Source organism: Phacochoerus africanus, chromosome 1 (assembly GCF_016906955.1).
Source record: "Phacochoerus africanus isolate WHEZ1 chromosome 1, ROS_Pafr_v1, whole genome shotgun sequence".
Classification (NCBI taxonomy): domain Eukaryota; kingdom Metazoa; phylum Chordata; class Mammalia; order Artiodactyla; family Suidae; genus Phacochoerus; species Phacochoerus africanus.
In genome coordinates this window covers 187,345,425-188,498,857 of record NC_062544.1, presented here as the reverse complement: position 1 = coordinate 188,498,857, position 1,153,433 = coordinate 187,345,425, and the positions used below count along the sequence as shown (strand labels likewise).

General features: G+C 37.3%; 2 protein-coding genes across 12 annotated transcripts in view; one reads left to right on the top strand and one right to left on the bottom strand.

The window, feature by feature from the left end:
- Positions 1-377,909, top strand: part of MECOM (MDS1 and EVI1 complex locus) — a 583,264-nt gene extending 205,355 nt beyond the window's left edge. Inside the window, exons 2-17 of one of the 11 annotated variants that reach the window (XM_047786022.1) lie at positions 82,828-83,165; positions 316,706-316,840; positions 328,701-328,803; positions 332,222-332,438; positions 338,036-338,183; positions 339,476-339,629; positions 343,983-345,339; positions 348,297-348,384; positions 354,149-354,175; positions 360,169-360,335; positions 361,418-361,495; positions 365,781-365,950; positions 368,207-368,351; positions 371,670-371,906; positions 372,733-372,916; positions 376,319-377,909. In XM_047786022.1, the coding sequence (XP_047641978.1) occupies positions 82,828-83,165; positions 316,706-316,840; positions 328,701-328,803; positions 332,222-332,438; positions 338,036-338,183; positions 339,476-339,629; positions 343,983-345,339; positions 348,297-348,384; positions 354,149-354,175; positions 360,169-360,335; positions 361,418-361,495; positions 365,781-365,950; positions 368,207-368,351; positions 371,670-371,906; positions 372,733-372,916; positions 376,319-376,453 (3,683 nt within the window). In that variant the 3' untranslated portion in view covers positions 376,454-377,909. Of the gene's footprint in view, positions 1-82,827; positions 83,166-312,872; positions 313,802-313,945; positions 314,045-316,705; positions 316,841-328,700; positions 328,804-332,221; positions 332,439-338,035; positions 338,184-339,472; positions 339,630-343,982; positions 345,340-348,296; positions 348,385-354,148; positions 354,176-360,168; positions 360,336-361,417; positions 361,496-365,780; positions 365,951-368,206; positions 368,352-371,669; positions 371,907-372,732; positions 372,917-376,318 lie in introns of those variants that run through there. The other 10 variants (XM_047786012.1, XM_047786090.1, XM_047786054.1 and 7 more) reach the window with 10 other exon arrangements.
- Positions 377,910-533,574: 155,665 nt separating this feature from the next.
- LOC125110881 (multiple epidermal growth factor-like domains protein 6) lies at positions 533,575-1,121,241 on the bottom strand. Its single transcript, XM_047752542.1, has 25 exons — positions 1,121,089-1,121,241; positions 1,120,330-1,120,973; positions 1,057,112-1,057,246; positions 1,054,482-1,054,591; positions 1,052,971-1,053,075; positions 740,517-740,639; positions 685,747-685,869; positions 644,335-644,454; positions 642,536-642,658; positions 639,096-639,233; positions 634,642-634,764; positions 632,007-632,129; positions 631,453-631,644; positions 625,192-625,320; positions 623,607-623,735; positions 619,281-619,415; positions 615,262-615,393; positions 563,081-563,212; positions 557,651-557,779; positions 555,160-555,285; positions 546,654-546,782; positions 543,124-543,252; positions 540,239-540,367; positions 538,763-538,891; positions 533,575-534,022 (listed from the first exon to the last, which is right to left on the bottom strand). The coding sequence occupies exons 1-25, from the start codon at positions 1,121,239-1,121,241 to the stop codon at positions 533,871-533,873; spliced, it is 3,792 nt and encodes a 1,263-aa protein (XP_047608498.1). The 3' UTR covers positions 533,575-533,870.
- Between the last annotated feature and the right edge of the window lie 32,192 nt (positions 1,121,242-1,153,433).

Here is a 1,153,433-nt window from a genome sequence, read left to right as displayed (position 1 = left end):
TCTTCCATCATGGTCTACCACAAGAGACTGGATATAGTTCCCTCTGCTGTACATCAGGATCTCATTGCTTATCCATTCTAAATGTAAGTTTGCATCTACTAACCCCAAACTCCCTAACCATCCCACTTCCCTGCCCTTGGCAACCACAAGTCTGTTCTCCATGTATGTGAGTCTTTCTGTTTGGTAGATAGGTTCACTTGTGTCATATTTTAGATTCTGCATATAAGTAATATTATATGGTAATTGTCTCTCTTTCTGACTTACTTCACTTAGTATAAGAATCTCTAGTTGCATCCATGTTGCTACTAATGGCATTATTATGTTCTTTTTATGGCTGAGTATGGTTTGGTTTTTTTTTTAGGGCCACACCTGAGGCATATGAAAGTTCCCAGGCTAGGGGTCAAATCAGAGCTGTAGCCACGGGCCTCGCCACAGCCACAGCAATGCCAGATCTAAGCCACATCTGCAGCCTACACCATAGCTCACAGCAATGCCAGATCCTTAACCCACTGAACCAGGCCAGGGATTGAACTGGCATCCTCATGGATACTAGTTGGGTTTGTTATCACTGAGCACAATGGAACTCCATGTACCACATCTTCTTAATCCATTCCTCTGTTGATGAACATTTAGGTTGTTTCCATGTTTTGGCTACTGTGAATAGTGCTGCTATGAATACATAGGTACATGTATATTTTTGAATTATAGTTTTGTCTGAGGATAGCTCCAGAAGTGGGATTGCTGGATCATATGGTAATTCTCCATTCAGTTTTCTGAGGACCTCCATGCTGCCAAAATATTTTTTTTTTAATTCAAAAAGATGAGGATTAAAATGGAATTATGAAGTTCTGAAATCAGATTCCTAGGTGGTAGTTTGCTTAGCAGGGAGGCATGGAGGTAGATGAGAGAGTCTGTGGGACTATTCCCAGGCTGGTGGCTGGTTGTTTTTGCTTGAAGAAAGACCAGAGAGTAGTCTTCATTTGACAACTTCCATCAGGAAATTGCTTTCATATGTCAGGAATAGATACAACAACAACTGCTACCACTATGTATTAACAATAATGCCTGTAACATTGATTACATATAACATGTTTTTCAGATATTTATTAAGTTATTTTATCCTAAGAACAACATTAAGAAACAAGGATTCCTTTTTATTCCATTTTGCAGGTGAGGTAACTGATCCTTGATTGTATTCATTCATTCAACAAAATTTTAAGTGTATACCATGAACTAGGCCATGGAGCATAGAAAAGTGAATGAGACAGCTGCTGTTCTTGACTACACAGAGGTTTACATCCTAATGAGAAAGACAGGCATTAAAAAGTTAATTACATCATTCCATCATTACTTGTTTAATTACAATCTTGTTCAATGCTAAGAATCAAATAGGTAGTTGTATGCGTGAGAGAGTGAATATGGGACCAGTGGACCAGACTTGATGTGGCGAATTAGCAAAGATGACTCTGTTGAGATAAAGGGATAAGGACGAGTTAGCTGGTGAAGAGAAAAGAGAACCCATGGGAAGGAACATGGTTCAGAGCCTTGCACCTTTAAACAGCTAAAAGGAGAAGTGTAGCCAGACTTGGAGAACAGACTTGTGGTTGCCAAGGAGAAGGGAAGTGGGAGGGAGTGGGATGGATGGGGAGTTTGGGGTTAGTAGATGCAAACTATCACATTTAGAATGGATAAGAAATGAGCTTCTACTGTATAGCACAGGGAATTCTATCCAGTCTCCTGGGATAGACCATGATGGAAAAAAATGTAAATAAAAGAAGGTAGGTATATATATATGACCAAGTCATTTTGCTGTACAGCAGAAGTTGGCACAACATTATAAATCAACTATACTTTTAATTAAATAAATAAATAGAAGGAGAAGTGTAGGGACACCCAGTGAGGGGAGATAGAGCATGTGCTTGGGGAAGTCCATTCCTTCTGATGGTCATTAGCCATAGGTAGATGCAAAAAAAAATCTAGGGATTTTGGTGGTAAAAAGCATGGAGGCCATTGGATTTGCCCTTTATAATTTCAAGCAAGGGCTTTCAGGGAAAATAACTTGAAATTAAATGCAGAGAAGTGAATTGGCCAGAGAAAGCAGCCTCAGAGTTCGACATAATGCAAAGCATCATTTTCGGATTTCAGATGCCTGAACACATTTAAAGATGTTTATTTGCATCCCTGCTCTGGATGTTAAAGCTGACCCTGAGCTGTGTCATCTAAATTCTCTTTCCCACTGAGTTTCTTTGTGGGGTGTTCATTCCAAGTTCTCCCAGTCCGGTTGTAGCTGGCAGAAAACTGTGAATGTTCCCAGCCTCATTTTAACTAAATTAACTAGACTTACAACCTCAGTGTCAGCGCATGATGAAAGCTTACCACCAAACATATGAAACAAAAATGAAATTAGCCAGCGGTAGGAAACTACAAACAGCTGAGGCATTCAATTGTTAGCCATTTGAAGGATTAACTTCTAAATCATGTAGAGCTCCCTTGATAGTTGAACTAGTTGGGCACTCAAGGGTATATAAAAACACACTTTAAAGTAGAAACGTATTTCTTCACCTATAAAGTAGAGATTTACTGGCAGGTTGTGATATTATTAATACTGGATTTCCTTGCCTTGGCCCATGAGCTTAATCAGATTTTCTTTCGCTTTCCTCACTTGCAGTCTTGCATTGGGTTTCAAAACTGATATCATAGATTCGACTATGTCAAAAGTCAGGTAGGACATCACTGTCTTGGATGGCTGCTACAGACTTCTCTAAAAACCCCTGCTTTTTCCTCCGGAATTCTACTCTTGCCTTGTGCTATTGTTTCATGCACTCCAGATTTACACAGCTCATTGAATATTCAGCCAGGCTTAAAGATTTTATTTGATGGTTATTTCAATAATAATTATGGAGGCTGCCAAACTCTCTTTACCCTGTTAAAAAAAACAAACAAAAAATAAACCCGCTGTCATAACACAGTAAAATCATGACAGCAAGATGTTTTCATGATATCCTAAAACTCAGTTTAGTGTTTCTTGAAGGATTTGTAGATCTATTCAGAATGTATAGTCAAAGAAACTTAATTAATGGTCATTACCATCAATTATTTTTGTACATTTCAACAGCATTTATTAAGAATCCACAATCTTTTTGTAAAAGAATGATGTCAATTTGGATTTTAATATTTCATTGAAACAAGATCACCAAGTTCACCTTTATAAGTGTTTATTCAATTAGGGGGGCTAATTGAATAATTAGGATTGATTAATTTTATGGGTTTTTCTTTTTTAAACCAAAGTTTAAAGACAGATTGCAGAGAATTTTGTGAGCTTTAAAACATTTCCCATTATCCAAGTCTCTTCTCTATATATCTACATCTATAATTTTCCCCATCCCGAAGTCAGTCTCAGGAAAGATCCACAAACGGGCATATCTTTTTTTCCCCACTTTATTTAATGGGGCTGAAGTGAAAAGCAAAAAAAAAAAAAAAAAAAAAGTGAAATCACCAAGAAAACCCTAAACAAATAAAGTGCAAACACAGAGTGACAAGCACACTCAGACCCTGGATTGGTTATGGATGAGACGACAAGTATATGATGAAATTAATGACCCTCTGTCAACTTTTTAGATCTCACTTTTAAAGAGAATGGACCAAAAATCAATAGCCCCCAAACCACCAGTACTCCAGTGAACCAGTCTTTCATTTATCTTGCTGTTGGCACTCAGATAGAAATGCAGCCAAGCACAGCACAGAGCCTTCACTGGGAGTCATCATCACAGGCAATGTTTGAGCACCCCAGTTAAGGGTCAAAGGTGTGCACCAAGGCTTCTATGAGAGGGGCTCGCTTGGAAATGCCAATATTGGTATTCACGTTATTGAGCTGGAAGCCCATTTGGCATATGCATATCAAGTGTTTGGGTTTTTGAAAGTTACCTGTCAGACTGATGGGTTCCCAGCCCACCAGTAACAATGACAGCTAGGGATTTTATTCTATTCTTGTTTTATACTTTGATCTTTCATTGTTATCTCTCCAGGGTTCAGATGGCAACAAAATACAACTCAGGATCAAAGCAAAGTGGACACAAGTTTTAAAAATGCAATTTTGTATGGACATGTGGTTTTATATCATGACTGCATCCTGGTTCCTAAGTGATATAGTTTTGAAGAACTTTACCTAGAACAGGATCAGATAAAATGTAAAGATTATATTCCTACTATTATGAGCACAAACCCAGATCAAGATAGATTCCATAATTAAGCAAGAGAAAAAAACATCGAAAATGTTAGATGAGTTGTAATTGAGCTTGTAATTTTTATGGGGATTCTTAGAAGTCATAACTTATCTCCAAGGCTGAATTTTCTAGATATAAAACTGGTTAGTACATCATGAGGACTTTCCTACAGTGAGAGAGCCGTATTAAAATGTGAAAGATAAATTAATCCCAACCAAGTGTTCAATAGCACTGTTAGCAGCTGAGGCCAAAGTGAAATGAAATGATGTCATTATGTTAAAATGGATGTCAACACACAGAGGACAAATCAGTGTAAAATGAGAGAGATCACATTTTGATGATAATCTAAGACAAGCAAAGTGCTGGCCATTTATCTGGCATTGTCCAAATGGAATCTAATCAATGATTGTCTTTAAGCTTTTTATTTTATTTATACAACAAACACCTATAGAGAGAGCTTACTATGTACAGCCATTGTTCTGAGAACTTTACATATAATGATTCATTTAATCTTTACAACAATACTAGAAAATATGTATTATTACTGTCCTAGTTTTACAGATGTGGAAACTAAGACACAGAGAGGTTAACTAACTTTCCCAGGGGCACACAGCTAACTAGTGGCAGATGTGAGATCAAAACCCATGTAGTTTGGCTGCAAAATTCAAGCTCTGAATCTTTAAGTAAGGGTGCCTCAAAAAAATGAAAGAACTTAAAACACCAGAGAAAGCTTAAATAAATACGAATAGATCAATGAGAGCTTAAGCCAAGATATTCATAAGCAATGTGCTTATTTTTTCTTCTAGTATATTTAATTTCTTTGTTGTAAGATTTTTTTTAAGGGAAAAATTCTTCCATGTGCAAAAGGTAAATATCAAATATACTTGATATTGTTATCTGGAACCTGATGTAGTGATAGTAAGGCAAAAGAAATCTATGAGGACCGCTTCAATGTTTTACTATTTAATTTCTTACTGGGAGAAAGAAAACTTGAATATTATATTCTCAACATAGACAAAAATTTGATGATTATGACTTTGAACAGTGGTAGAGCCACTCTGTTTCTCACTTACCTGAAATGAGATAGCTGTGAACAGAGGGAAATTATTGGGTGTAATAAATTGATATAGAAGTAGAGATACCATTTAAGGTGATGCATGTGACCATAAAACCTAATAGATTTAAATGAATAGTACGGTAATCCCTCAGTTTCCTGGAGAATTTCCCCCATATGTTCTCACCTAATACCCTTCTAATTTGTAGCTTCTAATCCAGTGAGAGCTATAAAAAGCAGAAAGAACAAGGGTAAATGAGTTACATGGTAATAAGAACAAGGGTAAATAAAGTAGTGATCATTGCATGAGGGCCCACAGTGCTTTCTGATAAGCAGATTATATGAAATATACATGGTGAGACATCCTTATGGACAACCAGGATGAATTTTGAGAGTGGCTTAAGATTTTCTTTTGTTTCAAATCTAACAAAGAGTATTGGTATTATGAAGACTCTTTTAAAGATGTGCTTCAAGTGCATATGCTAAATATAATACATTTTCTTACAGAAATGTAACAGAAAATCTAACAGAAAATTTCTTTGAAACGACTTCAAATCAAAATTTTCCAGTGTCCCAATTATTTGTTTTAGATATATTAGGAAAACCCCCAAGGGGAACCTCTAGCATGCACATGTGTAAGAATACTTGTATAGGAGTTCCCCTCGTGGCTCAGTGGTCACTGAACTGGACTAGTATCCATGAGGACGCTGGTTCAATCCCTGGCCTCGCTCAGTGGGTTAAGGATCTGGTGTTATCATGGGCTGTGGTGTAGGTCCCAGACACGGCTCTGATCTGGTGGTGTTGTGGTTTAGGATGGCAGCTGCAACTCTGATTTGACACTTAGCCTGGGAACCTCCACATGCCATGGGTGTGGCCCTAAAAAAAAAAAGAATACTTGTACAAATATGATCTCATCTGATGGTTGCAATCCCATACTTATCTTGAGTGTGCCGGCTCTGACTTCTCCTGGGCCGTTGCCCTGTAGGCCACTCTGGCTGGTCTTCTCTTGGCCCTTTCTCCTCCGTGGGTGTCTCTCAAGCAAGTTTCATGGAAACTTCTCAGATTGAGTAGGAGCCTTCTTTGGTCAAGGGTGTATAGAAACTATAGCCACTTGCAGAAAGACAGGAGAATGAAGAAAACATTTCATATTATGTATTTTCAATTATCTTAATGAAATTATACTTCATAAAAATATGTTTAGTCTGTATATAATGTCTGACACCACGATGAGGACACAAATTGCCCTTTAAGAGGAAATGGAGGCCAGCTTCTTGCACTCTTCCCACCTCCAACTCCAATGACAACTGAAGAAATTAGAAAATTTAAATGCATAATTTGATAGGCAGAAATAGGTAAGGTTTCACTCTCATAGCAGATCAAGTTAAAGAAAAGTTTTCTGGTCAAGTTAAATCATCTCAGTAAAAAAGTCTAAGTGTATTTGGGGAGGACCTTAGGGTTTAAAAAAGAGTCATTGTCTTTTTGTTTCCACTCATGTGCTGATGGAGGCTCATCTATCTGGAGGCAGAAACTAACTGCTGTTCATTTTATCCTTTAAGTAGGGATGACACTCAACTGCTTACATATCTCTTAACACTTTTAGCAAAACCAGATGCCAAGGCCCATTTTGTGCACTTTTTCAGTTGAAACAACTAACCTAACCATTACAAATTAATCTTTAAAACAAACCATCTGAACAACAAACTAAGTATGCCTAGGGAACAGATGGAGTTTTTATGTTTTCACATGAGCACCAAGCAAGATGAATGATGCCGCGCAGGAATCTGTGCTTAATCCTTCCATTTCCCAGCGGGATGGCTTCCTTTTTAATGCCCTGGGCCTGGGAATGGGAGTCCATTTCCTTACACTTAAATTGCATTGTAAAATTACATGTGTGTGTTATTTTGTATGCTCATAGGCATATAAATGTGTGCTCACACTTTCCATGAAATATTTGAACTATTTGTCCAAGTGCACCAATGACTTAAATGATGAACGTGAGCTATTATACCCACTATCAGAAAACTTTTTGTCCTATGAACTGGGCTTTAAAAACTAGTTCCTAATATCCCAGTTTCTGATTTATTAAGAATCAGTGTATATATTTTACATATGAACATGTTAAAAATTGCTTTTTTGGGGGGGTTTGAGATTGCATAAAAATAATTTAGACACTAGAAAAGTCTGTATTTAAGACATTCTCAAAATGAATTTCTGCTAAGTTCTAGAATGAAAAACTAGATTTGCATTTGGCATATGCACTTACAAATAAAAAAAAATACCTTCACAACATTTTTACAGCAGCAAGATTATTTGTTGCATTTGAAAGGAAAAGTATTTGAAAGTGTTATGCAAGACTAGTCTCAGCTGTTCGTAAGAATGTCTTCCCAGTGTAATATAGATAAATAGAATTCACAGAGCATAAACACTTCAATAGTCTACAGTTTTTTCCTTCAGCAAACGAAATAGGAAAATTAACTGATTTGAGAACCACCATATGAATACAAGAAACACAGAGCATCTACTAGTACCAGGCACTGTAATAGATGCTAAAGATATAATGACGTAAAATTGACAGCCTCCCACTCCCTGCTTGCAAGAAACTCCTAGAAAAACGCTACTGCCTTCTTTTTTTTTTTTCCTCCCACCTGCTGGCAGAGGTGGGAAGAGCCCTAAGTGAAAACATCTGGCTGTCTGACATTAAGCCCATCATTCAGCATGTGTGCAATTTTCTCATCAACAGCTTTGCATTTTAGTGTAAGAATAAAATCATATCTGTATCATGCTTGAAATCTGGCACGTTAAGCTGCTATCTATTGATTGAAAGTCTGTCCAAATGAAGGCTCTCGCTGTTGCCCACCATTTCCTCCACTGGGTAGAGGATTTAGTTTTTGGAAGAACGTGTTTCTCACTCGATCTTCGGGTTCATGGCAAATCTACTCAAAGATGTCTAAGATTTGCTCTTTGCTCTCTAGAATGCCACCAGGGTTTGGTGATTGAGAGCCAAATTACATGCTCTGAGAGTGAATTTGGAGAGGGAAAACAAAGTTTTGTAACATAGATAAAGTGTTCTGTTACAGAAATACCCATTCACAATTTTTGTGAGCGTATATGAGGTAAAAGTCTGGCATGAAATCAGCTCACCAGACTTCCCACTGCTCCCACTAGTCTGTAAGGTCTTTGAAATTAGTTGAAGTCTTTGACTTCCCATAGGATGCCTTAAATCTTGCCTTCTGTCGGGAGTTAGAGCTTCCTATCAGCTATTTGTTCTTAGCTACTGTTAAATTTGTACTGACAGAGAGCTGTGATTAAGTTGTATACTGTCACTTCCAAAAACTGATTTTTATCTTTTTTAAAAATAGAAAGCAATATTTCGTTGTTGTTCTGCTGTTGTCTTTTTATACCTTTGTGACATTATTCAGGATTGCTGGCAAAAGCACTACAGAGGGAACTCAGAATCCTGGGTCTTTTGCTGCTATTGGCTGATTAATGACCTTGGCCAAATCTCTGAAAACCTGAAGCTCAGTTTTCTCATTTGTAAAATAAAAATTCTGGATAAATAAGAAGATCCACAAATTTCTTTGCAGTTCTAAAATTCTGGGACTCTCCAAAACATAGCCACAGGCATCAGCTTCCTCTAGGCAACAACATGAAGCTTTGTGTTTGTTGACATATATTTCATGTAAAAATGTCTTTCTAAATACATCTATTTGAATACTCATCCCTGTCATTTTTTCTCTCCCAGATGATGAGTCAGATGAGACCACAGTTTGAGTCATTTTTAAAACCACTTTTTTTTACAGTCTTTCCATTAATTTCCATGGTAGACAACATTGGAAAACAAGGGAGGTGGGGTGGGGGCCAGTATAAGTTCCCAAACCTGGCAGAACTAAATAGTTGTTTGTGTGCAGCCTCAATATGCCATGTCCTTGGCAGATGGTCTTTTTCGTGCAACTGCTTGTCTATTTCAGAAAGAGCTTTAATTTTTTTTTTTTCCCTTTGGGAACCAGCTTCTAAGGCTGCAAGCTTACTAGCTGAAAGGGGGCAAGAAGGCAAGGAGGGCAACCCAATAAAAGACACAGATTATTTTCCAAAAGGCCTGACCAGTTGATACCTGAACCTGGAACATGATCTTTCATACATCCCAGACTTTCCCTTGGGTTATCTGATTCCCCTCCATGGATGTTTTTGACCCTCTTCTTCTTTAATCCCTGTGTTGTATTAAGCTTTGCTGTCATGCTAACTCTCTTTCAGTTCTTCTTCAGCTATTGACAAAAGCCGGATCTATGGAATGTGTCGTGGTCTTAGAGGGAAGCATCCATTGATATTAATTCAATTTCTTGTAGTGCAGCTGAAGGCACCGTCAGTGAGACCTGCTCTAAGTCTTTGAGAGGGCAGATGTCGTCTTACCGTGTAAAATAATAAATGTGTTTCAGATGACACATCCTTGTACTTTTTCCCCTAGAATAATTGGAACGTTCATGCAAATAGATATAGTCTCCTTGTCATTTATTTAATGGCCTCGGTTATGAATGGCTTGTAAACATGTCCATGCCGTCTAATCTTTCTGATTCTTCGTTTGTAAAATGAGGGTGTTGAACACCACGATCTCCAAGGTCTTTTCCAACTCCGAAATGCTACGATCTGATACTTCTATTGTTTAGGCAAAAAATAGGTCTGTTCTGAAATGTTCGGTGTTAGGCAGCAATCCAAATGGGCTTTTTACAAATTCACATAAGAAAAAAAAAAAAAACATTCTCACATAGAACTCTATAGGATGAAGAGAGGGCCCATTCATTATTTGTTTGTTCTCTGTGGGAAAGCTATTCTTTTTTTTCTTCCTTAAACAATATGAGGAAACAACTTATCTTTTACAATTTTTGGATTCAGTTCATGGAGGGTGTCCGTATTGTCTAGTGTTCCCAAAGGGGACGTGGGAGTCAGAGAGCCCAGGACTCGTTCCCAGCTTTTCTGCTCCTTATGTGACCTTTGGAAGCCACAGAACAACTCTTCAGACTCAGTTTATCTGCCTGAGAAATTGGGTTCTTTTATCCTTACCACAGTGAAAATCTGTTCTTAAAATTTTGGGCTAAGGACTACAGCCTAAAGGGTTAAAATGATCATCTTTAATCTTTCAGAGCATTTATGGATCCCAGTCTCAGATGTTTCTTCCCTGCCCAGCATCGGGAGCTTTTTACACAAATAATATAGGACGGACCCTCCTAGACCTAATTCAGAAACTGTAAGAATTCAACCAAAATGGGTGGCCTGAACTGGAGGTGACCCTAAGTAGACCCAAGAACATGTTTTCTGTGTGAAACGTTAATGAATAAAGTTATAAGATAAGGGAATGCAGAATTTATCAAGGGTGGGGTGGGTGGGGTGGGCGGAGCAGGGCAGAGGATCGGCAGGGGAAGGCCAAGCCTGCAGAGTTTGTTAGAATCCTCCACTGGGACATAAATAGTTATCATCTTAGTTCAAATGAAAGCTATTGATTAGGCTGAGCAAATTTTTCTGCATTACTGCAGATATTTTCACTAATCATAGAAAACCATAAACAGCCTTCCTGTCATATATGGTCACTTTTCCAGAGAAAAGTACTTAGTAAAATATCAACTAGTATGACAAACTTAATATGACTTTACTGGCTTCTTCAAATTAACATGAACTGGGAAAGTTTTACTAGTGTCGGAAACGTGAAAAACCATGTCTCTAAAATCTCATGTATAGAGTAGAGCAATAATATTGCCTGTTGTTTCACAGTGACGCTGCTTGGTTCAGAAATCACCAGGTGGTGAGCTTCAGATCAATCCTTTGAACGTTGCTCCACAAAATACCAGGTCAGGAAAATAATCATGGTTTGATTAGGAATCACTCAATTATGTGTTATGATCTAACTATAGGGTTGAATCACCTCCTAGGAAGAAGAGTCCAGTTTGGTTGGCATCATGTCAGGAAACATGAAATGAGCAAGTGTGAGATGGTCTAAAGCATCCTTCCCAATACAGGTAGAAATAGCCATTTTGGATACATGTTCCTTTGACGTGTGTGTAAGGGAATCAAGTCACCCTTCAGACATGTTTAAAGGCAGCGCTTGGGCTGCCTTTCGCAAGGCAAAGACGTGCTGGAGTTGCTTTCTGATTCATCGTATTAAACTTCATTTGGTGGAAACATTACAAGGGAATAGGTTCTCAGTCTCCCAGGAAGTACCTCGCTCCACATTACCTCCCAATCGCTCTGCTCACCACTGCCCTTTATTTCTCTGTAGCCTGAACCCTCAGCACAGTGTGTGGCTACATGTGGACCAGAGGCCCCCATCCTGTGAAAAATTCAGATGGCTATAGCAGTAATCAAAAATACCAATAAAGTGTCACCGGTCCTCGCTGGTGATGTGGGATGGCGGGTGAGTGAGATATAAAAATGAATCATGAGGCGAGACGTGATTGCTGTTCAGGCAACCATTTCCAAATGTGAGTGCACCCAGGTTGCATAAATGGTTCAGAATATTCTCCATGAGGCCAAAAGGCTTGCAGATAACGGCATCAACTCATCAGGCTCTGAGACCCTCCGGGGACCCTCGAGGCAGAAGAGTCGTTGCCCAAGTGGTTGAGCCAAAGCCATTTCTGTCCAGGCAAGCTTGGGTAAGAGGCATATACTGACAGGAACTGCTTGGAGTAAAGTTGGTTTTAAAAAATAAGCACCACAGCCCTCTACGTTTAATATAGGAAGCTGTCTGAGGTGTAAAGAATGGTTAAGAAAATGAGTGGGATACCATTAATCTTGGTTTGTTTCAGCACTACATCTTCAGCAGTTGAGGAGGGGGGTATGTGGATGGAGAAAAAGACTTGCTCCTACCTCATAACCTGAGTGTTAAAACTGATGTCCTTCCCATTAGGGCCTGTAAACTCATTAGCACATGGCAATTTATCCTCTTTTATTTCTTCTCAATTATCCTATCATCCATTGTATCTGGGTCTGATTACCCTTTCTCAGAGTCAAACATTATCTTGTAAATCATTTGCTTTAAGTCCAAGCCTGCCATTGCACTGCCTGGGATTTGCTTAGGCAGGTAATAAATCAATTAGTATTAAACTTGTGGTGTCATCTATTTTCTTTCCTCGTGCTTGGAAAAAGGAACACCTGAAAACCTAGCTTAGGTTCCATCACATTTCTATGCATGCTTGTGAACAATGCAGAGACATTTGCTCTCATTCAAGGGGGAGGAAAGATAAAGGCAAACAAAACAAGGAATCCAAATCCTCAGTGTGTGCCTGGGAGGCTGATGGCCTCACAGGTATGTGGCCCTCATATTTCAGAGGTGACACTTTTAGTATTAATTGGGAACATCTATTATTCAAACGTGGACATCAGAGATTCTGTTTAAGGGGATAGTCTCATTTTTATGTCTGAAACACAATTATGGAGCCAAAAGAAAGACTGTGGTTCATTTTTTCTTCTATTATTCTTTTATGTATATTCTGCTTCTCTGCACACATACAAATTGGCCTTGATATAACCAGACAGGAGGAGCTGAGTATGTTTAGATCTTTGTCCTTTTCCCCCCTCTTATATTCCAAAGGGCATCTCTTCTTTCTTTAGGTGCTGTGCTGATTTATTTATTCATTTTATCTTCATTCTCTGGATCTGGCTTTCAATCCTTTGGCTAAGATTCTGCACTGAGAGACCAACAAACAATTGTAGTTCCTAAGGAAGCCCTGTGAGTTTCTAAATTAAAGAAAAAACATCCTCTTGGGTATATGAACAACCAGTACTCTCTCCTAAGTGATGCCCTGGGTCTAGGCTATAAATTAGTGAGGATCCTTGCTCTCCTGGTCAGGGAAGAGGTGTGTGGGAAGGACTGTTAGACCTGTGGCAGGGCCCCATCTGGGAGCTGCTTCCAGCTGTGGAGAACAGCAGTAGCGCCGTGAACCAGGCTGTAGCACGATGTGATTGGAGGGATTGAGAGGCAATTAATAACCTTTGGTTCTGGGTCTGGCTGCTTGGACAGCAGACAGCCCGGTTTCCTGGATGTATTTTTGTCTCCGACATCTGGCCAGCGATCTGCCCCCATGTGAAGCCCTCCTGTCCACTTCTTGTGTGGGTCCTCTGGTTTCAGTCTTTAGCTTTTCAGGCTGCAAAATATACCCAGTGAGAACATCCATGGATGGACTCTTCTTCCTATGGGTCCAAGGAAAAATTCCAATGTTGAATCCTACTTTATTATTACTAAAGCGGGTTATACTTTCAGGCCATGGTGTTCTTATGGGCACAGGGTCCAAGAGAACCATGTAACCATGTGGTTTCATCCTCATCTAGTGGCTGATGGAAATGCTCAGGGATGGGTGTGAAGCCTTTCCCCCAGAGCTGAGAATTTGAATCATGCATGGGGCTTGTTAAAATTCAGACTCTGATTTGGTAGGTCTGCTGTGGTGGACCTGAAATTTTACATTTCCAAAAAGCTCCCAGTGGTGAAGAAGCTAGAAGTCCACGGTACTTTCTATTTTCTTTTCCTGTGGCAGGAGTAACTTTTCATCCTATTACAGCCATTTATAAATATATCCTCTATGCCCTGCTGGGTACCAAGATTCTGGAAAACAGGCCACGACTGCCTTGGTAAATACATAATGATTAATTGTCTTGGTTTGGCAACCAGGAGGCCTGGGATCTAAACCCACTTCATCAGCAAACGAGTTTTGGGACATTGATCACTTCCACTGAAATCCCCTGGACCTCTATTTTGTGTAATGAGGAAGTTTGGATTATATTTGGGATATTGTTTAAAAATAAGAGCAGGAATGAGGTGAGAAATGTGAATGAAAGAAAGAGGTAGGGATTGTGGAAGATCCAAGCACAGTGGTGACCCTTGAAGGGTGCCCCCTCCCATGGCTCTCTCTAGTGTGTGGCTCTCATGTTGCTGGAGCTTGCAGATTCTCAAAGAGCTGGAAATTTGATTTTTCACTGACGTAAAATCTTCTCACTATTAAACATGGATGAGTAAAAAAAAAAAAATTTTTTTTGTCTTTTTCTCCTTTTAGGGCCACACCCACGGCATATGGAGGTTCCCAGGCTAAGGGTCGAATCAGAGCTGTAGCCGCCGGCCTGTGCCACAGCCACAGCAACACCAGATCTGAGCCACGTTTGCGACCCACACCACAGCACACAGCAATTCTGTATCCTTAACCCACTGAGTGAGGCCAAGGATTGAACCTGCAACCTTATGGTTCCTAGTCAGATTTGTTTTCACTGTGCCATGATGGGAACTCCAAAAAAATTTTTTTTAAAGGGAAGGACATAAAACAGTTCTGTAGGCCAAAGACTTTCTACAGGCCACCTGTTTGCAGCTTCTGGCCTGGACCAGGCTCAAAAGCTTTTTTCCAGCAAATACATGAGGATTAGGTTCACAAACATTGGTCAGGTCAAGCCCACGAGAGCAATATTCAGGATGGACAAACCACACCAGCTAAAATGGTGGAGTGGGTGTGGCTGGGGGCTCAGCGCTTTGGGGCTTCCAGAGTTTCATACTCAAGATGGATGGACACAGGGGCTGGACGCCAAGCACCGTTGAGTGACATGAGCTCTCCCAAGGGTATCTGGCTCACCTGGGACCTGTCGTTGGCTTTGGTTGTGTGTTTACTGTTCTGGGAGTAGCCAGGCGTAATTCTGGTTTTTGAGGTGATGATACTCACCTGTGAGATGCTCAGGAACCATGAGAGCCCTTCTCATAGAGATACTTGTGGTTTTAGGATAGTGCAGGGTCAGTGACACAGGTGTGCTCATCAGTCACAGAGAGATAGTCTTTACCTTTGACTTCTTCTGAGACTCCTTTAGCAGGAACCACTGGTTGAGTTGTCCAGATTTTTTCTAATGACCCAAGATCATTACCAGGCCTGATTAGACACTATCACACTTCCCCCCAGAAGTGCCTCGGCATTTTAGGAGAAACATTCTATTAAATGGATCTGAGCATCCCTAAGTTGGGGGTGGGGACTGTTGTTTGTATGACTTTATTTGGTTGTGGAAGGGAATTCAAGGTCACACGAAGAGTCTTGTAAGAGCTGTCTCTTTGGCAATTGTTGACAATACCAGTCATTAATACTAGTCATTATTTTATGACTTGAGTTCTCTGGAACTAACCTTATAATGACACTTGGCCCATTTAAAGTTCTTTTTTTTCCCCACCCCTCTTTATTGTGTAATTGTTCCATTCACATTATGAAGATGTGTCATGTCCTGAATTTTACATCCTGGAAATCATGTAGTAAGTCAAGCTTGTTCAGACATGATGACACTATGTAGACATGGCTGATTGTAAAAGGAGACAAATGGTTTAGGCTTAGATGTGAGAGAAAAACTGGGGTTACTGGCAAGCATTAAATATGTATAAAACAGCCAATCCTTGGTACTCATTGGGGAGTGTTTCTGCATGAAGCATGTCAGGCTTTATAATCAGTTATGGGACTTACTATTATTTGAGTTTTTGCCATGCTATTTTTTGCCTATGAAGGACCATTATTTTAAATGTATAAGAAGAAGAGAGAATTATTGTTTGGGAAAGTGGTAGCTTTTCATTTTTTGCACTTTTGAATAATAATTTATGTTAGCAGACTCTGCCTACTAGTGACTTTGAATTTTTTTATCATTGCATTTTTCAGGGTTCATGTTACCATCAGATAAAGATTGTGAGATAAAAAAATTCTAAATTCAGGTACCTTCGTAATATCTCTCTTAAAGCTTCTTTCTCCATTAGGCATAACAGAAGCAAAAATAAAAACACACAAAAAAACAAAACAAGCCTCTTGTTTCCTTCTGGCAGATCACTGTATTTTGATTATTAGCAGAAACAGCCTGCTAATACTTAATGGCATTTGTAAATATATTTAAGAAAGGGCTTCGTTCTCTGAAAGAAAGTTGCTGCATTACAACCATAAGTTGCTATAAACTCTTGAGGGAGAGAAGGAAAAAAACCCAAAGCCTCAAGCCTTAATAAAAGTTCCCAGCAAAACCATTAGGGATTTCAATTATGAAGCTGTTCTCGAGACTCTTGTAAAGGTTATTTGTTGAACAATTTCTCTCTAACAGTGTATGACAAATTACTCGCTTGGCACCGTAAATGATGCACAAGCCCTTTAATTAGAATATAGCACTCGATATCTTTAAGACCTTCTAACATTTCTTAGTTAATATTATTCTTCATATGCCTTCCCAGGGAGATGTGGACTTGTTTGCAGACTCAAAATGGATGATGGAGTGGGGTGGACAGGGACCTTGCACTGGGTTGGGAATATCCAGGAGCCACACAAAGAAAGGAAGGCTCTGACCCCAACAAGTTTTGATTGCAAAGGCGACTCTGATAACAGAGTTTTTTATTATCCATTGCTTTTAGCCTTATTTACCATCAGGCTCTCTTGCCACAAGCATGCTTTTTAGTTCTGACAGCCCTGAATTATGGCCATTGTGGGATCCTATCTCATTAACTGAAATGGGAGAATAAAACATCAAACAATCATAAAAATAATTTGGCACTGTGAAACCACTTAGGAGCAGCTGTCAAACAGGTTGGAAGATAAACTTCTAAATAAAAAGAATAGAGAGAGCTGCAGTGTCTTGCCATATGCTTCCTCGGCATTATAGACTCCTTAATAATATGAAGTGCCTGTGTTTATGCAGAATAGTCCAGACACTCCATATATGATATTGATTATGCCTTAACCCCAATTTAGTAAAGACCTACTCCTCCTTTTCCTAATCAGATATTGCAGAAGCAGTTTTCTGAAAGAGAAAAAAAATGTCCCTAATGCCAAGTCATATTTTATCTGCGAAGGCTGTGGTGGGAGATAGGGCTTTGTCTTGCCTGTCACTGTGGCTTGGAGCCCAGTTTTAGGACAGCAAGGCCCCTCTGGGGCTCTTCTCCAGCAGTTTCCATCCAGCGATTCAAAAACATACATCTTTATCAAGCTGTTGTTGTCAGACAACATTAGATAATTAATAGGCCATTTGTCAGCCTGCACAAAACATGTTAAAATCCCAAACACAATCAGGATAAATATAGTTGCTTGCTCTCTGAAGGCTTTTTGTTCTGTCATGCAGCCATTGCAGGCAGATATTTGCTATTAAACGAGACTCATTATTAATCACATCTAATGTTAATTAATTAGCCACCTCTGTGTATTGAGGGCTCTCTGTGACTTTCAATTGTTTTAAGAAGCTAATTGGTAACTTAGCAGTTTACATCTAAGCTACTATTTTTCATTCCATTCATGGTGGGATTTTACTCAGTGAAATACATTTATTTGCATTTGAGAATTTTCCCATAAAAGACCAGCATTTAAGAATCTGTATAACTATGCAAACAATGACTAGAGCAATGAAAGCCATAGAAAAGTATGTATCTGCTTTTACTTTTTCTTCGGCCAAGCTTATTAAAAGTAATTTGATGTTTATATTGCTTTTCTTTTTTTTTTCTTTTCTTTTTAGGGCCACAGTCACCACATATGGAGGTTCCCAGGGTAGGGGTCAAATTGGAGCGGCAGCTGCTGGCCTGCACCACAGCCACAGCAATGCTGGATCCTTAACCCACTGATCGAACCTGAGTCTTCATGGATACTAGTCAGGTTCATTTCCGCTGAGCCATGATGGGAACTCCTATACCATTTTTCAATTCTTAGAAAAATAGGAAATTCAAATCTAATTTTTAATAGTGAAAATAAGGATGGTAACTGGGCTTAGCAAGCAAATGAGGTATCTTGGTACTCACTCATTCATTCATTTAACTAAATATGGTAAGTATGTGTGGTCAGTTATTGGTCATTTCTATGTCTTGTGGGAACTCTGGCCCCTATGAAGCCGCAGAGAACTGAATTTTAGTTGTTTCAAAGCGTGAGCTTCTGGAAAGCAGGGACTTGACCTCCATAATACATGACCCCTTTCTGTATAGCACTGTGTTCCTTCTGTGGAATCAACCAAATTCAAATACAATGTAAGTGGCTTTAAAATTTGGATCCAGGAGTTCCCGTCATGGCACAGTGGTTAACGAATCCGACTAGGAACCATGAAGTTGCAGGTTCGATCCCTGGTCTTGCTCAGTGGGTTAAGGATCCAGCGTTGCCGTGAGCTGTGGTGTAAGTTGCAGACACGGCTCGGATCCTGTGTTGCTGTGGCTCTGGTGTAGGCTGGTGACTACAGCTCCAATTCGACCCCTAGCCTGGGAACCTCCATATGCTGTGGGAGCGGCCCTGGAAAAGGCAAAAAGACAAAAATAAATAAATAAAATAAAATAAAATAAAATTTGGATCCACTCATGAAGGAAGAGGAGTGATGCGATTAAAGAAAAATAATAATAATAGCAACACTAATCCATCACATGTTCATGTTGCACATTTCAGTTTATCAGGGGCTTTTCCATACACTCATTTTTTAAGTTGTTGTATCACTGCTATTCCCCAAATAAGGAACAGGTCTGTGTTTCTTAAGCAGACTCCCACTTTACCTCTAGCACCTGGCCTTCGAGGAAGGCAGCTTTGCTCTGGCAGCCTACCAGACTATAGTGTGTGATTGGGCATACGTGTGTGCGTTGTTAGTTGTGGTGAAGTGGATTACCAAAACCTCTGATCAGATTCCTCCTGGAAGCTTTGATCCATTCAAAGATTGTATTGCTGGTAACTCTTATTGGGAATTCCACCCTGAGAGACTGCGTATGTAAAAAAATCATTACTAGACACTTTAGAACTTTGAGAGGAGAAATTATCTGAGAATTTCACCACATAAATAGAGAAGCAGATGGAAAGGAAAAAAGGTAGCTTTTCATGTCTGTCCTTCAAAATTTTCACTTGACAGTGGTGCTTTATGCCCTACCATAAAGGGAATGATTTTTATGTTTAAACATGTTTATGGGGACTTTTTTTTCGTATTAAAACATTTTCGATGTCTTCTATAACTCTTATTTGTATGTGTTTCACTAATGAGTATTTTGTGCCAACTTGTATTTAACCTAGAAATAAAAATCAAAATAATAATCAATGATAACGCACACTAAAGACATATGCATAAAGTGCAGCATACAAAATATAATTGACTGTAATTTGGTTCACCTAGACCTGGAATATTTCCCTTCACCATCAGGAACCTTGTAGAACTAGGCATGAGAAAGAACTGGGAAATTTGCCACTGTTTATGAAATGGATGGTGGAGTACCCAGAGGTATACATGGTATTAAACAAATAAACAAACATGTAACTAACAAAGCAAAGACCCAGTAGTCAAATCAAAGTCTTCTACCTGCTTTCTTTTCTCTCTATAACCATTGGAAGCCTATTCATAGCTAAGATGGGTAGTATTTTTATAGTGGATAGCCTTATTTACTTTTACAAGCAGAGTTCCTTATATGTGAAGCCAAGGCATATATTTATTTTAGTACCTTTTAAGTTGAAAATAAGATGCTGTGCATTTGTGAAATGTTATATTTTGCATTTTAATTTTTTTTAAAAAAACCCATCTCGACTCTAAGGTCCAAATTAGAGAGAGTGAATCATTTTCTGTCCAAATACATAGCATATGAAAAGCACATGCACACATGCACTGAACAACTTCAGAGCTTAAATTGTTTTATCCCTGTTGAAGTGCTGTTGTTGAATTGTATGTAGGGTGGGGAAAGATGACTGGATTGAAAAATGTCCCTTTAGCTAACAAAGATCTAGATTGGAATTTAACTTAAACCAGTCTGAGTGATATTCCAGAGGCTTTTATTGCTGGAAATAATATTGAATGGAAAACAGTTACGCTAAGTGGAAATATTTTATATCATAGGTTGCCACACTCTAGATTACAATTCTATGACTTTTGCATTCAGTTCCCATTATGAGCTTGTGAAAGATTCTTTTCTTCTCGTACAGATTCTTGGCTTAATTTGTAATAACACCTCCTGGCACAGAGCTTTTGTGAAGGTCTCAGCTTTTACTCCTTTAAGGTAAATTCAGTGGTACATGTGTTAAGGAAGTGGGGAGATTGGTCACATTGACCAAAGCCATTATCAGTGTTTTCCACACTCTCTCTGAAATAAAAAATGAAGGGTCCTTCAGGAGAACACAGCACGACTTCAACTGTCTTCTCTGGCTCCCTCTTTTGTCATCATTTCTTTTTTTTCTCTTGTGTCCTGAAGATGTAAGCTGCTGTTGTCTAGAGGGGGAGGAAGAGGTTTTTTTTTTTTTTTTTTTTTTTTCCTGGGGATGTTAATTTCAAGGCTGAGTAGTTTCCAGTCACCAGGCCTTGCTGGAAGTATCCTTCAAGATTTGCCTGGAGGCAGCTGGGGCCCATCTGTCTCACCTGCAAGGAACGTGGTCTTAGGAAAATGGCAAGAACTTTTGGAAGGTTTTTTTATTAGCACCTTAGTATCTTTGGCTTAGACTGCTTATTAGTTAAGTCTTGTGGTGATTTTCTTCCCGGTGGTATGTGTTTCAAGCATTAAATTGTGAGCTTCCTGTACAGTCTTCAAAGCTTTTTACTCAAGTGGTCAAATAGGTTTATGTTAGTGTTTTGAGCATGACACATAATTTAGGAATAATATTTGTTTTGGCATAGCCTAATAACTATAAAATCAAGATACAAACCAGAAAAAAATTTAAGATCATAATGCAATTTTAGTGGGAAATACTCTTTATTCTCTAGACACAGCAAGAAGCTGCTCTTGTCCAAATTATGAGTTGCAAAACTCTGTTTCAGACATAAGATAAAGCAAAATTTTTGAAATGTTATTGAGGCATAACTTTTCTCCCTAGAGTAAGTTCTTTGTTTTAGAGAGGATAAGGCAAAGTAAAGCAGCAGTATTCTTACAGAGAAAGCAGAAAATTGGAGAGAATAGGATACTTAAGTTGATACCAGCTTTGCAAACTCTTTGGCCTCCAATTTATCAGACACCATTAAGAAAAATAAGAATTTCAGTCCATCACAGCTGGTAGTTTCATTTTATTTCCTTTTTCCTAGTAGTATCTCTTCCTATATTTATTTACATACTGCTTCAAACACACATGCATGTTGTTGGATAATGAGATATTCAACATGGCTTCAAATCCTCCCTCCCCCCCAAAAAATTATTAAGCTATTTCAAAACAAGAAATAATGCTGAGAGAAAATTTGTATTAGCTTGATTGATTATCTTATTTTAATCCATATTAAAGCTTTAAGTCTCTAGGCGTGGCTCTTTACTTCTAACACCTCATAAATTATAGCTATAATGAAGCAGTCATTTATCCTGAGCTGATGATAAATGGCTTGCCCTAGGAGGAACTAAAGAATAGGCAAGTAGATCATTTTCATATTTGGTGAAAACAATATTAAGTACCCGGACCTCAGTGATTGCCCTAATAAATGAATAATCTGAGGTGAGGGGCTTGGCAGTCAGTGTAAAAAATAACCTGAGCTTTCTCTGTCATTTGTCAGGCTTTGCTATGACAGCATGCATTATGGGTAAATGAGCAATCAGCAAGAACTATGTTATGGCTGGGATGTTTTTGAGAAATTTATCATATGCATTGCTTGGTACCTTAAGACCTTAAGGCTTAATGGCTATAGTGCATGACTGCAAGCGAGCACAGTTCCTATTTACCATGGTATGCTTCATTTGTGCTCCATCTCTCACCTTAAAGAAAGAAAAGACCTTTCCTAAGTGAGCTTCATTTGGCTTTGTTTTTAAAACTTAAAAGGCTAGGTGGATGCTGTTCTATCTCTCTGTTGACAGGCATTATTCCTGGTAGATTGGCTTAAGGAGATTTTGGAGATCTGAATTCAAATAAAACTTCAGGGTCAGAAATGTATCCATGTATGGGGATGTTAGAAGCCTGGATTTCCAAGGTACCTAGAGCCACATGTGTGACGGAAAGTGGCATTACCTCCTGATAATACTATTAAATATTTAATCGTATTTAAGTGTTAAATGAGTTTTCCATGCTCCCCCAGCCCACCAAACAGTTGATCTCTTTGATTTATTCCTGAATTGAAAATAGCCAAGAGTAGTTGAGATGTGAATGCCTCATTGGAGTTATGCAATGTGTTATGACAAGATCTGACTCATTATGGTTTGCTGCCATATGTAGGAAAAAATGGAACCAACATCTGAATTTCTCTTCCCAGGGCTGGAGATCCCTCATCCACACCCTTGTCTCATTCCTGTGAATCCTATTCTGTAATATTTGATCAAGGAGAATGTGGCTTTACCAGTGACCTTTGCTGCCACAGTATCCAGAATTTACAGGTGATTTTAAAGTTAGGTACCCATCAAATTCAAATTCTGGATTAACCCTACTTGGGTGAATTTGTTCACCAATTATTCACATTATCATTTTCCTCCTGTGTAAAATGGTGAAAATACTATCTTGAAGGGCCGTGGTGTGGAGTAAATGAGAAAATGTATACATATTGCTTAACATATGATAAATGATCTATAAATATTAAGTTAGTTTCAAGTCATCTTAACCCTGTTCAGGCACCTAAACATTTTCCACATTCCCAGTGTAGATGGCATTTTAAAAGATGCTGTACTAAGGCCAGTTTCTCTCTATGCTTGAGCAAGATGTTACTGAGACAGATTCAATCAAGAACATTTGTTGAGTATCAACTGTGAGTCAGATTCCAATGATGACCTAAATATCACCTCGTAATTGGTTACCAGGACCATTGTATAACCTCTGTTTTCTCTCCTCTTTCCACTCTCATCCAAGAACTTTCCAGTTATCTTTCCAAAATACAAATCTGATCATGTCATAACTCCTACTCCACAAAGAAGGGTTTCCATAATATGCCTCAGACCTACCATTTTAACCTCATATCTTGCACCCTTTTTTATTTTATTTTTAATTTTTTAATTTTTTTTTCTCTTTTTAGGGCTGCACCTGCAGCATGTGGAGGTTCCCAGGCCAGGGGTCTAATCAGAGCTACAGCTGTTGGCCTATGCCAGAGCCACTGCAACGCTGGATCTGAGCCTTGTCTGTGACCTACACCACAGCTCATGGCAATGCCAGATCCTTAACCCACAGAGCGAGGCAGGGATGGAACCCGCAACCTCATGGTTCCTAGTTGGGTTTGTTTCCTCTGGGCCATGACGGGAACTCTGCATTTTTTAAAATTCTAGCTCTGGTGTGTGGCCTTCCCCAGCTCTCCAGGTTGAGTTGGTTTCTCCCTCTTAGCTGTTCCCTGAGTGCTTTATAAGTGCCAACTCCTCATTTCGTGCAGTAACCATCTGTTTGAGTGCTCTGTTTCCAATTGCGAGTTTCCTGAGGACAGGGACAATGTCTGTTTAATTGTTTTACTTCCAGAATTAACATGGTGTCCAGGATGTAGCAGGTGCTTTATAAAGGTGGTTGTAGAATCAATAAGAGAGATATTGATTTGGCTATCAATAGATATCAAAAGATAGCTTTCTTTGACTATCTCAAACTATCCTTGTTATGATCCTTTGTTCCAATTTGATTAATTAATTAATTTTTTTAAAAGGGGAAGATCTGCATTATTTATGTGGAGCAGAGCCTATCTGTCAGGAAGGTTCTTTTTTAAATTAATTAATAGTTTTTTTCCACTTTTTTAATTGATGTCTAGAGTGGAGTTGCAATATTTGTGTAGATCCACTTCATCGTGATCTTAACCTATTCCTTTCTCCAATCAAATAAAACTCATGAAATGCCTGATTTGACTGGCCCTTTTCTGGAAACTGAATGAGAGGGTGAGTTTTACAGGAGGGCAACATGGAGGAGGACAGGGGGTGGGTCAGGAGAAGTCTAGAGTATGGGGGAGGTGGGGCAGAGGGTGATGAGAAGACTTAATCTTACCCCCCATGCCAAGAATTGGTAGACATCTCTGTGAGGGCTCTGTTCTGTCACAGGTCAAGAAACTGGGTGGTTCAAGGCAATTTCATCTAAATCTCAAGGGCTGAGGAGGCTTTCAACCAAATTCGAGATTCTAGGTAAAATGAGGGAGTTGGATTCTAATCTTTTAAAAGATGATGGTCTCTTCTCATAACATGAAACGCTGATAGACCTTTAAGTATTTACTGATTGACATAATCATACTAAAAAAAATCTGGAGAATTCAAGAACACTTTCAATTAATTTTGCACCCAGTGGACCATGACAACACAGTGAATGCACCCAGCACCAGCCGTCCTGATGGGCAAGGGGACAGTGGTACTGGGTGGTACCTAAGAGCATGCGCTTTTGAGGCAGCCACACTTGGGTTCAAATCCTGGTTCTGACACTAGGTGTATGATCTTGGGCAACTGTCTCAGCCCTAATTCCCTCATCCGCAAAACAGAGATGGTGAAACCGGAACAGTAGTTGCATCACAGATGGTGATGATGTAGGATTTAAGATAAAATAAGACAAAGATAAAGCACAGTATGGAGTTCCTGTCATGGCTCAGTGGTTAACGAATCTGACTAGGAACCATGAGGTTTTGGGTTCAATCCCTGGCCTTGCTCAGTGGCTTGAGGATACGGCACTGCCATGAGCTGTGGTGTAGGTTGCAGCCATGGCTCAGATCCTGCGTTGCTGTGGCTCTGTCTTAGGCCAGCGGCTTCAGCTTTGATTGGACCCCTAGCCTGGGAACCTCCATGTGCCGAGGGAGCAGACCTAGAAAAGACAAAAAAGAAAAAAAAAGATAAAGCACAGCACCCAGAATCATTGCCCACTTCATAATCATCAGGGACAGGGAGCATAGTTTAGCAAGTTCTGGGATATGAACTCAGAGCAAGGTGGCTTTAGAAGGAAGATCACAATATTTATGAATAGTGGAGCATGTTGGTCAGGAAGTTTGGTGGGATGTGTATTGGGGTCTGTGAGAGGAAAGATAGGTTGTGATGTGAAGCTTCTGGCAGAGGTTTACGTGTCTTCCTGGATGTGGCAACTAAGAGTCCTCATAGGATTTGAGAGTGAGGGTAACTGGATCAAAATGATGCTCCAGGAAATCTTAAAAGGATTTGAAAGTAGACTGGGCAGGAGATCTGGGGCAGGGAGCAATTAAACACGTTTCCTAAGTCATTACCTATCAGCATAAGACTCCTGAGGTACATGCATGGGAAGCCTGTACAAGGGTGAGTTTGGAAATGAAAATTTGGAGATTATAAGGTGTTTTCTACTTTTTAAAAATTCACTTCTTCCAGTGTAGTATTTGTGCACATATATGAGCTCTTTGGTGATATTTACTATGCATGTTTTTGGGGAGCATGCGGACATAGTTTGATTAGTAAAACTAATTAAAGTAGTACAACAGATCTTCACAAAACATATGATCAGTTGTTTACAAAAGTAAAACAGATCTGGGTATGAATTCTGCCTCGGCCACTTACTGGCTGTGTGCATTTATATAAGATCCTTAACCTCTCTGTGCCTTGTTTTTGTCATTTGAAAAATGAGGGAAAAGTATTTAGTTTTGCTGAGGATTCAGTGAGAGAATTATAAAGAACACATCATTAGTTAGAATGGATTATCTGCTATAACATCAAATGCAGAGGTTTAGCTAAAAAGATTATCCCTGCCAGAGATCAGTCTCTCTCTCTTTTTTTCTGATTGCCTTTGGTTTTATTTTTGTTTTCTATTTCATACATTTATACTCTCTTTACACATATTCTCCCACCCCTCACACCCTCACCAATCTGTTCTCTGCTTCTATGAGCTTGTTTTTGTTTTTGAAGATTCCATCTGTAAGAGAGCTCTTTCTATTTCTGAATGGAAAGGGCTCATGGACAAGAGAGGGGAGAAGTTGGGCTAAATGTATAAAATCGAAAGTCCTTGTCTGTCTTAGAAAGAATGGAATTCTTCTGAACAGGTGGACTCCCTCACTCTGCCTTCTGATGAGAAAGGCTGATGGAGAAGCCAAAGTGGAGGCCTGCTGGGTTTTGGGATGAGCAGAATAAGCAGCAGACCCAACCCACAGGTGGGGAAATGATGGTCAGGGAAAAACATTCATTTTCTTCCCAAAGCTTATAGACAGGAGATGAGCCAAGTCAACCAGGAGAATGAGGATGAAAGTTATTGGGTTAGATGGGATGGAAGCTCTTGGCAAAGTCAGAGAAGAGCTTTTAGTGGGATCCTGGGAACAGAAATCATGTTTGACCTTAACTATTTGAGGGCAGACAAAGGAGGTGTTTTTTTTGTTCTCATTTTGTTTATTTCCCTGGGTCCTAACACTGTGCTGAGCAGCTGAGTGGCAAAGATATTACAATATTATTAAGACGACCATTTAAGGCAAATCTGTTGCTCAGATTACAATATTAATTTGGGGGACAGATTGGAGCTGCACTGCTTTCCCTTTTGCTTCCTGCCATAGAAAGTAATGCAATGCCTTGCATGTAGTAGGTCCTCAATAAATATTTGACAACAGGGGAATGTAAGAAAAGACCTAATGTGAGCAGCGTGAATGGAGCCTTGGAAGCTGGCTCTTTGGAAAAGTCAAGGAGCTTTCTCATGGGGAAGAGAGCCTGATGGAATTTCCATTAGCAATTTGTTCTTTTCTATGGGACACTAAGAAATTTCAAAGCAGATAGGGAGGAGAGAAACCCCAGTTCTGGTAAATACTTGAAAATATTATGAATAGAAAAATGATCTTTACAAAGTTCTTGTGAATAGTTGTTTTTGAGTGCTCTTTCAAGAGGTTCACTCATTTAAATTCAACAGGTAGTTCCCGAGTACCTATTGAATGCAAGGCACTGGACTAAGTTCTGTGAGGGTGTTGAAAAGAATACAGACCTGCATTTAAATAGCTGAAATATGAAGACATCTGCAAGGGCCATAAAGACACTGGTCTATTTGACTAATTTTATATTCGGGTTCAAAAACTGCAGGTGGAAAAACTGGTTTTTCTGAAGCTATGGGACCCCTTAAATTTGGAAGTGGGCTTTGTACCTTTGTCTGCAATAATTTCACTTTGAGGAAACTCTTGTTATTTATTTGTTTTGACTGATTTTCTTTCTTTTTTCATGAAATGTCAGTGGTTATTGTCTTTATAATCTCCTAAATATATGATTCCTCAACATGAAACATCTGAAACATCCTTTGCTGGCAGAGAAGTTACATCAGCACCCTCACCTCACTGGGATGCTTACGTTCCCTTGCACTGTAGATTTTTATATCTCATTACTCGCTGTTTCTTAAATCCTTTGTGCTTGGTGGAAAACAAAAGCCGAAGATTTAAACTTTCAGATTCATGCTTTAATGGCATGTGGAAGTTACTCCTAGGGAAAACTTCAAGTCTTAAGGATAACTTTAATGGCATATAGAAATTACTCAAGTGTAACTGAGATGAAAACCCTTAAAAGCATCTTTTATTCCTATATTTCCATCTACCAAAAATCTTAATGTATATTTGATATAAATTCAGGCAAATCCATTGGAACAATTTATTTTAAGTAAAATTATTTCTCTATGGAAATAATACCATGATGTATCTGCATTAGAAACATCTCAATTTGCTAAGGATACACAGAATGGACCCTGGTCTGTCTCCCCATGGCCTCTTCTGTTTAAAAAAATGTTTTATTTTTTAATTAAAGTGTAGTTGACATGCAATGTTGTGCCAATTTCTGCTGTACAGCAAAGTGACCCTGTCATACATATATATACACATTTTCTCATATTATCTTCCATCATGTTCTATCCCAGGCGATTGAATATACTTCCCTGTGCTATCCGGCAGGACCTCACTGCTTATCCATTCTAAATGTAAGAGTTTGCTTCTACCAACCCCAAACTCCCAGTCTATCCCACTCCCTCTCCCTTCCTGCTGGCAACCACAAATCCATCTGCTTCTGTTCTACAGATAAGTTCATTCTTGGGTTTGGTGAAATGGGCATATCCTTGCTAATATATGTCAGTAAATGTGATAGCAAGTTTGTATTCATTCAAAGTTTTTAAAATGAGGATGAATGAAAACATTTTACTGTAAGCACTGGAAGTATTGCTTGGTAATAGATTTCATTATTATTATGTAATTTTCCTTAGTTACAAAATCTTTGTCAAATGCTATAGAGACATGAACATATTAGTTACGTTCCTTCAGAGATGAAGGTTCTGTCCAGAGCTTTCCTCCATAGCTGTGGATCCTATCTGTTTGCCCTTTATGCCAGGCTAACCCATGATGCCAGTCAGTGTGTGTTGTGGCCGCTCCACCCCCCAGGCTGTACAGGGCAGGCTCCAGCATGATTAGCCCCATTGTTGTCTGGATTCCTCTCTACTCCTCCAAGTTATTTGAACTATTTGGGAAATTACTTATGCATGGGAAGCATAGTCAGGTCCACAAATAGAGGGATCTTCTGGCCTCTGGGCCTCTAATGGGATGAAATTTTCTCAAGGATCTTGGCATTTAACCCTTAGTAGACCACCCAACCTGACTGTCTACAAATCCAGAGGCAATTACTTGACCCCTAGGTCTGAGGTGAGCAACCGGCAAAAAGAAGGAGCCAGAAGGGTTTAATTTCCCATCTCCCTCTCCCATTACCACTGGTCTAAAGTGGGAGACAGAAGTGGTTTTTCCTTCAGAAGATTTAGAGAGCTTGGGGTTCATCCCTAAAAAAGATGAGCAACGGAAACAAGTCCCCTTGAAAGTGTGAGAGTTGAGTCTTGTAAATCACTCAAATCCTGTCATTCATACAGTAATAAACTATTTGGAGCATCATCTTCCATCACTCCCTGCCCACCCCACCCATCTCTGCATCCTGAACGCCAGCAGCACTGCCTCCTTCTGTCCTTTGCTCATTCAGTTTCCCCTGCCTGCAATGCTTTTGCTAACCTCCACTTGGCAGCTCATAGTCATCCATCAAGCCTTCTTCCATGAAACCTTCCTACCCTCATTGCAGACTCCTCTTTTCCTGTTATGGTTCACCTATTACAGCACTTAGCATTTTCCACAAGAAGACTTCCCCATAGGATGGTGAGCTTTGTAAGGTCAAGGATCATTTTCTTAACTAGTTATCCTTTATCATGCAATACTCAATATATTGAAAAGAATATATACAGCACAATACAGACATGCCTCTGAGGTATTGAGGGTTAAGTTCTGACCACTGCAATAAAACTAGTATGGAAATAAAATGAGTCATACAGATTTTTCAGTTCTCCCATGTAGATATGGTTTATTTTATACCATCTTATAGTCTATTAAGAGTGCAATGGATTATGTCTTTTTTAAAAGTACATGCTTTAATTTAAAAAATGCTGTCTTGCTAAAAAATGCACCATCATCTGAGCTTTCAGTGAGTAGTAGCAGTAATATCAAAGGTTACCGATCACAAGTCACTATAACATATAATAATAGTGAAAATGTTTGAAATATTGAGAGAATTATAAAAATGTGATGCAGAGACACAAAGTGAACAATTGCTCTTGGAAAAATGATGACAATAGACTTGCTCAATGAGGGTTGCCACAAAGTTTCAATTTGTAAAAAAAAATGTAGGATCTACAAAGAGAAATAAAACAAAGCACAAAAAAATGAGGTATGCCTGTATATGTAACGTATGTACAAGAAATAGAATATAAAAATAGAATGAACACCTGTGAACTCACCACCTAATTTAAGAAGTGGAACGTGACTATGTTATCTTATCTCTGGATGTGCATCTTACTTATCCTATTTCTCTGCCTCTTTATCATTCTCCCACTTAAAATGTGGGGTTTGTTAGTTTTTGTATGCATCTATTTCCAAACAATATATTGTTGGGCTTTGCTTATTTTGAGTTAAAAAATAATCTGTCTTGCTTTTCTTCATGCAATGTTTTGTTTTGAAGTTCATCCATATTGCTCATTTTTCATGTGATACACTATTTTATGATAGGTCTGTACCACAACTTATTTATTTACTTCTCTTGTGATGGGCCTTTGGATTTGCTGTTTTTGGGTATAAGCAGTGTTGAAGTGAATAGCCTCAAACATGTCTTCCATGATGTGCATACAGGAAGTTCTCTAAAGCAATGTTTAGGAGTGCAATTGCTATGTCAAAGAAGAGAGCATAAGATAGAACGAGATTGTTTTTGAAGGTCCCTGTGCCAATTTATACACACACCAGCAATGTGCAAGATCCCCTGCATTCTTTATGTAATCAGACCACTTGCTATTATCCTATTTGCTAACCTAGGAGGTGTAAAATACTATTATATTATCGCCTTACTTTGTATTTTCCCAATAACTAAAGGGACTGAATATATTTTCATATATTTCTGAGCCTTTTATATTTCCTATTTAGTGAAATTCTCTTTATGTCTATAGTCTATCTTTCCATTGGGTTTTTGTTTAGTCTTATTTATATTAGAAGTTTTTATATTCTGGATACTAATCTTTGGTTAATTACTTATTTTTCAAATATCTTCCCTCAGTTTGTAGCTTTTTTTTCCCCCTTCTTTCTTTATGCTATCTCTAAATGAACAGAAGGCCTTACTTTTAATGCAGTCAGTTTTATCAGTCTTTGCTCTTATGGCTAGTAATTTGTATGTCTTGTTTGACAGTGTTTTTAATTTATGTTTTTATGCATCCAACCTAGTTTCAAGATCATAGTAAATTTTTGTTGGGAAAAAAATGAATTAGAAAATCATGGACAGAGGAGTGATAAAAATTTATTTTATTTGCCAAGCACATGTGGTTTTTAATTATTAGATCAAACTCTGCCTGTCAGAACAAGAAAACCAGAAGAAAAGCATGAAGTACCTCTTCTTGTGTTGACTGTGGCTAGCACTACAGATGGCCAGTGCCCCAGCCAAATCTCCTCCCCATTTCTGTGCAGGCTAACCGTGACTTTCAAATGGTTTGCCTGAGTGCCGGGTCTGTGCATGAGCAGGTCAGAAGTTCAAGGAATTACATCCCCTGGGATCAGCTCTCAACAAATGACTGATGGGAATTGGTGGATAAAACCCCCAGCTTCCTCACCTCAGCCAAGCTGATATACACATTTCCTCAGGTCTCAGTGGTTACTCACTTGATAACAAACCCTTTATTTACTTCTGGCTTCTCTTGCTGTCTTCCTACTTCTCTACCTGTGTTTCCTGAGACCATCCCTGCTATAAACTACTTGCTCTCCAATCCTGACTTATCTCAGGATCCGCCATTGCAATTAAAAATGTTTGAATGTCAATTTTTAACTCAGGAACTTGAATACTTGAGATTTAAGATTGTATGAACGTATCTTTTAAAAATACTATTCTTATTATTATCCTATATTTGGGAAGCTATTACAGGGTGAAGTGCAGAGTGAGAAGGTATACAGTTCAGAGATTAGGTGTGTGGGCTCTGGAGCTAGACCATTTGGGTTAGAATCATGGCTTTTGTATCACATATTAATTTGCCTAACATCTCTGGCTCAGTTTCCTCATGTGTAAAATAGGGATAATAATAATATCTACCTTATGGGCTATTATGAGGATTACATGGGTTAAGGTAAGCAGAGTGCTAAAACTAGTGTTTGGCTTGTGGTAAATGTCAATAAATATTAGAAATTAGTTGTGTCCAACACCTGCCTGGAGCCACTGAATGAAGAACACATCCTCTGATACATTTTAGGACTAAACGGTGAGATGTTCTTGGGTTTCTTGTCCCTCTATATGTGACATTGCAATTAGGCTCTGCTGAAATCTTAAGAAGCCTAGTCCAACAATACAAAAATAACTTTTCAATTGTTTTTGGAAAAAAGTTCCAATCTCATGAGTGTTGAACTCTACTCTGAGATTATAATGGATCTCCATTTAGTGCCTGGAGAGAAGGAAAAATGCCAAATGAAAACAGATTTCTCTGTAAATCTATACTTTTCATTTTTCTTTAACTCAAGAATACTTTTACTCTTATTTGCTGGGGGTTGCAGAGGGAGAAGAGGGAATTACATAAAGAAGGTTTTTGTCCCCAGGAATAACACTCCAGAAAGCTTGATTCTGTTAAATGGATAGAGTTGTAATTTGAATCTGTGCAGTTACCAAAGAAGGTGCTTCCATGAATGTTTTGTTCACCAATTTTTGGTATTTTATCAGTGAATCTGACATGAGTTTCCTCAACTTTTCTCTTTTTATGACTAATAATTGCAAAGAAGTTAGAGTTGGATGTCACCTATAACCTTTAATAGTATGACTTCCTGTATAGAAAGGAGGCTTTCTCAGAGACCCAGTTTCAAAGATTGATTCTGTGTTAACCTAGATATTTTCCTTGCATTTGAAACTATTTGAGACACAGCTTAATTTAATGGCCAGAGAACTAGATTTGAAGCCAGAAGACCTGGCATGGCATTCTCTGTCCCTTAATTAGATTTGTGACACTGGGGAAAGTGACTTTAATATTTTAAGCTTTGGTTTCCTCATCTGGGAGATGGGGGAAAAATAATGAAATCTGGTTCATAGGGTTGTGTAAATGGTAAAATGGAATACAAAAACTGATTGCTTCTTAAGGAGGTTTTATTTTGCACATGCAATTTTTAAATTGTTCTAAAACTTTTTTTTTTTGGCAGAGCAAAATAATTTTATATAATTTTCTCCTTTATCTTCTCTGTGGTTCCAAAAAGATAATTATGTTTAAAAATGTTGTTTGTAATAAATAAGAAAATAATCATATGTAATTCAAACTCAAGCATTTCATTTGAAAAGATTTGGGCTTTTTAGTCAAAATATAAAATACAAGCTTCTTTGATAATAAATAAATAAAAATAAAATTTCTGAAAATTCCTGATAGTCCTTACCCCAAATACTATTTGTTTTTCAATGTTATTTGTTTATCTGTTTCAGTCAGTCAAAACATAGTTATTGAGTCCCAATTATGTGTTAGTCACTGCACTTGGCACTGAAAATGGAATGTGAATTTTTATGTGTGGCCATTAAGTATTAATATCAACAGAGAAAATTGTAATTTCAGCAATACTTTTTGCTAATTCACATTGCATCAAAGAAACTGACGTACAAAAGCAATTTAGGTAGAATTTCCTATTTTTTTTTTATCGTAGAAGCAGAACCAATTACAAAATAAGAGCACGATGCAATATTTTTTCCTCAGCTATGTAAACAAAGACATGCATACAAATAAGGGGCCATGGATCTTCTTACCATATTCAGAAATAGCCAGTTGTAGTCTGTTCCTTATGTCAACATATTGCAAAAGATAATTGAAATTCCAGCAAGTGCCTATGTTATTAACAGTGGAGTTGATGCCATTATAATCTTGTAAACATCCAGACAAATATAGCCAGATATATTGAAGAATGATTAAGTGTTGCAACCTACTGTAGTACTTAATAATGTTACAGTTTTGGTCCATTATTGGAATATTGTATCTGCTTGAATTAATGTTTATAATGGTGTTCTACTGCTATTGTCTGCTTGTTTTTATCCTGATTTATGTGGTTAGTAGACTGAATACAATTTTCCTTGAATTTTTTCAAGGAAGGCAGTTTAGCTGAAGCCCAAGTCCTTCTGAATAACCTTTAAATAGAGATATTAAAAATACAAAAGACAATAGTTTGGGATCTTTAATTGTCTGTAACAAGAAAACATATATTTTTAAAGGAAACATGGGTTCACAAGAAGATAAATAGACACATAATCCAGAGGCCAGTTGCTGGCAGAATTTCTTAGTTTGATGTGACTCTCTCTTTGACAGTTCTCCTAAGGTAGGTTATTTTGGAGAAAACATATGTTTCCATTTTCTCTCCCTCTGCTTCCCTTTGAGTCCCCAGGCTCCACTAGGGTCACAGAAACATTAAGGCTTTTGTCACTGTGATTAATAGCTCTTAAGATCATCTTTAATTCACTCACTAATGACTGAGGGTCTTTCTGCTCTCCAAGTAATCGGGTGATGTATGAGCCGATAGCACACCTTGTGCCAGAGGTGAAAATCATTCAGGCAATGCAAATATTGTCACGGGAACAAATGTTTTCCCTGTTAATAAAAATTAATGAATTCTACCCAGGAGCTAGTGAAAGAAGCTGTGGCACAGGAGATCCAAGCACAAAATAACTTCTTACTGCTAAGAATCACTGATGTCTCTTTTCTAGATATAGAAAAAGACAATGATTGCTGCATCTTTCTACATTTCCATCAACGATGAAACAACAAACTACTATAACTACAGAAATACATTATGCTGTTCCTAAATGAGTTTTTCAGATCCTCACGTCTATTTAGAATTGTGAATGTTGGCATCTTATTTGTTTTAACCTTGGTTAAACGACAGGCTTCTAGCACTGGACTAGCCTAATGACTACATTCCTCTCTTCATAGCCTAGTTAAAACCAAGAATTATAGTGGTCAGGGCTTATAACTATAAAATGATGTAATGAAGTTTAAATTTGAAAAACTCCTTGTAACACATCATAAAAGATTGATGAAACAGACTGGAGATTAATAAGTGGCTTAAATAGTTTTGAGAGCAAAAACAAGAAAAACACATTTGTTAACTCTATCGTTATATTTATTGAATTCTTAAAAAAAAAATCTCCTCTCTTAAAAATTTGCCTCACATCATTAAAGCTTTTCCCATAACATGCCTACCTGCACCTTCAGTTCATTCTCTAAGATAATAATGTACAATATCATGAGACGGTGTGCCTACTCTTTATGTACTAAAACTTGCTGTAGAGTGAAATCTGCTGTCTTTTTGCTTCATTTTGATAGTCCACAATTCTTTCTTCTAGTGACCAGAATCCATTGTCTCAATGGAATAAATATTTCTGAAATAGCTCCCAGTCTTTCCCCTATCATTTACATCTTAGAACAAGAAAACAGTAAACTTTTAAAAGACATTATTTTACCTCTCCACAGTGCTTATCTACAAAGGAACATATTACTGAAGGGGAAAAAAAGCTCGACTTGTTACTATTATTTCTGGTAGGCACCCAAGGAGAGTAGCTAATTTGTTCTTCATCAATGCCAAGGACAAATAATAATAAAAAAAAAAAAACAGAACTGAATCATGTATTTACATTTGCTTCCTTCTAAAGTGTGCTTATTTTCCTAAGAATGTTTGCAAATATCAAAACTTTGACTGTATATTTTGTACATTATCTCAGAATCTATTTGTATAATTTTTAAAATGATTTTTATTTTTTTATAGCTGGTTTTCAGTGTTCTGTCAGTTTTCTATATTTGTATAATTTTTAAATGAAATGAATTTTAAAAATATTAAAGGAAATATAAAATTATTGTTAATTAGTTTGAAACTGAACAATGTGTATGACTGAAGATGCTACTTCTGCTAGCCTGAATTATTAAGAATAAACCCATTATTTTCCCCCCATTCTGATAATAACACTTCTATGTTTGACTTGGAAGCAGGATTTTTCTCTAGATTGGTGCTTCTCCAAATGTGGTCATTGGATCATCAGCATTCAAATCACTTTTTGGGGAGGTCTCACCCACTGTAAACCTCTGGGGACAGGCCTGGGTTTTTGTATTTTTAACAAGCACTCCAGATGTTTCTTATACCAAGGCCAAGAACGACTGCTCTCAGTGTTATTGGGAGAAATTTCATCATGACAACATCACCTGTAATTACATACTATTTTTTTTTATTCACATTGAAATGAATTTTCCTCAATGGAGTTTCACTGTTTCTATAAACTTTTATGTCTTACCCTTGACTCCAAAAGAAAAATGTTGAGTTTACACAGCTTCAGTACATACCTGGTGGGTAAAGGGTTTAGGCAAGTGCAGACAACAAGAAAATCAAATATAAGCTTTTTTTTTTTTTTCCCAGAGAACTTCTAATCACATAGTAAACAGTTAGAATTTACACGGGTCTTTATTTGATTAAGTCTGAGAACCACTATTTAGTTGCAGCTGGAGCAGACTCTTGGCACAGAATAGAACAATCTAGTGTAGCATTTAACCGTTCCCCTTTTAACTGTGCGTATAAGAATGTGTGTTTCTTTAAGAAGGTGCTGCATATCTTTAAGCACTGTTTGTAGTCTTTGGTATAAGGGTCCCCTCACTGTGCACACATTTTAAAATCCAATAGTAACAAAAATGGATGAAATGGATGCATAGCTTACTTGAACTTTTCATAATCTGCAAGGTTGAAGTAATTCATCCATATGATAAACTTTCATATTTTTCAGTTTTTCTGGTAGTTTTTAATGAAGAGTGTGTGTGTATGACTTTGACACCTGCTTTGGTGTTTCATAGACCTTTTTCGTTCCCACACTTCCTTGTTGTTGAATATTCTTAAGTAACTTTTTGACATCAGTAAAGGCTGAATAAAATAATGAAGACAAAAGAATGACAGTGAAACTTTCACCATCCTTCATGCCAAAGTGGCAGAGTCAAACAGGCTCCACGTCAAGTCTCAAACTCTAGGGTCCCAGACTGCATGTTAGTTGCAGATATATATAAGGTAGGTTAACCCAGTGTGAAAAACAAAGAAATAAACCAGGAAGTTTCTCACAAAAATGCAAACTTTTGGCTTCTCTCAAGGTATCAGACTCTCTGGCCACACCAGGCCAGTTTTCTACATGGCAATGGTCAGCCATCGTTAAATAGAAGCATCTTCCTTGGATGAAGCATGGCCTCTCTAGTTCTCCTATCTTTACCATCCACTATTGCCTTTATACCTCATTTATCTTTTATGCTTGACCCTTGTAGGGATTTACATATACAGGCACTAATCCATGTGAATGAACAGAGACCCCATCTGAGATAATCTGAAAATCTTAAAACATGGGTATTTGACTTTAGGATTTATGGCAGGCCAGTCTACTTAATTGCATGCACCTTGGCAAATATTGAAATTAGTTTGTGAGATTTTGAGTCTAATTAGGTGAGTAAATCAGGAAATCTGATTGGGAGTTAAAATTACAGAAGTCAACTTGAGCTCAACATTTAAGATATGGACTCCCTCACTGCCCCCACCACCACCCCGCAACTATATTTGTTGGAAGAGACCTTTATTTCTCCTGAATGGCTCTTAGAATCCCATAATTCTAGAAGATGCTGGTCTCAATAATGTTCTACTAAGAACAGTAAGTCAGCGGGCAATGCCAACTTCAGAAAATAATTGTCAAGACATCTATGCAAGTTATTGTAGCCTCTTAGTAACCACAGGAAGTTGCCAGCATTTGCACCACAAGCTTGAGTTTTCAAGACTGACAGATCCCCGCTACTCCCTTCCTACCCCTCCCACTTCAAGAAAGGCCACAAGTTCAGATTCCCCTACGAGCTAACAACTTTGGATTTCTCTAACTGTGCTCTAAGCCTTTTGTCATAGTCCAACCCTGTGTCTTTCAGAGGACAAATCTTATCTCTTTATTAGCAAACAGGATGACTTAGATATGGCTTTATAAGACATTTGTTGGAGCATAATTTAATATGACTCATTTCTCCTTATATGTAAAGACAGTGACTAAAGCAGACAAAGGGAAAAGCAAACCCCAAAATGTTACTGGAAACTTGCACTTGAAAATGTGTAAAATTCTATTGGAACCAGGGGATTTATTTAGAATGACTTGGCATTCTTTGCTTGGATGTCTAAATAGGCCTTGTGATACCATTTTTGGCCTCACTTTGAACCTAGTGTAATAAAGAAGGAAATGAAAGCAAAGGTAAACTTAAAGTATTGTTTTACTCTAAATGCTTTCAGTAAAGGGTCTTGTTATCTAATGATTGGTACTAGATGGCTGGCATAAATCGTACAGTCTGTTCTTTGCACTCATGGCTAAAGGAGGTAAAGGCAAAGGAAATCAATTGGAACTAGCAGGTAACAAATGACCAGTCTTAGGCAAACATAGCAGGTGGGGAAAATAGACTTGTGGACAAAGATTACTAGGAAACAGTGAGTGAAGACTTTTTCTTCTTTTTCAAAATCCAGTATGGTTACATAAAGTGACTAATTGCACAATTATGAAAGACAGAGCTATTTTATCTGTTTCACTATGGGTCGAGAGCTTAGGTGCTACTAGTTTAGGAGTCCGTTCAAAACATATGAGACTTGCAAAAAAAATACTGGCTTCAAAATATGAATGAAAATGGTAAAAAAAATTATTCAACACTTATCAGCAAAGTACTAGGTTAGCCAGCCACATATAATTCAATTCACCTAGGATTATGTTTGAATTATATTCAATATGGGATGTGGGTACCTTTTAATTTTTGATATACTGTAAGATTCAGCTTCCAAAATTAAGTAGCTAGGACAGGCAAGAGTCTTAAAATGACCCTGATGAAGGGTCACATTTTATAGCTATGGAACATTTTCTGCCAGAGGCCATCCAGAATAATGGAAATGAAGATTTATTGAAAAACAAATTGCTTTTAGATAGTTCTGTGAATGGGATGGACTTCACTGTTCAAAGTCAGATCTCGATGAGGTAGGCATCAATGGACTTTGTCCTCTGAGTTGTCTAAACTCTCGCCTTCCTTATTTATTTCTCAATGTTTATTTTTTTCTTTTATATTAAATGTCCCCTTAGAGTCTCCAAAATACAAGTCAATACTAATCTCTGAACTCTGAGGTGCAAGAGAGACAATGGGGCTCTTTGCAACCTACAGACCACCTAATTGTGCATTTGAACCATTCCTCTCACCTTGTGTTCAAGGAATTGTCATGCATATTATCTTATTTAATTTTCACAACCATTGATATATAGAGGTTTTGATATCACTGAACCCATCTGACCAATGAGGTATTGTGACAGTGTAGATTATGCAACTATTTAGTATGGAGAGTCCAACATTCTTCCAGCTGCTGGACATGTATAAATTAGAATGTTTCTGGAGTTGCATTTTGAAGATGTTTTCTCCCCATAAATTTTACATATGATCTGATAGAATATTTGTTGAATATAAGTTGCATGCTGGATACTATGCTAGGTTCTAGGATGGAGAATAAAATAGAGCTTATTGGATTTTTGGTGCTTAATTTGAGGTTGCCGTCACTGCTTAAGGCTAAATCTCAATCAATGTGAGGTATTACTTTTACCATAAAATTATTTTAATCATGAAAATGAAATCTTTTCCACATTACTCCTGAGGTGGATAGACACACACACACACACACACACACACACAGTGGTTTGAGAGGATGCTTGATTGACTTGTCTAGCAATTTTGGGATCTTATAGCTGGAATATCACAAAAAGTTTATAGATAGCATATCTGATCAAGTATCTTGCCTTCTCATTCTGACTGTTAATAATAGCTAGTCATATACAGTAAAGGGATTTCAGAGTCATAGACTTTTTTTTTTTTTCCTGGGCCCACACACACAGCAGAGAGTCATAGACTTTTGTGCTTACAAAAGACTTTAGAAGTGACTCCAGTCTCTCATTTTACAAATTGTGATACCTTTCAGACATCTTTAGTTGAAATTACTTACACTCTGCCTACTGTTCCCATGACTCTTTATTTGTACCACATATTTTAGTTTTTGGCTTTGTTTTATAGTTATCCCGTCTACCTCTTCCCCTAGACTACGATCTTCTTGAGTTGAAGATATCTCTTCATTTTCCTTGCTTCTTCTTTTTAACTTTATCACCTCCCAGTACCTAGAACCTTGCAGGAGATGGAAGAGTAAAAACTCAGATCCAGGGCTTCAGCCTTTGATTCCAATGTCTTTTCTCCCCCATTCTCTCATTGCTTTGGTTTATTAGTCCAAAAAAAGTAGATGAAAGCCTTAAGAGTTTTGTTTGTAAGGAATAGTTCAAGATAAAAAATATTTCGCAGGTACAAAAAGGTACAATATAGCTACTATCACTTCATTGTCATATTCTCCAACAAATTTTCAAGAGTTGTTTATTAACTTGTGAGGCCTGCCATAATAAAATACCACATATTGGGAGGCTTAAACAACAGAAATTAATTTTCTCACAGATCTGGAAGCTGGAGGTTCAAGATCCAAGTGCTTGCAGGTTTAGTTTCTCTTGAAGACTCTGTCCTGGCTTGCAGATAGATGGTTGCCTTCTTGCTGTGTCTTCATGTGGTCTCTCCACAGTGCATGCCTACTGTTTGTATCCTAATCTCTTCTTATAAGGAAGTAATGGATTAAGGCCCACTTTAGTGACCTCATTTTTAATTTAATTATCTATTTTACAACTCTGTTCTCTAAATACAGTCACACTCTGGGGCCCTGGAGGTTGAGACTTCAACATATATATTTGTGGGGGACATAATCCAGCACACAACAATTTGATTCACTTCTTCATTGATTTTCTTGTCTTTTGTTGCCATGTCAGGTACCATTCAAACACATATTTTTCCATGGAAAGGAGTTATGATGGTAAAAACAGATAGTAATAATCCCCCAAATCCTTTCTATGGTAATGATGCTTTTTATTTTAATAAATATTCTCTCCCTGGCTATCCCATCTTCTGTTCAAGATGTGCTGCAAATGACATAAAATGTGATATACTCACACCAGAATTTGAGGTGTCTATTAGCTTAACCATGTCAAGGTCACTACAACTCATTGGTTAACACAAGGTTATCTTCCTTTTTAAAAAAAATTGAAGTGTAGTTGATTTACAATATTATATTAGTTTCAAGTGTACAGCATAGTGGTTCAATATTTTTATAGATCACACTCCATCTAAAGTTATTACAAAATATCATTATTTTGCTGTTCTGTACAATATATCCCTGTTGCTTACTATTTTATACATAGTAGTGTGTATCTCTTAATCCCATACCTCTATCTTGCCACTCACTCCTCCCCTCTCCCTACTGATGACCATAAGTTTGCCTTCTTTCTAACATCCAAATTGATAGGATTCTGCTCTATCATTTTTTGGGACTTTTGAATAGCTGAAGAGGTTTCCTTTTCTTTTGGACTGTGAATGAATATGTTAAAATATGTGTCTGTAGTATACATGAAGCCCCTTTCTTTGACATAATTAGCTACCCAGACCCTAACTAAATGAAGTGAAAATCTTTTACCCAACAAATTACAAGGCTATTATACTGCATTAAGAGCTAAAAAGAATACCATTTGATAAAGAAAGCAGAGATTAGCATAGCTCTGTGATTTTAAATAATAGTTTGCATTTAAGTATCATGATTTTGATTGAAAAAAGAAAAGCTTAAAAATATATATGTATTAGCATTTCTGTAACATCTGAGGAAAAGCGAGTAATGAAAAATGATAAAGTTTTAAGAAAGAGACTCAAAAAGAGGTTCACACTTCGAGAAGCTCTCTCTTATGTATGCATACTTGTTATTGAAGAAATGTGGCCCAGTGAAAACAATGTAGGCACTGGGTATAGATCTCCCTGGCTTTTAATATCCTCGTACATTAATTAGGGGTTGATTAATTTCTACCTAATAAGGGTTGTTATGAAAATTTAATTTATATACCTGTATAATATGTCTGGCACATAGTAGGTGTTGATTAAATGCCAGTTTCTTTCTCCCACATTCTGCACTTGCCTTATGTCACTAACTTGAAAGTTGCATGATGTCAGCATTTTTTGGTTTCACGTTTGGAAGAGGGATTCTCAAGACTGCATTACGCAATTTTCTCTGTTCCATGTACAGCTCAATTAATCTCATATTAACTGTAATTACTCTTCTAGCCCTCTTACTTCAGTAATTACTAAACTTGTGACTGCTGTAAACTAGCTCTCATATATGTGTCATGCTGTTAGTGCAGAAAACTATTCATTTACTTCAAATTAGATGGATTTTAAAAGGTGAAAAACACTTTTCAACATGAGTGAACTGAGAAGGAAGGAGGTTGACCATTAATTTATCACCATGTTTGGAAGCTTTAGGCATCCACTGAGAACACAATGATGTCTTTTACCAGTCTCCCAGTGATGTGTCTGGGCATCAAAGTTTCCTTCTCGCTGTTGAGATGTCTTTCATCTTGAAGTTGTGCTATGTTTGAATTTCAGCTGTACCTTAAGACCTTAAAATGACGTTCACATAGGACTGTGTCCCCAAGATCTCCCCTAGGAGAGGCATCAGAAAAATACTGATAACTTTCTTATAAGATTATCTTTTTTTTTTCTTTTTAGAGCCGCACCTGTGGTATATGGAAGTTTCCAGGCCAAGGGTTGAATCAGAGCTGTAGCTGCCGGCCTACACCACAGCCACAGCAACACCAGATCAGAGCCATGTCTGTGACCTACATCACAGCTCATGGCAACGCCAGATCTGTAACCACTGAGCGAGACCAGGGATTGAACCTGTGTATTCATGGTTACTAGTCAGATTTGTTTCCACTGAGCCATAATGGGAATTCCCAAGATTATCAAAATTTGTTAGCTAATGTTTTCATATAGACTTTCAGAAAGTCTATGTTATAATAGATGGAAGAGACAATCAGACAATTATATTTTTGTGTTCGCAGAGCTATTTTAAGGGGGTTTATTAGGTAATGGGTGCCATTTTATTAATTAATTTTTCAAGTAAAAAATACTCCTGCAATATTTATTATAGAATATTGCTGAAACACAAAAAAAAATAGCAGAGAAAAACATCACACATAAATTTACTCAGAGATAATCACTTTTGTGTCTGTATCTTTTCATTGTTTTTCTTTTTGTATAGCTCTTAAGTGACCAAAAGGGCATTACTTCATGCTATCTCTTTTGAAAACCTGCTTTATTTTGTTACTCATTATGTTATGTACATTTTCTCAAATTGTATAATACTGTTGTTCTTCAATATATGGCCACTTCAAATTCCAATGAGTTTATTTCCCCAAAGATTCTGCTGTTGGACATTTGACTGTGAAGATTTTTCTTTATTATAAATAGTGCTGTAACACCCACATATAGCACAGTGGAGTAGTGCTATATATATATGCTCATTGATTACTGTTTGACCAAGGGATCTATTCAAAACTCCATGTCTACATGGAAATAGTGTTAAGACCTGCCTCTTAAGGTTATGCTTAAACACTGGATGTAAAGTCTTGGGACAATGCCTGCTTCATAGCAAACGCTCAACAAATGTTGTATATGATTGTGTCTTTATTAGATATATTTACATGCACAGTCTTATTTCTAGTAATGGAATTTCTGGATCAAAGACAATAATAATTTTTAAAATTTTGATTTTTATGAACAACCATGGGTCTTACTGAACAGACTTAGAATACATATATGTTAAACACAGGTTATGTGCAAGGGCAACCTGAGTTTGTGATTCATGGATCTGTTTTATACTAGAACAAAGCATGGAAATGCACATTTCTTCTCTCTTAATTGATGAGTTATTCTGGTGCCACTGAAATTATCTGTGTAGGACATAAAAAATTTAAAGTGCTACAAGGTCCTCTGAGACAGGAGAATTAGATTTTTATTCTGTAAGCTTATAAATTTTCATTGATTCCAACGGGTTATCTGGGGTATATGCAAGTAGGGAGCTTCTGCAAATGAACATTAAATTTTAACTTTCCTCCTTTTCTTCTATTTAACTTGGGACATCTGGGTATGGCTTTTCTTATTGTAGCTAAGCTGAATATATGGTATTGGGTCTTTCTGTAGTATATAACAGAGCCTTTCCTTCAACTGAATCTGAAACTCTTCCAAAGTCAGAGGGAGAAAAAAAAAACCTAACCCTGAAAGAAATCACTTGTTTGACTGCAATAATCTACTGAAACTGGTTAAAGCATTAAACAAAAAATAAATGAATCAGATAGTTAGAACTAGTATGTCAGGAAAATAGACAGAACATAAAATGTCTCTGGAATCTGTAGGATATTTTCTGGTACAAGGGGGTTTCTGAGTCATGGTTCATTTACAATGTCTGTTTCCTCACTCAGGGAAGGGTTTCTAATAGATTCAAGGAGACGCTAAGCTTTGCAAATGTCTTGCTCAAATAAAGGCAGCTCTGTGAGGTATAGATTTGTTCTGTTTATGGAGAAAACTTGCCAGTCATGTTTCACATTGTGTACCCTTCAGAAGAACAACCATCTTCTTTCACATCATGGTGAAGATGGAGGTCCATATAACTGTGACTTCAAGATCTCTGATCAGAGGGGTCATGAGCCGTGACTTTTTTAGACTAACTGGAGATTGACCGCTAACTTGTTCCGGAAATTATGGTAGACTTAGAGAAATGTACCACTGGTCAGATCAGAAAGACTTTGAAAGCCATCCTGAAGTTTTGCTACCATGAAATCTGATGGAGGATTTAGCTGTGCCACTGAATGGATGCTGTTTTCAGCTTTTAAACCAGAGCATCCTGGTCTTTGCATGGTAGGGATTTGACTAGACCTCAGTAGTCTTGAAGATGCTTGTCTCAGTTTTCAAAGTCAGACTAAGAAATTGAGCTCTTGAGCCAGTCCTACAAGAGATGGTATCCCAGAACAGTGAGTTTTTCTTTATTTCAATTGGAAGAGCTACAGGACTGTTGGGAAGATGATGAAATGTCATGGACTTAATGGAAGCTTTAAGCATTTGACTATAAATTCTGGCAGAGGGAGGAAGGTACATTTTTTGGCTTGCTTGCATCTTAGACTAAATCTCTGGGACCATTGGAAACCACGTAAATATCATCTGACTATGTCAGGGCACATCTGTCTTCTACACATATCACAACCTGGTTTTGGTTCGTGGTTAAATATTACCTTTCTGGTAACTGAGGATTTCATATCAGAAAAGAAGTATTCAGAACCTATGAGGCACTTTGAATGGGATTTAGCAGAACTGTGTCTTTGTTTTTCTTGTATGATACCAGTGAGCTGGAACAAGTCATGAGCCTCTTCTGGGCCTCAGCTTTCTCATCAGAAACACAATGGAGTTGTATTTGGTGACTCCCTCATACCCCTTATACTGCTAATGCTTCTTATTAGGAGCCATGTTCAGAAAATCCTCATTGATGTCAAAGATCTTTAAAAAGAATTCCCATCAAAGATAAGTCTGTATGATTAGTTTCAACAAGCCTTTCTATAGAATCCTCACTGTATTAGTCAAGTTTGGGTTGCTATAACAAAATGCCATAGACTAGGGGGCTTAATCAATAGACATTTATCATAGTTCTGGGAACTGGGAAGGCAGGTATTAGGGTGCCAACATAGTCAGGTCCTGGTGAAGGCTCTTTTTCTGGATTGCAGATGATTCCCTTGTCATATCCTCATATACAATAGAGAGAGAGAGAGAAAGAGAGAATGCTCTCATATCTCTTTCTTTTCTTATAAGTACACTAATTTTATCATGAGGGCATCACCCTTAACTTCATCTAAACCTAATTATTTCCCAAAGGTCACATCTCTAAACACCATCAAATTGGGGGTTAGGGCTTCAACACATGATTTTTTTGGGGGGACAGGTCAGTCTGCAACACTCATCTTCCAAAACAGGGTACGATTTCCTATTCACTACTTCTAAATGTCTTCAAGTGATCCCATATGGTTTCTTCCTTACAGATACTAAGAAAATTTGAAGTTGAGTAAAGTATTGTTACAAGATCTAAGGAAACACAACTTTTTTTTTTTTTTCTTTAGGGCCAAGCCTGTGATTTATGGAATGTTCCTCGGCTAGGAGTCAAATTGGAGCTGCAGCTGCTAGACTACACCACAGCCACAGCCACTCAAGATCTGAGCCACATCTGTAACATATACCACAACTCACGGCAATGCTGGATCCTTAACCCACTGAGCAAGGCCAGGAATCAAACCCACATCTTTATGGATACTAGTTGGGTTCTTAGCCTGCTGAGCCACAATGGGAACTCTGGAAACACAAACTTTTTTAATGGAAAGGAACTTTAGGCAAACGCTTTCTTCCCTGAAACTTAAAGAGGTTAATTGTCTTATGGAAGTGACTTTCTTTTTTCTTCTTCATCTTGGTGCCTCCATGTATGGGGTCTTTATTTAAAACACTTCTGCATTTTGTGAATCAGTGACATTGTAATGATTCATAACATCCAGATTCATAGTGAGCCTTGCTACACAAAGTGTGGCCCAATAGCCAGCAGAATTAGAATTCCCTAGGAGCTTGTTAGAAATTCAGAATCTCAGGACCTTCTCAGATCTACTGAGTCAGAATTTTCATTTTCCCAAGAACTTAGGTGACTTTTCTGTGCATTACCGTTTGAGAGGCACTCGTAGAGCATGTAAATCAGACTTGTTACCCCAATTTAGTAACCTCTTCTGCTTACCAGAGCGCTCTTTTGAAAATTATAAAAATAATTATAATTTATTATGTACTTTCACTGTACTGTGCCAAGTTTATTTTTAAGCTCCACAACACTAATAGTGGTATTTAATTTTATGTAACAAATACAGAGATTCAGGGAGTTAAAGTACCTTGTCCAAGGTTGTATACTTGTGAATGACAGAACTTGGCTTTAAAGTGATGATTTTTCTTATAGTAAATTCCATATATTTTTCACTAGGCCATATTGTTTAGGCTTTATTTAATACACATTGATGTATTAGAGGGTCTGGGTAGGTGAATCTCAGCTAAACGTCAAATTTAATTCTTAAGGTTGATTTAGGGAAGATTTTAGTCTTAAGTCTTAAAAATAATTGTCTTTTTGGACTCCATTCATTGGAGTCAAATTTCTTAGATGAATATGATCTAGAATATCAGGCAAAGGCTTTTGGGTTCTAGGTCAAGGAAATTAGTCACAAATATGAAATTTCAAACTTGTGAAGAGAAAATTCACTTTCTCTGTGATTTACTTTACTTTGGGAATAATACTGTGTCTCTGGTGTAAATTCAGCTACATTATTTGTATTTTTTTCCATACTTGACACTTGGCTTGGACTTTGATTATATTAGACATCATTCAGGCATGTAAATGATCATGGTGTCCGTTTGCTGTTATCAAAACACGTCAGGTTTTTCTTTGTTATTACATTAATTCCTAGTAAGTTCTGACATCACACACAGCAACTTGGGCAACAGATCAAATAACAAAGGGCTATAACTCTGACCTTCAAATATATTATTGGAATTATTTGTTGATACAAACAAGCTTGCTTTCTTTCTTTTTATGGATGCATCGGCAGTGTATGGAGGGTCCCAGGCTAGGGGGTCCAATTGGAGCTACAGCTGCTGGCCTACACCACAGCCATGGCAACATCTGATCCGAGCCACATCTTTGACCTACACCACAGCTCACGGCAATGCTGGATCCTTAATCCACTGAGCGAGGCCAGGGATCAAACCCTCAACCTCACGGTTCCTAGTCGGAATCATTTCTGCCACAGTGGGAACTCCCAAACAAGCTTTCTACTGGTAGCTATTAAAAACATGGTAACCAATGTAAAAAGCAAAACAAAATATTTATAACTTTTATTTGTTTGTACAACATAGAATGTTATTTTATAAGGCATACATTCTCTTCCTCTTAAGGCCATGTTCTTTACAAAAATTTGATTGCCTAGTTCTTTACTGCAAACTTATTCTTTTTAGGAAGGCTAGATACTTGCTTGGATTACTGTAGATAATCTGATTTCGAGAAAACAGAATTTTAACCATAACCACCTATTTTTAGCTCAGGTCACTTTCTTACCCTCTTGAGAAGCTGTTAACTTAGAAACGCCTGAGAATTTCTGAGTCTGAGCAGTGACAGTTTCCAACCTTAATACAGAGAGAAATTGTAAGAATTGTAAGCACAAAAAAGAAAGAAGTGAAATGTTTTGCTTTTTTTTTTTAGAAGATATGCTATAATTGTTTGGTTTACTAACCAGAAGAGAGGAGTGTTCTCATTGGTTGGCCTAGGCTATAAACAGCAGTGCCAGCAGGCAGCTGGGAAAAAGGATGGGATCAAAGGAAAACAAGAAGGAAGATAGGATTTAAGCAATCATGGTACCAGCTGGAACATGCTAGAGAGATGTCAAGAATTAGACCTGTTGACAACGGACCACTGAGAAGCCAGCAGAGGAGATTGGCAATAGACATAGGGGAAGAAACCGAAATGCCATCTAAAGCAGCACAGCGATCTGAAAATACTCATTGTAAGACCAACAACTACTTCTTTTTTTTTTTTTGTCTTTTTAGGGATGCACCCACGGCACATGGAAGTTTCCAAACTAGGGGTCAAATTGGAGCTGTACCTGCTGGCCTACACCACAGCCACAGCAATGCCACATCTGAGCTGTGTCTATGATCTACACCACAGCTCACAGCAATGCCAGATCTTTAACCCACTGAGTGAGACCAGGGATTGAACTTTGAACTTGATTCCTTATGGATACTAGTCAGATTCATTACTGCTGGACCACAACGGCAAATCCTCAACAACTCTATTTCTTAATGGCATCCAGAAGCAGCCATTATCTAGCATGGTGCAATACTTGTGCTCATCAACATTAGTAGAGAAGAAGATAATGCACTCTAAGAAGATTGTTCATAGTAAATGATCAAAATTTAAAAGCCATCCAAAACTAATAATTTATCCCTGAAGAATCTAGAAACCTTATCATGTCTCCTGGTTGTGACAGATTATAGAACTCTTCTTGTTAGACCATGTATCACCTTTCAGTGAGTTCTCTGAACCTCATTCCAGCAGGACTGGCATTTGTCAACTTCGTTGACCCCATAGGAAATGTAGCTACAAGAAGAAAACTGTGTACTACCACCATTGCCAGATTTGCCTACTATATTATTCTATGTAATGTCAAGATCCTTTATAGGAGATGAAAACACATCCTGCATAAAATTGTGTTCATTTAAAAAATTGTCTATTTTAGCTGTCTTCAAAAATCTTTTATACATAACTATTTATCTCAAAGTGCAAGTTTTTCTCCAGGTAAAGCATCTTCAAGTAACTTTTCGGTGACCACCTTATGTTAAAATGTCATGTTCTTAGAAATTATAGCCTTGGTTTACATGGCTGCAAATTCTTCATATTTGAGAGAAATTAGAACTGAAAATGGAATTGTGTGGCAAGGCTGTTCCTTGAAAATGATTCATAGTTGAATTAAAGAAGTAGGGCTCTTATCCCCCTTTTCACTACCTGTAATTGCTTCCTTGGAGGAAACTGCCTTGCCCTGGTCCTACAGACCAGTGTTCTGTGAGGAAATGTGTTTGATAGTCTCTTAATTGCTCAGATATGAGGAAGCCACTGCCACAGTTTCTTCTCTTTCTTCGTTTTCAATGTTTTCCTCATAATTCAAATTTAAGACTTGTGGATTCTTGGAATTGAAAGAGGACTATCCAGCCCACTTACCACAAGAGGTTAAAGATGTGGCCTTTGTTGTTTTCGTGCGGGGGCCAGAGCTAGAGCCCGGGTCTCATACTTCCTCAGCCAGAGCTCTTTCTAGGACATCCTTCTCACTATGCCTGGGATAGCTGTTGAACTTTCCAAAGAGTAGCTGATTAGTGGAGAGAACCATGAACTTGGTAGATGGAAAGTCGGGTTTGATACCTGACTTTGCACTATCATTTTAGACTTCAGTTTTTGAGAGGAGGATTAAATTTGATGACTGGAAAGGTCACTTCCGGTTCTTGGTTTTGTTTCCTTAAGCATAGGTTGTGACTGAAAGAGAGGGGGCCAATTCCCACGTGGCTTAAGAAGGAAAAGGGTGTGATTATAAAGATGTTTCTGATCCTGAATTTAATGGGTGAGGTGCAAGGTGGCCTCTGTGGTTGAATGAACTCTTCTTGGGTACTATGGTGACACTTTGAATTACTCACATTCACTTGGTGGTGCTTTAGGTTTAAACTCAGAATCCTCACACCTACCCTCAGGTATTGGTAACTTAAAACACCCTGAAAATATGCGCTATCCATCCACTTGTGCCTTTCTCCTGCCCTAGTAATATTGTAACTCTTTACTGAGAAAATAGCCTGCAATGGTTAGCTTCTGCCTTCTGCTTACAAGTGGTAGGGTTAAAAAGAAATACTAGAACTGGGAAGTGTTCACACACAAATGAAATGATTTTGGCAGTTATCTAAACACCTGTTTAGGAAAGCCTATTTCGTTTTTCGTACTGATGAATTGCCGCAGGATTTCTCAAGTTATTCTGTCATTGTCTCTTTTCACCTGTTTAAAGAATGCAGATGTTAATGGCTTCTAGCAGCATCTCTGCCTGGATTGATGAACACAAGTTCCTGTTAGCCTCTCAGCTCTGTGGGGTTTCTGGTCTGCTTCCTAGAATCCACCACCTTTGGCATGTTCCCTTTTGAGCTCAGGACCAACTTTTCCCAGAGTTGTCACTAATTTTTCCGTGGTTGCAATTGTTCCTATTACTTCATGGTAGCTCTGCATTCTTTTACATACAATCTGGTTTTATTTCTTTTCTAAAGTGATTTTGATAAAACATAGAGGTTTTAAAGTCACTGGTGTTTTCTTGAATAAAACATAAAAATACGTGTTCAATGGTGGATAGTATTTCTGGAGCAGAAGTTCAATGGCCACTGAATAGAACAGTTGAGACTTTTTGAAGAGAAAAATCCTTACCCAAACCGAGAGATTGTTCCAGTTCTTTGAAAAGTCAGTGGTCAGTTTGCTGTCAGATGAAGATTAGTGACATTCTTGTAGATTTCGATTACATCACATTGTTGAGATCATAATGTTCCCAATGTTCTTCACACCTGACTCCAACTTTTCCTTTTTGCCTTTCTTTTAAAGTCAAACATTACCATAATTAATATCTAAAAAGGGATTTTTACTGGGAATCGATGAGACACTTGGCATTTGCCTTCATTTTCTTTGGAAGATGTTTATTTTTCTTGTCAGCTGCAGGGGAAGAAACCTGCTGTGAAAACTGATAGACCCCAGCTGTCAGGAGCATTTTGGCTGGTATTGTTTTGATGGTAAACCCATGGCATTGCCAAAGGAGTGTCGCAGAAGCTAAGTGAAAATTGTGGGGAACATCATCTTATTTTTCATGGAAAACAGCATGGGTTTCTCGAGAGTAAGATCATTGTAACAAAAAGAACCCAAAGCAATTCTTTAGCATAAATATTTATGTAAAGTATGGAGGAAACATCTAGTCCTTGAAACTTTGGGGGTACTTTAGTACTTTAGCAGAAGGCATTGTTCTCATATTAGAGATGCCATCTGCAGTGACGACATGTAACGTGGAGCAGTGTAGCCCTGTCACAGTGGAGATGTCAGGAAACCAGGCACATGCCTCCATAGCTTCATACGGTCAGGAGGGAAATTCACAGAGCAGTGCTGTCCTTGGGTTTTAACCTGCACACTGAATGCATTTGAGATTAAGTGGTGTTCTTTACAGAAGTGTCTTTCTATAGCATGAAATATCTAACAAGGATACATGCAAGAAAGTCAGTTTTATAAACATCCCTGCTTGTGGTTAGTTTGAGATCTGGATTCTTTGGAGAGCAATATCTTTCCTTTTGGTTTTATGACCATCTTTTTCTTAATGCTTAGAAAGAAAAGAGCTTTGCCAAACATTTTTTTTTTCTGGCATTAGTATCTTTTGGACAATGAAAATGGAAATGGCCCAGTTTCTCTTACTAAAGTCTTCAGTTATTTATATATAGTTTAATAGTTTCATCCCGAAAAAAGTAAAGCATCTTCTCTCATTTTTTAAAAGGATAGAAATGAAGATTTATCACATTACTATCAAGGGAAGGTAGAACTTCGATGGTGACACACACAGGCAGAGAAACACATGTATGGACATGCATATATTCACATAGAGACAGACAAGATCACTGAAACGAGGAGAGGACAGGTGGAAGCTATGCCTGCAATTCATTCCTATCACCGATTCAAGCCAAAGGAAAGACTAAGCATTTCATGGTTTTGTTGATGGCAGGGAAGTCCTTTTAATTGTTGCTGATAATCAGACACTTCTGCAGAAGATAAAATAATGACGAAGTTTTGCTTTGTCAGTTATTTTGTCCTGAAATAACTATTCTGCAAATTCATGGAAAACATTTAAAGGCCCCTAAGAAAATCCACATGTAATCAAAGGAAAGAGGGGGTGCAGTGGATGGGACTGGTTCAGTTTGGTTTGTGAGGAGATATTTATTCATTCCCAGGCACAATTCCATGACTTACTTAACTTCTTAAATGTGGAAGAGAAGTGTCAAGGGATGTTTCTTATTTATCTGGCACTTTTCTTGTCTGATAACAAATATTACTCATGCTCTCTGTTACAGAAACCATGGGGTCCCCATCTCTGGGGGAAAATTGCGACATTGTCACGGGCCTCCCTTATTGCCCTTCCTTATACATAGGCCTCAGGGTACAAAGGACACAAGAAATGAGAACAGGTCTCATAAGCTGTCAAAGGCCACGTCAGTGAGATCCCAAAACAAAAGTTGCCCTTTATTCTGTCACACCGGCACGTCCAAGAAGGGGTCGCTGATGGACGAAAACATTTGATATTTTAAAAAACGACCTGACAAAAGCCCAGTCTTCTCTCCACAAAGTTCTCCAAAAGTATTAGGAAACAAATTAATGCAAATACAATTCAAGGGAAAGTACTATTTTAGCATAGTTGCTTTGTCACATCTCTTTTACTGATGGCCATTCTCTGGGTAATTTTTGTGCTAAGCCATTTTGGATTTCATCTGACACACTGATGGCAGGCTGGTGTGTCTTATGTGCATGGAAAATAAACGTGGAAAATGACTTATTGTTGCTGTCTGAAAGCGCCTCAGTTTCTGAATTCTAAAGCAAATTAGGCCTCAGATTTCATTTTTGTAGCTGTAGTATCAGGGAGTGATAAGAACAAGAATGTCTGAGTTTCCTATATCCACACATAGACGAGAAGAGAATTTTCTTTTCACAAGAACAAGGTAAAGCAGCTGTTTAGAAAACCTTAAAATAGTTCTACTTCTACAATTTTCAGTTGCTTTCCTACATGTGGCTTTAAAATTATTATCATCAGCCCAGCTGCAATGGGATGGGTGGTCTTCTATCTTAGGGCCCCCAGGAGAAATTCTCAGTGAATTCGAATGGTGTTTGCCATGGTCAGTGAAGACCAGAAAAATGTTGCTAACATCATGAGAGTGCAGTTATGAGGGTTAAAACTGTGTAGCTGAAAAGTCATTCTTACAATGCATCTATTTGGAAAGCAAATATATTTAAGACGACATAAGTGAAAAATAAAATATTGCATCACACAAAGCTATTCAATTTAAAGCAGGTGGGATCTTGAACTATAGGTAGCACAAGTGCGAGGTATTACAAAATATACTCACCTGTGGTTTGGAGCTAGAAAGTTTAGGGCTGATTTTTTAAAAAAAACAGGTACTACCCACCACCATGCCAACAACACTGTGAAAGTGCTGCAGTCTTGCTTTGTGTTTTTATGTGGAGAAACCAAGTGATTCTTCTCTGGAAAAATGGAAAACACAAGCAAAATGAAACAGAAGAATCATGTCTGACTTCCTGAAGGGATCTCGATTTGGGAATTGAGATGCTTTCTTTTTAGTTTGGTCGAGCTGGTACCTGAGATAAGTTAAACCAGCAACAAGACAATTTGAAGTTATTGAGGCAAAAGCGGATGGCAACGTGGTTCTTCTTCTCAGCCTCAGCCCCACAGGTGGGTGAGAGACTATTTCTTCAACTTTACAAAGGCATTGACTGTGACCGAGAGAGACTGGGTGATTCTTCTGTGATCCCAAAGTAATTCTTCTGTGATTCCGTGGTAGAGAGGGAATTCAGACTTGGGTTATCTGTCCCCTCTTACGCATACTTGAAACTATGCTATTCTGTTTTAGCCTCTGAGATTATCACTTAATATACAAGGATGTCACCACATTTCTTAAGTGCTCACTGGAGTCAACTCACCACATTACAAGGAGACTGGGATTGCTAACCGTGCCTTTGCCGAATATGGCTATTTACCCATTTGAGTTTTCACTGAGGCATTTGATCTATTTCTTTTAATTGTTCTAAAATCCCCTTAAAAATTTTATTCTTCTGGGAGTTCCCTTCATGGTTCAGCGGTTAATGAACCTGACTAGAATCCATGAGGATGTGGATGCTATCCCTGGCCTCACTCAGTTAAGGATCCAATGTTCCCTTGTGGCATAGGTCGTAGATGTGGCTCAGATCCTGTGTTGCTGTGGCCATGGTGTAGGCCAGCAGCTGTAGCTCTGATTCGACCTCTAGCCTGGGAACTTCCACATACCCCGGTGAGGGCCTAAAAAAAAAGCAAAAAAAAAAATTATTCTTCTGTTTTTACAGATGAATACAGCCCTGTGGCCCAACATAGCTAAAGTACTTGCCTAAGGTCAGTGTTAGCACACAGCCAACCAGGATTAAAAGCTCACCTTATTTATGTCTGTAGCTCCTGCTGCATTTATTATCTCTGAAGTCTTCATGAGAAGGGAAAGTAAAGAATAGCGCTGTGGTTGATAATTTAAAATTATTTATTATCTGACTAGAGAAAGACTCTTAGAAGACAACTGAGAAAGAGAAACACATCAAGAGCCTCAGTTTGAGGAATCCCTGGTCACTTAGTTAGGACTCTGCAGCCTTGCTCTGTTGTTTTACTTGTTAGGGGTTTTCCTTTATTGCATATTAATTCCTCATCCCTGTGGTATGAGAAATTTAAGGAGCAGGAAAGGGCTGTCTGGCTCAGTGGGACTGGGCTGCTATTTAGTCTGGCTGTTTCCTACCCTGCATGTCGATTGATTATCCTGCCTATCATGTGTTGACATATTTTGCTTGCTGTACTGATTATACATTGGGAGTGCTAATTCTTTTATTGGGTTAGAGTTCAAAGGTGCTCATCTGTCAGCAAAAAGTCTCTCATTTCATGGCGTGCACGGCCTCCTCTTATATCTGTCATTTTTATACTGTTCTCAGAGGCTTTCCTCTGATTTCTGGTCCTAGTTCAATAGCAAAGATCTTGAAGGAGTTTCCTTTGTAGTGAGCTATTTTGTACGGTTTTTGGAGACAGATTGTGTTCTTTGAAGATATGCAGAATATTGGCATTTCACAGACTCTGACTGAAGCAATGGAAATCACACTACATCCTGCTCTTTGATTTTAACAATTCTGTTGGTACAGATCTCCAAATCTTGGACTTTTCTTAAACATGGTAAATTTCTGAGACCAATAGTTGAAGAGATCCGAACTTGGATTTTGCCTTTCAATGTCACAGCGTTCTGGCTAATCATCAGGAAATAGATTCCCATGAAGAAGAGTCTGGGGAATGGAGATTCAGTTATATAGAACAGTATAAAAGCTCACCTGATGTCCAAATGTTTTTTTCCTCACATCCGTAGAAATTATAATATAGGTATTTAAAAGATTGCATATATATATATTCTTAATTTTGTTTTTTGTTTTGGGGGATTTTTTTGGCTTTCAGGAAATTGAATTTTATTTTTTCAAATGATTTTTTTCTGTTATAGTTGGTTTACAGTGTTCTGTCAATTTTCTACTGTACAGCAAAGTAACTCAGTCATTCATACATGTATACATTCTTTTTCTCACATTATCCTCCATCATGCTCCATCATAAGTGACTAGATATAGTTCCCAGGGCTATATAGCAAGATCTCATTGATTATCCATTCCAAAGGCAATAGTTTTCATCTATTAACCCCAGACTCCCTATCCATCCCACTCCTTTGCCCTCCCCCTTATATTCATAATTTTGAACTGTGATCATAAATAGAAATATCCTCCAAAGTCCTTATTTGATTACATATGATGGGATATTTTGTAATTAGTTTGAGGTATTTGAGATAGTAAATAGCTTGCCTTTCTTAACAAGATTGCTAATATGTCAAGAAATGTTTTTTAGAGCTTGTTTCAATTTCTATTTTCCTTATGTGTTGCATTTAGAAGTTGGTCAGATGGAGTTCCTGTCATGGCTCAGTGGTTAACGAACCCAACTAATATCCATGAGGACACGGGTTCAATCGTTGGCTTTGTTCAGTGGGTCAAGGATCCAGCGTTGCCGTGAGCTGTGGTGTAGGCTGGCAGCCACAGCTGCGATTGGACACCTAGCCTGGGAACCTCCATATGCCGTAGATGCAGCCCTGAAAAAGACAAAAAGACAAAAAAAAAGTTGGTCAGACTAATAAAAATAAGTGTTATAGTAATCATAGATTATAAAAATTGTCTTTGTGAGTTGGTAAGAAACTCAGTGATGACTAGCTTATGAAGATAAGTGATGCTTATGATGTTTGGACAAGTTAGCCTTCAATTTTCATATAAAACATGGATTAACTCTGATTTAGATAAGTAGCTAGAGTTGGCTTTTAAGCAACTGGGCCATGTGTCCCTTGTGAGTGAAGCAAAGCCGTAGTAGTCCCTTGTTAGAAAAGAAAGGAACATGGGAGTTATTGTCACATTTTAATGACTTTGTCTCTTATTAGTTTGAATACTACAAATGAGAGGAGGTAATGGAACTATTAGAATAAATGGAAATAGACTCGTATGGGAACATTATGTCTGGGTCCAAGAAGAGTAGATTAACTGTACGACCATGAGGTAGACACAGAAACTCTGAGTCTTAGTTTTTTAATCTGTCCAATGGAATTATTACCTACTTATTCCTATTTATAATTTTTTGATAGTGATTAAATGAGATAATGATATAAAAATGCATAACATCGTGTCAGTCTGGTACACAGTAGGTATTCAGTAAAAATGAAAAATTTATTGCTTTTCATCTCTCATTGACTTTTTCTAAAAAAACTTCATAATATCAATTTCAAAACATCTTCACCAGCCTTCAGTTATGTCTTTTGCACTTATAGGCACATGGTGCTATGCTGATTATGGCACAAAGCAAGCTATATAGATGTGGCTCTTTCTAGGAATTTACTTCCCCAATCACACAGAGATTGATGGATTCATAGGATACGAGGGACCCTGGGGGCTCTCTGCATTCAGTCATTTTACAGAAGAGGAAATAGATTCCCCGAGAGATGAAAAGACTTGCTCAGGATTTCCCAGTTAATTAGTGGCAGTGCCAGGAATAGGATCTGGGTTTCTAGAAGCCTACTCAATGTGTTATTTATCTACCCTTCTTGTTTAGGAAATAAAGGTTATGGTTGTATATTCTGAGTTGTTTGTCTAGAAGGATTATTTCAAAATATTATAGTCTTTAAAGATGCACAGCTAATCAGAAAAAAAAACCCAGCATCTAAGTGTATGTAGTAAGTGAGTAAACATGATTCCAGTGTAAAAGCATGGGTAGTGTGCCAGACCATAGCTTGAAAAGTCTTCCTTAGCTAGCCCATAACCTGCACCATTTTCCACACACTTCTCCCAGTTATTTGATAGAGTTAACTGACATTTTATTCTTATGCAAAATACTCCGCGAACACAACTTCAATCCATTCTCCCTACCCTTGTCCAGCCAGAGTCATTTCCATAAACTCCTCTGATGTAGAAATTTTCAACAGAGTTCTTGTCGTGGCTCAGTGGTTAATGAACCCGACTAGTATCCTTGAGGACACAGGTTTGATCCCTCGCCTTGCTCAGTGGGTTAAAGGATCCAGCGTTGCCGTGAGCTGTAGTGTAGGTCACAGACATGGCTTGGATCCAGAGTTGCTGTGGCTGAGGCTGTGGCTGACAGCTACAGTTCTGATTCAACCCCTAGCCTGGGAACCTCCATATGCTGTGGGTGCAGCCCTAAAAAGACAAAAAAAAAAAAAAAAGAGAGAGAGAGAGAGAAAGAGAGAAATATGACTAACCTCTTCCTAATTTATTTATGTAGATTTTGAGAGTTTTTAAGAACTCAAAAGGTAGAATATTTGTGGGGTAGAGGACAGTTAGATACCTAAGCATAGAAAATTGGACCATACTAAGCATTAAAAAGGACCCAAAGGTTATAGTCTTTGCTATGGCTGGCTTATGGAGTTTTATAGACATATGTGGTGCTCTTCATTCTGTCTATGTTGACCTGGAACATTCCAAGAGGCCAATAACAGTCACTGAACCTCTTGTTCTGCAAGACTCAGTTTCTTCCCATTGCACAAGCTGTAACCTTACCTGGAAAAAAAAAATGATCTAAGTCAAAAGCCCCCAACATACTTAAATTTAATTGTACTATATTTTTCTTTTGTGTAGCCTTCATTATTACTATATACAGTTTAGTTATGCATGTCAAGGTCTAGTCATGATATTATTAATGTGCTATGAATGAATTCTGTAATTGTGGCCTCTACCTTATAGAATAATATCTCTCAGAGATCTTTGTGATTTAAGAAAGATCTAAAGAGATGCCAAGACAGAGACAGAGAGAGATGAGAGAGAGAGACAGAGAGAGAGAGGTGGGGAGTCTAGGCAATAAGGAAGGAAACCTTCTGACCATATTGTCTAGCAGAGCAAGAGAACGTTGGAAAAGCTGTGACCTGAAAGCATTCGTAAACTGTTATCTCCCCCTGGGAGAAGCTGGAGTGGCCATTCCTCTGTGCTATAACTCTGGGTGTTCATTAAAAATTCATTCAAGGCTAAATCATATCACTGAACAATGAGCATGGAGGCCCAGATCTGTGTGTCAGAGACAGGAGGCCGTAGCAGGGCCAGGTCTTTATGTAGTGGGGTCTGTGTCAGGCAGACAAGGGGAATGGGAGGTTTCCTTGGAGGCTTTTGTAAAGCTCTGTGCTTCTGGGGGCTCGATTAGAATAATCAGCGGCCTTGGGAAATTCACACGGTTTTGGTGAAGCTGTGATCCATCATCATCCATCATACTTGTGCACTGGGTGACTGAGGAGCCAAATACCAGGCCGGCGGGGTGGCCAGAGCCTGGCTCTGCGTGGAGCTCTCGGTCTGGGGCAGGGCTCCAGGAAGCCGGGCAGTGGGAGGGGAGGAGGGGGCTGCAGGGAAGCCAGTCCCTCAGGAGGCCTGTGCTTGGGGGGCTTCCCCCTCCAGCATTGCCCCCCCACTCCCACCCCAGGAGGCAGTCTAGGAACAGGAAGGAATGATACAGAGCTTTGGAAGATTTGTGGATTATTTGCTTTGGATTTCTTCAGCTTAATTTGTGTTTGGCCGGGTTTGTTTGGAGTTTATTTCTAATTTATTTTGAGTTTGTGTTTGTTTGCAGGCTTTAACAATTTTGAAAAAACTCCCTGGAGTGTTCGTTGTTTGACCTTCCTTCTGTGTGCATTGGCATTGTGGGAAGGATTGGGTTTTGTCATGTCAAAGGAAAGTGGTGATGGGTGTGTGTGTGTGTGTGTGTGTGTGTGTGTGTGTGTGTGTATTTTGGGGGAGACAACCAATAAAACCCTCACTATACGTTCCTTGTTTTAGCAACATTTTTTTTCAGGCTCTCTTAACTTAGGAGGAAACATGGTTTTTGATCATTTTCACAAAGTGTTTCTAAATTCCATAATTAGGAGAATTCTGTTTAGTTCTATAGAAAAGCATTTATTGCCACATGATCTCAGAGTCAGTCTTCTCAGAGTCCTGTGTAAAATTGGGTTGCTCAGTAATGACTAATTTGGTTTCTCAGTTCCCAAGCAAAGTACTTTCGCAGCCAAGAATGTAAATTTTTACCCATTTTCCATTTTGGTTTTTCTTAGGAAACCAGGGAAAGAGTCAAATCTAGGTATATGTACATATTAGTACTAATTATATACAACGAAACCATAAATCCCAACATTATGATGTTTATTAGTTAAGAAAATGTACTTAAAATGCGCTCTCTGGTTCAGAGGGTTAATGGAATTATTGACTCTCAAAAACAAACAAACAAAAAGCCCTTTTTTGGATCTGTGTCTTAACACTTAGGCTTATGTAAATCAATATAGAATCCCTGCTATCTTGTTTTTGTTTCACTTTACATTATTTTACTCCCTTTTAATGGCCACCAAATGGTAAACAGTTGTCCTCTCGAAAAGGAGTTTATTGCTTTTCCCTTTTGGACAGTGCAAATAAAACAAATAGGTGTCTTCTGGTTCATTCTCCCCCCTATTATACTTAGTAAGATGAAAATCAAAAGAAGAATGCATGTAAGTATATTGCAATTTTCCAAGATTTGCTTTGTGTACCTATGAGAAAATATGGCTAGTAAAAAAGAAAGAAGTAGACAGATATGCATATGTGCACATGATGCTATCTTATTGGTTTCTGTTGCACCCATTGCTGTGAGACACCCCCGGGAATTGTTGGACCTAAAGTGAAATAATCATAGATAATGTCGAACAATAATAACTGGAAATCAACTCCCACCCTCTCCCTGTTTTCCCTTTTCTCTTTCTTTCACTAAGAAAATACACAAGTAAATAATATCAAACAGATTAGTCACTTTGGGGCATGGGGGCACCTGGGCTAATGGGTATATGGACTGGGGACCCCTCCCCCATAGGCCTGGGGTTTTGGAGATTTGGGTGGAGGGCTAGCAGGGAAGGGCACTGGGTGAAGAATGTTGATTTGCATAATTTCCTGTATATTCATTTATGGGTTTAAAAAATTATCTTAATAAGGTTTATTGACTTTTGACTATCTTGTCTCAAAAGTCAAAATTGTGGGGGCACTTTTGTAGGGGCAAAAATTACATCTAAGTTTGAATTTTGCCTAATAAATTTCTCTCATGACCACTGAGATGAGGAGTTGTTCTGGAGCCTTTCTTGTGGATTCCATCTCAAGCAACATTGAGCAAGGAAGGGGTTGTGTATCTTGCAAGCACCTTGTGAAGCCCAGTGTCTGAGCTGTGATTTCCAGGATATATGGGACAACTTAAAGTTTAGGAACTTAAAGAGTGATCAGCATTTAAAAGTATAGTTCCTCATTTAAAGGAATGAGGCTTGTTACAATATTCATATTCCTTAAGAGTCTGCCAGACCTAGTGAAGGTGTCTTCAAATGCCTTACCTGACATTTTCTCTATTTGCACCTGCAAGAATGACAGTTTTCCTTCTGTTCCTATGTTGATCGTGTGATTTCTGTGGAATCTTCATCAAGGGAAAAGCCCCTGGTTCTACAGTGCCCTCATGCCCTAGGTGCCTGGGCTTCTCTTGTTGCCTCCTAACTGCCCAACACTCCTACTACGATGTTTGGTCTCTCAGCCTTTGTTATCTCATCCCCCATATGTGTCTCATCCCGCAGAGTGGCAGACTCTACTGACCACTGATAAAATAACTCATGATGTAGTATATTGGTTCATCAGGGTTATTTTATGCCCCCTTTCCCTACTCCCTCACCAGATTCTCTCAATTTTACTTCCCAGATCTCTCTCTCTCTCTCTCTCTCACTCCCTCTCCCTCTGTTTGTCTCTCTCTTATTTTTCATCCTCCACCATCATGGTCATTTTAAAAAAGCCTTTGTTGTCTCTTGCTTGGATTACTGAAATGGTTTCTGACCAATTCATCTGCCTTCTATGTCATTCCTCTCAAATGTCTCTTGTTCTTTGAGTCAAAGTGCTCATCCTAAAACACATCTCTGATCTTTCCATTCTTCTCCCCGAGACTCTTCACTATCACCATATTCATAAAAGGAGAAAGGTCCAACTCTAGAACCTGGCATAGGGATGTCTTTGACCTACCGGCTGCTCATTGCTTCTTCCTTCCCGTCTCTATCTACCTTCTTTCTCACTATAAATCTGGTGGTATTGAGAAACCCTTAGTCCCATGCCCTTAGAAAGCAGTGGAAACAAATCCGACTAGGAACCATGAGGTTGTGAGTTCGATCCCTGGCCTTGCCCAATGGGTTAAGGATCCGGCATTGCCATGAGCTGTGGTGTAGGTCACAGACGTGGCTTGGATCTGACATTGCTGTGGCTCTGGCGTAGGCTGGCAGCTGTAGCTCCGATTAGACCCCTAGCCTGGGAATTTCCATATGCCGCGGGCGCAACCCTGAAAAGACAAAAAAATAAGTTAAATAAAATACAGTCCTCTTTCTTCCTGGAATGATCTTTCTTCCTTTGTCTTTTCTCTGGGAGGCTTCCTTGAAACCATCTTTATTCTTTCACATCCTTCTTAGGTGTCACCATCCCTGGACAGCCTATCCTAACCTTCCTTATCCTCAGAATGAAATCCTTTCTCATCTGCACCTCACATGTAGGTTGTTGATCACGGGTCCTATGTTTTATTTGTACAGCTTTTTTCTCTACTGGACGGTGGCTCTTTGAGGCCAGGAATGAAGTCAGTCATTTGGGCTCCTAGAATTTAAGCTGTGTCTGTGTAGCTCATAGGCAATTTTTAAAAGCATTTAGAAAGGAACAAGCTATCAATGGTCAAGAGGACTCTTGAAGACGGTTTTGCCTTAACCCAAAGGAATGATGCTTCATGGGGGGAGTTGATTTCAGACATGAGAGCAGGTTGGGTCAGGAATGTCATTTTTTGGGTGGGTTAGCTTAAGACAGGCCTTGGTCTACACATCCACTGGAGCTGAGGGGAGGGAGAGCATGCATATCATGTGTTGTCTGGGGTTTGGCGGAGTGGAGACATCAGTGCTGATGGTGCCCAGACTCCCATACTTAACAGCAGACCCCATAGGTTATTAAAGCTGAGAGCCTATCTAGGAAGATTAGCTGGAGGAAGTGCTTTAGCCACAGAGCAAAGGCAGTCGCTTGATTAGTGCCTCAGACATGGTATGTCACTGTGGTATTGGATTTCTATGTGAACCATTACTCGGATATTTGAGATCTGGAGCTTCAGTTCTAAACTGACCTTGCACTTGATTTCTGAATCCAGGCATCAGAAATGGGCCCTGATCACATCTCTTAGACTGCATTTCCCAGTAGTAAGTTTTTTATCCTTTGTTTTCAGACATTTGAAAGAGATGTTGAGAATTAACCCATATGGTGTTTGTTTAGGTGGGGAATCCTAAATAGCTTCTTGTCCTGGGAGAACACGGTAGCAAATATATCTTTACAGTAATGTGTTTTAAATCAAAAGGGCTCCATATTTTCCCTTGTGTTTGAATGTGACATTCTTGATCATTCCAGACCCACCTGTCTGAAAACACAGGAATCAAAAACAGGAGTCACTCTCAAATTTCACCTCTATTTAATCCATCACAGGAACATACTGGCTTTTCACTGTATATATATAAAAAACCACACTAGGACATTTAAACAAAGTGACACAGATCATCAGCAGATCAACTGGGAATGACGGCTCAATCAAACAAATGTATGTTGAGAATTTCCACAGGGCAGCTCTTGCAGCAGCCAAGCCAAATTTGTTTAGTATACATGAGTTAGCTGCTTAGGAACATTCGCTATGCTGCATGCCAGATGATGACTTTTCTACGTAAACATCCATTTAGCAGCATATACCCATCCATGAAAGTGTTGGCGTGTTTTTGATCTATTCTCCTGGACTCCTGAAATTATGACTTCATTCCACTGGCAGCCAAGTACCAAACCCACACATGCACCATTTAGGATTTAAAAAAAAGGGGGGATGGGTAAGCTATACACATTTCAAAATGTAATATAACCATCCAAAAGGTAGGAGAAACTCCATAAAAGTGACAGGTCATTTCACTTTCCTGACAAGCAATAAAGCAAGCATCATTAAAATGGATGTCAAATTACAGGGCAGGGAAGCAGCAGGGAAAATACTTACCTTGTTCTTGGTATTTGAAATAGAATGTGGTGTATTTATCCTACCTCAGCCTAAATTTGGAGGCATTCCTTTTTGGGGGTGGGAGTTAAGGCCTCATTTATTAAGTTGGAATTTCAGAATCAGATCCCATAAGTAAGAACATTTGGATTCTTCAGAAAAAGGCATTTTAAAATTTGTTTTATTAATTCTGTACTTGAACAATTTACTTATTTTTTAAAAAGAAATCACTTAAAGAATAGAAGACTCCATTGATCACATTCTTTAAGCCCAGACCAAGAGAGCCAAGTGCTTATTAAGAAATCCCCCACAGAAACAAACCCCCAGACTTTCTGGTAGAATTTTCAAACTCTGTGTTTACTCTCACTGGCTGTTGTGAAGTCCACCTTGCGTTGTGCAAGGTTCAGCTCGATGCTCTAGTTTATTAATCAAAAGTCTCTCTGATTTTTTTCAACTGGGGAAGTCTCAATTTGGGAGGATGTTTTCAAAGAGAAAGCTTGAGAATTCCCTTTTTGGACCAAGGGGTAATTGAAATTTGTTGGAAGGGATCTTTGTTTCCAAATTTTAACCTCCTCTAGAAGAGCACTTGGCAATTATCACTTGCTTGAGCAAATATTCTGAGTGGTCAATAGATTAGACCACTCTCTTAAAAAATACCTCCTCTCCAGTGGTGGCAATAACTTTTTGTGGATAATAGCTTCCTTTAAAATCTGCTTAAGATTCACAGCTGGCTGACCTACAAAGTACAGCTTTTAAAAATGAAATTTCTCATAATTAGCATTTTGTAAAGTTGGTTCAATTTGAATTTGAACATTTACTGTATTCAGGGCATTGGAGCAGAAGTATAAGGATAATTGAGACACTGCCACTGCTCTCAAGCAGCTGAAAATCAAAATGAGGAAATAGACATGAAAACAACTAACATCAGGGTAAATGACAGAAGAATATGTTTTGAAGTGCATTTTACATACTCTGGGATCCAAAAAGGAAGGTGCTTACTATGGCTGGGGAGGTGGTGGACATGTAGATTGGGAATCCTTTGCAAGTGAGATGACATCTAAATTGGATCTGAAAGAGTTTCAGTGCATAAACTCTTCACTGCTGCCTCTTCCCTGAGGCCTTCCCTGACTACGTAATCACTCACTTCCACAATTCTGTTTCATTTTCTCCTCAACACTAGCACTCTCTCAGATTCTCCATCTATGTGTTGGTTCCTTTTTCTCTCTACCCACCAGGCTATAAGGTTCTTGAAATCAGGGGCATCGCTGGTTTTGCTCACTGCTCCATTCCTAGCTGTCAGAACAAGAGTGGACCTTCACTAGGGAGGAGTGTGTTGGGGAGTGAGGGAAGGACATTTGAGATCAGAAGGTTGACAAGGAAAACAACAGAGAAACTACATTTCGCAGGCTATTCATGGACACAAAATAGATTATTGTGGCTAGATTATAGGATGCATTAAAAGCATAAGACGGGGGAGTTCCCATCGTGGCGCAGTGGTTAACGAATCCAACTAGGAACCATGAGGTGGTGGGTTCGGTCCCTGCCCTTGCTCAGTGGGTTAACGATCCGGCGTTGCCGTGAGCTGTGGTGTAGGTTGTAGACGCGGCTCGGATCCCGCGTTGCTGTGGCTCTGGCGTAGGCCGGTGGCTACAGCTCCGATTCAACTCCTAGCCTGGGAACCTCCATATGCCACGGGAGCGGCCCAAAGAAATAGCAAAAAGACAAAAAAAAAAAAAAAGCATAAGACGGGCAAATTAGTTAGTTATGACCAAAGACAAACAAACTTTCCAAGGTGTCCAAAAGCTGTGACCAGTTTTTGAGAAAAAAATTGGTGAGCTCTAACCCTTAATGAGGGTCAGTCTTGATGATCCATGATAAAACTTTCTTGGGAGTCGGATATGCCTTTAGCAGCATTCACACATCCATGAAAGCAACTGTGTTATATGTTCTTCAGCCCCTTTATTCAGGTTTTAACATGGGATATAGGCAATTTTTATATTTTCATTACTATTAATGTGCCCCCAAATGTGGATAAATAGGAGGCCATGGTTAAATCCATAGAGAAAACACTGATACTGATGTAAGTGTACATAGAGTTTAATGACTTGAGTTGGGGGCAAAATAATATTAGATTGAGTGGGGATTTGTAGTAAACAAAAGATTTTGTTTAAATATAAATATAAATAAGAACAATAACCTACCACATTGCCACACATACATTTTACATAGTCCCAAGAATACTGTTTATCAAAGCAGCTCCCAGGTATTGGGATAAACCTGAAGCTTTCAAAGTGTTGATTGATCGCTCACTGTTAGTGGTTCATTAGGATTCCATAGCTGCTCCCCAATCAACAGCCTGGAAGGAAATGATACTAGGCTTGGAACAAAGGCTGGACTGTTACGTTAACAACTGCCTTACACTGCAGTTAAATATATAAATTAATAGTCATAAATTTCTAGAGGCATGATCTGGTAAGAAACAGAATAAACTGCATGTGACAATTTTTTACCCCCACAGGAGCACAGGCTACTCCTCACTTTTGCATAACAGAACTTTGAGAGAACTCTGGGTGGGTTTGCCTGTCTTCTACTACTGAGCTTCTTGGAAGTGTTGGGAGTGTTATCAGGGTAGTGGGATGTATGTATAGCCTGGATGTACCTGTCCCCATCTTCATCCATCAGCCAAGAATTAGAAGTGTTTTGGGGTGTTCACCATTTACACCATAGTACTGGAGGAACAGCAAGAAAGTTCTTCATGTAGTTCCCACTGTGGTGCAGTGGGTTAAGGATCCGGTGCTACAGCAGCTGTGGCATAAATTGCAGCTGCAACTCAGATTCGATCCCTGGTCCAAGAACTTCTATATGCCCTGGGTGTGGCCAAAAAGAAAGAAAGTTCTTGGAGTTATTCATGTTCTTTTATCATATTCTTTTACTTTAAAAGGCACACGTTCTTTCTGAAGTGTTAAAATGGGATATTTGTGGTAGGAATTGAACTGCCCTATCCAAGAGATAGGGAAAGAGATAAACTAATCCCATGACTTTTTCTTCTCTGCATTTTGGGCTAAAATCATGGGAAGTTTATCCCATTATCAAAAATTCTTATTTTGCATGGCCAATAACGTCTCTTTCAAATATAAACCTTCTAACCTTATTCAGGCCAGGCTCATCACAGAGATGAGGAGAACTCATCTTTTTATTCCATATCACTGACTGGTCTTTCTTTCTTTTCTTTTTCTTTTTTTGTCTTTTTTAGGGCTGCACCTGAGGCACATGGAGGTTCTCGGGCTAGGGGAATTGGAGCTGTAGCCCCTGGCCTACACCATAGCCACAGCGATGTCAGATCCGAGCCACATCTGCAACCTACACCATAGCTTACAGCAATGCCAGATCCACTGAGTAAGGTCAGGGATCGAAACTGAGTCCTCATAAATACTAGTCAGATTTGTTTCTGCTAAGCCATGCCAGGAACTCCCACACAGTGATCTTTCTTTACATTTGGATTCAACAAGTGTCTATTGATAGGGGAGTGATAAAGAATGAATTGTTCATGAACTATTTCATTACCTTTGTTTCCTGAATGCAGGTAGATCTGAAAGATAACTGATCATTAAGGGCTGTCACTTAAGACCTAGAGATAAGAGAAACTTTCCTAATAAAAATGATAATGACTTTTGGCATTCAGAGTTTCCTCTAAAGTTTACAAAAGATGCTCAAATGCATTATTTCTTCTGATTCTTACTACACGTTTGTGTTACAAGCATTTTACAAACCAGCGTTGTCTAGAAGTTCCTACTATGGTGCAACAGGATGGGCATTGCACCTGCACAGTGGGTTAAGGATCTGGTGTTACTACAGCTGCAGTGTAGGTGACAACTGACACTGGAATCTGATCCCTGACCTGGGAACTCCATATGCTGTGGGGTGGCCAAGAAAGAAAAGAAAACAAAACAAACAAACAAACAAAAAACCAGCATTGTCTAATAGAAATATAAATGAGAGGTGTATATTTAAAATTTTCTGGTAGCCACATTAAAACAAGTAAAAAGAAACAGGGAGAATATATTTTACTAATATATTCTACCTAGCCACTATATTCTAAATTGTATCATTTCAGTATATAGTCAACATACAAAAATTATTAGCTAGATTTTTTACAATTTTTGTACCAAGTTTTAAAAACCTGGTGTGTGTTTTTAGGCTTATAGCACATCTTAATTTGGAGTAGCTACATTTCAAACACTTTATTGCCACATGTGTCTGATGGGTACCATATTGGGCAAATATCAGATATGGATAAATAAATTGAGGTTCAGCTAGGTCAAGAGACTTTCCCAGGGTCACATAACTAGTTAGGCGGCTTGAACCCCATGTGATCTTCTGGTTTAAGCAAGAATTGTCTTGGGATTGTGGTTTACAGTTTATCTGAATTTACTTGTGATATTGTGGGTTGAAGCTATAGAGTAGGAAGCTGGAGAGGTTATGGAGAATGATTCTATCATATAAATTATGCTTCTTTATTGCTAGCTCTAGAAATGTCATAGAGTTTGTAGTTTTAAAAACAAGCTCCAAATGAAATTTGGATGCACAGCCTGGTTTGGGATAGCTGCTGGTCTCTGAACTCTTTGAACTCCTTTGAATTTATTCATTTCTATATTTATACATTCATTTAAGTATTTATTGAACATTTACTATGTGCCAGACACTATGCTTGGTGCTGCAGATACCTCAGTGAACAAAGTAGACAGGTTCCCTACCGTTGTGAAGATTATGTTCTACAACCTACAAAGAATCGCAGGTTCATAGCAGATGCTGCAATAAATGCTGGTGAAATCAAATTGAGTTGGCAATATTTGATACTGGTTTACCAATCTTACTTCCCAGAGGACTCAGTAAAAATCTTGAGAAAAGGGACTTCCCATCATGGCTCAGTGGAAACAAATCTGACTAGCATCCATGAGGATGCAGGTTCGATCCCTGGCCTCACTGAATGGGTTAAGGATCCGGCATTGCCGTAAGCTGTGGTGTAGTTTGCAGACGCGGCTCGGATCTGGCATTGCTGTGGCTGTGGTGTGGGCCGGCAGCTGTAGCTCTGATTCAACCCCTAGCCTGGGAACCTCCATATGCCTCAGGTGTGGTCCCCAAAAGACAAGAAAGAAAAAAAAATATTGAGAAAAGGATAAACATATGATTTACCCATATAAGGACCTTTTTGTCTGTTTTTATACTTTTCACAACAAATGTATTTGAAGAGGACACGAGACAAACTCTGCATTGATTCCATTTGCTTATATTTATCTATTAGCATCTGAAGCATTTGGAGCGTGTGTGTCTGTGTGTCTGTGTGTCTGTGTGTGTGAGCGCTGCACAAAAGCACAGTAGATTCAGCATGCATCTTCCCTTCCTTCAACGGGACATTTTTACTGTATTCTTAAACAGACCTAGGGCACAATTTGTGTGATGTCTTTTGCACATTTCTGTTAGATTTTTTAATTTAGAGAAAGAAAAAGAAGTACTGCTCACTGCTTCTAGCACAGTTGGTTTGCTTTGTCTAACGTTGAGTCATTAAATACACATTAAATTATCATGACACAGAAACTTTGGTAGGGGGATTTCTTCAGTAAATCAGGCACCATGCTCCCCACCCTCATCACCTTATGGTCCGGAAGAATTTAGATGGAGGTGTGATTTAATAACTTTCCCTACTTGAGCTCTCTTGAATTTGGGCTATGCCAATTGCCTAACTCTCTTCTGACTCACCACATATTTACATAAGGTTTTTGTTTGTTTGTTATTTGTATGTGTTTTGACTTGTTGCAAACAATGCTGTTTCTTGGAAAGAATTTATAATGCACTTCTTTTCCACCTAGAAGAAAGAAAGTCTGCTCAGCTTGTTTTTCTTTAGCCAAGTATTTTCATTTGGCCTTTTTAAGCTGACTAAACTTTGAAGAAAAATGCAGATATACTCTACTGTTTGAAATGGTGCAGAGATTTAGGAGGGTTAATTTAGAAATTCATAAATCCTTTGCACTATGCAAATTAATGACCTATAACTTTTTTTCCCCCAGATGACTTATTTTGACTTAACTATGCCCAAATAAATGTGTTTATTTAGGAGAGCTCAATGCTACCAAAAACTGACATGCTAAGCATCTCCTATGGCTCACAATATGTATGAGAGACGTGGACCACCCTCTGTTTTCTCATTATGCCAAATAATGGAAAGTGGAAATCACGCTAATCCTTCCTTCTGTGTCTGCTGTACCTCTGCAAATATGATAAACTCAATCCAATTAAAAGTCATTACCTCTCCAAGGCTCAGCCGCAGTCTATAACCTCTTGTTTCACAATCCTCTTGATTATCTGTCTTCATCACAGGTAGAATTTTTAGCCATCTTCCACTGAAGTTTTCTCTTAAAAGAGAGGAAAATCATTTTTAGTGTTGATTACTGTAGTTCTTGTTTTCTGTACCATTCACTCGACTCTTTTCAGTGCAGCTTTATATTATACAAGTTAATTCTTCCTGGGCATTTGTCTTATCTCCCTCACTAGAGTGTAAGTCCTTTGAAAGCAGCAATTTCACTTTATTCTTTTTTGTGACCCCCTCCACGGTGCTTTGCATATAAAAGTCTTGTTGACTAAATGATTAACCGTTTGCAGCATGTGTTGGATCATAGTCGATAACATTTATTAGTGGTGATGAGTATTAAAAAGTTGTACAGTAATACAACAATGATAGCAACAAAAACAATAAAAATAAAAAGAGCACAAAGCTTGCTAAGTTACTGCATAATTATTTTATGTGTTTCAGGTATCTCTCCTGCCCCTAGTGGATTTTCTTGATATCATATACTTTTGATAGAATTATAACATTTCCAATTTTTCCTCTTAAGCGGTCATAGTTTATATATACTTACATGGATTGATCCACAGTATATTTTAAGCAACAAGCATTTTAGATGTCGAGATGAGCAAACTGATAATTTTCCGGCTTCTTTAGCTCTGAGATTCTACAATGCTGTGAAAAATGGATATTTCAATCAATTATTCAATTAAGCAATATGATGCCAAAAGATTTTATTTAACTTAACCAAATGTAATAACTCAACTACTTGATATATTTAATAGCTATAACCTATTTAAAAAGAAATTTGCTAAAGAAGATATATTGGAATAAATCTGTAAAATGATCTGCAAAAAAAGAATAGATTTTGCTTATTCTGGACGGTAATACCAGCATCTAAGTAAGTCATTTTATACAATGTCAACATAAACAGGCAGTACAATATGTTTTGTCTACACTAGGAAATAACAATAAAAAATAACAATAATAATTTTTTTTTTTTTTTTTTTGCTTTTTAAGACCACACCTGCAACATATGGAAGCTTCCAGGCTAGGGGTCAAATCAGAGCTGCAGCTGCTGGCTTTTGTCACAGCCACAGCAATGTGGGATCCTAGCCATGTCTGCAACCTACATTGTAGCTCACAGCAATACTGGATCCTTAACCCACTGAGCAAGGCCAGGGATTGAACCCATGTCCTTGTGGATACTAGTAGGGTTCATTACCACTGAGCCATGATGGGAACTCCAGTATTCCTTTTTTACAAAGCACCTTGATCAATAAATAGATTTTTTTTTGAGATTTTTTTTTTCACCTTGTAAACACAGCTTTTAAAATTTATTTTGCTACTTTTGCTTTTGGTTATTTGACCATCATAGCATATGTGAATATTATTTGGGAAAGGCCCATCATCTGTTGAGCTGTGTGGGACACCAGAAAATTGTAGTACTGCCATTTTCTCTGACAACACTTGCTTTAGATTGGAGGCTCCATGATGATCTGACAGTCTTCCCTCTGAATACAGCACTGTTCTGAGGTCACCCAGAACTATCTCTGGTCTGTCTGGCACAACTTCCAATTCAAACTGGAAGATAAATGTTGTGGTTTCAGCCATTTATAGGCTGGTGGGAGTTTCAGTGGCGTCACAGCAGTCCCACCTGGTTCATAGTAAAATGCTCAGTCTTCTTTTTCATTGAAGTAGACCAAGTAGAAATACATTTTAACTAGTTACATGACCGGGAAACCATCCACTTCTCCGTGTGGTTTTCTCTTGGCTTATTTTGTAATGGAAATGTGGGCAATGCTGTTTTAGAACCTGTAGGTTTCATCATTTTATGAGTTATTTAGAAGCAGTGAGAGTAAATCATTCCTATTTTGATCCTTACATTATTGTGAAGAGTTTGGTGACACTCAGAAAGAAATGTGAATGACAACTGCCTTTCCACCAAGAATTGAAATGAGATTTATCCATGTTTTTTTTTCCATTCTTTAAATTGAGGTATAATTGACATATAACATTATGTCAGTTTCAGTTAATTTGCTGTTTGCATATTTGCATATTGCAAAATGATTACCACAATAAGTTTAGTTAACATTTTCACCATACATAGTTACATATTTTTTGTGTGTGATGAGAAATTTTGAGATTTCCTCTCAGCAACTTTCAGATATGCAGACAGTATTGTTAACTGTGGTCATCATGATGTACATTACAGTGTCATGACATTTATTTTATAGCTGGAAGTTTGTAACTCTTGACCCCCTTCATCCATTTCACCTACTTCTGGAAGACTGCCATGGCCAATTGCAGTTACTTATATTCAACTCTTAACAGTCATCATTTTTCCTAACCTCCTCTTAGATCTTATTTTATTTCATTGTCATATACCGGTTGCCATCTCTGTCTTCACTACTTAAGCTTCCTGAGGGCAGAAATTTGATCTTACTCAAGTCCATACCTAGCCATAGCAATGTGCACAGTTCCCAGTACTACATGGTGCCAAATCAGTGTTTTGAAATGGGGAAATGAGTAAGTCTGCAAAGTCACATCTTGGGCAAAGACTACCGCCCCAACACTTCAGTCGTCTAATTCCTCTTTTAATGCTTGGAAAGAACTTAAAGCTAGGCACTTTGGTAGTCTGTCTATCCACCAAATTTCAATTGGAGTGTGCAACTGAAGCAGGCACACAAAACTGGTAAAGTCTGAGACATCTGTTTAATCCTTCACTTTCATCATAAGGAGCTCACCAAAGATTTTGAAAGTCAAATGTATATTTATTCCACAGAGGAAACTTTATCAACCAGTGCAAAAGTTTACTGGCACTAGCTGGTGGTATAATGGGTAGTTTAAATCCTGCTAACTGCAAATAATTTTTCAACGGTGTTTATGATTGTGGTAGAGTTTAGTGAGGCAGAAGTACAGATAACATAAATATTTCGACAAAAGCCGATTGTACTGGAGCCATAAATAAATTAGACCCAGTTTGTAAATAAATTTAATTTTTGCCAGCAAACATTTATAATCCTCTCTTGCTGCAAACGATAGTAATTTATATAGAAGAGGTCCTGAATGCCTTTCTTTAAAAGTCACTTCTCATTAGGAGGCAGCGCCTGGGGCCCGTCAAGTGTCTTAGACTGTGTGACTCAATTAGACATGAAGGATACTGTACAGACCACCTAATGCTACTAGTTATTGTACATGTTGATAATGACAATTTCCAGAGACCATACATAGTTTGGTAGTCTATGAAGTTGTCATATTATAGCATTCCCTTAAATACCTAGCTTGTGTTACCACTTAGCAATGTTGAAATTACCCCCTCTCAGATCATAAGTGCTATTTAGTGTATGTATACACATATGCATGGCACATCTGTTCATATTTTTTGGAAAACATTTTTTTATCAAAGTGTATAATGTCTTCTCAAATTAAAAAAACCTTTCCTTTATGTTTTTCAATGACATTCCATCCCTCCCCATGGTTTTGAATGATTTTACGTTTAATATGATGTAGTGTTGGGAAACTCAATATGGGGGCCTTCAGAGCTGGAAATGGGGGCAGAAAATTGCACTCCTTGGAACCATCTAAACTTATTTTACACTGAAGATACTATATTTGCAATGGGGCCAGAGTCCAGGCTGAAATCAGTCAAATCAAAGAAATTTCCCCACAGAATCACTTTAAGATCAGAAGTCATTGTTGTCTTTGTTACCAAGCTTTGTGAGAACAAGAACCAGTGTTCATTTTCAAATAAAACCTAATTTTGAGACTAACAACATTTCATTGTTCTGGCCACTCTCTGTTCCTTATCAAACTAAGAGTGTGGTTAGGTTAGTGTTCTCTTGCTTGTTCACATTCCTTTTTATCAGCAAGCCATTGCTACAACTCCCTCTTCTGCCAGATATGCATAATTATTTTCTTTTCTTTAAGTAGGACTCCTGGCTATAAGAAAGTTCTTCTGTTTTGTAGCTGTAGAGAAGGGTCTGCATCAAGTCAGCCATGAGAATGAATTAGAACTTACATTTACACTGTTTATTCCATTCTCCTGTGTACCTATCTTTGTTTATTATGTGGGAGAAAGTGGAGGACAATCTCATTTACTTTTTGATCTTCATCTTTGGGGGGGTTGTTCTGAATATTTTTATCCAGTTTATATTATAATTCAGTTTCCTTGCTATAAAACACACTTTCCTCCTCCTTGCTTTAACTTGTAGCTCCTGAGTTTTGCTCTCTGCTTTGGAGGCAAAAGGATCTCTGGCAAAAGTCACCAAGCCACACTTAGGTCATTATAATAAACAAGTTGGGGCTTTCATTTCACATGCAGAGCTGAATGAAGCAGAGCTGTGGTCCAAGGGATCCCAGTTGCTCCTTCATTAGCAATGGCACATTAATACACTCTCATGTTCCCCTCTCCACCTTTAAGACTTTTTTTTTTTTTTTTAAAGGCAGCAAATCAGGTCACTCTTTAGCATGCGAAGGGCTGCAGCTTTCCTCTGAAACCACCATCAACAACATAAACAAATTAGAGGTAGTAAACCACACGTTCTGCCCACACGTAAACCACAGTCCTCACCAGAGGGCAGTCTACTTAATGTGAGAATAACAGCCCAGTTTTATAAGCCTCTACTGGGAATAAATTCCAGTTTCACTGGTTAAAACAAAGTTAGGCAGCTCAGAGTACAGCCTCTCCTAGCTTACATTGGGAGAGACCAAACCAATTTTCAAAGTGCCTTTCCAGGAAATATATTTTATAAGCTTCTGGTACACCAAACTTTGACCATCCATTGGTGTTCCTTATGTAGAACTGAGATTGCTTGAGTGGCACAGACCTGGAGCTGAACTTGTCCCATGTGTTTGTTTTATGGACAGGGAAACAGAGATCCCCAAAAGCTGTGACTCTCAAGCTCTAGCTCTCAAGGTTACTCTGGGCAGTGGAGACATATTGCTGAATCCAGACCTCCATGTCAGGGTAGTGCCACTCCTGCTTTTCCTGAGTGCAAATGGCATGGTTTACAGTCCCCCAACTTGACCCATATGGGAGTTATAAAATATTCCCTATACCTTCCTGATGCTGATATGCTTCCTTTCCTGACAATGGTTAGTCCTCAACTAATGTGTCCAGCCCTAAACTAATGTGTTCCGTCATCAGTAAATTCCTGCCTGTGATAGTCTTTTCTTAAATACCTGTTTAAACAGTAATTTAGATAAGAGTGTCCCATTTGTGTGCAACAGGAAATGCCTGCCTTCTTTTAGATACGCTGGCAAATAATTACTGTAGATATGGCTTGAATACTGAAAGGCTGTACTCTGGTCATTTCAGACTGCCTGAGGAGTAACCACCCAGTCTGCTGCGACCTAATTTCAGGGCATTTCTATTTTACTCTAAATGAAAATGAAGGAAAATCACTTTGGGGATATAAAAAGCTTATGAGAAAAGCCATCAGGTCAAAGGTTGCCAAAAGTCTCTTGAAAATTTGTCTTGCTAAAAGAGTCGAGGCACATAGTTATAATGTAAAAGAAACAGTATCTGATATGTGATAAGTCTGTTCTTAGCTGGTCATTCCAGTGGGTATTGGCGATCGCGTCTCCCTTAACAACAGAATAAGCCAAACATTAACCAGGTCATGTTTTTCCTTGGACTAGTACTCATGGAGCTTTAATGTCTTTATTTTAGCTGTTATAGATTCCGTAAGTAGATACCAAAGGGCTTTACTGGTACTTCAACTATGAATTTTCTGGCAGTTTCTTTCCATAACCCCTTTTAAAAAGCTTAGTTCCACCTCTGAAGAGGAACTTTTGGAAATGGCCAAACCCATTTCATAAGAGCTTAGAAGCTACCAGTGTAATTCACAAACCATACTTGTTTAGTGAAAGGTCTGTGAAATTCCTAGGAGAATGGAGAAACTCTTAACCAGACTTAAAAGTCCCAGAACAAGCAAGAGGTATGCCACCATCCTACAAGAAAGATAAATGTTTGCTCAGTGATTTGGTCTTTTACTTCCAGCTCATGTGGTATTTTTTGCCATCTTCTTCACTTGCCTCCCAACACTTCCGCACTTTTAGGTCTTTTTGACAGTCCATAAATAAAGTATTTTTAGGAAACACTGGGGGGGGGGGGAGTTCCATAAGGAAGAAATGGAATGCTCTGGTACAAGGAAGTAGCAAATACTAGAGGTGCAAGGAAGCTTAGAAGGTCATTAAAAAAATTCCATCTACGAAGACCTGTTGATAGATTATTTCACAAAAATAATCGTCTCTAGAGACATGCATTCTACAAAAGCAGTCCAGTGTCAACATATTCTATGGTGGTCTATTTTCTTCTCATCCCTACCCAGAGGCAGCACTTTCTGAAGACCATATCCATCAGCAGCTTCCATTCTGTTAGATGCCTCTATTTTCTCAGCCTGTACCTGTGGACCCTGACTACCGTCCTTTGAAGCTAGTTTAAGTCAATTTTCTGGAAATTCATTTTCCTTACGTTTACTAGCTTCCTTTCTTCCTTTTCGTTGGGATCTGAAATTTCACTGTCTTGGGGCCATTCTCACAGAATATTCTACTGGCCCGTTCGCAGCCGCCTTCTTTGTTCTTTTTGTGCATCTGGCCTTACTCGGGCTCCACCCTTTCCCCCAGCCTGGCGCGCCTGGATTGGCTGTGCTGCTGGTGCAGAAGAGCTGGCTGGAGAGGTCCTCGCTTTCTGGCAAGCAGGCGAGCGGTCACAGCTCTGGAATTGTCCTAACAAGGGAAGAAGAGCATGTCCGGTTTGAATTTTGGAAGGAAATTGATGTGTGTTCCCCCCCCGCCCCCCCCGCCCCCCCCGTTAGCAGGCATAGACTCACAGACTCATGTTCCTGTGCTCATGTCCTACCAGGAGGTCCCTGGTGGGGCTGAGGTTTGGCAGCACCTCCCCTGCTCGCGGAGCTGGGCACGCATCCCCGCTCTCAGCCACGTGTAATCCTTCCTGTCTGCTCGCAAGTTGGGCACAAAGTACCCGCGCTTGGGCCCACCCTCTTCTTTAGTAGCAATTAACCTTTACTACAGTGTTTCCTTTGAAGTTTGCTCATGTTTTTATTACAAAACTGCAATGAGGAACATAATGGGGGGAAATGTCTAAATTTCTGAGTTACCTAATCTGTTCAATTCCCTTGCTGGTCTCCTCCTGGCAGTTGTTTCATGTAGTTATGATCTCAACCGGTCTGCCTGAGATTTCAAACCATGTTTCTGTCTCAGCCTATTTTTAAGATTAGTAAGCTATTACACACACGCGCACACACTTCAAATGCACACGGATGTGTCTATTATATGCGTCTGTGTGTACAGCTGAGTATATAGAACGGATTTCTTTAATGTCTATGGAAATTTGTCTTAGAGTCAAACTGTGTATGTATGCTTTTAATGTTAACATTAAACTCTAGTTGCTAAATATTTTCTATCAATGAACTCATGTGAAGAAGAGTAGAGAGGAAAATTATTTCTGTTAGTATCACTAATGATAATGCTGAGTGATAAGTATTATGACCGGTACTGAATGCCATTAGTGGTGAAACTCAGAATTTTGAATGGCATCTGCCCAGAAGATTTGCAGTTAAACTAGGCAGAGAGGCCAAGTGAAACAAATGGTGAGTTATATAAAACCCACAAAAAGAGAAGGCATTTTAGGCCAGCCTTGCAAATAAGAACCAAAGAATTATGAGTGAAATGGCATTTTTTTTTCTAGCCTGCCGTTCACAGGCGCTCAAATAAATGAAATCATTTTTCTCTGCTTTTCACTCAGCAGTAAATCATTGGTAATCCAAGGTTGGTAGAAAAGCAACTATGAAACTCAAAGAAAATACAAAAGAATTTTTTTTTTTTCCTCTTTAGGATGGGTAAGGACTCTAAGAAAAATGTAAAAATCACAAAGGAAAAATAGACTTGATTCCATACAAGTTAAAAATTTTATAGAACAAAAACCCCATTAAGAAACCAAATGATAAATGTTCTACTGGGGTGAGTAGCAAAAAACTGTATCAAAGGGCTCATGTCTTTATGATTAATAAGATAGACCAATAAAAGCCCAATTAAAATTGGACAAAAAAATGAATAATTTGCAAAAGGAGAAGGAGGAATGACAAAAATATTTAGTCCAAGTAGTCACTGTGTGAATTAAAGCAACAATAAATATGCAGTCTTTTCCATTGTATTACTAAATTAAAACACATAATAATAAATGCCAGTCTGGTTGCTAGGATTATAAATTGGTATATAGCACTGAGAAGCAATCTGTCAATACTCACAAAGCTTTCTTACAAGAATCTAACCTAAGCAAATTAAATGAATGAACATAAATATTTATATGAAAGAATGTTCATTCAGTGGTATTTATGGTATCAGAAAATTAGAAGCAACAAATAAATACTATGAAAATAGTTTACGTTTCATGGATTTACATTATGGAATATTATGCAGCAATTGAATATTGTTTAGTATTTTAAAAACATAAGGAAATGTTCTTGAAGTAAAAAAAAAAAATCACACTACCCACATAGTAGGGTCACAATTTTGAAACAACAACAACAACTTTGAAACATATCTTTAAAGAAAAAAAAAAAAAAGCAAATTGCCTAAGAGTTAAAGGGAGGATTGACTTTAAACACCTGTATTCTAGTTTCAGCTGATTTTGGATATACTGGTTAGCATCCTTGAGTATCAGGTTACACATCTGCAAAATGGAAGGTTATTTTTTTCACCATAGTTTTCTCACTGGATTGTGAGAAAATATAGATACATCTGTGGAAGTTATTATTATCAGTATCATTTCCGCAATTTCCTCTTTGCAGATTCTGATATGTTTTCAAAATACATCTCTCCTCAAGTGGAAACCGTTTGTTAGTTATTCAGAGTCATAGAAAATAAATATAAACTGTGTGGCCTTTTGCTTGGTCTCTGGAGATATTGCACTGAAGAGGCTGGTTTCCAAGAGCATTTCCCAAGTCATTTGCCTCAAATCCAACAATAAGCCTGCCTTTCTGTCCTCATTCAGTTAATGACACACCTAAAGGATACATGAAGCAAATTCCAGTAGCAGGCAGCTCAGCTCCCAGAAGTTACAAGGGTTATTTATCTTTATGGGAGCACTGATATACTTCTTACCTGATACTTACCTATTGTAAACGTGCCCCATCTGTCAATATGATATCTGAGCAATGGTTTAATTAACTATAGTTATAACTCAGGAAAAAGATCTACCAATTTCCTCCCAATAACAGAGATTTAATGGAGATGTGATAATTGAGGTAGTTTGTCATTTAGATGAAATGTTTTAGCGGCTTTTTGGATAGTTCTTGAGTAATGTACATGGAAACATTAGTTTACTTTGGTTTATGCAAATACTCAATACAGCATGATAAATTGCATTTGCTGTTGAAAATTTTATAATGCTAGATTACACTGAAATATTGTTGCATGTTTTGATATGTAAAACTCAGCAGTTTTGTATTTCCACAAAATATATATTTAACTCAGATAATAGTATATTAACAGTGGCTTAGAAACAAATTGCCTGGGTTTGCATATATACTTAATGCCTGCACATGGATGAATAGGACCATAAGTCTTTCTTCTGGATTTGCTTGTCTGTATAAGCTGTTCTTCAGTTTTAATTGGAATGTTTTTGCTATTGTAACCAGAATTGCATTCAGGTTTAAAATCTAAATTCTTCTGTGCATGAGCCTGGGCATGCGTGTATTTTGTCTTCACAGGAATTGAAATCCAAACTCACTCGTTTAAAAATTATGCATTGGGAAAGTTTGTGGGTAACTCAAAGGTCATGGGGTTAGCTATGCTAGTGGGAGGGCCCAGATGGGTTTGTATCTATCCTTTTTTAAGGTTGAGATCACTTTGATGAAACTGACAATATGACAGATTTAACCCTTTGAGGAAATAGGGGAGATTTTACTGACCTTTAATGGCTAATTACTGGAGGAAATAGTTCTAGTCATTTTGATGCATTTTGTTTTCTGCTGCTTAAATGAATAAGCCTATAGATTACATAATATCTTCCAATTTTTAGTATTTCTCAAAAAACCCCAAAATCTTTGCAATGAGTGATAAATCCCTTTAGAAATCTGCAGAGTAAGTCTACATTTGCAGTAGTTAAATGTTGCATTTCTAGAAAGATGTTTTTATCTGTTTTTAGCTATATCAAAAGTGCTAGTGAATTTTTGGCTCTTAGGTAGCAGTGCAAAATCTTCCTGAATCAAGAGTGTTTGGATCCTTAAGTGTATTTCTCTGATAATGTTTCTTTGGGGCATTATTAAAATTGTTTCTTTTGGTGTTGGGTTTGGAGAAAAATTTATAATCCATGGCATTCCATTTCTATGGGTTTAAAAGTGCTTTTTAGGATCAAAATAATTTCCTATAGTTGGTAGAAAAATATTGATTTGGCTTAATAGTTGAATAAAATTATATATCTTACAAGTATTTTTTTAAGCACCTTTATTCAGATCATTTGGAGAATTTCTAAGATATGTGAATCCCGAGTCTCCCCTTTAAGGGCTTATTTCTTAGTTTGAAATAAAAGGAACATTCATATTAAACTCTAAGTAGTAATTTGGAGAAGTATTTAATCAGACTGAAGGGGGAAGTTATGTAAGAGTTGAAAGAAGGGAGATACTTAGATTAAATGGGATGATGGGGAGGTAAGTTGGAAGTTGACATGGAGAATGACTAGAAGTTGGATGGTCAAAGGGGCAGAGATAGGGTGACTGGGTGAGAAGAACCACAGAAGAAATGCTTTCTGAACTCGGAAGACCAGAGTAAATTTATTCTGGCCTGGGGGCTCCTACTGAGGAGTGTTGAGATTAAGAGGAAAGGGAAAATGGTTTCAAAATGGGGAAGATTTCATTCACAAGTTACCTGTGAACACTAGGAATTATTGGAGACTACTGCATAGGAAAGCTGATATGCTCGGAAGATAGGTTGAAGAGCACCGTACAGGCTCAGAGTTGAGGGATACTGGAAGGAGGCTGGAGGTCTGGAGACCCATTTAGAGGACTGTTAAAAAATTCAGGAATAAAAACACGGATCGAAAGAATAAGATGAAGTTAAAATCTTGCAAGAAGAATGGACAGCATTTAATGACAATAGATTGAAGTTGAAGGAGAGAAAATATCCATGTTATTTTTGAAACTCGATTTTTGAAACTCGAACATGGATAATTAGGGGAAAATATTATTTTTAGTGGAAATGGAGAAGTGGGTAGGGGATTCAATTTGAGAATGGATGACGCTGTGCAAGATTTTGGACATGCTAAACTGGAATGATAATGAGCTTGTTGAGTTGAGATCACATGTCTCATAGGAATAAGGTTGTGTCCTGAGTTTGGTTCTGTGCTTCATTTAAATGGCATTATATTATTATTTGAATTAAGAACCAAGCACTTCATTAGAAAGATACTTTTGTATGAACAATTACTTTGTACTTCACAGAAATTTAAGAGGAGTCAGTACCTGATGGACAGTTGTTAATAAGTATTATACTTAATTATGCCAAAATGAATCAGAGAAGGAGTTAGGAGTAGAACTCAGGTTTTTTATGCTCTAGCCTGATAAACTATCTTGGAAGATTTTAATAATTTGTAGAACTATAGAGTTGGTAAGATCTTAAAAGTCCTCTAGTCTAGTCATGAACCTAAAGTTACAATTCTTCTGTATCATCCTTAATTCATGGCTTTCTAGGTTATATTAGAGCCCCTGTGCTAGGAAACATAAGGTAGCTCATTTACCTTTGGATGGCTCTGATTGAAATCTGTCTTATAATTTTAATCTGTTTTTCTTAGTTCTCCCCTTTGAAGGTCTACAATTTGAGCAAATTAGGTATGTCCCTCAGTCCATAATCCTAGTGGAGAAATGTGTTTATTTGCTTTAAGATAACTGAAATCCCCTTCAACGGGTGGGAAATTTAAGCTCAGTCATTATTCTTTGTGCTTTTCCCCACCCTTGAGTTGCATAAAGATCTTAAGGCTGATATGGTACTGTCAATTACTTCAGGCATGGGGGCTGTGTTGCTCTGGGGAGCCCCTTGAGCTCCAGTGTTGAGTGTCCAGAATCCTAGTTACTCTAGGATCTCCCCCTGGGGACTGCATCTCCCCCAGGGCACTGCTCCAGGCAAGGCTCTCTGATCTCTACCATTTCTCAGTCTGGAGGACATTCACTCTCTTTTTGGTGCACCCCAAGACACTGTCTTCTCTTTTTTCCCTTTGGGAAAACTAACCTAATTTCTTCAGTGATTTTAGTTTTTACAAGTTTCCAGAGGAATCACCAGCAACAACTAACTTTAACTCTGCTCTGCATAAGTTACTGAGGCATGGAAATACCAAGGGTTTGACCAATGTGTTTGAAATGAGAAAGGAAAAATAGAGAAAGAACAAACATCAATTAATATTCCAATAAATAATCCTGCCATAAGAATTTAAGCCTTGTTGCACATGGCAGACTTTGGAATCTTTGATGACTCTCCTACAATTTAGTCCAAGATACCATTGCATGATATAACTTTCCAAGACATTATATAATGCTATCAGCTCCATTTGGGATGGCTTGCGGGGTTGTAGAAGTACCCTAGATTTACTTATCTTTACTTTATTCAAAATAATAATTAAAAGGCTGATTGTTTCCCAGCTGGGTAATAGATTGAGCTGGCGCATGGGTGTACTGACAGTTACAGATTATCTCATTTGATTTATGGATTCACCACAGATAAACCGAAGAGGCAATAATCCCTCCCTCCTCCTTCATCTGTGACTGACAAGAGATTTTAATGCAGGCATATGTCAACAAGGGTCTTTCCTATTTTTGTCTTAGAAGAGCAACAGCATTATAAGGTGACTATTGAACTGTGGAATTTTCTTTTCTATATTAGTAGGAATTTACGAAGTTATTATTTATTCACAGGTAATGAGTGTGTATATGGCAGCTACCCTGAAATTCCTGTGGAAGAAATGCCAGATGCAGATGGAGTAGCCAGCACTCTCTCCCTCAACATTCAAGAGCCATGCTCTCCAGCCACATCCAGCGAAGCATTCACTCCGAAGGAGGGCTCTCCTTACAAAGCCCCCATCTACATCCCTGATGATATCCCCATCCCTGCTGAGTTTGAACTTCGAGAGTCAAATATGCCTGGAGCAGGGCTTGGAATATGGACCAAAAGGAAAATTGAAGCAGGTGAAAAATTTGGGCCTTATGTGGGAGAGCAGAGGTCAAACCTGAAAGACCCCAGCTATGGATGGGAGGTAAGAATATATTTTGAGTTAACACATTTATCTATATTAAGCTGTCTAAAAAAGCGATTACTTTTTTAAGATATCCCTAAAACAAGCAAATTCCATTTGCTGCAAAATGTTTTCAAATAGATTTTAAGGATGAACCTCCCTTACAATTTCACTGCTTATTAAGACCAAAGACTTGCTTAAATGTGTGGCATTATAAAAAGAATGGTCAAAGAATGGTATCTTGAAAACATACTAAAGAAAATAAATATTTTTTGAATTAATATTTGGAAACATTGTATATGACCACCCCTACGATATGTGGCCGAATCAAACAAAAGTTGCCATATGACATGTTTATGGTATTTTATCTTTTTTTTCTTTTTTTTTCTTTTTTTGGTCTATTGTGTTTTTAGGGCCTCACCTGTGGCATATGGAGGTTCCCAGGCTAAGGGTCAAATCAGAGCTGTAGCCGCCAGCCTATACCACAGCTCACAGCAACTTTGGATCCTTAACCCACTGAGTGAGGCCGGGGATTGAACCCATATCCTCATGGATGCTAGTCCGGTTCATTAACCACTGAGCCACGACGGCAACTCCGGTATTTTGTCTTTTCTTTTGGAGGGGAGCTTGGAAGGTAGGAGGAAATGTTTGTTTTCTCCATTTTGTGGCTTTGGATTAATTTGATTTTACTTTCATTCTACATGTTTATTTGCTCTGTGTCCTATTTTGCCCCTCTTGCGATATTCCTGATTCTACGTGTTTCCAGAATTTGTGTTCTGTACTGAATCCTGTGATGATTCTTTACATTCAGATTGATTTAATGAGTAGTTCATGCATAAAAAATGGCAGCAAAAAGCTATAGAAAATCAGCTGCTAGTTTCAGCTCTTCTTTTCATGGAACCTACCTGGAAATATGTCAGAGTGGGAAGTTATAGTGTCATTACAAAATCCAAATAAACATTATTTCAGTAAGGACAGATAACTATGTTATTCTTTTGAGGATGTAATTTTTGTACAAATTTAGTATATGTGTATATATCCCATTTACTTTTATAACTTCAAAACTTTGTTGCTAAATCACGGCATCATTATTTCTGGAATATTGGAATATCTGGTCTATATCTGAAAAACCTTTAAGCAATTTCTATACGGGCAGGAAAGTGTTTTTTGGAGATGTGATTGACCTTTGGTTTCACAGTATTTCAGTTAGACAGAAATTGGATAAACTAGATTTATTTTGGTATGTCCTCTTAATATTTATGATCATTAATAGAATATCTGGTTAGCTTTTTACAAAGAAATAAATATGCAGTGCCTTCAGGACTTAATTTCAAATTTTTGTCCTTTTACTTTACATGTATCCTCTTATGAAATCTGCTCAAAATGCCATAATAAAAGTAACTCCTGTTCAAATTCTGAAATGCTAGAAGTTAAGATCTGGATTTGATATTAATTACAAGTGAGAAATCCTTCCTTAGTTTTTGTTCTTAGCCACAGCTCTGGTAAAGCTGTGGTTTAGCTACATTGCCTCCAGACATGTATATTGATAAGAGATTTTTAAAAAATCACTGTAGCATTAACTGATATGTGAGTTGAATACGTTTTAAACCAAATGCGTACAAACTTTACGTCATTATTGTTCACCTTAAAATAATGGCCACAAACATTCTACTAATAAGTAACTCATTAAACTTTTATTACAAAATCTCTAGAGTTAAACAACAAGTGCAGTGCTGCTCGAGATTATCCAGAAGGCTTGGAATAAACCAAGACTTAATAATGAAATCATTTTGCAATTACAGGGTTGGTAAAAGCAGGTCTGTGCCTCTTTAAACAGGATACCTGTGGATTTGGGGATGAACCTGGGGATAGTTCTGCATTTAGAGGAAATTTAAAAATAATTATTATTTTTTTCTCCTTGGAGTAAAATGTCTTCCATATATACATGGGCAAATACTTACTCTGAGAGATGTAAAACGATTCTTTTTGTTATGTCAAAAGTGAATTGTTTTAGTCCTGGAAGTTCAAGGTAACTTTGTAAATAGTTCATGACTCTTTGGCTAGAGATCACTCATCCTCTCTTTATCCTTTGAGACTTCAGTTGATGGTCAAATCAGTGGTTTTCTTCACCCTTTTAATGTTAGCCCTTGCTTTCGAGAGTGTGGATCGCCTACTCTAGATATATTATGAATGAAACTACAGAAAGGGCTTTTTTTAGGGTATGATTTTGGCAAAATTGTTATCCACGGAGAAACAGTTGAGCTTTTGACTTCAGTATATATTTTTAAAAAAGTCTTAAGCTAGTTAACACAAAATCTGATCATGTTCAACAAAGGCACTTTCACAAAGGCATCTCACCTACTCCCATATGCTCTTTTAAATTGTTCTTGTGTCATATTTGCTCTCAACCATAGCTGATTTCCATCCTGTTTGGTTGGACAAATAGTTGCGATTGACTAGCGTGGCTTTCTTTGATATTCATTTTTAAAGATGATCATTGGGAGTTCTCATTGTAGCTTAGTGGGTTAAGAACCCAACATAGTGTCCATGAGGATGTGGGTTCCATCTCTGGCCTTGCTCAGTGGGTTAAGGATCCTGCACTGCCAAGAACTGCAGGGTAGGTTGCAGATGTAGCTGGGATCCAACGTTGCCATGGTTGTGGTATAGTCTGGCAGCTGCAGCTCTGATTTGGCCCCTAGCCTGGGAACTTCCATATGCCCCAGGTGTGGTTGTAAAAAGAAAAAAAAGTGATGATTTGAAGGAGGAAAAAAACCTCTTAAGCCAAAGAAAATAAACATGAACAGAGGAACTCCAGATTCAGCAAACAATTTTTGAATGCCTACTATGCATCAGATTCTGTACTAAATGTTTCCTTGGCAGAAGCCCAGTCCATCATAATTGAACAAGTCACTCCCATCTCTAGTACCATCCTTGCTCTTTTCTTCCTACAAAGTTCCCTTCCTTGTGTATTTCCTGTATAATGAATTGCATTACCATCTGTCCAGTTGCTCAAGCCAAAACATGGATCATCTTTGACTCTACTCTCTCCCACACCAACCATGTCTGATTTATAGATCCTATATTCTATCAAGCCTCTGGTTTTTGCACACAATGGTCTCCCTACCTGGGAAATCTCCCTTTCCTTTTCATCCTTATCAAGCTTCTGTTAACTTCTCAAGTTCTCTTCTTCCATGACATTATCCCTGCCTGAATTTTCTAGTCACAATTTAGCACTGCTTCAGTTTTGTCCCTCCATAGCATCAGGCAAATACATACCAAAGAACTCAAAGCATTGTGCAGCACCTGAATCATTTGCCTAGTTTCCATGATAGAACGAACGACACTTTCTAAGAGCTGGCATAGCTGTACCCTCAAAGTGCAATGTCTTGATTGTGTTATATCTGTGGTGGCTGTGATGTTATCTAATGCTAAGCATATTGCCTGAAATAATCAGACTGGATTAGTCAGCTCAGGCTGCTATAACAATATACTGGGTGGCTTAAATAGAAGAAATCAATTTTCTCACAATTCTAGAGGCTAGAAGTATGAGATCAAAGTTTCAGCTGATTTTGTTTCTGATGAGGATTCTCTTCCTGGCTTGCAGATGCTGCCATCTTACTATGTCTTCACATGACCATTTCTAGGTGCATGCACACACAACTACATACCTGGGGTGGGGAGAGGGAGAGAGAGAAGAAGAAAGAGAGAGAGAAAGAGGGGAGGGAGAGGAGAGGAGAGGAAGAAGCAAAAGGGTGGTGTTTAGCTGCTCTGGCGTCCTGTCTTCTTATAAGAACACTAATCCTATTGGATCAAGGCCGTACCCTTATAAACTCATTGAACCTTAATCACCCCTTAAAGGCCCTATCTCCAAATATAGTCACACTGGAGCTAGGGGTTCAACAAAAGGATTTGGGGGTAACTCATAGATTCAGTTCATAGAACAGATATTTAATAATTGTTCAGTAATAGAATGAGTGAAAAAATAAAAGAATAAATGAAAGAATGAATGTATATAGGATTATGTTACTCTGAAAGAGATTATAAGGGATGAGGGCTGAGGTAGGTCCATGGAAAAACCTAGAATCTGGATTTTATTTATTCAGTTTTCAACTTTTTTTTTTTTTTTTGGCTTTTTAGGGCCGCACCCAGCATATGGAGGTTCCCAGGCTAGGAGTGGGATTGGAGCTATAGCTACTGGCTTACGCCACAGCAACGTGGAATCCAAGCCGTGTCTGCGACTTACCCCACAGCTCACAGCAATGCCAGATTCCTGACCCCACTGAGCAAGGCCAGGGATCGAACACACATCCTCACAGATACTAGTCAGATTTGTTTCTGCAGTCCCAAAACAGAAACTCCCTTTTTTAAAATTTTTTGAATTAAAATGTTGATTTACAATGTTCTGTCAATTTCTGCTATACAGCAAAGTGATCTATCTTTCTCTCCCTATATATATATATATATAAAATCTTCCATCATGTTCTGTCACAAGTGACTGGATATAGTCCCCTGTGCTGTTCAGCAGAATCTCATTGCTTATCCACTCTAAATGTAATAGTTTGCATCTACTAACCTGAAACTCCCAGTCTATCCCACTCCCTCCCCTTCCCCTTGGCAACCACAAGTCCTTTCTCCATGCTCCTGGGTCTGTTTATGTTTTGCAGATAGGTTCATTTGTGCCATATTTTATAAGTGATATCATATGATGTCACTTCCTCTTTCCAACTTAATTCACTTAGTATAAGAATCTCTAATTGCATCCATGTTGCTGCAAATGGCATTCCTTCATTCATTTTTATGGCTGAGTCATATTCCATTGTGTATATATACCACACCTTTTTTGTTGTTATTGTTTTTTAGGGTCGTATTTGTGGCTTATGAAAGTTCCCAGGCTAAGAATTGAATTGGAGTTGTAGCTGCTGACCTATACCAGAGCCACAGTGATGCCAGATCCGAGCTACATCTTTAACCTATACTACAGCTCATGACAATGCCAGATCCTTAACCCACTGAGCGAGGTCAGGGATCAAACCTGCATCCTCATGGATACTAGTCGGGTTCATTACTGCTGAGCCACAAAGGGAACTCTGCACATATCTTTTTGAATGAATGTTTTGGTCAGGATATATGCTCAGGAGTGGGATTGCTGGATCATATGGTAGTTTGGTATTTCACTTTCTGAGAAACCTCCATATTGTTTTCCATAGTGGTTGTACCAATTTACATTCCTACCAACAGTGTAGGAGGGTTCCCTTTCCTCTGCGCCCTCTCCAACATTTGTTATTTGTGGACTTATCAATGATAGCCATAGAATCTGGATTTTAGACATGTGGAATAAAGTCTTAACTCTGCCACTACTGTGAGATTCCAGGCAAACTACTGAAAATCAATTGGTTCTTTCATTTTTATTTGACTAATGGGCTGATAATAACTTCCACATATCATTAGTTGTTATGTAGTTGAAATTAAGTAAACAGATATGGTAGACTTTTTTTTTTTTTCTTTTTAGGGCCACACCCATGGCACTTGGAAGTTCCCAGGCTAGCTTCAAATCAGAGCTACAGCTGCCAGTCTATACCACAACCACAGTAAGTTGGGATCTGAGTCCTGTCTGTGACCTACACCACAGCTCATGGCAACCCCGGATCCCCGACCTACTGAGCGAGGCCGGGGATCAAACCCACATCCTCATGGATACTGGTCATATTTGTTTCCACTGTGCCACAATGGGAACTCCTGGTAGACATTTTAAAGAAAGTTTTTAAAAGAGAAAAACTCAAAGATAGTATTGTAATCAGGACCCACCTTTCTGAACTCTATTTAAATAATTTTAAGGTAAATCTATTTCCCAAAAAGGGTACTTTTGGAGAATCATTTCAGTTCACATTTTAGAGAAGTAAGATATTTTTGAGAATATGGTTTGCAGAACAAAATAGACAGTTAAGTTAAACCGTATACATCAAAAACATCAATTGTATGATTTCCCCCAAACCAGTATTGATTCAACAAAGAAAAACTTTAAAGATTATATTAGAGTTTGGCAGTAACTTCCACCTTGCAAGGCATGTGACTTGTGTCTAATGAAAAGACTTTCAAAGACCGGGGAGTGCTTGATTGTCTGTAGGACCTGAAAGTAATTAGTGATAGAACATTTTTTTCTTAGGTTTATAACTTTAGAGTTACAGATTGAGTGAAGAATAATTTAAAAAAATTCTGTTGGTTTGAGATGAGGTTTTCTTTTATGTTTCCCTCTGAAGATGACCATTCTGTGATAACAACCAGAACAGAAGGGAGCAGGCTTCTGGCGGGAGATTTCCCAGGCTCAAATCCTCCCCAGGGTTCTGTGTGCTAGTTGACTGATTCAGGAAACATGACTAAATTCACTGCTTCTCAGTTTATTTATGTGTAACAGGGTGATAATAATAACCTATCCAATTAGGGCTGTTGTGAGAGTAAAACATGACACTGTGTGTTAAAAGCTTTCTGAAGAGCCTTCCATCTGGTAGAAGAACTTAATAATAGTGAAAAGTAACAACAAAAGCTTGGCTAAAACACAGATTTAGCCCAGGGTCATTAGATAGGGCAAAAGCCAATTATATTTTCTTTATTGAATTTTACAAATTATTGCTCTGTCTCCCACTTCTTGTTTCCTAGAAGTTTAGTTATCTCTAGGATGGTCTAATTATATGACTGTGTTTATTTGAAAAGGAGGCACTGATGGCTTCCCAATTAACTATTAAAACAAGGAATTAGGAGAGATTCAGACATTTTTTTAAAGCCAAAGAGTAATTTGAATGTCATATGAATAGTCTTTAAATGCGTCATTGGAAAAAGAGAGTGAAGTTTTGTTTCTTTGATTGCCATTAACACATTTTCTTTGCCTGTGTTTTCATCATTGGCTATCCTAAAACTCTGGAAGTGGATGTAAGTCAGTTGATGGTACACCTCTTAGGTACCTGGTACACTTAATAGGTGCCAAACCCTCTGTCGGACCTATCTTACCCAGAATTTCTCCAGATTACTTCAGTCAGTGAAAATACCGGGTATGAACTTGGCTTTTCTTTTTCTTCCCTCAAGCACACACGTATTGAGACATAGAAAAATAATGACATGAGTGGACAGTAAATTTCTCTTATGTTCCGTTAAATAGATGGGAAGGAATAGAAGAAAGAGATTTTGCTGGAGTCGGAAATTCATTAAATAATTTTGATGCAGTGCTTTGACAATACATTATACTCTAGCAATGTAATCCTGAAATGTGATATTGCAATGAATGTGTGCCTCCCTATATCATTTTAAAAGAAATAGTTCTCACATTTGTAAGTTTGATTTTGAGTTCTGCAGTGATGCCTTACCCATTGAAGCATGCAATCTATATGTTAACTAAAACATGAATATCCACTAAAACAACAACTACCACAACATCATACTTTCAAGATACGGAACAACTGAGTTCAGAGTTAGGAGGCTGACAATCAAATAAAGTATGTTTGGTAATATATAAAAATGGGGTAATTTGGGAATTTAGAGATAGGTACCCAGTACCTTTGAGTGGCAGTATTTCTCACCTATTTCTCTCTAGGTTTGCTTGGGCCAAAAATGAATTTTATTTGGTTTGACATTGATTTCAGAGAAAATGTTTATTCGCTGATGAAAAAGCAAGTTTGCTTGACAAGTTATGTATCTTAAAGCTAGATAACTAGGAAGTAAGACATTTGCCTTAATAATTCTGAAATGAATTGATTCCCATAGAATTATTATTCTACCAATTATCCAAAAGGGTGTCTTTAATAGGCCATTAGAAAAGAAAACATGTAATCTAATAGTAAATGTATAATATCATAATGCCTTATATTATGAAGTATTTATTATGTTTTTGCAATATTACTAAAGGCTGGCAAATATAGTTTGGATATTCAGCTTTCTTACGTGAGGAATTAAGAGGTGAGAAAATGCCAAGAGAAAAAGTGAGCCTTAGTTAATAGGACCCGGCACATGATTGTCATTAGGCCTAAGAAGATGTTATGGATTCTCTTAGAACTATGTAATGAAATCAAGAAAAGAATATGCAGTTTATGTTATCTTGTGCTTCCAGAGTACGTAGCAGAAATGAAATATATGGTTGTTAAAAAAAAAATAGTATTCTGAAATACCATGAACGATTCCTCATTTTGACCTGGGCTCAAGAGGGATTCTTCTTTTTTTGTGAAGAGGTCAGAATCCCACTGCCCTCACCCACGTCTGCTCTGTCACCTTATACTTTCTTCCATGAAAGATATTGATGAAGTTCAGCCTATTCACGCATCTTGTTGCTGATTACTAGAGGTTATTCTAATATTTCCAAAATGTTGTTGAAGATATGTGCAAGTCTGATATCAAACATTTTTAAAGTTTCCCCAAATATCGAGTCTTTTGTTTTACTCCACCTGCCTTGGTGATCACCTAGAATTTGCATGTGAGCCACTCATTATTTGAGAGTATATTGGGTGATTTTCTTCCAGTCCCGCCAAATGGACCACAATGAGTTTCTTTCGTATTTATTCACCCCTGAACCTGCATGATTATTTCTTCCCTCTTTCGTTGCTAAATCAATAGTAAAACTTGTGGGTTCAAAACATGAGATGTTCAAGAAAGACAGCCCTTTTTTTGAAGATGTGACAGCTGGCTCCGGATTTGGTCAGTCAGGGCAGAGATTCTTTACAAGGCTTTGTTATCCTAGAACACTTAGTTGGGACCACTGTATTGGGATATTCTGTTCTCTAAGCCTTGTCCTTGAGATAAGTTTGAAGCAGTGAGCAGTAGTAAGAAGCAGCTAGTTCAAATCTATCTTAGGAGAGAAGAGTTGGTTCAGCTTCCTTGTTCCCTAGTTCATTCAGTGTCATGATATGGAGAGAATTTGTTAAAATATTGGTTTGGTAGGTAGTATGGAAAAGTGGGGACACTGAGAGCATTTGTACACAATTTCATTTGAATAATAAATAAAAATTTTATTAATGTAGCATCTTCTCAAAGTTTTTTATATCAATAGAATCGTTCAATAATTTTGACCAAGTAATTCTCTTTATACATAATTCCATCCAGGAATTTAAAAAATGAATTCGTATTTCAGCCAATTACTGAAAATTTAGTAAATAAGCACTTTCCTCATTTTTGCTTTGGTACCTCTTTTGGCCTTTCATGATATAGCTGAAGCTGAAGTTAGGTTAATTTCTGTACGCTTTTAAAGAATATTTTCTACACGATAAATAGTAGGATCGTTAAGCCAGAAAAATTACAAAGAACAAAAAGCCGTCAGTTATCATTATGACAAAGCATGATATAAGAGGATTTGGGTGTGTATTTGGAGCAAATTAATATCAGAAGCTACCTGTTAGGTTGTCATTTCTTTCAAGTTTATATTTGATATAACAAGATTTTAGTACAGCATGAGATGTTTCACAGTACCTTTGTTATAAAGGGGCTTTTGCTTACACTTATAGAAGGTGAGCAAACATTACAGAGAAATAGTTTCCTTCACAGAGCAGCTCTACACCATAATGTGAGCTGAGTCCTTATGACCAAAGGAGAAGATCTCAGAGATACCTTCTCAGAGGAACATTCATGGCCAGGAACAGGACATGTAGGCTTAAGAACAATTGAAACTTTCATCTGTGATTGTTGCTCATGCCTCCTCCCAATAGTGACTCCTTCTAGATCCAAACCCTATCACACTATTAAGCATTATCTAGTCACCTTTCAGACCACACTTTATTCCATCAGTTAAATGTCACTCAAGACACAGACAATAATTTATACCTCTCAACCTGATCCTAAGAAGTCAGTTGAAGAATGTCACCTGACACAGAAACAATGTCTCTAGAACTCACACTGCACAACCTTACACACACACACACACACACTTTCTTATATTTTCTTTAGATGGTCATTTGGAATCTTAATTTTGGATCTAAGCATTTTGGATGTTTGGCCTTGATGTTTTCTTTGGGTAACCCATATAAAGCCTGGTGCCTTTGGTTCCACTTTGGCAGTCACTATAAAAAAAGGCACAATAACCCCCTCCCCCAAGACAGTATAAAACAGAATAAATCTTTTTCATAAACACCAAAGGGAATTCCATTTATATTGTCCTTTCTTCCTATATACACTCCCTTAATTCTTTCAATATCTCATACACCCAGCAGGTGCTGCTCTTAAAGATTTTCCTCTCTTAAACACTATCCTCATAATCCAGTCCCCTTCCTCTTTTCTATGAAATCATGTAGATGAGCTTACTCAATATGAACTTTTTTCATTCTAGTATTACCTAGTAAAAGTTACCCAGCATCTGAATTTGGCTGACAAACAAGGACCCAGCTTTTTTTTTTAAGTTTTATTGAAGTGTAGTTGATTTACAAAGTTGTGATAATTTCTGCTGTACAACAGTGATTCAATCATGCACATACACACATCCATTCCCTTTCAGATTCCTTTCCCACATAGATTATCACAGAATATTGGGTAGAGTTCTCTGTGCAGGACCCAGCTGTTGATCCAGGAAAAAGCCTCCTTCCTCCCTGGGGACAGGAGAGGCAGAGGATGCTGATTATAGATACCTCCACTTTGCACTGTGTCTTGTTCCTGCCACATCCTTACCTAGAGTTTTCCTCACGCAGAGGAAATATGCATGTTTTCTGTGGCGATTTTTATATTTTCTATGACTTGCATTTCCTGTTACTTTTGGCCAGTCAGCTCCTGTCCCAGGTCCATGGGAGGCAGGCATTTGTGTCTTCCTCCAAGCAGCTGGCTGGCAGTGGTATTTTCCTCTGACACCACAGCTGACCGCCCAGACTTCCCAGGTGTGCACAGCATAGGAACCTCAATTGCTTGGCATCCACAGGTGTGGATGATTTGTTTTTCTTTTTCTTTTTTTTTCTTTCATTTTTTTAGATTCTTGTGGGAGGAATTCAGCAGATGCATGAAAGCAGCATAGAATCTCCTCCCTGGCACAGAGGCCAGCTGCCCTCAAAAAAAGATGTTCTCATTGGTCTCGCAACACTGCCAGCTTGAATCCCTGTTTTCTTGGAAACTTCATCCAAGGGCAGGACTCCGCCTAACCAATGATTTAGGATGAGTTCCTCTCAATAGATGACAAGAAGAATCTCCTTATATGAACCTAAGCTACAAGTCAGAGCAGGTAGCCTGGCTCTGCCCTCCTGGATCTTTTTCTTCTTTTTCTTTCTAACTTGAGCTGGCATCATTCCAATTACAGGAATATAGGAAACCCTGGACTTGGTTTCCAAAGAGATCCAAACCATGTCAGGCTGCTGTTGATATAATCATTTCTGCACCTTTGACTGAGAGTGGACCTAGGAGCACAGATGGAAAGTGGTTCTGAGCCAAGTTCTCATCTTGCCCCCGTCTCCTCAGGGAGTCACTAGTCCTGGGGCCCAATCAGGTCTTCTTAGGGCAAGGTTAACTTGGAGATTATTCCAGATCATGTTTGGCTTTGGTGAAGGGGTGGTAGAGGCTAGCGACAGTAACACGAAGGAACCAGAGAGTCAGAGAAAGAGATGACCAAGAGCCATTGCAGTCAGTCTGATGGCATAGGGGCCTGAGTCATCCAACCTGTTCCTCTCCTACCCTCTGTGACCTCTTAAAATTTGCACCGTGACTTCCCTTGGCTAGGTCATGATATCTGCAGAAATAGGTACATATATCTTAGATTCCTCAGCTTCCCTTTGTCATAGACCGTTCCCTAGTTTTTCTGTAAGGATCAAGCTTGGAGTTTATTTGATGATGTTTTTACTTGTGTGCACATAGTATAGGTGGGAATTTCCAGAGCCAGGGAGGCCATGCTCTTATTTGCCTTCTGAACCCTGTATACCTCTCTAAATGTAGACACTGGTCATCTATTCCCTTGAGCTGACACAAGGGAACACAATGCAGTGGTGACACATGTCAGAGGAGCATTTATCTCAAAGGACAGCAGATGGGATCTGTAAATCATACTTGGGGAAAAGGGGCGTCACATGTGAGTATCAGATAGTCAGTAGACCAGGGTTTCATCCTGCATCTTAACCTTTTACAATGCAGGTATTTATGTTAACGTTTGCTGTAACAGTACTTGCTCAAGAGAACTGGTTGTCATAATCTAAAGGAGTAAGAATTAACCATTAAAATCAGTTTTACAGCTGTTATCCTTTTGTAGTGTCATTTCGTATGGTTGTTTTTAGCTATTGCTAATATATTATTTTAATCATGGCATCTCGTGATAATTTAGTTCTTCTGTAATAACAAATGAGTGAGATTAACATCCTTATACTGAACTTAGGGATTGAGAGTGGCCAGCCATATGTCCAGCATTTGATGAGAATTTACTTTATATCCAAATCAATGTCCTTTTAAGAGATGAGAAGAGATTAAGAGTAGGGCTGTTGCCCAATGGATGATACTTAAAAAGAAAAAGAATTATCATTGTGTTTAATAAGAGAACTGACAAGCAATCATAATTCTTTCCATTAAGTAAATATGTTAGAAAAAAATTTATTATGAAATGACACATTATGCAAGCCAGGAATCAAAGATGACATCCTTGCATTAAATACGGTAGATGCCATTAAGGAAAACAGTCAATATGTCACCAAGCCATGGCCTGTAAAAATTAAATTGATTTGGTAAATGTAAGTAAGATAGATCTGTTTGCTTTCATCATCAATTTTGAGTGGGTGAACAGGTGATGTCACCAACCTGGGAGCGATAAAGATGCAGGACCATCTGGAAAGGCAGGTGATGAATGGGCAACTGCTTTTGGATAGTGACAGTGCTGTGGTACTTTGTCACTTGGGATGCAGTACTTAATAACTTTTCAATACCATCATAATAAATTTCACTGCCTTATTAATATAGAAATGGTGAGTTATTACCATGATGGCGAGTGTAAATAACTGGAGATGCAGCCGTCAAAAGCTGATTGTTTGGGCATGTTTCTTTAAGCAACACAGTTGACTTGTGATAATCAACCTATGTCTATACCAGGAGAGTTTATTGCACTTGTCAGAGGAAAAAGTAGTATTATTCAAAATTATATGAAGTCGTAATAAACAAGTTTAATATATTATCAGACTTTTCCTGTAAGTTTCCAAACACAGGGCAGTAAATCATTTCTAATAATGTCTTTTCATGTAAAAAAATGTTCTTATACAGTAATAATGTCCTTTCTTAACTATTAACAAAACAGTCGACTTCTTTGTATGTGTTTTAAAGGGTATTTTTATTTGTACTTTTCAATCATTTTCTTTTGCAAATAAAGAGCTCAAGCAGGAACCTTAGAACGTTTCATTAACAAGCTCCAAAGTTGCTGAGTACAGGCCATGTCACACGTTTCCATTTTAATTGAACAGATGTACTTAAGAGTAAACCACAGCAAACGAACTACAGACAAAATTATAAACACGTGTCACTAAGAAGTAGGCAAGAAAGAGCCTCTGATGAGCATCTGTGTGTATTTTATGAAGCCAAAGACTGCCACTTCATAAGTTTGTCGGTGATGTCTGCAGTTTAATGAGGAGAAACAAAATATGTAGATAGGTGTAAGTTGAAGGTGAATTACTAGATCAATCACTTAGCACCATTCAGGGCATCTACCATTGTGTGGCGGGAAAATAATTAGATCGGGGATGCTGTTCTTATTGACATACCTTCCGGGTGTCCAATCTGGGAGGGAATATGGAAAACTTCCTCTTTCATGTCACTGTGGTCTTTATATTGTTTCTTGGCCAGGCCGACTTTTAATTCTGACATTGTCTTTCAGGCTGCAGTCTGCCAGCCTCTTAAATGAAATGCCTCTCCACCATTTCTATTACTGCTGAAAAGAGAGCCAGCAGTCTATTAACAGGCAATAAAGTTCAGGAAGCCCAGGACTCATTTCTTGGGTCAGAGGTGAAAATTGCATACGAAATGAAACAAAGGTGGGCCTTGATCGCTCAAGAAGCAGCACCAGAAAGAACACACGTGCTGTTTGCCAGAAGTCTTCCACTTAAAGGGAAAGGAATAATCGTAATAATGTTGGCCGATGGAGTTAAGTACTCAGTTGAGAGAAATTATATCAATCTGACAAATACAGCCTTCACAGGAGATAAAGTCTCTAATGACCTTAAATGCATATATTTATCATTTAATTCAACAAGCCAATTCCCATGGGCTTTTGACCAATGACATTTCCCTTAAAGTTTAGAAATTTTTTACTAGCCCGGAGAATAATGGCCATTTGTCAGAAGGTTCCAAAGCTCAACACAGTTGGAAGCAAAGAACAGGAGGTGGGGGGAAGGCTAATCGAGTCTTTCCACCTCAGAGAATAGTTAATACGAAGTTTTATTGATGCAGGGGCTGCAGTATTTTGTGGCTGAACAGTAGGTGGCAGACATTGTAGTGAAGAAATGGGGAAATTTTAATCTAGGTAATTTTCATCCGATTTCATTAACTTCCAAATATGTCACCTGTGTGCACAGCACATTACTTTGCAAAAAAAATAGGTACACTAAATAGTTACGAAATGTGCTAGTTGAATGGGGAAAAATCAGAAGGAGGCTGCAGAAATAGAAGCAAAAAGTCTAACATTTCATCAGGTAAAGTGTGTGTGAAACAGGAAAGCCCAAAGAATAAAGGGACCCTTGTGTACGGTGGGCTTTTCCTCACTGTTATTCTTGGTCTCAACTTGATGAAGTGTATTAGTGATATGCACGAAGCACTGCTACTCCTGTATCTCCCTTTGTGAGATTGTCCTCGCCTTTGTTTGTGCTGTCAGTCAGTTGTTCTTTCTCTTGGGCAGCCACTTTGGTAACCACAGGATCTACTTGCAAAGAGATTTCTGTAAAACCATATTATCCTTCAGCCCTTGACTCCTTCTCCCCACCCCCTTTCCCTCAACAATCTGGCTATTCATGTGGCCTGGCTCCCTGGCTTGCTGCTTTGTTGTCTGTCTAGTGGTTTGTGTTTTAGCAAGGCCAGGCGTGATAGTGGAAGGAACACTGGCCTGGGTGCCAGGGACCTTGAACTCCTGCCCCAACTCGGACTTGGGCCCTTGGAAAAGTCATCTGACTTTCTCCTGTGACATGTCACTGAGGTCTAGTCTAGCTCTGATTTTGAGTGTTTGAATGCTTTCTCATACACTTGGTTCTTACTTCTTTTTTATCCTCATGGACCTCTTCTATGCTAGCATGGTTTCAGAGATTTTATTTCTGTTGGGGCCTATGAACCCTGACAAATTAAGTTAAATTAAGCAGGAAATAGATGCTTCTTTTACAATTTCTCTTGTACCAAACTCAAATAATTGTGTTTTGTAAACCTGAAATCAAAGCATGTTTGATATGTGTGTCTCTTTCTGGAATTTATATTTTAGTATAGAAGGCAGCTTAAGACCTAAGCCTTGTTTTGAGAGGAAAGTAAGTTGGTTAGAGAGAATTCTGACTCTAGTCCTCGCCGTCTTTGAAAAGATACAGATATAAATTTTGTGTTTTCCCTGGGGTATGACTTGCTTCAGCCTCAACTGTCTACTAAGGCAATATTAAAAATACCCTTTGGTCCTCTCAAATGTAACACAGGTGTCATGGGCTTGTCTCTAAAAAAAAAAAAAAAAAAAGTTGCCAAGGACACTCACTCTAGAGACAAATGGAGTTGGTTCAAATTCTCTACCACTTAACTCGTTTTGTGACCTTGAACGAGTACTAAACCACCTTTGGTCTCAGTTTCCTCATCTGTAAAATGATAGTAGCAATAGGATCTGCCCAGTAGGACTTTTGTGATGATTACATTATGAAGCATTGTAAAGGCTTAGAATAGGGCTCAGTATGCCATAGTAAGCACTTCAAAGCAAAGTGATTTTAACAATCTTCATCACCATCACCATCATCATCATTCTGAAATTGAGGCTGCCCCTTGCTTTTTTTTTTTTTTTTTTTTTTTTTTTTTGGTGAGAGAAGTATTGGGCAATTTAGTCTTTGGTGTTGCAGAAAGGTATCTCCTTTCTGAGTAAAGTGGGCAAGTGACTTTCCTAGTCCAGACATATTCAAAACACTAATGGATGATTACATGGTCCTAACTAAAGACTATAGTGAGCCTTACTAAAGAGCACAGAGGATAATGTTTTGAATCTGATGAACTTCCACTCTCAAAGCATGGTAGGGTGGGGCTGAGAGAGATAAGAGCTCACTATTTAACCCCCTCCCCCAACCCCCTGCAAACATAACTCTCTCAATGTGGTCTTCCTTTGAAGGGCCCTTTCTCTTTACTCTGTCCAATCTTCCTTGGTTCTCTACATGCCTGTGTTTTGCAGACTCTATCCCCTTTAGTTTCAGCTAGAGTAAAGGGGTCGGTTTTCTCTTGTGGGAAGTTTGACCTCATCTATGGATTAGGGGAGATAGGTGAGCTTTTATTCCAGTGTATTCTTCAATGTGTTGTATCCTTTCGAAATAACCTAAGAACAAACACAGCACATGACAGCAGGTATCTTGCTAAGGTAGCCATGTCTAATCGTAAATAAGGAAAGCATACTCTGTCTATTCACATGACTTTAACTTTTTCCATGGAAATAACAACCCTGACCATCTTGTGAATTTTCTTTCTTCCTGGTCCCTACTCCGTCAGTGAAAGTAAGTAGAATGGCTCTGAATCTCTGAGAATAGTGTCGTAACTAAATATATTGTGTTTAAGTGTGTGTCAGTTGAGTGGAAATACATACCCTAAACTTTGTATGTATTGTCATTTACTTATTCTTATTTTTTTCTTAAACTGTGGTAACCAATGGTTCAGTGGGGTTCTGAGACTTTCTGGGCATAAATTTGGGGATTCAAGGATCAGACTCTGCAGAAGATTCTTTATGACTTCTCAAACTTCCCTTTATGTTCCCCATTACCTTTGAGCAATCTGAATGCCAGAAGCATCAAAAGTTTGTTTTTTCTCACAAAGAAATACCAAAATATGTGCAATTAGAAACTGAGGGTAAACTCTCTGATTCATAGGATATTTGAAGGGATACTTGAATTATTTGGATTTATGGCTGAAGGTAACAAGAGTCCAAGGTTGAGTTTGCCTGAGTATGGTTAGGAGCTTCCTGAAGGAAGGCTTGTAGGGTGGACCAGAGGTAGGGGGCCTCTTCTTCCCTGGTGCACAGTTATATTCTTCTGTCAATTCTCCTGACTATTATAGCATAACATTAACATGTTTTACCTTCCACAGCATGAACTAAATTGTCACCAAACTGCCGTATTCAATGATTCTTTACTTACACAAACTCTGCTATATCCTAAGATCTCTCTTGATGTAGAGGCCTCTGTTGAGAACAGTCTGGATTCAGTAATAGACTTAATTGGAAGGTTTAACAAAGTTAATAGGACTTTATTTTCTTTTTTAACTTAGAAAAGGCAGTAATCTCAAGAAAAACAGATGTTAATATGATTTTAACAAGAGAGATTTCACTTACCTTCCAAAGCATGGGAATTGTCCTTTGAAGGTGTTAATTCTATTAGAATATTGTCAGAAATAGAAAGGTTGAAGAATAGTTGAGTTTGGGAAGTGCCCTTGTGGCCTAGTGGCTAAGGACTCAGTGTTGTCACTGCTGTGGCTTGGGTCATTGCTGTGGCTCTGGTTCAGTCCAATCCCTAGCCTGGGAACTTCCACATGCCACAGGAGAGGCCAAAAAAAGAAAGAAAAAGAAAAAAAAGAAATAGTTTAGTTTGCTAATAGATGAGCCAGGGTGGAAAAATATGGAAAATAGTGCCTGATGAAATCATGAATTGTTATGATTGGAATTACAGAGTTCCATATGGACCCCTGAAGACTGGTTTGTCCAGAACATTATAAAGGGTATTATGGTGAGAACATTATAAAGGGTATATAATGTCACTTGGTGAGCTTGCCTCAAAAATTGTTCATTTGAAGTTTGATTCCTTACTCAACCACCATAACTGATCGATAGAGACACGGATCTCCAATTGGCTTTAGTTTCTGCTCTGAAAATCTCCCATGAACCTCACTGAGAGTCTAAGACACAGTATTATGATTGAAGAGTTTGAATTCCCATGTATAGGCCTGCTAAGCACCTCCGAGCACAGATTTCTGATTGCAGTTGTCCAAGAAGGCTTGAGGTGGGGAAAAAGGTCATTTTGCTCTAGGTTTCTATGGGATAGATTGGAAAGTGCTGTGACTAGGTAAGGTAACATTTAAAATATTAGGACTTTTAAGTAAAGAAAGTCAAAATTGTTATGTGATGTCATTTGGACATAGATAAACATGACCTTCTTTAACTGAATTCTGGTAGACTAGATTTAGTGGATGGGTTGGGGCTGAAGGATTAGTTCATTCTACTAGAGCAAGAAAGTTTAAAAGGAAGTGCTGATTGCCACAATGGGATGTTAGAATTCATTACACAAGGTGGAAAAGATTGAAAATATAGCATGCATCAGATGCTATTTCCATCATCAGTGGCCCCTCACCAAAGCGCTGTCAGTTATGAATTTATTCATCATCATTTGAAAATCACTTTTGTTTTCAGCCTCCTTATAATTTTTGTAGGTTTATTCTAGTCTCGTGGAAAACTTTATCTGTGTTTACTCTCTCATGCATTAAATGGTTTCTATTCATTTTAGTCTACAGCCGAAATACTTCCTCCCTATGAGCTTAGGAGTCTAGGAAGGGCAGAAAGACTATGATCTTTTTATCTTCTTGTCCACTGTCTTGATCTTCTGTTTAATACAAAGAAAAGGTGATTTTCTGTGGCTCTAGACAAAGGATACCCTTCTTGAAGTAATAATACAATGTAGGAAACAGGGCCACTCACAGGCAGATTACAAAAATGTTGGAAAGAAATACGTAGTAATGAAAACTAGTCTAAGTTTTTCAAAATGAGTGACCCTGTATTTTCAGGAAGAATGAAAACATCTATTTAATACAAGTCCTTTGGTCATTGAGATGTGTCAGAAACCTTGCCCTTTATTCTGAAGTGCCATTGTGTTAGCGCTGAAATGTAAAAATAATAAACAGCTGACATTTTAGGCACAGACTAAACATCAAGCAAATGACATTACATAGGAGCTCTTGAGAGAGTTACAAGAGACGAGATGCCAAAGGAAGTGAGAAGTGGTCATAGAATCTTCTATTTGCAGTAGAGGAATTGTCAGCATAAAGTGCCCTTTACACAGTTTGTCCATTAGGGGGGTTTTATTTCAATGGAAAGTTGTTTTTCATTTTGAATTTATATAATAGCATTATGAAGGTCCGAAGATAAAATATGGTTCCCAACTTCATTCTTATTTTTTTGCTCATCATTAATTAATTGAATATAATTCCACAAGCATGTTTTGTGTGTCTACCTCATGTTCTTTCGTCTAGCCATGGAGGACAGCAGCGACTAATGCCAGTCTTCTTCCCCCCCCTACCCCTTCCTTTTCTTTCTTCCTCTTTCCCTCTTTATTTTCTCATTTCCTTTTTGCTTACTTTATATTTTCTTGCCCTTGGCCAAATGTAATCCCATTCTTTCTACCTAATAGTTTTGGTTACATTAATTGTGTATCCATCTAATATGTGTCACTTTCCTTTGCAGCAAATAGGTACAGGATTTGACCATCTGGGGGACAGTTAGTCATTTTGAGGATGCAGGTGGGAAACACACCTGTAGTTAGTCACTTACAGGGCATTTGTCTATACCGAAATTATTTGCAGGTGTTAAGCATGTGCTTATGAAAAAGGGAAATAGGTATTTGAGGTCCAGGGGATAATTTGCCTCTTAATTTAATATTATTTTCTCTCTTCCCTGTCTCTTGATTACTTGGAGAACAAATGCATATAGTTTTAGCTTAATGTCCTGAATGACTGCAAAGAGGAGATAGAAATGCAGCTTTCGATGTTTTATGTGGTTCATAAAAGCATTCTCTCTGGCTCCAAGGATCCATGTATATATAAGCTTTACAGAAACAATGCTCTAAAGTTTTCTAGTTTTGAAGGCAAAATTGCTCATTAAAATCTGTGATATGTAGCATTTTAATGAAATTTAGCCACATTTTAAAGGCTATTGTTATATAGCTGTTAGCTTTCCCAGCGTTCCTAAAAAAGAACAAAATAATCTAAACTATTTGATGATTACTAGTGAGTGTTGGTAAACTTTTTAATGAGCTTTAGTGAAAGCATATTAACCACATGTCATGTACCATGGTATTAAAAAATAGAAAGAGTAGGATATTCAGCAACCAGCATCTCAATGCTCTGTTGACATCAAATTTGGCAGATTTTGAAAATTCTGTGATCATTTTTCTCCTTCTGTGACACTACGCTTGTTCATTCTTCAAAAACATTTGCCTTAGCATGGGGAATTATAGATAATTTGATGCAACAGGTTTAAGTTACCATTTTCATAGTGAAAAGAATAGCTTAGCATGATCCCGATTTTCCTTGGTTTCCTCCCATTCTCGAAAGAAGCAGAGGTATTCACGTTTCTTTGTCTAACAGTTTTATAATGTCTTAAGAGATTAACAGTGAGCATGAATGAGGGCCTACGGATTAGACAACAAAAAGCCTGGGACGTCCACTACCTTACTTGCAAATTTTACATTTTCCAGCATTGCTGAGAGAGTATAGAAACTAAGGAAAGATAATAAGTACCAGAGTCTCAAAAGTGTTTAGTGATTCAAAAAATTCAGATGACATGTCAGAACTGACAGACTCATGGAACGGTCTGTGGCAGGGCCCACTTTTTTGTCTTATGTTAAGCTCTCATACTGAGTGAATGCAGATGTTATCACGGTACCCCAGACAGACAGTCAGTGAAATGTGACAAGCTGTCAGCAAAGTTACACTACGTTGATTTTGTTAAAATATCCACAAGCTTTATAGTTTCTCTTTATATAAAAAACCCTTACCTCATTTAGTCGAGAGAATGGAAGCTGTTGGGGAGATCAGTTGTGCTTTCATCATCCTCAGACTACCTTGGGCTTTTCCTCCAGGGAAATTTCACTTAGCAAATTAAGCAGTAATGCACCCCAAATAGCGAATCCCAAAGTATCTCAGAGTAAATTTTTTTTCTCTTTCAACTTGTGCTTTTATTCTTTGTTCAATTTCCACTGCACCTCAACACTTTGGCAAAGGATGTTTCACGAGCAGAAAGAGTGAATTTTCTTCATGTAGATTGGGAGCCAGGATGAGAGGTTAAAAAGCTGAAGGGCCACTTTAACCAAAAAGCCTTCCTTTACGGAAGTTTAGGCATGGAAAATGAAAATGTGAGCTTAATCAAAAACTACGATCTTTGCTTCCACTCTTTTTATTTTTAAACACTGGAAATTAACACTGGCAAGAGAAAAAAATCTCCGTTGAAAACAAACATTTGAGGAGTTCATGAAAATCAATTCTGTTCTCTATATACGGTTAGACATTCAGATTTTTCTTATAAGCTGGGAAAAATTTAAAAAAATAGGACTGAGGAATTCTAGAGAATTTTCAATGCTGTAACATATTTATATCTTAAGATAAGTCTTGCTTATTAAGTGATCATTTTTGACATCAACTTCAGATTCAATTTAACTCAAGAATTTAGAAGTCAGAACAAGCAAAACAATAATTAATTGAGCAAAATAAAATAAAGAACATACATTTGGAAACTGCAGTCTTAACTGTTTTGCTTTTAGTGATATTAATGATATCTTTTAAACTAAGGAAGACATAAGTTTTGACAGTTGAGTTTAACATGGTGGAGCTTATTTGTAGCCTCTGGCTTCAATAATTGCTTGCCTTTTACCCTATGTGGAAGGGCTCCTGTTGCATATAATTTATTTAACTTCAAATTGCAAATTATTTGGTAGAAGATTAGTTTGCAATCCTGGTTTCTACAAATTAACCTCTGTTTATATATTCACTTTTGGAAATTAAAGGTGAAAGGAAAACACAAGCCACACTTGTTTTGTTCGATTTATATTGTCACCGAGGACATTAACATACAATGAGAAACTGTTCTGTGATTTTGAAAAATGAAATGTCAAGACATTTTGAAGATAGCATCTAGCCCAGTGTTTTTGTAAAACTCAGAACTAAATAATCAAACGAAATTATGCATATGGAGGAAATGATTTAGAATATGTTTCGCTGCTAATCGCACTCATGCTGAAGTTTTAAATTTCATCTGTCTGCTCAGATCTATTGTGAGCCATTAAGTGGCTTCCTTTTTTCCCGACAAATTGAATGCTGCAACTGCAAGGAGCTCTTTTGTTCTTTTAATTCAGTCAGCATGGAAATGATTTTCTCATTTCAGGCCCTTTTCTGTCCTCTCTTCATTGTGTCAATAAAATAGAGTTGTGCAGAGCTGCTCTAATCAGCTTAGAGTGCTAATTCATTGCTCTGGGATGCTATCTGTGTTTGGCTACAGGTGGGCACTCTAAGGGGTCAGTCTCCAGGGGAGTGTAATTGTGTGTCTCCTGGGGCTTGTTTGCAGAATGACCTAAAGCTGAAGCCCCAGCTCGGGAAGGGGGGAAAAAACTGAACAAACATATGCCCACGCAAACATATACAGCTGTATTTTCATGGCGACTATTCACTTAGTCTGACATCCTGAGATTCTAGCGACATTCTTGGCATTCTACCTCTTCTCAGTCTGCTAGGATTTAGCCATAAAAATGAATTCTTTGCTATTTTGCACACATTTCCTAAGGGTATGGCTATATAGTATTTCCAAGATACAAGTAAAAGGCTAGGCTAGGATTTAATATGTGGATAGTATGACCAAACTAAAATTAAAAAAAGAGAAACAGAAACTGCCAATTTTGGAAAATATATTCTTTTGTGTCTTGTGAAAGTAGCATAATACATAAATATGAAAATATTATGAATTAGTAAATTAAGCTTTATGGGCAGGGAGGAATTTCTGGCAGCTTTGGAGGAGAAATAATGATCAGTTGTTTGGAATAAGGGGAAAAATTGCTAGGCATGAGATTTTTGAGAATTAACGTGTCCTTGGGCAGTCTGGGGGGGATGGCAAATCTTCCTGGGATTATTGTCAGTGTGAGTATCAAAAACATGTTGTGAATATGATCTTATTTACTAGGTTTGATATTTTTGGTGTTAGGATTAAAAATGTCATAACACCTTCTTTTAATTTTTTCCTAAACTATTTTTTGATTTTTTTCAAAAAACCCTACTACATTGGGGTTAAATCCACTCTCAATGGAAAATCTTCAGGACTTACTCAGGTCATTATTTAATAACCTTAAGTCGGTTTACAGAGTAGAAGGAAAGAAGTGATAAAAGATTTCAGCTCTATGAAATCTACCAGTTAGCTATAGAAGAACTGAGCAAATATTCTGTTGTTTGTTTAAGAAACTTAATACTTGTACAATATATTTTTTAAAAATGTGTCCTGCTTATTAATAAAAGAATTAGGGTTGAATGCTATATCACTTGAATATTTTGAGAAGAAATTGTATAGTCTTATTGTGATAAATTTTAACTGGTTCTAGCAATGTCCATTTACAGAATTTACATTGCTCTATATGAAGTTTGGTGTCAGGACAATAATTGGTTTGTAGAAATACAAAATCTTAATATATATATATATTAATATATATATTATATTATTGGTTTGTAGAAATACAAAATCTTAATATATATATACACACACACACACATAATATATATATGTATTAATTGGAAGGAAATAAGGTTTCTTTCATGTGTTTAGAAGACATTATTTGGTTTTAATTCTTCTTCTTTTCCTCTCCAATTAATATTTCAGCTATAAACATAGCTGGTTTTCATGATCTTGTAATACTGCTGCTTCCTGGAAAAGACTGAACTTCACTTACCTATTTACATTTACTTAGGATTAATTCAGAGTAGTATCAGGAGATGAAGGAGAAAATGAAAATGTGACAACTTGTAAAAAATGATCACTTCTTTGTTTGTTTTTATTTATTCCATCTAAAAATCTTTTTACATTGGGCTCCAAGTCAGAATTATAAGTCTTTGGTCTTCATGAGAGCAAGATTTCCTTTTAAATTGTTGGTTAACTATTAATACTTTTCTGATATAAACAGCTATATTTTCAGGCAAAAGTAATTTCAATGTTATTTTCTAAAATTGATGAAGCAGTTTATTCATTTAATTTTGTCTTTTAAAGATGCTTTTGTTCTTACTTCCTATTTTATCTTCCTGGAATTTTTTTTTTCTTTCCAGATAGCTGAATTTGAGGGTCTTTTTTTTAGCAATGGCTCTTATAAATAGTTAAATCCTTTGTACATGCTTTAGGCTTATGTAGTATGAATCATTCAATGGGGAGGAAAATAAGCAATGTTTCAATAACTTCTTTGGTAATTTTTATCACCGTAAGAATAAATTTTGACTTCTTAGAAAGAAGCAAAATCAACGGTATAACTTCCCTTTTGCCAGGAGAGTGTAAATCATCTTAGCTCAGTTTGGGTTCAGATAGCAAAGCTCTAACCCTCATTCAGTTCAAATGACCTACCAAAGAAAGCAGAAAGCAATGAGACTGTATGCTTGAAAGGGACTTTTTTTCTTTCCTTAAAGAAATTACATTCCCTCCTTAAGTCGTCTATTCCACTAATTCTCTTCTTCATTGAGTATATTTGTCATAAGATAAATCTTGGTGAAATGATTTGTCCTGAGGCCCTGTGGCAGAATGTGCTGGGTAGGGCTCTAATTCCTATTGGATAAGATGAAGCTGGCTTATCTTTGCTATTTATTAAGATGGTCAGTTCCAAGGTTTAAAATGAGGTTGATGATGATCTTTTCATTCCTTGAATGAGTAGGACCTGAAATTAGATATTAAAAATATGAGTGAGTAGTAGAATAACATTGTTAGATTGTTTTTTCTTTTACCACCAACTTTTAAAGTCATAGGTAAGATGCTTTGGAGAAAAAAAATACAAGGGGTATTTTCAAGTGTGTGCTTTGAGTTGTTAAGTAGAAAACTCTACAGTTAAACTATCACCATCATAGTCAAGAAGATAATCTCAATAAAGTTAGCTAATTACCTAGATAGTCACTTTAACATGTGATTCCTACTCAGTTGTAAACATCTAGCCCACATGTGTCATTTCTGGTATAAAAAATGCTTTGTATAATTTTGCCAAAAATAACCAGCTTTAAGGAATTATTAGCTTAACCTTCTGAGATATCTCTTTAAATGCTGTCTGGTAATCTTTTAGTAGAACTCAATTATTTGCCACCTTACAGGACAATCTACTTGTTTTTAGTATAAGTAATTATAACTATGTCAAATGAAACATAAAATAAATGTAAAATTTATCAGATTTGAATGGTTCTCCTCTACCCATTTTTGTGTAAAAACTAAATGCAAAGAGCACCTCTTTTGCTTAGTTCTGTGGTTGGAAATATATATTCTTTGGAAAAACTTGGCCTCCAGAAAAGTTTCTAGAATAAATGTTTAGCATTCCTAAATAGGAGGTCATCAATGCAATCTTCTGTGATTCAGAGATGAATGGGATCTGTCCATTATCAATTCCTCAATCAGGGAAAAAAGGAAATGAAGTTCCTAATTAGGTGAATTTGGACTAAAGAGGTGGGGCATTGAAGGGATGAGGAAAATTGAGAGGTAGTTGATGCCATTTCAGACTAATGATAGGAGAGGAAATGAAGAAGGGGGTGGGCCAGAGTTGAGTCTGAAAGGTCAGTGACCTTATTAGGACAAGAGCAGTAGTAGCTCTTCAAAAGCTTTTACCTGAGATAGGTTGTCAAGGTATCAGGTTCTGGGGATGGACAGAGATGCAAATAATTGAAAAAGAGGATGGTCAAAATAACTGCATGTTTTTATAAGGAAAACATTTGAATCTTGGAAAGAGCAAATGACATTTATCAGCTTTGTAAATATAATTTCTTGCTAATTTTTCTATGTGCCACGGATTATACCTTTCTGATAATAACCGGATTTAGTTTAGTGTAGGCTAGTTAGTGCTTCTTTTAAAGGTTAGGTTTCACTGTTCATATGATGAGCATTTATTCTGTATCTGTACTTATTAGAAAGATATGTGATTTTATAAATTCACTATGACCTGCATTTATCATTCTAAACACAGAATGATAACTGTTTACCAAAATATCTACATACACATGTGCATACATTTTTATGTGACTGAAACTTTAGTTTTTCCTTAATAATCTAAATTTATCTAGATGTTTACAACTGACAAAAATATATAAAAATTTGGTCTTTAGCCACAGTGTTTGAGAAATTCCTAAACAAAGAGCTTCTCAAGATAAAGTGGAACCATCTATCTAAAGAAACAAAAGACAATTGATAATCTTTTAGTTAGCTATAATCTTTCACTAACGTTTGTCTAATTTTTTACTAATGTTGTAGAGGGAATAATGAGTAAATAATTCAGGTGTTTGGGAATGTTAATCAGATTAGTTATATGAGAAAACTGAGTTCAGGCTGTTTTGACTAAGTTATTTATGCTGATCACTAGTACTTTAATCTTAAGAAACATGCCTTTTAACACTTAATATTCTTTATCGAGTAGCACGGCTGCTTCCAGTGTGTGCGGCTTTGACCTATATATTTTTATCTAGAGAATAAACGATTACTCCTTTATTACTACAAACACCCAATAAATGAAATAGTTCAGATATTTTCCATTTTAATCCTCAGATGTGGGGAACACATGGTCACAGACTTCTTCTTCTTTTTTTTTTTTTTGTCTTTTTAGGGCTGCACCCGCAGCATATGGACGTTCCCAGGCTAGGGGTTAAATCAGAGCTGTAGCTGCTGGCCTACACCACAGCCACAGCAATGCTAGATCTGAGCTGTGTCTGTGACCTACACCACAACTCACTGGCAACGCTGGATCCTTAACCCACTGAGCGAGGACAGGGATCGAACCTGCGTCCTCATGGATACTGGTCAGATCTGTTTCCACTGAGCCACGATGGGAACTCCTGGTTAAAGACTTCTTATTCCATTATTGTCCAATGGAAATATGAGCCTCATACGTAATTTAAAATGTCCTCATAGTTGCATCTATAAAAATTAAAAAAGAAACATATAATTCATTTTAATAATACAGTTTATTTAACCAAATATCCAAAATATTATCATTTCAAAATGTAAAACAATGTAAAAATTAGTACTGAACTATTTCACCTTTTTTGGCACTGACGCCTTTGAAATCTGGTGTGTATACTTACAATACATATTAATTTGGACTAGCCGCATTTCAAGTGTTAGTGGTCACATGTAACCCGCAGCCACTGTATTCAACACAGTCTTAGAAACTCTTGAGGGCTCAGTCTTTCACAGTGTGACTCGGGTCAATGTTAGTGATCACAGAGTGTGAACACGAATGCCACTGTGAAGGTCATCTGGCCCAGCCAACTCATCTTATAAATGAGGACACTGAGGGTCAGAGAGGGTCAACTACTTGCCCAAGGTCACCTAACTACTTTGGAGAGTAGGCCTTAGACCAGATTCCCAGTCTCCTCTTAAATCTTAGTTTATTTTGAATTCTATTAAAATATGCTGCTTTTCTATTTATGTGAAGGCACCAATATGTGGTGAAGCATTAAGAGAACAATTAAGCAAAATCAAGCAACCAACCAACCAAACAGACAAATAACATGGCAGTTGTTAGGAAGATAGTCTTAAAGCTTTGAATGTTTGAAGGATTACCACTTAGGTAAAGGATTATTTGTTAAGATTTCTTGCATGAACTGCATACCCATCTATTATATTTTTTATCAATATTCATGTTGTAAATACAGTAATTTAATTTTAGTCATTATAGATCATTTATTTTTCTCATCCCTAAAAAAGGAAATAAAGGCAGGTCTTTCACTTATTTTATACTGAGTTTCTAACATTTTTGCTTTGTTGCAATTGAAGACATGATAGAAAAATGACTGAGGACCAATCTCTTATTTGTTGGCCGGGGACTCCAAAAGAGAACTTGATTGTTCAGATTTCTGCATTTTTCTCTTCTTAGACAATATCTGAAAATAAGCCCCTCATGGCAGGGTCAATAAAATGCTAAAGATTACAATTTATCTGGAAAGCATAAATGGGAATGATACAGGTCTTCTTTTACGGAATTGGCAGCCGATGCTTATTGAACCTGAGCTAACATTTCCAAATGAAATGAGGTGGGGTAGTTTGAGTCATATGATAACAATGTTGTCATCCTGGGGACCAGTCTCAGTATGAATCAGCACAATGTGAAAATCAAACATGCCACTGCCAAGGGGATGTCAGGGAGCCTCCCTCAAATGCAGGCCTGCATACCTGGAATGTAGGAAGGCTCCCCACTAAAGTATGAGGTGGCCAGATGTCCCCAAAGAAAGAGAAGGGCTGCTGTCACTGACTAGATGGCGTTTGTAATCGTATCGTCCTGTTTTCACTCTCCACAGTAGAAAATGTCTCCTAGGCTAACAAGGCAGAGGGTAATGAAAAACATGCCAAGTTTTTTTTTTCTTTTTTCTTTTTTTTTTTTTTAAGAGCAAGAGTGAGGAGTCTAACCTAAGAACAGGAAACAAATGTGATCAATTACTCCAAGTGTGGAGCTCACAGATACCTTATCTTGGGGCTCCTTAAAATAAAAGCCTGATTGTTACCAAATGCGTCTAAGAAGTGAGGGAGAAAAACACATTCATGGGGGAAAGGGGGGAAGGTATCGAAGGAGGGGGGAGGAGGGGGGGCGAACATGACTTTATATTGATGTAAAAAATGCAATTCTGCTGTTTTTCAGCCTCCTGAAGTATTTAGAGAAGTGGTTAACAACCAATCGTAGCCTTAACCGAGCAAGCAGTAAAACGGTTCAATGTTTAAAGAATAAAAATACTCTGAATATGGCAGAGTTTCTTTGCCTGCCCACTTGTATCTCTCAGAAGCATCCCATCTCAATAAATCTATTTCTCGCCTAAAAAATACTCTGACACAGAGGGGAGGAGAGGTCGTTTAAAAAGCACCATATAGCATGGGCAATGGCTCAGTTTGAAACATTTGTTCTGTTCTACACAATTATTGACTAAAAGCTCTTAAAGAAGAAATGTTATTTTTGAAATGACTGCAAAGAAAAGGTCTTAGCCATAAATATAACAATGGTATTAGACTTTGAATTGAAATATTCGTTTCTAACTTTTGGATGTCTTGCAAGGAGGGATCTACGTATAAATGTTTGCTCATTTCATGAAATAAATAATACTAGCGATTATAATGTTAATAACATTCATCTTCAAAGGACTGCTTTGTTTTCTTAGTCCACAAAGATGAACCGGGCAGAATCTAATGAAAAGATGGGTATGTTCTACTCATCCTCAAACATGGAAGGAAAGATTGTGGTTAAGGCTTTGAGTGAGAACCTCAAGGCTGGCGGATCTTGGCTCCGTATTCCCCCAATTTCCCATAAGTGCAATAGAATTAACACAATCCCTTTCTTGGAGATCCTGGGTCAGTAGGTGTTACAGGATTATGTTATGAGGTGTGACTATAAAGTAGTGAGACTGTTTTTCACACTCCACACCCAGAAACAGCCTCTTTTTACTTCAGTGGATAAAACATCATCATATTTCTGAGAGCATTCACCTCATCTGGTCCTCATGCACACGTGTGTGTATGTAGACAGGCCCTGCAGTATCCCCGTCTTTCTTCATTCTCACATCAACTATCACTGCTTTCCCAGGGAACTCTGGCAAAACTTATGAAATAGAATTCTTTCTGTTGGCAGAAAGGATTTTTTTAAAGCTCAGTGTCTTGCAGGGAAGATGCCCTGTAAGTAAGCAGAGGGAAGTAGTTGTCCATTTTTAGAGGACTCTGTTAGAATGGTCTTGCCATCCTGGCCTTCCCATATTTTTCCAATTAAGTTCTAGCCTGTTGGAATCAAATGTCTTCATGGGATGGCAGACTGCTCCAGTAGGCTATTTTGCACATATTCTGTAGCATGCTTAGCAATTGGGCCTGTCAGTCAGTCAACACGTATTTATTGGGCGTTTATGTGGTGAACCAGGCAAATCCATTCCCTCAGTTCTTGCTCTTGAGTTTTCAGACGCCTATCATCCACACAGAATTTCTAATTGAAATTTCCTTTTTCAGAGTGGACTTATCTACACTTGAGTTACAAGAAGGAAGATAGGACTTTAGCAGTAATAGAATTCTTTTATTAAGGGCCACTTCAACCAATTTAAGGATAGATAACTTACCTTGTGGATATCTTTCAGTTAATTCAACCCCTTCCCTCTTCTGTTTTGTTTGTTTGTTTGGTTTTTGTTTTTTAGGGCCTCACCCACAGCAGAAGGAGGTTCCCAGACTAGGGGTCGAATTGGAGCTATAGCTGCCCGCCTACACCACAGCCACAGCAGCTCGGGATCCGAGCCACATCTGTGAACTACACCACAGCTCATGGAAATGCTGGATCCTTAACCCACTGAGCAAGGCCAGGGATTGAACCTGCAACCTCATGGTTCCTAGTCGGATTTGTTTCTGCTGTGCCACGATTGGGACTTCCCCTTCCCTGTTTTTGTCTTTTATTTGTGGTTAATATGATTATAAATGAAACACATGCACACAGTAAAATTCAAGCAGTGTGTAAGTATACTTCCTTTCTCCTGGTAGATACTCTGTGTCTTTCCTTAGTTTTACCAATTTCTTGTATATCATTCCAAAAATTTACATGAAAACCTATGTGTACACACACACACATGCATTTTATGTTTGTGGAAAGAAATCTTTTTTTTAATACAAAGTGCACCTATGCATTCACTTATCTGCTTTATTTTTGTAGTAGTATTTTGGAGATCTTTCTCTACAGCTATGTATCTATCTAGCTATACCTATACCAGTGTATAAATATCTACTTAATTCTTTAAAATATTTAACCAAGCACATCCATCTCCCATCATCTTACCTCCATCCCAGAGGCACAGCAAATGTTTTTCTTGTGTATCTTTCTACATGTTTGATATGCATATAGAAGCGAATGAATATTCTTTGGTTTTCTCTTTTATTACAAGTATATTATACTACATACACCATTCTGCAGTTTGCTTTTTTCTTACTCCACTATTTATCCTCTAGATCATCTTATATCGATATGTAAAGAAACTGTTCATTTCAATTTGTTGTATTCTATAGAATGTGTGTACCATAATTTATTATTATTATTATGTGCTATTTCAAGCAATGCTAAATGAGTAACTTTGCACATGGAGCATTTGGGAGCTGTGTGAGCATATTGATAGAATAAATTCCTAGAAGTGAACTAGATGAGTCAAAGGGCATATGCATTTATACCTATTTCAAGTTCTTGGCAATTTTCCATAGCTGTGGTAACCAACCCTCCCAACAGCGGTGTACGAACGTGTCTGTTTGCCCACTCTTACATACCAACATGGTCTATAACCAAATTAGTTGGCCTTTTCCAATTACAGGTAAAAGGTGACATTTCAGTATATTTTTAATTTACATTTCTCTTATTCTGAGAGTGAGATTAAACATTTTTTTCCCCAAGTACTTAGGGGCCATTTGTAATTTCTTACTCCTTAAACTATCATCTAAGTGAACATTTTTTTCTTTGCTTGTTCAGTTAAAATGACTTTTTCATGGTCACACTTCTAGTTACTAACAGAGGTAAGAGTAAGAATCAGATCCTCTGGTTATTAATTTACTAATCTAATGTATTTCCCACTGTTGTATCCAGGGTAGTATTTCCTATCAAATCCTCCCCTACTCGGGTTATTGTGAGGATCTCCTGGAATAAGCTAGAATGTGAAAGCATTTTCAAAATGAAGTAGAGCTCTCCAAAACACAAGATAATGGTTCATTTAATTTTACAAAGAAATTGCAGCATTTATCACTCTCGAAAATATGCAGTCAATAATGAAAATAGAAGAGGAATGGAATGACCCGGCTGCAGTCTGAGAGAGGTAAGGCAATTAGGTTGTTATGAGGCCTTCTGGACAAGCAGAGTCCTGATTTTACTAGCTTCGTGCTGACATGTACGCATGTTTTTTTTTTTTTTTTTTCCTCCCCTAAAGAATGGAAAACATTGTACCTTCACAGAGTGATGGCAGTCTTGCTTCACTTAAAACTTCATCCCCTTCCACAGGAGCAATTTGCCTTGCTTTTTCAACTTGGGGGGGATGGGTGGGTGGAGGAAGATAATTTTTGAAGTTTCAAAGATATTCAGGTTGACAAAATAGCATTTCTTCCTCTGGGTATTATGGTTTATTAGGGGAAAATTCAGCATTTGGGCAATTGATTTTCATTGCTTCCCCCCATGTTGGCTCTAGAGAGACTAGAGGTAATGTGTGCATATGTTTCCTTAGTTACTGTATCGTGCAATGTCATTACCTAAATTCACTTCAAGGCATTTCTTTGTATTTATATTTCATATTGCTGGGCATGCTATTTATTAATTTTGCATGCATGTAGCTTGAAGACGTTAGCTGGTACGCAGTAACGGCTGACCTAACATCCATGTGCAAAAGTGGAATTCAGGAGATTAACTTGCATTTGACCTACTTCAGCTCTCCTGGTAATGAGGGGTTCAGGGGCACAGAATTAATCTCTCTCAATTTGTGGCTCTCAGGGGTGCTGCTAAGTTTAGAGTGCTTGAATTTTAAAAGTCTCCTGTCATGCCCAGGAGTTTTTGTTACCCAGAAGAACTCTGTTCACTGTTGTAACTGAAGTGCTGGTTTTATCTATTGCAATATTTGTGACAAATATTATGAAGCTGTGTAAAGTGAGTTAATTGCATGGTTTGGCTGCGAAAGTAAAATGGGAAAAACTTGTGTCAAACTTATTGAGCCATGATGCTTATTTTCTTCCTTAGTTTAGCCAAAAATGCAAAAATCTTTCAAACTGCTTTGCAAATACCTAAGAAGCTGTCTTTTATCATCTACTTGTTATTCAGTACTAAAGTACTGCTGCTGGGAAGGTATAAGTCAAATGGATATAATTTGGATTGATTTGCTTTTAAAAGCTTTGAAATGACAGTGCAATTATTGCTATGATTCAGGTCCCTTACAACTGGATTCATGCATTTAATGAACAATTTGACCACATAATTTATTTCTGTGGAGTTAATATTAGCTGTTCAATGCATTTATTCCCTAACAGCCGTATTAACACTGTGGTAACGTCAGCAGTAGGCACAGGATAAACTCTGGAAGAACCCCTCAATCTGATTTCAGTTCCAAATTCTCACTTCATTCCCTCCAGATTTTATCGCATAGCAGATCAGCAGCAAAGTCTGCGATATGTTTCACCTCTCTTGCTTTTCTTCCCATCGATCCTTTAATACAGGTGAAGAGGCCAAGAGTTGATAGGAAGAATGTCCATTAGAAATCAAAGAGCTGGGTGACCCTGAATCTGCATAATTGCTCCTCAGATTTTGGAAAGCAGCTTGGCCATTCACGTATGCAATGGTTTTTGTCTCTGAGAGACCTCATTCTGGTTAAACTCATCAATGATGTTGAGTGGACCATGCAGAGTCAGTAGTTTCAAACGATATAATGATCCTATAACTTTAGATCTCTTGAAAGGGTCCTTTGAGAGATCATCCTGATTAACCCCGTGTTTTACTGATGAGGAAAGTGGGCCCAGAGAGGCTCAAGGTCATTTGCGAGTCGGTGTCAAAACAAAGTCTAAAATTCAGACTTCTTTACTCTCAGGGCTTTTGCTGGAACTCTTCACTGCAGAATATGTAAGATCACCCTATTTGCACCTCCCATTATTTGTCTAACTTGGGCACTTCATACTTTTTTGTCAGAAATATGAGAAACACTCAGTGGCTGATGTAGATTTCTTCAAAATATAGAGAAGTTTTACGTTTAGCTCTGTGTTTATCTGGGAAACATTCTCGAAGATTAAATGCCTGGCAAAACTTCTTGCTATGTTACAGATTCTAGGATACTGAGTCTAAAGTGATAATTTTACGCAAAAACACCCATGTATAATTAACATGCCGTAGACATACACACATTCACACAGACACAGAGTATTCCAAATTACACAACTTTAAAAGTAAATTGTTACAAGGCTACCAAAATATAATATTTTGCTTTTATGCATTACAAAGATCAATCCTTTGATGTCTTTTCATGTCAGTGGGGAAATACTAGTATTTATGACATTTACCAAAATGTAATGAGATTCTGTATTACTTTCAAAGTTTCCAAGAAACTGTCAATTTTATGTCTTCAAATTAGAAAAGTTAGGTTATTGATATTAGCAAAGCAGCACTTTGAGCCTCTCATTTGGTAATTTTAGGGCAAAGGTTTCAGACACTAAATCTAAATGTTAATAATGTTTAATAATTTCACGGATGATACTGCAAAGTGCTTGACTAATTTAGTATGTTCAGACCAGAGTGTTTTATCTCTTTAACATATGTCGAGTTGGTCCCTTAAAAAGATTTATTGAAATTAATATGTTCTAAAGAGTCAAGTGCCAAGCAGCGTATGTTTTTACATATGGAAAAGTAAATTTGAAGTTGTGCAGTACATAAAAGGGTTTTGAAAATGGTTATAGAGATTTATTTAGGCACTGATTTAAATTTAAACAAACAGCAATCCTAAGATTTAATTTTCTGTTTGTTTAAGCTATTAAAGAAGATATTTAACAAAAGGTTTTGCAGAATGCAGCCCTTAGATTTTTTTATTCTTTTAAAATACAACATCTCCTTTAATTCTGGTGAGTCAGGAAAAATTCCCAGCTCTGAGGACAGAGCCAGAGTATAGAGGTAACATGCAGCGTCTTTCCTCCTTGGACCCGAAGATGCTGGAGCTGCTTGCTGCACTTTTCAAGCAGCTGCCAACATTGTCAGCACTGATCTGTCAGTAAGGATTTTTCCTGGCAAAACTCTGAATCTCCTTCCTGACATCTTCTACAAACTAATTGTTGTCTCCTGCCTCTGTGAGCCCTCTGAAGTCCCAACGAGTTAGTGTCTTCTCAAGAGATGAGAAAAAGGACTCACAAAATCAATTTATCAGGCTATTACGCATTGTCATCAGCCAAAACAAAAACCTGCTAAAGACAGGAGAAAAAGTAGAAGAAATGGGTCTCTGAGAAAAGGTTACAGAACATCCATCTTCTCTCCTCTTCTGATTGTTCCCTTTCTTTGCCCGTTTTCATACCCATTTCCCTCCGCTAAAAGACACTTTATGACAAGCATTGTAATCTCTTTAGAACGGAGGGGAACCTCTTCTTTAGGACACAATCTTTGCAAGTTGTGAGTGACAGTGGGAAAGGGTCCAATTGCCACTGAGGACACCAGGCAATAAATCATCCTCCCTTGGCATCAGCTGGCTGGACGAATCCCCACTTCCTCAGTAAGTACCAGGGCCTAGATGTGACAAAACAGCTATTGTCAGCTCCTAGTGGCCACATTCCCACTTTCTCTCTATTGAGATTTTCAGTTTCCTTAAGATTTTTCGCAGTGCAAAGCATATTGGGAAGGAATATTTAAATAACTACCATTAGAAAGGGAAATAGCCTGGCGTTAAATAATTATCACATTATTCATATGAGGGCAACACTTTTTGGAGGGGAACCCTCTGTTTTCATTTTCTATATCATCAAGCAATTGCTTTATTACCATTAAAAGGCATGTCTTTCTGTTTTAAATATACATGTTTAAATAATACAGTAGTCTTTAAAACAACTTCATAAGAGCAATGTGCAGTTGACCAAGTGAAAATTCTAGAAATAATTTGGAGAGATGGATTGATTATAGTAATAATTTCATAATTTGTAGAGTTTGGGCATTTTCAAATAAGTGATTAATTTTCTTTGTAATGATTAAATTTAGATATATTCTTACTATTCAAATATTTGCAAAATGTTGTAAGGGACAAACTGATTCCCAGTTATTTTTTAATACAGATTAAAAATGATTAAAAATGCCAAATATACCAGTTATTTTATGTATAATTAAAAACCATACAAAACAATCCAAAATTTAGTTGGAAAGTTTTGCCATAACAGATGTTTAAATATTGTCCATACTTCATTATAAGCTTGGTTAACTGATGAATTGTAAGATATAACAGGATAAATATTGAAATATGAGATTTTAAAACAGTCTTATAACAATTGAATTTACTTTTAAATTTATCTTGAAAAACACAAAAGACTGTAGCTATGGGGTATTCACCACACACTGTTTTGGATGGTGAAAACCTTCCTTTTTTTTTCCTATGTTTTTTGAGAATTTACATTTTTAGCACAATTTTCTCAGTGAGAAAGAATGACTCAAAATCGAGGAGATTTGGAGTTCCCTGGTGGCCCTAGTTGTTAAGGATTAGCATTATCACTGCTGTGACACGGGTTCAATGGCTGGCCTGCATGCTTTGGAAACAGACCTCCTCTCCCCCCAAAAAGTAGAAGAGATTTGAAAAGTGAATTAGCCAAATCCTAACAAAAGTGGCAATTCAGAAGAAAAATCCTTTATTTACATAATTATAAAAAAACTGAAAAGTAAAAGTATGATCCATCACTCTGAACTAGTTCATAAACATTTTTGACAGCTTACTGTGTCTAATATCCGGAATGATTCAAGTGTTTTATTTGTTATTATATTTACAAAATATCTGGATAATTGACAGATTTTTTGTTGTTGTTGTTTTACCTCCCTGTTTCATGTAGACATGGCTCATATCTATTTCTCGCTGCAAAAATGTATTCTTGCTCAAGTTACCTGTCAGTCTCTTTTATGATGAAGAATACCTTGCACGAGAGGTGATGGATTTCCTTTTACCTCCTAAATCATCTCTAGTTGTCACATTCAAGTTGCAACACTTTCATTATTATAAAATGCACACAATGCAGATGATACACCTCTTCACAATTTAGTAACAAAAGGCTAACTGCATTTTAAAAACATTTTAATTGCATAGAAAGGTGCATCTGGTGCTTCCCCGCACAACCCTTTTTCGTGTTGTAACAGCCAATGATTAACTGCTATCTTTTAATATTTTTCGGTTGACAATGATACTACTGAAAGCATTCTGGTACTGTGAATTCCAAGTCAAATGGTGACACCAACCAGACGAGATGATGGTGTACCCGGCTCGATGACAGTTCCATCTCAGTTCATCATCTTAACTAAAAAATAATCCTATCTAACTTGAAATCCACAGCAGCTATAAGTAGAAAATAAATCCAAACCACAGCTCAGACTTGTAACCTAACAGCTATCATAAATAATCAGAGCCTATTTGAAGGTGGAAGATGGGACATTAGAAGCTATTTACACCACTAGAGTGATGCCATCGATCAGTAGCGGCAACCCGTAGATAAGGCTCCTATGATGTCATGGTTATTTATGATGGGCATTGACAGTAAAGCTACTATGGAATTTTCTCCTCAGACAGCTTCATTCATTTTTGTTTGTGATGCATTTTGTTGTTAAAGAAGCAATCAATAGCAAAATCGAGGTGATAAAAGTATTACTTGTTAAATATGTGAAAAATGTGTGTGTATGTAGGAGTGTGGGACAGAAGATGAAGAATTTAAAAATTCTCTTGCAGTGTTTATGTTTCCCAGCTACAAATGCATGGTCAATTCATTTCACATGTCTCGGGCTTTAAAATGGCCTGCTTGTTCTGATGCTTCCATTGTTGGAAAGTGCAGCTCAGATGCTATGAGGTCCCCCCAACCCCACACCAGATATCTGATTGACACTGGATAACATAAAATTTAGAGACATTGCTTGTGGTAAAACAAAGGCCCTTTATTTTTTAAACAACCAGTCTGTATGAGAGACATTGGAGGTTTTAGTTAAATTTTTTTTTTCTTTTTATGGCCATACTTGCAGCATATGGAAGTTCCCAGGCCAGGGGTCGAATCAGAGCTGCAGCTGCTGGCCTACATCACAGCCAAGGCAACACCACATCCGAGCTGCATCTGTAATCTATACCACAGCTTAAGGCAATGCCGGATCCTTAACCCACTGAGTGAGACCAGGAATCAAACCCACATCCTCATGGATACTAGTTGGGTTCATTACCAGAGAGCCACAACGGGAAATTCAAATTTAATTTTTTAATGTAATTTTCACTCATGATTTATTTCTCCCTCGTACAGTTCATCTTCTGCTACACAAAATATTCATTAGAGCAGTACTTCACCTGTTTTAATGTACATGCAAATCACCTGGGGACCTTGTTATAATGCAGTTTCCGATTCGGTACGTCTGGAATGGGGCCTGCTGTCCAGCATTTCTAATAAGCTCCCAGGTGATATGATGATGCTGGTCCAGGAGTCACACTTTTAGCAGCAAGAAATTTTAGGTAAGGTGGGTTATTTCCATACTGTTCACACTCCCCTCCAGATTACTTGCCTCTATTTTTCAATGAGTGTTTCCCCCACTAGTGTAGGGCAGTGGTTCTCCAACTTAAGCTGTATAGAGTCTCACTGAGAACTTGCTTAAACACAGATGATTGGGCCCCACTTGGAAAGTTTCTGATTTAGTAGATTTGGGGTGGATCCAAGAATTTGCCTTGCCAAAAAATTCCAAGTGACCACTTTTTTTTTTTTTTTTTTGGCCACATGAACAGCATATGGAAGTTCCCAGGGCAGGGGCTGGATCTGAGCTGCAACTGGCACCTATGCCACAGCTTCAGCAGTGCTGGATCCTTAACCCTCTGTGCCACAGCAGGAACTCCCTTTTGAAAACTCTTGGTGTAGATCCCTAATTTAGCACTGGATTCATATGACACTTGGAGCCCGTACATAATATGTCCAAGGCAGTAGGCTAATCACACAAATCATTAAACAGGGGAGAGGAATGAACATTTGTTGAGTGTCCACCATGTTTTTGGTAGTTTTTGGAGTTCACAATCTTCATTATCTCATTTATGTCACTAAATTAACCGAATTCATCTAATATTTATCTTGGAGTTACTCTATTTATATAATATTTTCTAGGAATCATATTGTATGGGGAGCTTGTATTGTTGTAATTGCCATGAAAACAGAGCTCTCCTCCCAGTTTCTTCCTCCGTGATGCCAAGCTTCTACTCTGAGACTGTGAAAATGTAGCTCCTCCTCCAACTCCTTTTCTCCTATTGCCCCCACCCTGATCTGCTACTAGACCATGGACAATGATCAGGAAAGCATAATTCCTACCTTCTAGGTCTTTGCAATCTAGTGAGGGAGGCAGGGATTCTACAAAATTTAGTTGGTGGTGTGACAGCAGAATGAAATGCTGTGTGGGAATACAGCCCCATAAAGAGGACAGAGATCCATCTCACACTCTCTCCCTTTCCTCTCCTTTTTCTTGAAGCTCCCATCTTCCCAACACCCCACCACACACACACACACACACACACAACCGTAGACACACTTCTCAAATATCCATAATAATTCAGGAAAAAAGGTGTTATCTCTGAAAAGTCTTCTTTGGTATAAAACTACTCTACTTGTCTCATAGCCCAACTTATATTTCAATTCAGTAGTTTACTTTGTTGAAGTGCCTACATCCCAGGCACGTGGCACAGTCGGTGGGGTTTGAGATAACCCAGCTCTAGGAGGAATTGACAGTCTCAGGCCAGGAGACCTAGCCAGCAGGCAGTTAGGGCACAGGATTATGGTGCTGTGTAAGGAGGAGGGGCTGTGGGATGTAGCTTCATTTATTAGGCATCGGGAAAACTTTTTTGGAGGAAGTGAAATTTCAGCTAGTGCCTGAAGAATGAGTAGAAGTTCAAGGGTGAGGGGGTGATAGGAACTGGGAAGGCCAGTTGGAACAGCTTGTCCAAGAGCCCTGGATGCTGGGAGACTATGAGGCACGGTGAAGATGTTTCAGTGTGTTCAGTGTGTCTGAGCCCAAACACCCTCCGATGACATCACTGCCAAATAAATGCTTTGTTTTAAACATATGCATCTTGTGAATCTACAGCATCTATGAATTCTCTTATATTCCTAACAAAGGGAATAGATTTTTAAAAACGTTCCTGTGGTAAATAGTATTAAAAATAGTCGCAAAGGACAGATGGGCTCTCATGCAGGGTTGGCTGCTGATATCAGCTTTACTTTGGTGTAATGGCTGAGTATAGATTATATTAAGCATTAGTCACCATGTGAAAAATCAACTTGGACACACAGCTACATCTTTTCACATCTATTCGTGTAGAAGGCTGGAGGTCAAGCAAGGGGCAATGTCCTGTTTTAACAGCAACCTCTTCTAAGGATTCCCTTCCAAGAGCACATCAGGGCACCTTCTGAGTACATGGCCCTTGACTAGGACTTAAGAGGGGGAGGGGTTCAAAAGACAGGGATTTTGTCCACAGAGAGTGTGCATTCCTAGTTATAAGACAAGGCATACACAGATATGGCAATAAGAAATCATTCCAGGCAAACATGACCCCTTTGGGGCTTTTGTATCAGAGCCATCAAAAAAAAATTTTTTTTTCTTGTGGTAGTGGCATTTAAGCTAAAAAGATGGAGGTTAATATTAAGATCAGTAAATATGTTCTTGAAACTAGCAAAATGATGTGTGTGTGTGTGTGTGTGTGTGTGTGTGAGAGAGAGAGAGAGAGAGAGAGAGAGAGAGAGAGAGAGAGATGGATAAATAAATTGAAATCTCTTCCAAGCCTAAGCTATTGAGCTGTATTTCTGAGGGGTCTCATTCGGGTGTGAATCACAGAGAGGTATCAGAAGCACCAATGGAGAAATGTCTTCCAATAGCAAGGAAATCAAATTTGTTTTTCTTACTGAATTTTCATTTTCTTCTTGCTTTAAAAAAACATTTCTATATTTATTGTATCAGAGATTAAACATTAACAGTGGTGGGAAGTTTATCTCCCCCTATGCTACCATTAGGCATATAATTTAATTTATAGGCTGATTAAATAATTAAACAATGATTCTACCTGTGTATTTTTTTCCCTAAAGATGATAAATCTTGTCCATGGAATCAATTATTTATGAAGACCGGATCACTTCCTATTTCACTAAAATGTACAAATGAGACTCAACTATTTATTTTTTCTCCTTGGGATGGTCTTTCTAGTTATTTTTAGAGTACCTTGCATTGAATTTCTCTAGGTAAAATTATTAAAAGTTACTGAGATTTTTTTTAGATCAAATTTTACTCTGTTGTACTGTATGGCCAACCTTTTATGGGTTCCTGATTTCAAAATAATGGTGGTTTCTCTTAAATAGAATGTTGTATTCCTTTTTAGTCCTTTTTATTAAACTCATTTGTTCTAGAGGTCATGCTTAATCATTTTCAAGAGCATTGTCAAGCTTGTAACAATAAATATTGGAGTTAATTTAAATGAGTCAAAGTTCATTCTCATTTAGCAGCCATCTATTTAAGTAAATCACCTGCCCAGACATTCTCTTCTGTGTAGCAATAAACGGAAATGGCTAGAAACCTATCACAAAACTTTTAGGGAAGAAATACAGTGTTTTAATGGAGAATCTTTTAAAAGCAAAAGATAAATGGTCAGCAGCTGATGTATCTTGAACACGTATTTTATTTTAAATGCTGATAAGTGAGTTATATTGAGTTTCTCCAGACCTAACCTTACCCTCAGTATAAAAATAGTGTAACTTTTTACATTTTCATTGAATTGCTTTAAGATATTAAATACTTTCTCTCTAGGTTGTGAGGTAGTCCTTTGTGGTGAGCTTTTATTTGATGAGAGAGAAATGTTGTATTTATTAATATTTCTCACTTTTTATAGGAGGCTCTGCTTCTAGGACTTCATATGGTCCCCCTGAAAGCTCCCTAGATTGTACTCAGGAAATGTTATTACAAGTCTTTCTGTCATATTTCTTGAAAAGATGGCTTCCTGTGACTTACATAGAACAGTATGTGATTTCATTGGAATTTTAACATCTCTGTGGAAAGGGTAAAGAGGTCAGGTGGGTTACAATTACTATTTTATATAAAATGATCGTTAGAAACAGTAATGCCCAAGAGGGATTCAGGAAAGCTATTTTGAATTCTAACAAGACAAAATGCTAGAAAATAAGAAATTCTCCAAGACGTATCTTGCATAAATTCTGCCAATGCCTTATTTCTCAAAATATTATTAAGTAATAAATACCTTATAAGGACACCAAAATTAAATTTATTCTTGTTATAAAAGGATGGAAGTCACATAGCATCATAGTTTCATAGAAGTAGATTATTTTTTATAATAGATGCATTATACATGCACATATAATATACAATATTACAGTAAGGAATCAATGCCAGCATGAATTATCAATCCAACTGACTGTTACACTCCTCTTCTTCAAGTCATCTCACATTGCTTTGGATTAAATCAAATGAAAGAAACATAAGTAGTGAACGGATCCTAACACTTCATAATAACAATTAAGGTACTTCAAAAATGTCCTGTTAACATCAGCTGTGGGAAATTATGTTCTTTTACTGTATGAATTTAGACTACTTCTATAGAATGTTTACTTATAGGATATGCAAATGTAGCCTCCGCTTTCACTGGAACAAACTTTTCTCATTTTATAAAAATGTCTTCCCCAAGCTTCCAGCCCATGCTGAGCTCACTTCAAGATTTGGCATGCTGCAGGAGCAGTGAGGGCCGACAAGAGAGGACAGAGTTGTATTCTGTTTCAGAAAAAGGACTGAGGAAGATTATCGTGAGGAAAAGTAGCTGGGGAAATACGGAAAACATCAACTTTCCCAATTCCAAGTGAAGTTACTTTACGTCCTCCCAAATGCTAAGTCCTGGCAAATAGTTCTGAGCTTCCTACTAGCACAGTTTCTTCAGTGCCCATTTTCTTTCTTATGTTCTCGTGACTTCTCTGGTATGTATGAGTGGTTCTGTCCCGTGGCCAATTTCAGCCTCCTTGTTCAATCCGCTGGTGGGCAGAATTCAACATTCGTAGTGAAGCATGAAATAAATAACACCTAAATGTAGGGAAAGACAAATCCCTGAAAAAAAAAAAGAGACTATATTTTGTATAAACCAGTGGGGCCATTCCTTTCTTATTTGCCACAGGCCAGCAGAACCATTCCCTCTTAGAAGTGCAATACTGTTTTTCCCCTTTTGAATTCTCTCTTACCTCTACTGAGGGAGTGCAGATTAAGGAAGGGAAGTAAAAATAGATTTGGTTAATTATGTAATTAAATTCCAAAGATAAATCCTGATGATGGCTTCACCAGCCTTAGCTGAAGAGCTGCATATTCTTCATTAGGTGGATCATTTGGTCCTCTGAGTCCACCTTCAGATGGGTCATTGGCTCCAAGGGAATACTTATCATTATTTATTTTCCTTTCATTTCCTTCCACTGACACCCCTATCCAAATTAATTCAACAAACAATTTTCGAAAGTCATAAATGAGTTGTAAATGTTTGGTTCTCTTCCCAGTGAACTCCTACAGGATCTGCATCCTCTTTGGCTTCAACCTTTTCTCTCTTGCAATGAATGGCTTCCTCCTTCTCATCAACCAGTGTTCTCCATCAGTGGTCCCTGGCTGCACATTGGAGTCACCTGGGAAGTTTTAAAGAACTTCAAGTCCATCCTGATCAATCAAATCAGTCTTTGGGAGGGAGGGGTCCAAGCATCAGTATTTTTTAAAGCTTCCTAGATGATTCCAACTTCAAGAACCACTCTTGTACATGAAATGGCCAAATTGTATCAATTGTTTTATTTTGCCTATTGGCTAATGTTAACCCAGTCAGTTCAACAGAGATGAAATTCTTAATTATACTGCCTTTTTATGTATAATTTCCCTTTGAGCAGCAGGATTCCAGAGCAATGACATTGGTGTCTCAAGGAAGAAAATCCACATGAATTACTATAAATAGTTATGCAAATTTACTCAATAAATTAGAATTAAATAAAATCAGTACACTAATTCTTTATATTTTAATCCTATGAGATTAAATTCTAGATTCCTTTCTAGAAAGTTTTTTTTTAAAGAAAGTTTTATTAAAAAAAAACATTCAGAAGTAAGATTTAGAGAGTGTAAAAGAGTAAATGAAATTGCTACTGCTTGAATTTACTTTTAGACTTTAAAAACAAAAAAAGGTAGGAAGAAAGGAAGGGAGAGAAGGAGGGAAATAAAAAAAGAAAGTAGTGAAAAGAAAAACAATGGGACTCCACAACCATTCTGTAGAACTTCTTTTTCCCACATAGTACCAATAAAAATGATTTGTTTGTATATTTGTTTTCTTTTGACTTTATTTTTTTCTACCTGCAACAATTATTTCTAAAATATATTATCATAATACCAAACAAGATAAAAAATTAAAATTTTGTATCTATCTGTAGTATGGGAAAATAACATTCCTTAACTTTTATTTCATAAGTGAATTACTGTTCATTGCTTGGGGTAGTGGAGGTGATGCTAGATCTGTTTATTTGGAGGGATCCTGCCTTTAAATAAGAAGAAATCAAGTTAAGGGAGGGGCTTTCAGCCAAGCGACTGATCACATGAAAGTTCCCCTTTCTCTCTAATGTCTATGGTGTGTAGTTACTATGTTGCTGTCTTGTTACTTATCCTATACTTCATTTAATTCCTAAAATATAAGGGCAGCTTTCCTAGTTGGCTTGGCATGTCCCAGCTGTTTGTAACTTTGACAGGGTGCAGTCCCTGTGGTTGATATATTACCTCTTTGTGTCTCTTGTCCCTCCATCCCCTCCCCAGCCTGCCTAACTTTCTCCAGGCTTTTTTTTTTTCTGCTTCAACAGAGCCTGATGAACAGTTGATGTTAGACTTGTGCTTCATAAACATGTAATTTGTGAGCAGGTCCTTATGTTCTTCTGAATATTTTCCATGGTCAGACATAAAGAAAATGTTGTTAATTAAAATTTCATAAAATAGAATGCTATGCTTTCATTAGAACATTAGAATTTTCCCGAATGCTTTTTCTTTTGTTAAGAAAAGGGATTTTATTTCCGTTAATGCCAAACATTTTTTTCTTCCCTTGTTTAGGTTTTAATGGCATTTCTTACTAAATATATCCTCTGTGATTGCATGCAGGGGTTACCATAGATTTGGTTACTTTCCTTTGCCAGTGAAATTAACTCACCACGAGGTACAGAATCTGAATTACTTAAAATGAAGTAAATACACTATAGGTAACTGATAAATACATTCACTAATAGGCATTGTTTACTCTGTGTGTGTGTGTATGTGTGTGTGTGATTTCACAAATGTGTAGGTCAATTAAAAATTTTTTAGCATTTTTTGAAATGCTAAATATGAATGAAAATTCACATGAAATGTCCCATATGATACAGATACTCTATATAAAATGTGTATCTCTGTATATATGAAAATGTAGAAGAGTTGATTGTGTTTTGCCCTGATACTGTGTAAGCCATGCACATACCAAGAAAATCTTAAACTTGTTATATCCCTTCCTTTTGCCTGCTCATTAATCACTGAGCACTAATAACACAGTTTTTGTCATGGTACAACAAAAATTCTGGCTCTGACTCTTGTTCTGGCTCATTTACATTGGCCTGCCTGTCAGTTCAAAGCTTCAGGGAATTAATATTGTGAAATTAAAAAAGTGAAGTCCCTTAAACATCCCATCTTATAAACTTGTGGTTACCCTTTTGCAGGGAGAAAAAGAAGTCTTCGAAGGGCAAGGGGCATAAAAGTTTCTTGACCAAGATTTCTCTTTTCCTTTCCCTGATTAGTAAGAGCCCAGACACTCCAGGAGGGTCCCAGGCCCTGGTGAAACATTACTTTCTAAGGTGTTGCCCCGTGGGATATGAGGCTGAACTGTGATGAGCTGCCTGATTATTTTGGATGCCATTTTCCTGTAGTTCACCTTTGATATACTCTTTTCATCCATTTGAGAATAAGAGTCCATAGAAACACCTCAGTAATCCATTGATTTTTTTTTGAATAAAAAAGAAACTTTTCCCGCAACCATCTGGTTTCTATGTAAATGTGCACAGTGACTCTGGAGCCATCCAAATCCCAGTACGCATTGCACTTCCTCACTGACTCCTTTTTGGTGAATCAGAAGAAGAATCAAAAGCCTCTTTGAGGATTACAGAAAAGGAATTCCACATGTGTGAGTGTGTGCATGTATAGGCAATTTATTTTAGAGAAAAGCTTCACTAAAATCAAATGAATATAATCTAAACATGCTTTTAAAAGATTTAAATGAAAAAAGATGAATCTGGAAAGCCCTTTGAATTTTTATAGTAGGGTCAGCTTATGTGGTCCATCCTATGTATTGTGAGATCAATCTTAAGTGAAACTTAAGATAAATGATGTTTTTAAGGTCTCTATCATCTTCCAGTGTGTTATGATACTTGTAAAACTCTAAGAAACACTTGCAAATGAACTATCCCTGCCTTCTATTATCATTTATTCTAAGTTATTTTTGTAACTATATTCTGTCTTCAAGCTTTTATTGTATAAATCCTTTTATCACCTTTTCATGAGGATGATAGTTAATACTTTCATGGCTGTGTTTGTTTTACAAGTGTTTTTACATACAATATTAGATTCCATATTCAAAGCCACCCTCTTAGGTAAGTATGGTGTCTGGTCCCAATTTTTAGATGAGAGGACCAAGGTTCAGAGAAGTCCAAAACCATGCAGTTCACAGTTCAAGCTGGGAGCTTGAAGTCATAAGTATGTTTAGATGGTCTTGCCTCTTCATTAGCTGTGTGGCTAATGACAATTTGCTTAACCTTTGTAAGCCTTGTTTTTCTCATTGCAAATGGGATTAATATCTTTGTCTTGATGATAAATATTATATATATATATAACATCATTATCTAAAATTTACCTACACTTGAGCTGTAAATATATAGATAATTGAATACCACCATTGGCCATACTACTTATATATGTAGGCATAGGTATATGTATTAATAGAAATTTAGAGTCTATGTATGTAAGTAAAAGCTTTATTATCCAAGTTCTGTAAGATGTTATTTATAATGGAAGATATTACTTAAATAGAAATGTTACTTATTTGGGTATTATAAAATTTTTGAAAAATAAAAAAGTATTTTTTCCCTGAGACTTCATAGAAATAAGACAGACAATTTATTTTTGCTCAACCATTTCAGATGTCAATGTGTATCTTCATGGGATCAGTCATAAGTATCAATTATCATCTTTTTGGTTAAGATCATTATTTACTTTGGTCTTTTAGACCCAGAATTGTGAAAATATTTATTTTTTCTAGGAGTTCTACTGTGAAAGGTGTTCACTTTTTTTTTTTAATTATTTAACTTGGTCATAGGCTTGTACTAGGTGCAATTGTGTTGTTTTCAAGTACTAAGTTCAGTCATCTCCAAGCAGATTCTTTCCTCTACTTGCAGTGCCTTTCACTCTTCTTTGCTCAGCTCATTTCTAATCACTCTTAAATATTCCACCTCCCTATCCTCTCTAAAGAAGTTATGACATCTAAAATACATTTAGATATTCCTTTTTCTGTTACACTTAAAGCTTTGCGAATACTTTCTATCCTAGAACTTGCCATGCTGTTTTAGTAATTTTTTGCTTACTCATCTACCTCTCTGATTTTTGGGGGCGGATATGTTTTACTTTCTCAGCTTCAAACACCATTGTCTGGCAGATAGAAGATATACAGAATGCTTTTGGAATGAGTAAGTGGTAATCACACTTTAACAGTTGTCTTTGCATTCAAAATTGTATACAATTCTAACTCAAAATTTTCAATTCAACTTTCTCCTTAAAATATTGCAATAGAGCACCTCTTAGTCACCTACTTACAAAAGTCAGGACCGGCTATAAAATCCAACTTCACTATAGACAAGAACTGGCTTGTGGAGGCCAAATATAAACTGGAGAGAGACAAGTTAGATGGCTTAATTAAATGAAATTCCAAGAGCTCTCCAGAATTCAGGTATCCTCTTAGGGCCCTAGAAAGGGATGTGTAAATATTCCCTCCTGCTCATAGCCAAAAAAAGATTTTATCCATACTTTCCACAAGGTTTTGAAAGTAAAAATATTCCAGGTATCTTGAGATACAATCTTGAGTTAATCGACACTGTATAAGTTTGGAATTGCATTTGGAACACATTCGAAAGGTTTTTTTCCCCACATACATAATATGACATCTACAGGATGAGTAGAATGTATTAAAACATAAGTACTGTCATATTTTAGCTATTGAAACCTGTACTTACTTCTTCTGCACTGTCTTAAAAGAACAATTTTTTTGTTTTTAGTTTTTTTTTTTCCTAAGTAAAATTTTTTTGTTTTTAGTTTTTTTTTTCCTAAGTAAAATTGGAGATAAAAGTTATCAGAGGCAAAGCATAACATTTGCATGTGTTTTTAGTTTTTTTTGTTTTTAGTTTTTTTTTCCTAAGTAAAATTGGAGATAAAAGTTATCAGAGGCAAAGCATAACATTTGCATGTGCAAAAATTGATGGATATGCTATGTTAAAACCTTGTTCATTGGAATTTTATACACTACATTGAACTATAAATTGATAATTGAACTTAGCATAATGAAATAGGGCATACCATGTGTCACAATATATCATTAATAAATGGTTTCTTAGTCATGTTTGCCCATATTCACAGTCTTTATGACTACCCAGTGGAGGTAGGTAGTTCTGGGCTGGTGTAATAATCCCATGAAGCCATCAGTGACCCATGTTCTTTCAATCTTTCTTCCTCATCATCCTTTGTTGGTGACATTTATCCTCAAAGTTTTCTTAGAGTCACAATATGGCCACCAGATCTCCAGCTATCACATCTAGGTTGCAGATAGGAAAAAGAAGGAGGACAGAGCAAAAGGCTAACACAACCATTTTTGCTTGCATTTCATTAACCAGATTTTAATTTCACATGGCCAACATAATCTCAGAAATGTCATTTTTTAGTTGGGTATATTGTTGCTCTCCTTAAAGCAAGGGCAGAAAAAAGGATATTAGTTAGAAAACTATCAGTCTATGTGAGAAGACACTGAGGAAGATTAAAATGGGTTCATTAATAGAATGACGCATTCCCTCATATCATGCTAAGTTCATGTCTCTACCAGAATCCTACCAGAGTTCTTCCTCAGCGGATGAATAAAACAAATGCTGTGAATGACAGACAATTTTCCTAGCTCTCTCGTTATGAAACTGTGATGAGTATAAAGTATAAGTAGACATGGAAGAAAGTAAGAAATGGATTTCCTTTGTTTCCTGACGTTCTCTAAGACAGGAAATCACTCAGTGAATGCTAGGATTGTAAATGAGTTTGAGTTTAACTGTAAATTACATGAAGCTCAGTATTGAGTCTTTCTTCTTTATCACCATGTCTTCAGATTCCAGCAAAAACTTGGCACTTGGCATACTGTTGGTTGTTGTTGATGTTTTGGTATGAGGGCAAGGATGGAAACTTGGGTCTAAGGTGGTTCTGAATTTTTCAGCTAACTGAATTCTTTTTTCAATACGTAGTTCTCATGGTTGTTTTCTGAATGGCAGCATTCATTATTTGTAACCAAATCTGTATTGAAAGTCCATATCATGCCTCACTGAAACTTCTATCAAAGGTGACAAACATGAAGTCATAGAAATGTTTCATTTTGTATCAGTAGTATTGAGTTCATGGCCAATGCTTAGTAATTGAGACATCTTACATAGAGAGTCTAGATTCTTCTAGACTTGAAATGTTAAAAGATGCTGGTCATATTGGGCACACGTTATAGCCAGGCAATAGTCAGGCCTCTCACTTTACCAGTCCCCATGAAGCCAGTGTCAATTACCACCCAAACCTGCCTGATCCCTTAGGACACCTGTTTTTTGGTCCTTGCTCTAGGCCCCAGATACCACCTATATGTGTATGCAGATGCTTTGTTAGTTAGGGTATAAGTTGTTCATCTAGTTTTTATTCTGTATGATTCAACTTCTTATCAGGTCTGGACTTGTTTGCTTCATGTAACAGACTAAAACAGCTTGCAAAATAGAAGTATCATAGGAAAAGTCCAATGTTATTCTAGCCCCACAGCTGTGTATAGCATATGGCATAACTTCTGGGCTGCCTGACTGACTAACTTAAGTACTTTTGAAATCATTAGAAGATAATATCTTTTTTTCACAAAATGATTTCCAATAAGATGAAAATCCAATTTTAAAAAATGCTTGCATTTCTCAAACCTAAACAATTTTTAAAAATTTCTGTGCTATACCTATGTGTATACTCATGGATATGTTTCCATATTGATATCAAATAACATTTCCTCATCTGGGGATGCATAGAGTCACCAAAAGGGGATTGGGTGAAAACCTTGAGATGTTAGTTTAGGAACCAACAATATCTACTAGTAGCTTCAGTTTCAACAATAAAGGGTCTTGTTCTAAAGTCAGACACTCAGATGAAATGACCTTAAGTCCAATATTTTATATTAACAGGGTTAGAGGGTGTATTCCATGACGTATTTTAAAAACTCAGGTGATTATGGTCCCAGACAGGAGATACAACAGTCTTCTATCCTACGGATAGAGGACAGGAGACTGACCCTATTTTCTGCTACATTGAACTTGGAAGCCAGGCCTCTTTATCATAGTATTTTTCATTTCGCAAGCGGGTACCTCCTTGTAGAAGCCACATCTGCTTTCTCTTCTACACTGAATTCATGTTGCCCTCAGCTCCCTAATAATTTTCATTCCAACATACTCTACTTTCATAGACATTGGTTAAATGCCTATCAAATTTAAGTATATTTTAACAAACTAATAACTTCCTTTTCTGTAATAGAATGTTTTAAAACACTTATATGGTGCTGAATAATTTAGTTCAGTTATATGATGACAAGACTAAACAAACTTTCTCCAGAGTTCTGAGTTTTTAATTTCGTTACTTTGCTCTGAGCAAGCAAATAGAGATGAGCTATGAAATCTTAGGACTTTGCCTTGAAACACGACCTAGTTGACTTATAAAATTTGAGATGTTGACAAAATGTGCAGTCAATAATCAAATAAATGCAGTTACTTCACTTTATGTCAACAGAGAAGGTGAAAAGTGCAACTTAACTGGCTTGGTAAGATTGGAAGGAGGGGCTGGGAACGTGCAAGAGACAACAAAGAGATAGTTGGTAAGATTTAGTGGCTTGCTTCAGCAGGGGTGGTGAGAAGGCAGTGTGACAAAGTTCAGCCGGGTCAAATAAAGTGCAGAAACTTCCTCATAGACCCTGAAGGGAGGCTTGTAGCGTGGACGTAAAATGTTCAAATGTTGTAATCTGGAGACAGCAAATATGATAGTCGATGTGCTGTTTCTGTCTAATCCTGCTGTTCCTTTTGATCCAGGAAATGGAGAAATCACCTTATCTCTCATGTACCAGGATGATATAATTAAAATAGGACATGTTTTTGAAGTGAGGTATTTAAGGGCTTCAAAGAAGGTGTAGAGTGTTAGACGATCAGCACATGTCTACTTCTCAAAGGCAGTTATGAAGACACATAGATATAACAAAGACATCCTTTTGAAAGAAGGACTGCCTCAATAATGATAAAGTGTGTATGTAAGGTCGATTGGATGATATACATTGCCTGAGATATATGCAGTTTACTCCCTAACCTAGGCAAAAATACGGGTCAAAGTTTTGACGTTATTCTTTTCCTTCTGTGAGAAGATAACATCCCACTGTTAAAAAAGCCCCACAGTTTTTATTATGTCTTCAAATCAGTCTCTATCCGCACATTACCATAAATGCAAACAACTAAATAATTTTTCTTTTGCAAGGTGGAGCATTTGTTTCAGATGGGCTGATGTCTATGATTTTGCGTATGTGGCTATTTGGCACGCTTTTTGTTTCTGACCCTATAGTTGACCTTGGAAGTGGCTTGCTTTAACTGTGATGGATGTACCCAAAGATTTATTTTTGTCATCTATGAGTTGAATCTTAGGCTATAGTGAGCATAAAAACTGCTTATTGAAAGTAGGCTTGGCAAACCTTTGCTTTCAAGTAATCTTCCAGAAGCTCATCTAATTTTCCTAATTAGCAGGAGATAAAATATACCCACATTGTCCTTTACAATGACTTGAACCCATTGCCCTTCCTTGATGATAATAGAATTAAAAACATGTGTAGTTACTGCATTGAATATTAATTAACATGAACTGAAAAGAGAAGATTTCGTTACACACCAGTAACACTTTCATGAAATTAATATTTGAACTTCACATCAGTACTTTAATATCCCTTCTGAACTGGTAGAAACAACAAAGGTAACATGATTTTAATTTGCTGATCTACAAAAAAAAAGTTTAAATAAACTCTAATTAATTGAAGCCTGATTTTAATAAATAATTCAGGAACGAAAAGAACCGTTGTTTCTGTGGGAAGCAAAAAGAGACCATTCAACTGGTAGTGACCTTGTCACTGAAAATTAAGCTCTTTCTCCGAATCTAAAATCAAAGCTTAAAAGGCCACTCTCTCCATAATATTTCATTAACTTTTCGAAATGAAATACCTATTGATTAGATTTTCTTTCAGATAATAAATTCTACATGTCTACTCTGTCACTTCAATTAAAGTATTTACTCGTACACAAGGAAAATGTTTTTACATCTGAAATTAATATACTTTCTCCAAACAACACACTGTGAAGGGTCAGGTGGTATAATTTTTTTTCTCTGAATAGAATATTGCTCCACATGCTCAAGAGCATCTGTTCTTTCTCTTCTGTTATTTTGCTGGTGCTGCTTTCTGCCTTAAGTGCTCTTTTTTCCATAGAGCCTCTACAAAACCTTATTCATCTTTCAAAGCCTGGTTCAAGTGTTACCTCTACTGTGAACCTCCTTGAGCTCTTTTTCCAATGTAGAACAACCCCTCCTCCTCCTCAGGGCTCCGGCAGCACTGCTGGCACATGCTGCTGCTATGGCTCTGACTGTACCATGTTGTCCCAGTCCTTTGCTGGCCTCTAAGCCACTTATGGCTCATCATCTTCATATTTTTACCTCTAGTGTCACAGACTGTGGCAGGCCTATGGGATTGTTGAATTGAATTTAGTGGTACACATTCTGGAAGCACAGGGGCTGTTCTTACCCTTTGATTTCTATTTCTGCTTTGTAGAAATCAACACAAGTTCGGAGATCTTTAGTCTTTAATAGTTTACATAATGTATCTCACATCTGGCAACTATCACTCCCAAACCAATCATAAATAACATTCAAAGTAGTTACTTGCCTTCCTTTTTTAAAGGGAAGCTGAAAGGAGCAGCAGACATTGTCAGCCAACTTCTAGAAAGGAAATACAGGCTGCTCAGACGTCAGAAGATTGTATATATTAGTTGATACAGTGAGTTCAGTGTTCTTGAAGGATCAAAAACCAAATTGAACACAATTTTCCATCTTTTCCAACAGCATCTCAGTTTAGATTCAAGGTTGCTGGGAAAGCAGGGGGTCTTGGGGCTTTACATGCCCATCAAACACTTTTCTCCTAAATTATCCAACAGCGTTAAATTTACTCCTTTGTTTTTGGCCTTGCCTATGGCTTGCAGAAGTTCCTGGGCCAGGAATCAAGACCTTGCCACAGCAGTGACCAGAGCCACAGCAGTGACCAGAGCCACAGCAGTGACAACACTGGATCCTTAACTGCTAAGCCACCAGGGAACTCTCTAAATTTGCTCTTTTAAAGAGGATATATTGAATTATTAAATACACATTAAAAAGTGGTAGTGATGGGGTAGATTTTATTGTTTAGTCATATGTCATAGCTCTTTTCCTGTATTTCTAAATTCTCTTGTAAGAGCAAACTTTAGAAACATTCACTGTGAATTTGGCTAGCAGAGCAGTAACCCACTGGTCCAAAACCCATCCCACTCAGAATCCAGTGGTTGCTGGAAAGATAGTCCAAGGTTTGCCTCTGCAAGTGAAACAAGCTGGACCCTTAGTTGTGTCCTGTTTTGTGAATGGCCTGCACTGTCACTTTGCGGTGCTTTTATTCTCCTCCTGCCAGGCTCAGTGAAGACTTCTCGCTATTCAGATAGGAATTCTCAAAACTGTGCTAGGTTAGATTCCATACTCTGGTATTGGTCCTTATGCATTAGGCACTCTGTTGCCTAGAAACATAAGCCGTGTGTGGTGAGAAAGGCTGTTCCTGTAGGAGCCACAGTGTGCAAGGCAGCTGTGATCCTTACCAAGAGTGGACTGATTTTCCTGGGATGACAGAGTTGGCAGTGAAGGAAGGAGAGTGGTGGGGAAGAGGTTATGGAAATACCCTCCGTAAAAAGTCCCCACAGTTGAATCTTTCAGTTGTTTGAACAAGTTCTTCCTGGCAAATTGCATTAGTGGTGTCCATTGTCATTACCCTCTTCCTGCACTGGTGGTGGGAAAGTTCTGGTTTTGGGTCTCTATCATGCTCAGTAGTAAGGAAGAAGCAGAATGAAGTAGAAGATGTTGCACCAGGGAAGAAGAATCAGAAGATTGGCACTGAGTCCTTTTTCTTCTGCTCATTAGCTATAACTTTGGCACTTTGCCTAAACTCTTAGAAGGTCAGTTTTCTTATTTGTCATATAATGATTAAGTCTACCTCCTACCCAGAGGGTTCCTACATGAACTCTTGAGTGATGTTAACTATAAAATAGCTCAAAAAAAATGCCTAACTTTTCTTTGGACAAAACAAATATTAAATGTATATAGCAGAGCATGTGCTTGAAATTCTCTAACCCCAAAGATAACTTTTTTTTCCTAAGGTTAAATGGGTATCCCCTTTCTCACACTTTGACTATCCCTCTCCTTCTGACTACTTCTAGGCTGGGTTGCTGTGGTCAGAGTGTGTCTACACCAGAGTGTGTCTGTAAATTGGGAACAATGATACCCACCTCCCAGGGTTATTGTCAGGATGAAACAAAACAATTTCAGTAAGCACAGAACATGGTGGGGGTTCTCAGAACATTAGTTTCCGCACTCCTTCCCTCCTCGCTCCCAGGCCTCTACTCTAGTGAAATCAAACCCTCCTTGTATAACTCAGGAAGCCCCAGGAACACATTCCTGCAAGCCATGAAGGAAAGAAATACTTCCCTGTGTCCTTATTGGGGGGGGGGGGGGGGAGCAGGGCTTTGGGCTGGGCTGATGTCATAGCTATGCTGCTGGCTGCCTTTTGGTCAAAAGAAATTTCAGCATGCTGAAAAATAGCCAAGGGGGCCTTTTTCTTATGCTTGGGAAAGAAGACATTTTTTGTCCATCCTCCAAGTCCTCCCCGCACAGATTACTGTCAAGACCAAGCACTTTATTTATAAAAATGCCAACATACTCTGATTATTTGGCGACTAACCATGCTGCTGTCAGTGAAGAAACAGCACATAGAGTATAAAAACAATCTCCATTTTTATCGTGCCTGTCACAGCTGGGAGGTGGTGGAACAAGGATGCATTGTTTGAAGGAAGGGCTGCAGAGGCAATGCTCAGGTCCTTCAGTGAGCCCCTGGGCAGTGGGACTGTAGTCCTGTTTGGTAAAGAGTGTTACATGTTCTTTTGCTGAAAGACATCGGTTGGCTATAAATTAATTTCTGGGCTCATTGTTGAGATCTTCACATCCTGTTACTTTTAGATAAGCTTTCCCTGCTCTGTCTGTCTATCCTCCAGTCCATGGGTCCTCCAAATGTCTGTGCACGTCCATGATACAGAAACATAGATTCAATGGCTATGTGACAAAAGGCAATCCAACACTCACTGGTGAATTTCTAATGACTTTACATTTCACTACCAAATGCAACTCCTAAACAAATTCTCTAGAAGGGCAACATGGTATTGAGGGAAGTATGACGAAAGAGTCGATGACCCTTTACTGAGCATTGGTTTCTGAACTCTGCAAACCAGTTATTTCTGAGGTTTCGATAACCTTAGGGGTAGTAGCTCTTCCTATCTTGGCTGCGAATGCACAGGTGAGAATAGGTATGATGACTCTGCCCGTCCTGAGCCTCATAGGTTAGATCCAGAGTATTATATACCTTTCTCCTGGAGAATGTTTTCCTTTCTTTCTCTTTCTTCCTTCCTTTCTTTCTCTCTCTCTCTCTTTCTTTTCTTTCTTTCTTTCTGTCTTTTCTTTCTTTCTTTCTTTCTTTCTTTCCTTCCTTCCTTCCTTCCTTCCTTCCTTCCTTCCTTCCTTTCCTTCCTTCCTTCCTTTCTTTCCTTCCTTCCTTCTTTCCTTCTTTCCTTCCTTCCTCCCTCCCTCCCTCCTTCCTCCTTCCTTCCTTCCCTCCCTCCCTCTTTCTTTCTTTCTTTCTTTCTTTCTTTCTTTCTTTCTTTCTTTCTTTCTTCTTTCTTTCTTTCTTTCTTTCTTTCTTTCTTTCTTTCTTTCTTTCTTCTCTCTCTCTCTCTCCTTCCTTCCTTCCTTCCTTCCTTCTTTCCTTCCTTCCTTCCTTCCTTCTCTTTCTTTTTGTCTTTTTAGGGCTGCAACCATGGCGTAAGGAGTTTCCCTGGCTAAGGGTCGAATTGGAGCTATAGCCGCTGGCCTACGCCACAGCTGCAGCAACACCAGATCTGATCTATGTCTGCAACCTACACCACAACTCATGGCAACACTGGATCCTTAATCCACTAAGTGAGGCCAGGGATCAAACCTGCGTTTTCATGGATACTAGTCAGATTCATTTCCACTGAGCCAAGATGGGAACTCCTCATTTTTTTTCTTAAAACATGCTCCATCTTTGTATGAGCCTATTGGTCAATGAATCCCGTATCATCTACAGTTAGGAGCCATTCATTGGCATTCGTTGTCTCTAAGATATTTTTTTCCTAGGATGGTGAAATATTCTTGTAGAAAGAATTAACCATATGATACTTTGCTTCTCAAAGAGGGAACTTAAGCTATTCTGTTGATTCCACCCTGGTCAGTTGAGTTCAGGCTTGGGAGAGACTTTCAAGTGATTTTTAATGAAGAAATGCTTTTTACCTAGAGCTTGTTGAGAGATTAGTGTCATGAGCTGCCAGGGGAACTCATGGACATGGGAATAAAGCAGTATACAAAAGACAAAGCCCTAGATCCTCCTCGTGAATGTAAGATAAGATTGGGTGTTAGCCTTTGCTGCTAATCTCTGGTCCAGTCAGATAGGTATTATCTTTATACCTCTACTGGCAAGTTTCATCACATCTCAGTAGAGAGTCAGAAGAAAAATATTTGAGTCCAGATAACACAGTAAGGTTAGACGTATTCTCAGCACCACCTAAGAGGAAGCCCCAGTAGACCCAGCTAATCCTCCTGTAAAGTCAAAGTGTCATATCATGCCAGAAAGTCAAGTATCTTCCAATAGCTGAGAAATAAATGGCTGTGCTGACAGGGGGTGCCACATGTGGAGAGATCAAGATTATTTTGCAAGATCATATAAACAAAGTTGAAGTTATTTGGAGAAACTGTCTGGTCCTCAACAATCCTAGCTTGGGAAGGGCAGTCTTGGAAATTGGAAAAAAATCTCCAGTGACTCCTTGTTTTCTTCCAAAAGAGTTCCAATTTCATTAGTTTGGTATTGTATTAAGAAAGCAACCACTGGGAGTGTATTTCCTCTTTCCTTCCAATTCTATCTCCTCTGCTGTCTCCTCCTCTAGCTCCCCACTTGGTGTTCTAGTAGCACTCAGCTCCTCCTTGTATCTGGCCTCAAGCGGTCCCCAAGCCTTCCCTCGACCACCTTCTACCAATCCTCACAGGGACCCATTCCACCTCCCTGAAGAATCATCTCCCCATTCTACAGGATCTGCTTAGCTGCTTTCTCTTCTGTGACACATTTTCTGATTGAACCAGTTAAACCAGATTTAAGCTCTTCTTTTGTATTCTAACAGAACTCTCTTCTTTACCCCATTTAGCAGTTCACAGTTTACTCTTAATTGAGAAGTGTTTTACTTTTAAACTTTTCAAAGCCTTACTTTTTGAGCATAGAACCCAAAGACTGTACATCACCACCCCCACTGCTCCAGGGATAAAGGGGCTCAGCACATGTTAGCAGTGTCTGCAGATTTCTCATCAAATTGCTTGTCAGGTTCTTTATGAAGTTGGTAAAAATATTTAAATATATGTTTATATCCTATATTCTCTCTATAAATTATTATATAATCTTATATATATAATTTACAACTGTTACATATATACACATTTATCTCATATTACATATACAATTTCTGATTTTTGACTTCTTATTAAATTACCAGGTTGTTTATAAATTAATAAAAATATTTAAATATATTTATATACTCTATATAGAATACATACAGATATATATTATATTATATCTATATCTATATACATATATATATATAATAGAGAGAGATCTATGTGGCATAGAGAGGCTAAAATAATTTACCAGAAAATCACTCACGTTCGTAAGGGTCCTTATGAAGGGATTTGACAATGGGTCTGTGTTTCAAAGTTGGCATGATTCCTGTTAAACTGTACAGCCATGCCAAGGTAGGAAGGCAGTCATTCTAATGTAATTCCACAGACATTTGCTGAAACCTGGCATCCCTGAGCTATTGTGGGGATGTACAGTTTACACACACACACACACACACACACACACACACACATGCACAAAACATGGAAAGTGTACTCACTAAAGTACAGCTAGTTCCCTGTCACTCAGTCAGAAGTTCTGAACCAGTTTTAGTCTGTCTTGTGATAACAAAGCAAAAGCAAATACTACAGATAACTCCATGGTTTGATGTTCAAAATTTCAACATGTGTGGCCAACTAAAAAAGAACAAAAATACACTGGATTAAACTATGACTATGCTTTTCAAACTACAGCTTCCCCCAAAAGAAACTCTAGGACATTTTCTGAAAATCAGATGTCTCAGGTTCTTCTCCTTATGGACAACCCCATGTCCTTCCTCCCCTCTTCTTACACCTAATAATCCATGCACCAACCTGTAAATTCTCCGAGAACAGGGGTGCAGATGGCTTTCAGTCTGTGTCTGGCACATTAACTTCTCTTCTTTTACCCCTACCAACTGTGCCTCTACCACATCCGGCTCTCTCTGTCTCTCCTCCCTTCTCAGGGATCTTGATCCATCAATTTTCTTTCCTTTTGTATATCTTCAACATTTCCTTCTTTAGAGTCAGCAGACTCTGGTTGGCCTGGGACACCTCCAGTTTACTCCTGTTGTCCAACCGTAATTATTAATAGCATCCACTTTCACTCTCAAATAACGTCTACTTTGGGTGATAAATTATCTGGTACTCCTATTTCTATCTGAACTTGATCTTCAGCCATGCAAATACTCAAATTCTTTTACCTTAAAGATGCCCAAGAGAGAAGAACATTCCAAATTCAATGACCAGTCCCTATTTCTCTCTTTCGCCTCATAGCCACACTTCTTGAAAGTGTTGTTCACATCTATTTTCTCAATTTCCTTCCCTACCATAGTCCTCTAAATAATTATTCTTGTCTCTACCACTCTTCTGAAACCACTCTGGTGGAATGATCTACTACTTGCTAAATCTTTTGTATGTGTGAAGGGCTCTGGCTAGGTGATTTACAAGCTCCTTCTCCTGTTCTAATAAGATGAGATTATATATATACACACACACACACATATACATATATATACACATATATATTTACATATATAAAACTATTTTAAAGCATTTTATTTTTAAATTAAATTAAATTTTTTTATTAAAGTATAGTTAATTTACAATGTTTCTTCAGTTTCTGTTGTACAGCAAAGTGACAGCACAGAGAACTGTCAGATGGTCTATTTAGAAATATTTCCTGACTCTCATCTTGTTAACCAAGATAGTTAACTTGTCAAAGTTCTATCATCCATGTTCCCATTGGCATTTTATCTCTTTTAATCTACATGGCAGTCCTGTGAGGTAGGTATCATTTTCTCACTTCACACGCAGGGTGATGCCTATCTTTCCTACTCTCTCACACCTAGTAAAAGATACGGCTGAGATGCTAATTTCCAAAATAAATTCTGTTATTTTTCTATGACACTGTTCTATCTCCCTTACTCTGAAGAAGGGTTTTTTTTTTTAAACTCCTGAAATATTACAATGTTTCTTTAATTACTGTTGTACTGCAAAGTGATCTAGTCATACACGGTTCCCTGTGCTGTGCAGTAGGGCTTCGTTGCCCATCCATTCCAAATGTAACGATTTGCATCCCAAAACCCCCAACTCCCTGTCCATCCTACTTCCTCCCCCCCCCCCCCCCCCCCCCCCCCCCCGCTCTGGCAACCACAGGTCTGCTCTTTCAGCCAAATGTTAATATCTGCTTCCATATGACTAATTCATTGTAGGCACTAAAGACTGGTGAGCTGATAGTTTAACAATATACAGATTCTGAAAATTAGACCCACCAAAGGTTAGGCATTGTCCTGTGGAATATACCTGGGAGTGGTGACAGTTACGGATATTTAAACCAGGGATAAGGGAAGTGGTTGTTGCAACATAAGCAGAGAGTTTCTGGATTTCAGTAAAATAAACCAGGATTTTGTTTCTTGAAGTAATTATACTCTAGAGAGAGGAAAGAAAGATGGAGACAATTATGAATGACCTTGCATCTCTGAGCTGTTGAGAACTTCTGGATCAGTGGCTGATGTTTTCATAGCCTTTTCAAGTGAAACCTTTCAGTGAAGTCTCAAGCCACAGACCACCAGTTGACAAAAGAAATTTTTTCTTTTTGAATACTAACCTTAATTTGAGTTTCATGTAATGATTGTCATATTAACAGAAAAATCTCCAACCACTTTTTCTAATGCTGTTTAATCTTTCTGAAAACTTTGAGTTTTGAATTTTTTTAGGATCATTCGATTTTTTTTTCAGTGCTATCTTTTTGAATGGTATGATTCCAGTGACTTAATTTTAAAGTGAGAATGAGCAGGAGTTTTTATAAAGCAAATAAAGCTTTTCTAATAGTTTAAGTCTATAATACTGTTGATAGATAGCACTCAGACCTTCATCTCTGGGCCTTGTTGCTCTGAGGACCTTTGTAAATGAAGAGAACTGTTTAATAAACCCTTTATAGATCCTGATGCTGGGAAAAAGTTAACTCCATTTTTTTAATCTCTGGGATCATGTTCTTTTGGATCTAATTTGTTTAATATTGTGACTGCCAGTGTCAGGAGACTTCTAAAATAGACCAATATAATTGAGGAATGAGAGGCAGAATTTTTTTTTTTGCTACCATAACACGTTATAGTGAAGACTTGATGCAATCATATTTCTTCTAAGTGGAAAACATTTAATGCACTGTATGTGAATACACATGCAACCTCCTGTCTGTGTGACATTGATGCCCTTTGCCTCATTTTGCAGACCTGGAGGCATAAAGAAAGTAAAATCATCAAACTTTGTTGAGGTGATTTGTATCAGCCACAAACACATTGTGCTCATGGAATCAAAAGATTTTTAGGTCCTTGAGGACTCTTAAGAAACTTGAAAAAATTTGTGTTGTAAGACTGTTTAATATCTGGGTGGTTTTGGCAGGCGGTTTGTACATATTGTCTTCCTGTTTAGGGCCACCGCCTTTTTGCAAGATGTGAGGGGTGGGTTAGCTCTTCTGTGTTGTTTTTGAGCTGTATATTTACTTAGCAACTTCATTCTCTGAGTAGTTGTTGAAAGAACAGAAGTTTGTAAATTATACAACATTAAACAGTGGATGCCATCCATGGCTTTTAGCCCAGACCCTGTCAAATAGTTTTCTATTTCCTGGTCAGGCCTTAAAAATTACTATGAATTACAGAAGCATTAGCATTTCTCAATTTAAGTATATTGTTTCTTAATTAGATTCTACAACTATCATCATGACACACAAGCTTTTGTTGAGTATGTTGGGGATATAATTATTGACCAAAGAACAAATGGCTTTAGTCTTAAACATTTGGGTTCATGTTTGACCTTACCTGTGTTAGGCAGTTTATTGATGTTACTGGGCTATGTCTAGTGCTGACGTATGTCTCTACCAGGATTTACAAATTAATTTCAATCTTGACTCATTATCATCAATTGTTAAAAGCTGCCTGGAGTACTGTGTTGTGAAGGATTCTGAGGCTCTATTCTGGCTCATTGAGAATGTGTAAGGGTCAGATATTAACGATGGCTGTTGATGCTAGAGAGACCTGTGGTAGTATATGGCTGTAAATTTGTTGTTCCTGATAGGTACACACCTAGAAAATTTTGTCCAAAGACCCTAAGATGCAAAGATCCAAAATTCTTAACTTTTTGATAACTTTTCTTCTGGCTATCAGTAGGATGGCTGAATTCTTCTTTTTCCCATCCTCTCAGACAGAGGCAGAACATCTCCAGAGAGGGTTTCTGTCTGTGTACTTTGGTTCCCAACTCATGAGCACAACTGTATTTTAAAAGGAATAAACAGATATATCCAAATGAAGTGTCAAAAGAGTAGAACGGGACAGTGTGAGTCTTGGATGAGTGTTTGGGTCCCATCTGCCTCACATTGAGGTCCTTTGGGTCAGGGAGCACAGGGCTATTCCTGGCGGCACCTCCTGTCTCCCTTCTCAGTAATCCTTTGGACTTGGCCTGGGAAAGATGGGAGATGTGAGGAAGCCTTGTCAGCTGGCTCGGAATCTACCCTAGTCTGCACATCCTGATTGCAAAAACAGCATGGCAGAGAGGAGATGAGTCACAGTGGGTAAGAGCTTCGGCTGGTCTGGATTTGAGGCTCAGCAATCCCATTCACTCTGTGTTTTGGTAAGTTACTCGGGGTCTCAGTTACCCTTTCTGTAAAATGAAGGTAATAGTAGAGAGGAATTGAGGGATGCTCATAACTGTGGAATGCTCTACTGTGTGTTTTTCTGTAAGAGGTATTCAGTACCACTGTTGTTACCATGAATAAATATTCATCAGTATTTAGAGGAATATGAACTTCCCGTCGTGGCGCAGTGGAAATGAATCCAACTAGGAACAATGGGGTTGCAGGTTCAATCCCTGGCCTCGCTCAGTGGGTTAAGGATCCTGCGTTGCTGTGAGCTGTGGTGTAGGTCACAGAGATGGCTTGGATCCCGCATTGCTGTGGCTGTGGCTGTGGCCAGCACCTGTACCTCTGATTCAACCCCTAGCCTGGGAACCTCCATGTGCCACAGGTGCAACTGTAAAAAGCAAAAACAAACAAACAAACAAAACAAAACAAATTTAGAGGAATAAGGATTATTATAAACAGTCCAGGAATTTACAGCTTCTTTCCAGAATTTCCAACACCCTCCCAGTACTTTTTAAGCAATTTATTTAAATATCCCTGCCTGGTGATCTTCTTCACCTCCCCCCTCTTTTTCTGCCATTAATGCTTTTTTCTTTCTCTCCATTTACTCTTACCTGTTTTCCCCTCTCTCTCTGTTTCATTCCTTTTCCTTTCCTTTTCTTCTATCTCCCTTCCCCCACAATTTTCTTTGTGGACGTCTTTTATTGTTCTTTCTCTTTTTGCTTCTTAGTTCTTTTACTCATGCTTTCCTATCAAAAGGTAGTTGTAAGAATTATTAAGAGAGTAAAATGAATGTAAAATGAAACTAAAAAATCAGTAAATTTAACTGATGAAATAGTAATTTTAATTAACTGGTTATATTGATTGTGTCATATTGGAGCAGAGTAGAGATGGAGGCAAAAACCTATGAACTATGCATGTTATATAAACTCTGTTTTCTCTTGACACATTTTTCTACCTGCAGAGAAAAATGATTGTTGATGAACTCATGGTTGAGTGTTCATTCATTCATTCATCTATAAATAAGGGTTAAGTATGTACCAGTCACTGTGCAGAACTTTATGGAGATGATACTTATTGTGCAGTTCATGCTTGGCCCACTTGAGGAGGTGATCAATAAAATAATTGTGGAATGAATGACTAGAGAATAGAAGTAACCCTGTGGGGTTGACCAGTTGAAGAGGATAGGAAGGGGAAAGCTGGGATATTCTAGGAAACCATAGCTGATTTTGTATGGTAGATCACCAGGAATAAAATGTCAGAAATAAGAGACTGGGTCATAAGGAACATTATATTCTGAATTAGTTATGTTAGCTTAGGATGCAGTGGCAAATAGACCCCAAAAGACTGTGGCTTAACCAAACAGCAGTTTGTTTCTTGATCAGTGACTGTCCTGGCTCAGCGGTCTTAACTGGTTTAACCCATCATTTATGAACACTCTTGCATCTGCCTTCAACTCCCTTACTTCTCACTTGGTCTATCCCCAGCCTTAGTTAAATTCAATTCTCTGTCTTTCCTACCTCTATATCATTCCTAAAGAACCACCATATAGTCCATTTAGGCTGCTATAACAAAATATCATAAACTGGGTAACAGAAACTTAGTCCTTGCAGTTCTGGAGGTTGGAAAGTCAAAGATCAAAGTAGGTTCAGTGTCTGGTGAAGGCCCACTTCCTGGTTTATAGATGTCTCTGTTTCTGCTGTGTCCTCACATGGAGGGAAGGGAGGAGGAAGCCCTCTGGGGACTCTTTTATAAAAGCATCAAATCCATTCCTGAAGTCTCTATCCTCATGACCTAACTGATCATGTCCCATAAGCAGTACCTCCAAATATATTGCATTGGGTATTAGGTATCAACATATGAATTCAGGGCAACATAAACATTCAGTCTATAGCAACTATTTCATGCCACCTTCTGTTCCCCTTAATCCCCTTAATCCCTATACCTCTTCTCTTTTTCACTATCAGCCAAAATCCATATTTGTTATTTCGTTCGGAAACTAGATTAAGACAAGAATGTGCACGTGCCACATCACTAAATTGAGGAAGCCCCCTGCATTTGTGCCCTCTCATTCTGCTTTATCTTCTGTTACTCTGCTCCCTGACGGCCTTCCTCAATCCAAGTTGAACTTCCCTTTTGCAGAAGATTTTATTCTTTCTTCCCTACCTACAGACATACTCCAGCAATTCTCCCCTCTGTCTACAGCATTACCAGATTTTCTCTCCAGCTGGATCATTTCCATCAGTGATAAACACACTGTAAATCTTCCATCTTTAGAAATAAACTTCTTTTCTTTTTCTTTTTAAAATTAAAATACAGTTGATTTACAATGTTGTGCCAATTTCTGCTGTACAGCAAAGTGACCCTTCATATATATATATATATATATATATATATGTATACACACACACACACACACACACACACACACACAATTTCATTTAGAATGGATAAGCAGTGAGGTCCCGCTATATAGCACAGGGAACTACACACACACACACACACACACACACACACACACACACATACACACACACACATTCCCTTTGTTGTATTATCTTCCATCATAGTCCATCTCAAGAGACAGGATATAGTTCCCTGTGCTATATAGCAGGACCTCACTGCTTATCCATTCTAAATGTAATAGTTTGTATCTACTAACCCCAAAATCCCTGTCCATCCCACTTCCTCCCACTACCCCCTTGGTAACCACAAGTTTGTTCTCTAGGTCTGTGAGTGTGAGAAACAAACTTCTTTTGACTTCACCCACCACACTAGTTATTGCATTATTTCTCTGCTCCTCCTTAGAGCATAACACTGTCACCTACAGTTTCTTTTCTATCTCATTCTTATCTCATGTCACCAAAGAGATTCTTTTGTTAAGTCCATCAGTGACTGCCATATTGGCCAAATCCTCAGGTCTCATTTTAGTCAATTCGCTTTTAGAACTTGACTCAGTTAATCATTTCCTTCTTTTTCGAAAAACTCCAGTCACTTGAAGTCCTTCAAGCTATTCGGTCCTCCTTCTACTCTTATTGATTCTATTCTTATCAATCATTGGTTGATTCTAAATCTCTTTTGCTGGTTCCTGTCCTCTTCCTCCCCTTTTAAGTATTAGAGCACCCAGATCTCTTCTCATCTTTTTCCACAGTCCTCCTCTCCTACAGTGATCTTCCATTCTCACAGCTTCAAGTACCATCCCCATACAGATGACTCCCAAGTTTATATCTCCATCCTGGACTTCTTGCTTTAACTCCAGCTTTGAAGATCCAACTTCCAATGGGCATTTCCACGTGGGTGTCTAATAAACATCTCACTATTAACATGTTAAATACTGAACTCTCGGTTTTCTTCCCTCCCTCCCCAAATCTGCTCCTTCTATACTCTTCCCCATTCCATCAGGTGTTCAGGTCCAAAAAGCCTGGAATCATCCTTGCTTTTTTTCATTCTCTAACACCTGCATCCAAGTAATCAGTCACATCAGTTCATTTGCTCAAAGTACATCTAGAATCCATTCACTGTTCACCCCTTCTGCCATCCTGGTCCAAAACACTACTATTTCTGGCCCGATGAAGGTAATATCTACATAATTGGTCTTCTTGCTTCCACCTTTGTGGTATATAATCTGTTCTCCATGTTGCAGCCAACATGACTGATGAAAAACCCAAGTCACTTCACTCTGCTGCTCAAAACTCCCAATGGTTTCTCTGTTCACCCAGAGCAAAATGCAAAGTTCCTGTGACACTCATAAGTCCCCAAAGGTCTCACATGCTGTTGCTCAGCTCCTATTTGACATTACCTCTTTCCATCTCCTCCTCTGTCTAATCAGCCCCAGTAGCCACCTTGCTTCTCCAGTATTCAAGTACTTCTTACCTTGAGGCTTTTGTATTTATTTATCCTTTTAAAGTGGATATTGTATCTTAAACTGTGGAATCAACCTGGTTTGCATCACAAGCTTTTTTCTTTGTTTTTTTCCACCTGTAGAACTCATGAAAAAGTCCCAAGCTTGCTTCTCAGTCAAGTATTTCTTGACTGAGAGGACATTGCTCTCCATTTCTGCCTAGTTCCCATATTCAATTTAGGGAAATATAATTTGTGAAAAACAAAGCACACAAAAAAAGAGGAAAATGTAGAAGAAACACTTTTTCCTTTAAGGCTTTTGACTTGATCGAAAAGACCAGGAACCAGATGAAGCCGTTTCCTGTATTATATAAACTGTGTCTCAAGAAGAAATATGTTTGCACTGTACAGGAAAGCATGGCATTGTCTCTCTGCCATGTGACATTTCTTGCACTATGGAGCAATTGATACGTGCACTACATGTTAATCATTTGGGGAAGTGTTTTCAATTTTGCTTAGATAGGTATAGTCAAATTTTAAGATGGTTATTCAAAAGGGATATTCTCGGCTATTTGTTTATTTTGAGAAAAAGCTCCATTTAAAGAAAGTCTAACTGTAGTTGGATATTTTGAACTGTCCATGGTCATTGTATAAATTTACCAAACTTTTCCCTTATTATATCACAAGGCAAAGTTTATTATTCATTTTCCTGACATATATTTTCCTTTCCAAAGGCTAAGCTGGAAAGGTACTTATATTAATTGACATAGCTAGGAGTACTTACTGTCTGATGCACGAGGCTCTCTAATGTGCTAGGCATACCTCATTTCTGTGATACTGGGCTTTCTCTATTTTAGAGTCATAGCCCAGAAAAACTTTAGAACATGATGTGACTGCTGTTGCTATAGCATATGACATATAGTAGCATGGTTGGCAAGAAACGTAATATCTGTTTTTACATAGTTTTCATGTTTGAATATTACTGTATCTTTCCAATCATACACTCCTTTTATAATTTAATTTATCATTCAGCTAATTTTGTTGTGTCTACTGCCTGTTGGACCCTGAGATATAGGCTGTAGGTCATATAAAGAGCATAGGCTCAGTTCCTATGCTCAAACAATCCAACAAGCTTTGAGAAAAAGAATGTAGTTATGTGTTTTAGAAGAAAAGGAAGATTACTTTAAGATTAGAAAAGGAAAAAGGCATCTTGCATGTGTATGTGTGTGCGTGCACTCATGACAGGTAACTGTTGATGAGAAGATTGTAGAACAGTCAGTCATTAACTGGTTATGGTAAAGGCATTGAAACAAATGCAAAAGAACTGAATAATTATTAACGGATGTTTCCAAATAACAATGACAACAGACACACCCACCCCAAAACAAAATAAATAACAAAAATCCCTGTTAAGAAATTCTTTAGGAAATCGTCTAATGACATCACAATGACTTTCCAGAATTAATGGGACTTTCCAAAATGTCTATGGTAATTTTAAAGTTTAATCTGTTTGATGACATAATTTGCTATAAAACTATTAGGTTGAGTTACATGGAATTGCCATTTTGTGAGCCATGAAGGCCTGAGTATCAGCAGTTTCCTATGTTCAACCTGACGTGAGTGACTAGGTGTTTTCTTTTGTACAGGTAGTGCCTAGCACACGACTTAGCACACTGGGTGCTCAGCCAGTGTTTATGGAATGAATGCTGACTCTGCATTAATACATGACATGTGCAAAAATTATGGAAATTCCTCTAATAGAGACAAAAAATTTCCTTAATCTCATAAAGATAGGACGTCATCATTGAGAAATTAATTGCAAAATTAACCAAGTAAATCTTATGAGAGTTTTTGGCTTTTTTTTTTTTTTTAGAAGCTACAAAAAATTACAGAGTACTCCAGGTGTTATTAACTTTTCAATAAATGTAAAAAGGAAAAAGGTTTGAGGCTCCTGGCTGTCCTTTGTTTAGAATCGCCTCTTGTACTGACTCTCATATATAGGTTCTGGGATGTTGGGTTTTGTTTTAGGTGACCACTTAAAACACTTAAGCACTTCATAGAATCACATGGTATGACAGGACTGCAGACATCATTAAGCTCCCATCCTTACTTTGTAGGTAAGGAAACTGAGGTTCCAGGTGGTTAAATGACTTGGCCTCAGTGAGGTCATGTGCTAGCACGTTGGGAACAGACTCAAGTTCCAGACTCTTAGCTTGGTGCTTTATCCTTTACGTAATAATGCTCTGACAGAAATTCAAGGTGGCTATTCTAAATTGCAGTAGAAGTGGTTACTTGTGCCCAGAGTAAGATTTGAGACAGATATAAAAACAAGATCGATTCTAACATTTGTAATAAATAGCCATTAGAAAATCCTGATAATAGAGAGAAGGTTGATTTCTTTTTCATCCTATATCCTACAGCTTTCTGTTCATCTATATATGTAATTGTCATTGATTCCCAGATGAAATTAATTCTTAGAAGAAAGGGTTGAAAAAGAAATGTATGATGATATCAGTAGTTTTATGCCTCACCATTAATACTATTTAATGCATTTTGAATGTTTTATCAAGTCCTCTGTTATTTTGGGGAGGGCTAAAATATACATGCACTACATACAATATTTTTATATTGAATTGCAGGATTACTTTAACATTTTTGTAATTTAAACTTTCATGTCATCCAAACTATTTAGTACTCAATCAAAAGAATGTGCCGCTGCCTTGTTTAAGGTACTGTTAGGCAGAATTCCTTTTATATTATTATTAATTTTTTTTTTAGGTCTTGCATGTTTGTAGAGTACAGTTTCAGGGGAATTCCTTTGGTAGTCTTCATTGAGCGTCAGCAAAAAATATTATTCTTGGCTGCTGTCCTGATTAACCCAGACGTTTTAATGTGTGTTATGATGGGTTATTTGATGGATAGTCACCTGTACCCTGTGATCAACTAAAACTTGGCCACTTGAGTTAAACCTTGTGGCTGAATGTCATAATTTCCCATCTTTTGTTTGATTAATACTTCCTTTTGAGATCTGAAAGGGAAATGTCTGGAGTGTCCTTCGATGTGCAGCCACACTCAGGATGAGAAAGAAGACATGTCTTTTATGGGGAGAGAATTCTTGATCATAACAAGCTCATTCAGGACAAAGCATTAGACACCTCCCTTTTTAAAAAGGAAATAAGAGATAAACACTTCACTCACCCTTTAAAGTGTTTTTTCCTAAAATGTTATTGACTTAATTTCTTTATTTAGATTAAAAAATAATAGCCTGTGCAAAAGTTTAAGAAAATTCGTAAGACACACGTGACAAAGGACTTGAGTTGCAATGCATGAGGTTATATGCAGTAGCTTTAGATTTATAAATATGTTGTTGTAAGATGTCATGGGAAAATATACAATTGTTATTTGCCCTTTATTTTTGAAGAGCAGGTAGGATAAAAGTTGTGCCTAGAGCAGCCCTTGTGTAGAAAACCATGACATTTTTCAATTCAAAGAATTTTTTTTTTTTGAGAACTCTACCTCCTCACTTTTTTTGGAGGGGGGATTTTTCTTTTTAGGTCTCAATTGGTGTAATGTGATTCACTGCATCTGTAAATATAAATATTCAGGAAATGTCTAATTAAAGTCTCAATGTTTACAGACAGAAATTATCAATTAATTCACTTTATTTAATATTAAGTCTCTAAGATTGAGCCCTTCTTCCAAGTGACTAGGGTACCAGCTGCAGAAGGTAAAATAAATAGATCCAGCGCTTCTTCTCTTGGAGTATAACAACTAGGGAAAGAGAGAGTCTGGAGACGAGTAATTACGTTGACATATAATTACAACTTGTGATCAGTTTGCTAAATAAGCAGCAGAGGAGACTAACTTGCTCATAATATGGCATTTGAGGTGAAATGGAGAGAATATACTAGAAGCAAGGAAGGCGTGGTCTAGCTAAGGTAAAACAGTGTGGGCAAATACCTGAGGCAGGAAAGAATTTGGTTAATTCATGAAATTTAAGAGGGTCAAAGGAGTTGAGCATGGAAGGGCAAGAGGAGCATGCCACAAGATGAGAGAGAAGGAGAGTCTGCCTCAGCTGGGCTCAGAAACCAGGGCAAAATGTTTGCGTCTTATTAAAATTGCAGCGGGGGATAAGAACCTAAAAGCAGTGTTAATATGGGCAGGAAGTGGTGGGGGGAGGGTCTAGGTAGATGGGAAACAAGGATGGTAGGGGGCTTTATGCTGTTTATCTTTTTATACACTTTATTTAATTAGAAATATTGAATGTGTACCTATTAATAGTTAAACATGTAAACCATTCTATTGGGAAGCCTTTTACAGTTTTAGGTAAGGATGTATCTTAACATGATCTTGCTTTTAAAAGATATTTTGGCATCTGTGCAGACAGTAGATTGGATGCGGCAAAATTAGGAGGGAAAGATTGGAGCATATTGTCGGGAAGTGGTGAGGTGGCTGGGAATAGAGCAATGGCAGTGGATTAGAGAAGAGAGGAGGATCTAAGATTTATTTGTGAGGGAGAAAGAAAAGCTAGAAATTATGGATGTTATGTTAAGGTACAGGAGGGGGAGGGAACCTAAGGTAATGTTTTACCTGTGGAGCCATATCCCATGATATAGAATATTGAGAGAGAAACCATTTTGGGGGTAAATCAGGAATTTTGTTTTACACATGCTAAGTGGGATATGGCTGTGAAATCTTAGAGAGAGATGCTGTTAAGCAGGCAGCTGGATACATGAGTCCATACCTATGGCAGAAGTCTGGGTTGGAGATATGCGTTTGGGAGTCATCAATTCACATTGATATTTGAAACTTCCATAGTATATGGGACCTGCCAGAGGGTGAAAGGGAAGAAAGTGGTGAAGGAGTGAGCCCTTGGTCTTGACCACACTTGAGGCTGAAAAAGAAGGAGGAAACCTTGAGGGAGTTGGGGATGCAGAGCGAGAGCAGCAGGAAGAAAAGCAGGCCAGCAGACCGCTCTGAGAAGCTGAGTGTTTCAAAGAATGGTGAAAGTCCAGAAGACTCCTGTTGTCATCTGGATTCTGCTGCTTCTTGTTTCTATTTTGGATATCATCTAATTTCTTGGAATTTTTAATTTTTCATCTGTGAGATTTGCCTTGTCTGTCATATAAGCTTGAGATGGGGTCAGTGTTGAAAACATCACTTGAATTAATATGTTTAAGATATTCATCTATAGGAGTTCCTGTCATGGCTTAGCAGAAGCAAATCTGACTAGCATCCATGAGGAGGCAGGCTTGATCCCTGGCCTCACTCAGTGGGTTAAGGATCTGGCATTGCCATGAGCTGTGGTGTAGGTTGCAGGTGCAGCTTGGATCTGGCATTGCTGTGGCTATGGCATAGGCTGGCAGCTACAGCTCCAAAAAGATACGAGTCTATATATGGTACATATTAATATAATAAAATATATTGTACTTATATATAATATTCTACTATGATTATAAGAATGTGATAGCCTGGATTTATTACCTTGACACTGCTTCCCTTAAAACACTTGGTAACCTATTTCTGACTTAAATTTCTTTCATGTCACCAAAGCACAACTGTTTCAAGTAATTTCGAATTAATATATTTACTTGAAAGGGAAGGAGGGATAGTAATTTAACTAGATATATTTATAAAAGAAAAATCTTAAACCAAACGGAGTATATTGTTTGAAAGCAAAATACACTGTTCTGGGAGTTCCTGTTGTGGCTCAGTGGGTTAAGAACCTGACTAGTATCTGTAAGTTTTTTCATTTCTCATCTGTGAGATTTGTCTTGTCTGTCATATAAGCTTGAGATGGGGTCAGTGTTGAAAACATCACTTGAATTAATATGTTTAAGATATTCATCTATAGGAGTTCCTGTCATGGCTTAGCAGAAGCAAATCTGACTAGCATCCATGAGGAGGCAGGCTTGATCCCTGGCCTCACTCAGTGGGTTAAACGATCCAGCATTGCTGCAAGCTGTGATATAGGTCACAAATGCGGCTCAGATCCAGTGTTGCCATGGCTGTGGTGTAGGCCAGCAGCTATGGCTCTGATTCAGCTCCTAGCCTGGGAGCTTCTATATGCCATGGACAAAAAAAAAAAAAAAAAAAAAAAAGAAAGAAAGAAAGAAAAAAGAAAAATACAAAAAAGATACACTATTCCGTTTATCTTTATTTACAGCTAATGTGCATCTAAGTAGAGGCACATCCCCAGCAACTGTGGTTTTTCTAGGGTTAAAATGCTGAGTTAAAGCAAGTCATTGGGAAGGGAAAAAGAAAGAAAAAAAAACAACCTTTACACAGTTTGTTAAAACAAGAACAAAGAGCCCATGGAAAGCACCAGGTGTGACATGGAAAAGATAAGGAACAAACTCTTCTGTGTACATATCACACTAAGATTATTTAATGACTCGAAAGATGACCTCCACCGAAAGGTGTGGCATGAAAGTGAGCATGAAACAGAACACTAATCATATATTTCAGCAACTCTGATTTCCAGTGGGTTGGGCCTTGGCGCTGACAGTCAACATGTCCATTGTAAGACAACTTCATTTCTTGCATAAGTTTACCATTATCCTGGAAGCCCTGCTTACCGGCAAGGCCCTCTCTGCCTGCTGCCCTCCATGGTTTTTCTTTCTTTCTCCTCTCACCTCCCCTCCCTTGTACAACTCAGAAATCTGGTCTCAGACTTCTGAAGTGCTTTGGGCTTTCTTGTATTGCGATTTTTTTTTTTCCAGCCTCCACAATTAGGTAATCATTTATTAGTCCTTGCCTTGTAATTGAGATGCAAGCTATAATTCCCCTTGGCTCTCGAGATGACTTGCTGCACCCACCTTTTCCACCTCCTTATATCATGAGATTAAAGCATTTAGTGAGCTCAAGTAATGTAATAAAATCTGGGATTAATTAACTGCACTGAAGATGATTATATTATGAATTAAGTAGCTCCTTTTTAGAGCGCACCGTAACTACCCCAATAAATAAACGTATAAAAATGCAGTTTTCAGGGGGTTTAATTTTCAAAAGAGCCTTCTCTAATTCTATTAATATTTATTGAGTTCTATATGTACCTATTGTATCTAACCTCATTCATTCTGATTAGAAATGTCTTTCCTTTCACCGAAATGTAAATTTACTGGTAACAGAATTAAAAATCTTAAGTGCCACCCCCACCCCCGCCATAGGATCTCATTGTAATAGATGTTTATTGAGATGTTATGTACCAGGAGCCCTTAGCACAGTGCCAGGCACAAAGGAAGGACTTGAACAATCTTCAGGACAACATTTGGCTAGGAAGAGAGATAACTACTTCTGAAGACTAACTTAAAGATAATATTTTAAGAGCCCCAATAGAGGAAAGTACAAAGAGATATAGGAGCAGGAAAAAAGGACAATAGGGCTTGTTTGTAATCAGCCAAATAGCTAAGGACTTTCTTAATTATTTTAAATTTTACATCATGGTAGCAAATGCTTTCAGGGTTGTCTGACTTTTTAGAAGATTGAGTAAGGCAATAAGAAATATTCTACATAGTATTGCTTCAGGTAGCCTGACACTATCCTCTGTGTAGCTCAGTAATACTTATGTTTAGAATATAAGGAGATTACTTTTGACTTCTGAATAGCCTAGCAATTCTCACCATCATGAATTCACATTAGATCATTTATGTTTCGTTTATATTTTCATACATTTCATTACTTGTCAGTTGGCTCCAACTAGAAGAATAAGGTTGGAGAAACAGAAGCTAAGAATACATAATTTTCTTTAAAGATGTGTTGATTTGGCTGTCTTATTCTTATGGGAACAAAAGACAAAGTAAGTCAACACTAAGATTAATTTTTTTATATTTAAGCCCCAACTGAACAGGTGATGTATAGAGTTATATGGAAACAACTTAGACAAGTTATTTTAAAATATCAAGGCTGTCACTAAATACACAACTGGATTGACCATTACAAATATTTGCTGAGCCAAATATTGTACTGATTATTTGATTCATTTGATTCATTGAGGGTGGGAGGACTGGAAAATTCCTCCAAAACGTATCTCTCTTGCATGAAGGGTGATGAAATTACTTCCATTGAGCAAACATAAAAGTAACTTCATTGCTTTGTAGTCATGTGGGCTTAACATTCATATTTTTTGAAGGCAACTACATTTCTCATAGCTCTTCACTGGAATCCTGGCGACCCTCTCTAGACAGGCAGCAGTGTCTGATCACATTGCGTATTCACTGAGATCCTTTTCTATCTGAGAAGGGACTGTTCATTTGACATTTGGTCAATAGAGCAAAAAGCAGAGAGAAGAAAAACCAAAAACCACACCAAACCAGTAAACAACATCATTTAGTGGATTGAGGACGGTGAGCTAAAACTGCGTGAAAGCGAAGGGCAAAGCTTCCCATTCACTGGATTTTAGATATTAGAAGCAGAACCTGATTATTTGATTATTTGAGAAAATAAGGGGTTAGACCGTCAAAATTGCAGGCTCACAGCAAAAGAGAAAAAGAGAAATTGAGTTTAAATGTCTTAAGAGGGCCATATGTTTTCAGTCTCACACAGACCTCACCAGTCCCTATTATCTTACACTTGACTCCTCACTTTTTCATGCAACCTGCCCTGCACTCAGGTCCCAGAGATTGTAACACTTGGTGTGAATGTCCTTGAATGTGTCTTCCACCTCTAGTGTTTCCTGGCTCTCTAGGCCAGGCAGAGAGTTAGCTGTAGTAAATGTATGTTGAACAAACGAGTGAAGAGTAGTGAAGATATAGGTATATCCTCTTTAAGTTGGTTCAGCTACACCAACTTCCATAAGTGCGATATTCTGTAAGTGATCTCAGTATGTCATTGTATGAAGAGGAAGGAACATCAAGGAACCTTCCTGTCCTGAGGGAAGGGAGAACGTTAAAATTTTGGTGACACTACAGATTATTGGTTTGGAATTTGTAGAGTATATGGAAAACAGGTTTTTTTTAAAAAAATCTTTTGACCAGAAATCCTAAGACCTCTCTTACCCGTACTTATAATTATCCTGTTATCCATGTGTTCAATTCAGCTTTCTATTTAACCTTTTCCTCTCCATCATCCTCATTCTCATCAGCACAAGTTGTTCATCAAGCTAATTAGTGATATGAATAAGTCAAACAGTATTGTTTTTCACATGACTTTTTAAGGTGATCATTGTCTTGAAAAGGAATGATATGTATAAGAGTATTTGCTCATGTGCCACTTCTCTTCAAATAAGAAGTATTAAAGACGGGAACATAATCTGAAAGAGCCCCCAACCTCATTGTGCCCAGGTTTTCGTTTTGTTTAAAATAACAACAAAAAAAGGCTTTTAGACCAGTTCGATAGAATCTTGGTTGATTCTAAAGTATTACAGTTTAAAATTTCATGTTCTTACACTGTTTCCCATTTGCTCAAAAATTTATTTATTTCAATGAATATTTACCAAGTATAAAAAATAGGCTAATCATATGAATTCACCAAATTTCTTTTTCCTTTAGTTTAATAAACATGACAAAAGAAAACATTCAAGCAAACAGGATAGGGCACGTGAAACAAACACCACCATTTTCACACAGTAGGTGTGGCCACCAGGGTATTTCTGGCCCCTGAGCTTGGCTTTGAGTGAGAAGGGCAGGGGGTGTGTGAAGACACAACCTTGGGCACTGATAGTCTTCTGCTATCTAACTTATGTAACCTTTCAAACAGAGTTTGGTTTATGGATTTCTTTCTTCCTTTTCTTTTACCTGCTTTGAAGTCACAGCTAGAGATTCTACATGTTCAAGTTCAGCAAGTATTACCGGAGTGCCTAGTCCCTGCCCAGCCCTGAGCTTGTTTAAAAAGGCAAAGTAGTGTAACTCTCTCCATACTCCACATCCTAAAGAGAACATTTTACAGCCTTCTCTGACATTTAGACAGGCATGTATTCACTGAGAAACCCTTGTCCAACATCTCCTAGAATAACCACATTCTTCTAAACATCATCTGGGTATTTAAACAAGCTGCACTGATGTCGGTTCCAAGCCCTCTCTCCTTTGTGTTACTCCCATCATATTGATTTATACTTGAAGGAAACTGACATAAAAGGATCCTGTGTTTGGGGTTTATAAATTTCACGGAATAGTTGGGCTATAAATGAAGGATTAGTTCATAAGTTTCACCTTGGTATTATTCTGAATAATATAAATCCTGTACACATACTCTGTTTGATCAATAGGAGTGAAAACTGTCACCAAAATTAGCATATCTTTTGACTAGCAGAAGCCCCTTACCTCTTGGTAATTATGTTACATTGATTTTCCTAGAGTAATGGGGAAGAATTTAATTTTGTTTAAAATATGAATAATGTTCACACCTGCAAGCCATTATTCTGCCTCCTTAAATTTCAGGGTCTCATTCACATCATCTTACATTTCACTGCTTTGTTTGGGGATGGTGCTGAAAAAGTAAAATCACAGGACGTGCCACTATTGTTGATTCTAAGTGAAAAGCCATAGGCTATCAACACTGCTAATGCTTATTTTCTGTATTATGATGGGAAAAATAAAAGACATATTTTCTCCCAACTTTCCCTTGGGTGGATTGGGTGGCATCTTACTTCACGTGATGTGAACTGTACATTTTTCTTCTTTTCAGAACTTTGTATTCCTGAAGTCACTTTGTCAGCTTTAAGAGGGAAAGGAAAATGTTTTGATTTGAGGAAAATAATTCTGTTCAGGTCGGACAGAATCTAGTCAGATACTCACCTTGTGCAGCTGTTTCAGTTTCAAAGAATAATCACAACACTGTGGAATGATGATGAGATGTGTTATATCTAACGGAATCATACAGATGTTTAATTCCATGTTAGCCAGAATGACAACATGTGAAGCAGGTAGAGGTATGGTCAAGGTTGGAACATTGAACCCACAGAACAGTTCAAGAAATGGAATTTAGAAAGATTGCTTCAGGTTAATTCATGAACTGGTAGCAGCATACAAAGCAAAAGTAAAAGTTCATGAGTTAGTTTGGGCCATGTCCTGAGTGAGGCCTTGTCAAATCATAATATAATTCAACAAGGTGTTGGAGTGGCTATAAAAGCTAACAGAACCCCAGGCTCCCATATAGAAGTACAGTGACCTTATTTAATGGGGGTAACAGTTAGCTGTGTTGTACTCTCCTCTGGTGAGATCCTATTTGGGTTATTGTTTTCATTTAGGGGTAGCATGTGTTAAGAGATATTCATGGACTAGAGAGCTTCCAAAGAAAGGGCATACAGATAGCAAGAAGTGAGGATATTTTGAGACGAGAAATCTTAGAAGAAACATGAGCACTAGCTTCAAATATTTAAAGGGTTATCATGAGGTAGGTGGCATGGTTAGATTTATTCATTACTGCACAAGTGGGTATAGAATTAGTTAAAACTGAATCTACAGTGTTAAGGGGGAAGTTCCCATTTTGGCTCAGCAGTAATGAACCCAACCAGTATCCGTGAGGATGCAGGTTCTATCCCTGGCCCCGCTCAGTGGGTTGGGATCCAGTGTTGCCATGAGCTGTGGTGTAGGTCATAGACACTGCTCTGATCTGGCATTGCTGTGGTTGTGGTGTAAGCCAGCCCTAAAAAGATTAAGAAAAAAAAAAAAAAGTCAACGAGGCATAGAACACCTTAACAGTTAGAACTATTTTCACTGAACTGAGCTAACTCGAAAAGTTGCAAGATAGCATAACCATAGGTATTTAAACAGATGCTGCAAGACCATTTGTTTTACAAATCATATTTCTATTTGAATGATTTATATCACCTAAGAGCTCTTTGATCTAAGATTTTACAGTTTCATCTAACTTAGCATGAACATTTGGACTGTTTGATATAAATTACAGTCCATTTTCTTATTATGAGAGCAGAAATGCCATGTCTGGTGGTTTGCATTTTCTTTATTGACAGAGTCAAATCTGTAATTATGACAGTGGACTGGACTTCCCTTGAACAAAGGTTATGGCTTCATGGCAGTAGGCTGAGGGCCAAGAGATAATGAACTTATGGAGACATAAATCTGAAACACTCTAGGGAAATGTTGAAAAATATTGTCAGAGTGCATTCAGTTAGGGCTCCCATCTTACACAGAGCACAAACAATGGGTCTCTTAATCTTCAGAAGACTTTTGTGAGGGACGAAAGGCTTTGTTGAGCATGGGGGTGGGGGGTGGAGAGGAAAGAAAGGTGAAATGAAGTTGAGGGAATCAAGAATAGACAGATTTTTGGGAGTTCCCATTGTGGCTCAGTGGGTTAAGAATCTAACTCGTATCCATGAGAACATGGGTTTGATCCCTGGCCTTACTCAGTGGGTTAAGGATCTGGTGTTGCCATGAGCTGTGGTGTAGGTCACAGATGTGGCTTGAATCCTGCATTGCTGTGACTGTGGCTGTGGCCAGCAGCTGCAGCTCTGATTCGACCCCTAGCCTAGGAACTTCCATATGGTGTGGGTGTGGCCCTAAAAAGACAAAAAGATGAAAAAAAAAAAAAGAATCAACAGGTTTGTGACATTTGAAATACACATCATAGTCATACTGAAAGCTTTTTCCAGTCCATATTTTAAGAAGAAAATTATATGATTTAATTTATTTTTCCATAGAATTTTTGGGTGAGGATGGAGTAGGAGACCAAATACATTAGCATCAGAACTCAAGGTGCATTACCCAGAAAAAAATGTGTAGCTACACTAATGAATACCCAAGTTGAGTGAAAATATAGGCATCACAATTTCCATACTGGCTAAGCAGTATGCTGGTATACTGGAATGGGAGTGTTGCTTTAGCTGGTTCTTAAAGCCTCTGTGGATCAGATTCTGGTTCATGGGGACTTTGAGATGAGCTCTTGCCTTTACTTTGAAAACCCTTAAATGATTGGCCCAAGGTCACACTGCTATTAAAAGATGCAGTGGCCACTCAGACCCAATCCAGTGACCTAATCCTATACTCCACACCTAATCCTCCACTTAATTTTATCTTAAGAACATTTTGATCTTGATGGAATCAGATGAGGAAGAGAAAGCCACCACAGCCTGGGTGGGGAGAGAAATCATGAAAAGCCCCAGTGTGGGTGTGTGCTGGGTGGAGAGCCATGGCCCCACCTCTTTGCCTCAATTTGGGTGCAAGTTTATAGACTCTCTTCACACTGGGAGAGCTGCTTTTTGAACCATTACCCATCTGTCTGCAATAAACAAGCCTCTTGAGTGTGATGTCTTGGGTCCTAATCCTTGAGTAATGATTATAGGTGGAAAGTGTCTCCGAGGCAATTCCTACTGAGAACTGGGAGTCCTAGAAAGGATCTATTTATTAAAAAGCAGCCAACAGCAATTTTCCCTTCAACTGTCTTCTTTGAGTCTTTGCTTCTTAAATATTCATGAAACCTGCAGTGATTTCAGATTAAAGATCTCCGTGAGATGAGTTGTTCCTGGAATCTTACATCGATGGTGATATTTGGTTTTGTTACTAAATTTCCCCCGTAATAGTTTAAAATCCCTTTGCAAAGCTTGTATTGCTTTCATTTACTGAAAATGAACAATGCTGAGCCGGGCCCAGAGGACATTAAAACCCCATTATAGTTCACTTCCTAAAACCATGGATTTGGTTATCCTACAGGTAAAATCACTTCCCCGTGTGTACAGGGAAGTGTAATGTTTCTTTCTCAGCACAGCTGCAATGTCTCTAATGTAGTGCCTTTTACCAAGTGTTTGTTGACTGAATAAATAAATTCAGATAATTCCATACCCCAAGTCTTCTTGTTCTGATTGAATCTTGTTCTTAGAAGAGAAATGGAATCTCTGTGAAATATTCTCTGAGACCTATCTTTAAATCATTACGTTACCCTAGGACCAAATTAAAATTTGATTTTAATTAAATACTAACATAATTGAATTAAGTAATAAAATAATAGTTGAGACATATACAGAGAGAAACATTTTGTATTGGTTTTCATACTGGTAACCTTTTAAATGATATGTACTTGAGAAGCATTTTGATCTCTCTTTCCATCCCATTGTACTCTGTAAAGTAGATGACATATAAATACAGATACAGTGAGGTTAATCCACTCCTTAAATAAAAGACGTTTTTATAACACACAGATTTTTTCAAGACGGAAATTGCTTCTTCTCCCACCCTCTAAATTGCTCTTTATTAAAAAGAAAAGTGTTTGTTCAGTTTTATTTCTCTCAATGCTGGATGACAATATAGCTATGGATGATGTATAATCAGTTTTTATGGGTGATGTTCCCACAAAAGGAGTGGTTTAGAAGTGAAGGAGTTACCCTCTGGTATTCAAGGTTCTCACTTTGTCATTTCAGACACTCATCTTACTCTGTTTCTGTTTGTGGTTTCAAATCATAAGGAATTTATGTAAATTTGTTTCAAGCATTTGAGATGATAATGAGCCTTTCACACTTTAAGCTGAAACTCTCCTGAGGGTTTGTGCATTTGCCATAAGGAAGAATTCCAATGGCACCCCAGCAGCACTGTAGCTCTCCTCTTTGTTTTTCTGAGGTATTCCTTCGTCTTAAGCCAGTCAGTCAAGCTTGCCATAAAAATTAACACTGAGATGTCAAAAGCTGATTTTTTTTTTTTTAAGTATGAGTATCAACGGCATTTAAGTCATAAAAGAGACACCTCAAGTTGAACTATGGGGTAGGTTCTCAACCCATCTTAGTGCCATTGCTTCCATTTAAAAAAAAAAATCAGTTGCAACAAAGCAAGGCAAAACAACTTTAGATGTTCAATAGGGGTTTTAATTGCAAAGATTTCCTCTGACGTGAGTGTTAATGAATGTCAAAGCAATAGCATAAAAAGACATTACTAGTTTAATGATTGATAGAATAAGAAAAACACAAGGCCTTTTGTCAGATAAATGACTACTGTTTGGTGTTCCTTTACCTTAGGGATATCAAAAGTGATCTCAAGATAGGTAATAATGGCCCAGGAACAAGGCAGCAAGTCATAATGTAGCCTGTTATAAAATAACCAAAGTGGGGAGGCTAATTAGTGTGTATTAGTGTACTTATTTTCTCACTTGGCAAACTTTGCCATTATTTCAGCTTTTCGGGTTTGTTTGGATTCTTTGTGGAAACTTTCTATTTCTGAAGACTTTAAATAAACATATAAAATTTTATGCGACTGCCTTTGTACATCTTCAGTCTAAGCGTATCACCAAAGAAAACTTAAATATTGCTTCAACTCTTTGAAAGAGCACAGCTGGTAGTGTTTGGTTTTATAAGATGATGCTGTGACACAAATCCAGAAGATGAAAGGACAGCAGTAACATCCAACAATCCCAGAGTAATGGTCATCAATGAGTTTTGTCTTAAGCAGTAGTTTAAAGCCTTGGGGTAGCCAATGCTTGCTATGCCCTGCTCTTAGAATGCTGAAAGAATCAGTAGTGGTACATACTCTACCTGATTCAAATAAACTTTTGCTCCACATGTTGTTAAATATGAGAAACTTAGTAGGTTAGTTCTCAGGTTTCTTACAGGAAAACAGCCGAAATTTCTAAAGTGCCCAGTTGATTTTTGTTACTTCCTTTTCCTCACTCCTCTATTCCTGTCATTTCATTTCTTGTCTGCAAATCAAGTCATTTTTTACTCCTTGTAATTGACACTACGAAAAGCTGGTCGATGATACTAGAGTGAGTTTCAGGGAAACGGGGCATACATTTCAGTGGAAAACTCTGCCAGTTTGGCTAATTGCTGTTTGCTCAGAATATCATGTGCCTACTGATGGTCTATGAAGAACTTGCATAGATGTAATCTTGCTGGCAGATCCACATCTGATACCAAGTAATCTTGGCATCTGAAGGAGCAAATTTACTGCAGCTGTTGAGGGGCCGTGAGAAACCTTTCTTCTGTGTCCTCCAGCCTGTCACCAAAAGGATCTCTTTGGCGTTGTTACTCTCACTCCCACTCACTGTTCTCCAAAGACGAAGGAGTGTTACAGGCCGCCCCTGGTCTCTCCTGTTGATTCTCACATGTCCAACCAGCAAACTTACCTTAAGATCATTGCTATGAGAAAGGAAACAATAACTTCCGGGTCGCATAGCCAGAGGAGAGGGGCAAGGGATACCACCCCATGCTGGGAAGGGGTCTCTGAGGGTCTGGCCAAGAAGCAACTGAGCCTGAAAGGGCTCAGGTTTCATTTCCCCTTCACTCTCTAGGTGTTTCACTTACTGGAACAGATTCCTGAAGCTAAAGGTATTTTACCAACCAGGGTATTGTCAAATCAGGCCAAAGCAAGGTTAGGGTGGTTAGAGTGGACAAAACCACTGAAGCTTCACCTCACTGAGCTTAGCTGACATAGTACTATTATGTGAGAGCTGAAAGGCTTGAAAAGGAAGTCTCACTTTCTTCCTCCACTCCTCCACAAATGTGCTTGTAGTTGGAGTAGCTTTTTTTCTATTCTCTTTGTGTAGTCATTTATAAAGGTCTGAGAGAAGGTATCTTTACTTTTTTTGCTTTGTTTTATTTCTGTGGAAGTGGAGAGTAGACTGGACGGAATGTCCCAGATAGAATTTATCCAGGAACTGAGTATTTATATTACCTCTAAGAAGAAGAAATGAAACTTTTTCCCAGGTTTTTGAGGAAAAATAAGATGGATGTTCAAACATTAAAACAGAATTCTCAGTTTACTTTTGAAATTTTATTTGGCCTTGCCCTCAGCATACAGAAGTTCTGGGGCCAGAAGTCGAACCTCTGCCACAACAGCAACCCAAGCCACAGCAGAGACAACATCTCCTTAACATGCCGAGCCACCAGGAAACTCCTCTCCTTGTTTATTTTACCTTATTGCAATGTTGTTTTTAAGGCACGGTGAAAACATTTTCTATAAGTAGTATGAGATCCATACAACAAAGTAATTCTTTTGTGGAATCTTAACTTTCAAGGACTATCACATTGCATTTTGACAGTGATACTGTACTTTTTAGTGCATATTTTCATAATTATACTTAATCCTCTGACACATTCCTGATACTGCTTTATAATTTTAGGACAGCAGATACAACTTAATCCTCTGCTAAACACTTAAGTATGTTGAAATTTGGGTATGCTGCCACCAGGTGGTGGCAAATCCTTTGAGTCATGTGTTAACTATAATTTAGAAGGTTTTCTTTTTTTTTTTTTTTTTAGCCTTTTTAAATAAAAGCAATTAAGAATCTTTCTTTAAGGAATACCTTACTCAAAAGTCCAAATAAAAGATGGATAAATAAGTTACTACAGCAAGAATGGGGTAGGAATTTCAAGACCCAATGTCTGTGCCCACCTTTTTTTCTTTGATGATCTCTGAAGAACTATAGGAGCACAGTTTGAAAGTTACCACTCTTAATTATAATGTGTGCTTTTTACCTGGCATTAAGGTATTTTTTAATTAAAAAATAACAATTTAAACTATTAAAATGATGATCATCTAGAACAGGAAGAGTCTAGGAAAGCACTTTTTAAAGCTGGGAGGAGAGGAAAGATCCTTAGGATTCAGTGTGGTCAGGTGAGGGAAATAGACATGAGCAAGAGCGTAAACAGAAGCCCAGACTGCTGAGAGCCATGTCCAAACAAAGCAAGTTCTATCTGGGCAAAGTTAGGACATACAGGAGATTCTGGAAGAAGAAGAGGGGCAGGTGTGTGTGTGTGTGTGTGTGTGTGTGTGTGTGTGTGATTCTCCTGAGAGACAATGATTGGTTGAACTTCTTTACATTTTTAGATTCATTATTGTCCAATTAATTAATTAGTCCAAAAGCTGGAGCCTGGGATCCTAAGTAAGAGGTCACCATCTTCCAGACTGCCAAGTCCTAGGCACTCTTCTGTTTTTCTAGTGCCTTCTGTCACAGGTGACTAGAGAAGACAGCTAGAGTACAAACTACGTGTTTGCCTGTTTACCCGCTCCATGCGATGGGTCTCTCCAGGCTATTGCAGCCACTTGTCTTGGGCCATGTATTGACCATCCTTTTTACTTTGTTGGTGACTACACACCAGCTCCCTCCCAAACAATCAATGTCTTAGTTAAAAGCTGTGTTTTTATCTGCCTTTGTCTATCTTTTCCCAGGAAATACATGCCTGTAGATATCGCAAACTCTCCCAGATGCTATTTTTCTAAAAGCATTCTTTTCTCTCAAACTATCTTTATTTATTTATTTATTTGTCTATTTATGGCCACACCTGAGGCATATGGAGGTTCCTGAGCTAGGGGTCAAATCGGAGCTGCAACTGCCAGATTATGCCACAGCCACAACAGTGCAAGACCTGAGCCATGTCTACATGTTGCCACCTATACCACAGCTCACAGCAACACTGGATCCTTAACCCACTTAGCGAGGCCAGGGATCAAACCTGCCTCCTCATGGATACTAGTCAGATTCCTTTCTACTGAGCCATGATGGGAACTCCAGAAAACATCTTTAAATGCAGAGTCTAATTCATCCTTTGAACAGAGAAGTAGATAAGGTAAATATAATAATATAACTATCCTACAATACAGGAAACCAAGATTGTGGGATCATTGAATGGGAAAAAATCACCAACCAACCAAACAAAACCCCCAAGAAACAGTTAATGATAAACCAGTGAAACAACTAGGGCATCTTACTAGAGTTATTCTAAGTTACATAGTTGCTCTAAGAAATATATGTATGCATATGTATGTATGTATAGATAGGTTGACTTGTAGTTCATAAGACTGTCAATTCATTGATTTAACAAATATAAACTGAGTACCTACTATGTTCCAGGCCCTATTGTGGAGTGTAGACAAATTACATGCCCTCCTGAAGTTTTTTAGTGGGAGAAAAGACCAAATTGACCAAATTTGACCAAACTGACCAAATTGACCAAAAATGGGCCAATAGATAAACCTTGGTAAGGAAACTGCTCTCAAGATAATGAAGATGAGCAAGGGGACAGAGGGTAAAGGCAGAAGGCTAGCAGGCAGAGGAGCTGGTACTCCAGAGAAGGGGCAAGAATAATCCCTCCCAGAGGGGACATTTGAGCAGAGACCTGAAGGCAACAATAGAGTGAGCCATGTGATAGATGTTGGAAAAGACTTTCAGGCTAAAAGAACAGCAAGGGCAAAGAGCCCAAAGAAGGAACAAGGTTGTTGTTCAAAGGCCCAGTGTCCAACCCCTCCAGGCTAGAGTGAATGAATGAGGGAAGAGTGGTGAGATAGGAGGTATCATCTCTAAGGCCATGGTGAGGAGTCTAGATGGAGTGTGATGTAAGAACAGGACAAAACTCCCACTGCTGTGTGGAGGTAGACGGTAGGGAAGTGTGGAAGCCCAAGATTGGGTTAGGAGCCTCCTCTGAAATTCCAGAAGAGTGCTGATGGTGGCTTGGATTGGCAAGTACTGCTCATGCCAGCCTACTCTTCTTTCTGAATCTGTGTGCTCTGTTGATTCCTTTCAGCAAACTCCTCATGGGACAGGTATTCTCAAGTCAAGGAGTAGCCATCTATGTGATAGTCATGAAAATATCTGCTGTTGGTTATAAGATGCCCTGGAACTGAGGTCTTGGCCAAGTCCCTTCACCTCACTGAGCTTAGGTGGTCTACATAGCATCTTTCTGTCAGACCTTTCTCATGTCTGACAGCCTCTGAGTCCTAATTTCTGTGATTGAACCTTAATGAACTCCACCACCCATAATGACCACAAGTGTAATGGAAGCCATTAGAATGCCCCACATGCCTCTGAATTGAATATAATTTGATCCAGATCTTTTCCACTCCTTGAGAGTCCACAGATATTCTTCAATGCCCCATATCTCCAATATCCTATCAGACTTATTTGGGGAACTCTGATGACAAGAATGGTCTCTGGGTAGAGAAGGTCTCACCAGAAGTCCCCTCCCCTTTCTAGACCCTATTGTCATACAGCCTGTGGCTCGCTTAGATGTTCATTTGAATTTTTAAAGGCCCTCTTAGATGTTCATTTGAATCTGACTTTGAGGGTCTGGGAGGTACATTGGGACTTGCTTGTATCTTCGAGAATTAGCAGAGAAATCACAGTAAAATTCTGGCATCTTCTTCAGCAAACAGAAAGTAAGGGGATATCAACAAATTTTAATCATGAGTTTCAGGAAGGGTGACTGTAGCAGCATTTCATCCTTCCTCATTAAATAGATGCTTCCTCATCCTCTCTTAGTTCAGTCTCTTTAAAATGTAAAATACTGAATCAGTTGTCTAAGCATTTGCAGTCTAGTATCAGGGTCAGGTTTCATGTCCTGGACACAAAAGTTAAGCAGTAAATTCAACAATATAAAACTATTGACATAAATATCAGCTCTTGAATTTTGCCTGAAGTACACAACTCTCTCTGACATTAGTCATGTGATGCAAATCTGTAGCTTGGGATACCTGATGGTCAAGGTGACACTATCATTTGGACATAGACTTTACTACCTTATGTGGAACTTGCAGGACAGCCATCTCCACCCCAAACAAAGCAGACAAACTTATTGGGTCGGTGTGTATGCACTGCTTACAAAAAAGCCTTTCAGGAAATTTTGTACATTGGAAGCATGAAATAGAGCCCATGAATAGATGCTCTGATGAGGACTCTATGAAATGGGCTAATGAACTTACCTTTTAGTTTTGGAGATCTTGGCTTAGGTTACAAGGAAACAGATTTCTCAGGTTTTAATATGTTCCATACCAGACATTTGCCTCCTTCTATATATAAACTGGTCTCCCTCACTACTGATACAGAGGATTGAGCATTTCTGAAGCAGGCTGAGGTATCCAAGGAGAAATCTGAGAATTTCCTGAGGAACTTAGAGGAAGGCATAAGCCAGGTTTTATGGCGATTGTATTTACTATTGAAAAAATTAATAATCATTACAGTCTTATATAGTATATAATATTATAATTATAGTATATAATATTATAATAATAGTATATAATATTATAATATTATAATTATAGTAATTATACTATAATATTATAGTAGATAATATTATAATTGGTCATATTATATATGACCAATTCTCCCAGGAACTCCATTATTCCTTGATAGTGAGTTGGAGATTGAGTATTATAGAAAAGCCCTGGGGAGTTGGGCTTACTCAAGTGGGGGAAATGAAGGATAAAGAGTGATTTACTGACCATATTCAGATAATGGGTTTTTCCCATAAAGAGATGATGTTGGACTACTGTTCAGAGAAGTTTGAGTAATATGAAATGAGCTTAAACTGAAGGATGCAGGATTTAGGTAAAGTATATACAGAAGGATTTCCTATTAATAAACGGAATTTAGCAGAGATGGATTCCTAGACACAAAAGTGGTAGTGGTGGTAGGAAGGTGGCTAGTAACTGTTGACAACATGAGAAAATCACCAAAAGTAAATGAAAGTATGGAGTGTAAATCATGATTCTGTTTGTTCTGGTACATTCCAAAAATTGAAACATTTTCATCAGGATAGAACCAAAAACCCACCACCATAGCCAAGTATATCTCATGCCCCATGGAAAGGGACTCAAAATATAGAGTGATAACAGATGTTGCTCAGACAGAAACTAAAAAAAAAATGATTTTTACTATTATTGAAGAATGTTTACAGTATTTATGAATCTAGAAATATTGCTTTATTTGACTTTCATGGCAGAGCCTATTCAAAATTAAAATATACATCATCAGCCTTATTAAAGTTTGTTGAGTCACCCAAGAGTTTTCAAGAGTGTATTTCTTTACTTGCCTCCACAGTATCTGAGACAGATCACTTTTAAAATTTGTGTATGTGGCTGTCAATAGGAGGTTCATCTCAGGCCCAAGTACCCAGTTTTATAAATTCAGAATTATTTTTAATGTGTCCTGTGGGTACATAATTGTGGACTCCACAAACTATTTTTTTTCTCTATACTTTTAAAGATTATTTTAAATATTTGCAATTATGAGATTATATTCAAAGGGAAAGCTAGTAAATCTGGGTGAAATGCATTGCCTCTTCTTAAAAATAATTCCATTATGAGACATCTATAACCATCCAAATCAACTTTTGATTTCAGTTTTTTTCCAGCAAATGTGTTTTCCCCAAAGTTCCTTGAGAGTGTTCCCGGTAATATAAAGAGGCTTTGTTAACATCTGAATATAGTATACTTTAATCCAGGTTGATATGCTTAAGATTAGTGATGTTGGCTTCTCAAGATGTAGTCTATGCACAGAACCTTACATTAGAGGGCAAAGCAATCTCAAACAGAGCTCCTGAAGCCTTCGCTGCGGTGGAATCATGTCCTGGAGGATGGCTCATAAAGTTGCTTTTAAATTATATCGCAATCTGATGGCTCCAATAGATTTTAGCCTCATTCAGAAGCAGGGTTTATTTTCACATTTCCATAGATAAGACACATAGAAATGACTAGCTGAATAAAAGTTGCTTCCCAACATTTCATGGAACGTTGGAATTCCTCCTTTCATTTCCTAAGTCCTCCTGTGCCCCTACCCAAGCACTACAAAACTCATCAGACATCTGATCATTTGATTTTAGTCAACTCCAACTGGCCACTTAAATGCCTGGAGAAATGAAGGTTGCATAGCCTTTCAGGAGTAGCTCAAATGGCTGTTTGTTCAAAGTACTTGCTGAAGCAGAAACAACTCTTTTTGTTTTGAAAGCATGTTAATGTGATAATGAAATGCACAAAGCAAAGAGGTTCATCCATATAAATGGGTCATTTAAATAATGAGCAAGGAGGAAGGATGTGGTTTGGTGTCAGTACTGATTAATTAGGACATAAAAATAAATAACCATCCCCACACTGGCTGCCTCCCTTGAAACTTACTCTATTAGTGGGCAATGAAGTTAATGCAATTGACAGTATAATTACAGTTAGTTAACAGAACAATCCATGAAGAGGCTCTTGCTTCTTTTACAGCTTTAATTAGCTAGATAGCATCTCTGTTAATTTTCTTATCTCTACCTTGCTAATCTCTGGTCTTCATAGAGAATGCTCGTGTTTCCTACTAATCTCTCAGATTGCATTGGATGTTAGATATAAATATATACTTTGTTCTAGGTCTTCAAGTCAACCAACTTTTATTAAATGTCTTTCATGTAACATTCTCTGAGCACACATGTGGTGGTGAGTTTATAGGCATACACTTCAGAAAAATGCAACAGTGTTAACCAGTGACTTTCTTCTACTCTAACCCTTTTCTCTGGAATCTTTGCACCTTTCACAGACATATTTTCAGAATTTATTCCCTCACCGAAGAGGTAAACCTCAAGGGAAGTTAATTCAGGCTATTTTACACAATCATGATTGAGGATAATGTAAGGTAGTTGAAAGTTAATAATCAACTCAGCTTCAGATACTCAAGAGATCTATTAGCATCACTAGAGGTCACAGAGACTACTGGAAGGGCATTTAGAGCCCCCCCCCCCAAGACACACACATACACACACCAGATTACATAAGACAACAAAACCTCCCATAGAACCACTAGGAATGTCTCCCCATTCCCATAGTATATCAGTAAGAGTGAATGTGATTTGGTTAATATTTTCTTTTTACTGTTAAATGATGAATCTGAGGCTGGTTTTCATGTAGAACAAGTCAGCTGTAAGTTGGTGAATATTCTCAAAGAACTAATTTCATTCTGATAGAGAGAACCTTTTCAGTGTTATTTTCAAGAGCCTATTTCACCCTTCCAGTGTAGACATAACTTTCTTATATTGTGCAAGGAAAGAAAAAATCAAAATTGAATTGTGTTTTGGAGAATAAACAAGAAAAATGCTCTTCGTATTGCAGCAATGATTGATGTCTTCAGATCCCTTCTCTAAGATTTATATTTTATTTATTTATTTATTTTCCCTGCATATTCCCCAGGTTTTCAGTTCAAAGTAAATTTTCAAGATTTTCTTGACCAAAACTTGCCCCTTTTCTCTTTCCCTCTCCTCTCTCTCTCTGTTTCACTCTCTCAGTGTAAAACACAGAGAAAGCAGAATGTTCTGTTTTTTTCACAATGGTTCATTTGTATTCTCTGAACCCAAGACTAAGGCAAGTTGTAATGTCTAACTGTTTTATGTCACCACTGAGGTAGCAGTGACATGCTGACTGCTGATGAATAAATATATTTATCTGGCTTCTAAACCTGCATACACTGTTGAATAATGAGCAGATGTTAACAATTACTCTAAATGTCCTGGATATTTTGTAAAACTTTTATCAAACTTAGGATGGTTTATTGATTTTGTCAGAATCATGCCTTGGGCACAAAACATATTGTCATTTGGGATTCAACATGGGCAAAATGGATGTCCATTAACATTTTAAACTCAGACACCAGGGTCTTGCTTCTGGAACCTTCTGAACAATAGGTCTCTCTAATACATTCTCACTCGACCTGCATAAAACAAAGCATGTCCATTGGCAAGTTTTCTATAGCCTCACCTTTTAGGATATGGCACAAAAAAACTAGGACTGAGAAGTAATGGGTATGAAATTCTAACACCAGCTCCATGCATTTCAGGTAAACATTACATCCCATCTCAGTGAAAACTACCCAGGTTTGTTTTTAAAATAAATGAACAGAAATCTATATTCCTATTTCTCTGGAGTTATGTTTTGTAACATCAAGCCATTTTAGTTGAATGATACAAAAAGTCACTTTGAATTCAAATATAAAATAAGGCCATCCATCATGTTAACAATTTAATTACCTGAGTATATATTTTTCCAGCAAAAAACCCCATTATTTGTTGTGTATCTTATTACTGAGCCGTTGCCCCGGGACAACTTGGCTGTCATGGAGCAGGCCTTGTGGTAAGAAAAGGCGAGATAGGGAGCAGATAGGCAAGCCGTCCTCAGCCGCCCTGCCAGGCCCACTCGAGCCTGTATTTGCTTGAGGCCTCACCTGTTAGAGTCCCTGTAAGCTCTGACAGGGAAATGGTGACTTGTAAAGGCAGCCAAGCATGACGGAGAGAGTGAAAGGGTCGAATGGAATAGAAATGTGATATTTTCTATCTTCTGAGGGCCCAGGAAATAGGACTCCAGCTGCCCGGCTGGGGTTTGGCATTCGCCATCACACTGAATGTGAGGAGAGCGGGAGATTTACTGTCTAGGACTCATGAAAGAGGCCAAATAAACAAGGCCCGGGCTTTCTCTGATCGTTCAAGTATCTGCCTTCCCAGTACTGGATTGAGGACTAAGGAATAATTTCATCATAGAGGAAATGAGGAGATTAGAATAAAGGGAGGCAAAGTGGAAAAGAACAGCTTCTGGGCCTGCTCAGGGCACTGAGATTTCAGGGACACCCCCACCCCCCAGCTCTCACCAGGTGGTGGGCAAATGTCTGTGATGCCAGCCTGTTTGCTTTTTTTCCTTAATCACACGCTCTGCTACAAATACCTATAACAACACACTCTAGTCAAATGACAGTATAGCAACAATCCTGTTTTGGGGATTTCATGGGCACAGGGTGGGTGGCAAGGACATTTTTTCCTGCTTTTACTGTTTGGTACAACATTGTGGTGGGCAGTTTGATTTTGGCCTGCCCCCTTGCAGCGAGCATTGTCAACTAAGGAAGACAGAAAACAAAGACCAGACTTCAACCAACCATTTATTCACGCTGCCTGTTTCCTGGCTGGATAATGTTACAAGAAAGGAAGGTGTTCTATCCTTACTAAGGCTCTGAATGGAGGATAATTCTTGCATTTCAGAGCTGGGGCCTGATGAATGAGACAGACAATAGCGCTTGCTGGAAAACTGTGGGTATGAATCTTCCAGGTAGCAGGGGGCGAGCTGCCCAGTGGAAAACCTTTGCTTCTGAACCTTATCCAGGTGGCCCTCCTGGGCCTGCCCCCGCCCCTCCTTTGTCTTTTAATTTCAGGACACAAAATTTGAGTAATAATCCTCACTCCAGTTTTTGCCTGAAGAGCTGCTGATCATTTTATGGTTAAACAAAGGCATGGCAGTTTCTTCCCAGGAGATTTCACCAGAGACAAATCAGCAATCACCAGAGATGACAAGGAGAGGGTAGTAGTTCTCCTGAGTTCCTTGATAACTTTACAAATGCCTCTGAGTTTCACAGCAAATGCATGTTTTCATAAATGGAAACAAATAAAACAGTAGGCAAGGGCTTTCTCAAAAAGCTTGCCAAGTACATTAAACACACAAAAGTACATTCACAGTGAAAGTTGGTTGAAAACAGCTGTTTTAAAGGATTTGGGGTGGATGCAGTTAACAGCATCATCATTATAAGGCTTGAAGCGAACGTGTTACTGATTACACCCCATTAAGAAGTTGGAATGTGTTCCCCATAGCACATGCTGTCTGAAAAGAACAACCAGCTCCAAAACACTTTCTGAGAGGTTGTGCAGACCTATCTATAAAGATAAAATTCTCTGGAAAATGAAAGTACACCTTATCTTAACCAATCAGAATATTTTTAACAGCGTTGTTTGAGTGGCACTTTCCTTAATGTCCCTTACCTTTCCCCCAGGCCTTCCCTGCCTTCTCCAGTCACTCTATTGAAGTTGTAGGAGAAACCAGAGATGAAGGAAGTGCGGGGCGTCAATTGGTTACAGCATGCAAACCCAGCTGGCCGGTTTGTTTGGATGTAAAACATGAGGCAGTACTGGCTCAGCCCCTTATAGAACGTGTTTGCCCTGGGAGCCAGAGCGCTCTTCAGGGTGGGTCGGAAGGCTGCGGTGGGGTGTGTGAAATATGGAAAATTTAATAAGGACTGTGGGATTATGGCTCTGAGGAGTCGTGTTCATGTGTTGAAAGGGCACTGTCAGAGCGCCGTGGAAGCCGGGCTGCCGCATGTCTGCAGCTCGGCTCTTATTGTTCGGTCCATGTGCATACTGCCTGTCCACCATGGCACTGGAGGGGCTCCGCAGACACTTTTTCTAATGGCTCTGAAGCCTCCCAAGGGCCCTTGGGGTTAGTTGGGAAGGAATTTAAGTCCAAGACTCTGTAAGGAAAAAAATGGGGAGGGGGGTGTTTTTCACCTTTCCACACATCTTTAGGAAGGGTCAGGTTTCTCCTTGTGATGAAAGAGACACCGCTGGGGACTAACCTCTTTTCACTCCGTGGGGGCCACTCTGTGGGTCACCTTAGGAAGGGCAACCTCTCCTCTCCCACTTCCAGAGCTGGGAGTCACTGTCTGAAATGAGGGGAAGCACCCCAATGGCGGGGGAAGTAGGGGTGTCCTACATGTGCATGAAACAGATTCAACTGCAACAACGCTAATATCTAATGCTATATGATTATAGAATAAGAATTTTGTATTATTTCACGTCTGTGAAGCATGTTCAAGTCCCGTCGATGGGACTTTAATAAGCTCTAGAAACTTTGTGAGCCCCTGTGTCCTTAAAGAGAAGAACAAGACCTACCATATATAATTTTTGTGAGCAGCACATAGTAAGTATACATGCAGATGTGGAAATGTACATATTTGTGTGTCTAGCTTATCTATCTATATATATACACTTATACAAGCATATGTATGTATGAACGCGCGTGTGTGTGTGTTTTGTGTGCACATACGCTTTAGAAAAATAGATGGCATTTTTGCTGCAATGATCCCTTGGGGACTTAGGGACCCTTTGAGATTTCAGATTGTGAGAGAGGTCTCATTGTCTGCTGAAAAGAGGAGAAGGGTTCCTGGGAAAATCCTTCTCCCCCAACCAATTTGGGACTTTGGAGACCCTCAGGGTTAAGCTGAGGCAAAAATAGACTTTTTCGACTAGAGCACAGCCCTGCCCAGAGTGAGCAGTGATCCTAATCTAAACACTCAGGCTTCCCAAGGCTGCTAGAATGTGACCTAGGGATTCCTGAAAGGCTGCTGCACACCAGACTATAATATCTACCGGCGTTGGGGTATCACAATGCAGTTCCCTGTGTGGTAACCTCAAGTGCATCTTCCTTTAGGGCAAGGTTCTCAGAGTGTGAAGGGTTCTAGTCCAGCAGAATATTGATGGGAGTGTTCTGAACTCAACAGAGAAATCTGGTGGCAGAGCCTGGTGCGGGTCTGTGCACCTGAAGGAACTGTTTCTAATGGCGACACACTTTACAAAGCACCTTTTGTCCCAGCCGACAGTGAGTGTGGGGGAAACTAGTGGAAATGGCGATAAGTTTATTACACCAAAACTTTGATGTCACAGATAAACACATTATTGATAACAGTGCACCATGACTCTTAGTAAATGTTTTTGATAACGTGACACAAATATTAGTATTACCAACTATCAGTAGAAGTCGTTTGCCACACACAAAAAAATACAGTTGATTCTGAACAAAGGGAATGGTTATGGGTGTCAGCTCCGAGGCCATGTAACTATGTAACTATGTCTATCGCCATTTCCTTTTGCAGTGACTTATGGGGAAGGTAAATCATTTTAAGATGATCTTAAACTTGAGCTACATGGGAATGCATTTCAAAAATCATTTGGTTTTTATAGTAAAATTAATTGATTACTCATTAAAAAGGAGAGGGAACCTAGGAAGATTGGACCCAGAAATTCTGAAGATGAGATTTATGATGAAATATTTCAGCTTGCCAAATGGTATTGAGCTAAAGATGGGTTCTTTCACATGTGAACTTTATTCTGTTTTATTATTAGTATTACTGTAATTTTAATAATTGAAATAATTTGTTTTATCCTGGTGAGCAAGCTGTTTCTTCTGTTATTGTACAAATCATTCTTTATGTAATAATATGCTCATTCTCTCCCCAACCTCTCATTCTTCCCTTTTCCCCTCAATTCTATAATCACTTATTGAACATCTACGCTCTATTTGCAGTTTAAGTAACTAGACATATGAAAAGAAAGTAGATTGAGTTCCTGATTCTGAGCAATTCATATGATTTCTTTTGTCCATATTCTGGAGGTGATTGAAGTAATCATATCCTCTGGAAAACATTGCCCCCATGGACAATATTTTCTCATAGAAATTACACTCCAAGATGGATTCCCTGACTGGGTTGGTCACATGCCAGGGGCTCCAGAAGATGATTTTTCAAGGTCATCTTTTTTTTTTCTTTTTTCTTTTTTTTTCCATTTCTTGGGCCACTCCAGCGGCATATGGAGGTTCCCAGGCCAGGGGTCCAATTGGAGCTGTAGCTGCCGGCCTACACCAGAGCCACAGCAACTCGGGATCCGAGCCGCGTCTGCGACCTACATCACAGCTCATGGCAATGCTGGACCCTTAACCCACTGAGCAAGGCCAGGGATCAAACCTGCAACCTCATGGTTCCTAGTTGGCTTCATTAACCACTGAGCCACGACAGGAACTCCTCAGTGGGTTAAGGATCTGGCATTGCCATGAGCTGTGGTGTAGGTCACAGATGCAGCTCCAGTCCTGTGTTGCTGTTGCTGTGGCTGTGGCCGGTGGCTGTAGCTCCGATTTGACCCCTAGCCTGGGAACCTCCATATGCTGTGGGTGTGGCCCTAAAAAGACAACAAACAAACAAACAAAAACTACTCACTCTAATAAACCATTAACATGTGGCAATGTGCTAGTCACCATATATTTTTTTAAAACGACTCTGATGGTAATATTATCTTTCCCCTGTATTTGAGTCTGTGGGTCTGTGCAGCACAATATTAGAGGGAGATCTTCTGGAAGGAATAGAGACTTGGGATCCCTGAAACCACACCTTAGGGGCTACTGTGTGTGCTGCTTACTTGCTTGGGCTCGAAAAGAGCCTGTTGAGATCTAACACTGGATAGGAAGGAACCCAAAATGAACCCAAAGAAGGTCATCTAGTCTATCGTCCCTTCCTTTCTAGGCTGGACAATACAGACAGATAGGTTGCACTCTAAATGATCTCTACATCCTACCCCAGGCACCTCTAAGTGATGGAATTTGGGTGTAATTTTAAAGATAATGGTTATTTGACCATGAAAAAACATGGTTAAGGACAAGCTCCTTGGGCTTGTTGAATGAGCAGCACTTAACAGGTTCTTTTTCCTCTTCTTTGTTTCAGAAGAGTGGAGGAGGGAGGGTTGTGAATTCGTGGAAAGCTTGGAAGTACAGGAATACAGTCCAAAGGAAATAATATGCAAAAAAATCCAAAACAAACCCAACAACCCTGGTGACTAATGTTCTGATGTTTTCTCTGCAAATTTGTCCCTTTGACCATTTCTACATTTCGAGTTCAAAGAACTCTTTTTATAGACAAAGCATATGAATTTGTTATGAGACAAGATGATCCCAATGATAAAATGACCTCATGTCTATCTGGTATGTGTTTCAGAATTCATGAAGCATTTTTACACTTGTTATCACATCTAACTCTTTTAGCTAATCACGACTTGTATCCTAAGTTTATGGAGGAAAAAGTGGAAATTCCAAGAACTAAGTGACAGAACTAAGGACCTTGCTCTTTTTAAGCCTATAGATATTTCGTTGATCTCAGTACTTCTCTAACTGTAATGTGAATGCATTTCCCTTGGGGGCCTTTTTAAAAGAAGATTCTGTTTTGGCAGTTCTGGGATGGGGCTGAGATTCTGCATTTCTAACAGGTTCCCAGTTGATGCTGATGCTTTTATCCACAGATCATTCTTGGAGTAGCAAGATTTTGCAGCAAAACTGGTTCCTATGCAATGTGGTTAAAGACAGGTTTGCTGAACACCTTGGTGTAGTAGATTTCGGATGATCAGAGCAAAAGTTTCAAAAGAGGCTATCTCTGTTTTTCAGCTGGGCCACCACAACAGTCCCTAACTCTCTTAGCACCTGTTCCCTGTCCTCAACTTCCTCCGCTGCCATCAGTCTTTTCTGTCTAAAACACTCTCATCACTTCATTCCCAGCTGAAAGGCCCACAATGATACTCCATTTCCAATAGGAGGAATTGGAACTTTTGAGCACAGCATATTAGGGCCTTCACTCTGCCCTTTCACCTTCATCTCCTGCTGCATCCTGCATCCACCCCCAGTACAGTTTGTCTGCTCTTTTGTCCCATGGAATTTCATTTCTAAATCTCTTCTAGTTCTTCACCCAATTATTTGTTTATACACGTCTCTCATTAGGTTGAGAAAAGTCATAAACAATTATGTTTGTAAACTTCTTACAAGGTAGTAGCAGAGTCTTAAATTTTGTGTGTGTCTGATGTCTGGCATTGTTCTTTACATAATGAACACAATAAATATTCATAGAATGGGTGCAGTAGATGCTTATAGAACCACAGGCATGTTGGATTAGCAGGTGAGATTGGTGAATAGTTATAAAACTTGAAAGAAAGTGAATAAATCAGGCTTTGAGGCTTGCCTGGATTTTGCAACAAATTGCTTGAGATAATCATTTTATGGTTAAAGAAATGCTTGAAAATTACAGACCTCACAGAGTAGTTTATTTGGCTGGTCTTGACCAATGAATGGCATGTTCAGAATAAAAGAGAAAGATAGCTCTAGCTCTAGATTGCGCCTCATCTTGTGGCCTGTTCCAGAGATTTTTTTCCCCCCTTCCTGCCAACTTTATTTCATTCAGAAGAGTTATAGTTTGGATGACTTATGACCGATTATGATAGCTGGCCCATTTGTCTTTCTCCCCTTTGCCCCTCTGTTCTGTAATTTCTATCTGTGGGACTACTGTTCATTTCAAAGAGATCTCTTTGGAAGAACTTCAAGGGATGGTGCATTTAAAAATCTTGACTCTTTCCTAACAACAATAAAACACTAGTTGTTGGTTTTGCAGGCAAAATAGCAGAGACTTTGCCTTTGGGAAAGCAACAGAAATGTCAATAATCAGAGTGGTAAGACTGTTCTTTTAGAACAGCAGTATTGTGTTTTGGTTAAGAAAAGAAACAAAACAGAAAGTCACCAGGCAACCTTACTGCTAATTAAAATGTAGACTGAATATTGGATAGGACTTATAAGATGTGCTCAAGTAAGTAGATATTAACTAAATAGCATTATCTTTGATTTTGTTATCACAATACAAAAATGATATGTGTCTACAGTTATATTCTCACACCCACAAACACATATCCACATACATATACAAACATGTAAAATATCTTTAATTTCCTGGAATGGAGTTCTCCAGCATTTCTACTATTGGAAATCCAGAATGTCATCCTTTTTTTCTTTTTTTCTTTTCTGCTTCCCAAATTTCTTTGTGCTTCTCCCACCACCCACTTAGCCACTCTCTCTCCTCTTCTCTCCCTTCATCTGTAGCACACATTGCCCACTCAGCAACTATTTAACAGATGACTTGCTCTGATCTTCTGTGTGCAGTAGGAGGAGGGAGGGGAGAATGATACTGAAGAAATTTACCCAATAAATTCCAATGTTATAGCCAGGGAACAAGACCTTTGATCCTAAATACAAGGCCAAAGCCTGATTCAAACCACAAGAAACGTTAGGATTTGTGGAGAGACCCTAGTCTGACTCTGAGTTGCTGAGGTCCTGGTTATTATAATGGTGGATGAGGTGTAGGGAAGCAGAGCTCCTGACCAATTTGGAGGAAATGCTTAGAATTTCAAAGTAAAAGAGTTCCCGTCATGGCTCAGTATCCATGAGGACGCAGGTTCCATCCCTGGCCTCAGTCAGTGGGTTAAGGATCTGGTGTAAGGATCATGAGCTGTGGTGTAGGTTGCAGACACGGCTCGGATTTGGCTTAGCTGTGGCTGTGGTGTAGGCTGCCAGCTGTAGCTCAGATTTGACTCCTAGCCTGGGAACCTCCATATGCCTTTGGTGAGGCCCTAAAAAGACCAAAAAAAAAAAAAAGAAAAAAAGAAAAAGAAAAAGAAATTCAAAGTAAAGATCAAGTTAGAAAGACACTTGGGTGAACTAAACCAACCCTAAATGGATGGCTTAATTTAATTTAATTAAACTCTTGTCAGATAGAGAGGGTAAAGACTGTTCAACTTTTCCATTCAGAACCAACTTAGATAAGTACACCTGAGCCTGCCCTGGACAGCACATAGAGGGCCCTCTACTGAGAGGTGTTGGGTGTGGCCAGCAGTGCAACATTGTTCATGGTTGGAATGTTCGAGTTTTCAAAAGACTGAGTGTTTTCTGAATGTTTTGACACCTCTGGAAAGACTCAGACAGTTTCCAATATTTGATCTTTCAGGGTCAGATAAATGCTCAGTGGCTGAGGCAAGGAACTGACTGGAAGCAGAGTGAGTGGGTCGCTTGTCAGAGACCTTGTTGCTCCCTCTGGACCATGCTAGCTGAGGCTTCTCTAGAGCAGCTCCGTCTGCCCACTCAGCTTCCCCCTTTTCCTTATTTCGTTGTCTGTCATTCTAGCATATTGGTTATCAAAGTATTAGAGAATTCATATGAATAACCTTGTAGTTGTGTAAGTGAAACTACTGAAAATTTCCATTCATCCTTTGGAAACAACCCTTAGGTTAGTGTCTCTGAGATTATACAAAAGTGTTTATTTTCTATGTCGAGTTTTATATTACTACTCTCAAAATATATTTGGAGGCCCACTATGTACTTACTGCATTAATTTGGCACACTGTGGTGTAAAATTACATTGAAGCACTAAAAATAAATTGGACCCCATTGTAGGCATTTAAGATTGGATTTGTGGAACTGGACTTGTCTAATAAGCAAACTGACTACATTACCAGATATTTTGGCAAAATCAAGACTAGCCTTGGGGTGAGCACAAAACTCTGATGACAGCCTTGTGAATGTCAGGAGGCTTACAGCTAATATAGCCCTTTAAAGAGAGAGCAAGAAATAATGGAGTATTAGAGTTCCTGCTGTGGCACAGTGGATTAAGAATCTGACTGCAGTGGCTCAGGTCATCACGGAGGTGTGGGTTTGACCCCCTGCCCAGCACACCATGTTAAAGGATCCAGCATCGCTGCAGCTGAGGCATAGATCACAACCATGGCTCAGATTCAATCCCTGGCCCAGGAACTTCCATATGCCATGGGTGTGGCCATATAAAAGTAGTTGAATTATTGGCAAACATATTGGTACAGAACCTGGAGGAAAATGTAAATATAATGCACGAATGAAATCCCCTTACATCCTCCTTGTAAAAATGTGCTATCACTCATTCAACAAATCCTTCCTGAGAGTTTGCTTTGTTGCAGGAACTATGATTGGTAATGTGTTTAGAAGTGTAGCATCTATGATGCTTCTCCACTAAGAGAATCTTGAGTTTGTCCACATAGAAACACTTTGAATCAGAAGGATAATTAAGATTGCTTAGGGTTAGGAAAGGAAACTTGAAGACTGATATGATTAATGGAATGGATCTAAATCTTGCTGGAGCAGATGGCACAGGGGCATCTGTCTGGGAGAAACCCTGGTTGGAAGTCAGGAAGACTGGTTTGTGGTATGAGTTCCCTTGCTGCAGTCTTATTTCATAGCTGGAGCAGAGTTCATGTCTGGGGCCCCTCTGAGAATTAGCCATCATGGAGAACAGAGAACCAAGAGGAAGCAGAAGTAATATATATTGAAAGGCTTAATCTGATCCCTTGCCTGTCTTCAAAGGAAGCTTCATTTGTAAAGGACATGCATGATTGTAAGAAAGGACCCCCATTAGGCACTGTAGAATTAATGAAAGACTCTGTGTCCAGTGCCTCTGGTGCAGGGAGGTTAAGGGACCTGCTCTGTGTTCGGTTGGGATACACTGATGGAGCGGGACTAAAATTCATCTCTTGGATCCTTTGCTCAGTAGAGCACAATTCCTTTCTTTTCCTATAAATTAAGATTTATCTGACAAGATGCTTCCACATGGAAACAGAAGAGTTAGAACCTGGCATAACAGGGTTCACGCTCAGTCAATTTTGTTGGCTTCTTGTCTCTTATTCACTTCTTTGTTTAGGGGAAGGGGTGATGTTTGAATTCTCCGAGTGCTTATAGAGTCAAGGACAAAATGAACTATTCTGGAAAGCTACTAAGGGTGAGGATCAGAGAGACACCATTGAGGCAGATAAAACTGATATACCTGCTTCCTCTCTCACTCTACTGTGTTTGAGAATTACCCTCATAACCTAAAAGAGTAGAGGAAGCTTCATGGAATGAAAGAAATCCTGGAACTCCCAGAAAATATGTGATGTCAGTGTGTGTGTGTGTGTGTGTGTGTGTGCGTGCACGCACGAGTGCACGTTTAACATGAATTGGCTCTTACGGTATCTTTATGCAGTGTGTATCTCTCCCTCTCTCTCTCCCTCCCTCTCTCTATATACAAACACACACACACATACCCACAATCTAAGGGTCATAGCAAAAATTTTATATGTAGATCATTCTGTGTCATGTACTTTCTAAGTATTTTAGACACTACAAATTATTTAAAGCAGACTTAAAACATTCTTTTAAATCACAGTTAGTTTGATTGTTCCCTAAATGTTGTATATTTAGGATGCTTCCAATTTTTGTTGTTGTTGATATGAAGAGCGTTTCGCAAAATCTCCTTATGCATGCCCTTTTGGATATGTGTGAGCAGTTGCAAAAGAATAAAAAAGACCTAAAACACATCATCTGATGACAGTGGTTGTCTCTGAGGAGGGAGAGAGGACATGAACAGAGTTGTGGTTAGAGGGGCTTTAACCTTATATATAATGTTGTACACAATTTTCCAAGCAAAATGCATTGCATATATTTCTTGTGCAATTAAACTTTTTAGAAATGAATTCTTGGCTAGGTATCCTTAGGCATATAATCTAATGAATCTGATCTTTTTCTTCTCACTTTTAAGATACCACCTGCCATAAAATCCTGGATGTGAGGCCATGGCAGACAAATGCAATGTTAAATGTTATAGTGCTTTGTAAAATGCTAAATGCATACGTTCAAAAGACTCTTATTCTAACATACCTGGATTTCAGTCAAAGTACCAAGGTATCTGCAAGAAGTAAATATTCCAGTGAGTGTTCCCTAGCTTTGACGAAGATGTCACCTAGATTGAAAAAAAAAAAGAATTTTAATTGTATTGCAAAACTGTAAATAATCAATTCAATATGATAATGAACATATAATTTGAAATTTCACAATCACTGAAATTTGATTTTATTACCATTGTACTACTTAGAATAGCTATACTTTTACAATTTGCATTGCAAATCAGTTTAATCTCTAACTCACCCTGGATATTACAGTTTCTGGAGTCTTAGTTCTGTACAGCTGTCATAACCATGTGACCACTCCATATATGTGAGCATATGGACCCACACATTATCAAATGGTAGCAGTAAAACAGAAAGAAAAGGAAGGGAGTGAAATCAAATAGTGTATTTCAAATGGATATTTGTGTATCATTGGAAAAATAAGATATTTACCAGGATATCCATTTTCCGACATAGAGAATGACCTTGGGACGTTATCAAGCCCTCCTGCTCACAAGATATAGCATACTTTAAATACTCCAGGCAGGAAGCTTTCCAAAAACAAACTCAGTGTGAACACCTGGCCAACCATTTTCATCCTGAGCAAATGTCAGTAGTAAAAACTTTAGCACATCTTACCCCATAAAGAAAGAAAATGCTGGAATTCCCATTGTGACACAGCAGAAACAAATCTGACTAGGAACCACGGGGTTGTGGGTTCGATCCCTGGCCTTGCTCAGGGGGTTAAGGATCCAGAGTTGCCATGAGCTGTGGTGTAGTTCACAGACATGGCTCAGATCTGGCCTTGCTGTGGCTGTGGCATAGGCTGGCGGCTATGGCTCCAATTGGACCCCTAGCCTGGGAACCTCCATATGCCTCGAGTGCGGCTCTACAAAGCAAAACAAACAAAAAAACAAAAAGAAAAAGAAAAAGAAAAAAAAAGAAGAAAAAAAAAGAAAATGCCTACTTGCTCTATTCTGTTTAAGAATGACACTTTCTGTGGCAATCTGTTTTGAGGCCAGATCAAATCATGCCAGGTAGTTTTGACTTTGTGTTATTTATTTATTTATTTATTTATTTATTTATTTATTTGTCTTTTGTTGTTGTTGCTATTTCTTGGGCCGCTCCCGTGGCATATGGAGGTTCCCAGGCTAGGGGTTGAATCGGAGCTGTAGCCACCGGCCTACGCCAGAGCCACAGCAACTCAGGATCCGAGCCGCGTCTGCAACCTACACCACAGCTCACGGCAACGCCAGATCGTTAACCCACTGAGCAAGGGCAGGGACCGAACCCGCAACCTCATGGTTCCTAGTCGGATTCGTTAACCACTGCGCCACGATGGGAACTCCACTTTGTTTTATTTAAAGTCCTTGCCTTAATGTCATTACTCTGGGCCATCCACACCCTCCTGGTAGGTCCTAGGGTGAATATTTCTCTGTGTAATGTCATGCTTTAGCTACTCCAGAGGATATTCGTGCACACGCACACACACACAGACACTCACACTCATACTTACACATGTACCTTTCCAGGTTGAAGGACTTCAGTGTGAACTCTCCCTGAAACTTGGCTACTTAGCCTAAGTATTGTCCTGACTGTTTTCTGATTTTTTTTTTCTCTAAATAAGGATTAAGCCAAAGCAAGAATAAATGTTTTTATAGTTTGAATATGCCACTCCCTATTGTGCACTTTTATGGGGCATGGCTTTTTATTTCAGTTTATATTGTGTATCAATGCTCACTTTAAAGTCCATTATGAGCTCTGGAATCTGACCTGTCCAATAGGCTCTTCTGCAGTGATGAAATGTTCTATAGTCTGTGCTGTCCAGTATGGCAGCCGTCAGTCCTGTGTAGGTATTGAGCACTGGAATGTGACCGTGCAAATGAGAAACTAATTTTTTTTAGGGTTGCACCCTTAGCATAAGGAAGGTCCCAGGCTAGGGGTTGAATCAGAGTTGGAGCTGCCAGCCTACACTATAACCACAGCAACACCAGATCCAAGCCTCATCTGTGATCTACACCATAGCTCACGGCAACACCAGATCCTTAACCCACCTAGTGGAGGCCAGAGATCAAAGTGGCATCCTCATGGACACTGGTCAGGTTCGTTACCACTGAGCTACAATGGGAACTCTGAGAAACTAATTTTTTTATTGAAGTATAATTGATTTAAAATATTGTGTTAATATGAAGTTTTAAATTTTTTATTTTTTAATACTTTTCAGTGTAAGTAGTCACATATGGTATATACATATATGACAGTATAGTTATAGAGCATTTTGCACATTCATACAGAGCTAGAGAAACATAAACACTTATACATTTATAGTGTAGCCTTTTCATGTGACAACTACCCTGTTGGCTCTTAACATTATTTAGTTTGCCTCTGCAAATTTTTTTTTTTTTTTTGGCCACACCTGCTGCATGTGGAATTTCTGGTCCAGGGATTGAACCTGCACTGCGGTTGCAACCTGTGCCACAGCAGCAGCATCCCAGGACCTTTAACCTGCTGCACCACAAAGGAACTTCCTGGAATTTGGATTCTAATCTCCAGGGTTCATTTTGCCCCAGTCTTTTGATTTTTCTCTACTCAACCCACAGACCACCTTTAGCTAGTAGGTATTTTTTCTTGAGGTTCGTGAGGTATACAATACAAGTTTACAGAATGGCTTCCTTAGACTTCTAGTTTTTTTTTTTTTTATAGTGATTTTTATTTTTTCCATTATAGCTGATTACAGTGTTCTGTCAATTTTCTGCTGCACAGCAAGGTGACCCACTCACACATACATGTATACATTCTTTTTTCTCACATTATCATGCTCCATCACAAGTGACCAGACATGGCTCCCAGTGCTACACAGCAAGATCCCATTGCTTATACATTCCAAAAGCCTTAGACTTCTAGTTTTTATGATCAAATTTATTTGGATTTAAACAAATAATGTTTCTTAAACATGTATCTTCCCTTTCTTGAAAATCAGACATTCAAAAATGAGTATGGATCCTCACTCATCTTTGAGGAACTTAGGAGAGGTGTGACTCATCCCTTCCTGCCCGGCCAGCTTTGGGAATGGGGCTTAGTGGCCTCCACACAGCCATGACTTAGCACACCTGGGACAAAGCCTTTCTTCCTCCCAGGGTTTCCAAGAACTAACTTGCCAGTAAGTAGGCACTTCCGGTTTCCCTGTGGGGGTTTAGGATGAGCAATAATTCTCCAGAAGTGGGTAGAATGTTGAAGCAGTAAACACGCAGATTGCATGCTGTCCCCACCCTGTTCTTCACACATGCCGCCTGAGATAATAGTCCTATAGAGAAACCGCAGCGTTCCCAAGACCTGCTCTCAAGCACCTTCTCTTTACTTAGAGACCAACCAGGATGCCCAGAAAACATAACTGATACCGCCTAGATAATTATTGACTAGTTTTAGTATTAATGGTGGGGGCTGCATTCGTTGTCTCTTCCTGGTTGTGCTTCACTGATGTAGTTTGCTTCTTTCTATGTAGAAGCACGATGGTTTTCACCCTTTGCGATGAGAACTTCAGCGACCCAGACAAAGGTAATTTGCTCAAGCGCCCCCACAGCATGGATGGTTTGGGCATGTCCAAACATTCCCTTTAACATTCAGCTCTGTGATTTTGAATGTGCAGGTGGGGGCCGAAGGACAGAATCATAGAGTATATTTTGTATACCTTCGCTTTTTAACAGATGTCCTGCATTGTAAAATGCCTTAGGGGTGGCAGAGGGGTGCTGTGGAAATGTCTTTATAAATATCTAATGTTCACATAAAAAGTCACGTGGGCAGCAGAAGCACAGCTTAATCAATGCTGTTTGTTTGGAAGCTCTCTTCTGTAGCTTTCTATCTCTTTTCATCTTTCCGTGTCTTGAGGAGGTTGATGTTTCTTGCAGAAGTTAATGGGCTAAGGTGTCTCTCTCTGTCCACCTTGCTCCCTTCTGCCCCAGTGCCTGCTCTTCCCCATCCTTTCTGCCTGCCCCCTCCTGCCCTCACCAGATATGAGGGAGGTAGCACTGATCTCCTGGACGCGGTGCCCACCCCAGCACCCTTTTCTCTCTCTTGGAAAAGCGTGATGGATGGGGTGTGGGGAATTACATTGCCAGACAAAGAGAAGTAGCTCAAAATTTACGTTGAAGTAAATGTGTAGCCACTGACTTTCAAAGGTCATGGGGGGCCAGCCAGATGTGTAAATGATTTGCTTTCCCTTTCTTCACACTCTTAACTGTGAAGTTGGCATCCACCTCCCGTTTCTGAGATGGTCTCCTCAGTATGCAGATATAATTTTAAAATTATACCAGGACCTTATCGGAATATATCTTAGGGATTATCTTGGTACAGAATAGTTTATCCTCATTTAGCATTGTTTCTTTAACCATAAGATATAATATTTCCTGTCTCTATAACCAGGTTCCTTGTGTCCCTATTTCTCTCACCTTAGAGTATTTTGGGGGCAGTGAAAAGAGTGATAAGCTGGGTTTCTGTCACTAACAAGCTATTGGTGGCTCGAAAGAGCTGTGCTAGGTGATCACCATGGTTTCTTCATCTCCAGTCAGTAATTCTCTTCTTTCCAGAGCCTATGACACCCTGATTCCCATCTCAGCCACTTCTTCTCTGTCTCTCATGAACCACGTGAGACCTCCGGGAGTCCCTGAGCCTTGCTATGGGAATTAACACAATTTCATATGCCTCAGGAAGGACTCTCTTTGCATTTGCAATGTGAATTCACACTACCCAGGGGTTACTCTTCCGAGAGTATGTGCAGGTTGGGTAGAACAAGAGAAGCGCAATGATTATACCCCGCCATGAGTGGGTGATCAATCGTGCAGGTTTCCAGCCAGATTTTGAGAAGTCTACATCACAAAAGTCACCTTGGTGTCACACCCCGAGGAACTCTGGGTTAATGTGTGGTGAACAGAAATATCAAGTTTATGCCTATAGGGTAGTTTTCATTGGCATGGGTTTAAGCACAGAAAAAAAAAAATGGCCTTGGTAGTGTTAATTTTTTTATGGGCAGTTGCACGATAGCTGGTCTTGGAATGTTAGCAGCACTGTTGCAGAACTAAAAGTGTTACCCTGAGACGTTTTAAAAGGGCAATAAATATCTGCTTTTAAAACACAGACATTAAAAAAATTATAAACTTGGAAAGTCTTTTTTTTTTTTTTTTGGTTTTGTTTTAACTTTGGAGGGTTAAAGCCGCCTTTTCCTTCCCTGACTTCTCAATATCAATGAGCAATTGTTTGGCTTGGTAAGTTAAATGATTCTTTGATGATTTGACATTGAAATGTTTATGCTTTGACAACAACAACAACAACAAAAATTGCCTGTGATGAGACCCTGTCCCCTTATCAGGACAATTTGACTTCACTGGCTATGCCCAGGGCTGGGTCCGTATCTCTGTGCTGTGCCAAGGACAGTCCTTTGATGTGGAAGGAGTGGCTCTCAAGGAGGGAGGTGGTCATTTTAGACCCAGATTAGCTTGAGTTTGACACATGTGCAGAAAGCCAACTGCCACACCAAGGAGCACACTGGGATAGCCATCTTGTTGGATTGGCTCCTATTGCACTGAGTTTAATATTTAAAATATATTTAAATATATAAAATTTAAAATTACAATTATGTAACACATTGCATAATTGGAACCTTATAATATATAATATGGAACCTTAAAATTTCTTTGTAATGAACCTCATTTATCTGTGAAAATGAGTAATTTGTTTAGGTTCTTAGGATTTTTCTTTTATTTGAATATCTATTCCTCTTCTCTCTCTATTAAAAATAAATTTGACTTAGCAAGCTAGCTAGATGCTGACCCTTTGGTATAATTCATCCTTTTAAAACTTTATCTTTCATTATCCAGATTCTGATGCCAGACCTTAGGCTAGAACATTGTGCCTTTCTGATTGGTGGTCAGTGAATTTGCAGCTATTTTCTGTTGTTCATTTTGATTGTGGGCGCTTGAATGTTCGCAGTGAAATGATTCTGTTTTAAATGACTGCTAGTAAAAATTGGCAAAAAAAAAAAAAGACAAAAAAAAAGGACTGCTAGTAAAAGGCACACAGCAACTATGCTTTGGGCCAAGTGAGTGTGAATAAAAACTATGTGTATATAAACATGAAGGGAAGATTTAGACAACAATGTTTCTGAATCCACTTAATGGTAAGCTGTGTCCTAAGAAAACCTACTCTCTTTTTAAAGTCCAAATAAAATTGAAGAAACCGAAGGTTTCGCATAACTAAAAAGAGCACCAAAGAACTAGAATAATTAGCTTTAGTTGTCAGAAAAATCCTTAAAAATTTGAGAACCTTCTCAAGATGTAGTTGAATGCCAGAGGCCAAGGATACTTTCAATTTCCTGGCATTAATTGGGGTTAGATTAAGAACTTCTGTTAAAGGGGGCATGACCAGGACTTTTATTGAGCAGGATGCCAAAAAGATAGGGAACCTGTTCTCATTTGGTAAGAGATTACCTGAAATCCAGTTGTGCTTTCTGCCACAACTAACCTGTAGAACATGGTGACGGTTTTCATTTTCCAGTCACACCTTGAGTGTGTTTTGAGTTCATCATAACTGAACTAAGTGCATTTGAACTAAAGCATATTGTCCACCTACTATTCTGACATTGTTAGCAAGGGGATTTTTTTAAAAGGTGACTTCTATGACAATGAGCCTATCCACTGATATGTTTCTTTTTTGAGCTGGATACAAAGATATAGGATAGAGAAACAAGCAATCTTTTCCAGAGTTAGAAACTTGGCCCCATGATTCCAACACTCACTTAATCATTAACTTAACATGCTACCTTGGGTAGATAAAGCATTCAACAAACTCTCCATGCCTAAGTGTATTAATCTGGGAAAACAAGGGCAGCCACATAATGGCAGCCTAACCACCAAGGAGAGTAGCATTGGAACACACCAGTAAGCATGTGGAAAATGGGTTCTGTGTGGTCCTGAGAGTAATCCCACTCCAGTTTTATAGTAATTTTATATATTATATATCTATATTACAGCAATTTGAATGTAATAATGCAAAGTATTATTCAAAAACTCGATACGGGGTGCTAATTCCCTTTTTTCCTTACAGAACTCCTTGACAATGCAGCCCCTTGGTCTAACAATTCCAGGCTTGACTTACTGCTGTTTCCTAATTAAATCTACTTAGTAATTGGAAAGAACTTGTGTGTCTCCCTTGTCCCCATCCCTCTCCCTACCTGAAATTCTTAAACAAGCATTGGGTGTGTGGTAAATGGTGCGTTTTAATAAATGTTTTGTAAAGGCCAATTATTCAGTCAATATTGAATCGGGTGATAGGAAATACGGCTGCTTAGCTACAGGGAAGATGTCTACATACTATTGGCATCTGTTGGCTAGGTAATGTTCTTAAACGGCCTGGCCTTCCTCCAAACTTTGATTATTCATAAATCTGTTGAGTGTGGTAAATTGCACTATTAGCGTTTAATCTTTTATTGAAGCAAACTCAGGAGACTGAAATCTATTTGCTTTAGCAAGCTTGTTCACTGATAAATGTATGATTTAAAATTTTCCTTTTGTGAATTCCTCAGTGCAAGAAAAACACAGCTGGGCACAGCACAGATCATATTTATCTTTTCATTAACTAAAGTACAAGAAGATAGTATCATTGGAGGCTTATAAGGAGGGATTGCTAAAGAACAGTCCTCCTTCTGTTTGCACACCCACTTGAGAAAAGCTTTCCAAACAAGCATTTGAGATACTTGTGAGAAAAGCTAGTTGAATCGTCAAAAGAAGACCAAGGGAATGTATATAAAGTGGTTGGATTTCAGATAACATTTTTCCCCTGAGTGTTCAGATTGGTTAAATATTAGAGGAAGGGAGATAATGACACTGTTTGTCGCCATAAACCTAGACATACATCTTTTTTCACAAGGTTGGTATGAAAGGCATATCAAAGATTTTCCATCCCAGATGCGTTATTTTCAATGTGGTAAAGGGCATTGTAGGTAGACAAAGATTTCTGGGATCTGCCAGACTGGAGCACAGAAACTTTGTATAGACTTAATAATAGATATAATTGTTTGCTTCTTGTGAATAACGTAATAAACTAAGTGCCTGTCATTGTGGAGATTTTTTTTTTTTTCTGTACCCATGGTATATAGAAGTCCCTGGGCCAGGAAAATCAGATCCAAGCTTCAGCTATAACCTATGCCACAGCTACAGCATCTTCAGATCCTCAACCCACTGCACCCAGATTGAACCCATGCCTCAGCAGTGACCCAAAACACCACAGAGACAATGTCAGATCCCCAAGCCACTTTACCACAGTAGGAACTCCTAGGATTTTTAAATATACGTATTTAAATTTTTCAGCATTTATTTCTTTTGCTGGAGGAAAGGTTATGAAAAATTCTGTGAGATTATGGGGGTATGTATATGAAATGTGCACTAAACCAGGCTGATAGGGGAAATCTCCCAGAATGGAGTAAGTGACTTCTAGCTTTTATGGGTTAAGAAATTCTTCAAGTGGGAGAGTAAGATGAAATTATAGGAATCTTTCCCTCCTTTCCCTGCATCCCTGGATCATGAGGGATGACACTGTGTTTCTGTAGTACCTCCAATCCCTGGCAAAATGGCATAAACACCAATCCAATATCAAGTTTTTTTGTTTTTTACCTGGGCATTTAAGAATGCTGTTGGAAAAGTAAAGATGGGCAGTTAAAAATCACAGCTAGTAAAATGAAAGGTATTCCTTAAGCTCATCTAGCCCAGCTTATTTAGTCTATAAAGAAGAGAACTGAGGTCATGAGATGCAAAGAGAGCTTTCCAAAGGCCACAGGGAAGGGCAAGGACTAGAAGCTAGGCCTCGAGCCAATACTTTTTCAACTTCCTTGTTTTTATCTGTATGAGTGACAAAAACAACAAAATAGTGGCTTAAAATTGAAAAGAAATGTGGAGACCGGCAGCCAGTCACTGATCTGGCAGTTCTATGATGTCATTAGGAACCCCCATCTTTCTAGCTTCCTACCTTACTATTATTAGTTATGGCCTGCATCCTCGTGTTCTCAAGATGGTTGCCAAGTGCCAGCTATCTTGTGCACGTTCTAAGCAAGAAAAAGGTCAAGAATAACAGGGAAGAATGGTGCATGCCAGTAAGTCAATTCCCTTTGAAGGGCATTTCTGGAAGCCCCCACCCATTGTTAACTGTCTATAACCTAATTGACCAGAACCAGCACAGCTGCAAGGAAAATTGGGAAATGTAGTCTTTCTTTCTTTCCTTCTTTCCTCCTTTTTTGGCCTCCTTCTCTCTCTCTCTCTATCCCCATCTCCCCTTATTTCATGCCCTAAATAATATTGGATCTATTATTAATTGAGGTCAAAAAGAAGAACTTATTGGGCAGGTAACTTTTTGTCTCTACACCCCTATATTTTATATTAAGTAATTATTTTAGGGTTTGGAAGCATAATATTTGACAACATTTTTTTCTTTAATTATTTCCTCAAACTCCCAGTATGAAAAGACCAGATATAATATGGGATCAGAAATTCAGGTTGCTTAATGTGAGTGAAACAATGGGAGGTAACTTAGGAACTATGGTCTCTGAATTGTGTGTTGGCTTTCCCTGTTCAGTGAGACGTTGTTTCCACTGGCTTGAAAGCAGCCTGGCAATGAATACCATGCTGACTTCACTGAGACATGCTTTATAGATAACTAATAAAAACCATTTAAATATTTAGAAGTAAATAGCAAATAATTTGCTTACTTCACCCTGCATGTTTAATGGGTACATAATTTTCAAATGCCTGAAATTACAATCCCTATTAAGTAATTTAGGACCATGACTAGCAATGATAGACTCTCCCAGGTCCTACTGAGGAGAAGAAAGTGTACTGACACATAACTTTACTAGCAGATGCATTTGTGGACCACACTGAGGAGAATTTATTTGCCAGTATCTCATTGGTCCTGAGATTTCCAGAGCTGTCTGGCTATGAATTTGTCTGTAACTAAGGTTACTTTCGTTTGTTAATTCCTTTTATTTATGTTGATTTATGTTTAAGATAGTCATTTAGGGTAAGAAATTACCAAAGCGAAAACTCTTCGGAATGTCAGGCTGGCTGCTGTGTTCCTCATAACTGGCACACTCCATGTGTAGTGTTTGTTCTTGGCAGGATACAGATAGGAGACCTCTGAAGACATCAAGGAGGTTTTGAGAAGCAATAATGCTGAAAGACTCCCACACCCGGAAATCCATTCATGTCACTGTGTGCCCTTAATGAAGGATGGCTTTACTGCCCAGTGCTACTGACTTCTTAGCCACTGACTAGCCCAGGGCCATAAGGAAGTACAAGAATTGTGGAGAACTGGAGTCTGATATATTGCCTGGAATACATGGGAAAATGTAGGCAGGAATAGGGTAGAACCCATCCTCCCCCATGAGACCTTTCCTAAAGTATTTGACACCAAAGGCATTAACTTACCACTTTATTCTCTTTCTGGTGCTCTCAGATGTCACCCACTCCTTCATTTCAGTTTCTAACCCAAAAAGAACCTAATGGCAAGGCTTGTGAGCCTGACTCCTCTGATTACTGCTGTGTCAAATTCCAAACCCACCATTCTGAATATCAGGACCTTTAGAACTCCACGGTAGAGACATTCATATCGGTATCTACACAACAGTAGAGCACTTCTTAAGTGCACTTTGCCAGATAGTTGTCACACATGCCTGCTATTCCTGCATTATATTGTGAATATAGTGACTTTTCAAATAATAGACTTTTTCTGGAGCCCACATCTGTCTATAGGCACAGCATGTGCAGCCGTCTGTCTGGATTCCATCATGCCGGCTGCCGTATCTTATCAGTGCAGAGCCCTCTGAAGAGGATCCTGTATATTAGTCACAACATGACCTGTATGACCAGGATCAGCCCCCACCAATTACCCCACTGATGTGCAGTGATTTAGAATGAACAAATCAAAGATGCCATTATTTATCACATATGGTAGCCCAGGATAAAGTTGACAAAATCTTTCCCCCAATTGGGCTTGATTTATACATCAAGAATATTGGCAGCTGAGCCTTCTCTAATGTCTTTCTGTTTTGCTGCTGCTTAAGCAGATCCTAATTGGCAGAGATGCTGGCAGGTCTAGGTCCTGACGAATGTAACTGCTCAGAGCAACAGTTAGCCCTGCGCACAGTCCCCAGCCAGGCTCCTGGCAGAAGTCCATGGGAATAATCTTCCTTTGGCAGTGGCCTGAACAACTGTGGAAAGGACTGCTGTCCATTGGCAGGATGAGAATGTGTCTCTATTTAACACATTAGGTTTAAATACTCACTCTTTCTGTAGAAAGCTACAAAAGCTTCTACAAAATAAATAGATTAACCTAATATCATATGTGATGATTTGGACACTGTATTTGAGGCAGAGGTACGTCTCATAGTGAAAGGGAATGAGATGCTTCAGGAGAAATAGCCCCTGATGATCTGCATTTCTTAGGCAAGTTACTTAACTTCTATGGATCTGCTTCCTTATCTACCTAACAAATGTTTTGGATTAGATAGCTTCTAAACCCCCTCATAACATTCTGTGGTTCCATTTAGAGTAGATAGTTTCAGAAATGGACTCACATTTGTACCTGATACTTTGCTATTTTTAAATTCATTTTTTTAAATTTATTGCACCATTAGTTCCACATAGCACCTGAGGCAGCTTGCAACAAAAATACAAGTACAAAAACAAACAAACAAATAAAACTCACAGACTACTAGCATAAGATAGATACTGAGGAATAGGGAGAAGGCAATATCTTTAATAACCAGTTCTGAAAAGAACTGTAAGAAAGCACTGGCTTTTTATCTCTGAGCTCCCCAGCAGCCAAGGCAAAAAGCAACAGCACTAATTTATGGAAGAGAAAATGGCACGTGGTGTTTATTTTCCCTTGTTGCATGTTAGATTCCCCAAGGATTTGGAAGTATATCATAACATTTGTCAGAGTTTACTTAGATTTCAGGTTATGATTCTAAGGCTATCAGTCCTGGACTAGAAAACCTACCATCTGAATCTATCCTGTGTGGAAGTGATCATATCCCTATTCAATCTGTTAATTAATACCACTGTTTGTTTTCCTATCTCTGCATTTACTTTACCTATCGTCCTGGGGAAGAGTTTTTTCCCCACATAAAATAAAAACTAATTTTTGTTTTTTATCTTTCTATCACATAGTATGAAATTTTACATATTAAAAAGAAGAAAGAATAATTTTATTTAAAAATAAAGTTTTCATTAAGAGTGTAGGATTTATACCCATGTTCCCCTACTTCCCCAATTCCTTCATGCTAGATCAGATATAGGGACATTATTAGGCAAGCAATGGGTCCCTATTTTTAGCTACTATAAGCAATCTTAATGACTCTTTGATAACCTAACTTCCACTTACTTTAAGAAAGCAAACATAATTTTCTTTAATATTTCAGTGGTGAAACGAATTGGAATCTAGAATTAACATTTCTCCTTTCTTTCAACCATGCTATTCATGAGTAAAAGAATGTTTAAAAGTAGGCTGTGTGTGTGTGTCTATGTGTTTGTGTGTGTGTAAACTGCTTTGTGTATGACATAAAGAGAGATTTACACAAGCAGCTCCTGCTCTTTGAATTTTCAGTGACAGGACTCAAATACTTTTATCTTGAAAAAGAAGTAACAAATAGCTAAGGTATACTCAGCTCATTGTTTAAGGGCAATTTATGGGTTTTCCTGTTTTGGATCAAGAGAAAAGACGGGAGAAAGTATTTGATAAAGAGGCAGGCAAACTGGGGAAGGGAGTGCTTGTTCTCTGTCCTACATCAGCCCCCACAGAGGTGGCAGCAGCCTGGTGCATCTTTTTTTTTTTTTTTTGTCTTTTTGTCTTTTGTTGTTGTAGTTGTTGCTGTTGCTGTTGCTATTTCTTGGGCCGCTCCCGCGGCATATGGAGGTTCCCAGGCTAGGGGTCGAATCGGAGCTGTGGCCACCGGCCTATGCCAGAGCCACAGCAACTCGGGATCCGAGCCACGTCTGCAACCTACACCACAGCTCACGGCAACGCCGGATCGTTAACCCACTGAGCAAGGGCAGGGACCGAACCCACAACCTCATGGTTCCTAGTTGGATTCGTTAACCACTGCACCACGACGGGAACTCCATGGTGCATCTTTAATGTCACTCATTGTCCCCTATACAGGAGATATGCCTCTCTGGGGCAAAAAGAAAACATGTTATTTTTTCTGTCACTGTATTAGTCACAGTCATAAATGTCAGTTGCCTCAACAGGTAAATCCCACCATCTCGTGGTTTAACACAAAAATTGTAGCTCTCTTGCTTAATCAGTGTTCAGTGCTGGTTGGTGAAGGTTTCCCCCAAAATGGGCTTGAAGACACAGGTTTTTTTGTGATGCTGCACTTGCAACACAAAGCTTGTAATTTCACCCTGGGAGAGGAAGAGAGCAATGGAAAAGAACCAATGACTCTAAAGTGCCTGGACTGAAGTGACCTATCACCTTGGTTTGCATCTCATTTGTCAAGCTTAGTCACATGGCTCTAGCTCGGTGCAAGAGAAGCTAGAAAATGAGTATGAAATAAGGAATTGACATGACACGGAAAATGGAGACATCATTTCCTAGCTATCTGAGAAATACATTGTGTAACCTAAAATTGACTTCCAAGATGAATCAGAGAAGGCTTTCTGGAGGAAGCATTTGAAATGAGCTTTTTCATTTGAATAGCAATTTGGTCAAGAAGGACACTTCAGGCACAAAGGCTTATTCTCCTGTTGTGACAAATACCAAAATATTTTCCAGTGTACTGTAAGATAAAGGTGTATTGTGATCACTAAAGTGTCTTTGATCAGCAGTAGTTTTTGGCCAGGAGTGGGAAATTCTTATTATTTTTAAAATTTAAGATGTTGCTATTAGAAGTTACAGTAGAAGCTCCTAGAAGGCAGCGTGTCTTTCTTCTGATTTGTCCATTGACTTATCCCAGGCTGAATTAGAGCCTGGCTCAATGTAGACAGTACATAAAGTATTTGATGAGCAAATAACAGAATTTGCAAAGGACTCAGCCCAGTGTGTCTCTTTCCTTTTTTCTGAAAACAAAACAAAACAACCAATGGGTAATCAATTCTATTAACATAATCTCTTCCGGAGTTCCCATCGTGCCACAGCAGAAACAGCTCAGATCCGGCATTGCTATGGCTATGGCATAGGCTGGCAGCTGTAGCTCTCTTTGGACCCTAGCCTGGGAATCTCCATATACCATGAGTGTGGCCTAAACAGCAAAACAAACAAACAAACAAACAAAAACAAAACATCATCTTTTTCCAGTCAAAGATGGAATATTGAACCAGTATTTTGAAAGGAGTGTGGGTTTTTTTTGTGCAGGTAAAATCAGGAAGGTAGGCATTGCCCACCAAGTGGTTAGAACCACGGACACTGCACCACCAATACACACTCCTTTTTAAGTTCCTTAATTTGTAACGTGCATTTAGGAGGAACTATGGCTGGTCTATACAGAACTTTGAATGTCTTACATCAATAATTTGATATGTTGTACATTAGTCAATAAACACAGTGCTCCATGCATGTAAAAATCTGTTATTGAATAAGAGCCAAAGAAAAATAATTCAGATCTTTCAGTAAAACAAAAATAGATTTTTGTCTTCTAGAATACAAAAAAACTTTGTTTTTTGTAACACTATAAAATTACATTAATTTAACTTTTATTTAGGATCTAATAGATCCTAAATCTGTTAAGATCTAACAGACAGAGACTGTTAATGTTTATACTATTCGTAAAGAAACAACTTGAGAAGAAAATTTATTGTGCAACTAGGATCCCAAAGAGAATTAACAGATTACTTAGGGAAAAAGTAGTCTAAAAAAAAAAAGTAGTCTATAATCATGGAATGTTTTTCATTGTTTACTTCCCATCTTTGGAATCATTATAACCAATCTCTAATCTATACACTGAATTCTGACACACAATAGTGTCATCTTTTTATTAGTGATTTATTAACCATCAGTCCTAAGTATGACTAAGTAGTTTAAAATGTTCAGTGACAAAACTTAATAACAAGTACAACCAAACTTGTTTCTCCTGCCTGCAAGGAAATTTAAGAATAAATATTTTCATGTCTTGTTTCTCTCAGAAGCTCCTGTATTGACCAATGAATAGAAAAATATAGATTGTGTTTCAACACATATTATCATCCTTGACAAGTGTAGAAGCTGAAAAGGGGGAAAACAAAGCTCAGTGTATAGCTATTTTAGGAGACTTTGATCATGTTGGAATATGGGCAGTGGGAATAAAGACTGATAAACTCATAGAGTTCTTTGCCATGAAGGCTACTTAGCATGAAGCCAAAATAGAGAAGGATAGGCTTACTTTTCGCAGATTTAACCAAGAACAATGACACCATTTGCAACCACGGTACAGAGCCAAAAAAAAAAAAAAAAAATCACTGCCAGCATGCCAATGTATGCTCCCTAGAGGATAACTGGAAAATGAGAAACGCCTGTCAGAGATTAAGTTCTATTTCTAATGGAAGCACAAAGCAGACTGATGTCTTTTTAATGAAAATGAACATATCACAACAGATAAGTTATTTGTTAGCTTCAGTGGGGACTCTTTAGAACTCCAGTCGCTGGGTATATGCTTCTTAAAAGGCAAATTTCAGAATGCTACGAGTAAATTTAGTGAATTTTGGAACCAGTGTAAATGAAGCACTTAGAGGACCATATGTCAAAGAATCCAGTGTTATCTAAAAATAAAGGGGCACAAATCTATTAATACCATCAGTGTTGCCACAGCGGTGGCAAAGAATGCAGCTGGGGCTCTGTGGCGTGTGTTCGATCCCTGGCCCAGGAACTTCCACATGCCATAGGTGTGGGCAAAAAAAAAAAAAAAAAAATTAGAAATTAATGACCATTTTCTCCATTTTTATACCTGCTTTCCTCTTAATAGGTAACACTGAAATAGTTACTTTGTGTCAGTCACTATTCCAAACACGTTATAAGCATTCATTCATTAAACTCTCGTAAGAACCCATTTTACAGGGAAGGACAATGAGGCACAAAGAGACTAAATAACTTGACAAAGGTCACACAACTACTGGACTGTGAAGTTGAGATTTCAGTCCGTACAGTTGGGTTCCAGAGGCTGGGCACTTACCCCAGTACATCACCCTGTGTTTAGTGAATATATTCTTTATTGAATGCTTTTGGTCATATATTCCTGGACTCAGTAGACCCTTTATTGAAAAATACAAGATATTTTGAGAGAGAGAAGAAAAAGCATGGTCAATACATTAATGGTAGAGTGGAGAGTGTTTGAGGGCTGGGATTCCAAACCTCAGGCACCACATTGTCAGTGTTCAGTATATGACCTCAGTCTTATGTATAAAACAGGAATGCTAAAATGGGAACTTGCTTGGGCACTTAAAAGTGTTAAATGAGATGAAACATGTGAATACATTATGAAGGCACTTTTAACTGAATACAGATAATAGTGGATGTTATTCATCTTAACGCCTCATATGACCTGATAGGTCTTAGAATTCTATAGCACACTGAAGGTGCTTCAGTTCTCCATGTAAAATTTTGATTTTATGGCTTTGAGTGATACAGCTCTATTGGTCATTCCTCATTCACAGAACATTGGGAAGGGTGTACTCAGATTTGCTAGATAAAAATCCTTGGAGTAAGCATCATCTAAAAGATGACCTAGGGAGTTCCCCTTGTAGCTCAGTGGGTTATGAACTCAACTAGCATCTATAAGGGTGCGGGTTCTATCCCTGGCCTCGCTCAGTGAGTTAAGGATCAGCATTGCGGTGAACTGGGATATAGGTCGAAGACACAGCTCGGATCCGGCATAGGCTATAGCTCTGATTCACCCCTAAAAGCAAAAAAAAAAGTGAGCTAGTACGACCTAACCAAAACAACAACAACAAACACAAATCCCCCCCCACACACACACCCAAAAGCAATAACTACAACAGACTCAGAAGCCCAAAGGTCAGAGAAAGTATCCAAGAAGGATTTGATGAAGAGGTTGGAGCAGGGGAGGTTAATCCATTGTTTAATATGGCCATCAACCCAGCAGAATTCAGAAGAACTGCAATGGAGATACAGGTGGATTTATCTTTTTCTAATGAGCAACAGGAAATAACCTAAGACTTGGGCAAGTTGCCTTACTTCCCTAGGCTTCTATTTCAAAATTGTGAGGAAAAGGTGATCATGAGTCAGTCAACTCTAACGTCCCTCCTAGCTTTACACTCTGGTTTCTAAGCTCCTTCTATGATTCTCTCCGAATGCATGTGTCATGAGTTTCTAAAATCTACTTTTTCTTTTAAGGTATCCATTACCTCTGCTTGCACAGGGTAGTTGCCTTCTTGTGAAATAATGTATCAAGATAAGTGTGTGTCAAAATACAATGTATATGTTACATATCTAGAGAGTAGAAGTGATCATCAGCACAATTCAGGCAGCTTTTCCCCAGCTCACTGGTCTTACTTGATGACAGAGAAAAGGCCAAATTATTTTGTGACAGAAGGAAAAACGGGAAGGGAGAAGAAAATAAACTTAATTATCAAGGTCTTTCCTTAGAGAAGTAATCATTTTTACCCTCCTTGGCTGAGTTACCATGGTCCCCAATTTGGAAGATTCGTATCTAAAAATTGGGCAAAAATTGGTCTGCACAGAGTTTGTTAATTTTCTTCAATGAGGCCTTGAATAAAAACCTGAGGATTAAATAGCTGACTAGCCTTTGTCTAATACTGCATTGAATAAACTATTAGACTAACATAAATATAGAGTGGTAACAGGAGATTGATCAACTTTGGTAGAGAATTTCAGCTTTGATGCCAGAAATTCAAAATTCTCCTGGCAGAAGAGAAGGATACACTTAATGTTTTCTGGAAGAAACATGCAAATTACCTCATTCTTAAACACTCCCTAGTGGCCATTATTATTTTCTTATCCCATTCCCAAGTATTACTCACAAAGTGGTGGGAAGGGATGACCAATTTCTTAAAATGCTCTTGACAGTGTTTGGTGTTTATAATGTACATTGTAGCCTTAGCTGAAGGCCAGGTACATTTACACCAGGCTATTCATACTTCTCTGGCTTTGCTCTTTTCTTCTCTTTTCTTGTTACTTCTTTTCTTTTCTTTTCTCTTCATTTCTCTTCTTTCCTTTCCCTTTCCTTTCCCTTTCCTTTCCTTTTGCTTCCCTTTACTCTTTATTTCTTTCCTTTTTCCTTCCTTCCCTCCCACCTTCCTGCCTTCCTGTCTCCCTTTCATCATAGATATTTTAATTCACTTTTTAAAAACCAGCTCTACATTGTATGAGTCATTCGTCTTACATCCATTATCACTGTGCTGGCCGTCTCCCTGGAAGGCGGCCATGAAGCTGTCTCTGCCCAGCTCTTGCTGCCCTAGGACTTATTTCAGGAGACTCAGCATCTTGGCATCTTGGAAGTTAGATGGCTCTAAGCCTGCTCTGCTAGGACTGGGACCCTGGGAAATCACAGCTCTTGGCCTCCCTTTTCACATTTGTAAAATCATGGAAATGAGGGCATGAGAAGGTAAGAGCAGACAGCACTCTCTCCCATCTCCCCTGTCCTGCGGTTCAGAGCTTCCTTTGCTGAACATCCTGCTGATGCCCGAGCATATCTGCTTGAAAAAAAAAAAAAAAAAACCACTTTGATATCAACATCCAACATTTTCCTGAGTGGAAACATGTCACCTCTTAGACAAGCTCCATCTTCTGCCAACTTGTGATCTGTGCTATTGAATCCACTTATTTTCCTCTTACATTTTCTCAGTAAGTATCATGGCCTGCATAGCACTTATTTCCTTGAAATGACTGTTAGAAATAATGGATCAAAAAGCAAAATCATATGTTGCTGCTGAAATGTGTGTGCCGCTGAAGTATTTTTTATTTCAGGATAACATATATAACCTTGAATTTTAAGTTCAGTAGAACAGGCAATGTATTTGTTTGGAGGGCAGGACCATTAAAGTCAACTTTTTTTTTTTTCTTGTTTGAATTGGATAAAATTGTAATATATCCTTGACGTCACAGTAGCACCCTAGTGGTTATCATATTGCATTAGTTACATGAGTTTTCAGGGAACATTATACAGTATATACTGCCTCCAGTAAATACACTAGTCATGCTTATGGTTACATAGTCAGCACCAGGAAATTTAGGATGACATTCCCTGCAGGTTGGTAATTCTACCCATTATTTACATTGGTTTGATTTGAAACTAGATGAGTTTCAAATATTTTTGAAGAGTTTTCTAACAGAATTCTAGAAAAATTAGAGAAAGAATACTTAAAATGGATTAAACATCTTTAGGCTTTTTTTTTTTTTTTGATGTCACCTAAATTTTGTCATCAAGTCACGTCATTGAGAAAGTCAGGGGAGATCTTAAGCTGAACATAAGGTACAAACACATCCCATCTATAAATTGAAACCATCCATAAATAAAAGTCTATCTTGGGTGTGTACTTACAGCCTGCTCCAGGGAAACAAAATTATTCCAATTCTTAAAAAATGGAGAAAAAAAATAGTAACAAGGCTGTGATAGAAGAGTTGAAGCAGATGTGGAAATTGTGGAACATCATCTTGGCAGTTGAAGTAGCCTTACCAGCTGGATGTCTTCTGAAAGTGGGAATTTATCATGTTTAAGCCAAAATACAGAAGTCAGGACTTGAAAATGGTTGTCATAACAGCACAAGACTTTGATGCAAACACTAGATGATTGCAATGAACTTGACTGATAAAGTCTGTGTTGCCATAATGAATTAGGACTAGATTTGTCTGAGCTTCTAAATTAACTTCTTGCTCCCAAGGAGGACAAAGTATTTCATTTCCTTTAGCCTATTTGCCTCATGAGAAAACAGAAAAAAAAAGAGGCTGGTCATTGAACATTCCCCTGAGTGATGACATTTTGTTTTTTTGTTTAATAATCTGCAATTACCTATGTCTCCCCAGAAGAAGGTCCCCATACCTAGTGTCCAAGGGAGGCAGTGCAAGCACAGGAAAAAAAAAAAAAAAAAAAAAGTCTGTGGGTTTATTTGCTTGTTTGTTTGTTTTTGCTAGTTTAGAAATGGTATCTGACCAGGAATGGTTGCACGGCCTTCTAATTTATAAAATGGATGCTTCTTTGTTCACTAGATTGTTGTGTTAGTTAAGTGAGATATTGCGTTGGTTTTGTGTCCCCGGGCACTTGGTGGATAACAGCTTTTCTTTCTCTTCCAACCCAAGCTGCTTGCTTCTCTGTCAATCATGAAAACCATTGTAAGCAGTATGAAGAACTAGTCACTGTGTGACTGGGGGCAAGTTATCTAGACATGAAGGAGTTGGGTTATTAGGAGAGGCAAATAGGTTTCAACTCTCATGCATCCTTTCCTTTAGTAGATCTCTGATCCTTTGGATTATTTTAGAAGCTGCGGTCTGGCTCCACGGTCTGCTAGCAGCAATGCCAGCCATGCATTGTGAGGAGAGAAGGACACACGTGGGTCTTGGTTTTGCCATTGCTGGACTAGATGAAGACCAAGACCACATCTAGAGCTATCATTCTGCTCTCCTGTTTGCACCATTTATCAATCTTCTTTGTCTACTTCCAACTGTTTCCACTGCCCTAGAACATTCTAAATCTTCTGGAATGTTTTCCAAAGGTTTTTTTTTTTTTTTCCCCTCATTTTCCTTATGATACTCAATAGATATCTTTTTCCTTTTTCATGCCTTATGTGAGGATTTATCTGAAAGTAATAATATCATGTCACTATTAGAATATAAGCTTCAAAGGGGCAAGAACTCCGGTTGTGAATGTTTGGAGCAAAGTAGGTGCTTTGATGAATGAGTATCTGCTGAATCAGGTAAGGAAGGACCCTGGAAGATCTCTTGGCTTGAGAATCTCAGACAGTGACCTCACCAGTTTAACAGCACATTGTCTCAGAAACAAAAATTTTTTATGCATTTCATTTTTTTTTATATTAAGAAACCTCACTGAGTGATACTTTCCACACTCTGTGGTGACAGTGAATTATCCTGAGTTTTCCTGTTCCTGAGTTTTCATGTTCTTGACAAACATAATAATATTACTTTGAGATAAACCCTCATATAAGGTATGAAAAACAGACAAAGCTATCTATTGAGATATCTATTGAGTATCATAAGTAAAATGAGAAAAAAAATTCTGGGCTGGAGTAAATGCTAAAAGTCAGTTCCTAGGTTTAGAGGCCAAGTCCTTTGATGATGCGTCCCTGGGATTGCCTTCCCGGAAAGGTATTTGGAATATGCTAGATGATTCATTACACCATAGACCTCAGCCTTTATTTTGCTTCCCAAAGACAGTTTCTGGTCGATTACAGATGTTCACTCCAAGATTTTCACTTTCCCCTCCCTGAGACTTAGTGCTGAAACATTGTTGTACCCTAATGGCGGTGGGAATTCAGAAGAAAGAATTCAAAATGATACAAAAAAAAATGGCATATAATGGTGATGAGGACTAACTTATACATATGGTTTTGACAAGAAATTATTAAATATAGGAATTACAGTGTCATTATTCTTTGGATGATCATAATATGACTCATCATTTATGCCATTGGATTCAATTCAGCTTAATCTAATAAGAATGTAATGAGTGTCTGCCATAAGCCTGGCTGCGTTAAGTATCACTGGGGTACAAAGAAGTAGAAAATGTGATGAGGATAGGCTGTTTGATTACTCTTTTGTTAGGGTTCATTTTCTTAATATGTTTTTGTTGAGCTTATATGGAGGCATTAAGTTGTGTTGAGCCACTATAAGAATTATCATTGCCTTTTTTTTTCTGGGAAAATTGTCCTGAAAATATATAAATTTAGAAAATAATAAAGTATATATGTATTTCATAAGCAATAAAATTTTCTAAATAAATATGCAATGCATAAATCCATATTTTTCTACCATGAAATACATAACTTTAAGGTCCTAATAATTAATATATTTTCTACTGGTGTATGTTCCAAACAATCTTTAGAAAATAAAATCAAATAGCTCAAGAAAAAAAAGTAACAGCGGTTGCTTGTTTTGCAAATGGACTTGATGAGAATTCCTTTTTTGACAAGCCAAAGAGATATTTCTTGTGCCTTTCATTGGTCAGCTTTAGTAAAGTTCATTTTTTTAAATTTAAATTGTCAGTCATTGTCTAGATGCAGCCAAATTCGCAAAGGCATATGTTTTTAAAAAGATAGCAGGCACTTTTGTGAAGTTGAAATTTCCAACCCAATTCAAAGCTTTTGGCATTGGATTAGCATATTGTGCTCATGTTCACATTCATTTATTCTTGGCAGGTTGCAACTTCCTGTTTTTTTTGGGGGGGGGGTGCTAAAAACCTTTAGTTTAAAAAAAAGCTAAAAAAACTTCTAGTTTTAAAAGAGACTCACAAGGCTTTTGAATGTCAAATGGCTCTTACATAAAAAATATCTGATGAGTTAAGTGTAAAAAAATAAGAAACATATGGATTAAATTTCATTGAAAAGGCACATGGGCTTAAAAATTAAGGAAGAAAGTGCTTGGCAAAATGTGGTTTTGGTTTTGCCAAATCCAGAGTTTGAGAATAGATTAAGACATTGAACAAACCCAAAACATCCCTGGCTTTAGCCATCTGCTAGCCTGCCATCTACAAAAGGCCTTCTAAACCTGTTGATGACACCCAAATTTGCAGTGTGGTGTATCCTAGTGCCTCTGTGGGCCAGCTACCTGGACTGTGTAAGTTCACAGCCCCAACCTTTTAACAGATTTGTTATGACAATACTTCTAAGCATAAACTTTTAATAAGAAAGGAATTAGTCTGAGACATGACTATTATTAATTCAGTATCTGTTATATTTAAATACACAAAGTAAGCATTTATCAAACTATGCATTATAGTTGTAAATGTTAAACTCGATTTATATAAAATTTAATGTATATGAAATTTAATATTTATTTCAATGTTACTGTATTTAAATATTTTACCATATTATAGTACAGGTTATTTATGTTCTTATGTACTTGGGCATATCTCATATAACTTCACTCTCTGATCTATTGAAACACCTTTGCTATTCTCTTCTGATGCCTAACATTTATAACATTATCATGGCTAGCTACATCTCTCAGACTTCAAATTCCTTTTGTGAGAATTTTTGTCTGATTTGAATTCTTATGTGTCAAAGACACCTAGGCTAGTATATCTAACATTAGATGAAATTTATTATATCTAGGGATAAATATCTTACAAAGTACTTTGTTTATTTATTTATTTATTTATTTATTTATAGGGCAGCACCCATGGCATAGGGAAGTTCCCAGGCTAGGGGTCAAATCGGAGCTATAGCTGTTGGCCTATGTCACAGCTATGACACAGCCATAGCAACGCCAGATCTGAGCTGTGTCTGCGACCTACACCACAGCTCAGGGCAATGCTGGATCCTTAACCCACTGAGCGAGGCCAGGGATCAAACCCTAATCCTCTGGATCCTAGTTGGATTCATTACTGCTGAGCTAGGATGGGAACTCCCAAAAGTATTTTAATACAGTCTTTAAAAATGAATTATTATAACCATCCTATCCAGAGCTATCTCTTCTGGGTTTCTTATATCTTTAGAAATAGTATAATTTCATATTTGATTAAAATTAACCTATACCCACTTCTGATCAAGAACAGGTTTATAATTAATTTCCAATATCAAAATCTGTATTTAATAAATGTGTATCAAAGACTATGCAACAGATATACAGTACATGATATATAGGGTTTGAGTTGTCTTTTTTCCTCTGTTTCTTCAAAGACAATGTAGCAATAAGTTCATATTCTGAGTAATTAGAACTACCCTGAAAACATACATGCTCCCACAGTCAACAAGGCTTTTAACAAATGAGCACAGCTTCACTTTGCAAGCAGTAGTAGAATGTGCTTACATTTTAATTACACACATATTCAAAAGTTCCAGGCCTCTCTGTAATGCTGTCCACATTTCATGCTGGAGACACTTGGCCAAGACTCGATTCATATGTCCTACAGGGTTACATATGATGTGGCTCCTCTCCCACTGGGTTACACAGGATATGAGCTGGATCCTGGCGGCTTCTGAAACAAGAATGAGAGAAGCTCTTGTGGAGTGAATTTAAAGAAAGAGAAAACCTTTCGCTGGCATTGAAGTCACTGAAGTTTGGCATGTGGAGCAGGGAGTAGACCTTGGCTCACAGAACTGAGAGATAGCTAAACAAAGATTTGTTCAATTTGATAAACTCCCTGGCTGAGACTGCCTTGCCAACTTTCTTTCTAAAGCAACTTTTCACAGTGAATTATAAACCCTTGAAAATCAAGGGTTTGTAATGGAAATGCTGACAGATGCAGCTAACATGAGGTTGTACCAACCAAGCATTGCTATCATATTTTATAACTGTCTGAGAAGCCTATAGAAAGGAATGGTACATTTGCTTTATGGGATCCATTTCCTTTGCTAAAAACTACCAAATGGCCTCATGATAGGCTCCTTCACACGTTAGAACTCTTGAGATAAATATATATATATAGATATAGATCTATCTCTCTCTATATATAGATGTATGTATTTTATAAAGAGAAATGTTGAAACTACCAACTTCCTACAAAGCTTAAAAGCAACTATTGCCTCTTCCCATATTCTGGTTTCAAACTTGATAAAGAAAACTCAGACCCTGCCCTTGGTGCCTCAGTATTCATTATCTCTGTGTCCTAGGAAAACTGTTCAACTTTTTAGCAATTTTACAAAAAAAGATATTCAGAGAGATGAACCTTCTTTGCAACTTTTGAGCAAAGAGAAAAATTTACTTGAATATCAAAGTGTCCATTGTGGGCCAGTAAGTGAGAGAAGATTTTAATACAAAGTGTTCCGATCATCTTAAAGGTGGTATAATCTTTGTACAGGTATGTGAGTACTAGTTTACATTTACACATCTTTTTGAATTCTTACTGCTTTTTGGTCAATCCTTAAATTTGATTTAAGACCAAATATTGACCATATTTCATGTGTACGCAAATTAGGTTTCATAAGCAATTGTTGGTTAAAGGTATAATTAGGAATTAATTACTCACAGAAATAACAAGCTACGATGTTGCTAATCCTTCTACAATAGCTGTGAGTGGACACTTGGATTTCCGAGAAAAATGAAGAAGGTTTAAACATAGTTTAAGTTCTAGAAAAATCTGATGGATATCCATTACTCTAATAGTCATGAAGGAGAAATGATTTCTCTGAAGGCAAAAGAAGGGCTGGTTGGTGAAACATTTGCCTTTTGTTCTTTCATTTTGCATAAAGGCCTTTACTTGGTTTGTGGGTTCCTCAACAGAAAGGAGAAGTTACAGTTAACAAATTAATGAAAACCAAGTGATGCCTTTGAAGAATTCTTAAGTGAACCTTAACCAATGCCTTGGGCTACATGTTCAATGTGAACAAAAAAATTAAGGTGAACTGGCCACTGCTACTAAGAGTCAATTGACAGAATGCATGGGTCATTAATTCTGTGTCCTTTGTTTTGTCAGTGTGTTTTTGTGAGGCCTGGTAAAGAAAGTAAAACCACTGAAGCTGAAAATTGTCTGCTCTGTAGCTCATTTCCCCTCCCAGCATGCACTGACCCAAGGGAGTGGGCTTCAGGTCAGCCGCCCCCCATTTCCCTTCGAAACACTCCTGGCTCCTGCAAGTTTGATAACAGACCCAGTGGGTTGGTGGAGTGGTTAATTCTTGGCAAGTTTGTGCTTAATCATATGCAGAATCTAAGTACCAATAAAAACAAGATGTCCGCTCACACAGTTTTATTGTATTTTTTTTTTTTTTTTTGAAGCAGGGTCTGTAACCTCGGTTCCATTCAATTACAGAAGGGGAGAGAGGGAAACTTAAATTGGTTGGTTCACCTTAATTCCCTGTCATGTCATTACCAATAATCCCTGAGGGCCTCCTTCTGGTTTTTTGTGCTATGAATGAGTGATATAAAATTCCCATAATATTGGAGTGGCATCCTAGGGTTCTGCTGAGCTTTAAACCATGTTTGAAGTCACTGTAACCAAAATGTGATTACTTATCAACAATTCCATAATTCTAATTCAATCAATACAATCCAGACTTGCACATTTTATTACTGCATACCTTTATTTAAAAACAGATTCTTAAGGATCAAAGTTTTTAAAAGCTCATTGCTATATCAGGCCACATTTTCAAATCCCAGCAATGCTTTTACAGTCCTTAAAGTAGAAGGCTATAGATTGGCCTGAATTAGAGTGAACATACTTCTGCCCTGGGCAAGGAGCCAGGCAAGCTTTGCAGATCTTAAGCAAGGAATATTTGTAGGTCTTGTTGATTGAATTGTTCATAGTAGTCCAGAGATCATAGAATTGTGTGTTGTTCTGTCCTTTTCTTCGGCTATTTATATCTGTGTACTTTGCTTATCAGTAGCACTAGTGGGTGGCACTACACATCAGCCAGAGAAATACAGTCAGAGAAAGTTCTGTTATGAGAGTTTCTTTCCCATTTCTATAAGCACTCATTCTTCATTTATTTGACTTGGTAATCATTTTGGTTTTCATTCATTCATTCATTCACTCACTCATACAATCAGCAACGATGCCAGGTCCATGGGTGGTGTTAGGTAGACAAGGATAAATTAGATAGTCTGTAATTTAAGAAATTTAAATTTGTGAGCTTTTAGATATATAAATAAATATGACACGTGGTAGAATATATTGGGAGGTAGAGCCTTTTGGGTAGGGGGAGCCTGGAACCAAACCTATTGGATTGGTCAATGAATTGACTACAGGAAGATGAATTGACTCGTATTAGTTTTCTAAGGTTACCAATCACACACACAAAAAAAACCCCCACAGACTCATGACTTAAACAAAAGAAATTTATTTTCTCATAGTTTCTGAAAACTCCAAATCCAAGAACAAGGTGATGGCAGATCTGTTTTCTTCCAAGGCATATCTCCTTGGCTTGTCGATGGCCGCCCTCTCTCTGTGAACTCATATGGCCTTTCTTCTGTGTGTGAGTCCCTGTTGCCTCTTTGTGTGTTCACATTTACTCTTCACTTGAGGATATCAGTCATGTTGGTTTAGCACCACCCAACCCCCATGATCATTTAACTTACTCAGTTTTACTGGCCCTAGCTCCAAATTCAGCCACATTCTGAGGTACTGGGTGGGAGTTAGGGCTTAAACATATGAAATTATGGGATGATACAATTCAACCGATAACAGTACTGAGAGAAGAGGTGAATGGAGAGATGTCAAATAGACATGAAATAAAAGGGTATTCCCTAACAATGTTTAGAAATGCATTCTTGGGAGTACCCCTTGTGGCTCACATAAGGATGCAGGTTCAATCCCTGGCTTTACTCAGTGGGTTAAGGATTGGCAAATTGCCATAAACTGTGGTGTAGATTGCAAAAGAGGCTCAGATCCAGCATTGCTGTGGCTGTGGCTGTGGCTGGCAGCTACAGCTCCAATCAGACCGCTAGCCTGGGAACTTCCATATGCATGGGTGCATGCCCCCCCTCCAAAAGAAAGGAAGAAAGAAAGAAATGCATTCTTGAACATGTTATATACCATGTGTAGAAACAATTCTAAGATCAAGCATTCGTGCCATGTAAATGTAGACAGCGGTTTTAGATAATTGCACATCTACTACATACAAATCACTGAGCTAGGCTTTGCTTTAGGAAGACACAAGAAAGTAGCCAAAGCAAATCATTTGGGGATCACCTAACTGTTGAATTTCAAAATCTTCATCAGAGGGTCTCAGTTCTAAGTATGCATTATAATTATCCTCATAGATTTGGATTAATTAGTTTGGAGTAATTTTCACAAACAGTTTTACGTGGTTCTAATGATGTTAAACAGTTTAAAATTTGTTTAAATTCTGAATTCACAAGTAGTAAAAATAGTAGTAGCTAATATACTGTTTTTCTTCTACGGCAGGTGCAATCCTAAGCTCTTACATGTATTGTCTTATTTAATCTTCGTAATGATTCCACTGTAGGTATCATTGTAATAATTCTCATTTTAGAGAGTAGGAAATTGAGCAGCTTGGTAGAGCAACTGGCAAAAGTCACCTCGCTAGTACTGTGTTGACCCAAATTTTGGTTTAATGTATTTCCACCACATTTTTAACAAAGTAATTTAGAGAGAAGTGTATTTTGTATAGTCAGCTTTAGTGTCCAGAAATTTAGTTTAAAATTGCCAGTAATTTTTTTTTTAATTTCTCAGTGTCTAAAGTACTATAGCATATCCATCACTTCTTTGTCTGCATTTTGTGGATTGTGAGTTAAGTACATAGTGTTTAATAAATGTTTATTGTCTAAATCACTAATAAATTTTAGAAATTCTTTTAAGGAATAAATTTAAAACATATTACATTGTTACAGTAGAGTCCTTTGTTAATCCTGGAATACAAGAATTAGGTAGATAGTTACCTTTTCTGCTGTACAAGGATCCTTTTAAATGGTAGGTAATTGCCAGAGCAATGGGTGTGTGTTTCCTATTATTACTCATAGGATCTGGAGCTAGCAGCAGAATACATAAAGAACTGGTCTTATATCTTTCATATAATGAGATAGCTTATTGCAAAGAACAACAGAAGTAAGAAGCAAACATATTGGAGGAGAGGTAAAACGCAGAAAGTTAGTAGATGGTATTATTTCCTTGAGTTTTACAGGGAAGTGATAGGATTTAACATATCTCTAAGAGTGGTAGTAGGCTTGTGTGCTGCATCTTAGTAAAGAGTTGCTGTAACAGCTGTGGCTTGGGACGCTTACCTGTCCAGGGAGCCTCTAGTTTCCACATCAGGCATCATCTGCCAGATAAAGGGCTTAGGAAGGTTGTCCAAATATAGTCTGAGCCTGAGACTTCCAGCTTCTCCCCTGCCCAGTATTGTATTTATGTAGCTTACAATGTGTTTTTCTAGGGAATGGGATAACTTGTTCAATGGCCTTCTTTATTTACCAAAGCAAAAAATTGTTTTGTTCATTTGATAATGCTTTTAGATAAGTAATTGTTTTAATTTTTTTTTCTCAGCTAGTTTCAAAACCTTCCTCTACACTATGGATTATTTTTGAAAATCTCCTATTTTAATTGTATGGTTGCTTATTATCTTTAAATCAGACTCAGGGTCGGTATCTAAGAAAGTTCCATTAACTCCAAAGAGAAATGTTCACTTTTATTTGGGAAAAAAGCCTTGGCAGACAAGTGGGGAACTACCAGATGGTGAAGGCTGTGCCACATGGATTATAAGTTTTTCCCTCTCTTCTTATTGATGTCTTAAGTTGAACATGTTCCATCTGTCCACTCTCAATAATGAATAGCGACTTTTTTATTGTAAAGGTAACAAATTCCATATAGGATAAATTAATTCAAGCATATAATGAAATGTGCAAGACTCAATGCTCTGTACTGTGTAGATTTTGAGGATTATGTAGGGAAGTATGGAAATCCAATACGATTTCTAGAGCAAAGCATATTTCTACTTGGGGAAGGCATTTAAAAAATTCTCTTCCTAGGCCTCAATTTTTATTCTCCGAGGGATTAAAAATCTGAGTGATGGGATGTAGGCATTGTTCGAATCCGATTTATCTTTTAACTTATTAGTTTTAGGAAAATGATCATTTAAAACTAATTACTATCCTATCACCCACAGTAAATTATTTTCCTATCACACAACTAAATAAAGAGCTCTAAGTCACCTTTCTTATGTGTTGCCTACTACCTAAATCCAGCTTGTCATATGGAGTATGTAGATAACATTTTAAAATTTCTTTAGTCCTAGTTTTGGTCTTTTTGAGGCTAACTCTTCTGATTTGAATTTTTTCTTATATTTTGTGGCAAGGATGATGGTTTTTCTATATCCAAACACTAGAATGACTGTTCTGTTGCTTTTTATGTATTTCATTATCAATGCTATTGTGATAACTAATGCCTACACTTTATAATAAGAACAGCAGATATTAAATTTTGCATATTTTAAATTATTTTGGCAACACTGAATCTTTCTTCTGTCTCTTGTTAAATCGGTACCCCAAACACTTCCAATGGAAAACCAATAAAGAAGTCATACCATTCTTTTATTGTTTAAGCAGGATTAAAATTTAAGCAGCTGTTTGGCTTGGTTACTACATATATTTTTAAAGCCTTGTTTCTTAGGGGGAAGGAGGTTGTATATATCAAGTGTTTGTGGCAATATGCTTTGAAATACTGACTCCTTAAATAGCTCAAGACCCTTGGTTTTAATTTCTGTTGTGACAATCTTTATTTTCTGTGACTATTTTCTTTGGTCCCCCTTAAATCTGGAATTGGAAGTTACTCTTTTTTTTTTTTTTGCTTACAGATAATTGAAACTGACCAAACTTGTTAAAGTCAAAACCAACAACGCCAGGCTTTATTACATGCTCCCGTGTTTGGTCCAAGACTCTGGGAGATTCTGCAAATGGCACAATTTATGCAGTGGCATGTCAGAAACTTAATGCTGTGATTTTCCTCTTCCTAATGGAGAATTAAGAATCTAAAGGACCTGAGCTGTTCACGTGGACTGAATCCCCACGGCTTGGGTGCAGAGGTCTCGCAAAAATTTAGTAAGTGAGAAGGAGAACAAAGATTCTTAGTTGGAGGGGAAAAAAATTGGATCGCCTGTGGCTGAGAAGCTGAGGGGGACAGGTAGGCACAGTGGGGTGCAGGATAATGAGGCACATGGCAAATGTGATGCACAGATGTTAAGCCAACTGTAGCTCCGGCTCCCAAAGTTGTGCATGCCACAGCCCCGTGCCTTGGGGCTATGTCTACACCAGAACATTTGGAGCAGTAAACGACGGCAACATTAGGTTCAAATTAATCTATTACTCCAGAGCTGTGAAATGTTGGTTGCTTGTTTCAGAATTACATTGCCTGTGGGTGAAATGTTTTAGGTAGATTTTAATGCAAGCTCATGGCTTGCTGAGGAGATTAAGAGGAGAAAGGGAAATTAGAACAGTTAGGAGAATTGCGGAGGGGCACATTTCTGGTTAAAGTATATGAAAAAGTATTACATATTTCACGGGCAGGTCTGGTCTCCTGTTGGCCACCTGCTGGGACCGAAATATCCCACATCATAATGAAGGCAGGTTTGCAGAAGCCTTGTAAATACTTGAGCCCTGCAATTGAAGAAGGCAGACAAAGGGGGCTTTGGGGTCTCCTGGAGAATTTTGAGGGTTAGACCTGTCAGGCGGGTGCTCCAAATGAATTCGGTAATTTATTTTTTTGCACTTGTTAAGTGGAACATGTAAAATTTTGCATTCAGGTTTTTACCTTCATGAGTTGAAACTCCCGAGTAACAGGTAGCCTTGCGACTTTCCAGAGTATGTTACTGAGTAATCTTGTCCCCCTCCCTCCACCCTTGGTCCTTCCCTGATATTGGCAGGTCCATTTTCACAGATCTGTGTGGAATTCAAACCCTATATTTTCCCAAAGTGGAAAAACTAAACCTCGAATTAACCTGGAATTTTTCTGTCAATTAAATAGAGTTTATTCAATCAGAATGGGGAAAACTGCTTGGAAGTATCTATAAAGAATTTTTTTTTTACAATATTGTAGTTTTTCTTATAAAAACACTTAATTGAAATGCCTAAGAGCTGCCCAGCACAAAAGTCAATAAAAACCCTAGAATAGAGTTTATAGGGGTTGTCTATGTACATAATTAAATCCTTCAGGCACTTTAAAACTCTGCAAAATAAATGGTTATGCAAGAATAGCCTGCTGAGAGAAGAAATGCTTGTATCAGCTTTAACCAGCTGCCCTGTGTTCCATGTTCCTGGGTTGGAATGAGAAAGCTATTAGGACACTGGAAGACTGCAAGCCACATACAAATCATCTTTGTTACTGACACTTGGGGGAGTACTTTATGGTGGCTGTCAAGACCAATACAAAACATGGTCTGTGCCTGAAAAAGTCAAGTGCCATTATTTAAGAAGAAGATGTTAGTAATCCGAATAACTGAACAACATCCAGGATCTTCATTGAGTTTAGCTGCTACAGAAGCAGATTTATTACTGGGTCTGACTTAAGTAAATTAACATGTAGGTTTGCATTCTACATTTGATGGAATAACAAAGGTTAATTACTTGCAATGATCTATGCTGGAAAAGGAGTAAAACAGGGAGAACTGTATTTAGATTTAATTTCACTGTTCTTTGGGGAATACTTTTGAGGGGATGGGATTATTATGGGGGGGAGGGCAGAGGAAGGACTGCTAAGGGAAAAAAAGCAGTCTAATGAATGTAACCAATAGAAAAATTGTAGGTTTGTTTCTCTCCCTGGCCCTCAAAGTTATGATAAATGATAGCACAAGGAAAAGATAACCTACCATGAGAGTAGGATCACCAAGGCCAAATACTAAAACTCCCAGCTGACTGGCCTATACACTGCAGCCTCTGTTCATGTTTATTTTTTCTGCTCACTCTTGGTTTCGTCAATCAGTATGATAGACGATAAGTCCTGACTAGAGCAGCCCGCGTCCTGCTCTCTCACGGTGGGTAGCATGTTGTGGTTGGCGCCAAGCAGTCGGAGGATCGCCCGCATCAGGAGCACCAAGGGGATGAGGTTCCGAGCAGTCTTCCAGCAGCCGGCTCCTTGGAGAATAGCAGGCAGCGGCGTTATCAGCCCAGACTGGAGTTGCCAAGAAACTGACCACACATTAGTAGCTTTGTTTGGGTAGAGTCTAAAGGGGCCGTAGCTCACCGACTTGAGACGCTTTCTGTTAAATCATCCCTGGCTTTAAGTGTTAAAAGAAAGCTTGTTCAAAAAGAAACCATGGGCTGATTGCCTCAGGCACTCCTATGACAAGGAGCCTGAGTTAGGGATTTGTGCTGTGCGCTGCAGACGGACATCAATTTCAAAAGCAAAATAGGAAGAAGACTCCTTCCTTAGGTCTGCCCCTTAACTTCTAAAGAAACTATCTCCTAACGTGCAAAACGATGTTAAAACGCCTTTAAAGGAAATCTGTACACACAATGGGGAGCTTTAGCTAGCTGGTGACATATGAAACACTGCTCAGTGAGCCAACAGCTCATCAGATAAATGGAATTTCCTGAATGCTATTCACAGATCACTAATGTTGTTTATCTACTCTCTCAGCACTAATACTTTTTTACGTTTCATCCTAGAAGAAGATTTTTACTTTTTTTCCACCCATCGGAAACTTTCAGAAAAATTTTAGGATTGTTAATTTTTTAAAAAAATTCATTTTGTAGACACTTGGAGACTATGAAAAAATCAAGAATGTCCCGTCCTGACTTGATTCACTGAAGTAGCCAAAGTGAAATTCTTTTGAAATCTTGTGATGCAACATTGGTCAAACATTTCCTGTTCAACATTTTTTTTCCCTAGGTATTAGGGGTTCTTTTCTCAAGAACAAATGCTTCGGAAATCTGGAGCTCTCCATTTTTGTAGGAAATTTCAAATAAGTGATTAGCCCACCTTCCCCCAACAGTAATGCTGCTTGATAGAAAGAGTAAGGTAAACTTGACAGTTTTCTTTGTGAAGATAATTTTTCTCCATTTTAGAAATTACATTAATGTGCTGAAGAAGTTCCCCCTTACTTTAAGGTCCATTCCATAAACAAAATGAATACTTTGTGATGATAACTCTTTATACCTGGTGTTATTACTTATAGCTGCTCGATGTACGCTAAGATGAAACTTAACACTGGAATATTAGTTTTATTTCACTTAATTATGTTACCAAGAGCTCATGAACCCAAAGATTTAGGGTTGGTCTGTTTCTAGTTATCCTGCCAAGTCTTTTACTTGATGGAGGGGGTCTGTTTCATTCTACTTGGCCTCTCCACCTTTGTAACCCCTGGTTTCCTCTTTTCCTGAATCACAAGTTTACGTTCTCCCCTTCTGTGAGAAGATTGAACGCTTATTCAACTCCAAAATGACTACGGTCACAAAATATCAACAGTAATTTTAATAGATCTTTGCCTATCAAAATATTGTTCCTGAATAATAGGGTAAAGGTAGTTGTGGCTGCTGATAGGAAGGAATCTGACTATTAATAAAAAGCAGACAAGGGTCTTGAAACAGTACTTCCACTGTTACAATTTAGACACTTTATATTACTTTATTTAGTGCAACACCTGCAGCTACTCACATTGCTGGTGGCTGAAATAATCCAGGTCCACGCTGAGAGAGTATTACAATTTCATTGTGCTATTTGTGCTTACTGTTTAAGCCTTTCTCACAGGAGAAAGCATTAGCTAAGTGTACAATAGATAATAAAAAAGGGGATTTGGACTCATCTGTTCCCTTTAAATCTGTCTAATAAAATCTCCCTTTGTAATTAGTACTTGACTCCTTTTCTACCACTGGCTGGCACCTGGAGGTGGGTAGTGGCACAAACTGGAATTTGCAGAAGTTTTATCAAATGTCTCCATATTTCATGGTTTTATGGATTATGCCCTATTCTGAGCCTTGGCAACAGTACACAATTCCTAAGACCCACTTCTGCAGATGCTATGGTAGATTTCTCATGGAAGATGTTTGCAGTCCCAACAGGAGACAGAGGATGCCTCATTTTAAAGCAATAATAAGTCATTCTTCATCTTTAATTGAAAACTTAACTTAGGTTTCACTGGGGTGCCTTTGAGGGATGCACTAGTTTCTTTTTGACCAAAAATGCTGGTAACTGTGGATCCAAGGACATAGTCTATGAAAACTTCAAGTTTTTAAGAAACTTAAGCAAGTTTCTACTTTAGGCAAAAAGATGGAGTGGGGAGTGTGTATGTTGTGGTGCTGGTGGTGGGGGTGGCATATGCTGTAGGCTGAAACCAAGCCAGAGGTAATTTCTTCCTCATCTTTGTTGGAACAGCTCAGAGTTCAGGGGGATTCATACCCTTTTGACTTTAATTGCTCTGGGCCCACTGAGGCAAAGCCATGGTGCTCTATTTGTTTTGGGGTCAAAGAGGCAATCACAAAGGCCTTCAGAATATTTTCAAACATTTGGGGGAGATAAACAGTTTTCAGACATTTTATAATCATAAAACTAGTTTCTAGATAGTTGTCAAATTTCCTAAACCATGCTTGCTGAAGTTTATTTGGCTATTGAAACATTAAGCTTAACCAGTCATGTTCTTTCTACTTTATGAAAATGTAGACAGGAAATTATCAGCAAATTGCTTGTTTAGAATTAAAGACAGGAAATGAACTTCAGCAGTTGAATTCTTGTAGTAAAAAGCTTCTACCTAAAGCATAAGTAAAGCCAGCAAACCTTGCTTTTATTTTTAAGTCTGGGCTTTGTTATATCAACACAATAGATTTAGATTCTCTGTCCTTTTTTGCCTCAAAATTTCCATGTTGCTTTTTATAATATCCACAACTGTTTCTACTAATTTCCTTGTAATTTTTAAAATGTAACTGGTGTTTCCATTCTTTACGTATTTGGAAAAGTATCATTTCTTGGGTTAATCTATTAATGTAGGCTATGACTCAGAATTAGTAACTTTGTTAATTTATTTATTAAGACATAGAACAATCTGAATATCTCCTGAAGTTCCCACATTAGTTTTTTTTTAATCTGAAGTTCTAGAACTTTTTATTGAAATCTTGATTATAATTTAATATATAGTCCTAAATAGTTAATAGTGGTCCCTTGAGGTGAACTTTTGGAGTTATTTCTTTTGATAGTTATTACTTAGATTTTATTCTTAATATATTATACTGTTAGTATGACCAATATATCAGTGGTATCTACAAAGTAATTCCTGTACTTAATTTTCTTTTATATTTTTGCTTTGCCATTTTTATTTCTCTATATATTTCAAATACTCTAATATTCTTTAAAGTTTCCCTTATTGGTATTACATTATTTAAATAAACCACAGACATAATTTTCCTCCAACAAAATGATTTGTACCATGTCTGACTATTTTGATTACCTTTAAGGAAAAATGAACTGCTTTGGATTAAACAAGAAAGAACCTCAAACTTTAGCCAAACTTTGAACATTCATTCAACTTAGCTTAAGGAAGTCAGAAAATTCTGTTTTTGTGATTAGTTTAAATTTCACTTTAACAACAATTCAAATTTCTTAACACTTCTTTCAGTATTTCGGAACTTATGAAAGGTGATAATTACCCTACATTCCAAATATATATATATATTATTCATCTATTATTATAGATTCTTATTATATATCTGTTTTTCTGAAGATGTGATATATTCAAATAAGATTTAAATAAGTATAAGACCTTCTTTGTATTTATTTGAAGTTAAAATTTTAAAGGATCAATCATATTAAATTTTATCATATGTCAGTTTATAATCTTTGTAGATTTGTAGATATTATTCTGTCACCATTTGGAAAGTAAACACTCACTTTTTTCTTTCTAAATACTCAAACTGAAATTTCTTTAATTGGATTCTATGGAAGATCTTATTTAAGAGAAAGGTGACTTTTAATCAGATTTATTTCTCTGGAAGGGGTTTAATATCTTATGCAAATCTTTATAACAAAGTCTAGCTAAACCTTTGGAAAAGATTGTCTTTAAATTATTTTTAGTAATTACTTTGTTCAGTGATATATTTGTGGATTTTTTTATTTGTTTATTTTGTGATTTCTGTTTGAGTTTACCACAGTAATCTGAGGTGAATCGTAAGTTTTAGCTAGAACATGCCTAAGTATAACATTTTGTGGTCCTTTCAGGTTACAAAATATTAAATTAGGTATCCTTAGTGTTTCATAGCTCTCTTCATATCACTGTGAATCTAAAGTAGTTTCCTAATATATGAATCTAGAAATCTAATGAAAGGAACGTGACTATATTCTAACTAGTAAGATGTGTGACTTAAATCTCAGATTTGAACTAGTGCTGGCATCTGAGGATAATAATCGACATTTATTAATTTTGAGGGATGGGGGGTCTTTGTTTTTGTAGGAGAAAAATATCTTAATGGTAAAAGTAATACAGGTAAAATAAGATGCCAATACTGAAAATCTCAGTATAAATTTTAAAGGATGTTGGACTTAAAAAAAAAAGAAAAGAAAAGAAGGAGTTCCCATTATGGCTCAGTGGTTAATGAATCTGACTAGCATCCATGAGGATGCAGATTCGATCCCTGGCCTCGCTCAGTGGATTAAGGATCTGACGTTGCCTGTGAGCTGTGGCATAGGTCACAGACAAGGCTTGGATCCTGCGTTGTGGTGGCTGTGGCATAGTCATACTTGAGCCATAGCCTGGGAAGCTTTATAGGCTGCGGTTGCAGCCCTAAAAAAAAAAAAAAAAAAAGATGAACTGTAATTAAAACTTTAAAACTAGCTAGAAAGACTTACTTTAGACTTTTGTTCTGGTGTGCAATTATGTGAAACGATGTTTGGAGAGGACACTTGCATTTATGATAGACATTGTTTTGTTTATGTGACATTCAACAACTAGAAAGGGCCAGGTGGTCTTTTTGGTGATGAAGACTCAGCAATTACCATGCCAGACAAATTTCTTGCCCTCATGCAGCTTGTACACTATTGGGGAAAGATAGCATATTGATAAAGATAGTTTCAGATAGTAACTACTACTACCAAGATAATAAAACAGTGTTATGGAGAATGAGGGATTAAGGGTGATCAGATAGCATTTAAAATATACCAATTTTATATTGAATACTATATAGTAAGTTATACAATCATTATCTAGGTAAAATCTTTTGGTACCTCTTTCACAATAATTTTTTTTTGTCTTTTTTTGCTATTTCTTGGGCATATGGAGGTTCCCAGGCTAGGGGTTGAATCGGAGCTGCAGCCACCAGCCTACACCAGAGCCACAGCAACGCGGGATCGGAACCGAGTCTGTAACCTACACCACAGCTCACGGCAATGCCGGATCCTTAACCCACTGAGCAAGGGCAGGGACCGAACCCACAACCTCATGGTTCCTAGTTGGATTCGTTAACCACTGAGCCATGACGGGAACTCCTCTTTCACAATAATTCTTATTCCCATATTTGAGCAATAAGATAGTAAAATTCAGTATTGTTTACACTAAAAGTGTTTCACTTTTAACTGGAGAAATTTAGTTTTTTAATGTCATCAGACCAGAGAAATATTCTCATGGAAGCTAATTCTGAGTCTTTTGCTTGTAGTCTAACTGTTATGAACTATTTTTATAGTAATGTGATGTATCATAGTCATTTCTTAAAAAGTTGTTTTCTACCATTCCCATATCGTCCTAGTGGCTATCCAGTTATTTACAGAAGTCTTGAAATGTTGTATTCTATGTTTCATTTACTCAGACTTAATTCAGGAGGAGCTTCATCCAGATGTTTTGTTTATTTGTTCCCCAATTACATGTATGAGATTTCAGAATTTATGAGATCACAGATCAAGTGAAAGGTCACAGTGGAGAGGTCAAGTGAGAAGCTAGAATTTGCAAAACCAAAGAAATGACAGGACAGTACCAAATGAAAGGTCGAAAGTCAAGTGACAGACTCAGAGCAGATGAAAGCGAGTGGTATGTTTGTTGAACGTCTGAGCATAGTGAAGTGTCTCAATATTCATGTGCACAAAGTCAAAGTTTCCTGACCTAGGAATTCACAATTAATAATCACGTGCCACTTGTTATTATACAAGTGTATCTTATTTATTCACAGAGAAAAGCACCGTTATATAAAGTAAAAAGTAAAAAGCATTCTCATTCATTGATCTTCATCAGTCAGGGTTACCCGTTTCCCATGAGAGCTCTTTACGACACAGAACCTCTGATTGGGGAAATTCTGAATAGCTTTTTCTTTTTTGTCAGGGTAGGAAATATGCACACAGCAGATCATCTGAGATGTGAAAAAGTTTACTTAAAATCAGCCTGAGAGTGGATTTCTTTTCTTATAGACTTCCAACTGATACTCCCATGTGGATTTACTTCTTTACTTATCATTCATTTCTCTGTTCACTCATTTGTTTAACACATATTAATTGAAAGCCAAGTCATCTTGGTTACTTACATTGCAAAACTCTAAGATAAAGTTTACTTGTGAGGAAGTTTCTATTTGAACATGGCTGGGCCAGCATTTCCAAATTGTATGTACCCACTCAAACTTTCTTGATAGTACTTGTTTTTTGTTTTTTTTTTTAAGCAAAATGACTTGATTCTAGGACCTATGAGTGAGAGAGTAAATTTTTGTTATTTTGGGGAACTAAGAATGAAGGTGTAAAAGACCTCTGTTTTACATGGCTATGACACATATTATTTATGACTACTATATTAATTTATTTGTTCTTTCTGTAAACAAAATTATATATTTTCCTCTGTCCTGGTAACAGAAACATAGCAGTCTGTAGTTCTACTTTAGATATGTTGTCATTTATCCATAGAACCTGTCACTTTATTTTTGAAGAATAGTAAACACTATTAATATACTTGGGAGTTGTGTGTGGTGTGTTTGTATGTGTGTGTTTGTGTGTGTGAGTGCATTTGTCATTAACAATAAATGGTTCTTTGGGGTTTAAGGGTATTTTGTCAGTGATTTGTTTTATGGGTCATACAAAGTGACCATTCTTCAAAAGCTAAGTATTTAAGGGGAGTTTCTTTCCATACTCTAGAAAGAAAAAGCAACATTTTATGACAAACTAAAAAAATAAATTAATATATTAGGGATCTCTAACTCTGAGAGAGAAAAATCCACCATAAGAGATCTTGGTTTATATAGAGCCCTATGTTTTCTGATGTTAGAGCACATGATCTTATTTACAGGTAAAAATCACATTGATGATAATAGAAGTTTGTGGAAAGTGAACAGGAGTTTAGTTTCTACCAAACTATAAAAATCAGCCTTTAAATCATAGAATAAGTACTATCATTGTCCAAAAGCAGTGTTTATTTTTCCTAAGTTTTGCCTTTCATATCACTCTCATAAATTTTTTTTAATATATACTTTGAAAAGTTAAGGGCAAGCCCTGAAGGGTGAAATATTGCAAACCAATTAAATACAACTGAAGTGAGATTCTAAAATACAGGAGTTTTCCAACTCATGAACAATATTTAGAGAGCTGGTTAATTTTAATTCCTCTGGGAACCATAAGTCTGGGCATTAATAGGCTTAGAGTGATAAAAACGGCCATATACTATGCACATATAGATGGTATTGTCAAAAAAGAAGCAATTAGTGGCAAAGAAAGCATAAGTATGTACACATATGGTGAGCAGGTTGAAATGTGAAATATGGCCAGGAATAAGAGCCAATGACAAAAAAGAAGTGGAAGTTGGGCTACTGTTTTAACTTACACAATGGCAAATCAATGATTTGCACACAAACAGATCAACTTAGTGACTGTAAGTAACTAAAGGATTTTTAGTACATTTCTTAGAATTTTCTTTAACCAGCATAGACTCTACAGTATGTAGCTTCTTTCATTTCCTTCTCTTTCCTTTCTCTTTTTGGCCTTTCTTTGTTTTACTTTTCTTTTCTTTCTCCTTTTCTTCTAGTTTTCCTCCTAAATCGCTTTCCTATCTCTTACCTCTAGCCTTCCTTCTTTCTCTTCCCATCATTTTCTCAATGACATAATTGGCTAAATTGATAGTTTAATTCAACTGGCTTAACTTCAAGATATGGAAGCCTCTTGATGGAATCCAAAAGGCTAATTTTTCCCAACCAAAAGAAGGCAGCAGACAAAGGGGACAGATGACTCTTGACATCTTTCTCAGGGTTTAGCATTAGGATGGCACGGAGTACCTCTTGGGGGATGTGAATGCACACCTTCATGAGCTCCTTATTTTAGGGCCTGTGTGTCCACCTCCAAAATCTGTCTCTTCTTCTTTGTAGAAAATTGTACCACAAGCACGTTTCTATAGAAAATTGACCCGAAGGGACACATTTACATTTCAGTTTTTTAAAGTTTTACAGCTGTCACTATAAAATGTAACAGGCAGTTGGTAACCTTATCTACTCTGTTATAGATTTTGTGTCACTTTCAAGAAAAATAAGTGGATGTGAAAGGGAAGTGTATTTTAAAAATCTGATAACCAGCAACACATATTTTACTCCTCCAATGTTAGGAAATTGGGGGACATGCCCAGGTTCATTTCCAGCATGAAAATCACATTACTGTGACTAATTTAGGTGCAGAATGCATTTTTTTTTCTTTTCTCTCTCTCTCTCTCTTTTTTTTTTTTTTTTACAATAGAAAGCACTGTAGTATGGAATAAACAGGAATCATTTTTAGTATTACTCTCCATCTTAACCCTGTTTATTTTGGCTATGATTCTTTGGGAGCATGTCATCTTTCCCAAAACCCAATTGCTAAAAGCTGGTTTCACTGGCAGAGAAATAAAAAGACAGTTGAGGGAGGTTGAGGGAGCACTGCGATTAGTGTTGCGTGTATGGAACTGCTTATCTGCCCACAACTGGGTCTGAGGAAACTCTGCTTAGTATTTATTAGGAGTTGAATTTATATGAGAAAAAAACAGATGCTCATTTTTTGCTACCTTTCCTTTTAAAGTTTAATGTGCTGTAAAACACAAGGATCTGTACAATTAAGAAGAGGGTGCTTTACCCTTTAACATGTGCCAAATGCCTCTCACCTCCCTTTTCTGCAGATGCCCTTCTCTTTCTACAAAGCATCCAATAATAAGTCCATCTCCAGATGAGATCCCCAGTTCCATATGACCTAAGTTGCCATAATGTAGGTGACATGACTGGAGGAGTTCTCAAATGTGAGAGCAGGAATCATTTTCTGTATTCTTTGGTGTTGGTCTAGGATTGCGTGCTATGTTGGGGATCCAGGTACTAAACAGAGAATCCTTCAAAGGCAGCTCCAGGGTGCCCCATGATAATTGAAATGTGGGAGAACCAGTATCAGACGTCAGTATCTTTCGTTTGGATTTGAAAACAGGAAATGACTTGGCATTTCTAATCTTGACTGGGAGACAGACCCTGACTCCACAATTACAGAGCATAATTACTCCAAGCTCAGTCTATGAAGAACCCCCAACTGCTTGCTGAGGACCTGCCAGGAAACTGACCTGGGTGAATGGTCTGGAAGAGAACATGAGGTGACAAGAGGCTGAGATGCCATTTTCAAGTAAATCTACATGAAAGGGCTGCTTAGAAAGGTAGAGGTTGTTAAAATCAGCTTGGCACAGGGACATGCGAGAGTTTAAGCTCAGAAAAACTGGCAACAGGCAGTGTTTGGGGCCTGAATCAAATATTCATTGAAGTTTTGAATAGTGTGGTTAATACAAAAATCTTTTACTTTTATTTTTTATAAATTCTCATTTCCAAACCACACCACAAACATAGTTAAGAACGATGTATATACATATGTATGTTTTTCAAATGGTTACTGGATTTCCTTGTAAAATGGGGTTGTGGTCCCTTATTCTCCCTCCTGGACCCACTTCCTCCTGTAAATGCATTACTCTCTATTGATGTGCCTGATGTTACTCTCTCCAAATTCAGAGCTCACTGTGTGATTCTTATGCCAGTTGCAATACATAAGTTCTTTGAAGATTCCACCCCCCCTCCCTTTTTTTAAAGATCAAACTTTCAGCTATTAAATTGGCTCCTAACAAAAGCTTTTATTGTGGTTTGCTTATATCATGCTTGGAAGGACAGCAAATAATAGGTTACAGTAATGGAGCTGGAAAATTTCAAAAGACATGATTCTTGTGTCCAAGTCATTTTTCACTTTGTTGTAGAATGGCCTCAAAATGGCAGTTTGGGTATGGTCTTTCAGAAAGCCCACCAGAATTTGGAATAATTCAAAAAGGTGAATTCAAGAGAAAAATGGGAAATTCACAGAACCTCTGGAACTGAATTTCTTCTCACATGATCAGAGAAGAGGAAAAAGCTTTGAATCTCTTATGGGATCTAGCTACATGGCCTGTCTTCTTGACCTGTATGCACTGGGTTAGGGGTAATGTTGCCTGATGTACGAGGGTACCAGGTATGGTGGGCTTGGGCCCCCCAGAACTTGAGCACGAATGGCTTTAAAGTAGCATCAGGAGTTCCCGTCATGGCGCAGTGATTAATGAATCCGACTAGAAACCATGAGGTTGCTGGTTGGGTCCCTGCCCTTGCTCAGTGGGTTAACGATCCGGCATTGCCATGAGCTGTGGTGTAGGTTACAGACACGGCTTGGATCCCGCGTTGCTGTGGCTCTGGCGTAGGCTGGTGGCTACAGCTCCGATTGGACCCCTAGCCTGGGAACCTCCATATGCCACGGGAGCGGCCCAAGAAATGGCAAAAAAGACAAAAATAAATAAATAAATAAAAATAAAGTAGCATCATTGGGTATCACATTTTGAATCCTAGAAAGACCTGGGATTAACCACTTAGACTGAAAAAGCCTCTTATTACTGAACTTTGAGATACTGTCCAAACTAGACCAAATCAGTAGGATAAATACCTACATTTGCATATCATTTCATTAAGCAAACAAAAAAATATGGTGAGTACTCACTCTAAGGAATAATATCCCAATTCCCTGCCTGGCCATGGGGCCATACATGATTTGTCTTTCTATCTCTTCACTCACTTCCAGTGCTCTAGCCACACTGGCTTCCTTTTGGCTCCTTAAAGGTTTTTCTTTCTGGGGCACTTGTTCCAGCTTCAGGTCTTGGCTCATGTATCCCTTCCTCAGTAGAGACTTCTATGACCACAGCTGTCTAAACTTTCCTCCTATTTCTCCTAATCTTATCATCCTATTTGTTTTATTTTCTTCATGGCACTCACCAAGGGCTACAAGTATCTTGCCAGTTTACTTGCATATGTCCTTGTTATGGTGTGTTCTTCAGCCCATGAATATAATCTCCTGAAAGGCAGGGAATTAGAGAGTCTTGTGTATTTTCTCATCTCCAAAGCTTAGCCTGGGGCCTGGTGCAAGGAGGTGTTCAATAAAGTTTTTTTAAATCAATGAATAGATGAATGAAAAAATTGTATAAATAAAAGAATGAAAATATATACAGTAGTGCATGAATTGTGTTTCTTTTGAGAAGCTTTCAATCAGCATCAACAGATACAACAAAAGGAAAATAGGAGACTATAATTGAGAAAAATCAAGACTGTAGATATAATAACATATAGAACTGTAAGAGATGTCATTTCAGCCAAGAATATTTTGGGAATCCTTTAGAGAGGAAATACTGCTAATGATGGAATGAATGATAAAGGGGAAAAAAAGCTATTTAAAGAACAATGTTTTTGAATGGAGATAAGATAACAGATAAAAGTTCCAAGGGCAAGTTAAATAATTATATTACTTATGCTATTATGTTCATACTAAGAACAAATTTAGTCTCATTGTCACTGCAGCTCCTGTGGGGTGAGGTGGGGCAGTGGTCAGTGAAGAGAAATAACCTTGTATGTGGCAACAACTGTTCTTGTCTACTGTGGAAGTGAGCCAAGGATTGGCCATCACAATGACCAAGTAGAAAATAAACTTGAATTATCCTAGTGTGAGAGTTAGATTATGGACTCTAGAAGGTAAAAGCTCCACTTTCTTTTTTCAGCAAAAACCTTGAGGCCAAACCAGTCAGTCCCATTACTGTGGGTTCTTTCAGACCAGGATATAACCCTTCTAGAAAAGAGCTCAAAGTGTGATTTGGAGTTCTGAGGAGCAAACTTAATTTTAGAGCCTGATGCTTAATAGATGTTCATTAAACATCTTTGGAGATTGAACTTAAAAAAAAATGAGGAATTAAGTAGTAATGAATTGGTATCTTGAAAATCCATCCAAACTTCCTTTAGGAAGACTGGTCTATTTATAATATCCCCCATGAAGGCAACCTTTGACCTAGTTTCCCAAAGAAAAGCAAATGGTCCTCTGTGTAAAGTGCGATCACTTCATCATCATGTTACTAAGGAGGCAAGACGCTTCCTACCCCCAAATTTCTCAAGAAAGGAAAAACTGGTATACGTGATAAAGGGAGCCCACCAGATGGACTTTTTTTTTTCTTTTTGGAACTAACAGAGAACATTTAGAGAAGGGCCAAGATGGCAGATTTGAGTAACAAAGGTTTGGCCTAGAGGGAAATGAGGTGAGTATGTGAGTTAATGGCTTCTGAAAAGAGGTACCTGCCTCAAGATATCCAAAAGATTTTCTGTAAGATGAGAGGTAAATGCAAAGAGAATATTTGTATATTCAAGTATAACCTATAAGGAGCCCCGTGAAGTAATTCTTCCTTGGCAGAAAATGCTGTGGCACGGAAAGCAACTCAAAAATGTAATTAAGGAGGTCTCTGGTGGCTCCGCGGGTTAAGCAATTATCACTGCTGTGGCTCTGGTCACTGCTGTGGTGCTGGTTCGATCCCCTGCCTGGGAACTTCCTCATGCCTACCGGTGCAGCCAAAAAGATGTTATTGATTTGAGTTCTTCGGCAGTTTTTAATCTTCTTTTATTTTGGATTCTTCTTTGTTTAGTTCTATTGTATTTAATCAATTCCATGTTTCATAAGTATTTTTGACCAACATTAGATGATGACATGAAAAGAATTCATAGCTGAAGGAATAGAGAATTAATTCAATTAATTAGAAAATAGTCTTATATTAATGTGATTTAAAGCACAACAGTGGCTGGTTGTAGAGGCTTATGAGAGAGATACACAGACTCTCATACTCATGGTGAGGGGGGCATGAGCAGAGCAGCTGCCTTAGCCAGGCCACTCAGAGGCCCAGATTTTAATGATGACCTGCATGAAGGGACCAGAAGCTATGAGAGTGGCAGAAATAGAATCCACACCTAGGCCCTCATCAGTTCAGTGGGCCTGTCTTACCTCTAAGGACCCTCACCTGATTCTGTCTGTGGAGACCAGGGGGGTAGTATTTGCAGTCTCTCTGTGGATTCAGCCCATCACTGGAAGCTCTGAAGGCCGAAAAAGAGAGGCCATGGCCAATTGAAGAACATAATTTCTGGGCCTTTGGTTTCGGAGCGTTTGTTAGGATACTGTTGTGGCTTCTTTTGTGCTGTTGACTGCCTCTTCACTGGCCTGTTTGCATGACCACCAGCCAGCTCACAATCAGAGTTGGCACTTTCTAGCCAGGCATGTCATATTTTCAGGTGGCCTAAGGAAGCTCTTCATATAAGGGGTTGGCAAGGTTGGCAGCTTCCTTCACAAGCAGAGCAGATTTTTATGGACCCCTTCTGGAAGATTTTACTAGAAGTAAATGGACGGTTGACCAGAAAGCCAGAACTAGTGTTTTCAAGCTAATGCCATAATGCTTATTTATATGTGAGTGTGAAAAGCCTGGATCATATATAATCAGCATGTGTTTTATCGAGTGATTTTGCATTTTCTTTGAAAAACACTGACTAGCATCTTCACTGTGTCCAATATTGTCATATCCAGTGAGCTAAAATAGTAATGCCTGGTGTGAGCCTTAAGAGTGGTTTGGGATTTAAAAGGTGCATTTGAGTCAAGAGCATAAAAAAAAACTTAAACTTTTAAAACTGCGGACTATTGTATCCCTCTAACTCCAGAACAGCTCTGTCTAATACTGTCCAACTTGGCAATAAAAACAAAATGAAGAAAGCCGAAACACTTTTAGACTCACACCAAGTATGCAGTATTTCAGCCTGACAGGATTATTCCTTGGCTGGAGTGACTTATGTTGGAAAGGGAAGTTTGCATGGAAATGCCTTTGAGGTTAATTGTAATGTCATTAGTGTGATGCTATAATCACATCTCTGAATTTCCTTCATAAATTTCTTTTCTATTTTTATCCTGTTTTTATTTTTAATATACTACTTTCTTGAAAAAGTCTACTGTAGTCTTGCAAAAATACACCCCCTTTTTTTTTTGAGCCTCTTGAAAAACTGGTCTCTGCATAAATTTTAGTTGATAAGAGCATAGTAATCTGTCCTCTCCTACTTTTCAGCTCCTTTTTATTCCTTCATCAGAACATCCTCCTGCATAATGAGTGACTTTAAATGATCAGATTCAAGTGGGGGCAGGTATTGCTCTGAGGTTAGGAAAAATAAGTCATGTGCTGGTATTTCCATGATGACTTCCTACTACAGTATCATCCGAAATAAGGCTTAACCACCACAGATAATTCTTTTTAAGAAAATCATCTATTCAGCCAAATCTGTGGTAGATTTGTGGCACAGACTACAGTAGAGGAGGAACTCGGTGGAAACCACAGAAATTGCTCAGGAACGCTGCAAGATTGTTCTAATCAGATTTCTTCAAGCTACTTGGGCTGTTGTCAGTTCTCTCTGTAGTAACACGGAAGCACAGGCGAGGGGGTGGGGGGACTTGCCACTGGGTTCCCTGGAGTTCCCAGCATTGTCTGTTCTGTTGACCTTTGAATGCATTTGTCTCAATTGTTCTTGAGCTCTGGGAGAAAGACTCTCAGATGAGAAAACAATTATTCCCACGGGGGACACAGCTCCAAGCCCACCCTTTGTTTGGGGCTCACTTTCACAGTGATAAAAAGTCCCCTTTTTGTCTCAAGCCTGCTGATTCCCACTTCTGGAGATGGATCTTGAATGGGCCTCATCATGAAATATTGTCATGTTTCTAATCTTGCTTCCTTTTCAAGACAGGCCATTTTTATTCCAAGGCTTGGCAGTTCTGCATCTGTATCAATGACTCTTGGAGCTGATGTCCCCCCCTCCCATCACATTTTCTGAGCAAAATGCTACTTTGGCTCAGCTTGCTGAGAGTAGATCTTAAAGGGCTCACCACTCAGGTGTGTTATGTTGTGGTCCTAGTGGGAGTTACAATGTATTTATGGCATCCAGGTCCCCAGAGCCAGAAAACAGTCACACTGAGATGCCTATCAGTTTCTGCTGTCTGCTATAAAGAAAGGGAAACCTGTACAGAATTTCTCCATTAGAAACAGTTACCCAATAGGGCATTGGGCGAATACATTCTTGGTGGAGGAAAGATAGGATATCGTATCCAAATCACAGCAAGATAGGAGGCAGAATTTTAAAAATAAGAATAGTGAAATTCAGAATTCATACCTATGTGCACTCTCTCCTTTCTCTCTACACATATCTTATAATCGAAATATTACAGAGAACTTGATTTTGCCTTTTCCAGATTATAAGAACTGAAACTTTTTTTGGTTCAATAAAAACTGTCTAGGCCTTTTCTCTCTGGTAAACCATTGTCAATGTTACTACTCTATGGGGAATCCCCGTTGTGGCTCAGCGGTAATGAACCCGACTAGTATCTGTGAGGATGCAAGTCTGATCCCTGGCCCTGCCCAGTGGGTTAAGGATCCGGTGCTGCCATGAGCTGTGGTGTAGGTCGCAGACATGGCTCAGATCTGGCCTTGCTGTGTCTGTGGCATAGGCCAGCAGCTGCAACTCTGATTTGACCCCTAGCCTGGAAACCTCTATATGCCCCATGGGATTGGCCCTAAAAAGACAGAAAAAAGAGGAAGAACAAGAAAATATTAGTACTCTATGCAGTTTTAACCTACTTATCTCTTCCTCTAGCAACCCATAATCATGGGATATTCTGTACGATGAAATAGTGAGTTTGATCAAATAGCCCCGTTCTTTTTCAAAGAAGGAAGATTCAGTGTCCAGCCAGTGACTTGCCTAAGGCCACACAGTGAAGAGACTGAAGACTGATAGAGGTTAAGCCCCTCCTATGGGGGGGAGGAGCCTTTTCATAGTGTATGAACATCTTTCTCAGACCAAAAGATGTCAAAGACTCTCCTGCCCAGCAAAACAAAACTTTTCTTCCGAAAATGGGGGAAATAGAAGTGCTTTTAGTACAGTTCCGAGATACAGCACAAGTCAGTTAAGTTCCTTGCAGGCTATGTAAGATCTCTGTATGTGAACGACCCAGAGAACTATGCTCACTTCCCTTTCCATTACTGATCATCGTATATAATCTCTTGAATGAAAAGAATACATTCACATTGCATGGAGATATCTAAAGGGGAAAATGTAGTTTCAACCTTATGTTACAGTGTTAGTTTTATGACCTTGGGCAAGTTACCTAAATTCTCTATTACTTCATTTCCTCATGTATAAAACAGGGGGAATAACTGCTCCTCCTTGGCCCATAGTAGATGCTTGATAAATATTAGCTCCAGGCATAGAATGAGTATGAAGAATTTACAGAAAGGTTTAGGAAATAAATCTATGTGATTCACGAAGTTTAAATAGATAAAATGCTTTATGTGTACTCCTCACAAATGTCTGTATTTGTCTTCATGATAGATCTAGAAAAAGAACTGCTCTTTGAAGCTGCAGGCCCTGTGGAATATCACATTCTGCTTCTGTCCCTTAGTCTTTTTCCTCCAGGTGAAATTAGGTATAATGATTCCCTTAATGGGTTCATGCTTACCCACAATGTTCATTTCTTTCTCTTTGCACTTAGATTAAAACAGAAGTGTAGAACACTCCTCGAAGAGAACAAGGAGATAACTGGCCATGTAGGGCAGTGCATAATAGGCTTGATGAGAGAAGCTTACACCCTGGAACCAGGAGCCCTTTGCCAGTTTTCCTTCTTCTATGTCCCAGACATTTTTGGAACCATTCCCGTTGTTTGTTCCTTATTTCCCTTACCAGTCTGTTGCCCTTCGAGCAAGGATCTTAGCATATGCCATCTAATATTTCATTTCCATCTGCAAGACCAGATGATGGGAGAAGGTGCCCTTGGTATGGTTTCTGTTTTTGTTTGGTGTTGCCTATCTGCAAGAAGATACAGCCAAGACTACTAACCCTTGATGAGGCAGAGATGTTTCTGTCCTAGGTACTTCAGAAACACAAGCGATCCTTCTTTCTCTTACTGACCACTTCAGCTTACTGTGTCTTCATTGGTTTGGAGATGGTAAAGGCCAGGCCTGTTCCTCTAAGTGGCCGAGGTGGCAGAATCCTCACTTAGCTGACATTAGTTCTTAACATACAAGTTATGGGATGTTAAAAGTGGAATCCACATATCTCTCCGCTTAAGATATATTTAATTTTTTCCCACAGCTTAGATATTCTTAATACTGTATAATTGTGTGTCTCTCATGCTAAAATTCACCTGTGGATACTGAATGATACTACTGCTCTATAAAATTCATTTTTAGAGTTTTAAATCCCAAATCAATTGATTCATTAGGATTGTCATGATTATCTCTGTCTTGATTTACTTGAAAAGTGTGTTCACATTAAACAAATATTTAAGTATGAGAAATACTTCAATGTACTTTACAGTCTTTTTTTTTTTTTTTATAAAACTTAGTTTTGGAAAATACACACATACATTTTGCCAAGAACTTGCCCCTTAATGTTTAATCTTGTGGCTTTCAGGGGAAATCTAATTTGTATCCTTCGTTTATGCTCAACTCAACAGATTGTTGCAGTGTCAGCCAAGTGCTGGACAGCCTTACCATCCTGTGGGGCTTTTCAGGTTTCTTAATTCTCTGTGGGCCCCGTTGCCATGCTTTTCAATCTCTGGTAGATCACAAATACTGTAGGTTTAAAACTCAATCTAGCTATTTTAAAATTAAGAGATACTGTAAACAATCACCTATCTCAGCATTTAACAAGACCTGGGAAATGATTTTTCTCCCTTCTTTTGACCCCCAGTGGCCTCCCTATTTTTCCCCTGTGGTTTGCTGGGACAGATCTAAATATGGTGACTGAGGTGTAGGGTTTCCACCAAAGAGAAATGATTGACTCAGGATAGAACTATGTGTTTCTGTGTATGGATGACAATGACCTGCTAAATGTCTTGAGGCTGGGCTTTGAGAGCACTAAGGTTTTATGGCTTCTCCCTTGAGCCATTCAAACATAGAAAGCCCTCCCTTGGGTGTGTGTTATTGAATGACCTGCAAAGATCCACCTCACTCCTTGCCATTGCTTTGAATTTCTGGTCACTTGACTCTTGTTCACATGCTTCATCACAGCTGGGTCTTTGCTTTTGCGCAGACACTCTTTGGTTGGTCTAGAACATAAGCTTAAGGAGCAGTATTATTGGTGATGAGAGGGAGAGGGGAATGAAGACTTGAATTGGGCCCTACAGGAGACGATATTCTCCATCACCTCTCAGCTTATTCTCCCCCTAAATTCTAAGCTACTTTCCATCGTGCTCTTAGTACAGCGTCCCACCGCATCCTAGATTGAAGGCCAAAGTCAGTGTGTGTAGTTTGGCTTTTTATGTTTTAGAGCAAAGACTGGGTACTCTTTACCCTGAAGTGGTCTTTGCCTTTTTTTTTTTTTTTTTTTTTTTACAAAGTATATATGTTTTTAAAAAAGAAAAACTAGGAAGAACCCTAGGACATAGCAATCAAACAGAGCATTCAAAAGAATGCTTAAAAGTGGCTCAAAAGAAAATTCTAGAGTCACTATTTTTCTTTTCTCTTATTTTTCCTGACCAAAGCTTCTGTGTTTTATACCTGTCAGGAGCTACAGGTCGCCCTCAGTGCTTTCCCTCCCATGCCCAGAAGCTCCCTTCCCTATCTCCCCTAACACATCCATCATTTCTATGGCTTTGCCTCTGGTTGGGCCTCTATCCTTTGCCTTGGTTGAACCTCTATCCTACTGGAGGCCTACCTGAGGTCCTAGGAGTCACTATTAGTGGGTTAGAATTTGAAGGATGATAGAGAGGCTTGTGGAGTCTTACACAAAGGGGATACAGTTTCTGATACCCAGAGTAAAGCATGAACAATTTTCCTATGTACATATTGTTGAATCAAGTGATTGTTGCTACCGGTTATAGGGTTCTTGTTGTCTTCTGGTACAACTGTATTTCCTTGTAACATCGAATGTAACTCTAATATACTGTGTCACATTATTTCTAAGGGTAAAGGTATCTAATTTCCAAGCAACACACACACACACACACACACAACACATATACATATTTGAATTTATACAACCTACCAAAGTTTTAATTGGAAGCTATTTTATTCCCAAATGTCATTTAACAATAGAGGACTTTGAACATGAAATTTGCACAGCATAGAAGAATGGATCCTTCTAGCCATTCTTATACCATAGAAACAGGATTACCATATTCAGTCCTATTACTTCATTGATGGAGAAACTGAGGCCCAGAAGGATGAAGTCATGTTTTCTCCGAGTCCTTAATATTCCCTGACTTTGCATTTTCTTTAAAAAAAAAATGTAAAAAAAAAATCTAATTGTCTTATGGAAGAAGGCACCATTCATTCTTAATGGAATTTCTTTTTATTCAATTTTACAGTGTCCGCAACGAGATTATAAAAACAATAATTTGATTTAGAAATCTTTCCAGCTTCAGCAAGGTTACTTTGTGGAGTTGTAGATAAATGACCAGAAGAAAACTTCACAAAATTAGCGTTTACACTTAATCTGGCAACGAGCTATAATTTGATTGGTAAAAAATTCACTTGGTTTACCTCTGGCCCTTTGCTGCTGGATAATGAAAATTTATATCTGCGTTTCAGACATCTGGGGAGGGCCTGACAGCTTTGGGGCCGAATGAAAGATGATGTCACACTGACCCCTGTCAGCATTTCCTCACAGACTGGTTACCCAAAACCCAACAGCAGTCACACTTTTTTTTCCCCTGCCAGAGCAGACCCTCATTTTATTTTGGAAGGTTAATGACACTGTAAATCTAATAGGCCATTTTAGTGCCATCATGTGGATATTAAAAAATCATATGACCAGTCAGGGCACCATATGTGGGGTTTGTTGTTGTCTAATGGCAGGAATGAGAGGCTGTAACAAGGCACTGAGGGCAGCCGAGGTTTGGAATTAATTTCAAAACCATAGGTACCTTTAAACTAATTTGGAATCTCTGCTAATGATTATTGCTCGCCATTTCAATTAAGTTTGCTTTAATAAGCTAGCGAATATTGGGTAATAGGGTACCCCAGAAAATTCTTTATTACTTTTAAATTTATCAGTAACTCCTCTTCTATGGAGCAGTACTGACCAATGGAACTTTCTGTGATGATGAAAATATGCTCTCTCTGTGTTGTCCAGTGTGGTAGTCTCTAGTCACATGTGGCCGCTGAGCACTTTAAATATGGCTCATGATCTGAGGAAATGAATTTTTAAATTTAATTAATCGAAATTTCAATAGTGATATGTACCTAGTGCTTACCATCTTGGCTAGAACATCTGTGGAACAACTATGAGAATAGACCTGGAGTATCAGAAAACAACAACAAAATTACCATTTCACCCAGGCCTCTGGTCTGCCTCTCACTGGTGCCAAGCTACTTGGTGACATAGATGAAGTCTGGTTTATCTTTGTATCTTCCACCACACCTTCAAACAGAGTCAAAACATGTAGAACAAAGGCATGGATAAGTGAATGAATGCAGTGAACACATGGGTAATGAAAAAAATGAAAGCAAGAAATTTAAGTGATTGTTCCTATTTTACATTTCTTGCTGCCTCTGAAAGGCAAGTTAGGCAGAAATCATAAAAGTTGAAACCCAGATGAATTGTTACCAATTACTTGGCCCAACCCATTCAAAATCAGACCAAGCGACTTCCAAAAGCTGCCCGATGACCCTCCTTGAAACATGTCTTTCAGCTCCATAGGCCCAAGCAATGCATGGACAGTTTCCGGAGCCATGATTCAGATTCTTGCACAGAAAGAAGTTGGGAAGGGAGGGAACGATTCTCCTTGGATAGTGGGATCTTTGATTGTGTGGCCAGACAAAAGCATGTAAAGAGACACTGGAAGAATCGTTAATTGAAGTATTTTTGAGTAATCATTTATGACTCTTATCTAATGCTACCCTCATAAAATTATGATCAGGGTGATGGTTTAGTGATGATGATAATAATGGTAGCACTATTACTTAACATATATTTACTGCATACTCTTTCAGAAATGGTGCTAAATTATAGGCAAGGATTATCTTTGTAATCCTTATAATACTATGAGATAGTTCTGGAATTTCCCTATTTTAATGATGAGGAAAAGGAGAGAGTGTAAATAGCTTGCTAAAGGTTATGCAACTAGTAAAAGGATTTTGAATCCAAACAGCCAGAAACCAGTATCTATGCCCCTGAGCATTATTCTATACACTCTGTCCTTAATCTCTCACCTTGGTTTTATTGATTCATTTATTCATCAGTAAATACTTTTTGAGCCTCAACTTTGGGTCAGGTACTGTTCTAGTCTCAGGAAATATACTAGTCAACAAAACAGACAAATCGTCCTGCTCTGTTGTCTCTTCCTGCTACTGTTAAGAACTGTCAATAAATGAGCGAATAAAAATACATAGCTCATTATAGAGAAATAGTGTTAAGAAAAAAAAGAAAGCCAGAAAGAGAAATATAAAATGTCAGCAGGTGGCGGGCAGATAGAAACTCTTGGGTAGATCTCACTGAGAAAAGAAGCAAATATGTTTTATTTTTTAAATAAATATTAAGCCTCCTAATATTTTTTCTTTTTTTTTTTTTGTGCCTCAAAGAAACTTATAGCTAACGCTATAAGTTTACCTTGTAATATGGGAATGGTTTTAGGAAGACTTGATATAGAGTGATATTCAGGGGAAGCAGAACAATAGAAAACTCAGTACCTCTACCCATAAAATTCTTTTCAAGTGACTCCTTTGATTCTGTGACACTTCATGTGTGCTTGTATAGCAAGTGAGGATAATGTGCCGAATTTTATGGTTGTTGCAAAAAAGGCCACAACAGTGACACTAGAAAGTACTGGTGTGCTACAGACCTGGCAGGTCCGACATACTCAAGAGCACAAACACAGGAGCAGCTATCAAGTGGGGTTGGGTGGGTGGGTGGGTAGGTGTTATGGAAGAATTAGAGTGTTCATTGATGAATCTCCAAGCCCACCTAAACCCATTGTAGTGATAAATTTAAATTCAGTAGGGTACAGCATTCCCTGTGGAAATAAAACTAAAATTACATAAAGAGAGGAAATTTAAATTCCCAGAATGAAGGTGGGCAAGATAAAGCAGGATTTTTGCATACCTTGTACAGGATGATTAAGAAATAAAAGTTAACAGTGATACAGACCTCATTGGGTAGCATTTGAACACAAAATAGAAACTTTTCCCAATCTGGCCCGATTTTCCACAGGTTTTGAAGTCAGTGTGTGAGACCACAGGTTATGGGCTTTATCTGAGAGACACTCTGCCTCCCCCTGCCTCCGCATGGGTGCATAGCACTCCTTGGGTCATTATTCATTCCAATCAGAAAGGAAGTGTCCTTTTGTGATCCCTGGCATCACTTCCTGTTTTTCTTTATAAACTTCCCACCCAAGTGTGGCATTAATGGGATCATTGCCCGAAGTAACTTTCCATTACATTGGCACGTCACTAAGGTTTTTAGTGCCCGCATACACCTGATTTTAGAGCCCTCCATTAAGGATTTAAAAAATGTTGCTCCAAATTAAAGAGCAGCCCTGCTCTTTTGATTACTCTGCTGAAAGTTTTATTTTCTTTATTTAAATATTTTTTCAGAATGTCACAAACTGTCACACAGCTTTGATTCAATGGATCACTTTTACTGTATCTTTTCAGAATTCATGGATTTTAAAAACTTTATTTTATATCCTTTTTTTTTTTTTTTTTTTTGCCACACTAGTGGCTGCTATGGCTCATGGACTGAACCTGAGCCACAGCAGTAACCCAAGCCAGAGCAGTGACAATGCCAGGTCCTTAACCCACTGAGTCATCAGGGAACTCCTTACAAACTTTATTTTAAAAGCACAAAGCAAGACTCCTCTTTCCTCCAACATAAAAATGTAATTTTTTTTCTAGATCCTCAACCTACAAGCTATATTATGAAAGTTTTATCCTGACATGATTTAAGTGGTGAAATTATTACTGTTATAAGTATTAACTTCACTATACAGTTATTAAAAAATATTTAATCAGAAGCACTGAGAATTTAGAATGCATAATGAAATTGTTGTCAATGCTTTAGCCAGGCTCTAAATATCTGTTATATTTGAGGTTGAGATAAACTAGTCTATCTTGGTATTTTTATAATTTTTAAATTAGACACCATCTTAGGTATTTCTTGTGAATAGTTTATATTAATTGTGGACAATTTACCAAAACTGAAGAATTTGCTACTTTGTCTTTCTGAACTTGAGCAGTATGAAGTACAATGTTCTAGCTTATTGCAAACCCCCAATGGAACCCTGTGTCTAAATTTTTCCTCTTTTTGTGTTATGCCTTCTTGCATCCACAAAAGCATTTTATCAAAAATCAAAGGAAGCCCCCGGGAAAATAAATCCAAGTCTACCTTTAGATCACTTGAATAGGCAAGAGGTAAGAAATAGGATCTGTGGAGGTCAGACCACGTGGTCTGTGCTTACTCTGGCATCATTTTGTCACCAGTTCATCCTCTAAGTCTGTGGAGCCCATTATCTCCATTGTGGATGATTTGCCCTCCTGTTATCTAGCTATGCAAGAAAGTCAAGTCAACCCATCGGGATGGAGTGTCAGTTGTTCCATATGGTACCACTCCTGTTTGTGTGGCTCTTAGTGACTAAACTAGCTATGGTGGATTTTTGTGATTTTTAAATTACAGGGCAATATATTTATTCTCTTTTAAGTAATCCATGTAAATAGTGCATGTGGAGAGGAACTTAATGTCCTTTTTTTTTTATTAAGAGAGAAGTTTGCTTAAATAAGTAGTGCATTTATTTCTCCTCATTTTAGAAATATTAAAAAAAACCCAATAAATTAAATGAAGGACCTGGGAGAAAACCACGCCATCTCACAACCTGGTGGCCAGTGATCCAATGTCACTTCAGAGATCTGGGAATGTTTCAATGTTTAACCTTTAAGATACACCTATACCTAAGCACTGCTAGAAACGACACAATTGATTTCTATCTAGGGTCAGTAGGATACAAAGAGATGATTTTTACTTGCTAGAGTGGTTCAGGTAAGTCTTCCATACCCACAAGTTCTGAATCTGGTTAAAATAGTAAATTCTTTGGGGAAAAATAGTTGAAGTGGTGGTCATTTTGACATCAAACAATGGCAACCAAATGCTATTTTCCCCATCCTCCCATTAGAAAGATTTGGAACTTAAGAATCAGTGATAGCAGCCAGCAAACTTTCTTATTGTGCAACAAACAAGAGGTGGAAACACTGTTGAGTTGACTCCACTCAGAGGTCCAGAAAAATTAAGGTTGACACTAAAATAACTTTGGCTTACACACGACTCACAGCAACTGCTAAATAATGAAAAAATATGTCTTTTAGGTCTAAAATTTTCTGGGTTGTGAGAAAATATGGAGCATAAATCATATCAAACTATTCCTGGCATTAGGCCTTCAAGGATGCATTTGTTTGAGATCAGGGGCCAAATTGCCTGGAAGAGCGAAAACTGCTAGATGCCAGTTGAGGCTGAATGCCAGCCTTGGAACTGACACATCATTTCTGGAGCGATCCATATGCAGAACCTGAGTTTGCCTTCAAAGTGGTTCCCTTGAATTGATTTTGTAAATTAACAATATTAGGCCTTCTGTAGGCTAGAAAGTACATTAGTCACAAGGCTCTTACTTTACCCAGCAAGAAAATCTATTGTTCTTTTTCAGGAAAATGGTCCTGGGGAAGGGTGAGGGTGATTTTGCCACATCAGGTAAATGGAATCACAATCAGTTTCCAGGCAGGTTTAATGAGGAATTTTAAGATAGAGAGTGAAAATCAAAGTGCATAACTGCACTAACCGACTCTTAAAGGGACAGTGCACCGGCTTCAGTTTTTGCAAGTGTCTGTGACCATCTTGAATGAATGCCAAGCATCAATTGTTCTGAGTGAGTAAGGACATAGGATATGGCAAAAACTCACAGCAATTTATTACCAGAATGGTTTAGAAGAAATGGAGGATTTTAGAAAAGGAGAATTTCCACGGATTCATGTTTAAATTTACCATAAGTGATTAATCTTTGTGTTCTATTTTTTCTCCAAGGTCTGTTTTACACACCATGTAAAATTGCTTCTTTAGAAGAAAGTCTCCTTTTTTCAAAATAGGAAAGGGGGGTGGGGAAGACAAGAAGCCTCCTGGAAAATACTTCATAAGGCTTCTTCACACTTGTTTTTTGTTCTTTATTTATGGAAGAGTTTAATCCAAAGGATATTGCACAAGAAATAAATAAATAGCATAAAATATGATATAAACTTAAACAATCATGGCTACTTTCAGTAAATGGTACTGGTTTTCTAAAAGTTGCCCTTCTGTTTTCAAACTTCTATAGGAGAAGCTGGTGCATTTGGCTTTCTGAATCTTCTTGTGCTCTGAGTTTTGCAGAGGGATTCTACCTGGATTTTAAAAACATATAAAATATAATATAATATACTATATATATCATATATTAAAGAATATTTTCCTTTATAAACTTTCAGATTTATTTATTTAGATGGTAGAAAATAATAATGATATTGGCACCTATAATTAAAGGAAATGTATTTATTATTAAATCCAGGTAAAAATAGATGTTTTCAGAATCATCCACTACAACATTTCTTAAAATTCCTTTTAAATTGTTTATCTCATAGGTTACTCAATGACTTGAAATAATGGTTAAAAAGAGAGAGTTAAAAATAAACAAACAAAAATCTTTTTCTCCTCATTGAAGTGTAACCAAGAGCTTATGAAAGCTATCCCTGAAAAATGATTTAAGAATTTGTTTTTAATCAAAATGGAGTTTCCTAGCATTAATTTTCTTTCTTTTTTTTTTTTTTGTTTTGTTCAAGTTAAGAATAAATGTAGTGCTCTTGGGCTCCATTCTTCTTGTTTACAAACATCACTATGTCCCTCCAAATGTGTTTTTTTTTCCATTATTTAATTAAATCAAATTGGACAAATATATACTGGGCACCCCCTGTGTGTTTAGGTTTTGCTGCTGGCACTGCAAGCTGAGTAAGGCTTGCTTAATCCCACTGATACCCATACATGCTACTTTTCTTAAATGTTGGCTTTTACAAAGCCACAAAGGGGAACAAATATAGCTGTATTGCCTGCCTTCAACCAAAATGCTCTAGCAATTGAAAGATTGAGGCAGTGTAGACACGCAAAAATGCTTTGAGATCTTTAGATGAATGGTATCATACAGATGTGTATTATTGCTAATTCTTTGTTCTCAATCACTTGTTTTCAAGGACACTAAAATCCATGTAGCCCCTAAGAAAGATAAATAAGGGCAAGTCACTTTTCTTCCTCCAGTCACAGACTAAAGAAATTATTTCAGATAATATATGGCCCTTCAGCCATGGGAGCAGGAAGTGTTTACTGCTGAAGTCGGGGTCCCAGTTGGTAAAATAAACGGAAACTTCTGGTTTAGTTTTAGGACCCTCTTTCAAATAAAAACTTCATTTTCTCTAGGCAAATAAATTGATTTAATCTTGTAGTATTGGCAAAATGTTAATAAAGTTAGGCAGTTTTTAGAGTACAAAAATATAACTTTGCTCTCTCTCTCTCTTTTTGCATTAAGGGCCAGCTAAGTTTGTTTAAAAAGAATCTAAAGAGCCTATGGCATTTCCTTCTCCAGCGATCTTTAAAACTGGTTCAGGCTCATCAGTTGGGAGTTAATCAAGTGTGTCCCTGTTTGAAAATGGTCTCCCGTATCACTCTCTCAATAAGGAGAAAGTTGAGAATGTAGAGTCAAAGTGGAACAAAAATGTGGTTATTTCATATGGAATAAACATTTTTTAAAAAAGGTGAAATAAAAGATAATTTCAAAACAGAAATCATGATAAAATTAATTAAGCTCTCATGTATTTCTTTTTTTTGTTTGTTTGTTTTTTGATCTAAAATACTTATAAACCTGAAACTTGACCTAGCTCTACTTTTTATTGGCATATTTCTCATGTTTTCATTACTTTAAAGACCAATTACTCAAATAGCTATATTTTGAGCACTTAAAACATGTCTAAAAGCTACAGGCCAAGCATAAAGTAGATAGACATTATCTCTGCCCTCATGGAGCTTCCATTCCAGTGGTGAAAACTGACATTCTATCAGTAAATAAATAAGTAAATTCCAAACATTAAAAAATAAGGAAACAAAATGATGTAATGTGGAGTTCCCGTCGTGGCGCAGTGGTTAACGAATCCAACTAGGAACCATGAAGTTGCGGGTTCGGTCCCTGCCCTTGCTCAGTGGGTTAAGGATCCGGTGTTGCCGTGAGCTGTGGTGTAGGTTGCAGACGTGGCTCGGATCCCGAGTTGCTGTGGCTCTGGCGTAGGCCGTGGCTGCAGCTCCGATTCAACCCCTAGCCTGGGAACCTCCATATGCCGAGGGAGCGGCCCTAGAAATGGCAAGAAGACAAAAAAAAAAAAATGATGTAATGTGACAGTGCCTGGGGTTAGACATTGTGATGGAGAGAGGCTACTTTAAAGGAGGAGGTGAGGGAAGTTTCCCTGAAGATAAGTTGAGTGAGACCTGAAGGATAGAAGGATCTGGTGATATGAAAATCTGGCAGGAGAGCATTTCAGGCAAAGGCAACAGCACATTCAAAGGCCCTGAGGAAAGGAGGTGGCCATGTTTCTGGAACATCAGAAAGGCCAGGAGCTTAGTAAACAAGGGGAGAGTGGAATAAAAGAGGCTACTTGGGGGCTAGAATTTGTCACAATGTGGAGGTAGCTATGAACTTTGTTTCCCTGTGTTGTTTTGTATTCACACTGTTTTAGGAGACAATGCAAATGGTCACTTACTAAGTTTGGTCCCCTTACAAGCAGTTAGGCACACGTGTTTCACCCTGTCTTTTATTCATTGACATTATAGTTAACCACACCCCCTGTCCTGCAAACAAGGGGGAATGGTAGGACTATATATAGGTCATGGTATGAGTCCGGATTTTACTCTAGATGCAGCAGAAAGCCATCAGAACATTTTAACAGGGGTGGCATGATCTGATTATGTTGTCTGAAGATCTCACTGGTTGCTATGAGGAGTACCAAGTATAAGGATGTTAGTGGAGAGACTGCTGCATTGAATGGTGGTAGCTTTGAGGAGGTGGAAGGGGCAGGGGGTGGGGGGGAAGGGACATGTGGACATTTTCTAGATATATTTTAAAGAAAGCCTTTCTGATAGATTGGGTGTAGATAGAAAAAAAAGAAATTGAGTGTAACTCCCATATGTTTGGCTTGAAAAAATGGACAACAGGGGGAGCCATTTTGGGGGGTAGAGATGACTGAGAAAAGAGAGGCTTAGTGAGGAGGGGGTGAGGAGGGAGGTATGGCAGGAGTTCCATATGGAGGGAACTCAGCTGGAGCTATTCTATGCAGCACTAGATGGAGATGGCCAGTAGGCAAGTGGGTAGAAAGGTCTGGAACTCGAAAGTGAGGTCAGGGCTAATGATATAAATTTGAGAATCATGAGCATAGAAGGTCTTTGGAGTCCTGGAACTGGATGACACATCTTTAGAAAAGAGCACAGAGAAGGAAGAAAGTCTAAATTTAAACTCTTAGGTCCTGCAACATCTAAAGAAGGAATCAGTAAAGAGACAAAGTCAGAGTACTCTGTGAAGTAGGAGAACAATCAGGAATGCTATGTCATGCAAGTCCCTGAGAGAGCCTATTTTAAGAAAAAGGTGGTAGTCAGTGGTGCTACCAAGGAAAATGAGATCAGAGAGCCCTGATTGGTTAGCTTGTCAGAAACACAGACATGCAGGGCCCCCTGCCTTCCCTGCCAGTAGAAGACAAACAATTGGGATGGCCGATGTGTAGTGTGGTATTTTGTTTGTTTACTTTTTTTTTCATTTTGTCACTAATCTGTCTGACCACTGAGATAATGTCTCAAGCCTCCAGGGCCAATATTAGGCCCTTGAAAGTAGAACAATGCATCTCAAAAGAGAAGGATCTCATGCACTGCTGGTGGAAATGTAAAATAGTGCTTCCACTTTGAAAAACAGTGTTGAAGTTTCTTACTGTGTAGCCTAGCAATTCAGTCTTAGACGTTTACCCAAGAAAAATGAAAACATATGTTCACAAAAAGACAGGCAGACACATGCACTGTACTGTTAATCATAGCATCAGAGAACTGGAAACAACCCAAATATCCACTAATAGTTGAATGAATAAACAAATCTGGTGTTTCCTGCACTGGAATACTACTCACCAATAAATAGGAAAGGTCGATACACATGCAGTGGCTGAATCACTCCGACCTTGTGCTGGGCAAAAGACACTAGACACTAAAGAGTACATACTCTCTAATTCATTTATATAAAATTCTAGAACATGGAAACTAATCTATACTAATCAATAATTGCCTGGGGTGGGTCGTGGAGAAGGGGGGATTGACTGCAAAGAGACATGAGGGAGCTCTCTGGGGAAATGGAACTGTTCTGCATCTCGATTGTGGAGTTGTTGCATGGTTTATACATTTATTAAGAGTCATTGACCTGCTCACTTAAAATGAATGAATTATATCTCAATAATATTGATTGCTTGGTAGAGAGAGAGATGGACTGAGATCACTGTTTCTCCTGATTAGTTTCTTTAGCCCTAAGTCATTTTCTTATCACATTGGTAAGATATTCTCCTTCTTAATTACTTTGAGATCTATTTTTGTTTACTGTTTAAAATCTATCAATATGTCACTCGATTACTGATGTCTTTTGTATATTGATATCTGTTGAATATTCCCATAGAATTCTTGACTGTAATGCTTCTGTGCCTTTAGAAATAGGTTTCTTCATCTTTACATGGCTCTTTTATCCTTTAACATGTAAGGTGATTTATATAAGATATATCTAAATATGTTCTAAGTGCTGACATCATTAGTTTGGGATATCTATAGCAATGTTATTGACTTGACATCAACTATGTCTCAAATTCCACTCTACCTTTCTTTTTCTAATAACTTATGTCTTCAGTCAAAAATAGAGGCTGTTATGAGCTTTTTTTAATAGAAAACTGGAGAGAGGGCATTTTATGCAAGCAACACCACAAATTTCAATAAAAGTACTCAACTCTTTTGCTCAAAAAATTATAGTGTATATAATTTTTAGCAGATTGCATTATAGTAGAAAGATGATGGGCTCTGGAATAGAATTGGACTTGAATCTCAGACTTGCGTGCTACCTACCAGCCAGCCATGTGAGCATGTGCAAGTTCTTTATGCCCACTGAGTTTTAATTTCCTTATCTGCTGAGAGGTAAAGTAGTAATTACTTTTCTATCTTGTTATAAGGTGTAAAGATAACATATGTAAACTTGCCAGCATAGTGTCTGACTTGTTATAGGGGCTCAAATGTGAGGGTTGAAATTCTATATGTTACTCCTGTTATCATGCACATTGTCAGTGTGGTGGGGGTGGTGAGGGAACAGGGAAGAACTGCTTCTGAATATTAAAAAGAATGCAGGTACTGGTTAAAATATCTCTGAATACTAAACTATAAGCTTTTCAATGCAGATGAATTGTTAATTTGATGAACTGCTAATTTGATGATTTGATGAATTTTAACAGAAGACACGAGCAATTAGATGTTAATTACCAAAATCTTTTGTGAAGTTCATAAATTTTTAGCTTTTGAAATGGTATCAAGAAAGATCATCGATATCATCTAGGAAGCATTCTCGTGTTCTTAGAAACAGATATAACAATCTGCATATAACACACACACAGACAAACCATGCACTCACATATACACATTATATGTATATATGTAGGGGCTTTTTTGTTTGCATAAGAAAATTATATCTTTGGACCTTATGCAAGTAGGATTCTGAAAGCTAATAAAATTTCCTGTTACCTTGTAAAATTTTGTAGAGTCTTTCCGTTAACATAATATCTACATTAAAAAAAATAGTTTCCTATGTGAGTAATTGCTGCTTTTCTGATTTTACCAGATATTAATTATAGTTTATTCTCTGCTTAAGCTCAGCTCTTACTGTAAATGTGACTTCCGTCCTCTGTGTATCCAGATGGGATATTCTGAGATAGTCTCTTCTTCCTGAGGATATGGAACTCCTCTCCAGGAAACATTGAGAACTATTCTTAACCTGGACCTCCTATACATCTTGTGTCATCCTTCAGAGATACTGCACCTTTTTCTGCTGCCTGACCTGTCATTTATATGCTCACTGTTTATTTCCCAGCTATTTTAGGAAGACCTTTCTTCCTCAATGATGAAAGCACATTACCATGAAGTGAATAGCTACAGATAATCTTTTAACTCCTTTGTTTAGGAAAGAGGTCACTATGTTTCAAGATCTTTTTGTTCTTTACCTTCTATCATCATTTTGTTTGTCTAGAAACAATTTAAAACTGCTCCTCAAGCCATTTTCTATTATACATCATTTTCCTACCCCCAAATATGTTTAATATTTCCATTTGAATATACTCAAATCACCAATTACCTTCTGGACCAGTGTTTTTAACCCTGGCCATTTACTAGAATCGTTCAGGGAATTGTTTTTCCAATACTATGCCTGGGTCTCACACTTAGAAATTCTGACTTAATAAATCTGTTGTGGGGATCAGGCTTAATAATTTTAAACATTCTGCAGGTGATTTTTGAGTGAAGCCAAGGTCTGAGAACCAGTGTTTAATATGCACAAAAGTTTTGCAAGTTTTAAAACGCCCTACCCTTCGGATAGAGGTTTTCTTGTACCTCTGAAGAGTCACTGCAGTGCAGAACTAAGCACTCTTTAAATCAGATGACCAGGGGTAAAGAAAGCCATAGTTGCTGATGACCCTGATTTTTTGAGTTTTGCATTTATTTTTCACTGGGGTCATCTTCCACTCGGCAGGGAATCGACCAAGTAAGGGCACTATGTTGGAGGAAAATGTGCTGATACTACAGAGAGGGAAATGTGTACGATCTGACCTTACTTCATCCCAGCCTTGCCACAAACAAGCTTGGATTCCTGGGCAAGATAATCTCCAGACAGGATTCACAAACATGATGCATTGGGGCCAGGACGATAACATGAATGTGTGAAACAGGAAGAGTGGACATGGGCACAGCACAGGACTCACTCCCATTTTAAAGGGAACAGCTGATGCTCCGCCCCAGCCAGTGTTACAATGGGAGAATGCAAGTTACGTGTGTTCAAATCTTTCCATTTTTTAAAGAGATATAGAAATTCTCCTTTTGGGATGATATTTTCCAGTTACTTATTGACATCATTAGATTCCAAATTTTGGTGTGCCTTACTTATACTGGGGGGCTTAATTTGGCCCTCTGGCTACCAGTTTGCAATGTCTAGGTTAGATGATTTCTAAAATCCTTTCAATTGTATCATTCTAAGATTCTAAGAGGTCTAATTTGGATCCAACAAGAAAACACCCTCTTAAGATGGGAAGTTCCTATTTGCATATGTGCTTCTATTAATTTTTCTCTTCTTAAACCTTTCCATTTCCCCCCCTTATTCCACGGGTCCTGGCAGCTCACCCTTTCTATTTGGATTCATCCTAGAGTTGACATCTCAAGAATTTATGCAACTACTGCTATAATACACTGTATTTACAGTGTATAGAGGATCCTGGTGTGGTGTCAGAGGAAAACCTTGTCTTAACTTTTCAGAAGGGAATGGAATGTACAGTATGGTGTGGCCTATAAATCATTTTCAAATTAGTATTCTGTACATCTGGAGAAGAGTACATTTCTACTCATGCATAAATTGCCTATGAACACATTTCAAAAACCTACGCTTAATCTTAGCAATGAACATTTCAAAAAGTAAATTAATATCTTCAAGGGGAAGAAATACAGTATATTAAACAGGAACCCACTAGAAACTCGATAGTTAAGAGTCTGTCAGCGTTTCCATTATAAACTCTGTTTTTTGAGGGGTTTATAACTCACTTATAAAAATTCATCGTAGGCTGGGACTTGGCATGTGAGGTCTCAGCCCGGCCGCTTGACGTGATATTAGGTCTGAAGGACCTCAGACTCTTGTCAACGGGATACTATTTTAAAGCTCCAAGATGAGGTCTAAATAAAGAGAGGGAGTGATTTAAACCCACAGAATTCAGGAACTGCAGAGTAAAACTAAAATAACCTGCTCAAAGATCAGCAGGTTGTGGCTTGGTTTTGCAGAGCCCACTCCGTTGTCTACTCTGAACTGTACATCTTATACTGTGTAGGGCAGAGCTGCCTTCATTTTCTGGTCTGGGTCACACTCAAAGTAGCTTTAATTCTCCTTTCAACAGCTTAATATATTGTTTGCTGAGGTTACAGGTTGGGATGAACGTTTATAAATGAGGCTAATTAACATTGAACTTGTAACTCTTTTTTTTTTTTTTCCTTTCCATTTGAAAAAAGGTATTCCTAGGAATGGAATATAAAAATGTCTTAAGCCATTGTAAATTTCTTGTGTAGATAGCTCTGTGATATGTTGCAGAGTTTAAATTAGCACAATATGTATTCATTTAAATATTGATCTTTAAGGAAGTAATGTAATAAATCCGAATACTTTTTTGCATTACTGTTTATATTAGGCCTACTGTAGATTAAGAGAGACAGTTGCCTTGTAAATTTGCTTGAAGAGTAAGCAGGGGCATATAAATAATTCTGTTTCTAATTATATAAAACAATGATGATAAACTATTGGGAGCTCAGATGATTGTGCAGAGCTTGGCTGAATCATGGACCCACACCAGGCCTGTGAATAACTGATGTGCAGCTGGCAATTGGGACTATTGTTTAGACCAGGAAACCAGTGAAAAAGTGGCACAGAACAAAATTCTATAAATGTAGCTCCTTCAAAATGTAGTTCCTTTCCAGCTGTAACGTTTCTAAAGAGTTACCAAAACTATTTAAAAACATAAAAACACAATTGTTGGGCTTGGTAATGGTAGCAATTTGTCTGTAACAATGTTAAATATGTTGTGGTAACCTTCACAGGGAAAAACCCTATGGATGGACTTGGTTGTGGTTTGGGGTTTCCACCTTCTCCCAGTAGTGGTTCCTGGGCTGTGGCATGAACTGGCCTTTGAACAATTTGATAGCTCAACCAAATTTTAGCTAAGAATGTTAAAACATAATGGCTGAAGATTAAGAATAAATTTACACCTAGGCCATATAATTCCATGGCCAAGATCAACCCATTCCCCTTAACATTCCCATCATCTATTCAGGAGTGTAAATATTCACATGGAAGTGAGGTTGGTCGAAATGTTTAGCTTATATTGGAAAACATATCTGCTAAGCAGCTGAGAAATGTATTCATTTCAGTCTTTCCATTTGACAAGGCTCATTCTCCCAAGTAAAATACTAAGAATGCAATGACAGCAACTGAAGCCGTTCCATTTCCTCTCCTGACTTTAATCTCTCTGTAGGAAAAATATTTCTTGAAATGCTATAATGTGTGCATATTGACACTCTTACTTAGATTTTTAAATAGTTTTGACCTTCCATTTATTCACTACGTCCAGCAGAGTTCTTTTAATGGTTATTTAAAAGGGTGTTTATTATTTTCATGATTAATAATGATTATTACAATCATACAGTGCTTTTCAGTTTATAGTGTTGCATTATTATATCATTACATCATTGCCATCATTATAAGAACTTCAAGAAATGAGTTGGATCAATGTTATTATTTTTTATCCCAATTTTTTAAAAGATGAAAAGAAGTTCAATGAGGTTAAGTGATTTGTCTATGTTTACATATCTACGATGTGTCAAGCCTAGACTCCAGTCCAGCTATTTGAACTCTAAATGCCATGTTCTTTCCACTGTGGTTTTAAAATGACCCATCTTTTAAAAGGGCTGCATTTAGCATGGGAAGTCCCGTGGAAGATGTGTGTAGATCAACTGGCATAATGCACATCAAGGATTCTTATTCATCTCTGTGCTGTTTTCTGTCAAGTTGAAGTGGGTGGAGTGAACCACAGACAGTTCTGGATTTGTTTTTAATCAAAGGTTCCAGCAAAGTTCGTGGGTTCACCTTGACCATGCTTACCTTTGACACAACATGGAAACCTTTAGTAATACAGTCAACAGGTGGGAAAGAAGAGGAAGGTGGGGAGAAAGGCAGGATGATGGCTATGGTTAGTCCCCAGGGCTTTTTCAGTTTACTGTTTTAGAATTTTACTACTTCATTCTTTGCAGTCCCCTGTTTAATACATTTCAAGAAAATATGCCTAATAAATCCATCTGCTTGCCTGGCAGAGCTGGTTTTTTAAAAATGATTTTTATTTCTTCCATTATAATTGGTTTTTTTTTTATGGCTGAGTAGTATTCTAGCAGAGCTAATTTTGATTCTCAGAATGTTGGACTTAATTGTTAACTAAATTTTTACTAGTGGCATGATATTTGGCCAGATGCTCTTACTGTTGGAAGAGCTTTGGGGAGTGAAGATTAGGGGGGATTTCTTGAGCTGTGTGGAAACTGAAGCAGTCCATTGTGTACTATCTCCTTGGACAGCCATGCTTTGCTACACCATGGCTGGTTAGGGAGGACTGTACCATAGAAATGATAACCCTCTTAAAGGGTGTAAAGGCCTCTCTATGCATATCTTGGGGAATCAAGGGTATTATGTATTGGAATAAAACTTTGGATGTTGGACTCTTGATATAAAAGTGCTTCAAACTTTAGCACATAATATGGAGTTTAGTCTGTTTTGTTTCAAGGCTTTGATTTAGTTAAAGATTTTCTGGCCATGCTCTAGGAAGGAAAACATTGTATAGTAAAATAAAACACTAATGACTCAAGAATACTATTTGACACCTAATTTGATGATTGCCACCCAAAATTATTTTCACCAGTTATAAATCAATTATGGGGCGTAGTTATAATTACATTAATAACACTGGTTTGCTTTTCCAAATCCAAATATTTTATGATGAGGAAATGTTCTGACTCTAAATGGTTTTAATTAAAAAACCAACCCTTTTTTTTAAGGTGGTAAGGGAGCATATTTTTTGTCTTCACTTTTTGTTTTTTATGAACATGGTTTTCAAGAAAAAAGTAATGATTATAGTAAATTACGGGAGTCAGGCAGTGGGGTAATTAACAGGTAATTATCAATAAACAATTTAACCACAAAAGCTTGGATCCCACCTACCACTTGTCAACAATAAAAGCTTAGTAACTCCACATGCCATTGGAAACAGTGTCTACAGGGAGCCCCAGAAGGACTGCTAATATAAATAAACAATTCTTTCTTGGGAGAATACACAAAGGGCAGGCTGTGAGTGACCACATGGAAGAAGGAAAGAAAAATCCAGTAGACAGGAAAAATATTAGGAAACCAAACATTTGGTTTCAGATTTCGGAGAAAAATATGAATGTGCTTGGTACTGAAGCCAGAAAAATTATCTATGAATGTCTTTCTCATCCCATACATAAATTTTATATTTCTTTAAGCATGGTTAGAAACATAAGATTATTTAGCCAACCTGGCATTTTGACACAAGGAAAAAGTGGACCTTATCCAGGTTTAAATATAGTCAGCATGCTTTGAAGATTGAATGATTGGTGAATAATCCACCATAAAATATATTATTATAGAATTCTACAGCTAGGTTTCGAAAGCACCTCTAAACTCTATACAAACCTTGATTTGAAAACACTTTTTCAAAATGGGCCAGGTCTCTAGTACTATTGCTTGAGGGGACAAAGTTTTCTAATAGTTAATGAAAAAAGAATCATTTGATTCAGATAAAAAGGCCTTCATAAAATGGATAATATAACCCTGTATTTCCATTTCATTTTGGTTCTGTTAATGTGGTGTTGGAATACAATTTGAAATTTGCTAAATCAGGGATCGAATTTTATTCTAGAAGATATTTTTCTCTTTCTGAATTTATTTTGTCTAAAATATAGACACACATACTTCCTGTGTGTCTCAAGTGACATTTGAATATGTCATAATCAAATGAACTTGTTGAATATCATCAACACCTGGTGGTGTGCTAGGAATAAGGCAAAATGCATTAAGTATATACGTTCTCTGTCATCTAAGGTGTGAGAGATAAAACTGTCATAGAACACATTTGAAAGATGTACCTGCAACTGAATAAACATTGAGCAGATGTACATATTCAATAAAGACTTCATTATCTACAGGTCAAGGGCTATGTGTAGATTGTGGAGTGATGAGAGTAAGCCAGCTTGTGGGAGTTGTAAGATTTGATAAGGGAACCTTGAGGAGAAATCACCATCTGACTGCTGGTTGGTCAGGAAATTTGGGGGGAAGGTAGATTCCATGCACCATTTGAACGATAGTCTGCAACAAGCCTGGCACAGAAGGGCAAGGGAGACCATTCCTGGAGAGAGACAGCAAAGCTAGGATGAAACTGTGGCCTCAACAAAAGGTGCAAGTCTGGGTAAGCAGTTGCTGCTGAATGATCTGGGGCAGACCTAACTCTAAGGCAACAATTTCAATGTTTAGTGTAATATTTAAAGTCTCACAAGACTTAATTTTGCAAGTACCTGACTTTACCGTGCCCTGCATTTTGCCTGAACTTCACCTAAGATCGTTTTCATTTCTCTCTTGCTTGGCATTATGTCTGCCTAAATTTTTTCCCTCAGATTGCCCACATCCAATTGCATTCATTAGAACTTAGCTAAATGCCCAGTTTCCCATGGTTTTCTTAATTCCCTTTTGAATTTTTTTTTTTGAGACAAACCTAGATCTTGTTAAAAAACCCTCCCACTGTGTCTTCTGTTTCTAAAAAGTAATTAAATAAAAAGCGAGGTTTGGATCCATCTATCATTTAATTTGAAATTACATATGAATATAGAGAGGAAAAGTGACTTTGAAAGATCAATTCTTAAATTTTGATTTAAGAACTGTGTTATTAGCTGAAATAATATGAACTGAGTCCATTCTTTTGACCTTTGTAAAGTCTAACCTAGTCAATTATTGCAGCAGAGCAGGGAACCAAAGAATGGCTTTGAATCGGTCAGACCCAAACTGATTTAAGTTTGCATGTGGTTAAATAGACATTAGTTAAAAATAATTAATTCTGTCTTTGACCTTTGAAATGAGGAAGGACATTCACAGTCCTCCTCTGCACATGTGAATCTACTTAACTCATTTCATTACTTAAAATAGAGGACATTTTAGTATGCCTTAATATTAAATATCTTAACATAAGCAAAGTTGTATTCTTCCTAAATGGATGCTGTCAACAACTTTCCCTTAGATATTTAGAGTCTACATTTTTCACAGCTCACCAAGCTGACTTTTGAAAACATGTGTATATTGAGAGTGTGTTTTATGAAATGACCACTAGTCAAATCTCTTTAGCACAGTTTGGCAAGATTCCTCTTGGGGACTTATGAGATAATTGATTGTTCCCCTCTAGGTTTTAGGAAGACCCAGAAGTGGGTGTGGTTATACTGTGGTATATGTAAAATATACAGTGTTTTGAGGAGAAACTTCTAAAGTGCACCAAAAATGCTTGCTGTCAAAAGAGTGGTTCTCTTTTCCCCTTTCCTCCCATCATTTTTCCTTCTCCATAGTTATCGCTGGAGTCTACTCAGCTATTGCTGGGGTAGAAACAGAACGGAAAGAAGTACCTCGAAGTAGACTTTAAACTAACAGTAACTCATAATGTAGCCTTCATTTCATTCTCCACTCTTTCCAAAATTAATTTCTAGTTCAGGTGTATTTGGAGGGTTTAAAAAGTATGCTCCATATTTCCCCAAACATCAGTTTTCAATCAACAAATGAGAGACCAGGACAGATGTCATAGGAGACACAGAAGAAACAGGCACCTAGGAGCCTGTCAATAAATATTTGGTGAACAAATTAATAAATGCACTTCATCTGGGCCCTTCTACATCCCACCCCTGGTTCCCTCTTCTTTATCTAGAAAAGTCTTATTTGTCTTTTGGGTTTCCATTTAATTGGTGCTCACAGGAAAAACTCTCCTGACTGCTCTTCACAGACTAAATTATCTTCCAATACTGAATTTCTGCCATATCTTTTATCAAATTTTATTGGAATTTGGTGTTCAGTGCCTACCTCCTCTACTGACCAAACCTACTATGTGTAGTGTTTTGTCCCCACTTCCTAATAGAGTAATTGGCAAAAAGGCCCTTGAACATGGAAAGGTCAGAAGGAAGAGTGGCCAGGAAGGAGTTCCTGTTGTGGTGCAGCGGCAACGAATCCGACTAGGAACCATGAGGTTGCAGGTTTGATCCCTGGCCTCACTCAGTGGGTTGAAGATCTGGCATTGCTATGAGCTGTGGTGTAGGGTAGACACAGCTCGGATCTGGCATGGCTGTGGCTGTGGCATAGGCCTGCAGCTGTAGCTCCAATTTGACCCCTAGCCTGGGAAACTCCACATGCTGTGGGTGTGGCCCTAAAAAGACCAAAAAAAAAAAAAAAAAAAACAGGGAAGAGTGGCCAGAAAGTAGATTTCTACTGAAAGAGAAAAAAAAATGAATGTTGGAAAATATCTGCAAAAGAAATGAATCCATGGTGAAGGAAGTAGTTAGATAAAGGAAGAGATGCTTGGAATAAAATGAGGGGAAGAGAAACAAAGACTTCGCAATGGAACCTTCATATCTAAGCCGTGGATGAAGTTACGGCACCAGAATAGGAAAAAGAAGTAAGTAAACAAAAAAGAGACTAAAGAAAAATTTATAGCAACAGTAACCATAATTTAAAATAAAAAACTTATTGTAACAGTGATGATTTCATCCATTTTTTTTTTTAATCTGACCTTACCACCACCCCCAGGCAAGGAGAAAGCAAAGCAGAGTGAGGGTTTGATTTAAGTTATGTATCCCCCACAGAGTAAAAATCCTATTTTATAATAGGTAAGTATAAAACATTTAAACCTTTTAAATAAAGATGACGTCTATTGTTATAAATTGGTCCCACCGATTTGATATCATCTTTTATTGTCTTAAGAATCATAAATAGTGTACATATTTTTAAAATCCTTTTTTTTTTAACATTCACACACACACCTTTTTTTTGGGGGGGGGGCGAGCCTGGGGCATGTGGAAGTTCCCAGGCCAGGGATTAAAACTGCACCACAGCAGCGACCTGCGCCACTGCAGTGATAATGCTGGACCCTTAACCTGATGCAGCACAAAAGAATACCCCCACACATATTTTTTTTTAAATACCCCCACACATATTTTTTTTAATCTAATTTAATGTTGGTAAATGAAATATATATTTTAAGATTTCTATGAAAACAAACATGCTTTTTATAACATTTTGCACAAAGGCATATAACTTGGTATTTGTTTTATTAAATCTACCATCCTCAGAGATGAGTTTAGCATGGACTTTTTACTCTGCCTCCAATTAGATAGCTATAGCACAATAGCTCATTAAAAATGTCACAGAGAGATCAATGATAAATCAAATTCATGTCATAATATTACATTGATACTCTCCTCAGGGTGGGGGGAAAAGTGATGTCTGCTATGGCATAGTAGCAAACCACAGTTTTTACTTTTTTTTTTTTTTAGGGCCGCCCCCAAGGCATATGGAAGTTCCCAGGCTAGGGGTCAAATCGGAGCTACAGCTGCCAGCCTATGCCACAGCCACAGCAATGCAGGATCCGGATCTGCGACCTACCACACAGCTCACAGCATCGCTGGATCCTTAACCCACTGAGTGAGGCCAGGAATTGAACCAGCAACCTCATGGTTCTTAGATTCTTTTCAGCTGTGCCACGAGGGGAACTCCGCAAACCACAGTTTTTAAAAAGGGACAGTCGGGAGTTCTCTGATGGCCTAGTGGCTGAGGCTCCTGAATTCTCACCTCTGTGGCTCTGGTTGCTGCTGTGCAGCATAGGTTCAATCCCTGGCCCAGGAATTCCCACATACTGCCTGTGTGGCAAAAAAGAAAAAAAAAAACAAAAAAAACAAAACAACAACAACAGGAGAGAACCTGAAATAAACATTGCAGTTCTCATTTAAAAAAAATTAAAAATAGGGAGTTCCTGTTGTGGCTCAGTGGTTAATGGATCCCGCATTGCTATGGCTGTGGTGTAGGCCAGAGGCTACAGCTCCGATTAGACCCCTAGCCTGGGAACCTCCATATGCCACGGGAGCGGTCCTAGAAAAGGCAAAAAGACAAAAATAAATAAAATAAAATATAAAAAAATAAAAAGGGACAGTCATTTTCAGAACTCGTTAACTCTGAGCATCTATTTAGATCATCACTTCTCAAACTTAAATTGTCTTCTTCATAGTTTGCACACATGAAATGAGCACGCATGCCCTGATTACTCTACAAGTTCACTTGCCCTCTGTAGGTAATTCTAAGGAGCACCTATATGAATAGATAATTTTATGATGCAAATCCCAGTTTCTTGTGACTCTAATGTGGACCTTCTGGCTTTAAAATTATATAGTCTATAGTGGTCACTAACATTCTGATTGGGATACCTGTGCTCACAGAAGCATGACTGCAGTCCAAAGCTGCTAGGAAATGTTTCCTAAAACCTATGAAGCCACAGGATGAGCAAATACCATCTGAAGTGGGACAGGGACATACTGGCAACTCTAATTATTTATTATAGGTCATACATTGCATATTATTTTTATTTAAAGTGTGAACATGCCTCATTTTTGTTTTTTCCCTCATTACCGCTAAAGCATGATCCTTGTTATCAAGACTTCTCAACAATTAATTCCAAAATTAGAAAAATGGTCAATACATGTACTCAGTAAAAATAAAAACAAGACCATATTCATATTAAAGCTTTATGAAAATTTGAAGCATTCTTAAGAGTGAGCAGGGGGCGGTGTGTGTGTGTGTTTACGTATTTATCACAAAACATTTGTATCTAAAAACTCTATTTTTCAAATTAAGGCTTTATTATTGTTGTTTTTAAATTTTTCTTTCCTCTTACTTAGAAAATGATGTCTCAGGACATATGATAGCTGGAAATTGGGAAGGAAACAGAACTTATGAGCATCCAGTGAGATAGAGCTATAAAATGCCATCTCATGTAGGTCAGTCATATTTAAAATTATGTTTCCTTTAGTGAAGAATGTACACACTGATAAGCTATCTCAGATAATCAATGGGCATAACTTCCTCTGAGTTCTGCTCATGCTGGATCCCTATAATTAGTTAATAGTAATAGGCGAGAAGGAACTTGAAATACTCACTTCTATTTGATAACTATAGAATCCTGGCTAAGTACGAGGTTTAGCCAGAGAGCATATTGGTTTCAGCAGACTATGGTAAAGTTAATTAAGGATGATTAATGGAGCATTTTCCTTCCAATGATATCTGTGACAGAACAAAGCTGTCTGAGGCTTGTCAAGCAGAATTTGAGTTGAATGAGTATTTATGTGATCAAATCTGAAGGCTGCCTCTTGACAGAGCGAGGTTTCATCAATCAATTGCTCTGGCTCGCAGTGGTGGGAAATTGGTCTTTCCAGTAGGTTCTGCTCCCATCCCCCATTTTTTTTCATTCAATCATCCCTCAGGCTACAATGCATCTTTAGCTTTTACCTCTGACCACCTTAAGGGCTATCAGAGAAAAGTAACGGCAAGAGGGAAAACATCTATTATGATGGTTATTTCTCAGCTGAACTCATGCAATTGATTTCTTTTAAGCAGAGGGTTATAAAGTGACATGGGGCTGTGCAAGGAATTAATTGACATTAATAAAAGTTATTTTACAGCCTGACGAGAAGTGATTGTGGGCTTAGTCAAAAGCTATCTATCACATACCTGTACCCTCCTTTTGGGGCTTGTACCTTTCCTTATGAAATTGTAAGGTGTTTCCTATGCTTCTGAACGTCGGTTAATTCTGAGAACAGACTGAAGAACAAACACAGCTTATACTTCAGGTATATTCTACAACCTGAAGTAGTCAGATTTGGATTCTCCATGCAATGGCCACTCTCCTCGCAAGGAAAGACACAGCTGGCCAGATCTCCCTGGACAGCAGGTTCATTTCGCACTGAGGATATGCAGAATCTTGTCCAATTACAATGGAACAGTGACAGTGGAGAGATATGAGCAAGGATTAACTGAAAGAGAAATATTTATTTTGCAAGGTTTATTTATGCAAGTGATTTCCCATGAATTATCTGATTTGATGCTCACAAAAGTTTATGCAAACAGGGGAGCTGGAAGGTTTCCTATAAAATGGATGTGGAAATTGAGGTCAAAAGAGGTTTTAAAACTTGCTAGAATGATAGGGTGGTACGTGGCTGAGTTGGGATGTGTGTTTAATTCCAGGCACTCTCACCATACGTTTCTATCTCTTTGGTGGACTGTGGTCTTTTTTGTGTCATGGCCCACTGCCTATTTTGGTCTCTTTCATGATGGCATAGAATTTGCACCCAGAATCTAAGTGTAATCATGTGAGTTTGTCATGGTCAAAGCCACTTGAGCAAATTCAAGTCTGCTATTATGCGAGCTGATGCTATATTTAATTTTGAAGTTGAATAACTGCAACTGGGAGCAGAATATTCCTGGCACAGATAAGCTAGGACTGTTGGTGCTTTCAGGAATAACACCCAAAGTGCATATAATCTCTTCACAGTGTCAGCATGAGATATACCAACAAATGCAGCTTCCCAAGAGTAGCCCAAAGCAATTCCTGAGGCATGTTGTTTAGAAGAAAAAATATATGCATGCATGCCCCATTATTGTTGTTGTTATTTATTGAGATGTTTATAAAGAGGCATTTTGAGGATTTGGTTTTTATATAGCAGAGAAGATTCTTTTTTGGTTAATTATTTGAAAATTTCACTTGTTTTGCAGATCATGCTTACTCATCTTGAAATATCCATTGATTTTTAAAATCTCCATTCTCCCCACAATTGGAAAGCGCATCTGAACAACCAGGCAATAAAATTCACATTTAGTTTTATATAAAAATGTTGTAACCATTAACCAATACTGTATTAGTATTTGTGGGGAAGGGAAGTTTTGTTATCTTTGTATTTTCAGAGGGCAAAGTTAAATACAAAAAAGGAAAGTAATTTACTAAAAGGATTGTCATTGGATTAGATCAATTCCACTTATAAGTTACACAAACACAAAAGGTGATTAGTTTTTTGTGTCTGAACTGTGAGTTGAGACTTGTAAAATCTTCTTTAAACGAATAATTAATTCAAAAATTCAAGGTAAGCTTTAGCTTTTCAACCCTATTATTCTTAAATATTTCATGAAAAATGTTATTAGTATTTTTCTTCAAATCTTTTCCTGTGAAAATATTGAAGAGTCTTGCTTTCATTGGTTTTCCTTGTCCACTTTTTTTTTTCTTTCTAGGCCCACACCTTGGCATATGGAAGTTCCTAGGGTCAAATTGGAGCTGGCCTACACCCAAGCCACAGCAATGCCAGATCTGAGTCATGTCTGTGACCTACACCACAGCTCAGGCAATGCTGGTTCCTTAAGCCACTGAGCGGGGCCAGGGATTGAACCTGAATCCTCATGGATACAAGTCATGTTCATTTCCACTGAGCTGCAATGGGAACTACTTTTTCCACCTATTTTTGTGTAATAATATCAAAGACCTCTTTCGTGTTTCTAAACATTCTTTAAACTAGTAATTCTTCACTCTATAAAATCTTTTAAGATATGAAAACTTATTTATTTTAGCTTTAGAGGAAAAATACAAAGCAGAGAGTGTTGATCCAAAGACAGCAACACAAAGAACTGACCTCTTCAGTCCTTAGTTTATTCATGCTGCCCATTTGATTATGCCAGCAAAGCCAGGGATGTCCAGCAAATGCACAGGAGAGAACTATTTATCCCCTTGTTATGTGCACTGTATTTCTAAGAATACTCTTGGATTATAGTGGCTTTATGAGTAATCATACCACGGTCTGACCTATAGAATTTGCAGTGTGACAAAACCCCTAAGTCTGTGTTGTGTGAACTGTGTCAGGTCTTTCTCCATTCAGTATTTAGACAATTAATTTTTAAGATGCATGTGCAGGATATTCAGGTCTATTACATTGTAAAAGTGAATTTAGACATATAGCTTTGACCTGGTGAAATAATCTAGTATCTAGGTTCTGTATTTCATGGTCTTTCTATGTTTAACCCAGGCCTACTCCCTTTCTTGGATTTCTATCACTTTGATAGCATCTCCTCCCCACTTCATCCAAGTCACTGATAAAATGACTGAATGGGATCAGGCAATTTCCAGGTTGCTATTGAACTATTGATTGTCCCTATTTGCATATTTTTGAGCTCCAATATCCAACAGACTCCAGTGATAAAAATGAACAAAACTAGGTACCACATTCATATCTTGCATGAACGCATTTGTCATTTTCTGAATTAGAGTAGCAGTATAGGCAGTAGTAATTCAGGGTGGGTCTTTCTGCAGGTTTGGTGACAAGCACTGCAGTTGAAAATGGATGTTCACACTATCTGCGATGGTATGAAAGCACTTCCAATTAGAGGAGGAAATTTGGTTATTCAGTGGACATCTTTAATTTGGCAAGCTGGACCAGTTTAAACTCTCTTGATTAATTCTACATGATCCAAAGCAAATATGGCAAAATACTGGTTTGGCAGTTGACAGTTTAAAAATGAAAAGGAATGTCTGTGCACATTTTTTGTATATTCTTTTACAACAATATCCATATTCTTTTATAATATTTTCAACTGGGTTAATTACAGGATAATAGAACAGAGCAAACTGGTCATAATTTTCTTCACGTGGAAGAGGGCACAGGAGTATAGGTTAAAAAAAAAAACATTTTTTTGGCACATGGAAATTCCCTGGCCAGGGATCAAAACCACACCACAGCTATAACCAGAGCTATAGCAGTGAAACATAGGATCCTTAACCTGCTGAGCCACGAGGTAACTCTGAAAAAAATGATGAAATTTTGGAAAATGCTGAGAAAATTTTCTCAGAGAGGAAAAAATGATATATAATATATGAATATAAAGAGAAATACATAAATAAGATATGATATATTCCTTTAAATTACTGGTAGTTATATCTGAATAGTGTTATGTCTAAAATTTTCTGCATCACTGCCTTGAATTATTAAATCCATTTTAAGTATGGGCTCTGTAGTCCCAATTCAATATTTCTAAAAAAACTTTGAACTAGAAACAAACAGACAAACATTAAAACGTGGATTCTCAGTGAAAAAGTCAAGACTTTATTCCAGACCTACAATGAATCTTTGGCTTTGATCTCAAAATTTGTGCCCTCAGTTTTGCATTTTTAAGTTTACTTAGTGCCTGAACAGTTTAGTAAGTAAAACTTTTTCTTCTAAGGCCAGACAGAACCAGCAAAGAAGACAGCTATTTTCTGCCTTTGAAATGGCACTTCTGTCCACCCTAGTCTTTAACCTCAATGCACATGCATTTTTCCCAATTTTTCTGAGCAATCCAATGTATTTACAGTGTAAAAAATCCCACTAAATGAGATTTTGATGCTTTTGATGGTTTTGCCTAACATTCCTCCTTTTCACGATGTGACAGAGATTTTTTTTTCTTTCTCATTTATCCCTTTCTCTCTTTTACCCCTTTCACTGCCTATTTCCCTACCTTCTTCTTTTTTTTTTAAATAACAATCCAAAAATTTATATGGAACCACAAAAGACCCAGAAATGCCAAAGCAATCCTGAATCCCTACCTTCTTCTGCCACCCCAAACAAAACCACCTCAACATGTTATTCTTCATCTCATCACCAGCCTCTAAGACAGAACACTGCACTCTTCCATTTCATCTGGTCAACTCTATTTTCCTTTAGGTTTTAACTTAGACCTGACTTCATCTGAGAAATCTTATATATGCCCTCCTGGACCCTTTGCCTTCCACCCTCACCCCTGGTGCAGGGAGGTACTCTTCTTATGTGCTTCCTTATTATTTTTTGGTTTCTCGGTCCAGGGATCAAACCCATGCCACAGCAGCAGCTCAAGCTGCTGCAGTGACAATGCTGATCCTTAGCCTGCTGCACCACAAGGGAACCCTGTACTCCCTTAGACCTGACAGTGCCTCCTTATGTGTATCCACCAGCATACTAGACATTCCCTGAAGCCCATGTCCACAGCTACCTTGTTCATGGTCATGTAGCTTTGCATAAAATAGGAGCTCAGTAAATAATAAGGAATGAGAAGAAGCAAGGAAAAAGGGGAGAGAGGCACAATCCCATTTTATAAAGAAGAATTTTAAGAATTCTCTCAAATGCAACTTTAGATGGAGCACAGCTACCTACCAGGAATCTGCAGCAGAGCTGGATAAGGAATTAGCACTCCAGATGGCACCAGGCTCTCCTATTTAGTGGCAGAAGCAGTACACCAGATCACAGACTTCTTATGTGTAAAATCAACCATTTTCACACATGGGAAAGTCTGAGAGTAAATTTTTCTCCTTGGTAAGGTGGATTTATATTGACACACAACATAATTGGCTCCAGGGCCCCCTTTTCTACCAGGCTGGTCATTTGTAGTGGCTTGGCTCCTGAACATCTTTATCACTGGCCATCTTCAGCCTATGAGCTGAGGACCTGGGCTGCTTTTATGGATCATAAAATCTATTCCAAATGTTTCTGAGTTGCCATTTTTACCCTGCTTTCTAAATTGGCTGAAGTATGATTAAGAGAACTAGCACCTGTTTAAGTATCGAAAACCTCTGTTGAAATCTTGGCTCCATCATGTATTAACAGGTGACCTTGGACAAGTCATTCCTCGGAACTTATTTTCCACATCTGTGCAATTGTTCAGGTTTTTGAGATGATTAGACTCATATGAAAATATGTTGTAAACACTCATCACTACTGAGGTCACAAATTGGTACAAATTGACAATAAGATCATGGATACTAAGTTGTCCATCAAGAGGGATATTGAGTTTCTTATGTTGTGAAAAATAAATCATAGTTTAAGAGGCTTTACTTAATTCTGGAATTATAAAATGGGATTCAGAATGGGTGGGTGTCTATGTAAAGAGACATTCTTAAGTGCTCCCTCTTGTTTTGAGGACCTCTGGAAAAGGCCTCCGACTTTATTGTTTGCTACTCTAAAAATTTACCCAGATTTTTAAAATACCTTGAGTCCTGAATGTTTAGATTTAGATTATATTTATATTATGGTTGAGCACCATTGCCTAGATATGTGAATACTATTTTTGTGTGCAAGTAAGCTTAAAAATTGACTGTCTAAATATTTAACCAGAGTTATTTTAAAAGAATTTCATTATTTATCTTCTTTATGATTTATATTATCACATTCTGTGTCTGTAGTTATGGTTTATCATAAGCAGCCCATCTGCTGCAACAGCCAAATTGGAACATTCATATAAGATGAGTTCAGATATCATAAACATGACAAGAGATGGATTACATTTAGTCTTTCTCCATGTTTAACCAATTTAATTTGTTTCCTATGCAGAAGAGGCTCTAAATTTACTTAATATATGTTAGCACTTAGGAACATAGTTAGAAACAAGGTGAAGGTCTTAACCTATTCGTAAATAAATGAGAAGATTCCTGTCGGAGTGAAAGAGAGAGAGAGAATTTATGTCAAACAATCAGGAATTTAATACATAGTGGTCTTTTAGGATGTCCAGTTTGTGTACATACTCTTAAGGCGTGATTACGAATAACTTCACTTCCTATAAACAATGTGACTAGAGAAATTACTCACAGATACAAAAAAAAGGGGAAGAAAGGTAAGACGTTTTAACTAAAGCCAATAAGTGAATTACTTTCCCTGAAAAGGTTAAAAATGGCAGATTTATTTTTCGTTGCCATAATATTTGTCTTTGTTGGGCCAGCTATCTGAGGTATTCTCCAGAAGATTCAGGGCTCATTGAGACATCACCACATGACCCCAGGTTCAAAGTTACAGCAGAGTCCCGAAGGATTTTTCCCTTCTGCAGTTTGGGGACTCGAGGAGCCCTCACTGAAGGCTAAGTCTGTTGGCTGAATGAAAGTATTGATAGCGCTGTAGGGAAAGCTTTCAGTGATTATACTGGATTTCCTTCTGCCCTTGGTAAAGGTCAAGTAAAGGACTTTTTAGTGCAAGCAAAAGAGTCATTCATTTTTCACTCTTTAGGTAAAGGACTTGTGTCATATTATTAGTGAAAATGTGATTAACTGTTAGAGCAACATAGGTCTTAATGATCTATAAAGCCATTTCTCTCCAAGTTATGGATTCATTGCTCTGCAGTACTAAATATATGTTGTTCTAGGATCAAGCAAGTCATGAATACTAAAAATAAAAATAAACATATTTCTTTGATGATGATTTATGACCAAACAATTTGGAGCTAATACATTCACATTATAGGATGCAAATACAAATGTGACACAACTGAGTGGGCCTTTAAGATGAAGTGTCATTACTTTAGGAAATATGAGCAGTGCTTCAACTTCATCACAGCTTTTGCAACATAATGTTTTGAGAGCCTGTGACTGATGTTTCAACTTGCAGCAGTTTGGTTCTTAAGTTCCGTACTTAGGAAGAGAATGGTTTCATTCAGCCTCGTTGATGACCTAAAAACCCATATGTGGGGATATTATATGCCATTGTGAATTAAAATTTGAAGTTGGTGAATGGGATTGGGTCACTCTTTTCTGGTTCATAATGAGCACAAAGCAGAGCCATGGCAGTGGCAGATTCAGCCACCAGAGCATCACAAACCTCTGTCCATGAGAGCAGGCACCCATATTCCCTTTACAGGCATCACGAATACTCCTGTACCGGTGTTGCTATCTTGGTGATCCAGGACAGTTATTTTCCCATAACAGGGCAAAACTGTACAGTTACCCCCAAATTACTCAGCACAGTAAAAAGCTATACAGAAACTGAGCATGTGTATGTCAAGTTTGACTTTGTTTTCTTTTTTCAGGCTCTGCCTCTTCTTCTTCCAGGTCCACAATTTCCTATTTATCTCATCATTCCTCTCATTCTTTCTTCTGTTTATTTTCTTCATCCCCTCTCCTTTCCTTTCTTGGATTTTTCTCTCCCTTCCTCTTTCTCCATTTTGACCTGTTTCTTGCTTTCTGAATCAGGGTGGGAGACAAGCTAACATTAAGTATATTGATAGTTATAGTCTTGGCTCTGTCAAGAACTTGCTTCAAGGAAAGAGGTTTTCTGGTGTCCAGAGAGAACCACATTCCTGAAAACTGATTACGTGACTCTCTGAATTCTTGTTTTGGTATCGCTAATTTTACTACTGGAATCTAAATGGATCCATTATTTTCTCAGCAATTCTTTTCCATTGGCACAAGGTGAATAATAAGGTGGCTAAAACGGTATTTGCGCAGAGGTCTTGAAAAAAATAGCTTAGCAAGTCAGAAGGAGGACAAAAGGAAGCAAATGATGGAGCAGAGTATGCGTTCTCTGAGCCCTGCAGACGGCTGTACAGGTTAGACTGCCCCAGTGTGCATCTAATTTATGTAGCTGATAACCCAAGTTAACAGAGACCCTGGCACTATTATGGAGGTAATATTTTCTCAAGGATGTACAGTCTTAAACAACTTCTTCCTGTATTAGGTTTATACATGCTTTTCTTTAACATAAAGCAGGTATGTCTGTTCTCTTGTTCCATTTCATTTTCTTGGAAAAATAAATTTATTGCAGGCCAGCTGACTAGAAATTCTGCTTACTGTTTACGACTGAAGTTGCTCTCCCCCCCTCCTGTATTACCCAGGGAATTAGTTCAATATAGAGTCTTATTCCACACCCATTTCTTTATTTTTCCCCTCTCCATCCTTCTTTTCGGGGTTTTGTTTCAAAACCTATATTGCCACAGAGCAGCTGGTAGCATTTAGCAACCACCTGCACAAGTAGTTCTGTTTCCAATGGAAGAAAATTTAGCTTACATAAGGCAAAAAAAACTGTAAGGTGTCGGCTTTTCCATTTTTATTTGTATTTGTGTACACTCTCTTACTCATTGATGAATGTTCTGCTAAGTGAAACTTAACTCCTTGGTAAAGAAGGAGAAACAGTGTGGTGTGGCAGTCATTTGTTTCAGTAAGGGTTGGTTAAATTGAAACTCTGTCAGTAAGGCGAGAGGTTGATCATAGCCAGGAAGAGACTCTTAAAGTCTATAACTTCTTTGAAGGGTGAGAAGGCACCCTTTTGCATTGGAAACTTCTACCATGATTTTCCAGGCCATAGTCCCTCTACAAGACCATGATGAGCATCACAACATGTGCTGGGTTCCCATGAAAGGGATTGTACAGTCAGACCTTTAATACCTAACAGGAAATAAATTACCTTCCTATTGCTTGGGAATAGGTTTAAATCTCTAAGTTTTTATTAAATTCTTCGCATAACTATACAGTGAATATTGATCGTAACTGCACTAGCTATGACTAATGTGTCAAGTAGTGACTTTTCTTAAATCAAGGTAGCTATTCTGTTAATGAAACTCCAACCTATGGCTAGCCATCTACAAGTAATATCAGATGACTAACTTATGTAAAGCCTACTGCAGCTCATAAGTCATTCATTTTTGCTGCTTACCCCTCTCATTTAATCCTCAGTTGCCTTTTTTTTTTTTCTCTAGGTAGAGGAACTGAATTGGGGAAAGGCTATGTCACTTGGTCAAGGTCACTTAACTAACTAGTAAGTGTAAACTCATCCAGAATTCTGGCATTGTCATCTTTTAAGGAGAAAAGTTAGCAGGTAATATTGATTCACTGAGGCTTAAAAGTTTTGGGGAGCCCCAGAATATAGATATGAATTAGTCTATTCAGGAATATGAACCATGCATAAATGCTAGATTTCATTTTAGGGAGTTCCGGTCCTGGTGCAGTGGTTAACGAATCCCACTAGGACCCATGAGGTTGCGGGTTCTATCCCTGGCCTTGCTCAGTGGGTTAAGGATCTGGCATTGCCACAAGCTGTGGTGTAGGTTGCAGACACGGCTCAGATCCCACATTGCTGTGGCTCTGGAGTAGGCTGGTAGCTACAGCTCCAATTCAACCCCTAGCCTGGGAATCTCCATATGTTGCGGGAGTGGCCCTAGAAAAGGCAAAAAGACAAAAAAAAAAATATATATATATATATATATATATATATATATATATATATATATATTTCTATTTTAAATCCCTTTGTGAGAAGGACAGGATCCTAGAAGAAATTTAGTATGATATCATGGTTTTACAGATTCACCAAAATGTATGACCAAGACAACCTACTAGTTAATGACAGTGCTGAGATTAGAACCAAATTAATTCATTTTCTTCTTTCTTCTTTCATTCTTTCTCTCTTTCTTTCTTTTTTTTTTTTTTTTTTTGTCTTTTGTCTTTTTAGGGCTACACCAGTAGCATATGAAAATTCCCAGACTAGGGGTCGAATTGGAGCTACAGACGCCAGCCTATGCCACAGCCACAGCAACTCTGAATCCAAGCCTCATCTAAGACCTACACCACAGCTCATGGCAATGCCAGATCCTCAACCCACTGAGTGAGGCCAGGGATCAAAGCCGCATCCTCATGGATACTAGTCGGGTTCGTTAACTGCTGAACCATGATGGGAACTTCCTTCCTTCCTTCCTTCCTGCCTACCTTTCTTTCTTGCTTGCTTTTTTTCCTTTCTTTTTTCTTTCCCTCTCCCTTCCTTCCTTCTTTCCTTCCGTCCTTCCTCTTTTCTTCATTCCTCTTCTTTTATTCACTCCTCTCTCCCTTCTTTCCTCCCTTCTTCCTTAAATATTTGAGCCATATTCTGAGCCAGTTACTACTCATCTAATCTAGGTATTGGAGATAAACCATAACTGAGTCATACTCCTTCCTTGCCCTCAGGAGTCCTGGTCCCTCAGGAGGAACTGCTACCATGCTGTCATGGCAAAAGTATAAGATATTAGGTTTGGGCAATGATTGGGAGGGACATGCACCAAGTCTAGAGGGAGTCAGAAAATGTTTCCTTGAGGGAGGATATCTAAACTAACACTTGAAGGGTAGTTGACTTTGTTCCAATGAGGGGGAGTTACACAGTGGTGGAAAAGAATGTCCAGGTCTCATCCCAGAGGCAAAAGAAAGTATAGTGGAATCCATGAACTAATAGAAGTTCAGCGTGAATGTGGGAAGACAGGCATGATAGTGAGGGATGAGACTGAGTTGAACCCCCTTTAATAATAAATTTAATTCAACTGGCATTTGATGCTTATAAGATACCATTAGGAGATATGAAGTTTATAAAATAATACTCTTTAATTAAAATACAATAGTCTAGGTTAGTGAGTGGTAAAATGAAAAGTCCCCAAACAAAGGATACAGATTATGAACTTCCCTTGAGGGGGAACAGAGGAGAAAAGGGTTATGATGGACCATGGTAAGCAAAGAGGGCTTTAAGGAAGATTTTGAAAGGTAGGTAGCATATCTCTAGATTATTACCTTTGTGCATTCCTTTTCTCCACCCAAGTCTATTTCCTCAAGTTCCATTCTGTCTTCATTTACGGCGCCCTGTTTTACCTGTGTTACTTGAAAAAGTCAGTAATGATCCCAAAAGACAAATTTAGGGTATTTTTCAGTCCTTGGTCCATTCTAATGTTCTTTCTCAGGACAATTCTCTATTTCTTTGACACTGTTCCTCCTCTGGCTTCTGGATAACCACTTCCTTCTGGGCTGCCTTCTAATTTTGTCTCCTTATCTTCCCCTTCACAGACCTCAAATGGTCCCCAGGGTCCAGACCTTAGCCTTCCTTTCTTCCTGTGGTCTTTGATTTTCCTGGGTGATAGTCACCTAAAAATGTCATTGATTTATCAATTGAGGACACTTAAATTGTCTTCTTATGCTCCACACCTACAAGTCCAACCTCTTGCTGAAGATCTCAACATGAGTGTCTTGCCCCACTTCAGATGAAGTGAGGCCTACCCATCCTAATGGTTAATGGTTTCATCATCTGTCTTGTTTTTCAAGATAGAACTTGGAAGTCTGTTTTGCCTTCTTGAATTTCATTTTCTCTTTACCCACGTTCACTGACTTGCTAAATTTAATATTCTACACCCCAGAGCTTTTTTGAGTCTGCCTAATCTTCTCAAATTATACCGTCTTTCCCTTAATTCAGAGCTTCACCACCTATTGCTAAAATTCGTCTCCCTTCCATGCCAGACGAGACCATCCTTTCCAAACATCAAATCTCAAAATTAAGATAGTCTTTTATTTGCTTAAGGGACTACTCTTAAGACTTTGCTTGGGGAAAAAAGTGTTCTGCATCTAAAATGTGTTGCCTTATGTTATAGCAATACTACTCCTAGGCCTATATTTGGAGAAAACCATATTTCAAAAAGATACATGTCTTCCAGTGTTCATTGCAGCACTGTTTACAGTAGCCAAGACATGGAAACAAACTAAATGTCCATCAGCAGAGGAATGAATAAAGCGGATGTGGTACAGGAGTTCCCATTGTGTCTTAGCAGAAACGAACCCAACTAGCATCCGTGAGGATGCAGGTTCAATTCCTGGCCTTGCTTAGTGGGTTAAAGTATCCAGCATTGCCATGAGCTGCAGTGTAGGTCACAGACAGAGCTCAGATCTGGCATTGCTGTGGCTGCTGGGGTGTAGGCCAGCAGCTGTAGCTCCAATTCGACCACTAGCCTGGAAACTTCCACATGCTGTGGGTGCAGCCCTAAAAAGAAAAATAATGTGATATATATATAATGGACTATTAGCCATAAAAAAGAATGAAATAATGCCATTTGCAGCCATGTGGATGGACCTATAAACTATCATGCTAAATGAAATGTTAGACATAGAAAGACAAATATATGATATAACTTATATGTGGAATGTAAAAAATGATGCAAATGAACTTATTTACCAAACGGAAACAGACTCACAGACAGAAAACAAAGGGGAAATGTGGGGACGAGGGATAATTAGGATTTGGGATTAACATGTAATCAACAAGGACCTACTGTATAGCACAGGGAACTCTACTCAATCTTCTGTAATAAGCTATATGGGAAAATAATCCAAAAAAGAATATATGTATATGTGCATATATAACTGAATGACTTTGCTGTACACCTGAAACTAACAAAACATTTAAAATTAACTATATTCCAATAGAAAACAAAAATTAAAAAAAAACTTTCAAAAATTAGGAAGCCAAACTCTGCAGCCTGATATACATGGCCTTTGGTGGGCCCTAACTCTGTCCCCTCTCTCTGGCCCTCACTCTAATTTCATTCACTCAGAGTCCTTCTGACAGCACTGTGCTCCACCACTCCATGCCTTTGATGATGCTGATATCCCCCATTGGAGGTCCTCTGTGTTTGCTCTCCATTTTCTCCACCTTCTCTATCTGGCAAATTCCTGATAATTTAACTCAAATATTGATCTCCTGGCTATCCCTGAGAGAGGAACCTGCAAAAAGACATTCTTCACAAATCTCTTCTACAGTCCTTAACATATAAGTTGCCTCTACCTCCAGACGGCTTTTCCCGTGGCAGAGAGTGAGTCTTACTCATATTTGTACCCTAGCTGGTGGGCGGGCATCTATGATGCAGGAAGTGCTGCTCAGTTCGTGCAAGCTCTGGCTGCAACTCAACCTGCTACTGTTGCTATAATCACAAAGCCAAAAGATATTTTTTGGCCAAAAGAGTGAAATGTCAAGAATGGTACTTTAGGAGTCCCTGTTGTGGCTCAGCATGTTAAGAACCTGACATAGTCTGTGTGAGGATGCAGGTTTGATCTCTGGCCTTGCTCAGTAGATTAAGGATCTGGTATTGCTGCAAGCTGCAGCATAGGTCACAGATGCTGCTTGGGTCTGATATTGCCTTAGCTGTGGCATAGACCTCAACTGAAACTCTGACTTGACCCCTGGCCCAGGAACTTCCATACCCTACAGGTATAGCCCTAAAAATTTAAAAAAAAAAAAAAAAAGAGAAAGAACAGTATTTTAGGCATTTAGGATGATTTATATTAAAGTGTAGAATGAGTAAAAAGGGAAAAGTCTGGAGCAGAGTGATGGAGTTGCACAGAGATTCTCAATCTGGAGTTCCCACTATGGTGCAGTAGGTTAATGATCTTGCTTATCTCTGTGAGAGCACTGCTTCGATCCCTGGCCTGGCACAGTGGATTAAGGATCTGGCATTGCTGTGCCTATGGCGTAGGTCACAGCTGTGGCTCAGATTTGATTCCTGGCCTGGGAATTTCCATATGCCATGGGTGTGGCTGAAAAAGGAAAAAAAAAAGAAGAAGAACAACAAAAACCTATGGCAGATTCACTGCTGAATTGATGACATGAGAGAATATATCTCAGAAGAGAAAGTTGGAAGACCAAAGTGTATTCATTTTCTTTGGTTATCCCAGCTATGGCAATGAGTGCTTTTGTCCATTGCTCTCATTGTGTATTCACTCCATGGATTAGCTATTGGTTACACCAGCCCTCTCCATCCCCATCACATTACTGGAGAGATAATAGCAATGGCAACAACCTGCCCTAGCCTAGTGTACACTGTGCTGGACACTTCACTCCCATCCCCGTGTGAGATAGTGAGATAAGTACTATGACCTTCACTTTAGAGATGAGGACCATGGGCCTCAGAGACATTAATTAGCTCAAACAAATCCTCTTAGTTAGGAAGTTATAGACCTAAGGTAGGAACTCAAATCTGTCTAATTCCAGAAACTTACCTCTATTGCTCTCACTCCTCCATCTCAACAAGCTCTGTTTAGCCAAATATTTTTTGGATCGAATATCTGAATACTCACAGGGGTTCAGGTAGCATTTCCTTTGTTAATGCAAATCAGGGAAGTTAGAGTTCCAGAGAAAAGAGTTCTCTAGATATCTGAAGCTCACGTCTTTGAGCTCTATAGCTTCTATAATGGTACCCTAAATCATAAAAGTTTTCTAAAAACTGTTCATCCAACAAGCTAGATAGTCAATCTTGTTGGATTTTTGTCCCAAATCAAAGTAAACTGGCACTAAAAAAGACTCTCTTTTTAAAAAAAAAAGTGTACATTTTGTCACAGGTGCTTAATTTCTGTGCTGCCTAAATTAAAGGCAACTTTTCCTGCATTTTGTCAGGGTTCACGTAGCTGATGTTGTTAGACAGAATTCCTGCAACTGTAGACTCACATTTGCTTCACTGCTTTAAACAAGTTGAATCTGTTAAAATTTTCAGTGTGGTCCATAGACCCTGTGCATTAAAAGTCAAGATATTGTTTTAAAAATGCAGATTTCTGGACTCAACCTCAGATCTATTGATTTAGAACCTTTGGGGATGAGGCCCGAGAATCTGCTTATTTTTATGAAATAACAGTCACCATGAACAGGAGTAGAGTGATGGCCGCTTGAATCAAGTGAGACTAAAAGTGCTAAGCATGGTCGTTAAAGTATGCAGACATTTAATAATAGCTGTTAGCCTTGGCAGCTCTATTTTATAGTATGGCCTGCCAAATGCCTTTCAGCTAGTGACCTTCTGTGGTAATTAATCTCAAGCATATCAGCTCTGTAAATGTTTAGATTCAGTTCAAGCAGCTCTAGCACCTGCCTAAGTAATCCTTCTTATGCGTCTCTATTTTGTTTCTTAGCTTTGATTTGCATTTCTCATCTTAAAATATATAGAAGTCATTTTCTAAGAGCCTCCTCTGAGCCAGAGTTGTCTCTATATATCTCATTTAATTCTCCTAAGAACCCCCAAAAGAGACATTATCAGTCCCATTGCCCAGATGGGAAAGCTGAAATTTTCTTTGCTCAAGGTCACAGAAGCAGGGAGTTGAGACTAAAGTTTAAATCCAGGTCACCTGACTCCATAATCCATAATCAGCTTTTTCCAAGTACTCCAGGTTGCTTCATCTCAGTTGGCTTCTTTCCTGATGTTTCCAAAAGGGGGATCCAGATGCTTGCCATTCAAAAGCCCATACTCAAGAGGCTAGGTTGGTGAAAAAGAAAGTCTGCTTTATTTCAGAGACTGGCAACTGGGGGAGAGGGTGGACTCGTGTCCAAAGGCTACCTCCTTCCTGACAATCAGTGGGCAAGAGCTGACATTTATTTATTTATTTATTTATTTATGTATTTATTATTTTTATTTTTTAAAATTTTATAATGATTTTTATTTTTTCCATGATAGCTGGTTTACAATGTTCTGTCAATTTTCTACCATATGGCAAGTTGACCAGTTACACATAAATGTATACATTCTTTTTTCTCACTTTATCATGCTCCATCATAAGTGACTAAATATAGCTCCCAGTGCTATACAGCAGGATCTCCTTGCTTACCCATTCCGAAGGCAGTAGCTTGCATTTACTAACCCCAAATCCCCAGTCCATCCCATTTCCTTCTCCTCCCTCTTGGCAACCACAAGTCTGTTCTCCATGTCTATGATTTTCTTTTCTATGGAAAGGTTCATTTGTGCCATATATTAGATTCCATATGTAAGTGATATATGGTATCTGTCCTTCTCTTTCTGACTTACTTCACTTAGTATGAGATTCTTTAGTTCCATCCATGTTGCTGCAAATGGCATTATTTTGTTCTTTTTATGGCTGAGTAGTATTCCATTGTGTATATATACCTCATCTTCCTAATCCAATCATCTGTAGATGGAAATTTAGTTTGCTTCCATGTCTTGGCTACTGTGAATAGTGCTTCAATGAACATGTGGGTGCATGTGTCTTTTTCAAGGAAAGTTTTGTCTGAATATATGCCCAAGAGTGGGATTGCTGGGTCTTATGGTAGTTCTATGTATGTTTTCTAAGGTACCTCCGTACTATTCTCCATAGTGGTTGTACCAGCTTACATTCCCACCCATAGTGCAGGAGGGCTCCCTTTTCTCCATACCCTCTCCAGCATTTGTTATTTGTGGACTTATTAATGATGGCCATTCTGATTGGTGTGAAGTGGTACCTCATGGTAGTTTTGATTTGCATTTCTCTAATAATCAGTGATGTTGAACATTTTTTCATGTGCTTGTTGGCCATCTGTATATCTTCTTTGGAGAAATGTCTATTCAGGTCTTTGGGCAAGAGCTTTTAAAGGGAAGTTCCAGGTGTGTATAGGTGGAAGGAAGGGACTACATGCAGAAATAGCACAGTCAGCTCTGACAGTCATCTTAAAATTGGTCATGCAGTTGTCTGATCAATGTCACCTTGAATGTTTTAAGTACAGTTAGTCTTAAATTCCAGAGTTGATTTGTTCCCATTTCTTTGAGGCATGTTCTCAGAAGTGTGGCAGTTTATGCCATGACTATAGTCTAGTCATCATGTAGTTAACTTCATTCATCTAATGGGGGTCTCGGTATCTATAAGACAGTTCAAAGGATATGGCTCAGAATATTATCTATAGCCTGTGAGGAGGAGGAACTAAAGTTCCTTGACTTTGCTTAATGGCTAGAGTATTATTATTTGGTCTTGTTTGACTATTTTCCTTTGCCTCTGCATTTTCTCACTTCTCTGATTAAATTTATTCTTTGACTAAAGTTTTTCTACAGACAAAAGATAGGCAGAGGACATGGTGGGGGAATGATCATAGGGTCCTGCTCCATTTCACTGATAGATATAGCTTCAGTTTAAGCATCCTGTCTAGGACCTCTGGGATACCACTGTCATCAAGACTATTTCTGTGACACATATGTATGTGGTAGTTTTCAGATCCTCACCTTACTCACAAAGTTACATCCTAGGGAAGAGCAAGTAATTGGTATCACTTAAACATGGAGGCATAATTGGAGTTCCCATTGTGGCTTAGTAGTAATGAACCCGACTAGTAACCATGAGGACTCAGGTTCAATTCCTGGCCTTGCTCAGTGGGTTAAGGATATGGTGTTGTTGTGAGCTGTGGTGTAGTTTGCAGACTCAGCTCAGATCCCACATTGCTATTGCTGTGGTGTAGGCCGGCAGCTGTAGCTCTGATTCAACCCCTGGATTGGGAACTTCCATATGCTGCAGGTGAGGCCCTAAAAAAAAAAAAAAAAGAAAGAAAGAAAGAAAAAAAACTTGGAGGCATAATTAAAATCTGGATTTATTTTTAATAGAAGGTTTTTTTTTTAATATATATATATATTTCTTTTTACCAGTTTCACTAACCTAATGTGCATGAAGAGATGACCTTTCTCCCCCGGCATCTTTGCTGATTTTTTAGTCAACGCTGACTAATAGGGTTTTCTGCAAAGACAGAAGTGTTTATATCTGCATTGTTTACTACATTTAGCATGAGCCACATGTGGTTATTGAAGTAAATGGTTGATGTGACTGAGGAACTGAGTTTTTGTGAAATCATATTGTTATGATCATTATACAACTACAGATGTGATAAATTCATTTAAGTAATAAAAAAATGGAAAATAAAATAAAAACATTTGAAACTTAATAATTTATATTTAAGTTTAAATAGCTGCATGGGGCTAGTGGACACCATGTTGGACAGCATAGGCCTAGATAGGTCTACAGGAAGACAATGATATCTCATAGCTAAGGATTCAAATCTAAAGCCAAACTGGCTCGTTAGCCTGTGTGACTTTGTTCAAGCTCCTTGATATCCTTGTTTTTCATTACCTTGAATATAAAATAACAATAATAATAGTACGCGCCTCACAGGTTAGTTATGAGGATTACGTGAGCAGCTTTATGTCAAGATAAGCACAATGTTGAGCACATAGTAAGGGCTTTATCAGTGTTAGCAACTATTATTTTACTATTACTGTTATTAGTTTGACTTCCTAAATAATTCAAAGTTTTCTGCCTTTTTTTGTGATGTGAAATCCATTTAGAAATGCTGACAACATGGTAGCTGCTTAGTAAATACGTACTAAATCAAAGTTTTAAGTTGGCCAGATTTAGGACTTTTGACGCAGTCTTGGAAAATGCCTTCTCTTCTTCAGTGATGCAATAAGAAAGTACAGGTCTTTTTGCTGGTCAAGATGCCTGAGAAGAAAAAGAAGTTAAGAGGATCTAATTCTTATTAAGAAAAAATAAAATTCTCTCATCTCTTGTCCCATGTGACTCAAATACCCATGATGTTAAAAAGTTCCTTTCAAGTTTGATATGTGTGAGGAGGTGATCAAGGAAAGGGGCATGTTAATAGGACACATGATAAGGAACAGGCAATCATTTCTCATCAGGCATTATAAATTGATCTTGGTAATTTTTGTTAGCTAGTCAATATGTAAGTACCTTGTGTATTGAAATAATCACACACACCTAATGATACTTGTGCACCACATATAGTGTGTGTATGTGTGTACAGATATTAATTTTGACATTAAAATTAGATAGTAAAACCTTTTGATGTAGTGCCAACTAAGTCTGGCCACAATAAATTGAATATTTGAACTACCTTGGCATGCCTTAGTTCTATAAGGCCTTGTAAATGGCTATACAAATATTTTCTAAATGGAAATCGTATTAGACCTGAGGTTTAGAGTACAGCAGATAGGAAAGAGAGGTGAATAATCGCCTTTTTATTTTGTGATCATATTAGAAATGCCAGACAATGGAAAAACTAGTAAAATTAAAAAGGAATTCCTAAAGTAAAACAACATCCTGGCTCACAAATTGTCTTTCTTCTTAGTCTGCATTGCAGATCGATGTTGACTACACTCCTAAGGGCTCAGTTGCATAGAGAATGACTCAGGCTGCTAAGCTTAGGCTGGGCTGTAGGTCTGGGACAGAGATGGAGCAGGGGGTGGGATTCAGGAGATGCGGTGCTGTCAGTGAGAACTCATGCCTGCTTGGCTGGCAGCTTAGAAAGAGAAACCAAAAAAAAAAAAAAAAGAAAGAAATATTATATGTCCTTTTAACAAGCTGAATTGAAGAACTTTTTCAGGAAAAAGAAACAGAGGCCCTTCTGAAGAGTTTTACTGGTCATAGTTGCCAGCTCGTACCTTTAATAGCTGGCAAAAGGTGCCCTGCATAGATGTTTTCCAGTTTACTATAAAGTGATTCTCTCCTTTGAAAAAAGTTTCGGTGGCATGCTCTTAGATGGCCCTATTGGTACAGTCTAGTTTAACTGTTGACTTTGTGGTGATTTTATTATTCAAGTAGGCCCCACCTATTGTTGCAGAGGTCAACGAGCTTTTTCACTGCATTTCTTCTGAACTGTAGCCCCTGGTCAACCACACTCTTTCTTCTTAGGCAAACATTCTGTAGCAGCTGGGTTGGAAACTATCATTCCACACATCACAGCAGATCTCAGACAACTTGAGTTTAATTATTCCCTGTTGACTGGCTTTGCCATTACTAAAATCTCTTTTAACACACTGACATTGAGAGTGGAAGTGTAGGGTTTCTGAACGCTCAGCACAAGAGCTTTTGCATTAATATCTCATGGTTTATTTCATACAGCGAAGGCCTGTTTGTGGTGTCTAAAATTTGTTTAAACATAAATTGCAAAGAAAAGCATGGCTGACATGTTATAGCCGTATATAGTTAAGAGAAAGGTTGTGAATAGACTTAGATGCTTTTTAAAAAGTCCATTGCTTTTACAAAAAATTTTTTTTCTGCCTTTCAAGTGCCTGTCAAAGAGATTTTAATCACCTTTTTTTTTCATTTTTAAGAATACATTTATGTTTTATTACTCTGTTAAATAAATAATGTAGGCCCAGTGCATCTCAAACTGAACTTTTCATGATGTTTAATACACTGTAATTTTGCGATTAATAGTGCCTAATCTGAATGTCCCGTGAAAGCTTTGTGAGTGTGAGGTGTTCAGTGTTATTAAAGGTTAGCAACCTCACAAAAGGGACAGTTTGGTGATTGTTTCCAAGGAGCTTTATAGGCTCACAAGTTATAAGAAAAACAATAAAACTTTGGCATTGGATAGCTAGCATAACATATCCTAGGATTTATCACTACCTAGAAATTAAGTAATACAGAGAGAAAGAACCAAACAATTTATGTTTCAAGAATTTATTTTGAAATATTAAGCATGGAAGAACTTAACATGTGGGCACTATTGTTGTAAAGACAGCGTATGTTTAGTGAATTTTATTTTAGCTGGCAAACACTTCCCGATCCACTAACTACCTGGCCGGAATCTTCTGCTTCTTTCCTGGCCATACACTATTTTCCCCACCCCAGCTCCAAGCTTCTACCTTGTGCTATAGACCCTCTGAAATGTGGTAGGATTGACTCTGAGGAACCAGGGTCCTCCTTGACAGTGACATCTTGACTTTGTTCTATTTGCAGGTGAAGGCACATCATCAATTTCACATGTAATGTTAGATATGATTATGTCTCTCTTCTGTCAAACCCTCCAAAGGTTCTCCATTGCATTCATGATAAAGTTCAAAGTTCACATCATCACTTATGAGCCCCTCCATCATTTGGCTCCTGCCAACTTCCCAGCCTCCCATCTCTCTCCATTCTCCAGCCACTGTTCCTCTCTTAGTTCCTTAAACTGCCCACAGTCTCTTAATAATTTTGTATATAGCCATTCATTCATTCATTCATTCATTCATTTATCTATCCCATATATATTGAGTACTGATTGCCGAGTACCACGCTGATTGTTAAGGGCTATGATAGATGGTAAAACAGACATAGTCTGTAACCTCCTGGAGTTTGTAGACCAGTCAGGAAGCAGAAATAGAACAAATAACCACAAACGCTGTTCTCTCAGATTCTTTTCCTTGCACGTGGCTATCTCATTCTTATATTTCTTGTCTCATCCTTTCTTGGGCAAGGCTTTCCTGATCCTTCCTCTAGGTTAGAGCCTATTGATATATGTTAAAGCAATAAACAGAATCAAATTAATCAAAATTAGACTTGCAGACTTAATAAAAGCCCAACTTGATTCTGTGGCTTGTGGGTTCCTCTTTAGTCTTCACTAGTCATCTTTAATCCCTGGGTAGTGTTTAGCTCCTCTGGTATAAGGCCATGCCTAGATCTTTGGGTGAGAGTCTGGCCTACAAGACAGAAACGAATGTCTGAAAAAGTTAGAGGGAATCATTTGTTGAGTACCTATTTGCCATAAATATTTTACTCCAAATAAAATAAAGATGACTCTTGAAACCATGGGCTTGAACTGTGTGGGTTCACTTATATATGGATTTTTTAAATAAGTATGAACTCTAGTATTACATGATCCAGATCCATAAATGGCTGAATTGCAGATGCGGAACCACAGATAGGGAGGGCTGACTCTAAAGTTATATGTGGATTCTTGACTGTGCAGAGGGTGGGTCCCCCAACCCCCCCATGTTGTTCAAGGTTCAAGGGCCGACTATATTTGATCTTTATGCAAACATTGTGAAATGCGTACAGAGAGGGGAGAATATTACAGACCAAAACTCTAGAGACAGACCATGTAAATCTGCCACTGGGACCTCCCTGTTTCCCCAACCGTAAACTGAAAATAATAATACCTCTTTCTTAGGATTGTTGGGAAAATTTTCATTGTATAAGATAATATTCACAAAATCATCAGAATATGCCTGGCCCATTTTGAGTGTTGGCTCTCAACGCTATTCCTACATTATAGATAAGGAGAAGGCTTGGGTAATTTTTGAAGATCATAAAGCTAGAAATAGAAGGTAACAGAGGCAAGACTGAAACACAAGTCTGTCCAGTTTCAGATTATTAGTATCTACTCTCTACACCAAAGCAGGTAAATATCTGCCCAGTAAATGAAGGTGACAGAAAGAGCAGTCAATAGTTACCAGAAGAGAAAGTGTCTGCATTTAACTGAGTTTAAGGAAATGGTCTTCATGCTTGGTTTCTGTGAATAAAGTTGTGCTTGATTTCTTAAGTAATGGCAGCAGTGGTCATGTGAGTTATATACCAGATAGTGGCTTAAATCCCGGGGAAGCAGCATATTCTTCTATTTAATTTAAAAATACTATGTGTCAGGTTGAAAAGGGAAGATAAGAAAGGAATGACCTTGTCTTGTGCTGATAAATTACTTTCTCCATATATACCTTCAGGTGGACACCACTCTACAGAACCTTGGATCTGGTGCCTTTTCTTAGGAGGCACAAGGAGTCATGGTTTGACTTGATACAGATAAAATGTCTTTTAAAAATTGTCCGTAATTAACATATTCTTGATGTGACTGATAATTTACATGTAAAATTATCGAGTATATATTTTTCTTTATGTAAAGATGTTTTTACTCGGCTTTTTTTTTGCATTATGTCCTTTACAATTATTATTTGTTTTCTATCTATCCTCTGTAAGAATCCAGAGTATTAGAAAGGAAGCCTCTATAATTTTGATGTCATCCATCCACTCACATTCCTTACATTAATATATAACTGTATAATGTGTAACAGTGCTTACTGGTATGATTATTACCAATTTGTTCAAAATTTAGTTCAACCTTAATTGAACAAAAGTATAAGACTTTTTTTTTTTTCTGGCCTGGGAAATCTTAGAGTTTACTGGTAAATATATATAAATAGATATTAAGAAAACAGAGGTGTGGATATGAGGCTGTGAAAACACAGAGAAATGCCAACGGCTGGGAGTTTGGGAGTTTGCCCTACATTTCTGGAGATGAAGACTTTAAAATGATGCGTATGAGTTTAGCCAGGTTAATAGAGGGTAGAAAGGAGGTGCTGAGAAAATAGAATCTGCCTAAGCAAAGGCTCAGAACATGAATGTGAGGACTTAAAGACTGGTCTGTACTTATTTATAGACTGCAAAGCATGAGGTAGAGAGTAAGATCATAGTTTGACACAATTGGTGAGGGATGCATGAAGTGTTCTGAGTACCATGTTAAGTTCCTTGGCCTTCAGTCTGTCAGTAATGGACAGTCATTGAAGGATTTTTGTCTTATTATAGTTGATTTACAATGTCAATTTCTGCTGTAGAGCAAAGTGACCCATATATATACACATGCTTTTTCTCACATTATTCTCCATCATGTTCCATCACAAGTGATTAGATATAGTTCCCGATGCTATACAGCAGGATCTCATTGCTTATCCACTCCAAATACTAGAGTTTGCATCTATTAACCAAACTCCCAGTCCATCCCACTCCTTCCCCTTCCCCCTTGGCAACCACAAGTCTGTTCTCCATGTCCATGAGTTTGTTTCTTTTTATTGAAGGAATTTAAATAGTGAATCAACATGGTTCAATTTGTACACAAACTAAATCACTGGCTGTGTTTGGCAGAATGGGTCTAGTGTAGGCAAGAGCCTGGATGCAAGGAATAGAGTGTGATAATTAAAGATAGAGAAGGCAAGCAATAATAAGAAGCACTAGATATGAGAAATCTTAGGAAATACTGTTGATGAGGCTTGGGGATTGGCTGGATTTGGGATGTAAGAGAAGTATGCAGTCTAAGATGGTGCACACCGGAGAAAAGATGTGAATGCAAGATGTTCTCAGAGCTGGCCACTCTGAATTTAAGGTGCTTCTAGGAGTTCCTGTCGTGGCGCAGCGGTTAACGAATCCGACTAGGAACCACGAGGTTGTGGGTTTGGTCCCTGGCCTTCCTCAGTGGGTTAAGGATCCGGCGTTGCTGTGAGCTGTGGTGTATGTTGCAGACTCGGCTCGGACCCTGCATTGCTGTGGCTCTGGCATAGGCCATGGCTACAGCTCCAATTAGACCCCTAGCCTGGGAACCTCCATGTGCTGCGGGAGAGGCCCTAGAAAAGGCAAAAAGGCAAAAAGGAAAAAAAAAAAAAAAAAAAGCTTCCAGAACAACTGGATATACCTTTCTGGAGTCCAGAGGAGAGCTTGTGATAAGAAACATTGTCAGCAAATTATCAGCTTAGGGAGAGAGGGAGGATGAAAGCTTTGAGAAAGGGTAGAAGAGAACCTAGGGGGTATATTAAAGGGAAAATGGGCTGAAGACAAAACCCTGGGAGAAACCTAGCATTTACTCAGCAGGGAGAGAAAATAACCCCAATGGAGGATCCAGAAAAGGAATCAAGAGTAGAAGGTGAGTCATGAATGCCAAAGAAGTAGACCATTTCAAGGAGGAAGTAGCTATTAGTGTCAAATGCTATCATGTTCCTATGCTAATTTTTTTTTTTTTACTCCATTTCTAACAATGAAAATAAGTATGGTTACAAATAGGGCCAAATGTAAAAATATGGTCTCTCCTTAGGGTAAGCTGTGGAAATACAACATTTTCATGTAAATGAAATAATTATAATAACTATTCTTTTATTTTTTTAATTTTTTAATTTTTATTTATTTTTTATTTTTTATTTTATTTTCCCACTGTACAGCAAGGGGATCAAGTTATCCTTACATGTATACATTACAACTACATTTTTTCCCCCCACCCTTTCTTCTGTTGCAACATGAGTATCTAGACAAAATTCTCAATGCTACTCAGCAGGATCGCCTTGTAAATCTATTCTAAGTTGTGTCTGATAAGCCCAAGCTCCCGATCCCTCCCACTCCCTCCCCCTCCCATCAGGCAGCCACAAGTCTTTTCTCCAAGTCCATGATTTTCTTTTCTGAGGAGATGTTCATTTGTGCTGGATATTAGATTCCAGTTATAAGTGATATCATATGGTATTTGTCTTTGTCTTTCTGACTCATTTCGCTCAGTATGAGATTCTCTGGTTCCATCCATGTTGCTGCAAATGGCATTATGTCATTCTTTTTTATGGCTGAGTAGTATTCCATTGTGTATATATACCACCTCTTCCGAATCCAATCCTCTGTCGATGGACATTTGGGTTGTTTCCATGTCCTGGCTATTGTGAATAGTGCTGCAATGAACATGCGGGTGCACGTGTCTCTTTTAAGTAGAGTTTTGTCCGGATAGATGCCCAAGAGTGGGATTGCGGGGTCATATGGAAGTTCTATGGATAGATTTCTAAGGTATCTCCAAACTGTTCTCCATAGTGGCTGTACCAGTTTACATTCCCACCAACAGTGCAGGAGGGTTCCCTTTTCTCCACAGCCCCTCCAGCACTTGTTATTTATGGATTTACTAATGATGGCCATTCTGACTGGTGTGAGGTGGTATCTCATGGTAGTTTTGATTTGCATTTCTCTTATAACCAGCGATGCTGAGCATTTTTTCATGTGCTTATTGGCCATCTGTATGTCTTCCTTGGAGAACAATCTATTCAGGTCTTTTGCCCATTTTTCCATTGATTGATTGGCTTTTTTGCTGTTGGGTTGTATAAGTTGTTTATATATTCTTGAGATTAAGCCCTTGTCAGTTGCATCATTTGAAACTAATTTCTCCCATTCTGTAAGTTGTCTTTTTGTTTTCTTTTGGGTTTCCTTTGCTGTGCAAAAGCTTTTCAGTTAGATTAGGTCCCATGGATTTATTTTTGCTCTAATTTCTATTGCTTTGGGAGACTGACCTGAGAAAATATTCATGATGGGATGTCAGAGAGTGTTTTGCCTATGTTTTCTTCTAGGAGTTTGATGGTGTCCTGTCATATATTTAAGTCTTTCAGCCATTTTGAGTTTATTTTTGTGCATGGTGTGAGGGTGTGTTCTAGTCTCATTGCTTTGCATGCAGCTGTCCAGGTTTCCCAGCAATGCTTGCTGAATAGACTTTCTTTGTCCCATTTGATGTTCTTGCCTCCCTTGTCAAAGATTAATTGACCCTAGGTGTCAGGGTTTATTTCCGGATTCTCTATTCTGTTCCATTGGTCTGTCTGTCTGTTTTGATACCAGTACCACACTGTTTTGATGACTGTGGCTTTGTAGTATTTCTTGAAGTCTGGGAGAGTGATGCCTCCTGCTTGGTTTTTGTTTCTCAGGATTGCTTTGGCGATTCTGGGTCTTTTGTTGTTCCATATAAATGTTTGGATTGTTTGTTCTAGTTCTGTGAAAAATGTCCTGGGTCATTTGATAGGGATTGCATTGAATCTGTAGATTGCTTTGGGTAGTATGGCTATTTTTACAATATTGATTTTCCCAATCCAGGAACATGGAATATCTTTCCATTTCTTTACATCTTCTTTGATTTCTTTGATTAAAGTTTTATACTCCTCGGCATATAGATCCTTTACCTCCTTGGTCAGGTGTATTCCGAGGTTTTGATTTTGGGAGGTGCAATTTTAAAAGGTATGGTATTTTTGTATTCCTTTTCTAATATTTCATTGCTGGTATACAGAAATGCAACTGACTTCTGAATGTTAATCTTATATCCTGCTACTTTGCTGAATTTATGAATCAGTTCAAGTAGTTTTGGGGTTGAGTCCTTAGGGTTTTCTATGTATAGTATCATGTCATCTGCATACAGTGACAGTTTGATCTCTTCTCTTCCTATATGGATGCCTTTTCTTTCTTTGGTTTGTCTAATTGCTGTGGCTAGGACTTCCAAAATGATGTTGAAGAGCAGTGGTGAGAGTGGGCATCCCTGTCTTGTTCCAGATTTGAGTGAGAAGGCTTTCAGTTTTTCCGCATTGAGTATTATATTTGCTGTGGGTTTATCATAAATGGCTTTGATTATATTCAGGAATGTTCCTTCTATACCCACTTTGGCGAGGGTCTTGATCATGAATGGATGTTGGACTTTGTCAAATGCTTTTTCTGCATCTATTGAGATGATCATATGATTTTTGACTTTTTTTTTTTGTTAATGTGGTGTATGATGCTGATTGACTTGCGTTTGTTGAACCATCCTTGGGAACCTGGGATGAACCCTACCTGGTCATGGTGTATAATAACTATTCTTTAATTGATAATTATGCAATTCTTAGAGTTTATAAAGTGCTCTGGTAACCCATATCACTTTTTTTTCCTCATGAATCCAATAAGACAAGCACTGAGCCCTCAAATTTCTCCCCTTTTTCCCACCTTAGAAGCTGATGCCCAGTGAGGTTCAGAGACTGGTCACAGCTAGCTGCTGGTGAGCTCCAGAGCTTGGACAATACTGTGTATGTCCTCAGCCTCCTGACCTACTGGGCCTCCATGAGGAATCCAAACATGACGGATTGTATGTATTCCTTTACATATTCCATGGATACAAAATCTTCACATCCACTCTTCAGGTTTATTGCTTTCCTCCTAATCATGAGCACTCAAAATCTTCAATTTCATAAAATTGCAATCATTAACATGTCAAAAACCATTTTATATAATATCTTTTCTGTTCTTCTTTCTATATCCATAGGAAAAAAAATACAGTCACAATTTGTGTCTTTTGAGATTCAATTTATTTGGGGGATAATGTCTGAACGCTTAAGGCCTTTATATACAAGGATATCTGCAGAAGAGAATAAAGCAAAATCCCATAATACAATGGAAAGAAGAAAAGAAACTGTCATTTGTCCCTGTTTTGCAGAATACTGGGAAATTTTATATTGAACAAAATAGATAATAATCTGTATAAATCAACTCAAAAAATTAATTCCAGTCTTTAGAGGTGGCATGACTACATTACCTGGTACAAGGTATCTGCCATACTAGCTCTTAAACAAGAATAGCATTTCTGTGTCAGGTCAAATTGTGGGCAGACATTTAAAGGTCTTTTTTGCATGTATCCTTCCTAGTAAAAATTTATAACATCTAGGACAAATAGAGAGTTCCTCTGGTTTCTCATTCCTTGATTCTTTCTTTGTCAGTGTTTCCTATTAGATTTCATTTGAGTTTCCTGTCTTGTATTCCACTCTGGATGGAGCCCATTGAATGTTGGTTTAATTTCCTATTGCTCATTCTGAAGTGACCTGGTGCTCCTTTAGTATTAATGTTTTTTCTCTTGGGAACTTTCTATTTTGCTGGAATCAGTTTTCTGGCTTCCCTTGAGAAAACTAAGGCCAATAGTTCTTCCTCGCACCACCCTTTCACCTATGTTCTTAATAGTTTTCTCTAGTACTTCTTCCAGGCAAGTTTCCTTGTTTCTCTTAATGGACTTTTCCATTTTACAATAGTTGAGGAATAACTTCTTATCCTTGTTATTATGCATTTTTATCATTTCCTTCCTCTGCCTCAGAGTAACATGGTATAAGTGCTTGACAAATGAATATCAAATTATTTATTGTAATGATCATTTATTTCATTTCTAATTATTTTCTTCTGAATCCATTTCTAAATAGATATTTAAGATTATTTTTATACTTTTCTTTTTTAAAAGGAATACAGTAGCTGTGCTACAAACATTAAAGAGCTTAATAATGGTGTTCTAACACAATGTTTCAAACTTGTATTCATCAAACATGTATTGGGTACTTGCTACATACGAACCATGGAACTAGGCATTAAAAGAGATATAAAAATGACATGGACCATGTCTCCAAGAAGAATGAAATCTAACTGGGAATTTAGGATTAATAAAAATCTAACATTCTACCTTGAATTTTTGTTGGTTATTAATAGATTTCTTCATGAAAACCAAAGTAATTGAATTCATTCTTAATAATCTCAGCAAATATTTCTAACAGAAAAATACAGTAGCACTTTACTTGCAAAATTTTCTTCCTCTGGCTCTTCACTATTGCTTCTCTTTTGCTAAATAAAGAAACGAACACATAAATAGATAAGGTATTTTTCTGGTAGAAAATTGGCATGTTTAAAATTAAATTATGTATGTCTGTACTTAGAAAAGAGAAACATTCTTAAAATAACACAAGAAATTTGTAAGCTTACAATGATATCAAAATGAAAAATTCTAGGAGTACATTTTGAAATTTCCAATTAATTTAACAACAGGGTAAGCCAAATATCTACTTCAGAGTTTTATTATATGTGTATAGAAGATAGTTCTTATTTTACAAATGGAAAACATTGCCCACCAGCTTTAGAATTTGTAGTCTCAGTCTCAGAATGGAAAATCAAAAAATCTATAGTGTTGGCCATTTCTTGGTGGAAAATGACATTATGGATAGAATCTCAAAAGCACCAGTAAGTTTATTTAAAATGAGTTAGTACAATTAGTTTGATTTTCCTATTAAGCTGCCGAGTTCAACAGTGTACCCTTCTTCAATAATATGAGGGGGAAATGACTCCCCAGCTGCCACTTTTATTTGAAGAGACATGGAGTTCTCCCAATCCTAGGTAAAGTATTGGGGGAATTCCCTTTGGAGCTTTGTGCAATATTTCCAGAATTAGAAAAGCTGGCTCATAACACAGAGTATAGAAATCACCATAGCATTAGCCACTTTGTGCAGAATGGAAAAAAAAAAAAAATTGGCCAAGTTCACATTTTTGGCACTCACAAAAAAAATGTATATACCTTTGAGTTGTGCCTTCATTTGGCTTGGTATAATTAAGTGCCATGGGAAACAATATAATTTCAGGGTTACTTCTGAGAGAATGGGGAGGCTCTGTGTTGACTTTTAAGGTCTCAGAGAAACAGACAATTTTAATGATTAATTTTAATGTTATCGCTAAATCAACAGAGGTAAAAATAGAATGATTCGATCAGAAGGGGAGTTTGCAGCATTAGGCATGTATATGAAATAGCTTTTGTGACAGTCTAGGGATTTGATTTCCAGTATGAACTACATAAATGGCTAAATATAATTTTCCTAAAATATTACTTCATTGGGCCAGTCGTAAGATATCATCTTGGCCTTTGTATTTTGACTGGCTGACATTTTCTTCTTTCCCATGAAAAAAAAAAAGGAGAACAGCCCTCATAGAGAATTGAACAGAACAGACTATGGTGCTGCCCCTGTCTGTTTAGTAAGATAAACTTCTGATAAGATGGTTAAGCAGGAAGTTGAAATAGTTCAGGGAAACTAAAGGCTACCTCTTGCTCTCACTATCGGGGACATACTATTTTACAGTTTGAAATTCTATTTTGAAGGTTTCTTTTTTTCTAAGTACAAGATGTACTGAGGTTTCAATGATACTTTAGGTTTCTTTTCAGTGGGTATTGAGTAAGTGTGTGAAAAATGTCAATATTTTTATGTGTATTAACACTCTGAGGTCAGAATAAACATTTAGTAATATGAGAGAAAGTATGCCACTTGGGTTCTGGAATGTTTGGAAAGAACATAGCAGAACATACTTGAAAGTATAATTACCATAATTTCCACCAATAAATAGTTTTTAAAGTATATTGATTTTTTCAGCCCAAATTAATAACATTAACTTCTTGATAACCCCAGATGTTGGTTTTCTTATCATAGTTTCACATCTTTCTTCTTTGTAATATGTCTGAATTAGGGAAAGATTTCACCTGTGACCCAGGATAAGATACTAAGAATCATATTTCTGCTAAAGATCATGTGTAATTATTTTCCCTACATCAAGAAATAAAATAGAAAACAAGTTCTCCTTGATAGCTATTTTCTCAGCTAAAGCACATTATCAAATTTAATTTAATCTATGCTTATGGATTGAACTTGCGCTGGATAAAGGAGAAATATTGCCAACAGCTTTTTAAAGTATAGAAACCAAAATCTGAGCAAGCATTATTTTCTTTGTTCTTTCCCACATGGCAATTTTTCTATTAATAATATGTCTGAATTTAACTTGGATGAATTTTATCTGTTATGTATTCTAATTCATAAATATTTTGCCCTTACTATAGCCTTTGAATTTTTATAAATGTTAAAAAAAAGTTAATTCTTTGTATGGAAATTTGACTTTTTTCCTTGTATTGCAACTCTTCTATGTGACTTGCTAATCGTCTGGCTTTAGTCATAAGAGCCCCCTCAATGAAAACCAATGTATTGTTTTGTTATTTCTAGCCCAGTCTGACTATAAGATTTAAGTACCAAGAATCTCACAAAGTGGACTAATGAGGTCTCCAAGAGTTTTGACACTGGAAAAAAAAAAAAAAAAAAAAGATTATAGATGTAGGGTCAGCATAGAAACTTTAAGTCAATATATGAAATGAATTTAGAAACTTTTTGGTTTGCCCATAACCAATTACACTGCAGTTGATGTTAACAAATCTGACCTAGCAGGATTTTAATCTAGAAACTGATGGCACTTACCGATTACACAGCTACAATTCTTTAATATCTCTCAGTCAAACCAAAATAAAACAATACCATAATTTAATAAAGAACAAAGTAGCTTAATTTGAAGTAGCATGAAAGAAAAAAAAACAGATAGCACTCTAAGATGGGAAATTACCAGCATTAGCTCTGGAATCTAGGCATTTTCAACAAAAACTCATTATGAAAAGTCTGAAAGTGATTTTAAAAATTCTTCTAAAAATGATCAAATTATTTAACAATAGACTTGCAGTTATTTTGAAAGTATCTTTTTTCCCTACCAATGTTTTCACATGAGAAGCTGCTATTCTCTTTCATTTCTCAGGGATTTTATTTATTTCATTTATTTCACTTATTTCATTTCACAGAGAATATTTTAAAGACATGTTCTCTTAGGGGATCAGAGTCAGTAGCCAAGTGGGTAATAACACTGTTGATTGAAATATGGAACCTGGAAGGACAAGTACTCAAAAGCCATTTGAATGTGTACATTCTGGTATGTTTTATTAAAAACAATTTTAAAGTTGTGGTGGGGCGTATGTGTGTGAGACACAGAATTAATTTTCCTTACATTAGGGTTGCATGTCTATTCATAGATATATAGGTCTTATATTTATATATATATATATATTTTTTTTTTTTTTTTGTCTTTTTGCTATTTCTTAGGCCGCTCCCGCGGCATATGGAGGTTCCCAGGCTAGGGGTTGAATCGGAGCTGTGGCCACTGGCCTGCACCAGAGCCACAGCAACGCGGGATCCGAGCCGCGTCTGCAACCTACACCACAACTCACGGCAACGCCTCATCGTTAACCCACTGAGCAAGGGCAGGGATCGAACCCGCAACCTCTTGGTTCCTAGTCGGATTCGTTAACCACTGCGCCACGACGGGAACTCCAGGTCTTATATTTATAAAGTTAACTTTCAATTATCTAAGAACAAGTTAACTTTTCTTGGAGTGCATAGATTAACTACAGTGAAAAGCAATCATCGATGATTTGTGAAAGCCATTTACATGACTGTTGGTTAGCTACTGTATTCAAAGTTATTTATTATTTAGAACTTCACAATAGGTGATAAATACCAAGCATCTTTTCTTCTACCATGTGGGATTTTGTGTTTCTTGGACCCTCCAGTGTGTCACATCATGGATTCATGCTATCTTCCTCCACTCTCTACCCATCCTCAGCACTCTGCAATGGCCCTTAGAAAGGCTAGAAGCTCCCATCGCTTGGAATAGAACTGGAGGAGGTAGGTGAGGAAGGGAAGGTACAGGGAATGAAAGATACATTTCTATTCAATTCAACCCCTAAAATCAACACAAACAGAGAAAGACAAAAGTGAAATTTTCTAGGAAACAAAAATAAATAACAGATTATAAAAGCAGACGGTGACATTTTTGCCGTTTCTTGCCAAGCAGTTTACATAATTTATGTACGTTTATGAACATAGTTTGTTTACATGGTTCGTACAGAGAGTCTGCAAACTTTTGAACCATTGTTTTTATTCTTTGGGTAGTAAAATAGTAAACCTGCTGTTAAGTGTATGATGCACTTTAGCTCAGTACACTCACATTAAATAACTATTCTACAATATTTTGGCTTTTTTTTTTTTACAGTGATTACTTTTGTTTTCACATTGAATTGACATGTGTGGTTGCCATCCTCACACTCCTTGTTACCTTACTTATTACAGTTACATTAATAAGTACTGACACATAAATACACTTATATACAACCCCTTGTCTGGGAAGGGGTTTCAAAAGAATTGTGAAATATTTAGTTCTGAAAAAACTCCACTTGAACATTCATTTGGAGGGATGTTGAGAGAGTGACAAAAATTTAGGCACTTCAGATAATATGCACTGTGATGTTCATTTGCACTTTTGAGAAAGTTATAAGAGATTCTGAAAATAAGAATGCAATCCCCTCTCACTGTCACACTGTTATTATTATTCCAATGTACACTAACCTGTTGTTTTCTACAACCGCCATACATTAAATTAAAATATTATATTTTTCAAAGAAAAATTTTATGTTTTGTTCAAGGATAAGTTCTTTCAGCAATCACTGTTGTAAGCGTGACCTATGAGAAAGCTGGAATAATAATGGAAAGCTATTAATACGAACAGGCGGCAAGAACAGGAAGAAAAAGGGGAACCTCTCTGTGCAGGGAGAGATGGGATCCTTCAGTGAGAGTGGAGTTCATGATACACATAGTATGGCCCAGCTGTTTGGGAACATTAAAAATCCCTTCACTTAAGCTGTTGAAAGCTGCAAAAAAGACCAAATGTTTTCCATCTCAAAACACATTTTACTTAGCTGTGTTTTGAAAGCTGTTATCTAAACACTAAAAAAAAAAAGAAAGAAAAGAAAAAATATATTTTAACATGATTTCTTCCTTGGGTGCAAATCAGCAGTTATAATTTAATTTAGGGAAGAGAGTGAAAAAGGTAGAAGGAAAAGGCACATTTCATTCTCTTACCTTCTTGTTTATCTTTCCTTAAAGTACTTGAAGGACATAAAACTGGGGAATAAAAAAGTCACCAGCATACAGTTTTGTTAACTTATCTTGTGAACATTAAACATTATGCCTCAAATTTCGTATGGTACATAAAGTGTTGCGCCTGCAAGATCGTGTATACAGCACTTCAAAAAAGCCAGGAGGACAGCTCACTAAATGTAATGGATGTGTAACGGCAGATCTTTAGATCTCTTGTATTTAGCATGACAACTCCGGGTTCTTTAGGTGCTTTAAACATGATATCTGAAACCATATATTTTTTTTCCTAGTGATGAAAAACGTGGACTAATTACAAGCTTCTCTTATGCTATATAGATGGCTTGACCATCCCGTGCGATTGGAACATTTTGATTAGACTGTATCTCCTTTGGTTGCCAGCACTAATCAGTTTTACAACTTCATTGTCTTCATACCTTTTCATGTTAATTCTCCCTAAAGGGAATACTCACTGAGCATAGTCACAGTGGAAGTGTGTTGTCTGATGGTGCCATAAACAATTTATTTCTGTTAACTAACAGTTTTAAAACACGAAGTCTTAGAAGCTTTCCTATTACATCCATCCTCACCAAAACTTCAAGATCTCTCATTTAGCAGTTTCCAAAATATATCTTGAAACAAAGGAACCTATTCCCACTTGAAGACTTATTTTCACAAACCGCTTTCTTTCCTGTCAAAACTTAATGCTGGCTATTATGTTGACAAAACTTTTGTCGGGAAACTTCACCACGGACGTAGCATAGACAAGGAGTATGACGTGAGGTCAGTGCCTTGCACCCAGGATGCAGATCACAAGTGGTTTTTGATGATAAAAGCACACGGAAGTTTCAAACGGTGTAGATAATCAGATAAGGAAGCAGATAGCGTGGGCAGACATGCTAGATTTAGGAGAAAACCACCACTAATGACCTTCTTTGGGCTATGAGACGTAATTATTGTTTAATGACATCATGTTAAAAATCAAGTTTTATTGTTTTTATTAGCAACACTATTATGAAATTTACAGTTGAGGACAGAAAAGTAAGATTTTTTTTTCTTTTATTTTTATGTTTTTACACAAATCTAATTGGAGAATGTAGGATACACTTTCTAGGGTCATTTTTGAAAACCTTAGTGGATTAGAATTTTACTTCTAAGAAGTGCCCCTCTTCTCTATTTCCAGTTCTGAATTCCCTTTTTGTGTGTATTTTCCTAACAGACTATAACTAAAATAATTTAATCAATGAAAGGATAATTGAAAAATTGTAAGATGCCACAAACCAGGGATTGGTACACATTTGTTCTTACTCCTGTTATGATTGATGCTTGGGAAAATCATGTTGCTTCTCTGGCCTTTGTTTTCACATCTACAAAATGACTGTGTTAATTATACATGTGCAGTATAAATGCACTTGTGTCCCAGGAGTCTAACTGGAAAATATCCCTAGTGAATATTTCCTTTATTTATCTGAGATTTATTATTAAACTGAGGTTAGTCTTCCTTAGGATCCCTATCATCCAGTGGTTGGCTCAGACTGATGTTCATTGTCATCTCCCAATTTCAGACAGATGATATCTTTGGCAAATTATCAGGCCAATCTTTTAGGTCTTAATGTCTGAGGTGGTATAGCCTTGAGAAAAGGTCATAGCAGACTATGCAGTCAGATTAATCAAGATTTGAATCTCATCTCTAATACCTACCAATTGTGTAACTTTGGCCAAGTTATCTATTCCATCTTACAGGGTTCATTTTTGTCATCAGTAAAACAAGGATAATAATCACTTATGGATATTGAGTTATTAAAGGAAATGATACATAATAATCAGTTGACATAGACTAGACAATATTTTACCATCTCGCCATCATCTTTTGTTTTCAATAGCTTGCTAATTGGTCACCAGTGTCCACTTGCTCCACTCCAATATGTTTGCCACATTGTCGCCACTGTGGTTTTTATTTGTTTTATTTTTCAAATAATTTTTATTTTTTCCATTATAGATGGTCTACAGTGTTCTGTAAATTTTCTACTATACAGCAAAGCGATCCAGTCACACGTACATATATACATTCTTTTTCTCACATTATCCTCCACAATGCTTCATCACAAGTGGCTAGATATAGTTCTCAGTGCTATACAGCAGGATCTCATTGCTTATCCATTCCAAAGGCAATAGTTCATTGTGGTTTTTAAAGATGAGAATTTGGCAAGGACCATGTCTTGTTTCTTTTAAGAATGAATGACTAAACAAGTGAAATTAACAAGACTGACTAATGTTAGAAGTAAACTTTTTTTTAGGGCCACAGCCACAGCATATGGAAGTTCCCAGGCTAGAGGTCCAATAGGAGCTGTAGCTGCCATCCTATGCCACAGCCACAGAAACTTCAAATCCAAGCCATGTTTGCGATGTACACCACAGCTCATGGCATAGACAGACCTTTTAACTTACTGAGTGAGGCCAGAGATCGAACCTGTGTCCTCATGGATACTAGTTAGGTTCATTATCACTGAGCCAGATGGAAACTCCAGAAGTAAACTATTTAAATACATTTTATTTTTTTCTAAGCTAATGGATCTATTTTACCTATATTTCCAATCAAAACCAAATAATTTACAAAAAAAGTGATTACAACACAGAAAACAGCAGTGGGTAATATGTATTTAGACATTATGCTTATGATTTAAAAATGTTTTCTGATTTTTGTTATGGTTTTTATTGTTGTTTCTATAGAAAATCAGTTGACTATGCCTGTAGTTGTTTAAAAAAATAGGAAGACTTTATCTGAAACAAAATGTTTCTAGTTTATCTGTACAGCATTACCTAGAGATGTACCTTCAGTATGTTAGAAGTTATTCTTAGATTAAAAAAATAATTATTCCAGAAATTTCTTCAGCTTACTTACTGTTTTTAGATTTTACAGAACAATAATTTTTCACTATTTCTTTAATTTATGCTGGAAAATTCACCCAGCATAGAGCATAAATCTGTTTGATACATTAGGATACACCAGAAAAATTTATCTCTTTGTTTAGTATACACACATGAATAGACTATACCTAAACTACTACAGTCTGTACTTTAAAAACATATGAGGATGATATGGGGATGACAAGGACTGATAGGATGCTGAATTTTATCAAATATATTGAATAAACATTAGAAATACATTTAACCTAATTCTGGCACATGGAGCGCTCCTTAGGAATATTCCATTCCACTCTGCCCAGCCACTGAATGAGCAAAAGTCTCACTTCTTCCATAAAGCTTCCCCCACCACACCAGCCTTTGTGCACCTCTTTCCTCCCTGATCTCTGTAGCGCTTAACTCGAGCCACATAACATAATAATTAATGACTTACACTTGTGTACTATTTGATATTTCTTCAAGTATCTTAGTTTTTTATCTCTCTAAATAGATCGTCTGGTCCTTAATAGCAAGAATGATGGTTTATAGTAATGTTTCATTTCTTCTGACTTCTAAACTTTAAACAGCAACGTATTTAGTAGGTCATTTTCAACCTGTGAATCAAGAGCCAAGGAATTGAAGAGAGTGGTGTGGGATTTGGGAGATATTCTAGAGTTATTGTGAAACCCCAGAGTCCATGTAAAATGGTCTGTGTGTGCGTGTATGTACATGTGGCTATATGTACACAAAAGGAAATTAGAAAAAGAATTTCAAATTTGATATAAACTTTTTAACTTGTAATAAGTTCATGATATATTGTCACATGCAGAGAAAGGAAGTTATAGAGTAATACATACAGTATAACTGTTTAGGTGAAAACAAAGCATATATATATATACATATATATATGTGTATATATATATGTATAGATTTATATAATAGATTTATTTTGTGTGAACAAAGAATATGACAAGAAAAAAGCCACAAAGGACTGAATATCAACTACCTCAGCATGGTGAAATGCCTTTGTATTGTGTTATCTATTTGGTAAAACAAGCATGCATTGCTTTTACAATTAGAAAGACCACAAAGAAAATGTTTAAAAATGAAAACCGCAAAGGAAAGATTAAAGTGAAGTAGAAAAATAAATAAAATTAAATTTAAATCCTGCCTCTTTGCCTGGATGGATGGAGAAGCACTAGTACAGGAGAAAAAGCAGTAGCTAAGAAGTTCTGTCTTCTGACCATTAGACTACTACTTACCAGCACTGGAACTTTAAACAAGATCTCTAATGTCTGCATCTCTTTTATAATTTCTATTGTGATAATATTACTAAGATACTTGAAGAAATATCAAATAGTACAAGTATGTCACACCTATCTCATGGATTTACATCATTCGTGACTTAACTAATTTAAGTGAAAGCCCCTTGCAAAAGATAATGTGTTATCCCTACTATACTCTCTGTCACATTTGATATGGTTTGTTTGTTATGAAAATCTGGCAATCTTTCGGGGAGTCTGTAGAAATGGCAGCCAATAGTCACTCTACAGAAGTGGTTGTAGCTCCCAGGAAAGCTTCTGCTACAAAGGAAAAGGGGCAAGGTCCTAATCTATGGCAGTGATTGGAAGGGAGAGAAACATTGACTGCTAATATCATTTTTCATTGTTGCCTTTGACACTGATATTGTTGTATTGCCTTTTTTCTAAGTTTGGGCTAAAATTAGGGAAACTCTTGCTAAACAATTTTCTAGAGTACTTTTATGTTCAAAGATCAACATCATAGTCATTTTATACATAATAACAGAAAATCAGTCTGAATCTACAAAGCAACTTAACCCTAATTTGGTCCATGCTCCAAAACCAGTTGAAATCTACTAAGTGATGGCTCTGTAAACAGGAAACAAATCTTTCTAAAATTCTGTTGCCATACTGTCAGCATTCTGAAACTTATGATCACTTGTTGTATTTGTTGGTTTGTTTTCTTCTTTCAATCTAAGATAGCCTGAATTCCAACAGGCTTTGGAACTCTTTCCATTTGGCCTTCTCAAGTTTTATTCACTTGCTTCTCAACTTTATGGCTCTTGGGATATTCTAATAAGTTTATTGGGCAATAGTTCACAAAAGGAACAAGAGGCAAGCATTTGTTAGATGGGGGTGTGAAACCACCCCTTTCTAGCTGCAAAAGGGAGAGGGAAGCTGAGGCTTAGGGCAGGCTCCAGGTGGTGCTCATCCATGGGCCTGATCCTCTGATAATCAGGGGAGACTAGGCGACTGAATTCTCCATATCCACCAAAGATCTTTGGATGGTGTTTTCAGTATTGTTACATAACAAATTACCCCAAAACTTAGTGGCTGAAACCAATAATGAAAATGTATTGTCCTAAGAGTCTATTGCTTAGAATTCAGGAGCTGCTTAGCCAGCTGGGTAGTTCTGATCAGGGATCATCAGGTTGTGATGAAGACAGCAGCTATAGTCATCCAAAGAATTGACTGGCACTGGAAGATCCAACTCCAGTAACCACCCACTTCTGTTTCTAGCTGCAAGCCAAGAGAACAAATTCGTATACTCCAAACTGAACAACTGCTGAAATCCTGTAGATTCACACTAACATCTTACTCTGTATGTATGTGTGTGTGTGTGTGTATATATATATATATATATATATATATATATACTTACCTTTTCATTGACTGCTTTAGCGTCCATTTCTCCTGTTTTCTTCACATTTTGAAGAATTGTATCTTTTAATGACCTACTTCAAGTACTGACCAAAATGTACTTCAGTCTTAATTTGTTGAAGATTTGTTTTAAAAACATATATTACTTCCAATAGAATCCTGATGATTCCTAGTTCTCTTCATGTGCTTCCTTTTACCTATGTCCAGAATATTCCTTTCTTAGGAAATATTTCTCCCCCACTAGGATGGGGATTCCTAGCGTAATTGCTAAATGCCATAATGAATTTGCATTTCCACCAATTATTTTGGTTATTTTTCTCTGGTTCTATATGTTTCCATTTTGTTTCTCAAAAAACAAACTTCTGCCTGAGTGACAGCAAATAAATTAGGATAAAAAAGTGCTTGTTCCTCTTCTGATGTAAAGATGTCTATAGAAAAAACATAGAGGGTGTTTATATAGGTGACAACTATTTCATAGAGTTCATTTAATATTCAAAATGCTAATTTTTATTAAGTGCTTGTAGATTATATTCTAAGCACTGAGCTAAATTCTGTGCATGGATTAGCCTGTTTAATACTCTCAACAGCCCTATAAGACACTATCATTATCCTCATTTACAGATGATGAAACAGTGGTGATAAGTGATTTGGCACATGTCACTCACCTAGCATGTAGTGAGGCTGTGATTTAAATCCAGGCTGTCCTGAGTTCCCATCGTGGCGCAGTGGTTAACGAATCTGACTAGGAACCATGAGGTTGCGGGTTCAATCCCTGGCCTTGCTCAGTGGGTTAAGGATCTGACGTTGCCGTGAGCTGTGGTGTAGGTCGCAGACGCGGCTCGGAACCTGCGTTGCTGTGGTTCTGGCATAGGCTGGTGGATACAGCTCCAATTCGACCCCTAGCTTGGGAACCTCCATATGCCGTGGGAGCGGCCCAAGAAATGCCAAAAAAAAAAAAAAAGATAAATTCAGGCTGTCCTAGTCTAGTGTATATGCTTATTATACTGTTTTCCCTCCTTGTGAACTTCTACTGGGTTCTGTCAATTTTTGTTGTACAGCAAAGTGACCCAGTCATACACACACACACACACACACACACACACACACACACGCACATACATTCTTTATAGATATGATATCTATATTATATATGGATATATAATATCCATTGTTTAGTTCTAATAACTTCCTATGACATAGGAAGCATTACCACAATTTAAAAGAGATTGAAAGAGAAATTCAAGTTTAAGCACCTGTCTAAGTACCACATAACCAGAAGCAGACTCTATCCAGGGCTCTAACATCAGAGGGCTATGACTTAGCAGGAGGGGATAAGACTGATCGTCCACGAGCCCAAGTGATTTCATATTTGCAGAGAGGAAACCTGTGGCCTACAGAGCCCTGGGCAGATCTTGCTTCATTATGGTAGCTAACCACATTCAGCCCATCAGCTTCCCTGCTAAAGGCCATAAGAGGTGGGACATTTGTGAAAACAGACGACTGCATTGCCACCACATCCTAGTTGTGAATGATTTGACAGCTGGGTCATGTGAGTTATAAGCCACTGGGATCACCTGGACCACATTAAACAAAATTATCTGGAACAGGGGAGTATTTGAAAAGAAATATTCATTTGTCTTCCACAGGTTCTTTGACTGGAGGACATTTTATTTGTCTTAATATTTATCTTGTCACTTGAATAGAATACTTTTCAAAACCTAAACCAAGTTTAACAAATATACATTTTACTGAGGGCTTGGATTCTACAGTGAACAAGTAATCGAAAATTAAGTATAATCAAAATTTCTCTTGCTCAGCCCTTAAGTCATCTGATGTTGATATAGGTCGCCTTGGCTTTGGTTGAGCATCAGAGAAAGTGGTGTATTGGCATTTAGGTGCTACATGGTGTGAAAAATACATATCTCTAAACCTAGGAGTCACACTCAAGGCAACAAGATACCCAGTACAAAAGGCATTGAAACACTTATTCCTACTGAGTAAACGAATGATTCATGTCTACATCTCATGCTCTTTGCTGGATAAAGGATCATTTTTTTTGGCCTTTATCTTGCACTCTCTCCTCTATCTTCTCCATCTCCATCTCTCTCTCTTTCTATTGGTTCATAATGGTTGAATATTAGTAACTTGAATGTGTATATGTTATGTTACAATGCCACTGGGTTTTCCAAGATGGAAATTTAGCAAAATATATTTTATAAAGGCTTTTAATGACTTTAAAAAAATATTCCAGCTTTGGTTATTAAGGAAATATGTATAGGAAATGTTAGACATTTATTATGATAATTTCTACAGAGACAACAAAAATGACAAAATTAATATGAATGGACATGTTACTTAGCTAAAGGACTTAGTGAATTATTTAAATTTGATTCATCCAGCTTTTTTTAATTTTTCTTCAAAAATGAAGAAATTTGCTAGCACTTATAAGAGTGGGGAATAGGGAGGAAGAATATGAAACTGAATAAGATACAAAGTAGTATTACACAAAGCATTAATTTAAAAATTAAAATCTCTAGTCATTTTGGTATTACCTTACTAGGCTCATAATTTTGATTTTCTCCATCTCAGAACTGGGTTCCATGGTTTATTTGTAAATTGATATTCCAGATCGCATGGGGAGAGAAATTATGTGTGAATCAAAGTGTGTTTTCTCTTTTCTTTTTAAGTTTTCATGTCTCTTCTGGCATGTTCCTTTCTAGTAGGCACTTCATTAGCAAGTGTAGATTTTTTTTCCAGTCAAGAACTACACACCAAAACACAAATACCTTTGAGAATCTGCATCTTGAAAACTGACCAGTACTTAATTCTGGAGCTTATAGACAGCCTATATCAGGATTTTATTTGAAGTTGAAGAATCGACTCAACAAAATTTATGGAAAGTTTATTTTAAAGTCACACCTGAAATCATGTCTATGTTTTCCTAATAATACTGAGATTATTGGTACTTTAACCACTACTGGGATGTTTTGACATTTTACCATTTACTATGTATCAAAAGTTGTGACACTCACTAAATGGATTATAAACCTCACACTTTTCTGGCTCTATAGAGGTTTTAGTTTTTAGTTACAAAGTGTCTGGCTATGGTCATTGACATAATAAAATGGAATTTTAGAATTTCCAATGTAGAGAAAATATAAATGTTTCACTAAATCATTGGTAAGAACTTAGTATATTGATTGTTTTTTGGTAATCCTGCAACAGGGACATCATAACTAGGGCCCACTATCAAACGTGGAAGTAGAGCAGTAATTCCAGGCCAGAATTGCCTCACCATCCTCTGCCTTTGTTAAGCATTTGCCTCTTTAGCTATAAGCGCACCCTTTCAATAGATCACCAGTTAATTCCAACCATTAGTGCTCTTTACAGGGGAAATTGCGTGGTTGCTCCTGTGAAACGTCCTGTTCCACAGGATGATGAGTTAATTCATCTGGAACAACATTGGTTCATCAAAGTTTGTGGTTTATCTAAAGATCCAATTCCTATAATTTTGTATCCCACCTGATTTAATGTCCACTTAGTTTAGCAGTTAGACAGCCATTGGCAGGCATGACACATGAATCCAGTATCAAAAAACTGGGGACAAGGCCAATTCTTAAATGTTTAATTCAGGAATTCATAGACTAAGATTAAATGACTACTTTCCTTTCTCCTGGGTAAATGCATATCTAGATAATGCCAAATCTTGTTAAGAAAATCCTGAATAATATAAAACACTGTGGTGTAAATAGGCCCATGGTAAAAAAAAAAAAAAAAATCTATGCTTTAGAAGGGCTTATATTGGAACAGGACGGGGAGGGCTTGTAATGGAAGACGATGGTTGATTCTCAAATGAAATTATATACATTCCTCTGGAATATTCTCAGACCATATACTCAAGTAAAATTGTAACAGTTCACAGGCAAAGGATCAATTGGCTGGAGTTTACTGATAACCAACTTTCTTTGTGTGTTTGATAGACCTTCCAAATTCAAGTTGAATGAAAAGTTGAGGCTTGATTTTTGTCTCTCTTTATCCATTATTATTATTTTTTTTAGTAACATTTTTTATCAAGAGTGAAAACTGTAGGTTAATAGAAAAAAAATAGGGGGATGCTTATTAGTTTTTTTTAGTTTCAGCTTTGCTGAAACAGATGAACATAATATAAAACTTTATTTCCAAAATTGTTCCCCTTGGGTGTTCTGGTAGAAGGGGGAAGAGGCTTTCCTATGTGGTTAAATATCTTTATTGATGCTCCTTTAAACAAGCCTGAATAGGTTTCTTTGCTGAAGGATTTCTTAGATTTCTAGAGTCTTAGAGCATTTACGAAGTTGATGGAGTTGATGTTCATTGTGAAGCTCTAAGAGGGAGCCATCTCTTCCTCATATGACCATAGAACACATGTTCAGGGAATACCTGGTAACAAGTTACTTATGAGAAAATGCTGATGCCAAGTGTCTTTCTTGCCACCAAGCAGCTTATAGGTAGGTTGGCAGATGACAGAAATATGCCAAATGACCCTAAATATGATAGCTGACTAGTGAGTGATTTTAATAATGAGTACTGAAGAATTTCAAAGAAGGGAGCCTGGAAGGCTGTGTGTGAGCTTGATAAATAGAACTTTGACTTCTTTATCTATTGTTTCATCTCTTGAATGCTCTGATAAGTAAAATGAAGGGCCCGAATGAACACAGTTAAAGGGCCCAGGTCTTCTACTCACAGCTTGAATTGTTAACTGGTGCTAAAAATTTGTTTAGTGGGAAGAAGCAGACAGTGGGGCCTGGAATGATAAAGTTGACATCCAGTTATAGAGGAGATTGTATTTTGAATTAGGAGGATTATTTTCTAGCAAATCAGGAACAATTTGTGCTTTTATTAGTATGGTTTTACTTTTTCTTCTCTCTCTCTTTTAACCTTTTGTCTTTAGGTAAGACACAGCATTGTTATAACTTTGTTACTCAGGAAGACTAAATTTTGGTATAAAGATGCCACAGAATTCAGGTCTAAAATGACAAGGGCCTCCATCAGTTCAGTGCCAGTGTGAAAGTGAAGGTCCTGGAGAAACAATTTAATAGATTGACCAAGCCAATGACTGCTCAGTCAGGATCAGGAAAAGGGAAGCGTCCCAGATGTTGTCCAGGGTTGGTACCCAGGTAAAGGGCCAACTCAGATGGTTGTTACAGACACATAAATATGAGTGTATAAGGGGTAAGGGGAGCAATGAAGTGCTACTCCTAGGAAGCGGCAGTGATGGAAATTTCTATCTCTACATTTCCTAAAAGAGAGTTACTGGTGCATCAATTGATTCCTATGGGGGAACAATAGTAAATCATCCAGTTTCCTTGGATATTAAATATATCAATTCCTCATATATTTGGCCATAATTAATTCATCTTGCCATGCAGTTCAAAGGTAGTTTTGCCTATTATGGAAAGATTCTACTCAGGATATGAATATGAATAAAACTTGAGTCCATCCTTAAGAATCTTACAATGGGGAGTGCCCATCACGACTCAGCGGAAAGGAGTCTGACTAGTATCCATGAGGATACCAGGTCCAATCCCTGGCCTTGCTCAGTGGGTTAAGGATCCGGCATTGCCATGAGCTGTGGTGTAGATCGCAGATGTGGCTCTGATGTGGCATTGCTATGGCTGTGGTGTAGGCTGGCAGCTACATCTCTGATTTGAACCCTAGCCTGGGAACCTCCATAAGCTGCAGGTGCAGCCCTAAAGAGATCAAAAAATAAAGGATTTTTTAAAGACCCTTTAACGAGCACCACTCATGATTTTAATAATGGATACTGAAGAACATTACAGATGCAACTGTAAAGTAAAGTAGGACTGGCTATTAACTAGGAAAGAAGTATGGATGATTTGGGATAGAAGATAAAAAGGTCAGACCCAGTTTATAGGGATCAGTGTACATAAAAAAGTGGTGGCTTTGAAGGGTAGATAAGACTTCATCTGAGATAATCAAGGCAAAATAAATTATAGTCTGAAGAACAATAATGATTATAATTACATTAATAATACCAATAATAATAATAATAGCTATTTTTAATTGATCGTATGTTATGTGCCATGCATGATTCTGAGTGATTCACATACATTGCCTCATTTCATTTTCAAAAAATAGTTGAAAATCATTAGGCAACTGGAACCCATTGAAGAATTTTGTGCTGGGGAGTAACAGCTGATGCTTGGGAAGATTAACAGTGTCGAGCAGGAACTGGTGGGTAGGTGAGTGATGGTCAGAATAGCAGGTCATTGTAACATTCTGACTAGAGGTGACAAGCAGCCAAGCTAAGCATCCAAACTAAGCAGGAATGAAAACCAGGGAAGGACCTGATACATTTTTTTCAACAAATGCCTGTTGAATTCCTACTACATGTCTGACATTATATTAGGCTCTGGGCAATAGAGACAAATAAGTTGAACCCAATTCCCACTCTCCTGGCACCAAAAGTCCACCAGAGGACATAGTAGAAAATAAATTTCTGGGCCTTGATAACAAAGACTGAGATAAAACTACTCTTTGTCTGTGTGTGTCCATGGCCTCCTACCCCAGTTTTTAGGGCTCTTGGATCGCAATGATATTTCACCCCTGTCTCAGAATCCTCCCTCTTCCTGATTGGCAGAGAACACAGTGGGTGGGTCAGAGCAAACTCAGCTGCAAGCCAGACAGAGACTGACATCTTCGAGGGTAGCACAGCTTGAGAGAAAAAAAACATTTTTCTTAAAATTCTTCTCTTCCATAGGTCATGGTAAGGATTAGGGCAACTGACTCTGGAATGGAAGGAAGAGGATAGAAAGAAAATTACTTATACTTTGCCTTTCCCCCAAGTATAAACCAGACTATCTTCCTCATTGTGTGTATATGTAAGCCTATTCTAACCCATTAGACAAACACAAAAACTGTGAAACTTATAGTGCTTTGACCTGTTCCCATGAACTCAGAGTAGTTCACACTCATATTACTCAATTCATTTTCCCAACCTCCTATTTAGGCTGATATTATGAAACTTTCATAGAAACCAACCCAAAGGTTAAGTGACTTACCCAAAGGCACACAGCTAGGAGAAGAGAAAGGTCTTCCAATTCACTTTTTCCACAAGATTGCAAGTCTAAAAGAACATTGATTTCACACTGGTGGTGTTCCTAAAACCTCAGGAAAAAAGCTGATCCTGGATTTCTTACATAATGTGCTGTCTTGAAAGATTGAATTAATTTAAATTGATAAAATAATAAAAAATTAATTCCTAACAGTTGAAGTTAATTCCCAAAGCCTTAATTTAGTACCTTAATTCTTTGGCCTTAAAGTTAGGAAGAAGGAGGCATTTGTTTTTTGAGACTAATTATAGTCAAGATCCAAGTTGTCCTCCATAAAATAAAAAAGATAATAGTAATTTTTGCTTGATGATCTAAAAACGCTTATTGTCTGAACAACCAGATTGATGCATTACATGTTTTTTGTGAATATTCATTTCTCAGTTTTACGAAAGTTTGTTTGCTCATCATTTTTTTTCCTGAATATATCTTTTCATGCCTATGCATCATCACATTGAACATCTCTACTTTCTGGGAATAAGAAAGAGAAAAGTAGTATTTTGTCTTCTTTTCTCTACCAAAATTTTACAATATATTTTTTTAAAGTTTTTATTTTATCGAAGTATTTTTATTCAAACTTGGTATAAATTTTTTGTTGTTGTTGTGCTTTCGCCACAAAATAACTACTCAGCGTAATAGCTTAGGACTGAAATACATCAAAATAGACCAACAAAAAATGTTTTAAATATGGCGGCCTTAATTGGAGTTTAGGAAATAAATCTTCGGTATAATAATTTATTCACTAGAGCTGTTGTCTCAGCAAAGTATTTCATCTTAGTTTCCATAGCACTGCTAGGCATTACTAAATATATTTAAAGTCAAAGCAAAAAAAAAAAAAATCGCTTTCATTCTGGTCAAAGATATTATATGTTAAGAGAATGGTCTGCATTTTTAAAGAAAGATCAGATAGGTGATTATGTTTGCGTAGTTAATTAATAAAAAGGGAGGTAAGTAATGATTCACTGAGGAAACTTCTGTCACAGTATCTATTATGAGGGATCCATGCTGGAGGGACAATAACGGGGTGCTAATTCTGAATGCACACAGGGCCATCCAACCAGGACATCAAGATTTGTAGGAAATCAACCCTCCAGCAGTCCTGGCAAGCCAGACTGACCCCAGCAAATGAAAATAATCAGAAGTAATTAGAAGCGTGCTGGACTGCTCCTCGGAGAGCCGGGCGGGAGAGTAAACATGCCTGAATCCTCGAGCCACTGCAAAGGCCCATGTCTGAGCTGTTAGGTGCCCTGACCTTGTCCACATAAAGATGTGATTTATGAAGTGCAGGGCACAGCAGCAGGGCTTCTGTCTTCTCCTGGAGAACCAAATTACCGAGGTGGAGATTAACATGCTTTCAGTCGGGCCCATTTCCAAACCAAGGGAAATTTTTTATTTACATTTTTTTTACCTTTAATTTCCTCTTTTCTTTTCTTTCTTTCTTTCTTTTTTTTTAAACAGCTCCCCTACCCCCACCGATTTAAAAAACAACAAACAAACAAACAAAAAAAACAACAAAGTCCATCAAGAGAGGCCAGAAATATCTCTCCTGGGCAGTTGTAATGTGTGTTGGTGACAGGACATTCAGCGCTCTTTTTGTTTGTAAACTCTTATTTCGTGTGACTGTTTGGCTGGGTCTACCTACCCAATATCACAAAATTCACCTCCAAGTTTAGGGAGGCCAGCTTGTGGATTACTCCCCTGATTAAAACATATACATTAAAATTAAACAAAATGTTACTTTTGATTGCATGGCTTTCTGATCTAGTTTCTCTTGCCTAAATGTGATGCTTCATTACAAGCCTTACTCTAGTAATAAAGAAGATTTGATAGAAGAAATTGTAGATGGTCAAGAATTTGGTAGGAAAGAAAAGGAGAGATAAGTTGGAGTTTCTGAACTAGGAGAAGTATTTATATGTGAATTAGTGGGAAGTCTCCTGAGTCCTAAAGATACATTAATTTTTTTTCCTTATCTTAGTCTCAGTTAAGCTAGGTAAGGTTTTACAAAATCCAGTTCTGACATGGAAAAGGAAGCATTGATTTTCTTAAACGCACATCAATATCCATACATGAAGCTAATTTAATTAGCAAGCAGTTATTGTTCAGCCAAATGTCAATTTCTCAGATTATTTCATGCTTCTTGACATGAACTGTATGCAACAGGATTTAACAGGATCTCCATGAATGGAACTGCACTTGAGAAATGTAAAAATGCACTTGTACATTCTTGAAAAGCTACAAAAAAACAGTGTTAAAAATGTCAGGCTTGGAGTTCAGTGCATATTTAGCCTCCTCTAGAAACCCAAAGCTGCAGAATTAAGGGAACTCTACTTAGGCTGAGGTTATAAAGTGCCTTCCTCTATAAACTAAAAACGTAATGTTAGGGTGAATGGGAACATACTTTATTAACTTTATGGTATTGAAAACTGCCAGCAAGTTGTCTTGTTTTTAAATATTGTCCTCTGCAGAGTGTTACAGGGCTGTTTGTCCACAGGAAGCCTATTAAAAGTGGACAGTGCAGTCATTTCATCTGGCTTTGGCTGGACTGCTTTTCTTTCCTTTAATGATGTGCTGGAATGTACCATGCCCATAGGGTCTCCATTAGCAGAACTTTTACTTCTGGGACAACCATGAAGTTTAAGGCTTAAAAGAGGCATCAGCTTACAGTCTTGTGGGAATCACTTGAATACTGGAGCACTAACTTCTTACTGCTTTAACTAATATATTGACTTATTTTAAATAAACAGTTACACAATGAAGGCAGAGCCAGTGGCCTTATTGGAAATCTTTGAGCCTTTTAAAGATTCTGCAATCCATGCAGATGGGAGAGGAAAGAAGGGGGTCTGAGGAGGGTTTATGCCCTTTTCAAACCAGGAAGAAAACACATTAACCTCTCCCACCCCAACCCTGCCATCAGCCAAAGGGGGATCTTTACAGCTCCCAGAAAATCTATCAACTCACACTCAAACCTCATATTTTCCAATGCCTTTTTCCTGGTAAACAACAATTAACAGAACAGGGCGGAAAAAATAATCATTCCTTCTGGAAAAATGTTTTTAAAATATGATTTTTTTTTAAACACTGCTGATGGATCACAGTATGTTCTGCTTTTAAGGCTATACATTTGTTATTGTATGTTCTCCTTTCTGCCCCTTAATATTTAGATCATCTGTGCTGATACACGTTTGCAAATTAAAACTGGTTTGAGATTATAGTAAAACCATTATTTTTAATAGCCCATTTGGAGGGCAGCGCTAAACACTGCAGAACACGCATGTTACTGATTACTGCTGAGCAGACAGCGGCTTTTGCAGATTAATTTGTAACTGGGAACTACTGTAAACAGATTTCACCAGAAATCCCAAGGAATAAAGGGAATTGGTGGTGGTATTTGTCTCCTTGTATTTATTTATTGTTTTAGAAACCTCCTGATGGAAAGCGAGTTAAGCGGGGAGAAAAGCAAGACCCCCTGCAAAAACCTTTTCCTCCAGCCTTGTCTCCTCTTCCTTGTCACTTTTAATCAGGGGAGGTAGTCAGGGTCTTCTCTTAAAGGGTTATTATTGAAATAGCCAGAGGCTCCTTTCCTGAAAATCAAGGCCTTTCCAACTACTCTGGAATTTCAGACCCTATCTTTAAACTTCCAGTTGTGTCGTCAGAAAAAGGGAGGTGATTTGCCTTTCCGTGAAGTTATTACAATACAATCAAAGAGGAGAGGGGGCAGGGTGGGGGAAGGAGAGGGAGAGGAGAGAGAGAGAAGAAATATTGAGATTTGATGCAGGTCCTTTAATCTTTCTCACAAGTTATTCAGTAGAGAACAAGACATGATGATGATGATAATGATAAAATAATGATGATATTAATAAAATAATGATGATGAGGCTAAATAACCCCTTATCTCTCTAGATCAATCTTCCAAGGACTCAGAGAGAAAGTGTTAACTCTCTTGGCTCTATTTGGGGAAGAGTTTCATATGTAGAAATAGCCTTAGCTCATGCGTGTGTCTGAGGGTCTGGACTGTAGGGTGTGCACGCGACCGGGCTTGAGGCTCCGGAAGGCTCGGGATCTTGCGCGAAGCAGAGGGCAAAGCCCCGCTGCCCGCCCCGGGAGGGCGGCGGCGGGTTCACCTGGGTGGCTGGAGCCGCAGGCGCTGCGACTTAATTCGGGGCGCAACGCCATCTACCGTCCTCCTGACGCACATGCAAGTACCCAGACCTTGAAAGTCGCCCCGCCTTCCCGACCCAAACCCAATATAAGGGAAAAAACTCAGAGGCCCTTTCCACGAAATCTTAATTTAGCCAGGACCTGCCACTGATTCCACATGACCTTTTGTTTATACGCCGACGTTTCCTCCTTTTCAGAAAAGCTTTGTGAAGGGCAGGGAGGTGGGGGCCAGGGACTAGGGCGGGGGATTGGGGTGTTGAGCTCTCAGACCCCCTGATCAGGCCGCACTGTCTGAAGCAATCGGTTCCCCAGATTACTTGTATTTAATACACAATGCATCATAAAACAAATCCCTCATCCTGACAGGAAGAAAATAGAACAGCTCATAGCTCGAGCCGGTCCAATTTATAGCTAAATTAAAAAAAAAAAAAAAAAAAAGGCTCCTACAATGGGCAAGTTGAGGAAGGGCAGGAAATCAATGGCAGCAAACCCGGAGCTCTTAAAGGTTCTCAAGCGCCGAACTCTATGGGAATATCTGACTGGGTTTTAGGTTATTTACAAAGGATTTTTCCTGTCCTACCTACCACTGCTGTGCGACTTTCCCTCAAACAATGGCCATTATCTGAAATAACAGTTCAATGTCACAGATAACAGGCCACCGAAATGAATTAGTCACCACCTCTTGTCATTTTCTACCCGCCCCCCAACATCCCTCCTTTTTGTTACTATTTTCGTTTTTAAATCAGCATTTTGGGGAAATACAGATCTACTAGGTTTATGCGTCTGTTTGCACTTGGAGAAAACAAAAGGGACTTGTACTGTCTCCTTTTGCAGAAGTTTAACATAAACGTGCTTTCCATTCCCTCTGTCTTCCCTCCTCCCCCTCAAGTGTCCCTTGACTGGCTTACTTTGCTTAACTTTCCATTGTTGAGCTGAGAAGTTGGATTTTGTCCATTTGTTTTTATGAATGGGGTTCTGTGATAAAAAGTGTTTATTTCCATTTAACCAATGGATTTTAACTAAAATTTCCAAGGATGGCTAAAGTAAATCCTAGACCCTTTTTATTTTTTCACCCATTCCCTATATTCTTTCTCCTACTGTTGTTTCTGAAATGTGTTGATAAAAACTCACTATATGTCTTAGAAAGTTATTCATCACCATGTAGTCTCCCTCACCCCGACAACATTTATGATGTTAAAAGTTAAAAAATAATCTGTTATCAAATTGCTTAATTCCTCTTTGGGGCGTTCATGATGTTTTATTTAATGTATCAAAGAATATGGCAAAAACTCACCAGACATTTGCCAACCTCTCTAAGCCCCATAATACACTCTATTTGGTCAGGTTATATGCGAATAATGTTTCAGATTTTTAAAATCCTTCTTCTAAGAAATATGATTTAAAAAATAGCATGCTCTTCTGTTGACCTAACTATATGATAATGGAGGGAATAGAGTAAGAAATTTCAATGATAATAAGTACTTAGCAGGAAACTGGAAATGTCTTTTTCAACTTTTTAGATTACTGTTTTCTGAGAATTTCCTGGCTAATTATGTTTAGCAGAAGCCAGCCTCTCAACCTTAAATCTCATCCTCGCCCCCTCCAGCGCCCCCCCATTGCACACACCCTCACACCCCGAAAGCACTTCTCCACCCATCACTCCCATCCCCCAACACACACACACACACACACACTCACGCACGCACGCACACACTTATGCTCTCGGACACCCGAAACAGAGGATATTTCCCTGGGGAAAGAAATCCTGCCTGGCGAGATCTCCCCATTGGTTGTTTACCCGGAGAAATCTACATGTTTAAGGGGGATGGTGCATCCATAATCAGTCTGTCCCTATAGGTCTGGGTCTTGGCGACCTTTTTGTGACCTCTCCCGCCGGAGGAGGCTGCTGTCACTTTAAAAATTTACCGAAGAGGATCTTTCTGGGCGGCGGGAGATAGCTCCCTTTCTCCCTCGCCCCGGGTTCTTTCTGGATGGCCGAGCAGATCCTCTTTAAAGAGACAGTTCATGAAATAGAAACCCGGCGGCAGAGCTAGGAGTTGCGAAAGGGGACGATCCCGTGAGGGCTAGGACCGGGGAAGGCGCAGCGGAGGATCAGAAAGGGGGCTAGAGCTTCCCTCGCCTTCCCAGGCCCCCCACCTTTTCAAACTCTCCTCCTCCTGCCTGTATCTCCCCCTCAACTCCCCTTGGAACTGGGAGAGAGAAGTGGAAGAAGTTTTAGTGGGTTTCAGATAACTTTCATTACACATCGTGCTGATAAGAGCAAGAGAAAGTGAGAAAAGAGGGAGGTGATGTGAACCAGAAGGAATAGCTCGGAGCTCATTTAGGAGGGGGGGGGGGGGGGGAGCCAAAACACACCAAACCCAGGTCACCCAGACGAAAGGAGACTTCATTTCTGGTCTTAAAAATACACTGTTGGCGGACAATAAATCTGAAACGCGTGGTCCTGGCGAGCAGATCCCAGAGACGGACAAAGTTATCAGAGACCGTTCGGAAACCGAGACGCGAGGCTTTTTTTTTTTTTTTTTTTTTTAAACATCTCGAAATGTGGCTCAGGATCTTATGAAAGGATTTTCATGCAGGAAAGCTGGGGCTGCTGATTATTTTATTTTGTTTAATTCTTCTGTGATTGCCTTTTATTGCTGAGTTGAGGCCATAGAAATCTTAAGGTAAGAGAACTCACTTAAAAAAAAAAAAGTCTTGGCGATGTGCATAGTTTGTTACTTCGGACAGTTTCCTGCCTTGGCACCCCTTCTCCGGGGCGCCCCCCGCCCCCAGCCTCCTTTTCCTACTTGCCCGCAGTCTCGCGGAGCCCTGTGCTTATCTACGTTGCCGGGACTGGCGATTTCCTTGTTCCTCCTGTGCAACGGTGCGGTCTGGACGCGTCTCCGGGGTGGGTCGTCTGGCCTTCGGTGGGTCTCTCTGAGGGCTGTCGGCCTCCTTTCCTCGCGCTCTTCTCCTACTTCCCCTCCCTCCGTGTGTCTGTCGGTCGGTATCAGGGACGCAGAAGGTGGGGTTGCCAAAATCTGAATTCCTGGCACCGGCCACGCGACTTTGGAGCCGCTTTCGGCCGAGTTCCACCTTGCCAAGTAACAGCTTTGCTGTCCAACATCGTGTGCTGCTTCGCGAGAAAGTCACATTCGGACCCTTTGGCTAGGTTGTGGGGATTTTTTTTTTTTTTTTCTTTTGCCGTTGGTGTTTTGAAAGGGCCTTTCTCTAAGGTCCACCTAAAGGGAATTCTTTTTTTTTTTTTTTTTTTAAGCTATCTTTGGAACTCGACAGCTTTTAAAAACACAGGAGTGTGTTAGATGAAATGACAGAAGATGTGTTACTTTATTTTATTCGAGATTTCCGAGACGATTAAGACATTTGGGAGACAAATGCAGTTCTGTTAGCAAATCAAAAGCGAATATTCACGGGGGGGGGGGGGGGACGTTACTGGGTAAAGTTAAGCTTTTGTCTTGGGGCAAAAATACGGAGAGTAGGAAAGTTAATATGTTGGTGAAATATTTGAATAATCATGTAATGTATATGTAAAAAGACATTCTTTGGAAATGAACCTGTTTTTAAATTAATTTCACTGTTGACAGTGGCAATGGCAATAATGTTAACACGGAGTAAAATTACACCTAGAAATTTTATGTGCAGTATATGCAGTACCTAACTCCCTGCCCGGCAAAAAGGGAATGCTGGAAAGCTAAGAAGATAGATGATTTTTTACTTTGAAATTAGCAAGTTTTCCATGTCTTTCTGCAAATATGAAATGGAACTAGTGTTGCATTTCACTAACTTCACCCTGTTTCCTTCATTAAATATTTCTCTAGTGTGTCAGTAGAACTGCCTTTCTCTTTTTTTTGCTAGTCAAGAAAACAAACAACAAAGATCAACAAGAAATCAAACAAACCAAAAACAACAACAACAAAAAACAGAACAAAAATCCCAGCCTCTTATTATTTTTAAGTGTGTATTGCTGTTGTTATTTATGCTCCTTTTAGACATCTGAGGAGGGGGCAGATCTCAAGTTGCCATTTGAGTTGCTCATCATTGAGTGTTGAAGAAAACAACTTAAAGTTTGTAATTTTATAAATGAGAAATTGTTAAAATCTTTTTCTCACTAGAGAGCATATTTTAACGTAGACTTTTTGTTATTGTTAGTGTGAAGAGGTGTCCTTGAAAAAGACTTGATGTGTGTGTGTGTATGTGTGTGTGTAGCAATTATTATCCCTATCTTCTGTTTCAATTTTTCTTTTTGAAATTGTGGGACTACTTATTGCCCTTAATTGCCTCATGGCCAAAGGCTTATTCATAATGCCTCTTGACTAGAGCCCTCAGAGCACTGGGCTTCTTGAAGTTTGTGGTGAGTTAATAACTTGAATCTGCAGCTGGGTGATTGCCTGAATTCTGTGCAAAATTGCTTTTGATTCTGTATACCCATGAGTTTAGTTTTAACTTTTATAAGTATAGATACAGCAGAATTCTGGGGGGGGGGAGGTTAATTCATTAATTTCTGTTCTAGACTATATTGTTTAGTCTTTGATAGGAAACTTCCTCAAGTTCTCATTAACTGATTGACATGAACATTCCCAGCCTTCCTAGTTATTCACCATCAGGTCAACTACTCTGCAGCTTTTATTTAATATTGATGTTTAAAACATTATTGCTGCTAGTGAATCCGAATAGCCTCATTTAAGTACACAAAAAAAACCCCTTAAAAATGGACATTTCCTATTTCAGTTTTTGTTTAATAGGTCTTGTAAGCAGTGATTAATATTTAAGGTAGGCCAAATGTAAAATCTTGTGAAAATAAAAATATACAACCATAAATAATGATGACAATTTACCACAATATTTTTATATATTTCTTACTTATTCACAAGCCAGGTTTGGTCTTTTACTTACAAAACGTGAAACTGAAATATGCATTGGCATGTGTTAACTAAAACTTTAGGTTGACATATTTTGCATAAGTGTTTACCAGTTATTTTCATTTGTTTTTCTTTAGTTTGGTCAGAAGCATCAATGAGACAAATATTATTATTTCCTTCAATTAAGGTTGTGATTTAATTGTTTCATGGTAGTGCGATGAAGACTGAAAAGGAATTTAACAATATTTAGATTAAAGATTTTTCACTGAATTAATTTCAAGTGCAAAAATGTGCAAAGTATACACTTAAAAGAGAAGATTGTCAGGATCTAAAATATTGACTTACTTGGTTTAGAATTATTATGTTAATATATATTGTTAAATATTATTTTTTGTAAAAATCACATTGGATAAAATTCAAGCAGTAGCACTCATTCATGCACAACAAGAAATTGAGCATTTTTTGAAACCAAGTAATCATTTTTTGTAATAATCTACAATTGCTTTTCTCCTTTAAAAGCAGTACCTTGACACTTCTAAGATAACTTACTATTATTCCTTCTCTACTAATATGCATGGTGTCTGACTTTTTTTCTTTTAAGGATTCAAAGGAGGAAATATACATTTGAATAAAATAGTTTCAAGCAGTTAACTATCCTAATGAAAGAACTGATATGGAAATTGATTGTTCTCATCTTCTTCCTTCTAGATCTTAGATGAGTTTTGCAATGTGAAGTTCTGCATAGATGCTAGTCAACCAGATGTAGGAAGCTGGCTCAAGTACATCAGGTTCGCTGGCTGTTATGATCAGCACAACCTCGTTGCATGCCAGATAAATGATCAGGTATGTTGTTAAGATTTTCTTGTCTTTCTTTGAGAGCACTAAAGCATCAGTGAAGCCTGAAGAATAAAAATAACAGTGAATTGCAGTAGACCTTTGTGGCCTGTTTGTTGATTTGGTGAAAGGTAATGCCCAAATATAAGATGCATAATAAAGTCATTTTCAGTACTACTTTCTTTCAGTACTTCTTTTGTAAAGTGGTTTATTCACCTTGTGCTAGTAAATTTCATAAATACTGGGTTTTTTTTAGTGTGATTGAATGATTTAAAAACTGAGTACTACTTATTACTAGCTGTTCTTTACCTTTTTTTTCTTTGCCATCATAATAGAGAGACATTCATAGAAAGAATTGAGCTAATCAAGAGCACTGAATTTATGCAGAAATTGGAAGTGGTACACTTAAAAGATTATATAGTATTTTATTTTAACTAGTAGGTAGATATACATGTATGATCTATGTGTGAACTTTGTTGATTATGCATTTGATTTGCCAGGTTTTAAATGAGAGACACTTTTACTTTTAGATGAATCAAATACATTTTTTTGTTGTTGTTTATGTGAAAAGTTTAAAAATATCACTGCTGAAAATTGCTTTATGGAGGCCCTGCAGTGAGGTTAATGTCAATAACAATAACTATGAAACAAGATCATGAAAATATCATGAAACATATTTTGCACTCAATAAAGTGAGGTTATGAATCTTGTAACTTGGTATGACAATCCCTAAAACAACAAAAAGTTCACTCTGTCAATTTTTGTTTTATAAACATCATTGGGTTAGAATATAATTATATTATCATCATTTATTTCTTTTAAACTGATGGTCACCTAAATCAAATATGTTTTCAAGACCATATTAAAATGGTTGCTTGGCAATTCTACTATGAAAGTCACCATCAAGAGAAAGAAAACTTTAAATTAGATGTTTCCAATTGAAAGCTGGTAAGTACTGCTAGTGTCATATGGTCTAAGACTCTATTTCAATCAATGCTATGAAATTATTCTTTGACATTTAACCAGCTACCAGATAATTTTTACTGACTAAACTGTAGAAGAGGTAGTAAATTATAAAATTAGGTTTAAATGGGAATCATTTAAAAATCTTCAACATCTATCAAAAATAATCAACCAATCAATTGTTTTTTTCCCTGTGCCGTAAGAAAACAAGAGGCATTATTGACAAAGGGAAACATTATTAAATTAGCTATTGATTATGAGCAGAAAATAACCCAAGTCCATCATAGGAGTTACTGTCACCATCAACAACCTTTTTTTTTGAGCACTGACTATTTAAAGATGCGAGAAACACAAAGGTGTTGTACATAGGTGTTGTAAATGGGTGAATTGTGCGTGTGATGTTTCCCAAAAATGGAACTGGAGGACCTCAAAAGGTAGCCTTAAGATGAAATAATGTAATTCTATCATAAACATTATTTGCTATCCATATTTATTGATAATAGGAGCTATTTCCTTAGATAAAACTGTTGTAGGATCCGAGGAAAGATGGTTTAAGAAGGGGAATTGTGGCCAGTGTATTTTTTTCATTTAATATTTATGTGTCTAATATTTTATCATAAACATACTCTTGTCCTTGGGAAATATGATTGCATTAAAAAGGGAAACTATTTTGTTGTTCCTAAGTATGAATTAGATTGCTTATTAGAGTAGGCATTTATAATTTTCACATAGTTACTTTTGACGTACATGTTGTAAAATGCATTGCTTTGGAAAGAACATACACTGGCTTTGTATCTTAATGAATAGCATGTTAACCTATTTTAACTGAAGAATCGGGGAACATAGTTAATCAGGAAAAACATAAAATGCCAATACTAGATGTATACTATTATTTCTGCAAGTTCTCATTTTAAACTTATGTGTTTTGCTGGCAGAAATCTAAGATGGTTACAGAGTGCATATCAAATAACGTAATTGTGAAATTGACATTACATGGTCAAGTAAGTTCACCCATAAACAACAGAGAGAGAAAAGTCAAAGTCAGATTTGTGTGATAAACATATATGCATATGCTCACACTTAACCCAGTTGACAAGACAAAAGAGAGCAGTCACCCAAATAGTGTATGCATATGTTATAAACATACTCATCTATAAGCATGTATGCACATTTCTAAAAGCCAATTAAGACTAGCAATTCCAGGCAGCTTTGAAATGTGAATGTTGGACTAGGTACAAGGATAAAAGAGCTGACTAAAGAGATTCTCTAGGTCTATTTTTTCACTCTCTTTTCCATGAGGAATAGGAGCTACCAAATGGTGAATAAGCACAACTCATCATATAATGAACTGTCTCCTTATGTAAGATATTATTTAATATCCAGATATAAAGAGAGACCCTGGATCAGGAGTAATTATTAAACAATAACAACATCCACTCACCTGCACAACACAAAAGCAAATGAAGCAGTCAACAAGAAACTGTAAAGTCTTCCTCTTTGCCCTGATTCTTAGATAGAGCTCAAGTTTATGAAATGAAATTTAAGATCCAGGCTATATATGAAAGAAGAAGAATTTCAGAGGAGTCTTTCAACTGCAAACTAGTCATTGTAAGAATTAGGGCATCTAACAAAGAAGGGAAAGGATGACCTAAAACAAAAAAGAGCGTTTAAGTTATAGTTTACTTTTACAAAGGTATGTATTTTTTAAAATTCTAACATTAAAAGATCAAGGTTGGTAATTTTAGATCAGCCTTATAATGACGTGAAGGGATCCTATAAAAGAGAATAAATGTGTCTGCTAAAGATGATAATGCAGTTTGATAATAGTGGGACAGTCAAAACACGTAACTGGATAAAACTCATGTTTAATTTGTTGGGGTGAAGAAATACTTAGAAACGGCCTGGGTTTTGATTTTCAGGTCAAGCTGATAAAGTATGTAATCTGTTTTGTATCATAAAAACAAAGGCTATTCAATTAATATTTTCCTAATACCTCTCTACAAACATTTTATTTGAGAAGATTTTCCTGAGTTTAAATCTTCCACGAGATTTCTGTGAGTTATTTTATTGCAGCCTTTTTTTTTTTTTTTTTTTCAGGCCAGAGCTCTGTGGCAGCTTGCTTTCTTGCAGTGCTGCCTAGAAGACTTGAGTTTATCGTTTTTAGATGTCTTTCTCATTTCATATTTTCAAAATTATTGCAGTGATGTTTTTGGAGGTAGACATTCTGCAAACACTGGCGTACCTGCTAAACCATAATTTCTAAGTAGCTGTAGCTTCTGACTGATATTCCTATTCCCTCCTGAAAATATTGTATTAACTAGAGTAATTTATCTTTGTAAAAGAAGGCCTCACCAAAGACACTAGTAAATTAAGACCACGGTCACACTCCAGTCATAAAATAGTAGATCCCTTAAAAACACTCAAAGCTCTTTATCCTTGAAGTTCTAATTATTTTTTCCCTTTATTCCTTAAGATTCCTGTTCAGTGTTACGTAGCTATACTGCTAGGGCCCAGCTTTTAGCTGGGAATCTTACTAAGACAGACAATGCTTCACCATTTTTACATTTTAAGGGTCTGAATTTGCCCCTGGTTGAAAATTCAGAACTGGCACTGAGAGGCACATCAGGGAAGGAGCAAAAGCAGTGAGTTGAATGATGAAAGTTCTTCCCAAAACAGGTCCTCAAGAGAACCGAATATGCAGAGGAAGCATGAAAATGGTTTATTAATTATTTAGAGGTTTCATTTACATCTACGAGTACCCAGGCGCTTAATGTCAAGTAGGCCAAACACCTAAATGATTTGCTGTTGTTGTTAACCTAGATGTTTTGATGTCCTCTCCTTTGACATCTTGAAAGTATCTCACTTTTACACACCGTTTTGTTGGTTGCATGGAACATGTTGCTTAAGTTTGGTCTCACCCTGCTCCTGCCTTTCCTCCATCATTTGGTACATTTCCTCACACCTCTGCTGTGCCCTTCACCTAGATCTAAGGCAGAGGAACTCATGGAGCCCCTAGGGACCTCAAATCAGGCAGGTTCTTTTCTATAATATGTTCACAAGTTTTGTGTGCTTAGGCACACTTGTGTCTCTGGACACAAGTGTTCCTCTGATACTTCTTCCTGGTAAAACCATATTGGTGATAATCAGACAGGTCACTATGGCCCAATATGTGTAAGTGGACTTTTTAGATTCACCCAAGACCTGCTTTTCCACTCATGATAATTAGAAGGATCTGGGTGTGTGCTTTGGGGTAGCATTTTCTAGGTGTGTGTGAATTCTGTACCTTAGGAGGGAACACAGATTCGTTCAGACTCCTGGCCTGCCCTAACATGGTCTCCAAGTGGAATAAAGTTCTCAGAAACCCAAGACATTATTAATCTTGTCATTTACACAAGGTGATAAGTCCTTTCATTTTTAAACAGGCCCTTGACAGCTGGTATTTAGTAAGTAGAATAAGAGACGTCTGCTGTTCGCTCTGAAGAAAACGAAATGTGTCGATAAGAGATTATCTAATTCCTGATGTATATTTTGAAGAAATAAGATCTAGAAGGAGTGCCTCTAAGAGAATACAAGGTCAGAATTCTCTTAGGGGATTCTGCCAGCTCCTTTGTGGTTGAGGAACAGCAGCAAGATTCTACAGTGTTTTCAGTTGGAACAGGCATTGTTCTCGTTTGTACTTTACCTTATAAAGTTTTAACTGCTTCCAGGACCATCACGGCCGAGTTGGCACACCCACTTTCCCTCCTTAGGTCCACATCAATGGTTCTATCAGGCTGCAGTGACACTAGGGTAGTATTATTAGTGCAGGCTTATTATGGGCTCAATTATCACGTTATTTTCTTTGGCTTTTTCTGAGAAAAAAAGGTATGCTTGCATCATTCAATTAATGCAGTTTGTGCAAAAAAGCAGGGAAGATCAGCCATGTAAAAGCAAAAGGTAATATCTTAGGCTCTTTCTGCTTTTTAAAACTGTTGGCGTCAACTGTCAGGTAATTTGTTAATTTGCTCTTCCTTTACAAGGATTTCTGTCCACATTTTCTATGACCTCTTTTGATGTTAGAATTATTATTGGCTTTGGCCATTTTCTTTGCTTTGCTTTTAAGTCAAGTTCCACTTTTATACCAAAGTTATGCTCTGCTGTTTTAAGATGAATGCCAGCTGGCTGTGCCCAGAGATTGGCTTTGTGAGTGGTGCCTAAGCTGACTTTGGGGGATGTTGTCTGGCTGATAAGTTACTTCCTTCACCCCAAGATGAAACTGTCTCAGACATAGTTTGTCATTTGATGTTTACATGATAAATCGAATACCTCCCCCTCCAAAAAAAAAAGTTTCCCTCATGTAATAATGCCCAGCACACAACATAGTACTACACAGAATAGGAATTTGCATTAAGATTCACATACCACATAAGGTGAAAAAAGATGATCTGAGGTATTCTGTACACATTTTAAGTAATTAATGTTCACATGTACACAACAATTCAGGAAGATCCCAAAGCTTTACAGCTATACTAGACTTTAGCTATTTCTAGCATGGCATCAAAAAGACAGTCATAAGAATGCATTATAAACCATTAAGGAGTAAGATGTGTTGGTTAAGAACATAAGAAAGCCTCCAGCCTAGTAAAAAAACCAAGGTGGTCTTTAGCTTCCTCATTGCATAATGATGGAACTCTTCCCAACCATTCTGAAACTGCCCAGAGTGATCAACTGTCAGAGTCAGATGGAATGGCCACATTAAAGACAGGTGGCTAATAGTATTTCTTGTGGGGTCTATAGAGAGATCCTTAGAGGTTATTAAACAAGACAACTTGCAGAGCTTCTGGACTGGGTACACCATAGTTTCCAGGTATAATAAATAATTATTGGATCCTTATCGCTTGTCCTATTTTTGCAAACTAGAACAACAGTCAATTCTCACTGTTTTGCTTCATCCAATAAATTATACTTGCTTTCTCTTCATGTTATTAACAAAGGGATAAAAATGCATACGAGTGGGAACTTCTCCTCTATTAATAATTTTGTTCTGAAAATAACCAGCGGATACCTGTTTATTTTGTTTTAGAAGCAGATATAGTGAGACACTATACTATTTTCTAGTCTTTAGATTTTTCCTTAAAAATAAATACAGGATACTGTATCTTTGGAGAAACTAAGGAAACTAAGGATGGTTTGCTTTGGCGATGCTTAGCCATGATAATGCTTCCATTCTGTTGGACAAATATCTTTACATTCTGTCATAAATCTCTCTGTCTGCTGGATATTTTTTGTTATCTCTTACTAATCAGGATCAGAATGTGTAATAGGGTCCTTCTTCCAGGGGTTAAAAACTTGATATCACTCCTACTTTTCCGAATTGGGATGCCCCACGTTTCTGTGGAGAGATCAGGGGTCCAGAGGTACAGACTGTGTTTCCTAAGGCCAGATCTTTTCTCTGTGGACTAGATGTTACCTCGGCGGCACCAAGACTGACAGATGTGTTCATATCAAATGTTGACTTTGTTCAGATATGCAAACTGTCATCTACCTCCCCTCCCACTTGCCCTCCAGACGTTAAAGTTCCATTCAGCTTTTCCTAGTCTTCAGACTGATAAATGGAATGAAGCTATGGAAAATAAAGCATTCAGGCAGAATGTTGGGAGCTGGCAGGGGAAGGAATCAACTGTCAACTTCAAAGTGAAAAGGCAGCAATAGTCTGAAAAAGTTGTCTCTCAGTACAGATTTTGCAGGGAGTATATTTCTCTATTATTTCAATTATTACAACTTCCTGGATAGGTTGAAGGTCACACTTCTACCATTTTCAGACATGCCAAATGCAGTCTATTAAGCATAAATAAAACTTCCAGTGCTTGACCAGGAAAAATAAATGGGGATTCATAACAATAAGTCCTTATTCATCTATTTAAAAGTAAATGATGTTTTCTTTCTTTCTTGTTTTCCCTCTTGTGCACTGAATTTTTCTTCTGTCTCAATAGTGCAAGTGTAATACTTTAAATTGATTCAAGCGCAGAAAACTAGATACCAAGTCTGGTCTGATAGATTCTAGATTTTTCTGTTTTATAGGATAATAAACAAGAACTCACATTATTTTACCATTTATAAATTCGAATGGTAGCATCATCAATTTGATGGAGGAATAGGGTGAACAAGGCTCTGACAGTATACAACAGAATTAATCTGAAAGTATTTTATAGACTATTACCTTTCCTATCAGAATGTTTCTAAGTGTCCATACTCTCTTCAGTAGCTGTCCTCTTGGGCTTAAATAACAAAAGAAACTGACTGTTTAATGAGATGTGATTATTATATAGCATATGGTTATATATAATATATATTACATATAATATGCAATTTATAAAACATACAATTATATATAACATATGATATATAATTATAACTAATCATATACCATTAAACATTAATTTATATTTGTATGTAAAAATAGATTACCACTACCTTGTATAGATTTTTAAATTTCCCCAAAACATAAACTTTACCACATTTATAAGCCGTATATAAAATATAGAACATATCCAAGCACATACATACTTATATGTAACATTGTGTGAAAATATACCTTTTGGCAGTCTAAAATTTGCTAAATCAAATCCACATCACCACTGCCTTTTACTTCTAGCTTAGCTTTGTGACTATCAAATGACATCTTTTTGACTTTTGGAACTGATTTCAAGGTTTGATTAAAATAAATTAATAATAATAATTTTTAGAGTAATTCTTCATACATGTATAATATTATATTCATGCCTTAAATTTGAATTTTACCAGTAGTAAAAATGAAGAGTTTGAGGGATTTCTAGTTATTGTTAAATATCTGAATGATTTAGCCTTTAAAAAGCACACTAAGAAATTTCACTCAGGTGGTATTTTAGCAAATTTGAAAAATGAGAGTACAGAAAGATCCATTAAAGCATTTACTATAATATTTATTATTATATACTGAAGTATTCAGAGATTCAGATATAATATCCACACTTACAAGGATAGAGATACAGCTTTCTGGAAAAATTTTGAAGAGTTCAGCAAAATATTTGGAAAATTAAATTTTTTTCTATGGTAAAATGAAGAGCACCTCAACTTTCAAAAGTTTCCAATGCAGGGAGAATTAGGCCATGTTCATAACATGTTGTGTTTCTGGAATTTGGTGTATTAGCCACCAAATAGAAAACTCTAAAGGAGTTAACACAGTTTTAAAATATTTATCATGACTTTTAAACAATGGAACTCTCATATAATCCCATTTTTTTATACTATAAGGCCCTGTTCCTCTAATTTCTCACCTTATATTGGGAGAGATTGAGTTTTTCTGTTCCAATAGAGCATTCTGAGAGAGACACAGCAAAATAATAAATCAACAACCCTTTTGTATCCATTCCAACTTTTTTGAAGTGTTCGAGACTTTTGAGCCCCTCTTTAAATACTTGAATTGAATTCATCCCAAACTCGCAGATCCAGGACATTTTGGTTCCAGATAACTTTTTCCATAAAACCCCCGATGGAAGAGACAAGTTAACTCTTTTATGGAATTTAACAAAATAATTGAGTCCCTTCTATTTTCCTCCAGCACAAAACCCAGCAGTTACATTAGTAGTGTCTCTGCTTTTGGCATATAACTCAGATGACATATAACTCGTAGGACTGCAAAATTTTGAGAATACAACAGTTTTAAAGACATTTAGATGATATTTTTATAAGCATAGCCAAGGGTATTTAATAGACAAATCTGCGGGAGACGCTACATAAATCACTTCTGTACTTTATTATATCTTTATTTGCCAAAAGACCGACTTTATAATATAAACGCATAGATGTGGTATCTTATTTTCTGAAAGACTTGATTCCTCCAAGATTACATTCCATCTCCCCCCCCACATAATTGTTTTGAGGTGACAAATTGTCATTATGTGTTCATTTAAACTACTCCTCACACTTCTCAGACGCCTGCTGGTGTATTATTATCTCTGTTAACGTAAACCCTCTTTATATGTGGACATCTCTGTATTCGAGTATTCGAATTATACTTTGGGGCCGTTGTGATCATAGGAGGAAAAATGTAATTTTACTTAAGTCTCTCTAGGACCCGAAGGGATGGAATGTTGTGAAGATGGTAAGGGGTAGCAACACCTTGAGAAAAACACTGGGTTCGTAAGGGTGGTAGATGGGACTTGGAGGCACTTTCTTCCTGTGATATGAGGAAGCATGCCCAGAATTTGCCCTCATTACGCCGGGCGCTTGCCAGTTCTTTTCAAACCTCAGTTTCATGAGCACCATAAAAACTCATTTAAAATCGAAAAGAACACCCTGAAGTTAAAAACCCACTCTGCCTTGCCTTGCCTCTCGTGGCCTGGAATGTCACCTTTTACCTCCAGTGAAAAAAGCCAACATCAACACTCTTCTGTGTCTTTTATTTTTTATGTACTCAATACGGTTCACATGACAATCTGGACACTTAAAGGGAAATTACAATAGTGATCTATGTCCCGGCAGAGAGAATTGTCTTTCTATTATATAGTTGCAATGTATCCATCATTTTCTTTTGTTTCTTGCACTGCTCCTTGGATTGAGTAAGTCTAAAATGGAATTAAAAGAGACATGATTAATTGTGGACTCCAAAGCAATCATGATATCCTCGCACTTTCTCCCAGTGATCTGGCATGTGTGTCTGGGCAGCCTTCCCCTGCAGAGACAGTTGTACTCATTTACAGTCTTGCGGGATATTGTCTCTTTAACCTCACTATTTCCGAGAAGCCACCGAAAAGTTCTAATATGTCACAATTCAAATGTCAACATGTTGTTGGAAAGGAAGCTAATAAGTTAAACCTTTGAGAGATGCCAAAAGAAGAGGTGATTCAAACTGTTGAGAGAAGTCTATTGTTTTCAAAGGGGAAATAGAACTCTAGAATGAAACAGGGTACTTATGAGCATTTAACTGGAAGGTTTAGGGGAGAAAAAGCAAACGCACACTCATTTTTTTTTTTTAAACCTGCTATCTTTTGAGAGGAACTATTCCTCTCCGTGTACTTCCAAAGAAGGGAAAATGTGAAGGTTAGGATTAATAAGGCACAAACTGCAAATTTTCAAGTTTTTGATAGAACCAGCACATAACAAAAAGTGGTTTTCCTAAGATAGTCTGGATTCTATCTGTGGATAGCGATAAAGAATCTAAGGTTATATTATAAAATATTAGAGCAACATTTTATGTTTGGCATTATTGTCTATAGACCAACCTTACGGTAAAATTACTGTTGCATGAAAAAAAGTGATTTTATTTTGACAGGAAAGAAACTAAGCAGAAAATGCTCCTCATTGAGTTATTTTTTGAATTTAGCACAATTTCGTGCTCTGGTCCTTTTAAAGAAAAATAAACAATTGGACTTTAGAGCCACCTACTGGAATGAACAGGCACGTACTTATGTTTAATGTCCTCTGTTTGCAAAAGAAAAACAGATAAATATAATTAAAGTTATGCACTATCTCTTGATCTTATGACATTCAATTACTCAACTTTTCTCAGTTTGAAATGTCAAGTGGTCCTGCAAGAAACCACAGAACAATGTTTTCTGAAACAGATGCCTCCCATTTGTTAGTATGGTGTACCAATTGTGTTATGTGACTTTTCTCCTCATTGGATCAAGATTGAGTAGAATTGAATCCCTACTTTTGTGGTTGTCGTTGCTTTTGGTGGTGGTGGTGGTGGGGTGTGTGAATGTAAATGCTTTCATTTTCACCAGTTAACTGTGTAACTTTATTCTTCATAACGTCTATCTGGTTGCAGAATTGTTGCTTGATAAATAATCTTAGAATAGAATTAAAGACTAAGAACATTTTATGTTAAAATGGAAAAGCACCTTAAATATTTTCATGATTAAATCCTTTTTATTTTGACAAATAATTGACATATAACATAACATTAGTTTCAGGTGTACAACATAATGATTCAATGTTTGTATATGCTGCAAATTAGAATTAAGTGCTTTTATGAATGAAAAAACTCTAAAGCCTGGACAAGTAAATTGGGCAATGACTTAGCTAAGGTCACAGAGCTGGTCAGGGGAAAGGTGGGCAGTGCTTGGAAAATATAGGTCAGGGTTTTTTCCACACTTGCCCCACTGCTTTTCAGTAAGTCATTAATGGATTTATTAAATACTTCCTCTCATCAGCAATTTGCTAGAAAGTAAGGGAAATAAGCACCACCCCCAAACTCTGGTAAATGAATCAATTGAAGGCATAATGCCTGCTTTCAAAGAGTGGAATCAAGAGCTGGGTTATGAAACCAGGTCCTGGATGTGCAAGTACCACATCTGAGTGGTGAAAGAGGGATTAAGTTTTCAAAAAAATAAAATACTCTCCTTTGACTATGTTCTCTACAGAGCTTACTGTCATGGTTCTTTATGATGTGTCCCTCCAACCTAGTACCTTAAAAGCACTTTGTTGAGAAGGTGCTACTTTGGAGAACATACTCAAGGAGGGTACTTGTGCCCCTGTCAGCCTTGGTTGGACCACTGTTGAATAACAAGAGACACATTCAACTCTCTGAGTACATGTGTGGTTCACTAGCAGAAAGAATTCAGAGAAGGGATAGTTCTTTGTTAAACATTACACAGGGTGTATGTAACACAGCAAGCCTTGCCTTAAGGAAATTTGACTTGTGAAGTGGGAGTTGGAAAAGATTTGTGAGCTGGCATGAGAGTCACAGCTTTCCATGTATCATCAGGGGGCTAATTTTCAGTATATAAAACAGGATGTCATAGTTCTTTTGATGACAATAAAAAGGAGTATTTCTGTTAAGGTGTGGGAAAATGTACAGTTATCTGAGTGGATATCTTGCCCTTTCTTAATATTCACTTCTCTTACTCTCTTTCCCACCCCACCCGTTCATTGTCTCTTGAAGATATTTTACAGAGTAGTTGCAGACATCGCACCGGGAGAGGAGCTCCTGCTGTTCATGAAGAGTGAAGACTATCCCCATGAAACTATGGCACCAGATATCCACGGTTAGTACCACTCATGCTTCCATCCTACCCACACTCATTTGGAGCTTGTGATGGGGCACTCAGAAGGATCCATCACACTTGGTGTTGGTTAGTTTCCCTGGCTCGTCAGTGTCAGTTTTAAGGAATTCCTTCTCATAGAGTGGTTATTTTCTTGGTTTGTCATCTGGCTGCTATTGCTGTGAAGCTAAAGTAAGCAGAGGTCTCCTTTGAAATGGAGGGCAAAGGAATTTTGAGTATTTGGACTGAAGCATCACATAGTTAAACCTCCTGTCTATGCTTTAGGTTGTGGTGAGAAGGCTCTCACTGTCTAAAAGTTCGTCCAGGGAGCTTGGTTTTGGGCTTTTGTAAACCTAGCAGTTGTTCCTCCTGTCTAATATTCTATTACTGGGAAGCATGTTTCTAACGTGAGTAAAGTCCTATCATGGCCATGTGGCAGGGGGCTGGGGGTGATGAGGGTTGGGAGAAAAGTACAGATGAGGAAATTTTAGAGCCAGAGGGATTTGTGTTTGTTGGAGATCTGTTCTAAATCAAAGAAAGAGGGATCGAAAAAGAATTATAATCACTAGTGATATATAATCAGGTCAGAATAAAAGGAAATTTTATTTGTATTGATTTGTATCACTGAGATGAGAATTTAATACTTTTTTCTTTCTTTTTCCCATTTGTCTCTCTTAATATGATTCAATTCAACATAATCTAGTGGTGTCTTTAGAGTGTTTTATAGTTGGAAGGACAACTGGGATGGGTTCCCCATCCCAACTTACCAGAGAGGTGGGGATCGCTCCACTTCTCAAATGGGAGAACCTCAGCCTCTGCTCCTGCAGCTCCTGTGAAGGAAGCGACCACTGTTGGCTAGCTCTTTGCTTGAAGACTTTTTCCTTTGGCTGAGCTGCATTCTGCCTCTATATAGACCACACTGGTTGTATTCTGGGGAGACTTTTGGAAACTGTTTTCTTCTTAGAAACTGTGACAAGTAAATGACATTAGAAACCCAGAGTTGTCAGCTAGCCTGGTAAAGTTTGAGCCTGAATGGGGAATCTGACCCAACACAAAAGCACTCTTTGTCAGCAAAGTGTGCTTAGATGATTAAAAAAAATGTAGTTTGAGCTTGAGACATCTTTCATCAGTGAATGTTAGCTCTAAAAAGGTTTTCAAACACTTTTTTTTTAAATATAAATGGTTAGTTTATTATTCTAAAAAGCCCAAGTAGAGGTGACTATTTTTCTTTTAGGGTTACCCTTTTATAAATTACTTGTCTTTACAACACACTTGAACACATCAGTTGCTTATACCACGTATGTTATACATAATGTTTAGATGATTTGTATTTCATACTTCTAGGATTTCATGTTTCTTAGGAAAGAGAAAATAAAACACATGCATTTTAACCTACTGTATGCTAGATATTGTATGCTTACCATTTAGTGTCTTATTTAATCTTTTATACATGGATGAAACCTGTAAGAAAGAGATTGTTTCCATTATGCAGGTAGGGAAACTGAGGCTACATAAGCCTAAGTAAATTGGCCGAGACCACATGACTAGAAAGTGGTATAGAGTCAGCAGTCAAACCAAAGTCTTGCTCTCTCTCAAGTCCATGCTTTTCATGTGTTATGTGACCTGGAGGCTCTGTTTGTGTTCACATGACTAGCCAAGATCCTAAATTTAGATCTTAAATATGTGAATGGTGTCACGGACTGTAGGAAATGTTTCCATTACCTAGTTTAGGCCATTGAGAAACCTGTCTTTAGAGCTGAGGTGATTTATTTTAGAACACCTTCCTCCTCTTTAACCCTCTGAGTCCAAAATGGACAAACCCTACAGAATCTGCATACTGATTTCTTTACTCTTCTGCCCCCTCATTATTGGTTTAGTTTAAACTAAGCTAGTGTGGTATGTGGATTACAGCAACAACATCCCATTTGACCTCTCCGCTTGGCTTCTCACACTGAAGGGGGCAGGCCCACTTTCAGTGGCTTTCTGCTCCCTACTTAGCATGAACCAAAAAAGCCCCCAGTGACCTGCTACCCTTGCTAACTTCATTTCCCACTCCTCCCCTACATGCACCCTATAAACCTGTCATACTCCACTCCAGTTTCGCCTCTCCACCAGCCTGCCCTGCTCTTACTTGCCTTCATCATGGGCCTATGCCAGTCCCTCTGCCTGAATTGTCCTCCCTTAGCCTGCGTCACCTGGCTGATTCTGCCACATTACAAAGCCTTTTCTGAACCTCTCTCCCTCAAGATAGATGGATTTGGCACATTCTTCTGGATGTGCTTTAGGTCCTCTGCATGCATCTGTCATAAAATCTATCACACTGTTTATTCACATGTATATCCCCTTAGGTTTCTTATGTATTCATTCCCTAGCAAAATTTTGCCTTACCTTCAGTAGGTAACTAAAATATCCCCTCAAAAACATTCGGTCAACAAATGAGTGGCTGTAGGTCCCGGCTGCAGGTCTGTAACACAGGGATTATGTACTGTGCTGTTGTCCTCCATGGCTGTCTGCACTATGAGCTATTTGCAAGACTTCTGTAATTGTGTCTGTGTGGTCAGTGCAGAATATGGCCTTATGTGTGGGCCCAAAGCTATTCCAATGGAAAGAATAGAAACAATGCCCTCACTACCTGACTCTGTAACTTTGTTATCTCTGGTCTCCACTATTACCATTTCTTTATCTTACTGATTTAAAGTGCAAATTCATGGTATGTTGGCTATTTGACAAAGCCATGCCAATTAGCACTGATCCTGGGGGAACATAAATGAGCTTAGAAAAGTGCTAAAAACATGCTGTGTCCCACTCTAAGTAATGATGAATGTTAAGGCATTTCCAAGTGGATTGGTATTAACCAGGCTTAAAGATGCTCAGATAGGGACTCTGCGTCCCATGTACCCTACTGGTAATGAGCCACAATGAGAAGAATATGGGACAGAGATGGCTTCAAATTCTGACAAAATCACTTATATCTATAATCCCTGACTAGTTACTGAACTTCTCTGAGCTTCAAAACCCTCACCTGAAAATTGGGATAAACATCTGACCGTATAATTCCTCTCAGTCGGGTTTTAAGTACTATCAGTAATCCATGTACAGGGTTGAGGAAGTAGATAATGCCCAGTAAGTGGTCATTATTACTTTTACTCTCCTGTGCATATTAAACCCTGGAAGGGTTTCATCATAAAGTTTTATTTGATAATAAGGCTACACAGTAACCATAGCCATCATTTATGTTATTGCGTTAGGCTCTGTCCTGGCTTCTTTCTGTATATGATTTCTTATCTGTGTTAACATGGAAGTAGTGGAAAGGACAACCAAATACTTTCTATTGTGTCTTCCACAATTCAGTAAGGACTGCTGGTTTGTGGTCATGCTTCCTGATTGCTCCATCCTGGTAACACCTGAGTTATTTTTGCAGAAGAACGGCAATACCGCTGTGAGGACTGTGACCAGCTCTTCGAGTCCAAGGCTGAACTAGCAGATCACCAGAAGTTCCCGTGCAGCACCCCTCACTCAGCATTCTCAATGGTGGAAGAAGACTTTCAACAGAAACTCGAGAGTGAAAATGATCTCCGAGAGATACATGCAATTCAGGAGTGTAAGGAATGTGACCAAGCTTTTCCTGATTTGCAAAGGTTAGACATGGCGTGTTGCACTATAGAACGTCTTTATTTACTCCACAATAAAATGCCATTATGCTGAATTTTCAGAATTTATGCAGATGAGAATTTTGGAACAGCAATGAGTCAGACAAATGTGTTAGTGACAAGTTTAGAAATCATTTTTCTCTAGAAATTCTTACCTGCGATATATTTGCAGGGAAGTTTGAACTAGTTATTTTGATGTCAGATAGAAAAAAAATAAGTTTATTACTATTTAAATAGTGTTATTGGCAACCAAACATTTAACATCACAGTAAACATAAATTAGGAGAGGAATTAAGAGTGCTGGAGCAACAACAATGCTAATTAATCTAATTATATACCAAGCAGTCAAGCTACCCCCCTCTAGAAACATTTAGATGATAAAAAAAGAGACAATTCTGGTACCTACTTAAGGAAAGATAGATGGTCTTTTGATTGATCAATGTAACCTGTGGATTTAACTTCTACTAATTATCTAACCCGCACCTACATAAAAGAATAAAAGAAGCATGCTCAGGGCAGAATAAGTTGAATTTTCTAAAAGGGAAAAAATAAGCATTATCTAAATGAAATAATTCTTTAATACTTTTTTTTTTTTTAATGTTGCACCCATAGCATATGGAAATTCCTGGGCTAGGGATTGAATCCAAGCTATATCACAGCTTCAGCAATACCAGATCCTTTAAGCTATTGTGCAGGGCCAGGGATCGAACCCATACCTCCACAGAGACCTGAGCAGCTGCAGTCAGATTCTTAACCCACTGTGCCATGATGGGTTACTCCCTTAATACTTGTTTTTTTAAAAAATAAAAATCATATTTCAGTGATGTATTAGCTTTTTATATAGCCTTTTGAATTTAATGAAGAATACTTTTTATTTCTGGTAAATAAAACAACAACCCTAGAACCTATGTTTTGAAAGCTGTATTGATAATTATGCTACAAAATGGGCTTTCAGATTATAGAGGTGTTTCACCAGCTAATAAGTTTTTTTGTTTGTTTCTCCCTATTAGTTTTTACCTTGGTCCACAAGCAAATTTAATAATTGTATTCATTACTTTGCTTTTAAATCTGGAATCCATAATTAGAATTTCAACTGAACATAACATCATTGTATTTAAATGGGTCTGAGGGTGTATCAACTGGCCTGACTCAAAGGTGTAATTACTCACACTCCACTTCTTTCAATTTACCTTTTTGTTTCCTTTCTTTCCTTACTTCTTCCTCTTCCTCTGTCTCCTTCTCACTTCTGTTGATTGCTTTGTATCTCTCTTCTCATAGGAAAGGATTTCATGTGGCAGTCTTTCATTTTAATGCATAGATGACCAAAACGGCATCAACTACATAACCCATTCCTTAAGGAGACTGAATCAAAGGAATGATTCTCCCAAGCTTTGAAAACCTGGTCTTAATTTAGTTGTTAGAGAGAAAACATTAGGCGGCCTAGGAGGGCTTTCCTAGGACCCTTTAAATTCATCTTTACTACTTAATATAAATCCACATAGAGAATAAATCTGTTAGGTAATACATGGATTTGTAATAAAAAAAATGTCACAGCCTGTCTCCTAAATGTATTATGTCCAAATTAAAAACTAAAATGAGGTTAATAAGTATCAGTAGGTAAGAAATGTATTGATACTGTGAAGCAGTATCTCTAATGCCAGAGAGTAAATATATTTCCTTCTATTTTGTTATCAAAAATAATGGACAGTATTATAAAACAAAAATTGACAGACTGAAAACTAAAATACTTCTTAGGCAGAGAAAGCTTCTTATTCTGACTCCGTGTAAGAGTAAGCCTTGAGTCAACGCTACTTAATGCCAAAACCAACTGTCAGTTTAGTTCCTTCAGTCAAACATTCAGTAGAAAACAGTAAGGAAACCTAATTATCCAGCATTGGATGAACCCTCAAAACTCACTTTTCAGTAGCTTAGCCAGCTGTATATATCACGTCCATTATGCAGCTTGCTGTCGATCATCCAAGTGGTATTTTGGGTTCTATAATTCAGCTAGTGTAGAACATACATGCCCTGAATATTTCCCACTTTATGGAATCAGATATTGTTGCTTTATATGTTAAACAAATGAGAAATCCTTTTTCAACATGATACATGATTAGGTTTTGTTATGATTTGGTTTTGTATCTTTTGCATAAAATATTGAGAAACAAATAACAAAAAAGGGGGAAGAAATACAGGTTGGTTTGTAAAAGATGGAAAGAACCCAGAAGGCTAAATAAAACCATACATTGGGATAAAATTCTACAAAAAGTGAAATTTCGCTAATGACCAAATGGGTACTTCTACTTATGAAAGCAAGGTACTTTTGCTTTTGTGAGAACTGCTTGCCTTTTTATTTTCTGTCACTGATTAGCTGATAGCTGATCATTCTACAGAGGATTATGGGTTTTATGGTAGATTAGAAAAAGCAAAGAAAAGAAAATTTCCCTTGTTTTGCTGTCTTTTCCCCCCTTTTGTGCTATGTATTATACCCTTAAAATAAGGGTATAATATGGTTGGAGTTTGGAGACAAAAATAAAACTCAGTGCAGAGGACAGTCTTTTTCCACTAGGTTTCAGAGTTTATGATTTGAGATACATATTGGAATAAAATATATGCCATAAAATGCCATGCCTTGATGGTTTGCTAAAGACAATAGTTAGAATGGCAGTCTGTACAATGATTTTGGAAGATGTCCCTGACTCAGCTCAATGTTAACTGCTGTTGTTGATATCTTTCTCTTAACTCTCTTATTAACATTTCAACTTGTGTAACAAACAGAGGATTACATATTGTAGATAAAGATAGGGCCGTTCTTGTGACTTCACACACCTGTACTCTCCTGGTACCTTTTGTTCGCAGAGATATCGCCATTGGTGCTTAAATAGAATAACCTTACCAAGTCGACTGACTCATAGGGCAGGAAAATTAAGTTCATGTGCCAGTATGAATAGAATTGGAAGGAGGAAGCTGAGGAGGAGAAAAATACAGAAAGGTATTTCCGATTTATCAAGATGTGAGAAAGGGCATTTCATTTTTTCATACACACTCCCACACACACAGTGTTTGCAATCACTGGATAATACATTCTAGGCGCACAGAGGTCTTAATTGATTCTCAAATGTATAGTGTTAGCTCACAGAAAGGTAAAACATGGAAAAGAAAGAATGCTCACAGGTTTTTTAAATACCTTTTTATTATAGAAGATCTCAAATACATACAAAACTAGGGAAGATAGTGTAATAATCCCCATATACTCAGGTTGTTCAATAATTATCACATAAGGCCAGTCTTGTCTCAGCTACACTCATTTTGAATTATTTGAAACAAATCCTGGACCTTTTGCCGTTTTACTCATAAATAGCTGAGGATGTGTCTTGGAGAAAGTAAGGACTATAAAAATAAATTCACTTTAAAAACAATGGTTCCTTAATGCTATTAAACATTCAGTCAGTGTTCAAATTCCCCTAGTTATTTCATTATTTTTAGAGGTTTTTTGTTTTTGGTTCGAATTAATATCAAAATAAAGTCTACCTTTGCAGTTGATTGGTCCGCCTCTTCTATTTCTCAAGTTACAGGTTTCCCCAAGTCAAAATCAGTAAGTATTATAGTCTTGCATTACAGTTTATATATAGAAGAAATGGAGTGTTTTTTACTATAGCATTTCCTCTGGTGTGTATTTTACTGATTACATCCCCTTGATATTGTTTAACATCTTTCTCCATCCCCTCTATTTCCTGTATACTCATAGTCACATCCCAAGCCTTGATCAGACTTAGGCCTAGTATATTAGGAAGAATACCTCATTGATGACATCATTTATTTTCTTCAGGGGGCACAAAATGGATTGCCTAGTTTCATTAATTCTTTAGGGGCTGCAAAAAGAATGTGTTCTACTTCCCTCATTCTTTCATTATTTATTATCTGGATTAATTCTATGCAGAGAAACTTCCCCTCATTGTTTATTTGCTCACCCTGAAGTACAGTTCGTCTAGGAAAGGCAGGATATGAGCACGAGTTTTTTCCTTTATTTACTAATTTTCAGAATAATGATTTGGCTTCTCGGCTTCTTCCAGGGGTAACTGGTGAGGTTGCATTTGTGTGTTTTTGACTATCATTACTGTTAAAAGACAAGTTTATTATTTTTATTAATCCTTAAATTTCCCCATGTTTTGTCAGTGGATGTCTTCCTCAGGCTGGCACCCTAATTATTTGACATGATCTATGACTTTCTTGTTTTTGGCCTTCATAAGATGTTCTAGGCCCATCTTGTGTATTTCATGCCTCAAGTTTGAAATCAGCTCTTTCTCTAAGGGCTTTGGTTACTTCATTTGGGAGTAGTATCCTAGCATGTTATATGTGTATATTCAATTATCAAAAATGTTGCATATGTCTTCTGACTATCACATTAGTACATTATCTATAATATTTGCTTTTTATTATATTCATGCAGATTCCATATTCAAATCTTAGAGGAGGGAAACATTTTGAAAAGGTCAAAAATTCTAAGCTTTAAAACAGGAGGAAAAGAAAATAGTGAGTTCACATCATGACTCAATGGGTTAAGAACCCAACTAATATCCCTGAGGATGTGAGTTCAGTCCCTGGCCTTGCTCTGTGGGTCAAGGATCCAGCATTGCTGCAAGCTGCAGCATAGGTCACAGATGCAGCTCAGATCTGGCATTGTGATGGCCATAGCATAGTCTGGCAGTTGCAGCTTGGATTTGACCCCTAGCCTGAGAATTTCCATATGCTGCAGGTGTGGCGCTAAAAAGAAAAAAAAAAAAAGAAAGAAAAGAAAGAAAGAAAAAACATAGAAAACTGTGTGTGTGTGTGAGAAACTTCTAACCATGTTTTTCTTTTGAGGGGCTTTCTAGTACATTCACTAAGAATATCGTATGTTTTCTTTCCTCCCTAATTCATATGTTGTATATATATTAAAAACCTTAGGTTATTATATATATATTTCTAGATAATGGTTCTATTTATATCTACTTCTATATCTACATATGTATATATTCATTCCTTGGTCCATCTGTCCAACCATCTGTTATATTGGTTACACTGGGGAAGTTGCCTGTTGAAAGTGAGCTCACAGCTCACTTTCCCATATGGTGAGATGGGTAGGAATAAAAGTACTTTTTTGAATGTAGGGGTTTTATCCATTAGGTAGACTACCTTCCTGCATGTCCTTAAGCGCTTTCCTAATGTTTTATGTTTGAGTGTTTGTGTTTGAATTAAGTGAATTACAGCAATACGTGTTGCAGTTAGAATTGTGTAGTGAATCCAGAACTGGACAAACAGCTAGTTGTTTATCATGCCTCTACACTGGCAACTAATCTCTGCTAACTGAATCATATTTATTTCCTAACCACAGGGGTACGTCTCTGGATTGCTGAGAGACACAGCCTTGGGAACATAAAATGTACTTATGTCTGTTGCAAGCCTGTTTCCTCTTTCCTCCCTGCCTTGACTCCTTTCCCTTCTTCTTTCTTTAATTGCCAGTTGGATTAGTAATAAAATGACGTTCTGTTTATGAATGTGTTCTCAGTCACCATGTCCTATTAAATCAATTGTTCTCTTAACAGCCTGGAGAAACACATGTTGTCACATACTGAAGAGAGGGAATACAAGTGTGATCAGTGTCCCAAGGCGTTTAACTGGAAGTCCAATTTAATTCGCCACCAGATGTCACATGACAGTGGAAAGCACTATGAATGCGAAAACTGTGCCAAGGTACAGTGAATTTGTAGACTACTTGGCCTCTCCTTGTCATCCTGCTCTCTCTTAATCCATCATTTGCTACGATATATAAAAACAAGCCTTGAGAAGGGAAACTATAAATATCTTGAGAAAAGTAGACTGAGTGTTGTATGCTAAAAGGCATTAGTACAGTGTATAAAAACACTTAGTGGGTATCCTTTTATTTTTGTAAGGGAGGAAGTAAGGCTTAATGGTGAGTTCCAGAACTAGGTGTCAGACATCCTTGGTAAATTCCTGGTTCCGCTACTGGCTTTCCAGCGTGGGGTTGTTTTATAGCCTTATGGAGAATGAAAATTTTATCCAATGCACATTACTGATTTCTTTTAATAGCAGTTTGTGAGGAAGTCACATAAAGTTTCTGAATGCCTATTCAGAAAGAATGGAAGACTCTTACATTTGCAGAGTTTTTTCCACCCAAGTCCCCACCGTAAATTATGACTTGGTTCTAATTAAAAGTGTAGTGCCTTAGTGGCCAGGGCTGAACAACGTTAAGAGTGAAAGGAAAGCACTCCACCTTGACCGTTTCTCTGAACTACGGGAACAGCAATTCACATCATTGAATTTTCATGTTTCTCAACTAACTAAAAGATGTCCTGGTGTTATGAAAATTGATTTCTATTTCCTAAACGTTTTTATCGCATTTGAATATCTTTTTTTTCCTGCCAGTGGAAATGGTGACACTTGACATTATATCTAGGGACGTTTTGCACCCTGTGTGGGTGGCTTTTTCCTTTTTCTTTTTTGTTTGTTTGGTTTTTTTAATGCAATGTCCAAAGGAATGATTTTAGCTTAATGGTAACTTAATGAAACACAGTGTTAGAATTTAACCCCTAGGGGAACTCCTTGACTAGGTTTGCGACGCTTTGCTCAAAATCCTCCTAGTTTTATACCTAGCGGGTCTTTGTTTAAAGGATGAAAATACCACATCATTTTTAAGAATGTCATAGCTGGCATTTTTAAATTCGATTCCATTTACTCTAAATATTATCAAAAAGCCCTTGAATGCGCTCTAATAATGCCATTAATTATTTTGTTCAACTGATACCAAGGAATCCTTTGTGCTAAGGATACAGAGCTGAATAATTTACAGCCCTGACCCTAGAGAGGCTCACACTTTGGAAATAGGCATTTTGTTTGGTCTTTGGCGAAAACCAACATACAAGAACAAAACAATTGCACAAAATTCCTTTTTGAGTCATTCCCGGTCTTCTTTCTTGCATCCTTGAGTTAAGTTTCTTGATTAATCAGTACTCATTTCCTAGCAGGTTTTCACGGACCCTAGCAACCTTCAGCGGCACATCCGCTCTCAGCATGTTGGCGCCCGGGCCCACGCGTGCCCGGAGTGTGGCAAAACATTTGCCACTTCGTCGGGCCTCAAACAACACAAGCACATCCACAGCAGTGTGAAGCCCTTTATCTGTAAGTTTTTAAACACTCCAGCCCTCCTTCCTGCATCTGTCTCTCATCCAAAAGGCACTGTGATCAGGAGAGTGGCCACGCATGGCCGTGAGGGGGACCTCCGCATTAGCGGTTTATGATCTCATCCAGTCGGGCTATTTTCTGTTACAAGAAAATCTTTTATAACTAGATCTGTGGAATTTTGTCTGTGATCCCTGGGGTGTTTTCTTTTAGATGAAATCAATAACAGGTAGAGAAAAGAGACGTCGTTAAATAATGTAAAGGAAGCGTCCCCAGGATGTGGGATTTAATAGAGACGACCAGATTTGTCTCACAATGAAAATGTGCGTGGCTTTGTAAAACAGCAAATAGCCAACACCACTAAATAAGATGAAGGGATTAAAAACCTCTTCTGGATCAGAAAGAGCTAGAAGAACCCCACCCGGCAAGTAGGCTTAGGAATCTGTGTGGATGTGTATGACCGTATGTGTGTGGAGGGTGGGAGGATGAAATACCCTTTAATCTGCCCTGTGCTGCTGAACACAAGTTGTGGAGGGGTAGTTCTCAGTTACTTAAAAAGCAGAACATTTTCGCTTTGATGCGGGACATGCTGCTTCTGTGAGCCACTGCACTAAAGCCAGCGTACAGGCAGTGGGCTTCCAGGGGACATCCATGCTGGCCATGTACTTAGAATTTTCCTGTACGGAGCCCTTTTGTAGCACACTTCCGAGTAAAGTACAGCTCGGCCCTCCTTTGCTTCTTCTCCAGCCCACCCACCTCTGTTCTCTGTATGGTCCTGAAATATTTCACATGGAAAATCAGTTGTTCTCAGTCCACTGGGCAGAGGCTCTGGACTTCTTTTGATCCACTACTTAGCTGGGCATAGAAACACAGTGACTCATTGAGTTGTGTTACAAACTCGAAGACAGATTTTGGATCCCGATAAGCATAGAACTGGATGAGGCATACAAAGTAGTTGGCCAGTCCTCCAACTTGGGAACCCTGGCAAAACAGTTTTTAAGACAAAGACTTGATGGTTTGTAGCAGGTAGAGGAGGCACTATGACAGGACCTGGTGGAAAAAACCTAAACTTCAGTGCCAACATGGAGATGCTAGAGACTAACTCTCCTCCTTTTTGCCTTGACACAGCTCTCTTTTGTGCTTCCAAGCACCAGGAGGGCTTTTCCTTCCTTTCCAGCTCAACTTCGTCCCATTTTGCTCATATATTCTTCTGTTCCCTGGGTAGAGTGAAGAGGACTAACAGAGAAATAAAAGTGTGTTCCAGTCTCCCTTGCGGAAGCTCTGTTGAAAGTCGTGGGAAATAAAGTATACAATGGAAATTTTAGACTTCTTGTCTCAAAAAGACATTCCTGACATTACATTCACAGTGCCCTAAAAATGCACTTGCAAGTGCTACAGGCATACGTAATTCATTTATTTCTGAAAAACTTTTGATAAATATATTAGGTTTTGGTGGAAAATAGAGAGGGATAGACCACAATGAATCCCGATCACCTATTGAATGCCTTCTTTATTATTTAAAATAAAAGTCAGAAAATATAGATTCCAATCATCTACAATTCTGGAATCTGGAATTTTAATTGTGTTGAGATCAAGTGTTTCACTTTCAAGCACTATAGGGTGTTCCTTTCCAATCAGATTGGGCAGACTCTTTCCCATGAATGTATTTTCAGTAATTATTGGTAAATTTAAATAGCAGATGGCATTCTTCAAATATAAAATCTGACAGAGGACCATGGGGTAATTATGAATAATAGCCGTGTAATTTCAGAACAAAAGAGAAGTTGGTGTGGAGACTTTGGAGTGGAGGAGGTTCACCTAGAGTTGATATCTGTTTCTCACCAGAAGGCCACACACCACGATTTACCCCCACTGGTGTGTTTATGGCAACTGTCTCTTATTACAGTGTACCGCCAAGCTTGAGCCCAGAGTCACCAGTGCTAAGGTAATTACTCACTGCCTTTACAGAAACCTCCAGCCTTCCCAAATAGAAACCACATGCTCTAATAGGCTGAATATATTCAAAATACCTCTTAATTTGTTTAATAAGTAGAAAAATGCAATGTTAACTGCTGGCTAATTCCTTATTACTGAGAAAATTACAGTAGAGTATAGACTTCAACATCAATTGATCCACTTACCTGGAGGCCTGGTGGTTTGTGGTGGGCCAGGCCAGGCCTTCAAGTGAGAAAAACAAAGCCTTTGCCCTAAGGAGACATCCTAGATGCTGTGTTCCTGAGACCTGACACAAGCACTGTTCATAACAGAACATACAATCAGCAAAGTCAAATGCACCTTTGGTTACTCCCAGATAGAGGAACTCTCGATTTTCTTAAATCTATCCAGCTGTAAGAGAAGCTATAAGGCAGAAGTTTAGAGAGCAACATTTCTTTGCCAAAAAAATTGCAAACCTTCCAAAAACTTACACTTTGAATGCCCATCAAGGTATTTTCTCAACGCCTTCTAATGCCCAGAGGAGAGGTGTCATTTTCTTAATGAGCACACATTTATAATTCCATCTACATTTTATTTACTATTTCTTATTATTGCTCATAGCTGAATTAGTATAACTAGTGTAAGTCTCAGGTTTCTACCCTCTACTTCATATGGTTTTAATTAGTGTTTCAAAGAATTTAAATAGTGTATATATTTATTGTATATGGTTAACTGGTATATACTTTTAGAGCATACTCTGGTCAGTATATTCCAATAGAATAATTTGAAATCACTCACATTTCTTCCCGTTAAAACACTTGTTAAGTCTCTACAATGTCATGAATCATTCCCCAGCTGAAAGCGCCTTTAATATTACTAAGCACGTTGATATGTGTAGCAATGCATTTTAATTGTTAGTAGTAAAAGAAATAGATATGGAATCATTTGCTACTTCCTGTTTGGTGGTATGTGGGGAAATCCAGGTTCTGGATGAGTTTTGCGTGACTGAAGGTCTATGAAATCTTCTTTGAATGTTTTTTTATTTTTAAATTGTCATCGTTTTGACTTAGAAGCTTAAAGGCAGTCATCACATGAAAGAAATAAATGTTGCGTTTTGTCTTCAATTTCATTTCTTACAAAACTTTGTTTTAACAATTACCAACAAGGCATATCATGTTTCTGCATGTGTGAAACGTGCACAGAAGCATTAAAGTACGTTCACACAGAAAGTGGATTCATCTTTACTAAGGTAACACAAAAGACATGATGGTTAGGAAATGGATACTGTTATCCTGAAGGACTGTGAAATGAGTGGGATTCTTACCTAGCAAAGGAGTTCATAAGGTTTATGGGGCTGGGTCTTAAAATGTACTTAGATCTGTTTGCACATATGTGAGGAAGAAGCTGTTCTACTTTTGGGGGCAGATTCTAGGGGAAGAGGGTTATTTCCCAGCCACACCCACTGTTGTGCTTTTACTGAGCTAGTGCATTCAGAGCACTTTCCCCTGCTTACCGCAGCTGGCTGCACCACAGAGAAGTCAAGCCCCCAGATAACCAGTGAAGATATGACAGCGAGTGGACATGTTTCCCAAGGACGGGGGTTTCATAAGTGCAGGAAGGTTAGCACAACCACTGGTGTGAGGGGAAGTCAGAGGACGTGCTCATAGTTCATGGGAACCAGCAATGCAGGATGGGCTACATTCAACTCAGTTTCCTTTGCCGGCTTAAAATAGAGCCATTGTAAATTATGTCAGTCTTTCTCAAATCTTGAAAATGATTGTTAAAAATGTCTCAGAATACACAATGTGCATTGTTGTGTGGCTTTGATGTGTGAATGATGAGAGCATATGATATAATACAAATTAAATAATGGTAGAGCAGTCACAAGTTTTTTTTTTTTCTTTTCCCCCACAAGGGGAGAGGGAATAAAAGTGAAGTTTCTGGTCAAGGGAAAGGCTATTTTATTTTGTTTTGGTTCTACGATATAGAATTCTTTAAACGGTCTGAAACTATAAAAGGGTTCCTGTTCTGTTTCATGTTTAGTGTATCTTATGAATTTAATTTTAAAGATTGTGTTAGTGTAGTAATTGGGTGGGAGATCGACGCATGCTGGAATTTGACTTTGGAAATAAATATTTAAATACGCAAAATATGTGCAAAATATTATGCAGTGGGGGTGACAGAATATTTATATATATATGAAATATTTGTGCTGTCTCAAGACATTTGTCAGGTTGGATGCCTTGCTTTGGAATCTAGTGAAATGGGGTTTTCTGTGTTGGGAGCACCCAGATTGGTGCCTCCAACGTCTTTTCCTGGCTTCCTAATTGAAATTTTGGGTAAACCAATTGTGATACTTGCTAAATTCAGAAGCAATTGCCATAAAGCCTGAGATTCTTTTTTGTTGTTTGCACACAGGTGAGGTCTGCCATAAATCCTATACTCAGTTTTCAAACCTTTGTCGTCATAAGCGCATGCATGCTGATTGCAGAACCCAAATCAAGTGCAAAGACTGTGGACAAATGTTCAGCACTACGTCTTCCTTAAATAAACACAGGAGGTTTTGTGAGGGCAAGAACCATTTTGCGGCAGGTGGATTTTTTGGCCAAGGCATTTCACTTCCTGGAACCCCAGCTATGGATAAAACGTCCATGGTTAATATGAGTCATGCCAACCCGGGCCTTGCTGACTATTTTGGCGCCAATAGGCATCCTGCTGGTCTTACCTTTCCAACAGCTCCTGGATTTTCTTTTAGCTTCCCTGGTCTGTTTCCTTCCGGCTTGTACCACAGGCCTCCTTTGATACCTGCTAGTTCTCCTGTTAAAGGACTATCAAGTACTGAACAGACAAACAAAAGTCAAAGTCCCCTCATGACACATCCTCAGATACTGCCAGCTACACAGGATATTTTGAAGGCACTATCTAAACACCCACCTGTAGGGGACAATAAGCCAGTGGAGCTCCAGCCCGAGAGGTCCTCTGAAGAGAGGCCCCTTGAGAAAATCAGTGACCAGTCAGAGAGTAGTGACCTTGATGATGTCAGTACGCCAAGTGGCAGTGACCTGGAAACAACCTCGGGCTCTGATCTGGAAAGTGACATTGAAAGTGATAAAGAGAAATTTAAAGAAAATGGTAAAATGTTCAAAGACAAAGTAAGCCCTCTTCAGAATCTGGCTTCAATACATAATAAGAAAGAATACAGCAATCATTCCATTTTCTCACCATCTTTAGAGGAGCAGACTGCGGTGTCAGGAGCTGTGAATGATTCTATAAAGGCTATTGCTTCTATTGCTGAAAAATACTTTGGTTCAACAGGACTGGTGGGGCTGCAAGACAAAAAAGTTGGAGCTTTACCTTACCCTTCCATGTTTCCCCTCCCATTTTTTCCAGCATTCTCTCAATCAATGTACCCATTTCCTGATAGAGACTTGAGATCGTTACCTTTGAAAATGGAACCCCAATCACCAAGTGAAGTAAAGAAACTGCAGAAGGGAAACTCTGAGTCTCCCTTTGATCTCACCACTAAGCGCAAGGACGAGAAGCCCTTGACCCCTGTACCCTCCAAGCCTCCAGCGACGCCGGCCACAAGCCAAGACCAGCCCCTGGATCTAAGTATGGGCAGTAGGAGTAGAGCCAGTGGGACCAAGCCCACCGAGCCTCGTAAAAACCACGTGTTTGGGGAAAAGAAAGGAGGCAACGTGGAACCAAGGCCAGCGTCTGATGGTTCCTTACAGCATGCTAGACCCACTCCTTTCTTTATGGACCCTATTTACAGGTAAGGGTGGATGGGAGACCACTCCATGTGGACAGACCGACAAAAGGTTGTTCTTACATGCTGCATAGTTATGGCTTTTAACAAACCGTTTTTATTATTGTTATAAAGCAGAGAGTGAAGTTGTTTGATCTAGTGAATGCATTTTTTATTCAGAAAGTCAACTCATTAGGTTTGGACTTATTTTTGGATGTCTCTGAATTTGGGGTTTTGGAATAGGCCCATGGAGTTCTTTCCCTTGACAATAAATTTATTTTTAAACACATTTTTTAAAGTGGAAAATATGGGAAAGCCGTATTTAAAGCAAGTTGTCAAATGGCGGCAGAATGAGGCTCCTGAAGGATTAATGCAAATATGTGTGGGTACTTAAATGGGTCAGGAAGGAGATAGGGCATAGAACAGCAAGAGTTTACTCTTTGTTAACCTACCAACACATCCTTAAGAAGTACTGGTGCTATTTTGTTCCCCAGTAAATCTCTGAGGAGCCCCATGTAAATGAAATATTAATCACAAAAAATGCCTTGTACATAACGTGAGTGGTCAGCTTAAAAGACACATCTCTGTTTAATGCCTTCATTATTCAGTTTCGTTTCATGCATCCAAAGTTTCTTTTTTGGGGGTGGGGAATAATGTGTTTAACAAAAAGTCTCTTTGGCAGTACTCTGTAACACTTACTTGACCATTTAAAATAATTTCATTTTCAAGTACTGGTTTTCTTCAAAATGTATGAATAACAATAATTATGCTTATTAGTACATCTTAAATATTACCAAGCATTTTCACATTTACTTTCGCATTCAGATCTTGAACATTGTCAAGATTTAATGGAAAAATGTGGATAGTTTTTTATTTACCTTACTTAAGCTGGCAGTATTTGATATTTTTGCCTGATTCTTTTTTATAAAGAGATAATTTTGTTCAACTCCCTCATTTAACAGTATTTATTGAGTTCCTATTAGTTAATAGGTACCAGAGCTGCAAACTCTTTTCCCTTAAAACTCTTTTCTGCCCTTATTATTTATAGTACATTCACCAAGAAACACTGACAGTCTGTTAAGGATCACCCCTACTTGAACGTGACAAGGAGGCTAGGAAGGGACAATACAAAAATGTCTCAGAGCCATCCTTACCATGCCTAGGCACTATTTCCAATTATTATGTTTTAATGTCTGTGACAGTCCCTTTATAGAGAAAGAAATAGAAGAAAAATAAGGGCTTTCATACTTTGTGTGTAGTTTGTATGTTACACATGTCTCAGCCCTTTGTGAAGATATGCCTCAGCTTTTCTTTCTTAGACCCTCCCAATGGCAATGGACTTCCAGTTCCTCCACATACCCATTCCACTCTTCTCCATCACCTCCTCACCTTCCTCTTGTTTACTCCAATCTCAATCTGCTCTCTGGTATGTCAGTCTCAGTTAAGGTCTTGGACATGTCATTTTATGAAACTCATGAAAGGCCATAACAGTTTTATTGTGAGACTTGGGTTGAAATCCCATGTCTTAAACTTTTTTTATTCATCCATGAAATGGGTATAAGAGTACCTATTTCATTAAGTGAAACAGTGTAGACAAAACATAGCATCTAGGAGTTCCAGTCATGGCTCAGTAGTTGGTGAATCCAACTAGGAACCATGGGATTGCAGGCTTGATTCCTGGCCTCAGTGGGTTAAGGATTCCTCTTTGCCGTGAGCTGTGGTGTAGGTTGCTGATGCAGCTCGGATCCTGCGTTGCTGTGGCTCTGGCGTAGGCTGGTGGCTGCAGCTCCGATTAGACCCCTAGCCTGAGAACCTCCATATGCCGTGGGAGCGGCCCTAGAAAAGGCAAAAAAAAAAAAAGACAAAAAAACAACAAAAAAAAATAGCATCTATACAATTTTAAGAAGTAGGAGCTGGTTTTTTAAATTCATTTTTTTATTTTAATGATCTTAATTTTTTCCATTATAGTTGGTTTACAGTGTTCTGTCAGTTTCCTACTGTACAGCAAAATGACCCAGTCACACACACATATACATTTTTTTCTCACATTATCCTCCATCATGTTCCATCACAAGTGACTAGATATACCCTGTGCTATACAGCAGGATGTCATTGCTTAGCCATTCCAAATGCAATATTTTGCATGTTAACCCCAGACTCCCAGTCCATCCTACTCCCTCCCCCTCCCCCATGGCAATCACAAGTCTGTTCGCCAAGTCCGTTTTGATTCTATTTTCAAAATACACCTGTTTAATGTTTTTTTTAAAGGAAATTACCAATAGTTGGTGAAAGAAATTAATTCAGTCTCCAATGTCATTTCCTATATGCCTAACAGAAAATAGAATGACAAGCATTTCTAAAGCAGAAGGGATATATAGATATGTTTTATAATGTCTCTCCCTATTTTCAAAACTCCCTCGTCCTCTTCCTACCACCCCCTTTTACCACCTCTGTGCATCAGCAGAAGCAGTGTCCAAAAAAGACGCTTGAGTCTCAGAGTAGCTAGCAGGGTGTAGAGGATGCTTAGAAAGTCTCCTGCTGTCATTCACAAATGGAAAAGAAATGTTGTGACTATTTGAGAAGCACCTTCTTGATAGAAAATGACTTTAATTTTTAAAATGAACTCTATTCTGATGCTTTTGAAATTACCGAGCATTTTTGTCTACGTTTGAGATGGAAAGGTACGAATTTGTGACCAAGGCCTCTGATTTCATGACTTCATCTTTTACATTTCCTCGTTATTATTATTATTACTAGTCATTCAGTAAGATTTTTCCATTATAAAAAGGACCTTCTTTCTTTGAGTGCCTAGAAGTGCCATGAGTATTCTTCAAGAACTGAACAGATGTCTTTATATTTTTTATTAGTGTGCTTCCCAGCAGCCTACCATTTGCTTTATTGTTAACTGTTCTGAATGTCAGTGATTATGCAGTGATTGATATATGAGACCGATTCATCTCCAAAATCTAATTTTAACCTTTCAGAGTAGAGAAAAGAAAACTAACTGACCCACTTGAAGCTTTAAAAGAGAAATACTTGAGACCTTCTCCAGGATTCTTATTTCACCCACAAGTAAGTATTTTGAATTTGAGCCTTCAAGCTTGTAAACTAACTTGTTGATCCTGAAAAGCAGGTGCAACAAAATGAAAGAAATCTTGAGAACATTAGGATTTCCTATGACGCTGGTGTGGAAGAACACAGGAAATTCTAGCAGAATTAAAACCCAAACTCTTTAAAGAAAAACTAATTAATATAAGTGTAAAAATAACATGGTTTGGGTGTTAAATTATTCTCTATTAACTACATACTGAGCCAAAATGTATTTTGGAGTGAGTAGAATTCAGTTAAGTAATTAAATATCGATGTTGTCTTTCAGGTTTAAAAAATTGTGATAAAAAGAAATGGATCATACTGTGTCTTGTCCCAAACTCATGAAGGTCGTTTGAGTTCTTTTAGGGTTTAGATAAAAACAGGAAATGAGTCTACCTGACAAGTTGTTACCATAGAGGGTGAAGGAATTTATCTAGAGACCACTGGGCATTCCAGCAAAGTTCTGTAATTGTACAAGAATTCACCACAATACACAGAGCTATTTGCTGGATGGAGTTGTGTCCATTTATCAAAATGTATATAGTTTCTCATTGCAAGGAAAATAGAAAGCAGTGTTATCTAATTGGTTCCTCTTTATGTCACTATGTATTTGGTCATTTTTTAAATGACCAAATCAAAATATCAATCAAAATATGGAGAATTGTATTGAAAGAAGAAAGATACCTTGAACCTGGTTTCTTAATGATACTTTATTTTTTATTTACTTATGATTAAGGATACAAGTTCCCATCTTTGTAGATAGTAAACAATATTTTTATGAAAATGCTTGGGAAAAGAGTTAACTAATCTATTTCATTATATTCAAATCCAAAAATTATGCTTCTCTAATAAAAATGGTAGACCTACGCAAGCTGTCCTATAAAAAGTTATGTGGTGATTAAATTAAATCATCTTAGAATATGATTCTCCCCCCCACACACAGCCCCCACTTTCTCTGTTACCTCTTCTTTTTTCATTTTTTCAAGTCCCTTCCCAAATTCTGGACAACAGAGTATGATAGCTGAAATACCATATTCTGGGTTAGTTAGAGAAATCTATCAGAGATCAAAAATTCTATTTCAAACTGAAAATATATGATTTAGTATAAAAAGTGTTAAAATATTCCAGTTAGTATTCATTTTATATAGAAAGAATAAGGAATGGTATCTTTTATTAAATTACTTTATGGAAAGAAGCACATTCTAAAATAGTAAGTGTTGGAGTTCCCGCTGTGGCACAGTGGTTAAGGATCTGACTGCAGTGGCTCCTGTCACTGCAGAAGTGTGGGTTTGATCCCCAGCCCCACGTGGTGGATTAAAGGAGCTGGCATTACCGCAATTGCAGAGTAGATCACAGCTGCTGCTTGGATTCGATCCTTGGCCCTGGAACTTCCATATGCCATAGGTACAACCATAAAAAATATAAACAAACAAATAAATAAATAAATAAATAAAATAGTAAATGTTTATCAGGTACTTATATTTAGGTTGATCTAAATTGCACTTGTTGTTCTCATAGGCTAATAAACCTGAACATAATATTCATTTTGTGTTAGATATTAGACAAAAGTATGTCCCTCTTGAGAACTTTCTAACTGAATGCTTATAAGGTTATTATAGTTATCTACGTTTAATTACAATAAATTGTTTTCTTATCCTAATTATCTTTAAAATCTAGTGACTAATTTCAAAATTAAGTGCTGTGGATATATGCTATAAGGGAGAAAAAAAAAATTGGGATTCAGTGTCTTTGAGAGATTCAGTCTACTAGGCTCTTGGGTTCCTTACCTGTAAGATAAGGGATTTGGGCTTAAGGTCCATATCCTCTCTGAAATTCAAAGCTAGCGCAGGTAAATTTACTGGTTCATCAGATGGGCAGTTTTGCCTACCAATAACTTTATGTGGCCACACAGCTATTATGAATATCATATATGCATATTTTAATCAAATAATATAAGAAAATCTGCTATGTTTTTGTTTGTTTTCGTTTTGTCTTTTTAGGGCCTCACCCACGGCATATGAAGGTTCCCAGGCTAGGGGTCTAATCAGAGCTGTAGACACCGGCCTACACCACAGCCACAGCAACTCGGGATCTGAGCTGCGTCTGTGACCTACACCATAGCTCAGGGCAACGCCGGATCCTTAACCCACTAAGCGAGGCCAGGGTCGAACATGTGTCCTCATGGATACTAGTCAGATTCCTTTCCGCTGAGCCATAGCGGGAACTCCAAGACCTGCTATGTTTTAATATTCCCAAAGTTCGTGAAGGATCACAAAAGATGCGGAACATGTACAGTGCTGGGAGCACAGCACTCACTCGCTCAGATGGTTGTAAATACGCCTGTGGGAGCACAGTGCAGAGCATTTCCTCCCTCCCTAGAATGTTGTGTCTCGATGTAAGGGACTGCCTACTGCTGCATGTTGCTATCAGAACAGGCCCCAACAGTGATCATCACAACATTTAACACATCCTATGTCACGAGTGCTGACCAGTCAGAATGATTCTCCTGCCATTCTGGAGCGGGGTCCTGGAAGCCCCTGCGGCACTAACCGTTAAGGCTTTAGCTGCTGGCCAGTGGGCTGTCTGAAGGGTCCTTTGGGAGGAGACCCGCTCAGCAGGAGAACGTTCAGGGTGCCAGGGGCAGAGGCTGTTTACCAACAACTTCAGAAGCATTTTGCTATGTTGATAACCATCACAGCCGTTTTCATGTATAACGACTGTAACACAGAGACACCAGTGACATAAAGAGTGTCACCTGGGAGAAGCTCAGGTCTCTCTGTTTTCATCAAGCCTTCAGACCAGTCTGTTCTTTAAGAAAATCTTTTGCAAATGTTCCGAAGTTTCAGCTGAACTTTTTTGTTCTTTCTAGTACTCTAATAATTCCACCCAGCCTCAAGATCCACCTTCCGACAAACAAACAAAAACAAAAACAAAAACTACCCAGGGTTTGGGGCCAGAAATAACTGCTTTCAAACGATTTTACTACTGATTAGCAAACATGCTTCCATCTAAAGCAATGCAGTTCATCTCTCTGAACCTTCTCTGTCAGTATAGGGAACACCCTCTCCAGCCTTACTCAGGGAACTGTAAGGATCAGTGTTTGTGTAATAACATGTTTAGCATTGTGCTTGGCCTGTGGAAGGACCTAGATGAGGAAGAGCTGCTATTTTTATTGGATGCAGATATTCTACTTTGAATATAAAGGAGTGTCAGTAAAGTGTCCTCCTGCCATCCCCTGAGCCCAGTTTCTTTGGTGGGGCTACCAAGTATCTAGAAGTACTTGGAAAGATGCTTACTGTATTCATGGTGCTGCCTTGTTAGGTGGCACGTAAGGGTGGCACAGAGCAAGAAGCCACAATGCAAGGACTTGCCTCTGCTCCCAGGGCTTGCCATGATAGTATAGCTAGATAAGTGCTTGGTCAAGGCCATTTATTACTTCATTTTTCATTTAAAGTGTATTGGACCAAATCACTTGTTCCCTCTAGGCCCTCCTTCTGTATCTTCATTTTCAGAATGAGAATAATACCTACGCTATCTATTTCTCAGGGTTTTTATAATAATAAAAAGGAGACTGCATGTTCTCAACACCTTAGGGAAAACATAAATAAATAGATATGTAATTACTTGGTAGTGGTGTTCTCTAGGCAAGCCTGATCTTACGATTTTGGATGTCTGTATTCTGACCCTGTCCCCACCCCACCCCTTGTCAGTGCACAATTCCTAAGTAATGAAAGGCGAACACCTCAATGGATATATATTTTTTATGTCTTTTATTTTAGGTCTGCACCTGCAGCATATGAGGTTCACAGGCTGGGCCACAGCCACAGCAACACCAGATCCAAGCTGCATCTGTGACCTATACCACAGCTCACGGCAACGCCAGATCCTTAACCCACTGAGCAAGGCCAGAGATTGAACCTGCGTCCTCATGGATGCTGGTCAGATTCATTTCTGCTGAGCCATGATGGGAACTCCATCAATGGATATTTATTAAATTTTATTGAAAGATTACTAGGCCATCTTACTGCCTTTTGGAATAATATATATTTTTTAAAAAATTCTTGTCAAAAAGGGTCTAAATTCCTCTCATTTCAATTCTTTTTTTTTTTAGTCTTTTGTTTTTTTAGGGCTACACAATGGCATATGGAGATTCCCAGGCTGGGGGTCAAATCAGAGCTGTAGCCAGCGGCCCAACAGCCACAGCAACACACAGATCCAAACTGCGTCTGCCACCTACACCACAGCTCGCAGCAATGCCGGATCCTTAACCCACTGAGGGAGGCCAGGAATCGAACCTGCATCCTCATGCTAGTCAGATTCATTTCCACTGAGCCACCATGGGAACTCCTCATTTCACTTCTTAAAGAAGTATGTTTGCTCTGCCAAGCCGCTAGAGGACATTTAGCCCTCATTTTTTTTTCTTACAAATAAATTGTTTTGATATAGGAGTGAAATAAATACTGTAGACCTTCTCCTTGATATGTGGTTGAAAATTACTTGTGGAATCTTAAATTATAATTTTGGAAAGAAGATGACAGCCACAGGAGGTGAAATGGAGGGAATGGTTATTACCCTATGGTCTTTGGAATGTCCATTTCACTGGGTACTTTGCACTTCAAGTACTTTGCATTCACATTGCTGGCTCATTTGAATTGCCATAGAAATCACTTAGCAAGTACACTGTTACATAACTGGCCATTATTCCTTTATTTGATTTCCCTATACTTTAAATACTACTTATGGTTATTTATCTATTTTATTTTCAGATATTTGGCTATTTGTAGATTTGCAACAAAGACTTTGTTTCAGTTCCACTTGTCATTTATTCATTCATTTTTTTTATTGTCTTCCTTTTAAAGTGTCTACTTGTTACTACATCCCAAAGAAACTTAGTCTTTTCCCCAGTTATCATTTATATATTGATGTGAAAATCACTTGTCTTCTGCCCTTCATCTTCTATTTTGCTTTAAACAAGTGTTTCTTGTGTTAGTTTTCTTCTGTCATAAAACTTTGATCCTTAAAATCTGTGTATCTTCTTTATTAAAGATGCCATAACTTAGGAAAGCAAAATATACTCCCTTTAACTAAGCAAAATGATATTTTTAATGATATAACTTTGTGTTTCCTGGAAAAGCTTTTGACTCACTGAAGTTTTCTCCAATGATTCTTGTCATAAATAACTAGACATTCATGGTTCTTTTAATTAATATCTTTTGATGTTTGGACTACTGTTGATCCAGTCCCAGGCTAATAGAAGTCAGGTAGCCTATTTCCAAGTGTGTTGCCTTTTTATTACTCAATGAGTTACATTTGAGTAAATATCTTATTTTCCTTGTTAACATTGTAAGAATGCAAGAGACTAGATTTTTTTTTTTTGCAAGGAATTGCTTGTCTTAGTTATAAGTAAAATTTAGGAATCTCGTTCTGCAGTGAATAGAAACAAATAAAAAAGGAAGTATCTACTTTGCTACTTAAGATTTGGTAGTAAGTAGTATTTAGCTTACTGTATTACCACTAAAGAACATTCTGTTTATAACCTTGATTCAAAAATGTAATTGAGGTAAATAGAGGAAACTCAGCAGTGTTATAAAAATATTTAAATTTCATTTCCAAAGCTTTTACTCAAGATATAGTTACATGATAAGCAAAATTACTTAGTATAAATGTCAATTTCTCAAAGGATAGATTGCAATAAAGATACCGATACAGAAGTAATTTTTTGTTTTTGTTTCAATTTTGCTCCCAGTTCCAACTGCCTGATCAGAGAACTTGGGTAAGTTTCCTACTTATATTTTTGACTAAAATAATATAGCATTAAAAGGAAAATGACTAATATTATAAATTGCTGTATAAAGACTTCAGAGCCCCTTTCCATTAAATGATATGGCTTTAGCAAACATATTTCCAGCTTTGTCAAGCTGCAAAATACTTTCTGTTATAGTTGGACATTTGGTGTGCTATAAATTGTTTACAGAAAGGAATTTACTCTATAAATCTGATCCATTCCATGATGTAGAACTCTTTCAGGGCACTTGGGAGCATGATGTTAAAAGAGGCTTTGAGATGGGGCACCAGGTGGAAACAACCATTATTTGGGGGAGCCTGTATCAGCATGTTAAAGATGCTTTTGATAAAGGCTTCAAAGGATAAAACCTGAACTTATGTGTAGACACAAGCCAACACTGGAATTCATATCCATGTAACCCAGGGCAGAACTTGGTACTGGCTGTTTGGAGCAATAAGACCAAATGTTTACATTCTTATCTAACTAGTGAATGTTTCCGTAGCGGTGAATCCTACTTCCATAACTTTCAATTAATATGTGCAGACACAGTCAATTGTCAGTTGATATTACTCAGGGGCAGCTTTATTTTTTATTTAAGATACAAAAAAATATGATTTATTCAGTTTTCACTCCCAAGTTAAGTCAGTGGAAATATACATAAATAATATATATGACAAAATTTCCTCTAAGTGCATGTGATTTTACTCCTTCATTCTCTTCTTCACTCAATATTATGCTTATTCTGAAATATGGGTAAAGTCTTGGAATATAGTTCAATTTTCCTTTAGTCACCATATCATTATATATAAATTAAGTTAGAGCACTTTGGCACTTACCTATTTCCTCTATCTGATGTTAGTTTTCCTTTACCAGAAATTCTTCCATTTTATTTCTTCTGTGGAATATGTGGTGAATGGTGATTTTTCTCATCCTATTGACTTTTAAGGATTAAGCTAATTTATTTCAAAAGTGTACAAGTAGTGCGAGACAGAGACTTCCTTATTAGGCAACGTTATGCTGTAGACGATGTTGTTCTTTGATTATCCTGGCCTATATTTCCAGTGTTCCTTGTCTGCCTTTCTTGGCAAAGGTCTGCCCTGAGTGTCATGCCTCATTGTCCTCATTCTTTCTAATGTAGAGTAGTACTTGCTCATAGCTTTGCTGTTAGTGCCTTCAGGCAGGGATGCTTTCTCCTACATGAATGGCCAGTGTTTCTACCAACTTACAAAACCAGCTCTGATACTAAGTTAGACACCCTTTCCTAACAATACAATGGTATAGCAACTGCCATTGCAGTGCTTTGGAATAACTCCCATTCTTTGAATCAGTTTTTTCAGAGCAATAGTTTATATTTGTATTATAAAACCTAGATATTAGTGGAAACTATTAAAATATTAAGGTTTATAAGTTTTAGTGGTTAAAAAGCCTATAATTTTATAACCATGACTGCAGAATGTGATGCATGGAACGAGACAACCCTAAAACATGAATATTTATTTTTCGCCCCCAAATGGCTGGGTTTTTAAGATTTCTCAAGATTATCGCGTGAATAAATATAGAAACCTACCAAATCTACAAACTTTCCCATCATACGTTATTTACGAAAAGTTAGTTATTTTGTGATAAAGGCATGTATAATCTAATTTGTGCAACTTTAGGTCTCATAATTCATGGTGCCATTGGTCATATCATTTTGTATAATCAGGTTGTCACTTTAATAGTTTTAATGAGAAACTTCTTTATGTCATCAATTATTGGCTGCCAGATTAAAAAAAATGTTAAGCTAAGTGCTTCAGACCCAGCTGATGATATCTTGCCTGCTGAAATGGCTTTAAAAATACTTTATTTGACTGGAGAGATAGCTACATTTTTTGGTAGGAGCTAGGGAATTGTGTCTAAATATTAGTTTGCGTCAGTATAAAGTTAATAGCCTCTTGGGGACTGGAAGGGGGTGAAATGACTTCCTCTTCCAGACATCTGGCTGCAGATACCATCAACAACTATTATATATGTAAATAAAAGTCACCGTTCCATAGGGAAAAAACCTTTCATTTACTGATCAGAGGTTAGCCTATGACATTAATAGGACATAGGGCAATACGTTTCAAAGATATATGATCTGACTTTTTCCTCCCCCCCCTTCTCAGCAAATTTCGTATTGATAATAGTACATATTGTCCCTTTCATTGTTTTTTTCCTTATTGAAAAGTCTGTCTAGCTAGATTGTGTATCCCAATTAACCTTGATTTTTAAAACACCAAGTCAGACTTTAAAATGAATATCACGGAGTTCCTGTTGTGGCAAAGTGGAAACAAATCCAACTAGTAATCACGAGGATGCCGGTTTGATCCCTGGCCTTGCTCAGTGGGTGGAGGATCTGGTGTTGCCGTGAGCTGTGGTATAGGTCACAGATGCGGCTCGGATCCCACGTTGCTGTGGCTGTGGTGTAGGCCAGCAGCTGTAGCTTCAATTCGACCCCTAGCTTGGGAACTTCCATGTGCCATGGGTGTGGCCCTCAAAGCAAGGGGAAAAAAAAAAAGCAAATAAATAAATAAATAAATAAAAGAAATAAAATGAGTGTCACAACTTGCTACTTCTACCAAAATGCATGTATCCCAGGAGGAGTATCATATGAGTCAGCCCAGACAGCTAGAGAAAGTTGGAGTTTTGACCTACACACTGGATAAAGCTTGTCTTAATCCAACACCTTAATCCAAGATACAGACTATGATTGATTTTTGGTTGCAAAATTGCTAAACTACACCAACTAGCAAATATCTGAGTCACTTCTATCTGTCCTAATGGGGAAAACTTATTCCTTTCAGCTGAGGTCAAGTGCTATGAGAACAGATCTTAGAAAGATGAAAGAAAGGATTTAGTTATGGCTTTTATGTTGCTTTGGTGTTGCTAGCTAGAAAGAAGGTGGTGTGTGTGTGTGTGTGTCTGTGTGTGTGTGTCTGTGTGTCTGTGTGTGTGTGTCTGTGTGTATGTGGTGTTAATAGCTCCCCTCAGCTCACGGCCCAACTTCCTTCTCTCTCTCTTCCCCATTCCAATTTAATCCTCTTTTCATTTGACACCAAGAGCTGAAGGTGGGGGTGGCTTATAAGAGAGACAGTTGGGTAACCCATATTCTTTTTCTTATCATCATTAAGAATGCTGTTATTTAGTCATCAAGCCCATAATATATTTTCTTGTTTCTTGATGCTTTTCCCAAAATGAAACCGTTTGAGGTAAAGTAATCACAGTGATCATTCTTCAAAAGGAGCTATTAGCAGCTACTAAAGCAAGACACATTTCTCAACAGCCAATTGCTCTTAAATAACTTGAAGGACTTGTAGTTTATATGTGCTGGAGATGAAAGCCGAGAATAATAATAGTCATGAGTAAGCTATTTTCCATATAAAAGGAAAAGTGTTTCTATAAGATGTATTGCCCCAGGAATCTGAGTGTGTCAGCAGGGCGGACACTCAAATGATTTAAAACCACTAGATAATGAAACTTTACTCAAATATTAAATGTACATAAATAAAACATTTATAATCATCACCCATGCACTTACTATTCTTCCCAACAAATATATGCGATCATGACCCTTACCCCTGCTTGTTACTGCTAATCAGCTTGAAGGCCAGAGGTCATTTTTCACTCAGACAGTTTATTCCATGGAGGGTGGAATATCAAAGTGATTTTCTGCAAGGAACAATTAGAAAGAATAAATGCAAATAAAATAGTATCATAAAATATTTCTGGATTGATTTTTAATAAATAAAATCCAAAGTCATATGAAAATGCTAATGCTCTGGCTAGAGGGGGATAATAACCATATTCTGTAGGGACAGAGTTCCCGCCAACCTCTCTGAGCGGCATCATCATTCCATATCTCTGCCCTGTGATCAGTATGTGTCAAAATCCTTCATAGTGACAAATGTGCTGTCCACTTGCATCTGTGGAGAATGTTTTAGCAGCCGAGTGATTATGAATCAAACCCCTGAGCTTATAGCCCCTACCACCTCCCAATGCATTCACATTTGTCGTCTGACAAGTAAATGTATCTTGACTTTCCTCTGAGATTTTTTTTGCACTGTGTTTGATGAAAGACATTTGGCAAATTGGCAGTGGTACCCTGTACGTTGCAATTTGTAGCTAGCATTAGGAGTCCGGGCATGAAATGAGAGGGCAGGCTCCAGGATAAGGGAAAAGAAAGAGAGCTAACTACGACATGAATAGTCATTTGAGGAATCAAGCATACAATATTCCCTTTGTAAGAAGAGAATCATGTTGAGGCCATTTCTGTTAATATTTTGCTCTAGCTTAAGAAGTCCTAGGTATTCTCTTCAGCCTTGTGTCCATTTAATATATATTTTGTTAATTTTCCTTTTGAGTATAGAGCATTGCCTTTTATTTTTAACCTGAGAGCATAATAAATTAGGCCTCCAACTCTGTCTTACTATCTTATCAGCAAAAGAATCATTTTCTTTGGTTGAAGAGCTGCTTGAATGTGCAGTTTTTACCATTTTTAACCCTTGTGTGGAGTCTTCTGGTCTACCACCCCAGTCCTTTGAGAAACATACAGAGTGCCTATAGAATGTAAACACCCTTTTAAAAACAGCTTTCTAAGTTCTCCAGTGGCAGAGTGCCCTGAGAACCAAATAAAAAAATGGGTGAGTCGATTTAACAAGATGGCCTGAGAGTTTGCTTTTTCTACTTAAAAATTCAATAGTAAGCAGCTTCTAAATAAAATGTGAGCATGGAGGAAACAAAATTTTTGGAGGGTTGAAGGAAGGGGAACAGTGGTCTAACTATAGGCAATAAAGATCAAGCTACCTTTAAAAGTAGTTGCCATCCTTAGATTATGACTCTGTCAAATAAGTGTGCACGTGGAGAAAAGCTTGAAGATTATAAGCAAAATAAATGAGGTTGTTCAAGCAGAAGCTCTAGGCAGGATAGTTTTTCTAAAAGAATACTTCTCTAGGAGTTCCCATCATGGTTTAGGAGTAATGAATTGGACTAGTATCTATGAGGATGTGGGTTTGAACCCTGGCCTTACTCAGTGAATTAAGAATCTGGCATTGCCGTGAGCTGTGGTGTAGGTCGCAGACATGGCTCTGATCTGATGTTGCTGTGGCTGTGGTGTAGGCCGGCAGCTGCAGCTCTGATTGGACCCCTAGCCTGGGAACCTCCATATGCTGTAGGTGTGGCCCTAAAAAGACACGCGCGCGCGCACACACACACACACACACACACAAGAATACGAGTGTGGTTACACTAACAGTTTCACTTATAATGGCCATGCCAAGTTATATGAAGTTATGATAATATATAAACTGTCATTTCAAGTCAATCTTTGTACAGAACAAATTAATATTTTACCAAAACTCTTTGTTTAAGATCCCACTTAAAAATCCAGTATATCCCGGTATTAATTTAATATAGTCTCAGGCGAAGGACCTCTTACACATTTAATTTTTTCTTTCTTCATTACATACCTTTGGCTTAAGCTGTAACTTTGGAACATTGGATGTTTTTCATGCTGTGAGTTCTTTTCATGGGACTCCCTACTTCCTATGGTTTTTAACACCTAGGGAAGGCATACAGGATCTTTTCCTATAATTTCTAGTTCACTCTCGATGTCCATAGAGTGATATTAAAGCTGTCTCTTAATTTAATGAAAATCTAACCTGGCTTTATTATGTCTTATGTATTTCATGGCTCAGTTGTATAGCAAATGATTACAAAACAGTCTAACCAAAGTCTTATGAAAAAGTTCACTTAGCATTTTATAACCTTGGTTCTACTTTGTTATCTTCAAAATCAGTGAATTCTCTGATTTGTTTAATGTTGGGACACTCCAGTCTCTTTCTACAACCCCTTGCATTCAGAAGATTTGATGCTTCCATTTTTATTAAGGATTTCTCAGTTTGCTGTAGATGGGAAAAAAGATGTCTGACTTGTTCTTCATGTTCTTGTGCTTTGCCTTTCAGATGTCAGCTATTGAAAATATGGCCGAGAAGCTGGAAAGCTTCAGCGCCCTGAAACCTGAGGCCAGCGAACTTTTGCAGTCAGTTCCCTCCATGTTCAACTTTAGAGCTCCTCCCAACACCCTGCCAGAGAACCTCCTGCGGAAAGGAAAGGAACGCTATACCTGCAGGTAACTGCAAAGTTAATCATGGCCGGCTTTCCAAAAATCTCCTCCCCTGATTTCAAAAGGCCCTGCTGTTTGTTTTGGAAATTATTCTTGATCGGATGATTAATAGCAACCATGATAGATCTCAAGCACTTCAAAGTATTCTTTATGTAGAGATATAAAAATAGTGGCTTAAAAAATTATTATTAAATGAGAATTTTAACACAGGCCATTTGGTTGTGATAAATGAGCTTGGAAGCAGTCCAAATGCTATCTACTTGTTTCACTTTGATATTTATTAATTTTCTTTCACAGTTAATTATTTTCATCCAAAGGTATAATACTACTGTCCTCAAGCATGCATTTATTAATTGTCATGGCATTGAAGAATAAGGCTATAAATGAAGGACGAATAAGGTCGATAAGTGAAGAAAGCTAGTTAATAAGTTTCTTGTTACTCATCAGTAGTACAGTAAAGCTTTTTTTGTTGTTTCTGCTTTCTTTTTTAAAAAAATAAACTGCGCTTATAACTTTCGAATTGTCTTCAGAAATCTGTGGCATCTGACACAGGCATATCAATTTATCTGCTCTTTGGAAAATGTGTCACTTTCTTTCCAGAAAAGCTTCTATAGGAACATACCTTGATGGATGAGGTCTTAGAATCTTGTCTGATCTGATACCACTCAATGTACAGAGAGTTGTCACTGTGACTAACATGTAAAATGAGTTCAAACATTTGAAATCTGTTTACATCAACCTAGAATCACAGGCTCTTGTCATTTTTATCCCCTTGTCTGGTTCAGTTTTGCGAATGTGAAGATACAGAGTTAATAAAAGAGGTGCATGGGGGTCATCAAAACTCAAGTCTATTGTCATAAACTGCTTGCTTATGCACAAGCAAATTCACCCGAACCTCGTAAGGCAGCCTGTAGTTGTAGAGTTATTTATATCTGTAGAATGGCTTTGTTGCAAATTTTAAATACCAAGGACATGTGAGTTCCGTGCAAGATTAATTAAGTCAGGAATAAGCATCTGGCTTCTATGCAGTCTGAGTAAAATATAGTCGATTGTGCTGACTTTCTCTTGCAAACATCTTTTCGTAACAGATACTGTGGCAAGATTTTTCCAAGATCTGCGAACCTGACACGGCACTTGAGAACCCACACAGGAGAGCAGCCTTACAGGTTTGACAATGATTTTTGCTAAATATCTTGATAAATATTATAAAATTAAAGTGGACTCACTGCTGCAATTTTAAAAGAGCTACTTTGGTGCAGGTCTGAATGAATGTCTGTTCAATGTTGAGTCAGAGAAGAATTAACTAATGGCTAGGATAAAAATCTAAAAAAGTCCTAATTTCTTGGATCAAGTCTTCTTACATCTCAGTTTACAAGTTCTGGCAGTGTTTAATACAGAATAAGCATCTAAAAACTGTTAGCCATTTTTAAAATGAAGTGCTCTCTCTTCTAAATAATTCATGCTATTTTTATGCATTGTGCATAAATTGGGCATCATCTAAATTCATGCTATTTTAATTGACAATAATCCATGTCTTAAATCTCTCTTAGGAATTAACAACCTGTATATGTCCCAGTACAGCTAAGTCAGTGTCTGCGGGTCCCATTAGCAGGGTTTAAAGAATAAATTTTAAACCTGGAGAAGAGTAAGAAACTGTGGCGCTATGGATAGAAAAGATAAAACAGAATATGTTACAGAAAGGGAGCAATTCCATCAACAACTTCGCAAGTGCTTCTTTTTTTTTTTTTTTTTTTTGTCTTTCTGTTATTTCTTGGGCCGCTCCCGCAGCATGTGGAGGTTCCCAGGCTAGGGGTCGAATCGGAGCTGTAGCCACCGGCCTACGCCAGAGCCACAGCAACGCGGGATCCGAGCCGCATCTGCAATCTACACCACAGCTCAGGGCAACGCCAGATCGTTAACCCACTGAGCAAAGGCAGGGATCGAACCCGAAACCTCATGGTTCGTAGTGGGATTCGTTAACCACTGCGCCACGACGGGAACTCCTCAAGTGCTTCTTAACTTATTCTGTTGAATGTCAAGATCAGCCATATGACACAGGACACGTGTTTAATATTTTTTGTTTTCTAAGAAATGAAAATAATCACTAGTCTCACTTCTGGTTTTAAAATGTCACCTACATTGTTTAATGTGCAGTGCCTTGCACACAGTATTAGGGCCTCATGAATATTTCTTCAAAGAATGAATGTTATTTATCTTAAGTAATAGTGTACTTTTATTCTTTATTTTTATTGCAATTCTTAGGTATTGCATATATGTAAAATTATTTTTATCTGAATGTGTACTTTTTTCATTAAAATAAATTGGTTATCAGCTTTCAAAGACTTTTTTATATGCAAGAATAAGAAAATGGGCAGGCCAATGTTCCTTTGAAGATAATTGAAAATTTAGGAGAAAACTAGAGGTACTTGAACTCTGAAAATCACAAAATGTTTTCTTACAAGTTCGTGTTTTGTACGTCACTAATCATAAGTGATATATTTAATTTGTATGTGATAGAATGCACTTGCTATAATAGGTCTCAGAGAGATAATAAAAATGGGAAGTGATTGCCCTTTTTGAGAAAATGTCATGTCCAAGGATTTCTGCTTAAGTGGAGTAAAGATTTCCACTTACATTTTGTTATGGCCCAGGGTCTGGTATGCAATTATGATATCATGCTCATTTTACTCTTTTTTTTTTTTGGTACCTGAACTCAGTGGTTTTATTCTATTCCATAAATGGTGCTATTATTGTAAGTGTATTTTTAAAAACTCAAACCAGAATTTTGCATAGCTGAAGATCTTAAACAATTATTTGTCCAGCTCCTCTGTTTTACCAGTGAGGAAATTCAGAGCCACAGGTGCTAATTGCCTTCTGTAAAGCCTAGTGTTAATAGATGTAGAGTTGGAGAGTTTCCACCATGGCTCAGTGGAAATGAATCTATCTAGTATCCATGAGGATGCAGATTTCATCCCTAGCCTGGCTCAGTGGGTTACCAATACATCATTGCTGGGAACTATGGTGTAGGTCACAGACACAGCTCTGATTCTAGCCTGGAAACCTCCATATGCTGCGGGTGCAGCCCTAAAAAGACACACACACACACACACACACACACACACAAATTGAATCTAGAATAAAGAGCCAGGCCTGGAGCTCTCAAGTCAGGGTTTTTAATCTCAGACCATGATCTCAAAGGCTCCCTTGACCCTGGCAGGAAGGCTTAATAGTTATAGCTCATGAGAGTGTTATATACTCCTTTGTAGAATTTCTGAAACTTAAGGTCTGATTTGAGTTGTTTTTTAACCATCTACTAATTTACTGGAGTAGAATGGAATAATTTTTTATTTAGGAGCACTCAACCTTTTGGCCAAGATATATATATATATGTATTTTTTTTTTTTTTTTGCAGAGGAAAGATACAAAATAACAGTTAATTTTTGATCAGAACTTCTTAACAGATTTTGCTAATATTAGCGTAGATGATATTTATTAGATTTAGAGCTCACTGTTGTGGTGCAGATTCAATACCTGACCTGGGAAGTTCCACCTGCCTTGGGCACTCCCCCCCAAAAAAAAAAAATTAAAAACAAAGCATCTGTGCATTTAAGGGGTCAGTTGGAAGCATGTCAAAGACAAAATCTCTCTTCATAATTTGTGTAGAAAGTATTTTGAGTGAAAATAGTCCTAAAGAGTTTGATGGGAGTTTATATTTTCTTCATTAGTATTTCCTAGGTTGTTCTAGATAGGATAATGCAATTGTGCTAATTGTACTGTGGTTCTCATTGCAGTGGGCAGTTCACAGAGTTATTGAAGAGGAGGCTAATACTCCATGTATATATTTATGTTTTCCAAAAGCAGAGGCTTAAATATTACAACTACTATCAATGTGGGGTTTTACCTATTTAAAAAAATTAATATTATATTTAGGAAAGTTGAGGAAACTTATGATGCCAGAACGGTTTTTTAGGGGGGAAATTAAATCAGCCCTTCAGTTGGTTTACTTATACTGTGCCAAAATAACTAGCTCAACATATTTATTTTCCCCACTGAACTAACTATACTTCTGGCATCATGTAGAGACAGCCGTAGCGGCCCAAACACTTCAGGCGGCTCAGGGTGGTTTCTAATATAGAGCATTCGGAAGTGGGAGAAAGGAGGGCCCTTCACACATGGAAGAATGAGTTGAGTTTTTTGGCTGCTAAGTTGGGAATTTTCACTTAAAAGTCATCTGGGGAAAGTGTTTTGTTTTTTGTTTTTGTTTGTTTTTTGTTTTTCTTTTAAGCAGCATACACATACAAAAAAAAATCATAGAAACAAATAATGAAATTTTACTTTAAAATGCCAGAGAAGAAAGTCTCATCAAGAACTACTTTTTTTCCTCACCGTGTGAACTGGTAGGGAAGGGAAATGGGGGTTACATTTTTATTTTATGTCTAAAGGAGAACTTGAATAATTTATTTTTTACCATAAATATCATGTAAGGAAGAAACAATTTAGCCAGCCAATAGCAAGTGCTTTCCTGAAAAAACATACCTGGTTCAGAACTGCCATAGAATCTAAGAAAAATAGAAATGGGAAACGAGGGGAGGAGATGGGGAAGCCTGGAAAGAGGAGGTTACCAAAGACCGTTGTTTTTATTTGAAAGGAGAATTTAGCAGCCCTCTTACTTTCTTTTGTAGCAGTTTAAAGGGTAATAGAATAAAGGTTTTGGAGCTCCTATCGCTGCAGATTATGAACACCAGTATCGTTGGTATCAGACTAAACTATTCACATTACTCTGGTTTTAAAAGTTTGGAATATTGATTGTTATTTTGGGAACCATAACAGAATTTCCTTTAGGATTAGCAATCGTGAAAGTGAATTTGCTAAGTGAATTTATTTAATCAGGCTCTGAGAAATTAAAAAATGATCTTTTGTACTTTTTTTTGAAGAACATGTAAATCTGTTTCATGGTTGTAACAAAGTAATTAATTGTATTGTCCTAAACAGAAGATAAAACTGTTACTGTTTCTTAATGTCTTTAATTTCATGAGCTTTATTTAAAATATTAGAGCTGATTTCTCTCATAAACTTGTGAGTAATCGAATCATCAATATCTTATAATGGTTTTTCACAATGTCATGAACACATTTAATGCCACTGAAGTCTATTTATTGGGACTGAAATCTTGGCTGTGTGAATAGTACCCTTGCTATGCCTTTTCTCAGCTCTGTTCTTTCATAAGTGTTAGTTTTTTTGGGTTTTTTTCCCCCTTTGGCCATGCCCTCGGCCTTTGGAAGTTAACGAGCCAGAGATCAAACCCATGACACATGCAGTGGCAATGCCAGATCCTTAACCTGATGTGTCATAGGAGAACTCTCATGGGTGATAATTTTATAGATCCGGTTTACCAGTCTTGAGAAATGACTTTTGATTTGCTTGCAAATATTTTCTGTGTTTGTTTTTCAGATGCAAATACTGTGACAGGTCATTCAGCATTTCTTCTAACCTGCAGCGGCACGTCCGCAACATCCACAATAAGGAGAAGCCCTTTAAGTGTCATTTATGTGATAGGTGTTTTGGTCAACAAACCAACTTAGACAGACACCTAAAGAAACATGAGAATGGGAACATGTCTGGTAGGTAATCAGTTGTGTTAAGAGGAGGAGATGGTGGTTTATTTCTCTTATTTTCAAAGACAGTTGTGATCTTTCTTCTCTCATTCCATTTTGACAGGAGAATCAGATCCTGTCTCCTGTTGTGAAAATTTGCAGCATGTTCCTCTTGGGATATTTTTTTGCTTTGTTTGTTTGTTTGTTTTTTAGGGCCACATCTACAGCATGTAGAGGTTCCTAGGCGAGGGGTCTAGTCAGAGCTACAGCTGCCAGCCTATGCCACAGACACAGCAACGCCAGATCCAAGCCTCATCTGTGACTTACACCACAGCTCACAGCAACGCCAGATCCTTAACCACTAAGCAAGGCCAGGGATTGAACCCACAACCTCATGGTTCCTACTCGGATTTGTTTCCACTGTGCCATGATGGGAATGTCCCTTGGGATTTTTGAATGATGTGGATGATGTGATCGTTGAATAACATCCAATTCAGAGCCTTTTGGGGATGATTTTATATTCTCCTGGATTCATCTCAGTGGGCAATTTCAAGCAAAGAGAACCGTGACCCGAACTCAAGAGGGACTGATGACTCAAGATTTCCTAAGTTGCAGGAAGCAGACTTTCCACCTTTTTGTACAGAATGTGACCCCCAGCCTGGCAGGATGTCCACCACAGAGCCCCAGAATATCACACTCTGAGTGTTAACCTAGAGACCAGGGCTGCTTTTGCAGAAGTCCTGCAGTTTAGAGAACCTCTCCAAGGGAACTTCATTTGAGATTAGTAAGAGAAGATTATCGACAGGATCAGAGTAACCCATTGCAAATGGCAGTGCTGGGTAGTTTTGGTCACAAATTCTGATGTAGAATTAAGTTAGGATTGGCAAAACAAAAAACCAGAACAAACAAACAAACAAACAAAAACTACCTTCCCTTTAATCCAGACATAACCAGTGCATAGTTAGCAGAAGACATGGTAGGTTTTCTTGCCTTCAGCTTCTAATACTTAGATAATAAGCCATTAACTAATATTAACCAGCTGGCATATGTGTGTGACACCAGCCTCTGTAGCCACAATTTGTTTCTGGAGAATTAAGAAAATGACTTGGCGGTAAGGGGAGGAGGCGTGCATGGTGTTCAGGAAAAAAATTTTAAGAACAGAGAAAAGTTGGATTTATACAAAGTAGTAATCTTTACTAAAGGAAATTATTTTATTATTAATCCTTCTTCTACTGTACAGGCACGTTGCTTATGATTTTGGATGAACTATATACTCTTTGTTTCCCTTAAAGCCAAAAACCTAACGATCTTGGTTTAAAAATAACAGATTTTTAAAGACAGTGGTCTAACCACACACAAAAACGGCCATGCTTTCTAGTTGTGTACACCCTTACATTATACTACTAACATTTTTCTATCGTTTCACAAAAAATTAAGTTAAAGGTATAGTATATCAACGTTGAATATTTACTTTTTGGCCCAGATTATAACCTCCTTAAGCTGAGGGGTGTCCAGACCTCTCATTTTTGTCATCTAGACTATTGGGATGCACTATTAAACTGTAGGTAGTTTGTAGGCAAGATAAACAACGTGAAGCAAATGTTGGTATAAAGCTTGGCCACATATTATAAAGTGTTTATAATTTGTAAATTTATGCAAATTTTAGAACAGTCTTGGGATACAAGTATTTTGATTCCAGTTTTATAAGTGAGGAAGCTGATGATCATTCTGTAACCAACAGACCCAGTATTATCTTCTTAATACTATATACCAAACCTATGTTGGGACTGTTACGGTCTGCATCTCCTCACGACTTAGCCCACCAAGTCAGAATGCAGCATTTCCAGCATGTTTTCAGTCTTTTTTGGTAACATACTTAAGCACAGGGTAATAAATACATATTCACTGCAACCACAGAGGCATCTCCTCTGGCATAATGTATTTAAGATCTCTCTATAATTTGCCTTACCCTATATTCTCACGCTATGAATAAAACTGTCCCCATGTCATGGTGGGAAGTGAATGAAGCTACTAGGAGAAACAGCATCTTGGGGAGACTGTACTTCATGGTTTCAGTGGTTCAGAATATTCCCAAGGGACTCTCATGTGCATAGGTACTGTGATAAAAATGGGAAGACCTTGACCTTCTAAAGTTGTCATTATTAATATTCAAAAGAGCTTGTTTTAGGAAACAACACTGACTAAATGAAGAAGGTATGAGATTCAAAAGAAGTTGCCACATAAATAATAGTCTTTTTCACACAGGGTCCTCTCTCCCCACAGGTACCGCAACATCATCGCCTCATTCAGAACTGGAAAGTACAGGTGCGATTCTCGATGACAAGGAAGATGCTTACTTCACAGAAATCCGAAATTTCATTGGGAATAGCAATCACAGTGGCCAGTCTCCCAGGAACACAGAGGAGAGGTAAAGTCAATGATTTCTGAAATGGGCATTTTCAAATGCATTTGCCATGCTCACTTTTGTGAAGCTGCTGTTACTCCTGCCACCAATGGCTGGTATTTACTTAGTGCAGATTCAATGCCAAATATTCTTTTAACCACTTTATGTGTATTAATTAACTTAATTATTCTAATAATCCTATGAGATAGGACTGCTATTATGTAATTTTATCAGTGAAGGATGGAGACATCAAAGGTTAAATAAGTTGCCATAGGTCACAGAAGTAATAAATGGGATTCAGCCTGGGCTATCTGGTTCCAAAGCCCATGCTTTTTACCTTTCTGTTTCTCTTGCTAGCAAATTAGAATATTTTATCAAAACTTGCCAAGTAGAAGGGAAAGCCAGTGCACAGGTTGAGGTGACTCACTGATGAATAGTTGTTGCTATTATATATCATATGACGCATAATGGATACAGATAGTATGTGGCCATATATATTAAATAACTATATATATATAATCTGTATGTACAGGTATATATATATAATATGTAGATATTTAGATATAAAATATTAATTGTCATCCAAATATATTTTTAGAATCCATTTGTAACTTCTTAATAAGATTCTGTCACTCCCTTATATGCTTTCAAGTGGATCCTCATTTAATTCTGACATGTTTGTTTCAGTGGATATGATCGTCCTTGTTTTTAATGACCCAGTATACTGGCTTACCCTTGTCATTATCATCATTGAGCATGTATAGCTTAATTCATAAATAAAAACCGTTAATGCTGCTGATAATAATAATTGACACTTATCTAGGTATGTTACATTTTATGTGATATAAGCAAAACATTATTTTACCCAAACTACTGGATTTAATTTTTCTTATCTATAATTAAATATCTGATATTAAGAACTATGTTTTTCTGAACATAACTATACAATGACCTGTTAAGACGCTCCAATGTAAATTTTAATATAACATGAAGTTCATTAGTGAAAGTCCCTTACTTTTTATCACGCAGGTGTTGTTGTTAGTGTCCTCCATTTTTAATGCTCCTAAAAGTCAAAGTTAATTCTTTTAGGGAGTTTTTCCATTAAGGCAAGTATCAAATAAACATCACTTTCCAAGATTACATAAAAATTATATGAATACTTCTGTTCCTTACCTTGTATAACAGTGTCTTTAGGGGAACAAGAAGAGGGTAGCTGTTATTACGTGACCTTTCCCAGACTCTAAGAAGTCTGATAAAAGCTACAACGGTGTGCAGTTGGATGTATCTTTCCATCTGCTCAGCCGTTTGTGTGCTTGTGTGCATGTGTGCATCTGTGTGTATGTGTGTGTGTGTGTGTATGTGTATGCGTGAGAGAGAGAGAGAAGTGAGGCAGAAAATCAGAAATACAAAGTAGTAAGGACAAGTAAGAAAAACAGTCATGCTCTTACATTTTGATAATGCTATTTACATGATACAAATAAGAACTATCGAACACAAAGCACCATTTGTGTTCCGAGATGCCTGTTTAGATTTTGAGCCCTTAGTGGGAGATTCGTGAACCATATAGCTCAACATCTGGCTTCAACATGTCTAAACAGCATGGAAGTAAGAAGACTGAGTCATCTAACTTTTCTCCCCTCAACTCCTATCAGGCTATTTTTGATGAATAATTTATCCCCCATAAATTGCCGCATTTGAAAGCATAATTAACAAATAGATTTTCTTAATCGTGTTGCCTTTGTTACTTTTGGTTTTCATCCATGCACGCTTTTGTTCTTTTACTTTTTCTTTCATTTTTTTTTAAAATAACAATTTTGATCCATTCAAGCTAGCAAGTTGGCAGTGTAACTGGAAACTAATAATTTATGTCTGTGCAAAACATGTTTTCATCATTCTTTGATAAAAGAAGTCAAGAGACTGGTTGTATTGAAAAAAAACTTGATGATATGGCTTTTCTGGTCAAATGAATTTATATTATGTGCATCTGTCACACCCAGGATTGTTTTATTTGTATGTTTTTTGCCCTGGGAAATCTAAATATTAAATTATACTCATTTTTTTTAAATGTGGGAAAGTGATAGGGGTCCATTGCTGATACCTAATTTTCCATAATCTGAAAAATAGTTACATTAAATATGAAAACTGTACATGACTATATCAGCAATTTAGCAGTCTCAGCAAGTTTTCTACATTGGTAATAGGTAAAGGAGCAAGACAAAATGGAAAGGTTACGAATGGCCCGGGAATGAACATACCTGGATGCCTGTGATGGTGTAATTTCTAACAAGCTTTTTGTACTTGGGCAAGTGCCTTAACTTCCCTGATCATGGATCTTTAAAAGGAGGAAGTTAGGAGGAGATATTCAAAACATTTATAATGTTTTATAACTTCATTTCAACTTTGAAAATCTTACAATGAAATGTAAATTCAATTTACACATATTTCAGTGTTTACTTGAAAGCCCCCAAAGTTTATCTTAGTTTCGTAAATACTCTCAAACATATTAAAAGAAGACTATTATGTTATTAAACTCTTTTTTTATGATTAAACTTTTGAGATCACATATTTCAATCCCTGCAACTACAGACTAACATATTACAAATGACTTTTTAAATATAATCTTCTTTTGCATCATCATATTATACATACTTGCTAAGTAAGCTTGAAAAGATATTTGTACAATTACATTTTTCTGTAATGGTACATACCAATCTCAGTATTACCCTGGGAAACACGGAATATTTTTGCATTCAGACATTTTACATTTATTTGAACAAAGTGCAAATAAATGAGCTCTCAGTCACTTCCAAGTGCCTTATACCACCAATGTCACCTAGAAGTAGCAAATGCTGATTGGTCCTTGGCAGCTACTTTAACATTTTTTTTTTAAACTCTTAGATTCACTTTAAGCATATGTGTTGAAGTTTTGGCAGTGTTGCTCAAGGATATGGGTTTTCCAGAAATCTATTCTTTTAAATGCTGCATACTTATATGGTAATTAGGTAACATTTTGTAGAGAAAACATTTGTGTGCTTTTTATATCATATATAGCAATATAATTTTATCAACTAAAGGCTGATAAGAAATAGGAGGCTGAGATTGTTTTCCTAGTTCTGCCAGAGGCTCCATTTATAATATGAATAATCATGCGATTATTTTTTCCTTCAGTTTCTCATTTATGAGGTTACATTGTGTTCCCACGGTTGCCGTAATCATAAACAACAAAATTTACTCTAGAAGTGTTGAAAATCTAAATTGCTGTCAGGAAGACAAGATAATAGACCTAACTGCATGTTTTAAAAAGACACCAATTAAACCTCTTTCTTTTTATGCTTTCGAAAGAATGAATGGCAGTCACTTTAAAGATGAAAAGGCTTTGGTGACCAGTCAAAATTCAGACTTATTGGATGATGAAGAAGTAGAAGATGAGGTGTTGTTAGATGAGGAGGATGAAGACAATGATGTTACTGGGAAAATGGGAAAGGAACCAGTGACAAGTAATTTACATGAAGGAAACCCCGAGGATGACTATGAAGAAACCAGCGGCCTGGAGATGAGTTGCAAGACATCCCCAGTGAGGTGAGAAGCAAGAGTAGGTCCACATAGGGTCATAATTCCTGCCACTCTATTCTCCCGTTAAAGTAATATTCCAGGTGATAAGCAGTTGGTGAGCAATAAATCATAAAAAGTAAATTTGAATTAGCAGGGCATACACAGTGGATTAATTTTTAAAAAACGCAAATAAGGTGGCCATCAGCAAATCTGCAAGCATATAAATACATTGGCATTTGTGGAACTCTGCTTCGTCTGAAGAAGGAAGTGTAAATGAAAGTTATGAAAGTACACAATCCTTTACTGAGGCACTACCTCTAAAACTCAAAAATAGAGATTTCAACATTATCTAATTTATCCATTTTATCTGATGTGTTATTAGTAGGATATTATCGAGATAAATTTCACTTTGATAGTTATGGAATCTGTGTAGATGAATAGATGTTTAAATGGAAAAAATTACCCCAATAATTAAAGTGATAAGAGTATTATATTTTCATATGGATAATTGGTGCCAAATGAATATCATCATAACTGGCTTTATTTTAAATGGGAGCGATAAACGTATGAGTTCTGTCTCCACTGCATTGCTAACTTCGCATGTCATTAACTTTAATTCTTTATTGAAAATATATGCTTGCTTTAGTTAGGAAAAATCTTAAAAGAAATATTCTTATAAGATAGAATATTTGTAAGCTTTTCAAAGAACCCAGGAATTGATGCAGGTGACTTTATACTGCAAATATAATAAGTTTGACAAGTATATAGACTCCAATGAAAAGTGGTTTGGTTGGATAACAAACTGCAAAAGAAAAAAAAAAACCCTCTGTGCTTTCCCATTGGTTCATTTTAGGTATAAAGAGGAAGAATATAAAACTGGACTTTCTGCTCTAGATCATATAAGGCACTTCACAGATAGCCTCAAAATGAGGAAAATGGAAGATAATCAATATACTGAAGCTGAGGTGTCTTCTTTCAGTGCTTCCCATGTGCCCGAGGAACTTAAACAGCCGTTACACAGAAAGTCCAAATCACAGGTACATACTTTCCTGCAGTATAGCATCATGGTGACACTGTGCCTTTGATTCCCAAAGGCGGATACTCTTTGCAATGTTCTCAAATCTGAGCAGGTTCAGATGCTTTGTATGTGACCAAATCCAAGATAGTTAACCACCACAGCAATTAATATGACTGCATTCTGCACAGAAACTTCTGTGACAAACTCTGACTTCCAGTAATCCTCCTTTTACTTTGCAATTACCTTACTTCTATAGATGCTCCATAATGTTTACTTGCACCTATTCGTATATGACTTCAGAATTATTTTCTAGTTGCTTTTGTGTCTATAATTTTTGTCACCCTAATTGTATATGGAGATTTTTGGAAAGTGAGTTCTGCCCTCTATTTTTATTTCTGGTTATATATAGTTAATTAACAAGTCATCTAATGATAGAATTTAGCAGTCAACAGAAAATCAGGGATGAAAATGAACTGCCAAAAGTCTGTAGCAACTTAATGGCAAACTTGGAAATACACCCTATCAGTTTTTGTTGAATGAGTGAATGAAGAGAACAAGTTCACTGGGGTCTACAGCATTCTATCAGCACTATGGTAACTAAAATAAATCCACTTAAGGATCTATAAATACCGTCGAAAAGGGCCTCAGTTCTTTTTTCACAAAAAAGGGAGGTCAGTCCTTTCTACTTGACAACCGCACTCAACCAGGTTGTTTATTCAGGTCAGTTTTCAAAAAGAAAAAAAGAAACTTTCCGTTGTGACGTATCTCTTGGTCACTTTGGTCTAATTGTTTGATCCAGAATTCATTTTGGAAATTCCCTGACATATTAAATCATGTGACCATAGTAACTTCTACATTTGGAAATTTCCTATTTGGCTTAGAAATTTGGGGCTGGTCCTAACAGCAAATGTCATATCTCAACTAAAATGGGGAAAACAGTATTCCAGTGGGATAGTTCTTATTGTGGTTCAACAGGATAAGAACCTGACTAGTATCCGTGAGGATGCAGGTTTGTTCCCTGGCCTCCCTCAATCAGGGGATCAGTGTCATGACTTAGATCCCATGTTGCTGTGGCCGTGGTACAGGCTAGCAGCTGCAGCTCTGATTGGACCTCTCATTCACCTGGGAACTTCTATATGCCACAGATGTGGCCCTAAAAAAAATCTTTTATAATTATTGCACCCCAAATTATGAGACATTATAAGACACAATACTTGAAAATTCTGGGATTGTTATAAGTGATAGAAAGCAAAGGGTCTTGGGAACCCTGAGATAAGGGAAATGATGGATTTCAGTACCAGCATGTTGATGAATAAAGTAGGGGTTTGATATAGCTCAGCTGGGCTAACAATTATTATCACAAGAAATACTAGCATTTTGCAATTTTAGCTCATCTTTTTTTGTTACTTGATAATGTCATAGATATATAATCAGTTTGAAAATAGTCAGGCCTTTTTTGCAAACTGACTTTATCTCAGGAAACTATTCATTCATTCATTCAGTCATCATAAACTGTCAGTTATGTGCTTGGCCTTGATCCTTGTGCATGAAAATGTTTATTTCCTTTGATTACCAAAAGGCTGACATTCCATATTTACCATTTTCTACAACTTGAATGGAGTTATATGCTTTACTCAAAACTCATATATTTACTCCATGATTTGTATAGTGATTGAATCCAAAATAGTTGACCAATGTAATAGTGGCTGCCTTCTGCATGGAGTTTTCCCTTAAAAGCCCTCTCCTACAAAAAATTAGTTTCATAATAGCAGGTTCTGTCAGTACATAGGTGCTGATAAAGAGCTAAGCACTTAATATAAGTTAGTGTTTGTGGTTCCTCCCTAACTATTGGAGGTAAGTCTTTGTTTTTAGTCACATTTCATCTGAGGAAAGTGACCTCGAAAGGTTATCAACTTTCTCAAGGCAGGTTGAACAGAGGCAGATTAGAAAACAGTATTAAAACTCGGGATTTCACAATTTTCTCTGTGCTCTCTTTTTTCTTTCCACGTATCAGAATGAGTTTTATTAAAATCATTTTGGAATATTCTTTATCTTGATCTCTGAATGTGGGTACATAATTAGAACAAATAAAGTTCCATGCTTACTTCACCCATACTTTAAATTCTGCAAAGGACAAGGACTCTATGTTATTTATCCTTGATTCCCTGGGACCTAGTACAGTGCCTGGCATGGAGTAGATGCTTAAGAAAGATATGTCTGCTGATGAGATTTTGTAGAGGTCCCGAAGGCAACTTTTTGCCTACATAAAAGTCAAATGTATACATTTAGAGCAATGACCCAGCAAATCAAAATCAGCCTGTGAGGGCAGATTTTCTAACTGAATGCCATGATTACAGAAGAAACCACAGACCGGCCACATGTCTCAGCATGACTCCCAGAGATGAAATTCTGCTTAACAACAGAGGCATTTTGTCTTTGTTTACCGACAGAGGAATGTCTTTGGCAGGACTTTAGTGATTCCACTTCAGCAGCATTTTGACAAGCAAGTTTAGCAGTGGATGAGACCAACAATAGCAAATCAACAGTGAAAAGTTCACCCACAAGTCAAGACCAAACATTTCATTTGAATATTTGACTTGGCAGCACATGGGGGGATTCTCTGAACAGTCATGTAGGATTTGACATGATAATAGGGGAGAAAGAGAACTTCCTCACAGAGCACCACTGTGCACCTCCTGCTCCGCAGGGATTGGAGCACAGGGGTTAGAACTTTGCTGGGTCTTGCGCTTTGTTCTGTTTTTTTGGTAGAACCGACTAGATCGATCTCAGCTTTCAAGGTCTTTGGGTGTCAGCATTGTATATTTCAAGCATGGAGAGAAAGTGGAGAGAGGACACCGGGTTGAAGGTTGGGCAGAAATGTTTCACTTATTCCTCCTCCACTGTCTAGCTGAGTGGCTTTGGACAGGTTGTTTCACCTTTTGTGCTCTCAGTTATCAAGTGCAGGAGTCGGCTGGACTATTTCCTCCATAGACCTCAGTGCTATCAAGGCAGGCCTGTCTCTTATTTGTATTTGTAGTTACAGTCGTAAGTATGCAGTAATGTTTTTGGTGAGTTGCACATGTGCATGAACAGTGGATGGATGGTTATTGTATTTATGGTTGGGGAGGGGGTGATTCCTGTTTCTTAATAGAGGCAATCTTGACACTTTAGGTAGGATCATTATTTTTTTTTGTTCTGCAGATTGCATCACTTTGTGGCCCCAAGGCGCTGAAGGCCAGCACTAACTCCATATCATTATAACCACAAAAAAATGCCCCGCACTTTTCCAAACACACCCACAAGAGATGCTCTTGCTCGGGGTCCCTTCTTTTCCTAACATTCACCCATGGTAGCCTTCAAATTTATAAAGTGATGCTTTTCAAATAAATGCCATTTACCGAGTCTCTCCTTTTCACCCCAGGCATACGCTATGATGTTGTCATTGTCCGACAAGGAGTCCCTCCATCCTTCATCCCACAGTTCTTCCAACATGTGGCACAGTATGGCCAGGGCTGCGGCGGAATCCAGTGCCATCCAGTCCATAAGCCACGTATGACATTCCCAAGGTCGACCAGAGTGGGACCAAGTCCAACAGTAGCATGGCTCTTTCATGTAGGACTATTTAAAAGACTGCTGAGCAGAATGCCTTAGAAACCTGAAGGGTCACTCATGTAAAGTCTGGGGACCTTAAACTGAATGATTGAAAAAAAAAAAAAAGAAAGAGAAAGAAAGAATGAAAGAGAAAGAAAGAAAGAAAGAAAAAGAAACTATTTATTCTCGATATTTTGTTTTGCACAGCAAAGGCAGCTGCTGACTTCTGGTGGATCAATGCGACTTAAAGTGATTCCGTAAAAGTGAAAAACTTGCTGGGCAGAAGGCATCTTCCAATTCATCTTGCCCTTGGGAGTGGGGGGGTGAGAGGGTGGTGGAGATGGCAGCATTGATAGGAATGAACACTCCATAGAAACTGAATTCTTTTTTTATACAAGATCACCTGACACATGATTGGGAACAGTTGCTTTTAATTACAGATTTAATTTTTTTTTTTTTTGCTTTGTTAAAGTTTTATGTAATTTAACCCTTCAAAGACAGAAGTAGTTGGATGAAATGCACACTTGATTATTATAGAAACTGATAACAGGGAGTATTTGTTTCCTATTAACTTTTGCCTTCTTAAGTACATTGTTTAAAACTAGGGGAAAAGGGTATGTGTATATTGTAAACTATGGATGTTCAATGCTCAAAGAGGTTACGTCAGTGAAGTAGCCTGTTCATCACCAGTACCGCTGTACCACTACACGAATAGGTTTGCCAAATCCTTGTAATAACATCTTAATTTTAGACAATCATGTCACTGTTTTTTAATGTTTAATTTTGTGTGTGTGTTGCGTGTATCATGTATTTATTTGTTGGCAAACTATTGTTTGTTGATTAAAATAGCACTGTTCCAGTCAGCCACTACTTTCTGACATCCGAGGCACACCCCTTTCTGAATTTCAAGGACCAAGGTGACTCGACCTGTGTATGGGAGTGCCAAATGGTGTTTGGCTTTTCGTAACATTCCTTTTTGTTGTTGTTTTGTTTTCCTTCTTAATGAGCTAACTACGAATAGATGCAACTTAGTTTTTGTAATACTGAAATTGATTCAGTTGTATAAATGATTATAATTTCTTTCATGAAAGCATGATTCTCCTGATTAAAAACTGTACCCCATATTTTATGCTGGTTGTCTGCAAGCTTGTGCGATGTTATGTTCATGTTAATCCTATTTGTAAAATGAAGTGTTCCAGACCTTATGTTAAAAGAGAGACGTAAATAACAGACTGTATTCAGTTATTTTGCCCTTTATTGAGGAACCGGATTTGTTTTCTCTTTGTTTGTAATCTCATTTTGAAATAATCAGCAAGTTGAGGTACTTTCTTCAAATGCTTTGTACAATATAAACTGTTATGCCTTTCAGTGCATTACTATGGGAGGAGCAACTAAAAAATAAAGACTTATAAAAATGGTTATTTTTTTTCCAGTCTGGTAGTTTCCCTTCCCATGCAATTTTGGTTTCCCTTTGGGACCCAGTGATTTAAAGATATGCTGCCTGGGACCTTGATGCCCTAGTAGATATGTGGAATGTAGAGCATGTGTGTATAGTTTTGAGATGACATGAAAGATAGCCCTTGCCCCAGAGGGAGTTGGACTGTCTCCTGCTCATTGTTCTGGACTTTCTCCATGTGGTGCAGAGCCAAGGCTCAGGTGCTACATGGTCCCTGGGATCAGTCCACATCTTTGGCACCCATTCTGGTTAGGACAGAGCAACGTACAGTTTTTCTTCTCGATTTTATGTAACGTGTGCCAAAAGGTGTTCTGTTTCTTATCTTTGTTTTTAATTACCCAAGTTCTGTTAACTCCTTCACAAGGGGGTGGGACCCTTTAACTTTCCTATGATCCTTTCAAGTCTGTGTCCACATGCAAAATATCATGTTTTTATGGCTATAATCAAAGAGTAGATGTGATTTTTAAGTTTTTCTTTTACAAAAAAAAATCCACTGCATATTGCTGTAACTTCTTCAAAGTAATCATTTTGCAGTTGCTCTAATAATATTCCATCAGGTTTGATCTACTATGAGTTCTTCAACTATTTCATTTTTGTTGAAAATTTGTTTTTTGCTTCTCCCTAATGTATGCAATTTTAATTTTCATGCACCTAATTGTTTCTGAGTGTTCATATATGTACACGCAGGGTTGGACTGTGAAGCGTGGTGTTTCCGTGTTATAAATTCTCTCATGGGGGAGCCATTTTGAATATTTTTTTGTACATTCAATACGATGCCAGTGGTTTTAGAATATGGTTATTTCAATGTGGCTGGCTGTAGAGGTTTTAACTAGGCCTGCAGATTCAATAAGTATGGAACATAGAAGTAGATCTAATTGATTTGTTTGTTTATTCATTCTTTGCCACAATGCCAGATACAGAGAGAAACTTCCTCACATCCTTTTTAAATGTCAGTAGTATAGGAATTAAATATATGGGGTAAAAGTGTTGATTTTTTAAATAGAATGTAGGTGGAGGAAGTACTCAGAAAATACGCTAAAGCTGTAAATCTGGTCCATACTGGGGAGAAGAAGAATCTAGTACTTGAGATGTAAGAACACCGCATTTGACAAAGTGGAGACTGGGAGCCCATTGTGCATTTTCCTTTGTTTTAAACAAAATACCTATAAGTTCTGAAGCAATTTGAATACTCCCCACTACTGTATTCTTGTTAGACTGCGAGCATGACATTTCAGTTGTTTGCTAATGCTAGTCCTCCAAATTCCAAAGAGGCTTTTGAGCCTTACATTTCTGTTTTCTTTCGCATTCATCTCGCCAGCATTCCTCCCCCTGCATGGCCCTGTGGGGAGGCCATGAGATGCAGCGGAGAAAACATTGGATTTGGAAGCTGAAGGCCTGGGTTTGAGTTCTGGCCGCTCCATTATTTTAGTGGCTTTGAGGTCTCAGGCAAGTCACATACCTTTCAAAATCTCATCTGTGAAACCAGGGTAATAATATCTGCTTTTCCTGCTACTTTACTGGGTTTCTGTGAATGTTGAAAATCAAAATACTTTTTTTTTGAAATATTTAATAAAAGTTCTACACATGTAGGCACTCTGATTTTTATAGCCAAAGTTAATAGAGAGAGAGAGAGTGTGTGTGTGTGTGTGTGTGTGTACAGGTATGTGTACACACACATACATATACAAACACTATGCTAAGGAGAAATTTTTAGATTATAACAAATCTATTCCAGGGTATACAAAAATGGATATGAACTGTTTTGGGGGGAAAGAAAATGTTACAGATGTTTCTTGAATAAATACATCACTTTGAAAGACAAATTCAGCCTCTTGAAAATGGGAGCCATCTTGTCTAGTTGTTCAGAGCCCTCAAAAAATTCAGACAATTAAGAACACACATTCAAAGAATAACACGCTCATATTCTTATTTTCGGATAATGACCAGCAATCTTTTTTTTTTCTGTACAGAATAAATAAAATGAGTTATTCATTTTTTTATATCACTTGCTATGCCAATGTCATGCTGGGAATGTGTTTCTCCATTACCTCAATCAATCATCACAGCCAGCCTGCATGCAGGAAGCACTATTCCTGTTTCACAGATGAGGAAACCGGAACTCAGAGAGCTTAAGAACCTAGTTCAAAGTCACCCCACTGGGAACTGGCTGGCAGAGAATCCAGGGGTGCCTGGCTCCTTAGTCCACACCCACTTAAGTGTCTCAGACCTCCTGGTTTGGGCACAGCTAACTAATTCCAGGAAGGAATGTTCCAAGCCAAGGCTATGTGCCCACAGAGTAAGGCTGTTGGAGATGTACATATGCCCCAGAGACAGTTAGGCGTCTGAGTCTTGGCTGTGAAGAGTTTGGAAGGTGAGCGCCAAGCACTGGTTCTGAAGCTTTTTCTATTCAGGTTATCTCAAGTCAGAACCAACAACACTAGTCCTTTTAAGAGATCCTAAATACTTCCTTAATAAGAGAAGGGCCTGAGTAATCTTGCTTATAATTTTTAGCAGGTATCTTGAGTTTCCTCCTCATGCTTTTTGAAAAAAAGAAAAAAGATTTACTCCAAACTACATTTTGAAGTTATTAATATGGCATGAGTTAAGCCCTTTCTAAGATGGTTAGCCCACTCATCGTGAGAGAAAGCAATTGTGAAAGAAAGCATCGTGAGGGAAAGCAAAAAGAAAAAGCAAACATTAAAAAGCATGTTTATGTTGTTTTATTCAAGTCTCAAGAGTTCTTAATGGAAGGATTGTGGGGAGAAGTGGGAAGAGTAAAAGAAGAAAACTAATCGGCTGGGTCCAGGAGCCCCTAAGAGAGTTTAGAGAGCCAGCCAGCTCTTCCTCCAGAGACTTAGGTCAGTATTTAACTGTTCATTATATTCTGCATAACTCATTTCTGAATACAAGAAATTGTCTTTGGTACAACATTTAGAAAATGTATGTAGGATGGTAACTATCAGAAAAATCCAGAAAATAGCAAGTGCTGACAAGAGTATAGCAAGTTGGAAAACTTGAGCACCATTGGTGGGACTATGCAATGGTGCAGCCAGTATGGAAAAATAGTAAGGCATTTCCTGAAAATATTAAAAAAGTAATTATCATATGATCCAGCAATTCCACTTCTGGGTATACATCCAAAAGGAAGCAGGGTCTCAAAGAGATTTTGTACACTTGTGTTCATAGCAGCATTATTCACAATAGCCAAGAAGTGGAAGCAGCCCAGATGACCACCAGTAAATGAATTACATAAACAAAATGTGTAGTATACAATTAGTGGAGTATTCTTCAGTCTTAAAAAGGAATAAAATTCTGACACATGCTACAACATGGATAAACACACTAAGTGAAATATGCTAGTCACAAAAAGACAAATACTGAGATTCCTCTCACATGAGGCACCTGGAATAGTCAAATTTATGGAGCTGTGATGGAATGGTGGTTGCCAGTTGCAGGAGGCAGGGAGGAATTGGGAGTGGTTTTTTAACGGGTATGGAGTTTCCATTCTGCAAGATGAAAAGAGTTCTTGGAGACTGGTTGCACAACGTGAATGCACTACTGAATTGTACACTTAATACAGTTAAGATGATACATTTTATGTTATGTATATTTTTTACCCCACCTAAAAGGAAGAGAAAGAATATAATCTCTCCCTCTTCTTAAATGTGAAAGAACCTAATTCAGTTCAACTCAGAGAAGCAAATTACCTGGTAGACATAAAAGAGCTCATAACAATTGAAGGGAAACCTGGAGAGCCATGCCTAAAACATAACCCAGAACCTAACCCAGAACCAGCAGGTAGACAAAGCCAGAACCCACAGGCAGCCTCTTAGGCTGTTATCATCAGGATGAATCAACTACCATTATGTTCAGCTTTTTTATTGTCACTCTATGTCAAGATTAAAATTCTATAGATAGAGCAGGAATTTGGCTCTACTTGAAACCCTACCTGATCAAGAGCACCATTAAACTCATCTAAAGGTGAGGGGCAGGAAAGGCCAGTTCTCATACAGTCAAACTGACAGCATCCTCCCAGATAAGTGGGAATAATTTTTGGATGTCAAAAACAGCATATAAATATCCACACCATCTGCATGATAGGGAAACCAGCAGATACATAAGGGGCAATATTGTCAGGGCAGGACATAGGAGTTGGTAATGTCAAGGGTAATCAGAGGGATAGCATGATAGCACATGCAAAAGTAGAACTGTTCCAGAAAACATGGGACTTATCCTCATAGGAACAATTGTTTCAAAGAATTCTTAAAGTCAGGATTGTGGTTATATTTTTTGAAGTGCTTCAACTATGATTCCTACTGATGACTGTACCAAGACTCACAACAAAACTATAGCCAAGCAGTCACGTGCTACCCACAATTCAAGCAAATTGATTCATAAAAAAGATTTTGCAAACCATGCAATAATCATGGTGAGTAAGAAACTAAGGCATTTCTTTGAGTCAAAAGCATTCAGTAAGCCAAAGTCTGGAAAGGAAACCAGAAAGGACTCTACATTATTTTAGGCAAAGAGGGATTGATTGCAAAGCATTCCATAAAAAGCATCAAAAGGGCTGGAAGAGCAGAAGGAAGAAAAAGATTTAAGTCAGAAACTAGGAAGTGGCCTGTGACCCTCACCATGGAGTCACTCTTCATACTGCCTTCTCACCTCCCACCACTGCCTTCCATTGCATCTCACTGGAAACAGCTGGCAGGGGAGTTTGGGAATGAGGTTTTTAAGCATCTAGGCCCCTGTGATACAGAGGAATTCTGGGAAAGGTGCTGAGTGCCAACAGACCCTACCTGGCATAGGACAACCTAAACTAGATGTACATACTTGTTTACTGGGGGAATCCTCCAAAAACTTCACATTTTTTTTTTAATTTTTTACTTTTTATTTATTTATTTATTTTTGCTCTTTAAGGCTGCACCCATGGCATATGGAAGTTCCCATGCTAGGGGATGAATCAGAGCTGTAGCTGCTGGTGTATGTCACGGTCACTGCAATGCAGGATCCGAAACACATTTGTGATCTACACCGCAGCTCACGGCAATGCCAGATTCTTAACCCACTGAGCATGGCCAAGGATCAAACCCTTATGGATACTAGTTGGATGCATTTCCACTGAGCAATGATGGGACTGCCCACATTGTTTTTAGAACAGATGTCAACACATCATCACGGCCTCCAGGGCCCTCTGTGATCTAGTCTTTGCCTACCTCTCTAGTCTTTCCCACCTGCCTATCTGACTCACATGTATTCTATTACTTTCAGTCATCAAGTTCAATTCCACTTCCAGGGACTTTACACCTTGTACTCTGAACTTGGAACACTTTCTTCTGTCTCCTTCTCAGTTCAGACTGCCATCTCCCACCCCCAACCCCCACTCCCACTGCCCTATTCTTGGCTGGCTAAATTTACCCTTCAGGTTTTAACTTACCTTTTACTTTTTCAGAGAAACTTTCCTTGACAACATCTCACTTTTCTCCATCAATTAATGTAAATTAAGTAGCCCTACTGTTGTCTCTCATCAAATCATTTATCACATGTTCAACGCACCCATTACAATTTGTAATAGATAGATAGATAATTTAAGATTTCTGCTCCTAAATTCTTAAGCTCCCTGAATGCACTGACTACATCTACTTGACCAATGTTGTGTCCCCAGTGACTAGTACAGAATGTGGCATGTTGTGGCTATTCTCTAAATTTTATTAAATCAATGGATAAACTCCAAACCATTCTCTGTGGTTACCTCCAGGATTAGAGGAGAGAAAGTAACTTTTTATAATGTATACTTTTATTGAAATTCTTTCAACAAGAATGGTTTACAACCATGTTTAAAAAAAACAAAACCATGTATTTCTTTTAATGAGCATACCTCATGACCAAGAGACTCTCAATTCTAAGAATTCATCCAGAGACATTGATTAGCATTACACACTAATATCTTTATGCATGGATATTTAAGAAACATTAATAACAAGAAAACATTGTATCAACATAGAAGTCAAAAAAAAAAAGAAACTCAATGAAGTAAACTGGGCTATGTGTTCACTACCATAGTTAAGCACATGCACAGATAATCTCAACCAATTTTTTTTTTCTTTTGGCCACACCTGTGGCATATGCAAGTTCACTGGCTGGGGATCAAACCTGAGCCGCAGAAATGACCAGAGCCACTACAGTCACAACACTGGATCCTTAACCCATGGCACAGGAGAACTTCAACCTATTAATAACTGAACAATCAGGTTAAAAATACCTGGAGACTATATACTCTAACATTGGTTAGTAAGATTATGAGTGAATTTCATTTGTTTTTCTTTTTGCTTATCTACATTTTTACATTATCTAAAAATAAATATGTGCTGCTTTTTAAATAAGAAAAACATTATAAAAACCAACAAAAAGTTTTCTCCCAAACTAGTAAACAGTACAAAAGAGGATAAAAAGGCATTTTGTCTGAGACAGTGACATATATACTTTCAGATCATCAATTTTGAGAGTTGGATGAGGCCAAACTCCTCACTATATAAGTGGCAAGTGTGAGATCTAGAAAGAATGATAATGATTTTTACAAGGTCACAGAGCCCATGTGGAGCCTAAACTCAAGTTTCTGCCTTCTAGGCTACTTCCTTGTAAACCATTCTCAGGGTGAGAGTGGGGTGGAATGGTGTGGGGTGCAATTCTAGTGTTCCTCAAGGCAGCTGGGGTCAAGGGTTTCTATACTGAGTTCAGGGGTTGGAGTTCCTCTGGATAAGCCTAAATCAACACCAATGCCTTAAGTGCCAGACCCTACTTGAAATTGTTCTTATGTTCAACATAAATAAAAGTATATGCATCTATCAGGCAACACACTTTTGCATCCTATAAAAATAGAGTTATGGTACCCATTTCAAGCATGTTGATTCATGTTGATTTCATTTCGTTTGGAGTTCTAACTACTCATCAGAAATGGGACTGGTACCAAGCTCATATGAGCAAGAAAGAAGTGGTCAGAGGCATCTTGTGTAAAAACCCTGCCCCAACATGTCATCTCAGAAGACAAAGCTGACCATTAATATGTTCTCTACATTATCTCCCTGCAGAGTAAGATTTTGGCTTCTTCCAACCACCTCTCATAGGCAGAAGCATTGCTAAATCAGGATAAATAAATGGTGAGAACGAGGAATCAGAGACCCCCTCAAAGAAGCAGAGTTAGGAGTTTCCGTCGTGGCACAGTGGTTAACGAATCTGACTAGGAACCATGAGGTTGTGGGTTAAATCCCTGGTCTTGCTCAGTGGGTTGAGGGTCCGGCATTGGCATGAGCTGTGGTGTAGGTCGAAGATGCGGCTCGAATCTGGCGTTGCTGTGGCTCTGGTGTATGCTGGTGGCTACGGCTCCGATTAGACCCCTGGCTTGGGAACCTCTGTATGCCACAGGAAGCAGCCCTAGAAAAGGCAAAAAGACAAAAAAAAAAAGAGAGAGAGAGAAAAAAAAAGAAAGAAGCAGAGTTAACAGGGCTGGCAGGGGCCCAGCTAGTGTCATGACCTTGTCAAAAAATATCTGTTCGCTACTACCGTTGAAGTCACCCCGGCCTGTGACAGTCACATGCTCCTCACTTAAAATAATAATGGAGTATTCTAGAAGGCGTAACATAGTAAGTGATTTCAGTCAGCATTATTTTGATTATATTATATCAGTGAATCTGATCCTTTTCTCTGTGGTTAGCAAGGGGGAGGCCATATGCTTTTGAAGAGGGCAGAGTAGGGTGAAAATGGAACGCAGGGGACAGATTTGAAACTCTCTCTGAATGGGCAAAACCGGGGCTGGTAAACCAGGAGATGTTGGCAGCAATCTGAGTGGGCTTCTGCTGACTGGGATGGGAGAAGGTGTTTTAAGATGCAGAAATGAGTGAATGAAGATTGTGTTTTATTTTGTTTTGCTTTGTTTTTGTCAAGGTCAAATTCCTCCATCAAAATTCACTTGCCAAAGGCAAAAGTAAGGATTAAGGTCTTCAATTAACAGATTGAAAAAAAAAAAAAATAACAGAACAATAAGTTGGAAATCTCAGAGAAGAATTTCTGATAAGCAGATCCATGTGACAGTGTACATAGGATGTTTCAATTAGCTCTGTGGCTTTGTAAACCTCTTTTGAGCTAAATTGATAAAGATAAAAGATAAAGATCCAAATTATTTCATTCTGAATTTCTTCAGGTTGGTCTTTACAAATAGTATTCTTGTGTGAGTGTTAGTGATTCAGTGTCTACTGTTATTTAAACTAGTAAAGGGTTGGTATTTTCTTTACTGTTCTTTCATGTTCTTAAAATCAAGTTCAGGAGTTCTTGTCATGGCTCAGTGGTTGGTGAACCCAACTAGCATCCATGAGGACTTGGGTTCGATCCCTGGCCTCAGTCAGTGGGTTAAGGATCTGGCGTTGCCATGAGCTGTGGTGTAGGTCACAGAGGTGGCTCGGATCCCACGTTGCTGTGGCTGTGATGTAGGCTGCCAATTGCAGGTCCAATTTGACCCCTAGCTTGGGAACCTCCTTATGCTGCTGGTGCAGCCCTAAAAGACAAAAAGATAAAAAGACAAAAACTAAAAAATTAAATAAAATCAAGTTCAAAAAACATTGTAAATATGACTAAAACGTAGTTGCCAGGTCATTTCATCTGTTTTCTTAAAATGACATCCAAAGATATTTTTTTAAAAAAGAATAACTAGAGAAAGTAGAATTTCTCTCATGAATCTGCTCACTTGTAGAAGAGATTTAGGATTAGCTCGAAGGCTTCATTTGCAACCACAGTTCTCAGAAAAGCAACTGCAATATGGGAAGGGCATGGAGGTGGTATCATTTTTGTCACAGACTGGTGTGTGACCTCATCCAAGAACAGCTATTCCCAATTTTAATAATTTAGATATCACCACAATTTTTGCTCCATTTGCATACCACCATCATTGTTTACTTAACATGTCTTACTCTTGATTTACTTTTTTATACTTTGATAATTTTGTCTTTTTTTTTTTTTTTTTTTTTTTTTTTTTGGAAGCATATGGAAGTTCCTGAGCCAGGAATTGAATCCAAGCCACAGGTGGGACCTAAGCCACAGCTGCAGTGATGCCAGATCCTTAATCCACTGCACCATGTAGGGAATCAAACCTGCATCTCGGCAGCAACCTGAGCCCCTGAAGAGGCAATGCAGAATTCTTTACCTTCTATGCCACAGTAAGAACTCCAAGAATTTTATAAGTAGAAACACTTTTTTTCATAAATACCACTTAATCGTAAAAATAAATACAATGAAAAACTATGGCAATATTCTTAGATTCTAGGGAGATGTTTGTCATCAAAGTTACTACTTTCTGGGTATATGGAAAAGAACATGTTCCTGTTGGGAGGGTCATATGACTATCTGTCTAACAGACTGTAAGGCAAAGTGACATACAGCAGTCTTGTGCCAAATAATTTCGTTGAAAATACACAGTTCTTTCATCCCCCTCCTCTGATGTGGCAAAGAAGAAAGCTGCAGGTTCCTGACAATGCAGCTATAAGATGGTAAAAGCTCAGCCTTGGTCTCTCCATTCCAAACAGCAACCCATAAGACTATGAACTGTGACTAAGAAATATACTTTTGTTCAGTTCAGGCACTGAGACTTTGAGTGTGTTTTACCCACATAAAACCTGACCAATCCTGATTAACTCAACACTGTTGCCCATTTATGACTGTGGTCTACTTATGCTTAATTGGAAAAGGGGGATATGAGGAAGTGTTAGGAGGATGTTAGAGAAGTATTAGCTCTAATTTGAGACTTCTTGATTATGATGAACAAGTTAAGAATCATTAAAAAAAGGAACAATTTCAAAACATACTGGGCAAAATATGAAAACTCTTTGATCTTTTGCTACTTTTTCAAGAAAATGACAGAAAATAATTGGCTCCAGGATGATGAAATAAAAATATATGAGGATGGCTATTGCTGAGAGTACAATCAGAACATTTTAGTGGGTATTATTTTTAAGCTGTATATTACACAATGTAGCACAAAGATATACTGAAGGGCAAAGATGCATCTAATACTGCTCTAGGCTCTAGAAGATAGATGAAACAAAATGGTACTTGATGGGGCAAGTCTCTTTGAACTTATGACATTCCTGTAGAGACCCGAATGTTGGAAAGTACTTCTCCATGAAAAATTTGGCTGGACTGTGTAGAAGGCAGAGAGGAAAGTGTATAAAGACCCTCAGATACCCTGAGAGGTGTGGTGAAAGAACAGAATTGGGGATATCAGATAACCCAGGTAATAAGTCACAGTTTTTCAAGGGAGAGCCAATAAGGACCTACTGATGATTTGGCCTGTGGGGTATTCAAACAGTACTTAAATGATAATTATTATTTGTTGAATCTTTAGTATGTATCTAGCACTAAGGATAATGCTTTTATTTCTTTTTTTGTTTGTTTTGTTTTTGCTTTTTAGGGCAGCACTCATGGCATACAGAGATTCGCGGGCTAGGGGTCGAATCGGAACTACAGCCTCTAGCCTGCACCACAGCCACAGCAGTGCAGGTTCCAAGCCGTATCTGTGACCTACACCACAGCCCACAGCAATGCCAGATCCTTAACCACTGACCAAGGCCAGGGATCAAACCTGCAACCTCATGATTCCTAGTCAGACTATTTTCTGCTGTGCCACAATGTGAACTCCAGCTTTTATTTCTTTTAACTGTCAGGACAATCATACCCATGAGTTAATATTACTCTTCTCATTTTATCATCTGGAAAACTGAAGGTAAAGAAGTTAAGAAACTTACACAAGATTACATAGCAGGTTAATAAAAGAGCCGGGAACCCATCCAGTTGTATCTGTCTCCAAAGACTATGAACTCAACCTTTTATCCTGGTGATAGGGGATGCTATTTTGCCTTCCCATTGATTAATCAGCAATTACATTTTTCTACATCCACTGTATTCTGCTTCTTGTCTTTTGAATATTTGGAATCTGATCATGAAGACAACATAAGATATATATCCTTGTGCTCAGAATTTTGCCTGTGTAAACAGAATAGCTTGCTAGAAGAATGCAAAGCTTGAGGGTTGCATGAACAGTCCAGCTATGCAGAGTAGGATGGATGCCACTTAACTTTGACCAATTACTCACATATGTCTTGAGCATGAAAACTATTTGTTGGTTTCCTACAATTATCCATGGAACAGTGCAAGGTTCTGGGTCACTTCAGGGTAGGTGGTTGCTTTCCAAACAAAGTCATTTCTGTATGTACATGAATTTGTGTGAGTGTGAGGGGGTGGAGAGGGAATGCAGAGGGCCAAGTGAAAAGATGGGTGGATTAGAAGTTGACTAGTGGGATGTGTCACCATCCAGTTAGCTTTAAAGAGGATCTCAGTAAATACATGATAGCAAGAGAAAGCACAATGCAAAAAGTTCATGATTTGAACCAGACACACCCGTATAAGGATTGCAGCTTTGTTATTAACTAATGTAGGGCAATGGGGGAATAGTAAGAATAACAGTAACTACAACACAGTGGGGAATAAGATTGCAAATATTTTTGCATATGAAGCTTTTGGTGTATAACTCATGGGTTACTATAATCTCTCTCTCTCTTTTTTTTTTGTCTTTTTTAGGGCCCCACTGGTGGCATATGGAGGTTCCCAGACTAGGGGTCGAATCGCAAATGCAGCCACCAGGCTACACCACAGCCACAGCAGCACAGGGTCCAAGCTGCGTCTGCGACTTACACCATAGCTCACAGCAATGTTGGATCCTTAACACACTGAACAAGGCCAGGGATTGAAACTGCATCCTCATGGATACTAGTCAGGTTCATTAACAGCTGAGCCACAATGGGAAATCCCCCCCCCCTTTTTTTTTAATTTCATTAAGTTATCTCATTCATTTTGGTGTATAGGTAATACCTGCTTTTGGTAAAAATTTTAAAAATTGTAGGAGTTCCCATAGTGGCACAGTGGTTAACGAATCCGACTAGGAACCACGAGGTTGTAGGTTCGATCCCTGGCTTCGCTCAGTGGGTTAAGGACCCGGCGTTGCCCTGAGCTGTGGTGTAGCTCACAGATGTGGCTTGGATGCGGATCCTGAGTTTCTGTGGCTCTGGTGTAGGCCGGCGGCAACGGCTCCGATTCAACCCCAAGCCTGGGAACCTCCATATGCTGCGGGAGTGGCCCTAGAAAAGGCACAAAGAAAAAAAAATTTTTAATTATAAAAGGTAACACAGTAAAATATAAATTGTCTTTCTCCCTTGTATCTCAGCAACCTGGTTACCTTTCATAAATGTAAATTCTGTTGTATAATTCTTATATATCTTTCCAGAAGACATGCATATTACTTTTTTACTTTTTTTATTTCTCCCACAGATGGTAGCATAGGATATTGGTTTTTTAAAACTTAATTTTTCTTAGAAATTATTACATGCAAATTCAAACAGTTATCTTACTTTCCTCCTTCTCCCCTCCTGACTTCTCTTCTCCTTTTTTCAAGTACAAAATATTTTGCTGTACAAAATTTGATTGACCAATCCCCTACCAATGAACATTTAGAGGCGTTTCCAATATCTTGCTATTGGAAACAATATTTTGTTTGTTTGTTTTTGTTTTGCTTTTGTTTTTGCCTTTTCTAGGGCCGCTTCCACGGCATATGGAGGTTCCCAGACTAGGGGTCTAATCGGAGCTTAGCCACCAGCCTATGCCACAGTCACAGCAATGCCAGATCCAAACTGCATCTGCGACCTACACCACAGCTCACGGCAACGCCAGATCCTTAACCCATTGAGCAAGGCCAGGGATGGAACCTGCAACCGCATGGTTCCTAGTCAGATTTGTTAACCACTGCGCCATGACAGGACCTCCTGGAAACAATATTTTAATGAATATCCTGGTAAAGAGTCATAGACTTGCAAGGTCAATAAGTACAGGTAGGAATTCCATTGTAGCACATTGGAAACAAATCTGACTAGTATCCATGAGGATGCAGGTTCGATCCTTGGCCTCAGTCAGTGGGTTGGGGAACTGGTGTTGCTATGAGCTATGGTGTTGGTCTCAGATGCAGCTCCCGCACGGCTGTGGCTGTAGCATAGGTGGTTAATGATGTGGCTAGCCTAAAAAGGAACTTCTGGATGCTAACGTGTTCTTGTTCTTAACTGGGATGATGGTTACACCTGGATTTTGGGAGTATTCACGTTATGATCATTCATTGAGGTAGGGCTTACAATTTGTGCCTTTTCTATTTCTGCATTATAATACATATATATGTGGGGTTCCCACTGTGGCTCAGCAGTAACGAACCCAACTAGTAACCATGAGGATGCAGGTTTGATCCCTGGCCTCACTCAGTGGGTTAAGGATCTGGCATTGCTGTGAGCTGTGGTGTAGGTCTCAAACACAGCTGAGATCTGGCCTTGCTGTGGCTGTGGCATAAGACAGCCCCTCTGACTGGACCCCCTAGCCCAGGAACCTCCATATGCCGTGGGTGCAGCCTTAAAAAGCAAACAAACAAATAAGCAAACATATATATGTATACCTATGTAAACATATAGATACAGGCTTTTACCTTAATCAGCTTATTATTTAATTATTAAGTTTAAAAAAATCAAATCATCACATATCTTAATAAATATTTTTTAAAAAAATCCATTGGCCTCTTGTCTGAGTCCCTTTTCCTGCTTTTATATGCACATAATTTGGTTTTCAGTGTTCAAATATTCATCTATAAATAACATTCTTACATTGTTATAAGAATTTATTATGTTCTGTTCTTATATATATTCTATATTTATATACTTATATGCTATAAGTTATATTTATGAATTGGTTTCAGTTTTAGATACTATCCTCAGATTCCTGCTATGGAAAATAACAATTTAACTCCTACATAATCCTTCCATAGTACCTCCACCTATCTTCCCAGCATAGTTATATAACAAGTACTAGATAGCTCAAAATTAAATGTTTTAGGAGTTCCCAACATGGCGCAGCAGAAACTAATCCAACTAGGAACCACGAGGTTGCGAGTTCAATCCTTGGCTTTGCTCAGTGGCTTAAGGATCCGGTGTTGCCGTGAGCTGTGATGTAGGTCACAGACACAGCTTGCATCTGGCATTGCTGTGGCTCTGGCATAGTCTGGCGGCTACAGCCCAGACCCCTAGCCTGGGAACTTCCATATGCCACAGGTAGGGCCCTAAAAAAGACAAAAAAAAGTTTTAAAATTATAATAATGAGTATATTTTATATATTATTATATAAATATTATGCTGATGAATATATTTTATATAAGATTATGTAAATATTATTCATAGCTGAATCATGCATAACATTTTATTTTATATTAACTATTTCCTTGCTGGGAAAACTTGTCCTAAAATCTCTAAATTATATCTAAACTTTTGAAATCTGTTCTGATACATCTTACCATTGAAATTTTATTCTAATTTAATATACTCATTTTATATATTTCCTCCAACTTGTTTCCCATAATTTGTTAAACTCTGAATCCTTCACCTATTGTCTGCATGTTGAAGCCTCCTCATATGGTTCTACTAGTGCCAGCTTAATGCTGTTCTTGGCAAAACTTCCCTCCAGGATGTTTCCTCTGTGTTTGGGTTCACAGCATCACCTCATTGAAACACCTGCCTCTACCTGGAATCTTTGACCGAGGCCTTTCATTTCCTCCTCACTAAGTTCTCTATCTGTTCCATGTCTCCTTGCTCCTTTTTTTCCTCACCGTCTCTACCTTATTTTAGCCCTCTTTGTCTCTTGTCTCTTGCCTGGCTGATCAAGTAGACCTCTGCCTGATTTCTCTGGTTCCAGCATGTTCATATTCCCACCAGCTCTGCCTACTACCAGCTGCTTTATTTTTCAGATCAGAAACCTGATCATACATTTTAAAGACATGTAAAATGCTATGCTAAAACAAGAATGAGATAACCTGGAAAAATTCTCATGGTCCATGATCAAGTAAAAGGCCCCAAACAGAAATGTGTATAATGTGATTAAAATTTTGTAAAAGTTAGCATATACCTGGAAGAAAGACATCAAAATGTTCATTATGTATGTGGCGCATGAGAGGATGTGTGGGTCTCCCTGCCCCAAAGTGAGGAAAAACTGGAAATTTTGCTGACTACTATGCAATAGACCATGGGCACAGGCACAAAAGTCTAATCAAGGACATCTCAGAATGCTCCACGGACCCCAGTAACATAAAGCATACATGCTGTGGAGTTTAGTCAGGCAGATTATGGAGGGAAGCACATTTTGAACAAAACAAATGGCAGTATAAGAGGTCAGAGCCCCAGAAAGAATGCTGGGTTCAAGGAATTGCAGAGAACCTGTTTTGATTGGGAACTGTCTGCGTATGCTTACAGGGTAGCAGATGAGGCTGGAGAATCCACATGGCTACATATATCTAGAGCTATGTGAACATCTGGGATTTCTACTATAGGTGACCAGGAGGAGCCACGGGAAGAATTTAGCCATGCCAGAATGTGATCAAATTGAGACTCTGGAAATCTTACCTTAGGAGAAAAGTCTGCAGTGAGCAAGACCGGAAACAGAACAATTCATTTGATAATTATCAAAATTTGCAACAGCTATTCATAGCAAAACAATAATTTTTAATTTGCAACCTATGTGTGGTACTGGGATTTATAATAAGAAATATATATTTGGTTTTCATCCCCAATTCTGGCTCAGAGCTTTAAAAAAAAAACTCTTGAAATTTCCTAAGTGATGAGAGTCAATAAATGTATCTTGTTATGTTAATGAGGTAACTATAGATCACACCTAACAATGGAGGCTGGTTGCCAATGGATCCGACCAAGTGACTAAAGGGTTGAAAAGATTAGTAACTCCCCTGTCTTCTAAGGATGGCAGAAGGGCTGAAAGTCAAGGCAATCAGCAGTGGTTAACGATTGAATCTATCATGTCTCAGTAATGAAGACTCTATAAAATTCCCAAAGGACAGGGTTTGGAGAGCTGGTGAACACATGGAGATTCCAGAAGAGTAACTAGTGCCAAGAGGGCATGGATGCTGTGTGCCCTTTCACTACTTTGCCCTCTGTGTCTCTTCCATCTGGTTCTTCCCGAGTTCTATCCTTTTATAATAAACAGATGATCTAGGAAGTAAAATATTTATCTGAATTCTGTGGATTGCTCTAGCAAATTAATGAAACCTAAGGAGGGGATGATTGGAATCTCTGATCTATAGCCAGCTGATCAGAAGCACCGGTAATAACCTGGACTTGTGATTGACATCTGAAGTTGGGGTAGGGAGCACCCTTGCTTTCAATCTGTGGAACATGATACTAACTCTGGGAAGACTATGTCAGAATTGAGTTGAACTGTAGCCCATACAGCTGATGCTGGGTTGGTGTTTGTCGCTTGGATGTGTAGGGAAACCTTGCCCCAAACACATGCACTGGAATCCATGTCAGAATCCTTACTAGGCAATAAATACAATCTATATATCTGTACATATGACCATGTTTGTACAGAAATACAAATGAATCAAAAGTTTCAATAAATAGCACTTGCTTTTAACTCATGCATTTCACTCTGATATTTTCTGCCCGATTCTATTTCAGTTTTTAAAAAGTGTTGGTCTTGGGAATTCCCATGGTGGCTCAGTGGGTTAAGAATCCAACATAGTGTCTGTGAGGATGTGGTTTCAATCTCTGGCCCTGCTCAGTGGGAGAAGGATCCAGCATTGCTACAAGCTGCAGTGTAGATTGCAGATGCAGCTTGGATCTGGTGTTGCCTTGGCTGTGAGGTAGGCTGGCAGCTGCCTCTCCAATTTGACCCCTAGCCTGGGAAATTCCACATGCAAATACAGTTGCCAAAAAAAAAAAAAAAAAAAAAAAGAAAAAAGAAAGAAAGAAAGAAAAGAAAAGAAAAGAAAAAAGGTGGTCATGATCCACTACATGAATTTTATAACCACTAATGGATCTCATTCTAGAGCATGATCAAGACTGAATTGAGGAGTGTTATAATAATCCATGGGAGAAATGGTGGCTATGTATTAAAAACTCAATGTCTTAAGAACTGTCTGAAAGAGAGTAAGGGAGAGATGACGGTCAATTGGGATTTAAGAAGTACTGTCAATAGGAGTTGGTGAAAGACTAGATATGAGACAGAAAGAAAATCATACTCAAGAATAAGTTCCAGATTTTTGTTTCAGGAACGAGGTAGAAAGTAGGGCCATTTGTCAAAGTGAAGAAAACAATGGGAGGAATGTGTGTGAAGGCAGGTGGAGTGAATAACTAGCTCAACATTGCCCATTTTGAGCCTAAGGGGCGTGTGAGACATTAAGACGGTATTGTACAATGGAAAGAATTGTCTGGATACAGGAAAATGGGTCTAGGCTGAGACCCTTTGAGGTAAACTATAGAATTGAAAGTGAAAAATCTATAAATGATCGAGGAGAATTAGACTGAGAAGAAAATAAGCTCAAGGACAGAATTCTAGGAAATGTTACCATTCAGATGATGGACAATAGACTAAGCACTCATGAAAGACAAGAAAGGGCAGAGAGGAAGAAGGAAAACCGAGAGACAGCTGTGGGATGCTGAGGGAGGACAGTCTAGAGGAGAAATCGGCCAATAGCGTCAAATATAAAGACCTGGAAAAGGATCTTTGGTGACTTTAATGGTAAGTATTGCAAGAGAATGGTAACGATGGGAAGCTAGCTTCCCATAGTTCGAGGCAGGACACCCTTGATATTAACGGGTCCAGGCAGGAGTATTAATAAGGGCAAACATACCCTATGTCTAATATCTAAAAGCTGTGAACCAATAGCACAGATTGTTAATGATGTTCTTCCTTTTTTTCTTTTTGTCTTTTTAGGGCTGCACCTGGGGCCTATGGACGTTCCCAGGCTAGGGGTAGAATCAAAGCTGCAGCTGCCAGCCTACACCACAGCAAGGCGGGATCTGAGCCACGTCTGTGACCTACACCACAGCTCACAGCAACACCGGATCCTTAACCCACTGAGCGAGGCCAGGGCTCAAACCCACAATCCTCATGGACACTTGTCAGGTTCATTACCCCCGAGCCACAATGGAACTCCATTGTTCTACATTTCTAAGTTGACAAATATACCCATACCACCAAAGCCAGGCTTGAATTTTTAGCTCTTGGATTCCACAGAGTTCTGCTCTGGATTGTGTTAGCTTGGAGAGGTCAACCCCAGCCTACAGGAGCCCCCACCACCTTTTTTTTCCTCCCACCCTGTAACCTGCGTACAATGAGGAACTTCGCAAACATAACACAACTACAGCCACCCAGCCCTCAAGTCCAAATTCCCTCCACATCTCTTTCCCTGGCAATTTTCCCCCTTCAGCTACCCCTTAGCCCTTGGGGTACTCCCACCAACAGTGCAGTCTGCTTTCTAGAGAGCAGATGGGAGAAGCAAACCCCAAGTCCACCCTCCCCCAAGAAATAATGGGGGAACAAAAGCTTACTTACCTTGAGGGACTAGTTGAGAGCTTGAAAAGAGTGATTAACTGACCTAGCAAGTCACTGTTGGAGATAACAGGGGTCAATATGTAGCACACAGTGGGGACAGGAAGGGAAGGAAATTATGGATCCAGGGTAATTTGTAGGTGGAGAGGGATTTTGATAGGGCACAAAGCTTATGTTTTTGTTTTCTCTGTGAACTGGGAACCGGTCTCTGTGGAGAGAAAAGGGTTGAGCTTGAGGGGGCCTGAGAAGAGAAACCCTGGTAAATACAGTTGCTTTTCTGAAAAAAATCTCCATTGCAGTAGCAGGGAGAAGTGCTCAGAGAGGCATGAAAGCCCACCAAGTGGCCTTCAGGACCAAGTGAAGTTTGGAATAAAAAAATCCCAGGTTGCTACAAATTGCACGACTGAGAGATTTTTCTTGGCTGTGAAGGAACCAGAGATGTAATGTTCACTACAAGGTAAATGCAGGATCTTTCGCTCAAAGGTGCTTTGGTGAACATTTAATGGGTAATTACATGATTATGTCTGAGATTTTTTCCTTAACATCAAGTCACAGAAAATGGAAATGGAAAGGCTCTCCTTCCTCTCTCCAAAGCGAAATGGCTTGTTATAAGGGACTCCAAGAATGCATGCCTCATTTCCAATGTCCAGCATAAGGAAAAAGTCTCCCCTTCCCTTAGGAATTATTTCATAGCCTAACAGTTATTGTAGCCAGGAAGCTTATTTTTTCTCCTCTCCTCTTGATATTTAGTCCAAATTATATTCTTCTTGATTTCAACATATTATTGTTAGTCATTTCCTCATGGTTAACTTAGGAATCTCTATCCCTTCCTGGTATTTGCACCTTCCAAATATTATGTCGACTTATCACCTGACCCGGTGATAACTGTTCAAAAATATACATTTTTGGTTTATATATAGGATGAGGGTTTTACATCCTATAAACACACTATACATGGATGTCTAGGGACTCAAGAAAATACACTTTTGTATGAGTGAAAATATGTAGGCCATATATACCTGATATATGTAATTACAATCTTCATAATCATTCATTTCAGATTTGCCAACTCGCACATGTGGAAATGTTCAATTTGTAATGTGATTATAACACAAAAACAAAGCATGTTTGATACCTGTGGCTTGGTCGTTTCATGGTAAGTGCAGAAATTTCAAAAAACCGTGTTACGTTTCATATTCCTGGCCAAGTCAAACTCTGAAAGTAGCTCTATAATTCTTGGGGAATCTCTTTAAGCAGACTTGTGTCAAGGCCAATTAGAATCCAAACAGCCTTTTTCTAATTGGGGTGAGGTATGCAGCTGAATAATTCTGTCATTAAGCAAACCCCTTATAAAGGTTACAACTCCAAGGCAAACCTCAGCCCCAGGGCTGAATAAACACAGGAGGGTAAGGAATGCAACATTCCATGCCTGGCACCTTCGCCCCAGAAACCCTGGAGAGGGGGGTTGGGGATTTCTCTTTATGCTATCACCATCCACTTCTCCCCATGCTCCCTGCCTTTTTTCATACCTGGCAAAGATATAACAGAATTAAGGGGGAAAATTTAAAATTTTCATTAGCTTTCACCTTATCAAGAAGCCATATTGTTTTTTTCTTTGTGGAGGAAAAGGGTATCATTTGAGTGTTTTACAAAACTGTTTCAATTTTGGGGTAAGCCCCTCTCTTCCAATAGCATTCTTGGTTCATCCCAATTTGAACTCTTGTTTTTCAGACCTAATTCCTTCTACTTCTATGTCTCCAGCAGAGAGAGGTGCTCAGAGAGGCATGAACTAGGATACTCTGTACAGTTCCTCTCTCTCTCTCTCTCTCTCTCTTTATCTATCATCTATCTAATTTATCATCTACCTATGTCTTTGTTCATGCAATTGCCTCTCTTGGAAATACTCAGCCATTAATAAAACTTTGCACAGGCTTGAGAAGTTTGCTAACCTGGTTCAGATCTTGACTTCACCAGCTATAGATGATGTGATATTGGGTAAGGTATTTAACTTCTCTAAGTCTCACTTTCATCCACTGTGATGAGTTGACTTTCACATTAACCTTACAGGTTTTTGGGGGTATAAATTAGATTAATATAGGCTAAGCATTTAATAATAATAACATTTCATCCCATGGTGTAGGTTGTGATCTCTGAGAAAAACTTTGAAATGGAGACTTGTATTCAGGGGTTTTATTAGGGAGTGTTCTTGGAATCAATACTGTTGGGAGTAGAAGAAAGAAGGACTGGAGAGGGGAGAGAAAAGTAGAACTGTGATGGAGCTACAATGAAGATCTCAGCCCATTTTGTGGAGTGCTTTGGAGCTAAGCTGACCTTTCCAGTTGTCCCAAATTGGGGCAAGGGGCAGGTCCTTTATATCCAGCATCAACCGGTCATTGGATGAGGGCAGGTCCTAGGAAGGGAATGTGGTCTTGGGTAAGGTGATTCCTTTCATCTGAGGGCAATTTCCAGTAGCTTATGGACTGGGTGATTAATACTGAAGTGGGAAAATATGCATACCACATCATAACATGTATGGAGATCACTCTTGGCATTGCTTAAATCCACCTTCTGGGAGTAGCTCCTTCGTGGTTCTGATACCCATATTTTCCTGGAGAAACCTAAAAGAAGAATGTTAGCAAGATGAACTCCAACTGCTACTGTTATAGCTGGTATTGAGGCTAAAACATAGATTATTCTCCCAACTCTATCAGCAATTTAAAAAAAATACCTTCGAAATCTATACATAGAACTTCCATATGACCCCGCAATCCCACTCTTGGGCATCTATCTGGACAAAACTCTACTTAAAAGAGACACGTGCACCCGCATGTTCATTGCAGCACTATTCACAATAGCCAGGACATGGAAACAACCCAAATGTCCATCGACAGATGATTGGATTCAGAAGAGGTGGTATATATACACAATGGAATACTACTCAGCCATAAAAAAGAATGACATAATGCCATTTGCAGCAACATGGATGGAACTAGAGAATCTCATACTGAGTGAAATGAGCCAGAAAGACAAGGACAAATACCATATGATATCACTTATAACTGGAATCTAATATCCAGCACAAATGAACATCTCCTTAGAAAAGAAAATCATGGACTTGGAGAAAAGACTTGTGGCTGCCTGATGGGAGGGGGAGGGAGTGGGAGGGATCGGGAGCTTGGGCTTATCAGACACAACTTCGAATAGATGTACAAGGAGATCCTGCTGAATAGCGTTGAGAACTTTGTCTAGATACTCATGTTGCAACAGAAGAAAGGGTGGGGGAAAAAATGTAGTTGTAATGTATACATGTAAGGATAACCTGACCCCCTTGCTGTACAGTGGGAAAATAAAAAAAAAATTATAAAAAAAATAAAATAAATAAATAAAAAGCACCAAAAAAAAAAATAAATTAAATAAAATAAAATTCCCTTGTCTAGTGCATATGCTGGTCTAGGCAACTTACCTTGTGCAGATGACCCAGACTCATATCTCTCAGAGATCTGATCTCATAGTCACCATGCCTTTCTTGGTCTGTGTTGCATTTCTCCATTTATGATCAAAATTGGTGAAAAAGTATCAAGAGACAGCCAGGTAGATCACATGAGTTCCAAGCATATTCTTCCCTGCCCCCTTCGTGTGATGGCAACTCTCCCTCACCTGGTGATCAGGCTCAATTCTCCCTGTTAGCATAGTCACCTCTTTCCTTGATGCTGGTCTTTTGACATGATAAGCCCAAAGTGACTAGGCAGCAGCTGTGGCTTCAAGTTAAATATAATGTTGACTAATGAAAGCATTTTCTTCTGGGAATCAGGGCTTCTAAACCTGCAGGTGTGGAAAATACAAATTCCCCCAGTCTCTGGGAATCATGGTAGTGGGACCATTCCTATTTCTACTCCTTGGATCGTGAGTAGATTCTTTAGGTATTCTATGTACTGAATGTGTCATTTCCAAGCTGGTCCCTTAACTACACTCTTCCATTATTCTATTAGGCCAGGTAGGTGGTGCAGCACAAGAAATGCCCTGTGGATTCCATGGTCTTCTGTCCACTGCCATACTTCCTTTGCTATAGAATACCCTTTAGTCCAATGCAGCATTGTGTAGGATCCCGTTTTAGTAATGAAACCCTGCAACACCCTCAGCTAACAGTGCTAGTTTAGGTCCTCAAGCAAAAAAGACAAATCCATACTTAGAATTTCCTACCACCAATTTCCTTTTTCAGTACGACCCATGAGTGAGGCAGAAGCACAGTTGTCACTCATTTTTGGCCTATGGAAACAGTTTAAGTCAATCCATCCATGAATCTACCTCATGGGAAGTTTTGACATGTCTCAGATCACTGCAGCCCAAAGATCTGCATTGCTTGGCAGATCTAATCTTCACTGGGTTTATGTCTAACCTGGAATGAATATGTCTTACAAAGATCTCTAATATACTTGCTGCTTCTTGATCATTCTAATTAACATGACATCACCAATATGTAGGACCAACATGATTTTCTGCATAATCAGTAGAGTGCAGATTTCTTGATGATCCTCTGACAGGGGGTAAGAGTTAAAATAATCACAAGGACAAGATAATACATATACACTATTGTCTGTCCCAAGATAATGTGAACTATTCCTGATCTCCCATTCTGGTAAGATCAGAAAAGAATGCACTTTACCAGATCAGTGGCCATATTCAATGTACTTGAGGCCTTATTATCTATTCTAGCAAAGATACCGTATCAGGCATATCAGCTGCTAGTGGGGCTACTACTTGGCTGAGATTTAATAGTCCATCGCAATCCTCCAGAAGCCATGTTTTGCCCAGTTTCTAGACCCGAGCTTCTACCATTTACTTGCAAAAGGCGAAAAGCAAGCATTTCAATAACTATTAAATGCCCTCTTACCAGCCTCACTGACCTTGGTGCTCACTATAACAACTGCCCCACCTGGCTTCTGTTATTATTTTTGCTCCTATCATCCCTGTTGTTATCAGGGAGCACAGTTCCAAGGTCACTACCAGTGAACATTTTAACAACTGCACTAGTGCACAAGTGGAATTTTTTTTTTTTTTGCTTTTTTTGGGGCCCACCTGCAGCATATGGAGGTTCCCAAGCTAGGGGTCCAATCGGAGCTGAAGCTGCCTGGCCTACACCACAGCCATAGCAATGCAGGAATCCAAGTCGCGTCTGCAACCTACACCACAGCTCATGGCAACACCAGATCCTTAGCCCACTGAGCAAGGTCAGAGATCAAACCTGAAACCTCATGATTCCTAGTTGGATTAGTTTCTGCTACGCCATGACAGGAACTCCCACCAGTCAAATACTATTGGTGCTCTCTTATCATTCTTGATGAAGTCTTCAATGCTGAGTGTACAGGGGTTATTCAGCACCAAAATTCCACTTGTGAGGCTGTCTGGATAGATAGATAGATAGATAGATACATAGATACATAGATACATAGATACATAGATACATAGATGGTAGATAGATGATAGATAGAGAGACAGACCAGTAGATAGATAGATAATGTCTTCTCTCTCTTCAGAATTTGACTTTTTTTTCGGGTCATACCTGTAGCATATGGAGGTTCCCAGACTAGGGGTTAAATCGGAGCTACAGCCTCCAGCCCACATCACAGCCACAGCGACTTAGGTTCTGAGCTGGGTTTGCAACCTACACCACAGCTCATGGAAACGCTGGATCCTTAACCTACTGAGCAAGGCCAGGGACTGAACCTGCATCTTCATGGGTCCTAGTTGTGTTTGTTAACTGCTGAGGCACAAAGGAAACTCCCAGAATTTGACTATTTTTAACACCTTCTATTACTTTTATCCAAGCCATCCCAATATCCTGTCTTGGTCCATAGTGCTCTCTTTATCTGAACCCCAACTCTCTCTCTGCACTCCTCTCTGAACTTTCTTCTCCTAGCTCACTCTATTCTAGCATAAATGTTACCTTAAGAGACAAGGCATATGTGGAGTTCCCATCATGGCTCAGCAGTTAGCAAACCTGACTAGCATCCATGGGTACATGGGTTCGATCCCTGACCTCGATCAGTGGGTTAAAGATCTGTCGTTGCTGTGAGCTGTGGTGTAGTTCGCAGATGCGGCTTGGATTCCGTGTTGCTGTGGCTCTGGTATAGGCTTGAGGCTACAGCTCTGATTGGAACCCTAGCCTGGGAACCTCCATATGCCATGGGTGCATGTAAAAGACAAAAGGACAAAAAAAAAAATAAGTCATATCTGCTCTGCTTATCCTAAAGCCACCTCCCAGTATTCTCTATGTCCTTATAAGCTTATATTTTCTTTCACAGCATTGTCATTAACATTATACTATACATGTATTGGGTTTTTTAATATTTTATTTTATTTTATTTTATTTTATTTTATTTTATTTTATTTTATTTTACTTTATTTTATTTTAATGGCTGCACAGGTGGCATATGGAAGTTCCCAAGCTAGGGGTCTAATCAGAGCAACTGCCAGCCTACACTACAGCCACAGCAATGCTGGATTTGAACCACATCTGCAATCTATGCCACAGTTTGTAGCAACACCAGATCCTTAACCCACTGAGCGAGGCCAGGGATCGAACATGTATCCTCAAGGACACCATGTTTGATGCTTAACCCTGTAAGCCAGAATGGGAATTCCAACATGTTTATTTTCCATATGCTTATCTTCCACACTAGATTGTACTCTGTGTGAGGTCAGAGTTTGTTTTATTCCATTCTTAACCTCAGGTACTAAAACAGTACCTGATATACCATAGGCATCAATACATATTTGTCAAACGAATGAATGAATTATTGACTTCTTAGTGTTATTTCACATTGATGATCTCTGTTAGGCATATTTATAGGTTCTGACTGAACCAATGTGGGAAGCCGCAGACCTCTATTAAGTTCAGAATTGTCTTCTCTCAGTTAAATTTGGCTTGAATTTTAAGACAAAAAGCAACATTCTATTTTCTAAGTGGCCCAATTTCCTTTTGCATCGACATCCATTTTGAAGCATCTATTGTGCTGTGAACTTTGTTCTCACAGAGTCTATTGTTTGCCTTGCACCAACATAGAATCCCTTGGAATTAAAACAAAAGGGATGAAAAGAGATATCGTATCACCCCTTTTGCCAAGGTTTCTTTTCAGCTCTTGGCATCTAGATTCTCACGTATTCCCATGGCCAGTCTGATCTGTTAGGCATCTTGTTCTCTCCATAATCTTTCTGCTACCCAGCTGGGTGTTAGAGAAAACAAAGAGGGGTGGGGGTCACTAAAATTAACTTATTCTTGTAAATCTCTTCAATCAAATTATTTAGTGTGTGATGGATGAGAATCTTAGCCTTTTAGTTGCTTTGAATGTTTAAGTCATCCAAGTTTAAATAATATTTACCTATTTAGATATCCACCTCTGAACTGGCAAATCTACAAAGAAGTTACATCTATCTGTGCTTCAGATATTTATTCAAAGTCTTTTCCTTGTGTTTCTAGTCAATACCTAGTGGATTCTCAAGGAGATTAATGCATAGGAAAGAAAACACTAATGTTTTATAGGTCAACTTCAGAAATATTTAAGTTTTAAAATTTTGGCCAAGCTGGGTGAACAGCTCATTGTTTCCATTTTATTTTCTATTTTTGTATATTTGATTAACAATGCTATTATACTATAATATAAACTCCCAGAGGGCAAGGACTATTTTCTATTTTTTTACCCTGTATCCAAAATATCTAGAATAATTCCTGTCATATATTAGGTACTTGATGTATAAATTTCTTGAAAGAATTAAGATCTGTAATTTTTCCTGCTTGTCTGACATGTTTTTGTACAAATGTTTAGTTATACCAAACATAAAATTTTTATTGCTTTTTCATCTCCATGGAGAAATAATCTAACATTTTTTTTAAAGTATGCTTTTGATTTTAGAAGTTTTCACAAAGTATCTAGCTTTCCCTAATTATGTTTACGGGTTTTTAAGATGTGTGAAATTTCCATCATCTCTGAAAATATAAGGGAATTAGAAAGTCACATCTTCAGCATGCCTGGCATTGGATTCTAGATATCCCCAATACTTTGTTTTCTTCACAATATTTTTTGAGTTATATTTTAGATCAAGCACTGTCCTCATTGGACATTAGCAGGTATCCACATTGAGTTTATACTCTGGAGGAAAAGACAGACATTGAACTAGTGAATTCAACTGAGTTGAAAGTTGCAAGAATGATGACTGTGTGCCATGGGTGCAAACATTCAACAAGTGTGACCTCCCTGAAGACACAATACTTAATTTGAAATATAAAGGCTGAGGTAAAGTTATCCAACTAAGGAACAAGCATGTTCAAAGATCTTAAGGGGATAGAAAATTTGAGAAATTTCCTTTTTTTTTCTTTTTTTTTTTTTTTTTTGATATTTTTAGGGCCATACCAGTCGCATATAGCTCCTAGGCTAATGGTCGAATTGGAGTTACAGCTGTCAGCCTACACCACAGCCATAGCAACACAGGATCCGATATCCGTCTGCAACCTACAGCACAGCTCACGGCAGTGGCAACGCTGGATCCTTAAACCCATGGATTGAATTGGCCTCTTCATGAATACTAGTCAGGTTTGTTACCACTGAACCATGACGGGAATTCAGTAAATTTCCATTTTTCAAAGTAATCTGTATGGCTAGACCACTGAAAACAAGGAGCAAAATGGTATATGGTGAAGTCAGAGAAAATGGCAAGACCCATACTGTGTGGATTCTTGAAGGATATTTGATTTTGACCTTAGAGACAGATAAGTCTTATTTTAAACATGACAACAAGACTGGAACTGATTGGAAAAGTGGCTCTACGTGCAGTGTGGAAAATGGAGTTCAAATGACCTTGGAATGCAACTTAGGAGATATTTGAAATATTTCAGGTGAGAGATAATGGTAACTTGGACTAAGGAGACATTAAGAGTGGACATAATAATGGACTAAGGTGACCTTAATGCCAAGGGATGATTATTCAGTCTCTGCTCTACTTCCAGCAGTAGGGCATCACTTTCATGTTCTAGAGATGCTAGTCATCATCTCCCTCATACTCTCTTTTAAAAGGATCTGCCCCTTGTTCCAGCACTTGGCTAAAGGTCTTGGTAACTGGAACAAACCCACTTTGCACAACAAATTGACTCAGGTGTGGTAAACTGGACTCAAAGAAGAACCAATAAAATCCTGTTGAAAGAATTTGAACCATAAAACCTAGAAATGAAGGCGAGATCCTACTGGGTCTTAGAATGCTAAGGGAATATTGAGATGGTCATGGGGTTGTTGCTGTGGCAAACCGAAGCCACATGCAAGTTGAAATTGTGGAGGCAGAGAAATCAGAAATTTCTGAGGATCAAAATCATTCTGCAGAGAGAAAAATGTAGTGGATTTAAAGAGAGGGACAGGAGTCCCCGTCGTGGTCTAGTGGAAACAAATCCGACTAGGAAACATGAGGTTGCAGGTTCGATCTCTGGCCTCGCTCAGTGGGTTGAGGATCCAGCATTGCCATGAGCTGTGGTGTAGGTCGTAGATGCGGCTCGGATCTGGTGTTGCTGTGGCTCTGGCGTAGGCTGGCAGCTACAGCTCTGATTAGATCCCTAGCCTGGGAACCTCCAAATGCTGAGGGTGCTGCCTTAAAAAAAAAAAAAAAAAGTAAAGATAGAGACCAAAAAAAAAAAAAAAAAGATGAGACTGTTTGTTTCCCAACAGAAAGAGAGAGTAAGAGGAGTCCATGTCAGGTCAAAATTGTGTCAAATTTTGGTTTCTAGGAAGCCCAACTGCACTGCTTACAGCTGAATTATGTGTCTCCTTATTCTTTTTGCCCTCAAAAATCTACTGAAGAAATTATTCCAGAATAAGAATTTGTTAATTGCAGACTTTTGATAACTGTCAGAAGTATTTTCATAAAGAAGATTCTCATTTTTAACAGATCCATTGGTTACAGTTTTCCTCTATACACAGAGTTGCATCTTCTTGTAACTTATGTGGTTCTTGGGAACCATGCCTTCTAATTCCTCTATCGTATCACTGTCCATTGAAGATCTTATCTCCATTTTCTCCTCTCTACACAAAATATCCATTAATACTTTAATTGTTAACATGATTTAATTTTCAGATCGCTCCCCTATTTTGTCATACTTATTTGAATACCTTATGACTTGTCAATCCTTTTGGAATAAGTGGTCCAGAATTAAATGAAACACTTCGCATATGATCTGACAAGCTCAAAGTATCATAAGGCTCTCACTATTCAAGGTAACTTTGCAGTTAAATAATTGTTTTTCAGAAGATTTCTTTTTTTCTCTTTCTTTTGCTTTTTTTGTCTTTTTGTCTTTTAGGGCTGCACCCACGGCATATGGAAGTTCCCAGGCTAGGGGTCCAATCGGAGCTGCAGCCCCCAGCCTGCCAGAGTCACAGCTACATGGGGCTCTAAGCTGCGTCTGCAACCTATACCACAGCTCACGGCAACGCCGGATCCTTAACTCACTGTGCGAGGCCAGGGATGGAACCTGCATCCTCATGGATGCTAGTTGGGTTCGTTAACTGCTGAGCCACAACAGGAACTTCCAGAAGATTTCAGAATTTGCAGCTTTTGCTAACATGAATGTTTCTAGGAAAAAAGAAAAAAAACCTTGAAAAAATAATTCCTTTGGATTAAGACACTGTCAACCAGCAACATGAAAATGCTCTTCTACAACATTGTTACCATCTATGCAGACCTTAGCTTCTTGCCTGTGGGTCATCTGAAATCTCCTTATCAAAATGAATTGTAAAACATACATTTGGAGAGAGGAAAGGGGAGTCCTGAGCTAGAACCTAGGCAGCAGTTCATGAAAGTTGGGTGGGGACTAAGCTTCTAAGTCAACAAGAATACTGGGTGGATTGGATGGATTTAGAAGAGGGTTCAACATAAGTAAGGACAATAAGTGAGAAGCAGAAAGATTTAAAAATCCATTAGTTCCCATCTACAAGGCACTGTCTAATGCTCTTTTGAGATATAGCTGCCTTCTTAAGAGTCTGGGGAGAGGAGAGTAAAGATCATGCAATTTTTTGTACTTCCAGTCAGAGGGATTGCCCATAACCAAGGAGAAGGATAAAAATGTAACAAAAATCTTTGCAGTGCCAGTGACTGGATGTAGACTTATTGGTTTCTGCAGCCAGGCCTCACGAACTGGTATACCACTCTCAATATATCAGATCAGGTGATTTGTTAATATCGGATCCCCTCAAATCCTTATAGAGGACAGTCAATGATCAATTGTTAATTTCACTTTCTTTGTGTGTGTGTGGGAAACTGAAAGACAAGTGTAAGAAAGCTTTTTCCAAAGTTGCAGATGACTCCAGAGGCAGAGCCAGGAATAGACAACCGTTTTTCATACAAACTTCAACTTCCATTCAGGCCTAGTCCTGCCAGTTGCGAAGTGATCTGGAGCATGGTCAGTCCGTGTGCACTAAGTGAGCATGCTCAGCACTTTCTGCAGGCATTAGCATCGCCTGTGACAAAGATTGCCTCTGCGGATAGAAGGGCTGTCAGACTGAGGCTGAAGCTAAAGAGGTAAGAGTTTCTCCCTGTCCTTCTGAATCAGATAGGCTTAGGGAGAGAAGTGCCGCATCAAAATAAGAAATGAAAGTAAGACTCCTTCTACCCTCTCAAGTCTGTTTTGGAGACACTTTCTGGGACTGAAGGCTTCATTTAGCTTTCATAAGGTTACAATGCTTAATCTCAGTAGGGTTATCAGTTCTGTCATGTATTATAAGCCTTCCAATCAAGGCAGTGGGAAACAGTGTTTCTATTTAATACCGGGAGAAATGGTGGAAGTCAGCGATTGATACTAACACAATGATGGGAAAAAGTGTCCAGAGGTGCTACTCACATAATCTCATTTTACAACATCTTGAAAATTCAATAGAAAGGACTCCACTAACAATACCATTACACACCACTGATTATTGTTCTCAAATGTTCCTAAAGCTCTAAAAGCATAACCCAACAATAAAAATGCTCTATAAATACATCCCAACAATGTACGTAACTCTATTTTTTCTTTTGAAAAACAAAAGCACACAGTGTTAGTCACAAGTTGTATAATTTCACTTAAGTAATTTCTTGACTAAAAGTGCATTATGATCTCTTAAACACTATGTAAACATAAATAAATCAGCTATTCCTTGACTTTGGAAAGTATTTCTAAATAATTTAGAAAAGGTGGGGAATATCACACCTTGGGTTAACTAGCTACTAAATACGTGATCTTTATTAGGAGATACATTTTGTTTATCATGCGCTCCATGTTATTTGCATAGGCATTTGGGGGGGGGACGGAAAATTTCCTTGTAAAAAAGCATAAGAAATATAAGTTTTCACATTTCCTGCTATAAATGTGTCAGTGAGTCTTGGTTTTATCTTTTGCCATTAAGACTTTTTGAATACATATATTTTTCAAATGGGTTAAAATTGTAGGAAGTTACTGCTACATCCTGTTTAAAAAACAAACAAACAGCTGAGAGCCATACATGTGAAGTGTGTTCAGTTCTTGAAAAAATATTTCAAACTAGTTTAGAAAAATGTGTTTTGTGCTTGCTATTTGTGCTCACACCATGGAGGGGAGTGAATGAGGAATGAGGGGAAAGTACATACCTGCCTACATTATGGAGAATAAGAGGTCAATATTATTTCCCTAAGAATATGATTTCATTCTGTAATAGAAAGAAGATTATTTCATTATGTAATGGAAATAAATAATTGTTTTAACAAATAAATAATTTTTGATTTAATAACATAACACTAAAATACCTAAAAGTGTTAATTTTTTAGTTTAACAAGTTTCAAAGTTTTTATTAAATTATTTTAATACTATTGGAAAAACAGAAATATAAAGTTAGGAATATTCTTAAGATGATTTTCAAAACCATTGGAGAAGTGTGTGTCCTTTTAAAAAATTCACATTTATAACAACACTTCTTTTCAAAGTGTCATATGGAATTCCTTAAAATTTGTTGACTTAAAAATGTCATGCAAATTAAAATTTAATAGTGATTTTAAAACAAAATCTACATATTTTACTTTAAATAACATCCTAAAATAGTTTATATGATTACATTATGTTAATTTCTCTCATCGAGGAAATCGGGTGTGTTATTAAAATGTGTATCTAGAATATCTTTTTCATAGTTTGACTATTTCCAAAACGTGTTTTTTACTAAGCTTCTGCAATACTACCACCTTAAAATACTTTTGAAAATGATTATTTTAGGCTATATTCTTAGACGGTAATTTTCTATATTAAGTCAGATTTGTTTACAGTTTTTATAAACAACATTTATTGGAGAACACAAGAAGCACTAGAAGAGAAAGTTTTAGCTCTCTCAAACATAGTAAAAGGATCAAACGTTTGGAGTAGAAGCAAATTGTAAAAATGTGTCTTAACTGAGACGCTTTGCCCTAAGGAACCAAGCCTTTGTGTTTGATGATTCTTCCATAAACCTGAGTTTATTTTTAAAAATTGATCCTTTTAATGTAAGAAAGTTGATGGAGAAAGAATTCCACTTACGAGTTTTTCCACTAGACACTATAAAACTCCGTCATAGCACCTTTGCATTTTTGGCATCTGCAGTTGAACCCCACAGTTGAATGTTGCCAGATCTTATTTTGAAAAATGGTGTGTCTATAGGATGCAATCATCTGGATGAAAATTCAAGTCAAAGAGAAAAACCTGCTTGGTCCTAGATGCTCCATTTGAGTTGAGAAGTGAGAAGGCCAAAACTTCAATGGGACATGAAAAGAAAGGGAAAAGGCAAAAGGCAAAAGTGAAAAGCGAAAGCAAAGAAAGCTAGGTTTGATTTGGAAAGACAGATTCCATTACAGGTTTCTTAGTACTGCTCCACCCAAACGATGTTGCCTTTTCCCCAAATACAGGGATGGCTGGTCTATAATGTAGCCTCTACGTCGTGATCACCCTTGTTGGAAATATTTGACAGTTAGTTGATTAATTTTTAATTTTTTCCTTTAGATAGCTAGTGTCTTAATGACCTTTTCTTTGCTGAAGAAGTAAGACTCACATATCAATAAAGAATACTTTTCTGAACTAGGTGTTTGGATTTTTTAAATACTAGAACAAAACTTTTATTCATTTGAAAAATATGGGTAGGAAAACTTTAGAAAGCTTGATCATCATTGATGACTCATAATTTGATAAAAGCTGGAGACTCTTCTGCTTCCAGATAGAACTCTTAAAATGGAAAATTAGTCTTTACTGTTTTCCATTATATTGTAGAGTGCATATCTACTTAAATTCTCATTTTACATTGAGAACTTTTATGCATAACTATAAGCTTATGGAGAACTATTTTTGCATAAGTAGGAGGCTTATGTGGAATTCAGTCTTATATGAGCTTTAATCCTTCTAAGGACAGCAGTTCAAAACTGGTGTTAAAATCAGCAGAAGGAAAGAGTTACAAAATAAGAAACTCTAAATAATTCATGGATGTGCATGGAAATAATGTTTCACAACTGGAGTCAGAAGCAACTGCTGGGGGAAAATGTTTTTTTTTTTTTTAAAGAGTCAACAACAGTCATATTATTTCAGGTTAGCTCACACCATTGTGTGCATTTACAATGCAACATTTGTATGCTTTCATTGGTTTAGGAAGAAAATTTAGAAGACTTAACACACATAAACAGCAAATATAAAGAATCTTTTCTAGTTTTCACAAGACTGTATGACTCAGTAGTAAGAAATACAGTTATGCTTGCAGAATTTACTCTAAAACATGAGTCTATACTTTTAAAAGTAAATCCAAACCCTGAATCTTAGGCCAGAGAGTTCTCCATTCACATAAGAACAGAAATAAAACAAGTTATTGTTTTCTGTTTTCTCCCTTTGTTTATTTCACAAATGTTCCTTACTCTGACATAGGTTTAGGGTAAAGTTCACTGGAGACTTGACTAATGAGAAACCACTGATTATCCAGGTAGGTCATTCACAGTTCTAAAAATGAATAATGACCTAGAAGCAAATTATTTATTTTTCATAATCTCTAAATTAGAAGTGTGAATGTAATAATGGAAAAAGTAAAGTAATCAAAACTGTTTGAGGAGGGATAGTCAAGTAGAACAGGATATTCTTCAAGGTCACATTTGAAAAAATGATTAACTGATAATTATTTAGGTGAGACCATTCCTCGTCAATTCATTTAAATTGGTTTTACTCCATTCCTCTTTTCATGGTAAGAACTGTTGATCTAGCTCCCTGGACTGTCATAAAGGTAATACTTAAAAATATAGTAATTGGATTTGGGTATTAGATGAATCTAAATTTCTCTAACATCTTAAATAAAATGATGAGTCATGGTGAGTGCAACGCTTAGTGGAAATAGTATCTTAAAAATACATTCTGGAAAGTAACTTTTATATTGATATTTTAAGGTTATTTATACTAAATATCTTCCTTGAGTGATGGTGAGGTTAACCCTGAAATTAATTGGGGAAAAACTTACTTTTTATCTTTTAGATTCAGGAAATAACTAGCTTCTTATCTCACATAACTCAGTGAAAATTTCCAAATTTATAAGTCAATCTCTCTTCCTACCAGAATATATATTTGACCTTGTTAAACCATGAGCTTTAAATAGTATATTTTGAGATTTTTCAAGGATATTGAATACACTGAAGCCATTTCTATTGTTGATTGCCAAATGCAATGATTATATTTTACATATTAATTATTTCTAGTCAAGCTTTAGATTTCTTAATTCACACCACTAGTTAATACTCAAATATTGATTTTATTTTATCCTAGATCTATGATCATGTTGTGATTGAGTCAGAAGTAACTATTTAAATGAACACCTGAAGCTGCAATTTTCTTTCTTTTCTTTTCAATTATTTAAGATGTTTCCTGTTTTACTTGTTATTAGTTCTGATACTCCCAAAAAATCCTCTGTGCAATGGGTTCAAATCAAAGTCAAACATTTCATCTGGCCTGTGACTTCCTTTAATCATCTGTCCCGTAAAATTACAATTTTTTATGGCTACACCCACAGCATATGGACATCCCTACTCTGCCCTGCACCTCCTCTGCCACCCAAACTAGTGCTGCAGATTCTTAACCTACTGTGCCAGAGTGGGAACTCCACTGTTTGAAATAACACCACACACCCCCACAAGTTGTAGTTTGAAAAACAAAAAACATCATATACCCTGTGACTTGGTGGCAGATGAAATAGGGTAAATTGGGGGATGTGGATTTGATCCTGACTTCATGGAAACTTCCCATTTTCATTTGACTATCGTTGTGTTATTGACTTACTGTGCATCCATTAGCTTAATTTGGATAAAGTGTGAAGGACAAAAATGAGCTACTTTTCCTTCTCTCTCTCTTTTTTTCTCTTTGTACCATGTCTAGCTTCCCTGATCCTCTGTGTTTTTCAGTCCTGGAGATTTTCCCTCCGCTCTCTCTTTGGCAGTTTATTGAGAACTTGCGACATGAATGGGATGCAGAGATGCTATTTCTCATTTGTTTACTCTCATATGAGAAAACTCACTTCCATTTGCACACAGGTAAGGAAGAGCAAGAAGTTTCACCTCCTTACTGGTGCCCTCTGTGGTGAGGTTTCAGGCAGGCTTAGAGAGTATGCTGTGATGGAGGGGTGGGGGGTGCCAACTCTTGATTTCAAAAGTGAAGAGCCTGCCATCCAGATATATGTGCAAAGTTCACAAATGACCAGCCATGCTCTGCCCAAAATCAGAAAATGATTTTTGAGTTGTTTATACGCTTTTCTCTGGCTTGGTCTAGGAAAAAGAAATACGTAAGAATAAACAGTGTAATAATACATATATAAATTTTAAAAAGGCGTGTGGATTTTTCTATTAACACTTTCAAAGAATTGGTTGATAATGGGCGATGACTTTAGCTTAGAGTCAGCTCTGCAGTGAGCTTGTTCTGAGGCTGTAGGTTTCTATAGAAGAGTGGGGGGTGAGGCAGCATCCAAAAAAAAAAGGTTACTCAAACATTTGGCTTCAAAAAGAACCCTCTGTTGGTCTAAAACAAATGTGAATGCATTTCAAGGAAACATCTAAATATTCTAAAAGTTAATTATGATCGGATGCTTTATTCTGTGAGATTGAAGACTTCTTCAACTTTTTCTTTCTGGTTAGGCTTCAAATGGGGGCACTATCAATTGTTTCCATCTTACAAGTAGACCTACCTACTTTTTTCCCCTTAGATAAGTCTTAAGAAATAATTCAAATATTCTGATTATATTTAACGGTTAGAAAGAGTTCTGTAACAGGTCTGATTAGTCTTGTTGTATTTCTTTTTCCTTGGAGGCATAGCTAATGAATAGTCATTAGGAGGTTTTAAAATTATTATTATTATTATTTCTGTTTTCTAGTTGTGTTCATGAAGCAAAGAAGAGAAACCTCCTTCTTTCCTATAAAAGATTGGAAATTTCAAAGTATGTTTTTGTAAGTTTTCTCACAAGTACACAGTCACTATTTCTCATCAATAGCATATGTACAGATACAACAGCCCACAAATGTGTCTGATTATTGGGCCATCAATTTCACTCTTACCAAATAAAGTAGTTTGACTTTATTATTTACATGAGTCTTAAAATATGCAGGCCACTGACCACACAAATAAACATGTGCCTTTGGATCAGTAGAAAGCCTGGTGTTTATGAACAGAGTTCTTTGTATTTTTAACAATATCTGGCACATTGAAGCAAAACTCTTTACTGAAACATGGAGCCTGGATAATTGTGTGCTTCGTGATCTATGCTGGGCAGGGGCCCCAACCTCTGCTCTTTCGGCAGACAGGAGTACAAAATCTGTTATTGCAGTTTGACATTTTCTTTGCGTGATTAGGTCAGTTGGTAACTCTCCACTTTGCAATTCTTAGAAGCCCAGATTTCCTGTTACAAAGCAATGTGGTTCTGATTACAGCCGTATTGAAATCCAGACTTAGGACCTACGTTCTGCTAGCAGCGATACTTCTCATTTTTCATGTTAACATGAGCAGCTTATTGATCCTACCTTCCTCTTCTTTGCCTACAATGGCTGGGGAGCTTGAGCATCCAAAGGGTCATAGCGAGGGGGTGAAGGCAGGATACGTATTATCCATGTAACCAGTGCTGGTACAAATATTGTCAAGTTGGAGAGAAGAAGCGTAATGAATTGAACTCAAAGAGAAAGTGATTTTCTAGTGAGCTGTGGTTCGTCTGTTTTCTGCTTTAATTCTGTCACCAGCAAATCATTTGATAAAGCAATTATCATCATCTTTTAAAGGATCATTGCCAAAGACTTCTATATGTATCGTAAAAAGCCCCAGTCCTACCCAATATTAAGTGATGAATCTGGTCCATGGCATCATCTTTGCTTACCTGACTTACATAGCTTCTTACATAAATTTATATAAACTTCTTACATAAACTTATATAAATCTACAAGCTCACTGATAAAGTTTCTTAACTCGTCTCCTACCTTTCATTTGGGCTTCCCTCCAATCCATTCCTTACAGAGGAGCCTGAATTTTCTTTCCAAAATGAGTATAAATAAGATTTCTTCTTTCTCCTGTGAGAATCCTCCATGACTTTTCATTGGACACTGATCAACATTCAAACTCCTTTTTGTGACATCAAAAACCTTATGTAAATCTCGACTGTACCATTTTCCCGACCTCAGTTCCTACCACTTTTCCTCTTTGCACACTCTTATTTCATGCACAAGGGCTTTCTTCCTGACTCTGCCTTGAAGACTTTCAACTGGTTCTTCCTTCCTTCAGAAAGACTCTTTTTCTGCCTCATCACACTGCTGACTTCTCATCCATCCTTCAAGTTTCAGCTGACGCATAATGTCCCCCACTCAAACAGCGCTTTCCGGGGCTACCTTATCTAAAGAATCCTCTGAGGGTTTCTCCTTCGACTACCTCATTTTATTTCCTTCACAGTACTTGTTACTCTAGTATTTCTAGTTACTTCATTGACTTACTTGTTTATTTTTTGGCTTCCTGTCCTGTACAGGAATGTGTGCTTCCTGAGGAAGAGGATTTTATCTTATTTTCAGTGGGCTATTGCTTGGCCTGGTAAAGCCACTGCATGCTTTTTTTTTTTTTTTTTTTGTGGCTGGATGGATGAAAGCCCAAATCATTGAATTTATTTAAGCCCACTAGTCAGAAAAAGCTTAGGACTGGTCTTTATATCTATGACAACCAACCCAGGGCCCATTAATTTTCATTCCCTTGTTTCTACAGTTACCTTAATTCTTGCCAGAGCCTTACATTCATTTAATTTCTATTACCATACATTCATTTAGTTTCTATTAGTGCCTAGAGAGAGAACCCAATACAGGCTAGGTACTTTGTGAATGTTAGTGGAATTGGAATTGGATACTTTATTTTAATTCAGTTGAGCAACCTCATACTTGCTGTAGAACGTATTAACTCTACTTAAAAAGCCAAGTGCATCAGCAAGGTACATCACCATGATTTCTGGAATGTAAAGGCTAAGCAAGGTGAGAGATAAAGATAATAGTTGGGGTTTTTATGGGAACATTTTTCAGAGGTTTTATATGTTATTGTATCTGCTCACATAGAATTTCTTTAAGGAAGTGTTCTTACATCCCCTTTTTCAGGGGAGATGATGTTAGGTGACTCACCCAAGCCTGGTGAGCTGGTAGAAAAGGAAGTACCCATGCTTCTAATGCCCCACCTCACTCACAGCCCTTCCCCCGCCCCCCACCCCCAATCTCCTATGTCTCTGCTTTCCTGCCCATTCGCTGTTTGAATGTCTTTGCTCTGTTTGGTTACCTTTGGATTTTTTTTTTTTAAGTTCAAACTTATTTTCTTGTTTTCAACATATGGTTTTAAAGCATGCATGGACAAAAAGCCTGGGGTTGGGAGGAGAGCAGACTTTAGGGAATAGGAAAGAAAGGGGATAGGAAGAGACTATGGATAAGAATCAAGAGATCCTCTTAAGTTCAAGAAACCTTTTTACCAAAGAAGGTAAAGCTCAGGGCATGGTGAAGTCATTCCTTTTCAAAGGTAGCCAGAAAAGAAGGCTGGAAATGACCAGTGCATTTACTCATCATTGATGGCAATGCTGTCTGCTTTGTGTGGCTGTCTTCCCCATCCTGCTTCTCAGCCATCCTAAGAGCCACACAGTTGAGGATATTTAAAAGCACTGATATTCAAACACAATTTGGTTGGCAGCTAAAAACTTATTTTTAGATGTGATGGATAAAATAGAGAACTTACTTCCTTTTTTGCCTTTGTCTCCATGACACAATTTTTTTTTTTAATTTTTCTAGGAAGGATAAAATACATTTTTAAGGGAGCTACAGTTGTAACTGACCAAAAAGGTGGCAACAACACCTCTTCCAATTTCCAAAATAGGGAACCATAAAGTACAACAAATGAGCAGTTACTTCAGGGTGATTCAGGCCATTGGTGGTAAACTGGGGAGGGTCTCTGAACTGGCACCCTGGGCTGCTTTACCTTGTACCCACCCCCACAGCCCAACTCTCAGTTTTTGCAAGTACAGGCAGATGTTGCTCTTCAAAAGCATCTCATAGACTCCTTTCTTTCTTTCTTTTCTTCCCTTTTTTCTTCCTTTCTTTCTTTCTTTCTTTCTTTCTTTCTTTCTTTCTTTCTTTCTTTCTTTCTTTTTTCTTTCTTTTTCTCTCTTTCTCTCTCTCTTTCTTTCTCATTTTATTTTATTTTTTATTTTTTGCATCTGGAAAGGTTCAGTGGTAGGATTCAGTGGTAGAAGGAAGAAAATGGGCCTCGAAAGGCTGAGAAAATACTATACACTGTGAAGAAAAGAATAAACAGGAGTTCCCATTGTGGCTCAGTGGGTTAAGAACCTGGCTAGTATCCATGAAGATACCAGTTCGATCCCTGGCTTCAGTCAGTGGGTTAAGGAACCTGCATTGCTATGAGCAGCCGTGTATTTCACAGAAGCAGCTCGGATCTGGCATTTTTGTAGCCGTGTTGTAGGCCAGCAGCTGCAGCTCTGATTTGACCCCTAGCTTGGGAACTTCCAAGTGCCTAAGGTATGGCCCTAAAAAGACAGAAAAAAAAAAAAAGAGTAAACAATTGGAAAAAGGACCCCTTCCATGTCAAACAAACAAAAAAAATTGCAAAGTTAGGGGCCCCAAAAGTGCAAAGGTTACCCTCCTACTTCCACTATGCCATTCACCCATTCACAGTATGGAGCCTCTCTGAGCCTGCTCACCATCTTAAATTGAAGATATTTATCTTGCAGTTTGTTCTGAGGTCTAATCCAGTACTAGGGTCATAAGAGATATTCGACAGTTTTTAATTTTGAAGTCATAATTTGAACTTGGTTGAAAAATGAAGAACTGTTAATATAGTAGGAAACATAGTATTCTTTTCCGATCTGCAGTAATTGAAAAGTTATCCTTACAGAGGAATTCTTTAGCTACTCAGAAGCCGAATTCAGTAAAAGCCCCTTTGAAACATATATTATTATTTTAATTGTAGTTTGAATATGGGCCTGAAAATCAATGAAAATATGATCATTTAGAACACCTAGAAATAATGAAATAGGTTGGATGTCAGGTCACTGGTAGCTCATGGGTGCAAAGAGGTGAGGATAATTTGTTTTCCTCTTAAAAAGCAATGCTGGAGTTCCCTTCGTGTTGCAGTGGTTAAGGAATCTGACTAGGAACCATGAGGTTGCAGGTTCGGTCCCTGGACTCACTCAGTGGGTTAAGGATCCGGTGTTGCCGTGAGCTGTGGTGTAGGTTGCAGACGCGGCTCGGATCCCGCGTTGCTGTTGCTGTGGTGTAGGCCGGTGTAGGCCACAGCTCCGATTAGACCCCTAGCCTGGGAACCTCCGTATGCCGCGGGAGCGGCCCAAGAAATAGCAAAAAAAAAAAAAGACAAAAGTAAAAAATTAAAAAAAAGCAATGCTATTTACAATAAGTTAATCAACCATTTGAATGTTTGTTTTTAAATTTTTATGTAGTTATATTAGCATATAGCTATATATAACCTTATGGCTTATTGTGTAGTTTTCTTTCACATTACTGTATTAAGAAAATGTAGATAACCACAGATCATATTTTATTAATCTGTGTTCTCATAGAAGCTTGCTAGGTGAAAACTAAACTTCAAACTTCTTATAAATTCACCAAATCAACTTTTAAGGTTTTTCTAAGGACTTTTTTTTTTTTTTCAGGTATAGAAGTAGCTTTTTGTGTGTGTTTACAAATTTTATAAGTAAGTTGTATCATTGATGAAAAATGCAAATGTAGAGGCTACAATAAGTTCTATAGAAGAAAGGAAAAAAAATCATCTGTGCAACCATTACCCACAGATAATTATTATTTGGTGTATATCATCCAGCCATTTTTCTCTGTAGTCACTTACGATTTCTTCCTATGTGAAATCATACAATGCTGTTTGTTTCCAATCTTATTTTAACTTAAAATATATCATTGGCTTTCAATGCCAGTAAATACATATTTGTAGTAGTTTTAATGATTTGAATAATAATCTATTTGTATGGCTATGTCCTGATTTAATTAACCGATTCTCCTTTCGAAATAATTTATTTTTGTTTTCCCAATTCTTTTCACTATTGGAAACTGTACTTGTAATTGATTCTTTTTATAGGAAGAATAATAAGTTTCTAACAGCAAAATTGCTAGGTCAGAGAAAATTTATAATTTTCAAGTTTTTGATATATATTTCCAAACAGCCCTCAGGAAAGTTTTTCCAACAAATGCCTCAGTGTTTATGAGTGGCTGTCCTCTCTTGCTAACATTGGACATTATAATTCTTTTAAATCTTGCTTATCTAGTAATATAAAAGTATCCCAATTTAGTTTACATTCTTTTGTTTCCTGTCCAGCGTGAATAATTTTTTCGTATATTTATTAACTAGCTGAGATTCTACCTTTGCAAATTGCCTGTTTACATCCTTTGTCTATTCTTCTACTCATCATTAATATTTTTCTCAGACTGATTCCTAAGAGTGTGCCGTATACTGGAGCTAGCTCTGATCATTTTGCAAATACAGAATTTTTAAATTCATTTTTAAAATTCATGGTATCCAAAACTCCAAGTAAAAAGTTGCAATGTTTGTATGGGCAGAGAAGGGCAGGGCATCTAAAGAAAGAAATGGGCCTCGGGGGAAAGACCCAAGGTCTCCCTAGGTATTATTTAAAATAGTAGCTAAATTACAACACAAGGGGATAAAATTACACATAAAAATATATTTCCTCATACTTAACATTTTAAAGTGTTGGCCATGTTCTAGAACAGGATGCTGGGTTCTTCTTCTGAGGGCCTTTGTAAATGAGTTACATACCTTTCTGTCAGACTTGAATAATCCGAAGGGATGGGCCGGATGACTGCTCAAGATGTCCCTTTGCCCAGAGGAGGTACTTTTTTCTATTTTCACACCTGAACTTGAGGTTTGTAAAAGTCTTAACTTAAGGTTTTTTTTCAGCAATTCCAGCTAATGCTATCAATATTGCCCTTCCTAAAGCCCTTTTAAAAATTAAGAAATTCTAAACTATATTTCTAAATTCAAGAACAAATAGAAATGCCTGTCTTTCAACTCTTCCTAATAGCAGAACACATACATATAGTGTGACTATGAGTCATCTTCCTAAGCTTTAATTTCTTACTGCTCTCTTGTGGCCATTCAAATGAACTGTCCAGACGCCTTTTTTTTTTTTTTTTTAAACATCTCATAATATTAATAGGAAAGAATTTTTTTCAAGCAGAGTCATCTGATTTTGTTTGTGTAGAAAATTTAGTGTCTCTGACAACATCAAGGCCATAAAATAATTCTTTACTTTTTTAAATGAAGTACTTACTGCAAAGGGGTGGAAGAATAGGAAAAGCCTGTTTCTTGTTCTTCTTCTTCCTTTTCGTCTTCTTCTTTTTTGTTGTTGTTTTTTAGTAAAACCTACCACATTGTTATTCATCTGTGAAGTCATCAAAAGGCTGAAGCTTGAATTGATTCTGGTCATTCTGAAGGTAAAATAATCCAGTTTCCAGTTTGTTCCTTTATTGGGGTTTTGGGAATATCAGATGGCCTAAGTTTAATCATCCTAATATAAAACAGTTGTTTTTTTTAAGGAAACATAATTCAAAGGCTGGTTATATATTAGAGCGCAAATAAGATAAAGCTAAGGAATAAAATCATTCTGTTACTTTTTGGCCATGTAAAACTGACCAGGAGTAGACAGGACTCAGGAATTGCAGTCTCAGCAATCTTAAGAAGTCAAAATAAATTGAAATGCTTTATCCTTCTAGGCCTGAGTGTCAGTCATGCCAATTTTGATGTTTTCTAATAAACCTCTAATTCCTAAGACATCGATTCTTATGACATCTATTCAAACATGGCAAGTTTTAAGCAGAATTAGTAGTTACTCTGCCATAATTAGCACATATATATATTCATTCAAGTGGCTAATTCTGGTAAAATGAGGTCTGTGCGCTCCAGGCATTATGCTATAGAGATAGAATTGAGTTAAGTTACTGTAAGTTAAGTTACTGTATATATTGGAGCAGCACCTCTACTCAGTCCTGGGGATACAATAGTAACCACCCTTCCCCAAACACATCGCCTCATAGAGTTTACAGTCTGCTCTATGAGACAGATAAAAGCCGTGAAGGAATGTGAAACTACAACCATGATAAATCCTAGAAAGAAAAGAAATATGAGGAATTTATCTGGTCAGCAGGGTTAGATGGCTTTCTTGATTATGTAATGCTTAAGCCAAGTGGTCAAAGTGAATAGAAGCTGGTGGGATAAAGAAGAGAGAAAGAGCAGAAGGTCCAGCATGTACAAAGGCCCTGCAGGGAGAGGGAGTAGGGAATTTTTTTTTTTTTTTTTTTTGTGGTTTTTAGGCTGTACCCATGGCATAAGGAATTACCCAGGCCAGGTGTCAAATCAGAGTGCAGCTGCTGGCCTATACCACAGCTCACGGCAACACTGGATCCTTAACCCACTGAGCGAGGCCAGGGATCAAACCTGCATCGTCATGAACCTCATTATCAGTCAGGTTCATTACTGTTGAGCCACAACGGGAAATCCTTTTTTTTTTTTTTAAAGGAACTTAATGAACTAAAACAGTGGTCAGTGATTTGATAGTATGAAAGCAAGAGGAGGTGTGAGATGATTTAAAGCTGCTGAGATACAGTTTTGTGAGCTCAGTTAAGGAGTTAGTTTGTCTTTATTATAAAAGTACAAGAAAGATATCAAGGTGTTCTAAACAGATAATAATAGGACCTCTTTCTGTTTAAAAAGATTGTTCTGCTTGATGTACAGGGTCAGAGTGACAAGAAGAGGGTACTTTGACAGCTTTTGCCTTCTTCCAGGTGAAATATAGTAGTAGCGTTGATGGGGGTTGAGGAATATCTTAAAAAAGGACATGGGAAGTATAATCTTCAGGGCTTAGTGATGGATTGAATACTGGAGGTAAGTGTGACAGAAGTATCCTGGTTGATACTTTGGTTTCTAGCATCAATAACACATTGCCTGGTAGTTGTATTTGCTAAGAGGAATACCAGAAAGTGACCAGTTTGAGGATGAAAGATTGGGTTTAAGTCATATGTGAGATATGCAAGTGGAGAGATTAAAAAGGAAGGTAGATATGTACATCAAGAATTCTAGGGAAGAGTCTGTCATGAAAACATATATTTACATGAACTTGGTGTCCTAATGTGTGACTTTTATGAGATTGCCCAGGGAATGAAAAATGATGCAAATAATCTACTATGTAAATGAAATGGGAAGAAATTAAACATTTATTTGTTAAGTGGGAAAAAAAAAAGAATGAGCATCTACCAAGGGGAATGAGAAAATTCTTGGAGAGGATAGGGCAAATTAGTGAAAACATGGTACCATGTAGATCAACGGAAGGAAGACTGAAATTAAAGACCAAAAAATGGTTAACATGCTGAGCAGCTCAGGTAATAATAAATAATAACCAACACCTACTATGCATCAGACACTTTTTCAGGGTTTTACTTATATTAAATCCTTGAATCCTCCCACCTCTGCTATGATGCAGATGTTATTATCATCCTCATTTTGTGGATGAAGGAAGTGAAACAGAGAGAGGTTAAGTCCTTTGCTTGAGATCACACAAGGAGTAAATAGAGGAGTTAGGGTTCAAAACAAGGCAGTCTGACTTCAGAGTTCTAGGCTTTGTTTACCACTCTACTCTTCTGCCTCTTGACAAGTCAAAGATAGAGAAAAAGAATGTCTTTGACTTAGGTGACATGAAGGTCAATTGTAACCTTACCTCAGACTGTTTGAATGGAAGGAAAGGGCCAGGCCAACAACCACACTGGGGTGAAATGCAGGGTGGTGGGAGAAGAGGAGGAGAAGAAACAGACGCTGAACTAGACACAGCTAGAAAAACATCTGTCCAGAATCATGGCACTGAGAAATGTTTTTTGAATCAGTATTAAGAGAGAGTCACGCAAGTAGGACTTTTTGAGGCCTGGCAACCATGGACGACTCCAGAGATTCTAATCATCTTGAGTCGGATATGAAGGAAGGGAAGGATTATGAAATGTATCAGGCTCATGGTTCTGTTTTAGACTGAGACAAAATCATTGGGTTACTTCTGATATTAAACTTCTGAGGTGAAAAGCTATTTTATTTATCTGATTCTCACTCCTATTCCCAAACTCAAATATTTATTCCAGTGTTTTACAGGGAGTAGGGAGAAATGGGGACCTGGGGAAAGTCACTCTGGGGTTGAAGACTTGAGGGTTTACATGTACCTTGCTCTCTACTGGCTGTGACCTCAGACAAATCCAAGTCTCCTGGTTCCTCAGCTGTCTGAGAAAGAAATAGTCCCCCTCTGTATTGCTGGCAGGGTTAAGATTAAAAACACTTGGTTAACTACATAATTCTATACACTCATTAGGTGCTAATAAACTGTTCTTGGAAGAGGAAAGGAAGGAGAGGAGGGACCTTGGTCTGAGTGTTTCATCAGATGAGAGGAAATATGTCTACTAAAACTGTGGGTGCAATTTAGATGTTCAATAACTATTTTGGGGGGGATTTGTTGATTTTTTTCCCATTTGGAAAGGGCTAGAAACAATAGCATGAATCCAGGGGGATCAGGCAAAGATCACCCTAACTTTTGCCTGAACACAATTCACACAAGCACACTGGTCAACAGAGCTGGGGTTTCTTGTTAGCAGTAGTGATAGAACAGGCCTTTAACATATATTTTTGTTGATTGATTGATTGAACTGGGCACATCATCAACACTGCAGCACAAAATTTTTCGACAAGTGATCTTGGGAGATTTGAGAGGAATAATCCTGCCAGCCCTTCAGCAGGCAGACATTTCCTGAATAGTCACACTGTAACACCCCTGATGAACTGCCCACCATTGCCAATTAAATGTAGCTGTAGTTAAACTTTCAGGGTGGTAGAAAATGATCTTTAGGACAGCTTCACTGGGGAGCAGCAAGTTCTACAATGCTATAGTTTCACTCATAATTTGAACAAGAAGTGGAGGAAGATGAAAGAGCTGATTGATGTCTGCACAGACTATAGATTCTCCCTTCAGAGAAAGCCCTGAATGTTTAAATGTTTTAGAAAGATTCAGACTTCTGGCTCTTTTAGTCATTACACAACATCCTCTAAAATTTTTTCTTCAAGTTTTTAAAAATACCATCTTTTTGGAGTTCCCTCTGTGGCTCAACAGAAACAAAATCGACCAGTATCCATGAAGATGTGGGTTCAATCCCTGGCCCCACTCAGCATTGTTGTGAGCTTCAGTGTAGGCACAGATGAGTCTCAGATCTGGTGTTGCTGCGGCTATAGCTTAGGCTGACAGCTATAGCTCCAGTTTGGTCCCTATCCTGGGAACTTCCATATGCCACAGATGTAGACCTAAAAAAAAAAAAAAAAAAAATCTTTTTTAGAATATTGACTTTTCAAATGAAAAAGACAAACAAATGAGCGCAATAAGAACCACAAACACAGCAAACAAACCAAAGAGAAGAATAATGCAATTAAGTAAGAATACCTGTCTGTGTTTGGGTCTGAAGGACCTGAGATTTTTAAAGTGAGACATGCAAAACTCTCAAGAATTTTCTTCATTATATCTCTGTGGACGCTTTGTTCTGGAACATACCAAGCATTTCCTGTCCATGATCTAGGCATCTCCAAGTACAAAAACACAGGAATGCCAGGTAGGATCAGGCACTGGACAGGTTAAAGTAAACATGTTTTTTTTTTTTTTATGAGGTTGCTGAAAGAAGTAGCCCAAAGGAGGGCTATTTCTTTTTTCTTTCTCTTAGATACACATATGCTATGCTGGCAGGGGCTCCTGAGATAGTTGCATTTCAGGGCCTAGTGTTTTACTCCATGAAAATTCCACTTTGCAATGGGACTTTCACTATTTGGACATAAAGTGTCCACTAAGTTAATTTAAGTCTGGAGGTCTGAAATTAAAAGCTGGCTACTGCAATGTAGCACCAGTTGAATGTAGGACTTAATATTATATTTGAAACATAACAATGTGATTAATTTTAGTAATAACTTTTTTTAAATAAAGAGGCCTTTTATTTTAATTATTTTTTTCACCATGCTGGACCGGGGATCAAACCTGTGCCACAGCAGCCTGAACTGCAGCAGTGAGAACATAGGATCCTTAACTGACTAGGCCACCAGGGAATTCCCATCAAAATCATTTTAAAAGACTGGTATGGGAGCCCCCGTCATGGCTCTGTGGAAACGAATCTGACTAGTATCCATGAGGATACAGGTTCAATCTTGGCCTCACTCAGTGGGTTAAGGATCCTGCTTTGCTGTGAACTGTGGTGAGGTCACAGATGTGGCTCAGATCTGGTATTGCTGTGGTGTAGGCCAACAGCTACAGCTCCAATTCAACACCGAGCCTGGAAACCTCCATATGCCATGGGCAAGGCCAAAAAAAAAGACAAAAAGATAAGACAAAAAAAAAAAAGAAAGAAAGACTGGTATATTACTAGCATATATATGGGCGGTCAGGCCCCTAAATGTCCTTGCAAAAAATTCATGATTACACTCAGCCCTATGATGATATCACCCATATCCCTTCTTATAGGTAACAGACACTTACCTGGAATTTATATCTACTAGAACCCACTGGGAAAATTGCTGCTTCTCCTTAACTGGAGAAGTTAAATGCAGTTCCTTTGGGCCCACAGGTCTTCAAAAGACAACTCCATTCTTCTCTTGTAGCAATACAACCCTGCCTAGCTCAATCCTGAGACTTTTCCTTAGCCTGCAGAGTTTTCCCTTTGCCCGCTTCTAGTGGGTCAGTGTTAAATTTAGCTTGCTCTGGTTTGACTAATACCTGTCAATTCCGTATTCTCTGTATAAGATTGCATTAATTTATATGAAAAGGAAAACCACACTTACCTCCATTCTTAAAACCAGACAACTAGGTGATCTGTCAGTTCTGACACAGATGGCATCATTTTTTTCCCATTCCAGAAAACATCAGAATGAAAAATGGTAAGAAAGTGGTAAGGATGATGTTGTAATAGAGATGACACTGAGTCTGCTCTAACAAAAGCGAAGACAGCTGAAGTTCCCTTGTGGTTCAATGGGTTAAGGATCCGGGGTTGTCACTGCTGTGGTTCTGGTTACAGCTGTGGCGTGGGTTGGATCCCTGGCCCAGGAACTTCCACCTGCCGCAGGTGCAGCCAAAAAAAGAAGGGCAGCTAATAAGCATTGGTGGTTACTTATTAGTAGTCACTGGTGATTGATTGCCCCCATGGCTGAGACTGTTTCCTAGAACAAGTGCCCCAGAGAGAGGTATGGCTCAGAATGAAGAGTCAGACCAGCTGATGGGTTAATGTCTGTGCTCATCACCACCTCAAACTCTTACCTAGTAAATCTCCAGAAACCAGACCGAGCAGCTAAGGCAAGAGCTCTGTCCCTTGACTGTACGAGAAGACAGGCAAGGGAAGGAGACCAAAGCCCAGGTAGACTTTGACGATTCCATATCTGTCCTGACATCAGTCATTTTAGCTCATGACTCAGTACTCATTTTGTAGTACTTTTCCTCACACTTCAAACTACTCACATATCCAAGTATTAAATGAATATTTAATAAATGTTTATTAAGCATTTGTTACATTCTGAACTCTATGCAATCTCTGCAGGTTCAACAATGAGCAGAATAATTTATGTCTTCACAGAGTTTACATTCTTAATGGGGAAATAGATGAAAGAAAGCAATTATAACAAAGTTTTCTAGTGTTACAGGGAGTAAGTGCCAGGTGCTGTTGGGACAAATAGCAAAAGGCACATAATCTCATCTGCAACTAAGAGTACCCTGACTTCCTAGAAGACATGATAATTCAACTGCTGTCTGAGGGATGGCTGGAGTGAGTCAGGAAAAAGGATCAAGGTTAAGGAAGTGAGTTCTAGTCAAATGGATTGTCATATGCAAAGGCCTTAAAGATGAGGGAGAGATGAAACATGCAAGATACCAAAAGAGATTATCTGTGTCTGGAATCAAAAGCTCAGGATGAGAAGGGGAAGCATTAAGTAGAAACCAGAAAATGGAAGACCTCTCAGCCATGCTAAGAATTTGGACTTTATTATACAGGCAGTAGGAAGCCATTGAAAAGTTTCATATGTGGTAAGATTAGATTTATATTTTAAGAGGACTGGGTGGTCATTACTGCAGAGGATAAGGAATCCCTTGATACCCACATTATCCTTTGTGCAGCTTATAGTGTCTCAGTTCAGGAGTGAGGGTACTCAGATAAATATTTTTTTATCTTTTTATTTATTTATTTATTTTGCCTTTTCTAGGGCCACACCTGCGGCATATGAAGGTTCCCCGGCTAGGGGTCTAATCGGATTTGTAGCTGCCAAGGTTTTTGTCAGAGCCACGGCAACGTGGGATATGAGCCACATCTGCAACCTACACCACAGCTCATGGCAACGCTGGATCCTTAACCCACTGAGCAAGGTCAAGGATCAAACCTACAACCTCATGGTTCTTAGTCGGATTCATTAACCACTGAGCCATGATGGAAACTCCCCAGATAAATATTTATATTAATCTCCCACTCTCCAAACTTTTGCTAGTCAATATGCCAAATATATTTAGAACTTAATGTCCTGCTCTATCTGAATTCTTGTCAAAACCAAGAAATCAAATTGGTGCAGAAAGTGAATATTCATAAATTTAACTGAGATAACAATGGAAGGTAGAGACATAATCAAAGTAATAAATTGGCAGTGATCTGAAGATTTGAGAGGTGTTTAGAACAGAGCATCAATAGGCCACTGTGATAGGTTTGATATAGAGGGGAGTTCAAGCAAGATGGAGGCAGAGAGTGAAGAATGATGTGAAATCGTCTCTTTGGGAGAAGTCTGTGGTGTTTCTACTGCTGTAATAGGAAAAAGGGAAAAGGACTCATTTTTGGTTAAATGGCGTATGGGGATCACGGGCTGTAAAGGATTATAAAATCTATTTGAGAAACATTGAACTTAAGGTGTAAGTGGGAGATTGAGGTGGAACTGTTTAGTAAGCAGGTAGATGTTTGAGTCTGAAGCTGAGGAAAAGGCTCTGGACTGAGGATACAGCATTTCTAGCCTTTGTATTATAGATGGTATGGCAGAGACTGCTAGTTGTCCACTGAAACCCTCTCCCTCTTCTCTCTGAGGATGTGCCCAACCAAAGTCCACATTTCCCAGCTTTCACTGTGGAGCCATCTCATCATTTGGCGACAACTTCCAAGATGCAACTTCCATGTCATTGGTTTAAAGAATAGTCCCTACTCCTGAACATCCTTGTTTCTTTCCTCCTTCCTCAGATACCTGAACTAAACAGAAAGCCAGCTTCAAACAGCAGGCAACAATGATGCAGAAGAGTCAAGGATGCAGAGCAGCAAGGCGAAAGAACCTGAGTCACTGGGTTGACAGTGTGGAACAAGGTTGCTGCCATCTTGGACCATGTGCACCTTCACTCTTGGAAGGGGATACACCTCATTCTTTAGGCCACTCTTCTTTTCATAGTAGCTTAGCCGTCACCCTAAAGAATAGAAATGATAATCCTATGAGAGTATATTAGATACACCAGGGAAAAGTACATAGAGTGAAAACAGAAAGACTCTAAGATAGGATCTTGAAGAACATCATTGAAAAGGTAGGTAGACAAGAATTCCAAAGAAGGAGGTAAGAAGGTGTAACTTGAAATATAGGAGGAATCAAGGTTTGTGTCTCTGTATATAAGCTGAAGAGAGATTGTTTCAGGAAGAAGACAGTGGTTGCTAGTGTCAGATGATGGCTAAATATATCAACAAAATAAGGAACAGGGGGAAAGTGTTGGGAATTTAATGTCAAGTGAGCTACTGGTGACCACTGTAAGAGCAGGTTTGGAGGAATGGTGATGTGAAGAGATGGAAGAGGGGCAAGAACATGGAGGTCACATGGGCAGCATTTTAAAGAAATTTGGTGTGGCAGAGTGGACAGAGATGGTGTCAGAATTATAGATGGAAATAGGATCAGCATCTAATAGCTAACATTTTCTCAGTGCTTATGAGAGCCCAGGAAGTGTTTCAAACATTTTACACATGTTTTCCCACCCAATCCTTACAATAGCCCTATTAAGTTTGTTCTACTGTGTATATTTTATGGACAACTAAGGCACAAAGATGTCAAATAACTAAGCTTGGGGACACCATTAATCACCTTGTATGACAGCAGCTGGTCAGATAGCTTAGGGAGGTTATGTATGTTTGTTCCTTCTAAATAGGTAACACTTGGAGACTTCTTACTATAACTATTTTTGCTGAATATAAGCTGAAATTTAAAGTTAGACTCAAGAAAATGTTTAACTCTGAAACAAAGCAAATCAGTTGCTCCACCCCAACCAAGGATTGGGACCTCTCCTATTTGCCTCAGTCTCCGAGCCCTGATTAGTTAAGGAAGGATGCTTCCAGATGTTCTGCACTGATAATAATCACCATTATCTTTTAGTCACCACATGAATTACAGAGTTGATTTGTGGGTCCATTTGGAACTGCTTGCCCTGAATGCCAACATTATGAAGCTTGTTGTTTGAAATAAGTACCAAAGAATCTAGGAAAACATAGGAGAAAGGATTTCTGGGGAGTGGTGAGGGCCCCACTGTTATTGTGAAGACTATTAATTTATTGTGGCATTTATCTGCACGGTTACGTGATTTCCTCCAAATTACATTCAGTCACTGAGATAAATATGCTGAAAGGGAGATGGTTGGAGTTCTCTAGGCTTGGGCTTCTGCCAGTAGATAATGGAAGAATAATAAGAAAAGTAGTAAGGATGTTAACAGAGTTGTTGAAATGATGGACCGTGAAACTTAAACTGTGTAGAAAAGGAAGATACAGTAGGTTCATAAAAGCAAGCTTCTTTAATTTCCGTGTTAACTCTAGGAAATCCAGTGTCTAAAACAATGCAGGCTGTCAAGAGTGTTCTCTTGATAAGTGTTTGCTAAGTGGCATAAAAATGAGATGAAAAACTGAAGTATTGGAAATAATTAAGCAACAGTCAGAGAATAAGGGTTTTGGGTCAAATCACTGTAGAGTCTGCATTTACAATTTAAGAGCTAGACTGGTTTTAGGAAAAGAGTAAGGTCCCAGATTTATAACTCAGTGGTGAATGCATTGCACAGGAAAGGAAGTCACTGGAGATATGGTCAGCACTCTGAGAGTGAAGATTTTTTTGAGTTGAACACATATCTTCCCAGGCACTCAAAATGATAGCAGAACCTGTGGAAGAGGGGGGAATTGTAAACCCAGGTGCTGAGGGCATCGGTAAGTGAAAGGCAATGAGTAGATCTGTAGACAGCACCCTGTGAATGACAGAGAATGGTATACAAATCAAAGACAAAAATTCCAGCTAGCATCACTCAATAAAATAATAGTTAATGTGTTCCATTCACCTGGCTAAAGAGAGTAACAATGGATACTTTATAACCCGATTTACCCATTTTCATGGTCTAAAATGAAATATTGATTGCCTGTCAGGAAAATTATTACACTCTGTGCCATATGACATGAATCTTCCTTCCTTTTTTCATATGCCAAAATTGGATGAATCTATAATGGTATATTTAGTTGGTAGTAATGATCAATCAAAAAAAATCCAAGCCAGTTTATGAACGTGGGTATTGTCTAGCTTTGAGTTTCTTATATTTGTCTAATAATGTGTTCAGAAAATCTTATTATTTACTGTTCTTTCAGATAATAATTTTCCATTTCTTCTTCTTTTTTTTTTGCACCATAATGCATAATTTGGGACTATCTGAGTTACCCCGTCTTTCATTTTTAGTTGTATATTGTTTACTTGTTGATATAGTTTGAAATTAATCAAATTTAACAATACAAATATTTCCTTTTTAAGTGATCAATTATTTTGTGATGATATTATGTATAATGCTAATTATGTTGTGGCATGTCTTACAACTAAAATTTATCCCAACTTTTTAATAATGTCTAGAAATAAATAAAGGTCACAGCCTCCTTCATTTGGACACCTGGAAGAGAAAATGGAAAATGGAGTCAATCATACCAATAATTTAAGTATATAAGTGACTTGGCTATTTTTTTCAAAAGTACTTCTACATCTGTGTTATCTACATATTTTTTTAATTTTTCTCATCTTCTCTTTCCATAGAGAGGAAGTGTCTGAATCAGAAACCAAAGAAAAAGTTTCTAATGCTTCAGTGAAGACAAAAGTTCCAATGTCTGTGCTATAAATGTCACAGCCAAAAAAATATTAGCAAAAGATCCTTTACCTTGATTCTCATCAGCTAGAATTTAGGGCTAGAATCCCACCAGTGAGTAGACCATTTCAGAAAGCGTGTTTTCATGCTAAACTCTTGATTCCTTTGCTTTTGTGAAGCTGAAAGTCACCAGACACTGATAGCTTGTGCCACCATTCTCTACCCCTTTTCTTTTCACTATTTCAACTATGTTAGTCAAATGAGTTTCCATGGTCCCATCGTCAAAAGTTGTACAGGGCATGATGGCTTGTTTTGCTTGGCAAAATTCTCTAGAATGTGATTCATTGTCTGCAGGTGATTCATGGTTAGGAAATTAATTCTGAACCTGCCAGTGATTGCGGTTGATTAAAGTCCAGAAGTCCCTGCCGTCTATTCACTAGCACTCCTTGTCAACTGGAATATTTCTGTAATAAAAAAGAGCAGAAAGTAGACGTGCTTGATGCATGACATTTACATGTGTGTTTGCATCTTCTGAAAGAGCTACTCAAGACTACACAGTTTTAACACTTGGCATGAAAATCATTCTAAAAGTGTCTGACTGAATGAATCACATTTTACAAATAAATATCTGTCAAATGGTGCAATTACTTCAGATCCAGTCATTAAGCAATAAAATAAAGCAGTAAATAGGATACATCTGCTGCAAAGTGCTATAGAAATATGAGTTTCCTTCTCAAGTTACTTGTCTTTTAATATTTTAGCCTAATTGGTGGAATGATTCACTAGAAACATCAACCATTCAATCTAATCATGGTACCAAAAAAGGAGGGAAAAGAACTTCCTAAACCAGTCAATAGGACAAAAAACAAACAAACAAACAAACAAAAAAAAAAACAAAAAAACACCAACTTGCACAAGAAAAGAAAGTAAAAAATAAGGATGGGACAGAAAACCTTGCTTTTATGTGCCACTAAGAGGCATGCTTTGAGATAAAGGTTAACATATCCTTTGAAAAGCAATAATAGCATCTCAAGGTGTTATCTAGTTTCCTACCATTACAAAGCATCTGGTTGTGCACATGGACAGAAAAGTAAATTTAAGGAGATTGTTAACTTTTTGTCAACCAACTGAAATTCCTTTAAGTGTTTGTTTTTTAAAATATAAAGTAAATACATAAACATAGATGATATTAACCTCATCATTCTCTATCAATTTAAGTTTACTAGTTGCACAAAGTTTTTACCGAAAGGCCAGGCCAGGCAACATGCTTTGTAATTATGATCTTTTAACATATGAATAGACATAAAATATTGTCTTTTTTCCTCCAGTTGGCCTCCCTGCTATATGAGTAATTATAAAAAGGAACACAAGAAATAGGGAATGTATATCAGTTTGATATATATATATATGTATATGTGTGTGTGTGTATATATATATATTTTGTTGTTGTTGTTGCTATTTTAGGACCTCAGCCACATCTGCAACCTACACCGCAGCTCATGGCAACACAGGATCCTTAACCCACCGAGCAAGGCCAGGGATTGAACCTGCATCCTCATGGATCCTAGTCAGGTTCATTAACCATTAAGCCACGAAGGGAACTCCCAGTTTGATAAAATATTTAAAAGAAGTTTTTGTTGGCATTTGATTATAAAAATACACTTTTGTTGTTGAAAGTTTCAGAAAAAATGAACAGAAGAAATTGAAATTATGTAATCCTTTCATTCAGGTAACTAATGTTGGTGCCCAGGTGTCTTACAATTTTTCTACATTTTTCACTGTATATTCCTAAGCTTTGACCTAAAGAAACCTCCTTGGTTTGTGTTTTTTCCTTTGTACCTCTGTTACTACCATAAAAGGGTCATGCTCAGACTAGCACACTGTTCTAAGGAGGATGAAAAACATGTGGGGCAGAGCTGTTCCAGCCAATTCACATACCAGTAGTGAGGTGAAAATGCATGAGTGATAATAAATTATTGTTATTTTGGATGGTTTATTATGCAGCAATAGCTAACAGGTGCAATGTGTGTGTATATTTGTGTGTGTATGTGAGGATATACATATGCATGTGTGTGTGTGTGTGTGTGTGTGTGTGTGTGTGTATATATTTAATAAAATAAAAAGCATAATGTCCTCTAGCCTATTTTTTTCAATTAATATATATTAAATGAATTAACATAGAATAACCACACTTGTCTAAGTATAAATAAGTAATTATTTCCATTTTTGTCTTACTGCTAGAGTGTGAGGTGTTTGAAAGCAGATATTACTATGTCAGTGCCCAGCCAGCATCCATCTAACAGTAAGAACTAAAGATATTATAAGAAAAATAATGTATATAGATGTATAACTAGGTCACTTTGCTGTCTAACAGAAATTGACAGAACATTGTAAATCAACTACAATAAAAATTTTAAAAAAAGAACTAAACAAGTATGTATGGACTGAGTTAAAATTTTCAAGGACACTATTTTAATGGGTGCAGTTTTTTCATTGTATACATGCATGTGTTGTGATATTTCTAACCAGTCTCCTATTTTTATTTTTGTTGAAGTTCTTTTGTCACATATATGATTATTTCCTTAGAAAAACATTCTTAGAAGTAGAATTTGGGGGCAAAAGTGTATAGAAAATACAGCTTATTTAAATAAAATCCTCTTTTTATCAGCATCTTTATAATCATAGTTTTGTAAACTTTTTTTCCTTCTGAATTATTTGATTCATAATGTGGCCTTTCTAGATTAAGATAAGAAAAAAAATGGTCTCAGATCATGCTTTGTGCAAGGGAAGGTTAAAAGTATTTTTCCCCCTTTAAAAAATAAGCCGTAACCACTCCCTATTCTATTACTTTCTGTTTTCTGATTTTTAGACTTTCTTTCATGTCCAGTCAATAAAGGTCTATTGAGGTTCTACTGTGTGTAGGGCTCTTCTCTCATCAAACTTTAAAGGCTCTGCCCCTCCTCCACTTCACACTCAAGGGTATGACTACCTGGAGTGGCAGAGTACAGAGACTATTAAAAACAGGTTGAAATTTCCAAAGATAGGACTTAACAAACCCAGGAAAGTGGTGATCTTATCTGCTTGGGGCACACTCCTGTTGCCTCATTTGAGGAGATCTTTTTTTGCCTTTCAGTTTGGACAGGCTTTAGAGCAAAGACCTGGATGCTGACCAGAGGGGCAGAGGACTTACTGGTGACCATAATGAGGGTGGGCACGCTATTGCAGAGGAACTTACTCCTGCATAATTATACTGAGCATCGCCTTTCAAATGGTCCCTAATTGCATCTGAACCTCTTCCTTCTTCATCTGTAGGGGTCATTCTACAAGGCAGACTTCATGGTGAACAAAGACACTTGCTTTCTCACAGTACCTGTTCAAATACAATAGGCTTGTCAATCCATGGTAATGTTATTCCCCCCATTCTGCTAAGCACTATATTTATTATAAAACAATAAAAAATGGTAGACTGACAGTTTTTTTGAGGACAGTCACTAGATGTTAACTATGCCCAATATATTTTAATTGATGTGTATTTCTATAGGTAAAAAACCCTTTTGTTAGCTATTTTCTGAACTACACTGACTTCTATTTTAATGCTGATATTATGTTCACTTCAGGGCTGTAGCTAAGGAAATATAAGCAGAGAACTTAATCTTACCTTGAAATAGGTATATGTTTTTTAAAGATCAGAAAAAAGAAGAAAGGCGGATTTCTTTTAGTGTCAAATCACTGTAATTTTGGCCCACTCCTAGTATCAGAATTGTCTTGGACCAATATGAATGTAATCCCTTTTAATGGAATTGAAACATTTTCTCCAAGATCAGAATTTGATTCTGTACTTAGAATAAAAGCTAAAAGGATTTTGAACTATGCCCCACCCCCAATATGCACCCACAAAGGCCATGGCTTGTCACTCCTATATGAAGTGTTTTTAAGCAGCCTATTTCAAACCAAAATTACAGTTGGAAGTACCATATTTCAGTAAAGATTTTCCCATTTATCCACAAACTTCAATTTAATTTTTTAAAAAAGCCACTAGATTTTGAAACAAATTAGAAGGGGAAAATGAAAACTAATACTCTCTATTTATGTTGGAAAGATTGGAGACATGATTCAAAGCTTGTCCCCATCCCCTCCCCCACAAAAGACCAGATTTGTACATATATTCGAAATATGAATAATTGGGCAATTATTCAGATATTTGGCCTGAAATATTCAGACATACTACATAAAAGCATTTTGGTACCATTGGGCTTGAATTATTGAGGTAATTGGACCAATTCACTATATCATTTTGCCCCTGTAAGTATGGCAGTACCTTAATTATAGTCTAATTTACAGGGTTTCTATTCCTCTACAGACACTTTAAGAATACTGGATTTCAAACCAGGAGACCTGAATTTGATTCTCTTTCATCCTTATTAGCCACATGACCTTGGACAGGCCACTTTCCTTCAAGAGGTCTGTTTCTTAATCTAGAACAAAGCTATGATCCATACCCTACACATTGCATAAAATGTTAAATAACATGACAGGAAGAGCTGCTATTTATCAGCCATACACCATTTCATTTAATTTTCTCAATAATTGCAATTGTGTAGAAGAATTGATGTTTAGAGAAATTAAGAACATTGCCAACGTCATACAACTGGAACTGTACAGAGCACAGACTCAAACCTTAGACTTGGATTCTAATGTACATGTTATATAGTTTCTCTAATGAGACAAACTTCTATACATACATAAATGATTATTTTTTCATATGATTCCAGTAAGTACAATGAACTAGGCAACCTACAATGAGTTGAACCAACTTCCACATTGGTGGGTACTTACAATTCATGGATTTTTCACCTTTATTTTCAGAAATGATTCTAGGACACTTGAACAAATGGCTCTTAACGATGTCGCTGTTGGGGCTGTAACCATATGTTCATGAAGGACATGTGAAACCTGTTAGCTTTGGCACCATCATCAATAATAACTTTGCCATTTCCCTCAGCTTGGGAATCAATCCCTGAGGTTGGATTTGCTAACACCAGCATGAGGTCCCTTATCTAATCAGAGCTAGACCTAGCCATATTTCAGTGCATTTGACAAGGCATGATGTAATGGTCTTAGTTGAAAATGAGATATGCATTTGACATTTGAATATCACACAGTAATATGATTGTCAACTGAATTGCCGATAATAGGTTTAGTAAAAGCATAGTTTAAAATAGGGTAATGGTTTTATTCTAGAACTATTCTCCCCACCGGTCACCATGTTACTTACCCACGCGCATGAATATATGTGTTGATACACTTATATATTCACTTATCTGTGAAATAATAATGATATGCCTGTGAAAACAACCAGATTGTGTTGCTTTTAAATATGGAGAAGTCACTATTTTTCCACACTCAAGATTTTCCCACATACTGATGAAAAAATAAGAAATATTCTTGTTTGGATTCCAGTGGTGAGAATTTCTCCATATGTTCACCATCTCTTTACCCTTCAGATAGTTTGAAGGTAACAAAATAGTCCATTTCATCCTCAGTAAATTTCCACCAAACTTTCCTATCACGGATAAAGATTTTAGGTTAACAAACCAGAATCTGACACAAAATGTATGCAGAGGAGGCTAATTACCATTTGCATAGCTTAAAAAGAAGGAGTGTTTGCAATGAGTAAAGGGGATATTTGACCTTTTGAAAAATAATAGATAAAGTATAACACATAGCTTAAACTCCATGAAATGTAGAAATGCTACATATAGGCTAATTTTACATTAAACTATTGCTAGAAAAACTGCAAACGGAGGTCAGTCTTTGACAGATCTAAAAATACAACCATGTGGATCAAATTTTCCAGTCACAGCTTCATCTCTGTAGATTTTCTTTCATTTGTAAAAATCTTGCTGTTTCTGCAGAGGAACTGATTAGACTGTCCACTTTAGTGCTGAGCAATGTATTTTTGAAAATGAGCTTCAGCCTACAACAATGCAGTCTATTTGCTGTGTGTTTTTTTAATCTGTCCAAGACCAGCTTTTGGGCCTTACAGCTCAGATTTGACAATTTGCCTTCGGCATAAACTCTCTCTTAGTGGCAGCTCCTTGAATTTTCACATAAATAGTTTTCCAGTTGAGAACTGTATCTATATAGCCATGTCATTGGAGCATACATTTTAAGTCTCTTCTGATGATTAACGTACATTGCCATGTATTACTCTTACCAAGTTTTGCCTTCTACCTCAGTATTACAATAATATTACCCACGTCTACTTCAACTTATAAACGAATGCTTCAGAACAATTGAGCTAGGAGAGGAAACAGTCACTGGAATATTTTACAAAAATGCCATTTTATCAAGGACTCAGTTTTTCCCTAGGATCTTATTCACATCTGAAAGGGCTTTGTTTTTCTAGGCCACTTGATTGGTTTAGCAACATAATGCTCTGATAATTCTAAGACACTATTGGCAAAAGGCTTCAACTAAAATATCTTTTGTCCCAAATCATTAAACAATGAAATGCCCCAAATAAGTACAGTTTTCTAGATAATTGAAGCTTATTCCATTAAGTACCCAGCATTTAATGTTTAATATTTAAGTTTTGGTAGAAACTTTTCTCTAAAAATTCCTAACTCATCTAAAGGTCAAATGTAATAGATGCTAATTGTGATGTCTCACTGGCTTATAATTTCCTTTCCCTATAGCCAAGGGCCCTAATATACAGGTTGGTCCCTTAGGGACCATTTTAATTTATATGAACCCTTTCTCTTATACACAACTGACTGACACATTGTTAGACACCTGACCTAAACTAAGTAACTAAAGTATTTATCCATGCTTTTCAAATAAAACTAAAGTATGTAGTTCCATTGTGGTGTAGAGGGTTAAGGATCCAACATTGCAGCGTGGGTTCTATCCCTGGCCTGGGAACTTTTGCATGCCATGGGCCCAGCCAAGCAAACAAAAACCAAAAAAAAAAAAAAAAAAACCGCTCAAAACCAAGGATGGCAGTTACAGGAGGTGATGCTAAGGTATTACTGGCAACTGTTTCATACACTATAGAGGAAGCCAGTCTGTAGTAGAAGATGACACTGGGGGAGGCCAAGGAAAACAGAAAGACAAGATAAGAAGAGGGGCTCCTGGGACCAGCATCTGCTTTGTTTACTTATCTCTGAAGCTTAATTGTACCTTTGTCTTTCCTGAGGTTAGAAAAGTAGCCTTCTGATAAGTTTCCCTTATTGTGGGAACTGGTTACATTTGAATTTCTGGCACTTGAAACCAACCATGATATTACATGTTAATAGGTTAATATGTTAATAAATAATATCATGATAATAATAATATCATGTTAACATGATAATACATGTTAGTATTATCTACATCTGATTCAGGCAAACCTCTGAACTCCATTGCAGACTAGATTAGGTGATTTTTATGTGAACCTCAGTCAGTGTAATTTTACAAAGCAATGGAATATTTTTTTTTGCATTTTTTTTTAATTTCTTTTTTCATATTTTTTATTACTCAAATGAATTTATCACATCTGTAGTTGTATAATGATCATAACAATCTAATTTCACAGGATTTCCATCCCACAGCCCAGGCACATCCCCCCACCCCCCAAACTGTCTCCTCCAGAGACCATAAGTTTTTCAATGTCTGTGAGTCAGCATCTGTTCTGCAAAGAGGTTCCGTCTGTCCTTTTTTCAGATTCCACATGTCACTGAAAGCAGTGGATGTTGGTGTCTCATTGTATGGCTGACTTCACTTAGCATGATAGTTTCTAGGTCCATCAATGTTGCTAAAAATGCTGGTATTTTGTTCTTTTTGATGGCTTAGTAATATTCCATTGTGTATATGTACCACCTCTTCTGGATCCACTCCTCTGTCGATGGACATTTAGGTTGTTTCCATGTCTTGGCTATTGTAAATAGTGCTGCAGTGAACACTGGAGTCCATGTGTCTTTGCGAGTCGTGGTTTTCTCTGGATAGGTGCCCAGGAGTGGGATTGCTGGATCAAATGGTAGTTCTATGTTTAGTTTTCTGAGGCATCTCCATACTGCTTTCCACAGTGGTTGCACCAATTGACAATCCCACCAACAGTGTACTAGGGTTCCTTTTTTTCCACACCCTCTCCAGCACTTATTGTTTGTAGACTTTTGGATGATGGCCATTCTGGCTGGTGTAAGGTGGTACCTCAGAGTGGTTTTGATTTGCATTTCTCTAATAATGAGTGATGCTGAACATCTTTTCATGTGTTTCTTGGCCATCTGTATGTCTTCTTTAGAGAATTGTCTGTTTAGATCTTCTGCCCATTTTTGGATGGGGTTGTTTGTTTTTTTGGTATGGAGCTGCAGGTGTTTATAAACCTTGGAGATTAATCCCTTGTCAGTCGATTCACTTGCAAAGATTTCCTCCCATTCTGTGGGTTGTCTTTTCAATTTGTTTAGGGTTTCCTTTGCTGTGCAGAAACTTTTAAGTTTGATTAGGTCCCATTTGTTTATTTTTGTTTTTATTGTTAATACTCTGATAGGTGGATCTGAGAAGATGTTGCTGTCGTTTATGACAGAGAGTGTTTGGCCTATGTTTTCCTCTAGGAGTTTGATAGTGTCTGGTCTTATATCTAGGTCTTTAATCCATTGTGAGTTTATTTTTGTGTATGGTGTTAGGGAGTGTTCTGATTTCATTCTTTTCCATGTGGCTGTCCAGTTTTCCCAGCACCACTTATTGAACAAGCTGTCCTTTCTCCATTGTAGTCTTGCCTCCTTTGTCATAGATGAGTTGACTGTAGGTGCATGGCTTTCTATCCTGTTCCACTGATCTATATTTCTGTCTTTGTGCCAGTACCATGCAGTTTTGACGACTGTTGCTTTGTAGTATAGTCTGAAGTCCAGGAGCCTCATTCCTCCAGCTCCATTTTTCTTTTTCAGGATGTCTTTGACTATTCTGGGTCTTTTGTATTTCCAAACAAACTTTAAAATATTTTGTTTGAGTTCTGTGAAAAATGTCCTTGGTAATTTGATAGGGATTGCATTGAATCTGTAGATTGCCTTGGGTGGTATAGTCATTTTGATAACATTAACTCTTCCAATCAACGAGCATGGTATATCTTTCCATCTCTTTGTGTCATCTTTGATTTCTTTCATCAGTGGCCTGTAGTTTTCAGAGTACAGGTCTTTTGTTTCTTTAGGTAGGTTTACTCCTAGGTATTTTATTCTTTTGGATGTGATGGTAAACGGGATTGCTTCCCTAATTTCCCTTTCTGCTTTTTCATTGTTAGTATATAGAAATGCTATCGATTTCTGTGTATTGATTTTGTATCCTGCAACTTTGCCAAATTTTTGGATAAGCTCTAACAGTTTTCTGGTAGAGTCTTTAGGATTCTCTAGGTATAGTATCATGTCATCTACAAATAGTGATAGTTTTACTTCTTCCTTTCCAATTTGAATTCCTTTTGTTTCTTTTACTTCTCTGATTGCTGTGGCTAGGACTTCCAGAACTATGTTGAAGAGTAGTGGTGAGAGCAGACGTCCTTGTCTTGTTCCTGATCTCAGCGGGACTTCTTTCAGCTTTTCACCATTGAGAATGATGTTTGCTGTGGGTTTGTCATATATGGCCTTTATCATGCTGAGGTAGGTTCTCGTTATGCCCACTTTCTGAAGGATTTTTATCAGAAATGGGTGTTGGATTTTGTCAAAGGCTTTTTCTGAGTCTATTGAGAGGATCATATGGTTTTTATTCTTCAGTTTGTTAATGTGGTGTATCACACTGATGGACTTGTGGATATTGAAGAACCCTTGCATCCCTGGGATAAATCCCACTTGATCATGATGAACAATCCTTTTAATGTATTGTTGGATGCGGTTTGCTAGTATTTTGTTGAGGATTTTTGTATTGATGTTCATCAGTGATATTGGCCTGTGGTTTTCTTTTCTTGTGGTATCTCTGTCTGGTTTTGGTACCAGGGTGATGGTGGCCTCATAGAATGTGTTTGGGAGTATCCCCTCCTCTGCAATTTTTTGAAATAGTTTCAGAAGGAGAGGTGTTAGCTCTTCTCTAAATGTTTGATAGAATTCGCCTGTGAAGCCATCTGGTCCTGGACTTTTTTTTTGAAGTTTTTTAATCACAGTTTCAATTTCAGTTCTTGTGATGAGTCCATTCATCTTTTCTATTTCATCTTGGTTTAGTCTTAGAAGATTGTATTTTTCTAAGAATTTGTCCATTTCTTCTAGGTTTTCCATTTTATTGGCATATAGTTGCATATAGTAGTCTCTTATGATCCTTTGTATTTCTGTGATGTCCTTTGTTACTTCTCCTTTTTCATTTCTAATTTTATTGATTTGTGTCCTCTCTCTTTTTTACTTGATAAGTCTGGCTAGGGGTTTATCAATTTTGTTGATCTTTTCAAAGAACCACCTTTTCGTTTCATTGATCTTTTCTTGGTTTTCTTTGTTTCTATTTCATTGATTTCTGATCTTTATGATTTCTTTCCTTCTACTAACTTTATGTCTTGTCTGTTCTTCTCTCTCAAGCTGATTTAGATGTAAAGTTAGCTTGTTTATTTGGGCTTTTTCTTGTTTCCTGAGGTGGGCTTGTATTGCTATAAACTTTCCTCTTAGAACAGCTTTGGCTGCATCCCATAGGTTTTGGAGTGTCGTATCTTCATTGTCATTTGCTGCTAGGTATTTTTTAATTTCCTCTTTGATTTCTTCAGTGATCCATTGGTTGTTTAGTAGCATGTTGTTGAGTCTCCATTTGTTTGTGTTTTTTGCAGTTTTTTTCTTGTTGTTGATTTCCAGTCGTATAGCGTTGTGGTCGGAAAAGATGCTTGATATGATTTCAGTCTTCTTAAAGTTACTGAGGTTGGATTTGTATCCCAGGATGTGATCAATCTTTGAGAATGTTCCATGTGCACTTGAGAAGAATGTGTATTCTGTTGCTTTTGGATGAAATGTCCTATAAATATCTATTAAGTCCATCTGGTTTAATGCTTCATTCAGGGCCTGTGTTTCCTTATTGATTTTCTGTCTGGTTGATCTGTCCATTGCTGTAAGTGGGGTGTTATTGTCGATTTCTCCTTTTAAGGTTGTTAGAAGTAGCCTTATATATTGTGGTGAACCTACGTTGGGTGCGTAGATATTTAAAATTGTTATATCATCTTCTTGGATTGATCCTTTGATCATTACATAATGTCCTTCTTTGTCCCTTAAACTATTCTTCATTATAAGGTCTATTTTGTCTGATAAGAGTATTGCTACTCCAGTTTTCTTTTGATCCCCTTTTGCATGAAATATTTTCTTCCATCCTCTCACTTTCAATTTGGATGTGTCCCTAGAAGTGAAGTGGGTCTTTTGAAGAGAGCATATATATGGGTTTTTTTTTTTTTTGTATCCATTCACCCTGTCTATGTCTTTTGGTGGGGGCATTTAGTCCATTAACATTTAAGGTAATTATTGATATGTGTGTTCTTATTGCCATTTTATTAATTGCTTTGGATTTGTTTTTGCTGCTCTTTTTCCTTTCCTTCTTCTCTTGTTCTTTTCTGCCTAGAGAAGTTCCTTTAGTATTTGTTGTAAGGCTGGTTTAGTGTTGCTGAATTCTCTCAGCTTTTGCTTATCTGAGAAGGTTTTGATTTCTCCTTCAAATCTGAACAAGAGCCTTACTGGTTAGAGTAATCTTGGTTGGAGGGTTTTTCCTTTCATCACGTTGAGTATATCATGCCACTCCCTTCTGGCCTGCTGAGTTTCTGTTGAAAAATCTGCCAATAGCCTCATTGGGGTTCCCTTGTATGTTATTTGTTTCTTTTCCCTAGCTGCTTTCAAGATTTTCTCTTTGTCTTTAATTTTGGTCAGTTTGATTAATATGTGTCTCAGGGTGTTCCTCCTTGGGTTTATTTTGTTGGTACTCATTGTGCTTCCTGGATTTGAGTGAGTCGTTCCTTTCCATGTTAGGGAAGTTTTCAGCTATTGTCTCTTGGAATGTTTTTTCTGTCTCCTTCTCTCTCTCTTCTCCTTCCGGCACCCCTATAATACGGATGTTGGTGCATTTCACGTTGTCCCAGAGTTCTCTGAGACTCTCTTCATTTGTTTTCAGTCTTTTTTCTCTATTCTGTTCCTCATCTGTAATTTCCACTAATCTGTCCTCCACCTCGCTTATTCGTTCTTCTGCCTCCTGTATTCTGCTGTTGGCTGCTTCTAATGAATTTTTTATTTCAGTTATTGTATTTTGCATCTCTTCTTGTTTAAGTTTGATATCTTGTATCTCTTTGGTCAGTGTTGCCTGTAAGTTATCCATCTTTGCCTCCAGTTTATTTCCAATGTCTTGCATCATCTTCAGCATCAACAGTCTAAAGTCTTTTTCCTGGAGGCTGAGAATCTCCTCCATGCTTACCTGATTTTCTGGGGTTTTTCCTTTCTCCCTCATCTGAGTTATAGTTCTCTGTCTTTTCATTTTGATAGGTTTTTGGTGTGGTGACCTTCTTACAGGTAATAGAGTTGTAGCCTCTCTTACTTCTGATGTCTGCCCCCCTGTGGCTGAAGTCAGTATGGGGGCTTGGTGTAGGCTTCCTGATGGGAGGGGCTGATGCCTGCCCCCTGGTAGGAGGAGCCGATTCTAATCCCTCTGGTGGGTGGGGCTTAGTCTCTGGATGGGATTAGAGGCAGCTGTGTGCCTGAGGGGTCTTTAGGTAGCCTGTTTACTGAGGGGTGGGGCTGTGATCCCACCTGGGTTGTTGTTTGCCCTGGGGCTTCTCAGTGGCTGGCTGACAGGTGGGGCCAGATTTTCCCAAAATGGCCACCTCCAGAGAAAGGCACTGCTGCTGAATATTCCCGAGAGCTTTGCTTTCAATGTCCTTCCCTCACAACAAGCCACATTCACCCCCATTTTCCCAGGATATCCTCCAAGAACTGTGGTCAGGTTTGACCCAGATTCCCTTGGAGACTTTGCTTTGCCCTGGGAGTCAGTGCAGGTGAATGTCTGTGTGCGCCTTTTAAGAATGGGTCTCTGTTTCCCTCTTTCGTGTGGAGCTCTTGAGCACAAGCCCCACTGGCCTTCAATGCCAGATGCTCCAGGGCTCTTTCTTCCTGTGCCAGATCCCCACACGTGAGAGTTTGATGTGGGTCTCAGAACTCTCACTCCTGTGGGTGAGTCTCTGTGAACCAGTTACTTTCCAGTCTGTGGAGCTTCCCACCCAGGAGGTATGGGATTGTTTATATCGTGAAATCGCCCCTCCTACCTCTTGATGTGGCCTCCTCTTTTTCTTCTGGAGTAGATATCTTTTTTAAGATTTCCGGTCCATTTTGGTGAAGTGTGCTCAGTCTTTAGTTGTGAATTTTGTTGTTTTTAGGAGAGAAGTTGAGCTCCAGTCCTTCTATTCTGCCATCTTAATCCCATCACAATGGAATATTTTATAAGAAATTTTTTCTTCAAAATAGCAATGGCATTGATCTTCCTAGATATAGTATACTGAACACACCCTCTTATTTTCTTAATGATGTAGAGTTTGCATACTAAAATAAATTTATCTCGGTGCTCTTGTATTTCAGTAACACATTCAAGAGTATTGAAATAAGAGAGGCTGTTTATACCCACACTCAATGGCCCTGGACAGCTGTGCTTTGTAAGATATTGGATCTGATTTATAAGAAATCTCTGTCATTCCTTCATTAAATTTTTTTCGGTTCTCATCTCCTACCACTGGAAAGAAGTGGTTTGAGAAATAGCATGGCCATTAGAAGTAGAGAGATCTGGGTTGGACAGAGTGTGTACTCTTTTACTTACTAGTTGTTTGACCTTGGGTAGGTTATTTCAGTGACTGATCTTATCTTTCCTCTTACAAAATTGGCTTATAGTAGACTTTTTAAAATTAGATAATACGTATAAAACATATGCTAGGAATTCGATATATGTTAGGTCATTTCTAGTAACCACTTTCCCCTAATTTACTACTCCTAAGTTGTTCATGGGCTAGGAAAACTAATCGGAAGATAGAAAATCTGAAGTTTTGATGGTGAAAATCTGACGTTTTAAAGGTGACTCAGTTTAAGAAAATCACTTTAAAGATGATTTAAAAGGTTACTTAATTAAAAATCACTTGACCGTAGTAAATGCTCCCTGAAAAGTCTCCAACATATGCTTAGAAAAATGCTTCCTCACTCTACCCCAAAGGATGCCTATTTGCTCATTCCACTCTTGGAATGCCATGATTATTAGCGAGTTCTAGTAATGCTGAGCTCATCATACATTGGAATTGTTTCCACCCATCACTGCCATGTAGGTGGAAGTGTTTCTGTATAATGACTATTCAAGTATTTGAAGGATACTTTATTGTCCCCCAAACTTTTTTCATTCATGTTAAAAATGCCTACTCATTTTACTTCATCTTCTTTAACTAACTTCTCAATGTTACCCAGTTTATCATTTTGGACTACAACGGAGAAGTATTATCTGAGTCATTTCAGAGCAGCCCCAGATTTCATTTTTTAATAACTAAGCAGATAGTGCTCAGAGAGATATTTGTACTCTGAATTAGACTATCATTAGTGAACCTAGATTACAGCCTAATATTATTCCCAAAAATCAGTTAGGAAAATTTGTTCACCATCAATCAAAACTAAATCTGGTCTCTTTTTACTTTTCCATAGGTATATATACATGTACCAATTATAAAGTCCTTTACCTTACCCATTTTTGAAACTAGATATTTGCATCTTTCTGTGACTTTTTCCAAAATTACCACATGGTTCTGTCATCTCAGTTACAAATGATTTTAGTACATTGAACTGGATTTATTTAGGACATATAGAATACCAGGAGGTAGTCTTATAATCATGATTGTCATTTTGACCTAACTCTAATCAATTCAATCCTTTTCTATATATTTCACTGTGTAAAATTTTCTATCTTCAGAGAATTGTTTCCTCTATGTCATTTACAAAAACTTCTTCAAGTAGGGATCCAATTTTTTTATTGCTTTTCTCTCAATATCAATGAAAATTGAAAAACTCTATTTGATATATCTTCTGTGTATGAGTATTAAAGAGTTAAATGACCAGTGTGAGAGTTTAAGCCAGTTGCAAAAGTTTAGAGGAAAAGGTCCCCACAAGAGACCACCCTCAAGTCTGAAAATTTTTAAGAAGTGTCTCAGAACACACTGAAAATGATGATAATCATGGTTACAATTTGTCTAGGGAAAGGATACCAATTTAAAACCAACCAAGGAAAGAAAGGCATAAGGCAGAATCCAGAAGTACCAAATGTGGAATTTCCATTGTCCTCTTCCTATGGAGTCATAGGTCTCTTGCTTTCTTGACACTGATTTGTTGTTGTTGTTGTTATTATTTTTTAATAGTTATTTCCCCAATACAATTTTTGTTCTACTGTACAGCATGATGACCCAGTTACATTCTATTTTTGCACGTTATCATGCTCCATCATAAGTGACTAGACATAGTTCCAAGTGCTACACAGCAGGATCTCATTGCTAATCCATTCCAAAGGCAATAGTTTGTATGACACTGATGTTTGACAATGGATTGCACATGAATTGATAACACGTGGGGTACTGTCAACCAAGGAAGCTCACTAGATACCACAGTGTCTTGATTTTGGATCTTCCAGACTCCAAAACTGTGTGAAAAAAAAATATTTCTCTAGTGTATGGTATCTGTTATATCAGCTCAAGCTGCTTAATACACTTATCATTTTTCTCCACAAAACATGTAATACATGCTCAGTAAATATTTTTGGAGTAAATAAATTAACATATGCACAAAACTTCTTATTTTTACTAGGATCTTGCTACTTTCTTACATTTAACTTTCCTTATATGTGCTTATCATTTATCATATGTTCTTAGAAATGCAGAGCCTATTTTTTACATAAAACCAGATCTCTATCTTCTCTTGTGAAATCAGAAGCCCAGGCTGAGTCCTAAATAACAACAGCTTTTGAAGCTGAACGACACCCCCACGTTCATCCATTGAATTTTCTGCTATCTCTTCATTTTGTGATAGTCATCCCTTCCTAATAAGAATGTGTTCACCTTGGAGTTCCTGCTATGGCACAGTGGGTTAAGAACCCAGGTTGCTGCAGAAGCACAGGTTCTATCCCTGCCCAGCACAGTGAGTTAAAGGAGCTGGCATTACTGCAGCTATGGTATAGGTCACACCAGCAGCTTGGATTCAGTCCCTGGCTGGGGAATTTCCATATGCCACACATGCGGTCTTAAAAAAAAAGAAAAGGTTCACCTCATATCACAGGGATTCTGACCTATTTTGAAGTTTCAGAGATAGCTTCATTGGGGCAATTACCAACAATAATCCGTTTAGAATAATAAAATTGGGAAAGAAAGTGCACTTGAAAAAGACAAAAAATTATACCTGAGAATAAACTCAATGATATAATAATATCTATATGAGTTTAAAATTTTATCAAGAAGCTACAATTAGGTTTGATTATATGGAGATATATGTCATGTTCTTGAATGCAAACATTATAATGATGTAAGTTGCCCCAAATAAATATACAAATTCAAAGAAATTCCAATAAAATAGATTCTAATGGCCTTAGAGAAGAGTAAATATGTGAAAGCAAGCAAAAGAAAGTTATGAAAGAATTATGAAAGTAACTTTAAAAATTAGACACTGTTATTAAAGGTCTGTGAAGCATTAGCTCTGGTGTGGTACTAGTGTAAGGACAGATGAATTAATGGAAAGGAATAGGAAAGTGAGAAAATAATCCGAGACACATTCATCACTTTAACTCAATCAGTTTGTTGCTATTTAGAAAATATCATATGAAAATATGAAATGCATGCTATATTTGAATAAATACAAATGTATTTCTTTGCATATATAAGTAAGAGAGGTGAACAAGTAGCCCTGGATAATGAGGAAAAATATGTATTTACTAATATAAGAAAGAATCCATTTTGATTAATGAGAAAGAATGGCTTAATCAATGGAGGGGATGGTATAATTTGTTGATTAATTAGAAAATATGAAGGATTATTTTTACTTTATAATATTTTTGAAAACTGTAGATGGATTAAAATGTTAAAGAGGACATGATTTTAAAGTCATAAAATAAATAATAGTGCATAGATGAAAATAAATCTGATTCTTGATAGAAACACAAATAAGCAAAAATATAAATGTTAGCAAATTCAAGTACATAAAAATCAAAAATTATTTTCATAAAACATCATAAATAAAATAATGGTAAACTATTAAAAATAATTGGAAAATATAATAAAAATAAAGAGCAATTGTTCCTATTTACAAAGAATTTTATAAATTAATAAGGTACATTAATAGGAGGGCATTGTTAAAAGAATACAACTAGCAACTCACCATACAAGTTATGAAGAATAGAAGAGAACTACATTCCAGAAGTCAAGAAATGCATATCAAAATATTAATAAGATATGATTTTTCACATGTAACATCAGCAAAGATTGAAAATAATCCTTTTCAGTTGGCAAAGGTGGTGGTAAATGAGGACAGTCATACATTATTTTTAGAAATGTGTAAGATAACAGTTTTAGAAAGCAATATGAGTATGATGTAACAGAGCCTTAAAAATATTCACACATTTGAGCCATCAAGTTCACTCTGATATATTAAAAAAAATTATGCTCTTTTTTGTTCTTTGTAATATTGCTTATGCTGCTATACAGATTACTCAGCAATAGAAGTATGGTTAAGCAAATTATGGTCAGTGAATGAATTCAGTATAACCATGAAAAAGTAAATTGAACAAGTAGAATATAAGCAAAGTTTTATAAATATATATATAATTACATATTTATAAAAAATGGGAGTTACTAGAATAACACAGAAAATCTTAACAGTTATATGTAGAATTTGTTTTTTCTACTATATAATATTTTTTGTTTTAAATTTCCATTTTATTTATATATTTTAAAATTAAAAGTGATACACAAATACATTCTTATATAAAAAACAAAAACAAAAATAACAACGAGATGAAATTAACCTATAGCCTCACCTAACTAGATCCATTTCCCCAGAAATACCTGTATTTGTATGTATGTATGTATATATCTCCATGGACTAATCAAATATCAAATATGTATTATTATTGTGATCGGAGGTGAAGGCTGCTTTAATGAGTGTTGATCCAGACAGCAGAAAGTATTCCTTCTCTTAAACTCATAGGTGTAAATGTTAAAGGTAGTAACTATGACAAACCATGTAATAATATAGTGAAAACATATAATGGGCTGAAACCATATACTGATATTAGAGCAAAAACATCATTTTGCATTATACTCAGATAAATTGCTAACCTCGACTATCCCCATCTCACCACTCCTTCAAATAGACTTTGAGTGTCATAAACATTCTCAGAACCTAATGTTGATTTACTGTGGATTTTTTCGGATTCCACATATAAGTGAAGTCATACAGTATTTGTCTTTCTGTCTGACTTATTTCACTTGCATAATACTCTCTAGGTCTATCCATGTTGTTGAAAATGGCAAATTTCATTCTTTTTAATGGCTGAGTAATACTCTATTCTATATGTATATGTGTGTGTACATACATATACATCACTTAGACATCACAGCCTCAGGGCACCGTTTGACCCTTGTGTTTCCATGGCTCTCAGAATCCCTTTCATAACATTTACCATGGTTAAACTTATATCCTCATCAAGACCCACAGCTCCACAAGGACAAAGAACTTTCCATCTCCTTTACAAGACCTCCAGAATGTAATATAGGGCATTTTATGTAAAAAATTAAATTAATAAGGGTTAAACAAAAAAAAAAGATTCTGCTTTTTCCCCTCACTGTCAAAAAATATATATACACATTTTCTTTACCCATTTATCTATTGATGGGCCCTTTGCTTTCATAGCTTTGCCATTGTAACCAACACTGCAGTGAACAAAGGGGTACACTTGTCTTTTCTAAATTAATGCTTTTATTTTCCTCAGATAAATACTCAGGAGTAGAATTTCTGGATCATACGGTATTCATTTTTATTTTATTTTATTTATTTAATTTTTGTCTTTTTGCCATTCCTTGGGCCGTTCCTGCGGCATATGGAGGTTCCCAGGCTAGGGGTCTCATCAGAGCTGTAGCCGCTGGCCTACACCAGAGCCACAGCAACTCGGAATCGGAGCTGCATCTGTGACCTACAACACAGCTCCCGGCAACGCTGGATGCTTAACCCACTGAGCCAGGCCAGGGATCGAACCTGCAAACTTACGGTTCCTAGTCGGATTCATTAACACTGAGACATCATGGGAACTCTGGTACTCATTTTTAAAAGAAGAAACACATTGCATGTAGACTAAGACCTCACTCTCACCTTATAAGGAAAAACAAGCAATGGACAGGCAGGTGAGTATCAATGATGACCCGTCCTGTATCATTGTCTGATGCAACCGCACTAAGTCACTTATTAATACCAAATTTCCGCATGATTTTTGTAAATTAAAGAATGAGTACGAAAAGAGAGGATTGCTATAATGAAATACGTAATTTGGTAGCCAGTGATACTTTTAAATTTATCCTTAAAATGGCTAGCTTGACACAGGGAGCATGTACTCAGCAGTTAAGACCATGGCTTAGCATTTCATTTTAAAAGATGATGTTATTAAGCTGAGAATTTTGACAGTGAGGGGATAAAGCAGAATCATTTTCTTGTTTAACCCTTATTCATTGAATTTTTTTATGTAAAATGCCCTATGTTATGTTCTGGAGGTCTAGTGAAGGAGATGGAAAGTTCTTTGCCCTTCTGGAGCTCTGGGTCTTGATGAGGATATAAGTTTAAAGATTTTCATTAAGGTAAATGTTATGAAAGGGGTTCTGAGTGCCATAGAAACACAAGAAGAGTCAGACGGTGCCCAGAGGAAATGATGTCTAAGGTAAGAACTGCAGGATGCGTAAGCAATGGGTGAATGCGTGAGGTTGGGATAAAGAGGCATATTGATTGCTAAGAGAACATTTCAGAGAAAGAGAACATGATCCTCTGTGAGAACTGAAGATAGTTTTCTAGGGCAGCAGAGACCAGAGCTGAGAGTGTAGAGGTAAGCAGGGCAGATGGTGAGTGGCCTTACAAACCCATGAAAAGCAATTAGAACGTAATCCTGTGGGCAGTGTGGTGCCACTGCAGAGCAAATGACAGCTCTGCTTGGGAATTAGATCACTGAGGCAGGAAGAGAGAGGCCAGCTCTGAAACTGCTGCTGTCCTCTAAAAAAATAAGGTCACATGATCTAAGTAAGCAGAGGCATGTGGATGGAGAGGAGCAGAAAGATTTCAAAGGTGGAAAAAACAGGACTGAGTTGACTACGGATTGTTGAGGAAATGCTATACTCAAGGCTTTGGTGTGTAGTACTGAGATAGAAAAAAACAGTGTGGGGGAAAATTATGATGAATTTGAAGAACTTCTGAGACATTCAACTGGATGTACAGAAGGCAAATTTATATAGAGAGATGGAGAAAGAGGCATTACAAAAGAGAAGGAAGAAATACAGAGTCAGATAATTTTGTTAAAAAGACAATATTTTTGGAGGTCCCGTCGTGGCGCAGTGGTTAACGAATCCGACTAGGAACCATGAGGTTGAGGGTTTGGTCCCTGCCCTTGCTCACTGGGTTAACGATCCGGTGTTGCCGTGAGTTGTGGTGTAGTTTGCAGACGTGGCTCGGATCCCGTGTTGCTGTGGCTTTGGCGTAGGCCGGTGGCTACAGCTCCGATTCGACCCCTAGCCTGGGAACCTCCATATGCCGCGGGAGCGGACCAAGAAATGGCAAAAAGACAAAAAAAAAAAAAGACAATATTTTCTTCTTCAATTCCCACTGTGCTTGTTGCCAATAAGAGACTAAAGAAAGATTTTCTATTTATTTATTTATTTAGTCTTTTTAGGGCCACAAGTTCAGCATATGGAAGTTCCTGGGCTAGAGGTCGAATCAGAGCTGCAGCTGCTGGCTTACACCACAGCCACAGCAACACTAGATCCAAGCCGTGTCTGCAACCTGCACCGGCAGCTCATGGTAACGCTGGATCCTTCACCCACTGAATAAGGCCAGGGATTGAACCCACATCCTCATGAATACTAGTTGGGTGCATTACCACTGAGCCATGACGGGAACCCAAACTTTCATAATTAGCTTTGTCGAGGTATAATTTACATGCAATAAAATTCATCAAATTTGGGTGTACAACTTGATGATTTTGATATACACATGGTTGTGTAATCATCAGCACAGTCCTCATAGCAGTCTTTTCCATAGCTCCCAAACATCCCCTGTGGCCCTTTGATTTCATATTTTCCCCCATTCCTAGCCACTGACTACTACTGATCTGTTTCATGTAACTATAATTTTGCCTTTTATAGAATTTCATGTGAATCGCACCATATACTCTATCTCTCACTTCTTTCGATTCACTTTTAAGATTTGTCCATGTTATGTGTCAAAAGTTTATTCCTGAGTATTAGTCCTTTACATGCACATACCACAATTTGTTTATCCGTTCACCAGGGGATGGCTATTTGAATAGGTTCCAGTTTGCTATGATGATGCATAAGTTTGCTATGAACTTCTTTTTCAATTTCTAGACTGTTTATTTATTTAGTGAATACTTCTTAAACAAAAAATTCTTCATTAAACAGACATTTATGGGGGCAAAATAGGTGCAGGGTATCAAAAGGTATAAACTTCTAGATATAAAATAAGTCAGTCATGGAGATGTAAATGTATAGCATGATGATTATGTTTTCCCATTTCTAAAAATTTTATTTTTGTTAGTGTATAGTTAATTACAGTGTTGTGTCAACTTCTGCTCCACAGCACAGTGACCCAATGATACATATATACATGATTTTTCCCATATTATCTTCCATCATATTCTATCCCAAGAGAATAAATACAGTTCCTTGTGCTACACAGTAGGACCTTATTGCTAAACCATTCTAAGTGTAATAGTTTGCATCTACCAACCCCAAACTCCCCCTTCAACCCATTTCTCCCTACTCCTTGTTGCTGAGAACTTTTGAGAACAAGCCTTTAAGTGAACATATATTTTCATCTCTTTTGAGTCAATATGTAGGATTGATGGGTTGTACGGAAAATGTATTTAACTTTATAAAAAACTACCAAGCTGTTTCCTATTATGAGTATATACATAGCATTCCCACCAATAATGTATGAATGTTTTAGCTTTTCCACATCCTTCCCAATATATACCTTTAAATTTCAGCCATTCTAGTGTGTGATATTTCACTATGTTTTTATTTTTTATTTTCCTAATGACTAAAACATTCTAAGCAAACTTATGTGTGTTTTTGTGCAATTTGTAAGTCCTCTATGGTAAAGCTTCTACTTTAAACATTTTGCTTATTCTCTTTTGTCTTATTGAGCTGCAAGAATTCTTTATATATTTTAAATATAGAGCCTTTATAAAATAATTCTGCAGAGATTTGCTTCCATTATGTGGCTTACCTTTTCATTTTCTTTCTCTTTTTTTGTCTTTTTGCCTTTTCTAGGGCCGTTTTCCGCGGATACGGAGGTTCCCAGGCTAGGGGTAGAATCGAAGCTGTAGCCACCGGCCTACGCCAGAGCCACAGCAACGCAGGATCCAAGCCGTGTCTGCAACCTACACCACAGCTCACAGCAATGCTGGATCCTTAACCGGATCCTTAACCCACTGAGCACGGTCAGGGACCGAACCTGCAACCTCATGGTTCCTAGTCAGATTCGTTAACCACTGCGCCACGACAGAAACTCCCCCATTTTCATTTTCTTAATGACTTTCGAAGGCAAGTATTTTTTTATTTTGAACAAATCAAATTTATTCATTTACATTTAAAAGTTTATGCTTGGTGTGTTCCATCCAAGAAATGCTTACCTGGTACAGGTCACAAATATTTTCTCTCTTGATTTCTGTTAATTTTTATAGTTTTACCTTTTAAAATTTAAGTCTATTATCCATTTCAAGCAAATATTTCTGCATGGTGTAAAGCTCTAGGTTTATTTTTTTCCTCATGTAAATATCAAATTTTTATAGTAAAATTTGTTTAAAACACTATGCTTTTTACAATTGAATTATCTTAGTGCCTTCGTCAAAAATCATTTGACATGTATTGCACCAATATGTGATTACTGTACCTTCTTAATAAAACTTGATATCAGGTTGTGTAAGTCCTCAAACCTCACAAATTATTTTGGTTGTTCTACACCCTTTGATTTTCAATATTTCTTTTAAAATCTATTTATAAATTACTAGAAAAGAAGAAAGTTCTGCTGGTCTCTTAATTGGATTTTTGTTGTATCTATAGTTCAATTTGGTAATAATGATACCCTAAAAATGTTCAGTTTGGGAGTTCCCATCATGGTGCAGTGGAAACAAATCCGAATAGGAACCATGAGGTTGCAGGTTTGATCCCTGGCCTTGCTCAGTGGGTTAAGGATCTGGTGTTACCGTGAGCAGTGGTGTAGGTCGCAGATGCGGCTGGGATCTGGCATTGCTGTGGCTGTGGTGTAGGCCAGCAGCAACAGCTCCACTTAGACCCCTAACCTGGGAACTTCCATATGCCACGGGTGCAGCCCTCAAAAGACAAAAAGACAAAAAAATATATTGAATCTTTTGATCCATAAACATGAAACATATCTCCACTTCCTAAGCTCTTCCTTAATTTCTCTCAGAAATTTTTTATAGATTTCAGTGTACAGATTTTTTGATCAACTTATCCCTAAATTTTCATATTATGCAATAATACCGTAAATAATATGCTTTTTAAATTTTTAATTTTTAAATGTTTATTCTTAGTATAAAGAAATGTGATGTGTTTCTGTATATCGACCTGATTCTTGCAAACTTGCTAAACTCACTTTTTAGTTTAGCAGCATTTTCATAGATTCCTTAGGGTTTTCTATGTAGACTATTTACTTCTTCATTTGAAAACAATGTGTTTTTATTCTTCTATGGCCTTACTATGCAGGCTAGAGTTAATACAACACTGAATAAAAGGAAAAGTGAAGAAATATTTACCTTGTTTTCAGTGTTTGTGTGATGATAGCTGTAGGGTTTTTGTTGATTCCTTTTAGGAAGTTGAGGAAGTTTTCTTTTATTCCCAGTTTCCTGAGAGTTTTAATCATGACTATCTTTTGAATTTTATCAAACATAAAATATTTTTCTTTATTAATTGTGTTAATGATATGTAGTTATTTTGGTAGTCTCTAAATATGAATTACCTTGATTTAAAAAAATTAAATCAACCTTGCATCCTTTAGTTAAAATCTACATTGTATTACCTTTTGTATATATTGCTGGATTTGATTTGCTAAAATTTTGTGAGGATGTTCATGAAGTTTAATGGCCTCTAGTTTTCTTATATTGTCTACCTGTTTTGACCTCAGGATAATATTGGTCTAATAGAGTTGACACTTGAGCAACCTGAGTTTAACCTTCATGTGTTCACTTATTCATTGATATTTTTTAGGATTAAATACTACAGTATTACACGGTCCATGGTTGGTGGAATCAAGGAATTTGGAGAAACCACATGTTATATATGGTTATATACATGGTCTTATATATATACATATATTATATATGTAATATATATTGAATATATTTATATATTATATACAGATCAACCATCCCTGTGTTCAGTTGTAAAATGAGGTGAGAAATATCTTCTCCTCTTCAACTTTCTGGAAGAGTTTCTGCAGAATTGGTAGTCTTTCTTCTTTTTTTGTTTTCTTTTTTCAGCTGCCCTGCCACATGAGTTCCCAGGCAAGGGATCAGATCCAAGCCGCAGTTATGATCTAAGTCACAGTTGTGGCAATGCCAGATCCTTGACCCACTGTGCCAGACCGGGATTTAACCTACATCCCAGCAGTCCTAAGATGCCTTTGATCCCATTGTGCCACAGCAGGAACTCTGGCAGTCTTTCTTCATTAATATTTTGGTAGAATTTGCCAGTTAAGCCACCTGATGTTGGAGTTTTGTTTTAATTTCGTTTTTGTTTTTGCTTTTGGAGGGAAGGTTTTATGTTTTATTTATTATTATTATTATTATTATTTTATCTTTTTAGGGCTGCATGCACGGCATATGGAGGTTCCCAGGCCAGCGGTCTAATAGGAGCTGTAGCCACCGGCCTACGCCAGAGCCACAGCAACGCAGGGTCTGAGCCGCATCTTTGACCTACACCACAGCTTATGGCAACAGGCAATGCCGGATCCTTAACCCATTGAGTGAGGCCAGAGATCGAACCTGCAACCTCATGGTTCCTAGTCAAATTTGTTAACCACTGAGCCACGACGGGAACTCCTGAAAGAAGGTTTTAAAGTATCCATTCAACCTCTTTAACAAATGTCAGGCTATTCAGATTATCTGTTTCTTCTTGAATGAGTTTTTGTAATTTGTAGTTTAAAGGAATTTGTTCACTACATCAAAGTTCTCAAATTTATTGGTGTAAAGTTTTTCGTATTTTTTCATTACTTTTAAAGTATCAGTAGAATTTGTCATGTTGTCCTCCATTTCGTTTCTGATATTGATAATTTGTGTTTTTTGTCTGTTGTTCTGATCAGTATGGCCAGAGCTTTTCCAATTTTATTATTCTCTTCAAGGACATAAATTTTAGCTTTATTGACTTTATTTTTTTTCTGTTCTCTCGGTGATTTCTGCTCTTATCTTTATCATCCCTCTCTTCTGGTTATTTAGTCCTTAATTTCCTTTTCCATATTTAGTTCTTAAGGTACAAGCTCAAATCATTTTTTATAGATCTTTATTTCTATAAACATTTAAAATTGTAAATTTTCCTCTAAGCACTGCTTTAGCTACATCCCACAAATTTTTTATGTTGTATTTTAATTTTCATCTAATCAAAATATTTTCTAATTTTCCTTGTGATTTTTCATACACCCATGTGTATTGTTTAACTCCCTATTATTTTGAGATTTTTCTTATTGTCTTTTTGGTTTTGATTTCTCTTATTTTTATAGTCAGAAAACATGCTTTGTATTATTTGGAACCCTTAAGTTTATTGAAACTTGTTCTGTGGCTCAGGATATTTGTATTCTCCTGTTTTATAGCTGTGTCCTATAAGTATTAAATGAGCCACATGTTGATAGTGGTATTCAAGTCTTTAACGCTACTATATTTTTGTTCACTTCTATGAATTATTTAGTAAAGAGTGGTAAAATTCTCAACCATAACAATAAATTTACTACCTATCCTGTCAAGGTTTTTTTGTTTTGTTTTTAGTTATTGCTTCATGTATGTTGAAGCTTTGCTATTAGATTCATTCACATTTAGAATTTTTTTTGTCCTTTTGATGATTTTATCAGTTTTTCCCTGAAACTCTCTGCTCTCGTAGCCCATTTCTAAATTGCAGTTGCCTTGGCCTCCCTAAACTTTTTTCTCTGTTTTCTCAACTTAAAGAGACTGTAAGGCTCTTTTGGATTTTTCTTCCTGAGTCACAGCCTAGAAACTGCCTCCAGGCATTAGGCTGGTAAGACTGTATGGTTCCCCTGGTTTGTTTCCTTTCTCTCTGAAATTACAGTCCTGTGGTTATGTGTGTGTGTGTGTGTGTGTGTGTGTGTGTGTGTGTCCATATTCACATACACAGTTGACCTTTGAACTTGTGTTTGAATTGTGGGGGTCCCATTATACATGGATATTTTTTTCAATCAATAGTACAGTATTAGTGCACAATCCATGGATGATTAAATATGCAGATGCACACTGAACCATAGATTTGGAGGGCTTATTGTAAAGTTATACAGGAATTTTTGACTGGGTAGGGAGTTGAAACCACTAATCCCCAGGTTGTTCAGGGTCAACTATGTATCTTTCCCACCACATCCCAGTTTTCCAGTTATTTAACATGAGAAGGTAAATCTTGGTCTTTTACTTCATCTTGTGCGCTAGAGTAAGTCAATACATATTTACCTTTATTATGGAAAACTAAGATTTTGAAAAGGTTTTCATCTACTAAATGAATTAACCTAGGCAACTTAATTGATCAAAGCATTAATGTCCTTGCACATAAAGTATTAATGTTTCCCTACTTGATGATTGGATTGTAATTAGGATCCAATGTGATATAAGAAATTCTTTGTATACTCTAAAGCTCTAATGAGAATGAGAATGTTGAGGATCATGGTGGGAAATCTATTCAGAGACTATGTTTTAGAAAGATTTACTTACAAAAAAAATCCTGTGAATATTAATAATAACATATACTCTCGGTCTTATGTGTGAGCAAACAGCATTCTTAACCAAGCTGGTTTTAAACAAAGAGAGTGTATTTGCTCCTTAATTGGGAAGGCCAAGTAGTGGGCCCAGCCCAGCCAAGCCTAGAATTTCAATGTTGTCAGTGTTCTCCATCTCTCTTTATGTCTTTAGCTCTCTTGCCTCTGCTCTGCTTCCCTCTCAAACTTTCTCCAGGTGGCAGCAAGATGGTTGTTGGCAACTCCATCTCATATTCCAACAGCTTGGCAAAATGAGTAGACAGAATGAATCTTTCAACAATTGTTCTGGCAGAAAATTTCTGAGTCTTATTTAGGAGATTTTTACTTTTTCTGAACTAATCACTGTGACCAGGAGAAAGTGATATTCTAACAGACCAGGTCTCTGAAACCAGGGACATTTTGTTAGATACTGAGGATTCAAAACCAAGATGTGATCTTTGATATTTCAGATTTAATATTTATAGGGCACAATGAGTCATGAAGGAGGGTACAGTCAATTCTACTTAATTAGTTATCAGGGAGAAAGCTATAATATGTTTTCTATGTTTTGGTATTTTCTTTAGCATCCTTTCTTGCTACCATAATACCCTGTGTAACTTTGCTACGTGGATAAATAGGAAAACAGGCAACATGAAGCAAGGAAGCTTTGATGAAAGAATCTATACAGGAAAAAAAAAGCCAAATCAAGATACTACATACATTACATGAATATAAGGTAAAAACAATACCAACATTGGCCTGCCTCTTTCTTCTCTCCTCTTCATATATAATATATTAAGTGATTTTTTAATGCCATCTGATGTTGTTATTTTTGTTTGTGCCCTATCTTCCATACTAGACGGCTAACTACTTGAAAGCAGAAAAAAGCTGCTTTTTTACCTTTGTGTTCTCACAAGTCCAGAGATGGTGCTTTGTCTGTATTAGGTTCTCAGTGAATTATTTGTTGAATGCATGGATGAATAGCTAATTATTTATGGAGTTTGAGGTGTCATTCTAATTTCTTTACATATATTTGCTCATGATATCCTTCCAGCAATCCTATGAGATAGATTCTAAGTATTCCTTATTTAACAACTGAGGAAATTAATGCACAGAGAGATTGTTACTTGCCCAAGAGCTTGTACCTAAGAACCAGGTTTCAAACTGAGGCAACCTGACTCCAGACTGACCTATTTGCTCCCTTAAAAAAAAAGTTATTGAAATACTTTATTAAAGAATAGGAGACAAAGAGAAACATGAATGTTGTACATTTTAATAGTCAACAACAGCTGGCCATCTACAAAGGAAGCAGAAAGCATATTCTTAGCTTAAAAACTCTCATACCACAAGGGTGTTATCCATTAATTGGATGAGTCAAATGATGATGAAAGGAAAATCTCCAAAGGTGAGCTAAGGCAATCACCTGAGAGGTTGTTGGTGCTATATGAAGGCTGAGAAATGATTCTTTCTTTGTTCCTAGGTAACCATGCAGAAATAAACAAAATTAAGTAACAGGCTGCTTCAACTCTTGGTGATGCAAAGAAACCACATTCTGAATTCATTGGACAACAAATTACTTGATTCATGCAATAAAGTTTAATAAACTTCATATATTGTAGAGGAAACCCAAGGTTTTAACAATAGAAATAATAGCAGCAACAGTAGGTTAAAACACAGGACCACCACCAGAGCAACCTAGGACTCTTGCTTGCAACTATATCTGGAGTTGTTTTTATTGTTTGTTTTTTTGATCTGTGATTACTGCTTTTATCTTAACTCCTATCTAGATAACTTGGGTCAAATCCAGTCATAATCATGAAAGACTTCAGAAAAACTGTAATTTGAATAGCTTCTCTGTGTTACTTCTGTAGTCTCCATTCTTTGAGTATCGTCTTAATTTACTCTTGTCTCTAAGTCACTGAAACCCAAACTTAAGCTGAAATAATAATAAAATTGTTTTATGTTAAAGAAAGTTTAGAGGTAGGGCAATCAGGTCTTTGCTCTGATGCTACAGTGTCAGTTAACTTCTCAGGCTGATTCTCCTACTGGTCACAGGATGGCTGCCAGGAGCAAATGCCATCTTTATTCATGGAAAATGGGTGAAAGAGTCTGGCTATGTGCAACAACATCTTGAAAAATGGAAAAAACATATTATGTGGAAACAAATTACTACAGGCCACAAAATCCTCAATTCAATAATGAATACAATCGTAGTTAAATTCACGGACCATAAATTGCAAAGCTACCTAATTAAAAGCTTTAATGAAAAAGCTGCTAACACAGGATTTTAGAAAATATGAAGCACTGTATTAGGTATTAATCTTTTTGAGGGGAAAAAAGAGGAAAATGTTAGAAAAAAATGGCATACTCTTGCCATAAAATTTAAGTTCTATCTATAGTTAATCTTTAACAGTCATCATAAGTTTCAGTCTATTTTGAGTGAAAAAGTTATGAGGTTTCCTATGATACTCAGTTTACTTGAATAGTTATCTTCCCACAATGACTGACTTGAGTCATCCAGACATAGTTAGAATATTGTTCAATCTGTTGTGGAGAATTGTGTTTGTTCCCTAGGCATCGTAAACACTTTGTTCTTTGAAGTTAATTTTGCTTACCAACCTTATGACGCATAAATGATGACCACGCTGTTCCTAATGCCAAATCAGTAGGTAAGAATTGAACATTTTCTTATTGAGTCAGGAACATATTTTGAAAGCATTTCTTTTCATGTAAGAGAATGCACAACTAACAATTAAAGTAATGACTAATTGATTCATTTAAAAACACAATGCAAAATCTTATTTTTCTGTACCTAGAAGTCTTCGGCATGCCTCCTCTCACGGTATCAGTAGTTATTCACACACACCAATACCACACAAGGTTAACTTGATTTTATTAGTAGGATGTAAAGATCGTTACGTTGTATCAATCCGCTGTACTCTGGTTTGTGAAATCTTATACTAAATGAGATTGTTTTCAACTTTTATAGTTTTATTAAATGCTATAGAACATGAAAGAGCTACATTCAGGGACTTTATCATCTATTTTAGAAGACAAGCACATTCGTGAGCAATAGGCAACAATGCAAAACTGTGAGTAGTTAGTCCCAATCTATGTGCTGGAAATTTAGGCGCCACAGGGTATGTCCCAATAAACCAGTTAGGCTCAGTGCAATGTAGAACTTCCTTAAGTCTGAACTCTCCTCCAGCCTAGGGGTTTCAATAAGTGGAAATAATTAGTCAAGTGTATTTGGTCTTAGGACTTAGGGTCACAAACGAATAAAAGAACTTTGAAAATTGTTTGTTTAACCAGAGTAAATACAAAATAGCCATGACTAGATTAAAGTCTATAAAGTCGAGGGGAAGATTCTGTCAATTAATTCTAAAGACACTCATTGTGTAACTGTTAGGATTCTGAACTTTTATGAACTTTATAAAATAAATATTATAAAATATATAAAATATAGGTACAAATGAAATATTTAATGTTCTAGATTCTTCATAATTTGGATTATAAAATGTAAATATATAAATCAGTTTGTGTTGTAATGTTATTTTTTTTAAGAAAAAAAGGAAATTGTCTTATTTCCAAGAGGGACAAATCCTTTAAATTAGACAGTCAAATACTTCAGACTATCAATCAACAGTGTCCAAAGCTATGGGAAATCAATAAAAAATAAAACATCAAAACTTTATAATCTAATGAGGTAGAAAATAGAGTGGTATTTAAACTCACAGAAAAGGAGTAAAAAAGTAAATCATGTCTTCTTGTGAAGACATTTACTAATTCCAACATGGTTTTTAAAATTTAAAGTGATTCTTCCATGACGTTTTACTTGCCTAATTTTATTTATTTACTTATTTTATTTTATTTTTTTCAAGTAGTGTTAATTGTAATCAATTGTTATTTCACCAATATATTTTATTTCTACTGTACAGCATGGTGACCCAGTTACACACACACATATACATTCTTTTTTCTCACATTATCATGCTCCATCATAAGTGACCAGATATAGTTCCCAGGGCTACACAGCAGGATCTAGTTGCTAATCCATTCCAAAGGAAATAGTCTGCATCTATTAACCCCAAGCTCCCCATCCATCCCACTTTTTCCCCCGCCCACTTGGCAACCACAGGTCTATTCTCCAAGTCCATGATTTTCTTTTCTGTGGAAAGGTTCATTTGTGCCGAACATTAGATTACAGGTATAAGTGATATCATTTGGTATTTGTCTTTCTCTTTCTGACTTACTTCACTCAGTATGAGAGTCTCTAGTTCCATCCATGCTGCTGCAAATGGCAAATGTTTTCTCAGGTCAGTGTCCCAAAGCAACAGAAATAAAAGCAAAAATATATCAATGGGAAGTAATCAAACTGACAAACTTTTGCACAGCAAAGAAAACCAAAAAGAAAACAAAAAGACAACTTACAGAATGGGAGAAAATAGTCTCAAATGATGCAATGGACAAGGGCTTAATCTCTAAAATATAAAACAAATTGTACAACTCAACAGCAAAAAAGCCAACAACCCAATTAAAAAATGGGCAAAAGACTTGAATAGACTGTTCTCCAAGGAAGATATACAGATGGCCAACAAGCACATGAAAAAATGCTCAACATCACAGATTATTAGAGAAATACTTGCCTAATTTTAGACATGGGCTATACCAGGATACTCTTGAGCCTGAGGAGTATTTTATTTAATAGTTATTTTCTAATATTAATTTCCTCTTCTGTGTTTAAGAATTAATCCCACACCTAGGGTTAGGGAAACCTCAGAAGGTTTTCTACTGAGTCTTCAGAGGAAATTCTTTAGAATATTGTATATATACTTGGCTCTCAAGAACTTGTTCACTTAATCTTGTTTCTATTCTAGTGAAGGTCAAATCACTTTTCTTTAGGGTTTACCCTTTCTTTGATATTTTCTTTTAAGGGTGAAGACGTATGAAAAGATCTGCAGGGAATATCTATCTATTTTATACCTTGCCATAGTCCCCTCAAAATTTTGAGTTGAGAGTCCCATCATGGTACAGCGGAAACGAATCTGACTAGAAATCAAATCAAAGGAAAATAAGAGAAGGAAGCAAGCATGAGTGACTAGGATAAGTGCTTTGAAACGATGCAAAAGTCTGTGTTTTTGTTATTGTTTTTGCTTTACTTTGTTTTTCAGGTAAGAGAAAGAGAAGAAAAATCACTTGCTCTCCTGAGCAGACGAAGAAAAATCACTTGCTCTCCTGAGCAGACCACATTAAGTCCTGAGCTTGCAGTGAAAGTGAAAATAACATAAAAAAACTCCTGGGTCTCCATCCTGTGCTCTAATCACTAGACTGCCATTTCCTGCTTAGTTTCCAGAAATATATTTTATCAATCCTGAACCTATTTGATATGTAAAATGAATAGTAAACTTAAGAGTCATAAATATAAAATATGATTTATCAGTTCAAAGAATTTCCTGGCCGAAGGCGCACTGCATTACCTTAGGAACATATCCTCAAACCATATCATTTCTCTAATGGTGACTTTTAAAAATTCCTGGCCTCCCATCACTGCTGCTCTCACACATTTCCCCTGTTTTAGTAGGAATCTTGTATCCCATCAAATGGCTTTCAGTGGCATTCTTTATTTGGGTAAAAACAACAGAAGTGTAGATGAGGGACTCATCAATTACAACTCAGACAGAAAAATGACTAGAATTATCTGGTTCTGGAGTTACTTTCTTTTTCACTTCATAAAACATCCCAAACATTCATCCCATGTCAACTTCTTGATTGCATTTCAACCTGACTGTTGTGTCTCTCAGTTCAAATAACTTTTGCAGCCCTGTTGCTGTTTGTCTGCAGCTGCTGTTTGTCTGAAGCTGCTGCTTATACCTTGGTTTTCTGCTCTCAGTCTTCAAACCTCAGCATGAGAACGGAGCTTCACCACCAGCTCCTACCGCTATCTCTGGCTGCCACCTTACCCTGTTCCCTCGAGTCAGAGCCCTGTGATAGGAGCTGCTCTTAGGAGGACCAACTGGGGCCTCAGGGCTAAGTGGTACATTTGGGGTGAGCAGGAAATGTGCTTCTAAACTGATCCGAACGCCTTAATCGAGGGAATTTTGCCAAAGCAGGCAACAGCACTGGTCTGGGAGTGGCCTCAGTAATCTGAGCAGTTACCAAGTGTCTCTGACCCTCAATCCTCTCCTTTCATTAAACACAACAGCAATGAGTTTGGTGTGAATAGATACAAACTATTGCATTTGGAGTGGATAAGCAATGGGATTCTGCTGTATAGCACAGGGAACTGTATCTAGTCACTTGTGATGGAGCATGATGGAGGAAAATGTGAAAGAAAAGAATATATATATATATATATATATATATATATACATACATATATATATATATGTATATATATATATAGAACCCTTAGGCACTTCACAAATTATCAGCTTTCCTGAACATAGATTCCCTGAACACTCTTTAGCAGTTTGTCCCAGGACGGTGGCTGTGGAGTTAGCTTCCTTGAGTCTAGTTACACGGCCCCTTCTCTCTCCCACCTGACCCAACACCAGTCACCACAAAGGTAGCTGACACCCAATATTTCTGGAAATCTGTGATAAGAAGGATATTGTCTACTGCCCCACACCACACTTCCTGATGAAAACAGAAACTCCCTCGTTAACATTTCCCTCTACAATTCTTCAACCTGTGAATGTTTGGTGATAGTTTGGATGCTGGTGATGTTAAAGAGTTATCCCAAGGTGTTTCTCTTACAGGAAAAGATTTAAGACATCTGTGGCTGACGTGCTAAGGTGGTCATTGGCAACCTCTCTTCCATTTCCGGGTTGGCTCATTGTTTACCTAATTGCCAGTAATAATATTTCATTGTGTAAAGAATGTTGGCACCAGGGGCCCAGGTTCCAGTTTATTGATGGCTCAGAGTTTATGAATTGATGCCCTCAGCAGGTTGCTGCCCTGATGAATGGCAATTACTGTGACTCCCACAGAGGCAATTGTAGCCAGAGCATTTACTCCTTTCAAATAATTGCCCCTGAGAAGCTGAACAGGTAATTGTAACATCTGAAAACCATGCTTTTGGCTCAGAATCAAAGAGTATTAATCTCCATAACAGAGGTGTTTTGGAATGACCCAAAAGAGTTGTTAAAGAATGGTCCCCAGAGTGTTTAATTTTAAGATGAATTGGAGAAACCTTAGCAAGACTCCCCTCCCTCCCTGATGAAAATTAAGATGCTGTAGAGACACCCAGGTAATAGTTAGAGGTGCCCACCTTTTTGAAGTTGTAATACCTTCTGCTGACTGGTTGATTTTAGACTTTATACCTAAATTACTCCTCCTTAAAATACCTTAAGCACTCTATTCCAACGAGGCTAACTGGCCCATTAACCCCTGAAATGTTATGTGTTCATTCTAGCCACTGAACATTTGTTCAGGCCATTCTTTAATACTATTTGACAAATGCATGCTATGAAAAAGTGACAAAAAGGGTAAAATTATTTGAGGAGTTCATGGATGCTAGTCAGAAATGAATCTGACTAGCATCCATGAACATAGGTTCAATCTCTGGCCTTGCTCAGTGGGTTAAGGATCTCGCATTGCCATGAGCTGTGTTGTAGGTCACAGACATGGCTCGGATCTGGTGTTGTGGCTGTGGCGTAGGCCACAGCTATAGCTCCTATTCGACCCCTAGCCTGGGAACCTCCATATGCTGTGGGTGCAGCCCTAAAAAGACAAAACCAAGAGTGAAATTATTTGAAATAAAATTTAATTTTTCTCTGTGATTTAGGTGAATTCAATTAATTACTAAAAGCCCTTCAGTACAGAGAGAGCTATAATCTTGGAGCCATGCATGTACAGAATCAAAATGCTAACAAAATTCGACCTTCTTCTCTATTTATTTTGGTGCCAGGGGAGAAATGAGAAATGGCCACATACTATAGCTTCTTTGCTTAAACTTGATTTTGAGGAAAATATTACACATAATGGGGAAGAGATATAAAGAGAATAATCCATAATGTCTTTAGGAAAAAAAGTAAAGAAAAGAGTAACAAAAAAAGAATTTAAGCACACCTACAACTTTGAGGTCTTTTATGCAGAAGGGAGAGTCAGAAAAAACAAAAACAAAAATAGAAAAAAAATGGAGTTCCTGTCATGATGCAAAGGAAAAGAATCCAACTAGGAACCATGAGATTGCGGGTTCGATCCCTGGCCTCTCTCAGTGGGTTAAGGATCTGGTGTTGCCATGAGCTGTGGTGTGGGTCGCAGACACGGCTCGGATCCCGTGTTGCTGTGGCTGTGGTGTAGGCTAGCAGCTGTACCTCCCATTCAACCCCTAGCCTGGAAACCTCCACATGCCACTAGTGTGGCCCGAAAAAGAAAAAAAAAAAAAAAGGAAAGAAAAGAAATATTTGAGAGATTTTACTGAGGAAAGGAAAGAAATTATACAAAGAAGGAAAAATCTTTCAAAATACGTAAGGATGTGGAAAGATCATAAACTAGTTTTGAATTCCAGAATACTTCATGTTTAAATATTTCTTCTCAAATTGTTGGCAATAAGTTCTGTGTGCTGAAGCGAGAAGTACCAGGGATGTTCTCCTTGAAGGCAATCCGAGCCTCATCATTCAAAGTGCCAGGGGGTTAAGAAGTTTTAGTATCACCATATTTCAGACTGATTAGTAATGCCAGGAGGGCTAAGAAGACTTCAGATTGAGTGATGGGTTAGTGCAGAAACATTCAATGATTAGAATAAAAAATTTAAAAAAGCAATTTTGAAAGTAAATATGGGATAAAATTATGAACATGGGTAAAATTAAATATGAAGTAATTCTATAAACACACACAAGCATGTGTGCACAACTAGAAGGACCTAAAGGATACTCAAAGTTCCAGTTATCCATGCAACCATAGATATAAATTAAGGAATCTTGATTTACTTTAAGGATTCAAGACTCAAGAGTTTCCTTTGTATATAATTATGACCTTGTTCTGCTAATTAAATGATTGGAACTGAGAGTTTTATAGGCCCATAGAAAGAGACATGAATTTTAGAGAGCATGTGTTCCAGACGCCTGCCTGAAGGCAGATAAATATTCAAACTGAGGATGACAAATAGGTTTTAACTTGGAGGTTAGCTAGTTCAATCCATTTATAATTGACTGGTTAGAGGTATATGTTGAGGTGGATTCTGAGGTTGAGTTCAAGTCCAACAGGAAGAGGGACTGAGTCTGATTGGTAATGTAGGACCTACCTTGCTCAGGGCCAGGAAATAAGGACCTAGACACATACAAGGGTGCAGGCTGGCTCCAATGCCATGCGTTAGTTAGTCCTTCTCAATCTAAACCCTTTAGGTATGACAAAGGTGGCATACAATACAGGTACTCAGTCAATAGGTATTCTGGGATACAACATCATGGCAGATATAACAGATATATTCAACCTACATTTTCTTTTACCAAAATTGTCTTTTGAATCCTGAGAAAATCTAAAAGGTTGCATGCCACAACTCCTTGCCCTTCATTCTTTTAAGATTTAGGGGTTTTAAGGGGAAAAACAGTGCAGAAACAAGAGACATGTTCTTTAAGGGAATGGCATGTCATGTCAGTGGCTATTCTTTACCTCTTGCTCTTGTTATTCCCAGGGTTACATAGCTTGAGCCCTCCCCCCGCTTCATCATTTTTTTTCCATAATTAATTTGACCAAGTGCTCAGTTAAGCCATGCAACCATACATGGTAGTTAGAGTCAATGATCTTAACTGCAAACTATTTATACTTAAAAACAAACTACTTAGACCTATTGAACCAACAAGAATTGCTCATATTCAAGATGTGTCTGATTCATTTTGTGGCATGCTTTATGTATCACAAAAATGAACCCTATTGGTTCTAACTCCTTTTTCACAGAGGTTCACCTCTTTGGAATTGTCATCTGCCACCATTTAAAGCAATCAGAGGACACTGAAATCTTCCATAGATACTCTTGACCCTGAACTATTCTTGCTCTCTTCCAATGGCTTGTGGGCTCCTCCTGTGTGTCTTTTCTTTGCTCTTTACCTTCTTCTTCCACTCTAATGTATTTATTTTTAAATTCAGCAAACATTAATTGATAATTACATTTAACCAGTTGAATAATACATATTAATACATATTAGAGTAGGCACTTTTTTTGTACTTTTTCTTCTTCACAGCATTCAAAAGAACTCAACATTACTATTCTCACTGTATGGTTGAGTAAAATTGAGGTTCAGAGATGTCAAGTGACTTTTTCAATATCACATAGCTAAGAGCCCAGATTGGGAATGGTGTGTAGCAATCCTCTTTCCAGTGATCCACTTTCACTTACAAATAGTGCTTAACATTATGGTATCTACATGACACAGAAGACATTATTCAAACTTCTATGGAGCTTAAAAATTAGAAACATATCTAATTCATTATCTACCTGTTTTATATCCTATATCTACCCAATCATATGGTTTCATCCTGTCTCCCAACACCACTGCCAATTGCCTGGTCCAGCCCTGTGACTTTAGAGCTGGGACAAAATCATTTTCACTAACACCCTGGACTGTCTCATATCCTTTCTTGTACTCATATGCATGCAGATTTCTTCTTCTGCTCAAAGACCTGGAGTGTTATTTCAACTCATTTGTCAAGCATCACTTAAGTTGGTAAAAAGCCAAATATGTAATTTATAGTTTACTCCACATATGTTGATTAGTTTCTATCATATCCATTCATTCAATAAGTAATATTAAATGTATAGCCTTTATTAGACTCTGTTGAAGCTGTAAAGAAGAGTCACTTTTGGACAAGATGCTTTTGGAGAAAAGTGAGAACCCAAGGCCCAGATGCCAAGTTCTATGACAGAAAGTAAAAAATAGTCCTGCAATATGAAAGGTGCAGACTCAATAGGCAAGAAATGGAAGCAACCTAAATGTCCATTGACAGATGAATGTATTAAGACAATGTGGCACATGCACACAGTGGAATACTACTCAGCCATAAAAAAGAAGGAAATGATGCCATTTGCAGTAACATGGATGCAACCTAGAGAGTCTCATACTAAGTGAAATTAGTCAGAAAGAGAAAGAGAAATACCATATGATATCATTTGTATGTAGAATCTAAAATAATGCTCAAATGAACCTATCTACAAAACAGAAACAGACTCACAGGCATGGAGAGCAGGCTTCTGGTTGCCCAGGAGGTCAGGGGAGGGGGAATTGGGATGTATGGGGAGTTTAGCATTAGTAGATCCAAACTGTTACATTTAAAATGGATAAGCAGGAGTTCCTGTCATGGCTCAGTGGTTAATTAACCTGACTAGTATCCATGGGGATGCAGGTTCGATCCCTGGCCTTGCTCAGTGGGCTCAGGATCTGTGTTACCATGGGCTGTGGTTTAGGTCACAGATATGGCTCAGATCCAGCACTGCTGTGGCTATGGCATAGGCTGGCAGCTGTAGCTCCAATTCAACCCCTAGCCTGGGAACTTCCATATGTCATGGGTGTGGCTCTAAAAAAAGACAAATGACAAAATTAAAAAAAATGAATAAGCAATGAGGTCTTACTGTATAGCACAGGGAAACTATATCCAATCTCTTGGGACCATGATGGAAGACAATGTAAGAAGGGGGATGTATGTCATATGTATGACTGGATCATTTTGCTATAGCAGAAATTGGCACAACTGTAAATAAACTCCACTTAAATAAAAAATAAATAAAAAAGAGAAAGCTGCAGACTAAGAGTTCACAAAAAAAAACAAAACAAAAAAAAACAGCTGGATCAGTCAGGAATCATGATATAAGAGGCATCATCTGAGGCAGACCTTGAGGAGATACATTTTGGGTGTATGGAAATGAGAGAAGTGGCTAAGAAGACTTTGTAAAGATGTGGCCAGTGGAGCTGTGTGCAGGACAGAGTTGCCATGGAAAGTGGTGCCCATAGTTGCTGGGCCTGGAGCACTGTCTGTTTTGATGGTGCTTGCACTGTGCCTCTGCTCTGGGACATGATGGGAGTTGTGGGGAGGGGCGGAGGTCAGAGCTGCTCTTTGGTTTTGTAACGCTCTTCATTTCCTGAGCTCTGCTTGTTTAATTTCTGGGGTTCCCTCAGAATGAAATTTTTTTCTCATTTTTTTTAAACCACATGTTAGATATTTTCCACACTCCAAAAACTTGATTCTATTTGGTCCAGCCAAGGCTGCTATCATTTCCATGTGCCAATTGTCTTCCCAATTGGAAGATAGTCTCTTCATGGCCACAAATGCATTTTTTTTCCAACTCTCACATAAAACAGAGCCTAGAGCTGAGCACACAGCAGGCATTCAATAAACACTGGATGATTTATTGGGTCTTTAGTTATGAAGGAATGAAACTGTCCACAGAGTATGTGGTTTAAAACTGTTAAATGAATATTTCAAAATTATCCCAAAATGTTAGCTATGGAAAAAACTAAACATCTACTTAAGACATGACCAATAAATTCCTGGTACATCCTATTTCTATTAAAGATGTTTCTTCAATCAAAAACACTTATGTTGGATGATTACTGTGGTATGTATCTAGCTTTGAAGATCTATCTTAGGAAGACAGGAAATACGAAAAAAAATTTAGTCATTTCGGTTTGAAAGCAACATTCTCAAGGTTATGTTGAAATGATTCATACCTCATTACCTACTAAGATTGGGTCATATGCTTTTTGACCAGAATTATTTCCACAAATATAAAGAAGTCTATTTCATATTTCCCCACTGAAATTCAACTTCAATTATTTGTGACGAATCATCACCAGATTAAAATTTTGAATCTAAAACTTCTGGGAAATTTGTACAAATTCTATTGTTGAAATCTGCCTATGGGATCACTTTGGCAGAATTAAACTCAATCAGTTAAAACAATAACTTACAGGAGAACTGTCAGAAAAGATAAGAACCCAAATCTTGAGCACGCACCATGAACACACAGTGTCTAAGCTGACACCGGAACTGCTAAGTTTTACAAGTCTATCATCCAAGAAAATTAAATGAAGAACTTTGCATTCTTTCTTTGACGTACACTTGCTCTGACGTTGATTGTTGCTGCATCTTGACTAGGAATGTGTGCTATTCCCCCAGAGAATGATTACCTCTTCCTTCCCATCCTAGCAATCTGCTAAATCTCTTCTCATGTCAGAGAACGTTTCACAAACTACATACTTAGTTTTTGGTATTTCCTATCGTTATTTATAGTTTCATGCATATTTTCTGTCTTCCCAACTCAACTGCGACTTTTCTTACTGCAAAGCTGGCATTTTTCTTTGTCTTCCAATTCACACTGTCTCAGTGTTTTATACAAGGTTTATGAGTTTTGGAAGAAAGCCGGTAGGAGATGAGATGTAACAACTCAACTTATCTTTTAAAATAGGTTTCTAATGAAAGTGACAATTCCTTTTTTTTTTCTTTAAGCTACCAATTTAGTAAAATACCTCAAACTATTGTCTCTCTAGATATGTGACCCCAGACAAGGTTAAACTACAATATAGGGGCACAAATTCTAGATGATCTTAAAGTGCCTGCTACAGAACATACAGTGTTTAGCTGCTCATACATACCTGGCTTGTAGATGTGGGCCTGGATCAAAAATCTCAGTGAGTTAGGATTTTTCTTTCATTGAAGAATATTGCCTTTGGTTGAATAGGTTGAGTTTCAATGCATGAAAAATCTACGTATATGATCAAAATTTTTGGTGGAATATTGTTCCCATGCCATCAGTACATAGATCAAATTTGAGCTCCTTCCCAAACAGTTACCTGTAGCCAAAGCAATCTTGTTGAAACATTGATTGAAGTTCCTGGCACCATTCTTTTACACTTTCCCTGTGATTTTTCAATTTTGTGGCAACAACTTTGCCCTCAAACTCTTAATTCTAGAAGATGCATATTGGTGGCAATATATATATTTTTTCTTACACAATCTGTTTGCCACAATTAGTCAAAATTACTTAAATATTGAAAAGAATTGCAAGTAGTCAAAGGTGATTAAAAATATGTTTCAAGATGATAATAAACATACATACATACAATTCAGCTCTCACATCACAAATTTAGTGCCAAATAATGCATATCTTTGTGAGAAATACTTTTTAGACATTCTAACAAAAAAGTATATTTTACATATGAAATTTGGAAAATGGTTCTGTATGGTGATGGGGGAAAATTCATTAAGGAAACAACATTGAGTGCTGGATATTAAAGAATAAACAGTATTTTTCCAGGGGAAGAGGAAGAGCTTAGGTATAGGGATATGCATGAGCAAAATGAATATTTAGAGAGAAAATTCAAAAATCAAAAGGATTCCATTAATTACATTGTATAAACTATGGATGAAGGGTTGAAGGAAAGCGATAATGAATAAAAGGCGGTCCCCAGCATTGTAATCTGGTAGAAAAAACAATTTAAATAATTTAGTTATTAAAAATATAAAGAGGTTGAGTGAGTACTCATCTAGCAAAGGTGTATATTATTTTGGGGCTACAGACAAGGGAGAGAACAGGGTGACTGATACAGAAATTTTCTTAGATAAAGTGGAATTTTAGCTAGCCCCTGAGAGATGAGGAAGGAAGCGAGAGGTGGATCAAGGGGCAAAGGGCATTTCTGGGAGAGAAGAGTGTATGAGAGTATATAGAAGTGGGCAAAGGATGTTTGCACACTGGTGCAGGTGTCACTGAGACAGGAAAGTGTCAGACAGGTTGCCAGGCGGGGAAGGAGGGAAAAATAACAGTAAGTTGGAGTTGAGGGGCAGAATTGTTTGAGTCATGGATCAAAGACCTTCAGCGATGAGGAGTTAGCTCTTTGTTGAAGAGGAGTGTCATGATTTGATCTCTGTTTTGAGTTCATTGAAGAAGCCAGGCTTAGAGGTTTGGGGGAGTGGTCCATAAAGATAGTTATTTGGGGGTGTGTTTAATATGAGGAGACCAGGCTGAAGATAGAACTTGGGAAAGTCTTCCATGGACACAGAGAGGGAAGTAACAGAGAATCCAGGAAAGACTCAGAAAGGCACTGCGGGAAGATAGAATATCTTGTGCAATAAATATTCATTCTTTTTCTTTGAAAACATTCGGACAAATCATCCATGAACCTGTGGTACTTTAGCCTGCAGGACCTCAGCATAGAACAGATAAGCAATAAGGACCTACTGTACAGCATAGGGAACTATATCCAATCTCTTGGGATAGAACTTGATGGAAGATAGCATGAGAAAGAGAATGTATACATATATATATATATATATATATATATATATATATATATATATATGGCTGGGTCACTACACTGTGCAACAGAAGTTGGTACAACACTATAAATCAATTATATTTTAATAAAAATTAATAAAAAATTTAAAAAAACTGACATGTATACCAAGCAACTCTCTGAAGTATTGGGATGATGTAGGACCCTCAACTCTCTGCTTTTATTTTCTTCTTCACCATGTCATCCAACCCAAAATTCATTTATTCTATGAATCTATGTTGTCACCCTCTAAAACATCCCCATACATAACTTTGTAATTAAAATCCTAAGGGGTAATTCTGTACCTTAGCTCTTCAAGGATTTCTTAATAGCCTCTACTTAAAATGAGAGGCAAAAAAATGACTGGAATGGAATTCTGAATAATCTTAAAAGAGATTATTTAGACCTGCACAAAGTACTAATCTAAAACCTATTTCTTAGGGTAGTTTAATATGAAGCAAATAATAAGTCTAGCACACCATCATGTAAATAAAATCTTTTCTTGACACATGGCCACTTTATTAGCATGAAATTTCTCATAATATTCTTTTATTTTTCTTTTTAATTACTGTATGATTTATCATTTTTCTTTCTTTTTTTTTTCCCCCCAGGTCCTCACCGTGGCATATGGAGGGGTCCCAGGCTAGGGGTCTAATCGGAGCTGTAATCGCCAGCCTACGCCACAGCCACAGCAATGCCAGATCCGAGCTGTGTCTGCAACCTACACCACAGCTCATGGTAACACCAGATCCTTAACTCACTGAACGAGGCCAGGGATCAAACCTGCAAACTCCTGTTTCTTAGTTGGATTCGTTAACCACTGAGCCATGATGGAAACTCCTACCATTTTTATTTCTGATGCTGGTAACTAATGCCTCTCTCTCACTCTCTCCAGTTGATTAGTGTTGCTTTGTTAATTCTATTAGCATTTTTTAAAATAATTAAATTTTCTTTTTATTGAATTTCTCCATTGCATATCTGTTTTCTATTTCATTATTTCCTGCTGTCATATTATGATTTCTTTTCCTCTACTTTTTTGGGGTTTCATTTTTTGCTCTTCTTAAAAAAACTTTTGAGATATTTTGATAATTCTTCAAGCTTTCTTTTTTTTAATAGAATAACTCTAAAAATAAATTTAGCTGATATATTTTATAAGGTTTGATAGTTACATTTATTAACATTCAGTTAAACTTTTTTTCTAGTTTTCATTGTGATTTCTTTAACCTACAGGTTATGTAGAAGTGTGTTATTCTACTTTTCAAATTTTGGGGGACTTGAAAATATTTTTAATTATTGATTTGTAGCTTCATGCTACTGTGGTCAGATAACATTTCAGTTTTTAACATTGGCTAATATTCGCTTTAAAGTTCATCATATGCTCAATTTTGGTGTTTCAAAGGGCATTTGTAAAGAATATACATTCAACTAGTGTGTGGCACTTTACAGATGTTATTTAAGTTAAATCTGTTAATCATGTTAATTTTTCTGTATCTTTACTGCTTTTTGTTTGTTTTTATCAGTTTCTGAAGTATATTAACTATATATATTTTAATATTTCCTTCTAGTTCTATCAATTTTGCTTTTACTAAATAGAAAGAAATTCAGAATTCTAAACATTAAGAAATTCTTATTTTAGATATAGCAATGATTCCAATTTTAAAGTCTACTTTAATATTAACATAGCTATTCCAGATTTCTTTCATTTATGATTTGCAAGATGTAACTTTCCCCACATTTAACCTTTGAACATTTTTTATATTTAAAGTATGCCTCTTGTAAATAACTTAATGATTTTGTTGTTGCTTTCCTTAAAACTACAACTTGATAATATTTGTATTTTATTAGAACATTTACTCCACTGAACTTTAATGTCATTACTCATATTTTTGGTGTTAAATCTACCATCTAAGTATTGTTTTCTATTTGTTTCAACATGTCTACATTCTTTTTCCTTTTTTCCTTGCTTTAACTTCTCCTTTATTAGCTTATTAACTACATCTTTTTATTATTTTATTGATTACCCTAGATAGTAAAAAGTATTCTTGATTTTTATACTTTAATATTATCACCTTTCCTAAACATTGCAAGGACCTTAGAATACTTTTACTTAATTTATCACCCTCATGCCTTTGTTGTTATATATTTTAATTTTACATGTTTTAAATTCAAAGGGTCATTGCCTTTATTGCTTTAATCAGCCAATATTTATTTAGATTTAGCCTCATATCTATTATATCTGTGACTCAATCATTATTCCTTCCCATTTTTCCATGCTTTCCTCTGGGATCATTTTCCTTCTGCCAAAGGAACTTCTCTAATATTTCCATCAGTGTGCATCTGTTGATAATACACTATCTTAGGTTATGGTTGTCATAAAAGGCATTATTTAACAAATAACTGTTTTTTAAAATATTTTCATAAGGTATAGAACTTCAATTGGTAGTTATTGTCTTTAGCACTTTTAAAATGTAATTCCTTTGATTTTTGACTTTCATTACTGGCTCCCCGTCTTACAGTCAGTAATTTATAGGAAATGTACCTATTTTCTTTGGACTACTTTTAAGATGTTTTCTTTATTTGGGTTTGAAGTTTCACTGTGAAAGGCCTCAGTGGTGTTTTCTATATGTATAGTCCATTTGGAGTTCACATTGACTCTGCTTAATGATATTTTTGTTTACATTTAGAACATTTGCTCCTTTCCTTCTAGGACTCCAATTACAAGTACAGTAACCCGTTTCCCACCTCCGCCCCATGTCTTTTTTGTTGTTTTCCGGGTTTGTTTTGTTTTTTTCACCTTTTTTTCTCCCCAAGTTTCAGTCTAGAGATACCTTTTTTTTTCCTGATCTGTCTTCAAATTTAATAATGCCCTCCTTAGCTATATCTAGGTTAATACTAACCTAATCTATTGTTTCTAATTTCAATTTTTTTATTTTTCATTTTTATAGTATATGTTTTATTATTTTTGACTTTCAAGTCTATGCTGTAATCCTCTTATTTAATTTCTTAAATATACTAATTATGGTTATTTTATAAGTCTGTCTGATAACTACTGTATCTGGATTTCTCTGAAGGTTTTTCCTCTTGTCTTTTTTTATTTTCGTTTGTATGTTTGGGGGCTATATAATCTTATAGACAGTTAAAGTAGGGACAGATAATTTAAAACTATCAAATGAATTTAGTTTTTGTTAAGTTCAGTCTAATTCCAATTTACTCCTACACTTAAAGTGTAGGACATCCTTTGGGATGTCCCTGTTGAAAGCCTGGGTCTTTTTGAGAATTCCTTGTTGGTAAGGCCTAAACTTTACTACCCAGTTCTTCCAGGTGATCTGTTCACACTCTCAGCCTCTTAGCTTCTGCTTGCACATCAGTGTAAAGTGAGAAGAAATGGTCCAGGACATTGGTCCCAGTTTTCTGCCTCTCTACACTTTTTTATCTTGGAAATTTTGACTTTTGTTATCCTCACGGCCTTGATAGCTCCCAATTCCTGAGCACAAAAATTATCTATCTATTTATTTATCTATCTATTCATCCAGAGAGGAAGAGGGAAAGACTATGTGTATTTGTATGTCTGGGTGTTGTCCACTTTTTCTTATTTTTGGTGGGATGGTTCATCAGCAATAAGCCAGTTTACCATTACAAAAAGATATAAATACCTGTTATTAACACTTAAATATTCACTGTTTGTTCAGTTAAAAAAAATTCTCTAAAAATAGTTTGTAAGAAACCCTGATGTATATTCCGGAACTTGAAATTGTGTTCATTGAATTGGTTGCTATAAACAGAAATTAGGAAAGAAAAGTGAAGGGATGAGGGATACAACAGTTTTGCCAGAGAAATGGGAGAAAGAGAAAGAGGAGATACCAAGGCAGAACTGGGACAACAGAGCTGCAGATAGTTTTTATCCTGAGGCTGCATTCTGTCTTTTTTGGATTTTTTACATCATGTATCTTTCTCATGTCTGTCATGTCTTGCCTCCTCAGTCAACCCATCTGGGAAATTTGTGGCCAACCCAGTCACTGGATGCAACCCACTGTCCTTTATTCAGACTCTTTTTTGGACTGTAGATCTAAGGCATAACTGCCAGCACTTCTTGTATGTACTCCAGCTGGGAATGGGACTGCCTGAGCTCTCCTTTTTTTTTCCTCCTCCACTTCTGACCCTCTTTCAGGCTTGTCTTGGTGTTCCTGGCCATCTGCCTGACATCCAGAGTTGCCTGCATTCTGACAAGACAGAGTGGCTCACCTAGCTTCGGAACAACATCAGAGGTGCCAACACCAAGTAGACCAGATACACCATCCAAAATACCCCTCCATCATTATTCCAAACGCTGCACTAAGCCAAGAGTTGTTCCAAAAATATATCACTATATTTTGGCTTGAGTGTCACTTCCCCACTTGGCAAGCTTGGGCTAGAGAAATTGGAACAGAGATTTCTTGTTAGCCTCTCTTATATTTTCTCCATTGGGATATACATCTTTTACTTGTTCCATCTCTAAAATGACACAGTTGCTCCAGCTTTTACCATGATTTATAGTATATCAGGAAGAAGTGAAAACTTCATCTTTTGTTTCCCATCTTCTCCAAAAGAGTTTCAGCTAAATTGTTCTCTTTGTATAAATAAATATTTATGAGTGAATAAATGATCAACTAAGTGAATATTGGATTATATTTGTACTTTTGTATTATGGTTTAGAGAATTCTCCAACTACATATGTTTTCTCTTGTTCAAGAACAGTTGTAACCATCTTTTGAGGTCCTCTCAAATCTTGAAGCCTCTACTCACTATCCTCTTGATATCTTTTGTATATATAATAATTAAAGCAATTTACCACTCATTGTGATTTATCAAAAACTTCCTTTATTGGTACCTACGCCATTTGATGTAAAGATATTTGCTTCCAGAAATGGATGGAAAGCTCCTTTGGAGCAGGAAAAAGTCCTTATAATGCCTATGTTGGCCCCATACTTATAATTTACAAAAGATTGTCATCTATTTAGTATTTTCTCTCTTAATCCTCAAGATCAGAGTAGAGTAGGGTAGTGGTCTTATTTCAACTTTTATTTTTATTTTTATTTTTTTATTTTTATTTATTTATTTATTTATTTATTTATTTTTTTTTTTTTGGTCTTTTTGCTATTTCTTGGGCCGCTCCCACAGCATATGGAGGTTCCCAGGCTAGGGGTCCAATCAGAGCTGTAGCCACCAGCCTACGCCAGAGCCACAGCAACATGGGATCCGAGCCGCGTTTGCAACCTACACCACAGCTCGCGGCAACGCCAGATCCTTAACCCACTGAGCAAGGGCAGGCGAACCCGCAACCTCATGGTTCCTAGTTGGATTCGTTAACCACTGCGCCACGACGGGAACTCCCATTATTTCAATTTTTAAAATGACGAAACTGAAATACAGAGAGAATAAGTGATTTCTTCAAGGTCATATCCTTGCTGAATGAAGAAGCCAGGATTAATTTAAACATTCTTATTCTAAGTCTGTGACCTTTCTACTGTAACATACTGTTTTCTACTTTTTAAAATTCTTTTCAGCCTCCAACTTTGTCTTTCACAAGTTATAGGGGCTCAACAAAGGATGAATGGATAAATGAACAGATGTGTACTTTTTTCAACTAGGTATATATCTATTTAGAAATAGATCTAGTTAATATTTGCTTCAAGTAAAAGAAGAATTCCATTAAAAGAATGGAATACATACATAAAGATATGACCATTAATCTATGTAAGAAGTGACTAGCAACAACTGAAAACCCCAGTGCAAAGGATGGATTCCATGCTGTTATGTCATTGTTTCTAAATTTTGAATCAAGCTGTTTCCAGACCTATATAAATGGGCTCGTTTACAAACAGGCCACTTTCTGATCTTGTGCCTTAACTTACTCTTATACTTTCCACTAATAGGCCTTGCCTTGTGCATGGGTACACATGTAGGGACCCAGAACACAGGTGGATAACACAGTCACACTGATAGTATCATCATCTTTCCTGATCTAGCTCTCTTGGTGATGCTGTGAGGCATTGTGAGCAAGTTAATACTGCAGTGGGGGTGAAAAGAAGTTTTTTTGCAGGCTGAGACCAGATCTTCCAGGAACTGGAGAGGCCAGTTCCTGGAAAGTTTTGAAAATGTTAGACTATCTGTGCATTGCTTTTCTGACCTGTCAATAGAGATTGCAAGGTATTATCACCACCACTAATTTACTATTCTGACCAAGAAAAAAGTATACTTAAAAAAAATGAGAAAAGAGAGACAAATCGTAATGATAGGTTTTTGAACGTTATCAGCATTACCATATATTAGCTTTTGTGCTCAAACAGCCTGTTTGGTGCCAGGAACAATTCAAAAGCTTTATAATACAAAATGGTGAGGTTTTAACACAATGTAGTCTAGACAGAAATTGTGTGACACTACAGTCAAATCATTATTGGGAAGTTAAAAAACAAAATAAAATAAAGGATGCAAGATTACTTTTAATTATTTCTTGGTGCCAGATTTTGCCCGCCTAAACTAAGCTACTTTTAACTGTTATTTTTTTTCTGTCCCAGAAGTTTTACTTTTTCAAGTAACTACATCGGCCACAGGCAGTGATTAAAATACTAGGGTTGAGGCTGCAGTTTTACTTGTGCCCAAATTCAAATTGGCCATCCGCTCTTCAGCTCAGGTCTGCATTGCCAGCTCTTCAATATACCTGCGCTGGGGAATTTAGGGCCATCACCCTGCCAAGACCAGAGCCAACTGTTTCCTAAGACGGCAGGCCAGAGAGCTGCTGCGAGTCAGGACAGTGTCCTAGCAACCAAGTGACTCACCTCTTAAATTATCTCATTATTCTCTTACCCTCAATTGGGAGAAAGCTCATAATTTCCTTCCAATATATTTTCCTGCCACAATTTGGTTTCTCTTTTAATTACATGCAGAAAAAGAGGTTTTCATTGTGGTCATGGCTTTCTTTTCTTACCATTTAGAGACTTTTAAATTAGAATCCATTCTTCATGAATATATACATATATATATATACACATGCACACACATACACGTATAAATTAAAACTTCATCTGTTGCTTCCTTTAATCTCTATATTTTAAAAATATACATTTTTTTCTGTTAGTTTAGGACTGGTTCCAACTTGCAATCCCCAATTTAGATTACATGCTCCGAATCTAACTCCAAACATTTACTGAGTTTGAAGGTCACAGTGCTATTGATTGATTTCTAGTTTTAATGTATGTTGTCCTAACATGAGTTGTGCTTTTTTTTCTATAACTTTGGGCCCAATCCAAAAATGCAAGGATCAAAGCATCTGGACTTGTTGCTTTCATGTTTGGCATATAAAGGGGCTGGCAGTCACCAATGTGGTCTTGGCTGGGCCCTACTTGTTTTCATTCTCTGATGTGAAACAGTTGGGAATCACAGACCCTCCAACAGCTAGAGTGGACTCAATAAAAATTGGCTTAATAATCTGCCAAGCATTTGGAAGTGCCAGTCTCCACAGTTTTTCAGCAGTTATTGGCCATGACATGTTTCTTTCTTTCTTTTTTTTTTTTACGGAAAGAATTTGCTGTGAAATTAGTTTTGAGATCAACATTTGCAGTAGGTAAACTATTCCTCTTAGTAAACTGACTTTATCATCTTTGATCTTATTTAATTCATTATTTTACATATTTCATTTTTCTTATTTGGTGGTTCTTTTTATCCATTTATTTGTTTCTGATGAAAATCAAATGTGAAATATAACAAAGAATGAAGAGGGCTTAAATGTTTGACAATTCTATCTAATATGCACACTAATTTTAAAAAGTTATCTAGTCATCTTAAAGTTTCCAGTTACTTGGATAGAAAGTGTTTCATATTAAATAACTGAAATTTGACTCCAGTAAAAAATATTGAACATACTTATAAAGCTCTATCATATACGTGAATATCTGTCTTGATTAAAGTGAGGAATTTTCCAAATAGGTTTTTTTTTTTTTAAACACTAAACTCCAGGGAAATGTTTTTCTTTATATTGGATTTTATTGCTGTGAATACTATTTTAAAAGGTGGAAATGTTTGCTAAAGCTTGTAAATATTTTCATTATTTAGGAATTTCATTGGCTTTCATATAGTTTTTAAATTTATCACCATTTTTACCTTTTTCCACTACCTTGTTTTCCACCAAAAATTAGTTGTAGCTAATATATATTCTCTATGGATAGTTATGCTCCTCCGAGAGCAAGCTGTACCAGGATAAATTTAATAGCGCTGAGAATGGGGGTGGGGAGGTATGGAGTAAAGTTGGGAGTGTATATTAATGTTTTTTAGTTAAAATAGAGCCCTCATTTGAATTTGAATTTCTACTTCTACCCATTGCAGTTGGAAATAAGGAAGCAATAGCAAGCTTAAAAATTGGAAAAGGAGAAAATTATCACTATTTGCTAATGATACTTTTATTTATCTAGAAAATTCTAGAAAATGAATTAAAAAACTTCACAAGTGAGCAATGCATTTGGTAAGTTAAAATTCTGAAATCATGTATAAAAACAATGGTAAGTTAAAAGAGCAAATAGAAATCCCTTTTACAATAGTGATAACGACCAAAAGTGAAAATAGGATAAATTAACAGAAGATGTATAAGATTGTAAGAATAAAAGCATAAGATGCTACTGAGGAAATAAGTATTTGATGAAGATGTACATAATATTTTTGAATAGGAATACATGTCAGAGATTTTTTCCTTACTTTACATTTAATATTAAATTTATAATAAAAGAATATTTTTCAGGAGCAGATATACTGTTTTTAAAGTTCATGTAGAAAAATAAACAAGGAAGAACAAAAACAATTCTGAGAAATGAAATAATGAGGGACCAAACCCAAAGACGAGCCATCTTATAATGCTACAATAATTAAAATAATGTGATGCTAGACCATGACTAAACAGATTAAAGGAATAGATCAAAATGGCCAAAAATAAACTCCAATATGGATAAGCGTATAGTATATGATAAAAGTGGCATTACAAACTAGTAAGGGGAAAGGGTTTATTTAATAACTCTGTTGGAACAACTGAGTAAACATCTGGAAGAAAATGATGTTGAATCCCTACCTCACATGCCACACCAAACGAACTCCAAAATGGATCATTCAAATCCATAGGAGAAAGTTTTTATAATCTGAGTGGAGAAGGCCTTTTCAATTTCATAAATTGAATTGAGTTGCGTACATAAATTTAATTAAATGTAAAAGAATTTGCATGAATTAAAAAAAACACAAAACCGGAGTTCCCGTCATGGCGCAGTGGCTAACGAATCTGACTAGGAACCATGAGGTTGCAGGTTCGGTCCCTGCCCTTGCTCAGTGGGTTAAGGATCCAGCGTTGCCGTGAGCTGTGGTGTAGGTTGCAGACGTGGCTCGGATCCCATGTTGCTGTGGCTCTGGCGTAGGCTGGTGGCTACAGCTCTGATTCGACCCCTAGCCTGGGAACCTCCATATGCTGTGGGAGCGGCCCAAAGAAATAGCAAAAAGACAAAAAAAAAACCCCACAAAACCTTAACTACGAATTCAAAGATTGGAATATATAAATTACATAAGAATAAAGGAATCTCCTAATACTTGAAAATTTAATTTGAATCCTTAGGTAAAAATGAATACAATGAAATTTGGAAAAAGAATATCAAGTATAGAAAAAGGAAACTAAATGAATGTATCACAAATGAAAGATTTTCATCCTTATTATTTATAATGAAAGAAATTAAATAAGTATGAAAATCTTTCATTTAGAAATTTAAATTAAAAGTACACTTGGATCTACCTTGTGCTTTTCAGTTTGGAAAACAAAATCTAAAATTTTTTGTGTTTCATTTATAAGAATGTGGAGAAACCTCCTTTTTCATGAGTCGATGTCAATAAACTGGAACAATTTCTATGGCAAGCAATTGGGCAGCACCTAAACTTTCTCAGTGTGTGTTCCCTTTGCCTGAGCAGTTCTGATTCTAGGACTTCGTTGCACAGATACATGTGTTCATGCACAGATTAACATGAACATAGATAACATTGCAAAATTGTCTCTAATGGGACCATTAATACAACATAACTGTAATTTAATGGGAGATGAGAAATAAATTATACTACATCCACAAAGTAGAATATTATGCTGTTGTTAAAAGGATGAAACATAAATTAGGAATTTTATTTTTCTAACAGAAGCAGTCTGGTGCTACCACAGCCTTACCACTTTAATGGCAAAAATCCAGGCTATTTCTTTCTTTCACAAATTTTCCTGATGTGACTTACCACCTCCTTAACACAGATGGTTGTCCCAGCTCCACTATTTTAGTGACATTTCAGGCAGAAAGAAGTGAAACTGTACATTCTGCAGCCTTCCAAAGAATATTCCCTAAAACCCTAAGTGTCAATTTCTGTTTCCCTCTCATTGGCCAGAACCGTATTGAATAACTGCTCAAATGGCAAGGTATCTTGGAAATACTGTATTTTAGCAAGGCACATTTTCCCAAGAACAGAATGAGTTTCCATTATAAAAAAGGAATGATTGTCAGGGTTGTGTAAGGAAGAATGTTGGGGGGGCCCACATGCACAGGTGCTCGCCCACATGCTGGTGCTTATAATCATGGTGGGTATTTATGAGGAGGAACAGGTGCTTATAGTTTCCTTTTCGGAGGAAAACCAAGGTGTATAGGTGAGAGTGAAGATATATTTTTTACTGTATAATCTTTTCTAACTTGAATTTTATACCTCATGTATATATTGTTTACTGCAAAAATATTGATTCCTGTTGTGCTCAGTGGTAAGGAACTTGCTAGTAACCATGACGATGGGGGTTCGATCCCTGGCCTCACTCAATGGGTTAAGGATCAGGTGTTGCCATGAGCTATGGTGTAGGTTGCAGACGTTGCACAGATCTGACATTGCTGTGGCTGTAGCGTAGGCCAGCACCTGCAACTCCGATTCAACCCCTAACCTGGGAACTTCATATGCTAAAAAGACAAAATATGTGTGTATATATATACACACACACACACACATATATATCTCCTTTAAAAACATTTTTAGTGAAATTCTTCAAAATTTCTAGTTCACATAATTTTCTTAATCAAATTCGCTGATATTAAAAGGTTAATTTCTAACATTAAATTGCACCACTATAAAATTCTGTTAACTGTTTCATAGAGAAGGATTTGGGCTAAACTTCAGTTTTGTCCCTTCTGGGTAGTATGGCTTACAGCAAATTACCTGTAATTTCTAAAAGTTTCCATTTTCCTCATGTACAACATGGGAGATAAAGTTATTGTTGGAGCATTAAACTAGATAATGTATTAATGCATTAATATAGTACCAAGCACAGAGTCGATGCTTCATAAATGGTACCTACTATTTCTATTACCATTAAAATAATCACCATTCCTGAGAACATTCATATGACACGCTGAACTTTTCCTCTAAATAGCATTAAAGGGACTAATAATAAAAAGATGGGCCAGTTTAGAAATAATATAGGAAATCTGCAATAAGGAACAACAACCCTACATGATGTTTTAACCACAGTCTGAGAGCATCGTAGTTTCTATAACCTTCATATCATGTGATACGAGCAGTTAAGACCCAGACTCAATTTAGAAAACAGATATATATTCTCTCGGTTAAATACTATTAATGTTAGGTTCTGCACACTGCAAATGAAAAATCAGTCTTGAATACATTTCCACCAGATTTAAAGGAAAAGGAAATTTCCAACTCAACTATAAATTTATAACATTCTAACATTCATTGGCAATTAGTTACAAAAACTGACTTTTCAGAGTCAAAATGAGTCAAACTATAGACAGTGGTAGTTAATATAAGTGAGAGACACATTTGAAAAGTGAACCTAAGGCGGGAAAACATCCTTGCACTTTGACATGGTATACCCAAATTCTAAGTAGCACTATCAGTATACATCATACAACTCAAATTCACTATATTATAACTGGAAAAAAAAAAAAAAAACCTAGATGTCTTCTTTTGGTAAGCAGTTGGCTTACTTTGGTGATCTATTTTTGGCGAAGAAACAAAGATTTCCTATCATCTAAAAAGACATTTTTGCCTATAGAGGTGAGAGAAGAAAATCAGCTGCCCGAGTAGATACAGACTGGTTTGTGAAGCTCAAACACTTTCCATCATATCAGCTGTAAAGTATACCCATCAAATTTGTTCCTCAGGAGAAAAGAGGCAAGGGTTCATGTCCTGGTTCCTAAGGTTTTGCCAGCAAATAGCTTTTAATGTTAACCTTTGAAAGCCAGGGGTTTGATCTACTGGTATGGCAAGTCTAGTACAACATTTAACACAATTGGCTATTTCTAGGTCTTACTGCTTTTCTTCTTCACTTACATATACACTGGACTTGAAGAGTGTCTAGTACTGATGTAATACTATGGGTATATAAAGTTTCAGAAATCTTTGTTATTCAACCATATATTCAAAATCCCCATTTTCTTTGGAAACTGGATATAGCATTTTCAATATATAGGCAAGGTAACTGAAATTTATTTGATTTAACCCTAGGGTCTCAAAGTTCTCGAGTAACAACCTCAAAAAGTAACCAAGTTTTAGTTGTTAAGAAAGGTTGTCTTTAACTCTTGGCCAAAATATGCGAGTCTTGCAGTTTTCCAAGCCATTAACTGTATCAGTAACATAGATACATAGAGCGAAATGTTGAAACCAAAAGGTGCTGAATATGTTTCTTTGTGTTCCTTTATCCTGTGTCCTTTACCCGCATGGTTGTGTCTTATAGATTTTCGTCTTTAAGATGTTCGCTTTCCCCCTTCCTTCATTCCAAAGCTGCTGAGGAAGGTTCTGAAGAGGGAAGGGACTATAGTAACAGCATGGTATCAGGCATAAGAAGGAAGCAGCTAGAAATCATGCCTTAGATATTTGCATACTAATACTTCGCTTCTATAGTAAACATTTTGGCATTTATTTTAGGTTTTTTTTTTTTTTTTTTAGGTAAAAACTTTAGGGGTAGAGGCATTTCTTTCATCATTTCTTCAAAGCACCAGCAAACTTTCAGGTTTTCACAATTTGCACGTATAATCTTTAAAACCACAAAAGGTACCTCTATGAGGGCGCATATGTGAAAAATAGGGAGGGGGCTGGGAGAGAGGAGGAGAGAAAACAATGTTAGGTTATACAACTCTTGTATCCTTAAAGGCAGCTTAGAGACATGGAAACCATATGTGAACTTTTAGCTAATAAAATAAAATGCCAAAATGTGGTGGCTAAAGCTATTGCACCCAAAATGTAATTGGACATATGCTCATTTACTTGCTTATAATCAAAACATTAAAAATAATGTTTTGAACTCATGCTAGGTGTAAGTATTGGACGAACTTAATTCATATAATTATCTCACATGGAAAAAATGCATTTATGCCATGATGTTATTATTACATTAAGAAAAGTAAACAATGTATAAGCTGGAATAGATAATACTTAAGCAAAACCAAAAAGTTCCTATTGCCCATGTTGAAAAAAAAAGGGAAAGAATTATTAATTTTACAGTAAGTTGAAGCTATTTTCCAATGAACAGCTAATTGGCTAGTGTGCTTATTGTAGATTGATCATATTCTCACAAATGAATGTCAATCTGTTTATGTTATCAATGCAAATTTCATTTCTTCAGTCAAAAATACCAGTTTTTACAAGTTTGGTGAAATTGCCAGTATGTCAGCCTTTGGTTGCTAAACTCAATTTGTGTACCACATGGGTCTAGATTTCTCTTGTGAATTCATTCAAGGATATTAAAATGGGCCTGGGATTCCCCTACCCAAAGGCCCCTTTTAGTTCATTGATCTGATCTATTTCTCTTTATTTACTTGTTGGTTGGCTGGTTGGTTTGTGGAACACTTAGAATGAAGCACAGTTATTAAAAAAGTAAGATCCTGAAATAGGTCATATATATAGACATTACTTAAGGATTAAATATAAAAGAAAGGGCAAAAGTAAATCAGAATTTTTTAATGATTTTAATTTTTTCCATTATAGTTGACTTACAGTGTTCTTTCAATTTCTACTGTACAGCACAGTGATCCAGTCATACACACACGCACACACACATACATATATATATATTCTTTTTCTCACATTATCCTTTATGTTCCATCACAAGTGACTAGATATAGTTCCCTGTGCTATACAGCAGGATCTCAGTGCTTATTCACTCCTAATACAATAGTTTGCTTCTCTTAACCCCAAACTCCCAGTCCATCCCACTCCCTCCCCTTCCCCCTTGGCAACCGCAAGTCTAATTTAAGCAATTATGAGGGATGATAAGAAATTTGATTTAATTAGGAATAAAGAACTATTCACATATTTTTATTATCTCAGAAAACATTTGAGTAGAAACATTACAGGAGACCAGATGACAGAATTAAGTGTAATAAATTAAAAATCAAGTTTTCTCTACTTAAAAGAGACACATGCACCCGCATGTTCATAGCAGCACTATTCACAATAGCCAGGACATGGAAACAACCCAAATGTCCATCGACAGAGGATTGGATTCAGAAGAGGTGGTATATATACACAATGGAATACTACTCAGCCATAAAAAAGAATGACATAATGCCATTTGCAGCAACATGGATGGAACTAGAGAATCTCATACTGAGTGAAATGAGCCAGAAAGACAAAGACAAATACCATAGGATATCACTTATAACTGGAATCTAATATCCAGCACAAATGAACATCTCCACAGAAAAGAAAATCATGGACTTGGAGAAAAGACTTGTGGCTGCCTGATGGGAGAGGGAGGGAGTGGGAGGGATCGGGAACTTGGGCTTATCAGACACAACTTAGAATAGATGTTCAAGGAGATCCTGCTGAATAGCGTTGAGAACTTTGTCTAGATACTCATGTTGCAACAGAAGAAAGGGTGGGGAAAAAAATGTAATTGTAATGTATACATGTAAGGACAACTTGATCCCCTTGCTGTACAGTGGGAAAATAAAAAAAAAAATCAAGTTTTCTTCCTCAAAACAAAGTAGCAGAAGATACTAAACAACCACATATGAAATATGTCAGTAACATTTGTAAGGCAACTTTTCAACCCATGGAAAAATGTGATAACAAAATGAGTAAAAATGACAGGGCATACCTTAAATGTAGAAGAAAGGGTAGAAATAAATTAATTTTTTTAATTTAAGCAATTATGAGGGATGATAGTAAATTTGACTTAATTAGGAATAAAGAACCATTGAACACAGTTTACTGATTCTTGTTTAAATTTCCAAAAACAAACCTTGACTATATGACATATATTGAAATATAAGAACAATATATAAGTATATATTAGATTCTCCTATTCATTAAATGCTGATATGCCAGGCAATATATCAAGTGACTTAATTATACCATAGTGGTTAAAAACATTGGCTTTGGACAAAAATAAATCAATAAATAAATGATTGGAGTTCCCATTGTGGCACAGCAGAAACTAATCTGACTGGGAACCATGAGGTTTCAGGTTCGATCCCTGGCCTTCCTCAGTGGGTTAGGGGTCTGGCATTGCCTTGAGCTGTGGTGTAGCTCACAGACACGGCTCGGATCCTGCATTGCTGTGGCTGTGGTGTAGGCTGGCAGATACAGCTCTGATTTGACTCCTAGACTGGGAACCTCCATATGCTGCAGGTGTGGCCCTAAAAAAGACAAAAGACAGAAATAAATAAATAAATATAAACATAGGCTTTGGAGTCCAACTGCCTAGGTTAAAATTCTGACATTATCATTACTTACTGTGTTACCTTCAGTGAGGTGTTCTTTCTCTTATTTTTCTTATCTTTACAACCCAAATCACTTTTGTTTCATACCTCATAGGATTATTATGAAAATTAAATAGAATATTACAAGCCAAGTGCTTAGAGCAGCTGCCAGCATATGATAAGCACTCAATACCTGTTAATTCTCATAAGGTTGCAAAGGGTGTGAAAATTGAAGTCATGGATTTTAAGAACTATGTCCAAGTTCATCCATCTAATTCGCAGTGGAGGTGGAATTTTAACCCAGGTATGTCTGGCTAGTTGGTCTTCATAGAGCTTTGTTACTTAATACAACTTCGCCCTTGGCCTCCCTCTTCAACTTATTGGCTAGCTAGGGCTTGGTGCAGGTACACAGAAATGGGTCAGCCCCACGGAGCTCCGTTTCCCTCCTGCTCAAGGACTATCTTACATTCCTTACTCTCCCCTGACCTCTGCAGAATTCAGTGAACCTAATCTACACCTCCAAAAACTTAACTCATTAAAAAAGAAAAAAAAAAGTTCAAATGCCTCCAGAAGAACTAGCATGGCTCTTCACTTTGTTTGTTTGCTTAGGATCATGTAACCTTCCAAGGAAAACATTTCAGATTTTGGAGAGGCATTGATTTTCAGTGTTGAAAAAAAAGGACATGATAACTGGACAGCGCTGGCTCCGGAGGGGGCAACAGCATATAAAATCATGAGACACTTCAACCATCCTGTTAAAGTTAGAAAAATCCATTACCAAGTTGCAGAAGGAAAACAACTTGCGGAAATATCATCGAGGGCCGACCGTTTCCAATCACTGGTACTCCATTCATTATACGCTCGAGTGGTTCCAGGAACAACAGAAGACTGTGCACTGTTACAATGCCAAGGACAAGAAAGGCAACTCAGCCTGTCGGGCTGACTTCCCCTCACAGCAATCCCAACATTTCAGCCTTCGGTTCCCTTGCCCAGATGAGTTAGTCACTGGGGAGGTGAAACCCCGGCCAAGGACTGGTTTCTCAGAGAAGACTCACTGCTCTCTTGTGGACCATCAGAAGCTCACACAGCCCTCAGGCCTGGTACACACCAGCTGAATTTGGAAGGGACAGGAACAGCTTTTCATTCATCTTCTTCTAGCTTCCCTTAATTCCTTACGTGAAGAGCTTCCATCAAGTTGAACACTATCTTTGCACAGTACCTGTCATTCATATAACTACCTCTATAAAATGGTTTCACTGTCTAGGTGAGGAAACTGATACTTAGAATACTAAGTTTAAAAGAACATGTAGGAGTTCCCGTTGTGGCGCAGTGGTTAACGAATCCAACTAGGAACCATGAGGTTGCGGGTTCAATCCCTGCCCTTGCTCAGTGGGTTGATGATCCAACGTTGCCGTGAGCTGTGGTGTAGGTTGCAGACACGGCTCGGATCCTGTGTTGCTGTGGCTCTGGCATAGGCTGGTGGCTACAGCTCCGATCAGACCCCTAGCCTGGGAACCTCCATATGCTTCGGGAGCAGCCCAAGAAATGGCAAAAAGACAAAGAAAAAAAATTTTTTAAATAAAAATAAAGTAAAAGAACATGTAAAAGTGCTAGAAAATAGGCTTGGACCCAGGTCTGCTGAGTTCCAAGATCATGATTCTTGATACGGCAGAGATAATGAGGGTGGTTTGGAAGGATGGAAAAATCCAGGCAACAGTATAGAACCTATATTAGAGTGTAGGGGAAAAGACAAGTTTTGTTTGGGCAAATCCAAAAAATTGGTGCCATTGAAAGAAATGGAAAATTTCTGTGAAGAGATCAATCTGGATAAGACAGAAAAAACAAGACTGTATAATGAATATTTTCTGAAAAAAGAATGGGTGGGTCGAGGGAAATTAGGATTCTAGCTTGCCTAGAGGTCCCGGATATCAGCTTTAAGAAGATACATTGTCACTGACCAAAAGTGAATAAACTATGCAGCCATACTGAAGCATGATGTTAAAATCACCATTTGATCTGCTTTTTCATTTGTATTTCACTCACATTGTTGTACTAACATAGTTAGATTCTTGCTGAGCTTAAGCACCCACATCCTAAACCTGCTAAGTTTAGTTAGCAATATGTTTTGTTTTGGTTTTACTTTTTTAAGGCTGCACCTGCGGCAGATGAAAGTTCCAGGCTAGGGGTCAAATCGGAGCTACAGCTGCCAGCCACAGCCATAGCCACAGCCATAGCCACAGCTATGCAGAATCCGAGCCATGTCTGCGACCTACACCACAATTCACTGCAACACCAGATCCTTAACCCACTGAGCGAGGCCAGGGATCGAACCCACAACCTCATGGTTACTAGTTGGATTCGTTTCCACTGAGCCACAATGGGAACTCCCAAGTTAGCAATATGTTTATAAGTTAAATCTTTCTCATGAGATCTTAAACATGGTGAAGAATCTAAATGCCAAGTAAAGATATTTTGATACTCTGCTGTTAAGACTATGTTACGGCTAGATGTTAAAGCCACAATTATCCCCAAATAAAAGTTGCTCAGTCTTGAGATGGCAGTATTTGATTCACATATCTGGTAATAACTGCTTAAATATGTTGGAGACCCTTATGAAAAGAATTAGCAACTGAGGTTTATCACGCAGGGATGCCTTGAAAGCTCTCCCACTATATGATAGCCCAGAGCCTTTATTAGAAACCTATGTTCTTACCACAGGTGCTGTATTGAACTGTGGTTAACTCATCCCTTAGCATTCTTGTTCTCTAAAAAATTTGAAACTTAGAATAATAAAAGTGGCTTCATTGAGTCACCTTCCATTTTCCCTTCTCTTTAGGTTTTTTATCTCCAGCTCAAGAAAGAATCAATTTCTGCAGGGCTCTAGTTAAGGAACAGCTGGTATTGAGAATGTTTCTCTTCTTTAAGCCCTCTCCCTTCCTTATCCAAACAGAGAAAAGACAGATCTGTTTTCTCCTACTCAAAAAGAGTGGAGTGAAATCCAAATCCTCCAAAAAAGAGACAGAATGCTGTTCTACCTCACCATTCACTCCTGCCTCAAACTTTAAATTTTGGACTCACATCATTTTTGGAAAGTTAAACCATTTTTCAGAGACATTAGCTTCCCAAGAGGTAGGTGAAGATTGGTTCCAGTTGAAGCAATGTTTAAACACACAATTTAAAAAAAAAAAAAAAGCAAAACAACAGGCTGGACCCCTTTTCCTCTTCCTTTTAGACAATGAAATTATGCCATTGAAAACAACCCCGTTTGCAGCATCTCAAGTTGTACTCCCCTGACCCTCTGATCCTCCAGAGAAGTCTGGGAAGACATGAGCTATTGAGTAGTTGCCAGTTAAGAAGTCAGTTTGGAAGCCACTTTAAACCAAAATTGTGAAATCAGAACTGTTAGTCTTAAGTATGTGTTTGAGTAATGCATTAAATGGCATTAATATGGACAGTAAAACTCTTGCATTATTTTCTTCCCTGGGGGCTTATAATGCAAAACTTCATTGACTAGAGCCAGTTTGGTAAATGGGGCAGAAAATGCCTGTAGAACTGATGTAATGTTATGCAGAGAGTGGAGCATAAGATGGCATATAAACTCTTAATGGCATTGTTTCCTAGGTTCTCCATGTGCAACAAAGTGGAGATTGTTGCTGCTTTTAAGAGAACAGCTGATTACAATTAAAGCACCACCGTGTACCTTTCCTGGCACACATAGGACTATGGGGCACAGATTAGAATTTATTTCATCGAGCTTTAATTTCATGTTCAGCCCCTTAAAAGTTCCATATCTCTTAAATATGCTGCCAGCAACCTGTTATCTGGTATAATGAAAAGCAGTGTAACCACTCACCAAATAAAATCCCATATAAAACCTAGACCTCAGTTTCACTTTTCAGGCACTGATTTCATTGCTTCTTCTACCTACTCTTTCTCTCTGCTAGAGCCTCTAATGAGCAGCAACTCAGGCCAAGCCCTGCCAAGTGTGAGCAGGTGGGGTTGATGGGATGTGAAATGTAGTTTGCTTATAACCAGACTACCATTTGCTGGCAAGACCACATGGGCATTAGGGAGAGAGCGAGATCATTTAAGCAGGATATTTACAAACACGACTGAAAATAAATCATCCTGTTTAATAATACTACATTATTCATTGAGTAATACTCATTATGTTTAATATTTAAAGAAATATTTCCGGAAAGGTTTCCTTTGTAGTTGGTTAACTGTAAAATAAGTAGACTTCTAGGAGGAGGAGATTTCTCTCTTCCCCAAGCCCAGAAAAGCAGAAGCTGTTTGGATGATAGGACCATTCAGTCCTTCTTTCATTCATGCGTTTAATTTAAAAAAAAAAAAAAAAGAAAGAAAGAAATTCCAAAACAATTAACCTTATTTCTTAGACAAATCAGTGAATACCACTGTAGGGTTTATGAAACAAAAAAAAACAAGATTATTTTACTGTTACTCTGATTTGATTATCTAGTAAATTTTTTAACAGAGAGATCTTATATTTTCATGGCTAATACTATGTTTGGTTTAAATTATGCTCTATGTATGTTATGAGAAGGAAGAAATATGCTAAGGAAATTCAAGGGTGAATGTGAGAATCAAAACAGATGATGTGATGTGGAAGGCATTTTCAGAGTGGTGGTGAAACATTTCACAGACTTACAAACTTATTATCTTTTGAGGTAAGATGGTGAAAGGAAAAAGTAGACAAAAAGTGAAAAGTCAGGCATAATCTATGCAACTAGCCAGTGTGTGGACCTGTATGGGTCATTTACCTTCTTAAAAACTTAGTTTCTGTTTAGTTAAAACAGTCCCTCTACTAACTGCCTTATCCATCTGCCACTCAAGTTTCCTATAAGAGTCATATATATTTAAAAGTACTTTTTTGAACTGTAAAGCGTTATAATTGACTTGATTATAGCCAATATTTAGGAGAACTAAAAGCACAACTAAATTTCAGAAATTGGGAAATTTCAGAAGCCTATTTTCATCAAATGCAGGAATTCAGGTGCTTCAAAAACTTTCGTGTATAATCGTGATTAGTATAAATAAAAACCTCTATTTAATTGGGATGGCTTTGAACTAGTATAAACACAAATACAATTTACAGATTTCTTGACTTGTTATATTAATAAATTATTTTAAATTTACATTTTCCTTTTAATACATGTAAAAATATGTGTAATATATGTATTATAAAATGATATACAATAATAGATATGTTATAAAGTAGAAGAATACGTATACCCAACAAACATGAGCCTAAGAACTGTGATATAAGTAAGAATGTATGTATTAGTCCAAGTAGGAAATAGATGAGATACAAGGGTGTAACTGAAAAGAATTAATATTACACCAGCAATGACTAAGCATTTCAGTCTCTTCTCCAATTACTGTGTTGTCAAATTCTCTTTCTACCAATCTAGTGGGTAAATGGTGGCCATCTCCTTGAATCTTAATTTTTATTTCTCTTATTATGAATGAGATTGAATTTCTTTTTATAATTTTACAATTATAATTATAATTTTATAATTTGAAAAAATGTTTCCTCTCTTGTGAAAACCCTGTTCATAACTTTTGCCCAGTTTTCTACAGAGTAATTGTGTTACCAACTTACAAGTTTGTTTTGTTTTGTTTTTGTCTTTGTTTTTGTACCTGAGGCGTGTGGAGGGTCCCAGGCTAGGGGTTGAATCAGAACTGTAGCTGCTGGCCTACACCGCAGCCACAGCAGTGTCAGAACTGAGCTGTGTCTGCGACCTACACCACAGCTCATGGCAAAACTGGATCCTTAACCCACTGAGCGAGCCCAGGGATTGAACCTGCGTCCTCATGGATGCTAGTCAGATTCCTTCCACTGAGCCACAATGGGAACTCCAACTTACAAGTTTTTTTAAAAAAAATTAGAGACAATAATTTTTTGGCAGATATATGTGTGTGTGTATATATATATATATATACATAGTGCAAATATCATCCCAGAGTTTGTGACTTTATTTTCATTTTCTTTTAAGACACAGCTGTTAATGTAATCAATCATCAGTCTTTTGTGGCTAATGCTTCTTATACATTATTTATGAAAGTCTTCTTTACCCTAATTTCAGAGTAATTTCTCTTAAATTTTCTCCAAAATTTTTAGTTTTATGTTTCATATAGACATCTTTATACCATTAGTGACTATATTTAATATAGCATGAGGAAGGGGTCAATTTAATTTTTAATACAAATTTAATATTCTTTAAGCTTCATTTATTGAATATTCTTTCATTTCCCTAGTGATCTGACATGTCACCTCTGTATTTATCCAAGTTTCTTCTCTGCCTAAATCTGTATTCTGTCACATGGGTCAATCTGTGCCAATACCACACTTTCTTATTTACTATGGTTGTGTCTTAAATCTTAATATCTGGTAGGACATATCATCCCTCCTTATTCTTCTCTCTCATGAATGTCTTAACTAAGCTTGGCTCTTTTCTATGTAAAAATTAGAATCTGACTTTAAAATCCTATATAGGAGTTCCCGTCGTGGCGCAGCGGTTAACGAATCCAACTACGAACCATGAAGTTGCGGGTTTGATCCCTGCCCCTGCTCAGTGGGTTAACGATCCGGCGTTGCCCTGAGCTGTGGTGTAGGTCGCAGACTCGGCTCGGATCCTGAGTTGCTGTGGCTCTGGCGTAGGCCAGGGGCTACAGCTCCGATTCGACCCCTAGCCTGGGAACCTCCATATGCCACGGGAGTGGCCCAAAGAAACAGCAAAAAAAAAAAAAAAAAAGACAAAAAATAAAAAAATAAAATAAAATCCTATATAAAACTGTTAGAAATTTAATTAGAATATCATTAAAACTATCTATAAATTTGGGGATATTTGATATCTTTTTAACAATGACTATATCTACATAGAAAACATCTCTTCATTGATTTAGGTCTTGGTTAAATTATTTGCATAAAGTCAAAATATTATTAAGTCCTACAAGTCATTTTTATTATTTCTCCATAATAGATTATATATTTTATTGCTATTACAAATGCCATTTGTAAAAATACATATTTTCTGATCTTGTTACTGTTTTTTAATGATGCCAGTGATTTTATTTTATTTTATTTTGTCTTTTTAGGGCTGTACCCATGGCATATGGAAGTTCCCATGCTAGGGGTCAAATCGGAACTTGTAACTTCCAGCCTATGCTACAGCTACAGCAACATGGGTTCCAAGCTGTGTTTGCAACCCAAACCACAGTTCATGGCAACGCCGGATCCTTAACCCACTGAGCAAAGCCAGGGACCAAACCCAAGTCCTCATGGATAATAGTCAGGTTTGTTACCGCTGAACCACCGTGGGAACACCGATTATTGCATTTTAATTTAGTTTTCTGCTACCTTGCTCTATATACTCAGATTATCCTTAACCACTCAGTTGGTTTTATTTACTCCTTTCTGATATCTTTAGTTTCTTTTTACTTTCTTACTGAGTACCATCTAGGATGGTTGAGGCTTGCCAAAAAAATGCAAACAATTTTGTAAATATTATAAATGTACTTGAATAGAATGTATATGCTACAATTTAGGATACAGTGTAATACATAGTTCCACCACATCAAGCTTATGAAAACTTTCTGTCTATATTAATTTTTTTCTGCTTTGAGCTATCAATCATTAAAAGTCTGTTGAAATTTCCATCATGGAAATGGATTTATCAATTTTACCTGGATGCAAATTCATTTTTTCTTTATATATTTTGAAGTCATTTTATTAGGTTCATGCAAATGGTATCTTTCTATATGAATTGAATGTTTAGTATTAGATAATGATCCCCTCTAGACCTATTAGAGCTATAAGAAAAAAGTTCAAAAAACCATTTAAATCATTTTTAAGAGTACAATTCATTGGCATTAATATATTCATAATGTTTTGCTTCTATCACAACTATCCATTTCCAGAAGATTTTTCATCAATCCAAACAGAAGCCATGTAGCCATCAAATAATAACTCCCCATCCCCTCATATGTCTAGCCCCCAGGAACCTCTATTTTACTCTCTGTTTCTGTGAATGCATCTATTCTATGATTTTACCTATTCCCCATCCAAGTAAAATCATATACTATTTGTTCTTTTTGTCTGGATTATTTAACTTAGCATAATGTTTTCAAGGTTCATCCATGTTGCAGCATGTAACCTAATATAACTTTTTGTCTTAAAGTCCACTTTTACTGCTATTACATTACTTGCCAGCATTCTTTTAGCTAGTGTTTGCCTGATATATCATTTCAAATCTTCTACTATAAGCCTTTTCAGTCTTTGTGCATTAGGCGTGTTTCTTATTCTCTTCACGTGGCTTTATTTCCTTACTTCAATCTGAAAAATCTGACTTTTACCTGACAAATCAAAATTATTATTATTGACATTTATTATTTGATATAAATTTTTATTTTTACATTATGGTTTTTATATCCCTTTTTTCCTCCTTTCTTAAAGATTTTTTAAAAATCTAATTGAGGTTGAGATTTCTATTATTGTTTTTATTTTCCTTTATTGAGTTTTATTTGTGCACAGCATTGGACTTTGCAACCCTTATTTTATCATATTTAACCTAAACAAATCTAAAGCTGAACAATGTATTAATCCCTACTTTATAAGCAGAAATGTCTTAAAGAATATGTCTTGTAGTCCATATTATTCCTTTAGAGACATTTGTCTAAGTCTCTAATATAAGTGAATAGCACACATTATATCATTTATTTTAGAGAATAAACGAGAAGTATTTACAGACTGAATATCTGTCCCCCCCCCCAAAAAAAAATTTCAACTGTTGAAATCCTAAGCCCTAATATGATGGCAATTGGAAGTGGGGCCTTTGGGAAGGTAAAGGTGGGGCCCTTATGAATGGGATCAGGACCCTGTAAAAAGGATCCCAGATTGCTCTCTTTCCGTCTTCTGCCCTGTGAAGACAAAGCAAGAAGATGGCCATCTATAAACCAGGAAGCGGGCCCTCATCAGACACCAAATTTGCCAGCATACTAATCTTAGGCTTCCCATTCTCCGCACTGCAAAAATGAATTTTTATTGTTGAAACATCCAGTCTATGGTAGTTTATTAGGCTTTCCGAATGGATTAAGCCAAGAAGTAAAAACATTGTGAACTAGAGACTGTAGCATATAATAGCATGGATTGACTTTTGAAAGTATGGGCTCAAGTTCCAGCTCCATGTTTATTTGACCTTGGGCAAGTCCTTTATAGCCTCTAGGTCTAGGTCTAAGTTATTTCTATAAATAAGATGGGTGCAGGGAGTTCCCATAGTGGCTCAGTGGTTAACGAATCCTACTAGTAACCATGAGGTTGCAGGTTTGATCCCTGGACTAACTCAATGGTGTTGCTGTGAGCTGTGGTATAGAGCACAGATGCGGCTCGGATCCCACGTTGCTGTGGCTGTGGTGAAGGCCGCGGGCTGTAGCTCCAATTGGATCCCTAGCCTGGGAACTTCCATATGCTGAGGGTGCGGCCCTAAAAAGACAAAAGACAAAAAAAAAAAGATGGGTACAGTAAATATCTACTATGAAGCATTATTTTTTGTGCATTTATTTATTGATAAATATATGTTTGAAATACTATGTGACTGTTCTGTATCAATTGCTGGACATGTAGTGATAAATAGAATGTATTTATTTCCTGCCACATAAAATTTAGTCTTGGCCATACAAAATTTTTTAAAAATCATACACATAACTGAGATGAATCCTCAGGAAAAACTGATATGCACTAAGAGGCTATTATAATGATACTGCATATGACGTACAATATTTTTGCGGCATGGAAGATTGGAAGCCCAAGATCAGTATGTTGGCAGACTTGGTGTCTAATGAGGGATATAGTCAGCACTCAATAAATGATGATATTATTATGAAGTATAATAATTTTCCATAACTCAGAGTGACTATCATAAATAAATAAGTGAATAATATGTTATATAATGAAATATTAAATTATGTGTTAAAAGTATTATTTTCCTTAATGATGTCAAAAAAAATTGAGATTCAAATAATAGTCTATATGATTTTCAAAATCAGATCTCAATGCATCATAAAATTGGTTAAATAAGCTTTTACCAATTTTTTTATCATTTTTGTCTGTGTAGAATTCCATTTATACAACAGTCATCCTGCCTTTTCCAAAGGAGCAATTCAATATCTAAACTCTATTTACAAATTTTCATAAGTTTTTATGCTGTTCTTTTTAATTGATCATCATCATTTGCTCATTGAATTATTCAGTAAATGAATATCATTAAGCACTTACTACATACAAACGTGTGTTATACTAGGAGTCATGACATTTTGCATTGGAATTTGAGTATTGGGCAGTTAGGGGGTGGAAGTAGCACAGAAAAAAAGGAATGTGAGATACCTAATGCAAGTTATCAGATTATGAGTCATGTCACTTGAGTTTTTTTAAAAAAAAAGAATAGAAATCAATTAATTCATTTATTTATTATACATTTATCAAGCATCTATATGTGTTAAATATTGTCCAAGCTCTAGAAATGCAAAAATTAAGATTCTCTCCCTGCTCTGAAATTTTCAACAATTAATTGGGAATTATGGATGGGTATAATCCAGTATGATATTTGGAAGATGAGTACAATGGAGTATGATATTTAGAATACTTTATTATAAGGATTCTAAAATAATTCTTAGACCAGGAGAAGCAAGTCTGATTGCATGCCACACTGCTTTATTCCAACTGTTTTTATCCATTCTAAAACCCATTTACTCTAAAATGATCTCTTAAAAATTATCAAGATGAAACTATTGAAACCATGTCATAGAAACCTGTTTTTGCAAGAGATTTGAGAAATACTCATAATGCTTATAATTTGAAGAAAAAACAAAAGATATTTTGAAATTTGATATTTCTTGGCGCATTCAGTATTTGTATCCAACTCAACCAGTGTAACCTCAAACTTATCTATGGTTTAGGTATATCAACAATTTTGCAGCCCCAATGAAAGAATTCCCTATGAATGTCCAACAAGAGTTAGAATTTTAAACTATTAGATTCTGGATCTAGTTCAGCCATGAATTTATTTTTCAGGAATTAAAATCCACTAGACTATTTGACACTCAGAATTTATCAAATTCATCCTTAATGAAAATGACTGGATAATCAAATAATAATTGGATGAGCCTTACAGTATAAATGATTACTGGGAATATTGAATAGGCTAATCGCAGAGAGCTGACATTTGTCAACATACAGTTATTTCTTGAATATTCTGCTCTGGATATGTGGCAGCAGTTTTTGCTACACTGGGTTTGCTTTGGGTGTAATCATATATAAACTGTGGTTCTTTGTGGAATCAGAAAGATTAACATGAAAGCGGCAAAATTTTTTAAATTAGGAAGAAGTGGTGGGATTGATGTTACGACTATAAAATATTTTCATCTTTTAATTTCTGTCTTCATTGTCTACACTTTCATTTGTTTATTCTATTTTTCACTAAAAATGGATTTTATGGAATCATGGAGAGCTAAATTTTCACAGCAGTTTTATATTTATCTAAATGAACTACTTGCCATGGATGGAATTAGTGTCTATATAAATATAATATTTTTATTTCTTACCCAATAAGGTACATCAGGGGAAAAAAACTCTGCAAATAGAATGACTTTTGTTTACTTTTCCTCAAATGTTATTTGAAAACTCTAGTATAGTCAGAATCTAGATAAACAGAGATAGTGAACTATATTTTAAATGGTGCTCCAAATAATTTTCTTGCAATTATAGGCACACTCTCCCTTATACCAAAACAATAATAATAACAAAAAAATAGCTTTTAATTAATGTGTTCATAGCTTACATGGGTGTATACACTTAAATGGGTGAATTTATTGCATATAAATCGTACTTCAATGAGTTGATTTTTAAAACTCTCAGCTTAATGGAAGGATATATGCATAAATAATATAATAAGATATATTATACTATATATATATATTATATTATACTATATATATTATACTATATATATTATACTAAGATATATATATATGCATAAATAATATACTAAGATATATGCATAAATAATATACAATATAATATACTGTATCACAATAGCTTTTAAGATCATAGGAGAGTTACTCATTGTACATTTCAGCAGCTAAGCCATTTAATTCTCTAGTTTTCTAATTTTTTTTTTCAAAATTTCCAACAAAATTTAGACTTAAAAAGGCACTGAACCTCATGGACTCAGGCACCAGGTCCATCCCAGTGACAGGTTGGCCCCCAGAAAACCAGGAATGCAAGAGTCATTCACATGCTAATCAACTAAATAATACACCACATTAATAGAATGATGAAAATATATGATCACCTCAAAAGATACAGAAAAGTAAACATTTGACAAAATTTATCATCCTTTCTTGATTAAAAACTCTCAATAAACTAGGTATAGAAGGAGGGTACCTCACTGTAATCAAGGCCATATAATGTCAACCCCACAGCTAACATCACTGTCATTGGTGAAAGCTAAAATGTGTTCCTATAAGATCAGGAGCAAGACAAGGATGCTTACTCTTGCCACTCTATTCAACATAGTACTGAAAATTGGAGCCTGAACAATTAAGACAAGAAAAAGAAATAAAAGGCATACAAGTTGGAGAGAGGAATTAAAATTATTTTTTTGCAGCTGTCATAGTCTTTTATAAAGAAAACCCTAAAGACTCATTAAACATCTATTAGAACTAATAAACAAATTCAGTAAAGTTATAGGATATAAAATCCACATATAAAAATCAGTTGTGCCACTACGTATTAACAACAAAGAAATGAAGACAACAACCATATTTATAATAGTATCATAATAATAAAATACTTATGGATAAATTTAAGCAAGATGGTAAAAGATCTCTGAAAATGATAAGGTAGATGAAAGAAATTGGAAAAGACACAAATAAATAGAAAGATACCCTGTGTTCATAGATCAGAAAGCATATTATTGTTAAAATGTCCATACTACCCAAAGCCACCTATAGATTCAATGTAATCCCTGGGAAAATTTCAATGGCACTTTTCACAGAAATAGAAAAAAACAATCATAAAATATGTATGAAATCGCAGCAGACCCTGAATAGTCAAAACAACTTTTTACCAACTAGAATAAAGCTAGAGGCATCACACTTTCTGATTTTATATTGCAAAGCTAAAGTGATTTAAAAAATACTATTCATATATAAACAGACACATAGACCAATGGAAAAGAATTGAAAGCCCAGTAATAAACTCGTATACATACATCAATTAATCTTCAATGAAAGCACCAAGGATATAAATTGGAGAAAGGATAGTCTCCTTAATAAATGATGTTGGGAAAAACTCAATATCCATATGCAAAAGAATGAAATTGAACCCATGTCATACACACCTGAACTCTAAATGGATTATTGATATAAACTTAAGACATGATACCATAATAATATTGGTGAATAAAAATTTTCTTCCCAAAGAAGATATAAACATGGCCACCAAGTACATAAAAGATGTTCAATATTACGATCATCAGGAAAATGCAAATCAAAGCCACAGTGAAATATCACCTATTAGAAGGGCTATTATTAAAAAACAAAAGATAACAAGTGCTGGAGAAAATATGGAGAAAAGGGAACTCTGGTACACTGCTGGTAGGAATTTAAAATGGTACAGACATTACGGAAAAGAATTTCAAGAAGAAATTAAAAATAGAATGAACATATGACCTGGCAATCCCATATCTGGGTATTTATCCAAAGGAATTGAAATCATTATCGAGAAAATATACCTGTGCTCCCATATTAATTGCAGCATTATTCATAATAGCCAAGTTATGAAAACAACCTAAATGTCCATTGATGAATGAATGGATTTAAAAAATATGCAATATAGGAGTTCCCATTGTGGCTCAGCTGGTTAAGAACCCAAGTAGTATCCATAACCATGCAGGTTCAATCCCTGGCCTTGGTCAGCAGGTTAAGGATCTGGCAAGGCTGCAAGCTGCAGTATTGTTTGCAGATAAGGCTTGTATCTGGCATTGCCGTGGCTGTGGTGTAGGGTGGCAGCTGCAGCTCCAATTCATTTCTTAGCCTGGGAATTTTCATATGCTGCAGGTGTGGCCCTAAAAAAAAATGTGCAGTATATATAGAGTGGAATATTATTCAGCCTTACAAAAGTAGGACATCTGCTGTTTGCAACAATATGGATGAAACTGGAGGATATTATGCTAAGTGAAGTAAATCAGACTCAGAAAGACAAATACTGTATAACTTCATTTGTGTATAGAACGTAAAATAGCCAAGCTCATAGAAGCAGAGAATAGAATTTGGGTTGCAGGGGCTATTGGAGGGGAAGGGAGTAGAAATTTTCAAAGGGTACAAAGTTTCAGTTATATAAGATAAATAAGTTCTGGAGATTGATTATACAGTGCCTATAGCTACTGTACCGTATATCTCTTAGTCTGCTTATGCTATAACAAGTGACCACAGATTGGGTAACTTTGTGTGTGTGTGTGTGTGTGTGTGTGTGTGTGTATTTAACCACTTTATTGAGGTATAACTGACATATAAAAGTTGAACATATTTAATGTATACAACTCAATGAATTTAGGTTTAAGTATAAACCATCAGCATCGTCAAGCACATAAGTATATCAAAGTTGCCGTCTTAGTGCATCAGAAACGAATCCAACTAGGAACCATGAGGTTGCGGGTTCCATCCCTGGCTCAGTGGGTTAAGGATTACAATTTATTTTAATGTATAAATTTTATTTTATATTTATTTTATTTATCAACAAAATTTATTTCTCTCAGTTCCAGATGCTTTGGGAAGTCCAAGATCAAGTCAACTGCATGGCTGCACTTTTTTGAGGACTCTCTTCTTGGTTCCTAACCAGTGCCTTTTCACTGTGTCTTCACATGGTGAAAGGGGCTAAGAAGCTCAGTGGGCTCTTTTCTTATGAGCATTAATCCCATTAATGAGATCTCCACCCTCATGACCAAAGCACTTCCTAAAGGCCCCACCTCTTAAAACAATCACATTGGACATGAGGATTTTAATATGAACTTCAGGGAGACTTAGACATTTAGACCTTAGAGATACTTAAAATTGTCTGAGAAAATGGAATTTATGTTGTATTCTTAGCACACCATACAAAAGAATAATAATAATGATAATAATACAGAGCAAGAGGAAACTTTAGGAGTGATTGATGAATATATCTATGATCTTTTTTCGGGGTGGGGGCACGCCCATGGCATATGGAGGTTCCCAGGCTCGGGGTCCAATTGGAGTTATGGCTACTGGCCTACGCCACAGTCACAGCAACATCAGATCCAAGCCACATCTGCTACCTACACCACAGCTCACAGCAACGCCAGATCCTTAACCCACTGAGCCAGGGATGGAACCCGCAACCTCATGGTTCCTAGTTGGATTCGTTTCTGATGCACTAAGACGGCAACTTTGATATACTTATGTGCTTGACGATGCTGATGGTTTATACTTAAACCTAAATTCATTGAGTTGTATACATTAAATATGTTCAACTTTTATATGTCAGTTATACCTCAATAAAGTGGTTAAACGCACACACACATACACACACGCACAAGAATTTTTTTTAACACTTTCTCAGGTCTATTTGCCCTATTGATGATATAGTCTTCTTTACTTAACTAACAATGCCTTGGCTTCTGATTTAATCAAGTTTTAAAAGTCATTTTATATTAAAGTCAAGTAATGAAGGGAATGGCAAAAGCAGTTTATGGAGGATGATCTGCCTTCTTTGAAGCTGTGCTCTTTATATCACTTGTGAGAAGATGAGATATTTTTCTTCCACAAGACTAAAGGCAGAAATCTGCTTGATGCAGCAAACCTGTAAATAATTGCTTGTAGATCTGAAATCATATCCAGGAAGGGAAAAGGACTCATTGGAATGGATTAAATGAAAAGTAAAAAATATAATGATAGACAGTTGTTTTGACAAGATTCAAAGTGACAGAAAGTACTAGTCTTTACCTCACTTGGGATGGATCTTCCATTCCACATAAGGTCTATTGACATGTGAAAGGAAGTACATAACATCAACGTGAGAAGTAGCCTTTAGACTTAGACAGTCTTCTGTCTATTCTTACATCATGATTTTATGTACTTGCTCTGCATTCTTTCGAGTGGGGAGCAGAATAGAGAACAAAAGTCTCCACTTACTCAGGAAGCATATGTCCATTGACTCATCCTCTAAACTGGTTCTTGTGGCCTTGCTTTTTCCCTCTCAATAAGTGGGTGGCATCACCAGATTCTTGTCTTAGTAAGTAACATGCACTGTCACCTCTATTTCTCCCATAGTCATATTTATAGGAATTCAGGAAAACAAAAGATACATATTCATCAGGAGAAAGTCAGAAATGTTATTTCCAATGTTAGAATCCATGCATTAGCCTGCAGTCCAGAAGCATGGGCAAGGCGGGGCGGGGGTGGTGATGCTCCACAGCACAGTGACAACACCAGCAATTGGTGAATTACACAGGTTTAGCTTTGTGCTCTGATCTCCTGAAGCCTGCTCCTTTGTATTTCCAATGGGGATTCTAACATCTTCCTTAGAGTGTATTGTGAGGATTCAAAGAGGTAAAGAATATAAATTACTGACTTCAATTGCTTGTACCTATAGACTTCGAATGCCCATGGAACTACCCCAGCAATGAACGATTATTAATGCTTGTCTCCTTCTCTCTAAATTGGAGAATTATACCTTTCTCATCTATCTGATGAAATCATTAAAAGGATTCCATGTAATGGTACTTTGATAACTGCAATGGGCTGATCAAACGTATGCCCATTTACTTTGTGCTTGTGCTAGGACAAAGAATGAGAATCACGAAAAAGTGAAATTTTAAAATAATCTTGTTTTCTATTTGGATGAGAAGACATTTTGTGAAGAGAAATTTACAATTACATATTCAGTTGAAAAGTTAGTTGTGATTAGGAAGGTGAGAAACATGATCTTAATAAAGTCAGAATTGAAAATCATAGATTATGGAGCTCCCTGGTGGTGCAATGGGTTAAGGAGCCAGTGTTGTCTCCACTTGGGTTCAATCTCTGGATCCCAAACTTCTGTTTGCCATGGGTATGACCAAAAAAAGAAAAAAAAAAGAAAGAAAATCATGGATTATCATGAATGTGTAAACAAATGAGGAGAATATTGGACTCCAAGAAATTATTGCTCAAGACTACTACGAAGTGAAACTCATCTTGGTTCTTTTTTTGACCTACTCAAACACACACACACACACACACACACACACACACACACACACACACACACACACACACACACACACACTTGAGTCCATGTAATTAAGCAGCTTTGTTTCTGTCATTTTCAACAGGCTATTGCTCCCCAGAACTCGGGGAGGTTTTGCAGAACAGCGCTCCCTGGTTCTCAAGTGTCCCTTCTTGCATAACTCTGGTTTTTGAAGAGGTGCACCAGATGCAAAGTGCACATTGTGTCATTACCAGGATTTACAGGGAACCAAATGCTTAAGTCAGGAGTTGCCAAAAACACATTTCATTTTGATTTAAAAGACAGTTAATATCTAAAATTAAAAAGAACACAAGTGATTATTAATAAAATAGGTAACAGGATCCAACAATTGAGAAGCACATCTTCTACATGCAGAAGATGATGCTGATTGGCAATTAGGTTGCAAAAGCAAGCTCCCAATAAAATGAGAGTCGGGTTTCTGAATTATGGTATTTTGTGACTGAGTGCTGGATCTTCTTTGATGATGAAGAGGCAAATGGGGCATTTTGATCTGTTGCTGGAAAGATCATTTTCTCTAGCTATACTGTAAAGCTCTGTTCATTCCCCTAACTTCAATGCCACAATAACTTGGCAAGAAGCTACAATGGCTCACAAATGGATGCCTATAGAGGCATTTAAATTGTGCAGACTTAGCTGCAGCCTGGAGAAAATGAAGGGGCGCATGGTTACTGTAAATGTGGACCTTTCTATTGAATGGTGATATATAAGACTGATGACTAATAAACATACCCTGCATGGGAAACATTTGAGTGATGACATCTTTCTTCTTTCACCCTTTTAACTAGCCACAATGGCTGGGATTTTACTTAAGGAATATATGGGAAACAGACTAAGCCCCAAGGCAGGTCACCCTGGCAGCTGTAGAAAGAGAAGGCTATACTTTCCCACGTATGTTATCTGCATTTTTCTATCATTCTAACATCTGCCAGTGAGATCAGCATGGTCCCCTGCAAGCTTTACACTGAATGCCCAAGTCTAGTGGACAACTGTGGCTTCCTGCCTGAAGAGAAAAAAGGGACAGGCTATCAGATTGTGACCTTCAAGCCCCCTGACACCAGCCTGATCCATGCTGCTTAGCTTTGTGGATAAATGTACTCACAAAGGTTCCCTGTAATCTTGGGCACAATTCATTGTTCAGTTATCTTTTATCATGTGTCCCCAACAAGGAAGATGCTGGTATTTCCTTGATCCTGATGAGATTCATCATGATTCCAGTGACAAGATGATTGTAATTTTGCAAAGCATAAAGCAAAATGTGAAATGTCGTATTATTGGCTAATGCCACTTTGAAACAAAGTAAGGCGTTTATTTTACCTCTCCATGTGATTTATTATGTTCAGTGACCTAATTTTGCCTGCAGATATACATTTTTGCAGGTTGTGAAACTAGCCTGGCTTGCCATTAGACTCTCTCATATCACTGAGCATATTCCTATTCTTTAATCTACTTTTTCTCCTGTGTTGCTGAGATTTTTCAAGATTTTCCTTAATTAGTACATGAAAGCCTTCCTCATTCTTTTTTAATTGAGATATAATTGATATATAACATTGTATTTGTTGAAGATGTATAACACAATGATTTGATATTTGTATACATTGTGAAATGCTTACCCTAATGTCTAGTTAACATTCATCAGCTCATGTAGTTAGAAATTTATTTTTTCTTGTGATGAGAACTTTTAAGATCTACTGTATTAGCAACTTTTAAATATATACTACAATATCATTAACTATAGTCATCATGCTTAAATTATATGCTTAGGACTTATTAATCTCATAGTTAGAAATTTATACCTTTTAACCACCTTCATCCATTCCCCCCACCTGTTATCCCCTGCCTCTGACAACTACCATTCTGTTCTGGTGCGATGAGTTTGGTTTTTATTTAAGACTACACATATACATGAGATCATACCATATTTGTCCTTCTCTGACTTATTTCACTTAGCGTAATACCATCCAATCCATCCATGTGTGTTGAAAAATGCCAGTATTTCCTTTTATGGCTGAATAATATTCCATTGTGTGTTTGGATTTTTTTCCCATGTCTTGGCTATTATAAATAATGCTGCAATGAATATGAGGATGCAGCTATCTCTTTAAGATAGTGATTTTGTTTCCTTTAAATATATTTAGAAGTAAAAGCTGAATCATACAGTAGTATTATTTAATTTTTTTGAGGATTCTTCATACTATTTTCCATAGTGGCTGCACCAATCTATATCCCCCACCGACAGTAAGGGTTCCCTTTCCTCCCATCCTTCCTGACTTATCTCTTGTTTCTTTTGATGATAGTCATTCTAATAGGAGTGGCGTGATATCTTACTGTGGTTTTGATGTGCATTTTAGGATTAGGGATGTTGAGCATATTTTATGTTCCTTTAGGCCATTTATAAGTCTTCTTTGGAAAAAAATATCTGTTCAGTTCCTCTGCCCACTTTTTAATTGAATTGTTTGGGTTTTTGTTTTAGTTTTTTTTTTTTTTCCCCTGCAAAGTTGTGCGAGATCTTTATATATTTTGGATATTAACCGTTTATCAGATAAATTATTTTCAAATATTTTCATCCATTCTGTAGGTTCTCTTTTCATTTTATTGATGGCTTTTGTTTGCTATGCAAGAGTTTTTTAGTTTGATGTAGTCGAAAATCTTTATTCTTGCTTTTATTGCCTTTGCTTTTGGTGCTAAATACAAAAAATCTTTTTCTTCTATAAATGGTATGGTTTCAGGTCTTTCATTAAAGTTTTTAATCCACTTTGAGTGGATTTTTGTCTATGGGACAGGATAGGGTCTAGTTTCATTCTTTTGCCTACGGCTGTCCAGTTTTCCCAACACCATTTATCAGAGACCATTCTTTCCTTTTTGTATATTCTTGCTCCTTTGTCATAAGTGCATTTATCATAAACATGAAGGCTCTTTTCCCAGGCTCTCTATGCTGTTCTGTTGATCTGGGTATCTGGATTTATAACAATACCATACTATTTTATTACTATAGCGTTGTAACATGTTTGAAATCAGTAAGTGTGCTGCCTCCAGCTTCATTTTTCTCTCTCAAGATTGCTTTGGCTATTCAAGATCTTTTGTGGTCCTTTTCACATTTTAGAATTATTTGTTGTATTTCTGTGAAAAGTGCCACTGGAATTTTAATAGGGAATGAATTGAATCTGTGGATTATTTGGGGTAGTATAGATATTTGAACAATATTAATTCTTCTAGTACATGTGTACAGAATATATTCCCATTTTTTTGTGCCTTCTTCAATTTATTTTATCAATGTCTTATAGTTTTCAGTGTATATTTTTAATTCCATAGTTAAATTTAGTCCTAGGTATTTTATTCTCTTTGATGTAACTGTAAATGGATTATTTTAATTTCTATTTCTGATAGTTCATTGTTGGGGTGTACAGTCATGACTTATTTTTTAAATAGTGATTGCAACATTACTGAATTCATTTACTTGTTCTATTAGATTTTGGTGGTCATTTTTCTATTAAAAAATAATTAACTTGCTTCGTCCTATTTCTACTCTTGAACCCAAGTTAGATGAATTTAAGCACAAAGCAATTTACTCCCATTTTCTGGTTTCCTTCCACATTTTGCTTTTATGCTACTAGAATTAGTTTCTTTAGAATGAAGAAAAGCAGGAGTTCCCGTCGTGGCGCAGTGGTTAACGAATCCGACTAGGAACCATGAGGTTGCGGGTACGGTCCCTGCCCTTGCTCAGTGGGTTAACAATCCGGCGTTGCCGTGAGCTGTGGTGTAGGTTGCAGACGCGGCTCGGATCCCGCGTTGCTGTGGCTCTGGCGTAGGCCGGGGGTTACAGCTCCGATTGGACCCCTAGCCTGGGAATCTCCATATGCCGCAGGAGAGGCCCAAGAAATAGCAAAAAGACAAAAAAAAAAAAAGAAGAATGAAGAAAAGCATATACCTGCATATGGAGCCAGTCATTCTAAGATCACATTATTTTTAGGGAATGGAAAGTGGTAAGTCCTTGCTTAGATACATAGAATGTTAACATGAATATAAACCATACTTAGATGTCTAGAGTATCTCAAACACTGCAAGCCTTCTTATTTGACATTTTATGATATACCACTCAAGGCAGAGCGTAGAATTCAGCCTCCTGAGAATTGAATAGAAGATGTGGAGGTCAACATAACCTAACATACTAGCAGGTCAACATGACCATATTCAGGACAAAATACTAGTCCTGTGGTCAGCAAAAAAGAATAGTGCTATCCCCTCAGCCCTTCCTTTTACACTTGTTGCTAAGACAAGCAGACATTTAGAATCAAGATGGTATGTCAAAGCTGATTTGGAAAAAGAGATTATGAAGTTACAGAGTTAAAAGTTCTTGCTCCTTCCACTCTACTCCCACCCCCACCCTGCCCAACTACATAAACATTAAAATACTATCTAGACATACTTCACTGTGAGCCCTAGGAAGGTATGTTTCGATTGGCAACCAAGCTCCTAAACATCACTGCACACTGACTAGGAAAGAATCAGGACTGACGAAAGCACAAAGGTAAGATTTGTTCTAGATGATTTATTCTTCTGTAATTTCTTCCAAGAGCCCCCCACCCCAACACATACACAGACACACACACACTCAGATACACACCCACACACACACCCTTTTTTCTCTTAAATAAATAATAAGCTTTGGAAACCCTTTAACCTTTTTTTCTTATAGACATTGTTCTAAAGGAAAATAGAGCCCATGTATTTTGGAAGTTTATATAAGTTCCCAAAAAGGAGCCACTCTGGTGCAGTCTCAGCCTTTACTACAGCAGGTTTCTTTATGGTGAATATGACAAAGGGCAGGCTGTGCTGCAAAAATGCCAGCCATCTCTGTGTTCGCAAACCTTCTATCACTCTTCTTGATTTGACATGAAATATTAAACACCAGTTACCAGCAAAAAGTTATTGAACACAGATGTCCACTATCACTTTCAAATTGCTAAAGTCATTTTAGGTTTATATATTTTCTTTGCTTAAGCATTCGCATGCAACGCAAATGTTCTGTGACAGTAATGATTTCACAATATACCCTTTCAATTAAGAAAGCATATCGTATATGTGTTTTCATTTTTAAAATGCCTTTTTTTTTTTATATATTCAAAAGTTCTGTGTCCCTCACTAAAAATTGGACCTGGGATTGAAAAAGAAAGAAAGAAAGAAAGAAAGAGCTCCACCTACTGATTCATTTTAAAAACTTTTTTTCCCGCTCTCTTTTTGAATGGAAAATGCTCTTTAGCACCACAGGGATCTGGTGAGCACTATGTTCAAACTGTTTGGTTTAAAAAAAAAAAAAAAAAGATACAGGAGTTGCCCCCATGGACAGGAGCAGATTAGAATGGAGCTCTGTCTCTGTAACTAAAAAAGCTCCTCCATCCCCACCTCTGCCATACCCCTCAGAAGCCCTAATTAATAAGTCTGCTTCAGGGTTAGTGCTCCCCAGGGAAATGGGTTAACTGTAGCATTCACTTTGGCTGGATTTAACAGAATCCCCGAGAGTCACACATTTTGCTCCATTACAATAATCGTATTCATGTCACTGGCTGCCTCTTCTTTCTGAAGGACTTGGTGGGCCTTCTTTGATGGATTTACGGGGGCATTTCTCCTGCTGGTGAAACTGGGAATGTTCAACACCTACCATATTACTCCCCTGCCCCCACCACAGCCCAGACTCCAGTGATTTCAGAGGGAGAATGAAGAAGAACATCCACCGGGAACCTGGGGGATTTTAAGGAGGCCAAGAGTAGTTCCTCAAGGAGGAACTGCTGTGCCAGCCTCCTGGGGGCAAGACTAGTGAGAAGCAGCTGAAATGGTGGCTCTCTGTGACTTCTACCAGCTCTCACTCTGCTACCTCTGTTATTGAGTAGCTTCCAGAACCATTTTTAATTTCTTCCTTGGAGCCTCTTTTGAGAAGGGTGTGTTCCCATGAGTCCCCCATTGTGTGCCAACCCAGGCAGCCTCCTTGGGACATGGCAAATGTAACTATTGGGGGAATTTCCTGGCTGCTTTGAAGGGTCATGATGTTCTGGATCTTAGGTACCCACCACGTCCAGCTTGGACTATGTTTCCTGTATTATAGAATTTCTCTTAAAATGAACAAAGAGCAGACTCTATTCACCTCATATATCTGAGCAGTAGGTATAGAAAATATTACCACAAGGCGACAAGATGATATCTGGAAACACACAATAGGGTAATTGAGATTAAAGACTCCTACCTTTGAATCTGTCTGCTCAGTCATGCATTCCTATAGACATGATTAACTAACCATAAGACCCAGGAATTCAAAGTCTGAATAGAAAATGTCTGTTCTTCCCCAGATGAATCACACATCACCTATCACTGCAGAGTTGCCAAACTCTATGGTTTTCTTGTCAAACATAAATTCAATAGCTGACCACAGTCAGGGACAGAAATTTCTTATAAATCAAATAACTACATACATTATAGGGAGATGCAGGGACCTACTGCCACATTTCAGTCAATCAAACATGTAGGTAATGAACATCTACCATGTTCAAGGTGCTGTGCTTGGTGCTATGGGGGTATTTAATAAAATATGGCATAGCCCTAACCTTCAAGCAAGGAAATACCTATTTCCATTTGCTGCTGGAAGATTATACACAATTACCTAGCACAGTGCCTGGCACATAGTCAGCGATAGGTTAATGACCACTGTTATCATTACTAGTAATAATAAAATATTTAGGTAATACTAAAGACCAAAATGGAAGAGATACCACATGATGGATGGGTTACCAAATGGTTGACCCAGACGCTAATTGTTCTGAGGTCAGAAGAAAAGGGAATTCCTAGAGCCCGAAGTAAGTGAGAGAGTTTCATACATACAGTTTCAGCCCTCATTACAATTTAGCATTTTGGGAAAGCTCATTAAAGCCTAGACACTAGATTGAGTAACGGACATTTTGGTCTTTTTTTAACTTTAACAGTCAAATTTCTCATCTGATAGATGAGAAAATGAGGCTCAGTTCTAAGATACTTTGTATCACAAAGGCCTGATGCTATATGCTCATGGTTTTTTCACTTAATCAAATGGCCTCTATCAAAGAAGTATAGGTTATTAGAGCTGAAAGGAAATGCAGAGACCAGGTTGTCCTAATTGCACACTTGACAGGTAAAGAAGCAGAGGTCCAGAGAACAAAAGTAATTTACACAAGTTCACACACCTAACTAATGACATAACTGAAATTAGAAACCAAGGCTCTGGTTTCAAGTTGGTATACTTTCCAATATTTTTTCCAAGTATTTTCCAATATTTGCCCTAAGTCAATAGCACTTTCTAAATACAAAGAGGTTATACTAAGAGAAATCTCTGTCCTCCAAGTCAATTTTATATAAATTCTCTTCTCTGCTGAGAAGGTACTTAATGATTTCCTATTAGTGGGAAATCATTCTTCTCCTCACATCCTACCTGACTCCATTCCTTACACACACACACACACACACACACACACACACACACACACTCAAACTGCAAGTATATATACCCTTTTTTTACTCAGAAGGTAAAATGCAGGCTAAACTTATATTTACAATATTGAATCCAAGTTTAATGGAACCATTACCTCCCCCAATTCATCTTTTAGCAGGATTTGGAGCTAATTTTTTTTTCTTGGGAATTAGGTAGTTTTGAAAAAATATGGCAAATATCAACTAAAAGTACATGCTAGGGCCTGAAAATGTGTGTCCCTCCCAATTTATATGTTAAAATGCTAATGCCCAATGTAATGGTATTAGAAGGTGGGATCTTTGGGAGGTAATTAGGTCATGCAGATGGAGCCCCCATGGTAGGATCAGTGCCTTATGAAATGGACCCCACAGAGCTTCCTAGCCCCTTCTACCATATGAGGATACAGGGAGATGGCACTGGTTATGAACCAGGAAGAGGGTCCTTCTCAGAAGGCTCGTTCCCTAATCTTGGACTTTAGTCTCCAAAACCGTGAAAAATAAATTTCTGTTGTTATCAGCTACCAGTCTGTGGTGTTTTGGAGTTTTTTTGTTTGTTTGTTTGTTTGTTTTGTTTTGTTTTATAGCAATGGACTAAGAGAGTAGATATTAATAATTAATTACAAAATAATTTCTTCTTTGGCTCATGAGTGGTTCCAAGATCAGTCTGAGTACCTATTCATCAGATTGTCGGGTGAGAAAACTTTTGTTCTCCCTGATCACAGGGTCTTCTTCTTGGTTTGACAGAATCGTTCTGCTCTCTATCTCTCTTGTTTTCTTTTACAATGCAGTACCAATTTCTAGAGTTGATCCAAGCAGAAAATCAAAAGAAACATATAATAGGATACTACAGTAAGCAGGCTTTTTAAACAAGGGAACTACAGCAAAGCAAAATTTAGTTGCTTTTTGAGTTTACTAATTCAATCACTTTTTTCTTTTCTGAGAATGCAATTACTATTTATCACAAAGCAAGTACTGTTGTAACTATCATTACAACCATGAAATAAAATATTGTCAGCGCCCAGGAGGCCCTTTGTGCCTTGTCTCAGTTACTCCCTCCCCCTTAAAATTACTGATAGTTGAATGTTAGGGTAATGATTTCCTTGTTTTTCTTAATACCATCATAGTCTGTATTGTTAAATATTCTAGTTTTTCCTGTTTTTAAACTTTATTTAAATTTAGTCATACAGCCATATATATATATATATATATATAAAATCCTGGCCTCGTTCACTCAACATTACATCCATCCATTCACGAATATGCCGTAAGTTATTTAGCCATACTGTTAAAGGACATTTTTCTCGTTTTGACTATGGTAAGTAAAACTGCTATGAACATTTTTGTGCATGTCTCCTAGTACAAATGTGCCACATTATCTTGCATATATAATGAAGAGTAAAATTATGGAGTCATAAAATGTGGTCAGCTTCAGTAGAAACATTTTTCCAAAGTCGTTATAGTACTATACCATCCAATACTAGTGTGTGAGAATTCCCATTGCTCCCTAATACATACTATTTTAAAATTTAGACGTTCTTTAGGTGATTTTAATTTGCATTTTCCTGATAACTAATGAGTTTGAATATCTTTTCGTATATTCCATATGTTACTGCATATTTGCTACCACAGTGTGTGTATGTTTGTGTGTGTGTGTGTGTGTGTGTGTAGTGCCTTTTCACTTTTCTTGTTCTTTTTGTTTTTACCTGTTGGGTTATCTGCCTCTCTCTTACTCTCCTAGATGAGAGTTCTTTATATAATGTGTAAAAAACTCTTTACAAGTAATATGTGTTAAAAGCATGTTTCTCCTCTTGGTGGTTTGTTTTTACCCATCTTAAAGGTATATTTTGATGAACAGAAATGTTCACTTTTAGTATACATCCTCATTTATCAATACTTTCCTTATGGTTAGTTAATACAATTATGAATATATTCTCCTATATTATCTTCTAGATACTTTATTGTTTTACCTTTCACATTTAAGTCTACAATACATGCGGAACTGATGTTTGTATATGACGTGAAAAAAGGTTAAATTTCTTTTATTTTTTTCTATGTACAATTTTCCCAGTATCATTTATTTTAAAAAGACCATATTTCCTCACTATTATGGCGCCACTATAGTTGTAAATCACATGTCCATTTATGCACCTGTCTGTTGATGGGGATCTTGATTCTATTCATTCGATCTACTTATATCTTTAACCAATACCATGCTCTTTTAACTACTCTACTGTAGCTTTCTAAGTTGGACATCTATTAGAGCAATGCCAACTCTTCATGATTATTTATAAAGCAGATCAGTTCACAGAAAATACACAAGAGGAACATCAAAGGAAGAGTGAAAATGAAGAGATGCTGGGATAGCCTAGGTTTACTTTTCTTTTCTTTACACACTCATTGCCTAGGTCACTTCATCTAGTATCCTGCTTTGAAATACCATCTATATGCTAATGGCTCAAAACTCTATGTTTCTCTCCTATACTTTTCTTCTAAATCTTGGATTCAACTCTCAAAGAGCCTACTTGACATTTCCACTGGAAAATCTAACAAGTATCTCAGACTTGACTGACCTGATATTTGCCCCTCCCCAGTAAAGTTCTAGCTCTTTCTGTAGTCATTCCCATTTCAGGTTAATAGTAATTCAGTAACTCTTTCATAAATCTTGCTGTTGTCTTTTTGTCTCTTCTCTTTCTCACTCTCCACATCCACTGCATCAGTAAAATCTCTTTGTTCTGCATGAAATTATATCAAAGAGTAACAACTTCTTCTCACTCTATCCCACATTCTGGGTACCAGCTTCTCTTGCCTGGATTAATGCAATAATCTCCCTGCTTCACCCCTTAGTTCTCCACAATTTATTCTCTACCCAGAAAACATAATTATTTTCCTATTCCTTCCCTTTTCAAAAACAGTTTAATGGATTTCCACTTCACTCAGAGTAAAATCCAAAATTCTATGTCAAGTAACCTCCTAAATGACCTAGTTCCCTGATAGCTCTTTGATTTACTCTCTTAATATTCTTCCCTTCATTCTCTCTGTTCCAGCTACCTTGTCCTTAAATATGCCAGGTATACTCCCTCCTTAGCACTTTCACATCAGCTGTTCCCCCTGCCTGGGACATTATTAGCATCTCCTTGCAGATGTCTACATGTCTAAATGTCTCATTTCTTTTACTTCTTTTCTTTATAGTTAATTTTTCAGTGAGACCATCACTGGACACTTTGTCTAAAATTTCAAAGTCTCACATTTCATATTACCTTTCCATGCTTTATTTTTCTCCTTAACAATAGCTAAAATACATATTTTATTTATTTATATAGTTTATTTGGTGCCCTTTTGAAGTGATGTGATTTGAAGCCCAAATGGAGAAATTACCTTTAAAAGAAGTAACAGCAGTGTATGCACTGCAACGTGTCAGAAAGAGGGTTGGATAAATGCCCACATAAGTGGATTTATAAGCCTGGTTGGTTGACGAGACAGACAGTGCTCCTGATCACCTACCTATCATCCCCAAAGGCTTGGCTGGGCTGAGCATATTTCTTGGAACTAAGTTTTGAAAAACACTTTATAACTGATCAGTTTCTGTGCTTTATCATCCTACACTTTGACTATTGAACATGGCTGGAAGTTGGGAAGGAGAGGTGGTTTGGGGACAAGAAGAGAGAGTGAATCTTGGATCACTTTCAGTAAGTAGTAGTTGTAGGCTTACCAGAAAATTTTAGTACTGTCCTTACAATACCATTCCCATTTGGTCACCCGAGGAGTGAAGTCACTTCCTAGATGAGCAGATATTTAGAATTAAAGGCAGTGTTTGTTATGGGTTGAACTGTATTCCTCCAAGAGGTACTGAAATCATAACCTCCTGTACATATGAATGTAACCTTATTTTAGACTAGGGTCTTTGAAGATGATTAAGGTGAAGTCATCAGGGAAGAACCTAATCCAATATGACTAATGTCCTTGTAAAATAAACATTTGAGGAGAAACAGACACACACACAGGGAGAATGCCATGCAAATATGTTAACAGATCAAGGCAATGCATCCTAAGCTAAGGAATGATAAAGATTGCCAGAAAACCCTCAGAAGGGAGGCAAGGGGTATCAAACAGATTTTTCTCCTTAGCCTCAAAAAGACCTACCCCTGCTGCCATCTTTATCTTTTCTTTTTTTTTTTAATTTTATGGCCACACCTGCAGCATATGGAAGTTCCTAGGCTGGCAATTTAATTTGAGTTGCAGCCACAGGCCTACTCCTCAGCTGTGTCAATGTCAGCTCATTTAACCCACTGCCCCAGGCCAGGGATTAAATCCAGGCCTCTGTAATGACCTGAGCCCTTGTAGTTGGATTCTTAACCCACCGCACTACTGTGGGAACTCCTTGATTTCAGATTTCTATCTATAAGAACTATGAGACAGCTTTGTTGTTTAAGCCACACAGTTTGTGTTACAGCAGCCCTTGAAAACTAATACAGTCCCTATTCTTTTAGAAAAACTAAAGCAAATAGAATCCAACTTACTAGAATTTTAATCTAGTAAAATTTCAAAGGTTGAAGAGTCATGTAAAAAAATAAGCTTTCTAATTTAGAACAATTTTAGATGTAAGGAAAAATTATAAATATAACTACAGAGAATTCCTCCATGTTTTCCTCTATTGACATCTTACATTAGGAGGATATATTGTTGTATCCTAACTAATGAAGTAATATTGATGCATTATTATTATTATTAACTAAAGCATGCACTTAACTCCGATTTCTAAGTTTTTATCAAGGGTCCTATCCCATCCAGGATATCATGTTACATTTGTTGCCATTTTTCTTTATGCTCCTCTTGGCTGTCACAATTTCTGACTTTCCTTGTTTTTGATGACCTTGATCATTTGAAGAGTACTGGTCACATATGCTGTGGGGTTTGACTTATGTTTTCCTCATAATGAGCTGTGATGATGAGTTTTAGGGAGAACATCATAGAAGTAAGGTATCATTTTCATCACATCAGATCAAGAGTACAGACTACCAATGACTTATCACTGTGGATGTTCACCTAGATCACCTACCTGAGGGAGTGTTTGTCAGATTTCTCCACTATAAAGTGACTCCTCACTCTGCCCCCGCCTTTCACACTATATTCTTTGAGAAAAAAATCACTATGCACAGCTCATGCTTAAATTATGGACAGTTAGAGTAACTACCTAATTTTTTTGAAATTCTTTGGCATGGGAGATTTGCCTCCTCTCCTCATTCTGGATTATCATTACCTGGAATAACTATTTCAATACTTACTCTGAAAATAAAGGGACTCTACAAAAAGGATATCAGAACACAATAACATTTTTAAACCTCTTTTATCATCACATGGAGGGTTTCACATCTTTATGACCCAATACTTCCCTTTCTTCATGTTTACTCTCCTTTTGAGGTAGAACAGAGAATAGAGTAAGAAGGAGAAAACCCTGAGTCTCCACAAGATAGCAAACTGTGTCACTAACCATGGGCATGCCTCAGTTCAGATGTACTAGAGTTTGTCTTCCAAAGTATGATGTTGTCCTTTTTATATAAAACAAGCAACATGGTATTATGGAAAACTCATGCTTCAAAAACTCTGAGTATATTTAATGCCTCAATTTATTCATCCAACAAACATTTATGGAGGGCCAGCCATGTTCAAGGCACTATGTTTTGCTCCAAGGAAATAGCTGAGGAAGTATAGATAAGGTATCTGTTTTGACATGGTTTTCAATTTAGTGGAGAAGACAGGCACTAAGCAAGGGTTATAAGAAATTTAGGGTACTATGGGGGTATAAAATGTGATCGGGTAGTGAGGTAGTGGGTTGGTTAATTTAGTGCTTTGAAATAGATGGTTTCTTTAAGAAAAGTGTGTTTAAACTAAGTTCTGTAGGATGCACAGGAGTCAGGTAGGCATAGGAAGTCATGTTGGGAAGTTAATTAACTGATATAGTCCTATTAACTGATATAGTCCTGCTTTGAATAAGGGTTAAATTTCTCCTTGCTTCACAAGACGGAAAGAAACTTCAGAAAAGATCTCAAATAAGGCTAAAACTAGAGTTTATAATACTTTTGAAAGACAGTTGAAAACTCCTAACCCTGGAAGTTTATTATAAATTAATAAGGACAATTCATACCATATCAGTACCCTCTCTTCAAAAACCCCATGGAAATAGCAACACTACAATACTTCTACAATCAATGTAGTGGTTTACAATAGCCGACTTCTCACGCAAATGATAGAACTGTGTGGTTTTCAGGATGTTTGCTGCAAAGGGAGGAAAAAAATACCCAAGGAAGCAATTTCCCCAAATGTGGTGACAGCCTAGTCATTAAAGAACATTCTACTTCTTTGTTATGAATAAATGAATCATTCTAGTGGTTTACTGTGAATATTTTTTTTACCATTTACCAGAAAACATCTGCTACAATTAAATGAATGATTAGCTGCAAAGTATATAACAATTTTTTTTAAGGATGACTTTCCAAAGTGCCACCATTTTACCCTTTATTTCATTCAGGTGCATGTAGGATGATATAGGGGTTCACTTCTAGAATTTTCTGGTTTGGTAGAAGCAAGTTCTTGAAGAGCTCATAAAATAAATTCTCTCAGAATTTGAGCACTTCTTTGTGATTGCTCCATCCCATCTTCAAAGAGTTCTATCCCCCCTCTCCAGGCCTCCCAGGATATAGATTCAAGGTTAATGTTTAAGTGTGAATTAAGCCTAGCCAACCCTTAAGAGATTCATAAGTAAACAGGCTCACCATGATAACAAGGTTTCTAAGACTGGACATCAAGGAATGTTAATGCATCTTTATGGAAACAATATGCTTAAATCTTAGACTTAAAGTAACTATGGTTACAAAGCTTTGTACTGCTTTACCTTCACTTGTTTCCTTTCACTGGGGATCCACCTCTGTCATCAGGAGAGAGTCTCCTTGGCTAATGGCCCTCAGTGTGTCATCATGAAAATACAAAGATTAAACACCTTATGAATAGAGAGTGTAAATTTCTTTATCTGCTTCAGAAGAGTCTTTTCAATAAGGAAGACTTGGTCAACAAAGAAGAGAGAAGTGTTCTCAGTTTCAATCAACTTTCTTACTAAAAAACACTGGCTTTCTATTGTACCTTAAGTGTTTTTTTTGTTATCGGTGATTACCTGGCAAATGCTTTAAGTCTTTATAGCCATAGTCCTGATGTTGACTGAGTGCTTCAAAAAGAATTTCTGCAGATACTTAGGGTGAAGGGGTCAAGAAGAAGATATTATCAAGATAGAATTGAGAATACCAGATTTAGGATGAATTACTGCAGACATCTTCTTCCAGAATGTTGAGGAAATAGGAAGTTGCTCAAACACAATATTAGAAACAATGCAGAGCTCAAAATTATATATATAATCTATTCTATTAAAATGATATAGGCAGTTCGTGTTGTGGCTCAGCTGGTTATGAACCCAACTAGTATTCATGAGGATATGGGCTCAATTCCTGGCCTTTCTCAGTGGGTTAAGGATCTGGCATTGCCATGAGCTGTGGTGTAAGTTGCAGGTGCACTTCAGATCCTGCATTGCTGTGGCTGTGGCATAGGCCTGGCAGCTGCAGCTCAGATTGGATCTCTAACCTGGGAACTTCCGTATGACGCAGGTGTGGCCCTAAAAAGCAAAAACACTAAAACAAAATAAAAATAAATAAAATTACATAAAGTTTATAAAAATGAAAAGAAGCACATGGAAATGTAAGCAGTGGTTATCTTAGGGATTAGATTATGGGTGGTTTGACACAAGAAACATTACTACTTAAATATACAGGATAAAACAAAGTTTTATCTAACAATCTATTTTAAACAACAGCTACGCTTTGGCAGTTAGGAAAGGACTCACTGTTAATCTGGGACACTTTCAGAAGAGGTTAGCAAATAAGATCAGAAGCAGATAAAGCACCAATGCTTTCTCACCTGGAGAAAATAAAAGAGTATCAGAACATGAAAGCTGGCTACAATAATTTGAAAGACTGTCAGGCACAGGAGTAACAAAACTTATTTTCCAAAGAATAGAAGTTCTGCAGAGCTTAGCACCTGTCTTAATTTAAGAAGGACATTTCTAATAACAAGGGAACAGACTGAGTGTCAATAATTACTGAAGGCATTCAAGAAGAGGTTGATGGATATTAGACCAATGGTTATAAAAGATTGCTTCACTGAGTGAGAACTAAGACTATGCTGTTTTTAAGGTCTTTTCAACCGTTGGATTCTATTATTTTAAACATTGCTAACATATTTGCCCAACACTCTAGAGGTCAAAAGTCTTGGCTTTTCTTTTCCTCTCTTTTCTTTCCCCCACCCCACTCCCACTTCCCTCCCATATTGACAGAAAATGCTGACTTGTGCTAGGAGTCACAGGGGCAGATCGCTGTTGAGAAGAATGCTAAAAGAGCAGTAAATTCCTCTTGATAAAGCCTCTGATTTAAAGAACAGAGGTGACAGAATATAGTGGCTTGTCTAATTTATCACAATGTGTTTTGTACCACAATGATAGGGTTCCCTTGGCTTGGGATTTGCAGGGGCTTAAGACAAATCAGAAAGTAAAAGATGGGCCCAGATTTCTGTCACTTATCTGACCACACATTTAGACCTGACCCATTCTACCCATCCTTTTCTTTATACTATCAATTTCCACAGCATCTTACTCAAAAATGGACAAAGGCATTCTCTGATCAACTTTTCCAGACTCCCAGCACCCCAGTTCAGAATGCCCTTTGTGTCAAGTTCACGCAGAGTTTTTCATGCCATAAAGTATTAAGGAAAGTAACACATCTCAACAGTGACAACCCCCAGTTACCTCTGATTTTCTGTAATGTCTTTGCCTTTATAGGGTATATATTGAAATTTATTTTTATTAACATATAGAATTTTTCTTTGCTAACTATTAAAATCCCGTGAATGAGTTATATTTCAAATGATCCTATTGGCACATAATGGGGAAAAGCATTCATCAAAATTGAAGTCTGAAAATGGAGACAGACAACATTGGCCAAGAAAGAAGAAAGAACAGGTGTTTGATCTTATTTCACACTCCTTCAGAATGGAATATGAAAGAGCAACACTCTTGTTTTTGTGGACATGTTCTAAAGAAAACGGAGAAAGCCAGCCAAATTGTGCAGTGAGTTTCATGAATACATGGAGAAATGTTTACTTGTCTTGAGCTGAGGATGGAATTCTAGTCCCCTTAGACAATGAGCCAGATTTTAGAAGGCCAAGCAAAAACCCACTTGTATTGTCTAATCATTCTGTCTTCTGGGAACATTCTAATTCAGCTAAAACCAGGATTTGGATTTGGCCTAGCTATAAATTAAAAGAATACTACATGACTATGCAGCTCTGCTCGAGAGTTTATTTGCTCTTACATTAAAAAATAACTCAAGTTATTCTCGATGGATTCATTAAAAACCCGATTTCTTCACTTTATAGCTATTTTGCCTGGCAGATGGGATCTGGTTTTTTCCTTATGCTGCATTTTTCGAACTAAATATATATGGTGGGCTAGCAGTATACTCTCCCGCCAACATAAAAGCCACATGAATATTTCAATAAAATTGCATTATTTGGCATCTACTGTCCACATATGTTCGTTTGGCTATTGCTAGTCCAAGCCAATTATAGCCACAAGGGGAATGAGTGTTTGAAATTTAAACAAAGAGCTCTAAATTTTGTAAGAGAGAAGAGGCCTCCTGACAGGTAGATCAGTCTCTAATTCATTTTTAATGCAGTTGACAATTCTATAAATCATTGTTTCCCTCCCATTATGTGTCAGCTTCTGTGCTATAGAAGCCTGAAAAGAAAACTTTATACTTTTAGCTGTGGGGGTGGACGGAGGACTAGGTCACACTCTTTGAATGAGCTTTTAAGGATGAATAGCCTCACCATGCAGAGAATAAAGAGTTTTTCAAGGAGAGAGAATGGCATGAAGGTGTGATGAGTTCAAGAGCAGAGCAAGGATGTAGAAATATAAGTTGGAAGGGGATGGTAGAGATGATGGCTTTCTTGGTGCAGTCAAAGAGCCATCACCAAAAGTTTTAAAATGGGAATGATAAGCTGTATCCTTATGAATCCTGAGAAATGGAGTATTACATTCCCAAAAATTTGAAAAGAAAACCTGATTCCTTTTCCCAGCAAAGAATGTCTGTAAGATCTGAAGTTAAGAGGACAGATAAGTAGGGGAAAGAAATATTTGGAAATACTGTTGTCAGCTAAAAACCAAAGAAGGCAATACCTTAGTTAGATTACCCCAGGATTTTTTTTTTCCCATTCTGATTTTTAAGAATCTGGTTGGGAATTGGAAGAGAACAAGGTGCAGATGGAAACAGTATGAATATTCTTTGTCTAAAGTTAAGGTCACTTAGAGCTACTATTTGTTTAATCATTGCTTGTATACATGTCAAATAAAAGCACACACACGCATTTTTCTTATGTGCCAAATAAGGTTAGTGGTTGAAAATGTGACTAAATCCACGTGTCTTGATCAAAATCTGGAGTATGAACCCACTCATTTAGATTTACCAAAATTTTCTTACTTTTCCAAATTTTCAGCTATAGATTTTTATTCTATATGGTAGTGTTTTAGAATTGCATGCATAGTCAGTCAAGAGCTGGGCCTCCAGAATCAAGCAAACTGAGCTCTGTCCATTTAGGAGTCATATGGCCTCAGAAAGTAATTACATTTGGATCTCAACTTTCTCAACTGTTAAAAAGAAAAATCAGATGCAAACTCTTATCTACCAAATAATTATTGTGAAGATTAGGTAAAATGTTTGAAAATGCTTATGATGGTGTCTGGTGTATATTCAGAACTTGATAAATGTAATTAGCCAATTATATAATTATTATTATTACCCAAAGATAAACACACATAATCGGTTTGAGAAGAAACATCTGCAAAAACCACTTTATCTATACACTGAGCCAGTTGATTCACTGCATTTTGCTTGATTAAACACTAATGAAAAGGGTAAAAATAACATACAACTAATACATTAGTGTTTAAGAATATTCCCTCATGAACAAATAATTTGGCACCAACTCTGTGAGTTAGAAAAGATAAAATATTCTTATTGTTTACAAAGAGGAAGGAAAAAAATCAGGATATGACATCCAAGAGAAAAAAAAAATCATAAATGTCAGAATGGACCAAGGGGATTCAGGAGAAAGGAAAACCTCCCCAAAAGATTAATTTGTCACAACAAACATTTTCAAATAATCAGAGCGGGGAAATCACCATGTCAGTCAGTAAACTGACATTGTCAAATCGGCTGATGGGGGATCTAGTAAATGTCAGACTTATTTAACCTTTCCTTTATTGCTAGCAATTGATTTCTCAAGTTTAAATAATTCATTCCAAAATTAATATTTCAGTTATCCTTGTGCCTCTTAACACATTACAGAGAAAATATATCATAAAAACATTTACTTAAAATAAGCACCATTTTTACAATACACAGGTTTATTTTTTAAAAGTACATTATTAAGTAAAATGTTATGTTTCTATTTTTAAAAATCACATACTTATAGTTTGAAATACAGTCCACATTTAACTATTATTTACATTATTGATCAACAAGGCATAATATAGACTTTGGAGCCAAAGTTCTCAAACTATACAATGGTGGGCTGAAAACTTGGGTAACCGTTCCACTTAGTTCCACTTAATTGAATATGGCCAATCATTCTTCAAGTTCATATCTGATTAGATTTTGTTTAACATTTTGACCAATAAAACAACTGATGCCCGATAATTGCTGACAAGGTGAATGTCCAAGTATCATAAATTATATTTTGAAAGAATTTTTTAGAAAGGTGACTATGCCTAGTTGATATATGCCTAGTAAATATCATGTCTATGATATTTTTGTACCATGTGCCTATACTAGAATTACAGTTTCTCTAAGAAGCACTGATTCCAGCTCATGCAGTATGAGCAAATATGCTAGTAATTCTTATTCCGCCTTGAGCGCCATGATATTCACATGCTTTCTGATCGAGTCTGAGAATCACTGGTTTAGAAGTATACACATATGCAGATCATTCATTTTTATTTAATTATGCTAAATTTCCTTGAATATGTCTTTGTCCAGTAAGTAAAACATAAGGCGGTACACTTGGTTCAATTTCTGTGGAATAGATTCATTGTTATCGCTGAGGTTTCCATTTCAAGTGCTCTCAAACTAATGGAGGAGGAGCTACAAGAGGAGCTACAGGAGGAGGTATTTCTAATGATGTTTCTCAGGGGGTTCTTTGGCACTTGTATAATAAACTTAAATAGAGAATTCATGCACGTATGGTTTGAAATGAGGAATTGTGCTTATCCTTCATTACAGAAATTGATAGCTATGGCAAATTAAGATATTGTTAAAACATGTAAGCTAAACTGTCTTTTAAACATGTAAAATATAAGGTTTGAATATATGCCAAAGAAGATATAAAAATATTTAAAATTTAGATTATTTTTCTTGGAAGGCAGTGAAATCATTACAAGAACAAGACCTCTCCTTGGCTTCAATTCCTTACATACTGTGTAAAACTACTGCTCCCAGATAGAGCATCAATGTCTAATAAATGATGACACAGCAAGTTCGGAAGATCTATGACACTAAAGCTAGAATTCAAAGGGGTTTCTGTAGAGCAAAGTTCACTGCTCCTCCTGACCCAGAAGAATTGTTCATATGTCTTGGAAAAGGAAGACTCGAAAGGCAAAAGGTGAAAGAAAGGATGGGAGATGAGAGATGAAAAAGTTTTTGTTCTACGATTCTCAGTTTACTTGCCTATAAAAAAGAGCAGAGGATCTTTTTACAGTCTTTCCTGTTTCTGCACTTTTATGATTCCAAGTACACAAAATTATCTATTCCATAATTGTTGCTTCCTTGTTGTGTTTCTCTAACACATAACAGAGATGGGTTGTAATATCTCAAATTATGAATGGAGGGTGTATATTAGCCTGATCCAGTATGAATTGTGATTCAAATGGGATTGCAATTTACTAATTTTTAAACTTATGCATAAAAGTCATGTAGAACTGGAGGTGTTTACAAGTAAGGAGGATGATTTTTCTGAATACTACAGTCTACACATTTATTTGTAATAATTTGGAATTTTTAATGGAGTTTATCAGAAAATGTCTAAAATATATAATCCAAAAGGAAATTCTGCACATTTCACCACCTTCAACATATATAGGTCTGTGTATGTATGTATGTGTGTGTAAAACTGGAGATAATCTATGTTAAACATTTAATAAATGATATGATCATTAGTGAATAAAAGATAATGACTTTAGAATCACTAGAATCCACACACTTCAATCATGAAATGACAACAACTTATGTAACCATTTAGCGATTCTCAGAAAGAAATTATGTTCATTCCAGTGTGCTATTAAACATTCTTGCTTTGGAATTTTTAAGGCATTTAAATAATCCCCACGGGTTGTTCAAAGTATGGTACGTAAAACTACTATAAAAAAGCCCAGATGTTAGAAAAACTTTAGTTTTTTTATTTTCTAACACACATTGCTTTATAATTTTCATAATGTTCCATTTAAAAAGAGTACAATTTATTTTACATCTTCATAATTGTCCTTAATGTTTAAAAAAGTATTTACTCAACTTTTCATATTAATTAGATAAACAAAAAAAGCAGATCTCTTTAAAGAGTTTCATTAACATTTTATTTTGTATTTCAAAGCTCCATTTTGAGAAATACTTAGTGGCTCATAGCAGATCTGTGGGAAACTATAAAGTAATATAGGCCTTGCTTAGAATTCTCTCAGGCAATTACTAGAAGCACCATAAAAAATGTGTGTTCAAGGTATTCAGACCCAGCTTGTTTCCAAGGACTCACGCAAGTATACATACATTCACACTTTTCAAAAAAGGTGTGTTTTGGTACACAAGTTTTTCAAAATGCTCTTCAAAAAAGAAACTGTCTAGTGGACCAATGTGGAACTCTTTGAGTATGTGCCTTTCTGTTTGAAATTCACAATCCATATTCGCACTCCACACAGGTATTGCAGTGACGTATACCATTTACCCATATTTAACCCAGAATTTTCTTGTTGGTATTGTTTTGACTATAAGACCCATGCAACTTTCCTCCCATTCCCCTTTTTCTCCTTCTTAAATATTATTAATTTGTAATTCCATAGCATACTCATTGCTTGATGTCTCAAGGCCTTGGGACATGCATCACCTTGATACTGGGACTGCCTCAAGGCTAGAGTGGAATTCAGGGAGCAGGTACTGAGGAAAAGGGTACAAATTTGGGAAATTCATGAGGGCCATGATAAACAGCACTATAAGTTCGATTAATATATCATAGCTCGCCGATTGTTAGACATTTTCTGATTGTGTTTAGAAACATAGGAAGGAGGTAAGCTGCAACTGTGATATGTGTAGTTAGGGATGACTGTTTTTCAGGTTGCACGATCTGTAAGAAATTGTAATTCCTTAAGGATGAGAAATGTCTGTTTCAGAAATGCCTAGCAAATAGGAAGAAACTTAAAGTATATTTTCAAACAAAGTATTTAGAGAATATGAAAAATTTCACAAATGCAGGCAGTATATGAGTTAAGTTATTCAATAGGCCAACAATGTGCACTGAGGACTCTACATGTTACTCAACTGGCGTCAGGAAGTTCTTCCTACATTAAAAGAAATACTCCTTGGTAACTGTAGCACAGCAATGTGAATGGTCTTAATACCACTGAATTAGACATGTAAATTGGTTAAGATGGTAAATTTTATGTTGTGTGTATTTTACTACAATTTTTCAATAAAAGATAATCTAATCTTGTTTTAAAACACCATTAAAATAGTAAGTTTTTTTTTTTCTTAATGCTTGAGGGAATTACTTGCCTTGTTATGAAATCAGATTCTTAAAAAAAGTCTAAAAACTCCTCTTTCACCAGGAAACACTGATAACAGTAGTGGATGCTGAAGGAACATGACAGTTTTCAGAATAAGAGAAATCTTTTTTTCTCTACTTTCCTACCTAAATCTCTATGCCATTAGAGCTACAATAACAGATTTGAAGTGGACTTCCCTTTTACATTCCAAAAATAATAGAGTTTTTTATAAATGTAAAATGCTATTTCATGAGTTTTTTAAAAAAATATTTCATTTCCTGTAGTGGCATTAAGAATAACACCTGGTATGTGGATTTTTTAAGGTTAGGTAGAATACATTTGATTTATCAAAGTATGTATTAATATAGGAGAATTAACAAATTTGTGAGAAATAGACTTAGGAAAGGATTAAAGAACTATAAAAGGATTGATGACCTAGAAAAGGATTGATGAATTATATAATTCACTGCAAAGCTAAAAGTGTTTTAAAAACATTGTTCTCCTTGGCTAATATCATATACTAGACTGTAGGTTTATGAGGGCAGGGGATACATCCATCTTGCTCACCACTGTTTTTTTTTCATGCCTCCAATAGTATCTAGTGTTGTAGAAAATAAATATTTGTAAATGAATTAATAAATTCAGGAGAGAGGTAAAATATAGAAAATTGATTCTTAAGTAATGGTTAAAAAGCGACATTAACAAAGGCCATTTTTCAATCAATAAAATGATTTGAAATATTACCAATGGACTATTTATATATCTAATCAGTTACAGGTTCCATTATTCATCAAATACATGTTAAAAACTAGCTACCAAATTCATCCAGATCTTACATATGGAATTTTATTCACCAACCAAAACTCTACATTTCAAAAGACCAGTATTATCAACACTTAAGCACTTAATATCCAATTCTTCACTTGAATATTTTTGTTTGATGGACTACTGTTGAACTTTTCTCATGGAGTCTCAGCAACAAAACTATATTTCATAGATATTCTTAGATTATTTTGAAGTAGAGGTATTATTATGAAATTTTCTATGTATTTTCAAGATATCCAGTGGAGGAATATTACTAAAATGTTAATGTTCATCATGTGCATTAATTTGTTCAAAATGAGCCATTTGCACATAAACATTAAAATGAGGGATGGTTAAATGGTGTTCCACTTAATCCTGAGAAAAGATTTAGAGATGAAAGAGCATGTCAGTATTTGAAAGAGTATAGAAAAGAGATATCTGCTGCTTTTAAATGTATTTCCCAGACCTTAATGATTGGTTTTTGTGTTTTTTTGATTTAGAAAAACTAAAATATAAGCAGAAAAAGTAGAACATAGTTTCTGCATGATAAGCAAAAAAAGAGTCAAAATTTTGGAATCGCTTTGAAATCTATTTTAAAAGCTCAGCTACTTTGATTTTTTTTTTCTTATAGAACCATGAAAAGTTATTTCAACTGAATTGCACACATAACTCCTAGAGTGTAGACAGTTGCTATTATTTGTTCACTTCATCAAAATGCTTTTTTAAATTCTTGCTACATCTGTATTACCAGGTCCTGGAGAAACCAAGGTGAAAGAGGCCCAGGAGAAGCCAAACCCTCTTTGCTATTTCTAACAAAGGAAATGCCATTCTTGCCACTAACTCTTGGAATGATTTCCAAGTTCTCTAAAAATAATTTAACCTGTGTCAAATAGCTGTCTCATCTGGAAAACTCAATAAATGAAAGTAAAAGTTAGAAAGAATAAGGGGAAAGTTAGGTGTTAAACTGAAATGGTATATCCCAGGCCCTTTAGATTGGAACTCCAAATTAGCTAGCACACTTCCATACATCTGCTCAGTTTTCTTTAAACTTGAGCTATAGTATTGCAGAAAAGCATAATCCCCACTCTGATCTTGTGTTTCGAATGAAAGAAACTGAAATGTCACAGCACAGACACCTTTGTAAAAGGGTATTAGGGGTGGGTAAATTTCTTTGGGGGTCAGCATTTCTACATTCGAAGGGCAGATTATATAGGGCAGGAAAGTAGAAGGAGCAGTATAAAATATTTCCACCCAAAGACAATGATTTTAATCTGACATTAGACTTGAGTTTCCAAAGGACATGCCTATTAAATCACACTTCACTTTAAATAATAGTCGAAGTTTTAAAAATTTTGTGTAGATTATTTCTTGGTAGCCAAATTACACTTCACTGTACCTGATTAGCTGTTGGCATATAGAAAGTTCAGGTAATCCCTCATAGAGATAAAAAGTATGCTGTATTTATTCGTTCGGGAATGTGGGTCATCGTTTACTATTTTCTTAAAGCATTTTTAACATTCATTAAAAATGAATTTAAAAATTCTGTTATGTGATTTTGCAAGAAATTTCAATTTTATAATTTTCCATCTGTTAAATTATTTAAGATTAATATTTATTATATGCTGGTCCATAAATGAAATGTAATTGCCTACAATGATTTTTAGACATCTGCTAGTGTCCTCAAAGAGAAGAACTGGAATATTTTTAGAAAGGATGACTTACCACATGACTATTAACTTTTGCAGGGTCCCACTTAAGATTTTTCAAGGTGACCAAAAGTAAAATGGAAACCTTCTGGATTTTAAATATTTTTCTATTTTCTTTTGAGATATGAAAGTGAAAGCTATAAAAATTTTGTAAAGAACAGGGGCTATAGTAACTTGTATTAGTTCCTGTTGACTGGCATAACAATGAAAGTGAAACTCAATTTGTCTAATGGGTAACAAAGTCATGAAAATACAGGTTCATACTATGAATCTGCTTCCCAACTCTCTTAATTTGTTTTAGAGCCTGGGGTGGAAAAGAGAATAAAAGGAGGTAATGTATGGACCATCTGCTATTTGCCAAGAACTGTGCTTAATGTCTTACATACAGCGTCTCATTTATAAAGAGTTAAACAATACATTAGAAAAAAAAATCAACCTAAAGAAATCTCTTACTTTTTTTCCACTGCCAAATTCTTTTCTGTCTTACTAGGGTAACATCTCTAATAAGGAAGAGAAACCTGGTGCCCTTGCTTTTTGTCCCTGTTTGCGGTCACTGTTTTTTTGTCTTGAAATGAAGGGAGTTCAGTGGTGGATGGGAGCCCGAGAAAGAATGTTGTTTTTCTATATCTTATTCTCTTTACAGGTCAGATGAAGATAGTTGAGAGAAGCTTGAAAAATAAAAGGTAAGGAAGAAGAATAAATTCAGAGTAAATAAATTCATAGTTTTCAATTGATAAAATAATTAAAATGAACTTTAAATACAAAATTTTTATTTCGAATAATATAGAGAATAAAAATATAAGTTGCTCTTTAATTTTTATTTTTTTTATTTTTTGTCTCTTTTTTTTTTTTTAGGGCTGCACCCGTGGCATGTGGAAGTTCCCAGGCTAGGGGTTGGAACGGAGCTATAGCTGCCAGCCTACACTGCAGCCACAGAAGCAACACCAGTTCTGAGCTGCATCTGTGACCTATACCGTAGTTCACATAGCTTACAGCAATGCCATATCCTTAACCCTCTTCATATTATTTAATAACATTAAACTTGACACGATTGCCTATTATAGGTATGCTATATTTCTGTTAAATGTGCTGAGATATAGGAAGATAAATGTTAGGTAAAGATCAGAGACTACACTAAATTGATAACACCAAGCATTTTCATAAATTCTTCAGTCAATTGTATCTTAGATACATTTTGATTTAAAAGCTACTATAGACATAACATATTAGGTAAAATATCTAGTCATATAATTTCCGTATCCTCTATCTTTATCCCAGGAAAGCATGGATGTCATGAGGAACAACATTTCCAATGAAGAAAATAATTATTATTCTTTACTGTGAATTAACCAGTCATCTGAAATTTTAAGTACTTATAAACCAGTTGGGAGCAAAAGCACAGTCATATTTATCATTGTATCTTTCTTGGGCTTACCACAGGGCTTATGCTTACAAATGCTGTAGAGCTGACCTAAACATTGAGTACTTTGGGTCTCCAAGTAATTACAAACTGATTACAGTGTGAATTCTCAAACTAATTACAATGTGAATTAAAAGCCTCATTCCAGTGAGGTCCTACTTTCTGGCTAAATCTGTGACACAGATTTCCCCTAGAACAGGTTAAGCATTTGCCTTGATCACTTTTTCTTCCTGTCTGCTGACCAATGATAGGGAGAACACCACTAAACATTCTGATGATTCATTGTAAGTGTGCACATCATACTTTTACCCCAATCTTTATGTGGCTAAAGTCTTAGTAGTCTCCCACACCAAAAGTCATGTTTGAAATACAATACATTAACAATCTGAAGCTGACTTAGCTGTGAAGCAGGATACCGAGAATAAAGAGATGAAATTCTAGACATTTCTAAAGAGGATCCAGCTACTTAATGGCCACTGAGGTCTTCAGTGAATAGGTGTGAATATTTCAGTGCAGTCCAACCTGAACTGAAAAGCAGTTCTTACTTTCCAAATTTAAATACCGCCTGTGCATATAAAAAAAAAGTTTCATTTATTAGTCCAAAATGTTACTACGATTGGGATCTTGAAAAAACATTCTCTTTTTCTTGGGCATGTTCTTCAGCAAAAGGAAGTTGGGAAGGGTAGGCTGGAGGATGGAACTTATGCTTAGAGGCCATAAAGTTGAGACGTCCTGTTTTCACCTCACAACAGGAGAGGTTGGGCTGAAGATGGTTGAGTTAAGTACATTTCTCTGCCAAAGTTAAGATGATGGTCCATGGGTGAACCTCAGCAAAGTCTATTCATCCACTGAAAAGCTATTTGTCTTTGGTTACTGAGGATTGTCCAAACTGTTTTCCTCACAGGTTGGACCTATTCTCCTCGCCGGGCAAGAGCAGCTCCCATTGAGAGGGTTACAGTGGGCTGTGTGGACACACTGACACTTCAGGGAACAGTTAGGTCCGTACTGGCCTGACCTGCATTCTGTGAGGGAGAAAATAAAAATAAAATAGTCTCAAATACCCTTTTCTAACTTACAGTCTTTTTACTACTATGTCTTGGAATTCAATAAGATAATGATAGGCTTGTAAAGAATTCTGGTTAACCATGTGGTATCTTTTTCCCATACTAGAATGTTATATAAGAAAAGTAAGGTCTTTAATGGAAAACAGGAGGAAGCTGGGGAGTATCAAGGAAGTTAGTGACAAAACTGAAAAGAGAAGATAGGACAGCAAGTTATATTTTTAAAGTGCCTCCTCAGAATTCAATTATTCAATAGAGTTATAACAATGCATTATGAAGGGCACTGAGAAAATGGATTAGTTATCTTGAGGTCAGAAAAAGGCAATGCTCTCCAGAATACAAAATACATGGAAACTGTCTTTAGGTTAAAACATAATTATTTGTGCTTATGTTGTTAAAAATGAAATGACTTCAACTCTTTCATCTCTTAAAATATTTCAAAAAGGCCTTAGACCGCTTGTGTAAAATCCTGCCATAGGAACTGAAGGGATATGATTATCCTTAGGTTGAACTGCACTGCAATCACAATCAGTAGAGAGATGAAGAAAGGGCATGAACAGTGTTAGCATTATCAAAATAATAAAATACGGACTAAGAAGGGTCCCCCAAACATCGCACGCGAGCCTGTGTATTTGGTCTTAGCCTGATATCCAGCAGAGAATTAGCACAGAATTAACAGATTCTGTTTCTGAAGGATTGTGAGGTTGGGAAGAAAGCCAAGCCCAGCCCATGGTTACAGAAAACGGTTTCATATTTCCTAGGCAGTCAGGCAAGACTGGGAAGTAACTCAATTTACCAATGTTTAAGGACGAGAGAAAAGTTATAGTAATAACAGTCACCTAGTGCTGTCTGTTATTAGCATTTTCCAAAATGGGTTTCTAATACATTATCCTAATTGGTTCCAACAACACCTGTGAGGTGGGAGAGGCAGTGAGATAAGCTCTCTCATTCTAGAAAGAGATAAACTCGTATGTCTTATGGGATCTCCTCAAATATTAGATTCCTGGTAAATGACCGAGCTGGATTCCTAAATTCTTAACTAGTGCTCATTCTTCATTCTGCACTGCTCTGTGGAAAGACAAAAGATAGCAAGCATATGTAGGAGAAAGCCCAAATCAGGAAATGCAAAGCTGGAAAGCAGAAAATTTAGAGATATCAATATCAAGGTATGGGTACTAGCACAAATTCTGAGTCTGTGAGCAAAACTTCATCAAATGTTTCTTTATTGCCTCAAAATTCTTTTTGCTGGGTTGGAGATTCACCCTAAATAGTCCATGAGCAGTTGGATGTTTATTTGATTTTATTTTTCCTTTCTTGGACTATGAAGATAGGTTAAGGTGGGGTCTAGCTCTTGTCTTAACTAGTTAGATTTTTTTTTTGCCTTTTCTAGGGCTACCCCTTGGGGCATATGAGCCACAGCAACGCCAAATCCAAGCCACGTCTGCGACCTACACCACAGCTCACGGCAATGCTGGATCGTTAACCCACTGAGCGAGGCCAGGGATTGAACCGGCAACCTCATTGGTTCCTAGTCGGATTCATTAGCTACTGCGCCACGACGTGAACTCCTAACTAGTTGGATTTTAGGTAAGAGATAAACAGAAACATATTATCAATTTTGCAATTAATTCTTTTTACAGAAGTTGGACATGAGCAAACAGTAATTCAATCCCTTCCTAAATCAAGAGACAAGAGATAAAAAGGGCTTTGGAGGGGGGTGCAAATACTGCTCTGAAATGAATCTTTTCTTTAAACCATCAAACTTTATGAAAATGAAAAAACAATTCTGCATCATTTCACATTTAACCTAATACCCACACCTCTGCCCAGTGTGTGGGATGATTACTTAGTTTGGTGGTAAGACGTAGTTTTCTTGTTTGAAAAAGAGTTATGAGTCAGGATCTCTCCTGAGCAGTTCAGAATCTGATTTTAATTTATAAAAATACCACATTTTCATGTTAATAATGATGTGTATTTAAGACATCTGTTTGAATGTCTGCAAACGTTAATTTACCAAGGGGGTGGGGAAGTAATCCAATAAAAAGCTGCTACATTCTTTTATGAATTAATATTATGGCTGTTTAATAGGTCCTTTACCAGAGTTCAAATTAAAATGAGGTCTTTTATCTTTATAGTGCTTGCATAGACACAGCTGTTCACAGTTAATATCACAGATGAACTGTGCCTAATTGAAAATAAAAATGCAAATAAAAGAGCCTGCAGTATGTCTGTGTAGGCCATGGGTACCCCAAAAGCTCACCATAAGAGAGGCCTTAAGTTAGGTGCCACCAAGAATGAAAAGTAGACAAGTTAATACATAGAATCCACGGTCATGTGGTGAAATACTTGTGAATGAAATTGAGTCTATGTGATAGGGAATTTAGTCTATTGAAATTCCGTGGAGTGAGGCTTTAATTTCCACCCTGTCCATAAGCTCTCCTGGTTTGGTGGCAAATTTTAAGCTCAAAACTTCCCGTTAGAACTTTCTGGAATGATGAAATGTTCCACACTGACCAATAGCTACTAACAGCATGTGGCCACTGGGCACCTGAAATAGCATGTGTGACTAAGGAGGCGAAATTTAATTCAAATTAAATAGCACCTGTGGCTAATGGACAATGCAGTTAGACAAATGAAATCAATTCCTATTCCTCTCTTTTTCTTGAGAGGCAGTAGAGTGAGGTTATTAAAGAGTCTAGCTCTGGACCCAGACTGCTTGTTTCAAATCCCTAACCTCCCAGTTGCTAGTTGTGAAACCTTGGGCAAGTTACTTAACCTTTTTGTCCCTCAGCTCCCAGCTTCCTCATCTATAAAATGGGTATGGTGATGATAATAAAGGTGCCTGGTATAAATGAAAATGCCTGGCATAGAATATGCATTCAGCAAACATTAGCTGGTTTTCTTCAGGATTCAGATAAACCACAAATGCTATATGGACTCTGCCTTTAGTGAGCCTTGCATCGGTGATGTCAGTACTATGGCTTCACCAAGATGACACGTGGATGTTTATTCCAGCAGACTTACTTTAGATTTGACAAACTTGAGGTACTTCTGTCTACCATGACTCCATGAAGAAATCAGACAAGGGAAGCAAGAATTCCTTCAACAAAAATTGGCTGAAGGCTCTCACATGCCAGACCTTGTTCTAGACATTTTTGGTAAGAGATAGGTAAACATGAATCTGACTTTTTTTTTTCCTTTCAGGGCTGCATCTTGCAGAATATGGAAGTTACCAGGGTAGGGGTCAGATCGGAGCTGCAGCTTCTGGCCTATGCCACAGCCACAACAGCACAGGATCTGGGCTGCATCTGTGACTTATACCACAGCTCACAGCAATGCTGAATCCCCAACCCACTGAACGAGGCCAGGGATTGAACCCACATCCTCACGGATACTAGTTGGAGTCGTTTCTGCTGCGACAATGGGAACTCCCTGGATCTGACTCTCAAGAAGCTTGTAGTGTGGTGAAACACAAGAATTAGAGATTTAAATTAAGCAGCTTTGCAGAAAAGTCAGTATCAGTAAGCTGCTTATTTGGGAGAGCTGAAGGATTCTGAGACAATACTCACAAGCCTTTGGCCATATTCTATACATCTACAAAAAAAAGGGAAGAAGGAAGGGTAGGAAGGAACACAAAACTCTTAATGAACCACCAGAGTTTCCTTATACTAGAATACCTACTGATATTTACGCAAACAGCATTGTCCATTAGCACCATGACCCAAAGTCTGAAGGCAGACTGCTTGGGTTCAAATCTTGGCTCTGCTTCCTCATCTGTGCCTCAGCTTCCTCATTTGTCAAACAGAAATAAGAATAGTATCAATCTCATAGGGTTGTGGTAAAGATTAAATGGATACATGCAAAGTGTTTAGTGGTGATAAGGAGTGAATGAATACAGGCCAAGTATTTCTGGCAGTCAAAGAAAGTAGTTTTATTGCTATTTCTCAGCAGCAAGGTAGAGTGGGAGATGATGCAAGGTGGCCAGAACTCTCCTGTAGCCTGGAAGGTTACTGTGGCTTTCTCAGCATTATTGAAATCCCAGGTTACATAATCATTGATTAGTGCTGAAAATGATCTTAGAAATACTTAACCTCAACCCTGTTCTTTGGCAAGTGAGGAAAGTAAATTCTGAGATTCAGTGCTTTCCTTTGGGTCATATCTGTGGCAGGGTCAGTCCTTCAGGGGTATTGTGAATTTAATATAAAACCTTTTCATCTCATAAGCCTCCATTAAGTTGAAGAGTCAATGATAAGTTAATGATTCACACTTTCTACATTCTCCTTTTTTAAAGATAATCCCTGAAGAATTAGAACTTTACATTCAAGGCTATTCTTCCTGTGAGTAGAAAGAAAAAGTATAAATCTCAATTCCCAAAGAATAGCCGAAAACTTGGTCCTTAGGAATTCCACCTGGACTGTACCTTAATTGCCTTAATTCTAGTTAATTCTCTGAATCACCTTTGTGATCATAATGTTTAACTGAATCATTTTGAGGTACTTACAAGGTGTTTTCTGTCAGCTGTGGTGCTGGTTTGGGGTACCTCTGATGTAGCAACTACATACCCTGATTAATCATATGAAGGAGAGTTGACAAGCAGTTTTAGGGTGCTGTTCTTTGAGTATCATACTCAGGATGAAAATGCTATATATTTCCAAAGAACCCATGAATCAGGGAGAGATCCTAAGGTGCTTTGGTTCATACCAGCATCACATCTGGCTCCGGTTCTCCCAGGGGGGCACAGGCACTTTCCAGTCACTGGGTGGCAGAGGCTTGCTTTTTCACAGTCACAAAGTTGACGGCAATTGTCTCCAAACATTCCAGGTGAACACTCTACCCAGGGAAGAGAAATCCTGAGAAATTAACTCCTTGAGTTTCACTGATGCACCAAAATTGAGATTAAAGTTACTATTGCCACAAGAGCAAAGTGGGATGATAAAGTGAGACTGGTTGGTTAGAAGAAGAGAGGAAAATTTTGGAATTCTCAGAAAGAAGTTTCATTTTATACACAGTTTCACACTCAGGCCTTAAAGCTGATTAACTTCAACATGGTTTGTACCTATTAGAATGTATATAAACTTTTTGAGGACAGGAATTTAAGGTATGAGACTGAGTCTCCTAGCCAAGTATATTACTTCCAATATTTTTCCTTAAAATGTTACTTACTTATTTACTGTCTATTTCTCCAGAAGAGGATAAGCTTCATATGGTCTCAGAATTTAACACAGGAAGAGGCAGATAATGAGAGCACATTGCATCAAATCATTAAATAATGACTTCCTTGGTGGCTTAGTGGTTAAGGATCTAGCATTGTCACCCTGTGGTGCAGGTTTGATCCTCGGCCCAGGAACTTCCACATGCCTCGGGCATAGCCAAAAAAAAAAAAAAAAAAAAATCGCTAAGTAGTAATTATATTAAATGAATAAGTGAATAAAAGATGAACAATACATACTATATGTAAAGTTCTAGTGACATATGAGAACATGGTATGGGGCTAATATAGAGTTCCTTTTTAAAGGCAAGAATTTTCAATCACATGAAGTCAAAATACTACTATCGTTATATTATCATTATCATTACTGTGGTGGTTGTAACCATATGCACAAGAACAAACCTAATAAAGACTAAAATGGGACTTGTAGTTGTTTACTGAGTACTGCGTGGTTTAGAGTCGCTTTGAATGGACCAGAGCTACAGAATATCTCATTTCAAACTGAGTGGTCCAAATTCTCACTTCTATATCTTAATCCACACATATGGCTGCTATTATTTACAGTGACAAATACCTAATTCACATCCTCAAGTATTTTTCATAGAGCCTTTGAATTGGTTTCAATAGCACTAAACCCAAAAGATGGCATTCTTTTTAAAGCATTTAATGAAATATTTCTCATTTAGAGTAGAATCTTGGTCTGTTGAAGATTAACTGCTTTAGCGGTGTTTTTAGACATTAAATAGTTTATCTAGAGCAGAATACAAATTGTGACCAATCAGTAATAAAATCAGGACTCATTATGTTGGCTATAGAGTGAATTTATGTTACTTTAAGGTCCAAAGTCAGAAGCTCAGGTGATTATTCCATGTTTTAGATTTGGGTTTACACGTTTGCCCTCAGATGGAAAGATCTCATGGTCACACAGAATTCTCATGTTCACATGCTGAAAAATGCCCTGGCTATACCTTTTTCACATTGGCTGCCATGGACACCTGCTGGGCAAATGCACTGTCCACTCTCTGCATCACAATTCGCTCCATTTTTGCAATCACAGATATGAGCACAATTCAAACCATAAAATCCAGGAAGGCATGCTGGAAAAGAGCAATGTCAAAATGCTATTCTGGCTTAAAGAATAAAGAAGGGGAAAATTAAAAGATATGCTCTAGGTTATTTGTTTTCTAGGACCAAAGAAGTAGAGGAGGGCAAAGAGTTGGAAAGTAAAGAAAAACTGCATGGAGAAGCATACTGACAATATTTTAGTCATTAAGATATGTGCCTATATCACACCATTCTCTCCACCTAGTCTAGAAAAGTCCATCAGAAAATTTAAAATACCTTCAAGTAGATAAAATTTATTTGCTGTAATGTGCTATAGTTTGACAAGGACTTTTACCCTCTAATAACCTAGACACCTAAACTAGCAATGTTTTCAAACTTTAGACCTAGGCTAAATTTAGTGAGAATTTTAAACTCTTTAAATAAATAAGAGAGTATCTGTGGAAGGTGATTCACACAGCTCTTTATATTTGAAGTCCTTGGAATGGATGGCAGAAGTGGGCCTAAGAGAAGAGGGTGAGGAAAAGAAGGAAGGAGGAAGGGACTAGAAGACAGAGAATGTGGTGCATGTAGAGTAGGTTCTGTTTTAAAGTCAGTGAAATTCAAGCTTCAAAAAATTTCCCTAGAGAACCCATAGGATATAATATAGAATTGTTTTTTAGTTAAGTCCAAAATAACCTGTTTCTCCTCCACAGTTGGAGAAGATCAATAGTTTTGTGGCTGATCCTCAGAAGTAATTGGTTTAGATTTAGAGAACAGGTAGTCCAAGCAAATGCACTGAATGCTAAACTTGGCCTCTGCCCAGGAAGATGCTCACCTGAGGAAGGGATGTGAAAGCTCAATTTGACTCAAAGAATTCTCACTTCCTACCTTGAGTTTTCTGTGGGGGTGTGCTCACCAGTGGGACTAGAAAGAGGATGCAATTTCCTCACCCTTCAATTATTCACTCTCTTTCTCTCTCTTGCTCTCCCTCTCACTCTTATTCTCTCCTTGCTCTTTCTCTCTCTGTGGTCCCTGGCCCCATTCCCAGGCCCCTAGAGGTGGATTTGCCAAGACTTCATGTGTGTGAATGGAGTTGCTCAGGACAAATTCAAAATTAGGAAAAACTCACATTCAGAGAAAAAGGAAGTAAAACCAAAATGAGATAAAGAATGAATTATTTTATATAATATATACTCTTCATTTTCAAATATCATTTTAACTCTTAAAAAATGAATAATAAAGGAAGAGCCAGCAAAAGTTCTCTTCTGCTTGTTCTTATACAATCATTGTTGACAATACATAAAAAAAATCTCCTTTATCTCTCTTATTTTAATTACATGTGAAACTGAGCTCATAAAGGTTGGCTTGCTCAGTGTTTCCATTTGTCTAAATAATACTATAATTCTTTCAGGTTCCCTGGCTTAGAACTTTAAAATTATCTTTGATTCCTACATCTTCCATATCTCTATGTCCAAATCAATTGCCAAATGCATTTAATTGTTCTTCCAAAATATTTTTCTGTTCATTCATTTCTATTTTAATCCCAGTATACATGTTTGAAATCCTAGACTATAGCTTTCTACATGGACACTACCAATGACTCCTATTTCCTATTAATCAATAATGTATTCACTTTACAGATGTCTTTTGCCAGAGTGATGTCCCTTGTCCGCTCAAAATGTTCCTTGATACCCTACTACATGTAGGATGAAATCTATGGGCCTTGAATAGATATTTTTCCCTCTTTCATATCTTATTCCAAATTTGAAAATAAAACAAACAAAAATTATAAGATGTTTGCTTCCATGCTCCCTGTTCCAAGAAACTTCAGAGTAGTTGGCAAGAGTTCTAAACCTCGAAGGGCTTAGTGGGATTTGTTCCTATGAAATATGTATTCTAAAACCTAAAGACAGATTGAAGAAAGTGGGACTAATTTAAATATTGTTACTATCATTACAGAGGCTTTAAAAATTCTTTACTTCTAAATAATGTTCATCACGCTTTTGCGACACACCTCAGTAATAAATGCTTACATGTAGCTTCTTATTTAATCCTCACGATAAACTTTTAAAGTAGATGTTATTATTACCCCCCTTCTCTAGACAATGAAACTGAAACTTATAGAAGTTTTGTTTATACATATTTTATACAACAGAACGAGGCCATACACAGCTAATTCTAGAGACTAGTTCTAGAAGCTATCACATCTTAATCTCTCAATTGTGTTGTACATCAGGGCTCTCTGATGTCAAGGACAAATTATTGAAAAATTCTCCCTTTTCCTAATTCTAGTTGAAAATATTGAGTCCAAATGAAGAAGTGATATAAATATATTCCAAGTAAGACTTAAGGGCAGATCTTTTAGAGTTAACCCGAGGTTAACATGAAATAAACAAGCAGTTCCTATGTCTATATTTTGTCTAAAGGCAGCCAGAGGAGAGAATGATTTTATTCAAAAAGACCAGCACCTGACTCCTTTGAGTGCATCTGCCTGTATCTACTGATGTGTCTGCCTGTGTCTACTTGTGTGTCTATCTGTGTCTACTCTAGATAATCATAGAACCTTAGAATTTTTTTTGAACAACTATTCCAAAAAGAATAAAGAAGTCCAATTACTTCATTGTGATAGTTGTCAACATTCAGAATTTAAATTAGAGCTATGAAATACATTGTAAAAATATACATTAAAATATTAAGATTATCTAATTTGACATAGTGTGAATATATGGCTTTTATGATTTAAAAACCGTTTTTAAAGCTTAAAACTTATAAACACCATGATATGCCCACTCTCATTTTCTTGGTTTACCATGTTCACAGTCTCTTCCATAGTAACCTGGGAGGCACTCGCAGCTTCCAGAAAACCTATTGCAAACTCCATTGTTCTGACACGTGCAATTAAAATGGCAGCCTGGACCATAATAACCAGGAAAACATTCTGAAAAAGAAACCACCCAGTAATAATTCTACTTAAGACAACTGAATTTGTAATAAGTTTGATGACAGAAATAAACAGAATTAATGAAAAAATAAAGGCAGACAAATCATTAGTTAACATAATCATGATAAAAGAGAGAAAGCATATAGTTTTTTAAAAATGTATAATGACCATAAATAAATGTAGAATAAGTAAAAAAATAATGCAAATAAGTATACAAATATAAATGAAATGGAAAAGTTATGGAAGACAACTTACCGAATTTGTCCTAATCTGAGACAGAAAACCTAGACAGTCTAATTATAGTAGAAAAACTATAGAGGAAATAGTAAAATAACTCCAATCAAAAAAAAAAAAAATCCCACCAGTCTTAGGCTTCATGGGGAAATTCTATAAACCTTTCCTGTTCAGATCATCAACTTACTACTTTACTATTCCAGAGCATTGAAAAGGAAGAAACATTTTAAATACATTTCATTGAGTAGAACCCCAATTTCAAAACCTAAAAAAAGTATAAAAAACTATAGCTCAATTTTACTTATAAATATTGATGCCAAATTCATAAAAAAATAATCACACAAAAACCAACAGCATATTATAAAGTAATGTATAATAACTAAGTTGTATTTATCTCAAGAATGTAAGGTCTGGCAATATTATAAAACTTACTGATAAGTTCTATCACATATATTGGCCTAAGGAAAAAAATCGTATTATTAACTTCATGAACAAATTTGAGAGACATTTGAAGAAAAAAGCCATTTAAAAGTTCAGTAAAAACATTTGAATACATTTAAAAATGAATAGCTATCATAATATGAATATTGAAATCAGCATTTTACTTATTGGGGAACAAAAACTTGAACAAATGGAAAAGTAGACCATGTTTACTTTTGAATGAATTCATATGTTAACATGTCATAAATACATTAATTTTCCTTAAAAGAATAAACATATAGGACAACAAAACAGTGAAAAATTTGATTTTTTTTACATCTAGACAATTTGATTATAAATTTCATTTGGAAGGACAAATAAACAAAAACAGTACCAAGAAACTCCTGAAAAAGAGGTGCAATGAAGTGTGGCTAGCCCTGTTAGTATCAAACATATACAGTGAAGATCTCATAACACAAATAGTATTGTATTTTCACATAAATAGGCAGATGAATAGAACAGAGCATCCAGAACTATATTTAATTGCTTTTAAATGCTTAGTATTCGATGAACCCTGCATCTCCCATCAGTGGGGAAGACAGACCTGTAAAAGCTGGATTATGATAATTGAAAAGCCACATATGGGAAAAATGGATCTATTCCTCACACTGTACAACAGGAAAAATATTTAAAATTGATCAGAGAACTGAAGGTCAAAAATGGTATCATACGAATATTAAAATAAAACATGTTGAATTCCTCTAAAACCTGAGAATGGGAAACCCATCCCTAATTATGATAAAAATTTAAAAACAAATAGAAGAAAGATATATTTTGTTACAAAAAAGGGAAATAAAACCTTTTGAATCATGCAGAATCTATAATCCAAAGATACTCTTCATGAACCATATCCCCTAGGATTCACACCCTTGCGTCATCAATTCCCCTATGGAATGTGGACTAGATCCATAACTGACTGTATCCAAGAGAATGTGGGCAAGGTGATGTTATATCATTTCCAACCCTCAGGAAGACCTGACAACTTCTGCTTTAAGAAGTCAGCCCTCATATAAGAAATCCAATTATCCTGTTGAAGAAAAAAGCCATGTAGGGATGATGGAGTAGAAAGACCCTGAACTCAGCTCCTCCTGTGGGCATACCAAAATTACAACTATTTACAGTGTAAATAGTCAATATATAGAAAAAGAAATGCAAAAGATCCTTACCTACTAGAGAAGATGATAAACATAATAATAAAAATTAAAATCAAAACTCCACTAATATAACATTTCTCGTCAAAATTTTGATAACCCCATGCGGAAACAGGTATTCTATATATTGCTTCTGAAGATGCAATATGGTGCAGCCCCACATGGAAGAGAATTTGTCAATATGTTGCAAAATTACCATTGTATTCATCCCATGACTCAGTAACTCTTGTATTTGTTTGGAATGTTCCATAATAAAAAGTTTAAATGATAGAATCAAAAGTTAAAATATCCTACACCCCCAAATGCTAGAGAATTATACAATTTAGAATTAAAAACAAAAGCAATGTGAATGCACATATTCTAAATGGATTATTACTCTGACTTAGTAGTCCCACATATCACAAAATTGATAAGCGCTATCTCTCATGAAATAGAGAGGATATCCATGTTTTTACAAATTCCATGAAAAATGGTCTTGGATGTTAGATTTAGAAGTGCTGTCATTTCAAAGTGTCATCATTCTCACTCTCAGATCAGAAACTCAGGGACAAGTCATGAATTTCCCTGAGGTACAGAGCATGGTATCAACTGAGTGGGGATTGGCATACTGGGCCTGTCCACTCCCACTGCAAGGTGCTTTCCTCTGTGCCATGCTGCCAAGTTTTGTGAGAGTCAAGTTAGTGGCAAAAGATTGTGGGTAATCACATCCATCATGATAGTATGTCAGGGTTGCAGATCTAAAGAGCTACAGCCCTCATAGTTGAAATTATCTCGGTAAGAGTTCACTGTGGATGATATTTCACTCAAGGCACCCCAAGTTCAGGCCCCAAGCACAGAATTCTCACCCACGCTCTGCCTCGTTGACCTTTCTTTCTATTCCGTCAATACATAACAATATTTCCTACAACAGTGTGCTCTAATGAGGGTGCATGCTCCCCAGTGTTGTACAAAATAATCAACTGCAGTTTGAAAAGAAAGCATTAGAACAACTACCAACATTTATCTTTTATCTATGCCTTATCAAGTTAAACCTCTATAATGCACATATTAGTGGAGAAACACAGGAATGTCCCTTCTAAATAAAAATATATTTATGGTGGTACATGATTAATATTTTCCTAATGAGGTAGAGTTTGGAGACCTCTGCCCCAGAGTCCTCATCTTTACCCCATTGCAGCTGGGCCCGCTCAATGTGAACTGGCTCTGTCCAGGGCCTGCATACTCCACCCTGCCTGCCTCAAGAACTGGCTGGCGGGGAATGGGATTTAGGTCTCAAAGGAGCTCCTTCACATTAATACTACTTCAATTACTTAAGCATTTTAAGAGTTTTCATGTGGTATTCCGGTAACAAGGTAACAAAATCAATCAATATTAACATAACACTATTTTTATTGGAAATGCAGTCATAATTATAAACAACTTTCATAAATGTCTTGGAAAATAGCCCCTTCACAGACTTCTACTATATTTTATCAACCAATGGCAGTATGCTGCAGATATTTATTAAATGAAAGAAGGTAGTAATCAACTTACCTTTTTCACAATCATTTCCTGTCCATCCAAGGGTACAGGTACAGCTCCCATCCACAGGATCGCAAAGACCACCATTTTTACAGGTACATTTTAGCTCACAATTTGGCCCATACCTTGTCTGGGGACATCCTGCAGTAAAAATAAAAAATATCAAACAGAATAAAAATGTCACATAAGCAAATATTTTTCTCTGCTTTCAGATGGAGTAATCAAACCTATACAGGAAAAACATTTTTTTAGATGTTCAAATTAAAAAAACACAACTATTCAGATGTATCCTTAGGATGGTAAATACATTACTGTCACCCATTCATATTTTCTTTATCTCTGTTAGTGTTTTTTTTTTTTCTTTTTTTATAGCCACACCTGAAGTATATGGAAAGTCCCAGGCCAGGGGTTGAAACTGATCTGCAGCTATGGTCTATGCTGTGGCCATGGCAACACAGGATCCAAGCCATATCTGTGACCTATGCCACAGCTTATAGCAATGCCAGATCCCAAACCCACTGAGTGAGGCCAGGGATCGAACCCCACATCCTCACAGAGACAATGTTGGGTCCTCAACCTGCTGAGCTACAATGGGAACTCCCATTCATTTATATTTTCATTCACTCCATAAATATTTATTGAGCTCATTGCTATATACCTGGCAGACTTTGGGAACTGGACATGCCCTGTGAGCAAACAGAGGTCAGTCTCAGACTAGCCATGGGGGACTATGTAATTAATCTCATAATCAATAAAGAAGGTGGGTCAGTCATTTGCTCCTTACTGTCTCCATGCTGAAATCTGAAAAGCATTTCAGCACAAAGTGGTGGGTAACACAAACAAAAATGCACTGGCAAGAGGAGTTAAGAAACAAGTAAGTGAAGATGACCAGACATAAGGGAAATTTACTCTTCATTGTCAGGGGGATATAACTGATGGCAAGTGCCACTAATGGGAAATAACCACTACTCACATCTCCTTGGTTTTGCCATGAAGAATATGGTTTTGCCATGAAGAATATAGTTTTGCCATTGTAGCTAGCTCATATGATTTTTTCAGAAAAACTCAAAATCCATATTTTATGTGAAATCATCCAATATTTGAAAGTTGGCAACTAATTAAAATTGTTTTATAGCACTGAGGAAGCCAAAACTATGTCAGCCAATTCAAACACATTTGTGGCTAGATTTGGCCAAAGGCCTGCCATTTATACCCTCTAGTTTATAGTATTTTTACATAATGATATTTTCCACATGAATTATCTCATTTAATGCTTACATATATTTCTCTGATGTGGGTAACAGAATTCTTACTTTACACTTGAGAAAACTGAAACAGAAATTTAAGTCTTGCTCAGGCTTAAGCAGCCAGTAAAGATAAGAACCAAGATTCAAATCTAGAACTTCTGACTTCTCTTTCTATTTTAACTCACAAGAAAGACATTAGAGACATTTTTTATAACTTGCCCAAAAGCATTTGGTTAATATACAACAAAGCACATACTTGAATTTCATTTGCATTAACAATTTCTTTCTTGCCTTTATTTAACTAAATAACTTAACAGTTTAACTGAATAAACTGCATTTAACTTTAGTATCAAATGAAAGAAGCATTTAAATTTTGTTATTTAAAAAAACAGGTACAGGAGTTCTCTTGTAGTTAAATTTTGTTATTTAAAAAAACAGGTACAGGAGTTCTCTTGTGGTCTCTTTAGGTTAAAGATCTGGTGGTGTTACTCCAGCAGCTCAGGTCCCTGCTGTGGTGCAGATTCAATGGTTCAATCCTTCGCCACATGCTGCAGGCACGGCCAAAAAAAATTTTTTTTAAATAAAAAAATAAAAACAAGACCAAAAAACAGGTACAGTTGTACAATTAATGGTGCAATCATTATCATATGTGTTTTTGCCTTTAAGACAATTAAGCAGGAGTTCCCGTCGTGGCGCAGTGGTTAACGAATCCGACTAGGAACCATGAGGTTGTGGGTTCGGTCCCTGCCCTTGCTCAGTGGGTTAACGATCCGGTGTTGCCGTGAGCTGTGGTGTAGGTTGCAGACGTGGCTCGGATCCCGCGTTGCTGTGGCTCTGGTGTAGGCCGGTGGCTACAGCTCCGATTCAACCCCTAGCCTGGGAACCTCCATATGCCGCGGGAGCGGCCCAAGAAATAGCAACAACAACAACAAAAAGACAAAAGACAAAAAACAAACAAACAAACAAACAAAAAGACAATTAAGCAGAGTCAATGATATCAGGTCTTACACCATTAAAATAAACTTTCATCTGTGTCCCTTTCACCCTTCCAAAATAATCTCATAGCCAGGCTGCCCATTCATCTTCCAACCTAAATGTTTAAATTGATTGATGAAACTAGTGAGTCTGTGAAAATATGGGATGCCAAGATAAGACTTTGGGCAAAAAACACAATTGGAAAAGTGAGGAGTGTTTAGAAATGTTTCTTCCCACAGGCTTAAGTCTTAGAACAGTATTCACACAGAATTGTGTAAATAACTTCATTATTTTCTAAAAGTTATGGTAATCACATGATAAATATTTCAAACAGCATATAAAAGTAGATGATGGAAAAAATATTCCATCCCTGTGCTCTAGGTTTCCAGAATCCCTTCTAAAAAATATCACCTTGTTGTATACCTAAAAATGACACAACATTGTAAGTCAACTATACTCCAATAAAATTTTAAAATAAATAAATTAAAAAATAAAACACATCATTGCTACCAGCTTTTTTATGTATCATAGGTTTCATTTCTTTCAAAAAGACTTACCCCTGACCACTCAACCTGAAATTTCAACGCACCTAGCACTCTTAAGCCCCAGTGCATCCTCTTTTTTTCTCTGTTACCATGGATTTTATTCTGTTAACTTATAATTCATTTATTAATTATAAAAATTAACTTTTTTTATATTAACGTCATGACCACTGCTTTATTTTCACTTACATGTGTTTGGTATGTCTGTACCCACTTATTTACATTCATTTTATTCTGAAATCTTTTTTTGTCTTTTTAGGGCTGCACCTGTGGTATATGGAAGTTCCCAGGCTAGGGTCAAATCAGAGCTGCCACTGCTGGCCTATGCCACAACCACAGCAATGCCAGATCTGAGCTGCATTAACAACCTACACTGCAGCTTGTGCAATGCCAGATCCTTAACCCACTGAGTGAGGCGAGGGACGGAACCAGCATTCTCATGGAGTCTACGTCCAGTTCTTTTTTTATTATTATTATTATAGTTGATTTACAGTGTTCTGTCAATTTCTACTGTACAGAAAAGTGACACAGTTTATATATATATATATTCTTTTTCTCATATTATTTTCTATCATGTTCTATCACGAGAGATTGACTATAGTTCTCTGTGCTATACAACAGGACATCATTACTTATCTATTCTAAATGTAACAGTTTGCATTGACAAACCCCAAACTCCCATTCCATTCCACACCCTCTCCCTCTCCTTTTCCCTACAATGGGTTCTTAACCTGCTGAGCCACAATGGGAACCCCCCCTAATTTTTTTTCTTTTTCTTTCTTTTTTTTTCTTTTCTTTTTTTTTTTTTTTTTTGCTGCACCCATGGCATGTGGAAGTTCCCAGGCCGGGGATCAAACCAGAGCCACAGCAGTGATGAGGCTGAATCCTTAACCACTAAGCCACCAAGGAACTTCTGGAGACTTTTTCTTTCCAAGCTAAGGTGGGCGTTATTTCTCTCTTGCTGTTTTCAAGATTTTTTTTCTTTTTCTATTTTCAGAAGTTTGGTGTTGATATGTCTTTTGCAGATTTATTCCAGTTTATCTTGCTTGTCATTCACACAGAGTTTTCAATCTGTAGATTTGCATTTTTTTGTTCATATTTAGGACATTTTAGTCATTATTCCTTTGACTCCTTTTTTAGTCCTGCCTTCTTTCTCCTCTCCTCTGGGACTCTGATGACATAAATATTCAAGCTTTTTTTAGTTCTGCAGATCCCCAAGGCTCTGTTATTGTTATTTTGTGGGAGAGGATTGTTTTCATTTTCCTCACTGTTGTTTAGATTGGGTAATTTCTATTGATTCATCTTTGAGTCCCTGATATGTTCTTCTGTTCTCTCCATTCTGCTAGTAAGCCCAAACATTGAGGTGTTTTGTTTGTTTGTTTGTTTGTTTTTAGTCTTTTTGCTATTTCTTGGGCCGCTCCCTCGGCTAATGGAGGTTCCCAGGCTAGGGGTTGAATCGGAGCTGTAGCCACCGGCCTACGCCAGAGCCACAGCAACGCGGGATCCGAGCCGCATCTGCAACCTACACCACAGCTCACAGCAATGCGGGATCCTTAATCCACTGAGCAAGGTCAGGGACTGGACCCTCAACCTCATGGTTCCTAGTTGGATTCGTTAACCACTGCTCCACGACAGGAACTCCGAGATGTGTGTGTGTTTTTTTTTTTTAATTTCTTTTTTTTTTTTTTTAGCTCTAAAATATCCATTTGGTTCTTATGTCCCTTAGTTATTGCTGAATTTTCTATTAAAAAAAATTGTCTTAGGCACATCCATAGTCGCTCACTGAATCATTATCATGATGGCTTCTTTAAAATTCTTACCAAATAATTTTAACATGAGTGACATCTGAGTGGTGGTGTCTGCTGATGTATTTTTTTTCTTATATAAGTTGAAATTTTCCTGGTTGTCGGTATAATGAATAATTTTTTATTGAAACATGACATTTTGAATACTATAGCATGAAACTCTGGATATCATTTAAATAATCTGTTTTAGGAGTTTACGTTGTGGCTTAGGGGAAACAAATGAGACCAGCATCCATGAGAATGCCGTTTCAATTTCTGGTCTCACTCAGTGGGTTAAGGATTGGCATTGCCGTGAGCTGTGGTGTAGGTTGCAGACGTAGTTTGGGTCTTGTGTTGCTGTGGCTGTGGTGAAGGCCAACAGCTGCAGCTGTGATTCCACCCCTGGCCTGGGAACTTCCATATGCCATGGTGAGGCCTTAAAAAAGCAAATAAATTAATAACAAATCCTCTGCTTTAGTAAGTTTTCAATGATCCTGCATTGGCAAGGAAAAGAGGTTCATCAGTTAGATGTTGAGGTCAAAGTGCCCACACAGACTCTAAGGGAGCACAAGGGGTTCATGCTCACTGGGTTGGGCAAGAATCCCAGCTCCCCACAATACCTCTGCTGATACCTCCTGACAGACGGCTAGGAGCGCCTTCCATGGCTCCCCACTCACCCTCAACCAACACTGCATGGGGTGGTCTTATTTCTGCTTGGTGGTTGTGAAAGGCAGTCCTGACTGCCTACTAGACCCCTCCGACACCACCCTAGCACAGAGGGATGTGGTCTTCTTACATCTGGTAGGGGTGGAAGTTCATGCTTACATCATGTTTTCCACTCTCACTGGCAGGAATGAAAGTCCCAGTCACATAGGCTTTCTCTCACCCCATCCTGGTGCAGGGTGAAGGGGGCTCATATAATCCAGAGGAGATTGAAGGGTGGACTCCTCACTTGGCCTTTGCTAAAGGGGTCAGGATTAAGGAAACCATTTATTCTGTTGGATGGAAATAGACCCTTATTGCCTAAGAGTCTCTGTCTCTCTTGGCTGTCCTTTTCCTGATCTTTCAGTTAGAGAAAGCAAGCTTATCTTAGATCTTTTATGGTCTTCACCCATTGGCCATTCTGGGTTTCTGGCTCTCCAGACCCCAGTTCAGGGTATGTGAAAGGAAAAATAAAACCCAGGATACTCACTGTCGTGGTGACCACAGTTGTAGCAGGTCTGCCATCCTCTCCACACGTCAGAGAGGCTTATGTTTTCTCTCTAGTGTCTAGAATTTTTACTGTGTTTAGAAGGAGGAAGAGGAAAAAGTGTGTGTATTCCAGCTATTCTAAGTGAAAATTTTATATAATCTAGATTATATAATCTTATAAAATATAAAAATATAAGATTATATAAAAAATATGATTATAAAATATAAGATTGTATAATCTAGAGAATCTTCTTTAGACACTGCACATAATATATTGAATAATACATATATTGTTCAATAAAATATAATGAATTTATTTAGTATATATTAACTCTCTAGGATGACTGGTGGTGGAATTAATGTAATTTTGCTTATTTATTTATTTATTTATTTGGGCTACACCTGCAGCATGTGGAAGTTCTCAGTCCAGGGATCAAAACCACACTACAGTTATGACCTGCACCATAGCTGAGACAATGCCAGATCCTTAACCCATAACTTCCTCTCTGAATTTTTCTCATTCCTTTTTTCACCTGATTTTGCTTGCTGTATTTTTCTTCTTAAATTCTCAATTATAGCATTCTAAATTCAAGCATTTATGTTTATACACTTAAGCATACTTATTGAGCTCTCATATTTAAACACTGTTTTGACACAATTTGTCCCTCCCATTCCACAAACTTTAATGAAGACATAAGATCAAAATACTTATACTCCTCCACCTTCTCGTCCCTTTCAGCTTATGCTTCTGATGCTAAAATCTCAACATTTTTAATCATGCAAAATATTTATATATCTTACACAATGTAACCATAATTCTCACATTTGTTTTAAACTTAGCCTTAATTAAAATAGATTTAATACTCAATTTAACACTCAATAAATGACTTTTTACCAGAGATTTTTCCATGTATTACTTGGTTGATGAATTTATCTTCTAAGTTCTTCAAAATACTTTATGGCTACTCTATTCCAGGTAACTTTTGATTATTAAAGTTTGTTGTTTATTTTTCATCATGTTATACTTGAATAACAGTGTAACTGTAAAAAAAAAAATACTTGAGATATATTTTTCTCTTGAACTTTGTAGGCTCTGATAGCCATATACTAGCAATAAACACTGCTGTGAGGGATCGGGCCAGAATGATTTCCACATCTCTTCATATGAGATCTCATGTTTTTTCTTATATCCCAGTAGGGTTTTCCCTCCCTTATGATCAGTCCTAACTGGTATTTCTAGGGATAGAATGAATTCATGTAATGTGTAGTATCAGATCTTTCATTTTAGAGAAAAAAATCTTGATTATATTTGAATATTTTCTTTTCCATTTATACATTTGCCTGATTCTTTTTTCATTCCATGTTGTCACTTTCTTCAAGTATATTCTCCATGCATGTGGCTGTCGCATCAATGGATTCCATTCTCCCATTACTTGCATTCAATGTGGTCTACATTTAATATGATGCGAGGTTTAATTTTAATTTTCATTTCTACTTCTTTCTGAGCTCTGCCAGCTTACTTTTTCATTTCCCTTTGTTGTCTTTTCATTTATTCCATGAACGCTTGTATATCTGCACTGCACTCACAATTTATAGAGAACATTTTTTCATTATGTCCTTCACATACTTGGAAGAAATTCCAGTTAATATTTCTGCTATGGGCTCCATAACAAAACGCTTCTGCTCCATGTCTTTCTGCTTTTTGTTTTCCTATTCCTTTTCTCCTTTCTCCTTCTTACAGAATTTGCATTAAAAATCCTTCAAATGGTTTCATATTTTGTTTCTAAGATGAGGGAAGGATCTTTTCATACACCAGTTTTTGGGGGGTTTTGTATGTGTATCAGATTTGATTTTTGTGTACCTGCAATTTTTAGGAGGTAGTATGGATCTGGGACTAGAAAAAAATGATTTTACCTATTAGGATGCCTCTTTGGTCCAGAGTAATACTCCATATGACACAAAGTCATGAGATGTGTGTATGTGTGTGTTGGCTTAGCCTCTCTTTAGCTGCAAGGCTGCTGCTGACAGTCCACAGAGCCCCCTATATCCTAGTGAAGAGTTGAAAGATAATATGTCTGCACTTCTTGGTTTTATCCCACTTTCCTACCACTCTGTGATGCCTTGTGGAGTTTAGGAAATCTCCTGCAGCCTGCCCATGCATCCAACTCTTTTTTTTCAACAAGGGGTCGTTAACTTTGCCCTTCCGTGTGTGCCATGGAGAATCGGCTGGTCCACTCAAGAGCTGGAGGGACTCAGGGTCCTCTCTGCATGTCTTTTCATGGAACCTGATAGTTCTTGTGTTATTATGACTACTATTATGATAATAAATAATAGGAGTTGGGACAAGAGAAGTCTTGCAGTTTTAAACAAAGATCATGTGTTTTTTATTTCTTTTTCTTTTGTCTCTCATTTTCCTTACAGTTTTCAGTGGGCTTCTGAAAGTTGAGGAGGACCTAAAACTCCAGTTCTTGAAACTAGACCCCTCTGACACACAATTTGAGGTTGTTTTACAAAAGTTAGCCAAAGTTAGTTTAAAATTTGCTTCTAGTCAAGAGTATGCATAAATTATTCTTTGTTTTTGTTTATAATTTTCATTTATCCCAGTAGACTGTTTCCTATATATTTCTACAGGAGCATGTACTTTCATGTTATTAAAGTGACATTTAAGAAGAAAAGGTTGTGAGAAATACCCATTTAATTATATGCCCTGGCAACGCATCTGCCTTCAGAGTTTAGCTTAGTGCCTTGACAAACATGGTGACCCTGCCATCATTGTTACCTTGCTGACACCTGGCTCCCATTTGGCCAGGGGGACACTGGCACCCTCCAGTCACAGGGTCACATTGTCCTGAGCCACAGGAACACCGTTGGACACAATCCTGCCCATAATGATCTTTAGGACAAGCTGCAGGAAGAAGCAAAACAAAGCAGAGCAAAAGGAAACCAGATTTTTCTTATTAAAACTTTTCACCAGTCAAGATTTTTAAAAATGTGTAAATATGTGACCTTTTCTTTTAATCAAATGGATTCCTCTGACTTGCCTTCAGTTTGTTTTTCAATTTAAAAGTTTACTTAAAAAAAAAAAACAGAAGAAAAAAAAGCACCTGTTCAAATTGTTGCTTAGTGCAATTTTAGTTACATTAGGAATTCCATCCAAATATCTAGTGTCAGACACTTATGTATGTACATGATATAAATGACACTTACAGACTCAGTCTTGCTTTGCTGCACGGCTGTCTTAGCCTGTGTGTGTGTGTAATAATCTTGAATATGTTTCTTCTTTTATGTTTTTTTTTCTTTTTATGGCCACGCTTGTGGCATATGGAAGTTCCTGGGCTAGGGGTTGAATCAGAGCTGCAACTGTGGCCCATGCCACAGCCATGGCAACATGAGATCTGAACTGCATCTGCGACCTACGCCGAAGTTTGTGGCAATGCTGGATCTTTAACCCACTGAGCAAGGCCAGAGATCGAACCTGAAAGTTCAGAGAGCCAGCACTGGGTTCTTAACCTGCTGAGCCACAAAGAGAATTCCCATTGAATATGTTTCCTCTTTAAGTCCCTTCTGAAATTATAACTTATTCTTCTGTGCATTGACAAAGGCTCCATTATGCTCACATCTCCAAATATTTATTTATGTATTTATTAATTTGTAAATATATCGTGTATTTATTAAAAATCAACAAATTTGTAGATTATATCAATTAAATTAGTTATATTAATGAAGCAAATGAAAAATCAATTTTTCATAAATTTCATAAATTTCATTTATTAATTTGCTTGCATTTTTTTTTTGGCTGAAACCTCATTCCATAAGTTCATTGAGATGCTTACCAAAATACAGATAAAACAAAGATAAAATATCTGTGAGAATTAAGGGAAGGGAAAATATAGTAACAGTGTTTACATAAATGAGTATCGTAATTCTTTGACCTTATGAGAGGTAGACTGCAAATATGGCTCTGACCTCCTCAGCCATCAAAGCAAAGAAGGAAAAGTGCTCAGGTACAGGATTATAGCTTTCTGAAGACAAAACTACCTTCACTATTCAGGGAAATTATAACTTTTGAAGATGCTTTGGCCTAAGGAAATCAGAAAATTTCCCCAATGATTCTCTTTGAAGAACAAACACAAAAAAAGCCATCAGAACCTTCTTTGGGAGATATTTATGGGTTGGCTTTCACTCAAAGATAACTTGGCCACTGAGACCTTAGAGGCAGTAACCATTAGGTTTCAATTTTCTGCTACTGGAGCCAAGGCTTTGTCTTATTCATCTCTTACAGAAAAACAGGGTACTAAAGCAGGGTAATTAAAATTACCCTTCTACCAAGAAGAAAGAGCAACTACCTGTGTGAGGAAGATAAGAATTCTGGATATCTTTAGTACATAACTATTTATACCCTGCTGGATCACAAACTTCATTATCGTTCTTCCAAATAAAGGAATCTCAAGTTCACGATCACAGCCCTTCTATCTTTAAGATCACTTGATGGTTCTTTCCCTCTTTTAATGTGAAGTACAAGATACAGAATAGTGCACAAAATCATAAACTCACAGATCAACAAAGGGTCACAAACTGAACATTCTCATCAATAGCATCGAGGTTAAAGAACACACACTGCCAGAACCATCTCCCCAATACATACTCTCCTCCATCCAACTCCTCCATCCTCCCTAAAGATCATTGCCATCTGCAAACTGTCCAAAAATTTAGAAGATGGCAGATCTGATGAAAGTAAAATATCTTTGCTAAGGATATCCCCATAATACCTAAGCCAGTGCATTTATAAGGAATCTCTAATTTACATCCGGTCCCTTGATTTTTATGTCAATAGTTCTTTTATGATCGGTAGTTAAGGTCTTCAGATTTTCGGGAACTGTTTACTTTTTGGTAAGTAGGGGAATTACTTAATTTTGAGCTGGAAAATTGCTGAGGATAAATGAAATTGTGGAACTTTGGACACTGAGTTGTATACATAGGAATCTGTGCTGATCTTGCCAAAGATATTTTTCTCCTGCTGTCTTGAATCTAGCATTGCCGGGGAAAGAGAGGTTGTAACCAAAGGGCTCTCTTGACTGCCTTCACTGACTTCAGCTCTCAATCAAACTCCTATTGTAAGTATTCTGCAACCTAAAATTTAGGTTAGTTGGTGTTTGCTGCTACTGCACAAAATCATTAGGTAAATTAAATGCAACAACCTTTATTCTCTAAGTTCCATTCTTAAAAACTCTGCCTTAGTATATTGACTTCATAGTAGGTAAGTGACTTACGTTGACTGCAGTCTGCCCCGATGAAGCCAGGAGGGCAGTCACAGGTGCCAATCATGGTGTCACAGCTGCCACTGTTCAGGCACTTACACTTCTTTTGGCAATAAGGGCCATAAGTGCCTTTTGGGCATCCTGTGAGGGAGAACAAAACCATAGATGATACTGTAACTTGAAGCAATCAGTGTTTAAAGTCATGCCCATAGATCTGTGGTTAACTCAACATTCTCATTATTGTTCTTCTACTATTTTTATTCAATTTCAAGCTATTGATTCAAGGTACAAATGTATCTGAGGATACAAGTTGATACAGATAGATGCTTTAGAAATAGAGAGGGGGACAGTAAGTTCATGAGGCAATCCACTAATAAGATATAGGAAATTTAACTATGGGCTTCCTTGGAAATCAACCCACATTTAGAGAATGCTCACAATAAAAGACAATTCACCAAATAAGGGATACTTCATTCCAGCCTAGAAAAATTTATTATTTCGATTAATGTTTAAGTATTATAGTTTGTCTTATCTGAAAGGAGCTGCGTTTAATACAAGTAAGAATTCAACATGACACCAAACGCGCAGAAGAAGCATCTTCATTTTCTGTTAGTTTCTCAATTTTCTACTGTCATATCCATGAATGCATGGCATACCATGATGATTACTTGTGTAAGAGGCAGATAAATGACCAGACTTCAAGATTAAAAGTGATTGAAGAGGACAAAAATGGACCTGAAGACCACATTATCCATGCAATGATTGAAAGATTGGGAGTGTTTAGCCAGGAGAAAATAGACCTAAGAAGACAGAGCTGTCTTCAAGCATGAAAAGGAAGTCTTACAGAAAAGGAGGAAGACATCTTATCTCAAAAAGGAAATACTTTCTGAAACAGCTGTCCGGGACTGAAATAAGCTTTTTGCAGGAGGTAATGAGTTACTCATCTCTGTAGAAGCTCAAGCAGATATGGGATAAATACCTAGCAGAGAAAATGTAGCAGGCATTTAAGTAGTTGATTAACTTTGAAGCACTTCCAAACATGATATTCTGCTTTATTAAATGCCTGGGACTTCAAAGTCTTATATCATAGACATTTAAATTTCGAGACCTCATGTCCATATGGTTCAACTCTTATTTTAAGATTAGGAAGTTGAGGCTTACGGAGCAAAATGACTTGAAATATTTACGCACAAAATTTTGTCACCTGTTAAAGATAACTTTCTTTTTTTCCTGTTTTATAATTAAAATAGAAGACTGAAGGAAATTCTGAATAAACTGTGATTCAAACCCTATATCTTCTACTTGCTAGTGTTATGGTCTTGAGTAATCCTGTCTTTGAGCTTCTGGTTCTTCATTCCCAAAGGAGGTGATAACAAAATCACAGGCCCGTTGTGTGAACCAGCCAAACTCATATGGCTCCCAAGTCCACGGTCACCATTCTTTATTGATGATGTCAGGATCATTGGCGGACACATGGCAAAACCTTTCCCAGCCAGCTTTGCCTGAGTCCAAAGGTTTGGTATTTGCCTTAGGTCCTTCCTCTTGGAAACTCTTCACTTGGAAGCACAGCTCTAAAAATGATTAGAGACTGAAAGATGCTTCCTTCCCTTTTATACTGTATTTTTATATAGGAATCAGATGGTAAAGAATATTTTTGAGTATTGCACACATAGCAGGTTTCAGAGGTAGAAGCCAAAGAATGGCTTTTATTGAGATTCAGATCGCCTATAATCCCTATTTATATATATATACTGTTTGAAAACTCACTGCCTCACCTTGAGTCTCAGCCTCAGAGAATGGCTTCTGCTTCCCTCCCTTCTCTTTATTTTAAAATAAAATCCTCCATGATGGAGATGGAAAGCAAAACACCTGCCAAAGATTATTTCCCTGTTGTAGCTGCTGTATTTCTTTATTCCTTCCTATGAAAAGTAATGGATGCACTTCATAGTCTCTTCTGTCATTCTCTCCTTCCAATGAAGGTTAGTTCTCATAGCTAATGGACACTTCCTTGGTATATAGCATTCTTTAGTCCTCCTAAGAAGTTATTTTTCTCCCTCACAAAAATTCAGTAGACTGTACCTAAAAACAGAACTAGTGATTAATAAAGAGTCTCTCCTCTTCTTTTATTCACCCAAAATAAAATGATTTCATGTCTATCTGGGCCAATCTCTTAGAGTGTAATTTTTCAATAGTTTTTATCACTAAAGTGTGTGCTGCTTAAAAAGAAATTTTAGTTGCTTAATAAGAAAGAAAAAATACACACAAAGCAAGCTAAAAGTACACGGTTGGAAACAGTGAAGTCTGGTGTACATGGCTGTCATGTTGCATCAAAACAGAGGTTAAATTAATAAGAAAGAGATGATTGGTCTGGGAAATTCTGTAGTCACATGACTGGGAAGTAAAAGGTGACATGGATTTTTGTGACAATAGGGAAAAAGGAAATACCTGAAAAAAAGTGAAACACACATTAATGAGGAAAATGTTAAGTGGCTATAATCATAGGTATAAAATAATCAGCCCCTCAGTTAAGTGGAAAAAAAAGAGTTTATATATAATTATTTGATGAATTTATATAACTGATATGTGTAAAAATCTACATCTTTGAGATTACTTTCGCTTGAGTTGAAGCTTACTTGGAAAACAGAATTTCTCTCTGACATACTCATTTTTCAAACTATCTGATTGGTGGTTTTGCATTTGATAAAGTTATTCCTTTCTCTTCCTTCTTGGCATATAGAAAATAAAAGGCACCAGATTTTTAACCTTCAATTTAATTATCCTTTTGAAATCAGGACACTGAACTTGATGAAATTAATCTCCTAATGAGTATAACATCTGCTGAAAGATAGTACATGTGCTAACCTCTTAGTCCCGGAACTCATTAAATTTATATCAAGAGAATATATGTTTACAAAAGTGCCCATAACTTTTTTCCCCAAGAATAAGTTAATTTACTGACAGTTTCACTTTCTCATATAACCCTGTATCTATGTGAAAGTTTGAATTCTGGAATCATGCACACATCCTTTGCTCAGATGTCCACTAAATTTAACACGGAAACTTGCGCCCAGGACATAACAATTTCCTTTGGCTTGTGTGAGTCTTTGGTCTCCCCTCCCTCATTTCCTAAAGTTCTATTTTGATCATTACTTGGCCTTTGCTCTATTCTCTACAATTATTTCTCCCAGGAAATTTCATTCCTTTCGCAAGGGATACTTAAGGTTTTTTCCCATTAGATGACTATTTTCTCCCATCCTTGCACCATTTCCTCTACATGAAGGAGATAAAACTAGGAAGAAGCTTGGAAATGAATTCACAGTTTTGATTTGTTTAAATATTCAAATCTACTGTATACCATGATGATGTAAGTGATATTTGGGAGTTTTGTTAGAAACTTAGAACAAGCAAGGTTGTGACTGTATCTTAAGACACTTAGCTCTGAAGCAAACGAAAACCAAGAATCTGTTTTTCAGCGTTTTCCTAGTAGCATTTGATCAGGTTACTGAACACACATACACAAGCCATTGTTATACAGGTTCATTTTATTCTTAAAGAGAGATACTAAGATTTGGTCTGTCTGAATTTTTATTGCTATGAGCAACAGCATTAAAGCCAAGCTTCTATTAACATCTTGACACCTTCCTCCCAGCACAGGTGAGCTATTGTGTGTCCCATGTTTCTCAAAGCATCCTAAACCAAGTATAAGGGTGTTCTTATGGATATTGTCAATAGAACCGCTTATGGTTTTAGAGGGCTCCCATGCCTTAAATTCTCTCAAAGAGAGCTCTAATAAATGCTATTGCATGTTGGAGAAACAAAAGATTTCTAGGGTCTGTAGTCACTTTTCAATTTCATTGGTCATAAAATACACAACATGATGAGTTTACACTCCAGCTTGTTTGCTTTTCCTTGCATGCTTTATGTAGATGGGGACTGACAAATTGTGGACAAGCAGTGAGATTCCTACTGCAAACCTGCTTCCTCTGACCTCTGCCGAGAGAAAAGTTTGATTCTCCACTCTGACCTTGAGAACATGAAAGTCCAGTTGTTTTTGGCTGCGGAAACTTCTGCTTTTGAGCCAGCTACACCTTTTATGGATATTTTCTTGAACCTTTTTCATCGTCCTGTAATTACACTGGCTGTTGCCAAGGAAACTTTGCAGCAACTTCCAACCACGTGTTCCCTGGAACTAAGCCAATTTGACTAGTCAGGGAGTGGCTCCCTGCCCCAGCCTTGCTTTTACAAGGTGAAGCTCCCCCTCCTTTGACCCAAGGTGGCTGGCCTTCTGAAATGGAAGTACTAGCAGCTTTATGTAACTTACTTGTATCTTATTCAGGTGAAATATCCTTGATATCAAGAAGAAATTCTTCCTGAGAAATGTGACAGCATCAAATGTGAGGAAATAACTCCTTATTTCCAAAACATGCTTGAAATTTGCCATGACCAAAAATAATAATAACTGAAACTTTACTAATTTTGTATTTTAGTTCTTCATTTGCAGTTGGAATATGCAATGGTTATGGGTTCTATGAGTGTATGGAACCATTTTCATACACTCTTAATTGTGTTTTTAGCTGCTAATGTTCAAAATTAGGACAAATGTGAGAAGGGGTATTCAAAAGATATATTCTATGGCTTGTGGAAAATGAAAGCCAATAGCTTGACCACGAGTCTGTGTTTTATGGGTGGGCTTTTTTTCTGGGGAGATTCCCCAAATCATCCATATACTTGCAGAATTAGGAAAGGCGAGTAGGGAAAAAAAAAACTGCTACAGGAATGAAGAGGGGAAAGACTAGCAACAGCCAAGTTGGGGGAAAAATGAAACTGAGGCCAAATCATTTGATTCCTAAACCTATAAAAAGTACATTATAAATAATTACGAGCTTAAAAATTAAGTAGCTGACTGAACATTTTAACATGCTCCTTGGGACTTTTTATCATGTGTTCTCCTATAATCATTTCGATGTTAAAATGTCCTAACAAATCAATAGAAGGTGTTTGGTCTAGGGACTGTTCTTTTTTATTACATGACAATAAGCCAACTGGCATTTTGTCATCTAAACCAGTCACTACTTTCATTCCAGAATAACAATTTCTTTAATTTAATTGTTCCTAAGCAGATCCTGGAACTAACTTACTTTATGAATCACTTTAGGTATGTTGTCATTGCTGTCTAGTGATTTCTAATAATTGGTTCATCTTTGCTTATTTCTTTCTATTTATTTATTTTTTTTGGGGGGGAGATTATATTGAATAGAAAAAGCAAAGTAGGAGAGCAAGTTGTACAAGAACGTACATTTTCAACCATTCCAATAAAAATTCCCACAGGATTTGCTATGAATTAGAAGCCTGAATTAACATTTGCCCTTTACGATCTGAGCGATGACCTATCCTATCAGTGTCTCCTCAGTAAATTACAACTAAAGCATAGAACACACTTACGGAGATGACAGCGGTTTCCATGGTAGCCAGGCAGACAGGTACATCTCCCTGTGACTGGGTGACACTCTTCATTCTCAGCTGAACACTGACAGACCTGTTTACAGTCCTTCCCATATGTGCCTGGTGGACAAACTAAAGGAAAGAGGAAATGTAAACCCAATGAATTAAATTTGTCTGTGTAAATATAGCTCTAAAAGTGAAAGCAGGGAAAAATTTATTAAATAAGACCATTGCCTACAGAAGTGTGCTGCCCTTTGGGATTTAGGTTTCATTAAATTTACTTGGGGATTACTTCACTGTTTGATTTTGTTTTCTTCAGTCAATTTGTGACCGACTGTCAAGGGCCGGCTGCAATTTTCTTGTCATTGAAGAAAATCATAGGGTGATGTCAGGTAAAATCAACTAAAATAATAGTATAATTCAGGAGGGACCACATATCTGGATAAAGATATTTTTTTTTCTGGTGCAGCCGGTTTAAATTCTCAAGGTTGTTTCTCTCTGTGCATTAGCATGTACTGTATTTGTGTCACTTGTCAGCTACTCTGCTGGTTGTTCTGTTTTCTTTTTACAGGCCGAGCACTAAAAGCTCTCCCTCTGACTTCTAAATAATATCACGCCATTTTGCTAGGGAAAACAGAAAGGTTTTCTGGGTATTTCTCAGCTTACAAAACAGAGTCAAGGAGACATTTTGAGTTTCATGGTTGTGTCTGATGACAATTCAGACAAGTTCAGAAAAAAAAAAAAAATCAGACAATTTAGATTGTTGCAGACCTAAAGTTGAATAATGATTTCTGGATCAACCTTTTAATTTATCACCTCAGGGGATTTGGCATCATGAAAGACCAAACCTTTTAAAAAGACCTCACACTAGAGAAGCTGACGGTCTTGTGTGCTGCATTCATGTGTTTTGTTGGCTGCCCTGTGTGACTGTGGCATTACTTGTTTTATTAGCATCCACTAGCCCTAAAAACATTTCATCTTCCAGTTTTCTTGAGGTAAAAATGACAACAATGGTAGAAATTATAACTTTAAAGCCATTGGTTACTTGCTTAGTATTAAAAACAAAGACCAAGGAAACAGGGTTATTACTGCCCCCATAAAAATGAGGATTTTTTTCTTCCTTTCTTAGCTGGGATATGTACAAATAAGAGTTTTAGGTGGAATCTGATTCAGCATCTGAACAGCTGTTTATGTAGTCTGCTGTGGGTCTAGATATTCTTTTATCTAAGAATCATGGATGGTTCAAATACATATCAGTAAAGCACTTACCCTGAGCTTGCCAGGTATGCCAAAAAGCACATCTGGTTTTACTGCCTAAAATGCTTATTAACTTTGTTTGTTAAAAAGTGGTTAAGCCAAAAGAACTGATCATAGCACTTCAGAGGTGGCCAGGGATGGATGTTTGTGAGAGTCTTCCTTCCTTCACATCATCTGTCAGTACACACATGAGAGCATCACGTACATTTCACTGTAACACGATGAAAGGTGCTCACTAATGAAAGACTCACAAACAAGAAAAAGAATCAAAGTACATGTCATCAAAGCCTTCTGGTAACTTCAGAAACCAAGAACAGCAGTTACCACACATCCTTCCCATCACTGGGAAGAATATTTTTTGCCACCTGAGCATAAAGCTTGATCTTCCCACAGCAAATATGGCCACAAAACCCTGTGCTCTGAGGAGAGTAATAACAGCAAGGAGTCAGAGTGGCCATGCTGAACACAGTAGAGTTTGTGTAATAAGTTCTAGTATCCCCACCTACTTAGCCATCTCCCATCCTGAGGTATGGGGCCCATTGACATAGGCTTTGAGGGAAGTGATATTCCAAGTGATCTGCACTGAGAGAGAGAGAGAGAGCGCGTGCTCATGAATAACATTCTGGTCTGCAAGGTCCACTGAAGGTTGTCTGGTCTAGAAGACCTTTGGGTCAGGTGGGCTCAGCATAGCTGTAGACCTTGTCTCTAGCTTCAAACAGTTATTTAAGCTCTCAGACCCTCAATTTCCTCTTCTTACAATGGGACTGATAAAAGACTATCTCACAGAGTGTTATGAGCAGTAACCTAGCAGTAACATAAGGAAATCTTATAAAACCTCAGTAAAACTTGTACTAATTGAAACCTTTGTATGCAGAAGCAGAATCAACTATTTCAACTGTATGTGGGCAAAAACCATATACACATTCAGAATAATATGGGGAAAATATCTAATACTTAAAGATCATCTTTATATATATCTGCTTTTAGGAAAAATATTTTCTAAAAATAAGCATAGCAATCACATGGCATGAAATTACTAAAACATATATATTTATCCATATTCTTATTAACTGGGTCATGTTTTGATGCTTCACAAAAACATTCACAAATGTTGATCACTTCTCCATCCCAAGAAGAGCTCAGGCATGTCCTTAGCTTTGATTCTTGAACTTCAGTGGAATCAAAATTGCAGAAGATATAAATAATTATGAGGAAAAATTGATCTCTTGAAGTTCTCAAAGTCAGTTATTAAAAGGATGTTTACATGTCTTTGAAGTAATTTGCAATTTACATTGAAAAACAGTAAAGTGAAAATGGAAATAAAAGCAAGAAAAACCATTCTTAATGTTATTAAAGAGAATTTTTGAGAAATACTATAGTACTTCTTAGATTATATACAGATCATGAAAAATATCCATCAATTTTCATCTGGCTAAATAATGATGACTTTGACTAAGACTTCAGAGGGAAGCAAAGTTAATACAAAACCCTCCTCATGGTCCCAGATGGACTGCATTATAGGGAGTGCTTTCAATCCATCTTATAAAATGTGCAGAATTTTGGAATGTTCTCATTCATCCAAGAAATATTTCCCAGATACCTACTATGTGTCAGGTTTACAACAGTGAGCAAAACCAAACACGGTTCTTGAACCCATCAAGACTGCAACAGTAGAAAGATGAACATAATAAAGTAAACATTTATATAAATATCTAATTTTGAAGTTCCCATTGTGGCTCAGCAGTAACAAATCTGACTAGTATCCATGAGGATGGGGGTTCAATCCCTGGCCACGCTCAGTAGGTTAAGGATCTAGTGTTGTCATGTAAGTCAAAGACCAACTTGGACCCAGCGTTGCTGTGGCTGTGGTGCAGGCCAGCAGCTGAAGCTCCAATTGGATCCCTGGCCCGGGAACTTCCATATGCTCCCAAGCAGCCCTAAAAAAGGAAAATGCAAAAAATAAATAAACAAATATCTAGTTTAAAAATGTAATAAGAGAGTAGAGTGCTATGAGAGAGAATAACATCAGGAACCCAATTCGGATTGGCAGTCACGTGATGGGATGTGTTTTATTCTGCATCTTCTCTTTGAGGAGATCATCATTTAACAGATCTGTATAAGTAGTGCAAAAGGGAAAAAAGATTAGGGAGGAGACAACATTTAAGAGGGGAAGACTCAGGTACATATGCGTTACTGATACAATTGCTAAATAGCATGTTGGTAATGGTAGGTATGTATATATGTTAGACAGAGGTAAGGCTTACACTAATATAAATACTTCTGTGTTAGTTTCCTACAGCTGCTGTAACACATTACCACAAATTTAATGGCTTTAAAAAACATAAATATACTATCTCACAGTAGCCGGTTAGCTCAGTTGGTTAGAGCATGGTGCTAATATCATAAAATCAGAGTTTGGCAGGGCTGTGCTCCTTCTGGAGACCTGAGGAGAGGATCTATTTCCTTAACTCTTCTAGCTCCTAGAACCCATCTGTATTCCTTGGCTTGCAGCCACTTTCTCCATCTTCTAAGCCAGAAGTTTAGCTGCTTCTTTCTACTCTTATCCACTGTCTCACTCTTATAGGAACTTTTTTTGTTTGTTTTTTTTAGTGCTGCACCCACAGCATATGGAGGTTCCCAGGCTAGGGATTCAATTGGAGCTGTGGTCACAGGCCTACACCACAGCCATGACAATGCGGGATCCGAGCCACATCTGTGACCTACACCACAGCCACAGCTATGTCTGATCCTTAACCCACTGAGCAAGGCCAGGGGTCAAACCCGCATCCTCATGAATACTAGTAGGATTTGTTTCCACTGCGCCGTAACAGGAATTCCTATAAGAATATTTTTGTTAGCAGGTAATCCAGAGAAAGCTCTACATCTCAAAATCCTTAACTAAATCACACCTACAAAGTTCCATTTGCCAAGTAAAATAACATATTAACAAATTCCAAAAATTAGGACGTGCACATCTTTGAGGGTCTATTATTCAGCCTGCCACAATCTTTGTATTTCCAAATATTTTAAGTAGCTTCTGATTTATCCTTAGAGACCATGTTATTATATAGTTATGTTCTTAATAGCCTGAAGCACAAGTCTTTATAGAAATCAATACAAATAATTTAAAACCATATAATATAAAAAATATTAAAACTATCATCAATTTTTTTTAATTTTTTTTTTTTTTTTTACTTAATGGAACCATGGACAGGTTCTAATATACTCATCTGAGAATGACTTGGGATTCTTGGGAGGAGGTCAGAACTCCGAAAGAACCTGGGGTATGGCCTGAATGCACAGATACAACTACACTAAGATTCAGAAAAAGAGAGCTCTCAAGTGCTTAACCTGAGAGAAATAAAAGGCTAAATGCAGATCACAGTGGAATTTTCTATATTGTGTTCTGCCTGCTTTCCTTAGTGCTCCATGCAATGACATTATTTTTCTATATTAAGAGATCAACTTTAGGGTCTCCCCGTCTATATAACAGTGTTTTTTATTAATGATTTTTATTTTTTCCATTGTGGCTGGTTTACAGTGTTCTGTCAATTTTCTACTGTACAGCAAAGTGACCCAGTCACACATACATATACACAGTCTTTTTCTCACATTATCCTCCATCTTTTTTTTATGTATAAGGTCACCTTTAAGCAGGTGTTACTGTGCACATAATAAGATAAACAGATATTAAACCATTTGCCCAAATGGCATGGTTACAAAGTGGAAAAAGGAACAACACCAAGATGGCCTTAGAATGAGCCCTGAACTTTTCCCAACTCTCTCATGGATTCTTCTCAGATAGTGAGAAGGGCGCTCATTCTATGTAATATTGAAGAGATTATAAAGTTGGACAATAAGCCAAGTTGTAGTTTAACCTAGTGGGTAGGAAAACCTGGGAGTTTTATATTGAAAATTTCTGTTCATCTTGTTTACTAATTAGCCACCTGGGCCCCTGGAAGAACTGGTCAAACCAGTTTGAAGTAATATAGTTGATGCCTCTTTCTCGTTGAAGTATTCCAGGCAACCAGAAGACCACAAACCTTCTATGGGTGGCTTCTGTGTAGATTTAAGCTGTTTCTCCATATTACAGCTAGATTTCACCCTTTATATTAACCAAATAAGAATGAAGTGACAGTGGCTATTTTTACTTTAGGTAGAAGTTACATCACTTTGACCACAAAGATATAACCTGAATAGAAGTAAATGCCCAAAAGATTATGGAAGGGGAAATGCTGTATTTTTGATTTGTTGGCTTCCCAGCCATTTGAATGATTTTTATTAAAAACTGAGGTGTCAGATTTGCTAAATTCAAGTCAAGACAGACAATTAGAGACAAGTTGACTAACCTTGAAAACCCCATAAACACTACCTCTCACTTATATCTTTACTATAGGGTAACTTTCTAATAGTACTTTTGCTTCTAAGAAATAAGAATTATCTTCTTCAAAGTGACTTCTGAGAGGTCATTCATATCTTTACTTTTCCCACTAAAAGTTAAAGATAAATGAGATATCAACTAGGAGAATGCCATGAATTTGTCTCTATTTGTCTTGTCGACTGCCTTATTTTCCATGAGCGATCTATCTGGCTGACAAACATTTTCTGAGATGGCATATAGAATTCAAACCGTACATATAAGAAAATGCAATGAACTGACTTTCTGTTTGGAAATCCATGACTGTCTTACTATTTGATATTGCAGAGTGTAACTTCTTGTGAGAAGACCATATAGCCTGGCAAGAAGAAACATTGTATGTTCCCAGGATCGCTGTGACAGTTACAAACTCCAAGGCCATCTGCAATAGCACAGTGTCCCTGACAAGCTAAATAAGCATGAGCAGACAAGTGTTTTAGACTGTCAAAACCATCTCATCAGTTTTTTTTAAAAAAGCCTCTATAGCCTTCATGATGGGCAGAGAGGTGTATTCAAATTTCATCTAATACTTTACTTCTCACAAATTGAGATTGACCTTAGGTGGTTTATGACAGCATATTTTGCTCAAGTCTTTATCAAAGGCTTGGTGATAGATCAGCTGTCATCTACCCGTTCTTTAGAATGTCTTTGTATTAAACTAATGGTCCAGCAGAGCAGCCAGCCTGACAGGTAGGTTATTTATTTGCAATCTAGTAAAAGAACTGACAACTTCATTGTTTTAATTGTTCATTTTTCATAGGTTGATGCATTAGCTCACTCGGATCTTTGTGCCTCAGTCAGAGAACAAATATATGGGAGTGAGGGCATCAGGTTGACTAGGTCCATCTTAAAGTTCAAGAAGCTGCAGATAACTGTAGCACCAGCTGTGATTACCAGCATCCCACAAGTATCTGGGGATTTTTTTGGTCTTATCTCTGTTCTGCATCTCTTTCCTCTCTTTCAGGAAGACCTATGATGTCAGCTACAGATCTGATTGTTTCTTGAAACAATGTTCCTAGTTCTCATAGCCTATTAAGGTAGAAAGACTGGAGTGGGCCTAGAGTCTCCATGTCCCAGTCAGGGTGGGGAACTGCCAGAGGCCCAGAGACTTCAGATATTCAGATATCATCAAGAGCAGATATAGCTCAGTCAGAGCCTCTCAGAGTCATAGGTGGTTTTTGTTTGCTTGTTTGTTTGTTTTTCCTGAATACACATGGTCTGACCTTAGCTTCGGAGATTTAATTTTAATTCAATGACTATCTGGTAGGGTCTGAATATATATACATATTTTTAAAACCCTATGATAAGGAGTTCCTAATGTGGTGCAGTAGGTTAAGAATCTGATTGCAGTGGCTCGGGTGACTGCAGAAGAAAGAATTCTAAGGATAACTTGATCCCCTTGCTGTACAGTGGGAAAAAATAAATAAAAAATAAGTAAAATAAATAAAATAATAAAAAAAGAAGAAAGAATTTGATCCCCAGTCAGCCCAGCAGGTGAAAGGACCCAGCTGTAGTGTTACAGCTGTGGCTTGGATTCAATCTCTGGCCTAGAAACTTCCATATACTGTGGATGTGGCCATTAAAAAAAAAAAAATCCTGTGATAAGCTCCTGATTAAAATCCATACATCTAGAGTGTGTACCAACACCCCCAATGTACAGATAAGGTATCCAATAGATTGAATCATTTGCCCAAGGTCACAGATAATTTGTAGCAAAGCTAAAACTAGTCCAGAGGTCCTAACTCCAGGGGTCCTGACTCTTAGATCAATGAACTTTTCTTTCTCCCAGCAGACACCATTCTCCAGAAACTATTGAGACACTTAGAGGAAGTTATACCTAGACTTTTTGCACATGCTAAGGTGTCAGGGCACAATACAGGGGTGTCCACATGCACTCAAGTTTCATCTCAAATGTTGGCCCTGAGAGGGTAGAAGATATTTCCACAGTCCAGTTACAAACATGAAGGGGGTCCTTTTATGTAACTGATACCCAAATCATATTATTACCTTACTGTTTCTCCTTCATATTAAAACTGAGAGTACCTCTAGTGAAGAGGGAATGTTTTACTATTTTTAACATGCCTGTGTGCCTGACACTTCACATAGACCCTAGAACACAGAAGTAGCTCGATAAATATTTGGTGAAGGAAAGCAAAAAGAAGGAAAGAATGCTTCTCCAGTCCAGTATGCATTACTGTGTGCAAGGCTGATCCTACACAAAGACAGAACACTGGCTCCCTGTCTGGCATGTTTATACATTCATTTGCTTATCAAACCATTATTCAACATCTACATGATTCACAGGGTCCTGTGCTTGGTACTGAAAATATGAAATTGAGTAAGACTATTATCTGTTTTTAAGAATCCAGGAGACTGATTCAGGAAGATGTTTGAAAAATTGATACAGAACATTCTGACAAGTGCTATGAATAGAGACACATTTAAAAAAAAAAAGGCTAAGGACTCTAAAAGAAAAGAATAGTTAACCTGATCATGAGGGAATCATGGTGTCCTCAGAGAGGTAGCATTAAAAATGCATCTGGAAGAGTAGAAATGCATCAGTCAGAAAGGAAGAGAATGAATGAGTAAAGTCTTTTTTTTTTTTTTTTTTTTTTTTTGCTGGCCTCCCCTATAGAATGTGGAAGTTCCTACACCAGGGATTGAACTCACACCACAGCAATGACCTGAGCCACAGCAATGACAATGCCAGACCTTTAACCCACTGCATCACCAGGGAACTTCAGTAAAGTCTTTTATTGAAAGTGATAGATACAGTTGCTTCATGACTAGAGAACAAAGTTTAGGGACAAGAATGATGTTGAAGAGTTGCGTTGGTTCTTAAAAGTGAAGCATTATAATATCACACTGAAGCCTTAATCTGGTGCTCACGAGTTGCCATAGAAACATCATGATCAGACTGATGGAAGGGTGTGTATTGGATTGGAGGATGGGAGCCCAGTTGGGACCATTTCAGGCATCTTAGCAAGGGACAAGAACCTGAATTGGAGATCTGGAAAAGGATGGATACAGGGTTGTACCAAGAGATTTTCTTTGAGATGGAATGGATAGAACCAGATGACAGATTGTACAAGTGATCAGAGGGAATGCTCTCTCTGTTCCTAAATATTTCTTTCATTGTTTATTGGTTTATTTATTTATTTATTTTGCTTGTTATTTGCCATATGGCATCTCCCAAAATGGCCCAATATACTCATACTCCAGTAACAAATGGGCTAAAATATATTAAGACAATGGCTTCAGAAGGCCACAGCCAATAAGTAAATCTAAATCAGCATGCAGTCATCCTTATGTTTTCTATAACAGGCCTTTTCAGTTTACCCTGGAGACTAGAGCATTGGCTGGACAGGGGAGGCTGACAGGGAAGGCGCATTACAAGAGCTACAGAGTGTGGGTAGCACAGTGTCTCGGGACTGGAAAGCAGCATGTGCATCAGAAAAAGGAAATGAACCTAAGACAATGGGGCTGGGATAGGTCCAGAAAGCAAGTTCTGCCTGGTTCCTTTCTTTTAGGCTTGTTTTCTGAGTATATGCGTATATACAGTACAATCCCAAAGAAAACATTTGGAGTGTTTCAGTGTTGAAGTCAAAGTGATAATGTTTCTTTTGCAATGGATACCTTATATGCCATTGTCATCAAGCTATCTCACCAGGGCATTGATGTTGGCTGTTGCCCCTTTTGTGGAACCTGGTAGGGGCCATCCTCCAGATGTGCGGACGGTACTAATAAATATCTAGCAACAACATTTCCTCTTCATCAGTGCTCCAGATAAAAGTCAAACAATATATAAAAATTCTAGATCTTTAACATTTCAATTTAATAGCAATGGATTATAGTAATACCCACAGAAGAAATATATCTACTCTGAAAACCAAGGGTTAATTAATCATGACTATTTTTCAAACTTCTTTTATGTTTTACTCAGCTACTAAAAGAAATGTAAGCAGCATGGTTAAAATTGTGCTTAGGAGACTTTAACCTCCAGTTAGATACTCTGAATGCAGGAGTTTAAATGGAGGGAGGAAAAAGGTTTGCATAAATCAGAGAAGGTAAGAATGAGCAGATAGCAGGTTATAAGAAATGAGTGACTTGGAGACCTGGGCAAAGGCTCATGATTAAAGAGCTGACATTTTCTGAATACCCACTATGTGCCAGATTGTTCTAAGCCCTGTATTATCTTATTTGATAACCAAAACAATCTCATGAGGGAACATCTATTATTACGTTCACTTTATAGAAGAAACTAAAGTGATGTCAATATTGATGACTATCATTTTCTCAGGCATGATATTATACTTCTTCCCAGGAGGTACTGCACTAATAGGAGGACTGGAACATAGCCTATTGGTTTGTGGGCCCTTAAGACAGGACCTAAGATCTATGTTTTTTTCTCTCATTTCACAGAACCAGGTAGTACAGTGAGAGGAGACCTGGACTAAGCATTGGGAGTTATCAGTTCTGACCAGTGTTACTCTAAGAAAGTCACCTCTCTGAAGCCTATATTGTTTTTTGTCATTTTCATAGCTCTACTTAATTTTGTATTTTAAGTAATTTTTATTATGAAAACGGTCAGTAAAACACCTACAATTATGGAACTCTGGTGCGTTCTACTTTGGCATGAGTGTATATATAATAAGTCGACTATGCTACATTAAAAACCATAGCAACTGATAAGTAAGATTAGATCCTATAACTTTTTGCTTCTCTATGAAACAATTAGATACTAAGTTTGAGCTTCTGTGTCACCAATCATTGCTTTCATCAAAATCTAGAGAATTTGACAGATAGGAGGAGTATAGAGAAAGGATACCCATATTCAATCCACTGAGTTAGTGGGTAGCACCAATCATACTGGATGCAAGAATTCTACTTCGAAAGAGTAATGGAAGCTTTCCATATTATCTGCTCAAAACTCACAGACTGGATGATGAGCAATATGGTGATTAGAGAAAAAAGGCAGACCAGGTACAGGTTAGGCAAGCAACCTTGGAATCCCAAAAACTCCAATATTTCTGCTTCAGCTCAAGTGTGTTAGTACTCCCTTCAATGCATACCCAAGATAAATTTATGGAATCCAGGAGAAGCACAATTAATAGCAATTGTTTTCTTTTTTCAGATTTGCTACCTGAAGAGAAGCAATTGTTCCTCACTATTATCCTAGAGTGTTAATATTTGCTATTCATATAACATGAGTCCTTAATGAAAATTTTCTTCGTGTCAGTATTAAGGTCAATGAAAGTCAACAAATGATATTCTCATATACTAATGAAACTTCCATATTAGTGATCAGCTTGAAACCTAACTTGGCAAAGAGACATCTATCCTCAATATTATTATCCTTTTATCACTATTGAAAAATGAAGCATTAAAAAAATACAAAGAAAGCTGTTAATGTTATTTTGCATAATGCAATAAAATCAAATAACCGTAGTAGAGTAAGCAGATTGTCAGTTCAAATCATAAAAATCATTGCTTTTAGGCCATGGCTTGTGAAAACAAATGCCCTTTTTTTTTTTTTCCCACTGTACAGCAAGGGGGTCAGGTTATCCTTACATGTATAGATTACAATTATATTTTTTCCCCCACCCTTTCTTCTGTTGCAACATGAGTATCTAGACAAAGTTCTCAATGCTACTCAGCAGGATCTCCTTGTACATCTATTCTAAGTTGTGTCTGATAAGCCCAAGCTCCCGATCCCTCCCACTCCCTCCCCCTCCCATCAGGCAGCCACAAGTCTCTTCTCCAAGTCCTTGATTTTCTTTTCTGAGGAGATGTTCATTTGTGCTGGATATTAGATTCCAGTTATAAGTGATATCATATGGTATTTGTCTTTGTCTTTCTGGCTCATTTCACTCAGTATGAGGTTCTCTAGTTCCATCCATGTTGCTGCAAATGGCATTATGTCATTCTTTTTTATCAAATGCCCTTTCTTAATGCCAAGATTTTGAAGACAGATACATTCACTCATAAACATTCACTGTGGCTTCATTCATTCAATTTGCAAGTATTAATTCAATGTGTACTATGCAGCAGGCACTGAATTTATTTCAAAAAAAACCCTCAAAATTGACTAGATCTTAGCGTTTTCTTTATTTCAAAGCCACCACTTTGTGTGAATTCCTTAAAAATAAGAACAACAAGATACTTGAAAGAAATTGGCCCCTAACTTTTATGAATTGTTCATCTCAACTTCAGCTACTTTACCTGCCACCTCTCCAAAACAAACTCTGATTCAATTAGTAATAAAATACTGCAATTCTTCATGAAGCTCTTTCCCTTTCTAATGGTAGTTTATTTGGTTCAAAGTAAGGGACTGAGAGGAACTACTTCATGTTATCACTCTTTCCTTAAATACTATCCTGAATAAGTCACATTCTTCCTTAATAATTTTGAAAGCATTTTCATTTGTGTCCTGGGAATGACTAGAAGAGCTTTTAATATTATTAAGTCTAGATCAAATCAATCCAGCCTAAACAGGGCATGGGACTAATGCTTCTTTAACCACTTCTCCTTCTTACCAATTATTCACAACTACATTGGTGGCCTTGTTAGGAAATCCTTGACATCTACGATCAGAAGTCCCAGATGCAGGCCACTTTCATACATTTTGCTGACAACCTTTGAACTGAGCTGCCAAGTCAAAGCTTACCATGGTCTTAAAATCCAAATGGTGATTCATTGTTTGCTTACCGAGAGACAGATTACCATTGTTAACTTGACCTTAGCCTCTAACTCCAAGTCAAAAATGCTTGAAGACATGGGCATCTTAACTACAGCAAGGCATAAATCAAATTACCTTCAGCCCCACGAAGAAATGAAAGGTTGGCATCTCATGAACTGTAAGTGCAATGGGTTTTCCATGGAAGATGAAGTTAAGACTGATGACAAAGGAGCCCATTACTTAATTGAGTTTAATAAAATATGGAGGAACAAACTTTGCCATGATTTCAAATACTTTGATGAATAAATAGGGTCATTCTGAGTGCTTGCTAACAGCACCATTCTTGGGAGTGAAGTTTTCCTAAGAGCATGAGGGAGACAAAGGGAGAAGCATTCAGAGACAAGGATAATGTTGTCTTAATTTCTTTGCTACAATAAAATCAATTTTGGTTATATTATTTTAACCAGGTTACTTAGAGAATTCAGCGCAAGATCAAAAGGCTGCTACAGGGGAACAGGAGAAAATATTTGTTTCAGAGAAGACAAATTTTGGTAAGTGAAGGAGCTGTAGGGAGGTTAGCGGGGAGCTAAGGCCAGGCCAAGCATGATCATCAAGTAAGAATTTTATGAGCATGTTAAATCTCACCACGTCAGGAGTTAAACTGCAATTTTATTAAATGTTGGTTGAACTGAATTGAGGCAGTGTGGACCCACAATTGAGGAAAAGAAAGACTTGGAGGTTTAAATAACAGATCATTATTGTTTTTGGTATATGACACCAGCTCTATTTTTTCCAGTAAGTTCTAACTAGAAACTAGAGGTAAAAACTAAAATGCGTAGATGAGTTTTCAAAATACTGATGAAATACAGTTTTTAAAACCAAACTAAATTAAGACTGAATCTTGAATGAAGTCCTAATATTGGTAAGAGATAACACTGATCCTAATATTTTAGAAGACTGTAGCTCTTATTGACCTTCTGCTTCAGATCTGGGAGGAGCAGAGAACTCTCTCTACCAGTCCAGAAATATGTGACAATTCAGTATTATTGCTCTTGATAGCTCCATAAAAGTACTGATTTTGGAAGACAAAATCTTTTTGAAAATTGGTCTAGGGAAAAAAAGCACTTTTCCACACAAACAGCAAATAAGGGCTTCAGAGGTTCTTCCCTGAATGCTCTGTAATTCATCCTTTCCAACAGAAGATGATAGATCACAGAAACACAGAGACATTTCTCCTTTTAATAGTTTGCCAAAGTGTAAGCGCTTATGAAATCTGAAGGTTTTAAACATTGGCACAAGCTCATTATTCAGAAACATATGAGCATTTCCTTGGGTCTCTGGAGAATGCAACTTAATAGAAAGTGACACACACATGCACCTGAGGACGTTAACAGTGTGTGCACCTAAGGATACCAGCAAGACATGTGCACACCTAAGGACAGTAATGCAGTTGTGTCCCTCTTACTGTGTGACCTTATCAACCTGCTGCCAAAAGTTCTGGTTGAAACATGAAGAGTTCGGTTTTTTTCACCTGGTTATTTTACCTATATTCACTGGTCTGATTTTTTTTTTTTCTTCTGAATTAACTGCACTGATCAGCTGTGTTCATGTTATGGAATAGGGCTTACATCATCTTCAAGGATTGGAAATACACAGCTTCTTTCCCCTGGTAGCAATTTACCCATGACGTTTTGAAAGGAGTTCCAAGTCAACACTAAAACAGAGTGTAAGAACCACCCATATTTGGGTGTATGTTCATTACATTACAGAATTTTATTCATTTTCAACTATAAGAATCTATTAGACCAAAAATGGTGCATGTGTGATGCCCCCATGAACAAGGCATGGGGTAGAACTGCCCATTCTGCCTCCATTGTTACTTTGGCCCCAAACTAGCCAGGGAGAGGTGAGCTATCTCAGAGATGGAGTGACACTTGACTTACATGATAACAATACAAACCCCAAAAGTCCATCTGGAAAGACTGAAAATGGAAAATAACAATCAACATTTCCCTTCTTTCCTTCCTTCCTTCCTTCCTTCCTTCCTTCCATGTAACCTTTTCTTCCTTCTCTTCCCTTTTAAAAATATAGTTCCTGTTTCTATGTCCTACTCTAGTGAGTGACAAATGAACCAACCAACCCTGTTTCTAGGATTCTGGACATAAACTTTTCAACCACTGGGAAACTTTTTAATATTTTAAAAACAGTTTTCCCAATCATATTGAAAAATATTTGACCCCCTGTCACATTATTCATTACCTTCCTAACACAGAGCATGGAGAATTTTATGCACCATATCTGGTATAGAGAATATACAACAATTTAAAAATATTCAGTCCAAAGGTTATTTTATACAACTGATAAGAAATTACTGCATAGCTGGAGCTTTATAATCTAAAATCACATTTTCAATACAGAAAGTTACAGCATGAGGCAGAAATAAATTTAAGTTTATCTACATAAATCTCTTTCCTTTCTGGTTTGTATAAATGAATTTTTATTAAATTATTATTTTTTACAATAACATTCACACTCAGGAATTCACCCCATATACATAACTCATTTCTCACAAACAAAAACCATATCCATGTATGTAACTAACTCATTTTCCTTATTCAAATGTATTTTCCTTTTCTAGCTATGTCATATTTTTCAAGTTCATAAATTGGCAACAAATAATTACAATTCTGCCTCATTTCATATCCTTTATTTCAAATATATTAGTTAATTACTGAAAATGGAACTTACATAGAACAACTGAAAAATTTAGAGACTTCGAAATAAGAAACTATTGAGATACTTAAGTCATGTTGATTCTTATCTAGTAGGAGAAGGGGGCAGGAAGGAGGGGGCTATTTCCTCAATTAGCACCAGTCAGAGTTTGGCAATATTCCCATACCCAGCAAGGCTGGAATGTGGTTTAAAACTTTCTATTCTAAAGCTGGAAGTATGGATGAGAAAAACAAAACCAAACACACACTCACACACAAGCAAACTATTAAACTGAAAGAAATATTGACACCCTCCCCCAGGACATCTAGTGGTTCCTTACCATTCTACTATATCTGGAATTTCATATTTATACACACCCAGAGATGCTCCATATGAGTAGGCATAGGAAGCACCTAGGATATATACTATGTCTGAAAATACATCTCCTGCTCTGTATTCTAAATTATCCCCTTTAGGGAAGCTCTTCTTTGAGTCTCTGAATGTTCTTCATTTATATGTACTCTCCACACCCTGGAAGACATAGGGAACTAAGACAAGTTCGCATCTCTCCCTTCCAGTGTAGATTACTGGGATAAAGCTAAGCACCGCTAGGTGGAGGGTGGAAGGAGGAAAGAGGTACAACGTGAGGTCAATATGGTAGGGAAGGGGGTTGGGGAGGGAAGTGGACAACCCTTGCCTGCTTTGCAATTTGCCAAGGTAGGCTTGTCCCTTGATGGGATAGTTCAGGGTCAGGTAGGATATATATGGCTGGGTTTCTGTCAGAGGAGAATGAACAAAATTGGTACAACAAACTAGCCAACCTTTGTTGTAATTATTTTTAACTTGCTACTTGAGAGTATATTTAACATAGTAACAAAAATATTTGTTAGGAAAAAATTACTTGACATTTCAATTCTGGGCATTTTGTTCTTTGCTGAAAACTGAAAGGAAAGGGTGGGTGCTGTAGTTTAGAATGGAGAGAAAAGAATGGGCAAATTGTGTCTCTTAGGAGAAAGGGAAAAACAGGCTTAGAAGGTGAAGTAAAACTCACTTTGAGATTCAAGATTCATTACTGAAGTTTTTTATACTGGAGATCATAATAATGACAAAGTAAAAAGAACACTGTTCAAAGATTCATTTTATCTGGATGTTAAAAATAATATCCACCCACCCTCCTTTACAGAATTTTTATAATGATTTTCAAATGACACAGTGTTGTTGGAAATTTTTTTTCTGTTCATGTTGCATTTTATTTTATTTTATTTTTATTTTTTAAAATATTTTAGTTTTTATTTCTCCAATACATTATTTTTTTTTCTACCATACAGCATGGTGACCCAGCTACACATACATGTATACATTCTTTTTTTCTCACATTTTTAGTATTTATTTAGATCTAGCATTGATTTTATCATCACTAGTTTATGGAAGCCAGGTTAGCTTGATTAATGATTTTTTTTTTTCTGGAACAATTAACTGGTTAACTTACCTCCATCTTCTGATAAAACCTATAAAGCAAATTTTCACAACTTTTTTTTAAATTTTAAATTTAATCTGTTAGTTGAAGTTAGCTATCATAGATCTAGACATTTTTAAAAGTACTGCCAGGATGTTATTTTTCCTTTAATAGAGTGGCGAAGATTATAAGATTTGACATACCCAGTGTTTGCCAGAGTCAGGGCTAAAAGGCAATTTCACATATAGTGTGAGTTTAAATCACTGAATCACAGGGGTTTTTTTTGGGGGGGGTGAGGTAGACACACTTCACAATATCTTATAAATTTTAAATAAATAAGTCTTGCTGTTAGGTAGCTAGGACATTTACTTTACAGATAAACTCACATCCATGCAAAGAAATAAATGAAAGAATGTTCGCCACAACATTGTTTTAATGGCAAAATACTGAAAACAATCTAATCCATCTGCAGGGGATCTATTAAATATATCATTTTAGGGGCATACAGAAGAATATTCTTAAACTATATGGAAGTAAAGGTAGATCTGTGTGAACTGACAAATGGTGCCTACAACACATAGTTTAGTGAATAAAACATATAAGCAAGACATAAAATTAATGTTTGGTTCAATCACATTTATGTTAAAAAAAATGTGGAGTGCATTGGAAAGGGAAAATTTTAAACTAGCAGGAAAGCTTTCCAGTCTACATACTTCTAGACCATTATTTTTTAAATATATTTTACTTATCATATATATTAATATATATACATTTGAGGGGAAATAATAAAATATTTACCTTTTTTGGGGGGGGAGCCCTGGCCCAGATGCACAAGGAAGGAGGGAGCCACTGCCCTCTAGTGGATAATTTTAGCAATGCACTTCTCTTAACTGCTTAATCCCACATTCTAAAGAAACCTCAACATCTGAATTTATTTATGGGTAGAATCAAGTAGAATTTTATATCAAGTGGCATAAAAAATACATAAAATTCAATGCCCTTGAATTTATTTCTAACTTTAAAAATTTTGGAAACATCCTAAAAAATTTGTATTGATGCACTTTCTATATGCAACAGTACCCACATACTCACTTGCATTTCATGGAAAGGTCTGAGCCCTTCTGTTTATTGTACAAGTATATTTGCTAGCATAGATATTTCGACTACCGGAAAGGCTATTAATAGTTACAAAGGCTTGTTGCTAATTAAAAAACAGTCACTATTGGAGTTCCCCTCATGGCTCAGTGGTTAACTAATCCGACTAGGAACCATGAGGTTTCGGGTTCAATCCCTGGCATTGCTTAGTGGCTTAAGGATCTGGCGTTGCCGTGAGCTGTGGTGTAGGTTGCAAAAGTGGCTCGGATCCCGCGTTGCTGTGGCTCTGGCATAGGCTTGGCAGCTACAGCTCCGATTAGACCCCTAGCCTGGGAAACTCTATATGCTGCAGAAGCGGCCCTAGAAAAGGCAAAAAGACAGGGGAAAAAAAAAAAAACAAAAAAACAGTCATTATTTATGCCAATCTCTAAAATAGGATCTATGTAGGCAGCTGTCACCTCAAAACTGAATCACTGTATGTGAATAATGAAAGTGCTTATTTTTATGGGTTAATCTAAAACATTTCTAACAAGAGAAACCATTTCAAAACTATGTATGGCTACGTCAACCGCCAAATTCCCTCGGTCCAGTTGAAGGCGTGCAGAGTTTCCTGTCAACTTGTGCTCTGAAGCAGAACAGTCTCCAACCCAACCACTGGGCTTGCTCCATATTAAGTATTGGCTACCTTGGAAATGTACCGTCTCTCAGTGTAAAACTCCCCAAAGGGCAATTCAAATCACATTTAGAATTTCCTATTTACATTGCAACGGCCATGACAGAAGTTTGAATGTCACAGTGCAAATCTGGTACCAAATGCTGAGTGTATTCAGTAGATTCAGTTTCAGAATTCTCTTCACATGAGCATGTTTTCACCAAGTGCAAGGGGGAGGGAGGGACATGGGATAAGTTCGTGTTATAAACTCTAGTCTTAACTCTTTATCATTTTGAACAAGTAAACCAGCATTTTTGCCCTTGCAAGGAAAATCTTTATCAGACTACTTCACATAGGAACTTTGCCTTTTAAATGCTAATGCAGAAATGTTGTCAAGCAAGAATAGGCCACTAATATTTGTGGTTAAATTTCCTGTGCAAGAAAGGGAAGTTTGGTTAGAAGAGTCTAACAAATAGAGGTAACCTTCCTGAAGAGGCAACCTTTTTTTCTAGACAAGTAACGAAGTTTGCTAATTGTTTTTCTTTCTCAAGCTGTGTCTGTCCTGAGAAGAAATGTATTGGGACATCTTTTTTTTTTTTTTCATATGTGAACTTATAGGGGTATATTTTTCTAAAGTAGATAATCTGATATAATTTTAAACAAACTTTGTCTTGTGTGCCTTGTTTTGCCTTTTTTTGTTACAGAAAATGATCTGCAAGAAGAAAATGTTATTCCAACTGGACACAGTCACACACATGCATACCATCTTAATCTCCTGATTCCAAGTCCACCCAGCTGAGGTGAACTTGAAAGAACTCTTCCAGACAAAGCTGGAAGGTAAACCTGGTAGTGAGCAGTACTGTTTCATGTCACTTTTAATGACTGGGTAGTTGAGTTCACATCCATCCAGCGTTCCCTATTCTAGACATGAACATTTATTTGCAGTAAATGATGATACGCCTAGCCATTTATTACAATCTAGCACTGAAAATATTTATTCTGCCTTGTCTCTTCTGAAGTTTGTTTAAAAATAAACTGTACCTAAAGGCAATGTGTATTACCATAGACTTCGAGGCTCAGAAAAAAATACTCTTATTTGGATTTTGCATGGTTATGGAAAAAATAACATAAGCTTCCTTGGCTAAGGTTGCCTTTGAACAATCCTGAATTGAAGACATAAACTGTTTCCTTGATTTGTAAATGGATACAACCCATCTGGGGCTGGGACTATGTGTGTTCCATCACACAAAGCACAAAAATTCACAAATATATTGAGGAGAAGAGATCTGTCAGTCTGTGGAGTATTCTCACTCAGGTAGAAGAAAACAAGACATTGTTTTTCATGATCCACTGGGGTAGAAACTATTTTTCTTTGAAAATTTTAAATCTGTTAGAAAACTTTGAACTAGTCACTTATGCTGGGTTTTGATAATATATTAGCATAGCACATTAGCATATTAGATTGAAACTTCTACTGTCTCAAAGAACTAGGATTCATGTTGAATATCAAAACAAATAGGAAAAGAGAAAACTATGTCTTGTTATATACCAGCTTCAAAGAAGACAGAGGAGTTCCCGTCGTGGCGCAGTGGTTAACGAATCCGACTAGGAACCATGAGGTTGCGGGTTCGGTCCCTGCCCTTGCTCAGTGGGTTAACGATCTGGCGTTGCCGTGAGCTGTGGTGTAGGTTGCAGATGCGGCTCGGATCCAGCGTTGCTGTGTCTCTGGCATAGGCTGGTGACTACAGCTCCGATTCGACCCCTAGCCTGGGAACCTCCATATGCCGCGGGAGCGGCCTAAAGAAATAGCAAAAAGACGAAAAAAAAAAAAAAAAAACAAAGAAGACAGAAACTGAACATTTCAGAAATTTCATACATTAAAATTATTATTTTTAAAAAAGGCTTAATGTGGCCTTGTGCATTATTCAGAGCCATCTTGTTTTAATTCTCATTGCCATCTAGTTAAGAGAAATCCTATAACTGCCCTGCCACACACAGTGGGCACCATATAATGGACTCGGAGTTTGACAGATTTGGCTTCTAGCCTAGCTCTGCAAAGGTGACGGTGAAGATGACAACACTTAGCACACATTGTCCTGCCTGGTATTAGAGATAATGCTTAACAACAGCTGGTTCGTGGCCTGGCATAGGGTTACTAATGACAGCAATGAGTAGCTTTACTCCTGAGTGATAAATGGGTTAGCTAAGGATCAGAGGTCAAAGGCAGCAGCCCAGAGCGTCCAGGGAAAAAAAAGTGTAAAGTCACAGAACTCACCCACTACACATCCAAGTCCTAAACCTTAGTTGTTCATCCAAGCACAAGGAGTAACCCATTTCGACCTTCCCCATTCTTAGTTGAATTCAATCAAATTGTTCCCAGAGGAAGGAAAGATTTAGCCAAGTTCCTCATTATGTAGAAACTATAAAATGTAAGCATTTGAGAATTTAATGTCAGTGCTCCTTTTATAGCAAGCCAGGTCATGTCACTTCTCTGTGCAAATCCTTTCAGTGGATCCTCCATGTTATTCAACCAAAACCAAAATCTTACTCTTACAATGGTCCACAAGGACCTAGATAATAATACTTTCCCTCTACTTTCTGATATCATCTTTACAGCTTTTCCCATTTCTCCCTCCATTCCTGATACCCTGGCCTCTTCTTCTTCCTTAATTCTATCAGCTGGCTCAAACCTTGCCATCTCCAGAAGGTCTGCTTTCACCACTTTTTACATTCTAAACTGTTTTACCTACCCTGCACTCCTGATTCTCTACCTGTTTGACTTTGTCTTTTTGCAGTAGCACTTATCACCTTATCCTGCAACAAAATGCACTTGTTTTTATGTTTATTGTTTATTATCTGATTTCTCCTTGCTAGATTGTAAGCACTAAGGGAACAATGCTCTTTGTTTTACTCACAGAGCCGAGTTCATTCTTGGCCCATAGAAACATGGGCATAGGACATAAACCAACAATTCATGGAAGAGTGCACTTGAAGAGACTATGGGGGAAAGGTAGCGAACCTCACCGGTGATCAGAAAAAGGCAAATAATATACTATTTCCTTCAAAAGTCTGACCCAAATGAAACAACGAAGTAACACAACTGTAGCTCAAGTGAGACAGCAAAGTAACACAACGGTAGCTGTCAGGTAACTGGCACTCCTGCTCTGGAGAGTAGCTTGGCATTATTAAACAAAGTTGCAGATGGAATATCCTGTGACTCAGTAAACCCACACTTATACAAACCCTAAAGAAACCCTGACACATGCGCACAAGAAGACAGGCACAGAGGCATTCCTGAAACTCTGTGAAAAATCAGAAACAACCTATATGCCTCCCTTTAGGAGAAGGGACAACAAATGTGTGGCACACTCATCCAACAGTAGCCCTTGAAGCATTTAAAATAAATGGACTCAGTCAACACATATCAATACAAATCAACTTCCAAAATAATGTTGCGTGAAAAAACAAGTTGCAGTTTGAGAAGCACAGAATGATGTTCTTTGTTATTCAAAGATTAAAGGCTTACAAAATAATGTTATATGCTGTTAACTGAGTACATGAACTCAACTCTGTATGATGCCCCACACTTTATAAAGTACTTCCGCACCCCATTTCCCAACCCCTAGACCCGTTTTTCTGACTCTGCTCCAAGTTTGGATGAAGTTCAGTGATTCTGCTCCAGGTAAAAAGAATAGCAAGTTGTGCCTCTGAACTGCTTCCATGTTAGTTTTACATAAACAGGCTTGTTTTAGTTGACTATAGGGAGGGCTGCCCTAATTCTCCAAAACTGCACACAATGTTTGCATTAAATAATCTAGGTCATTAGAGTTCAGCCATGACTTTTCTAAAGGGCTGTTTTCATAGACTTTATCTTTTTCCATGTGACATATCTCCAGTAATAGACCATTTTAGTTGTTATTTGCAGATATAGCTCTCAATTTTGGAGGAAATACAACTGTACTACAGTTCCCAAATGCTGGATTATCAGAAAGAGAGCAAGATTTTTAGATATGATCTAAATATGTGAAGCTTTAAGTATATAAACAGTTAGCTCATAGACTTTCTAGAATGCCAACAACTACATTTATTATTTGAAAGAGGGCAAAACAACATATCACTTTCTAAATTCTTAATAGAGACCTCCCCCCCACCTCCCTTTTAAAACATTCCAATTTTTCCTTAAATGCTTTACTTAGGATGGAAATGAACAAGAAGCTTCCTGGCTCCCAGCATAAATTCTTCTAATTTTAAATGTGAACATGCCTCTTTTATAGTAAACATGGACAGAAGTAAATCAGGTTGGTCTTAGACAAAATTGTTAAGAAACAGTTTGTCTGTATTCTTCAACTTAATCTAAAAGCCCTCCCTCACTGTAACTCTTAGTAACAATGATTCTCATCTGACTTTCCCTAAGTTAGTTGTTAGTTAACTGGTTTCAGGGGTTATTAACTTGGTCCATGAGCATTAGCTCAGGAGTTTCATAATCCCTCTGGAATTATTAGTAAAAATAAAAGTGCATATATAGTTTTCTAAGGAGAATTTCAATAGCTTTTGACAGATTCTCTTAAGATGTAGAGCAATCAAAAAAACCTAAAAGTAATGTTTTAAGAATTGGACATTGCTTCCAGAAGATCATGACACAAGTGGATCTTGACACAAGAAAGAAATGTCAGTAATCTGAAGAATAAAATTTAGTTTCTTTTGTGTTGCCTTCATGATCTCTATCCCTAAGCTATCTTTCTAGTCTTATTTCTTCCACTACTCACACTGCCCTGCAAATATACAAATCATGCTTCTGCTCATTTATTCTTGCATGCAAAGAGTAACTATTTATAGTTACTATAAATTATAGGGGCCCTCTGCTATGCTTTAAAGATCCAGTGATTGATAAACACTCTAGGCACAGGAAACAACCAGCATTTCTTCACATTGTATCTCCTCCTTCTTTACCGGGTACATGCCTATTAATCTTGTGAAACCTAGTTCAAATATTAACTACTTTTTTGGGTGGTGGGCATGCCCAAGGCATATGGAAATTCCTGGGCCAGGAATCAAACTCATGCCATAGCAGTGACAACACCAGATCCTTAACCCACTGTGCCAACAGGAGAACTCCCAAATATTAACTACTTGTGCTACCATTCTAGATTGTTTGGGGCCAATTTTCTGGGGGTTTTTTGGTTTTTTTCTCAGTGAATCCCAACCTTTCTTTTTTTTTTTTTTTTAACACCTTAATTATACTGTTGTGCAATTGTTTGTTTTGGTTCCTGGTTTCTGTGCTTCTTCTGGTGAGAAATCATGTAGAAGTCTTTGCCATATCCATCTGGCTCCCTCCAATTCCAATGGAAAATTCCCAATAATATATATATATATTTTTTTGTCTTTTTGCTATTTCTTGGGCCGCTCCCGCGGCATATGGAGGTTCCCAGGCTAGAGGTCGAATCGGAGCTGTAGCCACCGGCCTATGCCAGGGACACAGCAACGCTGGATCCGAGCCGCATCTGCAACCTACACCACAGCTCACGGCAACACCGGATCGTTAACCCACTGAGCAAGGGCAGGGACCGAACCCGCAACCTCATGGTTCCTAGTCAGATTCGTTAACCACTGCGCCACGACGGGAACTCCCCAATAATATTTAATGAGTGGATGAGGAAGACATCATGTTTTCATCTCTCCCAAGAGTATATGCATTTTAGGGAGATACTCTTTTCTCGTGTGTCTTTTTTTTTTTTTTTTTTTTGTCTTTTGAGGGCCACACCCATGGCATATGGAGGTTCCGAGGCTACGGGTCTAATCAGAGCTATAGCTGCCAGCCTACACCACAGCTCACGGCAACACCGGATCCTTAACCCACTGAGAGAAGCCAAGGATCGAACCCACAACCTCATGGTTCCTAGTCGGATTCGTTTCTGCTGCACCACAACAGGAACTCCCTAGGGAGATTCTCTTAAACCCCCAGAATCTATGAGGAGAAAAAGTAAAGGATTCCCATGCTCGGAATCCTGAGCACAATGGTACGCTATGGGGCCAGAGGCTTCTGTTAGGGTATCGTCATTAAATCTGGCAACACATCTGAAGAACTAGCTCCCCAGGAGAGTCTGTTGTATAGAAAAGGGTAGGAATATATCCAGACATTGGTCTCCAGTGACTGAAATGACTTTTGGCTCAGAGTGAATATTGTAACCTACCCCAGAACCAATTCTCCTATCAGAAAACTTTAAAGATACTGTCAGCAGTTGAGCTACTGGAATGTTATTAGATTTGGAAAGAAACTATAGAAAAAAACAGAATCTATCTAAAGTTGGTTATATTCCTAAAGTTTTTCAGAAAATCTACAAGTTGTAGTGAAATAAGTAAGGCAGCATTCTCTGAGTCTTGGATACAGTGACCACAGTGAGGGTCAGGCCAGAGAGAGCATGCCTGGTAAAGAGATTAACTTGGTAACACCTGAGCCAGTACTTAGGCTTCTATTAATTCAGCAGTTATTTCTTAAGCATTTCTTTCAGAGCCGGGGATATGTGTGTGTGTGTGTGCGTGCATGTGTGTGTGCACACATAATTAAAACATGATTTTTGCTCCAATTGAGTACCTAAATTTATTCATGAGCTGGATATTTTTGAAGTACTTTATATGTCCTTAAGAATAAGTCACACTGCAAGGGATCTGTATATCCTCATCACTTTTATTGTATGTATACTGGGAAATTTATAAAATTTTTAAATGTGAAAGCATACTTCACATTTGTAGAAAAACTATTATTTTCTTCTCAAAGCATATACATTATTTGTTTTCCCTTTCAGCCGCACCTAAGGCATGTGGAAGTTCCATATATGAGCCGTAGCTGCAACCTACACCACAGCTGCAGCAATGCCCAATCCTTTACCCACTGTATCGGGCTAGGAATTGAACCAGTGCCTTCACAGAGATGAGCCAGATTATTAACACGCAGCATTATTCAGTCTGAAGCGTCTTCATGGCTGAATACAGTATTTCCCTCATGTGCTGAGACACTGGATTTCCATGCTTAGTATGTATAAATTTCACAGAGATGAAAACACACACATGCAAATCATTTGCGCACAAGATACGAACATGGTCCTAAATGTGTGTTGAGGTGGACAGCCACAATTTTCCCCAACTGTGCAGCCCAGAGCACATTTGGGAGGTGAGTAGACTGAACAAACAGCTCTCATTTTTTTAATCAGACAGGCACTTAAAATGGAGCTCACACGTAAAACAGGGAATATGGCACATAAAAAAATCTGATTTCTGGCCCTTCTTAAAGCAGTCAGAAGTCCTGGCAGCCCAGGGCCAACCTTCCTGCTTGGCCAGTCAGAGGCATTGGGAAGTTGCTGTGACAGGGCAGGACATCACCATGCCATTCAAATAGTCTTTAGCACTTTTTACAGCCTGGGGCGCTTTCACATTTTTTGATTCCCTTCTTACAACTGCATTTTTTTTTTTTTTTGGCTGTACCCTCAGCATGTGGAAGTTCCCAGGCCAGGGATGGAACCTGTGCCACAGCAGTGACAACATCAGATCCTTAACCACTAGTCCACCAGGGAACTCTTTAAAACTGTATTTTTAATGTCTGAAAAAGTGGTCTTATATATAACATATACTCACATCAAATTGCTGCTTCCATAGGTGCCAATAATCCCCAAAGACTGAAAGATTTGTTCCTGATTGGCCATAGTATCTTATTTAGGTGGGATTAAAGATAAGAGCTGATATATCAGCTGATGAGAATGCGGACTCCACAGATGTTCTGTTTCTTCCTCCCCAGGGGGACACCCAGGTGCTGGGCAACCATATTCAAAGGAAGTGTGGGTGCCCTTCTCTTCCGTCTCCTTTGGCATTTTTGGTGGGCCAGGAGCAGTTACTGACTTTAGTTCTGTCTAGGGAAATGTGTTCATACACCCCAGGACAGGTGCAATTGTCTACAGCAGTGATTCTCAAACCTTAGCAAGCATCAGAATTACCTGGAAAGTCTGTTAAAAACACAGATTTCTGGAGTTCCCCTTGCGGCTCAGCAGTAATGAACCTGATTAGTATCCACAAGGATGTGGGTTTGATCCCTGACCTCACTCAGTGGGTTAAGGATCTGGCATTGCCGTGAGTTGTGGTGTAGGTCACAGATGCGGCTTGGATCAGGTGTTGCTGTGGCTGTGGCGTAGGCCAGCAGCTGAGGGTCCAATCAGACCCCTAGCCTGGGAATCCCCACATGCCACGGGTGCAGCCCTAAAAAAGACAAAAAAACCCACAAAAACAAAAAACAGATTTCTGGGTCCCATCACTGGAGTCTCTCTCTGGTTTGGTACAGGATGGAGCTGAAGAATTAGAATTTCTACCTAGTTCTCCAGGGATGCTGATTCTGCTGTTTCAGGGACTCCATTGTGAGACCCACTTACATAAGGCTATCTATAGGGAATTTTTCAGATTTTTCTGGATATTGCAAATGCCAGATTCATGCGGAAAAGGTCAGTAAAAGTGGCATATCCTAGCAAGCGTCTTGATGGCATTCACTGGGCAGAAGCTAAATCCCTGGAAACTTTTGCACAATTATAAGAAGCATGCCTATACCTCTGTTCAACTACCAGTGGTCATCCCTGGACTATGTGTGGTATTGTGACTGAGGACAAACAAACAAAAACAGAGACAATACTTGGATTATTACAATTTCCTTTTTGTAAGTCAGAGGCCATTTATTTGGATTTTTTTTTTTTTCCAATTGAAGGGGATCTTTAAAACCACACGATGGCAGTGTAATCACATGAGTGACAGTTTCAAGATGCCTGAATCGGTCTCTGAACAGTCTACATTAAGAAATGATTCTGTGATTTTGGCTTAACAATTATTGGCCTGTAAAGTGTAAATGACAAGTTCTAGTCAGATACCTCTACAAAAAACCTCAGACAGAGCCTTCAATATTTTTACAATGCCTCAGACAGAATACATTTTTTTCCCCCTCTGCTGTTTCCGAGTGTGAAAACAACATCACAAGAACAAGCAACAGATCATTTCATGCATGAGCTATGTAACAAATTCAATCCAAAATAACTCCTGCTTCAGTTTAGCAAATTACTGTGTGATAACAAACTCACTTCTAGACTTGAATCATCTTTTGAAAAGTGAATTAGTTTTTCTCTAGTATTGCTTAATTTTAGACATTTCCATGCCTATAAAACTTTTTACAAGCAAGTAAAATTGAACTTTTCTAGATTTGTTTACAGAAGTATCTACACAGAACTTTTCTTTCTATGGTGAGGTTTCAAGATATCGTTGTCTTTGATGCATTTTAATATGACTGGTTGGCTATTAATCCGTACTTTATATTCTGTATAACCCCAATATCATATAAGGTGTGCAGAATTCTTAGAACAGGGTCCTGTGAAGTGAAGAACATAATCTGCTATTTCACTCCCTGGCCTATAGCAAAAGATTCTGTATGGTCAGTAGGAATGGTAGGTTCCTGGTGGGGGGAGGGAGAAGGAGTAAAGTTACCTTAATATTAAATATAAAAAATGTTCCCTTATTTGCATCTTGATATGATGCTTATCACCTGAGCAATAGAAAAAGACCATTGCAAGTGCCAATAGATACAGGTGTCAACAGAAGGGAAAAAAGGTCCTAGAAACTTCCCATGTGACACATGGTTTAGTTCCTATTTGATGACAAAAATCTGTCTTTGGCAGAGGTGACTGACCTAAAAAACATCAGCCACCAGACTAAAGGGGGAAAGAGGGAAACATCGCCTTTTCCACAAATTATCCTTACCCATCCTCCTGAAATGTGTAGACTTTTCCCATGGCAGACACCCTAATTCTGGTTTTGGCTGCTGACCTTATATTTTGGATCAAAGGTTCCCTCTGGGCATTAAGAATCACATAAAACACTCTCTGGGAAGTACACTGTGAAAGAGATTTCTTCAAATGCAGAGATCTGAGGGGGAAGGTATATTAAACTAGAAAAAGACAAAACTCCAGGTCTGAAATGATCCCCCCAAATGCAGGCTAGAGAAGTCATTAAAATATTATTTTGAATCTGTAGCGATTGCTCTGATGTGGGTAATACGTGCTGCACTTTATTGCCACGTGTGTTGGGTGGAATGAGAGCTCAGAGGGCCCGCCAGTGCTGTAGTGCTTCACACTACAGCAACAGCGTCTACACTTTCAGAGGTTACAACTCCCCAGGCCCTCATTGCAACTGATGGGCTGCACAAAGTGTTCAGATTTCCTTATCTGCCTCACATCCTCTGGGTTTTGAACCCACTCTCCTAGTTGAGCTATTCTATATACAGCTAGTTTCTTTCATATGGGTGTTCAAGTTTTATCTCTTCTAGAATCACAAAATCAAGATCTTCCATCTAAATTAGGATGGAAGGGAGTTCCCTGGTGACCTAGTGGTTAGGACTCGGCACTCTCACAGCTGCAGCCTAGGTTCAGTCCCTGCATTGGTAACTAAGGTCCCACATCAAAGCCCTATGTGCAGAGGCCAACAATTGAGAAATAAATAAACTGGAATGGATAGTAAGATTTAGAAAATTACACTCTGCAAAACAATCAGTCTCCAACATATATTCAGGCTTACACAAAGACAAGCTTGTATGAGGTAGGTGTTTTGTTTTGTTTTGTTTTGTTTTAGGGCCACACCCGAAGCATATGGAGGTTCCCATGCTAGGGGTCCAATCGGAGCTACAGCTGCTGGCCTACACCACAGCCACAGCAACGCCCAATCCGTAGGTATTCTTATTCCTGCCCTGGATATAAAGAAATTGAGGCTTAAGAAAAGTCAAGTAACCTGTCCATTGATTACACAGTCACTAAGCGGTAGTGCCGAGATTCCTACGCAGGTTGGTTTGGTATCTCTAAATCCTGTGACCTTCATCATTAACAGGGGTGGAAAGACTTACCAATCATTACACTTCCTACCTTCAAAAGAATTATTCCTTCTCCCCTCCTTTCTTGTCCATTATGATGACTAAAGAGGAACAAATGATGTATTTTTTGGTTCAAGCATATATTATAGGCAGTTTATAAAAAGCAGATTCTTTTTCCATGTGAATGCTACTTATTTTTAATACTGACACATATGTTAACATTTAAAGAACATTTCATGTAATATTTATATGCATAATATGTATTGGCAATATGATGTTGGATGGTTATAATTTTATCAAAGTGCAATTACAAGGAGTACTATATGAGCTATCATTCTTTTTGACAATTCAATCAGGCTTCAAAATTTCAAAAGAAGTTTAACTTCCCTCACTGATTGACTTATTCATTATTTTACCCTGTCTATTTTTTAAAAAAAGGATTCAAAATAACTTGCACAAAAAGGATTAGTAAAACAGAATCATTAAAGCAAGGATGAGAGAATAAGAACCCTGCAATAAAAGAGATAAAAACATTAGATTAAAGAAAATTACTGTAATCATACATATTTTATCCTTGAGTTTCTAGATAGCTAAAGCAAAACCAAATGAATAAATAAAAATATAGTTCTATAATTAAAAAATACCTTTTTTTGGAAAGACATATCTTTGTTACTCAAAATATTTTGGCCTGTATATGTGGTGTGAGGTAGGAGTGAAGATTCTTTTTTTTTAATTTCTATATGAATATTCAAGGAACCTAATGTCATTTATTGAAAAGACTAGTGTATGCCCAGTGCTCTATAGGGTGATTTATTTATTTATTTATTTATTTATTTTTATTTTTTAATTTTTTTTTGTCTTAGGTCAATTGGCTTTGTATGAGAAGGTCATTTTTCTGAACTTTTTATTATGTTCCATTAGGTCTATTCATCTGTAGCTGAACCAATAGTACATTACTTTACTGACCAAAGCTTTATGTAGTAATGGAAAGTTCTCTAGCTTCATTCCTATTCTTCAAGATTGTCTTGGCCCTTCTTACTTTATTTTATTTTTTTGGTTGCATCCATGGCATATGGATGTTCATGGACCAGGGATTGAACCAGAGCCTCAACGGTGACAACACCAGATTCTTAACCAATAGGTCACCAAGGAACTCCTCTTGGCTCTTCTTAGATCTTTACTTTTCCAAATACATTTTAGAGCCAGCTTCCCAATTACAAAAAGCAAAGCAAAACAACAAATCAAAAAACCTGCAGGAATTTTGATTCTGATTGAGTTAGCACTATCACTTCTTTGGGTTGAATCTTCTAATCCATGGCCATGGTATACACTTCCATTACTTAGCTCTTTTAAACTTTCTCTCACTAGGAGTTCCCCATCATGCCTCAGCAGAAATGAATCTGACTAGTATCCAAAAGGATGCAGGTTCAATCCCTGGCCTTGCTCAGTGGGTTAAAGAGCCCGCGTTGCCTTGAACTGTGGTGTAGGTTGCAGATGCAGCTCGGATCTGGCCTTGCTCTGGCTGTGGCTGTGGCTCAGGCCGGCAGCTACAACTCTGATTTGATGCTAGCCTGGGAACCTCCACAGGCCACAAGTGAGGCCCTAAAAAAGAAAAAAAAAAAAAAACTTCTCTCAATAATATTTTGTAGTTTTAACTCAGAGGCATTATACACCCTAGCCTTAAATTATTTTTTACATTTGATATTCTCTAATGCAATTATAAATTTAATCTTTAAAAAAATTCATTTTCTATGTGTTTGTTTCTTGATACAGAAATACAATTAGTCTGTTCATTGATATAGAACCCAGATGACCTTGCTAAAAACACTTATTGGTTCTAATAGCATGTAGTTTCTTTGAGATTTCCTAGACACATTATCATGTCATCCAGGCATAATGGCAATTTTAAGTCTTTCTTTCCAATAAGTTTTTTTCTTGGCTTATTACTCTTGACTTATTATAAGTGCAATACTGTAAAGAAGTGGTGATGGCAGCATCTATGTCTTGTATTTCTAATCTTAAGGGGTAGTTATAGTATTTTAACACAAAGTATGATGTTTGCTTTATAGATTTTTTTAAAAAATCTGACTTAGTAAGCTCTTTTCGTCATTTGCTAACAATATGTGTGCAAATATATATATGTATATAGGTGTGTGTTCTATTGTAATGAGTATTGAATTTTTCACATATTTTTACTTTTATGCATCTATTAACATATATAATTTTGCTCTATTTTTTCCCTAATACAATGGTGCACTACACTGATTGATTTTCAATTGCAAAACTGCCTTTGAATTCCTGTTACAAACCCACTTGGGCAAGGCATATTATCTTTTATATATTGCTAGATGTATTGTAGATTTAAATTTGAAAGATAAGGAGTTCCCTTCGTGGCGCAGTGGTTAACAAATCCGACTAGGAACCATGAGGTTGCAGGTTCGATCCCTGCCCTTGCTCAGTGGGTTAACGATCCGGCGTTGCCATGAGCTGTGGTGTAGGTCGCAGACGCGGCTCGGATCCCATGTTGCTGTGGCTCTGGTTTAGGCCGGTGGCTACAGCTCCAATTCCACCCCTAGCCTGAACCTCCATATGCCCTGGGAGCGGCCCAAGAAATGACAAAAAAAGCAAAAAGACAAAAAAAATAAATAAATAAAATAAAAATAAATTTGAAAGATAAGACAACAAAGCTTTTAGGAAAAAACAAGCAAATATATACATGAGCTTGACTAGGCAAAGAATTATTAAATAGGGCTCAAAAAGTTAAACACAAAGAAAAAATAATGAAAAATCCAATCATATTAAAATCAACAACCTCTGCTCATTGAAGGATATTAGTATTACCAGAGTGCCACTGGATGCCACCACAATGTGGAGGAAGATATTTACAATACGGACAGGTGACAAAGGACTGTACAAGCCTTAGAAAGAACTCTTACAGACCAGTAATAAAATGCATGCAACCCACTTAAAAATCAGGCATGATACCAAATAGGGATCCACAAAAGAGAAAATTCAAATCACAATAAGCATATGAGAAAGGAATAAATGTCATTAACTACTGGGGGGAGGTCAAATTAAAATCCACTGAGATACCACTGATCACACCCCTAGAATGGCTAAAATGAAAAATACACCCAATATCAAGTGACATCAAGGATGAAGCAACTTATAAGTATTACTTATGAGTATTACTTACAAAAGTATACAATTTTACAAGCACTTTGAAAAACTCTTTGTTGGTACCTGTCTGATGCAGAAATTCCATTACTGGGTATATACCTAACAGAAATGCATAATATACAAATATAGTAAAGGGATGTTCAAATCTGTACTATTCCTTTTAGCCAAAAATTGAAAACTACTCCAGCAACCATTGTGATAGCCAGCCTCTGAGATGATCTGCAATGTTCCTGGCTCCTGGTGTTCACCTTCTTCTGTAGTCCACTCTCACACTGAAACTGTTAGTCTGTGTGACCAACAGCGCATGGTAGAAGTAATGGCATGTCACTCCTGAGATTCAGTTATCAAAGACTGTAGCTTCTCTCCTGGATTTTCCCCTCCCCTCCCTGCCCTCCTCTCTCCCGCCCCTACCTTCTCTCATCATTCTCTTGGGGAAGCCAAAAGAAATGCTATGAAGATACCTATGCAGTGAGAAACTGAAGCCTTTTGCCAATAAGCGAACTTGGAAGCCGTTCACCTTGGTCAATTCTTCAAAGGCTGAGCCTGGCAGGCAGCTTAAACACAATCTCCTAAGAGACTATGCATCAGAGTCCCTCGTGGCATTGCTCCCAGGTTCCTGATCCTCAGAAACAGTGTAAGATAATGTTTGTTCTTGTAAGGTGCAAGTGTGTTGCAAGTTAGGGGTAATTTGTTATGTAGAAATAGATAACGAATATATCCATCGTCAAGAGTAAAAATGAAAATTGTGGAATACTCATAAAATGAAATACAGAGCAGCAATAAGAATGAGCAAACTCCAACCTTATCCAACATTTCAGATGAAGCTTACAAGTATGTTTAGTAAAAGGAACCAGATACTCAAGACTACATACATCATGATTTTATTTGCATAAAGATCAAAAGCCAGCTGGCAAAATGAATCTATAGTGATACAAGTCAGGAGAGTGACTCTTCCATGAGACATAAGGAGGCTTCTAGGAATAATGACAATGTTTTATTCCGTAATCTGAGTTTTGGTGACATGGATGTGTTCGCTTTGAAAAACCTATCACCCTGAACTCTTATGAATCTTTCACTTTTTGTATGTATAATACACAGTTTAGTTAGGTTAAAGGGGGCTGTGTCATACGGATTTCTGGATGACGGTCTCTGAACAACACAATGAACTATTGTTTGATGAATTTCTTAAAGGTACAGAATCACTTTCCATGTCATTTCTTATACTGATTCTTGATGAAAATCAAACACAAAATAGTGGATCATTGTACCATGAAGGAAATTCCCTAGGGAATTAAATTAATAAGGTCCTGGTATACAGTTTTCTAATAATTAAATTTAATTCCAGGATAAGCTGAGCAGTGTTTCTCAAACTTTCACATGCATAAGAAACATCTAGGGGATTGACTTAAAAACGGAAATACACTATCTCTATTCCCAGAGAGTCTGATTCAGCAGGACTGACAAAGAGCCATTAATTTATATTTTTAACAGATATTCCAGTGAAACACTTTGTAAAATATGAAATAAAATTGTACAGGTGTTTTAGGTAAACCTTGGTACATACTCACATTTCTGAATCCCAAATAGAAACCACAGTTTTAACTACAAACACATGGTATTTGAGGGTAGACAAAAATAAAGCTTGAATATAGAAGCTTATGTTTTAAATGGCTTTGGAGAATAAAAATGCTATGAACTAAAAAGAATGACACATACGCTGCTGATTCTAATATATAACATCTGTTACATGCAGAGAAGCCACATCTATAAAATATATGCACCTGACATAAAATAAAATGTCACTCTAATATGGACACCCCCTACATACACACACAGACACACTCTTAAATTGTGGTTCAAATAGCCAACACAAATAACAACTCAAATAAAACTCACTACAAAAAAGTTAAAAAAAAAACAATTTTCAGTGGTTTCTTTGAAGAAACAGTGGTTTCTTCGAAGTTAATCTGTTCCTATATTGTGTCCCTCACTACAGTTCACAAATCTGCACTTGGCTAAGGAAATGACTATAGCCTGGAAAACGTGATTCTGACTTGGAGGGAAGAATGCACAATAGCTCTCAAAGGGCAAATATCCAAATAACCTGTCTTCATGCAAATGCATGCCTAATAAACAAAGCAAGGCAAAAGGAATCCTGAAGATATAAGATATGTAAGCAGAATTATTTACAAACTGTATTATTCCGAAGCTGCCCAAGAGGCATCAGCAAGTCTTTAAAGGTCCCTTATGATCTCTGCTGCAAGTACTACTGGAAATAACATACAGCAGTCATAAACCATGGGTAGCTACAGAAGCAGGCATACCATTTACTTCACCAAATGGGGTTTATTTTTCCTCTGTAGTCTCCTCTTAATAATATGAGCCCCAAAGTGGGGTCTGTGTCTAAATTTATGAAGTAAGTGAAAACAGGGAGGTCCCAGGTCCAGCAACTCTGTAATCAAGCAACAGCTTGCTGGGCAGGGGGGATGTGGCTACCTCTGTGTTCTGTACATTAGCTAGGCCTGTTGGTGCTCATTAAATTCTTAATGGGGACGATGACACTGCAACCAATAAAAGATTATAAATGCAGCTACCCAGGTGCAAAATTATGGGCCAGATTTTAAGACCCCTATTGCTGAGCCCTACAGAATTTTTTATTAGAACTATCACATGAAGGGACGTATAAACACGCTTATTAGTATATTAACTCTCTATAGAGTAACTATTTGAATTCAGCCAGGCAGGTAACATCTCCCCTTCTGGGCAGTGAGGTCTAGAATAATCAGTAGTCAAAGTGGTGCTTCAAAGTGCCAAAGAATAACAAGGATGGTGGCACACTGGCAGAAGTGGGATAGGAAATGTGTATGTGTCTGCATGCGCATGTGTGTACATACATATAAACACATATATGCACACACAATATGTAAACATATACCCACACACACACACACACACATATATATATACAAAGAAAAAACACTTTTTTAAAAAAATATTTTTAGGGCCACACCTGTGGCATATATAGGTTCTCAGGCTAGGGGTCAAATCAGCTGTAGCTGCAGGCCTACAACACAGCCACAGCAACACAGGATCTCAGCCCCATCTGTGAGCTACACCACAGCTCATGGCAACACTGGATCTTTAACTCACTGAGCAAGGCCAGGGATCAAAGCTGCGTCCTTGTGGATGCTAGACAGATTTGTTTCTGCTGAGCCACAACAGGAACTCTGAAACACTTTCAGAATAAACTATCAAAATCAAAACCCCATTCAATAGAGAAATTATCTGTATTACATCAAATGTTGTAGAAACACATTAACCAGTACAAAACAATGACATAGAGCTAGCTAGTTATTTCTCTCAAATGCTACCTTCACTGAGGGCTAGAGATAATCTAAGACTTCACATTTCACTTTTGACCTATGGAGACCATGATGAGTGAAAGAGTTGGCGAGATGTAGTATATGAGAGGATCTCAATACTGCCCCTCATAATCTGAGAAAGTGATGCTGGTGGACTGATTTTTCAAAAGTCCCCAGTTCTCCTCCCAGCCCTGAATCCCTGCCTCTTGCAATGTGACTTTCAGCTGCTCCCTCCCAGGATCCAAGGGGTGATGGATCCTGACTGGCCTTGTGACCTGCTTTGTCCAGCTGACTGCCACAAAAGTGATGCTGTGCAGGTTCTGAGATTAGGTCTAAGGGACCATATTGGGCCAGCCAGACACAGCTGACCTGTCGGCTGTGCACAGACATGTGAGAGAGTCCAACTGAGTCTGGCCTGGACACCACTGCCTAGGCTACCCATAGACTTTTGAGAAATAATAGTTATTATTTTGCGTCATTAAATTTTAAAGCAATGTGTTACCCGATATTATAGTGGAGAAATTCCCTCCCTAAAGAAAAGGTATTTTTTCCATTCCTTTTTTTTGTTTTGATCCTAGATCATAGTCACTATTATCATTTTTGCCATCTCATGTGAGGTGCAGTTCAAAGTGCCTCTTATGATTACTAAAATTAATGGCTTTAAAAAACCAGATTTCTGGTAAAGTGCATTACCTAAATGGGAGGTCTGGTTCTAACCACAGAGACACTGGTCTCTTGTCATTGCCCTTCTGCATTAGAAAAAGTAGTTCAAAGCAGCAGCAGATGGTCCAGGAAGGCAGGGGGAAGATTAAACGTGATCCGGGCGTGGGGTGACTGGGGACCCAGATGAAAAGTGAGTTGCATCATGAATAGGCAAACTCTCTAGAACCTTTTCATCCTCAATTGGCACTTTGAACTGAAATCAACCTCAAAGGCTCAAGATGAAATGTATTCAGAAAAATGACTAGTATCTTTAAACCATCACAGACAGGTACCAACTGGGACATTGGTCCTAGGCTTCTCCTCTGTAAGTGAGCAAAGACAAACATCCTAATATCCTTTCTTCCTAAAAACTAAACTTCGATTGCTGAGCAGACTGTTCCCAGGCAAAGAAATCTGAAAATAACCCCAGTATCCAACCTATTACATATTTGAATTCAAATGAGAAAAGAAATCATAGAATTTTAAACAGGGGCTTTCTAAAAACACTGGTGATCACAACATACTGAAAAATCTACAACTTGGAAGAGATTGTAAAATATCATCAAGACCAAAAAAAAAAAAATCAAAAAACATTTGTCTTCTTTTGACTCCTGCAGGTTTCCTGTCTTGGCTCAGAAATAGCTGCTGCATGAAACCCTCTTCATGAGGACAGAGGCAACCATGGGAGAGGTCACAGTTATTACTACTTTTAACCACTGCCACATGTGTTTCATGGCACAGTCTGCAAAGACCAGCATCACTAGTTGCAAAGAAACACAAAATTTAAATGAGAGTGAATTTCACACTTGAGGCAACAGGCAGCTTTACATTTGGATATGACATTCAGAGCTATGTAAAAATACTACTTTGCATACAGATTATTGAATGCTTTGCCTTGGAAACCAATTCGCATTCTGTATGCCAGGACCAAGGGAAAACTGGTGGTGTTGATTGGCAGAGTCTTTCATTTAAATTACAGAAGTCTAAGAAGAATATCATTTCCCCCAAAGCAGTTTTTATAAAGAAAGGAAATCAGAAGGACTTGGGAATGGACTTACAAGCACCTACAAATGAGAGAAACACACCCTTTAAAAGTCAGAGACACTATCGTTTCCTCCAAATTGTTAGTGAAAATGACTATGGAAATTCAAATATTGGGCTAAATAACATAGCACAATTCACCAGATTATCTTTTTTAAAAAATTTAAAGTTCTTGGAAAGCAATATCTGAATATTTAAAAAATCAATTGTCATATTAAGAGTTACTAATTATTCAGGATCTACACGTAAAGACCATGTAGCTATTATTATATAGTAACCCCAGCCTCACAGCAATCCCCCAAACACAGGCATTATTGTTATTCCAATTTGAAAAATGGGAAAAATGAAAAGAAAGTTATATGTAATTCACCAGAAGTCATATTTGAAATACATTAATGATTTAAATAGTTTTTTGGAACAATTTTAATGCTTTTTTTGCTGCCTTCTAAATTTGCCATTATTCATTTTCTGCCCACTCTATGAAGACATCAATGTCAGAATTATTGAAGAACCAAAATAGACTCCTCTAAGACCTTTCTTCTCTTCCCCATTTCCCTTTTCTATTACCTCATGTCTCAAAATTTTTCTATTCTCCATTCAGATATCTAGTTTTCATTGATTGCCTTATTTTCAAACTTTTGCTCAACTAATACTATGGTTATGCTGCATGAAAACAAGATGCAGATTTTAGACCACGAGGAAGACTTCATGATAACTGGCATATCTCCAACTGATCCTTCAGTTAGCAAACTAAGTTACACAAGTTTCTGGAAGAGACCTGTCTTCCTCTGAGGATGTCTCTGTTACCAAATTTCTTGATTAGTAGGCAAATGGCCATCATTTTCTCATTTAGCTGTTGTCAAAGACCCTTGAGTTAATGTCTATGTGTATGTGTTTTAATAAACAAGAACTCTAGGTTTGCGAAGAAGGTAGAGATTCTTATACTATGTGTCCTTTTCAGAGCATATGCATTTTAATTCAGATAACTTAAAATCACTCGAACTCTTTGACCTCAAAGCTGACACATAATTAATCTTTAATGAGTTATTAATATTCTTTGCAAAGTTTTAAAAGGCCTTGCCAGGGACTAATGAAATTATTAAAATTTGAAAAATTAGCCCTGAACAGATGAGTAGGATATTTTACTATCTTGTCAGGTGGGTAATGTACTTGAATACTAAGTGTGTGGAATGTGCCACTTTACATACGCTGCCTTTTGCAAACATTTGCAGGGCACTCTTAAAACTATTTGTCATCTAGTCTTTTCATATATTTTCAACCAGAATTGTCTTACTTTTCATTTTCAAAACTCTAGCAGTTTTGAAGAGAAAAAAGATATAAGATCCAAGATAGTGCAACATTAAGACTTCATATTAGATACCATAAAGAACACATAATTCAAGGTTGATAGTAATATTGGAGACTAAATATAATTGGAATTGGTATCTTCACCATTTCGGTAGTACTGTAATATTAGATACCATTGTTTCCCCTTAGATAATTTTTCAATTTTGAACAAGATAATAAAGGTGAAAACTGCTCTGTAAAGCATAAAGTGTTAAACAATTTTTATCATGATATGATTATTAGAGTACATCAGACTGCTGGATCACAGAGTTTAAGTTATAGACACTCTCTACAGAAATGGACACTTGTACGTATACAATACATGGGCATTGTAGTGTTATCATTTTGTACTCTTACATTTAAATGAAAATTTAGCAACATACAGTTGAAATGTACAATGGAGATATTTCAGATTCTATAATATAATGAATTTCCCAGTAATAGCTAACTTACATTACCCTTGTGGGGATACATAGGCAATTTCAGTGATATTACAGAACTACTTCCTCAAGATCTGCAAAGTTTCAGATTGAGCTTCCGGAAAATGTATGAATTATGTGGAGATGCTCACAAAGGTAGGCATCCAGGACGTCTGAGCTCCTTTGCTGCTGTGCTAAAGTGAAACACATTAAATGGTCTGCAGGCTTCCCTCCCTTTCTCTCTACATTCAGACAATTGATTAATGACGGCGCAAAAACAGTTAGTGAGATCGACAATGTCTTAAAATAGCAGAAGGATAGTCTCTCCCATTCTTGGGCCTGTCATTTTTATTATATAAAAAAAAGCAAATACAGATATTTCCACCTGAGCGTCGCTATTGTCTCTGAAGCCAATAGGCAGTTATTTATTCCAACTTGGAAATAACTACTATGATCCATCAGGCATTTAAAACTGAGCCACTTCAAACTGCTTGAAAATTAATACTCATATTTTACTTGATTTTCCCCTTCATATTCTATTTCTTTTGGGGCTCAATAGATGGAAATTATTCGTGATGTAGTAACAGACAGTTTTCTTCATTGTATTCCTAGAAAATAGACTGTGTTAGAAAGTTACAATATAATTATCTATTGCTGTGCTATCAGTTTTTAAGACACTCCTTAATTTTAGAGACGTTAAAATGTCAAAAAATTGTCTCAGGATACATGACATAAATATTGTATATGTGTGTATGAGAGGGAAAGGGAGGAAGAAGGAGAAGTTAAAACTTGACAACAGAAAAATTCAATGATGAGTTTAAAAAGTTACATATTTCTCCAAGTCTCTATCAGCACAACTATTTAAATATATTCTTGGAAAAATTCACCTGAGAGCAGATTTCCCAGTATTTGATTTCATGTCAATGTTTATATCTCACGGGGAATCTGAATCCTTTCTGTCATGACTACATTAGACCTGACCTTCAGGAGTGAAAAGGCTGGAGAAGGAATAAGATTCATCAACAGGAAAAGGATGTAGGTTGATGACTGGGAGGGATAACATATCTTGAAGAGGCAAGATTATTCTCAACATTCTGTTGACAGAGAAAAACATGGGTTAAGCATTCTGTTTTCCTTCACTGTTGAGCTTTCTGGGAAAGTAGTCTATAGGTGCTATTTTAATTCTTCATTTACCATTCACTTTTAATCCCAAAATTAATGTCATATTTTTTTCAAAAATTAAGTCCTAAGTCACAAATCCTGCACTTGCCCTCCATTTTTTTCTCATCCTTTTAAAGCAGCATATGAGACAATGATTATACTTTTCTTTGTGAAAGTCATCTTTCTATGGAATTATATCTGAGTTGTTCTATTTCTTTTCCACCTTTCTCCCGCTAAAGCAGGAGTCACAGATGCAGGTCCCTGAGAGCCAAGCAGGTAACCCCCAGGAGAAAGCAGGTGGAGTGAAAGCAGGTGACTCTCCACAGAGTGATGGGTCTATGACCAATGGGAAAAGGCTGCCCCGCAAAGATGTGTGAGCTAATTAAACGGAGCCATTTGTTCCCACACAGGAATATGGGTCCAGAGTGCCTCTACCTTCTGATTTTTAAGATGTTGAATCACATATTTTAAAACGAATATGCCTGTCATTCAAAATACATCTGCAAGTCAAATTCAGCTCCGAGGCTGCCAGTTTATAACATCTGCTGCTCTAAGTAAATCTTCATCTTGTTCGCTGGTTTCCTTTTCTCTGGATCCCTCTAAATGTAGGGAATTTAGCGAGTTTCTGCTCACAGTCTTCTTGGCTTTCCCCCTTAGCATCTTCTCCTTAGTCATCTCTTCCAACTCATCTCTGTTGATGTTTCTCACCTCTGTACTACTAGCTCTGATCTTTCTTTTGAGTTCTCAGGATATGCTTTTCAAAAAATTGTTGTTCACGTTTGTTCCACTCAGGGTATATAACAAGTACTACAGATTAATTTTTAAAGATTGGTAGAGATTTTCTTTAAGGAGACAGGTTTTTTAGCTTGTGATTTACTCAGTATAATTATGTGTCAAATGCCCTTCCAAAGGTATAATGCATATTAACCTATTTAATCCTCATAGCAATGGAATGAGATAAATCTTTATTAGTCCCATTTTACAGATGAGAAAACTAAAGCTATTAGGTATTTACCTAAAGTAACAGGGATCCCAAGTGGAGAAGCCAGGATAGGAGGTCAGGCAGTGTGGTCCCAGGTTGCAGATGTTCATTTCTATCTTAGATGGCATCTTTGTTGAAGGACTGCTGCCTTCCTCCTCCTCTCTGCATGAAAAGCTTTCCCTTCCCCTTAAGCCTAGTTTACAGGGTATTGAGAAGATGATATGCACCTTCTGGATATAGAAAGATTCATAAGCTGGTGGCAGACTCATGTTTAAAGAGAAGCTAGAGAGGGGTACTTCCAACAAGGATGACGCACAGGAGCACCTGGCCCAGGGGCCCTGTGTCAGCCCCATAGAGGTCATGCTGGAAGGGAATCCACAAGGAAAGAGGCAGGGGATAAGATCAGGATGAGTTGGAGTGAAGAGGCCACTGTCTCTCTCTCTTCCCCACTTCTGAGCTTGAGTTAGGCCTGCGCAAAGTAAGCAAAAAGTATTTGGTTTTTGCATTTTTTTAGGGCCACACCCACAGCATATATAAATTCCCAGGCTAGGGGTCAACTCAGAGCTGCAGCTGTCGGCCTGCACCACAGCACACACTGGATCCAAGGTGCATCTGTAGCCTACACCACATCTTGCAGCAACGCCAGATCCTTAACCAACTGAGTGAGACCAGGGATCAAACCCACATCTTCACAGACACCATGTTGGCTTTTTAACCCACTGAGCCACAACAGGAACTCCAGAAAAAAAAAAGTTGTTTTGTTTTGTTTGTCTTTTTAGGGCCATTACTGTGGCATATGGAAGTTCCCAGGCTAGGGATCAAATCAGAGCTGCAGCTGCTGGTCTATGCCACAGCAACAGCAACTCAAGATCCAAACCGTGTCTGTAACCTACACCACAGCTCACAGAAACACCAGTTCCTTCATCCACTGAGTGAGGCCAGGGATCAAACCTGCAACCTCATGGATACTAGTTGAGTTCATTACCACTGAGCCACAACAGGAACTCCTGGTAACAAGTTTTAAATAGGATTGAAAATTGAAGGTTTGAGAAGATAAAACTATACTTTTTAATTGGATAATACAGTAAAGATTGAGCATGACTAGAAAAGTTCTGAGATCTCTCTGGGACTTCCCTCAGAGACAGGGAAAAATTGGTCCACAGGAAGGTTGAGCAGAGCAGAGACTTGATGGTGCACGTCTGCACATCCTGGCTGAGATCACAAGCACTTATTCCTCAAAAACTTCTAGAACCTCCTTATTACCTCCAAAAGAAGAGCAAAATTCTCCAATGTGGCATTCAGGGCTTCTGGCCCTTTGATTCTTATTCTGTCCCTGTTACTTTCATCTCCTGACACATGCAAACCACAATCTAGTAACAGTGCAATGAAACATGTCTGTTGTTTCACACCCTGAGACCATTGCATATGCTAATCACCCCACCTGGCATGAACTTCATACAAGCTCACCCTTCAAATTTTTAACCAACTTTTAAGGTTCAGCCAATATCTCACCTTTACAATGAAGTCTTCAGGGATTCCTCCAAAAGATTAGTCACAACTTCCTATCACACATCTATTATTTCACCCCCTTTTAAAATATAATTGAAACTATAAGACACTGATGAAAGAAATCAAAGATGACATAAATAGATGGAAAGACATACCATGCTCTTGGATTGGAAGAGTTAATATTATCAAAATGACTATACTACCCAAGGCAATCTACAGATTCAATGCAATTCCTATCAAATTACAAAGGACATTTTTCACAGAACTCAAAACAAAATATTTTAAAGTTTGTTTGGAAGCACAAAAGACCCACAATAGCCAAAGATATCCTGAAAAAGAAAAATGGAGCTCGAGGAATCAGGCTCCCGGACTTCAGACTATACTACAAAGCAAAAATCATCAAAACCGTATGGTACTGGCACAAAGACAAAAATATAAATTAAACCCACACACCTAAAGCCAACTAACCTATGACATAGGAGGCAAGAATATACAATGGAGAAAGGACAGCCTGCTCAATAAGTAGTGCTGGGAAAACTGGACAGCCACATGGAAAAGAATGAAATTAGAACACTCCCTAACACCATACACAAAAATAAATTCAAAATGGATTAAAGACCTAGATATAAGATGAGACACTATAAAACTCTTAGAGGAAAACATAGGCCAAACACTCTCTGACATAAACCACAGCAACATTTTCTCAGATCCACCTATCAGAGTATTAACAATAAAAACAAAAATAAACAAATGGGACCTAATCAAACTTAAAAGTTTCTGCACAGCAAAGGAAACCCTAAACAAAACGAAAAGGCAACCCACAGAATGGGAGAAAATCTTTGCAAGTGACTTGACTGACAAGGGATTAATCTCCAAAATTTATAAACACCTTCTGCAGCTCCATACCAAAAAAACAAACAACCCCATCCAAAAATGGGTAGAAGATCTAAACATACAGTTCTCCAAAGAAGACAATATGGATGGCCAAAAAACACATGAAAAGATATTCAACATCACTCTTTATTAGAGAAATGCAAATCAAAACCACTATGAGGTGCCACCTTACACCAGCCAGAATGGCCATCATCAATCAAGAAGTCTATAAACAATAAGTGCTGGAGAGGGTGTGGAGAAAAAGGAACCCTAGTACACTGTTGGTGGGATTGTAAATTGGTGCAACCACACTGGAAAAGAGTATGGAGATTCCTCAGAAAACTAAACATAGAACTACCATTCGATCCAGCAATCCCACTTCTGGGAATCTATCCAGAGAAAACCACGACTCAAAAAGACACAAGTACTCTGATGTTCATTGCAGCACCATCTGCAACAGCCAAGACATGGAAACAACCTAAATGTCCACTGACAGAGAAGTGGATCAAGAAGATGTGGTACATATACACAATGGAATATCACTCAGCCATTAAAAGGAACGAAATACCAGCATTTTTAGCAACATGGACGGACCTAGAAATTATCATGCTAAGTGAAGTCAGACAATGAGACACCAACATCATATGCTATCACTTACATGTGAAATCTTTAAAAAAAGGACACAATGAACTTCTTTGCAGAATAGATACTCACAGATTTTGAAAAACTTACGGTTTCCAAAGGAGACAGTTCAGGGGATGGGGGGATGTGCTGGGGGTGTGGGATGGAAATCCTATAAAATTGGAATGTGATGATCATTGTACAACTATAAATGTCATAAATTCATTGAGTAATAAGAAAATAAAATATAATTAAAATCAGTGATTTATTTTTTATTTTTTATTTTTTTTGTTTTTTGTCTTTTGTCTTTTCTGTTATTGTTGTTGTTGTTGCTATTTCTTGGGCCGCTCCCGCAGCATATGGAGTTTCCCAGGCTAGGGGTCTGATCGGAGCTGTAGCCACCGGCCTACACCAGAGCCACAGCAACGCGGGATCCGAGCCGCGTCTGCAACCTACACCACAGCTCACGGCAAAGCCGGATCGTTAACCCACTGAGCAAGGGCAGGGACCAAACCCGCAACCTCATGGTTCCTAGTCGGATTCGTTAACCAATGCGCCACGACGGGAACTCCTTCTCATCCACTAAATTTGAATGAATTCCGTGAGGATAGGAAGATATCTTTTTTAGTACCCCATGCAGCACTTAGTAAATGATAAGTGCACAGAATCCTCAATAAACAAAAACAAGATTAAAATTTAATGAGTATTATGACCTGAGAACTTTCTCACCTTCAAAGCACTGGGCAAAATTCTTAAAATAATCTACAAAGGTATAATAGGTATAAACCCATTTAAATCTCATAAGAATCTAGCAAGCTGGGTCCTTTGTAAGTCCCATTTTGCAGATGAATAAACTAAGGCAAAGTACAGTCTTATCACATGTAGACAAAAATAGAAGGTCAGGATTCAAGAGATCTTTTCCTGTGAAAGAAGCAAGGACACCTGGAGACAGTTATATCAAAAATAAATTACAAAATAAATTTCTCTGCATGTCATGCTGGCCCTTATATTTAGATATTAAGAAATTACAGTATTGGAATGAATACATGTCTAATAACTAAAAATAAATATCCACTCATAGGGGATAAAAATTCCAGAACACAGTGGACCATGAAACAAACTAATGACATACAAAGGGTCTGGGTGTATATGTATATATGAAAGGTGTGTGCAGTGGAAAGTAGAATGTCTGGATGACTCACTGTATAGAAATAAGAATTTATTCTGTGCTCTGCCAGATATTCAATCTAGGGCCCTGGAAGCAAGCAACAAGAGTAATAAAGGATCATGGTAGGCAGCTAGCCAGCTATATTTACCAACGCACCAAGAGAATTTTAAACATGGTTAAGATTGGGCAGCTCTATTTTAAAAAAAAAATCACTTAGCAAGTACAAAATGCATAGAAAATTCTTTGGGTCATTATTTACGCATTATTTATATTAGACGATGAACAGGACTTACATTCAGCCTCTGATTGACAGCATCTGTCAGTAGGCTCAGTCTAGCTGGACTGGCAGATATACTGGCTGGTATCAAAATCCCACTGAGAAGTATCATGACTGAGAGGGTGCAGCCTAGGCTGTGGAAATAGGCTGGTCAAGCTGCACACAGACAAACAAAAAACATCCTCCCTCCATCATTAAACTGAGCATAGGCTGTTATGACACTTGACATTTCATCAATGCTCTTGGCTATGTCAGTCATTCTTTTTGCAACCTACAAATGTGAGGCCAAAAAAGAACAACCTTAATGACACTTCTTGACTACTTAGGTTTTTCCATGGAATCAAATTTCCTCTATTTTCTTTAAATTTTTACAAGCAGTCAGCTATACCACTCAATATTGATAGCTAGAGTCTCATTTTATAGATAAACAGTGTTTGTATGAACTGTGCTGATTATCTAGTCCTCAGTTACTAACTACATGACCTCTGACAAGATACTCAATTCTGCCTAGATTCAGCTTCTTCATTCATAAAATGGAGGTGATAATAGCACAAAACTCAACTAGTTGTTCTGAGGATTAGGTGAGCAAATTGATGAAAAACACAGTGAACACAGTGGGCATTCAATTAACATGAGGTTTGAGTAATTATTATCATTGCACAGCTTACCACAGTTACCATATGGTGTTACTACACATTAAATTATATATATATTATTATATAAATATTATATATTGTACACTATGTAGTTGAATCCCTTCCTTTTATTTACAAAAACTAAAAGCCAGAGACAATGTATTCACTATTCACTATTCTAGGGTGGTTCTGTTACATTCAGAAGAAAAGGTTAAGTATATTGGAGGTGAGTACATAAAGAAAGAAATCTAGAATCTTGAGAAGAAACTAAAGAATCATTAAAAAACAAAAAACAAAAAAAACCTTCATTTGCTGTTTGCTGTGGTTAGTCATTAAAACCTTTGACAAAGCTTCTTCTGAAAAGCGCTTTCAGAAACGGAGCAAGGAGGAAGCTGTGGTGTTGGTCTATAGCCAAAGCTTCCCTTCTCCTTTTACCACTGCTGTCATCTTAAAAGTCCCAGTGATTCAATCCAGTTTAGCGCAGGCTACTGAATATTTTTCAGGACCATAAACTCTGTTTCTTAGGCCTTTTTTTACTTGGTGGATTATTTCTATGAAACTTTAATCCCAAACTGCTTTACTAAGTTGTCAAGAATGTTCTTTAATTGAATCTAGCAAATTTTTAATGAGCACCCCTTGTAAATCAAGACTGGGGAATCAAAAAATGAATGATAGTTTTAATTATGTATAAACAGACAATTATAATACACTATTATGGGTGACGCAAAGGAAGGAAGGAATTTAGTGTTTGTGTGTGATTGTTTACATGTACTGGAAATAAAAATCCCTTCAGAATTTTAACAGGCAACCAAAACGAAGGAGGAAACATTTACTTAAGGGAGGAACAAGGAACAATAGCACCATGTTTTAAAAGCACGTGGTGCTTGGGAGAATGACTAAGGTACATGAGGTACAGTGAGAGTAGTAAAAAGGATGGGCTTTTAGGGCTTGAAACTCTTTATGAATATCGTAAGGTATCTGGAGGTTGTTGAAAGTTATGAAGTAATCAACAGGATTAACTGTGATTTAAAAGGTCTGAGAGAGTATGGAAGGTGATTATAATTGGGGAAAGAGCAGCGCGTGGACCCACCACTCCTCAACGTAAAGTGCTTGTATCACTGCGCCGTCACTCCCTCCCATTGCCTCAGACGATGGGGAGATGAACCCATTGGTAATGACATACCCATCAGTCCTCAGCCACATCCCTATTTTAAAACTGAATTTGCACAATAGCTTTTTGAAAGGCCTGTCACTGCTTTAGTGTCGCCTCTCTGTCTCACTTCTCTGTGGGAGCTGACATTTTGCTGATACTTCATCAGGCTGGACCGCCTGCGGAGAACCAGATTGGTAAAGGATATGCATCTCACTGCTGGGAAGGATAGGAGATGTATTATTTAAACACGATTTATTTTACAGCAACTTTAAAAAATCAAATTGAAGATTTCTTCAGAGGGGTTAGAAGCATATTATGACACCTCACCTCTTTGTGCTTGGTAATGTTTATTTTAACACTCAAAATTGTCCTTCTAATAGTTTTTCATGTTTTTGTTTTATTTTGTTTTACAAGTACTCTTTTTTTCTGTCTTCGATAATTGTATTATTTTTTACAACCATGTGTCATAAAGGAATTACCAGCATAAGTTCACGGTAGGTGTTTTACAGGAAGTTGGAAAACAATTTAGGGGTTGTTGGAGAGACTAAATCATTCCTCGAGATCTAAGACAAAACTCCAGCTACATGAATCATAGAGAAAAAGACTGAGTAAGCTGAGTCCACACATAAAGCAACACATTTTTTGTTTACTTTTTGAATCTTCAACCAATTAATAGAAACAATTGATTTTTGCTTCAAAAATAAAATAGACTAACTGGATAGTGAATTTTTGTTGGTTGAAACCACTGGTTAATTTAATTCAATCAAAAAGGTCAAATTAGCTACCGATTTAGAAATAGCAAAGTAAAATCAACACCTGGAAAGTAATAATTTCTTAATATCGAAACAGAAAGTAAAGGTTAGGAAGTCATCAGAGTGTTCAGAGACAATTATCTGCCAGCCAGCAGTATACTAGCTTATCAGCCTGGAAAGGCAATTGCTAAATTGCAACCTGTGAAATTTTCATAAATTTTGTGAGTCAGTTGACATCTCATTGGTTGCTTGAAATCACCATATTGGGCATATTATGGGAAATCATCAAAGGGCAGAAGCCAGGTGTTTTATATCTCAAAGAACCAGTCGTTAAGCATTTACCAGCTTATGGCTACAGAATGTTCATACCTGTGTTCAATATTGTCTTCATGATTTTTGATGAAGTTTGACCATCATCCCCTCATTTTGAGTCATTATTCCATGACATTTGATCATATAATGTTTAAAGCATAAGTTATATTTGGAATCTGTATCTCCCTTCCAGCCTCATCTCCCCCTCTAATTTTCTTGCCTTCAGTAGTGAAGGGGCTTATTTTGTAAATGCTCATAAAAAAATATGGCAGAATTCAGAGAACTATTAACAATGACTGAAGGATAGAAAATGGGATTTCCCAAAAAAAGGGAAATGAAGTGTTCAGAGGAAATATTACTGTGTTCTTTCATTTATTAATTTTTAAAGCATTTTAGTGGTGCTGCCAAGCTATGCTCAATAACCACATCATCTGAAACAGGAGAAAACAGTCTTAAATTAGACAAGCAATAAGATCAATTAGGCTGAAGAAAAAACATCTTTGCTATATAGGAACAGTTAGGACTACCAGACAATACTTTAAGAATAGACAGCTATCTTACTTTGATATTTAGTAAATGATTGATCTGAAGATGATATATTTTTACCCTTGATTGTAAAGGGGGAAAATAGAAAAGTAGTACATATGAGAAAGACAGAAGATTAAAAGGAGAAAAATATTCACTGTCAGTCCCACCATCCAGAGATGTTAACAGTTGCTGTCACTTCTACTACAATTTTCCATATACATACATGGGTACAGGTTTTTACAAATTTGGGACAGTCTCTATATACAACATTTAATGTCAATTTAATGTCAATTCTCTTGACATTACACTTGCTTCCAAAACATGAATCTTAATGGCCTCAGAATAGCCCACTGATGTGTTATATGATTTGTTTACCTGTTCTACTTCTGGTGGGTAGATTATTTCTATTTTGTATTTTTACTATTGCAAATAATTCTGGGATAAAGAAAAAGCTGGGATCACTTCTGCGATTATTTTGTGAAAGGCCTGATTTGTGATGCTAAGGCCTCAGACAAACAGAGATGGTACATTCTCATTAAGGATGTGAGTGTCTACGCAGCCACAGCTGCCCCCAATCCCAATACTGTTCAGCGGAAAGAAAAAAAAATGCAATATACCATAATCAAGAGAGTTTTCTTACATAGTGAAATAAAAGCCTTTTTAAAAAAGAATGATTTTCCCAGGTATTTGTATTTATAACTTCCAAAACTTGAAATATACATAAAGCCAATATTTTTCAAACTATCTTTTTGGTCTCTGCTGCCTCTAAAACATATTACCTTATACAGTTCATAAGTATTTTTACAGTTCATTATGCAGAGTAACTAGGTTTTAAAAATTGTGTAAGCACCATTATAAGGTACTTAGAGAACTGTTATATGCCTTTCTTAAAATGTAAGGCCCTTTTTAAATGCCACATACACTCCTTGTGGAGTATACATTAAGTTTTTTTTTTTTTTTTTTGGTCTTTTTGCTTTTAGGGCTCCACCCACGATTCCTGGGCTAGGAGTCCAAATGGAACTGTAGCTGCAGGCCTACACCAGAGCCATAGCAACGAGGGATCCAAGCTGCATCTGCAACCTACACCACAACTCACGGCAATGCCAGATCCTTAACCCACTGAGTGAGGCCAGGCATCAAACCTGTGTCCTCACGGATGCTAGTCAGGTTCACTAACTGCTGAGCCATGACAGGAACTACTACATTAAGCATTTTTAATGAATCCTATTCTTTGGTTTCCTTCATTTTCCTAAATATTCTATTATGATGATTATATATGTTTGCAAATGTTGTGTATAATTGGATAACAGCATATACACTAAAACTGGACTATGTGTCAGAGAATATTTTTGCCTGTAAGTTCAATATATTATCTCATGAGGTTGCCAATAAAATTAGACTTGTCATCCCTAATCTCTCAGGATTATCATGATATATTTCTCTTGGGGTTTGGAATCCTAGAAGGGAGTTGAAATACAATAATTAAAATTAATATTTTAAATAATGAGCAGTTTATCTCTCTCTCCACTTGTTTTAAAGTAGTCTATTTATATCACCTGACAATTGGACCAGATATATCACTATTTCTTAATAATTATTCCATTAAAGTTAAGTTAGACAAGAGAAAATGTCACTTCACTGCGGAAATAGCAAGTAACTACCTTTTGAATATGTAAATTCTTACCTTTAAGCTTTTTTTTTCTTAAGCAAACAAGTAGGTTAGGGATAGCCAACTGCCGCACTAGCAAACTTTATTCTGTTTGAAAGGGTTGTCAGCAGTGCCAGAATGACAGTCCTAAAGTAGAACCTATCTAGTTATATCCGGAAAAATCATCAGGCAATGACCTTGTTCTTTCCCTCTAGCTTGAGGGTTATCCTTTGAAGCAGCGATGCATTTCCCAAATGATCAGATGATTAGCTGAGTACTAAATACTATCCTGGTGTTACCTTTTATATTTATCTTGAAGTTACTGGTTTTATTTGCTTGCTGGTTCATAGAAGTTCTAAGAACTGAAAGCTAATTCAGATCACTCCTAATATCATAGACAATCCAAACAGCAGACTTTGGCTAACCTTTGTCAGACACATTTGAAATAGTAATGTAAAAAATACCATCATTACTATCCAGCCCACAGCTTTCTAAGATTTCCAGTCACTCTGTTTTACCACAGCTGGAACTGACAAGGCAATACAGGCAGGGTTAACAGGTTATGTGGAAATCACAAGCAGAAAAGGAGATAGCAAGGTAATAACCTCCTGGCTCTTTGAAGCAGATTCAGTTTAACTGATCACTTTTTATTAGTCTGTAATTGTTCGTACTCTGACAAGAATGAAAAATACAGTCTAGCAGAATCTTAAAGTGCCATTCAGTGTACCTTTAAATAGTATGCTATGATAGATTGGTTCCAAAGATGTCTACAACCATATATCCCAGCTTGTAGGCCTTTTGCAAGAAGACTTTGCTACTCCTCTCATCAGGTGGAATCTCTTTCTCCTCCCCTTGAATTTAGCTGTCTTTAGGATTTACGTTAACCAATAGAACGTGGCAGAAGTAATTATGTGTGGCTTCCAAAGGTGGCTTTTGGACACGCCGTAACTTCTGCTTTCCCACTTTGGGGACACTCTTAGATTGCTGTCTTGAGGCTGCCATGCTATGAGGAAACCTAAGCTAACCTCGTGGAAATGCTATGTACTAAAAAGGCTAGATTCTCCTGGTGAAGTCAAGTCAAGCCCAGTCCCCAGGTTATCTACTAGCTGGAAGCAGTCACTAGTGACTCTAGGTGAGCTCAGAAGGAGAACCACCTTATCAATCCACAGAACCAAAAGAAATAATAAATCATTGTTGGCATGATTTGTTACAAAGTATTGGAGTGGTTTTTTTACACAGCAATAGATAATTAAACATGTACCCTAACATCATAGCCCTTAGAGCAGTTTAAAAAAAAAGCGTTTATAAAGCTCACAACTTTAATAACTTCATAAGTCTTCTCGTCTAGGTTAATGACTTACCTTTGGTACAGGCTTTTCCCATGTAACCAGGAAGACAATCACAGTTTCCAGTTTTTTTGTTGCACCGTCCTCCGTTCTTGCAGGGTCCACAGGAGAACTGGCACTCTGGTCCCCAGAGGCCATCAGGGCAGGCTTGTAAAATAAAAAGAGAAAGAAAGGAGCTAAGACTTGTAATAAATCTCAAGGCAGTCCCAGATTTCTGCTGTTGCCTAAGTGAGTTGGTAAAGTGCATGTGTATGTACGGATGTGAGTGTGGGTGTGTGTGTGTCTGACTGAGCTGCAAAGAAAGAGGCATTCAGAGTTGCCTCTAAGGATTTATAGCACTTCCAAAAATATTCCCTGAAGAAATCAGCATGATGCCGTATCTTGTCACTTTGGAAACACAGATACAGAGGTTGGCTTTTTGCTGAAAATGTGGTTTTTCAGACAGTAACAATGGAAGCAATTTTGATATGTATCTTTGGAGGCAGTTGCACAGAAAAAAAATCTGAAATGAGATGTAATTTGTAAAGGAAGCTTAGGAGGCTCAGTGCTTGGGAAGTTGTCCCCAAATGGTTACCTGAATCCTGTTCTCCCAGTCTTTGCTTATTTTGTAAGCTAGAATAATCACCCTAGTGGTTTGCAATTTGTGTATTTTATGAGTGTGTGATGTATAAAGGGGAGAGAGAGGGACTTGTGCTGCTTTGTGGAAGGCCCTTTGAAGGAGAAAAGGATGGCTGATGCTGCAGGGACCACTGAGTGCTCAGTTAGAGGTTTCAGCCTCCACTGAAACCTCTGGAATTAGCAACCTGCTGGAAAGCATGCTTTCCATCCAGAGAAAACTATGAAACATTCCTAAACATGTGACAATTATAAAGTCACATTAAACCAAGTAGGGCTGTAATATGTCTTCTTCTCCCGAGCAGAGTTTCTGAATAACGGAATTATTACACTTCCTGTGATCTCCACACCACCATACCTGGCTACTATCTGTGGATCACTTCCTCTCTGCCAAATATTTTACATAAATTAGCTCACATTTCCATAAAAATCACTTTATGACAGAAGTAACCTTGTCTCCTTTTATATAAGAAACTGAAGCTTGGAGGGGTTGAGTGACTTATTCTGGGTCACACAGCTAATAAGCGGCGAAGTCAGTGTCTGAATCCAAATTTTATGGCCTCGGAAACTGCTGCTCTCAGCCACTCCACTCAGGTTATGCTAGGACACTAGGTACTCAGCACATTTTATTTTATTTTATTTTATTTCCTCTTTTTATGGCCACACTCGCAGCATATGGAAGTTCCCAGGCTAAGGGTCGAATGGGACCTTTAGCCACTGGCCTACACCACAGTCCCAGCAACCTGAGGTCTGAGCCAAGTCTGCAACCTATAGCATAGCTCACAGCAATGCCAGATTCTCGATCCACTGAGTAAGCACAGAGATCAAACCCACGTCCTCATGGATACTAGTTGGATTCCTTTTCTGCTGCACCAATATGTTCAAGATTTGAGGTTCATCAATGTGCAACTACTGTAACAAAAATATGTCTTGTTTCTGATGACACAAAGGTTTCGAATAGGCCTCCTAATATGGACTCAAGAGGCTTGCAGGGCCAGAGCCCTCCAAGTTCATGTCAGCCTGCACCTGAAGTCCAAAACAAAACACCCTAGGCTGCAAACTAATCAAAACAAGGCAAAGACACTGGTTACCTCTCTCTCCCTTTTTTCTTTTTTCTTTCTTTTTTTTTCTCTTTCTTTCTTTCTTTCTTTCTTTCTTTCTTTTTCTTTCTTTCTTTCTTTTTTTCCTATTTCACAGATTAGTTTAGAAACCAGCTCTTCTACTCTTAAAAGTCGTCTGTGATGGGCTAAATAAGGACTGGTACTGATTGTGGAGAGCACTGTTGATTAGTGCCATTGAAACAATTTGCAGTCTTTAATTAACTATTCATCGGCAATCTAGACACAGGTCTGGAGTCAAGATTTTTAAAGATACGTCTGACTCTAGGAGCACTTGGGCTACTTCCCTCTCTTAAAAAAGAGAAGCCAGAACAACAGGCCTGATTTTCATCATGCACAACTCTTGGAGAGCTCTTTTTGCCTTGATTTCAGCTGCCAATCATGGCGATCCCATTCACCTGCTCCAGTCTGATTCATAATTTCATTTTGTGGTTAGACAAAAATATCAGAATTGGACAAAGTTATCTGATTGAAAAATAATATGTTTTCCTGAGATTATGGTGACCTCTCTATTTTGCTGATTTACATATACTTTCAACTCATTTTCCTTCACAGTGGGAATCACAGAAGCATTTTCCAATAGAGTATATTCAGCAGCTGCTTTAAGAAAATGTTATCAGAATAAATTAAATTTACCCAGGGGTGTGTATATGGTATTGTCTCCTCATGTGATGACTTCAGGGGCACGGCTTCTCAAGTGGGGGAATGACTAAGGGGCTGACTCTAGGCTTAAAAATCCACTGAAGCAGAAGTATGTGTAGCTATTAGAATGGGACCTACTCTCATATTAAACACATTTGTGCAATGTTTCTCCAAGTTCTCTTCCCCATTGCCTAGGAAGTCACAATCCAGCTATAGACATAGGCCAAGTATCTACAGATTCTTGATGGACATTGCTGCTCATAGACTCCACTTTCACGGAAAATTTCATGGCCACAGGACAACCTGGAAGACTTTTACTTCCTTTCAGGCAGCTTGAACAAGCCCTGCAAACCCTCTGAGGATGACAATGCAGGGAGCAAAGTGTAACAACGAGAGCCAAGGACAACCTTCCATCCCAGTCCCTGCCTTTGGGAGTGGACCAAATAGTATGAGTATAAAGGCTTCCTTTCAAACCTGTTATCTCCTCCTGATATTAAACATTGCTTTGGATCTCTTCAAAGGCAAAAACTTCACTTGCCATTTTGCTATGATAATTTTATTTGTTATATGCTCAATCTTACTATGTGTTGAGGAAAATAACTGCTGTGATAATTTTTCCTAATAGTAACAAATGTGTAATTCAGAGTGGATGATAACATGGGAAAAATGAGTAAAGAATAAAAATCGGTACATGTGTATATTCATTTAAGAAAATACATATTGAGCTACTTCTGTATGTCCTGATTGTTCTAGGAGTTTGAGGATACTGCAGTGAAAAAAAAATGAATAGCTATCCTTCCCTTGTTGGGACTTAGCTTTGTTGGGGCTTAGCCTTGTTGGGGCTTAGCTCCTAGCAGGAAGGGAATAAATGTTAGACATTATAAGAATTAGGGTATATTGTAGGTTAGAAGATGATAAGCACTTTGGAAAAAAAGTGTTCAAGGAGATTTGCAGGGTGCAGTTTTAAGTAGGACAATGCTGATAAGATTGGGTGAAAAAGTAACATAAGATCTGCTGAGAAAATGAAAGAGCCATAGAGAAGCATTCCATGAGTCCACAAACCAGAGCCATTACTAATATCTTGGAGCATTTTTTCCAAATATTATATGCACCTCCCACATACATATCTGTACATGTTACCTATTCTTAGAACTATGCTGCACATAAACTTTTATATTTATAGATTCATAAATTATTTTTGTAATACTTAGAAATTTGAGAAAGAATTACACTGATAATCACAGTTAAATTTTCCACAACTTTCTGTGGTTTCTATCGCGTTTGTTTGAATAATCTATCTTTAGATATAAAGAAAACTATATATTCTTTAACTCTGGAAGGTAGCAGCCCCTAGATGATCAGTTCAGCTCAAAGAAGTGATTGGCCAGCTCTCCTCTGTCAAGAATAAGACTCTAAAATGTGATCTTTCTTCCCTTGCTCAAGCCAGCAAGGGGACAGATAACAGCAAAGGCTGAGAAGACAAGGCTAAATGACTTTATTGCCCTGTGTCTCGGTTTCCTCACCTGCAAACAGGGGATTAATAAAGCTTACTGATCTCCTGAGGACACTTGTGGATTAACTAATTAATGATCATATGGTGCTAAACAAAAGCTGAGCATTGTTATTAGAGAAGAAAGAAAATTTATCATCAGATTTTACCTTTCTGGCATCTGTTGCCTTGGTAACCAGATTTGCAGGTGCAACTGCCATTTTTGGCATTGCATTCCAGGGTGTTCTCCTCCACACACTGACATTCTGAAGAGCAGCCAGCTCCGTAGGACCCCTTGGGACAGTCTGCAAGCAGATTGAGGCAAACCGGTCACTTGAAAAGCATGCTTTGTTTCTTTTACATTGTTAGTGCACAAGCATGTAGTTCTGTGGGGCCTGATTATGGGGAAAACAAGGAGATCATCCTGACTGCCAACAAAAAAATAGGGAAACAAATGGCTTTCAAATCAGGCAATTCATTTGCTTTTTGGCAACTGGATGTGAATAGTGAAGACTAAACTACTTAAAAGGCTTTGGTGCTTCCAGGAGAGAAATTGCTTCTCAATGTGCTCCGTTGGTGCCTGTAGTTAATATCCTCCAAGGACCTCTAAGACCTGCCATCGCAGCACAGCGATGATGGACAAGCATTGATGGGACGGCTCACCATGGTTTTCATTCCCTTTCATTACATGGTAATCCAAAATAATTTTACATCGTGTCAATGACACAAAACTTTCATCCTGACAGCAGCATTATCTTGGCCACATCTTTGGCAAATGGTGCTTGTCTTCCCCTCAATATTTTTCCCATGGCTTTGAGTTTTAGGGATGGTAGTCAGCACAGGAATTCTAATTTGAAAAAGCCCCACCTTTGCATTCAGGAAAACATGCCTTTAGTTCTCTCTTTGGGGAGTTACTTAGGGTAATTCAATTCCCTTTACAAAATATGACAATTTTTTTCTCTCCTACAGATGTCTTAGGGACTCAAATAAAAGATCCTCCAAGTGCCTTTCAGACACAAAGTAATTGTATTATATACCTGTATAGGCTTTGCTGTGGAAAGCTGCTTGGAGAGAACAAAATAAGCCCCTTGACTTTCTCATGGATGGAAATTATTAGGATCTGCTAATATTTGCCATTATTAGCAAAGATAATTTAAAGTGGTCATTACGATGCCAGCATGGAGGGTTATCCTTATCTCAGTTGTCACTGACAGATAGAGTTACTCCTAAGGCAGAATAGAATTATTATTATTATTATTATTATTATTATTATTATTATTATTATTATTATTATTTGCTTTTTAGGGCTCTACCCATGGCACATGGAGGTTCCCAGGCTTTGGGTCAAATCAGAGCTGTAGCTGCTGGCCCATGCCACAGCCACAGCAACACAGGATCCAAGCCACGTCTGCAACTTACACCATAGCTCTCAGCAATGCCAGATCCTTAACCCACTGAGCAACCTTCATCCTCATGGAAAAGCAGAGCAGAATTACTAACAGGGCCTCTTTTCACTGTTAGCAGTACCCTGTCTGGATGATAAATTTTACAATACCTCTGTCATCTTTCCTGCATCTTCTAAGTGTTGAGTCCTTTTCCAGACCCACCAAGCCCCAGGGTCTCTCAGAGCTACCATCTTCCTTGATGTGGTCCTCTTCTTGCTCATTCTAGAGAACATGCTTCCCTAGGTTGGCTTCCATGCCCTACTTGTCCCGGTTTAGTATGCAGATCAGTGGTTTGGGGACAACTCAGACACCATGTAATACTTAAATGTGACAACTGGGTGTGTTGAGAACATATAACTAGGGAAATAGTCTTAGAAAAAAAAGAAAAAGTGAAAGCAGTAACTTTTTTGGAAATCTAGGGTATATTCCAGGTTTGCCATACATTGAAATGTGTCTTCCAAAAATGCATGTATTGAAATACTTACCTCCAATTCCTCAGAATCTGACCTCATTTTGAAATTGTGTCATTGATGATGTTACTAGTTGAGACGAAGTCATACTGAAGTGGGCAGGCCAATACTCTGACATGACTGGGGTCCTTATAAAGAGGAGAACTTTGGACACAGAGGTACTCACACAGGGAAAACACCATGAGAATACCAGAGTTATGCTGTTACAAGCCAAGGAACTACAGGAAGCTAGAAGAAAGGCCTGGTATAGATCCTTCCCTAGAGGGAGCATAGCCTGCCCACACCTTGATCCCAGACTTCTGCCTCCAGAACTGTTTCTGTTGTTTAAGGAACTCAACCAGAGGTACTTTATTATGCCAGCTCTACAAAATTTACATAGGATTGCAAATTCGGGCTTCTTAGAGCCCAGCAAGTGGCATTAATACAGGAAGGTTCAAGTCTGAGTGATAAGAGTTCTGAAGACCGGGAATGTGTATGTTCTTTCTAAAGATGGTCAAATTCCAAATGCTAACCACCATCACCACCAACACTATCTGCTTTTGACATTTTTTGCACAGGTAAATTATGACTGAAATTTTTTTATCAAAACCTCTGATATTACCTTATAAATTATGCAAAAGTTATTACTAAAACGGCATGTGTCTTGTTACCCCAAAGGAACAATAACAGCAACAATGCTAGGTTTCTTCCCTTGGCATGCTCTTGGGGGGAACCTGATGCTCTGGAACATACTACCAGCACCTGCATGGTCCTCATATACCACGGCTTCTCCCCTTCTCTTTGCTTTGCTTGTTCAAACCTTTCCCTATGACCCAGAATCAGTTTCCTATAACACAATCGCCGGCTCTCTTATTGGAGAATTCGCAGTTTACTGTGTGTTTTTAAGGTACCTGTCTTTTCTGAAATAGATAAAATCCATGAATATTCAACTAAAAATATGGTATAAGACTCTAAAAGGTCTGTGTTCTTAAAAATGGGTCGTGGTGTTATTGCAGTTCACTCAGAAAGGCTTTTCAGAGAGGGCATATGGAATAGGTGGGGAAGCAAAGTGCATATTGTTTCAGGCTGGCCAGCAATGCACACAGTTGCAAAATGGGATGCGTGGTAGGCATCCCGAGCTGTCTCACTGGAAGACATCTTGAAGTCACTGATGGGCTGAAACATCTATTGGTGACTGTGTTTTCGCAAATGTTTTGCAGGATGTGATTGCTGGTCAAAATGCAAAATGAATAGCATGTTTAATAAATTTTAGAGAATGATATCTTCCTGCACTAGAAGCCAGAAATAAAGGACACTTGTTCTGGGCCTTTGATATAACTTTTGTAAAGTGTGGGATGTTCAACTTCAAAGAACTATTAACAATCCTCTCTCAATAATCAAGGTAGATACTAACTAGGAAAAAATGTAAAGACTCCAGAAGTATTTTTCTTTCATTCATCAAAATGTAGATTCTATAATGTAAGGGGGATTAAATAAAGACTAGAACATAAATTACTATGATACGACCATATAAAATATGTCATGCTGTCTTCCTTTGTCTAATGTGAACAAAGAACAGAGATGTGTTGCTCACCACCCATTTCCACAAGGGTTAAGTCCAGTTAGTGAAGTTGCTCACTAACAGTGCACCGTGAGGGGAATTTGGGATGAAAAACAGGATGAGGCACTCTGTGCTTTAGATAAACAGAATCTTAGATGGTTAGATAGATGCATATCTAAGGAAGAATTTACCCCAGATTCTTTATCCAACATGTATTCAAATATATGCATATATATATATATATATATGTGTGTATGTGTGTGTATAAACACACATGCTTTCTTATTAAACAGTGTTTATTTTTCAGTATAACTTTTAAAAGGTATTTTATAGAGATACAGACTCACATAACTTGCAAACATTTTAAAAATGTATAAGTAATTTCATATTATTACACCTTTTGTAATATATAAGGCATTTTATTTTACATAAATAAAGAATAATGTATGATACCATACAACAGGTGTGGGGACAATTAAGTCAAATCTAAAATTAAGTGAGATGTGTATAAGAAGTGAGAAATAGATACTAGTACACCAGCTTCTCAGAGTTCCCGTTGTGGCTCAGCAGAAATGAATCTAACTAGTATCCATGAGGATGCAGGTTTGATCCCCAGCCTTGATTAGTGGGTTAAGGATCTGGCATTGCTGTGAGCTGTGGAGTAAGGCGCAGATATGGCCAGATCTGGCATTGATGTGCCTGTGTTGTAGGCCAGCAGCTACAGCTCCGATTTGACCCCTAGCCTGGGAACCTCAACATGCTGCAGGTATAGCCCTAAAATGACAAAAAACAAAACATAACAAAACAAAACAAAAAACACTGGCTTCTCCCCTACTTCTTGGAACAGTTTCATTAGAGCTATCTGAGTGACTGTTTTCTGGACTAGAGTTCCCAGCAAGAACCACAACTAAACTAAAACTCACAACTCTAAAACTCACAACTCATGATAGGTGTCTTTCTTTAAGTTGACACTAAGATATTTCAGTATTTTTCTGAGCTTCCTTGCTTCACCAGAGAGAAAATTTAGTGCCTGTGACTTACTCAGATGACAAAACCTCCCATAGCGTCCTGGCTCACACATGCAGGCACCATACACCCTGTGGCAGTGGCCATTGTTGGCACAGTTACATTTCCTTTTGCAGTTGTTCCCAAAGAATCCTTTTGGGCATCCTGGAGGGTAAAAAGACAAATAAAGCAAGGATTAACCAGCATGGAAGCCTTGCTAGAGCTGTTATTTCAAAAAAGCAAAACCTTGCAAAAGGCAGGATGTTTCCAACCTGATTGGACTGAGCCTAGAGAAATCTTTTAAAAACCACACCTATGATTTTATATCCTCTGCCAAAGATTTCGGCAATGACCTGCCATTGCTGTCAAGTTAAATACTCCCAACTTTACATGACCAACGAGCCTCCTCTGCACTGGCTGATCTCGTGTTGCACTAATATCTCCCTGACTGACTTTCACTCCACCGGCTGACCCTCCTCAGGTGCTTCCAATGCACTTCACTCTTTCCCACTTCAGGGTCAGGCAACACATGGCCCCCTCAGTGTGGAGTGCTCTTCCCTCTCTCTTTTGCTACCTCACATCTTCTCATTTTGCAGGCTTTGACTTAAGCCTCACTTCTCTAGAAGTCGCTCCCTGGCTCACACATTCTGTGTTGTCCTTATGGTCTGAGCTCCCAACACACATTAATATTTAATTTGTGATACCTACCAACATTTGTAACCTATGTCTGCTTTGAACAAGACTGTAAGTTCCATGTGAAAGGACCAGGAGCTTTTTTATTTTTGTTTTGTTACCATATCATAAAGCTCGGCACAGTGCCTTGCAAACACTTAATACATATATTTTGAATACATGAATAAATATTGTGCAGGGGGATAAATAAGTAGGATGGCACCAGGAGCCTTTCTGTACCTCTCAGAGAGAGAAAGAAAACTTTGTTTCCATCTCCCCAGTTCCATGATCTGTGAGAATCTAATAAACTCCTCATAATTTCTGGTGGTCCCTAAAGACTTATGTCTTCATTGACTCTCTGCCTTCAGATTCTGGGCCTGTTTAAGCAGTGTTTTTTGTTTGTATGTTTGTTTGTTTTATCTAGCCTTGTAGAAAACATCATCTCTTTATTGGTTTCCCTGAAAAATCCACACTTAGCACTCATTGGATTGGTATTTTGTGAGTGTTTCATCCATCTTTTCTCCTCTTTTTCCTTTCTCTTTCCTCTCCATTTCTTCTCTGATTTTAATCTTACTTCCTTCCTGATTGGCCCAAAACGCTTTATTTCTTCTTTCTTTTATTATGCAGAGCAAATCAATTCAGCCCAGCCCCTAAGCCAAACCCTGCACACACAAAAGCAACATTTTGCTCGGTGGATAAAAAAGGCTCTCTCTGTATCAGAATTCATCTTCTTAGATCACAGGTGGAGATTTAAAATCACTTATTTTGTTCTGTTATACACGTCATTAGTCAAGGAAATTATACTCTTGTACAGACAGACACAGCCTTTTTCTTCTTCAGAAAAGACCACCTTGAAAATACAGATGTACCTTCCATTTCATTCATTTACCATTAGAAATTTCAAGAAGTTAAAGAGTGGTCTCATATAACCAGCACCAGCCATTCCTACCGTTTCCACAGGTTTTTCCATGAACCCCCAGGGGGCACTGGCACTGCCCAGTCAGAGGATCACAGGTGCCTCCATTCTGACAGTCACAGATGCTGTTACACTCTGTCCCACTGGTCTCTGGGGAACAAGCTACCAAGAAAATGGAGAAGGTGAACACGCAGTCTAACATACTCATTGTGATATAAATGGAGAGAAAAGAGAAAAGCTCATCTTTCTATTAGAATGGATTCTGAATAATTAGAATTGCTGCAACTAGCGGTCCCAGGAAGAGTCTCTAGTGTGTTTCAAGTTTGAATGACATCATCATTCCTGGGGGAATTACTGATGCACCTAGTTAAAATGATGCTGACTGAGGAACTGCTAACAAGGTTTGCCTGCAAAATTTTACCTTGTTTCTTTAACTCTAATCCTCACATTTTCATAACTACCTAAACATTTTTGCTGTATAGCTGTCACTAACCACAATGAGAAACAAACAGCATTTTCTATTTTGAAAAATGGGAAGAAAATATAGAAAAATATCTGTAACCAGAAATGAATGTAACTAAGACTGACTTGCAGGTCCCAAGATATTCTTCAATGTCAAAGACTGATGAAGTCCAGCAAACAACTATTTTCTTTGGTTTGTTGTTTTCAGGAAGGAATGCTTATTATTCTATTAAAAAAATAAATTGGGGAAAATGTCTATGACTTTAAGCTTAACTTGTGTAACTATAGCTCTTGAGATAGTTTTTGAAACCATTTAAATTGACATTTTACCATAATCAGCTAAATACTATAAAACTACATTTAGGTCACCTCCTGTATACACCCCCACCATTCCAGATGCTGATATGGAAACTTGGCTTCTTATTCACTTTTTTCCTTTGCTTTCAAGCCTGAAGTTACTATGAAAAGGAAAAGAAAAGGAAAGCAAAAGGGATAAGAGAGAAAGAAATTGGCAAAGAGGTTGAGGCCTATGTTGTTAATTTACATGTAGCAAGTCTTTGAATTCTTATAGTAACTATGGGTGGCACAAATGAAGAATATATACCTGGAAAATGAAGCTAAGGAAGTTTAAATGGCTTGCACAGTATCTGGGTTACAGGAAGGCATCAACATTGGTAGACCAACACTATCATTGGGTACTCTCCCACGAAAAGAAGAATATGCTATCACAGAGAAATGGGATTTTCTGAATACTTCATTGACATCAAACAGAGCAATTATCTAGGAGAAAAAAGTTTTAAACAAACATGCCCTAAACCATAGCTGGATAACATGGAAGAAGTCACAAATCCTTCCTTCCATATAATACACAGTCCATTCTTTTGTCATATGAAAATATCTATCTTCTCTTTCTACTGAATAGAGTCTCACATAACAAATGAGATAGGTATGAAGTCTCTTCAAAAGAAATGGAGTTCTAAAATGTGCTATTATGTGGCAATTTTTAAATCATTTCATTATAACTACTTGGACAAATTCCTAAGACAGCAAGGTAGAGGTTTTCATTATAGACCAATAAAGACAATGGAAACACTAACTCTCCAGATCCCTGCAGAATGTTCTTTTTTTTGAAGAGCTGGTACTCTCAGAAATACTAGTGATGAGTGATTGGTGACTTCCACTTAGTACAGTTTATAGGGATCATTAAGAAAATGTTCTCACTCTCCTCTTTGTTAAAGAAGTACTGAGCACTTTTTTTTTCCCACAATTTGGATTGTTCTTTTTTCATTTTTGTAAAAAAAAAAAATGAAAGATAGAGGAAACACAAGGAAGATATAAGCTTCTGCTTTCAGGGACAGACTCCCCTTTATAGGACTATGTGAACACTTAGAAGAATGTCAGGTTTTTCCAAAGTCATAGAAGGGGTTATGTCATTTTCATTTTGTCAGGAGGTTCATTTTCAATATTTTATATTAATTTTGTGTCAGACTTTTATTCTGATGCCATTCATGATAGATTGTTAGTTTCATTTCTTATGCTGACATGTTAAGGATCAAGGGTTTGGAAGATGCACCTTTACCAACAAAATTCACAAAATGTAAGGCAAACATTCACAAAATATAAGGCAAATATTTACTTCCTTAATTCCTAATACTCATGCAATAATATTTACTCGATCCCAGTTTGATACAGTTGACTATGTCAAGTGGCAGGTCAATATAGCTGAGTGTCTCAATATAAACTTTGATTCATTCATGCCCTGGCTGCCTCTAATTTGGAGAAATGTGAATAGGACCTTGCCAACAGGCTCCTAGGCTAGTAAGGGAAATAGAACAGGGGCATAACTAACTAACTCTAAATAAATAGAGAGAGAGAGAGACGGTAAGTGCACCAAATTATAAGTGGTTGTGGTTAGACTGGGGCCATCAAATAAAGATTCATGCGGTAAATGGTGACAAAGACGGCAGTTTAGCAAAAGACACAAAGCTGCAAAGTATTAAGTAGTGAGTGATTTGGTTTGCTTGAAATGATAAGCTGGTCAAAAAGTTATAGATAAAAAGAAAAAAGCATTTATGAGGGCCCCATATTAGATGGTTGCCAGTGACTAAGTTAGTCACATGTCTAGGTTAGTTTCTGTATCAGGAAATGAGACACTCCTGAGGCTTTCTGAGCAGCAAGAAAACTGGTCAGAGCTATACTTGAGGAAAATCCTCAACACTAACTAGTAATTCTGGGCAAACCACTTCACGTTATAAGCCAACTTTTGCATTTATCTCATAATAGAAACAGTATTTGTGCCCTTCCTTCCCCTATGCAGAGGGTTAAAAAGAAAATCTGCTTACATCATCTTCCAAGTCATTCACAGAGACCAAGAAAACTCTTTTATAAAAAAAATTTATGAGGGAAATTTTAAAAGAGAAAGAGGAAATAAGGATAGTCAATATATTATGTTTTTATTACTTGGCAGTTTTAGTACCTGCAAGTAAACCTCCATTTAAACTATAAAGGAAAAATTTATTAGGGGTAGTATTTCTCAAATCTTTGACATTTTCTCATAGGAGATGTATTAAAAAATCTAAAGTGTCACTGGCTGTACTTACATATTGTTTAAAAGAAAAAGAAAGGCAAACACAAACAAAACATTAGGCAGCAAAGAGTCAAGTAGTTCCATCAATTGCACTTTGCAACACAAATCTTTTCATTTTTTTCTTCATTGGGAATAGTCTGCCAGAGCCTAATGATTTATTTAAATGGAGGGATTGTTACAGGCCTCGAATATCAGGATCTTTTATTAACTTTTATGTTCCATGGATAAACAAGAGAAAGAACACAAAATCCCCCATTTTCATCACATGTTCACTTTGAAACCTCAGTGCTTCATAGATGTTCTTTGTGCAAATGAATAAATTGACTTCTCACCCATCTCAGTTGCTAATTTTGTTAAAACATTTTAGGGAGAATGCATGTAAACTCATCACCAGTAGTTTACCAGTAGTAAAGGAGAATTCATCACCCTCTTACCACCTCTTCAAGGTATCACTTATTTCATTACAAAGAATGTCTCCCCAGCCAACTGGGCAGGAGCACCTACTATTTCCTTCCTGGCACCTGCCTCCATTCATGCAGTCCTCACAGCTCAAACTGCAATTGTGTGCGCAGGTCTGATCTAAACAGACTGCAATGTGAGACCACCTTAGTGGATCCGCACTGTTTACATCACTGAAAAGGAAGATGAAACCCTTCATTTCCCAAAAAACAAGCACACATGATCCTTGGGCATATTTCTTAGAGTCCCAGAAAAAGTCAATAGTAAAGAAATGCCTTTGAAAATAGAACTTGGGAAATAGTCCCAAAAGAGTATTTAGGATATTTAAGAAAGTTTTTTTAAAAAAAGAAAAGAAATTAGCATGGATTTCTGAACATAAAAATAATCAATGTTCCTGACACTTTAGTGTTTTTCCTTCCAGGCTTTTTTTAGGCAAAGTTTGTTTTTTTTTCCCAAGTAAGCCTTTTTATTGAGATTTAGTATACTTTCAGAGAAGTGCACAAAACTCAAGTGCACACTTCATATTTTTTTCTCGGTAGTGTAAACAACCCCAAGCAAAGGCCTCCCAGATCAAGATATAGATTAATATCAGCACTACAAAAACTCAAATGCTGATTCTCAATCGTTAGCCTGCCAAATTAAGCAGGCTAATCCTGATTTTTATCACAATAAATGATTTTTCTCTTATTTTTGAACTGTGAACTGAAGTTTGGCACTTGCCATCAGCCTCTCCATGGAGTAAAACATGAGCCACTGCAGCTGCAAACCCTCAGCAGCCCCTGAGTGGAGCTCAGGGTGGAGACCAGGAGTGAGGCACTCTGCGCTCTGGGAAAACTGGAAGAACAGGCCTTCAGATAGTCAAGATATTTTTAGGAGAAGATATTATGTGCCCAATTCTTGCATCTCCTCATATCTAGAAAAACGCTGAACTCCTTCATGGTGATGTCTGGTCCTTTTGACTGATAGTAACCTTCAAGAGATCAGCAACAAACTTTTGTAAAATGTGTGTGTACAGCAGGCACCTCCCCCTCACCTTTATCATAGCCTGATATTCCCCCTTTTCCTCCTTGGGTGGTATTTCAGCCCAGTCTGTAGTTAAGGGTAAAGAATGTCTCTAAGGGTGAGAGGCAGTGAATCTTGCCCTGCTGTGAAAACTCAGGATACTGGCCCGGATAGCAGAGGTACATATCAAAGGGATGATTTCAGTGAGTCCCTGCCTCTTTTGTTCCTGCTCCCTGCCCTTTGTTGCAAAAACTCCTGTATATCCTAGCTCCTCCCCCACTGCCTCAGAGCTGTTTCTCAGGGCTACCTGAAATACTGCCTCCCAGGCTTAAGTCCTAATTTTGCCCCAAATAAAATTTAACTCTCAACTTTCAGGTTGTATATTTTTTTAGTCAACAGAACAATATATAAATGGAATCATAAAGTAGGTACTGATTAACATTAAGCTTCTTTCACTTGCAATAATGTTTGTGAGACCCACCCACATTGTATGTACACTATTTTTTATGGATGTGTCATATTGTATCATATAAATGTACCCTAATGTGTTTTTCCATTCTGTTTTTGAGGGAAATTATTTTAATCTGAATAAGGATGGAGGGACTTGATTGCAGTTGTTTTAAGGCTCTTTTCAAGCTCTGCCCCTAGTTCTAGGTGGGGGTCTTTCAGACATCCCAGTTGAAAGCTTGTCATGTTCAGCCAGGCTGCTCCACTTTGGCAGATTCTGAATTCTGACTCCCACCTCCTCAGCACCTGTGGAGTGCTTAGCTCCTCACTCTCTTAGCAGCTGTCTGTAGACTTCCTGGCTTCTCTGCCTGTACAGCCCATACAGGAGCAACCGGCTCAAGGAGAAAAGTAGCCCAGATTGCCCATCTCACTTGTCTGAATTTCTCTCTAGATCTTGGCCATTCAAGTTCTGATTGCCTTGGTCAGAACTATTTCTATCCTGACTTTGAGCAGCAAATTATCTAATTGAGAAACATTAAAGCATTTCTATTTTTATGCAGATGCATTAATTGATATGATTATGATTGACTATAGCATATAAACAAATCTGCCATTTTACAGATGCTTCTAAAGCAATTATTAAGCTTTGATATTCTTAAAATACAACGAATAGAGGGAGAACAAAAAGAGCAGCTCTATCTTACAAAGAAAAGAAAAAGCAGCAGCAGACTGGCTGCAAACTGTTACTTTTGAAAGAGGTTATGCTAATTTATTTTGATCAGAAGTGATTTGATGCTTGAGTTCTGTTGCGTGGATATATAAGAAAAACAGCTCACATTTGTAAAGATATTTTTTCTTGGTCCACTTGAGCATATTGAACCATTGGTTCTCAGCATTTTAAAATCTAAAAGGAGACTAGATTTTAAGGCTATTTATGGTAAATTTTAACTATACAAAAATGACTTCTGGTGGAGTTTAAACTGTTAGAAGTAAAAGGTCCCAATCCTTCTCTCCATTGTGCTAATTCAAAGATACTTTTCAGCTCCATTTCACTGTATCACATTTTCAATAGCCCCCACCACCCCAACACCCCCACCCCAGTCCACACATACCTGCATAGCACCCCTTTATTGTGTAAAGGGAAGAAATGAAAAAGATGACTAATTTGACAGGAAGCTTTGAAGAAGCAATTTGGGTTCTACTTTTCTTGCTAATATCACCTTAAAACAATTGATAGCATTAAATATTGATAATGAAATTGCCTATAAGAAATGTATGTGAATTATCTAAAAATAGAGGAAAGAGGTGATTATAATGAGATACATTCTTTTACGCACCAACTCTGTGCAAAGCAGTCGATTCTCCTCGAATATCCTCTCCCTCTTCCTCTTCATCATCTTCCTCTTCCTGGGTGAGAGGCAAAGAGGTAGCCCCATAATGAAGCAGTTGAGGTGCGCTCTTGAATAGAAGACCTGGAAACCTCACAATGTCTAATTCTTCTTCTTCCTCTAGCTCATCATCGTCTAAAGCTAAGACCAAACAGGGAAATGCATGGATTCCACATGCTGGTTACAAGAAGGAAACGCTGAGCCAGGGTTGATGAGAGAAATGAGAGTTTGAACTAGACAGCCAAGGCAGGGAGGCGGCTGAAAGGTAAAAGTCTTTGCGAAGGCCATTTCAAACAGTTCACAGTAAATGAGGTGAGATGCAGCAAGCACAGCGTTGAAACTGCCACAGAGAACAAAAGAAAAAAGAAAGATCTCAGTCTATGAAGAGAGAAAGGGGAGGAGAGGTTGAGTTAAAGAATATCTGGTCTCCGTGTTCCTGAAGAACAAGATGAGGGTCAAAGTCGTTTAGAAAAGATTTGACAAAATTCTTCTCGGCCACTTACGGATGCAAGTTTTTCCATCGCTTCCAATTCTGTAGCCTTCCTCACAAGTACACTCATAGGTTCCCACAGAGTTAATACATAGTTGGTCACAGACAATATTGACCTCCAGACACTCATCCACATCTAGGAAAAGTTAAACAATGTCTGCTCTTAGGTATTGAGAGAGAAAATAGACATTATGAACTCATAGGTATATCTATCACCTTTATTAACCAATGACAATATATTGCCATATAGAAAGCATAGCCCTGAATTCTTCCTCAAGTGCACCCTGCCAATTATTTTGCTCTCACTCATTTTTCAAGTTCACCATAGTTTATCTACATAGACAAGTTCTTCCCAAAAGCTCGTTTATGAGTTTGTTTTTTATTTTTTATTTTTCTTCTTCTTATTATTTTTTTGTCCTTTTGCCTTTTCTAGGGCCACTCCTGCAGCATATGAAGATTCCCAGGCTACGGGTCTAATCGGAGCCGTAGCCGCCAGCCTATGCCAAAGCTAGGCCAGAGCCATGCCAGAGCCACAGCAATGTGGAATTGGAGCCGCGTCTGCAACCTACACCACAGCTCATGGCAACGCCGAATCCTTAACATACTGAGCAAAGCCAGGGATTGAACCCGCAACCTCATTGCTCCTAGTCGGATTGGTTAACCACTGCACCACAACGGGAACTCCAAGAGTTTGTTTTCGTTAATGGTCGAACCTGTGGCATATGGATGTTCCAGGCCAGGGACTGAATCTGTGTAGCAGGTGTGACCTACGCTGTAGCTGCAATGATGCCAGATCCTTTAACACAATACACCAGGCCTGGGGTTAGAACGTCCACTTTCCCAGTGACCCAAGCCACTGCAGTCAGATTCTTAACCCTCTGTGCCACAGTGGGAACTCCATTCATGAGATTTTGATGAAAAATTTTAAATTTAAATGATCTCAGGCTGGGCACCATTTTGCATAATGTTCAATCACTCTTGAATTATTCAACATCTATGGTGAACCATTTATTCCATACATAATTCTGTACAAGGTTTGTACAAGAATTTTAGAGATGGGAGAATCCTAGGCTTTGATCTCATATGACTTACTGGTGTTATGTCCACGTCTGAGCCCAGACTTTGGTCAATGTGATCATGATACTCAAAGTTCATTTATGAAGTAGAGTTTCTAGGCCTGGCCTCAGATTGTAGATACCTTTTCCATTTGGATGTGTGTACCCAAGTATGTACATTCATGCCATACAATCATCTCTTGGCTCACTCTGCTTAAGAGCAGATGGAACATGAAATTCAATTTTTTTTTTTTTTTGGCCCTGTTAATTGGATAGGAGGTATAAGTGGTAATATGCTCTACTGTGTTTGGAATATATAGATATCATAATTGTATGTTCTTTGCTGTTAACACTGCAAGGCTGGGGAGCTTGCCATCTATATGAAGAAACACACCTACATCCTCAACAGAATTCAAGAATTCATTTCTTTAATCCAGGAAACACTATTTTTCTCTGAGGCATTAAAGTCTTCTTATATAATTTGACTGTTAGTGAAATAGATATGTCTTCCAATTTTTTATTTCATTTCAAGAAAAATACAGTTCAAAGTAATGGCAATAATGATCACAAATGAAAATTTAAAGATGAGATATTTAAGGTAAACTCCTTAAAGTAATTTACAGCAATGAGTTACAGGAGTCCTTTTTAATGATATAAAAAAATGTATTGACTTTAGTCACTAGATTCAAACTCTCCTAGATTTTTTTTTTTCTTTTTAGGGCTATACCTGCAGCACACGGGAGTTCCCAGGCTAGGGGTTAAATCGGAGCTGTAGCTGCCAGCTTACACTACAGCCACAGCAACTTGAGATCCAAGCCACATCTGTGACCTACACCACAGCTCACAGCACTGCTGCATCCTTAACCCAATGAGCAAAGCCAGGGATCAAACCCATGTCCTCATGGATACTAGTCAGGTTTGTTACCACTGAGCCACAGCAGGAACTCCCAAAGATCTTATAAAAATATATCTATCAGCTGAAAATCATCTAAAGGTAAGTGAACCAGTTTCAACAAATAAGTTGGAAAATTATAAAATGACTGATCTTAAAACTTGCATTAGCTAGATTAACAACAAATATATGAAGGATTCTGAAACCTATTGGACTGTGGTTCATGAACCAGCAATCCTCTTGCTATTGCCCTCTAATTAAAATGATTTTCAGTAATCACATCTCTGATTTTGGTCAAACTTGCCATGAATGATTCCTATGGCAATGTGCTATGGCTTGCTGGAATCTCTCAGTTGCCCATATACATTAAATTTGGCAAAAGGGATTATGGGCCAATGAATATTGTAATAGTAATAGCTACTTTGAGTTGAGTGATTTACATGTCAATCACGGCAGAAGGCACTTTACATTTATGACTTTTTTTAATTTACCCACTAACCCCTAATTGTCTTCGCTTTACTGAAAAGGATTGGAGGCCCAGAGCACTGTCACTCAAGTTCACACAACAGTAAGTGGTAGATCCAGAGCCTCTTTGGTGTCAAAGGGTTCCTTTCCCCACCACAACCCTCTGCCTAAGATAGTCCTCCTCCACTGACTGCCCCACCACATCAGTGATTTCATGTTAGGGCTCAGGAATTTACCATCACATGTACAACCATCAGAACTGATCCGAAAGCCTTCCCGACAACTGCATTCATAGCCTCCTAAATAGTTGATGCAGAGCTGGGCACAGCAGGCCTCTCCACTCTCACATTCATCAAGGTCTGAAGGGGAAAGGACATTTCTGTTATGGAAGAGACAGGAATTCAACCAACTTATAGAAGTACTCGGAAGCCTTGTGTCTAAATTAAAACTGTTTGACTACTTATTTCCTATTTCTCCAGCTACACAGTACAGACAGTGAAGAAACTATAACACAAAACAAGTGAGGCCTGCATTTTGGTTTATGTTCCTTGTGTGCTTCTCCTATGCCTGGTGTTTATTTTGAAAGTATGTAAATAATCTCCAAATATATTTATAAGCACAGGGAAAGAGATCTATTTCGTCAGTTTAAACAGCAATCTGACTGAATAAACAGAGAACCTGAAGAACAAAAAAAAAAAAAACCAACCAAACAAACAAACAAACAAAAAAGCTGGAGAAGAAGAGCCAAAAAATTCCTTTCATTTAGTGAATATTTGATAGCTGCAAAGAGGAGGCAGTCTTGAGTCCCATAACGTGTTTGTTCTTCTAGAACTTCAGGTTCCCAAGCAAAAGAAATTCACAGGACTGGGAAGAGAAGTGGTTAACTGCAGTTCAGAGAGACTAGAGATAATCATTTTAACATTACGTGTTCAATGACAGAATGTTTCAGGGCATTTGCTTGAACTTTTCGATGATGTTTTGACCGGGACGAGTTTTTATTATAATCGGTGACACCATTACCCTGAAATGTCCTATCAGATAAACAGCTTTCTAAATGATGATCTTTAGGTCTCCTTCAGCACTGTTATTCTAGAATTCTACAATCCTGCATGTGTCTTCCTAAGATATAATTGCCCTAGGGAAAATAAAGCTGCACCAGAGGATGTCAAATTGAAACCTTTTGGCCAAAGGATAATTCTATTTATTGCAAGTATTGAAGTGATCACTTATAATATAATTGGCTAAGGAGTAGCAACGGATTCTTCACCCACTGCTTTACCTAGGGGAAATTGCGGGAATTGTGTGGTAAGGGATTTTGGCTACAGGTCTTTGGTTCAATTTTACCCTCTTTGTTTGTTGAGCTGTTAAGTTGGGTGGCTTATAAGTGCAGAGTTTACAAAATCCCATTGTTCCATAACTACATGAACAGCCACAGATATAAAAGGTCAGTGTCTCAATTAACCTTGGAAAGGGTACCAATGTAAGAAAATGCAGACAAGAGAAAGGAAGGAAAGAAAATGCAATCAATCAACCAAGGTTAAGGGTCACCATAAAACATCTAAATGAAGGTCATTTGGACACAAAACATTTTTTCTCCTGCAAAATGTCACAAGCAATGGTACTCACAAAACTCTAGATGACATTTTTTTTTCCTTTCCTATATTAATCCTTCCTTTCTCCTATGGATTAAATGGTATGAATACAGAGGACAAACAAACAAAAAACCTTCAAAAATCAGTTTTATTCTACCTAAAACATTATCTTTTATGTTTTGGGGGTTTTCTTATTTCAAAAATATTTCAAGATTTTTTAAAAGTCTTCTCAGATACCACCAGACCCTGTAAACATACACGTCTGAGAATTCCTTGTGCAACTAGCAAGGAGCACAACTGCATCACATAACTAGAAAAATGAGTTCTTTGATCTATCATTGTATGATCCATTTTGGATTCCCCTGTTATCATTCCTTGTGGGCTGTCTCTTTCTCATGTTTGGAACTCATCTGAAACTCCATCTATCCTTTCTTAAAATGCCCTGTCCCTTCAACCCTTGTATCACCTGTTTCCCTAAATTTATTGATTCTTTTTCAGATCTTATTGATTGTAAGTAAGACCTTTGCTTGCTTATTTTTTTTCTTTTTAATTTTCCCCCTTTCTGATGGTCATATTTTTTTCTACATTGGCCAATATGCCAAATATTGCAATATTACAGATAAATTCACCTACGTAAACTTAAAAATTTAGCTTTAATCAAAAAATAGAGCATCCATAAAAAGAATGAAATAATGCCATTTTGCAGCAACATGGATGGGATTAGAGATTATCATATTAAGTGAAGTAAATCGTACAAAGACAGATATCATATGCTATCACATATATGTGAAATCTAAAAAATGATACAATTGAATTGATGTACAAAACAGAAACAGACTCACAGTCATAGAAAATAAACTTATGGTTATCAAAGGGCAAAGGTGGGGGGGAGGAATAAATTAGGAGTTTGGGATTTGTAGATACACATTTCTGTATATAAAATGAACAACAAGGAGTTACTGAACAGCACAAGATATTTTCAGTATCTTGTAATAAGCTACAATAGAAAAGAATATGAAAAATAATATATATATATAACTGAATCCCTTTGCTATACATGAGAAACTGATATAATATAGTATATCAACTATACTTTGATTCAAAAATATTTTAAAAATAGAGCATCAATTCTAGTCAGGTAAAACAATTAAACATTTGACTATGACTTCAGAAAAGCATCAAAAATAAACCTTGATAAAACTTGATCTTCTGTGTCTACTCCCCACCACACACAGTCACCGAATAATGTGCCAAAGATTAGAATAAAAATTTTTTTCTAATAACTACCAGTTGTTAAATTAGTGAACTTATATCTAGTAAGACACTTGCATTTTATATAGAGATCTTCCAAACTATGTTGACACATCTCTAGGTTTTAACCCTAATAAATTTTTACATTTGGGCAAGACTGACCATTTGTAGACTGGGTAACTTATTTTCACATTTATCCATATATTCTCGAGTAAAAAATAGTTGATCTGAAAATAAAGCTAAAAAGAAAATTATTTTAATTTTCTTCATGCATGAACGCTTTTTACAAAGCATCCATGGCCTTAAGTTGTTCTTAGGCAAATAAGTAAGTATGTATATGTATACTCCAAACAAATCACTGCCTTTCTTCTAATGAATATTTAGTCTTTAGGATTGAGTGTTACCTATTGTTGGAAAATGTTTATTTCATTGAGCCATACAAAATATAACATTGTCATGTTGACTGCTGAAATCTCATAAATATGTAATTTTCTATATTTTGACCCTAGCAGATGCCATTTTTCTGGCTATAACTAAGAACTTTACTGCATCATACTTTTAAAGAATAAGGAAAGATACCAAATTATGTTTCAAAAAAATTTAGCAAAATTTCAGTTTCATTTATCCAATAGTCAAAAGAAGAAGATGGATGGATGGATGGAAGGAAGGACAGATGGATGGAGGGAGGAAGGAGGATACAAGTTTCCAGAGATACAGATGTTAGCAAGGTAGAAAATTATAAGCATATTTTTCATTACATAAAAAGAAACAAGGCAAGCAACTGGTTTCATAAAGTTAGCCACTCTAGATTCTGAGAAAAATGCAGAAGGCAATGTTGGATCAAGAAATAACAAGTAATAACATTGTTTTGGTTAAAGAATTAATGAAACCAGAATACTTGAAAATCCCTTGAAGCTCATTCTGTCACATTAGTGCCAAACTGAAAAATCCCAAGGACATAGTTCTTTGAAATTGACCTCTTCTTTGCAGTACTTCAATTTGTTCCAAACCATACTGAATAACATGAGATAGTCAAAGATTTTTAGTACTCATATCCTAATTTTTAAGAAAGGTGATATAAAGTATCACACACACACACACACAAAAACAAGCAAATATAGTGTCATAATTCTTGAACAATTCCAAATTGCTTTAGATGCCTGTAGGTGCTCTCAGACCCAGAGCACATAGCAATTTAATTTGATGCCCACTCCTCTTACTTTTAGAAGATATTCCTTTTTCTCAGAAGTTCTAGACCAAACATTTCATTATGAAGTAAGGCTGGGGTGGAATTTATTCTTCTCATTTTCTCAAATGATCTAAGTTTTAATAATATGTTGAAAAAGTTATCTATTAAAAATGAGTTTGAGCTGGGATTTCCAAAGAACAGTATCTTTTAAAGTGTTCTTTTGGAATGTAGCTACCTGCCACATTGAAGTTGAATGTGCATCCAATTTATCACCAAGTTAAAAACCAATGCAGATGATTTACTTCTGCATCAGGTGTGGAAATTTAGGGTCCATGGTAGCATTTGTTGTAGGAAATACAAAGGACATCAAATGGTTAGATAGGCTTTGGAATATTTTCCAGAAATAAAACCGGTTAAGTCCACAAATACTATAATGTTTTGAATCTCCTTTAACTTCAAAGTAACTATCTAAACACAGCAATATCTTCCATCAATTAACATTTCTTTTATATTTATTCACTAGGAGAGACGCTGCTCAATTTACTTCTCCTTGCAGTTTGAGAGGTAAGGCGACATTATGGCACTAAGTATTAGACAGGAAAAGACTAAATGAATCCAGGGCAACTTTTGAAGGAAGATGGCATTTCACACACATTACCTATGCATGTTTTCTCATCTGAATCAAGCCGGTGTCCATGGTTACAGGAGCAACGGGGCCCACCAACTGCATGTTCACAGTGATGAGAACAACCTCCGTTGTTCTTTTCACAGCTATTGACAATTTCCAATTCAATCCCTTTCCAAAACAAGTAAAAAAGAGTTATTAGCATAACAACAGAGAAATCTGAATATATGTCAACAAAGGGTACCCTCTTTCAGTTGGGAAGATGACAAACTTTATTGGGAATCTGTCAACACTCCAAACATATAATAGTAAAAGTCTGAGGACTATTAAGGACTGTAAATGTCTGTACCATGTCAAAAAACTAAATAATGCTAAATTGATAAAACTGATGCAGAAAGTTAATGAGTCCACCCATGGTTATTAAACACATCTTAAAGGACACTTACCTCTGTGAATTTTCAGGATATAAAAGTATTTGTAATGAATCACTGACCAGAAACAAAATACGTGCTTTCCAGTTGACACACCTGTTCTCAAGCTAATGGTATGTTATTATCTGTTCTTTTTTTAGCTGTGAGTACATGAAAATATTGTTAAAAATAACCTTGGAACAAAAGTATGAACATAAAACCAATGAATTAACTGATTTATATGTAACTAGTATCAAGGTGGTGTGCTAATCAGTCTGACGGATATGAGAGTCACTTACTACATAAACACACTATCACTTTGAATAACAATTTGCTGATCCTGGTACATGCTACTAATTGGGGGCATTTGAGGGGCATTTGGAAGAGGGAGGTGTAGTATACGGAAGCCAATTTTTCTGAGTACACTGTTATTATAATCAATCATTTTCTAAGTGAGAAAATGAAAAATAAAGGAATGTTTTGAATCATTGTTAAAAATATGGAATTAGATAATCTGCTATTTTCACCATTGGCCTCTATTGTTCTTCATTTATTTTGCTCGGCCACCTCTTATAAGAGTGACTACACTGGTTCATTTCCTTCCACTCAACTCTTGAATCCTTTGAAAGAAGGAAGATGGGAAAAAACAGCACAAGGGCATGTGGGATTGTGGCATTCCTTGAAAGCCTCTATCACCATTCAAACTGCAGAGGTGTCGCTACTGTTTGTTACAGTTACAATACAGAAACCATCCTCCCTGATCCCAACCTCCAGTCTCTGGTAGGCAGCAGCCCTATGTGCTCTCAGAGCACCCAGGGTACATCCCTGTCATTGTGCTCCTTCCTCTGTGCCTTCATCATCTTGGATTACCCAGATCAAAACAGATGTTCAAAAACAGGTTTTGAATGATTGAATAAAACAAAAGAAGGATTATGCTAATCAATTTATTGTTGAAAATAAGAATGCCTTTGGGTTTAGAAACAGCTAATTTAGGATTGAGCAAAATTAGAAAGCTGAAGGAAAGATGAAAATAATTAAAGGAACTGTTTTTTTTACAATATGTTAACATATACTCTTTAGGGAGACATTTTTCAAATTTTGGCTCCTATTCCTCTTTTTTTGTTTGTTTTTTGTTTTCCCTATGATCAATGCAGCTCTAAGACAGCTGGAGGTAATTTACTTTAAATGTAAATTGTATTATAGTAACTTCATGGAGACTATATGAGACTAAAATAAGTTCATACTTATTTATAACTGGCCAACTGATTATCGGTAATGTTTAACTATCAAAGTTAAGCTTATATTTTAACAAACTTTAAAAACTGATCCCTGTGGTTCCCCATAGGCAGCAAATAATCATTATTTATTTGACATATTAAATATACATTAAATATGCATGGAATTTAACTTCACTATGTATTTTTTGGTAATTTAGGGGAAGTTTTATTTAATGCTGGATCTGAAATTTTCCATTTCTAATTATCACAAGGTAGTGATAATTCATTTGTAGCACACTTTGAGGATTTGATATTTATGTTACATGATATTTTAAGAGTCTCTGAGAAAAAACCATATAAATGCAAAATGTTGTTGTCCTAGGAAAAAGTTAAAACAATATTTGCCTAAAATACAGTTACATGAAGGACACATAATTCATTGTTAAACATTACCATGTTCTGAAAACATTCATTCCACCTACAGGCTTTGAAACACTTAAAATACCAGTTTTCACAAAGAAAGCTTTGCATGTCAGTTAGTAAATACTGAGGTCTGGTGAGAGCTACACAAAGAACTTAGCCAAATATTCACATAAGGGAAATAAATGTGAAAATACACTCCTACCAAATGTATTCAACTCCAGGGCAAATTACTTTCCCAAGTAAATTCTATAGAAAACCCATACCTCAGAATTCATTAGCAATAATGGCCCCCTCTTTAATGATAACTGAGCACTCACCAGTCAGATTGCAGAAGGTTTCATTTCAGGCAACTGTAAAATATACTCATCTCCTAAACCTCTGGCTACACTAAAAAACCAAAATATTAATAAAAGAGAAAAACCCATTCACATTTCTCTCTGCCTGAAAGGACTCCTCAGGGCATTGAGAGAAAGACTCACTTCAGAAGAAGTTGTATCCTAATTAGTAGTTAATTCTTCTCTCCCATCTTATTTAATTTGCTCTTTAAAAGATAAATATCACTGAAGCAAAACTGCCCTCTCTTTAAGCAGTATAAATATATCAACAGACCTTAAAATTATACTGGCAATCCGGCATTAAAGAAACAGAATTTTATGCAGTGGAGGAGAATGAAGAATTTAGTGACCTTAAGAATCTCTCTCCATGAGAGCACTTAAAAAAAAACTACATAATTTATTCTATTTATCACTATCTTCCTTCTTCTTCCTTGATTGAAATTGGTAAAGAGACATATGATGTATAAAACACGTAACAAAGTAAAAAGGATAGTATATTTGGAGCCAAAAGATAACAGTTCAAGTCCCGGTTCTGTCAGTTCCTAATTTTGCATCATTGGATGTTTGGTTTTGACCCTGAATGAATGGTTTACTAAGATGTGGAGAAGTGGGAAGAGAATCTTTAAACTGAGATGGGAAATCAGACCTTGTCCTACAATCTAGAGCTACTTCTTGTACTGCTGGTTCCTTCACCCTGGCTAGTTCTTTTTTCCCTGAATTTTACATGGAGATATTAGTGTTCAGCAAATACTGCACATCAGAGGCAATAGGTGAAGGAAGACAGTCTTCATAAAGGAAAGCCGTGGGTCCAAGAGAGCCCCAAGTCAGAAGACCTGAGACTTAGTCCTTGTGGTTTACACTGTGGATCATGAGGCCAACCACTTTCTATTGACTCTGGGCCCTTGTTTCTCCCCATTAAAATAAAGTTGTTGCCCTTCTCAGCTCCCACCCCCACCCTACCCCAGTGGGAAACAATCTCAGGAGCTTCTGCTTTGGCAAGATATTCAGTGCAATTCTTTTGTTTATGACTCTTGTCTAATACTTGTAAAATGCCACACGTTTCCTGAGCTGTGACTGTTATCACTTACTGTAACACTGTTTTCCATCAGCTCCCAGCTCAAAGCCAGGGTGGCAGCCACAAGTGAAAGATCCCACTGTGTTCACACAGTGATGGCTGCAGGGAGCAAGCCCTTCAGCACACTCATTTATGTCTGCAGAAAAAGACACACAAGAGTGGGGTCTTCAGAGCTGGAATTAAGACTTGTCTGTAAACTATAAAAACGAACTAAAGCATCCCCTCTCCCAACATCAACCATGACAGTAAAATACCACATAGGCTCCATATTTGCAAATAAACCAACTGCTAATGAAACTAAGTCTAGTGGTGGTTTTATCTTCTCAAACACTTCTTTCTATTAGAACCTATTAGAGTCTATTAGTTTGAAGAAAGAGAAAATAAATAAAAATAGAGTTTTTCTATCCCCTAATAATACAGGTAGAAGTCACTGTAATTTGTCTTTATAAATATACATCAAATTCTTAAACAAAAAATGGTAACTCTCTGATTTAAGGCAGTACAAGTGGCCACACACAAGGCAGATTTGGGGTTTTTATATGTAGCCTTCTAAGGTGTAGGTTGTACACATGATTGTCACAGGGTAGTACCATTCAAACACTGGTGCACTCTCTCTCAACACTGATAGCTAAGTTATTCAGTGTAACATCATTTCGTGGCCCAGACAGTCCCTGCTCCTTCCCTTTAAATGGATGTGTCTCACCATCACTTTCCCAACAAGAACTTCCTCCTTGTATTATCCTACATATCACACCCTGGACTGTTAAGAGAAATACTCATTCTTCTGAGGTATTTGTAAAACTCTAAGTAAGCAATAACTTTGGGGATAGACTTTCTAGGAATAATGCATCAAATATTAAAATAAAAACTTGAAACAGATTTTGTATAGATAAACACAGGCATATGTATATATCTATATACTTATATAGTTGTCATTTTTTCACAAATATTTCATAAGGTCTTATTCTGTATTAGATGCTGAGCAAGGTAGGTGCTATGTAAACAGAGGACCACAGCAGAAATGTTCTCTGTCAGTAAAGTATGCTACCACAACCCACAGAAAATTTTACCTTAGTTTTGGCTTAAAGAAAAAAAACACAACACTAATTTTTATGTCTAATTCCTTTTCAGTTTATCAAAGTGTTTATCAGTTCCGTAAGTCAGGAAACATTCTGTATTTTCTTAATTAATCCAAACAAACTGTTTCTCATTTCATGGAAATGTCATGATAAAAATGAAAGATTCTGTGATTTCTCAGAAGTTATTAAAACAAAGGCAGTCCCACAGGAGTGACTTCATTTATCAGTTCTGGTCATGAAGTAATTTATCACTTTCATCTCTGAATTGAAGTATGTCTGTTTTGCTATTTCTAGGAACCAGAAACATGTAACCTTGTATTTACAGAGTTTCTTTCTTTTTGGTTTTAATTATTCCTAACTTCTGAGAGCTCTCATTTGCACATACATGCTTTTCAAAGGTTATCCACATCTTCTGTAGCCTATAATGAAAAACTCCCTGTGTGGTTATAGAAAGTCTGAAATATTAATTCTGGAATTCACTTCAGAATGAAAAACAGAAAATAAAAAGCATTAAGTCTGAAATTGCACCGATTGTTTTTTTGGTAACTAAAAATTTCACTGAATTTTTATAATATCATAAAAATTCTTTTCAAAATGATCAACTAAGAGATAAATGTTCCTTTTTAAGCACAAATGAAAACACCTTTCTCCTAGCTGTTCCGACTATTCAAAACTGAATTACCACAAAATTTCAAATAATTATCCAATTAATCCATCAGCTTCAACTTCGTACCTACACAGGCCTTTTTGTCTTCAGACAGCTGGAACCCTGGGTGACAGGCACACCTGGCCACGCCATTCTCATTCTGACAGATGTGGGCGCATCCATTCCCTCCTGTGCAGGGGTCCATCTCTAAAAGTAATTAAGCAGTGATAGTTTGTAATTCATTTACTTTACAAAAAAAGATACGCAGAACAGAAGTGTGGAGAAAGGTAAAAGAGACCTGGGGCCATACAGTTTCTCACATAAAGATAGTAAGGACTCTGGAAAGTCTTTCCCCACTTTCAGATGAAAGTAATCCAACCAAAGGTTTCCCATTTTGTGATCTGAATTCCCCAAAATAAACAAATTCAAATATGGATCAAGGTCAAAGAACTGGCTAATTTTACTCTTCTCAAAAGTACATCTGCTGTACAGGTCAGCAGGAACTCCTCCACACACCTTTGCACTCTTTTCTCCTTCTCACCACCTTTTCCATCCCTTTGAGCAGCTGTGGTCCTCAGATAAGCCTTTCACATCCTCTGGATCTCCTCTGCCTTTGGATAAGCAACCATAGGGTGAGGAGAAGGCCAACTAGAGCAACATGTATTAGCTTCAGCTGCCATGGAGATGAAATAAAGAAGTTCAGATCCCCCTTGAATTAGCCAGCTGACCTCCTTCTCCCCCAGCTTGCCCTTGTCATAGTCAGTCAGTCATATTCTCTGGAAGTCCACACTAATGTGAAGGCACACATCCTATCAGCGGTACCTTCTCACAGAGCTTACTTGTTGAATGGATGGCTTAAGAAATTCTTGTCTGACTCTGTGAATCAGCCTTATCTACATGACAGGCTGCTGGGGTGGGAACTTCCACTCCTGCCCAATCCCCCTTTCCATTTTAAAGATAAAGCAGAATATAAAATGCAGAACAATAAATAAAGCTTATCCTGTCCCCATATTCACTCAGTTTCAATGCAACTACTACCATACATTAATATAAACGTTTTCATTAGTTTCCAGTAAATCCTTCCAGACTTTATGAGAATATAACTGATGCTAATATCTATCTACCTATCTATCTATCTATCTATCTATCTATCTATCTATCTATCTATCGCAGATGCAATATACATTGTTCTGCTCCTTGCTTTTAGGTAAGGAGAGACTGAAATGAATTTGTAGAACAATTTGGGGGAGTATTGCATTTGAACAATAACTTATCTGATCCATGAACTCAGAAGGTCTTTCCATTTATTTTAGTATCTGGCTTATTTCAACAACGTTTTAGAGTTTTCATCACATAATTTTTGAACATCTTTTGTTAAATGTGTTCCTATGTATTTTATCCTTTTGGATGCTATTGTAAATAGAATTAGTTTTAAAGTCTACTTCTAGATTTTTTCATTACTAGTGTATAGAAATCCAATTGATTTTTATTTTTATCCTGAAATTTAGTTGAATTTTTTAACTAGTTCTAAAAGTTTTTTTAAGGTGGATTTCTTTTCTTTCAATGCAGGATCTGAGCTTTGTCTGTGACCTACACCACAGCTCATGACAATGCTGAATCCTTAACCCACTGAATGAGACCAAGGGTTGAACTCACAACCTCATAGTTCCTAGTCAGATTCATTTCCACTGCACTACAATGGGAACTCCCAAGATGGATTTTATTTTATTTTTTTTGTCTTTTGTCTTTTTAGGGCCACACTCATGGCATATGGAGGTTCCCAGGCTAGGGGTCAAATTGGAGCTACAGCTGCTGGCCTAAGCCACAGCCACAGAAATACCAGATCCAAGCCATGTCTGCAACCTATACCACAGCTCACGGCAATGCCGGATCCTTAACCCACTGAGCGAGGCCAGGGATCGAACCCACAACCTCATGGTTCCTAGTTGGATTCGTTTCTGCTGCACCAAGATGGGAACTCCCCCTAAGATTTCCTGTTACATGATCCTGTCACCTGCAAATAGAAATATCCTTACTTCTTTCTTTCGAATCTGGAGGGCTTTTATTTTCTTGCCTTTTTTGCTCAGACTGGAACTTATAGTACAAAGTTGGATAGAAGTGGCATTAACAGATATCCTTATTTTGTTCCTGATTATATGGGGAAAGCTTTCAGTATTGCACTATTAAGTGTAAAGTTAGCTGTGTGTTTTCCATAGTTTTAATTTATCAGGTTAAGAAAGTTCTCTTCTATTTCTAGTTTGATGAGTTATTTCATCATAAAGGGAAGTTGGATTTTGTCAAGTATTTTTTTCTGCATCTACTGAGATGATCAGACAGATTTTGATAAGATATATTAATTGATTTTTCAGATGTTGAACCCATCTAGATTTCCTGAGATAAATTCTAGTTGATCATAATATATAATCCCTTTTATATATTGTTAGATTTGGTTTACTAGTAATCTGTTGAAATTTTTTACATTATATGCAAAAAGGATATTGGTCTGCAGTTTTTTTTCTTGTGAAATCCTTGTCTGGTTTTGGTATCAGGGTCTCTGGTCTCATGGAATGACCCAGGAATTGTTCTCTCCTTTTCTGTATTTTGAGATAATTTATGAAGAATTAGTATTAACTCTTCTTTAAATGTTTGGTATAATTCATCACTGAAACCATCTGGGACTGAGTTTTTCTTTTCTTTGTTTTTAGTGTTTGCTGATTTTTTTTAATTATCAAAGTATAGTTGATTTACAATGTTTCATCAAGCTCTATTGTACAACAATGTGATCCAATCACACACATTTCCCTGTGCTATATAGTAGAATCCTATCACCCACCCATTCCAAATATAACAGTCTGACCTTTTCTTTATAAGAAGCTTTACAATTACTAGTTCTATCATGCTCTCTTTTTTTCCAGGAGGATGTGAATAGATCACATGAAAACATTACACCATTTTATTTTTTTACCTTTATAAAAAATTAAAATACAATTATGTCTATCCAGGTATATAACATAGATATTTGACAATTAAATACATTACAAAATGATCACCATGATAAGTCCAGCTTTCCTTGTTATATGTCTAACCAGATTTCTTTAAAAATCAATTTCTGTAGTTCTTGCCATCGTAGAAATTTGTTCATCTAAATTATCTAATATGTTGTGATACAGTTGTTCACAGTCTTACCTTATTCTTTATTTATCTTCTTAGCGTAGTGGTGATATCCTTCTTTTATTCATGATTTTAGTAATATGAGTTGTCTCTATTTTTTTCCTTTGTCAGTCTAGCTAAATGTTTATCAATTCTATTGATCTTTGCAAAGAACCAAATTCTGCATGTATTAATTTTGTCTCATTTTTCTATTATCTATTTCATCAATTTCTATAGTAATCTTTATTATTACCTTCCTTCTTTTCTTTCCTTTCCTTGTCCTTTTTCTCCTCGTCTTGCTTTTGCCCAGTATTAGACTTTTAAGCAACTCCTTACATTCAAATATACAGATTCAGTTTGTCCCTAACTTTACAGAAAAAATAAAACTTGCTGAACCCTTTTGGATTTTCTTGTTTTCTTCATTGTAGCTGTATGTTTTGTCACAGGTTAAGCAAAAGATGTTGACCTACACCTTCATGTTTATACCAGAAACTTACTTTCTTTAATCCATATTCTCTTAAGACAATGGGATAGGTAGCTTCTCTCTTAACCCCGAAAAGTGAAGGGTCAGTTCCACCACGTGAAAGATTATAAAGTAGATTGCATTTATCTTTGCTATGTTCTCATTGACCACTACCTCTAGGAACCTCTTCTGTAAATTTAGTTTATCTTCTATTGCCCTTAATGGCTTCCTTATGCCCAAGGTCTCCAACCATGACGGGTTACCCTTCCAGAAAACAGCTACATATCACCTCCCTAGAGCAAGCCATTGTATGGTCAAAAGTCCCTTTTGTTTTGGAAATGGGTTTTAACTGTGAACTTAACACATATGGATTGGACTCTAAAAAATAAATCACCTACAATAAAGCATTTGATTATAAACTTTCAGTGTTTATTCTCAGATGCAGAACATAGGAGGACATGTGAAAGTACCATGTGGGACACAAGGTTATTTTCAGTTCAAGATTCTAATGCTTCTTTTGAGTTTAGAATTAATGCACAATGCCCTTTACATAATAGTTAAATGGGGCCTGTTCAAATATGGCTTGTGACACTGAAAGGTTAACCATGACTGGGCTTTCATTCTACCATACACAATTTGAAAACGAGGTAAAAATACATGAAATAACTATTTGTAGATATTAAAATGTATAGGAAGTGGAACCTGAGCAAAGAGAAACAAAGCTAAATTATTGCTGAGTTTTGCTGGAGGCAATTTCTAGATTACAGCACAAGAAAGAGAAAAAAAAGGAGAGCTCAATGATCTTCCTAAATCGAAGACACAGATCACAGTTCATGACTGTTAAGGAAAGTAGAATTTGTGTAGTACTGGAAAGAGGTTAGGGTGGCAGGATAGTGTTACATAGAGAAAAAACCTCCAGAAACCTATACAATGATCCATAAGAATACCATATCTGAAGTAAAAGTTTCACTAAATGGGACTAACAGCAGACTAGATTAAGATAAATTTATGGAACTTGAAAAACTTAGCAGTAAAAATTATATAAAATGAAGAACAGAAAGGAAAAAAAACAGCCTAAAATTTGAATAAAGAAAGTGTGGGTGACCAGTAGGGCAATATTGAGAAGACAGTATCGAGTACTTTGAATTTTAGAAGGAGATTCTCTAGTCGAAGAACCAGGAAAGAGGCAGCCTAGCAAGATAGCAAACTTTTACAAAACTACTGCTCTGCTGTAGCCAAACAACATTAAAAAAAAAAAAAAGGAGCCACAATATGCCCATGACACCAGAGATTAAGAGGCAAGCCTACGATATTGCCCTCACTAGGCAGTAATGAGGTGTTCCCCGCCCCTTCCTTGGGTGGTACCAGAGAAAGCTTTTGGAGAGTCAAAACTTTCACCACCACTCAGTGATAATGAGGCCACTCCATCCTGAGGCCCATAACAGCCATGTGGGAATTGTAAAAAGGCACATATATACCTCCTAGCCAAATGGCATCAGTGGAAGCCTATTGGAGAGGTAAACTCCCATCCCTGTGCAGAAGTAAGGAGGCATACACTACTCAGGAGTCCTCAGACACCAGATAGAAAACCTGGACTTCTATCCCCATTGGCCAATAACAAGGCGGCATTCCTGCCCCTACTCCTTCCAGAGTTGTGTCAAAGAAAGCCAACGAAAATAGAAGATTTAAATAAGATCCAGAGTCTCACTATGTAATACACAAAATGTCTAGTTTTCAATAGAAAATCACTAATAATATCAAAAATCAGAAAAAAACTCAAAAGGATTTTAAAAATCAATAAATGCCAACATTAAGATGTTAGAGATCTTAGAATTATTTAACAAAGATTTTAAAGTCACAATTATAAAAAAGTTCCAGTGAGTAATGACATACATGCTTAAAACAAATAAAATACAGTTTCAGCAAAAAAAAATAGAAGACACAAAGAACAAAATGGAATTTTTAGAACCAAAGAACCCCCCAAAAAACTGAAATAAAATATCAATGGAAGGTCCCACTGTGCCTCAGCAGTCATGAGCCCAACTAGTATCCATGAGGATGAGAGTTTGATCCCTGGCCTCGTTCACTGGGTTAAGGATACAGCATTCCTGTGAGCTGTGGTGTAGGTCACAGACATGGTTCAGGTCTGGTATTGCTGTGGCTATGACATAGGCGGGCAGCTGCACCTCCAATTTGACCCCTAGTCTGGGAACTTCCATATGCCATGTGTGGAGCCCTAAAAAAAGACAAAAAAAAATCAATAGATGGGCTGAAAAGCACAATGGAAGTGAAAGAATGAAAAATCAGCACATGGAAGATAGAACAATAGAAATTAATGAACTGAAAAACTCTACTCAATAACAGCAAAATACACATTCTTGTTAAGTGACCATAGAACATACACCGAGAAAGACTACATTCTTGGCAATAAAACAAACCTCTAAAATTTAAAAGAATTGAAATAAGATATAATGTTTTCTCTGAAAACAATGGAAAAATTGACAAATTAATAACAGAGATTATAGAAAAATCTTTAGTTCCCAGTAGTGCTACACAGCAATACCTCACTGCTAATCCAATCCAAAGGCAATAGTCTGCTTCTATTAAGCCCAGACTCCCAATCCATCCCACTCCCTCCTCCTCCCCCTTGACAACCACAGTCAGTTCTTCAAGTCAATGATTTTCTTTTCTGTGGAAAGGTTCATTTGTGCCATATATTAGATTCCAGATATAAACACACAGAAACTAAATGAGGCACATCTTCTATGTAATTCATAGGTCAAAGCGGAAATCTCAAGGGAAAAAAATTACACACCAAGCTGAATAAAAAATAAAAAATAAATACCAAAAACTTGAGGATACAATTAAAGCAGTACTGGGAGTGAGAGGGAAAGGGAGAAGGAAAGAGAAAGAGTGAAATAGAGAGAAAAAGAGATGGATTTGTAGTACTAAATGCATTGGAAAAGGTCTCAAATCAATAATCTAAGCTCCCACCTCAAGAACACAGACTTAGAAGAACAAAACAAATCTAAGGAAAGTAGAATGAAGAAAATAATAAAAATGAGACCAGAAAGCATTGAAATTAAAATCATAAAAATATAGAGAGTATTATTGAAATGAAGAACTGGTTCTTAAAATAGATCAATAAAACTCATAATAGTGACTGACAAAATAAGAGAAGATACAAATTACCCATATCAGATATGAAAGAGGATATTACTATAGACTTCAATGATACCAAAGTATAATAAGGCACTACTACAAACAACTCTGCACATATAAATTTGGCAACTTTGACAAAATGGCCTAATTCTTCAAAAGAAATACAAAAACCTACAATTCATTCACATGGAACAGAGACTATGTATAGCCCCATAACTCTGAAAAAATTAATTCATAATATAAATACTCCCCAGTAAGAAATCTCCAGGTACAGATTGTTTCACTGAATAATTCTACCAAACATTTAAGGAAAAATTAATATTGACTCTACAATTCTCTCCAGAAAATAGAAGATGGAATATTTTACAGTTTAAGAAACTAGTACTATACTGATATCAAAGCTCAGCAAATATAGTACCTAAAAAAAGAAACAAAAAGAAGAAAAAGAATACTATTGACCAATATCACTCATCAATAAAAATGGAAAAGTCCTTTACAAAATTTTACAAATAGAATCCAGCAATATATGTACACAAATTATGCAACATGACCAAATAGGGATTATTGCAGAATGCAAGGCTGGTTCAATATTCAAATCAATCAATGAAATTGTTCATATTTACAGAACAAAGAACAAAGTTCATATGCTCATATCAGTCAATGTCAAAAAAAAATTGACATAATTTAACACATATTCATGATAAAAAGAAATTGGGAATAGGAATTTCCTCAATTTGCTAAAGCACATATACAAGAAACCTCCAACTAACACTGTATTTAATGATAAAAACCAAATTATTCACACCTAGGATTAGGAACAACACAAGAATGTTGATTCTTTTTTTTTTTTGTCTTTTTTTGTCTTTTTAAGGCTGCACCCATGGCATATGGAGGTTTCCAGGCTAGGGGTCTAATCGGAGCTGTAGCCTCCAGCCTATACCACAGCAACGCCAGATCCGAGCTGTGTCTTCGACCTACACCACAGCTCATGGCGATGCCAGGTCTTTAACCCACTGAGCAAGGCCAGGGATAGAAACCACAACCTCATGGCTCCTAGTCGGATCCATTTCCACTGTGCCACGATGCAGACTCCAAGAATGTTGATTCTTACTGCTCTATGCAACATGGTGCTAAAAGTTCTAGCTGGTGTAATCAAGCAGGAAGAGGACATAAAAGGATTATAAATTACAGATAAAGAAATAAAAATATTCCTATCTGCATATGACATGACTGTCTGAAAATCCTATAGGATCTACAAACTTGAACTAAAATGTGAGTTCATCAAGTTAGCAGGAGAGAATAAATTGGATTTGCATATATTATTAATGTACACACAGATGGTGAAATTAAAAAGGGAAAACATCTACAATCACTCACTTACAGGACACATACTATACCTTTGAATATATTACACAGAATTCTTCAAAGGCAGGGACCTGGCTCATACACATTTATATGCTCATATATCTAGAATCTATATAGAAGAAGGTACTGCATAAACTGGGGTTTGTTAGAAAGAGGATGCAGCGCTCAGAATTTGGTTTCAGGTATTGGTCTGTCAGTTGCTGGAAAATCAAGTGCTACATTGAATGACACTCATAGTAACACAGTGGTCGACTCTAGATGCATAGGAGCGAATAGGACCATAACCTTGTCCTCCTGGAACATATATTCTGCTGGGTGAAGTAGAGAGTTTATGAGTAAATCAATAAGAAATATAATCGCGGATTATTGTGAGTGCTGTGAAGGAAATAAAAGGGATTATGTGAGAGTCAATAGCTGAAGAGGATAGCCTGATTGGAAAAAAAGAATTTGGGCAGAGGTCTCAAGACAATGAGGTAGAAAAGGCAGAGCATACCCAGAGAGCAATAGGCAAACCTCTTTGGCTGCCCACATAAGACACTGTGGTCCACAGCAAGGATTCTAGAATTAATTTAAGCTCAGTAGTAAGGCATTGATGATTTTAAAAGAAGTGGTAGAGTCAAAAGTATAATTCCTATGTCTCTTGAATCTTGGTTCAATAATCCTTTTCACTTTAGTAAAGATTGTTAAAATATATGTATTTATTAAGAAAATGCTTCATTTCTAAAGGTAGCTCTGAAGCCACACAGGATAAAATCTTTCACTGACTTTGAAATCTAAAATCTCTTGGTATCTTTCATTCTTATGCCCAGTTAAAGCATTTCAAATTCAGAAGAAATTGTTTCCTTTTACTTCCTGTGCATCTTGAACATAAATAAGAATGTAATTTGGATTATGAGTTGGCATGGATTTCACTAAATATGTTGGTTTAACAGTAGTTTAAAATAATATGTTTATCTTGAATAGCTCAAATTCTGGCTAGAAATCATTTTATTTTTTTTATTTTTTATTTTTTTTTTTGTCTTTTGTCTTTTTTTTTTTTGTTGTTGTTATTGTTGTTGTTGTTGCTATTTCTTGGGCCGCTCCCGCGGCATATGGAGGTTCCCAGGCTAGGGGTCGAATCGGAGCTGTAGCCACCGGCCTACGCCAGAGCCACAGCAACTCGGGATCTGAGCCGCGTCTGCAACCTACACCACAGCTCACGGCAACACCGGATCGTTAACCCACTGAGCAAGGGCAGGGACCGAACCCGCAACCTCATGGTTCCTAGTGGGATTCGTTAACCACTGCGCCACGACGGGAACTCCTGGCTAGAAATCATTTTAAAGACTTGATCATTAGTCACAATTTTGGAAAATGTTTAAGTAAAATAAAACAATATATGTTTTATTTTATGTATTCCCAGTATAATTTAAAACCTTAGTTAGGTTTTTAACAAATATGACATAAAAATATGATTTAAACATTTAGAACTGGGTTATGATTACAATATTTATTTTATAAAGCAAATTTTCTACCTGGTGAAATAGAAATGTGTAAAATTAAACACATACCTATCTTGCAAATTAAATTAGCCAATTTATACCTTTGAATTTTTAGAAAAATATTTCCTAGAATCTGTACAAATGGACATTGAGGCAGGTAAATGTTATTTAATCATAATTAGTGACACAAATTTTTAGCTCAACACCAGAATTTTTCCCCCTTAATGGTGCTCTATGACACTTCCTCAGATTTTCCAGTGGCCAATCTTTTGACAGTTAAAGACAGAAGGATTAAAGATGTCATGGACAGGATCTGACTACTTCCATTCCTAGTCTTAAAACCTTGCAACACTCTCAGGTAACACTTTCTCAAAATAACTTTCTCAAAAGCACATGTTGGTAAACCCCATGCACATCCTCATAGGCCCTGGGGTATTAGAGCCCCTTGATTTCATCTCTCTCCAGATTCTTTCTCACTTCTTGATTTTCAAAGATGCCTCAAAGCCTGTGATTCTATTTGTAAGGTTGAAATATCTATGTTTAAGAAAGTCGCCCTGTGGCTAAACAATGCACATCTTCATATATGAGGGTACATTAGCATTTTATCAGGGAATTTGTTCTAGTCCAAGAAATATAATATTAATCAAAATTACTTGGATATATGGCAAGGAAATATTCACTGTAAAATCCCAATAGCTTCCTTAATTGTTAATATTTGAAACATATCAGTTCTCTATTTGTGCATTAATTCTATATAGAAGATTTCTGTGACCATGGCACTTCTCTTCTCTAGACCTACTCCTAATCATCTTTCAAAATTTAACTTAGATATCATCTCCTCTTAAAAGTTTTTAGTGGGAGTTCACATTGTGGCTCAGGGAACCATGAGATTCCCTGAATCCAACTAGGAACCATGAGATTGCAGGTTTGATCCCTGGCTTTGCTCAGTGGGTTAAGGATCTGGCTTTGCCATGAGCTATGGTGTAGGTCACAGACACGGCTCAGATCTGGCATTGCTGTGGCTGTGGCCTAGACCGGTGGCTACAGCTCAGATTAGACCCCTAGCCTGGGAACCTCCATATGCCATGGGTACAGCCCTAGAAAAGACAAGGAAAAAAAAATTCTTTTTATGAAGCCCTTTAAGCAGTTTATGTGCTTTTTACTGGGGTTCCTGTAATATGTTATGCACATTTTTACTACTGTGCACTCATTATACATTTGTCTCCCCCACCAAACTATGAGCTTCTTGAAGGCAGGGAATTTTGATTTTTGTACCAAAGCACTTTTCATTTCCAAGTCCATGCCTGGCATATCATAAGAAGTTGGAAATGTCCCCTGCGGGATGGAAATGAATGACAAAGCAACACATGAGAGAATGGTGAAGATAAGCTGATTTTCTACCTGGTAAAATACCAAATGACTATCCCAAGCCTGAAAGAAACCCTCAAAGCAAAAAATGAGATAAAACAATCATTTGGCACATGCTCTTTAAAAAGAGACAGAAAACCCCCCAAACCTTTAGAATTCCTTTTTAAGTTTGGCTCATTACTAATATTATTCATTTCCTACTCACTGTATCTATAAAGTCCCTCAGAGAGTCAAGATTTATTTCTCGCACAGCATTATGGATCCCTTTCATCTAGTCCTAGATAAAATGCAAGAAATCTATTTAGTTCATGGAGAGAAGTACGCCTGCCGTCGGAGCTTCTCCATGCTTAATGAACTGCATGTTCACTTGAAAGGCTAATCCCAACCAACTAGAGTTAGGGCCATTATGAGGCTTACAAGGGCACTCAGACATGAAATGCTGGCTAAGAATCTAACTGAGATTCATAATTGACAGCATCCCGGTTTATAGGACAGGGAGATTGTATTCATCAAAGTACAATATAAGACTTTGTATTGACTGAATGGAGAAACTAGCCACATCTTCCTATGCTGCTACAGTTTAGTCTAGCTGTCAATTTGGCAGTTCCTGGGTTGCAAATTGTGGACACTATTGCTTAACATTCATGTCTGCTTCACATCCCAGCAGTGGCAGTTCACCATCTACAATCATGTTTCCTAACTGCAGTCCAGCTCAGCTGGAGAGCCAATTTCCAACACAATTGCAGCCAGCTCTGACAAGAGGTCTGGTAGTCAAATGCCACATTCTCTGAGGTACTTGGAGACTATCTGCTTTGTGAAGAATTGATAGATGCAAGGAGAAAACCAATGGACAGGAAGTAAACTTTTTTTAAAATTAAGTATATTATTAAAGAAATTCTGTTTTCCCTCAGAATTGTTATAATAATTATTTCCTAGAATATTCATGTTGACATTTTAATATGTTAAACTTTCAAAACAGCATAGAGAAAAGATCAAAGAGACATGAATTTGCAACCTGCTGAACCAAGGCTGCTGGTTCTTTGACCTTGGGACAGTCACTTGACTTCTAGGAGCTTTAAGCCCTTTTTCTGTAAAACAAGCCTAATAACAACCATTTCATGGAATTGTTGTGAGTATTAAGTGAAATAACATATGTAAAGTAACTAACACGGTATCTAGACAATTGTAGGCACTCAACAAATATTAGGCTTTATTAGTGAAAATATTGTAAGAGAGGAATTGAAGTGGATAAAAGGATAATAAGCTAACATCAGATGGAGAGATTCTGGAATTTAATATATTTGAAGTAAAACAACTGTGATGAAATCCAGAGGGTATTCAGGTTTGTGGATAGCTAAACCCGACTGGAGTTGAGGAAATTTAAAAAAATCTTTATGTAGGGAGTTAAAAGGATTAAGTCAAATACTAAAATTAGCAAAGATTTACAAAATTCCTACTAAGTGTAAGATACTATGAGAGAAAGATAAATAAGGTATTCCCACTGCCCTCCTGGAACCCACACTATGTGGGGAGGTGTATACACAAATGGGAAAAAATGTGGAAAGAGAAGATCAAGTATTAGAACAAGAACCAGACCAGGAAAGAATAGGGTCTCAAAATCCAAGGGAAGAGATTTTCAAGAGTAAAGTCAAGTGCAAGCTGGGTCAATTGCTGAGGTGAGAGTCAAAATAAAGGGCTAGCATGTTACAAGCGCTTCCCTTTAGTTTCAGGAGCTTATCACATATTTCAGTACATCATTCAAGTATAGAAGAAAAAGTTTTGAATGGTAGCAGGAAACAAGGAGACAACCTGAAGAGATAATAACTCTAAGCTACATTTGGAAATCTTTAATAAATATTCATTATGATTATGGATTAATAATCATTAAAATTATGGATAATATATGCTTAATATGTTCCAGGAACTGTTGTGTTTTACGTGCATTTATTCATTTAATCCTCAGTGAGGTAGGTAAAACTTAAATATCTGTTTTAAACTTCAAACTCAGGAGGCTGGATACAGAAATGTTTCTTAACTCCTACGCTATGCTGGAGGAGAACAAGTCTGGGTTGTCTTGTGACAGCTGTAGAGGTGGGATGCTTACAAAGATAGGTTTTAAAGGGCAGTGTACCCAGATGATGAGGTCTCCAGATTATAAGAGAAAAAGAGACAGGATAAAAGTTGGACAACAATGATAAATATAGAGGACAGACAACCAACAGGGATATGGGACTTTTGTTCCTGGGAGATGGGGGAAATGGCATTAAAGAAAAAATTGAGAGTGTGTAAGAATTGATGTCTAAAACTCAGTAAGCAACGTTGGGAGCCAACAAAGTGAGGCCCGGAGAAAGTTGCACTGGATAGAGTACATGTGGTTTAATCACAAGATTTGATGTCATCAATAACTGAATGCCTGTCCGGACTCTGTCAAGGAACAGCTCTGTAACTCTGCAGTTGAAAATGTACATCTCTGCATTAGGGTTCTAGCAAAAATTTTTGTGAGTCAAGCAACTTACTAAGCACAGATGCATCATTTATTTAACCTTCATTCACAATCTTATGACATATGTATGATTATTATGCCAAATCCCAGATGAGGAAATACTAATGAGTTTAAATTAACAGTTCAGATTCACAGTGAATGAGGGGGCTGAGATTCCAACCCAGATCTATCTGGTCCCATAGTCCTTTATACCACTAGATAGTACTGCTTCTTTAATAACAATGTGTTACCAATGAGATGAAACAGGTTTGAGGATTTTGAACACAGCCCACAATGATGGTGCATAAATAGGGGTAACTGTGACAACACCAAATTACTTCACCATCAGCCAATCAGAGAATTGTGCACAAGCTGATCACTTACCCTGCAGTCCCCCTCCATCACCTGACTTTTAGAAATGCTGTACAATTTTGGTTTGGGGAGCTAGGCTTTTTTTCAGGGCATGAGCCACTCACTTCCTTGCATGGCCCTGCCATAAACTTCTTCTCTCTGCTCCAAACTCCAAAGTTTCTGTTAGTTTGGCTTCACCATGTGTCAGGCACACAAATTTGTGCTAATAGAGGAAAACAGGAGGTTGAGAACGATGGCAGCAGCAGCAGTTGGGGTAATCAGTCATTTGAAACAGAGTACAAGCATAGCACCAATCCCAAGGACCTCGCTGGAGTGATGCCTAGGGAAACCTTATCCCCAGGGTTGTGAGCAACTTTTTTAATGGGAGCACTGGTTAGGCATGTGGTTGAGGTAAGAGATGTGCAGAAGTGATTTAAAGAGAATTCAATAACATTGAATGGTCATTTCAAAAGGGAAAAACAATGAAAATGGATCTTCATTGCTTAGCTTTTCCTAAATATGGAAATTATTTCACAAGAGTTTTCCTTTAAATGATGTAGGAGGAATGGCAGAATACTGGTTTACAAATTGGGATACTACATTTTTTCAAGAAAAGGCAAATGTTCAAGTATATATAGAGATGACAGACCTTTTATTTTAATTTTTGGTTTGGAAAATGTTAAAATACAAAAAGCTCAAATCGTTTCCAAAGTGCTACTGTAGCTTAATATCTTCCATCAATAATTTCCATGTATAAAGGCATTTCCAGACATACCAATGCAGAAAACAGGCACACTTAGAAATTCCATTATAGCAGTGGTAGATATAATTCTTTGATGCATTTGCAAAAGGTACAGTAGGTCAACAAAGACCATTTGACTGCAATCCTTCAATATGTCATTTATTCAGCTTCTAGATGATCTCTGCAATTCAAAGGATTCAGGCAAACATTTCCTTAGGTCAAATATCATGAAAATAGAAAACACAGGACACTTTCCAGATCTGGACTACTCAGTCAACAAGCCCTTAGTGAAAACTTACTACATATGCAAAGTGCCTGTATCTTAAAGTTTGCCAAATTTGAATTCATATGAATCATCTTTCAGATTTCCAAAATATTTCATAACTCTAAGGTCAGAAAAGAATTATTAGGCTTGTTTCCAACAAGATACGCAGTGGTGATGTGATTTGCTAGAAATCAAAAAGGGAATTGAATTTGGTGTTTGATTGCTTCCAGTTTTCAGTCTGTATGTTAGGCTGAGCTGCCCTAAGATTTAAGTTTGCATAAAAATTTGATGCTATGAATTGTGCTAATAACTCTTGGACTCTAACAATTTTAATCTCTGGGAATTATCTTAAGGAAAATAGCATATTGAGAGCAAAGACTGAGCTATAAGAATACTGTACTTTTCTCCAAAATAATTAGAAAGTGCAAATTCGATTATCCTACATCACGATATTGGAATAGTGCAATTATAAAAGCAATGGTATGCCATGCATTATACAGCCAACCTGAAAAATCTTGGGTTCCAAAGGTCCAGTTCCTGGGTTCAAATCCTGGTTCAGCCACTTTCATGCTATGAAATCTTGGGCCAATTACCCAAACTCTACTGTGGTTTATTTCCTCTTTTGTAAAATGGGGATGACAACAGGGCCTACTTTATATGTTTGCTATGAATTTAAATGAGATAATGCATATAAAAGTACTTTTCCATGGTGTCTGACACAAAGGTAATTCTAAATAAATACAAGCTACTATTATAGTGCAGTCATTAAACATCAGATATAAAAATTAAATTTTAATTATATTTATTACTTTAAATAATGTTTTAAATACTTTAATAAGGCAAAGTGTATAATAGAAGGCAGAATGTGATCTTCTTTCATTTATTTACACAAATAAAACACTTGAGAATATATATACCAATGTGTTAAAAATTGTTAATTCTGTATGGCGGTAGGGGTGGTTTCTAATATTTTTCCTTTGTGTTATTTTGTTATCCATTTTTCCAAATTTCCTTCAGCGAACATGTATTCTTTTTACAATAGAAAGTGTAAAGCAATAAAAGCAAAACAAAACAAAAAAAAACTGCATGGCATATATTGATCCATGACAAAGTTAAGAGGACCTCAGTAGAAGTTGTGCTTTCAGTATGTCTGTCAATAGTTCCTGAGGCAAGAGATGCTAATGACACCAAAAAGACCACAGGGAGAGGAGAGGTGTGAAGGGAGACTCAGTGTATTCAATATAAAATAACAGAATTTGAGGTTGACGACAGTAGGACCAAAAAGTCAATGTCGGCTGAAGACACAAAAGGTGCAATTTCAACATCAAGACCACTACTACTTAAGCAGAAAATAATTGTTTCCAATGATCTGTAAATAGAGTAATTTTAACTTGAGTTATATGTGTAAGGCCCTGATTAAATTCATTCACTTCCTTCTGCTTCCTTTGGGGTTATCATTTTTAGTTCAATATTAGGTGTCATTTCAGGGTCTGGGCAGATTCATCCCCACGGTGAGAGACAGCTGGACACAACATTAGAAGGACCTTCCAACATTCCAAATGGTGGCTCAACACCTGTTGTGTTGGTTTCCCTCATGTACCTTTCAGCTTGATTGTTTCGGTATCTTTTTATGATGCCAAATTGTTTGGTAAAAATCACTACTAGTCTCTAAGACATCATTATATATATATATATATATATATATATATATATACATGTGTGTGTAATATATAAATATTTATATATATACACATATATCTGCATATATATATTATCACATTCTTATTGCTCTCTCTTTCCTGCCTTGGGCTTGTCAGCAAAACTACACTGTCATGTTTTCAGCAAAACCACAGCCTTGTGTCTATGAAAACTGCAAATGTCCTTCCAACTGACACATAATTATTTGTGGGTGGTTCTGGATAAAAATTTAGGTGAACCATAAATCATCTCATTTTCTAAAGTCAACTCCTTTGGCATAATCACATAATTTTGAGCTTCTATTAAAACTGGTACAAATCAATGTGCTTAAATCAATGAAATTTCAACCATATGAATTCCTAACTAGAAACAGAAGTGAATATGATTTAAATAATCCTAATAGCTTTTGATAGAAAAAATATGTGTGACAGCAAAGTCCCAAATATAAACTTGAAATAAAGTTATGAAACAATGTGAGAGAGTCTAAGTCAGTGGTTAGAAAATGGCCCCATTTCCTGTTCTAGGTTATTCAGTATTCCATGAGCTACTTCTAGGAAAAGAGGTGCTACTACCAAAATTTACAGCTGAACTACCCTTTCAATCAAATTTATAATGAATACCTTCCTAGGGGCAGAAAAATCACTCTCATGCTCACTGCCAAACAGAAAGGAAGTGATCTATAAATGTTTGTTGAACAAATAAAGAAAAGTCTTCCCATCCTTTGTTGGATTAGGATTAGATGACTGTAAGCAGAGAACCTGCTTATGTCCACACAGAACCTAATTATGTAGGATAATTGCTAATGTCAATAGCTGCTGGAAGGCAGCTTTTTTTTTTTTTTTTCTTTTTGTGGGAGGGGGTGGACTACATTGGAATTTCCTAGTAATTGGACCAGGATACCAGAGAAAAATGACTCTGTATCCCTAATTTTATCCCAAGTATATAGCAAAACCACAGTCTTGGGAAGCTTATCTATACTATATAATACATCACTACATAATACATCAAGTTTCAGTTCCCCCACATAATTCTAAATGCAAGAAACCTTAATATGTTCATTTTCTTCTCACATCTATCCCAAACTACCACTTGTTACTTATTCATTTCTGGCAAGCTGTTGACATTATCGGTGTTGAACATCAGCCACCAGAAGACCATAAACTTGTAAATTCAGCCCCACTTCTGTTGGTGCCCAGCAAAACGGCCTCTGCTGCTTTTCTTTGGTTACACTGAATGACTGCCCCAAAATAATTCACGACTCAAAATACACATAGATGCTCAGATAAAACATGCATAATTTTGATTGCAGAGGACACTGCTTGTCAACAGTGTTAAAATAGCTAGGGAATTTTTTCTTTCCGTGTATAATGGGGTCTTTGCCTTGCCCCACCCACCCTGCAGTGTTATAAACTTGATCCCAGTTGCCTTCTAGTCTTTTGCTTAGGAAAGTAAATTCTAGGGTATAGAAAAAGCTGTCATTCTTTTGCATGATTTCTAGCGGTTTAAGAAAAATCTCTAGTTAAGGACCCCCTAGAACAGGCAGACTGAATTTAGTTATATTTTTGACAGTGAGAAGGCCTCGGGACAGAGAAGCAGTGACACAGTACAAAACCCCAAGGGAGGTTAGTAAGGAGAGCTTTGTTGCCAGGTTGGACTAGGGGACTAGAAAGGCATAAAACATTGTGATAGTCAGAAAAGGAAAAATCACATGAAGACGTAATTTGGGGGGAAAAAAAAAAGCTGTAACCATCTGGTGAATAAGCAGTGATTCCAGAATTTCCATAGAGAAATATCTTGGGAAAAAAATACCCTATTTGGAAGAGAATGCAGTCTTGAAGCTGCAATTTGGTAAAAGCAAGCACACTGTATATATTTAGATTTTATGCTTGAGATTAATAAAAATACCAAAAATCTAAGGGATGGTTATTTACATTTTATTTAGGCCTGAAGAAAATGTACTCCCCATATTAAAGAATATACTTATCATTTAGGAGGTACAGTTGAGAAATAAATGAAAATTAAGGAGGGGTCTAAAGCCTTCCCTAACTCCACTACTGAATGAGTGGAAGTTAGCCTGCAGAGTCTTTTCAGAGAATCTTAATTAATTAAATAAAAATAAAGGAGTGAAGGTGTGCTTTTTATCAAAACACTACTATGAATACACATAACTTTTTCTATTGAGTCTTCAAGACCATGCCTTCTCAATGTACAAATAACAAAATACACAGTGGAAAATAAAAGTGCTCACCCATTCTGCTTAGTTTGTGCATTTCCACATTTTCCTGAGATTTTTGTTTAAAAATTTCTTCTTATAAACTCAATGGGATACTTAACATCACTTTAAATTCTTGAATTCTGTCACATCTCATCACTGTGAATCATACTGCTGGATGCCCTGCATTAAAAGCAAGTGAATATGAACCTAAAGCCACAAATGGTTTTGGAGACAAAAAAAAAAAAAGGCAATGGCTGTTTATGGAAAGCAACATGTGAAGTAGATTGTTAGATTGTAGGGGAAAAAAATGATTTTTTCAAACCACAATCTTGCAAAATGGTACACAGGGCTGGAAAAAGTTTTATTGCTCTCAACACGTTGTTCCTTTACATCAGGTAATATGTGTTCACTGTGACTTCCTCTCAGTGTTGGCCGGCTCATTTCTGCTGGCGGTGTGAAAGACACCAGGGCCAGCAGTGTTCATCAGCGATCTGAACACACAGCGGCTCATAGCCCCCATTGTTAACAGAGCACGAGCTGACAGCTTGAATGCCGGAAGAGGCAAGAAACAAAGTAAAACAGATGTCAAAAAATCCTGTGCTTGTTTGGGCATAACTAGCCTGCTGAGGAATCAATTGCTAAAGAAAATCTATTTCTGTCTATTTCCTACCTACTCCTGAGATTCTTTGGCTAATATATTTTGATACTATCCCTCTCCTCCAAAGAAAACCATCACATACATATTAGTCCCAAACTAAAGACAAACCACAGAGTCATTATCTACAACATTCTCATTCTAATAAGATGTATTTCTTCCTTGGTGACAGTGCCTCTCACTTTGGAGGACAATATCCTTTCAGGGAGTCAGAGTAATGAGAACAGAAATTCCAGCTGCTGCTACAATTCATACTACATACATGCCCAATGGAGATATTAAAAAAAAAAAAAAACCCTCAACAAAGGGCTTTTATACAGCTTTATTGGGAATGAATTTTTTAATGATAAAAAATGTTTCAAATTTTATTTTATCTTCACCTAGCTAAGAGTAGGGTGTCTTGCTTACAGTGGTCATTTAACAAATTTTGCTAAATGACTTGCAAGGACATGGCAGCTGAAAAACTATTTTGGGAATTGGAAGTGAGTGCAAAGTAATCAATTTTCTAAAACCAATTCTGAATTAGACAAGATCATAAAGAACTTCTCTAGGAAATAAATTAACACTTCTGTTTTCTTCTACACTGCATCTATGAGTTGCACAAGGATAGTAACTATGCCAGTTTCCTCCCCACTATCATGCCCCTGCTTAGAACAATATATGTGTTATGTTGTTCAGTCATGGGCCAGCTTTATGGATGTCTTAAGCTTATGTGGCTGCCAAAGGGCCCCACACACTTGGTTAAATGTTTTGCCATTACCATCTTGAAATTCTTAATATTTTTTGAACAAAGTACCCACCTTTTCAGTTTTGTACTCATCCCTGAATATTATGTAGCCAGTCTTTCACTCAGTACATATGGATTGAATGAAAACAAATGAACAAAAAAAATGACTATCTAGCTTTTTCATCCTGAGTTCTAAGATTTTCAACTGTGTTTGGAGGCCTTCAAATTTAGTCTCTATAATTTCCGTGAAAGTAAAGCCAGCCTAAATATTCAAAGCTTCATAAATGACATCTCTTTAGGAAAAAAAAAAAACTAGGGAAATAAAATTACAATATCTATGTGTTATTTCAGTGTGTTTCAACATAATGCTTTTTTAAATTTTTTCTACCACATTGTAAAGAGCCGAGGAGTTGACACAAAGTAAATGATGATCTTATTCATTCCACACTTGATAAAAACTTATTTATACTGTATCATGTGCTCAGGCCTGAAGCAGAAATTATAGGGAATTTAAAGATAAACAAGCAGGTAATAACTATTTTCAAAAATTGACTATAATTGAAAAGAAAGGGGAAAATAAAAGAAGACAAGAGTGTGAGCATTCAAAATGCATTTAAATATTTGTCAAATGGCAAAATGCAAAGACCAATGGTCAGGAGAACTATACCTGTGTCCATATAAGCAAAAGAAGTGTAAAATTTTCACTGTCTAAGATAACCACAATCATATATTCTTGTGTCAATAACTTGTTCTCTCAGGTGGGTTAGCCTAATTGAGGAGTAGGCCATACTATAAAACTATAATAATTCAGGCAATATGTTTCTGACATTAGTATAAACAGGTACACCAATGCAAAATAATATCTGACAGACAAAACTTGGTATATAAAAGAAATTAATATACTTAATATATTACAAAGAAAGTCTAAAAATTAGTGAAGATGAGAAGGATCACTCAAAAACTGTGTTGGAATAATTGCTGAACTACCTGGAAAACACATAATTTAAGTCATTGCTTTATACCATGCACCAAAATAAATTCCAAATGGATTAAACATTTAAATCTAACAAAATAAAACTACGAAATTACTAGATAAATTTATCTGTATATATAAGCTGGAAAAAGACTCTTAAAACTCAAGCAGAAGAATGAAATGCAAAAGGAAAACATAAATATATTGTGTTATACAAAATTTAAATGCAAATATAATGAAAAAATTGGAAAACAGAATATTTGTAATACACGTGACATCTCTCCCCACATATATTAGTTAATGCTATATTACCTACATAGAAAAATGGAAGAAAGAAATATGCAGGCAACTCAAAAAAAAGCAATGCATATGTTAAAAGACATATCAAATAATACAAATTACAGTCATAATGAGATGCCATCTTAAACTACTATAATAGACACCAGAGTTTGTTGCCCAGATTCCATTTTGGAACTGAAACACTCATTACTTCAACTGTTAGAGGTATTGGCAGCTGACAGATTTCAGCTTAGTTCCCTCTAGAGGTGTCTTCAGCTGAAGAAAGCCACTTTACCCAAGGTCACATGCTCTACCTGAGCAGCCTGCATTGAGTGACTGGGCCAATACTAGAGTACAAAGTCCTGCCACCCATGTGAAGATGGGGCTAATCTGAAAAGCTCCTCTAGCTCTGAAGCTTCCACAGAATTGCTGGTTGCAACTGCATCTCTATTCATTCATCAATCCTGCTTCCCTCACCTCTCCCATGTGTTGTTCCCAAGAGCATTCTTCAATACACATCCTGTATGCACCTCTCAGAGTCTGCTTCCCAGAGAGCTCTATCTACCACACTTGGTAATGGAAGTTAGGTGAGAAAAATCCAGAATTGCAACAAGAAGAAATGTTAAGCACCAGTTTCAGTCTCAAGACTAGCTGCAGTGGCAGAGAATGTAGAGTATTTCACTAATCTTACTCTTGAAAATTTTCCTGGAGAAAAAACAACAACCAGAATCCTGAAGGAGCTGTTCCCACTAAATAGTATACAAAGCAAGTAGATTCTAGTGGCGCAAGGCATGGATGGCGGAATCAGCTCTGGCAACACTACCCAACTGAACCATGGCCATACTTCAGCTGCTGAATGTGTTGGCAACACACAGCTCATGGCCAAGTCCTTCAGAAGAGCTACACTCAGCTGAAGAAAATCTCCTCATACAGTCATGCGCCTCCCAGGGCAGCCTGCAAGTTGTTACAAGGGTAACAAGTCTTAAATCCTTCCCTTCAAGATTGAACAATTTGGAAGAAAAACCCTAGCTCTCAAATTCTCTGTAAAGGTCAGAAGAACCCTTGTTGAAATCACATTGCACTTCAGTTTCTCTCTCTGACTTATCCTATTTCCCACTTGTGTTGTTCCCAGTAAACCTTTCACACAAAGATTCTGAAGTCTATTTTTTAAGGAACCCAATCAATGACACCTACCATATTGGGAAAAGTTATAAAAGCCATTGCATAGGTCTTTTTTGGGCATAATGAAGGACACATTTTCTTAAAACATGGCTGATAGAAATTTAAATTGCCATTTTTTTTTCTGGAGGACAAGTTGATAATAAATGTCATTATGAGGTAGTCATTCTACATATGCTAATTCACACTGAAGAAATAATTCTGGAGCTATTCAAAGATTCAGCTCATCAACAACTGTGTTCACTACAGCAACAGCCAGAGAACACAAAAAAAGTCTACAAACAGGTAAATCATCAAAGAAATTCTTTAACACAGAATCGAATATTAGTCATTTGATTTTGTCAAATATGTAATGGCATGGAAGAGGATATAGACTAATTTTAAAAAGAGTTAAAAGTTACAAAAATATGATTTTGTTTCTTTTGGAAAAGAAAAAGAAGTGTATGTTAACTCACGTTCAAGACTCTTCCACTTTGTCATTTTTCTGCCTTATGGGGAAAAGTTGGAATTAGCAGACTGTGGGCACTGTCTCCTCAAGGCTTATATGCTTCTCTTATGAAACTGCTTTCCAAATCTAAAATTAAAAATAGGGAATTCTGGGATTTCCCATCGTGGCTCAGTGGTTAACAAATCTGACTAGGAACCATGAGGTTGCGGGTTTGATCCCTGGCCTCACTCAGTGGGTTAAGGATCCGGCATTGCCATGAGCTGTGGTGTAGGTGGCAGAGGCGGCTTGGATCTGGAGTTGCTGTGGCTGTGGCGTAGGCCAGCGGCTACAGCTCTGATTAGACCCCTAGCCTGGGAACCTCCTAGAAAAGACACACACACACACATTAAAAAAAAAAAAAAAAAGATTAAATAAAAAAGTAGGGAATTCTGTATCATCCTAATGGTCCTTTTTGAAGGCTGATAATCATGCTTGTCTAATTGTTCTCTTCAAAGTTTCTTCTTTAAGATCAGTGCTTTTAGGCTCTTAAAAAGTATGGATTTTTACATAATACTGTGGAAATGATTATCCACTAATGTCTCAAAGTTTCAAAATATATTGAATTAGTGCAGTCACAGACCCCTAATTTGTTGTTCTGAATAAACCAATCAGAAGGGTTTTTCCTAACAGTTGTTTGGTTGTTCCTTCTAGGAAACCTTAGTGTTTAGCAGCCTCTCTGCAAAGAATTTCTTCTGCACCATCTCCAGGGCCCTGAGAAGAATCCCACTGTCATGTAGCAGCTATGTTAAAGCCGATGAAGCATGGCATTGATAGAATTAGGGAATACAGAGAGCCGGAATCCTTTGATGAGTTGTTCCCTTGGAGTCTTACTTTCCATTTTGTTACAATTCGAAGAATTTAAAATACAATCTCATCTGCTGAGAAAGGACAGCAGGCAGTGCTAGTATAAAAGTTCTTAAAACTATATATTGATAAGATATAAGTAGATGGATGATGGTCATAGGTGATAGATAGACAGATACATGGATTATAGATAGATAGATAGATAGATAGATAGATAGATAGATAGATAGATAGACAGACAGACAGACAGACAGCAAAAGAGCTGGAAGAACTTGGACTCTAGATTTGCCTCTAGTTCTGCCCCAATAATCTTTCCAGACTTCAGTACCCAAATTCTCACCAGTACAACAAAAATATTCACACTGGCTAAATTGTGAGTGATAGTGTTGATTTTTTTTTTTTACTCTTTTCCATTTTACATATACAAATATATGTGAAAAAATTTATATACACATATATTCTAAATTGTGATACATACTTATTCCTTTCATGTTCGGAAAAATTATGACAGCACACAAAAAATATGACAGATGATTATTATACCTGCTACATTAAGCTATATATATGTACTCATATATATATATATGTACGTATGTATGTATATTTTAAGGATGAGATTCACAATGAAAGAGATTCACAATTAAAAATTAGAAAAAGTACCTTAGTGGCAAACTCATAAAAATAAATATAAACAACACATGTATTTTTAGAATCTGAACTCAATGAAAGAAGTAAAAGGATGTGCATAGCTCTACTTATCAAATTAGTAAACACTGAAAGGGATAATAAATTTGATGCCAGTAAGAATAATATAGAAACTATCAGATAATGGTAATGGACAATTAAATTGCATTAAAATCTTGAAAACATTTTGAGAATACATTTCAAGAATTTTTAAAAATATATTTTTAACTTCTTTTGGAATCTTGCATAGAAAATAGTAAAATGTCTGGACAATATATGGAAATAAATATTAATGTTGGCATTATTTATAAGAGAAAAAAGATCCCATGATATATATTTTTATGTAAAAATCAAAAAGTATTTGCCACAATTGAAGTGAATTTTACAAATAGTTTTAGCTTACTAAATATTGAGGTGTGTGTGTGTGTGTGTGTGTGTGTGTGTGTGTGTGTAATATGTGTGTGGTTACATGAATAGATAATAAAGAGTAACATGGTCATAATTATGAAGAGAAAACCTGAAGTGAAAGAGGCTCAAATAACAGCAGCTCTTTCTGGTGGTGGGGTTGTAATTCCTTTATTCTCTCCTTATTTATACTTGTTTGTATTTCCAAAAATTTTCCTACCCTAAGGATGTAATCCTTAGGAAATCAGAAAAAAAGATAGTAAAAGAACAAACAACAATAAAAAAATCTGAGCTTCCCACAGAACCTTTCATTAAAAGCGTATTATTAAAGCAAGGATGGTATTATACGGTATTTAGCTCAATAGAATATTATTCAAAATATCTGGATTTTAATCCTTGCTCTGATCGTTTCTAGCAGCATGACTTTAGTCTTGCCTATTTACTGATTGTTTGATAATGGGAGATTTATTTAATTCCTTCAAGCTTCAGTTTTCACATGTTTAAAATGATTATAATGCGTACTTCACAGGATTGTTGGGGGGATTAAATAACTTTAAAAGGGAAAGCACCAAGCAACAATGCTGGATACCCTTTAGGTGTTAGTGAATGTTTGTTGAAGGTAAAATAGTTAGGTGGTTCCACCATTGAAAATCATGTTTTTTAAAGTGTAGAAACAGTCTTACTTCAAAGTTCTGGGTCACAATCTCCTACCCAGACAAAAGAATATCCTAAAAATATCTGAGCCTCTGGATACTAACCAACTCAACAGAGCAATAGCAGTGTGAATACGTGTTCCAGCTTCAAATCCTTTTTCTCATTTTATTTTCTCTTATTCTTTATTTTCTTTTAACTTTTCTGTCATTTGCTTGCTTGATTGGGGGAGTTACTCGGCCTGAATTATCTTCCAAGAATTGTTCTATTCTTTATGTATTAATTAACAACGAACTTTCATTTATCACACATTTGAAGCAATATCATTCTATGCATTAAGTTCATGAGAATTTTTTCTTTCCAAAAAGGAGGAATAAGAAAATAAAAAAGGAGGCACATCTGTATTCATTTTGGACATTTTAGACATGGTAGTTCCAAAGGGCTGTGGAACAGAAATTAATCCCACTGCCTGTGGAGTTCTAAGGATGAGTAGGGCAGCAGATCTCATTTAGAATCCTCCTTTGCCATCTATTAAGAAGTGAGCATGGCAGAGCTGGCCATGGGGAGGCTTTTTGATTCTCAATTCCTCTGAACATTGTCAGTGTTTAATCAATAGCTAGTCTGGGCATCATTAAACATGTGCTCTCAGTTCAAGGTCTTCTGATCGAGGTGGTTGAGGGAATTGCTCAGTTTTGTTGTAAAGTGCAAAAAAGGTTGCCTACATTCAGGTTAGCCTACTTAAAAGAGATATAATTTTAAACCGTATTGCATTAAATGGGTCACGTGGAATATCAATTATTCTTGATCTCATAATTTCTGCTTCCAATGTAGGATGTATCCTACTGAATTTGAGATTCTGCACTTATTAATTTAGGCTTTCTACAAGGAGAAGGGTTAGCAAATATGCCAGTCATTGGAATGAAGGAAGTCTATTCTTCCACACCTTACATTTTCTATTTCAATGATTCCATACAAGTTTAAATTCCTTGTACCACAGGTTTAATCAACTGTGTGACAAAGTGGGACAGTCTCTTTCGATATTCAGAGTGGGGCTGCAGAAACTAATACACAATTTTTTCTTCTGAGTTTTAATCCATTGTTCTAATATGTATGTGATATGGCATATAGTGAAACCATCTTCAGCCTTGTGGAAATACTAAGAGATGAAATAGTGTAGTTCTTACACCACAGGGTCTTATAAAAGTTGTAATGAGAAATAAGGAATACTATTAAATAATTTTCTTTTGGAAATAAGGCAAGGTTGAAATTAGACTATTTTCAAACTTAAAGAATTTTAGAAATGTGAGTTGTAGGAACCACAGCATTCTTCCAGAAAAAAAGAGGATGAATTAACCAATTTGGTATAATAATAAATTTGCATTCTTTTTCCTTGAATCCAAGAGAAATGTTGAAATCATAAACATCTTTTCCAACATACAAAAGAGAAAATGTTAGAGGCAGAAAAATCAATCAAACCATTCTACAGTAATTATTAAAAGTTTGAGCCATATACTATATTCACTTCTAAAATAAATGAATTTGGGCACTGAGATTATGGCAAAGTAGAACAGGCAAAGGCACTCTTTTTGCTATTGGTTTATAATCTATGAATCTCATTTGGTAGGGATTAACATGATGAAGGCATCTAGTAAATACAAAAACATACAATATAAAACCTTCAGATCCAAATTCACACAAGGCCAAACAAGAATAAGTTTTAGAATCCTCCCCCTTTTTTTTAACTTTGTTACAAATCATTAGGTTGTTATTATATAATACAGCAAAATTTTAGAGTTTGATGCAAATCCCATGTTCTTAGAATATATATTTAAATGATTATACTGATTATTTTTTGCTTTCCTCTTTTAAAAATTTTATTGAAATATAGCTGATTTACTATGTTGTGTTAGTTTCAGGTGTACAGCAAAGCGATTCAATTAAATACATGCTTTTTTTACATTCTTTTCTATTACTGGTTATTATAAGATGTCGAGTATAGTCCCCTGTGATATATAATAGATCCTTGTTGTTTTCTATTTTACATATAATAGTGTGTATATTTTATTCCTAAACTCCTAATTTATCCCTCCCCCCTCATGATTATACTGATTTTGATAAAACTAATTTTAAAACTGTGAAAAATCAAACTATAAAACTATATGTGGTCTATAGGATACTTTTCTTTGTGAAATAAAATGCATAAGGCTAAATATACATAGGAAAAAAAAAAAAAAAACAAACAACCCTGCAGCTTCCTGGTGTCTTGACTGTTACAAAGTGCCAGGATTTCTCACCAGTCCAGCTGGAAAGCATCATCTTAACTGGTTCTCCCTGATTCTATATGTGCTTAACCCATTTTCCATACAGCACTGCATTGTGAGCCCTTTACATTTTAATTGATGTCTTTTCCTTCCTTAAAGTGCTTTAACGATAAAATTCAAATGTCCAAACATCTTCCTTTTGAACCAACATGCTAGTTTTGCCATCACTGGATTTAACTGATCAGCTATACCCCAAAGACACATCTACCATTCACAAGCTGAGTGCCCTTCCTCAAGTTGTTTCAACTTTCTAAGCTTCATTATTCACATGGCTTAAATAGTGATAACAACAGCACCCACCTCACAGGGTTTTATGAAGCTGAAATGAAGTGAATATAACCTTAACACTGTGCCCCAATAGATAACCCATGCTCCCTAAATATTGGGCTATTGTTATCATTTAACAACATGCCCACGTTCACACATCTAGTAGGTGCAAAGCCAGGATTCTAACTGAGAGCTTTTTGGTGCTAAGGCTTATGATCTTTCTGCTATGCACTCTGTATATCAGATGTCTTAAGGGAGATTTGGATGAACGCTGGCTCCCATTCAATTCACACTCAAATCCTCTAACATAGGCCTATGGTGCAGAATCTCTACATTGTCGACTGAAATGAGTGCCATAAGATTTAGACACCAGACACTGGGGAGGCAAGGTTGACATTCTGTTTTGAAAGCTTAAGAGTCTGACTTGTATTCCTGCCCAGACAAAAAGACCAGCCCACCACAGCCCAGACCAACCAGTGAGGGAGTTTACAGAAGGAGCCAACTTTTATTTCCAAGAGGGAACACAGAGGATCTTCTTAAATTCCCAAACTTGGGATGAAATAAGATTAAATTACCATACCATGTAACCTGGAAGAGAGAAGCTTAGCAAAGGTTACCTGGCAGATGTACTCAAATACTTTTTCCCCTTGAAAATGTATAAAGCACACACCCAGATACTTCACCATAGCATTTACTGATTTCAGAGCAGGGATCTACAAGTCCGTAATTCCAAACCTGATATTCCAAAGCAGTAACATTAACCTTTGTGAACTCCAGTTTCATTATCTTAAAATGAGTCATAATATCTCCATCTTAAGTTTGTTGTGAGGGTCAATGATAATATTTTGAAAATCATAGTCATTAATATTACCAATGGACACAGCCAAAATTATTCCTAAAGTGTAATTACTCAGATTCAAGAGTTTGAGGCTCTGGATTAATTAATGTGACTGAAGAGAGGGTTCTCGGACTATGCCTGTGCGGCCTTGGGAAGAGGATTAAGTCTTGAGGAGAACTGCCTTCCTGGGGATGCCTCACACCCCTGCAGCCTTAATCCACCCAAACCAGCAAGACTGCAGGGGCAGGAGACATGTGGGCTTGAATACTACTAGGTCAATATTCTTGTCTCATGATGACAAAGGAGATGGTCCCTGAAAAGCTTTCAATGTCGCAGTTACTTCTCTTCATCTTTAACTCAAATTTTACCCTATCTTGGGCCCATTTTTATAGATGGCACTTCCACCTGCCTTCAGAACTCCAATTCTCAAAATGATATGTATCCATTAAAGATTCAATATGCAGCCTGACTTCAGAATAGTGAATACAGCCCTTTCGCTCAGGTTTCAGGTCTTACTCTTTGTCCTTATCCTGTGGTTAGAAATAACACTCTGGATTCTTGCCACAGATTTGCCCTTAAGTCCCATTAAAAATCATACATATATCCTGTCTTTATGGAGTTGGCTGCTCAGCATCAGCTCTAGGCTCTACAAAGCCATAGGTAGTCTGACCACTCCTGTGGTATGAAGGCCATTCTTTGCCCCCCTGACATGCAATGGCATGGATAAGCAGTGGAATTTCAGAGAACCAATATGCAATCACCCCCACTGAATGTCAGGTTCATATCTTTGCTATACTCGGGGTTTAAAAGACTGTACATGATGCTTTTACAAGAAGCCAGGTGATAAATCTAGGTTTGAATTTAGTTTTATTCCATTTATATTTCATCTACTCCCAAAGATAATTTTTGAGCAGTGCACAGTCCAAAATATCTATAATAGAACCCCTAAAACTATAGTTTAAAAGGAGTGGGAAAGGTACCGAAAAATCCCATTGTAGTAAAACAAGAACCATGTTATGAAGTGGGGTAGAGAAAGCTAAATTAGGAGTATAGATTAAATAGAGTCTCTGCAATTAAGCCTTCAACTTAGTATTGGATTTCCTAGGAGTCAAAGCCATGCATTGTATAATTATTATCTAATAAAGAGAAGCAGATCAGAAGAGAAGCAAAATGCTCCTCCTTCTAAACAAGGCATAATTTAGTGCAAGGATCTTTATATTTTAAATGTTGCATAAATACAAAGTCATTTAATAGAAGCAAATGTTTTATTTCAGTCATATTCTAGGTTCTGAGGATACAAAATAAATTAAAGTCTAGTGGGGGATATAAACAAGAAGAGAAAACTTTATATAATCCATTGTGAGAGGCTCAATGTTAGAGATGTGCCCTTGGCTCTATGGGGTGTATAATGTAATATTTCATAAATGCTGACTTGGTTTTGAAGTCATGGCTCCAAACTCTCAGTTCCTTATCACAGACAGTTTGCTAAGCCCCTACCCCAACTACTTCCCTTATCAGACCTTCCAGAGTTAAGATACACACATACCCAACGGTCAGAGGTTCCCAGAAAGCTGACATCCAGGGACGCCTCCTTCTTCCTTGGGGTTGTGGGATTATTCAAAGTACCTAATCCCCAGGAAGACTGTGAGTGTAGCCTTACCTCACCCCAGTTGCCATATATAAGCCATTTCCTATATGACCAGCTTGCTTGTTATCTAGTCTTGAATGTAACCCAGTGACTTCTACTCTTCTCTCATTTGAGGCCATAAGTAACAAAGGCTTCTTCCTGTCATCTATCTGAGTGTCTTTATGTTGTGTCCCACTATTGAAAAAAATCTTTCAATCTTATAAAACAGATGACAGATTTGAATTGTAGGTATGGTAGTAGATCTGGAAAGTCTTCTCAGAGGAGGTGATTCCAAACTTTGCCTTGAAAGATAGGAAAAGTTAGGTGAGGAGAGGTGGGGGGGCGGATAATACGAAAAGAAAGGGGAAAGGGTTAACTTGCAGTCAAACTTAAGAACAAACATGTGCAGAAGCAGGAGTGTTTAACAGGTGAAACACTAAGACAAAGGCGTAGAAAGGTGGAAACTTCCAGTACACTTAAGGAACTGCAAACTTTCGGTGTGTCTGAGCCTGGAGTATGAAGAACAGGATCAAAACATGGCAGATAAGAGAAATAACCAAGAGTCAGGCCCCAAAGCATTTTGTAAGGCATGGTAAGAATTTGGGGTTAATGTGAAAAGCTATGTAAAGAAAACAAAACATTTTAAGGATGGTAAAATAATTGTATAAGTTTACATTTTCAAGAGATGTCTCTGGTGGTAGTTTGGATAATTGATTGAAGGGGGCAAGTATGAAAGATGATACCAGTTAAGAGGCAATTACAATAAACCTTTCTGTAAGAAGCTAGGAGGGCTTGAATGAAAGCAGTCATAGTGGAGACAGCTTTGGGGGAATATTAAGGAGAAATTGCCCATTGGTCTTACTGGGGAATTTAATTCATGGAATCACAGTGAGGAGGAGTCATGAATGACTCCAGATGTATTAGACTAGCCTGGAGAATGGGTGACCTGAGCTGTCCTCACTACTCAGAGGAGAAGAAAGTTGGGGGTAGAGGGTAGAAAGGGAGATATAGTTAATTTCAGGTCCACTGGGTTTGCAGTGCTAGGGGACACCCTCAGTAAGGGCCTCAGATCCTCAGTAAGGGCCTCAGGCAGTCACTGGATCTCTGGGTCCAGGAACATGTAGTGATTTGATTTAATAATATTTACTTGGACATCATTCATTTCTAGCTAACTATAGTAGGTAAAGCTGTGCAAGTAGAAAAGATCACACAGGAGGGAGGGGAGTGGAGAAAGGGCCAAAGCCAGAACTCTAAAGATCATCAAAATTCTGGAGGTAGGGAGAGGAGAAAGAATATTTGAAAAAGATTAGGGAGTCGTCATAGAGAAGGAACCAAAAGACAGTTGTATCCTATTATCCAAGGAGTAGAGAACATCAGGAAACAAGGACAGGTCCTTACTTTCAAGATGTTAAGCAGACAGACTGAGAGTTCCCTTGCAGCTCAGCAGGTTAAGGGTCTGGCATTGTCACTGCTTTGGTCTGGGTCACTGCTGTGGTATGGGTTCCATCTGGCCTGAGAATTACTGCACGTGGTGGGTACAGCCAAAAAAAAAAAAAAAAAAGAGAGAGAGAGAGAGAGAGAGAGAATGACTAAAAAGCATTCCTTGAAACTATCAGTGGATAATGTCTAATACTCTAGCAAAACTAGTTTTAGGGAGGCAGTTTGTTTTAAGATAGTGAATCTTGCTCCTAACTTACTCTTTTTTCTTCTCTGTCATCAACCTCTTTCTCTCTATCTTAAAATAAAACTCCTCTCTAAAACCAGTTTTGCCAGAGTTATTCATAAGTCATCCACTGTTAATTTTAAGTAACACTTTTCAGTCTTTTTACTTAAATCTTAAAAGTAATGGCCTCTTCTTTCCTGATATTCTCTCCTCCATGGATTGTAGGACACAACTTTCCCTGGGTTCTCTTCCATTTCTATGATGACTCCATAAGCTCTTTCATTTAGTCCTTCCCTCTGCCACCTTCAAAATTTTGAGCAAGTTTCTGAGGAGAAGGCAGGATGAGATTAGCCTGAAATAATAGCAGAGCACTCTTTTCTCAGTGAAAAGCAAAAGTACATGGAGCTGAAAGTTAATAGCAAAGATTCTAGAAGGGGGTAAAAGTTGGGAAGGCCCTTAGCTGAAAATTTCTGTTTTTTCTGAGAAAATGAAAGACATGCAGTAATTAGATTTTGAAATCACTGAATTTTAAAAAATGTCTCTATGATTATTGCTGTTAGAAAATGCTAACTCTGAAATCATGTGGCTCTTTTCTTGTCAGCTGCTAGAAAATTATACTGGGTTACTAGATTTGGATTTAAGCTTTATGCTCATATCTAGTATTTGTAAGAACTTAATCCTTCTACTTCTTTTAGGTGGAGGCAGTACTATATTATGTTTAATGTCTTTTTGCACTTTGGACCCTGTGAAAATGCATAAGCTGCCTAAACCTTGCTGCCTCCAGTGCTTTCAGAAACAGGGAGATATAAATCTTCAATCCAGTGATAAATGAGAAAGAATATTTACCATATAGTGAAAATATAATTGTGAATATTGCTTTTAAACTCCAAAAGCATTAACTTCCTCCTCCAAAAAAAAAAAGTGAAACAGGGAGTTGTTAAAAAGAATCAGTGAATGTATGTTTGCTAAAATGCTAGTAACTGGAGTTCCCATTGTGGCTCAGAAGGAACTAATCTGAGTAGTCTTCATGAGGATGCAGGTTCTATCCCTGGCCTCACTCAGTGGGTTAAGGATCCGGGGTTGCTGTGAGCTGTGGTGTAGGTTGCAGACTCACTCAGATCTGGTGTTGCTGTGGCTGTGGTGTAGGCTGGCGGCTGCCACTCTGATTCAACCCCTAGCCTGGGAACCTCCATATGCAATGGGTGTGGCCTTAAAAAGACAAAATTTTTAAAAATTAAAAAAAATAAAATGCTAGTAACAAAGATGTCTAATGGAAGCCATCTGATGACTAAGTTTATAACTACAGTGTCTGACCCTCCATAACTTTATTTAGTCCTATGCTTACAGCCAATTGTAAGTATAGAACTGATATTAATAATATGAGCTAATTTTTATTGATTGCTTACTCTGCATCAGGCACTGCACTAAGAATTTCATCTATACTGGAACTTTTCCTCACTATCTCCTACCTACAGAGGAATGGAGTTATTATACAGTCAAGTGACGGCTCAAAGTCATACAGCTTGTATATAGGATAACTATATGGTACAGTTGATATTGTTACCCTGAAAACTGGGTGCATTTTCCCCCAAGATGTGCTGTTTCCAGATAAGTATTACTTTTCTCACAATCCTAAATCCTATTCTCTATTTTCATAAACAAATAATTTAAAGCTAAGCTCCTATACTTACAGTTGCACACAATTCAGAATCTCCCATTCTCAGTATCTCTGTGCATTGAATGGGTGTTCTAATTGAGGGAAAAGAGTGTAAGAGCAGATACATCATAATCATAAATTACTAGTTCAAGTCACCATTTACTGAACATTGACTATGAGTCAGGTTCTGCTTTAATCTCTTTATGTTTACTTTCATCTCACATGGGAGTATTCTGTAACACACTGTGAAATTATTTAGCAAATGCGAGCCAACAAAATTATTTGTGGTTAAAATTAGGGTTTTATTATTTGATACAATGCATATTATAAAAATCTTACTTTTAACATATTTTATAAATCTAAATAGAAAAAAAAAATCCTAGAGATTTTTCTGAAGGAAGGTCTGTGAAGATGCTTTCGACATAGAGAGAAAGAAGAAAAGAAAACAGGCAAGGAGGAAGACCATGGTGCTAACATTTCATCATTTTTGTTTGTTTTGTTTTAACCTTGGATACAGAAAGTAGAGTTTATCATACTCCTCAGTTCAAGGAAAATTCTTATCACTCCCCAGTCCTTAGGATATTCCTTGTTTTTTTGTTTTTCCTTTTTTGTGTGTTTTTGTCTTTTTCTAGGCTGTACCCATGGCATATGGAAGTTCCCAGGCTAGAGAACCAATTAGAGCTATAGCCGCCAGCCTGCACCAGAGCCACAGCAATGTGGGATCCAAGCCATATCTTTGACCTACACCACAGCTCACAGCAACGCCGGATCCTTAACCCACTGAGCAAAGCCAGGGATCCAACCCTCAACCTCATGGTTCCTAGTCAGATTCGTTAACCACTGAGCCACGACAGGAACTCTTGATCTTCCTTGTTTTATTTGTTCACTTTTTGCTCCCAAATCCACTCTCAGTCTCCCCGCTTCTCCATGGACAACCATTCAAATGTGTTAAATATATTTCTCTTTATATGGTTTGTGTTCTTAGCCAGGGCATAATATTGGTTTTTGTGAATTACTATCTTGATTTTAATAGCTATAGATACAGATAGAGAGGAAGAGAAAGAGATAAAGATGATATGAACTCTGAAGATAAGAGATGATGAAACTGGGCCAAATCACACAACTCTTATACAATGCAGTAGAACTCAGACCTCAGTCTGTCTCTATCTAAAATTGTCAGCCTTACCTTCCCATAGTCTAAAAACTGTAGAAAAACTATAGGAAAAAGGCTTTCTAAATGCATTCCCAAAATCCACTGTATTTGCAAAAAGGTTTTGAAATGGGTTAAGTGTCAACAAAATGGATGAAACCCTGGGAAGTTCATGATTTTTTTTTTCAAGGTCATGGATAGGAGAAGAAGAGGGCAGAGGGGATGTGTTCCTTAAATTCAACTTCTGGGAATTAAATTTATCACCTACCACATAAAAGTGATTAATATTGCGAGGGCGATGAATTTGATAATGACTGAGAGATGCCATCAACTTGACAAACTAAACAATTTTTTTAACCTGACATAGCCCTATTCATGACATCAGCTGTCATCTGAAATGAATTCTGTTTCTAATTGTCTTCATAAATAATGCAACTAATTGAAAGGTAGTTACAATGGAAGTCTTTAACTTCTTTCAACTCTAATTTGAGGGCAATCTCTCTTTGCATTACCTGGAAAGCATCTCCCACGCCTTTTATCAAATAAAATTTAGACATCACTGATCAGAACACTGAGATCAAAAACAAAATAACCCATTGTGTGAAGACAACCACATCTAATGGGTTTCTCAATCTTTTCTAAGTTTAGCATTATTTTAAAATCTGGAACTCATAAAAATCTGATGTAAGAAAATTTATTCAAGCTGAAATATTACTAAGAATATCTTTGTTTAATCAAGTTACCAGGTTGTACATCTACCCCTTCTTGTCACCTACTGTCTTTTTATTTAGAATTAAAATAAGACCTCTGATTCTGTCATTGCTGCGCACTTAATCACACAGAAAAATCTTTGGTTTATAGCTTCCAGGGAGCCTCCCTTCTTTCTTCCCTCCACCTCATTTAGTGAGAATAAAAAGGAACCAGTCAACAGAAACAGATCCTGACCACTTCCAGCAAGGAGAAATAGAGAATTCTTCTACTAAAGGTGAAAATAATTAAAATGTTGTTTATCCAAGGTTTCTCTTTGCAGACACCAGTGATTCCATTTGTTTATTTGTGAGTACAGATGTTAATAAACCTATGTGCCGAAGGCATGAAAGAGAGGTAAGGGAACTATGCAAGCATTAAAACTTTCAATGATTTCATTATTTTACTCCTTTGGGAAGGCCCATTCCAACAAATATAGCAGGGGAAAGACTGGATTACAAATGGAGATTCGAGCTGAACATGTTTCACAAAGTTATTAAGAATGGTAAGACAAGAAAAAATTTGTGAGGTACACCAAACTACAGCTAAAATCTTACAAGTTACTTAAAATGCAAATTATACAGCTAAATACAGAAAATTTGAGTAATATAATTATTTTGGTATCTAGCCCCTGGCTGTTAAAAAATACCCACTGGCAGTAGGAGTTTAGTCTACATTATCATGACTTAGATTTAGTAATATCTACAAAAGCCTGCTTCTCAACAATGAGAGAAAATCTCCAATTCAAAGCTATCAAAAGATATTTTGCCCAAGATCCAAAAGCTAGAAATACTGCAAGTGTGAGTTCTTCCCCAACAAGCAAATCCATCTGGGTGCAGTCAGTCCTTACATCTTTTTACATTCTGTTATAATAATAGCTAACATTTAACTAATACATGCCAGATATTGTATAGATAGTAACTTTTGTCTAAAACAAGAAGACCGAAATGAAGATCAATTAGAGAAGGGGGAATAAAGGAGAAGAGAGGGGAACATGAGTCTGCTTGGGCTGCTATAAAAAAGACTACAGCCTGAATGGCCTAATGAATTTATTTTCTCATTGGTCTGGAGGTTGGCGAATCACAGGTCAAGCTTTTCGTGGGGTTTGGTTCCTGGTGAGAGCTCTCTTCCTGGCTTCAGATGGCCACTTCCCAGCTAGATCCTGTATAGTGGAGAGAGCAAGCTCTCTGGTGTCTCTTCTTACACAGGCATTAATCCCACTGTGAGCATTTTCCACTCTCACAAGCTCATCTAAACCTAATTCTCGCCCAAAGACCCCATCTCCAAATACACTCACATTGGGGCTTGGGATTTCAACACGTGCATTTGGGAGGACATAGTTCAGTCCGTAGCAAGGAGAGAGGAAGATAATCGAAAGTCAGAGCCGGGTAACAAGAATCTAAGTGCAGGGAGGCAGCAGTCAAAGGTGAAAATTGTGCTGTCAGGAAGTCAAGAGGAACATTTAGAAAAATGAGTGGTTAATAGTGTCAGAGGCCATTGAGAAAGGCAAGGAAAAGACTCCTCTGAAAGCTGATAATTAGAAGGTCATCAGTGTCTTTCATTTGGTCTGAAGCCCAACTGCACACATATAAAACTATATGTTATAATATGTCATTAAGGCAACACTAAATTATACGGTATTAAAAGATAAAGAAGGAATGCTTTTGGCTGGGGGCAACCAGAGAAGGCTTAACGGGCCAACTGACATTGGACATGGCACATGGTAAATTGAGTTTTGACAAGTGGAGACTTGGGGCCAAGAGAGAATCTAGGGTTGAGTAAGGTAAAGTGTGGACATGGAAAAAGGCATAGCTGACTTGGAAAATTGAGAGTAGCCAGGTTTGTTGGATAGAAATGTAGAGGAGAGGTGATACATTTGCACTTATATGGTGATAATGTAAAGTGGATTTCTTTCATCAATAGCTATATGAAAACACATGATTTTAACCCTCAGCTCTATTTACTAAAATAGAATGTAAGGATTTCATTTATCAGTGCATTTATGATTTTTCTTGGTCTTCTTTACATTTTTCAGAAATAATTTTAAAGCATTTGATCAGAAGTGAAATTAGACAGATTTTCCTGAAAACTACTTTTCTTTAGAGTGAAAGCTACTTGATTTCTTTGGATCTCAGACTTCTTAGCTCTAAGATAGATTAGTCTGGATTACTCTTTGGAATCCTCCAAAATATGATTCTATGATATAGAAAATACTATTTAAAAAAAAAGGCACCAAAGTATAATTGTCGTTTCCATTAAAAACATTTAAGTTATGCACTCATTTTTATTAAACTGGATATAAAATTCTCACACTCTGTTTCTATGTAGGATTTTCTAAAGTCTAAGTTCTTTAAATACTTTTCAAATAAAATTAGTGCTCTCTAAAATAATTATTACACAAAATCCAATGGAGTTTAAATATACAGGCTAGCAGATGACTTGTAATGAATTAGTAATTTGGGGAACTCCAGAAAATTATAACACTTTGGAGATGCCATAACTTTAAGGTCACCTTGTCCAATTTCTACACTTAACACATGAGGAAACTGGCATGTAGAGAGATTGAGTGATTTGCTGAAAGCCATATTTTACCAACTTGAATTCCACCAGCTATTGTGCCTAACCCATGAATGAGATTCAGCAGTGGAGTAATAAGAACATTTTTGTCTTTAATGATTGCTAAACTCTAGTTTCCATTTTTAAGCTCTTGGTTTTCAAGTAAAGGGAATTTTTTTTTTTTTTTTTTTTTGCTTTTTAGGGCCACACCTGCAGCATATGGAGGCTCCTAGGCTAGGGGTTAAATCAGAGCTACACAGCAACGAGGTACCCAAGCCATATCCGAGGCCTACACCACAGCTCACAGCAATGCCGCCAGATCATTAACCCACTGAGAGAGGCCAGGGATCAAACCTGCATCCTCATGGATACTAGTCGGGTTCCTTACCACTGAGCCACAATGGGAACTCTGAGCAAAGGTAAGTTTAAAAGTATATAACTTACTTGGTAATATCTGTGTTAATGGAGACCACTGATAGCAAAGCAAATCTGGCTTGAATTTCATTTTGACTGCTTTCCTATGCTGCATCTATGCTCTCTACCAACCAGGTATAACACGGCTTAAGGACAAGTACCCAGACCCCTGGCCTGGAATCCCATTACAAAGGAAGCTGCAAGGAGAAGCAGTCACTGACCAGCTTTGCTTCAGACTGTATGACAGTATAGTGGGGTTGTATCATGGTATAACAGCATCACAAAATCCCCCCAGATATATACTTTTTAAAGCAGCACCTTCAAAAAGGCAAAAACATATGGGGGATATTTTGAAGTGTCATTGATGTCTTTAAGAATCTGATGAAAATTATAGGTCCTTGCCAACAGAAAATTGACATGTATTCTAAAAATTTGCAAACAAATTCAGGACTCACACTGAGGGTCACTAAGACAAAGATCCTCTGTTTTACTAGGATCACATTTTATCAGCAGTCCAGGCCACACTTTCTAGGGGGCCAGGTGGCCTGTGCACTGATGGCCAGATGTTGTAGCCCCTGCTTTTATACTACTTTGTGCAACTTGATCATTCTGACAGAGACTGACAAGTAACTGCTGGCCATATGTCACCACAAAGGCACAGCCCTTAGAGAGGGGATCCTTTCTTGAAATAAAGTCATCTTAAACTCTGTGCTTGGGGTATAAGAAGTTTACTGCAGCTGTGATTAAGAGAATGTGCAAAAGCACCAGAGGCTCTAATTCAAAAAGTCACACTAGTCTAGGCCTGTCACACTAGTCTAGGCCTGTCATACTAGCCTGTCACAAGATGGGCAGAATGGGGCAAATGAAGGGAAAAAAAGGTTAACAGGAAAGAATAAATGGAGACAATTAATTTCAGTACTCCAATGCAATGGAATCATAAAATTCCATAACTCCGCATTTTCTTCTGTTGACTCTGCTGTAGGTCACAATGGAGTCCTATTTACTACAATTTCCTGGTAAGTACTGTTCTGTTACCTCTTAGGAAAAAAAAAAATCTCAAAGGGAAAGTGATCTAACTTTCCCATTTTTAAAAAATCTAACCTTCCCCCACAAAATTATGCAAAACACAAACCAATGTAAGACTCAGTTTTCTACAGTAAACCCTTTCTTTCAAAACAAAAAAGCAAACAGTTCTTATCCTCAGGCTCACATTATTCATACAAAGTGTTTAAATTCTTGGTGAGCTCATCTTAGCAAGACTGCTGTAATTGTGTCAACTGAGATTCTTAAAACCATTCTTTGAAATCAAAGCTTCAGTGTATGCATGTGGGAGGAGCATGAAAATTTCCACAGAGGTCAATTGCACGGCTCTCAGTCAAACCCCTCTGTAGAATGGCATCCAAGGGCTTAAATGCTTAAAATGATTGTGTTCACAAAATCCATATTTCTTATTAGCTCAATTTGTTCCATACATAATATATATAATAACAAATACATGGACACTATGGCCATGGCATATTTATATCACCATGTGCAGATCTTCTTGTGCAGAATTTCATTATAGTGTACAAACTACATATATACACACACATACATATATAGTTATAATTTATGTCCATATATTTGTACAATAGGAACAGAAATACAAAAGACAAATGATAACATTCTTATCCAGGTCCAGTTTCAACGTGATGTCATTACAACAAAAATTGGAAAATTCAAGGGCAATGGTGGTTGGGAACAAGGAAAGAGCCTAATGATTTTAAGAAATAGCTAATAACTCTCAGAGTTTAGAAAATTAATTACACCTGAAAATAACTTAGTTGGTTACTAGAGTGTTTATTTAGCCTTATCACAAAAACTAGATATCATAAATTTATATAGTTTGCAAAATATTTTTATATCAGATACAAAAATTCCCCAGCTCAACCTTTACTGATAAATACCTCATCTGCATGTACTGGTAATGCTGTAAAATACTGTATAGAAGGTACAATATTTTAAAAGTTATTCTATTTTTTCCTGTGTACCTACTCAATTCAGGAAATTTGTAAAATTCAGAAACATATAAAGACTTAAAATGATAATCCTACCAGCCCAAACTGATATCTAGGAAAATTTTGATATACAATAAGTATATAGTAACCTCAGAGTTAACATGTGTAGCTTTAACTATCCTTGAACAACTCTAAACTCCTTGGTATAAAATCTGTCATAATTTTTGCTGTTAAAATCATGAGTCCAGTTCTGACTCTGGTTTGAAATGAATAAACATTGCAGCTAGTTTATCTACATTAGCAGCCCAGCCTCTTCTCTTCATTGTGGCTCTGTGCTGCCCTTATTGCATATAAGAAATAGTTAACTGGTTTTTACTTGACCGTGGATAGCAGAAAGTGTATGCTGTGGAAATAGTCCCCATATTTGGGGATTCAAGTTTTGCTTGTGAATGTTAATTTCTATAGTTCCCTCCCCATCTTTTTTTTTTTTGTCTTTGTATCTTTTAATAGCAAAATATCTTTTTTTAAATTATTATTCTAAGAGATAGAATTGTATTTGAAAACCATCAGCTTCTATAGATATTTTTACCACAGAAAAATCTTTTCTTCCTGCCCCTCCATGGGCAGGTCGATTTTTATTGAAAACGACTTCAAGCTGGTTCTAATATTTACTCACTTATGCAGGTGCGTTCGTCAGCATGGAGTCTGTATCCTGTATCACATTCACAGTGGAAGGTGCCCAGAGTGTTAATACAGCGCTGCTGGCAGCCTCCATTCACCACCGCACATTCATCGACATCTAGAGGAGGAAGACAGATGGCCAGGATTACAATGTCACTCCAATGTCAGCTTCAGAGAAGTGGCACAATATTTCTTTGATACACAGTATGTATTATATTGCACAAAGGCACCATCTCTGTTGCCACAAATCTTTGCCTGTTTGATCCATTTTACTCCACAGTATAAACAAGAAAATGTAGATAGAAATTTTATTGAGCTTTTTAAAGCTCAGCAATGTGGAGCATAGGGATTGTCTCACAATTTTCTATTCTTCACATCCTGATTAATTAGACAGATCTGAGATGTAGATATTTCCTTAGGGAAGGAAACCTGAATGGGAGAATTACAATGAGCTACTCTATCTGGAGCAGCACAACGAGTAGATAAGCACCTATTATTGGTCTGACGCTGCTAAATAATGTCAGTAATAGAGTTAAGACCTTGACTCTCCTTCTCATGTACTATGGTGGACATCAGGGCAGAGATAGATACATTCAAATAAAGCCACAGTCTGGAGTTCTTAAAAACACATCAATACATTTGCTCCACTGACTTGGCTTCTTCCTTTAATACTTTCTGAAATATTTAGCATGTTTATATAAAAAGTTACATTAATTTAGAAAAAATGAAAAGAGGTCAAGATTCTTGATCCCTATGTCTTAATGATCAGCCAAGGTGGTGTGAAATGAATATAATGTTCATCTCCCTTTGAAAGGAAAATTAGTTTCTCTTTTGAAACCTATACTTCCTTACACCCTATATATTCGTTACTTACAGATCTAAAATCACAATAAGAAGATATCCACAAATTTAGGAAAAGCTTTTCAGATAATCAGTAATTTAAGACCTCCTAAATTTTCTTGTTTGGAGAATCTGTTTTTTTGACATGTGTCAAAGAAAAATCAGGCAGTGAAGTCAAGACTTAGTATGGAAAAGCGCGGGTCTCATGCAGAGAATGTCCCTGACTTTCCACACTCCCAATGCCAGATACTTTGGCAAAGAATGTTGGGTATGAATACTCTTAATTAAAATAAGTTATCATACTAGATAATTAGCTTTACATAGAGTGAGATCTAATTCCACCGTGGAGGATCCTTACTCAAGAAGACATCAATATTGAGAAGGAACACCATTACGATGTCTTCTCATATGGCTTTTTCATTCATCATAATGAATGTTTGTACTATCGTAAAAATTAGGGCATCTGACATGAGGGAAGCAAAAGAGTTTTTTTTAATGTGGCTTTTTTCTATGAAAAAAATGAAGAATTTAAATCACAGAATTAGTACCACATTTATAAATTACTAGTTTATAATATTGGACACATTTTAAACAGTCTAGTATTTTTCTTCTAAAATTAGATCTTTGGGAATAATTTTTGATATTTTAAAAGGAATCTTATTTTAGAGATAAGAACTATGACTTTTCAAAGTATTAGAATTTTTATTAAATTTTGAGTTTGTGATAAACAAGCTGCTAAGTTTTTCCATATAAACTAATATCAAATCAAAATTCCCCATTTGTTACTAGTTCTTTGTTCAGGGCTTTAATATTTATGTTAGTTAAATTTTTATCTTTCTGGCTTCAGGGTATTACTCCACAGGGTCGAGATATAATTTTGAATATTAGTTCTGTCAACTCCTGAATTAGATATCCTTCCTGGGTTTTTTACTTTACACACACAAATAAAACTCTTAATTCCCAAGAGCCACACATTTTATCCACATAATAATCAACACATTATTTATCATCTTCAAAAATTATTATAACATACCATGCATATGTATTTAAATATATTAACATTGTCAGGAAGAGTGTACACAGAGAAAAAGATTACTTCTCAGGAAGGAAGGAAGGGAATCTAAACTGTGGAGCTAGAGTGTAGGATGTATGTGTGGAGGTTTTGGATAAGAGATTTCATCCATATCTATAATGTTCCAATTTTTTCACAAGAAAGTTACTCAGCTATGACTTGTGTATTAAGAGGTGATTTTAAAGAAAGAAGTATAGTAATGGGTATAATAAGACTCCTTCCCCTTGCCCTACTCAAAAAAAGCTTTAATAATTTTCTGACAAAAGAAACCAAGTTAGTGTAAAAGGGCAAAATCATTTGGTTCCTTCCAAAGATAAGAGTGGACATTGATTTTAAGGATGACTCTTCTTTCAGTATGTTTTAAGTGTGTTCATATTCTTAATCTACCCCAGAACTATAATTAAAGTACTATATATATTAGAAACACACCCACACACATTTTAACAAACAAAAGCAAACCCAGCTTCCTGTATTTTGAGTCAGTCTTGGGAAAATATCTCAGTGTTGAAATTTATTGGCCAGTCACCTTGGCTCTCTGAGACTCAGTTTCCTCACCTGTAGGATGGGATAATAATGATTGTTACATGTACTATGCTATGCTTTATGTTTTTCTTTTCTATTCATGCATAAGATTTTGGAATAGATTGCTAATGCTTGAGATTATATGTAGAATTAAACAGGTTAATTTTATTCTACTAAATGGAAAGCACATACAGAAGCCCTAAGCTGAATGGGAATTCAAGAAGGGAAAAATGCATTGGGGCTGCAGTGAAAAGGGGATCTTTGAGGTAAAAACTGAGAATTGAATGCATGGAGAAGAGAGTGGATAATCCAAAGATGCAATAGTTTAAATGTGGCACTATCTCAGATTCAGTATTTAGATCTGTCAGTTTGGAGAATAAGGTTTGCAAAAGAAAGTAAAGTTGCAAAACAAACCTAAAATTTTCTTTTAATTACTTTAGATAGCGAAGTGCTCCTCTTCCTGATTTACAATACAATACACTTCTGGGCAGGTTGAGACATAATAGGCTGTATTCACACAGTAGCTAAGCAAACTTATTAACACTTAAAAAATCAATCATTTATAGAGTGGTACCAAATACAAAGTAATTGGCTTGACTTTCTTATTTTTTGTCCTTTCAAAATATATTGGACTTGCTGATTATATGGGCATTGTGTAACTAACAATTCTCAAATCTGGCAGCACATTGGTGAGCATTTAGAAAGACCCAAGCCTTGGTCCTGCCCTTAAAAAGTCTAATTTAATTGGGGTAAGACCCAGGAATCAAACATTTTCAAAGCACCTTGAGTGATTCTAATGTGGAGACAGAGTTGAGATCCCCAGATGTAGTTAATGCTTTAATCACCTAGAGATCTTGTTATAAGGCAGATGAGGATCTACTGAGATCTGGGACAAGGGTCTATATTTTGCATTTCTAACAGCTCCAATTCTCAAGCTGATGGTCTGTGGCCCATATTGAGTAGTAAGAATGTAGATAGTCCTCTTTTCAAATATAAATATCACATGGATCACAAATGTCATGATTTGGCTCCACTTCTCAGCTGTTTGACCAGCAGACCAGTTCTGTCCAAATAGACAAATCAAAACTCTGACCAAAACAGTGTTGGTATATACATACATACATACATACATTTATATGTTAAATTATTTACCAAATACCTCTGAAAATAAACCATCAATATTTCTTACAATATCCCCTCGATAATAATAATTTAAGACAATTTTAGCATTATCTGTTATGAGCAATGACTTTAAACATGAAGGACACTTTAGTTTTTTTCTGATGGTATATCCCGATATAGGATAAAACTGGGTTAAATTGCCATGATATTAGACCCTCTTGCTGAAGCTGTCACAAGTGATTTTCTTTTCCATCAAGATTCTGCCCAACAGAGTTAAAAACCAGAAATGTCAATATTACATTAAAATGCTATTATCAGGTGTACTTCATGTGAAGAAACCATTTCTCCAAAATTTCTCTCAGTTATATCTTATGTTAGATGCTTACAGAAAACGCTGCCCTTAGAACTGGAGCTCGAGAACACTGTTGGGAATAACGATAAGGTGATCAGAATTTTTTCAGCATTATCACTGTGATATGGACCAAGGATTTGATGATTTTACACTGTAAAAAAATGTCAAGAAGAATCAACTGCTGCTATTTTTCCTTTTTACTGTCCTTTCTCTAAGTATTTCTACTGTATTTATTTGCAAAACTATCTCCCCAGACAATCACAGAATATAATAGCTTAAAAGAATTCACATTAATACCAACTGTATCTTGCACATAAAAGTTCCCCGAGACAGCAATGATCTGCTTTTGTTTCCAAACAATCAAGATTGTTTCATATAATTTTTCTTAGAGTGTGCAGCCAGAGTAAGATAAATTATTCTTGCATTTGCCTTTTAATATTCTGTCCTCAGAAACCTGTTGATTGGAAATAAGTATTCCCAGGTTGCTTTATGTTAAAGATTCCATCATAGATGCATTAGGTTTGGGGGAAATATTAAAGGGTGTGTTGAAGATTCCACTAGATTTCCACGTAGCTTTATTTTCATTCTGTACTAATCTACTACTTTCACTCTGATATGTTACAGCATATCAAAGCTGCTGACTTTTATAATTCCGTAGCTCCTGATTGAATGAATTCCTTAAGGTCAAGGATCCTGTGATATTAACCATTTTCTGGCATAGCATTGATACTCCAGGTTGTCCTATCAAAAAATGAATGAATGTGTGGTTTGAGAGCCCAAAACAGTCTTATTCCCTCATACTTTTCAATGAGATTTCTTAGAATTGGGCTCTGCTCCACTTGCCCTCTTTTCATCCCTGCAAGAGACTCCCAATGTTTGTTTTGGACGCTTTACACGTTGCTTAAAAAAATCCGGGGCACAGAATAATTTTTGTTTGCCAATGAACAAATTGAAACTGGGTCTAGAGTGACTATTCACTGGTTGCTAATTTGGGATTCATCTTTTTTTCTTTATCGCTAATTCTAAATAACCCTCAGGTTTTCCTTTGGGGAAAGATATCCCTGTCATTTTAGATTATGTGGGATTGATGCACACTACTGCTTTCTCAAATTTGAGGTGGACTCCACTTGGCATAAACCTGCCTCCATCTGCCACAGTGATAGGGCCAGGTAATGTCTTTATTACCATATGGCCTTCTTAGGAATGAATGAATTTCAGCTGTGAGCCAATCAGTATGAAGCTCAACATACAGGTTGGGAACCTGGGACACAGAGGCCCTCTTGCTCTGGAAATTTTAGTGTGTGTATATGAGCCATTATGCAGTAGACATTTTGCCCCCAGTAAAGAAAAAGTCAACAAATAGGACAGAGCTGAAGGACTCACAGAGAACAGGAGTTGGAGCCCTGATTGAACTCTGCCTGAAGTCCTCCCTACCTCTGATCTTCTCAGTTAAGTGATTAAATACACCATCTTTTTTACTGTTTAAGCATTTTAAGTCACATGATTCTATTGCTTGTAAAATAAATCATCCTAACTGATGCGTACAAACTGTAAATGAGTGTGCAGGAGGAGGTTACCAAGTGCAACTTTAACTCAGTACACACTTTTCAAAAAGATCTATTGTCCTCCAATCAGTGAAATGTTTTATTCTTTATTTCATCAAGGCTTAGGAAAAGTCATGCAGTTCTTCCTTATAGCATTATTAGAGAAATTATATTCCATAAAAATGCTAATAAATTTGGGAATATGTCACAATTTTGGTTCATTTTTATTATAAATATTAAGGGTTTATCAAACTGCCTGTGCAAAATTGTGGTACATCTGATAGTGTCTGAGGTTGAAGATGGCTTCTTGAGTGGTTTCCTCAAAATTACTCTGTGAGTGATCCTTCTGTTTTGCTCTGTGTAGAGTAAGGATTAAAGCAAAAAAAAAAAAAAAAAGAAAAAAGACTGCTAAAGATGTGGCTAGGGCCTAATCATGGAGGGCCTTTCCTGCCATACTAAGCAATCATGGCTTTACTTTATGGGCCATGGGGACCAGCAGGGTGAAGAACAGATTAGGGAAGTGGGAGACTGAAAGCAGAGAGACCAAGTAATAACAACTGCCAAAATCCAGATGAAAGCTGATAAGGACTTGACCTAAGCTAGTAGCAGTGGAAAAAAGAGATGTGGACACATATAAAAGAGTTTAAGAAGAGAAAATAAAAATGACTTGGTTATTAACTGGATGTGATGGAGAAGAAAGAGTCAAGGTCAGTTGACTTGAGCAATTGGATGGATGGTTATGGCATCCACAGGAACAGCACAGAAGGAGGAACATTTGACACTAGAAAAATAGTTTAGTTTTGGTCATCATGACTTGATGGGCAAGTGACATGAAATTTTAGGGATATATACATAACAGTCAACTGAGTATGTGGACTAAAATCAACAGAAAAACATGGGCAGATTTTTCAGATACCATCCACAAACTTAGGAGTCATCCTTGATACTTTCCTCTCCGTCACCCATATTTGACCTAATATCAAATTTTACTATATCTAAATAATCATCTGAAACATCTCAAGTCTGTCCATTTCTCATGTCCACTGACACCACTCAAACCCAAGCTAAAGCTCCCTTCACATCCACCATTGGGTCCTCCAATGTCTTCATGATATACCACAGTGATATTTCAAATATAAAAATTTGATCCTGTCACATACTTCCTCACTTGTCTCAGTTTTCTTTTTTTCTTTTTTCTTTTTCTTCTTTTTTGGGCCACACCTATAGCATATGGAAGTTCTCAGGCTAAGTACATCAGAGCTGTAGCCGATGATCTACACCACAGCCACAGCAATGGGGGATCTGACCCACATCTGTGACCTACACCCCAGCTGGTAGCAACCCACTGAACAAGGACAGGGATCGAACCTGCATCCCCATGGATACTAGTCAGATTCATTTCCACTGCACCACAATAGGAACTCCTTGGCTCAGTTTTATACACTTCCACCCTTCCCTTTTCTCTTAGGATTAAACTAATCACCAACCTGGTCTGCAGGCCCCTGCATGGTCTGGTCTCTGCTTCCTTCTCTAACTGTATCTCGCTATTCTTTCCCCTTACTGTATTTTAGCAACCTTCTTTAAGTCCCCTAAATGCTTTGTACTCCCTATTTCCTCCTCTTCTCCTTTACCTAGTATCTTTGCATCCTGTTTCTATCCACCCAAGAACCACACTGTCTCAGGGAAGCCTTCATTTTTCCTTTACCCTAGATCCAATTTATATGCCATACTTTCTTAGGACTCTCTTCCTTTCCTTTGGAGTCATTAACTCATCAATAGCTGTGGAGTCATATGTGTGACATCTGCATTCTCTATTTTATTTGATATCTGTATTCTCTCTCAAAAAGTAAGTCCCATAAGAGCAGGAATCATATGGGTTTTATTCACAGTAGCTATCCCAGCATTGGGCACATAGAAAGTGTTCTAAAAATATCTATTAAAAAGTAAATGACAAGGAGATCCTACTGAATAGCATTGAGAACTTTGTCTAGATACTCATGTTGCAACAGAAGAAAGGCTGGGGGAAAATGTAATTGTAATGTATACATGTAAGGATAACCCGACCCCCTTGCTGTACAGGGGGAAAATAAAAAAAAAAAGTAAATGAAAAGGTAAAGAGTATTGGGTATCCCAATATAGATAGTAATTCAAGGCATAATGATGGGTAAATACTGTTAAGTGAAGAAGGCAGATAAAGAAGAGAAAGGAGGTAAACAGAGGACCCTGAGGAATATCAACATTGAAGATAGGCTGAGACAGAATACACAGATCTGACCAAGAAGGCCATGCAGAAAAATAGGAGGAAAATTGAGTCTGGCATCATGGAAGCCAGCGGTGGGGGAGTTTCAAGAAGGAAAAAGTGGTCAGCACAGGAACTAGAAAGTTTATACCGGATTTAGAAAAAGAATTTCACTGATGACAATGATGAGGCAGAGGATGCTAACAATAACAGTCCACCTGATGATTACTGAACACGAAAAATGTGCCAGGTGGTGCTCTAAACTCTTCATGTATAATAGCGGCATTAATATTCACATCAGCCCTATGAAGTGTATACTGCTATTACTCCTACCTACAAAGGAAGAAACTGGGATAAAGAAAGCTGTTTCAAAAGAGGAGCTGAGATTGATCCTAGATTGCCATTTACTGGGCTAAGGAAAAGCAGGAGACAAAGAAAGGAAGATAGAGAGTTAAGACACATACTGTGATCAGTTTAACTATTAAGAAAAAGGAAGATATAGTTGGACAGGAGAGGGAGAAGGAGAGGGTTTTTAAGGTGGATCAGACTTGCAGTAGATTAAATATTGATGGGAAGGGACCATCTGACTTAAAGATGCAAAAGAGAGGAGTCATTTTAAAATTACTGAGAACCTCAAATCTTATGAGTACATTCCAAGAGAAAGTATATGCTGGTAGAAACAATCCACTATGGACCCTGAGAATCCTTACATATTTTATGCCTGATTACTCTTTACCCAAGCCATTTTTGAGGGCTGTGTTTGCACAGAGAGATAAGCTAACATCTCCCTTGAGAAAATGAACAGGATTTTTTCCACTAAATCTAAAAGTGGTGGGTACCCTAAGCTCAGTATTTCCCTTGTATAATGCAACCAATTGCATGTGTAGGCATCCATAATAGGTCCTTTGTGTCACTGCTATGGGATTTGAGGGACATGGGGATTTGACACAAACAAATGATGCTCGGGCTACTGCTTTTGCCAGGAGTAATAAAGTCCTTTGATTCTGGCTCAGGGGTCTTATGTCTTCTGTCAGCATCTATGAAACAGTTGCAGGCTAACTGGTTAGTGTAAAATTCAGGTAGAATCTAAGACCCTGCACTGTTCTTGATAGCACCCAGAACAGAAATCACGTACATGATCATATGCTACTCTGGGTTAGAGAGAACATGTTCCTTACAGAGTGGAAAGATTTGAAGATCCACAGAGATGTTCTTGTTTTCTCCTTATTTCACTTATGCCTGTTGATTGCACATAACCTTGGAATTATTAATAAAGCAAAATACTGGATAGATCGCTAATCTTCCTGGGCCTGATTTTACAAGCTGATCATTTGTGTTAGCTAAGGAAGGAAGAAGGAAAAGATGCCATACTTGAGTGCCTTCATGAGGTTTAAAAGAACAGTGAGAATTCAAACACCAACCCAGGAAGCCGACAATTTTACCATATTGTTAGCTCCTTGAGGGCGGAGAATGTATGTGTTTTGCTTATCACTGTGTATCCAGTACTTAAGTCAGTGCCTGGCCCATAGTATGCACAATAAATATTTGTTGAAAAAGTGAAAAAATGAATAGATGAGTAACAGAGAGATTAATCTGCAGAGGAAGAGAGCTCAGCAAAAGAGACTGCGAAAGAGGTGTGGAAATAGGTGGAGAGGAGCAGACAGTGTAGAATCTTAGTACCCAAGGAGGAGAGTCTTTTTAAAAGGGAATGAACAAAAAAATCAATTCTGCTGTAAATTAAATAATATGAGGACTGAAAACAATCAGGCAGATTTGGAAATTATAAAGTCTTTCTTCTATAGTGCAGGATGTGGACAGCAAGTTAACCTTCATGGATGACTATTTCTTTTTTAAAAAGTTCCAAGCCCAGAATAACCTGTTCTTTCTCCTTATTGAAAATTGAGCTTTCAAGGCCATGCTTTCTTGGATCTATTATATTGCTGCTTCATCTATAACATGACCCAATATCATCCCGGAAGACCACAGTGTGATAAGGCTCTGGTATATTGTGATACAATATTGTCATCACAGTCTCTCTACATGAGGGAACAGCAAGCAATGAAAATAAAGCATGTACACAGAGCCTACTACAAACATCAGTTTGGCATATACTTAATGTTATGCAAAAGTTCTTTTGTACTTTTATAGCATCAGCCACAAATGGCAAAGGAAGGTGAGGGAGCAAGTAAAACCGAGCTGAACAAAAATTTGTCTAGCTTATTTTGCTTAGCTACTTTTCTTTACATCTAGTTCAACTCAAAGTCCAAACGTATTGGTTCTCTTCCAGTTTTCAAGAAAGAGCTAAACCCTCTGTAGGCTGAGAGTTAAGGATACTACTTCCAGGAGTAGAGAAGGCATTCACCCTGGGCATTCTGTCAGAGAAACAGAAACCTTTAGTTGAATTCACAGCTCACTCCCTAGGACAGTGAATGGTACAGTCCTCTGAGAGATTTTAATCTTTCTCCCCTTTTCCTTTAGGTCTAACATAATGCTTACATTTAGATGGTGCTAGGTAAGTGTTTCCCAAATGAGTGGTAAATGGAGACACATCCAGAGGTGGAGAAGAGGGGCCATAGGAGAGGGGAGGACAAACACAGGGCTTAGAAATCAGAGGCAGGTAATAAATAATGATAGGCTGACTGCCTGCTTGATTGAGATAACTGGGTTGATCTAGACATTATTCAAAGACCTCTGAATACCTAACTTTAAGGCCTCAAATGGGACAAGGGTCATTTGGATCTCTGGATACTAGAGAGATCACTGCTTGAAAGGTGACCCTTCCCCAGGTATTGAGAATACAGGTCAGAATACACACTAGGTTCTGCTGTAGACAGATAGAGAGATAGATAGACAAACAGACAGAGAGACAGATAGATAGATGTGTTATAAATAATAAATAGGGAACATTTCCTTTCCCAGTAATTATATGAGTGAATGGGAAAACATTCCTGGGAAAGTGAAGTAAGGCAAGCTATTCCCCTTTTACCATGACTTTTGATTAGCATTATTGCCACACATCAGATTCAAGGAAAGAGTAAAATCTCTTAGTGGTACTGAGAGAAGAAGAGACACACCAATTGGGGGAGCCAGCAGAGAAACTAGGACAGGGGCTGATATGTGGCCTTGGACAGCTTCAGGTCATGGGCAACTTGGGGATCAGAGTGAGCATCCAGGAGCTGGGAATTAAGACTCAGAAAAGGAGCTCAGACACCAGCTTCTCTTCTTTCTATTACTTCTGATTAAACCTAACTCCTTTTAGTTGACTTCTTTTCTATAACCCCACCTCAAAGGTCACATTGACAGAAGGGAACTAGCCATTTTTAATGTTTTTTATAACATCTAGAAACCTCACAATTCATACCCTGAATAGGAGTTTCACAGAAAATGTAAATAACAAATTGATATTATGACTTTGGGGGGTTCTAATAATGATTTTATCTACACAAAACATTTTTATCTCCTCTTTTACCTAATTACAGAGCTCCTTTCTGTGGGTTGGGGCAGAATTAGGCTGTCACCACCCCTCTGTCCCATGACCATCATCTAACAATAGGGTGGGCACAGCACCCCAGCTGAGACAACCTGAAAATTCGGTCTTCTTAACCCTGTGGTTAGATCAAGGAAGGTCATGTGATCCAGATGAACCAGAACCCCACCATGAACTTTTGCTCAAGCTACATACTAGGAAAGAAGCATTAACTTTTCTGTATGATGCTTTAAGTTACTCTTTATATGACAAAAGCTTAAGTTTGCTTTATATTTTTGTGAATATAGTTAAATTGTGTGCTACTTCTAATGTCAACTTTATTTTCTTTCCTAGTAAAAAAATTATTAAAATGCTAGGAATAACTTATTTATCCAATTGTAGAAATTGTAAAGACTTTCAAAGATAAACTAATCCCAACTCTTACACACAGTAGGAGTCCCTTCTTTAACATTTTTAGCAAATGGCTATCTATACTCTGATTAAACACTTCCAACTACAGAGAGTTCACTGGCTTATCCTTTTCTATATCTTCCCCCTCCTATTTCTTCTCCTCGCCTTTGTTTTTTTCTATTTATGTAACACCTCCACATACAAAACAGCTGGTAGGAAAAATATACATATACTTTTTTCATCAGAGAACATTATTTTAAAACATAAAAAATATTATAAACACAGTAGTACAAATAAAATAATGCAGCATTTTGCTACTTTCTTTAGCAAAATTAGTACCTTTCTTTAATTTGCACTTTATTGTTCTCAAGAATGAGAATTTTATGTGTTTATAAATTGTACTTTTTTTGGAAAATATCTGTTTATTTTTTTCACCCATTACTAAATTACATATTCCCTGTTCTTTCTCTGTGTCTTTCCTTGTCTGATGTTTACCAAAACAGGACAACTTATCATAAAGTAATACTAACTGTTATACACTAAAAACAAATCTTTTTTTTTTCCTCTTTGCCAGCAGCTTTCAACCAAATTTCCAAGAGAGATCAATTTAATTTAAAGTGCACCTCTAGACTATCCAGGATTTAAGCATTTAATTAGAAATCCATTAAAATAATTGTATTCCCTTTTAACGTAGTCATTTAACCTGTAGTTAAATGCAACTTCTATTATTATAAAATAGCTCATATATAATCTGATGTTATATTGCTTAAAATTATCTCTGAAACATTAGCACTTGTAAATTAAGTAAAAATGTGCTGAATTTAAAACCTGAAGTTCCTGTTCACAAAAATTGGGGCACTGATTATATTTAAAAGCCCCAACTGGAACAAAACAATATCCCTTCTCTCCTTTCTTTCTTTAATCACAGTCAAATAAGCTGGAACCAGGTGAGTGTAATTTAGGGATCGGCCTTCTTAATGTTTAAGAATCATCTAAAAAGGTTGATTCCCCCCCCCCCGAATTTATTTCCTAGGGAACTACCTATTGATGATTTAATATATTGTGTATGTTCAATGAGAAAAATTAAACATAAAAATAAAACTTATGTAGTCCATGACTTGTCTTCTTCTAGAACAAAACTTTGAACCTTTTCAGTTTTTGAATGTTTCAATACCATAGGACCTAGACTATCTCTCATTCTCACTCCAACCTTTCATTTATTTATAAACCCACTTCCCTTGACTACTTTCCACTCCTTTCACTGTGGCTCCAGCCCCTTACCTAACAATTCTTCACTTCCTAGAGACTTCCCATACTCTTCACCACCCAGCCAGGATCTCATGCTTTTCCCCACTGGCTCCAGAATCCTTTCCGCCATCCCATCTCATATCTATTATGCCAGTTCTAAATGAAAACAACCATCCATGAGGGGACAACTTACCTATTAGGCTCGATGCCTAGGACCCATAACACTTTAGAGGCCCACATAAATGTTTTATCATGGTAAACTCTTTAGTTGAAGAAAATATTTTACTATAGAATATTTATATCATTGCAAGCATAAAAAACATACATTAAAGTTTTTTGGGTTTTGTTTTGTTTTATGACTGAAAGGGCCTTGGGTCTATGAAAATCATAACATGGCTCTATCATCTGTGTACTCTGCTTTTCCTCCAAGGCAACCACCAAGGATAGCATAACTGAAGGAACTCTCACAACCATCTCAGATCATGTTAATGCCCTATTGAATTCTACAGTGAATATTTGAAGCTTTTTATATGACACACACACATGCATACACACCCAACACACACACACACACACCCAAAAGCAGCTTCATGGGCATGCAACAAGTATAATGGCAAAGGGTGTTGGGCTCAGAAGGGCCCAGTGTTTAGGGTTTAATGTTCTATGACCACCATCTTGAAATATATAATACTATCATCTTGGTGTTTGTGTTTTGTAGGTGAAGTCAAAGGGGGCAATGGGATATGACCCAAGGACTTGGAACCTCAACTCATGCACCTTTCCATCTTCTACCAACTCACTTCTCTCTAGAATGGTTCTGCCAGGCTGCCCAATATTTCTTTCCCCACCTGAACCCAGTGACCATTGGTATTCTCTGCTGCCCTCAACCCCTCTACAAGAGCCTGAGTATGAGTTGGTAGAGGGTTAGGGTTGATGAACAGTCTCCATGACATTTTGGCAGTTTACAGCAGCAACTGGCCACCCTCAATGGTTAGCAGCAACAGAGCACATTTGGAGGGTGAGCTGCAGGGGTGAACCTCCACCTGGCCCTGATCCAGTACTAAGCACATTCAAGCACAGAGAAAGCTTGAGGTTTGCCCATGCATTGTGGGGAGGGGTGTAGGCTGGAAGGAATGAGAGATTGGCTTTCTGACCCCCACTGTGTAGGTTCTCAGGCACATACATGCTGAGCTAAATTGCAGGAGCACAGGCCAGTGTGAATATCTGTTCTTCTCCCAGTATCCCATAGTGAGGAGCATACTAGCAAATAAAACACCATGATAAGACAAGAGAAAGACCATTAAAAAACAAAAGTCTCCTATTTTAGTGCCTATGATAGCTGTTTTTCTTTTTGAACAAAAACCATATATTTTCATTTTTGCACTGGACCGTGGGACCCATGAGAGGCACCCTGCACACACTTCTCATGTTCCAAGAGCTGCTCCCCTTTGATCTTACTATGAACCCTGAGCTCATTGATGAGAACCCCTTTGACTTGCCTCTGTCTATCACAAAATGCCTCATGTTTCCCCTTACTTTCCTCTTCTTTTCATGGGTAATAAAGTCAATTTTTCCACATGATGCCCTCAATCTGATTTCATTTCCATCTTTCGGGTTTTATAAAACCAGTTACTCCCTTGAGCTTCATTCTTCCTTTCTCCCGTGTCATTGGTTATTTTTTCCTCTGTCTTCCGTTTTCCAACCCTTCTCTTTACCATTCTGCTATTACTCCAAATCCAAAAGCCAGTGGTCCAAGAATTACTGTCTCTGCTTCCTTGACATCCTCTGGAAGTTTAGCCACCTCAGTCATCACACTGCTGTAACTTTCTGATCAAGTGTTACAGGAGACTGCCTAATAGTCATGGACCTTTCTATAGATGTCAATAGTGCCAACAAACTTCCCCTTGGTTCTCTCTCCCACTTTGGATTTTCTCTCCTGGCACTTCCATGATTCTCTCTCACTTTCCTGGCCACTTCTTTCAACTACTGGCCACTTTCTATCACCAAATGGAGATTTAACAGAATACCCAGTAAAGACCTTAACATATCTGAAGTTGGAATATTCCATTTTCTGTGCCCATAAGCAATGCATGCTTTCTAGAGTAGAGACTGGAATTCTCCATTGGAACTAATGTGGAACTAATGTTGCCTTTTTCCTAATTTCTTTGGTCTATGTACTCTTTTATTTAAGAAACCTTTCAAGAACCACAAAATCAATGAGGTAAATCGAATACAGATCCTTTTGACCAAGACATGAAATGTTCAGTTTAGCCATGTAACCTAGATGCGTTGGCAGAACTGTACTTCTGCTGTAACTTCAAAAAATCATAAGTTAAGTACTTTGGCCAAAGTCTGACAGCATCTAAATGTCAAGCCAGGATTCAAACCCATAGTTTCTGATGCTAAATCTAGTGTTCTTTCTCCTTCATACCAAGCTGCTTACAACCATTTTCATGTGGTCTAAATTAAATGACCCTTGGCATTTAGTGAAATATATTGGACACAGTAGATAGCCTAAGAAAGATTTATTAATAAATAATAATACACAGGAATTTAAACTGAAGTACTTGCATTGGAACAAGATAACTTGCTTAACATAAAAGAGATGCAATAAACAATTTATTTACCAAGAGACATAGCTCCAATCCAGAAGAGTCAGCAATACCAAGAATATAGTTGAAAATGTTAGAAATATTCCAACAGATATCACAGAAGGATCTTAAATTTAAGTCATTCACTTTAGAGTAGGTCTGATTTTAAAAGAGAGAACTCTGCTAGCACCTGATGTGACAGTGTAAGGAAAATACATTTCCAGGTTTATCATTTAAGAGTCTCTGACTGCACACAAACAAGGCATAGATGAGGTTCTCGATGAGAACTGAACAAGGAAGAGAAATGGGTAGTAGGGCTGAAGTGCTTTAGTAAAGAAAACATGCGTTCCGGCCCCTATGTTCTTTCTTCCACTAGTGTTCTGAACATGATTTTGTGGATTCACAAAGGCTCCACAAATGAAAGAGATGGAAAGTACAGGCTAGTTACATTCAAAGGGAAGCAAAAGCTGTCTGGATTCAGTCTGATAAGGCTGAATTTGTCTAGGGACGGATTCTCTTGAAATTTGCACTTGATGCTCAAGAGACTGTACCAAGAATTATCAGCTGTAAGAAGGCACTCTAATTTAGCTTATGAAGCAGTTATTGCTCTGCTTGAATGGCCATTGATTAGAAATTGGAAGAATGTGTAGGTCAGGTTTTTATAACGCATGGCTCAAAAATGGGAAGTTTAACACAAAAATACAAACTTTATTTAGAGGTAGACTTTAATTTATAGGATTACTCCTATTTTTGAAGAACCTGGCATTTGTTATTACATATTACATAATGTTATAGTGGAACTTACATTGTCAGAAAAGAAGAAAAGCACGGAAGAGACTGCTTAGGAGAAAAGAAACATACAGAAAAGAGCTTAAAAGTATTTTTTAAAAATAGAAGATTTCCTTTACAATTAACAGCCTAGTCTTAAGGAATATCTAAATAACATTGTAATATTTAAAATTTTGCAAGATTTAAGCATAAACAGTGGAGGAAAAAATATCGCTTTGATTTTAGAAGGAAATAAGAATTATTCACCTATTTAATAAAATACATTAACCGTAATAAATCAAATAAAGTTAGCTTCAAAGATCACTTATTTACATGTTTTAAACAGGTTAAGTAAAATTGGTAAATCAATCCTATGGAATACTATGCAACAGTTGAAAAATTTAACAAGGCCATTTAAATGTGCCGGCAGGAAAATATGTCAATGTCATGATGCTCAGTAAGACAGAGAGAGGAGAGAGAAAGGGAGAGAGAAAGAGAGGTAGAGAGAGAGAAAGAGAGCAAAAGAGAAGAACATATATGGCATGATATGGATGTATACATATATACAATATATATTTATACAAATGTTTAGGATCTGTGAATAAACACACAGATACACTCATGCAGATCCACATATGTGTATGTGTTGTAAATGCTTAGAAGAAGACCACTACAGACACACAGAGAACTGATACCAGTGACTAAGCCTACAGTAGAGGGAAGGATAAGCACAAAGGGTGGAAAGGATTACTAAAGAGAAAATTGCACTTTCTCTTTATTATTTGTACATATTTTAATGAGAATGAATCACCTCTATATTTTTGAAATTACATGCGTTATGTGGCCAAAACTGGTAACTGAAATCACCAATGGCACCTGGCTGCTAATCTCTATTTATCAGAGAGTGACTATATTACATATTCTATATTTAATATCATAGCTACAACTAAGCCTTTTCTTAAGATGGATCACAGGCAAGGCCTATTGCCCACATTTCAAAAATCTGAACTTAAGGAAAGTCCATCAATATTTAAGACACATTTAAGATTTTTTAAAACTTTAATATAATCTGAGAACAAATGCTCTTCTTTCAACATTTAGTGTACTTGCAAGTAACTGCTACAAACACATGATATAGTAAGTTAGAGCTGATCACTATAAAACACAAGTTTTTAAGAGGCCGTCTGTTTACTACTTTTTTTATTATTATTAAGGCTTATTTTTATTTCATTTATTTTATTATTATTAAGGTTTTACCCACAAATTCTATAGAAAATATAAAGGCCAGAAAAGAATAATTACATGTAATTCAGTTTGTCTTTTACATTTGAATCACATTTGATAGTCAGCTAGTTGAACATTCTTTTAGCTATTCCATAGACAATAATTATCCTTCTTTCTATTCTTAATCTTTTATGCAAACCATATGGCACATTTAGAAATTTTGCAGGCTCTAATTAAAAGTGTCCATTCAAATTAAACAAGGGCAAAAGAGACACTATATTAAGATCTACCAAATATTTTTAGAGGAGCTACACATAGAGAACAATATAACAGACACACTGTCAGTTAAATCTATCTGCAATCTTCATGCTGATTTTTAAGACACAAAAGCTGAGAAAACAAAGTATATCACTAGTTGGTCTTCTAAATATGCAAAGCTAAATGTCAGGGAAGCAAAGAGGTAGGAAAGGAAAGCAGCATCTGCTGGATGATTTCATGTGCCCAGGCTGTGTGTGCCTCAGCTCAAAACAGCTTGATGTAGGTGCAGTGAGCATGTCCAAATCTGCTGGTGGTAGACTAGTATATTAGATGCTCTTCAATGCCACCCAGATTCCCCTTTAGGAATGAAGGACTTACATACTAGATACAGGAATGCTGCCAGTATAGAGCCTTCAGTTGTCATCCCTCTTCAGGATGGGACTGGCTTTGACCACATGTTTAAAAAAAAAAAAGTAAGTTCACCTGGTAGCCTAGCGGGAAGCCTAGTGTCACTGCTGGTGCCTCTTTATCTAAGGACGTGTCCGCTTTGCTTTGGGTGTAGTCCAAATCTAATGACTAATACGTGTAGAGCATAAAACCCAGGCCTTGGCCCCAAGGCAGCACAACTCTGAAGCCCTTCTCAGTTTCAAAACTTCCCATGAGTCCTGCTAAAATTTTTGTGTGACTCCCTCACACCCCATTTTCTTCTTCTGCCCATTCCTGTTTCCCTTCCTTATTTTCCACAGTTGTTGATCCCTAGGGTATCTTCTAATCAAATTCATGCACATTAATCTCTATTTCAGAGTCTGCTTCCTGGGAACCTATTTTGTGACTGTTCATTTAAAAATCAGGCAAGAAACCAAATTTGAAACAAAATAATTTACCAGAAAAAAAAAATTTCAAAAATATAAGAGGTGAAAGTTGGAAATAAATTTTATTTTCATTATTCCTATGAACATGTAATATTTCTGAACACATCATGTATTTCTGTGAAACATTTTATTATTAATTTTTAAGATGGACTTTTTAGGGGGAAATTACTGAATTTTCTCTATAAGAATCTCATGAGGTGAAAGCAAAATATGTTTATAATAAAGAGAGATAAAAGTATAATAAGTGAAATAAAAAATAAGTAAGATGTTTATTACTATTAAATGCAATTAAAATTACCGATACTTGAAAATAAGTGCTGAGGTCATTAAGGTAGAAGCCTGCAATTAGGAACTTGAACAACTACAGGCATTATAACTAAAGAAGATCAATAAAACACAGCAAAAAAGTAACAAGTTCTTAACCAAGAGATAAAACAGGACATAGAAAAAATATTTTTAATAGACATAGTTAAGAAACACTCCAACTGTAGATTATTTTAAAAAGAATTTTTGGAAATAATAATGGCAGATAAACATCTGGTTGACTGAATCATTAAAGAGACAATTATTAGTAATCACAGTGTGTGAGGTTATGTGGAGACATAAAACATTAATACTTAACCTTGATCATCAAGAAACTTAAACTGTAGTTTATTAAAACTTCCCTAAGAAAAGGCTTTTCTTGAAGAGGAAATTCAAAAAAATTATGAACTGTGAATGCATTTATAACTAAGATATAATTTTTAAAACTGATCGGAAAGTCATAAGGGAAAGAGATTTTTTTCTCAATTTCTGGTTATTAATTTACATTCCAAGGAGAAAATAATTATATTTTTTCTCTATTGCAATTGCCATTATTTTGACTTATTACAAATTCCTGATAATTGTCTTACATAAATCACTTATTATAATAGTTTAACTATGATTGTCAGCTCTGAACACAATATAGTCAAGGTTCTCTCAAAAAATTCTTGAAATAAAAGTAATAACATTTGGCACAAGTATAAAAATTATATAATAAGGATATTAGAGATTTATTTTAGAAATACATTATTTGAAAGCAAGTTTTAATATTTGCTGCCATTTCCTTTCCTTTATTAAAAATCTAATAATAGGGCTTGACAAATTTAATTATTCAGAAATATATTTTGAGCCCAGAAAAATACTTTAGATTACTATTAAATATTCTTACATCAAAATGTATGTCTAATATTCTCATTAATATTTTCATAGACATTTAATGCACATCTTTCCAATTTAAATCACACATTATCAAATGTCATCACAAAAGCAATATGCTGAATATTTCTGTTATCAATTTTTGAAAGCTTTTCTTTTGATTAGGAGAAACTTGAATATTAAAAAGCTATTGTTTTCTCCTTCATACAAAACTCACAATGTTCAACACCTTAAACATGATTAATTTTTAATTAATATGGGGGCGAAAAGGAGTAAAGTAGCAACTGGTCTTAAAAACATTTCTAAACACAAAAAGGGAGAAGCAAATTAGTTTGCAATCCAGTGAATACAGTTTAGCATGCTCATTAGCATCTTATCCAAACCTCTTAGAATACTTTATTAAAAACCCTGACAACATCCCTAAGGGATAGAGATAATGAGCCTTTTTATATACTCATTTTCTGAAATGTTAAGGAACAGCAGGAAGGGTTAACTCACTTTCTCCCTCCTCTACTCTTACCTTTCCCATAAAATGAAAGACACAGACAACTCCAGTTAATAAGTTCTTGTGGTTCTTGTGATTTCTAGCTCAATGAGATTCTCTTTCTGATGCTGTTGGTAACACTCATTCTAAAATTTACTTACCCCTTTAAGCTATGTCAATGAGGTCCACGAGAGAATAAAGTGAAGGAGACCAAGGCTACAGGTTGGATTCCAAGATAAAATCTAAAGAAATTTTCCTGAGAAATTATTGTCCAGAGGTTATGTACTATTGTATACCTTTAAGTATCCTCCACAGATATGTGTATTTGGATAATAAAAGGAAAAATATGAATACAGCCCCAAACATGGTATAGCCCCAAAGTTTTATGGCCTAAAACTCATTTAATGCATATATTATTGTGTACCAGCCAGCACTAATATCCCTGTAGAGTGTGACAGAGTTGAAGCCTCTCTTCAGAAAGAAAAGTAGAAAGTAGGATTTTAACACCTAGTTTATATGACTTCTTTATCTAGGGAAAGAAGGTCTTACTCTGTGCTTACTTGAACTTAATGTAGGGGGACTTGCCCAAAATAGCCTCTTTGGCTTGAGGATTATTTGGGGCTAATTGTCTTTAAGAAACAAAAGGCTCAGGAAGTTATTCTTTTTACCTCTCTCTTAACTGCCTAAAAGAATTTATATATATATATATATATATAAAAAAAAAGGAGTTCCCGTCATGGCGTAGTGGTTAACGAATCCGACTAGGAACCATGAGGTTGCGGGTTCGGTCCCTGCCCTTGCTCAGTGGGTTAACGATCCGGCGTTGCCGTGAGCTGTGGTGTAGGTTGCAGACGCGGCTCGGATCCTGCGTTGCTGTGGCTCTGGCGTAGGCTAGTAGCTACAGCTCCGATCAGACCCCTAGCCTGGGAAACTCTATATGCTGCGGGAGCGGCCCAAGAAATAGCAAAAAGACAAAAAAAAAAGAATTTATATAAAGGGCCTGATCCAGGAAAATCACTGCCATCAGAGATATCTACAAAGAATATGGCAGGGTGTGGTGGGGGAACTCAGCAGGGCCTAGAGAACAAAGTCCATTCTGTGTCCCATTGTCTCTGCATGGCTCAGCAAACATTTGCTTTTTTCTGTCTCCATGTCAACTGCCTTCCTCCCCTTTGAAGTCTAGAATGCATTCCCTCTTCTCCTTCTTTCATATGCCATACAAGCCTCAATTGCCTAACTTGTCTTTGGGCCTCATATTCTTATGGAACCCCCTTGTATGTATGTAATTAAATTCATTTTTTGGTTTTTGTTTTCTTCCCTGTTAATCTGTCTCATGTCAATTTAATTCTCAGACCAGCCAGAAGAACTCAAAATGCCAAAGACCCCCCCACCACCACCACCCTGGCACACTTACCTGATGAATAAACATTTAAAAATATTTGTATATTCTAAAAATAACATTACCATTGTGGACAAGGTGGACATTACTGAAAATAATTTCTAAAAAGGAAATTAGGAGTTTGTGCTGTGGCACAGCGGAAACAAATCTACTAGTAACCATGAGGTTGTGGGTTTGATCCCTTGCCTTGCTCAGTGGGTTAAGTATCTGGTGTTGCCGTTGCCGTGAGCTGTGGTATAGATCAGACGTGGCTTGGATCCTTCATTGCTGTGGCTGTGGCATAGGCCAGCAACTGTAGTTCTGATTAGACCCCTAGCCTTGGAACCTCCATATGCCACAGGTGCAGCCAAAAAAAGCAATAGTAATAATAATAATAATAATAAATAGAGTAAAATAAATAATAATAAAAAGGAAATTAAATATCCCTTAAAGCCACTATTGAGAGAGAGTATGTCAACATTTTGGTGTAGTTATTTCTAGTTTCACATATCTGATATATATCTGTATTTCTATCTTGATGAATTTCTTTCTCAGCTTCCATATCTCTATATACATGCACATCTACTTCATTTTCTGCTTTATTTATTTTCCAATCTCTGAATATACATCTGCCTATCTGGTAGTGAAACTTAGGATGAACCCCCAAGTCATCCTTCCCTTTCCTTGTATCTTCCTTCAAGGCATCCTTACAGGAAAACTTTCTCTCCACTGCTCCCTCCCGTATTTTTTTCCTAAGTAAAGTTCTGCCATCTCATGCCAATTATTGAAGCCAAGCAGGGCTCCTGGACTTGGATACACATAACAATATCTTTGAGCCCTTCTACAAAACTAAAACCCTCAACAAATGGGAAGATGTTATCTACTTGATGAAGAATTCTTCATGCCAGAGAGAAGGTCACAGTCTGACAGCCTAGAACCACAGAAGCTCATAAGGAGATCCGTTATACTTTTTTTGCTAAACCAAACATAATCTGCATTGATTTCCGTCAGGCAGGAAATTCTTTCTGGGTCTTTTGGTTGGGAAAAGAGGTTCCTCTACTTTGGGGTGACAGAATCCTAGGAAAGGGTCTCCTCTTTGCTCTACAGCAGTCATGCCCACGTAGGGATCTCAACGGCCTTTTGCTGACAGCATATTTCCATCACCCCTGTGCCAAGCTTGGGAATAGGATGGGCCCTTTTGCCAAGACTGCATACCTCCACACTAAGAGGCCCTCTTCCTGGTGGATCTGTGAAGGCCCTGGCATTCTGCAGCCAAGGGGCATGACCCTGTTCCCCTGAGAGATATGAACATGCCCATCTCCTCCCCACGGGTCCACAATATGTCCCCACTTCTTCCTCAGACTGCTTCTGAGGAAGAGGCTCCTGCCTCTTCTGCCTTTGAATTCTCTCCATATTCTATAGTCCAGTACCATTGCCTTCAGGTGTGTAGGCTAAAGAAACCTGCAGCATGGCAACCATTTTATGAGGCAAATGTGCCCACAATCCAAGGATAGGGGTGTCTACATGTGGGTGGGGGAAAGCAGATAAGAGGAAGGAATGGGTAGAGAAGGCTTCCTTACTTTCTTGACTTCTGAGGCCATGGCAACAAAAAATGTCTTCCTGTCATTACTGGTTCAATGTATTATTTTCACTTCCTCTAATTTTAATGTAGAAAAGTTTCCAACACATTGAAAAGATTTTGTGCACAAATATAAAAATCCCTCTAAAAGGCTTGGTTATTCGAAATGACTAATTCCTTAAGATACCAAGATTATCTCGGTATCACTGTAGAATTTTTATAAACAGTGGTACATTAACTGATTGCTTTATCCAAAGATACATCCCAACCACTGAGAATAGAATTCACAGACCACAAATAGTTCATTTGGCTAATATTCCTTAAGTCATTCAGCACACTACCATTTGCATGTTGTCAAAGATTTAGTGAAAAATTTGTAGAAGACTTGATTGCACTGATGATTTTGGTTATGCCAACTTTTCTTTATAAACCTAGATAAAATAATGCCAGTAAAACTTAGCTTAGGCTACTTGTATCCTATGCTTTACACTATTTTCAAATACAGCCCGTTTAGTTACAACTGTTCTTGGGAGGTGAATTAGTAGATAAGATGTTGGTATATAAGGAAATTAGGCCAATTTTAAGCATTGGTTCAGATTTAAATTTTTTACAACATATTAGTGTTTTTCCCCACTAAGCACCAGCAGCTAAATATATACTATACAACTGAAATACAGAAAGTGTGGTGGTGGACTATGGTTCTATAAACAATGCCCATTCATTCTATATTCTTTCTCTAAGTTGGGTTGGCCACCTGCGCCCTCTTGAAAACATATACTCGTGCACATGGTATATTTTGATCTGTCCTCATAACTTAAAAGCTTCAGCATTTGTGTACTCCTCTTTTATCAAGCTACTTTCTCTCTCTTTTTAAAAAGTAGCATCCTATATTTATTGCAGGATTTCTTTTCTAGGAATTTAATTGGTCTTTTGAACCACAGTAGTATTTTTATGAGCTTGGTTGTTTTAGATGGAGCTCAGGTTATAAAGTTGCATTTGTTTTTAGTGTTGTACCTTCTTATTTTTAAAGTTGCATTATTTTTTAGGGTCATGAATGTTTTTAGAAAACAGATGTTACAGTATAAAGATCTGTGCATCATGTTTTTTAATTCTCTGAATAAAATTACGAGGTAGGCAGGACATTTACAGAAGAAATGAGGCTCAGAGAGCTTAAATGGTTCATTCATTAGCATCTGGTAAGTAAATGGTAAATAGCAGCCCTGGTCTGTTGATTCCTATTCTAGTTCTCTGGACATAATACCAGAATCAACATCTTTAATGACTATCTGTATAAATTATTTTATTAATTATGACCTGCTTTATAATGTGGCTTCTCTCGTTGCTTTAAGTTAGTATTTCAAGCTTCATTTTTTTTGTTGTTTTGTGTGTTCACAACTTGTTTGCTTGGCTACTCTTATCTGTGACTCCCTGATTATTATTATAGATTATAGTAGATAATGGTAGAAGTCCTCTTCCCTACATTCCTGAGCCCCACCCTATCAAAATAAAAACACAACTAATCAAGCGCATTGCTCAGACCTTGAGGTCTTAGGAAGAACACCCTAATTCATAAGTGAAAACCCCATCATTGTACACTGGCTCTGGTGTCTCGGTAGCCTGATATTGCCTTGAAAGGGATTACAGATCTTTCTACCCATAAGAAAAAAACACACCTGGATAGACAGTTTGTGAATTATTGGATAATCTTGTCACCCTCAATAGAGCTTCCTAGGATGAAGAGCTGCAGATTCATCCACAACCATAAAGTGTGTGTGTGTGTGTGTGTGTGTGTGTGTGTGTGTGTTTTATTTATTTATTTTTGTTTTTTATTTATCTGGTATTTTTTTGGCCACACCTGTAGGATGAGAAATTTCAGGGCCAGGGATCGAACCCACGCCACAGCAGTGGCAACGCTGGTTACTTAACTGCTAAGCCACCAAGGAACTCCAAGTGTGTATTTACCAAACACCTCTCATGATTCAGGCTCATTTTTAGGTATCAGGACACAGTTAGGAACATTGCACAGCCTCCTTGTGGTCTAGCCCAAAGCAAAAAAGACCCTTGTGAAAAGTTCCATTCTAAAGGCACAGTTTAGGGTAGTGGTTCTCAAATTTTAGGATATCCAATGTACCTGGAGGATCTGTTAAGGCAGATTGCTGTTTTAATGCCCCCAAAGTCTCTGGTTCTTTAGGTCTGGCATGGGGTCTGAGAATCTGCATTTCTAACATCCTCCCAGGTGATGCTGAGGCTGCTGGTAACATAAGGCCACCAAGCTTTTATCATCTGTAAAAATGGAGCTTTGTAATCGTGCCTAACCCATGAGTATGTCTTGAGGATAAAAGTAGTCAATAGCGTAGAGCCTGGTACATAGTGAAAGGTCAATACATGTTAGCTTCTGTTATTATTTTTATTATTTTTCATTATTATTAAGGGGTTTCAGGAGGATTCATCCAAATTCTTTCTCTCCTATTTCAGAATGTCTGAAATCCCTTTAACCAAAGACAAACTGATAAAAATTAAATAAAATTCTCTGAGAGAGTTTACTTTTGGTGAAACTAGGAATTAAGTCAGCAATATCATATCCTTCCCTTATTCTGCTTTTGATAAGGTGGAGACCACTGGGGCTCTAAAAGACGTTGATAAAGGTGAAAGTATTATCTGGAGGAAAAGGTAGAAGCAACAACAACAACAAAGCTTAAAGTAACAAAGAGAACACAGGAATTCCCCTGACGTCTGCCCTATCCCCACTTATACAACCTTTCCATCCAATAGAACTCTATCTACATTTTATTTGTCTCTGTAAAACCCATTATTATTATAATAGCAAATCATTAAAGAAGAAAATGTTGGACTCCTTCTTCCATTCGAAGGTCTGCTGTTTCAATACTGAAGCTGTGTCCAGTTCTGTTATATGACAGGCCCCCCGAACATCTCCTCAGCAGGACATGACACATGTTGAAAATAAGGTTATTGGAAAAGAAATACAGAAAATAATTATTGATCTCCCATGGAAAACAGCTGCTTCTTGTTAGTAGATAAACAAATGCCCTCTCTCTGGGTTTTGAAACAGTTTTAATACCTAGAAGCAGAAACATGCCAGCGAAAGCATATACAGTCCAAGAGGAATACAGCAAGTGCTTTTTATTAAGGTTATTTCTTTTAAATTTGAAATGTATGAAAATCTCTAAGCAACAATTAATACCTAACAAAGGTGATAACTGCCTTCAGTCAATGAAAAAAATGAGGCATTTCTTACAGATGGGCTCTTCCTTACATGTTTGACAATGTGGGAAATAAGTCTAAATCCTAAGTTACTTAAAAATTAAGTGGCACAATCAAACTAATAGAGTGTCCATGTGAAAAGTTATTCTTCTTTGTTTTTTGTTTGTTTGTTTGTTTGTTTGTTTGTTTTTGTCTTTTTGCCTTTTCTAGGGCCACTCCCGTGGTATATGGAGGTTCCCAGGCTAGGGGTCTGATTGGAGCTGTAGCCACTGGCCTACACCAGAGCCACAGCAACACAGGATCCGAGTCGCGTCTGCAACCTACACCACAGCTCACAGCAATGCCAGATCCTTAACCCACTGAGCAAGGCCAGGGATCAAACCCACAACCTCATGGTTCCTAGCGGGATTCGTTAACCACTGCGCCACGACGGGAACTCCTCTTCTTTGGCTTCTTGCCAAAGATGTGATGCCCTATTCAAATATAGGAAGAATATACTTGATTCTTTGGATTGTAATTCCTAGGGCAGATGTAATTATTATTCCAAGGGGGAATATTGGGTTAGGTTTCTGCAGTGGTCACATCTTCACCAACCAATCAATATATAATACTGTTTTCTATGTGTTTCTGTTTAAGGATGCCATATTCAATATTATTTGGGGACCATTTTGAACACCAAAGTCACTAACAAAAAGCACAAATATGTGAAAAGTGTGGCATTAAATAGACTGAAAAAGACACCCATTTATTAGTATGAAAAAGACATCTATTTATTAGTATGAAAGCTAAAACAAGAAGGCAGAGTCTTGTCCTGTTTGACCCCAGGTAGGAACATATCCATTGGGTAATTCAAATTTTTAGCTGTTCTGTACATGTCCATAAAGGACAATGAAAGCACAGGGAGTACTGATTTGGGGGCTACAAATAAATTTTTGTGAGTTGGTAAGTTCACAAATAATGAAGATTGACTGTATATTCTTCATTTTGAAGCTCTTGCTCCTTTTATTTATAGATTCTACTAAGACAAATCATCTGTCATTTTAGGCCATTTGTCTTTGCTATCTTGTTGCCTTCAGAATTATCTTTTTATGATGTCCTAAAGTTTTACTAGAAAGTAGAGAGGCATGAATTTAGATTATTTCTACAATAGTTCGTGTTCATTTCCAATTTGAAAAGATATCTTTCTCTAATTCTGGAAACATATTTTTCAGCCATTATCTCCTCAAATATTACTTTGCTGCCATTTCCTCTTATTTCTAGAACTCAAAATATACAGATATCAGAACTTCTCAATATAATATAACACCTACATATCTTAACTCTTGCTTCATACCTTTCATCTCTTCATATCATTTGACTATGTGCTAAGTGAAGCTTTCAGAACTAATTTTTAATATACAAATATCCACAACTTCTATGAGTTTTATTTTATGATCCTTCTTTGCATCATACCTGCCAGTTTCTATTTCACTGTTTTAATATTCCTTTCCTTTTCTTTCTGAGGATCTTGAACATAATTATTCAAAAGCTACTTATGGTAGATTAAGAAAATGTGGTACATGTACACAATGGAATACTACTCAGCCATAAAAAAGAACAAAATAATGCCATTCACAGCAACATGGATAAAACTAGAGATTCTCATACTAAGTGAAGTAAGTCAGAAAGAGAAAGATAAATACCATATGATATCACTTATATCTGGAACCTAATAAGTGGCACAAAAAAAACTATCTACAGAAAAGAAACAAACTCATGGACTTGGAGAACAGACTTGCAGTTGCCAAGGGGGAGAGGGAAGGAGTGGGATGGACTGGGAGTTTGGGGTTAGTAAATGCCAACTATTGCATTTAGAGTGGATAAGCAATGAGATCATGCTATATAGCATAGGGAATTATATCTAATCTCTTGTGATGGCAGATGATGGAGGATAATGTGAGAAAAAGAATGTATGTGTATGTGTTACTGGGTCACTTTGCTGTACAGAATATTGTAAATCAACTATAATAATTCTTTTTTAATTTAAAATAAAGCCAGGAGTTCCCCCCATGATGCAGTGGAAATGAATCCGACTAGGAACCATGAGGTTGCAGGTTCAACCCCTGGCCTCGCTCAGTGGGTTAAAGATCTAGTGTTGCCATGAGCTGCGGTGTAGGTCTCAGACGCGGCTCAGATCTGGCATTGCTGTGGCTCTGGCATAGGCCAGTAGCTGCAGCTCCCATTCGACCCCTAGCCTGGGAACCTCCATAAGCCAAGGGTGCGGCCCTAAAAAAAAAAAACAAAAAACCACTAATGGTATAAATGAGGAATCTGAGATTAATTAAAATACAGTACTGTATGTAAAATAGATAAATAATAAGAACCTACTGAAGAGCACAGGGAACTATATTCAATAACTTATAATAAGCTATAATGGAGAAGAATCTGAAAAATAATATATATATATGTACACATATTACTGAATCAGTTTGCTATGCACCTGAAACATTGTAAGTCAACTATAATTTAAAAAGAAAAAAGAAAAGCCATAAAAATGTCAAAAATAAAGCTACAAAATTAAAAGGAACAAAAGCCATTAAAAATCATTTATGGTATGATATTTGTTCATGGAACTAAATTCAACTCTGTTTTCTCAATTCCTTTCCTAGACATTGACTTTTTTCCTATGGGCTTTAGCATTTCTTTGGGCAACTTCAATTTGCATGGCAGCATTTTCCACTCTTTCCTGTCCCTCTGAGCTCATTCCTCTCCACCTATGGGTTTTGCAGTCTCCTGTACATGGACTCTCAAGAACAGGTGTTGCATTAGGGCACCTGCCTTCCTGGAGTGCGGCTATCATAGACAAGTCTCTGAACAAGCAGGTGCCTTGGCCTAGTTCTGCTTCCTTCTCACTGTCTGAGGTATGCAAATTAGAACAAGCAGCTTGAGTCAGCTTCCTTTCAAAGGTGAGGAAATAATTCCCTGGCTCATGGTTTCCTGCCATGAGACAGCCCTTGATACCCTGTTGTTATGAGTAGAATTGCATTTCTCCCCAAAATGTTTGTGTTTAAGTCCTAAGCCCTGGTACCCCAGCATATGATCTTATCTGGAACTAGGGTTTCTGTAGTTGTAATCAGTTAAGATGAGGTCATAATGGAGTGGGTTTGGCCTCTAACCCAATATTTATAATCTTTACAAAAAGAGTATCATGTGAAGAGAAAGATACTCACCCAGGGAGAGTATGATACACTGATGAAGGCAGAGATAGGCATGATGCTTCTACAAGCCAGCTAGTAGCATATATTGTTGCCAATAAAGTATGACAAACAGGAGGGAGAGCTGGAAAAGATCCTTGCTCAATACCTTCAGAGGGGGCGGGTAGCATGGCCCTGCTGCACTTTAAATTTCAGACAGCAGGCCACCAGAACTGTGACAGCATACATTTCTTCTGTTTAAACCACCCAGTTTGTGGTAATTTGTTATGGCAGCCTTGGCAGGCTAATAAATTCACATTTGGTTATCTATGTCCAGTTCCTGGTGTCTTGCCTGTTTCCAGACTTGGTGCCTCAAAAGTCTGACTAGCCAACTCCATTCCCATCCATCTGTATTTCTCTATCTTTTTTTTTAACAAGAAAAGTTTGTCTTTTTTTTTCTTCTAGTTTGGCTACTCTTACTTTATTTAGAAAATATAGTCTATTTGCCACTACCACATCTCTAGAGAGGGTGAAGGAGTTTAATATGAAAATTCATCATACAATATTTTATGAAAGTGTCCATTTTCTAAGCATTCCATAACATATAGTCTTTTCTTATAATAGAGAAGAATATTTTAAGAGGAGAAGAGACATATGACCCTTGGTTTTAAGATTATTTTACAGGAGTTACCTGGTGGCCTAGTGGTTAAGGACCTGGCCTTGTCATTTCTGGGGCTCAGGTCACTGCTGCAGTGTGGATTGGATCCCTGGTCTAGGAAATTCCACATGCCACAGGTGGGGCTAAAAAATACACTTTATGAAAGAAAAGAAAAAAATGGGAAGGAAAGGAGAAAGAGAGAAAAAGTGAAGAAATAAAGGAAGAAGATACCATTCCTCTCCAGAGCATAAGTTAAGATTCCTCTATACACAAAATTAAAGGAGCGGGTAAGGCGGAAAAAAAAATCAGTAATCAAAATCTATTGTCATTTCTGTTTGTCCTTCACGAATACCAAGTTTTTTCTAATCCTCTGCTCTAGGTCCAAGATTTCCTTTAATTCCTTTCCCTGGCCACCCATGTGAATGTCAGGAGAAAAAAATACACGTTACATCAGGTCCCCTAAGAAATGGATATGGGTAGTGCCAAACTTCCCAGGCCTTCTGGGAAGCTGAGCATAATATACTTTGTTATTCAGAGACTAATATCCATATGCATTTGTGCTATTTTCACTGATGAACAGCTTGAGGAGGATTCATTAATAAAACCTTTCAATGTTTCCAGCTTCAGAATGTCTGCAAACATCAGTCATGACCCAGAAACAAATCAAAGCAACCTAGAAAATTTTAAATAGACTTGAACTTAGTTTGGAACACACATTTAAAAATGTCCAATAAACCTGGGATCTAGGTCATAAAAAAGAGACAATGATTACACAAGATAAAGCAATGTTATGACCTCTCACTAAATTCTCATCTAATTTTTCTTGTATTTATTAAAGGAAGCATTTCTGGGGTATCAGCTAACACATTTTCAACTTAAATTTTTCATTAGAGAGATTATAAATATCTCTTCACAACATGTATGTGGAGGCAGGTGGCACTGTGGAAAGAGCGTTAGATCTGGAGAAAAAAATAAAAGGCTTCTTCTACCATTTACTGATCACAAGCAAATCTTTTAATCTTTCTAAACCCCATTTTCCACACAACTGGAAATAGGAATAATAATATCTCCTACTACATAGTAGGGTATATGCATTACAAAGTGTTATTCAACGATAGGTATTTATTTATATTATTATAAAAATGTAGAGCAACAAACAACTGACTACCTGAAAACAAAAATGAAATTTGCCACAGACTAACGAGCTCCTTGAAGAGCAAAGGCACACGGTGGCTTTGTTATTTGAACTTGTGAAACAGCATAAGTGTGCCGAGTCAGAATGTCCAGGAGACTCAGATGAGTGGATTGGGCTCAGAAAGCCTGGCCCTGATCTTTCTGCTTCATGTCCTGACTCCCAGCATGGTGAATTAGAGGTTTGAATGTGTTGCTTCACATCGAGGGTCTGGGAGAGCAAGGACACATAGGTTCAAATGAATTCCTATTTATGGATATATTAGTAGCTTAAAAACCTGGACTGTTCTTCACAGTGAGTCAGGTGCCTGGGGAGCACATCTACTTAGGAAACCAAATTATAGATGAGAAGTTGGCAGTGTCCATCTGAACAAAGAAAGTCACATGCCTTTAACATTTGGTGCCCTCAAGCTCAAAAACCCCGTGAATTGCCTTCCTCTACTATATGTTATTTCTCCTTTTTAAGCAGGATGCGTAGAAAAGAGGCTCTTCCTTGGGGGAGTAAGAAACATCAATTAGCCACCATTTATATTCTCTGATCCAAGAGGGTGCTGGGCCAGGGGTAGAATGAACAGATGTCTGGCTTGTACTCAAGGCGTTTTGAGTCTAGAAAGAAAAACGTGAACCACTAACTATAATAAAGATAGGTGAAGCGAGTCTGTGTGAATTTTGTGAGTGTGCAGTAAGTAGTGAAAAAAAGAACAAGGAAGCTAATATTTTGGGGGCACTCAAATTGGCAGGACAGTAGGCCTTTTTCACATATTTTTCAATTTAATCTTTCCAATAACTCCATGAGCTAGCAATGTAACCCACATATCAGTTACGGCCACTTTGTTCTCTAAAATTCTACAGAAGATTGGCTCCAATAATCCTTTTGCTGCAGTAGGCCTTCAGTTGACAGGGTCAGTGGAAGACCTAGAAAATTATAGGCTAGTTCATGAGAGGCTGAAAAGTCCTGCCACAGGGCTTACAGAGAATAGTATGACTGCACTTGCTAGCCTGGGGTTTTCGTTTATTATATGTTATAAAGCACACATATTTATTTTATGGCATGTAGTGCTTTTTTATGTTTCAATACTTCTAACTATAAAATTTTAATTATTTAAGTACCCCTCTACCCTTTATTCTCTGAAGTGTCCTAGTTGGGGCAATACATATAATGATTATCTTACTATGACCCCAACATTCCCCTGGACCAGTGTCCCTGGCAGCCATCTAAGGGACACTCCTGGAAGCACTACGACTATCCTTGAAATCCTACCCAGCCATGGGGCCCAAATATTTTTCTATTGATATTTAAGTGGAATACACAACTGCCAACCAGTGCACATCTCAGCCAAGTGGAGAACACATTTACAGCTAAGCCAAGAAACCCCCTGTGTTTACCTGGGAAGGCTTAACCACACCATCCTCATTAACCTCACAATATAAAGGGAGAGCTTTATATTATTAAATTCCAAAAATTATTTTTTATGATTGTATTTCATATTGCCTACTTGCCAGAGAAGGAGAAATTATGGATTATATTTCCTGGACCAAGTTTTGATATACATTAATCAAAAATATACTTATGTATAATTTATTTATATAATACATGTTATAAAATAAGCATATGTTTAATAATATCCTTAATAAATTGCCTTCATTAAAAAGAATAAGTTCATTAAAACAGGACATTCTTAGAAAATTTGGTAATGTTTTCATTTACATTAAAAAAATTAATGCCCAGAGTAAGTGCTTCCAAATTATAAATCATTTGAAGGATCTCCTAAATGATCCTTACTTATTCTTCTCTGGCTTTAGGAAAAGACTAAAAACCTAGATATGAAAGAAAATAAACCCCCAAATCATCCTGAAAGGGTGTCATTAACATGAAAGAGAATGCTTCTGACTCCTTTAATGTTGAAAATAGCAAACTAAAATTGGTCATAGCAAGTGAGGGTAAGCCATACCCAAAGTGTAATTTGAAAAGTCCAGGTGCTGCTTGACACACAGAGATATCCTGTAAGCTAGTGTCTGAAATGTAACAGTTACAATAACCCAGGAACAGTACCCAAAAAAGCAAACAGATACATCAACGTGAAAAACAGGTATTGAAACTACTATTTTTCATCATAAAGCAGGGGAGCACTTCTCTTCTATGAGTAAAAGAAGTAATTCTTCCAAGGAAACTACATCGTCTCTGCAGGACAGGTAAAACTGTCATTAGCTGAATTGTACATAGGAGAGCCCAGAATGTTAATTTATCTCATTTTGTCCTCGGCTCATGCAGGATTAGGTTATCATTAGGGAGGAAACAATGAAGACAGCAATGAAAGCTGGAGGAGAAATGATTTTAAACATGATATGTTTGCAACTTTGCCCTACATCTAGTCTAATGATCTTTGGGAATTTAAAATAATTTTGGATAAATGATCAGAATACTAAAATAGATTCAAGAGTTAGAGTTCTCTTGTGGTGCAATGGATTGAGGATCCAGGGATATCATTGCAGTAGCTTGGATTGCTGCTGTGGTGCTAGTTGGATCCCTGGCTTAGGAACTTCCAAATGCTGTGCATGGGGCCAAAAAAAAAAAAAAAAGAGTTAATCATATGACTTAAAAACTGAGAAATATGAACAAGAATACAATACTAATGTTCATTAAATTCTGTACTTCCAAATCTTTTTCTTTTTCTTTTTTTTTCTTTTTTTTTTTTTTTTGTCTTTTTAGGGCTGCACCTGTGGCATCTGGAGGCTCCCAGGCTAGGGGTTGAATTGGAGCTGTAGCTGCTGCCCTAGACCACAGCCTACAGCAATGCCAGATCTGAGCCATGTCTGCAACCCACACCACAGCTCACAGCAACTCTAGATCCTTTAACCCACTGAGCAGGGCCAGGGATGGAACCTGTATCCTCATGGATGCTAGTCAGATTCATTTTCACTCAACCACGACAGGAACTCCTATAATTCCAAATCTTAATACTCCATCCAAAATGGCTTTATGGATCAACTGACCTATTAGGAACTCAATATGTTGCCAAAATTAATGCCAAAAGTATACAAAAACTGTGTCTAATGTCTAAGTTGTACCATAAAGAATGAATATTATCTAAAGTTCCACTAATATGTGTAGCAGAGAAGGATAACTAGTAGCAGGTATATAAAGTCCCTTTCTGTATTTTTGTTGTTAAATCCACTATGAGTCCTAGTTAACTAATAACAATGGCTTGAATTTCCTTTCATTGCAGTTAATAATTTTAAAAAAAGCCTTACATGTTCTGAATTTAATAGTGTATATTTTATCAGTTGATGGGATTTGAATATTTTTATTGGACGTAAAATACAGTAAAGTTTAAGGAAACTGAAGAGTGCCATTTTGAAAATGTTTTATTACAAGGTTAAAAAAAATGTAAACAGTACAGAGGAGAAACCATTGAGAATAAAACATCTTTTCAGCTGCCCTATTCTATCCTCCCAAGACCCTGAAGCCAAATTCTTAATAATTGGCTATAAATTCAACCAGATATTTTCTATACCAAGTCTAACACACACACTTACATACACAAGGACAAATATAGTGCAGAGAACTTTTCATGGCAACAAAGATAACTATCTTGTTCTTTTTGATGATTATCTCATGTTCTAATCTGCTAACATCTTTTATCAAGGCAAGAAAGTCTAGGTGACTAAATATTTTGTAAACAGGTCTGAGGCTCAAAGGATATTATTCCCAGATAGAGAGGTCAATAAAAAAGACAATTATATATAAAAGACAAGTGCATGTGTTGAATTTGCTCATTGTGGGTCCTTTCTCTGAACATTAGATTGATAACAACTCCAGGCTTTTTGTTTTTTAAAGTATAGCTAACTGAGCGAACATTGTGGAAGCATGGTGTCTGTCATTTCTCACGCATTTATGTTTCAACAAGCTAAGGGGTCTTTTTCTTTTAATCAACCATCTCTTCTTCTGCAAAATCGCTTAGAAACATTGGCATTTTCAACAGACCACATATTTGAGGAACTGAATACAAGTGTGTATTTTGAAAATAAGAACAAAATTCAATTTTGTTTGTTAAGTTACTCTAAATAGCAATTTAACTGGATTTTTAAATAATTGAGCTTCCTGTCCCTTCGGCTAGGCTTTTAATATTAAACAATCCCACTAACATTTTGCAGATAATCATGCCTAAAGTAGTGCTTCAAATTGGGCTGTTAATGAGAGTGCTGGCAGATCTGAGCTTCTTGCAAAATCTATTATGGATTGTTTTAAAACTTTATTAAGGGTGTATCAGATGGGTCCATAAAATACAGGGATGTTTCAATATAGAATGTAACTTTTATTAGTCCTCTCATGATGAACGACATCAGTTTGATTCGAGACGGCAATCAAAAATATATAGCCTGTTCTAGGAAACTCCATTTCCCAGATCTTGAGGTTTGTGATTAGTAGGCAAAAAAATTTATATGACACAGCAGGCAAGGTAATGGACAAAGTAAAATCTGCCTTAACAAATATTTCCATTGAACGTCAAATCTCTGCAGCCTGGCAGATACAGTATTCCTCCTAACATTTTTTTGTAAACATATTCAAAAATCACATACACTCTTGTCATGCTTAGGATTAAGGATGAGATAACCTACTGACAAAGAGTTAACAGCTAAGCTTCTCAAAAATACTAGAAAATGTTTGAATTTTATGTTATCTTTAAGGCATCTGGAAAAATGAAAGTTAATGCCATTATTACAATTTAGAATAGGTTCAATCCAAACAATTATTTATTTATTTATTTTTGCTTTTGCTTTTTGCTTTTTAAGGCCACACCCGCAGCATATGGAAGTTCCCAGGCCAGGGGTCAAATTGGAGCTAGAGCTGCCGGCCTATGCCACAGCTATGGAGATGCAACCACAGCTCATGGCAATGCTGGATCCTTAACCCACTGAGCAACACCAGGGATTAAACCCGCATCCTCATGGAAACTAGTTGGTTTGTTACCACTGAGCCACAACTGGAACTCCCCAAACAATTTTAAAACTTACTCTTCTTTTACAAAATAATTACACTATTCTATATATTATGACAAAGATTCTAAACGTTTAGGTTTATGTAGAGGACGTACCTCTCTGATTTTCATAACACATTCTCCTCCATCCTATACTAGCCTGTATTCCTTTTAAAAAAATATTGTTATTTTGAATAGGACATCATAGCTGCTTTAAGTCTATTTTTAAGAAATGCATTAACATAAACAGAGAAACTCACACAGCAGAAATTAATCATGTTTTTTTCAGGAGTCTCCTGAAAAATATCTTCAAGTTGACTAATTTTTCTATTAAATTCTAATATAAAATTTGCACTGTGTTGTGTCTCAAAAAAGTTCCTTAATATTGAAGAAGAGGAGTTTCCACTGTGCCTCAGTGGTTAACGAATCCGACTAGAAACCATGAGGTTGTGGGTTTGATCCCTGGCCTCGCTCAGTGGGTTAAGGATCCGGCATTGCCGTGAGCTGTGGTGTAGGTTGCAGACATGGCTCAGATCCCATGTTGCTGTGGCTCTGGCGTAGGCTGGTGGCTACAGTTGCAATTTGACCCCTAGCCTGGGAACCTCCATATGCCGCAGGTGCAGCCCTAAAAAGACAAAAAAAAAAAAAAAATGAAGAAGAGCAATGCTTTGTTAACAGATTACTTATTCCCATCTCTTCCTATTACTTTAATCTATTTTCTACCTACTTATCCCTTTATCTTACAGTCAATGAACTTCTACTACATCCCAGACTCTGGGCGAGGAAGCAGTGAGGACTACTAGATCTGGAATTAAAATAAGATTCTTAATTTCAAGGCACTTATGATCTGATGAGAGAGATAGACAATTTATCAATTTCACAAACAATTACAGTATACCATGTGAAGTTTGCCCAAAGGGCTAAGGAATCTCCAGAAACAAAGAGATTAAATGTTTACTAGATTCTTGGAAAAAACAGAGACCAAGAAAATTCAGAAACGAGATGGAGGGCTGAATGTATTCCCTCCATCCCTGCCGCTCCTCCTACCTTCAAACTGCTGTAAGTCTCTTTCCAATGATTCTCTCTCTTCTGATTTTAGTGATAAGATTATATAATTATTAGGGAGCATATAGTACAGTTTGCTACTGCTTGACCACAGTTTTTTAAAATGGGACTTTGGGGAATATGATACTTCCTGATAGTCAAAATTATAATTGGGTTATTAACCACTTCAGAAAAAGGAGAAACTACATTTCTATCTACCCTTACCTTTAAGGCCTATCCAAGTATCTTGTGTTTCTTTTTGTGATAGGATGTATTCTGAAGATTATTCTTCTAAGTCTTATCTTTGTCTAGGCTCTAGGTTTAATGGGATTTAGGAAAATACCAGTGTACCATCAATCATTTCATAGTATCAAAGCCTTTACATTTGCAAATATCTTTACAATTTGCATATCCTTTCCACTGACACATTTTCATTTGATTCTTAAAAAAAAAAAATTCCATGAGTTTATTAGGTAGATATTATCCCCACTTTAGAGATGAGAAAACCAATATTCTGTATGCTGAAATAGACATTGTACCTTTTTTCTACCTCATGAAGATGTCTTTCATTCACTTGTCCAATTTAATTATAGGACTGATTATTACTACAGAAACAGGGTCTGAAAACCCTAGCCAATATTTAAAAATATACAGTAGGAAGTAATATCCCTCACACTTGAGAAAAATGTTAGAAATACTTAATTTTTCTTTAGTTGTACATACTTATAGTTTGTATACATGCTAGCATTTGGCCCATACTTTTAAATATTCAATGATTAAAATAACACAATTAAAATCATGTGACTTCTTATTTCTGATTTTTTTTATTTATGTCTTTTTTTGGCAGGGGGCGCACTCACGGCTTATGGCGGTTCCCAGGCTAGGGGTCAAATCGCAGATGCAGCTGCTGGCCTATGCCTCAGCCACAACGCCAGATCTGAGCCAAGTCTGTGACCTAAACCACACCTCAAGGTAACGCCAGATCCTTAACCTACTGAGCGAGGCCAGGGATCGAAACCATATCCTCATGGATACTAGCTGGGTTCATTAACCACTGAGCCACAACAGGAACTCCTCTTATTTCTGATCTTAATTTAAAAATTATTGAGCAGCAGCATATTCTTTGTCTGAATGAAGGCTGAAATATCTAATCTCAGATGGCAGCTCATGTGTGTGTTTTTTGGGGTGCCTTGAGATTACCAAATATAATAATAGCAATGTGTAAGACATCAAGTGTAGGAATAATGACTAACAGAACAAGGAGAACATAATTTCCTATCAATGAGGAATGAGAAAGTCCCTATGTGAATATGAAATTTTCGAAATGTAGTGACAGCTGAAGAATTCATACAACACTGTCAAAATAACATTTCTTCCACAAAAATTTGAATATCATTCTACCAAATCTAGTTAAGAATAGCAAGTTATCTTAAGATAAACCACAACCCAGAATCCCAATTAATGTGGGGACATTTGATTACGATAAGGTAAAATGAAGTAAATGATAATCTTGACAGCTGGTCATCAAAACTGGCAAAGAGAGAAGAGTGATAGCATTGTAGAGGGGCCTTTTGCAGTAAAGAAACAATTTACTATAACCTTTCCATCTCTACCCTCCCACCAGGGAGTTATACTCAACCAGGGCCAAGATGTCATCTGGCAAATACCAGCTAGAGGCCTCTTGAGACTTCTTTCAGATTGACCCTGCTAGGATGAATTTCCCTCAATCCAAGAATAGGTCTTGTCTCTCCATTCTCTTTTCTTAGGCCAGGTAAATATGTAAAATCAGAAAATAACACGATAGTTTACACTACAGTTTAGGCAGCATGATCATAATTAGCCAAACCAAAATCAGAGGTGTTGGTCAAGCATGGAAACAGTATTAGTCAACTTTTTTTTTTTTTTGGAAATAAAAAACAACCCCAAGCCTCAGGGGTGTATAACTATCAACACCTTTTCTTCCCTTCATAGTCTACAGGTTGCCTGTGGCTCCACTCAGCTCTGGACCTCATTCTGGGACTAAGATGAAAGAGTAGCCTCTGTCCAGGACTTGCTTTCTTCACAGAAGAGGGCAAAGAAGCAAGAGGCCATGCTGAACTACACAGTCACATTTAAAATCCTGCTCAGATATGGTGTTGTCTCTCTTCCACTCAAAACCTATTGGCCCAAGAAAGTCACATGACCAAGTTGGCAATGGATAGGAGAAGTAACTGTCTTCAGGGGAGTATCCAAGTCTATGCATCAAAGGACATGTATTTATAATCACTGTATGAGCATAGCTGGGAATTATGCTGATTGCCGATTTATTACTTCCCAGTTCCAAATGTACTTTTTGCCTTCTCTGTGAAAATGGATCTGGGCCCTTCAAACAATTTTCCTTTCTCAGTAGACATGATGTTAAACATCTCCAGTAGAGGGCACTGGAGAGACATTGTTGAGGAAGGGGTTTGCCCTCTTGGCTGCGGCTCACTGTCTAAGTAGTTACCTAATGTAACTTCTCCAGTGCCTGGCTCCCTAAGCACAGAGGTCTTCACCAGCATCTGGCTCTTGCAGGATGCTGGCTTTCCTACTACCTAGCTTTGTAATGCAAGCTCTTTGTCCAGTGTCATGCTCCTTTCTGCAACACAGGTGGCTTCTCTAGCACTAGGATGCAGTTTTTTTGTGCACAGCTCCACCAGCAGAGGCAGCTTTTTCAGCTCCTGGCTCCTGCAGTGACAGGGGTCATCAGTACCCAGCAACAGGTAGCTTCACCTCACACACACTTTGGGCAATGTTGTAGTGAAGAAACTCCTCTTCATGAACAGTTTTCTCCAACACCCTACAGTGCAGATTTCCAGCAGGTTCCAGAGGTCACATTTCCAGCAAGGTCTGCAGGAATGACATCACAGTGGTCTCTCTGGCCTCCAGTGAGCCAGAACCATATCCTCTCCAACCAATATCTGGATCTTAGTCCTGGAGAATCTCTTCCTCAGATGTTCCAGGTTTTAGACCTGGGGTTGTAGTTATAATACTGTACCCTCTAAAGTTCTCCATTATTTCTTACTGGCCAATTCCTCTTATTCCAATCTCCTGATATGGTTAATAATTCTTTGTATTAAATTCCCATGTTTTAATGGGAATTTGTTGTTGTCTGTCTCTCTTAATTGGACCCAGGCTAATACAGAAATCACATTATAATCTATCATAGAAATCTACTAAATGGAATTACATGAAAATTCTTGTTCATTGGGATAAATTAGCCTAACCACTGGCAAACAAGACTGAAATTCTCAAAGTCTGTTGGATTAAGGCTCTATTTCTCCCCAGTGTGCTTGGATGGGCTATCCTCTTTCTACATTTTTGTGTCTAACCACCCTTGATTGACAAACTCTTTTTCAAGCTCTGTGAGTAACTTAAAGTTGTGGCTGGCCTTTCCATTTTCTTTGAGAACAGAGTTAACTGTTTATTTTTATACTAATTGATTTTGTGTAAAATCAATTAGTATAAAAATAATTGTATAATTCTTAAGTTTGGCCTCACTAGAACCCTTACCTATGCCAATACTATGCACACGTTATAAATTACCCATAAAAAGCAACTTTTTAAAAGTTACCATACCCTTTGAAGATACAACTGCTAATTTTCCTTACTCATGTATTTATTAACCTATTAAAAACTAATAATTGAATTATTTGAGCATATTTCAAGTATACCCAGAAAACACAGGATACATTTTTTTGATTAATTCTTGTGTTAAAATAAGAACCACATATCACTTTATGGTTTAAATTTTCCCGACAATCAGCACAGAAAATGTAAACCATTTTATCGGATAAAAAGGAACTAGACTTTATAATATAATTTATAGAAATGTTTATTGACTTAGGCTGCATCTATTTCTTGCAATTTACAAGTGAGCAATTACAAATTAATTGATGAAATACATAGTGTTTTCTTTTCCTTCTTTCTTCTTTTTTTTTAGGGCACACCCACACTATATGGAAGTTCCCAGGTTAGGGGTCCAATCAGAGCTGTAGCTTCCAGCCAACGCCATAGCCATAGCAATGTAAGATCCCCATCTGTGACCTACACCACAGCTATGGGCAACACCAGATCCTTAACCCACTGAGCCAGGGATCAAACCTGCATCCTCATGGGTGATAGATTTATTTCTGCTGAGCCATGACAGGAACTCCAATAGTGTTTTATTTTCCTATCTAATATTTCTTCTAGACTGATTACTGATGTAAATAATTGATAATAATAAGCCAAACAATATATTGAATATGAGGTAGGTGTTCAACACTATGCTAGAGCTGTGGGAATCCAAGAGGACTTTTTCTTTTCTTTTCTTTTCTTTCTTTTTTTTTTTTTTTTGAGAGCTAGAGAGCTACAGAAACAAGAACTTACATGGAAAATGGAAAACAAGGTTATCTTAAAGCTATTCCTAAAAGGCAGGTGGAATCCATGACTTCTATTATATCTGCTAAAGCTTAATTGCTGCTTATGGTTTCCTCTTTCCATTCTCTAATTTACTCTTTTCCATCCATCTAAGTAAGATGATTTCATATCGTACTAGATAGCTTAGGTTCTCTGTGTGGTCCCAGGACTAATGGTGAAAAGCTGTAGGGTTCAGGAAAGAAGACTTTAGACTGTCCCTCCACCTCTAAAATCCCTTTCTGGCCTCTTTCACAGAATTCCAGCCTTTGGATTACATTGAAAGTTTTAGGTTTATACTTTCTGAATTATGGAATTTATAACCTGGATGAATCTTTGAGATTTCCCAATCCAAATGTCTCCTTTTACAAATGAAGAAATTGAGGCCCAGAGAAGGGAAGGGGTATGTTCTGAGTTTAGAGTAGGTAGATATGAAAGACAACTGAAGTGGTTTCCTGTTGTCCATGATATTGATATTCAGAGACTCATGTGGGCAGCAAGGGCAAATCTTTACAGATACTGGAAAGCACCACTTGAGACTTAAGTAGCTATAGCTGAAGAAAAAATGCCGGTCAGAGGGCTATCTGCATGTGGTGTGTCACAATGACAATGTGTGGCTCTTAGAGATCCACTTTTCTCCCTAATTTAAGAACTACTACCCATGCTTGTCATACTCCTCCTGATATAAATGAGTATATAATTAACACACTGAGATTCTGCCTGTGTTTTTGTGTTTTAAGCAAAAGTTTTTTCTTTATTTTTTCAACATAAGCTAACGTTCTTTTTTTTTGTTTGCTAGCTTGTTTGTGTATATAAAGAGTTTTTTAAAAAAATATTGTTGCTCACTTTTTGCAAACCATCTGGCAATTCCATTTCCAATGACAAAGGAAAACAGTAAATACAGTACTGAGAACAAAAGTGAAGGCAGGTCATCTCTTCAAAGAGAGAACTTATTTACGGCCAGATTTGAGCAGTGTTAAATAGTGTGCCCCAACAACATAGTTAATAATAACATTTAGGGGAAGTTTTCATCTTTAATCCTACTTCTCATTAATTTGAAATTTACTTAGGATTTAATGAAGAAAAATAAGAATCAGCATTTAAAAAGCCTAGGTTCATAATGAAGATGATAAGCAGACTGTGCCAGATGGCAACGTCAAAACCTATGGCAGGTTACACACAGAAATCAAGCACTGATTTTCAAAGGAGGAATAGAAAGGCTGGGTTTTTCTTATAACGGCAGAAAATTTTATATAGATATTCCAATATATCTGGTTTAAATGTGGTATCACTGTTCAATATGTTTTCTATCATATTACATGTGGCATTTCAGCTATCCAAAACTTATTACATATTATTTTTCATCTTATTTACAGAGACTTTGCTATTTCATCTCTCCCTTTGGTCTAGTAGATCATTGGAACTTACTGGTTCTTATCTCCTTTTGCATTTATGAACGTCAATAGCTGGGCTGTATCAATGGTCTCCCTACCATTTCCATAACTTCCTCCTATTCCATGGCCAGCACAACTTTCAGAAATCACAGTTTCATCCTATTAAAAGTATGGAATTTACAACCAGCCTTTACTCAAATATGTCCCATTGAAAATCATAACCCTTCCCATGTATCAATAGAATTTATCTCTTGGGTTTAAGTTATCCACTGTTTAGCCCAAGCAAATCATTTCATGAGTACACTGAATAATGTTCTTTGCCTCATCCAATAGCTCTTCTACATCCAGAACATGAAATTAAATGATTTCTCAAAATGCATTCTATGAACTACTGGAAAGAGTAGAATGCAAAATACATGTTGCATTCTCTCAACATGTTTGGGAAACCTGAGTTAAACAAAGTTGGATGATTCCTCTCTTGCCTGTTTTTCCTTAACAGAGTTTTGGTATGTAGTGTTCCTCAGAATTATTTGACCAAGGAATTCTTTTTGTTTGATGTATATCTACCCATATGCATACCCATATAAATGTATATATTTCTAAATCTTATTTATTTCAATTAAAACTCCAGGAAAATTAAATGCAGTGTTACCATATAACACAGCAATCCCATTCCTAAGTATACACCCAAGAGAAGTGAAAGTATGTACACATGAAAACTTGCACATGAATGTTAATAGCATTATTATTCATAATAGCCCAAAGGTAGAGATAATTCAAATGTCCATCGATTGACAAATGGATTTAAAATGTGGTATATCTATAAAATGGAATATTATTCAGCCCTTATAAAGGAGATTTGACACAAATTATAATATGGATGAACTTTAAATTAAAAATGTTATGCTAAAGGCTATTCACAATAGCCAAGACATGGAAAGAACCCAAATGTCCATTGAAAGATGATTGGACTAGGAAGATGTGGTATATATACACAATGGAATACTACTCGGCCATATAAAATGAAATAATGCCATTTGCAACAACATGGATGGAACTAGAGATTCTCCTACTGAGTGAAGTAAGTCAGAAAGAGAAAGACAAATACCATATGATATCACTTATATCTGGAATCTAATATATGGCACAATTGAACCTTTCCACAAAAAAGAAAATCATGGACTTGGAGAATAGACTTGTAGTTGCCAAGGGGGAGGGAGTGGGATGGATGGGATGCTTGGGGTTAATAGATACAGACTATTTCCTTTGGAATGGATTAGCAATGAGATCCTGCTGTGTAGCACTGGGAACTATGTCTGGTCACTTATGATGGCGCATAATAACGTGAGAAAAAAGAATGTATACATGTATGTGTAACTGGTTTACCATGCTGTACAGTAGAAAATTGACAGAACACTGTAAAGAAGCTATAATGGTAAAAAATAAAAATCATTATATAAAAAAATTGTTATGCTAAAGGAAAGAAGCCAGTCACAAAAAGCCACATATTGTATGATTCTATTCATAGATAAATCTGGAACAGAGAAGTCTATAGAGACAAAGAGCAGATTTATGGTTGCTTAGATCTAGAATGGCAGAGGGGAAGATAGGGAGATGACACTAAAGGGTAGAGGGGTTTTTTTTGAGGTAATAAAAATGTCCTAAAATCAACTGTGGTAGTGAATATATTAAAAACCATTGAATAGTACATTTCCCAAGGATTGCTTGTAGGATATGTGAATTACATCTCAATTAAGCTGTTTTTTAAGACAAGTTTTTTATATTGCATATGAAAAATGCTACATAAATGTAAGATATCATTATCATCTTTATCATTTTATATAAAAGACATATCATTATTAGTAGTAATAAACAAAAAAGAAAAGTTTTTTAAATGTTGAGAATAGCAAATATCATACTATTTTTTAATGCCTGACTATGGCCATATTTTAATTAGCAAGTGATTAGCAATTACCCGACAAATGAACTAAAAAAATAAAAGGCTAACAAAAAAGCCTTTCTACTCAAGGTGATCTGTGGCCCTGGGAGCTCATTAGAAATGCAGATTCTCAGGCTGATTCCACACCTGCTAAAACAGAATCTGCACTTTCATAAGATCTAAGGTGATTTATACACATATTGAAGTTTGAAAAATATTGAACCATAGTACTTTCTAATTGTTAGAGCACTAAGCTGTTACATAGCTATTTTGCTTTCTTGTGCCTTAGGGCTTTCAATAGGGATTAAATCAGTTCACTTTCAATAAGGACAGCATCTAATGAATTACAATTAGCCTAATTTTCTCAGCTGTGATTTTAATATGTTTCCAGTGCTCAGTCAAGCCTCCAAAATGTGATGATTATTTAAAATATACAAAATTGTATAAAAATAAATAGATAAGTTGTTCAGGTCTTTTAGTCCCTTGAATTTTACAGACATGCCATGTTTTATAATCACTGATTTAAATGCAAAAGCCTGCAGTTACCTTGTTCAAAGATATGTAACAAATTATTTTAAACCAGCTTATTTTCTCATCAGTGAAAAGCAATTTATAACCACCTTTTTTTTTTTGCTTAGTATTGTCACCAGTTTTGATGAATTAGCAAGGGTCATTTTGGTTATGCTCAAAAAATATTAAATATACATGAAGCAGAGAAAAGACTTTTTTTTTTTTCAGAACTCCACTGGTTTGTGCTATTGCTGGGAATGCTGTATGTCTATAAGCTTGTCAGAACCAGAGAAATTTATAACTGAGAAATATGTACTTAAAGCATAAAAAGTACATATAAAATGCATTCTTTTCAATGATGATAGTTGTTTCTCCTCCTTGCTGCCTCTAACCTTTCATACCCACGCAGACAGGGAAGCCTGAGATGTTTTTATTCTGATGCTCTCTCCAGCCTGACCCAGAAATAGGGGTCAACAGGACCCAGTGACAAACTCAGACCAACCAGGGCACAACCTATCACAGATGTACGCTTGGGAAGTGAAGGTCTCCTATGAAGAACAGTGCCACCCAGCACTGTCAGGTCATCTATTACTGGAGAGTTGTCAAAGGGTTTTAGAGAATCCAGCTGTCTTTCTCAGTCTGCAAGACAGACTGCTAGTGACAATTCAGTTAATCAATTACTCTCAATATTTTGATAAACAATCAGAGGGGCATATGCTTCTACACAATGCCAGAAACCCACCAATACACTGTGGTAAAAAGAGAACAACACCGCTTAGAATAATTCTTAGATACGATTCTTTAAAATATATCTTTCCTACTACCTATGTGGAACAGTAAGATATATGAACATTTATGTTTGTAACAGCATGAAGCACTCTATATATTTGTAGTATTTACTATTCTTGAGAATATACTCTTACCAATGGGATACCTGTATAGAAGATATAAAGTAAAAATACAAATAAATATGCTTCCTCTCATATGCTTGGTTTTACTGGCAATGCATTTGGAATATATCCAAGTGTAGCCACAATAAATAAATGAAATGCGTGATGTCTTTTTATGTCGATATTAGTGGTATTCAAGGAAGCGCAGACTTGGTCTGAGAAAAAAATGAATAGGAATAAATAATAAAAAGTGAAACCATTTGAACTCATGAACTAAAGTACACAGTGTTTTTTGGAAATGAGTAGTTTCAATTCTTCCTATGAGATCCTATACTGAGGATCCTATACTGAGGAAGTTCTGGTCTTCAGAAGGTCACTAGAAATACAGACATATGAAAACCAATAGCAAAAAAAGAAGTCCATTTTAACTGGCTTATTTCCTGACTAAGCATTACACACATACACACATGAACGCACACACAGACACAATCAGAGTTCTCCTAAGAAACTGAGGAAGAATTTCTTATAGCAAGAATATTTAAAAATCAGTTATACATTACTGTTTTTATGATAGGAACAAAAAATAATATGGATCTTTGCAAAGGTAGGAACTAACTCTCCACATCTCAGAAGTCTAAAAAGATCACTCTTTAAAATACAGGATCATTCTACTGTATAGCTGTGTCCAATCTTTTGGGAAGGAACATGATAGTGGTGATATGAAAAAAGGTATATATATATATATATATATATATATATATATATACATACATACATACACACACACACAGAACTGGGTCATTTTGCTGTACAGCAGAAATCGGCACAACATTGTAAACCAACTATACTTTAATAAAAAAAACCTCTGAAAATAATCAAATAAAATACAGGATTGTACTGATCCTTTAGTGTGTGTGATTCTGTAATCTAAATAAAAATATTTAGAAGGAAAACACATATATGATGAATTCAGAAAGGGTGCCTCAGTTGGGGAGTTTCTCTTGGAAAAAGCAAAAAAATGTAAATATAAAATCTTTCAAAAAGATCAGCTCATTTTTCAGAGGACTAAATAGAGAAACAAAATAATTGCGAATTAAACAAAATGGTTTTATTCTTAAAAATAATAAATATATGTTGTGCTTTCTGATACATGGTAAAATTTAAGGATCATGAGCCAAACTTTAGAAGAAAGATCCCTTGATACCTGTCATTCCCAGATACTCCCATATAGCTAGTTGCCCTGACTGGCTGTTATGTTTCATCGTTTTTGCAAGTCTCAGAGGCTCCTGAGGCAGTAGGTTTGCCTGTAGGATTTTTGTCCTGGTGTATTACCAACAAGAGGCCCCTGTGAGCAATGTCTTGTTTGTCAGCCACATACTTTGGTGACCCCTTTTTTTCTACCACCTATAGGAGCTATGCCATAAATCTGTATGTCTCTAATGAAATTTGTGAAATGAACCAGCTCATCTTGGAACATCTATATCCATAATGGTTTCTTCCCACTCACCTCACTTCCGAATACACTTTTGACTATAGTAAGTATTAGCTGAAAACTGAGGTATCAAAACAATTACTCTGAATTACTAGGGGGAAAATTATGGGCTTTAGTTAAAACATTAACTTCAAAGCGAATTTCCACTTTCATAGCAGAGTTTTGGATTTGAATTATATGTGTTTTCTCTCTAGATGAAAAGACACAGATACTTAAGAATATAGTCAGAGTTTCTACAAAGAATGATCGTGGTCTGGCAGTGGCAGCTTTGCTGTTCAAATCTCAGATGCCTTCCAGTGTCAAACAAGAAAGAAGAGTGACAGCAGGGCAGGTAGTATGAAGCAGCACTCCAATAAGATTTTTTTTAAGGAAATTAAAGAAATGGAAGAGAATTGTTCTGTCCCAGGACTGAATGATTAGTGTCTGTCCCTGTTCTTTGCAGGCCATTTTTGATTCAACCGTGGGTTATCTCTTTCTCTGGTTAATTCCCATAGCACCTTGCTTGTGCCTTCCATATATTTACCCCTGCTATCTTATACTATAGCCGTTTGTGTATCCATCTTATCTCCTTTATTGAACTGGAAGCTCCTTGGAGAGAGAAAGATAACCTTACACATTTTTATCTTCAGCAACATATAGCATAGGAGGAAATTAAAAAATGAGGGAAGCAGGAAAATTTCTTGAGCATGTATTATGCATTAGGCAAATGCAAGGTGTTATTATGTAAAAGGATATGATAACGACTTTGTGTTCCCTGCCTGACTTTTGAATTCAAGATCTAATCCAAAATAGGCAGATGTAGACAAAATATCAGCTTTATTTTTGTTAAGGTTGAAATTGGAGAAAAGGATTTAAGGGTTTTCTAAAAATGTATGCAGAATTAGGTAAATGCTCCCACCTGGTCATAGGTATAGCTGGAAAACCTCAATCTACCCCTGGTGGGGGTGGGGTGAATGGGTCCTGATCCATTTAAACATGCATCAGAACAAGGCAGACCAGCATGGGCATTTCCTGCAGGCATTTGCTGATCCTAAAGAGGAGATAGGAAGGTGGACTCAGTTTCTTTCGCCAAACAAATAATTTCTTTCTCCAAACTCCCCAAGTGAGATAATTAACTCCTCTCCTGGGAAGAAAGGAATAAGTGAGGGGACAGGGAGATGTCAGGATGGACAATATCCCTCTTAACGTGGTCACAATGTAGGGGAAAGGAGATTTCCCACCACCAAATTTTTTTCATACAATATCTCATTTACTCTCTCAATCTCTACCAGGTTAAATATTGCTATTCTGGTTTTACAGATGAAGGGACAGCCCACAGATATTAAGTAACTTGCTTTAAGCCTTACAGTTAGTGAATGTCAGAGTCAATATTCAAACCTAAAGTGTGTGCTCTTTGTTCAATATGGTCCACAGTGTAGGAGCCAGGTACATAATTTGGTGGATGGATGGATGCATGGATGGATAAAAGGAAAGAGGTATTTGTATACACGTATGTGTCAAATATGATAAACCCAAAAATTTTAAGTGGTTCTAACTTGTAAAGATAAAGAATTTCATATTATAAATGTGTCTTGATAAATTCAAAAAAGATATTGTCGTAGCTCAGTGGTTAATGAATCTGACCAGGAGCCATGAGGTTGCAGGTTCGATCCCTGGCCTCACTCAGTGGGTTAAGGATCTGGTGTTGCTGTGAGCTGTGGTGTAGGTCGCAGATGCAGCTCAGATCTGGCATTTCTGTGGCTCTGGTGTAGGCTGGCAGCTATAGCTCCAATTAGACCCCTAGCCTGGGAACCTCCACATGCTGCAGGTGCGGCCCTAGAAAAGACAAAAAGACAAAAATTTTTCAAAATTTAAAAAAAGATAGGTTTTTTGTTTTTTTTTTTGTGTGTGTGTGTGTGTGTGTTTTTTTTTTTTTTTTTGGAACATAAGGATAGACTGTATAGGAATTTTCTTAAATTGTTCTTCATTTATATATCATCCCATTAGACTGTCAGCTCCTGGAGGCCAGGAAACTATTACTACTATTTTATGCTCTCCCCTAATTACTAGCAGAATTTCAAGATGCCCTTTGTAGATGACTATTAAGAGAAAAAGTATAGGGAAGTAAATAAACCCTTGACAATGATTTATTCAAGTGAATTTTATGAACTCAAAACCAAATATGTGTGTAGATAGACAGATGGATGGACAGATAGATAGATGGGAAGACAGATAGATAATATTTTTTCTTCAAATACTGACAGCCTCTTGTAATTGGCACAATATTTTAACCAAGTTGAGAAGGGCACATAACTGTGCTACAAGTGTGGAAAGAATTTGCATGAAGGAGGATTCTGATTAGTTATGTCTTTCTGAGCTAAGAAGAAACTAAAATCAAAAAGGTTTAAACATCAGCAGGAGGAATATAGATGACACGTAAGAAAGGCTTTCCTTGTAGCAAGGGTTATTAAGACTGTGAAAGGAGCTGCAGAACCTCTTCCCTTGGAGAACCCTAATACAAGGATAAACAACAAGCTGGTTCAGATACAGTGGTTTGGAGGAAAGAAGCTGATCTGGGTGAGCTCTCAAAGCATATAGTATAGTCACTTGTACTTGCATTTAAAATGTCAGACAATAATTTCCTATCTACATACTTAAACGCTATGATGGAAGAAAATATATTTTGTACTACTCGAAGAAAATATATTTTGTACTGCTCGAGTAGGCTCAGACTACCCAACACAGTGCTTAACATTTACTAGTTACTCAATAATATTTATTGACCAGATTGATCAATCCAGTGGGAAGAATGGGGATTGAGAAAAGGAGAACCTGATTTTATTCCTAGCTCTATAGATAAATTGTCTGGGAATTGGAGGAAAGCAATCTATTGCTTCAGGTCTCAATTTCCCTCCTCTGTGGATCATGGCCTCCACAAGTTGCGGGCCTCTGGGCTCCTGCAGCACTGTGACTCCATGGTTCTGATTGACCTGCTCTGAACCCAGGTCATGCTGCCTCTCAATCTAATCAAGAGGAAATAAGAAAGCTTGGTTTCAAGGGTCACTTTGTCTACTAATTATCATTTTGAGTTTGTTTAAATCATTTAATTTCCTTGGGATTCCATCTATAGAGACCCTTTTCTTAGTTAAAATTTCTATAATTCTACATAAAGTCTTGATGAATTACACCACAGTTTATTCACATTATCATTTCTAATGTGTTCCAGGAAAAAATTGACTAAAATATTTTCAAATTACTTTAAAATAGTTTAACCATTGATTCATTAAACAATATAACTTTATGTTGATTTATTTCTTCCAAATGGAAGATTCTACCCTCAATGTCCAGTCAATGTTCATTATTTTTATCAGTTCACTTACTAAAATGTACAATAATGTTAATTACCACTTCATTTAGAAAAACTCCTTGACTCTATGGTACTACCTTGCTCAAACAGTCACACTATGGTACCACACCAATAATATAATTTAAACTAGCTGCATGGAAACACTTCAGAAAGTTCAAACTAAACTGAGACTTTGATTTGCCCTTTAGAAATAAAAAATATAATTTGCCCTTTCAAATGTAATAGATCTGTTATCAGCAAAAGTTTACACAGACCTACTGATAACCAAATAGTTTAACTAGTTAGACTTTAAATGACAAACCCAGCATGACTAAATGAATAAAAGGTAGACTGACAATTATAAAACAAGTATACAACAAAAAAGAACTTACAGCTTTGGGAAAAAGAGACTTCTAAAAGTTTAAATTGTTGATATTTGAAAATCAATAAGACTGAGTAATGCAGTAAAAAGAGAAAAGAAAATAGAGTATTTGGAAGCAGCATACAAGATAGAATGAGAAGGTCCAAGACATGTACAATCAGTCTTCAGTGATACACAGTTATTTCCCCCTTTACTTTATATATTACAATAATCTACCTACAGAGTAAGTTAGAAACCATAGTTTAGGTTCAGTTCTATATTTGAGAGAAGGGGATACTCATGTAACTGAGTTAACAGAAACCTTCACTACAAGTTTATGGCTTTTTAGAGAAAAGGTTAAAGAATAAGATTAGCTTACAAGGCCATTTATAAATGTTTCAGTTCCATGTAAGGGTAAAACTCTAGTTGTATTTCAATGCTATAATAAATGTCTACTAAAATTTTGACTTGTATTTTAAAAAGCAATCCAAATAAGTTAAATCCAATTTATATTAATGCAAAGAAAAAATCTTTTCAAATGACTGTTTAATTCTATGTCTGCAGCATTCAACAAAATGGTCTTTGAAACCAACTGACCTTTACTGTTAGCATCCAGTAAATAAATGTCATTAGTACCCTCACATGAAATGAAATGCTCATTTTCAATGGCTTTAGAATGCATTAATTTCAAAATGACTTCTATTATTTTTATTTAATTATGTGTATAAACAAATCTGAAATCATCATATGTTCAACAATCAAGCAAGATGAATCTCAGGCATCACTATGTCTACCAAATGGTCACTTAAAAAAATGAAAAAGAAAAGATGCTAAGATATGAGACTCGAGAGAGGTATTCTTTACTGGTGAGTTGCTCCACCCAATAACACCAACCCTAGTTCTACATCTCAGTAAGTAGGAAGTCAATGTTAATTCAGTCTCAAATCCCGATTCTCACACATACTAATGTTAGTTCTATTCAGACAGCACAAGTGGACATCAGTTAAATGAAAGCATGGAAATCACTTCTCTAAATATTTGATGTTTATAGGAAGAGTGACTAATTGCAATTAAAATATGAGATAACTGCATGTAAATGAATTAATAGGTGTAAGGTTTAACATGCCTTATCAGCCTGATAGTTGTTACAAAAATAATAACAATAATTGTCGAAACTAACACTGCCTAATTGCTGTGCTGGGCACTTCAAATGTAGCTATAATAATGATCATGTTGATAATAATAATAATCAGCCTAAAAGAAACACAGTTCATAGCCTGTCAGGCAAGGGAGAGGTTGTGAAAATAGTGTTCTCATCAGGCAGACCATGCTATCTTTAGTGGCCAAAATGAAATGAGAGTTTCATTTGGACACCATGAGTGCTTAACTCCTCTGGTTCTCTGATATTGAATCAATACTGAAAACACCATTGCCAAGCAATCTCATCAGAAATAAAGATGATCTCACTAGAATATAAAAGAGTGTGGGTGAATTTAGGGCTTGCTTTTATACATTTATACTCTTCTAGGCAAAGGACCCTGCCTGGGGTGAAGCCTTTCTCAGAAAGGCCTGGGTGCAGTCACCCTTGAACATCTGATTGTCTATTTGGAGCCCTTCCTGTTGCTGCCTTCCAGAGCCTTTCCAGAAAGGAATGAGCTACATTACTTCCTGAGAATCTGAGAAATTCTCCAACCTACTCACACCTGCAACTTGTCTTGTGTAGGCAGTCCAAATCAAACCCATAGTTCCAGGTCTAGACACCTTCAGTTGGATGTCTTTGGTTTGTTTTGTTGTCTCCCACCAACTTATTCACATATGTCCCATAAGGAATAGACATTGTCAGGGGAAGAAAAAATGACTTTGATTTTGTAAGATCAATAGGAAAACATAGAGTAAATGCATTTCTATCTGATCTTATATTAAAAAAGCCTGAATACATAAAATGCTCCAGCATTTTAATAGTATGAATAGATAGGTCAAAGAGTCAGAAAGGACAGTTATAAGACAGGGTACAGAGGATCATTTTAGCTTGGTATCTCCCTTTTTAGAGAAGAAGGGAAAGAAGTAGTCACTGGTCCTAATTATATTCCCAATTTAGGAAACAACTGAGGTCATAAATGAGAGTACAATTTAGAGTTATCATTTTAATACCTACTACATGCTACCCACTACCTTAAGTATTTAAATGAATTATCTTATTTAATTCCCACAGCAACTTTTGTGGTTTTAGAAACTACCATTATCCTAAATTTTACAGATGAGGAAAGAGTCTTAGCAAGATTAAATAACATGCCCAAGGTTACATAAATTTTAAGTGACAGAGCTGAGACTCAAATCCAGGTCTCTTTGAATCCAGTGCACTTAACCTCATTCTATAATGCTTTAAAACACTCTTCTGTAAAGTTTTGGCTTATGTTTCAATCTTTGCCTCTAATCAGTGAGCTCCTCCAGGGCAGAATTTATTTCTCATTAATTTTTTATCCCCATAGCATGGAATAATGCCTGATACAGAGCAGTTACTTGATGATTGTCAGATGAACATAATGATGAATTAATAAATAAAAGAAAGAAGAAATTAATTTCAAAAGGAGACTGAAAATGGAAGTTGTGGGGAGGGGGACTAATTCTACACCAAGACTATGATTCCTGTGGTTAGTTTTGTGTCCCTCCATCTCCATTGTAACAATATATAAGTATTTTATAATAAGCACCATTTTCACTTTAGAATTAAACGAAATGCTTTCACAAATGTGTACTTTACCCAGGGATTTAAATGAACGATTGAAATTCCATAATCAGAACATGACACAACCAAACCAGCGTATAATCACATGTTTCTTATAATAAGCTACTTGAAGTGTTCTTAAGGTTACAATTTTATAATCTAGACATGAGAGGAAGATCTGTGCTCTTGACAACATTCAGCACAGGCATTTCGACTGGCTCTGGATTAAAGACAACCCCCTCTTTTGCATTGGATGTTCTCTTTCCTTATCAGGAAACAGACAGTCCTAACTGTTACCTTCACATCCTCTGCCATCTTTCTCCAGCTTCTGGCCAGCTTGACACTTGCAGTAATAGCTGCCAATTGTATTACAGCATTGGTCCTGACAGCCTCCATTGTCAGTGGTACATTCATTTATATCTGCAAATGAATATTTAAACAGAATTAGCTCCCTATAACTAGACACACATAAAGTCTTCAGTGGCTCTCCTAAGTGTACCATTACAGAGTGACATCATTCTTTGACCTTGGGTGAAATGAGATAAAACTATATTATCTCATTTTAATTAGAGTTAACACACTCTAGTCTTTTTTTTTTCCTTTTTCTTTTTTTGGCTGTGCCTACAGCATGTGGAAATGCCCAGGCCAGAGACTGAACCCGAGCCACAGAACTGAAAATGCCAGACCCCTAACCTGCTGAGCAAACAGGGAACTCTGATTGATTGATTGATTGATTGACTGATTGATTTATCAATCACTCTAGTCTTGATGTAAAGAAAAAGACAGGTCATAATCTTTAGTATTTGAAATATTTTTGAACAGTGTACTAAGAAGTTGTCTAATCTTATGGAATTTGGAGGCTTATGATACAGATCCAGAAATTTTGCATCCAAGTCATCATTTAAGGATGGAATTGGGAAGAAAATGAGGAACTAGCAATCAGAATACCAAGTCACCTATTTATCCACTTAAAATATTCTTACTGGCTTCACAGATAAATAATTATTGAGCACCCACCACAGTGTATTTGGCATTGTGCTAGGTAGTATGGGAAAGGTAAAAGGGTAGTTCCATGGTTCCCAAAATCCAGCTGGGGTTGAGGACCAAAGAGAAGTGTGATATGGTTGTGTCTGCGTGCTGGATATGTCCACAGGCCACTTCTTAACCTGTGGCCAGAAAGCATCTTTACAGATAGGGCTCAGTTTTTTGCACACCCCCATTCAGCTTCCACTGATAAGACATTACAACCCATCTGTAGGTTTGATGGTGATTGGCCTGTTCTGTTCAAAGTAACCACTTCTACTACGTGTTGACTAGCTGACAATAGTATTTGTTTCGCAAGTGAGTGTGGCTAGAAGAGAGAGAGGGTGGAGAGGGCAGAGAGGAAGTGGGGAGGGACAGGTAAGGATAAAAGAGAGAGAGACAGAGGGAAAGGGGGAGAATGAGTTAGGACCAGACAAAGAAACTAACAAAGCCGAAGCACCAGCAAAGAGGAACTGAGTCTCCATAATGATGGAACCATGAGGGCAGAGAACCGATGCTGAAAGAACCAGGAAGTATCAAGCAGAGTGAGGTGTGGTGTGTACCTCACCTCAAATAGACAGAACTGATCTTGTCTGAGGCCTGGCTTTTCAGCTGTTGAGACGGCTTTTTTTTGTTTTTAGATAACTTTTCACTGAAATGTCTCATATATATAGAAAAATATACGTCTTAGAAATACAGTTTGATGACTTTTCCGAAATAAAATATAGTAATACAACCCCAAGAAATAGACCACTGCTAGGACCCAAGTAACACCCTGCCTAACTGAAAGTAAAAGCTATTCTGATCTTTAACACTACAGGTTAGTTTTGTCTTTTTGAAATATATATATATATATATAATACTATGCATATTTTTGTGTATCTGTCTTTTATCCAGCATTCTGTTCATGAGATTATGAGATGATACTTGTAGTTTGTTCATTCTTATTCCTGTATATCATTTAAATCTATGAATATACCACCTTTTTTTTTATTTGGTTGCACCACTGGCATGCAGAAGTTCCCAGGCCAGGAATTGAACCCATACCACAGCAGTGATCTGAGCCACAGAGGTGACAGTGCTGGATTCTTTTTTTTTTTTTTTGTCTTTTTGCTATTTCTTGGGCCGCTCTCACGGCATATGGAGGTTCCCAGGCTAGGGGTCCAATCAGAGCTGTAGCCACTGGCCTACGCCAGAGCCACAGCAACGCGGGATCCGAGCCGCGTCTGCAACCTACACCACAGCTCACGGCAACGCCGGATCGTTAACCCACTGAGCAAGGGCAGGGACTGAACCCGCAACCTCATGGTTCCTAGTTGGATTCGTTAACCACTGCGCCACGACAGGAACTCCCTGGATTCTTAACATATTAAGTCACCAGGGAACTCCACTATTCCACTCATCATATTTATGCATTTCACAGCTGATGGAAATTTGCCTATTTTCTTATTTTTGGTTATTCTAAAGAGTGTTGCTCTGAATATTCTTATGCATGCCTTCAATGAACTGAAATATAGCTTCTGTTGGGTCATATATCTAGGACTGGAATTGCTGGGTCAAAAGATATGAAATGCTCTGCTTTAGTAGTGACAGCCAAATAGTCTTCTGAAGAGGTTATTCTAATTTACACTTCCACCAGTGGTGTATTAGAGACCAGATGCTATTCATCCCTGCCAATGTTTGGGATATTCTGTTTTGTTTTTCATTTTAGCTCTTCTGGGGAGTGTATAATAGTATCACATTGTGATTTTAATTTGCATTTTCCTGATGATTAATTAGGTTAAGCACCTTTTTGTGTGTTATTGGCCATTTGAATATCATCTTGATGAAGTGCTTGTTCAAATATTTTGTCCATTTGTCTAATTCTTAAAATACTGGTTCCTTCACTAGTGGGTCAAGTAGAATGTTAAATAGAAATGGTGGCAGTGATTATCCCTGTCTTTCTTCTGAATTCAAAAGGATAGATTTTTAATATTCCACTAGAGGTATGATGTGTATTGTAGAGTTTTTAAAAATAATTTTATCAGATTAAGAGAGTTCCTTTCTACTTCTAGTTTCTTAGATATTTGTACTATAAATAATGTGTTATCCACTGCTTTTTCTGAATCTATAAGGATAATTACTTTTTTTTTGTTAATTCTGTTAATGTGATAAATACCACTGATTGATTTTTTTGGCATCCCTGATAATAACCTAGTAATGAGAAACTACCATTATTTATATATTCCTGGATTCAGTTAGCTACTATTTTGTTTAGGATTTTTATCACTTACTCATGAGAGATGTTTTCCACCACTTTTTCTTTCTTGTAATATTCTTGTTAGCCTTTGTCATCCAGGTCATACTGGAGGCACAGAACAAATGAGGAAGTTTTTCCTCTTTTTCTATTATCTGAAATAATCTGTTTGAGATTGTCTTCCTTCCTTAAATGTTCAAAAGAAGTCACTTATGATGCCACTTGGCCTAGAAATGTGTGTGTACGTGTGTGTGTGTGTAGACTTTTAACTACGGATTCCATTTCTTCAGTAGACATAAGAATATTTACACTTTTATTTAATCATATTGTATAAATTATGTATTTTGAAGAATTTGTCCATTTCATATAACTTTTCAAATATCTTCCTGTTAGGTTGCTCATACTGCCTTTTTAATGTCTGTTCAATTTGTATCAAGGTCTCCTTTCCTATTCCTGAAGTAAATAATGTGTGTTTTTTCTTTATTCCTTGACCAGATTTGGTACCTATATATCTATGTATCTATCTGCATCTTCTCTAAAAACAGATTTTTGGCTCTATTGATTTCACTGCTCTAAGTTCTCGATACAGAAATTTAGACAACTGATTTTTGGCCTTTCTCATTTCAAAATATTTCCTGTATCTATAAATGCATAATGAGCCAAGCTCTAAACCCTTTTCATTTATGGCTATACATTTTCCTAAAAATAAAGCATTTAGCTGCATCCCAAAGATTTTGTTGTTTGATGATTTAAGTATCATTTAATTAAAATTTTATTTCCTAACCTAAATTAACATTTTTTGTTTGGATGATTTTGAGGTATTTTGGAGGGTTTTTCAAACATTTGTGGAACTATCATTTTGTTATTATGTAATGCTAGATTAAATTCCACTGTGGAAAGAGAATGTGCTCCTCATGATTTCAAGTCTTCAAAATTCGTTGTCTTGCTTTAGACGTCAGCACATGGATAATTTTGTTCTAAAAAAACCATGGAAAATAAAGTGTGTTCTATAATCACCAGGTGCTACGTTTTCTGTATGTATAAATATATGCACATACAAATTATGTATAAATACACATATTTATACACATATATTTCAAATATGCACAAGTGTACAATTAGCTCAAGTTCATTAATCATGTTTCTAATATTTTTATATTCTTAGGAATTTTTATATGCTTGCTATATATCAGTGAGAGAAGCACAGTAAATTCTATTTGATTTTATGTGTCTTTTTCTAACTGCAATTTTTGTTTCATATATTTTGAAGTCTTGTTATGAGCAGCATACAAGTTTAAAATCACCACATCTTCCAACAGATTAACCCTTTGTTATTATAAAATGTTCCTATTTCATGTACCTACTTTTCTTTTATTTATTTATTTATTTATTTATTTTTAATTTTGCTATTTTGTGGCATATTGAGGTTCCTAGGCTAGGGATAAAGTCAGAGCTACACCTGTTGGCCTACACCACAGCCACAGCCACTCAGGATCCAAGCCATGTCTGCGACCTACACCACAGCTCATGACAAAGCCGGATCCTTAACCCATTGAGCGAGGCCAGGGATTGAACCCACATCCCTGTGGATCCTAGACAGGTTTATTAACCACTGATCCACAAAGAAAACTCCCAAATCTACCTACCTTTCTTTCATTAAGGTTCAGGTGTCAGCAAATACGATCCTATCTAAAACATGCCTAAGTTATTTTGTCCAAGCCAAAACATCTTGTTCAAAACTTCCATAAGGCATTTGGTCCGCACCAAAAGTTCACAGATGCTTGGTCTTGTCCAAAACCATCTGGCATTGAACCAAATATGTTCATGGATGTTTTGTACAAGACCAAATGTCTTGCAAGGAAATTGAAGTTTTGTGATATTAGTAGCTATATCGGTTTTCTTCTGGTTTGTGTTTGCATGGCATCTTATTATCTAAACATTACTTTTAGTCTTTTCTATATTCATGTATACATGACTATTGTATATATATATTTATATATATTTTTAAAAATATGTTATATGTTTTTTCTTTTTTTATGGCTGCACCCATGGCATATGGAAGTTCCCAGGCTAGGGGTCGAATTGGAGCTGCAGTTGCCAGTCTATACCACAGCCACATCAACACCAGATTTAAACCACATCTGTGACCAATGCCTCAGCTTATAACAATGCTAGATCCTTAACTCACTGACTGAGGCCAGGGATCTAACCCATATTCTCATGGGTGGAGTTGGATCTTAACCCAAGAACTCCCTCTATATTCATATATTTAAGAAATTATATCCACATATTTTATCTATAGGTTATTTTAAATATTGTAACATCTTTAAACTGTGGTAATATATTATTGACTTTTAATGTAATTATGAACATATTTGGATTAAATTTACCATTTTATTATTTTTCTAAATTTCCACATATTTTACATTACTTTTATTTTCCACTCTTATATCCTTTAAAATTTGTTATTTTTAGTGTTCCATGTACACTCTTTATTAGGTTGTCACTTATACTTCCTTTTATTATTCTTTTAGTGGTTACTCCAGATATTACATCTATTATTAAAGGCTATTATAAATTGGAATTTTAACCACTTCTCTGACAATGCTAGAAATTTATACTTTAATCTTTTCATGCTTTTCCTGCTTTTTATGTTATTATTATGATTTATGTTAACTCCAGATATTTAGAACCCATTGGGCTTTATTGTTGTTATTTTATGTAGTCAACAGTAATTTAGATTTATCCATATAATTGCCTTTTCTGATATTTATCATTGCTTCTTGGACTTCTGTGTTTCTTTTTGGAATACTGTTCCCTCTGCCTGAAAACTGCTTTTAGTGTTTCTTTTCATACAGATCTGCTGGCAACAATTTTTTTTTTTTTCAGATTTTGTTTGTCAGGAAATGACATATTTGCACCTGAATTTTTGAATAAATTTTAAAATTTTTAGAACATTTTTAGATTTAAAGGAAAACTGCAAAAACAGTAGAGAGTTCCCCTATATACCATTTATTCCATATCTCACTATTATAAATACATTAGTATGGTACATCTGTTATAATACTTTATTCTGACCTTCTTAGTCTTTTGGGGTTTTTTGTTTTTTGTTTGTTTGTTTTTTTGGTTGAACCCACAGCACGCAGAAGAAGCTCCTGGGCCAGGGATCAAATCCATGCCACAGCAGTGACAATGTTGGATACTTAATCTGCTGAGCCACCAAGGAACTCCCAGACTTGCTTAGTTCTTAGCTAATGTCCTTTTTCAGTCACAGGATCCTTTCCAGGGCATTCTATTACATTTAGTTGTCGTGTCCCCTTAGGTTTCTCTTGGTTGTGATGACAGTTTCTCAGACTTCGCTTTTGATGACCTTGACAGTTTTAAGGCATACTATTGAGAAGTATCAAGTATTTCATAGAATGTCTCTCAATTTGGATTTTGATGATGTTTATCTTATCATTAGACTGAGATTATGCATTTTAGGGGGAAGGCCACAGAGGTAAAGTGCAGTTTTTATGGCATCACGTTAAGGGTACATACTCTCAGCACATGACTTAGCCCTGTTGATGTCAGCCTTGATGCCCAGGCAGACACAGTGTTTGTCAGGCTTTCCGCTATAGGTTTGCTCTCATTCTTTCCATATTATGTTCCTTGGAACAAAGTCATTATGCACAGCCATTATTTAAGGAGTGGATTTAAGTTTCCTACTGCTTAAGGGTGGGGTATCTACATAAATTATCTGGAATTCCTCTGCACAGATTTGTCTATCCTCACTCCCCAAGTTACCACACCTGAATTTTTGAAAAATATTTTCATTGGAGTATAATTGTAGATTGACAGTTATTTTCTTTAAGCATTTTAAAAGCAGCATTCCATTACCATTTAAATTTCGTTTGGAATGTAACATGACTGCTTTTCTGTCTGCTTTTAAGATTTTCTTTTTGTTCTGAGATGTTTTACTATGATATGCTTTAATGTGGGGTGGTTCTTTTTTTTCAGTTTTAGAGAAATTGTCATCACCATTATACATTCAAATACTGCTTTTGCCCATTTTCTCTCTCTTCTTTCTAATACTGCATAATGCATGTTCCTAAGAGCTTTGATCCATGCATCACTTCTCTTATGCTATTTTCTGTTTTGTTTTATTATCTGTTTCTTTATTTGCTTCAGTCTAGGTAGATTCTACTGACCTGTCTTCCAGGTTGTTATTTCTATAAAGAACTGTTTATAATATACCATAAATTCCATCTACTGCATTCTCCATTATAGTTACTGTCTTTTTCATTTCTACTATACACGGTTGATTCTTTTTATAAGTCCCTACTTCTTAGGTGAAATTTTCCATCTAATCATCATTTTTTTTTCATTTTTATAAATCCACTCTTTAATGACTTGCTTTATAATATTGAAGCTGGACTCTGTAAACATTTGTCTCTCTTGCCAGCTGTCACAATAATAAGCCTTCTTAGCAGAGGGCACTGAAGAAACGCTGTAAGAGGAAGGGAATTATCAGTTTGATTCCAGTGCTTTGTGTTTCACAGGCATGTACACTGTAGGCGCCAGTAGGCTGCTTGCTTGTCAGTGGGAAGCTTATGTATCAGTAAGCAGTATGCTGCCAGTGGTGCATACCATTCAGCAAGTCTCACCAGTCCTCCAGCAGGCAGGTACCAGTGACTCTCACAGCCACCCAAATGGGCAGGTTCCTGCCCACCATCTCTGGCCAGTAGGACCTCAGCAAACTTCTAGGTCACCCACTGGGCTTTAGCCACAACCCCTTCAATTAGATCTGAATTTCAACTCAGTGGGGAGAATGCTCCTAAGTTTGTTCCTTTTTTCGGTACTCTCCTTCAGTCCTAGGTACTGTGGCTTTTCCCTGCATCTGCTATTCCTGTATTCTTCAACATTCTCTTAACCCTTCTTAGTACTTTAAATTCAGTTTCTAGTTGAAAATTTTTATAGTTTTTTTTTTTCTTCCTGATTACATTCTTGCTGTGGTTTCTTACTGGACTCTGGTATATTCTTTCTCCAATATCTTGATCCCTCAGGTTATGGCTTCCATGATAGCTCTGAATTCCAGTTAGCATCTTCCCAGCCCAGTGAGACTTAGGACTGCCCTGCCTGCCTTTTCTTCATATTGGCAATAATTTTCTTCTCATCTTTTGGCATTTCCCACCACGTCACTTATGAACCAATCCCTCAAGGGGAAACACATCTCACTGACATTCTTGGCCACCATAATATTCTCTAATATCTTTAGGTGAGTGATTTTTTATATTACATGCAACTTTTCTAGTTGTACTCAGCCAGAGAATTGGTCTGCTGCCATATAAATCATTGTAGCCAGTGAAAGAATGCCTATTCACATTATTTCTCGATTCTTATTACTTTTACTCTGTTAACTGAGGCACTATGGGCTTGTTTTATTTTTCTTACAACTTGACTTTGCCAACAAGCCATGAAATGATTAAAAAGGGATGCAAGACTCTACAATGCATCCTGACCTTTGTGTTGTAGACTATCACAGAGAGAAGGATTAGTGAAGGCTGAATCCCTAAGGAATATAAGGAATATATATTATTCTCTAAGCTAAGTCTGCTGAAAAAAAAGGAGATATGTTTGAATAGGTCATCTATCAGGAGTCCTGTGATTCCACTTTTAAGTATTCATCCAAAAATATATTCAGTGGTATTAGACTGTGTTAGACACTTTTCCATACATAATATCATATGGATCCATAATAAACTGATGAGATCATAAAAATTATGCTTATTCAAAAAAGGTATAGCCATTAAAAAGAAAGCTGAAAATCATATATATTTAAGCAAAATGTTTATTGTACCTTAAATGTTCACCAATATGGAAATAAATAAATTAAATATACCACTTCGATGCAGTCATTTTAGGTTATAATCACAATGGCTGTAAAGCATCATGAAAAACTGTTATGTTGAAATATATTATAAATTGTTTCTGTGTTTTAGTTGCATCTATAAAAGCCATATATTCTTATGGAAAAAGCTTGGAGAGATTTTTAAAAAGTAAATAATTTGACCTAACAATAGTAGATTTATATCTTTTAAAGTTTTAATTTTTGTTACAATATTACTTATACCATCATTAAAAAATAGGTCTGAGATGTCTGACGGGCAGTAGAAAAAATAAAATAATGGATTACATCATTTGGGGTGGGTGTTCAAAGGGAAATAATTTGTTTTTCAGGAGGGATGAATTTTTGCTGGCGTTAAATTCTTTTGGAAATTTGTTTGAATATAAGGATCGCTGGGAAAAAAATAGCGACAAAGTCTTCGACAGAGGTTTTTCCAAAAACGCCAACATTTTCTACATCCATTTTTGACTACTATTAACCTGTACTAAAAGGTAAGACTTAATGGAACAGCATATTATGGCAAAATTACTTAAGTTGAAAGCTAAATACATATGGCTCAGTCAAATTGCTTCTGCCTGGTTTTACCTGAAATAAATCTAGAATTTTTAAAAGGAAAGTAATGCTGGTTTGCATAGCCCTAAACAGGGCTTTGGAAAATAACTGATGCATTTGGACCATACCCATTCTTTCTATGTGTTTTCCAGTCTACTGCAGTCTTTCCCACACCTATTCCTTCCCACTGGGCAATCCCACTCCTTTATTTTATTAGATGGCTCAGAAGCCTTTTGACTTCACCTTTCCTGTTCTGAAAGATGGGACTTCAAATCCTTAAGGATTCACAGGTCTCTCTCAGGGGAGGCATAGATAGGGGTGAAGAGGAGGATGGGGAGAAGGAGCACCCCAGCACATCGTCTTTAAATCAACAAGTGAAAATTTGATGTTACTGCTTTTATTTTGGGTAGCTCTCAAGTTGAAATTTGTTCAAATAAAGTAGTTGTCTTCACTATAAAAATATTTGAAAATCGCTTCCCTAGACTGTTCCACCTAACTGGGGGGAGCTGAAGGTAAGGCCTTTTATTTCTAAAGAATGTGAATAAATATAACTGTGGGAGATACAGGAGAGAAAATTGACCATAAAGATACTCACTTTTGATTCTGAAATATTAAAATAATAAATATCATGTGCAAGGACTGCTTTCCACATATGTCTATTCATTTTAAACCCTAAGAATTATGTGCAATATTAACAAATGTCAAACTCCATTTGGCTCTTTAGAAAACACAAAATCAAATTGATAAGGTGGGTCATATATTAGCAAAAGTTAAAAAATAAAAGACAGAGGTTTTGTTGGTCAAAATGATTAGCATATAAAAATAACTTTTAAAGGACTGGAAATCTCCTTCTTCTGCTCAGGAAGAATTTCAGTAGCACACACACACAAAAACAAGCTAAAGATATCTTACAAATATGCTTCATGTTTTTGGAACTAGAGTAACACCAGTAGTGAAAGACATAAATGAAAGAAGCTGAGCGATTGCCCCACATAAACTTTAAAATCTTGCACTCTAAGGGACCAAAATTAAAAGAGCTATACGAAATGAAGAAAACAGCATTGAAACATAAAAGGCAAAAAGGACAGAAATCATTAATACTTAAAAAGTTAATATAAATTGAAAGGAAAGGTGAACTCTCACAAACAAAGTTGATCTAATGAAATTAAATAAATTGAAAAAAATCAGAAATACAAATGTCTAACATGTGTCAAATGTTTTTGAACCTAACTGAAAATTTAAAAAACCTTAAAATGAAAATAAAGTTAATACTAGTCCTTCTCTATCAGACTTACAAAGATTTAAATCAATACTAATGTGGAAGGGTTGTAAAGGTGTGATAAAAAAATGCACCATACTTTGCTACTAAGAGCACAAACTGAGAAATAATTTCTGAGATTCAAGTGTCTACAAAAAAAATCAGAATATGTATGTACTTTTCCACCCAGCAATTCTACTTTCAAGAATATACCTTAAGGAGGTAATATGTCCATAATGATTTATGTATTTTTAATACTAGAGGAGGAAAAACTAAATATCAAACAGTATTAAGTCAATTATAACATATATTAATCAAGGATGACTATACAATAATTAATCCTATGATACTCCAGGAAAACATTTATTTACCTCTGCAAATGTCATGACACACTAAGGGTGTGAATGCTTGCATATACATATATAATGGTAATCCCATGTATCTACTCATCTGTCAATACACATTGCTTTTTTTTTTTTAAATACAAGAACATACTCAAATATGCTAAAAATGCTTATATTTGAATGAAGTGATTGTGGACGGTTTTTGTTTTGTTGCTCTACAATTATCTGTTTCTCAACTTCTTTGCAATGAGCATACTTTCAGAAAAACAGCACACTAAATGCCCTCTCCCCCACCCCCCCAAAAATAATAAATAGTCAAGACTAAAAGGTTCCTAATAACTTCCAGTCCTTTTTTATATACTCCCTACCATGGTGCACACTTTCAGTGTGTTCACTTGAATTTTAGAATATGCAGTGTGGTTTTTTAAAAAGATGAATGACTAAAATTTAACTTATTAAAAGCTGCTTTGTAAAGAGCTTAAAGCTGCTCAATGGCAAAGAATGCTGGCATTTCCCGTGGCCAAGGCTGCGTCATCCACAGAGTTGGATGTTCCACATTTAAGAAAGCAGCAATACGTGCAAATGCTTCTGATCTCCAGAGGACTCTTCACAGTCAAATGATAAGGACAGCATTCTAGAATACACTCTGTGAAAGGTATGCAAGAGACTACTATTCCGCTGTAAACTAGACCCATGCTTATGTACAGAAGATTTGATGAAAGGAAAGGATGCCATACCATCTATACCAAGAACCTCCTGCCAAAGCTAAAGTAGACATTCTTTAAAGACAACTAACTGTAACAAGCAAATGAGTTCCCTGGGTAGGCAATAATTCCAAGTGCAATGGCTCTTGATATCACGTTTAAGTCTGGATCTGCCAGGACACAAATAAGCACAAGAATAAACTTCTTTATGAAATATTTGAAGCACAGTTCTTAATTTTGTTTTCTGTACAGTAAGGGAAAAATCTATTGTGAGGATCAAATTATACAATACATTTAAAATAACAGTTTCTAGCTTAAAGTAGGCTCTTTAAATAGTAGCTCTTGTTATTATTAATTAAATACATATTCTTAGCATTAGTATATTATTATCATATATTTGAAAATTAAAGCATGGTTCATAGAAAGCATTCAATTGCTTTCTTGTTTAATTTGTATTGAACATGAATTCAGTTTTAATATGGATGGAATTATAAATTTATAGTAACATATACCATATTTTTTCCTTTGCACACAGAAAGCTCAAAAACAATTCTGCTTTTCCCTTTATAACACTATTTATATGCAACCATGTTACATTTATGTACAATCTGAGATTTTTTTTCAAAAATTGACTGAACAAATCAACCAAAAGATAGACTGCCTTACTAGTGTTTGTTCACTATTCAGTTATATATTGACAATAAATTTTTAAAAAAACATGCATTTTTTATTCTATTGTTCTCTGCTTTTCTGTAAAAAGTAAATAAGAAAGCATGGTGCATATTTGGTGACCTCGACTACTCAGAAAAAAATTAATGAAAATAGAATATTATTTTTATCAACTGAAAATCAGTGTTCATAAGTAAAAAATTTGAAAGTCATTGGCTTTGAAGATAGTTCTGAAAACCAAGTCAATACTCAGGATTTAAAATTGCAGTTTTATAAAATACTCACTGCATGATAGATTTCAGGCTGTTTCATGTGTCCAATGTCATTCAAGGTTGCAAATAAATTTGGCCTTTCAAAAGCAAGATGAATGACAAAAATTCTCTGACATATAGCAAGTCTTCCAGGTTAGGCATGACAAAAGTTCAATGATATCATCAAGGCTATCAATTCATCTGTAATGACATACTGCAGTCACTTCAAGAATTAAATATGATGTTGGCAAGAACAGTGTTACATTTTTGGCTGTAGGACACAAAATATAATAGAACTACAAACACATAAAAGATCTGTTAAATTAGCTATACAAGTAAGCTATTAATGTCTATCTTTAAACAAATCTTTGAATTTGGGTCCCTTTTATTTGATCATTTTCTTAAAACTTGAAAACATCCATTGTAAAATTTTCTATTCTAAAATCACATGATCCATTTGGTCTATAATTCTTAGGTTTTGATGATTGCTTGTACTGCTTTCAGGGTCGTAGCAAATATTGAACAGAGTTAGCCACAGTGCAGAGTAAAGAGACAAAACCAGACATGTTTCCATTTTACTCACATCTTTCTCTAAACCAGATGTATTTGGCTCAACTTAGGATGCATGTTTTCTTTTTAAAGGATTGTGAATTTGTTTTGTGGAAATTACCACCCCCCACCAAATGCATACACATCTTAGGTATCATAGCCATTTTCAAACTGGTAGACTTGATTGGGGAATGACCTAGGCTCCTTATTGCAATTAACTTTTACAGCAAACTAGTATATTTCTCTTTAGGTCTCAGGCTACATGTGATTTTCCATAGGTTATGATATGGCAGTAATCAGCATCTTTGGAAAATTTATACATGCCCAATATACAATTGGAAAATGCATTTAAACAATGTTCTGGGCCTTTATGATCTTATTTTGCAATTATAACATTATAAATGGAGTATATAACAATATACATATTCTGAGAAATACTTGGAATTACTTGTATATATGGTTTTAATTCCAGGATTTTCCTTAAAGTCATGCATCTGTGGTTCCACGGCAAGACTGCAGCAACTTGTTCTACTCCTAGTCATTAAGGAATAAACTGAGAACCTCAAAACAGGAATTTTGACCTTCATGAGTCTCCTGAGGCCCAACTGAGTTCTGTCTTCTACTATTCATTATTGGTGGTGAACAAAAGAAAGGAAATATTTTATACTACCAGAGAAGAGGAAAGGAGGTCAATTCTTACAATCCAGTGACCTCCTTCCTTACATAGCCACTCGACAGGAGGAAGAAACAATCACTGCTCTAAAGCAATAGAACAGTGAACTTCAACCTCCGAGGATCTAAATTTGAATTCAAGTTCTAAACCTTATGTGAGAAACTGTGCAATTCACTTCACATTTTTGAGCTGCTTCTTATTCATTTGAAAAAGAATATGATGACACTTCATAGAAATATTGAGAAGTATAACTGATAACACCTATAAAAATGCCATGTAAATTTTGAAACCCAACATAAATGCACTCTCAAATACTAAACACAAATGTTTTGTTTTTCTTTCATATTTCCACTAAACGACTTCTTAAAAAGATTCAACAAATTAATCTAACAGAAAGAATTGTGGAAAAAATAAATTAGATTTTTAAAATTTTATTTATTTATTTTTATTTTTATGGCCGCACCTGTGGCATGTGGAAGTTCCCAGATCAGGGATTGAATCTGAACTACAGCTGCGGTAACACTGGATCTTTTAACCCCACTGCACTGGGCCAGAGCTGGAGCCTGTGCCTTGGCAGTGACTGGAGCTGCTGTAGTCAGATTCTTAAGCCACTGTACCACAGCAGAAACTCTGTATATTTATATTTTAAGAATTTTTCAAAAGGTGACAAAAACATTGAAACTAATGCTATGCTTACTTTAAGCATATGTCATAGCTCACGAACTTGCTTTAAATCAGTGAAGTTATATAACAGTTCTAAAATTACTATCTTCCTACTATAGTTTTTATCTGTTAAAAATTAGATATGTTTGAAATATTTTGGGATATTTATAAGGCTATTTTTCACTAAAATTCTCAATTGAAACTAATAACAACATACTAACCATAGTGGTATGGTCAAGACTATGATGCTTACTTGGGGGAATTCACTTATCCCCCCCTTTCCTCATTTTCCTCAACTGCAAAATGAGGGTAATAGAAATAATACCTGCGTCATTGGTTTGTTGTGAAAATCAAACGAATTATTGCATGTAAAATGAATGGAACTAGTTAGTCACACTGTAAGGCTGACCAATTACTATTATTTTCTAAATGTTAGTTACAAATAAAATTTGCACTCTTTATCTTCTTCTTTTTTTCTTTTTGTCCAATTCATAGCAAGGTAACCTTCCAAGTGCAATTGCCTTTAATTCCAATTCCCTATGCAATTTACATATAACCCTTAACAAGTAGGAAGGAAGGCTGGAGGCTGAGAGTTTGTGGAAAGCACAGTCTTACTGAATTGTTAGCTCTTGTCCTAACTTTGACTTGAAGTCAAAAAGAATAAGTCTACCACACAACTAACAAAAATCAGATGAGGCTCTAAAACTGATTTGTTCTTTTGGTCTATGATATTTCCCTTAAGCTGTCAGCAACACAAATTAGTCATGGTTAATAATTTTAATTACCAATTATATCTTGCTTCACATAATTAACATTTGTATATTTGCATCATATTCTCACATTCTGGGTTACATTTAAACTTCACAAATCAAGGAAGTAGAATGGGCCTTATTAATAATGGTACAGTGTAACTTTCTAAATCGAGGTATTCATGGTTGAGAAACCTCTATCCCAGAAGATTATTAAGAAATCACATGAGCCTCTGTTGCCTGAAGTAAAATGAGATATTCTAAATCTATCTTTTAGCTGGATTCTCAAATCCTCTTTCATTCATGCATCATTAGGACAATGGGAGGAACAGATGTCGCATTAGTGCTAATAGTGTTTGTTTTACCCATAACATTGATCTATCCTCCAACGTGTCAAGAAGATAAATTTAAAATGTAGCTATTCATTTATTTATGAAGTACAGGTCCCTCTATGACCTAGAAAATTTCCCAGTCCAAGGTATGACAAGTGTTGATAATTTCTGGATTATGAACTATTGATTTATATTTTAGAAATAAGGCAACTGATGGTCTGAGAGGTTATAATCATTCTTTTCTAATAAATTTATTGAGATATCTCTAGCATATACAAATTGTATATTTTTAAGATATGCAACTGGATGTTTTAATGTATGTATACATTGTGCAAAGATCACCACAGTCAAGATAAAAAAGAACTTATCTATCACCTCTATATTATTTCTATCGTGTGTGTGTGTGTGTGTGCACGTGCGCGTGTGTGTGGAAGATTTACTATATAGGGAACTCATACAACTTAGTGGAAAAAAACCCCAAATATCTTGATTTAAAAAAAGGCAAAGGATCTAAATAGACATTTCTCAAAAGAAGACATAGATAAGTTTTCTTCTACATTCTTTACCATATTTATTAAGGCCCCATTACAATCTCAAAAAAAAAAGTAAAAGAAGACATAGAAATAAAAGAAATAACCATCAGGTATTGAAAAGGTACATAACACCACTAATCATCAGGAAACTACAAATAAAAACCACAAAGACATGTCACCTCACACTTGTCAAAATGGCAAATATAAAAAACAAAAACAAAAAAATTAACAAGTATTGATGAGGATATGGATAAAAAGTAACCCTTGAGCACTGTTGGGGGCTTTTGGGGGGTAACATAAATCTGTATAGGCATTATGGGAAACAGCATTAATGTTCCTCAAAAAATAAAAAAAATAGAACTCTCAGGGGATCCAGCAATCCTACTTCTGGGTGTATATCTAAAGGAAATGAAATCTGAATCTTGAAGAGATATCTGCACCTCCAAGTTCACTGCAGCAGTATTCACAATAGCCGAGACAAGAAAGCAACCTAAATGTTCATCAATGGTCTAAAAGATAAATAAAATCTGGCAAACAATGGAATATTATTCAGCCTCAAAAAACCCCAAGATATTCTACCATCTGCAACACATGGATGAACCTGGAGGACATGATGCTAAATAAGTCAGGCACAGATGGACAAATACTACATAATCTCACTTTTATGTGGAATCTAAAATAACCAAACTAATAGAAGTAGAGTAGCATGGTGGTTGCCAGGGGCAGAGGGAGTGGGAATGAGATACTGGTCAAAGAGTACAAAGTTTCAGTTATAATAAGACGAATGGTTTGGGGAGATCTAATAAACAGCACAGTGATGGCAATTAACAATACTGTGTAATAGAGCCATTCCTTCACTTAGTAAATCTTTACCAAATGTCTTTTTTTTTTGGCTTTTTAGGGGCGCACCCAGGGCATATGGAGGTTCCCAAGCTAGGGGTCAAATTGGAGCTGTAGCTGCTGGCCATAGCCACAGCCACAGCAATGCAGGATCCGAGCCGCATCTATAACTTACACCACAGCTCCCAGCAATGCTAGATCCTTAGACCACTCAGGGAGGCTGGGGATTGAACTTGCATCCTCATGGATACTAGTCAAGTTCATTAACTGCTGAGCCATAACAGGAACTCCCCTGAATGTCTTCTTTATGCTGGGCCTGGAGGATCCAAGGATCAAAACCATCATTTTTCTAAAAGATAAGCTACCTTCCCATACTAAGCTTACTGGCTAATGTGGAAGATGCAGTTCCACAAATTGCTGTATAGGTTAAGGATCGGTGTTGTCCCTGCAGTGGCTCAGGTCACTGCTGTGGCTCAGTTCGATCCCTGGCTTGGAAACTTCCATATGCTGCAGGTGCAGCCAAAAAAACTAATAAAAGTTGCTATAAATAAACTAAAGGTGAGGTTGAAATTTAAGCTCAACTAAAATCCAAGCTTTCTGGATCCAAAGCAATTTCTGTTTTTCAATTCCAAGCTGCCTCAGAAATAATTCAGAAATTATTGCCTATTAAAAAAAAATTCACTGTCCCCCCACCATCCAAACCACTATATCATTTTAATGTAGTTGGGAATCATTAATCAGATGATGCAACATATATCTACCCAATCCCTGGACAGTCAGCTTTCACAATTATATCAGTTGATGTGTTTATGAGCCAAACATTCTCTTATTCATATTTAATTTTCAATCATAAAAGAAAGACTTTGCTAAGCAAAAACATTTCTTGCTCTCTTGGACTACTGACTTAAAGGAGAGGTTTTTGCAACACATTCCTATAAGATGAAGATTTTTGTTAAACCTGACTGAAAATGCATAAATCTCAAGCTTTACTTTCTGGCATAGGGGTAGGAGTGGCTCTGGAGTCAGAGTGGCTCCAAATTCTGGCTTATTTGCTATATGACTGTTCCCAATAGTGTTGCTGTGTAACAAAGCATGCCAAAATTTGGTCACTTAAAAACCTCAACAAATTTTTTGTTGTCTCAGTTTCAGTGGATCATGAATTAGGGACACACTTGGGGAGGCAGTTCTGACTCCACTCATGTAGTTGTAGTCAGCTAGCGGCTGGAGCTAGAAGAGCAGAGGGGAATGGGGGCTGCTGGGACCAGCAAGGCACCCCTCCCTCCTTCTCTCTCTCCTTGTAATCTCAAGATTCCCCAGGTGGCCTCTCAATCGGGCACTTTGTACTTTTGGAAAGCACGATGGCCTTAGGCAGCCAGACTATCAGCATGGCAGCTCACCATGAGTGTTTCAGGGATCAAAGTGGTTGTTGCATTTTTCTTCCTGACCCAGCCTTGGAAGTCACTCAGTGTCACTTCTGCCACATCCTATTGGTTTCATCAGAGTCCCAAATCCATCCAGATTCAAGCAGAGGAACTAGACTTCTTCTTCTTCCCTCTCTCTTTTTGGCCACATCAGGAACATGTGGAAGTTCCCAGGCCAGGGATTGAACCCACACTGTAGCAGTGACAATGCCTGATGCTTAACCCACTACATCACAGGGGAACTCCTAGTCTTCTCTTAATATGGGAACAGCCAAGTTTAAGAAGAACATGTGGAAGAGAAGACACTACTACAGCGTCTTTGGAAAATAAATTCTCCCTCCCTGACCTTGGTCAAGTTAGCTAAGTTTTCTGTGCCTCAGTTTCCTTATCTATAAAATAGGGATAACAGGTGGTACTTCACAGGGTTCTTAAGATTTAAAGGAGTTAATTCAGTTTAAGTACTTAGAGCAGTGCCTAGCACAGAAAATGTCATTTCACAAATTTTATTTTTAAATTTAATTGTTTTGTTATTGTTAATATCTTCAAGTCTCAGCACAAGTTTCACCTCTTTTGTGAAGCCTTCCTATTGCTCACATTGATATTTCATTCTTTCTTCAAGCTAATCATGGCTTCAAAGTCATGTCTTTTCAGATTGCATTGCCATTCTGTGTTCTCACACGCTGAGATCCTGTAGTGCATGGTGAACTTCTCAGGAGCAGGAAACATGGTTGCTCAGAAACACGGGTCTGACTCATTTATCGGGGAATGACTCAGTCCAAAGTACAACCACAAATAGTGGCAATGAAAATGTAGATTAGAAAAGATGGCAAAACCAAGGAAAGATAATGCAAAATAAAAAAGGGGGGATATATAGGAATAAGGAATGTTTGACTTCCACTTAGGTTTACCCTTGGAGCAGAGCTTTAAAGGTTACAATTGCCTTAATAAGGAGTTGCAAGAGATGGCAAGATTTCCAGATGAGAAAACAAAGTAGTGAGTTAAAAGCTGTGGCCTCAAATTAACATCTAGAAAATAGATTAAATTTGTTGTAATAGACTAGCTAAAATTTAACTAGCTTTCTGATCACTGTAATTTCACACTTAAAGTGTCCATAATTAAAAACATTTGCTGAAAGAAAACTGCATTTGAGAATGAACATAAGCTGTGAACCTGTAAATGATATAAATCTGCAGCATCCTATTCCTTTTAGAAGAGAAATCAACATTAATGTCAATATAATACAACAAAAGTATCTATCCTCAGGTATCATAGAGACATCCACGAGATTGTGAGCAACAAAGAAGACTGGCTGTCAGCTCCTTTTCCAACAAGAATGTATTTGTAAATCATAGGAATGTTGTGCAAAAGTATGCAGGACTTAGTCTCCTACACCACGAGTAATTTAAATTTAATAAAATAAGAAACTCATTGTATATTAAAATTTCAAAAAGCCATTTATAAATAATACAGCCCCAGAATTTTCACTTTTTTCCCCCCTCCAGAGCCCAGAGATGTTTAAAAATGAATTTTGCAGTTGAACTCTAGGAATGTCAGATCTCAGAAACAACAGATGAAGAAACCCTAATTAGCTGTGATGAACGTTGATTATAGAGCATGGATATAACAATGATTACAAAAGAAAAAAAAAAGAGGTGATGCATCGGGCCCACATATCAAGTGTGGTTCTGTAATTAGAGAAATTTAATCACAGCAGGCAAATGGGATGTATTTGTATCTGTACCATTTTGTAGATTCACGGCAAAACTGTCCTCAGAAAATACAAAGGGAATAAAAGCACGTCTATTTGATATGCTTTCTCTTCAGACCATTTAATTCATGAAGGTGGTTTTTTTCTTGTTCTTTTCCCACCTCCTCTCCACACCCCACAGAAAACCCATTTCTTTTTCACAAATACAGTACTTAGGGTGTTCTTTACAGAATGCCCCTAGCTCATTAGGATTAATAGAAGCTACACATATGCTCAAAGGGAAAAATAGGCTCTGTTTTACCTGATATGGTAGAATTTAGTTTCATTTGAGTTTCCGAAAACAAAATATATAACATCTGTCCTGAAAGAAGGAGCCATGAACAGAGCTAGCGCTCTCAGATTCCATTTGCTGGTTCATGAATAAATCCCCAAATATAAGAAGTCACTTGGTCGGCTGAACTCCCACAGAAGACTCAGTAACGTGTTAGAAGGTCACAGGGTTTATCTTGAACAAGAGTCGGTCTTGCAGCTTGCTGTCTTTTGATTTCCTGATTAAGTGATGGATGAGAAGAGGTCACCCAGACAGTACAGAACTGGAAAAAAAGAAGAAGAAAAAGAAAAAAAACCCTCACAGAAACCTTGGCTGGCCTGTATTATTCCCAGCAAGAGATTTCTGCTTTGCACTGATTACTCATAAAGCCTTTTCCCCAAGCAAGCCTTTTTTTTCTTTCTTTTTTCTTCTTCTTCTTCTTTTTTTTTTTTTTTGTTAATGTTGTTCTATAATTAGGTGTTTCTGCTGGAGTTAGGAGCAAACATGAAAAAGCTGTTCTTGCAATACATTTGTAAAAGATATCTGAGTTATCATTGGTGAAGTTGGATTAAACTATATAGTTTATCATTATGACAGTACAGATGCATCTGTGTTTGCCCTGAATACTCCACTTAAGTATAATAAAATAGAGAAATAGCATGAATCATTAGAAGATTACACACACCTCTTCTACATTAATACTTTATGCAGATATATATATATATATATATATATACACACATATATATGTATACAATCATTTTCCTGGACTCAGCCTGATCCAACGCAAATATATTCACCTATATGATAATCTTGCTTAAGATATTCAGGAGTCTATCACCCTGCAATTTTAACTGCAGGAAAGTTTCTCTTTGCTGACAGAGCTGAACCGAATAGATTAGAACCCTACTCCTAATGACCTCATAGGAAACCCCCGGCTGGGGTGTGGGACACATCCAACTAAAGAAGTCAGATCAGTAACTCAGAGACCACTGGATGGGCAAAGAGTAGACAGATATTGGGGTGAAAGGAAAGTTATCAATATGGAGGTGCCAAGGAGAGCTGGTAGTTATAGAAAATACTGATCAGCCCAGGGGCCCAAAGAAAACTGGTTCGTCAAAGGCAATCATATATCAAATGTTGTTCACAGGAAATGAAACAATAAAGGTTCAGAACAGCATTAAGAATGAATGAACTCTGTACATCAGCTGTACTTCAACAATAAATTTTAAAAAAGGATGAATGAACTCTGACAACACTTATATCAAAGGGAAAATCTTCAAGCCACCTTTTTGGATTCTTAAAATCATAGGTGCCAGGATGGGCCCCAGAAAAATGGCCTGAGAGAACATAAACCTCTGTGAAAAATCTGTCACAGCAAATGCATAGTTTGTTGGCTGACAAATTAAAACAGGGACAAACAAGCTTTATAATTTAAGAGTTGACAGAAATTGCTGTGCAGAAACATGGCAATTGAAATGTATGAATCTTTTCTAAGAATCTGCAGTTATTCACTTTACTGGCATCCTCTTGTTGTTTAAATATGAGGATGAAAGTTAAAACCCTCAGTTTTAATGCCTTTCAGCATTCTCACATTTAGCTGTAGGAATATGGCATAGATAAAAAAGAAATGGCACAAAACCCTTCTACGCCATCTTTAGAAACAAGCCATTAAATGTGAAAACAGCCTTTCAATAACTTGAGAGCTTTTCTTGGACCATGGTTTCAATGCCTTGACAGCCTGAGAGGGCTGAAGAGGACTGTTTGACGGGGGAATGCTCAAAAGCAGGTTGAGCATAGGTCACCAGGAGGATGGATTGGGCAGCATCTCTGCATTCAACTTAGAAGACAAGCAAGGGCAAAAATAGCACCATGGCCATCTCCAAGGTAAGAGAAAATGAGAGTGTTTTCTTAAAGAATCTGCTACTTAGAGAGTGAAGGAAAAGTGAGTGTTGGATTGGGAAGCGAGGTCAAGCTAATAAAATCAGTAAGTAGAAACTGTCACTCTGCTTAAAAAATAGCCCTAGATTTCAAACCAAATTAAGGATAAATTCTAGTGCTGCCCTGTAAAGCCCAAACTATAAAGGAACAAAGAAAAAAAAAATCAGACTCCCCGTGGCCCTTCTCTGCTAGCTTTAGTTCTCTTCCACAGTTCCAGCATAATAAGATTTTAAGAATAAATGGTACTCAAAGCACTGTTTGCATAAGAATTCACACTTTCCTTATCATAATCATGGCAGGCTGTTAAGATCCAGATTTTCTAAGAGGGAAAATGAAACTCAGGGGAGTTAAGTTAGGTGCCCATGGTCACCTAGTTTGTCAGCAGAGAATTTAAGATGAAAGTACAACAGGTCTTCAGACACTTAGCGTAATGACATGTTAAATGCACTCAGATTTTTGTCTCTGTGGGTATATATTCTTTCAATTTTATCCCATCTGTTTGTTATGTTTTTTATCTTCATAAACATCTGTCTGATTTCTCTGACCCTGAAGTCCTTGGTTAACTGTCCCCCAAGCAGTCTAAGGCACCTAGTCCAACATCATTCTGATCCCATTACTTCAGGTCAAGGCTACAGTGAATTGTTAAGGGGTTTTCTAGTTTGTCTGGCCCGAACTACAGGGCAGAGGCAAAGACAATAGGGACCACAACAAGGAAAGCCAAATCTCAAAATGGGAGGGAAAGAAAATGTTAAGCTGCCATAGTAATAAGACTGGAGAAAAGTTGGAGGTGGGGGTGGGAGGATCAGAGCTTGGAGCCTAGCTCTAAAGACTAGAAAAAAAAAATCTGGAATGTTCAAATTTGAAAGAAAACAGTGAATTTCAGAGACAGGGAGAAAAGCATGCATATGACAAGAAATAAATTCCATTTTACTCATATATCCCTAAAGGAGCACCAGGGAGAAGCACCAATTTGGCAAATGCATCTTTTGTGTTTAAGCATCAATTTTGATTTGTGATAGATACTTGTCTTTCAAATTTTCCATTTTCCATAACTAGAAACATCAGAAAAATAAACTCTCTTAGCTGTTTATAAACTAAATTCTATTTTGACTTTTAAAAGAGAGAAGAATTTCAATAAGAGTAAAGATCTGAGATAAAAGGAAAAAAAAATACACACTGTGCTTAGTTCATTTTCTTTAAGGACCAGGATTTCTCAAAAACAGAAGCTACTAGAATTTGGTATATCATAGATCTAAATTTATTTTTGTGAAAAGAAACAAACCACCTAGACCAAACACACACACACACACACACACAGACACACACACACACACACACACCACTCATGTAGCAGACTGAGGACAGAATAGACTTGCTTTTCTGAACCTTGGAAAGTGAGAAGTGCCTCTCACCTTTCACCTGCAGCCTCATCTCCCAAATGACAGAGCTGCTATTGATCATGATCCATTGTCGGGTGCCCGAAAGCTAAAATCCAAGTAATTACTGCTGGTGGCTGAAGAGTTCCCTTTGGGTGAAGGGAGAGAGCTAGATTGAGATCATTATCCAACAACTTACAATTCTTTCAACTTCTGGTCAACCCGAATGTCTTTGAAACTAAGCATCTAAAGCATTTTAATTGCAGAGAAACTTTCAATATAAAAATCTGCTCCTGGTATGTAGGCAAATTAGTTCACTTTCACAGACACACTCTATCCTTCGCTTCACTTCCCTCCCCGAGCCTGCCTGATTTCCAACAGCCATTGAGTCTATGAATTCCCTTCCTGTGGAGGACAGTTATACCATAAAACTTGACTCATGAAAATATTAATCAACTTTCTATTTTTGCTGGAGGCTTTTCTTTCAGTTTGTTGATACAAGTCAGCTCCCTCCTGCCTTTAGAAAGAGAAAACAAGGGACCTCCCAGTTCACCTCTTTTATGGGCCCTCATGAAACATCTGTCGCTTGGGAAAGTGGACTCATTCACAAAATTTATCATCAAGAAATGGAAACATCTGCTGAATCCCCCAATGAAGATATGCCTAAACTTATAATGGTGAAACTCCCCAGGCTTGGGGACTACTTGGTTGAAGAACTGATTTTCTAGGGTCCTTCCTCTCAGCAATTTGAATCCCCCCCCCAAAGTCACCAGTTTCACTGTTGACACACACTCATGTTGACTGTGTATTATTCCTGTACTGTAGTACATGATGCATGACTTAAAAAATTAGAAATGATATTACTTCTTCCTCTGGCTACATTTTAATTTTTTCCATTTCCTGCTTCAGTCCTTGTTTTCTATATTCATTACATCTCTTTACATCTCCAGAAATTTCTTCTCAAATTCTCTTTAGGTTGACAGCTATTTCCATAATTTTCTTGAAAAATACAATTTTAAAGTCATCAAGAGCCTCCTTATTGGGAGCCCAATGGCCTTTTCTCCCCTGCAATTTGCCTTGAGTCACACTAGTTAAAAAAGGAAGCTTCTGAGTTGATGCCAGGTTCTCCCTGTGATACAATGTCTCTTTGTCTCCCATTTTTTTTTTCAACCTGTCATTCCTATTTTATTCTTGGTTTCCAGACTAATTGTCCTTAAAAGGCATTTGCATATCATCATTCTCTTGCTCTGCTACTATCAATCCCTCACCCTCTATTACTATATCAGACCTAAATTCCTTCATTATCTCACATGGTCCTCTACCAGTTTGTGCACAGAAGTTATTTGTTGAGAGCCAGATTTAAGCAAGATTAACCTGCTGCCTTGCATGCTGCAGCTATTCCCTGTGAAGAATGAAAATATACAGGATATGGGAAGGGCAGTAAATTTTTTTTCTTTTTGGCCTCATCTGCAGCATGTGAATGTTCCCAGGCCAGGGATCAAACTCACACCACAGCAGCAACCCAGGTTGTTGCAGTGACAACACCAGGTTCTTAACCCACTGTGCCACAGGGGAACTCCCGGAAGTAATATTCTTATTTGATTTCAGTTGTATTTATATTTAATCTCAAATTTCAGATTGTAATATGTTAGAACTTTAGTCCTTATAAAAGAAAATAAATTTCTTGAAGAGAAAAAAAGAATGTCTTGTGGTAGCTGAAGGGTTCATAATTTCATCCTGATAAAATTATTTATTATAGTTTCCCCCAGCTGTCTTATTTTTTAAGAAATGCATTGATGGCTACGAGCGATCAGAGCAAAGCTTCGAACTACTCATACATAAGTCTACAGTTAGCACATGTAACATAGGGAAATGGTTACCACTACAAACTCAATTTATTTGTTAATACTTTATTAGTTTCATGTTAATATTTTTTTCTTGAAGCCTAACCCACAGAGAATTTCATTACTACTACCATTCAGGTGTCAAATCCCTCTCTAAAACAAAACAAAGGAAACTCTTCTACAAAAGTGGATCTTTAGTTTTGCAGACAAAAGAAACTGTGAAAAAGAAGATTAAATCTTCATCATTTTAACTTACAAAGCAAATGCATAGGGAAATAGCATTATTCACCATTTAAATTGCCTAATTAGTCTTGGGAGTTTTTTCAGTCTGTCCAAGGTAAAGGAATTCTACACCCAGATATAATACTGTTAAATGCCTAAATAGCAGACTTAAGCAAATCCTTCATTGGAAAAAATAAATCACCTCTGTGCTGAGGAAGCTCTATTCAGATACCATCTGAAAGATATATCGAGCCCTGAAGTGAAATACATACATTTTTAAAAGGATAAACATAGAGAAAAATGTCTGTCCTGCTCTAAGGTGAATATAAATATCTATCCAAATGTTCAAGAGCTTCCTGATTTATTCTTAAGTAACAACCTGGACTCTCTAAACATTGTTTATGGTGGTCAAATGAGAATGTACACAGAGTTTCGATACAAGATATCTGGTAGTATACTTCCTTTTGAGACTAAAACATTCTTAAAGCATCATTTACTTTCACAAACAGCATCTGCTCACCATGTGGCACCATTCTTGTTAACACCAAAGTAGCAATTTGAGCTTAACAGCTTGGGAGCTCTGTTTATAATAATAATAGTATATGATGTCAAGTCCTCAGAGTCTCAGATGTCAAAGGTGATCATGAACCTAAATGCAAATTCCCAAAAAGTGCTCTGCTGGGAAAAGGATTCTTACCAAATCCACAGATTCCAGTAGAAATAGAAATACTTGGTCTCTAGCTTCTAATAAGCCCAGGAATTGTCTTTCCAATTTCACAGCATCACCTTCATCTGGTTCTAATGTACACACGTCTAGTGAATTAGTTCCCCTTGGGGGAGAATTTTGTTGTCTTAAGAGCTTGAGATTTTCAATGAAGTGTCAATGATTTTATACAAATTATTGAAAGTTTTATATTACAACTGTTCTCTTTCTTTTATATGAGCCGACTGTTTACTTTTTGAGCACCTTCAAACCTTCTAGCATTTCAGAATAATGTTTAAAACATGGCATTATTAAGAAACTTTAAGATTGCAGCTGTGAAAACAGACCTATGTCATTATAATCAGTGAGAAAGTCCCTTAAGTGGGATTTCAGAATATAAAAGGAGCCCATGCAGAGAATTGGCAGGGTAAAAACCAGAGAGAAAAGAAGGAAAGAAAGAGGAGAAAAAAATCCATCAGGCAAAGAGAGGGGGTGTTTCTATTCTTGACAGCCCATTTAAAAATATTAGTAATTCAGTATTTGAGTAGAAGACTTCTTCTACGGGGGAGGAGGTATAGTTACTTACTGCATTGCTTTGCATAATCACTTTATATGTTACATCTATTAAAGCACTTATTCTTGTTTATTCTAAATGGTTATTTACCTGTTTTTCTTGTAGACTGTGAGCTCTTCCAGTGCCAGGACTATGTGGTGTGTGTCCTACAAAATAGGACCTATTACACTTCAGGCATTCAACCTTTATGGTTAAATAAGTGGTAGAGTCTAGCAATTGTATAGAAAACACATTTTTGGTCAGACTAAGATGCAGAAGTAAGAAAATATTTGGGGAAGGAAAAATTATTTTGTCTTAGCATTGTTATTAATGGAAGAAATGTTCAATATACTTTAACATGCTGTGGTAAGATGACCACAAAGACTCAGCAAATTAAACGACACTTCTCTGGGTTGTCCTCATCTCCTGGGACAGACAGTAATTCTATAGTGAGTGTTTTTCCTTTGGACATTGAACTTTTTGCCTGAACAGATTTGTAGGAACAGAGAAGGCAGACTATAGTATATTACTCATGTGATATATTTTGTAGCCTGGTGTCCTGAGAAATGAAGATAATGAGACACTTAAAGTTCCTCCTGAAAGAATAGTTTAGATAAATCCAAACTATAAGAAGGAGGAGATTCCAAAAAGGGGCCACAGTGGACTGGATTGGGGGAAAGTGGTATCCTATTTCAGCTGGGCCCCAGGCACCGCCTCTCAAGTCTCTTACCCTGTCCTTTCTTGTCAAGTTTGCCAGTTTTCTTAGTGTCTACAAGGAATCTTCATCTCTTTTCTCAAGGTCTATAAACAATATTTGCAATTCTTCCCCTTCTTCCATCCTAAAAAAAATACCCTCCCATTAGTCTGTGTCTGTTAAAACACTGTCATTTTCTTCCCTTTCCTTTTGGTGCACATTTCCTTCCTCTTCATCTCCACTTCCACATCAGCCTGCGGCTCCTCTACCACCGGACTCTAGCTTCCAGCTCCATTACTCTAAGATACTGCTCTCACCAAATCTGCCGGTGACTCCCTAACTGCCACATCTATGGACACTTTTAGCCCGCATTGTACGGAAGGTTTGATATTGTTGATTCCTCCTTCAATACAGCTCAAAAGAGCTGACAAAAAATAGGCTAGTTATGAGGAATAATATTAGTAAAGTGCTTAGCACAGCTCTTTGCACATAGTAGTAAAAGCTGTTTGCTAATGTTATTATAGTACTATTCTTCTCAGATGCCTTCGTGAGTCCTCTTTCTGCATCTCCTTTTTAACACAGGTGCCCCTAACCAAGTGCCCTGGTGGTCCACACTCTGTCACTGGGTAATTTTCCCAGCCTTTTGATTTTAACAACACTCATGTTATGATGTTCACCTCTACATCTCCAGCCCAGTGACCGACTAAATCTTTCTATGTGTACATCTAACTGCCTGTAGGAAATCCTCACCTCAATTGGCAATACATCCTTGGGGGGTAAAACCACCCCCATTTGAGAATAGGTGGTTCACATAGATGGTTATTTGTGTCTTTCCTCAGGTGACTGTGAACTTCCTGAGAGCTGGCAGTGTCTCATTCATCACTGTGTCTTTCAGACACAGCACAGAGCCCCATACACACTGAAGCCACAAATCTAACACTACAATTCTCAATTTAGAAGATCTTACTTTAATGAGAAAGCGTATTTACACCCTCACCCCACCAAAGTCCCTGTATAGATTGTTACATCTAGTCCTGATTTCTCATAAAAGGAAGCATCTAGAATATTTCAATAATGAGAAAAAAATACATGTTAAGTGGATGGTGACTAAAATTTTGAGATAAGAGCATACTGTTAAATTTAGAAATCAGATGAAACTTTACTTGAGAAAAGGTTTGAATAATAATATATTCTATTAAAAGAATGATTTGCTGGTTATTTTAAAAATAATCCAAGGAAACAGGAACTTCTAAAAATTTCCCAGCAGCCTAAGTCCAAAACTTGAAAGAAATAATAAAGTACTGGGGCTGTTACATCTGAAGCCATCACATCTATGGCTCCCTGTCAATTTATAGTGGTAAATGTGCCACAGAAACAAATTTGTCATGGGAATTTTCACAGCAATAAATATCACAGTCTGGTGGCAGTAGATGGAGTTATGGATCACACCCTCACAAGTCTTAGGCCTAGTTTGGGGAATGTGACATGTGTAATGCACATTAGCTGAGACCTTCAAGTCTTTTCATGCTTCACAAACCAGACCAGATTGGCTGAACTACAGAATATATTTGCTGTAACACAATAAGTTAGCCTAAGTCATACCCCAGCTGATTGTGAGAGACAAATTAGCTGAAATCAGATTTTCAAACCAATGTGATACAGTGGGAATGTGGATCAATCTCAAAATCACTTTGATCCACAAATCATAATGTTCTCCATTGCTCAAAGGCATGAAACCACTTAAGTGGAATAGGATTTACTAAGAATACCATCAATTAAAAGATAAAGTATTAGAATGTCTAGGTTCCAAAAGTGTGTATATTATTGGCCTCTAACTTAGAAGCTTTATAATCATGGCTATTATCTAACTTCTCTTTTGTGTTTCATTCTCTTCTCTTGCCTTATTCTTTGGCAAACATCTCCCCGACTACAAAAAAAAAAAAAAAAAAAAACACCTTGGCTACCTTCCCTTCTTCCACAAATTTTTTTTCATATTCCTTTAAATTCTTAACAAATATCTTTATTCTAGACAAGTCATATACCTCAAGAGAGTCCTAAAAGAGTCAATAATAGACTTGCCTTCAAAAAATTAATGATCTAATATTTAAAACAGGAGTACAACATGATCACAAAACCAGGTAATATTTGAAGGTAACATAAATGGGGCAAATTAAGTGCCAGGGAGGTTTCAAAGTAAAGAGACATTGTATTTGATAGAAGGACACTAGGATTCTTGCAGAGGGAGATATTTTAGATGAGGTGATGTATCACAAGTAGAAATTGGGTTGGGCTTTGTTCAGAAAAACACCAATAAATCATTTTTTAATTTATGTGAAAGCATAAAACACAGCGCTTGATTCATGGGAGGCACTCAACAAACATTCATTTTCGTCCCTCCTGTAGGGGTGTTGTGGACTGAACTGTATTCCTCCCAAACTCATATGTTGAAGTCTTAACCCCCAGTGCCTCGGAATGTGCCTGTGTTTGGAGACAGGGCCTTTAAAGTGGGAATTAGGTTAAAACGAGTTCATATGGATGGGTCCCAATTCAATATGACAGGTATTCTTACACGGAGAGGTTAGGACATGGACACACACAAGGGAAACCATGTGAAGATACAGGAAAAGAATGGTCATTTACATGCCAAGGAGAGAGGCCGCAGAAGAAACCAACCCTGCCAACAGCTTGATCTGGGACTTCTCCCTTCCAGAACTGTGGGGAATTTAATTTCCGTTGTTTAAGCCATCCAATCTTTGTTACTTTATTATGGGCAACCTGGCAAATTAATACAAGGGGTCAGTGAATGCAGGGCTAAGAAGATGACTTGGATATCTCCAGTGAAGGAGATGAAGTTTGGGGACTTGATTTATGAGTGGATAGGAAGTTGAACCAGGTATGTGAGCTGAGACCTGAGCTTAGATGAAAAAGATTTGGCTTTTGTGTTTGGGTTGTGACAGTGAGGGAGACAAATTTAGAAGACCAGTTTAGAGAGTACTGGGTCATTCAATCAGCTGAAGTACAAAATATTCAGGATGTGAACTGGTTCACTGATAGCAGGAATGGGAATTAAAGTGTATTTAACTTAGCTATTGACTTTACAAAGGAGAGCCAGGGAATGAGAAAGCTCAGTGTTTCCAAGTGTTTAGCATGGTAAAGATATTAATAATAAGGATGTTAGTAATAAGTTAAAAACATGGTTTCTCTGTACATATAGAATACATATGTTAAAGATTTTATTCAACTTTTTAATTAATGGAAAAAAAAAAAACGGTGATACACACATAAACACATACCCCAAAAATGGTCAATCAAGAATGCTGATATTAATTTCCTACTAAGTGACAAACTGGTTAATATATTATAAAGGGTGATAGAATTACTTGGGACATTTTTTCCATATTATAGTGATCAAATGTTTATCTATGGGACAAAATACCCTTGTACTGCTGTGGAGAAGAGTCATTTGCACAGCTATCAGTTTTCTACAACTTCTGCACTTTCAGAGTGTAAAATAACTCAGTCAACAGGAAGATAATAAAAGATGTGCACTCCTATAGAATTAGATAATCCACAGAGGGTCCCCTAGGTATGCTTTTGTCCCTTTCCAAGTCGTGTGTTATTTTTTCTGACAAATACAGGAGAGGTTATTTTCCATTTTAGGTATATTAAATATGTAGCTCCAAAGACACACTCAGGAAAGAAAGTTCAACATGCAATCAGAAGGGTAGAGGCTGCACCTCAGTAGAATAAATGCTTTGAATACATTTATCAGATCTGCTTCATGTGTCCACATACTTCATCAGTGATCTCATCAAATTGAGACATGATTAGAGCTGAAATTGGAGGCAATGGCCCAGGACTCCACCCCTTCTCTCCTCCTTACTTTTCAATAGCCTACTTTACTGCAATCCCTGTGTCTAACTGGCTTAAAAATCTTCCTTCTGAGTTCTTGACATGGTTTCCCTTCTCTGGCACTTTGATGTCTGGTATTTATGTCTCCTTTCTGGTATGTGGATCTCAGCTTTCCTCTTCTGCAATGCTAGCCTCTTGGACCAAGATTTCAGCTGATAGTTGTGGTAGGAAAGGCTTGCTCTAGTCTAGACCTAAACAGGGAAGAACCCAAGTCTCATGTTAATCATTTGGTTGGTGCTCAGGTCAGCCCTGTCCAAAAAGAGATGGGCTGGAGAAGTAGATTTGAGAGATGAAATTTTCTACATAAAAGTCAAGATTTCCAATTTTCTCTTTGTCTTTTGGCCTCTGCTGTGGCTCACTGACAAAAAGTCTCCTTTTCTTTCCTGTGTGTTTGCTGGATATTTGATATGTCAATTGAAAATAGCTTGGGTAACCTCTAAGTAAAACAAAGTGTTTATTCACTCACTCATCCATTCATACATTTGTCAAAAAGTACTAAACGTTTCATATGTGCTAAGTACTGTACTAGGTACCAGTATATATATACAAATAAAACATATCCTTGCCCTCTAAAAACATAACCACTGAAGGCTATAAAGCAATGTTTTTTTTTGTTTGTTTGGTTGGTTTTTGTTTTGTTTTGTTTTACCTTTTCAAATACCTTCCAGTGCCAGAGTAATAGTAGAGTAGGGTGCACTGGTGTGTACCTCTATCACCCCACTACCCCCTCCCCAATGAAGAAACAACTAGAAATAAAGTTAAAATAGGGAGATAGATATATAGATATCACTGTAGATGTAGGTAGACAGATATCTCATATATAATAGGGACATAAGTACAGCATGTGGCCTTTGGTGGTTGTACATTTTGGGATTTTAGATTTTAGAAAGCCTACAAAAGATTTTAGAAAAACTTTCTCTTTCAACTCATCATGGTAAGAAAATGACAATATCAAAATAATATCAACACTGAAACAAATAAAAAGTTGCTCTGTAACCATGTCTGATGAGGAAGGCTTTGGAGAAAAGACTCTAAAGAGGAGGAAAACCCCAAAAGGGTCATATTTATTTTGAACCATACTCTTCTGCCTCTATTGCTATAGGTATTTTTTAATGCCTACACAACTACTTACTGTTATAGATGCAACAACATAAACCCCCATCTGTTCAGAATTTCATTTTAAAATTATCTTCAAGTAATGGAGTTGCACAATGCCATGCTGACCTTTGGCATGCATAAAAACCTAGTAGATTGCTTTGAAATATGTATATATACATATAGTAGGTGGTGCATTTTCAGAATTTACCAAGGTCATTAATACACCAAATGTAAATGGTCGCCCATTTATCAAATGCCCAAAGGAAATCAGGAGATAAGTGAAATGATAGATGAAGAGATGAAACTCTAGGCTAATGGGCTGTATATCAATGAATCAATGTCACATTTATGAAAGCTTTCGGAAAATGATTCCTATTCTTTGCTTATTTTAAAGTTTTAAATCTCAGGAAGGTATATGCAGGAGGACTAAAATCTGAATTAAAAAGAGACCCATCAGAAGCATTTCTCCAATGATTTTTCTCACGATAATCTGCATTTTCCTACACTAACTTTGGCAGAATTTAACATTTTCTCCACTTTCCTTTTGTATTCCCTCTCTTTTTCTTTGTGTGAAACCATCAGTACCTAGATTATCTCACCCAGAGATTATTTCTCCTACTTCCTCTTGACAAACATAGGGACTTTATGAAAGAAAAAAATGCCAAGATTAGCATGCTGAAAAGTGATTTAAAAACAGAAGAAACTTTCAATTTGGTCAATTATAAACTATCTTTTATGGACAAAAAAAGTCACTAAAATGAATTTAGGATGACTTATAATTAAACTTGGCAAAGAGTAAACTTATTTTCTAGAATAAGTTATTTAAGGTTAAATCAGACATAGGTCCATGGGAAACAAATGATGCTCAGAAACAAACTTTCTCTGCTCCCAGAAGTGACAAAGAATTGAGATAGCAATTCAAATACTGACTAAGAGGAGACATGTTAAAAATAGGGACGTAAAGGCAAACCATTAACAAGTTTCAGGAATGACAAATGTGTTTTCCCTGGGCAAGTGGGGTTTTCTGTCTACTGGACAAATGTGTATTTTTGACACCTCGAATTAATAATTTAGAAAGGTGCCTGTAATGAGTCATGTTTCCTCCATGTCACGCTAGATGTCGGGGCTCACATGGCTACCAGAACCACGGAGTGATTTAAAGAAGAGCACTGATAGGTGACAGTGGACACAGGTGATCAGCCCCAGAGGAGGGGGTCAGGAGAAGAGATCTCCTCCAGTTCCAGGACCAGGTCAGTACCTTGACAGTTGTTTCCAACAGAAACCACACAGGACATGATCTTTCTGATGGTTTCACCAGGACAGTTATAATTGTCCCTCTTAGGGCTTGAGCTGGGAAGCATGACCAACCAAGGTCAGCCAAAAAACAGAACCCCGGGACTCAAAGGGAAGGGATAGCAGGAAATGCCAAGAAGTCTCATAATTGAAAACAGTAGATTCAAAATAATATTTCAGAATCTGAAATCCCAGATACAAACTCCCCAAATCAGTACTCTATAAGAATTTAGTTGCTTATATGCACACTGGTTGTTAAGATATTGATGTATTTCCATACTAATTGGATAGTAGTGCCTATCTTGAGATCACCGAGTGCCCCCCACCCACTGGGTTGCCCCCTTTCCCCAGTCCCTGGGACCTCACAGTCTTCATCCAGCCCAGATAATAAATTATCAAAGCAGGGGCTGTTGAGGATGCTGGCAGCTCTGGCATCTACTCTGAATTTGTGGATTTCCTGTGTCATACAGGCTCCTAAATAACTTTTAATATCACACTTCCATAAATCCAACACTTCAATTATATTGATTTTCTCATTCCCTCTTCACCACAACCACCCCTCTTTTCATACCAGCCTTCCATGTACTTGACATAAAAGTAAGCTCCCCCACCCCAGCACCTGTATCTATAATGTTAACAAAAGGAAATATTAATATCACTATTTGGTACTGAATTCAAAGCTCTGATTATTGCTTCTAATTCCAGTGGTCCTTTCTGAGATTGACACTGCATGAAATAAAGGAAATACAAGATGTGACTATAAAGTGATGAAATTGATTTTCCCATGTGGCTTGTGGGATTTCCCTGATTACTTTTTAGTCATGCCTTGTGTTAGTCAGTCAGTAAAACTAGCCTTCTGAGCAGGAAGATTCCTTACACAGCCCCAATAAAATGTGCATTATTCTTCTCATGTTCACGAAGGTCTTTGCACAGGAAAATTTTGTTCTTATAGAGAACTACAGAGCCCAATTAGTCTTTTTTGCACCACTAATCTGTCCCTTTAAAATATTTTGCTCCAAGAGCTTTACACAGAATTATATCTGGCATAATAGAATACTATCAATGTCCCTAATGGTCAGCAAATCAATTAAGGACAAAAATAGCAAAGCCATATTTAATATCCAGTTTTTATGAGCATAGAACTTTCAAAAGATGACAAACAAATTATACTAGGTGGTTTGGTCTTGTCATCACCAGTCACTCCCTTGTATAACTCCTCAGACAGTGGCCAAAAGGTACATAAGAAGGCAAAAGTGGCAACAAAAAAATTTTTCATGGATAGTACAAGATAGCCATTTAACTGCGGGTTTTATTTATTGGGATGAACTTTGCAGAGTTTAGAAATTAATGGCATGATGTTTTAGGGTGTATTTGAAAGGATGCTGAGTGCTTCCTAAAAACTTATCACTAAACTTCGTTAATGGTACAGCCAAAGAAAGAGGAAATAGCAGCTTTGGTGCCAGAGTTTCATTTTCCTATCTGAACAAAAACCCAATATCTTAAGAAAGTGAAATCTGCCATTTTCATTTTTATGCTATTGAGGCAACCTCCTCAAAATAATTTCATCTAAAAACAACTCTCTTTTACAGTAAAAAATCAGAGAGAATAAAGGAAAAGACCACTGCAGACAGCTGCTTTATCTCAGCGTGTTTACACAGACATATAACATGTAATATAACTAATAATATATGTGTCTATATATTAATATATTTTATATTCCTATATATTATTATAGACATATAATACATGGAGATAATGAAGTAATCTTCACTAATGTTTTGTTGGATATCCTTCAACTCTTTCCCTCTGTAGAGCAAAGGAAATAATATATGACCATAATACTCAATGCACATCGTTTTACCAATATGGGATCACATGGGACATTCTCTTTTATGAACTACTTAATTTTATTAACTTAATAATATTTCATGAATATTTTCTAAGGTTATGACCATACTATAATCTTTTAATAATTATAAGAAAGTACCATGATTTATATAGAGAGCTTCTTCTTAATGGAGTTTAGTCTATTTCTTTTTTTTAACTATTATGAATAATACTATTACCATCCTTCTAGCTAAATATTTATACATATTCATACTTACGATAGGACTCCTTAATGTTGGCGAGAACAATCAGACACAACTGAGGCTACCCTGTCATTTGTATGCTGGTCTGAAAGATCTGTCTGCAAAGGAAATATTGCAAGCATACTCTGCACTTGATACTGTAATAATGATTTCAGTGTTCTCTCCTCAGAGAGCTATTTCAAAGTGTCTGTCATGTGTACCTTGCATTTGAAATGAATATCACAATATTTTGCATTTTTTGAAAAAAGTGTTTTGACTTTTAAAATTTAAACTTAAAGTAATTCTTTAGACCAGAGATAGTTGTATTCTCTGTAAAATCTGAATCATAGATAGAGCATCACAAATCACCAGGGATTGGTAAATTATTCAATAATTTATGTTTTAATAAATGATAAGCAATCTTGGGGAAAATCCATTTAGAGCCTCACCTCACACCATTTAACAAAACAGATTTGGGTGGATTAGAGTTAAATATTTTTTAAAACAAACTATTGAAAAACTGGAATTGGATATTCATTGAATCTCTGAAGAGGGGAAGAGCTGTTACAATCAGCAGTTGGAAAAATCACAAAGAAAATAATCAATGAATTTGTACTCAGAAAACTGTTTTTTTAAACTTTTGCATGTTATAGAAACATAGAACAAATAAAAGAACAAAGTGTAGTGTTGGAAAATGTGACATAATGACAGATTACCATCCTCATTAATGAGAACACAATCACACATAAGAAAATCACTACACAGATTTTAAAAACAGAAATTCTAGAGGCAATTCACAAAAATCGGCAATTCCCATTTTAAAAACACCATTATACTAGAAAAACTAAGCAAATTAATATAATGATGATAGATCATGTTTTAACGTATGAAATATGACAATTTCAAAAGGAAGGTAAGGTACAATAAAGGAGTATTTACTTTTTCAGATATGTGTACATGTGTTTTTCTAAAATTCTGAAAAGAAATATGTTGGTATTAATCAGATGCTATAGAAAATACACATGGCTTCACTTATTGAAAAACTAGTAATAACATAAACAGCTAACAATATTTTGTAAATTTGAGTACTCATGTTCAGAGATGTTTCAAAACCTATTAAGTTACATATATGCAAGTATATAAAATCACATCAAATGAAAACAAATGATTGTTCCCATTGTTGGCTAGGAGAGTGTACCTGGCATAAGAATTCAATGAATGAAACAAAAATATTTTAGCAGTGTTATATATAATAATATTCAGGTTATGACTTTCCAGGTTACGCCTATTCTATAATGTTTTAATAATTGTTTTACAGTGCTTTAATAAAAAAAGATTCTGGAAAGAAATGTACCAAAATGGCAAAATATTTATAGTATGGTGGTATCATGGGTGATTATTTTTCATATTCCTATGTTACTTTTTATTTTTAATTAAATTAAAAGCAAAAAACATGTATTTTAGACTCTCTCCTATCACAGTTTAACACTTCCAAGTTGTTCTATTACACAGTGTAGTTTTTTCTAATCTTGAGAATGCTCCTTGTAGAAGCATAGAAAAAGTTGCTTTACATAAAACATATTTTCTTCTATTTATTCAGTAAATAAATCTCATTTTATTTGGGAGATAGAAAGGATTTCTGGAAAGAACTCTTGGAAGAGGTAATGTTTGCAAGATGGCTTTCATTTCCAAGTTTCCACAATATATAGGTTATTCTTGTATCAGTTTTACTTATATATAATTACCTATAGAATACTTAAGCGTGTAGGCTTAAGAACATCAAAGCCCAGAGAAGAAAGCCAATCAGTGTTGTAGGATCACTGACCGATTTGCCAGAGTTGATACTTTGTGCAAGGTATTTGGTGGAAATCCAGATTGAATTTGACAAGCACATGAGAAGCCATTGGGAGCATCTGAGCAGGGGAACCAGAAGAGCTCACCCCTGCCCTGAGGTTGTCTTCATGTGCTCCTGGGAGGTCTATCCTCCATGCCCAGCCCTTTCCTACCACTGCCTTTAAAAAATAATTGATTTGTATGTTTATTCCCTTGGTACTCTTCTTTCTGCCATATAATGGCTGGTTAGTCTGAACTAAGGTATCAGTAAGTCTCCCCTTCACCAGCATATTTTAACAAAGTCCTTCTGGGATAGTACCTAACTCAAGAAGGACAAAGGGATTTTATGTGTCAGCTCCAATGGATTAAATGTGGCTTCCTAAACACTGTGGTAAAATAGGATCTGATACCATTTCTAGTCTTGGCAGTAAAAATTACCATGAGTAGTAAGTTTGCCACTGGCATAGGATAGGGTCCGTGATGGGCCATCTATAGTGTTTGCCATTCCAGATTTATCCCCAAAGCAAGACAATTACTTTAAACAATGGCAGGGAAATAATTTGCCATACACAATAACTCACACCAAGTGTGTGACCAGTAACACACAACAGTCACCAAGCAAATATGAATTGCATATATATATGCTTTAGAAGATGCAAAAATAAGCCATTCCCAGATATTCAAAATCCTTCAAAATGGATCAGTGGCTAAACATCCATTCCCAGACTGGTGCTGATATATAATCAAGTTTTATGCTTATTTGCACCAAAATGGGAAAAACAAAACAAGAAAAGGAGAAATATAAATTTTCTTTGTAAAGTTTAACTCTTTCTCAATTTAAAGGTTTTTTAATTTCTCAAATTGTGTCATTCCATTTTTAGGTACTAAAATGATTTTTATATGAAATGATAATTTAATGGATTTTCCCCCCAATGCCCTTGTTATGTTAAAAAAAAAAAAAAGTGGAGCTTGCAAAATTTAAAGTCTGAGCAGCACTTTTCTAGTTAACAACATGTTTAGAGAGTCGATCAGAGTTTGTTGCTTTACTTAATGTTACATTTTTAACTATGAACACAAAGATAAATCAATCTGCCATTTCCTCCTCATTAGAAAAAACACTCAACATAATTTCCCTTTTCTTGAGAACTCAGAGGCCATCGCTATGCTCATTATTTATTGTACTCTACTGTAACAAGAAGGAACTCCTTAAGTCTTTCTTAAATGAACCCAGGCTATCCATGACTTGAATATTTCTACAGAATTTTTCTCCTAATTTTTTTTTCCCTTTTTCACACATGGCATATGGAAGTTCCCGGGCCAGGGACAGAATCCAAGCCATAGGTGCCACCCACGCCACATATGCAGCAACACCAGATTTTAACCCAGGGATCATACCTATAACTCTGCAGTGACCTGAGTCACTCCAGTAGGATCCTTAACCCACTGCACCCCAGAAGAAACTCCACTCCTATTATTTCTGTGTCCTTTACTTCTGGTTTACCAACTATGAGTGCTCCCTGTTGGAGCTTGCAACAATTCATTTGTTCCACTGCCTCCTCACTAGCAACAATTCTGGTTAAAAACTGGGTGACACACTTGATGGAGGAAAGTGAAGTTCCTAACTTTTATTGTTTTTGACCTTTGAAACATCTAATTTGGCTTGGGAAAAAAATATTTGTGATGACTTCAGGGTTCCAAGGGTGTGTTCTGGAGAGGTATGTGGCAAATTCAAGTACTGGAGACAAGATGACTCAATATCTATTTTCTCTCTGTTGTTTTTGTCTTCTGTAGAGGCCTGAAGGCTTTCATGCAGCTGGTGGTGGCCATGTGATACAATGGCAGTTTACGGAATGTAAATAGAAGCTCACAGGATATCGGGGGACATTTCCTAATATAGACACTGACCCATCCCACTTCAATGCCTCATCTTTTTGAGAATGGAATGTAGATGAGATGCCTGGAGATGTGAAAGCCATCTTAAAACTATGAATGAAAAGTATGAAATGAAAGTGAACATTCTACAGATGTTAAAGTGGGAAAGTTAAAACAGCCTGAGTACCTGGAAGCATTCTTGAGCCATTTTACTAGTCCCGCATGTCTTCCCCAGACCACTTGTAATGGGGGACAATTACTAATTGTGTAAGCATCTCTTAAATTATTTGCAGTTGAACATATTCTAAACCACACCTGAGTATCTTCTACACGACTTCTCTAGGGGTAGATTCCACTGAATTTGTTTTATTCTTGAAATATTCCCCAAGGAGATTTCAGAATTAAAAAATAGGCATTCCCGTTGTGGTGCGGCGGAAACGAATCCGACCAGGAACCATGAGGTTGTGGGTTCAATCCCTGGCCTTGCTCAGTGGATTAAGGATCCGGCTTTGCCGTGAGCTGTGGGGTAGGTCGCAGATGCAGCTTGGATCTGACGTTACTGTGGCTCTGGTGTAGGCTGGCAGCTACAGCTCTGATTAGACCCTAGCCTGGGAACCTCCATATGCCGCGAGTGTGGCCCTAGAAAAGGCAAAAAGACCAAAAAAAAAAGAATTAAAAAATACAGTCAAGGTTACTAAAAAAATTGATGAAGAGAGTTCCATAAGAACAGAGTGAAAATGTATACCAAAAGTACATTAGTAAATGACACCTCAGTTTTCATTTGAAGAATGAGAAGAGTCTATAAAAGTAAATATTTCTAGGACCACAGGCTAAAAAAGTATTTTATTACTACAAAATGACTCATTCCCGTTTTTTACTGTTTCAAAACTCAAATTAATAAAGAAAAATTTCTGATGTCAAATTGAACACAGAAATAATTTGAAAATTTCTTCTCTGGAGCACCTCTGTTATTTTCTTAGGGGCCACACCTGTGCCATATGGAGGTTCCCAGGCTAGGGGTCGAATAAGAGCTATAGCCACTGGCCTACACCACAGCCACAGCAAGGCCAGATCTGAGCCATATCTGCAACCACAGCTCAGGGCAACATTGGATCCTTAACCCACTGAGCAAGGCCAGGGATTGATGTCCTCATGGATACTACTCAGATTTATTTCTGCTGCACCATGACAGGAACTCCATGGTGTATATTTAAATGACAAGTCATACATTGTGGAGGGAAAAAAAGTTGTCAAAAAGTGTTAGGAAACTTGAGGTACTTTTTCAGAAGTCAAAAGCACGAAGAATTGAAGTTAAGTTGCATAGAGCTGCCCAATGGATTTAATAACTAACCATTTAGTACAAATCAAAATCAAATGGGTTCCATCTATAGGATGTTTATCATTGAATTTCCCCCCCATTTCATTTCAATAATAATGACATAAGATTTCTTGTGAAATATCTTTAGACACTGAAGAGCTCATTTGGGGAATTAAAAAGAAAAAGCTAATGTAAATAAAATAAAACAAGTGCTTGCATCAGCTTCTCTTCATTTTGCATTTTATTACCTGATCACTCATGGAAAGCATGGAAGACAGAATACTGAGGTCCATGTATTTAGCCTGCACAACCATTTGAAACTTTATGATAAAACCTCCCCATTTTAGCGATGCAGGCCTGAGCAGGAGCACCTTTTTCTGTCTGGAGGAATTCCCTCAGCCTTCAAAGGTAGTGTGCCTGCATTGGGAAAAATGATAGGCTTTGTTTACCATAAATAAGACTAACAAATCATGCTCATTCAGAAGTCAGAGATTGAATACAAAAAGAAGGTAATTGCACCAATTGTCCGTCATTTAACAAAAATATCTTTAAAGTACTATTAAATACAAAATTACCATGTTATTTCTATTTATTTATTTATTTTGTCTTTTCTAGGGCTGCACCCACATAGCATATGGAGTTCCCAGGCTTGGGGTCCAATCAGAGCTGTAGCCTCTGGCCTAAACCACAGCCATAGCAACATCAGATCTGAGCCCCATCTGCGACCTACACCACAGCTCATGGCAATGCTGGATTCTTAACCCACTGAACGAGGCCAGGGATCGAACCCAAAGCCTCATGGTTCCTAGACGGACTTGTTAACCACTGAGCAACGACGGGAACCCTTCCATATTGTTTTTAAAAGTTAGAAAAGAGAGGAAAGTCTCTAGTTCTGAAAGGATGAAAATGCAACCTGACCCTCCCAGAACCCAGGAAGTTAATAAGAAGCTCTAAATGCCAGACCCTGTTCCCTATAAGTAAAAGATCATACTTTTTGCTGTTTTAGGGCTTGCTTTCTGTTCTGTACAAAACTATGTGGAAAGGGAAAAACAGGCCCCTGAGAATGTGCCTCTATGCATAAAACTTACTAACTGCTTGTTTGGCTTCTGTAAAGCTGCTTGCATAAGATAAAAAGAGGAGAAGTTAATCGCCTAACCGACCCCAGTAAGATCGGGTGTGCCACAAATTGTTGAAAATCCTGATAAATATATCTTGGTGACAATATGTCTCCCCCACCCAAAGGGAGGTACAAACAGGTAACTCCAGAACAAGTTTGAACTAATTGGTCCACAAAGCGCGGGCTCTCAACATTTTGAATTGACTGGTTTGTGATATTTTAAAATGATTAGTTTGTAAAAGCGCGGGCTTTGTTGTGAACCCCATAAAAGCGGTCCTGACTCCACACTCAGGGCCGCAGTCCTCTACCCCGGCGTGGCGTATGACTGTGGGCCCCAGCGCGCTTGGAATAAAAATCCTCTTGCTGTTTGCATCAAGACCGCTTCTCGTGAGTGATTTGGGGTGTCGCCTCTTCCAAGAGGGGGATTTTCTTTCTACTGGCCTTTCATTTGGTGCATGGGCCGGGAACTCTGAGACCACCCCTCACACCCGAGAACCGACTTGGAGGTAAAGGGATCCCCTTTGGAACGTGTGTGTGTGTCGGCCGGCGTCTCTGTTCTGAGTGTCTGTTCTCGGTGATGCGCGCTTTCGGTTTGCAGCTGTCCTCTCAGACCGTAAGGACTGGAGGACTGTGATCAGCAGACGTGCTAGGAGGATCACAGGCTGCCGCCCTGGGGGACGCCCCGGGAGGTGGGGAGAGCCAGGGACGCCTGGTGGTCTCCTTCTGTCGGTCAGAGGACCGAGTTCTGTTGTTGAAGCGAAAGCTTCCCCCTCCGTGGCCGTCTGACTCTTTTGCCTGCTTGTGGAAGGCGCGGACGGGTCGCATGTGTCTGGATCTGTTGGTTTCTGTTTCGTGTGTCTTCGTCTTGTGCGTCCTTGTCTACAGTTTTAATATGGGACAGACGGTGACAACCCCCCTTAGTTTGACTCTCGATCATTGGACTGAAGTTAAATCCAGGGCTTATAATTTGTCAGTTCAGGTTAAGAAGGGACCTTTAATTCTGAGATTATCCTGGCTGTTAAAGCAATTATTTTTCAGATTGGACCCGGCTCCAATCCCAATCAGGAGCCCTATATTCTTACGTGGCAAGATTTGGCAGAAAAACCCCAGCCATAGGTTAAGCCCTGGCTAAATAAACCAAGAAAGCCAGGTCCCTGAATTCTGGCTCTCGGAGAGAAAAAATAAACACTCGGCTGAAAAAGTCAAGCCCTCTCCTCATATCTACCCCGAGATTGAGGAGCCGCCGGCTTGGCCGGAACCCCAATCTGTTCCCCCACCCCCTTATCCGGCACAGGGTGCTGCGAGAAAACCCTCTGCCCCTCCTGGAGCTCCGGCGGCGGAGGGACCTGCTGCCGGGACTCGGAGCCGGAGGGGCGCCACCCCGGAGCGGACAGACGAAATCGCGGCATTACCGCTGCACACCTACGGCCCTCCCATGCCAGGGGGCCAATTGCAGCCCCTCCAGTATCCGCACTTTTCTTCTGCAGATCTCTATAATTGTAAAACTAACCATCCCCCTTTCTCGGAGGATCCCCAACGCCTCACGGGGTTGGTGGAGTCCCTTATGTTCTCTCACCAGCCTACTTGGGATGATTGTCAACAGCTGCTGCAGACACTCTTCACAACCGAGGAGCGAGAGAAAATTCTGTTAGAGGCTAGAAAAAATGTTCCTGGGGCCGACGGGCGACCCACGCAGTTGCCAAATGAGATTGACATGGGATTTCCCTTGACTCGCCCCCGGTTGGGACTACAACACTGCTGAAGGTAGGGAGAGCTTGAAAATCTATCGCCAGGCTCTGGTGGCGGGTCTCCGGGGTGCCTCAAGATGGCCCACTAATTTGGCTAAGGTAAGAGAGGTGATGCAGGGACTGAACGAACCTCCCTCGGTATTTCTTGAGAGGCTCATGGAAGCCTTCAGGCGGTTCACCCCTTTTGATCCTACCTCGGAGGCCCAGAAAGCCTCAATGGCCCTGGCCTTCATAGGGCAGTCGGCCCTGGACATCAGCAAAAAAAAAACTTCAGAGATTGGAAGGGTTACAGGAGGCTGAGTTACATGATCTAGTGAAGGAGGCAGAGAAAGTGTATTACAAAAGGGAACAAAGAAAAAAGAGAAAAAGAGGAAAGGGAGGAAAGATGTGATAGACGGCAAGAGAAGAATTTGACTAAGATCTTGGCCACAGTGGTTGAAGGAAAGAACAGTAGGGAGAGAAAGAGAGATTTTAAGAAAATTAGGTCAGGCCCTAGACAGTCAGGGAACCTGGGCAATAGGACTACTGGAATTGTCTGACCTAGGCTACCGAGCCTCTGCTAAAAAGGCCCTGCTGAGCGCACCTGCTCTGGCCCTCCCTGATGTAACTAAACCCTTTACTCTTTATGTGGATGAACGTAAGAAAGTAGCCCGGGGAGTTTTAACCCACACCCTAGGACCGTGGAGGAGACCTGTTGCCTACCTGTCAAAAAAGCTCGCTCCTGTAGCCAGTGGTTGGCCCGTATGCCTGAAGGCTATCGCAGCTGTGGCCATACTGGTCAAGGACGCTGACAAATTGACTTTGGGACAGAAAATAACTATAATAGCTCCCCATGCATTAGAAAACATCGTCCAGCAGCCCCCAGACCGATGGATGACCAGCGCCCACATGACCCACTATCAAAGCCTGCTTCTCACAGAGAGGATCACGTTCGCTCCACCAGCCGCCCTCAACCCTGCCACTCTTCTGCCTGAAGAGACTGATGAACCAGTGACTCATGATTGCCATCAACTGTTGAGCGAGGAGACTGGGGTCCGCAAGGACCTTACAGACATACCGCTGACTAGAGAAATGCTGACCTGGTTCACTGATGGGAGCAGCTATGTGGTAAAAGGTAAGAGGATGGCTGGGGCGGCGGTGATGGATGGAACCTGCACGATCTGGGCCAGCAGCCTGCCGGAAGGAACTTCAACACAAAAGGCTGAGCTCGTGGCCGTCACGCAAGCTTTGCGGCTGGCCGAAGGGAAATCCATGAACATTTATACGGATAACAGGTATGCATTTGCGACTGCACACGTGCACGGGGCTATCTATAAGCATGGGGGTTACTTACCTCAGCAGGGAGGGAAGTCAAAAATAAAGAGGAAATTCTAAGCTTGTTGGAGGCCTTACATTTGCTAAAAAGGCTAGCCATCATACATTGCCATGGGCATCAGAAAGCCAGAGATCTCATCTCTGAAGGAAACCAGATGGCCGACCAGGTCGCCAAGCAGGCAGCCCAGGGTGTTAACTTTCTGCCTATAATAAAAACGTCCAAAGCCCCAGAACCCAGACGGCAGTACATCCTAGAAGACTGGCAAGAGATAAAAAAGACCAGTTCTCTGAGACTCCGGAGGGGACCTGCTATACCTCAGATGGGAAGGAAATCCTGCCCCACAAAGAAGGGTTAAAATATGTCCAACAGATACATTGTCTAACCCACCTAGGAACTAAACACCTGCAGCAGTTGGTCAGAACATCCCCTTATCATGTTCTGAGGCTACCAGGAGTGGCTGACTTGATGGTCAAACATTATGTGCCCTGCCAGCTGGTTAATGCTAATCCTTCCAGAATACCTCCAGGAAAGAGACTAAGGGGAAGCCACCCAGGCGCTCACTGGGAAGTGGACTTCACTGAGGTAAAGCCGGCTAAATACGGAAACAAATATCTATTGGTTTTTGTAGACACCTTTTCAGGATGGGTAGAGGCTTATCCTACTAAAAAGAGACTTCAACCGTGGTGGCTAAAACAATATTGGAGGAAATTTTTCCGAGATTTGAAATACCTAAGGTAATAGGGTCAGACAATGGTCCAGCTTTCGTTGCCCAGGTTAAGTCAGGGACTGGCCAAGATATTGGGGATTGATTGAAAACTGCATTGGGCATACAGACCCCAAAGCTCAGGACAGGTAGAAAAGATAAACAGAACCATTAAAGAGACCCTTACCAAATTGACCACAGAGACTGGCATTAATGATTGGATAGCTCTCCTGCCCTTTGTGCTTTTTAGGGTTAGGAACACCCCTGGACAGTTTGGGCTGACCCCCTATAAATTGCTCTATGGGGGACCCCCCCCCCATTGGCAGAAATTGCCTCTGCACATAGTGCTGATGTGCTGCTTTCCCAGCCTTTGTTCTCTAGGCTCAAGGCGCTCAAGTGGGTGAGGCAGCGAGCATGGAAGCAGCTCCAGGAGGCCTACTCAGGAGGAGACTTGTAAGTTCCACATCGCTTCCAGGTTAGAGATTCAGTCCATGTTAGACGCCACCTTGCAGGAAACCTCGAGACTCGGTGGAAGGGCCCTTATCTCGTGTTTTGACCACACCGACGGCTGTAAGAGTTGAAAGAATCTCCACCTGGATCCATGCATCCCACGTTAAGCCGGCACCACCCCCCGACTCAGAATGGAAAGCCGAAAAGACTGAAAATCCCCTTAAACTTCGTCTTCATCGCCTGGTTCCTTACTCTAACAATGACTCCCCAGGTCAGTAGTAAACACCCAATAGACAACTCAAACCCCCATAGACCCTTATCTCTTACCTGGTTGATTACTGACCCTGATACGGGTAGCATTGTTAATGGCACTAAAAGCGTCGCTCCTATGGGCACCTGGTGGCCTGAACTGCATTTCTGCTTCCGATCGATTAACCCCGCTGCTAAAAGCACACCTCCCAACCTGGTCCGTAGCTATGGGTTCTATGCCTGCCCAGGCTCAGGAAAATGGAGGCTCTGTGGGGGTTCCGGGGACTTCTTCTGTAGGAAATGGAGCTGCGTCACCTCCAGTGAGAGAGACTGGTGGTGGCCAACCCATACCCCAGACCTGGTAAAATTCTCCTTTGTCAATTCCAGCCCGGGCAAATACAAAGTGATGAAACTATATAAGGACAAGAGTTGTTCCCCATCAGACTTAGATTATATAAAGATAAGTTTCACTGAACAAGGAAGACAGGAAAATATCCAAAAGTGGATAAATGGGATGACCTGGGGAATAGTTTTTTATAAATATGGTGGGCATGCAGGGTCCAGAATATCCCTTCGCCTAAAAATAGAAATGAAACACCCTGTTACAGTAGGACCCAACAAGGTACTGGCTGAACAGGGGCCCCCGGCCCTAGAGCCACCACACAACCTTCCGGGGCCCCAAATAACCATGCTGCAACCTGACATAACACAACCGCCTGACAGCAGTACCACTGGATTGATCCCTACTAACATGTCTAAAAACTCCCCCGGTGTTCCTGTTAAGACAGGACAAAGACTCTTCAGTCTCATCCAAGGAGCCTTTCAGGCCCTAAATTCCACAACCCCGAATGTTACCTCATCTTGTTGGCTCTGCTTAGCTTCGGGCCCACCTTACTATGAGGAAATGGCTAGAGGAGGGAAATTCAATGTGACAAAAGAACATAGAGACCAATGTACATGGGGATCCCAAAATAAGCTTACCCTTACTGAGGTTTCTGGAAAAGGCACCTGCATAGGGAGGGTTCCCCCATCCCACCAACACCTTTGTAACCACATGGAAGCCTTTAATCAAACCTCTGAAAGTCAGTTTCTGGTACCTGGTTATGACAGGTGGTGGGCATGTAATACTGGATTAACCCCTTGTGTTTCCACCCTGGTTTTCAATCAAACTAAAGACTTTTGTGTTATGGTCCAAATTGTCCCCCGAGTATATTACCATCCTGAGGAAGCAATCATTAGTGAGTATGATTATCGGTCTACTCGCTCAAAAAGAGAACCCTCGGCCCTTACCCTAGCCGTTATGCTTGGATTAGCCGGTATAGGGACGGGAACAACTGCCCTAATTACAGGACCACAGCAGCTAGAAAAAGGACTTGGTGACCTACATCGAATTGTAACAGAAGATCTCCAAGCCCTAGAAAAATCTGTCAGTAACCTAGAGGAGTCCCTAAACCTCCTTGTCTGAAGTGGTCCTACAGAACAGAAGGGGGTTAGATTTGTTATTTCTAAAAAAAGGTAGATTATGTGTAGCCTTAAAAAAAAAATGTTGCTTCTATGTAGATCACTCAAGAGCTATCAGGGACTCTATGAACAAGCTTAGAGAAAGGTTAGAGAAACGTCGTAAGGAAAGAGAAACTAACCAAGGATGGTTTGAGAGATGGTTCAACAAGTCCCCATGGGCGACCACCCTGCTTTCTGTTCTAACAGGACCCCTAGTAATACTGCTCCTGTTGCTTACAGTTGGGCCTTGCTTAATTAATCGGGTTGTTGCCTTTGTTAGAGAACAAGTGAGTGCAGTTCGGATCATGGTACTTAGACAACAGTACCAGGGCCTTCCGAGCCAGGGAAAAACCAACTTTCAGTCTTCCTAGTTCTAAGATTAGAACTATTAACAAGAGAAGAAGTGGGGAATGAAAGGATGAAAATGCAACCTGACCCTCCCAGAACCCAGGAAGTTAATAAGAAGCTCTAAATGCCAGACCCTGTTCCCTATAAGTAAAAGATCATACTTTTTGCTGTTTTAGGGCTTGCTTTCTGTTCTGTACAAAACTATGTGGAAAGGGAAAAACAGGCCCCTGAGAATGTGCCTCTATGCATAAAACTTACTAACTGCTTGTTTGGCTTCTGTAAAGCTGCTTGCATAAGATAAAAAGAGGAGAAGTTAATCGCCTAACCGACCCCAGTAAGATCGGGTGTGCCACAAATTGTTGAAAATCCTGATAAATATATCTTGGTGACAATATGTCTCCCCCACCCAAAGGGAGGTACAAACAGGTAACTCCAGAACAAGTTTGAACTAATTGGTCCACAAAGCGCGGGCTCTCAACATTTTGAATTGACTGGTTTGTGATATTTTAAAATGATTAGTTTGTAAAAGCGCGGGCTTTGTTGTGAACCCCATAAAAGCTGTCCCGACTCCACACTCAGGGCCGCAGTCCTCTACCCCTGCGTGGCGTATGACTGTGGGCCCCAGCGCGCTTGGAATAAAAATCCTCTTGCTGTTTGCATCAAGACCGCTTCTCGTGAGTGATTTGGGGTGTCGCCTCTTCCAAGAGGGGGATTTTCTTTCTACTGGCCTTTCAGTTCCATCCATGTTGCTGCAAATGACATTATTTCATTCTTTTTTTATGGCTGAGTAGTATAAAAAAGAAAAAAGAAAAAAGAAAAAAAAAAGAGAGGAAAGAAAATCATTGATAAACACACTAGCCTGAAAAAACATGGCTCAGCAGTTATCAAACTCAACGAGCATCCATGAGGATGCAGGTTCAATCCCTGGCCTTGCTCAGCAGGTTAAGGATCTGGCGTTGCAGTGAGCTGTGGTGTAGGTCGCAGATGTGGCTCAGATCCAGCATTGCTGTGGCTGAGGTGTAGGCCAGTAGCCATAGCTCAAGATTCTGCTCGCTAGCCTGGGAACCTCCATATGCCTAAAAAAAGACAAAATAATAATAATAATGATAATGGTAATAACTGCTTTGCTATTAGCATTTTTTTGTATTTTCTTTGGGAAAATTTTCCTTTGTTTCTTTTGACATTTAGAAAATCATTCTATACATATAATTTTGTATCTTGCTTTCATTGACTTATAAGGATTTTCATATTGTTATAGTTTCATAATCATCATTTTATTGATATTATAATTCACATTTAATACAATAATTGTCTTATTTATCTTGGGCATTTGTTTCAAGTACCATAATGTGTTGTTAAAAAATTCTAAACTAGAGAGTTCTCGTTGTGGCGCAGTGGTTAACGAATCTGACTGGGAACCATGAGGTTGCAGGTCCGATCCCTGCCCTTGCTCAGTGGGTTAAGGACCTGGCGTTGCCGTGAGCTGTAGTGTGGTCACAGACGGGGTTCGGATCCCGTGTTGCTGTGGCTCTGGTGTAGGCCGGCGTCTACAGCTCTGATTCAACCCCTAGCCTGGGAACCTCCAATATGCCGTGGGAGCGGCCCTAGAAAAGGCAAAAAGACAAAAAAAAAAAATTCTAAACTAAAAAAAAAGTTGAATATCATGTTCTCTATTTCAGATTTTTAATTTTGGACATATTTTCCAAAGTGCTATTACTGGGTCAGGAATATGAACACTTAAATGGTCTTTTATACATACTGTCAAATTGTTTTCTAAAATGGTGTAACAATTATACTCCATCATAAATATGTGAAAAATATCTTAAGAATTTATGCTGGCAAAGGGATTATGACATTTTTTTACTCAGGCAGGTGGGAACCATTCAAATACCTATTTTCTGTAATAACCTTTCTTTTCCATAGAACACTTCTAAAAACACTCATCTTTACTGGCGCTTCGAAGAAGGTTTTGGGGGTCAAATACAAGGAAAGTACATTCTCACTAACCTCTCAGAGATTTGCTTTATACAATAGTATATTCAAAGCTCTATGATACCCTTCAGAAAGTCAACTACTTAACTTTGTTTAATTATGTGTTTCTCAAACACACCTCCCATTGAATGCTCCCACTTTTTTAGAGCACCTGCTCTCATTCTGACTTATAAACATGCTCTCACAAATATGCCTTCAGAAAAGGTGAATTACACATCCTATGCGGTTGTTTAATAGACACGGAAGAATCTCCCTGAAATCTGAATCTCTTTTAAAAAATTCCTCCTGAAAAATGACAGCAGGACTAAACTAAGGCAGCTTTAAAAAACCTAGACATTGGTAGATCAGGATTAGCTCAAACTTAGTCTGTGGTAACACCTGTTACTAATAGTAGCATCTACACTTGCTCCTGGTTAATAAAAGGACTAAACAATTTCCCTGCAAGATAATTTGGCATTTTCTGAGAGTTTTCTTTTCATTTGATATCAACAGACATTGATATCTGTCCCATTAACAACAGACAAGTACCATTTTCAGATAGTAAATCACCTTTTTTTTTTTTTTTGGTCTTTTTAGGGCCGCATCCTTGGCATATGGAGGTTCCCAGGCTAGGGGTGGACCTGAGTTATAGCTGCTGGCATAAGCCACAGCCACAGCAACATCAGATTCAAGCCACATTTGTGACCTACACCACTGCTCATGGCAATGCCAGATCCATAACCCACTGAGCAAGGCCAGGGATTGAACCTGCGTCCTCACGGGTGCTAGTCAGATTCATTTCCACTGAGACACAATGGGAACTCCTAAATCACTTTTTAACAACAATGGTTCAGATACTTAATAAAAGTTTGGCAACTGAATGAGATGCTTGTACTCCTACAAAGATAAACAGATCAAGCCCTAAGACATCAAGAGCAGAAAAGAGAACATGTCAACAGAAACAGAACCGAGGCAACAAAACTGAGCAAAAACAGAACAAAACAATGTTACCTTAATAAATTAAACAAATAACATCATCCATGAGGTGGATAACTTGTTCTGGTTGAGAACCTGAATCTCTGATATGTGAAATAGTATTCAAATATAAAATGAAGACTTACTGGACCATCAGAGAGACACAGTCAAAAAATATTGTTTTGCAAAGTTAGACCTAAAACCCTGTCAGTAAAATTTTCAACCTTATCATGTCACTCCCTAATAAATGATCTAATTGATAAAGAAATAAGGAACCCAGTCCAAATAGTTTTAATTGAAATATTAGTATTCTGTTTTAAAATGTGGACTCTGAAGCCAAAAAGCCCTGGATTCTAACTATTCATAAAATTTCAGGCCTTCAGAAAGATGCTTATTTTCTCTAATGTTTTCTTCATATATAAAATACTACTTACCTCAAAGGCTTGTGAGGATTAAATGAGATAATGAATATAAAGTACTTAACACAGCGTCTGGTACATAGTATCAGTAAATATTAACTATTATTAGTTACAGCATTATAAATTTTATTTGGAAATACAAAGGACAAAATACAGGACTAAATTTGAATTGAGACCCTGACTAAAGCAGTAGCTATGGAAAAGAGCTACTGAAATCCCTTTTGGGCTGAGGCCCTTAGAGACCTGAATGGTTTTCCAAACTGATACAAACCAAGAACTTTAATTCCTAATCTGGAGTCTCCTGACATGACTCTGCACTCCTGTGCCTCTAGGAGTTCCAACTGTGTTATACCTGACTTCTAACAACAGGAGCAATTTCTCAGTGACAACTCTCAGCCATACTTAAGATGGCAAGGATGGATCACTAATACATAATAAGATCTTTAATGAAATTAGTCCTCCAGGACTAAGGAATTATTTCCCAATTTTCTTATTCCTAACTTAAATTGAGAAGGGACTACCAAACAATATCAAAGGAAAAGTTGGTAATAAATTCACGCAGGACATACCCAGAGAAATGAGATTGTCTTATTGAAAAGACTTCTTAAATTTTTCTATTTTATTACCGAAACGACATTCAGAATACGAAAGCTGAAGCAGATTTCAATCTGTATAAGATAGTTTTCCTCATGAGTATTTCCATCCTTGTTTTTAAAAAATAAAGTTAGGAAATTCCCATTGTGACTCAGTGGGTTAAGAACCCCACAAGTGTCCACGATGATGCAAGTTCTATCCTTGGCTTGTTCATGGTTAAGGATCTGGTACTGCCATGAGCTGTGGTGTAGGTCACAGATGAGCCTTGGATCTGGTGTTGCTGTGGTGTAGGCTGGCAGCTGCAGCTTTGATTTGACCCCTAGCCTGGGAACTTCCATATGTAGAAGTGTGGCCCTTTTTAGGGCCCTTGCTTTTTAGCAAGCAAACAAACAAATAAATACATAAATGAATACATACATTAATTAAATAGAGTTAGGAATCAAGGCCGTCATTTTTAAAGATCTGAATCATTTAAAAATTTTTAAACAAGGTACAGTAGTGGATCTCATTTCCTCCACATGAATATTGGGATACAGAAAGTAAACTAGAGATAAAACAACATTTTCAAGTGTAATAGTACCAGGGGAAAGGAATCGGTGAAAAGCTGGCTCTACCCAGGACCAATGAAGTTCTGGGATGAGCATTTTAAAGAGTATGTGTCCAGAATTCCTGTTGAGGCCCAGCAGAAACCTGACTAATACCCATGAGGATGTGGGTTCCACCCCTGGTCCCACTTAGTGGGTTAAGGATCCAGCATTGCCACGAGATGTGGTATAGGTCGAAGATGCGGCTAGGATCTGGTGTTGCTGTAGCTGTGGCTTAGGCTGACAGCTGTAGCTCCAATATGACCCCTAGCTTGGGAACTTCCATGTGGGGCACTTGCAGCCGTAATACAAACAAACGAACAAATAAATAAGTATATAAATAAATAGGTGTCCTGTTTCCAGAGATGCTACAGTTGATGACACATTTCCACCATTACTATGATGAAGGCCCCTACCTACTGTTTGTTTCATCTCTCTTGGAGATGCAAAAAAGTGGATGAAAAGAGCCAAGGTGACAGGATAAGCCATTTGCATCATAATCACAACATTCATCCGTTGTACTCAGAAATGTGAGAGGAGATGTGAGGCCAGAAGTGCAAGAACAGGGAACCAATGCATAGGACCTTCTTAATCTTACCCTTTTTGCCCATAAATCCAATAAATAAACATCTTTTAAAAAACACCTGCTATCAAGCATATTTAATGGAGTTAAACCATATGTGTGGGCTGGGAAAATTGTAATGGACTGTAATCTTTGAAATTACCTACATAAGTCATTTTGCATCACTTGTTCTTAATGGGAATTCCCAAGTTGTCTTTAAAAATGAGTTTCATATAAGAGACTCCAAAGGTAGAGAGTGATAAATCAGTCATGCAGTACCCAAACAAGGAATGGTCTTCTTGGACAACAGCAAAGGGGAATGAAACAAAGAGAATCTCTAAAGTCAAAAGATTATAATCAGTAACCTTGGCCTCAAATTATTGGATTTGAATGTCTGTGGCAAGTTGTTAGGGGACTTTTCCTGTCACCCTGGAATGGATGACTTTCCCCCAAACTAAGCCCAAATAGATATTGAGTATCGTCTGCTTCAAGAAGAACTGCTAACAATGGGGACTTCTTAAGAGGTTCTCACATTAGCCTTGTTACCTAGAGGCCCCCCTACCTTTGTAAGCAGAAGGCTGAGAGTGGATGGAGCAGCCTGCCTGCCAATCACTTGGCCCAGCAATATTATGATTGCTGAGAGACCTCCAGAAAAATAGCATTCTGACTGTATGACCAATGCTTTCCCAAGACTGTGGCCTGCCTGTTGAGGAAACCCCAGCTATGGGGTTCCCCGGTCAAGAGGAAATAGAATGAGTGTGATAGAGAGTCAAAGATATCAAGGAGAAGCCAGAATCTCCATGAAGAAACCAGACTTTCCCACAGCAACCCCCAATAACACATATGAGTGCCCCCCGAGGAAGCCAGGTGAGGTGCTCTTGCCATACAGTTCCTGCTTTTCCCATCACTGCCTACTTTGTCATTTCACTGAGATAATACTATAGCTAACATTTCTCAAACATTTTACTATGTATGAGGCATGGTGCTTTAAATTCCGTAATCAAGGAATCCTCACAACAATCTTTTAAATCACTATTGTGGAGTTCCCACTGTGGTTCAGTGGGTTAAGAACCTGACATAGTGTCTCTGAGGATGCAGGTTTGATCCCCAGCATTGCTTGGTGGGTCAAGGATCTGACATTGCCATGAACTGTGGTATAGGTTGCAGATGTGGCTCAGATCTGGTGTTGCTGTGGCTGTGGCATAGGCCAGCAGCTGCAGCTCCAATTTGACCGCTATCTTGGGAACTGCCATATGCCACATGTGCTGCCATAATAAGATAAATACATACATACATACAGACATAGATTACTACTGTAAGAGAGCTAAATTTGCCACCCCAAATTGTGTCTCTTTGGCATGAAGATTATTTTAGCCTGATTGCTTTTAAGAAACAAAAAGCTCAGTGAGAGCATTTACCACCTCCTGCTTAACAGCCTGAAAGGATTTAGATGGGGTGGGGGTGGGGGTGGGGGGAATGTCCCAGGAAAGGAGCCACAACCAAGCCAACTATAAAGGATCTGAGCGTGGTATGGGAGACAGGGAACACAGCAGGGCCTGTTTGATCAAGGTCCTCTCTGGGTCCCATTGTCTCTGCAGGGCATATCAAACATTTGTTTTTCCCATTTTCCTATAAATTGTTTTCTTTCCCTTTGAAGTTCCAAAACTTTAGCCTTTCAGATGACCTATAAGTCTCAATTACCTAACTAGGTAACCTTACCCAGTGGGTCTCAACCTTACTTTTTTGGGTCTCATTTTTCTTATGGGACCCCTGTATGTCATTAAAATACTTATTTTCTCCTATTAATTGGTCTCATGTCAATTTAACTCTTAGAACAGCCAGAAGAACCTAGAAGGGCAGAGGAAAGTATTTTCCTTCTCCAACACTGTTATCACTCCCATTTTATAGATGTGGAAACTGATGCATTAAAAGTTAAGTAACTATCCTATAATCACACAACTAGCATATGTTAGAACCATGCAGCTCAAGTCCTCACTATTAATTACCACAGGCTTCTACCTCTCCAAATTGAGGTTACAAAAGGAGACAACATATGCTTGAAGGAGAAGATTGGAAAAAAACGAAACCATTTCCTATTACTATCCTACTGAGTTCTGCTGCTCAACAAACTGGTTACATGTCTATAGGAAAGCCTTAATAAATATATAATAAAAATTTTTTAATTATTAAGGGACTAGAGGCAATCTACTCATCAGACCATTTTCAGATATTCTAGTATTTCTTACTATAAAACATTATCACTAGTCTTATCCTTGTATTCTATTACTTGAAAACAACATAAAGCTAAATACAGACACATTTCCTATTTAAAGCTCAGTAATTTTATAAAAAGATATTTGGTTCGTTCATCTAATTTTCTAATGAAAACCTAAACTTATTACTAATTACTAATTAAGACATGCATAACTTGGGAAGAAATGGTACAGTTTCTATCTAAGAATGGGGAAAAAAAATGGTTCAAAGTTACATATTCCAAGCATCTCCTACATTTAAAATCAGTTACAATGATTTCATCTCTACCTATTTGATAATAATGGCTGAGTTCTCCCAAAAGGACTCTCAAAAGTCTGATTTGTAGAATTTTGTCCAAACTTAAATTACTCAGTCAAAATGTAATCTTCAGAAAGAATATTCTCATCTATCTCATTGATTAGTACGGATAATCTACTGCATTTAGTCAAAGTGAGTAAAGTCTTTTTTTTTTTACATTTTTAAAAATTTATTTTTTATAAACTAAGTAAAGTCTTAATTGCTTTATTCTTTCCTGGAAAGCCTACCTGTGAGCCTCTAACTGCAAGTAGTATTGTTTCTTGGTATTGATGTTTATTTTCTTGGTCATAATCTAAAAATAAATAGATAAATGACCTAGGGCTTCCTTGTATCATGCTATGTGTTCCCTTTTAATAAACTAGGGAGCCTGTACTTCCTTCTCCCTTGCTCTTGTTTCAAATGTGTAATGAAAGGCTGGTTCCTTTTCCTGGGTGACCTGCTCTAATTGGAACTCATTTTGTGTCTCGGCCTCTCTGACCGCCCTGGAGGTTTCTGCTGTTCCTTTCCTCACGTCCTTGCTGATCTGCCCTTGTTCTATTCAGCAGATAATTGCTTTTTGCATTTCAGATCCTAAAAACAGCTCGATGCTCAACAGGCGACCTCCTATGGTTTTCTTAACTTTCTTTTCATTGGCACAGTAATCTCTATGCTTTGCCTTTCATACTGTCATAGTTTTTGTTTGTTGGTTGGTTTGTTTCGCTTTTTAGGGCCGCACCCACAGCATAGGGATGTTCCCAGGCTAGGAGTCTAATCTGAGCTGCAGCTGCCAGCCTACACCACAGGTCACTACAATGCCAGATCCTTAACCAGCTGAGAGAGCAGGCCAGGGATCAAACCTGCATCCTCATGGATCCTAATTGGGTTTGTTAACCGCTGAGCCACAAAGGGAACTCTTTTTTTTTTTTTTTTGTTCCCACTTTTAAAGAACTTCCCAAAACTAGTTCACATCCCTTTTCCTCTGAGAGTCAGTGTCCAGAGGACAGTCCCATCAAGTATGCTAAGTTCACTTGTGGGTCCATTTTATCCCTCTCTTCATTGTGCTCCTTCATTTCTTCCCCTTCCTTAGTGCTCTGCCATTTCCCCACAAGTGACTTAAAAGGTGACTCAAAACTGTAATTAACTCTACCTGCCATGTGGTGAATTACTGGTGTGCTTGTAGCCTCTTTCATTGAAAGCCACTTGTGTAACTTCAAACACATATTATTCCTATTGTGATGAGTCTAAGAAAATATACCTAGACCTATATAATCCAGTACATTCTCTCCCGATGGCTGTATTTTTAAAAATCTGGTTATTTTCTCTCATAAAGGTCCTTTTATAAGAGTCTCTTTTCTTTATCCCAGTTCAGCTAATCATTTTGTTTTTATTTACATATTTATAAGCAGCTTTAGGCACATATAGCATTTTAAGAGCAGTAAAGAGAACCAAAACCAAAACATGGTCTCTGCCCCAAGAGCTTACAATTTTATTTTCAAATTTCCAGTATTTTTCAAAACTGCCCTAAATGAGTCATTTAGGAGAAGGCCTGAACATATAATAGTAATGCAATATCTGCAGAACCCAGACAATTCAGAAATACATTTATTTTATCCCAGACACAGCTATCAGGGTTGTGAATATGTAAATAGTTTCCATCCTTTCACACCACCTGAGTGAATGGATTATATCCTGCAGAAACCGCCTTGGTTTGAGAGATTTAATTAAGACAGGAATGCAAGAGTTTTCTTGGGACAAACAGGATTACAGCATTTCAAAAATGTATGCATGTGTTGCAATCACCAAACTTAACATTAGTCGGTTGGGTCTTTTATGTTGTACTTCGGGGTGACTTTTAAATACAGCATTGAGCAAAAACCATAATAGCGATGGAAGTCTTTGGTAGGGGGACATGGCAGTGTGCAAACCAGGAGCCTTGGAACAAACAAGCAGGTGGAAACCTAGGATTAACACACCCAGTGTTTATTACAGAAGCTTCGAAGCCACTTAGAGCTAAAAATATCTTCCCAGATGAGAAGAAGACTGCATCTTGTAAACATGTACATTAAAATGAAGAGAAGTGAGGACTGTAAGCCCTCTGAGGGAAGGGAATATTTTCTAGTTTGGACTATGTTTTGGTCACCAGTGGGCACATCGCCATCCCACCTCCCACATGGTTCTCACACAACCTATGACTCATTGCCTTTATTACCTGCTGCCTTAGGTGCTTCCCAAGCAGAAAACCCATGCTACCCTCAGGTACTGCAATTACATCTTTGTCTTCACCACAAGACTATTAATTCTTGGATGGCATCTTTGATTCCTGGATCCCCAGGGCTTTACACAGAGCCAGACACAAAATAGGTTTTTCAATAAATGCCGGCTGATTGAATAAATGAATTAAGGGATGGATAGATAGATGGAATTAATTGAACTGAACTAATCATAAATGGTAATTTTATGTTCTAAGCTTAATCACTGTTCACGCTAACTCTCTCAGGAAATCTATTCATGTTCCTCATTTCTTTTCTCCCTAAACACACAGGCATCAATTGAATGATTTTAAAGGGTGCCACACTGATTAGAAATCCTACTTTTGCTCCCCAAATAGAAATTTTAAAAAGTCTTTCTGTGTCTGCATCACCAAATATTTTATTGCACAGTGTGAACTGCTGCCATACTACTCAAGATTAGAAATAAATACATGGGCAACTTTGCTATTTGGTTCTACTGTAATTATCCAGATAACATGAGTATCTTTTTTTTTCTATGAACATTCTTCTATCGAGAGAGAATCATCTTTCAAAACACTCTGGAATAACTTACAGTATTTCAGAGATTAAAAGGAGATAAAAATGCAACTCCATTTTGCACTTAGAGAATGTTATTTCTGTTTGCATTAAGAGTAAGTTTATTAATAGCCTTTTTTTCTATGCCCATATTCTGGGTATTGTGTCAGATATACATGAGCTATACAAGGACAAGAACAAAGGAAGGGTTGGTCTCCAACCTCCTGGATCTCATAGATTCAGTGATGCTGGATGGCTCCATGATGTTGGGATCTCCGAGTCAGGAGCACAAATGTATCCATTCCTCTCATCCCTGTACCTCACTGTTTTTTGGTGTTTGGTGCATATTTTACCAGCCCTGCACTGTCTACGTAAGCTACCACCTGCAGTCCTGCTGTCTGCCACATACCACATCTTACAGAAAGGGGAAAATTAAGCTCTCATTCAACAAATAATTATTGAGTAACTGTTAAGATAAAATGCAGAGTGCTAGAAGCGTAAGGCAGTTTTCCATCAGTCTTTTAATGTCTTCTTGTCAAGTTACAGGATGGAAAGGGGGAGTTGGCAGGGGGGAATTAGGGAATCGGTGCTTGTCAAGAAGAACACAATTGAAGTCAGAAACCAGAATCAACTACTAAAAACAATTAAATCAAAATTTTTTATGTTACAAGGAAAATCATTCATGCTTTACCTTCCCTTAAAAGAAAAATCACAATGAATAAATAAATTTATGGTAAGACAGAGATAGATGGTGAAAGAAAGACATGTTTTCCATTTTTTTCCCTTGAGGCATACATATGAATTTAATTGCACAATGTCAGTGGTGTCAAGAAAGTAGCAAGTTTTGTTTGCAAAATTTCAATTCGCAAATGGAATCAATTACAGTAACACAGAGGGATTTATTGGCTAATCTTTTAGACAACCGAATCATATTTTAATTTCAAATATATATGTCCATTTTCTTACCAAGAATAACTCTGTTCTCCTTGAATATAGGGCACACTGTCCTTTTTGGTCATTAAAGAAGTAAAATGTACAGATGCATTCTTGGTGTTTTGCGAAAGGCAATTCACCGGAAGTGTTGAAGAAATAAAGCAGTGACCTATAAGAAAGTGTCATATTTTAACACAAGACCCAGTTACCATAATGGGGAAATTTATCTTGCTTTAAACTATAGATTATCATGAATTCATTCTCATCAAATGACATAAAACATGATCCAAGACTCTGTTCTGCCCTCCTTTGGGAAATTCAGCTGAAACGAAATCAGTTACTGACTTCCTCTTGTTCAATTTCTAAAATTCAAGAAAAGCTTAAATTTCGGGCTCTGACTTAGCTTTAAACACAGAGTATAGGAAATGGGAGAAAAAAAAAAAAAGATCTTCACTAGAAACTTCCAAACTGGAAGATGAGAAGCCTTATAAGTTGAGTGATGGTCTAGCAGCTTTCACTGTGAGGTTCCTGATTTGAATTCTGCCTAAATCAGCAGTGATCAGAATTGCTACCGAGCAGTGAATCCATGAAAGCATTTATGGAAAACAATCATCTCTCACACTGCCGGATTGTTAGCACAATGGGAAATCTAAGTGGCAAGAAGAGAGTCAACATGGGCCCAAAGAATGAAGTAATCTTTCAGAGATTTTTTCTTTTTTTTTCCTTTTCAACACTTATGATGGTAGAATAGTAGCAGTATCAGGATGCTACCAATCCATAGCTAAATCTAGTATTTCTATTTCTAGGCATGAATTCAACCACTGAAGTAAAATCATTTATCTAATTCTCACATTGTAAAACACCAGGAGAAAGGTCATTCTGCAGGTCAACTAAACAAGAAACTTAAGAACTGCACCTAAAGTATAGAAAGTAATCAAGACAGTAAGAATAAATAAAACATTAAATAGAAACCTCCATGAAAGTCTGGAGTAAGAAAAGTTATAGCCATGGAGCATAAATAAATTCAACAGCGAGAGAAAATCTGGGTTGGGTTTTTAGAGAAGTATAGAAATGTACTGTTTATAGATGGAGGAAATGAGGATTAGAGGGGGTATCATAGGCAAGGTTACTCTATGGCTTCTGTGGGTTTATGGGACAGGACAAAAATGATTAATGTGTAAACTTTCTCATCTCCTACAACTTGATTTCTTTATTCCTCTTCAGCTTCTCCCCTCTGCCCCCAGCCTCTAAGTAGGATTGCCCAATGAAAGGATATTAAATTAACGTAATAGAAAAAGAGAGAGAGAGAGAAAAAAGATCTAGGAAAATGAAGAGTAAAATCCAAGAACATTAGGAGAAAGGAAAGCACTTTTCTCAGAGGCGTTGAAAAGGAAGCAGAGCCCTGTGAAAGCAGGGAGTAAGAGGCACTTATTCCAACAACAACTGGATAAGGTTTTCCTCTCTTAGAGGAGTATGATGCTGAGGCTCTAAGAAGTAGGTAACCTTGTTAAGATTGAAGAGGATCAGAATACACCAACCTAAAATATACCACTTTGGCATAAGGATTATTTTGAGCTGAAGGCAACTGAGAAACAGCAGACTCAAAAAGAGCTCTCTGCTTTGCTCTCCCCTTATTTGCCTACACTAGACTTTGACCAGCCCAGAGATGGCGCTAAGGAGTATTACAAAATAAATTAGACAACTCTTATCCTCTGTTAATTTCCCCGTATATTTACCTTCCCACCATTTGTCATCTCTAAAGACCTAAACTTCTTTCTCTTTGTTTTGTTTCTTCTCTATAAATTTACTTTTTTATTTTTCTTTTTAGGGCCACACCCACAGCACACAAAGGTCCCCAAGCTAGGGGTCAAATCAGAGCTGTAGCTGCCAGCCTACACCACAGCCACAGCAATGCCAGATCTGAGCCACAACTTCAACCTACACCACAGCTCACAGCAATGCAGGATCCTTAACCCACTGAGAGAGGCCAGGGATCAAACCTGTCTCCTCATGGATACGAGTTAGATTTGATTCCAATGAGCCACAACAGGAACTCCACTTTTCTATAAATTTATTGATCTTTGTTAAAATAGTATATTATCCTCAGATTCCAGCCATTTATTTTGGGTCTTCACTATTTTTCTAGGAAGGCCTCTCTATGAATATTATGTAATAAGCCATTTATCCTGTTAATTTATCTTTTGTCAGTTTAATTTGCAGTGCTCCAAAAACTGAACATAAGAGGGTAGAAGAGAAAGTATTTTCACTTTGTATAAAGGTCATGGAGCTGGTAAGTGCCCAGATTCAAGCACAGGTTGAAGTGATTCCGATCTGATTCCTCTCTATACCAAATGCCTTCCTTTTGCATAGGCAGGGGTGTGGTGTGTGCTATGGCTAAAGCATGGGGTAAAGAGGAGAACAGGAGTATGACCAAGAAGGAGTCCATAGCAGAAGGTCAGAAGATCTCGGTAGGAAAAGAAGGAAGTGTTTTCGGGTATAAATGAAGGAAGGAATCTTCCCCCTGGCATTCTTGGAAGAGAAGAGAATTTGGTCCTAAAAGTTAGCATGAGGAAATAATGCACAAAGTGATGATTTAAGTCACGTAATGTAGAAATCAAAGAAAGATTCCTGGGATTATAATGGTATATAAACCTGGATTCATGCTGCAAAGTTGTGTATGAATATCCTCTGGTTTACCATCCTTGGCTCCACTGCTACTGGTTCGCAGATGCAGACTCTGCTTCTGCTTTTTCTGGCACCATTCTGCTAACTGCAGAAGTCCTAAGAAGATCAACCTGAGCCCTGCTTTTCAAGTTATAAAACACGAGAATAGCACCTGCCCAGTGTTGAAGCAGCAAGTACAACAGACACATTAGTGTCTAAATGAAGCTTTCTCTTTTCTCTCATGTAATCAGAGGAATCAGGGAAGGAGGTGGAGGTGGAAGAAAGCAGTAAAAAATAGAAAGCTCAAGAGACCCATTACTTCAACTGTCTGAAGCACTTTGTAAAAGGCATAAATACACTTAGAATATTTTTCTAATATTTATAGTGTATTTTAAAACATCTCTTAGGAATCAAGAGAGTAGCCTTTGCAGTAAAGCTGTCTCATTTCCATCTCAGCAATTATTGTCTAAGAATGAGAAAGAGATAAGAAAACATTCAGGTATGTTTTGATTGTGTTTATTTATTCTGTCTTTACCTGTCATCTTCAGGCTCACCTCTTGTGATTTAATGACTTAACTTTGTTTATGGCAAAGGCTCAACATACCTTTTATTTAAGCTGAGAATTCAGTGCTTAAAAAGAGACCTAAGCAAAACATTTTATAGACTATTCCTGAGAGAGCTCAGAATTAAATTGTTAAATGTTCCACTATAATGAAATTTTGTATAATCAGCAGGGAAGTAGCTGTTGGCCATTTATCAGTTTTTCAAGTTGCATTTTTTTATGCATGGAAAGCATAATTAGAAGTCTCTACAGGTAGAAAGTCTTATATAATAGTAGTACATTTTATTGGAATGGTACTTTTTAATTTGCAAATTTTAGAGTATTTTACAGTGATGATCTATTAGCAACCATAACTAGCACATCTTTAAATATTTTAATATAGAACCGTGTATTGAAGAGAGAAAGCACTTACAGAATTCACTAGACTTAAATAGGGCACATTGTACCCGTGATCTCAATTACTGTGAAATATGTGCAAATAGGTCAGCATTTAGATCTTATATGTGAGAAGGTATACAAGGATGGAAAAATGTACACTAGGAAAAATGACTGGAATAAGTAATTTATATCTTCAGAGTGCTTTTTAGTTTTACAAAGACATTTACACATAGTCTGTCCTTTAATTCTCATTACATCTTTCTACTTTAGAGACAGAACAACTCAGACCAGGAAGACAAGAGCTTTGCCTGAGGTCCTCTATTCGGTGACTGTCACCTGTAATGAGGCTCACACCCTGAGTCGAGGAACTGTCCTCTTCATTCCCTGGCTACATGTTGGGCTTCCCCATGTATCTGCTGTGGGATGGAGCCTGTCACCCCAGTTTTCTGAATCAGTTTCCTCTGTGAAATGAGGCCGTGGTTCCAAATAACTAATTTACCTTCTCCTATGGCTCAAAAAAAAAAAAAAAAACTCTACAAAGTTGTCTAAATTCTACTCTAATCAGAAGGAAAAGAGCCTATATTGCTACTTAAGCAAAATTTGTGCTTAAGAAAAAAGCATTATGACTTTTATAAAAAGCATGATGAAAAAAGCATTATGACTTTTATGAAAAGTTGCATCACTTTATAGAATGCTGAGGTTCTTGAATACAGATTGCTAAAGCTCTTTCTTCTCCCCAACCTCCTCCCCTTAGCTTTTCATTCATAAGACAAAGAAAAAAGTCTTGCCTCATTCTGGCAGTGCTTGGTGCTGTCCTATTTTTACACTGGTGTAGCAGTCTTTAAACCAAGTCATAAGCTACTTACGGCATAGAAAAATAACTTAGGGAGATAGTATCAGCTTTTAAAATTTAAAAAGGACACAATAGAAAATATCAGGGTACATGACATTAGGAAAAAATTAACCAATTTGCAAGGCAAGAGTAAAACATTTGGGGACTATGTTTTTCAAAATCATGTGAGGGCATTATTTAAGCCGTCTGACCAAGAATTACTTACAAGAATAACCTTTGTTTGGGTCTGCTACTGATACAGTGTCCAAGATTTAGTGAAGGTACACATTAACTTGTAGATTTTTGTACAGCAGCTATACAAATAATTTCCGTCCAGTAGGAAAAATAACCCTAAAGGTGACTGATTGAACTGCAGCACGTTAGCCAGTTTTGTATCTAAGTTAGCCATCTTAACATCTTTTATTAAATTGCCTATAAACACTCAGCTCCTCAAATAACCTTTTAACCAGTTTTAACACTGCACTGGTTCTTTCATTAATTAAGAAGTTGAATGAAACCTTTATTATGTGCTCATTTTATTTTTGTATGAAAATCATATTTTTATTTTTAAAAATATTATACTTTGACAAGCCTATGTAATAAGGATAGGTTTTATTTTATAAAACTTTGGTGTCAACTGAAGCATATATATGAATATAAGAAGTCACACTGTAAGTTGTATTTCTTTCTTATTACAAATCTTGTTCAAAAGAGCTTGAGAGCCCCTGAATTAGAAATTTTATCTCATGACCTCTTGAAGTCACCTCTATTTCTCCAATTCAAATTATCCTGCTTTATTACTGCTCCTTATTTTTAAGTTGAAGCTTCAAACAACCAATATTTTTTCATGTTTTTCTAAGAATTACCTGCAAGAAGTCCAAATTCTGGGAGTAATTTTTAAAGTAACCAAAGTGTCAGAAGACTGATAGCAAATCTCTTTCTGGGGTGCATAGTCCCCTGGGGTGTGAATTAGTGGTTAGGCCTGCAGCAGAGGACTGTCAATTGCTGAAAGGAAGCGCTGCTTCATGGCCAGCTGATTTGCAGGGAGAGACTTGGAAAATGTCAGAAAAAGGGTAAAAGCATAGAGATTACAAACGCAAAGTAAATACAGTGGCGGCACGAGTCATTTATTGACTTAGCACAAAATATCATGTGGCATTTTGCAATAACAGCAAGATAACTACACGGGAATTCAATTCATAAATAACTGGCATCCCAGTAATAAAGACAGGAAATCAGGGCACAACTGGGCTATATTAACGCCACAGCAAGAGGCCTGGCTCAGGATTTTCTCATTCAGACTTGGGTTCCATCTGCCTGTTTGCATCATTTTAACTTTGGCTTTTACAGAAAGCCTTCCTTGTGGCTTCTCCAGTGGGAACACAGTTCCTCTTCTTTGATTCTCAATCAAAACAAGAGAGATGCAAAAGGTTGCTGAAATTCTGATTGAAAACTGTGTGGCTTTTTCAGTTATAATTCTTTTTGAGAATCTGCAATGAGAGAAATCACATTGTTCTCCTAGGGGAGAAAAAAAATAATGTAGTGCATTGCAACTGGTAGTATGGTGGATGTTTTAGAATTTCCTCTGGTCTGTCATAAAATGCCACTGTTTTTTTGTGTAGTCATCTAATATTTCAGTTAGTTTGTTGTTCAAGAAGTCCCCATTTACATTTTTTTTTTAATGCAATAGCACAAAATGCCTGTACCTGCAATGGGACATATTCTCAACCTGAAATTTTGGCAGTGGGTAAACTGGACAGATATTACTTGTAAAATTCTTTGGAGCTGTGATTCAGTCGTGTTATCAGAAAGCAATAAATAGCCATGATGATCAAGAAAGAAAGCTTGATATGTTCCATAAAATACTCCTCTCATAACAGGAATAATGTATTACTTTCTATGTATTATAGCTGAGATGATATTCAACTACACTTAGGGTTTTTGTTTTGTTTGGGGGTTTTTTTGCGATTAAATAGCCACATGACCTTTCCTTGATCAAGTCAACCTTCTCACTTCAATCTCCTCAGATCCAAATGAAACAAATAGTACAATTTCCATACTGAGTTAAATAATAATGAAAAATAAGTGAAATGGTGTAAGTGAATGTGCTTTACAGGTTATAATATGCAGGAAAATATGAAACATTTTAACCTGTATCTTAAGAAACATTTTATGTGCATATTCCATGTTTCAATTAATTTATAATTTGTAATAGTAAAGTTCAAGATTATAGGGGATGTTATCAAAAAGTTATTAGCTTTATAGTATACAACTTAAGTAAAATTCCTAATTTCTCCAAATTCATTAAAAATTGAACTGCTCTTTAGGAGTTAAAAGGTCTCAAGGGCAGAGTTAATAAAATGTTCACCTTATCTAGTAAAAAAAAAAACTATATGTGATTCCCCAAAGTCAAATATTCTTAAGGGGAGAAAACTGATAAATCTAGTGGCAAAATGGAGTCTCCCCTAAAAACCGGGAGTTTTTACAATTTTCACAGGTCTGCAAACATAGTACTATATGAGATGGCTGAAGAACATTTGAGTGCACAGAATTTAACATAATACCTTTCATTATATAAAAAACCTGAGAAATTACACATTATATCCAATTTATTACCTAATGGCTTGAAGAAGAGACACGGACAGTTAGCACTCTGACAAGCCACTCCTTAGCTATGGAAACAACCAATATAATGAGATTAATGCTCTCAGGTGGCAAGCAATGGTTTGGAACTTTATCACCTACAGAAACAACCAATTTTCTACTTCTTTGAAGACAGAGCTTCCATTAGGTCAACAAAGCATGACATCTGCAGATGCCACACAACCACACTCTGGCCAGATGGCATCTGCCACAGAAGGATTTATGTATAGCAGAAACCCTTTAATATAGAAACAAGGATATTCCACAAAAGTAGCCAGAAGGTATGGAATTTGAAAGAGCAGCTCAGTGCCTCCTCCTCAGGTTTGTTGCCATAGATGTATTGTAGTTTCTAGAACAGTGAATAAATATACTCCGCTAAGTTGTAAAACAAACAACACTAATCTGTTATTGCATTTTGAAAAACAAGAGAACATATACATTAAACCTCTGAAGATGATTGTTTGATCTAGACTAGGTTGAAGTGCTAAGAAAAAAAAGGGATTTATAACAAACTCTTTAAGAAATTAATGTTGTAAATATTCCTTTGAAAATGGTTGTGGTGCTTAAAAGAACAGTTTTAACTTAACTGTCTTGACCATGGCTCTTTGAAAAGAAGTCAGCAGATTTTGTTTTTTAATGCAGGACAGATTCTCTCTCAAGGTTGTGTGTGTGTATATGAATATATATACACACACAAGTATATATATACATATATATTATATATATAAATGCCAAAACCACATTTTAATGGTCTCTCATAATAACTAATAATATTTACATAACTGCAGACAAGTCTCACAACAAACAACTCTATGACTTGAATACTAGAATACTACAGCCTACCTATTTTATATACCTCGAAAGTAAAAATTCCACAAAGCAAGATGGGCATCCTCTTCCTATGCATACCCTGCTTATAACTACTGGAACCAGCATTTGAGTTCAAATTTCATTCAAAAGTAAATGAACATTCATTCAGAACAAACTTTTGTATGTATTAACCTGAATTACTGAAGATGCACTATATTTAGCTGGGGTGCTATTTCAGAGATACACAGTGATGTATAAACTTGCTAATTTTCAAATAGTTTTACCCTACCTCAAAGACAGAATACGCATGTTCCCCTGGCAGAAATATTTGAAAACAGCACACCAAGCCTGATTATTAACACCAGTGCGGCAAAGAGTTCCTATAATTTTTCAAGAATGTGTCAGTGGCCAGAGTGCCTAAAAGAAAAACCGTAATTTAATGACAATCAGTTTCTTCCAGCTTCTTCATCTCAGAAGGTATGAGAAAGGTCTTTCTTGTTTCATTGTTCCCCTTCTACAATAACCAGAAAGGATATCAATTATTTTTGCCAGACAGGCTGTCACTGCCCCTGGTAAGTAAATACGTTTTTAGAAGGCTTCATCTGAAAGGAAGTAAAATATATGTCACTCTCCTAATCAGCTGTCAGGCATCTTTTATTCTAACATGTTTTCAGAGAAGAAGATAGAATTGCCATTTTAGAAAAGTGATGGAAACTTTGGGTGTTTTCTGAGAAAATTATTCAAGAAAAGATGATCTTCAAACGTGTGACGATTGAGACGAAGTATTTTTCCTCTTTCAAAGAAGAAATGAAAAGACTTAAAGAGAGTATGGAATTTTACTCTGAGGGGTGATAAAAATGGTAAGTGGTAAATCATCAAGTACCTGTGATTTGGTGAATAAAGAAGGAGGACAAGAGGTCTTGCTACAATAATTGCACAGGTCATTATTGTAAATGTATGGTTCTGGGTCGGAGCAAAGTTTCATTTGCAAAAGGCAGGCTTGAGTCAGACTGCTGCGGACTGTTTGTGCCTGGCTAACTTGAAGAATAAACAGACAGATAAAAAACAAACAGTCCACTCTGGGTCTCTTGACCAGCCCCTGAATTTTGCTCTCTGTTTATATCCTTAAGAATGAAATGTGAATGTGTTCCTACAAGAATATAGAAACTCAGAGACCACCCAAGCAAACAATAAACACAGAAACTCAATGAATTGCTTCTTTTGATTTATCTTATTAACAGTGAGCAAAATGAGAGCTGACAAGAAAAATATTGACAAACAGTGTTTCATGTAACTACCACCTTTGGTGCTTCATCATATAGTTACCAGAGAAGAATAGAATTAGGGGCCCATTTTGATCAATCTAACACACAAAACAAAAAGCAAAGAAGAAAAGAAGGAGAATGGTAAAAGTATGAACTTATAAGCACTTTTGCCATGATCTGGTTCCCATTCATATTGTGTTTGCCTGTAAAACAAAACTCGAAGTTTTACTCTGATTCTGGTTTCTTTCCATTTTTGCTGGAACTTAAACTACTTTAATAGGAGACTGAATTTTTATACTGATCAATGACATGATTATGCTTATGAAACTGCAGAATGTTTGTTCCCTCTGTAATCTGAATTCTTTCATGGTCTTAAAATGGTTGATAATTTCTCTGAAAAGTGGGCTAAGGACAAATGCAATTATTTTAATTTGACATATTTATTTCTAAAACTAGAAATATAATTTTTTTCCTTTGCTATGTCAGGTTGGTTTTCCTGGACTCACCCAGTTTAATCATTGATTTCGTTCTATTCCTGACAGTCACAGCTGTCAAAAATACTCTTAAAATTGTCAATCTTTGGTCAAGATGAAAATCTTAAGATTAATGAAAAGAGCTAAAGTATATTTTTTAAATGGAAAGAGAAAATGATGAATGATCTAGGTCATGTTGTCAAAACATTTAAAGGACATTATATTCTTAGTGGAATCCAACAAGAAAAGGACAATGCCAAAATACTTGACAACTAGGCTAGAAACTTCCTTAGAGAAATAAACCCTATCTATACTACAAAGAGCTATGCACATACACTCAGACACATAAATCTCCTAATGCATCAACTTCTTGACGGAGATTATGAAAAAATAAGAGTAAAGCACTCTGATGAATAAGAGCTGAAGAAATATTAATGAGAATTAAAAAAAAATAAAGACTTCATTTTTATTGACATTTCATCCAGTTTGGTATGTTAATTGACCACCGAAATCCAAGAAAGACTAAAAGAAAAGGAACTGACAACCTGAGTACAAATTTGAAAATATTGCTATTTTCAGGAAGCCAGTGATGATTTTAATTCTCCAGCTTAGCATACTGGTCCATGGTATAGCACATTGCTGGGACATAAAATGGCAGTTTATGACCCCATGTTTACAATTATGTTAGGATGCTGACATTTCTGGAGACTTCCAATTGCCTGGCTCTTCTGTAAAGACAACAATGGACCTGCTAGCCAAACACAAAACATAATAAGCACTAAAGGAAATTCACACCACAATAGAGTCTGTCACTAATCTTGTATATTCAAAATAAACAAATGCCCTTTTTTAATTTTAATCAGTACATTCCATGGGAAAGCTAGTTTTGAGTTTCCTTCCCATTTTCAAAGCTTCCACCAAGTAGCACTAATGGCAAATTGATGATTCTGTGTAATGGAAACTGCCTAAAATTATTTTTTAATCAGTAAATAACATGTAACAGCAGTTTCTAACCCAATGAAAGATCTTCAGTTGGTTGAGGAAGTCTTCACAGACAAGCTCACTGAAAGAGAGCACTTAGCAACAGCAAATCAAATGCAGTCCTTCAATGAAGCTGTTAGACACACAACCTCAGCAACTGCTGCCATACCGAGGGCTTGTTAAAAATCGATTCATTCTAGTGATCAAAGCAGAAAAATCGTTCCACAGCCTGCTTCATGTCAATAGACAATTTTGCGTAGTACATCACGCACACAAAAATAAGGTCGAGTAGCAGTGGAGAGCGTCAGAAATCTAGCTTCCAAAACAATATTTAACATGGATTTTTGTTAGATGATAACGGACAGCTTAAATAGAACCCAGCGTTAAATACAAAGGTTGAGGCTGTTAACATAATAAAAACAATCAATGAAGTTTCTTTTCTAGGCCCAATATGCAAAAAAAGAGGGAGGGGCTTATTTTTCAGACTGGGGATGAGACCCAGACCTATGGCACTTTAAAAAAAAAAAATCTTATCAAGGAATACTTTGCTTCCGACCTCTGGAGACGTTTACATATATGTGACTGAGTGTGTGTCTATGTACGTTATGTGTGCATACACCTATAATATCAAAAAATTAACCACTGACATTAAGAAACATATGGTTGATAGGTTTCATTCTTTTTTCTTTTTAATGAAACAAAATTCAAATTGTTGGAGCTGCTTAGACAAAGCCACAGAATAAACAAATTATTTTCCACAATGCAGTAAGGGGAAATAATATATCAAGTGTCCAAGTCTGTAATCTTAATTCTATGTGGTAAAAATAGGTATCTTATATATTTATGTGGAAAAGAGTCCCTGGTTATTATTGTAAAGGCCTCAACTAAATTAAACCACACCATAGCCATTCCAATAAGAATTGAGCAATCAGTCATAATTACAGCCAAAATAAATGAATTGGAAAATAGCTGATTTAGAGAGGTCATACATAGTCTGAGTTTTAATTTGAAATTAATAATAGCGTGAATTTTGCTGGTAACAATTTCTTATTAAAAATGAATAAAGGCTGTGCCTAGAAGTAAATGTTTCCTATTTCACAGCTTCATTCTCCTTATCATTGGAAGGGTTTGACGAGAATGGGAGACATGGATTTGGCCCTCTGTGGCCCCTCTCTTGCTACAAGATAATTGGAATTATATGAGTCAATAAGGGGCTGGTAAGTGGCAGAGAAATCCCAAGGTTAGTAACATCGGTTTGTTTTATTAGGTTATCTCTTCCTCCCAGGAGATCCCATCTATGGATAGGCACGTTCTACAGTCCTCATTATTTCAAAGCCTGGACAGAAGTGGTTAAAATGGTTATGATCTTTGGGAATACTCCAGGAGAGGCTACCATCTTTGGAGAAGCCATGTTCCCCTTTAAACTGAGGGACACCTGGGACCTGCCCCATCCCTGCAAGGCATTATCTCTGTATTAAAGTGCATCTCCTTGTAGATCACTGTCCACGCCTTGAGCTGTTGTGGCTGGTGTGGAATGATGTACAATTGCCTTTTGCATATTGTATTTTCAAAAATAAGAATGAATCACAACCATAATTAATTCTCCATGCTGAAGCTCCACATTTCATAGGCCTCATGATTAGAGACTCAAAACATGATTCTTGGAATTATGTGCCACATATTAATCATAGATTGGATGTATCATAGAAACCACTTTCTAATAAATATTTTTCAAACCCCTGATTAGTTTATATACATATCATAGGAACCACTCTTTGATGAATATTGTTCAAACCCCTGATTAGTTTAAAAGTAATTAGCATCCACTCTATAAAATATTAACCAGAATGTGTGTTATAGAATTTTCCCTTTCAGTTAGGGCAATTAGTTACTTCTAAATTATGGTATCTTCTCATTAACACTAAGTGTGTTGCATTTCTATTTTGTTTATTTAAGCCTCTGGCTCCACCTCAATGTTGCAAGCAAATAGAAGACAGAAGCTATACCTACTAGTCCTCATGGAATCAGCACCCAGGGTAGAGTTTACACACAATAGGCCATCAGGAAATATCTGCTGAGTTAATAAACAACTTCAAATTTCAACCAGCTATTCTATAGTGCAAAAGAAAAATGTCTAAAATTCTCTCGTGGTTCATCTCAACTCCCCCTTCTCCTCCTGATGCCTTTCTAGTCACCCATGAGTCCAACAGATCACCTTTTCTTTGGAACATTCCAGTGACATTATTTGCTTCTCACTCCAATTTATCAATAATCATCACTCCCCCACACACTTTCTCAAGGCTACAACATAGTGTATCCCTACATATCTTTACCTCCTTTCTGTCCAGAAAGGACACCGAAATCACTGAGAAAGTATGACAATGACCATAACACTTACTACACAAAAAAAAGAGAATGGGGAAGAGGTCAACCAAACTGTAGACCCCAACTCCCACCTCAGACACAAAAAAGAGAAAAGAAAAAGAGATGCACAAGGAGAGGAGGAAGACAGAGTGAAACTCGTGGAGATCATCAGGTACATCTCCTTCCCTTTGAGAGACGGCCTCCTGAAGATTAGCAAACTCATTCACCAAGTCATTAGCAAGAGTGCAGAGCACTGATCTCAATACTGGAGTGTCTCCCACAGCAGCACAGGGCCTCCAGGTCAGGGAGTCACCTGTCCTCAAGGTTTGACAGTTCTCTGAAGAATGACAGCATGACTTTGACAGGCTTCTTGCTACAGGCGCAAATCACGTGAGATCAGAAAGAAGTTATTGCCTACTTCCCTGAAAAGCTTTTTCAGTTGCCTTGGTCCACAAAACCATTCTCAAAAGGTCCTTCTAGAATTTTATAGACAGAAAAATACTGACACTTACTTTTCAACAAACACGAATTCTTGACATTGGCATGATAGATGAGAAGGTACACTGGATGGGTTATTTGAGACAATGTGATAACTTCCCTGAGTTGCAGTTTCTTGAGATAAACTGAGAAGGATGCCACCTACTGAGAGTATAATTGAGGATTAATAGTGGAAACCTACACAAATATTTAAAGACATCCTTAATACACAAAGTACTCATAAAATGTTAGTTTTTCTGTTTCTGTGTAATACTTTATAGTATTCTGGCATTCCTTATACAGTGAGCTAATTTGAAAGATTTAAATTCACCTAATTAGATTTTTTTTTAAGAGACCATGGATATTTACCTCAATTTTGTCAGTTAGATCTTGGATAGAAGCAAAAAAATATATATGAAATCTTAAAGTAATGTTCTATGTTATCTAGTGCAACTCTCCCTCTTAATATACAGAAATTTACTTACCAAGAAGTAAAGTGACTCACCGAATGTCACAGTCAATAGGGGCAATGATAGGGATTGAATCCAATCTTATAAGTTCAAGTGCAGAGCTCAAGACATTGCCTAAGTTAAATTAACTAGGTCTCAGCTTCTTTACCATGAAAGAAAGAAAGAAAGAAAGAAAGAAAGAAAGAAAGAAAGAAAGAAAGAAAGAAAGAAAGAAAGAAAGAAAGAAAGAAAGAAAGAAAGAAAGAAAAGAAAGGAAGAAAGAAAGAAAAAGAAATGTATTTATACCCAAGGATCCTTCCTTACAAGTATAAAAATTCCAGAATTTGGACAGAAGAAAAGGAACAAACATTTTCTGAGCACTGACCAAGCAGTAGGTACTATACTAGATCATTTGGAGAACAATCTTACTCCTGTATATGAGACTCGATCCTATTGCTAAGACATATACAAATGTAACCGTCAATTAGATCATATTTTCTATGGGAAACTTGAACTGTTTTGAAACCCATCTGAATCATACCATTAAAATCATAATCAGGAAGACAATATGGTAATACGAAAAAAAATGCTGGAAGTCTAACAGTAAGTGAAAAACTAGTCTAGGAGTTCTCATTGCGGTGCAGCAGAAGAGAATGCGACTAGTATCCATGAGGACGCAGGTTCCATATCTGGCCTCATTCAGTGGTTGAGGATCCGGCGTTGCCGTGAGCTATGGTATAAGTTGCAGACACAGCTTGGATCTGGTGTTGTTGTGGCTGTGACATAGGCTGGCAACTGTAGCTCTGATTCAACCCCTAGCTTGGGAACCTCCATATGCCACAGGTACGGCCTTAATAAAACAAACAAAAAAAAGAAAGAAATAAAGAAAAAGAAAAACTAGTCTATAAAATTTCTTGTTTTGTATAATTCCAACTTTAGGTACTAGTCTCAGAGTTTCTTCAGTGAAGAAGCAAGTCTTCACCCTCGTCTCTGTGTGTCTGTGCCTAGTCCAAAAATCGTATGTTGAATTAAATCACATTAGGTTAAAACAAACAAAACAAAACAAAACAAAACCTGAGGCTATACCCAGTTAGAGCCTGAACTTATACACAAAAATGATACTGGCTGCTCCTGAGTTATCACAGTAGATTGTGAGTAAATGTTCCTTTCATTTTTAGCTTTTCACTAAATTAGAAGTAAAAGAGAAGACTGTCCTTGGTTTCCGACTCTCAGTTCAATCCGCTAAAGTGTTTAGAAGACTAGGCTGTATGATGTGATTGACTCCATATTTCCTTATGGAGAATATGTCTGCTTTCCTTAGCTTCCCAATTATAGAGGAAATTTAGTCAGAAGAAATGTGGGGAATTTATCCCTTACTGTTATCTCTTCTTTCCTATTATTGTGCATCAGCCTCTATTTCTTTTTCAAGAATCGTAAGTGCCAATCAGGAAAAGATACAGTCAGCTGAGAAAAATGTTGTCCTGTAGAAAATAGAGTGAAGCCTTCATTAAAATGGTCACAGTGACAGATAATGCATGTTTTAACGTTTCTTCACCATTTATTTTTAGATTGAAAAAATTCAAATGTAAGAAAGCAAGAATGAAAGAGAGGCACAAAAAAATGTAAAAACAAAGCAGAGCTCTAGCCTAGCTCAGAATGTCTGCTTCCTCTAGGTGTATTCTGGAAATATAAATCAAGTATCTGTTAAAAACCCTTGTATTGCATGGAAAATCTCTTTGCATTATTAAGATAAATTACCCAAATTTTGGAAAAAAGAAAAAAAGAAGGCTGTCTTTCATTGTCATACCAGAGTACTAACAAGCCTAATAAAGATTTACTTCTCTAGGGCAGTTTCTCAATGGGAACACCACTGAGACTTTGGGCTGAATGGTCCTTTGTTGGGGTGTGAGAGGAGGCAGGAAGGGCTTCCTGTGCATTGAAGGATGTTTAGCAGCATCCCCAGACTCTACCCACTAGATGCCAGCAGTGCCCTCCAGGCTCCCAAGACCAAAAATGTCTACAGACTTTGCCAAATATCCCCTGGGGGCAAAATCACTCAGATTCCCAATGGTTACTGCTTTGGGGAAATACACCCATTTGATTTACTCTTTACTACACAAGTTAGTTTTAAGTTGTGGGGTTTTTCTTTTTCTTTTTTTTTTCTTTTTTTTTTTTTTTGTCTGGTTAGAGATACAAATGATTTCTCTCTGGTACAAAAGATGCATACTCAAATATGATTTTATTGCCCTGTTGGTATTTTCTCTAATTTAGCAAACTTTTTCAGCACACATTTTCCAATTAACTACATAATCTCACTTCTTCAAAGGCTCTTTAAACCAGCTCTACCATGTTCATTAACTCATTAATGAGTTAAATAAACTATGATGCATCCTTACTTGATATTTGTATGACAGTCATGGGTTTTTATTTTTATTTTTATTTTTTTGTTTTTTTGTTTTATTGTTTTTTAGGGCCGCACCCATGGCATATGGAAGTTCACAGGCTAGGGGTTGAATCAGAGCTATGGCTATCGGTCTATACCACATACACAGCAACCCTGGATCGGAGTCATGTCTGTGACCTACACCACAGCTCACAGCAACACCTGCCAGATCCTTAACATACTGAGCAAGACCAGGGATTGAACCTACATCCTCATGGATCCTAGTCAGGTTCGTTAACTGCTGGGCCATAACGGGAACTCTCAAGAGTCATGTTTTTCTAAGATTTTAAGAATTATACTTTCATAGCGCTTTCCACTTTTTAAAGAAATACGTATGTCATCTTTTCCCCTAATAAACCATTTCCATAAGCCACAAGCAGCTGTGGACTCCAGACTGTTCCACCAAGAGCCATGTAAGTTTTTTTTTTTTTTTCATTTAATGGATGATAGACTTGTATGTCTGTAGATGGAAAGATAATCTATCTAATCCATTTAATTAACATTTTTCAAAGATTAATTACACAATTACTTTCCCTGTAAAAAAACAACCACCAAAACACCATCCGGTAGATCAAATAAGCTTTGTTTTAATTAGGAAAATAATCAGGAAACTTATACATTTATATAATTTGAAAGTGTAACCACCATTAACTCCATACCACCAACCAACACAGACACATAAATTCATGCAGACATGTATGTGTGCAGTAAAGAACTAAGGGTTCTTAGCTAATTTCTTCCTAATTAAATTATAAACAGCCTGTAAAGGGCCAATGAAAGGTATTAGATTTAGTAACGTGACCTTGCAAATTTAAGAAAAGGATTGCTCTTTACAATAATGTGGGACGAATGCATCTAAGGTTTTCAGCCTTTACTAATACCCTTTATATAGAGAACAATCCTCTGGCTCAGGTGAAGTGTCTGACTAGGAATTTATAGCATAGTTTAGTATTTATTTTTCAGGTATTTATTTCCCAGTGACCATTGTTTATGATAAATTATGTTGGCTTTCCAGTTTCCTTGTAATAAACTTTAAATTAAAAATAAAAGAAGTACAGGTGGTAGAAGGGGATATGGTAAAACTTATGAACATGTTAAATAACAATTAAGTTGGAGGACACTCTGCTGGAAGAAACTGATATTTGAAATGAAATTTGCTCTATCATTGCTTGAGCTCAAGTTTCCTTATAATGAATTGTTAACAACAATTTCCTCTAGGAGGCAGTCTTAAAGGCAATGTGGAAAAACCTTCATTCACGTTCTGGGCATGTCTTCAGACAGTTGTGAAATCTTGAACAGGTAAGGCTACTGAAATACAATTTCATCATGCCTGACATTCAGAATAAGTGATTTCTAAGGATCCTTTAGACAAAGTACAGAGATTGGCTGCTATGGTTACACTGATCTCACCCGCTTCTTCACTCCTGTTTTGCATAATAAGGTTTAGCACTGATTGATTTTTAATTATTTCATGCCTGCTAGTTTTGTCTTTCTGGCAAGACTGTAAGATTGTTGACGAGAGGAATCACATAAAATCCTTTTTTGTAACTTGTGGAGTATTTTATGCAATATTGGCCAAAGACTAACACTCAATTACTGTGTGGTCATTGCTTAGTAATTGGCCAGCTTTTAGCTTTCAGCAGAAATCTAATGAGTGCTTTTATTAAAAATACAGTGGCATCCATAGAAAAATTTAAAACTTGGAAAACTGTTACAGCTCACTATTTTGTGAACAGTTTATTGTATAAAGACATGGTAATGAATTAAAACTGTTCTAAAATACATAAGCTTAAGTTACTTATCAAAACCTGTCAAATTCATAAGAGAACCAAACAATGATGCATTTGGTGAATTTTTAACCTAGAAGAAATTGTCTGAATGACTAAAGTATTCCAAAAATGTACTGTCCAATACAGTATCTACTAAATTAGATTACTTAATTAATTCTTTAATTGCACTAGCCATATTTTCAGTGTCCTTCAGCTGTTGGTTACTATGGTAAGTGACCTACCATATTCAAGGTATTAAATACCATCACTACAGAAAAATCTTACTGGACAGAACTTCTCTAGACCATTCAAAATAAGCTCTTTAATTGAGATAACAATTCAGAAGAAAATGAGTTTCTCCAGCTCATTTCAGCAATAAAGGAAAAGTCTAGGCAAAGAATTTGCTTGGAGTATCAAAACTCAACAAAATGAGGATTTGTCCTTTATTAATTTTTCATATTTATAGATTAAACTACCCTAAGTGGAAAAAAGTAACACCATTTATAAATAGAAAATGTACAAATATGAAAGTCAGTTAAGGAGATACAGAATAAGTCTTTTGGAAATGACTTTCCTATTTCTCTAAGTAAGCCTACCAAATTCCATGGCCAGGAGGTATGTAATATATACTTGGCAACTTGTCCTTCTAGCTTATATTTTTATGCCAAGGATCCAGGTCTTCAGAATTCTGGTTGAGAAAATAAAAAGCAATTTTGAAATGTTTCCTCTGGCCTAGGAGATAACAATACCTATCAACACCACCACACCCATATCACCCTCCCAGCAAAAGTAAAGGTTATAAGGCAAACAAACAGAAATGAATACATACCAGCTCAACAAATATAGTCCACAAACAAATTTTAGCAAAGACACAATGCATGCAACCAAGTATTTAACAATATGTATTTTATTTACCTCAGTTTCTTTACTTCTCTTCATCCCACCAGATGGGTTATTTGAAATCACTCCAATCTCCTACACAGAAAGGGGAATTCTGGCAGATCACTAACTAAAGATTTTTGGCCCTATAGGCAAGCAGCTGTGAGTGGGGCTGAGTGTGTGAAAAATATGTGGTTAGAGAAAGAGTGGGTAGATGCCAAAACATAACTGAGGCCCTGCTAAATCTATACTTTTGTCCTTGCATCTCCATCCATCTCTCTTAGCGCATAAGGAGCTATCCCAAAAACATGGGCAACTGACTACCACAGTGGGACAGGCTGGCAAAGAGGAGGTATGGCCTTAAGGAAGAAGAAGCTTCATATTTGCATAATGTTTTAAAAATCATTAACAGAGGTATCAAATCATTATCTATCAGTCTGGTTCCTGTCCTTTAGAAAATTCTGAAAAATCCCACTGGACCAGAAATGTAAAATGGTTATGAATTATATCTGTTTCTTTGTTGTTTCTGTCTGAAATAAGACAAGGTTGTCTTGAAGTTTTTGTTCTCTGAGAGGCCTGAATAAACATAAATTGCTCTTCCCCTAAACTGTAGGTATTCTCGCAGCCTCTGAAACCAAGTATGGGTCGCCTTCCTGTACTGCACCAGGTCTCACCCACGCTTGATTTCACAGGCCAGGAGAGCATCACTGGCAGAGCTTCCAGAGGTCTGAAGTCAGAAGAATCAACAGAAGAGGGTAGACAAATAAGGCAAGAGAAGAGGCAGTAAAATTACCAGATAAACAACATTTTACAAAAGAGCCTCTAAAAATGGCTCGGAGGAAGCTATTTCAGGTGCAATTTTCCATTCAGATTATCTGCACTGTCTCCAAGATAATCTGTAGTGACAGGTAAACATCCAACAACTCTTGAAATTTATTTTGTATATATTTCCTTACTGCCTATTTTCTATCATTTGGGAAATTTAACTGCGGAGTCTCATCCATTGTACTTTATAACAATCATTCTGGACTTAAATGTCTAACTTTCTCAATCATCAAATTGTATTTACAAAGTATGCACTTCTATATAGGTTTTTACTGCGGAATACATTTGTATGTGCTACTAAAAGAAAAAGATATAAACACACAATCTAAGATATATTGCCAATGCATAAATCTGCTAAATTTCTTCATAATACATAACAAATATGCTTTAGAAAATGTAGAGCTTTCAAAAAAAAGCATACCATATAATTTCAAGAAATTCTAAAGATTTGAGCAATTTCTGTTAATTGAGGACATTAGAGTTATGTATCACAATCATTCAATATAAAAATGAAGACAGGCATTGGAAACAGAAACCATGCTGACATGACAGTTACTTCTAAATTAGCAAAATGCAATTATGCTCCACACAAGATAATCAAATAAAAATAAGTCAGACTTGTAATATAGTAGAGCTGAAAGATACCTGAAAAATAAATCCATAGTCCAGTTCCACCCCCCAACCATTTAGTGACCACAAAGCAGGAATTACTGGCCTTTATTATAGCCTGAGTTTAGAAATGGAGCAGAAGAGACGGCTTAAATCAGCAGCCTGTGTCTGTTCAAAGTGCCCAAGCATAATGCGTCCATGTACCATCTGAAAAGAATGACAAGCTAAGTAAAGACTTCATGCCTGATCCTGATAGGGGCCCAGAAACCACCTTGCTCTATTCCCTCCCTGCTCCTATCTAGTTCCGTTTCCACATGACTCCTCGATCAACTTCATCTCATTGTGTCAACCCCTGAGCCAGCATTTAACTTGGTGTTTACATTTTGCATCTTAGCCTTGATCTTCAGTGCTCTCTGAAGACTGTCTTATACTAGCCTCTTTGACTTTTACCTTTCCGCTTCCTGAGACAGAAAGACCCATCCTGTCTGTGTCTCCTCTCCACTAGAATCACCATGACCACTATCCAGCACCCCCTACATGTACACATGAGCTCAGATCCTGGTAGAGATACTCTGTCTCTCCAGTATATCAGCCCTGAGAGAGATAGCATCATTGTTAACTGTTGCTAGTTCTTTACAAGGCCACTGGGCTTCACTTCTCAAAGCACTGTGCTTTAATATGCTAATAGCATTTTACCAATGTTAGCTTTTTTGTAAGAAGTTTCATGACTTGGTAGCACTTGCTCAAATGGCCCAGGGCACATAAAAATGCTTGGGACCATCACTAATGCATGATGTGGGTGGAAGAAGGATGCTACAAGAGATGAAAAGGGACTTATCAAGTGCACAATTAAAATAGAAAGGGCCTCCCAAGAAGAGGGAGATAGGTATACAAAGGCAAGAGATCTGATAGCTTCGGGGCGGGGCCGTAGAAGTTCATTATCACTGGAGAACAAGGAATAGAAAGGGGCTTGGGGAGGAGTTCGGAAAACTGATGAAAGGTTAGGCTTGCAAGGGCCTCACTGTGACTAGCCTTGCTTGCAATGCCAGGGAAGCTGGATGTTTTTACCAGTAGGTGGTGGGATACTAGAGACTGCTTAAGAGAGCCACTGCAATGTTCAGGTGAAAAGTGAGGAGGTCATACATGTAGACTTGTGTCAAAGAAGGGGGAGAAGAACACTGGACAACAACAGAACTTGAAGACTGGGTAGTGGGGTGAAAGGATAATACATGATGACATCCGGGTTTCCAGCCTACCTGAACATGTGGACTGCAATGCCACTTGTTGGGAGTAAACAAGAAAAGATAAAGAGCTTTCAGGAAGGTAAGTAGTGAGCTTGATTTTAAATATGATAAGTTTGAAATAGCAGATTTGAGAAACCTGGATTTGAAAACCAAAAAAAAAAAAAATAGTCAAAATAACCCAAGGACAGCAGGTACAGACAGAGTAATGACTGAAAGACAGAAAAACAGGTACTTCCAATATAAGGAGAAAGTAAAGGGGGAAAAACACAAGACAAAGAACATGCTAGCTTTTGCATAAGCCATAGGAAGTCGCATTATCAAACAGGAACTATTTTAACACATGTTTTTACATTGTTTTACCACACCTCAGTTTTTAACTGCATTTAATATTAATAGAGAAGATGTTTGCATTTTTGTTATTTTGAAAGCTTAGTTTATAGCAAGATTGCAAGCCTTCTCACACACACACACATGGGTTCACAACTGAAATAAATACTGCAATAAATTTTTATATTGATTTCCATGTTATATAATTACTTTGAGGACCTCCGGTAATCATTTACTTTACTTTACACTAGGGCTTGGTGTAAAAATTGCTTCCCATATTTATTCAATAAGATTCCTCCATGAAATCAATTACAGAAATAAAATAAATTTGTAAAACTCATTTATGCATACACATCACAGAGAAAAAAGTTCTTCCTTGTTCTTGTTTACTCATCATCTTTATTTCAGGATATCACACTGTCCATAATCAAAATTGGGTTTCAGGAGTTCCTGTCGTGGCGCAGTGGTTAACGAATCCGACTAGGAACCATGAGGTTGCGGGTTCGGTCCCTGCCCTTGCTCACTGGGTTAACGATCCGGCATTGCCGTGAGCTGTGGTGTAGGTTGCAGACGCGGTTCGGATCCCGCGTTGCTGTGGCTCTGGCGTAGGCCGGTGGCTATGGCTCCGATTCGACCCCTAGCCTGGGAACCTCCATATGCTGCAGGGGCGGCCCAAGAAATAGCAAAAAGACAAAACAAACAAACAAACAAACAAAAAAAACAAAATTGGGTTTCAGTATAATTCTTGATAAATATAACAACTGAGCAGATATCTTACCTTGCCTGGGGCTCCATCCTCCCCACTTCATTGCTATTCACTCTACTGCGCAGTGTACATACAGATCAGTCTCATCAGCCTGCACTATGCTTTGGACCCCAACATTATTTCCCAGAAAGTCTGATACAATCTTTTTAAAGAACAGGTGGCCACTACACAGAAAAGCAGAGCTTTAACATAACCCCCCTAGACACGCATAAAAGACACTACAGGGGGCTGTCAGTATGTGAAGAGTAATCAGTCACATAATCTTTATTAAACACAGCACACACCCCACCTCAAAGAACCGGGAATCCTCAAACACAAAAGGCCTTTTGCTGCAGATTACTTTAGATTTAGTTTCAGGATCAAAGAGGTAATTTTATTTTATTTTATTTTTAAGCCTTAGCCTTAACATAGAGTGTTTTCCTTAGATGGACTTTTTTATCTCAATGCTGATTTTTCTATCCTAGAGATTTGGGTGGAAGCACATAGTCTCAAAATACAGAGATGGCTTCAATGAACCATTTTTCTGGATCCTCTGGTATAAATCAATTTTATACCTCTAACTCCAAAGATTTCATGTCATCTTAAATCTCTGAATGCCCGAATGTATTCTTTACTCCGCCAGTAATTACTTTTTAAGGAGAAAAAAAAAAAAGAAATATTACCTACTTGATGGTTTCACCCAGTGTGAGACATTAATCTTTCACTTCAGGTACAGTATTAGATTACTATCCCCACTCACAATCAAGTCTTGATTTGGGATGACAGTGTTCAGCCATCAAGATACTGTTTTTAATCAGCCACTTCTGAAGGTTGACAAATGAATAGTCCGATTATTTCCATCCTTTGTGAGTAGCTCAGAAACAAACACTCCTTCTGTTCACGATGGAAACTAATAGTGAGAAAGGAGCTTTGCCAGTAACAAGCAAAACTGCAGGGGCATCAACATACAGGCACATTACTATCCATCCCAGATTACTCTAGAGCCTTGTGAATTTCTCAACTGGTGAACAGATCTCTCCTATGTAATACAGTCCAGCTGGACAAATGGTTTACATACTATTTGCAGATCTGTTTTTCCATTTCCTGGTAGAAATAGATTTAAGAATTATTAGAAGAAGGTAGCATAGTCCCCTGCTCCTTTGAAAAGCCTCCCTGACCTTTAAACAATATACTTTCAACTCTAGCTACTAGTGAGTTAAGAATAATCTCATTGGGAAAAGAGTACAAATTACAAACCTCAAGTTATGAATTTCATTCTTTTAAACAGAGAACATAAAAGTGCATTTGGTATATGAAAATCCTTTTACTACTATTTTATCTCTAGCCATTCTACTATGAGTTTCAAATAGTTAACATCAGCTCAAAATAATGGACTCTCATTGATGCTATTTTACCCTCTACGAATATATTTAAAAAGCTAAGAGCCCCCTCAGAAAATTAGGACACTTTTTCTCCTATCCAATCAAAAAGGAAGGTTAATAATTTTTCTACCTTGAGGCACTGTCAATTTATCAGCTCTGGCTGGAGGCGCCTGTCCAAGCCCAACCTTTCTATATTATATCCCCAAACCTCATTATTTCAAACCATTCCTCCAAATCTCTAACCCTTAAAGCAGTGAGTGGTCCTAAATCCTGGCTGCACATTAGACTCTCCTGGGGAACTTTTACAAAATATGGATACCTGGAAATTCTGATGTAATTGGGCTGGGATAGGACTTGTGCATCAACATTTTTATAAGCTCCTCAGGTGATCTAAAGTGCAGCCAAGTTGAGAACCAATGCCCTACAGCAATCTCCTAGCAGTCCCATCATCCATTTTCATAGCCTACTTCCCCAAACTATAGGTTTAATCACTCTCCCTTCATAAACAAATAGGACCGGAGATCAAAAGACTGTGATTTTCAATAGATTTCTATCAAGTAATTTGAAGAACCTCAAAACAACATTTTCTGTATACAAAAATAAACATATTTCTATATTCAAAGAACATATTTGAAAGGAAGTGGTGGGGAAAAAAACAATAGCAGTAAGAAACATATGTGCATTATATATGCCCTCAAATATTCAAGTAATTTGCTTTCCCAATCAAATTACCACAATCCTTCCCCTCTTGTCTACTATTTCTCACCATGAGTCATCACTAATTAAGAAAAACAATGACAACAAAACAAAGACCCACACTGTCCTGGGTAAAGATAAAAAGTGGAGACTGTGTGCCTTAGAGATGTATGATAAGTAATTACACCAGTATTTCCTAATGAACTATACTATCCTATATCCACATCCTTTGCAGAGTGACCTTACCCTCTGCCCATTGTGAAGCAGACTCTATTTTCCACCCCTTGTGATTTGCTTTTAGCAAGAGAGTGTGATGGAAGTACCACTGTGTGTCTTCTCTGGCTAAGCCTTAAGAGAACTGCAGCGTCTGTTTTTGTCCTCTTGGAATGTTTCCCCAGTCATTTGAAGAAACCTGGTCTACCTCTTAGGCAATAAAAGGCAAAATAGAGGAGAACCAGTGTGCCACAGCCAACAGCCAGCATCGACTGCCAGGCACAGGAATGAGATACATCCAGATTCCTTGACCTCAGCTGAGTTGTCAAATATCTCCAGCTGCACAGGTAAGCCCAGGCGGGACTCCCAGCAGGACTGGCAAAAAAACCCGCCAGTTGGGTTGTGCCCAAACTGCAGAATCATGAGCAAAAATGGCTACAGTTTTACGCTAAATAATTGTAGGGTGATTTGTTATGTACCAAGAGATAAATGACATCAAAATTTATGTCATATTCCAAAGAATTGGCACTTCCATAAATGTATACTATATGCAATTTATAAGAAACACGTTTGAAGTTTCATCTTCATAAAGTGTTTTGCAGTTTAATCTCTTCCCATTACATTTCATAAAAATCATACATTTGCTTTTCATTTTCTTCCACAATTACTTGTAGGAAAAGAAAAAACAACTGCTACAGCCACCTCTAAAAAAGTCAAGAAACAAATTAGCCTGAAGTTCCTCTATAATTACTAAATTATATAATTCTCTTCATTTCTCCCTAGAGAACAAGATATAAAAAGAAAAATTCCAGGAGGGATTAAAACAAAATTGTTCTGTTGCTGAACCTAAGGATATTTCCAAGGTTGGCTACCTCTGATAACTTTCACAAACCATTTCACTAAATATTCCACTGAATAGAAAACCTCCTTAGAAATCTTTCTACAAAATAGTGGTAGCTGGAACATTTTGCAAATATCACATCAGAATCTTCCTTCGGCATAGATCTAGATCTGGCCAAAGGGAAATGTGGCTTTGTAACTTTTCCTTTTTTCTTTTTTCTATGTTTGCTTTAATGTTGCTTTGTAATAATTTGAGGAATAACTAGCTATATTAGTTTTCTATTGCTGCTGTAACAAATTACACTAATTTATTCTTTCACAGTTCTAGAAGCCAGAAGTCCGAAATCAAGGTGTTGGAAAGGCCACGCTCCCTGTGGAACTTGAGAAGAGAATCTTTTTCCTCACCCTCTCCAAGACTCCAGAGCGGCAAGCCTTGCCTTCCCTAGCCCTCGGCCTCTTCCTCCATCTTCAAAGTCGGCAGCTCAACATCTTCACATCTCCCTTTGCTTTCATCCTTACATCACCTTCTCTTCCATAGTCTCACCTCCCTCTGTTTCCCTCTAGAAAGGACTTATGATTACATCCTTGAGCTCACTTGAGTAATCCAGAATACTCTTCCTATCCCCAGACCTCTAATCCAATCACATCTGCAAAGTCCCTTTTGCCATCTAAGGTAACATATTCACAGGCTCAGGGGATTAGGATGCAGATTTAGGGAGATTATTTAGTTTATCACGCTATCTTGGGTTCTATTCTGCCCGGTCCTAAGGCCAGGATTCTTCAAGTAACTTCTGTGTTCAGCTAGCTCAACTGAGGCAAAGTAATAAAAACCCTTAGTTTCCTCATCCTATACAGTATAGAATAAACTTCCTACTTAGAGCAAGTGACAATTAAATCATCAATTAAACTTAGCTAAAGCCAAAATCAGACTGCCTAAAAAGAATAGTGCATCTGGTCATTGAGATGGAGCTGCTCCTTTTCCAGTAGTAGTTCATCTTCCTTAAGAATATGATTGTCATCATTTGTTTGCCAACTTCAATAAAAAATTCATCTAGAATGGCTGCTTCAGGGGATGCTGGGCAAATACTGCTTTTTGTTTCAATTTGAAAACAAACACAATTCACTGGCATCCCATCATAGCTTTAACTATCATTTTTAATGTATTCTTACCTAACCTAACACAATTTCATTTTATTAGTAGCATAAAAACAACTCACACCATAATTTTTCTACTGACAATGTGGCCACTTGAAGGCATCATAAACTCCTAAGCACAGATTTATAATTCATACATTATTTAAAAAGAAGAGACTCTTAATACATTTTATCTTCAAAAGAAAGTAATATATTTCAATTGAGAATAGAGAGAACAATTCAAGCATGTATGCAGAAGTATTCTTACCATATAACTAGATTATAATATTTACATGTATGAAATCTCATTGACTCAGAAAATAAGTAATAATCTCTGCTAAAGGGAATATTTCATAAGGTAAATCAGATAAAGAAAACAAAGCATTAAATGCAAATACTTGTGAGAATGATAGGAGTCAGATGTGCATTAAAACATGTTTTTATAGAATAAGATAAGATAAACTTAAGAACATAATCTAAAGTAACCACATTCAAAAGCAACAGTGTATAAATTAACTGTTTTCATTTTATGGTAGCTCTTAGACTGCTTATTTTTCAGGTTATAAAAATAAATGATAAATGGTTCTAGTGGTTTTAGGAGTATATAATTTGAGAAAGTTAATATCTATCCAAAGTCAAAATACTGTTAATCAAAGGTCTAAACTGATAAATGAATTAATAGCAGTTACTATACAATGCATTTAGCATTTTATTTTATTTTATTTTTGTCTTTTTGCCTTTTCTAGGGCCGCTTCCACGGCATATGGAGATTCCCAGGCTAGGGGTCTAATTGGAGCCATAGCCACTGGCCTACGCCAGAGCCACAGCAACTCGGGATCCTAGCCGTGTCTGCAATCTACATCACAGCTCACAGCAACGCAGGATCCTTAACCCACTGAGCAAGGTGGGATCGAACCCGCAACCTCATGGTTCCTAGTCGGATTCGTTAACTACTGCGCCACGACGGGAACTCCGCATTTAGCATTTTAAAAGCAGAGCTTGAAGTTTCCTTTTTATAGCCTTTATCCCATTCCTTACCTAAATCTCACTAAAATGAAAATAAAGGAATCAAGTTTAAACATAGATGTGCATAAATGACAGGAGATGGGACGTCAGCAGACAAGAGGTGACAGCCAAATTTTGGAAAAAAGAAAGTGGACCTAAGTGAGGTTACTGAGTTAGCCAAAGGGAGATTTTTCTGACTTGGGAGGGGAAGTGAATTTACCAGCAGGATGGAAACAAGCTCAGATGCACAGTCCCTGCTAAACTTAGGAATTAATGGTCAGGGACCTTGGAAGTCCAGGATTCAGAGAAGGACAGAAAGCAGGATTATTTTCTTAAGTTCATATAAGCACTTGCAGATACTCAGACCCCATGGTCCACTCAGACTGCCAATCCATTACTCTTTCTACACCTCATAGATAACAGGAAGTTTACTTCCTGGAAGGATTCACAAACTGAGGGTGGGGGTGAAGTGCTACACTGAAAACAAGGGTTAAATATACTTGTCTATATTAAATGAAAGCAAAGAATTCTTTTCCAGGGAAACTAAGTGGCCCAAGCAAAGACCTGGAGATTCTGACTGACATTTGGATGCCCTCAAAAAAAATAATCTGGTCCTTGCCCATTTACCCAAAGATGCCCCCCACCCCGTCACACACACACACAGACATACATACACACACACACACACATGCACACACATTCTCTTTTTCTCTCTCTCTTTTTTCATCAATCTTTTCTGTACTGTTTGGTACTGAGGTCTGGATCCAAAACAAAATGAAACAAAACAAAACAAAAACTTGTAAAAAAGAGTGCAAGAAGAAGAAACTAAATAAGTGTATGAGTGTGTGATATATTTGTGTTTGAGTATCTTTAGACATAAAAGAAGAGATATTGCAGATACTGCACCTATATAATTTGATCAGGAAACTATAAATAGGAGCATTTAGAAAACAAGAAAGAATGCTTAGAAATTAAAACGATTGTCAAAAACATTCCAATACAAGCATATAAAGATCGAAGAAATCTCTCAGAATGTAAAAATAAAACAAACTGATGGAAAATAGGAGACCAAAAACTAAATAAAATAGAGAATCAATCCAGGAAATCCACATCTGATTAATTAGTGTCCCAGAAAGAGAAAACAGAGGATCAGAAATGATCCAATAAAATAGAGCACAATTATCTCATACTGAAGGCATGCATTTCTGGATTAAAAGAATCAGCCAAACGGAGAGAGCACAAATGAATGGAAAAGGCTTACATCAAGATAGAATATTGTAAATTTCAGAACATCAGGTTAAAAAAAAATGGAAAATCTTTTAAAAATAACCAGTCACATACAATAGAGGCTATCATGGTTCTCAAACTGGTAGGTAGACAAGACTAGAATGAGACATTGCCTTTAAAATTCTGAAGAGCAATTTTGTCCAACCCAGAATCTTAAAACTAGCCATATGATCAATTCCATGTGGAGGTATAAAAAGACTATTTGTGACAATGAAAATTTTGAGGAATTTATCCTTCAACCAGTCTTTCTCAAGAAGCTACTGAAAAGTGTTCTCCATAAGATATGGCCAAAGTTACTCAGAAAACAGGGGACCAATATGAGGGTGAGGCTGAGGAAGTTCCCAGAGCAATGAAGAAGAGAAATACCAAGCAACAACTGTGCTACAAAAATAAGAGAAACCAACCCCACTGTAGCAGTTGACTGGATGACCCTAAAAGAGCTGTCTATCAAGAAAAAAGAGGACTATTACATACCTTTCCGTGTTTAACTTTATTGAAGAGAGCCTATATTTTTTCTTAGAAAGTTTGTATTGAAATAGTCTTACTTACAGAGAAAAGTAAACAAATGAGATAAATTGAGGAATTTCTGGCTCTTCCAAAAAAAGTCAGAAAAGAAAAAAATGTAACCATTATATCACACCAAATGGCTTGTCTATGATCCATATTTATACAGTTACATAAATACTGAATATTGATTGAATAAAAACACATGGCTTAAGTTTTTGGAGAATGGAGGAGAGAGAAAAATGTATATTGCAAGGAGTGGGGATAGACCCAAAGTAAGAAAGCTCAATCATCATTTTCTGTGGTAGGAAGACAATTGAAATAGAAATATCAGACAACAGCAATCTGGTCATTTTATTTAAAAATATAAAATTACATATAAGAAGAAATAGCTATGAAGGAGTTGAAATTTGGTCCAGTTTAGGGTGTACAGACCAAGGAATGAGAGTGGTGGCTCAGTAGAGAGCTTTTGTTCAAAAAAATAAAAAATTGGTCTATTATTCTTTGATTTTTAAAACTATGAACATGTGCAACTTTCACAAAATACAAACACATTTTTATGGAAAGCTAACATCTAGTAACATTCTATAATCTACTAATGGCCAGCTCTTTTCAATGGAATAATCCAAACATGTTTTGACATTGCATACCAAATGTCACTTGATTCATTTGTTTTCTGGCATTCCTATGACTGCAATTGCAATTTGCAGAGGCTTCAAGATGGCTTTAAGATAATTTCAAAGCTTTCAGCATAAATTGACCCTCTTAAACAATTGCGCATAAATTTTCTCAGGCTCAAGCTGACCAAATGGCAATCAAAATGAAACACAAACAGGATGTTAATATTGCCTTATTGTTCAGTAAGCGTGAGTGAAAACAAAGCAAACTACAACCACTGCTCATACTCTTGGAGGGAACAGTTTCCCATTGGGATAATTATGTGTTTTCAAAATGTATGAATTCAAACGAAGAAACAAATGTGTATGTTTATTATGCGCCAGGCACTGTGCTGGATAAACAGGAAAAAGAAAGATGCATAAGATGTAGACACTTCATTTGAGGAGTTTGTAATCAAGGAAACTAAAACACTAGAAGCTCTCTTAACTGAGTTCCATTTAAGTGACTTGCCAGACTAACCCTCACTAGCCATTTTCTCCTTGAAACACAAGGAATGCTGTTCATAGCATGTGATACCCTCAAGCTAGTGACTATTCTTTCACCATTAGCTTCTTCACTCACCAGTTGAGTGGTTTGCCTATGTAGGGCAGGGGAAAAAAAACTCCTCTACCCTCTTAGATTCAGTATCTGGGCTTGTAAAACAAACTACAAAAGACAGATTAACAAGAGAAAACCAAACAGAATTTATTAATGTGAACATTGTACATATACATGGGAGATCTTGGTGATAACTCAAAGAGGTGGTTAGAACTTGGGCTTATACAGCATCTTAACAAAGGGAGTGTCAAAAAAAAAAAAAGAAAGAAAGAAAGATAAAGAAAACGGGATTTAGATTTTACGGGCAGTCAATTGGAAGGTAACTATATAGGGAAACTAATGGTAAATAAAGACTATCTTGTAAGGTTTGTGTAGACTTTCCTGGTACCATTTCGTCTCCAGTGATAAGGATATTACTCTCTTTTTTGATATAGGAAATGGCGAAGAGATACCTTCATAAGGAGAATTTATGTTCTTCTTTTAGAACATATTTATAATCGTATATTGTAAAATTCAGTAAAATCTGAGTGCTAAATTAGAAAGAGCTAGCTGAAAGTTTTGAGAAGACTTGCTAAAGGTGAATCACTGAAAAAATGCTGTTGAATTAGCTATGGAAAAAATCATGAAAACCTAGAGGGATTTTTTTTTCACAGATAATTTTGCAGGCATCATTATATTCTCATTTCTATTTCAAGAAAATGAAAATGGATATGAAGAAGATGCAAAATGGCTACAGCTTATACTAAAAATATAGTACCAAACAAACAAAAGAAAGCCTATATTCAAAAAAGTATTAATTTCTCACCATTATGAAAAATATATTTATTATGTTAAATTAAAACAAATGCTATAGATTTGTATGTATTATTGACTTTGGATTCCATACTCTAACCAACATGTCCATTAGCCGGTCAACAACTGTTCCTAATGTTATCAAATAAGAGAGCTGCCTGTTTGAAGAAGTCATTTGGACCACCAGGGGATGTGTTTATAATAGATTACCTTGCAGCGGTGATAGATATACTGTTCTGGTCACATTCTTTCCTGAATGCCCCCAGCTGTGTTCAGCAAAACTAATTGATAATGTATATTTCCAAAATAGCTGTTATGCTTAGTTAAAAAAAACTGGCCCAATATTAAAAATTTCGCATAAAATACCACCTTCTGAGAAGTATTTTCTAAACCACAGAGCAAATTATTAACACAGGGAAAAAATACAGAAAAAAAAAGTATTGATGCAGATCTAATCTGCAAAATAGAAAATAATATCAGAGTACCAGTTTGGAAAGGGCTTTACATGTCATATGATCTATCCAGTTCATTAAGAATAGAGATATATCAAAGCTGAAGAGGAAAGTGATCAGTTCTAAGGGTCTATGGCAGTATGAATGATTTTCTGAAGGCAATAGAGAATGTGTCATCTCAAAACCTTACCTAGTAGGTCAAAAGCTTTGATTTCAGCCATCATGAAGAGAGATTTTCAAGCTATAGCATATTCAATTTAACAACTTGGTCTTCCTTGAAATGATTTGACAATGAAAATTAGAAGATATATTACACAATGCTTATAGTTTACTTTCATTGTTTTATCTAATTGGGTTTAATTAAATTAGAATATGTTGACTCAAGTAACTCTTATTAACTACATTTAAGGAATGTCACAATCGAATCCTGCAACACAAAGATCCTTCAACTTCATTGAATATATCTCAGAAAACTTGGTTATAATTCTCATTTTCTATTAATTTTCATTATAAAATCAAAAGCATTGTCCCAAATGGTTAAATACACAATACATTGACTTAAAAGACTGGATAAATAAGGATTGAACTTGTGTTATGAGAATTGTCTTATATTTGGTCTCATGAGAGCGGAAACACTGGCCTACACAGTTCACTTCACCTTCTGTGTATGGTTTTACCAGCATCTGAAAATTCACCTTCTTCTTCCTCTCATCTGGGAGATCCAGCTTTCTTCTATCTCTACTCCACTGTTCCAGATTTTGCTCTCTACTTTTGTTATAATTTCATTATAATCTATTCTAACTGAGCTAACTTGAAATACCACAATTCCCCAGTGTGGGGTCACGTGAAATAGTGCTCTCTAAATTTCTTTTTAGATGATGAGTTTCATAAAATATGGGTTTCTTTTCAATTCTGTAAATATTAAATTCTGCATATTGAGTTTGAATATGGAAGATAGAACTTTATTCTTTCCAAAAGAGAGAAATTTACATTTATACTGTGTAACCTAGCTTAACTAGTCTGGTGTTTAATAAAAGTACACCCTTGAAACAAATTTGTATTAATTATGATTAATAACTAATAAAAACATAAAATCTCAGTTTACAGGAATACAAAATTTATCTAATCCTATCACTTATACTTGAACCCTCTTTGCTCACCAAGAAGTTGTTCATTGGTTTCAACATCCCCCAAAATAAGGAATTTTATCTTCTGATGCAGCCCCACTCCATTTTTAAGAAAGCTATTACAGAGTAACTGGGAGAGAAGAAATCTGTCTGCTATTCTTTTGATCCCTATTCAGAGACCACATCTTCTTAAGCTCAGAAATTCAAAGTCAACCATTTATTTTCGAGCCCTTCCTCTCTCTTCCCTTTTCTCAGCCATTTATTGAAAGAAGCAACAAGAACTCAAGCCAGGCTCCCCAAATCTTCAGTTTCCTGCCTACATCTTTTGATTAGCAAAGATGTTTTCTTAGAGTTTTCATACATTACTAAAAGTGCTTTTAGCCCCACTACCTAAATAAGTATTTCAGCAAATTCTACCTCCTATGTTACTTATTTTCTTGTATCTGTTATCATGAACCAGTTTTATTCTATGTATAATTACATCTGCCTCTCACTCAAAAGAGAATCTCTGGTTACAAAAACCTACTACTAATTTAAAGAAGAAACAAGATGTTATAAGGACAAATTTTTGAGTCTGGAAGCATGTCACTAAGAATTTTGTAGTCCAATTTCTCCCAAGAAATGTAAAAGCAAACAAATAGACAAAAATATAATACTTTTCACCATGTAATCAGTACAAATGGTTAACAGGGTAGGTGGTTACTAATAAAGTTGGTTCTACTAAACAGGAAACAGTCTAACAAACTGGTATAGATGATAGTCAAGAGTAATAATTTGTTTTTAATAGATAGCATTTACCTTCTTTATCAACATAATAGTTCTGGATTAAAAACTGTCAAAATTTCTGTGTAAAAAATTAAATTATCATATAATAATAAAAGTACTAATAACTATTATTAATAATAATCCAAAATTATGAACTAATGGACCAAAATGTTATAATCTTACCAAACATGAGCTTTTCATTTTAGTGGAAACAAAATTATTTTCTATGGAATAAAAAAAAACTGTCACTTTCCTCATATTTATAATAACATTTTAGTGAATATTCTCTTTAAACTATAAAATACGCAACAAAATATTCAATCATTATTATTATTAATTTCTCTTAAAATCAATCTCTCCTTATGTTTGAGAGACTTTGTTTTACATCTAGAATCAGTTTGCATTTAAATCTTCCAAACTAATAAAATTCAAGATGAATTCATTTATTGAAGGTTCAAGGTACAGTAATTTGTTCTCCAGATTTTATATATGTTTTGTCATGATTAATTTGCATCAGGCTTTCTGTTTTGCTTTGTTTTGCTGATTTGGCTTCATTTTCTAATCCCTACACTTCAGAATGCTCTCTATTCTATCCTTTGTAGATCGATCTACAAAAACATGCTACCTAGCAACTGTTCAGGTTTTCTACCTGCCATTGTACAAGTTGTTGAAGCAAAACAGGTATAGGTTGGATATCTGATGGGGAAAAAAAAATCTTTTATTTCTCCTTCTCTCATCTACAAAATAAGAGAAAAGGTATTCAGCCAGAAGTACTCCAAAGTAACTGCACCAAATAGAGGCAAAAAATAGCCCTTATTATAAGGAGACTGATAAAATCTTTTTGATGGAGTTATCCAATCATCTGTTATGCCAGTGACCTAGAGATAAAGAAGCAGTGTGTACAATCACAGTCCAGTCACAAAGAGGACCTGGAATCCTGTTCAAAACCAAATAAACTCATATTAATTAATCAGGAAAGTCTTTAGTTATTCCTTAGACCTCTATATCCTTCAACCTGAACTTTTCATTCAATGAAATGAAATATTATTCCATGATAACATTTTCCAATTGGAGCTGAGTATAAAAGCCAAATATCATAAGAAACTTCACATTTTTGAGAGTTGCAGAAAGTTTTTACTGCCTAAAAATATTTCCATCTCTTTGAATTATTTATGAAAATTATTTCCTTACCTGGGTAGATATGACATTTTCAGCTTTACTGTTAAAAGCACAGATCAACCACCCCTTTTATGAAGCTTTAAGAAAAATGAATATGCAGATGTGATTCTACTCTCACAAAAGATGTAGGGGAGGAATATACTTCAAATTATATGCATAATATGCTTGTGATGGGTAGCACATAGAAAAAAATGCATTAGTCTATTAGCATATGGGTCAAGCTAACAGAAATATGGGACAAAATTTGCACTATCAAAGCAGGTAATACAGCTTAGTGTCCAATGATGGGCTTTGCTCCATATAGGCCTGAATTAGAGTTCAATTTCTGCCTTACACTAAAATGGTAAATTCAGACAGGTCACCTAACCTTCCTAAGCCTCAGTTTTCCCATCATGAACTGGAGATAACAATGTATACTTCATCAAGTTATTATCAGGACTAAAGGATAACACTTTAGCCATTCAACTTTCATTTATTTACTATGTTTTGTGACATATGGCAGACAGAATTCTAGGCATTAGCCATACAGCAATAAATAAAAGACATAGACCACTGAGGAGGCAATGTTTGTGCTGAGAAAATGAAAGGTAGAAAGTAACCATCAAGCAAATGGCTTTCTAGGGTGAGAGACACTCCCTCTGAGAGTCTGAGAGGGGGTTTGACAAGAAGGAATCACTGAAAGGAGGCCAGACTGATGGCAGATGACAGGGAGTGAAGAACACACATCTGGGGAAACAGGCAGGGCAAGTTGTACAGGAACTGTAGCTTGGGTGGTCATAATTTACTAGGACCTGTAAATTTACTGGCACATGATAAATCTAATACCATCCCTTTTATTAGCTCAATCAAGCTTTCTTTCTGCAGAGCTAAGACTACTTGACCCTTGGCATCCACTCTACCTAAATCTGTAGGACCAATCTTGAAATCAAACAAGAACTGTGAAAAGGCTACAGAACACAGAACATCATGGTGAGTGACACTACTGTGGTAAAGATTCCAACTGTGGGTGTCAGTATTCCACTCAAATGTCCAGATGGGACCATTCATATGCCAAAGGTGCCTGCCTCAAGAGCAAACCAGACCAGCCACCCTGCGGTGAGAGAGATATACCCTCACCACAGGAAACAAAGCCACACACACCCAGGGGGAGAGAAGCAGGGTCAAGGCAGGGAACATCTACAGGTTTGAACATTTTTTCCAAAATGTTCCCATTCATCCAAAAGAGGTCATTAAAATTGAAAGCATTAGTGATGCTCTAAGTGGATAGATTTAAAATTTGTTGCCTGGCCAAGAAAGGTTTCGAGTATTCCACCTCCCAAATATACCTCTCTGGTGTAAGGATTACTTTGAGCAGAAGGCAATTTAGGAAAAGCTGACACAAGATAAGGGCTCTGCCCACCCTTCCATCTGCCTGAAAGCAGAACATAAATATGAAAATTCCCTTCGTGAAGGTATTCAGAGAACTCCTACTTCCTGTATCAGGGCTAACAACCTGATTACTGCAGACAAAATGGCACCTAGAAAGAGTCTAGACAAATAAATGTTGCTAACTGGCCCTTATCTACAATTAGTTTCCCCACGTATTTACCTTTTCACAGTTTGCCATCCTAGAAACTCAAAGAGCTCTTCGTCTTGCCACCTTTCTATAAATTTGCTATTTTTTTACAAAGATGTTATGTAAGTCCCAGTTCTAACCACCCTTTTGAGTTACTCTGAGATCTGTGAGTATACACAATGCACGCGTTTGTAAACTCTGTGTTTCCTTTGTTAATCTGTCTTTTGTCAGTCTAATTTGCACCCAGCCAATGAATCCAATGAAAAAGGTCCAGTTTTCCCTCCACTGCACCCATCAACCTTATGTTCAGTAGAATGAGAGCTCATTAGTTCTTGAAAATAAAATTAGAAACAATTATATTTATGTAGGCTAATAATTTCTTTCAAATACACACAAATCATTTCAATCTCAATGTGTATTACATAACAAAATTAAAAAAATGAAAGATTATATGTAGTGTTTAAACAGAATTTTGTGCTAAGAATCCAAAAACAAAAAAGCAGAACATGTGAATAAGGTATTGGAAGCAGATCATTTGCATTAAGAATTTTCAGTCAAAATTTAATTTCAGTTGCTTATTTGTAATAAAAGTGCCTCAAAATCACTTATGTTTAAAAATAACAAAAAGAACTGATCATTTAATTGTAAATATTTCAGACATATAAACTTATATAAAAATGGGGTAAAAGACCTCATAGAGAATAAAACATTTATTTTAGTTGATTTCCCTAATCAACCCAATACATCCTTTCCTCTCTGATCTATAATGTTGATAATATAATTGTTTCAGTTATTATTTTTCATTTTCATAGCTTCTTTCCCCTGAAGTAATCTTTTTCTGGGAGAGAGAAGATAACCTAATAGATTTTTCTGTGAATTTTTAATGCAAATGCTTTAAAGAATTCCTCTTATTTAAATACGATATTTGATAAAAAGTATTCCAGATAATCTTTCTACTAAATCTTTAACAGCAAAGCTTAAACAAAAAGTTATTACCATATGCTCTTTAATGCCTAAAGCAAAGATCTAGTATGGAATTGAGAATCATAATGAGGTCAATCTCAATTCCATCAATGTTATGTTCTATTAAAATCAAATCCAATCACATTCCTCATTTCAACCCAGCATGGCTTGGCTTTGAGGTATGTTCAGAAATGCACTTAAATTAGAAGAGAAACATTAACATTTTATCATATGAATACCACTAATGGCTCAGAAGATTAGCAGTAACACTTTCTGGAGACTTCCTCTACTGAAAATGTACTCTTAATAATATTCCCACACACCTACTGTAAATGTGGGAGGTGTGGTTTCAACCAACAAAGTTCAGGAGCTCCTGGTTAAAAAAAAGGAAAGAAAGAAAAATTACCATCAATAAAAACCCTTTAACCAAAAATCCAGTTCCACTTGTATTTTCACCAGAAAATAAGTTTTCATTTACATCACCCCAATGGAGTGAAATAAAGTGTGAGTAATGGATCATCTTTGATAGATTACCTATGAGTTATAACTAAATTTTTAGGAGGGTTTTTAAGAGGATGGAGGATAGGCAGAGGTGTTTAAATTTTCTCTGCTACCTAGTAGGAAAAACTACAAATTCATTATGATTCCACTACTCTTTCTACACTTTATCTGTCAAGACATATAGCCTAAAAGCTCAAAACATCAAGTTACTACAATCTTTCAGTTTGAGCCTGAAAAAAATTAACCCTATTCCAGAAATCAATTTCAGAGTTAACCCTATTCTATACACCAACAATACATACATCACTGAGAATAAAGAAATATGACAGTCCTTAACTTATGGCAGAAATGTATTCTTTAATGCTTTATTTCCTTTGAATGAATTCAATTTTTGAATGCCTAATTATAACCAGAAAAGTTCTGGAGAAGTCAAATATAGAAGCCACGGCCTAATGCAGTTTTTAATATATACCTGAAGACCAGAAATATAAGGAATTAGTGACCTTTAAAACTGTAAATTCTCTTAAAGGTCATGAAGAAGAAGTCATTTTACATTTGTAGGAACCAAAGCAGGGTGACTTTAAGTGCAGTTGTACAAACCACAAAGCTAATTAATATTCTGCTGGGACTAGAATCCAGAAGACTGACTCTTAGCCCTGGCTTATTCTGAACACAAAGAGAAAATCTGCAGGGAGGGGCTGCTGTGACACAGAAGTCAATGCTATGAGAGCTCAAGGTATGGAAAAGACTCAGGGAAGGGCCATCTTTTCTCTCCCCATTTCAATTACTTCTCAAATCACCCACTCCTGGAATCTTAATCCCTAACACTTTAAGACAGAGCAGATGCACATTTTTCCAAAATGTACTGGAATAGGGATTCCAGTTATGCACAAGAAGGAAACCAAAATATGTCACTCCCAAACACACCTCTTTGACATAATTCTTCTGAGCTGAAGGTAATTAAGATGCAGCAAATGCAGGAAATGCTCTCTCTTCCCTCCCTTTGTTCTGCCTAAGGCAGGATATAAATTCTCCTTCCACTCCATACAGACTCTTACCAACCCAGAGAAGGCATCAGAGGAATCTGTAAACAATCCAAACTCCATTAGTTCTCTCCCATATATTTACCTTTTCACAGTTTGCCGCTCTTGGGAACCAAAAACCACTTTCCTTTGTCCTGCAATTTCTCCACAAAGGTATTGTTCTTTGTTGAAGACGTATATAAATCGTAGTTCTAAGTTACCATTTTAAGCTATTCTTCAGAAAGGTTTCTCTTGTGTGATGTGTAGGGTACTCAACTTTATTAATCTTTTTCTTCATGAGTTCAGATGAAGAGAGTTCCCATTGTGGCTCAGCAGTAATGAACCCAACTAGTACCCATAAGGATGCAGGTTTGATCCCTGATCCACTCAGTGAGTTAAAAGGCTCCCTTGTTGCTATGAACTGTGGTGTAGGTCACAGATGCAGCTTGGATCTGATGTTTCTGCGGCTGCGATGTAGGCCTGCAGCTGCAGCTCCAATTTGACCCCCCCTGGGAACTTCCATAGGCAGTAGGTGTGGCACTAAAAAAAGAAAATAATAATAATAATAATAATAATAATAATAATAATAATAATAATGAGTTCAGATGAAAACCTAAGATGGGGAAGTAAAGCTAGGCTTCCTCTAAGCATTGAAAAGGGCTTCACCATTCTTAAGCTCTGCAGAACTGAGTTAAAAAACTAAGCAGCGAATTGGCCTCTTCTGGAACATAAAATACCACCATTTGGGTTGAAGCTAGGGCTCTCTGCACATGGATTCTGGGACCCTTTAGGAATATCTTCCCAGCCATAGCATCTGGTGGTCACACCTTTGCCAGGAAGCTCCACACCTGCTTTGTGGAAGAAGTTCAAGTGTGGAAAGAAAAGGCAGTAGGAAGAAGGGAAGCAAGAAGATCAGAATGAGGGAACTCCAAAGACAGAAACAATTTCAGGTAGGGACCCCTAAGTTTCAGCATCAGCAAAATTTTTTTAAAATGTTTTTTAAACCACTGTCTCCTTGATATAAAGGTTACTCTGTAGTGCTAAAAAAAAAAAAAAAAAAAAAGTATGGCATATTGTAACTCGCACAATTAAATTTTTTCTGAAACTATCATTTTTAGGAGATTTAGAGAGAAAATTAGGTTGATTTTTATTAGTCCACAAGTGCTATACTAAATCTGTTGTCAACTAGTTCTTTACTCTACATTCAAGTACTGCTTATGTGAGTATACTCTTAAATATATGGTCAGTCATTATGAAAACTAGATCAGATATGCCCCAATTCCCTGACTTTAAAAGGGAGGATAATTAGGATGAGAGCTGTGGCTACTTATTTAAAATATATATATACATGGAAAAGCAGAATATGAAGTTTCTTTCCTAACTCTGCACCCCATGATGTCTTGGAAATATGTATATTTCCCAAAGAGAGAGAAGGAAGCGGGGTGGGGTGGAGAACCATGGGCCTGGGACAAAGAGTCAGCCATTCTGAGTGATTCAATCGGGACTCATTTAATGTTGGGGCAGTGGCTGCAAGAGCCATAACTTCGTAACTGAAACAGAGCATAGCATATTTAAAAGCAGTTTCTTAAGACAGAAGATAGTAAAATATTTACTATATCATAGAAAGATTAAAGAATATTTCATGTCAAATTCTTCATAATAGTGAAAAGAATATGAAATAACCCAAATATTAAAATAATAATAAAGTAAAATAAAATATTTACTATTGGAAAGGGATTTATGGACAGAAATTTGTTACTAAATTTAAAGCCTACAAAGTTGCATCAATATGATATATATTTAGTGTGTTGCCTTAATTGCTTTATTTTAATGTTCATAAAATATTTATATAAAAGCATTCAGTGGATTACTCCTTACTTCTATCCCCTAATCCTATTTTTTCTCATTAAATCTCAAATAACTCAAACTCTAAGTTGGCTACTTGAAAGGTTTTCAGAAACCTAATTATTATGACAAAGTATACCTCACATGTTTTCTGCTTTATAATTTATCATTATTATGTTTGTTAAATTGTTTCTGAAATCCAACTATTCCATTACATTTTCCCTGAGGTATTAAAAAAATATTTTCCCACCTCCAAATAGAAACTTTGATGACTCACCTTTCACTTGCCACTACCTCAAGACCCAACTGTTTTATTCTTACCAAGCAGAACTTTCTTTATAACATGTTACTATTCTATAATTTCATTTATGCCTATGTATATTTTTGAAAGTCACTCTACTTTTTATCTTACAGGGTAGCCTTTGTTAACCAAATTATATCAACAATGTTCAGATTAATACCACAAATCTTACTGTACTTAATAGCACATTTGAATGCCAATTACTAGTTTTCTATCTGTAATGTGACAAGGCTAAAGATTCAGTGCTCTGTATTATTCTCCTCCTATTCAGGATGCTCACAAATTTCAATGCTGCCAAAAGTTCATGCCTTGCCACTACCCTCGACCTCTAACTTAGATTTTTACAAAATCCAAGGAAAATGTTTATAGGGCAAGATAAAGAAAGCATATAACTTTTAATGGTAAAATTTAAAAAAATTATACATAAAATGGATTAGGTAAGATTAATTTAAAAATAAATATGCTCAACTGCCAAATGATGAAGATTTACTCAGGGAGTAGGCAACTTATGGGAATGAAAATATCAGTGAAAGAAATGGAAGGAATGGTAACAACCACATATTTCTAAATCTCCAAATGCAAATTCCATACCCCTCTAAAAAAATAAACAACATAGAAAGACACACACACATATATACCCACCCAACATCACACACTTCTATAGCCCTTTCATATTAATTAAACGTCCCCTTGCATTAATTTTATAACACAGCATGTTAGGAATGGGAGATGGAATGGAACCCTTCAGTACAGTAAGCCTCCTTTGTTGGAATTTTAAGTAACCCCTAACTCTTCAGAGAGCCACAAAGCTTTGTAAATTTCATTGATTCCTTCGATTGATGTAAATTGCAAGTGACTCTATATTGTGTCAGGCAACTCTCAAATGGTTCCAGCTGACTCTGCAATGAGCTGTGACATGGTCCAAAGCACTATAAGGAACACATCACATCTTTAACCTCAAGCAGTAGAGCTTAATCTGCCTTGTTTTGTGTTAAACATCCTCTAAGTAATTGTACTCAAGATTTGAAAAGTTCTTTGCTTCCTTAAACAGAAAGAGTGTGCACTAATAGCATTGCCTTTTATAATTTTGAGAATAAAAACCATTTGGGAGACCTGAGAAGAAAGGTAGCCTTCAAGGTGTAGGCCTCAAAGCAAGGAATGAAAACATAAAAGCTGTTATGGTCTGCTTTTGACATCTTAGAATACAGAATAATGGTCTCAGCTCCTGTCCTCATTCCTCCTGTGATCAGAGCTCCATTTGCAGTTAATGGCAACTCCTTCTATAGGAGGCCTTTTAGAGGATTTGTGGATCCTGAACAAAATCAGAGAACTGAAAAGCAGCACTGAATGTAGCCTCTGGGCTGCTCACCACTTGCAGGTTCATGGACAAAGGAGAAAAGAGAAGCAATACAATCGGCAGGTATGCCAAGAAGCAAGCAGTCCTGAGATGGTATCCAAGTGGCACCACGATGCAATACACAAAGATACAATCCTCATGCCATGAGGTTCAAATCCTGGCTGCCTTGCTTACTAGTGACAAGAACTTGAGAAAGTTTCTTAGTCTCTCTGAGTCTGACTTTCTTTTTCACTTGAGAAAGTATATTGATAATTTTTACACTGTATGGCCATTGTGATTATCATGTGAGATAAAGAAGTCTGTAAGGACATAGGACAGGAGCAGGCCCTAGAAAGTGCTTGGTGAATGGTAACTGTAGGACAACAATGGCAGTAATGATGATGGGGAGAAGGCTGATCATTGATGGCCACTCTCATTAAGACTACTCACAGTCTGGTGTGTTAAGCTGTTTCTTGGCCTTGGAGCTTTTACATGCCTTATTTGCTTCCTCCTATCAGCTTCACCAAAATCACACCTCATCATTCTGAGAAACTAGCAGAAATGGTAATGCTTCCAGGGAGACTGCCCTAAACCCATCTGATTTGGTTCCCCCACACTCCCCCCTCTACTCTTGACATCAGCTACAGCAAAGGGTACATGGCTTGCTGAAAGCCACCAGGAGAAGCAGAGTTCTAAAATTATATTTAAGGCTATTTGGGCATTCCCATTGTGGCTCAAGAGGTTAAGAACTGGATGTAGTTTCCCTGAGGATGCAGATTCTATCTCTGGCCTCGCTCAGTGGCTTAAGGATCCTATGTTGCTGTTGCTGTGGCTGTGGTGTAGGCCTTCAGCTGCAGCTCAGATTTGTCGTTTAGCATGGGAACTTTCATATGTCACAGATGAGGGCCTAAAAATAAAAATGAAAAAAGACTATAAAAATAAAGATATTTGAGTTTCCACACATTCCAGACACTGTCCTAAAGGATGGGGATGGATTTATAGATAAGACATAGTTTCCGGCCATAGAAATTTCCCAGTCTAGACTTAAAGCTACACAAAAATTGTGGCAAGGGCTATAACAGAAGTACATATAAAATCTTGTGAGAACACAAGAGGGAAAAATTAGTTACATCATGGGAAGACAGACTTCAGTTATAAAATAAAATCTGAGTTGGACCTTAAAGGGTGAGCACAAAAAGTTCCCTGAAAGGATCTTACCACAACAGCCTGTCAGCATATTTATACAAGCAAACAACCCTAAGGAATACTGGGGACAGAGACAGCTCCCACTGAAATGACAATAGATTATTTCACTTATGAGCAAATAAAGGGCAAGGAAGAAAACAGGGAGTAGCTCACATTTTAGCCTTTCATTTGTTCCAAGGGTGATTTTTTTTTCTCTTTTTGTCTTTTTGTGGTTGTTGTTGTTGTTGCTATTTCTTGGGCCGCTCCCACGGCATATGGAGGTTCCCAGGCTAGGGGTTGAATCAGAGCCATAGCCACCGGCCTACACCAGAGCCACAGCAACGCGGGATCCGAGCTGCGTCTGCAACCTACACCACAGCTCACGGCAACGCCGGATCCTTAACCCACTGAGCAAGGGCAGGGACCAAACCCGAAACCTCATGGTTCCTAGTCGGATTCGTTAACCACTGCGCCACAACGGGAACTCCCCAAGGGTGATTTTTAATCAAAGCAGAGCTGGATGATGTGAGCACATAGGCAATCTGGGTGCTGATACGAGCTCAGGTGTGGTCAGCTTCTTAGTGCTGGGATTGCTGGGTGGTTAAATGAATTGATGGTTGCAAACTGCTTTGAAAATACACAATGCTGAATAAATGCCATGAATTACTGTTGTTCAATATACTCAGGAGACAAACTTGTCTCCAAACAGAAGGTCTCTGCAAGATGGACTATGTTTAAAGACATTTAGGAGCTTTCTTTTTCAAAATAAAGATGAAAATTTTAGCTAGATTTATTCTAAAACCATCATAATGCCTAAGGATAATCTTTTTAAAATGCCATTATAACAGAATAAATCTGAAATTGCTCATAAATGCCACTTACAGGGAACTTGTAGAAAAAAATGCATTAAACTAAAACAGTTTTGCCATCTCACTTAAAAACAGATTATAAGAAAAAGAAAGCCTCCCATGGGAATGGTAGCTGTGATAGCCAAAAGCAAATAAGAAGAAACAAATGAAAGCTATCTAACCTATATAAACATATAGAGAGGATTCTGTCAAAAAGATGATGGAAGAAACTGCTAGAGGAAACTCATATTTGATAATGATCAATCATTACTTTACTTCAAATGGTTTTCAGCAATGTTTGTAAGTCTCCACCAACTCTATCCAAAATTTTTAAAAGGTTAAATGGAAATGTAAGTAGTCATATAATAATGGTAGTAATATTGATAATATCTTACATTATTATACTTTCTAGTTTATACAGTAAATTTAACTATGTCAATATGAAAAACACTATAAAATGGATAGGACAGGTGTAACTTTTTTTAATTTTAATTTTTAAAAATTTTAGACAGCAATTGAGGTGAAGATTATATGACTAGAAAGATTATAATCCCAGAGCAGGTAAGTATCAGAATCAAGGCAACAAGTTATTCTAATTTCTAGAACAATATTGTTGACATTACTTTCAAACATAGAAGATCTTGCAAAAATCTTTATCCAAATAGCAGATAAAGCTTTATGATAAGCTATAAAAGAAATAACAAGTCAGTTTTGATGTTATAACAAAATTAACATTTATAGTAGTTAACTTTTAAATTAAGAAAAACTGTTTTAAGAAAAATATATATTTATATAAAAAAATGGAGAGGTAACCATGAATTAGACAAGGCTTTCCCAAACTGTGTTCTTTGGAACACTCATTCCATAAGATGCCAGCAGGTGAGCAGTGTCAAAAGGGCTGTATGGTAAATATATTTGGGAACTGTTGCTTAGTAAGTCTCTTATTTCTGACTGTCAGTCTATATTAATACACAAAAAAGCTCTGAGAATATCTATAAACAAAAACCTGTGGCCTCCCAAATTCACAATCCTATCTGTGCTTCTTAAACTAGGAAACATATTTGACAGAGTTAAATGTAGACTACCCTGTGACAGCAATACCCAAAACAAAAAATAAGTATAATACATACCTCTGGTGTGATGATTTTAATTGTTATCTTACTAAAGAATAAAAGGTGTAAAACATAATTTTTATTTCTTTTTTTAAATTTTTTCTGTTCTTTTTTATTTTATAATTTTTATTTTGAACTTTTAAATTAAAACAAGTAAAAGGCTATTACTTCAAAGAATTTTTGCTGGTCAAAGGCTGCTCTATCTTATAACCAGAAGCCATTGCCTTCTGTCATGAGAATGTCTTCTCCGGAAATTTCTGAGAAAAAATGAGATCTGAAATCTGGGAAGAATTGGCATTGAAAACAATACTGGACATATACCTTCTTAGATTTAGATGTATTAAATACAAATAAAAAGAGAACATGCCTAAAGTAACACACTGTGTTAAAGAAAGCTTGTTTGCCTACCGTATCTTTTGCAGAAACCACATATTTCACTGTCATTGTGAATGCAAACTGTAGTCCTAGTTATCCAGATTTAAACAAGTTCAGGTATGAATCTCTCCCATCTGTTTTAGGGGATGCCTTCAATTCTGTCAACTAACTTGCTTAGGGCAGGTTGGAGATGATTTAGCAACCACATTGAAAAAACGTTTCCATAATTCCTAAGAAAGCTGCTCGTTAATCTAAATATTTAGAGCCATGGATGCCTTTGTTTCTTGAACACATAAGTTTGTATTATAAATTTCAGAAGGAGTTATAATTTGTGTGAAGATATCCTGCATGTCTTTAGTTTGAAAATGTTGACCCTGGGATTTTTCTGAGGCCATACATGTAGGAAAAAGGAAATGCAATTATAATGCTGTACACTGAGGCAAAGAGACCTATACTCTGATTCCTGCTTTGCCTTAAACTAGCTGTCATTCAATTCACTCAGTTTCTCTAGCTGGAATGTGACAGTATTTGTTGAGATTATCATACACTCCATTTCTGGTGGCTGTCAATACACACACACACACACACACACACACACACACAGAGAGAGAGAGAGAGACATACACACATCAAATATAACATCAGAATGGAAAGCACAGTGAAGAGGCTCATTATCTAAGACTTGGATTTTTCCAAAATGTGACTCAAAACATTAAGTGGTGTTTCACATATACTAGGCACTCAACAGCCAACCAGAAGTTGGACTGATATGGTAAAGGAGGAAAAAATATTTCTAAAAGTGGCACCAAATCAAAAAGGCTAAAGAAATGATAGCTAGCAGTCATTAAAGAAGGATAATAAAGAAGCAACATAAATAGAGATTAGAAACAAAATGAAATGGGGCCTGCTAATTACTGATAAGCAAAAAGAAAGAACACCAAGACATTGTGATGAATATTTGGCTTGAAATTTCACACACAAATAATAGGACCTTGAGGACCTCAGTCAATCTAAAAGGGATCCTTTAATATTAATACATTATGTAAGAACTAAAAACAGTGGGAGAAATCAATTCTTATTTAAAAACACTTAAAATATTCTATCAGAAGAGAAAGATAGGAGATTCATTTTCCCAAAGATTACATATTTTTTTTACTGTTTGAACTTTTACCATATGTGTGAACTTCTTTTTTTTATTTCTTTCTTTTCCTTACTTCTTTCTCCTTAGTTTTTTTTTTTACATTTTCCTGATAAAATACAGTTTTTTAAAGGTTCTTTTTAAGTATTACAGTCTCAATTTACTAGTTTCTTTAAATGAATATATTTGTCTTAAAAAACTTGGAAAATAATTAATTTAGGGGTGAAATCTGGCATAAATATGCCAGATTGAGTCCATAATTAGTTCCTTTTACAAAATAACTGACATGATAGCATAGTAAAATTAATAACTTTAGGATTTCAATACTATTTTGATTCAAAATCTAATGAATCAGTAATTTATTGTGAGAGCTTAGGCCAACTTCTTGGGAGTTTAGGCAACTGCAAAGTAGAGGGCACAGTCTCCAAATCTGCCCTCACTTCTGACACTAACTATAAGTTAGAGGTATTCTGAAACCACCCTCAGGCTTGATAATTCTCTAGAAGAACTTGCAGAATTCCCTGAAAGCTGTTATACTCATGGTTACAATTTATTACAGGGAAGGATACAGATGAATATCGGTCAAGAGAGAAAGCAGATAGGGTGGAGTCCAGGGAAGGACCATACATGGGGTTCCCATTGTCCTCTTTCCATGTTACATTCCTGGCAACAATTTGTGACAACACAGAGAGTTGCCAACAAGAGAAGTTCACCTGAGCCTCAGTGTTCACAGATTTTACTGGGGCTCCACTATGTAGCATGATTGACTGATTGTTCACATGGTGGATTTCATCTCCATGTTAACTGATACCATGCGACTCAAAGACCCCATTTTAAGTTACCTGTTGTTCTCATATGATAGCTATGACAAAAAATTAAGTCATAGATATAAAAGTACTTCAGACGTCATAATTGTACCACAAACAAAAGTTAGTATTAGCTTTTTTCTGTATGTTTTCTTTTAGAAATAAGACAAGTCTTACCCAAAAAGAGGGCAACGTGCTATAATATAATTCAATCATGGTTTAATATACAGAAATTATTTTAATTCAATTATTAATGGTAAATTGTCAATTTTACAGTAAATATATTAAATATTATAATAAAGAAAATATTAATGGAATGAACATTAATGAATAGGATGACAAATTATTAAAAGCTATTTTTATATCTAAAACAACACCTTAATGGTACACACCAAAAATAAGTTACTATGTAGGACATAATAATTTAAGTCTACCACTCCTTCTCTTTAATGTTCACCAAGATACTACCTTTGACTATATACACTCTATTTTTTTAGCATTTTGTAGAAAAGTCTAATTCTTAGAAATGAGGATGTTGCTCTTACCTGAGAAGGGGCAATATAGAATGTGTAGAGAAAACATACACTTTTTAACCATTTTAACTTATTTCAAAAAATTTCAATTTAAAAATTTAGCTGGGAAGAATAATAGGACAGCACACTACTTTGAACATATGACTAAAGGGAATATAAAATCATTATAACTTAAAGTTTTCAAATCATGCATAAATTCCCCTTCTTCAATCAGAGCTAGAAACTTTGCATTGTGATTCATTCCCTTAACTTGCACAGAAACCCAGTTGATGCTACATGGATGCAAAAGCTTACCCAAAAACCTCTACATGGAGAAAAGCCATAGGATAAGCTACAAACAAATGCAAGATGGAGTAGTAGCATTACATGCATGTTTGCCTGGGTACAAAATGTAAAAGAAGCAACAGCAGAGTGGAGCAAAGGTCATTCAATGAGCCTGTAATGCTCTCAATGCACCTTGAGATGCATGGAGTCTGAAGTAGCAGACAGAAAGAGGAGGGCTTTAGAGTTAGGGCTTTTTGAAGTCATTTCCTGGCCATGAAGGTAATACCAATCCAGACACCCACGCTTCCTTGTTCAAAAATTGAATATAAGACCTGAGCTCGTTCTAGAATTTAAATCTCGAACCAAACAGCACAAAGACCAAATAAATCTCTTATTAATAACAATTATGTGGAACTTCAGGGCTGCCATATGTTCAACTGTTAATAAGTCTAGGTTTTCTATTGCTCCTCCAATTTCCTGGGCAACTCCCATAACCTTGCAATAGATCCAGCAACATCCTCACTTTTACTTAATTAAGTTATAAGTGGTTTCTGATGCTTTCAATCAAAGAGTCATGATTAAAACAGGTCCTATATCCAGGAATGGTATTGACATCATTGGTCAAGGACCTGTGAGTTGGCCCATGTAAATTTTTCTTAGACTTGACATTCATCTCAGTTTTGCAAGAGATCTGAGCAGTGTATAAAGATACAGTTTCTAATCCCCAGTATACTTTAAATGTAGCCAGGAAGATAGAAATCACACATGAGAAATGATGACAGAACTATGAATAACTAAATTACTAAAAAAATTTTTTTAAATACAACTTTCTGTGCAATAGAAAAGAAAGATAATGGAATAGAGCTGAACTTGGGGGACTTTTTAGAAGAAGATCAGGACTGAGTACTGTGAAAGGAAAAATAAAAATGGAGTCATACTGCTAAGAGAGCTCTCTTTAAATGAAGCCAGGAGGCCATTAAGGACCTGTGGCTTATGTACCTTCTCAGCCTGAATGGAATCTGACCTTTTGATCTGGTGAAGTCATCCAGAACACCTGGGAGAATTCAAGATACTTATCAGACCCTTAACCTAAAATAATTCATGATTCCTTAAGGACAAATATTTTCTGACTAGCGCCAGATTTAATCACAATTCTCACCAGGCAATTTTTAACAACTTTTTGTCTTTTTAAGCCTGACTCTTTCCCTTCCCTGAAATATTTCTTTGAGATTACTGGAATCTGTGTCTCCCAAACCACAACTCTCAAAACCCCAAATAAAATATTTTCCTATCTGCAGCCTCCTACTTTGTTGTTGTTGTTGTTTGTTGACAGTACAAAATAGAATCTAAATAAACTGCTCCTGTTATTAGGAGTATAAGTAGAATCATCTCTCAGAATCTGCTGGGGCAGGGAGGGGTCGGTTCCAGTGGTTCTACAGTTGCCAAAATCTGCGAAAGCTCAAGTCATCTATATAAAATGGCAGAGTATATGCATATAATCTGTGCACACCTCCAGTCCACTTAAATCATCTAAATTACTTATAATACCAGATATAAATGTAAATACTATGTTAATAGTTGTCAGTGTATAGCAAATTCAAGTTTTGATTTTTGGAACTGCCTGGAATTTTTTTCCCCATATATACTTGATTCGTGGTTCGTTGAATCCACAGATGCAGAAACTGTGGATACAGAAGGCTGACTATAAATTAATCTCAATGAAGGAAACTATCTACTACATATACTTATATAAGAAAATAAAACCTAGAATTCCCGTTGTGGCTCAGTGGTTAACAAATCCAACTAGGAACCATGAGGTTGCAGATTCGATCCCTGGCCTTGTTCAGTGGGTTAAGGATCCAGCATTGCCATGAGCTGTGGTGTAGGTTGCAGACGCGGCTCGGATCCTGAGTTGCTGTGGCTCTGGCATAGGCCAGCGTCTACAGCTCTGATTAGATCCCTAGCCTGGGAATCTCCATATACCACGGGAGAGGCCCTTGTAAAGGCAAAAAGACAAAAAAAAAAAAAAAGGAAAGAAAAGAAAAGAAAACCTATCCTGTCAAGAAAGGCTTTGGAGGGATATAATGAAGTGAAGAGTCAGGTCTCTAGTGATAAAATGCACATTAGTAATGCAGCTGGCAGGTACACATAAACAATCCTATCTCTGCTCACCGCCAGACACACCTTGTTCTACAGCTGTGCCCAGTTTTCAAAAAACAGAGGAGCAAAAGACTAGCATTGGAAAGTAAGAGGACAGACCCAAAGGGGTGAGAAGGTGGAAAAGAGAACCTTCAGGAAAGTGATGTGCCTGTTTAATGTAAAGAAGAAAAGAGTTAGAGGAGCTAATTCAACAGTTTAGAAAGGTCATATTTCAAGATATCAGAAATGACAGATTTGCTGTGGATGCAAAATACAAAATACAAAATAATACCATGTGACAACAATGAATTTAATGTTTACAAACATCAAGTCTTGGTTTTTGAAAGTAGTCAAGCCCTTTAATTTTCAGTTTTTTGGTTTTTTTTTAATTTGTTTTAAGGGTTCCATCAGACATAAATTTCCATGACTTTGGGATTTTATGTGTGGCTTGATTGAGGGATGCGCCACTCCCTGGGGTTATCTGTCTACAAAGGTTAAGCACAGGACAGGAAATTTAGGGAGACTGAGAAAAATTTACTTATCACATTTCCTCTCAGGATCAATATGCTGTGGTTCAAAAGACATAACACTGAAGAGCCAGGTGACTATATAATTTATCAGCCAACTCAGGACTCTTTTGAAAATTATAAGGGGTTGTTAATAACTGTGTTAGAACATGGCACAGAACACAGACATATACACTTTATTGCAAGCCTCTGAGGGAAGGACAGGGAGTAAGGCTCCCAAAACAGATTCCCCTAAGAATAAGAGAAGTCTGGGCAGGTGTTTGTTTAGCTAAGTATGCTGTAGGTCTGGGGTCAGAGTACATGGCTCAGGACAGCTTTTAAAGAGGAAAGATCCCTTCTCTCTAGCCCCTCAGCTTGCCCTGTCAAAATGTATTGAACACATATTTGAAGAGTATTCATTTAATAGTGTGTTACAATTATTAGCTTGAATTTATAATATCAAAAATATACCTTAAAAAGTAAGAAGAGATTCCAGAAAGGCAAGACACTGCTTTTGCTAAATTTCCCATCTGCAATACAAAGCTTTCCTTCTCTTCACAAATGTTTCTCCTTTAAACCCTTCCCCAACCTTGTCCTCGTGGAGAGTTTGTCAGAAGTGCCATGCCCTGATTTCATTATGACTCTTTCTTTTTTTTTTTAAATATTTTTTCTTCCTCTGTACAGCATGGGGACCAAGTTACACTTACATGTATACATTTTTTTCCTCCCTTTGTTCTGTTGCGATATAAGTATCTAGACAGAGTTCTCAATGCTACACAGCAGGATCTCATTGTAAATCCATTCCAAGAGCAATAGTTTGCATCTGATAACCCCATGCTCCCAACTCTTAAATCCTGAAACTCCCAAAGAAAGCCCCTAATACACTCACAGCTGCACCAAGCTAGGCAGAACTCCTGGTGCCTATATTACATTAACCAAAGAAAACACCTCATCTGTATCTGGCTCAAGTAGTCAGTTAGCTGGAGTAGGTGTGGGGAGTGGGGGCTCCATCACCAGTTTGATTATAGTTAGCTGCCGGTACTAGGTCATTTTCAAACCACAACTGGAGTTGTTTTTTCTATATTTAGCCTGAGACAAAGAGAAGGTGTGTGGAGAAATGTAATTTGCCCCATAGACAGAGACTCGAAAGGTCAATAAGACAGCAAAAGAAATCTCCGAGGAGGAGGTTCAAAACTGTGCTTGGCTCTTTAGCAATCACCTTGCAGTTTAGGGTCAAGAAGTGATGAGATTTAACTTTTCTCATCTCTCCCCTGTGAAGAGGGAGGCAAGTGAGTAATACCCGGGTGGGGGGGGACCTCCAGATAATGGAGTGTGATCACCTGAGCAGTAAGCAAACAGACTTGCTCCTGAGCCAGAAGAAATCACATGGCAAGGAGATCTCATAGTATCTGGAGCCTGTGATTTCCCCAACTAATAGCTCTGCAGAAAAACCCAACAGAGGAATGGCAGAGGTCAGGTTGCTGGCTTGTGCCCTCCCTTGGTGACAGCTCCAGGCAATTTTACCATCCAGCTGTTCTGTTTTTCAAAACTAAAGTAATTGGAATTGAACTACAGAGCTTTGCTAAAACCCTAGCAATTAACAGTGCGATTTTCCAAATTGCACTGTAATGGGAAAGTGTCCATCAATCAACCCGGTGAAATAACACATTTTCTCACCAGATGTGAGATTTAATATCTTCATAACTCTCCGGATTTACCACTTATGAATTGTCAGCCTTGCCTGGAGCTCTGAGAATTAATGGACTACATCCCTGCTATGCAAGGATGGTTTACAGTTGTAAAATATCCCCACCTTCATTTTAGATATATTTACCAAAATATTCTTAAGATGTAATCAGAAAACAGGCTAGATGGGAAATTTTCATTTCTGTTTATTATGTTATATAGTATCATTGTCTAGATAAATATAGCTCCCACAGTCTCTGTGCCACACACTTCTGTAACAGGAATAACCAGTTTATCGCTGGCAGTGAACAATACATTACAGTGCAAAAATGTAACAGCTTTAAGTTTTAAACTTTAGGATATCCTCTATGGTTTTGGGGGCTAGAGACCCAAATGATTCTAAGTTTCTAATTCCATATATGTATGCAGGTCCTGCTGTTCATCCTGGACTAAGAAGAGAATTCAAAGATCCCACATATATACATCTTGTCACTATGGTTATCAGGTACTTCAGTTCTCATTTTTGCTTTCACTCCAATCTCAAATATCTGAGCCATGGCCAGGCTGAAGCTGCTTCCTGAAAGCAGCTCAGGCAGATTCCTGTGATGCTAGAACCTCTAGCTTTCCAGGTTTGGAAAATTATTCTTGCTTCCACTCACAGAGGAAAATATTGTAACCATGAAGGCCATGACAGGCTTTGCATGGACTGAATTCATGTAAGAAATTATTTTTCTTCTACAGTGTTGTTCCAGGCCCTGCGCAGCAAAACGCGCTGGGTAGCTATGAGTACAGAGGAAAGGCTACCATTAGGAGAGGTCTCCGAGGGAAGACAGGGTGAAGCCTGTATGTTGTCAGACATTGGGCTTGCTGGAATGATTACAGTTATATCAGAGAAAAGAAGTCACAGAATTTCTAGCATTCTAAAGAAACTCACAGAGACCATTGATTTCATTTCCTAATTTTATAGATACATAAATGGATTCAATGAAAACTGTCAATCACACCATTGTATCAGCTAATAAAACTCACTTGGCATAATGTGTTATCCTAAATAATTTGTCATTCATTCCTAACTCATAACGTTTAATTCTCCTTGACCATATTAGTTGACTTTAGAAGCTAATACACCTTTCCTTTTTTTTTTTTTTTGAAAGAGGGAACATCAGAGGACACGAAGAGATCATTTTGCCTAAATGATCAAATAATTTGATATATTCTCTGTAACTTTTATTCTATCAGAGATTAAAATCACAAAGTGATAATTATATATTAAGAAACAGTTCAAAACCCATAAAAGCAGACTGATAGAATACAACTGAGATTGATAAAATCAATTCAAATGATTATAAGAATCCCCAACAATAGAGAAATTAATTACTATTTATTAAATACTATTTAATAAATAGTATTGGGCCAATGTGATATCAGTATAGAGAAAATTACCTTAGAGTCACTTTTCATACCATACAGTGTATTAATTCCAGATGAGTTAGAGTTTAACATTTTATTGAAAACTAGGGGAACAAAAAAACTGTTCCTCTCCAGTTATGGAGAAGAGATACATTCAGGATACTGAAAAAAATAGAATCTATTAGAATCTCATCGGAGGCAAGATGAATGAGTAGAGATATGTGAAACTAAAGCATCTAAACTAGGTAAAAGAAAAAAGCAATATAATGAGATCATGCAATAAATATATCTGACTAAAGCATACTATCACACACACCCATATTTGTGTGTATGTGTAAAGAATTGACCTGTTGTACAAATCAGTACCCAGCAGGTGCCTCACAAATAAAGGAGATATACACAATTTCACATGAATAATAGGATAGAAGACTATCATAAGGGGGTGGGAACACAGCCTTACAAAAAATTTAAAACAATAACTAAAATAGCACCAAGGTATCACTGCATATGAACTGACATGGGCAAATAAAATTAAAAATTCATAAAGCTCAAAGTGGGACACTGGGGAATTGAATGTATAACTCAAGGTCACCAACTGGAGGCCAGTCAATGATCTAGATCAGACTAGCACAATTTCTTTCCTCATAGTGTTCAAAAATATGTCACGTGTTTTGCCAGAGCTTAAAAGTTTGAGATTTCATATAAAACCTGAATTTCTAGAGTCTAAATGTGAAGTTGTGAAGTTCTATGCCAACGCTAGAACTGTCTTCTCACAAGGCAACATCCAGGCAGAGCTGAGTAGAGGATACCACCCCTTCTAGATGGTACCTGTGTGCTTCAGGTTGTTTCAGTCTTCACCACCCTCTGTGGTCAAACACCTGGTCAGCTGTGCTTTCTTTCTTTTTCTTTTTTTTGTCTTTTTAGGGCCTTACCTGTGGAATATGGAGATTCCCAGGCTAGGGGTCCAATTAGAGCTATAGACGCTGGCCTACACCACAGCCATAACAATGTGGGATCCAAGCTGTGTCCGCAACCTACACCACAGCTCACAGCAATGCCAGATACTTAACCCACTAAGCGAGGGCAGGGATCAAACCACATCCTCATGGATGCCAGTCAGGTTCGTTAACCACTGGGCCATGACAGGAACTCCCAGCTGCACTTTCTTATCTTTTTTTGTCAGTTCGGAAAACTAGGAAAAGCTCACGTATTCATAATTTACACTTAGGATTTATGATTTATACATGGCTGAAGTCACTAAAAAGTCGTTTGTTCTCTCCAGAAAGCTATCTGGAAATATTTAACAACAGTGAAAAATCTATTAATTTCTTTCATTATAATAATTCCATTTTGGGGACTTTATTTTAAAAAAACCAATATGTATCTCGAGTCTCTGTCCCCCAACACTACCCCAGCCAAAAGAAATAGCTAGATAAACTACCATGCAGAAAAGACTTCATGTAGTTATTACAAATAGACTACGTGCCTAGTTTATGAGAATGTGAAAAAGTGACTAAAAAGTGATCATATCAAGTCATGCTAATGACTTAAAAATCTAGGGCTTTTTTTTTTTACTTAAAGTATAGTTAATTTACAATATATTAGTTTTAAGTGTACAACAAAGTGATTCAGTTATAAATATGTTTATATGTAATATTATAGATGTCATGAGACATGTTTGTACAATATTTTCTTAGCCTCTTTGCTGAAAACTCCATTTTGCCCTGCTTTACTTCACCCCTTCTTCCTGCCTGAAAAACAGTCGCAGTGCTGGTGAATGACTTAAGCTTAAGAACAAAGACCTAAAGGCATAAGCTATTCATAGGGTCAGCTGAATGAGGACATAATGCGTTGGTCTAGGCACGCTGGACCTGTGCAGATGGGCACGCCATTTGCACAAGCACCATATGTCCTCAAAAGAATAAGAGAAAGAGGAACCTCATGGCCAAGTGGTTTATGAGCGGTCGTTAGCAGAATATGCGTTAGCAAAGAGAACCTAGGTAAAAACCTAGGCAGGCTGTTTGTGGAAGCACAGTAAGGATTCTCTGAAATGTTATTCATAGATAGCTAACTCAAATGCTAATGATTGTTAAATGCCTAAAGGTCAGAGTAAAAGCTTAACCACCTACCAGCTAAGTGACTTTTAAAATAATAAATAGAACTTATAAAATAATAAAAAAAAAAACCTTATATCCTCCGCCTATAGCCCCCTCCTCACTTGACGTAATCCTAAAGAGCACAATAAAAGCAGTGTGGTTTCTTGAGGTGGTGCTCTTGGTCCCTGAGACCTTGAGTCCCCTGGTTCCCACCTTTACTTAAGATAAATATCTCTGTGTCTTGTTTTAAGTTAACTTTTTTCCTTAAGTTTCACAGCACCTGTTCTTCAGCCCCATCCTGCTGATATGTCTTGGCAATTACATATATATATTCTTTTCCAGATTCTTTTCCATTATGGGTTACCATATTAGTATATTTTGCTGTGCTATAAAGTAGGTCTTTGTTGTTTACCTATTATATATACAGCAGATGCATACATTAATCCCAAACTTTTAATTCCCCTCCATTATCCCCTTTGGAAACCAGTCTGTTTTCCATGCCTGTGAGCCTACTTTATTTTATAAGTAAGTTTATTTCTATCACTTTTTTAGTTTACACGTATAAGTGATATATGATATTTGTCTTTGTCTGACTTACTTCACTTAATATATCTCTAGGTCCATGCATGTTGCTGCAAATGGCATTATTTCATTCCTTTTTTAATGGTTGAGTAACAGTCCATGTATTCCAAGGGTCTAGGGCTTTATACGGCAGAGGTGAGATGTGAAGGAGGAATGCTGAAGATTGAGTTCAATATTAGGATATGTATTTCACATAAAGGTGTTTAAAATTATTAAAAAAAAAAAAACCTCTAAAGGAGATACCTATGCAGTTCTGTATATTCTTTAGAAGATTGACCTGTACAACTAGGAAAGCAGTTGTGACCACTTGCTTGAAGAATTTTAATTCAGAATCTGCACAGCCCCTTTTTTACTTCATTCACTGTTTCCAAACCCTGAGGATTGAGAACTTCCTCCATGCATCAAATTGAAATCTCTACTGTGTTCATTGAAAGCCCACTTTCCCTTAAAATTTGAAAGAGTGAAACAATGATCTACACTTATACAGTCAAATTCTAGCATTCTACGTTCCATAAGTCAGTGAGCCAGGGATGTGAAATAGCTAAAGTCCAAGGCTTTGGAAAAGTCAGAACTGGATTTAAATCCTACCTTCAAATCCAAGCCATTTAATCTTTCTGGTTCTCAGTTATCCTGTCTGTTAACAAAGAGGACAATGGTTTTGGTCATTCTAGGATCTAATAAAGAGGAAGGGCTTAGTTTAGTGTTTAGCCTATATAACAAGTTATAGCAGAATCTATTATTTTTATTGAAATCATTCAAACTTTAGCTTTGTTTTCCTATGAATTCTGACATAAGTTTTACTTTACTCTCTGTAATATGTTTGTCTTCTTAGAATCCTCCTGGGATTTTTCTGCCTCTTTCTTCCAAAGTGTGACTTTTGCTATGTGGCAAGCGTTCTGCAATATCAGCATCCAACAAGGTCGGTGTCCTAAAAGGTGAGGCAAAGACTTCATAATAATAGTTGTTATGATCAAGGCATGGAAGAGTTTACTATAACCTTCACAGTCTGTCTTATAGAAACCTTACTCTAAAGTTGACCAAAGAAGAAAAGAAAAGGAAAGGAAAAGAAAAAGAAAAGAAATCCAGACACTGGAAACTATATTACAGTAAGAGTTTCTCAGTAGGGGCTCATTATCACCATATTAACAAATCAAGTAAGCTATAAATTTGCCCACATACATTCCATACCTTCTAAATCTCCTAAAAGAAAATCTGATGCCAGTGCTAAAGATAGAAGCATGACATTTTCAATTAAATTCCCTTTATTTACTTACCATTTATCATTCAAAGCCTATTTTTAATAAAACTGGCAGCATATCTTTTTTCTTTAATGTTTTAAGAAGTAACATATATTACTTTGCATTTGATCTTAAAAATCATTTAATGAATCATTTAAATGATTGCAGACTCCAGCTGAAGTTAACTTCAAGTGACAAGAATATAGTTGTGACATTTCCCATCACTAAAAAGCTTAAGGAGACCCAAGGCTCATTGGAGGTAAATATGCTTCTGACTCATGGTCAGAGGGAAATATCAGAGATTATCTTACAAGTGGAAAAGTACATCCACTTAAAATTTTAAATGATAATACAAACAAAAAGGGGGGCACTCTTGTTCTTTTTAGTCTTCAAATGTGTTTTATTTTTTCTTCCAGTTTTATTGAGATAAAATTGAGACACTGCACTCAACAACATAAGCTTAAGGTATATAACATTGATTTCGATTACATACATCCTGAAATAATTATCACAATAAATTTGGTGAACAGCGATTACCTCATATAGATACAGAAGTAAAGAAACAGAAAAAAATTTTCCTTGTGATGAAAACTCTTATGATTTACTCCCTTAACAACTTTCATATACAACATTCAGGGGAGTTAATTATACTTATCATTGTTCAGTACATCTCTAGTATTTATTTACATTATAACTGGAAGTTTGTGCCTTTTGATTTTTTCGGTGGTGTTTTTAAAAGTTTATACGCCGCAGAGATTTTAGCAGAAAATTTTTTAGAAGGTTAATATAAATGTTGTTACACATGGGAGTGGGAGTGGGGGTAAGTATGCACTCCTAAGAATTAGTAGTGAGTGTATTCACATCCAAACACAGCCTTAGAGGAGGTAAAATTATACTTTTTATTGCTGAGTATAAGAAACACAGGATGATTTTAAGATATTTGAAACAAACTGCATTTGATACACAAACCAACAATATATTTGCTCTATAACTGTAGAAAAATAAGTGACAAATTTATTTTTGTCAACTGAAAAAAATAAATAAATAAAGGAGGGAGAACGAGTGCCATCTTGTGGAGAGACCTACACTTACCACATCCAAGTTATCTGTGCCCTAAGCTTTTCCTTCTCTCTTTTGCTTTTACCATCCAAAGTCTAAGATGGATTTCCTTTCTCCTTTATCCACTCTGCTCTTTTCCTAGTATAAAACAAATTACTTTCTCGTGGAAAAGATATTGTGGTTGGACTATACTTGGAAAAATCAATATTGGAGTCTAGGCAATACTAAGAAAAGTCTGCTGAGATGTTGGAGCATTCAGAGGGATGTACAGACATTTTATAACATTGTATACAATTGCCAAAGGGGTACTATTAATTTTTAAAAGGGTAGGTCCTAAAAGTGACGAAATAATTCATGTATGTGACAATCTGGGTCCCTCCAGAATTTCATGTGTTCTGTCATATTTGAGAAATTGAGGCAGCTTACTAGATTGAGCATTTCCAAATTTTGTACTCAGTAGTTCATCTTATAATGTGTTTGAAGCTCCATTTGTTTATTTATATTGGATATATTTAACCTGACAATTTCCTAGGAAAGGAGTTTACTTTCAGTATATTTTAAAGGATCAGCTGCTAAATACTACAGTCATAATCATAATCACTCTGTGAATTATTCTGGTAACAATATTAATGATAATAAGAATAGTAACTATGATTTATTAAATATAGCATGACAACTACTTTAAATATGATATAGAAGTTTTTTTAACAACCCTGCAAGGTAAATATCACACTATTAAGCAAATTGGTCAAGACCACAGAGCCAGCAGTAGCAGAGCTGAAATCTGAGTCAAAGCTTACAACTTTCCTCAACACTAAATTTATTCTCAGGTCTGAAATGTTTGAGACTTCAGAAATAACTGCAGTCGCAAACAACCATCCTGAAAAATAGAAGCTTTCCAAAATATGGCCTTAACTCCCATTTTAATTATTCTGGCTATGTTCCATTTTCCCAACATCCTAGCCAGGACTAGAATTATGAAAATCACTGTATGCGCCACTGAAAAACAGTTTCATTAGCATAGAATGAAATCCAGCTATTTCTCAGTGGGGGACAAAAATTACCCTCAATTGCAAAAGCTTATTAACTAGAGATCACTTTTTAGCGATCTCTATTCAACATTAGATAAATGCTCCTTAACTATAAGCCATGAAGTGATTCAATATCAACAACTACCTCCAAGCAAAATTTTCTAGGCTTCAAGTTTTGTATCTGACCATAAAGCTTTTTTTGGAATGGAAACATTTCCTTCTTAAACAACAAAAAAATTAAAGATTCAATAATATAATTTGAAAATGTACTCTGTAATTCTCATTCTCTCACCTCTGCTAGAAATGTATATGAAAACTTGGTTTTGTTGATATTGTTCTCGCCATTGTGACTTTTTTTGTTTGTTTTGGTTCCAATTATCTACCTTAGCAATTTTTATAATAAATCACAAGTTTAAGTAATTAGCATAGGAAATTATTAAAATTACAAATATTATTCATAGCAGCACATTTTCTGATGTTTCTTTATATCAAAGCAAGATAGAGGGCTCTCATCTGAAAAAATAAAATCTGTATGTTCCAGGAAATGTTAACCTAAAAACAAACAAATAATTTTCCATCCTTTTAGGGTTTTTCTATTTGTCTCAATGTATGGATATCAATGAAGGCAAATCAGATAATACATTTTTTATTCATACTTTTCATTTTTATTGTTCAGTTTCTGACATTTAAGTGATCAGGGATCCCTTTAGGCTGCATTTTTTCTCATCTGATTGATAGTGATCTTGAAAATTTTAGAGCAAATAGTCTTCAACTTGTGAGTTTCAGACAACTGTAGATAAGCGCATTGACTACAGAGAATTTGGAAAATCTTATGTGCAAATATTTTTGTAGGGTGAACGAATGTATGATAGGTCACACGCTCTTGAATATATACATAGAAACATCGTTTATCAAATGCATGTGTTGCTTTTGATTAATAGGATGGAAATTCGTTTATAGCTCATTGTCCTCATCATTGTCATTATTCTGTATATTCTAAGTTACACAAGATGAAACATGAAACTATCTTAGATAGAGTCACATTGGGAGACATTGTCCAGAGGTGACAGAATTTCTTTTTCTTGGTGGTCATCATCACAATGTCACTCAGAACAAAGAGATTCATGGAGCTGCCCAGGCATAGATTGATAAAGAACACCGAGAATGAAAAGGAAAGTCATGTATCAACAACTAGCAGTGGCCCTTGCCTGGTTCATTACTTTTCTATTTCTTCATCGAAGATGATCTGAAGGTCCTCCCAGATCAAACGTCACAATTTTAGCTAACTGAATGTGGTAGTTAGTCACTGCAGATAAAAATGCCCGATATTTTTTTCTATTGCTTTCACACAATGGCCCAAACCAACCTTTGGAAATTTTTCCTAGGGAAGAAAAAAAAATTCTTCCTTACTGTCAGTCCTCTCCTCTTCATTCCTCCCCCCCCTTTTGGAAATTAAGGATTTGGGGGGGGGTTGCCTATTATTCAGAGAATGATCGGTGAGAAAATGCAGGAGGAACAAGAGCCTCCGCTCTTTGGTTCGGGGCAGTAAGGCAGAGCTGTGCAGCCCAGCATCCTTAGCATGGAGGTGCAGTGACCACTGAGCCTTCCTGCTACCATGTGCAAGTTCAAAAAGAGTAATTTCAATGTAATGGTTCAGTTGGTTGCTCTGTAGTGAAATAAATTATTTCAGCTGCTACATTTTTGAAGTTACTCCATCAGAATTTTAAATCCTTTTCCATACATCCCCTAAGGGTGTGTGAGCTGAACCAAGCCTCCTTTCTGTTTTATGATTTCTATGCTGATGGGAGTTCACAGCAAAAATAACTTCCAAACATCAATCAGGCCCTGTCTGTCTGCTCTTTTATTCGACATGCTTCCTTTTCATTGTGATAATATACTCCTTTTACATTTAAAATATGACATTCAATACAAATCACTCGTTAAGAACTTCGTATGAAATACAAACCTTATCAAATGCAGGAAAATTAATAGAAATCATGAAGGCAAAAATGAAAGAGCATAATACAGATTCGGTGAAATTATCTTTTATTGTACTTAAAGGGAATGCAATACAATTGCATGATGTATTTGAGTGCTTTTGTACTCTTATTTTAAACAAAATTACCTTTAACCAGTGTGAAAGGAGGAGGGGCATATTACCAAAGAGAATGAACTGGCATGAAAATGGAAAATACTAAAATGAAGTTCATAAACCTTCCTAAGATTTTTCTAGGTGTTTCAAACAATTCCTTGATTTGATTCTGGAAAGAATTCAAAAGTGAAGTGGTTACTTCTTAAAATCAAGTGTTTATCAAACTGCAGGTTGCAACATTTTAGTGGGCTGCAAGACCAATTTAGTGACATTAATGAAATAGGATAGAATGGATCAGAAAATACAGAACCTTGCATATGGCAAAGATAAAGCCTTTGTTGTTGTTGTTAAGAATGTATATGTGCTAGCTAGCAATAGAAAATGTATTACTTAACAAGGTACCAGACCAGACCAAAATGTCTAAAAATTGCGCTAGTACATTTTACATTACCCTGATAGGATGTGGCAAGTCAGCTTCTAGTGAAAAAACAATACCTACCGCATCTCTGTATATGCTCAGAGGATCATGGATGGCAAAGTGTTTTAGAATTATTCTATGGAAATATAATTACAAATCCTTCATAGTATATATTCCTTAACCTAAAGACAATGTGCAAAACCCAGCAGGGTATTTTTGGAAATGGATTAGTCAAGAATCAAGACTTTTCACTTTAATTTTAGCTAATATATCTCTTATTAAAATATAAGTTGGGGTTGCCAAGAGATTTAATTAAGATTATGGGCAATAAGAAAAAGACAAAACAGCACCTTTTGAGGGCCTTAAGCACAATTAGAATATCCATACATTCTGAATACTAGTTTGGTGTGTCCATTACATCTAAGGGTCTCAAACTATCTGTAGAAGAAGCCTCTTAACAATCAACAGAACATTAATGTTTTGCTTCACATATGGATTTTTAAGCACTCTAATTTTTGCTGAAAATTTTGGTTTAATAATGTTGATAATATAAATGATATGCAAAACATTGATAATGGCTGCATTTGTTGGGTAATCTGCTATATGACGAGGCACTGTAAATATATCTCACTTAATTTTCAAAATAATCCTATGAGGTAGATTTTATGACTTCTATTTTGAGAAAAAAAAAACCTCAGAAAGACTTAATAATTAGTGGAGTGTCTCAGGATTTAATTCCAAATCCAAGGTATCTCTCATTCTCTCTCAGGAAAATGAGAAATAACAGAAAAACCATTCCTTTTCTTTATATTACTATTTTAGATTTCTTAGTTCTTTAGATGAAAAGATGGAAGGAAGGAAAGGATGAAGGAAGAAGGCAAGAAGAAAAGGAATAAACAGATTCAAGATGAATTTTACAAAACTAAAGTATCAGAACCTGAGATAATGTACGTTTTGTAATAACTCGTGAAAACAATAAATGTGTGATTTTTAAATTGCTGTAGCTCTGTTGCAAACATGAATCAGTAAATGGGAAGTAACTCCACACTGGCATGAGATAATAAAATATTCATTCTTAGTTGTTGCTCAGAAAACAGGGAAAGGATAAAGAGAAGGGAGGGAATGGAAGGAGAAGGAAGGGAGGAGGCTGCTCAAAAGCTGTCTCAACAGTGTTGAGGGGTGACTGAGGACCCCACTTGCTATTCCTTTGCCTGACCTCCAGCATGCACACGGCCTGATGACCATTAGTAGAGTGATTCCTCTGAATTAAATCTTAAACTCATGTGACCTAAGAGATGAAAGGTAGCCTGGCATGGAGGAGACTGCAGAGGCTGAGAGGTGAACAAGTTCTGGATTCATAACCTTGCTTTGCTCTTTCCTGGCCTTGTGACTTCAGGAGAATTATTGAGCATGAATTAAAAGCAGTAATATATGAGGAAGTGCCTTTATTACCATTTGGTATACGAGTTCTCACAAAATTGTGGCTCTTATTAATTAAAAAGATTTAAAGCTTATTCCCCTTCAACAATATATTAACTTCTAATATATAAAGAATAGTCAGTTACAACCTATTAAAAGTATTTGCCATATTTTTCTCAACTCAACCTTACTTATTATTTTTGTCATTTCAAGTAGTACCTCCCATATCATGGTGTTCTTATTATTTTTCTTTAAATCAATATTATTTACACTTAAATCATAGAGTTTTTACCATCAATGGAAAGTTGGGAATGAAAAAAGAAAGTTTCTTTCCTAAAATAAATATGTGACCATTAAAATTAAAACAAATTGTTCATTCATATTACTGCCTTAAATAATGAAGAGACACACTTGGAGACATCACATTTTAGCAAATACAGAGAGAAAGGCCTTGAAGGCATTTTAAAAAAACATAGTTTGTTTCAACAAATGGTGGTGGAACAACTGGATGTGAATATGAAAAAGAATGAACTTGGACCCCTACTTCATGCAATACAAAAATTAATTCAAAATGAATTAAGACCTAAATATAAGGCTAAAACTACAAAACATTTACTGAAAAATACAGGTGTAAATCTTCATAACCTTGGACTAGGCAATGGTTCTTTAGACTTGATACCAAAAGCACAGCCACAAAAAAATCAATAAATCAAAAAATCAATAAATCAAACCTCATCACAGGTAAAAATTTTTGTGCATCAAAGGACAATATAAAGAAAGTGAAAAAACAACCTATAGAATGAGAAAAAATATTTACAAATCGTATATCTTGATGAAGGTCTAATATCTGGAATATATAAAGAATGTTTAGAACTCAATAATAAAAAGACAAATAACCCAATTTTAAAATGGGCAAAGAATTTGAAGACATTTCTCCAAATAAGAAATACAAATGGCCAATAAGTATATGAAAAGATATTTAACATTATTAGTAATTAAGAAATGTAAATCAAAGCTATAATGAGATATCACTTCATACACATTATAATGGCTATTTTTTAAGTGACAAAAACTTTTGATGTGAATGTGGAGATTTGGGCATCTTCCTGCATTGCTGATAGAAATAAAAAATGTTATAGCTACAGTGGAAAGTCAGTTTCTTAAAAAGTTAAACATAGTTATATGTTCCATCAGTTCCATAACTAGGCATCTTCCCAAGAGAAATAAAAATGTATGTTCTCAAGAAGTCTTGTACACATATCATCATAGCTGCATTATTCATATTAGTCAAAACTGGAAAAAGCCAAATGACCATCAACTGATGAATGGATAAGATGCCCATGAACTAAGGAAGAAAAAAATGTGGTATACTCTTACAATGGAATTATTCAGACATAAAAAGGAATGAAGTACTGATAAAAGCTAAGATGTGGATAAAACTTGAAAACATTATCCTAACTAAAAGAAGCCAGGAAGGAGAAATGGCCAATGGTTATATGACTCCATTTACCTTAAATGTCCACAGTGGGGCAAATCCATGTAGGAAGAAAGCAGATTAATGCTGCCAGAAGCTGGAGGGAGGGGAGAATGGGGAATGGCTGTGAATGGGAAGTGGTTCTTTTTTGGAGGGGATAAAAATATTCTGGAATTAGTGAAGATGGTTGTACAACTCTGTGAATATACTAAAAGTGACTTAATTTTATACTTAAAAGTAGTGAATTTTATGGTATATAATTATACCTAATTTTTTCTTAAAAGCATTGTTTGGAAGCATGTGGAAGGAACAGGAAAAGAGTCTTGGAAAAGTAGTTTGAACATGAACAGTATGGTTTCACTCATTCACTCAACAAACATTTATGAGCACCTACTATGTGCTGGGCATTTTGATAATCACTGAAAATGCTGGGAGGAGCTAAACTGGAAATTATCATCTAAGTTTAATGTTATTGTAAAGACTCCGAGATTTTAAAGGCTCATGTTCACAGGATGACAAAGATAATTTAAAGAACACGATAAGAAGATTCCAAAGATGAACAGTATCTCTATACTAATTTTGCTTCAGGCTAGGAGGTCAATAGGTAAAAATCATGAAAAAATGAGTATGGTAGAATTATGCCATAAAGTTTTCATTTAAAATTCATTATCATATTCTTAATCATTTGTACAGCTTTAAAAAAATAAAACCTGTACACTGTCCTTTCCTGACAGTGCACTCACCTTACCATGGCCTGACTTGTTCCTTCATTCATGCTGAAAGCCAATGCTCAGAGAGGGAGAGAATCAAAGTCTGAGGGTCTTTGACCTTTCCACTCCATTCTATATATTTTGTAGAAGAGCAAAATATATAGAGTATATATATATATATATATATATATATATATATATATATACACTTAGGGTTCTTAGGTTCTTAGGGTACTAAATAAGTAACCTGAAGAAGGCCAGGGTGGAAATATATAACGTGTGCATGTGTGTGTATGCTAACACTTGTATCTTTTTTCTCAGTGGTCAATAATAAATATTTGTTCCTGGCTTCCTCACATTGACATTTGTCCCATCCTTCTCAAATGATATTTCTTGGAGTGTGGAGAAGTGGACCATTTTCTCTACTGTTGCATGGTGACAGGAACACTTTATTATACTAGCAGCATCTCATTATGCACAATCAATGCAAAAGAGTCTTATTTTAGCTGTTCAGCATTTGCTTTCAATGATGAAGATGAACACCATTGTCCTACAAATAAAAATGTGAGTCCCCTCAGTCCACAAATTCTCTGCTGAAATACATTTATGAAATAGTTCATAAAAGGATTATTAGGCAAAAAGAGTTTTAATGTAATTTTTTTACAAGATGATTCCTGTTCCCAAAGCCTTATCGTCATCATTGTTACCTTCTTGAGTACCTGTAGATATTTATTCAATGTTAACTAACAATGAAAGACACCCCTGAAGCTACATATGAGGAAGTGCCAAAAGTTACATTACCCAAACAGTAAAGCTCATAAGAGCAGACAAATCAAAGCCTAAGTTGAAACCTAGCTTAAACTGCCTGCATAGTTAACTGAACATTCTTGTGGCCTCTAGACCACTAAAAAGCCAGAACAAAATTTAAAAATAAATCTGCATCAGATGTAAGATACTGCCCAAACGTGTAAGACTGATTAATACAACTAATTTTGTTTTATTCCTCTTCTAAAATGCTTAAGATTTACCTATATCCATCAATTGGGATGACTATAAATGCACTTTTCACACTTGTAATATGGTAAAGCAAGAAAATAGATCGCAAAATTTTTCCTTTCTGGCAATGATGTTTGTTGTTAAATCGTAGGAGATGAAAGAATATTAAAATACGGACCATAGAAGCAGCAGAAAATGAAAGTCAACATAAGTTGCAGAATATAAAATCCACGGTCAACTCTATCACTGGCTTTGCTGTAAGAAATTAGGCTACCACTGAGCAGGCCTTTTCTCCTATATAGAATAGATTAAGTATAATCATTCCCTGGCAAATTTACTGAATTTATTTAATTAGATAAATTACTATGTGAAAACAAACAGAAAGAACAAATACATGATGCCAACTAGTCATAACAAATATCCAATATAAATAAGGAAAAAAAATCTATCCTCGTGTTGTATCCTTTTGTTTGTGAAATTTATGTTAGATGAGAGCAGGGATTTCTGCCTGGTTTGTTCATAACTATAACTCTAGCACCTAGAACAGTTCATAGAACAAGGGGAAACTCAGTAACAGGTTGTTGATCTAACAAATGAATGAATATGTAATACGTATATTACTTTCCCTTTTGTCTTTTCTTAAAAGTATCAAGTATTTTAATTTCTGCTCCATATACGTCATAAGATATTTTATTAGGTAATTTAATAACCTGAAAGCAATAAAAGAGCATATTTCCAGTACAGAAAGGAGAAATTCCATAACATGCATAAATTAGTACTTACTGAACACATTACTTTGTTATACTAGCAAGAAAGAAGCCTTTGAGATATTTCTAATGATTTCTCTTGATTTACATATTAGAGAAGACTGTGGACATCAAATCAGCAGGCAAGGAGTGACAAAACTTAGTAATATCTGGAATCTCTAAATCTATACCTTATCCCTCAAAAAAACTGCATTGCTTTTTTGACAGTTTATTGGAATCACACAAGAGAAGTATAATGAGGGTCATCAAACTTTTGAAAAATATTTTCCTAGGAAAGGGGACTTTTATGGAAAAAATATAATAGCAGACATCTTTCTGCAAAAGGGAAGTATCTTTATTTAAAAATAAGATTTGGGAGTTCCCATTGTGGAGCAGCAGAAACAAATCCGACTGGGAACCATGAGGTAGCGGGTTCAATCTCTGGCCTCGCTCAAGTATCCGGCATTGCCATGAGCTGTGGTGTAGGCCACAGATACAGCTCAGATCCATTGTTGCTGTGGCTGTGATATAGGCTGGCAGCTGTAGCTCTGATTCGACCCCTAGCCTGGGAATCTCCATATGCCTCTAGCGTGGCCCTAAAAAAATAAATAAATAAAAAGCAAAAAAAAAAATTAACAAAAAAATAAGATTTGAAAATACATGAGACATCCCAAGTCTGAATCATCTTTCAAGAGTTTTTCGCATTACCACATTTTAAAATTATATCAGATAGGCATTTTATTTGCATTTTATACAGGAGACGACAGAGCAAATAACTCGCTCACAATCTCATAACTAGAAAGCAGTAGAGCCGTACCTGAATCCAGGACTCTGACTTGACCTCCCATACTCCTTCCCTTGTGTCTCTTCTATTTATTATTGGAGTAAAAGAACCAGAGCAAGCCAGCAAGTAACATCCACCATGGAAATTCTCCCATCGCTAGGCAAGTAATGAAAGTTGGATGGACATCATGAATGTTACTGGCCAGTGGGGAGCCTGGCTGATTTGGGAACCATTAGCCAGCTAGATGGGGAAAATATGGTACATAAACTTGCTCTAGGGACATGGACTGGTGATCGATCAGTAGCTGCAGGTGATTTAGAGTGCAGGGTGATATGATGTCTTTTACATTACCTCAGCCTCCTGTGGACTCATCTAGCTCCTAGGATATGGAATTGTCCAGTTATCATAGGAAAAGCAGTTACCAAGACAGGAGCAAGTAATTTTAAAACTAAGTGCTGTAAGAAATTGAGAGCAGCTGCAGACCCTTCTATTGTTTTTTTTAATTTTTTTGAGCTATACCTACGGCATGTGGAAGGTCCCTGGCCTTGGATCAAACCCGAGCTATTGCATTGACTACACTGGATCCTTAACCCACTTCCACCACAAGGGAACTCTCAGACCCTTCTTGTGAGCAGCTGAATAACAGAGCTCAAGCGTTTAAGCTGGGAACTAGGAGGCTATTCCCGTGTATACATGGATAGATATGTATCTATGCATATACACAATGTAATACTCAAACATACCTCATTAACCTAGAGATGATGCAGAGAGCAGAGGGGAATGGAATTCATTAACACAGAAAATAAGAAAGGAATTTATATTCAGGAGCAATGATATCCAGCCAGGAAGCAAGGAGCAAAAAAAGGGATCAGACAAACAAGGATATAAGGTGTACGAAAGTCTTATTGTGCATTGTTGCTGATGGTGAATTTAGCCCTCGTTGCTGGGATTGGAGGGTAAGAAAAAGGATGAAAAAAAGGATAACTTCAGTCTCAACATAACTCTTTTGAGATCCAGAGAGAGTTAATAGTCACCTCTGCTCCATGAGCCCCTGGGGATATTCCTAGCCTTCCAAGAACTTTCTTGGCAGGCAGGCAGTCCTTATAAATCCCCTACTGGAAGTAGTTAGCTCCTTGGCTCATTCTACAAGGTCTTGAGCTGTTTCTGGCCCCTCAAAGATGCTCCCGTCTAAGGAGGTAAAAACATAAAACAATAAGAAGAGCTGGAGAACTGGCTGGGCTAGAGTTTAGATCCTAGCTCTGGATTTATATACCACTTCTGTTGTAAGACCCAGGGCACATATACCTCTGGGGGCCATGAACACAAAGAAGATAATGCCTGTCAAGGGTTTGATACTTTATCTTCTCATGCAAGGAAGACGTTTTATATGAGAGCAACAAAATCATCTTCACCACTGTTATGAACTATCTGTAGATTTCAGCTGCATTTTAGAACTACATAGGGGAGAGGGGCTAAATAATACCAATGACTTGGTATCAATCCAGACCATTTGTGTGGAAACCTAGAGGCCAGGCATGTTTTAATTTAAAGTCCCCTAGCTGACTCTGTTATTCAGTCCTGGTTGAGAACTACTGATCTAACATGAGTCAGTTCCTCACCTTGTTCCTACAGAGGTTCTTACTCCCTTTGGAATAGCATGCTTTTAATGACAGTGTCGGGGGCACTGTTCTATACAGAGATGGGTTTAATATGAAGTTTCTGAAACCTAAGTTTCAAGCCTCCTCAATTCTATGAGCCCCTTCCAAGACCCCAAGTCTAATTCTGCATCCATAATTTTTTATAGTATATATATTAAATATGATTTCCTTCATTGAATTAGTTTCAAGCTCCACGAAACACAAATCCTTAAATCTTTGTTCAACTTCTCTTGATGTAAACAACCAGCAGAAAGCCTCAAATGCCTGTTTTTTGCCTGGATAGAATCTGCTGTTCAAACTTGGCATTGATGACACTTTGTGGGCCTTCCTTGAATATTTGAAGAGTTGATGTTACCTTGAATTCCTATTAATGCTCACTGAGTCCTTCTCCCCTTAAAATCGACTCTTTTGGTCTTTCTATTGTCAGCCTTCCAAACAGCTGGCCCAGCTGGACAAACTACCTCAACCACCAGCTGAGAGCTGACCTGGCCAGTACATATTCATGTATTATACACATCCAGTGGGGCCCTGAGAAAATCTGGAAGACATTTGTAGCAAACTGAGCATTTCTTCTGGTCATTTTCCAAAATTCAGAGTAAAAATTAATATTTCCTAAAAGAAATGCTACTCTCTAACGTCCACTCTATTATCTCATTTTCTTATCAAATAAAAATAACCAAATCTTTTTCTTATTTTCTGAGAAATAATATTTCACTATCTATCCAGAATCAGAAACAGCTCCACTTCTCTCCAGCTTCTGCTCCCCTAAAAGCTTAATTATCTTGTCCACTAGTGTTTTTGAAAGAAACTCTACTTCAAAGGTAATACATAAATGCTATTTTGAAAGAGGCATTGTTCTTACTCTTCTTTTAGAATCTGAGGTTTATCTCACTATATAAAGTAGTGTGTTTTTTCAGTATGATCCTCCTAGAAGAAAAAAACTAAAACCTCATCACCTAAATTATTCTGTTATTTCAAAGGCTGACAGTTCAATCTCTGTAGAGAGATGGAGGGTCAAGCTGAAAGAGCAAAAGTAGCAGATTTCTACCCAGTGTAATTTGGTGAGGACAGAGTGGAAAAGGAGCAGCAAATCATCCCACCAGCTCCCATAGGGACAAACATGTCTGCTGATGCCTTGAACTGTGCTTATTTCGAGGAGACGCACATCCACTGGATGAGGGTATCATTTTACATTAGAAGCAAAAATTAATAAGCAGAAAGTAGAGAATCTAAGGAATGTGACTCCAAATTGAGAAGGCTGAATAGCGACACAAAGGTCAGGAATAGTTTAGAAGCAGCCCCCAGTGCTTTAGAAAAGACACCACTGGGAAAGCAAAGGAGCAGGTCATATTAGATGGCGGTTTGGCAAAGCATGACTGCAAATATTTCCATATTTCTTCTCTTTGGAACAGAAACATAATCTGAGGGAATTATTAAGAAAGACAGTAATTTCAAAAGTACAAAACTTTAAAAACAGATTTTTTTTTTTTTTAGGTAGTTCCCAAAATGTCCCTTTAAGCAAACAGCTGGTTTGTTTTTTTTTTAACTAAATCATCATCCTGGGTTTAAACTATTGACATCATACTAATCCAGACAGCAAATATTCTTTTATCTCGTTAAGAAGCTTTATCATTTAGCAACAAGGGACTCAGAGCTAAACCTTGAAAATAAAATAAAAAGCTTTACTAATTCAAATTAATCATCTCTCCCACCTTCTTTTTCTCTCAGTATATATCATTTTAAGAAAGTATCTATTCATATTTTTAATACCTTTGTTTCATTTGTTCTCTTCTTTGACCATCCCTTAGTTAAGAGTGTTGGTTATCCTTGACTTAAAAGGTTTTTCAATACCTAGGGAGCCACTAAATATCACAGAGAGTATCTGCTCACCTCTACCCAGTAGGAATGTGGCTGCACCTTTAAGAAATGCCACTCTGAGTTTTGCTGAGTCTTGACGAAATGCACTAAGTTGTTTAATTTGCAAACAAATGTTTTCCTCTACTTTGAAAGGCCTAATTGACAGCACTGCAGCATTAGCTCAGTGAAAATAGAACTATTTTTGCAAAATTCTGTTTATCACCAGGTGACAAAATTATGCACTTTCAGGGAGAAGTAGCTTAAATATGGTGCCAGCTGTGCCACATCACTGCCTCAGGCAGTTAGAAATGTTTCCACTGATACCTCTGAGAGAGAAAATCAACACTCAACCTAACCAAAAGAGCTATAGAGAGACAAAAATCAATCATTCTAAAAGAGCAAAGAAAAATATCATGTATCATAAATATATACTGGAAGCTATACATTAATGATAGGTACATATTTATTGTCTAGACTTATAAAGCAGCATATCTCCAAAGAGTATGCATTTAACATGTGCCCATACATATCAAAAGTGTAAGTATTAAGCAAGAACAAACATTCTCATACCCAGACATAAAATAATTATCAAATAAAAAAATAGAATTTTATATTTTAATCCTTTTGCAGATGAGAATAACAAACTTGGAGGCATACAGGTTCAGTGCTTAAATGCATACATTATAGCACTCTGTGTGAGTCTGCATTTTAATAAGATCACTGAAGACTCAGAAATGTTTTACAAATTGGCTCCAGTCCACAAATCTTTAAAATTTATGGTCAGATTTGCTTTATGTAGCCAGGTACCATTTCAACTTTTTAGGTGCTTGCCTCTCTTTTTCTCCAGAGGTTACAGATTTTGGATTTCTGCAAAGTTAGAAAGACTTAATAAAGTTAAACTTCCCTTACTATCACCTTATAAATCATAATTCAGCTCTCAAAAAATAATTTAAAACTTAAATTAAAAGTATTAAGCTTTTCTAAATCTGTACTTCCGCAATATCTAATTTCAATGATACCCGATTTCCCCCTTTTCTTTTTTGCATTAAAGTGATATATTAAAATCTTAAATTATTTTCTATAATTTAAAAATGTTAAAAATGCAAAGAGCCCAGAACCACTAAATCCTCTTAATCCTGACAAAAGCAATCATACTACATTGTAAAATGTCATCCTTAGAAGACCAGTGTCAGGAGGGAAGGGAAATACATACATGCAAACATACATTCATGCATACATTCACATATTTATGAGTGGTAGATATTTTTTGAAGGTAATTTATTCCCTCTATTGCAAAACTCAGGTTCAGTTTCCTGCCTATCAGTAATTAAATAAACAAGCAACATCAATAAAAATAGAACAGATGTTTATTTTCAACCAGAGATGATCTTCCTTCTTACTTTTGAGAGTTATGCAGAAAGGTGCAATAACCATCCTTGAGAAACTATAACATCAGAATGATCTGTTCTCATGATGATAGACTAGGTTCTAGAACAGGAATTTTATGAAGCATGATAAAATTTGTTCCCAAAAGCACTTCTATAGGCAAGCTGTGCTCCCCCTCATGATTTTCCACACTGAAAGAGGAAAATGAGTTGAGGATGCAGAGGTACAAGATCATTCTATATGTGGTTTATTGTCCTAACAATATACTTTATAAGCCAGCTTTCATGGGCTCTGAAAGGGGTGCTCATTCCTTATTTATAGAGAAGGCACATTAAATTGAAAACCCTCTTCCCTAAACTAGAAATATTTTCTTGGCTTCAATAAGGTCAAAACAAAAACTAGTAGTGAAAATATACCCACTAAATTTAAAAACTCTTAAAAAGAAAGTCATACTAAACTTAAGTGGATTGTCCATAATTTTCAACAATTAGAAATAGTTTCTTCTTCTTAGGAGCAATGGAAATGTACCAGCCAGACTTGAAGGAACTTCACTACTATGGTTAGTACTGCTTACTCTTTATGATTAGCATTAGGCATTCCTGCAGGTTGCTGTCATTCCATCCTTCCTTTTCTATTAAATATTGTTAATTGGTGATAACCTTTTCCCCAAAAGATACACAAGATTTATCATTGGGGTATTCCTCTAATCTATACTTGCAACACACTTGACTCTGCAATCACCCCTGACATTCTCAGTGCCTCAGACTTCATGGAGGAAAAAGATGGATGGAAAAGAGCAGAAACACTTTCATCTTCTCATCACTTATCCTGCCAGTGTCTATGCATCTGTACCCACATTCTTTGCATTCCTGAAAGACACATCCCAGCCCTGCTCAGACGGAAGTCTACTCTCTTCACTTGAGCCTCAGTTCTCCACCCAATTCACCTCTGGGGTCATCACTCCAATAATTATCCCCACTCCCTGCTGCATCTTCATTTTTTTCTCTATCAACTCAAGTATTTCCACAAGTATACAAACTGCTCTAAGAGCTCTTTCTTAGGAAACCTATTTTTGGTCTTCTCATTCCTTCCTTCTAGACCACAGCCTTTCTCTGTTCAATTTTCTCAGTAAAACTTATCAAAAGAGTGGTCTATTGGCATTTGCATTTCATTGTCTCCCATTGACTCTTCTATAATCAGCCTTCAGTTCCCTCCCCCAACAGAAACTGCTTTTACCAAGCTTACCAGTGACATTCATACTACCAGCTCTCATCAGTCAGTAGGAATCAATACCTTAGACTGTCTTCTCTCGATTGAAATGTTCCCTCCCTGCCCCCCGCCCCAGGTTTCTGTGACAGTACACGCTTCTGGTTTTTTGCCAAGCTCAGTACTTAATAAAAGTCAGTCTGTGATTCACATACACCAAAGGGTGCACATAAGGTCTTTCCTGGACTCTTCTCTTCAGCCAGATCTTTAGATGACAGGCTGCCCCTGGCCTTGGTCCTGAACTCAGTTCTTTTTTCCTTTATTCTTTCTCTGGAGGTGATGCTAGCCAGTCCCATAGCATTCATTATTATCTTCCCATTGAAGACTCCTGGGATTTATAAACTCTGACTCAAACATATTTCCTTCATCTCCAGACAAAGCCCAATAACATCCTTGACATCTCTATATGAGAACATTTGGTTTCTTTCTGCAAAACTATTGTTTCCACAGACTCTCATTTCTCATTATACTCCATCAGCATTCCCACACTGCTTAGGTTAAAAACTGAGCGACCTTTTCCCTCACCTCCAGATCCCAGGTATGAGCAATACCCATTGGATTTACTTCCAAAATGTGTTTAGAATCATTCCTCTCTCCATCTCCACTACTACCACCTTAGACCACATTACACTCATTTTGCTTCTGCCAACTGCCAGGTCCTCTGAGTGAGTTTCCTCCAATTCCACCCATGCCCCCTTTAAAATCCATTCTTCCCACCAGCCAAAATGATCATTTGAAAACAATCAGAGCAGGTCACTCAGCTACTTAACTTTGCAGTGCTTTACTGGTGCTGTTTGATGACAATGTCCTTTGATGGCTTCCCAAACACCTCCCAAATTACTTCTCTCACTTCATGTCCTGCTATTCACCATGTCACCTACTGTGCTTCAGCAAAAACTGGTCTTCCTTCTGCTTCTCAGATATGCTCAGCTTGTTTCCACATCTGGTAGTTGAATTTTCTCTTCCCTTTGTCCTGAAACATCTCCCAGACCTTCACATAATGGATCCTTCTTACTGTTTAGTTCTCAACTTGCCTATCATCTCCTGAAAGAAGCTTTCTATGTCTGTCCTCTCAAATGTTACACTCTGCATTGCACCTAACACTACCACACTGACCTTTTTATTTTAATTTATTAATCACTATCTGAAATGACGTTATTCAGTTTGTTACTCACTGGCTTACTGTCTTTTTCCCTTGAGACTATAAGCTACCTGAGAAACTCAGGTGCCTTTTCTACCATGTTTAGAACTGTCTCTAGCACCTTGTAAGTACCAAAAATAAAAACAAAAATACAGTGGAATAAGTGATCAAATGAATAGGGATATTTTGCATGATGGCTATCTAAAGTGATATGCTCTGCTATATTCTTAATAGCCAAGACATGGAAACAAGTTAAATGTCCATCAATAGATAAATGGATTAAGAAGATGTCATACATATATGCAATGGAATATTACTCAGCCATAAAAGGACACAATGCCATTTATAGCAACATGGATGCAACTAAAGATGATCATACTAAGTGAAGTAAGTGAGAAAGAGAAGGGAAAATACCATATGACATCACCTTTATGTGGAATCTATAATATGGCACAAATGAACCTATCTAAGAAATAGACTCACAGACACACAGAACAGACTTGTGGTTGCCAAGGTGGAAGGGGTAGGGAAGGGAAGGATTGGGAGTTTGGAGTTAGTAGATGCAAACTGTTATATATAGAATGGATAAACAACAAAGTCCTACTGTATAGCCCAGGAAATTCTATTCAGTATCCTGTGATAAACCATGATGAAAAAGAATGTATATATGTATAACAGTCACATTGCTGTATATCAGAAATTAACACAACATTGTAAGCCAATTATACTTCACTTAAAAATAAATTTAAGGTAGACGAGATTAAGATGGCAGAATAGAAGGACTGGAGCTCAACTTCTCTCCTAAAAAACAACAAAATTCATAACTACAGACTGAGCACTCTTCACCAAAATGGACTGGAAACCTTAAAAAAGATATCTACTCCAGAAGAAAAAGAGGAGGACACATCAAGAGGTAGGAGGGGTGATTCTGCAATATCAACAACCCCATACCGCCTGGGTGGGAAGCCCCACAGACTGGAAAGTAACTGGTTCACAGAGACTCACCTCCAGGAGTGAGAGTTCTGAGACCCACATCAAACGCTCTTGTGTGGGATCTGGCATGGGGAGAAAGAGTCCCTGGAGCATCTGGCATTGAAGGCCAGTGGGGCTTGTGTGCAAGAGCTCCACAGGACTGGGGGAAATGGAGACCCCATTCTTAAAAGGCACACACAGACTTTCACCTGCACTGAGTCCCAGGGCAAAGCAAAGTCTCCATAGGAATCTGGGTCAAACCTGACTGCAGTTCTTGGAGGACATCATGGGAAAACAGGGGTTAACGTGGCTTGTTGTGAGGGAAGGACATTGAAAGCAAAGCTCTCTGGAATATTCAGCAGCCATGCCTTTCTCCGGAGGTGGCCATTTTGGGAAAACCTGGCCCCACCCATCAGTCAGTGCTGAGAAGCCCCAGGGCAAACAACAACCCAGGTGGGATCACAGCCCCACCCCTCAGTAAACAGGCTACCTAAAGACCCCTCAGGCACACAGCTGCCTCTAATCCCATCCAGAAACTAAGCCCCACCCACCAGAGGGATTAGAATCAGCTCCACCTACCAGTGGGCAGGCATCAGCCCCTCCCATCAGGAAGCCTACAGCAAGGGCCCCATACCAACTTCAGCCACAGGTGGGCAGACATCAGAAGTAAGAGAGGCTACAATTCTACTATCTGCAAAAATGTCACCACACCAAAAACCTATAAAAATGAAAAGACAGAGAACTATAACTCAGATGAGGGAGAAAGGAAAAACCCCAGAAAAACAGCTAAGCAGTGAGGAGATTCTCAGCCTCCAGGAAAGACTTTAGACTATTGGTACTGAAGATGATGCAAGATATTGGAAATAAACTGGAGGCAAAGATGGATAACTTACAGGAAACACTGACCAAAGAGATACAAGATATAAAAGTTAAACAGGAAGAGATGCAAAATACAAGCACTGAAATAAAAAATTCACTAGAAGCAGCTAACAGCTGAATACAGGAGGCAGAAGAATGAATAAGTGAGGTGGAGGACAGGTTAGTGGAAATTACAGATGCAGAACAGAAAAGAGAAAAAAGATTGAAAACAAATGAAGAGAGTTTCAGAGAACTCTGGGACAATGTTAAACACACCAACATCCATATTACAGGGGTGCCAGGAGGAGAAGAGAGAGAGAAAGAGACAGAAAAAATATTCCAAGAGATAACAGCTGAAAACTTCTCTAACATGGGGAAGGAACCACTCACTCAAATCCAGGAAGCACAATGAGTACCATACAAAATAAACCCAAGGAGGAATACACTGAGACACATATTAATCAAACTGACCAAAATTAAAGAAAAAGAGAAAATCTTGAAAGCAGCTAGGGAAAAGAAACAAATAACATACAAGGGAACCCCAATAAGGTTATAGGCAGATTTTTCAGCAGAAACTCTGCAGTCCAGCAGGAAGTGGCATGATGTACTTAATGCGATGAAAGGAAAAAAAACCTCCAACCAAGATTACTCTACCCAGCAAGGCTCTCATTCAGATTTGAAAGATAAATCAAAACCTTCACAGATAAGCAAAAGTTGAGAGAATTCAGCAACATTAAACCAGCCTTACCACAAATACTAAAGGAACTTCTCTAGGCAGAAAAGAACAAGAGAAGAAGGAAAGGAAAAAGAGCAGCAAAAACAAATCCAAAGCAATTAATAAAATGGCAACAACAACATACATATCAATAATAACCTTAAATTTTAATAGACTAAACACCCCAACCAAAAGATGTAGACTGGCTGAATGGATACAAAAACAAGACCCATATATATGCTGTCTTCAAGAGACCCACTTCATTTCTAGGGACACATACAAATTGAAAGTGAGAGGATGGAAGAAAATAGTCCATGCAAACGGGGATCAAAAGAAAGCTGGAGTAGCAATACTCATATCAGACAAAATACACTTTAAAATGAAGAATATTTTAAGGGACAAAGAAGGACATTACATAATGATCAAAGGATCAATCCAAGAAGATGATATAACAATTTTAAATATCTACGCACTCAACACAGGTTCACCACAATATATAAGACAACTGCTAACAACCTTAAAAGGAGAAATCGACAATTAACACAATAATAGTGGGGGACTTTAGCACCCCACTTACAGCAATGGACAGAACCTCCGGACAGAAAATCAATAAGGAAACACATGCCCTGAATGATACATTAAACCAGATGGACTTAATAGACTTTTACAGGACATTTCATCCAAAAGCAACAGAATACACATTCTTCTCAAGTGCACATGGAACATTCTCTAAGATTGATCACATCCTGGGCTACAAATCCAACCTCAGTAACTTTAAGAAAATTGAAATCATATCAAGCATCTTTTCCAACCACAATGCTATATGACTGGAAATCAACAACAAGAAAAAACTGCAAAAAACACAAACACGTGCAGACTCAACAACATGCTACTAAACAACCAATGGATCACTGAAGAAATCAAAGAGAAAATTAAAAAATACCTAGTAGCAAATGACAACGAAGATACAACACTCCAAAACCTATGGGATGGAGCAAAAGCTGTTCTAAGAGGAAAGTTATAGCAATACAAGCCCACCTCAGGAAACAAGAAAAAGCTCAAATAAACAAGCTAACTTTACATCTAAAGCAGCTCGAGAGAGATGAACAGACAAGACCTAAAGTTAGTAGAAGGAAAAAAAGCATAAAGATCAGAGCAGAAATCAATGAAATAGCAAAGAAAACCACAGAAAAGATCAATGAAAGGAAAAGCTAGTTATTTGAAAAGATCAACAAAATTGATAAACCCTTAGCCAGACTTATCAAGCAAAAAAGAGAGAGGACACAAATCAATAAAATTAGAAATGAGAAAGGAGAAGTAACAACAGACATCACAGAAATACAAAGGATCATAAGAGGCTACTATTATGCAACTATATGCCAATAAAATTGAAAACCTAGAAGAAATGGACAAATTCTTAGAAAAGTACAATCTTCTAAGACTAAACCAAGATGAAATAGAAAAGATGAATGGACTCATCACAAGAATTGAAATTGAAACTGTGATTAACAAACGTCCAACAAACAAAAGTCCAGGACCAGATGGCTTCACAGGCAAATTTTAAATGCCATGTTCTGTCTTTTTTGTGAACAGTTTTATTGTGCTATGATTCATATACCTGTACAATTCATCCATTTAAACTGTGCAATTCTGGAGTTTCCTGGTGGCTCAGTAGGTTAAGGATCTGGTGTTGTCTCTGCTGGTAACAGAGCTTCCACATGCTGCAGGCATGGCCAAAAAAGTAAATTAATTAAATAAACTATGCAATTCAATGGTTTTTTTTTTAGTATATTAATGGGAATCATCACTATTATATAACTTTAGAAAATTTCATCACCTCAAAAAGAAATAGTCATTTCCTGTCCATCACCCATCCCTCCAACACTTGGCAACCACTATCTCTATAGATTTCCTTTTCCTAGACACTTGATAGAAATAAAATCATGCAATATGTGTAAAAAATAAATAAATAAATAAATTTAAGGAGTTCCCATTGTGCCTCAGTGGGTTCAGCATCTGGCATTGCCTAAAGCTATGGATGGCATAGGTCACAAAGGTGGCTCCGATCCAATGTTGTTGTATCTGTGGCATAGGCCTCAGCTGCAGCTCCAATTCAACCCCTGGTCCAGGCACTTCCATTTTCCACAGGTGTGGCCATTAAAAAAAAAGAAGAAGAAGAAGAAGAAAAAGAAAGATTTTTAAAATAAAATGATATGCTCTGTACCAAGACATCCATCCATACAAAGTATCCAGCACCATCTATAATTTTTTTGTTATACAGATTCTATAGAATACAATGAAACCTCAAAGGACAGGCATTTCTGAATTGAAACAAAATCTACTTTGTCATGTTGCTTGTCTTGTAGTTTCCAACAACGAATCTACTGTTTTTCAGGAAATGTTTTAGTGATGGGAAGGAGAGCCATGGGGTTGTAAAGTGTTCCAATGGAAATATGGCTTATTTGTATTTTGATTTATATTAACTCTCAATCAAAACACTCTTTTAATAGTAGGCTTCAGAAACCTGTCCCTTCCCCAATATTCCCCATCTTAGTACATTGCACCACTATTCACTCAGCTGCTTGAGCCAAAAGTGTGGAAAATATTCTTGATCCCTCCTTACTCACTCCACCAGTACCCAATCCATCACCAAGTTCTGTTGATTATACTGTCAAATATACTTTGAAAATATACACTTTCCTTCATATTCACTGTTACCAACATATCTAAGCCATCATTTTATTCTTCTTGAACTACAGCAATGTCCTCAATTTTATTCATATTACCTACCAAACCCATTCTCCACAGAGTAATTGCAGTAGTCCTACTGATACTTTTAGTTACTTCCATAACCTGAGTTTTTGCCAAGCATCTTTGCCCTTGGTGCTTTATCTGCCTAGAAAGCACTTTACCTCCATTTTCATTTCACTGTGGCTTTCCTATTCTTTAGGTAGTAGTTACAGTTTTGGTGGATGCTCTGATGTGCTGCCTTGATTCCTCTTTAGAATGGAGGCACATGCTCCTGTGTTGCTGGGAGTGTCAGTGATTGAGTTTCTAACCAGGCATTAGCCTTACTGGAGGAGAGCAATCTTGTCCAAGATGATCTCATTTGAGGGGCAGCTCATACTCAATGCCTGGTAAGGTGGATGGGGGTGGTGAGTATTGTACAGAGGCCAAGCCAGCCCCCTCGCCCCCCTCGTCAAGGCAGGGACAGCTCTGAAGGACCACCTCAGCTCCATAGGAAGGGCTAAGCTTCTGCTGCACCTGCACCACAATTCAACCTCCATCCAACACTGCTTCCCTCATTGCTCATCATGTCATCCTCAAAAGTACTCCATAACCAAAGTCTTGACCTCAAATCTTGCAGTTTGTTTCCTGGGATCCCAATCTATGACAATACCTGTTTAAAAATGTTCTTCCCTGACACTTGTAACCAAAGTAAAATACCCCTATTATCTCCACACATACCATTATCTTCCCTCAGAGTATTTGTTCTTTTCCTTTGCAAGGCCTAATTCCAAAATTTGAAATTCTTCAGACTGAAAGTCCCATAGGGACATCTCTATTACAATGCTAGGTATATGTGGTTTTTGAGTTTAAAAAACCACACCTTTTTTATGGTAGATGACACCCTGTGATGGACTCATCTCTGATCTCCAGATTACTCAAGAGTGCCAAGGAATCCCTGCTATCCTTGAGCACAGGGTCATAAGAGCTGCGACAATTCAAAGCCAAATGGAACACGACAAAGTTGAGTTTCATTATTGAAAAGTAATCAGTTTAATAAAGATATTTCCTTACTATTTTCATAAATCAAGCAAATATTTAAGATAAAGACTTAAAGTTATATATGAAAGTACCCCGCCAAAGAAGGAATATACTTCACTTTTCAAAATCCAGTTTCTTCAAAGTTCAAGCTCCCAAGACATAATCACAAGTACCTCTTATACTTCTGACTTTAGAATATACAGTCCTAGGGAGAGGAGAAAATAATTCTACCCAAGTTTTATTAAAAGATAGAAGGAAATAAAAATATAAAGAGTCTCCTACTCACCAGAAGAATGAAGTAAAAATACTTAGTGTATGCTTTTCAGATTTGAGTCATGAAGGTAATATTCTTACTGAGTAAAGTAATTTTATCCCTGACCTTGATCTAAGACTTAAATCTAGCCCAAAGTTATTGATGAAATCACAGTTCAAAAGTTTTCAAGGTAATTATTATGAAAATCCCATTTTAGGAGTCATCTTAAAGAACAATATCATACTAGGATAATAACTTGATTTTTTTTTCCTTCTTTGGAGAATTTCACAGAGTAAAGGTCATTGGGTCCACTTTTTATAATTATCATATAATCACTGGAACTATAAATAGCATTCTCTATTCAAGTGTCTCAAATGCCTTACCCTCATTAAGTTTAATCAATTGAAATTTTTAGGCCTTGACCCTGAACTTGAAATATGCTTCAATTATCTGTAAGTGAATAAATGTCTGTGTATGTGTGTAAATGATTTTCTATAAGTCACATTATCTTCAAAAGGAAATGAAGATTGTGGATTTTCACTTGTGATAACTTCTAAATGATGAAATTTGAACAAGTAAACTCAAATCCTTAAGAAATTAGAAAGCCCTAACATTTGAATAAACATAAGCTACTATCAAAAAAGTGAAATTAAAAATATAAGAATGAAAAAGGGCTAAGAATTTCTTGCTTAAACCTCACAAGTGACTATAAGTTTTCATTTTTTCTTTGGAAACAGTATAGTTCAAAGAATCTTAGACAAATTAGTGCTACCAACTTAGAAATGTTTCCCAGTTGGCAAGAAAAAGAATTATTTAACAACTAGTTTTCACAAAATCCTGCTAATCATTTGTTCACGAAAAAGAATAAATGCTGAAATTTCAGAATATTCCAGAAAAAGATATAAACATAGCATTGAATGAAACTCTAGAGTAATCATTCATTTAACACTATATTAATTTCTAATACTTTGCTGCTGGAAGTATTTATTTATAAACCATTTTTAATGTTTATGTACATGCAAAATACAAAAAGAAAACCTACATCCCTTGCCCTCAATGAGTGTGAGTCATATGCAGCATGAACCACTGAATCAAAACTGCTTCATAGTTGTAGGCCATAAACACATGGCAGTACATTTTAGACACAGTGGTTCATGCTATACAATATCACAGCACCTACAGAAAAATAAGTCTATAAGATTAAATACTAAAATTTTAATAGTGATTATTAACGCAGATTTGAACTTTTTATTGTATTTCCAAAAAATGTATATTTTAAGTAAACAAACATTTTTACAAGCAGGAAAAGTTGTAAAGAAAAGTGTCTTTTTATTGAAATGGGTAATCGGAATTGAGCAAGCAATCTGGGGAAATTTATGTTAGTATTTGGTATAAAATAAAAATTTCTCTTCCTTCTTTTTTTATACATAGAGTTTGTGTGTGATTTTGCAGTGTCTGAATTAAAGTTTCATTAAGATATCATATTCATCAAGGATGCATTCATCTGAAGAAAAACCTGCCAACCAAAAGGAAAATCCTTAAATCACAAGATATCATTGCCAAAGTCAAAGAGCATATGTGAAGTATGTGTTCTCCAGCCAAGTTGAAACTGATCCAAGCTTGTTCTTTGTCATAGTCATATCATATTTAAAAAAAAGAAAAGCAAACTTGAAATGTAAAGATGTTCTTTAGTTTTTCTATTTCTTCTGGAATGAAATCAGAGGTGCCCTGCCAACCCTCTTCCATATCAGTAGTAGCAACAAATCCAGTTACAAAATTGGTAAAGTTAGGGGTGACTAATACCATCTTAAGAAGTCAACACTTTATAAAAAGAATATACTGTAGGGTTCAAATCTTTGAAAGATGAGCATTTCCCTTAAAGATATAAATTGGTTAACCAAGACTGTAATTAGTTACAACTTTCTAGAGACTGTATATATTTTGCATGATGCAAAGTATACTTATATATCATTTTACTTATATTTAGAAGTGGAAAATATATTTCTACTCTGTTTTCTTTTGATATTAGCTGTTACAAAAGAAATGATAATAAAAGCTTCTATCACCAGTAGTGAATCTGTGGTGTTAAAGATAGTTTGAAAACATGTGAAATATTAATTCATTTATTCACTCATTCCTTTAACAAATATTAATCGAACACTATATTCTAGGCATTTCAATGCCAATAGACAGAAAAAACCTGCAAAGATCTCAGATGTGAAGATGCAAGTAAAGCTTTATAGGATTGTCTTCAAGAATAAATGAGGAGTTCCCGTCGTGGCGCAGTGGTTAACGAATCCGACTAGGAACCATGAGGTTGCGGGGTTCGTCCCTGCCCTTGCTCAGTGGGTTAATGATCCGGCGTTGCCATGAGCTGTGGTGTAGGTTGCAGACGCGGCTCGGATCCCGCGTTGCTGTGGCTCTGGCGTAGGCTGGTGGCTACAGCTCCGATTCAACCCCTAGCCTGGGAATCTCCATATGCCGAGGGAGCGGCCCAAGAAATAGCAACAACAACAACAGACAAAAGACAAAAGACAAAAAAAAAAAAAGAATAAATGATACACCAAGTGGGAAAAGGGATATTGCAGCAGCAGTTCAAGATGTACAAAGGCAAGGAATCATGAAGCACTAACTTTTATATAAGGAACTGCAAGTATTTAGGTTGAACACAAATTTGCTCTTGAATAGAATTTATTATTTTGTACCTCAAAAATGATAGAATATCCACAATTTTAAAAGGCTCATTTTCCTAGTTGAGAGTGACACAAAGTGAGGGCATACGTGAGGGAAAGGGCAGAAGAAGGAGCTGGAGACATAGTTAGTAACTATTATGTCGAGCCTTATTTTGACATGCTTAGGAATTGGGACAGAACCCTCAACATAAGGTTTCTCAGTCTTTAACTGCAAGTCAATTATTGGAGTTTTTTGCTAAAATGTAGATTCTGACTCAGTAGGTGTGGGGGTGGGGCTCTGGAGTCTAAATTCCTAACAAGCTCCCCAGGGATATACATGCGGCTGGTTCTAAGACTGTTCTTTAAGTAGCAAGGCTCTGGGGCAGTAAGTCTCAACATTTTGTGTAAGAGTCCATTGAAACCTGTTAAAATGCAGATTTGTGGGCATTTGACTGATACCATGGATCTGGAGTAGGTCTAACAACCTGCACCTTTCTATTGAGTACTCTGAGTAGTCCTGAAGGAGGTGGTCCTTCATTTAGGGCACACTGAAAAGCACAAAGTAGGGAGGTGTTCGTTCTTGCCCTGCAAAATGCCAAAGAGATCTCAAGATGAAGGAAGGGTGAAGGATGCTGATTTATTCAAAAAATAAGGCAAGAAAAAGACCATGTGGAAATGTATAAGAAGGCCCTCAATCAGAAAAAAAATAGTGCCCAAAATGACTATAACAGACTAACACCTTAGAACAGTGTCAGTAACTCTATCTGTAGCACAGACAATTTCATGATTCTCTCCTATGGCCGAATCTTGGCCCATGAAGTGACTGTGTCAATTTATACTTTTAAGACCTGCCAAGTGATCTATTCCAAGGATTCTGCAACTAATTATAGCATAATTCTTGGAAAGAAAATACGACATAACCACAAATTGACCTAGGATAAAAACAAATGCACAGATGTTTCTGTACCCTGCATTTAGCACTTCTGAATATGCCCTCAGCCAAAATGAATGCTCCTTAGAGTCACATAAAATATCTATATATTATGTATATTGTACACTCAGTTTAGGTTGCCTACATGGGTTTAGGTTGCTCAGGAGATATTATAAATATGCCAAATAAGGAAAGTTTATGTTACTGTTTTCTAACTTTGGTTAAACATTCATAATATCAAAACAATACCATTGTGATTCTACAAACTGAACTTAAATGTCTTCCTCTGTGAAGTTCCAGAACATTATCATGCCCAGGACAGATCTGGAGCAAAGCCGGTCTGGATGAACACCTGTTAACATAAGCCTGGTGGCTGGGGTGAATCAAGTTGGAAAAAGGATTAATGAGTCTCTTAATCAAAGTAGTAGGTACTAAGATGTAGTGCCAACATAAGGTTTGATAAAATGCTGTCTTTTCAGTGTTATGGATTTTTGAATATACAGACATAAAATTTAGATTTTAGAGATTTAGATTGTCCTTCCAAATCCGAGATTATATACACTGCCTTTTTTTTTTTTTTTTGCCGTCCCACAGCATATGGAGTTCTCAGCCCAAGAGCCCCAGCTGTGGCAATGCCAGACACTTAGCCCACAGTGCTGGGCAGCACTCCAGAGATGCCATGGATCCTGTTGCTCCACAGCAAGAACTCCTTTTTTTTTTTTTTTTTTTTTTTTAATGGCCATACTCATGGCATATGGAAGTTCCCTGGCCGGGGACTGAGTCTGAGCCACAGCTGCAACCTGAACCACAGCTGCAGCAACTCCAGATACTTTAACCCATGGTGCTGGGCAAGGGATCAAACCCATACCTCCACAGAGACCCCAGCCACTGCAGTAGGATGCTTAACCCACTGCACCACAGCAGGAACTCCTGCACTGTCTTTTTTGAAGTGGGGCTGGGAAGAAAATGTAGTGTATAAAGAGATTTCGCCATTTGATTTTTCCTTGCTTTCATTTTTTAAAATTCAACAATGTACTTTTATCATCACAAACATTTAAAAGAATAGAATTTTTACAGAGTTAGGAATGATTAGGATGATAACTCTTAAAGGCCTAGCTTGTCAGTTGCAAAACAAATGGAGTACAAAGCACACCTGGGCTATTTCCTTGATTTTGTTAATATTGTAGTCCTGCCTTAAATGGCTTTAAAGGGCCCATGATCTCTGCAGCAGATTGTATTCCCAAAGATAACTGCAATGATAATTGGTATCTCACATGCTCATCTCAAATGTGATCCTGACACTCCACCAAAAGAAGTGGAATTTAATTCCTCCCATTTTGTATCTGGGATGGGCTTGATGATTTGCTTAAGGAGTGGAATGTGACAGTGGTGATGCTTCAGGATTTCTGAGACTATAGGTCAGAGAAAGCTCTAAAGCTTCGACCTGGACCTTCTAACATTTACTCTTGGGAGACTTCCCCTGGGAACCCAGAGGCCAGGTTCTGCGAAGGTCAAGCCCCAGCAAGAGAGGCTCTGTTGATAGCCCCAGCCCATCACCAGCATTAACCCCTCCACACACTCCTCCTTTACCCTCTGAGCTTTTGAAAAGCCATAATGAACAGCTCTCACCTCTCAATTAAAGAAGAATCTCAGGGTGAAGGGCCCAAGCGTCAATATTTATAAAATGATTTCCAAGTGTCTGCAAGCTGAAGCCGGGGTTGAAAACCACTGACAAACACCATGGTCCAATCCTCAGAGGAAAATAAGAAACCTCCTGATATTCTCTCCAGGACTTCAAACCTGAAAAGTGATAGAATACTCAAGCAGATATCAAGAAATTGTATACATAAGTACCTCATGCCCAAATTAAATAATCTAGAAAATAGGATTCAAGTAACATTCCTTGAGTCATGTATTTTTGTTTGTTTTGCTTATCCTATAAGAAAACTATTATGTGTGATACATCAGTGATAAATATATTTATATCATATTATTAAATATAATATTTAAATAATTAAATATGTTATTTATAAATAAAAGAAACTCCAAGAATGATACCACTTCTTCCACCAGACTGCTCATCAGTGGATGATTTAGTAAGGAGAAATGCTTGTGAATAAATATTTGTAACGGTAAGCAAAAAATACAGTAATTGAAATAAGCTCACAACAAAAGGAAAAGTTATCTTTCAGGGAGGGTTTCAAGGGTGTGCATCCAGTACAGTTTTGAGAAATGACTTTAACACTCTGTGATCACCATCCTGAAATTCTTAATCACTTTTTCTTTGAGTCTGTGCTTTGTAAGTGAAGTTCAATGGACTGATGTAGCATGCACCAGAAGTTGAGAACTTCAACTCACACAGTGTCCTGTATCCCCTAAATGGGTTCTCACCTCTTTTCTCGTAGGCCAGCCCTGCTTCACTGTGGGCTGCTGCCCTCTGCCTGGGATGGGAACAACTGGGTTGGCCCCTGGTAGGGAGCCTGGGTGTGGGTGCAGGGAGGCATGTCAGGAGCACCTGGTACTCAGGTAGGCTGCCAGCCAGCTCCATGATGGACTCAGCGGTCCACCAGTCAGGAACCTCTTGCCCACCCCCAGATCCACCTCTAGGACACATCCAATCCATGCATCTAGTGCCAGAGGATGCAATCCCTTGGAAGTCACCTGTACACTTGACTGTGGGAAAAGAAAATGGACTTCCTCACCTCCAGGTAGGGCCTTGTTTTTTTGTTATCGTTGTTGGGTTTTTTTTGTTTTAGGGTGTTTTTTTATTTTTTGGTACTTAGCTCCACAAAGTATTTAGCTGGCCCTAGTATCTTTGTTTCTGAAGAAGTGATGTTTACATCAACTTTTTGTGAGAAATTACTGAAACATAGATTCAGGCAAGTCTGTCTGCAGCATTTTGTTTCAATTACATATGTGTGATGTGTTAGATAATAGCATAAAATTGGACTAATCACTCTATCACATTTTTTAACAGAGGTGACAAAACAAAACTGATGTGCATTAATTGGATGGCAGATAAGGGATGAGTTAGTACAAGGCAGGCAGGAGGAAGACGAATCGAGAAATAACTTCTGTTTGGAAATGCCCCAACTTTTTTCAGGTGGGAATTTGACCTTTATCTTCTTGCAGGCCGGATAAAAAGAAATAATCCCCAGGCAAAGAATAAGTGAAAAGGCTGGGGTAATTGTTTTCAAAGGTCTAAAACAGCCACAAGTCATTAAAAAAAAAAGAACCTTGTGACTTAAAAAGCCATTATTAGAATATTGGAATTTGCCATCTAATTTCTTGTTATAAGACTATCCATCCAGTGACAAATGACTTGGTTACATAAAGATTCCCAAGGTAAGCACTGACCATTATCAAAGATCAATGAGAAATATGACATAACAGCTAAAAGGAAGTTACTCTTTGACAAGGGAGTGTGTTAAATATTTGAAATTCTTTATGTGCCCTATTATAAGATAAAATTTGATATTGTAGAACTCTGATTAGCTTTGGAAATGTTTCACAAGTTTATGTGACTTGAAGATACTCATTACAAGACAGTTTCACTTACCAGGCCAGTGTTAAATTAAGGTTTCAGCATACCAAAATATTTCATTAACATCATATCACAAGTCTGGGATTGGAGGATTTTTTTTCCAGTTCTCTTGACAAGTTCCCACTTTTAAAATGGTTGCCATTTGTGGTATTAATTTGGAAAGGAAAATACAGTAGGGAAAAAAGTTAAGAAACATAAGTTGCATGTTTCTCAGTATCACAGCCAATAAACTGTCTCTAAAACAGACTGGCAGACATTCTGAAGTGCTACTAAAACAGGAGGCAGGGGAACATGAGAAGCCATACAGAGAATGCTGAAATACTTAGAGGAGAGATCATTTATTGCTTTTCTCACTCTCTCACTCTTCAATGTGAACAGCAAGTAAAGAAAGATAAATGCCTTCTGAGACACATTTCCTAATGTGTAACGGAAAACTACCAATCCCTAAGCAAAGAGATGGTTGTCCTTGTCTTTGATTAATTGGGTTATGAATCCTGTGAGGATAACCTGTACATTCAAGGACTACTCAGGACCGCAGAAGAGAGGATAGAAAAAGTGCAGAGAGCATAAGATTCTAAAAACAAAGAGACTCAAAGGTCTCCCCCCTAATCCTCATAGCAAATATCAGAATCGGAATTTGGAAAACTGAAAGGCATTTCCAAGGTTATCTTCTCCATCCAGTGCCACTAAGACAGCTTCCTTTAACCTGCTTAATTGCTTTCCCTAAAAACTGGGTCCAGAGTAATACAGGTCTTTACAAATCCTTTATCGATGTCAACCCTTGCAGTGGAAAAATATGTCACAACTTCATACTTCAAAGAGCTAGCACATTTCATAAAGAACATACTACTTCAAACACCTAGCATGTTTCCACCGCATTCCCAGACTTCCTTTCTTAGAAGTATAATATTTGAGAACATAGCATGGGGTCTCCAGTCTGCTTTACCACATATTAACTGGATGGCTTTGAACAAGAAGACATATTTCATGAAAGTGAAACCACCCATGAATGTAAGATATGCAAGTGTTGTGCCATTCATAAAAATAAAACAAAACTGCCAGTTATCTTCATAAAATTCTTAAGTAAGTAAGATGAAATTCAATTCGAGAAATGTTAAAATGTGAAAAATGTATGTTACGGTCTGAATGTTTGTGTCCTCCTCCGAATTCATACTTTGCAAACCCAGTTACATAAAGATTCCCAAGGTGATGGTATTAGGAGGCAGGACCTTTGGGAGGCTCTGCCCTCATAAATGAGATTAGTGCCCTTATAAAAGGGGCCTGAGACATCTCCATAGACCCTTCCATCATGTATGGACCCAATAAGAGGTCAACAGTCTGCATGGTAGACAAGAGCCTTCACTGGGAACTGACCGTGCCTGACCCTGGTCTTGGACTTCCAGCCTCCAGAACCATGAGAAATAAATGTTTATTGCTTATAAGCCAACTAGTCTGTGCTATTTAGTTATAGCAGCCTGAATAGACTAAGACAAGGTATATCTCAAAATTGATAAATATGATGTTAATGTTTCTAATTCACAGCTTCCATACCCATAGCTAAAAGCTATTTGACATTATTGAAAATTTAATGAGATGGAGCAGGCTGCACAGCAGCTAGAAATTCATACCATTTCAATCAGGCATAACTATTATGGTTGTTGTCATTATTTTTATTGAATCTAAGTGGAACAAATTATTTAAAGGTACTGTAAGACCAATACACAATGACCACAACAGGCTAGGAACAATTGTGGGAATATTTCTACCAGAAATCCAGCGAGCACACATAATCTTCTTGAGAAAGGCAGAGTTGCAGAACTGCCAGAATGCAGTGTCACAAACAAGATCACCAAGAGTGCTTCTGACCACCTCTTGGCTCTCCCACAGGATCGTCTATTTAAAAGATGGAGCCAGCTGGGCCCTCCTCAGATAGGAGACCCGAGATGGTCACAGCCAAAGGTAATATGACTGCAGGTCATGATTAATATTGATCCTTTCTGTTTTGTGGGGTAAAACCATTCTCTGTGCTCCTCACATGAAACCCTTCTCTTTTTACTTGTGTATCAGGTGAGAAGGGAATGCATGGAGGGGTGGAAAGTGCACGTACTTTTCTAAAAGTTCTTAAAATTTTTTTACGAGTACTCAAATGAAATCAGCTAAGTGAATCTGTACCACAGGTACAAAGGAGAGATTCAGGGCTATTTTCCTGTGAGTGAAACACCAGAGGCTCAATGCCTTTGAAACACACTTGTAAGAAGCATGATTGGCATCAGCTGTAAGGACAGAGTGACCAATATAAAAATAATGAGAAGGAGAGGCCTGCAGGCAGAAACACCATGAAGAGTATGATGAGTATGTGCATGACTGAAGATCAATATGTTCAGAAGATGATGGAATGGGTTTCAATGAGGGGAAAAAAATTGATTCAGAGAGCTCAAGTATGTGCAGGAAGACCTGGGCAGACTGACAATCTGATCCCTGCCAGCCCTGACATGAGTGACACGGTGGGAGAGGCTGGGAGGGCCTCTGCCTCATACACCAGCTGCTTTTCAATACAGAGTAAAGCAGGGAGTCAGGATAAATGAATAAATGCATTCTCATGTCTAGAACCAAGGACTTTGCATCTTCAAAACCATTTTCAAACACATGAGTCAATTCTGCTAAAATTAGTTCTAAAGGGATGGCAAATTTGTCTAAGGCCTATGACAACAGTCTACAAGAATCAAGCCTTGGAAATACAAGTTAAGTTTAACGTCTCTTTTACAGCTTACAAATCCAAGATGTGGTGCTAGACCCAACCATAGCTTACGGCTAGACCCAACTATGTCCACAGTAACATCACTGTTACACTTTCTTCTTACTATCAAAGGTCTCTGGTCATATTGTAAAGGATAGCTACATGTCAATTTCTTTATTTAGAGATCATTCAAGGAGTAAGCAATGGACTTGAAGACCTGTTTGGAAGGAAGGGCTTCTTGACCCAAAGCTTACAAGAGCTAGATACTACTAGTATAAACTAGTCAAGAGCCCATCTCATTTTATGATACAGCTAGATTTTCTCCCTTGATTTTTTTTTATCACACTCCCTTAAACTGCACATTAGATTTCTTAACAAATTTTCTGCTATAACAAATAGAATATCATCATGAACCTTCTGTCTTTTTCCTTTCCCTCCATATTTGTATTTAGAAGATCTAGACCCTAGAAATCCTTGTGTAATGATATCTTGAGATTGCTTTTGAAAGTCATTAATAGTAATGAAGAAATTAACAGCTTTCCAAAACAAATCTCTAAATTACTTTAACTATTTCACAACTGTAATAAGAAATTAAACAACATATTTGAAGCATGTTCTCATGATGTTACATTCAGCAGCTCTAAATTTCTTCTCTAAACATTTCAAGGAAGAGCTGTTTCAATTGTGCAAAGAAGAAAATATCAGTCTCCACTGAGACCAAATGAAATATTCTTTCAACAACTACATGGCCCCTGACTCCACAGAGGTTAAAGTCCAGAGGCTGTTACAGGCAAGTGCACCCACAACTTAAATAAACTAAAACGAATGCTGTGATGGGGGCATCCTTGTGGGAGGGAATATACAGAAGGGGCACCTTACTAAGAATAGTGGCATAAGCAGGGCATCTCAGAAGTATTTCTAAAGTGGAGCTTGAACTCATTGTAGGGTGAAGAATATGAGTTTCCAAAGTACCTCTTTTGCTTTTCCTGCTTCCCCGATCATTTATTGTACCAGTTCTCTCTACTTCCCTGTTACTGAGGAAGCATTGTGCTCAAAATGTCAACCAGTGTTCCAGATTTAATCTATCCTCACATCTTATTCACAGCTCTCTTGGTTAAATGTATCAGAATCTCTTCAACCTAGTTTAAGCCAAGAAGAGAATGTGTGGGGAAGACAATGGATTAATCACAGAAATCCAGGGGAAGAGGGAAACCGGCAGATGTTCAAAGCAAAAGAAGAGAAAGCCAGCAGGACCAAAGGTAGTGTTTGCAACTTTCTGCCTCTCCCCGACTTCACTCCTCCCTCTCTTTCTGCCTCTTTTCTTTCTCTCCCTCTCACCTCTTGACTGATTCTCACCGCTGTGATGTACATAGTCAAATAACACATTCAGAACTTGAGTTTACATGTCATTTCCTGTCACCCACAGAAATAAATGACACATTTTTCAGGCTCACTGATGAATCCCTAGAAAAAAGAGAGACTCTAATTGGCCTAGGTTGAATAGGTGCCCATTTCCTCTCTCTGAAAATACACTGTAGCCAATAGGGTGAGGTCACAAAACAGAAAGGGGTTTCCTGGGCTCACCCCAAAAGTAGGCTGAGCATATCTCATGGAAGAAGCTGTGATCTGATAGACATTCAAGGGGACCTCCTACATTTACCTTCTCAGGAACATTGCCCCCTACTCTTCTATGGCCTTTTTCTATCTTGTAACCACTTCAAGATTAGCAAAACTAGGAATTCATCTTCTCACCTTTAATAAGCATTCCAGTTCTGATTCAAATTCCATTGCAAACTCTTTGGAGTAAGTATTCCTTATCTTGCCCTTTCAACTTCGATATCAATTTTTATATTGCAGAAAAAAAAATCCCCAAACTGTATCTGCTATCATGGAATTCTTTTTCTTTCCTTACCCTAAAATTCCTCCCCTCTCTAGTGTATACAGTTACTCTGTTATAATGGTTCTGCTTTCCCTTCCTCTGCTCCCTTACCTTTTTTCCACTACTGTAATACAGGAATATCTTAAAACTTGGTCCATGGCCCTATGCACTTTTCCCTTGGGGGTGGAGAGGAAGCCACCTAACCCACTGGTTTTCATTACCCAAACCTATATGCCTCAGTCAATGACTCCATGCTTCCATTGTCCTCTTAGTCTTCATGCTTGAAATCTTAACACTGCCTTTATCTTGTTAGCTCCTCACTTCAGTCATTCACCAGCCCTGCTCATCCTTTCTTTGCAATGGCTTTCAGATTTGATTCAATCCACACTGAGAATACCACTGTAGATTCCTCATTATTGCACACCTGGTTAACTAAAATAGTCATCTTTCTGGTCTTCATGCCTTCTTTGTTAGGATAATTCTCAAAGTAGCTTTCTTATCCAGTGTTATATCTATGTGTTTCTTTAGCCCAACAACCCAAAACAACAACTTAATGCATGTCAAAATAAAGCCAAACTCTAAAGAAAGCCTTGAACCTCTGTACTAACTGGGCCACTAGATCATTTGATCTATTGCTAACCTGGTCCCTCCTACTCTAGCAAGACCAGCTTCTAGGTCTGTTAGTTAATACATAACCTGTTCTTTCCTAACCCTGCTGCTAATAATATAGCTCTACCCAAACATAATATTCTTTAAGTTTCCTTTTGTCAATATAAATCCTTATTTTTTTCAAGACATATCTTGCTTCCCTCTGCAATGATCATCCCCTAAATCCCTATGTAGCATTTGTTATACTGCATTGTTCACATATTACTTTACAGACATTCTTAAATATTTAATTCCCCAATTAGACTGAAAAAAAAAATGACTAAAAAGGACACGAAGCTTTGAATAGAATCAGACATGTAACAGACAAGAGGCTGTAAAAAGGCAGCCTGTAGGCCAAAAGGGAACTACAAAGATGCTATGTATCTTATAGAGTTAAAAAAATTATAATTAGTTTTAAACATTTAAATATTCAGATATTTCACTTAAAATATGGCTTTGCAGTTTCTTTTAAAAAAATGGAAATATTTTCCACATTAGTCAGGACAACCACCACCCCACAAATATCTATGCCCTAATCCTCAGTACTTGTGAATATGTTATATTACATGTAAAGTGGGAATTAAGGTTCCAGATGAAGTTAAAGTTGCTAAAAAACTGATGTTAAAATAGAGTATCTTGGATTATCTAGGTGGATTGAACATAATCAGAAGAATTCTCTCTTATGATGGAAACGGGAAAGCAAAAAAATTAGTATTAGAATGGTGCAAGTTGAGAAATGCTTGATCACCACTGCTGAATTTGAGGATAGAGGGCAAGCAGGAGCCAAGAAATTCTGGCAGCTACTATAAGGAAAGAGATTACCCCTGAGAGCCTCCAGAAGGAACACACCTCTGCCAACACCTTGATTTTAGCCCAGTGAGACCCATTTCAGACCTCTCACACCTAGGACTATAAGATAATAAAATGTGTTCTTTTGAAGTCACCAAATTTGTTGCAATTTGTTACAGCAGAAATAGGTAACTAATACATATGCACATGTTAGGCCCCTGCTGCTACCCTACAGGAATTCTAGTTTCCCACAATTATCTCCTCCTGTACTATTGACATCATAAGCATTTGACTTCATGACACTAAAAGAGCCAATCAATGACTGGCTGACCAAGAGAGATACTAACATTGTTCGGTAAAATAGTAAAGGCTGAAGGTAGTTGTGGTTTTTTTAAAAATAAAAGCTGGAGTTCCCGTCGTGGCGCAGTGGTTAACGAATCCAACTAGGAACAATGAGGTTGCGGGTTCGGTCCCTGCCCTTGCTCAGTGGGTTAACGGTCCGGCGTTGCCGTGAGCTGTGGTGTAGGTTGCAGACGCGGCTCGGATCCTGCGTTGCTGTGGCTCTGGCGTAGGCCGGCGGCTACAGCTCTGATTCGACCCCTAGCCTGGGAACCTCCATATGCTGCGGAAGTGGCCCAAGAAATAGCAAAAAAAAAAAAAGGTAATGGGGAAATGTGTTCACAGTTGAATAAAAATTGCAGAATACTATACCTTCAAAATATAGCCTATAAAATTGTAAGCTTAAGGTATAGCTTTATGTGATAATATAATTGCTGAGTAGAAATATTTTGATGGATGACAACCAGATTTCAGTAGGGCTGGATAATTTCATTAAAACACAATGTGCAAGCATTATATACTACAGCAAATTTCAGAGAGACTTTCCAAGGCATCATAAACTTGAGATGGAAAGAAAAGTTGAGCATCACCACAGTTATCCACAGACAATTGAGCTAATTAAGCATGTGTTCTTCATCCTGTTATTTAAGAACATCTGATAGCAAGTGTTCTGCAAAATGAACAACTCCATATGTCAAATACTATCCATTTCTATGTGCTTTACAAGTCTGAAAAGATACCGCATGGTGCTCTTTTCCAGACCAAATTCAGATGTTTAAAGCCTTTTATGATCATAGAATTGCCTTCTTTTATAGAGTAGTCAGAAAGCCTTACAGAACATTTCTGTTGTGGTTGGTCAAATGATTATTTCAGAAATAGGGTGACTTAAAAACAGGTGAAAGAAAGTCCAGGCTGCAATTATTGTAAAACAAATTGGGGTATGGGGGGTTGGATCAAGACGGCAGAAAGTAGCATGTGGCACTTACCTTCTCCCACAAACACATCCAGAAAACAACCATTTACATGTAGAACAATTTGCACAGAACATCTACTGAATGCTGGAAGAAGACCTTAAACCTCTAAAAAGGGTAAGAAACCCTCCACATAACTGGGTAGAACAAAAAATAAAAAAGAAAGAAAAAAAGAGAGATAACGATAGAAGAAAAAAAAAGCAATCATGCCAGGACCAGCACTCCTGAGAGGGAGCTGTGAAAGAGGAAAGGAACCCACATTCTGGCAGGCCATGGTCCTAGAGGGGGAACCTCAAAGTCTCAGAGAAAAATGAAGTAGTGGGACTGAGGAGGCCAAAGCAGAAAGAGAGCTGCACAGACCATTGGTACCACTGCCCTCAGACACCACAGTCTGAGAAACTCAGGTGGGGCCTGGCCACTGACACTCAGGCTTCAGAGGTCAGTTCCTGGGAAAGGACTAGGGTTGGCTGTGTGGAGACAGGCCAAGAGGATAGGGAGCCATGCGCCAGAAGCTAGGGAATAGAGCACCACAGCTGAGGGAGCACAGAGGAGGTCTGAGCCCATAGGAGAAACCACCACTGTTGGGGAGGGTGAGAGGAGGAGAGGCGGGACAGCCATAGGAATATCTTTCTCTGCCTATACTCGGGCTCTCAGATTAGGTGGGCAGGTGCCTCTTGTGCCAGCTCTTAGACAGTGTAGCCCTCTCATGTGGGCTACAAGCAGCAGGGGAAAACCTCCTCTGGCATCTCAGATTCCAGAGCTGTCTGTGAATAGGTACCACCTATGGCCCCAGTCACCTCTGGGGTCACTGTGAAGGAGGGCACTGCAACCAGGTGCCACCTGTTGCCCTCACTCCCCTGGGAATGCACATGCCCTGCTGTTGCCACTGCCATAGGCTCTGGGAGCTGCATACACATCCTTGAGGGTCACTGCTGCTTCCCAGGCCCCTGCAACCAGGTGTAGCCTATGCCACCTCCTGGCAGGTTCTTGCCACTGTGAACGGCCTAACGACTAGTCATTGGCTAATATCCCTGCCCAGTGCCCCCATATTCCTGGAAGCAAGCACAGGCCTTATACTTACACACCCCCTATCAAGGGGATAACAGCTTGTACACAGTGAGGAAAGAGACAGCAAGCATCCAAACCAAAAGCAGCACACATGCCAAAAAAAAAAAAAAAAAGAGTAAGCCCTCACAAACTACCCAGGGGCACTATTGCATATAAATTGCCCTCCAAGACTACAATAGTTGTCTTCCCTAAACTCACAAAATAAGAAAAATATAAGCAAAACGAATAAACTCAGGAAACATACTCAGTTAAAAGAAAAGGAGAATTCCCCTGAAGGTGCAGTCTAACAGACACCAAGTTCAAAAAGGAGATAGTGAAAATTCTGAAGTAATTAAGAGTGAATATGAAAGAATTAAGAGTATATATGAACAGTAATGCAGATTACTTTGGAAAGGAACTAGAAAATATAAGGAAGAGCCACAAGCTGAGTTACAGGAATTGAAGAGCAGACTGAATAATGTAGAAGAACAAATAAGTGACTTGAAAGATAGAATAATAGAAATCATCTAATCAGGACAGCAGACAGAAAACCAAATGAAAAAAACATGAAAGCAATATAAGAGATCTATGGGATAAATTAAAGTGGGCCAATCTATGCATAATAGGGATTTCGGAAGGTAAAGAAAATGAAAAGGGGATTGGAAATATATTTGAAGAAATTAAGGCTGAAAACTTTCCAAATCCTAAGGAAATCAATATACAGGAAGTACAGATGGCCCCAAACAAGTCGAACTGAAACAGACAAACACCAAGACACATTATAATAAAAATGTCAAAAGTTAAAGAGAGGATTCTAAAGGCATCAAGAATATGTGAAAAAAAGGACATCAAAATCATAAAATGTTGGGAAATAAAGTAAGAAAATCTGGATTCCTTCCTTTTACTATGTGTTTAAGCCTGTAAGACTATCAGGCTAAAACAAACAGATATAGGAAGAGGTTAACATACTTGAAGAACAGAGAAACCACAAATCAAAACCAAAAAATACATTCACAAGAATTAAAAAGGAGAGGACACAAGCATAAAATAAAGGGATATAATCAAACAAAAAAGAAAAATGAAAGGAACAAAGGAGAAACACAGAATCAACTGGAAAACAAGGTTTAAAATGGCAATAAATACATATGCATCAGTAATTACCATAAATGTCAATTGATTGAATGTTCCAATCAAAAGAACAGCAGACTGGATTAAAAACACAAGATCCTACAATATGCTGCTTATAAGAAACACTCCTTAGGGCAAAGGACACATTAACTTGAAAGTGAGGGGATGGAAAAAGATATTTCATGCAAATGGAAATGAGAGGAAATCAGTGGTTGCAATACTCACATCAAAAAAAATAGACTTTAAAACAAAGGCCATAAAGAAAGGCAAAGAAGGACACTAGTTAATGATAAAAGGAACAATTCAAGAAGAGGATACTACACTTGTCAATATATAATCCCGTAATATAGGAGCACCCAAATACATACAACAAGTACTAATAGACATAAAAGGAGAAGTTGATGGGAATACAATAATAGTAGGAGATTTTTAACACCCCAATCACATCAATGGACAGATCCTCTAGACAGAAAATCAGTAAGGCCATAGAGATCCTAAATGACATAATAGAAGAGTTAGACTTAATATTTTCAGGACATTACATCCAAAAAAATCAGAATATACATTCTTTTCAAGTGCACATGGAATATTCTCAAAGACTGACCACATACTGGGGCAGAAAACTAGCCTCAACAAATTAAAGGGTATAGAAATTATTCAAGCATCTTCTCTGATCACAATGCCATGAAACTAGAAAAAAAACACATGAAAAGAAATGAGAAAAAATTACTACATGCAAACTAAACAACATTCTACTAAAAGGCCAATGGGTCAACAAGGAAATCAAAACACGAATTGAAAAAAATACCTCAAGACAAATGACAATGAAAACACAACCATTCAAAATCTATGGGATGCCACAAAAGCAGTTCTTAGAGGGAAGTTCGTAGCAATACAGTCCTCCCTCATAAAAGAAAAATCTCACATTGAAAACTGAAGCTACCACTTAAAACAATCAGAAAAAGAAGAACAAACAAAACCTAAAGTCAGCAGGAGGAAGGATATCATAAAGATCAGAGAGGAAATCAATAAAACAGAAATTCAAAAAAAAAAGGAAAAAAAAATAAAACCAAGAGCTCGTTCTTTGAAAGGGTAAACAAAATTGACAAACCTTTGGCCAGACTCACCAAGAAGAGAGAAAGAACTAAAATAAACAAAATAGGAAATGAAAAAGGAGAAATCTCAACAGAAACTGCAGAGGAACAAAAACCATAAAAGAATACTATGAACAATTATATGACAAGAAACTTCATAACCTAGAAGAAAGGGACAATTTTTTAGAGACATGCAGCCCCCAAAACTGAATCAGGTAAGAAACAAATCATTTGAACAGACTCATCACTAAAATGAAATTGAATATGTAATAAAAAAATACTCTCTACAAACAAAAGTCCAGGACCAAATGGCTTCACAGGTGAATTCTAACAAACATACAAAGAATTTATACCCATCCTTCCTAAACTTTTCCAAAAGGTTGAGGAAGAAGGAACACTCCCAAAGACACTCTATGAAGCCATCATTCTAATACCAAAACCACACGAAGATAATACCAAAAATAGAATTATAGACCAATATCTTTGATGAATATAGACACAAAAATTCTCAACAAAATTTTAGCCAACCAATTCCAAAAACACATAAAAAAGATCACACTCCACGACCAAATGAGATTCATCCCATGTTCATGAGGTTGGCTCAACATACACAAATCAATCAATATCATACACCACATTAAAAAGAAGAAAAGTCAAAAGCCACATAATCACCTCAATAGAAGCAGGAAAAGCATTTGACAAAATCCAACATCCATTCATGATAAAAACTCTTACCAAAGCCATTTATGACAAACCCACAGCCAATATAATACTCAGCAGAGAAAAGCTGAAAGCCTTCCTGCTCAAATCTGCAACAAGACAAGGATGCCCACTCTACCACTTTTATTCAACATAGTATTAGAAATGCTAGCCATAGCAATCAGACAAACAAAAGAAATAAAAGGTATCCAAAAGGAAGAGAAGAGGTAAAATTGTCACTCTATGCAGATGACATGATACTATATATAGAAAACCCTAAGGACTCCACACAAATACTACTCCAAGTGATCAATGAATTAAGCAAAGTAGCAGGATACAAGGTTAACATTCAAAAATCCATTGCATTGCTGTATACTAAAAATGAAATATTAGAAAAGGAATATAAAAAAACAATAAATTTTAAAATTGTACCCCCAAAATGAGATACCTAGGAATAAACCTTACTAAGGAGGTGAAAGACATATGCTGAGAACTATAAAACATTAATCAAGGGAATTAAAGAGGATTCAAAGAAATGGAAAGATATCTCATGCTCCTGGATTGAAAGAATTAATATCATTAAAATGGCCATATTACCCAAATCAATATACAGATTTAATCTGATGTCTATCAAATTACCCATGACATTTTTCACAGAACTGGAGCAAATAATTCAAAAATTTATATGGAACCACAAAAAACACAGAATTTCAAAAGCAATCCAGAGGAACAAAAAATCCAAGCAGGAGGCATAAGTCTCCCAGACTTCAGGCAATATTACAAAGTTACAATAATCAAGACAGTGTGGTGCTGGTACAAAAACAGACATATGGACCAATGGAACAGAATAGACAGCCCAGAAATAAACATCAACACTTACAGTCAATTAATCGTTGACAAAGGAGGCAAGAATATAAAATGGGAAAATGTCTCTTCAGCAAGTGGTGCTGGGAAAACTGGACAGCTGCATGTCAATCAGTGAAACTAGAACACACCTTCACACCATGCATAAAAATAAACTCAAAATGGCTTAAAGACTTTAACATAAGACAAGATACCATAAAGCTCCTAAAAGAGAACATAGGCAAAACATTCTCTGACATAAACCATATAAATATTTTCTTAAGTCACACCCCAAAAGCAATAGAAATAAAAACAAAAATAAACCAATGGGGCCTAATCAAACTTACAAGCTTTTGCACAGCAAAGGAAATCATAAATGAAATGAAGAGACAACCTACAGAATGGGAGAAAATAGTTTCAAACTATGCAACTGACAAGGGCTTAAACTCCAAAGTATACAAACAATTCATACAACCCAACAGCAAAAAAAAAAAAAAAAAAAAAAAAACCCAAATCAATTGAAAAATGGGCAGAAGACCTAAATAGACATTTTCCCAAAGAAGACATACAGATGGCCTACAGACATATAAAAAAAAGGCTCAAGATCACTAATGATTAGAGAAATGCAAATCAAAACTACAAATCAAATGCAAATCAAAACTCACCCCAGTCAGAATGGGTATCATTAATAAAACTACAAAGAAAAATGCAAGAGAAAGTGTAAGAAAAGGGAACACTACTGCAGTTGGTGGGAATGTAATACAACCACTATGGAAAACTTTATTGGGCTCCTCAGAAAACTAAATATAGAACTACCATCTGATCCAGCAATCTCACTCCCAGGCATATATCCAGACAAAACTTTCATTGAAAAAGATAACATGGATATAGAGGGACTGGAGCTCAACTTCTCTCCTAAAAAACAACTAAATTCACAACTAAAGACTGAGCACTCTTCACCAAAATGGACCAGAAACCTTAAAAAAGATACCCTACTCCAGAAGGAAAAGAGGAGGTCACATCAAGAGGTAGGAGGGGTGATTCTGTGATATATTACCTCCCAGCTGGGAAGCTCCACAGACTGAAAACTAACTGGCTCACAGAGAGAGACTCATCTACAGGAGTGAGAGTTCTGAGATCCACATCAAACCCTCATGTGCGGGGATCTGGCACTGGGAGAAAGAGCCCCTGGAGCATCTGGCATTGAAGGCCAGTGGGGCTTGTGTGCAGGAGCTCCACAGGACTGGGGGAAATGGAGACCCCATTCTTAAAAGGCACACACAGACTTTCACCTGCACTGAGTCCCAGGGCAGAGCGAGATCTCCATAGGAATCTGGGTCAAACCTGACTGCTGTTCTTGGAGGACATCATGGGAAAACAGGGGTTAACGTGGCTTGTTATGAGGAAGGGACATTGAAAACAAAGCTCTCAGGAATATTCAGCAGCCATGCCTTTCTCCGGAGGTGGCCATTTTGGGAAAACCTGGCCCCACCCATCAGTCAGTGCTGAGAAGCCCCAGGGCAAACAACAACCCAGGTGGGATCACAGCCCCACCCCTCAGTAAACAGGCTACCCAAAGACCCTTCAGGCACACAGTTGCCTTTAATCCCATCCAGAGACTAAGCCCCACCCACCAGAGGGATTAGAATCAGCTCCACCTACCAGTGGGCAGGCATCAGCCCCTCCCATCAGGAAGCCTACAGCAAGGCCCCATACAGACTTTGGCCACAAGGGGGGCAGACATCAGAAGTAAGAGAGACTACAACCCTAATATCTGTAAAAATGTCACCACACCAAAAACATATAAAAATGAAAAGACAGAGAACTATAACTCAGATGAGGGAGAAAGGGAAAACCCCAGAAAATCAGCTAAGCAGTGAGGAGATTCTCAGCCTCCAGGAAAAAGACTTTAGACTGTTGATGCTGAAGATGATGCAAGATATTGGAAATAAACTGGAGGCAAAGATGGATAACTTACAGGAAACACTGACCAAAGAGATACAAGATATAAAAGTTAAACAGGAAGAGATGCAAAATACAAGCACTGAAATAAAAAATTCTCTAGAAGCAGCTAACAGCTGAATACAGGAGGCAGAAGAATGAATAAGTGAATAAGTGAGGTGGAGGACAGACTAGTGGAAATTACAGATGCGGAACAGAAAAGAGAAAAAAGATTGAAAACAAATGAAGAGAGTCTCAGAGAACTCTGGGACAATGTGAAATGCACCAACATCCGTATTATAGGAGTGCCAGAAGAAGAAGAGAGAGAGAAGGGGACAGAAAAAACATTCCAAGAGACAATAGCTGAAAACTTCCCTAACATGGAAAGGAACCACTCACTCAAATCCAGGAAGCACAACGAGTACCATATAAAATAAACCCAAGGAGGAATACACCAAGTCATATTAATCGAACTAACCAAAATTAAAGACAGAGAAAATCTTGAAAGCAGCTAGGAAAAAGAAACAAGTAACATACAAGGGAACCACAATAATGTTATTTGCAGATTTTTCAGCAGAAACTCTGCAGGCCAGAAGGGAGTGGCATGATATACTTAACTTGATGAAAGGAAAACACCTCCAACCAAGATTACTTTACCCAGCAAGGCTCTCATTCAGATTTGAAGGATAAATCAAAACCTTCACAGATAAGCAAAAGTTGAGAGAATTCAGCAACACTAAACCAGCCTTACAACAAATACTAAAGGGACTTCTCTAGGCAGAAAAGAAAAAACAGCAAGAGGAAACAAAAATTCCTCAAATGACAAGGCTCACCAGTAAAAGTATCTATACAGTAAAGATGTGAAATCATCCATGCACAATTATGCCACCAAAATCAGAAATCATGAGAAGAGGTGGGTACAAATGCAGGACACTGGAAATGAACTTGCAATTAAGAGAACAACAACTTAAAACAATCTCATATACATATAGACTCTTACATCAAAATTTCAGAATAACTGCAAACCAAAAATCTACAATAGATATACAAACAAGGAATCTCTGAAGAAGAAATATATCTCACAGTAAGTAAGTGCATAATCTACCATGAAGGGGGTCATTTGACATCATTCTTGGAATGCTGAAGTCTTCTTACATCTGATTCTGATTTCCTCTCCATCAAATAATTTATGATAATTATAATTAAATAATGCAACTGTACAATTAAATGATATAGTTCTACAATTGTATTATTAATAACCATTTCTCTCCATGGTACAATGTAAAGTCTATAATGTCTTGTTTATCATATCACCTAGAATGGTGTAATGCCTTCATTGAAGAATCAATAATATGTAACAAATTGTGAGGACATATTTATATAGTTACACTGTTTTTTAACCAATTTATGCATTTTATATTTTACTTATTTTCAGAGAGTGTATTATTTTGCTATTCTTACCAGTTAAGTTATTCTTTTTATTATGCTATATAAAATATTTAATGGTCTATAAGGCTTTCTTCTTTATAAATTTTAGCTGCATAATATACACAATTTTAATATAATGCTAATTTTTAAAGAAAAATTGAAATGTAATAGAAATACCAAATAGTAAAGATGAAAGCCATACAAAATGGGATAAAGTATAGAATAAATTTCCTATTTGTCTCAGCATATTTTCCATTCCACTTCTCCAGAGGGAGTCACTTAATCTGTTTCTTAAGATCCATGATATAATAATCTGTGTGCACGTAATTGTGTTTAAATATTTGTATTTTTTGTTAAAAAATAAATAAATGGAATAAATAGCTTGAAAAAAAAAAAAAAGATAATATGCTCAATGTTCATTGCAGCACTATTCACAATAGCCAAGACTTGGACTCTCCCTAAATGTCCATTGACAGATGAATGGGTTAAGATGTGGCACATATACACAACGGAATACTACTCAGCCATAAAAAGAGCAAAATAATGCCACTTGCAGCAACATGGATGGGACCAGAAACTTTCATACTAAGTGACATAAGTCAAAAGAGACAGACAAGTACCATATGACATCACATATCTGGAGTCTAAAATATGGCACAGATGAACCTATCTACAAAATAGAAACAAACTCACGGACATAGAGAACAAACTTGTGGTTGCCAAGGGGGAGGGGGAGGGAGTGGGATGGACTGGGAGTTTGAGGTTAGTAGATGCAAACTGTTACATTAAGAATGGATAGGCAAGACAAAAAAAAAAAAAAAGGAGTTCCCATCGTGGCACAGTGGTTAACGAATCCGACTAGGAACCATGAGGTTGCGGGGTTGGTCCCTGCCCTTGCTCAGTGGGTTAAGGATCCGGCGTTGCCGTGAGCTGTGGTGTAGGTTATAGACGCGGCTCTGATCCCGCGTTGCTGTGGCTCTGGCGTAGGCCGGTGGCTACAGCTCCGATTCAACCCCTAGCCTGGGAACCTCCATATGCCTCGGGAGGGGCCCAAGAAATAGCAACAACAACAACAACAAAAGACAAAAAAAAAAAAAAAAAGAATGGATAGGCAATGAGGTCCTGCTGTATAGCACATGTCCAATCACTTGTGATGGAACATGATGAAAGATAATATGAAAAACAGAAGAGTTTTTAGATGTATGACTGGGTCATTTTGCTATACAGCAGAAATTGAGAGAACAAAGTAAATTAATTATAATACAAAAATTTTTTAAAAAGAGACTTGAATCTAAATGAGAATGGAAGAACATTCAAAAAGAAATAAGTAAAAAAAAAAAAAACTAAAAAAAGTAAAACAAAATGGACTCAAAGAAGGAAGAAAGCAAGACTGAAGGCAAATAAGACTTTGCTTTTACAAGCTGAATTTAACCTTAGGATCACTGTGACCCCAGAAGAAGCCCCCACTTCTGTGTCCTAGCTGAACAGATGCACCAACAGAGACACCGCCAAGTCCAGGTGTTGCTCTAACACTGGATATTTAAATAAAGACTCAGATAGTAATCACCATTCAGATACTTCTGAATTGATTAAAGACATGTTTAATTACATGTCAGAAAGAGTACTGTTGTATTTAATGCAATACTTCAGACTATGTAATTCCATAAAGCTGTTTTAAGCACTTCCTTTCCCCTACAAAAATTGTTCTTTTGAAAAGTGAGCCATGATTTGTTTCCTCAATGTAAAGATTATTTATGGTAGTCAAATCAATATAATGATGATGAAATTCCAGCCTGATTTCCCTACTCAGTAGTTCAGTCTTTCACTGCCAGACTTGTTATTCTGCTTCTAAATCTCTTCCTTCAAATGGCTGCCAATCAAGTTAACCTACTAGATATGAAGTTTCTAGGATGAAAACCTAACTTGTTCTCTAGTTGAAAGAATCTCTGTACTTGTGAACTTATCAAAGTCAAATCTGAACCCAAACAAATGATAGAAATTTGAAAACTCACTGTTCCATCGCTGTTTGGTACTAAATTGAATAAATTAGCCTAAGACCTGTTCTTGGAGTTCTGTGAAAGAAAAACTGCTTGAGTTTTTTTTCCTGCTGTGAATTCACTCTCTAAAATGGCTACTTTTGAAGCCATTAGCCTTTTCAATAATTAAATTTGAATCACCAAGGGAGACTCCAAATTCAAGTACAGAGCTAATATTCATTGAATCACTGCTATTTGGCAAGCATTTTCCTAGGCATCTTAAATATGCTTTTTATTTAACAACTTTAATGGGTATTTATTATTATTTTCTCCAATTTTCAGATTAGAAACTCAAGGTCCAAAGAGGTCACACAATCCAATGAGGTGAACAGAAAGCCATTCTGACACCCCGTTCTTTCCATCACAGCTCAACCCCCCAGACTATCCACTTTTATACCACAAAGACAGTGCCATGGAGGACCTCTACCAAGTCCCCTGACAAGCTGAAATTGTCTTTGTTTGCATGATTTTCTGTTGGTCCATGAACTATTTTCCATTATAAACACTTTGAATCACAAAAATTTTAAAACAGTTTTATACACAATAATGCATTCTCATTTATTACCTCTAAACTGCCATCTGATTTCATTTTCAGGATAAGAAGTGATGGTGGATTCAACTATTTTTCTAAGGCTTTGCACATTGATGAAGTTTCTACATTTCTTTCACAATTACATGTTCTTGGTCATTACATGTTTCTCCCTTAATACGGTTTTATTTGCAAAGAGGCTTCTGGGAGGCTTAATTCTTGGCAACAATGTAACACAATTGGATAAGTAGAAATATACTGGAATCAGCCTTTCCTGCTTTATAATTTCTTTTTGTTTATAAGCATGACTTCTTTGACAGGCACCTACTCTTTTTTAAAAATTGTTAATTTATAAGTTTTGTATAACTCTATTACAATTTCTTAAATTCATATTTATTAAAGGTAATAAAGAAAAGGAAGTTTAAAATTCCATCACTAAAAATTCGCCATTAATATATGCATATTCTAGAAGCCTTTTTTCTTTCACATAAAGAAATATTTTTTTTAACAAAAACAAAAAATATTATATGGTCTTTTAATCTCCTTTTACACTTAATTTATCTACGATAGTTTCCTATGTAATTAAATATTGTTTTGGATCATCATTTTTATGCTTACTTAGTATTACATTGTTTGAAAAGGGTGAAAGTCAATTAACCTGCTATCATTGAAGATAAAGGTCACCAACTTTGTGCCAATATAAAGTGGAATTGCTGGGTAAAAGAGTAATGCTTTCTATAAAGGATTCTCTCCCAGCAGCACCCATGAGAAAACAATATCCCACACTTCCACAAAGACTGGAAATTGTATTTATTTAAAATACTTGTCAACGTGATCATCCAAACAGTAGTTTATTTAATTCACTTGCCCCTCATATTCTCCTCCTTCTGCCCTATACTGCCAACTCTGACCTACACCTCAGGGCAACGAAAATGATTTGCAGTGAATCGCCACTAAAATACATTTTATCAGCCCTTCCTGGTCTTCAAAGTGGAGTGATAATGGGCCTCGCAGGCCTGCTGACTCAATGAGGTGGACAGATTAAAAGGAAAGCAGCACTTAGAAAAACAGATACTTTCACAGAAAGGACACGTGTGTGGCTAAGTGCACACCATGCAGTCAGCTCACTCTCCTTTCTTTTACTGAGCTGTGCTTTTACTGAATTGACAAAGAGGGCACGGGGTTCATAAATAGGCTCTCTTAACAGCACTTTTGCAGCACTTCAGTTCAATTATCATGAATTAACTTTAAAAACAGCATTAACTTTTCAGCACAGACAATGTGCCCAAGAAAAACAACATACTTAGAAATCCATTCTCTATTATTAAACTTTTCCCCCTTTTGTTGAAACCAATATGTAGCCTTTAAGAAAGCATTCTTCGTTTTACTGATGAGATGTCACTTATTTTAAAATTCTGCCTGAGACCATTTCTGGTTTGAGATGGGTGATTGATTGGGCAGTGCGGATTTCTGAGGGAAAAGTATAGTCTGTTTCCAGGCAGAAAAGTAGATTAAAATGGGTTTGAGAAAAATCAGTTCCCTGGCCTCACCACCTTGATGTTCTGTGTCCTCCTGTCTGCCAGTCTGAATCTTAATAGCTCACCTGAAGATGAAGAGTGATTAATTTATAATCCACAAGAATAATGTGACAATTATACTGTGTATGTTTCCAAAGCCAGACAAATCGTGCCATTTCCTTCACAGGCCCTCTTCTTATCGTCAGTGTACTCCAAAAAATATGTAACTATATTATGCCAATTCTCCAATTAGAATCATATGAGAATCAGTGGAGAAGCTTTCTTCAAATTATACATCTTTTGTAGTTTTCACTATTTCACCCAGATATCCTAGTGTCACCCAGGAACTGCTGGCACATGCCTCTGTTAATAATATGACATGAAGTGGTACCTCTATGCTGTGGTGAAACAGACAAGGATGCCCATCATAGTGTCATAACAGGAGCTCAAGTGTTTCCTGGGTCATTCCAACCACATTCTAAAAAGAGGTAATGCCCATAAATACTTAACACTTATGATGTGCCAGAAATGAAGTCAGGTAATTTTACTTAATTTATTCCTCATACAATCCTGTGGTCGCATCACTGATCTTACTTCAAAGATGAGAAAGAGGACAGAGTTGAGAAACATTCCTAAAGACAGATGGTTAACAAGTGGGGAGATAGCATTCAACACGTCTCCTGACTCCAGATCAAGTATCATATTGGTTTTATAGTACAGAATACACTTTTCTACTTGCCAAATACTTACATCCACTAGAGAGGAGTATCTCCCCTCAACCTGAAAGTAAATTATTTAGTTTTTATATCCCTTATTACCAGCCAACCAGAAAAAAAATCCTATATTGATGATATTTTAGTGCTATCAAAGATAACCATTATCTTTTTTTCCTTGAGATTTAGAAAATAACCTGTATTTCCTGTAAGTCCTAAAAGTCATCAGCAACATTATATGCAAACCCCTCTTTATAAGCTGCAATACATCTGCAGATGCAAATCTCACACACTGTAAATGGATGCTTATTAACTTCTATCAGGTGACAATTTTTAACTGAGTCCATTAACTCCATGGTCACATCTACAGTGCTCAAACATACTGAAGTTTCCAAGAGACGTCTGACTACAAAAACATTTCTCTTTAATCTTGTGCTCTGCTATTTTACATTGGCAAATACAATGCTTATTAAAAAACAAAAACAAACAAAAAACTTATCTAGAATGTGTCTGTTTTCCAGTCTGGAAGAAAGTAGCAAGTTTAGGAAAACACAGTATGACAAATAAAAAAATCCAATCTCTATACTAGACCAAAATGCCTCTAAAACACTAAGTCAACAACTGATGGAGAACAACTGCAGGATTTTATAAAAAGCAAGAGTAAATTACTCAGTATATACAATTCACTATTTTAAAGTTTGTCACTAGTTAAATGAAAACCAAAATTGATTTCTCAGCTACCTTTATTTTAATTCATTTTGCTAATTCACTGCATGTCAGCCAAGGAAAAGAGATCCCAAGCTGGACACTTTACCAGCATGCATTAGATGGTTTAGATTCTGGTGAGCAGGACATCTTAGAAACTCTTTATCTTTTAAAATGAAAGACTTTCCCTCGGAAACACATCTTAATAAAGTAGAGATTTTTATTATAATTATTATTACTAAGAACATCTCTCAGTAGTCCTGAGGAAACATCTGTCCCTACTAATGAGTAGGACAGGACACATCTATTATATCTGCTACCATGTGAGTCCCTGAGCTCAGTAAAGTGATTATAGGAAGATTGCAAATCTTGTTACAAAAAAAGGTCATGGGTAAAGTTTTGATATTAATGTGCCAGACAAAAACTCTGTAAAACAAGAAAAATATGCATATATCATAATGAACTCAATGACTACAGTAACATCCTGAAAACTGCTTTAAGTAACTACTACTTTAAGTAATTGTTGCATTTTACTACACTCTCAGGATGTACTCAAATGTCTTCTTTTATGAGTACAGACAAAGCTTACAGTCTTTCATTTCAAGGAATGCCTGCTCTTTCACATGCATCATGTTTACTGGCAGCCTCATCCACTGGTTTTCAGACATGCCCACACTTGTCTGATCCCTCGTTTGGGCAAAGCATTCTTAAAACTGGGTTTCCCACTTTCTATCTCTGACCTTTAAATTGTTTTTTCATTCATGATTTTCCTCCCACGTCTTAGAGCACAGTATCATGAATCTACAAATTCTCCACTTAGAGTCCTTCAATTTCTCATTTGAAGTTTGTGTATATATTTGAGGCACAGAACAACACACTCTACTAGTTTGTTTTCATGAAGAGGAAAGTCTTTTCTCAATGGCAATAGCTACACATGAGGAAAATCAGATCTGGATGATAAAAGATCCCTCTTGTGGGCAGTTAAGAGCAATGTTTAATATAATTAAGGGCTACCTACCCTCTCTGATCCGCCCAAGTCAACACTTCTTCAACCTTCACCCAGCACTTTATAATTTACATAGAGCACAGAACATGTCAGACCTTCTGCTTTCGGTAGGTTAAATGGTCTCTGGTGGCAGGAAGCATACTCTATTCATTTTAGAATCATAGTTCTTCATAGCTGCCTTAATTAAAATTATTGGTTTGAATCTAATTCATCTATTTTTCTGCCAGATGTTTTCTCATAAAAATTAACAGAGAAAACTCACAACTTTCACCTAATGGTCAAACTTGTGGGAAGATGACACGTGAACAGCTTTATTGATAACAGGAAAAGTTGAAAAAGGCTTTAAAAGGGAAAAAAGACTGCTGGCTGCCCTGTGTAGTAAGGCCTTCTTGGCTACCCCTGCCCGTCACTGTTTTTGAGCTATTTGATAACCTTGTAAATGACAGCAAACTGAAAATAGTGGAGACCACTCCTGTCTATAGAAATGCACATGAATTACATCCTAAGAAATGCAATTCATTGTTGCCTCATGGACAGAGTCATTTTATATTTACATGTACATTCATTTCAGCTTTCCTCATTGCTCAGATATATGTTTCTATAAATTCTTCTTTGAACTAACTTGTAGCATCTGCTGGTTTCTCATTAATCAATGAGTCAAACAAAATGTCTGACATATGTTCATTTTATATTTGTATAAGAACTGTGATTTTATCTTTTTAAAAATTATATTTTAACCATACCCTTACAATTTTTTTATCCAGATCATTCAAATCAAGTGTTTCTATAAATTTAATAGGTTATCCTAGAGACTTATTCCCTTTTCCAAGGAATAATGAACATATTTTCTGACCTGAAGTTCTTAATGGTACCAGAATATAATAATCTAATATATACTAAGAAATTTATAAAAGAATGAAGTAAAGAGTCCATTTAAATGCATCTTTTAAGCTACAAACAAGAGCTTAGAAATTGGTGTTTTAAAATCACAATCACAAATAAAAGTGGAAAAGATTATACTTCTATTCATGTTTGTCAGAAGGACATTTTCCAGATTCATCTCTCTACACTAAACAGACCTGTATATCGTTTTCTTCTTATTTCCTTTCTCTAACTTAAGTAGTACATTTTTAAGTTTTTGCTTTAGAAATTGATCTCAGTGAGAAATATCAGAATCCTTCAGTGTCCAACACCAGTGGTCTGATTGTAAAGAGCTATATATTGAGAAATCCTGCATGATAGGGAATGCACCTAATTTTTAGAGATCTTCTACTGTACAGCAAAATGTTAATCAAACTCTCAGCTCATTCCCAAACAATTATGCTGACCATGATACCCTGGTAAGTGTCCAAAAGTGGCAAATCCTTACCACTGCTTGAAGGATTCTCTCTTTGGGGCAGTTAACATGGTCAAAGGGAGGTGACAGAACTGGTGTGTGTGTGTGCTTAAGATACTCATGTAACCATTCCCTCAGGTCCAATTTTGCCCATGCTGGAAATAAACCCATCACTGGGAATTTGTTTAAAAATTGGAACATACTTTTCAACTTTATGAAGCACCCAGAGCACAGAAAAGGTGCTGCACAAAACTTTTTCCAACTTGTTTCATTAAGCCAGTAAAGTGTAAATGGTCCTTCAGGAGATATCAAACTCTATTGGACATAGGCAATGAGACTAAGGACAAGAGGGTTTATAAGTGTGCCTAAAGTATTGGCATATTTTCACTCTGAAAATATCTATAAAATGTTTTTGAATGTATGTAAAGATTCTAGCTCAGACTGAACCACAGAACTGGCTGTTTGCGTATTTTATTACTTATTTCATCAAAAGGAGTTTTTAAAGGTCTCTTTATCTAATCCCTAGACAATGAAATTACCACAATTAATCTTTACGTTAATAAATGGTTTCTAAGCATCTCTGTGAATCACCTTGGGAACCATAATTTTAAAATAAAGTTGATGAATGATTATGCTTTTCAGAAGCCAGTCATTAAAGCCAAAAGGGAGTGTTACCTGCTTCACTGTTTAATAAGACATATTAGACTAAAAACATGAAAAACAGTCACCCTGAAGGAGAATGGTTAGTCATAAAATATCAGATGTATAATTTCATTTCCGAATAGTGTTTCTAAGCAAAAAGAGAAAATGTCCTCTTCCACCAGGAGGTGGGAAAGGAGTCTTACTACCTCACACTATCTATGTTAGATGGACAGTCTCTCTGAACACTAAGCCAGGAAGTATTTCAAAAAAGATGACCTCATTAGCCAAAACTTAAAGGAGGCAGTAATAACTCAAAGAGATGAATGTATCAGGCTTCATTTTCTGGGGTTATCAGCTTTAATTAACAGAAATTATCCAGCAGAACAGATAGCTACCTAAGCAATAAGAATGCACCTAGGAAAAAAAATATCCAAAACAATGAACTTGTTCCTTTTGCTATCAATGCAGCAATAACTGTAAAATTATGACAGTATTAAAGCTTCTGGCCTAATATATTTACTCTGTAAGAAATGCACTTGGTTTTAGCTAATATAGGCAAATCCAATATTGAATTGCAAAAAGATATGAATTTTAATAGAAACAGTTTAAATTTGACCTGTTTGCTATTTGCTTGGTGGTAGGGAGGGACATATATGTAGTTAACCTCTTCAAGAAAGTTAAAGAAAAACTCTATTCTTATTTTAAAAGATGGCCTTTGCCCGAATTCAGAAACTGTATATACTGACCTGACCTATACTCCCACACTTAAGGTAGGCTTTCTTTTCTGGTCGATAAGGAGTGATATCAAAGAGCATAGAAGATTTAGAGAAAGGATAAGACATAAAATTAGCTATTCCTTCTTTGATCTCATAGTTTCCTAATAATTATCAAGTTAGAGGGCACAATTACTCTGTTCTTATAACAAAGAGAACCATTTATCAAGGTCAGTAAGAGGATGAATAAGTTAGATACTAACAAAGAAAGTGAGAAAATGAAATTAAAAAGTGATTTAAAAGTTGACATTTCAACTGGTGGAAGGAAGGAAGAGTCCAAGGGCAATCGTGCTATGTAAGTTGTTTTAAGGCACCTCAAATAAATCAAAGATCACACAGTTTCAGGTGTGATTCTAACCACTATTTTATGAAAAAGCTGTTTAAGTGCAGATAAAAGATACACATTGGAATTGAATCTCAGTATCCAAAACTACATGGTTTGTATATACTTTTAAAACACAAACTAAAGAAACCAACATAAAGCATATAAGTAAAAGGAATGAAAATAAAAATAAACATAGAGTATCCTCCAAAGAGTTTTATTTGGGTCCATAAAAAGGGATGATAATGGCTTTGACACCAAGTGTATATTAAGAAATTATGCTTTCAAAAATATATAGTGGTAAAATCTAATGAAATTATCTACTCTAGAATAATTTAAAAGAATTAAATCAACCATGTTTTTAGGTCTCAATTTAATATTCATTACATTACTCAACGATATATTTTAATTCACAGAAATCCTATGGTACTACTTACCTGATCTCTTGGCATTTTCAACCACAAGATTCCATTCATAAGCACAATTCATTTAAGTATTTTGCACTTAAAATTGAATTAAAATTTCTTGTCTGCTTCCACAACAGTCAAAGGGAAATGAGTTTGAAACAAACTCAACTTGAATTCTGTTGGTATATATCATTAATTGGCTCAAAAATTAGAGCCGAGATGGTTACCCAAACCTAATACATGAAATGTTGTCAAATAATATAATAAAATAACATAATGATATAATTATCTCATTAATGCTGGAAACTTTTGATGACCTCATACCTCAGGTCATAGAATTATCCATGGGTTTGTACTTTAAAATAGTTCATTTGGCAGTTCAATAATTAACTTCATTTGGATAAATATCTTCTCCATTACCAAAATAGAAAAATATACAAAATAAAATAAACTTCAAGTTTCAAACAACATAGAGTTAATAATGTTCTTATTTAATTGGGGGGTATCTTGTTTGCTGCTTTTTAGGTGTTTTAAGCTCTTTTCTTAATTGCCATATACTCTGACCAAAATTCTTATGGACTTAATCATCACTTTACTAACAGAAGCATATGGTTTTCTTCAGAATTAGAAATTTCCACTTAAATTAAAACTCTATCAAGCCATGGATATTCAAGTCATTAATAAGCTAGCTAGGCAGACAGCTATTATTTCCAGAAAATGAGAGGAATGGATAAAGACGATGTGGTGTGTATACATACATACACACACACACACACACACACACACACACAAATGGAGTATTACTCAGCCATTAAAAAGAACAAAATAATGCCATTTGCAGCAACATGGATGGACCTAGAGATTATCATACTAAGTGAAGTAAATCAGAGAAAGACATACAACATGATACCACTTATATGTGGAATCTAAAAATAGGATAAAAATGAACTTATTTGCAGAACAGAAACAGACTCACAGACCAAAAGCAAACTTATAGTTATCAAAGGGGACAGGTTGGGGGGAGGGATGGACTGAGGGTTTGAGACTGGCCTATGCACACAGTGGTATATGAAATGACTGGCCAATGGGGACCTAATGTTTAGCACAGGGAACTCTACTCAATATTCTATGATAATCTGTATGGGAAAATAATTTGAAAAAAAGAATGTGTGTATATGTATAAATGAATCACTTTATTGTACTACAGGAATTATCACAACATCATAAATCAACTATACTTCAATACAACTTTAAAAAAGAAAGTACACTTCAACATGGACTTCTTAAAATACTTTTTTTTTTCCAATAACACATGTTTAATACAGGAAAGTTTAAAAGCAGAATTGTGGAGTTCCCGTCATGGCACAGTGCTTAAAATCCGACTAGGAACCATGAGGTTGTGGGTTCGATCCCTGGCCTTGCTCAGTGGGTTAAGGATCTGGCGTTGCCGTGAGCTGTGGTATAGGTCGCAGATGCGGCTCAGACCCTGCATTGCTGTGGCTCTGGTGTAGGCTGGTGGCTACAGCTCTGATTCAACCCCTAGGCTGGGAACCTCCATATGCTGCGGAAGCGGCCCTAGAAAAGGCAAAAAGACAAATAAATAAATAAATAAATAAATAAATAAATAAAGCAAGCAAGCAAGCAAGCAGAATTGTAAAAAAGTACAATCTCATTCCCCAGATATAATCACTGTTCACAAATGACCACAGAAGACTAACTTAAATTTTATTTTGAGTAATATAATTGTGGAGATTGTAAGCAATTTATGAATTCTAGGGTGACAAAGAGACTTTTCCCTTAAGGGAATTTTTCTTCTAAAGTGGATCGCTTTTGCAAGCCTTTACGTTAATCAGGCATTTGGTTGGTACGTTTCCATTATTATTGGGAAACTTGCTTCAGATTAAGGCACTGGGGGTTCTTTGCAAGTGTTTTAAGTTATTTAGTTCTACTGGCAGGATTGTACCTTTGCAGAGTTAGAAAATATCTTGTCCCCTAAATTGACATGTGGTTTATTCTATGATAAAATCTACCTTCAGTGCACAGTGTACCCTCATACAAGCATTTGGTCACAAAGAAACTGGGAGATTCAGTCATGATGGGAAGGGTATGTCTTCCTGATCAGCCTCCCCACCACTTCATATTCTAGGGGTTTATCACCTATTGCCTCACATCAGTGTTATTTAGGACATTGGAAACTGTGCTGTGGATATTGTGATTAACATAGTGGTCCTGAGGATCCATGCATCCTTCTTATGAGAAAAATTTCCTCTGTAGGAAGTGAGTGTTTCTATCATCAACCATTCTGGATCAGGACACTCAGAGAGGAACTTCAGGCAGAAAAGTCTTTTTTTCTATGGCTTTCCATGGTGCATTAAGACCCAGATTCTAGCTATGAAAATGCCTATGCATTCCCATTTCTGGAAGTTCAGCTATTACATGGATATCTCCTGAGAAGGCTAGATAGAAGATTACATTTAGATGATAAGTGCTATGAGTATCCACAAATAGCAGCAAATCTCTGCTCTACTCTGACTCCAACAACGTCAGCCAAGTCTGGAGGATTGTGCTGTGGGTATTAGAAACAGAGGGTCCCCACTGTAGAAGCAGTGTGGCCACAATAATCATTAGATAGCAGCCAGTCCTCGTGAAGTGAAGATCTCACAGGGTCCAGCAAGCAGCAAAGCCAAGACACCAAGACCAAAACAAAGGCCAGAAAAGGACCTGTTACAAAACATGAGCAGACCTGCCCATGAGAAACTCTCAGAGTAACTGAAGGGCCTGCTTTCTAGCCTGTTGGCTGGTGTATAGAGATAACATATAGTCACTTTTTACGCTGGTGAGGCTGATGGCATATGGGAGTGCATATGTAAATGTGTCATTATATCTACTTCTAGTTTTGTGTACTGCTTTTGCTTTTAACGTAGCACTGTAATACGAGCATCTGTATATATCATTAAACTGTAACTGAGTGTATATTTCTATTGGTTGTATAATATTCTTCTGTACCACAATAACACAATTATTTGTTTATTGATGATTTATTTTTCTTACTAAATAATTTGGTTATGCATCTATTTGTACATGAATATTTTTCTGCATCTGTGATAATTTTCTTCCCTGAATCAGAGTTCCTGACTCTTAAGGTAAGATATTCCAAGTCTACGTCTAGGACAGGAAATACTGATATCCAAGGAGAGAAAACAAAAATTTGGCTGTCCAAAACAGGGTCTAAAAGGGAAACTTGGGCATAAAGCAACTTCCTATTCTCTCATAGATTTTTTGGAACATATCTAATTTCTGGTCCTCACTTTTAGTCTGTTGCACTGTCCTGAATTTCTCCTCAAAGCCATTTATTTGCTTACTTGTGGTTCTTCTCCAGCCAGATTCAGTTTTTTAGTGACTCCAGGCTTCTGCATAAACCCAGGCCCCATATTAACATCGAGTTTCTTCTCCTTCCATTTAATAGAAATAGTGTCTATATTACTTGGTCAAAATCACACTCTAAAATATTCAATTGGCACATTAAGCCCAGTATTGGTTTCATATAGATACATTACCAGGCCAATCATTTATGGGTAGAGAGGGGTGAGGTCTTGTATTTTATAAAGCTGTGCATATCAGCTGTCCTGCCTCATTCTACTTCTGCTAAAAGTCAAAACTGAGAATCAACTGAAATTGGATAAAATTTTCATATTTTCTTCAGATATAGACATGTTATTTCTCCACTTATTTGAATCTATGAGAAAGAAACCTACAAACATTTGTTGAAATATATGTACTACAATATTGCATATTAGGGTAATTCTTAGATTTTTTTAAAATATAACTTAGAATAGATTCATATCTTATAGCTATTGAGTATTACTAGTACATAGAAAATATTACTATTGTAGTTATTTTGTTTTGCTATTTTCTTAAATACATTCATTCCAATTCTAAGAACTTTCATGATGATTCTATTAGATTTTATAGATAAAGAATTACCTTATCTTCATATGATGATAACCACATAATTCCATTCCAATTCATGTCTAAGCCTCTGATCTGAGACCCAGAATTAGATAACCAACTGGCCACTGGAATCTCCACTTGAATATTTATCAAACAACTAATTTTCAAGTGCTCCTCACAAGTGTTTTCCTCCTCCATCTAATTGCTTACATGCAAAACACATGGTTTCACCCTTGGTTCCTCTCTGATGCCTCACATATTACTCCCAAGCCATCACTCTGACCTATTAGTTTTCCTCCAAAATACATCCCAACTGAACCATTCTAATCATCTCTACTCTGATCACTCTACCTCAGGCACTATTATTTATTACCTGAAGTACCAATAATAACTTCCTAACTGGCTTCCTTTTTTCCCATCTCCTTTTCTTCACAATCAAAGCTTACAAGGTGATTCTTCTGAGACGTAAACCAAATCAAGACACACTCATGCTTAACATCATCGAAAATCACCCATTAAAATCAGAATTTTCCACACTCTAGCTAAGGAAAGAATTCCAATACCCAACGAGTGGCCAAGCTATGAATTATGAAGCATCAGAGATATCCTGTGTAGGAAACTTATCCTGAGAACGAAAACCCTCAATCAAAAAAGAGAAAGGAGAGCTAGAGTTCTGTTGTCACTGGGTGTTCCCCCTCCTGATGTTCCTGGTGCCAAATGTGTGTTTTCCTTCACTCACTTGATTACTCAGGCTAAAACAATCTACATTTCTGCCTTAGCTAATCTGAATTGGGTTGCTCTCACTTGATGGAATCTCGACCACTCCAATCAGTGTGTGATACTCTGGGATGAACTTTAAAATCAAACACATAAAGTCTTTTCCTTTTCTTCTTGGGTACAGCAAAAACTAACAAGTATTAGTTTTTCTTTAAAACAGAATAGAATCTATTTTGGATAATACATATCAGCAAACCATCTAGATGGTGTATTTATTTCTGGTTCTAGTTCTTGTTCTAGGATCAGGCCCAGCACTGTTCATGCTTCTGGCACCTACTGACCAGGTGGCATAACTGTAGCAGCAGGGACGAAAGTAGCCAAGGAACAGGAGCATTAGCCACAGGGTCTCCAGGACTGGCAGCAAGGACAGACAACTGTATGACAACAATAATGATAACAATAGAAGTTGACGTACCAGTGCTTATAACTGACTACAGAAGAAAAAAGAAATGAATGGCTTGGAGTTGCAGAACTAGGATGTAATTTTGGAGCAGAAGAATGCTCAGAACCTGAACTAAAGGGCATAAGAAGCTGATCAAAGGAAAGAGATCTAGACTGGGAATTCATAATTTCAACCGCAATAAACAGAAAGGGTAATAATATGTACATCATTAAGAAATGGCATTCTTAATAGGGCCTTAGACAAGTTAAGGATATTTGGAGGCACATCCAGCATATTTTGTCTTTATAAATATGAGGAGTATTAAATACCAAAATTTAATCAGTATTAATAAGAGTCCCAATTCTGGACTTTGAGAATTAGGATGCTCAAAACTTCTTGGATTGTAATTATTGTGTCCTTTGATGTTGCATTTGTAGATTAATTCTATGAGGCTATGCATCTGATACTTGGGCTTAAATGACAACAAAAAGAATTTAGGCTAATGATGAAAAAATCTTTTTTGACAGTTCAAGTTATTAAACACTGAAATAAGTTATAAAAGAGATTACTGAATCATTTTCTCTCAAAACCTAAAAGAAAGAATAGATTCCCATCTCACTGGGATGACTTAATAATAGCGGCTTTTATTGGAGGCAGATGGAGGACTGAATAACTGCCAAATTCCTTCAAATTTGAAGATCTAAAGCCTATACAATTCAAAAAAAGACAATTATGTAACAAAGTTCTTCAGAGGCACCAGAAGTCTACATCTGAAGGCCACCCTAGAGCACTTATCACTTCTGTACTTTCTTTTTGTCTTTTGTCTTTTTAGGGCTGCACCCACAGCACATGAGGTTCCCAGGCTAGGGGTCACATTGGAGCTGTAGTTGCCAGCCTACATCACAGTTCACAGCAACGCTGGATCCTTAACCCACTGAGCTAGGCCAGGAATCAAACCTGCATCGTCATGGATGCTAGTCGGGTTGGTTAACCATTGAGCTACGACGGGAACTCCCATGTACTGTCATTTCTAACTCCCATGTACTGTCATTTCTATTAGTGTTGGGAAGAAATGAGGAAGCAGGGATAAACAAAGAACAAATAAAAGGATACTTATTACATTCTGTATTTACCTACCAGGACTATCAGAATTAGAAGTCATATGTCATGAGCACAAATTACAAATACTATATAGGCTTACAAAGTTCTGCCTATGCACACACAGGTTATCATTTGCTATATTGTTCTACACAAAGCACAATCACCATGGCATGTTTTTACTTTGAATTAAACGGTGAGCTATAGATTTGTCACTTGGAGAGACAAAGGAGAAACTCTCTAAGTAAATGCAAAAAAAAAACCCCTCAATTTAACACTACAACATGGATACTTAATGGTTCCAGGGTAATGCCAGGAATCTGGCTTGAATAAAATCACCTAAGACTACTTAAAGAAACAGTTAAGTATCATTTTAATAAGTGCTTGCAATGTTTACCCAAAATATTTTTAAGAATTCCATGTGTTCTTTCAAAATAGAAATTAAGAGAATTATTTCATTAGTTTGTGGAGAGTATTAGGTTTTTCTAGTAAGATATATATTTTTTCTCAGACTCTGGCTTTTTTTTTTTTGGTTTGGTTTGGTTTTTTGGTATATACTGTATGCTTAGAAAATTTATTCTTAAAGAAATCTCACATCTATAACTGAACTTGCGCTCTTATCAATTTAGTGATTGGATGGGAAAAGGTAAAATCTTAAGTTTAATAATACCAATAAAGAAAACACTTGAAAAATGTGAATTGCTTTGAGACTTAAATATTAAGTTGGGCCACAGAGACAATATAAATGCAAAGGCAAAACCTGGAAAAAAAACAGATTTCTAAGAAAAATGATTTCAGATTCTCAGTAAAGTTATCCAAGAAATTACAAAAGATAGATTGCTTTTTGGAAAGAAAAAACAAGTGACAAAGAAACAAAGAAAAGAAAGAACAGAAGAAGGGAAAAAAAGGACAATACCAATACATCTTGAATCACTGAAATTTTAGGCACAAAAGATATAATTGTTTAGCGACTTTAATATACATTATCATTGCTGATGACTTCTTGGAAGCAAACAAATGACTAGTAAGTCTTAAGTACACCATGCTGCCTGTGAACATGCAGTTGTAGTGACAATACATAAAGCACCACAGAGTAAATGGCGCATCACTCTGATTCAGTGCTTGCTGTCATTTTCACAAAGATACATATACAACCCAAGGCAATGTATGAGTGATTCTGGAAGGATATTGAAGAGATGCTGAGCAAATACACACAGCTATATAAATCCACTCTCATCCGAAGATAATTTAGAGGCAGAAATAAACCACGTTATTATAACACAATGTAGCTACTCTTGGTACCATAAAGACAATAAACATCAAAACGACACTTTGAATGGCTCTATGAAGTCATAATGGAAATAACTTTCATATGGAAAATGCTCAAGCACTGTTTTCAAAGATTAATTCACTTGAAATTGATTTATTTAAAACCATTTCCAACTCCTGCATCCTGACATGCTTGGTTCTTAGTCATTAAGCAATGAACCCTTTTGATGTTAGACCACATAATCACATTAGTAAAACTGAAATGCGCAGCAAAGAATTTTATTTAAAAAGTATAACTGCCAAAAGAAGATGGAAATTAAAAGCACTTCTACCCAATCACTGCAAATTGTATTCTCAGTAATTTCCTGGGTTAAAGTACCCACAACTACAATATCTCTGTACTGGCATTTTAAATGAAGCAAACAACATTCTATTACCACTAGCTGCTAACACACACAGAAGTTTATTGTTAAGTAAGGGAAATCAGTTATCATGAATAAGTTGATTCACATTTATGAAATATTATCTTGCAATTATAGACGAGAGGCAAGACGCCAGGTGAGGCCAGTGCAGTTGTCTTTGTTTTGCTACCTCCTCACTGTACAACTTCTTGAAAAATTTACATAATGTTCTGTAAGTCTGAGTTTTTTCATCCTAAAAATAGGAGATAATTAATTGTGTCTACATAGATGTTTTGTGGGAACTGACTACAGTAACAAGTAAGTATGATGGCAGAGTCTAACTTAGAAATATCCCTAATAAAATATTTCAAATATTACTATTATTATTATGAACCAAATTTTTCTATCATATAGGGAAAGTAACAAAATTTCATTGGTCCATTTATATGTGAAATGGGTAATAACTAAAATGCAAAGTTCTATAGGGAACTTAATAGTTTCTTTCTTCAAGAGTTCTTCATGGATTTCCTGTTGTGGTGCAGCAGGTTAAGAACCCAACCAGTATCCAATCCATGAGGATGTGGGTTCGATCCCTGGCCTCGCCCAGTAGGTTAAGAAAAAAAAAATTTCTTCAGTAACCTAGGGGCAAAGCTATTGAGAGAATGTGGGGAGAGGAAATGAGGGGGAAAGAAGAAAACTAAAGTGAGGGAAGAAATACTTACCAAAAATCAGTGCAGCTTCTATGTCAGACACTCATATATTACTTCATTTATTCCTTGGATCAATCTGGTAAGATACCCCTTTCATGCATAAGGATTCTTGAAGATATCCAGGATTTTAACAAATGCCCCTTTTTCTACACAATGATGTTTCTGGTAAAGAAACTATAAATATAGGATACTAATAGTAGCAAGAAGATTGTATCAGAGGAATTTCTGAAATTCACAAGTCATGTTTAATACCAGGGATCAGTCCATCCCCTAATAGAGTCATAATTCTAATAACATCAAGGGTCTCCTTTAAATAATTAACTTTAGGATAAGACTATAAAAAGCAGCTTCATTTGTAAAAGCACTGCATTCCAGCAAGAGATGAATTTTTAACAACAACAACAAAAGACAGGTAGAAGGAGTATTCTTAAGCAATATTCTACAAAGTGTGGTCAAGAGATCACATGCTAGATTTGGGATAACTGCTAGGGCAGATTTGCCAAAGCTTAAGCTTCTGGGATCTTGACTATGACAGTGTACCTAATTTTATACTTGTAAATTTGTGTTATTTTCTTTCAGAAGAGCCCTCTCAAAATTCTATTAAGTTCTAGCTTGACAAAACTTAGATTTTTTTTTCCCCACTTTTGTCTATCCAAATCCAGATTCCTGAGTCCCATGCAAGATTTATTTAAATATCTAAAATACCTTCATTTTGAATAGGAGACCCCAGATGATTTTACATGAACATTCCATTCTGAGAATCAATGTCCTGGATACTTAATATGAATTGCAAAATAGGGAGCATTTTATGTTTATTCACTTCCAGGCCAACTCTCCATTATTCACATTACAATACTGTAAATAAGCCATCAGAACTACTCCCATTTAAATATCACAGTCTATATTGGTACTTATACTTGAACATGAATTTGTATGTTGTAGTGACTTAACCCTTCCCCCAAGAAATGTCCACCCAGAATCTGTGAATGTGACCTAATCTGGAAAGAGGATGAGATGAGACCATCCTAGAGTGCCAAAGTGGGCCCTAATTCCAATAACAAGTGTCCTTATAAGAGACAGAAGAGAAGACATGAATGGAGAAGAGGGAAAAGCCATGTGAAGAAAATGCTGGCACAAGAATGGAGCGAGGAAGCCAGAAAAAGAAAACAAGAGCCACCAGAAACTGGAATAGACACGGAAAGATTCCCCACTCCAGAAATTCTGAGGGGGTGTGGCCCTACTAACACCTAACATCAGACTTCAGACCTCCAGAACTATTAGAAAATACATTTCTGTTTTTTTCAGGCCACCAAGTTTATGGTTAGGACAGGTTTAGGAACTAATATACCTGTGCATCCCAATATTTCACATGACATCTCGTCATAGCACATTGTCCCAGCTTCTGTGTATTCTCAACCTCTGTCTCAAATCACTACCACTTTCTGTCTTTCCTTTTCTTCCTCAGAAAAAAAAGAAAAGATAGGAACTAGGGGGAGAATCAAAACACTATCTTATAAATTACCGTGGTGAAAAGCTCCTGAAGAATGGGAATTTTTTTCCACTCACAAATATCAGAAATATCCTCTGTGTTAAAATATGGAATTTGTTTTTGCCCTTTTATGGCCATAACATTTCAATTGCTACTACTGAAATATTCTATTAAGCTAAATAAAATAGGTAAGACCAATTTAAAAATTTACTTCCTTATGGCCATTATTAATTCTGGCAAACCAAATGAGTTTATTTTTCATTAGGTATATACGCCAGTCAAGTATAGTGATGTACTTTTTTCAAAGAAGTCAAGTACTAATAAAAAATTAGCCCCATCCAAATCAAATACTACCAATACTTTGAAGATGTAGAAAATTTTTAGTCAGAAATATTTTAGTAAGATGTGGAAAATGTTGAGTCACCATCTCCTTTCAGTTTGCTAATAATAAAGCAATCATCTAATGGAGGGAAATTAAACTAGTAAGGTTAGCATATCTAGCACTGTTATTCACTGAGTATTTCATAATGTCAAGAAAACAATATAAGTCATAACACAAAAGCAGAAAAGCCATTAGGCTGTACTAGGAAAATATTTTTAAATATATATTTTAATTTTAAATCAAATCTAAATTAGCTTTGGAAGGGTAAGCAAATAAAGGTTAACGCTACTGGGGATATTTTATGATGGATAGGATATTCAAGAATATGCTAGTTCTATATCATTCCATGTGCTGAAGACAGTATTTCTGGCAGTTTCATTCTACCTTATCTGTTCATTCAGCAAATACTTACTGACTGATTGAATGTGTTAAGAATTGTACTAAGCCAATGGACTTAAAACCTTTTACCAGTGAAACCACCACCACAGATCAAAATACACAACAAATAAAATTGGAGCTACTCTAATTCTAAAGCCAGATAGAAGAATGTTGGCAGAAACCCTTAAGGGTGGTCAAGGAACATACAGTGTACTTGGTGTATAAAGTTAAAAGGAATTGATCTTTGCCTTTTAGTAATCTTCAATAAATAACATTATCGACATTATCAATAAAGTTGTCACTCTATGCAGATAACATAATACTACATATAGAAAACCCTAAAGACTCCACTAATGTACTCTTTTTTTCTTTGTCTTTTAGGGCTGCACCCATGGTATATGGAAGTCCCCAGGTTAGGGGTCAAATCAGAGTTGTAGCTGGCAGCCTACGCCACAGCCATAGCAATGCCAGATCTGAGGTGCATCTGCAACCTATACCACAGCTCAAGGCAATGCCAGGATCATTAACCCAGTGAGCAAGGCCAGGGATCAAACCCACATCTGCATGGATACAAGTCAGGTTCTTACTGCTGAGCCATGATGGGAATTCCCAATGTACTCATTTATTTATTTGACTAATTTCTTTAAGTATGTACTATAAGTAAAGCATTATTCTAAATTTCAAGATACAGTACTAAAAAGTCCTAACAAAGACCAAATATTTACACTGCAGTAAATGAGAGAGGCCAAAACAAGCAAAAGAATTATTAATATCCCAAGCAGTGATAATGCCAAGCAATGATAAACATGGTGAAGAAAATTAATGGTCAAAGGGAAATAAAGTAAGTGGGTTCTACTTTAAATTGCTTAAGTGACCTTTGAACAACAGGTTGTATGGAACCATTTGGACATTAGTGGGAAAAACAATCCAAATTGGAAGAGAAAAGGTAAAGTTGTCACTCTATGCAGATGACATAATACTACATACAGAAAACCCTAAAGACTCCACACAAAAACTACTCAATCTGATCAATGAAATCAGCAAAGTAGTGAGATACAAGATCAACATTCAGAATCAGTTACGTTGCTGTATACTAACAATGAAATATTAGAAAATAAATATTTTTAAAAATACCTTTAAAATGCCCCCCAAAAAGGATACTTTGGAATAAATCTGACTAAGCACATGAAAGACTTGTATTCTGAGAACCATATAACATTAATAAAGGAAAATAAAGAGGATTCAAAGAAATGGAAAGATATCCCAAATTTCTGTACTGGAAGAATTAATATTCTTAAAATAGCCATACCATCTAAAGCAATCTAAAGATTTAATATGTCCCCTATCAATACCCATGACATTTTTCATACAACTAGAACAAATAATCCAAATATGTATATGGAACCATAAAAGACCCAGAATTGCCAAAGCAATCCTGAGGGGAAAAATGCCAAAACAGGAGGCATAACTCTCCCAGACTTCAGACAATATTACAAAGCTACAGTAATCAAAACGGTGTGATACTGGCACAAAAACAGACATATGGATCAATGGAACAGAAAAGAGAAGCTAGCAAGAAACCCAGACACCTACAGTTAATTAATCTTCAACAAAGAAGGCAAGAATATAAAATGGGAAAAAGTCTCTTCAGCAAATGGTGCTGGCAAAACTGGATAAGTGCAGGTAAATCAATGAAACTAGAACACTCCCTCATACCATGCACAAAAATAAACTAAAAACAGCTTAAAGAATTAAACATAAGACATGATACCATAAAATCCGATAAGAGAATATAGGCAAAACATTCTCTGACATAAACTATACAAATGTTTTATTAGGGCAGTCTCCCAAACAAACAAAAAAACAAATGGGACCTAATCAAACTTACAATCTTTTTCACAGCAAAGGAAATCATAAAAATTAAACAAAAAGACAACTTACAGAATTGGAGAAAATAGTTGCAAATGATACAACCTACAAGGGCTTAATCTCCAAGATATAAAACAATTCATACAACTCAACAACAACAAAAACCTAATCGAAAAATGGGCAGGGAGTTCCTGTTGTGACTCAGTGGGTTAAGAACCAGACAAGTATCCACGAGGATGTAGGTTCAATCCCTGGCCTTGCTCAGTGGGTTAAATATCCAGCATTGCCGTGAGCTGTGGTGTAGGTCATAGACACAGCTCAGATCCCGAGTTGCTATGGCTATGGCACAGGCCAGCAGCTGCAGCTATAATTCAACCCCATCCCCACACCAGACTGGGAACTTCCATATGCCACTGGTGGGGCTGTAAAAAAGAAAAGAAAAAAGTAAGGAAAAAAGAGAAAAATGGGCAGAAGACCTAATTAGACATTTCTCCAAAGAAGACATAGGGATGGCCCACAGGCACATGAAAAGATGCTCGACATCGCTAGTGATTAGAGAAATGCAAATCAAAACTACAATGAGGTACCACCTTACACTGGTCACAATGGCTATCTTTAATAAGTCTACAAATAACAAATGCTTGGGAGTTCCCGTCGTGGCGCAGTGGTTAACGAATCCGACTGGGAACCATGGGGTTGCGGGTTCGGTCCCTGCCCTTGCTCAGTGGGTTAACGATCCGGCGTTGCCGTGAGCTGTGGTGTAGGTTGCAGACACGGCTCGGATCTCGTGTTGCTGTGGCTCTGGCGTAGGCCAGCAGCTACAGCTCCGATTCGACCCCTAGCCTGAGAACCTCCATATGCCACGGGAGCAACCCAAGAAATAGCAAAAAGACAAAAAAAAATGCTGTAGAAGGTGTGGAGAAAAGGGAACCCCTCTACGCTATTGGTGGGAATGTGACTTGGTACAACAACTATGGAAAACAGTATGGTGGCTCCCCAGAAAACTAAATATAGAACTACTATTTGATCCAGCAGTCCCACTCCTGGGCATATATCCAGACAAAACTATAATTCAAAAAGATACATTCACCTCTGTGTTCATTGCAGCAATATGCACAATAGCTAAGACATGGAAATAACCTAAATGACCACTGACAGATGAATGGATTATTAAGATGTGGGTAGACACATATCATGGAATACTACTTAGCCGTAAAAAAGAATGAAATAATGCCATTCACAGCAATATGGATGGGCCTAGAGATTAACATACTAAGTGAAGTAAGTCAGAAAGAGACAAATACCGTATGATATCACTTATATGTGGAATCTAAAATATGGCACTAACGAGCCTTTCTACAAAAGAGAAGCAGACTCAGACATAGAGAACATACTTGCGGTTGCCAAGGGGGGGAGGCGGAGGGAGTGGGATGGACTGGGAGTTTGCGGTAATTGATACAAACTAGTATATTTAGAATAAATAAACAATAAGGTCCCACTGTATATTACAGGGAGTTATTTTCAATCTCCTGTGATAGACCATAATGGAAAATAATAGTTAAAAATAATATATATGTATATATGTATGACTGAGCCATTTTGCTGTACAGCAGAAATTGGCACAGCACTGTAAATCAACTATACTTTAATTAGAAAGAGGAAAGAAAGAACAATGAACAAAAGAAGGAGGAGAGGGAAGAAAGGAAGGAAAAGGAAAGAAAGAAAGAGCCAATGGCTGGATCCTGCAGGACTGTAAAGGCCACAAGAAGTACAGATATCCCTCACTTTCCAAACTCTCTTTAAATTCAGGACTGAATATATTTAGATAACAAAAGATAATGGTTCACATTTTGTGCTAAATATTAGAGAAAACCATAAGAAGCAATAAAGTCACATGATCTGAGGTTCCACTTTCTCTGATTACCTCGGAGACTGCTCTAAACCACCCTAAGTGGCCCTACTTGATCCCCATTATATAGATGTAAATAAAGAGAAGAGTATTTGCCCAACAACACAAAGCTATCAAGAGCTGGACTAAGGGTTCAAAGCCAGAGTCCAACCTCCAAACCACTCTGCTATCCAAATTAGGACAACTTGCCTGTTAAAGATACTAGGCTAAATGTACATGCACAGTTCCTTGGGAGCAAAGAGTGCTCAGTCGCCCTTGAGATTTCTGGTAGAAATGCTACCTAAAGCAGTTGATTTTTTATGGCAGCCATAGAGGATAAGTAGGAGTTTCCTAGGAAGATAGAAAAGAAAAAGGCATTTTGAATAGAGGAGGCAGTGCATATAGTCTTGGAAAGGTGAAACAGCATGATGCATTTAAGAAATATCTCATTGTTCTATGTGGTCTGGGCATGAGTTTTAAAGCAGAAGCATGTAGAGAGATAAAGCAAGGACAGGCTAGCTTGGGAGGGCCCATCATGGACAACAGGATGTTGGGATTGAAATGCAGAAGTGGAGGCCATGGTAGGGTTTTAAGAAAGGTAGTATCATGAACAGATAAATGCTTTAAAAAGATCACTCATTCTGACCTTACCATATCATAGATGGATTGACGGTAGATGGATTGATGGGAGTGGGGGAGCACTCACTACAGGGAGAAAGAGCTACTGCAGGTTATTACCAGAGGTCACTGAGAAATGCAATGAACCTGAACATAGGTGGGAAGGGATGGGGAAATTCTGTAGAATGAAAAGAGCTCACTTACTAATTGACTGTTTTTACAGAAATGCAGACAGTAAGAGTGGCCCTAGGCAGGCCATTTAGTCACTCTGTGCCTCAACTTCTCATTTATAAAATAGCAACATTAATAGTACTTATCTCATAGTGTCATGTGGGGATCAAATTAATAATAACTACAATTTATTTAGTGGTGACCATGTGTTGGGTACATGTTTTTCTGGGTGATCGACTGAGTGGTGGTGTCAAAACTAACATAAGAATTACCAGGGGAAAAGTAAATGTGCAGGAGTGGGGGAAGGTTAAGTCTACTTCCAGGAAAGATGAATCTGGGGAAGATGAAGACTCCCATGGAGACATATTTATTAGGCAACAGGATACTACTACGTGGATCAGGAGCTCCTAAGTGGTATCTGGCTAGAGATTCAGATCTATGAGACTGGGGCACCAGGGGAGCAGGGAGAGAATGAGACAAGTGAAGAGAAAAGACGGGCAAGGCAAGCCTTGGGGACCACCATCCCATCTGTATGGGCATAGGAGGCTGACAAGGAATGGTCTGAAAAGAAGGAGAAATACGAGAAGAGGAGCATGTCCCAGAAACTAAGATAGCAGGGAGTTTCAAGCATAGGAGAGTGTTCACAGTGTAAATTCCAGAAACAGGTCAACTCCCATGAGACCTAGTGACTACAAGTGGAAGCATAATTGAGGGATGTCGAAGAGTAAATAGGGGCCAAGGAAGTAAAGGCAGATGTTGTAAAGGAGTCTTATAATGAGGATGCCTGGAAAAGGAAAGAACAGAATAAGGTGGTATCTTAAGTGAGCTGTGGATGGGTTTTGTAAGATTCAAAAGACTTGAGCAAGTTATGGCCAGTAGAGAATAAGCCGGCAAAATGACAGTGAAAAATGTAGACAAAGGAGAAAAAAAAAAATGTTGGCAGCTGTTTTAGGTTCCAGCGGAAAAGGGAAATGCCAGGATCAAGAAGAGAGATGGGAGGTGAATCTTGAAAGGGAGAAAGGACATGTTTCCTGAGGCTGGGTGTAATTTTAAAAAGCCACAAGCATTAACTATAATGTTTACTTCCCCGGAGAAAATCCTAGACATGTGCTTATTTTATTGCTTGCAATGTTGCGATAACACCTGTTACAGAGTGAGTGAGAAAGACAGGAGGAAGAGAAAAGGCTTTGAAGTCAGATACGAAATCTTGTGTGGTCCTCTCTACTTGCTTGTTTTGAATCTTAAAATAGGTTAATAGGTTAAACTAAGGTTATAGCCTTCGTTTCTTCAGCTATAAAATGGAGATAATGATATTTATCTTAACATAGTTGTTGGATCAGTTACTCCCAATTTAAGGAGAGTGTCTAGACTAACACATGATGGGTACTCAATAAATAAATGGTGCTTTATATGACTTTAACCATCAAAACAACCCTCTGAGCTAAATACACATGGGGAACTAAGGCACAGAGAGCTGAAACCACCTGTCCGGGGTCATTTGGTTGAGCAATGGTTCTCAACCTTTTTTACATTATTACCCTCTAAGGAGCCCATTTAGACATTTTCCCCCCCTTAATAGGCCATCATCACCCCCATGAAATTTCAGTATCACAGATATACTATATATCTCTTTGAGTAGGACTGGCTTTTGGAGGGCACAATCCATGGTAATATCTAAAATGTTTTTTGCCCATGAAGAACCAATTTTTGTTCCCTTGAAAATTATATTTCCCCCACTGAGTAAGCATAGCTTAGCCACACATTTTTAACACTGTACCATTTATCTTAACCAATCTATAGATTCAAGTAGAGCTTTTCAATCTCAGCACCATTGATCTTTTGAACCAATAACGATTTATTGTGGGAGTCTGTCCTGTGCATTGTAGGATGTTGAGTAAGTATCACTCCTGCCTCTAACTGCTAGAGGCTAGCATCTTCCCCCCCTCCAGTCATGGCAAGCAAAAATGTCCCCATGGGAGTTCCCATTGTGTAACAGCAGAAACGAATCCGACTAGTATCCATGAGGATGTGGGTTCGACCCCTAGCCCTGCTCAGTGGTTAAGGATCTGGCGTTGCCTGAACTGTGGTGTAGGTTCCAGATGCCGCTTGAATCTGGCATTGCTGTGGCTGTGGCTGTGGTGTAAGATGGCAACTGTAGCTTTGATTCGACCCCAAGCCTAGGAACTTCCATATGCTGCAAGCGTGGCCCTAAAAGGAAAAAAAAAAATGTTCCCAGACATGGCCAAGTGTTCCCTTTGGGAGTAAGTGGAGGACATTCTGCCCTGGTTGAGAATTTCTGGGTTTAAAAAATGGACACAAAGGAATTAAATTCTTCTTCCAAGGATACAAGAAAAAAGAAAACTCTCCACTATAAACTAGTGGTTTTTCATTTCCCCCAAAAGTCCTCAAAAAGAACAGTATACAGTTTCTAACAAATGTTACAGAGAAATGATTTATCTTACAAACTATCATTTTCTAAAAATCTAATAAACTTCAGTTTTATAATTCAGTACAAATTACTCAACTTACTCTGTTCTGAATACCTAACCTGGCTTTTATTTTTTAAAAAAAGTGCTATAATAATATAAAATTTTGAATGTTTTTACCACAGTCCTGCATCTATGTCTTTAAAGTCATCTGTGTAAAATTTCTAGGACTTAAATAGACCAAATATGCTAAAATTACATGTTTGACTCAGAGAGAGCAAATATATTAAAACCATGAGCATTTACAGTAGCAATAATATGTAAGAAAATGAATCTAGGAAGAAAATAATGACTCATCATATAGATATTTTATATGTTTTCTAACTATATATAGTTCTGCAGGTAGATATTTTTTCCATTTAACAGATTGAAAAGTCAGTTCAGAGTGTGAAAATAAATTGTCTAGGGCCTCTTACACAGCAAGTGGTAGGATCATGGTTAAATTCAGCCTTATCCAGCTCCAAAGTGTCTGCTCAGTCCATACCAGGCTTTTACCTTCAGTTTTCCTCTCGAATAAAAATCTCTTATTTTCCTTTACTCGAATAAATTCCACAGGAGATGATGGAAAAGAATTTTACCTTACTTGTAAAGGATGTTTTGAAAAGCTGAGGCTTCCTTTCAACATGAGAGATGCCACTTTATGGATGCTTCAGATGGATCGGTCTTATGTTAAAGCTACTAAAGCAAGAAAAAGGCAAAGACCAACCTTATATCCATCAATAATGAATCCAAGACAGTTTTTTTTTTTTTTAAAATAACTTCTGATGTTTTAATACCAAAGCAAAACCAGAAGTATGTTTTTTGTTTTTGTCTTTGTTTTCTAATAGAAGATCTACAAGTGCAAAGAAACTTCAAAATCAGTACTCTGATGCAGATTTTTAAGTAATAAACATACAAGCATTGTGGGCCCACTGTGTACCCTCACATGTGACTTATTTAAGCCTATTTCCTATTCCTCAACATTTAACTGTGTGATATTGACCAACAGCCTTCTCTTCTTGAACCTCAAGTGGAGGAAATAGATTTTCACAGACCACCAAGCACAAAGGCCTTCAGAGGCTAGGTGGAGCCTGAGGAAAACTAGATTCAGATCCATTTAAAAGACATTCACATGTAATGTTTCCTTTGAACAGAGTTGAAGGCTTGGATTCTTAGGTTGAAGCTAGATGAAAGATTTCTGGATTAGTTATCTGGAAGGTAGCTTCCAAGTTTGGTATTCTATGATTTGAGATTTTTACCCTTTAAGAAGCTTATGTTTTAATCATACAGATAAGATTTTAAACATAAATTATATTAAAGGTACTGTATACTTATAAATCTGAATCATATGGTATTAACTACATAATCTAAAACCATACTACTCAAAATATTGTAGCTCCTAAAGTCTTGTTAGAAATAATCCCACCCAAGGAGTCCTGTTGCGGCCCAGTGGTTAGCAAACCTGACTAGCATCCCTGAGGACATGGGTTCGATCCCTGGCCCTGCTCAGTGGGTTAAGGATCCAGCATTGCCGTGAACTATGGTATAGGTCATGTGGCTTGGATCCTGAGTTGCTGTGGCTGTGGTGTAGGCCAGAAGCTTCAGGATTGGACCCCTACCCTGGGAACCTCCATATGCTATGGGTGCGGCCCTAAAAAGACCAAAAAAAAAAAATACCACCCCAAAACTGCTACACCAGAATCTAAATAGTAACAAGATACCCAGGTGAGCTAAATTTACATTAAAGCTTGAGAAGCCAGGTCAAAAATAGTGTTTTCCCAAGGTTGGGTCACTGACGAAAATCACTCTAGTGGCCACTTAATAAAGATGTAAATACCTGAGCCAAATCAGAAGCTTTGAAAATGGAGCTAGGGATCACCACTATGAATCAGCAACCCAAGAGACACTCATCCACAATAAAATTTGAGAACTACAATTCGACATAATTTAAAGATCTCAAAGTGAGATCTCAGTGAGTTGAACAGAGCAAAAGGGACAGAAAAGGCTATGAATTTTACAAGAGAATATTGAATATTGGAATATTGCTTTCAAAGTTCAAGACAGCCAGGGCAAATTAGCGCTCATTATCAACAACAAGCAATTAAGCAGAGGTTAGCTGCAGGGAAGGAAGGTTGTCTGGATCGCTTGCATGCAGTTTTATTTTTCTAAAAAGTTAACAAAAAGGACTCCCGGGGGAGCTATAAAAGGCAGTTTTTCAGTACTAGACCTGGGAGATAGGGCCACTGAAGGAAAGCTTCCAGTGGCCAGAGTTATATTTATCTTCCTGCCTAAGGCACTCACCAATTATGTGCACTATAAATGCAAGTTGGCCTCCCTGCTAGGAAAAAAAAAAAAAGGCATAAGGGTCGAGGAATGCCTCTCCATGCCCTGGTTTATTAGAAAGGAACAAGTTCTTAGAAAAACTTGTGGGCAACAATCCACAGAATAGGAAAGAAAAAAAGAACCTGGGAAGGCGGTATGGAATTAAAACTGGCACCAAGGTTCTGGAGAGTGGGGAAATACGACAAAGAAGGGGAAAAGAGGAGAAATTCTAAATGCTATTACTCACAGTGTGGTGCGTCAACCAGCAGCACCAGCCTCCTGTGGGAGCTTGTTAGGAATGCAGACTCTTAGGCTCCCACTTACAGGCCCCCTGATTAGGAATACACAGCTTAACAGGATGCCCAGGTGATTTGTATTCAGTGATGTTTGAGAAGCACTGAGCTACAGCAGAGTTTCTCACTGTTGGCTGCATGTTAAAATCACCTGGGAAGCTTTTGAAACTTTGGATGCACCATATTTTCACTCCAGAATCTCTGAAAATGGATCCCAGGTACCAGCACTTTTTTAAAGCTCTCCATGTGTGGCCAGGGTTGAAGTCCACTGCTTCATATCCTTGAAGTTCTGAAGTTACATAAGACTTGGACAGTTTTCAAGGAAAGTGACTTGCAGCCTTTCTGATCAAGCCACAGTACTCTATATGTCACAAAAATTTAAGGTGCCAGCAGATAAACAGAACTATGATTTAGTTAATGGCTGCTAAATACAGGGATGATACCACATATTATTATATATTTGACAGCTAATAGAGAGGTTTGCTCTCTCCTTACCCAAGTGCATGAAACCCATCAGATGCTCATCAATTCAGGAAATCTTATGAGAATAAGTGGAAAAGCCTAAAGAAATCTAAAATGCTCCTCTAATGGCTTAAGTATTTGTGAGAACAGTGGTATTTGCATCTCTTCTTCCAGTTAAAGGTCATGACATTATAAGAGAACTGAGGATTTGAAATGTGAGTGTGTTTTAATAATCAGATAATCTGAGTCTAAGGTGAAAGGTCTTTGCTCAAATCCACAACACACATGTTCTAACTACTTGGGCAATGAATGTACACTGACACTTTTACATGCTGGAAAGCACCTTTTAAATATGTGAATTCCTCTGGTAATTCTAGTGTGTTCTTTATTGTAAAAGCTACTTAAAATTCAAAGACATGATATCATCAAGTAGATATTCAGTAGAATCTTTTAGACTGAAATATGAAAGAAGCATAATAAAATGCTCAAATAAAACTATACAATTGGATGTTATGAAGGCACCACACACAGCCCATAAAGAAAAAGTTGAAAGAGGAACTCGTTTATTCTCAGTTACAAATAACTGGAAGGATGGTCAAATACAATCCTAAAAACTAAAAAAAGGAGAATGAAAATTTATAAAATATGAATAATTAATAAATTAAGTTGAAAATTTAATAGTTTAGTAAGCAAACTCACTGATTTCCTTAATACACTGGATAAAACCCACGATGCAACACAACAATAAGAAGGAAGGGCATCCTGCATAAAATGCTAGGTGACATGTAGAAGACAGGCACTGAAATCTACAAACCTGAGGGCAGAACATGGAGAAAGCACATGGCTGAGGATAAGGAAACAACAGAAGAGGTCTAGGTACATAGGCAACTGGACCGACTCAATCAATTATATTACTCAACAAAAATGTATTGACCCCTAGAAAAGGCAAAAAAAAATGTATTGACCAACTATCAGGCACTGCACTATTACAGGCAGGTGGAAGAATGGATAACCAGGAGTTTGTGTTCCAGTGCTTTTCTAATAGTGATGAGAAGATGAACTCAGACATTCCAAGTAGAAAAAGCAAATTTCCACCTAGCAGGATGTTCTCCAGCTAAAAGTAGAACACTTTACTTGCCCAGCTGACAACTAAATCTCTCAGGAAGTTGATAAAGCAATAAGTATTTATCACAACAACATTCAGATGCAATGATTGATTGAAGAAATAATTGAGACCTTGGGAGAAAATGCTAACACCACTGTGCAAGATATTAAGTAGTGCTATACTTAGGAAATTTATAAAAGTTTCAAACTTCAGGAAAGTAAATGTCAAAGATCTCAGGGGAAAAGTAAGGAAAAAAACTGTAAGAGAAAAGATTCAGGAGTTTCCCTTGTGGCTCAGCAGGTTAAGGACACAAATTTGTCTTTGTGAGGATCTGGGTTTGATCCCTGGCCTCACTCAGTAGGTTAAAGACCAAATGTTGCTTCTAGACTTGGTGTAGGTCAAAGATGCATCTGGGATCTGGTGTTGCTGTGGCTTTGATGGACGCAGTAGCTGCAGCTCCAACTGGATCCCTGGCCCAGGAACTTTCACGTGCCTCAGATGCAGCTGTTAAAAGAGAAAGGGAAAAAAAAGATTCAACATTTTCCAGACCATGTTTTCCATCAGAATGGGTGTGTTCCCACCAAGAGATTTGCACATTGCATTACACTAGTAAGAAGATACACAATAGGAAATTCAACGGATGCAAACTATTGCTCTTGGAATGGTTTTACAATGAGATCCTGCTGTGTAGCATTAAGAACTATGTCTAGATACATCAACACAACGGGAGGAAAAAGTAGGTATACTTGTATGTGTAACTTGGTCCCCATGCTGTACAGCGGAAAAAATATAAAAAAGATAATAAAAAAATAAATTCAACAGATTAAAATGCTGAAATTGGAAAACTAAAATTCAATGAAGAAAAAGAAAAGAACCTAGTAAAAAAATAGCACATATGGTAAATACAGATGATAATAAACATGTGGGGAAAACAACAGGAAACAAATAGTTGCTGAGGGATTCTGCATATTGTGATCAAACTATCCTTAATATGCAAAAATGGTAAATAACTGTGATACTGTGGAATAATAAAAAAAATTTGGTCTTCATCCCAGTTCCTGGTATGGCTTGGAAATCCCTTGTAATTTCCTGAATGATAGGGGTGAGAGATGTCTCTTTTGTTACTCATAATAAGCCCCCTTTTCTTTTTTTCCTTTCTGCTATTCTTTATTATTATTATTATTATTATTATTATTATTATTTTGTCTTTTTGCCATTTCTTGGGCCGCTTCCGCGGCACATGGAGGTTCCAAGGCTAGGGGTCTAACCGGAGCTGTAGCCAATGGCCTAAGCCACAGCCACAGCAACGCGGGATCCGAGCCGCATCTGCGACCTACACCACAGCTCACGGCAACGCTGGATCCTTAACCCACTGAACAAGGCCAGGAATCAAACCCGAAACTTCATGGTTCTTTGTCGGATTCATTAACCACTGAGCCACGACGGGAACTCCAACCTTTATTATTTTTAATTGAAGTATAGTTGTTTTACAATATTATACTAGTTTTAGGTGTACAGCATAGTGATTCAGTATTTTTACAGATTATATTCCATTAAGTTATTAAAAGATAATAGCTATAATCCCTTGCACTATATAATATATCCCTGTTTCTTATCTATTTGATACATAGTGGTTTGTATCTATTAATTGCTTACCCCTATCTTGCCCTCCTCCCTTCCCTCTCCATTCTGGTAACCACTAGTTTGTTTTCTGTATCCTTGATTCTACTTCAATTTTGCCATATATTTATATATTCATTTGTTTTATTTTTAGATTCAACACATAAGTGACAATATATGATATTTGTCTTTGTCTGATTTATTTCACTAAGCATAATATTCTCTAGATCCATCCACCTTGCAGCAAAAGGCAGAGTTTCATTCTTTTATGGCTGAGTAATATTCCATATTGTGTGTGTATACATATATATGTGCATATATATATAATCAGATTGTGTATATATATATATGGTATATATGTATATCTATATTGTATATATATGATATATATGTCTATATCTGTATTGTATAATATATAATAGCCATTCTGACAGATGTGAGGTGATTCTCATGATTATTTTGATTTGCATTTTTCTATTAGTGATGTTAAGCATCCTTTCATAGCCCTATTAGCCGTCAGTATGTCTTCTTTATAAAAATGTCTATTCAAGGTCTTCTGCTCATTTTTTTTATTTATTTCTGATATTGAGTTGTATGAGCTGTTTATATGTTATGAATATTAACTCGTCAGTCATATCATTTTAAAATATTTTCTTCAATTCTGTAAGTTGTCTTTTAGTTTTACTGATGATTTCCTCTGCTATGCAAAAGCTTTTAAGTTTAATTAAGCCAAATTTGTTTATTTTGCTTTTATTTCTTTTGCTTTAGGAGACAGATACAAAAATCCCCTCTCCTCTAGAAATTGTGGATACTTATACTTCCCTGAATATTCTGTGATTTCAACTCCACTCTTAGAAAAATAGAAATGGAGCCTATCACAATTCACTGAATGACACTTCACTCAAAATTTAAATAATCTTGTTTTAAGAAGAGTTTTTTTAACTATCCACATTTTGATTAATCTGCGCAAAAGCCAATATACCATAAGGTTTTATTTTTCTGATAGGCTTTTATATGCACTTTAGGAAATATTTTGGGAAATGGTTAGACTTAAGAGCTACCATAAGAGATGGATGAAACCTGGCATTTTAAATTCAGGTACAATTGAAATACAAAAATAGATTGAACTTCTATTAACTTCTAAAAGTAGACGAGGCAGGGTGAGTTTTTACAGCTTTCATTTGAAAGGAAAAACACATTGAGTTGTCATTCCTCAAAATTATTCACTCAGCTGTCTGTGACCATTCATTTGATTTGGAAATACATATTGAGCCATCTAAATTTTAATATACTTTAAAGTATGACACTTCATATTCAGAGTAAAATAGTATATTTGTCCCAATTCAATAGTAAAATGTTTAAAAAATATTTGTTCTCTGAAATATGTAGAAGTCTTCTCACAGTAAGTGAAATACCAATTTTTAGACTCTTTGAACCAATTCCTGAAATGTGGATCATTTAGAATTGATCACCCTCTGATATGAAATGGTAAACAAAAGGTTATGGTTTGATTCAGTAGTGCCCAGTGCCATTTGGAAAGTCTTTTAATCTTCCTTTCAACTATGCACTCAAAAATCCCAAATATGATTCATCTAAACTACAAAAATATTAGGTTGACCAAATTTTTTTAACAAAATTCACATTCAATCTATTTACATTAATAATTGTTTTATCTGGCATGTAAATATCAACTAATTTCAACTCTTTCCCTATTGCTGTTAAGTGAAAATGTGTATGCATATAAAATAATTTAGCAGAAGGAAAACAGAATGACATCATATACCTTACATGCAGTTTATTTTAGATTCTGGGTAGGCTATTGCTCTTTTCAAACCTGAACTACTATAATCTCATGTTTGCAACAAACCATATATATCAAATAATATTTTCTAAACCTAAGCCCAAAGTGAAACTTTAAAAGATACTTTAAGAAAAAATAATCCACATGTACCCTATCCTAGATTTATTTAGACAAGTGATATCATCAAGGGAAAAAAATCAAATAAATTTTGACTGACCTTTTTTTCAGAATACATAATATTAAACAACCAGAAACTTTTTTTAGCTTCCAAAAAACAAGCAGAAAAAAGCAGAAAACAATAGCAACAAAACAATTCCATTTTTCTTGAAGCCTAGGTTCCTTTTTGTCTTTATGTATGTATGTATTATTTATGTATGTATGTATTTTACTTTTGATAGATAAGGTTAAAAATCCTTCCCCCTTAAAACCTCTCTCAGAAAATAAGCACTGCAAGAATAATAAACGTGGTTAAGGCACCTAATCAGGGAGATGGGGTAGTGGTGGTTGGTAAATGGGAGACTTGCCATGCAATTTCATAAAGGGGACATCTGCTATTTGAGTTCTCACCAACTACTTTCTAGCAGGGATTAGGGAGAAATGTTGTCAAATCTTCTGATTAAAAAAAAAAAAAAAAAAGGATTTCCAACCTGTATGTCAACTCTCAATGTTAAATGTCTACAACTATAGGAGTCATGGGGTGTCCTGCGTTCTGGGCACACAGTGGAACTGTACTGCCTAGGCTCCTCCTGACTGGATGGGGCCATGTGAATAGTTCTGTTCAGTAACATGTAAACGAGATTTTAATTGCTGATGTATGACCTTCCAAAGCTCTTGGCACTCTGCTCTGGTAACTAGTAACATTCCAGATAGTGGCTGTCTCATCAAGGTAGGTCCAGAGTGAAGACAATTCAGTGCAACTGTCATGATGTATATGCTACACGTGTGAGAAAAAAACTATTATTTTAAACTAAGATGTGTGTGTGTGTGTGTGTGTGTGTGTGCATGTTTGCATGCATGTGCATCTGTGCTCATGTGTTTGCTGTAAATAGCTTATTCTGGCTGCTATTGCCACTGATTCAATTAAGAACACAACTCAGTGTGGAAGAACACAAATCCACACACAGGCGTGGGCCAGAAGTTACCGCTGGGCCACAGATCACACTGAGGGTGCTTCAAAGGGGAGCCCAGGTACTCCAAGTTCAATAAACAAAAAATCTTAGATGGCTCCATAAGATGTATGAACCTGGCATTAGTGAATAAGGATGGGAAAGATGAGGGGAGGAAGGAGGAGGTGAGGAAGGGAGAAGAAAACAACAAAAACCGCCAGAAGAAAACAAAGTGGACAAAACAACAGATGGATTAGAGTGGCCAGACCTGGCTCATATTACAAAACAGGTCTATTCAGAAGCCCATGTGGGCCCCCATCTTACTTTCCACAATTCCTTTTCCCAAATATACTTAGAGCCTATCTGAAGCTTTCTTACTCCACTTACATCCTGAGTTTTAAACCTTTCTGCCCTTTCTTCCCTCTAGTAAATGTCCAGGTCCCAGTTCCCCGCTGGGAAAGCCAGTCAGGTCTTTACAAGACTTTTACATTGTTCAAAGTTACATATTTATGGCTATTAATATATCATCCTTCTCCACTGTGGCCTTTTCATCATTAAAAAAATATAATCTGTATGTGTAAACTCTTAGCTTAGAGAAGCTGAAGTACATAGTTTAGTAGCTGAAGGTACAGATTCTCAAGACAGACTACTTGAGTTTGGGTACTTACAGTGTTACAGTGTGTGGTCTTAGAAGAATGATTCCCTACTTTGTTGGCATTTTCTCATCTGTAAATTAAGGATAATAAGAGTATCTATCCTAGCAAGTCCTCTTACATACCTAGAACAGCTCCTGACATACAATAAGTGCCATATAAATGTTTGTGCAATGAGCAAACAAGTAAATATATACATGTTGAGAATAACAGCTTTAGATTGCTGTGGAATATTGCCTAGGAAAGAGAGGCGGGGGGGAACTTTCATCATCCTTCAAATTCTACTACCTACATGCTTAATATACAACCTATTCATCATTTTCAACAATAAGAGTTGCACTTATTGTTTCATCTAAGTCAATATTCCTATATCAAGCTCACACCACTGGTGGTAAGCACTGAGTTATTTACAGCCATTTCCATTTTGATACAACAGATAGAAAATACCATTTAACAATAAAAAGGTAAAAGAGAAAGAGAAAATCTCCTCAGAAGCTAAACAAAACATCTCTCATGACGGTCAATATACCTGAAAAGCTCTAACCCAACTCTCCAAATGCCTTGCCTCATTGTGTGAAATCCAGGGCAAAGGAAAAATGCATCATTTCAGTAAGTATTTGTTCTTAACTTAGAAAATGACTTGGTCTTTCAGATTATCTCTTTTTATGCAGTAAAGCATAAAATTTAAGAGATGCCTTCCATCAAAAGACTACTTCCTCATAAAACATCCTTCCCAGTGTGTTCTGTATTCACAAGTCCTGCTATAAAAGTCAAGCCTGTGTTGACTCTTTCTACACCCCAAGATGTATTTACAGACTCTCTGTTTGACAGTCATCCACAAAAGTAATAGGAAAGGCTGCTGCTTTGCCCCTCACCTTTCCTCAACCCCATCGGTTTTTTGGAAAGCTTGTTGCTGTTTGTCTTCACACTGTGATAACCAAGAAAAAGGTGGTTCATGGGTCTATGCAATAAATCTGTGCTTCTGAACACTAACGTCTCCTAGTTATCTCTTTCTACAGGATGGGAGGTATACAAACAGAACTTAAAGGAATATTGGATTTTTCCAACAGATTCAGAAAACTGATTCTGTTTGATTTTTCAAAGTGTAAGACTATCTAGGTGGTAATCTCAAGAAACATATTTATAAGTAATGCAGGAAACAATTCTGAAACAGCCCATGGGAATTTGCAGGGTTGAAAATTACCTCAGACATTCAGAAAGGAAACCTCTAAAGCAAATTACAAACTAGACATTGAGCATATTACACTTAATGCACATGTCTTTTGTATCATTCCGTGAATCTCATTTATTTCCTGGAATAAACAAAGTCTCATTATGAAAATTACTACTTTATAACATTTGCTTTTATTTCTTCCAGACTTGACCTTATTGGCAATATCTGGGAGAATTGATAGGCTTGAAAAACCTATTCATCTTTCTTCAAAATACTATATTTAAAACTGAAACAATTCTCTGGAGTAACTACTTCCAATCCTTATAATACCATAGTTATCTCTCTTTGCTTTATAAAATAGATTTTCCGTTTGTTGTCTGAAATCTCTACAAATATCTTTAAGCCATAAACTTCCCAGAGATAAAAAGCATGGAAATACAGCTTTTTGATGATAAACACTGAATTACACAAACATCAATATATTGTTTATTTTGTCCATTTGGAACACTGTATGAAATATTAAAAAAGCAAAAATTTTGTCCTGTTTTATTCTGTACTTCATGCTAATCAATATCCAAATACAAGGAACTTTAAAGCTACCAATAAAAGCTCAAATAATAAAAAAGCATTGAAATAATTTGTTTGATTAACAGCCTAGCAATACACTTTTGAAACTAGAGGTCATCTACATTTTTAAGTAATATTTCTCCTTTTATGTTTATACAGCAAGAGCCTCTTCTGCCTTAAAGGCATTCACTCTTCCAATAACCATTCAAAATGATTGCCCTATTAATTCTTCTTCTAAACTGCAAATACCTTCATTTTAATGAGAGGAATCAGAAGCCCAATGGAACATACAGAAATAAAAGCCATTTTTCTTACAATGAGGCAAAATGTTTAAAGAAGTAATTCTAGATCTATGCTAAGGAAAAGAGGTATTCAGGTATTGAATTCCTGTATCACTCCATACCCCTTCCCTTTTAAATTTACTGATTTAACCAGTAAACCCAACTCTTTACAGGGAGAATTGGAAGAAACTCATAGAAGGCTTATTAAACTATTTGGACTTTGCTTTGGCTGTTAAGCAATAGCCATTGCAGAGGCAAATGTTTACTTTCTCACTGTATCAATTTGCAGAGAATCACCTGTAGGGCTGCACAGAATAATAACCTGACAGCGTGAAGACCAGGCACGCACAGAGCCCTCATGAATCTTAGGGTGAGTTCAAGCCTTGTCGCCTTTGGATAACAATCTAAGCTGGTATTCTCACCAAACTGGGGCAAAACAGCAAGAATAACCATGAGAACCAGCAAGAAAAGAAAAGCAGGCTAAGCATTCGCAGGAAAGCAGGTATAAGGAAAGGCCATCTGAATAAAGGGCTGCCAGTACTGCATTTCAAGTACTTAATGCAGTCACTAACTCTAGGCATAGAAGATCAGTCAGATGAAACACAGGCAGAGAATCTGAAACATTGTAAGATCTGAAGGTTCTTGGAATATTTGGAGCAGGTGGAATTCATGCATTCATTCAACGTATTATTCAGTACCTACTATTGTACAGAATGTTGAGACGACAAAGGCAAAACAGATATGGCCTTATACTTCAAAGAACTAGCAGTGAATTGAGGAAGTCAGGCCAGTAGAGGGATATATTTAAAATACAGCCCAATAATATCTATGATGAAAAAAGGTATAAGATGCTTTAGGACCCAAACCAATTCAAACTGAGATTATGTAAAATTCTTGCTAAAAGTTCAAGATGTCCTAAAGAACAAAATAATACTTTTTATGATACACATTTGTTTGTTTGCCCTACAACAAATTGAAGTGGAATTTTGTCAGACCACAAAGATATTTAGAACCAAGACAGTCTAAGTAGAGGAAACTAATGTGAAGACATGAAGATGAAAATACCTGGAGCTCATGTGGGTTCCTTGGCTGATATTAGTGTTTCTGGACATAAGATGGCAATAATCAAATAAGCTCGAGAGATTTTTAGGGTCACGTGATGAAAGGTTGGTTGCGCCAAGCCCATAGTTTGCTTTTTTTTTTTTAGGGCCATAGCTGCAGCATATGGATGTTCCCAGGCTAGGGGTTGAATCGGAGCTACAACTGCTGGCCTACACTGCAGCCACAGCAATTCAGGATCCTAGCTGTGTCTGTGACCTACACCACAGCTCGTGAGAACACTGGATCCCCGACCCACTGAGTGACACCAGGGACTGAACCCACATCATTATGGATACTACTCAGATTCTTTTCTGCTGTGCCACAACAGGAACTCCAAGTTTGCATTTTAGTCTGTAGACTACAGGGAAACATTGAGAGAAGTTAGCAGAAGAGTGATATGATTAGATTTGTGTTTCAGAGTATCTGCTGGCAGCTTCAGAAAGAGCAGGTAGAAGAGGAAGGGGATGAACTGCTGAGCAATATGTTAAGAGACTACTGCATGGAGAAGACTTGAGAGCTTAAACTAAAGCAATGAGAGTGAGAGTAGAATGAGGGGATAGATTCATGACATTTAGGAGACTGAATCAATGTGATAGATTGTTTAAGGCAAAGAATAAGGCTAGTATGGAAACTGGATTTCCTATTAGGATGTGCTGTTCCCCCTCTTAGAATATAAAGGATGAGAAGCCTGTTGGGAGGGAGGGGAATAAAAGATTTATTTAGAGGTCCGTATAGACTATTCAAAAAGATCTCGTATTGAAAATTTGGATTCAGAGATTCAGAGTCTAGAGAAGCAGTCTGGGTTAGAGATAAACACTTGAGTGGTATTCCAAGCACTGGATTTGTGAGAAGACATAAAGGAGAATATGGATGCAAGAGAAATAGAGAACCTACAATGGAGCCAAGCAAAACAAAAGCATGTGAGGACAGATGCTTGTGTCTGGCATACCTGTATATAGGTATGCCATGAGGCTCAAAAGGGCATGAAAGCGTTCATCACAAAGTTACCATATGATCCAGCCATCCCATTCTTAGAAATATACTCAAGAAAAATAAAAATCTATGCTCACAGAATATTGAATATGAATGTCCATAGCAGCATTATTCACAACAGCCAAGAAGTTCAAATGATCCAAATGTCCATGACCTGATGAAAAGATAAGTAAAATGTTGTGTTTCCAAACAATGAAATACTAAAGAAATGAAGTTCTGACACATGCTACAACACATACAAACTTGAAACTATTATGCCAGATGAAAGAAGCCAGCCACTTATTATATGATTCCACTTATATGAAGTATCCAGAATACACAAATCTATAGCAACAGAAAGCAGGCCATTTTGGTTGCCTAGGGGTGGGGGCACAGAGGAAGTGGGGGATGATGGCTAAAGGGTGCAGGGTTCCTTTCTGGTGTGATAAAAATGTTCTAAAATTGATTGTGGTAATGGCTGCACAATTCTATGATAACGCTAAAAGCCACAGAACTGTACACCTTAAATGAGTGAATTGGATGGTATACGAATTATATCTCCATCAACTTGTTAAAGGGTGGTCTGAAAGGACAGTTGAAAGCATAGATAAGACAAATGCAAGTACAAGGGCTTAAAAGTTATCAAAATCGCTCCAAAAGTTTATCTAAAGAAAATTTCCATTCATTACAATAGGTATTAGAGGACATGAGGAATAGGTAAGTATTGGAGTTGAGGAACAAAAGAGTTTAGTCTAGTCTAATAAAGATTCCCCATCTGTTTGGTGAAAGCCATGTTCAAAGGGCAGATGGAAGGCTACTTGGAAATGCATATAAATAATCAAGTAACATTTTCAAAAAATTTTATTTGTTTTACATGTAAATATAAAATATTTCAGACGACAGCCTTTACATGTTGTATATGTTAATTTATGTAGAGAAACTCCACACTGGGAGTCTAGTAATTGTTAGTCCTCCAACAGGCTCCCCTTTCCTTCACAGCTATAAGGCCTGCTCTGTGGAATGGAGAAAGCGGGCATCTCCAAATAGGCTTAGTTTACAAATTCTGTTTTCAAGATTTTCCCTGAGGAAAATGATAAAACAGAGTAGCCACTCAAAAAAAAAAAAAAGCCTCATTTCCTTTTTAGTTCCAGCAAGACAGTGTCATTGGCTCTAGCTTGATTGTCTCTCCCTAACGGTCTTGCTCTTCACATCTCCACAACTTTGTTCAGGATCACCACCCTTCCATCTGCCCTCTCTCCCTCTACATATTCCACACTTCTTCATTTTTTAAAAATTCTTATAGCTGCACTTGCAGCATATGGAAGCTCCCAGGCAAGAGGCCCAATCTCAGGTGCAGCTGTAGTCTTACACCACAGTCATGGCAACACAGGATCTGAGTAGCGTCTACAACCTACTCGGCAGCTTGTGTCAACACCAGATCCTTAACCCACTGGGCGGGGCTAGGGATAGAACCTGCATCCTCCCAGAAACATTGATCCTTGGAGTTCTCGTTGTGGCTCAGTGGAAATGAGTCTGACTGGGATCCATGAGGATGCGGGTTCTATCCCAGGCTTCACTCCGTGGGTTGAGGATCCGGTGTCGGTGTGAGCTGTGGTGTAGGTCACAGATGCAGCTTGGATCTGGTGTTGCTGTGGCTGAAGTGTAGGCCAGCAGCTGCAGCTCCAATTCGAACCCTGGCCTGGGAACCTCCATGTGCTGCAGATGCAGCCCTAAAAAAAAAGAAACACTGATCCTTAACTTGCTGATTCACAATGGAAACTCCCATATTCTATTTTTTTTAAATATGAAGTGAAGATCTTTTTATTTTTTAAAATATTTTATTAAAGCATAGTTGACTTACAGTGTTGTGTCAATTTCTGCTGTACAGCATAGTGACCCAGCCATATATATATGCATTCATTTTCTCATTCCATCTTCTGTCATGCTTTACCCCCAAGAGACTGGACATAGTTCCCTGTGTTGTACAGTAGGACTCCATTTCTTATCCATTCAAAATGTAACAGTTTGCATCTACCACCTCCAAACACAAAAATAATATTATTTCATTCTCAGTCTACTTGAATCATAAATGTTTCCGTAAGTTTTCCATTCTTTTTAGAAGGAAACATATCTGGAATTCCCTGGTGGCAGAGTGTTTAAGGATCTGGAGTTGTCACTGCTGTGTTTCTGGTCACTGCTGTGGCTCGGGTTCAGTTCATAGCCTGGGGACTTCCACATGCCATGGGCATTGCCAAAAAAATATTAAGAAGGAAACATATCAGTAATTGCAGAGGAGTTAAGGCATTTTTCAGGGTATTAGTGCAGATACGCATTTGCTACAATCTGAGGATGTTAAGCTTTTCTTCAAAGAAATGATAAGGGCATCCCAACTACACTATCTAGTTCTTATTAAAGGCCAAGGTGTGTATTTTATTTTATTTTTTGGTCTTTTTTTTTTTTTTTTTGGCCTTTTCTAGGGCCACTCCCATGGCATATGGAGGTTCACAGGCTAGGGGTCGAATAAGAGCTGTAGCCACGGGCCTATGCCAGAACCACAGCAACGCCGGATCCGAACCGCGTCTGTGACCTACACCACAGCTCACAGCAACGCTGGATCCTTAACCCACTGAGCAAGGCCAGGGATTGAACCTGCAACCTCATGGTTCCTAGTCAGATTCAGATTCATTAACCACTGCGCCACGACGGGAACTCCCAAGGTGAGTATTTTACCACCCATATTATATATCATTCCTGATGCGTTCTTAAATGAAGAGTACTTCTTAATTTCTTCTGCAAGTTACTTTAAAATAAGAACTAGAAAATGGCAAGATAAAGCATGTAGGTTTTTTGAGAATGTGTCTCTATGGGGAGACAGTGCATGCTTAGGAGTGATGAGGAACAGAGTAAAGATGAGGGAACAAAGATGTTCATCTAGGATAATTCTTTAAGGCATACCTCTTTGGCACTGCACTCTTGTATAATAAATATCTTTCGCAATCTAAAATCTAGACTCATTTATTCTTTTTAAGGAAAAATCACATGGAGTTACCTACCAATAATGAATAAAGTATGAATAGTGATTATCTTTTCAAAATATAATTAGGCTTATAGAGCAATGACAGTGAAATGCATTGAACTTTATCTATAACAGCCCACTCTCCTCACTGAATCTGAGCAAGGGACTCAAACTAAAATGTAGCCGGAAAACTCCAGCATCTCCCAGAAAGGACTTCCAAACTGTACCACAACCTACAGAAGAAAACTCTCTATACACATGCTTGCTTCATTTTCTTAGGGGCTAGACCAACCCTGCTGATGGATTACAAAACATAACTGAGTTTCATTTTTACTGTAGGTTTGACAAATATTTATTGATTAACCACTGCATGACTGTGTTAGGTAGGGTTATCCAGAAAAACAGAACCAATAGGATACACGTGCAAAAAAAGATGCTTTGTGCAGAACTGCTTCGCACAATTATGGAGGCTGAGAAGTGCCATGATCTGCCTTCTGCAAGCCAGATACCCATGGCAACTGCTGGTGTAGTTGTAGCCTGAGTCTGAAGACTTGAGAATCAAGGGAGCCAAGAGTATAAATCCCAGTCCAAAAGCAGAAGATCAATGTCCCAGCTGAGCAGGCAAGTGAAGCAAAATGGGGCAAATTCCTTTTCAGCCTTTTTGGAGTTTTCTGTTTTTTGTTTTAATTTTGGGGGGGTGCACCTACGGCATGTGTAATTTCTTGAACCAGGGATCTAACCCACGCCATGGCAATGACAAAGCCAGATTCTTGACCCATCAGGGAACTCCTGCCTTTTTCTTCTATTCAGGTCCTCAAAGGATTGGATGACATCCATTCACATTGGAGAGATTAAACTACTTTGAGTCCTCAGATTCAAATGTTAATCTCATCTAGAAATGTTCTCACAGATACACCCCAAAATAATGTTTAATTTGGGCACCCTTTGGCCCAGTCAAGTTGACACATAAAATTAGCCACAATGACAGTACTATAGGGATACATCTGCACATAAGAAAGAATTAGCTTTCCTCCTGATGCTTTCACTGTAGTCAAGAAAATAATTAGTGGGTGACCATGCAATTTGCATCCAAAATGGGACATTTTTGAGAATTAAAGGAAGTCCTATTAATAATTAAGCTGTGACAAAACTATCTGGGGTAAACTAGACTATATACTCATATATTTACCCTTTTGATAAGGAAATAAGTACAATGATTTTATTCAAAAGCTGACAAGAGAAGGGGCAATCCTTAAAAAATGTATTTTCTTCATGGATTTTTTTGAACTTTGCTTCCCTACCACTGTGTGAAGTCTGGGCAGATCCCATAACTTCTCCTATCTTCTTTAGTCAGCAGAAAAGTTCATTTCAGTAATTTGAATATCTTTTTCAGTGCAGTAATGAAAACTCCAAACTTCACTTCCCTTAACAGTGGTTTTCAACTAGGAGGGAAGTCTGAAAAAGGAAGGGCATTCCGCCCTCATGGAATATTTGGCAATGTCTGGAGACATTTTTAGCTGTCACAATTAGGGAGAGTGGATGTTACCAGTATCTACTGAGTATATGCCAGAGCTGAAGCTATGGGATCAATGCACAGGGCAGCCCCCACAACAAAGAATTCTCAATCCTAAAGTCTCAATAGTGCTGAGGTTGAGAAACTGCTGTTTCTAGTTGGAGCTTACTTTAGATCTGGAAATCTGCAAAAGCAATGGGGGAACACTAAGATTCTTCCTTCTATCTCAGCTTCATTTCTCAATCACTCTTACCAGTAGTTTCTGATCCTCATATTCGGGTGCAGGGGAATAAGGGATTAGGGATCAAGAGCATGTTCTTAGAGTTGTTACAGTTATAATTTGGAATTTTTCTCTATTGAAGTGGACACACAACTGCTGTGGGTGTTTGGGTGAGAGGTGTTGTTTTAGACAATGTGGAAGAGTTAGTGGTGGGCAAGGTCTACAGGTCTAAAGATGAGGATGTGTTGATTAAATTTAGAGAAAAGGAAGTGCTTGATGACCTTAGTTGGAGTTGTGTAAAGGGGAAGAGTTATCAGCAGAAGCCAGAACAAAGCATGAGCAGAAGAGAAAACATAGGGACACTGGTCTATAAATTCATTTTTCTAAACATTTTCAAGAGCAAAGAGAATAGAGAAAGGTGTTGAGTCTTCAACTAGGAGAGATCTGAACCAGTTTTAATCAAAATGAGCAGTGTTCCCACTGTGGCTCAGCAGGTTAAGAACTCGACATATAGTCCATGAGGAAACAAGTTCGATCCTTGGCCTTGCTCAGTGAGTTAAGGATCTGGCATTGCCACAAGCTGTGGGGTAGGTCGAAGATGAGGCTCAGATCCAGTGTTGCCCTGGCTGTGGTGTAGGCCAGCAGCTGTGGCTCTGATTTAACCCCTAGCCTGGGAATTTCCATATGCTGCCAGTGCAGCCCTGAAAAAAAAAAAAAAGAGAGAGAGAGAATAAAAAGGAAATAAATGGAAATGGGCAAAGAAAGAGGGGCTAAGGGGGGAGACAGTAAAAGGAAGAGAGACAGAGAGACTGAGTGGAGAATTTTGGTAAAGTGTGATCCTTGAATAAATAGGAACAGGAAGGGTTAGTATGCAGGCCATGTTGTTGGGGAGAGTGGGTCTCTTGTAATAAAAATATGAGGTTGAATAGAACTAGTTTGGTTCTGTTTTATTTATATCTTGAGTGAGGGTGTTTCTGGATTTAAGTCAATGAGACAGCTGCCTACATAATAATCTGAGAGGGAAAGGGCCTAAAATTTTGTTTCAGTAGAATAATTCCTTGGTGTTTTTGAGGCTTTACCTCCTGAAGGCTTTCTATTAAAATGTAAATATGTTACCTGAAAAGTCATCATCTGCAAATCCATTAATACATTTGCAAGAATTAGTTTATTAATTCCCTGGTTCAGGGCTGGGCCAGGACAAGTTTACTGTGATGGTGCTGAGAGTATGAATGCATGCATGCAGGCACAAGCCCAGAGTTCTGTGGGAGAGGATGATGTCATGGATAGAGAAGGAACCAAGGTCTGGAACACAAAACAGCATCTACAAGGTTTATGTCAGGAACAGTATAAAGATGCCAAGAACCTAGAAAGAGGGGACAGAACAGCACCTTCAGAGACAACTGCAGTATCCAATCCAATCTCTTACTCTTAGCAAGTTGATCCAGATGCTCTCAGATACATACAACCCTGCATGGGAAAGTCGAAGTCCTGAGGTCCATCGGATTCTGTGGCTGGCAGGCAAGGTTGGCTCAGGGTGTGGCTGGCTTCTCCCAGAGGTCATCAGCATTTTCCATACACCATCTCTACAATTGACTGTCTAAGCAGAGACCATATCCAACCTTCAGGTCTCTGGCCTTACCTGGGGTCTTGGACACTCAGACACTTGAAACTTAAGACCAATTCTCCCACCATACCTTACTCCCAAAGCTATGCCACCCTACTGCTGTAACACTGTTCATCCTCTTCTATGTGCTCACTGTGTATTGGCTACCTCCATGTGTCAGGGGGAGTTTCTTCTTTACAATACAGATTCCTGAGCTGCCTCATTCTGAGTATTTTGAACCCAGTAAACCTAGGTGGAATCAAATGTCTTAGACAGCTTGGACTTCTATAACAAATACCATAGACTGAATGGCTTAAACAACAGTAATTTACGTCCTTATTGTTCTGTAGGCTGGGAATTGTGAAATCAGGGTGCCCACTGATTTGTTGGCTGGTGAAAGCACTCTTTCTGGCCTCCATATGACCCCTTCTTGCAGTGTTCTCTTATGGCCTTTCCTTGGTGCATGTGGAACAAGAGATGTCTCTCTCCATCTACACAGAAGGCCACCAATCCTATCAGATTAGGATCATACCCTTATGGCCTCACTTATCATTAAATATCTTCTAAGAGCCGTTTGCCAAATACAGTTACATTGAGAGTGAGGGCTTCAATACATGAATGAAGGTGAGGGGAGACAGGGACACAATTTGGTTCATAACACCAAGGAAATCTGCATTTTCAGCAAGCATCCTAGGTGAGTGTAAGGCTTTAAGAGGTCAGGTGAACTAGCTTTAAGAGGTCTTGCTTTAGAACCTACTCCCATGAATCCTTCCTAAAAAGAATACAAACTAAGTTACAACTGGATGCAATTCTAAAATTCTATAACACCATGTACATAACTGCAATTTATGTCAGTGCTGATAAGATATTACATATTACCTAGTACAAGCCCTCAGGTAGATGAGGAAACTGAAGCCCGTGATGCTGAGTAATTGAAAAAGGTTTTCCTTGAGTAGGACATTTAAATAACCTTTGAGAAGCACTGAGGTGTGGCGAAATCTTTAAAAAGTTACTAAATAAGGCAAACACATTTCCAAACATTTACTTAAAAGAAAACATTACACTAGCAGAAACCGTTGCTAATTAAATGCAAATAGTTGGTTAATGTGCAGTGCAATTATCTCTTACTCAAAGAATTACATATGGAATATTGCATGCACCATTTCCTTCCTGTAGGAAAACAAATTCCCTTAAATCCACCATAAAATTACCCAACACAAATGGTCCAAACCTTTCGCCAATGGGCTAAAAGCCAGCTGACATACTTCCATCCACACCACTCAACCATTCCCCTTAGAGACTCTGCACAACATGCTTGAGCATTATCATAAATGTTTGTGTCACCCAATTAACAAAGTCACCGTATGTTTTCTTCTTCTCTCTGAATGTATTACCAAGCAAATAATTTAACACATGAATGCATCTTCTATTATTTTTTCAGAGAAGACTGAATGTGTCTTGGTAGCCTTCAAAACTAAGGAGCATTGCATGTTAGAAGATGTTTGCAACTGGGCAGTCCAGCAGTGCCTGGATGCAATGAGTAATAAAGAGTATTTCAAAAGAAGCACTCAGCTTTGCCTCCACAATGTGAAACCCAAAAATTTCTAGGAAGAAGTATATTTCTATGCAAAGAAAATGTGTGGTAACATATTTTTTTCTAATGCTCACCTAGTTTAAACTGGGCCAAAGATAGTGTTTTTGGTCTGCTGCTAAGGGGATTTTTCTGCGTGAAAAAAAAAAAAATATCCAATTGTGAGGATTTTTAGAGAAAAAAAGGAAAATGGTACCTGAGAAGTGTTAGGGATACAGAGAGGACCATCTAAATAAATAATTTATCATTAGCCATGAAAGTACATTTCTCACAATGCAATATGTACATCACCTTTATTAGAAATACCTAAGGATGTTTTTTGAAAAATACAGATTCCAGGTCCACACCCCTTCACTGAACTACAAAATCTCTGGAATTGGGGCCTGGACTGAGCAATTTCTGATTACTCTCCAACTGATTCTCATGCCCTAAAGTTTTACTCAATGATGGATGGGGGGATAAAAGGAATTACATTATCATATTTATCCATCATGTCATTCATGATTCTAAAGCCCAAGAAGACCTGAAATGAGTTAATGAAATAATAATAATTCTTTTACTGTAAGTCCCCCATCTGCCAAACCACTCAGTTTCTATGTCTCCTTTCCAGTAGCCTCAGATGGTTCTTAGGCACCATGGTGGTCTTTTATACCACCAAATGATTCTCAAAGTCACATCCTTGACCACTATTAGGCTCCCCAAATAGTTGAAGATCGACCTAGGAAGCTTGTCTTCAAAGGAGAAAATAGTCTCTGTCTCGCTGTTTATCTGGTCTCTTTTTCTCTCTCCTCACTCTTTCACAGAGATAAATGAGCAGTCTCTCAGTTTTCATTTTTCTCTATGGCCTAGTTGCCTTTCAACACTCAATATCTAATGACATCACAAAGCTCCAACTTATTGCATTACATACCCCCCCATACACACACGTACCCTATTTTCTCTATTCAAAAATGCAGTTTCCCCAACATTTTATTACCTCTGAAATCAGGGTGTATCTTACAAATGTTTGGTCTCTTCTGACAACTGAAAAATTGCTCCGATACTACTTCCTGAATCCTTTCCCACTGTGAGATCAAAGTTGTTCCTTTTTTCTATTCTTCACTCTCCAAACCAATCCTGAGAACCTCTGGACTATAAATCTGGGAGTTTTATGCTAAGTTAAACTGCTGCAGGACCAGATAGATTTCTTTGGGCCATTGCTGGGCTCTGATATCTGCCAGTTGAGGTAATACAACTATTATAGACTCTTCTTTATTTTACATTGAGTAAAGCAGAATCAGGAAACTTATGTGGCACTCCAGTGGCCTTTGAAAGGGTTCTTTCAGTAGATGCAAAATAAAGTGATAACAAAACCTTACTTTCCTTTTTTAGTTATACCTAAAATAATGACCCTTTTTACATTAGTTACATGTTAGTTCTGATAAAATATAAGGGATAGTGGCAAACTTTATAAACAGCAAGGTGAGTCCTTAGAATGGTTAGGAACAAAGGATTTTGTGGCCTTCTTAAATGGGCTATGGCACACATAAAAAATTTTAAGATCATTAAATTTAAATTTTTCCTTTTACCTCCTCCGGTACAATATCTGAGGGCTCCCTCAGAAGCTATTACCATTTCTTGCCTAGGAACTGGCCTTGAAGTCCTTCCTTTGTGGGGTATTGTCTCCATACCGCCATACCTATTAATCCAGTCATGCTGCTTCCATGTTCATTAACACAGCCCTCCCAGAAAAGGAGATCTGTTTCCACCAGTGGAGCAGATTTTCCATTGCTAATGCTGACCCCCCCCCCTTTTTTTTTTTGCTTTGCTTTTTTTAGGGCCACATTCATGGCATATAGAAGTTCCCAAGCTAGGGGCAGAATTGGAGCTCTAGCCACTGGCCTACGCAACAGCCACAGCAACACAGGATATGAGCCATGTCTGTAACTCACACCACAGCTCATGGCAACACTAGATCCTTAATCCACTGCGTGGGGCGAGGGATCAAACCCATGTCCTCATGGATACTAATTGGAATTGTTTCCACTAAACCACAAGGGGACCTTCCTGCCCCCCCCCTTTTTTTTTTTCAGTTTTCTCTCTTGCTTGCTTGATAAAGTGAACTTCTCTCTTCAGAGCTGGGTTGGAGGACATTTTAAGGCACATCATCCAGAGTCACACCAAAATATCTGTCAATTCTGAAAACTGATGTGCTTTTTAAGATAAAGGGCAGGCATATATTTTATCTCAGAATGAGCTCCTTGCCTTTTCTGAAAACTCCCACAAAGAAGAATCCTACAGCCAGAGGGTCAGACTCTGAGTCTTTTCATCTGTCTTTCCAAAAGATGTGTGAGGTCCACAGGCTGTGACACCTCCTTAAATACGTATATCAGAAGTAGACAAGCAGACAGGTCGTACCCAGTATTTGCCACACTGTATTAGAGTTATTTACTGCCTTCTCCTCTAGGCTGTATGCTTCTGAAAAATAGAGTTTGTTGCTACTCAGGTATACTCTTCTTTATCTGTACAAGTAAAGTCCTGGTACCAAGTGACTATAAATATTGTCTACTGAACACAGTAATGAAGGAGTATCATTAGTGAGCACTAAAGCAGAGGATACTGGAGCTAGAAGTGATATTAAACATTGTTTAACACAAAAATCTTATGGAATGGATCAGGAGACTCTGTAACTCTCTCATAACCACATAGATAATAAATGACAGAACCACAAAGATTCAGACTGGATCTTCTGATGATGGTTTTTCAGTTCTTTCTCCTATAAAACACTATAAACTGCCATATCGTCATTCACAATGTTAGTAAGATTCCTATAGATAAGACTATTAAATCATTCCATGTATTACTCCCTCATCCTGCAGTCATGTACACTAGGCACTGAAAAGACCTCCAAATTTTCTCACTGAAACCATTAGAAGCAAATAATGAGTTTAAGTCTTTATAAACCTTTGATTTTCACATCACTAACTATAACAGAGCAAACATATAAGTTTTGAAATGTAGATTTTTTTTTGTCTTTTTTGTCTTTTCAGGGCCACACCCATGGCACATGGAGATTCCCAGGCTAGGGGTCCAATCAGAGCTACAGCTGCCAGCCTACACCACAGCCACAGCAAAGTGGGATCCAAGCCACGTCTGTGACTTACACCACAGCTCACAGCAACACCAGATCCTTAACCCACTGAGCGAGGTCAAGGATCAAACCCTCAACCCCATGGTTCCTAGTCAGATTCGTTTCTGCTGCACCATGACGGGAACTCCTGAAATGTAGATTTTGAAATAGGCAGGACTCCTAAAATAAGAGTGGGATTAAAATTTATATCATGTGTCCCACCTCTCTTAGAGGGTTGTACTTATAGGCTCCAACACTGCCATCCAGAAGGAAACAGGCAAAAAATGAGAGGATAATACCCAGGTACCATCCACTGTCAGAGACCCTTGTCAGTTTTTCAGTGGGATGCAGTGGAAATAATTCTGGAATGCTGATGCTAAGTACCAGCTTTTGCAATAAATATTTATAGATCCTCAGTATTAACTTCTAAATAACATTGCATCACTTTATTATAAGTGCAAATATCAAAAAAAAGTAATGATAGCCACAATTTTCAATCATTGTACCATTTAGAAAAAAAGAACTCTTCACTACATATAAGAACATTTCCTCCCTGAGGTTCCATGTAGCAGAGAATTAAAATAAAACTGCTGACTGTTACCTGATCTATAACTGACTTCTACTCACATAGTAGGAAACCTTCCAAATGTAACTCTGCTGTCTCTGCCCCATATTCACCTGATTCCTCCTTAAGGCGCCAGTTGAATTTATCTGACAGTAAGTCTTGATTTGGGGAGGGAAGGGCCGGAAGACAGACCATTACAGTGCTAATATTAAGTTCTGGCCATCTCTCAAACTGCGTAAGACACTGATTTCCTTGCAAAATAAAATGCGCAAAGGCATATCAGGATCATTCATTTCAGCTTCATTACTGGTAATTGATCACACTGCCCAGAGGAAATCAGCCCATTTGTTTTTCATGAGCCAGACTGGACAGAGGTCACTATTCACATCTCTCCTCTCTAATGAACTAATTATCAAAACAATAGGCACTTAATGAAAAGCATGGTCAAGGAAACATGTTTGTCCTCATTCTTTTGAACTTTCAAACTGTACAGATATATGGGACTCAGATCGTTTTCTCTACTAAATCCTTGTTAAACCAACCTTGGTTTTTATCTTCATTCTAATTTTCCTCCAAAAATTGATCATAAAGTTCTTGATCTTGCTCCCCCTAATACAACAGATGCCCACACCAAACATTAAAAGAAGTATCCACCTCCTCAAAAATGTTCTAAGAGAGCCTCACTCTAATTGGTTTGCATGCCATGCAAAGGAAACACCAGCATACATATAAACAGACTGACAGGTTGTCTGATTCCACTGTAACGCTTACAAGTCCTTGCGTTCAGTGAGCTTCCAGAAGGTCCTCCGGCAATGCTCATTAGTAAAACACAGCTGATACCTCTCCAAAGGTAATTGGTTGGGGGTAGGGTGAGAGGAAAAGGGCATATCCTTTCTTTCCCTGGATCCAAAAATCCAAAACCATAAAATCCTATACATACCTCAACAGTAAAATACTTAGAATCATTAAAAAGCAAAAAGAAAAATCAGAAACGTCTCTCCACTAAGCTTGGAAATCTGGCTCATACCCCTTCAGCAAAAGTTTCAGATCTCATTTCCTACTTTGAACCCTGTGAAAGATAAGGGCCAGCATATATTGGCACTATTCAAGTTACTGACTACACATACTAACCCATAGTCAATGATGACCTTTTCTGACAGATTTTAATATACTGACTTCTAAAAGACTATACACAGTCTTAATATACTATCTATTACCCTATCCCCAAAAGGCTGTGATTCGTTTAGTTACAACCACTTTAAAATGAATCCAGTATATACTGCAATATGTTCAGAAGTGGCTTATGGCACCAGGGAGTATATAATTATCCCCTCCTAGCTATTCAGCTTTGCTGACAGCAGATAATAATTGTGTAGACCTACACCCTACATAACCCTAGGGAGCCTTTCAAAGCAACAAATTTTGAAAAAAAAAATTTAATGAAAAATTTTCTGAAAATGGCAGCAGCCACAACCAAGCACAGAACACTTAAAATACAATCTGCGTTTTGTTAGGAAGGATGTGGGGAGCTGGAAGAGAAAAATGTACATCCCTCCCTATACAAATATACATATATGAGATTTAAAAGAAAATTTTGCATATGGTAATTCTCTGAATTTCTATGTGAATTTCTAAAAATTGTATTTCCTTTTGTAGGAATACATTAAAGATGATAAAATGTCCTCCGGGAAGAGAGAGAGAGGATGTTTTAGCCTGTTACTTAGCACACCTATTCCCCCTCCCCCTCCCCCTCCCACACTGTGGCTACCAAGGTTACAAACAAGTCCTCAAAAATGTCAAGGAACATGCTAGAAACCTGTACCACAAGTCCCCAGAGGTGAGCCACAGACTCATCACTCAGAGCTGTGACTTCTCACTCTGTGCTCTTTGCTAGGAAGCTTTGATAAATACTCAACTCCTGTGTGCCCTAGTTTTATATTTTAAAAATAAATTTCTCCCATTTCTCTTCCTAGAAAATAATAATCAGCGTAAAAAAAAATCACCTAAGTTGTGACATAAAGATCACTGGGACAAGTCACCTAAGAGCTGTGACCTTAGAGCCGTGACCTCAGAGGGAATTCCTGGGCCCTATAAGAAGACATGGTCTCAGAGGGAAAAAAGGAATGGAGTAATTTCTTCTAAAACTGAAAAGCAAGCATAACAGACTCCTAAAGATGAATAAAATATAGAAAAAAATGAGTTCAATCTCTGAACTCTGCAGGCAATAAGACTATACTGACAAGATCCAAACCCTTCCTCTAATCATTAATCATGTTCCTATGTTTTGAGAATTTCTGGAAAGAGATTTAATTAACATATGTGAATATTCTAATACTGACGAGGTGATTGTACATACATCTTGATACTCTTTGGTTCCATAGCAGTCTCATTAGGTCTGTGACTTGAAGGGAAAGGACCTCTGAGCACCACTTTCTTCTGTAACACTCTTTCTAATAACCAAGTGGGATGGGCCAGAAGGAAAAGACTCCATGAAAAAGCCATCATCTGATTCTACTGATAAGTGGAGTCCATATGAGAGGACGTTAATGCCACTGAGGGAGAAGTAAAGCTGGTGGAAATAATTCACGGGTTGCATAAAAGATGATTTGGAGTTATACTGACTATACTGACCCAGATAAAATTAGCTTATTTTATTATCTCTAATTTCCTTTAATTTCTCTGAACCCTGCAGGATATCTATAACTATCCATTTTTTATTGCACGGTTCTTGTTCTGTTATCATTACTTTTATAAAAGTCTGTTCTTAGGTGACTTTTGGGATGAAGCAAAGCATAAAATCATAGGGTAACTGAAGTCATCAGCTTGAGTTAAGGGATCTCATAAACATAAAATAAAAAGGTGAGTATCAAAAGCCTAAGCTAAATATACTTAGAGAAAAATAATCACAACATAGAGCTCTATGCTTTGTAGTGGACAATGCAAAACACGGAATATGACAGATTTGTCACCATTCATTACATAATAATGTACAAGTACCATTTCATTAAGGAAGACACACCTTACCTAGCACAATATTTTAAGATTAATTTATTATGTGGATGCTTACAGAAAAGATGGCCAAAAAATAATGAGTATAGTGTGCAAGATCTTCTCATACACTACTACTAAAAGCTACACAAACTTTCTTCATATGAACATGTCTTAATCTATCAGTGAAGTCAAAGTGTTATGTTAAAGCAGATTAAAGCCATTTTCATGAGGTCTAAGCATATGAATACTTGGGGGTCTGACTTTACCTAGGATTGAGAATCCAGAAGAATGGATATTTGACACCTCTACAGTCACATCCAGGAATAAACAATCTTGGCAACAGAGTGCCTACAATGAAGTATCCATGAAGGAAAGACACCAGGCCTCCTGAGTGAGGACAAGGTTGTCAGAAGATATCTCCATGAAAATTTTCTAAGTAGAGAAATTCAAGATCAGGAGGCTAGAAGGACAAAAGGAAATGCCAGGGTCAAGAAATAAGCAACTGAGAAGGGCTTGGGCAAGCAAGGGTTAACACTGAGAAGCAAGCAAATGCATCAGTATAAAAACGGGGAACATTCCAGAGAGAGGACAAAAATGATGGTCAGTCCCTGAGGATATTCATTTTATTTGAGCTCCACAGCATCTCTCTGGACTGAAAATTATATAGAGCAAAATGACACCTAGACTTTTTTGAAAAACCCTGGAGAGCTGAAACTAAAGTCACAGAGAGTGGATGCTTGAAATAACACACCTTTTTATATAGAGACCAGATACACAAGTGGCAAAGATGACATTTTCTTTTGAAAAATAAAAAATATGTTTGCATTCTTATTTAGAAAGCAGGAGAATGCCCAGAAGACATTCGAAATGGTGGTATTCAAAAATCAGTGTCACTAAACTTCTCCACCAATTTCAGTTTCCCAACATGACCTCTCAGAGGTTGTTCAGAGTCAAGGAGGGTGGTCTCCACAGAGGACTGGCAGAGGGCAGAGGGGTACATTGATCTCTGTTTCAGGACCACATGTCCCTGATGAAAGGGCACCATTTTTTAATTATTACAAATGCTCTAAAACAAAGCTGTCAGATCTCTGGGGGCCACAAAGAAGAACTGAGTCAGAGTTCAGGTAGAGAAAGGGGTTTGGCAAGAAGAGAGCAAGTGATCCACTGGGGATGGATCAACTGCAGGAAACAAATTCCCAGAAGAGCCAGAAGTAGCTGCAGAGCTGCATAATTAATGAATCAGGAAAGAAGCTATATTGGTGGGTACCATAATTTGGCATAGTCTCATACAAAAACTGAAACTATAAGCAAGGAAGAGCTATTAAAAGCCACTGGAGACTGAACTGTCATAATGAGTGGTGTATAGGAATATTGAAATTTCAGTACTGATTGTTAATATTGCATGAGATATATTATAGCAGTGATTAGCAACAAATCATAGAAGCCGCTTAACAATACCTGTTTTATTTATAACCTACAATAGCAATCATTAGCAGTAATTGTCATAACAATATGCTCACTAAGAATTGAGATCATTCAAATCTGGAAGAAACAAAGAAATGAAAAAATTGTTTAGAGAGTTTCTGAAAGCCTGAATAGGCACAGGTGTGATAACTGAAAGTCAACTCTCTCTCAAGAATAAATGGTTGATGACTGCTGGGCATGTCAAGAATATTTCAGAAATGCATACAAGATTCCTCAAAAGTCCTACTCATAAGCACGCACCATCACTACTCAGAGCCTGCTAAATGCCAGACAGATGAAAGTGACAATCAAGCAAGAAATTATTTAGGATAAAATTATTTAGAAATTATTTAGAGATCTGAAAAAAGCCCATGAGCTTTCAAAGACTAAATGTAGAAATATTTAGGAAAAAGGACTTTGGGGCAATCAGATATTAGTTCAAGTCCTAACTCTGCCCTTTAGTAGCATGTTGCTTTGAGCAAGTCACTTAATATTGTACAACATTACAAGTTAAAAGAAATTGTGGAAATATTGAATACTTACTTACATTTTAAAGATTAAAGAACCCAAAGAGTTTCTGCCTAGGTGTACATCTCAGTATTCACCATATTAGAAATTTAAACTGAGAACTTAAAAAAATATATTTAGACATTATTTAAATATGACAATAATAAAACCACATAACACATTTTATGAAAAATAAATATATAATCCAAAAAACAGAATAATATCAAGTTTTGCAATGTGTAAATATATTGAGTGTTCTGACTTAATAGAAGATAGTTGGATTCTTATATCTGCTTCTGCATTTAATAGGTTGTTTTTAAAAATGGAAGAAAGGGTACCTACTTACTCTCTATATTTGACAAATTCCTGAAACATAAAAGTCAGATTACGGAGTTCCCGCTGTGGCTCAGCAGGTTAAGAACCTGATGTCGTCTCTGTGAGCATGTGGGTTGGATCCCTGACCCACTCAGTGGGTTAAGAATCCAGCATTGCTGCAAACTATAGCATAGATGACAGCTGAAGCTCAATCAGGTGTTGCTGTGACTATGACGTAGGCCTCAGCTGCAGCTCTGATTCAACCCCTAGCCTGGAGACTTCCATACGCAGCACATGTGGCTATAAAAAGAAAACAAATTTTGTTAAAAGTCAGATATAATCTGATTATAGGACAATACAGAGCAGAGAAAACCACAGCATCAAACACCAGCGCCTGGCAGCATTTTCCCCAAGGGAGCTCTGTCAGGTTCAAAGTCAGTGAAGACAATGACAGAAAGGAGCTAGATGTCATATGAGTAGATTAATTAAAGCGCTGTGTGTATTTAGAATAGCTGGACCAGACAACCCCTTCTCTTCCTTTGCAGATAGAGGCTAGTGACTTTTCCCTCAGGAGTAAGCCCAGAGAATTTTCTCCTAAGAAACTGGGTCATCGCCCAGAGGAGGGACAGTACCACATGGGGGTGTTGAAGTGTGAGAGAAAGAACACGGCTTAAGGTCATGACAAACCTCTATAATATATGGCAAGAAAGAATACACTGTTTGCCTTAGAAGTAAGATTCATAAAGATTCCTATTCCCAAAGTAAAGCCCTTTCTTGGCAACAGAGCATCATGGGACGGTCTATGCTGCCCAACAACACCACTGAGCAGTGCCTCCAGTCAGCAGACAGTGCCTTTAGAGACTGAAATTAGAATCTCACATTCAAGGGCCGTTGAGAACACAAACCTATAAAGCTATATGATAATCTCAAGCAAGCTAGCTCTAATAATTAAACTAGTCTTTTATTCATAAATCTAAACAGTCAAACAAGGGTCATCAGATATTGAAGGAATATTAAAGCATGAAAATGCAAAGTCAAAATGAAGAAATAAATTAACGAACCTGGGATAAAACTGAATCAAATCAGGGGAGAAGTTGGTTCTTTAAAAATATTAGTGTCTTCAGAGAGAGCAAGAGAATATTACATCCATAAATCAAGAAGAATCTTCTATGACTAGGGAGCATTTCAAGCACAAAAAGGGTAAGATTTGGAATTCTTAACCAAAAGAATTAATCATTGACCAAATCAGTGGTTTTAAAGCTTTTTTGACCAATAAATACATTTACCCTTATGACATATTGTGTATATGTATGCATATGTTCTATGTATAAAGTTTCACTAAATAATAATTCCTTATACAGTCATTAGTCTATAATAATTCATTTTTTAAAAAAGGACTCATGACTCTTTGATATGTTGTGATCCTAAGTTTGAAAACAGTTGATGGTAGAATAAAACAACTGAAAATCAAGGGAGTAGTCTATAAGATAAAAGAACAACTCAAAGAATGAAAAGCAAAGAAATGGATAAAAAAGTAATAAGTGAGAGTTACAAAAGAAAAAATCCAAGAGGTCCAATGTCCATTTTTCTTTACACACACACACACACATATGGTAAAAAAAAAAATCCTAATGGTATAGAAGGGAAAGAAATGAAAGACAAAAATTTTCTTTTCTACTCTCAATCCTTCCAGTCCAGCTCACTAGAGATAATCACTCTTACCAGTATTTGTAACTTTTTGGAGACTACTACTGAAATCTTAATGCCTTCCTATCTTTGTTTATTAATTTAAACAGCATTTATCAACTTCCCTTACAAAAAATGAAAGGTTTAAAGCACCTAAACTTCCCTTCCAACTTTCCAACTTTAATTATTTTCAATTCTTCTAGGTTTCTTGATATATATATATATATATATCACAATCTAAAAAACTGCTACATTATTATCACTACTATTATTATATTGTCAGGTTTAATAATTTTTAAATTATCCTCTGTAAATATATTTATTTTGTTTTGCCTGTAGATTGAGTCTAAAGACTATAAAACAGTAAACATGATTGAAATATCATAACACTTTCAATTATGTTTACTGGTTTTTAGTCTAGAGTTGATAAACAAAGATATGGACAATTTTCAGACTATCTACAATTTTCCACATTATATGTTGATACCCTTAAAACACCTTTTCTATACCTGAATGTGTATTTCATATATTAGGTGATGCAGAATGATCCTAAACCATTCACTGATCTGGGATAAAATTCTAGGTACTTTACCAGGTACCTAGAGTGCCAGAGAAGGGCAGGGAGGACTTAGTTTCTGGGATATTCTATATGGACAGAATTTCACCCAGACCCATCTCTCAGGCAAAGCTTAGGTGAGGGGGTCTTAACCTTTTGCTCATGTCATTCTCTTCTTCATTTTCATTGTGGGGAGACACCAAGATCACATGCAGTGGTGACAAGCAAGGGCAAAACGGGCCAGGATGCTTCAACTACAGGGTATGGAAAAGTGCTGGGGGAAGCTGTCAGGAAGAAACTCAGAGAATACTGTGCTGTCCAGGACCAAGATGAACAAAGCCCACTTTTCCCTCTCCCCCTGCTCCAGGGACCTAGCAGGTCCTGGAACAGAGGTTTAAAATCTGCTGTTTCTCTGGTCTCTGACTGTGAAGTGATGAGGGGACAATCATGGACAAGAAGAGGAATGTTTGTCTTGATTCGATCTATCCTAGAGGAAAACAAGATTGACTGGGGGACTTAAAGGCAGCAAAGAATCCCACTGCTTATAAAAAGATCTTAAAAGTCCACTGCCCCAGGAGGGCAGTGAGTGCAGACATATTGGGGATTTTATCACTCTTTTTCAGCTTATTAACAGGACACATTCCTCCTTAAATAAGTGGGCCTAATAGTCTCCTTTGGAGCATTTAAATTTCAAATACATTTTTGCTGAATATTATCTACTAATCTTGGCAAGATCTCATCATACTTGACATTATTTCTCAATTGGGAAATTTGTTCTAAACCTAGGATATAAGTTTTCTATTCACGTAGTTTTTTTTAGTTTTGTTTTTGTTTTTGTTTTTTGTTTTTTCTTTTTGGCCATAAGTGCTACACATGGAAGTTCCCAGGCCAGGGATCAAACCTGCACCACAGCAGAGACCCAAGCCTCAGGAGTGACAAAACCAGATCCTTAACCCACTGAGCCAAAAGGGACTTTTTTCTATATTTTAAAAAATTCTTTTTATTTGTCCACTTTTTTAATTATCTGTTTAATTCATGTAGAATTCATTTTGACATATTCGCATATTTGTGTGAATATATTATCACGACTTTTCTCCATGTAACCAATTTTCATGATATCATTTATTGAAGAATACAATCTTTCCTGTCCCATTATGGATAACTACAGTTCCAATTTATTAATGTATTTATGGGACTACACTTTTATTAGTAATGAAAATACTCAAAGACTTTATTCATAAGACACACACATCCATACCTTCCCAGGACCAAGATACATGAAAAGCCAAATAAATCATCAGAATGTTGCTAGGTGGAGATGAAATCATGACAATAGATGATAAATGTCCTTAAGTTTATTTCATCTAAGTCTTGATGAAAGATGATTTAAAAAACCTTACAACAGAGCTCAACAGACCTCCATAACTACTGGGATTATTCTGTTTCAGAGCCAATGTCTGTCTCCCCTGGATAGAAATAGATGCTTATTACAGTTTTTGTCTCTTGATAAACTTCCTTAATTTTAGATGTGCTGGTGCTACCCTCACTGTGTTCTATGGGATCTCTGGATACTCTGTTAATTCCCTTAGATCAGACAATATCTACTTGTCCCGGGGCCACTTTACTGACCATTCTTATTAATTCATTGTACTCTCTTGGGATTTATACATATATAATCATATTCTTTTCAAATAACAGTATTAATTTCATTTTCAAAATTTATAATTATATTTATATTTTAGCATGTATTTCACTGACTAGAAATTCCAGATCAGTATAATAATAGTAATAATAATAATCACCCTCAACTTGGTCCAACCACATCTAATGGAAATGTCACCAGAATTTTAGTCTTAAAATTGAACACATTCATCCAAATTTACTTACGTATTTAAAAAGTCAGTACTGGGTGTTAATTTTTGTAGCATCATCAGACTTTGTGATATGCTATAACTATAAGAGAGTTCTTAATATTAGATCATTTTTACTTCTTAAAATAATTTTTAGTTTCAAATCATTTAAGTGTGGTGAGTGATTCTTTGCATGAATTGTTTTATTTTTCTTTGCTAATATTTTATTTTAAATTTTGGCCTTTATTTCAGACGAGTGCTTTCAGCTATAAAAACAAAGCAAAACAATGACAACAAAAGACTTGTAACAGTGACAGCGGTGTGTTTTGTCTGTATGCGCCTGTGTGTGTATGTTAGTTATTTCAGTTAACAGGAAAAACACAGAGATGGCTTCAGCCTGCTTCAGCAGGTCAATTGTGTCATCAGTGCTTTTCCAGGTACTCTTCAGCAAAGCTCCTCTTGAGTTCAATTAGCTAGAACTAAGTCAGTCACCCAGACTCATCCTCTAAGGAGGGCTGGGAAGGTGAATTGCTGGCAAAGAGGAACATAATTGTCATCTTTAGTTTAGAGTTAGACCAATCATGATTAATCACCTTGATCTGGGAAGATCACAGCACACAGAAAATAAGGATTCTATTAGTAAGGAAAGAGATGGAATAGAGATGCTTCAAGGATAAAATTAGTAATATGTCTGCCACCATAGCTATTCAATTTTTATTTGTGAGTCAGGTCCATCATCTTTTTGTACAGACTTTATCATTTTCAGTAATCCAAGTTAATGCTGCTTTCTTAAAATGGGAGGTTCAGTATTCTAAAGGTTCCATGTTCTGCAATATACAAGGAGGTCTTCAGAACTAGGGTAAAATCATCTGATTCCAGAAATTTTTGTGGAGGGAATAATCTTTAATCTTTTAATGTATACTATTCTATTTACATTATCAATTTATCTAATCTTTGATTTCTGCTAGAGTAAACTTTGATTATTGGTGTGTTTTCAGAGATGTTTCACTTAACGTTTTCAAATATAATAGCTTGGAGTATAATATATTACTAAAAAAATTGTATCAGTTAAAATATCTGTATGTTCACTCTAATTTTCAAAATGGGTTGTATCTTTTATTCTTATTGATTTTTAATAGAACAAGTTCTAGAATGTATTTTGATTTTCTAAAGAACAAGTTCTTGAATGTTTTGGTTTTCTTTTTAATAATTTATTAAATTATTTCTACTTTGTGTTTTATTATTTTTTACTTAACTTCTTTAGGCTTATTGTTTTCCTTTTTCTGAATTTGTGATTTAAATACTTAATTTATATTAATAATTCCTATTTAACAACAAAAGGATCTAAAACTAAGATTTTCCCCTTACATTCTGTTCCGGCTTCACAGCTTAAAGCAAACTACTTCTAGTTCCCGTTTTCCTTAGAGTATAGATTTTTAGTCTTGGAGAATTGTTTTTTCTCTAAAACAGTTATTACTTCTAGTCTATATGTCACCCTTAACATTAGTTTGATAAATATTTATGTTACCAAAGAATGTACCCTGTACATTTCAATGAAGTCTGAGAAATAAGTAAATTGCTATTTCTCTACTCTTTAAAAAAAGGGTACAGTCTTTGAAAGGTACAATACTCTATTTTATTTATATTTCCTTAACTTGATTAATTTATCCCAGTCATGTTTATTTTATTTTACTTAATTTTTTATTGGCTGAATAGAATATTAAATTCTTCTAAAGCATTTGATTTATCAATTTTTGTATATCTAATATTAATTACCTAATTTATTTTTCTGTTATTATAGCTTCACCAACTGGAAATTCCTAGAGGAAAACATAGGCAGAACATTCTTTGACAATAAATCATAACAATGCTTTTTGCATCTGTCCCCTAAAGCAAAGGAAATAAAAATAAAAATAAACAAATGGATCTAATTAAACTTAAAAACTTTTGCACAGCAAAGGAAACCACTAACAAAATGAAACCAACAACCTAAGAATTTTCCTAATGAATAGGGAGAAATATTTGCAAATAATATGACAATAAGTGGTTAATACGCAAAATATATAAACAGCTCATACAACTCAACAGCAAAAAAACAAACGCAATTAATACCTAAGCAGAAGATCTGAAGAGACATTTTTTTCCTGAAGATGACATGCAGATGGCCAAGAGCACATGAAAAGATGCTCAACATTGCTGATCATCAGGAAAATGTAAACCCAAACCACAAGATATTACCAAATGGCTATCACCAAAAAGGAACACAAATAATTTATGTTGACGAGGATGTAGATAAAAGGGTACACTTTTACACCGTTGGTAGAAATGTAAATTGGTGCAACCACTGTGGAAAAGAGTAGGAAAGTTTCTCAAAACACTAAAAATAGAACCACCATATAACCCAGTAATTTCACTCCTGGGTATATATCCAAAAGAAATAAAAACACTAATTCAAAAAGACACATGCACCCCCAATTTCCAAAGCAGCATTATTTACAATAGCCAAGATACAGAAGCAATCCAAGGGTCCATCAGTAGATGAATGGCTAAAGATGGAGTATAAATATACAATGGAATACTATTCAGCCACAAAAAAGAATAAAATTTTGCCATTTGCAAAATATGGATGGACTTGGAGAATATTACACTAAGTAAAATAAATCAGAAAGTATATGCTGTATGATATCACTTATATGTGGAATCTAAAATAGCAAATCAGTAAATATAGCTTCACCAAGATTGCAATTTTCCTTTAAATCAAAGAAAAATAAATTCTTCTTGGAAAATAAATTTGTCTGAAATTAATTTAGCCATCTCTGTTCTCTTTGTTAGGATATTACCCTAACCATTGAATCTTTTTAAAATTCTCTGTCCTTGGACAAATAAAAAAGAGTCACACTTTAGTTTTTAATCAAATGTGAAAGTTCTATATTTTAAATGAGTTTAACTTATTAAATTTAATTGCCAGAACTATTATATCTAGTCTTCCATTATATAGTCATATGCTATATTAAAATGCTTATTTTGATTTATAACTTTTAATATTTTTATATTATCCAGTAATCTGTAAGGTGAATTAAATATTTTAACTCCACTAATGGTTATCTTTAAATATTTAACCTACAGATCCCAAATCTGCAATACTCAAAAGACGCCTTGTAGCTTTTGACAATCCATCACAGAAGATAAGGAAATAAAGATGATTTTGCCTCTTCTTATCTTCTACTCACTCCATTTAGGTCTTAGTTAATATAATCTCTTGGTTTAATCTAGTTTCAATTAGATTATTGGGTTTACATTGTCCATAGCAATTTAAAAGTTTTTTTTTTCATTTTTCCAGTGAGCTTTATTATCAAAATTTTTAAAAATCATTATTTTTAAAGTCTTTAACTAATTAAACCTTAACTCAAATATATGTCCTTTTTTTTGAGAAAAAAAAATTTCCTCATTTTTAACATCCCAATTTTAGGTCATCTCAATTGGTAGAATTATTCTAGAGTAAATTTTTTAAAACAGTTATTTCTACTTATATTTTCAAAAATTTTGCCAGTGAATAGCTAGATTTACATATCTCCTCAACAATTTTGTGAATTGCAATGAGCCCTATCCAAGTTAATCTGTTTATTTTTTCACTTCAGTAATTATCACAAATTGTCCCCATATTCTGGCAATAGACTGACTGTAAATCTTGGCTTTCACTCTTATGAGTTGGCTTTTTTTCCCACTATGTCCTAATGGGAATTTTAATGGGAATTCAGGGACTGTGCACAAAATGCTATTTTACCTCAAAACTTGAATATTTCCTTCTTATTTGACAATTGATTCTACTGCTGAACATTCACTTTTTTTCTTAGAAAAAAATTGTCCCAGAAAAATAAGCAATACATAAGGAAATAAGAAATAGTAAGCAAAGGAAATCAAAGTTTAGAATCCGGGTGGCATTTTAACTGTTTAAAAATAAGAAGAGCAGGAATAGAGGCTATGAATGCGGTGAGCATGGCTGGGAAGGACACTGGAAAAAGTTTGTTGGCTTGGAAAATGTTTAATTTGCACTAAAACAAGTTAACATTTCTAACAAAATTGCCCACTTCCAAATCTCACCCACTGAGTCCAAATTCCAACTCTCATTATTTCAAAGCTCTCATTAGGGACTGTAATCATAAAAACATGTACAACTTTCTCTAACCTCATTCCAAAAGTTAACAAAAACCCACTTGGTCACTAGTAGAAACTTAACGTCCTCCTCTTGGGGTCTCATAGAGCCTAAGCTTGCTGATTGCCAGAGTCTATTTAATATATTTTCCTAAGCAGTGTGGATAATGAGATAAGATATTCGAGGGAATTAGAATGTTAATTATGTGTACAGCTTGGTAAATATGCTCAGTGATTTGAACTGATTCATTATATGAGTTTAAATTATTGCAACAGTGAATGTCAACCATTCATGATACATACCTTTATCACAAAATATCAATGACCAAATTCAACTATGTAATTTCCAAAAATCCACAACTACTGTAAAATTGTTCTCAATTTGCTCTTAAATAATTTCATTAGAATTCTGACATAAGCATTCTCCAAAATATGTGTGTCCAATTTCTCTTTTATCTAAAGCGCTCAGGAGGAACTTCAAATGATACAACATCTGGGCTTAGTGACTAAGTATGTGCTCAAAGTCATACAGCCAATACGCAGCAAATATAAAATTTCCTCTGTGAAAGTAACTGACTTTCTGTTATTATTTTGACTCCCTTTTATACAAATAACAATAGCTACCAAGTACTCAGTATTCAGTACACTTTATCCATATGATCACATTTGCTGTTCACAACAATCCTTTTCAATAGATTTAGTTTTTTCCATTTTGCAGAAAGGAAATTGAAGCTCAGAAAATTTTAAATGTATAAGCAACTCATGAAAAAACAAAAACATGTACATTACTTCAAATCACTATATCTGTGACTTGACTAGACCGTGTGAAATCTGTGTTAAAATACCTTAAAAGTTTTTTTGCCTTTTTTGGCTGCACCCGCAGCATGCAGAGGATCCCAGGCCAGGGACTGAACTCAAGCCACAGCAATGACCTGAGTCATAGCAGTGACAATGCCAGATCTTTAACCCGCTGAGCCACAAGAGAACTCCCGAGGGGTAGCATTATTGTTTGGAGAACGGGAGGCATGAAAAATCAAGTCAGATTCTTATTTCAGAAGACAAAAATAAAAAGACAGCTCACCTGGTCACAGGGACCCAGCTGGGCACAAGGAGATGCTTATGTGAGTTATTCTGGTGTGGCTCTCTGACCTGACAGTCAGGGTAGGACCCAACAGCACACCAACACTTTCCACTTATAAATACTATAAATCACTCTTCTCTGTATGGTTATCTTTTCAGCTGCCCTTGGCATTTCGGGAAGTGAAAGGTCCCAATGAACCAGTTACCTTGTTGCTCAGGGCTAAGTGTACAAGATTTATAGTCCTATCTGCTTGCCCACTGCCTGTGATATGTTCCAACTTTTTTTGTGTGAAACACAAATAACTCCCATGATTCAGTTAAAGAGTAGCCCATAAAGTAAAAGATAGGATTAAATCCATACCTTATGGAGAAATGGTATTGCTACACTTTTTAGCTGGATATTAGGAGAAATAACCATGGTAGCCTAACTAAGGGGTAAAATATGTTCTGTTTTTTTTCTAAAAGATTTATGTTCCAAGTCATAGCTTTGTGGTTTAATTTGAAATGTTTATGTGAAATACCAATTGTGTAATTTGTACACATATCAATTTTTGAATCATGTATTTTCTGTTTCTGGTTAATCACATATGAGCTCAGCCTTACTCATACATCTGTTCACCACTTAATGACCAGATTTCATCTGACCTGGCTGAATTAAACAGAATCCCCTTTTACTTTCACTGGTTGCCCAGGGACATCATTACTCTGTCAAAGATTCTATGCTATACATTTATTAATTTTATGTTATATGCAGTCTCATCCCTCAACAGGTCATGATCTCCATCAACTGAGACCTTATCTTAACAATGCCATGTAATCCACGATACAGCCACCCACTCCATGCAGAAGGAACAGCCATAGAGCAGTTATACATGTTTTATGAGCACCACCTCTACTCTAAACCCTGTTAATGATGAGGGCATTTTAAGAGAATAAGCAATTAATTAAATATTAAACATTGTGGTTTACCAGCTGGCACCTGTACTTCCTGTTTTTTTGTGAACTTGTGTCAGGATTTTGACCTCTCAATTCCTTGATAGTAATGAAAAAAACAAACAAACAAACCTATAAACCAGTCCTTGCCTATCGCACAGGGTGATCAAAAGAGACCATGGGAAGCACATCTATAGACATGGGCAGAACATTATTTATAGTGCTTAAAAATTGAAACCAATCTAAATATTCAGTAAAAGGTGAATGGTTTTGTAATGTTAATACATTCATATGATGGATGATGTCTATTAAGGGACTTCCAGTCCAATGAATAGATGTTATAATAATATTATTTTTAAAGGATAAAGTAATACCTATAAGGTAAAAAACATATTTTTTAAATCCTGAAAGAAAACACACAATAATGTTAACAACATCTATCAGTAGATGGTAATAGTTGAGTTAAAACAATAATTTTGTTTTTCTTTTTTCAAAACAATAATTTTAAAAATAAAGTTGAGAAAAAACTTGCACGCATCAAAAAATAATAATTTTCTTTATTTTGCTTTTCTAAAATAAATACATATTTATATCATTGTAAAAGTATTTAAAATACGTGCAAAATACTTTGAACCCCACAATATGCTACCAAAATATATGCTAGTTAATTACCTGAATAAAGATTAAGGTAAATAGTCTATTTTCTGGTTTGTTTAATTTCCAAATATAAGTTCAAGTTTTTTAATCCTGATAAATCAAAGTGCTATTATTCTAATATTGCAATATGAAGTATCAAAGCATTAATATACATTAAGCATAAGATAAATATAACATGTGTCTGGTTCATTTAATTAACTGTTAGCATACAATCCCGCTGATAAAATCAGAGAGTTCAGAATAAAGGCTACCTAAACATGAATTTGTTTATATAAATGTGGTGGTCAAGATTATTTAGTTTTATTTTCTTAATGAAAATTTGTTAAGAGTTTTATTTTCTTAAGGAAAATATTACACATGCTAAAGAAATTTTCATTAGTTAACAGTGTTGAAATTGAAATAACTAAAAAATTAGAAAGAAATTAGTATTATACAATTATTTTAAGTAATTTAAAATAAAGAGTTACAAACTATTTATGGAGAAAATATATAACAAAATTTCGGATCAACAGATAAATAATTTTGACTAGTTAAAATTAAGAGAATACTCAAACTGTAGCTACAACATTTATTCAATGAGCTTTACTTGTAATGAGAGTCAGAAGAGTCAAAATTATAGAGTCTAATTTTTCTAGAATATTTAAAATATCGTATCACATTATGAAACTATTAATGTATATTCTATTAATGCACCAAAATTATTTGTGTATGTGCACATATTTGATTTTTTTAAATTATAAATAAAAGGAAACATGTTTCAAGTACTCTTTTCCATTAGTCAAATTGAAATTAAAAAGCAGTTAGAACAATCTTGATATGTATTTCTCCACATCAGTAAGGAACATGAGCTATATCCAAGATCATAAGACCAGTAAATAGCAGCTTGTGTGCAGTCAAAGCCAACTCATTTTTTTTTTTTTGAACCCACCCATGGGCACGTGGAAGTTCACAGGCCAGGAATCAAACTCACGCTGCATCTGCAACCTGCTCCACATTTAGGGCAAATGCCAGATTCTTAACCCACTGTGCCAAAGCTAATTCATTTTTTTACTACATCACACAACTACTGAAATTACTGCAAAAAATAATAATAAAAATAAATAAAATAAAATATTTTAAAAATAAAATAAAAAATAAATTTAAAAAAATATGAAATGATCACCATTAGGATATACCCCCAAAAGGAAATCCCCTATGGAGAAATAGAGAGATAAACCAATAATGAAAAATTACCATATCAACAATTCTAAAATAATAATTTTTTTCACATTTTAACATCTCTAAGTTGAAATGCATCTTAAATTAGTGAAGCATTTTATAATGGTACTTCTCAAACTATCTGGAGTGAAAGTTAAATATGTTTGTTTATTCCAGATTCTTATATAGCTGTATCCTGTTCAATGTAAGTCCACAAACATGCATATGAATGTTTGAAAAAAGACAGATTACTAGTAACACTTCTAAATGCTTTTTTCAAATTATTTTAATGAATGTTGTAACAGTTTACAAATCGCATTTTCAATAATATGTTGTTAGAGTCAATGAAATATTGTAATAATCAAAGTTTACTGCATATAATTTTTAATCCCTTTTAATCAATATTTTATTACATCCAATCAATATTAATCAATATAATTTCTTAAATTGGGACAAGTAGTAAAATCAACCATTTCACTGTCTTTGCCAGAAATACATTAGATGGCTGAGGATAGGGATCAAGAAAAAGGAGAAAAAATATTGGATAACCCACCAATTTGAAAGATGGTTCATGAATAATCAAGAATTAGCTATGTCAGTCAAATTAAATATTTCTTGCTTCCAAGTGCAGTCACTTAATATCTCCTGCTACTCTACGTTACTTTGGTCCTTGAGTTATCTCGTCACTGATGAGATACTTGCCCCTCTTCTGCAGTGAAACTTGTGTGTGAAAAATGATTTGTTCACCCACTAAAAATAAACTGTAACTGATGTTTACTTTCTAATGGTAAAGCTGAATAACTTCTGGCATGAAAAACAAAATATGCTGTATTTCACTCTCTGCTAAACAATCCCATAAAATATGAAAGATCCTGCGAGTAAAAAGTAAAATGAGATAAATCAGTCAATAAATGTATCTAGGAGATGAGGGGAGAAGTGGATAAATACTATAAACATAGGTAAAACCAAGCCTGTCATTCATTATAAGATCTTTCAGTTTAAATTATTATTCCTCTACTATGCATTTTTATTATGACAACTACTTACAAATATTGTTTTTAAAATTCTTTTGTATGTGGACACTCTCCAAATACTGTACAGGTTCTCGCTATTGAAATGGTTCAGAATTTGGAAATTGATGTAAATGGAGATTTAAGTGCTTTCTCAAAGGTACAGTCTTGTTCACTGCATCTACTACATAGATGCTCAATCCATGTTGGTAGACTTCTGAATGAATGACAAAGAGAGGTGTCTTCAAGAAAGAAAAAGAGCCTACCATACCCTGATTTCTCTGACTATACAAGTGTGGCTTGTGCCAATCACAAGGAAAGAAAAGAATGTACTCCTTTACATCCAGGAGGGCTCAATAGGAAAGAACACAAAGAACACATGAAAATCCAATCCTGGCAACCTGGTCAACACAAAGGTGGTTTTCCCCATAACATGTCTCACTACATCAGGCACTGAGGCTGAATAATAAATTCTTCTACCTGTTGGAAAAGACAAACATTGAGTGGCCTGACTGGCAAGTGGAAATCCCAGCTATATCCACAACACAGTATAACTCACAACTAGGAATGTGCTCTGGAGGCTCATTATTTAATTAAGAGTAGAAATTACAAGAGCACTAAATGCAATGAAGCAGCACAATTTGCAAGGGCTCTGAATTTATGGTTTTCATTAATTAACATAAAGTAGTGTAGGCAAGTGAAATCAAGTGATCTGCTCAGCTATTAGAATTTTGAGAGTTAATTAATATAACAACACAGATCACTGAGCTTAGAAATTATGAGTAACATATAGAATTTTAAAGAGTATCATGATGCTTTATAATTATAAGATGCTCCTCTGCTCCTTCCAACTGTATTCTTTTGAAGCTTGGTCCCTTAACTCAATTCAAGATCAGATATGGCTAAACCCATACGAAGGGAAAACAATTAGAAAATTTGTGAATTCAATTCTGCAAACTCTTCTAATAAATGATTTATTTACATAATCAGCTGTGATGATTACAGACCATTAGCGGCCATTAATAAATAAAACTCTTTGCATTTCACAGATGCATTTGACTTTCAGACTTCTTAAATTTCTCATTGGGAAAAGAAACAAAAACAACTGTTCCTATGACCCCAGTTTAAAATGCGGTGGAGTAAATTCTCATTTCTCCTCTGGAAGTGAGGCAAATATGAGGAAAATTGAAGGCTGAGCAAATTGCCACCACTGCCATTCTATATATTCTGGATCCCCTGTGCTCCTCATTGGGCTTCTTAATTGAAGAGCTCTAGAGCATTGAGACTATTGTTCCTCTTCAGCTGAGCAAAGAGCTGTGTAAATAAAAGTTGAGTCATACCATTGATATTGAATTCTACTTGTTAAAAATAGACATGCATTGTAACCTGAATGGCATTTTCTGTGATGTCTTTATAGATTCCTATTACATCTTAGTACATTTTATAGTCAGGACATCAATGATCTAAAACCATTTTCTCTTTACAAGCACAGGTTTATGAATTTCACAATTACAATCATTATCATCTATTGAGTGTTTAAAATATGCCAGATGCTTTACTATTGTTTTATATAGATTATCTTATTGCTGAAAAGAATCTTGAAAAGTAGATCCTCAGGAGTTCCCTTTGTAGCTCAGCAGTTAATGAACCCAACTAGGATCCATGAGGATGCAGGTTCAATCCCTGGCCTCATTCAGTGGATTAAAGGATTCGGCATTGAGGTGAGCTGTGGTGTAGGTCACAGATGTGGCTTGGATCCTGTGTTGCTATGGCTGTGGTGCAGGTCGGCTACAGCTCCAATTCGACCCCTAGCCTGGGAATTTCCATATGCTGTGGGTGAAGCCCTAAAAAAAGCAAAAAAGGAAAAAAAAAGAAAGAAAGAAAAGAAAAGTAGATCCTCATTTTTTTTTTAAAGTTTGCTTTGAGTTTTATTTTATTTTTTTTAATTATATATTATTATTTTTTTCCCACTGTACAGCAAGGGGGTCAGGTTATCCTTACATGTATGCATTACAATTACATTTTTCCCCCAGCCTTTCTTCTGTTGCAACATGAGTATCTAAACAAAGTTCTCAATGCTATTCAGCAGGATCTCCTTGTAAATCTATTCTAAGTTGTGTCTGAAGATCCTCATTTTATAAAAAAGGAAACTGTTAGGAGCTGAATTTTGCCATTTGCCTCAAATTTATATATGAAGTCCTTATTCCCAGTATTGTAAAATGTGACTGTATTTGAAGATAGGATCTTTAAAGTTGTAATCAAAGTAAAATGAGCCTATATGGTGGAGCCCTAATCCAACACCACCCATGTCCTTACAAGAAGACAAAATTAGGGCATAGGCTATATGCAAATCATCAGCTACCCATATGAGGACAAGGGAAAGAAGAGCCATCTGCAAGCCAAGGAGAGAAATCTCAGAAGAAACCAAACTGTCTTACACCTGATCTTGGACTTCCCACCTCCAGAACTGTGAGCCAATAATTTTCTGTTGTTTAAGCACCACCCCCCACCATTTTCACCTGTATTGTTTTGTCATGGCAGTCCCAGTGAACTAAAACGGAAACGATGTTGATGTAGTAATTATCAATTTAATAGCTGATTATTTCACTTAACCTGGCTTACCATCATTACTAATATGTAAAACATTTAGGAAATGTGTGAGAAAGATGTAAATTCCTTCTTTTCTGCTGGAAGAACCAGCTCTATCACTCCATTGCTTTAAAAAGTCATCCAAAGAAAACTTGTACAAAAGCAGATATTAAAACAGACAAAAATAACTCTATTTTGAATGAAGTATGACCCCACTGGCTAGGCCGTTCCCTTGAAGCTCCCCACTGAATTTCTATCCTTGATGGCAGTAAACAGGGGATGTCATTGGAGAATCACTGCAGGATATTGTGCTGCCAATTTCAAGAAAGCTTATCTCATTCTCATATTTAGGCTTTCAAATATTAAAGATTTTCTATAACAATTTGCATTTTCTTCCCAATCAGTAGAAATATTAAGTAGAAACATCAACACACCCAAGAACTTTCTAAGGGCAAGGACTGTCCAAAAATATTATATACTCCTGTTAAAAACTAAGTTCCCTATTTAAACATAGCTAGGATGACAAAGCACCTGGCAAAGTGGCTGTTTAGGGCATGATGGTCTCATTGATTCTGGAGACTAGAAACTGAATTGGCAGAATGTTTAGGTATTACAGAGTCACTTCCAAAGATGAAAAAGGACTCAACAGAGAGTACGGCCACTTGGTCAGCACTGATAGGCATCTTTATTCATTTTGCTCAAAGCTAAAATGATCTGTTTGGGAAGATACTCAATAAGAGCTGGCAAAAGGTAGCAGAAAGCCCTCATAATCAGCATTTTTAACAGTGTTATCAAAGTATAACTGATATGCAACAAACCACACATAAAGTATGCAATTTGATAAGGTTTTTTTGATGTTTTGACACACATATATGATCCTGAAATCACCATCAAAATCAACATAATGAACACAGTCATTAACCCCAAAAGTTTCATACTGTTTCGTTATAATTTCTCCCTCCTGCCTTGCTCCCCCATCGCATTAGCCCCACCAGGCAAAAACTGATCTACTTTCTGTGACTAAATATTAATTTGCATTCTTCATAATGAAATCATGCAGTATGTTCTCTTTTATGTCTGGCTTCTTTCATTTAGCATAATTACTTTGTGATGCATCCATTTTACGTGTATCAATAGTTCATCCCTTCATATTACTGAGTCGTACTGCATCGTGTGAATACATTGCAGTTTTTAAGTCCACTCATCTATCAATAAGCTTTAGGGTTTTTTCCAGTTATACCTAATATAAATAAAGCTGCTATGAACATTAATGTATAAGCCTTTGCATGAACATATGCTTTCCTTTCTCCTGCCTAAATGTCCAAGAGAATAGCTACGTGACAAGACAGGTGTGTGCTTAAATTTTTAAGAAACTGCCAAACTTGCAAGATGGTTGTATGATTTCACATTTCCATCAACAGAATATGAAAGTTCCAGTTCCTCCACATCTTTGCCAACACTGTCAGTTTTTTGGGGTTTTTTTTGCCCGTCCTTTTAACTGTAGACATTCTAGTAGGTGTGCAGTGATATTTCCTTGAGGTTTTAATTTTAGTTTCTTGAATGACTTATAATGTTGAACATCTTTTCATGTGCTCATTTGCCATCTGTATGTCTTCTTTCATGATGTGTCTATTTAAATCTTTTGCCAATTTTTAAAATTAGGTTTTCTTATTGTTGATGTTTGAGAGGGCTTCACATTCTTTTCTGTTCTTTTTTGCTTGCATATGGATATCCAAGAGTTCCAGCACCATTTGCTGGGGGAAAACTATCCCTTCCCCACTGAATTGGCTTTGTAGCTTGGTAGAAAATCAGCTGTCTGTCAATGCGCAGGCCTATGAGCTCTCTCTTCTGTTCCACTGATACATTAGTCTATCTTTGTGCCAATACCATACCATCTTGATTATTAAATAGTTATTGTAAGTATTGATATCAGGTAATGTTAGTTCTTCAACATTTTTTCCATCACAAAGCTTTTGGGGCTATTTTAGTTCCTTTACATTTCCTTGTGACTTAATATATTTGTCAATTTCTACCCCCCCCCCCCAAAAAAAAAAAATCCTGCTGAGATTCTGACTGAGATTTCATTGAATCTATAGATCAGTTTGGGGAAATTTGACTTCTTAATATTTTTGCATCTTCTGACCCATGGACATATCTCTCCAATTTGTCTGGATCTTCTTTAATTTCTGTCAGTAGTGTTTTTCAAGGTTCAGTGTAAAGTTCTTTCACAACTTTTGCTACATTTATCCCAAACTATATCATATTTTTTCAGTATATTATATATGGTTTTGCTTTGTTAGTTTTAATATCATACGGTTTGTTGCTAGCATATAGATATATTTGATTTTTGAATATCTTATGTCCTACAACCTTGAGACTCTCACTTTTAGTTCCAGTAATGTTTTCACTGATTTTATCAAATTTTCTTTTCTTTTTTTTTTTTGCTATTTCTTGGGCCGCTCCCGTGGCATATGGAGGTTCCCAGGCTAGGGGTTGAATCGGAGCTATAGCCACTGGCCTACACCAGAGCCACAGCAACACGGGATCCAAGCCGCATCTGCGACCTACATCACACCCCACGGCAATGCCGGATCGTTAACCCACTGAGCAAGGGCAGGGACCAAACCCTCATGGTTCCTAGTCGGATTCGTTAACCACTGCGCCACAACGGGAACTCCCAAATTTTCTACTTAGATAATCAAGTCACTTGCAAATAAAGACCATTTTACCTCTTTTCAAATCAAGATGCTTTTTATTTTTTTCTTGCCTGATTTTACTGGCTAGAACCTTTACACAATGTTAACAGAAGTGGTGAAGGAGAAGATTTTTCTCTTGTTCCTCATCTTTCCAGGAAAACATTCAGTTTTGTAAGGATTTTACCATCAATTATGACATTAGCTGTAGAAGGTTTTTTTGTAGATGCCATTTATCAAGCTATGGAATTTCTTGTCTCTTCCTACTCTGCTCAGAGTTTCATTGAAAGGAATGTTGTATTTTTCAAATGCTTTTTGTGTATCTACTGAAATTAGAAAATTTTTAATTTGTTGATGTAATGAGCTACATTACATTACAATCCTATTTGTCATTTTGGATTATCTTTTAAATTTACTGTTGAATTAGATTTTCTAAAACTTTAATTTAGAATTTTTGTGTTAAGGGTTGTGAAGGATATTACTCTTTCAACTCTTTCATTTTTTTGTTTGTTGTTTCTTGGAATGTGTCTGTCTGGTTTTGGTATCAAGACAATGCTAGTCACAAAGAACGAACTGGAAATTATTCTGTCAAATTTTATGCAAGAGTCTATGCAGAATTGGCATCATTTCTTCCTTAAATGTTTGGGAGAATTTGCCAGTGAAGCTTTATGGGCCTAGAGTTCTCTTTGTTGGAATTTCTGAACTACAAGTGCAATTTCTTTATGTATAAAGAGTTCTTCAGGTTATTGATTCATTCTTGAGTGAGTTCTGATCTTTCAATGAAGACCAAATATAATATACCCATTACATCTCGGTTGCTGAATATATTGGCATTAAGTTATTCATAATATTCCCCTTTCTGTCCCTTTAATACATCTAGCATCTGCAATGACATCACTTCTTTCACTTCTGATATTAGTAATTACAGCTTCACTCTTTTTCCTTATCAATCTGACTAGGAGTTTATCAATTTTACTTTTTTCAAAGAACCAGTTTTTGGTTACACTGATTTTTCTCTATTGTTTTTGTTTTCTATCTCATTAACTTCATCTCTGACCTTCAGTGTTTCTTTTTTCCTGCTTACTTGGGGGTTTAATTTGTACTTCTCTTCTAATTCCTTAAGTTGGAAGATAAGGTCATTGATTGTAGATCTTTTATTTCTTTTTTTTTAACATATATATATTCTTTTTCTCACATTATTGTCCACCATGTTCCATCACAAGTGACTAGTATAGGGTTCCCTGGGCTACACAGCAGGATCTCACTGCTTATCCACTCCAAATGCAATAGTTTGCATCTAATAACCCCAAATTTCCAGTCCATCCCATTTCCTCTCCCTCCTCCTTGGCAACCACAAGTCTGATCTCCAAGTCCATGAGTTTCTCTTTGGTGGAAAGGTTCATTTGTGCCATATATTAAATTTCAGATATAAATGGTCTTTGTCTTTCTCTTTCTGACTACTTCACTTAGTTCCATTCATGTTGCTGCGAATGGCATTATTTTGCTATTTTTAAAGCTGAGTAGTATTCCATTGTGTATATATACCACATATTCCTAATCCATTCATTTGTCAGTGGACATTTAGCTTGCTTCCATGTCTTGGCTATTGTGAATAGTGCAGATGGCCAACAAGCACATGAAAAAATGCTCAACATCACTAAATATTAGAGAAATGCAAATCAAAACAACTAGAAGGTACCACTTCACACCAGTCAGAATGGCCATCATTAACAAGTCAACAACTAACAAATGCTGGAGAGGGTTTGGAGAAAAGGGTACCCTCCCACACTGTTGGTAGGAATGTAAATTGGTACAACCACTATGAAAAACAGTATGGAGGTACCTCAGAAAACTTTTCTCATTTCTAATATGGGCACTGAGTGCTAAAACTTTCTCTCTAAGTGCTGCTTTACCAGCATTCTATGAATTCTAATTATGTTGTATACTCATTTTCACTTAATTCAAACTACCTATTTCCCTTTTTGATTTTTCCTTTGACCTCTGGATTTTTTAGAAGCATGATATAATTGCTCTTCAAGTGCCTGGGGGGATTTATCCAATATCTCCCTGTTGTTGATTTTATATTAAATTTCATTGTGGTCAGAGAACTTACTTAAATGATATGTTTCTGCTACTCCATTAGGAGATTTATTTATAATATAGTGTTACTCATTGTGTGGATAACAATGATAGGTTTTTAATTTTGAATAAAGAAATTCAAGTAAGAAGGTATTGTTATGAGCTCGAGGCATTGCAGCATTTGAGAAATCTCTGAACTGAGATAGAGTCAATACTAAGTTTTACTAGTAAAAGGTAATACCTTAAGCAATTAACAATTTAAAGTCAAGCCTGTCATATATATATACACATATGTGTAACTGGGTCTCCACGTTGTACAGCGGAGAAAAAAAATTGTGTGTTGGGGGAAATAACAATAAAAAATAAATTTAAAAAAGCTAAAACTGAATATATGGAATAGCTTACATAATATATATCATAGAATCCCCAAATATTCTCTAATAAATAATATGTCTGCAAAAATAAAAATAAAAATAAAAAAAATAAAGTCAGGCCTGTCGACTTAAAAAATAATTAGGTTAGAAATGATCTTTAACCTGTCTCCTATTAAATTCAATAATTTAATACTTCTGGGAAAGCCAGGAATGGGAGAATGGGGTAGAAAACATTGGATATGTGATAAAATAAGAGAAGTGGGAAGTGGAAGAAGGAAAGGGAAGACGGGAAGTTGGAAAGGTGCCTAGGGAAGAAAGTAGATGGGCACTCTTGAGTTATATCTACAGCCTCTGTGTAGTATTAAAAATTCTCTCCATACTGCTTCTGCCATTGTCACAGGTTGTCAAAACCAATGTTAGGACATCAGTTATAGTTGAAAGATTGCAACAGGGCTGTCTAGTCTCCCTGACATGTCCAATCCATTCCTCATTACTGAACCCCTTCCTCTTCAGCACAATGTCATGTAATTTGTTTGGCCAGAGAGGAAAAGTGAAACAATTTTATACTTTTAAAAAAGGATATAAACCTATAACTTTATATAGGGAGAAGTGGGGAGGGGGAATCCAAGAGATTGATTACTTAACCTTCCATGTACTTTTTCTAGTCTTGTTACCTTTTATAAGTACAGTACATTACTCACGGAAATTCTCACAAAAAAATAAACCTTGTTTCTTTTTTCTGATATGCTTTTGCATTATTAAGAGATAATATATATTTTAAAAGTCATATACTATACATGTACTGAAAAAGCATTAAGATATCACTCATTGTATTTTTCAATATTCCTTCCATCTAGAAAAACAAAATCATTTTAGAATTTAGAACAAGTAAAAAGCCCCTCTTTCTTACAAATGTGAACATTGCCTTTTCATTAGATAATGAATATAAGCCACTATGTAAAACGCTTTCTCTTTGCTTCTGGAAGCTCAGAACCAGTAATAGTTAATGGAGGAAAATATATGGCATGTGTGTCATACCACCTGCTCCTCTTGCAGACATCATTAATCAAGCGTGACAGGCTTTTCCAGCTAAACCCACTTGGACCCAAAATGTTTCTCAATATTATATTCTGGGTATCCTCAACCAACTGAGCAGAATTCACACATGATGTGAAATGGCTTTCACCAGCCTAGTTGATAACTATATATTTGCTACCCTTCCTGCATATGATTTCTTAAATTTTTCATGTGTTTGTTAGATTTATTGACATACCATTTCATCATAAGTATAACCAAATTGTTTTTGGAAACTGAGGACTCAACTCCCATGCCTGACAAAGTTTCTGAGTACATTTGTGAATGTACATAAAGAGATCCCTGAGGATAATTACAAATAAAATGAGGTTATAAAACTTCGTGCTTCTTTACACTAAAAACTATGAAAATAAGTTTATATATATATATATATATATGCAAATGCATGTGTATGAATGTATACATATACGTGTGTATATACATACACACCTAAACACATATATAGACATATATTATATATATAACTGCAACTGTACACTAGTTCTTAAAAGTAAACCATGGGAGTTCCCGTCGTGGCGTAGTGGTTAACGAATCCGACTAGGAACCATGAGGTTGCGGGTTCAGTCCCTGCACTTGCTCAGTGGGTTAACGATCCGGCGTTGCTGTGAGCTGTGGTGTAGGTTGCAGACGCGGCTCGGATCCCGCATTGCTGTGGCTCTGGCATAGGCCGGTGGCTACAGCTCCGATTAGACCCCTAGCCTAGGAACCTCCATATGCCACAGGAGTGGCCCACGAAATAGCAAAAAGACAAAAAAAAAAGTAAACCATGACTAAATCAAAAGTGCCATGTTGAGAAAGTAGTGTTACTTTTTCTAATAAAATTGATTGTTAAAACTATGCAACCTAATTCAAGGCTGTACAAATTGAGGACTGATGCCAGTTTACAGAATAATTACAGAAGTGTTCTAAAACAGAATATGTACAGAATTGAGGGTAGGTGTTTAGAAACTTTTACAGCAATTGTATGATATTTTTATTGCATGTTACAAAGGTATCAGTCTACATTACTTGAGAAAAAAGGGAAAAAAAGTGGTCGGTTGAGAAACTGTGACATTCTTTTTGAGGTTCAAAGCAATATCATAACAAAAGTCATATTTTAAAAATGTTTAAGGAATTGCGCAACTTTGGGAAACAGTCAAGCCTTTCCATGCCTAAAATGTCCTATCTATAGCACAGGTATTGTACTGGAATCTACCTCAAAGGATTATCATGGGGATAGAATAAAATAACCCTTGAGGGGCAGAGCTTTCCCATGGTCACTTGATTGGCCAGCAAAAAGAAATACTACATTTTACCTCCATCCTTGCGGGTAAATGTGGCCAAGAGACTAAGTACACAGTGATGCATAATAGCAAAGATGATACATGAACTTCCAGTATAAACACTTAAAGGAAAGAAAACTTTGATTTGGAGAAATGCACATCAAGAGTGAGATTTCTTGGATGATGCCCATGTGGTGGACAGTCCAGGGAAACAGAGCAACAGCATGGAAGGAACTGGATCGCAAGAATTTTGCTGAGCAGCACCACTAAATTAGTTCAGGTTAAGAAAAACAAACTTCTAGCTTATCTACAATAGGGTCCCTGAGGCCCTTTGCAACACTGAGCCAAATCAATAGCCCAACTAAAATAATATATAAAACACTTGGATTAGCACTCAGTGCATGGTACACAATAATAATTTATTGTATATTATTATTATTATATATCTTTTAGATTTCAAAATATTGACTTTAAGAGCACTATCTATGATCATCCATGGTGATTTTTTTCTTCTTCAAATGATAACTAGTATAACCCTGCCAGGCCCTTGTTTGTTAATAATCTTTAGTGTAGTTCAAGGATTTCTCTAGCACTGTTTTTACGAACTTCATGAAATCTCATTTTTTTCAATGATTACTATTTTCACTTAGAAATAATTAGCATTTTACTTCTTAACACAGCCACATCTAACAATATGGAAAACAGTGACCAGAAAAGATGGTGAGGATGGAATGGAATAAGCACAGATGTCTGCAGGAAGGGATGACTAAGTAGGGGTAAACTTTCTGATTGGTTCATTAATGGATGGTTCATATTATCTTTTTTTGTGTGTTTTTAGGGCCGCACTTGCGGCATATGGAGGTTCCCAGGCTAGGGGTCTAATCAGAGCTGTAGCTGCCAGCCTACGCCAGAGCCACAGCAATGCCAGATCCAAGCCACGTCTGCAACCTACACCATAGCTCACGGCAATGCCGGATCCTTAACCCACTGAGCGAGGCCAGGTATTGAACCTGCATCATCATGGTTCCTAGTCGGATTTGTTTCTTCTGTGCCACGACGGGAACTCCGGCTGGTTCACATTATGACTCTTGTTCTTCTTTGTTAACTAACATAGTTCTATGACAAGAACATTCTTCTCATAAACCATTTGGTTAACCTGAGGAATAATTTATTCAAGAAAAACGGGACAGATTCTTGATTCTATTCCTTTACTTACTAATTTTCAAAATTCTATGTAACGATGGCATATTCAAATACACTGAATCTACAGAAGCTCATATCTTGGGCTTCTAACTTGACCTAGAATCTCCATAACATAAAACCTTTTATGACAATATTTTTATTCTGGTGGAAATTAGATGCCCGAGAACAAATGATAAATTCAGAACCAATAATGATACATGTTAACCTGGGCAGCCCATCTTGCCAGAGAGCTAAAGAAAAGAATATAGATTAACTTTCAGCTCAGATTTTCTAAAAACTTTTCCCATTATTGTAACTCCTTTGAGATATATATATACACACACACATACACAGATATATATATATAAATATACACATATAATTAACCTAAGTTTCCATCAACAGATAAATGGATAAAGAAGATATAGTGTATATGGATTCATATACATATATGTGCATATATATATATATACACACACACACACACACACACACATACATGTGTACATATTCCATCAGTCTGATTGACTGAATGTATAAATGGCTTGTTCTAATTCTCCATAGGACTGGCAACAACACTGCTTCAGCAATCCTGTTCAGTTTCAGGATTTAAACAATTAGATATAAGACAGGATGCCACATAATTAAACATTGGCACTAACTCAAAAGCAGCCTCAAAGTTAAGATAGCATAGATGTGAGGGACTGGATATATACAGAGACAGGAAAAAAAAAAGTCCAACTGCAACACTGTTTGTTCGCCTGTCTTCAATTGCAACTTTATGCAGCTTTTTCCAAATAGAAATCTTTGGAGAGATTTGCTAATTTTTCTTAGCACCTAGATTATGACTGGAAAATAAATGAAAAGAAACCCCAAACCAAAAACAAACTCCTATCTAAATAAACAGTACTTTAGGAAGATTAATTATTGCTAAAAACAAATTAGAGCAACTCCTGTCTCTGGCACTCCAGTTTTGGTAACCTCAAATATTCAAAACAAAGTCACTGAGCTGACGGCCTACAAAGAACATCTCAGCTCTAAGCTTAGAGGAAACTGTTTATAAAGAACAGTCATTCCCAGCGAGACAGTGTTCCACCAAGTGATTTCTGCAGGATTTTGAGATATTGATAGATAAATACCAAAGAAAGGGTTCTAGTATCAATACTAGCTTTTAAAAAAATTCTTTATTTTTGAACTTCTTGGAGTCTTTATTTTAAAATGACTATATATAAGACTCTATCTTATATATAGAGAGAGAGACAGAGACAGAGAGCAACAGAGAGACACAGAGAGGGAATGAATTTTCCAAGAAGGCATACAGTAGGCAGTATTCCTCAAACTGATTTTGGCCATGAACATCACAACTATCACTACTGCCCATCCCAACCATATTTTTCCAGCGCGTTTATGGCCAAATTCACTTTGAGAAATTGATAACTCTTAGAACTGAGCCCATAAGTTTAGAATTAAATGTAAAAATCAAGAACTGATTTAACAAACTTAAGTTGGTTAGGTTTTTTTTCTCCTAGAAATCTTGAATCATCCTTAAAGCATGACAGCTATATAGACACAGAGTAAGAAAAAAAGGAAAGATGCGTATATAGAAATGTAATAGCTGTTGACCCCAAGGCAGAAAGGCCAACAAAAATATCAAAGTTGCCTGATTTGCTTTCTTTGGGGGGGAAGTTAAGTGCAGGACATTTCAAAGGCCCCTTGGAACACCATGTCATTAGAACAAATTCAATTTATATCATAAACAAAAGTTATGCATTATGCATTATGCTCAGTATATGCTATGTTGAAAGGATGTGTTAGTTTTCTAAGGTTTCTATGACAAAAGTTCCACAAACTGGGTGGATTAAAACAACAGAAATTTATTCTCCCACATTTCTGAGGGGTGGGGTGCAGAAGTCAAAAAGCAAGATATCAGCAGGATTGATTCCTTCTGGAAGCTGTGAGGGAAAAGCTATTCCATATCTCTCTCTTAGCTTCTGGAGATCGCTGACAATTCTTGGCATTCCTAGGTTTGTAAATATGTCACTTCAACCTCTGTTCCTGTATTCTTTTTTTTTGGGGGGGGGGAGCTTCACCTAAAGTATGCAGAAGTTGCTGGGCCAGGGATCTAACCCATGCCACAGCAGTAACTCGAGCCACAGCAGTGACAATGTAGGATCCTTAACTGCTAGACCACCAGGGACCTTCTCTGTCTGTCTTCACATGGTATTCTCCTTTCTGTATCCTATGTCCAGATTTCTCTCTTCTTATAAGGGCATCATATTAGCCCACTACATTGGGACCATAATAATCCAGTATAAACCCACTTTAATTACTTCTGCAAAGATCCATTTCCAAATAAAGTCATATTTACAAGTTCTGGGTGAACATGAATTTGGGAGGAATACTATTCAACTCAATATAGAAGGTATAGTATGTTGTGCATTTTACAACTACTTTCACCATAATGATAATCCTTTGTAAAGTAAAATTTTTTTGTTTAAAGAAGAAATTATCTAAAAGCAAGTAAATACACCGGGAAGCTTACTTTTCAGTATTTTAATAAAGGAAAGGCTTCTATAAAAATGTGGAAAATTATCCCTGAAATTATTTTCAATGTTTTGAATCCCTATAAAAATACTCTCAAAAGGAATACATGTGTAAGCAAACACGTAACAAAAGAAAAATGAAAGAAAACTTAATCTTGAAAGTGAAACATTGTTCTATCTCCATGGGTACTGCACTCCTTTGGAAAAACATCGCATTTTATGTGCTATGCAACCTCAGAGATCTGGCACCTAAAGGCTCACCAATGCAGAATGAAACAGACTGTGATTTTCATTTCACTCAGAGTAACACAGAAAATGAATGCAGCATAACCTCTTCACTTTGCTGCCAATGACATTTTATTAAGTGATTCTACTCTGGATGTTTACATATCTCTTCATTTATTTTTTCCTTAAGTTATTATTAATTTTATCATTGAATGAAGGGTAAAAAGAAAAACAAATAAGGGAAGACTGAAAAGCTTAATTAACCCACACTCATCAAAAGAAAAAGTTGAGTGGGGCATGCATTTAATGATTCTGATTGGGCTGCTCTGATGGTCTTTGGATTCGATAAATTGCCCCACCCCACATTAAAAAATCCTCTAGTTTCTCAAAAAATCTTTTTAAAAATCAAATGAAAACCACCGAGAGGGAGCTAAATCAAAATGAAATCACTGCAATTTGTAATAAGAGAGGGATTACACATGATGAGTCAGAGGTTTAATCTCATTTAAATTAAAGACTTTCTGACTTTTCATTAAGACAAAGTTCTGAAGTTCAGGTATAAATACTCACTTCCTCTGCTTCAAACCCACGATAATTAAAGAAACACATACACACACAGATTTATAACTTTATGTTATGTAATATATAGTTAATATATTGAAAAGACAAAACTGGACTCAGACACAAGGTAAACATCTTTGAACAAAAACACAAACAGCAACAATTATTTATTAGGCACCTAAGTAGAAACAGGAAATTTCAAATTGGGGAAAGGGATAATGGGAGCCCAAAGCATTCCCTCCCCTTGTGTCAGGGGTCCAGGGCCAGACTCAGGCCAGGAAACCAGAGGTGGGTTTTAGTTTCCCTGACTCATGAAAGGAGTCTTGACAAAATGGTGACCTTTGCCTCAGGCTAAGGCTCTAAGCTTTAGTCAGGGAAGTGAGTGGGAACCAAGACTCTCTTCTACTCTGACCCTGGCTCCAGGCATCCTCTGACTCAGAAACAAGACCTGAAACACACCAATACCTCTACAGGACCGGAGACCCAACAAGCAAATATGTGACCTAGTTCTGAATAGAAAGTTCCATGGGGTAAGATACAGGTAATGAAAAAACTGGTAGGCAAGGTATATAAATGCCCAGAGAGGACATTAAAAATAAAATAACAGCAACAACAGGAGTTCCCATTATAGCTCAGTGGTAATGAACCCAACTGGTATCCATGAAAATACAGGTTTCATCCCTGGCCTCACTCAGTGGGTTAAGGATCCAGCACTGTCATAACCTGCAGTGTAGACTGCAGATGTAGCTCACTCTGGCTGTGGCATACACTGGCAGTTCTGGCTCCAATTTGACCCTAGTCTGGGAATTTTCATATACCACTAGTGTGGCCCTAAAAGGACAAAAAAAAAAAAAATAGCAGCAACAGCAATAAAACTCTTACTCAAAATGAGTTAGCAAATACAAAGTTTATATCATATAAGATAGCTGACAGTCTAGACAATTAAAGAAATTCATTTTGGAGAAATGCAAAACAAAAAATTATTACCTGAAAATTATTTACAAACAAGTATGTTCAAAATACTCATAGAAATAAAGAGATAATATACGTAATTAAAGTACAAAAAATTATAAATAATCATTATAAACCAAGAATAAATGGCTATGATGAAGAAAGAGGTATAAATCTGCAAAGTAAATTATAGTCGCTAGAATATGACCTAAAAAGGGACTAATCCTGAGCTTAATACAGTTAAAAACAAAAAATAATCATTCAACTGAAAGACTGTATCAGAGAAATAAATAAATGAAGACAATGAAAGATAATTTCATGAGACATGCAGCACAACAGATTGAGAGACTTCCTATTTTATTCAGGATAGGAGAGGCCACACTGCAGTAACAAACAACCCCACATATCAGTGACTTAATAAAAGTTCCTTTATCAATCATTCAAGGCCCTATTCCATAACTACTGAAGCAGAAGAAAAAGAATAAAGTTGTACAGGGCCTTTTCCCTACCTTAGCCTGTAAATAACACATATCACTTCTGTTTATGTTTCATAGTTCTTCTCAAGTGCAAGGAGCAAAAAGGCAGTCACTTATATGCCCTTCAAGGAATAAATATCCAGATATTGGTTAGTACTAGTAATCATACTTTGCTTCCACATATTTCTAATAGATATTCCAGACATAGCAAAATGAGAGAGTGACAAAGAAGCTATATTTTCTAAAAATCATAATTATGACTGAGAAGTTTCAAGAAATGAAGAAAAATATATCTTCAGAAAGCAAGAACTAGGAAAAAACAGGATAAATTAAAAAATAAATTCATATTTAAATTAATAGTAATGAAAGTATAACACAGTAAAGATAAAAATTTTAAAAGCCTTCTAAGGTAAAATATAAATTATCTAATAAATTACAATTAGACTGTTAGCATATATCTCAACAACTACAATAGCAGCCAGAGTATTTCAAAATACTGAGAGTAACTATCCATCTAAAATTATATACCCAGCTAAACTAACTTTTAATAACAGGAGTTGTGAAACAAAGACCTGTTTCAGGCATATAACAACAAGGAGAGATTACCACCTGTAAGAATCAATAAAGCACATACTTCAGGAAGAAGAAAAGCACAGAAAGAAGGAATGGAATGGATAAAACAGTGCCAAAAATATTTATAAGGTATATTGGTAATTCCAATCAAATACTAAGTGTAAAATGTCAGTTTGGAGGGGGTTTAAAAAATGTAAGTGGAAATAAAATTTCAGACATTAGAAAGATAGTAAGAAAAAACTATGGGGCTAGATAAGGGGGCAGAGTTCCTTGTCTTATTCTGGGAGAAGACAGCAATATTAATAAATTTAGATTTAGGCAGCAAAAACATAAATTAAACATGTATATTGAATTAAATACTCTTATGTATTAATATTTCCCAAAAATTACTTTTGAGTTTTTATACAAAGTGATAAAACAAAATGTGGTCTGGTCACTGTAATAGTTTCCTTTGTATTTAATTGATATGATGGGTCTAAGGCTGGTTTGACTAAATGAAAAAGCTGTTTAATGCTAAGTGCTAAAAAATAAAAAGTGAAGTAAAGCTCTACTCTCAATGACAATATTCACAAAGTTTATATTGCCAGGTGATCCACAGAATAATGATAATAGTACATTGTGATTTCAAAGGAAGGAGACATAGCATCCAGTCACAGAAACCAGTTAATGTAGGTGGTATCTGGCTGTGACTGGAAGGGTAATGAAGATACATGGCAGGAGATAGAATGAGGGGAAAAGGAGTTATTTCAGAGTGAGAAAAAAATACCAATCAAGGAGGGCAGGAAGCAGTCTGGGCACAGGTAATTAGGGGGTACACTGCCTATAGATATTTTAAAACTTTTAAATTTAAGAAATTTAAAATTTTAACAAGGTCGTTTTCTTTAATTATTCCCATGTGTCAGCAATTTAAAAACTGTTAGTGACAAAATATCTTTAAAAAATATTTTTGTTCTAATTTCTAAACCATTGTACAATTTTGATTGATTTTGAATAATATATGCAAATTCTAAAATCACATGATTTTGTTATGCCCTTTCATAAACATTGGATTCTACATAGAATTTTGGAGAACTTACAAGTATATCAACTAAATTCAACTAAGACAACTAACCCCTAATAATGCATTAAACTACACACATTCAAGTGTAATTTTACAATAGTTCAGAATCACTTGAGCCTCCTCAGGTGCAACTCATTTCTCTAATATATGTGGTACTATATGTTTCTACATTTATTCAGTAGATTCAAAATAACCAATAGTTGCACAATCTTAGCAAAGAGAGAGAAAAAAACAGATCTTGAATTTAATTCTATCCTTCTACACAATGACTTGGAATTTTCATTTGTGTTTAAAACAGAGAAACAATATAAACTATAAGGTTTAATACTGTCATATGTAAATTCTTTTATAATATCTACATTAAAATGAAAGTTAAAATAAATTTTTTAAAACTAAAGAGCAAATAAGAAAATAACTATATTACTTACTAGCCCATAATCCTTATTGAAAATAGTTTTGTTTTATATATATAAGAGAGTATTAAAAAACACCAATGTGCTTTGGTGCCAAGTGTCCTAGGTATGCAAGATATGAAGGCAAGAAATCAAAGTAATGTATATAGCACTGCAAGCTGTATTAACCCCAAATAGTTTTAAAGTCAAAGTTTTGCAATTCAAAACTCTGTTTCATAATTTATCTATGTAAAATAAAAAAACACAATATAATCTTAATAAAATGGAAAGAGCCATCTTTACCTTTTCTGTAATCTTAATAAATTTACAAAGAGCTATAGTTTCTCTGAACAGTGAGTAAACAGAGTTTTAATTAAAATTCTCTAATGAGATCCCTCAAGATCCCTTTGTAATAGTAAGTCAAAGAAGAAGTTAGGTAAAGAAAGCAGCACCTGGGCCTCAATGGGAAACAGTCACATTTGGAATCCTCTCCAATCTCCCCCTTTCCTGATTCTACCACATCCTAATTCAAGTCCCCTTTGCACTAGTGTAATAACTCACTATTTGGTTTCTTTCCTTCCATCTCCACCTCCCTTACCCACTCACAATAACAGTGTTTTCTAACACACAGGAAGGTCACTCCTTACAGCCTACAGAGCCAGGTCTCCATGAAGTGATCACAAAAGAATTTTAAAGGTAGCTAAACAATAATGGCTCTAGGACCTATTCTCCACCCACAGTAGAGGGCTGACCACAAGACCAAAAGAGATGTGCTTTCTCCAACATGTAAGATTTTGATTTCCAGAGCTCACCCAACCAACAGTGCCCTTCCCTTTACTTTCTTGTGCTTAAATCTCACTTGCTCCTCAAGACATAATTCATACATTTCCTTTGTAAAAGCCTTCCCATTTTCTTTAGCCATGATTGACTCCTCCTCCCCCTTCATTCGTATAGTTTGCTGCTTACTACTTAAATGTGTTTGTGCCACTTGGATTATTTGAGCCTCAGATTTGTGATCTATAAAACTGACATAGCTATGATACCAACCTCACAGAATCATGAGGGTAAAATGAGATGCAACAATGCTTTTATAACTATACAACGTTAATGCTGCACTTCTACCTTTCTGCCAGCACCTTGATCTTAGATTTCCCAGCCTACAGAACTGGAAAATAAATGTTTGTTAGTTAATTCAATGATATTTTTATTATAGTGACTTAAAAGGACTAAGACATCCTCCTAATTCTGATTTGCAAGAAAGTTAATGTCTGTGTCCCTTGAGGCATGCGTCTCCCTCCTTATATCCCTCTTCCCTTCACCCCTGGCACTTACACCAATACTACGTCTGGCCCAGGGGAGGAAATCAACTTTTGAATGAGAAATAAATGTGATTCCTTATACTACGGATTTCTCAAAATCTGATCATCAAATAATGCCCTAATGATTTTAAAACTACTATTCTTAAAATTCCAAGCTTTTTATCCTAGCATCTCTCACTTTTTTCTCTCTCTCAACCACAAGTTTCAGAAGCACAAAAGCCAAACCTAGGAAGAAACTTTCTACACTGAAAAAGAAATATGAGGCTGCCAATCAAAACATTCCCAAATTTACCTGTTTGACTTGTCTGTGAAATAGAACTAACTCTTTGGCTTTTCTGAACTTTAGGGTTAAAACAATACTGCTGCTTTACGTTTGATCCTGAGTTCTATAAATTCTGAGTACAGATTGAGAGAAAAATCTGTTAGTAATAACAACCATTCATTATCATGGGAGAGGAAAGTTAAATCCAGAAAAAAAACTGCCTATCTCCAAAATGAGAATTAAGTCCAGAGTCTGAAATCAACAACTTGTCTCGATGTACAAATAGGATGGTAAGAGGAAGTATGTGGCCAAATGCAAGAGCTCTAATTTCTTCAAGTCCCAATTCTTAGCACACCAAAAAATGATATAATAAGCACCTCAAAAATTGGTGCAATCATTACATAGGTAATGCAATTCACTTAGAGCTGTGTCTAGTACAGGAGATTATCATCATCATTGACAATATTTTGTAATGATGTTGAAAAATAATTCTCTTGCTTCATGGTATTATAATCTTTTAAAAATAATAACTTATTTTACTTTAGAAGATAATGCTTTGTTCACTTTTTTAATTGAAGAATGATATTCAATAGGAAAGTACACAAAGTACTATCAATACACAGCTTGATAAATTTTATCACATCACATAACCATTACTCAGATGAAGGAAGAAGAACTTCACTGGTATCTCTGAAGTCCCCACTTTGCCACACTTCCAGGTACCACACCAAGGGTAACCACTAACCTAATTTCTTTGATCATATAATAATTTTGTCTGTATTTGAACTTTATGTAAATGGAATTATACTGTACCTACTTTCTTGTGCATTGTTTTTTTAAACCAACATTGTTTTCTGAGATTCATCTGTATTGCTGTGTGTAAATGAATAAGTTTGTTTGTTTTATGGCCATACCTGGGGCATGTGGAAGTTCCCAGGCCAGGGACTGAATCTGATCCACAGCTGAAGCAATGCCAGATCCTTTAACCCACTGTGCTGAGCCAAATATCAAACCCACACCCCCAGATGCTTAACTCACTGTGACACAGCAGGATATCCTAGAGAAGTTGTAATATGACATTTTCAATGCTATAATTATAAAACCTAAATGTTTCAACCATAGTTCTCAGGAAATATAATTATAGCTCTATATCACTTAGCCTTACCTACTTGGTTAATAAGCAACAAATAGAGTCCAACCAAATGTTAGGTATCAGCATTCTTTGGCTTTTACATAAAGTAATATTTAAAAAATTATCTGGGGTACCATCTCTTGTTGATTCTACTATTCAGTACCAAGTACACTGGGACTCATCTAAGGGGAAATGGAAGCTCATGAAACAGGAGAACACCAGAAGGAAGTCCACATGAACAGTAATTACTGCTCAAGTATATCCGAACTGTCATGAACAATAAGACCTTTGGGTTTTGTTCTGACAGGCATAACAAGAACCTCCAATGGCACCAGTTCCAAATCTGATTCTGACATGGGATAGAGGAGACTGGTGACAGATGGGGAAAATTTAGCATGCAGCTTGGATGGTCTTTGGGATGGAAGTCCTGTTATCTCTAACTTGCTGCCAAGTCCTGCATGTTGCTTTATAACAGACACCACTGGGAAACTCTGTAACCTCAGCCAAAAACACAGACTTGAAAGAACCAGATTTCCTCACTGTTGGTATTTGTAACATCTCACCCATACAGGCTCTGCTGAAATAATGAAATAGTCACTAGTATATATCTGAATGTGAAAAAACATTTTGACACACTAGACTGAACTTTTAAGACTTTAGTGGCTTCTTAGACATGGAATTTGCCATTTCCGAACCAATTCTTTTATAGTCTGCTGAGGTATTTCAAATTCATTATTCTTTATGTCAAGTCTTCTTCTTTTTTATTTTATATTTTTTATATTTATTTATTTATTGCTTTTTATGGCTGCACCCAAGGCATATGGCACTTCCCAGGCTAGGGGTTCAAATTGAAGCTGTAGCTGCTGGCCTACACCACAGCCCACAGCCATACCAGACCTGAGCCACGTCTGTGACCTACACCACAGCCCCAAGCAATGCTGGATGCTTGACCCACTGATTGAGTCCAGGGATCAAACCAGCATCTTCACAGATACTAGCAAACTTTATTTCTGCTGCATCACTATGGGAACTCCCTATCCCAAGATTTACTCCAAATATAGGATCAGCTTTACAGAACAGCATAGAAACTTGATGTTGAATATCTAAATAAAATATGTTCTCTATCTGTTATGTGTTTATCAGTGTGTCTGCTATCTTTATGGTAACTACATCCACTTTGCTACCACTTGGTCTCTACTACCTTGGGGTTCAGTTACTCTCATTGTTTTTGTTTTTCAACCAAGTGGCTGTAGTTCACACTGTAAGGTCTGGCCAACAGAGAAGAGTGAACACAGGGCTCTCCAAGGAGGCTGGGGCACCCCTCACAAATGTCAACATTATTTATTTGTTCACAGTGTGCCATCTTTTGGTCCAACCAAGCAGTTAAAGCCTTTCTAATTCCTGAAGCCACAATGTTAAATGCAGAATCTCTGTTAACAGAGCTCATATCAATAAATTTGGTTTGATCCAATTTTACTTGCCTTCCATCATTAAACCCACACCCAGAGCATCCATTCCCACACATGTTCCCTAGACTTCTGCTTGTCTAAATTAGATAACTCAAGTAGTTTTTTTCAGAGTGTAGCGTACCTTCTCATAGGTCATACTTTGAACTTCACTTTTAGTGTCTAGTTACAGGTTTAGAAGCAAAGGAGGGGTGGGTCCTGAAGAGATGCTTTGTCTTACATGGCAATTGCTTCAGGGGAATTACAGTTTCCTAAGACCAAGCAAGACTAATCCCTTTAGTCAGATGTCAGCAGAGAGATCTCTACTTCTGGGGATGGGGAAGAAGTTACCACAATGGGTGAGGAGGTAACTTCCATTAGCAAAAAAAGACTTATTGGAATTTAGGGGCTCAATGTCCCCAGCTTAATCAGGGTCTTCCCTCATCTCAACCTACAGGATCCCATTGTTTCCAATCAATGCCCTTGCTTTGATGGTTATATTCCTTGAGGGTAAAAATCAAGCTACTGTTATCATTCAGCCAACACTAGGATGAGGTTCAGCCCTCCAGCTATAGGAGACAATGTTCTCCTTCAAAAGCATGTGAAGCTCTTGGATCATTCAAGAATTTGAATTCTTGCACATGTCTTTTCTTTCACCACTCTCTCCAGAGACATTAGAAGCAACCAACCAATGCCATATTTTTAAGTTTTTCAATAATGTTCAAAAGTGTATAAAAATCACTTGGTTCCTTGTTTCTTATAAGTGGTTGATTCCAAGTATCCAATGCAGATGTTTTTATCTATCTCTATAAATGGTTCACACCCACAGATTATCTGTGCTCTCTTTTCTACTAGGAATAGAGTTATTAGCATCTTTTAGCTCTAATCAGATTAAAGAGCCAATTCAAGAAACAATAGAACAAATTCATAAGACTCATCTTTAAAATCCTGCTCATCTAGAACCAGTCTGATACCTGAATCTGTGTCAGCATTCTCCAGAGAAACAGAACCAATGGAAGGAAGATGATAAGTAGATAGATAGATAGATAGATAGATAGATAGATAGATAGATAGACAGACAGACAGACAGACGATACATGAAAGACAGAAGGAAGGAAAGGTGGGAGAGGGGAATTGAGGGAGGAAGGAAAGAAGGGAGGAAGGAGGGGAGGAGGGAGGGAAGGAAGAGATTAGAGAAATTGGCACATGGTATTATGGAGGCCCAGAAGCCCCACTCTCTGCCATCTACAAGATGGTATAATTCAGTCCAAATCCAAAAGCCCAAAAACCAGATGATCTGATGGTACAAGTCCCACTCCAAGTCCAAAGGCCTAAGAACCAGGAGTGCCAATGCCCTCTGAGGGCAGGAGAAGATGGATGTCACAGCTCAAGCAAAAGGAGAAAATTCTAGTTCCATTCATGTTGCTGCAAATGACATTATTTCATTCTTTTTTATGGCTGAGTAGTATTCCATTGCGTATATATACCATTCCTAATCCAATTGTCTGTCATCTAATATACAACACAAATGAACCTTTCCACAGAAGAGAAAATCATGGACTTGGAGAATATACTTGTGGTCGCCTGGGGGGAGGAGGAGGGAGTGGGATGGATTGGGAGCTTGGGGTTAATGAATGCAAACTATTGCTTTTGGAATGGATTAACAATGAGATCCTGCTGTGTCGCACTGAGAACTACGTCTAGTTACGACGGAGCATGATAATGGGAGAAAAAAGTATGTATACATGTATATGTAACTGGGTCCCCATGCTGTACGGTGGGAAAAAAAAAATCGTGTTGGGAAAATAAGAATAAAAAAAAATTAAAAAAAAGAGAAAATTCACCCTTCCTCAGCCTTTTGTTTCCCTGTTCAGGCCCTCTATGCATTGATTGGAATGATGTCCACCTGCACAGGTGAGGGAGATATTCTTTATTCTGTCGACTGATTTAAATGCTAATCTCTTCCAAAACCAATTTCAAGGACACACCTAGAAATAATGTTTTACCAACTCTCTAGACATCCATTAGCCCGAACTAATATGCAAGTGTAACTATCACACATAGTATCAGCCATGTTTCAATACCAATATTTTATGTATATTTGACTATATGTAACCCCAGTATTTTATGAAATTTTAATAATAATATATACCAGTATTATATGAAGAGCTTACTATATGCCATGCCAGTATTTTATAGATGGTTCAAATTTCAGAGGACCCCAAATTACCTCCACTACCCCAGGCTCTCTCTGAATCCCTAGGGCCAACTCAGATGGGGAATGAAATCTTTTAAATGTCAAGAGAGCCTACTGTATTCCCACCCCAAACCCTGAAGGCAGTTCAAAGGTCTCTGAAGTTAACTCAGTTCAGTGGCAACCAACTAGTGAAAGCTGTCATGTGATTCTGGTAGCCCCCAGCATCCTCTGGAGATGGCTGGATTGACACGAATCCCCTACCTGCTAGAATAATCTAATTATGCCTAAAGGTTTCCACTGAAAAGGCTCTATCTACTCCAGGTCCCTGTCACTTTCCCTGTGGGTGAAGTCAGCTATCCAGTGACTTTCAAACACTCTCTGCAGGTGGCTTTGTAACACATGAAGAAGCTCCTAAAATGTCAATCCTAAGGGACATGTGTTCCTGTCACTGAAGTAACACACTATAACCTCTGCACTTTCTGGATCTTTCAGACAAAAGCCAAAAGCTATGACGGCCACAATGAAATTCTTCTTGCTACCCAAGAGCTGATATTTCCAAAGAGAAATATATGTATGTTAGGAGAGTTTGGGGGATGAATTTACACTATAGTAGCTCCTGCAAAGCCTGTTCTATGAATAAAAAGCCTTCAATTTCTAAAGCCTAAAAATCTGATAACATTCAGAGCATATGGATATTCATTTAAATAGGGGAAAAAAAAAAAAAACCTTTGTGTTACAGTTCTTTTAACCTACAATTTTGCAGCTGGAAGAAATCCTTTCCACTCTTAGATAGTATAATGTGACAATCCAAGCAACCAAGTTTAAGATGTGTAAATTCACCACTTTTCTTCTACTACCAAATTCCAAGATTTATTAAACAACTCTCATACTACTTAGGGCTTTATGAGCAAACCAGATTTGACCTTTACCATGGTAGATGCATCTGGATTATTTCAACCGATGTTCTTACTGGAAGTTTCATTAATCCCTTCTTACATTTTTACTTTCTATCTAACTCCACACACAAACTATGATGGGAAGTCTAAAGGAAGCAAGCATTTCACATTTTAATACTTTAAGATATGTTTAATTAAAAACACCTGGCCCATAAGTATTGGTGTATTGCCATACTAGATTTCAAAATGCTCCTTTACATCCAGCTGCTGAATCAACTTCACTAGCCCTGATTTCAATTCATCCTTCTCAATCTTTATCCCTCTCAAAAATGCTCTTTCATATCCCAGCAGCTGTTCTAAGAGCATAACTCCATTCTGGCCCAAACTCAGATCATTAAGATCAAAGACAGTTGAAAGGAAGCATGACTTTGGCCCAATGTTACACTCTTAATGATATACATTCAGGGTCTTTTATCTCAAGATCTCAAAGGGAATCTTCTTAATGGGGTTCTGTAATCATAACAGATCGAGGAGAATGCCAAAGGGCCACAGGGCACTGTGGGAAAGCCCAGCTACAAGTCATCAGGACATCCTTGACTCTGAAGGAATGAGATAATATTAAAACTGGATGAGAAGCACCTCTTCTGGAACAGAGTCACATTGACTGGACACTAAAAATTGGTCTGTAATGCCAGGTCATCTCATTTCTCCTAGCCCTCATTTTCTGAACATAAAATAGATGGATAAGTCAAAAATGTGATTGTATCACATGTCCTTCGAAGTCACCATAATGCAACAAGTCCATGAATTTGTGTCATTGTGAGAAACGAAAGATTAGAGAATTATGGAAAAATACCAACAAGTGGGCAAATCTGGATTCTGCTTCCTACACAACTATGTACTGATGTTTGTCTCAAGTAAGACTTTTTTTTCCCCTAGTGTATAAAGGATAGATGATCTTGTGGAACTTTTCATTCATTCCTCCAGTCAGTCATGTGTTCCTTCATGTGATTGAGCGGTTGTGTCCAGTACTGTGCTGAGCAGTGAGGATTCCAGCTAAAAGGTGTTTCTACCATGCCATATTTTTCAGCCACCAAAACATCTCAAAGCTTGACTAGAACACACAGAAAATACATTTAATTTTTCTTCATCACCAAGTTTACTAACTTCTGTTGTAAAATGAGAAGAGACACATTTTATCTAACTTGTGGAGGATATTTATGAATACTTTTTCAGATAGGTAAATTACCTATATCACACTGCCTGAATAATAATAACTAATATTTATTCTGAATTTATTATATTCTGAACACATTTGCTAAAATGCTTTACATGCATTATCTCATTTTACCTTCATAACCCTTTATAAAGTAAGTAGAATTTGTGTCCCTGTTTTATGGATTACTCTACAAAAATAAATTCAGGGAACTCTGGTAGCTTACCCAAGGGGTAAAGATTTGTACCTTGGCCTGTCTGACTCCAAAGCCTAGTTTCTTTAGTTTGTATATAAAATAATTTCAAACTTTCTGCATTTCTCAACAAAGTCTGCTTCAGGGTTTGCATAGATCTATGTTCATATTCACAGCATAGATTTAGACAGTATAGAATTGAAATGAGAGAGATTTTAGAAACCACCTAGTCTGAACTATTCCTTTACAGTTAAAATGTAGGTCTGAAATTAGGGGTAAAAATACATATTGAATGAAAAGCTAAAAGAAGGGAAAAAGCAGAATAGAGAAAAAAGGAAGTGAGTAATCTTTAACTCTCCATCTCTGTATTCCTAGAACTTAATACAGCCCTTGGCAACTAGTGAAAACTCAAAATATATTTGGTCAATCTATGTTATAGATTTTTTTTTTCTTAAATCTTTTTTTTTGTCTTTTTGCTATTTCTTTGGGCCGCTTCTGCAGCATATGGAGGTTCCCAGGCTAGGGGTCGAATTAGAGCTGTAGCTGCTGGCCTACACCACAGCCACAGCAACGCAGGATCCGAGCCGCATCTGCAACCTACACCACAGCTCACGGCAACGCCGGATCGTTAACCCACTGAGCAAGGGCTGGGATCGAACCTGCAACCTCATGGTTCCTAGTCAGATTCGTTAACCACTGCGCCACGACAGGAACTCCTATGTTATAGATTTTTTAAATGAGAGATCCCCAAAGGTCAAGAGAAGCATGGAATATTTTCATTTATTTAAGGCTTAAAAATGAAACTGTGAAATATTTTTTTTTCCTGTCTTTTTAGGGCCTCACCCACAGCATATGGAAGTTACCAGGCCAGGGGTTGAATCTGAGCTGTAGCCTCCAGCCTTCACCACAGCCATAGCCACAGAGATCTGAGCTGCATCTGTGACTTACACCACAGTTCACAGCAATGCCAGATCCTTTAATCCATTGAGTGGGGCCAGGGATTGAGCCCACATCCTCATGGACACTAGTCGGGTTCATTCTTGCTGAGCCACAAGGGGAACTCTTGTGAAATATTTTAAATGTTCAATCCTCTTAGTTGATCTTTGTAATTATGCCTATAACCTCATTTGAAAGTAAAGCCTAAAGTATGGGTTATAGCCAATGTGTGACAATGAAATACTATACTATCTCATGTAAGCCTTCCAACAACCCTATTGTCTTGATATATCATTACCTTCGATCACAAAGCAACAGAGAGTTTAGACACCTTTTATTATGTTTGTACATTTGAAAGTGATGTAATACTTTATATTATATCCCCCTTAAACTTTTAAAAGTCAAAAACAGTGCTCATGTAAGATTTTTTAAATTAGCAAACACAAAAACACACTAATTTCAGAGACAGTAAATCATTAAATTGCGTTATAATAAACTAATGAAGTTTAAAGTAAAACTTAAAAAAAAACTTTCACCCCTGGAGAGTTTTGAGTTCACTGACTCTAATAAACACATTTAGAGACATTGTAAAGATCATCCTTTTAAAATACACTTATAGAAATAGTACTAAACAACGGGAATGCTTCAAGTTTCCTCATGTGTTGATTACCCAGATGCATGTTAGATTTTGCAGGAATTAGATTTGATATTATCTCCTAATTATGCAAAACCATGAAAAACATTTAATTAAAACTTAATTAAAATCTCCATGATGCTTCAACCCCATGGAGTCCATTTGTCAACAATGAGCAGCAAAGAAAGCCTTTAAGACAAGTGATTTTTGAAAAGTGGTGTATAAACACTCGCTTTTCTCAGTACCTATACCTTGCTAACAGATCTTGCATCTTCTCAATTTTTTTTCATTTCCTTCAGCCTACAGAGTGACAGATTTGTACTAAAACTGGTGATCTTCAATTACAAACAAGTATGTAGGTTTAGATCAGTTACTGATACTTTATTTCTTCTAGGTGTTTAACATATAATTTCAAAACACATAAGAAAATCCATGCAGTGTTAGGTCTGCTACATAGTGTGCTCCTGATGGATATTCATTTAATGAAATTACTATTATATGGGTATCAAGGAAAAACACTAAGGCTCAGGTAAAACTTTCTTTTAAAATATTTATGGAGTTCCCATTGTGGCACAGAGGAAACAAATCTGACTAGGAACTATAGGTTTCAGGCTCGATCCCTGGCCCGTCGGTGGGTTAAGGATCTGGTGTTGCATGAGCTATGGTGTAGGTCACAGATGGGGCTCGGATCCCACATCCCTGTGGCTGTGGTGTAGGGTGGTGGCTACAGCTTCAATTGGACCCCTAGCCTGGGAACCTCCATATGCTGCAGGTGCAGCCCTAAAATGCAAAAATAAAAAATTTATGGCAAAATATGTGAACTATTAGTTGTCATTGTGATTGAATACTTTTATTAAGTATTCATTTTAGGTTATTCATTAATTATTCAATTATTTTTATAGGAATACGTAGTGTAATAGTATATGTAGTAAGAACTGGTCCACATGGGAAGAAAAATACTGAAATGTGGGCTTGTTCTCTAACTTCTAAGAAGACAGTCCAGTCTTCCCATATAATTTTAAATTACGTCATAAAAAAAGAGGTCATAACAAAAGCATTCTTACTTGGCAATAAAAAGGAATGAACTGCCAATACATGCAACACCATAGAGGAACCTTGAAAAACATTAAAATATTATGCTGGGAGAAAGAACTAGGCACAATAGAGGGCATGCTTTATGATGCCGTTTACTGAACTTCGGGGACAGGCTATGCTGAAAGGTATCAGTAGTTGCCTGGGTGATGGTGGAGGTTCAATTCAGAGAATGAGAGAAAGGAGCAGGACAAACCCTATGGTGATGGGACTGCTCTATATTTTGTTGGGAGTTTGGGTTACACAAGTGTGTGCAATTTTTTAAAGCTCACTGAACTGGATACTTACTATCTGTGAATTTTACACTCTTTAAATTATACTTCAAATTTTAAAAAGTAAATATGTGCCAGATATAATTCATCTAAAGGAGATTAGTTCTCCAACTATAATATTACTATAGCTCAGAGTTTTTCGAACTCCTGTTTTTGGAATTGCATTCAGAGGCTACTATGCATTTCTTTGACATCAATGGCAGCAAATCTCATAAAAGTGGAGTTAACTTTCAGAAACAGCCTGCCAGGGTCAAATCTGTTCATGACACATGATTAAGCTTGAAAAGAAAATTTTTGCTTGTCACACGGCAGTAGAGACTAATTTAATGAGGCTGATTTTTCTCACATGATGGTAACTCTCAGAAAAACACAAACAGTTATCCAAAACTGACTGGTAAGTTCAACTTAAGCATTCCAAAAACTTTATGGTTAAATGTGAAATCCCTGAAATAACTGTCAAAGCCTCCCTAATTCACTACTTTAACAGGAGTATCTTTAATCACCCATAGAAGGGACAATAGAGTATAACTGTCCTGGAAGGTTCATTATACCTGTGCTGCGATGCACTGTACTAAAAAAGAAATGTCTCACATCTTTTTTTTTTGCATTATATAATATCTGAAAGACACAAATATTCTCAAAGCAAATTTCAATTTGCAATTATACTCAATTTAATCCCTATTGGAGTTCCCGTGGTGGCGCAGTTGTTAACGAATCCGACTAAGAACCATTAGGTTGTGGGTTCAATCCCTGGCCTTGCTCAGTGGGTTAAGGATCCAGCATCGCTGTGAGCTGTGGTGTAGGTCACAGATGCAGCTCGGATCCCATGTTGCTGCGGCTGTGGTGTAGGCCAGCGGCTACAACTACAATTAGACCCCAAGCCTGGGAACCTCCATATGCCGCCAGAGCAGCCCTAGAAAAGGCAAAAAGACAAGAAAAAAAAAATTCCCTACCAACAGAGAAGAGGTCTTCTCTCTTTACCAAAATTTTCTACCATCTAATATGTAAAACACAGTGATCCCATCTGCCCTCCCAGTTACACCTCCTGAATAAGACCATAACAGGATAGAATGAACTTTTTACTCACCATGCAGGATAGTAGTCTCCACTACCATATCTTATTTTATTCTATCATTGAGATAGATAGCATAGATTCTCATAATATAAAACATCCATTAAGAAAATAAAAGAAGCAACTGCCAAAATGACCATAGCACAGTCCTGGAAGAGAACTGGGTATTTAAACTTAAATAGACTATAAACAATGTTAATTCTTTTACTACACAGATCTATGAAACGTTATGTTTTGGGGCCAAAAGCAAACAACCAAAAACAAAAAGTTTGGGGGTCAAAAACAAAAAGTCAAATTGAAAAAGTTAGTTTTGTGGAATAAGCAATAGATTTGAAATTCTAGTCCTTTAACAAGTGTAGAGAAACCCAAGACAGGCTTATAGTATCTCTATCTTAAATATTAAAGGCCTGAACCAGACATCCTCCTAAGTCCCTGCCAATGCTGTCATAACATTTTCCTATCAATCTATTCAATTAAAGTGAGATAGTAACCCAGAATCAATTAAAGTTTCTTCAATAACTCTCTTAAGCTAATGACACACGATGTGATCAAATAAGTAAATGAAATACAGATGCAAAATCTTGAGTTCCTCCTTCACAAAATCACAAGTTTCTGCACAGGTAATAATAGAACAGGTAAATGTATTCTAGAGATTTCAATAGAACATAAGGATAAATCTGTTATAAACATATTATCTCTGCTGTTTAAAATTTATGTAGCATTTCAAAATAATTAAACACACCACTAATAGTTTTATTAGATGTTAATCAACCATGTTTCCTAGAACACCATATTTTTCAAAAAATTCTTACCCAAGAAGACAAATGCATCAAGGACTGATATAAAAATCAGAATTCTGAATTGTTGGTCTGCTCGTGTCCAATCCTGTACCAATTTTATTTTCAAAGAGAGTTTTACATTCCAAGTTGTTCATCTCCCAGTGCCTATAGAATACCCTTGTTCATATTTCTATAGAAATCCATCTCAGAAAGATGAAAATTTATACTATTTTTACAAACTTTCATAGAGAGTCCATAAACTGCCTTAATAATTCAATCTAAAATGTAACCATTCTCATAGTCAGGAAATCATCTTTTGTGTCAAACATAAATTATGTCATCCAACAGCCTCCTCTTGGTGGAGTTAAGCAATCCCATATAGCTTTACCTGTGGGTCTTTTTTTTCTAATACCTCCTCTACTAGGATCCTATTTTAATCTTTGTGATTACTCTTCAGGATTTTTAAACCCCTCTTAAGATCAGATTCTATATTCTAACGAGGATCTAGCCCAGGGGTTGGCAAACTACAACCCCCAGGCTAAATATGTTTGTTTTTATAAATAAAGTTTTATTGGAACAAAGCCATAATAATTCATTTGTGTGTTTATATATTATCTAAGATGGCTTATGCACTTACAACAGAGGCTCTATGGCCTACAAAGCTGAAGGTATTTATTATCTGGCCCTTTACAGAAGTATTGGTGGACCCCTGACCTAGTCAATGAAGTTATTTCAAATGCATAATTACTCCAGGTTCCGTCTTACGTGTGAGCAAACAAGGCTTGAGCAGTTTTGTCACACCCTATCCAATGTTCATAGACCCTCTCTCTCTCTACTCTAATTTGGGATTTATTAAGCCTGATCTAGCATAATATCTTAAACTATTGGTGGATGGCAAATGCTCACACGAGATGAGCAATACAAGTTGGTGAGCAATTCCCACCATCTACTCCAAGTAAAGGGATTATTTTCAATAAAAAGTGTTAAATCTTCCTCCATAATCAGGGCACACACTAGAACACAGAGAACCTCAGAATTCTCTCAGTAAGGCCACACTAAGGCATGTCTGCTTGTCATGGGTCATCTCCTTATTATCTATGCTTCCTCTCCAGCTGAAATGTATTGTGTACAGCTGAGGACATCATATCAACTGCTTCCAGAGGCAAGAAATCCTTACAAATGTGTGAGGCAGGCTGGAGTGAGACGGGAGAGCATGGTCGAGACTGTGAAGAACCTGAAGGCACATGTGGTGAACCTGCTGGGCCATAATGTGGGCCCAGACTAGACAGGTCTTTGAATTGTTCAAGGGAAACTGAAAATCAGGTTCAAATTTCTCAAAAACAGATCATGGACATGGAAGGCAGACTTGTGTTTGCTAGAGGGAAGGGAGGAGGGAGTGGGATGGATGGGGAGTTTGGGGTTGGTCAATGAAAACAATTACATTTAGAATAGATAAGCAATGGAGTCATACGGTACAGCACAGGGAACCATACCAAACTCTTGGATTAGAACATGATGAAAGATAATACATGTATGTAATATGGCATACATATATACATATGACTGGGTCACTTTGCTATACAGCAGAAATTTACATTGTAAATCAACTATATAAAACTTTTGATATTCAAGTTTCTTAACACATTGTGACGGCCAATATTGCAATAGCAAAAAAGCCTCATCCATGTGTATCTAGATTGAAAAATTCTTCAAGAAATATTTGTTGATTGAGATACTACTTTTGAAAAGATGTAGTTGTAATTAAAATCCTATTCTAGAAAAGAAGAAATTGATGATTAGAAAGATTAAATTATTGGTCTAAGATTGCATGGAGTACAGCTAGTGTAGGGCTCTAATTGCAGCCAGTGGTACTTTCAACATACTACTCCAAATGCTTCTTAATTTAGAGGGATTCAAGGAACCCATTGAGAATCTGATAAAAGCTACAGACCCTAGGAAAGACAAGCATACATATATGTAAACTCAAGAAACTGGCATATAATTTGAGAGATTTCACATACTCAAGAAGCTTATCCTTGTACATCCTCAGGGAGTAATAGTCACCAGGCTCAGTATTTTTCAAGTCTTCAATATGAAGAATTAATAATATTCCAGTTATGTCATATAAAAATAATTAAAGCCTTTACAACTGTCTAGATAGGTTTCATTCACTACTTATATTCACTTATGTGACCATTATGTCACCTCATATATGAGAACAAATATTTCAGATAGAACAAGTTCACAAATTTATAACATGGATGATATATTCTTCGTTATGATTGAAAATGATCAGAACTTTTGTTCAAATAAATTATAGTCTCTCTTAGGATAAATTATCTTTTGACTTCAACCATTCTAAAAGATATGGAGAAAAATCTCTCCTTTCTTGGACACATTGATTTGCACTTATTTTCAAAAGGATCTCACTGACCAGATCCCTTTGGGTGAAGTGAGTATCTTTCTCTTGGCCTCAAAACATCTTGGATACTGCCCTTATTGGCTTGTTTTCAGATTTTTGCTTATGTATCTCTCTAACTATATTTTGAGCCTTTTGAAGAGAGTAACTTATGAAGGTCAGGGTATAATGCCTGCCACGGAATAAGCTCTCTATTAATGCTGGATGAGTTAACATTGCCCTCTCAAGAGATTTCACTAAGTCTGAATGAAGTGAAGATTCCCTTGAAAATGTTATAACAAGACAAGAGTAGTATTTAGGGGGAGTTCCCATCATGGCTCAGCGGAAACGAATCCAACTAGGAACCATGAGGTTGTGGGTTTGATCCCTGGCCTCACTCAGTGGGTTAAGGATCCAGTGTTGCCATGAGCTGTGGTGTGGGTTGCAGACATGGCTCGGATCTGGTGTGGCTGTTGTATAGGCCAGAAGCTGTAGCTCTGACTGGACCCCTAGCCTGGGAACCTCCATATGCTGCGGATGCGACCCTAAAAAGACACACACACACACAAAAAAAGAGTGGTATTTGGTACTTTGTCTCTTTTATGACTTCTATTTTTTTATTTTTAATTTTTTTTAATTTTTTTTGTCTTTTGTCTTTTTAGAGCAGCACCCATGGCATATGAGGTTCCCAGGCTAGGGGTCCGATCAGAGCTGTTACTGTCGGCTTACTCCAGAGCCAGAGCAATGCCAGATCCGAGCTGCATGCGACCTACACCACAGCTCATAGCAATGCCGGATCATTAACCCACTAAGTGAGGCCAGGGATCGAACCCGCAACCTCATGGTTCCTAGTCAGATTCGTTTCCACTGCGCCACAATGGGCACTCTGACCTCTATTTTTTTATAAAGGAAATAAGAAGCTAATGATGATTAATTTTGAAAACATCTGTTTATGGAAGAAGTGTGGGTACTTAGGTTATAAACCATTTACAAAAGGGTGTCTGGCAGGACAGAAGTTAATCATGAAGAAAATTTTTATTGTCCTTATCCAGCCCCAAATTTCCCAACATCCCTTAGGATGGCAAACTGACAGGTAACACACAAACCACTTTATTGGAACATTATTTCAGACAAAGGGACTCACTTGCACACTTACTCTAAATTTTGCAAATTACATTATATAAAATAAAGAATATATATAAATTAAATTACTAAAAAGAAGATAATCAAAAAGTAGATAAAATTTTAAAATATGAATATCATTCAATCCATGGTATTCTCAGTGTGAGAATAACAACACTGTTTTGTATATATTCCTCAGTTGGTGTCTTAGAAATTATATTTTACAAAAGGGTAATTTTACAAAAGGTTAAGGCTGAGATTTTTAGAGGAAACAACTGGCAAATTCATTATAGCTATTATTAAGTATCTATCTATGTTATACTAAATGCTATGCTATAGGAATACAATCAGAGTCTTCCCACCTGGGAGACTACCCACTAGAGCCAATTTAAAAGAGCTAACATTGGGTAAATCTGGGATAATTTGAGAATCAAAATAAATAAATGAGTAAAGGATTATAACACATTAAATAAGTATCTGCTAGCCCACCCCTAATTATACCAATAAACAAACAAAATAAAAAGGGGAAAAAAAGGAAAGTTCTTCCTTACAATAGAATTCCAACTAATAAATGTAGAAGAAAAAAATTAAATTAGAAAATTCAGTATTTGCAAGAATTACCAATAGACACTAAAATCAGAAGATGAAAGTTTGAGAAACAACAGATTATTTCCACTGCTTCAAAATATTTCCAAGCCAAATACTTATTAATCACAAAAGAAAAACACACTAAGATGACAGTGGTAAGACTTGGCAGACACCACCTTAAGCAAGTGATCAAAGTTAAGGTCGCCAGAAAGGAACACTGACCTCATGAGCCTCCTGAAATAATGACTTGAGAATCCATCCTAAGTCCATTTATAAGGAAGTCTACCAGCCAAACCCAAAATGAGGAATATTTTATAAGATGATAGCCTATACTATTCAAAAATATCAGTATCTTAAAATATAAAGAAACACTTTCTTTCTAGATTAATAAGGGAGCACTCCACATTACAAAGACCAAAGAGACATGGCAACAGAATAGAGCACAGGACTTGAAATTCCCTTCTGGTACAAAGGACATCCAGCTAATTGATGAAATCTGATTAAGGTCCATAGACTATAAAATTGCATCCATGTTAATTTCTTGATTTTGATAATTATCCTTCATTGTTTAAAAGAATTTATTTGTTCTTAAAAAATAGCTGCTGAATAGATTTCTAAGGTATCTCAACACTGTTCTCCATAGTGATTGTACCAGCTTACATTCCCACCAACAGTTAAGGAGGGTTCCCTTTTCTCCATGCCCCCTCCAGCATTTGTTATTTGGGGACTTATTAATGATGGCCATTATGATTGGTGTGAGGTGGTATCTCATGGTAGTTTTGATTTTCATTTCCCTAATAATCAGAGATGTTGAGCATTTTTTCACGTGCTTGTTGGCCATCTGTATATTTTCCTTGGAAAAATGTCTACTCAGGTCCTTTGCCCATTTTTCAATTGGGTTGTTGGTTTTTTTGCTGTTGAGTTGTGTAAGTTGCTTGTATATTCAAGATTAAGCCCTTGTCAGTTGCATCATTTGAAACTATTTTCTACCATTCCATAAGTTGTCTTTTTGTTTTCCTTTTGGTTTCCTTTGCTGTGCAAAAGCTTGTCAGTTTGATTAGGTCCCATTGGTTTATTTTTGCTTTTATTTCTGTTGCTTTGGGAGACTGACCTGAGAAAATATTCATAAGGCTGATGTCAGAGAATGTTTTGCCTATGTTCTCTTCCAGGAGTTGGATGTCTTGTCTTATATTTAAGTCTTTAAGCCATTTTGAGTTTATTTTCGTGCATGGTGTGAGGGTGTGTTCTACTTTCATTGATTTGCATGCAGTTGTCCAGGTTTCCCAGAAATACTTGCTGAAAAGACTTTTTCCCATTTTATGTTCTTGCCTCCTTTGTCAAAGATTAATTGACTGTAGGTTTCTGGGTTTATTTCTGGGTTCTCTATTCTGTTCCATTGGTCTCTATGTCTGTTTTGGTACCAGTAACACACTGACTTGATGACTGTGGCTTTGTAATATTGCCTGAAGTCTGGGAGAGTTATGCCTCCTACTACCATATGACCCAGCAATCCCACTCTTGGACATATATCTGGACAAAACTTTCCTTAAAAAAGATACATGCACCTGCTTATTCATTGCAGCACTATTCACAATAGCCAAGACATGGAAACAACCCAAATGTCCTTTGACAGATGACTGGATTAGGAAGATGTGGTATATATACACAATGGAATACCACTTAGCCATAAAAAAGAACAAAATAATGCCATTTGCAGCAACATGGATGGAACTAGAGACTCTCATCCTGAGTGAAGTAAGTCAGAAAGAGAAAGACAAATACTTTATGATATCACTTATATCTGGAATCTAATATAAGGCACAAATGAACCTTTCCACAGAAAAGAAAATCATGGACTTGGAGAACAGACTTGTGGTTGCCAAGGGGGAGAGGGAGGGAGTGGGGTGAATTGGCAGCTTGGGCTTAATAGATGCAAACTATTTCCTTTGGAATGGATTAGCAATGAGATCCTGCGGTGTAGCACTGGGAACTATGTCTAGTCATTTATGATGGAGCATGATAATGTGAGAAAATAGAATGTGTACATGTATGTGTAACTGGGTCACCATGCTGTACAGCAGAAAAAAAATTGTATTGGGGAAATAACAATTAAAAATAATAATAATAATAATAATAAACACCTGCTGAAGTATTTAAAGACATCAGGCTTGCAGCTGACTCTAAGTAGCTAAAGATATTAAAACACAAATATACCTGTCTATTTTTTAATCAGTGGTTCCCTTTGATCCTAATCTGATTTGACTAAGAAAAACATGCAAAAGTTTTTTGTATACCCAGTTTCCTTCTTGTTAGTAATTTAGGAGCAATGGGCAAGGAAAAAGTAGAGCAGTTCAAGTAGAATTCAAAACAACAATTTTGTGTCTAGTACCACAGATAATCCTGAGTTAGTATATAAGCAGACAGTTGTGTAAATTTGGTCTGTATCAAATCTTCACTTTCCATTCTAACCCACAACTCCTTTTTCATAAGAGGAAAAAAACTATACACTGTATGGATATATATATATATATATAAATATATATATATATATATGGATATTTTATACCAATTTACAAAGAGAAGAACACACACCCCTCACTCCATCAGTCACTTAAAAATAAAAAAGCACAGCAATAAACAAAAAGAAAACAAAAGTTGCATATACTGGTCATTTTGATAGTATCCAACCTCCTTATCCCAGCTCCCATTTCCCGTGAACACTGTGGTCTCTCTCTTTAAGGGAAACCACCCATTTGGCATAGTCTTGGCAGTAGAACCTACTTACTGTGACCTTTCTCTAATAAGTAGATGACAGAATTTTCTATTGCCCACTAGCTGGTATCCTATAAGGCACTTGCTTCAGACTTCAGCTATTGACTGTACCTCCTGCTTCCCCCAGAGCTCCTTGGTTCCTGCAAATTTTCCCTCCCAGAATCTGTACCTTCCCAAAAATTTGTGTGCCCTTTTCCTCCCCTGCTAGGCTCCCAGTGAAATCCTTTGGGGCTTAAAATAACCAGCCAGTTTCTATTGCTTAGAGCCTAGAATCCTAACTTACAAAAAGTTATTAGACTTTCTAAAAATCTCGACTTAAAATAAGTTACTTATTTTAGCTCTACTAATAGGAACCCAATAGGGATCTGTTTACGTATGAGCAAATCTCTCTGGGGCACTTGCAAGTGTGGAGAGAAGATTGGCTTCACATTTGGGCACGGCCTTTCTGGCTATTTAGAGATAGGCTTCCATACAGATTAATTCCTATAAGAGGCAATTAAAGCTAAATTCTTTTGATGTGCTGGAAGTTGAGATAAAGATGAAAAACTACCTGACTCTCACTAAATTTACTAAAATATTTTAATTGAACATGTGGCTGTTTCCAGAGACTGTCCAACTGGTAGAGGCTCTCTTTACCTGGAAAAATGCAATCACTCTTGGCAAACCACAGTCTATCTCTAAAATGCCATCCTCCAACACTTTCAAAATAAAATGTCTTCCTCTAGGGGCTATTTTCCTGTTACTAAGAAAAGTCTTTGTTTTCTCGAAGCAAGTAGATTTCATACTGGAAACTTCTAGTCACTTTTTCTTTACAAATGCCGAATGAAAAATAATTGAAAATGCTGCTAATTAAAAGGAAAGTTATCATTTGCCCTTTAGCTGCAAATAATATCAAAGCACGCTGAATGATAATGAAGTACAGCAACAACTAGCCTGTTGTGATGGCAACACAGGAACATCACATCAGTTCTTAAAATTCCTAAAACTGTGATAGGATCCAAAGGCAGATATTTTACATAGGTCACAGGCACCCTTGTTCATGCTCAGATGTGCAAATACAGACATGTCTGTAACTTTGATCCAAATTTACATAAGCTATAAAACTTTCCAAGATACTGTTTCATGATAATTAAATGTTGAGAAAAACTGTCCTTCATTTTCATCTATATATTTGAGGAGTTTATAGTTTTTTTCAAAAGAATGTACCCTGCAATGATTTTACTTTCCCAAAATGCTAATCTGAGCAAGTCAACCCCTCTGCAATCTTCTAATGATTCACCTCCATCCACAGGATAAATCCAGGTACCGTGACATGATATACAGGTGTCTTGAGGATCTGTTGGCTATTAACCTTTTAATATTCTTCTCCCATTAACTGTCCCTCATTTGTACAATGCTTCATCCTCAAATCATCACACACTACACTCTCACTTCTCAGAATCTTGCAAAATCTCTTCCTGCTGCCTGAATCTTGTTTCTCATTGTCTATTCAAAGTCCACTCATGAGTCAAGACCAAGCTCTTATGTCAAATGGCCCTAGGCACAGAGAGGAGAATCAATGACCAAAGCAAAGATTTATCCACAGTAAGCAGTAGATAAATGAGAGTGGTTATTATTTGACATATACTATGTGCTAAGCACTGTTCAGGCTGGGCGTATGATGTTAGACAAAACCGACAAAAATTCCTGCCTTCATCTAGCTGGCATTCTAGAAAACATAAAAAGAAAATTGTATAGTATGCTTGTCAGTGGCAAATGCCAGAGAGGAAAACAAAACTGAGCAGAGTAAGGAGGATGGAGAGTGCAGGAAGCTGTGATTTTTAAGACAGTCAAAACACCCTGATGGGAAAGAGGCATTAAATGGGGGAGCCCATCATATATGAATATCTAAGAGAAAAGTATAAGAGAGAGGTAGAAAAGAGCCACTGCTTGGCCTGAGGCAGGGACATGCCTGGCTTATGCTAAGAACAGCAATGAAGCCAATGTGGTCAGAGAAGGGAGAGGGAAGAGAGTCAGAGGAGAGGAGAGTTCAGAGGGTGGTGGGGGAGATCATGTAGATTCTCATATGCTGGGGGCAGTGGGGAGCCACTGTAGCACTTGATCAAAGGAGTCACACACTCTAGCTGTGCTTTCACCAGGATCACTCTGGCTCCTTTGTAAGAAGAAAGAGGAGAGCAAAGGTGGAAGCAGGGAGCTGGTTAGGAGGCCACTATAATCATCAAAGACAAAGATGACTGTAGTTTGGATGAGGGCAGTAGCAGTGGAGGTGGAGAAAAATGATGGGTCTGGACATAATTTGAGCATGGAATCAAAAGGATATTTTTCAAAGATTGGGCCCACGATGTAAAAGAAAGACAGAAGTCAAGGCCAATATCCACATGTTTGGCCTGAGCAAGTGAAAGTTGTCACCATCAAGGAGAAGTGGAAGCGCCTAGGAGTAGTAAGGTCAGGTGTTGCAAGACATGTTTCCTTGAAAACTCCATCTTGTCCTTCTTTACTTTATCCCATCTTCTTGTCTTATTTTATCCCATCTTCCTTCTTGGAAAAACAGTCACAGTGCTGGTAAATGACTTAAGCTTAAGAGCAAAGACCTAAAGGCATAAGTGACTTAAGCTTAAGAACTGTTATGTGCCTAGAGGTCAGAGTAAGAGCTTAACCCTTTACCACCTAAGTGGCTTTCTAAATAGTAAAAGAACTTACATAATAGTAAAAAAAAAACCCTGTATCATCCACCCATAGCCACTCCTCACTTGATCTTACAATAAAAGCAGTGTGGTTTCTTGAGGTAGGGCGCTCTTGGTCCCTGAGACCTTGAGTCCGGCTCTTGGTCCCTGAGACCTTGAGTTCCCTGGCTCCCACCTCTACTTAAGATAAATGTCTCTGTGTCTTGTTTTATGTTAACTATTTTTCCTTAAGTTCCACAGCACCCGTTCTTCAGCCCCATCCTGCTGAGCTGGCCCCGGCAGTCAGGAGGAAGTTGGAGAGCTTCATGGGGTCATGTTCAGTCCTCTTAAAAAAGAAACAAAAACAAAAACAAAAAACAGTGTAGGGAAAATGGCCATTGAAAACTATTTCAGTTCTTAAAATTTTGGCACCTAAGAAAATTCTAGATCCAGGAGATAAGACAAGATAGCAAAGTAGGAGTTAGTGTTGTGGCTCAGCAGCTTAAGAACCTGACTAGTATCCATGAGGATGCAGGTTTAATCCCTGGACTTGCTCAGTGGGTTGGTTAAAGGATCCAGCATTCCTCCAAGCTGTGGTGTAGGTCACAGACAAGGCTCAGATCCCACGTTGCTGTGGCTGTGGTGTGCGCTGGCAGCTGCAGCTCCACTTTGACCTCTAGCCTGGGAACTTCTGTATGCTGCAGGTGTGGCCCTGCCAAAAAAAAAAAAAGAGAGAGAGAGAGAGAGATGGCAGAGTAGAAGGACTTGAGCTCACCTCCTCTCATGAAAACATGAAAATCACAACTAATTGCTGAATAACCCTTGACAAAATTGAGTTAAAGGTACCAAAAAAGCTATCCTACACCCAAAGACAAAAGAGAAACCACAACAAGATGGTAGGAGGGGTCCTTTCACATTATACGCAACCCTATATCCACCAGGTGGGCAGCCCGCAGACTGGAAAATAACTACACTTAAGAGGCTCTCCCACAGGAATGAGAGTTGCGAACCCCATGTCAGGTTCCCCAGTGTGGTGATCTGATCTGGCTTTGGGAAGAGGAGCACCTATAGCATTTGACGTTGAAGGCCAGTGGGGCTTAAGTGAAGTAGCTCTACAGGAAATGGAGAAAAGAGAAACTCCTCACTTGGAAGGCACACAGAAGTTTTCATGTGTACTGGGTCCCAGGGCAAAGTAAGGACTCTCTAATAATCTAGGCCAGACCTACCTGCGAGTATTGGAGAGTCTTTTGGGTAGGCAGGGGTTGGCTGTGTCTCACTGGGCAGGCAGAACACTGAGGTGGAGGTCCCAGGGAATAATCATTGGCATAAATTCCCCTGGTAGATGCCATTTTGGAAAAATCTGGCCCCATCAAACACCATGCCTGCTCTGATAATCCCCAGGCCAAATGACCAACAAGGTGGGAACATAGCCCCACCCATCAGCAGACAGGCTACTTAGAGTCCTCCCAGGCACATTAGGCACCTCTAGTCACACCCAGCAATACAGCCCCACCTACCAGAAAGACAAGACTTAGCTCCATCTACCAGTGAGTAGACACAAGTCCCTCCCTTTAGGAAGCCTGCCACAAGCCCCTGTATCGACTTTACCCACTAGGGTGGCAGACATCAGAAGTAAGAGCGAGTACAACCCTAGAGCCTGCAGAAAGGAGATCACAAACACATAAATCTAGACAAAATGAAGTAGCAGAGAAATACAATCAAAATGAAGGAACGAAACAAAACCCCAGAACAACCAAATGAAGTAGAGATAAGCAATCTACATGAAATAGACTTTAGAGTAATGATAGTAAGGATGATCCAAGATTTCAGGAAAAAAACTGGAGGCCAAGACAGAGAAATTACAAGAAACTTTTAGCAAAGAAACATAAGATCTAAAGGACAAACAGAGATGAACCATAGAAAACTAAAATGAAAAATATACTAAAAGGAATCAATAGCAGAATCCATGAGGCAGAAGAACAAATAAGCAAGCTGGAAGACAGACTGGTAGAAAACTTTAACACAGAACAGAATAAAGAAAAAAAAAATGACAAGAAATGTGGGCAGTCTAAGAGAACTTTTGGACAACATTAAACAAACCAACATGCCCATTATAGGGCTGCCAGAAGAAGAGAGAGAGAAAGGACCAGAGAAAATATTTCAAGAGATAAAAGCTAAAAATTTCCCTAATATGGGAAAGGAATTAATCACTTAAGTCTAGGAAGTATGAGTACCATATAGAATAAACCCAAAGAGGAACACCTGAGACACATATCAATCAAACTCACCAAAATTAAAGACAGTGAAAATATTGAAAAAAGCTAGGGAAAAGCAACAAATAACATAAAAGAGAACCCTAATAAGCTTATCAGCTGGTTTTTCAGCAGAAACTCTGCAGGCCAGAAAGGAGTGGCACCAGATACTTGGAGCAATGGAAGGGAAAAATGTACAATCAAAAATACTCTACCCAATAAGATTCTCATTCAGAGTTGATGGAGAAATCAAAAGACTTACAGGCAAGAAAAAGCTAAGAGAATTCAGCACCACCAAAACAGCTTTACAACAAATGCTAAGGAAAACTCTTCCAAAACTTTGCAGAGGAAGGAACACACATCCTGATATCAAAACCAGACAAAGATACCACACACACACACACAAAAATACAGGCCAATATCACTGATGAGCATATATGCAACAATCCTCAAAAAAATACCAGCAAATCAAATCCAACAACACATTAAAAGGATCATACACCATGGATTAAGTGGGATTTATCCAAAGAATGTAAGGATTTTTCAGTATCTGCAAATCAATCAGTGTGATATATTAAAATAACAAATTGAAGAATAAAAACCATATAAACATCTCAATAGATGCAGGAAAAGCTTTTGACAAAATCCAACACCAATTTATAATAAAAACCCTTCAGAAAGTTGGCAAGAGGGATACCACATCAACATAATAAATACCGTCTATGACAAACCCATAGCTAACATCATTCTCAATGCTGAGAAGCTGAAAGAATTTTTGCTAAGATCAGGAACAAGACAAAGATGTCCACTCTTGCCACTTTCATTCAACATAACTACAGAAGTCCTAGCCACAGCAATTGCAGAAAGAAAATAAATAAATGGGATCCAAATTGGAAAAAAAAGAAGTGAAACTCTCAGAGTTTGCAGATGACATGATACTATACATAGAAAACCCTAAAGATGCTATCAGAAAACTGCTAGAGCTCATATAAATAAATCCATTAAAGTTTCAGGATACAAAATTAATACACAGAAATCTCTTGTTTTTATATACACTAGCAACAAAATAATCAGAAAGAGCAATTAAGAAACAACCCTATTTACCATCACAAGCAAAAAAAATAAATAAATAAAACGTCTATGATTAAACCCACTTAAGGCGGCAAAAGACCTGTACTCTGAAAACTGTAAGATGCTACTGAAAGAAACTGAAGATGGTACAAAGAGATGGAAAGATACAGCATATTTGTGGATTGGAAAAATCAATATTATCACAATGACTGTATCACCCAAGACAACCCACAGATTCACTGTAATTCCTAACAAATTACCAATGGCATTTTTCACAGAACTAGAACAAAAAATTTCTAAAATTTTTATGGAAACACAAAAGACCCATAGCCAAAGCAATCCTGAGAAAGAAAAACAGCTGAAAGAATCAGGCTCCCTGGCTTCAGACTATACTGCAAGACTATAATCATCAAAACTGTATGGTACTGGAGCCAAGGAAACAGAAATATAGATCAATAGAACAAGATAAAAAGCCCAGTGATAAACCCAAGCACCTATTGTCAACTAATCTATGACAAAGGAAGCAAGAATATACCAAGGAGAACAGAAAGTCGCCTCTATTAGTGGTGCTGGGAAAACTGGAAAGTTACACATAAAAGAATAAAACTTAAACACTCTTGGAGTTCCCATTGTGGCTCAGGGGGTTAAGAACTCAACTAGTACCCATGAGGATGCAGGTTCAAACCCTGACCTTGCTCAGTGGGTTAAGGATCTGGCATTTCCATGAGCTGTGGTGTAGGTCAGACTTGGCTTGGATCCTGTGTTGCTATGGCTGTGGTGTAGGCCAGCAACTGCAACTCCAATTCAACCCCTAGTCTGGGAACTTCCATATGCCACACCTGTGGCCCTGAAAAAAAAACAAAAAAAACAAAACAAAACAAGCAAACAAACAAAACACTCTCTAATACCATATACAAAAATAAATGTAAAATGGGAGTTCCCATCGTGGCACAGGGGAAACAAATCCAACTAGGAACCATGAGGTTGTGATCCCTGGCCTCACTCAGTGAGTTAAGGATCCAGCATTGCCATGAGCTGTGGTGTAGGTCAGCTCGGATCTGGCATTGCAGTGTCTCTGGCGTAGGCTGGCAGCTGTAGCTCCGATCAGACCCCCTAGCCTGGGAATCTCCATATGGGGCAGGTGCGGCCCTAAAAAAAGACCAAAAGCAAAAAACTGCAAAATGGATTAAAGACCTAAATATAAGGCCAGATACTATAAAACTCCTAAAGAAAAACATAGGCAGAACACTCTTCAACATAAATCACAGCAACATCTTGTTTGATCCATCTCCTAGAATAAGATTAATAAAAACAACAACAACAAAAAAAAACACAATGGGTCCTAATTAAACTCAAAAGCTTTTGCACAAAAAAGGAAACCATTAAAAAATCAAAAAGACAACTCACAGAATGGGAAAACATCTTTGTAAATGATGCCACAGACTAAGGCCTAATCTCCAAAATATATAAACAACTCATACAACTCAACAAAAAAAACAAACAACCCAACTGAAAAATGGGCAGAAGACATAAATACACATTTCTCTGAAGAAGACCTATGGATGGCCAGCAGGTACATGAAAAAACTGCTCAACATCACAAATTAGTAGAGAAATGCAAATCAAAACTACAATGAGGTACTACCTCACACCAGTCAGAATGGCCATCATTGACAAGTCAACAAATAACAAATGCTGGAGAGGGTGGTTGGGAATGAAAATTGGTACAACCACTATGAAAAACAGTATGTATAGCAGAAATTATCACAACATTTTAAATCAACTATACTTCAATAAAACTTCTTTAAAAAAGAAAATTCTAGATACTATATATTCCCTGTTTGCAAAGAACTTATTACAGGCATACCATCATTCATGCATCATTAAAAGGAGGCAAACTTTCATTGAAATGATGAAGGAATAAAATTAAGAGTTAGTGATCAGAAAATAAAACACTAAATCGTATATCAAAAATATATGGTCCAAAGTTTTAGGGACATCTGGGAAGGGAAGACACCCTTAACTTTTTTTTTTTTTTTTTTTTAGGGCCACACCCACGGCGTATGGAAGTTCCCAGTCTAGGGGTCTAATTAGAGCTATAGCTGCCGGCCTACATCACAGCCACAGCAATGCAGGATCTAAGCCACATCTTCGACCTACACTATGGCTCATGGCAACGCCAGATCCTTAACCCACTGAGCAAGGCCAGGGATCAAACCCACATCCTCATGGATACTAGATATATTCATTCCAGCGCACAATGGGAACTCCCACTAAGTTTTATTTAATGATACAAATCTTTTTAGTTAGCTCCTCCACTTACAGACATGAAAAGAAACATTTCAGATTTTTTAAAAGTCAGTAAGATTTTAATAGAATATATGATTCATATCTTCTGCTCAAAGAAACTTTTTTGACAATTCTAATATGTTATCATGGAGTAATGCGATGCCATGGGGCAAAGAAGGGAGCCCACCAGACATCCTTTTCCAGAATACACCATAGGCTAGGTGAGGAATAAACATTAGAATTCAGATATCAATACTTTTACCACATATTCTATACTTGTTTTCTGCCCTATCTGGTGCTTTACTCCTGGATTCAGGATGGACTCCTTGCACAACCTGAGTCTACTGGGCTGTTGATCAACAAAGCAGTCCTCACCTGAAGAGCCAGACCTTACAATTTCTTATTTGAAAGGCCCAGGGTCATTTCTCAAAGGGTAAGTTGCCATACATAAGATATTTCTGCTGTTTTTCAAATCTTTAAGTTTTCAGAGTTTTTTCAAAACTCTAGGTATATGTTATTCTTGAACACTTAGATTTACAGGCAGTTACACAGAAAGACGTTAGGAAGTAAAAATTAAAACAGTTCCCTACCTTCTAAATGCTTATCAGTCCAGGCAATCAGATAGAGGGTGGAAGCTAGTCAATTAGATTAGGAACTATTATTTTTTACTAAAGTTTGACCTTATATAAAGGTTTGAATTTCAATGTATTTAACATATCAATTAAATAATGGATAAAGTAACTTCTCTTTTATTATATTCATCTTCCTAATCCATTTTATCATCAAATTTCAAAGGCTGAGAACTAACAGTAAGAAAGAAATGGCTAAGTGCATAAAGATATTCTGATTTGTATCCACTTTAAATAGCCATACAAATGTGTTCCTTCAGTTGAAATCAACTGTTGCTACTTCCTTCTTTCTCATCACACACACACACATACACACACAGAAGCATATATATCTCTCCACAGGTTGAATGCATCAGGAAGCATATGGGAAGCACTTCCTGTGAATCTACTAAAACTCTATCACAACCAATAAAAAATTAAAATATGTCTCCCCTAGGACTGAAGAAAGAATTAAGCCTGGAAAGATATCATTAGTAATGCAAAGAGTAAAGCACAGAGCCAGGTATCAGGTGGGCTCTTTTTTAATATAAAGTGACATTTCCTGTAACCTCTGGATCATGAGTCTACATGTTTGATATAGATAATTTCTTCAGAAATTGAGGACACCAAATTTGTGAGGAATAGCAGTAAATTGGGGTCGAAACTGAGGGTTCCTGTTTGTCTCTGAATCCTCTCTGCAATGTTTCGGTTATATTTTCATGCATTGGCCCATAGTTGGGTATTAATAGGATTTGGGGACAATTATGTGTACAGGAATGCAAAAGTAGAACCCATAGTCTGACTGATGAATGCTGTCTTCTCAAATTCTGTCAGTTTTCCTAAACTTGGAAACAGCACAAGATTACTGTGAAGGAAAACAGATTCAGGTCAGCAACCCTGAATATAAAAGCTCCACTTGCAATATATTTGTAATAGTGAGAAAAGCAATTGCCCATGAATTCCTGGTGAACCAAAAGCAATTAGATTTACAAAAAAAAGGAAACTGTTAGAAATAAGTTTTCCATAAAAAAATAGCACAGATACCATTCCCATTACTAAAGTACATCAGAACTGATAGTGTTTATATCAGAATACTCCAAACTTGTTAAAAATAAATGGCATCATTTTTATTCAAGGTGACTAAGAAATAAAGTTGGTGTTTTCAACTTTGTTGATCCTGTGACTGGGGCCTGTAGGAATGCATTTAAGAGGTGAATTCAAAGTCTGTCAGACAAGGCAGGGTTTAAATCTCTCGACAAAATGAAATCTAATACTGTTCCTTTAATGCAAGCAGGAAGGAGAGTGTAAGTAACAGTTTAATCAACCCCCAACAGCTAAATGGATAGATGAGAGTAGACAGGGGAAGCAGAGCTGCCTGGCAGAGAGAGGAAGAGGAAGAAAAACCCTGAGAGATAGCTTGCATTATAGACAGTGCTTTTCTTCTAGGCTTGCAGAACACTTCAAGTGACTTCTCCAATTAATCTCTAAAGCACTTTATGAAGACTAGGCTGGGGTGAGAAGGGTTATCTTCCTTTAGACCTAAGAAAACAGGAAGAGTAAATCCCAGCCCCCTCAAGGTCAGACAGGAGAGAAAGCCATGGCCAGAACTCGGATTTTTTGGTTCCCTCTCCTGTATTCAAACTGTGAGTTCCTATGTTTGTTGGGGGGGCTTCAAGATGAACAGGGATTAACAAATATAACCAAAAACAGATAAAAGAATCCATATGGGGTTTAAGAAGGGCTTTCTTTTGAATCATACTTTAAAAAACAGGGAATCTTTTTATTTTAATTATTCTTTGTTTTCTTCATCAACACAATGCAGGACAAATTCCCTCAACACTTTTGAACCTCAATCTAGTAACTAAGCTACCCACAAAGGGAGCTGTGATTCAGTCAGCTAATGTTATCACACTTTAAAAAAAATGTATTTATTGGATCACACAAAGAAATTAAGAAAATGATTACCAATTATCTTGGCAAGGATTCCTTAATTAATTGCCAGCACTAATAACATGTTATCTTCCCTATTATTAAAACAATGCGACTTCTATTAAAAACTATTCATTAAAGATTCATTCGTTCTTTATTGCATCCCGCTGTTTCATATCTTATGTAGCTAAAGGGCTGCTTCCTAGAGTATGAAGTACTGCTGTGCAGAGACACAGTACCAGCTATAGAATTTATGTTGACAGACGTTATGCTCCTGAATGCTCTGTCTAGAGTATCATAAGGATATTATTCATAAAAGCAAACAGAGCTAATGTATAGAGGTCTAGAGGGTGTGTGTAAAAATTATATTACCTTCCAAAAGTAACTTAGCTATATTCCTCTCATAGACAGAGGCAGTGGTTCTCAACAGGGTGCGATTTTGCTCCCCAGGGTACTTATAACAATATGTGGAGACATTTTTGGTCTTCACAACTGGGGGAGGGGGCTACTGGCATTCAGCGATGTCGCTAAACATCTTACAATGCACAGGACAGTCCCCCATGACAAAGGATTGTCTGGCTCCCAAATGTCAGGGGGCTGCCGTTGCAGTGCTGCTCTTGAGAAACCCTGATTTAGAGGCAAAATATTAGATTTCTGCTGCCAGTAGCCATTGTTGCTCTTAGCCAGCTCTGTCATAGCTGTGGCAGAATCTAAGGTGGCACTTTGGCAATGCTACTAAGATAATTAGGACATAAGGATTATTTCTACATTTCTCCCATGAATGAGCCAAATGAAGGATGGGGTCATTAGCTAACTAAGGATTTCTATAATTGCCACGATGCCCCCCACTCTCAAACTCTCCCCCAGCTCACCCCCATGCTAAGAATGGCTAACATTTTATTAAGTTAGAATAAGATCCTGTGTCTCTGACATATTTGAATCGAACCTACTGAGACAAAACCAAACCTTAGTCCAACCTCCCTTGGGAAATTTTTGTTCATTTTAATACTTGTTCAGTCAGCTGTCTGCCTGAATGACAAGGTTTTTATCTCTAATGTGAGTGGCTTTGAAGGCTACTTGCATTATCCATTCCTCAGCAATTGCTGCTGAAACCACAACACTGCAAGCTGATAATTAAATCCAGCTGCCTCTACTATGAATTCAATCATATCAACATTAGCAGCAATCTTAGTCATTGTTGGTGGGTTTCTTTTTCCATTTCTAGACAACATAATTAACTTCACTAGCCTTCTCAGATTAAGCAAAACTCAGAGCTAAAGAACATTATAAATTAAACTACTATAAATACTCTTGGTATGAAGGAATGCATTTGGATCATGAGGATATTGAACTGGTGACAATGCATTATTTATTTGTATCAGGCTATTTGATCTTATACACATTATGTTCAATCTACAGGCACAGTTTCAGATTTCACTTGCGAAATCTTATGTTAACTGACAGTTTAGTACTCATGAAAAATTAACTCCAGAATATGTAAACAAGATATAGTTCATAATGCAAAAAGTCAACATGTCAAACATTGAAATGTACCCACTAAAATGATATCAAAGTGCTTTCATATCATCTGAACTAACAATTCGAGAGATATGTTGTAATTGATTTTAAAATAATCTTTCACAGTGCAAATATTTCAAAACCATCTGATTTTTAAATTGTGATGGCATTGTAAGAGTACCCCAAATATACCTTAATATAAGCCTTCCAATTAGTATTTGACATTATTAGTGAGGAAGTAACATTTTTCTCTACTGAGTAATGTTTTCTTGCACAAGTACAACAACAGTTGCTTTATTTTTACAGATTAAAAGTTTTAAAGTAAAGAAAATGACAAATATGACTACAAGTAGAGTACCCTTTGTGGCCCAGTGGTTAATGAACCCAACTAGGAACCATAAGAATGAGGGTTCAATCCCTGGCCTCGAACTCAGCGTTTGGATACAACATTGCCGTGAGCTGTGGTGTAGGTCACAGATGCGGCTTGGATCCCACATTGCTGTGGCTATAGCATAGGCTGGCAGCTATAGCTTTGATTCTACCCCTAGCCTGGGAATTTCCACACGCCACAGGTGTGGCCCTAAAAAAAAAAAAAAAAAAAAAAAAAGGACTACAATCTTGTTATAAGTATGCCTTATTCAACAATCAGTGACTGCATTAATTCACAATTGCAGCTGGAATAAACTATTACAAACATAGTGGTTTAAAACAATACAAGTATATGATCTCAGAGTTCTATAGGTCAGAAATCCTATATGGGCTAGAAATCCTCACTGGGCTAGAGTGAGGTTGTCTACAGGGTGGGGTTCCTTTGGAGGCTCTAGAGGAAAACTTATTCCTTTGCTTTCTCCACCTTCTAGAGGCCACCTGCATTCCTTGGCTAGTGGCCCCTCCCTCTATTTTCAAAGCCAATAGCATCACATATTCATAATTGTTTTCTCTGACTACAGCTGGGAAAATTCTTCACTTGTAAAGATTCCTGTGATTAGATCACAGCCCCCTTTATAGTCCAGGATAATCTGCCCATCTCAAAGTGCTTAACCTTAGTCACATTTGCACAGTCCCTATCACCACTTAATGTAACATATTCACAGGTTCTGGGGATTAGGGTGTAACCATCTTTGGGGAGCTATTATTGTCTCCCATGGTGGTTCTTTTTACACCAAAAAATTATCAAAATCAAAGGCATATTCCCCTTCATATAAGAATATTTGCCTTTAAAACTTCAATATTCTTTTTCTTTTAATCACATATTAGGAAAGAAAAAAATCTTTCCTAAGGAAATACCAGCAATAATATTCAAAGTATGTTCAGTGCAAATGAGAACAAGTAAATGTCACAGAAGGAAGTGAAAGTGTAATGGTGATCAGTTTGATCTAGGTCAGTCCCCAGCACATTCTTCTGCTGTTATAGGTATGATGAGTCCTAAGGATTTAGTGGCATAAACAGAATGTTGCCAATCTCAAAATACTGGATGATGAAACTTTACATCAAATGGCCATTCTTTTACCATTCCAGGAGTCTTATGACCTGTAAAGTCATAATTTTCATACTTCACCCTCTGAAGGGTATATGGTTTGTTATTGTGTATATATCGCCAGGGTACATGGAAATGATGCTTTCTGTAGGTGCCATTTGATGGGAGAGGCCTTTGTCTGGTCTGCCTACTCTGGACCCAGGGCCTTTTACTAGGAATATCAGGTGCTGATCCATCAGTTAACATATTTCTCCTTAGCAGTTTCCCAAAGAGCTTTGTAAAGTCATGAACAGACTGACTGAAAATAACGAAATCAATACTAGGCAATAGACTATCAATTCTACTTAAATGGAATATAAACCCATGAAAATTTTAACTTATGCAAATATAAACTGTAACGGGACTCATTCATTCGATATATATTCACTGGGTATTTCCTAGGCACAAGGTACTATTCTAGGCACTAGGATACCGGCAGTGAAAAAAACAGATAAAAATTCTATCCTTAAAGAAGTTTGCATCTGGGGGTGGGAGATAAACAGTCAACAAGCAAGATATACAGTATATTAGACATTGTTAAAAGCTAAGGAGAAAAATGAAGTTGAGCAGGGGACAGGAGATGAGCAGGAACAGAAGGTGAAGTTTTGGATAGGAAGGCCAGGGAAGGCCTCACAGAGAAATTAGCAGAGCTCAGTGTAGACTGACAACCTCACTTCATTAAGCAGGACTAGCTCAGGGGAAACACTTCAGCTGGGGATCTGCTCTGATCCCTATTCACCTATTGACATTTGGTCAGCTGTCACCTGCTGGTGCCCTTCTGAATCCCCAAATTGGAACAAGTCCAGTGTTCATTTTGGCTCCATCATGTCAGGGCTTTATATCACCTGTTCCTGAGATTTCTCTTTCTGTCTAATAGTTTTCAAAGCTGAGGCTTTAAAGTCCACTGTGTCTCAATATCTTTGGCTATTTCTATAATTATGTAGCAAAACTCACATACATACTAGTGTAGGCATTTTAAGGAGACAAACTCTTTTCCAATTATTGTACTTCAAAATATGGACAGTCTTTTTAATTTCCTCTCTTGGCAATGGAAGCATTGTGTTTTAACAACATGGTGCCTGGCACATCCCCTCTAAATCCTAAGACTGGCACCCACATCTGAAGGGCAGCGCATATTATAGCTGGTGCTTTGGAAATACTTGTTGAACATATGACCTCTCGTGTATTATGTTTTGCATAGAGTATAATCCTCAATTTAACCCTACAAGTTGAGCTTTGTAGCCCCCATTTTATATGAGACAAAACTGGCTGAGAAAGGTTAAATCACCTCCCTAAGGTTACACAGCTGATAAGCATAAGGACAGGAGCTCTGCCAAACTCTGAGTCCCCCTCCCTAGCTGGGAGCATCTGGGGCCAATGGCTTCATCCAACACCCACCCCCAATCCTCCACTCCCTACAAAAGGATTACCACAGTGCTTCTTATTCAGTCACAGAGCAGCTGCAGGGTTAAATCATGACTTCCTGCCTTCCTCAGTATTTTGTTGTAATCTAACTGATAATCTACACTACATTTGAATGCAAAGTGGTAGTGCATTAAGATGGAAAGTTAAATGGGCATTACCCACAATTCCTTGAGAATGAACCATTCTAGGTTTAAAAAAAAAAAACAAAAAAACGCATTTCCAAATAGCTAAGTCTAAACTTTCATCTCCTAAATATAACTTTTAATACAAATAATTTTAAAATGTACCATGAATCATGCTTCTCATATACAAGATACCTAATGAATATTAGGTAATATCTTCTTCACTATGCAAAATCATCACTGGGTCACTAGTTATTCACTATGTTCAAATATACTTGCAAATACAGATGCACGTACAGTTGATTGTCCTATGAAGATAACCATGTCTAGAAAAAGGCCGCTCAGTCAGGTGACTCTATGATTGACTTGTCCCTTTCACAAAAAGGCAAAGATGGTACCTAGCTGCCAGATACTGTAGCACAGTTACATTTCTGCCAAATCAGTGATGATGGCAGTGAGAAAAAGATGCTGATGATGACAGCAGTTACTGTGTGCTTGCTGCATGCCAGGAATAGTATCATGTAATTTATATAGATTCTCTCATTTAATCATTCAATAATCCTATCAGGATTTCTCCTGTTTCTCTTTTTCCATTGTATAGATGGACACACTAAGGTGAAAGTAAATATAATTTTTCCCAAGTCACCAAATGGAAATCTGTAGAATTCACTAAAAACTCACGCATTCTAATTCTAGGACACCATTTTAACTACTTCATTCTATTGCCCCAAAAGTAAAGGATGAAGCAGTCTTTATACAGATGCTCACCTTCACTTATTCACTGTTGCCTTTGGTTCAGTACTACTGAGAGCAGCAGAGAACATTAGTAATGTTGATTAGCTAATAAAGTCAATCAGACAGTCACTCTGGGGCTTGTTCTCATCTGCAGAGATAGGATATATTGGTAAAATACTTCAACTTTGAGCCAGGTTGCCTTTGAATCCAGGCTTTTCAATTTGTTAGCTGTGTGACCTTGGGAAAGTTATATAAAAACTCTAAAGTTCAGGTTTAGAAAGTGGTGTTGAGTATTTCCTTTACAGAGACAGTACAAAGATTGAATATACAGTTTATAGGCGAAGTGCTTGAAACAATGCATGGCTGACACTGACTTCAATAATTGAATTATTAGTGTCTCATCTGCACTAATGAGGAGGAAAACACTGTCATTTTTTAAAAATTTTATTTTATTTTTGGTCTTTCTTAGGACTGCACCCACAGCATATGGAGGTCCCCAGGCTAGGGGTCATATCAGAGCTGCAGCTGCTGGCCTATGCCACTGCTGCAGCACTGCAGAATTCAAGATACGTCTGTGACCTATACCACAGCTCACAGCGACACCAGATTCTTAACCCACTGAGTGAGGCAAGGGATGGAACGCGTGACCTCATGGATGCTAGTTGGGTTCACTAATCACTGAGCCACGACGGGAACTCCCACTCTGTCATTTTAAAAACTCATGCCATAATATACTGGGGATAGTTTACAGCATTGAATTCAGCAACTGAAAATTCCAGCAGAAAAGAAGGAAATGAGAGCATGCATATACTGGGATTTCATAAAGCTAAGAGTTGGAGCCAAGCATTCTGAAATGGAGTCCTCCATCACCAAATGGAATCATAGCCAGCACTCAGATGTGCTAGAAGACTGAATTTTTTTTTGTGAGTTTGCCCTAGTGTCTTGGGGGCACACGTGCCTATCTGGAAACTAGTAAATGACTTACCATTCAACAAATTAGTATGTGCCTCTGGTGATTAGTCTGTTCTCAGCATTCTGTAATCACATGCCTGTGGTTCAGAATAATTAATGAAATACTCATTCTAGATCATTTGCTTTTGGTTTTAAAACATTTACTTCAACAGTTTACAAAACTTTAAGCCAAAACCAGTTACTTCATTTTCTGAGTTATTACACAAAATACACAGAAGATACAGTCACAAAGAAACCAGGAAATTTAAAGCATCAAGTATATACTGTGAGGAGAGCAAAGACATATAAGACATGATCTCAGGCTTAAAAAGTTTATATCCAGTTGGAAGGACAAGACTCAGACCACAAATAGACTACTGACCACAGCAGGGTCAGGGCGCTGTCAAATAACTGACAGGCAGCAAATGCTTCAGACTTGAGAGGACAGAAAAATAATAGCTAGTTGGTGAAATCGGCATAAATTGTATAGGCAAATGTGGACTAAGATCTGAAAAGTCTACAATTTATAAACTTGAACTCATTGTCTAACCCCAAAATGCAATTTCCTTTGAATGTGTCCTCTCCTGTTGCTAGTGACTTTGTGTAATTCTATGTTCAGAAGGAGCCTGAAGCCAAATGCGGACTCAGTGGGAAGGCAGTCTATAAATGGTATTAACATCTGCTATTGGGAGAGGAAGCAGGAAGCAAAGAGAGCCCAATCCTACCCTTTTCTGACCAGCTCTGTTTTCTTCCCACATTCTGCATTCTTACTTTCATTCCTCCTTTGAGGCCACTATTTACTGATCTCTTCCTTCCCTCTCTTCCTTCTTTCTCTTTCCTTAATTTCTCTCATTCTCAGTTCTTTCTAGCAAATCAACAAAGCTTTATTTATTTATTTTTACTTTTATTTTTTTCCAGGGTTAGTGAACCAGTAAACCCTATGTCCCATTCAACCCTGAAGTTTCAGATAGTCTCAGGAGTATTAAGCACCAAGTTCCTCATCCCTGGTTTTGCAATTTGAGAATCCAAGTGATGATCCTTGTGATCACTAGCATGTCAACCAAAGTTTACTTAGGGTGGTTCGCAAAAAGATGGGAGCCATGAAGGTTGCTGATTCAGATACAGCAAACTACCTATACTACTGCCTGCCCCTTTTGGATCCATAGAATCCATAGAATGTGAGGCCAGGAGAGACATAAGAAATCAAGCTTAATTCCTTCCTTGTACAGAGGAGGATGATCATGCCCAGGAGATCACATCATTTCCCTAAGGGAAACACAAAGATTTTATAAGAGAAACAGGGCTAGGGCTTAGAACTTCTAAACTCATGCTCTTCTGAATGCATGGTTCCAACTGCACATTATATAAAAGATGATGTATCACCCTGCTGGTCTATCAAGTCTGCATTGCATTTGCCCTCTCATTACTTGAGTGCCCAACAGTTTCTAGTGGAATCCTGAGATGCATTTATAAATTTATTGGAGTCCATCTCTGGATGCTTCCTAAATCTCTAGCACATTTTCATCCAAGCACTGAAAATTTTATGTGCCTTCTTCTTGGCTTCTCAACACATGGTAGGAGCCAGATTATACTAATGGTTAAAGAATTCTTCACTAAAGCCAATATAATTTGGTACCAAACAGTAGGGCATGTTGAGATCCATAAAATCCAGGTATCAATGTTCTATATAGAAATGATGGTTTGGTGTTTTCATTAATTCTCATCAATGCTTTAAAGTAGTGTTTGTTGCACCTAATTAATACTTATATTTGTTCCCGAAAATAAAAATAGGCATCTTTCACTGGGTACCTACTATCTGCCAGGCACTGAAGCGAGTGCTACCCATACATTATCTTATTTATTCCTCCAACAACCCTGAAACTAGGCATTAATACCTCCATATTGCAGGTGGGAACAAGATAGTAGCAATTCAAGATGTGTAATCCTTTAGGGTGATTTGTTGAGTGAAGTCACAGATTTCTTAAACTCATTCAAATGAAATCACATTATAAAGATGCCCCACATTGTTTTATACCCTGCACATTCTAATGTGCTCAGAGGCACAGGTTAAAAACAGCAGCTCTCTCTCTTCCAGAACCTATATTTTATTCAGTTCTACCCACTGAGATACAAAGGGTGCAACTTCCATGCAGTCTGGGTAGATTTCCTGGGAAGGCAGTTTAATTTTGATATCCTTAGTCCTCTTGTGGCCAAAGAAGTCTAACAGTTAGCAGGGCAGCCTCAGAAATGCTTCCTGGCCTGTGATAAAGTCTTCTCTCAGGCTGAAACTCTCTGACCCAGATCACAGTTGAGCCCGTGACCCATTGTTTCATTAGTATTGGTTTCTAACTGCTCTAACTATCCCAGACAAATTTACATAATTACACAGCTGTTGAATATATACTTGAAAAGCCTTCAAAGAAAACAGTTTACTCTCTATAAACATCCATTTTCACACCTCAAAACCATTTCCTAGACCCTTTATTCCAAGGAAAAATTGCTTGAAAAATGTATACAGGATATGTAAGTGGTTCTTGTTGAGGCTTGCAATGGGATGTTTATGCCTATTTATAAACTTCTGCCATCAGAAATCCTGGTGCCACTATGGGATCTCCCTCAGTCTGTCTCTTCCATTTTGATTAGGAGAAAAATGCAAACAACTCTCTTCTCTGCTCCACTTTTACAAGGTTAGCTAGCACTTGGAGCCAGTAGCAATTGAAAGCTAGTAGCTAGAAAGTAATTTACCTTTTGAGTCTCAGTCTACAGAGCCAGTACAATCTGAGCACATTTTGCACCAAAGACATTAAGGGAGAATTCCTTTTCAAGTGGTTATTCTTGAATTCATTTGCTTTTGACACACACAATGAAATCCCAATTCTCCTGCAGGCTGCAGTGCCTTTGTTTGCTATTTTGTGCACTGTCTATCTCCCTGCATCTTTGAATGAACAGCTTGCAGAAGTTTCAGAAACTTGTGAGTGCTTCTTCAAGATGGACTATTACCACCGAACCTAGCCGGCTGATGATTTTTCAATCACATGCTGCTGTTTCCTTTTTAGAAAGAGTGAAAAGGGACAGAAGATCTTCACTGTTAAATAGTTCCATAAAGCATTTGAATCTGTGACTAGGGCACTTTTGAGTAATAAAATGCTTCCTGATAAATGGCACTAACTATGATTTATAATGTGATAAAAGCCTAAATCTTGTCAAATCCATAGAGGATATTCCTGTTGCCCAGGAGTCATTTTAAAAGCCACAGGCAAGAGAATTTACATTATGCAGTTAAACTATGGAATCTCTAACAAGACGGATGAAAAGGGCTTTGTGGGACCAGAAACACAATGGTTTTGACTGCAAACAGGAAGTCACAGAAGCATTCAGTCTAGGATTAAGAGGCAGAATAGTGTTCAGATCAGGGGCTCTTGATTTGAGTCCCATCACCTACACATACACTGATCTCAAGCAATATATTCAGTTGCCCCTTGCCACCATCTTCTCATCTCTGAAATAGAAATAATAATAAAATGCTTCTTGCATAGTGTTCCTATGGGGAGTAAATGTGTTAATATCTGTCTGTCTCTTCCATTTTGATTAGGAGAAAAATGCAAACTATTCTCTTCTAAAATACTTATACTACTGTATGGTGCACAGTAAACAAATATATTTTAACTGTTATTTGTAAAATTGGAGGTCACCTAGAGGTTTAAATTAAAATGAACTATAGTACTGGACTGGCCCTTTTATATCCAATCTTGTGCTTATGCCTGGCACCCATCCATTTCAATACAGAAAATATAAAGCCACTCAGTGTGATTAATCAATCCTCTTGCAACTGCGACCAGCCTGAAGAAATACCTTTGAAGAGCTACAAACAAAATTGGCAGAATTTCCCCCCTCCTATCTTTGACTTTTTCAAATAAATCTCTCTCAGTTTCATCCTTTTCATTTCAAATGTTTTACCTTCAAAATGCGCCTGCTTCCTTCTTGTTCTCAAGTACAAAAGTGTATTTGCAATATTGGAAAAGTCACATTTTTATGATAAAGCATATAGCAAGGCTAGAAGATTTCTACTATTTTAAACAGGTGCCTTAATACTTTAAAGAATCAGAATAATTACAATTTGTCCTCAGTATTCACATTTTAACCTGAAAATTGTCAGCAAATAAAACAATAAGCATAAATTTGAAAAATACTTTAATTACAGAAATGTGGTATGAATTTAAATGCCGACGGCAACTAGCCATTTTGTACTTACTCCTCTTTGAAGAGAGACCTTCTAAAGGGGCAGAACTGAAGATAAAGAATGCCACAAGGCTGGCCTGGGCAGAGATGCTTTCCAAAGGTTTATGCCTGTGGATACAGACATGCACATTCAATGCATGCAAGCATTTGTGAGCAACTATCAAGCAGGGGCATCTGGTGGACCAATGCCTCCTCTCCCTCCCCCGTCCTGCAAGTCAAGCCAGTACAGGAAATGAAAATGTCTCCCCAAATACCAATTTGCCAGAAGACATAATGAGAAAGAGGCACATCTAGACTATGAAACCACAACATCAAAGGCAAATATACACTAAGAAGATTAGATAGGCAGATTTGCATCCAACTAGTTTTAGTCTGAAATAAGCCAACGTGGAAAAAGATTTCATTTTCAAATGTCCATTACAATTTCATCTAAGTACCAAGATCACCTCTAGAGAAATACAAAAGAAGCATAAGCCATAAACGCACATTCTCTTTTCTTTACCCAACAGTTTCACTCTAAAATCGGTAAAGAGAAATATGGCAAGCATCTGAGATTCTCACTCTCAATTATTCAATAATAAATATATACAATGGGAAAGGAATCATCAAGAATTATCATTTAGTAATATATTAGATCTATATTTTAAATTTTGGTCTATCCTACTTAAATGCCTACAGGTAAAAGGGAGATCAGTTGTTTTTTTTTTTAAAAGATTTGAGCTTAAAACTGTCCATTATAACTGCAGTAATCCTGAAAGAGTTGTTAAAATGGAATCTTAATTCAATACATAGTAGCTTCACAATTGCTGGCTACAGGGTTGGGAATTAGGCAAGAGAAACAGGTCAAGTGGAGTGAGAATGCTAACACAGGGAGTCATACTAGAGACTGCCATTAGAATGCTTCTGTAATCCTCCTCTGAGTTACTAAAGCCAAGCACATAGTGTCAGAAAAGACTGTTTCTCCTTGTAAGAAAAAAAAAAAAAGTTGCAGAGTAGACAAAGAAACAAGAGAATGAAATTGGAAGTCTTCCGATGGCAAATTATTAATGCCTTCTCTTTGAGAAATTGCAAGCAGGCAGAAAAAGGTCTAACCTGAAGAGAAGGATCAAAGACTTGAAATAAAAGCTTTGATGCCCAAGTTGCTCTGCAGCCCCAAAGCACTGTGAAGTCACAAATGCAGCTGGGAAGATTGTTAACTCCAAAAAAAATTGTGGAATGAATTGGTTACTTAATCCCTGGGAGGATACAGGAGTGGGATTAGGCAGTGATTAGTCGCTGCTAAAATTTAATAGTGGCATTTAATTTGAAGGCTAGATATTTATTTTTCTTTCGATTTTGCTCAAGTTTTTACATCTTTAAAAGTATATGCCAGTGTTAGGGATGCATTGATGGTAATGTTTTCTTTGAATAAAAAGTCTATTTCTAAAAGATAATTTTATTGATCAAGTCATATGGTATAAAGTGGAACTAAGATATGTATCCTAGGAAGAGCCCAGCAGGGCTCATCAGGCAACCACAGCCTTGCAGAACTATTCATCCTGAGACCAGGCCCCAAACGACTGACACAGTGACTCAAAGAAAAAGAAACCACCTTTTAAGCCTAACTTTGCAGCCTCAAACTTAAAGTTACACAATAAGCTTAATAAAATTCTTAGTAATCTATTAATTCACTCATTCAGTATGCACAATTTAAAGCTCAATTTGTTTCAGATCCCTTGTTAGATAAAATTCAATCCTGGCCTCAGAATCAGCAGGTAGAGATCACAGAAACTTGGATTTTGAAGTGAATGTAGAGGTCATTTTTTCCCCTAACTTTGCAATATCTTTATACCAATCCTACCATGCAGTAATTCATAATCTAGGTGTCGATCTTCCGTGAGAGGAAACTTACTACTTCCCTTGGAAGAAAGTTCTCCTTTTTTGTTTAAAAAAAATGTAGAGCTCAATGTCATGTCTCAAAATAAATAAATAAACTGAAGGAGCTACTTTAATTAAGCCTCTGAAATTGGATTTCATGCATTTTCTTTTTGCTTAGAAAAAATGTTTGTCTAGTTCAGTAAATGCACACATATACTCTCTTTGTTAACAGTCAGATACCCCCAAAAAACTGCCTTTAACATAAAAGGCTGCTTAGAATCACAATATTGAGTCTCACCTACTGATCCCCAGCTGGTTCCCACAGGCAACATATCTCAACAGAGATAAATTAAAGCCAGAAGCACCATAATATAGTTTAAAGTCACAAAGATATTTCCTGGAAGTCTGTTTTTTGTCTAGCCTGCTTCCTTTTTCCAGGACTCAGGGTTGGAATGGTATATGCTATATTTCTACACAACAGAGTAAGGAAATCAGACAATACCTTTTTAAACAAAGGGGGAAATTTCTGAGCATAGTAACAACAGACATTTCGGTATGATGGAGGCCAGTTTTCCTGACATTTGAAAGGCTGTTTGGTTGTTGTGCTCTTATTTTTCTTGAACTTAATCTTTACCATTTCATTATAGTAAAATACAGTTGGTCCAGGATGGCTGACATATGTCCTTATTCTCTGAAAAATATGATTACCTTAAGGTCACATACATTTTAGAAGTATTTCAAAATGTTTAAGAAGGTAATAAAATATTTATTACTAGCTTATGCCTAAAGCTGCAAAAGGTACTGAATCATTTCTCTTAACCACCAAGAAAATTTCTTAACCCTAAGAGCATTTAACCCTTGTAGTCAAAAGATTTAGCCAAGTATCTGGCATAACAACTTGTTGAATGAATGAATGAATGCATGAGTGTTCAATATCTCCCAAGAGTAGCAGAAAACCCTTTAAGTATCATGATATCAGTGACTTCACTGAAGACTTCTTCATTCTTTTTCAATACAAAAATGATTCTGAATCATGCAAAATATCATCTATCATTTCCTATTTATTAAATTATTAGCTTTGTTCAGCTTTAATTTCCTTATTGCCCACGTTTTCTTATTTGTTAATTGGCTCTGAAGAAGCTTTCTTCACCCTTAAGGATGGCATCTGCCCTGCTGTATTTATAAAATTTAATCACTGCTTGTCATGAAAAAACTTTGAGTGACATTCATAGAAAACACATTTCTCCTTCTTTATCGTGCCATCATTATGAAGTAGGACTATCTAAATGAGAAAAGAACTTGAAAAAGAAAAAAGACTTTCAATTAACTCTTATATTCCTTACATTCATGTATCAGTCAATTCCCTTTTCCTTCAGTGTTAAGTTCTTTGATAGATGTGCTTCCTTTTTTTTGTCTTTTTTTTTTAAGGCCACACCCACAGCATATGGAGGTTCCCAGGCTAGGGGTCGAGTCAGAGCCACAGTAATGCCAGATCCGAGTCGCATCTGCAACCTACACCACAGCTCATGGCAACACCAGATCCTTAACCCACTGAGCGAGGCCAGGGATCGAATCCACAACCTCATGGTTCATAGTTGGATTCACTTCTGCTGCGCCACGACAGGAACTCCCAATGTGCTTCCTTTCAATTTTAATTTCCATCATGTTCACTCTTCTTCTGGTATTCTTTGGCATCATGGCTTCCTCTATAGATGCCATCAGCATTTACCCATAATTCTCTAAGTTAACAATGACATTACTATTGAGGTTACCTGATCTTAAGATCTTTACATTGTCAAGGCATTTGAGCTTCTCATTGGGTGCTGCTTCTGTGTAAGTGGAGATAATCCCAGCTGATGCCTTATCTGAGAATTTCCTCCTCTGTGTATGCGAGTAACCCAAGGCTAGCAACCATGTGCTTTCTTTAGTCTATGGACATTTACCCACAATCACCAAAAAGAAGAAATGTTTCTCTATTAAACTTGAGTAGATAGAAAAGGAGTCACATCGACTTGTACACAGGCTGGAGGAGAAAAAAAAAATAGTTTTAGTTTTCTCTTCAGGGATTCTTGACATGCTCTTCAGCCAGCTGTAATGTATTCTTGCTTAATTCACAGATTTATTTTGACCCTTCACCAAGGTTAGGTGTAATATAAGCATCTCAACAATGCAGCAATTGCAGTATCCTGGAGAAGATTATTTGTGATAAATGAAAGCTAAGCAGGGGTCACTAGAACTCACAACAGAACAAAACATATCATCTTCTCTGTTAGAATGAAAAAACAGCCTTTATGTAAGTCACATAACTAAATCTCCAGTTGTTAAATATTCTTCAGCAGAGAGTCTTTAAAACCATTTTAAACTATTACAATGACTTCAACAAATGTTCATTAAAAATGCAGGCAGGTTCTTAAAACCTCAGGTCTCATGTACTTTCTTCTCCTACTCCCCCGCATCCCCCAGTCTCCTGCGTTGTTCAGAACTAACAGATGATAAAAATGTTATTTTTGCACTCGCCTTCTGCAGTTTGCCATCTGATTCAATAGATGGAAGGGTTAAACCATTTCTTACAAGCCACTGAGGCAGTCCAGATACTATCATTCTTCACCTGTGATGAGAAAAAAAAGGAAGAAAGCCCTCATCCAAAACCATCCTGCACAACTGAGTGGCCACAGAGTGCTATTTAATTCTCCCTGTGCCCCACACTCACTAGGAAGAACAGAGACCCAAAGCACTTTATGGTTAAAGCAGAAGAAAAAGAAGAAGAAACTCCTGCTGAGAAGTCAGAGGGAAACATCCTTATAAGAACCACCCACATTTCTGACACCAACTGCAAGTTCAGAGGGTTCACGAAACCACCCTCATGTTGAGTCATTTACTAGAAGGACTCACAGAAATCACTTAAAGCTATTGTATCAAAGTCAACCAAGGAAAGAATGGAGTCAGGAATTATCAAAAGTGGACCTTCCATTGTCTTTTCCTTGTGGAATCAGGACCTGTTACTTTCTGACATCAGTGTGTGACAACAGACATGGACTGCTGCCAATCAAAGAAGCTCATGGGGGCCCAAGTTCAGAGTTTTCAATAGAGAATCCATTACCTAAGCATGATTGATTAATTGTGGTCAATTCCAGTCCCAAGCTTCTCTGAAAATGACTTGAAATCCCTACCCTAAATCATGTTGTTGGTCTTTCTGGTGTGGCAAGACCTCAACCTAAGACTACCAGGTGTGTTGTACACACACCCTAAGTAATATTGTCAGAATAGCCAATGACCCAAGGGCCCCCGGAAAGTAAAATGTTCCTATGAGATATTGATATTCCATGGACTTAGAGATTACCTTCCAGAAGCTGAGGTCAAAGGGCAGAAGTCTTTATGCATAAAGTTATTTAGTACACATCTTCCTTTTCTCATAAGCTTTTGAATTGGGGAATTTATCTCAGGTAAACATACTCATTATGACTATAACTATGCCCTTGGGCATTTTGAAGGTCAGAGGAGATTTATTCAATAAAATAAAGACTAAGAAAGATAGTTTATGGAAGAATATGTTTGCAAGAGATGGGGTGGTGGGTAGGTGTAACATGCAGTATGATGTCTTACCAAAAACCAAGACTTTGGGCTTGGAGCAAAGAGCAGAAGCTCTTTCACTTGGTAGCAATAGTGACGGAGTGAATTACCACCAACATCTAGTGTTTGCCTGGGAAGGGGCAGATACAGCTAGCTCTGTACCTCTGGATGGAAGGAGCATAAACAGTAGTCTACAGAGTACATACAGAGGGATTCCTCAAAGTTCCCCTAAATGACAAGAATGCATTAACTGCTGACTTTCAGAACTCTGTCACCATTTAGGTTAAGCTCCTCCAGTTGCCCCTCTTGGGATACTGGTTCCAGGACTCTGCCAAGGTTATCAAAATCTTTGGGTACTCAAGTCATTTACATCAAACGGCTTGGTCCCGCTGGCCCTCTCTATTATGGATGCAAAACCCGCAGATATGGAGGGCTGACTGTATGACAGACATGTAGTATGAAAACTGCATGAAGGCCTGAGTGGAGAAAGATGAGAAAGAATTTCCCAACCCCATTTTTATCCCTCCATTTCTTAGTCCAGCACAGTTCATAGCGTAGTCCAAAAAAAACCACAAAAAGACAAATGCTCTTTTTTATGGCTGAGTAGTATTTCATTGTGTATATATACCACATCTTCCTAATCCAATCATCTGTCAATGGACATTTGTGTTGTTTCCATGTCTTGGCTATTGGGAATAGAGTTGCAATGAACATTTGGGTACATGCGTCTTTTTTAAGGAAAGTTTTGTCCGGATATATGCCCAAAAGTAGGATTGCTGGATCATATGGTAGTTCTATGTATAGATTTCTAAGATATCTCCATACTGTTCTCCATTGTGGTTATACCAGCTTACATCCCCACAAAGAAAAAAATTGTGTTGGGGAAATAACAATTAGAAAAATGATCTTAGGGCCCATGGCAACCACTGCTTATTCCCAAGCAAGGAGTATGTGTGGGTATGGGGGGGCAATACCCTAAAACACTGGAGTTAAAGATCCAGGTTAAAGCCTTGGCTCAGTTACTAATAAGCTGTGATTTGGGCACATCAATTCATCAATCAAGCATTCTGAGTTTCAGTCACCTCAATTCTAATTTGCGAATAATATGAACTCCCTCAGAGAGTGGCTATGAGGCCTAAATGAGACAACATGTGAGAAAGCACCCTGTTAAATGCATGTTTTTTAAAATTATTATACATCCATATTTACTAAATAATTAGCCTCTATTTTGTAGACCACAGAAATCACAATTGTCAGATCATTACATGAGACGATCCAAGAATGCTTCTGAATTCTTATAACCTATATTTTGATTTAGGACCATACAGTACATTATGTAAGGCTTTATGTATACTATTTATGAACTTAATGTTAATTAATATGTTAATTAATAAAACTGAGCAGTTTAATTATAGATATATAGATATAGATATATAGATATAGATATAGATATATCAATACACATTAGCATATTAAGCCTCTGGAAAATTCTACAAGAATGAATACAACATAAAGTTATTTGACATAGAATTTCCCCAACTTATTTGAACACAGAAATTTCATTTCCTGCAACACTTCTTAAAATCCAATGGAAACAGTGATCCAGAAAATAAATTTTGAGAAGTATAACACATATTATTCATGTTTAAAAATATAATAATGCACCATGTCCCGCAATCCAGTTTTATCTTAGCTTCACCAAAAAGAAAGAGGGCACCTGTGCAGATTCTCCCATTAAGAAAAAATCTGAATCTGCGCAGCTAAATTGGTAGCTTCAATATCATCTAGACTCTCAATTCTCTTAACTACCACCATTCTCCATGCTTTATCTTACCTAGAATTTGGCTTCTGGCTTTATCTCCTCTAGTCTTCTACTTTGCCCCTTTCAAAATATGTTTCTTTAAGTAACCCTCAAAACCTTCTTGTCTGGAGAACACCATCAAGACAGCAGACTCGCAAATGTGCTTCCTATCTCCTACTCCAATCCTCCACCATTGTCTTACTGACTTCCCTGAGAGCATAGAATCTTGGAGAGAAGTCTCATTTTTCTTTACCTAAAATAAAACAGCCTAACCACTTTAGAGAACTTAATGATTGATTATCATACTAGTAGTTTCTGACACTGACCAGCCTAAACTCTAGTGGAGAAGCATGGAATGTTCCACTCTATCTACGGCCATTACTAGTAGGAATGTATGGTCTCAAAAATGACTAAGAAGAAAAGTGGCACCGCCCAAGCCAAGTGATATATCCCAATGGCCAATACTGGTGGTGATGCTGTTAGTGAACGCCTAGTTCACTTTGCCCAGATATAAATAACCTTGAGTAATTAAAATACTCTCTCCACACACACACACACACAAACACACACCATATATTTCAATTCAAATGTCAAGCAAAAGTTCAGAAACATTATTTCAGAAAATAGCGAATGGTACTGATTTTTGGAATAAGGTATGTTAACCTTTTTTAGCCAGAATTTCTTTCAAAATTTAAGATAAAATGGGACTTAAACTAATCAAAAAACCAAAAAGGGTATTTTTAGGTTTTTACTGTATACCTGATAGAATAAGAGAATATTATATTCTGCTATTTAAAAAAACAATAACAGCAACAAAAACAAAAGCCTTTTGACAGCAAGCAATGAAAAAGAAGAAATGGCAAATGACTACATGCCAGATTTGGCCATTTCAAGGACTTAACATTTTATTTTCCTTTGGATTTTCAGACTCTTTCCATTGTGTTTGCACTATATCTTTAAAACACACTTTCAGGAGTTCCTGTCGTGGCGCAGTGGTTAACGAATCTGACTAGGAACCATGAGGTCGCGGGTTCAGTCCCTGCCCTTGCTCAGTGGGTTAAGGATCCGGCGTTGCCGTGAGCTGTGGTGTAGGTTGCAGACAAGGCTCGGATCCCGCGTTGCTGTGGCTCTGGCGTAGGCTGGTGGCTACAGCTCCGATTCAACCCCTAGCCTGGGAACCTCCATATGCCGCGGGAGCAGCCCAAGAAATAGCAAAAAAAAATAAAACACACTTTCACAGACAAAATGCCCATTTGAAAATCTTCAGTGGCATTACATATCTGAGGAGTTGAGATCCAAACTGTTCACTAGGCAATAATGAGTGGCATGGCATTAATATGTATCTTATTTGCTGTAATTCCCCAAATCCAACTCTCCGGTATAACTTGGTTCCAGGGTGTCTTTTTGTGTATTTCTAAGAACACCAGTCCTCACATTACTTTTCTATCTCTGTTACAAAAAAGTAGTCTTTTCAATACCAGAGCTCTCTATTTCTTACACAGGTTCCAAAGAATCCCTCAATATGTGTATGTATAACCAGCAAAACCTGAAGTGAAGAAAATCATTTTGCTCATGCTTTGTGCTGAAAGATTGTTTTCTCAGCATGCTAACCAGGTTTAAATACTAACAATAAAGGGAAAAGATATCAACTATATTTTTCATAAACAGGAGAGTTAACTAGATTTTAAAGAAGCAGCATCCCATAGTGGTTCAAAGAATGAACTCAGGAGCCAGACTGCCTGAGTCCACACCCTGGCTCTGTCATTTACTGCACATATGACCTCAGTGAGTTTCTTCACTTCTCCTTACTTCCAGTGTATCACTGTATAAGGGGACTATTAATGGCACTTATAGCATTGTGGTGAGTAGTAAATGTTCTGATATGCATAAAGCATCTAGGACAGCATCTACCATGTGAAAAGTATGATTTATGTGTTAGCTATTATTGTCATTATTATCCATCTTCAACTTTTTCTAGTACATCACTAATTGCACCCCATAGAGTCAAATAACCCTGGATGATGCTAGGTTATTCTCTTCCAATGTTGTCGTATTTGCAATATCAGGCGATTCTCATGTAGCCTTTTTAAAACTGTATCTTATGGTTGCTAACACTGGCCATGCAAAGCATACCTAGAAGGGTATGTAAGTAAAAGCACTGCCAAGCCTTCTAATTTCAAATCAATGTCAGGGCAGTAAATCTTCTGCACGGATTCCAAATAAGATGTCCCTTTACTAGGCTCACAGGAAGATACCAAATAGTTATTGCTTTACTTTCCTCATAGACAGTCTGGCTGTCCCTTTACTGTACTTGTCTCAATCCCTGTCAATACTACCATATCCTTCTAGCAAGTTATGTCAAGCAGAGTGTGGTTGCCTCAATATGGACTTGCTAGAACCCTGCTGAGGGCTTAAGGCTCTAATGCAATGCATCTTTATGTGATGAACAGAATAATACTGAATTTTACACTGTCAGCTCAGGCTAAGAATGCATATCAATTTATCTCCATAATATAACCTGTGTTTCATCTCACACTGTCTCCTAGTAATGCTCATTTAGGACTGCAGATTAATGGGCGTGTTCAATTAAGGATTTTGCATTTTTTTTCCAAATTAAACCTTCTTCCCACACTAATTTTATAATTCAATTAAAATAAGGCATCAAGTTTTCTTAGCATGATTTGCTCTTTATAAACCCCCTGCCACTTTTCCCCCATTTTCACTGTTTCAGTAGGCCTACTGCTGAAATGAAGTCACAGATAAAGAGAAAATGTTTTCTAAACTTCCTAAATTAGTTTGCCAGAGCTTCTGTAGCAAAGGACCACAAACTGAGTGGGTCAAACAATAGAAATTTATTGTCTCCCAGTTCTAGAGACTCCAAGTCTGAGATCAAGGTGTCAGGAGGCAGCTTCCTTCTGAGCACCACAAGGGAGCATCTTTCCCGTGCCTTTCTTCTAGTTTCTGGAGGTTTGCTGGCAACCCTTGGCATTCTTTGGCTTATAGATGCATCGCTCTGATTTCTGCCCTCATCTTCCCATGGCTCTGTGTCCAAAGTTCCCCCTTTTAATCAGTATACCAGTCACATTAGCTTAGCGGACCACTTTAAGATGCTCACATCTTAACTAATTACATCTGCAAAAAACGTATTTTTAAACAAGGTCATGTTCTGAGCTATGGGGGGTTAAGGTTTCAACATACAAATTTTGACAAATTCAACCTGTAACACTTCTTAAATTCAAAATGCTCTTGGGGACATGACATTTTAAGAAAATTCTTTGGTCCAATCTCTTATCTGCAAAGAGATGTTATATTATATCTATTATATTATGGAGATATATCATGCATGAGAGTTCATTAAATTCCTTGACTGGAACCTACCAGTTGGCTGAAAATCATACCTATAACCCAACACCCAAAGTTTGTTCAGTGGGAAGCAAAGCAACAGCAGGAGACCTTCCCCCTTCACTTTGTGCACTTCCCCTAAAGATTCCCAGGAAATCTACAGTTAACAAAAAAGAATTAATGCTTGGATAATGCTTTTCAATTTACAGATCACATGTATTATCTTACATGACTCTCAAGTAACAAACGTGCAGGCAGATAGTTATGTCAAATATTATTATAAAAGGACCATGATTTCAAAGTTAGACTTGCATATTTTGAGCCAGAACACTTGGACATGGAACCCAGATGACCTTCTTCCCAGTTGTCTGACCTTGAGAAAGTTTATATGCTTAAGTTGAATATAAAAGTGGACAACTAATAGTGTTCAACTCATAGACTTATCATAAGGATTAATTATTTAATCCATATAAATTGTCTAGAGTAGTGTCTGGTACATGGAAGGTGCTCAGGAAAATTAGAGTGTTACTATTTTACAAATGATGTATTGAGGCTTAGGAATATAAAATGACTCTCCACAATAATGTAAGAGGTCACTGGTGAGACACAACCTCAACCCTAGAATTTCTAAGGGCTTTCCATGTCATTTTTAATGTACATAAACATCACACTTTGAAGTAATGGAGATTTGGGGGGGACTCTGGCATAAGAATAGAGTACCAACCAGCACTCTCTTATGTTTAGGAAACACCACCTGCTGGACTGCCTGCTCGGGGACCAACTTAGGGAAGGCAAAGTCCTTGAAGAATAAGTAACCACCTCTGTGTAAGGTTCTAGAAGAACTGATTTGGCTGAACAAAGAAAAGCTATGAAATTACTGCCCTGGACATAAGCAAAACCATGTCCCATGTTCATCTCTTACTGCAGCCAAGAGATCTACTTGCATTATTTTATTATTATTATTATTATTATTATTCCCTCACCTTGTTGTGCTTTTAATGTCTCTGGGAAATATTCTATTCCCTATGCCCAATTTCATAGTATTGTTATGTTTTCTTTAATAATAAGTTGTACTTTGTGTTTTCAGCTCTTTTCATAAAACTTTATTTCTTTTCATCAAAAAAGCAACCCTCCCTCGTTTCCTTTAGGACAGAACCATCTTCCATCATTACACTTGGGAGATATACTATAATCACTGATTTCCTGGTCTCTAGTTCCCACTGCACTAAGGATATCATATTTGTTTTAGTATCTGCAGTATCTAGCACACAGTTTGATGTATTAGCATCTACTGACTAAATGGAAGATTGACTAGATGAATGAATAAATGAAGATATAAATGAAAGAAATAAAAAGACCTCTGAGTCTTAGCATTCCACCACTAGGCACATTATAATTTAACCTAACTTGTGATGAGAAAAAGGGAAGATGGAGTAAGGGATGAGGAAAGGAGTGACTTTGTATGTGATATTAATCAGTTAATGAAGCTCCAGGTTATTCTGTCTGAATCCATAGAATTAAAAAAAAAAGAAAATTTAACCACCAGCTATCTAGCTTGATTTGCATGTGTTCAAATCTTCAAAGTATTCCCTTTGATTCCTTTAATCAATAGCTATTTTAGAAAGCTCTTCATTACTTCCTAATTGTCCAAATTCATTTTCTTCATTTTTCCTTATTAGAGGCAGATTTTTCAAATGAGTTAAGTAGATCAGCAATTTTCAAATCATTATCAACCTCAAGCATTTCTCTCAGTTATTAGCACGTCCCTTCTCTCTCCAGGACTGGATTCTTTTCTTTATTTTTAAGAGGCCATCTGGTTCATTTTATTGACTTATTTTTCCCATATATCTCAAATAAAGTCAACTTTACCCTGTGCTAAGAGTAATCCATGTTTATAATAACTCTGATCCTAGATGTTTTAATTTGTCAGATTCCAGTTTTGGATAAAAATGCAAGTAAATTCTCTATTTTGTTAGCATACCAAAAAATAAGTAAATAATTAGCATTTATCTACATTTTAATCCATCCCAACCAAATAAAGTTGTAAAGTCATTGCCATGGTCCACAAAACATATCACAAGTAATCTAAATGAATATTTTGATCCTTAAGTATACTAAAATCAGAAATACACATATCCATTGAACCAAACAATCCCACTGCTGGGAATTTGTATCAAGGAAATAAAAGCACCATATTATTACAGCACTGATGTTGTGACAAAAAGCTGGAAACAAAATGAATGTCCATCAGATAAATAGGTTGTTGAAAATGTATGGTATATCAATACTGTGGAATATTAGGCAGCCGTTTGTATATGATTCCATGAGCCCAGAGAAAAATACCAAAAATATTCAGAACATTGTTACTAGGAAAGGGAAAGAAAATTGGATGGGAAGAGGAAAGAAGAAAAAGAAATGTAAGGAACAAAAGAGGCATTCAAGACAAAACATTATATAAGATATGATCTCATTTATGTAAAATTTCATGTTGCATGAATATAATTAAATATGCACAAAAGGATAACCACATGGTTTTCTGAGTGCAACAGCACTGTACATTTTCACTTTCTTACCTTATACTTACTATTAATTTTTAATAATTCAAATTTTAAAATTTAAATTATTTTTATCATTTGAATCATTGTTCACACAATTTGAAAAAAATAAATTAATTTTCACTTTGAAATGTATATACCATATCTAGAAGGAGGAAGAGTCATGTCAATCAGATCAAGGTGTATATATATTCATAATTTGGAACTCAAATCCAGCCACCGGATAAGAATTAGGCTATAGGCAATACCTCTGGACTATAATCCACCTGCTTGATAGAGCAGGTACATGTCCTGTAAATTATATTCTTTTAAAAAACAATCTTCTCAAATTTTCATTTTTGATCTACTTTTAAGACTCAGCTAATGTCATTCCTTCTTAACTGTTCTCCACTTGTTTCCCCAAATATTTTATTTCTAGAAAGTCTTCACCATTTCTCTATCAAACCCTCCTAATGAATATACTTTATGGTATCTCATTTTGCTTGATGAAATGTGATACCATATGGGAGAAACCTGAACTTCTACTTCAGGATGTAAGTCCCTCAGGGTTCATCAATTTTTCTTTTTAAATTCAATATAAGTTCTACAGTAAGAGAAGAAATATTGTCAAAATCTAAAGATCAACACACTTGGACAATGCTACTTAAAACTGCAATGCAGAAATGGTATTTTGGATGGCTTGCTTTTCCTTATAACTTCTCTGGAAGTTTTTTGGTGTAAAACTGTTTTGTGGAAAACACACACTGATTCTGCCTATGTTTAAAATAATCCAGTATTTTCACCAACCCGAAACTGAAAAATACAAAATCTAACTACCTGAATTTCAGAAAACATTTTAATTACTTTGGCAAATAAAGGTTGTAAAGAAATTGGAATAATCAAAATATTCAAGTACTGATGTAGAAAAACAAAAAAGAAATTAATCCAGGTGTAATTCTAAGCTATGATCATTACCATATGTCTCTTTAATTACCTTCCCCCTCAGGGACTTGATGTTTTGCAAGATTTACTCTACCAAAACAAATGAATTAATAAAGTAATAATTGACTTCTTTTTTAATTTTTAATGAATCAATGGCATGTGTAATTGCCCATCGCAGATACTGATCAAGATGAGGAAACCAGTGTTGCACATGCAGCTGAAACAACTTATTTAGCGGCAACTAATTTGGTGTCATGGATCAACGTATATTTTCTGTTAACATCTTAAATATAATGCAAATGGCTGAAGATACACTGCTGAGTTCAAGATGCTTCATTATCAGTGGTTCATAGTCAAAGAATAAATTGGGATTGAAAACAAGCTTTATTTTAATTCACAAATTAAAAAAAAAACCTAGAAAAAAGTATCAAGATTAATTTACAAGAAGCATAGCTTTGAGGGGACCCATGAAAAACATGAGCCTGAACCTTACGCCAAGGGCAGAGGAAACAAATGGACATGAGTGATGAGCTCTCAGCCACCTTCAATTTCACTGACAAAGATTCAAGGACTAGATAAGAGACAGCCAACATATCAGCAAAGCATAATGAACACAATATTTTTTTCACTTTTTATACCTATTTCTTTAATTTCTATACAATAGGTCTCGTTTTGTTTCCTCTGCCCTAAAAAGACAAATGCAGATGCATTCACATTCTTTGGAGACCAGAAGCAGATAATCAAGTCAAAACAAATCCCTTTGAAAGTACCTAATCTCATAGCAGATACAGTAAAAGATAAATCACTGGCCATTTTGAAAATTTCCTGCACAGGAAACATCTTAAATGCACACGTCCAAAATTGACAGGTGATTAAGCTCCAACCTTGAAAACTACGTTACTGAGTTTTGAAACTTTGAGAATCATGCAAGTGTCAGGTTTTTTTGTGCCTATTTTTTTTTAACAAAGGACACAAAAGTAGTAAATATCACATCAGACTGAATTTGTCTTAATCCCCACTTTGTTCATTCACAAACCACATAAATCTCACAGAAGAACACTGTACCAGCACTTCTAAACCACGGCTCCCTTAAAGATTTAACATCTGAGGTCAGAAAGAGGTTTTCTTATTAAGCTGCCATTTCCTTTACAAAATAGACTATTTTGTACTTAATGCTACCCTTTGAACTCTTACAGTGAATAATTAAAACTAAACTGCAAAGCATAATTTGCAATGCTGAGTACACTGTACGTTGTAGGTTTTTGCTTAGTGGCTCATTTTAAATGCTCCCCAATCCCCGAAGGGATAACCCTGCCATTAGTCTGAGTCGACAAAACTGGCTGGCCCCTAAAAGCAAGGCAGACAGCTCCAAATCATAATAAAATGGTCCTGCTGGCAACTCACCATATTGACAGCGGGGTCCCTGAAAACCCTCGGAACACTGGCACTGCTGGGCTTCGCCCTCCGAGCATCTCCTCCCATGGAAATAAGTCCCCGCTGCAGAGACAGCTAAAAGGAAGGTAGACAAGGAGGTGAGGGAGGATGGAATTGAGGGAAAGAAAAAATCCTCAATATAAGCACCAAGTTGCCAATATAGACATCATCTAGAAATTTCCACCAGCTCCTCTGTACCCCCTCCATAGAAAATACTGTTTTCATTACACATTAAGGCCTTGCTGTCTAAAGCCTTGTAGAACTCTGTATGCGGTAACATCTGTGTCACCTTGAGGCTTGTAGAAATGCTTCTCCCCAGATCTACTGAATCAGAATCCGCACCTTACAAGGTACTAGGTGATTGCGTTCACATTCAAGTTTGAGTAGCACCAGTCCAAAGAAACTCCATGGAGAAAGATGAACTGTGCAGCCAAAACAATCTTAAAAACAAGCAAGACAAACGAATACTTACCAGAGGCAAAGGAGAGTGTTGGGTGCCATACCACAATATAAAGAATTCATCCCACAGTCATTAATTTCCAGGAGTTTATAATGTAGTTGAGATGACATTGTGGGTAATTGCTTTTGCTGAGCTGACACCAGCCAGCTGCAGTGGCCAAGCACTGCATGCAAATCCCATGACCTCTGGTGTACCCCTAGACACTAAATCTGCTTAACATGGAAAGCCTGAGGCAACTTCACTAAGATCTCTCAAGAGCAGAAATACCAGTGGGTAAGGAAGCAGAAGGCCCACAAACTCCCGCAGGTGCAGGAGAGCAAGAGAGATGAATTGCTGGGCCTCAGTGCTGCAATGATTGCAACACTCTGAAGCATTTTAAGTGACTTCACAGTAACCATAAACACTCAGTTAAAGGAGTTCCTAAACAGAGCCTTTTCTCCTGGTGTGAATGAACTATATCATGCCACTAGTTCTGCTACTCGAGTGCTGTCAAACACACTCCAAAGGTTATGGAATACCCTCACCAGAGGTTTGGAAAAGGACTGCATACCTCATCTTAAAAAGGAAACTGTCTCCCAAGTTCTGCAATTAATCATGACAGGCGCAAGTCAAGAAATCCCATTTAGATTTAGTACGGTGATTTCCCTCCAGACTTTTGAATCAACTGCAGATTACCAATTTGATGATATTGGAAAGGGGCAAACAGAAAAGGGAGATGGAAGTCAAGGTGTAACCTGTCTGGCTTTAAATAAACTGTCTTTTACATAAAGAGACAGAATATAAAGCAGCAGTTCTATGGGTCCTGAGTTCTGACCTATCATTAGAAACACTTAACAGGAAGGCTTTTTGTGCATTTTTGCACCTGTCATGTGTGCCTTTTTCAGCCCAAAGAGATGCTCTGAATCTGTGGTGATTCTAAAGATGCCTAAAACTTGACAGGCATGATATGATTGAAGCTCAAAACAGAGTGAAACCATTACTTCTAGTGACAGAGAGTTAGACAAGAAGAATTATAACTTACAGCGCGGGCAGCCAGGCTCACCGTCCCACTGGCTCCAACCAGGGCAGCACCTGTAGACGGTCTGCTGCTCCACGCTGTATGCCTGTCTGTAGACGGTGTAGTACCGGGTCCTAGAAACACAGAAATCTCTCTCTGTCAGTAACGCTTCCTCTGAAGGCCAAAGCTGTCTCCTTAAACCCACTAAAAAATTTTCCTTCCAACCTAAATACTGCCATTTATACACATACACACACACAAACAAAAATATATTATTTGTATATCTTATACATACACATGCACCCCCTCACTGAATATGTCACCAAGATTCACTGTGAGTATAGGCTATGGAAAATTAAAAGAAACCTCTAGTCCTGTGGTATAAATTATCCCAAGAGTCAGTCAAGCTATCAAAAATGAAACCCCACATTATGAAGAGAATAATGAAAGCCTGAAGGATAATAAATAAGGCACATACTTTTCAATTTGATAGTGAAAGCCCCTCCTGTACTGGACCCACGATAGTATGCATTCTCAACAGTGATGACATCACCCACAAGGGAAGGACAATTGGCTCTTGAGTGGGAGGGGAGAGAAAAATTGAGCTAATACAGTGATCTGTGGTCCTACAACCAACACAGTATATAAACAGAAATAAAGTTTATTTGTGGTATTAACATTTCATGGGGGAAGGGAATGATTACTAAAAAAAATTTTTTTAAGTTTATGAAGGCTCCTTGGGGAGCAATAATGAACAAAAGATTGAAAATACTAAACTATATATAGCTATTTGTACTGACCTCTTAATAGACCATAATACCAAACATCTCTAAACCCAATAACTTTCTTCCTATCAAACTAATGTCATATTTATTCTTTATCCCCAAAGTATTATGCCCTCTCCCTTTCACATAACCTATCTTCATATCCCCCATCCAAATCCCCTTCACATTCAAAGCTAATTTCAAGTTAACTTCCTCCAAATTCTCTTTCCCCATCATGCCAATGTATGCTGCTCTTTATCTTTTCTCAAAACTAGGGCTCAATGACTATTCCATTTTTTATGACACTTAAGTATTTACCATCTTAAGGTATAGCCTAATATTTTGGATGTGTATCTCTCCAACAGGTATATAAGTAAAGGTTTATATACTTAATATAAAAACAAAGAGATATTAGGTTGGCAAAAGTGCCAAATATCTTTGAACAGTACCTCAACTCCAAACTCAGGGTCATAAATATTTGCTGAATAAAGGAATGTATAAAATTACTAGGCTCTTGAAAATAAAAATATGAAACATGTTTTACTTATTCATGTTTACCTTCCTAGGTCTGAATGTCTATATGGTAGTGGATTTCTTCAGTTTAGTCTAATATCAACAATGGTTAGGAATTCCTCATGGGAGGAATACCAACAAATCTAAATGAAAAGCCATTTCATTTTCAGAAACAGGGTTCTCTAACACCTGCTATGCACCAAGCATTGTGTCACCTATGTTAAATATGTTTTCAGTTAATCATCATAATATCCATGTGTGGTATTATTTTCCTAACTTCACAGACTAAGGCACAGAGGCATGTAGGAACTTTTCCCAGTGCCACACAGCTAGTAAAAGCCAGAAATTTTCTGATTTAAATTTAATTTAAAGGTCTTGACTATAGCTGGAATAAACTATTCATCTAAAGGTTAATCACACATGCAAACACAATGTATATATGAATATCTACAATTATAAATGATTTGGCCTTATTCTATTTAATCCTATATTACCAGTATTCTGCTATTTTTATGCAATAGCAAGCCCAGTTATTTACAAATGTCCTCAATTTTCTTTTAGCAATAGTAGTAGTAGTAATAGAAATAATAATAAATTCAATCTAGATCCACACTTTCTTTGAACCTTTAAATATCCTGAATTCAGACCAAATTGATTTATTTACATAAAACTTGAAGCCATTAGCAACTATCTGCATTAAGAAGTACTTGGATATTTTATAAAACTATTATTTGGCTATGCCCACGGCATGTAGAAGTTCCCGGGCCAGAGCAGAGACCTGAGCCAGAGACCTGAGCCAGCAAGACTGCTGGATCCTTAACACACTGCACCACCAGGGAACTCCTTATATAACTATTTTAAAGCCTTTTTAAGAGTCTGTATGAAACCTTCCCCCCTAGAAAGCACATACTTTCTCTTTCTCTCCTCTCCCAACCAGCCAAGTTAATCCTAATTCAAAGGCCATAATAACGTTCTCAGTTTCAGTTTTACAAGAGAACCCAGGGCAGGTCAGATGGTGGTTCACAACTGCAGATGCCCCAGATCCAAGTCATGCTAAACTTAGCAAACCAACACTATATTCTTCATTTCTCTGTCTTTTGATCTTTAGCTTTCAAAAGTCCATCACATCATGAGGTAAAATTAGCAACATCTAACCCAAAACATCTCACACAGAAGTGACGCCTGAACTAAAGCAACAACATATTCTGTTTTCAAAGGAAAATATGTAACTCTGGAAGTTCCTGGTCAGCATAGTTTATGCATGTCTACTTAGTTATATAATTATTTTCTAAAATCTATTGGTGACATCTTTAGATGCAGTTGAGGCTTTGGTGTTGATCTTTAGGAATCACAATGAAACAGCAGAGGCCCGCTTACCTTCTTTCATAACCCACACACCATCTAGGGCTGGTACAGCCCTGTTTCCAGATCTTGACAGTGTGTGTGAATGCTTGGACACACGGGTGTGGAAGTCCAACCACAGTCAGCTGCTGTTCTTCGCAAACATTTGGCCTTAAAAAAAAAAGAATAGTAATGCAATAAAAATAGATTGCTTATGTTTTATTCATAAATCATTTGTTCCTTCATTTTCCACAGAAAGCTTGTGGTGACTTACATAAAGTAAGAGAGAAAAGTACAAGCAATATAAAAAAATCAGACCCACGAAAAAGAAAAATCAGAATAGATTTTAAAAACAAGTGGAAATTTAGAAGACAAGTATAAAAAATCATAAATTCCCATGTGCTTGGGAAAACCGAGCTGCCAATTAAGTTCTGAGCTCTTTAGTAGCCAAGATGTATAAAGAAACACAACTGCAGGATCCTCAGTATCTGTGAAGAAAACGCAGGCTGCTTCATCAAAAGAAGTTAAACTTTTCCTGTAAGTTATTTCTGAACAATATTTTCCATTGACATGTTTATTTAACTAAGTTTCACACATAATGCTTGTTTAAACACAAATATTTTTCAACCAGCACAATTATATGAAATATATCCTATAAAATATTATATGACATTTACAGGATTTCAGATATAGCATCTTAAATGTTAAATGCATGAGGCTAGATAACATCCATCACCTGAAATGTCAGAATTCTTTTGTAATTTGAAGCATGCTTTACTTAGTGATGAACAATTAGTCCATACCAATTATTCTGCATTTGAAAACAATAATAATTGTAAGAGCCAGTAAACACACAAACTTTTCATACCTTCAAGTTCACCTGCATGCTGTACACTGACCTGACTAAGGTCAGACTTTGATGTTCATTTTTTTCTTTTATTTTTGACCATCAGGAAGGTCACAATCTAGCTTAGTTTCTAAACTGATAATCTGCTGAAAATAGATTCCGGATTCGAGTCTGACCCCAAAGAACTCTGTGAACTTGTCCAGTGATAACACTGAGAAATAGTACTTCCAGCACTAAATCAGTTACCTCACCCTCCACAGTTGCAGTCCCTTTTTGCGATCACTTCTTTCTGTGGCTCTGTGGCTCTGACTAAATCTCATCATCTGATTTCACTTACAGTCCAATTCTCACTTACAGATGTATTTCTGAAAGGTGATTTCTAAACTGTTAACCTCACCTACACTGATTAAATTTGTGTTGAACCTTACTTATGAGTTTGCAAAAAAAACATTTTAATGCTTTAGATAAATACTTTAATAAAACAATACATGTAAAAACTGTACCTATATCAGGCATGCATAAAATCATCAAGACTTGGGCAGTGGACCTAAAGAAAACTTAAGCTTTTAAAAATGCCACATTATGATTTTCCTGGTAGCCTAACAGTTAAGGAGTTGGCATTGTCACTGCTGTGGTACAGGTTCAATCCCTGGCCTGGGACCTTCCATGTGCTGTGGGGCAGACGAAAAATTTTTAAAATGGAATTTTTAAATGCCATATTAGATTGTCTATAAAATGCAAAGACCTACACCTTCATGTGGGCTTTCATGTTTAGGGGAGCCAACAAACCCCAATTAGAATGAGCTCATCAAACATTTGCTTTTTCAGTCAATAGTTTGAAATGTTACACCTCATGCAGCCTTGAACTCTGTTGGGTAACCTACTTTTTATCTATTATTCCATGCATCCACCCACCCATCCATCCAGTCATTCATCCATTCAACAAATACTTACTGTCACCTACACATAGCTGAAGCCTTCCCACACACAGGGATTTGAGTATAAGTAGTTTATTTGGAAAGTGCAGAAAACACTAGTAAAGAAGTGGTGGAATGAGGCAGAAAAGGAGAATCAGCCAAGAAAAAGATGCATTATTGAGCCAGCCAACACTTCAGATGACTTGTTCCCCAAATGGAGGTGGGAGCCTAAGCATGTGTACATTAATTCCTATCAGTGACCGGCTGAAGGCTACTCCCTCTTCAGCATTTCAGGTAGAAGCACTGGTAGGCAGAGTCCACTTCGAGAAGCCAAAGTCTTCAGGTACAGAAATGCAAATGCTGGCAGTTGTAAACCTGGCAGGTGTGCAGTGATAAAGGAGAGGGATATAGGTACTGCACTGACAGTTTCAGTGGCAGGTGGTACAAATCAAAGAAAGTCTATGTTCACTTTGCACTGACAATCTACATAGAAGGGAAAATAAGTAAAAGCACCTAGATAAATACAAAATGTGAGGCACTAAGATGGAAACAATCAAGACACTGAAATAGAGATGGGGGAATCTTACTAAGATTCATTAATTAGGAAAGGTCGCACTGAAGAGGTGACACTGTGACCCGAAAGGGTGAAGAGAAGCCAGCCACAGGAGAGACAGCAATGCCATTCAAGTGGAAGAAACAGAAGGAGCAGAGGTTCTAAAAGGGGAAATGCTTGGCCTCTAGAGATCTGAAAGAACGCCAATGATGAGATGTTTGGTAGGACACATAGGGCCTTTCAGGCTGAGGAGTGCTGATTTAATTATCAGGACACTGGAAGCCACAGTGTTTAGAATCTAGAGATGGACTTGTGATTCTCTCTAACACCCACTGCAGCACCCCATCCCCACCCCCAACAATGACATAGGTTATATCTATTCTTGCTACTACCAAGTAACAATCCAGCCCCATCTAGCAACTGGCCCCCAAATTCTAAGAATCTTCCAGGCCTTCCTTGGGGTTTTCTTAATTCCTACAAAGAAAGAAGTCACCAAGGGAAATCTGACCCTTCAGAAGACCCCAAATCAGCAGGCAATAAGAAAAGGCACAGAACAAATTTTATGCATCATGAGGAAAATGTATGACATAAGTTTCTAGGAAAATTGTTTGTAATTCAGATTGTCATCAAGTAATTTCCCTGATAACATCATAAGAAATGGTAATGTGACTTCAGAACTTCACATATTGTATTACTGAACCATAGTTAACAACAACATAGTTTTGGTTGAGATAAGTTTTTATTTTAGATTAACTCATGAGAGGGAATGCTTTGGTAAATCAGTAACATCTCTGACTCCCAAGCAGATGAGGCTAAATAAAATCAGTTACTTGGTTATTCAGATGTCCTGAGTATATTTCAGTTTAGAAAAATAATATCCTTTCTTGATGACAAAAGCCACAAGTGCTAGTAAAAAGAAGCCTGAACAATGAATAAATATAGAAAGTCAAGTTTACCCCTAAAATGTTCCCAGATATAATCACTGCTAATAATCTGACATATTCTTCTCTGATTCTAAGGGTATGCAAACATTTGCATAAATAGGATCACAATGTACCATTTTTTAAATTGTGTATATAGAATTTTTAACTTAGCAAACAACATAGTATGACTATTTTTTCATTTTGAAACTTAGAGAATCACTTCAAACCTTTTTTTTTCCAGAACATGGTTTATCAGAATAATACAAAAGAATTAACTTAGCCAACATCCTATTGATATATATTTAGCTGTTTCTAATTTTTTGACTATAACAAACTCTGATACTAGTCCTTTTGTATTAACAACTGAATTACAGATTAATTTTTCCAGTATTTTCTTATGAAATACTTGTTTTCTCCAAGTCCTTTCAGTTCAGGATTTTTTTAGCCTCCCTCATTGTATTTTAGGATTTCTCAAGCATTGGGTTATCATTGCCTTTCTATATTTAAGCAGGAGGCACGAGAACTGTGATAGAAATGGCTTATAATTGATGGGTTCACTGTTAGGTGATTAGAGGTGATCTTTATTTTTTAGAAGCTCCTGGATGTCAATGTATGAAAATCTGATTCTTAAGGCCATCCAGTTTTGTTTTGTTTTTGTTTTTGTTTCAGAAAAGAAGCCCAAATTTCCTGCTTATAGAAGCAGACAGCATGTGGCTGGTGCTTGGGGACCAGATAGTGGAAGGGAGCCCTACTCTTTTTAGCCCATACCCACCCCTAGGCAGTGTCAGTCTGCAACCCTTCTGAAGCGTCTCTGGTTTGTGTTCTCCAGAGGAAAGAACAAATCCAATACACCACCACCACCCAGAGCCAGAGTACAGCATGGTTATTTGTCCAGCTCTACAGTCTGGGGACAGGGATCTGGGAGTCCACCAATTTTACATTCAGTCTTTGAAACAACTCTCTATCTTGAGCCCTGCACATCTCCCCTGTGTATTCCTTGCCTCCATTCTAAATGCTTAATGTTGAACCTTTCCAGAATGCCATGTGAAGAGATCAACCACCTGCAACAATGGCATAAGGATTACATCAAAGTGAAAATATCTGAGCTACAGGTGCAGAAAAAAAAAATATTCTTCTGAACTTCTCCTGAATGAAGCAGAGATTTACAAGAGTCATCTGCCACATGTGCCCCCTCCCAACCCTCTCTCCACCACTCCAGGGAAGTCTCCAGTCAGGGGGGCAACATACCTCGGTCAGGGGGACATTTCAAAGCTAATTTATGTAAACAAACCTCATCAGAACCTTCATTCTTTGAAGACCTAACCCCCTCCTTAGGAAACTAGTATATAAATCCTTATCCCTAGCTGTTCAGAGAGCTACTCCCTACACAGCACTCCTGTATGTGTGAGTAATAAACTTTTCTCCTATTAATCTTTTTGTTCTCAAAGGCCCCTTAACAGTCAAACCTCATTTAGTAGAGGAAAAGATTTTCCTCCCAACAGCTTTGGCCACAAGGACTGAATGGTCAGAAACCCTCATTCACTCTGGAGGCTACAGTTGAGCTCTTGGAGTCTCTGACCAAGCTGGCGAAAGTAATCAGCTTTCTTATCCACACACAGGCTCTCAAATCTCTGCTTGGGGTCCAATTAAGCAAAAGTGATAGGAGCCTCTCATCTTTTCAGAAAGGAATTTTCCAAAATGTAGATTTACAGGAGAAAACTAGTTTTGATTAGAACTTACCTTGTTCTTTAGGTATTGTGACTCTTTGGTTGGCTCTTTCAATGCATAGTCATTGTGTTCTCTTTTAGTCACTGTCTTTCATGCTGGTGTTTTGTGTTGAGATGTCTAAAAGTGTTGGCTGTCATAAGAAGAACAGTCACAGCCTAGAACACAAGCATAGGTTCCAAAAGTCTGTTTGAGCCAAGCTCCCAGACTGGCAGGTTTGTGATTCTCACTAGATCAGCATCTGCTTGAACAAATGTGCTCTGGGTCACCAATGAAACTGGATGAGTTTTTCGTTTCGTCTCAATTTTGTGTCCTGAGAGCCTGGCCTTGGAACCATGATGTGCACAATCAAAATTTCCTGCCAACAACTGCCAACTCTCAGGGAGTTTGTCTAAGCCTGAATCCTAAAGGATCTCAAACCATAAGGACCATTGTCATCTTCTTCCCAATGCCTCTGTAGTGCTGAGACTTCCCATCTCTGTATCACCCATCTGGTATCAGAGTCTGTGACTGAAGATGCCTTACTTTTGTGGGAGGACTAGAACTAAGCATTCTTAGTACCTATGGCAACTTGGTTTCCTTCATTTCACCTCTAGCTGGAATTATTTTGATTAAGGAGGCTGCATCTTCTGTGCCCTCTTTGGAGACAGCTATTATGATCGTGACTAAGCTACAAAAAGGCTTATTGGTTTGAGTCACGTTTGGAATGGGCATCCTAATTGTCCGTGGCCATATGATGGATTCTTTCAGAAAAACTTTTAAGTTTATTTAAAGGATTTTTAGGGAGTCCCCATTGTGGCACAGCAGAAATGAATCTGACTAGCATCCATGAGGATATGGGTTCAATCCCTGGCCTTACTCAGTGGGTAGGGGATCCAGCATTGCTGTGACATATGGTGTAGGTGACAGATGCGGCTCGGATCCCACTCTGCTGTGGCTGTGGTGTAGGCTGGCAGCCGTGGCTGTGATTCAACCCCTAGCCTGTGAACTTCCATATGCCACGAGTGCAGCCCTAAAAAGCAAAAATAAATAAGTAAATAAATAAATAAAATAAAATATAGGATTTTTAGAGAGTGTTCGTCCCAAGAAAATGGCCTATTAATACCTATAAGAGATCAACTGGAAAGAACATAAAAAGTATCAAAGCTAGCCTAAAATACTCCCTTAAAATTAAAGAGCAGAAGTCACTCAAACTTTAGGCCCCTTGCCCCCTTTGGGGATTCTCAAGGGACTCAAGGACCCCTAAAAGCAATTATCTGAAGCTGAAAAAAGAGGGAAGATGACCGACTAAAACCAGACTGAATCTTTTATTTACACAGAAGAATTTGGAGAAACCCAGATAGCTACTTGATGTCTCTTCAATGCCCTACCCAAATTCTGGTCTACAGCTTCCATAAAATTATATATCATGGCCAAAGAAAATATTAAAAATTTTCTTTGTAGATATTGGTGGGAAGATTTTGCTCTCATGTTGAGCAAGTAACAACTTTTTCCCTCTGCCAGAAATGTAATTAGGATAAAATAGAAAGTGAGGCAAAGACAAGAACCAACTCTTTTATGAACTAGTACATTTTCCATTATTATACTCTGCCTACTCACAGCTAAAATTTTAGAATCGAAAGACATAATATATTTGTATCCGTTTGTATATATTTTTTGCATGCTGAGTATACGATATTATCCTATCTCTATATCAATTTATAAAATCCCTTAACACAGTTCTATTGTAATTGCCTTAGAGAAAAACAAGCTTTTTTATAAATTAAATATTCCTAAACCTCCCAGACATATAGGAACTATCCCAAATATTTTTCAAATTCATGTGATTTGAATAAATCTTTGGTAAATAATATTGCTGTATTATTTTTAGTTTAATAAAAATGGGTTTGTCTTCTAAGTTATCAGCATTAAGTATAATACAAGCATAAATTTTATTTTACCAGATTTACTAGCCAAATGAGTTAATATTATAGCTACTAGATATTTAAAATTATAAATCTGGAGTTCCAATTGTGGCACAGGGGAAACAAATCTGACTAGGAACGATGAGGGTGTGGGTTCGATCCCTGGCCTCACTCAGTGGGTTAAGGATCTGGTGTTGCCATGAGCTGTGGTGTAGGTCACAGATGTGGCTTGGATCTGGCATTGCTATGGTTGTGGTATAGGCCAGCAAGTGTAGCTCCAATTAGACCCCTAGCCTGGGACCTCCATATGCCACGAGTACAGCCCTAAAAACTAAAAAATCAATAAAATAAAATAAAATAAAATAAAATAATTATAAATATAATGAATTTGATTTTAATCAAATGGAGTCATTATTTTGAAAACTTTATTTCAATAATGATGTTTTATAATATGCCTGCCCAAAAATAATTTCTGAAATCTTTTTGGTAACTCGTAGCCTTAAAGTGATGATAAGTAAAATATTCGTTAAATAGTTAAATCACTTCTAAATAAGATCAAATACTGATGCATTCATTATTAAGCATAAGGTAAATTGTATATACTTTTGGCTCCTTATTTTTATACAGTATAAAGGAGTTAAAGATATGAATCTATAAATAATCCTTTGCAACATTGACAAATTATATCATACAGAGGCAAATATCTTTAAAATTGTGAGATGGAAGATTTATAAATTTTGCTAATCTGTTACAAAATGCTGGTATATGACAGTTCACAACTGTCTACTTCCTAGTTTTCTCTGTAAAAGAAAGTCTTCATATGAGTCAGCTCAGCTGTCATAACAAGATTCCACAGACAGGGTGGCTTAAACAGCAGACACTTATTTTCTTGTAGTTCTGGAGGCTGGAAATCCAAGATCAAGGTGCCAGCAAGGTTAATTTCTGACAAGAACTCTCTCCCTGGCTTACAGACAGCTGCCTTCTGCCAAAGCTCTCACGTAGGATTTCCTCTGTGTGCAGGCAGAGAGAAGGCTCTGGTGTCTTTTCTTCTTCTTATAAGGACACTAGTTCTATCAGATTAGACCTAATAACCTCACTTAACCTGAACAACCTCCTTAAAGATCTTATTTCCAAATACACTCACAATGGGAGTTAGAGCTTCAACCTAAGAATTTGAGGAGGATCCATAATGGTTACTAATTCAGTCAATAACAATTTTTATGATAAAAATAAATTATAATACAAATTCGAATGAAAATACTAGACATAATAGGGTGAAGAAAAACATGACTGGTATGCAAGAAATGCAGGACACATTATTTTTAAAAGAAAAAGGAAAGTAATGTTGTCCTAAAGTAAGATGATTGGTAGTTCACAATGAGAAAGAAGAAAAGAATAGGACAAAACCTGAGTAGTATAGGAAGTTGTCAGTTTGTAGAAAAGGAATCTTATGCTGAATGGTCAAAGCTGCCTAAGGTTGAATGGGTTCATTTATACTATTTTAATGAGCTTTATTATTAACAGTATCCTAATACAAAACTAGAGTTTGGTTTTCTCTCTTTATTAAAATGACAAAGTTTTCTCGGGCTATCAGTCTGCTCTTAATAAGGAATTCTAAAAGGTTTTCTTTACCTTTTAAGTAATCTGCCTAGAAAACAAAGATTCTGTGTCTTTCCAGAATAATTTCCTGTGTTGTCTTCATTACATTCCTGACTGCTCAAGAGAACCAAGTCTTCTTTCAAAAGAGCTAATAAGCTTTATCTTATAATCATGTAACTTCCTATAATTATTTTTACAGTCTTGCATTTTGAATAGACAAATAAGTATTGTTTTTTGATTTGAGGTGTTGGTTGTTGTTTTTGTTTTGTTTTGTTGTTTTTGCTGTTTAGGGCCACACCCATGGCATATGGAGGTTCCCAGGCTAGGGGTCGAATTGCAGCTACAGCTGCCAGCCTACACAACAGCCACAGCAACATGGAATCCAAGCCACATCAGCAAACTACACCACAGCTCATAGCAATGCTGGGTCCCTGACCCACTGAACAAGGCCAGGGATCTAACATGCATCTTCATGGATACTAGTCGGATTTGTTTCCACTGCACCACAATAGAAACTCCAACAAATAAGTATTGTTAAATAGTGACCTCTGATCCTATTTAATCAAGTGTGCAAACTTTCTGATTTTTTGCAGCTTGATACTTTGCCTTCACAAAGTCAGATCCTAAATAAAATCTTGATCTTGAACTGACTGTGAAATATCCCAGAGGGACCCAGAAAGTCTCAAAGGATTTATTCTTTCGCCTTGCAAAAAGAGAGGTGTCAAAAATAATTAGGTACGAAGAACTGCATGAAAATCATTGTCAAATAAAAACCATTGTCAAATAAAAAGAGATGCTTAACCTTCCCTAGGTTATACTTGTATGGATAAATAGTACTTATATAAGAATCCAGAAATGATATGAAATTTCTAGAGATTTATCAATATCCCCACTGTCCATGATATATACTGGTACTATTTTGCCTGATAATAGAAACAGTGGTAAATGTTATCAGTCATGACTCCACTTTTTATTTTGAAATTCTGTATGTCACGGAAACAACCAAATTTCTTTGCCAACTGCATTATTTTTATAATCAACTCTCATTAGATCTTTAACCACAGCTATTTTTTTTTTCTTTCAGCCACAGATGGTTATTGTTTTACTTGAGGCTCTTCTGAAAGCTCTTACAATCAGCTACAGGCCAGAGTGTTTACCTTTTAAAAAAGAACTTTCTTGAAGACCCATAAAAAGGACTATGCCAGATACTCTGGGGTACAGGATTCTAATGGCAGTGCTCAAATAACTTTGAGGAGTTCCCGTCGTGGCGCAGTGGTTAATGAATCCGACTAGGAATAATGAGGTTGCGGGTTCGGTCCCTGCCCTTGCTCAGTGGGTTAACGATCTGGCTTTGCTGTGAGCTGTGGTGTAGGTTGCAGACGCGGCTCGGATCCTGCGTTGCTGTAGCTCTGGCGTAGGCCGGTGGCTACAGCTCCGATTCAACCCCTAGCCTGGGAACCTCCATATGCCGCGGGAGTGGCCCAAGAAATAGCAACAAAAAAAAAAAATAATAATAATAATAATAATAATAATAAAATAACTTTGAGATCATACCACTGAACAAAGTCATGATTTCTAGAACTCCAGTGGAAAAGCTGATAAGTTAGTGCAAGTACTAATCAAAGATCAAGCGGAACAAGAATTAACAAGGACTGTCACAAAGGATAATTATGGCTTTTATTTGTAATATTGCTGCTGTATTTTTAGAAAACCTTTATCTTTCCTCTTAAACTATCTGTAGCTTATAATTTTGTCAATTATACTTCTGTAAACAAAAATGAAACATTTTAACATTTATCTTTTGCTTTCTGCCTGATCCCTCCAGACTGTGGAAACTCTCACTGTATTCTTAGTTTCACGGTAACATAGTTATTTGCATAAATCTGATAAGAATCTGTTTTTGGAGTTCCTGTTGTGGCTCAGCGGTGATGAACCTGACTAGTATTCGTGAGGATGCAAGGTCCATCCCTGGCCCCGCTCAGTGGGTTAAGGATCTGCGTTGCCATGACCTGTGATATAGGTCATGGACTCGACTGAGATCCTGCATCACTGTGGCTGTGGCATAGGCCAGCAGCTGTAGCTCTGATTCTCAGATTCTACCCCTAGCCTGAGAATTTCCATATGCTGTAGGCACAGCCCTGAAAAGCAAGAAAAAAAAAATCTGTTCTCCTTGTAACAAAGCATAATTGGAAACACTGGTAATACAGCCAAAGCTTTGACTGGAATTTCATATTTTATAATGATGCACAGAATCATATATGATCAGACAGTTTGAAGGAACTAAGGCTAACTTTATGGAGCCAAAACTTAACAAAGCTCTGTTGGGAAAACTAGACTGGCACCTAGCTTAGAAGGTTCCCAGCCACGCAGATAAATAAGGAAAATTACTCTCGAATCAGAATTAGGGGACCTGAAGAACCGAGGAATTTATTCACATATATATTGCGGGTGAAGTCCAGTGACAAGTTTTTGCCTTGGCTTCCTAAACTTGAGAGGCTTTTTTTTTTTTCTTTTTATGGGGGCTATGTCAGGTCCTTAACCTGCTGAACCATATTGGGAACTCCCCTAGCCTTGAGAGGCTTTTTATAGTTGATTTACAATGTTCTGTCAATTTTTGCTGTGCAGCAAAGTGACCAAGTTATACATATATACATACATTCTTTTTCTCATAATATTTCTCATAATGTTCTATCACAAGTGATTGAGTAGAATTCCCTGTGCTATATAGCAGGACCTCATTGCTTATCCTCTCCTAGTACAACAGTTTGCATCTACTAACCAGAAACTCCCAGTCCATCCTACTCCTTCCCTCTCCCCATTAGCAACCACAAGTCTGTTCTCTATATCCATGAGTTTGTTTCTGTTCTGTAGATAGGTTCATTTGTGCCATATTTTAAATTCTACATATAACGATATCGTATATCACTTTCTAACTTACTTCATTTAGTATGAGAATCTCTAGTTGCATCCATGTTGCTGCAAATGGTATTATTTCATTCTTTTTTATAGCTGAGTAGTATTCTACTGTATATATGTACCACATCTTCTTAATCCATTCATCTGTCAATGAACATTTAGGTTGTTTCCATGTCTTGGTTATTGTGAATAGTGCTGCAATGAACATAGGGGAGCATATATCTTTTTGAATGAAAGTTTTGTCTGGGTATATGCCAGGGGTGGGATTGCTATATCATATGGTAGTTCTATATTTAGTTTTCTGAGGAACCTCCATACTGTTTTACATAGTGGTTACACCAATTTACATTCCCACCAACTGCGTAGGAGGTTTCCTTTTTCTCCACATCCCTTGAAAAGCTTTTAAAGTCCAATGTGAGATTCCTTATAAATAAAAGTTCCATCAAAATTAAATTTTAAAAGGCCTACTTAGTCAACTGCCATCCTTGTAGCACTTATGCAAATAATCAGGCCAAATATAAGGCCATATTTATTTTGTGAACAAGACTAATATTTCCTTGATTTTTCTTTTCTTAAAATCAAGATAATTATGGAAAAAAAAATTTATGTTTCAGTGGAAAACTATAACCCACACTGTGGGTTACCACATTCTAGTCCTGTTCATTGTCTTTGAGGTTTTACTTTCTTTCCATAAACTGGACTGGATATTGCCATCTTACACATTTTGTCAATTCTTACCAAATTCTCAATTCTTCCAGTTTCCTTCAATATCTGGATACATCCCTCCAAGTTAACATTTCCAACTTTTCTCCCACCATCCTGACTGGAACTCACTGAGAGCTAAAACCTGAGTAACCTACACAATTCTAGGATGTCCTGGAGCTGCCCTCTTCCCCTAGAATCTAAAGCCCTGCAAGAGGAATCTGAAAGACTTGATGTAAACTTCACAGGATTTGGCACAACCCTAGATTGTGTGTGGGCAACCTCTGTGCCTGGAGCTGCTGCTCTACCAACTGCTCAGGAAGTTCAATGGAACACCTTCCTGCTTCCATGCTCTCCTCCAGGAAATAGCACTGTGACACTAATATTTACACTATCACCAAAGACATTCAAACTTCAAACCAGAAATCCATCAGATTGCCCCTGACATCCTCACTCCACCATCTAAAAGTGCTTCAAACCCAGTGTTGAAAATCTTATTGACTGGCTGCACTCTGGACTCAGACACTGGATTTGGAGTTTGCTAAATCTTTGATTTTCTTTCTTTTTCTCCTAATCTATGCTCTTCTGTACTTCTGCAAATCTCTTGCCTCATATCTTCTAACTGAAACCTTCTCTCCAGAGCCATCAGTTCAGCTACTTTACAGGAAGTTTCACATGGGGGAAAGGAAGCAACTAATGGCCCACTAAAATGATATAAAGATTACTTCAAAGTGAAAACATCTGAGCTACAGATGCAAAAAGAAATCTTATATCAACTTTGCCTATTGAATGAAGCAAAGATTTATGACAGTTACCTGCCACAAACCCCATCTCCTCTACTCTGGAGTTCTACGGTAAGAGATGCAACTGACCTTGGGCATCAGGATACATCCCTCCAGGGCATCAGGATATTCAAAAAAAATCTGGGTAAACAAACATCATCAGAACAGTACAACCTTTGAAACCTTAAGCTCCTCCTCCCCACTTATTAAGCTGGTAAATAAACCTTTACCCCTAACTGTTCAGGGTGCTATCCCTATAGAAGACTCTGGTAGGCATGAACTCTTCTCCTGTTAATCTGTCTGTTGTTTATTAATTTGAAGCCTTCTAAACCACCAAACCTAAGTTGGTAGAGGACAAGTGCCTTTCCTCTCAACACATTAAAGAAATGACTATTGTTGATTTCTAACTAAATTATACAGATGTCAAAGACTACCATCCAGATGATAATGATTCTTCAAAATCTATGAATATCCAAATATCTATCATTCTTGTGTAGTGGTGTTTGAAAGTTTTGTGTACATGTTCACTCAATAATATGTATTCGTGGTTGATAAGAACATGGATATTTGCATACATACATAAACAATACACATTCAAGCATGTGTACTTTGTTGATCAAGACTCTAAGTAAATGTTTCTCTGCTTTGTTTTGGATCATGAGAATGCATACTGAAATCTCCCATTAGTTACCTTGGACATTACTCTATAATTTTGACAGTTTAGTTCTTTATGTATTTTGAGGCTATGTTATTAAGAGTTTACAAGATTAAAGATTATAGTTGACCCTTGAACAACACTGATATTAAGGGCACTAACCCTCCATGAGGTGGAAAATCCAAACAGCCCTCCATATAGCTAGTTCCTCTGAATCCGTGAACTCAACCAACTCCACATCATGCAGCACTGTAGTATTTACTATTGAAAAAAATCTGCATGTAAATGGACCTGTGCAGTTCAAACCTGTGATGTTCGGGGGTCGACTGTATTGTATATACTTTAGCATTATGCATTGTGTCTTCTAATCCACAACAATGTGTTTTGTCTTGTTTTCTTTTACCATAAAAGGTGTTTGCCTGATGGTAACATTTTTATAGCTAATTTCATTTAGTCATATCTTTTTCTATTATTTTAAATCTTGCTATGCATTCTTTTACAACTTTAGCTACCTTTAAAAAACAAGTTGTAGGAGTTCTCGTTGTGGCTCAGTGGTTAATGAATCTGACTAGGAACCATGAGGTTGCGGGTTCGATCCCTGCCCTTGCTCAGTGGGTTAAGGATCTGGCATTGCCGTGAGCTGTGGTATAGGTTGCAGACGCAGCTGGGATCCCGCGTTGCTGTGGCTCTGGCATAGGCCAGCAGCTACAGCTCTGATTCGACACCTAGCCTGGGAATTTCCATATGCTGTGGGAGTGGCCCAAGAAATGGTAAAAAGACAAAAAAAAAAAAAGTTGTAAGTTTCTATCTTTTAATAGGTAACGTAAATATAGTTAATACATTTTTATTACAAGGGTACTTAATTGTATCATCTCATTTTGTGGCTTCTGTATACCAGCAATTTGTATTTACTCTTTTCCTCTCTCACTCTTAGGTCTGTTAGCAAATGTTTTCTACATTCTCTGGTTTCGATAATCTATTTTATTTAGGTCTAAATTATGTTTATGATATTTTAATGGTGGTTTTACATTGCCAGATACATTCTTGGAAGCACTTAACATGAGTGTCCTGATGTTATGGAGATTTATGTAAATGAGGACCTGATTTTGGTCCATAGATATATGAACCAAAGTTGGGAGACCCTGCAAAAAAAGTTCATAAGTAGGTTTTACGGGTACTGAGTTGCAGTAATTCCACCCCATCTCAGTTCTCTGCAACTTGGAAGGTTGCTTTTGTTTCAAGCAAAGGAGATTGAAGATGACAGGAGGGGAAGAAGTCATTGGGCTCCCAGTGGCTACTGGTCAAGTGATCACATAGCCAACCGAAGAAGCTGCTGGGCATGTGGACCACTGGCAGATCCCCGTTGGAAACTGTGCAGCCCTCTCTGTGAGGATCCTCACAGGTAGACTGGTTTGAAGATGACTACTTTCCCAGGAACACAGAGCACCTGAAATAGAGGATACCAGCTTCAGACAGAACCAAACCACATCCAAGTAACATCAGGTACCACCTCCATGATTCCAGGAAGTAGGCCTCTTTCACCTTCTCCCTGTCCTTCCCAAACCAGGAGGGGCTAGGGCTTTTCTGGGAAATGGGAGAAAAATTAGATGCCTCAGAACCAGACCACAACCAGCCTTTGCCTTCGCTGATCACTTCAAGCTATCAGGGCTCAAGCTACAGTTCTAGCTTGTGATGGTAGAAGGAGGAGCCAGATATTGAAGATTTAAGTTTTAAATTGAGGTGGAATAAGTTAGTAAATGAAAGTGATTGGAAAACTGTGGAATCAACTAGTGACTTGTAAGAATGGAAAAGGGGGGAAGAAATTTAATATAATGAAAAGTAACAATTAGAAAAAAAAAGTAAAAACAAAAACAGTCCCATGTTACACCCCAGCACACAGGAACATCTTCTAAATCAGTATCCCAGGCTGATCTGTAGTTCTTTCCACCTGTGCTCCAAGGCACTCAGTGCAGAGCTAAGTGTCCTATCTTGTTGTTAGCTCAGAGTTACTGCCCCTAGGATATGGCAGGGGCTCTTAGAGACCCATAAACCAAGGCAGCAGGTGGCTGGTTCAAGTCCTGGTCATGGAATGATTCTTGCCTCCCAGGCCTAAACTATACCACTTCCTAGAAATCAGACTCCCAGGCAGCAGGTGGGGGAAGCAGAACAGCCAGGGAGGGATGACTCTTCATTTCATGTTGTTTCATGTTTCCAGCTTCAGTGCACTCTTATTCTCCTCCAGCACCCCCAGCCCTTCAGCTACCTCTGTCTGCTTCTAGACCCAGAGTCTAGCAAGCCCACACTGGACCTCAATTCACCACTGATTGGCAGTTGTGTCCCCTCTCTTATCCACCTAGAATTTTAAAATTTTACATTATATTGGTTGTTTTTTTAATTACTATGTTTTTAAAATAGTTTATCTAGCTTTGGTGTATACTTCGAGCAGAGGGGCCTCAAAATAGGAACTTATAACACCATCTTGACCAAAAGTCAGACTTATTTTTTATAATCTCTTAAATATGATCTTTGATTGCTACCTTCCTCTAAAACATTAGTGCCTGCAAACTAGTTCAGTGTCTGGCATGGATATGGTGTTCAGTAAGTAGTACCAGAATTAGTAGATACATGACTTTGTCTAAAAAGGGCTCCAGTACTCAAGGAACACAGATGAGTTAACACATATTAAGCATTTAAAATAGTGTTTGAGGAGTTCCCATCGTGGCTCAGTGGTTAACGAATCCAACTAGGAACCATGAGGTTGCGGGTTCAATCCCTGGCCTTGCTCAGTGGGTTAAGGATCTGGCATTGCCATGAGCTGTGGTGTGGGTCGCAGACGTGGCTCGGATCCTGCGTTGCTGTGGCTGGCAGCTACAGCTCCAATTAGACACCTAGCCTGGGAACCTCCATATGCCGCCAAAGTGGCCCCAGAAAAGGCAAAAAGACCAATATATATATATATATATATATAGTGTCTGAAACATAATAAATGCTAAGGAAACATTAGCTATATATTTTTTAAGCTCATAAAGTCTGAAGCTAGCTTTCTCAAAGAATATATATTTAAAGATGTGAACTTCAAACATCATTGCCAATTTGTAGAGTGGTGAAACAAATGAAAGTAGAGAATGTGTCATTTTTTAAGAAATCAGAATCTAATATGACACTTTCTAATAAAAATGCTAACCACAATGAATAAAAGTCACCATACTGCCACTGCTGCCATTTAATCCTCTCCCCCTCTAGGTATGCTTAAGCTTGTATTTTACAGTACAATCTGAGAAGGCATATCACCTCTACTGTTCCTTAAGCTGTTAGTATAATGTATTATCATAATGTTCTGGAGTCAACAAACAAAACTGTGATGACCTGAAGGGTCCCATAAGGTATTGAGAAATTGGAAAGAAATCAAGAGGAGGGGTTAAAAACGAACCCGCTCTTAGGTTCCAAAAGTTTACCATTGGATGCCACTTTCCTCTTTGTTTTAACATGCTAGATCCCACCACAGCTGCAAATTAATTTTCTCTGCTCCCTAAATGAATTAAACGTAACTGTTTCTAAAAATGACTACAGACATGAAAGTCATTTTCACTTAATAACTATTAATCTCATATTTCTTGGTGTCACTTTAGGATGAAATGCAAACGAAATTATGCTAAACATTGCAAATTTATGGCAAACACCAGCCCTTGATTTATATTATTATAGATGGTTTATCACCAGAAGCAATCTAAACAAAACTCCATCAGATAGATGTTATAATTTGTATTTATTTCTCCCAGCATTAAATGGTTCTTCAATTTCAGAACTATCATTAATTTCTTATAAATGCAAATCTTTATTTCTTATTTTAATCTACAATGATTTCTCTGAGTCTTCAGAAGATTAACTTTTACATAAAATATTCAAATACCAATTATAAATGATACTTTGTTTTCCCTGGGCAATCTATTGGCTATTATGCATAAACTATTTAAAAGGAATGGGTGGTCTATATTGATCAGGGATATAATGGACTAATAATGTGGTCCTCTGTCCTTTTAAATGATCCTTTCACAACTACAAATCCAATTGTAAAGAAAAACCTTTTCAATGTTTGTGACTATCTTTAAATCATTTTACCTATATCCTTAATCTTCTGCTTTTATTATATTTTCTTTCAGAAGCTTTAGAAGGACCCAAGCTTCTGCATCAACCTTAACCAAGAGAAAGCTGCTATTTATCCATCACTTATTATTTACTGCCATCTCAAAGTAGAATTACTTGTGAATCTTTACCTGAAGGCAAGTACTTGACAGCAAAGGAGGTCAAATAGCTCTGACCAGGCTCCAGAATCCAGCCTCACATGTCCTCCTGCCCTGAGTCCATCCTCACCTGAACCTGGCCTCCCAGGCCCAATGCCCTGCAGTAGCCAATGCTCCACTAAAATTGTCCAGAAATCAAGAACCTCCCTAGAACAAATTCTTCACCACTCAAAACCTCCCAGGCCTGTCTCCTCTAAAAAGTGGAAGACAGAACAATAGAATCTTTGGAATTCCAGGCTAACCAGCCTTGAGTTCTAGTTGTTAGATTTATCCAGGTGAGATCCTCCCTGGCCTAAGCCATTCATCACTGTTTTGTCTTCACTGTTCATCTCCTTAGCTTAGGAAGAAAGACAATGTGCTATTGTTTCTACATAGAAAAACATAGGTTGATTAAGATCCTGTGTTTTCTCAAAAAAACAAAAAACAAAAAAACAAAACCCTAGTGCTAATATATATTCCACATCAAGTCATAGATAGTAACATCAATAGCTCAAAAATAATGAAAATCACACTGCTTTGAAATGCTATGATGAAGAATTCATGAATTCACTCCACAAAATTTCCTTGAGTATCTAGAGTGTATCAGCAATTGTGTCAAGGCACCACAATACAGTCAGAAGTGAAGTGTCCTTGAAGCTAACCTTCATGCCCCCTCACTAGCCTGGGCTGCTTCCAGCCCTAGAAGAAGTGAATCATATTTTCACATTGGCATACATTTTTTAAATAAAATTTGCAAATATAGATATATATTGTACTCTTTAAGAGGGCTGCCCAGACTTTATAAATCTCAGGTTACATAAAAACTAGGATTTACCCCTGATATCCAAGGAAAAGTTGCAGTTATTTCACAGGCAAGGTGTTACGTGGGGCATTCATCATTTACTAACTGGAAAACACAAATGGCAGCAAAGTGCAACCAAATAATTCTCTGATATAAAGCCTTATGTGAAAGAGGCAGGCTAAATTAAAGTCACTTCTGCCTGTTATGTCTGGCTCAGATAAACTTCCTTTCAGGAACATGGATGTCTTCTGTTAAATCTTTCTTATGCAGGTTAAAAGAGTTCAGCTTTCTCTCATCAAAAATAATTTGCCTTACCATTCAACATCCTTTTGTCTATCCAAATTAAATTAAGGCGAGAATTAGGGTCCTAAGGCAATACATTACTTAGACTGGGGATATGGGATGGGAGGAAACAGAGAAGACTGATAATCATCTTCAATTACCATATGATGCCACTTTTCTAAGGTCAAAAGGTCTAGGACAAAGATGAGGTAAATTTCATATAAAGCTTTCTAACAGATGTTTTTTTAATTGAAAAATCATTTGAATAAGTCATGAGAAAAGTGATTGTCTCCCTCCCTGAAAACACCTAAACACAGCTGATTTTTCAATCTTCCACAGAATCATGGCTATTCCAAATGAAAACCCATCCCCAATAGTTTTCTTTTTTTTCTCTTTCAAATTTACATATGTAAAAAGTAATCATAGTTTTACCTAGTAAGGGAATCTCCTAGGTTAGTGCTCCTCTAACTGTGGTTTCTGGACCAATGGTATCAGCAATACCTGGGGCAATTCTGGGGCCCCAACTCCATGTGCTGAATCAGAACTTCTTGAGGTGGAACCCAGTAATCTGTGTCTTAACCAGACTCTTCAAGCAATTCGTATGCCTGCTACAGTTTGAGAATCACAACCCTAGAGATCTACTGAAAATCAATCCAGTCAATACAAGACACTCTTTCCCCATGGTCATGAGAGAACTAGATAACTTCTACAAATTCAAAAAAAGTTTATCTTGCTCTACAAAGGTCAAAAGCCAGAACCAGTTCTGTCTACAGTGGCAGACTCACAATGTTGTATAATTTGCAATCATGAAATACACATTTTATTGACACATGTCCAGAAACAATTTCAGTTGGAGCTCAACATCCCCAATGATTCTCCAACAGTGATGAGGATCTGATCATCTCAGGAGCCTGACAAATACCAACAGTGGAAGATCACTGCTCAGTAAATCTATCCCATCTCAGAGCTTCAGGAACTGCTTCTACCGTCCTGAAATATGCCTCTAAAGAGTTTTGGAAGAATAATAAAACTAGAAACGTCCCAAGTCAAGTTCTTATTTTACTGAGATAAAATATTGAACTGAGGAGAAAGCAGTATGTGAAAGGACTATTCCAAAGAAAACATTGTGGAAGTTCCCTTCATGGCATGGCAGAAACGAATCCGACTAGTATCCATAAGATGTAGGTTCAATCCTTGGCCTTGCTCAGTGGGTCGGAGACCCCATGTTGCCATGAGCTGTGGTGTGGGTCATAGACACAGCTCAGATCTGGTGTTGCTATGGCTGTGGTGTATGCCTGCAGCTACAGCTCCGATTCAACTCCTAGCCCGGAAACGTCCATATGCCATGGGTGTGACCCTAAAAAGAAAAAAAAAAGGAAAGAAAGAAAGAAGAAAACACGCTGTAAAAATAGCAAGAAAAAAAATGACAATCATGCTCAGGTTTCAAAACACAAATAATAGCATGAGAAGCTCTGCATAATAGAAGTTAAGTGCAAAATTCTGCTTTTGATAAAAGGCATCGGTAAGTAGATAAATGCAGCATGAGATCATTCAACAATGATCCATTAGAACCCACTCTCCACTGACCTCTCATGACTGAACCAAAAGCATGACCCCACGACTAACTCCAAAACTTACATTAATGTCCTTAAAAATGTATCTCTCTGTATATTCAGTTTTTCCTGAAGACAAGGACCATCTCTATTAGTCTTTATATCTACATATTCTGCACAGTATCTGACACATGGCTGGTGCTTAATAAACACAAACTGAATCAAAGAATATTTGCTGTCAGTCATTCAACACAGAAGGACATGGATTTCCTGGATCGCCATATGCCTAGGAACTTTGCATAGAATCTCTAGTCAGTTCAGATACCAAGGACCTTCCCTCAGACAAGGCTCCAAAATTCTCCTGAAATTTTTGATAGTTTGGGGGCTTCAAAGAAATAATCAGTAAGGGTACCAAGTGGGGGTTGGGCAAGGGAGACTTTATTTTTTAAATTCTTTTATTATAGTTGATTTACAATGTTCTGTCAATTTCTGCTATACAGCAAAGTGACCCAGTTACACATATATATACATATTTTTTTTCTCACATTATCTTCCATCATGTCCCATCACAGGTGACTAGACAGAGTTCCCTGTGCTATACAGCAGGATCTCATTGCTTACCCTCTCCGAATGCAATAGCTTGCGTCTACTAACTCTACACTCCCAGCGCATCCCACTCCCTCAGGGGAGAAGTAGACTTTAACACCTCCTTCCCCCACAATTGCTACCAGACTCCCCAAAACTATCCCAAATAAATATACATGAGCAAAAGTTCTGGGATTAATACTCTGTCTCTGTTTCCAAACTTGTTGCCACCCTCACCATTCATAGATCTGAGCTCAGCATACACAGTTTGGCATAAACGCATTCAGTCACTTTAATATGCAGATGGAAGGAAAGACAGTGGAATATAGAAGTCTTCTGTCTAAAGATGCTCTTGGAATGTTCTCTCTCATCCCATCTCCATTTCTATCCCACAAGTCCACCATCTTTGGGTCATTTCAGGTCCTAACTTGTCATGCTGCTTGAACATGGATCCTAGGACGTGGGCAATTAACTCGTGTTTCTCTTTCTGACCCTACCCAGTCAGCCCTCCAAGAACCTGTATGCCAGCCACCTGCCATAATTCATTCCCAGACTGAGCAACTGCCCAACAGTCTTCCCACCAGGCACAGAGCAGTTCTTCCCTGGCCACTCCCTGGCCATCCACACTCTGCATAATGACATGACAGGAGAGAAAAGCCTTGTCCTAGAGTGCAAAAAGGTTCAAAGACAGGGCTTTTCTCTATGGACACCTCAGGACTATTGTGAAGGTGAGTAATGATTATAAACTGAATCTCACTTAAAAACACTGTGTAGCCAAATCCAAAAAAGTATAATCCCAACCAAATATATGCAATGCCTATATTATAAATAAGCATTTAAGTGACTAGAAGAACTTGGAACCAAATGCTAACAACCGTTTCTCCAACTTGTAGGATTACATCTTTTTGTTTTTTAATACTTCCTTTATTTATTTTACAGATTCTCCATGGTGAGAGTGCACATTTATATAATTTGAAAAATTATCTTTTTTAAAAAATGCGTGGAAGTCTGAGTCTTAAGTTCAGTCTTTAATTAAATAAGTATGAGTCCGACTGGCTGTGGAAGATTTTTATCTGTTACAGAATGATTAAATTTAAAAAAAATAGAAAAAAGTTAATATGATAGAAATATCTCTTTCAAAAATATCCATCCCAATTACTTAACAGTGTATGTGGTTTGCTCTAGATACATATGCATTTTAATATACTTACATCATTATCTTCCCTCTAAGAAGTTCAGAAATGCTTAGCTATAATTGACCAATCACTGTAATATTGAGACACTGGCAGGAATTGACTGTTGAGCATCAAATTTCTTCCAAATAGTCAAACCTCAATCTTAGATTATTTTTATAGTCCCTCCCACATAGGTTTTTCTATTTTCTCCCCAGATTGGATCACTGAAGTCTTGTGGGAAGGTGGGAGAAGAGGGTGGAAAAGAAAACTATTGTTCACTAAGCATCTAGAATGTGCTAGCACCATGCAAGGTCCTTTAGATCCATGATCATGGTACTACTAGAAGGATCCAGAACTCAGGTTTCATGTGGTTAATATGAAATGCCCTAAACACCTAGCTGGTCTATACTTCTATTCTCCTATTCTTTAGAGTAGAAATCTCTCTGTTGTAACCAGGTATGCCTGATTCCATGCCCAAGGTATCAGAAATACTAGCAGGAAAAAAAGGAAGGGAGGAAGAGATGGAAGGAAGAAGGGATGGAGAGAACAAAGGAATGAGGAGAGAAGGGAGGAGAGGAAGGGAGACATTTGTGATGCCTGATTTATAAGTATAGAACAGTTAAGTGTGTGTGTATGTTTGTGTATCAACTAAATATATCAGCTGTGAATGTATTTAATTGATATTCAGTCCCTTTTTAAACAGGGGTCAGAGAATGAAGAGAGACTCGATTTAAAGGTCAATTTCAAAGTGCAAACTAGGATTCCTGACCACCACTCTTTTATAGAGCAACTGCTAAGCAGAAAAAAATACTGATACTATAATTGATTTCCTTATGAAACCCTCTTCTACAATTCTTATCCATAGTGACCACACCCTTTCCTAAATTCTTAGGCCTAACTTCACTGAAGGCCTAACGTATATTACACAGCAGTCTATTACATTCTACCCCTGGCTTTCCCTGCTCTTTATTATTTTCCCAGGTTTTAATGTTCTCTTTCCAGCAACACTCCATGGTCTTTGAGGACAGAGGCCACGTCTTAGCATCTTCCATCACACCTAGCTACCAGACATCTACCTAGGTACCCAATAAATTGTCACATGAGCCCTAGTCTCGTAATTATCCCCACCTGAATGCCCATGGCACATGGCTTCTCACAATGTCAGCACAGATAGGACACTAGGCTTTGTCTGTCAGCTGCTTGGGCATAAGTCTGTCTGTTTACAATGCTTTAAACGCTTAGGGGAAGGGTCAGTGCCTTATTCATTTCTGCAGCCTCCTCTGGGCTTCAGAGTGCAACTGGTGCCTCATAGGTACTCAATACATATTGACTGACTTAGATTAAGGACGGAACTCGGATGTATCCTCAAATCAGCTATGTATAGGCAATATTTTCTCGGACCAAAGGGAGGTCAGGAGATTCACCAACCCCTCTTATGGGATTTTCTTTCTTTCTTTCTTTTTTAACATTAATCACACATTTTAAAAACCACATAGTTTCAAAGAAACATAAATGTTGCAGTCAGACAGCCTTAGGTGAAATCAGAGATGCCACCACTTTCTTAAACATTCTCATTTTCAAATGTTCATTCTGGCAGCAGCAGTTCTCTCTGGATCTTTAAGTTTGTAATTACCCAAGGAACACATGAATTAAAGATTATAACAGGAGTTCCCGTCGTGGCGCAATGGTTAACGAATCCGACTAGGAACCATGAGGTTGCGGGTTCGGTCCCTGCCCTTGCTCAGTGGGTTAACGATCCGGCGCTGCCGTGAGCTGTGGTGTAGGTTGCAGATGCGGCTCGGATCCCGTGTTGCTGTGGCTCTGGCGTAGGCCGGTGGCTACAGCTCCGATTCCACCCCTAGCCTGGGAATCTCCATATGCCGCGGGAGCGGCCCAAGAAATAGCAACAACAACAACAACAACAACAAAAGACAAAAAAAAAAAAAAAGATTATAACAATGTAAGAAATTAATGAAAAAAACTTGCAAAAATCATTCTACTTGTCCATCCCCCTGCTTAGCCACCTCGGTAACCACCGTCAGCCACCTAGTATGTTCAATTCTGGTTCTTTTCATCTGCATTAATTAATGTGTGTGTGTGTGTGTGTGTGTGTGTGTGTGTGTGTGTGTTTATCCACAGATTCTTTTTGCATTTTTACATAAGTACTTGCATTTAAAATGCTATTTTGTGTTAGATTTTTGTCACTTAATTTTTCACATCTTTCAATACCTGATGCCTATTTATATGATCTATCTTTCATTTTAATAGCACTAATAGGAGTTCCATCATGGCTCTGGGGTAACAAACCTGACTAGTATCCATGAGGACACATGTTCAATCCCTGGCCTCACTCAGTGGGTTAAGGATCCGGCATTGCCATGAGCTGTGGTGTAGGTCATAGACTCCGCTGGGATCCCACATTGCTGTGACTGTGGTGTAGGGTGGCAGCTGCAGGTCCGACTTGACCTCTAGCCTGAGAATTTCCATATGCCTCAGGTGGGGCCCTAAAAAGAAAAAAAAAATAGCACTAACATTTTGTAGCTATGTGTTTTTGGAAGGATGATACATATTCTGGGCCTCAGTTTCCACACCAGTAAATTGGGAATAATATCTTCTTCTAAGAGATGGGATAAAAATTAAATAAAATAATGTCTGCAAATCACTTCAATAATTGGTGCTGACCTGCTGTATAGCACAGGGAACTATATCTAATCATTTGTGATGGAACATGATGGAGGATAATGTGAGAAAAAGAATGTATATAATGTATAACTGGGTCACTTTGCTGTATAGCAGAAACTGATAGAGCATTGTAAATCAACTATAGTAAAAAAATTTTTTAATAAAAATGAAAGCCCAGGAAAAAATAAAATAAAATGAAAAATTAAAAAAGATAAGTTTAAAAAAAAGTCTACAACTAATAAATGCTGGAGAGGCTGTGGAGAAAAAGGAACTCTATCATAGGAATGTAAATTCATGTAGCCACTATGTATAACAGCATGGAAGTTCCTTAAAAAACTAAAAACAGAGCTACAATATGATGCAGCAACCCCACCTCTAGGCATATATCTAGAGAAAACTCTCATTCAAAAAGCATCATGCAACCCAATATTCATAGAAGTATTTGCAGTAGCTGAGACATGGAAGCAACAGAGGAATAGATAAAGAAGATGTGGTACATATACACAGTGGAATATTACTCAGCCATAAAAAAGAATGGAATAATGGCATTTGCAACAACATGATGGACCTAGAGATTATCAAACTAAGTAAACTATTTCAGACAAATAACTATCATATGATGTCACTTATGTGGAAATCACTTATGTGGAAACTTTAAAAGTGATAAAATGAACTTATTTACAAAACAAAAACAGACTCACAGACATAGAAAACAAACTTATGATTACCAAAGGGGAAAAGGAAGGAAGGATAAACTAGGAGTTTGGGTTTAGCAAATACAAACTATTGTACATAAAATAAACAAGTTTCTACTATATAGCACAGGGAAGTATGTTCATTATCTTGTAATAAACTATAATGGAAAAGAAAAAAAATTGGTGCTGAATAAAATATAATCATTGTGGTTGTCCTTGTTCTTACCTTTGAGCCAGAGCAATTAGATTGGGAAATTCCCAGCTGCCTTTCAGGGCTGATCTTTAGCAGGATTTTAGGGAATGAACAGGAGAACAAAAACTGCACTATCCTCAATGTCCTAATTCACTGTTTGCAGGAGGACTTCTTTCCCTCGCCAATGAAACAGGAAGTGGCTGGGCTCAGTGGGAACTTGGATTTGCTCCTGGCGCCTTTGTTCCCTCAGGGCTACAGAAACATAGGGGTGAGGAGAAATAGCTCCCTCCTAATCACCCTCCAGGGAGTCAGCCTAGCGAGTTCACCTTTTCATTAACCAAAGCCTAAGATACAAAGACCTGCGCACAGCGGTAGCAGCCTGACATTAAACTGTGACAAAAACAATACCCACTAGTGGCTCCAGTCTACAGCTGTTCTCCCTTCCACATCTGTCTTCCTGCTACAAGAAGTTGAGCCCTGCACGTCTATCAAGTCTGTATTTAAGAGAGCATCTCAATACATACATTTTAAATCAGATCTGAATTGCTGATCAAAACTGTTTGAAGTATTCCAGATGCAAGAACATTTATTCTACAGCACTTCTAAAAATAAGGGGAAGAAAAGCCCAGAGCCTGTCATAGTTAATTAGATTCATACAAAAAGCTTAACAGTCCAATGCAATGTTTTTACTCTATTACATATAAATGTACAATAATTCCGTGAACACTGGGTTTAATTGCTCATAATATTTTAATTAAGGTTATGCTTTGTATAAATATCAACTCATCATTTACCGAGACTACAGTCCTATTTAAATGATGAAGTCAATTTGACAGTACATTCATGAAAAAGAGAGCCTTTTAAGAGTTTTGCTCTTATGTGGTCTAGAATACTAATGGAGGTTAATTGTCAAAACAAGCTGAGCACAGTCTTCAGAATTATCTTCACATTTTAGTGACGGAACAACGTGACCACATTTTTATGTGACCTGCTGACCTAATACCCTGAATAACATAATGGCTATTATAAATCTCCATGTCTGCTTCCTGAAAACCAGAGAGCTCTCCTTTTTAATATTTACATTTTGCAGCTGCCCTTTAAACAGACACCCTTTAACTACTGTATTTGCGATTCAGATGATCAGATAATTAGATGTAAGATTAGATGCGCCAGAAGAGATGGCTGCCTCAATTAATCTTACAGTCTGTGCCTCTGCAAATCACTACTTGGTGTGTAACACAAAATATTAAATTAAGTTTTCAGAGGCAGGGAAATTTCAAGTCTGCAGTCATTTTAATTCCATCTGAGGCAAGGATATAATTTATTACTGTATTCAGAATTCTTGTTCTTCTTTTCCAAAACACCAATTTTAATTAGAGAACAGAGACCCAAAAGAGGAGAAATAGGGAAAGAAAAATGCCTTCTACTGTCCCACAGGGATCTCTATCTATTCCTTCTAGAGTCAGTACCTGTTCTGAAGTCAGCAGTTGCCCAGAGTGAATATCAAAAGATTAGATTCACTGAGCCTTTTCCTATCAAGTGGCCCTCACTGGCCTTTGAAAGAGCAGTGAGGCATCTCCCATTTGGCAAAAATACCTGCACTGCTTTTCTTCTGTGTGCTACTGGTTTTTCATATTCAAATTGCATAAATCACTATGTCGTCCAAAATGATCTAGTAGTTTGTCTCATCAAATCCATGAAGATGTAAAAAAACCTCCTATTGCCAACTATATGTACTTCTTATAAATAGAATCTTTAACAGAATAGAAACAGGACATAAAAATAGACCTAGAAACTAGAAAACAGATGGCAACAAAGCATACCGGTATTTATCCCTGGGTGCTATTAAGAGGGAAGTGAAAAATAACCAGCCCATTTTAGATTCTTTTTAAGATTTCTGAATAAGATAAATTCTTAGAGCTTCTACTGAAATCACAGGTCCTTTAAAGATAGGGGGCAGGGGCATGTTGTTTAAGAATTCTAGGTCACAACTGCCAGAAGTGAAATCCAAAGCTGGCATCCCATGCTAAGACATTACCACGATAAATCTGACCCTGAAATCATTTGAAGGCTTCACTTCATCTAGAATGCTGTACTTGAAAGTTGAGGTTAAATTAATTTAAAAAGTCACTCTATTGGTTCCTTCAACAAATATTTTTGAAATACAGGAACGCTTTCAAAACGAAGCATCTGCAAAGTAATTCCTAAGGGAAAAGAAATCTCCATAAATAAAAAGAGAGCAGGAATAGCTTGTCATAAACTTATTTAATATTCCTCTGATCTCTGAATAAGAGGGTGACGACACATGGAGACATGCTAATATCTTCAAGGATACTTGAGAGAGAAAACTGTTCACAGCCAACTGGAACAAGAACCAATGAATTTAACCCCATTTAACTACCTGTATACAACTAAAATAGAGTACACTTTGCATATTCCCATCTATGGGATAGCTTCTGCAGGACAGAGACCTCAATCCATCATTTTTTCTCTTTGGCACTCACACAGTAGTTCTCTTTAACTGTGTGTTAATGATTTTCTGAGTATGCATAGCTCACATTCCCCAAACTAGATGGTGAGCAACTAAAAGGCAAGGGGATGTCTTCTGCCTATTTTTATTTCCCTTCATTACTTTACCTTGAGCAAAACCTGGCACAAAGCAAAGGCTTCATGCAAGAGATGGAAGGAGGGATGGGAAGGAAGAAAGAAAAGCAGCCAGAAAGAAAAGCAAGTTTTCATTCCAATGACTTGCTTATTAATATCCCTTCTTTCTCTCTAGTTTTTATCAGTGACCTCAATACCTTACCAATTATCCTTCGGTTTTTGGTTCTCTCTGCATTCTTCCTTTCTACCTGCTCAGGTCTTTCTCACAGTCATCCTGATGGACAAGCAATCATTCCTTTGCCTACACTAACCCAGCAGCTGCCTAACAGGTCCTCTTGTCTTATCCCCCAGCCCCACGCCCAGGTTACAGTGCTCTTTCCTCCTCAAAACCCTTTGTTGGCTTTCAGGAAACACCACAGGTGACACGAACAGTTTTCATGTACTACCACCCACTGTTCTCTGCTCCTAAAATGCCTGCCTCCCTCTGCCTGCACATTTCCTCCCTCAGTCAAAAACTCCATCTCTCCTTCAAGGCCCAGCCCAAATGCCACCCCTCCAGGAAAGCCTCACATAACCCCAACTCATATCTGCCAGCCCTCAGCTCTTGTAGAAATGCCTTCTACTTCCCAGGGGACCTTACAGTGTCTGCTTCAGTCAAATCTTTCTGAGGACCTCATAAGCTCCTTTTAAAAAATACATCACGTCTTTGTATCCCAAGTCTTTTTCCTTAGGAGTTGCATCATAAACATTTGTCTAGTGATACCCACATGCACTGGGAATCTCATACCACACACTCAGCACCAAAAATCACAATAATGATGAAGGAATCATAATTTAAGAATTGATTCTAGGAGACCACTAATTTTATCCTTCTCTTTGAAGGCACATAAATATTTCACCCAATTAAGAATCTATCACTATTTAATATTCTTCAAAGATAGTAACTCAAAATATTTTAAAGAGATATTTACATTTTACACATATTTTTAAGCCACCAAACCAAAATATTTCTGTGGGCACATAACTGTTTCCTGTAAACAGAGCAAGCTAACATTTGAATTCCTCTCCCTCGTTCTTGATCCTTCTTTTTCAGTGTGCTTGGCCTGTCTCGATAGTTCCTTCTGTGCCTCTTTTATATTCTGATGTGCATTAGCACTCCCACTCTTCTGCCTTTCCTGAGATGATGTTGGGGGGGGGTTTTGTTTTGTTTGACCTAAGAGTGATTCTTTGTTGTTCCTCTTACTTTCTAACAAGTCCCACAAATGCTTTGTAACCACAGCCTGTCTACTTCTTCCATGTGACTTTTGCTCTCTAAAGACTTTTACTGCAATGCACTCAGAGGTCAGGTATACCTGCAACTAACTCCTCAGCCCCACTTTTAGGTCTGCAATGTCTCTTGTGTAACCCTTTCTGATGTATAACTATCCTACCAGAATATTATTCCTTATATCTAACCAAGCTCTATCACACTGTAGTTTGCAGTTTAACGGTGTTTTTCTCCTCCTTCGTTCACCTTGGGAGGTGGGGAGTACAGCAATTTTTCTCTGTATAATCAGTAGGTAGAGGGGAGAGTTCAAAGTATGTCCCAAGAAACTCTTTGCTATTACTTTGGTTTTCTTTTAGACAATATTGCCTTTTGTATTATTTATCTGCTGGAAAGAGAGAGCATGTCAAATTTTGTCCCTGCCAGCAACATCCTATTTCTTTTATCCTATCTGCATCGTTATCTGTCTAAGCTGATGGCTCCTGTTTTAAAAGTCTATGAAGGATTGAAAGACTAGCTTTAAGCTTGGTGAATTGTGGTTGCTAATCCAGCCTCCACACCACATGATAGTATGGCCAACTCACCTTGAGATATGTGTGATCTTAATGGAGAAATGGAGAATTCTGAAAGAGCTTATTAGCTTAGAGGATTTACATGTATTAGCAGCATACTTGAAGTGTTCTATCAATGCTGTGTTCTCATATAAGAGACCAAACAAGCCCTAATAAAGAGTTCACTCACCCGAGGCTGGAGGTTCTATCCCAGACTGGACACTGTATAAGCCTCATGAAATATCCTGCTAGGATGGAGAAAAGGTTAGAGGATACACTGAGAGAAGAACTGAGAGCACCGCAGAGGGTCTATAACCAGGTCTAGAAGCTTTCTTGCCATATTGCCTTGAACATGGCATAGCTATACAAAGAGCCTTTGGGAACAGTGGATCATTCACCTCTTCCCTCAATTTGAGGAATAAGGAAAAGTTAGCCAGAGCTGGAATATTTTCCCAACAGATTATTCAGAACAGAGTGAAAAGAGACTCTGCTAATGACACCCATAAATTTTAAAAAGCTAACAACCCAATAAAAATCCACAATCGGCAGTCAAAGATACGCTTCCAGCTCCTGAGATCCACTTGAATGGACTCTGTGTTATATTCACTTGCCCTTGAGGACAAGCCCCCCTAATGTCTATCCATCTTCTCTATCAAGAACAAGGTTACGGTGATAGACTTGAGCTTCTGAAAAATAACCTGACTTATCTTCTGCTACCAAGCAAGGAGATCACTTCCCAACTTAATGGTACTCTCATACATCAAGCTGTCCACCCACCTGGTTTGGAATGTCCATTCAAGGCAGAAGCCTGATGCTCATGACACCATGTCACTTACTCCACCTGACTGGCACTTAAATCTAAAGTACCAACTGAACACTTACCAAGAAGCCTAATTCTCTTTCATTTTTCAATCCACTCAGACATATAAGAAACTTCAGTACATTTTTGCATTTTCATAACTAACCCCACATATTGCCTGTCATTTCATAAAAACATTTAGAGATAAAAATAAAAGAGTTCATGCTTTCTCCAAAGTTAATAAAGCAAAGGGTGTCTCAGTAAAGTAATTATTTCCCACTTTCACGCCACATAGCAGTTTATGAGATGTCTGAGGAAATTACACACACACACACACACACACACTTTTTTTCTATTTCAGTTACATTTTTTTTTTCCATTTTAGGTACCAGTTTTACAGGTGTTACATAAGAAAAAAGTCAACCATATGGGGTAAGCTAATATATTGCTGGTGGCATTTTAAGGTAGTGAATTTTTGCAGAAGGACAATTGAAATCATATATATATATATAACATATATATATAACATATATATATAACATATATATACACACATAACACACATTTGCATATATATTTATATACACATACCCACACACATATATCAAGAACCCTAAAATTTTGACTCAGTAATTCCACTTCCAGAAATTTATTCTCAAGAAATTATGAGACTTCCACTCAAAAGATAAGGTAAAAAGATGTTCATCATATTTTATAATTGTAAAACAAACAGAAATGACTAAAAATATCGATTGTAAAGAGAGATGAATACATTATAGTATAACTACAAGATAAAACAATTTTCTGCCCTAAAAAAAAACCACTTTTTTAAATATTTGACTTGGGAAAATGCTTATAGTTAAAGTCAAATAAAAGTGATACATACAAAGCAGTGGCTAAATGAGATCCTGATTTTTAAAAAAAGAAAGATATATGTTCTTTACTATGCATGAAGATTCGAGGTAGAAAAGTCACTTGCTCAAATATTAACAACTGCAATCTCTAGGAAGTAGGTTTACAGGTGATTTATAACATATTTTTATATATTCCACCTGGTAAATAGTGTTTTATTAATTTTAAAAAATATTCCTCCATCTTCTTAACCCTTCATAGACTATTATTCCTGAACGTGTGTATACCTAGATTTGGGAACACCATACATGGAGTTTGTCTAGGACATTTTCTTCTACCTTTGCTTGTTGTCTTGTCATTAACCTCCATACTCAAAGGTATTCTGGTTTACATAATAAATTAATAGTAACTCTATCCTAACAGGATTTGTAGGATCAAGGATATAAAATTTTGAGGAGGGTCAAAAACTCTAATATATGACCAGTCTTCCGTCTGAAGATGTGCTAAGGCTCTATTCCAATTACAAAAGAGGGATTGAGAGAGAGAGAGACCTCATCTCTATTTACCTATATTTTTCCATTTCATAACAGATTAAAGGTAGCACTTTATTCACCTTAAAGTTTCCTTAACTCTAAGGACAGGAGCCAAGTGTGATCTGAGTTGCATGATATCAGTACAGATACCAGTTACTGATACTTATGCAAAACTTGCAAATTTTTATATTGGAATAATGAGGGTTTTCAAAGCAGATCAAGTAATATCAATTGGTGTGTGAAGCATGGCTGCTGTGTTTCAGTGTCTTAAGCTTGTTGTAAATAATTGGATAAATTGCATATAGTCTCCATTTCCATAGAAATTAGAAAAATAATTATTCTCCTATATTTTGATGCACAGTATTATTCTCATTATCCTAGTCTAGGCTAGGAACCTAGAATCTTAGGTTGGTCTAGGAATACATCATTTGTTGTCTTCTAGCCAAAGTCCAAATCACTAGGTTATAGATTAGCATTAATTACTCTAAAACTAAAATAAGTATCATGGAAATTTTTCTTCAAAAGGCAATTTGAATTTGTTTGTTTGTTTCCCCTTTTCCACACCCCTTTCAGGAGGTACTCTACACAACTAATCATTTGGCTAGATCTTCAGAAAAAATTCTTGTTAAGCCAAACCATAGAGTTTATTTTGAATTTCTTTATTGCTAGGATGTGTCAGTGAACAATATCACTATAGCCATGCAACATGATAGTAGTTTTCCAAATTTTTAAACAAAACAATTTCTTTCGTTGTTCATCACAGTCTTTTGCAGTAACTCAACATATAAAAATAAGTAAAGCTGAACTGCTTATTCTTATCCCTCAGATCTTTCTCTTTCCTCACACTCTCACCAACCAAATACCCTGGTACATCTAATGAACTCAGAGCTTCAAGACTTGGTATAGAAGTAAATTATAGTTTTCCTCATAGAGGGCTGACTGTACTAGCTCCTAGATAATTTCTAAAGCATACTGGTCTTACTAAAACTCCCAACCAGAAATATTCCTACACCTGTCCCTTTTTTAACTAGAGCTTATTATCTACCTTCTCTCAAACTCTGGCTGAGAGAAGTGACTTTAAAAACATTGTTGAAGGACATAGAGTCAATCTTGAAACTATACCTCGGATCAAGTTAGACCACATGAAGTTCACATGCATACACCAAATTGGCTTAGCCTTTCATAATAGCGCATTTGCTGAACAGACACTTAACAATAACCTTTAGACTTTTTACCTAAGGTTAAGAAAGAGCATTTGCTTCAAATACCATTGAAGGAACTGTCTATTAAATCAGTGCTCATTATTTACAGTTCTATGTCATAAATCTCTTTTAAAAATCAGTACTAGGGAAAAGTCCCCTGAGGAACCCATTTACTTTCCAGATTGCGACAATGACAGTGATACAACTGATTGTATCTCCTTGGTCATCTTTGTGGCCGAGAACCTGAGCTCAATCTAAAGTTCAGTGGGAGCATATGGTGTTCGACCTTAGGTCCCATAGTGCCAATTTTCTACTTTTATTTCTTTCATTATTGGTATTTGAATTGTAAACACTTTAAAATTCCTGATGGGACAAAACCATTTTTCACGAGCTATTAATTAACACTGTAATTGTATGAGTACAAATCTGCTAATCCAGCTAACAGTATTATCAGGTCCACAACATTATCATTAGGTTTTATTGGATGGCTTTTGAAAATATCATTTGTTTCTTGTCTCTTTTCAGAAATATCTCCAAGTTTCCAGGAAGATTACCAAAAATGGATCTAAACCTATACACATTATCTCAAGAACCTGGAATGTAATTAGTCTAGGATTGCAAACCTCAACCTGGGGCTTTCTTACTATCTCCTGACATCTAAAGATTCAATTCCTTTTCAAACGACTATTCTACCCTTTTAAGTCTGAAGATTACCCTCCTTTTTTAATGGTAAATCTAACCCATTAACAATCATTTAGTGCTTACTATGCACCAGGCACTGTTCTAAGTATCTTCAACTTAATACCTAAATCTGCATAACTAGTATTCCTCAGTTTTAGAGAGGAAAACACTATAGCCAAGTGAAGTAAAGTATTTTACCCAAGGTCACACAGTAGCAAGTGTCCCTGTCATGATTGGAACCTAGGTGGTCTAACTCCAAAATTTGCGCTCCTAACAACTATTCCCTTTTGCTTCTCTTGAATAGGATATAAAAGAGCAAGCTTGGATTCTGCTGTAAGAGATTAAGTAACATATTAATAAGAAAGTTATAATTACTTGACTTATTATATTTGGAAGGAGAATACCAGGGAAAGTTTTGAAAATAATTTTAATAGCTTCCAAAATAGGGCAGCATTTCATTTTCTTGAGCTGTCTTCAGTGTGAGACTGCCTCGAGATAAGAATGGGGAAGACATTCTAAAGGTTTCTTCTTATTCAGTCATTTTAATTTTTATACCTTAGGATGAAAGTTTTATGCAAATCATGGGCAATCCCCAAGCCACTGTGTCTTCAACTCCAGTCTTGCGTAATTTTTAAAAATAAGTAAGTATGGTTACTATAACAGATAACAAAATACCATTACCATTCAGGTGGCACTTTTGCACAAGTGTAGGGGTTGCAATAAAAGGCAATAAAATGGAGGAGGGACATTCTCAAGAGATAAAAACTCTTTTGAACATATTTTCTGCAACCAGGGAAAATACACCAACACCCAAAGGAATATGGGAAACTTTACACTACATTTAAGCACAAGCACATTTTCTACTTCTTAATTTAAAAAAGGAAAGGACAGCATTAAAATGCGCATACAAATAAACAAGTCATTTATTTACTCCCACTAATTAACATCTCTTGAGATCTCCAGGGTCTCTTAACTTCTCTAGGGCCTCTCTCAAAGGATATTCTCATGGCAGGAGAACCAACGATTCAAAAACTTGCTGAGTCCAGAGGGAGAAATGTCAGAGAAGAAAAGACACCCTAAAAACAAACATGTTAATTAAAAACATGAGATAAACACCAGCATCTTTCACCTCTACCCGCTACCCCTGGGAGGCCAGGGAAAACAGTCTTCCTGCTTAAAACTTTTAAAGGGCTAAATTAGTATAAATTCTGTAGAAACAGTTAACATTGGCTCCACACAGTCATTACCTCCCTGAAAGGCAGCTCCAAAAATGAGAACTGAAAAGCAAAAGTAGAAATTTCCAGTTGCTCAGATTTAAAATATCTGAGACTGAAGGAGTATCACTTCCAAAGAAGCACTAGAAAATCCCTTGGCTACTTCCAGTGGTAGACTGGTCAGAGAAAGAATAAACTAAGAGAGGTGGGGGCATCCAAGAGGAAATAACCAAGGTTGGGAGAAGACCAGTCAGGAACAGGGGTGGAGACTGGGTGAGGCAGTGATTCATTTATCCACCAAAACATGGTCTTAGTAGAAATACGATTCTTGCTGGTTGAATATTGAAAGCGATGAGGTGGAGGACACATCCCCCATAATAGAGCATCTTGGAATATTGAAGATTTTAAGCTAGATTGAGAAAACAACAGAAGCAAGAAGATCTCTCTGACCTTACCCTTCCCCACCTTCCCTTTTCTGAATCAAGTCAGAGGTCTCTCCCATGAGACATACCCTCCCCTCTACCTGGAGGAAAAAGGAACATCCAAGATGCTAAAATTCCACATTGGAGAGACTCTTGAGAAACATTTGAAGGAGTCAACCTCAGCTTCCACAGTTTACTACATTTGCCTCCTACTCTTTGTCCTATTATTTCTTTCTACAACTGTCCATTCTTCATCAAACTTAGCATAAAAACACTCAGGTTTACCATTTCCTTGAGTCTTCATTTCCCTATGAAGGTTCCTGTGTCACATAAAGCTGACATTAAGTAAGTGTGTAGGCTTTAGTCCTGTTAATCTTTGTTGGTCTCATTTTCAGACCCAGCCAAGGACCCTAAGGGAATCAAGGAAAATTTTTTCCACTTCTACAAAAGAATGGGGAAGGAGAAAATCATAGGAAAGGAAAGGGAAGAATGAATGAAGTATAGGGAAAAAGGAAGATGGAAGAAAATTAAAGCTGAATAACATAAGTCAAAGAAAAAAAGGTTTATGGTACTATTCTGGATTTCTCGTTTATTTTCCTTATAATAGCTGTGTGTACATTAAGTGTTGAAGAAATTATTTTTTAGTTTTGGGGGGTTTTTAAATTTTTTTATAATAGTTTTTATTTTTTCCATTATAGCTGGTTTACAGAGCTCGCATGACTTGTGATTAGCAGCTCTGCATAATCAGCACTTGCAAGTTTACTTTAATGTTAAGGTATGGTCTTAGGAGGCAGAAAATCCTGAGATCAGGTCCAGCCTCTATAACTGTGTAGCTGTTTGAACTTAACAAGTTACTTAAAAGCACTAATCTGCAAAATATTTATAATAAGAATAATTAAATGACTATTTTCTATAAATTTATTTTCATATACATATTTGTGAAAAAATAGGAGTAAGTTATCTATAATTTTATCTGCGTAGGAATAATTTTTCACCTAACAGAGCAGTTTCTATGTTGCTAAGACCTCATAAACATCAATTTCAATGCCTCCCAAACTCTACCAAGTGTACACATCACATCCTATAGGCTTCTTTCAGCTTCTCCTTTCTGTAAACAGTTATGAACATCTTCCTTTAGATGAGAAGAGCTTCCTTATAAAACTGTACTGACTCAACAGAGGGTCTGAACAACAAGAAAAGGAAGTAGAAACTTAGTTCTGCCCTTGCTCATTTTGAGTGTCCGATTACATCAATATTACTAATCATCATGATCTCTAACCAGTTCCAACTTGCGTCATTTTGTCATCCTTGCAGAGGCTCCTATGCTCTCCAAAATTATCTTGTGTGAATTCCAGACTCCAGATCAATAGTCAATTCATGAACTTTCCCAACATTTTCACCCTAGCTTCACAGATAAACATCCTAGCACATACACAGTACCGGATGGAGTTTCTCTAGAAAGCTATTTCAACCCCTATCTGCAATCACGGGGCTCTCCAATCAATATGAAGTGAAAAATTGCAGCTTAGTGTATTCAGCCAAAATTCAGCTATGAGATGTTTGTCCACAGCAGCTTGTATATTATTTAACCGAGAACTTTATGACAACTTTTTCCATTGTGGTTTGTGATAGATGCAATCAATTGGCATATACACACAGATTGATCATCTAACCACTTTGAATTGTCTGGAAACTTGGTTGAAGTGCAAAGAACAATAAGAACTATAATCAATGTAATTGGTAATGCTGGAGGGAAATCAGACTTGGATATTTTAAGTACACAAGTGTGAAACACGACTCCTCATTTATTCTTTGTTGTCCCTGCAGGCATTTAAGTCGAAGGTTCACTTGGTATTTTTAAGCTGTCACTTTTCATATTAATATCTGCTCCTTCATACTACTAGTACTTATATGCAAAGATTACGTCTACCTCCTGCCACATATAAATCTCACACTAATAACTTCTTGGGCAAATAACATTGGGAGTGTGTTACTCTGGGTTTAACCACAAACCTTTGAAAGGTCATGACATGAAAGACATAAATTTTAAAAAGAACATAAAATCAATTTCTAAATTTATGAAACAGTTGTGCCCATCTGGATTTTGCCTAAGATTATCACTTCTAAAGCACTTCAAGCTAAACAGTAAGATAGAGAAGTATAATCCCATTTTACAGACGAAAGGAGAGTAAAATATAAAATATGACAACATGCACTTGACATATAGTAAACCATATGTGATAGCATTTTAGAATAGAGGGAAAAAAACTATGAACTGAATAGTATATAACTCATTTTTAAAGAGACCATGAATGGAGAACAGAAGTCAGAGTCTTACATATTCTTATTGACACAAAAGTCTCCTCTTCTGGAAAGAACATGGTATAGCGGAAGATGTCCTGGATTTGGAATCAAAAGTATCTATGTGGACTCCATAATTTATCTGTGTGACTTGGTCAAGTTCACAACTCTCCTAACCTCTCTGAAGACTCCTTGTCTATAAAGTGGGATTATATCTCTCTATCTCACTGAACAGTGTTTTGTGATCATTAATAATATCTGTGAAAGCACTTGGTCAATTATAAAGTAAAGCATGAAATCTAATTATGAACCTGTTCCTTTGACTTTCTCCAAATGACATTATCATTTCTACTTTAGGAATCAATGTTTCCTATGTCTTATCACTGTTCAGTTCTGCATGGATGGTTCACAGATATCATACAATTTCCCTTTGTTCCCAACTCCTGCTGTATTAGATGAAGATTAAGAGACACTAGTTCCATCCATGCAGTGGATGCTTTCTATAGATTTATGGGTTGAATTGTGGACTCTTTCCATGGACTTATTTTCCTCAAACATTTTCAAAGGCACTAGGCATAAGAGATAAGATAAAAATTCTACCTTTAAGGCATTCCCCCATCTGATGAAAGAGACATCTAAATAAACATATATTTAACCTAAAGTCTGATAATGAATAAATATGCAAGTGAATACCATGGTTGCATAGAAAATAAAGAATTTGAACTTTGCCTCAAGGTCTCAGAGGCTTCCCAAAGAAGACCCTTAAAGGATGAGTCCCAAATGTCCCCATTCATGATGGCCTTGTCACACCGTTTCAGAACATTTAATGATTAGAAATAATTATGTGGATTTAAACAATCTCTTCCCTCATAAACGCTAAAGGCCTTTAAGTCACCTAAAAGCACACATTGCCACCTGCACCTAGGACTACCAGGAAAGAGGCAGTAGGCATTTGCACAGAGTTAAACATCCCTCTCCCAAAGGAGGCAAAGTGACATCTGGGCTTAAAGACTTGGGCTTTAAGACTAGACAGAGTCACTTCTCCACTCTACCTCTCTTCATAGGTTTTAAATTTTGACCTCAGATTTTCAAGTGTCACCTTTTCTCAAACAGTCAAACCTCACGCTTACATTCCTCCCTCTTCTCCAATGCAAAACAGTGAGACGTGAGGTGGCGTGTCATTATGTGATAAACAATTACACACAGAGAAAAGGGAGGGCAAAGTACATGCACAGCTGAACAAATCATCACAAAGTAAACCTGTGTACTCACCACCCAGGTCACTGACACCACTCCAGAACCACCCCCCAATCCCCTTTCATAAGCCTTCCTCTACCCCATAGAGCAACAGCTATCCTGACCTTTTGCTAATTACTTCCTTGTATATCTTTAGCATTCCATCATCCCAGTGATTGTTATGCATGCCTAAATCTAATAGTTCAGTTTTGCTTGTTTTTGAACTTTCTAAAAATGTAAATTGGGAGAAAAACGAACAGACCAGAACAGGTAAGTTCCATAATGAGATGCTTTCGCAATGCTATAAAGTGAGAGTTTCATTCCATCTCACCCTATCATATTCTCCAAGCAGACCAATATCAGAACTTATTTAGGGGAGTTCAGCATATAAACAGCTTGTAGAGTTTTAAAGAGGATAATTTTAGGAGGAAAAAAAATTAGACAGAGCTAGGTCTTAACTTCTGACAGGTTGTATGACTTTGGGAAATTTATTTTACCTCACTGAAGCAGAGTTTCATCATCAGAAAAACAGGAGTATAATGGTGAGGGACTAGCAAGGTGCCTGGCATATCAGAGATTCTGGCTAAACGTGCACCTTTCCACCAAAGCCACCAGAGCTTGCCTCTACCACAGCACTTAGCACCATGTACTGTAACTACTTGAATTTTTCCTCAGCTGCAAATTCCCTGTGGGCAGCACTTGCTTCCTACTCATCTTTGATTTCTCCTGGCTGGTGTTAGAGGTGATGCCATACTGTTTGGAGATTAATATGTTATCAACACTTTAATAGAGACAGAACAGCTATTTCCAAAAAAAAAAATGAACACTATTGTGGAGAACACACAAAGCAATATAGCCATGTCATGAATATTAATATGAAAAGATTAATTTTTCATTTGTTCAACAAGTATTTACTAGCAACTACTATAGGCTAGGTACTTTTCCAAATACTGGGATATAGCAGTAAATAAACTGGACAGAATATTCTGCCCTCATGAAGCTCATATACTAATGCAGGAATTGGACAGTAAATAAATAAGCAAAATATAGAGTGCATGAGATTGTTGCAAGTGCGATGAAAAAGGAATGAGGAAAGCAGGGAGAGACGGTCAAGATCTTAGGGAATTGGAAGCTTTACTGAGAAAGTGACATTTGAGCCAAAATCTGAACAAGCTGAGGAAGTGAGCCATGTATATCTATATCTAGGGGGAAAGCATTTCAAGCAGAACAAAAAACAAATGCCAAATCCGTGAGGGAGAAGTCCTGGCAAGGAGATGAGTGTGCATAGAGTCAGGTAAACATAAAAGAGCTGAGTTCAGAAAGATGGGCTCTAGGAAGCAGGCTGGATCACACCCGGAGATTTGCACCACAGGGAGGTACTGGCCCTACTCTCAGAGTGGTGGAGCCAATGGAGGGTTTGAGTAGAGAATTGACATGATCTGACTTATATTTTAAAAGAATCTCTCCCCAGACAGGGAGAAGAGGGGCAAGGACACAAACGAGGAGGCAGCTGGGAGGCTAATCAGTAATTTAGCAAGGATTTGATGATGGCTTGGACCAGGGTGACTACAGTGACGGAGGGTGGCAAAGCAGTGGTCAAAGTATGGAAGTATTTTGAGGGTAAACCTCACAGATTTGGGTATGGGGTGCAAAACAGACAAGACTAAAGCCTAAGTACTTTGAAAGACAAAGAACTAACAATGAAACATGAGTTATCCGAGGTTCTAAAAACTAAAATATAGGTGGCAACTTCTGAAGAATAAAGGATTAGCTAAGATCTAAAGGGGCAAAACAGCAGCAATCCCGATGGAGAAATATCCCTTTGACCACATCCTAAAAAGCACAAATGTTACAAGACGGAGTGTGTAATTCAATAGAGTTTGGTGCCTTAGAAAAGATGCAGGAAGATATTCATGCTCAGCTGAGGACCAGTATCAAGTGTGACAGGAAGGGCAATACAAGGAGCTGAGGGGTGAAGGGGACAACTGGAAGGAGAAGCACTCTCATTCAAAGAAACGGAAGCCCAGAGTCCCTGAGGTTGTGGAATACAGGGTCCCTTGGTAGTAAGAAAAAAAAAGAAGCAATAAGGGAATGCAAAACATCCTCATTCCTGGAAAGGTGACCAACGGCTCTGAATTTTGGAACCAGAAAGGATTTTAAATCGCTTTTAGGAGAATCTCAGAGAAGCTGGAATCCCCCTCAACTCCCAAAATCTCATATACCAGCATAGGACACTCCAGAAATGAAGAAAGTAAAACTGGATATAATCAAATCATCAAGAGTCCCTGAAAACTGTGTTGTGTATACAGGTATGCGTGTGTGTGTGTGTGTATGTGTGTGTATACATACATATATATAATTTTCCATTAAAAGAGGTGGTTCAGTGGGTTCAATGGGTTAAGAACCGACACGATGTCTGCGAGGATGCAGGTTCTATCCATAGCCTCATTCAGTAGATTAAGGATCTGCCACTGCTGCAAGCTGTGGTGTAAATCACAGATGTGGACCCACATCCTGTGTTGCTGTGGCTGCGGTGTAGGCCAGCAGCTGCAGCTCCAATTCAACCCCTAGGCTGGGAACTTCCATATGCTGCAGGTGCAGCCTTAAAAAGAAAAAAAAATAAGAAAAAATTTTTAAAAAGAGGTAAAAAATGAAACTTTGAAAAGAGCTGTTAATCACATCAAAGTAACCTCCCCCTCCCTCAGCATTTTAATTCCTTTGTCCCTATGGGAATGAGATAGTAAAGACACACAGTAAATGTGAATGAGTGAGTGAATGAAATTTACACCACGCACCCTACAAATCACCTCACAAAGGTCTGTACATGTCACTTTATTTAATAACAATAGATGAAAAAGATTCTATTCCTTCCTTCCACAAAAGGAAGGAACATGCATGCACGCACGCATGCACACACATACACAAAATGTTGCTGCGTCTAGGGACCTGAAATATACTAATTTTCAAATTTTGATAATCCAGTTCCCATAGCAACTGTAAATCACCCTTTGAAGGACACATACAAAGGATGTTCTGGCTGGAAACAACACTCTTTGACCACTGAGAAAAATGAAATGAAACCAAAGCCAAATTATAACCACCAACGATGGCATTGTTTTACAGGTCCCTAGTTTCTTCTCTTTGACAGTGTTAATGCTGAAGCAGGCAGGCGTCTGACCACCGCTAAGGAAACCTTGACTTCCAAGGAGTGCTAAGTGATGTCACCTGGCCAGCTGCCAGGGAGCCTCCCGTGGCATCATGATTGCTTAGAGACCCACACACGCTTGCCTCCTGTCCACGTTAGGTAGGTCAACAGTGATTTTGTACTAGACATTGGCCATACTCTTCGGGGCAATCCCATTTCCTAACAAATGTAGCACGGTGCATTTTTACAACATCCTTCATCTCTTTCAGAATTCAAACACACATCAATAGAGCTTTACTTTGAGACAAAGACAAATACCATATGATATCACTTCTATCTGGAATCTAGTTTACGGCACAAATGAACCTTTCCACAGAAAAAATCATAGACATGGAGAATAGACTTGTGGTTGCCAAGGGGGGAGGGAGTGGGATGGATTGGGAATTTGGGGTTAATAGATGCAAACTATTGCCTTTGGAATGGATAAGCAATGAGATTCTGCTGTGTAGCACTGGGAACTATATCTAGCCACTTATGATGGAGCATGATGATGTGAGAAAAAAGAATGTATACATGTATGTGTGGCTGGGTCACCTTGCTGTACATTAGAAAATTGACAGAATACTGTAAACCAGCTACAATGGGAAACACACACACACACACATTATAAAATTAAAAAAAAAAAAAGAGTGCTTTACTTCCACACACTCCACCGCAAATAATTGCTGGAAAACCTGAGCACAAGAGTCGAGTCTCTCTGGATTTGCTCAGGAACAGCTCTAAGGAATGTGAGTGTCTCCTGCTATGTTATCTCAAAGAGAATGTTGGAAACTTCAAACATTTGTTAGTATTCATTGAATGGAAATAAAAAATCAAATAGACAAAATCAGTGCTCAAGCTGCTGGAAGAACAGCATCTAGGACTTACCTGGTTTGTTTTGGCCAGTCAAAAACAAGACACTGGAGCTCATTATTGTTAAGCCTAGAATTAACCCAATTAGCTGGGTTCAAAGGAGCACTCATCAAGGGAAGTTGGTATTCAATCTAATTTTTTTAAATACTCGCTTCTAAAATTCCTTGACACAAATGCTTGGAGTTCTCTCAGTATTGTACCTGTTGCATCTCTTCACTGCCTTTCCAGCTGCTGTCTCCTGCTCTGTCCTCTGAAGCCTATCCCTTTGAAAATTTAGTTCATTTCCTTTAGACTATGATGGTCCTTCTCAAATGAGCCTCCTTCCAGGAATTTCCAAGAAATTGTTCAGTCCATCATCTGCTTCAGTTTAGCAAATTAGTTTCTTCTTCCAATGCATTCCATTCTCCAGGGACATTTCCCATGCAGTGGTCTCCAGGTTTCCCTAAAGCCCTGATTCTAGCTTCTCCCTTGCCCTGCCTGCACCTTGATCCACCGTACTTCCTGTCCTTAGACTCCTTTCCAGCAAATCTGCATTCTGAGAACAGCAGCCTCCCAGGACATCCTTCTCCCTCTTCTGCCTTTAGACAGCAGGAGAGAGAATAGCAACAGCACTGTTGCCCAGTATCACTTAACTAGTCAGAGGGAGGGTACTTTTCACATATCCGCCTAACCAAACTTCTCTCGCGTTCTGAAAAGTTTCATAACTCCAGTCTCCACGCATGCTGATTCCTCTACTTACAAAATTCTTTCTCCTGTTCCCTGCACCTGGCTAATACCAAACTACCTGCCAGCTCACTCTTGCCATCACTTCCTGGGGAAGATGCCCTGACTTCTCTGCACAGAACTGTGGGTCTTCACTCTCCTGACAGGAGCATGATGATTTGTTTCATTGCTGCTTCTCCCTCACTGGAATGTAAGCTCTTTGGCACCTCTCCTGACGCCACTGTAATTCTGGCCCATTGCATACTGTGTGGCACAGATTATTCAATGAATAGTTTTGTTTCTTCTTTTTACTTTTTATAATGATTTTTATTTTTTCCATTATAGTTGGTTTACCATGTTCTGTCAATTTTCTACTAGATCGCAAAGTGACCATCAAAGTCACACGAACACACACACACACATACACACATATATACATTCTTTTTCTCACATTATCCTCCATCACGGTCCATTTCAAGTGACTAGATATAGTTCCCTGTGCTATACAGCAGGATCTCAATGAATAGTTTTGAATGAATGGATAAATGAATGAAATAAGCTTTATGTTATCTAGCTTCATGTTCTTTCCAAGATACCGCTGTGCCTTTGAAAGAGAAAGAATTCAAGTGAAAGGTGTTAACAATGGTCACACAGGGCACAGCTTCATTAGCATGACTGCAGAGTAGCCAAGCATTTGGGGGGTCCCCCATTTGGGAGACTCCCTACATGGTGGTCTGATTTGCTGGAGGAGCTACTGAGATGACCTCATATACTTCAGGTCAACACCATGCCTTGCCACTCACCCAGGAGTCCTACCACCCTCAACCTGGATCAATACTCCTAGGAAAGGGTCTCAGCCATGAGGAGACATAGTCCCCCCCACGCCTAACTTCAACATCAGGGTATTAGAGGTCTGGCCACGTCCCTGCATATACAGCCTCTGACCATAGTTCCCAGAGAGTTGACTCAGCTCTCTGCCTGCTGCCAGACACAAAAAATACTGGGGAGAAATCCTATGAATAAATGAGTGGTTCTTTTAATTCAATGTTTGGTTTTCTCCCCATCCTAGTTCTTTCCTGAATAATATGAAATGCTTTGGATTCACCTATATATACATTCACTCAATTCTGTATCTCCCCCTGAACACCATGCTAATTCTTTGACTTCAGTTAAGCCCCTTGGAAAAGTGGTCTCCACTTGCTCACTCCACTCTTAGCTTCTGTTCATTTCTCAAACCAAGATGGGGATCTGGGCTCCAACCCACCAAAACCACAAGCAGACTCCTGTAACAAAAAACAAAGGACATGTTCTAGCGCTTACATGGTTATTTTTCCCGTAACACTAATACCATCTTATTTTCCTTCTGGTCCACCTTACTTCTTACAACCCTCCACCCCCGTCACAGATATTCCCCTCTATACTTTTGACAACACCTATTCTGTATTTTTCACTGATTCTCTTTGTTTTGGCCAGGTTTCCCTTAATCATTATAATGTTATAGTAAACTTTTATCTATTGAATTTTTACTACAAGCCAATACTATTACATATACTTTAATATACCAACTTATTTTATGGTTCACAGCTATCCTATGACTGAAATGTGTGTCATCTCCATATCATGGATAAGGAAACTGACAGATAAAGAGAGTAGGGAACTTGTCCTAGTAACTTGTAGAACTAGGATTTGAGGAGTTCCTGTCGTGGCGCAGTGGTTAACGAATCCGACTAGGAACCATGAGGTTGCGGGTTTGGTCCCTGCCCTTGCTCAGTGGGTTAATGATCCAGCGTTGCTGTGAGTTGTGGTGTAGGTCGCAGACGCGGCTCGGATCCTGCGTTGCTGTGGCTCTGGTGTAGGCTGGCAGCTACAGCTCCAATTAGACTCCTAGCCTGGGAACTTCCATATGCTGCAGGAGCGGCCCAAGAAATCGCAAAAAAAAAAAAGGTAAAAAAGAAATAAAAAATTAGAATGGGGAAATAACATAAAAAAAAAAAAAGGAACTAGGATTCGAGTCCATCTAGCACAGCCCATGTCCTTAATCAGATCCTTTAATGATAATCACAAATACTGCCTGAGTGATCCTACCCCCTTCCCTTGTACCATATTTGTATTCCGAGACAACCCTAATTTTATTGTTCTAGTCCACTGCTTTCTCTCATCTCAAGAGCCACACATTCAGCTGCCTGCTGAACACATCCAAAACAAACTCATCATCTCTGACCTGTCTTCTCCTTGGGTGCATTCTTCACTTGCAGAAGACACCATGGTGTACCCAGTCACTTAACCTAGCAATGATGATGTCATCCTTTTCCCACCTACTCCCTTGCCTCCCACATCCAACAATCAGCAAGTTCATCAGTTCAACTACTTTCTCTCCAGCACCTTAATGCAGATCCTCATCATTTCTTATCACAGCTGAGAGCCTCTTTGTACAGCTGCCAGAGGGATTTCTCAAAACCACAGCTATTCTCCTTAAGGCTCCACTGATAATACTCCCAATGACTTCTCCTTCCTTCAGGATGAAGTTCCAGCTCCACAGCATAGCACACAATGTCCCCTTGATAGGGTATGGTCATTTCTCAAGCATTGTTCCACCTTATATCCTAATATCCATGACCCTAAAAACAGCATACTTTTTCTCTAGTCCCCCAAACCTTTTAGACATGGGGTCCTTCTACTTAAAACATACCTCATCATCCTCCTTCCCCTCACCTCCCACCTACCTTCTCACTCTCAATCCACTTCTCCATGCAGGGACCTCTGTGCCTAAAGAACTTTCCCGTGTGCTCCTATCTCCCCCTAAGCTCACCCTTCTCCCTATACCTTCCCTCTGTGTTACTGAATTATAATTATCTTTTCATTTGGGCTTTTTTTTTCATTATTAGATTTCATGTCTCTGAGTACAGAGGGCACATTCTACACCTCTTTGCATTAAGTAAACATCTCACCCAGGATCCACACAAAGTAGGTGTTCAATAAATCTTTGTCAAATGAAATAGCACATGAAAACATAGCTTTTGGAAGCTGGCCCTGGCCCTCCCCCTGAATTAAGTAGGCTGATGGATACAAAGCTAACGGCATTTCAAGTAAAAGAAGCAGATGGCTTTAAATCACATCAGCTCCAGCCAGGGAATATGTACTCTTTCTTTCAAAACACTCTTAAATTATCACCCTCATTATTGATCCTTTTTTCTTTACAAAAAAAAAAAAAAAGAAGTTACTTTAAAAGGTTTAATCTAAATAGAGGAGAACAATGGGAGCTCTGTGGCATAAAGATAACTCAAGTACATCAGTGCCTCACTGATATGGCATAATTAAGAAATGAACTGATTCACATGGAATTCTTTTCTAGATTAATAAGCATCAAATAAATGTTTGAGTTGTATTCTTTCTGGAAGAAAATTATTCTCAAATATACACTTCTCTACTTTTATAATCAAATGACATTTTAAAATATGCTCATAAAACAGTATATGAAGACAATTTTAAAAAGTAAATCATGATCCCATTTTGTTAAAACATAAACATGCATATTTATATTTACATGTGTATTTATATTGTGTAGCTCTTCCCAAATGTTCACAGTGGATATCTCTGTTTGTGAGATTGAGAGATTTTTATTTTGTTACCTCATAAGTATATTCTAATATTTCCACAATAAAATGTAGAAATTATATAATAAAATTAGATATTTGTAAAAGAAATTAGGACTATATTGAACTTAACATTTTCCTGAGAGGATAAATCTTCCATGATAAAGTTCCTTATTTACTCTTTGATATACTTAATAAAGTGGACAAGATGCCTTACCTAAGCAATCCAGAATATAAACTTTCAGAAGTCTTGGAAATATATTCTAATGTTTTCAGCTCCTCTCACTTTCAGTCTATAGCCATATCTTCTGTTTTGCTATCAATTCCTGCTTCTAGAAGTCCTCTTTCCCTCTTATCAAATATATTGTTTGTCTATTTGCTAAAGTCATTTGAAAAACAGAATGATTCTTTCTTGGGAACTTGAAGTTTAAAATCCAGCATTTTCTGAGTAAAGATTTTATGACATCTGTTTGCATTTTTTATTTACTGTAATAGTCAACCAAATGTTTGGACTTTGGAATGTAGTTAGCTTCTAGATCCAGAAACTAGTATGTGACCTTAAAGAAGCTACTCAACCATTCTGAGCCTCAGTTTTCTCATCTGTAAGTAGGAAGAGCAATACAATTACATACAATTATACAAAGACTAAATGAGATAATGAGATAAAGCACTTTACAGAGTTTAAAAGAATAACAATGAGAGTTAGCTATTTCTATTTGTTACTATTATTATTTACTTCCTGATTCTCAATTATTTTCCAGGTAGATAGGCTGCCAGAAAATCGAGTTCTACGTAAGCAAAATATTTCTAAATGTCATCAACTGGTTACAAAAGTAAGAGTCACCTAAAAGCCAAGTCAAAGTATGCTCATCTTTTGGATTAGGGAAAAAGGTGATATATTTGTTCAAGTATTTAGCAATCTACAGCACCACTAATATCTAGTAAATTAAATGTAGGACTGTAATTCTGAGTCATTAACTATGGGTGTGAAGAAGCCATGTTTACGGCCCACTTGTTCCTGAATATGCTTATGTCAGTAAATTGGGAGCCAGATTACAAGACTGGAGTCAGCTGGTAAAGCTATCTCTTCCCTCTTGCTCTAGGATGCTTCCAGAACCTTTAAACAGAGGACAATGTTATCTTTTTTGGGGGGGGGGGCATCACTAGAATAAATAATAGCAACCCAGATAAAGACTACATAACAGCATGTTTTTAATGAAATACAAATGAACCATAAAGGTTCTTTTCAAATAATCTGGTGGCACTGGTGTCCTCAACAGTAGTCTTACAAAGTTGCCTTCAAGTGACTGCTCAGTAACATATGTCAGGTCAGAAAACTATTTTAGAAGCAAATAGAATTTTTTTAAAGTATTTTTCCTAATAAAAAAGTAATAGATATTCATTTTAGAAAAGTTGGCAAAAATTGACAACTGTAGATGAGGGGATTAAAATTATCCATAATTCACCACCAAGAGATAAACACAATTAAAACACTTTGAGGTATTCTCCTCCTTTCGTGCTTATTGTCTTTACATTTATACATTTATATATAAAATCATGCTGTTGCAGACATTTGCATCCTGCTTTTTTGATTTATTATAATATAAGCATTTTATAGAGCATTAAAATCCTTTGTAAACATCATTTTTAATAGCTACATAAATGTTCCATCGTAAGGATATACCATAATTTACCTTACTATTTCCTCACTGTTGGACATTTAGGTCATTTCCAATTCTTCTGCTAACACACAGAAATTTTAAAGATGATTTTCAAGAGAAAACAAATTTTATTTCGTAGGCAAATGAAGTACACAATTAAACAGACAGTGATGATATGTTCATGTAATAGATTCACTGCTAGCCTCAGGTTCAATCAGACTAGGCATTTATCTTTCCTTCAAGCAATAATTTATTTTAATTCAGACTTTCCATTCCTAGCTGCTTCCTCACAAATATGTTTTCCATCTCACACAACTGCAGAGACTCAGCCATAAGACTCACTTTTTTGACAGGTGGCATTTAATTTGTCTGTAGGTCAAAAGCCCTACTATCTCTTGTTGTCACACTGAACAGAGGCCGGAAGCCCCACTTATAAGCCTACCCATGTGTAACCCTCCTCCTTAGTGAGACCATTTACTTCTTCCTCATGTCCAATTCTTGGCCAGTGTGTCAGATATAAAAGTGCCTTCCCTGGGCTTCTTAGTTCCTTTAGAACTAACTTTTCTTCCAGGCCCTTAGGCTCTCTTGAAATGTCTGTTGCCCTTGGGGACCCAGAACTCCCCTATCCCACCTTCAGAGGACCCCTGTTTTCTTCGGCACAGGCCTCTTTCCTGCCATGCTAGAAAGTCATGGCAGAAACATAAATTCCCACCTATGCTACCAGATGAAGAGCTTAAACTCTGAGATAATTGAAGTAGTCACAGCAAGAAGAAAAGCCTTGGGGAGGCCATTAATAATGCAACATGTGGTCATGCAGATTCCACGTACAAAAAAGAATATCATAAGCATATTTAATATGAAATGCAAAGTGAGTTAGGCATTTTGGTTGACTCTCCTTGGAAACTAATAGCTTACTAGGGTCTAAACAGCTATAGATCTATCACAAATACAAGCTAAAAAATATAATAGCTTGTTGGAGTCAAAATAAAGATTTCACAAAACAAAATAAAATTTATGAAGAAAGTGAAATAGGAAAGTTTATGAGGCAGAGGAGAGCAAAAGACTTCAAAGTCTACTTCTATTAATATTGAATCGAGTACTACGGGGCCCAGCAGACTGATCCTAACCAGACAATCCTACCCTTCAATAGACCAGTTTACCCTCTGGAATTAAACATCATGAAAAGTAACTAAGAGTAGGATGAAATAAGTTTTGTTCTTCCTGCACAGAAAATGAAATTGGAATGAATAAAATATCTAAATTGCAGAAAGTTTTTTGCCTTATTTGCTATCCCTAAATAATGATTTTTCAATATTGGAGGCACAGTACAATTGCACGATGTTTATAGTTCAGATAAAATAAAATGAAACAATATAGAAAGCCCTTGCCATACTGTCTGGCATGGAGATCCTGTTCCATGGATGTTACTGATTTTGCTTCTTTCATATAGATGTCATGGGCTTGACAGAATTACAGCAGACTCATTTTCATACATTACCTTTAAGAGATTATCTAATCTCTATTTTCTAATTATTAAAGTGGAGATTTTTCCAGCGATAAAATCCACTAACTTTGTTTTTACCTTTGACAAAGTACGTTATAAAATTTTGGGATCTCAGATTTTAGAAAATCCATTAATATAATGATAAAGCTTTTTCTTTAATTTTTTCTTTGTACAGCCCCACCAGCAGCATATAGAAGTTCCTAAACTAGGGATCAAATCAGAGCTGCAGCTGCAGGCCTGCACCACAACCATGGCAACATGGGACTTGAGCTGCATCACAGCTTGCAGCAATGCCAGATTCTTAACCCACTGAGAGAAGCCAGGGATCAAACGCACAGCCTCATGAACATTATCCTGGGTTTCATAACCTGCTGAGCCACAGCAGGAACTCCTTTTGAAGTTTTGTTTTTTTTTTTAAGGTGGGGGGGGCACAAGAAGCTGAACTTTACCTGCTTTATTCCAACCAACATCCAGAATTTAAACAAACAAAAATAGGTGGTACACCTTTACTTAAAATCAATTCCTCATTTTATATATAAAAAAATGTCCAAATAAGAAAATTTTAAAGTTTAAATCACCTTTTGAAAATCAGTGTGTTCTTCAAATATCATATTTACAAACATAGGTTAGAAAAAGTATATGAGTTCCTTGGGGCATACTGCTTTGGAATTCAGAATTGTTCAGATTTTAGAAAGCCAATATGGTGCATACATGCCCAGAAGTGTCGAGTCACACCCTAACCAAGCCCATTAATATTTCTTTAAAGAAACTTAAGCATTTTCATATTGAATAAAGTCTATAATTAGATTCACATCAGCTCAGTGTAGGTTTTGCCACCAAATTAGTCTGTGATAGATGAGAACAACAAAATACAACCAGCCAGTATTTAGAGCTTTTTGAATTTTAAAATTTTGGATAAGGGATTGTGAAACTATTTTTAATTTGAACACATACTGTCAGGTAAACCAGTCTACTGTATAAACTTAAGATGAGTAAATAATTTAAGGAATAAAGAGGGAAGCTTGTGTGCTGATATCATGTAGACAAAATGCCACTGGAAAGAGAAATAAATTTTATGAAAAGTATAAGATAAAAAAGAGTTGGTGAAACTGACATATGTACCCCCTAAAACAAAAGGATTTCAGGAGCCTCTGGTGCAGATTTGGCCTGTAAAAAGCACCATGCTGGGAGTTCCCATCGTGGCTCAGTAGTTAACGAATCCAACTAGGAACCATGAGGTTGCGGGTTCGATCCCTGCCCTTGCTCAGTGGGTTAAGGAACTGGCATTGCCATGAGCTGTGGTGTAGGTCACAAACGTGGCTCAGATCCCAAACTGCTATGGCTCTGGCTTAGGCCAGCAGCTATGGCTCCGATTCGACCCCTAGCCTGGGAACTGCCATATGCCACAGGAATGGCCCAAGAAATGGCAGAAAGACAAAAAAAAAAAAAAAGCACCATGCTGACATAAGATTCCTTAAAATCTACTCTGTTCATTATTTATTACTACAAACCAAAATCTTCTGTCAATGAGTGGAAAACCATTTTTCAAAGACAAAATAGAGTATGTGGAAACTGAACACACAATGTAGGCAAAGCCCATAGAAAGTACTTCCAGAAACACCACACAAACGTAGTTCACCTCACTCTTCAGGTTTATAAACACACAAAAATCACATGGTAAAAAGGATAAGGGAATACATGCTCCCAGTTATTATTGTCTTTCTATAATCTGCATCCTAATATCACTGCCAAACCCAGGATTAAGACTAGATTCTCAGGACCCCAAATAACAATTCATAGTGAGATGATCTTGGAACTTCCTGGTTTTTAATGCACTTTGATGGTACAGGCTTCTGTACCATTTTGATATTAGTACTTACATACCTCCATCGTAGTTTTCCCTTAGGAAATCAAATATTTTATCTCCATAAGCAAATGAGGATGTTTCATTATTACCAACAAGAAACATTCTTTAGAGAAAAAGAACCCTTCAACAACATCTTTTGAGGGAAAGCTTAACACAGACTAAAGCCAAACAGAAAAATAATGTCTTAGGCAGACATTGCCTTACATTTAAGTAACCAGTGTTAAATAATTGCACATAACAAGTCACATTAGGGACAAATTTAAGGCTGGTTAATCCTCGAAGCATATGTATCTCTTGGAACATTTGTTTTAACAGACCAATGAGAAACTAGAAACCAGAGAGGTTACAGTCGCACCCAGCTAATTTCTGGCACAGCCAGAACAAGAACTCCCAATGTTTATGAGAAGTTCCTATTGTGGTTCAGCAGATTAAGAACCAACATAGTGTCCTTGAGGATGTAGGTTCTGCAGGTTCAATCCCTGGCCTCGCTTAGTGGGTTAAGGATCTGACTTTGCCACAAGATATGGTGTAGGTGGCAGATGCAGCTCAGATCTGGTGTTATCATGGCTGTGGTGTTGGCCTGTAGCTGGAGCTCCAATTTGGCCCCTAGCCTGGGAACTTACATGTGCTGCAGGTTTGACCCTGAAAAGGGGAGGAAAAAAAAAAAAACCTCTCAATGCTTATAAATAAGTTTGGGGTACATTTTTATCTGGGAGGGGGCAATAGGGGAGCTGGAGAAACATGGGTTGAAGGTAAATTATCAACTACCAGTTTAAATTCTATAATCATTGGGCTCATATTTTGCCTTCAATGAAATTAAAATCTCGGTGTAGAATTAATGTGGGCAACCATATAAAAGTTGGAGGAAAATATTCACCAGGACTATAGGAGGCCTTAGGATTCATATGAGGGAGATGGGGAGAGAATTTTCCAGTGGGACTGAAATGGGGCAATACAACAACTTCCTGGGAGCACACTTAACCATTACAAAGAATCCCTCAGTTGTTCAGTGAGCCAAACATATATGTAGACCCTTTGCAACCCTCACGAGGTCATCAGAATAGACTATGAAGTCCCTGGTCCCTTAAATTTTAATGAGCCTGAGCCCTTTTAAAGGTGGCACTGAGAGCAACTTTAGCTGTGAAACAATTAAAATGTTAATGGGGTTTCTACGGTAAATAGATTTATGAAATGAGAATGCTGACTGAGTTGTTTCCTGGCCCCAACTTGTTACTGTCAGTTGAATTTCAGCAAGATGTGCTTTATAAAAGATCTAAGGCACACCTTTTATTGGCTGCTGCCTATTGTGTTTCCTATGTCAAAATTCATTTCAGTAGTGCATATACCGTGCCTAAAGCCCAATACAAATACTATTCTGTTATCACATAATTGGCCAGTGTGTATTGCTGTGTCTTGAGTTTCGACTTGTTTTATTTTACATGTGCTATTTCAGTACATTGAAAGGAAACCCGTGTTCATTTTTGCTCATCCCGATACAGAGAGAGTTCAAAAGTTCAAAAGATAAGAAGTGGTTCTCAGCATGAGCAAACCGTGAAAGGCATTAGAAAATAAATTTTTGATGTCAAGATACATTCCCAGTTTATTCATGCTGAGAACAGTTTTCTTATCTCTGGGACTCTGTAAGCTGGGATAGCCAAAATTTCTTTAAACTCCACCATAAATAAAAAAGCGATACAATTTGACTATTATTCTATTATCACATAACGTTTGTCTATAAATCAAACCCTTTACAGTGTGACACAAAATCTAGAAGTACTGCAAATGAAGATTAGTGCTTTGAGGGAAAGAAAAAAAGATAAATTCAAAATTAGGTTGCCTTTCTCCTGATTCCGATCAGAATCCACTACACTGAACCATGAAAACAGTTTTCTTAATAATTCAGAGACACCGAACCTCCAGTCTCCTGGGATTGCCTCTTTCCTCAAGAGTAAAAGCCACTTTTAAAGCTCAGAATTACTGTCAATTCTTAATTAACCATATCAATGAAAAGGAACACTTAACACCACTGAAAACTGTCCACTGAAGAGTGACAGAAGAGGCTTCCCAGATCACGAGTTGACAAGCCACATACTTTGTAGACCAGGAGCTGACTTTACAAACAGTTGGCTGGAAAAGCCTTTACTTATTCCAAATATGTCCTTGTCATTATCACATTGTTATCAAACAGGTTTCTTTAAAGAAACTGGAGATCTTCACATACCTATGACATGCAAATGTCAATGCAGGTTGCTAGGACAGAACGACGGCCAATTAATCCAATCTGAGGGACCTGAAAGAATCTGCAAAACAGATGACTTTTGTGCTGGGTCTTAGACATTATAGCCTGGAAGAGATGAAGGAGGCAGGAAGTTCACTGAGAATAAAGGAAAGTGTGGCTTGCACTGAGGGCCCCCAGGGTACCCTGGGGAGCATAGAGCTGCAAGAGCATGGAGGCAATGATGGCAACACCATTTAATAAGTATCCATACTCCCTAGAAAATATTCCCTCTTATGACAGCCTCTGAGGCCATGCCATGCTCTGCTCTCTTCCTGTAATGGATGCTCTTCTGCTCTGAATCCTACCTCCCCTTCAAAGGCCACCACTTCCATGAAGCTTTCCATCATGTCCTCTCATGAATCTGCTTTCTCCTTCCTTTTAAATTTCACTCATACTTTGGTCTAAGTCCTTCATGGTACTTGACTATCCTACCACAAAGAACATTTTTAGAAGTTCCTTGGGGACATAAACAAGCCCATCTTTATAATCTCCACAGAACCAAGGAAAATTTCTTGGTGAAGGTGATTGAGCTTAAGGTGTGCCTCACCTGTCATTAATTCTGCTGGAGCAGGACAGCAGGAAGCCCTTTCTCCTGTCATGTCTGGCAATGGGAATCATGAGGCTGAGAATAATGGCAGACATGGAATAAATGTTTAGTCCAGCAAGACTGCAGACACACTCCATCATTCTCCAGGGGTTTCCACTTCCTTGTCACCATGACTGAAAGTGATGGCAGCCAGAGTTAAGTTCTCAATCAAAACACGGTTCTTCCATCAGGTGTGTTTGGGTAACTAATTCAATTACTTTTCAGTAGAGACCCTTTCTACTTTCCATCTTCCTCTTTTACTTTACATTCTTGTAGGCCTTCCATGGCATTTACACTCCCTCTTTCCTTCTTCTCAAATAGTTTCTTAATATCCTTGGGTCTTTTTTTATCTGTCCTCCTCTCACATATTAGAATCCCCAAGTTTCCTTCTTCAATAATCTCTTTTCCTCACTTTTATACCTACTTGTCTCCTGCCACTTCAACAGCAAACACAGCTCTAGCCAAGACCACTCTTCTGGCCTCAGGCCCTTCTGTGGAGCTTCTCTAGGATGTCTCCATGTGAGACACAACAGACACATATGTGGGCAGATGGCCACTGCTGAGCTTACCCTCTTCTCCCCTCAGGCTCCTCCATCTCCTGTGTTTCTGATTTTCTCTGTTACCCAGAGGCCAACTCAACTCTTCTTTCTCTCTCACACACATTCATCAACTCCTCTTGGTAGTAATCTTTGGAATCTTCCTCTTCTTCCCTTACCACCCCTCTTCCTTTTATGACTCACACCACTTCTCTCTCTACTGCTGAAGGGAGCTCCTAGTTGGGCTCCCATCTCTCGTTTCCTCCCTCACCAGTCCATTCTTCAGTCAATAAACACAAATCAGATTAGTTTCCTCTTCTGCTTTCAGACAGTCACTTCCTGGCTCCTCATTATAAGTCCAAAGCTCTCAACTTGATATGCAAGACCCTTACTGAGTTATCCCCTCTTAGTTGCCCTAAACTCATCTTCTACTGGGGCTCCTTTTATATTCTTCCCTTCAGACATACCATTAAGAAAACTGTTTATGGAGTTCCCGTTGTGGCTCAATGGTAACAAACCTGACTAGTATCCATGAGGATTCAGGTTCCATCTCTGGCCTCGCTCAGGGTGTTAAGGATCCAGTGTTGCCTTGAACTGTGGTGTAGGTCTCAGAGGCAGCTTGGATCCTGAGTTGCTGTGGTTGTGGCATAGGCCAGCAAGTGCAGCTCCAATTCAACACCTCCTTGCCCAGAAACTTCCATATGCTGCACATGCAGCCCTAAAAAGCAAAAAGAAAATAATTTACAGTTTTTCCTAGATGGTAGATCTCACCTTTCTTTCCCAGCAGAACTCACTATACCCTTTACCATCCATCAAACCTTACTCAATGAATCAGCTTAAGAAAAATAAACTCTTGAAAATCTATGCTGAGGCCCTAGATTCTTTCTTTCCTCCAACTAGTTACATGTTCCATCTCTGCCAATTTTTTTTTTTTTTTGGATAGGTTCTGGTCTGTTCATTGATCTCCCCCACGTCTATGAGTTGCTCTAGGACAGAGGATCACCTTATCTTCTCTGTATCCCCAAAACCCAACAAAGCACTTGACACTGAATTAATATTTGTTAAATGGAAGTAACAAAAAATCAGCTACATATTAAGTAACTGGGTTAGTGATTTGATATCAGCTTCAGTGGAGCAAAGACAGATACTTGGGATTAGAACATAGCCCCTTGTGTTGACTGATTAAACCTCTGTGTTCATCTAGTTCCAGAGACTTCCCACCTACTGAAAAAGAACTGGAAAGTTGAGTGCTAGATTTAACAGAAGAGAACAAAATGAGATTTAAGCTATAGCAAACCCCACACTGCTGAAATTGGGAAGGAAAATGTTAGGGGTTTGGGAGACAATTCTTTAAGGTCTTTTACATTTCTCCATACCTTGTAAAAGAAGCTCTGATGGCTTTTGTTCTAGAAGAATGTTTGTATAACAAACAACCTTGGAAGATTTAGAGAGAGTGTGTCCTATCAGGGCAGAAGGAAGAGCCATTCCTGAGCAGGATAATAAAGATGATGTCTCCCTCTAAGGGCAAAAGTTGGGCAAGGCTACTAATAGCCCACTTATAATACTGGATACTTTTTAAGGCCTGGGTTCCTCAACTGTGACATAAATCCACTGTGCAGCAGTATCCATTTGAGCCATTCCTCATTGCCCCATGGAATTTTTTTTCTTTTTTTCTTTGTTTTTTTTTTTGTTGGGGGGCAGGGGGAAAGCCCAACGCACACATGAAGCTCACACTACCTGCTACAGCCTGACTCATAAGGTCCTTTGTCTCTGATCCAAGAGTCTCATGTTTTCTGTCAGCAGCTATGAACTGTGGCAGACTAACTTGCTACCTTGCAGGTAAAGTAAAATCTTACACACTTCATGGTGCTTGATGAGAAGAAGGAAACCGAAGGAATTTTTTTAATTGCTCAATAAGTATTTATTAAATTGAGTAACACCAGAAAGATAAAATCTTGAATGGAGTGTAATAGTTATGAGCACAGATGCTAGAGTCAAAGAGTCTGGCTTAATATCCTAGCTTTTTTTTGTTGTTTTTTGTTTTTTTTTTAGGGCCGCACCTGCGGCGTATGGAGTTTCCCAGGCTAGGGGTTGAATGGGAGCTGTAGCCCAATGTCCAACGGCTGGCCTATGCCACAGCCACAGTAATGCCAGATTCGAGCCACATCTGTGATCTACACCACAGCTCACCATAACACCAGACCCTTAAGCCACTGAGCAAGGCCAGGGGTCAAACCTGCATTCTCATGGATACTAATCAGATTCATTTCCACTGAGCCAAGACAGGAACTCCATATCCTAACTTTTAAAAATAATAACCACATAAACTCTCCTGAGTTTCATACGCTTTTGTGAAATTTCTTGGGAAAACCTTAACTTCCTTGGATTTCAATATCCTCATTATGAAATGTGGTTACTAATATTACCTTCTGATAGAGTTGTTGTGAGGATTTGAGTTAAAAATATGGAAAGTACTTAAGTTGTTCCTGGCACCTAATAAGTGCTGTTTAAGAATAATATTCTGATCTTTGAACTTTATTCCATGAACTTTACTTTATGGATATTTTTAAGAAAGGAAATGATGTCAGTAGGTCTTTGCTTTAGAAACCAACTTTGATGAAAATTAAATTGTAAATAAAACAAAAATAAAGCGGATCAAGAGAATACGAAACAAAAGACCAACCAAGAGACAACCGGAACAGTCTAGGAGTAAAATTAGCATGGCTGGGCTTGAGTGTTGGCAACAGGAAAGAGAACTAATTCAAGAGATATATCATTGTTGGTGTTTCTAGAATTTGGCATCTGATAGAAATATAAATATTAATTTCTAGTTGTCCACTTGTCATACACAAAGGCCTTTTCATGATCATCTCACCTAAAAGTCATAATATAACCACAAAGCAAACTCAGAGAAAAGTGACAGATATAAGATTTCAAATAGGAGGAGTTCCTGTCGTGGTGCAGTGGAAACAAATCCGACTAGGAACAATGAGATTGCGGGTTCGATTCCTGGCCTTGCTCCGTGGGTTAAGGATCCAGTGTTGCCGTGAGCTGTGGTGTAGGTCACAGACGCAGCTTGGATCCCGTGTTGCTGTGGCTGTGGCCGGCAGCTGTAGCTCCGATTGGACCCCTAGGCTGGGAACCTCCATATGCCGCATGTGTCGCCCTAAAAAGCAAAAAAAAAAAAAAAAGAAAGAAAAAGATTTCAAATAGGAAATGAAGGGAAGATGAGTTAAGTACCTCAGAGGGAGAAAATGCTGAGGGAAACAGTGACAACTAGAGATATTTTATGAACATTCAGAGTCTGAACCCCATGGTGATGATAAATCTATCACTGAAAATGCAAGTCTGTAGCTCTGAAGAGAAGAGAGGTAGAAGTAGAGATCTAGGTCTCACCAGAATAGAACCAATGAAGGAAGCCAGCGGAAAGAGATAAATCGGGTAAAGTACAAAGAGGAATAAAGATAGGTGACAGAAAGCAAGGGCCAGTGCAGAAGGAGAATTACAGATGATATTAAGTGTGCAAATATCATGTATATATATCATGACATATTTGCATGTCAACATGTATTGGATACCTGCATTAGGGAATGGATGTGAGATGTCCTAAACAGTTTAGGAGACTGCTGAGTCACCAAGTAGCCATACCTTTTTAAAATCCCTCCCGAATGTCAGAGTATGCCAAGTTATCTCGAATCTTAGGAGCTTCAGCTACTGGATCTGCCTTTAAATACTTCTGCCTGCATGATTTAACTGAAATGTATCCATGTTTACTGCTTCCATCATGCTATATACAATAATTATGCAAGTGTTTACAAGAGAGCATCACAAAGGATAAATTTAATAGAGTGTGTTACAGTCATTTTCCTTTGATGTCTCAAAGATCTGGAGAAGGGTTTATTTCCGTCTATTTAATCCCTTAGAAAACATTTGCAGAGACCATTAACATAAGTAAACTCTAATATCCCTTTATCAAAATGCCATCACCAGTTACAATTCCCCAATTCATAATGTACTCGCCAAGGATAGCTTTCTCCATTCCACAATTCCCAACTGCAGCCTAGCCCATCATTGTAATACTTAAATACCTACAGCCATGAGAGAGCAGGAGAGTTTCTTATGAAGAGTCTCAACGAGGAGGAGAGAAATCAGATCTTTACTGTAAGGATGGATCTTAGCCACTGCAGGACAATTAGCACACAGACTGCCCTCCATACCCAGCACCAAATGCCAATAGACCCCTATAGCTTTTACAACAGTCCAAAAAGCCCCTTAGCTTCTTCAATACCCACTAGATAGAAGGTACCATCTGCACTCCCATAGAGAACCCCAGGCAGTAATTACAAAGAACTTCTTAGAAATACAGACTAGACCTGGGTGTTCTGAAAGGGATCATATGTTGTTAAGAACGCCAGCACTAGAATTTAATCTACCTGGATCCAAATCTCATGAATTCCTGGAGTGTGAACTTACGTGTTTCTTTTCTCATCATAAATGGAGATGATAATGGTGCCTATTTCGTAGGGCTATTTGCAGGATAAAATGAAATAATACATTTAGAATAGTTAGAAATTTGCCTGGCATCAACTAAGAATTCAAAGAGGTTAAGTATTAATCACCTGTGATTTTCAATGTCACTTATATAGAAGGCACTCTTTGTAAATATTGATTTTTTAAATCCACCTAAACTTAGTTATACAAGGTTTCCTAAAAGTGATGAGACAAGGTCATCAGACAGATCAATTATTAGAGTTGGAATACCCCTATGTCATGTATCCTTTGCTTCGTTAATCAAATTCCCTTTGAAAATTAGCTCACTTGTGGAGGAATATACTATAATACAATGCACTGCATTTAGGATGACTGTTATTTAGCTGCACAGTCACTTCCTCTTTTCAGTTGTCGCCGAGGCTCCCAAATCTGCTCGAGTACAAATCAGCTACATAAAATTTTATCTGTTAATAACCTATAAGTGCCAGTCAGTAGGATGATGCCTTCTCATTAGTGGCCCTCACCTCATTAGAAGCCTGCTCTCAATGATAATGGACCTCAGAGGTCAATAAAAAAAAAACCTCAGGAAGAATTCTCTTCAATTAATGGATGGACAGGTGTGTGGAAGCCAATATAACATGGTTATATTCCACATGCATACAACAATTGCAAAGGCATCTGCAGAAATTTAGCACTAAATCCCAACATGGTTCCTGCTGAAGAAACCATTAACTATAATACCAGGGAGGACCAAACACAAATTTTATTGAATTTTTCCCATCCAGATTTCAGAAAGTACTAAGAGTCATCAGAGTGATCTCAGTAACTCCCAGAAAGAGCAAGTCTATTAAACACCCAAGAATTTATACTGTTTTAAATATCCAATCTCATCTCACCTGATAAATGAGCTGCAGTAGCAGTGTCCTTTAAAAAAATGCAATGTCATCCTTCCAGCCTTTTCAATAAAAGTATCAGTATTGAAATATGAGGTAAAATAGCTAAGCAATATAAAAAGTGATATGGTATTTCTGTTGTTTCTTAGTGCCCCCCAAAGGGATTATTCTGTCTCATGAGCATAGGTGGCTACCTAATAAGCAGCCAGGGTCCACATTAATTATAACACTTGTAAAGATAAGAGCATGGCTAGCCAGCAAGCTTGCTATAAGAGGCAGTTTCTAAGAAGTGGAAGCTTATGGATCCACAAGCTACCCAAAGTAAGATGTGTTTTCTGAGATAAAGTGGGGAGGAAAAACCTAAATCAACCTTCTCTCCAGATAAACAAGACAAATCATCAATGTAAGAGAAATCACCTGCCCAGAAACTCTTTGCATTTCTGCCAAAAACATATTTACAAACTATGTAGGCAAGGACTTGTTCTTCCATGCCCCGGTACCCTGGCCATGTCTCAAGATTTATAGTTAGTGACATATGTAGTAACCAGGTAGCAAATTGAATCTCACATGAGAAGGCTGAAATATGGAAATGTAACATGAATCCAAAAATAGTATTTTTCTGACAAGGAAAAGTCAAGACCTGGAAAAGTATAGATGGCTTTGCGTACTCATCTAAGCCATTTTCCTATTATAAAGCAGTCACATTTCAGAAAATCAAAGATGAAGCAGAGAAGTAGCAAAGACGTTTAAATGTTCAAAATACTCCAGTGTCTATTCATAACAGCTCAAGAGCAGAAAGGAAAAGCAGAATTAGATTTGGCTTCTCTCTCAGTTCGATGATGATCCCAGTGATGCTACACAATTCAGTGCAAACTTCTCCAGCCAGTAGAGACGACCCGACAATTGGTTAAAGACTAAACTAGGATTTCCCCAGCTTGACACAGTGACCAAGAACGAATAATTCCCCAGCCTTCTCCACTTCTAATATGGAAATGAAACCATCCTCAGAGGATGCGTTTCAGTCATCTTCCTACTCTTTAGTTCTCTCCCAAGGGGGCTAGGATCTAAGTGTCCCCGCATTCAGCCCCTGACATCTCTCCCCAGCCCCTCACTTCAGCGAATAAGCCAAGGTTCGCCTTTCATCAAACCTGTGGAATAATCCACTCCTTCGGAATCGGAGATACTCCTCACGGGGGGAAAAAAAAGAATATATATATATATATATATATATATATATATATATATATATATATAAAACTTTTAGGTCTCTACAAAGAACATGTCAAGAAACGAGCTGTTCAACAAGATTTCATTCAAAACCCTTTCAAAGGCGCAACTTATTATGAGCCAATTACTCTTCCGGAACGGGAAATTCACACACACACACACACACACACACACACACACACACACACACACACACACCCTCTGGGGGGAAATTCTGTCAGGTGGGAAGCACACAGCCCCGTCCCGGTCTCTGCCCCGAGGACACGCTGGGGACAGTTTACGGACCCCGACGGTGCCTGCCCGCCACTCCGGTCCTCTACTCATTCCCGGAGGGAACCTCCTGGTTGCAGGAATAGCAGCGGGTCCGGAGTGGGCCGAGGAGCAAGGGGCCGGCTCCCCACTGGCGTCCGGGAGCGCGGGAGCCACTTACATGCCCGGCCGGAGCTGAAGGGCGCTGCCTGGCGGCCAGCCGGCGGCCACCCAGGAGCAGAAGCACCAGAGCCACAGTCGCCAGGTCATCGCTGCAGGGCAGAAAGGCTCCAGCCGCCACCCTAGCTGCGCGCCGCGCGCCACTCCGGCTCCGCCCAAGTCCGAGCCTGGCGCAGAAGTTGAGCTCGCCCGGCAGAAGTTGGTGTGCGGGGCTCGTGGGGCTAGTGAGGTGCGTCTCTCGGTGGAGGGCGCAGCACAGCTTGGCCACACTAGGGCATCCCCAGCTATGGGGAGAGGGAGGGCGGAGCGACGGGGAGAGCCTGGAGGCACCCCGGCCGCAGAGATGCGCGCCCCTGCTCCACCGGGAGAGACTGAAAACCTGCGAGCTGCGCGGCCCAGCAGCCCCCGCAGCCTCGGTGCCATGGAAACGCGCTCACCGCCCTCCGCGCCGGGCCCCTCTGGAGCGCTTAAAGAGACAGCCCCGCAGCCACCGCGGTTCGACTCGCTGCTTGGCGCCCCCCGCCCTCGCGCCCTCCTGGCACCCTCCTCTCCACCCCGCGCAGCTGGAAGGAGGCCGGCGGGGGCTGGACGCTGTCGGGATTGGGATGGGGTGGCGGGGCGGGGGTGGGGGTGGGGGGTCCGCAGCTGAGACGCGGTATAAGAGACTCAGCTCAATCTTCCCACCTAACCCCTCTCCCCACCCCTTCCTACCCACCCACTTACCCGACAGAGATACACAGACACACACGCACACACACACCACACCACACCCAAACCCCGCCAAAGAGGCTAAGAGGCTCTGGCTTCCACTCACACACCAACCTTCTCTGAACCAAGCCAGCTGTGCATCTGCCACAAACAGAGACCAAAGGAAGGCTGACTTTTGATTCTTTTCTGTTCCGCTCCCGCCCATCCCGAGTCTTGGGAGTCGGTCAGAACACAGGCTGGGGGTAGGTGTGTTTGAAGTGGGAATCAGCAGTTGATTCAGTCAAATCCCCTGCCAAATCGACAGTTGCAGGACACATCGTCGGCTCTTCCAAAAATCCTCGTTACTCCAAATGGGATCATCTCCATTTTATTTGGCCACCATCTATCTCACCCGCTTCAGGCACCAGAGTTATAAGGAGGAGCCAACCCTTTTCCAAAGCTACTCCCTCCTTTCCTTTAAACCAGTTCCTCTTCCCCAAATTTGCTGAGGAACAGTCAGTTGCGAGCCCCCAGAGTTCTTCCAGAAGGGAACAGCGTCTGCTCGGATGGGAAGGCTCCGGCTGCGGTGCTGGCCCGACTGCCTGGGACGCACAGCCAAGCGCCGCGCGGTCGCCAGTAGCTCCGGCCCGAAGCGATGCCTCTGCCCGGCGCCAGCTGCTGTCTGGAAGGCCGCAAACCTCTGGAGTCTGTTTCGTGAAAATAAAAATCTATGGTGCATTGTGTCCTCCAACAAGGACAGCCGGCTCCGAAGCCATAATCTCCAGTTCAGCCCGCCAGCAAATAGATCAATCTGCAGCGGGACAACTTTTCCTTTGATTCCTAAACTTAGAAAAGTGACTCGCCAAAGACTCGTTCATGGTCAAACATTTAAAGTGGTATACCACTTGATTTCCTCAGCCCTGGGAGCCCTTAAATGATCTTTCCCTAATGGTCTGGTTTTTTTCGGCTTCCCTTTGCCCTTCATAGTTCAATTAACCATCTGGCTCTCGGGTTCAGTCTTCTGAGTCTTTGTTCCCCTTCTCTTCTTTCTGCATTTTCTGCAACTAAAGAAGCATTTGGGAACTTGCAGGAGAGACTGGGGAACAAACTTTCGAAGTTTCTATGAAAAATAAAAAAAAAAAGGTGGTGCCATAGAGTTGAAATTCTCACCACCCTGCAGTGTCTTCTATTTCATATATTATATATATAATTAAATATATATACACAGTTTTTACTTTTAATTGAAGTTTAACTTAAAGTGAAAGATCATAAATATATAACTAGATATCTTTTGACAGATTTAACAGAATTTTGAAGCAGTTTGCATAATAAAAATCGTTATTTGAACCTCTTTATTTGATAAAACAGTGCTTCATTCTTTCTGTTTTTCCTAAATACTGGTTATACATGAACCAGACCTTCTCCAATTGCAGAGTAGATTGGGGACAGTGTTGACAACTGTCCTAGAGATGCATTGTCACTTGGCTAACTCAATTAATTCTGATAATGGGATACCCAGCATGGGTCACTGAAATACATTGACAATTTTAACATCTATTTTAACTCTTAGTTTTAACTTTTCCAGAACCTCTCTGTCACCTTTGTTACCAAGTAACAAAACTGAATGCTGAATTTCACCTCCTCTTCTTTTTCCCCCTCCCTCTTCTAGTGAGGTGCTAATGAACAGTGAAATGACCAAAGGCTGGAAGGGCATGTTGGGGGTGGAAAGGAAGAAAAGAAAACTTGTAATTCAGAGGAATGGTGACTCCTGAACTTTGTGTACTGGCTACATAAGGTGAGGTTGTTTTTCTTTCCTGCTGGATGTAAATCAAGGTGAAAATATTAATTCTTTCCATTCATTCCATTTCTAGTTTGTCTTTTTGATGGAACCTAAAGATTGCAGGTTATTTCACTACAATTTGATCTTGTTTTAAGGAAATGTATAGTACACCTAAAGATGACATTACAGGTTAACAGTACCCTGAAATTCCTGTGATTTGCTAAGCCTTTCTTTGCTTCTGGACTAGTTCTAACTCTGCAGGGCTCTATCTTCAACTAATCTCATTCTCTCCTGGAGTGTAAAAAGTTTCTGATCATCTTCTTTCTTTATGTTACAGAAAGCCTTGCATAAATAATAGACTTCCTTTATTACAAGGCTAAATTTTATGTAAGTCCCAGCTGAAACTCAGAACTATTTTAAGAGCTGAAGAATAATGGGGAAATATGGGAATATATGTAAATTATCTGATTGCATGGTTGTTTAGTAAAGGGCATGTTTCCTTTGGGTTACCAGGGAAGTGAATCAGTACATTGAAAACCTCAAATTAGAAAATTTTCCTTTCATGTACATTAGTGTAAAAATATGTTTATTATAGATGAACATTTACAACATTCTGGATGTGACAGGCTAAATATGTACAATTCGTGTATATTTCATAAAGTGAGATTGATTTCAAATTATAGCATGGATAATAATATAAACACAATTCCATCTACACAATTATTATTAAATGAAACTTACTCTTCCAGCATAAGAATTTAAAATTTTCCATGAACTGGGAAACCTTAATCTGAACTCAACTCTCCTTTTTGCAGTGTATTCATATAATTTAAAAATAATTAGTGATCTGGCTTGATTGTTTGGTTATGCTATTCTCTAAAAAAAAGGATGCAATATGAAACCTGTTAATTACAGTCTTACATATTAAAAAGAACAATACAGTTTGTTGGTTTGGGGATCCTATGAACACACGAAATGAAGCCAGATACAGACAAAGCAATTAATTCATCATTTATTGCCCAAAATGAAAGAAATTTTAAAATTAACAAAGCAAAGGAATGAGTCACATATGCAAAGAATCAATTTTTAAAATTAAGAAACAGAGAAGTTTTGTGTTGAGGGCATCTCTTGCTCAAAATAAATTTCGTGTAGGAAAAATTAGAAACATCCTGAATTGGGTTTTATTTTTGTGAATGATCTTTTACACTGCCATCCTGACAGGTTCTTAAAAATGGATTTGAAAAAAAAAATTAAAAATGGATTTGATATAGCAGACAAATGTTCTTATTGACAGGACTCCAAAGGACTAGGGGGGACTTCCAGTGGGAATGCCACATGCTACCCCAATCTCTCCAGACCTGCATCAAAGAAATAATAAATCTAACTAGTTTCTCCCTTATTAGGAGAAGGCAGGATAAGCCAATTTCATGCTTTATGTATGCTGGTTGTAAAAAGGAATGCTTACCTAAAAAGAAATCGATTCCGACCAGATGTTCCAAAATCTTCTTCAGCTGCTGCTTGAAGCTTTACAGTCACCGCATGCTTTATCTTCTCGTCTATCTTCTTCTAATTGAGAAATTGTTGATCCATGCAGTTCGACAGGCAGGCTGCTGCAAAGACCTTCCTGCCAAAGCTTTTCAGTCCTGCTCTCCTGCACACAAAAACTTCCAGAGTCTGTATGGGAACAGGGAAAGAGAGCAGGCCACTTGATTTGGCAGGTGTTGTGGGTTGAAAGAGTCAGAAAACAGTTCTTCAAAGGACAGATTCTGTCACGTGAAATGTAATAAATTGCCATTATAGAAATGCCTACAAGCACTAATGAGCCATGTATGTTGGGATCTAGATGTCAGGCAAAATAGAATGAAATTCACCCAGGAACCAACTGGGATTGTCACACCAAGATGTGAATAATCATTCTTGTTTTGGTTTCATCTGCCACTATATTTTGTCCCTACGAACCAATAGCTCTCTTTTTAAGGAAAATTATAAATTTAGCATAAAACTCCTAAGATATCCGCCTAGTGATTAATGTAGAATTTGTCAGTACTGTGCTACTCATTGGCCATAAAGTCTTGACCAATCAGGAGTTTCCTTGTGACACAGGGGGTTAAAGACTCAGCATTGTCACTGCTGTGGCTCTATTCACTTGCTGTGGCACAGGTTCAGTTCCTGGACCACTAACTTCCACACACCACGAGCACAGCCAAAAAATAAAAAAAATTTAAAAAAAGACTTGGTAATCATATGTGAGTTATAATAGAATTTCCAACTCCAGAACTAATTATATTTATTAGAACATAATTAGAAGATTAGCCCAGATACACATTCAACTTGTACTTTTTTGGAAACTATACTTTGCACAGCTAATTCTTGCATGTGTACGTGTGTGTTAAAAAACATGTAACATCAAGTTTACTGTCTTAACCATTTTTAAATATACAGTTCAATAATGTTAAGTATATTGACATTGTGGTACAATAGATCTCTAGAACTTTTTCATCTTGCAAAACTGAAACTATTCACATTAAACACTAATTCCCCCTTTCCCTCTCTGCTTAACCCTGGGCAAACAACTTTCTACTTTTTTTCTCTGATTTTGACTAATTTAAACATTTCATGAGTAGAATCATATAGTATTTGTTCTTTTGTGACTGGCTTATTTCATTGAGCATTATATCCATGCTGTGGCATGTGACAGACTTCCTTCTTCTTTAAAGGCTACATAATAGTGCATTGTATGTATATACCTCATTTTGTTTATCCATTCACCTGACATTGACATTTAGGTTGCTTCCACCTCTTAGCTATTGTGAATAATGTTGCAATGAACATGACTGCGCAAATATCTCTATAAGACCCTGTCTTAAATTCTTCCAGATATATACTCAGAGGTGAGTTTGCTAGATCATATGGCAATTTCATTTTTGATTTTGGGGAAACCTATATACTAGTAGCCATAATAGCTACACCTTTTGTACTTCCTTCACCAACAGTACTCAAGGATTCCAGTTTCTCTACATCCTCCCAACATTTGTTACTTTCTATTCTTTTGATGGTCACCATCCTAATGGGTGTGAGATTATAATTTTCATTGCATTTCTAATTGTAATGTTCATGGCATTTTTCTTACAATTAGTGATGTTAAGCATCTTTTCATGTATTTGTTGGCTATTTGCATATCTTCTTTAAAGAACTGTCTGTAAAATCATGTGCCCATTTTCTGATCAAGTAATTTGTTGTTGAATTGTGTAAGTTTCTTAGATATTCTAGATATTAACCCTTTGCCAGATATATGACTTGCAAAGGTTCCTCTCATTCCATAGGTTACCTTTCATTCTGTTGTTTCCTTTGGTACACAGAAGTTCTTAAGCTTGATGTAGTTCCCTTTGTCTATTTTTATTTTTGTTGCCCATGCATTTGGTGTCATGCTCAGGATATCACTGCTAAATCTAATGTCCTAAGCCTTTCCCCTTTTGTTTTATTCTAGGATAATTTTGGTCTTATATTTAGGTCTTTTAACCATCTTGAGTCAATTTTTGTACATGGTGTAAGATAAGGGTCTAATAAAGGCTTAACTTCAGTCTTTTGCATGTGGGATATTCAGTTTTCCTAGCAGCATTTGTTGAAGAGACTTCCCTTTCCCTGTTGTGTAGTTGTGGCATCCTCATCACATTTTTTGTTCAGGGGTTTACATCTGGGTTCTCTATTCTATTCCATTGGTCTATATATGCCTTTTTGCAATACCTACCATCCTCATTACTGTTGCTTTGTAGTATGTCCAGGAGTCAGTAAATGTGAGGCCTCCAACCTTGTTCTTTTTCAAGATTGCTTTGGCTATTTGGGGTGACTTAATGTTAATTATTATATTTAAAGAGATTCCTTACTATTATTTGCATAAGGCCCACTTTTCCTCACATTGTTTTTTTCTGTAAAGAGGAAAAATTGAACACCAAAATCCCCTCCCTGGGAACTTTTGTTCTGAATTCCTACTTTTTATATCCGAATGCCCTGGATAACAGATCACATCCCAAGAGCCCTATCAATGTCTCTACAACTAACCAGGCTAAGATTGTTGAACAGATCCGATCCTAAAGAAGCACAGATGGAGCAACATAGCCTGATGTGTGTGTGCCTCAAAGTGGGACCAGTTATTTAGGCCATTGCTGCAATTAGCTACTCTACTACACCATTAGCTGATCTTTTATAAACTAAGCATTCATATCTGGAAAGATCAAAAACAATCATTGATAGTATAAAATCTTCCATTCCTTTCCAACTCAATATGGATAAATCTGAAGAGGATTTCACAAGAGTGAATAAACGAGCAAAGTAGTGAGCCTCAGAGTAATGAACTTCAGAATAAATAAGTAACAACACCCACCTAAGGAAAAATTATCAAACATAATGTGGTTATGGTTCCAGTTAAACCCCACAGAAGAAGGTAGAAAGCATGGTTGGCTGTACTCTGGAAGGATAAGCCCAAATCACCAGCCCAAAGCTAGTGTATTTGAAAGTTCATCATCCTACATTTGCATACATACACATTTGCACCTGGTATATTTTCTACAGCTTTTTGTTTGTTTTTTATGTGTTTGTTTTTAGATGTTATTGAAATATAGTTGATTCACAATGTTGTGATAATTTCTGCTGTGCAACACAGTGGGATTCAGTTGTACACGTACACACATGCATTCTTTTTTAGATTATTTTCCCATATTGATTATCTGTGATTATCACAGAATATTGGGTAGAATTCCCTATGCTATAGAGCAGGTCCCCATTGACCAGTCATTCCATATACCACAGTGTGCATATGCCAATCCCAAACCCCTGTCTATCCTTCCTTCCCACTTTTCCCCTTTGGTAACCAACCATAAGTTTGTTTTTGAAGTCTGTGAGTCTGTTTCTGTTCTGCAAATGAGTTCATTTGTATCCTTTTTTTAAAAAAATTCCACATATAAGTGATATTTTATGATGTCTATCTTTCACTGTATGACTCACTTCACTTAGTATGATAATCTCTAGGTCCATCCATGTTGCTGCAAATGACATTATTTTATTCTTTTTTATGGCTAATATTCTATTGTATATTTGTACCACATCTTCTTTACCCATTCCTCTGTCGATGGACATTTAGGTTGCTTTCATGTCTTGGCTATTGTAAATAGTGCTATAATTGCTATATTTTTCTCTAGTTTTGACTGTGTGTTCTATGTAGAATATGAGACAGGCAGCTTTAGCTATGAAGCTATGAGATCCAAAGTGCAGTCAGAACACTATCAAGAAAATAAAAAGCTAGCCCACAGGATGGGATAAGGTATTTACTGGTAAGGGACTAGTATCTATCAGATATAAATAATGCTTACTCCAAGGATAAAAATGGTAATATTGTTTGAACAGACATTTCTCAAGGAAGATATATAAATCATTAGCCACTCAGCATCATTAGCCACCAGGTAAATACAATCAAAAACCACAATAAAGTACAACTTCAAACTTAGTAAGATGGTTATAAACAAAGAGACAATAAGAAATGTTTGTAATGATGTGGAGAAATTAAAACCTTCACACATGGCTGGTGGGAATGCAAAACTGTGAAGCCACTTTGGAAATAGTTTGGTAGTTCCTCCAAACACTAAACATAGAGTTACCATATGACCCAGCAATTCCACTGCAAGAGAAAGAAAAACCTATGTCCACAAAAAAAGTTATACAAGAATATTTGCAACAGGGTTATTTATAAAAAGTCAAAAAAATGGAAAGAACCTAAATGCCAGTTAGCTGATGAATAAACAAAATGTGGCATATTCATAAAATATAATAGTATTCAGTCATAAAAAGGATGAAGTAGGAGTTCCCATTATGGCTCAGCAGGTTAAGAACCCAACTAGTATCCATGAGGATGCAGGCCTTGATGAGGGGGTTAAGGATCCAGCCTTGACAGAGGCTGCAGTGTAGGTCATATGTGCAGTTCCGATCCAGCTTTACCATGGCTATGGCATAAGCTAGCAGCTTCAGCTCTGATTCGGCTCTTTCCTTTTGCCACAGGTGCAGCCTGGAAAAAAAAAAAAAAAAGAAGAAGTATTGATGCATGCTACAGTATGGATAAACCTTGAAAACTTTATGCTAAGTGAAAGAAGCCAGACACAAAGGACCACATATTTATTTATGATTCCATTCATATGAAAAGTACAGGGCAGACAAATCCATAGCAACAGAAAGTAAGTTAGTGCTTACCAGGAGCTGGGAGAGAGTGAGAGATGGGGAATGACTGTTCATGGGTACAGGTTTTCTTTTTGGAGAAATGGCAACACTCTGAAATTAGGTAGTGGTGAAAATACAAAGAAGCACTGAGTTGTATACTTATTAAAGGGCAAATTTTATGACATGTGAACTGTATCAGTTATTTAAGAGCAGTTTGCCAACCAGTGCCAAATAGTAACGTGTTTCATACTGGTGCCTGACAAGATGAGAAGCTTAGGCCAGAATGAAAGCAGACTACATCACTAAGCATACTATTTAGTTCAGCTGACATTTTTTAATGGCAAGACTCTCCCAATGAACTAAGCAGTCCATTGATTTCCTTCTGAGGTAAGCTCCTTATCATCCTTGGGACCAGGTAATGAAGAGTTCACAGATCAGCTACTCTGAGTAAAGCTGCTGTAATCTGCATGCCTGACTTCAAGAACATGCCTGCCATCAGTTACATGACACACTAATGAATGAATGAAGACATTCGCAATTTCCGAGAGAAACTGTTCCAAATTTATGTCCTGCATATTGACTGCATATGGTAACATAACTTCAGTTTGCCATGCCTCTGTATGTGAGGCAATGAGTCTGGTAACAGAAATGAAGAAGGAGGAGCAGGGGGAAGAATAAGAGGAGGAGGTTAGGAAGTTGGGGAGAAGGGAGGGTGGAAGAGGAGGAAGAAGGATCTAAATAATAATAAGACAGGAAGGAGTTCCCGTCGTGGCGCAGTGGTTAACGAATCAGACTAGGAACCATGAGGTTGTGGGTTCGGTCCCTGGCCTTGCTCAGTGGGTTAACGATCCGGCGTTGCCGTGAGCTGTGGTGTAGGTTGCAGACGCGGCTCGGATCCTGCCTTGCTGTGGCTCTGGCGTAGGCCGGTGGCTACAGCTCCGATTGGACCCCTAGCCTGGGAACCTCCATATGCCGCGGGAGCGGCCCAAAGAAATAGCAAAAAGACAAAATAATAATAATAATAATAATAATAATAATGACAGGAAGAGCTGACTCTCTTCTACAGAAGTCAGATGTGTGACCTGTCCAATGTGACTATCATAACAAGTAGGAATAAAATAGAGGAGGGAGGGGTTCGTTTGGGGCAAGGTATGCTTTCTATATGGTCCAAAAAGCCTTCTAGAGGATGTATCTGGGGAAGGTGATAAAGGATGAGCAGGCACATACCTCTCTATATGAAAGACTAGAACCAGAGTTAATTAAACTAAAAGTCCATACATATAAATTGGTGTTCGTTAAAGGGTGGTTTCCAAGCCAGCAGCATCAGCATTGCTTGGGTGCCTTGTTGGAAATAGTTCTCAGGGACATCCCCTAACTACTGAATCAGCCATCTGGAGGTGGGGTACGGCAATGTGTTTTAACAGGCCTTTCAAATGATTCTGATGCACACTGAAATTTGAAAATCACTGTTTTAAATAGAGCAATTAGTTTAAAAAGTAGGCACCGTGTCCTTAAAAAAAAAATGATGGAGTTTCAGTTTAATGTAGTAAATAGATTGCACTATTTTATATTTTCTCCCTCCCCAGACTTTACTAAATGAAGAGTAAAGAAATGTTTTAAGATATTATCCACTGCTATGAACAAGACAGGAGACAACTGGTCAGCTATTTCAAGAAGAGTTTGGACGATAGAAGCCCGATGCAGGATTGTTAACTCTGGAAGATAGAAGTCACAAAAGTTACAAAGTAGGTGCCATAAAAGGTAATGTCGAGGAAAAAAGAAACAAGCTATTTCCCCACAGAGAACACCTGAGAGATCTGGTGTGTGAAGAAACCTGGAAGGAGTGGGTGATGTCTGAGCCTAAGATGAGAGGTCTGGTTGTAAAATATGTAGAATAGCTGACCTCCTGATGTTCCCTTCTCTGTATGCCCCTCAAGACACAGGGGATGTATTCTCTAGAAAAACTGAATTGCACAGGATTTTCCTTGACAGAGTAGAAAACAGGGGTTGGCAGAGGCTATACACGAGAGCACTAGGTGAATTGAAAGATGAACTGAAGGCCTCTCATGGCTTTTCTCGCTTACGGTCCCCTATATCCAAATGTGTATCTTGCACCGCAGGAAGTTGGAGGATTGATAACCTTCCAGTAGAGTCTAGCGTATCACTACTCCCATCCACAAAAACAGAGATGCTTTCTAATAACATTTGTAGTATATATTCTTAAATGTAATCAGTCAAGGATCACCAGATATAAAGAAAGCTTCCAGTACGTAAAGACCACATGAAAATAAAAGATAAAAGGAACTTGAAAAAAAGGAAAAACCTCCCTCCCTCCCAAATTACGATTATCATTTTCAGAAAGAAGATTTATTATATATATATATATATATACACAAAAATATTTTGCTATGGAAAAGGAACACTTTGAGAAACAGCTTTTTAAAATTAAAAAGAGGATAACTACGATGAAAAGAAAATTCCATAGTAAGCTTAGAGCAAATCAAGGAAATCTCCTGGAAGATAAGAGGAGAGAGACAGAGGAGGAGAGAGAGAAACTAGGAAAGAAAAGGAAATAAAATTAGTGGGTTAATCCAGTAGAAGCAAAAAGAAAGGAAAAGAGAAAACAAAGATGAGAAATTTTTTCAAGCAAATAAAAACCAAAAGAATCTCCAGACTGACCTAGTGCACAGAGTTTGTGGGACAACAGCTCACACTGATATACATCATAATGAAATTTCAGAGACAGAAAATTCTAAGTGAGACAGAGATAGTAACACATACAAAGGACAGCATTCAAAGTAGGATGGGGCTTCCGAAAACAAACACCAAGTGATATAAAATAGGGGGACAATAACTTCAAAGTTCTGAGGGAAATAGTTTTCGACCTAGAATTCTATACTCAGCTTACCTATCAATTAAGTTTAAGAGAAAGACATTTCAAACATACTGAAGCTCAAAAAACTGGCCAGTCACATAAACTTTCTTTTTTTTTCACTTTTTTTAATTGTTATTTCCCCAATATGATTTTTTTTTCTACTGTACAGCATGGTGACCCAGTTACCCATACATGTATACATTCTTTTTTCTCACATACACTTTCATAGGAAGCTAGTGGAGGAAACAACCCAGCAAAATGGGGAAGTGAACTAAGAAAGGAAAATATAGAAACCAGAAAACATGGAAAAGAGTATTTCCAAGAAGGTGACAAAGGGAAGTTTTACAAGCCAAATTGTGAGCCAGAATTAAATAGCATCCTACAGACTGGAGTAAGTACAGAGTATAGGAAAAAGCTCTGGGAGATAAAAGGGGAAGAAGATTATTTAATGTGCTGGGGAGTTATAGAAATTATTTCTAGGCTTTAGAGCACTTGGGGGGAAATTAACTACTGATAAATGAGAAAAAATACAAGAAAATTATTAACTCTAGAAAAAATGTTTATTGAAAAAGTAAATATCCTAAGACAGTATCTGGTGTAGTTGCAAACAATATGCAACTTGTTTGGTGACAAAAATAAACTTAGTTTGTTCTAGAGAGGCAAGATGACTGGTAAGCATTGTGCAAGAGCAACAATATGGGGAACAATAGATGAAACTTCTCCAAATGGGAAGAAAAGCATTGGAATTTCATGAGCTGCTGTAACTAAGACGATTCCATGATTCAAAGAAAAACAAGCAATACCACATCTGTTTATTTTAGTTCATGGATTTCTCCTGCCCTGCATTATTTTATCCTACCTTCTTTACCACTCTAGGACCATCAACCATTAACACCATCGGGCCCCATAACTGTAGGGAACACTCCAAGGGAAGTTCTTTTGGCTAATATATCTGAATTGTTTGCATGTCTGGGAATTAGTCAATGACCACATTAATCATGCCCCCTCCATTTCTATCTACTCTACTCCATTTTGCGTTGCTCAGTGTAATCTTCATCATCCCAATTTCCTATTTGCATTTTAAATAGTAGTAACCTACAAGATTTCACATTTTCTGAAAATACAAGACTCTTGTGTAGAGATTATAATTAGGCTGGCTAGGCGGTCTTCTATTATTAGTAAGAATTGTGATTTTTAGAGTTGTGGGTTAATTGCTAATAACTGTATGCAGTGTTTTCCCTCAAGATGTTTTCTATTACAGTAATTAACTGAGCAGCTGGGAGAGTAGACATTAACCATTTGTCTTCACAGTAGCCCTCACTGGGGACTCTCCCCGAACTTTTGCACATGGCTTTATTTGCAGTTTGATGGGTAAAAATATCTAGGATCTTCATACTTTGGAGTGGATATCCAATTCAAATGATTGTTTTGTAAAAGGGATTCTTTCTCACACATGTGATGAACAGATTATTAGACACATAGAATATCTTCTAAATATATAGATTTATTTGACTAGATTTTTATGTGCATATTTCTCTTAGTATCCTCATGTAATGAAATTTTGTCACAGTGATGTGTCAGAAGCCTCTGCTACCCTAAGACACCACGGGTTTATCTGTTTACAAATTAGATTGGACCAGTGAAAGCTGGATGCTGCTGAAGAAATCTGTTAAGAGCCACCTTGCCTGATAGCCCTATCCTTCTTCATGACACCTGAATTCCCGTTTGATTATTAATTCAGCTCTGGCCCTTGATTTGAGTATCCTGAATCTCCCTCTGGGACTCTTGGTGCTTCCCTGTGTGCATGAATTCCTGTTTCTATCTGCCATGGCTCTGCTCTTAACACTAAATGGCAGGCTGATGCTTGACTCAAGGTTCTTCCAACCAGCCCTGCTGTTGCCTGCTCCATCTCCGCAGAATTATTTCCTACAGCATGACTTTCATTAGTGCAGAGACATTCATTGGTGTTTTGTTTTGTTTTGTTAAACAGGGAACATTTTATTAACTTTTCCTTTTCCATGAAATGTCCCAAACCACAAGCAGAGACTAAGCAGAAAAATAAATAAAGCTATACTTTTAGGAAATTGCTAGGTATATGCTGATTTTTTTTTTGTCTTCCCTCTTGTTGAATTAAATAATACATTTACTACTGTTCAGATCTTACTGGTTTTGTTAACCCTATTATCTTAGAAGCCAGAATTTTCTTTCTTTTTAAAATTACCCCATTTCTTTAAATCTATAAAAGCTCTGTTTTTATACTATCTGAAGTATGTGGTTTTTAAGAGCCTCAATAGAAAGAATGCTATCTGATTTATATAATTCTGCAGAAGCCACACAAACAAGAGCATGCCAGGCCCTCTGGCAAATGAGGCAGGTCACAGCTTTAGCTCCCCTCCAAAAAGATTTGGCACTTTGACCTCTATGCAGTGGTTGGGGGGGTCAGCATGACTTGGTGGGGACACGCCCTCAATGTCAGTGTTCAAAAGAGAGATTCAGCTGTTAGAGACCGTGCTCCTGCTCTGAAGTCTATAAGTCTCAAAGGCCCACCTGGTACTATGAAGAATGTCACATACTGAGGGTTTGACCCCAAACCCATCTGGAGTGTAACATGAAGGAAACTTCCATACAGGCTAAAAACTGGAAATCCCACAAGAGCCCAGGCCACCAGCTAGAATGATCCTGGAAACAGGTTGACAAAACAGAGTTGGGTAGAACATGGAGTCCTGTATAGATACATTCAAAAGGGCAAGTTTCAATCCAGTTAGAGGCAAGAGATCAGATAAAGAAGTGTAAGGCTGTGGTATCAGGGTCAGCAAGAGCTTCAAAAAAGAGTAAAGAAGGAACCTGGATACTTCATGGGAGTAAAGATGCTCTGACCATTTGGTTGTGGACCAGAAGAGCTCTGAGTCACCCTGCTTCTTCTTCTAGAAAAATGTGACTCCATGGCTGGCTCTCTCCATACAGCATTCAGACCTAAATGATGTTATCTGCTTACTTTTTTTATAAACAGTGCCTTGCGGTGAAATGCTTTAATGAATCCTTCTTGATTTACTGGTTGGTTGAACCAATTTTGGAAAAGCCCTGCAAAGCATGAATTAAAATATAAATTGAATTTAGAAAATATCAGCTTGCATATGCCAAAGAAGATAAGCCCTTCTTAATTCAACCTCACAATTTTTCCTCATTGCAAACCCCTTCCCAATACACTCACAGCAATAACTAATATTGGAAGGCCAAACAGGAGAAAAAAAAAAAAAAAAACCTGCAACCTTCCTGTCCACTTAAAATGAATTCCATAAGATAAAATCCAAGTTTATTTTTTTCATATTAGTATCCAAGTGTTTTAATTTTACTGTCCAGTTCCTCATTTAAATGTATTTTGAGCTACTTAAGAAGTGTCTTAACCCTTCATATATATATATATATATATATATATATCTTAATCCCTCATATATACATATATATGCCTTAATCCTATATATATATATATATATATAGGATTAAGTACCAAACTGTATGGGGTGAGGTCATGTTGATTGACTGAAATGTTTTAGTTAAAACTCAAGTTTTCTTAAGGCCAGCTTAGAGAACTATTTAACAAATGAGTTGATTTATACAGTCATTTTTATGTTAATTAACAGAAAAAGGAAGCCTAAGATAATAGTAATGCCTCTTTGGGCTAAAATATAAACACTATCTCACTTAAGAAATGAGAACTAAGGACAAAAGTCTTGACACTTGTTGAGTCCTTCAAAAAAAAAACAAGAAAAAACACATGAGATTTTGCTATAATTCAACAGTCATTCTTGTCAGTGCTTTAAAGGGTAGAAATCAAGCTATATTAAAGCTTGTCTTGGCCCAATTATAAAATGAAAGTGAGGCCTCTATGGAATGGTTCCAGGATAGGTTTCAAATCGGTTAGAATCCAGCTATTTGGTCCTTATTAGGACTTCAGGGGACAGCCAAGAATTACATTTAATTCATTATCTTGTTCTGAAAGTGCTACAGTGGCTGCTACACAAATTGAAAGCAGAATTTACACAGGCTAATACCTATGGTATCTTTCCAATTTATCTTTCAGGCATTATCACCTCCCAGTGTCCCTCCTTGAAAGTTTGACATGTGCCCTGAATTCTCATTTTGTAGGATGAGAGCTCTTCACTCCAAAGAGAACACTGAAGAAAACGGCCCTATGTTGAAGTGCAAAGAATGCTACCTGAAATGCATTTTCTTAAAATTTGAAAATACCTACGTCTTGGGACAGAAATTGTGTTATCTATAAACTTGCCTTCTGGGCAGTCCAGTCTTTGTGGATGGAAGCTGTGGCATTATTGACTTAATTCATTGCTGATTTAACTTATGTCCACCAGTCTGGTATAGTTTCACAAAGGAATTACTGGCCCCCTTTGTGAAATATTCACTACCACTGATTTCTGTTTTCCATTGTTTCTAAAAAGAAAAAAAAATTAAACACTGTATTTGTCTCTGATGAGAAAGTAAATATAACCTATTGAAATTCAAGATAGGAAAATGTTCCTTTAGAAAACTAGTAGAGATGATACAGGAAGAAATGTTGCCCACATACAGAGTGATTTCTAATAGTTCATTGATCTCATTGTTTAGCATCCCCTTTGAGAGTGTGCATTAACAAAAACCCTGCCTGGATATTAAATTGACAGTATAATCCTAGAGTATTTTATGTAACTAGACGCTAGCAATAGAGAATTCTGTATTGACTCCCAGATTTCAGGCAATGGCACTTCAAGTGACTTGTATTAATGCTTTATATTGACATAAAACCTTTCTTCGAAAAAGTACAAAGCACTTTCTTAAAATTGCCTTATTGGGTTTTTTAACAACTCAGCAATGCACAGTATCGGAGACCACGGTATGTCGAGCTGAGATAATACCTAAAGTTTCCTGATTTCTAATTTACTATTTCAAACATTTAATCATTAGACATCCTTTCAGTTTCTAAAAATGCTCCAAATTATCTATTCTACACAAGACTTGAGAAAGGTTTTATTTCAGGGACAATCCTTTTAAAGTTCATAAACCATTAAATAAAAGTTTAAAAATCAATTGTATGAGAATCCAAGTTGACTTTTTTTTCAGCTAAGGATTTAAGTCCATTATATTCCATCCCAAAGAATAACAACATGAATGTTAAGAAAAGATTAACAAAATTGATATTTTCCAAAAACTATGCAAAATATTCCAAAAGTTAAGCATACCGTCTAGTAATTCAAAATGCTTGACTAATCTTTTAACCATGGAAAATTTTCACCAGACTTTAAAAAAGCTAAGGATTAGCCATATTAGTAAATACTTAGGATCATTTTTATATAGATATCAATTGGAAAAAGTAAAGTAGTTCTTTCTTTTGGAAGGTAATTATGTCCTACTTTCTTATAATATTATTTCTGGCCTTTGACTTAACAACATACAGTGTTTAAATTAAAAAATCTTCCACCAGATGCAATGAATGCATGCAGAAATGAACTAAAAGATCACCCTCTACACAGATGCAAGATAAAGGGAGACTCTGGTTCAAAAGCAAGGTATACAAGTCAAGACCTCAACCATTCATTTGCCTTCGTATTTTGTTGAATTTAATATGATGAGCTAAGGTCTAACCCAATGCATTGCTCTTCTCTGCTCTTTTAGAATACGTTTCCCCTTATCTCCCTCTTATTCACTTGGTCTTTTAAAGATACTTACACCAATGGGGAGGAAAACCATTTTCTAAAGCTAGCAGCTGACAGCATCTCACTGAAAGTTCACAAGGAGGAACACTGAGCAAGTTCTTTTCCCTCCAATTTTGATAAGACCCATGATAGCCTCACCAACACCTGCCATTACAATTTTGTTTGCCCTTCGGACTAAAACACACAGCCAAAGAAAAAAATGCATACATTTCATTAATGTTCAAGTGACCTCACACTAGCAAAATCACAGGCCATCTTTGCCTTTTCCAAATTCCATACACTTTCTCTTTCATTTGGAACAACCGTGTGTTTGGTTAATAACCTCACTTGTTTTCTGCTGTTAAGGGAACTGAAGTACCATTAACACATATTAAAGTACCATTGATTCCATTAGTGCTGACAAGCACTAAATTCCAATTTCTTTTTAAATAAGCATTAAAACAAATGCAGATGTCCTTTATTAACAAGTAACATGCTGAGCAACCCTTATTGCAATAGCTTAATGTATGAAGGATGTCTTAAAGAACAAGCTGGAATCTGAAAGGAGCTGAAATGCTAGAACCTGGGTGTACAATAAAGGACAAGGGAAGGAATTAATATGAATTTTCTACACGCACAGGAACCTATCCACAGTGCCTTTTTATCTCTCAGATTAGAATCATAATCACTTTTCACCTTCATACGTCTCTGCATTTATAACACATATAATACTAAGGCAGTGAAGACACACATCTGTAAAGTACAACAAACCAATCTGTGAATGAGGAACATAACCCCAGGAAATGTGCATGGCTTAGATGGGCTCTTATTCAGTGACTTCTACCTGTGGTCCTTGTGATTAGTTGTTCCCACAGAGTAGTAAAGCACTTTCAACTCTGAAGCATTCTCACAGGGAAGATAATTCTTTCCCTGGGCACTGGGCCTTCTCAAAAGATATGACCATTCTAGGAACCTTTTCCATACCAGAGGAATTTAGCAGATTTCAGCCTAAAGCTGAGAGCCAAATTTGCAGCAAAAACAAATATATCTCATCTTTATGTATTAGTCTCATCCCTAAACACAATTTTATTTCTTTGCCCATTTTCTCTTTGTTTTTCATCTCTTTTTAAACTATACCTGGTATGGATTATGCTATCTGTATATATTCCTTAAAATATGTTTTAATAGTTTTTTTGAATAAACGTGAAGATAAAAAGACAAAAATGAGAGATATTAGCTTGTGATTTTTACCAAATAGGCAGAACCCAGAACAGTGCCTGATACAAAGGAGACACTCAGTAAATATTTGTTGAATAAATTTTAAAAAATGGTAGATGCAGGTAAGTAAATAGAGGTGGACAGATGGATGTATGGATAGATAATAGATAGACAGATAGATAGACAGACAGACAGATGATAGATGAAACTGGTAGGAAGCCAGGAGGGAAGGAAAGAAGGAAGGGAATGTCTGCATATTTAGGCAGAAGAACAGGCTCACAGCTATGAAAATTTTACCCTACTTAAATAAATTTGATAGAGTGGAGGGAGGCTGGAAGGAGTAGAACACTAAATGAAATAACTACACAAGTTAATAAGTCACCTCCTACAGTTCCATGGATGCCAACAAAAGACACAAGACTCTTGGTCAGTGATAAAGACCTTTCTTACTCACAGCAAAAGCAATAGCAGGTATATCCATATGTATGTGCTGGTTCCCTAAGATGCAAATGCCATAGGACTATATGGAGAGTCAGACAGAACTTGAACATAGCATGGAGTGTGCCCAGGAGATGAACCACCAGCTTAGGCAATCCATCACTTTTATAACAAGCACTTTTATATGGTCTGGAAGGAGAGCAGACGTGTCATAGAACCTGTGATTCATTACCTTACTTTCCAAGATTGCCACCTTTAGGATCCCCAGTCCAGGAAGATGAGTAAAAAGGGGAAAGACATAATGGAAGATGCATCTGCTAGAGAATGTAGTTTCGGAGATAAAACCATGTTGACCTACACTATACAATTAAGAGATAAGCTGTGATTGCCTGTGCCATGAGAGCTAGGAGACAGACTGAGAGGTGACTGGCCAAATCGAAGAATAATAGCAGAAAAAGTTATTGGCACATTCATCACAGTTGCTTCAGACAACTTGCAATATGGAGCAATGTTCCTACTCGAAAAGAAGTGTGTCTTATGGATGGTTTACACATAGACAAAGGTGAGTAGAGAAGTCATTAGAGTGTTATGTTCAGTGTGACAAGAGGTGTTGGCTTGGAGTCACAGGAGAGTGAGGGAGTGTCAGTGGATATAATTGGTGCATTACTTCACTGGAAAACACTGAAGCTAAAGTTGAGTTTATTTCCTGGTTGTCCATAGGAATAGGGGTAAAATTTGGGCACCTACGTCCAGGGCCTCTCTGGTGGCTCATATGGACTTTCTGCAGGAGCTTTGCTGCTAAACCCATCCCTGGACACTCACTTTGAGGCCTTCGAGGTTGTCACTATCTGCCTCCCTTCCTAAAGAAGCTTTGAAAATATTTTGAGAATACTCTCTGTTGGGGAAAAAATATGGCTCATTATATTTGATTTTTACATGTAACTATTTTCAGAAGGATTTTGTTGTTGCGTAGAAGGGAGCTTGGAGACAGAGAGGCAATAATGAAATTTTAAAAGAACATCGTTTTATCCCCCCAGGGTTTTAGTGGTTACTTGTTCATCTCCTGAAATGCTAACTTCTTCTTTTTGGTACAGAAATCTTAATTTAAACCCATTGGAATATCAAAAACAAAACAGAGACCATGATCTTTCAGCTGAGAAATAAGCAGCAGGCCAAATGAACTTCTCTGCATACTGCCCTGATGTTTTCATGGTTTGTACTTAATACCTTGTTATTCATTTTACTTTTAAAAAACCTTAAGACTACTATAGCTTTACAGAAAAATTTAGGTAAAGTAAACCAAAAAATTTGCTACACATCTTCTAGATTTGTATATTTATACAGGTGTTTCTAGGTCCAAGATGCATCTGTCAGTATATACATTTTACTTCTATGGAGCTAGTGTCATTTCCATCACTCTGTAGATATCGGGCGTGGGGAAGCATCCTAAGTGAGTTATAAGGGTCTCCTGGACCGTGTCTCCTCTTGTTCATTGCTGCCACCAGATTATTAGAACTGCATGAATAAAGCAATTGTTTTGGTTTGAATTTTAAGATGAAATAATTACAAATCTCCAAGACATTCCACAGATACAGTTTGATAAATATGTCCATATTTGTTTACAATATGTTAGATGGCTTCGTTCATTTAGCTGTAAATAAATAAATCTAATGGCAAAAATTCTAAAAAGAAGCAAACAAAAAGCTAAACATCTGAAGTATAAAATTAGCCTTCTTGCTTCACTCATAAGTTTGTTTTTATCCTGAATCTCACTCAAAGAGCCTTGAATCTCTTCACATGGCTGCAGTCTTGGTGGTCATTCTATCTGGCATGGCTTTACTACTTAGCCAGGAGCCACAAGGTCTTAAATTACTTTACTTTGTTTATGTTTCAAAGCATCTTCCTTCAAGTTGTCCTCTAACTGAAACACTCTGAAGTGGAAAGTTTCAGACAATGGGGTGAGCACCTTCAAAAATACATAAGAAGGGAATGAAGATCCCACATATTTTCCATTTACAAATTTTCCTCATTAATTATTGCTAAATAATAAGTTCAGACAATAACTATAGTAAACTATGCAAAAGTTTGCTCCATACTTACTTAAGGGTAAACAATTCTATCTAGGGGGAAAAAACATATCTAATTCTCAAACATGCTGGTCAGAGACCACAGTGGCAAAAATCAGTGAAGGATAAGTCTTTCATTTCTTTGCATGGGACACCCTCAAATGACTGTTTTCTTAATGAAATGAAAGTAAATTATTAATCCCTACGTAAATCTAAAGAAGATAAAAGTCATATGAAGAACCTGTCTGTAATAGGCTTGGTCTCCATCCATCAGATAGGCTTTCAAAGGCCATTGAGTCCAGTTAAACAATTGCTGAACTAAAAAAGTGAGCCTACACCTCAGGCTCATATTGGCCAGCAGGAGGCAAGGAGGGCTATCTCTTGCCCCAGCTCTCTCTCTGTCTCTGGATGCTTGTGGTTAATAGGCAAAGGCCTCACTTTCAGCAGCCCTCTGTTTTCACAGTGCTCCCTCTGATATAGGGTTTCCCAACTTTGACACTATTGACATTTTGGGCAGGATAATACTTTATTGCATGCATCTGTTTAACAGCACTCCTGGCCTCTACCCAGTAGATGCCAATAGCATCCTGTCAGTCATGACAATCTAAAATGCCAAATGTTCCCCACCCCCGGCAAAATTCCCTGTCCATCCCCCACTCTGACCCCCACTATTGAGATCAACCGATAACTTCTCTGTCCAGGTTTCTTAACTGCTTCCTCCCACTGCCCCTTCAGTCCCAGGGGTAGTAACGCAGCCCTCATTGCTAACTCTGCAGTGCCTCTCCATTCCTGGTTGGTTCCCTTCATTTTTATAAAAAGCCCTTTTGTACAAATTCTCCTCAGTTGCCTCATTTGAGTGTGCATGATGTGTCTGCTCTTGGGATTCTGACCAATATACTCTCTATCCTCCTCCAATCCCAGTAAACTGCTTTCTGTCCACCACTAAACACTTGTTTACCTTCTTGGAGTCCTTGTACAAGTCCAGCTTATAATAGAAATGGGGGTAGCATTAATTGAGAGCTCAGCAGATGTCAAATACAGTAGCTGGTGCTTACATACTGTGGTAAATATTGTCTTACCAGTATCCATTTTCTCCTATCAAAAAGTAGCCTAATTTGAGTTCAAGTACCAGCCCCTCCCACAAATAACTCAGGTGTGTCACGGCTGGTCCCACTGCTAGCTTCAGAGACTGACTATTCTAAGGATAATCCCCTTCTCCATGCGAGCAATGGGCACAGGAACCCAGGCCTTATGAATTCAGTGCACCCAGTAATTGAGAGTTCGGCTCAAAAATGAGCGTGTGCTACAATTTGGCCAAACAAGACAAGAAGAGAACATTGATAGGAATTATGGGAAAGATATGTCTTCACTCCAAAGACAGAATCACCAAAAATGTCCTCTTCTTCTCTGAATTTTCTTTGTCTAGGACTTTTACATCTGTCTTGGTATGGCTGTGAAGAAGTCGGCACAGGGAGGAAATCAAAGTTGGAGAATTACCACAAAACAGGGCTATCGATTCAACAATAGCTAATCATTGCCAAGCCTCTGGAGTTTCTCAATTATGTTATCCTATATACTTATTCATTTTGAAGATCATTTGAGTTGGGTTGTCTGCTGCTTGTGACTAAAAGCCTCCTGTCTGAGCCATTCATTCAATCCACTCAGTAAGTGCTTATTTTGTGCTCACTATAAACAGAGCCCTGTTCTGCCATGACCCAAAGAGACCAAAATTAATAAGCAGAATTATGTAGTTAATTTTCATATACCTCTAAGTGTTGGATGTGTCTGATGCTGAGAGAAGAAGTCTCAGCCGAGAAGTGGTAGGTGACTTGCTTAAGGAGAACAAACTAGAAAGTGTTGGGACTGGACTAGGTCTGTCTGACCACATGGTTTTCGATTCTACCCCTTTCAGTTTGTATCAGCCATGTTAAATCATTCAGCCGCCACTTACTCTAGACTAGTGTCCGTATAGCAGAGACACAGTTAAGTAACTTTAATAAGAAGGAAGCAGTTGGATAACTCAGGAGCTTGGCGCAGTTTCCAGGAGTATAAGGAAGAACTAAAATAGCTCTGAAGTTGCCCTCTCCCCGAGGATGTGGCCCCACCTTAGCTCTCAGAGGTTCAGGGCCCTCTGAGCCTTGTCTGTAGTCTCTACCTCATAGCCACTGAGCCAGCCAATGGTGCTCAATCCTCTGCTTTCCTGTAGGGGCCACAGGAACATCTGTATCTTTTCCATGTCACATGGGACTTCGCACAATTATGCCCTGCTTCCACTTTTACCCTACTCCCATATTTTCAATGGGAGCTCAGAGCACAGCTCTACTTTCAAATTTCTTCCCAGAATGACCACCCCACCCCCAGATGCTCTCTTGGATTTTCGACTGAGAGAAAGGAAGTCATTGCAACTGTGTCTGGCCAATGACCTTCCCTCATGCTGTAGCCTTTCCTCCTTCCCATCCCCACACAGGGTGGAAGGGGCAGGATTTACGCTATATGTCTTCCAGTTTGTCAAGTGTTTTGCTGTCACATCCCTGACTCTGACCCTCTGCTGGGACCACAGAGTGGATTGAGTGTGGAGAGAAAGCTACTTTTCTGATAATATTCCTCATGAAGCATTCTTGAACTTTTCTCCTCATCTCATTACAAATGCCAACACACAGACCAAGTGGGATTATTTCTAAATAAACAATTATATAAAAGGTTGTGTAAAAGCTGATGATAAAGTGTGAAGGACCATAAAAATGTAAGCTCTCCAAGTATTTTTGTTAAGTCACAAAGCAAACAGTTCCTTTAGCCCTGTATTCCAATTCCAATATATTTCTGTCCTGAAAATAAATTATGAAATTTAAAGATGCCAACTATAGGGAGTTCCCATTGTGGCAGAGCGGAAATGAATCCAATTAGTATCTCTGAGGATGCAGGTTTGATCGCTGGCCTCGCTCATTGGGTCCAGGATGCAGCATTGCCATGAGCTGTGGTGTAGGTCACAGATGCAGCTCGGATCTGGCGTTGCTGTGGCTGTGGAGTAAGCTGGCATCTGTAGCTCCACTTTGACCCCTAGCCTGGGAACCTCCATATGCCATGGGTGTGGCCCTAGAAAGAAAAAAAATAAAATAAAAAATAAAGATGCCAACTACATACCTTTACAATATGGAGCAAGAAACCAATTCTATCAGTAAGATAGTAGTAAATCTTTGACTCATCAAATAACATTTTAGAGCAAGGAGCTCTTAATGATGCTCAATCAGTGATTCTCAGTCCTGCTGTACAACAGAATAACCCAGGGGCTTGTAAATCATACTAATGTGCAGACCCTTCAAACTAACTGAATTAGAACTAAGGGTTCCTTTGTGAGAAGGATGACATTTCATGGAAGAAATAAAAGAATCTAAGAGTTATTAATACAAAAATCTTAATTTTTAAAGTTAGCCTCTGGAAAATCAGGACCTCCACATAGATGAGGAAACTAAAGTAAAAAACCTGAGGTCACTCAGCCAGGCTACAATTTTATTTTCAGAGCTGGAGAAATAAACAGTGATTCTATCTAGACGTTGTTTCGTATTTAGAGAAAGAAACATGAAGACTTTGTCCAATCTGTTGAAGGTCTTCCTCCACGACCCACATCCTACGTTCCTGGACTCCACCAGGACTCTGAAGACAGCAACCATGTCCCCGCCAGAAACTCTGCCCTCCGACCCAGGCAATTCGGCCTCAGCACACACTTCTCTGCCTCTCACCCAATGAAAGCTCTGCTTCAGACAAATGTGAAGTTGTTTCAGTTCCTCCTCACACTTAGCTTGGCCTAACACACGAGCAGATCAGAAACACAGATGCCTGAGATAGAAATAGTCCTGTCTCCCTGGCTCCCAGGGCCAGAGATAAATGGGGTGGAGGCCAGAGCAGCGAAGGAGGTGCTGTTGGATCCTGCGTCCCAGCAGCAAAGTGAATCATCGCTGCCATTCAAAACGTGTCCAAAAGAAACCAGAGCTTAGGGGGAAAGGAAGCGGTTTTTTTTTTTTTTTTTTTTAAATCCTGTGACTCCGTAGAGATGGTGGTGACAACAGCTGTGCTGCCTCCCCTTAGAAAGTCATTTTAGCGTTAGATTTTCCCTAAGGAGGAAGCAGATGGAGAGAAGCTTGACTTGCACATATGTGGCTGCTGCTGGCTTTCTTATGCTGTTACTGACCCTGGATTAAATGGAGAAACAGGGCTTTGAGGAGGGAGAGGATGATTAATCAAGGGGCTCTTTCCAGACCCACTGACCTAAAGCTCCAAGGGAGCTTAATACCCAGGGTCAACTGCATATTCTTTGAAATTCTTCTAAAGATGGTGCCAATAGGCTATCATTTTGTGTTAAAATGATGGTACGAATTTCCCGAGTAAACAGGACAAGCAAGATAGATGTAAAAGGCAAGGTAAACAAAGATGAGTAGCACAGGGTTCCTGGCCACAGAGGGGTTATAGTCGAGTTTTCTAGCAGCACAGCGAATTGAATCATAGGCTATATTTTGGCATAACAACAGCATATTTTCTTTTTGCACACAGAGTAGTTCTCAAGCTCACATCATCCTACAGTGAAGCACCCGGTCTGTGCCGGGCATATTACCCAGGAGAGTGACATAATTGGGTGGAAAAGCAAAGAAGAAAAAAAGTTTTACTTCTTCTTGACTTTGTTTCCAAAGATTTAAGCCTTAAGGACATAGCGAACCTCTATAATGGATAAAACATTTGCTCAAAAGATGAAGATCCTCCTTTTCTTTCATGGAGGAAAGATGAAAGAGGAGAGGTTGAGGGTAGAGAGTTTAATGAGAAAGGGAAGAGAGGGCCAAATCCACTAAAGCCATGCAAACTGAAATATATTTTCAGCAAAGGGCAACTATGCCATTGTTCAGGCATCTGGGAGATGAGTAGGAGCTGAATTTTCATCTTCAGACTACCAGGCTTGCAAAACATTGCATGCTCCCAAGATAATGCTAGCAGTTACTGCCACTGGCCAGTGCATCTGGTGACTTCCTTTCATGGGCATCCAGCACGTTGTCAAGGGGAAACACAGCAGTTGACATTGATCCCAATCCAGGGACTTAACTTTCACCCTTCCCATGTGCTTCACATAAACACACATTTTCAGAAGTTCCCATTGTTGCTCAGCAGTAATGAGCCTGACTAGGATCCATAAGGATGTATGTTCGATCCCTGGCCTTGCTCAGTGGGTTAAGGATCTGGCGTTGCTGTGAGTTGTGGTATAGGCCGGCAGCTATAGCTCCAATTCCACCCCTAGCCTGGGAACCTTTGTATGCCACAGGCCCTTTAAAAAACAAACAAAAAAAACCCCCAAAAAACCCAAAAAAACAGGCTTGCTACATCTTGGAGAGTGAGAGTGGGCACTGGTCCCCAGCAGGGTTATAAGGAACCTCAGGAAGTCTTCACACCTACTATTTAGGAATACTTAGGAGAACAAAAGAAAACCTGGTCAACATTTTTCCTGAATAAGGAGACCAGTTAACATGTGCCATTATAGGTGTTACAGAGAGAATGGTATAAGCATAAATAGAATAGGATGGAAAAGGAAAAGGGTCATCCATGTTTCTGGGACAAGAAAAGGAATTACTTCTTTAAGGAAGTGACACTGGGCCCTAGCTAGAAAGCTAAGTGTGTAGAGACCTTCCAGGTGGAGCGTGCAGCAAAGAAAAGCATAGCATCCATACAAGGAGAACCAGGAAGCTGTGTGACACAAAACTCAAAGATGGAATATTGAAGTAATGGTCAGTCATCAATGCATCAGAAATTACCTAAGAATGTACTGGACATGAAAAGTGTTCTTGAGATTTAGCCACTAGCCATTGGATTTGGCCACTAACCATGTGACAGCACGGATGACTCTGTTCAGAGCAATGTCGGCAGATAGCGAGGATGGAAGATAGACTGTGCTGTACTGAAGAGTGAACTAGAGAAGAGGAAGTGAACAGTGCACATGAAGAGCAGTGGTTCTCAAAGTGCAACCCCTGGACCAGCAGCATCTGTATCACCTGGATGCGTGTTAACAAATGCAAATTCTCACACCTGCACACAAATTCCCCCAGCCAACAATCTGGGGTTTCCAAGCCTTCTGATGACTCTGTGCTTCCTAGAGTTTGAGAACCACCGATTTGTGTGAGGAACTTAGAGTGATCATTTAATGATAATGAGGAGGAATTTATACTAATTCTTTGCTTAAGAATATGGGGGATGAAATTTATAGTAAGAGCATCCCAGTAAACAGTAAAATACTTCTTAATGATTTTTCATAATGGTTAAGGGAGCACATGTAATAGATAAGATCCAAAATAGGTATATAAACCCAGGAAATTCCTAAGGAGTTAAGGGGCCCACCCCAAATCCAGGAAATGGGACTCAGGGGTGTTTTAAGATTATGGACATAAAATTTGTTTGATTAATGTAGTCAGTTTTTGCCCTTTTTGGAAACAAGGTTCTGACAGCTCATATAAAGCCTTCTAGGCAGAGTAAAGGGGCAGGGAGAATGTGGGGATTACTGGTTAGGAGGTAGAGGAGAGAGGTAGTCAAGATGGTAAGGGTGGAAGGAAAGTGAGTGATGATGAAGCCAAACTTAGCAAGAGCTGAAATGAGGACAGAGCAGTTGGACAGCCCTAATCAGTGTCAGAAGGGCCTCACATTGTGGTCTGGGTCAAGGTCACCAGCCTAGAACACCTGAGACAAATAAAGTCTACTCTGGGCAGCTGGGCTGGCTGCACATCACATTCAGAGTGCCCAGGATCCTCAGGGTTCCACCCAAATGGCTCCAAATCTGCCTCAAGAGTCTATACTGGCTTTTCCCTGGGTCTCACCTCCCAAAGGCAGGCAGAGGAATGGCCAATGGTGGCTGTTTGCTGGTGGCATGGATTGAATTTGTATAGACTGAGGTGCTCACAGCATGGATGTGAGACCCTTGGCAGGACATGGGAAGAACCAGGGATGAAAAGGGATAGATCAGGGGCTGAAGAGCACAGACATGGCGTCTGAGAGCCATGAAACTGACTCCTCCCCACAAGAAAAGCGGAGAATTCTAATACTAACCTGACCTTCTGGATTACAATAAAGGTATATCTGTCAAGGTAGGAAGACCGAACATATTTTAATAAATCACATGTTAATCTATTATTTGTAAATACTTAGATAGTATGTGGACCTCGATCTCACTCTTGCCCCAGGCCTCACACAAGTTAGGGGTGGTTAGTCATAAGTATTCTGGTCATGATAAGAAATATCTCCTATTGTAAATTACTATGTTGGTCGCCTTTTTTTTTTAATTACTCAATGAATTTTTTTACATTTATAGTTGTACAATGATTATCACAACCCAGTTTTATAGCATTTCTTATTTATAAATAAATCTTTGGTGGGCTTTCTTCCTTCCTTCCCTTCCTCCCTCCTTTCTTTCTTTCTTTCTTTTTAGGACCACAAATGTGGCACATGGAAGTTCCCAGGCTGGGGTGAAATCAGAGCTGCAGCTGCTGGCCTTCATCACAGCCACAGCAACACCAGATCCAAGCCACCTCTGCAGCCTACACCCCAGCTCAAAGCAATGCTGGATTGTTAACCCACTGAGTGAGACCAGGGATCAACCAGCATCCTCATGGATACTGGTTGGATTTGTTACCACTAAGCCACAAAAGGAATTTCCCTGGTGGTATTCTTCATTATAAATCATTTTCTCAGAATCCTATAGCATTCCCTAGTCCTGTGTCCCTGAGAGCAAGATCCAAACCATAGGGACCAAATAAGACGATGGTGCCCACATGTTTTGCCTAAGTGCTGGCTAGCATCTTGAATGACACTGATTTCTGTCTATAAGTACAGTGAGAAAGAAGAGCAGAAAAGAGGGATAAATGGAAGAAGCCAGATAGAGAGAACTCTTCTTTCTAACAAATAAAAAAGAAAAGTACCAGCCATTACTCAGCCTCATTTTTAAAGTTTAGAATTAATGGTAAGAAACACACGATCTGATGCATCAATTTGGAAGAAGCTGTTATCAAGTACGAAGTGTCCCTTAAGTAAAATTACGGAAAATTGGAATAGAAATTCAATATATTGCACAAATAGAAAATTATGTAGGAGGCATAAACGGAATGCACTAGAATCTACCTAAGCTCTAAAAATTAGGGATATTCTACTGAAGCCATTTCTTTACTACTTACCAGAGACCACTTAAAGTGTCTAAGGCTGACAGTGTATGTAGAACTGTGGTGATGTTAAGGGCAAGTGTGTGTGGAATTGCTCCAGGGCTGAGGCGGGGTAATGAAGGTCCCTGATAACTCCCACCATCAGAGGCAGATCATCTGTAACCTTCTCTTCTGGGGACTCTCCAAGCTGAGATTATTTCTAATGGGAATTATTTATCATAAAGGTAGACAATTTTAATACTTTTCAAAGCTGAAAGGAAGTAGATACAACATGTAGCATTTCAGAATAGTACGTTGGTCTCTGGCACACACAGCTTGAAAACACAAATTTGTCCATCTAAGCTAAAAATCACATGGAATACATCAGACCAACGGCTCAGTTTCTCATAGATAAATATTTGAGCACTAGTGGCTACAGACTGATGGAATTCCATCCATACTTGTCAACTCTAGTTTTTAGAAAGATCCCCAATATTATCTACTCTATCCTGTACCAATTTTGTCGGAGAAAGTAAAGAGAGAGTGGCGGGGGAGGGGAGGGGAGTAGCAAACAGGAAAGGGAAAAAACATACAGACATCATAGTAACACTAATAATATCTCACACTTGGATATAATGATTCTCTACTTAAAGGATTTTTACATAATTCTGTTATCTGCTTGTCACAACCAGCCCATGAGATTGGTATTACTATATTCATTTTACTGAACTAAAAACTCTGGACCCAGGCTTAAATGACTTGTCCAAGATCACACAGAACTGTGTGAAGATTGAGCCAGAGTCAGTAAATAATTTTCAGGCCTGTGGCCATAAGATTAATGATGATGCTATTTAACATATTTTGATGGATTATAATCGGTTGGGCATTATAACATTTAATTTTTCAAACCAATGGGGTAGGAATAGTCGAGGTTTCAATTTCACAGAAATGGGGCTAGCGGCTAAGTAACTAGAGGTCACCCAAGCAGCAAAGAGTCAAGAAGCCAGAACTGGCCTGTTCTTCCTGCCTTTGTTCTTCATCATTACAGCCCCATGTGCAGTGCAGACAGGTGAAATTCACCTGCCTACCTTTGGTTTTCAAAGAGTATAAAGGACAAGTAAGTCATGGTTATCCTTTTCTATTTCTTCACATTATTATTCTTTCTTGTTCCTATTCATTCCACACAAGTCATCCTCTAACCCTTCTAAAAATTTAAAAAAAAAAAAAATCTTTCTTGGAGCACTTGGTCCAAATGCCAAGCTCTTTAGCATTCCCAACGAGAATTTTCACCCATCCACCTATTGCTCTACATGTCCCTCCAAGATATTTTCTTTATACCCTAAGTGGTTAAATATGGGGTCTTTTTAGAAATGCATTTTCCTATTCCACTCTGCACATGCTATGGAGATGTCAGTGTGGGCAGAGTTTGCTTGTTACACCAGCATCTAGTCTTTCCTTCTTCCATACGAATAGAGCATCAGTTTCATGACCAGTTAAAAGCTGATATTTCCAGGCATTCTCCAGAGAAGGATGGTCATCAGGCACAGTTCTTGGTGAACAAAATGCAAGCAGAAAATGACCGGTAATATTTGGAAGAGCTTTGCTTTCCTGATAAGGACACCAGCATTTTCATGTGGCTACTTCTTCCATGTCTAATTCTCAGAGAAGGCTGGAGATCAAACATCTGGGTTTCAGGGGGTGACAATGTGGATAAAAAAGTCAAAAATGGAAGAGTAGCAAGAGAGAAAGCATCTAGCTTCTGATGTCACCAAGAGCCACTGTGACGGTCCTGGATGGCTGATCCCTGTCTATTTTCTATGACAGAAAAATAAACCCTTATTTGGATAATTGACTATGATCTGTTTTATGCAGTTGAAAATAATCTTATCTGACACAGTATGTTAATGCTGAGATAATAGTGTAACCACACTGGTACAACAACAACAAGAACGAATCTAATAGCAACAAAATCAACAGCAATTACACTGGAAGAGTACGCACTGTGATTTCAGGGGTGTAAGTTTAGACTCCAAAAATGAGAAATCAAAGTTGATTCCTGTGGGTTTGTGGGAAAAAAGAGACACTTATTGACAAAAGATAGACTCAATAGAGAAAACAAAGGGGCATTAAATGAAAACACAAGTGTTAAAAAATTATGCAAAATGTACATTGAACATGTTTATTTTACTCCTACATAATCTCCCTATGCATGTTTAACCCTGGATAGTACTAAAGCAAATATCAACAAGCTAAATTCTCTGGGCAGAACTCTACTTAAAGGCAAAATTATGCATTTCAGAAATGCTTTCACCGATGCCCCTAATTTCTTTGCTACTTCCCTCCTGATTTCTTTTTTTTTTAACTTTTTACCAAAGTGTAGTTGATTTATAATGATCCTTTAATTTCTGTTATACAGCAAAGTGACCCAGTGATACATATATATATACCTTTTTTTTTTATAATATCTTCCAGCACGTTCTAACTCAAGAGCCTGGACATAGTTTCCTGTGCTGTACAGTAGGACCCCATTGCTTATTCATTCCGAATGTAACAGTTTGCATCTACCAACCCCAAAACTCCTCATCCATCCCACTCCCTCTCTCCTCCCCCCCAGCCCCTGGCAACCACAAGTCTGCTTCCCATGGCCATGATCTGTTTCTCTTTTGTAGCTAGGATCATTTATGCCATATTTTAGATTCCACATCCTCAGCTCCCTCCAAAACCTCATGACTTCTGACATAGTACCTTATACGTGCATCCTTGGGCTCAGCCAAAGACAATACCCAAAATTCATTGCCCTATTTTTCAAACCTTCAGGATCCTGCACTTCCCTAGGAAGAACAGGACTATCCTAAACCTCTGTAATATATTAATTAGAAAATTTGCTGCCATCCTCTTCCACTAGTGTAAAATATCCAAGAACACCTAACATAGGACTAATGACAGGAGTTTCACTGAGCCCCAGTGAGCCTTCCAGCTCCCCTCTTAAGTGACCACTGTAGGGAGCTGCCTATTCCTATTTGCAGAGGCAGCCCTGTCACCAGAGGAGGCCATCACACAGGTGATGATGTGACAAAATAGCCATGGTCACTGGCTCTCATCCAATAGCAGACACATTCAGGATACCCTAAAGTGGCCCTTTCCTGAACTTTCCCTTCCAAGCTCTACATGGGCCTCTGGTGGGTGCTGTGTAACTTCAAAACTGTCTTTGGCTTTTCAGCATTTGACCCCAAGCTTAGAAACCCAGCAGTTTCTCTAATTCAATGCACTATTTTCCTTTCCTAACTTTTGTATCATGTTATTATACTTGTTCATTGAGTCCCTAAGGATGTATGGATTAAAATGGCTATTAGAGGAGTTTTCATTTCTATTTAATTGAAAATTACTGGTCAGAGAAGTGTTCTATGTAATTGTTCACCTGGGATGTTAAAAAAAAAAAATCCATACTGTATTTTCCCTGACCTAAGCAGAACGGTATGATTTTCTTTAACTTTGATATTCACTTCTTTTCCAAATAAACCCTGAACTAAATGATCTCACCAGTATAGTTTAAAGCTCTAACTTGGAAAAAGAATTTTTGCTCTTGAGGTTCTTTTGTAACTCCAGCCTTTTTTTTTTTTTTTCCAATTGATTAGTGGATGAGAATTTTGAACATTCATTCATCGTCTCTATGATAGATGATTTAAAAAAAATCAAATAATTCTAATTCCAGATGGCTTTTCTTAATGACTCTTTATAACTGCAGCTATTTTATCCATTGTTCCCACTTGTTCCTCCCTCCTGAGAATGAAAAATTCAGCATTTGCTAAAGCCAAGTTCCCGATGAACAATTATACTTAATGTGTATTTTCTCTATTTCTGTCTCATAGTATATGGATTCAGACAGAATCTCTTTGCAAATGTGGACAGTAGACTGCACTCTGTCTTTTCACGCTGTCATATTCCTTTGTTGATATCTCTGTTTTAAGATGAGTTTGCCCCCTGAATCACCAAT

Bases quoted from the DNA above. Each gene is read 5' to 3' on its own strand.
- LOC125110881 (XM_047752542.1), bottom strand. From the start codon at position 1,121,241: ATGGGCGGGAGCGGAACAGAAAAGAATCAAAAGTCAGCCTTCCTTTGG. The intron at 1,053,076-1,054,481 runs GTAAGTTATAAT...CCTTCCTTTTAG, and splicing joins TGAGCCTGGCTGCCCGCGCT to CTGTCTCTGCAGCGGGGACT. The intron at 538,892-540,238 runs GTATAGCCAGGG...TTCCCTGGGTAG, and splicing joins TGGCAGCCAATGTGAAAAAG to AGTGTTCACCTGGAATGTTT.